Genomic DNA, 1153433 nt, shown 5'->3' with positions numbered 1-1153433 from the left:
CTCCCCTCATTTGCCAGACTGATGATATACTTACAACCGTAGATCAGCTGAGGGTCTTTGGTATCGAGTCTCGCCCAATCGCCAGCCTCCCTATGGGACATTCTGCAGGGACCAGACAGGAATTTTCTCCAAGGGGGCTTCTGTTGACCTCTCTCTGTTCACACATGTGATACCGCTCTCCACATGTCACCTCATAGTCTTCGGGCCATGGCAGGGAATCCTCAACAACCCGACTGCCCTAGCCAACGATCCTCTGCTACCATCTGATAAGATGGGCTGGGAAACCCCAATATTACGCAGCAGATGAAGAGCCAGAAAAAACCCAGACTAAATAACGGAATTAGAGAAAGTGAAAGTCAAAACCCAGCTTTGTTAACACTCAAAAATAAGCGAGAACAGCATATAGCAAACGGGTTGAAACTCTCAATCAGGTCATCAAAAACAACAGGTTTTAAGGTGGACTTTCATCATACCTGATGTCATACTGTATAATGTACTGAAACCCATGAGGCGAGGGGTTTGGTTAGTAGGGATATCTATATACATATTCTATAGGGGTTATATTTCTGATTGGTTAATACTTACCTACTGGCTCCTCCTGAGACCACCTCTAAATTAACAATATTACAAATAGATCATTTCTATAGTAAATCATTGGTTGGCTTAATACATACTGGGTGGCCTAGCAGCAGGAATTTCCGTTGGTTGGCACTCTACTGACCAACCTTGAGAAAATGACAGGTTGTCAATACATGAGCTAGGCAGCAGTAGGGGGAGACAATTCCACCTGCTGTCTTCTTTCAATTAAAGTAACTTCCATCCCTCATCTCCAAGCCATGATCCAGTGTAATCATCTTTGTAGTTGGCCTTGTATTGCATTTCATGTATGGGAATATGCGTAAGGAGTGGCAGGTGTGCTATCTGAATGTGTTGCTAATGAATAGACAGTGTTCTCCAATTATGTGTGATGTGATCGCATTTGGGATTATTCTACCCTGCATTTATACATATTTTAGCTAATATTAGTGAAAATGTTATGGTTCGTCTCACAATTGGGAACGCTCTTGACTTATTGATTGTGGGATCATCTTAGAACTGTTGTTCGCTCGCACCTGGCTCACAATGGTTGGCTGTTCTGTTGTGGGTTTTATTTAAACAGGGAGTATTCTTCTAAAGTCTTGGGAATCACTATCTTGTGCCTTTTCTGTGGCACTCAGATCCTCCATAATTTCTTAGTAATCCTGGCTTAAGCTACGAGCTGCAGTCTGAGCACTGCAAGGATCTACATTTTTTATTTTTTTATTTGATACAGATTCAATTTTGGAAAAGAATGCTGCCCATTACTGCCGTGTTTCTATGTTAGTAAGCTACACACATGTGTTGTTTGTTTTACATTTGGCATATATATTGCTTGTGTTACTATTCTTCATGTTTTTATGGTTGCAGTTTTTGACCTAATGCGCTTTCATCATGTTAAATGCATATGTGTATCGTGTCTAGTGGACACATGTGTGTTGTTTCACTGTGAGTTTGTTTATTTTTGCCATCTTTAGCTTAGATCGTGTTCATATCTTGTTGTTCCTGCCTGGTATTTGGGTGGTACAGTTGCTTTAGTGAGCAGTGCTTCTCACCTCTGTGGTATTGGGCCAGGAGAGAGGCAGAACCTAGGGATAGCATATTCATCTGTCTCTCAACATCTTGACCAATGTCACAGATACATTAAGAAAGAGGGGATGCCTACTTACATGTCCATAGATGGTGAAGGAGTAATGGCTTTCTTAGAAGGGATCTTGACTATGTGTGTGGGCATGTTCTAAGGGCCGAGACAGTACATGTGTTGTTCAATGATGTGTTAGTCCTAAGTTTGCTGGGCAGTTTGTTAAGAGATTGATTCAATCAACAATACAGATGGGGGCCTGCGTCCTAATGGGTTGATTCAAAGCTATATAAGGGACAAGATGTTTTTAGAGTTCTTTGAATGAAGATTGAATGTTACACTGCAAATGGTAAGAATATTGCTAAATCAATAAAATATTTGATATTACAGCAAGCTGCCCATTTTCAGGAGGGTTGAACATCCTTTGGAGTTCGTTATTTACTGAAGGGAGTGTATTTTACTCCAGGTAACAGCTGGGATATTGTTGTCTGAATATTAAATGTTGTGTGGTAGATATTATTAGAATGATGGTAGAGCTCATTTACTGGACAAATTCCCACCAAATCATAAGCAGTAAAATCTGTATCACGTTATGTATAGCTTGTTTCTTACTTGGTTAAAATCAACCAGTTGTTTTGGCACAACTCTCCAATGGATGCATGTTTTCTCTATGGGGCATAGGCTAAAAATAGGCTTTTTTGGTTTCCTTTGTAACTTTTGAACCTCATATATCATTTAAAGAAATCCTGAGGTGACTTTTGACCTCAAATGGATAGACTATAAACATTTGAATTTATAGTTAAACATAAATGTAAGATGAAATTAAAATAACATAAAATAAATACTACATTTGAACCAACATAGCTGAAATCTTAACGTACCTTCTTTTTGTGATTGCTGTTCCCGAATGGGTGCAAGTTAGAAGCCTGAGCGAAGCCCCATCAAGGGGTATTGCAATTAGTATCCAGGCACATTGAACCAAGATACTAATATATATTTTTTCTTCAAGTTGAGAAATGGCGGGTTTGCCATTTCTCAAATTAAAAAACACTGCGATCCAAGATGGCCACCATGGAAGAGGGCAAAGGGAACTACATGTAGACACTTCTAGCTTTCCATGGTAGTCATCCCTGTTACAGGGATGCACCGGGAATACTCATGTTCCTGGCATCTGCGAGGGACAAGGGAGTGCCAGGTAAGTGGGGTAGGGGTGAAGGGGGCTTGGATATGTGGGAAAAGGGGTTGGAGGGTATAGGGAATGATACACTTGGAGCATAGAGCACACTTACCTGAGCCCGGCAGGGAAGATGGTGGTGTCCATGCTTCTGAGGAGGTTCAGAGCAGGGGCTTTACTGTGTGATAAAGCTCCCATTTTGAGCCTCCCCACTGTCTCAGTGGCTGCCACCCCCCCGACTGTAGGCAGGGTACTAATATATGTTTTGTGATATAATAATTTCTGTTCTTGATTTGTGTGAAGATTGCGATTGAGTATGTGTAAGAATTAATATATTAAGGGGCTTTAACCAAGATGTGACTGCAGATGTGTGTTTTGAGGTAATGTAACATGAGTTATGTTTTTTACATGTTGTTAATGTGTACCTTTGACATGCAATGCATGTTTGGCATGTTGAGTGTTTTAAAGCTGTGCAATGATATTTAAAACCTTGTTTCAGTTTTTTTTATCTTGTCCAAGATAGTAAGTGGCTTCATGTAAATCACATAGTACATCATTTTGTATTGGCCAATGCAAGATACTCGAAGTATACCATGCAACTCACTATATCAGTGTGTAAAAAGTGTTATTATTTGACTTGATATCATTTTCTTCAGTGGTCAGTCTTGTTTTTCATTACAGTGACTATGATTAAATGAGTATTACATATTATTTAATGTTTTTTGTTGAGAGGCTGCATGTATAGTACTGTATTTGTATTTTGTAGTAACTACATGAGTATGAAAGTGCACAAGTAACTACACCCTAATTTCCCTAATTAGTATGCATGTGTTTTACTTGCATTACATTGAATTAAAACAAATGTTGATACATCCAAATTGCACTGCCAAATGTATGGGTTGTACTATTCAGTGATTATGCTACACTCTAATAGTTTTATGATTGTGGTTGCATTTGATGTTATGTTCTCTCTTTACAATTTTAGTAACTGAAAAACATTGAATGCTACAATGTAATTGTGCTAATTATCATGCACAAGCTTTACTAAGATGTCTTTATATTATGGTAAGCAGCACAGAGTATCCTTTACACTGAATACATGATGAGCTGTGCCTTGCAGGTAATGGAATAATATAGGGTGCTGCAAATTTGTAATTATAAAAATTGTTAAACACAACATTTACTGAGATTTCATTCATTATCAGAGATTGAGAAAGTGTAGAGTAACGCGATGAATTCAACTCAGTAGCTCTAACTTTCCAGGAAGGATGATATGTGTCCAAGGATGGCAAGGGTTTTACAGGAATTAGTTGATTAAGCTCAACTTTTCTCTGTTGGCGACGAATGAATCAGGACTAAGTCATCTCTTACTGGAATGACAATTATGCTTTTTTGTAGCACTTTATCACTTCCCGCGCTTACTACTGGAGTAAGCATGTCTTTTTCAGAAAGTGTCAGATCTTTGGTATCGCCATGTGTATCGAGTTGAAATGTTGCAGAGAGAGAAACCTTTGTTTTATCGGTGATGACTGGACGTGTGCAACCTTGTGGATGTACAGTTATATCTGCATCAGCAGCAGTGTTCACATTTGCATTGTTTAAGGCTATTTTGTTTGATTCCACCGAATAAAATAAACATATAACGGCAGACGCCACACATGCCTTGTTCAAAACTGTAGGCGCTGAACTTTTCAATGTACAAGTAGATTGTTTCTCCTTAATAGATGTACGTTTTAGATGTACAAGTTTCAGCGTTTCTAATGTAGATGACATATTCGTCTTTAACGTGTAGGGATTATATCTACAGGCTTTCCACATACAAACAATATTATGAGCTAGTGTTGGCTAAAATGTCTAGGCAACAGGCAATGGAGCTGTATACAAAGATTATTATGAACAAGCAACAAGTTCAAGACAAACAGTGTTTATAAAACAATTATTTTTAGAATAATGACAATAAATAGTATGTTGTGCTCTTCACCCTCCACAGCCCTAAACTAAACAGCCACAAACAGCCCTTTTCACAACAGGGCTTTCCGCAATAGCGCTCGCACAATGGCGCGTACACGCTTGTTGGAATGGGATTGTGGGATTAGTGGGAGGAGTTTGCAGCACTTAGACAAAATTTTATGCAAAAGCACCTAAAAAGCAAAAAACAGCAAAAAACAAAGTGCCATTACTTTCTTGCCAAATGTCTGCCAAAGTCCAAGTAGTTTTCCAAGGAAAAGTGCATACCATTTATGTCCAAATTAGAGTTTTTTCAACGGCAACAGCCTCAAACAACCCTTTTCACACCAGGACTTTCCACAATAGCGCGCGCGCAATGGCGCGTACACGCTTGTTGAAATGGGTTTGTGGGATTGATGGGGGGGTTTGCAGCACTTAGACAAAATTCAATGCAAGAGCACCATTGACATCCAAATGAGAGTTTTTTCAACGGGAACATCTGGGAACAGCCACAAACAGCCATTTTTCACACCATGGCTTTCCACAATAACCCTGTGAAGAAAACTGTTTCTTCTAAACCATTTCTCCAAATGCTTAACAAAGCTCATTGGGCTTGTTGTATTTGATTCCATTCAACATCTTCATGAAAATGAAGTAGTTGAATGGCATATTCCTCATTTAAAATTCCATTGTTATTAAAGTAATTTTTCTGAAACTGAACATCTCTTGCATTAGATGTATCTGCACCTAAGAAACGTTTTTCTTATTGATATTTAGGTTTACAGTCTGAACTGTTTTCCTTTATCTATGCTAAGGCTTTGTAGATGTTCTTCAAATCCCCAACTTGAATTTAACATCACCCCCAACCTGCATGAATTACACTGGCTCCCCGTTGGGGAACCACCACTAGTATGCTAAACCAGCTACCAGCCAAACCAAAAAATGTGAACTCACATGGTTAACTTGTAGAGGAGCAGGTGGAGGCCTCTTTTCTAGTCCCTGCTCTTTCACCACCATCCTATTTGAGTAGCAAACAAAGGGCTACCATTGGGGATTCATGCACAAGTTTATGCGCCACATCCATACTGCGTTGATTGTGTGAAAGACGATATGCGCTGAAACAGCCATTCAGAAGATATCCTCATTTTGAGATGTTCTGAGACTCATGGATGACCGTTAGAACAAAAGTCTGACAATAGGAATATGATGTCATAAAGAAGATATATAAGCCTAAATCAAAACAATTTGACAATACTTAAGACTAACAAAGTAACAGAAGCATAAACAGAAACATGCACAAAAAGATGAAGTTATCAAGAAAATAAGAAGATGAAGTAAAATGCTGACCAATAACTGCAAATATGCTGTAACACAAGGTAGAAGAAGCATATAGAAGATTGTTAAAAAGGGGTATATATATATATAATGTTTAGGACAGCCATTGGAGGAAAACGGACAATGACTCATGTTGAAGAATAAACCCAGCTACCTAAAAAACAAGCATAGGATCATAAATGGAATAATTGATGAAAAAGTTGTTTTCATGAGCAGAATAAGGGAGAATGTTGGCCTGAAGTCAAGGAGGCTATTTCGAGAGATGGGCGCAATGCACAGAGAGGGGTGAATGAACAGACCACGTGCATGAGACATATTTCTGCTAAGTTTAGGAGGTCAAGGATATTTGCTGATGGCAAGTATTGAGCAACAACAATGGCAACAGCCTACGTGAGGTAGAGTGAGCAAGTCGCTGAAGGCCAGAGAGATTGATGACACCCTGGTTAATTAAATCAAATAGCAGAATTTGAGAGGCAGAAATTAATAAAATGATGGTCGGCTGACATGTTATGAAGAACTCAAAACAACGGCTATTCTTTACAGATTCGAGTTCAGATAGTGGTGTGCTCACAATCCCTTGAATATCTAAGAACAGTGAGCAAACTACAAGGTCAACTACAAGCGATAGACCTTGGCTAAGGATCAGGCCGATGACATATGATGGACTTATTGGGAAAACAAAGAACAAGTTGATGCAGCTTAAACACCTAGGTTTCACTTTGTTTGTGTGCAACGTCCAATGTTCTATACAGTTGCCAACCAATCAAAAGACCTGCTATGCACTTTTATATACTATGTTGAAGTTATTAGCCTGCTGTCATATTCTCTGCTATAATCAGTATGAGACATGCATAGAAGTAGCTAAGGGTGTGTCCTACAGACAAGGGGCAGCTAATGATATGTTAACACTTATATCAGTATATATTTTTCCCTAATTGAATCTCTCCTGGCGTTCGGTTTTTGTGAAATGTCACGAAGAATGATGTCACGAGTGACGTACATAAAAGTATATAGACCCTGTGCAAGCAATCTTTAGTGTGAATATCGAGCATCTACTTTGATAGTTGTATTTCTCACTGCTTTCTTTCATTGATATTAAAGCAGTGTTTTACCATCTTCCGTTGTTCTTGTCAATTATTTAGTCTGTGATCATTATTGGTAATCCCATCTAGCACAAAGAAGACACTTCAAGGTGCTAGAGCACAAACTCAATACAATAAGACCATCTCCAAACTGGAAACTACACTGGCACATAAGAAGAAAACTAGGAAACATTCCTTCTCATGCTATGCTCTGGTCCTTTGGAAGTCCATCCCGATGGCAGTCCAGACTGATCTAAGTCTTCATCAGTTTAGGAAACAATTGAAGACCCGGCTCTTCTAACAATACCTTGGTGTAATCTAGACTCTGGCTATCTTGTGTACACTCCATCCATATATTGAACAGTGACAAGTATTACTGATGTTTTCTTGATGACTTGCTGAACTCTCAATATCAATGTTTTATTCTATGACCACTAACATACTCTGTTGCACCTGAGGTTTGTTCATTAATGATATTATGATTAATAATAGCAATAATAATAATAATAATAATAATAATAATAATAATAATAATAATAATAATAATAATAATAATAATAAAAAAAGAACTAACAGAGTATTTGCATGTGCATATATTACTTCTAATGCTTCCATATATTCACTTAGATTTAGCAGCAGATATACTACCTTTACTTTGAGAGGTTTTTCAAGCTCATTGTCTACACTTATTCCAGACTTATTTTGAAACCATGTTGTTTGGATTGGACACCATTTGTGTATGATTATCCTTCCTACAAGTTTAAATGTTAAAGTTCTTTTGGAATTGGATGTGGTTTCATATTATTTACTATGCATCTAGTTGGTAATTTCTTGTCATTCAATGTGTTAATATAGTGCAAACACACTTTTACATCATCATTACTTGGTATGAATTATTCAAGAAAGAAATACATATGTCGTTTTTTATCAATATTAATACATGCTACTTTGTTTCTTTTTTTTATAGAAAAACCCTTGTACAACACTCACATATACATGTTGAATATTTTTGTGTATTTTGGGGTTAACATATATAACACCATGACCATATACATACCAGTATAACTGGGCTGATGGTTTCCATTATCATGATCCTAAGTTCTATAATGTTTCAAAGTGTTCCATGTGGAGGTCATTTTGTAGATATTCCAATGCCTAAACATTTTGTTACCAACATAACGTTTCCAAACCAGGTCCTGTATAACTGTGTTATGAATAGACAACCTCCAAATATGAAGACAAATACGAGTACATTGTCTTTCAGAGAAGAACAAGAAATGCAGTGCTTCCCAAGTTTATAAAGTGATCCATATTCTAAAGTAGGTTTATTTTCACTTGCAGTCACATATTTGATGTTTCTTCTGTAACATGATATGTCTGTATACACGCCATTTTCTAATGGTTTTGTACACACCTGTGTGTCTTAAGAACTTCTTTTATGGTCACTGCTTGGTTTAGGAGGCATAGCAATAGCTCATGGATTGTTTCATTGACAGTTTCAAAGGCATTCAATTTATTAGTGAAAGCTCAAGAAATTACATGTTTTACTTTGAATGCTTCTTCTCTAAAGTGTTGCTCTATGGAAGGTTTATCATCAATTTGCCTCGCATACTGGATTAAAAAATTAGGGCCTGATTCACAGAACATTTTTTTTAATGTTTCATTCCATTGTAAAATGCTCTGTAAATCAGGCCATACATCTTCAATCTTTTTTCCCTTGATTCAAATGATTATTCCCATTGTGCTCAAATTTAATAACAAGAACCGTGTGCGCAGATGATTTTTTTTTAAAAGTAAAACTTTTTGAACTATTTCCGGGATCTATTTATTCTTAACATGTTATGTGTTTACTGCCACAGGTAGTATAGCTCAGTGGCAACACGCTCATCTTGTAAGCAAGACAACGCACCGCAACATAGGTCTGAATCCTGGGTCGGCACTTAGAAACCTCTTCGGTATTAAACGTGTTATAAAAAAAAATATTATAATTACATGTATACAGTAATTTGTCCAAATACTGAATATTTAACTTTTCATCAAATGCCATTTAAATGCACTGCTTCATATATTTTTCACTTTTTTTGTAGGAAAGAAAATGACTTGTCACTCTTCCTTGCTACTTGCTTTTTCCTATTTTTTGTAATATATGCCTAAATCTTTGTAATGATTTTAGAATGTACATTGCCATTGTACATCAACACTATGGATGTTTCCATAATCTTCCCTTGTTTACTTTTCCAATTATTATGATGTTCTCAAAGCAAATGTACAATATTGTCTTAATCTAATTTTTGTTATTTTTTCATGACTCTTTGTGTAGTCACATTAATATGCCACCATGTTGAAAATGTGTGGATTCAAAATGAAAATAAAATAAATATATTTTATTGGTTTGAAGAGGTTCATTTATTTATAAACACACAAGAACAACATTGGGAGAGAAAACATCATTGTCCTCACTGAGGCTATTTTGATTGGTTTCTCACTAAATAATGGTTATTCAACTATACACCAGAATAGACCTTCTTAGTTAGGCCTACCCCACACATGTCCACTCTAGCTCTATAGTCTGGGTCATTGGAGCTGGGCTTAAGTTGCCACCCAGTGTTTTTCGTCTTGTGGATACCTATACAAGAATAAAAAGGATTAGGCTTTTTTTTCTACCATAGCAGCTTTTAGAATTATTAGTATTTGATTTCTATGACTCCCCACCATAGCTGCACCACAACTGGGGCTCCCCTACCATTTTTTAGCACTCTAGCTCTATAGTCTGGGTCATTGGAGCATTGCTCTACTGCACATGGATTGTTTATGTAATACAGCTGATATATTAAATATATTGTTCTGCAATTATCATTCTAATATTCCAACATCGAAGTATGTGTATGTGTTATATTAGTTAAATTAGGGTCATGATTGATCTTGTTTAAGGATTATGGCACTAAACCCTAAGTGTTTCGATAATTTAAGTTGCCACCCAGAGTGTTCTGCGCTTCTCCAAATTAAACAGCTCTTAATTGTGTTAATGATAATAATGATTATGATGTGTTATTTATATAGCACTATGGCTTTTGTTTTATACTGTTCCATTTAACAGTAGCACAATGCCGACAAGTGTTTCGATCATTGGTTGTTCTCAAGGCTTCATAAATGCGCTGTACCATCAAAGAAAAAAAAGTCATAATTTTTGATCCAATGATGTTACACAAATCATCCACAAATTATAAGAACAAAAGCAAATTGTTTTTTGCACATAATTAATAGCAATCAGTTAATCATGAGGTATTCCATGAGGTAATCCACACACCAGATAGGCAGAGTCCAAATAATGTGGTTGTCCCCAATATTTGTATTAAACACAATTATGTCAATTTCAAATAAGGTAATGGAAATTAAATATATTGTAGAAGAGAAAAGATAGGGAGAGAAAGAGAAAATTACGAAACATCAGTATTCCACGGCATATTAGCAATATCATTATCTATATATAATATCACTCCATATCCCATCACCAATGTCTCTGGCAATAAATACAATAATCTATTTCTAAAAGAAAGAACAGAGCTGTGCAAATGTACCACCATGTGGAATAGAAATGTGTGTGTTGAGTGTCACGAATTGTAACCATACATTAGAATAATATAAACTTCCCATTAGGTGGTGTATGGCGTAAACATGTCATCTATATAGCACACCATCAGGCCGATTCATGGAATAATTAGCGCGGCGCAAGTGGGCAAATACGTGCGATTCGCAGTGGAATAGCGAAAATCGCAGTGCAAGTGCGAAAATCGCACGAAAAGCAGCGCACATCGATTCATGGAAAGCCGTGCGCGAGAAAACCAGCGGATGTGCGATAAAAAAGTGCGTGGCGCACGTTGGCGCACAGGCCATCTAACTGCGTGCGCCTGGTCACAGCGAAAATCGCACAGGCCACAGCGAAAATCGCACATAGCGCGGCGCACGCAACAAAAGTAGGCGGAACACGGGCGTAACACTCGGAATGGGGAACAACTTGCCAAAACGTGGGCGTCACGGGGGAAGTACAGGGCACAAGTGCGCGGAACGCCCACACGCTCGCCTACAAAACGTATTCATGGAATAGAATAGGGCAAAAAAGCGCACGCTCAAACCAGCGCACAGGCACAAACAGGACCGCCACAAGAAAGCAGGCAGTAGCGTCTCTGAGGCTGTAAGAAATGTGCGCCAAAAGGTGCGTCAACAAATAGCACCTATATACTGCCATGATGAATGTCCTATACTGTGGCCTTCCAGGACAAATGACGTGCAAAGGGGTACCCACAAACACAGACACCCGCTGACAAAAAATACGTGTGCGTGTATACCGGAGTGCGCGGGAAGTCTCACACGCGATTTGGCCGGGTACATGGATTTCAGTGGTGCGCGAGAAGTTCCACACGCGATTTGCCCGTGTACGTGGATTTCAGGTGTGCGCGGGAAGTTCCACACGTGATTTCAGCAGGGTATGTGTATTTCATGGGTGCGCGGGAAGTTCCACATGCGATTTCATCAGGGTACGTGTATTTCAGGGGTGCGCGGGAAGTTCCACACGCGATTGGCCCAGTGCGAGCAGGGTATGTGTATTTCAGGGGTGCGCGGGAAGTTCCACACGCGATTGGCCCCGTGCAAGCAGGGTACGTGTATTTCAGGGGTGCGCGGGAAGTTCCACACGCGATTTCAGCAGGGTATGTGTATTTCAGGGGTGCGCGGGAAGTTCCACACGCGATTTCATCAGGGTACGTGTATTTCAGGGGTGCGTGGGAAGTTCCACACGCGATTTCAGCAGGGTATGTGTATTTCAGGGGTGCGCGGGAAGTTCCACACGCGATTTCATCAGGGTACGTGTATTTCAGGGGTGCGCGGGAAGTTCCACACGCGATTGGCCCAGTGCGAGCAGGGTACGTGTATTTCAGGGGTGCGCGGGAATTTCCACACGCGATTTCAGCAGGGTATGTGTATTTCAGGGGTGCGCGGGAAGTTCCACACGCAATTTCATCAGGGTATGTGCATTTCAGGGGTGCGCGGGAAGTTCCACACGCGATTGGCCCAGTGTGAGCAGGGTACGTGTATTTCAGGGGTGCGCGGGAAGTTCCACAAGCGATTTCAGCAGGGTATGTGTATTTCAGGGGTTCTGGGGAGTACCACACGTGAATTGGCCGTGTGGGTCCTCCCAGGTGTACGCTCCACAACCTCCACGGCCCCTGCAGGCAGCCCACACCACGGGGGACTACCCTGCACCCCTGCTCATGTCCCGCAGGCAGCCCATCCACCATGGGCATGCCCCCCAGCCAACCCACATGTCACCTTGCACTACTGATCAACAATGCATGTCTCCCACCACCCCCACCCCCCACCCCCCAGGGGCACCCACCAGCAGGCCCCCACTCATGTCTCCCACCACCCCCACCCCCCTGCCACCATGGGCAGCCACCACCAGGCCCCCACTCATGTCTCCCACCCCCCCACCCCCCAGCCACCAGGGGCACCCTCCACCAGGCCCCCACTCATGTCTACCACCACCCCCACCCCCCAGCAGTGCAGGGGCAGCCTCCACCAGGCCCCCACTCATGTCTCCCACCACCCCTACCCCCCAGCAGTGCAGGGGCAGCCTCCACCAGGCCCCCACTCATGTCTACCACCACCCCCACCCCCCAGCAGTGCAGGGGCACCCTCCACCAGGCCCCCACTCTTGTCTCCCACCACCCCCACCCCCCAGCAGTGCAGGGGCAGCCTTCACCAGGCCCCCACTCATGTCTCCCACCACCCTCACTCCCCTGCCACCATGGGCCGCCTCCACCAGGCCCCCACCCATGTCTCCTACCACCCCCACCCCCCAGCAGTGCAGGGGCACCCTCTACCAGGCCCCCAGTCATGTCTCCCACCACCCCCACCCCCCTGCCACCATGGGCAGCCCCCACCAGGCCCCCACTCATGTCTCCCACCACCCCCACCCCCCAGCCACCAGGGGCACCCTCCACCAGGCCCCCATCCATGTCTCCCACCACCCCCACCCCCCAGCAGTGCAGGGGCAGCCTCCACCAGGCCCCCACTCATGTCTCCCACCACCCCCACCCCCCTGCCACCATGGGCAGCCTCCACCAGGCCCCCACTCATGTCTCCCACCACCCCCACCCCCCTGCCACCATGGGCAGCCCCCACCAGGCCCCCACTCATGTCTCCCACCACCCCCACCCCCCAGCAGTGCAGGGGCAGCCTCCACCAGGCCCCCACTCATGTCTCCCACCACCCCCACCCCCCTGCCACCATGGGCAGCCCCCACCAGGCCCCCACTCATGTCCCCCACCACCCCCACCCCCCAGCCACCAGGGGCACCCTCCACCAGGCCCCCACTCATGTCTCCCACCACCCCCACCCCCCAGCCACCAGGGGCACCCTCCACCAGGCCCCCACTCATGTCTCCCACCACCCCCACCCCCCAGCAGTGCAGGGGCAGCCTCCACCAGGCCCCCACCCATGTCTCCCACCACCCCCACCCCCCAGCCACCAGGGGCACCCTCCACCAGGCCCCCACTCATGTCTCCCACCACCCCCACCCCCCAGCAGTGCAGGGGCAGCCTCCACCAGGCCCCCACCCATGTCTCCCACCACCCCCACCCCCCAGCCACCAGGGGAACCCTCCACCAGGCCCCCACTCATGTCTCCCACCACCCCCACCCCCCTGCCACCATGGGCAGCACCCACCAGGCCCCCACTCATGTCTCCCACCACCCCCACCCCCCAGCAGTGCAGGGGCAGCCTTCACCAGGCCCCCACTCATGTCTCCCACCACCCCCACTCCCCTGCCACCATGGGCAGCCTCCACCAGGCCCCGACCCATGTCTCCCACCACCCCCACCCCCCAGCAGTGCAGGGGCACCCTCCACCAGGCCCCCACTCATGTCTCCCACCACCCCCACCCCCCTGCCACCATGGGCAGCCCCCACCAGGCCCCCACTCATGTCTCCCACCACCCCCACCCCCCAGCCACCAGGGGCACCCTCCACCAGGCCCCCATCCATGTCTCCCACCACCCCCACCCCCCTGCCACCATGGGCAGCCCCCACCAGGCCCCCACTCATGTCTCCCACCACCCCCACCCCCCAGCAGTGCAGGGGCAGCCTCCACCAGGCCCCCACTCATGTCTCCCACCACCCCCACCCCCCTGCCACCATGGGCAGCCCCCACCAGGCCCCCACTCATGTCCCCCACCACCCCCACCCCCCAGCCACCAGGGGCACCCTCCACCAGGCCCCCACTCATGTCTCCCACCACCCCCACCCCCCAGCCACCAGGGGCACCCTCCACCAGGCCCCCACTCATGTCTCCCACCACCCCCACCCCCCAGCAGTGCAGGGGCAGCCTCCACCAGGCCCCCACCCATGTCTCCCACCACCCCCACCCCCCAGCCACCAGGGGCACCCTCCACCAGGCCCCCACTCATGTCTCCCACCACCCCCACCCCCTGCCACCATGGGCAGCCCCCACAGGCCCCCACTCATGTCTCCCACCACCCCCACCCCCCAGCAGTGCAGGGGCACCCTCCACCAGGCCCCCACTCATGTCTACCACCACCCCCACCCCCCTGCCACCATGGGCAGCCCCCACCAGGCCCCCACTCATGTCTCCCACCCCCCCACCCCCCAGCCACCAGGGGCACCCTCCACCAGGCCCCCACTCATGTCTCCCACCACCCCCACCCCCCTGCAGTGCAGGGGCAGCCTCCACCAGGCCCCCACCCATGTCTCCCACCACCCCCATCCCCCAGCAGTGCAGGGGCACCCTCCACCAGGCCCCCACTCATGTCTCCCACCACCCCCACCCCCCAGCCACCAGGGGCACCCTCCACCAGGCCCCCACTCATGTCCCCCTGCACCCCCACCCCCCAGCATCCAGGGGCACCCTCCACCAGGCCCCCACCCATGTCTCCCACCACCCCCACCCCCCAGCAACCAGGGGCACCCTCCACCAGGCCCCCACTCATGTCCCCCTGCACCCCCACCCCCCAGCATCCAGGGGCAGCCTCCACCAGGCCCCCACTCATGTCTACCACCACCCCCACCCCCCTGCCACCATGGGCAGCCCCCACCAGGCCCCCACTCATGTCTCCCACCACCCCCACCCCCCAGCAGTGCAGGGGCACCCTCCACCAGGCCCCCACTCATGTCTACCACCACCCCCACCCCCCTGCCACCATGGGCAGCCCCCACCAGGCCCCCACTCATGTCTCCCACCCCCCCAACCCCCCAGCCACCAGGGGCAGCCTCCACCAGGCCCCCCCTCATGTCTCGCACCACCCCCACCCCCCAGCAGTGCAGGGGCAGCCTCCACCAGGCCCCCACTCATGTCCCCCACCACCCCCACCCCCCAGCAGTGCAGGGGCAGCCTCCACCAGGCCCCCACTCATGTCTACCACCACCCCCAGCAGTGCAGGGGCAGCCTCCACCAGGCCCCCACTCATGTCTCCAACCACGCCCACCCCCCTGCAGTGCAGGGGCAGCCTCCACCAGGCCCCCACTCATGTCTACCACCACCCCCACCCCCCAGCAGTGCAGGGGCACCCTCCACCAGGCCCCCACTCATGTCTCCCACCATCCCCACCCCCCAGCAGTGCAGGGGCAGCCTCCACCAGGCCCCCACTCATGTCTCCCACCACCCCCACCCCCCTGCCACCATGGGCAGCCTCCACCAGGCCCCCACCCATGTCTCCCACCACCCCCACCCCCCAGCAGTGCAGGGGCACCCTCCACCAGGCCCCCACTCATGTCTCCCACCACCCCCACCCCCCTGCCACCATGGGCAGCACCCACCAGGCCCCCACTCATGTCTCCCACCCCCCCCACCCCCCAGCAGTGCAGGGGCAGCCTCCACCAGGCCCCCACTCATGTCCCCCTGCGCCCCCACCCCCCAGCATCCAGGGGCACCCTCCACCAGGCCCCCACTCATGTCTCCCACCACCCCCACCCCCCAGCCACCAGGGGCACCCTCCACCAGGCCCCCACTCATGTCCCCCTGCACCCCCACCCCTCAGCATCCAGGGGCACCCTCCACCAGGCCCCCACTCATGTCCCCCTGCACCCCCACCCCCCAGCAGTGCAGGGGCAGCCTCCACCAGGCCCCCACTCATGTCTCCCACCACCCCACCCCCCAGCAGTGCAGGGCAGCCTCCACCAGGCCCCCACTCATGTCTCCCACCACCCCCTCCCCCCAGCCACCAGGGGCACCCTCCACCAGGCCCCCACTCATGTCCCCCTGCACCCCCACCCCCCAGCATCCAGGGGCAGCCTCAACCAGGCCCCCACTCATGTCTCCCACCACCCCCACCCCCAGCCACCAGGGGCACCCTCCACCAGGCCTCCACTCATGTCCCCCTGCACCCCCACCCCCCAGCATCCAGGGGCACCCTCCACCAGGCCCCCACTCATGTCTACCACCATCCCCACCCCCCAGCAGTGCAGGTGCAGACTCCACCAGGCCCCCACTCATGTCTCCCACCACCGCCACCCCCCTGCCACCATGGGCAGCCTCCACCAGGCCCCCACCCATGTCTCCCACCGCCCCCACACCCCAGCAGTGCAGGGGCACCCTCCACCAGGCCCCCAATCATGTCTCCCACCACCCCCACCCCTCAGCAGTGCAGGGGCACCCTCCACCAGGCCCCCACTCATGTCTCCCACCACCCCCACCCCCCAGCAGTGCAGGGGCACCCTCCACCAGGCACCCACTCATGTCTCCCACCACCCCCACCCCCCAGCAGTGCAGGGGCACCCTCCACCAGGCCCCCACTCATGTCTCCCACCAACCCCACCCCCCTGCCACCATGGGCAGCCTCCACCAGGCCCCCACCCATGTCTCCCAACACCCCCACCCCCCAGCAGTGCAGGGGCACCCTCCACGAGGCCCCACTCATGTCTCCCACCACCCCCACCCCCCAGCAGTGCAGGGGCAGCCTCCACCAGGCCCCCACTCATGTCTACCACCACCCCCACCCCCCAGCAGTGCAGGGGCACCCTCCACCAGGCCCCACTCATGTCTCCCACCACCCCCACCCCCCAGCAGTGCAGGGGCAGCCTCCACCAGGCCCCCACTCATGTCTACCACCACCCCCAGCAGTGCAGGGGCAGCCTCCACCAGGCCCCCACTCATGTCTCCCACCACGCCCACCCCCCTGCAGTGCAGGGGCAGCCTCCACCAGGCCCCCACTCATGTCTACCACCACCCCCACCCCCCAGCAGTGCAGGGGCACCCTCCACCAGGCCCCCACTCATGTCTCCCACCATCCCCAACCCCCAGCAGTTCAGGGGCAGCCTCCACCAGGCCCCCACTCATGTCTCCCACCACCCCCACCCCCCTGCCACCATGGGCAGCCTCCACCAGGCCCCCACCCATGTCTCCCACCACCCCCACCCCCCAGCAGTGCAGGGGCACCCTCCACCAGGCCCCCACTCATGTCTCCCACCACCCCCACCCCCCTGCCACCATGGGCAGCACCCACCAGGCCCCCACTCATGTCTCCCACCACCCCCACCCCCCAGCAGTGCAGGGGCAGCCTCCACCAGGCCCCTACTCATGTCCCCCTGCGCCCCCACCCCCCAGCATCCAGGGGCACCCTCCACCAGGCCCCCACTCATGTCTCCCACCACCCCCACCCCCCAGCCACCAGGGGCACCCTCCACCAGGCCCCCACTCATGTCCCCCTGCACCCCCACCCCTCAGCATCCAGGGGCACCCTCCACCAGGCCCCCACTCATGTCCCCCTGCACCCCCACCCCCCAGCAGTGCAGGGGCAGCCTCCACCAGGCCCCCACTCATGTCTCCCACCACCCCACCCCCCAGCAGTGCAGGGGCACCCTCCACCAGGCCCCCACCCATGTCTCCCACCACCCCCACCCCCCAGCAGTGCAGGGGCACCCTCCACCAGGCCCCCACTCATGTCTCCCACCACCCCCACCCCCCAGCCACCATGGGCAGCACCCACCAGGCCCCCACTCATGTCTCCCACCACCCCCACCCCCCAGCAGTGCAGGGGCAGCCTCCACCAGGCCCCCACTCATGTCCCCCTGCGCCCCCACCCCCCAGCATCCAGGGGCACCCTCCACCAGGCCCCCACTCATGTCTCCCACCACCCCCAGCCACCAGGGGCACCCTCCACCAGTCCCCCACTCATGTCCCCCTGCACCCCCACCCCTCAGCATCCAGGGGCACCCTCCACCAGGCCCCCACTCATGTCCCCCTGCACCCCCACCCCCCAGCAGTGCAGGGGCAGCCTCCACCAGGCCCCCACTCATGTCTCCCACCACCCCACCCCCCAGCAGTGCAGGGCAGCCTCCACCAGGCCCCCACTCATGTCTCCCACCACCCCCACCCCCCAGCCACCAGGGGCACCCTCCACCAGGCCCCCACTCATGTCCCCCTGCACCCCCACCCCCCAGCATCCAGGGGCAGCCTCAACCAGGCCCCCACCCATGTCTCCCACCACCCCCACCCCCCAGCAGTGCAGGGGCACCCTCCACCAGGCCCCCACTCATGTCTCCCACCACCCCCACCCCCAGCCACCAGGGGCACCCTCCACCAGGCCCCCACTCATGTCCCCCTGCACCCCCACCCCCCAGCATCCAGGGGCACCCTCCACCAGGCCCCCACTCATGTCTACCACCATCCCCACCCCCCAGCAGTGCAGGTGCAGACTCCACCAGGCCCCCACTCATGTCTCCCACCACCCCCACGCCCCTGCCACCATGGGCAGCCTCCACCAGGCCCCCACCCATGTCTCCCACCACCCCCACCCCCCAGCAGTGCAGGGGCACCCTCCACCAGGCCCCCAATCATGTCTCCCACCACCCCCACCCCTCAGCAGTGCAGGGGCACCCTCCACCAGGCCCCCACTCATGTCTCCCACCACCCCCACCCCCCAGCAGTGCAGGGGCACCCTCCACCAGGCCCCCACTCATGTCTCCCACCACCCCCACACCCCAGCAGTGCAGGGGCACCCTCCACCAGGCCCCCACTCATGTCTCCCACCAACCCCACCCCCCTGCCACCATGGGCAGCCTCCACCAGGCCCCCACCCATGTCTCCCACCACCCCCACCCCCCAGCAGTGCAGGGGCACCCTCCACCAGGCCCCACTCATGTCTCCCACCACCCCCACCCCCCAGCAGTGCAGGGGCAGCCTCCACCAGGCCCCCACTCATGTCTACCACCACCCCCACCCCCCAGCAGTGCAGGGGCACCCTCCACCAGTCCCAAACTCATGTCTCCCACCACCCCCACCCCCCAGCAGTGCAGGGGCAGCCTCCACCAGGCCCCCACTCATGTCTACCACCACCCCCAGCAGTGCAGGGGCAGCCTCCACCAGGCCCCCACTCATGTCTCCCACCACACCCACCCCCCTGCAGTGCAGGGGCAGCCTCCACCAGGCCCCCACTCATGTCTACCACCACCCCCACCCCCCAGCAGTGCAGGGGCACCCTCCACCAGGCCCCCACTCATGTCTCCCACCATCCCCAACCCCCAGCAGTGCAGGGGCAGCCTCCACCAGGCCCCCACTCATGTCTCCCACCACCCCCACCCCCCTGCCACCATGGGCAGCCTCCACCAGGCCCCCACCCATGTCTCCCACCACCCCCACCCCCCAGCAGTGCAGGGGCACCCTCCACCAGGCCCCCACTCATGTCTCCCACCACCCCCACCCCCCTGCCACCATGGGCAGCACCCACCAGGCCCCCACTCATGTCTCCCACCACCCCCACCCCCCAGCAGTGCAGGGGCAGCCTCCACCAGGCCCCCACTCATGTCCCCCTGCGCCCCCACCCCCCAGCATCCAGGGGCACCCTCCACCAGGCCCCCACTCATGTCTCCCACCACCCCCAGCCACCAGGGGCACCCTCCACCAGGCCCCCACTCATGTCCCCCTGCACCCCCACCCCTCAGCATCCAGGGGCACCCTCCACCAGGCCCCCACTCATGTCCCCCTGCACCCCCACCCCCCAGCAGTGCAGGGGCAGCCTCCACCAGGCCCCCACTCATGTCCCCCACCACCCCACCCCCCAGCAGTGCAGGGCAGCCTCCACCAGGCCCCCACTCATGTCTCCCACCACCCCCACCCCCCAGCCACCAGGGGCACCCTCCACCAGGCCCCCACTCATGTCCCCCTGCACCCCCACCCCCCAGCATCCAGGGGCAGCCTCAACCAGGCCCCCACCCATGTCTCCCACCACCCCCACCCCCCAGCAGTGCAGGGGCACCCTCCACCAGGCCCCCACTCATGTCTCCCACCACCCCCACCCCCAGCCACCAGGGGCACCCTCCACCAGGCCCCCACTCATGTCCCCCTGCACCCCCACCCCCCAGCATCCAGGGGCACCCTCCACCAGGCCCCCACTCATGTCTACCACCATCCCCACCCCCCAGCAGTGCAGGTGCAGACTCCACCAGGCCCCCACTCATGTCTCCCACCACCCCCACCCCCCTGCCACCATGGGCAGCCTCCACCAGGCCCCCACCCATGTCTCCCACCACCCCCACCCCCCAGCAGTGCAGGGGCACCCTCCACCAGGCCCCCAATCATGTCTCCCACCACCCCCACCCCTCAGCAGTGCAGGGGCACCCTCCACCAGGCCCCCACTCATGTCTCCCACCACCCCCACGCCCCAGCAGTGCAGGGGCACCCTCCACCAGGCCCCCACTCATGTCTCCCACCACCCCCACACCCCAGCAGTTCAGGGGCACCCTCCACCAGGCCCCCACTCATGTCTCCCACCAACCCCACCCCCCTGCCACCATGGGCAGCCTCCACCAGGCCCCCACCCATGTCTCCCACCACCCCCACCCCCCAGCAGTGCAGGGGCACCCTCCACCAGGCCCCACTCATGTCTCCCACCACCCCCACCCCCCAGCAGTGCAGGGGCAGCCTCCACCAGGCCCCCACTCATGTCTACCACCACCCCCACCCCCCAGCAGTGCAGGGGCACCCTCCACCAGGCCCCCACTCATGTCTCCCACCACCCCCACCCCCCTGCCACCATGGGCAGCCTCCACCAGGCCCCCAACCATGTCTCCCACCACCCCCACCCCCCAGCAGTGCAGGGGCACCCTCCACCAGGCCCCCACTCATGTCTCCCACCACCCCCACCCCCCAGCAGTGCAGGGGCAGCCTCCACCAGGCCCCCACTCATGTCTCCCACCACCCCCACCCCCCAGCAGTGCAGGGGCACCCTCCACCAGGCCCCCACTCATGTCTCCCACCACCCCCACCCCCCTGCCACCATGGGCAGCCTCCACCAGGCCCCCACCATGTCTCCCACCACCCCACCCCCCAGCAGTGCAGGGGCACCCTCCACCAGGCCCCCACTCATGTCTCCCACCACCCCCACCCCCCAGCAGTGCAGGGGCAGCCTCCACCAGGCCCCCACTCATGTCTACCACCACCCCCACCCCCCAGCAGTGCAGGGGCACCCTCCACCAGGCCCCCACTCATGTCTCCCACCACCCCCACCCCCCTGCCACCATGGGCAGCCTCCACCAGGCCCCCACCCATGTCTCCCACCACCCCCACCCCCCAGCAGTGCAGGGGCACCCTCCACCAGGCCCCCACTCATGTCCCCCACCACCCCACCCCCCAGCAGTGCAGGGCAGCCTCCACCAGGCCCCCACTCATGTCTCCCACCACCCCCACCCCCCAGCCACCAGGGGCACCCTCCACCAGGCCCCCACTCATGTCCCCCTGCACCCCCACCCCCCAGCATCCAGGGGCAGCCTCAACCAGGCCCCCACCCATGTCTCCCACCACCCCCACCCCCCAGCAGTGCAGGGGCACCCTCCACCAGGCCCCCACTCATGTCTCCCACCACCCCCACCCCCAGCCACCAGGGGCACCCTCCACCAGGCCCCCACTCATGTCCCCCTGCACCCCCACCCCCCAGCATCCAGGGGCACCCTCCACCAGGCCCCCACTCATGTCTACCACCATCCCCACCCCCCAGCAGTGCAGGTGCAGACTCCACCAGGCCCCCACTCATGTCTCCCACCACCCCCACCCCCCTGCCACCATGGGCAGCCTCCACCAGGCCCCCACCCATGTCTCCCACCACCCCCACCCCCCAGCAGTGCAGGGGCACCCTCCACCAGGCCCCCAATCATGTCTCCCACCACCCCCACCCCTCAGCAGTGCAGGGGCACCCTCCACCAGGCCCCCACTCATGTCTCCCACCACCCCCATGCCCCAGCAGTGCAGGGGCACCCTCCACCAGGCCCCCACTCATGTCTCCCACCACCCCCACACCCCAGCAGTTCAGGGGCACCCTCCACCAGGCCCCCACTCATGTCTCCCACCAACCCCACCCCCCTGCCACCATGGGCAGCCTCCACCAGGCCCCCACCCATGTCTCCCACCACCCCCACCCCCCAGCAGTGCAGGGGCACCCTCCACCAGGCCCCACTCATGTCTCCCACCACCCCCACCCCCCAGCAGTGCAGGGGCAGCCTCCACCAGGCCCCCACTCATGTCTACCACCACCCCCACCCCCCAGCAGTGCAGGGGCACCCTCCACCAGGCCCCCACTCATGTCTCCCACCACCCCCACCCCCCTGCCACCATGGGCAGCCTCCACCAGGCCCCCAACCATGTCTCCCACCACCCCCACCCCCCAGCAGTGCAGGGGCACCCTCCACCAGGCCCCCACTCATGTCTCCCACCACCCCCACCCCCCAGCAGTGCAGGGGCAGCCTCCACCAGGCCCCCACTCATGTCTCCCACCACCCCCACCCCCCAGCAGTGCAGGGGCACCCTCCACCAGGCCCCCACTCATGTCTCCCACCACCCCCACCCCCCTGCCACCATGGGCAGCCTCCACCAGGCCCCCACCATGTCTCCCACCACCCCACCCCCCAGCAGTGCAGGGGCACCCTCCACCAGGCCCCCACTCATGTCTCCCACCACCCCCACCCCCCAGCAGTGCAGGGGCAGCCTCCACCAGGCCCCCACTCATGTCTACCACCACCCCCACCCCCCAGCAGTGCAGGGGCACCCTCCACCAGGCCCCCACTCATGTCTCCCACCACCCCCACCCCCCTGCCACCATGGGCAGCCTCCACCAGGCCCCCACCCATGTCTCCCACCACCCCCACCCCCCAGCAGTGCAGGGGCACCCTCCACCAGGCCCCCACTCATGTCTCCCACCACCCCCACCCCACAGCAGTGCAGGGGCAGCCTCCACCAGGCCCCCACCCATGTCTCCCACCACCCCCACCCCCCAGCAGTGCAGGGGCACCCTCCACCAGGCCCCCAATCATGTCTCCCACCACCCCCACCCCTCAGCAGTGCAGGGGCACCCTCCACCAGGCCCCCACTCATGTCTCCCACCACCCCCACCCCCCAGCAGTGCAGGGGCACCCTCCACCAGGCCCCCACTCATGTCTCCCACCACCCCCACACCCCAGCAGTGCAGGGGCACCCTCCACCAGGCCCCCACTCATGTCTCCCACCAACCCCACCCCCCTGCCACCATGGGCAGCCTCCACCAGGCCCCCACCCATGTCTCCCACCACCCCCACCCCCCAGCAGTGCAGGGGCACCCTCCACCAGGCCCCACTCATGTCTCCCACCACCCCCACCCCCCAGCAGTGCAGGGGCAGCCTCCACCAGGCCCCCACTCATGTCTACCACCACCCCCACCCCCCAGCAGTGCAGGGGCACCCTCCACCAGTCCCAAACTCATGTCTCCCACCACCCCCACCCCCCAGCAGTGCAGGGGCAGCCTCCACCAGGCCCCCACTCATGTCTACCACCACCCCCAGCAGTGCAGGGGCAGCCTCCACCAGGCCCCCACTCATGTCTCCCACCACACCCACCCCCCTGCAGTGCAGGGGCAGCCTCCACCAGGCCCCCACTCATGTCTACCACCACCCCCACCCCCCAGCAGTGCAGGGGCACCCTCCACCAGGCCCCCACTCATGTCTCCCACCATCCCCAACCCCCAGCAGTGCAGGGGCAGCCTCCACCAGGCCCCCACTCATGTCTCCCACCACCCCCACCCCCCTGCCACCATGGGCAGCCTCCACCAGGCCCCCACCCATGTCTCCCACCACCCCCACCCCCCAGCAGTGCAGGGGCACCCTCCACCAGGCCCCCACTCATGTCTCCCACCACCCCCACCCCCCTGCCACCATGGGCAGCACCCACCAGGCCCCCACTCATGTCTCCCACCACCCCCACCCCCCAGCAGTGCAGGGGCAGCCTCCACCAGGCCCCCACTCATGTCCCCCTGCGCCCCCACCCCCCAGCATCCAGGGGCACCCTCCACCAGGCCCCCACTCATGTCTCCCACCACCCCCAGCCACCAGGGGCACCCTCCACCAGGCCCCCACTCATGTCCCCCTGCACCCCCACCCCTCAGCATCCAGGGGCACCCTCCACCAGGCCCCCACTCATGTCCCCCTGCACCCCCACCCCCCAGCAGTGCAGGGGCAGCCTCCACCAGGCCCCCACTCATGTCCCCCACCACCCCACCCCCCAGCAGTGCAGGGCAGCCTCCACCAGGCCCCCACTCATGTCTCCCACCACCCCCACCCCCCAGCCACCAGGGGCACCCTCCACCAGGCCCCCACTCATGTCCCCCTGCACCCCCACCCCCCAGCATCCAGGGGCAGCCTCAACCAGGCCCCCACCCATGTCTCCCACCACCCCCACCCCCCAGCAGTGCAGGGGCACCCTCCACCAGGCCCCCACTCATGTCTCCCACCACCCCCACCCCCAGCCACCAGGGGCACCCTCCACCAGGCCCCCACTCATGTCCCCCTGCACCCCCACCCCCCAGCATCCAGGGGCACCCTCCACCAGGCCCCCACTCATGTCTACCACCATCCCCACCCCCCAGCAGTGCAGGTGCAGACTCCACCAGGCCCCCACTCATGTCTCCCACCACCCCCACCCCCCTGCCACCATGGGCAGCCTCCACCAGGCCCCCACCCATGTCTCCCACCACCCCCACCCCCCAGCAGTGCAGGGGCACCCTCCACCAGGCCCCCAATCATGTCTCCCACCACCCCCACCCCTCAGCAGTGCAGGGGCACCCTCCACCAGGCCCCCACTCATGTCTCCCACCACCCCCACGCCCCAGCAGTGCAGGGGCACCCTCCACCAGGCCCCCACTCATGTCTCCCACCACCCCCACACCCCAGCAGTTCAGGGGCACCCTCCACCAGGCCCCCACTCATGTCTCCCACCAACCCCACCCCCCTGCCACCATGGGCAGCCTCCACCAGGCCCCCACCCATGTCTCCCACCACCCCCACCCCCCAGCAGTGCAGGGGCACCCTCCACCAGGCCCCACTCATGTCTCCCACCACCCCCACCCCCCAGCAGTGCAGGGGCAGCCTCCACCAGGCCCCCACTCATGTCTACCACCACCCCCACCCCCCAGCAGTGCAGGGGCACCCTCCACCAGGCCCCCACTCATGTCTCCCACCACCCCCACCCCCCTGCCACCATGGGCAGCCTCCACCAGGCCCCCAACCATGTCTCCCACCACCCCCACCCCCCAGCAGTGCAGGGGCACCCTCCACCAGGCCCCCACTCATGTCTCCCACCACCCCCACCCCCCAGCAGTGCAGGGGCAGCCTCCACCAGGCCCCCACTCATGTCTCCCACCACCCCCACCCCCCAGCAGTGCAGGGGCACCCTCCACCAGGCCCCCACTCATGTCTCCCACCACCCCCACCCCCTTGCCACCATGGGCAGCCTCCACCAGGCCCCCACCATGTCTCCCACCACCCCACCCCCCAGCAGTGCAGGGGCACCCTCCACCAGGCCCCCACTCATGTCTCCCACCACCCCCACCCCCCAGCAGTGCAGGGGCAGCCTCCACCAGGCCCCCACTCATGTCTACCACCACCCCCACCCCCCAGCAGTGCAGGGGCACCCTCCACCAGGCCCCCACTCATGTCTCCCACCACCCCCACCCCCCTGCCACCATGGGCAGCCTCCACCAGGCCCCCACCCATGTCTCCCACCACCCCCACCCCCCAGCAGTGCAGGGGCACCCTCCACCAGGCCCCCACTCATGTCTCCCACCACCCCCACCCCACAGCAGTGCAGGGGCAGCCTCCACCAGGCCCCCACTCATGTCTACCACCACCCCCACCCCCCAGCAGTGCAGGGGCACCCTCCACCAGGCCCCCACTCATGTCTCCCACCACCCCCACCCCCCAGCAGTGCAGGGGCAGCCTCCACCAGGCCCCCACTCATGTCTCCCACCACCCCAACCCCCCTGCCACCATGGGCAGCCTCCACCAGGCCCCCACCCATGTCTCCCACCAGCCCCACCCCCCAGCAGTGCAGGGGCACCCTCCACCAGGCACCCACTCATGTCTCCCACCACCCCCACCCCCCAGCAGTGCAGGGGCAGCCTCCACCAGGCCCCCACTCATGTCTACCACCACCCCCACCCCCCAGCAGTGCAGGGGCACCCTCCACCAGGCCCCCACTCATGTCTTCCACCACCCCCACCCCCCTGCCACCATGGGCAGCCTCCACCAGCAGGCCCCCACCCATGTCTCCCACCACCCCCACCCCCCAGCAGTGCAGGGGCACCCTCCACCAGGCCCCCACTCATGTCTCCCACCACCCCCACCCACCAGCAGTGCAGGGGCAGCCTCCACCAGGCCCCCACTCATGTCTACCACCACCCTCACCCCCCAGCAGTGCAGGGGCACCCTCCACCAGGCCCAAACTCATGTCTCCCACCACCCCCACCCCCCAGCAGTGCAGGGGCAGCCTCCACCAGGCCCCCACTCATGTCTCCCACCACCCCCACCCCCCTGCCACCATGGGCAGCCTCCACCAGGCCCCCACCCATGTCTCCCACCACCCCCACCCCCCAGCAGTGCAGGGGCACCCTCCACCAGGCCCCCACTCATGTCTCCCACCACCCCCACCCCCCAGCAGTGCAGGGGCACCCTCCACCAGGCCCCCACTCATGTCTCCCACCACCCCCACCCCCCAGCAGTGCAGGGGCAGCCTCCACCAGGCCCCCACTCATGTCTCCCACCACCCCCACCCCCCTGCCACCATGGGCAGCCTCCACCAGGCCCCCACCCATGTCTCCCACCACCCCCACCCCCCAGCAGTGCAGGGGCACCCTCCACCAGGCCCCCACTCATGTCTACCACCACCCCCACCCCCCTGCCACCATGGGCAGCCTCCACCAGGCCCCCACTCATGTCTCCCACCACCCCCACCCCACAGCAGTGCAGGGGCACCCTCCACCAGGCCCCCACTCATGTCCCCCTGCACCCCCACTCCCCAGCATCCAGGGGCACCCTCCACCAGGCCCCCACCCATGTCTCTCACCACCCCCGCCCCCCAGCCACCAGGGGCACCCTCCACCAGGTCCTCACAATCCCCAATCATGTGCGTAATGGTCAGCCTCCACAGCCAAAAAGCCCTACCAAGTAACCCATTCACCCACATGGAAATGGAAATTCCATGTTACACCCCCAATGTTCATGAAGCTAATGAACCCATGTCCGTCACACACAATGGTTGCAATTGAATGGGAAAACACCCAACATGACATGCATGAAACCAATGAGATGATACCACACAGTGAAGTATGAAAACAAAATTGTATTGAAAAAAAGAAGAATGCTAAAGAAAGGAAACAAACTACAATGGGAATGAGAAAAAATAAGCTGCATGTCCGTATTAAAAAAAAACACTGCAAATCAGAATCCAAAAAAATGTCATCCAAAGTCAAATGTAAAAAAATCTTTATGCAATAAAGAACTATGTTAAAAACTACCAAGGGTCCATGAGCCCAACTGAACAAAGGAAACCTACTAAAAAACCTAACAAAAAATCAACTATATACAAAAAGTGGAGCAGTGTCCGTCGACTCCAAATCATAATAAGAAACAAAGGAAACCTAAAACTAAATAACTATATACAAAGGCGGCGGGCAAGTCCAGCGGCTCACTCCGTGGTGTCCCGGGCCAGGGCATCATCGAACTCCTGTTCGATGTCCCGGAGGCGGTCCAGTTCCATGGCCCCGAAGGTCCGCAGGGACGACGCCGTGTCCTCCTCCAACCCCCTGCGGATTGCCTCGAGGCACTCGGCCCGCCTCAGGGCCCTCCGCATGGAGTTCTCCGCCCTGACCATTGTGAGCCGCGCCTCTTCCGCCCGCCGCCGCTCCGCACCTATGGCGTGGCCCAACCGCTGCCACACGGAAGACACTCTCTGTCCTGGGTTCCCCTGCCCTCCGGCTGATGCCTGCCCCTCCGATGTGGAAAGCCCAGAGCCTTCATGTCTCCCACCATGTTGCTGCTGCTGCTCTGCCTCTGTCCGTGCACTGCCTCCTGCTGCCTGCACATCCTCCGCCGGCTGGGGTGCAGTTGTTGATGTGGCCACCCCTGCTGGACCTCCGACTCCCGACTGTGGCAGGGATGCCTCCTCCACCAGCCTGGCCGCACCGTCAGAGGCAGCTCCACAGGGCACCCAGGTGACTGATGGGTGGGAAGATGGCACAGAGGACGACTGGCGCGTAGGGGGTCCAGTTGAGGAGGGGGTCGGAGCAAGCCCCATCAGACGGAGGAATCCGGCCTGGGTGACCTGTCCCAGCAGGCTGACGTGGTCAACGAGCCATTCGAGATGACGTGCAGTCTCTCCATGAAAAGACTGCAGGTCACCTCGCATGGCCCGTTGACGCAACGCCACACCAGCCAGGACAGGCTCAACCCGGACCTGGATGGCCACGTCCGCAGGCAGAGGAAGGCCAGTTGACGTCAGCTCATCCCCTGCCTGAAAACGGGTCTGGACGTAGGCATCCCTGCTGGTGCAAGATGATGCAGGGACAGGATCGGGGACAGGATTGCACACAGGCACCTCCGCGGCGGCCTGTGCTGCCTCCTGTCCCTGGTCCTGCACTGCACCACTAGCACCAGTGGGATCCCCACCTCCAGACCCCGTCTCTGGTGCTTGCACGGCCTCCTCCTCCACCAAACCCCCCACCAACCTGGATGACTCCGTGCCATCTTCCCCTGTTGGGCCCTGTGGGGTCCCAGCTGCCCCTTCTGCTGCCAAGGAGTCCAACTGCAACCTCCGCCTCTTGGACCTCCCCCCGGCAGCTGCAGCCTGGGATGCGGCACCGGACTCCTCACTCCCCGACGAGATGACAACACGGGAGGGGAGCCGGGCCTTGCGTCTCCGGCTGGCGGTCGGATCCCCGCCGCTGTGCTCCACAGCACCTTCTCCGCCCTCTTCATCAGTTGACGCTGCAGACAGGGAGAAACAAAACACAGGCATCAGGGCACTGTACAATGGACACATACACACATGACAGTTGCACATGAGTGGCATTGGCAAACCTCAGACATGTCATCACAATCCCCAAAACACATGTCATTGCAACTCGCACACATGAGCCATACCACAGCCATATCGCAACTGCCAGCACCATCCATACACATACAACAGCATCAGCAGCCAAAGGGGAGCCAGACATCACATGCAACACAGGAAGTGCACCACACATGTACACACACCACCACACTTGCATGCATGTGTACACCTCTGCCAAGTGTCGCACTGTTCAGACGGGCATCCATGTCACATCTGCCAATCAGGCTTCCACATACCGCTGTCACGTGCATCCATGTTGCATCACTGTTGCACCCTTGTCAAATACACACACATGCACATGTACACAGTGCTCATACATGCAGCCGAAAACAACATACATGCGTGACATCACGGACATGTCTACTTACATACACATTCATCCAAACATGTGTGCACGCATAACTGCATTTGCCATGCAAGCCTACACACACAAGCACCATCCATGTCTCACACATTACAGCCCTCGCATGTGTCAGCCCCACGGCCCTGTACACCCCCACCCATACTCGACCCCATACAAACAGATGTGCAACCTGCACAATACCGAATAATCACCACACGCACTGCTCACAATCAGGATGCATGTACACTCACCGCTCGACTCCAGACGGGTCTGCTTCTCTAGGACCTGGACGTGGAGCACTGGGGATATGCGTTCCAGGACCCCCATCTGTTCTTCCGACAAGTGACCTCGGCGGCCCTTGGCATCCGCTGCCTTCAAGAGGCGCCGGGCCTTGTTCAGGGTCCTGGACCTGTAGTCCTCCCAGCGCTTCCTGACATGTTGTAAGTCCCGGACTGCCACCCCCTCCGCATTGATGGCAGTCACGATGTCAGTCCAGATCCGAGTCCGTCCTTCCTTGTCGGCGCGGGAACTTCCGAAGAGGGCATCATACTGCCCCAGGACTTGCTCCACCAGGACACCAACTTCGGTGGCACTGAAGCTGGTGCCCCTCTGCCTCTCTGGCCGGGGGTTGCCAGTGGTCACAGATGATGTTTGCCCCGACATGACAACCCCAGAGGCAGGAGTGGGTGGGCAACTGGGTCCTGGGGCTGGGCTTTGGAGCGATGGAATTCCAGTCGGTAGTCTTCGGTTCCAGCAGGGGTGGTCACAGCAACAGCACCCCTGGCTGATGTGCAGGCAGCAAATGGCAGTGCACGTGGGCAGCAGGCAGTCAGGCAGCAGCAGATGGCAGGTGGGAGCATGCTCGGGGCTCTGTGGGGCAGTAGTTCGGCCTTCTGGGCAGGAGCGTGGTCTTCCGTGTGCTTACGCGTGGCCAGCTTGGTACTGAGTGAATTGGCACGTGAAAATCCTGCACGTCAGCGTGAAAATCGAGGAAAGGCCCTTAGCGCGTAAGCGCGTCAGCACGCATACGCGATTCTATTGGACCAAAGGCCCTCAGCGCGTAAACGCGTCAGCACGCATACGCGATTCTATTGGACCAAAGGCCCTCAGCGCGTAAACGCGTCAGCACGCATACGCGATTCTATTGGACCAAAGGCCCTCAGCGCGTAAACGCGTCTGTGACGTGACCCGCACGGGTGTTTCCCACACAGCACGTGATGACAGAGCACACGTGGAAAGACTGCACGTCAGAGTGTCATCGCGTGTAATTGGACAGCACGTCAGAGTCTCATCGCGTGTAATTGGACAAAAGTGCGCGTACACGCGATTGGCCTATGTACGTGTATATCAGGGGTGCGCGGACACTTACACATGCAAGTACGTCAGCGCACCTGTATCCCGGGGTGTGCGGGAATTTCCACACGCTATTGGACTGGGTACTGGATTTCATGGGTGCGCGGGTCACACGCTCGCCTACAACACGCGCAACGCATTAATTTGCGTGCTAACAAAATAACAAGCTCAGACCCAGGATGAACATACCGTTCCTATCAGCAGTGGGCGTGGCCTACCAAAGGAGGAGGAGGAGGATAGTCAGGGCCAGAATATTCACACCCAGAACCAGCCTTTTCGGGATGCCTGATGACCAGGTGCATGGGAGGTACAGGTTTCCACCACACATTATACTGGACCTGGTGAGTGAGTGGGAGGATGACCTCACATCACCCACCCTGTGCTCCCAAGCACTCAGCCCCCTGGAGAAGGTCCTCAATGTACTGCACTTCTTAGCCACTGGATCATTTCAGCGGACAAGTGCCATTGTGGGTGGTGTATCACAGGCCACCCAGTCACGCGGCCTACACCAGGTCTTGAACATCATCACTGCATGCCCATCAGTCCGCAGGCACATATACCTGCCCAGAACACCTGCAGAAAGGCATGCTGCCGCCCTGGATTTTTACACTGTGGCACGATTCCCCAAAGTGCTAGGTGCCATCGACTGCACCCATGTGGCTCTACGTCCCCCCAGGGCATCTGAGCACATCTATAGGAACCGCAAGCACTGGCATTCCATCAACGTGCAGGTAGTATGTAATGCCAAGGGAATCATCACCTCAGTATATGCCAACTATCCCGGGTCAACCCACGACAGCTTCATTTACCGAATGTCCACCCTAAGCCGGGACCTAGAAGCTGGGCGGCATGGCGATACATGGCTGCTTGGTGAGTATGAATGCCACTGCACATGCATGCATGTCAGATACTGAGCAAGGTCACAACCCCACCAATGATACCAATCACCACCTCCACAGGGGACAGTGCCTACCCTCTCAGCCCCCACATGATGACGCCAATTCGGAACCCCACCACGCCACCCCAGGTAAGATATAACACAGCCCACATTACAACCCGGGGCATAGTGGAGCGCACATTCGGAGTGCTAAAGTCACGCTTTCGCTCCCTTGACCGTTCTGGCGGGCAGCTGTTGTACGCTCCCCCAGTAGTGTGCAGGATCATAGTGGCAGCATGTGTCCTGCACAACGTTGCAACACGCCGGGGCCTGGCCGTGGACATGGTGGTGGCCCCACATCCCCAACCACATGCACAGCCGCTGCGCATGGGAGGGGAAAGGGCACAGGGGGAGGCAGCCCGTACACAGCTAGTGGCTAATTACTTCACATAGAAATCACACCCCTGTGGAGTGCACACTGCCCTGGCACATTCCATCTGACAATCAATGATGACTCAACCTGACACTGATCCTGAATGTCTGGAGAATGAACCGTGAAAACCATATCAGCCTGAGATTGTTCACCTGGAAGTGTCACAATTTATTTATTTATTTATTTATTTATTTATTCGCATTTGTTTAGCGCACATGCAGCCCAGAGGCATTGTGGCGCTTGTTACAGATATGATTTGTTGTACATACATTGAAGTCATTTATTAGTTGCATGAGAAGATTGCAGCTATGAGAAATGGCTAGTTGTGCATACATTGAAATCATTACTTAGTTGCAGGAAAGCGAGAAATAGCTACAGGGAGGAAGAGGGAGAGGAGATCAAAGAGGAGAGCGTGGCGAACTAGAAGAGGAATTAGTTAAACAAGATAGTTTTCAGCTCTTTTCGGAAGGCAATGAGAGAAGTTTCTGCTCTGAGTGTGCTAGGTAGTGCGTTCCATAGCTTAGGGGCAATGTAGGGGAAGCTTATTCCTCCTGCTCTAGCTCGTTTGATGCGTGGGACCCTGAGCTGGTTGGAGTGGCATTGCCTAGTTGGTCTGGAGGAGCGAGATCTGACTAGGGTGTCAGACAGGTAGGAGGGTGCGGTCAGGTTGATACACTTGTGTGCAGTGGTGAGTATTTTGAAAGTGATGCGATCTTTGACAGGTAGCCAGTGTGCTGCCTTTCTGGCTTGTGCAATGTGGTTCCTTTTTGGTATATTGAGAGCTGCTCTTAGAGCATTATTTTGTGTTGTTTGGAGTTTAATGAGATTGGAATTGGAGGTGCCAGCTAGTAACGCATTACAGTAATCTAGTTTAGCTCCAATGGTGGCTCTGGCGATAGAGAGGCAATTGTCTTTGGTTAGGAAAGGTTTAATGGCATTGATGAGCTTAGTGCTCAGAGCGGAGGCAGAGACAATGGAGTTGACTTGTTTGTCCATGGAGAGTGTAGCGTCAATGTGTACTCCTAGTGTTTTTACAGAGGGTAGAACTGGGATGATGCAATTGTCTATGGAGAAGTTGGTGTATAGTGGGTCTAGGTTAGTGAGTGAGGATTTTTGACCAAGGATGAGAATTTCGGTCTTGTCTCCGTTAAGACATAGGCCGTTTGTGGCCATCCAAGCTTGGATGGTGGCGTAAATGTTCTGGAGGGTGGCTGTGTCCTGATGGTAGAGTCCTGTGAGTGGGAGGAGTACTTGGGTATCGTCGGCGTAATTGGTGTATGTGATCCCCAGGGCATCCAGTTTGTCAAAGAGGGGTTTGGTGAACAGGTTATATAGGGTAGGCGCCGTGCATGAGCCCTGCGGGACTCCGTTTTGATGGTAGTAGGATATGCATTAGCTATATTGGAGAAAACTTTCATTACTCTTCCTTCGAGGAAGGAGGTGATCCAGTTGGTAGCTTGTATGGAGAAATGTGCGGCCTGAATGAGATGGTTCGTGAGGATGGCATGATCAACTAGGTCAAATGCCGCTGAGAGGTCTAAGAGGAGCAGAAGGGCCAATTTCCCATTGTCTAGTGTAAGGGTAATTTGGTTCTTCAGATCTAGTAGGGCGGTTTCAGTGCCATGGCCTTTGCGAAATCCAGACTGCCTTTTACCTAGGACAGAGTTGTTTTCCAGGTAAGTCTGTATCTGCATGTGAGCCGCTTTATCTAAGATTTTCAGAAGAAATGGGACCGTTGTGATGGGTCGGTAGTTGTTGGGTTGGGCAGGGTCCAGGGTTGGTTTCTTTAAGAGCGGACGCACCCAGGCCTCTTTAAGGCTATGAGGGACTATGCCCGTCTTGAATGAGGCGTTGATGAATGCTGTGATGATCGGTGTGAGGGGTGCTGCGCATTCTTTAATGATGTTAGGGTGGCATATATCGCCTTTGCATTGAGATGGTTTAATCTGTTTAAGGATTAGGAGAACATCTGCTTCGCTGATAGGCGAGAAATTGAATTTTGTAGGCGTGCTGGTCGTTAGTGGGATTGGCGACAGGGGTCTGTTGGGGGTGCAAAGCCTTGAAATGTTCTGCTATTTTATTTTGAAGAAGGTCTATTTTATTTAACATCGCTGTTTGGATGCTATTGCACCAGGCTTCATCCTTAACAGTCTCATCTGTGCAGATTGGGGGGATAGTGAGCTCTTTAAAGATGGTGAAAAGTTCTTTTGAGTGGGAGTTGGCTTCCAGAATACGTTTATTGTATGTTTCAGACTTAGCCTGAAATATAGCACATTTGTACTTTTTAGTAATATGCAGAAAGTCTTTTTTGGTGGCGTCACAGGGATTGGCCTGCCATGTTTTGAGGGCTTGGCGCTTGCACTGGCGTATGTTTAATAGGTCCTCTGTGTACCATGAGTTGGAATGAAATGATTTTTTTTCCTTTTTGCTTTCAAGAGGAGCTGCGGTGTTGATGGCATGAGACAATGTGTGCATCCCTACCCACACAGACACCACCAATGCAGTTTTGTGAAGTAACACATTCAAGCAGCTAAAATGAATACCCACTTGCAAAATGCAACAAGAGGACAGTGCCATGTCAGCCAACCCATCCCCAGCACCGCCACACGACACACCGTGCCATGTCATGCTATTTGCAGGTAAACAAAGTAATCCCCACAACATGACACTAGTGTCACAATGTAGAGTGTCCCTAATTGAAACTTGCAACACCTGAAATGCTCACAGTAATGCAGGACCAACAACAAACTTGAGCAGGTACTACCATTAACATGACATCACAAATGTTATATATTAGTAGTCTCACCACCTGGAAATGCCTGCACTCCCACCACTACCAACTGTGCAGTGTTGGCGCCATGTAGAGTTGTAGGTGCACTGCTGCCAACATGGACCCCATCTCCAGACTAGAGGGCCTTGTGTAGACATGAGGAAGGGACCTGCAAATTGGGAGGTAGACACAGATGATGAGTTACACATCAATGCAACATGCAGTGTACAACACAACAGCAATATGCACTAGGAATGTATACACAGTATTGACTAGACTACCCACACATGTAGTGGGAGTCCAATGTCACCATGTACGTCAATGTCACTTGGGCACACCCTTTGCAAGCCCATGGAAACGGGAAGCAGGAGGGGTGTGTGTGACTCAAACCCAAGCATCTGAACCAAATACATGACAAGCCTGCATGTGCCCAGCCACAATGCTGCGTATGCCCACAGGAACCACGGAAGCCAACAAATTGTCCCAAAAAAATTGGGAAAAAATATTTAGGAATTAAAAATAAAAATAAAAATAAAAATAAAATTAAAAAATTAAAAAAAAAATAAAAATCAAAAATAAAAATCAAAAATAAAAATCAAAATCAAAAATGGCCATTGATGGGCCCGGGGGGGTTTGGGAGGCCACCCAGGAGGTCCGAGGACAGGGTGCACACCAGAACCCACCTATGTGGGTCCTGGGAAAAAAAACACCTCCATGGGCTCATGGCCCACACGGCTACCCTATTGTGGGAGTATCACTGCTGTCACTATTATCACCCTGTGCAGCTGCATCCGGAGGTGGTTGCACTATGGGAGGCAGCCCACGCAAGGCCCTAGTCTGCTCCTCCATGGCTGCAAGCATGCGGGTGTGGTAGGTCTGGTTCTGGAGGATGAGTGTGCGGAGGTCCCCATGCAACAACTCACGGGATGGCCCGGACCTCCGCCCTCGTTGCCTGAATCTCAGCTGAGAGCGTACAGGTGAGACGCTCCAGCTGCTGTTCTGTCCTTTGGTGTGTTGAAGCCTCAAGCTCAACAAGAGTCGTCCTGAGGTGAAGGAGCTCCTGCCTCAGGGCTTCCCTGTGGGCCTGGGACTCAATGGAGATGGCCTCCTGCAGAGTCGCCAGTGCCGCCCGCCTGTCCCTGTTGGACCCCAACATGTCCTCCCTGTGTGACTGGCAGATGGAGTCGGTTGCCTGCTCTAGTCGCTCCATCAGCCTTTCAGGGGGGACAATGGAAGTGGCCACCCTATCCATGGCCTGAGCCATCATCTCGGATGATGCTGCCTGTTGTGTTGCCATACCGTAAATGGATTGCTCCCATGCGGTATTGCCAGGTGGCGAACGGCCACCACGTCGGCGGGCACCATACCTGTCTGGGGCAAGGCGAACTGCGCCTTGCTGTGCCGGCACTGCCTGAGGCTGCAGGACTGCATTCCCCCTCTGATCTGCTGGCCCAGGAACAGGATCAGATGTCGCGGAGTGTGACCCTGCATCCGTAACCACCAAAGGCGTAGCTGCCAACACTGACATCCCCATTGAGGGTTCTGACCCTGGTGCAGGTGGGTGGGACAGAACAGAATCCCTCCCTGGAACACTCACCTGCGACGGCACGTAGGTCTCATCCGAATCAACACCTGAGTACAGCTCGGGGGAGGTGCAGCCAGAGACACCCCTTGAGAGCACGACCTGCAGCACTTGTGGGTTCTCACCCACCACCACACCACGTCCCTCACTGGTGGTTGGTCGGCCCTCGGACCCCTCCTGGGTCTGCACCATCTCCACAACACTAGCAGTATCAGGTGCGTCTTCCCCTGCAAAGACATAAAAACAAAGAAATGGAAACAGGCATTAGCACCATGGCACACAATGAGGGCTGAGAAGCAAGAGAACCAGTACTTGATTGACACATGTCCCACATGACTAAAACCCTCCCATGCATGCACCCTCACTGCATATGAAGGGCAGGCAAATGGCACGCACTGATGACACCAAGATGGAAGATGAACACATTTTCTGCATGCTGCCTGGCAGTGGCATCACACATTGGCCTGTGATTGCCAGGTGAAACACACATGCCATCACACAGATGGCATGTACCATTGCTATTGAGTGAAGATGGAGAGGAGGGCAGCACCTTTTCATTCAGTCCAGTTCCCGCATGTAATAGCTTTTCTAATTCTAACAGGTCAGATATTTTCACCTGGAGCTGCCAGTCTGAAATGGTCCAATTGCACAGGGACATGTGTGAACAAATGATATCCAGGTAACAAAGTCACTCCACTTTACCATAGCCATGTCAGACATGTGACTAGTGGACTGCGACATGCCTAGTAAAGGTGGTGGAATGCAAACAATCTGACTGAATGAACAGTGAAAAATAAGCAACAATGTTGTGGCAAGGTGACACTTCAAGGGCAACTGGCGTGCAGTTGGGCTAGATGTCTACTGTTGGCAGAAGGGATACTGCTATGGCCAAATGCAGCTGCGCAGGATTTATTGCATGAAGCACATGGCTGACCCATACGACTCAGGCGCACACACTCTCACCTGGCACACAAACAGAAGCCCTCACACACACACCATGCACATAGATGACACACACATGCATGTGCACTCACCGGACAATGCCTCGTAATCAGCCAGATCTCCCACGCCTTGGATCTGTTCCTCCGTGACGTAGGTCCCAGCGACTGACTCATGTGGAGTGAGTTCCATGTCTACTACTGGAGACCCACCTCCAGTCACAAGAGTTGCGGCATGACTTGAGGCCAGCTTACTCTTTGCCCTGCGCTTTAGGTCATTCCAGAGCTTATAGCAATCATTGGCTGTGCGCCTCACGATTCCAAGGGCACTTACGATGTCCGCAACGGTCTGCCAGTGTGCCTGGCGTTGTGCAGGTGTGGTCTTGGATCCTGCAGCAATGACCATCTCGTTGTCATGTGCGGACACATACTCGACAAGTGCATTCAGTTCGTCATCCGTGAAGCTGGGCTTCCTGGACGGGCCGGACTGTGTAGCCGTGTCTGGGGCATCAGCCTGTGCCGGACGAGCACTCTTCCTCTTCCGCTTGGAAGGTGGTGGTGATCCTGAGTGTCCTGCGCCGCTCTGGACACTAGGGGCAGGAGCCCTGGTGGACTCTGTATGAGGAGTGTGGGATTGCACACTAAGCATGGGAGTTGGTGCAGGCATTGGCTCTAGTGTGATGGTGTCAGGGGGAATGTCAGCAGCATGGACTAGGACCGACACTGTCCTGGCTGGGTGTGTGAGGGCTGGGGTGGATGGAGCCACAGCTGCCCCTGCAGCCTCTCCGCCCTGCCTACTTGGTGGAGCAGATGACCTTGCTGCCCCAGATGCACGTGGCATGGTGACATCAACGTGCACCAGCACACGTGTCATAGGCCTGCTGACCTGGAAGTCAGCCATGGAGTCAGCCAGGTCTGGTGCCACAATGGGCTGGTCCAACAAGGGCTGAGCATGGATGGTGTCAGCCACATTAGCCTCAACGGGAGGGGGGGGATTATGGGTGCCCTTGACTGGTCCTCCACACATGGGGGGACAGGCTCACCCTGCAAGTAACGACCACGTCCCCTACCGGATCCACCACGGCCACCACTTGTGGCTCTTCCACCTTTGCCACCCTTACGGAATCCTCGCCTCCCAGCCATGGCACTGATGTAGATGTGCGTATGGGAGTGGCTGTAAACTATTGTCCTGGGCAATTGGGGGTCAAAGGGGTTGGGTACCAGATGGTAATTGTACCCTAGTGCTCTTGCAAGGCTGATTGTAACCCCTGGGGAAAGATGACGGGTCACGCTACGCACAGGAGCCCCAAAAAAGGGAGATGACGTGCACGCAACCCCTCCTAGACCACGTGTGCAGAAAGAAAAACCTGCACTACGCTGTGGCACCCAGTAACACAAGAATGAACGTATGCGTGTCACACGCAGCCTAGAATGACCTCTGAAGGGGTAGGCTACACACAGGGCAAGCACAGATGTTAGATACGTGCGTGACTCACCATCTGCCAGGTAAAAGAGCGTGAAAAAGGAGCGCGTTTGGTTGGCAACACCCCCGCCAAAAGAAGATTTGTACGCTGTCTGAGGAGACAGGACAACAGTAGAAGGGAACACTGTTTGAGGGAACAGGCCCAGGTAAACCAGTAAAAGAGAAAAAAGAGAAAAAGCTGTCAGAGGTAACAGGGAATAAGAACTTGAAACGCCGTGAAGTAAATCGCGTGTGAAACGACAAGAAGTACAGAATTCACCCACTCGCTCCCCACGAAAAGCACGTACAAGGAAATGGTGTTCTACACGTAGATTTTATACAGGCCCACACGTCCAGCATCACTTACGCGGCGTGTACGCGCTAGGGCCATTTCCACCAATTACACGCTTTGTCACTTCTGCGTGTAGGGCCATTTCCACCAATTACACACTTTGTCACTTCTGCGTGTAGGGCCATTTCCACCAATCACACGCGATGAGACTCTGACGTGCTGTCCAATTACACGCGATGACACTCTGACGTGCAGTCTTTCCACGTGTGCTCTGTCATCACGTGCTGTGTGGGAAACACCCGTGCGGGTCACGTCACAGACGCGTTTACGCGCTGAGGGCCTTTGGTCCAATAGAATCGCGTATGCGTGCTGACGCGCTTACGCGCTAAGGGCCTTTCCTCGATTTTCACGCTGACGTGCAGGATTTTCACGTGCCAATTCACTCCGTACCAAGCTGGCCACGCGTAAGCACACGGATGACCACGCTCCTGCCCAGAAGGCCGAACTACTGCCCCCCAGAGCCCCGAGCACGCTCCGACCTGCCATCTGCTGCTGCCTGACTGCCTGCTGCCCACGTGCACTGCCATTTGCTGCCTGCACATCAGCCAGGGGTGCTGTTGCTGTGACCACCCCTGCTGGAACCGAAGACTCCCGACTGGAATTACATCGCTCCACAGCCCAGCCCCAGGACCCAGTTGCCCACCCACTCCTGCCTCTGGGGTTGTCATGTCGGGGCAAAAACCATCTGTGACCACTGGCAACCCCCGGCCAGAGAGGCAGGGGGGCACCAGCTTCAGTGCCACCGAAGTTGGTGTCCTGGTGGAGCAAGTCCTGGGGCAGTATGATGCCCTCTTCGGAAGTTCCCGCGCCGACAAGGAAGGACCGACTCAGATCTGGAATGACATCGTGACTGCCATCAACGCGGAGGGGGTGGCAGTCCGGGACATACAACATGTCAGGAAGCGCTGGGAGGACTACAGGTCCAGGACCCTGAACAAGGCCCGCGCCTCTTGAAGGCAGCGGATGCCAAGGGGCGCCGGGGCCACTTGTCGGAAGAACAGATGGGGGTCCTGGAACGCATATCCCCAGCGCTCCACGTCCAGGTCCTAGAGAAGCAGACCCGTCTGGAGTCGAGCGGTGAGTGTACATGCATCCTGATTGTGAGCAGTGCGTGTGGTGATTATTCGGTATTGTGCAGGTTGCACATCTGTTTGTATGGGGTCGAGTATGGGTGGGGGTGTACAGGGCCGTGTGGGCTGACACATGCAAGGGCTGTAATGTGTGAGACATGGATGGTGCTTGTGTGTGTAGGCTTGCATGGCAAATGCAGTTGTGCGTGCACACATGTTTGGATGAATGTGTATGTAAGTAGACATGTCCGTGATGTCACGCATGTATGTTGTTTTCGGCTGCATGTATGAGCACTGTGTACATGTGCATGTGTGTGTAATTGACAAGGGTGCAACAGTGATGCAACATGGATGCATGTGACAGCGGTATGTGGAAGCCTGATTGGCAGATGTGACATGGATGCCCGTCTGAACAGTGCGACACTTGGCAGAGGTGTACACATGCATGCAAGTGTGGTGGTGTGTGTACATGTGTGGTGCACTTCCTGTGTTGCATGTGATGTCTGGCTCCCCTTTGGCTGCTGATGCTGTTGTATGTGTATGGATGGTGCTGGCAGTTGCGATATGGCTGTGGTATGGCTCATGTGTGCGAGTTGCAATGACATGTGTGTTGGGGATTGTGATGACATGTCTGAGGTTTGCCAATGCCAATCATGTGCAACTGTCATGTGTGTATGTGTCCATTGTACAGTGCCCTGATGCCTGTGTTTTGTTTCTCCCTGTCTGCAGCATCAACTGATGAAGAGGGCGGAGAAGGTGCTGTGGAGCACAGCGGCGGGGATCCGACCGCCAGCCGGAGATGCAAGGCCCGGCTCCCCTCCCGTGTTGTCATCTCGTCGGGGAGTGAGGAGTCCGGTGCCGTGTCCCAGGCCGCAGCTGCCGGGGGGAGGTCCAAGAGGCGGAGGTTGCAGTTGGACTCCTTGGCAGCAGAAGGGGCAGCTGGGACCCCACAGGGCCCAACAGGGGAAGATGGCACGGAGTCATCCAGGTTGGTGGGGGGTTTGGTGGAGGAGGAGGCCGTGCAAGCACCAGAGACGGGGTCTGGAGGTGGGGATCCCACTGGTGCTAGTGGTGCAGTGCAGGACCAGGGACAGGAGGCAGCACAGGCCGCCACGGAGGTGCCTGTGTGCAATCCTGTCCCCGATCCTGTCCCTGCATCATCTTGCACCAGCAGGGATGCCTACGTCCAGACCCGTTTTCAGGCAGGGGATGAGCTGACGTCAACTGGCCTTCCTCTGCCTGCGGACGTGGCCATCCAGGTCCGGGTTGAGCCTGTCCTGGCTGGTGTGGCGTTGCGTCAACGGGCCATGCGAGGTGACCTGCAGTCTTTTCATGGAGAGACTGCACGTCATCTCGAATGGCTCGTTGACCACGTCAGCCTGCTGGGACAGGTCACCCAGGCCGGATTCCTCCGTCTGATGGGGCTTGCTCCGACCCCCTCCTCAACTGGACCCCCTACGCGCCAGTCGTCCTCTGTGCAATCTTCCCACCCATCAGTCACCTGGGTGCCCTGTGGAGCTGCCTCTGACGGTGCGGCCAGGCTGGTGGAGGAGGCATCCCTGCCACAGTCGGGAGTCGGAGGTCCAGCAGGGGTGGCCACATCAACAACTGCACCCCAGCCGGCGGAGGATGTGCAGGCAGCAGGAGGCAGTGCACGGGCAGAGGCAGAGCAGCAGCAGCAACATGGTGGGAGACATGAAGGCTCGGGGCTTTCCACATCGGAGGGGCAGGCATCGGCCGGAGGGCAGGGGGACCCAGGACAGAGAGTGTCTTCCGTGTGGCAGCGGTTGGGCCATGCCATAGGTGCGGAGCGGCGGCGGGCGGAAGAGGCGCGGCTCACAATGGTCAGGGCAGAGAACTCCATGCGGAGGGCCCTGAGGCGGGCCGAGTGCCTCGAGGCAATCCGCAGGGGGTTGGAGGAGGACACGGCGTCGTCCCTGCGGACCCTCGGGGCCATGGAACTGGACCGCCTCCGGGACATCGAACAGGAGTTCGATGATGCCCTGGCCCGGGACACCACGGAGTGAGCCGCTGGACTTGCCCGCCGCCTTTGTATATAGTTCTTTAGTTTTAGGTTTCCTTTGTTTCTTATTATGATTTGGAGTCGACAGACACTGCTCCACTTTTTGTATATAGTTGATTTTTTGTTAGGTTTTTTAGTAGGTTTCCTTTGTTCAGTTGGGCTCATGGACCCTTGGTAGTTTTTAACATAGTTCTTTATTGCATAGAGATTTTTTTACATTTGACTTTGGACGACATTTTTTTGGATTCTGATTTGCAGTGTTTTTTTTTAATACGGACATGCAGCTTATTTTTTCTCATTCCCATTGTAGTTTGTTTCCTTTCTTTAGCATTCTTTATTTTTTTCAATACAATTTTGTTTCCATACTTCACTGTGTGGTATCATCTCATTGGTTTCATGCATGTCATGTTGGGTGTTTTCCCATTCAATTGCAACCATTGTGTGTGACGGACATGGGTTCATTAGCTTCATGAACATTGGGGGTGTAACATGTAATTTCCATTTCCATGTGGGTGAATGGGTTACTTGGTAGGGCTTTTTGGCTGTGGAGGCTGACCATTACGCACATGATTGGGGATTGTGAGGACCTGGTGGAGGGTGCCCCTGGATGCTGGGGGGTGGGGGTGCAGGGGGACATGAGTGGGGGCCTGGTGGAGGGTGCCCCTGGTGGCTGGGGGGTGGGGGTGGTGGGAGACATGAGTGGGGGCCTGGTGGAGGCTGCCCCTGCACTGCTGGGGGGTGGGGGTGGTGGGAGACATGAGTGGGGGCCTGGTGGAGGCTGCCCCTGCACTGCTGGGGGGTGGGGGTGGTGGGAGACATGGGTGGGGGCCTGCTGGCAGGTGCCCCACGGTGCAGGGGAGTGGGGGTGGTGGGAAACATGAGTTGGACATGAGTGGCGGCCTGCTGGCAGGTGCCCCACAGTGCTGGGGGGTGGGGGTGGTGGGAGACATGCATTGTTGATCAGTAGTGCAAGGTGACATGTGGGTTGGCTGGGGGGCATGCCCATGGTGGATGGGCTGCCTGCGGGACATGAGCAGGGGTGCAGGGTAGTCCCCCGTGGTGTGGGCTGCCTGCAGGGGCCGTGGAGGTTGTGGAGCGTACACCTGGGAGGACCCACACGGCCAATTCACGTGTAGTACTCCCCAGAACCCCTGAAATACACATTCCCTGCTGAAATCGCGTGTGCAACTTCCCGCGCACCCCTGAAATACACGTACCCTGCTCGCACTGGGACAATCGCGTGTGGAACTTCCCGCGCACCCCTGAAATACACGTACCCTGCTCGCACTGGGACAATCGCGTGTGGAACTTCCCGTGCACCCCTGAAATACACGTACCCTGATGGAATCGCGTGTGGAACTTCCCGCGCACCCCTGAAATACACGTACCCTGCTCGCACTGGGACAATCGCGTGTGGAACTTCCTGCGCACCCCTGAAATACACGTACCCTGATGGAATCGCGTGTGGAACTTCCCGCGCATCCATGGAATACACGTACCCTGCTCGCACTGGCCCATTCGCGTGTGGAACTTCCCGCGCACCCCTGAAATGCACGTACCCTGCTGAAATCGCGTGTGGAACTTCACGCGCACCCCTGAAATACACGTACCCTGCTGAAATCACGTGTGGAACTTCCCGCGCACCCCTGAAATACACGTACCCTGCTGAAATCGCGTGTGGAACTTCCCGCGCACCCCTGAAATACACGTACCCTGCTTGCACGGGGCCAGTCGCGTGTGGAACTTCCCGCGCACCCCTGCAATACACGTTCCCCGCTTGGCGTTTGCTGTTTGCCAGCCCGGTGAACTGGTCCAGGGTTAGCGCAGCCCTTTGCGATGATTTAGCGATTTTGATGGCTTTTCCTTGCGCGAGGGCGTTCTTGGGGGCGTTACTGGCGCTGTTGCAGGGTCGCTGCGATTCTCTGCGCCACGGCTGGTTTGGAAGCCTAAAATCCATGAATACGCTGTGCGCGGAAATCGGTTTTAGCGCACGTGCCTGGCGCAGTCTATCGCACGCGGACACTCTGCGCCAGCCGCTTGCGACACTGTTCTGCGAAATTCTATGAATTACCCTGCATGTCTCTTCATCAAAACATAGCCTTGTATTGTTATAATGTGTTACTCTAATAAACTATGTGTAAATAAGTATTAATTTACAGTGTGCAATTATAAAAACCAACTGGTATGCAACAGCTCAATAATGCCCCGAATTATCTTGGGTTAATTCTTACCCCTTAGATTTGGGCTTCTTCCATGTTTTCCCCATACAATTATTTGTAGAAATATGAATTTGTCTGCTGCTGCATGTCATCTGCAACAGACATTGGCATAAGTAACATACTTTTAACTGAGCTCCTGTGTCTAGCTAATCCATTTGGGCTAATATATATTATCTGCTACTTTCTCATTAATATGCGGCTCAATCCACTCATCCCGACGTCCTGCTAGGGATGTCCTGTAAAGATTCACCCCGATTTGGCATGCGGCATGTTATTAGTGGGCGGGTAGAATAAAGGTATGTTATGTTAAGTTATGTTATGTTACTTTGCATTTATATAGCACCTTAAGTACCATTGGTATGATCTCAAGGTGCTGGTAGGTTGAACAACCTCGGGAACCGTAGTTCAAGTCTGTAGAGAGAGAGAGAGAGCAATAAGATGCATGTGTACACCGGCTATGTGTGCAGCAGGTGTGATAGCTGCTTCTTATCAGTAGGTGTGGTGGTTGGGAGATCAGGGGTATGTGTTCATTCTGGTTGGGTGATACCAGACTGATTCTGGCTGTGTTAGGCCTGAGGAGAATGCCTAGGCTGGAGGGTGTGCAGCCAGTTGTGTTTAGTTAGGATGATGGATAGTATGCGGCAGGTGTTGGTATGAGAACGGCTATACCGAATGTGTCATAGTATCGCTGTGTTCTAGTTGAGTGGTGGTGTATAGAGGAGATTAAGCGTGGTGATGAAATATGGTGGTTTTCAGAAGGTGTTTGAGATCGAGCGCTTTCATGCTCATGCATTCCATGCACTCCAACCATTCCGTGTACTCTAACCGTTCGATGCTCATCAGCTGGTCGATGCACTTTACCAGTTCGATGCACTTCAACCGTCCAATGCACTTCAAACGGTCCATGCACTACAGCCGTTCCATGCACTCCAGCCGTTCCACGTGCTCCAACCGTTCCACACGCTCCAACCGTTCCACGTGCTCCAACCGTTCCACGTGCTCCAGCCGTTCCATGTGCTCCAGCCATTACTTGCACTCTAATTGTTATATACAGTCCAGCTGTTCCGTGCATACCGACTGTTCCATGCACACCAGCCGTTCCTTGCACATCAGCTATTCCAAGCACGAAAACCATTCCAAGCACGACAACTGTTCCAAGCACAACAACTATTCCAAGCACAAAAACCGTTCTATGCACTCTAACTGTTCCATGAACGCCAGACATTCCTGCACAATGTCCATGCCATTCCCTCTATTTTTTCCATGCATTCAATTTGTCGCATGTACTCACTCAGTTCCATGCATTCCGTCTGTTCAATCATTTCCATGCATTCCTTCTGATCCATGCACTTCATCTGATTCATGCATTCCATCCGTTCCACCTACTTCATCCGTTCTGCCCACTTCTTCCGCTCCACATATTTCGTCCACTACGCATACTCCACCCGCTCCACACTCTTCATCCACTCTACACTCTTCATCCGATCCACACTCTTCATCTGCTCCACACTCTTCATCCGCTCCACACTCTTCATCTGCTTCGCTCTCTTCATCCGCTCCGCACTCTTCATCCGCTCCGCACTCTCCATCCGCTCCACACTCTCCATCCGCTCCACACTCTCCATCCGCTCTGCACTCTTCATCCGCTCCTCATTCTTCATCCGCTCCACATTCTTCATCCGCTCCACACTCTTCATCCACTCCACACTCTTCATCCGCTCCACAATCTTTATCCGCTCCACACTCTTCATCCACTCCACACTCTTCATCCGCTCCACACTCTTCATCCGCACCACACTCCTTATCTGTTCCACCTACTTCACCTGTTCCATCCACTTCTTTTCCGTTCTACCCACGTCATCCGTTCTACCCGCATGATCCGTCGCACGCACTCCAACCGTCCCTTGCACTCCATCTGTCCCATGCACTCCATCCGTCTCATGCACTCAATCCGTCCCATGCACTCAATCCGTCCCATGCACTCTATCTGTCCCATTCAATCCATGCACTCTGTCATTCCATGCCATCTATCCGTTTCATGCACTCTGTCTATTCCTTGCACACCATCTGTATCATGTACTCATCCTTTCGATCCTCTCGTCCACTTTATTCCTCTCGTCGACTTTGTTCCTTTCTTCCATTTCACTGATTTCATCCATTTCCTTAATTTCATTCACTTCACTGCATTCATTCGGTTTATTCCTTTCATCCACTTGACTAATTTCATCCAGTTCACTAGTTCTATTCAGTTTATCCGTTTTAAATTACATTGGTGGTTATTAGTTTTCGATTTCTCGCTCGGATCATGTTGCTGGATTGTTATTTATGATAAAGCAGTTTGGGCTAAGGTCATTGCTGTTATCCAGTTTGAGTTAAGAGTCGATTTTAGTGGAAGAGCCATGTTTTTAGTAGTTTGCGGAAAGACATGAGGTCCTCGGTGAGTCGGATGTGGGGTGGAAGTGCATTCCACAGAGTGGGGGCAAGGGCTGAGAAGGATGATCCACCTAATCTGACTGAGTTGGTTTTTGGTATAACTAGGAGGCTGGCGGAACTTCATCTTAGAGTCTGTGGAGGATGGTAGGGTTTTAGTTTGTCTTGAAGATATTGAGGTCCTGTTTTATGCATTGCTCGGTGAGAGATGCATAAGGTTTTGAAGGTCACCCTTTGGGCAACCGGAAGCCAGTGCAGAGTTTTGAGGGCTGGGTAAATGTGATCTCTTGGGCCAAGTGCTAGTAGCAGTTTGACTGCGGCATTTTGTGTTCTTTGTAGTTTAGTGAGTTGGTACGCATGGACTCTGAGGTAGAGGGGCTTAACATAGTCCAGTCTTGACATAACAATTGATTGGACCACGGAGAGTATATTGGGAAAGTAGAGGTATGGAAAAATGTGCCTAAGAGTTTTAAGGTGGTAGTGGCAGGACTTGGAGACATTGTTGACTTGGAGCGAGAGGGTTAGGTCTGAGTCTAGGGTGCATCCAAGGTTTTTTACTGAATTTGAGGGTGTCGGGGACTTGCCCATGGCAGATGGCCAGGGTAACGGGTGCGGAAGAAGTTTGGTGTTGCCACATACCATGATTTCGGTTTTGGAGGGGTTTAGCGAGAGGTGGTTTTTGTGGTCATCCAGTGATCTATGTCGAGGAGGCAGGAAGCAAGGTCAGGTTGGCAGTTCGGGTTTGAATTCAGGAGTTTTAGGATTAGTTGTGTGTCATCGGCATATTATAGCACAGGATATTATGTGAACAGATTAGCCGTGGGAGGGTGGACAAATAGAGGTTAAACAGGAGGGTTGATAGGCATGCTCCTTGTGGAACCCCAGTGTTGACTGGTCGGGCGTGGGAAGCATAGGTGGAGAGTAGGGTTATTTAGTTCCTATTGTCGAGGAAGGATGCTATCCATTTCAGAGCGTTTCCATGGATTCCCAGGAAGTAGAGGCAGTCAAGGGGGATTGAGTGGTTGATTGTATCGAAGGTGGAGGATAGGTCAAGAAGGATTAGTGTGGTGCATCCCGCAGAATCAGCAGTGTTTTTAAGGTCATCCCAGATTGAGGTTAGTGTGGTTTCGGTTCTGTGTCGGGCTCTGAAACCTGATTGAGCGGGGTCTAGGAGATTGTTGGCTTTGATAAAGGCATTTAGTTGGCAGTAGGCGGTTCAGTCAATGAGTTTGGCGAGGAACCTGGTGTTTGAGATGGGGCGGTAGTTTTTGGCCTTGAGAGGGTCGAGGGAAGTTTTTTTTAGAAGAGGCTTGACATGAGCATTTTTGAACGCGTGGGGAAAAATTCCCGAGGAGAGGGACTTGTTATAATGGTTCTTGTGTGTTCTCCTGTTCAGGTAGATGCAAACATTTCTTTGAGGGTTGTGGCTGGGCAGGGGTCGAGCGGGGAGCCGGATGGTTTGCGGGCAGAGAGAAGTTTAAGAAATTGGTCGGTTGATATTGGAATGAATGAGTCGAAAGTCGGTTAGGTAGCGGTCGCAGGTGGTGGGATGGCAGGTAGGGCGGGGGATTGCATGGTGGGTGCAAGAGAGCCAGTTTGTTGGTTAGAGAGTTTGTTCTTTTGAGAGCTGTGGTGTAAAAGTGTAGAGAGAGTGAGTCGCACAGTAATTGTGAGAGGGCAGGGAGGGTGTTGGTACATGATGGTTTGGTGAATTCAGCGATGATTTGTGAAGTTCTTTGCTGGGGTTTTTTCAGTTTAGGATTCGGGAATTGTAGAGGCGATGGTGCCGGGCCATGGAGGATCTGTTCAGGGTTGTTTTGTCTTTCCACCATTTGCGTTCTACAGATTTATATAGCTGTTTAGTGATTTTCAGTTCTGGTGTGAACCATCTAGGAAAAAGGCCATGGCGAGCTGATAGTTTGCAAGAGGGGGTGAGCGGGATTAGTGAGGTGTTGAGCCATGAGTCAAAGGCGTCGGAGGTTAGGGGTTCGTTAGGTAGGCGGGTAGGGGAAGGAGACTGAAGGAGTGCATCGGCTAGGTCTGGAAGGATTTTTAGTTTATTCCAGAATTTGCATAGATTCAGAGTTTCTGGTTTGGGTAATGGGAGCGGGTTGGGTGAGCGGATGGTAAAAGAGACAATGAAGTGATCGGATCAGATGATAGGGGTGGGGGGATTAGATGTATCAGGTTGTGGGAGCTGAAGATGGCATCAAGTGAGTGTCTTTTATAGTGAGTCGCCCCGTTTATGTGGGTATGGAGGTTAATCACATCTAGGCTGTGAATCAGAGAGTGGGTAATAGGGTTGGTGGGACCAGATGATAGGGGTGGGAGGATTAGATGTATCAGGTTGTGGGAGCTGAAGATGGCATCAAGTGAGTGTCCTTTATAGTGAGTCGCCCCGTTTATGTGGGTATGGAGGTTAATCGCATCTACGCTGTGAATCAGAGAGTGGGTCATAGGGTTGGTGGGGATTTCAAGCCATATGTTAATGTCTCCTAGACGGGTGAGGGTGGGATGATTTAGTTGTAGGGTGGCAATACAGTCGAAGAGGTTGTTTGAGAATTGTCTATCGTAGCCAGGGGGTCTGTAGATGATTAGGAAGCTGTGGGAGAACAAAGGGGGGAGGGATAGTTTTATGAGGAGTGATTCGCAGGAAGGAATGGATGGCCAGTTGCCGATGATTGAGGCGTGGAAGTGGGACTTGAAGGCGATTGCTATTCCTCCTCCTCTAGAGGGACGGTTCAGTGGGATGAGGGAGTAGTCTGGGGGATGGTTTCATTGGCGATAGGGGCGTAGTCGTCATAGAACCAGGTTTCCATGATAAAGACCAGGTCTAGTTTGTCAGAGGTTAGGGGGTCAAAGATGCTGTGTCTGTTCTTTGCTATTTATCGGGCATTAAAGAGGATGCAGTTTACTTTGGTAATGGAAGATGGTGAGGGAGTTGCAGAGGTGAGGGGTGGCTGGGGATAGGTTTGAAAGTGGGGGACGAGATGGGGGTGGTTGGTGGTTGATCGGTAGAGTAGGCGGGCAGTTGAGTTGGTGGGCTTGGTCGGGTGTGACGGGTTGATTGGATTTGGGTCGGAGGATTTGAAAGTAGGGTGTGGGGGATTAGGAGATTCAGTTTAGGTCAGTGAGAATTTGAGGGAGAGAGGTTTCAGGTAGGGTGAGGCAGGGGGGGAGGGTGGTGATGATCGAGATTGAAGGATGACAGGGTGGCTCGAGACAGGAGTGTTGATGAGTACTGAGTGATTGAGGGAGACCAGGTACGTTTCCTCTTTAGAGAGGGTAGGGGGGTTAGAGGGGGAAAAGGATGCAGCTACTATTCTTGCCAGGGCAAGGTGTGCAATTTTTAGGGAGGGGAATGTGTGGGGTCAGAAGGGGATGGTGGAGGGAGTTGATGAGGGAAGTGGGGGGTGCATGGTAGCGGGGCTGGGTGTGCTTTGGAGGAGAGGCCGGCTGCTAGTCGGGGGATCGGGTATAATGATAGTAGGTGGGTGTGTTGAGGGGATGGGAGGAGCAGTGATCTTGGGATGGTTGGTTCACCATCATGCCCTTCTGGCTTGGTGTTTGGATAGGGGATGGGTGGGGGATGTGCGGGTGGGATGGGAGGTAGGGCAGGCGGGAAGGGAGGTGGGCGCGGAGGGGTCATTTTCAGCGGACCTTGGTGGGTTGGTGGACTCATGGTTTGGATTAGTTTGAGCAGTGTTATAGTTGGCGTTGGATGATTTTGTTCACACCTTCCCACTTCAACTATATCACTGATTGTTAATTGTACACACTCTCTAAGGTTAACTGTACTACGGCTGTACCACAGCATTTGTTTACACTTTCTTAGTTCAGCTATACCATCTGGTGAGAGTCTTCACAGTGTCTAAGTTCAACTAAACCTTCGGTCTGATTATTCACAGTTTCTAAGTTTAACAAACCACAGGGTGATATTATTCATATATCCTGAGTGCAACTATACCACAGATTGATAATTATTCACACTTTCATAGTTGGAAAATTCAACTATACCATAGGGTGCAATTATTCATAGTTTCTAGATTCAGGTATACCTAAGGGTGGGATTAATTCACTTGTTTTAAAATTCAGCTCTACCCAAGGGTCTGATTAATCATAGTTTCTAAATTAAACTATACCATCGGGTGATTTATTCACACTTTTTAAGTTCAACTATACAAGTTTCTATACTCAGCTATAGCGCAGGGTGGGGTTCTTCACAGTTTCTAAGTTCAACTATCTCACAGGAATATATTATCCACGGTTTTTAAGTACAACTATACCAGCGATTGAGATTATTCACCATGTTTTTGTTCATGGTACCACAGGGAGAGGTTATTCACAGTTTCTAAGTTCAACTATATCACAGTTTCTATTTGGACTTTCAGAATGCAACTAGGTCGCGGGTATGCTAGAAGGCCGACTTTCAAATGGCACTAAACCACGGGTAAGCTATTAGGCAGACTTTCTAAATGCAACTGACCCACAGATATGCTATCAGGTGGACTTTCTAAATGCAGCAACACCACAGAATATGTTATTAGGCAGACTTTCTAAATGCAATTGTATTACAGATATGCAATTGGGAGGACTTTCTAATGCAATTATACCATATATATGATATTAGGAGGACTTTCTAAATGCAATTATACCACATATATGCTATTATGAGGACTTTCTAAATGCAATTCTACCACACATATGCTATTAGGAGGACTTTCTAATGCAATGATACCGCTGATATGCGATTAGGAGGACTTTCTAATGCAATTATACTGCAGATATGCTATTAGGCGGACTTCCAAGATACAACTACACCACAGATATGCTGTTAGGCAGACTTTCACAATGCAATATTCCACCGATATGCTAGTAGCAGGACTTTCTAAGAGCAACTACACCACAGATATGCTATTGGGAGGACTTTCTAAATGCAACTAGACCGCAGATATGCTATTAGGCAGATTTTCTAGATGTAATTATACAACCAATATGCTATTGGGAAGACTCTCTAAGTGCAATTATACCACAGATATGCTATTAGGAGGACTTTCTAAATGCAATTATACCACAGATATGCTATTAAGAGGACTTTCTAAATGCAATTATTCCACTGATATGCTATTAGGAGGACTTTCTAAATGCAATTATACCACAGATATGCTATTAGCAGGACTTTCTAAATGCAACTATACCACAGATATGCTATTAGTAGGACTTTCTAAATGCAACTATACCACAGATATGCTATTAGGAGGACTTTCCAAATGCAATTATACCATAGATATGACAATAGGAGCACTTTCTAAATGTAGTTATACCACATAATGAAGAGTTTGCAGCAGTTTAGCTTCGAGGGTTGAGTGGTTTTATTGAAAATATGGTGAAAATGTAACAAAGGATAGTTCCAAAAGTTTAATTCCCCATGAAGCTCATAGCATGCAGTTATTTCATAGCTTACATTGAAAATGTAATAGGGTAAGTAATTCTGTTTTGATAAATACACAATCTAGTCCCTATTGTCTGTAATGAATGTTTAGCATGTTACATGCCCCTTCTGTTATCTTTATTACACTATTTAATTTGAGAGTCTACACGGTTCTTATACCGTAATCAGACTAAGGTGGATTACCTCATGATTAGCTGATTGATATTAATTATATGCAAACATATATTCGCTTTTGTTTTTATAATGTTTGTGATGATTTGTGTAATATCAATGGATCAAAAATGATGAAAAAAATGTTATTTGTTGGACATGTGTCGTCATAGTGCTATTATTAAATGTAACAGTGTAACACACTATGAGAGCTGTTCAAATGAATTATTCATTTGAACTTTAATTTTGGGAGAAGCGCAGAACACTCTGTGTGGCAACTTAATGAATTTTCACTATGACTTTAGGGGAGAGGGGCGGAATCCCTGTTATCCACAGACTGCAACTATCCTAGTTCTATATAGTTATATAAATATATGTGTATACGTATTACACGGCCTGCGGTAGTGGCCCTACAGTTATGGTTACGTTTCTCAACCCATTAGAAGAGCACTTTTTTGGTTGGCTTATTACTTCTCCCCCTCAAAACGAATCCACACGACACTTTGCAAACAAAGTATATGGTCCCGTCAGATTGATTCTGCAAAGTTTGGTGAGGTTTCTTGCAGGGGGTGCAAAGTTATATGGGGGGGTCCCAAAATGTGTTGTTTTCCTCCTAGACGAAATGGAAAAAATTTTTTGCTCATGTCTACAGGCCAAACTGGTGTACAGACTTTCTCCAAATTTGAGGCAGGAGCGCGGATTTGTCCCAAAAGTGTGCTTCTGTAGATTTGGTGTAAATCCGTCTATTTCTATTTTTTAAAATTACCAAAAAGTGGGGCAAAACAAATTAGTGATTTTTGGGTCTGGACTGCGGACTCACTTCCATGTTCGGTCTGCAGATGGGCATCTGAATGGCTTATAGGGAGATGCGAGGTCCGTGGACATCAGACATGCTCACTGCTTGGTTGGTGAAGAGCGTGAGGTACGTCAGACTTTTGGGAAACACCCGACATGTTGGATCCACAGACAGTCGCAGCTGACCGCGGTCAGCACGGTGGGGAAAACATATGGAAAACATATTTTGGGTTATTCGTTGGTGGTGAAAGTCGGGATGGGAAGGGTGCAGGAGTGGAAAAAAATGATATGGGGCTGTTGCAGATGCTGCCGGGCCTGCAATCAATATCAGTATTTGCAGACATAATTTCGATTGCAGAGCATGGGGGTGAGTTTTATTGGTTGACCTTGTCTGATACTTTCTTGTTATAGTTATGTGTTGTGGTCAGTGGCCAGATTCCGGGGGGCATTGCCGGAGGTCTTTCTCCCAGAATATGTGCAGTGGGTGAAATAACCACAGTAGTAATATGTGTATTGTAATTATAGGCAACATATAAGAGTATGGCCAGAATAACCTACGTAGGAATATGTGTACTGTAATTGTACATAATGTAATGGGAGTACAAAGTGTTTGTAATATGGAGCAATTATGTAATTGAATTGTACATGGTACTTTGATTAAAAAAAGTACAATTGGTTAAGCATGATAGTTTAAAAGCTGCACTGCTATACAGTCTTTAATATCCGTTTTATTTTTAGACCATCACAAAACAGTACATTTTAAGTACTATGTTTGCCACAACATTAGTTTATGACACATCGCTGTTGTTTTTACTTTAAATAATCATTGGATCGCTGTGAAAAAAATGTGTACTGGATCAAAAAAAAAAAAACGATTACAGTTACGTGAGTGTAAGGGTGATAAAGGTTGTTTGCTTGAAGTATTGTGTAATGGAGGGAATGCATGAAATAGTTAGATACCTGTTGTCGTACTGAAACTACATTAGAGGTTAGAAGGTGTTTTGTTAAATAGCAATTTAGATAGCGCATTTGAAGTGCTTTGCAATGAAGGTTGTTTTTGAAGTAGTTAGATACCCATTGGGGTATTCTAAAAAGATTGAGTATTAAAAGTGTTATTTTAGAATCATGGATGTAGTTAGATACCTGCTGGCGTATTCTAACTGTTAATTGTGCTATAGTTTAGTGACTACATTTTAGATGAAGGAATATTAAGCATGTATTTTATACATTTGCTTGTAACATATGTTTTGGAGTAACAGAGGTATTGTTACATTAAAACCAACAACTTTATTTTACATATGCAGTGTAGTGCCCTGAAGTAGTTGTGTCACCAGCATGATATATTATACCTATTGTTTTGAAGGTTTTCTTTCCAAGAAATACTTGGCGTGTGTGAAACCTGTAAGCTTACAGTTATTTTTGGTACCATCTGCATTGTACCATAGAAGCATTAGTACGGCATATTGGCTGTGTGAGTTTATTTGTATGGTGGAACGTTTGTCTGAATTGCAAACAGGGCATAATATGCCATGATTTGCATTCTGAGGAAGCTGGTGAAATGGAGTGGATTAAAAATTTAGTATGGATACATATAGACATCATTCATTAGGAATGTAGTCTTGAGAAACATGGTTGTGTAGAGTGCATGTATGTTTCCACTTGTATGAAATCTGTAAGATTTCATTTATTAGGATGTTTTTGGCTTCCAGTACTTGTAGTAAGTACGTTAGAAATTCTTGTGGATCTTCTTGTGTGTTTATGGTAAACTATACCATTACTGCACATTATTCCGATTCTTGCCTTATATCTGAGACACTGTAAGTGTTGTTAGGATAATTTGTGGCGCTTCAGTGAAGGACCAGCATTTTCAAACACAACCAATCCGAGCCATTTAAGTAAATATTCTAACAATTGGTGGCAATTGAAAGGGAAGATTCATTGTCGCATTAGCATAACAACTCACTCCAGTTGTGTTTGTGAATTTATATGGACAAGAGAGTTCTGTTTGTGGATTGCTAGATGGGCCGGAACATCTTTGTGGTGAAGAGGCATTTGTGTCTTTATTTTCGGATGGTTGTGACCCTGACTTTGCACTAGATAGTTTTGTGGTAGGATTGTTTGATGCAGGAGTTGGTTGTTGTTTGTTTAGTGGTATTGTTCGGAAATCTGCTATAGCTTATGTTTCTATTATTTGTCTTTGAAAAGGTTTCTTTTTTTGTGGTACAGGGTACATATTTAAATGGGGGTGTTTAGGGCCTGTAGCCTGTTGTATTCCAGGATGCAAGGAATGTCAGCATCGACTTTTTTTGCATCAAAGTTAACTTGGAATAGACCATTGAGTGTACGTAACTCATACATTCGTTAAAGACTGTGCTGCCAACGTCAATCAATGCTTGATCTAGGGTTAGACCTTGTGATTTGTGAATAATGATGGCATATGCATATAACAGAGAAAATTGCTCTCTGCGTACGTACATGTCTTTGAAAATAAGGAAATGTCCTATTGTTCAGCCAATTTGTTTAACCTCTATAAGTGGATATGACTTGTCATGCGGATATGTTTGGAAAGCAGCAACTGTACCAATTGCTCCATTGACAAATCCTTGCTCTACGGTAAGGTTATGTTTTAGAATTACTTTGCAGTTTAGACACACAGTTAATATGTTCCCAATCCGGCTGTGTTGTATGTACATTTTTCTATGCTATTTAGCCGTGCTGGTGCTTGTTAACACATGGGACGTTTCATGCTGTGCACTTCCAATTTGTCTGTGAGGCTGATATGTAGTATAGGTTGTATTTCTTTTTTCAACAATGTTTCGTTGAATTGACTACAGCTTGCAAGTGTTGGCATTAAGGATATACATTTTAGATTTTGCTGTGTTAATTGTTGCATGACACAAGGTGCAGATGTGTTTCGCCCATACAGCTGATGGATTAGTCTACTATTTAAAATGGATTTTGCATCTTTAGTAAGCAGCCCAGTTCTAATGCTTTTTAAAATGTTAGCATATGTGAGGTCTAATGAAGGCACATATTTTGAGTCAGTTCTTTGTAGTGAAAGTGTTTCCAGCAATTCAAATTTCCTATTCTGCTGAGTTACTGTGACATTCTTTGTGTCCTAATGTTTTGAAAATAGGTTTCCCTTTCACTGCTGTCAACTGTAGAAGGCCTCCAAAACATATGTTTTCCTCCAAACAGTTCCTCATAGTTTGTCTTTAGGACCTCTTGCATTCTGAGTTGAATTAAAGCCAACATGAGGTTGCACACCATGCTTACTTTATCTATCAAGAGAACTTTTATTTGTTTTAGAATTCTGCATACCTATGTAGCAGCTTCTGCTGACAATTTGTGGTATTCTAATTTGTTTAGGTGTTCTATGTGGAGGGGTAGTAGCCGGTGTAAAGTGGCACCACCTATGCTGTAAGAAGCTAAACCATTAGGAGCTATTACTAGAACCAAAAGGTTGTAGTTTGTTAAGTTTTGTAGAAATGTGCTGATTATTTTAATTAGGAATGTTTTGCCAGAACCAGCTTCACCACTTACATACAGGAGCAGAGGTTTTAGGTTTTTTGAGCTACAGGTTTTACTTTCATGTTTAAAACCATGTTCAATTTCTTGAGTGACTTCCATATAAATGGTGAGTTGTTTAGCTGAGATTGTAGAACTGACAAGTTTTCCTTAGATTGTTATATTGATACATGGTATTTTCTACTTTGCCAATGCTATTTCTACTTCATTTAGAATTAGTGGTTCTCCAAGTGGGCCTTGGCTTCCTGTAAGGGAAGATTTACTGCCCTCAGGAGTGTCTTTGTGTAGTTGAGCTTCAATTTCTTCCTCTTGTTGGTGTTCCTTGGTGTTCCTTGTCTAACATGTCTTTGTATTTGTATTGTTTGGCATTGTCATTTCTTATAGTGCTTTCATTTGCATTTGCATTATATGCAGCTTTAAATGAGGTATTGTCATATAATAATGTATTATCTTTTCTCCAGGGTTTAAAACATTGGAATAGGGCCATGCATTACCAATAGCTTTGGTGAGACAAGGTGTGCCATATCTTGCAACTGCAGTGGACTTGTCTGCAATGTATTGTATGTCTATGTTTGCATTCCACAAGAGGGCAATGATTCCATTGTCATCATTGATGTGCTTAGAGGCTTCCAATGTTTTAAGTATGTTTAGGGGATTTGCTTTTTACGCTTTGTCTAACAGAAGACATTACGCTATTTACTTGTCCTTTTTTGCACCCTGGTCTATGGAAGCCAAATCAACATTTGGTATAGTATTTCCCTATGTGGGCAGTATTTGCCACATTTATGTTTTTGGAAGTGTACCACTTGTATAAGTAGGTCACTTTGTGTGATTTCTGAAGGGATGTCACAGGTAATGTATTTTTCAATACATTGTAAAACAGTGGTGTCAGAATCATGGCCAAATTCTGGATCATCTTTTATCCACAAAAGCATGTGGATGTGTGGTGCTCCTCTATATCGATATTCGTTTCTCCAAAAGAATTGTTGCACTTCTCTGAGCGTAGGGGTAATTTTATTGCAGATAAAATTCAGCATGACCATGAAGCAATGGTGAAAGTACCTTCACACATTTACATGGTCAAGAGTAAAGAGTTCTCCCAGTCTTTTTATGTCTATTCCATCTTTATTTTGGTTTTCAGTACATAAGAAGTCATGCAAGTCATCCCATGGGTACTTTGCACAACTTAAAGTAACAAACCATGTGGGTGGGCTTAGGTTCCTTAGCATACAACGTTCATCAGCGTGACATCAGAAGCAGTATTCTTTTGTACCACGCATGTTTGCCAAGAGATTTGTGATACTTGACTGCAAAACCTCATCTTTGTATTTTATTTTTTGAAGTAGTTGGGTAGAGAATATGTTCAAAAGTATAGAGCCTGATTTTAGTGTGTATCCAACTGTATAACATAGAGTTGCTAGTTCACTTTCAAAGAGGAGGTGGAAAATGTATTCTATTCAACATTTGCCTGACTCTGGGGTCTTCAGAATAGGTTTGTAAAGAACGATATTCTAATGCACTAATTTGTGTGGACCTTTCATCATAGTGTCCTCCTTTTCCTGTATGAAAGAGTAGAGGAAACACATGTGCTTCTATACTTTTTTCCCATATGCTCAGTGGGGATCCTTTGGCTGGATGCATTTCATATGTTTCTAATGCATCATCAATTATGTCTTTGGAGTGCAGTGGGTGAATGGTGTACTGGTCTAAAATTTTGGCTGCTATAACAATATCTACACACCTAAATTGGCCACTTTCTGGTGACTCTTGAATAACGTGGGTAGTTTCTCTATAGTTGTCCTCTATGTTTATATCTTTGTAGGACTCATTGTTTTCTTTTAGATATTGTAGGGCTTATCTAATGTTGTTTACGTTTACTAGTTCTTGCCACATTTTTTCATCTTCTGTTGGCACACCATTAACTAGTACAACTAAAGATCGATATATTGGCCGTTGTATTCCTAGAGTTTGAACATTCTCTTTTAGACCCAATGGTAAACATACTACTTTGCCACAGATGCCCTTTAGTCCGATGGAGGTAATTTGGCTCGTTTTTGGTTGAAGGCGTATTATAGCTTGACATGGGTGCACTGTTTGTATTGTAATGCTCTCAAACAAGTTAAGATGTTGGTGAGCTTTTGGAAGTGTGAATATTTCTAAGTTATTAGTAATAGCAAGTGATGGCATTTGTGTATTGTCAAGCTCTGTGTTGAAGTTTGTGAACACTGTTTAGGGGTCAGTTATTTTGTATTTAGCTTATGCTGTGAGATATACAGCTAATTGGAACCATTGGGATTCTTCATTGCCTTCTATTTTGTAGGCTAGATCTACTATTTGTGCCCTCTTTTTATAAAAAAGTTATGCAGCAACAGACACATATTTGGTATGGTATTTCAGCAGATGTGTTTTGAAACTTAGCTATTTCTTTTTTGTATGTCTTTATTAGGAGGTTGGTATGTATTAGGTGTTCAGGACTGTTTTTGAAAAGTGCAGATTTATTTTAAGTCACCTTCCGTTCCAAAGTATTTATGTTGGATGTTATTTGTCTGTTCCATGTAGGAGAATGTTATTTAAATTTTCCAATTGTAGAGCAGGACTTTTTGCATAGTATAGTCGATACACAAGATTTTGTATAGTAGAATGGTGTGTCGCTACCATTTTGATGTGGTGGAAAGTGTTTTTGCAAGCAGTTCCTTTAATGCAGGCTAATTAATGTGCTTGCAGACCAGTGTGGCTGCACAGTGGACAGGAGTCTATGGTTTGAAAAGTTTTCATTTTATTTTTGTCTTTTAGTTTCACATACTGATTAAGGAATTGTCATTAAGATTTAAAGGATTGTTGCCGTACATTACAGTTTGTTTAGTGAAAGGAGCATTTGGTTCAAAGTTTGTTGGGGATTTTTTGTCTATAAGGGTTTCTTTTACCATAATGGTTTGATCCACCATTGCATACCCTCAACCACTATTGTAAATGGCAATTGTTCATAGCAATGGCTCCTAATTCATATTTGTGAATATTAAAAATTATTTTGTACAACACATGGTAAGGTTTGAACATTGCCAATAGAAATTGAGGAATCTTGTTACACACCCTCACAAGAATCACACACCCCTTTAACTCCATTGGCACCCCACCTCCTCTTTCCTCCTTCTCCTCCGTCACATCTAAAGAAGTTACCAGAGTAGAAGGTCTCTTTAAAACAGGTTTCCCCATGCCCAACCAGGACCATCAAGGATAAAATTGGCTCTCTTGCCCCTGGCCTGCTTGCATTTCTGGACTCCAACTCTTCACCTGACATAACCCTTCTAGATCTCTCCTCTACCTTTGACACAGTAAAACATCTCATAATCATACAATGGTTTCATGATACCTTGGAACAGGCACTGGACTGGCTGACATCCTTCCTTACTGACCACTCTTCCCAAGTCATCCTGGACAACTTCTCATGTCCTACTTCCTTCTCCACCTGCGGTGTCTATCCTCTCAACTTTGCTCTTTAACATCTACCTTGCAGTGCTTGCATGCCTCATCTCCTCCTTCTCCTCCAACTTCTAGTGTTACGCAGATGACACATAGATCTTTTTCAACCTTCCTGCAGACCATATTGCACCCTCCATTATCCCTGACTGCCTATCTGCCATTCAGTCCTGGTACACCTCCAAATATCTCTGTCTCAATGCCTGTAAAATTGAAATCATTCCTATTGTCAGTCTAGGAAAAATGGACACCTCTCACGATGGACGGCAAATGCATTTTGGTGGCTGAAGGCCAACCGTCTCATGTACGAAACGATAGAAATACAGGATTACGAGTTTGACCAATGAACGGCCATTTTGATGTAACAAGGATCGCCATTTTGTTTTCTAATGATTGCTCATTGCTTTCTGTTCAAATTGCTTCGCAGTACATTTCTGCTTACACTGCTCGACTGTTAACATTGTTGTCTGAACGTGAAAGGACAAGGCCGGAAAGCTGAGAGGCTAATAAGAGTTCGTTGAAACACAACGTAGGCAGCTCCAGTGAGGAATGCCTGGCTCCCTCCCGAATGTAGCCTTGAAGCAGAGCCGCAGGGCATTTAATCATTTCACAGCTGCCAGCCAGTCTTGTTATATGGTAGAATATGTTAGACTAAAGCAGCTAAAGGCTCAAATTAAGCTCTTCTTACGGCACCCCTTTTCCGAGCCCTGTAGAGCGTGTCGAATAGCACCTCATAGATAGCAAGGTCTGGAATGTGACTCTTCCCACGTATGTAGCTCGCTTACAAGAACAGAAACACTGTGTTCTGTTCAACAAAGAAAAGATGTCTCTGCACTTGCAAGGTTGCATATTGTTACTAGAATAGATATTTGAAGGTGTCATAATCGTCTGAAGTGTCCATCATCAAACCGAGTTCAAAGAAACCCAATAAAGGGTTAAACATGTCACAGCTGATTGTATGATATGTATTTTGTATATATGTAACTGATGTACGTAATTCACTCTCTTGCGTCCCTCGAGGTCTAGAGATACATGTTGCGGGGCGTGAGACAGAGTTGGCCAACTGTGACTATTTACTTTGCAATAAACCCTAGCTTTGGGAATACAACCTCGTGTCTGGTGTATCTATCGTGTGTGGTGACTTGCCTTGTTTCCATAACGCGAGGGACCCCTAGGGGCCACTTTCAAGATGGCGCCCGAATAGGGACCCTCCCCCACTTGTTTCATCGTGTACGTTGTAATTGAGTAAAGGGGGAGAACGACGAGGACGGGACGATCGAGCCGGGATCAAGAGGTGTTCGGGGCGCCCTGTAGAAGTGATGAGAGATTCCTTTGCAGATCTGCACACATCTGATCCCTGATTGACGTATCTGGCTAGAGAACATGGTGGCGAGGGTCCCGAAATGAGGCAGAAGCCAAGAAACGCAGACACAACGTCATTGGTTGTGTCAGTATACAGACGAATTGTGTCCTGGAGGACAAATTGATTTATCAGGTGAGTCATACCCCGATTCAAAATAATCCTGATATTGTTTGAGAGTTGACTTTGCAAAATCAAACGCCCTAGGTAAGGTTGATTAACCAGGGGGAAGGTTGAAACATGCCTGGGGTATTGTCCACCCTAGCAGGGTTTTTCAGCTGCGGTAGACAATCTTTGGAAAGTGGCCAAATTGCACCACCTGGGGGAACGCCGGCGTATGAAATGTATGTGAAGTATGGTGTGGGAGCGATAATATTCTGTGAGACTTGGCATAGGCAAACCAGAAAGCAACAAGACCATCAGTGGTCGATAAATGGTAGTTTTGAGATAGCGAGAATAGATAATTTGGAAAGGGTGTTGATAAGAAAAAAGCGCGTCCCGCAGCATTTGATATCGTTAAGGACTGGAGAAGGGAAACAATGCTCCGATTTGGAAGTAGATCGAAGCATGCGGGCAGGCATGAATCGAAAGGTGAAGTAGCGGAAGAAAAGGAGGAGGAGGAGTGGACAGAGAGTCTAAGGAGGTCAGGTAGACGTGACCAGTTGAATATAGAAAAAATATACCCACAACGAGATTTGAACATAGCAGATGAAGTGATGGAAAACATATTGATCCATACAAAACAAGGCCCAAGATCACAAGCGAGGCCAAACACGTCCGTAACTATTGCTCAAGCCCCTCCCGTAGCTCAAACTCTCCCTCCCGTAGCTCAAGCCCTCCCACAGCCACAGACCGCACACGTAACACTGCATATTAGCCAACCAGGCCCACAGCAGACACTCCCCGTTCCTATTGTCCCATCCGCACCTCCCACCTTAGATACAGACTCGGTACCGTCCATCCCTCCAGGGGTTGAAGTTGAAACCACGGGGGCAAGAGGCGGGACTGAACAAAGCGGATGCACGAGGGTAACTCGCAGTGCGATCAGCAAAGAAAGGAAGGTGGAATTGCAGCAACAGGCAGAAATGTATATAGACGGGAATGATGGGACGGCATCATTGGCTTCGATGTATAACTTCCGAAGAAGCAACGAAAGACAGGTAGTGTTGGAATGCATGGGTGAATATTTGGTGGAGAGATGGAAACAGTTAATTGGGAAATTACCACCCCAGTGATTGTTAGACTTGAATGCATTAGCACGCTGTAGACAAAGAGATGAAGAAGTGAGGGAACATGTGTATGGACTTTTTGAACTTAAAAATGAATTGGATAATGATTATGCTGAAATGTTTACTGCACCTGGGTACAGGGGTAAGGATATCAGGAGAGATAGGAAGGAAGTGCTAGGGCCACACAATGGACGGCAACAGTTACCATCGCCGGGGCGAAAGGCGATGGTGGACAAATTATTGTTATTAAAACAGGTGGGGGAAGACTTGAAAGAATGCATACTGAAAACAAGGGTGTTACTGCAGCAAGTAGCAGGACATAATAGAGGAAGATGGAACGCACAAGGGAGGAGTAATTTGAATATGCATGGGGGGCCATGGGGACCAAATCAGTGTGCATACTGTAAGGAGGAAGGACACTGGCGAGCGCAATGTCCACATTTACAGAATAGAAATTGACCTGATCAGAGAAGACAGCACAGAAAGCACCAAGGAGCGAATGGACCAAATAGTAATAGTATGCAGCAGCAGCACAATAATGAAGGTAATCAAAACCAAGCCCAAAACCAAAGTGCTCCTAACCAGAGTCAGGGTCAGCAAAACCAACAGTATGGGAATCAGAGTGGGGGAAATAGAGGAAAGAATGGGAACATTTTCAATACGCAGCCAAATACGTATTACAGTAATAGTAGTGACTACACATCGGATGATGTGTTATTTCCCCAATTGGACAGCCCAGGGCGAAGGTCGGAACCAGTGTCTATTCCCCGTGAATCAGAGAGGACCCTACGTAGAAATGGGAGTCGGGAATAAGGAGCACCGCTTCCTTGTAGATACAGGAGCGCAGAAGTGCTCAACAGACCATCACTTGGTTCCGGATATACCACTGTCAGGGCAAAATAATGTTTCCGTAGGGTTCGCAGGTACACTAGTCATAAACCCAGTGTGCCAATCAGTCCCAGTTACTATAGGACCATTCACTGAACATTGTCCCTTTCTCCTAACAGAACATTGCGGGGAGAACTTGTTGGGATTGAACTTGTTGAAAAAGCTAGGTGCGATTATACATTGTACATCAGACGGGGTGTTTCTGACGATTTGGCCACAAGATGCCCCTGTGTCAGAATTCATGTCTGAAACCTTGCCAGGAGAGTTAAGAAAAGTGCCAACCTGTATATGGCCGATGCATGACAACGATGTAGGATGCTTGAAGATAGAGCTAGTGAGGATCATTTTGAAAGAAGGAGTTACACTGCCAAGAATTCCCCAGTATAGAATTTCGGCAAACAGAGAGAAAGGATTGAAAAGTATTGTTTCAGATTTGGTGAAATTAGGGGTAATTGAAGAAATTACAGGCAGTACATGTAACAGCCCGATTCTTCCAGTGTTTAAGAAAGGAGGCAATGAAGTACCATATCGTTTCATAATTGATTTGCGCGCGCTAAACAAAGTAGTAGATCCACAATTTCCATTGGTCCCAGACGTCACTACAATATTGACAATGATACCTGCTCAGCAGAATACTTTAGTGTAATTGATCTAAAAAACGCTTTCTTTAGCATTCCGGTGGACAAGGACAGTAGATATTTGTTCTCGTTCACATTAGGGGGATGATCATTTACATTCACCCGCATTCCACAAGGATATACGGAAAGTCCGAGTATTTACAGTAGAGCGTTAAAAGAGCAGCTAGGCATGCTAGAATTACCAGTGGGGTGTGTACTAATGCAATACATAGATGATCTGTTGATCGCTGCTGATACAGAAGAGATTTGTAAAAAGAGCACCATATTACTACTGTCACACCTAGCGGCACATGGCCATAAAGCTAGTTTGAAGAAGTTTCAATATAATCGAAAAGGAGGTAGCTTATTTGGGCTACCTACTTTCGAAAGAAGGGAGAAGGCTAACGCCAGAACGCGTAGAAAGTATTTCTTGTATGCCTATTCCAAAGACACAGAAAGGAGTCAGAGCCGTAATAGACATAACTTCTTATTGCCGGCAGTGGATCGGTAATTTTGCGTTAATTGTGAAGCCAATGGTGCTATTAACTAAGAAGGATGCGGTAATGCCTTTGCAGTGGAATGAAGAATGTCAGAGAGCGTTTAATGAATTGAAAACTGCATTATGTTCTGCTCCAGTTCTGGGCACGCCGAATTATGAAAACGTTTTTAGATTATTTATATGCGAGAATGAAGGATGTGCATTAGCTGTTTTGACACAGGAACAAGGTGGAAGAAATAGGCCGTGCGGCTATTTTTCTTCTGCGCTGGACCCTGTAGCGTGCTCACTACCACGATGTTTGCGATCTGTCGCGGTGGCTGCTGCGTCGGTGAAACAAACGAAAGGGATGGTATTGGGGCATACTTTAATTCTGATGGTGCCACATGCCATAGATGTCCTATTAAATAGGACACAGACGCAACACCTCATCTCTGCTAGACTGACAAGATATGAAATTATCTTATTCGTGACCCATATCCAAATTATGAGGTGTAGCGCTTTGAATCCTGCAGAATTAATGCCACTGCCCATAAAAGAAATTGGTGACACCAAATCACCACCCCATGATTGCTTAATGGTCACTGAGGAAGAAACGAAGGGGAGAGTTAATTTAAGTGACATCCCACAAAAGGAGCCAGATGGAGAGTTATTTTGTGACATCTCTTATTTTAAACTACCTGATGGCACGTCAACTGCCGCTTACTCTATCACTACCCTAGAGAGCGTTGTAGATGGCAAAAGAATTCCTTATAACTCGGCACAAGCCGCAGAAAAAATAACATTGACCAGAGCCTGTGAGATTTCTGAAAATTTGAACGTGAATAGCTATACTGATAGTCAGTATGCTTTTGGGGTGGTTCATATCTTTTGTCGACACTGGGCTGAAAGGGGTTTCTTGACATCGCATGGGGCCAGAATTCAACATGGCCCTTTGATTGTACGATTGTTGTCTGCACTCACGTTTCCAAAGCGCCTAGCAATAGTGAAATGCGAGGCACATAAAAGATAACATGCAAAGTGGGAGAGGGAAACTCATTTGCAGACAGAATTGCGAAACAAACTGCCTCTGATTTGAATAATAAAATGATGACAGTCCAGACTGAGGAAGTACCCTGTATGATAGAAGATGGAATTGCCACTGTCAAAGAGATGCAGGCCGAAGCCACTGCCGATGAGATACAAGGGTGGGCAGAGGGCTCTGCTGAGTTAGATTTAGAGGGTTGTTGGGTGGACAAGGGAACTAAAAACTAGATGTTGCCAAATTCTTATTAAACTGCAATGGTCACGATGGCTCACAGCCCTACCCAAATCTGTGCAAAAAAAATAATAATACAGCACCTATCTACGGTATGGCAGAATGTAAACATAAAGGAGAATGCAGAGAGGTTGGCGCAGAACTGCATTACATGTTTACAACACAATGTAGGAAAGTAAACAGTGACTCCAATAGGCATTTTTGGCCCACCCTCTATGCCTTTTGAGGTAATCCATTTTGATTTCATAGAGATGGAGAGGTGTCAAAACTTGAAATATGTCTTAGTGGTGATCTGTGCATTCAGCAAGTGGGTGGAGGCATATCCCTTAAAAGACTGCAGAGCAATGAGTACGGCAAAAGTAATGCTTAAAGAATACTTTTCCGGTTTTGGCTTGCCCCGTGTCATATGGTCAGATAACGGTCCACATTTTGTGGGCGCAGGGGTATTAAAGATATGTGCAGGTCTTTAGATTGATAAGAGATTTCATAGTTCGAGGCATCCGAGTTCGGCCGGTCTTGTTGAGAGGCACAACGGAATCCTCAAGTCAAAAATTAGCAAGATATGTGCAGGGAGCAAGTTGTGTTGGGTGGATGCATTACCGATAGCGCTATTGTGCATGCGTACATAAGTACAGGCTAGAACTGGGCTCTCCCCATATGAGATTGTGATGGGGAGGCCAGCGAATGTTTGGTGCGCACCTCAGTCAAAGCGACTGAGTGAAGTGGAACATCCTGTACTTAGCACTTATTGTGGCCTTTTAATGCAGAAATTGCGTTTGATTCATCAGCAGGTGCAGGAGGCTCTACCCGTAAAATATACTGGTCCGGGGCACGCGCTGGAGCCAGGAGACTGGGTGCTGCTTAAGAGCTTTGAGAGAAAATAGTCGTTAGCACCCAGGTGGCGCGGCCCCTATCAAGTGCTTCTGGCAACGCAGACGGCAATACGGGTGGCTGGGAGGATGTCGTGGATCCATGCCACCCATGCCAAAAAGATCCCATCTTCACTGAAAGACTTGCCCAATCCGGACGACCGGAAAGAGACAGCGGTCCCAGAAACAAAAGAAACTGCTGCCAGTCCACCGCTGCTAAATCTGTCCGAGCAGGAAGTGAAACTCGAAACTAAGCCTGAAAAGATTACCAAAAAGGGGGAAGGGCAAAGAGTGCCCCAACGTTGCCCAGCAGAACCTACATCACTGTTGGCCGACACAAAATCTGCATTGCAAATAACGACTGATACTAAACGTGTACCCCTTTGGCGCCCACCAGCACTTGCCATTGCGCCAGAGCCAAAGACCGAATCCGTATCACTGTCGGGGTGCACACCAGCATCTGCCATTGCGCAGCAGGCTGACTCTGAGCCTGGATCTGGAAGTGCACCGGCACTGTTCATGGATCACACAATACCAGGAGTGAGGCGATATGATTTGTGGCCTCGAAAGACAGAGTGATCCACAGTTCTTTGGTGTTTATGCTAACCTCTGGTTCTGCTCATGGACGGAGAAGGAACTAGAGGTGTAGAAGAGAGAAGCGTGAGAATTGTGCAAGTCGGATAATTCAAGACTCCCGGCTCCTCGGTGCGATCATAAAAAGTACATGTGTCCTGAACCAGAGCGGACAAGCTGGCGCACATGGTACAAAGGCAATAGAGAACTGTTCAGAAGTCCTCTGAGCAGTATGAGAGAGGATAAGTGATCTTGCCTAGAACGAATAAGCAAACCAGGCTGCAAAGGGCTGGCTGACTAAACTGTTGACAATTCCTTTGAACTTATTGACATCCGGACAAGTGCGACAAAGAGAAATATCCACGACGAACTTTGTCAGGAAGAAGAAGGACGGTGAGAAAAATGTCGGGACTGGTTTCAGCCTCCTCCTGCACCACTGCTGAGAATGAGTTAGTTATAAAGACTGTAAACTTAGGGAAAACGCATGGTAAAAAAAATTGTATGCTGGCTTTGACAATAATCATGTGTTTCATGAGTGTGGTAGCACCAATAACGACAGCCTTTGTGTTATGGTATGTGGAGTCTATACACCCATTGGGAATGTTTTTACCAATAGTTAATATATCCACTACTGAAAGCCCGGTTCAGGTGACTACTTATACCTTGTCCCCAATGGAAGAGAGACACAGAGAAGGGTATGGGAATAATACGCTATTACTCATCATGAACATGACGCATGCAATTCTAAAGAAAAATAATTGTTGGGTATGCGCCCATTTACCGCAGCATGCGGGGAAAGGAATAGGCTGGTATGTACAACCATTAACATTAAGTTCTGCATGCATCGCATCTTTGAGTGCAATGTTTTATGGGAAGTGGAATAAGAGTAGTACGGGTCAATTAGATAGAACAAACATGAATGAGTTTGAGGAAATAATTATGAGGCCTGTGGGTTGTTCCATATTCCATGAAGCACAAGTGATGATCCCAGAACCTACGCCAAAAAGTACGCGAAAAATAACACGACAAAATAGACAAGATAGATTGTCCCCACCAGTTAAAACATCTGTGATGACGTTTCGTGTAAGAATAGACGAGAACAAAGATGCAATTCCCCCTTCTTACACGGTGAATTACAACCCGAGAACTGTCCCCTTTTGTCTAAAAAAGAAAGGCTCCTATTCAGTAGGAACGTTTACTGGATGCATGAATACAGCGGTACTAAAATGGGAAATAGAACCAGTATATGTGGGATATCCAGTCTATTTTATATGTAGAGAGAAATCATATCCTTGGTTGCCCAGAAACTGGGGAGGTACATGTTACCTAGGTCTACTGTTCCCGGGAGTGTTCCTCTTAGAAACAGCAGACATGGCCAGGCTATCCAGATATAGAACCCAAAGGAGTAGTGAAGGTGTTTTGATAGCGAAGGACGTAGCAAAATCATTTATTCCATTCTTGTCCCAGCTAGTGAACTCCTATAACATAAGGCAGCTGTCCAGAATACTAAAAGATACCATAAACGCACCGACAGATATACTATTTAACATGACATTGGAAGAAAAAGGAATTAGGTTAATGACGCTGCAAAATAGAATGGCTCTCGATGTAATCCTAGTTGATCGTGGGGGAATTTGCAAGATTGTGGGATCAGTGTGCTGCGTATTCGTAGATGACTACTCCCCTACGATTTTTGAAGCTATAAAGAAAATGCATGTCCTAAGCTCCGAACTCCCTACTGAAGAAGGGGCTTGGGAATAGAGTCCTGGTTTTGGGGAATACTGCGTTCTTGGGGATGGAAGTTGATTGCGATATTAGTAGTAGTGTTTGGAATATTCATAACATGCTGTTGTCGCATAGACTACCTACCGATAGTTTGCACTGAGATAACTGAGGGATGTACGAAGGGATGTATGCAAATGATAACAAAAAGAAAACAAACTTATGACCGGGATGGCAGAGACACAAATGAAATGAAAACAGTGAAAAAATTAATGGCTATAGATATTAATGACGATGATGATGCTTATAATAGCATGCAAAATTCAGACTTAAGTACTTCAGACTTATTAGGCCTGATTCATGGAAGTGTTTTATAATGGCACAATCCCATAGGAAAATGTTCCATGAATCACGCCCATTGTCATCAGAGGAGGATACCAGGAATGAATGAGACGTTTGGCATACGGCCAAAAGGAGGGTCTGTCGGTCTAGGAAAAATGGACACCTCTCACGATGGACGGCAAACACATTTTGGTGGCCGAAGGCCAACCGTCTCATGTACGAAACGATAGAAATACAGGTTTCCGAGTTTGACCAATGAACGCCCATTTTGATGTAACAAGGATCGACATTTTGTTTTCTAACGATTGCTCATTGCTTTCTGTTCAAATTGCTTCGCAGCACATTTCTGCTTACACTGCTCGACTGTTAACATTGTTGTCTGAACGTGAAAGGACAAGGCCGCAAGGCTGCAAGGCTAATAAGAGTTCGTTGAAACACAACGTAGGCAGCTCCGGAGAGGAATACCTGGCTCCCTCCCGAATGTAGCCTTGAAGCAGAGCCACAGGGCATTTAATCATTTCACAGCTGCCAGCCAGTCTCGTTATATGGTAGAATATGTTAGAATAAAGCAGCTAAAGGCTTGAATTATGCTCTTCTTACGGCCCCCTTTTTCCGAGCCCTGTAGAGCGTGTCGGCTCCCAGGACACGAATAGCACCTCATAGATAGCAAGGTCTGGAATGTGACTCTTCCCCCGTATGTAGCTCGCTTACAAGAACAGAAGCACTGTGTTCTGTTCAACAAAGAAAAGATGTCTCTGCACTTGCAAGGTTGCATATTTTTACTAGAATAGATATTTGAAGGTGCCATATTTGTCGGAAGTGTCCATCATCAAACCGAGTTCAAAGAAATCCAATAAAGGGGGGTGTTAAACATGTCATATCTGATTGTATGATATGCATTTTGTATATATGTAACTGATGTACGTAATTCACTCTCTTGCGTCCCTCGAGGTCTAGAGATACACGTCGCGGGGCGTGAGACCGAGTTGGCCAACTGTGACTATTTGCTTTGCAATAAACCCTAACTTTGGGAATACAACCTCGTGTCTGGCGTATCTATTGTGTGTGGTGACTTGCCTTGTTTCCATAATGCGAGGGACCCCTAGGGGCCCCTTTCACTATCAGGACCCCTGCTCCCTCCTTCTTCCCTTCACTCTGGCCTTCCTCCTTGGGCTCTCCCTCAGCTCCTTCTTCTGAAGCCAAAAACCTTGGCGTCATCTTTGACTCCTTTCTCTCCTTCCTCCCTCACACTAAGGCCATTGCCAAGAAGTCCAACTTTCAGCTCTTCCTTCTCAAAGGAATTCTCTCTTTTCTCACTTTCCCCCAGAGGATCAATGTTATCTGAGCCCTGGTTCTCTTTAGGCTTGACTAGTGCAATAGACTCTTCCTGAATCTATCTTCTTCACTTTGTGACACCTCCAGCTAATCCAGAATAGGGCTGCAAGATGTATCCTTGGCCTTAAACCAGTAACTGCATATCTACTGCCCTAAAAGGTCTTCACTGGCTCCCGGTTGCTGCACGGATTAAAATCAAATCTCTCTGCATCATCCACAAGACTTTCTGGGCACAGGGATCAAAGTATCTTCCAATGTATCTTACTAAATACTCTGCCTCTAGACCACGATGTTCCTCTGGCACCAACTTGAAAAGATTCTCAACACTGAATATGTTTTCCAAGGATTTAATGCAGATCATGCAAAATGCCCACTGGCTTACAAACAACAATCTTGGTAAACTGACTTTTACCTTACATCTTTTTTCTAGCCTTCCGTGTTCCATGTTGCACACTCCACGCTCACATCAGCATGGAACATAAGACATGAAACACAAAATGCTAGACAACTCTTTGTGTGTAAAGTGTTTTGCTAAATAGAGGGTAGGTGATTGTTCGTTTTCCTCAGCTGGCTCCCTCCTACGGAACATCCTCCCCCTCCCTCTGCACCCTGAGTAGGACTTTCTTAAATTCCTGGAGCTCCTTAAAACTTTCTTCTTTAACTCCTAACTCCCTTCCACTCTCCTCTGCTAATCCCACAGTTGCTGTGATTGGTGTCCAGGGCCTTTATGCATCCTCAAGGCCTCTGACCTCCCACACCCAATCGGCCCAGCTCCTGTCGACCCTCAGCACTTGCCTTGGCACACCATCCACCGCAGGGGCTAGCACTTACACCTAGCACTCAAGAATCATAGCCCTTCATCTCTGGATCACCCATAAGCTCGGACCCCTCTGCCCTCTTCCTTGCTGCCCGTTCTGAATACTCACAGGGCATTATAGGTTTGTCCTTTTTCCTTTTTCCTTCCACTGCTCTTAAATATTGGGCCTCATTACGAGTCTGGCAGTAACCGAGGCGGTAAAACCACCTGGTTACCGCCGGACTCGTATTACGATTCCGCCTCCATGATTCCCGGAATTACCGGGGCATTACAACCCTGGTGTCCCGGGAATTCCAGAGGCGGAATGGTGTAAATCCCCATTCCCATTGAGTCCTATGGGACTCAATGGGAATGGTGATCATGGAAACACCGACACCATCTCGTGATGGTGCCAGTGTTTCCTCGTCCGCCCGCAGGCGGTTGGTGGTAAACACAGCAGGTCAGACCTGGCGGGAATGCCACCTCCCACCTGCAGGACTCGGGATCGGGCGGTCTGGAATTAACAGTGGTGGCGGGTTTACCGCCACTGTTATTTCCGGCCCGCCGACATATAATGAGGCCCATTGTGTTTTGTAATGTGTTTCACTCCCTTTGTCCCTGCTTTCGCCCTGTGGGTGCTGTGAAACAGTATTTTACTTGCTGTATAAGCACCTAACAAGCTAACAATAAATAAAATAAAATAAAAAAATGTAATTAAAAGAGTGCTTGTTGAAATCTATATTAAAATGGACCAATTCCCCTACAAAATAGTTATAAATGAAAATACATGTAAAAGAAACTTTACCAATCCTGTCTGAATCTATATGGGAAAAATTTGAATCAGAATTTTGGAAAAGAGTCCTTAGACTTCCACATTGCACACCAGTAGCGCTTATTCGTAGTGAACTGGGGCTGATTTCCTTGTATGCCCGTTACTTATGGCAAATAATAATAAAATAACTTGCTATTGGGCTTTTTGGCACGATATCTGTTGCAATCCAATGACAAGTTTGCTAAAAAGTGGTGTCAAGAAGCTGTCAATGCTATTTCTTATGCTGATGTTACAATTGAAGTCCTGTTACAAAATCCTACCCGAGTAAAGACAAAACTATTTCAGTGGGATTGGTCGAGAAATCGATCAACTTGTCTTCGGTACCAGGGCTTTGATAGTGACTCCTTTATGCATAAAAAATACAGTTTCCCAGAACCTTATGTGATTAAATCACCCTCTATGCAGCATATATCTGACTCAATGAGGTTAAGATTAAATCTATGGCCTACCCAGGAAGTGAGAGTAAAACGCAAAATGATTTCATCGGAAGAAAAATTCTGTCGCTTATGTAATAATGGTAAAGATGTGGTAACCCTATGACATATATTAGATGACTGTAATGCTGTTTGTAAGGAAAGATTCCTATATTTAAAACCACCACTAAAAGAACATAGTGATGTAAATGCAGAAACCTTGTGGCTAATGATCATGTCTGGCCTATCTTTACCCTTGAGAATCGGTACTATCCGTTTTCTGAAAAGTATTACTCTGTTAAATACCCAATCGGAATGAACTGTAATAATCTACCTTGACGTACAAACATTTTAAATTGCTTTCCTTTTTTTAGAATTATTGTTGGTGAAAGAAAAAATATTTTATTCTGTCTAGATTGAAATTAATGTATTTAATTGTGCGTTTTTCTTTTACTCTGTAACTAAGCCTTGAAATGTTTTTCCTTTTAAAGTATAGAAATTGTATAAAAAAATGTAAAGTTGACTTGTTTCAACTAAAACAATAAAAACATACATGTAAAAGATGATTTACATTGACATTGCAGTAAATTAAGTAAATGCATCATTGTCATTTTTAACTAAAGAGTTTTCTGAACATGTGGACAATCTTGATTTCTATTTCTATTATTTTTGGTTGTGTTAGGAAATTGTTTATTTTCCATCCAATTATTTCCTACTTTCTAGAGTAGTCTCTGCACAAATTGTACAAATGTTATTTTACAAAAACACGTGAATAAATAATTAATTTCAAAACAATCATTTTATAAACTCCTATCAGCATATTTTGCATTTCAACCTCAGGATGTGTTAAATGTAGATCATTTCTTATACTGGACACACATGGGCACACATGCAATGCTTTTATAGACTTCATTATTCAAATTCCAAAAATAATAATTATATTTACATTGGACTGATCTATGCACGTACAGTTTTGTCAAATTCAAAGAAGTATGCACAGATTCCACAATTGTACAATTACTACACAAAAAGAGGCAAGCATAATGGCATTACTAATGGTGGAACATAGAAATTAAATGTGTAGGAATTCGGAAGATCAATTCATGTCAGTTGGCTGCTCTCTAAAACAATGAACGTGTGGTTTTCAAGTTTGTTATCTCTGGAGTGTCCTGATTTTCTATGGACGTAAACTGTTCTAGAGCATGAGGAAACCAAACATAAAAGTATTTTTCCATATCCAATTACTTATGATCATCTTTCAGTGTCATCTTAACTCTGCACTTGATTGTAGTACACTTAGAAACTTGTTTCCCTACACATAAGAACACAATTATTTGTTTAAATCTCTTTGAAAGTGGCCTTCATGTTAAGAGATTATTGAAAATGCATACTTTTTCACTTGTTGCTGTCAACTTTGGTTATGAGTATGTTACTTTTATAGATACATTATTTGGTGTTATGCCAATCATTAGCTTCTATTAATTTGTGTAGACCAAATGTCGTAGTGGGGTTTTGTGCATGTAAGAGCATGTTGCAGGATTGAAGTTCAGTGCTCATCATCTGAGGCACAAATATAAATTGAATATTCAATTAACATTATGACAACATTTTTAAGAGCATACAATGTGGACTAATACATATTGTAAGCATTGTAAAAAGGTGTTCTTACCATCCGATATATGTTCATGCTTTTGTATACTTAATATGTTCTATCATTTTAAATGTGTGTTGCTCTTATTACACATAGGGTCTCATTACGACTTTGGCGGTAGCCATTCCGCTATTGGCAGCATGGCTGCTGCCGAAATCGGGTCCGGGTTCCCAGAATGGGGAATTACCTGGCCATTCCGAGTTTGGAGGGCCCGATAATTCCTCCCTCCAGGAAGCCCGCCGCAGACCTTCCCCATTCCCATCTGAGGCCCCATAGAGCTCAATGGGAATGGGAGAGGGTGCAAACAACGGGCCGATTATGAGCGGCCCGTTGTTTGCTCCCTTTCCCCTCATGGGACCCGGTAAGCACACCTGGTTTGACCAGGCGTTACTTACCGGGTCCCGCAGGGGGAGCTTGTAATGAGGCGGAACAGGTTTAATGGGTCCGCCTCCTTTAGCGGAGCCCGTTAACCCGTTCCGCCTCACTCATAATGAGGCCTATAGACTTACTTTCTTTAAATAATACAGTCAAGCAAGTTAGTTAATTGTAAAGGGCAACACCTTTTAAAAAGACACCCGGTATTGAGATGATTGTTTAACTTTTCTTTACCAATGCATGCTGGTGGTCAACATTTACAACATTACATTTACCACAATTATTGGTATGTTTATCATGCTTTGATTTTTGTGGTAGTACACTTGAATACTATTTCTCTCAGGAAATATGTTGATAACTGTGTGGGAAGAAACAGCACTGAATTTGATTTGTAGACTTCTTTCTGTGAAATCTGACAAGTGGTAATTATTGAGAATGTGAAAATGCAATCTATTCCTGGAACTTATTCCTGGCATTCTATCAAAAAATTGGTTTCACGAGAGTAGACATAAAATGTGGAATAATTTCATAGTTATTCTTGTACAATGCCATTTAACAACAATGGCTCAGAATATTTGCCAGATTTGCACAAATAGGCATGGCAATAGTTTAACGTATTGGAACCCTTTTGGCATATTGTTAAGTTGACCCGACATGTAAATGGTATCTTGTTTCCTTTATTTGCTAATAATTATACATGATTTCATTTTGTTTTCATAGGTAATAAGACCAATATATTTCTAGAACATAAGATTGACATATCCGAGCAAATGATTATAAAGCTCATTCAATTTCAACCATGTGACTTATCTTTTCAACTCCAACTTCCTCAAATGGATGGCAGAGCAATTCACCATGCTTCATAATTTTGAACAAAATGTATATGCCTGTGCTTGTATTGGAGAATGCCATATTTTTGTCAGGTTTTCTGTTACAAAAAATGCATATCAAAGTACATTGGTAAGTGCCATCAGAGTGAATTGGCATGGATTAGCTGGAATCAGACTGTTTTCTAGGAGTGCCAGCAACCGATCACTCGTTGTGACTCATACTATAATATTGCAATTTGGCATGTTTTACTGATATTTTCTACAATACGTCCATGAAGAACGTGTTCCCCTTGGAGAATAACTTATTTTGAAAGAATGATTTCTCTTAAAAATAATGACACTGGCAATTTGTCAAACATTTTATAATGAATTACTCTGTGGAGTTTGGCAAACAAAGTTGAAAGTTGACTTCCTCAAGGTTGCCCTTTCTTCTCACGCAGTCTATTTCTAAATGTGTTTCTGCTACAACTTAAAATATAGACTTGTGAAAGTGTGTCCTTCCTCTGTGTAAAGTAGACTTTGTTTTGAAATGGATAACTTTACAAAAATCGTTTACAGAAAAAAGAAATTACTAACACATTGAATACCATAAATGATGATGCTATAGTTGGTTTTAGAAATGTACACACGAACATGAAGAATACAGCAACAATGTATACAATGTTACGTTATTTATTTGTCAAATTTTACCATATACATAATAAATGCACATGTCTAGGTAAACAAAATAAGGTATGCCTTATAGTGCCAGAATGATGTAAATGTGCATGGTACAATGGAAGCAAGAAGCATAGTCAACCATTTAAATGTACACTCAGCTGATGACCCTCTCCAATAGACATTTCAATCAAATTAATCCTCTGCGACTTCACTCATCTACGTCACCCATTCCCTTAACACTGGCCATCCATTTTTCAGCCAACTTTACACTGTGGATCACCCCTCCCTCCTTCAGACTTGTTGCCTCTTTGGCTTTCAGGATACTATTCTTGACTGGGTGTCATCCTATCTATCTAACCACTTCATCTCCATCTCATGGGACTCCACAACACCCTTTCCCATGAGTGCCCATCATGGATGAGTCATAGGCTCAGTTCTCTTCACTCCATGTAACTCCTCCAGGGGAAATCTAATTTCCTCCTTTGACTCTAAGTATTAGCCCTCTGCTTATGATGCACATATATTCTTCTGCTTCACCTCTGCAGTCTTTGAACACATAACCAACTTCCTAACTACCATTGGTCACTTGATAACTCTACACTGCCTCATTCTAAACACTTGAAAGATAGAAGTAATCTCTTTCTTCCCCTCCAACGCCAACCCCAGTCTCCTCTCTCGCATATCTCTCCTGCTGACATCCTTAATAGGCGTGGACAAAAATCCCTCTGGTGAGACGGTATTAGAGAAATTTGCTAGAATAACCTTGTTCTTGGCAGGGTTTTCTTTTCAGCAGAAATGTAGTTTTTCAGTGAAATGTAGCTTTTGTGTGGCATGAAACACACAAAAAAAGATATTTCTTTGAAAAATGAAATTTAAAGGGGAGAAACATTCCTTTCCCGCCCAAAATGCAATTTTTTGTAAATCAAAATTTTGCAAAATCCTACATTTCGGGTGGGAAACAGCCCCACATTTTAAATTCTGCTCTAAGGATGAAATTGGCAGATTGGGGGAAACCTGCCAATTATCCCACAGAATTGGCAATTTTAGCTCACTCCTAACACTTACCACCCCCATCCTTGGCCCATATGTTTTGGGTTCTCATTGCCAGCAACCTGAAATACTACCAGTTCACCGTGGCCATTGCAGCCACACCCAGACTCAGCCTGCTAAACATTAGAAATATCTGGTCATACCTCAAATACCACTCAATTAGAACACACATCTGTTCTCTTGAGCTCGGCAAATTGGACTACTGTACAAGCCTACGTCTCAGTCTACCTTTCTCCTCTTTTGCTCCATTAGCCTGTATATTACTGCAGGCGAGCACACGTTGATTCCCAAATGCAGAGTTCCTACTGCATTACTCTCCTGCCCTAAAAGGCTCATGCAAGCCCATTGCCACCATTAAGGTACACGAGGTACCTAATAACTCAAAGATGGCCGCCCGCCCGATGTTTGCTGCCCCCTCGGCCGAATCCAGCTTCCAGTAGCCATCCGATTGGCTTACTGGCCTATCTTCATCCCCATTGGCTGCCGGCAGGCGAAGCCGGCCCACTCCATCCAAGGCACACGAAGGCAAGGCTGCTGCCTGTTTCGAGCCTGTTTCCTGCCGTTCCTGCTTCTGCCAGTCCCCCTGAACCTCACAGGAGAGCACCAGCTTGGAGGACTCGCTGCCCCAGGTCCACTAACCATCGCCTTTGAGCCCCTTAGGTCAACGGGTAAGCCCACCAGCAGCATATCACGCTGGCCAACTCCCCCCCATGCGCATAACCCTACCACCTGGCTGTTGCCCTACACTCCTACATCCAAGAACAGCACGTGACAATTGTGTTAATAACTTGTTCTACTCACTCACGGCTACGCACCTCTCCATAGCCATACTGTGATTCAATGCAGCTACAATGCCTGCACCGCGATATGCTACCTGAATGCCCCTTATTGTGCTTAAACACTGCATTTTGCCCCTTTTTTGTGATATTGAATCTAGGTAAAGTGCTTCTGCTATTTGTTGCCTAAACACTGCATTTTTGCCCTTTCTTATGATATTGAATCTAGGCAGGTTGACACTGCTATTTGTTGCCTAAACACTGCATTTTGCCCTTTCCTGTGATATTGAATCTAGGCAGGCTGACACTGCTATTTGTTACCTAAACACTGCATTTTTGCCCTTTTTTGTGATACTGAATCTAGGCAGGCTGACACTGCTATTTGTTGCCTAAACACTGCATTTTTGCCCTTTCTTGTGATATTGAATCTAGGCAGGCTGACACTGCTACTTGTTGCCTAAAGACTGCATTTTGCCCTTTTTTGTGATATTGAATCTAGGCAGGTTGACACTGCTATTTGTTACCTAAACACTGCATTTTGCCCTTTTTTGTGATATTGAATCTTGGTAGATTGCTACTGCTATTTGTTACCTAAATTCTGCATTTTTCCCCTTTTTTGTGATATTGAATCTAGGCAGGTTGACACTGCTATTTGTTGCCAAACACTGCATTTTGCCCTTTCCTGTGATATTGAATCTAGGCAGGCTGACACTGCTATTTGTTGCCTAAACACTGCATTTTGCCCTTTTTTGTGATACTGAATCTAGGCAGGCTTTTTTGTGATATTGAATCTAGGCAGGTTGACACTGCTATTTGTTGCCAAACACTGCATTTTGCCCTTTCCTGTGATATTGAATCTAGGCAGGCTGACACTGCTATTTGTTGCCTAAACACTGCATTTTGCCCTTTTTTGTGATACTGAATCTAGGCAGGCTGACACTGCTATTTGTTGCCTAAACACTGCATTTTGCCCTTTTTTGTGATACTGAATCTAGGCAGGCTGACACTGCTATTTGTTGCCTAAACACTGCATTTTGCCCTTTTTTGTGATATTGAATCTAGGCAGGCTGACACTGCTATTTTGCTATGTGCTCTCTTCCCGTCTTCACCTGCTTAATTAGCACGCTACTCACATTTACAATCTCACCACACCCTTCGACCTTAAAGCACCCCCACCACGACCAAATCAGCCCGCACCATCGATTACACCCATCGGACCCCCTGCCCAAGCCTTCACACACCCCAACTAACACAACACTAATGATACCTAACCTCAACCTCAGATTAGACAGACTCCGAGCCCGCACCATCCCTATCCACCACTATGCCACACCTACACACATACCACTTAGAAACAGCAGACTCAGCTCATGCACCCATAAAGTGCACACACTCCACATCCATGATAACTCATCCATATGCCACAAATTTAAACACACACTCACCACACCGAGCAGTAACCCCTACTCGCAATATACCACTGTACCTAAAGCAGACACCCACACCATACCTTCAAAAATCTCTTACCCTTGCCCAACGCCTTACAAATGCGCCTTAATTAACGTACGATCACTCAATGCCCACGCATTAGAAGTAAATGACCTAATAACTACCCAAAACCTAGACTTACTCGCTATCACAGAGACATGGCTTAACGAAGCCTCAGGCCCAGCCATTTCACTAGCCCTACCACAAGGGTATGCCATCCTTAGACAAGACAGGATAGCCAGAACAGGAGGGGGGGTAGCCATTATTCACAAAGAAACCCTCTCCATCAGAGCCATACCCCACCAAGAGGAAGATAATATAGACATCCTATCAGTCAAACTAGCACTCTCTCCAAACAGCACAATAAATATTCACACCATATACCGTCCACCCGGCCCAACCGCTAATTTCATAGGTCAAGTCAACCACCTCCTAAGAAACAACTTTAAAAAATCCACTAAATCACTACTCATAGGTGACCTTAACTTAGGATTCAACGACTCCAAGGACAAAACTGCTATCTCTCTAGCCAAGGACCTCCAAGACCTAGGCTTCACTCAAAAGAGCACCTCACCTACTCATATTAAAGGACGCATCCTAGATTGGATCGTAGACCACAACTGTAACACAGCCATCACCTCCAATACTAGCCTCCCATGGACAGACCACAACCTTCTCCTATTTGACATCCCTATCTTAATAAGCACTAAAGTGCTTACCAAAGCGCCGGCGACCGCAGCGAGAAGCGCTAAAAAACTCACTGCAGACAATATCAGTGCACTCCTCAATCTACCCTGCCTAGCGCCCCCATTCTCCGATGACCCCAACATCCTCGCAGAAATATTCAAAGACACCATCACAATGGCTGTCAACACTGCTGCCCCACTAGAAATCAAAAAAGAAAAAAAATCCTTCCATTCCAATTCCTGGTTCACTCAGGAACTCCAGACCATGCGCAAAGACAAACGTCTAGCCCTAAAAAATTGGCAGCTTAACCCATGCGATACCACTAAAGCTAACTTCAAATCCATAGCAAAAAAATACAAAGACGCAATCTTCCGTGCTAAATCAGAAACTTACAACAACCGCATCTCCAATGCCAACTCCCACTCCAAAGAACTTTTCAATATATTCAAAGAGCTAACCGTACCACCTACATGCCCTGATGAGATCGTCAAAGACGAGGCATGGTGTACAGGCATCCAATCAGCCATGCTTACAAAAATAAACCTCCTCCAAAACAAAATATCCCACCACTTCAAAACCTTACCCAAACAAAGTGAACATGCACAGACAAAACCTCATGTAACAGTAAGAAACGTGCCAAATTTGCATTTACCGAAATTTCAGAAACCGAGGTCACTGACATTCTCAGACACATCAAACCATCACAATGTAAGGGTGATGTATGCCCCCCAAAAATCATCAAAGATTGCGCAGAACCTCTCGCCCCCCTTATCACAGCCTTCATCAATGCATCTTTCAAAACGGGCATAGTCCCAGACAGCCTTAAGGAGGCCTGGGTCCGCCCTCTCTTAAAAAAACCGACCCTAGACCCTGCCAACCCTAACAACTACCGACCCATAACCACAGTCCCCTTCCTCTTGAAACTACTTGACAAGGCCGCACACAAACAGATTCAACTATACCTCGAACTGAACTCAATCCTGGGTAAAAGGCAATCCGGATTCCGCAAGGGACACGGTACTGAAACTGCCCTTCTAGATTTAAAAAATGAAATCACCCACATCCTAGACAAAGGCAAGCCCGCCCTCCTCCTCCTCCTTGACCTTTCAGCGGCGTTCGATCTGGTAGACCACACTACGCTTACCAGCCACCTGACACACGCAGCACACTTCTCAAAGGACGCAGCATCCTGGGTAACATCATTCTTAGAGGGAAGAGCGATGAAAGTGTTCTCCAACATAGCACATGCTGCACCCTCCATCATCCAATGTGGGGTACCACAAGGTTCCTGCACTGCCCCCACGCTCTATAACCTCTTTACCAAACCGTTATTTGATAAACTAGACGCGCTAGGGATCACGTACACAAACTACGCCGACGACACGCAGGTTCTCCTCCCCCTGACAGGGAACTATCACCTAGACGCCTCTACACTACAGCAAATCTACTCTACCATACAAGCATGGATGGCCACTAACGGCCTCTGCTTGAATGGGGACAAGACCGAAATCCTCATTCTAGGACAGAAATCCACCCTCTCCAACCTCAACCCACTGTACATCAATTTCAACATAGACAATTGTACTATCCCTGTCCTATCCTCAGTCAAAACACTGGGGGTTCACATAGACGCAACACTATCCATGGACAAACAAGTCAGCGCCATAGTCTCGGCCTCAGCACTTACTACGAAACTCATTAACGCAATAAAACCATTCCTAACTAAGGATAGCTGCCTCTCCATCGCCCGAGCAACTATAGGAGCTAAGCTAGACTATTGTAACGCTCTCCTAGCCGGAACCTCGCAAAAAAACTTATCTAGGCTCCAAACTACTCAAAACAACGCTCTCAGAGCAGCCCTCAGCATACCAAAAAGTGAACACATCACACAAGCCAGAATAGCAGCTCATTGGCTCCCAGTCAAAGACCGCATCTCCTTCAAAATTCTCACAACCACCCACAAATGTATCAACCTCACAGCTCCCTCTTACTTATCTGACACGATAGGTAGATATCAATCCACAAGACCTAGAAGAGCACAATACACGAACGAACTTGCAATACCTCGCATCAACAGAACAAAAGCAGGAGGTATAGGCTTCCCCTTCCTCGCACCCAAACTCTGGAATTCCCTTCCTACTGACCTTAGAGCTGACACATCTCTTTTCTCATTCCGAAAAAAGCTCAAAACTGCCCTGTTCAACTGAACCCGTTTTCATGTACTCCTGCTGCACTTGCATATCTGTAAAAAAGTATATCTACATGAACTGAATGTAACTAAGTAAGCAACACTGTAACTAGCGCCACGATGCCTACGGTCTGATGTGCGCTCAACAAATGTGAATAAATAAATAAATAAATAATTCAGAAAAGTTCTCAACAAGAGACATATGATACAGTGCCTCCCAGTCGCCATCACTGGAAGGACACATGTAGTCCAGAGCCACAGAAGCAATGCATTTTAGGTATATTGATTAGCTTAAATACAAGCTTTTTGCTCAAAAAAACTGTTGTTGTCCTATACTGCCGTGTTATATTATACATACATCACATTATCAAAACAACAAGTTTGTGTTACTGTCCATTGTAGTATGGAATATTTATTTGAGGGCACATTTTTTTAAAGTGTTTAAAATATGTGTTGCTTTTTTGTTTATTAAAGGTTTTAAACTGTGCATCATGCACCTGTGTTTTACAGGTATTTGATATATAAGTTGAAAATGGACCGTGTGAGAGTCATGGATCCACTCACTATATCTTGGAAAGACGGTTTGTTGGAATGTAATGCTGGTACCATATGAATGTTATTTGTTATGTGCTGAGAAATGGTTGTTGCCATGTTAGCATAGATTATCGGTACGGCGTTCATTCATCACCCGTTTCTTTTTTTTCTGCCGATTCCTTGCCGCAAAAACTCATAGGAAAAAATATGGACGGTGGATAAAGTGATATAAAGGATGGGGGTCTGTGGGATAGGTTGTAAATAGCTGGGAAGGTGCAGCTTGGGGGGTAACCCAAACCCAAAAAAGAAAATAAATGTGTTTTTGCGGCAAAAAATCTGCACCAAGAAACTCTGCGAAAATAATACAGGCGATGCAATGACATAGAACCAGATAATCTGCATTTGTACATTGTGAGGACTTGCCAGATTCCCCACATATTGTGATGCTCCATGTTGGTGCAGAAGATGTCCAATGCATGAACTGTGGACAATTATTGCAAATAATGCATTGAGATTTTATCTAGTTTGTGCAGAGCAACTCGCATGGCCATATTATACTTTCGACGATTGGTGTGCAAATAATGTGGTAAAACACCAACATCTATATCATGCAGACAGATATGTATTGTACTCATATTGATTGACACATAGCTGGACACAACAACTTTCATACAAATGATGTCTCATATTTTCAAGAATTGATATTATATGATAGTTTATTTATATAGCACCTATACACAATGGGCCTCATTACGACCTCGGCGGTAGCAATGCCGCTATTGGTGGCATGGCTGCTGCCAAAATCGCCTCCGGGTCCGGGTTCCCAGAATGAGGAATTACCGGGCCATTCCGAGTTTGGAGGGCCCGGTAATTCCTCCCTCCAAGGACCCGGACACGGACCTTCCCCATTCCCATTTCAGCCCCCATAGGGCTCAATGGGAATTGGAGAGGGAGCAAACAACGGGCCGATTACGAGTTGGCCCGTTGTTTGCTCCCTCTTCCCCTCGAGGGACCCGGTAAGCATGCCTGGTTTTACGGTTTTACTAGGCGTGCTTACCGTGTCCCGCGAGGGGACCTCGTAATATGGCGGAACGGGTTTAACGGGTCCGCATCCTTTTGCGGCACCCGTTAACCCGTTCCGCCAGGGTCGTAATGAGGCCCAATGTGTTTCAAAGCGCTTCAAGGCAAGGGAGGGAGCAAGGGAAAATACAATGACATTCCTACAGGCCATGAGCAGTAAGGATGTGAAATTGACTATTGTACATGGCCTGACGACATTTCAGATAGTGCTGGAGGTGGGGAGGAGGAATAAAACAAGTCTGGGGAGGGGGAGGAGACAGATGAGGTTGCTATCACACTAGGTCTGGGGACAATTCTGATAGAGTAAGGGCATAGAAGAAAGTAAGGGGAGGAGGGGAGGAGATAGGAAAAGGGATAAAGGGAGAGCAGGAGAGAACAGAGAGTAAGCAGTCAAAAAGAGCAGAGAAGCAAGAGAGGAGAGTGAAAACAATTGCAGAGGTCAGTAGTAACACCTTCAGCCTCATTAAAACCCTGGCAGCTGCGGTATGAATGGTGCTGGTAAGGAACCAGCACCGTTCATACCGGGCCGGGTTTGCTCGCGGGTGGCAGTATGCACATCTGGTCTGTCATTAACAGCATCCTCCCCAATCCAATTGAGCCCTATGGGGGCTCAAAGGGAATGGGGACGTACCGGGTCCGGGCACCGAAAACGGGAATTACTGGGCCCGCAAAAGTCGGAATGGCCTGGTAATTCCTTTTTTTTTGGGACGCAGACCCGGACACGAGTTTGTAGGTAGCCATGCGGGTAATGATGGCATGGCTACCTCCAAACTGGTAATGAGGCCCATAATGTTGCAAGCCAGTATATAAGATGAAGATTCAAACTGCATGATTCAGGGTCACCATGAGTACAAGATGCAAAGGAAGTCCAGCATGAGAGTTGAGAAAGAGTGACGCGCCGTGAATCATGAAGTCCATAAAGGTCAAACCCAGCATTGGCCAAAAGACGGGGAAATGCTGTCACATGCTGGAGAAGTATGTTTATTTATTATTTTGTCTATATTATCTGCATTGCACAATTCTTGAATGCAGCAAAGAATCAATTGTGCAAGTGTACAGGATCCTCTGTCTCATAGTTTCTCATAGCTTTGTCACTATTTATATTAAAATGCGCAATGTGTTTTCCTCACAAATTATGTACTTGTGTGATAACAACCTTTAATTTATGCAAACCTGTGAATCATTGCAAGGTGAATTTCAGCCGATTGCCCACAAGCAATATTTGGCATATTGATGTATCACAATTTTGGTTCACATTAATTTTGAACATTTGCTTTCTAGCCATTTAAAGGAGGTTTACTGCTGTAGGAAATTCATTGCCATGCATGTTTGTTTTCGGCTGATTAAAAAGATGTATGTCTTTTCATAGTTATGTACTTTCATCGTATATATAGGGTTGTAAGATTGTTTGCCATTTGATTTGTGGACATATACAGAGGCAGAGGCGTTGCTGGGGGGGGGGCTTAGCGGGCTATAGCGCCGGGTCTTTTGGTTGTAGCCCCGGATAGAATCTCAGGGTCTACAACCAAAAGGCTAGCTAGCCCCAAGTCCCGACAATCCCGACATTAGTGTAGCCCCAGATCTTTTCCAGACCTAGAAACACCTCTGTACAGATGGCTGAAGCACATGTTCATATGTCCATTTTGTTGATACAAACATTTGTATGTGTAAGTGAGAGTCCAACATAATGGGCCTCATTACGAGTTTGGCGGCAGCCACGGAGCTATTAGCTCCATGGCTGCCGCCAAACCGGGCTCCTTTACCGGGTTCCCTGAAAGGTGAATTACCAGGCCATTCCGAGTTCGGAGTGCCCGGTAATTCCTCCCTCAGGGAAACCGGGTCCGGACCTTCCCCATTCTCATTTGAGCCCCCATAAGGCTCAATGGGAATGGGAGAGGGAGCTAACAACGGGCCTATTACGACCGGGCCGTTGTTAGCTCCGTGGTCCCCTCTCGGACCCAGTAATGACGCCTGGTTTTGCCAGGCGTCCTTACTGTGTCCCGCGAGGGGACCTCGTAATCGTGCGGAATGGTGTTAACGGGTCCACATCCATTAGCGGAACCCGTTAACCCATTCCGCACGGGTCGTAATGAGGCCCAATGTGTTTCTTCAAGACTCTTGAAACCCATGTATTGATGATTTTAATTGGATTCCTCTTTCTGTACATGTTTTCAACGAGGTGATTGGAAACAACACATTTCCACTGAGTGGCATGGTATTGTTTCATCATACATATTTTCAGCATGTTTTATTGGAATGCATATGAATTTGGATGTGTAATTCGTAAATGGACATTAATCTGACCCCACCCTCAGATATCCAGACCCAGTATAACCTCTACGTATAGTGCAACAATAGAGTAAATATTGCACAATGCCTTCCTTGTCTTTTTCTAATAAAGTTTATTCACTACATATGATTATACAAAATTCATATCATCCGTATTATCAATAACCAAAATCACATACATATCACAAACAAGTAAAAGCATGTTTTCATTGCTCTCATAAATCCCTACACACAACAGACCAAACTGATACTAATGTCGTCTTGTAATGTGGATATGATATGATATGATATGGCATTTGTAACGCGCCTATACACAAGCTTTTCAAGTGTTTCAAGGCGCGACGAGGCAGGGAGGGGGAAAAGGGGGAAGACAGACAACGATCCTACTAGGCCAGGTGTCATTCAGATCGCGCAAGTGCAGGGGAAGGGGGAAGGGACAAAGCGCAAGGGGAGGGGAAGGGGCAAGTGCAGTACAAGGTAAGTAAATGAATAGGGCCAGCTGGTGGCAAGGTAAGTGCAGACAAGTGCTGGGAACGGGGGCTGTAGGGATACAGAGACAGTCCCGCAGAGCAGGGGTTGCCAGCGAGGCAGTGCAAGTGCAGAGTGGCTGGGCCCAGGACCGAGGTCGGCGAGAGTGGCCCAGTTGCAGATTTGGTGCAGATTCAGCGAAGAATTAGCAGGGGAGAGGGAGAGAGAAAGCAGAAGCAAAGAGGAAGGTTTTGAGGTGCTTCTGGAACCGTAGATGGTTCTCCTCAAGTTTCAGGGAGGCAGGAAGGCTGTTCCAGAGGGAGGCCCCTGCCGCGGAGAGAGATCTACCCCCAGCTCGTTGCTTCGAGAAGCGGCTGACCCAGAGGGAGTTGGAGACGGATGAGCGAAGGGCTCGGGAAGGAAGATATTTAGGAAGAGAGAGTTGAAGGTATTTAGGCCCCAGGCCCCAGAAGGCCTTGTGGACAATGCAGAGGGTTTTGAACTTTATCCTCGCAGCCACTGGGAGCCAGTGTAGAGACTTCAGTCCTGGAGAGATACGGTCCCTGGGCTTAAGGCCAAGGACAAGTGTCGCAGTTCTGTTCTGGATGAGTTGCAGAGGGCGGAGAGTGGAGGCAGTCAGATTAAGATAGAGGCTGTTACAGTAGTCCAGCTTTGAGAGAACCAGGGCTCGTGAGACAGTGAGCTTCTGGGGGAAGGAGAGGAAGGGAAGAATACCTCTGAGGAGGTGCAGCTGGTAGTGTGACTTCTTAGAGACGTCAGATATATGAGGAGAGAAGGAGAGTGTGGAGTCGAAGATAACCCTGAGGTTTTTTGCCGTGCAGGTAGGTGCAGGAAGAGGGCCAAGAGAGGCCGGCCAGAGAGCTGCAGGGAAGGAGGGAGTGGGTGTGCCGATGAGTAGAATCTCAGTCTTACTGGCATTAAGGCAGAGGTCATTGGCGGCACACCATTCCTGGATAGCTGACAGACAGTCAGAGATGAGGGAAGGAGAGGAGGAGGCCGAGGGTAGCCTGAAAATGAGCTGGGTATCGTCCGCATAGCACTGAAAGTTGGGGCAGAGAGCGGCGATGCGGTGGGCAAGGAGTGCCAGGTACTGGTTGAACAGCCAGGGGGAGAGATTTGATCCCTGGGGGACACCACAGGTGGAGAAAAAGATGTCAGAGAGGAAGGACCCCAGTTGGACCTGGGAGGGTCGATTGGAGAGGAAAGAGGTCAGCCACGCCAGAGCCTGACCAGTGATACCCAGGTTATCACAGAGATGGTTGAGCAGGATGGCATGGTTGACAGTGTCAAAGGCAGAAGAGAGATCAAGCAGAATGAGAACACACGGAGTGTTAGAGTCAAGGTTCAAGAGTAGGTCCTCACGGATGTTCAGGTTAGCAATTTCCGTGCTTCTGGCAGCTCTGAAGCCAGATTGATGGTCATGAAGACTGCCAACAGATTCAGCATGGAGGTTAAGCTGGGAGATGGCCAGTTTCTCCAGGAGCTTGCCCAGGAAGGGAGTGATGGAGATTGGGCGATAGTTAGCCGGGCAGGAGGGGTCAGAAGAGGGTTTCTTAAGAAGAGGGTGCACAAGGGAGTGCTTAAGGGGGGATGGGAAGACTCCAGAGGCGAAGGAGTGGTTGCAAAAGTCAGCCAGGGCAGGAGCCAGGGCGTCGATGTGGTCCTTGATAGTTTTGGAGGAACAGGGGTGAACCTGTTTGGATGAGACTTTCATAGAATGGACTTGTCTGGAAACCTCATCAGCAGAGAAAAGGGGAAAGGCAGAGAAGGAGGGAGGAGGGGTGGCTGTAGAAGGGCCAGAGGAAGAGCCAGGAAGAGAGGGAGGGAGGTGATAGGAGGAGAGTGAGGACAGGATGTCCTGAGTTTTAGAGATGAAGTGAGAGGCAAGTGCAGTGCAGAGGGCCTGGGAGGGGACATGAGAGGTAGAGACTGCAGCAGGGTTGGCAAGCTCCTTGCAGATTTTAAAGAGTTCGGCCGAGTTGTTAGATGCCGCAGAGATGCGGGCTTGGATAAGGGCTCTCTTCTTGGAGAGAACAGAGAGACGGTATTGCCTTTGGAGCAGGCGGCAGGCCAGTTTGTCAGAGGATGAATATGAAGCACGCCATTTCCTCTCTGCCACCCTGCACTTGCGTTTAAGGGTAACGAGCTCCGAGTCATACCAGGAGTTACATTTGGCTTTAGGCTTCAGGCGGATTCTCATGACAGGGGCAAGGATATCAAGAGTATCAGATATATCAGAGTGGAGCATGGAGAGGGCAGTGGCAGGGTGGGAGTCAGCAGAATGGGGAGGGGGGGGGTGCAAAGGTGGCAGCGAAAGCCTCAACTGACACGCGCTTCATGGGTCGAATGACCGAGAAGGTGGGTGGCAGTGGTGAGGGTGGCTTTGTCAGTGGGGTAGGGAGGGTGATGTGGGAGGATAGGAGAAAGTGATCACTCCAGGAGAGAGGAGTGGAGAGAGGGACGGAGAGGGGAATGTCAGAAGAGATCAGAGCATCAAGAGTGTGCCCTGCAGAATGAGTAGGCCCAGACGGGAGAATAGAGAGTGAGAGAGAGTCGCAGAGGTCACAAAAGAGTCCCGTGAGGGGACAGGAGACATCCAAGTGGATGTTGAAGTCACCAAGAAAGAGGAGTTGAGTGGTTGAGGACAGGAGTGAGGAGGAGAGGTCAGCCCACTCGGAGAGGAAGGAGGAGATTTGACCAGGTGGCCGATAGATAGTAGCCACGGTAAGGGAATGGCTAGGAGAGAGAGAGAGACGGCAGACAAGGCATTCAAAAGAGGAGTATGACTGCGTAGGAGTGACAGTGGCAGGAATCCACTCAGGGAAGATAAGGGCTACACCCCCCCCTGCACGGTTGGGCCTGGGCACGGAGAGGATCTTGTAGCCGTCAGGTAGGAGTGTGTCATAGCTGGTGACAGAGCTGGCCGTGAACCATGTCTCAGTGAGACCGAGGACGTCAAGGTCCAGTTCCTCAAGAAGGTGACAGATATCAGAAGAATGCTTGATTGCAGAGCGAGAGTTAAGAGTGGCAATGTGGAGAAGGTTGCCATCCTTGAAGGACTTCCGGGGAGGGGTACAGATCAGAGGTACGCCCTGTGGAGGTGTAGAAGAAGGAGCAAGAGAGGGGGCAGGGAGGGAGGTTAGAGGCAAGGTAGCCGAGGACAGAGGAGGGGGGACAGCAGGAGAGGAAAGGAAGTTAATGAGGCATGGGAAGCGTCTGTCAAAGAGGTGAAGGTTGGCCTGAGGGCCTTGGACCAAGACGGTCCCGTTAGCGTAGACATTAATGATGGCCTTAGAGGAGTGGAAGGAGGCCAAGAGGACATCCCAACGGGTGCCACCATTAATGGGAGAAGAGGAGAAAGGAGAGAGCACAGAGACCATATGAAGGGTCCATAGGTCAGGCGAAGGCACGAAAAAGAGGATGTCAGTGAGAGTTTCCTTGGAGCAGGCACTAGTGTAGGTGTCAGCGATAGGGAGACCTGGGTTGGAGACCAGGATGTCCTTTTTAAACTTTTTCCTACCAGATTTAGTGAGGAGAGCAGGGTAGTCAATAGAGAAGCAGTTAGAGAAGATAGGCGAGATAGAGAGCACCATGGAGTAGGAGGGAGTGGGGGGGAGGACAGACGAAACGAGAGCGCACAGGCAGTGAGAGAGCGGCCAGCCTTAGTTTACCACATTACAGAACAGTGCACCACCAGTGCATGAGTGCGTATTAGGTACAGAGGCCACCTAAGTTTGAGAATCCTGCGGGGGGAGAAAAACCCTGATTACCACAATTCAGAACAGTGAGAGCGTATTAGGTACAGAGGCCACCTAAGTTTGAGAATCCTGCGGGGGGAGAAAAACCCTGATTACCACAATTCAGAACAGTGAGAGCGTATTAGGTACAGAGGCCACCTAAGTTTGAGAATTCTGCGGGGGGAGAAAAACCCTGATTACCACAATTCAGAACAGTGAGAGCGTATTAGGTACAGAGGCCACCTAAGTTTGAGAATCCTGCGGGGTGAGAAAAAACTCTGATTACCACAACTGTGGGACATAGTGAGGAGAAGACACCATGCGAAGAAGTGACCAGGAATAGATGGGGTGGGCCGGGAGAGGTGGAAAAAGAAGTGCAGGCGCAAGGCGTCCCCTGCGGACACCTGCAGACACACACAGGGAGCCGCAACCGTAGGAGCCGCCCTTTGCCTAAGGGGCCCTTAGCCGAGGGGGCTGCCGGGCAGGGGGCTGCCCAGGAAGGGTTGGATATAGGCAGAGTGAGGAGGGTAGGGCGGGGGTGGGCAGGCAGGGAGGCGGGAAGGGAGAGGAGGACCAGGAAGTGGGAGGGGGGAAGCAGCACAACAACGCGCTCAGAGCGCGAGGCAAAAATAATGTTACAAAATGTAGCACAAACTCACAGAGGCCCGCAGGGCCAGGCAGGGCTTCCCTAAGCCTGCAGATCCCTCAGGCTACCGGCGACTGCTCTCCCACGCTCCGCAGAACAAAGAAGCGAGCGGGGGGAGCAGCCGCCGAGTAGGCCAAGAGGGAGGCAGCCAGGCAGCCAATCAGAGGGGGGGGTGGGCGGGCAGGGAGGCGGGAAGGGAGAGGAGGACCAGGAAGTGGGAGGGGGGAAGCAGCACAACAAAGCGCTCAGAGCGCGAGGCAGAAATAATGTTACAAAATGTAGCACAAACTCACGGAGGCCCGCAGGGCCAGGCAGGGCTTGCCTAAGCCTGCAGATCCCTCAGGCTACCAGCGACTGCTCGCCCACGCTCCGCAGAACAGTGTGCTTCATATGCAAAAATATACTTTATTAAAATGTTTTTGTTTGGGTATACGCAGGCAACAACTATTTTTGCAACTAGTTGAAGTTGATGTTACAGCATTCTCCCAAATCTAGATAGCATTGTTTGTTCTTTGACAGTGATTGTTCATAGTATTACCCAATGGCTACAAAAGAGTAAACATATTAGCCGCTTTTCTATTTTAGCACAGGATGTTTCTTCTAACGTTGCATCGACACTGGGTGTTTTGGCCCTTATGGTAGTGATTCTCACATCCAGGCGATAATCTCATTAGGTGTTCTAGTCGGCCTCTATCAGGATGGACAATGACTTGACTGTGAACCTTAGTCGATTGCCTTACCCTTTTTGTATGATCTGGCGGTTGCTCAGATACTGGGGAAATAATTTCTTAAGATGGATACAAATTCCATGCGACCACAGGAGTATCTGAAAACTATCTTGTTCAACTAATTCCTCTTCTAGTTCGCCACGCTCTCCTCTTTGATCTCCTCTCCCTCTTCCTCCCTGTAGCTATTTCTCGCTTTCCTGCAACTAAGTAATGATTTCAATGTATGCACAACTAGCCATTTCTCATAGCTGCAATCTTCTCATGCAACTAATAAATGACTTCAATGTATGTACAACAAATCATATCTGTAACAAGCGCCACGATGCCTCTGGGCTGCATGTGCGCTAAACAAATGCGAATAAATAAAATAAATAAAATTCCTAGAATCGTGTCTTCTTTTATAGGTGTATTTTTAGATGCAGTTGTCAAAAATACAGATGCCTTTCGGTTTTTATGAAGTTCACAATTGTTTGGCTGGTGATTTTTTCAAAACATTTGCACCGAAATCTAGCTGGTAAACTGCATAGTGGAAGAATACATGGGAGCAATCAAAGCAGATATTTTTGAGCAAATGTGTTCTGAAAATGAATGTTCTCTATGGAGTGCCCCTTTTTTAGTAAATGGAAAAATGCATGTTTTTCAAGTTATCATATTTATTGAAGTCATGCATCAATTGACACAAAATATGGTATGCTTGTTCGTATTGGCCACCACCAGTTGCTTGCTGAATTTGATTAAACTAATTAATGGGGTTGTAGGTTCAGATGAACTCTATGATCCATTGAGCCTCATTACAATTGTGCCGGTCCGGAATAAATGGTGCTGGTAAGTTTACCAGCAGCATTGTTTATGGACAGGCATAGTACGGGTTTGCCTGCCAGAGCCACTGTGCCTAACAGGGCATACCCTGCTGGACACAGCGGTCATGGTAAGCAAGCTGTAACGGATGCACCGGCACCGTTATTAATGGTGCCGGTGGTTCTGTGTTCCCCATTCCCATTGAGTCATTTGGCACTCAATGGGAATGGGGAATTACAATTTACTGGTGCCTGACTTTCCAGAACGCTGGGGTTGTATTTATTTATTTATTTATCTATTTGCATATTTATTTATTTATTTATTTATTTATTTATTTAAATGTTAATAGCGTGCAAACTGTCCTTGGGCATCGAGGCGCTGTTACATGTGATGAGCTTAGTGACATGAGGCATCTGCAATGCCTTTGTAATCAAAGTTGATTAAATACATACTTGATATATTACAGGCAGGTTATACTGATAGCTTTGTATACAGGTAGCACATGGTGATGTTAAGTTGAAGAGTAGAGTCTTGAAAGCTCTGCGGAAGGCTATGTGTGAGTTTTCAGCTCTTGGGGATGGTGGACGGGCATTCTATTGTAAGGCTGCAAAGGAAGGGAATGCTTGCTCCTCCTACTCTAACTCGCTTGATTTTGTAAACTGTGAGCATGTTAGAGTAAGGAGTTCTGGGTGGTCTTGTGGATGCAGATATGTGTATTCTTTGGGAAAGGTAGGGGGGCAGTTTGGTTGACACATTTGTGGGTTACAGCGAGGGTTTTAAATAGGATGCACTCTAGGTGCCAGTGCTCCGGTTTCCTGGCGGCAGTAATATGTTCCCTTTCCGGGATGACTATAGCTGCATGGAGAGCACTGTTTTGGATAATCTGCAGCTTCTCCAGGTTTTTTTACTGATGTTCCCAGAAAAAGGCCATTGCAGTAGTTGAGTCTTGACCATGTTTTAGCCCTGCCAATAGTAAGTCAATTGTCCTTTGATAGGAATGGTGTAGCTGCCTTTAAATGTTTAGCATGGTATGCCATGGCAGAGGCAATGGCATTGACTTGCCTGGTCATGGAGAGGTTTGTGTATACTCTGAGAGTTTTCACTGATTCAAAGACTGAGATGTAGATGTTGTCAATAGTGAACCTGCTGAATTGTGTGTTGAGTTTCTTTAGGGTTTCAGTGGACCCGATCAGGAGAAGCTCAGTATTGTCACTGTTGAGAGATAGTCCATTCACGGCCATCCAGGCTTGTATGGTAGTGTATATGGCGTTGAGGGCTCTGGAGTCAGATTCATAGTCACCTGTTAGTGGAAGGAGGACTTGAGTATCGTCCGCGTAGTTGGTGTAGGAGATACCAAATGAATCCAGGATGTGAAAGAGGGGTCTAGTATAAATATTGTAGAGGGTGGGCGAGATGCAGGACCCTTGTGGCACTCCGCTTACAATGATGGTAGGTGAGGCAGAAGCTAGGTCGGAGAAGACTTGCATGATCCAACCTTGCAAGGAGGATGTGAACCAGGCGGTGGCATTGGGTGAGAAGTTGGCTGTCGAAGTCAGATGGTGGCAGAGGACATTGTGGTCGACAAGATCCAATGCCGCAGAACGGTCTAGGAGTAGGAGTAGTTCAAGTTTACCTGCATCCTGCATCTCTCGAGTCATCCATTTGATTTTTCAGATCAAGTAAGGCTGTTTCAGTACCGTGCCCCAGTGTAACGCTCACCTGATTCCCGTAGAGGCGCCGGTCTTGACTGGGCGTATACCGTATCTTCAAAGGTGATGTGTAACACACGGCTGGCTCTTTGGGCTGGACCTCTGTGCACTGTATGTCTGACTCGAAGGGTAAGATGTCTGCAGATAGAAAATATGGGATTAATGAACTGGGTTATTGAATGTCTCTCTCTTCTTCCCTTTCTCTTCTCCTGTAGAACCCCGAAGGTTAACGCTCTCACCTTAGGTAAGTGAACGCCATGCTCTCCATCTGCCTCGGGGCAGGGTGCTGTAACCAGTTTCTTCACTGGATAAGGGGAGCAGGCCTCTTGACTTCAGAGGACTGCTGTCCGTCGTTTACTGCACGAACGGTAAGTTTCGAGTAATTCTAATGTCTTTAAAGTCTTTAGTAATGATGTCTCTTGTTTTGCAGGGTTCCGGCGATGGTAGATGACGGGCTGAAGTGAGTTGAAGATGGAGCCCGTGTGATGAATAGAAGCGCCTGGAAGCACGTAAGTAAGCGCTTGTTGCCTGCTTCACGATGCGCTCTAACTGTCTTTTTATTTTGCAGGTATAAGTTCGGAGCGGCTGCAGGGTGCCGGAATACCCACTGGGTTAGATGTGGAAAGGAGTAATGGCACGTGAGTATTAAAGTTCCCCAATGTCTTTAAACGCACCTTGTTTTGTCTTTCAGATGCGGGATGCAGCGCCGAAGGCCTCCGGAGCGTGCAAAGAGTTGGTAAGCTTTTGTCTTTCAGATGCCGGAATGCAGTGTGAAGACCTCCGGAGCGCACGAAGAGTAGGTAAGCCTTTGTCCTTCAGATGTCGGAATGCAGTGCGAGGCGTTGGTGACAGCCGATGGACCAGGTAAGTGAAGAGCTGTCACTGAAGACCGTAATGCTAACCTGTTCTTTCTTGTCTTTTTAGGTGTTGCTGAAGACTGGATTCAGGATGGTAAGCCTTTTTCCTTAGGCCCAGGATCAGATGCAGAAGACACGATGAGCGTTCTGCTGCAGAGGATGCAGAATAACGCAAAGCAAGATTCATCCATCAGGTGTGGTTTAAATAGCCTCCTGTAGTGCTTAGGTGTCTCCTTCCACAGCCACGCCTAGGTAAGAAAAGAGTTCCTGCTTTCCAGAAGAGTTCCAGTGTTCTGAACCTAGGGAGTGGCTCCTGCCCCACCCAACAGGAAAAGTAGTTCCAAACAGAAGAGGATCAGAGGCTCAACTGGCAGGCAAGTAAGCAGCATGGTCTGCTGCAGATAAGTCCACCCAAGCATTATGAGCCCGGCGCTTCCAGCGCTGGGACTGGGCATATTTATGAGCCTGGTGCCACTGGCGCCAGGACTGGGTCCAAAAGGTCCCAATTGGGACTGGTTGGCACTCGGAACCTGGGTTATGGATCTGCTTCCAAGGGAGTTGGGAAAATTCTGACCTTTTGGAAGCAGAGATCATGACAGTACCCCCCCTCAAGGCCCCTCCCAAACCGGGCTTCTCCGGGGGTTTTGGCTTGTCAGGAAATGTTCTGTGAAATCTTTTGATTAGGCGAGGAGCGTGGACATATTCAGCAGGTTCCCAGGATCGCTCTTGGGGGCCGTAGCCTTTCCAGTCAATTAGGTAAAATAGTTTAGATTTGGAGATCTTGGAGTCCAGAATGCTTTTGACTTCAAACTCGAGTTCTCCATCAACTAGGATAGGTTTTGGAGATTTAGTTAGTCGGGTTTGAGGTTGCACGGGTTTTAATAGAGAGACGTGGAAGACCGGATGTATCTTCATGTGCGGGGGCAAGTCCAACTTGACCGCTACTGGGTTTACTATGGTAGTGATGGAATAGGGACCAAGGTATCTTGGGTTGAATGTGCGTGGCCCTTTTAGAGTTAGATATTTGGTGGATAACCAGACTTGATCCCCTACTTGATATTGAGGGGCTTCCTTCCGATGTTGATCTGCTCCTTTCTTGTATTGTTCTTTAGCCCTTTGAAGGTGAGAAACAGCTTCCTTAAAGGCTTGGGTGATTGTAGAATGCAGGTAGTCTACTGCTGGTGTTTCAAGATCTTGGAGGGGATCCAACTCCGAGGTTCGAGGGTGACTGCCGTACAAAAGAAAAAATGGGGTTTTCCCAGTTCCCGAATGGACAGAGTTATTGTAGGCATATTCGGCTATCCAAAGGATGTCTTTCCAAGTTTTTTCAGTTTGTTGCAGCATGCAGCGTAAATACTGTTCCAGAGTTTGATTGGTCCTCTCGGTTTGTCCGTCGGTCTGAGGGTGGTGACTGGTCGATAGTCTCACATCAATTTGAGCCGACCGACAGCAACTTCGCCAAAAATGAGAAATAAATTGACTACCTCGATCCGAAATTAGAACCGAAGGAAAACCGTGCAGTCGGACGATGTTTTCGAGAAATTCTCGGGGCAGAGTTGCTGCTGTTGGCAAGCCTTTGAGCGGAATGAAATGCGCCATCTTGGAGAATAAGTCCACAATTACTAGAATCATATTGTATCCGGAGCATGGAGGTAGATCGGTGATAAAGTCCATAGAAAGCGTATGCCAAGGGCGAGGTGGGGTGTCAATAGGGCGTAAGAGGCCTGCTGGTCTTTCCTTTTGACTCTTGTTTTGGGCGCATACTCCACAGGACATTATAAAGTCTCTGATATCTTTTTTCCAAGACGGCCACCAGAAGTAGCGCTTGATCTTTTCTGAGGTCTTGGCTTTACCGGGATGTCCTTCCATTAAAGAATCGTGATAGCAAGAGATTACTTTTTTCTGTAAATCTGTGCTGGATAGGTATAATCGTTCTTGGAAATACAATAAGTTGTCCTTTACTGCAAAGTCCTTTCCCTGCAGATGCCAATTCTGTATGTCTGCTGGAGTTACAAGTTGCCTGGCTTTATCCTTAACTTCCTCTATGGATTGTGTGGCGATTACACCCAGAATTCTTTGTTCGGGAATGATTGGTACAGGTTTAGGGTTGATCAAGTGTTCTTCCACTCCCATCCGAGAAAGGGCATCAGCTTTACCGTTTTTTGTACCAGGTCGATAGGTAATTATGAAGTCAAACTCGGCAAAGAATAATGCCCAACGGAGTTGTCTAGAGGATTGGGCTTTTGCGGTTTTCAAATATTGCAGGTTTCGGTGATCCGTAATCACAGTAACGGTGTGTCGGGCCCCCAGCAGATAATGCCGCCAAGCCTTAAAGGCAGACTTGATAGCCAGAAGTTCCTTGTCAGTAATCGTGTAATTGATTTCAGGAGGCGAGAATTTGCGGGACCAAAATGCCACGGGATGCAACTGATTGGTTACCGGGTCCTTTTGTGATAGAACTGCCCCCATGGCAAGGCTTGAAGCATCAGTTTCCACGATGTAGGGGAGTTCGGGGCGAGGGTGTTTTAAGATTGGTGCAGAGATAAATTTATTCTTCAAATCCTGGAAAGCTTGTTCCGCCTCGGTAGACCATTCAAAATGTTTGTTTTTCTTTAACAAGGCAGTGATGGGCTGGACTATTCGGGAGAATTCGGGGATAAACCTGCGGTAAAAGTAAGCGAAGCCTAACATGCTTTGCACACCTTTTACGGAGGATGGTGATGGCCATTTGAGAACTGCATCGACCTTCTTTGAATCCATACGCACTCCGCCAGGTGATAATATGAATCCCAAGAATTCAACTTCAGTCACGTTGAAAACACATTTTTCCAACTTAGCGAAAAGTTTGTGTTGACGCAATCTTTCGAGGACCATTTTCACGTGTTTCCGATGTTCAGATTCCGATGAAGAATAAACGAGGATGTCGTCAATGTAAACAACAACACACACATCTATGAGCTCTCTGAGGACATCGTTCATAAAATATTGAAAGGCGGCCGGGGCATTGCAAAGTCCGAAGGGCATGACCTGATATTCAAATAACCCATACTTGGTGTGGAAGGCCGTCTTCCATTCATCGCCCTCTTTTACTCGTACCAAGTGGTAAGCTCCTCTAAGATCCAGCTTTGTATATATGCATGCTTTTCTGACTTGGTCCAGGAGTTCAGTGATCAAAGGTAATGGATATCTATTCTTAACGGTGATCTGGTTCAGGGAGCGATAATCTATACAAGTTCTAAGGTCTCCTTCCTTTTTTGGAACGAAGAACAAAGCTGAAGAAGCAGGGGACTTGGAAGGACGAATAAACCCATTTGCCAGGTATTGATCCAGGTATTGTCGAAGGTGAAGGTTCTCAGGCTCGGTGAGGGCATAAATTCTACTACAAGGAGGAGTAGATCCAGGTATCAGGTCTATCTGGCAGTCATAAGACCTATGAGGAGGTAGAGAGTTAGCCTGATCCTTCCGGAAAACATCTTGGTATTCTAGGTATTCGGGAGGTAACTGGGGAGTCTCTGAAGAAATTGCTGCCAGTGCAACACCAGGTGGAGGGTGACAAGTAGAGACACATTCTGGAAACTGGACCGTTCTTGCTCGCCAATCGATCAGAGGATTGTGTTTCTCTAACCAAGGTATTCCTAGAATAATCTGAAACTGAGGGGCCTTGATCACATCGAACACGATCTTCTCATAGTGTCCATCTTGACTTACTAGCGTCACTTCTTGAGTGGTATGCGTTACTGGCCCGGAGGCTATCTCCGTACCATCCACCGTAGTAATGACGTCCTTTACAGCCTTGGGACAAAGAGTTAGATTCATCCTCAAAACCATTTCATGATCCACATAATTGCCGATGGCACCGCTGTCGACGTAAGCTTCAATTGCATGTAATCGATCCGGATTATCAGGGCTAATGAGGACCATAGGTATCACGAAATGCGAGGTCACGGAACTGGTTTTCACGCTCGGCAAGAGGACCTCTATTCTTGTCGGGCGAGGTCGTTTCCCTGCTCAGAGTTTGTAACTTTGGTAACTGCAGCTCCTACTGCCTTAGTTCCCCAAGTAACTGGGCTAGTTGGTCGGTATCCGAGGTTTCCATAGCGCCTGGACGGGAGTTTTGTGGTAGGCTTTGCGTTCTGTAACGCTCACCTGATTCCCGTAGAGGCGCCGGTCTTGACTGGGCGTATACCGTATCTTCAAAGGTGATGTGTAACACACGGCTGGCTCTTTGGGCTGGACCTCTGTGCACTGTATGTCTGACTCGAAGGGTAAGATGTCTGCAGATAGAAAATATGGGATTAATGAACTGGGTTATTGAATGTCTCTCTCTTCTTCCCTTTCTCTTCTCCTGTAGAACCCCAAAGGTTAACGCTCTCACCTTAGGTAAGTGAACGCCGTGCTCTCCATCTGCCTCGGGGCAGGGTGCTGTAACCAGTTTCTTCACTGGATAAGGGGAGCAGGCCTCTTGACTTCAGAGGACTGCTGTCCGTCGTTTACTGCACGAACGGTAAGTTTCGAGTAATTCTAATGTCTTTAAAGTCTTTAGTAATGATGTCTCTTGTTTTGCAGGGTTCCGGCGATGGTAGATGACGGGCTGAAGTGAGTTGAAGATGGAGCCCGTGTGATGAATAGAAGCGCCTGGAAGCACGTAAGTGAGCGCTTGTTGCCTGCTTCACGATGCGCTCTAACTGTCTTTTTATTTTGCAGGTATAAGTTCGGAGCGGCTGCAGGGTGCCGGAATACCCACTGGGTTAGATGTGGAAAGGAGTAATGGCACGTGAGTATTAAAGTTCCCCAATGTCTTTAAACGCACCTTGTTTTGTCTTTCAGATGCGGGATGCAGCGCCGAAGGCCTCCGGAGCGTGCGAAGAGTTGGTAAGCTTTTGTCTTTCAGATGCTGGAATGCAGTGTGAAGACCTCCGGAGCGCACGAAGAGTAGGTAAGCCTTTGTCCTTCAGATGTCGGAATGCAGCGCGAGGCGTTGGTGACAGCCGATGGACCAGGTAAGTGAAGAGCTGTCACTGAAGACCGTAATGCTAACCTGTTCTTTCTTGTCTTTATAGGTGTTGCTGAAGACTGGATTCAGGATGGTAAGCCTTTTTCCTTAGGCCCAGGATCAGATGCAGAAGACACGATGAGCGTTCTGCTGCAGAGGATGCAGAATAACGCAAAGCAAGATTCATCCATCGGGTGTGGTTTAAATAGCCTCCTGTAGTGCTTAGGTGTCTCCTTCCACAGCCACGCCTAGGTAAGAAAAGAGTTCCTGCTTTCCAGAAGAGTTCCAGTGTTCTGAACCTAGGGAGTGGCTCCTGCCCCACCCAACAGGAAAAGTAGTTCCAAACAGAAGAGGATCAGAGGCTCAACTGGCAGGCAAGTAAGCAGCATGGTCTGCTGCAGGTAAGTCCACCCAAGCATTATGAGCCCGGCGCTTCCAGCGCTGGGACTGGGCATATTTATGAGCCTGGTGCCACTGGCGCCAGGACTGGGTCCAAAAGGTCCCAATTGGGACTGGTTGGCACTCGGAACCTGGGTTATGGATCTGCTTCCAAGGGAGTTGGGAAAACCCTGACCTTTTGGAAGCAGAGATCATGACACCCAGGTGGAACCCCAATTGATGCAGCCCGAGGAGTTTTTTCTTCTCAATAAATTGTTGCACTTGTACATAGGCTGCTTTGTCTAGTATTTTCAGCAGGAATGAGACACTAGTTATTGACCTGTAGTTAGGTGACATGGGGTCCAAGGTGGTTTTTTTTAAGAGAGAGCGGACCCAATCTTCTCTGAGGCCGGAGTATACCTGTCCGGTGGAGAAGGATGCATTAACGAAGGCTGTCATAAAGGTGGTGACCGTGCTGGCACAGTTCTCAATAATGGCTGTAGAGCAGATGTCCCCTTTGCAGTTGGAGGATTTGATGGATTTCATGATATTAATGATAACCTGCTCCTGGATTTCGTTGAAGGAGAACGTGGTGGTTGGTCCTTTGGTTTGTGGCGGATTAGAGAGTGGTGAGTGGGTCAGAGTTTGCTGGGTCATTTTCATTTTAGTTTGGAGGGTGTCCAATTTGTTGAGCAATACTGCATGGATCCCATCACACCAGTCTTATCTTTGGTGATATTCTGAGGGGGTGGTAGAAGTCTCTAAGTCCCGGAAAACGGAGAAGATCTCTTTAGGCTCGGATGATGGCTTTTTTGTATTCTTTAGAGCGGTTTTGGAATTCTAGCTTGGCCGAGTCCGAGTGATTTGCTTGCCCGAGGGATAGGGCAGCATGTTTTTTGGAGCGGAGTTCTAGGAGGTCTGTGGTGAACCAGGCATTGGCATGACTGGTGGGTTCGGCTTTCCCTAATGTGAGAGGGGCAATAGTGTCTACTGCTAGTTTGATAGCAGTGTTGTAGGATTGTTTGAGAACCTCTGGATCGTTGGAGAAGGTGGGCCTGAAGGCGGACACTAGTAGGTGGGGTAGTATCCTTCAGCAGTGAGCTGGCAAGAGCTTCTGGAGATTGCTGGTGGAAGTGATGGCGTAGGATGGTGTGTATTCTTTAAAGTAGGGATGTCAAATTGGATGATGTGGTGGTCAGACCAGGGGGTCGGTGAGTTTCCAGTAATAGCGAGTGGGCAGTTGTGCTAGGCTACCCAATCCAAGGTACGACTTTGAGTGTGAGTAGGGTCAGTGATGGTGTTACTGATCCCTATTCTCTCAAGTGCACTGTTTAGTGACTTAGCTGTGGGATCTTTAAGGCCAAGGTTGAGAACTCCTAGGAGGATGCTTTGGCTGATTTTTTCAGGTTGTCTGATAGCAGGTGGGTAAGGGCTGTCTGGAAGTCACGCAGGTGGCCTGGGGGATGGTAGATGAGGTGCAGGGCAATGGTACAGTTGTGGGAGAGGTTAAGTTTGATAAGAATGTAGTCACTGTTGTGCTCCATGGTTTTGTCAGTCTTCCGAATGGGTAGGGTGACCTTTGCTACATATGTGTGTGATCCCCTTGTGTTACTGACAAGGCTGTTGCTGGTAAATCTTACAAGTCCAGCGCAACCCGCCGGTAGCACTGGGAGGGTTACCACGGGACTTGTAATGAGGCCCATTGACTTTTACAAAATGATGTGTGTAATAACGTTTCTCCCGTTTGTTGCATCAGCATGACACATTTCAATCCATTTGTTCTGCTCAGGGCAAACAGAGTGTACATTTTTGATGCAAATCCGCTTAATGGTAACAATGAATTAAGCATAAATATGTTTTATTGTTTTTTCTACTTTGTGCACATATTGAATGCATGCATGGCAGCATAGAATTTATTTTAGTTGCATTTTGGGAGTGCCAGAATATGCATGAGTAATGCCTCTTTTTAGTTCAGTGAAAATCTGTTGTTTTATTGATTAATTACGGGTAGGTCAGCATGCCCCCATAAACAAAGAAAATGTGTTATTTCTCCCATGGTGCATTGCGGCAGGTGAGGTAAACTAGACTGGCAATGTTTTGTTTTCTGATTGCATTCTGTAAATGTCGATCATTCTGGTGCTATTCCCAGGGATTATCGAGCACAGAAAACAAAACGTGTATTAATATCCATTATAAACCATATCAAAAGAAGCCTTTTAAATTAAAGGTGTTCATTTTAAAGAAGGCGTCATTTCTCTGTATTTGCGAGTATGTCAGATGAGAAGATGTACAATTTGAACCTGAGTGTGTTTTGGGCATAGAAAACACCACGGACATGAGATAAGAGGAAGTGAGATGAGGATGATATTGGAAGGGGTGTTGTTTCTAAATTAAGAAGTGGAAGTGTTTTTCTTGGGAACGTTTGTGTGCCTCTTTCAAAAATATCCAAAATTTGGAGTGACCACGCCGTATGCGATGCACCCCTGGGAGATTTGGGCACCGCACCCTGGCCGGCAAGCAGTGCGGGGGTAGAGCGCCTCCCTAATCTATCTATAGTGGTGCTGGCGAAGGTTCATTAACAGTTGGCGGTTAGCGCTGTTCCATGCAGTGTTGCCAACTTAGCGACTTTGTCGCTATATTTAGCGACAAAGTGCAGGTCCCTAGCGACTTTCTCCTTAGAAAGCGACTAGCGACTAATCTAGCTACTTTCTCCCGAGTCCGATTGGTTTGAAGACGTACACTTTTTTCTATTGGTTTGGAGACTTGCACGTTTCCAAACCAATAGAAAAGGGTGTACGTCTCCAAAACAATAGGAGTTCCTCCAATCAATGCACCCGTCCTTGTAGCCAGGCTCCAGCACAACAAGTCACGTCATGTCACTGATGCCCCCGCCCGGCCGCGAGAGGCACGAGAATGCTGCGAGATTATGCTAATTAGGCAGTGATGTCATTTAGCTACTTTTAGCTACTTTTAGGACAGCCTCTAGCTACTTTCTGGACTGAGGAGTTGGCAACACTGGTTCCATGTTGTTTGGAACTTCGCCGGCCCTGCTGCTCTGGCAGCGTGTGGTGGCTTTGGTTGCACACTGGAGTGTTTTCGGTGGGGCTAGGGCAGGGAATATGGAATGGGTCGTAGTGGTCAGTGGAGGTGTCCCAGTTTCAGAGCTGGTTTTAACAAATAAAAAATTAGGCGGTTGGGGGGTGGTGGTAGACGTGGGGAGGAGGATCGGGTTACCCTGCACGGAGATGGCAGCCCCGCCTCATGGGTGTAATGACTTTGCTGTCTCCGTGCAGGGCAGGTCAGGGGCGATGACACACATTTATGACCTCCCATGGTCAGCGGGGCTGGTTTACCGGCGAAAAGTGGGTTTGATGCGATTAGGTAAATAAATGGCTCCTCGCATGGGGAAATGTGAGCAATGCTAGTTCTTCTCTCCCGTGAGGGAGACTCTGACCCCCCTCACAGAACCGGCATCAGCCAGAAACAGGAGTGTGGATTACCTACGAACGTGCAACCGAGTTTAGGGCCAAGGCAGCCACAGGCGCGCGTTTACACATAAATCCTGCACTCTAGGTAGATGGAACTATATTTCATGGAAAGGCCTCCTTGAGGGGCAAGTATATACATCCTAACGCTTGATCCCATCAGCATTGCTCTCCCTGAGGGTTTTGTGTTGTGTGCTGAAGGCTGCATTAGCCATCGTTAAAGCTTGAACTGAGAGGTTGCTTGTTATCAGGGACACTGATTATGTTGGTGCTGGACCCCCAGGCACTTCCCGGGAAAAGGAATCTCCATTGCTGTGAGAACAGAATGACCTTTGGATTGAAGTTCAATATAAGTTGTTCATATGAAAAGGCCCAGAAATGGCAAGAGGTTCTAACTTTTGGGGGAGGGGCTGTGGAGGGCATCTAACTTCTTTGCATACTCTAATGAGACTGTTCTAGTGCAGCTTCAAGGTTATAAGCAGTGAACTCTCTCCTTTGCATCTGAAACCATACATTTAAGAACTGCTGAGGTCTCCTATCCCCCCTACCCTTCTAAACACTCCCATGATATGTAAGTACAAAACCCAATCCCGATTTCAGTTGCCTAAAAATGTATGCATAAGAAAGTAGGTGCTAACAAGGAAACATTTTGCTTTTGGGGATTGAGGCCTTTAAAAAAAGTGCATTTACGTGAGGTTTGGCTAGTTTAGTCACATGTGACAGGTATTTGTTTTCACCACGGTTGGTCCATTATGGGACTGGGAAACCCACCCCTACCCCACCTCTGGCTTTTGGACAGGCAGGGGCACGATGGGTGCTAGGGTTCCATGGGGCATATGAGGGGGGTCAGCCAGTGGGGTTAGGGGGTTTAGCGGAGCTAGATTAAGCACATTTAATCTAGTGGCCTTGATCTAGGGAGGAGAGTAGGTATTGGGAGTGGGTAATGGGGCAGCTAGTGGGACAGGCCAGAGTGGGTCCCACCCGAGAAGGACAACAGGATTCATACAGTACCCCGGCAGTTTTGTCAGAGGGCTCAGTATGGCCCCAGGTTTTCCAGTAAGGGCAAGGGGAGTTGGCATGACATATTAGAAAAATGACTTCGTTTTGTCTCAACACAGTTTGTGACATCTTACCGAACTGAAGTATGATATAGAACTATTAGACTTAGAGCCTTTTTAAAAGATGTAACATGAATATGGAGGTGGCATTCACAAAATGTAGACCCAAATATACTTTCACTCCCAATGACTTGGAAGTTCCCCCAGAAGTGATTACCTTCAAACAAATGGTAGCCAAAGATCTTAAGAAGGTATATCAGGAGAGGGACCATCGCAAACGTTATAGAAATATGACACTAATGGAAAACCAGGCCTTAAAGCAGTTGACAGCAAATGGAAATCTTATTATCAAACCCACCAACGAGGGTATGCCTTACCAAAGATCCATAAATCTGCCAGGGACCAACCAGGCAGACCCATTGTGGCATTAGGTGGGTCAATATTGGAACCTATGGCCCAATATATTGACTGCTTTTTTAAAATGTTTGTTTGGTCAACTAAATTGTATATCAATGATACCACACTTTGTAGCCAGTGCAAAGTCACGGGGAACAATTATGTAGGTTCTACCCGACAATTCAGAGAGGCACGGAGGTTGGGTTCAAGGTGGAAGTGGAGCACATTGGAGGAAATTCACGAGCAGGGACACTGGTTGCGGCGACTATGTGTGGTTAAAGAGGTAAGTCTGCAGTGTCTAAATGTCAAGTGACGTTGAGTCCCCACATTATCGGGCCACCAAAAGTAACACCTGGAATGAATGTGATATGTACTTTCGCTTTCTTACCGCACGTCTAGACGGATTTGGTTTGAACTGCTTCAATTTATAAGTTGTCCATTTGGGCTGTGAAGGTAAGGATATTTGTTGAGAATGCCACTTCCAGCACAGGGAGTGGAACACAGGGTTGTGGGTGCAAGATGAGGTGACACATAACACCCACTCCAGGGGAGGGGCTAACAGCATGTGGCTCATATAGGGAGCATTGATCTCACTTAGGAGAAGTGCACTGACAGAGTGGTGGTAGCACAGATCATGGACCCCCTCATGGACTGTGTCCTGAGCATGAGCACATGGTGAATCTGATAAGAAAGTATGAACACTTGTTTTTGGGATAGGTCACGACCTAATGGGCTGTCCGTACGTATTTTTCATTCCAGTATTGCAAATTAATTTCTACTGGGTGGTGACCATATTTCAAGAGTCTTAAGAATATGTGTCTTCTACCGCATGGAAAGGTGACGTGCCCTGAGGTAGGCTGGGTTGTGACAAAGGAAAAATGACCCTCAGAGTCAAACTATAGTTGGAAATTGAGTTATGTATTACAAATGTTCAATTTATGTAAATAATTTGTGTATTCTTTGGGCCTCATTACGACGTTGGCGGTAGCCGTGCCAGTAATTAACGGCATGGCTGCCGCTTGAGTCTTTTTTTTACCGGAACCCGGCAATGGGGATGTACCGGGGCATTCCAGACCCGGCGGACCCGGTGCATTCCCATTGCCGGGTGCCAGTAATAATTGCTCCCTATTCCCATTTGAGCCCGTTAGGGCTCAATGGGAATGGGGAGGTCGGATGCACCGGCACCATTAGTGGTGGCACTTCATCTGACAGGCTCTGCTCACGGGTACCGGACCTGCAAACTTGTAATGAGGCCAATTGCTTTTGTTTTGCTATGAGAACTGCCTAGCTGTGACATTGTTAACTGCACATAAGAGAGACTAGCGGCACACTAACTTGGATTTATTGGTGCCAGATGATAATTAGTTGTATCACCCTTGTTGTATATATGTTTTATGATTGTGTGATTTTACAAGGTTTTTACAAGGTTTTAGACCTGTATGTGTATAAGAAGACAATGGGCCTCATTACGTCTGTGGCGGTAAGGCAGCAATGGCGCCGTTGTTACCATGCCGCCACATTACTAGTTCTGCTCGCGGGTGACACTCTGCATGCCTGGTCAGACCAGACGTGCAGAGCGGCACCCACGAGCAGTACAGGATGGTAGCAACTGTACCGTTATGAATGGTACTGCTGCTACCATCCTACCCATTTCCATTGACCCCTATGAGGGCTCAAATGGGAAATGGGGACGTACCGGCTCTGGGTCCCGCGCAAGGGGAATTACCGGGCCTGCAAAGGTCGGAATGGCCTGGTTATTCCCCTTTCACGGGACCCGGTGCTGGACCCGAGTTTGGGAGTAGCCATGCCCTTGTTAAGGGCATGGCTACCTCCAACCTGGTAATGAGGCCCAATGGATTGTGTGTTTAAATTGGCATGTTGGCTGGCTGACAGTTAAGAGGGGCAAAAAGAGGACAACAACAAAGTTTATATTATTGGGAACCTGGGTTTGCGAGGGTTGCAAAGAAGGTCATTTAACTGGGTAATGATTACTAGGGTGAAGGGAAGGTGAATCGGAGTGGGAGAGTATTGTAGAGGAGTACCAAATGGAGGGGATAGTAGAGAGAATGGAAGAGGTGGGCAGAAGAACACTCAGTGTTGCCATGAGAGTAGGAGAGGGGACGGTATAAAGGGGGCTAGGTTGTGAATAGGAGTTTCTGTATGGAGGGAGAATTGGGATAAATAGGTGAGAAAAAAAAAAGCAAAGGAGTAAAAGGGTTGTCCAACAGGGTGACGTGTAGAAGAGTATATGCTAGCAAGTAGCAAAGAGGTCATAATGCAAGGAAATGTTGGAAAGGGTGTGAAGGTGACACCCAGGAAGGGGAAGGTAAGTTGAGGAATAGGTGAAGATTGGGAGAGGAAGTGGGATGCGCAAACAGGGGCGTGGGACGCAAAGGGCACGGAAGGGCAGCTATGGAGGGATAAGGGGCAGGTTTGGGCCAGCGTGGCTGCATAGCAAGGAGTTAACTGGGAGTGCGAAGGGAAGTGCATGGACAGAGAGCAGGGGACGGCCCCTGGTGCACTGGTGATGGGGGGTGTGGGGGTGTTGCCCTATTGCGGTCCTGCACATCAGGTCACAGGGACAGGGACAGAATTAGGTAAGGGGGCACTGCAGTGACATTTGTCTTTGACGCAGGTACTGGTGGAGTTGTACATTTCTTGACACTGTAAGGAAGGTGCTGGCTTCAATCATATAACAAAAAAAAAGAAAAAAGAGGGAAAGAAAAGGAAAGGGTTTAAGGATTATAAGTGAGGGAAGTGAGGTTGGGTTTGGAGGGGCTATTGAAGAGGGTGTGTGCCCTGGTGTAGAGGCGGAAACAGAGCACCATCCTGAGGTATGAGGGATGCACTGGTACTACGTGAAGTAACAGGGTATGCAGATTGAACTGAATGGACAGAGGAAGCGCAGACAGCCCCTGGTGCAGTGGGAGAACAGTGATCATCGGGAGCATTGGCTGGTGGCGCATTTGCAGAGGAGGAGGGATGCAGAGGTGCAGTGTGCAAACAGAATTAAACTGTATTGACAGAGGGCAAAGGTATGATCCTTGGTGCAGTGTCAGTGGCAACAGGCTGGTGGGCACACGGTGCATTGCCAAAGGAGGATGGAGGTGGAGTTACTGTTTGAGGAGTGGAGCGGGAATTAAACTGCATGGATGGAGGATGCAGGCATGGACCCTTGTGCAGTGGGGGGAACAATATCGAGGGGTGTGTGGCAAAGAGTGAGTGAGCAATTGGTATTGATGGGTTGTTGGACGTAGAACAGGGGATTACCCATGCAATAGTACATTGGGGGTAGATGGCCCTGAGAATCTGTTGAATGTGCGAACCCCAAATAAATGCAGCTGGAAAAGTAGGGAATATAAGCATTTATAGTGCATCGGCAAGGCATATGAGTTGGAATCAGTTATGGTTGAAGTGATGAATTGGCAAAGTACAGAGGATGGTCACAGCAACATTTTGTGGATAATTGGGTGGGGCGGAGAGCATACTGTCGGTAGGGTAGCCCTGGGGGTGATGTCTTTATTAATGCTTGTTACCTTGTTAGCACATTCCGTTGCATCACTAATTCTCTAGGAGTGTAAATAAGTTTCGGGAACATCGAGGGATACTCGGGTTAGGGAAAGGGTGGCATGCTTAGGTGGTAAGAAGGCCCACGGTGCTAGCAAGAGGGCACAATTGGGCCTTTTTTCCTGTTACGGCTCAGAGGAAGTATTTATACAGGGGGCTCAAGTGGGCTATATGGGTTGAAAGGAGATGTGGAGGATGGGAAAAGGGGGGATTAGCAGGAAAGGGCTGTGATGTGGGTAGAAGTGGGGTGAATGAGGTTTAGGGGTGCAGGGTCTAGGTGGGGTTGTGCATCACAGTGGGTGTTGGTTGAGGTTTACGGTTGTTTAGTTGTGGGGATGTTTGGGATGGGGAAGTCATGCTTAGCAAAAAATAAATAAATATATACATACATAAATAATAAAAAGGGGGATAGGAAGGGGTAGTGTTGTGCCCAGTTATGAAGAGACACAATGGGTAACACGTAACAACTAGGTGCTGGTTTATCATGTCAGGGGTGGGAGAAAGTGACTTCAGTGAAATGTGTGGGGTGGGGTTTATGGGAGCATGAGCGGCACTGGGAAACTGGGACCATTTTGTGGGGTTACATTATTAGTGGGTGGGGATTGCCATGAGGGGATTTTAAGTACTGGGAAGCAATGGGGGCAAGAGGGATTGAGAATGGCAGAAGCAGTAGGTGGGGCGGGTACATTTGTGTGTGGTTCTTAATTTGTCTTTTCCTTCACAGATGCGGAAGAGGGAGGTGTCCTGGAGGAGAGAATAAGAGGTTGCTTGATGGAAGGTGTCTATTAATGTGGGGGTATTCATGTTTTAGTATACAGTAGGAGCAGATTGGGTACGGTATGTTTTCTTAGGTGAATTTTGTTTGCGGGGACGGAAGGGAATGGTTATTTTGATTGCGTATATAGGTAGGGTGTCCATGGCGGGCGGAGGTCAGTGGTCTGTTAAGAAGGTAAAAAGGGGTTTGTGATGGTAAAGTGGGGGGCTTCAAGGGTGAGTTGGGTAGGGACACTATCATTGGGTAGAAAGAAGGGACATAAGAATGGTTATATTGGTACTGAAGGAGATTTGAAGAGATGGGTTAAAGGTCACGGATGGAGGGGAATCTGTTGGGGAATGTCGAGTGAAAGAACATTTATTCAGTTTGGGTATTTATCAGGAAATTATATATATATATATATATATATATATATATATATATATATGTATATAATGAAAAAGGTACATGGGTGCTGGCAGGGAGCAATGGGTTAAAATTGATTGCATCAGGGAGGGGAGGAGCATGGTGGCAGTTCACTAGCAAAATGGGGGAGGGGAGGGGAGCAGGGCATGTCTTGGGTGTCAGATTCTTGGGGTAGTGTATTAAAAGAACGTGTTAGTGAATAATTAAACAAATTAGTAAATAGTAAGATGATACAGGAGGGTGGAGCAGAAAAAAACAACTCTGGGAGGGTTTTTCTGAATGTGCCAGGGACATGCTCAGTTAATTGATGGTTGGTTGAAGTTGAAGGATTATAATCACGGTAAGGAGAGTGGTTTGTACCTTTGAACTGACAGGCTGTTCCGGGGTAGCAAGAGAAGATGAGAGTTTGGGAAGAAAGACCGGTAGTGGCTCGGGGAGATGACACAGATATAGCTTGGAAAGATGTTGGGGAGCTGAAGGGGTACAGAATAGTTGAAGGGAGGAAATGGTGGTGCGGAAGTGGGTTTACCAACAAATTTTACATTTTGTTTAGTCTGTAAGGCCAAAAGGCCAGGGTGGTGTAGTTTGTAAGCGGTGGCCTTTCATTTTAAAGCAACCTTTTCCACTAATGTTGAGTCTGGGTATTTTGTACAGATTAGCCCAAAGGGTGCCACGGGGAGCATGCGGTATGCATTGCTTCCTAGGGAGATCTGGGCGCTGCACCCCAGCCAGCAAGGCACGCGGGCGTAGGGTGCCTCCCTAATATATTTATAGAGGTGCCAACGAAGGTACAGGAACAGTTGGCGGTTAACTCTGTTCCATGTTGCCCACCCACCCACACCGGTAACTTTGGTTTTAAAGTAGTTTTCCTCTCAGGTGGTGTGCTGGGCAGGGGAGGGGATTGATAGGGAGTGACAGTGGTTTTTTGTGAAAGGACAGGGTGGCAAGAAGTAGGGAAGTTTTGTACGGTTGTGTTTCTTTGTTGCTGATGTGGCAGGTCAGCCTGGCTTTCATAGGAGAGGAGAGTGGTGGTGAGTTGTGTGTTTGAGGATATTGGGGAGAGTGGAGCTATTGGAGCGTTAGCCGAGGACACGGTTGGTTAACTGAGCGTTGTTTGAAGCCAAAGTAGTATTATTGCAGTAAAGAGGGTGGTTAGTACTGTTTGGATGGACAGGCTAGCTCGGGGTTACAAGACAGGGGAAGAGGTAGGGAAGAAAGACGGGCAGTGGCTTGGGGAGAGGACACAGATAAAGTTTGGAAAGATGTTGGGGAGTTGAAGGGGACAGAATATTTGATGGGATGGAATGTGGAGGCATAAGTAGGTTTGCCTGCATGTTTAATGTTTTATTTAGTCTGTAAGGTCGAGGGTCCAGGTTAGCGTAGTTTGTAAGCAGTGGCCTGTCACATTAAAGCAACCAGGGTATTTTATGCAGTTTTAGCCCAAGGCATACAAACAGGACCAGAAAGAAACATGCCTTGTTTCTAGGTGGCCTAAAAGAAAATTATTATGGGAATGAACACAGTATTTACGACTATCTCTCACAGGAAGATATTCAATTTTGAAGTGAAGTTTGGGGATATGGAAAGACAAGAGAACATAATTATAATTGGTATTTTATAACACACTTAATGGGGACCACTTTCGAAGCGGGAACCTGGGATTCCAACCTGTGTTGCTATGCGTTTTCCTGTTTCCAAGACAAATGCCTTGCCCTGTGAGCTATCCTACTGGCATATCGTTATTATCTAACATGAGTTCAATAACAATGGTAAGGCAAGATCTGTTGTTGCTAAGTGAACTCCAAGTGTTTTTGTGTGTGTGTGGATTTTCACCCTATTATTGTGAATGCCTCTTGCAAGAAGATGTATAATATAAAACAGTTGAAATTAAATTTGAGCCGAGCATGGGAAGGAGTTACAAGAGGCCCATTAGAGGAGGTCTGTTGCTACAAGGTAGCCTACCATTGATTTCTTATTGTGGAATGTCTTCCTGTATTCATGAGTACATCTGACAAGAAGGTGTAACATTTGAACATGTTTCATGAGCTCTAAAAATAAAAAATATACTAGGGATCAATAGAAGGAAATTAATTAGATAAGGACGATAAATGGAGGTCTGTTATTTCAAGGTAATATTATAGCGTTTTCTTTTGTGTGGAATGTCTACCTATATTTGTGAGTAGCACTAAGAAGTTATACATTTTTAGCATGTGGAGTCAGGTTTGGGCATGCCATGGAAAACAGCAGGGACCACGAGAAGGAATGAACGTCATGGTTGTCTAAAAGTGTTTATTGTGTATGAATTTCTCCCTGCATTTGTGCGTACATATCGCTGACAGTGTATTAAAACATTAACTGCAGGAATACGTTTTGGGAACAGGAACACCAGCAGCAAACTAAGGACGCGTGAGGAGGATTATAAGCAGAGGTGTCTTGTTTCAAGGTGGCATATGCCTTTTTTCCATTAGTCCAAGTGAGAAGTGTTTCCTATAACGTTGCTGCCAAAGTACAAAAGGTTTTCGCTGTTAGACCAGAATCCTGAGATATATCACAGGTGTACAAGTAAACACATGCAGTTTTTACCATCGGCACTATTGCCAACAGTGCCAGGCCTGCAAGAAGGTGTTCATGACCTGGATCCAGTGAGCAGTTATATGTTTGTCGTGACAATCATTGACAAGGGGCTGCAAATATTTTCACAGGCATTAACGAAATGTTTATTGCATGCCACATTTCATAAAAGAGGTGAGCACTCATTTTTAATCACAGTACCATTCATCATTTTGGAACAGGTCAACATGACAAATTCCCAACGAAACAATGTATAAATGATGCCCGGTCAACCGTAAATGCCATTAATTGGCAGCTTTGAGTCTATAAAGCGCCCTCATTGAAGTGCACACCAGGAAAGATCAGTATAGATCACAACTGCAGGATAACTAAAGAACATACACATTTTCAACTCTACATTTACCTAACATGCCATATATGTGACTCTTGAGACTAATGAAACTACACTGACTTAGTAAACAAATCTTTAGTAAATCATCATTAAAAAAACAATAAGCGTTTCTGAATCTTGTTTAGGAAATGTATTGGCAGTTTATACATGGACACTCTTTATTTGCATCGTGCTTAGAACAGAATAAAGAATATTGGAATACATCAGGATGTTTTGTTAGCAAACCAAGTGCTCTATTTCACTGCTCACTATGATGACCTCGGTTCAAATCTCTGTTTCATCACTGTTTAAAGAGGGACGAACAAACTAGCATTAAAAAAAAAAAAAAAAAAAAAAAACAATCTGAATACCACAAAAACCCAGAGGACAGCGTCTGCTCTCTGGGGTGAAAAAGCAAATGCCGGCCACTCGCATGTTCCCGTGACTTGAGCCCCTGGGCCACACTCTGCACTCGAGCAAGCCAGTCTTAAACACATGCAGCAGACAAACATTACACTCATGCGAAAACAAGCACACACACACACTTAACTATTAACTTACCTTGTTGATGTCTGCAGGGCTCAAGTCCACACGCTGCTGCTTCCTGGTCTCACTCCGGTCTGGGAGGTAAGCGTGTGCTTCTGGGACTGCAGACAGGCATGTGGGTGGGCACTGGGTTACAGGAATTCATCTGAAAATACTCTAAGACATGCACATGCGTGCCTTTTCTTTCTTTCTTTCTTTCTTTCTTTCTTTCTTTCTTTCTTGTAGCGCAGAGCTTGCTTTTTGTCTTTTTTCTTTTACTTTAGAGGGCTGTTATGTGTCACCCTTCCTGGGAGCATGCTAGCTCCCATTACTTGTGTAAAGGTCACAGAACTGACTACGGTGTGGTTATTTGGAGCACCATGCTGGTGGGGCCCTGCACGTGGACGGTGGCCCTGCTGGGCAACATTGTCCCACCTGATTGTCTCTGCCGTGTGACCACAGCGATTGGTGCAATACGGCCTGGGTGCCCCAGAGCCGGGGCTACCATTGGCTGGGTGCCTCCAGTATATATCCTCCGCTCTGGTGATCTGGAGCACACAGGATGAGTCCTGCTGTATCCCAGCTGCATGGACGCAGCTCCAAGGTCTATGTCGGGTGATCCCGACATCAGGTGAGGCCCGCTCCGGTGAACTGGCCGTGGGCCACAACAATGGCGACGAGGGCTGGTCAAGGCCCCCGCATGTTGGAGTGTGTGGGCTGCTAGTAGCCCGTATGTTTTATTTCGGATGGATGTGAGGTGGCAGAGGCTGCAAAAGAAGGGTGAAGAGGTGGCATCGGCCATTTTGCGAGTGGCTCAGGGCCCCGTGATTTGTGTTGGCAAGGGCCGTCTGGTGCCCGCGATATGGAACGCTGTGTCGGCCGCTGGTGTGGTGGGTGGCCCAGAGCCCCATGTTGTTTGCACGGGCCGCCTGGTGCCTGCGTGGAGGAGGTGGTGTAGGCCTCGTTTGAGGAGGATTTGGCGGAGGCGGTGCAAAGAACAGCAGCAGAGACGGCCTTGGACGCGATGTAAAGAGGTGGGGACGCACTGCCCGGTGTTCCCCGAACAAGCGGCAGTCATCGCCGTGCAGATGGAGGGCTGCCTGCAATTACGCTGCCCCGGCCGCAGCCTTAATTGAAGAGGGTGCTTGTGCAGCCAGGGTCGGTGTGTGCCTGCACCCCACTGTGTACACAGCAAAAGGAAGTGATGCGGCCACAGCCACGAGTGAAAGGCACACCTCCTGCCTGGTGAGGTATTGGTCCGAAGGGTGGTCGTATCCCTCAGACAAAGAGCCCGGGCCCTGTGGGCGGTGAGGTGAAACTCTGGGATCGGAGCGGTAAAAAAAATTATATATATATTGAAGAAAGGAGAATGGCCAAGCCTGAAGGAGGTTGGCATGGCCTAGCAACACTGGGCCTGCAGCGGTGAACCAATTTGAAAAAAAAGACAATTGGTTTGGTGAGGGTCTGCATGCCTCATCCAGTCTGCATCCTGTATCCTAGGATGGACACGGCAGGCTGACCATTTTATGGCAGAAGGTGGGCATGGCCTATGAACACCGTGCCACAACGGTGAATGAAAAAACACTCCATCCTGGAGTGGGTCAGCATCCCTCATAGGGCCAGCAGGATCATTAGTGCTGCAGCGCTAACAGCCCCAGCCCATAGTTTCACCTGGGGGGGGCTCTTTGGCCCTGAGGGCCCTTATCTGGGGGTACAAGAAGAAGCATGGGCCCGCACCAGTGATCCAGAAGCTGGCCACGACAAGGGCTCGGACAGCCATGGACACATGGATTGGGAGGCAACCGCACTGCGTAAACTGTGGTGAACCCCACTACCCAAGTGGTCCTTTCTTTTCCCTTTTTGTTCCTGCAACCAAAGACACATGTACAGACACGTGTTGGTTAACTATCAACTACCTTTTAGTATACCTCCTCTCTGCGCTCGACGTCACTTCTCTCTACTCCCGTCGTCCATCCTTTCATATTCATATTTTCATTGAGGACGATGTGCTAACCCTTAAGGGATGCTACATGATCCCCCTCAATGAAACATTTACTCGTCCATCTTTTCAATCCACTCAGTCAGTCTCTTAACAGATCTTTGAGGCAGTGTCTTTTCTGGCACGTCTTGACTATCTGACTCCTCCTCTTGGTTTCTGATTTCCTCATCATGCGACTCTTCTTCATCTCCTGTGTATCTGGATTCCTTTGGCTAATCCATGTGCTGTCTTACTGCTTCTGCTGTTTCTGCCCGTCTTTGCATTGTTCATCTGAAAAACAAGCTGTTTCTTGTGATGATTTTGTCGGCATGTTCTGCTGTGAGCATCAACACTTTTATCTCCACCAGTGTCAGTGGTTTTGGGTCAAAAGTGGATGTGCCTTTGTGCATGGCTGATTGGTGTATCAGTACCCTGTCACCTACTTGACTGTTTGATGGGTGCGCCTGCGACGGCTGTCTGCATATGCCTTCATTTATTATTTTGCTTAAGCATCACTTGTTCTTGTATTTTGTTCTGTATTTCTCTCTCTCCTTTTCCGCAAATCTTACCGGAGTCTTGTGCGTACTTGTCAGGCAAGCATTAGTTCCACAGGCATTTGTCCGTTGTGCTATGAGGTGTGTTTCTATAGTCTCATAGAAACTGCCATATTGCCCGTCCAAGGGATGTCTGTGTGATATTTGAGATTTGTACCGCCCTCTTGAGATTGAACATGAAATTCTCAACAGCCCCATTAGCTTGAGACTGTAGCAGTGTTGTCCTTCTGTGATGGAAACCCATGTAGTTGGTGAACTACTTGAAATAATTTCCCATGAGGGGGCATGCATCATTGAAATTGCTAATCTTTGGTATGCCATAGGTGTAAAAGATTGCCTCCATTGATGGTATAACGGCTGATACTGCTGTTTATTGTAGGGTACATATCTCAGGGAGGCCTGCTTGTAATGGTCTGAAAAATTCAAAAGCTAATTCTTCCTAGACATTATCCGTCAGTGGAAATACTATGTGGGGAAAATGAGCAGAAGAGCTAAAGAAAGGTGGACAGAACACAAGTCTCAGATCAGAACTAAAAATCTCAAATCACCAGTATTCCGACATTTTAGAGATAATAAACACAACATCTCACAGATGCGATTTGCGATACTAGAAGTAGTGCACCCACTCCCAAGGGAAGGTGATTTACCCAAAATCCTATCCCAAAAAGAGCTCTATTGGATACATAAGTTAGATGCCATGTCTCCCCTGGGCCTGAATGAAGATTTCTACCTAGGGCCCTTCATCTGAAGTTGAAATTTCTCTTTGTCTCTACTCCTCTCTCTCTTTCGAACTTGTGATTTGAAACATGTCTTTAAACACTATATTGTGAACCTAAATAGGGCAGGTGAATAACTAGAGTCTGCACCCTAACAATAGTAATGTTGTACCACAATAATCAGATTGAGAACCTGACTAGGGCAGCAACATGCAGCTTTATAACTAAAGGGTATTCTAAATTGGTTGTGTTATTCGAATATACATTGCAGACTTAATGTATCCATACAATCGAAATTGGACACTCTTGTTAGTCTACACGGCACCAGAGAGTCCTTCTTACAATACCTCCTCTGTACTAATCCAACTTGTAAATGGGGTCCTCTTTGGTAGCAGAGATCTCTTCCCTAAGTTCAACATACCCTTGTTAACCGGGCCTTGAGACGGTGTGTATGGCATTATTAGCCACACAAAGTAAATCGAGTCACACTGAGAATTTTACTCAGTCCTTTAGAGTCCTTTGTAGAATATCTCTTTTTGCACAGTACACACTTTAAACTGAGTTCTTTCTGTAATCTCACATGACTAAATTAAAGCTACCCGTTAGAAATCGGGCCTTGAGACTGGGTGTATGCCACATTAGTCTCTCATCTGTAACATGGATTCTCTGATTTTTTTCTTTTTTGCTAGTTTGATAGCTCCACTCTAACAACCTGGTCCACCAGTCTGTACTTGATGTTTATCAAATATTGAGTAGACTGGTGTTCCGGATATGACAATGGGCCTCATTCCGAGTATGGCGGTAAGGTATAGCGGCCACCGGTAACGAGACCGGTGGCGGTAAACCCTTACCGCCATACTCCGAGTTCCCTCTGCGCCCTCGCCCTTAACGCCTGCTTTGAGCAGGTGTTAAAGTCGAGGGCGCAAAGGGGCCTCCAAGCCAATAACGGTGACCGTAATGAACGGTCACCGTTATTTGCATCTTCCCCATTCCCATTGAGCCCTATGGGGGCTCATTCGGGAATGGGGAAGAGCCTTGGTGAATGGGGAATTACTGCCCCGCCAACCTTGGAATGGGGCGGTGATTCCGCCATCCACCAAGGCGCTGCCGGTCCGGGTACGGCGTCAACCAAGGCGTTAATAGTGCCATTGGTTAGCGCCGTACTCGGAATGAGGCCCAATATCTTATAAGTACTGATGTGATCATTCGATAGACCACCTAGGCACCTATGCACATCATTTGGTGCACTTATATACTGAGGAGATGCCATCGCGCTTTCTGTAAATACATTACCCCCTCTGATCTCACACACCGGGGCCGACATAGGGCTCTGTTATGCAGGACGCTCTGTTTACATGTGACGTCACCTGCGCGCTAGTGTGATGACGTCACTATGTAAACCGAATCGGCCGGTGCCTTCCAAATTGACAACAAGCTAATGGGCTTCATGTATTACTGATACCAACTGGGTAGGACCACCCCCAGATAGACTATTCCTTGACATGGACGTGCAACACTTTGCTCACAGTCAAATAACTTGATTATGACGCCGTTCGTGCATGCGCGCGATGATGTCATGCAGCCATCCCGTCATAAAAACGAAGCCGTTTCCCAGGGTGGAGCAGGAGGAACCATTTCCTTCCAGACTCCACACTGAGGCAACTTCTTATCTAGGTAAGTGCAAGAATTGAACTAGCCTTAAAACCTACCCACTACCCTGCTCAATGCATTTCCATGGAGAAACTCACCTAACTGGGTTCTCCTTTTTTTCTCATTATTTCGTATAAATCGGGCTTCTACAAATCTACCTTAACACTGGGATCCCTCCAAATATGGTGGAGAAGAAACCCAATAATCCCCACTAAATCGCTGCCAAGTAGCTGTTATTTCAGACTTCAGCATTCTAGACACATGTAAGACACATGTAAGTGGTTGTTATAACTAATTAGTCTTTTGTGTAATATGACTTACCTTAATCTACTCCTAGGAACTCGTGTAGTAAATTACTGCATCTTCCTCTTTTTTACAGATTTTGACCAGGGTTCCCCCCTGTCTTCTCACTGACTCCTATGAGCTTAGTTTGGAGAGTCCTGCGCCCTCTACAGACACCCTCCCACCCATTTTTTATGGAAAAACAAGACCACAAGGTTAGTCAGTATTTCTTCACCCCTCCCCTAAATTTGCTCTCTATGATCACTCGTTACGATGTATTTACAGCTTAAACCTTTTTGTGGAACTGTCAAAAGAGCATTTTACTCAGTAGACCTATAGTAAATGAACATGAATCTGAGACCTATGGAGATTCTGAACTTCTCTTTATATGTTTTTCTCTGACATGGATAACTGTGCAAATTAGTAAAAATTGTGTTATTCTATCAATTGCCAAGATGTCTCAATTAAAGTTAAGCAATTAACAAAGTATTGGATAGATATGTTGTCCAACACATTGATCTTAAAAGTATTGTACATATATTTTCTAGAACCTCGATCTGCCCCTGATGAAGAGTGCTGTTTTCACTTGAAACGCGTTGGGCCTTCCACAACTTCTACACGATGAATAAATTGAAGATTGGTTCTTGTGACCGCATCTGATTGAAAGTTTATTTGTTCAAATGATTTCTTGTCCCAAATTTAGTTAACCAGAAACCTTCTTTGGGTTTCCTTTAAATACAAGACATACTGTTTTAATTATTTATGAATTACTGATCTTCTTTATCCAGATACTAGAAAGTGTACAGGGGGCGTGAGTTCCCTAATAGGGAACTTAGTTGTTTCATTATCCGTCAGTGGTGCCACGCAGAGCGGCTCTGGGCATGTTAGGGGTTGCATGCTCAGACAGATGCACGTCTTCAGAACTTTTTCTGACATCTGATTGAGTTTTGGGAACCAGACCTTTTATCTTAGGAGGTGCTTTGTTTATACAATTCCTGGGTGCCCTTCACGAGTCAGGTATATAATGCTGTAGGATGAACAGTATCACAATTCTATTTCCTTTCAATGTCACCTGGCAGCATAAAACAGAACACTTATCTTTTATGCTTTTGAGGGTCTGTATCGTGTGATGGTCCATTGTGCATGTCTTCCATTTTCCAACTTGAGGTTGGAGACAATTATGCTAAGGGTGGGATCGGAAGCCATGTGCAGTGATAGCTCTTCTACGGATAAACTACTGGTGCATGCATAATACACCACATAGTTAATGCATTGGTCTGCTATGTTGGTAGATGATGTGTGTGACAGTAAAGGATATTCTGGCAGTTTCATGTCTTTGCATGGCTTGTTTATGATGTTAAATTTATAATTGTGTAAACACAGGCCCTAGTGTGTGATGTGGGTTGGCATCTGTGCTGATAGTTTGCCACAAATGGTTACCAAATCTTGGAGGTCTGTGATGATGGTAAATGGCTTCCTGAACACAAATAAATTGAAATGTTCACACACCCACACGACTGCCTGGTTTTTCTTGTTGGCTTGCGAGTAGACTTGTTCCATGTCGTTAAGTTTGCTGCCAGCATATGATATAATCCGTTGCTTGGCAGTATCATCTTTCCAGTGCTGTGTTAGCAAACCCCCCAGGTCTAATTTTCTGGTGTCCACCGTGACCGTAGTGTGTACATTTCAGTCGAAAAACAACATGCAGATGGCAGAGGCTATATCACGCCTGTTGAATGCTGTTGACATTCAGGTACCAGATGAAATTGTGTGCCCTCTTGGTGAGTTCCCATAGGGGGCACTGATGGAGGTGAACTTTTGTAGATATCATGTGTAATAGCTGGCATGACCCAGAAAATAACTCATCTGGGCCACATTGTTAGTGATGAACAAAGCCTTATTCTTATCCTGGTCCGGCTCGATACCCCACACGGAGAATATTTGGCCAAAGAATTTCAAAGTGGACTTGTTGAAAGTGCACTTGTCTCAGTTTAGGGTAGGTTGGCTTTCTCTAAAGCCTTGCGCACTTGGAATAGCATGGCATCGTGCATTTCATGAGATGTACCAAATCATAAAGGTATCATCACTGTAATTCAGGCAATTTGGAATATGATAGATGACTTTCCTGATTTCCTCCTGGAATATCTCTGCCGCTGATGATATGCCAAAGTTGAGATGATTTTAGCAGAGGAGGCTGAGTTGTGTTGTAAATGTGATAATGTAGTTAGAGTCTTCAGTGATTTCGAGGTGGTGGTACCCTTTGTTCAAGACCAGTTTTCGAAAAGATCTTGGCGCCATGTAAGAGATGTAGAATGTCTGTGATATGAGGAGAATGAGGGTGTTCTCTCGATATTGCTTTGCTTGGCACACTCATTTCAACGCAGAGACTGATTTGTTGTTCATCTCCCTTCTTTGGTACTGGAACAACAGGTGACACCCAGGGACTGGGACCGATAATGTGACTGGCTTGATAATGTCTGCTTTAATCAGGGATTGGTGTTCCTTATCAATATGGCTCTGAATGTTAAACAGAATTCACCTGTAATGTTGTGCCATTGGTATAATTGAGGGGTCTATGTGGAGTTTGATTTGACATCCCTTTAATTTACTGATGCAGAAGGGGAATGTGGTTTCCATCTTTTGAGCCATTGTTATGTATTGGTCGGCCATTAGTTGGCACACTATGTGGCTGAGGCCCATCTGAATGGCTGATTTAAAGCTTAAGATGCATCTAAAAGCTACTTCTGCTTGTATGAGATGAATTAGTGAGTGTTCCGATTTGTTTATTTAATTGCACTTTACAGTGAACATACTTTGCTTTTCAGAGGGAGTTTTACCCCATGTGCATGAATGTCAACTTGCACTTTCTTCAATTTGGAGGCATTACATAAGGTTCATAATTCTGTCTCGGACATCAGGTTGACTGTTGTGTCAGAGTCAATGAGGAAGTCATGTATATGCTTTTTTTTCGTAAATGATGGATTAGACTTCTGCTCCTTTTATGTTTGGCTGGCAACTCTGACATCTTAGTTCAAGTTTCCCTGAATTTGCGGGCTGACTGGTGTCTGTCTGATGCCCTTCTGCTTTTGTTACAGGATTTAGGGATGGGATGTGGATGTGTCTTGCCCATATGGGCCCTGTGTCAACGTGAACTCGTTGACGATTTCCATCCCCATGTGTCTTTCCCCTTCCTTTTGCAATGCTGGGCAGTCATCTACCAGATGGTTAATGGTTTCTTTGACAACATGTTTTTGCAAAATCTACAGCTGTGGCTGCTTGTGCCCAACCCCCACTTATCCCAGTAAAATAGCTCAGTGGGTTGAGCGCTTGCTTTTGTGATCTGAGCGTGACCTGCAGGTCGCAGGTTCAAATCCCGGCAAGGCCAATTCAGCCTTTCATCCTGCTGAGGTCGATAAATGAGTACCTATTTTGGTTAGGTGATATTGTATGTAAATATGTGCTCTGTAAAGCGCTTTGGATTAAGGCGCTATATAAATAACACATCATTATCATTACTCGTACTTTCCAGAGTAGGGATTTGGTGAAGCCTAAATCTTAGGTAGATTATCCTACGTTTAGGACAAGGAAATGCATGAACATAATTGGGGAGCTCCTCTCTTTTAGTGAGGAATTTACTGTATTCAGCATGTGAGCTATATGTCTTCACCTGATCAGAGGAGATCACCCAGTCCGATTTTTGTAATGTATTCTTAGCAGTGGCCAAGTTATAGGAAAGCTCTCTTTTGATGGCTCTATCAAGGTAAGGATTTCACTCATTAGTTCCTTGAATTTTGCGATGGTGGCCCCAGATTCTCTAGTTTGCTCCACCCCCCAACTCTGGTAGAAAGACAAAGCAGGTGGATTTAATAGTTTGAGTATTCCACCATGTTCCTCCATTTAGCTCTTGTACTCAGTGAAATCAACCCAAACTCTTGCCTTATCACTGTATTCACGATAGAGCCCCAATGTTTTCTCTATGAGTGTTCCCTAGATGGAATTAAGGAAATACCCCAACTCAAAAAGGCAGAGATCTAAATCAGAAAGTAAAGTGGCCTACACACTAGAAAGACAGTATTGCATTAGAGGGTTAAGCGAGAAGTGGCATAATTGTGAGTATACCCTTTTCCTTTTTGCTAACAGGTCTGGGCACTTCCCCCTGATCAAGGGTTTCCAGCTCTCCTTGGAATGGGGGTTGGTAACTTGGTAACTAAGGTACTTAATATATTCTACCCTTTCGAGAAGGTTGCCTCAACCATCCACATCATGGTTTTAGGGCGTCTCTTGTTAGAGAAAAGGATAACCTTCGACTTCTGGCCATATTCAAAGAACAGAGACAGTTTCCTCTGGAGCCCCATCAGTGTCAGGTCAAACAGGATCACATCATATGCAAATAAAATGCAGTTTATTGGCACTGAGCCTAACTTGGCAGTATTGGTAGTAACCCTGTCCAAGGCACAATATAGGTAAGCAAGGGTGTCAAGTGACTTCAAGTCAGCAATCCCACTAAGTCAGTGCCTTATCTGGGACGCCCAAGGGAAGCCCTTATTTATATATTTTTATGACAAGTTATACTCTGGATGATAAACCCTTATATAACGCCCCTCTCTTTGAATCCCCCTGACCTCACTGAGCCAAGAAGTAGGTTTGTTTTGCAATTTAAAATATTTATTGAATAATTAAACAATATATATATATATAACACTTTTATAATAAATTAATATTTAATATCACACTTATGAGTATAATGTCGATCAACAATGGATAATGTTATACTAGCACACTTATTTTATTACTTAGGAGTTGGTAAGGAAAGAACAAGGTAGCTGAGAATACTTTTATGATTTCAAGGAATGCAGTGATGGAAAAATGCAGCACAGGAATAAACTGATATGGGTTCAACAAGAGCTAATATGTTCACTTTTCCCCTTGTGGCAATTCACACCCCCCCTTTTGCAATATAAAAAGATGGAAAGGAGAGCACACAGTTTTCAGGATTACAATCAAAGGCAATTCAGTTCCCGTTCCCCCCAGCAAGCTAAGAGAAACAGGGATGATTTTAAACACAGGCAAAAGTACTTTAAATGTGGTATGCAAAGAAGGGAAAAATATGCTAAAAATTATTTTTAATTCCCTATAGGAGATTCAGGGTAGATGATAGATATTTAAGATTAGTTCAAGTCACACTGACAATGCTCAATGAGGGATTAGCAGGTTCAAAACGAATTTCAGCAAAGGAAAGCAAGAAGCTGCTATTTTGACAAGTGAAGAAATTTGAGCCAAATCGCAAATCGCAGCACTTTTTCCGAGTGCGTCGGCCGCTTCTAGCACAAACGGTTCAAGAGATACGGACGATTTCATGAATGTAGTTTTCAGAAATTAAATAATGATTCAAAATGGCAAATGACACTTTTACAGGTTTAAAATCAGAGAAGGGACACACGATTCTATGATGCAGTTTTGGACAGGTTAAAATGGTTTGAATCAGATTATTTTAGACTAAGAGATTGGTTTTGCACAGTTCTAGCTGAGTACTCACACTATAAATTTGACCTAGGCCATCAAGGTCTGATCAGGTTTGGACTGGACTCCTGGCGGGTGGTTCTGAAGTCACAGCTATCTGGGGCTCTGCTGGTCTGGATCTCTGGTTCTGCTCACAGCGATCTGGTCTGGCCTCTCTGGATACAGCACTGATTTCTGGGTCTGCTACCGGTTCTGGCAAAGGTTCTTGGCAAAGAATCCAACAGTTCGCCCGGCTGTAGAATAGTTTGGTTGGATTGCTGGATTCTGAAGGCCTGCTGAGAAGAGTTCTCAGCTTGTGGGTTAGGCCTTTGCTTTAAGTTCTGCAGTTAAGTTCTGGATCTCTGGATGTAAAGTCTGGAATCTGGATGTGAAGTCGTCTGTCAAAATGCTGCGCAAGAAAGTGGAAAGATGAATGTCTCGCCTGTCCAAGCAGTCTCTTTTTATGTGTTTTGAAAGTAGGTGTGTGCGTGGGCATAACTAAGCCTGCCCCTCACAACTTATCATTGGCCAAGCTCTCCTCTCTCCCTTGATTGGGGAAGGAAATGGAGTGTCATCGTGATGAGGTAGTTAAGGGTCAGAGGATTCACCCCTGGTCAATTTGCACACATATCTATTCTTGATCCAAATACATATTTATCTACGTACAATTTTTCTAATATTATATGTCCAGTTAACATATTTTCTGTAGCACCAAACCATCCGATCCCTGTCTTTGTAAGATGTCGTGTCCACTTATGACAGAATTCTGCCCTTTTCATCAAGAACACAACCTCTAAACTTTTCCAGAATTTACACAAACATGCACAAGGAATATGGGTATCAGATGATAAGGTGTCAGATTTTTAACATACATACATTTGGAGTAACAACCTATTTTCCGCTACTATCCCCAAGAAAATACCACAGAGTCCTAATACCTCTTAAAATGTGCACAGAAAAATCACAAGAATAATGATATTAATTATATAATTTTGACAAGTCCGTACTATGAATTATCCATCTTTTTAAAATTATGCTCTGGCCCAGAGGGGTGTGGTTTCCCAAAGCACATGGTGGAATTTTTGGTTTGTCCACTTCCTCCAACTCAAGTTGCTCACACAGGCACTGCCCCACCCCGTTTCTCTCAAGAGGAAGCCATTTACGACCCCCTCTAATTTAACATTTGCCTGAGCCAAGGAAGGCTCATTGTTCTGTTTCCCCCCAGTCCTAGGTGCTCCTCCCCTGATTCAATCAGGGAGGTGTCATCTCCTTTTGGTGGGGACAGCTGTCAGGGATGGCACTCTATTAAGAGTAGCACAAGACACCCAGAAAGGGTTTGGGTGGTTGTGCCAAAATAAAGTGGACAGATAAGTACACACACAGCAGAGAGGAAAGAGAACAAAGAGTAGGCCAGAGTAGCAAGGGAAAAAGGTACAGAATGAATTCCCTCTTGGGGTGTATGCAGATCTAGGAAAAGAGTATTCCACGAACCTTAGGAAATACTCTAGCCTTCTACACAGTTTGCTATAACAGAGGCCCACGCTGTTTGCTCATGGCTTGGAACAGCAGCTATGGGTGTCTGTAATGTAGAAACGAAACAAGGGAAGGGGCAGAGGTTGACTGATGGGAACCAACAGACAAGCTCTGTACAAAAGGGTCTACAAACAGTACAAGAGAAGATACTACAGACAAATCCAGGAAAGGAGGTGATAGCAAACTAGCAGAAGGAAATGAAGGGAAAGTCGTGTAACAGGACAGGATAGCAGAGGACAGTAAGGAACAAGGTTGAGAGCTCAGAGGAGCAGGAAAGCAATGAGCAAGCCCACAGGAGCAGGGCTGTAAGTTAGAGAGCCCAGATGAAAAGGGCTTAGGGCAGCAGAGTAAAGCAGGCTGCACGGTAAGGAACCCAGAAGGGCCGGGCGGCAAGGAGTGGGCCCTGAGGGGCAAGGCCGCTGACCGTAGAAGGTAGCAGAGGACTGTAGCGGGCTGCTAGGCCGAGAACCCAGCGGAAAAAGATAGATAGTAGGCAGCGGAGCGTGATAAGCTGCAAAGTAGGAAGGCCAGAGGACAAAGGCCGTAGGCGACCGGAGTGAGGTAGGCTGCAGAGCAGGGAGCCCAAAGGACAAAGGCTGAAGGCCGCCGGAGTGAGGCAGGTTGCAGAGCAGGGAGCCCAGAGGACAAGGGCTGAAGGCAGCCGGAGTGAGGCAGACTGCAGAGCAGGGAGCCCAGAGGACAAGGGCTGAGGCTGGAAAGCAGCAGAGCGTGATCAGCTGAAATGTAGAGAGCCCGCAGGGCAAGGGCGGAGGCTGGAAGGCAGCAGAGCGTGATCGGCTGCAATGTGGAGAGCCCGGCAGGGCAAGGGCGGAAGCTGGAAGGCAGCAGAGCGTGAACAGCTGCAATGTGGAGAGCCCAAAGGAGCAGGGCTGTGAGGCAGGGAGCCCGGAAGGCAATGGCAGGAGGCAGCGAAGTGTAACAGGCTGCAAGGCAGGAAGCCCAGAGGAGCTGGACTGAGGTAGGGAGCCCAGAAGGCTAGGGCTGTAGGCAGCAGGGTGTAGCCAGCTGCAAGGCAGGATCCAAGCAGGAGAGATGGTAAACAGCATACAGAGATCCGTAGAAAGACGCGAAAGGTGGAGGAAGGACTCTCAGATGCAAGAGGCTGAGCCACTGCAGGCAGCAGCTTTTGTACTGCCTAGCCCAGCACAGAGGCAGGCTAATTGGTTGCACCTGGCAAAGCACACCTGCAGGCAATCGGCCACCTCCCTTTCTGTTCCTGGGCTGGTGGAAGCAGGGCAAGTCCCTAGGGCTTCTGGGGGGTGTAGTTCCTTTGATAACCAATAGGAACAGCCAGGAATCGATGCTTGTAGCCAGGTGCATTGTGGTATACGTAGTTTGTTGGAAAAAATAATAAAGCACCAAAGTCTCGCAAATGGGAAATAAAGTTCCCAAAGTAAATATAGATGGATCCAAGAGTCTGTTGTAAATAAATGATAAACAAATAGTCCATATTGAGCGTAAATGGATGCGCCCGTGGCGCAGGCGTGACAACAGCAGAATGCAGCCAGGCCTGAGAAGAGTGGCTGGGCAAGTTTTCACTCCTGTAGGGGGTAGTTTCCAGGCAGAATTCAATCTCTTCAAGCCAGGCTTCAGCCAAATGTCACTTTTGTTCCCAGTTTTTCTTCATTCAAATCAAACTTACAATTTTTACACATGCAGCTAGAACGCTGATTCTAAGTTCAAAACTATGACCTTTAAACAGTTTCAACCTATGTGACACTCAAAAGTAGGTCACTCATTTATTTTAAACATTTCGATTTTAGTGGTTTTAAGTCCAATTTCACTTCAGCTGCTGACATCCACAGCTCAGCAATTTTTGTTATAAACATTGTTTTGGGCTCTTCATCTTTCCAGATTTTGTATGCACACAATCTCACTGAACACCAGCAGACATTTGGCAGAATGTAGTCTACATTCTGCCAAATGTCTGCTGGTGTTCAGTGAGATTTTTGAATATCTTGCAATGTTTAAAATAGGCATTTTTAGCTTGCATTTCAGAGAAACAAGGGTGATTTCAGAGCGCTTTTTGAGCTAACACGCACTGCTGTTTTTAATTTGGCACCACGTTTCACTCATGCCACTTCTGGCCCACCACGCTCGCACTGGTGGGTGGCAGATTAGGCGACTATTTTGGTGTGCGCAAAAACTGCACGGTTTTCCTGGATTCTGGCGCAGTGTGGGCTTTGTCGGCCATCTTGGATATTCTGAGCCCACAGCCCCAAATGTTGCAGCATAATAACTCGAACGTGGGTCAAAACCCCTAACAAGGCCCCCCGCCCAACTGCGCTTTGATTTCGAGTCGAGGGGGAGCCGGTGCAAAGGATGTTTTGATCCACGCGCTGGAATGTCCGCATCATCTTCTTCCGATTCCACAGATGACAAAGTTCAGCATCTTTTCCTCCATCAGGGTTGATCGATCGGTTCTCCTCGCCGGTTCTGATGAGATTATTGGGCGGTACCCCGGGCCCCTCGGATCTTTGCTCTCGGGCCTCAGGTCATCTTCCGTGGTCAGTCTCCATGGTTTCATCTCTCCTAGGATGACAAAGCAAAGCGGCAATACCTATTCGTAGACATTTCTCCCCCACTGTTGATATAGTGGGGCGGCATATACGTTTTATAAATCAAAAGACATGAACATATACATTTTTTTTTAAATCAGGAGACAAGAACATATACATTTTTTAATCAGGAGACAATTTGCATTCAAGAATCATAGAATTTTATAGGCTATATGTGGAATATTTTAGGGTTGGAACTGAATTACTCTGGAGCGGCCCCCTCTGGTATTGCAGAGGACTCCTCCAGTCGCTGCAGAGTGTGCCTGGGATGGCAACACTTTAACTGATTTATATGGACCCACTTGTCTTCCCCTTCTGCCAAACTACCTTTGGGGATGCGGATCTTGTAGGCAACTGGGGAGATCTTGTCTATAATTTCAAACGGTCCCTTCCATGTAGGCAAAAAATTTCGCTGTTTGGCCTGGTTTCTTTGGAAATTGTATAGATAGACCCGGTCTCCCACATTATATACTTTCCTGGAAGTTTTCAATTCGTAATGGGTCTTCATGCTATCAGCTGATCTTTCTAGATTCCGCTGAGCATAGGCAAAAGCATGTTGAAGGTGTTTCCTTAAATTCTCCACATACTCATGAGTTGTGGAGGCATTTATCAATGTCTGCTTTTGGGTCCTGTAGAGCAAATTCTGGGGAAGCACCATCTTGCGTCCAGTCATCAGCTCAAACGGTGACATTTTAGTTGCAGATGAAGGGGTAGATCTGATGGCCATTAGGACCAGAGGTAATAGGATATCCCAACTTGGCCCAGAATCTGCCACAAACTTTTTTAAGATGCTCACAATGGTTCTGTTGTATCTCTCCACTGCACCAGAAGAGGCTGGCCGATAAGCAATATGTAGTTTCCTTTTAACCCCCAGTATCTCCCACATCTTAGTCATTACTTCGCTGGTGAAGTGGCTGTCTCTGTCTGACTCAATCCTTTGGGGTAGACCAAAACGCAAAAAGATGTGGTTGATCATCAGGGCAGCTGCTGTTTCTGCCTTGCAGTTTGGAGCTGGGAGACATTCCATCCATTTGGTAAAAAAGCATGTCACAGTCAATATGTACTTATTCCCCCTCGCGGAGCGAATCACGGGCCTATGAAGTCGATTTGTAAATCTGACCATGGCAGTGTCATCCCCCTCTTTTGGAGAGGCGCACAGTGTGTGAGGGCTGTTGGCTGAAATTGTGCACACACAAGACACCCCTTCAAGTATTGGTCAAGGTCCTGCCCCATGTGTGGCCAGTATGCAACCTCTCTTAAGAATTCAAGTGTTGAATGAAACCCCCTATGACCAGTGGTGGCCGCATCATGGGCGTGACTTAACATCAGGCTTCGGAATGAGGTAGGAACCACCCACTGATTATGGCTCGCTTGGGATTTCCTTACCAACAAGCCGTCTTGGATTCGAAACATCTTTGGACATTTCGTCAACACTCTAAGGTCCTCTTTCCTAATGTAGTCGGTATCCGTCAGGGGAAAGTTTTCAGGGTCCTCAATGTGTTGGTAAAACTTATCAATTATTGGATCCCCCTTCTGAGCCGTAATCAAATCTGAATCTGGGGTCTCCCTACTCCACTGTGCAGTTGAAAGATCATTGTGAGCATTTGTCTGGGACCTAGTGATAGCAGTGACCTGCATTTCCCCCAACAGGGACTCAACCTCTATTGAATCCCCTTGGATGGCCCCGGTTTTGGCCAGCTGATCAGCTAAGTCATTTCCAGTTTTGTCTGGTCCCTCTACTTTGGAATGACCCTTGATCTTCTTCCAGTAGATGGTCATCCCATTCAAGGTGACCAGATCATCAATGTTTTGGATTAACTTCCCATGTTTCAAAGGTTTGTTATTAGCACATAGCATGCTTCTGGTTTTCCAATTAACCAGGTGCTCCACGAACCCGTTCCGTACATAATCTGAATCTGTGATTATGACCAGTTTGTGGAGTTGATGTTGGACAGCAGTGAGGATGGCTTGATATACAGCCATCAATTCTGCCACCTGACTACTTCGGGAACAATTTTGTACCCAGCGGAGGGTTCTGGGGACTCCTTCCCCCATGCATTCCCTACGCCGGCTACCAGTTCTTTTTCCCCATTGTTATCAACATGGTAAGAGCATCCATCCACATAGACAGTGGGACTTCCCTCACACTTGTCCTCTTCAAAGACTTTGTGTGGGGAATTAAGGTATGCCTCCATGTTGTCCTTGATTTTTAGACTTTCGTCCTCGAGACAGTTTTGTCTGGCACAATCATGCAAGTCAGCCAGAACTTGCGCAAGGGGACTCTTCTTGTTTTGGCCATATCTGACCTCCACAGGAAAGCCTTGCATTGACAGAATCCAGGAAGTAATTCGGGAATTACTCACATTTGTGGCCAGGATTCTGTCACTTTGGAGATATTGCAGAGGCTGCTGTGTAGTCTCCACTATGATGTGTTCCCCCTGGATGAACGGGCGGTAATTCTTCAATGCCCACACCGTTGCCATGAGTGCCTTCTCACAATCGTTGAATTTTTCCTCCACAGAGGATAAAGTCTTGCTTGCATAGGAGATTACTTTATTGACCTTGTCATGCTTTTGGTATAATACTTCCTTCAAGCACGTATTAGAGAACCATGTCTCCAGGAAAAACTCCTTGTTTCTGACAGGATAAGCTAGGCAGGGCGCTTGTGAGAGGCTTCTTTTGAGTTGTCTTACTGACTCGGATTGTTCTGGACCCCATTCCCACTTGACTCCGCCTTCAAAAGTTGAATCAGGGGTCTAGTGATCTCTGCATAGCCCTCAATGAACTTTCTGCTGTAATTAGTCAGTCCAAGGAGGCTCCTTAGTTCCCGCAGAGTTGTGGGATCCTTCAATTTTTGGAGGGCTTACACTTTTTTTTCCTGGGGACAGATACCCTGAGGAGTAATCTCATGCCCCAAGAAATTAACATGGGTTCTGCACCACTGTGCTTTCTGAAAGGAAAGTTTTGCTCCGGCGGCCCTCAACTGGGTCAGAACATAACGGATCTCCGCTATGTGTTCTTCCACAGATGAACTTTTGATGAGGACATCAGCTACATAAAAAAGGTTACCCCTCACACCCAGGTCGGGCATGGCCTTATGTAGGAAAATATTGAACTCATTGCCGGAGTTGAGGTATCCGAAGGGAGTCCAGGTCCATGTGTACTGCTGGCCCCCAAAGTTAAAAGTCAGTTTGTATTGGTCCTCCCTCCATTGGTCAGGTCTATTGCAGTGAATACCTGTGACCCCTGAATCTGGGCCAGCCCTTGGTCAATGTAGGGCAGAGGCTATCGTCAAGTATGGACCCGTTTGTTGAGCTCCCTAAGGTTGGCGCAGAATCTCCACTGGCCATATGGCTTCAATATTCCCAGCACCGTATTATTGAAGGTGCTGTGGACTGGACAGATTTTTTCCCCGGGACTCAAGGTTCTTAATTATTTCAGTAATGGACTCCATTGATGCGAGAGGCAAGCGATATTGCTTCACAAACACTGGAGTCATGCCAGGGTCCGTGGGAATTGTTGTTGTGTGGATGTCGGTGCGACCACAGTCATATGAGTCTACCACAAAGAGATCTTGGAAATCCAAGAAAACTTGTTTGATCTTTTGCTTCTGTTCCAGAGTCACGCAGGCATCAGCTAGGTTGACTCTCTCTTCCACCATCTGCCTGAAGCCTGGAAAGACTTCTGGTTTTGCTATCTCAGCGGCCTCCTCCAGCTGGGTGGAGAAGTCCCTGGTCAGAGTGCTGATTTGGACTGGAGGCTTCAGGTGGGAAAGGCAGCCCTCATGGACCTGGAAAATCACCTCATCCCTCCTGAAGTCCCAAGTCACATCTTCCTTACCATAAGGGCAGGAAGTGTACACCAGTAAGTTCCCCCCATGCCAGGGGAAAGATCCTGTCTGGTGTTGTATTGTCATCACTGTCACTGTCAAAACAGTCCTTGGGGATTGGTCCTAACACTTAATTTCCTAATTCAATGGAGAAATGTCGGTCATCAACCGCCATTCCAATAAGGGTTCCTGCGGCTAGAGTACTACTCTTTAAATCGCTGTTATCCACCTCTATTGGAATGGTGTCATGTTCTATGTTGACTAATCGTGTTGGGTTTACCCCTAACCCTTGCTGTTGGAGAAAAGCATTTAGATGAATATAAGCATCAGGGTTTTTCAATTTTTGTCCTCTTTTAACTTTCACTTCCAGGGAGAATTGTCGGGTCCTTTCTGGGATGGTGACTTCCTCTTTAACCTGAATTTCAACTGCATAAGGTAGCAATTGAGCTGACCTAAATGCTTTTTCTGGATCATCAAAGCCCATGGGATTATCCGATAATCGGGACCAAGCTTTGAAGTTTATTAGGTGCAAACTAATGGCAAAGTGATTGAGAATGTCACTGCCTAAGTAAAAGGCGGTAGTTATGTCTCGCACGACCCAACAATTATGGACTATGCTCTTGTTGCCAATGGAGATTTTGAGCATACACCTGCTTGGCAGGAGATGTTTGGAATTAGGTGCTTCTAAGTCCATTTCCCATTTGTCTATCAGTTTGAATGCGGGAATGGCTGGATCTTTTGGGAGTTGGCGGAACATGGCTTTGCTGATGAAGCTCTTACCATTGTTCACACAATGAACAGAGTCCTTCCCATCATTTAACTGAACAGGGATGAACAACTGCTCTCCAATTTGCTGAATATCAGCCAGGCTCTGAGCTGATTTCACATCTTTCTGGACTATCGGAGTGGGAATGTCTGATTGTGGATTAGTAAAGAATTTCAGAGTGTTTCCTTCCAGTGTGGAATACCACCTTAAACTGGAAGGAAGGTTGATTTTCAGAAATAGAGATGACCCCCATCACCAGTCTGTTTTCCTACTGCTATTACTGTCACATCTGGAATTTGGTTATTCTGGAAGTGAAATTCTACTTGGTCAGATTTTGTTCAACCATGTGGCACGTGCCGTTTAAACTAACATGGTTAACACTCTGCTTTAATATTATTGGTCGGCTAGTCTGGGTCCAGAGGACCTTGTTTACGCAATCTATTAGGGGTGACAACATTCTCAGGAGGTCATTCCCTAGTAAACAAGGGGTGCCCTCTGGAGTCACTACTATGACCGGGTGTTTTGCCTTGTGTCGCCCAATTTTGATGTCCAAATCTGCAGTCCCCTCGACGGGAATTTCCTTCCCATCAAAGTTCTGGAGTTGTCCAGGAAGAGAGGTGAGAGGAATACAGTAATTCTCCCCCCTTCCTGCATTTAGTTCATCAAAGGCCCTTTTGGACAGAAGAGTAGTTTGGGATCCAGTGTCCACCAGTGCCAAAATTGTACCCTGCCCCTGTACTTGTACCGGGTCATAGTATCTTCCCTCTTTCTCCTCAATGGGGCACAGATAATGCACATTTTTGGACAACTGGTGGGATAATTTTGTGGTTTTGATCATTGGGAGAGAAGAGATTTGGGCAGAATTCTGTGGAGAGTCGTGGGAATCTGCAAGAAAAAGTTGGCAACTTGAAAGAGGATATTCGAGTTCCCCTGGTTCTGGTCCTGGGCTGCCCCCCACTTTTTGGAGGCAGTCACCAGGATGGTTTTGAACCAGGGGTTTTCGGTATTGTTGGTTCTGGGATAGAATGATGAGCGGCGACAGCTCAATCCCCACATCTACCCAGTCTATTGATGCGGTTTTGGGTTCGCCTGGTTCTGGGCCGCCCCCCCCCTTTTTGGAGGCAGTCACCAGGATGGGTTTGAACCAGGGGTTTTCGGGCTTGTTGGTTCTGGGATAGAATGATTGGCGGCGACAGCTCAATCCCCACATCTACCCAGTCTGGGTTGGAATCCCTTGGGACCCATTTTTCCTTGGGAGGAGTTCCCCCATCTCTGAAGGAGAAGATCCTTTTCCCAGGATCCTCTGAGGATCCCTCTCACTCAAATTGGAAGACATGTACCTCCTCCACAAAATGGGTCTGTTTGGGTCCTTTGTTTCTCCTACCTCCTCTCTGCTCCTTGGGTGGCAGACTTCTAGGGGTAGGAGATTTTGTTTCCGGTTCCTGGGTTTCCAGGGGCTGTTTACAAGTGGGGAAGGAAGCTTCCTCCAAGGCTTTACACCCCCCTTCCACTTGTGCCTCCTCCCTGGGAACCGGTGGGTTATCAGGTTGCTGCCCCCGTCATTGTTCTGGAGCACCAGGCTCAGAGTTTGGGGCATTCTGCGGTGGCATGCTCATCTGAAGGTTCTGTTGAGCCCTCAGTATGTGACCCAGATCCCGTGCTATATTTTGGACCAGGCGCTCAAGTTGGGAAACCCGCTCAGGCTGATACAGGGTTCTCTTTTCTCCCCTGGGCTGATCCCGGGAAGGGTAGCTATCCCTTCTCTGGTAGTACCCTGGGTTGGGTAGATTTGTGTACCCCTTCACCCTTGGCCTCCCCTCTCCCAGATTCGGTTGTCTGGGCTCAGGGAATTGGGGAAAGAAGGATGGATGATTTTGGGGCTGGAAGTTGGGTGGATACCTGGGGAACAAGTTCTGCCCAGGATTTGGTGAATTTCTGCCCTCCTGGGGGAAGTGCGGAGGGAAGTTCCCTGGGTTGGGTGCTTGGTTGGACCCCCCCCCTTGGGCCGGAGGAGTCCACATATAACCCAGGATTGGACTGTTTCCATTATAGCGTGGACTTACATAGTCAGGGGAGCGTGGGACCCCATTTGTGGGACTACCTCCTTGACTCCCTGTCTGTGACTGGCCCGAGGGCCTTCTGGGCTTAGAATTATTCAGTGTAGGCAGGTTTTTAGGCCCCCCATCTCCAAATCTAAAACTGGGGCAACCTTTACCTCTGCCACCTTGGCAGCAGCAGGGGTGCGGTTGGTTTTGGGGTTTTTGGGGGGATTCTTATTTTCCACTGGTTTCTGCACCTCATAGATGCGGGTGGCTTGCTCGGGTGGCTTGCTCAATGACCCAGTCTAAAGATCTTTTCTCGTGAAAGTCTCTCACGAGCTTGGTCATTATGTATTTGGGTAAGGCATGGAAAAACGTATTAACAAATTCTTTACTGTCCGTTCGTACCCTTTTTGTAGTCTGCGCAAAAGCACGCTTTAACTCCTGCACAAATTCGTGTGGAGCCTGATCCTCCCCACATTGCAAATTGTAGGCTGCCTTGCGAGCCTCTTGGGGATTTCTGTGAACAGAAAAATGTTTCAAGATGGCCGCCCTGTAGGTGGACCATCTTGAATGATTTTGGTCCTCCAGCCCTGCGAAGAAACTGAAGTATTCTGGGGAGAATGTCCATTTTACATACTGAATGCAGCTACTGCTGTCTTTCAAATGGAAAGTCTCCATCATTTGCTCATAAAGCTCCAAGTGTTCCCAAACAGAATACTTGGCGTTCTTGTGATAAGGGGTGATGACACTCCTTATTGCCTTGATCTGCTTTAAGGGGTCCTTAAGCAAGGCCCTTTTTGTGTTATTGGCCTTTTTGGTTCGGGTAACCCCGGTCCACTCATCCTCTGAATCAGAGGCGCTGCTCCCAGAGGTGCCCGTCTGATCTTCCAGGTTTTCCCAGATTCTGCGAGCCTTGGAATGGCTGGCAGAATGTGGGAACCTAGCCTCCTGTGTCCTGGGCTGCTCAGAGGAGTCTTCAGATCCCTCCTTACTGCCAGGATTTGATGGCTACCCCCCCCACTGACCTAACTGGGCAGAGGTTTTCAGGATGCCCTTAGTGGGCCTACTCTCCTGGGGTTCCCCACTAAATTGCACTGTGCTTAGGTGCCCATACCCGGAGGCCCGCCCATCCATTCCTGGGAGGTACTGGCCTATGAACCCCATACTTTTGGCTGGATAGTAATCTGCCCTCCCTGTGGCCCTGTGCTCATGTGCGCCAGGGGACATGGGGGTGGCAGAGTCCAAGGACTGAGAGAGATGAAGGCCTCTGGTACTAGGGCTCCTGAGGTTATGCTCAGGTGTTTCCCTTTCCCAGCGAACTTCATCTCTGTCAGCCCCTGCTCCCTGTTGCAATGCAAGAGCCTGCGCTTTCAGTTCCTCAGTTAAGGCCTTACTAGACTCTATCAGTCTCTCCTGCATGGCTACCTGTTGCTGGAGGCTATCATTGTGCTGACAGAGAGCCTCATTTTCTCTCTGCACCTCCTGATTGGTCCTGGAATACTGGGCCAGTGTTTGTTGCAGGAGGGTTACCTCCTGAGTCCCATCCCTACTGGCCTGTTCCTTTCTTGCCAGAGCATCTTGCACCCTCCTGGTGTGCTTTAACAAGTTATGATGCTCTTTTTGGAGGTCACCCAGTCCCTGGAGGGCCAAGTGATTTTCTTCAATTTTTTCTTTTAATTGGCAGACTTCCTGGCCTAAGGTGTCCCTTTCCTGACTAAGAGCCTGCATCTGTGCTGCCAGGTCGTCCCTCTGCCTTTGAAAGGCACCAGCTTTCTGGCATTGTTGATCAGACTCTGCCTGGGTATCCAGGTCTTTCAAAATCAATGTATTGCTTTCCTCTTTCTCTCTGTCTAGTCGGATTTGCAGGATGGCTACCTGCTCTGTGCATGCCCTGTTAAAGTCTAGTTGTTGCTCCAGCTTTTTCTGGCTCTGCAGTAGGGAGTCCAAACCTTCTTGGTACTCCTTCTGCAATGCCAGAAATCTGGTATCCTGGTCAGCCTTTTCCTGTTGCAGGATATCTACATCCTCCTTTATTTTAATAATATACTGCCTACTATCATTTTCTGACTCCTGGCTCCTCTGCAGCCTCTGCTCAGAAGAGACCAGGTCAGATTGGGCCTTCTCTAATGCCATCAGTTGCCTATTTGCCAGATCTTGGCCTTCAGCACATTTGTCCTGTATGGCTCCCATACATAAATATAAATATGCTGCTACCCTGGCAATCTTGTTGTGCTCATCCTTGGCCTTAGGGGTCATATATAGTTCACTCAGGGCCACATGTAAGGGACCCTGATCTCTCCTTATATCTGACCCTGTTTCAGTGATCTGGGATGCGATTGCCTGCAACCAGACCACCTGGTCATGATGAGCCCACTCACCTCTCACAAATAGCTTATGTAAGAGGTGTTTTCTGGCTATTTTGATATCTGCCAAGGTTGACATTCGGGAATTTGATTTCCTTCCTAACTTACAGAAGATTGTATTTTATTTTAGAGCGTTCCTTTGAGGGGTGTTTTTACAGTGTAACACTGCGTGGTGATCCAACAGAACTTATATATCCTGTCAGTTAGCACACTGTATTAATCTGCACAAGTGATAGTTCTACTACAGAATCCCCGGCTCGAGCCCCCAATTTGTCAAGTGACTTCAAGTCAGCAGTCCCACTAAGTCAGTGCCTCGTCTGGGACGCCCAAGGGATGTCCTTATTTATATATTTTTATGACAAGTTATACTCTGGATGATAAACCCTTATATAACACCCCTCTGACCTCACTGAGCCAAGAAGTAGGTTTGTTTTGCAATTTAAAAGATTTATTGAATAATTAAACAATATATATATCACACTTTTATAATAAGTGAATATTTGATATCACACTTATGAGTATAATGTCGAACAACAATGGATAATGTTATACTAGCACACTTATTTTATTACTTAGGAGTTGGTATGGAAAGAACAAGGTAGCTGAGAATACTTTTATGATTTCAAGGAATGCAGTGATGGAAAAATGCAGCACAGGAATAAACTAATATGGGTTCAACAAGAGCTAATATGTTCACTTTTCCCCTTGTGGCAATTCACCCCCCCCTTTTGCAATATAAAAAGATGGAAAGAAGAGCACACAGTTTTCAGGATTACAATCAAAGGCAATTCAGTTCCCGTTCCCCCCAGCAAGCTTAGAGAAACAGGGATGATTTTAAACACAGGCAAAAGTACTTTAAATGTGTTATGCAAAGAAGAGAAAAATATGCTAAAAATGATTTTTAATTCCCTATAGGAGATTCAGGGTAGATGATAGATATTTAAGATTAGTTCAAGTCACACTGGCAATGCTCAATGAGAGATTAGCAGGTTGAAAACGAATTTCAGCAAAGGAAAGCAAGAAGCTGCTATTTTGACAAGTGAAGAAATTTGAGCCAAATCGCAAATCGCGGCACTTTTTCCGAGTGCGTTGGCCGCTTCTAGCACAATGTAGTTTTTCAGAAATGAAATAATGATTCAAAATGGCAAATGACACTTTTACAGGTTTAAAATCAGAGAAGGGACACACGATTCTATGATGCAGTTTTGGACAGGTTAAAATGGTTTGAATCAGATTATTTTAGACTAAGAGATTGGTTTTGCACAGTTCTAGCTGAGTACTCATACTATAAATTTGAAATAGGCCGTCACGGTCTGATCAGGTTTGGACTGGGCTCCTGGCGGGTGGTTCTGAAGTCACAGCTATCTGGGTCAGCTCTGCTCTGCTGGTCTGGTCTGGATCTCTGGTTCTGCTCACAGCGATCTGGTCTGGTCTCTCTGGATACAGCACTGCTTTCTGGGTCTGCTACCGGTTCTGGCAAAAGTTCTTGGCAAAGAATCCAACAGCTCGCCCGAATCTCTCTTTAATGTTCAATTTTTGGGGGTATAATAGTAATCGTGTAGGGGAGCGGTCTGGAATGGGCCAGGATCCCGTCATTACTAGTGCTCTATTAAAGAGCTGTTAAATGGGCTAAGAGCATAATTGTAACTTCTTCCAGTTCTTTGATTTCCCATTTCACTGGTAAAGCCCATCTATCCAGCAGTTCGAAGGGACCAAGCTTTCATTCCTTCCATGTCATTACATAACTTTTCAAATGACAGGTCCAGCATGGACTCCTAATTTTTCACTTGAGAGTGCTGAGGTTGGCTGTGAGTTCTGATCCGGTTTCCACAGTTCGGTGAAAGTAGTCCAGATTGGACAGCACTGTGCTCCATGCTTACTCTCGGCATATTCCCTTCTTGTGTGCTGTTAGGTGTCACAAACATTAGATGGCTTACTGTGGATAATGGTACCTTGTCCAGGCACATCACAGTTTTGATGTTGTTTGAAGCCCCCATGCCAGTCCATCCCGTTGGTGACCCATAAATCTCCCCACTAGGGGCAATTTCCTCTATATTATAGTCAAAAAGCAAGCTCAGCGTGGCTCTTTCTCCACCCGAAGCTTCCCCAGCTGCCACGCTCTCTTTGTGTATTATCACAATAATCTCCCTATTTTCCAGGGGTGTCATGGGTACCAGATTAAGTAGACTTTAATAATTCACCTCAGGAGCCACATTGGTTGCCAAATTTGTTTCTTCAGTTAGTTGTGGCAAGCTTAGGATGGTACTGGTGTTTGAGTGAGGACTCTGTGTATCGCATAACCATTCCAGCTCTTGATGATCTTGCAGGGCAATGCATCCTTTTGCTGTAATTTGCAGCTTCCCATTTTGCGGTTTCGACATTTTACCCAATGCAGCTGTAATTCCTCTAGAACAGACAAGTATGTTCCTTATGTACTGTGCTCTATAGAAGGTCTGTAGAAGGTTGATGGCAGACTAAGGCTTCAAAGGGCATATTTACACAACAGGCACCCTGTTTGTAAGCCTCAAACCACACCATAAGCACGCTTCTATAAGTCATAGGTGCTCCTAGAGAAACATTTGGTTGTCAGACTATGCGGGCTCTGAACGTGCGCTGCAGCAAAAACATGCACAATGCGCACAACTCCCCGTCCACTTAAGGCCAAGATCCAAGTCCGAACACAGGCTGTTCGCCCAAAAGTTCCACCTCCGTTGCAGCATAAGGGGTGGTCTGTATAGTAGAGATTTATTGGCACAGTCTCCCTGCCAGATGCAAAGCCAAGAATGTATGTTTTAAACGTTATACGTTAAATGTTCTGTTATACTTACTGCTCGTTAATGTAGCGTGGCAGCCCACCTCAGTCTCAGTTTCTCCCACCTGCAGCTCACACTTTCCTTGCCAGAAAGGCTGATATAGCTCTCGCTTGCTGTGTGCTTGTGCGGCTTCGGGCTAGCAGACTGCCAGATTGCTTCCACTCGATTTCTCCACTCATTTGCTCTGCGTCTCGCTCTGTGAGAGCACAAGTGTTTTTAAACACTGCAGCTCCTTCTCCAACAACAATCAGCCACTGAGGAAAGACTGTCATACTGCTTCCACTCGATTTCTCCACTCCTTTGCTCCGCGATCGCACAACTGTTTTTAAACACTGCAGCACCTCCTCCAACAACCAGCAGCCACTGTGGAAAGACTGCCAGACTGCGTCCACTCGATTTCTCCACTCCTTTGCTCATCCTCATAATTTGAATAAAGATGAAAATCGCAGTCCTCTAACCTTATGCATAATTGTGTCACACAGTTAGCCATCATCTCACCTTGTGACTGCATGGTGATGTGGAACCTGTGGCTTTTGCAATCCACATTTTTCCGAAGTGCAAAATGTTCATGTAGGTGCAGTTTTAACTATGGCTATGTGGTAATATATTGTATATATGATATTTCTTACCTCTGAGCCGTCTATCCTCTTGGGGGGCTAGCACATACTGTTATATTTCAAAAGCACACATCCATCTGGCCCATTGGGGCCCTAGGTTTGTGGTGTCTGTCACATCAAATTGGAGTGGAGCCTGTATTCGAAAAGCATCCTGTCATGGGGCTGTGGCAGGCTACATGTGTAAGATTCTCCGCTTGTCACGTTGTGGTGTATCAGCGTAGTACGGGCAGTTTTTTGGTTTTAGCACAGCGGGAGGTGGGCTATCCGGCTCACGCTGCAGGTGGAAAACCCTGGCGTTTGTACCAATGAACAGGTACTCAGACCACCTGGCCAGTTTTGTGTCTTCTTTTGTTTCCGCAACAACGGACACGTGTTGTGAATAATGAACCCATAAAATGCCAATCTCTGTGGAATGATAAATAAGCATTTCCATCCGTATTTGTGGGACGGACATGCTAGTGTGACAGCTGTGGTTTAAAGCGCAGCTGTACACCACAAAAACAAATAATGACTGGGTCAGAAATGACCCTGCCATGATTTGTGCATCACCCTGCACCTCTTTCAAAAGGGGCATGGGATGACAATCCAAGTGTGAATGGCCACAAATGGCATAACCCTTAATGGGGATAAAACTGAAATCCTCATTCTTGGTCAAAACTCCACTCTAGCCAAACTGGGTCCGACCTATCAAAACTTCTGCATTGACAACTGTGTCATCCCAGTCCTGTCCTCTGTTAAAATGCTTGGAGTTCACATTGATGCTACTCTATCTATGGATAAACAAGTTAGCGCCATTGTTTCGGCCTCCGCTCTGACTACTAAATGTATCAATGCGATAAAGCCATTTCTAACAAAAGACAACTGCCTCTCCATTGCCAGAGCCAATATAGGATCCAAATTGGACTACTGCAATTCCCTCTTAGCTGGTACTTCAAGAAAAACCCTAGCCAGACTCCAAACCACCCAAAACAATTCTCTCAGAGCAGCACTCAGTATTCCTAGAAGAGAACACATCTCTCAAGTAAGAAAAACTACACTGGCTACCAGTAAAAGACCAAATCACATTCAAGATTCTCTCAACCACACACAAATGCATCAACTTTACCGCACCGTCTTACCTACCCGACACTCTAGCCAGAACTATCTACAAGGCCTACCAGACTAGGGTACACCAACCAACTTACAGTGCAGCGAATCACTAGGACCAAGGCAGGAGGAATAGGATTCCCTTATCTTGCCCCTAAACTATGGAACACGCTCCCCACAGCCATCAGAGCTGAAACCTCTCTCCAGGCCTTCCTCAAAAACCTAAAAACTGCCCTCTTCAATTAGCTGCTAGCTCGTTGTCTGTAGATCTTATGCAGCTATGCTGTAACAAGCACCACTATGCCACCTCGGTTTTTATGTTGTACGTGCCTGTAACTAAGCTATGAACATCTACTGTAACCAGTGGCACAATGCCTACGGGCTGCTGTGCGCTTAACAAATGTGAATAAATAAATAAATAAACAACTGTCATTTGAAGGCATTCAGTTCATGAATCCAGGATGTGCTTTTAAATTCCCTAAAATACCCCTTTATTTGTGAAAATGTGCAAAGGGTGAAAAGGGCATTTGAATGAGCGCATCTACAATGTTCTCATGTAGATACCATTTGTGAATTGATCTGATACTTGTTTGGGCACTTGTGCAACAACATTTGAGAATCTGGCCCTAAGTGTTTGAGCCTTGGCCCTGCAATATGTGTGTGGGTGTTTGAGCTTGTTTAACAAACATGGATGTTATTTTGAATCAAGTAGAAAAATAGGGCACCTGGCGGCGTCCTGATTTACCCAGGTGGGTGCATGTATAATTACGAAAAAAAATATCCGGATGAAAGATCCTACAAGCGATAGTGTGGTTCTGTATATGTATATTTATTTCAAGATGACACAGAACATTATTGGTGATTTGACAATTACTTTACAGTACTTTCGATAAACACGAAAGTTTGAAAAACAAACGGACAAGAGTGATTGTAAATGGTGGTAACACAGGTAAATGTCGACCTCAGAGGTATTGAGGTCAAAACTCCACATGGAGGCACATTCGCAAGGCAGATGAGGTAGGAAGGACCTACTATTAAGGGAAGGTGGGCCTGAGACTGAAAAATGGTCCCAGGCGTAGTTCACACAAGGTGTACACAACAGTTTTTACAAAACATACACGAGAGGGCGATGGTACAGTTGTGTCACGGGGATCGACACAGGTGTGTTTCGGCTAAAATAGGGCTTGATTTAAGCCTGTCTATGTGCTGGCCTTCGCCAGGAGGGACACCAATTGCGGTGTTGCCCGTAGAATCGGCTGCTGCAATAGCAGTGGGATGCTGTGGACAATCCTTAAGGAGTTACTGGATTGCTAGTGCGAAAATGCACTTAAGAGTGGGCCGAAGTTTCCTGAAGGCCGACGTCTCTCAGGGTCCCACAAACTGTTGCAACCACTGTGAGCTGAGGACCCCGCGAGCACAGAAGCACCGGACGCACTGCGATATGGGACCCACCCTGGCCTTTTCCAGTTTGCGGGACCCTGAGAGACGTCGGCCTTCAGGAATCTTCGGCCCACTGAAAGTTGGAGCAGAAAGCAGCAATGAGGTGGGAGAGAAGTGCCAGGTATTGGTTGAACAAACGGGGAGAGAGGTAATATCCCTGGGGAACACCACAAGTAGAGAGTGAGATAGAGGAAAGGAAGGACCCAAGTTGGTCCTGTGAGAGTCAGTCAGAGAGGAAAGATATCAGCTGAGCCAGGGCCTGATTCGTGATAACAAGGTTATCACGGAGACAGTTGGACACAATGACGTGGTTGACTGTGTCAAAGGCAGAAGAGAGATCGAGTAAGAGAGATCGAGTCAGACGAGGACAGAGGAGAGATGAGAACAAGGGGTTTGCCAGTTGATGAGGGTCTGAACAAAACAAAACAACACAATGAACACAAATTAACATTTCCCTAAAGATGCAAGTACGCTAAGTTAAAGAGTATGCAAATTGACATCATTAGGCATCACTGAAGGAAACGGTGGAGTCAGGAATGATAAATGGGTATAGGGCAGATGGAGTTTCTTGTGTTTGCAATGGGTAGCGAGAAAGAACAAAAATGAAAGAAGGCAGGAGGGTCACTGGAGAGAGGTACCAGGGGGGAGGAAAGGGAGCCAGATGGTGAATAAACAGAGATACAGTCAGACAGGTTATGAGGAGCAAGACCAATGACAGATTTGTAGACTGAGAGAAGGAACCAGAAGAGGGAATAGTTTTGCTTGGAAAACAAAGAAGCATGGATTTGCTAAGGAGAAATGTGGAGATATGGCTAGGTTTTAGAGCGTGCAGGTAGCAAAGTTGGGGATTGTGTCTAGGGGAGGAATGAGTAGATGGCTGAAGTAAAAGTGTTATAGGGGAAATATATTTGAATGTCATCAGCAAATAGGTGATAGTTAAATTCAGAGGACAATATTAGTTTTCCTAGTGCAGAGGTGTAGGTGGTGAAGAGCAGAGATTGAAGGGCTGATAATTGGAGGATGGCAACAGGGGGAGAGGTTGAGACAGAGGTTTGCCTGATCCCGGAGATTTTAAACAAGCTAAGTCCCAAATAGGACATGAAATTAGATTTGAGAAACCTAATGATCTGGAGTGTGATGATTAGATAGGAGTGGTCGACATTTTTTAAAGTGGCAGAGACATCCAATAGGATGAGTATAGAAGTGGGTGAGGAGCATCAGAGTGGAGTGTCATTTGTAGACATTCATGACTGAAGGCTCAGTGGAGTGTTTAGTAGGTAAACCAGATGTAAGTGGCTCTCCAAGCCATTATGCTCAATGGACATAGCTATTAAGTTGAAGCCACCCACACAAGGACCAATAAATAATGGAGAAGGGTGATAGTTTTCCGAGATGTTTTTGGTCTGCAGAGTGTTTCTTCAAAAGGGGTAGCACTGTGGCAGATTTGAAGGAAACAAGGAAGGGATTAGTGGAACGAGTTGGTCGAATTAATTTGATTTAGTATATGAATATGGCTCTCAAGACCTCAAAGTTTTCTGAACACACTAGACATCAGTTGTGCAGGGAACTAGTAACAGAGAAAGAGTAGTTACAGAAGGAAAGAAGAGAAATTAAAAAGAGCCAAGAAACAACAATGCCTTCAGTTTTTGTCAAAAAGTAAAGAAGGTTTTGGATCAAACATATCTCTGTTGGAAGAGAACTGCACACATTTCCTGTTTGGAAATATCAAAGAGAGAAGATAAAGAACTGAAGTACATAAGGACATGTGATTGAGAACAATTCTTTGACATTTTGAGGAGTATATGGTTCAATTAGAGGGAAGGATTGGTGCTAATTCAGTAGGAGAAGTAAGGGAGAAGTAGTCAAGGGAAGATGGATTAGGGGGAAGGATGGTGACCAGACAGAGGGTGGGGAAGGGATATAATTGAGGACTATGAGAATGACACACATTTTAGGGATTTTAGAGGAAAGGTAGTGAGTTAAGTCATTAGCAGAAAGGGAGGAGTCAATGGATATGAGCTTGAGAGGTGTGATCACATTTTGTAGTGCAGATGAAAGTTTGGGGACATGTTGTTTGTGCAGTACAAAGGTGTGGTGGAATCCAATGCAGAGGTGACAACAGCAAAGGAATTTCTGAAGGTTAGGAATGGGGTGGGGATCTGGGATTTGCACCAGCATTGTAGGTCATGACTCATGTTTGTTTTTATGGTCTGGACTCAGAGATTATTTTGGGCAGAGGAGACAGACAGGAAGGTGTGAATGTGGATCTAGGATAGTGCTGGTCAAATGGAATTATACGTGCATTTCAAAAATCAGAAGCAGAAGAAAGCATGGTCAATGGAAGTACATGTATAGGGGAGAGAAGGAGAGACGTCCTCTGAACATCGAAGTAAGGAGCAAAAGTATCTTGCTTGAATATTGTCTTGGTTATAGAAGAGAGAGGAGGAATAGATGGTGGAAGGATTGAAAAGCTGAAGTGAACAAAGGAGTGATCAGAGGGAAAGGGGTGAATGGAGTGGTCATTGGAGGAGAGTGAAGTAGAGAGAAAGGCAAGATCACCAGGGTTGTGAGTAGGCTGGTAATGGAGGGAATAGATGGAGTGATCAGATAGAGGGAGATATGTTTAAGCAGGGGGGCAGTGTAGTGCTTGAGAGGTTAACGTCCACCAGGATGACTATTGGGATGCTAGCAGGAAATTAATCAAGGAGAAGATTCATATAATTGAAGAAGGAGTTAGGAGGACCATGGGTTCAATAGAGAACCATAACAGTGAGAATAGCAGGGGGAGAAGTTGAATAGTGTAATGTTAAAAAGAGGAAGAGCAGATGCCAGAGGGGGCATGGCACTGGTAAGCACCATATTAATATGGAGTCCAACACCACCACCCTTCCCAACAGGTCAGGACAAGTCTGATAAGAAAGTAGTGTCAGTGTGGAGAGCCTCTAGTGAAGATGAGTCATGAGGGACGATCCACATGTCTGTGATAGCAAAAAGTGAAATTTTAGAGTGATGAGAGTTTAAGTGGTCATTAATGAAGAGGAACTTCTTGCAGGAGCATTGTGCATTCCAGAGGCCAAGTGAAAGAATTATAGGATGTGGGGGGGGTGTTGTGAGGAAGGCAAGGGGGATAGATGAGGTTGGATATTGTGGGGGAAAAAGGGCCACCTTATTTGAGGGGTTCAGATGTATGGCGTAAGGATGTAGCTGGAGAGGCCAGAGAGTAATGCAGGAGGTAAACTGAGTTGAGGCTGAAGGATATGACAGAAGGGGCAGAGAATAGTGAGTAGAAGGAGGAATGGAGCAAAGTTAAGGCGCATAATGAAGGGTAGAAGAAATTGCCAACTGAAGACCATGAAGAAAGAGTGCAGCTCAAGAGAGGGTAGGTGGACGACTGGAAAGGGAAGAGGGGAATGGTTGACTAAGAAGAAGCAGGTGCAAGTTCTGAGTTGGGCTAGAATAGGGTCGTGAGTAGCCAAAAGACTGTTAAATTGCCCAAAACAGGAATGTGTCTTCATCCTGTAAGGTAAAAGAAGCTCTGCAGCGAATGGATAGACAACGGTTTGAACGAGACCTACGCTTAGAAGCAGGCTTCACGTTAAGGGTGAGCTCTGCAAAGTCCTGGCTTGAGCCTGGTTTATGGCCCTAGGCCCTTTGTAGCTCTAACAGGCCCAAATAGGGAGTTGCTCTTTGCTGCTTTTCACTCTTTGCTACAGAAACCCAGGCTGGATGTGCATGGGAAACTGAACAAGTGTGGACGTATGTCAAATGATCATTTGGGAACCACTCAATGGTATACAGATACGTTCCAGACTTTCTGACATGGTCCTGGGTGTTGTAGGGCCATTGAGTTTGATTTTGCAGGCAGAACTCTCAAATTGTGCACAGGTTCCTCTAGCAAAGTGGGATGTGGCCAAGAACGAAAATAAAATAAGCAACATAGAAGTGAACCTCCAGACAGCCTCATGACCCTCTGAGGCCAATCACAATGCTCCAGATATCTTTCAGGCTTGCTGGCAGGGCCAAGGTTGTTGTAGCACAGAGAGCTTTGTTTTGAAGGTGGGATCCAAAGATGGAGCACAGGGCCACCTGGCAAAGCAGAATGCAGGAGGTGAAGTGTGGCAGTCTCCATAATGTGTCTGGGGCAGACACATGACAAGAAAGTGCCAAGAGGGTTGATTGTGGTAATGTTGTGGTAATGTGTTACTGGAGTTGGCTTGTGACAACGCATTCCATGATTTTTGCAAGGCCTGGCAAAACTGTGATGACAAATCACAAAATAGAGAATAGTATTATTTGCCAGGTAACATACAAATATGGAAATTTAGGATAAAGAATATCACCAGGAAGACTTGAAGGCAGCAGATAGCACAAATAATCACTTGTGAAGGGGGTCAGAATCTCTGCATGGTTACTGGAATGCTCCTGGTGCTCCTGCTGCTCCAGCTGTTCAGAGCGATGTTGAACTTGCTATGGGAGAATTGGAAAATGCCATGAAAGAATCAGCTAGCAAAAGATTGAGATAGCAATTTAGCAAGATTAATGTACAATGCTGGTAAAAAAAGCAGATGACAATATATCCTAAAGTAAACAATACAAAATAAACTCTATCATGCATGGTTTCCTGCATGAAAAGAGAACCTGCACCTTAAAAGGATATTTTCCTTTAGTTTTGCATATCCTGAGAACTTTCATCCATCAAATACTAGCTGCAGTGTTTTTTTGATTGTGATGTGACTACCCTCATTGGATTGGCAGCACGTTGAGTAGGTATCAAACTAGGAGATGCAGGTAACTTTTGTGAAGACCTTATTGTCAGTAAAAGCATGTGGGCAACAGGTCCACAAGAACAGTTGCCATCCACCACCAACTACTTAAAATGTCCCAATTCCAGTTCTGGAACCCCTAACGTTTCAGGAGTTAGCACTCCTGGCATTCGACCTCAGTCACTCATTATGCGCCAATTGTGCTATGTTAAGGCAAAGTCACCTCACGACAGTGTTTAACAGAGATGGTGAATCTCTGCACTACTTGTTGATGGGACCAGTTGAGCATGACAATATGTTTCGATTCTGGTAAATTCTTTAGCAGAGCAGCACAAGAGTTTGGCCAACGACTTTGGACAATTTGGATGAACCAGCATGGTTTTGAAAGTCATGCTAACTTTTCTTTATTTGAGAATGCACGTGATGCTAAAGACTGTTTATGAGGAAACCATACCCTCGTTTCAGTGATTTCATGCAGTTAACTGCAGTGAAAGGACCACTAGTGCAGCTAGTTGTTCCCTTTGTAGCAAAGATGCTCCGACCTCTTGTGGTAGTATTGGAAATATGACTGGATGAGTTATTTCCAGTAGCACAAAACTACTTGTCAACACAATGCTGCTTTCAGATCCTGGTAAATAACAATGCTGAAAAGTGTTTGAAACTGAGCCATGGAGGATGGTGTAAAATACCCCACAGAGTGGACTTATTTTCAACATATGCCAAGAAAGATTTACTGGTCCAAAGGTTATGGTTGTTGTAGAGAAGTGAAACTGACAGGAGACTTGTTTTAAAGCGTTAATTGCATGAAGGGGATCACACACTTCAGCAATGATGGGCTATTGGGTCACCCCCATGCAATCACCTTTATGGCTTGAATACACAGCCCCTTTTGTAAGAAAATATAAATGCCATCAACGAATGGCAGACAGGGTTGATAAGGGACTCCTTTGGAATCTGTCTGCTTTAAGGATATGCCAAAAAGAGTTAAAGTCCATGGTAATGTATTTCTTTTATGCCTTCATGAAAAGCTCATGCATGCATACATGCATGCTCCTTTTGAAGGTGCAGGAGCGATGCACGGCAGAAATATAAGATCCATTTTGCGCATCCAAAATGCCCTGAATTATAAATGTAAGCAGCAGGTGGCAAAAGCCTCCATTGTAAGCCTTACCTTGGCACCCTGAGGCTTAGTAAATGACCCGATAAGCATAGTCGGCTCATCCATAATTGAAGATGGGGCGCCGACCCACACCCATTGTGGAGAAGTGAAAGCCAATGAATGGCATCAACCACTGTGAGCTGTGGACCCACAATACAACGAAGGCTGGTAAAGTGTACTCATCTTTACATGTTGGTTACAGAATTGAAGAAAAAAAATGAATTAACTGTTTCAAGAGAGATTCTCACTTGTGCTGATTTTATACTGTGATGTCTTGTTAAGAGAGCACTTATATTTAGGCTTCTACTGAAAATCTACATATAAGAATCTGAAAGTTTGCAAATACATCATCTGCTTTACCACAGACCTATACTTATTGTTACCATATACTACTTTATAATTGTGTTAACATTTCTTGAAATCAAATTCAAAATGTGTCTATCAATGTAACTAAGCAATTATGGGCAATGCTGCATGGGCATCCCACAAGCGAGGCAGGGTAACTGCTGTTACCATCGGCAGCTGGGAGAGGGGCAGCCCCAACCCCCCGCACCTGCTCCTCTCCTCTCCCCCCAGCTACGGAGACACACAGTCTCAGCAGCACAAAAGCCACGGAAGGGTAAGGTGCGAACAGTCATCACACCCTTCCTCCAAACAGCAAGGTGCTAAAGCGCCACAAGGAAACAACCATCAGGCAGGGTCCAGGTTCAAAGATCTGCCCCCACCAGGGGGTCAGACAGTCGGCAATCCGGCCGGGGGCTGTGACAACAGCGGCCCCCACCACATACACAACAAAGACCCAGGGCCTCCCTGGGTCCTATAAATGAGAGCAGCATGCTCAGAGTAAACGCAATCTGTTTGTGGACCCTGAACGGGGACAGGAGGTTCACTGTTTACTCAGTGTCTTCCAAATCTTCTTGCTTCTTTACCACAGAACCCACCCACCCTACAGACGGGCCTGGACAGAGAACAAATAGTCCTGCTCCATACGTACAAATCGGGTACACACGCGATATTTGATACGTACTGCCCCGTTTTTCGTCTATACGGATCCCAACAACACCGCATTTTGCCTTTGTACTGATGGCAACAGCATCACTATGGATTAAAGTCACTATAAGCCATTGATCGACACCCTTTGCTTCAAAAAGGAAACAAAGTCACTAATAACTCTTGGACCTTGTAACACTCCATCAAATATCGTGAAAATGGAGCTCTACTTGAAGAAATACATCTTTTGATACTCTCAGCCCAGTATGAAGATTTCGATGCTGGGGTTACTAACACCGCCTAACACCGCCTTAACGTGTCCTGACGAAAGTCTTATATGGTCTCACTTCCATCCCACGACGACAGCCACTCACAAAAGACTGGTTTTGACCTATAAGGCTGGAAACAGAGCTAACCTGTCACTGTACCATTAGTGGTCGTTCAAAAATGTTTTCATGAGTCATTGTTTGTGTTGAAAAGTCACTTACACAACTACTAACATCACCTATATTCATAAAAGAAAATAGGCCTGATACATGATTGGATGAAATGAAGTGGTCCCACATGACTACCTCTATTATCTAACCGTTTCTGTTAAACAGGATTGTGATTTTGGTCATCTTTGGTGTTTTTTTAATAATTGAACTAATTATGTTCAATCTTTTTATGTAATCAAATAAAATCATGTTTTTTGAGTAAAATACTAGCTTTTGTACAGATTGATTCTATAATAAGATTATGTTTCTCCTGCATGTTCCTCATCTTTATCTAGACCTTGCGCCCGAGATTGTGACAACAACAGGTAGCTTGTTTCTGGGAAAACCCCTTTTTCGTCTCAAAATGACAGGTGACAGCTTTGCAGCTGCAGAATTGACAAATGACAGTGGTGCAGCTTTACAAATGACAAGTCACAGTTAGGAGGCAGTTCTACTTAGGTTAAATAGATTGAATTATATTACTTTAAACTAAGATATTTGGTTTTTGCCCCGTCCTAGCTGTACTCACAATATATTTGGAAGGACTGGGTCTCGTCACGGATCTGATCAATCAGGCTAGCGGTACTTCACAGCAATCTGGTCTCTGGGTCTGCGGTTCTGCACGGTCTGGTCTGGTCTGGTCTGGCACTGGTCTGGTCTGTCCGGATACAGTGGTCTCTGCACAGCTCCTGGATCTCTGCACTGGTCCTGGCAAAAGTTCTTGGCAAGGGATTCAAGCAGCTCACCCGGCTGTGAGTAGCTTGCAGTGATTTGAGGCCTGCTGCAGAGAACTCAGCTTGTGGTTTTAGGCCTCTGATTTAGGTTCTAAAGTATAAGTTCTAGGTTCTGGAGTATGTAGCTGGAGTCAGTCTGGAACTGGTATCTTCTGGATGTTGTGTGGTCCGGCAAAACGCTCCACAGCAACTGGATTTGAATGTCTCTACCTGTCCCAGCAGACTCTTTTTATGTGTTTTGAAAATGGGTGTGTGCCTGGGCCTAGCTAAGCCTGCCCCTCTCTACTTGTCATTGGCCCAATTCTCCGCTCTCCCATGATTGGGGGAAGGAAATGTGAGTCAGAGTGATGCTGTAGGTTTTATGGGTCAGAGGATCCTCCCCTGGTCAGTTTCCACACAAATCTATATTTGACCCAAACACATATTGCACAGATAACGCAGTTGTTTAAAATTACATGCACCCATCACATATCACATGAGGTATACTCTGTTCAAACTCTGCTGTTCCTGGGGGCTTGCATTCAGAAATGGCAACATTTTGCGCTTTTTAACTGGTTTTGCAATATTGGTTTTTCATTAAAATGTATACAAATGTACACCCTCCTACTACACATATCTCAGTAACTTTCCAGGTCGCTAGCTTAAACACAGGGTCTACAATATCAATAAATAGTGGGGTTTTGCCCCAGAACATCACACAAATTGGAGTTTGGGCTTGAATTGTAGGCAAAGTTTCCATTTTAAGGTTCCCCACATTTCACATTTCTGTCATCCGGTTACCAAGAGTTATCAGTGTTTCTGTAAAATATAGATTTTGCTTTCAATTCAGTTCTCAGAATGTTGGAGTCCGCCTCCAAGACTTGGGTGGGTCAGAGATCACATGTGTCTCCTGGCCGGCAGGTCTTTGTTGACAGGAAACAGTCAAAATCAACATATTCTATTCAAGTGCAAGAGCCTATTGTGAGGTCTCCAGGAGGCTGCCAGCCAGTCTTCCTTCTATCAATCAAGAGGTCATGTGAGATTCTAACTCCTGGTGTGAATCTCTGGAGGTGAGAGGTTTCCCAGCCTTTTGGCCTGTTAATCAAATTAGATTGTCTCTGGGAACAGCAAGTGGTTAAGTTTTTAATTAAATGCAGTCTTTTGATGTCTCAGTTGTCACAGAAGGCGGATTGGCTTCTGAAGTAGCAGTTCTCCTGTCAGAGTTTAGACCGCTAACGCCGCCTTGAGGTATTTATCGGTACCGCATCCATTTTTTGGATCAGTCTTGAATGAATGCATTCCAAACAAGAGATTTTACATGGAAGTATATTATCCAGGTTCAGCACATGGCACTGGTGTGGTTCTGCAGTAAAATAACGTTGTGCCCATTGAAGAAATGAATTCCCAATAGTTGTGGGTTGCTTTTGGCAATCAGCATTGCCCCTTTTGCAATGGTTTCAGGCTACTGTGTGTAGCCCAATGGTGGTTTTAGGCAGTGCCCTTCTGTGCCCATAACATCGGCAAAAATGGGTGGCAAGTTAGGCAACCATTTTGGTGTGCGCACAAACTGCGTGGTTCTCCTGGATTCTGGCGCACATGGGGCTTTTTGGCCATCTTGGATTTTCTAATCCCACAGCACCAAATGTTGCAGCATGATAGCTCAAACGTGGGTCAGGACACCCAACAAAATATTTCAGCATCTTTTTGAAAGTTGTTAGAAAAACAGCCACATTGACATTTAGCAGCAACAAGATAATACATTCAGTATGCACGGTGCACCTCATCAGTTCCTTCCTCAACAAGCCTATCATCAGAGATAGTGTGTTTTGCAAAAGTGTTTTCATTTGCATTACATTTGTAATTTGAAACAGCCAAGCCATGGTTGAATTGCAATAGCATTTAATACCTGATATAGTGCTAAATGCACAGTAAGCAGGGTTGTGCATTCCATGGGCCCATTTATCTGCAAGTAACCACTTCCAAGGATGTATCTGTCCCATTGCTGTTTCAGACAGAGGCGCAGTTTGCCTGTTGCTCTAGCAGAAAGGTCTTGCAGGCCAAAGCAAATGACCTACTGGGTGGCATATTGCTCATGCAGCCTCCGGTACTCTGCAACAGATGCAACGCCATCGTTGACATTTGGCTCCAGTAATGCAATTAAATATAACACTGACAAACTTCAGACATGGAAAATTACACATGCACCATGCCATCTTTAGAGATTGCGTAACCTACATAAACAGTGCCACATCAAATCTGAAGCTGGAGATGTGCGTGATCTGATTATAGAGGCAGACTGTGCTCTTTTGACAAACATATCCTTAAAAGTTTGGAAGCATCCAGATGTTCTTTTTACAAGGCGAGGGTCACTATTGTGGTCAAACTTAATGAGAACAAACTCAAAGGAAGCAGTCTGGGAGTAATTCACAAAAGCAACCACTGTTCCCACAATACCATCTACAAGTCTAATCTCTATGTTGAAGTTGTGCTCAGCATACATCAACAATTGACACATTGGCCCTTATTCACCGAGCATTGTCCAATGGGGTTTTGCCATTATAAAACGCTTCTGTGAATTCGGCCCCAAGTCTCATACTGACTGGCTCTGCTGTTCAAGAAATTGTCTTGTCTTATCAATCAAGCACACATTTCTCTTTCTATTCAATAATTCGAAATTCAATTCTAAAAATATTACTTGGCTATCCAAAATATCAACACACTTCAGATCAATGATCTTTTCATTTAAGGAGTCATCATCTTAGAATGGAATTTTGCGGATTGTGCAACAATAGTCATCAAGCAAACCTGCAGATGGTCGCTGTTTCTTTCTTTTTTTTTGCATGGATGCTTCAATAGGACAGCACCCATAATGTTCTCACTGGTCTGCAAACATGTACACATGTACCCCAGTTTCAGTATCACTGTATCTCTCTTGTTGTAGTTAATTAATTATTTTTTTTGAATTTCTGTAAGCAACCTGTAAAGACAAAGGGCCTCATCCTGAGTCGGACAGTATTCCAGCACCAATTGTGCCGGCATATTGCCCAACTCTATTAGCATTGCAACAGCTCGGATCCCGAGTTGTAGTGAGGAAGTAAATCCCCATTCTCATTGGATCCAATGGGGGTTTCTTGGCGCCACGTTACAAGTGGCAAAAATTGGCAGAACGGGGAGATTTTTACCTACAGCAAAAAGGTGGAGGTAAAACTCCCACTATCTGTCCAACTCGATATAGGGCGTAGGGGTAAATGAGGTGGGAATAGCGTTGCCAATGCATTTTACTGCTTCGCCTACTCACGATGATGCCCAAAGACACTTTACCAGGCTTTTCTGTATGTGGCATGCTGATAATGTAACTGTTCCTGTTACTAGTACTATTAGTCTACTGTATGCACAGAGTGTGGACCCTCCTTCAATAAAACAAGCTGTGGTATTGCCCCTTTTAAAAATAATCCTCCATAGACTGATACATTATTAAAAAGATAGCCATATTGCTGGATTGTCCTTCAAGACTAAATTGCTGTAAACATCCACGCGTTTGGCCAATTTGCAATCTGATTTTTTACCATGAAATTGTACAGAATCATCCTGAAAGAAATAATATAGATTGGGTGTTCAATACATTTTCAACAAATTCTACTTTCAACGATTTTTTAAGCACATTTTTTTAACACTTTAGGTGGTCTGCATTCCTCATTGGCCAAACTCACTTACAGCTAATGAGAATGAGAAGCTCATTAGTATGCCAATCGACTATGCTTTTCATGAAAACTCAAAAACACAAATGGATATTCGTTTTAATGGCAAATTGCCTAAATACATAATACAGTACATATTATAATCAGTTTATATGTTTTCATTTTTTTTAACTAGACTTTAGAACATTACACATATGATCATAATTCCAACATAAATCACATTTATAAACAAAATAGTTTGATCACTTGAACTTAAATTATGCACAAAAGTTATTTTCACAGGACCAATTCAAATATATGACATATCTTCAGTCCTAATCATGCCCAACGTGTTTCGATCAGAAATCCTTCAGGGAACACAAACTTTTTTCCTGTTACTTTCAGTGTTCATAAAGGATCAATAACCATCTAATTTGCACTCAATGTGCAGATGTTCTTGTTAAATAAAGGGAATGTCACAATATAGTTTACCCAAGGAAAGAATGAATGTCACTAGCACATTCAAGTGCATGCTCCACACTCACTCTGATCCATGGCTTTTTTGTGAACATGTGTGTTACTAAATCCCTAGTGCAGGCAGACGTTGGTGGAATATTCTGTTAGCGAACAACCTCACCAGTGTAGTATTTCATTTACAAGCTCTACTGAAAACAGTAAAACACCTCATCTGAGAAGGCCAGAGTTTTATCAAAGTTTTGAACGGCATTTTAAAGTCTCTTAGGATGCATACAAAGCTTTACTCAGGGGGCACATTTGTGTATGCACAGCCGATTCTTCGCAAGAAGAAAAAGTCACACATTCGGGGTTGGACTATAAAGTCAAAGAGTTCCAGGAAATGTATGCAGTATATGGGAATAACAAAACACTAGGAAACCTCAAATCTGCCAAATTTCAACCTGGACATTGTGTGAACAGAATCCATCTTATTCACAAACCTCAAAATATTACCAAATATACATTTGGGAACATTCAGTGTGTTAAGCAACTGGCCACCTATCATACAGTATGTCAAGTCAAATACAGAGTTGCAAGCATTATTGATAGCTGCCGTTCTTCATGAACCTAAGACTGACATCATGTGTAAGCCTCTTCTTATTTTTCCAGATCTATACCCCGCCTAGGGCTCCATAAATAAAGAGGCTACATTTATTGAGCGGCATAGGGGTTTTGGATGAGAATCATACCCTCATCCTCCTCCTGGCTAACAAATGGACAGAAGACAATATTGCTTTGCAGAATTCACACTGCCATATCCGGCATAAAAACTGAATCTTCCATAGGTTGCAGATTAGGAGATATGATAGATATCATTCATAGTAACATATTTAAAAAAATCCCTAAACGTTTTACAAATCACTGCTTTTTTAAGTTGAGACATTTATACAAAATAAAAACAATCAAAAAATCACGTTCCATTGGAATGGAAAGAGCAGGAAATTGCAAGGCTGAATTCCTTCGTATTGGAGTAGAAGTGGGCTTGCAGGTGGGAAAAAGTGGCATAGCACAAGGGGTGTGTGTGTGGGTGTGTGAGGGTGTGTGTGTGTGTATGCATCCCACTACTGTCAAAGCCGTGTCTGCAGGCCAGGGCTGAAATTCATTTTCTATATCCCCACACTGGAGTTTCAGGGGGATTATGGTCAGGAATGGGGTGTACTGGCATTGAGGTTTACGGTCTGGTCACACAAATGCTGAAATGTTGGGGCGTGCTGGTAAAGTATTTATATGCACCAGACATTGAGCATATTTGAGCAAATAGTTGCATTAGCCACTACCATAGGCATCTCCTTATCCCAAAAGTGTCTAAAGATGCCATAAGGGTATGTGTTAACATCTCATGATATGTATACATTATCGTTTGCCATGATCCATATGCTTCATCAGCTTTAAGTCTAGTTGTCTGCGTCCAGATTTATTAGGCTGTAAAATAAGAGAAATAGGAGCATATCCAATGAACCTTTTGTTTATGTTTCTGAATACACGATTACAGCATGCGTCACGATGGATGAGCTTCAAATATATCCTTGTGGACAGAAGTTTTCCATCATGTTGCAAAATTACCAACTAGTCTTGTCATTTCTTCGGTGATCACAAAATCATAAGCATTTATTGTTTGTGATCAATTATTAATTCCATATTAAGTAGCTGTCTTCTCTGAATTCGAATTTCCTAGACCTTTCATTTGTAAAAATGAAGCTTTTTAACTGTTCAACATTAACATGCAATGCATTTCCCTGCTGCTCCACTCCATGAATACCCAGTTTTTGCTGCATTGCTTAGAAGTAAGTAATGAATATGTTTTGTTATCCAGCACTTTTTGTATCCAAAAATCAGACTTAATCAATTCCTGACATGGCAAATAACAACAACATTCTGGATGGTAAAATGCATCATCTGCTTGGCATTGGGTTCTTTTGTGTTTACATATTTTATTAAATACAGTAAATATATAAGGTTCATATACCAATTCAAACAGAAAATGGAATGATACTAGTGTCACAATTGGCTATAGTAGTAAAAGTTCATGAATACTCATCTAAGCAATAGTGGAACCTTACATAATGTATATATAATGTTCTATTTTAATGCCTAAAATGCAGTTTCTAATAAGCTAATAATTATATAACTTCTTTGTAAAATGCATATATGGACATACAATACTCACAAGACTAACATGAACATAGGGAGGGGCAGGGAGGGATCATTGTATATAGAAGTAGGAGCTAATAACAGTTAATAGTATTCTCTAATCTCGACTAGGTATTCCATCATTCAAATATTCTAGGAAAAATTGCCATTTTAATAGATAATTATGTGTCAAGAGTGGGGATTGCATTACATTTTCCATCCTATGAAGATTGCACACTGAATTCCACCACACATTAAAGTGTACACCTTTAAGATTCTTCCAATTCGAAGTAATTGTTTGAACAGCTAAGGTGATAAATAAGTCAATCAGATAACCTTTATGTTTAACAATTGCAGTTTGAATCATTTCACTTCCTTGACATATAACATCAAACTAGATAGTCAGCTGTATCTGGAATATACTTCTAAGAATGTCCCCAGTCCTTTCCCAATACATTTTTACATACAGACATTCAAAAATCATATACTTGAAGGATCCTTGAGAATTTAGACAACTCCAACAATTGTCATTTTTTGAGATATTACACTTTTAAAGAGCTTGAGTGGGGCTATGAAAGCCCTATGGTGGAATAAATACAGTGTTTGCAACAGGCTAGCTGAGACGATTACTTTAGAAATCCTGATCCATGAACATGGCCATCTAAATTGTGTGATGTTGAGGGAACAGTCTTGATTACATGCTTCTTGACATATACGCAGAGTTTCATCTGTTGATGTAGATGAGCATACTTTATAAAACATGGACACTGTAACAGGAGGATTTGATAAATGGAGTTTTCTTTGAGCACTAAAGCTATAAGGATTGGGAACTAACAATTCATAATTTTCCATAATAGCATTTTTTAAACTAACATATTTCTGGAGAAAAAACCTTGGGACTTGAAATGTAGTTGTACATTCATCAAAAGTTAATTGGTTACCTTGAATAAACAGCTGTTCTATATATTGGATTCCAAGAGAAAGCCATGTTCTCCAACAGATAGCTCTCCTATTCATTTGTATTAAGGGTTCTTCCAAAAATACTTAATAGATGTATTAACACTTATGCTAGCAAAGCTTATATTCTTATAATTGATATATAGGCAGTCAGGGAGCGCATGAGGGGAAACCATCGCTCTCTCTATGAGTAGCCAATTTGGCATATCCTTATTGTCAGGGAAAAATCATAAATGTGTTTGTCTTAGAACAAAGGCAGCATGATATTTTTTATGATCTGGAAAGCCCACTCCGCCCTCAGATCTGGGTTTTTTATTTTTGCACAATGAGATCCTTCTCTTCTTTTCCCCCTGTAGAAAATAAATTGAGAATACAGGAGTCTAAAGAATTGAAAAAAAGATGTAGGGAACGGACTAGGAAGCATATACAACAAATACAATATAATAGGTGAAATCATCATTTAGGGAGCCTCCAATTTCCCCCACCAGGAAAAATAGAGAGGTGACCAAGTATTTGTTAGTTCCTTTACTCTGGTGGTGATGTTAGCTGTGTTCTGGTGAACAATATGCTTAATTGATGGTGAGATTTGGATGCCTAGATACTTAATACTTATTGGGCACCATTTCATTCCCAGGCTAGAACAGTGATGGTTTGTGCAGTGTATATCAAGTGGTAACCCTTCAGACTTGTCTACGTTAAGTTTGTACCCTGATGCAAGGGAGAATTGTCTAATGATAAGGTTCAGATGCGGTAGACATAACGTTGATACATTTAATAAAAGTAGTACATCATCTGCATATGCAACCGTTTTGATATCAATATCTGTATACTGAATACCTATTAAGTTATCTTCTTGTCTAATGTCTTCTAAAAAAGGTTCTAATACCAAAATAAACAGAAGAGTGGAACAAGGACAGCCCTGATGAATACCTCTATGAAGGGGGAATAATGGAGACATCCGATTATTTATCAAAATTGATGTTGTAGGCTTGGAATATAATACTTTAACCATTGATATGAACAAATCAGGGATTACATGCCAGGCCAGAGTGTCAAACATAATTCTCCATTCAACCCCATCAAAGGCCTTTTCACCATCTAATGCTGTTGCCACATAGGGGTTAGGGGAATTTTGAATATTAATAATGTCTGTGAATACTCTAATATTAGCTGAGGACATTCTCCCTTTGACATACCCTACCTGCTCATTTTTAATTAGATTTGGAAGAAGGGAAATTAGTCTATTGGCTAAATTGTTGGCAAATATCTTACAATCAGTAATAATTAAGGATGTGGGTCTACAATTTTGGGCTAATTCAGGATCTTTATTGGGTTTCGGAAATATTAAAAGTATTGCTTCAGAAAAGGAGCCAGTGGCTTTTTTTTTTACTATCGATGAAGGATGTATATAGTTCATTAAGCTTGGGGACTAACATTTCTTTAAAATGGGCAAAATAATCAATATAGAAACCATCAGGATCTGCGGCTCTGCCTTTTTTGAGATTTTTAATAGCTTTGTAGATTTCACTCGTAGACAGGGGATTAGAATTAGCATATGTATTGCGATGTATATGTTTGAGAAAGTCTGATGCATGAGTGCTATTAGGTACAATTTCAGATGTATATCATTTTTGATAAAATTTGGAGAATACTTGTAGAATGGCCTTGTCAGTAAGGACTCTATTACCATTGTGCTCTTTTATGATGGCAATCCTTGCCTTATCTTTTTTAAATTTGAGGTATGAAACCAATGCCATGCCAGATTTACTGGAGAACTGATACATATTGGATTTCTATTTTAAGAGATTAGAACACACATATTCTGTAGTTAAATTATTATATTGTATTCTGAGTTTAATTATTTTTTGATGTAAGGGCTGAAGTTAACTTGAAGAATTTTTGCCGCCAATTCCAGCTTTAAACACCTCTCCAGAGCGAATCCTATGTGCTTTACTTTCAGGTTACAGATTCTAGGGTCTGCACTTGGAGTGCCTATATTGTGGCTGAAACAATATGTGAGTCAAAGTGAAAAAGAAGTTGGTACTCCTAGTGCGATCCTTAAAGAAAATATATTAGTCAAAGTTGTAAATATTTCAATTTATTCCATGTATTAGTTCCTTACATAAATCATCAATGTATTCCATGTATTGGTTCCATACATTGATCATCCTTCTGATTCTGGTTAGTTTTCCATTCCATGTATTAGTTTCATACATAGATGATCCTTCTAACATTTTAGTTAATCTCCTATTGATCTCCCAACACGTGTTTCCCCATAGCTTTAGCCATGGTTCTTCAGGAGAGATGTCTAAATAGACAACAAAGAAAGATTACAATATTTTTTCATACAAGAAGATATTCTCTATTTTTTAATAGCAGTTGCCTTATACTGCAACAACTCACCCTTATCAATATTTTCTTCCCTCCACAATTTAGTTTAGATTCCTTGGTTGTCCTTCATTGTTTTACAGAAAAGTTCAGATTATCAATAAAAAATCTAAAAAAATGAGTGCACAGTGTTTTTTTGTATGTTTAGTTTTTGGTTCCAGTTATTTTCTATTGAATAGCTACAGATAACTTCATTTCCATGCGAGTATAATATACACAGAGCTTTTTTATCATCTAATTATTTTTCTAAAACTCTATTTTGCTGGGCTTCATAGCATTTTAGTGCTTTATACTATATATGACAATTGTTTAAAAAAAAAGATACAACTTGTCAAGTTTAACAAAGTCTATGATGTGATATCCATTAGTGTTTACCAATAATTGAAGCATCTACAATCAAAGTTTTACCTTTTGGTTTCAGTTGGTGCAGATACATCAACAAGGTATGATTGCCTTGTTCTCTCCACGATGCTAGATGGATCGAGCACTGTCTGATCTTTCCATTTATGCGCCGTTCTGTGTCGCGCGTAATGACGTCATCACATTAACGTGCCGTGATGATGTCATACGCGTAAGGACGCGCAGCTGCCATTTCTTAATGTGATTTGGTTCGTTCAACACACTACGTATATATTATTACTTTGTTCTTGCAATAAAGCGACCAATTCTTATATAATCGTTAAATTATATCTTTTTGCAACTAATATGATACACATGTCTGTATATTGATTGGCTTCATAAAACTATGTCTATCGGCACCAATTAGTGCGTCCCCATGAAAGACCCTAGTAGCTACAATCTTGTCTATTGGGTAGTCATGGCTATCTTTAGTAAATATTACACCTGTTTTTAGAATTCTCATTATTTTTAAAATAAATCATTATGATATTTTGAAATTGGATGAACAAAAATACAAGAAAGTTCAAATATCGACAATTTTGCTCATAATAAATTCTGGATGAGATGCAAAACCACTGAATAAGAAGACAATTTCTTTGGCCCTCATTACGACCCTGGCGGAAAGGGGTTTACGCCGGCGTAAACCATGGCGTACCTTTCCGCCCGACTACGAGTTCCCGTAGCGCCATGGTGATTTTTACGCCTGCTTTTTGCAGGCGGAAAAATCCATGGCGCTACGGGACTTGTCGTTAATTACGCCACCGTAATTTACGGTGGCGTAATTAACGCCTTCCCCACTCCCATTATACCCTATGGGGCAAAAATGGGAATGGGGAAGGGTAAATGGGGATTGGGGACTTACCGCCCCGCCAACCTCGGAATGGGGCGGTAAGTCCGCCAACCCCCATGGCGGAGTTGGCAGCTTTGCGCCATGGACCATGGTGCAAATTGCACCATGGTTCTCCGCCAGGGTCGTAATGAGGCCCTTTGTAATTGTCAAGCCTATAAGTGACGGCTATTACATATCAATAATGTATATAGAAAAGAGCAAGTGGAAAGTATGAAAAAAGGATTTAAATAAAGAATAGAAAAAGATTTTTTGAAACAAAGGAGCTATTTAGTATAATCCAAAATAAGATTTTCTACTTGATAGAATTCTTGGTGTGTTCATGCAGGTTAATGTTTTTAGAGCCAATATGCCATCTCTGGTTCCGTGTTGAGTCCAGTATGGCATGTGTCCATAAGGCAAATCCATTTTGATTCCATTCTCCGTAATACAAATTCTCTATCTCCTCCTCTTTCTGGTTGATCTATTTTTTCAATTCCAAAGAATCTGATGTCCTTCGCGTCTTATTGGCTGTGTTCTTTGGTAAAATGAGTAGCCATTGGATACCTGGTATCCCCATGTTTGATTGCTCTGAAGTGTTCCAATATACGTGTCTTGAGTTCCCTTATAGTGCTACCTATGTATTTCTTTTCACAGATACATTGTATTGCATAAATTACATATTTACTTCTGCAATTAATGAATTGTTTTATGTCATGCATTTTCCCATTAGGTAGCTTAAATTCTTTGGTACCATTAATCATTTGAGGGCAGATGGTGCACTTGCTGCATTTGTATGATCCCGTTGGTGCCGGCACTTTCAAATAGCCACTTAGATTATTTTTCACTGGATTCCTTAAGTGACCTGGGCTTAGTTTTTTGTTTAGAGTTGGCACCTTTCTATAAACCATTGTGGGTTTTTCTTCAATGAAGGTTTTTAGTGTGTCATCTATTTGTAAAATATTCCAATGTTTGTTAAGTATTTTCTTCACACTGGTAATTTCACTGCTATATGTTGTAATAAAATTCATTTTAGTTTCTTTCTTTCCAGTTTTTTGTTTTTCCGTTAGGAGGCTGGTTCTTGATACTTTTTTGGCTTTCTTTATTGCATAGTTTAAAGAATCTTCATTGTATCCTCTTTGTAGGAAGTTTTCTTTTAACTCAGTTAGGTGTATTTGGTACTTTGTGTCCAGACTACAGTTTTGTTTGACTCTGAGTATTTCTCCATATGGTATGTTCTTTATAGTGTGTTTTGCATGGTTTCTCTGTGCATGCAGCTTATTGTTGACAGCTGTTGATTTGATGTATAGATCCGTTAATATCTTTTCCCCATCTGTGTATAGTAATAGATCTAAACATTTTATTTCTTTGGTACTGATTTTTTCTGTAAATTTGATGTTGTACTTGTTATCGTTAAGGTATGACATGTAGTTGTTAAGACTCAATTTATTCCCATTCCATATTACAAGTACATCATTGATGTAGCGGCCCCAATATACAATTTTTTTTCACTAAATGCTTGGTGCTGCCAGGCGTGATTCAGTTCGAAATGACCCATGAATAAGTTTGCGTATAAGGGGCGAATTTAGCACCCAGGGCCGTCCCCTGTTCTTGTCTGTAGATGGTTTCGTTGAACACAAAGATTATTTGATAGAACAAAATTTAACATCTCTAAGATCATATTATTTTGATTAAGGAATGAAATAGATCGTATTTTCAGAAAATATTCTGTTGTTTCCAGTGCCTTGGTATGTTGGATGCTGGTGTACAATGACACCACATCAAGAGTTACAAATAAGTATTCCGTCTACCAAGGGATACATTCCATTTGCTGTATCACATGTTTTGTGTCGTGTAGGTATGAGGCTAGTCCTGTTGTTAAAGGCTGTAAATGTAAATCTATGTATTGAGAAATTCTTTCTATTAAAGAACCTATCCCATTTATGATAAGTCTGCATGGCAGAAAAGTCTTGTACTTTTTGTGTATTTTTGGAAGAAAATAGATGATGGGCATGACTGGTTTGTCAATGTCCAAGTAGTTTGTTTCTTCTTCTGATAGTAAACCTATTTCTTCCCAATGTTTCACCATCTGGTGCCATTCTGCTTGCAAGGTTTTAATTGGGTTGTTTTGCAGTACTGAGTAGCATTTGGTGTTTTTCAGTTGTTGCGTGCCTTCAGCGATGTAGTCTGATTTTTGCATAAGGACAATGTTCCCACCTTTGTCTGCTGATTTTACAACAATATCCTAATTTTTGGCTAGTACATCAATTGCTTTCATTTCTGCCTTTGTCAAATTATATTTGATATTTGTTTTTTTGTTGTTTAGATAGTTTATCCTCAGATCTGTGCTTACCGCTTCATGAAAAAGATCTATAGCATTGTTTTCCATTAGAGTTGGTGTGAATTTCGATTTCGGTTTCAAATATGTTTCTTCTGTCTGAAAAGATGTATGTTTTGTCCTGCCATGAAGTTGTCCATCGAATACTCTTCCTCTGTTAAATTCATGATGTTTACTGATCCTTCCACTAGTTCCACAGTTAGGGGTGAAATGTCTTTGATGTTACGTTCTTTTGGTTTCATTGGGGTTTCTGCAAAGCATTTTTTAAGTTTCAATTTTTGACAGAATTTAAAGAGATCTACTTATGTTTGAAAGTAGTCTGCTCTGTTGGAGGGACTGAAATTTAGTCCTCTATTCAATGCTGTAGTGAGTGTTTGATCTACATCATGTTTCGATAGGTTCAGGACCAGATTTACTGATTCCCTCTGTTTTCCCTGGTCTTTGATCTCGTTTGCATTCCTCTTTGTCCTGTACCTATGTTTGTTTGATCCTCCTCTATTCCCCCTCTTGGTTTTGTGGAACTGGATCCAATATTTCCGCCGGTGTTCGGTTCTGAAATTGTTCTTGGGAACATTGTTTGTTGAGTATATGACCAGTTTATTGATTTGTATCGTCGGAATTCTTCTAAAAAAGGAAGGTCTGTAGACGTACTTGGTTTTGAACTGCTATCATTTTCTGATTCACTATTGGTTTCAGTATCTGACGATTGTGTGGTAGTGTCCGCATTTGTTGTTGCACTTGCTTTAGATTTACATCTTTGGTTACACTTAGTATCATATTTCCTCTGATAGGTATACATTCTTCCAATTTTATAGTCTATGTCATCCCTTATGAAGGTTTTCTGTTTCTTGTTTTTAATTTCTTCTGTGTACTTATTAAGGTAATCATCTAAGATATGGTAATTTTTAAATGTTAGGTCTGTTAGGTTTAATTTTGCAATTGTTTCTTTGAGTTCATTAATTTCTTTCATTGTTTTTCCATGAACTTGTGCTGATTGATTTATGATCCGGATCATCATTTCTTTGGAGGTCTGTGTTAGTAAAGCCTCCCAGTCTTGTAGTGCTTCTGTGTCCTCTTCATCGAATGATGGGAATATGCATATTCTTAATCCACGGGGTATCCTCCCCACCTCCATGTACATCTTCAATGTTTTTATCTCCCACCATTTAGACAGTTCTTTCTTGGAAGCTGCTTCCAATTTTTCAAAAAGATTCCTTAATGAGGTTGATGTTTGAGATGATGATGCTTCCCCTACTGTTTGTCTGTGTCTTAAAAAAAGCTCTTCCGCTTCTGCTTCCCTTTTATCAAAAATGTCCATCATTTCTAGTTTAGGCACTGGTTCTGCTCGAATGGAAGCCTCTAATTATTAACTTGAAGAATTTTTTAGCCTATTCCAGCTTTAAACACCTCTCCAGAGCGAATCCTATGTGCTTTACTTTCAGGTTACAAATTCCATGGTCTGCACTTGGAGTGCCTATATTGTGGCTGAAACAATAACTGAAAAAGAAGTTGGTACTCCTGGTCCGATCCTTAAAGAAAATATAATAGTCAAAGTTGTAAATATTTCAATTTATTCCATGTGTTAGTTCAATACATAAATCATCAATTTATTCCATGTATTGGTTCCATACATTGATCATCCTTCTGATTCTGGTTAGTTTTCCATTCCATGTATTAGTTTCATACATAGATGATCCTTCTAACATTTTAGTTAATCTCCTATTGATCTCCCAACACGTGTTTCCCCATAGCTTTAGCCATGGTTCTTCAGGAGAGATGTCTAAATAGACAACAAAGAAAGATTATAATATTTTTTCATACAAGAAGATATTCTCTATTTTTTAATAGCAGTTGCCTTATACTGCAATACCACACATTTCATATCCATATGGAAGAGGACAACTCACCCTTATCAATATTTTCTTCCCTCCACAATTTAGTTTAGATTCCTTGGTTGTCCTTCATTGTTTTACAGAAAATTTCAGATTATCAATCAAAGATCTGAAAAAATGAGTGCACAGTGTTTTTTTAGTATGTTTAGTTTTTGGTTCCAGTTATTTTCTATTGAATAGCTAGAGATAACTTCATTTCCATGCGAGTATAATATACACAGAGCTTTTTATCATCTAATTATTTTTCTAAAACTCTATTTTGCTGGGCGTCATAGCATTTTAGTGCTTTATACTATATATGACAATTGTTTAAAAAAAGATACAACTTGTCAAGTTTAACAAAGTCTAGGATGTGATATCCATTAGTGTTTACCAATAATTGAAGCATCAACAATCAAAGTTTTACCTTTTGGTTTCAGTTGGTGCAGATCCATCAACAAGGTATGATTGCCTTGTTTGCTCCACGATGCTAGATGGATCGAGCACTGTCTGATCTTTCCATTTATGCGCCCTTCTGCATTGCGCGTAATGACATCATCACGTTAACATGCCGTGATGACGTCATACGCGTAAGGACACGCAGCGGCCATTTTTTAATGTGATTTGGTTCGTTCAACACATTACGTATATATTATTACTTTGTTTTTGCAATAAAGCGACCAATTCTTATACAATCGTTGAATTATAATTTTTTGCAACTAATATGATACATGTCATTTTCAGTCTTCTCAGGAAGACCAACAATACGTTTGTTGTTCCTCCTAATCCTTTTTTCTAAGTGTTCTGTCTGCTTTTGCAGAGATATGACTGCATTTTCCAAAGACTGCACCCTTGCTGTAACATCTTCAGCATCACTGACCCTTCTTTCCACTTCATTAATTATGGATTCAAATGTGGACCATTTGTCATCAAGCATTTGTAATTTAGCAGTAGTGGCTTCCATAAAGGGTTTGAGGGATTTTATTTACATTAGGAATTCTTGCATAACTGGATTCTGCATATCTTCTTTAGGCCTGGGAGAGTCACTTTTCCTTCTTTTGGGGTTTTATTGATAGGTGTTGATACCATTTCTTTGAATTGCCCCTTCTTTGATGCATACTGAGACAGAAGCTGTATCACTGAATAGAAGCTATGCCTTGTTTCAGTTAGTCCTTCCACTAGCAGAGCTGAGAGCTCAATGCTGTATTTTATTACCAATGTGTAGCGCACCTCAGTATTGATCTTATAAGGCAAAATGATCCAATGTCAGAGGTCACAAGAAAGGGTCCTGAATCTTTCCCATCTAAAACAGCTATAGCCTGCATTCACATTCCAGGGGTCAACAGCGCTGGATAAACCATTGCATCTTGCAGAATTATTATGGCAAGCAGAGTATGTCCTATAATATAAGCATTTCTGATGTTGTGAGTCATGTATCATGTCCTCATTTTACCTTGGGAGTCTCTCATGCCTATACAATTATCAATTATGCCACGTTTCAAATTAGAGTATCCATGTATTTCAGTATTCATAGGAGACCGACAGCCCATATACAGGGTAAATTACATGGAGAATGTCATTAATATGGATAACAGCAGTGTGTTAGAGAAAAGAAGAATCTCCCTTTACCAATTCCAGTGTTAGATAATCAGTCACAATTACAATAAAGTGTGTTAATGTCACATGGGGCTGCTCAACGTATGACAGAAAAGAAGTTAGCTTTCCAGCCTGAATTACTTTGCGTGTGATATTCCTACTTTGTTGTGAAGGAAACATGTTCCCCTATACTAGCAGAGTATCCTCGCCGTGTCCGCCGAACAGCTGACTGGGCGTGACGGCCTCCTCCCCTATGCAAGTCTGCTGATGCGAAGGCTGCGCCTCTGGAACTGCACAGCAGTTCCAATCTCCACAGTGAACACGGAAATACACTCCTTCGGCTTCCTGAACACCACCATCCATGTAAGAATAGAGTTAGTAAGCTGTTTCCATATAATTACAGTCTTACTACTGCAACGGAACAGTAAATATTGAAGCCATGATGGGAGCTTGAAATCAGGCTGCCATCCGTTACGGCGCCTAGCCACGGCCCTGCCATTTGATTCTTGAATTAACATCATCTTTGATATGGCAGTCATGTTATTGAGTTTTGATACACTATTGTAATCATTGTGGCTACTCCACCAGCTAAAATACACTTCCCTTACTAGGCAGTTGATTAGTGACATTTAAGAACCTTGCTTAACAATGGCAAACAGAAGATACATGCTCCCGTACAATACATGTTGTGACTTTGATTTAGGCAAGTGCCTTTATAAAGTTTATACCATTCCGGGTGATTGATTGATTGACTGTAAATGGAGGCGTCCAAGATGGTTTGCTGATCAGACTTTCAGCGCTGCTTCCTGCCTCTGCACCTGTGATCCCACAACGTTTGTAATCCTGTACCATTCGCTTCTCAAGGGTGACAAGAAACAAAGATTTTACTCTACTAAAGTTGGCATAATGTGCAATGTTAACAATATAATCATGACTTAAATGTGTAAGAACCAACATACATACATAAACAATAAAGAGCCCCTGAGAGGAATTGCCATCTGACAAGGGTGTAGAAGCCCTGGCTTTTTGATGTTTTGAATGAATGAGGGGTTAATTCATCTCTGAAAGGGCAATCCGCTGATCAAATTCCCCGTGCATAAGCTCAATGCTAAAATCATAGTGCACCCTTGTACACTGCTGCATCAGTATCCTGATCTGCAGCACCTGCTCTATCTGTGGCACAGAGCAGATTCAGAGGACAAAAGAGCCCATTTGATGGCTGCATTGACAGAAAAGCCTCTGAAGCACAGGAGCTGCATTTCAGACATGCACCCTCGTACCAAATCTCATCATTATAAATCCATTAACCGGGGTGTCAGCATACTCTCTAAAAATAAGTCACACCTGATTTAGGGTATGATGGATGGTATTCTCATAATTAGTATATAGTCTGCATATAAAGCGAGATGATCTTCTTGCTGATTGGCTATTTTCCGAGCCTTACTGCATGGTAAGGCTAGCCATGCAACTACGTACACCTTGCGCCGGTGCCACTTATTACTAACCTCGCAATCCGACACTGCCATTTTCTGCGTTCAACCCACGCATCACTCTGTTTCCTTCATAGACTGGCAGCCTGTCTGTTTTATTCCAAAAGAATTTCCACCAAAACATAAAAGAAAAATGTTTACATCCATGGCATTGACAAATCTGACTTCCTCTGTGCCTGCATGGCATCCTAGTTGTTTCTTATGCATTGCTATGAAACAGCAGAGTTCAAAATGGATTGCTGCTGTTCCACTAACACGTACTGCAACTGCTGTCGTAATATACGGATGGCGGAGCAAAAAGAAAAAAAACATGGCTATTCTGGGCTCCCAACCTCGAAATACTAATGGCAATAAGCCCCTCGCTGGCGGGCCATTACCGCATATGGTAATGGCCCCGGGTAACTATGGCTCCGGGGGCATTACCATATGTGGTGATGGTCCACCATCAAGGGCCTTATTGTCTAATTATTACAGTCACAGCAGTTTATATCACACATGTGCCAACCCTTTGAATCTAGCACAGCTGTGAACATGCTGTGTATTCTCCTCTGACAGGGCTTTCACTACACTGGCAACAGGAGAGTAGCCCTGAGGAGAATGTCTCCTTGATTCAATCGTGAGGGCTGGTAACCTCTCCCAATTGAATCTCTCCTTGATTCCATTGTGAGGGCTGGTAACCCCTCCACAGAGAGATAGCCACTCCTCAGGAAGCCAGCCTGTGATCAGGGATCTAAGGGGTATGTTCATTCGCACAGGAGTAGTCTCACAACAGAGTGCTGCATAACCAAAGACATTTGATTCTGATGAGAAGTGAAGGGCGGGATAGTGTTGGAAGAGGGACTTCTTAGCAACTTGAAGAAGGTTACACCATCTTGTTTCTCTTTATCTCTACTTACAGCCCCTTCCACGTCCTGTAGCACAAAACATTTCAGTGTGATGTAAGAAGGGAAAGTCCACTGATTCCAGGAGTAGGGATTTGACACCTAAAGCTGGGTAGCTTTAGTTCAATCCTCTGGCCTTTTACCTTTAAAAGAAGGGGTCTTCCACCACTTCTTACACTCTGGAACTAATACCTAAGATGGATTCATTGAATGTCTTTTGAGAGAGTTGCACTTTCCAAAGCCCACAGCCACTGCGCTGAAGAAGTAGCCATCCAAGGCAGAGGAGAGATCTTCCCCCAAACCACTCCCAGGGTATATTGGTTGTGTCTCTTGATGTGGACCAGGACCTGCCACTCTGCACCAGGACCTCCCAAGGCTGGGAGTATAAAACCCTGAAAGGACACATCTTGTCTTTTAGCCCCTAAAGTGGGTCTCACAGCAACAGGCGGACCAAATCAGATAAGGCTCACCAGTCTACCATCTCAAAATCATGTAATCTGACATTGAGCTGTGTTTGAGGGATTCTGCTGGTCCCGCTTTTTGGCACTGCTCTGATCCTTCAAACTACAATGCATGCATCTCAAGCCAACTTGACGCTGCAGCTTCATTGTGTCCTTTCTGAGCAAGGGACCTGCTAGTCTCCAATAATCGACTGGAACAACAGGAGAGTCACTTGCTGACATGAAGCAGGGTTTATGCCATGACTCGACCCAACTAACCCTTGAACTGCTGCCTCGTCAAACCAAACACCAGAGCAGCAGGATCACCATTGCAAACCATTGCCACCCTCTGACTTGAACCGCTGGAGCATCACTCATCGACACTTCCTCACAGTTACAACCTGACTCGACCTGGCCTGACCTTGATGAGATCCTGCTGAGTGCCCGATCTGCTTAGTTGAATGCCGCCTTTGAAAAACACAGAGCTATGACATTTCAACCTGCTTGATGCCCACTTGCCACTTCGGCACACATGATTCAATGTACTATATCTTAGCTCAATAAACTCGCATCACTGCTTGGACACTGTTGAGCCGGCAAAATCCTGAAATGAGGTACTATCAAGATATGACGGCCCCTTGTTCCATTCTGGGACCTAGACTCTGGTTAGGTCACTTTTACTCCTTTTTTATGCAAATAAATATCTGTTTTGTGGTTTATAATTTGCCTATCTTCTCCTATCCCTTCCCTCTCTCTCTCCACCCCCCTCTCCTACTTTTTTCTGTGCACTTACTCTACCAGAATTGTCCCTGGACCTAGTATGGTAGTAACAACTGTTTTCCACCCCTTACTTGTTATCCCTCTGCCCCCTCCAGCACTATCTGAAATGTCATCAGACCTAGTACGATAGTCGCTTGTTTTGTTCCTCTCCCTCCTCTCTCCTCCCCTCTCCTTCACCTTGTGTAATTCTCCGGCTCTACCAGAAATGTCATCAGGCCTAGTACTGTAGTCGCCTGTTTTGTTGCTATATAAATAAACTATCATATCACATCATTATATTCATGTTCAGAAAGCTACACTTTTCAATCTGTTGGATTTTTGCTGTTCTTTCCACAGCAGTGGGTTTTGTACAGTGTGTCCTATAGCATTTTCTTGCAGAAGGTGTGTCTGATTAAAGTATGTATTTTTAAAGAAACTTGATTGAACATTATTTTTATTTTCAACTGTGTTAGTGTGTTGTTGGGTTCACTGTTGAATCACAATCCCACCCCTCTTAAGAGCAGAGCCTTTCCTTGGCCCACCTTACAACAAAAAAGGCAACACTGGTATGTCTCTTCTGTTCTAATTGAGTTGGCTCATGGTTTGTAGAATGGTGAGGACTGAGTGGGTATATTATCCTCTATTCACCTTTGTACTCCTGCAGGCCAGAAGTCAATGGGCCTCATTCCAAGTTGGGTGCAAAGGGATTAACGGCACCGGTAAGGACACTGGTGCCGGTAAACCCTTTGCGCCCTTTTCCGAGGTCCCTTAGCGGGTCCCTCCTTTAATGCCTGGTCTGACCAGGCATTGTGGACGGGACCCGTTAAGGGACTTCGGAGCTAATAACGGTACCGCAAATTGCGGTACCGTTCTTAGCTACTTCCCCATTCCCAATTAGCCCTATGCAGGCTGAAATGGGAATGGGGAATGTTTTTTTCAATGGGGACTTACCAGTCCCTCCAAGGTTGGAATGGACCAGTAAGTCCCCATTGAACCAACCCGGAGGCGGTACCGGTATAGGAGGCAGCCATGGAGCTAATTGCTCCATGGCTACCACCATACTCGGAATGAGGTCCAATATGTCAAACTGTTGTCAGTGGTTGGGATTTGAGACAGACTGTGCTTACAGCTCAGCCAGCCAAAAGAAAATTGTGCAGTTACAGTTAGTTTTAACTGCCAAGGTATTTTTACAAACGTGGAACTTGACATAAGCATCATGCATATCTTGAAAGCATGTCTCATATGTGAACTCCGTCAAGGGAGGGGACTCCCCCATGACAGTATGATTCAGAAAGACAAAGGGCCTCATTACGAGGCCGGCGGTAAGGGGTTAACGGCACCGGTAAGAATGCCGGTGCCGTTAACCCCCTACCTCCGCATTCCGAGGTCCCTTAGCGGGTCCCACTAAGGCCAGTTGGTTTTACCAGCCGCCCTTAACAGGAGCCGCTAAGGGACCAGGGAGCTAATATCCGGCCCGCTATTTGTGGGCCCATTATGAGCTCCTTACCCATTCCCATTGAGCCCTATGGGGCTCGAATGGGAATGGGGAATGGTTTTCAGAATGGGGACTTACTGGGTCCTCCAAGGTTGGAATGACCCAGTAAATTCCCAATCTGACTACCCAGACCCAGACTCCAGTTAAGATTGTCCATGATATTGACTATTTTTATTTTTTTTATTGTGATCTTTAGTTTGTACAAACTTTTATCACAAAATCTCCATGTGATCACGTCCATCAATAACGAAAAGGGTTTCCTATATTGACAATGAAGAGAGCAAGTGGGTGACAAATAGTATTCAGCAGATGTTTCACATGTTCAAGGGGGCACCAGAAAGGAGGAATTCTCTGAGATATTGTCCTTGGGGGTTATTGAGCTATCTTAGAGCCCCTGGGCTAGCCCAGTGGGACTGTCCCTAAAATGTCCAGTAGTGGGAAAACAAACGTCTACTTTTCTGTGAACTAATGGGGGCACAACTCTGTCACCAAGACAGATGAACACCCCATCCCTAGCATAGACAAACTGCAGATTAGATGCTGCCAAGTTAAGGAGTACCTTTGACCTAATGGCAGGGTACTGGCAGGTTGGTCTGACTGATCAAGTAAGAGAGAGGTCAGCATTCCCCACTCCAGAACAGTACTACAAGTTCAGGGTCATGCCTTTTGGATTACAGAATGCCCCTGCCATCTTTCAGAGGATGGTAAACCAGGGATATCAGGGCTGTAGGTCTTCAGCATCACCTATCTAGATGGCATTGCAGTATTAAGCCAAACCTGAAAAGACCACCTATCCCATCTGAAACATGTGCTGCAGGCAATGCGGAAGGCAGTGGAGGATTGGGACATCCCTACAACCCAGCCTCCAGTGAAAGCCTGGGCATGAACCCCTGTACCAAAACGCATAGTTATGAATCTATTATCCTGGTGTCAGAATAATCTCTAAAATTAAGCCATGCCTTAGTTAGGGTATGGTCAATGGAATTCCCATAATTATTACCACAGTTTTATATCACACACGTGTGAGCCTTGTGAACCTACCTAAACTCTAAAGGGGTTATCTGTATTATACCCAGACAGGGTTGTCACTAGACTGGTATCAAGACTGCATCCCTGGGGTGTACCTCTCTTTTATTCCATTGTGAAGGCTGGTAATCCTTCCAGAGAGAGCCAGCCACCCCACAGGAAGGCCACTTAGGAACAGGGATTAAAGGAAGACACCCATTACAAAGGAGAAGTCTCACAGCAGAGTGCTGACAACGACTTTTGATTGTATTGTGAAGGGAGGGGGCAGGATTAGTATGTATTGTGAAGGGAGGGGGCAGGATTAGTGTAGAAAGTGGGAGTTCTTGACAACTGAAGAAAGGTTCCTCCTTCTTTATTCTCTCTACTTTTATATCTCCTTCCTTTTCCCTGTCCTTCTTGTAAAACAAAGCATTTTGGGTGTGCTGTCAGAAGGCAACATCCACTGCATTCAGGAGCAGAAATTGCACACATGAAGCAGGCTATCTTTAGTTCAATCAGCTATTTGACTTTCAAAAGAAGGGGCCTCCTAGCACTTCATTAATTCACTTTGGAACAAACACTTGAGCAAAATGCACTGTACCTATTTAAGGAGAGTTGCCCTTTCCAAAGCCATCAACCAATGAGATAAAGAAGGAGCCTCCCTAACCAATACCAAGGCACATTGGGTGTGACTCTTGCTGTGATCCGGAACCTGCCACTCTACATCACATTCTCCCAAGGCTTGCAAGAGCAGACCCTGAAAGGACCCCTGAAGTGGGTCTTGCAGCCACTGGAGGACCAAATCAGCTAAGGCTCCCTATTCTGCCACCTAAAAAAATGATTGAACTGACTTTGAGCCGCTTTCGAGGATGAGGGATCCTGATGGTGCTCCTTTTTGGCACTCCAGTGAACCTTCAAACTACAGGGGGCCTGCATCTCAAGCCAATGTGTCCTTGCTGAAACAGTCACTTACTAGGATCTAATCAATAACAACACTGTGACCAGACTCAAACTACTGGACAGTCAACTGCAAACTTGAAGCAGGGGTGTCAAGCCATGACTTGACCCAAATCGCCCACAAACTGCTGCTTTGTTAAACCACACAGCAGACCAACAGGATCACCACTTCGAACCCTCAAACTCAGCTGACTCGACCCACTTGAGCGTCACTCATCGACCCTTCCCCAGCGGTTACAACCCAGTTCGACCTCCAACAGATGCCGGTTAGCATCCCAATGAGCTTGAAAAAAGCTGATTTCGAACAGCACATAGCTAATCATTCAAACTTGCTTGAAACCTATCGCTTGGGCACACATGGTCCAATGTACCCAAAATACGTTAAATTCACTTGCATCATTGCTCAAAGCCCAGTTTGACATCGTCAACCCACTAAAAGACCCGATATACTGTACTATCAACCATTACCATCTCCTCTTGGTCCATTTTGGCCCCTAAAGACTGGCTGTCACTTGTGCACCTTTTTCGTCAAACAACACATCCTTTTTGTGGTTTATAATTTGCCTATCACCCCTGTATTAATGCTCACAGTGCTACGTTCTTCCACTGTGTGCATCTTCACTGTTTTATACATGGGGGGTGGGGGGCATTGTACAATGTGTTCTATTAAGTTTTCTTGCAGACAGTGTATCTGATTAAAATGTACCTTATTATAGTTGATAGGACATTCCATTTATTTTGGATTGCGCTGCTGTGGTGTTTTGGTCACGACTGGATCACATTGACACCCTTCTTAAGAGCATATCCTTTCCTTGGGCCTCGTTACCACAAAAGGCGAAGGAGGTATATCTCTTGACTGTGATTGTTTTTCTTTGATGCTTGTAGAAGTGTGAGAGCTGAAAGGGCATTTTAGTCTCTACTCGTCCTTGTACTGCAGCAGGGCAGAGGTCAATTTGTCACATACCCCACATGTAGGCAGGAAAACATTCTAAGAATATCAATGTCTATCTAAATCAGCTAGCCCTCGAAGGCCCAAGGTCTGTCTAGAGCTGCATTATTTGACGGACAACCAGTTAAGTGGAAACAATTATTTCTGGTCAAGATATATGACCCTTTTGTGCTTCAGCTGTCGACGCGACACACCGAGCGTCTCTAATTAATCAGATTCCCGCATCTCGCTCCAGACGGAAATCTCGAAAGCATACACGGTGTGTCTTTCAGGATTAAATATGACCTTTCAGCGTGTGATTAATAATAATTTCTAGATGTGTAAACATACACAACAACAATTACTGTTCGTGACTAATGAAATACCTTAAGCCCTGGTCATGCAAGACATGATTATGCATCATAAATTTGGAATCAAGAAACTTCTGCTGAAATGAGCAAATAAATTAAGTGCAAACGCATGAACTAAAAGAAAGCAGGGATTTGTAGGTAATTTGTGTATTTCAATTCACTGCACTAGTTTCATATTCAGATCATATATTGATAACTGTGCACCAACCAAAGCCCCACTTTGTATGACTTGGTATTTTCGGTACGAATGTTATGCGTTTTTAAACTAGATGAAGAGCCTGATTTAAAAACGCGTTATTGAATGGGAAATCCCCAATGGAAAACGCTTTGTAAATCAGGCCATGCGTATTTCCGTAGACGATGTTTTTTATTTGTCACATATTAATTGTTTATTTGTGGATACTCCCGTGTATTTGTCGTTACAACTAAATGTTGTTTAGGTATTGTTGGAAAGTGATTAAAAAAACACTAGCAAAATATTCTTACTTAGAATATTCCCTCGCAAGCATTACAGTAAAATGGATAAAGTCCAGTAAAGGTGATCAGATCAAATGTCACTTTCTTCGCTCACAATTGCGTTTACAGTTCTTGCAACTTTCCTGTTAAAGGCTGAATATATAGGACGCCAATGCAGTTCTGCTCAAATATCTTCCTGATAAGCAAGTATGTGGCTTATTACATCCCAGTACTCACAACATTGTTACAACATTCAAAGTGAGCTCCCGAACAGTCTGTCAGGCAGTTTCACTCTGTTGATGATACCAACTGCACACCCATCACACCAGATATCGTAGCCAATCAGTGCTTAATTTGTGTCAGTGTTCGCCAGGCCTATGACTTAGATCCGAGCACCGGCACTTATATTTCCGACTCAGCTCAATTACTATTATTATTATTATTATTATTATTATTATTATTATTATTATTATTATTATTATTATTATTATTATGATTATTATGATTATTATTATTTATGTTTTTAGCTTTGAGGTATCCTTAGTAAAGATAAGCAACACCAGCATGAGACATGCTGGCAGGGCTGGGGCATTTATCAATTTTCATTAATAAAAATGAGCCGGAAGGTGACAGTGGAGGACACGTCTGCTGCTGAGGCTGGCCCGCTAATCTGTTCAGCCTAAGTGAAATTGTCACTGCTCTGCTACTGGGATAACTGGCAACACTGCCAATACTGCCGCAGCAGGGTGAGTGCTTGTGTGCTTTGTGTAGGCAGAAGACATGTAGCAATAATATTAGGTGTCGTTGACTAGTACAGCGAGCAAGCAGGCATGCACATGTATGTGCTTGTGTCAGTATGATGCTGGCTTTGCTCAGCCTCTGCAGCCACGGACACTCAGTGCGAAGATGTGGGGACTTGATAAGCTGGGCAATTCCCCTTTTTCGTCTGTTAGGCAGCCAGCAATGGGCGTGCAAATGTGCAGGCGTAGCCAGACCCCCAACTCACTGAGCCCTATACAAACATGGTCTCATGCCTTTGATTTGTGCCGCGCAGCTGCCAGTGCCATTAGAGGGGCAGAGGGTCACCCGGTCCATACAGAACAATAATAGGACAGTTACCCATCAATAGCCCCACCAGAGGGCACGGTCACGGTCAGGGAAATGGCTACTGCAACGGGGGAGTGACTGTGCTGAGTGCAGCCCTATAGAAGAAGAACTTGTTGAGGTGTGTGACAGGCAAGCTGCTGATTTGTTTTGTTTGCATTTACCCATACGTTTATTACAGAAAGGAACCACTTTTGCTTTAATTTCCATGGATAGAGAAGATCCAATCAAGTGCCTTGCCATATATACAATCAGAGGGAATTGATACCAAGAATGGCATGCTTGAAGAAGCAGCTAAAATGTGTATTTTTTTAAGTTACGGCCACTATGTTATACAAATTTGATTGCTATTTGTAAATAACAAATGTGTCTTGGGTAGTGCGCACATCACCTCCATCCAGTGAGCCATTGGGAGTTGCAGCTGCTTCTTAAATATGATTACACGACAGGGAGCAGCTGTTGGCAGGGGCAGCAGTGAGGGGCGAGCTACCCCCCAGCACTTATATATTTACACATTAATTTTGTACCCACTAAAATGCACTAATCGACTTACTTGATTGGTTCACACAGATGGACAAGTGCTCAATGCTGAGGAAACTGTTTTCCTCATCCTCTCCCAGAGCCCATATTTTTATCATATTCTCTAAAACTCACCACCCATTCAGAAGTATGTGCCCATTGCAAAAGGCACTGCTATGGGTGTTGTCTTCAATGCTGTGTTGGCAATGGACCCATTGGTGGACCCATTTGTGGACCCATTGGTGGATCCTTTGGTGAATCCTTTGGTGGGGCTATGGTCAATTTCAGAAAGTCACAGCTATAGCCGTGCTTTCACTTTTTGTTTAACATCAAATGCTAATCACCCTTTGGAAACAAGAAACCAATATGTTTACTCTGAGATCACAATTTGAAGCGTGCACTAAAGTTCTATTCATAATCGATGGAGTGATTTTTTACTAGTATTTCTTTTAAGTTTGAGTAACAAGTATATTCCAATCTACACTTAGATTTTTCTCTTTATTTGAATTACTATGCGTCTGCATTTAAAGCCCCTATGGAGAAACTGTCACAGCCATCAGCAGAACCATTGGTGGCGTGTCGTCCTTTGCCATGGGGCTACTGGATAAAAAACAAGTTGTGGACAACCTGGTACCCTTAGAAGTTAGAATGGCAGACACTAGTGACATCAGAGCTGTCCGTTTAATAGCACATGAACCTTTCTGAGAAGTATTACTGTTAGGCAGAATCACATGCAGTACCCTTTGGGAACACTACATGCAATTAAGACTACATGTGTCAGTATAATTTCACCTTTGGTACAAGCATGTACTACACAGTTATGTGGTAGCAGTGGCTGAGCAGCCAGACCTATCTCAAGAGTTGAGTGAGCAGTAGAACAAGGTACACATGGGGCCAACAAATACAGTGATTCAAACAAACACTTACTGAAGGTTTTTTGGTAAAAGACAGAGCTTTTATTTACACAGTTTGAAAACATTACACTAGCAAAAGCAGCTCAATATCACACACTAGTATACTACAAATACACAACCTATAAGTTACTGAACAAGTTCAGCTCCCCTGAAGTGGGAGCAAAATGGCGCTTCAGATACTTAATAAAGGGGTAAAAAGACAAGGTTATAAGAATAGACAGCTCAAATACTTTCATAGGCAGGGCAAAGAGTTTCAGTAAACTACAACCAGCAATTCAGTTAATAGGCCTGGGCCAAAGTCAATGGTTCAGAGTCTTTGTATAGGATAGCACAGTTCTGGTAGTAAACGGTTAAGTCTTTGCCTCGGGGTTTGGAAGAATTTGGCTAGGCGAAAAGTTTGACAAATGTTTAGGGAAGGACAAGCCTTTGAAGGTGGGAAAGTTCCATGAACTTTCGCAATGGCCGAAAAGATTTCCGGACCGCGTTTGCACAGTACCTTGTAAATGAAGAAGAGTTGGTGCTGAGGCAGCTGTTCCTGGCAGTTCGAGCAGATCTCGCTGTTCCTGAGCTTCAGTCATGGGGACAAGAAGGAGGACATTGGGAGGTTCCTGCACTGCCCAGGGATGAGGCCACAAGCTTAGCAAAACATTGATTTAAGGTGTGAGTGCCTTAAAGTCCACAAACTGGTATCCTTCCCACTGGCTATCTGCTTTTCCACAGCACTCTGTAGAAAGAGGAGGGGACGGTATCCAGGTGGCTTATGAGTTGGTTGTTTCCACCAAACTCAAGGGAAGAAGTCTACCTTGAAGGGCTTCTCTGTCAATGGAGTTTCAGGCAATTCGGACCTGCAGCAGAGCTTCACCGGTCATCCAGGAGTTGCAGCAGTCCTCTTCCTTCAGCTCGTCTTCGATTCTTTCGTTCCAGTGGTCGACTCTCCTTTCCAAGTCCCAGAGACCTGCTTTTAATCAGATTTCCCCCATTCATTCCAGCCTGGCTGTCACTTAAACAGCAGGGAGGCTGTTCTTGCCGGACAGCCAGCCAGCCAATCATGCCAGAGTGCATTCAGGCCTCCTAGGAGACTAAGCACAGGGAGTTTCAGGCACCTCCCTCACATCCTGTCCACCCCAGACACCCGGGCACCAGACGAGGGCTTCAGCACTGAAGCCCGGCAAAGGCCAACAAACAAAGGGACCAAACCTGGTTTGGCGTACAAATAAACACAAGATGGGACCTTTCCTAAAGGAAATGGCAAAAAAGTCGACCAGTGTGATGCTGGAAATGCATCGGATTGACAGGGCTTCCGTTTCCTTGTCCTTTATTGCTTTTTATCGTGTGTTCTGTTGTGTTTTCTGCGCAGGAGTTCATGTGGGACTCCTGGCGGTGCAGCTCTCTCCTTTGGTTTTGGTGAACAGACCCATGGGATACCCTTATGGCACCCATGGGAAGGGGTGCAACCCTGAGCCCCTAGTGTATGTTTTTCCTCACCTGTGTGTAGCCCACAGAGCAGGGTACGGGCTGGTGGCAGCTCTGTGCTGAATTGACTGGTGCCCTGAGCGTCCTCCATTTTGGAATTCCCAGGCCCTGTCATTGGAATCGGTAGATTCCTGATGGAGACAAAATGGCCCCCATGGCCTCTTGCCTTCCATCGCCTGTTAACTTGATCTTCCTGAAGTCCCAGGCAGCCCTGACTCTGTCCCTTCTCCCTGACTGGCTGTTGGGTGGAAGTTCCATATATGGTAGTATGGGGAAGTGCTGACCAGACTGGCTGGAGCCTTCCCAATGACCGTATGTTGTGGGTACGCCTGTGGGTGGGACCTGAGTGAATGGAGTGTGTGACGAATACGCATTCTCTGTTGTGGGTGTCTAGTCTCTAGTGGTTGACACAATGACTAAGACAGCCCTGCCCGAAACTGTTATGAATGCAGTGTGGAGTGTTGAATGGCTTGGTACTTGTACCAATACACATAACTTGTTGTGAGTGTCTGGAGAGAAGTGAATGGCCTGAATGCACTGTGTGCTGATCGGCTGCCTGCCTGCATGAATGCCCTTCGCCGTGATTGGATGCTTGAGTATGACCCAGCGGAATGAATGGGAGATCAACAGTATATCTGGGGACCTCTCACTGCTAGAAATCATGTCCAGAAGCTGAAGTCCACTGCGAAGAGTAACTGGAGTAACTGAAGCTTGACCTTGAAGCCCTGCTGGACGAGAAGAATTGCTGTTGCTCTCTTTCACAATCTGAAAGCTGTTGTGCCTCCAAGGACTGACCCAGAGAGGACCTCTTCCTGAGCTACGAGGGACCATTGTGCACAAGCTGATCTATGCCAAAGCTCTCTGTTAGACAGACCTTCAAAAGGCTCCCGTTGCCTAAGAACTTCATTGATCCAAGGATGTTCTCGTTGCATCGTCTGCATCATCACTGCTGTATCCTGCTGGAGAAGGCCTGACCGTCGCGCCAAGGAGCATCCGCCGGTGGGTTTCCCGCCACCCAAAGACCACTGGGACGCTGACGACTCGGCACCCTTGCTGGGCCACAGTTCTTCAAACTCTTTGAGGTCCAGAACTATTGACATCAAGGTGCCCCGCATGCCTCTTCCTTGCAGGATGTTTACGCTTCCCTGTCAAGGAGTACCGCTAGGAATGTAGCTGCCACTTCACCGTAGTAGCTCAACCTGTTCTCCGTCGGACGTTTGATGACCCGTGACTCCTGCCTTAAAGGGAGGGCACTCAAGAAGGGCCGTTAAATCCACGACAAGGAACGCTAAAATGCCAGGTATTTTGGGGTTGCAGAACTATTGGGAAGTCTTGTGTGAACAACATATGGACTGGGCTTGTATCTTTATTCTACAGGTTGCCCAGGTGGGGGGATCTCCACACAGAGCTGTGTTTAATGGTAGTGACCAGTATTCTGCCAATTGTTCAACCATCTTGCTTTCCTTCCTCTCTCTATTGCTGGCTTCCTCTTTATTGATCTGTGTGACATTTTACCGTATAGTTGATGCACTTTACTGAGATCTAATAATTGTTGTGGTACAGCTTTAGAACTGTATATATTTCCCATTGTTGATTTTACGAGCACACAGTGCATTATCCTGATATTGTATATACCTTTGGATATTAATTATATAAAGACTGTGTTTTAGCTGATACAGTATGCAGACATTCCTTTGTGGGTGCTTGGGGACTACACTACACTTAAGAACCAGCCCGCATCACCTTCCTGAGAAGCTATGCCTTGATTGCTCGACTACGTACCAATAATCGAGAATCTTGGCTGGAGTCCTGTGTGCCTCTCCTCTACCATATAGAGAGTGGAAGTACAGACACCCCCCACCAGCGTCTTTACACTGGTGGCAGCGGTAGGATGCTTATGGTTTTAAGAGTCAGTGTATAACCGTGCCACTTACAAAGGATATCTGCACTTTATTAAATTAAGGTTTAGTTGTGTACAAGATAACTGCATTACAAGCAATGAAATCTATTGCAAATGATAAATTGACTCGGATGAGCTTAGAGGTTCTCCAGAGTGCTTGTGAAGCCAGGGAGTTAGACTTTGTGGATAAGTCTAGGGCTGAGCTGATAGATGCCCTGGTGGACTACCAGACTGATTGTGAAACTCTTGAAGGGGGGGGTGCAACCAATGAGGACTCTACCCCGAGGGTTGTTGCCGAATCTGATTCTGGGAACGCCACCATTCCTGCTGCCTCTGTTCCGAGCCCCAGCAATTCCTTGGAGCTTGAGTTATTAAGGTTGAAATTTGCCTTTGAATCTCGCAAGTTGGAAATAGATGCTGAGTTTAAGAAAGAGGAGTTGGCACAGCAAGTGGAACTCAAGAATAGGGATCTTGAACTCAAAGACAAAGACACTGAATGTCAGCGAATTCAGTTAGAGAAAGCTCGAGTGGAGACTTCAGCTAAACCAGTTGAGTGTGTCAGGTCCCCAGCAACCTAGTTTATGAAAGATTTGGTTGGTGTGTATGCAGAGGGTTCTGATATCCTCCAATGGATTGAAGCGCTTGAAATGGCTTGTGCAATTCATGATGTTGATAAGAGAGATTGGGCTAAGTGTTTGTTAAGCAGAGTGCCTCAAACTGGACATGACTGTATTCTGAAACTGAGTGTGGAAGAAAGGGGTCAGTATGAGTGCATGAAGTCTGCTTTAATTGCCAAGTTTGGCAAGACGCCTACCCAATACCTTAAACGGTTCAGGGATTTTAAGAAATGAGAGAATGTGTCTTGGATTGACTGGGTGAGTGCTGCGCACATGAACATGATAGGGTGGATTGATGGTTACAAAGTGAAAAAGTTTGTTCAATTGTCCCACCTCTTGTTTTTTGAGCATTTTACAGAAGCCTGTTCACCAGACCTGTGTCAGTATGTTGCTGACCAGAACATTTTGTACCCCTTTAAGCTGGCTAGGTTGGCTGACAAGTGGGTCTCCCACCGGGTGTCCCCTAAGGACTCCAGTGGGAAGGACAAGGACAAAGAAAAGGGGGCCTCTCAGAAAGCTGAGGAGTCCCAAAAGCAGTCACAGTCAGGTAAATCAAAACCTTCCTCTCCGAAGACCCACAAACGTAGTGGGGATAAGTCTGTTGTGGGCGGGAGTAAGAGTAGTGGACGCTGCTGCAAAGCAGGGTCCCAGAGGTTCCAGTACTGTACCCCGCACTCCTGGCACTTGTTGGGATTGTGGGGCTCTGGACCACCGAAGGGGTGATCCCAAGTGTAAGGTTAAGGCACTTGGAGTCCAGGCTGTCAGCCTGACCTATCCCTACTCCGTACCTGAGGTGGAGGTCACTGTCCTCCCCTCCTCTACTGGGATCACCTTCGGTGCTCCCATAGAGATTTCCTTAGTGTCCCTTGGGGCCTGGCACCAGTATGCGGAAGTACTGGCGACTATCCCACAGGACACTCGTAGGTTTTTGAGAAGTGTCCTCTTGAATGTTCAGCCTTCTACTGGTTTGAGAGACACTAGGGCAAGCATGACAGTGGTGGACAGCACCCTGCTCAAGCCAGAGGACTATGTAGGTGCTCCTCTGAGAACCACCAGGTTAGCTGGTGGGCCTCCCAAATTATCGCCTGTAGCCTTAGTCAACATTACGATTGGAGACAAGACAGCAAAGCTCCGGTCCTGGTTCAGGACAACGTGCCTGCGAACATTTTGTTGGGAAATTATTTGGTCGAGTTGGGGATGATCACGGATGGTCTACCCATGGCTGCTGTGGCAGTCACCCGATCGCAGGTCACCCAGGGTCTGGCTGCGAGCCCAGTATCCTTGCCAATGGGGAAACCAAAGGCACGAAGAAAACGGAAGAGTAAGAAGGCCACCTATGTGGAGGGAGCCCCTGCTCTTCCGGCTGTTCCGACAGCACCCATTGGGATCCATGCTCCGGACGGGCTGGGTCCGGTGTTGAATTCTTTCTCAACTCCTGTGGGAGAAGAGCCAGAAGACTTTCCTGTAGGAGAGGCTCTCAACCCGGAGTATCATCCCGACCTTCAATGCTTGTTGGCTGAAGGTGGACCCTCCCGGGCAGACTTCTCTAAGGGACACAGAGAGTGCCACTCTCTCGAGGGTCTGAGGAAACAGGCCCTGTCCCAGGCACAAGGAGAAGTGCCTAGGACATTCCATATTTATTGGGAGAGTGAGCTCCTTGTTAGTGAGCCCACTAAGCCTGAACCTGGTGCCCTCAAGAGGTTGGTGGTACCCCAGGTCTACAGGCCCTTCCTGCTGCAGTTGGCTCATGAGGTGCCCTTGGCTGGTCATCTTGGTACCAAGAAGACTAAGCAGAGGCTCTCTGCCCAATTCTACTGGCCCCGGATGTGAGTAGAAGTGGAATCCCACTGCAGGACCTGCCCAACTTGTCAGTTGTCTGGCAAGACTGGAAGCAGTGTCATTGCCCCACTGCAACCATTGCCAGTGGTTGGAACACCATTTGAGAGGGTGGGCATCGACATTGTCGGTCCCCTTGACCCTTCCACGTCAGGTGGACATCGGTTCATCCTGGTCTTGGTCGATCATGCCACCAGGTACCCTGAGGCTATACCCTTTTGGACTATTACTCCCAAAGTGGTTGTCAGGGCTCTCCTGGGCATGTTCACCCATGTTGGATTCCATAAGGAGGTTGTTTCTGAAAGAGGATCCAACTTCATGTCTAGTTACATGAAAACCATATGGAAAGAGTGTGGGGTAACCTATAAGTTCTCCACCTCTTACCATCCCCAGACCAATGGTCTGGTTGAGAGATTTAATGAAACTCTCAAGGGCATGCTAGGCACTTTGGAAGAGCCCCTAAGGATGAAATGGGATCTCCTCCTGCCATGCCTGATGTTTGCTTACAGAGAGGTACCTCAAGAGGGTGTTGGTTTCAGCCCCTTTGAGTTACTCTTTGAACATCCTGTGAGGGGGCCCCTTGCCTTAATCAGAGATGGTTTGGAGGCCACCCCTCCAGGTCCCGCCCTGCAAGTAGGGGACTATGTGTTAGGCCTCAGACAAAGGATGACACAGATGATGGGTCAGGCAACAGCAAATCTCAAGGCCAGCCAGGAATTGAACAAGTACTGGCATGACCTTAAAGCATCGCAAGTGGATTGGACTCCGGGACAGGAGGTCCTCGTGATGGAGCTAACCAAGTCACGAGCTTTGGCAGATAAATGGACTGGACCCTTCAGGATAATCTCCAAGGTGGGCAAAGTCAATTATCTGGTTGACATGGGAGCCTCTGGGGTAGCCCCTCAGGTATTCCATGTTAACAGGCTCAAGCCTTTTCACAGGTGTGCAGAAGTCTCATGTCTCTTGCTAGCTTGGGAGCAAGAAGAGGATGAGAGTGAGCCCCTTCCTGATTTGCTGCATAGCAACCCACAGGATGGCTCAGTGGGGGAGTACATCTCTCTCCAGATCTGACGACAGAGCATCAGAGGGCCTGCAGGGTTTTGCTCCAGCAGTATGCCTCTCTGCTTTCCCTGACTCCAGGCCTTACACCGTGGTGTAGGCACGAAATTGACACTGGTGACAGTGTGCCTGTCAAAAGCAGGTGCTACCGTATGTCAGATACAGTTAAGAACTACATCCAGGCTGAGGTCGCCAAGATGCTGGATCTGGGTGTTATTGAACCCTCAACCAGTCCCTGGTCCAGTCCAGTGGTCCTTGTCCCCAAGGCAAGTTCCCAGGCAGGTACCAAGGATTGGAGGTTCTGTGTGGACTTCTGAGGAGTCAATGCCGTCACCAAAACTGACGCGCACCCATTGCCCCGGGCTGATGAGCTCGTGGACACCATAAGTGCTGCCAAATTTGTGAGCATCTTTGACCTTACCTCAGGCTATTGGCAAATAGCTCTGACGGACCATGCCAAGGAAAAGACGGCATTCTCAACACCAGAAGGACTCTACCAGTTTAGGGTCATGCCTTTTGGGTTGAAGAATGCCACCTGCCACTTTCCAGAGATTGGTCAACCATGCGCTCAGTGGGCTGGAAGCCTTTTGTGTGGCTTACTTAGACAACATTGCCGTCTACAGTTCCACCTTTGAAGAGCATTTGACACATCTGTATAAAGTGTTGCAGGCCTTGAAAAGGGTTCACCTCACTATCAATGCCACCAAGTGCCAGATAGCTCAAGGGAAAGTCACATATCTTGGTCATGAGGTAGAAGGGGGTCAAATCCAACCTCTCCCCAGTAAAGTACAGGATGTACATGGACGACCCGTGACTCCTGCCTTGAAGGGAGGGCACTCAAGAAGGGCTGTTGATTCTCCGACGAAGATTACTACAACGCCAGGTACTTTGGAGTTGCAGAACTATTGGGAAGTCTTGTGTGAACAATATATGAACTGGGGTTGTATCTTTATTCTACTGGTTGCCCAGGTGGGGGATCGCCACACAGAGCTGTGTTTAACGGTAGTGACTAGTATTATGCCAATTGTTCAACCATCTTGCTTTCCTTCCTCTCTCTACTGCTGGTTTCCTCTTTATTGATCTGTGTGACATTTTACTGTATAGTTGATGCACTTTAATGAGATCTAATAATCGTTGTGGTACCACTTTAGAACTGTATATATTTACCATTGTTGATTTTCCGAGCACACAGTGCATTATCGTGAAATTGTATATACCTTTGGATATTAATTATATAAAGAATGTGTTTTAACCGATACAGTGTGCGGACATTCCTTTGTGGGTGCTTGGGGACTACACTGTAGTTAAGAACCAGCCCGCATCACCTTCCTGAGAAGCTAGGCCTTAATTGCTCGACCACGTACCAATAATAGAGAATCTTGGCTGGGGTCCTCTGTGCCTTTCCTCTGCCATATAGAGAGCGGAAGTACAGACACCCCCCCTGGCGTCTTTACAACCAGAGTCTGTTTTTACAGATAGGTCTTGGGCGCCATATTGAAAAACATGGCAATTTTTAGCTACCGTTGTTTGCAGTCGGGAAAAATCATTGTGGTTTGATCTAAACCACTGCCACCAGCCATTTAAAGTAGGAAAGTGTAACATTTGACTGTTACATGAGTGTTTTGACTCAGGGGTCGCTAGGCAACCCCTCCAGCACTCTATAGGAAGATAGTGTGTGCTGGGTCTGTACATTTAAAGAGATTAGTAAAGTCAATTTAACTTTACATGCTCTGAGAGACAGTAGTCAGTCCCAGAGAAGGTATTTTTAAACTTGGGAAGTCTGAAAGACATCCCTGTGCCACTGCACTGAAGATGCTGTGTGACACACAGAAAAAGATGATGTCTATGGAATTGTTTTAAAACCTCATAACCAAATAACACAAAAGTAAAAGCACTTGTGTGAGAAATCTCCCTAACAGTTACACTGTGGCCCTGGTCTCTAGCCTTTACAGTATACCACGAAAGGGCCTATTTGGGTTATATGTTCCTCTCTAATACCCACTGAGCAATGCAATAAAATAGAAGAGAGAGGAGACCCACTTAATGTATATTCTGCAAGGCCTAGTACAAATGTCCCTGCAGACACAGGCAAGGCTGAAGCTGGGAGAACTGCTGAGAATGGTCCTGCCGGGTGTGTACCGCTCAAAGAGTCCAGGAGCGTTGAACTCACAAAAAACACTGTTTTGAGCAAGCACAACTACGGGCTCACACAGGGTGCTTTCTCCTGGTGATCACTCTAATCGGGCCAACTATGCCACTATATCACGTGCAGGCTGAAGTTCAGACACTGCGCTGATCGTGCCAAGTGTAGCACGAAGCTTGTGCTGTGTCCTTACATGGCAGAAGAACTATGGGGGGATAACCAAAAAGGACACCTTGTCCTGATTAAGGTGGTATACAATTTAAGAATTCCACTGAAACTGGAAGACATAAAAAACAGAATGTATTTAAGTTCTGTACACCCAGAGTAAATGAATTAGCGAAATCCTTAGGGAGTATGTGAAGACTACTCCTTGTTGCCATGTCTTGTTCTTTCATATTTAAGGAGTGGGTCAAAGTGTTAAATAGTTTTTTTTTCACTCACTTCCTTTCCTGTTAACACATGTTGTACTTTTTGGTTAAGCAGCTTTAGTCACCAATTTTAGTACAATTCACATTTCTTCATGTTTTGAACCATATACTAATATTGGATGTAATTAGATTAGAACAGGAAAAGATCAACTCTGCATAGGGTAATACATAATATATATATACTCATGTATATCTCCTTTCTTTGATACGTTTTAGCCATTACACACACTTTAGGATGAGCTGCATGAAGAAACACTTCTTATTGCACTTTGATGCCAAGTGCTGTGCTCCTGAATTTTGTTTGGCTATCAAAGCACGGGAACAAGGGGTGAAGTCCATGCAGTGAAATAACGTTCGCTGCACATGTCAAATAAAGTCATTAGAACAGACTCAGGCCCTGGACAATGAGCAAAGCTAGTTCACTTGCAAATAATAGGGAATACCAAGTTAATGTTCATTTCGCCTATGCACCATATTTTTTGATATGCTAATGTGTTGTACATTTAGAAATCTGCCACTTGTGCATGTGTTGCGGTATGCATCATTTTATTCAGAACAACTGTTTAAGCATCATAGAGACGAGTGGAATGTGTGTTAGTGTGATTTTAGCCTTGTAGACTTTATTTGTGTGCAGTTTACAGTCAAAATTAGATGCATTTTGATTATAAAGGTTGCACTAATGTATGTGTATGCAGCACACTTGCACTTCTGGCATGTGTGCAGAAATGTATTTCGCTTTTTCTAAGGATTTCCTTGTGTTTTCTGTTCTGGCGTTATCGCTGGCTGTTAGCAATGCACGACTTGTTTTATACTGGTGACGCTGTTAGGCAATTCTTCTTCGTTTTGTTTTTAGCACTGGTAATTGGTTAACAGTTTTGCTGTGACGTGGCGAAATATTTGTAACATATTTTCAAGGGAACCTCAGATGCAGTAGTGGGATAGAGAGGTGGGCTGTCTCAAGCAGACACCCTAGGTTTTGTAGACACTGCAGGCACTTGAATGGTACCAGTACTTTTGCCACATGGGGTAATCAGGAAGAGTAGATGGAATACAGAGGGCCTCATTACACAGATGGCGGTAAGGATTTACCGGTACCGGTAAAATACCGGTACCGGTAAATCCTTACCGCCTTACTACGAGGTCCCTTTGCGGGTTGGGGGATTTAACGCCTGCTTTTTGCAGGCGTTAAAAACCAACCCGCAAAGGGACCCAGGGAGCTAATTACGGTACCGTAATTTGCGGTACCGTAATTAGCGCCTTCCCCATTCTCATTGAGCCCTATGGGGCAAAAATGGGAATGGGGAAGGGCAATGGTGGAAGGGGGAATTACCGCCCCGCCAACCTTGGAATGGGGCGGTAATTCCCCTTTCCGCCAAGGCGGTGCCGGTATTTTACCGGCATGAACCATGGCGCTAATAGCGCCATGGTTCTCCGCCATCCGTGTAATGAGGCCCAGAGAGTCTTTACAGGGTCGCAGGTAACTTTTTGGAATGTCTAAGGCTCATATTCTATAGTTGCACAGATTAGATTGTTAGACAAATCTAATGATTTCAGACACTAAGGGCCTGATTCAGAGACGCGTTTTATAATGGCGCAATCCCATAGGAAAATGTTCTGTGAATCAGGTGGCGTAACACAGCATTTGTGGCTACCCTGCAGGCCAGGTGTAGGAAGTCAAACCAAGATCCCAAAAATGCATTGGCTGCACGACACTCTGGGCCGACCTGGACCACCACACGTGTGCAATGTCCATGATAATCATGCCGCTGCAGGAGCACGCAAGCACAGTTTACAAATGATGTTTTGTAATGAAAGCTTACATCTTTCACCTTGTGTTGAAACAATGGAATGGTTCCTGGCCCCTGGCACCCAAATGTACCAGCCACCATTGTCAGCTGATTCATTTTTTTGATTAGAGGGAGTACATTGTTGCGACAAGTATGCAAGAGCGACCGAGCCCAGGGAGTTAGCCCAAACCAAAGTGGTTCTCTCCCTGAGAAAATATTTTGAATAAAGGTTTCAAATGGTGAATTGTACAGCACATTCTGTGAACAATTGGGTATAAACCAAACCGATTGCAGTCGGTTTTGTAGTGTCATTCATGAAACAATCCAAATAGATGCAAGTCATCAACAGTGCACAGGGGAATTTCTCAACGCATTTTCGTGAATTCCTCCACAATATATGCCAGTGTAAAAAACATGTTCACGCTGGTTGTGCCCATCCGTTTCCATGCTGGCTCTACCAACATATGCCAGAGTAACCATATAAGAACATACTCATGTTTGATGTGCACAGAATGCCAGTAATGATAGTTTTGTTTAGTTTAATATTTATAACGCGTCAGAGGCCCGTTGGGAAAAAGACATACTTATAAAACAAGACAACCATAAACTTCATAAACAAGTGGAGCAAGACAGATACGGTCCAACTACCTATGGATGGGGTTGGGTCATGCTACCATTTTCAAGATGGCCAAAAAGCTAGAATTCAAGTAAAGGAGAAAGTCAATGTCTTTTTGAAAATTAGCAAAGAGCATGTTTCTCTAAGATTAGATGGAAGTCTGTTACAGAGACAAGGTGCTATGGAATCAAATGCTAACTTCCCGGCTCTATCAAGTCTAACACGTGGTTTAACCAAAAGGTTACAGTTGTTGGATCTCAATACACGAGGACTGGGTTTAAAGGCTAGTCTGTTGAAAGTAAGCAGAAGCATTACTGTACAAACATTTATGGGTGACTAAATGGACAGCAATACACTCCCTTACAGGATGTGAATGAAGTGCAGAACAGGCCTTACTCACATGGTCCCTGTTCTTAAGATGGTTAACGATCTGCACTGCGCTAGTTTGCAATGTTTGCTATTTCATCATGTTACCCAGAGATGAGCCAATTAAGAGGCTGCTGAAATAGTCTATTTTAGACTCGATGATGGCACATGCTGATGGATCCAATTCCCTTTGGATAAGAAGGGGCGATTGTGACAGAGAAGCTTCAAATAGTAAGAAGTTGTTGAGACAATATAACTAGTTTGTGTTTTCATATACAATGGGCATTGAAATAGACCCCCCAAGGTCTTAACTTTGGCTGCCACTGACATAATGCACCCAGCAATTGTGAACTCCTTATATTCAGGCAAAAGCGTATTTAACCTGTGCTGTGTACCAACAATCAGAGGTTCGGTTTTAGAATTGCTGAGGGTCAAGTAATTACATGCCATCCAATTCTGAATAGTATTATACAATTTATTGATGTAAACAGCATCCTGCATATTGACCTCAGATAATTGAAGTGGTACCTGAGCATCATCTGCATAATTGGAAGACACCTAAATCATCAAAAATTTAAAATAAGGGCTTGGTAAATATGTTATAAAACATAGGAGATAAGCCAGATTGTTGGGGGACTCCACAACCAAGTGTAACTGGGGCAGCGTCTGCTGAGTCACTAAAGACTCTGGGGATAATTCATAGAATTCAGCGCACAAGTGGCGCACGCGGCTGGCACACAGTGTGCGCGTGCGAATCCCTGCGCCAGCCGCGTGCGCTAAAATCCATTTCCGCGCACAGCGTATTCATGGATTCCAGCCACCAAAACCAGCCGTGGCGCACAGTGGCGCAGCGACCATGCAGCCGCGCCAGTTACGCCCCCAAGAACGCCTCTCGCGCATGGAAAAGCCATCAATATACCCAATCCAGAGCAAAGGGCTGCGCTAACCCTGTACCAGCACGGCAAGCGGGCTACGTGTATCACTGGGGTGCGCGGGAAGTACCTCACGCGATTGGCCCCGTGCGAGCAGGGTACGCGTATTTCAGGGGTGCGCGGGAAGTTCCACGCGCGATTTCCGCAGGGTACGCGTATCTCAGGGGTGCATGGGAAGTGCCACACGCGATTTCAGCAGGGTACGTGTATTTCGGGGTGCGGGGCAAGTTTCACATGCGATTTCAGCAGGGTACGTGTATTTCAGGGGTGCGCAGGAAATTCCACACGCGATTGGGCCCGTGCGAGAACGGTACGCGCATCTCAGGGGTGCGCGGGATGTGCCACATGCGATTGCAGCAGGGTACGTGTATTTCAGGGGTGCGCGGGAATTTCCACACGCGATTTCATCATGGTACGTGTATTTTGGGGTGCGGGGGAAGTTTCACACGCGATTAGCCTGGGTACGTGTGTTCCGGGGTGCCGGGAACCTTCACACGCGATTGGTGGAAATCCACGTGTGTTCTGTCATCACGTGCAATGAGGGAAACACCCGCGCGTGTCACGTCACAGACGCGCTCACGCGCTAAGGGCCAATGGTCCAATGAAATCGCATATGCGTGCTGCCGTGCATACGCGCTAAGGGCCTTTCCTCGAATTACACGCTGACGTGCAGATTTTTCATGTGCAAAATCACTCCGTATCAAGCTGGCCCACGTAAGCACATGGAAGACCACGCTCCTGCCCAGAAGGCCGAACTAATGCCCCCCAGATCCCCGAGCACGCTCCCACCTGCCATCTGCTGCTGCCTGACTGCCTGATGCCCACGTGCCCTGCCATTTGCTGCCTGCACATCAGCCAGGGGTGCTGTTGCTGTGACCACCCCTGCTGGAACCGAAGACTCCCGACTGGGATTCCATCGCTCCACAGCCCAGCCCCAGGACCCAGTTGCTCACCCACTCCTGCCTCTGGGGTTGTCATGTCGGGGCAAACACCATCTGAGACCACTGACAACCCCCGGCCAGAGAGGCAGAGGGGCACCAGCTTCAGTGCCACCGAAGTTGGTGTCCTGGTGGAGCAAGTCCTGGGGCAGTATGATGCCCTCTTCGGAAGTTCCCGCGCCGACAAGGAAGGACGGACTCGGATCTGGACTGACATCGTGACTGCCATCAACGCGGAGGGGGTGGCAGTCCGCGACTTACAACATGTCAAGAAGTGCTGGGAGGACTTCAGGTCCACGACCCTGAACAAGGCCCGGCGCCTCTTGAAGGCAGCGGATGCCAAGGGGCGCCGGGGCCACTTGTCGGAAGAACAGATGAGGGTCCTGGAACGAATATCCCCAGCGCTCCACGTCCAGGTCCTTGAGAGGCAGACCCATCTGGAGTTGAGCGGTAAGTGTACATGCATCCTGATTGTGAGCAGTGCGTGTGGTGATTTTTCAGTAGTGTGCAGGTTGCACATCTGTTTGTATGGGGTCGAGTATGGGTGGGGTGTACAGGGCCGTGGGGCTAACACATGCGAGGGCTTGAATGTGTAAGACATGGATGGTGCTTGTGTGTGTAGGCTTGCATGCCAAATGCAGTTGTGTGGGCACACATGTTTGGATGAATGTGTATGTAAGTAGGCATGTCCGTGATGTCACGCATGTATGTTGTTTTCGGCTGCTTGTATCAGCACTGTGTACATGTGCATGTGTGTGTATTTGACAAGGGTGCAACAGTGATGCAACATGGATGCATGTGACAGCGGTATGTGGAAGCCTGATTGGCAGATGTGACATGGATGCCCATCTGAACACTGCGACAATTGGCAGAGGTGTACACATGCATGCAAGTGTGGTGGTGTGTGTACATGTGTGGTGCACTTCCTGTGTTGCATGTGATGTCTGGCTCACCTTTGGCTGCTCATGCTGTTGTGTGTGTATGGATGGTGCTGGCAGTTGCGATATGGCTGTGGTATGGCTCATGTGTGCGAGTTGAAATGACATGTGTGTTGGGGATTGTGATGACATGTCTGAGTTTTGCCAATGCCACTCATGTACAACTGTCATGTGTGTATGTGTCCATTGTACAGTGCCCTGATACCTGTGTTTTGTTTCTCCCTGTCTGCAGCGTCAACTGATGAAGAGGGCGGAGAAGGTGCTTTGGAGCACAGCGGCGGGGATCCCACCCCCAGCCGGAGACGCAAGGCCCGGCTCCCCTCCCATGTTGTCATCTCGTCGGGGAGTGAGGAGTCCGGTGCCGCGTCCCAGGCCGCAGCTTCCGGGGGGAGGTCCAAGAGGCGGAGGTTGGAGTTGGACTCCTCGGCAGCAGAAGGGGCAGCTGGGACCCCACAGGGCCCAACAGGAGAAGATGGCACGGAGTCATCTAGGTTGGTGGGGGGTTTGGTGGAGGAGGAGGCCGTGCAAGCACCAGAGACGGGTCTGGAGGTGGGGATCCAACTGGTGCTAGTGGTGCAGTGCAGGACCAGGGACGGGAGGCAGCACAGGCCGCCGCGGAGGTGCCTGTGTGCAATCCTGTCCCTGATCCTGTCCCTGCATCATCTTGCACCAGCAGGGATGCCTACATCCAGACCCGTTTTCAGGCAGGGGATGAGCTCACGTCAACTGGCCTTCCTCTGCCTGCGGATGTGGCTATCCGGGTCCGGGTTGAGCCTGTCCTGACTGGTGTGGCGTTGCATCAATGGGCCATGCGAGGTGACCTGCAGTCTTTTCATGAGGAGACTGCACGTCATCTCGAATGGCTCGTTGACCACGTCAGCCTGCTGGGACAGGTCACCCAGGCCGGATTCCTCCGTATGATGGGGCTTGCTACGACCCCCTCCTCAACTGGACCCCCTACGCGCCAGTAGTCCTCAGTGCCATCTTCCCACCCATCAGTCACCTGGGTGCCCTGTGGAGCTGCCTCTGACGGTGCGGCCAGACTGGTGGAGGAGGCATCCCTGCCACAGTCGGGAGTCGGACGTCCAGCAGGGGTGGCCACATAAACGACTGCACCCCAGCCGGCGGAGGATGTGCAGGCAGCAGGAGTCAGTGCACGGGCAGAGGCACAGCAGCAGCAGCAACCTGGTGGGAGCCATGAAGGCTCGGGGCCTTCAACATCGGAGGGGCAGGCATCGGCCGGAGGGCAGGAGGACCCAGGACAGAGAGTGTCTTCCGTGTGGCAGCGGTTGGGCCACGCCATAGATGCGGAGCGGCAGCGGGCGGAAGAGGCACGGCTCACAATGGTCAGGGCGGAGAACTCCATGCGGAGGACCCTGAGGCGGGCCGAGTGCCTCGAGGCAATCCGCAGGGGTTTGGAGGTGGACACATCGACGGCCCTGCGGACCCTCGGGGCCATGGAGGAGGACCGCCTCTGGGACATTGAGCAGGAGTTCGATGATGCCCTGGCCCGGGACATCCGCAAGTGAGCCGTGAAACTAGCCCGCTGCCCTTGTACATAGTTATGTAGGTAGTGTTAGGTTTCATTTTTGTTTTGATTTTATTTGGACCTTTCGGACATTGGCCACATTTTTGTATATAGTTTATTTTATTAGTTAGTGTAGTTAGATAGGTTTCCTTTGTTTTGTTGGGATAATGGACCCTGGCTTGTTCCCATGTACATAGTTCACTGTTGGATTGTATTTTTTTTCACATTTTAACCATGGAGCAATGGCTTTCTTTTTTATTTCCCATTGTATTTTGTTTTGTGGACAGTGACTTTAGACACCATTACTTTGGAATTTTATTTTTGGTTTTGCTTTTTTTCACGGACATGCTTCTTTTGATTTCTGTACATTCACATTTCTGTTTCTTTATTTTTGATTATATTCATGTTTCCTTTAATACATATTTTTTTTGGTGGACTTCAATGTGTGGTATCTCATTGGTTTCATGCATTTCATGATATGGGTTTTGAGATTCACTGACACCCATTGGGTGTATGTGAGGGAAATGTGTTTGTTTGGGAACTTGCAATTGGTGTTCTGTGATGTAATTGCAAATTATGAGTGGGTGGATGCAATACTCGGGTGGGTGTTTTGCATTTGGAGGCTGACCATAGGGACCAGGGATCTAGATTGTGATGACATGCTGGCTGGGGAACATGAGTTGGACATGGGTGTGGGCCTGCTGGCAGGTGCCCCACAGTGCTGGGGGGTGGGGGTGGTGGGAGACATGAATTGGACATGGGTGGGGGCCTGCTGGCAGATGCCCCACAGTGCTGGGGGGTGGGGGTGGGGGTGGTGGGGAACATGAGTTGGACATGGGTGTGGGCCTGCTGGCAGGTGCCCCACAGTGCTGGGGGGTGGGGGTGGTGGGGAACATGAGTTGGACATGGGTGTGGGCCTGCTGGCAGGTGCCCCACAGTACTGGGGGGGTGGGGGTGGTGGGAGACATGGGTGGGGGCCTGGTGGAGGCTGCCCCTGCACTGCTGGGGGTGGTGGGAGACATGGGTGGGGGCCTGGTGGAGGGTGCCCCTGCACTGCTGGGGGGTGGGGGTGGTGGGAGACATGGGTGGGGGCCTGGTGGAGGGTGCCCCTGCACTGCTGGGGGTGGGGGTGGTGGGAGACATGGGTGGGGGCCTGGTGGAGGGTGCCCCTGCACTGCTGGGGGTGTGGGGGTGGTGGGAGACATGGGTGGGGGCCTGGTGGAGGCTGCCCCTAGTGGCTGGGGGGTGGGGGTTGTGGGAGACATGGGTGGGGGCCTGGTGGAGGGTGCCCCTGCACTGCTGGGGGGTGGGGTGGTGGGAGACATGGGATGGTGCCCCTGCACTGCTGGGGGGTGGGGGTGGTGGGAGACATGGGTGGGGGCCTGGTGGAGGGTGCCCCTGCACTGCTGGGGGGTGGGGGTGGTGGGAGACATGGGTGGGGGCCTGGTGGAGGGTGCCCCTGCACTGCTGGAGTGGTGGGGGTGGTGGGGAACATGAGTTGGACATAGGTGGGGACCTGCTGGCAGGTGCACCACAGTGCTGGGGGTGGGGGTGGTGGGAGACATGGGTGGGGGCCTGGTGGAGGGTGCCCCTGCACTGCTGGGGGGTGGGGTGGTGGGAGACATGGGAGGGGGCCTGGTGGAGGGTGCCCCTGCACTGTTGGGGGGTGGGGGTGGTGGGAGACATGGGTGGGGGCCTGGTGGAGGGTGCCCCTGCACTGCTGGGGGTGGTGGGAGACATGGGTGGGGGCCTGGTGGGTGGTGCCCCTGGTGGCTGGGGGTGCAGGGGGACATGCGTTGGTGGGCAGTAGTGCAAGTTGACATGTGGGTTGGCTGGGGGGCATGGCCATGGCGGATGGGGTGCCTGCAGGACATGTGCAGGGTAGGCCCCTGTGCTGTGAGCCACCTGCAGGGGCCGTGGAGGGTGTAGAGGGAACACCTGGGAGGACCCACACGTGCAATTCACGTGTGGTGCTCCCCGCGCACCACTGTAATACACGTACCCTGATGAGATTGCTTGTGGAACTTCCCGCGCACCCCTGTAATACACATACTGTGATGGAATTGTGTGTGGAACTTCCCGCACACCCCTGGAATACACGTACCCTGCTGATGTTGCGTGTGATACTTCCCCGTACCCCGAAATACACGTACCCTGATGAGATCGCGTGTGTAACTTCCCGCGCATCCCCGAAATACACGTACCCCGCACAATCGCGTGTGTAACTTCCCGCGCACCCCAGAAATACACGTACCCCGTTCAATCGCGTGTGTAACTTCCCGCGCACCCCCGAAATACACGTACCCCGCTCAATCGCGTGTGTAACTTGCGGCGCACCCCCGAAATACACGTACCCCGCTCAATCGCGTGTGTAACTTCCCGCGCACCCCTGAAATACACGTACCCCGCTCAATCGCGTGTGTAACTTTCCGCGTGCCCCCGAAATACACGTACCCCGCTCAATCGCGTGTGTAACTTCCCGCGCGCCCCCGAAATACACGTACCCCGCTCAATCGCGTGTGTAACTTCCCGCACACCCCCGATGTACACGTACCCGCTCAATCGCGTGTGTAACCTCCCGCGCATCCCCGTAATACACGTACCCCGCTCGATCGCGTGTGTTACTTCCCATGCACCCCCGCAATACACGTGCCCCGCTCGCACAGGCCCAATTGCTGTATGTTGCCACTTTTGTGATGCGCTGGGACTCTACCGCCTGCCTTCGTGTGGCGGACGTGTTTCAGCTTGTGCGTGTCTTTGGCTGTGCGTGGCTTTGCCCTATTCGATTCCATGAATACGTGTGGTTCGAGTGCGTGTGGGCGTTCCATCTGCTTCCCTGCAGTACATCCCCAGTTACGCCCTTATTTTCGCGCGTTGTTCCCCATTCCGCGCGTTACGCCCCGTGTCCTGCCCACTTTCTGGTGTATGCGCCGAGGTTGTGCGCTTTCACTGTGCGCGTTGCGCACGCCTTTCGGGATGTTGCAGTGACTTGTGCGCCATGCACGGGTTTGGCGCACATCCCGAGGTAAACACGCGCAGGGACTTCCATGAATCGCACGCTTTTGGGCTTGCGCCTGCTTGCGCCTGCTTGCACAATGATTTTCGGCGCACGTTTGTTCCATGAATCGGCCCCTCTAGCGGAGAGCTAAGATAAGATAAGAAAGGAAGAATCCATCTAACCGCATCAAATGAAAGGTTAGCTGTAGAACATAATCGATCTGCAAATCTTTAGTTGACCAGATCAAAAGCAGCTAAGAGATCAAGGAGCATACGCAATGCTATTCCCCCATTATCCATAGCCTGCAACAAACCGGATTTAAGATCCCACAGGGCAGTCTCTGTACAGTGTTCCACTCTTAATCCCGACTGATTATGACCAAACAGATGATGCATTTCTAGTAGGGCTTTAGCCTCAAATAAGCAGTCCTATCAATTAATTTTAATAAAAAAATTGAATGCTCATTATGGCCGATAGTTAGTAGCCACCCTGGAATCAAGAGATGTTTTCTTCAACAGTGGGTTGATCCAAGTCTGTTTAATTGATGATGGAATTGTAACAGGCGCAAGGGAAGCATTTATAACCTCAGTTATGGGACCGACCAGGACAATGGCAAATTCCATAACAATTACTGCGGGGCAGGGTTCCTCTTTACATTCTGCAGGTCTGAGAGACCTAATAATGGCTGTGATATCTTGTTCCAAGACCACTTTAAATTCAAATTTTGGAAAGCCTGGTAAAAGGGGATCTCTAAATCCGGATGGCGTATGAGTAGGTCTGAATTTCTGGGGATGTTGCATGCTGTAAAATATGAATGTTACTCATGAGTTCCTCCTGTATTGATGTACACCATGTTTTATCTTTCAAAATGGTGTTGTACGACTTCATATCTGGAGACTCCAATTCCCTATGGGTTTAACAAATCTTTTTGAGTCAGAACCTGAAGAGGCAATACAAGATTTATAGTGATCCTTTTTTGTTTTTTTTTATGAGAGAACTCTTGTATTGTTTAGAGATAAACATATAACTTTCCTTATAAACATCGCATAGTGTTCTAAACAAACTTTGAGGAAGCTTATTTTTGACAGCTTGCAATTTAAATAGCTCTGGCATGAACCCATTGTGTTTGTTAGCCCTAATACAGGTCCTATTATCTGTAAGTGGAGCCATGCAGTCAATTGTAATCAATAAAGTTTGATGATAGTGTTCGGCAATGTCTTGTACCAACATGAAAGTAGCAAGCAAAACAAAAGTGGAGCTCAGCAAAGGAGATAGTGTGGTTTTAGAGGCTTATGAATATTGTGTATAGAAGACACTATAAGAAAACATTTCTAAGCTGGCTCTCCCAGTTTATCCCAGTATCCCTAAGTAAGAACATACTCCTGCCACAATAAGAAAACATGCCCAACTAATGTATAGCAGTCTATACATGTAAGAACACGTATCATGCTTGCTTGTTCCTAGATGAGAAATAGTTAGGACGACTGCAACTAATGACAGTCTAGCCATGTAATTACACTTTTCATGCTTGCTTTATCCAACAAGACAAGACAAATATGCCATGCCAGAGTAAGCCATGGCAAGATTGGCTGCACCAAATGCTGGTCTATCCACATAGTAGTGCTTATCCTGCTTACTTGCTTTACCATATATGCTTGGTACAAATGTCAAGCCATAGTAGGAAATGGTTAGCGTAGCTGAACCAAAATGTCAGTCTATCTTGGGTGCATTAATGGCCCTAAACAGACATCTCTTTTATTTGAAAAACCCCATTGAAACTCTGCATCAAAAAACGGCTGTGCTTTGCTTTCCCTGTCACATGCGGGGCAAGCAGTTGAACCTTACAATCCAAACACGGCCTCGCATTGCTTTTGTTTCACCTGAATGACATGAAGTCATGCATTGCATCAAAAACCGCCTAATTGTATTGTTCATTCACATGAGTGGCAAACAGTTCAACCTTGCAATCCAAAACGGCCCTGCATTGCTTTTGTTTAACTTGAATGACAGGAAGTCCTGCATTGCATCAACAACAGCTTTATTGTACTTTTCATTAACATGAGGAGCAGGAATTGCAATCCTACAACCAGACACATATTTTGCTTTCCATTTCACTTGAACATCTGCCCTTTAAACATTGCAAAAGAAAAATGTCTTTTTTTTCTTTTATTCAGAGCCAAATCAAAGAATGCCGTGGAAGGAGGCCTACCTCTCATTCTCAACGGACCGACAGAAAATGCCAACTCACTCTAAAAGGACAAATTAAAGAATAACCTGGCATGCAAGATAGGAGTTCAAACAGCAGACGCAGAAACGGCTTGCACATGTGTAAAACAATTAAGCAATGGCTTTAAAAAGCCACTGTGAAAGGATAGCTTTGCTGCCAGAGAAATGTCAATGAAAAATGCTACGGCGAGGGGATTGGCTAAACCATGTACATTATGTTCCCAACCACAAGACTTCAAATACCTTGTAGAGGCTCACAATACCAGAAAAAAAAAAGTTTTTGGGCTCAGACAGGAAACCTCCTAAGTGAAAGCCCCGCTCTCCACTGAAAGTAGCACCTACTAGTGAATCAGCCTGCAATGACATGTGATGTACTGAGGGTGTTTTCATTCCCTGCTCTGCCAGACTTGAAGGCAGGGGCTCAGGGACTTCAAGGAAAGCAAGTGTGTCAAAAAACTTGACTGAGAGGTGTGAGTTCCTCCTGCACCCACTACCATGGACAAACTGACAACTTTGGAAGGGGGTAATAAACATCTCTGTTTTACGGCTGTGGGGGATAAAGCACTCGTCTGGCAGAGGGGGACAGATCTTCCAAATTGAAATTAAAGGAATTAGTCAGTTTTAAGGCATTTTTGTAAAAATTAGAATTAAAAATAATTTCCTTTTATGTTAAGTTTTAATGTAATTTCCTGGTGTTTTTAAGAACTATAGTGCATTTTCCTATGACTTTGGGGACTGAAATGGCCAGATAAGGCTAGTTTCTCAGAAGATGTGACAAGTATAAGATTTGATCGAAAGAGGGAAGGTGAAATTAGCAATATGCTTGTTCATTTGCAAAATCATATCTGTTATAAATTTAATGAAAATGACAAAAATTTGCCAAAGGGCCATGCTACCTATACAGAGTTGGCGATCCATTTACTTAATTCCCTATGACCCCCTCAAACCGTATATCTAATGCATATGTCAGGGGCTAGTAGACATATGAAGTTGTGAGACATAGCTGGGTTTTTGTCAAAAAGTGGCCAAGAGAACAAAGAAGGGTAATAAAATGCAAATAGACAGATGGCGCTCTCTTACCATGGACCAATCAGGCCACGGGGTGGAGAGAGGAATGGTAAACTGTTGTATCCAAGGGGTGAGGGTAATTAAAGAGTACTCCCCTTAGATTGTTAAGTGAGTGATGTCATTTGGGCTATAAGGGCACTGTACTAGGTCAGGACACACAAATATCCAGGGAGACAGGAGAAGGAGGACAGAGAGGACACAGCTGAACCATACCAAGGAGAGTGCAGTGACCAGACCCATTGCCTAGATGTCCGGAATCCCAAACTAAGGAGAGTGCAGTGATCAGACCCATTGTCTAGCTGTCCAGAGGGTCCTTGAGTTCCAGCTGACTTTCCAGAATCCCAAACCAAGGCTTACTTTGTAATTAGCAAATAATTGAAGCCCTAAATTGCATAAGCCCTTCCTTTTGCATCATTGCACCCTTTGAAAACCCAGTGAAAGCTCATTGAAAACCCCAATTGAAAACCCTATTGACAACCTCACATTGCTAGTGCAATTCAGTCACCTTCCCATAGAAGAATCTGTGTTTAGCCTGTGTATGTTAACATATTCCCTTAGGTAAATCTTTCAGTGTCTGTGTAAATCCTTAGCATATTCTTAAGTAAATCAATTATTTTCCCATTGAAATTCATGGTACAAGTTGGATACAATTCTAAATGAACCCCCTTGTCCCTAGTGTCTTTCTTTAATAATTATAGTCATTAAAGTATAGCCTCAAAATAATTCATCTCCTTGCAACTGAAAACCGAATTTGCCTGTGTATTGTGTGCCTTTACCCCATGAATTCTTAGTTGCATCTGTCCTATTAAAACCCCAAACCATAGACCCATTGAGAGCAATACCTTTTGCCTGCAAGTCTATCTATCATGTGTCTCTGTCCATGGCAATGAAAACCGATTTGCCTATTCTGAACTACACCCCTTCCCTGAGCTGCCTTTCATTGTAAGTCAAGTGTAAAACAAATTTCCATTTGTTGTTTGTATTTTTACTTTTGCATTTGTTTACTCCCCAAAACCGATTTTCCTGGTGTGCTGATTAGTAGTCCCTAAGCTTCCCTATCTCCTCAAGTGTAGCAACACAAATTCCCTTTTATTCTGTCCCATAGCAGTTGTGAGGAGCCGTGTGAGAAATAATCAAAATCTGATTTTGCTGTTTTGCTCCAAAAACAGGTTTTTACTTTCTTAGCAGGCCTCCCATCCTGGTATTATGGGATTTACCCAAAATCCGATTTTCTCTCTCTATCACTACTCCTTGCCACTGCCTCCCATTCAAAGGAATCAAGTTAGCTAATGTTTGAGGGTGAGTGTTCGAGGGGAGTGCTAAACCATTGGGGTTATCACTTTCTAAAAGTTGATTTTTTTTCTGTGTTGCCGTTAAAGATTGTGAGAATTGTAACAGTATATATTCACTGAATTGTTTTGTAGAGATTAGTGCAATTGTGTACCACAACAGTAGTGGCTGTAAAATTGTTTGTTTTTCCTTTTCCATGAAATAATTCATTAATAAATATCTTATTTATACACAAAGGCCTGATTACTGTTTGATTGTGACACAGGGTGTTTGTGGAGGTTGGGTGCAAGACGGGTTGGAGGCCTACTCAAATAAAATAACCTGTGGTTTATTAAAAATAAAAGGTGCTTTATTGTACACCACATTCATTGTCGGGGAAGGAGTCCCTGCCTGGAGTGTGCCGTGTAATAAAACCATGCAATCTACATAATAGCACTTATCCACTTGCTTTATCATAGATGCCCATAAAAAAAAAAAATCATACCTTAGTAAGCAATAGCTAGCCTGGTTGCAGCAAAATGCCAGTCTAGCCACTGTAATGGTTCAGGAGTAAGAGGCGGACACAGAAGCATACTTTGATTGCTGTAAACCTTTATTCAAGAAAAATGGGTTGGAGAAAAAAAAAAAAAAAACCTTTCCTTATAGTTATGAGTGGTTTCCCCGCTTTTGAAGCGTACATGTTGTTTTGGCTGCATCCTTGCAACTGCACTTTGCAAGTTCAACTTAAAGTACCAAAATGGTACAGAAAGGAAGCAAATAACCAATGATCCACAAGGATATGAAAGGGGATCCCTTCCCCTAGAATTCCACAGTTCCTTTTTAACACACGGTCTCAAGTTAGCAACAGGTCTTCACTTCCTACTTTTGATTTCCCAATGTTTCCACAAAATAAAGAAATATATGTTCCTCTTTTTCGCAATGCTTGCAGAGTGAAGATATAGCTTCTGCTCTCTTGAAAACCACAAGTTTTAATGCATCCGTTTATATGGCTCACAACACCAAGAGGTTGCTCCTTCTATCTCAATGAACAGGACTTTGTCTTTCTTGTTTGCAGACTGCACAGGGTCAAGAGATTGCTTCCCCTCTCTTGTCGGAAGGATTCAAACATGTACAGTTTTATTGTCTTTCAAAACAGTCTACTGGGTGTACTCTCCAGCTCGGTTTTATCTAAGCATATCAGCTCACAAGTCTCTAAAACAACACACCAGGCATACTCTCCTGACAGGTTTTATTCAAACATCTTAGTTCATCATTCTCAAAACAATGTACCTGGTATACTCTCCTGTCAAGTATTACTCAAGTTTATTTGTATTATATTTTACAGCCTTATATTCTGTTCACATGACTGGTGTACTTTCTTGCAAGCGCTTCTCATATGTGCATGTTTGTAAATTAGGGTACGAGTCCGACACCCGCTTTCAATGTGCCTGGTACACTCTCCTGTCAGGACCTTGCAAAACTACATTGAGTTTTCCCTTCTACCAATATTGGGTTCTTGCTCCTTTCCTGTAGGCTCTTATCAAAGCTTGTTCTTTTCACTGCTTCCCCTGCTCCGGATTTCCTGGTGTTCCCAATGTCTTGCTTGCGTTACAAATTTGCATGCTTAAATGTTCAAGATGACTTTTTCATGTTCTCTGAATGGAGCCCTCTGGTCTCAATCACTTTGTGGTTCACACAGCGAAGCACCCCTGTGGCCCACATTGCTAGCCTGGGCGGGCTCACCAGTCATTTCTAGCTGATACGGTGTACTCCGCAGGTGGCGTTTGCTGAAGCAGTCTTCCTTCTCTTCACACTGTACCGTCTTCTCACCACTCTGCCATTCATGTCAGTGCTTCCACTGCTCTATGTATTGCGACAGCGGTCTTGCCGGTCTCGAGTTCTCCTACCAATGTCTTCCCGACCGTTCTTCTGCTCTGCTGTATGACACGACCTGACTGCTTTCTGAACTGCATCATGAATGAAGATTCTTCATCTTTCAGGTGTTCTCTATCTTTACCGCATCACACGCTTCTTCTTGTTGTTAATCTTCATTGCTCTTGTACTCTTCCTTGTCCCAATGGATTCATGGAAATGAAGATGTATTTGCCCATGGCTTTCAATATCTTCTACTGCACTGTATGGCATACAGGTTTGAGATGCACATAGAGCATTATTATTATCAGTCCTTTCAAGGGGTAGGGGTTTATTATGTGTTTTCCATGCTAAACCGCCCCCACTCTCCCGAGGTTGGTCTCCTATCCTGTGGTTCTCTCACAGATAGCCACCGCCAGGGCTGAAGTCAGGTAGCTTCTGCCCTTCCCAGGCCAGATAGGGGAAGATTTCCCTGGGGAGTCAGTGACGACTTCGTCAGATTTGTTTACCCACTTAATAACGGTCCAATGTTCCCTGGGCCCCTCAGCACGATTTACGCAGACATAATCCCATGCATGCCCATTCACCCACCAGTAAATCACCCATTCACCTTCTCTCGCATTAACTCAATTGTTCTACAACTTATAAATAAACATATCAATCTGTGTGAATGTTAAAAAGTACCCATTGTACCTTTAAGCTTGTCATTCAGGTACTTGTTTTGTCTGTCTCTTTCCATTGTTCATGATGTTCCAATCACATGTTGTAAAAGGATGCTGTATTACTATACATCTCATCAGCCACTTTCCTTATTTTGTAACTTCCTCGGAAATTTTCTTTTCTGTGCTGAGGGTCAAATACACGTTTTAAAGTTCCAATCTGGTGGCTTGATATGTATAATACATACGACCCATCTATCAGGGGAAAATGGGCACTTAATAGTCTGCACCATGACATTATATGCACTGGAAAACCCAATTTCCAAATGCACCACAGACTGTTATCATGTGTTTAAAAATGGGCATTCATATAAAACTGTCTCGGGAAGCCCAAACCCTGCGTGTCTGGTCTGGGAAGCAAATCGCTAGATGCAGGGAGTGCACTTCAAGTTGCATGGGGAGCATTGCAAACATGCTGCATCTTTGTTCCAATGACTTACTGTGTTCTGACTGAATTTGACTAATGAAACTATTACACTATTATCACACATATTATCTCAGTGCAATTGCTAAGACATCAGGATGTGAGGGAAGTGAGGAGGACGATGGGAGGAGGAATTGGGGGGTAGGTTAAGGAAGTCAGCAACGCTGAAGGTGGTGGTGCAAAATGCAGTGCTACATGCGTGGACTTAAATACTGTAGCTCACACCACAGCCTCCCACAGCCGCTGTGACCAACACCAGAGTCAATTTAGCAAGAACCAGAGCCACTGCACCAATTTTCTACCTCCTCCACTTAAGCCTTTGCCACCTCATCTACTACTATTGCTTTATTGACAAGGACACCAGGAGTGGTAGCAGTGTGTTCCCTCTACCTGCTGTCACTAACAGCAACATGCGCATACATCTGTCAGGCAACATGCTTTAAACAAGGGAAGCACAGTCCCATTGGGACAGAAATATCACCAGCAGCCTAGGGGAGTAGGCGGGTTGCCACTCCATCAAGGGCCACTGAGATACTTGATGGCAGAGACATTGAGGATGTTCCAAGCCCTCGGGTATGTGTGTATAGGGCAGGATAAAGGCAGCTCTCTGAACAATGAGTTATATGCTGTGGCAACTGCTGAAGCGTATTGTTCTATAATACATAGCAGCCAGCAATATCCATATACAATCCTACAAATAATGTTGTTATTATGGGATAGCTGTGAAATCACAACTGATCTCTAATAAGAAAACGGCATCACAGCTGCTCCCTAATCAGTTATTACTCATCAGTTGCAGTTGTGATGTCACAAAGCCTGCCTGCTGCCTGAGCAAGCAAAGGTCAGAATTCCAGCTGTCACTACAGCAGTTAATTAAGGCCCTTACAGGCCTTTTAAATTCCTTGCAAAGAATTGCCAAGGAACTGTTTATGGTGGAAAGTTTAATGAGCTGGATGTTATGACTTAAAGTACAAAATTAAAACGTTTTTTCAATGCATGTTGTTAAAATGTTTAAACTATTGTTCTGCAATACATTCAAATCTGCCTATTGACTTTTAAAAATCCAAACAGATTCTTTACTGATTATATGAATCAGAAAATTGAAGAGCTCTTACATTAGATTAAGCAAAAGTCCAGGTATTAAAGGGGATGACATTGTGTGGTCATGTATTATATTTAATACAATACCCTCTTTTGTACGTAAAAAAAGAATACTGAAAGTCACCTTGGAATTCTGTGACCTTATAAAGGAACTCTGCCTTCGGTCTCATTCCTCTATTTGGACGCTTAAATCATCAGTGGCTTGCAATATCCTCATAACCTACGCTAGGGGGTTCTTTATCTCATATATAATATATAATAGCATGTGCCAGGTGCTGAAGGAATACCCAATTTAAAGAATTTGACATGCATCAATTCCATCCTCTGACTTAGATAAGGATTATGGCAAGGTTACTGCTTTCATCCAGAATGTGAGCCTCAAATCATGTGCATAGTTAATAATTGACTGGATGCATCAAGTATGGGAGACAGCCCCTGGGAGGTTGAACCTGGTATGTGGACATGTAAGGCTCTATAGGAATAATTCTCATACTCGATTGCCTTGAATAGACCTCAGCACAGATGATTCCGTGATAAGTCAGGAATTCCAGCCCTTCTTCCACATCCAAGCATCATCTGCAGTGTGGTAAACTGTGTGGTGAGCTATGTGGTGAGCTGTGTTGGGCAGTCACATTTTGAGGTGATAAGCTAGGGCATTAGATCCATGAAACAGAGCTACAACAAATGAGACTTGCACATGGGGTGGTGGGTTGGGGTTTGTTTAGAGTGGAGATAGGACAGATGAGGATCTATGATATTTATTGCGTGGTATGAGAGGTGGGCATCAATGATGTTTTTAAGGTTGTGTTCCATCAGGGAATGGGATGTATTAGTTAGAGTGTGTTGGGTTAGGATTGGAGTGTGAGAAAAGGGATGTTCATTTCCTTCCTATTTACATTCACATGAATTGATTTTTGCTCACTGTACTTTTCACAAAGGAGGAATATCCATTTTCATATCAGTCTCTGTGCCGCCCAGAAGGACAGTCCAGCACCGAAATGCCAGGCAGACCTTCTTTGAAGAAGAGTACCAACAGCAACCAGAGACACGTGTTTCAGCCTTGTTGGGCCTCATCAGTTAGGTGGAGCTGTGCCTCTCTGAGTACAGTGAGCAAGGAGTCCACATCTGGGTTCCCCCAGTAACTTACAGTGAGCAACCCCAAGTTCCTTGCAAAAAAACAAAAAAGGTAGCAGTCACCCCTCTCTAGAAAGAATGTGGCATGATAACCTGTTCTGTGTTTTTTCTTCCCAATTGAAGAGTCCGCAGCCATCGATTTTTGCTCATTGTACTTTTCACAAAGGAGGACAATCCATTTGCATATCACTCTTTGTCCCACACACAAGGATAATCCAGCATCGAAATGCCAGGCAAAACTCCTTTGAACAAGAGTACCAAGCAGCATCCCCAGACAAGTGTTTCAGCCTTGTTGGGCTTCATCAGTGAGGTTGAGCTGTGCCTCTCTGAGCACAGTGTGCCATGGGTCCACATCTGGGTTCCACCAAGTAATTTACGGTAACCAACCCCAAGTTTCTTGCAAAAAGACTAAAAAGGTAGCAGTCGCCCTCCTCTAGAAAGAACATGGCATGACAACCTATTCTATGTTTTTTTCCCACTTTGGGAGTCCACAGCCATCACTTTTTACTTACTGAACTTTACACATAGAAGTAATAGCCATGTGCATATCAGTCTTTGTCCCGCCCACAAGGGCAGTTCAGCACCGAAATGCCAGGCAAGCCTCCTGTGAGTGAGAGCACCAACAGCAACTCCAGACATGTGGTTCAGCATTGTTGGGCATCATCAGTGAAGTGGAGCTGTGCTCTTCTGAGCACAGTGAACAAGGGGTGCAAGTCTGGGTTCCTCCTGGCAACTTAGGGTGACCAACCCCAAGTGCCTTGCAAAAATACAAAAAAGTAGCAGGCGCCCATCTCAAGAAAGAACATGGCATGATAACCTGTTCTCTTGTTTTTTCCCATTTTGAGAGACCACAGCCATCACTTTATTTTCACTGTCCTTTTCACAAAGGAGGAATATTAATTTGCATATCATGCTTTGTCCCGCTCACAAGGGCAGTCCACCACTGAAATGCCACGCAAACCTCCTTTGAATAAGAATACCAATTGCAATCCCAGATATGTGTTTCAGCCTTGTTGGGCCTCATCAGTGAGGTTGAGCTTTGCCTCTCTGAGCAAAGTGAGCAAGGGGTCCACTTCTGGTTCCCTCCAGGTAACTCTGAGCACAGTGAGCATGCCGTCCATGTCTGGTTTCCCCAAAGTAACTTAGGGTGACCAACCCCAAGTTCCTTGCAAAAATACAAAAAAGGTAGCAGGCGTCCCTCTCAAGTAAGAACATGGCATGATAACCTGTTCCGTGTTTTTTTTTCTCTCAATTTGAGAGTCCACAGCCATCACTTTTTGCTCACTTTACATTTTACAAAGGAGGAACATCCATTTGCATATCAGTCTTTGTTCTGCCGACAAGGGCAACTCAGCACCAATATGCCAGTCAAACCTCCTTTGAACGAGAGTTCCAACAGCGACCCCAGACATATGTTTCAGCCTTGTTGAGCCTCATCAGTGAGTTGGAGCTTTGCCTCTCTGAGCACAATGAGAAACGGGTCCTCCTCTGGGTTCCCCTAGGTAACTGAGTGTGACCAACCCCAAGTTCCTTGCAACAATACAAAAAAGGTAGCAAGCACCCTCTCTAGAGAGAATATGGCATGATAACCTGTTCTGTGGTATTTTCCCACTTTGAGAGTCCACAGCCATCGCTTTTTGCTCACTGTACTTTTCACAAAGGAGGTATATCCATTTGCTTATCAGTCTTAGTCCTGCACACAAGAGCAGTCCAGCAACACAATGCCAGGCAAAGCTCCTTTGAACAGGTGTACTAACAGCAACCCCAGACTCGTCTTTCTGCCTTGTTGGGCCTCTTCAGTCAGGTGGAGCTGTGCCTCTCTGAGAACAGTGAGCAAGGGGTACACGTCTGGGTTCCCCCAGGTAACTTGGGGTGACCAACCCCAAGTTCATTGCAAAAATACAAAAAAAGTAGCAGGAGCCTCTCTCTAGAAAGAACATGGCATGATAACCTGTTCTGTGGTTTTTCACCACTTTGAGAGTCCACAGTCATCTCTTTTTGCTCACTGTACTTTTCACAAAGGGGGAATATCCATTTGCATATCAGTCTTTGTTCTGCCCACAAGGGCAGTCCAGTACCTAATTTCCAGGCAAACCTCCTTTGAAAAGAGTACCAACAGCAACCCTGACATGTGTTTCAGCCTTGATGGGCCTCATCATTGAGGTGGAGCTGTGCCTCTCTGAGCATAGTGAGCAAGGGGTCCATGTCTGGGTTCCCCCAGGTGACCTAGGGTGACCAACCCCAAGTTCCTTGCAACAATACAAAAAAGGTAGCAGGCACCCCTCTCTAGAAAGAACATGGCTTCATAACATGTTATGTTGTATTTTCCCATTTTGAAATTCTGTAGCCATCATTTTTGTTCACTGTACTTTTCACTAAGGAGAAATAACCATTTGTATAGAAGTCTTTGTCCCGCCCACAAGTGCAGTTTAGCAACGAAATGCCAGGCAAGCCTCCTTTGTGCAAGAGCACCATAGGCACCCCAGACACATGTTTCTGCCTTGTTGGGCCTCATCAGTGAGGTGGAGCTGTGGCTCTCAGAGGACAGTGAGCAAGGGGTCCACATCTGGGTTCCCCCATGTAACTTAAGGTGACCAACCCCAAGTGCCTTGCAAAAATACAAAAAAGGTTGCAGGCAGCCCTCTCTAGAAAGAACATGGTGTGATAACCTGTTCTGTTGTATTTTCCTACTTTGAGAGCCTGCAGCCTTCGCTTTTGCTCACTGTACTTTTCACAAAGGAGGAATAACAATTTGCATATCAGTCTTTGTTCACCCACAAGGGCAGTCCAGCACCATAATGCCAGGCAAACCTCTTTTGAACAAGAGTAACAACAGCAATCACAGACATGTGTTTCAGCCCTTTTGGGCCTCATCAGTAACATGGAGCTGTGCCTCTCGGAGCACAGTGAGAAAGGGGACCACGTATGGGTTCCCCCAGATAGACATGTCCTAATTGAGTTGGTCGATACCTACAACCAGTTCCTACTGCGGTCGATCTACACTGTTGGTCCCATGGAGAAACTCAAAGATAAACCCTTGGCTCACCTTAACGCATGGTTCACATCTGCCCTCAAATGACTACTTGGCCACAGAAATCACCTGGAGATATGACACAATAGCTGCTAACAAAGTACGATTCACTACATCAGCAAAAGTCTACACACTAGCAAAACTTGAAGCCAAAAGTGCCACGTACTATGCCAGAATTAACAAAGCCAATTCATCCACCCAAGAAAATGTTACCATATTACGCAAACTTCAATCCCCAGTCCCCATGCCTGATAATGTCCTGAAAGACAACACCTTCTGTTTAAACAATGTGACCACACCAGATGCCCTCGCACTACGCTCCCAACACATCACACACAGTTTCAATTTCAAACCAGTTTCAGTACCCAAAGTAATACAAATTATCAAAGACCTTAAACTTTCAATATTTCAAAGAGACATCTGCCCTGCCTCTGTTATCAAAGACTGTGTGGAAGCTCTAGCAGCTTTACATTCTTCACTCATCAATTCCTATTTTGCTACTAACTCTGTGCCAGCTAATTTAAAAGATACTTGGCTTCTACCCTTACTAAAAAAATGACACTAGACCCTAACACTCCCACTAAATACTATCCCATCACAACAATCCCCTTCCTCCTCAAAATCTTGGACAGAGCCGCGAATCTTCAGATACAGGCACACCTGGAATCTTACAATCGCCTAGGACTGCGACAATCTGGGTTCCGACCTTGCCACGGCACTGAATCAGCACTACTGGATCTAAAGAATCAAATGGATGAATCCAAGGATGCTGGCAAGATTGCTCTCTTTCTGTTGCTAGACCTCTCAGCTGCCTTAGATTTGGTAGATCACCAATCCTTTGAGAACACCTTTCCTCAGCAGCCCACTTTGCGTCTGAGGCAACCATCTGGATCTCAATGACCAATGGAACCATGAGAATATTTTCCTCATCAGCCTCTGCTCCTCCAGCACCTGTCACTTGTGGTGTCCCTCAGGGCTCTTTTTTCTCACCTACACTTTATAATGTTTTCGCAAAACCACTCTATGACCTTCTTGACATAAAGGGTATCTCCTACACAAACTATGTGGACAATACTCAGATCCTCTCACCTATCAAAAGAGTCACAGGAGACTACGAGAAGGACACCAAAACCTTAGGTGCGATCTACCTCACTATCCAGGAGGGAAAGGCGCAATACTCTCTGTGCCTCAATGATGACAAGACCGAGTTGCTGCTGGTTGAGTGACAAGCTCACCTAAATAAACTTCATGCAAACTACAAATTCTTCCTTATCAACGGCAATCCCATCCCAGTCTCACAGGAAGTCAAAACCCTCAGCATCTACTTGGATTCCAATCTGACTTTAACTAAGCAAGTTAATGAAATAGCCTCTTCAGTCGTCTACACAGCTAAGCTAATTAACGCCCGCAGGCCATTCCTCTCATCTGACAGTTGCATTACCATTTCTAGAGCACTTATAGGGTCCAGACTTGATTATTCTAACTCCTTATTCGCTGGCACTAGTATGCGTAACATCAAAAAGCTGCAAATTATACAAAACAATGCATTGACAGAAGCACTGAACATCCCAAAAAAGGACCACATCTCCACAGCCAGAAGAAATGCTCTCTGGCTGCCTATCTGCAAGCGTATACATTTCAAAACCTTAACTATCACCCATAAATGTATCTCTAAAACTGCCCCAAAATACTTGTCACAAAGGTTCAACAAAGACCACACCACCAGACCTACCCACTCGACCGACATGCACCGCCTTACCACAGCGGCATATAAACTTCACAGATCAGGAGTTCTCAGCTTCCCGGTTATAGAAGCAAAGAACTGGAACACACTCACCTACCTTAAGATCAGAGCACAAGCACTTGAAAGCTCGACGCTTCTCACAAGATCAAGAAATCAGAGATGGCCGTTATTCCAGCTTGCTAGACACATATTCTCAATAAAGCTTTCCCATAATGCGTTAAGTTTGCAAGTACTGACCTGCCTTCTATGTAACGCTTCGCCATATCGCGCTTTATAAATGCCAAATAAATAAATAAATAAACCTGCCGTGGTTCGTTGAGCGGAGCTATTGGTAACATGGGGCATTGTCTGTGCTGCATGCTGATGCCAGACCAATACCTAAGGGGACTCTGTACTGCCACAGTATCAAGGTGTTTAAAATCAGTGCATGTTTGCATACATTCTTGTATGATTATGCATGGCTGTGTGAGTGTTCATTTCAATGATGGAGCATTCATGAGGGAGTAGATGTGCATACAAGTATATCTGTATGTATATTTATTTTTGACAGAGTTTGAATGAGAGCACATTAGTGAGTGTTTCAGTGGACCCTGTCAGGAGGGGATGGGGAATGGGGACCCCTCCGCATCTGGGGTAAGTTGCCTGTCCCTGAAATACCTGAATGTGCCTTGAATGATAACATTGGTACCACTGTCTCTCACACACTACCTTACAAGTCCAATTCTGACCTATACTCCGTCCAATTTGTTGCTGGACCTCAGGTACCAGAATGCAATGTGGTATTGAAAACATAAAAAAAAGAGTTAAATAGAGTGACTGTTAATGCCAAAACCCCTGTGGCTCCCTTGAATATCAGCATTCAGGATTTAGGAACTGGATACCAATTGCTGTGACAAAAACAGAAGAGCAAAAACCAAACATACAGAGCTGAAATGGCCACAAAAAGAGGGGGTGGGGCTAAAACGGGTTTATGACATATTATTCTGTTTTGGCTCACCCAAGGGGAGAAGTGCAGGATTACATTGGCCATTAAAGTCAGAGGAGTCACATAACCAATAGAATGGGGGCAGAATAAAGGAAGTGGAATCTATGGTATAACAAACTCACAGAGACAAAGAAGAGTAAAGTGTATTTGGATGAGGTCAGGTGGTATGGAGGCAGACCGAGAGACCATGAGGAGGATAGAATGCAGAGGGGAGTGATGTTAAAGTATTCAGTGTGATAGAGGGTGCTACCAGATTGTAAGAGAGAAGCTGTGGCTGTGAGAGTGTTTAATTGCTTGGGGAGAATGTGTGTGGGACAGGGGTCACTCGTTTATAATGGCTAATAGAATGACAACCCGCCACTTAATAAGGACGAACCAAGACAGACCAGTGAAACGACTGAATGCACCCCAAGCTGCTGCAAGTACCTGAGCGAGTGCTGCTGGTTGGCTTTCATTGAACTGGCAAAGTGAAGCCTGATAGCACTACAGTGCGCATGTCCTATGAGATTTGCAAGGTAGAGGGTGTTTTCTTCCCTAGCTTTCAATGGCCCATTGGGATTACCGGCTGCAGCACTGTAGGGTTGAATGAACAAGCAGGTTTTATTTTGCCTCCTTGCACATCCAGGGTCCAAGGGTGGCATAAGAGAGGCACTTCGCTCCAGCATGCATGTACAGGAAGGTTTGTATTTGCATTTGTATTTTTGAATTTCTAACACACACAGAACGGACCCAACTGTATAATGGCACTGATGACAAAACATGATTCAAATAGAACATAGCTAGGCCCAGCTATTGGACAACCACAAACCTAGAAGAACCCTATTTAAATAAACATGTGTTTAATGCTCTATGAAATTGGTAGAGTGAGTTAAGGGTCCTCAATTCAAGTGGTAGAGAATGCCACAACTTTGGACCAGAAATAGAGAATCTTCTGTCCCCCTGAGACTTGAACGCTGAGGGAGGGATAGAGAGAGAGAAGGTGGTGATCATTAGAGTGCAGCAGTCTTGCAAACTGGTATGGGTAGATCAGGTCCCTGAAATATTGAGGGGCAATACCGTTGACGCATTTAAAGATAAGGCAGGCTGCCTTGAATCTAATGCGATCCTCTATCCGCAACCAGTGTAGGTCTTGCCGAAATGAAGACAAGTGAGAAGTTCTGCTCAGCTTAAAGATCATCCTGATTGCTGCATTTTGTGTTTTTTTGAGTCTGTGGATCTGTTTAGATGGGATTCCCAGAAAATCGCTGTTAAAGTAGTCCAAATGGGCACTGGTCATTGCCCCAACCACAGACGCATGATCTTCCTTGGGAATGTAAGGGAGTGCCTGGCATAGAAGTCTTAACACAAAGTGCACCGCCTGGACCTTTGCCCCCACCTGTCCTTTACTGCCAAGATCATCTTGCCACACATAGCCCAAGTTCTTTACCTTGGATACAAAGTTTAAACTCTTACCCAAAAGAGTTGGGATGGGCAGTGTCTTATCTACAGTCAGTAGATGTCTAGGTCCGAACAAAATAAGTTTGGTCTTTGCTGCATTAAGTTCTAATTGGTTTTTGGACCTCCAGTCACTTATTTCATCCAGGAAGTGCCCCAATCTACTAAATGTTTCCTCAGAATTGACAACCCTATGGAAGATCTGGGTATTGTCTGCATTAAAATGAAAATTGTACCCATGGCGTCTTAAGATCTCCAGAAGAGGACAAATGTACAGATTGAACAAATGTGTTGAAAGGGATGATCCCTGCGGGCCTCCACAATTCAACCTGATCACATCTGAAATAAATTCACATAGTCTCACCTGTTGTAGTCGGTTAGTTAAAAATGACCTAAACCAGTCTATTGCACGATTAGCGAGTTTTCCTACTTCTTGCAGCCACTCGAGGAGGCTACGATGATTCACTGTATCAAAGGCTGCGGACAAGTCCAACATCACCAGTAAGGAAAGTTCACCCTGGTCTGAAACCTGATTGAAATGTATCCAGTAGCAATTTGTGTTCTACACATTTCTGAAGTTGGCTTGTGATCACCTTCTTAAGAATGTTAGCTGGCCAAGGTAGCCCTGCAATGGGACGATAGTGCTGGAGAAGCTCTGAATCCAACATAGACTTTTTGAATAGCAGAGTAACTATAGAATGCTTTAAGCTGTTGGGTACAATTCCTTGTGTCAATGATTTGTTCACAAATTTGGTCATAAAAGGAGTCAGGTCCTGAGCAAAGCGCTTTGCAGCTTATGCAGGAAGTGGGGACAAGGAATAAATAGTGGGCTTGATAGTAATCAATAGTTGGTGTGTATCTTCTTCTCCTACAGGATGAAAATTCAAAGTTGCGACCATCTGACTATGTGAATCCTTCAAGATGGCCACAGATTGAGTATCAGATGATGAAGGTGGCCTTGGCGTAGTAACCTGAACAATGTCAGCCTTGATACGTTCAATCTTTTAATAAAAATTAATTAAAAAGGCTGATGCTGTGCCTGGATCTCGAGATGCTGGACATTCAGGTTAAGGCACAGGGATCACGGGGGGGGGGAGTGGTGGAGGAGGCAGAGGAGGAGGAGGCAGATTGTCCCTGCAATCATCCTGGTACCTCACTGACACCCAGTTGGTCAACCTGTACTATCTGAACAGGGAGACCATCACTGACCTCATAGCCACCATCCATGAAGACATTTGAAGCAGGATAATCATCCACACAGCTGTGCCCCCACTGGTGCAGTTCAGTGGCGTAACACAAAATGTGGGGGCCCCCCTGCGAGCCATGCTGAGGGGGCCCCCCATCTCGTCAACAAATCACGGTCATGCCACACTCTGGGCCGGCTGAGATTATCACGTTTGCACAATACGCATGAATGTGCTGCTGAAGGGTATGCCGCACACTGTACTAGGAGAAAGATATAAATATGTGTTTTAAAGCAATATAGAGCACACTTTCTGAGAATAATTGGCCAAAAAGCCAGAGTGTTTGCAATTGTTTTGTAGGGTAACACCAATCCAATATATGCAAGTCACCAACGGTGCACAGGAACATTAATGCTTTGCTATTAAAAATGCCATGCCACATTGAAAACATTTCCCACTGGCTGCACAATGTAGACCAGTGTAGACGCGTTATGAAATTACAGTAAAGCATGCCAGGCCACATTTATACAGACCTAGACTGGATGGAAAAAAATGCCAGTCGAAGCAATAACAATCATCAAGAAGAGAGCACACATTGAAGCCCGGGTCTCTGCTGCCTCGAACAACACGGCCAAACTCTTTGATATGATATGATATGATATGATATGGTATTTGTAACGCGCCTATACACAGGTGTTTCAAGGCGCGACGAGGCAGGGAGGGGAGGGACAAGGGGACACAGACAACGATCCTACTAGGCCAGGTGTCATTCAGATCGCGCAAGTGCAGGGGTGGGGGAGGGGGAAAAGTGCAAGGGGAAGGGGAGGGGGGGAAGTGCAGTACAAGGTAAGTGGCGTAAAGTAATAAATAAATAAATAGGGCCAGCTGGTGGCAAGTGCGAGGTAAGTGCAGAGCAAGTGCTGGGGAAGGGGGGGGCTGTAGGGATACAGAGACAGTCCCGCAGTGCAAAGGGGTTCCAGGGCATCAGTGCAAGTGGAGAGTGGCTGGGCCCAGGACCGAGGCCGTTTAGAGTGGTCCAGTTGCAGGATCAGTGCAGTTTCAGTGAACAATTAATTAGCTGTTCAGCAGGGGAGAGGGAGAGAGAAAGCAGAAGCAAAGAGGAAGGTTTTGAGGTGATTCCGGAACCGGAGATGGGTCTCCTCAAGTTTCAGGGAGGCAGGAAGGCTTTAAAATCTTCATGGAACTGGTCAATCCTGTTGCGGTCTCCACCTCTCTGGTTCCCTCCCAGGCCCTCTGTATGGCTCTGGCCTCTCACTTCTCAGCTAAAACTCAGGACATCCTGTCCACTATCTCCTCTTCCTCTCCCTCTTCCTTTCTCGGCCCCCCATCTCCACATCTCCTCCTCCTTTCTCCTCTTTCTCTCTGATAACACCTGACAAGGTTTCTAGACAAGTCCGATCCATGAAAGTGTCGTCCAAACAGGTGCTCCCCTGCTCCTCCAGAACCATCAAGGGCCATATTGACACCCGCGCTGCACCTTGGCCAATTTCTGTAATCAATCTTTCACCACTGAAACGTTCCGCTCTCCCCTTAAGCACTCCCTTGTGCACCCACTCCTCAAGAAGCAGTCTGCTGATCCTACCTGTCCGGCAAACTATCGCCCAATCTCCATCACACCTTTCCTGGGAAAACTCTTGGAAAAAAGCTGGGTATCTCCCAGCTTACTCCCAGCTTACTCTCCACGTTGAATCTGTTGGTTGTCTCCATGACCATAGGTCTAGCACCAGAGCTGCCAGTGGCACGGAAACATCTCTCCTGAATACCTGTGATGATCTGCTCTCTACCCTTGATTCCAGCATTCCCAATCCTCCGTGATCTTTCCTCGACTTTCAACACAGTCAACCACGCCATCCTGATCAATCGACTACGTGAGAACCTGGGCATCACGTATCAGGGTCTGGAGTTGCTGACCTCCTTCCTCTTGGACTGCCCCTCCCAGGTCCAACTTGGTCCGTTTTTTTTCCATCACCTCTCTCTCTCCTCCTGTGGCATTCCCCAGGGCTCTAGCCTCTCACCCTGGTTTTTCAACCTCTAGTTGGCACCTTTGGCCCACCTGATCTCTACCTTCTCCTCTAACTTTCAGTGTTATGCGAATGGCACTCAGCTTTCCTTCAGGCTCCTCTCATCTCTTGCTCATTCGTGACTGTCTATCCGTGATTCAGGATTGTTGGACATTAGTGCCATTAAGATGGAGATCCTTCTCATTGGGACCCCTGCCCCTGCTTTCCCTCTCTCACTCTGGCCACCCACCTTGGGCCCTCTTCCTTCGCCTTCCTGCGAGGCAAAAAACCTTTTGTGTCATCTTCGACTCTACTCTCTCTTTCTCTCCTCGCATCTCAGGCGTCACCAAGAGGTCCCACTACCTACCAGCTGCTCCTCCTCAAAGGGACTCTTCCCTTTCTCACTTCCCGCAGAAGCTCACTGTCTCCAGAGCCATGTTTCTCACTAGGCTGGACTACTGCAACAGCCTCTTTCTCAAGCTGCCTTCCTCTACTCTCCACCCTCCACCCTCCACCCTCCACCCTCCACCCTCTGAAACTTATCCAGAACAGGACAGCGAGACTTGTCCTTTGCCACAAGCCCAGGGATCATATCTCTACAGCCCTGAAATCACTCCACTGGCTCTCGGTGGTTGCAAGAATAAAGTTCAAGGCCCTTTGCATTGTCCACAAGGCTTTCTGGGGTCGGGCCCACACTACAACCAATGCTCTCTTCCAAAATACATTGTTTCTCTAGCCCTTCCACCGGCTACCTCCAACTCTCTAAGGGCTAGATGCTTCTTCAGGCAGAGGGTGGGGGTGGTAGATCTCTCTCCTCTGCAGATGCCTCCCTCTGGAATGGCCTCCCTGCCCCTCTCAAACTTTAACGGACCACCTGATGTCCGGAAGCAGCTCAAAACGTTCCTCTTCTCTGCTTTTGTTCTCTCCCTCCCCTGCTGACCTACCTGACCTACCTGTCTGATGTACCGACTGTTTGCTTGGCTACCCTCAGAGTCTCACTGAGTCCAGGCTCTTTCTTGATCAGTCACCCTTGCACTGCCGATGGCCTACCATGCACTTAGGAACTGTAACTGTAACCCTACAGTCCCTTGTTCTTCTTGCACTACCCAGAGCTGCACTGTCCTGGCTGCACTTACTCATAGTATTACAGCCCTGTTTTCCCCGCCCTTCTTCCTTGCACTCCCCCTCCCTTTCCCCTTGCATTTCTCATTCTCGCACTTGCACGATTTGAATGACACAAGGCCTAGTAAGATCATTTGTCTTGTCACAACCTCTATCTTCACTCCATTGCTTGTCACGCCAAGAATCATTTGTGTACAGGCGCGTTATAATAGACTTCTATCATATCATTTTATCACAGATGCTCAAAAAAATATACAATGCTGCAGTAAGAAATGGCTAGACTGGCAGCACACAAATGGCAATCTAGCTAGGTAATTACACTTAGCAGGACTGCTTTATCAGAAATGCACAGTTAAAAAAAGTCATACCAAATTGAGGAATAACTAGACTGGCTGCACCAAAAGGCCCCTCTAGCCACTAATACCACATATCATGCCTGCTTAGCCTGGACATGGACAACCATTATGATTTATCGCACAATCCCACCTCCCACACATTCCCTCTCCCTCCCATGCCCTACCTCAACTTCCAAAATCAGCTCCTTGGCCCAGAATGACCTTAACGTCCCTCCTCCTTGTCCTAGAGCTTATGTTTGAGGCTCCTGGCCTCATAAGTAAGTACTGGGATGAGAAAGAGTGGGATTAGGAGTAAAGAAGATACAGGTAGCTAAGTCAGGCATTACCTCATGTACCTCTACCTCATCCCAGTGCTTGTGTATGAGGCAAGTACTGCCTCATACACAATTACAGGGACAAGGAAGAATAGGGCTAGGAGTAATGACGATTACCAATAAGTAATTAAGGCATTGAACACAAGTAGGGTCTTAACAATATTCAGTTGACTGGGCTGCAGCACTCGCCCCCAGTAATTTTGGGCTATGTTGACTCAACCTGGCTGACCTTCAGAGCAGTTGCCGGACAGAACAGGACCCCAATGTTAAAGGGCACCTGGGTTAACAAGGGCCAAGCAGTTACTAACGTAAAGCATTTCACTGTTAGTACCTGCATTCAAATGCCAAATCTTTTAGGCAATTGAAATTGTGATGTGTGTTTAGCACTTTCATGGCAAGGAAGTGATTGGAAGTGTAGAAAGGGAACAGGAGACCGTTCATTCTCACAACAGTTCATAAGTGGGTGCTTTCACACTTAAAGGAGAGAGTTAAATGCTTGTAACATTGAAGCTGCACTAAAATAGTCTCATTAAAATGCGTGAAGAAGTTAGATGCACCCACACAAAAAAGTTTGCCTCCCCCACCACCCGTGAAGTTAGCGCCTCCCCCAACATTTGAAGCATCAGCTCCCTGAAATGTAGGTTTTGTTGCGCCCCTGAGCCCCTGAGCACAAGCACAAACACCATACACCATATACACGCATGCACACCAGCCATCCTTACATTTAAGTGTGGATTCTTTCACCATGCAGGCACACCCAGGCAGCCCCCCATACATTTAAGTGTGCACACTTTCACCGTACGCACACCGAGTCACCCATACATTTGTGGACACCCTTTCACCATACACTCACAGACACACGTCATGGGGTTGAGGGGAGCCCTATTACTTCAAAAAGAAATTGGGCCTCAGTATAAGTTTGCCGGTCCGGTAACAATGGTACCGGTAAGCTTGCCGGTACTGTTGCTACCAGACCGGCAAACTATGAGTTCTGCTCGAGGGTGCCTTTCCGCCCGCCAGGTCGGATGTGGCGGGCGTACCGGCACCCGTGAGCAGAGCATGTCGGGTGCACAGGCACCATTATGAATGGTACCGGTGCATCCGATCTCCTCATTCCCATTGAACCCTATGGGGATCAAATGGGAATGGGGAGCATTTGTTTCCGCTGCCCGCAAATGGGCAATTACCAGGTCCGGCGGGACCGTAATGACCCGGTAATTGCCCATTCGCGGATGCTGGAAAAAAATGCAAGTTTGGCGGCAGCCTGGCGGTTTGACCGGCAAGGCTACAGCCAAACTTGTAATGATGCTGATTGTTTCTTTTTGAAGTCACTCTGACTTCATAAAGACATTATTTCTGTTACAGAAATAATTTCTTTATGAAGGCAAAGTGATTTAAAAAAGAAATGTAAAAAAAAAAGATTTTGAAAAAAATATGTTTTTTTCATTTTTTTTCAAGTGGGGCCCTCTCCCAGGACATGTGATAGCGGGGCCCCCCGCAGTGCAGGGGCTGCGGGGGCCCTTGTTATGCCAGTGGTGCAGTTTGACAGGACAGGCACATTCATGACAGAATGGTGGCTGTGCCATTCCGTGCACTCCTTGCCCATGTGCTGGATGCCCTCCTGTGGCATATCAACAACCACATTTCCTTACCACCACCGGACACAGCTCAATCACATGAAGGCAAGGTTTTATGCCAACGTCCATCTGCCAAACGTCATTGCAGTCATTGACTGCAACCAGGTGGCATTGGGTGCACCCCATCCCCATGAGGCCATATACAGAAACAGGAAGCACTACCACTCCATGAGCATGCAGATGACCTGCAACCCTGACCTCATCCTAACCCACTGCAGTGCCCACTACCCTGGTTCCACCCATGGACTCCATGATCCTATGCAACAACACCCTGCCAGGATACATGGAGAGGCACAGAGTACAATGGACATGGATATTGGGTGAGTACAATTTCTGCCACATATGCACAGTGAAGCATCTGACCAAAATGGGGGGTGGCGTTGTTAACAGTGACACAAAGCATGGCATGACAAGTGAAGGCACTCGCAACACCCATCTTGCACCAGGACCCATGACAGGGGATAGCCAAGGGAGCAAGCACATGTTGAACACACCTTGACACATATGCACAGGTACACATACTGCCACAATTTCAACGACATACATGACCACATGTACCACAATGCATCTGTAATGAGGCACAGCAAACAACCCCAATACAGCACCCAAAAGCAGCAGAGCCAGTGCCACAGCCATGTGCCCAGGTACATCCATTTTGGAATGTCGACTCACTGCCCCTAGTAGAATAGGGTAGGACACCAGCCTACCCAGCATGTCCCATGCATGAGAGCAGCACACAGCCACAAGAAAGCCACCAGGGACACACCACTGAACAACATCTACAGCAACACAGGGTGTATGTGCATTCACAAAGGGTGCACATTCGTCAAAAATACACATTGCATGGGTGGCATGAACACATGCATGCACATGATGACCATTGCCGACACTCTGTGACATCACCCCCAACCATGACACAGTGAACAATGTATGTGCAACCCCCCATGCAGGTGACTCTGGATCTCCACAGTTGGAGTGGCTGATGACCCCTGTGCGGGACCCATGTACACCACAAGAGACGGTTTAAAACCTTGCCCACAGTCAGACACAAGTCTGCATTGAGTGCACCTTTGGATTCCTGAAGGCACGATTCCAGTTCCTAGATCGTACTGGCGGAGCCCTGAAGTACACCCTGGACAAGGTTGGAAAAATTGTGCTGTTGTGTGCAATGCACCATAATCTTTACCTAAGGAGGAATGTGTCACTACCCCCAGACGCGGACATGCCACACCCTGAGGAAAAAGAAGATGGCCTGCCTGAAGCAGGACCCATACAAGCCAATCCAAGGGATGAATTGAGAAAAGGGAGATAGGCCTGGGTGGCAGCAATCATCAATTCTTTCTAGACCAATCCCCCACCCCAGTCTACTACCAGAACTGTGAATAAACTGCACATGAACACAATCACAAATTTCCACACATTTTTGTTCTTCCTCTAAATTGTGTGTATCATTTTGCTTGAATTACACTCTTCCCCCACCAGAAATGAATGCTCCAGCACACTATCCCCCCATGCCCACCACCAACATCCCAGCACACTATTCTCCCTACCCCTGCCCAACACCCCTGCACACTGTCCCTTTCCCCCACCCACCAGTGTGTGCATAGCAAGTCCAATCAGGGCAACAGGAGACATGCTATTCACAATGACCTTGCCCTTGGTGCTCTGGCGCAAATCCTCTGTTGGCATGGTTGACGTTAATGGTATTGATGCTGTCCCCTGCACCTGGTGCAGATGGAGGGCATTGCTCTCCGGATTTGTTCTGCAAGGGCTGAGATGCCCTCAAAAAACTCACGCACCCTTTGTCTAAACCCAGTGAGTGAAGCGGTGCATGCTGTGACAACTCTCCATGTCCGGGCATTCTTGCACGACATCCTTCTTGTGGCCCCATGAATGGAAGGCTGCATGTGTTCACTGTGTGGATTGGCAATGACCTCAATCTGCCTCTACCTTGTTTCCATATCAGTGAGTCACCACATGAACATGTCAAAATTGAATGTAGGCTGTGATAGAGAAGGGATGCAGTGCCTGGATGGGCTGCCATCAGGAGAGGCAAAGGAGGGGGTGTGTATGCGCTGGCGGTGTGGTGAGCTCTGTGGGCTCTGGCTGCGCTCTCTCACATGGGCTGGGCACATGGGTGTGGTGGATGATTGAGGAAACAGACTGGGGGGGGCTTGGGGCAGTGCTGCATGGTCGCTATCACTGCTGCTGCTCTCCCCTTGTACCTCTAGAGAAATGGTTTGCAGCGGTGGATCTTTATACAGATGGCGAGTGGGCACTGCTAATATTAGGTATGATGTTTGTACTTCAAGTTATAGTATTGTTTTTGCTGATGTGCGTGGGTGCAGCCCACTGTCAAGTGCCACTGTGCTGGGCACTATATGTTACTGCAGAAGGAAGAGACAGGGTTTGTTAGCGGAGTGAGGCAGCAGAGTGTAGCTGCAAACATTGGCAGACTGTTTGTTGGGCCTGAGTCTTTCCACTGGCTCTATTGTGGAAGGTGGACCCTGTTACCTGAGCTGTTTGCCACTACCTTAAAACTCCATTCTGGCCGCAGAGCGGGCCGAAGAGTGAGGCAGCAGAGTGAAGCTGCAAACACTGTTTGTTGGACCTGAGACTTTCCACTGGCTCTATTATAGAAGGTGGAGCCTGTTAGCTGAGCTGTTTGCCAATACCTTTAAAAATCCATTCTGGCCATGGAGAGGGCCGCAGAGTGAGGCAGCAGAGTGTAGCTGCAAACACTGTTTGTTGGACCTGAGTCTTTCCACTGGCTCTGTTGTGGAAGGTGGAGCCTGTTACCTGAGCTGTTTGCCACTACCTTCAAAACTCCATTGTGGCCACGCAGCGGGCCGTGGAGTGAGGGAGCAGAGTGTAGCTGCAGACAATGGCAGACCGTTTGTTGGACCTGAGTCTTTCCACTGGCTCTATTGTGGAAGGTGGAGCCTGTTACCTGAGCTGTTTGTCACTACCTTTAAAACTCCATTCGGGACGCGGAGTGAGGCAGCAGAGTGTAGCTGCAGACATTGGCAGACTGTTTGTTGTACCTGAGTCTTTCCACTGGCTCTATTGTGGAAGGTGGAGCCTGTTACCTGAGCTGTTTGCCACTACCTTTAAAACTCCATTCTGGCCACAGAGCGGGCAGCGGATTGAGGCAGCAGAGTGTAGCTGCAGACATTGGCAGACTGTGGTGGCTGGGGGGTTTATAAAGAGATACAGGCTTATTATATTCTTTGACTGTAATCCTGCGTGGTCTATCTGCAGCATTGCAACTTCCATGGCCGGATTAGTACTTGCTCTGAACATTCCATCTAATAAGGAGTGCCCCCCTCATGGACTACAGAGATAATCATTTTGGGGTGCCCGATCCGGGTTTTCGCTATTTCTGCCTGATTGTATGACTTCCCGGCATCTGGGTGCCTATAGGGTTCAGTCATCCTAAATCATGCCCCTTTCTATTTATTTATTCATTCCTCCTACCTGTTATGATTCCTCCTCAGAAATTTGCCGTGAATCGTTCCACGCTACGGTGGCGGCATCTCGAGTAAGAACCAACACTGCGATACGGCGGTCTAGTGCTGGTTCGCTAGGAAAATTGCTTGACTCTGCGGTGCTGATTGGGAGGGGACTGCGGGTAGCCTTACCTTTGACCCTCCCAACGTGCCTTGATTTGGTAGTGGTTCTTCGGGAAGCCCTTTCCGGATTAAGGAGAACAGCCAAGGGCCCTTTTTGGGGGGTGGGGCTTTCGTGTTTTTGCTTCCCCGAGTTTCGGGCGGGCTCCACCTTTTTTCCCAATATTCCCTTTTGAATCCTGTGGATAAGGATGAAGCCTCTCCTGTTCTGTTTAAGGACAGGCTAAAGGGAATTGAAAGGGGATAGAGAAAGAACACGTGAGAGTTTCTTTCCCTCTTCTAAGGGTCGGAATGAAGACCTACAATTTGAGAAGTGGTCAGTGAGCTGGGACATTTGCATACCTGAAGTGGAGGAATCTGGCAACAATCGTCCTATTACATCAAAAATCAACAGGTCAATTTTCAAATCACCACCGCGGGGGGTGAGGGGGTACATGGTGCCTTTTTTTGGAAAACAAATTATTTTTCTGGTTGATGGCCAAATAGCCTCAGGCTCAGGCCTCCCGCACGTCTTCAAATAGTGACTGTATATCAATGGCACATTCTACTAAAAATACAATCTTGAACTATTTTCCTCAGGATCTTGGACAGATAAAGATCCCGAGGGTAGAAATCAATGGTAAAGAGAATTTGGTGCCTGCTAAATCGCAATCATGCCCAATGACTGGGGAGGAGGGGAGAATTGATCTTCCGGAATAAGATCTGATACATATGGATTTTCTTCCAAACTTGGACTCATCTTTTGAGCTGAATGCTATCTTTGCTCTTGTGGAGGTATCAAGAGTTGCCAGAGTTTATCAGGAAAGAAGAGCGGACAAAGAACTGTCTCCCTTAGAAGCAGAAAAGAGGGGTATTCCTCCCCAGGAAGAATATCTGAATTCCCAGTCCATGGCAGCTGTCAGCTTTGTTCTAGGCTCACTTATAAAGGTTTGCGAAGATACAAAGAATGAAGTACAAATAAATACTGGTCACCTGTTGGAAATGACAAAAGACAAGGAAACATATGACTCTTCTGTGGTGGCCTTAAAATCGGCCATAAATGACCTCACTAAAGAAATGCGGCAAGCGTTTAGTCAACAAGCCATCCCACAATCACAGAGATCAGATCAGATATGTTCCAAATGTGAGGAGATGAGAAATGACACGGTCAAGCTCCATCAATATTGGCTGGAGGGTGAATTCCCCAAAGACAGTAGCTATAAATGTGGAAATTGTCTTCATCAAAAGATGAGACCTCAGGAGATAGATGATACTCCACTTTCTACAATTACATCTTCTACTACACATCATTACATCTACTATGTAGGAATTAAGTAGTAGATGTAATTGTAACGCTCACCTGATTCCCGTAGAGGCGCCGGTCTTGACTGGGCGTATACCGTATCTTCAAAGGTGATGTGTAACACATGGCTGGCTCTTTGGGCTGGACCTCTGTGCACTGTATGTCTGACTCGAAGGGTAAGATGTCTGCAGATAGAAAATATGGGATTAATGAACTGGGTTATTGAATGTCTCTCTCTTCTTCCCTTTCTCTTCTCCTGTAGAACCCCAAAGGTTAACGCTCTCACCTTAGGTAAGTGAACGCCGTGCTCTCCATCTGCCTCGGGGCAGGGTGCTGTAACCAGTTTCTTCACTGGATAAGGGGAGCAGGCCTCTTGACTTCAGAGGACTGCTGTCCGTCGTTTACTGCACGAACGGTAAGTTTCGAGTAATTCTAATGTTTTTAAAAGTCTTTAGTAATGATGTCTCTTGTTTTGCAGGGTTCCGGCGATGGCGGATGTCAGGCTGAAGTGAGTTGAAGATGGAGCCCGTGTGATGAATAGAAGCGCCTGGAAGCACGTAAGTAAGTGCTTGTTGCCTGCTTCACGATGCGCTCTAACTGTCTTTTTATTTTGCAGGTACAAGTTCGGAGCGGCTGCAGGGTGCCGGAATACCCACTGGGTTAGATGTGGAAAGGAGTAATGGCACGTGAGTATTAAAGTTCCCCAATGTCTTTAAACGCACCTTGTTTTGTCTTTCAGATGCGGGATGCAGCGCCGAAGGCCTCCGGAGCGTGCGAAGAGTTGGTAAGCTTTTGTCTTTCAGATGCCGGAATGCAGTGTGAAGACCTCCGGAGCGCACGAAGAGTAGGTAAGCCTTTGTCTTTCAGAATGCAGCGCGAGGCGTTGGTGACAGCCGATGGCCCAGGTAAGTGATGCTAACCTGTTCTTTCTTGTCTTTATAGGTGTTGCTGAAGACTGGATTCAGGATGGTAAGCCTTTTTCCTTAGGCCCAGGATCAGATGCAGAAGACACGATGACCGTTCTGCTGCAGAGGATGCAGAATAACGCAAAGCAAGATTCATCCATCGGGTGTGGTTTAAATAGCCTCCTGTAGTGCTTAGTTGTCTCCTTCCACAGCTACGCCTAGGTAAGAAAAGAGTTCCTGCTTTCCAGAAGAGTTCCAGTGTTCTGAACCTAGGGAGTGGCTCCTGCCCCACCCAACAGGAAAAGTAGTTCCAAACAGAAGAGGATCAGAGGCTCAACTGGCAGGCAAGTAAGCAGCATGGTCTGCTGCAGGTAAGTCCACCCAAGCATTATGAGCCCGGCGCTTCCAGCGCTGGGACTGGGCATATTTATGAGCCTGGTGCCACTGGCGCCAGGACTGGGTCCAAAAGGTCCCAATTGGGACTGGTTGGCACTCGGAACCTGGGTTATGGATCTGCTTCTAAGGGAGTTGGGAAAACCCTGACCTTTTGGAAGCAGAGATCATGACAGTAATGATGTGTAGTAGAAGATGTAATTGTAGAAAGTATATTTGTAGAAAGTAATTTGTTTGCTTGGCACAAATGGTCGAGATAGAAGAGGATTTAGGCCACAAGCACAGCAGGCGGACAGTGAAAAAGACTCTACTGGAAATATAGCAATTTCTCTGTTAGGCAAAAATCAAAAAAGAAAAACTACAAAATCTAATGGAAAAATGAAAAAGAAGCGGAAAAGACAATTGCAAGGCATTGCTATATCTATAGATTCACAAGAGTCTTTAGGTGATTCAGAAATTGAGGTTCACTTACCCAAAAAGACTACGCGATTTTTACGGAATCTGAAAATAAAACAAGCGAGCTTGGCAGAGAAGGCGGAGGAAAAGAAAAGTAAACGGGTTGGGGTGGATGAAGAAACTGTAAAGGAAGTTGCTGATTCCGTGGCATCGGAAATATTGGGCCAAAAAAATGAAGCAAGAATGTTAACAGTGGAGATTCAGACCGATCCCATTAAACCTCCACTAAAGATCACTCCAATCTTTTTGCTAAAACTAAAACCATCCCTAAGAATTGCACCAATATTCTTGAAGAGAAAGGAGGTGGGTAACATACTAGTGTCAGCGGCAGAATTGGGAGGGCATAGGGATTTGTGCAACCAAAATGAGATACTCTGGCAAGATCTAAAAGATAAAGTGAAACAGACAATGTTTCTCAAACCCTCAAAAGAGAAGTCCACTGGTCCGTCTTTTGGAACGAATAACAAAAGACAACCGGAAAAATACAGAAGAGGATATCACCCTTTGGAGGCGTGAAAGTGTAACCATAAGGAGAACCAAATGAAAAATTTGGGCAATGGGTTAGTTCTCTATCTGTCCCGACTGCCGTCAACGCAAAAAGGAAAAGACCAGCTGAATCGGGCTGCCATTTTGGCGGAAACAAGGAAAATGTCCAGTCTGAAATTCTTTACGTCAGAAGATATTGAGGTTGTTGGGTTCCCGTGTTTTCCCACTATGAACATTGCCAGACTGACTCTTACATCTAAGCTTGGGTGGTCATCTATCTTGTGGGCGCGTGCTGACTGGTCTCATAGGGGTCTAAGTGTGTCAGAAACCCAGCCTAAAGACTCCTTTGGAAATACTTTGGCTAACTCTAATTTACCTCATAGCAGGTTTGAAGAGAGGCAACTGAAGGAATCCAAACCGCCAGTATCAGCACTGGCTATGGTCCTGGAGATTGTTTCTCAAATTCTACTCAAACTGGGGCTTGCTGACCAGCATCTCTAATCAGATTGAGGGTTAGAGCCCTATCCTGGAACTCAAGGGGCTCTAATTCACTTTTAAATGATGATACAAAGCACTATATCTTTCATTCTCACGGCTTGATCTTTAATCAAGAAACATGACTCTCCAAGTCTTTTGATATAGATGGCTTTTCCTCCTACCACCAATTGTCAATGAAGGGGGTGGTGGGACCCCCGATGGCCCGTTTAGCCATTTTCTGTAGAAATAAGATCTTTGGGAGCTCATATGTCCTTGTTAACGAATCTTCAGGGATTATTATCGTGAGAGCGGTATTGAAGGATATAAAAGGGGACAGGAGTTGGCTACTGGTAAATTTGTATTGGAAGCCTGCCCGGTTCCCAATTATACCATTTGTACATAAATTGTGGGACTGTATGACCATACTTACTATGCAATATCCAACTGATGACATACTAAAGATGGAAGATTTTAATTCGTATTGTCTGATGGATAACATGTCTGCTTTGGGTCAAAGAAAGCAAAGCAGATTGGATCGGAGAGTCTGGGCTGAATTTATGAAGGAGTGGGAATGGCTGGCCTTTATTGGTAATTTTTAAACGGATATGGGAGTTGCCCCGACATGGAGAAGGGGTTCGTCCCATTCAATCATTGACTATATCTTTGCCTTTCAGGGCTTGTTTGATGCATGTAGTCACTTTAAGACCGGGGAGGAAAGGATGAGTGATCATGCTATGCTGATTGCCACCTTCTGTATCCCCCTGAACCAAAAGGTGGCATATATGAAACAGACAATTTCATCCAACGTTGCGGGTAATAGGTTGATCAAGTTAAAAAGGGGGGGTCAGAACCTGATTGACAGGTTGGAGATAATGATCTCGGATTGTAATGATCAGGGAGCTTTTGCTCCACTTTGAACCAAATAATTTTGTAAAATTCCTATGGAATTTGGCCCCTTCCCAAGCAGGTTCTGTAAAAAAGAACTTGTGTCATGTCCATTGTTTTGATAGGGGTGTCCAAGAAAAGGAAAGAGAAAGGAGAAGGGAGCTCTATCTTCTAAAAGTAGCCAATAAGGCGAAGGCTCAAAACTCTTTAGAGGTTAGACAAATAAATAATACATTTGGAAACTGGATGAGATCGCATCGCTCAATAAGATTACAGAGGGACGGAGAGATTATGTTGAAAACCGTCTGTCTCCAAAACTCCCGTAATTTCTGGTCATTAATCAATAAAAGAAATGTTCAAGGTCAGGAAACTATTATCCAGGAGCACTTCTAGGTGGAGCACTTTACTAAGATCTATGGCTCACAGGAGTGCAACATGATGATTAACATACCTCTGGGGAATTGGACTCTGTTTTATTCTGTGGAAGAGATTAGATTGATAATAACCAAATCATCTGTATCACGTGTCGCAGGGCTGAACTGACTCTCCAATGCAATTCTGAAATCTAACCCAGATCTTTGGTCAAGGGTTTTAAAGGCATTATTTGACAACATCATTGCAACATCTACCATTCCTAATTCTTGGAGAAGTGCTATTATAATACCAATTTTCAAGCATGGTGATCGCCTAGTGGCAGCTAATTATCATCCGATATCCCTTCTGGATGCAGACAGTGAAATATGTGCAGGCCTTGTCCTTAGAGATATTGAAGAGTGGGCAACGGCGAATACAATAATTTCTAAATTCCAGATTAGATTGCGCAAAGGTCTCTCCACTACACTCAATAATCTCATTCTTACCTGTCTAAACTCTAGTACAGTTAAGGGGGGAGACCACTGTTTGGGGCATGGGTGGATCTATCCCAGGCCTTTGACACCGTGAATAGGGAGCACCTTTGGTGGAAACTGAACAGTTGGGGTATTCCTGAACCCTTTCTGGCTATCCTCATTGAATTACGTCATATTTCTACTTTAAGAGGTAAATTATCGACTGCGGGAGACTTATCGCAGATGATCCAAATCCAGAGAGAGGTTCGACAGGGTTGCCTGGCTTCCCCCTTCTTATTTAATCTTTATCTGTCAGACATATTAGACTGCTTCCTGACCATTCAGCTGGCTAGTCCCAAAATTGGAGAGATTAGACTGCCATTCTTAAACTATGCAGACAGTATTATAGTCCTGGATTACATGCAAATTGTTCTACAAAGGCTAATGACGGCACTGGGAGATTATGCGTCAGTTAATGATTTGAAAATAAACCCAGATATTCGAGAGTGATGATCTTTACACACCCATTGACGAAAACAAAGCCATTCTCTTGGAGAATTGATGGCTGTGTTGTCCCGTTGGTGGGGAACTTATCTATCTTGGCTAGAAGATCACTCACTGTCCAACTAAATCGGACCTGAATGGTGCCTTAGAATTGGAAGCAGCAAGGTTGGGTTCCCATAGGGTTAAGATCCATCTAAAATATTGTAAATTCACACTTAACTTCCTTGATAAAGTACCATGTGAGGAAGAGTTTACCAACCTTGCTGTTTGGATTGGAGTGCAATATTCAAGGGTTTGAAATAAACTGGGAACGTATTGAGGCAAGGATATGGAAAAAGAGTTCTTAATCTTCCAAATTCTTTCCCCATGGCCTTTATTCGTTACGAGTTGGTTCTTCTTTACCTCTTACTAGCGATGGAAGTGAGATGGGTCTCATTGTTTAGATTGATTATTGACCCTCAACATGACACCCTCTATGAGGATGTTCGCTGGCAAATGATAAAGGGGGACAAAATCTTTTTGGAAACGCTTAAATCTAAATGTTTCAATATTCTAGCCTCAGCAGACTCGGATGTTGATTCTATGAGCAGCAACCCCTTAAAATCCAAGGAGTTTTGTTAGAAGGCACAGTCCAGGCAGATACATGTAGCTTCTTTATAAGTTTACTTCAGCTTCTTAAGTTACAGTTACATGAGACTGAAACATCAGGTACAGGACAATAGATCACCAGCACCCATCACCCAGGGAGGGAGGGATCAACTGATCCTGTTACAGAACACTCACACAGCATTCTCACACTCATTCATCAACATTCCACTTGACACTGGCATGACATCACTAAGCACATGACCAGCTTCAGCAGACATAGACAAGCACATCATAACACATCTCCCTCCTTACCAGAACACCTACACAAACAACAAGCATATTACATACAGGCAAGTCACACCACCATCCACCATACAAAATTCACAAGATACTCTTACAGCTATGCGATTCCAAACTTCTCCTACAAATCCAGGTCACCCTCAATAATAACAGCAAATCACCTTCTGTCTGTCCCTGCCACGAACAGACTCTAGACTCACACTCTAGACACATACCAGCCCACACACAAGGCAAATACTACCCTACAAACCAAACCATGACTAAAATAACATATATCCTTCCGCTCTCCCCCGCCACAGGCGAGCCTCCAGGCTGCCACCCTGAAGCACGGCTTGCCATCCTGACGCAATACTAGTCATCCAGAATGACAACAGAATCACCATACCTGTTAAGAGACCCCATAAACCATTAAAATCACTGCTACCAGATATTGCCATCTCTGCCTGCATCACAAACATACAAAAGATACATAAATGGACCATGCCAACAGAGCCCACGCAACCACACCAAGATATACAGATCCTGCAAACACCTTGAAGATGCTGGCCATCCATCTCCAAGACCACCAACAAAACATGGGGTTGACCTGACTACTTATCTCAATGGCAGCACTAACAAGTCCCATGAACAAATCCTGACCAGATAACAATAGCCAAGATTAATATATACCACATAAAGATAAATAAATCAACATGCGACTCTTCATCTTGAACAGCATCTTTAACTTTAACATAGTATTAACTAGAGGGCGTCCCCTACCAGCAACACACTTCATCTAACTTAACCAGCTGTCCCTAACAATAAGAGTCGGCTTATCCAAACAGTGCACTAGTGCTATATCCAAAAGTCACCAGACTCACCAGACCTACAACTCCCATTCTCCTTAGTGAACTTCTCACTTACCACTCACCAAAATTCCTGACAGGGCGCTACCCCCAGGATTTACCTCACTCGACACAATAACCAAAAGAGAAGCTAACTCACAACAGTTAACTTATATCAAGGCGCTACCTCAATATACAAAACACATGTTAACTAAAGCAGAGTGCTACTACCCTAAGCTTAGTGGTGCATACCACACCAAACCAAAACACTGCTTTCTGAGACGCTACCTACCTCCCAGCACGTATTAACCAATGCGGAGGCGCGACCTCCCTAGCCTTAGTGGTGCATACCACACCTTACAACAACACTACTATCAGAGGCGCTACCTCCCTAACCTTAGTGGTGCATATCACACCTTACCAAAACACTGCTATCGGAAACGGTACATTTCAGCACCCATTCTCTCAAACGGAGGCACTACCTCCCTAACCTTAGTGGTGCACAAAGCCTACTAAAACACACTAACGTAAGTTGTTCTCAACTTCACACTAAACCGGTGTACCTGCTCCCTTCACAGGCACACACCTAACTTAACATGGAATGGCTTACACACCTGACGGCATAACACTTTAATGTGTCTCTCACACCGGTCACATTGGGCCTTGCATTCATTCCCATACTTCTTAAACTCTATGGATAATACATGAGGCATTTCTTCAGCTTTTAGAGTTTGAAACTATAGCATCATCTCCAGCACAGTCCATTGGCCTGTCCGTGGCCTATTTGCACTCAAAATGCCTAAAAGTCCATGTTGTTCTATAATAACAACCTAAATCCTACAAATCCTCAAACGGTTAATGTAGCTTATTCATATCCCATAACCAAACCAATCTCACGTAATGAAGATAATAAATTCCTAAAAGTCCATGAAGTCATTCCTAACACCTATAAATCCTCAAAAAGGTTAATCTAGCTCACTCACACAAATGAGCACCTCATACGTACCCATGCCAAACCATTTCACGCACTTATTTGACACCCACAGCATTAACCATATTATTATCCTATTCAATGTAGTGTGATTACCAAGAATTCCTCACAAGGGTTAATGTTATTTTCGAATGTAACATCATACTTTAAAACGTTTGCAGCTAAAACATATCCACATCCTGTCACACCAGTAAAAATTAAAGTATTGTTCTCTGAAACATCATCACAACATTTTACTCTAAAAATGCTTTTAGAATTAGAAAGGATACGGACAGATGAGTGTTCCTTCCGTGACGCATACAACAAAATTAGTTCAAGATATTACCATGTCACGGGATAATAGCCTCTCATCTGTGAAGGTTCCACTACTCTTTCATGCCGCTCACACCTACACACCTCTTGCCTTTCCTTATGAAGGCTTTTCTCCTTAATCACTGGCTGCTTCTGTGCGCCTCATTAACGGAGGCAGAGCGGCTTCACAATCCAACGACCGGGTCTCATGATATCGCTTCCAGACCCCGTCACGTGACATCACCACGTTACGTCCTGAAAGAGATGCCCTTTACTTGAACACCGCAAATGTTCACTCCACATAAACTCTGTGTTTAACGATGCAGTTGCCCTTTCGCTTCTGGAACAACCAATGTAAAATTCCATCGCTTGAGTCACCATCCAGGAACACTAATGGTACAGCGTTCCATTCCTTCGCCGACTCCCTCAGCACCCGAACTGACGTCATCAGTGTCAACATGCAGCGATGGGCAGAGGAAATCCAGAGCTGGCTGAGGGGCCAACGGTCAGTTCACTGACCCTTCCACCAAACGCTCCTGGGCTGCTCATTTCACTCTCTCGCACTAATGCCATGAACACTCCCTGGTTGCATATTCAATCTAGTCCTTTTTCATTGTACTTGGAAAGGACTAGATGTGCCTTATAGCCCCAGACACAGCACTCCCTTAGAAAACGGGCTGCTGGTCCTGCTGGCCCATCAAAATAAGTTCAGGAGGACTTTCCTTACATGGATCACTTCCACTTCTTATGCCCCAAGATCCAGCAGTCCAGGGGCACCCTTCTCACATGGATCCTTTCCACCGCTTATGTCCCAAGATCCAGCACTCCCAAGGCTATGGGCTGCTAATCCAGTTCTGCTATGGTCCCCTTACTCCCTCTCCTCCCTTGTCCGCCCTGGGTGATGGGTTTTCTTACTTGGGGGCGGTGATGTCCATCTCCTTACATATTCCTGATGATTCCTGCACCCCCGCAGCAGTTCTCTTCAGTCACCTTCCTTCCCTGCTTCAGTTGCACGCGTGGGTTCTTATCCCATCCTCGTCGCCAATGTTAGAAGGCACAGTCCAGGCAGATACATGTAGCTTCTTTATAAGTTTAATTCAGCTTCTTAAGTTACAGTTACATGAGACTGAGACATCAGGTACCAGGACAATAGATCACCGGCACCCATCACCCAGGGAGGGAGGGACCAACTGATCCTGTTACAGAACACACACAGCATTCTCACACTCATACATTAACATTCCACTTGACACTGGCATGACATCACTAAGCACATGACCAGCTTCAGCAGACATAGACAAGCACATCATAACAAGAATTAAGAGAATAAGGAGTAGTACTATTAGACTAGGACTGTTGATAGGGTACGATTAGCTAAATTATCTACAAACTTCTCTCTCTACGTTAAACCTAGAGCTGTCCTTCCAACTAATTTACAAAATTTCCCGGACCCTAAGGTTAGGATGAATTTTCTTTGATTCAAACTAAACATTTTACCAACCTTGGAAATCCCACATATTCGTGATAAATTTGCTTTTCCTTCTGACATATGCCAAGAGTGTGATGGGAATATCAAACAGACTATGAAACATTGTGTGTTATCCTGTTCTGGTATGAGGGAATTAATTCAGGGAAGATTGTAGAGGTTTTTTGACAGGGAGAAATGGGCAGACCTTGATGATCTTTGTTAGAGAATTATTTCTGGTGATAAAGTCTTTCTGTCAATGGAAGTAGTTAAACTACTTAACGATCTAAAACTGTTTGATCATGTCATTATCTAACTTTGTGAAGTGAGACAATGTTGAGGTGAATTTATCCATTGGAAAGTTGCCTTCTCCCTGGTTTTCTCATTGATTGTTGTGTATTTTATGAGATAGGTTTATTTAATTAATATTTTCTGTTTATATCTTTTGTTTTTCCTTTTTCCTTTTCATCTTGTGGTTAAAATATGGAAATGATATATTTTATGCTGATATGTTCTTTTATTTTCTTTATACGCTGTGTAAAAAGTCGAAATTTGTTTTGGCTAATATGCACAATTAAAAAAAATTAAGCCGTCAGTCTGGGCTGCACACCCTGATACCCACAAATGGGTTTGGTTTTGTTTTTTTCAAGACAATTTGTGATGTATTCTATACTCAAAATACTTCAAGTTAGATAAAATGTGATCAGTCAATAATGTATAAGTAAAAAAATGTAATAAGGTGAACCAATCAATGGTACTAATATAATAGCAAATCTGAGATTAGGCCTATGCATTTCAGGCCTTTGGTCCTTCGTCAGGGACTGTACACTTGCATGTTACAAAAAAAACCTTGTGTTGTGCAGGTAGAGAGAAACATCTTGTCAATATTAGTCATAGCATTACATCATGCCATCACCACGTAGAACGATACATGGTTGTCGTTCACAATTACATATTTATGATTGGGCGCCCACCGAACACAAGACACATCAGAACACATACATGAAAAAAGATAGCAAAAAGCATAATCAGCATTGCTATCCATCAGTATGTTTGTTAGCATTGTGTGTGTAGAACCAAGATAATGTGAAGCACAAGTAGCAATGCGGCTTACCCATCGTGTCTGTTAACATCATTATTACGATTGTTATATGGTTAAATCATATTAAAAAAAAACAAGTTGTTAAGCGCATGCGTCTCCCAGCACCTGTATCTCTTACTTATGCTTAAGTGCATGTCGGCGCTAAAACCCGGTCACCTGTGCCCAAACGTCTGTTAATAAAAAGAATACAAATATGTTTGCGGTAAAAGGCGTGATGGTGGTCACCCCAGTGTGTTATTAAAGAGTATCACCATTCACTTATACTTCTCGTGTAAGCACCTCCTAATATACCCGGTAGGTGTTCCCAGGTGTGGAGGAAAACGAACCTGTGCTTGCACATTAAGAATTATTTGATGGCTGAAAGAGATTATGTCAAGTGGCTGCAAATGAGTCTGCCATCTCAGTACTGGGGGGAAGAAATCCTGGTGACCTTGTGTGACAAAACCACATGTGCCATTGCTTGTGTTGCTTGTCCGATTGTGGGGAAATGCATCACAAAGCAGTTATGAGGCAATGCCAGGCAGAACATTGCCTGGCAAGCTGTTATATCTCATCCTCCAGTGTGGTTATGATGGATACTTCTGATTGCGAGCAGGGAGCCCTCTTACTTCAGCATTTTAAGGAGACTAGTTGCTTTTGTGTCACATCCACTAGGGGGGCAGAATTAAGATACTCAGTGATTGAGAAGGAAGCATGAAGTAGTGTGTGGGTGTTCATGAAGTTCTGTATGTTCCTTTATTTATAATCAGGCTAATTTTCTGGATATCTGCAGTAAAAGGACTGGATGGCTACCCCAGGAGAATAGCCATGTATGCAACCCACCTCCAGGGTTTGGATTTTGAAGTACAAGGTGTAGACAGCAAAGATAACAACCTAGCTGATGCATTGTCCCATAGATATGTTGTCAATATTGAGACCAAACGCATGGAGAGTACTGTGAAGGAGGATGAGGTATTTGCCATACAAGGTGCCATAGTGAGTGAGCGTTAGTGGAGAGAGGTACATGAGGTGTATCCAGTGCTCAATGAAGTTCTATTGAAGTTCTAATGCAGGTTTGCTCTGGAAGGATTGCCAAGACATGGAGGAAAGAATTGAAGTAGTTCTGGAGATTAACTGGTTTTAATGAATTCCTAGGTAAAGGGGACAGCATTTGTGCCACCCCAGGGATCAAATGCAGAATTCTGGAATGCTGCCCCGAATGCCACCTTGGCATGAATAACAGCAAGGAGAGTTTAAGAGGTAAATACTGGTGTGCTAAATTGGGCGAAGGTGATTATGGAAATGGAAATGGTGAAAGGCTGACAACAGTAACAGTAGAATGACAAGATGTTGGTGGTTCACACTCAAACTTTGAAGCCATTAGAGCTGTCAAAAATGCAGTGGGACTACATTGCCATGAGACACGTGGGCCTTTGGATGAAGCCGGGTAAGCGAAAATGTGTACTTGTGCTCATGGATCTGCATGCTGGTGAAAGTGGTGCTAGAATCAGACACTGGGACTATCTTAGAGTATCTAGATGAACCTTCTCAGGGAAAAAAAAAAACCTGGATATTGGGGTGCAGTTGAACTCCTATAAATAAGTTGCATATCTATCTCAGTCACATTGGTGTTCAACACAGTGGAACATTATTATAGCTGCCTGAGACCAGTGAGGCAGTGGGTCACTCTTATGGAAGCAGTAAGGGCTGCCATGAATAATTATTGACAGGAAGGGTTTGGTAGAAGTTCAGCTGCTTACATAATCACAATCCATTCCACCAAAGCACTGCCTTTTGATGTGCTAAGGAAAACACACCCCAACATCTTAGCTTGTCCCATCTACTTAGGTGGTTGAAAGTATATTAATCACAATGAGAGCGAGTTGCGGGGACAGATAAAGGGGAAGGCAGAATAGATGAAAGAAAGATTTGATTCCTTAAATTGAAGTAGGCAGATTGATGTAAGACTCGTTGATGTTGCCAAATTGAGGAAACCAGGTTTTGTCAGACAATTGTGGCAATAAGCAGTGGTCGAAGTGGGCGGGGGGCGTTTGGGAGCTCCTCTAGTAAAACAAGTTGTACTGTTCCTATACTTTTAATTTTAAACAGAAACCATTCCGAAATGATTTCGTTTTTAAATAAAAGTGTAGGAAGAAGTTGAAATGTGCACGTCAGTGCAATGCACTGAACATTAACTTAAACAGCAGGTGTGTTTGTTTGGGGGTTTGGAGTGCGTGTGGGGGTGGGCATGACATTGGAGTTTGTGGGCAGCCGGGGCAGGCCAGCAGGGAGCATAGTTCCACTACTTATTTTTGTACACTTAGACCACTGTCAATAAGGAAAATTAGCACCCTGGCCTCTGCTCCTATGGACACGTGCACGAGGCCACTGGAACACCTGCATGTTCTCAGGGATAGGCCAACCTCTGTGCCCCAAAAATATAGGTGGGAGCAGCCTACCTGAGAGGAGTTCAGTGGCAAATTCCACACACGGAGGTCTTCCTGCAACCTGCAACTACAAGGCCACCTGCTAGGAGGAGGAACTGCCACCCACAGGACGCAGAGTACATCAGGCATAGGGGAGGGGCTTCCATATCCGCTATGCCATCAGATATGGAGGAGCGGCTGTGTAGAAGACCCATGCTCTCCAATCCTGGGTGCGAACATGCTCTGCAAGCCTGGGAGAAAAGGCTGCAAATGTAACATTCACAGTTACTGCCTCTGGGATATGTCTCAGCCGATTTAAAGCAGCTTCGGCTGAACCGGAATTATGATACCTTGTTTACCTCCTGAGATTGCCTAAGTCACCATGGGTACTCTGGGTAGATTTGGAAGCAACTTTGGCAGTGTGGGGGTGGGGGGAGAGGAGAGCAGTCGGTGATAGTTGTGGGTAATTAGAAACCTCTTGATCGTATTAGTGGCTCACACCTCACCGATGATGCTAATATAAGGGAGTGGTTGATGGGAGGGTGAACTTACTTTAGTCTACTATGCCAGTATGAATTCAAACCAACTAGAGGTGTGAGTGGTTACTGTGGACATGAGCAGTGGTGCTCTCTTGACTGCACCTTTGCCTCCTATGGTCATTTCCTGGTGGCTCTTTAAAGGATTGTGATCTTCTCTAAGGAGGGAACACACTTAAGGCCTCTTTGTTCAAACACAGTTGGTACTAATTAAAAATGCAGAATTTAGAACCAACCACCAATTTCTTGCCCACTCCTGGTGATCCCCCATCCCATGGGAGGAGATGGAAGTTGAAGTTCTATTTTATGGCATTGGGTGCTGATCATGCACCTGATGATATATAATGGTTGTGTTGAGCTATCCCTTGGTAGTGCGCCGAGAAATAATGGAATGGCAAGTAGTGATGATTAATACATTTCTTTTATTTTTGTGATGTTAGAGCCTTTGTGGATGACACGTGTTTCGGCAGAGCTGCCTTTTTCGAATCCAGGCTTATTAAATGAAAAGAAAAATGAAAAGAAAATGCCATAAGGGAATTTGAAAACACACTAAAAAGAAAAAATATATACATTTGTACGTATAGTCATCTGGCTGAAATATACTACATTCAGAAATATCTAAATTGCAATAGTGTAAAACATTGCTGAATTTGTTGAAGAGACCCACTGACTTTACAGGAGTATAATCACCTATTGCATCATTTGTGAAACGAATAAAAGAAGAAATTAACAGAAGGAAAATAAGGGTAAGCGATGAGTCTTATGGTACATTATGCGAAAAGTTCAAAGCAAAAAGGGAGTTTAAGATCAGATAGTGCCCGAAGGGGACATAGGTCTACCTCTAAATGTGAGAGGAGTGAACAGGTTGGGAGAGAGTAGATATACATGCACATGGCAGCTATTTAGTGACAGTGCAGGCGCTTTTTCTTACCTATATAGATAGCTCATAGGTCACTGCATAATGCATAAGGGTGCTGAAGTTCACAGGGATGAATCCCTCCTGAGTATAAAACATATAAACAAGTTGTTGGAAATGGATTCCAGGGATGTAGTGGCAACTTATTTGAACAAGTGTTTAGGTTTAGGTAGAAAAAAAAAAAAAAAAAAAAACCCACGTAGTGCGCAGGCACGCAATATGTAAGAGTAAAACTGGGTCAGTCATATGTTATGTTTCAACAATATAAATAATAGCTAACTGATGGTTCATAAAAGCAACCCGTGGTGACATAAATTATAACGGATTGAAAATGCTGGCCAGACCCCATGATTTATTCATTAATAGTTAGGAAATACTGGCTGGTTGGCTGGAAAGTATTAAAGTTTCACTTTTAAACGTGAAAATGTAAAAAACGAAAATACATAATTCTGGAACACGTGCGTTTTGGTAAGGCGCACGTGTGAGGTTTAAGGAAAGCATCAAGTCTCAGAGGAAGCCCCCGTGCTTGCCCGCACAGAAGAAAGGGTCCTACCTGGTACAAAGAAGTCCTCCGTATGTACGAGTGTCCTGTGTTTACCGCATTGGGTGTAATGAATAAAGGCAGAAAAGTCCTATGTCTGTTACTATTACTGGCAGACATAATTTGGGAATGGGAAGCGTACTTGGGCTGCGCATAGTGGTTTATGTCCCATTTTGTGATGGGGTTGCCGCATTTTGAACTTAGAAACATATACTTAAGGTATGGGATTAAGCACAAATGTAGTCCTATAGGTGCCTGTATTGATGTTGGAGAAATACATACAGAACACGAATTTGGTGCAAGTACAATATATTGGATGTAGCATGATGAGATGAATTTGTGGCTGATCAAAACGAAAATGGGGTATTATGGGAAAAGTAGTGTGCAACTGTTGGTTGTGTTTCCCGCATGAGAAAAGGGGGATTATGGGAGATGTAGTCAGACTTTAATTTAACGGGGCGCGTAGGTACCGCAGCAGGTGTCATCACAAACAGTCCCTCACTAAGAATGCAATACATGTATCTGATGAGCACACATTTTCAACTTTAATGTGATGTTTAATAACAGACACTGTTTCCAACATTGAGAATTTAGATGAAGAATGTTCCCTTTTGGAAGGAACTGCTGAAGGAGTGGATGGAGCATGGGATGACAGCAAAGGTCTATGTGCCAAGGCAGTGTGCAAACTTGAAGCTCACTTTCCTTTGACAAGCAGATAAATGTTGTTCTAAAGATATACACATTTTTGCAAGGCCCAAATGAGTCTGTAGATGTGTTTGTGGAAGATTTGCAGGGGATGTTTGTCATGTAGGAATTTACTGGATGAGGAAGATTACCACAATATTTGTAAACTCATGATGCATACCCCAAGTTATATAATACAAGAACAATTGTAGCAATCCAAATATTCATCCCTCAAAGAAGCATTGACCATTGCTAGGAATGTAGTTAACATCGACATGGTTTTGACAAGTACATTCTAACCAAGGGAGAAGGAAACTGTGTATGTGTTGGTGCATGATCTGACTGAGATATATTCTGATCATGAGCATTGGTGAAAAATGTTCCTGAAAGGAGAGAATCAGAACTCTAAAAGCACTGAGGTAGCTCTGCCAGTGAATAGATGTGGTGGTGTGTGATTCTGATGTTTTATTTGAAGGCCATTTAGCCATTGCTAAAGAAAGTTTTGCTTTGAGATTACAGTCTTGGCACTGCAACAAGAAGTGATACTTTCCAAGAATGTGTAGACTATCGGGTCCATGGGGGTGCGTAGGCAAGGAGGAGACTAGGGTGGGTTTTGTAAGCAAGTGGTCTATGTCAGGTGTGTGGATGATCAGGATAACAGCAGGTGTGAGACAAACGTGTCTGAAATTCTGGTGCTGGAAAAACCTATACAGATGCTGTCAGACAAAGTGTCCATTCATACATTACTCCCTGAAGTGGCACATCAGCAGATACAGTCTTGTTCAACACATCCATTACATGCCACTGACCTAAGAGACAGAGACTATGCAGTGGGGCTATAGACATGCTGAGGATACAATTGCTCAGCAAAAAAAACAGCCCATGGGCTTGGTTTATCTGGTGAGGGTAGGTGTTTTTTTTATTGGGATGCCACTACCAGGGCAGGCCACAAATTGACCTTCATCAGGACAAGAATGTACAAATCCACGCTGTGGGTAGGGACCTGAGAAAAGACTTTTTTCAAATATATTTTCCCATGGCATTTTCTACACATGTTAACAGTTTGCTGCTTTTTCATACAATTAATTGAAAGACACTCTCAGACCATTGGTGCACAAAGTTAGGCCCCTACCCTTAGGTGTTCAAAATAAACTGTGTGCAGAACTGAATTCCTTGTCAAAGAAAAGTAACATTGAGCCCATTGAGAGCAGTTGGTGATTGTCCCCAATTGTGGTGACTCAGTGACCAGAGGGCCACATATGTTTATGTGTTGGTTTCATGATCTAAACAAGTAAATATGCATGGATCGGTATCCCCTTCAAAGATTGATGAGCTATTAACAACCGTGGGTAAAGCTGAGTGGTTACCACACTTGATCTTTCCTCCAAATATCACCAAACCCATCTGCATCCTGAATTACAAAAGCTCACTTGCTTTATTACCCCGGTAAGGGTGTATCAATACACATGCCATCTGCATCAGCCTAATTCCAGCCGGCGATGGGGGATCTGTTTAAGGCAGTGGATAGTGTGCAGTGTTTACAGGAGGTTTTGATTTTTGCAGTGCCAGGGGAAGAGGACAATGCTTTATTTCGAATTCTTTCTCCTGGGCTGTGAACAATTCTTCATCCCAACCTCTTTTTTATGGTGTTGCTCAAGACTCAGTACTTGGTCCTTCACTGTTTTCTCTCTACAGTTTCCTCTCCCTACCCTTAACGTTTCCTTAAATGTGTCCTTAAATGTTTCGTACCATTTCTATTTTAATGACACTCATATTTATCTTTCCTTCTCCTCCTTTACTGATTATCTTCACTCTACTGTCTCAAATTGCCTTTTAGACATCCAAAAGGGGATGCCTTTTCACTCAATGTGTAAACCCCCAAAAGACTGAGATTCAATTCGCCCCTAGGGCAGAGCACCCAGTCAATCAGGTGGCTGGACATGCAAGCAAGAACTGCAAGTGTACCACCCTTGTTTCCAGCTACCCTAGACCTGCATGCTGACATTTTCTTTGGGACCCACGGCCCTTCCTTCAGCTCCCTGCCCCATCCTGCCCCTCACCCTGACCCCATGTCATCACCCAACATCCCCCCACCTTCCCCCACCCTGGGTATCTGCTAGGGCTCCCGACACTGCTGCTTCCTTCTGTCAGGCAGCAATCATACAAATAGAAAATGGAATTAGTTATGGTGGCAGCCATCTTATTTTTTGTTATTTTCATGGGAGGTCAGGCTCACGCAATACGCAAAGGCCCTCATTACGGCCCTGGCATTAAGGGATTACCGGTACCGGTAAGGGTACTGGTACCGGTAATCCCTTAACGCCTGATTACGATGTCCCTTTGCGGGTCCCGTCCTTAACGGCTGGTCTGTACCAGCCGTTAAGGTAGGGACCCGCAAAGGGACCTTGAAGGTGATTATGGTACTGCATTTACCGCCTTCCCCATTCCCATTGAGCCCTATGGGGCAAAAAAGGGAATGGGGAAGGGCCAATGGTAAATGGGGAATTACCACCCCGCCAACCTTGGAATGGGGCTGTAATTCCCCATTTCACCATGGCGGATCCGGTAAATTACCTAATAGCGCCATTAGTTAACGCCAGGGTTGTAATGAGGGCCATAGTGTCCATCTCCCATGAAAACCAAAATAAGTAAGAAGTATTTGCATGCTTGACAAACCCCCAGGGTGAAAATAGTGATCACCCCCTTGTTGCGTGGATGGATGCTAATTTATGGGAGACAAGGTCCTTTGAGACCCCCTCCCCTCCATTCTAACCCCACGTGTGGATTATGATGTGTCCACCAGCCACCCATGCGCCTGTGGCCAGGGATGTGGGATGGCTGCGGGACAACCCATATGCATGCACACAGTGACCAAAAAGCTGATCCCAGACTCCATTCTGTGCTACAACCAGGCTCCATTTTGTACATGGTACCACAGGCCTCATAGACAACAGGTGCCTGCATAGCTGCAGCTCTCCCCTCGAGAATCATGCACAGCAAGCCTGTCATCTCCCTCACCCTCCTCCCCTCTGCATCCCTGCAGAAGGCCTGTTCCCACAGGAGACTAGGCGCGAACAAGCTACATGACAAACACTGTATCTTTCACCTTCCACAGTCCATCACTGACCTGTGAATGACCGGGTAAAGGCTTGGGTTTAAAGAAAACAATTAATCTCCACAAACATGCCCCATCCCCTTGCAGATCCCACATTTATGAAATACACTGTGGATAACCCCCCAACCTTGTTCTCCTTTTGAAGTAACAGATATAGATTTTACGCCTGTGTGCCACCCTGGTTCACCCATACTGCTAACCCCTCTTTGAAGGTTATAAATCCTCTCATGTAAATGTGTATTAAAGTGCTAAATCCAGAAAACGAAACAAGAAGATCCTCACCTACGCTCAATGCACAGTTATTGGTCATATACCAAGCCCCTTACCGTTGAATGAATCTTGTCTTTTTTTGCATGATATGTTGATTTATTTGTTTGATGTAATACAAGGCACACACACCAAATGTTCACTGGCTTTTCAAATATGCGTGTGTTCACACAAATGATCAACTTGCATAATGGTCCAAGTGTATACATGTAAAACGGTAAAGTTACAAGACTGTTGTTGAAGAATTTACTTTGTAACATGGTACTCATGATAAACGTAAACGTGTAACCTATATAATGTTCAGAAGCTCGCATATTGTTCGATGTACCTGTAACTACACTGGCTTAATCCTACCCCGCATTCTAAATGATGTGTATGTACCCTGTAAAGTAGAAGAGCTAGAAGCAACAGAGCCCTCTCTCAATTCTCCTGTAGCGCCACACACGCAGCCCCCACCTTCCTCCCGCCTCAGGTCGGGCTGACAACTAAAGGCCCTTATTTCATTCACCATGTGATGCTGCATTTGTAACTTCTCACCCCTCCTCTAAGTCTGCACCAGGCATCCACCCTCCCCTAAGTCCCTAGACCCATAATAATACCATAAAACTTGCTTCACATCCCGACACCTTGGTTAAAAGAAATATAGGCAACAAGCCTCTCATCCCACTGCCTTTTTGATGTACCAGCTATGTGCCCTCTGACCAGATAGTACCCAAGCTCACCCCAACCCCGACTGGCCATGGTGGTAGTATATTTACTCTTGCACTAACGTGCTATAATGATGTCCCCCACTAGATCTAACAAAGCAGAATGATAGAGGCATCCCTGACATGTGCCCTCTGATAGGGTACCTGAACATATGAAGCAGCCCCTTTTTGTATAATGTTTTTATTATGATGAGATAAGAGCACCCAGAGTTATGTGCTATTTCTCTTGTGATGTTAGATTAACAACTTGTAGGATTTACAGGGCATATGGAGGTTGTTTGAAGAAATGCCTACAATCAAAAGAAAGGAGCAGATAAAGGAACAGGTTCCATCTGGTAATAGAGAATAGCGGGAAGGAAGGGGAAGAGAAGGAGGGTCAAAAAGAGGTTGCACAATTGTATCCACTCCTGCCAAAACTAGTACCAGCTGAAAGGTACAGTGACCCAGTATATGTGTCAACACCCACGCCCCCAACCAAACTTACACCCACAGCACCTCCCCCATACGAGTGCCCGAGATCGAGTGGACAGGTGAGTACCCCGGCAATAGATATTGAGAAATTCACACAAGACTTAGACTCAAGGTTAACAATGGCCCGGAGTGAATTATCCCGACTGAGAGATATATGCGAGCAAGGAGGATCAAGCACCCCCAGAGTAGAACAGACACAAATGTCCCAGGCACTTGACAGGTTAACGGAAGAAGGATGGAAGAAGGGGGAGATACTGTTCCAGATAAATGACACACCTTCAAGAATAATTGAGGTAGGTCAGGAAGTAAACAAAGGGGAAGCGGAAGGAGAGGGCATGACATCACATAGAGAGGAAGAATTATGGTCTGACATAGAATAGCAAGAACACGAGGAGAGGGGACTTGGAATCGCAGCAGGTGGGACAACAGTGGGGATAGGACAGACACCATTGGGAAGGGCAATGGGAGAAGAGTGGAATGGGAGATTAAGGAGCATAATGGGGCAAATGGCAATATTGGATAAAAAAGTAACAAAGGTATGTTCAGGGAAAACAACAAAGTTACAATTGTCACTGATACACGGGAGGGGGACCTAATTACATCCCCTGTGCCCAAATGGACAAGGCAAATGTCCTGAAACTATTGCCCCCATATTCAGGAGGGGCACGTAAATGGATATATGCATTTGAGAAAAATACTGCGGGGGTTCTCCTGGCAATAGGTGACGTCAAAGGTTTACTGGTGTCCGCAGTGGGCGATCAAGCAGACAGGGTTTGGGCAAAAGCAGGTGTCCCCGGAATAACATTAGATTGTGACCGCCATGATCGGGCATCCTTCAACATGGTAAGAGCAAGAATATGGGACGCATTAAGAGAGACGTTTCCCGATACACCAGATTTGCATTCTGTAATGCAATGCACAATGGGTGAGGAGGAAGATGCAATGGCCTTCATTTTCCGGATGCAGGAGATGTGGAGAGCGGAGACAGGCACGGAGTGGGACCAATCCACCTCCCTATTTTATTTCATAATAAAACGAGGCCTTCCCAAAGACGTTCAGAAGGTGCTTGATAAAATAGCTGGGATAGAAGCCAAAGGATGGTCAGAAATACAGAGCATAATAGTACATCATTGCAAATGAATCAAAGAAAAAGTAAGAGAGATAGTGCAGAAGAGACTGGCGGACGAGGGTAAATTAATTCAGAGACGAAACTACTGAAGGTCACAGCGGCAGTAGCCGCCCTCCCCACAGATAGAGAATGAGAGGAGGAGGATGGGTCACTAGCAATACAAGCAAGGATGGCAGCAAACTGGGCAGGGAATGGACAAGGACAGTGGAATGGTGAAGAGCAATACGGAGGGCCACAATGGCAGGCAAAGAGCACCTGCGGAGGAAGAGGTGGGTACAAAGGATTTAGAGTAGGTGGATATGGATACGGAGGGTATGTGGGACGGGGACCTAGAGTGGGACCCAGGATTTGCTGGAACTGTGTGAGGTGGGGACATTTTTCGAGGGAGTGTCGCAGCCGACCAATGAACAATTATCAAAATGAACAGCAGTATGGTCACCCCCATCCAGGAAGCCCACAATGGGAGAAGGGAATAGCAACAGGATCAGAGGTACACAGATGATCGACAAGCACCCCCACAGAATGTACAACACCCACAGTCACGAGAACACATGGCCCCTGTCCGAGGTAATTCCTTCGCCACAACGGCAAATGGTGCCCCAACACCCTTTGGAGAAGTGGCGGTAGTGGCAGGAAATGTTTTTGATAACGACGGAAACACAAGATATTCAGCATAGGACAGCCCACATAGAGCACTTGCTTGTCCCGTACTCGCAAGGACCCTCAATGCAGCAGATGAACCACTGGTGGGAGCAGAGATAGGAAACAAAAAGTTCATTTTCATGGTAGATTCAGGAGCAGAAAAATCCTGTCTACGAGAAGGCAGGTTTCCGCTATCTAATCTCAAACTTGAGATGCAAGGATTCTTTGGGTTCTTTGGGGCGGTGGTCGAGGTTCCATATACAGAAGAATTAGAGGTAACAGTGGGAGGCAAAACAGTGAGAGCACCTCTATTTTATTATGAAGATTCGCCAATATATTTGCGGGGAGGGACCTCCTTAGTAAACTCAGTATGACAATTTCTTTCACAGAAAGGGGGATAGTATGTTCTACCTCTGGGATTTGCCCAATGCGGGCCATGCTAATAATACACACACGAGCCATGGCACCAGAAGTGCGTGGGATACCGGTTGACCCAGACATGCTCGTTCAAGGGCTAAAGACACTAGCACGGGCAGTACCTGAACTAAAACGCCAAGAATGGAGAGTGCCAACAGAATTTGTGTTTTGCCCTGTGGCACGAGATAATGCCAGGGACAGTTATGTCCCTGGACTTGTACGGAGTGCAAGTGTGCGCACAAAGAATAGCAGTAATTGGACTAGACATACATGGATGTGAATGGCGAACAGTGTTGTGCATCAATGCCAACACGCCCCTGAGAGATTTATCTGATGAGGAACTGTTCACTGACTCAGACAGTGATGGAGAAATAGTAATGGAGATAGCCATTCCCTGTGACATAATGATTCAGACAAGAAAAGTGCCCATAAAACCGATGGCAGTGGTGGGCGCACCACCTACATTTTTCAATGATGACATGCAACTTGTGCTAAAGGAAATGTGGACTACAGGACCACATGACGTAGGACTGTTGCGTGAAGTAACCCCAGTGAAAATAAAACTCAAACCAGGGGCATTGCTGCCCCGGTAAAACAATACCCCCTATCACCAGAAGCAGAAGAAGGGATAAAATAAACATTATCTGCTTTATTACAACAAGGGATTATAGTACCCTCAAATTCACCCTGAAACACATGTATTTACCCTATCAAAAAAGCAAAGGGAAGGGCCTACGCCCACTAAATGACATCATACAGAAGGAATTTCCACATGTCCCAAATCCAGCATATATTCTGTGGTATACCAAAAGATGCTTCCTGTTTTACAGTGGTGGACCTGAAGAATGCATTTTTCTCAGTGCCACTGGAACCCGAATCACAATATTTGACAGCATTTACCCTAGGGGGAAAAAGATATGAACATTACAGGTTACCCCAGGGGTACTCCGAGAGCCCTGGCATATTCAATAGAATTATATATGAAGATCTTGGAAACATAGCCACAAAGAGCACAATCATTCAGTACGTGGATGATCTTTTGATATGTGGGAATAATGAGGATGAATTCAGGCAAGATTCTGTGACATTATTAACACCCTTGGCACACAAAGGATACAAAGTAGACAAGGACAAACTCCAGTATTGTCTAGCAGAAGTGTTGTATTTGGGTCCGCTAATATCTAAGGATGGCAAAAGAATAATCCCCGACAGGGTAGCTGCAGTGTGAGCGATGAATGAACCTAAAACAGTAAAGGACATGCAGAAGTTTCTCGGCATGTGTATTTAATGCCGCGCTGGATCTCAGAATACGCAGGGTACACAAAACCGCTCTTACAGGGCCTGAAAGAAGCAGAGAGAGAGAGAGAGAGAGAGTGTAGCAATACAATGGACAACAGAAATACACACTGCCTTCAGTACACTGAAAGAACTGATATCAACAGAACCCGTACTAGCAAACCCAGATTATGGGGTTGCTGGTGGTACTCTCGTTCAGGTTGGAATTGCCATGGCATTTCGGTGCTGGACTGCCCCTGGGCGGGACAAAGACTGATATGCAAATGGATATTTCCCATCTGTGAAAGGCACAGTAAGAAAAAGCAGTGGCTGTGAACTCTCAAGTGGTTAATAACCACTGAACAGGTTATCAAGCCTTGTTCTATCGAGAGAGGGGCGCCCGCTACCTTTGAAAACCAAATTACAAGGAACCTGGGATTGGTAACCCTAGGTCTCCTGCGGGCAACCAGACGTGGTCTCCCTCTCACTGTGCTTAGAGAGGCATCAGCTTCACCTCACTGATGATCCCCAACAAGGGTGAAACACGTGTATGGGGTTGCTGGTGGTACTCTCGTTCAGGTTGGAATTGCCATTGCATTTCGGTGCTGGACTGCCACTGGGCGGGACAAAGACTGATGTGCAAATGGATATTTCCCATCTGTGAAAGGCACAGTGAGAAAAAGCAGTGGCTGCAAACTCTCAAGTGGTTAATAACCACTGAACAGGTTATCAAGCCTTGTTCTATCGAGAGTGGGGCGCCCGCTACCTTTGCAAACCAAATTTCAAGGAACCTGGGATTGGTAACCCTAGGTCTCCTGGGGGCAACCAGACGTGGTCTCCCTCTCACTGTGCTTAGAGAGACATCAGCTTCACCTCACTGATGATCCCCAACAAGGGTGAAACACGTGTATGGGGTTGCTGGTGGTACTCTCGTTCAGGTTGGAATTGCCATTGCATTTCGGTGCTGGACTGCCCCTGGGTGGGACAAAGACTGATATGCAAATGGGTATTTCCCATCTTTGAAAGGCATAGTGAGAAAAAGCAGTGGCAGCAAACTCTCAAGTGGTTAATAACCACTGAACAGGTTATCAAGCCTTGTTCTATCGAGAGAGGGGCGCCCGCTACCTTTGCAAACCAAATTTCAAGGAACCTGGGATTGGTAACCCTAGGTCTCCTGGGGGCAACCAGACGTGGTCTCCCTCTCACTGTGCTTAGAGAGGCATCAGCTTCACTTCACTGATGATCCCCAACAAGGGTGAAACACGTGTATGTGGTTGCTGGTGGTACTCTCGTTCAGGTTGGAATTGCCATTGCATTTCGGTGCTGGACTGCCCCTGGGCGGGACAAAGACTGATATGCAAATGGATATTTCCCATCTGTGAAAGGCACAGTGAGAAAAAGCAGTGGCTGCGAACTCTCAAGTGGTTAATAACCACTGAACAGGTTATCAAGCCTTGTTCTATTGAGAGAGGGGTGCCCGCTACCTTTGCAAACCAAATTTCAAGGAACCTGGGATTGGTAACCCTAGGTCTCCTGGGGGCAACCAGACGTGGTCTCCGTCTCACTGTGCTTAGAGAGGCATCAGCTTTACCTCACTGATGATCCCCAACAAGGGTGAAACACGTGTGTGGGGTTGCTGGTGGTACTCTCGTTCAGGTTGGAATTGCCATTGCATTTCGGTGCTGGGCTGCCCCTGGGCGGGACAAAGACTGATATGCAAATGGATAATTCCCATCTGTGAAAGGCACAGTGAGAAAAAGCAGTGGCTGCGAACTCTCAAGTGGTTAATAACCACTGAACAGGTTATCAAGCCTTGTTCTATCGAGAGAGGGGCGCCCGCTACCTTTGCAAACCAAATTTCAAGGAACCTGGGATTGGTAACCCTAGGTCTCCTGGGGGCAACCAGACATGGTCTCCCTCTCACTGTGCTTAGAGAGGCATCAGCTTCACCTCACTGATGATCCCCAACAAGGGTGAAACACGTTTATGGGGTTGCTGGTGGTACTCTCGTTCAGGTTGGAATTGCCATTGCATTTCAGTGCTGGACTGCCCCTGGGCGGGACAAAGACTGATATGCAAATGGATATTTCCCATCTGTGAAAGGCACAGTGAGAAAAAGCAGTGGCTGCGAACTCTCAAGTGGTTAATAACCACTGAACAGGTTATCAAGCCTTGTTCTATCGAGAGAGGGGCGCCCGCTACCTTTGCAAACCAAATTTCAAGGAACCTGGGATTGGTAACCCTAGGTCTCCTGGGGGCAACCAGACGTGGTCTCCGTCTCACTGTGCTTAGAGAGGCATCAGCTTTACCTCACTGATGATCCCCAACAAGGGTGAAACACGTGTATGGGGTTGCTGGTGGTACTCTCGTTCAGGTTGGAATTGCCATTGCATTTCGGTGCTGGGCTGCCCCTGGGCGGGACAAAGACTGATATGCAAATGGATAATTCCCATCTGTGAAAGGCACAGTGAGAAAAAGCAGTGGCTGCGAACTCTCAAGTGGTTAATAACCACTGAACAGGTTATCAAGCCTTGTTCTATCGAGAGAGGGGCGCCCGCTACCTTTGCAAACCAAATTTCAAGGAACCTGGGATTGGTAACCCTAGGTCTCCTGGGGGCAACCAGACATGGTCTCCCTCTCACTGTGCTTAGAGAGGCATCAGCTTCACCTCACTGATGATCCCCAACAAGGGTGAAACACGTTTATGGGGTTGCTGGTGGTACTCTCGTTCAGGTTGGAATTGCCATTGCATTTCAGTGCTGGACTGCCCCTGGGCGGGACAAAGACTGATATGCAAATGGATATTTCCCATCTGTGAAAGGCACAGTGAGAAAAAGCAGTGGCTGCGAACTCTCAAGTGGTTAATAACCACTGAAAAGGTTATCAAGCCTTGTTCTATCGAGAGAGGGGCGCCCGCTACCTTTGCAAACCAAACCCAGATTATAAGCACAAATGTTATCTATTTTCGCACTGTGATGGGACACTAATGACAGCAGTATTGACACAAAAAACATTGTTGGGCCACAAGCCTCTGGCATAATACAGTGGTACACTAGACGCAGTGATGCAAGGACAAGCTCTTGCAGCCTTGGTGTTCGCCATTGAGAAGAGTGCAACAATCGTCAAATGATGCTCCGTGACATTGTATGTGGAGCATTCACTTTTTGCCATATTAGAAAGGTCGAAGAGCAGACTGACTACACAGAGAGCCACAGCATATGAGATCATACTCTCAAGCGCAAATATATACATAGTGAGATGTAAAACAGTAAACCCAGCCATTTTCCTCACAGAAGCTTGCATGGTGGAAGACATGCAAACACACAATTGTGCCACATACAGAGGAGAAGATGATGGTACACCGACAGCCAGGGAGGATGCACTGACTGAAGGGGAAGTGTACTTCATAGATGGGTCAGCTTCAATTAATGGTGAAACAGGAGAAAAACATGTGGGGATAACTGTGGTACACCTAGAAGAAGGTGAGTATTAAAAAGGCTGCCCACCCGTTTCTCAGCACAGGCAGCAGAATTGGTAGCACTAATTGAAGCATTACACACGGCAAAGGGATGTGCAGTAACAATATACACTGACTCAGCATACATGACCACAACAGTGCATGGGTGATTGGCATGCTGGTGAAGGAGGGGATTTTAAAGAGCAGATGGATCCCCAGTGCAGCATGCCAAATTGTTAATGTATTTTATTTAAGCACTAAAGGAACCAACGGTTGTGGCATTTGTGAAATGCCAGGCCCATACAAACAATAATGACTTCATCTCCTTAGGGAACGCAGCAGCAGATGCTGCTGCAAAATAAGCATCATATCTCGTGAAAGAAGCTGCTGGTTAGTCCAACTTACAAAAACATGTAGAAGAAGAGCAGAGGGAGGGATACAACTCCATGCCGATCTCACAAATATTGGAGTTGCAACAAGAAGCGCCAGCCGAGGAAAAGGAGGTGTGGGAAAAAAGAGGGTGTAGCCAGTCATCGACAGATCTTCTCTGGTGACAAAACAACACGGGTAAAGTAGTAATGCCTCAAAAATTACTAGAAATAGCTTTCCAACAACTGCATTTCCCAGCTCACAATGCAAAGCAACATATAGCAGCAGAAATTGAGGAAGATTGGTTCATTCCAGGATTACAAGAAAAAATATCAAAGCTAGCAATGAAATTTACAACATGCCAAATATATAACTCAGGGATGACACTGAGAATGTTATGAGGAACATTACCCAAGCCAATAGGATCATTTACAGAACTACACATAGATTATGCCGATATGGGCGAAAGATGCAATGGGTCCTAAAACATGAAAGTGGTAGTTTGTCCTTTTTCAAGGTGGGTGGAGGCAGGCCCTTGTGCCCACACAGATGCCAAGTGCGCAGCAACATTTTTGGTGCGGGAATTGTTTCCCCGCTGGGGAATATGCAACGTTGTACGCTTGGACAACAGGACACACTTCGTTAATGATCTATTCAAATAAGTGACAGCAATGTTAGGAATAACACACAAATTGTGCACGATTTATCACCCGTAATCAAATGGTGTTGCTGAGAAGATAAATGGACTCCTGAAAAGCAGACTCTCAAAACTATGCTACACAATGAAAAAAAATGGGTATATTGTTTACCCCTAGCCTTATTTGAGTTGAGAAATCAGCTCAGTAAGGACCACCATTTGTCCTCCCACGAGATAGTGACAGGAAGACGCATGGCCACAGCACACTCCCCACTGCAAAGGAAGTCAGATGCACACAGGAGTGCAACAATACTAGGGGAAGAATTTCATGAGTATTTGACAAAGGGCCTCATTAGGACCCTGGCGGAGAGGGTGTTACGCCAGCGCAGTGCATGGCGTACCTCTCCGCCATACTACGAGTTCCCGTAGCGCCATGGCGGCCTTTTCCGGCTGGTTTTACCAGGCGGAGAAAACCATGGCGCTACGGGACCTCGTTGTTAATTACGCCACCGTATTTTACGGTGGCGTAATTAACTCCTTCCCCACTCCCATTATACCCTATGGGGCAAAAATGGGAATGGGGAAGGGTAAAATGGGGAATGGGGATTCACCGCTCCGCCAAGGTCGGAATGGGGCGGTGAATCCGCCAACCCCCATGGCGCTATCGGCGGCTTTCCGCCATGCTTCGCGGTGCATTTAGCACCGCGAAGTACGCCTGGGTCCTAATGAGGCCCAAAACCTACAAAAGCAGCGCATATGATCGCAAAACAGCTTGCATCACCATTCACACATGAAGCAGCAAATGACACCGTAACACAAGCTACTGACAGCACTACAGGTCAGCTTGAGCCAGGGGAGATGGTGTATGTGAGGAGTTTCATACTACAGTGGAATACTCCAAGATTTCATGGCCCATATGAAGTGGTGTATTGTACACCAACCGCTGTAAAGGTAAGGGGCGGAGGTACTGGATACATTTGTCCGACTTGCGAAAAGCTTATGACAGTGTCACACCAGAAGTGGAAACAGGCAGGACAGAAGAAGTGACACAGACTTAAGAAAGAAATCCAAGAAAAGAAATGCATGATGCAATGTAAAAGAGAAAATAATAATGCAAATGACGACAGTAAAGAAATTGAAATGGAAAAAAGGTTGATAGACAATATCACATTCTTTCCCTCTCTCTGTCTCTCTCTGTCTCTCTCTCTCTCTCTCTCTGTATTTCTAATGAGACGAAAGGTAGAATTAATGAAGAGAAATGAGACAGATATTGTTTATGAAAAATGTTTTAAGAATATATATATATGTGAATGCTTAATACGCTTTATGTATCATTATGCAGGAACAACCATGGCAACGGAGGGGGGCCACCAAAGTCAACAATATTAGAGTAGATAGTAATGGAAATGTACATTTTAACCTTAGAAAATATAGTTATGAATGTGGTTTGTTTGTGTGTACAGTAATATTCTTTTCAATGTTGTTTGGATTGGTGGTGTATTGGACAGTTTCATTTATATCAATAGGTATAAATGAGGGGGGAAACAAAACAAACATGGTATAGAAGGGGACCCATTTGATCTGGGACTGGGTGAAACTGATCTGGGAACACAGGAGGAAAAGGAATGATATACATCATGCAAATAGTACAGCCGGCACTAGTATAACAGTGCTCTCCACTCCCCCATGTAATCACTCTGAGTTCAATATACTTGCAATGAATGACCCAGACCTCTCTGAACTTCCCTGGTTAAATGATGTTCCTGACGCAACAGTATCACTTGAACCTGACACAGCAGAGTATGACACAACTGAGCCATACAAGATGCCCAAACGCATAGTGAATGATGATGAAACAACTGCCGAAAGATTTATGGCACTATATGATGAGTGGCAAAAGGGGGGGCAGGCAGGGAACCCTTATTGCAGCAAGCTGAAAAGAAAACTGGGGGGCACATGGGAGAAAATAAGAGATGGAAAAGGGGGGCGGGATGGAGAAACTATGATGAATACCACGGGTTGGTATTAGATACAATAGAGGACCCACAACACCCGCACCAATCCAATAAACGGTACGCAGACATGAGTAACACTGCAAAACAAACAGCAAACAAGAGCTGTTATGTGTGCTCTCTGATACCCCATGCCTCTGGTACTCCAAAAGTACTGTTACCACAAGAGTCATCTATTGCAGATGCACAGTGTCTCCTTCATCTTGCACTATGCAGATTTAAAAACACTTTTCAAGCACAAACCGTCTCTTTTGAAATACTGCAAAACAAAAAGACTTGTTCTTCGAAACCCAAAGGAGTGATATGTCTGAAAGAACCCTTTTTAGTGATAAAAGGAAAATTATATGTGGACAATAAATGACAAAACAAACAGATAAGATGCAGAGCAGAGGCACTACGAGGGCTGGTGGAAGAGAAGTTACAATGGATCCAATGAACATGCGCCCCAATATGGAATAAACAGATCTCAAAACTAACGTGGGTAACGGCTCTTGAAAAACCATTCAAGCTGCAGAAAGAGATAAATTATTAACTTTGTTTTCTTGGAGAGGGAAAAGTAAACATGGGCACAAACAAGAACTGTAACAAAACACTCATCACAGACATGAAAAAAGGAACTGCCGTCTTAATGGACACATGCTGGGTTTGCAGAAAACAGGTGTACCTGCACCTTCCACAGTCATGGAGGGGCATGTGCTCCCTGGCAATGCTGCATTCCGCTCTGATGGTGATACTCAAAAGCCATATCCAACAACTGTCACCCGCCAACAATCGACAACCTGTGCAGCCAACAAAAGAAGCTCCCATGTGTGCCATATCCGAAGAAAGCATGCGAAAACACAGTCTCACGAAAAAAGAGATCCTCAAACTACATCTCCAAGGCATCGTCCAAACTCTTGGCTCAGATTTCAGATCGATTTTGGCTGTTTAATTCCACTGAGACATTTTTTGCGTCCCTCAATCCCAGCATCCAAGTGTGGGCCAATGCAACATGGCCCCAAATCACACGCTGGGAGCTGATCCAATTGGTAAACGACACAGAAGAAGGATTTAACGTAATCAAGGTGGAGCTAAGGGCCCTGCGGTTGATGACAATGCAGAACAGGTATGTCCGAGACCTGATGACAGCCATGGATGGAGGTGTTTGCCAAAAAATCAAGTGCGCATGTTGCACTTTCGAACCCTCTGCAGACGCGGACAATGGAACTTTGTCCCATTTAATAGCATCCGTGCATAACCTTGGTGAGCGGATGAAAGAGGAAGGAGGGGTACAGCCAAGCACCGGGTTCCACCACATGTTTTCATGGGTACCGTCATGGCTGGGAATGACCATCAAGCTGCTGACACCTGCCATTGTTTTTCTTCTTTTAATTTTTTGTGTGTGCCAATTAGGACTTTGGTGTTGCACAAACGCAGTACCTAACAGTGCAATGGTGATGGTGACAATGGGCAACACAAAAGTAGTGGTGCAGATGAGACAAGAGGCACAAGTACAAACAGGGGATGACTCAGGACCAAAATATAGAATAACAGCCATATATGATGATACATTGTAGACAGGCTATATCACACCACAATAAAGGAGCCCCATGAGCTAACATGGTATGACGAGGTATGGGTGGACTTGGAGGGAGATGGGGGATGTATCTATATGACTTTTACACCAGATGAGTATGCCAGGGCAGGGGAGAAATTCAGAACAGTGTGGAGGGCATGGATGCCCCAGAAAGGAACACCCGCATGGGACGAGGCAGTGGCTGAGTAAGAGGAGCGTAAAAGGCTGGGTGAGTTGCAGTATTCATAACTTAAGTAACGAAAGGGGAGAATGTATGGGAGGCAAGGTCCATTGAGACCCCCTCCCCTCCATTCTAACCCCACGTGCAGATTATGATTTGTCCACCAGCCACCCATGCGCCTATGGCCAGAGATGCGGGATGGCTGCGGGACGACCCATATGCATGCACACAGTGACCAAAAAGCTGATCCCAGACTCCATTGTGTGCTACAACCAGGCTCCATTTTGTACATGGTACCACAGACCTCTTAGACAATGGGTGCCTGCAGAGCTGTAACTCTCCCCTCGAGAATCATGCACAGCGAGCCTGTCATCTCCCTCACCCTCCTCCCCTCTGCGTCCCTGCAGAAGGCCTGTTCCCACGGGAGACTAGGTGTGAACTAGCTACATGACAAACACTGTATCTTTCACCTTCCGCAGTCCATCACTGACCTGTGAATGACCGGGTAAAGGCCTGGGTTTAAAGAAAACAATTCATCGCCACAAACATGCCCCGTCCCCTTGCAGACCCCACATTTATGTCATACACTGTGGATAACCCCCAAACTTCTTCTCCTTTTGAAGTAACAGATATAGATTTTACGCCTGTTTGCCACCCTGGTTCACCCATACTGCTAACCCCTCTGTGAAGGTTATAAATCCTCTCATGTAAATGTGTATTAAAGGGCTAAATCCAGAAAACAAAACAAGAAGATCCTCACCTATGCTCAATGCACTTGAAGTTATTGGTCATATTTCCAAGCCCCATACCATTGAACAAATCTTGTCTTTTTTTGCATGATATGTTGATTTACTCGTTTGATGTAATACAAGACACACACCCCAAATGTTCACTGGCTTTTCAGATACACATGTGTTCACAAAAATGATCAACTTGCATACTGGTCCAAGTGTATATAATGTAAGACGGTAAAGTTACAAGACTGTTGTTGATAGAATTTACTTTGTAACATGGTACTCATGATAAACGTAAACGTGTAACCTATATAATGTTCATAAGTTCGCATATTGTTTGATGTACCTGTAACTACACTGGCTTAATCCTACCCCGTATTCTAAATGATGTGTATGTACCCTGTAAAGTAGATGAGCTAGAAGCAACAGAGCCCTCTCTCCATTTTCCTGCAGGCCACGCACGCAGCCCCCACCTTCCTCCCGCCTCAGGTCGGGCTGACAACGGAAGGCCCTTATTTCATTGACCATGTGATGCTGTAATTGTAAACTCTCCCCCCTCCACTAAGCCTGCACCAGGCATCTGCCCTCCTCTAAGCCCCTAGAACCACAATAACACCATAAAACTTGTTTCACATCCCAAGACCTTGCTTAAAAGAAATATAGCCAACAAGCCTCTCATCCCACTGCCTTTTTGATGTAACAGCTATGTGCCCTGTGACCAGATAGTACCCAAGCTCACTCCAACCCTGACTGATCATGGTGTCAGTATATTTACTCTTGTACTAACATACTATAAAGATGTCCCCCACTAGATCTAACAAAGCATAATGATAGAGGCATCCCTGACATGTGCCCCTGATAGGGTACCTGAACCTATGAAGCAGCCCCTTTTTTGTATAATGTTTTTATGATGATGAGATAAGAGCAGCCAGAGTTATGTGCTATTTTGCTTGTGATGTTAGATTAACAACTTGTAGGATTTACAGGGCATTATGAATTATAATGGACACTGAATGAGTATGTGTGGCCACAAGGGCAAATGTCAGTGCAGCCAAGATATATGAATTCAAACATCTCCTCATCCGACACTGCACCCCAATGAGCCCAGCTGACCTCCAAACATCGCCGTGACACCGCGTGGAGACTCACCAAACCTGGAGCTTCAACCATATGGATTATATACTGCTTTTCCCCTTCTGCCCAATCTCATCGATTCATGTAATCTCTACCTCCCATGTCATAGGTGATGTGGTTTTGTAACAAAATGTGGATGTTTTCTGATGTTTGGCAGAGCGCTCTCAGAGTTTGCAGAGTTCTCTGCTTGCCCGATTTTGGTTTTTGGATTAACTTACTTTTTACCTTCACCCGCACTTGGTCTTGGTCTCATTCCCTCCTGGGGTGTGTCCATTATTGACTCTCATTGGGGAGTGTTTTCTTGCATTTTTGGCGACTCTCACTTTCACTACTTTATTTTCGACTCTTCCCCACCTGCCCTTTTCCCCGTCCTCACTTCCCTTCTCCTCCTCAGCTTTGATTCATCACTTTCTTATTCCTTTCATTCCTCAGCTTCTGCTTTCACTTGTCATTTATTTCTCACAGAGCCAATCCATATCTTTTATTCCAAGCCACCAAACTCCTCATTATTTCTCCCATTTCCCCTTACATTGATTACTGTTTTGCTCAACTCCCTGGCCTTCCTGTCTCTGATCTTACCCCTCTTCACTCCATGTATAACTCTGCTGTTCATCTTTTCTTTCTCCCCACCTGGCTCTTCTATCACTTCTTCTTTTCTATCAATCGCCTTTCGTTTCTTGTATTCTTTTGCATTTTCTCTGTATCATATACAAATGCATCCATGTCTCTTTCGAACCTCTTTCCTTGCCTCTGCGTTCACAATCTCAATTTCTTCATACAGTTCCTAAACCCGTGTGCTGCCTCTAGCTTTCGCTTTTGTCTCTACGTGGACCCAAGCATTAAACACGGGAGCTCTCTTACTCTCTCTATTTAATCATCACCTTCTCTTCATCTATTTCACACTCAGCTTAAAACTCACCTACTCTCTACTATGCCTGGTCAATGATATCTCAAAGTAATGTTTTCTTACACATTTAATATTGTGCGTAACTGTGTACCCTTAATTCATCATTATTGCAAAAGTGCTAAATAAATCCAATGGAATGCAAATACAAAATAAGGTTCTACAGATACTGAAGGGAGTAGGTCTGACAGTTAAAATAAAGATATGCCTTGCCTCCTTCCTTTTTATGTTGACAGACGTGTGGTTTGTTTTTGGGACGGCTTCTTTAGAACAATGGGTTGATTACATTTTATGGTGGTTTCAGAATCCCACTTCGAATTTCTGGGCGAGTGTGGAAGCTCTCTGAGGAAAATCATCAACGGTTAACACCATTGTGACTCTACTTGCAACTTACATTTTGTCTCATCACATATTTTCGAAGTGGTATTTAGTTTTTTTTAATCAAAAATATGAACACACTCAGTTACACCCACTAAATGTAATCTCCAACCTCCAAACACATTTTTGATTCACAAAAAGTATTGTGTCTCCTGTGTCACAAAACATTTGCAAACTCAGTTACAGACAATGACTATGCTTAACCTATCAGCAAATAATTCTGAAACATTTATTTTCTTTAGACCTAATGGTTTGTCTTGTCATAAATCTTCAGAATTAGGGCCAGATTCATAGAATAAAATAGCACTGAAAAACAGGCGCTTGCATGCAAAACATGCGCAAGCGCCCGTTTGTTGATTCATGGAACACATATCGCGTGGCTTACAGGAGACTTGCACTCAATTTGCGTGGATCCAACACGTCACACCACAAACGCCTTGCACGAGACGCCCAGCGAAGGCACATACCGTCTAGCACACTCACCTAAAAAAGGGGCGGAACACGTGGAATGGGGAACAACAAGCGTAAATGTGGGTGTTACATGGGAAGTGCCACAGTAAAATACTTGCAACGCCCACACATGCGCTAACATCACACATTCATGGAATTGAACAGGGGTCTCTTGCGTGCGGTAAAAGACGTGCTAATCCGGAAACAGGTCCGCCAAGCGAAAGCAGACGTGTCACAGCGCACTAAAAACAATGCTTAAAAAGGGCGTGCAAAAAACAACAAGCTGAACAGCTACAATGAATGTCCCATTTTTCACAGCAGTATTTGTGGGACACCGCAGGAGCAGGATAGTCAGGGCATGCATTTGTTTACCCAGGACCAGCCTTTTTGGGATGCCTGTTGACCAGGTCTATGGCAGGTATAGGTTTCCAAGTCATATCATATTAGACCAGGTCACGGAGTGGGAAGATTACCTCACATCACCCACCCTCTGCTCCCAAGCACTGAGCCCCTTGGAAAAGGTGCTCAATGTACTGCTTTCTTTGGCCTCCGGGTCATTTCAGCGGACAACTGCCATTGTCAGGGGCATTTCACAGGCCACGCAGTCACGCTGCCTACACCAGGTGTTGGCAATCATGACTTCACGCCCCTCAGTCCGCAGGCACATATACATGCCCAGAACACCCACAGAAAGGCAGGCCGTGGTCCAGAACTTTTACGGGGTGGCGCACTTCCCTAAAGTGCTTGGTGCCATTGATTGCACCCATGTGGTCCTACGTCCACAGAGCACATCTATCGCAATTGCAAGCACTGGCATTCCATCAACGTGCAGGTTGTATGTGATGCAAGGGAATCATCACCTCTGTATATGCCAAAGATCTGGGGTCCACCCATGATAGTTTCATATTCAGAATGTCATCCCTACAGCAGGCCATGGAAGCTGGGAGGCATGGCAGCAAATGGCTCATTGGTGAGTACAAATGGCCCTGCAAATGCATGCATGTCTCACACAGACAAAACCACACCACTGACAACCCATCTCACCTCTACAGGGGACAGTTCCTTCCCTCTGAGCACCTACATGATGATACCAATACAGAACCCCACTACACCACCCCAGGTAAGATACAACGCAGCCCATATTGCAACTAGGGTCATAGTGGAGCGCACATTCGGAGTGCTAAAGTCACGCATCCGCTCCCTTGACCACTCTGGTGGTGAGCTACTATGTGCACCACCAGTAGTGTGCAGGATCATTGTGGCAGCATGTGTCCTGTACAAGGTTGCAGCACGGCGTGGCATACCAGCAGACATGTCGTTCCCCCACATCCCTAACTAGATGCATGGCGGCTGCACATGGGAAGGGAAAGGGCACGTGGCGAGGCTGCCCGTACACAGCTTGTGACACAATGATTCACCTACAATCCAACCCCTGTGGAGTGCACACAGCCCTGGCACATTCCAGGTGACAATCATTGATGACAAAGGGACATCCTGAGAATGTGTCCTCGGAAGTGCTACATTATGTGCATCCCTTAGTACTGAAATTATCTCAATCTGGTGTGCACAAAAGGAACACATGGAAGATGGAGTAGGCCACAAACACCATGACAAAGTACACATCTAAATGCAGGTATGTCGCCTAAACCCTCCCACACTTCATGTCACCTGCAGACACAACATGCCATGACATGCAATGTCCAAACAGAGAAATCAATGGCCAACACATAACACTATTGTCACAAAGCATGCAACGATCAAACTAAAAAGTACAGAAAAAACTCATTCATCAATATAATCATGAACATCAATTGGCCAGTACAACAAACCAGAAACACAGGACACAAGAGTTAATCTGTCTGACCGTGACCATACACAAATGCACATGTGCCACAATGTGTTGCGACTTGCACATGCCACCCTTCTAAATTGCACCCTTCTATATTCGTGTGGCACTGCTATCCAAAGGGGGCCAGGGAAGTGCATACAGCATGAAGGCTAACAACAATGGAGACAGTCAAGGCAATACATGAAGATGGAACATGAACAAATGATGCATCTCAATGTACAAACATAAAATGATGCCAACCATGCACTGGATAAACAATCATGAATCCCACTAGGGGTGTATACACAGGTGGGTCTTGAGACTGCCCACAGATAGAATGGAAGCCCAATTCTGCAGTGTAAGTTACTTTCACACGCTGCACTCCTAGCAAGCCCATGGAAAGGAGAAACAGGAGTGGCATATGTGTCTAGACCCAAGGCACAAACACCAACACGAGACAAGCCTCTATGGGACCAGCTGGAACCTACAGTGGATGCCCTCGGCTGCCACACAAAGCAACACACTGTCACATAAATGCACAATAGACAAAAAACAAATAAAATGTTTGTTTAAAAAAAAATCAAAAATACCCAGAGGGGACCGGGGGGGGCAACCAGGAGGGAGCAGATGCAGGGTGCACATCAACACCCACATGTGTGGATGTTCAAAAAGAACCCTCCATGGGTTAATGGGCCGCACGGCTTTGATGGAGTGGGAGACCTGTCGCTGCATCACCTCAGAGTATGCACGCAGTTCCTCTGTGATGGTACGAGTCATCATTTGCATCTGCTGTTCAGATCGTCTACTGCTGAATGCCTTGAGTGCAGTCAGTGTAACCCTGAGGGACCTATACTCTGTGTTAGGGAGAATTCTCAAGAATGTGCTAATTTCCCTTACCTTTTGAGACCCCCAGCAGCTTTGCTGGCTTTCTAGGATTTTAATTTTTACCTGGAAAGAGTGTGAGCCTTTTTTTCCTACTCTTTCATGTATTTTGATGGGTGTTTTACTTTTGTGTTCTTTGGTTATGAGTTTTAAAACAACTCCATAGGCATCATCTTTTTCTGTGTGTCACACAGCACCTTCAGTGCAGTGGCACAAGGGTGTCTTTCAGACTCCCCAAGGTTTAAATACGTTCTCTGGGACTGACTACTGTCTCCCAGAGCATGTAAAATTAAATTTACTTTACTAGTCTTTTTAAATTTACAGACCAAGAACACACTATCTTCCTATAGAGTGCTGGAGGGGTTGCCTAGCTTCCCCTGAGTCTAAACACTCATGTAACAGTCAAATGTTACCCTTTTCTATTTGAAATGGATGGTGGCAGTAGTTTTAGACAAACTACCAGGATTTTTCCCGAGCACAAACACCTGTAGCTAAAAATCGGGTCAGCCATGGTTTGCAATATGGCACCCAAGACCTATCTGTAAAAACATACTCCGGTCGACATTATTTGCCGTTTCTTTTAGAAAAGGTCCTTCTTGTGGTCAACTCTAAGTGCCAAACCAGGTTTGGTCCCTTTGTTTGTTGGCCTTTGGTGGGCTTCAGTGCTGAAGCCCTCCTCTCTGGCACCTGAGTGTCTGGGGTGGACAGGATGTGAGGGAGGTGCCCGAAACTCCCTGTGCTTAGTCTGATAGGAGACCCAAATGCACTCTGGCATGATTGGCTGGCTCGCTGTCCAGCAAGGACAGCCACCCTGCTGTGTGTGTGACAGCAGGTTGTAATGAATTGGAGAAAACTGTTTAAAAACAGGTCTTTGGGGCTTGGAAAGCAGAGTCAACCACTTGAACAAAAGAACCGAAGACAAGCTGAAGGAAGTCGACTGCTGCAACTCCTGGTCCACCAGTGAAGCCCTGCTGCATGTCCTAATTGCCTGAAACTCCATCGACAGAGAAGCCCTTCAAGGTTAACTTCTTCCCTTGAATTTGATGGGAACAACCAACTCGTAGGCCGCCTGGACACCGTCCTCATACTTGTCAAATTTTCTTCAGAGTGCTGTTGAAAACCGGTAGCCAGTGGGAAGGATACCAGTTTGTGGTCTTTAAGGCACTCACACCTTAAACCAATGTTTTGCCAAGCTTGTGGCCTCTTCCATGGGCAGTGCAGGAACCTCCCGATGTCCTCCTTCTTGTCCCCACGACTGAAGCTCAGGAACAGCGAGATCTGCGGTAACTGCCAGGAACAACTGCTCTTGCTCATTGAAAGGGTACTGTGCAAGTGGGGTACAGAACTGTTTGGCCGCTGTGAAAGTTTGTGAAACTTTCCCGACTTTGAAGGCTTGTCCTTCCCTAAACCAACATCTAAATTTTCGTCTGACCAAATCCTTCCAAAAACCGTGGCAAAGACTTAACTGTTTACTACCAGAACTGTGTTATCCTATGCAAGACTCCGAACCATTGACTTTGGCCCAGGCCTATTGAATTGAATTGCTGGTTGTAGTGAACTGAAACTATTTGCCCAACGAAAGTATTTGCGCTTTTGATTCTAATAACCTTGTCGTTTTACCCTTTTTAAAGTAACTGAAGTACCATATTACTCCTGCTTCAGGGGAGCTGAACCTGTTCAGAAACTGATTGGCAGTATATTAGATTGTGATATTGAGCTGCTCTTGTTAGTGGAATGTTTTCCAAATGACTGTGTAATAAATGTATATTCTTTTACCAAGAAACCTTGAGTAAGTGTTTGTTTGAATCACTGTGATTGCTAGTCCTTTGTGTAACCTCTTGTACTGCTCACTTTACTCTTGAGATAAGTCTGGCTGCTCAGCCGCTGCTACTCAATTACTGTGTAGTACAGGCTTGTACCAAAGGTGAAATTGTACTGACACTTGCAGTCGTAATTGTGAGTAGTGTTCCCAAAGGGTACTGCATGTGATTCTGCCTAACACTCTCACCTCAGGGCTTCCCTGTTGGCCCGACCCTCTGTAGCCAAGGATGCACGCAGAGCCCTCAGTTCTGCCCGCCGGCTCTTGTTGCTGGCCACCATGTTCAGCCTGTGTGAGCGGCATGTGGACCCAATGCCTGCTGCTGGTGCTCCACCTGTCTTGCTGGGGCTATCATGGAATTGGCCACCTTATCCATACCCTGAGCCAACATCTCATGTGAAACAGCCTGATGTTGTGCAACAGCATACATGGACTGCTCCCCCACAGTATTGCCAGCTAACACACGGCCACCACAATTGCGGACCCCATGCCTGCCTAGGCCAACGGTACCTGGCCCTTAATTTAATGACACCATCTGTGGCTGCAGGACTGCATCCCTCCCTTGATCTACTGCCCCAGGACCAGAAGTCAACACTGTGGAGCGTGAACCTGCAACCGTAACAACCACAGACGGACGTCCCGACACTGACTGGTCTTCCCCCCTCCAGACATTTGGGATGCACAGCACCCACAGCTGATGCACTCACCTGCAACACTACAGAGGTATGCATATCTGATTCACCACCAGAGCCTAAGTCTTCCTCGGAGGTGGACTCAGACTGAGTCTGGCCTGTACCACCAGTGGAACTTCATGGGCTACCACTCAAGTCCTCCACTGGTGGTTGGCCGTGGCTCACTATCCTGTTCCTCCTCCTCCTCTGTATCCAGTGCCTCATCACCTGCACATGGACAGAAAAATAAATCAAGAGCCATGTAAATATCATAGACCACACACATAGGTATCACAATGTCATCATGTAACACATCAACCTGCCATGTCACAAACTCCCGCACCTAGGCAGTGTCAATGCAAGTGAAGGGTAGCATGAAAGCAGCCATGGACCTATGTGGAAGGGCTAAATACATCCTGTAGTGCATGGTGCATAGCACCTGCTACACACATGAGCACCTGACTGGCATAGTTCATCCACCAACATCACAGATGCAATAACACATATGCCACGTACCATAGCCATGACTGATCTGTAATACTGCATGAGATCGGACTTGCTGACTACTGTCCCAGAGCCATGTACAATGGAAGTGACATAACTTGACATGTAAATCACAAACTCAGTACACACAGGTGTCACACGGTGCAACGATGCAAGGGTGGTGGAATAGAGTGAAGCCAGACACACCCATCCCATGAGGTCAGCTCACATTGACATCACGCGAGTGAATAGGCATGGTGAAGGTGAGACATGGGGTTGGAAGTGGGAGTGAGCAGTGCAGTGCATTGGAATGGCATACCAATTAAATATAACTACATTATCATCAATGAAAATGCAGTGGGCTGGTGGAAGTGTACCGACATCAGCTGTCAATATCTGCTAGACGGTTGTAGGGATACAGTAAACAACCACCGAGTGTGGAGTATGGCAGGGAGGCAGTGCATGGGTACACCTAGTGGCTCAGAGGCCCGTGTCAGAGATCATAGTGTGGGCAGGTGACTAGTGCATTCTCTTGGTCATTTATTTATTTATTTATTTTATATATTTGTTACACACCCAGTCCCTCGGGTGTCACGGCGTGGTTATAAGACAGCTTAGAAATTAGTAAAATTCAAAACATTACATTACATGAAATAAATTACAGAGTATTCACAATTACAGAGTATTCCCAGCAATATACAATGGACTAAATATTCACAACCGTATACGATGTACGGGGTCCTATCTTTGGGTGCTAATATTGGTTAAATAACCATGTTTTTAACTGTTTCTTGAAGACCGTGAATGAGGGTGCTTTTTTGATGTTAATGGGTAGGGAGTTCCAGTGTTTGGGGGCTAAAGTGGTGAAGCTGCTGCCCCCTGCTCTAGTGTTTTTGAATCGGGGGTGTCCAGGAGGAATTTGTCATTGGATCTAAGTAATCTAATGTCGGTTTTGGGATGCAGAGTATTATTGAGGTAGATAGGTCCTTTTTTGGTGAGGCATTTGTGGGTGATGCATAGTGTTTTAAAGATAATTCAGGCTTTGATAGGGAGCCAGTGGGCATCTTTCCTGGTCTTGGATATATGGTCTGATTTTTTTAAGCCTAGGGCTGCCCTCAGGACTTTATTTTGCAAAAGTTGCATTTTGGCTAGGTTGGTGTTGGAGGTACCCAGTAGTAGTACATTACAGTAGTCCAATTTCGATAGGACCAGAGCTCTGGCTAGGGTGAGGCAATTTGCTGGGGTCAGAAATTGTCGGCTGAGCGCAATTAATTTGGAGGTGTAGGCCGTTGAGGATGAAAGTACATTGATCTGTTTAGTCATAGTCAGGCTAGCATTGATGTACACGCCCAGTGTTTTTACTTGCTTCGATACTGGGATATTGGTACCGTCAATATTAATGGTTGAATATTCTGGCTGAAGGGTTGCTATTTTGGCTGGAGATCCTACGATGAGGATTTCTGTCTTCTCATCGTTAAGACATAGACTGTTTAATGCCATCCAATTTTGTATGATGACGTAGATTTTATTGATGGTTAATGTATCCTGGTCATAGTTGCCTGTAAGAGGTATGAGGATCTGGGTGTCATCTGCAAAATTTGTGAATATGACACCCATATTGTCAAGTGCTGAGAACAGGAGCTTGGTATATGCGTTGTACAGCGTGGGAGAAAGGCAGGAGCCTTGAGGTACTCCTATGGGGACTGGGATGGGGTTGGCTGCTTCTTTGCCTATGGACACTCTGGAGGTGCGGTCGGTTAAGAAGGATTTCACCCAGGCAGTGGCTGCCCTGGAGAAATTGAACTCCCGGGCAAGTGAGTTGCAGAGTTTGTCATGGTCCACCAGGTCGAACGCGGCTGAAAGGTCCAACAGCGGGAGAATGCAGAGTTTCCCTGAATCTCTGATGGCATCCATCTGGATTTTGAGGTCCAAGAGAGCTGTTTCAGTGCTGTGGTTGGGCCTGAATCCTGATTGTCTGGTACCGAGGAGCTGGTTAGATTCTAAGTGGGTTTGAATTTGGTTGTAGGCTAGTTTATCGATGATTTTGAGTAAAAATGGGACAGTGGTTATGGGGCGATAATTAATTGGAATGGTGGGGTCTAGATTTGTTTTTTTAGAAGCGGGGTAACCCAGGCTTCTTTAATGCAGGTCGGGACTGTGTTGGAGTTGAAAGAGGCATTGACAAATTTAGTGATGAGGGGGGTCAGGGTGGGTGCACAGGCTTTGACTAGTTTGGCTGGGACAGTGTCTCCTTTGCAGTTGGATGCTTTTAGTTTGGAGATAGTGTCCAATACGAGATCGTGGGTGACTGGTGTGAACTGAAAGGGGGGTTTGGAGTTGTCATCGGATGGGGTACACGGAGTAGGGGTGGGGGAATTCTTGGTTGCTAGGAGTAGTTTTTTGGAGTTGATTTTATTTTGCAACATGGTAATTTTGGAGGCAAGAGCATCTTGTATGGTGGTACACCATTCTTTGCTTGTGTTAGTGGGTGTGTCGGTCGGAAGTGGATTTTCAAGTTCTCTGAGGATAGAGAAGAGCTCTTTGGAGTCTGATGCTGCATTGCTAATGCGAACATTGTAAGCGTTAGCTTTATGGGTGATGATAGCTGATTTATAGAGGGTGTTGGCGTCTTTGAATGCTTTGGCTGAGTCCGGGGAAGGATGTTTGTTATGGGCATGCTCAAGGGAGCGTTTTTTCCTTCTAAGGGTCATTAGTTCCGCGTTGAACCAGAAGTTGGATTTTTTATTGATGCGTTTTAGTTTGGATGTGATCGGAGCTATGGTGTCAATCGCTGTGGAGAGGCATTTGTGGTAGTACTCAGCGATAGTGGTTGGGTCATTGCTGTGGGTTGAGTGGGTATCTAGCAATTTGTTCAGGGTGGGGTCGAGGTTTTCAGCTGTGAGCTTTTTAGAGTTTCTACTTTCGATGGTATCCATGATTATATTCTTGGGTATGCAAGAGTCGTCACTTGTGATAGTGAATTCTATGCAGTGGTGGTCTGTCCAGCTGAGTGGGGTAATCGGGCCTACAGTGATGTTGGTGTTGAGGGTGAGGATCCAATCAAGGGTTCTGCCCTTGGTATGGGTGGGGACATTGACGTGTTGGCAGAAATTCATGTCATTTAGTGCCAGGAGAAGGGCGGTTGCTTTGGTATCTTGGTCATACAGGACTCCAGCAGGGGAGAGGAGGTAGAGAAAGCAGAACATATGAGGAGTGATCATAAGAGCCCCCAGAACCAGTGAAGGTTCTCTTCCAGTACTATTGAGGCAGGGAGGCTGTAGCAGAGGGAGGCCCCAGCCGAAGATAGACATTAACCACCAACTAATTGCTCTGATAAGTAACTGACCCTGAGGGAGTAGGAAAGGGATAATCAAATACCATGAGAAGGAAGCAAATTGGGAAGATGGAGTTGAAGGAACTGTGGCCCCAGGACCCATTAGGCCCTGTGGACAATGCAGAGCGATCGAAAATTAACAGTCGTAGCCACTGGGAGCCACTGCCATCATCACAGTCCTAGGGAGACACAATACCTGGCACCAAGACAAAAGGACACACCCCACTGTCCAGGTCAGGATGAGTTGCAGAGGGAAGAGAGTAGAGGCACAGAAATCTGGTTATAGGCCGTTGCAGTACCCCACCATAACTATGACCAGTCCTCTGGAGACACTGATCTACTGGGGCAATGAGAGGAAAGGAGGAATCCCCCTGAGGAGATGCAGCTGGCAGGGTAACCGCTCAGAGATGTCACAGACGTGCGGAGAGAAGGCCATTGTGGAGTGCAAGATTGTCACAGGTTGGAGCAGGAAGAGGCCCAAGAGAGCCTGGAAAGAGTGACATGGAAGGAGTGAGCAGGTGTGGTGATAGGGTTTGTCATGGTGTGCAGTGCATTGTGCGTATGCAGTCTGCAGGTCAATAAGCACGTGTCAGTCCACCATGACATGGTTCACCCATTGCAGTCATGCAAATGCAGCCAGAACTGCCAGACAACCAACACACTTCATACAAGCAACATACACATGACCTGGACATGCACGCATGACTATTTACCAGACATGCCCTCATAAATTGGTAGGTCTTCCACGCCTTGGATCTGCTCCACATCAATCATAGCACCTATGATCTCCTCCTGTGGAGTGAGTTCTTCATTCTCTCGTGGTGACCCACCTCCAGTCACCAGAGGCGTAGTTGGCACCCATATTACCTTTGGCTCAGCGCCGGAGGTCATACCAATGCTTCATTGTGTCAGTAGCTGAGCACATCTCATGACCCAATGGGTTAATAAGGTCAGCGACACACTACCAGTGGGCCATATGCTGGGCAGACGTATGTGTGCTCCCTGCCTGCACAAGCATGTCGTGTTGGTGTACCTGCACATAGTCCATGAGGACCTGGAACTCCTCATCAATAAAGCTCCTCTTCCTCGATGTGCAGGTCTCCTGTGCCGTGCCTTGGGACTGAGCCGGTTTGCCTACTGCACGCTTTGCCTTCTTATGAGGCTGTGCAGACCCCGAGTGGCTGGGTACACTTGGGTGAGTAGGGGCTGGAGCACTGTTGGCATGGGCTGTGGCATCACACACTGATGGCTTGACTGCAGGTGCCCTTGCAGGTGGCTGTACCTGGGTGCCATGATGCTTCACAGCATTTCCCTTCAACTTCGATGCACGGATAGCATCTGCCCCTGCGTCTCCATGGACCAGGGCGGGGAGCACCTCAGGCATGGATGGGAGCCCCAGAGGCTGGGTGATGGTTGCTACAGCTGCCCCTGCATCTAGCTGACCCTGGCGGGTGCGTACAGCAGGTGACACTGTTGCACCTGGACCCTGAGTGCCAGTGCCATGATGCTGCACAGCATGTCCCTTCCCCTTCAATGCACGGATAGCATTGCCTTTGTGTCTCTGTGGGCTGGGCCGGGGAGCACCACAGGCATGGCTGGGTGACCCGGAGGCTGGGTGGTGGTTGCTACAGCTGCCCCTGCAGCTACCTGACCCTGGCAGGTGCATACAGCAGGTGACACTGCTGCATCTGGACCCTGGGTGCCGGCGCCATGACGCTGCACAGCATGTCCCTTCCCCTTCGATGCACGGATAGCATCTGCCCCTGTGTCTCCTTGGACCGTGGCGGGGAGCACCACAGGCCTGGCTGGGTGACCCGGAGGCTGGGTGCTGGTTGCTATAGCTGCCCCTGCAGCTTCCTGACCCTGTTGGGTGGGGGTCATGGCTCTCCTTGCATGGGGCCGGACACCTCTGCCACCACGCACACCTCTGCCACCTCGGGCGCCTCTGCTACCTCGCACACCTCTGCCACCTGGGCACCCCCTCCACCTTGCACACCTCCACCACCTCAGGCAACTCTGCCACCCCAACAACCTTTGCTTCCCTTCCCACTAGTTGCCCTCCCAGTCATGGAACAGATGGATTGGTGCAATGTTCGGTGCAGCTATCGATTGTCCTGGGCAATTTGAGTGAGGGGCAGTGTACGTGATGTCAAACATACCAGTGTGCCCCAGCAAGGCTCAATGTAACCCCTGCGGAAACATAAAAAGGGATGTGTAACGCACAGGCACCCCAAATATGAAAAAAATGTGTACGCAACCCCTCAGCAGCCCACGTGCAAAGAAAAAACCTAACGCAGCAACACAAAAAATACAGATGCAAAGGACACATAAGCTACAGTGATGTTAAATGAGGTGTTCTGCGACACACAAGGGCACCCACAGATTGCAAAATGCGTACCAACTCACCTTCAGCCTCAAAAGTACACGGGCATGTGCACTGAGGCAATCCCCCACCAAAAGAAGAGACTTGCATGCAATGTTGAGATCATGTGGAAACAAAGTGCATACATCTGTCCACTATAACTCAGCAAGCGTGTGATGCCCTCCTACGCACTACCTTATACAGATCCTGAACGCCATGCCCAACGTTCAGCGCATGTCACGTAAGTTACGTGCTTAGGGCCTTTCCTCTGATTCAACACTAACAAGCTGGTTCCACATGTGCGGATTCACTCTTTTTCCAGCTGGCCACGCGAGTAACACCGAAAACCCACACTACTGCCTACCAACCAATTTACCTGCCTCCAAATGCCCCAACCTGCCTCCTAGAAGCCATCTGCTGTCTGCCCACTCTGTGTGCCTGCTGTCCATGTGCCCTGCAATTTGGTGCCTTCTGTACAGCCATTGCCAGTGCTCCTGTCACTGTGACACATCTGCTGATCCCGAACACTCCCGACGACATGACATACCACTGCTCCACAGCCCAGGCCCAGGACCCCCTTGCCCAAGCACTCCTGCCTGTGAGGCAGAGGGCTGTCAGCTTCTCAACCAGGGAAGTTGACTTCCTGGTGGAGCAAGTCCTGAGGCATTATGATGCCCTCTTCCACTGGCCATCGCAAGTCGGCAAGGAAGGACGTAGGAGGATCTGGGCGGACATCATGGGTGCCATCAATGCCGAGGGGGTGGCACACCGCGACTACACACATGTCCACAAGCACTGGGTGGACTTCAAGGCCTGGACCCACAACAAGGCCAGCCACTTCCTCCAGGCTGGTGAGGATCAAGTGAGGCGCCGGTTGACCAACAACAACTATCAGGTCCTGGAGAGGTTCTATCCAGCACTGTAAACCCAGGTCCAGGATTTGGAGCTCCGTCTGGAGTCGACTGGTAAGTGTCCATGTGTTCTTGTACACCATGGTCCATGTGCATGTTGATGTGTGGTTGGAGTGTGCACCTTGGCCTCATGTCTGGCATGCCTCTTGTACAGATGTCTGTGTATATGTCCAAGACAGTGCTGCACGTGAGTCCGTTCAAACATGTGTGACAGCTATTGTGTTTGGGTTGCAATGCGTGATGCGCGCAAGCATGTAGCGACATGCACATGTTTGCATGCATGTGTCTGTACTGGGGCATGTGAGTGGTGTTACACATGTGTGCTTTCATCAACATTACTGGCATGCATGGTGTACATGTGCATGTGTCATTGAAGTGAGTGTGTGACTGGCCAACACTCATGGATGTATGACACATGGGCATTTGAATGTGATTGACACATGCTGCCAAATTGGTCTCATGTGCACTCTGATGTGAAAGCTGCATTGGCTGTTGCATGACTATCAGGTGATTTGTGTGAATGAGATGTGTAAACCCCATGATGCATGTGAGGTGGGTACAACATTTTGAAGTGCTCATAGTGCCTTGTACATGGATGTGAATGTCTGTTGTTCATGGTATACATGATTGTGCATGTGTGTGAATGCCACTTCCCGGTGTGTAGTGGACGGTGATGATGGTTGTGACCTTTGACAGTGCCGCTGATGTACATTTGCATTGTGCCAAACACACACATGTTCAGTCTCCTGATGTTTGTGTTCTCTGTTTTCACATCCACAGTGACGATTGGAGAAGAGGGCGGAGAAGGTGCTGTGGAGCAAGGCAGCAGGGATGCCTCCACCAGGCACAGACACAAGGCCCAGTCATCCTCCCAGCTACTGTCATCTTCTGGGAGCAAGGAGGCTGGTGCCATGTCAGAGTCATCGGTCGCAGCTGCTAAGGGTAGGTCCAAGAGGGCAAAGGTGGTGGAGGGCTCTTCAGCAGTGAGAGGGACAGCAGAGCCCAGACAGGGGTAAAACACTGCAGTAGACGGTAGGGAGGCATCCAGGTTGTCGGGGGATGTGGAGGAGGAGAAGGCCACATCAGCCCAGTCCATGGGGCCCAGCGGGGATGATGACGTTGATTTGACTGCTGCAGTCCAGACTCAGGGGCCGGAGGCAGCGCAGGTCGCAGTGGAGGTGCCTGTGCTAATTCCTTCCCCTGGGACTGTGACTGTATCTGTATGCACCTGCGGGCATGCCTCAGGCCTGACCCATCTGCAGGTGGCAGATGTATCCACGCAAACAGATACACCAATTCCTGCGGAAGAAGCCATACGGGACCAGGTGGAACCGTTGCTAGCCGGTATCACGAGTCATACAGGCAACATCCGTGTTGAGGTGCAGGCTTCCAATCAGGGGCTTGCACGTCATCACGATGAGGTTTGTCATCTCTTGAACTGGCTAGCGCAGTTCATGGTCTTGCAATGGGTCCGTGGGCTGGCCACTTATGTGACCCCCTCCTTGTCTTCCTCCTCTGTGCGCCAGTTGTCCTCCCTGCCATCTTCCGGCCCAGATACCACCAGGGCTCCCTGTGTATCTGTCCCAACCCCGGCAGCCAGTCTGGTGGAGATCACATCCCTGCCAGAGTCAGGAGTCGAGGTGAAATCAGCAGATGTTGTCACCACAGCAACAGGAGCTATTGCAATGGAGGAAGAGCAGGCACCAAGGAGAAGGGCACGTGCACGACAGCCCCGGGGGTTCTCATCATCCCGGAGGCTGTCCTTGATGTGCAGGCACCAGGCATATTGGCAGCAGCAGGCTCAGAGAAGGAAGCAACAGGACTCGGGGCTTTCAACAGCAGAGGAGCAGGTACCGGCCATCAGGGAGGAGGCAAACGTGGACCTCACAACAAGGATGTCTTCCGTGTTGGAGCATTTGAGCCAGCAGATTGGGGCAGAGCTGCAGCGGGCACAGGAGGCACGACTCGCCATGGCCACGGCAGAGAATTCACTGTGTCAGGCAGAGAGGCGGGCAGAGGTCCTCGAGGTGATTTGCAGGGAGTTTGAGAGGAGCATGGCGGAGTCCCTGCAATCCCTCAATGGGGCAGCAGAGGCCCGCCTAGTGGAAGTGGACGCAGTGTTCGATGATGCCCTGGCGAAGACTGAGAGGGAGCATGGTGAGGAGGAGGACTAGCACGCTGCCATTGTATATAGTTCTTTAGGTGTAGGTTTCATTTACTTTTTACTTTTTTTTGGAGTTCCTGGACTTTGCTCCAAATTTTGTACATCGTTCTTTTTTAATGGTATTTTTTAGGATTTTAAGACATGTTTTGGGACAATGGACCATGGTTCTTTGTAGATAGTTGTATTTTTCCGGAATCAATTTTAGTTCACCATGGAGGAATGGTTTTCTTTTGATTTGTGTTTTTATTTGGACTTAAATTGATGGACATGGAACACATGTTTAAGTTTTTCATTTTTAACAACCAATTTATTTCCATTTTCACGTTCTTTTGTTTTTTAAATTTAATTCATGCTGATTTTATATGTTGTTTTTAAGGAGTATGATTTTAATACTGATTTTTTAATATATTTTTACCTGTTGAAAAGTGGCGTCTGGTCTCGATGGTTTAGCACAAATTTCACTCTTCCTTGACTCAGTTCTGTGTCCCTGCTGTTGACCAATGCTGTTCATGTGTGTGCACACATGCATGCATGTGTGATTTTAGGATTCTGATGCCATGGGGCATGTACTGGGGAGCATGACCAATGGATGGGTGTTGAGGTGCACTGGGAGTGTACAGTGTGTGGTGGCATTTGATTTCACATGTGCTGCTTTAATGGATATTGGTCCAAAGTGTTGTGGGGTTGGTGTGTCTCATGAGATGGGACCTGCCTGCAGTTTGCCGTCACTGGTGGGGTGGGGGGTGTGCCATGAGACGGGACCTGCCTGCAGGTTGCCGTCACAGGTGTTGTGGGGGGAACATGAGGCGGGGCCTGCCTGCAGGTTGCCATCACAGGTGTTGGTGGGGGGACATGAGGCGAGGCCTGCCTGCAAGTTGCTGTAACACGTGTTGGTGGAGGGACATGAGGCAGGGCCTGCCTGCAGGTTGCCATCACAAGTGTTGGTTGGGTGCCATGTGATGTGGGCGGCCTGCGGGGGTGGTCACGGGTGATGGGGGGCACCATGTGGTGTGGGTTGCCTGCGGGGGTGGTCACGGGTGATGGGGGGAGCCATGTGGTGTGGGCTGCCTGTGGGGGTCGTCACGTGTGATGGGGGGTGCCATGTGGTGGGCTGCCTGTGGGGGTGGTCACGGGTGATGGGGTCCCATGTGGTGTGGGCTTCCTGCGGGGGTGGTCACAGTGATGGGAGCGTCCCATGTGGTGCGGGCTGCCTGCGGGGGTGGTCACGGGGGATGGTGGGGGTCCCATGTGGTGTGGGCTGCCTGTGGGGGTGGTCATGGGTAATGGGGCATGCCATGTGGTGTGGGCTGCCTGCGGGGGTAGTCATGGGTGATGGGGGTGCCATGCGGTGTGGGCTGCCTGAAGGGGTTGTCATGGGTGATGGGTGGCCCATGTGGTGTGGGCTGCCTGTGGGGGTGGTCATGGGTGATGGGGTGTCATGTGGTGTGGGCTGCCTGCAGGGGTGGTAACAGGTGTTGGTAGGGGGACATGAGGTGGGGCCTGCCTGCAGGTTGCTGTCACAGGTGTTGGTGGGGGGAATTGAGGCGAGGCCTGCCTGCAAGTTGCTGTCTCAGGTGTTGGTGGGGGGACATGAGGTGGGGCCTGCCTGCAGGTAGCCATCACAGGTGTTGGTGGGGGAAATGAGGTGGGCCTGCTTGCAGGTTGCCGTCACAGGTGTTGGTGGGGGGACATGAGGTGGGGCCTGCCTGCAGGTTGCTGTCACAGGTGTTGATGGGGGGACATGAGGCGGGCCTGCCGGCAGGTTGCCGTGACAGGTGTTGGTGGGGTGCCATGTGGTGTGGGCTGCCTGCGGGGATGGTCATGGGTTCTGGGGGGAGCCATGTGGTGTGGGCTGCCTGCGGGGGTGCTCACGAGTGATGGGGTTTTCATGTGGTGTGGGCTGCCTGCATGGCTGGTCATGGGTAATGGGGGTTCCCATGTGGTGTGGGCTGCCTTTGGGGGTGATCACAGGTGATGGGGGTCCTATGTGGTGTGGGCTGCCTGCAGGGGTGGTCATGGGTGATGGGGGGTCCCATGTGATGTGGGCTGCCTGTGGGGGTGGTCATGGGTTATGGGGGTGCCATGTGGTGTGGGCGGCCTGCGCGGGTGGTCACGGGGGTGGTCAGGGGTGATGAGGGTTCCCATGTGGTCTGGGCTGCCTGTGGGGGTAGGCACGGGGGGTGGTCCCATGTGGTCTGGACTGCCTGTGGGTGTGGTCATGGGTGAATGGGGGTACCATGTGGTGTGGGCTGCCTGTGGGGGTGGTCACAGGTGATGGTGGGGTGCCATGTGGTGTGGGCTGCCTGCAGGAGTGGTCATGGGTGATGGGGTGGTCCCATGTGGTGTGGGCTTCCTGCGGGGGTGGTCACAGGTGATGGGGTACCTGGTATAGTTATTGGCTGTGATTTCCCTTAATAGGTCCTGTCCATAACACCTGGTCAGACCAGGCGTTAAGGAAGGGAACCGCTAAGGAAACTCATAGTAGGCCGCAAAGGGATTACCGGCACCAGTGTCCTTACCGGTGCCGGTAATCCCTTTGCGCCCAACTCGGAATGAGGCCCTATGATTTTTCTTTGCAACTCAAATTTTGTCACATCATATTACGATGTACACTAAGTTACAGCCACATAATGTAGTCTCCTAAGTGTCTCCAAGCTATTCCAGGATCTTTGTCTACTTTCTAGCCACACACAAACAAAACACTTATGCTTATGGCATGCAAGGCATCACTGGGAATCTCACCACTACTAGCAAAAACAATGTCCTCTTCTATGCCAATGTGTCATCGTTCACTCTACTAAATACTTTTTAAAATGTCTCTATATTGTCCAACAGAGTTTTATTTTCATTTTCTGACTCTCTCTCAACTACAGCCTGTTTTATTATTCTAACTCTGCCTCAACTAAGTCCAAATTAAATGTTCTATCTCTACATCAGCATCTCTAGCATCCTCCTTCTATTGCCTACATGACTGTTTATTAATTTGAACTGTACAAGTCCTAGCTATAATATGTTAGAACACACTTGCATGAGATTTCAGTAAATGTGGACTTATTTAAATCCCCCAGCACTTGAATATTTGGAATTATCCTGAATACGTTTAACAAGATTTACCCACTGCCACAATTTATCACTGAATTACACTACCAATGTGTGAAATAGAAAAGACACATGGCCCGGCCATACAAAGCTGAGCTGTAGACAGAAAAATAACTGTGAGTGAGAAAACTGGCTGAAAGATAGAGTACAAAATAAGAACACAATAAGCATATATCTGATTAAAATTGTGAGTGTACCATAAAGAATACCGGCTAAAAGAAAAAGTACAAAATAAGAACACATTAAGCATATATCTGATTAAAATTGTGAGTGTACCATAATTCATCATACTGCTTGTTCTCAAAGACTGCACATAACTCCTCTTCAGTATTTGTGGTTGTTTTTAGCAGGCATAACTGTTGATAGTTTGGAGGGAAAAGATTAAAGTCATTTGAGTAATTGAATCAAGAATTTCAGATTTTTTAGAAGTAATGAGGAAATAATTTGTATTCGAGGTAACGAGAAGGTCAAAAACAAAGACATTGGACCTCATTCTAGGAAAACCGGTCTGGCAAAAAAGTGCCAGTATTTGTGATTACTGGCACTTTACCAGACCGGCAGACCAAGCGTTTCCCGGTTGGGCACCTGGATGACTTCCAGCTAAGCTGGAGGTAAGCCAGGTGCCCTACCAGCATAAAAAGCCCTCATCAGCCGCACTGGCATTGCCAGTGCCGGTAATGATGATAAATCCCTTCATGGAGTCAGATGGGATTCACATAAGTCCTATGAGACTTCCTCGCAATGCCGCCAGACCGAGTGCCAGAAACAGTATCTACTTTTGCCGGCAAAGTTAGAATGAGGCCGAAATTGTACTAATTTTCAAATGGGCCTGAGTGCAAGGAAGAGTCATCAGATGAATGTTCCTCCAAATAAATGTATTTGTTGCATGATGTCACAAAAAACTATCATGGCTCATGCATAGTACCTTCCCATAATACACATAACTCATTCTCTATTACTCACAGAAATACATTCATGATTGTATGTAATGTAGAACCCACAGATCCCTCTTTAAATCCGCTCTAGTTCATCTCATGCCTAATATTCTGTTTAGACGGCCCAGGAAAGTCCCACATTACCCAGAGGACTTGGAGTCAATCCAAACCGGACTCTAAGACGAAGTAGACAAAGTGCAAGGCAAAATCGAGCTTTATTATGATCCAAATAAAGCAGGGTCAGCATACAAGCATTAGAATATTGCCACACTCAGAAAATCCATTAAAAACAATGATTTAATTAGTCCAACTTTGTCATAAATGACATCATCACATGTTATCAGTTTACAAAGACCTATGAGGAATTGGGGCTTGGTTAGTAGTGCTGGCTACATATACACTCTATAGGGGAAAACATCTAATTGGGTTATAACTGTTTGATGGCTCCTCCTGAGAACACCCTTATATTGATACAGGATAAACAATGTCATTTCTAAGACAAGGGGTTGGTTTGCACATAACTTGATGAGTGTTTTGATAGGTTGGCTCCTTGCTAATCAACCTTGGGCAAGACAATGTGTAGGGCGGAAGAGGCCCATGAAATGTTCATTGTTCATTAAGAAAGTTACCATCCCTCATTTCTAGTCTGTGAGACCAGGACATCTCTTTGTATTTTACCTTGTGTGGTGCCTTGTGTCTGTCTGTACGTTTAGGGGGAATCACAGGTGTCCTATCTGTGTTTATTTCTGATGAATAAGCAGTGATGTTCAATTAGGGAATTATCTCCTATGTATTTGCATATTTGCATATGTATTTGCATTTCAGCTACTACGAATGCATGTGCTGTGTTTTCTGTTGACACCAGGGAGTTATAGTTCCTGTAGTCTTTTGGCTTGCTCTCTTACTGCACCTGCCCTACAAAGGCTGGTTGTGCTCTTATAACTTTTAATTAATCTGGGAGCATCCAGCCGACATCCTGGGAATTACTATCTTGTGTCTATCTTCTGCTTTGACCATCCCTTATTTTCTTTTAACCTTGTTGCCAACTCATGTCTGAGCTCTGGACAAACATATATTTGTGTGTATTCAGCGTTTTTAGTTCTATCAAAGTCTTGAGGATTTTCCCTCAATTAAAAGCATGCTGTGGCTTTCATTTTAAAGAAGATGGCTGAGCAATTACACTCTTGTTACTATGTTAGTGAGCTATATTCGTGCACTATTTATGTTGCCTTCACCTTATGTTAGTATTCTTCAAATCTTGTGGATGCTTTAATATTCTACATGTATAAATGCATACTTTACAGAGTGTATATATTATTCATGTTGAGTGCATGTTGTCTAATGCATGCACATGTTACTGTTCCAACAGTAGTTTGACTGATTTTGCCTTATTCAGCCTAAATTGTTTCTATGCCCTGCTGTACCTGACTTAGATGGTGGAATAGTTGCCTCAGTGAGTAATGGTTCACAACTGTGCAGTATTGGGCGGGGGAGGGGCATAAGCTACAAATTACCTATTCATCAGCCTTTGAACATTCCCTCTCTGGTCGAGTCCTCAACCACAGTCTTCCTTCTGCTCTCCTATGAATAGGGCTCCTTGGGTATCCATATATTTGTTAACCCCTTCAAGCTACCTCCATGCCTTACATCTGGACCCCAGGTCATATAGCAACATTCCCCATGGGAATCACAATATACCCACTGCACGGTGTAATTATGAGGGTCCTGAGGATATTTATATGTTGACCCTGGAGGAGAAATAATGTTCTCCATTGTTTTGGTACAGGAGAAGTCATCTGTTTGTGTGGACACAGGTACGTGAGTAGACACATGTTTTTTAAAATGTTCATTCCTACTGCTTTTGTGGCCATCTTTTTGCATTGGTTCATTGCTATTCTTAGAATGCAGAAAGATCATAATAGTACCAACATGACATCTAGTATTTTTAATGCATTGGCCAACCAGGTGGGTACAGGTACCAGTCATCATCCACACTGTCTTCCACCTCCTCCACCATTTCTGTGTGGATTTATGTTAAGGTGGCTCTTTCCTCTGTGAGATTCCCATTTTCCTCATTGTGGGTGGGTGGGTATGTGCAGCAAGTAGGCCCAATTTGTGTGCATACGCCCCCTCCATGGCCATTATCAGATCAAGAACATACCGGTCTTATTGCACTCAGCTCTTCGCTTTGTTGCATTAAAGACTTTTATAGTGATATTTATGGTCTGCAACACCTCCCACCAGGTTATTTGCAACCATGTGGCATACATATTGGCCTGGAGCCCGGGAGCAAAGAAAGATGTAAAGAACATTTCTGTTCTACTGAACAATTTCAGTCCATCTGGTATGTTGCCATATGTGTTTTGCTATCTTTCCCAAGTTATAATTACCCCTTCCTGCATGCTTAAGCATAAGGGAACTCTTGTTTGTTATATGTGTGCTCATCTTGGTGAAATAACCAATCCACACCTCACTCTGGGGTACAACTAAAGCTGGTGTACCTATTATCACCACAGAGCACACGCCTCCCCTATTTGGGGTAAATTGTATATAGGCCTTGGAACCACAAGGCCAACAGAGGTCGATTAATACAGCTTTGCCTATTTTCATACCAAGCACATCAAAAATGTGTCTGCCCCGTTTATTCTCCCCTATTGTTATTGTGCTCACATTTCTGAAGCACAAAGTGGCACGGGTATTATAGGCAGGGGTTCTGATTCATCCTTTACCCATATGAGAAATTTGAAATATTCAGTCCATTCTTCGAGGTATATATCATTGGTATTCTGTACAACCTATACGGGAATTGACAGGAGTGCGTGTGCTTTACAATCAATGATCATTTCGACTCAGCCTTCTGAGGTGAATATGTCTCTGTTTATTAGTAACTGGGGTCTCTCAGAGCACCCAGGCATTTCTGTGGCTACTAATATCCTAGATGCACTCATGGTGTAGGGTATAGGGGAACATACATAACAACTTTCATCAGACATCTCTCTCCCTACTTTGCTCATGTGTTGGTACAACAGATTGTTGGCTACATGGGCAGAATCATCAATATACATGTTCAGGTGCCTTGAATCATCTAGTACACTTCTTTTCAGTCTTTTATTAATTTGTGTGCTGATTACAGGGAATTGTTCTGGTGCCAGTTAATGTGTCAGTGTAACAGTAGTTCTGCTCTTGTTTAGTGGCCTAACTACATTATAAATTACCAGTTCTCCTAAGGCCATAAAACATATAATTAAGGCTGCAAAATGTAAAATAAAGTTTTGCTATGAGCATTATGGCTAACGTGTCTACCTTTTGCAAATAACTAAAGGCATTATTCCTGTTAAGTGCTAAAAGTATGTATCTCATATTATTGAACAATCCCATTTTTTCCATCAGGAGAGAGTCATCTTTGGTTTCTTTAAATAACACGTATTCACAGGGAAAAAAAACATGTTAGAATAGAAAGGACATTTCTTTCTAAAACAATGTACATTTTTCAATTAAATTACAACACTGTGAGAAAAATTACTAAAAAAGGACAGGTTTTCATGAAGAATGATGAAACTGCAATACAGATGCCGATTCAGCACTAGACAGATTGGCACACCTACCCATTTCAGGAATATGGGGTATTGGCTGGCACCCCCACCAAGGGGTGGAGCAAGTGGTCGCCGGCAGCTGTAGCCAGCCCCAGGGACACAGCATGGATGTGGAAATGCAGGGACACTTTGTATATAGCATAATACGGACACAAGGGAACCTGCTGTATAAATGCAAGGGAGGCGAAAACACATGTAAGCACACTCAAAGGGGGCACCGCAGGTGGACATCACACAGTAGGCCAGCTTTAGAACACATAGGGCCTCATTACGACCCTGGCGGAAATCGTGGCGCCAAATGCACCATGGAGCACGGCGGAAAGCTGCCGATAGCGCCATGGGGGTTGGCGGATTTACCGCCCCATTCCGACCTTGGCGGGGCGGTAAATCCCCATTCCCCATTTTACCCTTCCCCATTCCCATTTTTGCCCCATAGGGTATAATGGGAGTGGGGAAGGCGTTAATTACGCCACCGTAAAATACGGTGGCGTAATTAACAACAAGGTCCCGTAGCGCCATGGATTTCTCCGCCCGGAAAAACCAGGCGGAAAACGCTCCATGGCGCTACGGGAACTCGTAGTGGGGCGGACGGGTCCGCCGCGAATACCGCTGGCGTAAACCCACTCCGCCAGGGTCGTAATGAGGCCCATAGACTGTAGAGGGGAAGCTGAATTCAGGCTGCTCGTTTCCAGCAGACTGCAGTAGCTGGGAACAGCACCAAGTGATACAATGAAGGTCGGCAAGCCAGTCCCACAGTTACATGTGGCAGCTGGGGATATCGACCAAATCCAGGGAGGTTTTCAAATCGCCATTAGGCCGGCAGGTATGGGAACAAGGATGTGGAATTGAGAGGTGCTCCAAGAAGAGGCAATCACACTGTAATTTTTGGTGTCCCTGGAAAGTAACAAGCTCACAGAATGTCCACAATAGTGTTTGCAAAGGTTATCATCAGGAAAGTGCCATGTGAATGTCTCCCTTCCCACTAGCTCAGGATGTCGTGTGTTTCTTCCTTCCTGATGCTGGCCAATGGCAAACGAATAAAGATCCTGAGGTCAGCACAATTATGTTATTACTAATTGAAAACGTTTTTTGGGGTGGCACAGGAAGTGATGGGGTGCCACAATGTGAGGGGATGAGCCAGGAGAGGGCAGGTCTGTTTTGTTCCAATTGTGTCCAACTTACATATGTTTAGCTATAGGGACATGACATATTCTAACCAGTCAGCTTCATGAGAACAGAGAAGACATGAAGTTTGAAATACAACTGTTTCTAACTGTACACACATTGTATTAGTGGTATAAAAGTACTGTCCACCATGAGCAGCTTGTCAGCTCTCATCAACCAGTTCTGTTCCACTGTGCTGTTAGATTTGTGCTTGTCCAGCTGTAATAAACAGTGTTACTTCTTGCCTGGTATACGCTCCTTCTTGTACAACTACTGGTAACCTACTGATTGTGAGCTCTATAGGACCCGTAATACAAAACCAAGAAGAAGAGTATAGCTATGGGGGACATGTCTGCTTCTTCTTTTACTTTGAATGGGTCACACTTTATTTTTAGAGAAGTGTCCTTAAGGGAGGTTGGGCCAATAGTTCTTGTGGGTAAAAATACTTGATGCAGTTTGTATTATTCTTGCTGCTGATTGGCAATTGTCATCAATCTTGTTTGTGGTCTGTACACCTCTTCTTCACATATAGGCTCAGTAATTTCAGACAGGGGGTTCTCTCCTCTGTAGGGTTTGATGTCGCAGAGGTGGAGCCAGGAAAACCTTCCTTCAACCTTCACCGCAAATAGTGGATACAATAAAAATGGTTGTAACAAAATATCAGTGTTCACTGGTTCTTTATCTTCATCCATGCTTTTTTAGTCCTCCTGCCATTTGCACATGTTGAGACATACATTTGAGAGATTACCTTGTAGCTGTCAAATAATCATACATATCGTTCCCTAAAACAATTGCAGCATTCTCTGTGTCAGTATGAGCCAGAGTGGGAGGAACTATGGGCATATGCATTTCGCATTCCGGACCAGCTCATGTGGAGTCAAGTGATGGCCAGAGCCTGGCTGATTATATAAGGCAAATAGGGCTAAAGGCAGAAAATGTAATCACACTTTTTTAAAAGTCTCTTTTAGCTTGTCAATTCTTCGTTGCTATTGAGACGTTCACAAACACAGTTGGCTTGTGGGTGGTAAGCCAATGAGAATGTATGCTTTATATTCAAATGGATAGTGATCTGTTCGAACACCTAATTTACAAAGTATGGTCTGTTGTCAGAAGGTAGCACATCGCACATTCCCCACCTTGGAAATACCTCACGTAGGAGGAACTTTTCTGCACAGAGGTTATTGGATGTGTGCATGGCCCGGCTTCAATCCATTGGGAAACGGGAAATATGACCACTAGAATATACCTGTAGCTGTTATAAATTTGGAGCATAACAACATAGTCGATATGCAAATGCTGAAATGGCCCAGTAAAACAGAGTATTGCTCCACTCACTGTTCACAGAGTATGACCTGCTGTGAATTTCTCACATATTAAACAATTGATAACAAAGTTAACATACTCTGCCAAACTAGGGACAAACAAGTCCTCCAAAATCAGTTCTGCAAAACACTCTCTCATGGTTTGGACTGGGTAGTGCAAGTGCTCTTACTCTACTGTAAGCAGTCCTAGGTGCATCACAGGTTTCCCGGTGCTATCATGCCACCACATTACATCTGTGGTGGACAATGAACACCCCCTTCTCTTCCATAGCTCCAGCTCTTCTTGTCGGGCCAGTTATTCCATAATTTGGCTATGGATAATGTATTAAAGCCTTCCTTCATCACCATGCTGTGTGCACATATATAATTGTTTGGTGAAGTTGCAATGTCACATTGTTAGGTTTGCTGACTCCTCAATTGCAGAGGATGCTGCAGAAAAAGCTTGCTCACATGGGTAATGGCCTCTCATTGCTGGATCTAATGTCCCACTGTAAAATGCTAATTGTTTGTGTCCCATGGTATTTTTCTCTGCATGGACCGCCGTCATCACTATTCCATTTGAATGGGAAAATAGAAATAATTCTTCATGTAAACAGGGATCCCTAATACCCCCTCATACTGGAGCTGTGCTAATTGCTAACTTCAGCTCATCAAAGGCATCTATAATTTCACAAGACATCAATAATTTCACCTGTCCAGGCCATATCATTGTTGTCTTTGCGTGCTTCCTCAAGTCTTTTTAAGAGCAGCCTGACATATGAGCTGTAATCAAAGAACAATGCCCTACAATAATTGCAAAGGCCTAGAAATTGATGTAACTCCTTCACTGCCTTTGGCCTGCATGTCTTCATTATGGCTTTTGCTCTCTTAGGTGTCAACTACCTTCGATATCAGCTGACCTATGTATGGGACCTCTTCTTGGTAATATTGCCTTTTCTCCGTGTCTACTTTGTACCTCTTCTCTGTCAATACTGTCATTAGTGTCACTGAGTATCTCCTGCACTCTTCCTCCATGGTGCTACACACAAATAAATCATACACCCATTGGAAGACTGCACTGTGAAGCTGTGCATTCCCTAAATCCATCTGCAACACTCAGCTGAAGACCAAGGGTGATTCAGAGTACCCGTGAGGTAAACAAGTATGTTTCAACATAATTCCGAGGTAAGTGAACAAGGTCAAATACTGTGACTCTTCATGCAAGGGGATTGAAAATAAAGCATTCTTTAATCAATCACATTAAAATATTTAACTTTGGGTGGGATGTTACACCATATTGTGGCTGGATTTTGCACTAATGTCTATTCTGCCTCAACAATATTGTTCAGCAGAAATACATCCTGAAGAAATCTCCACAGCACCCTGTTGCCTTTTTTATCGGATACACAGCCATGTTACATGTGGATTCTTAAGGCACACATATCTCTTGTTGCATTAAGGCAGCAATGGTTTCATAGATACCCGTGTCAGCCTCCCTGGAAATGGGATACTGTCTTAGTTGTGGTAAACAACCCCCCTTCTTTAGTTACATTTTTACAGCCCCTACTCCTTTTACTAGGCCGACGTCATATGAACTGCTGCTCCACAGTGTGTTTGGTAGGTGTGCCAAATCCTCTTGGAGAAAGGATGGTACTTTCCTCACCAATGACAATCTCTGGGGTATTTTCCTGATCTCAAGTTGTAGCTCAAGTTGTAGATGATATGTAAGATTGATGTGAAACATCACGTTGTCATCAGAATCCTCATCTGTAAATAATTTTACATCTGTCAAGTCAGTTAGTCTTTGTGCTTCATCAAGTGCTATTACTGTGTGGCAATTTACACCCTCATCGGCCACTCGATGTAAACATACCATAAAGAGATGGGTAAATATCTGCACACAGGCATCAAAGGAATTCATTGCTAATCTAGATGACATTTTGCGATATGCCCACAAGTAAGTAGAGTCATCAGATCAGTACTCTATATTGCTCTGCAGGGATATTAATTTCATTATGTGAGAATGGGGAGGCCTGTTGGAACAATTACCCCAATTAAGACATACTAACAATCCCATTCATCAAACACACCTTTCCTGCAATGTATGCAAACAATCAACATATTCTGCATCACTTCTCTACATACCACTTATTATCATGGTTCCCTGATGAAACTCACCTAAAGCACAAGAAACAAAAAACACAGTTATCCAATAACAAACTGATAAATACTTTGTGTGCTCATAATTGAGCTGAATGCCACTGTAGAAAACATTTCATACATTATATTAGGCAAATGAATGGAATATCATTGAGACAATTAGAGACTAGTGGGTCAACACACAGCAGACTAATATAGTGCCATGGAAATATCCTCAGAAATGGTAATATAAGCTCAATAAGCCTGCATTAGTGTTTAAGGATTGTTACAGTTAGATGCACAGATAAATTAGTAACTGGAACAATAGTCTAACATGACTGTTTACATGCTACAAATAGTTGCAATAGAAAGATTTTGGAGGAATAACATTCCATTTTAACAACAACATTAATTGGTTTGCTGCGGAATGAATGGAGAAAAACACATTCTCCATTGATCAAAGAGGTGTGTGGAAACCCAGATGTTAATCAGGGATGGCCATCTTTAATAGCAAAAACATTGTGGTGCTCAGAATTAAATCCTTTTGAAAGAACTCTTTGGACAATGTGGAATCAACAGCAAAGGAGAATAATAATGGAATTTCTGGAATTGTGAGCTTATAGATGGACGATCATCAAGATGTACATCAGTGGCAAAATATTAGAACATGATTGGTGAAGAATTACATTCAACAGCAATTCTCTGACTACTTAATTGCAGGCTTCTACCATGATGCTTCATAGTGGGTAAAATCAGCAACCCCTAAACAAGGCGGTCCCTTTCCATGTATGATGCAACATTGATGTGCTCAACTTAAACTTTGTGAGAAGAATCAGGTCCCAAATTGGCCTCATCTTGAGTTTTCCATCACCTGTCAGAGTGGATTCCCATCATGAAGACTTTGCAAAATTTGGAAAGAAAGAGGCAGGGAAACTCATGTGAGAGCAATAAAAGCAAAAGTTGTGTTCCTTCATAAAAGAATGATCTGAACAGTGAATATTGTGTGAATTGGAAAATGAATACTGGACAATGTATACTGACTTAATTTTTAAATCAGTGCTTCTTAACAATAGAGGTCCCATCTTCTGTTTTTCTATGCAAGCGGTTTGTCACTAAGTGTGCCATAGGAGGATAGTGCTTCTCAAATGTTTACTCAGTCTTTGTCATCAATCCTCTCGCAGCACCCACAGCTGAAGTCCCCAGGAGGAGCTGGGGTGGCTGATCTTGCTTGCGTAGTGGGCCTGCTGGTGGCCTCTTTGACAATGCCCCATGTAATCAGCTAGATAATGGGTCTAGGTGAACCTGAGGGCCTGGTAATACTGACCATTCCATGATGCAGATTCAGGAAATTGTATAGAGATCCCACATAGTCTCTCCTTCAGTGGTCGTAGTGTATGAAAAGATGTAGTGGAACTATGTTCCCTGCTGGCCTGCCCCCGCTACCCACAAACCCCATCAACACACCCCCTCCCGTGCACAATACAAACCCCCAAACAAATGCACCTTCTGTTTAAGGGAACATTCAGCGTAATGCACTAAAGTCCACATTTGAACTTCTTCTTATACTTTTATTTGAAAACAAAACCATTCTGGAATGGTTTCTTTTTAAAATAAAGTATAGCAAACATATAACTTAATTAAAAATGTAGAGGAGCACCGATCCTAACCGTTCTTGCCCACTTTGACCACTTCTCTCCTCCTTCCCAAGTCGAAGGCTCAATAACAGACGTGCTTGAGAGTCACAAACGGATATGGGGTCAGTGAAGAGAAGTATTTGTGTGTTAGATAGGGCCATCATTAAACTGACTAATCCCAATGACAGAATCACCTTTTAAGCTTTAAGCCCACTAAGCCATCCACCTTGAGATAAACAGGGTTGGATAGAAGGAAATATACAAGACAAACATGGGACTAAACAACAGCTCATGCAGAACATCTGAGTGGCAGGTGGGGGTAGCATACGGTAGGAAACCCCAAAACCTTCGGAGGCAGTGACATTCAGAGCACCAATCCTTGGTCCCAGGGCCTTTAGTGATACTGATATTGCCTTATTGAAATGGCCAGAACCAAACAGATAACATTCCAAGGAGGCAAATTAGGAAAAGAGAGAGAGAGAGAAGCAAAAGGGAAAGGTTTGAGAAGCAGTAGGATCAGAAGAAGGAGAAATACAGTTACACCAAGAGGAGTTTGTAGATAAAGAGTAGAAAGAAGGAGAAGAATAGAAGAGCACTGTAATGTTTGGAGTAGGGGATGCTAAGAAGGAGTCAGGAAGAAAGAGTCAGGAAAACAATAGTTATGAGAAGTAGAGAGTATAAGGAGAGTGAGGCAACACCAATGGCTAAATGAGTTAGACCATACAATTAGAAACATTGCCCAGATACTCCAAAGGACCAGATCCTAAACTTTGTCCTAAGCCAGAGTCAACTTGAAGTAGATGAGGCAAGTATACATGGGACAATATCATTGTGATGAACTGAAACCCTGGAGGTTTGGTGCCCATAGATGGCTCCTATGATACCACATCCCCCTTAGCCTGACACTCTAACCTGGGAAGCGGTCAAAGAAAAGCATGCCATGCATCATATGCAAGCAGAGGAATCCGAAGGCTGTGCACTTGCATGAGTGTGCAGAGTGCATGTAAAAAAATAACATGTGACTGTTAGCAATGATGTGAGCAAATATCCAGGATGATACAATGCTGCATGTGGGTATCATTTAGATTAGTTTACATTAATGAAGAATACCATCTTTTGTACTTCTTAAATATCCTTTCTCGTTTTTATTTAAGTACATTCCTGTTATATTCCAGTTTCCTCCCATTAGTTCCTGATAGTCTTCTTCCAACCCCTCTGGTTTATGATAATACAAAAGGCAAACAAACACCCTCACTTCTCAAGCCTTGTGTTAATCCTTGCCACCCTGTGAGAAATATGATGAATGTGATCATAGGAGCCTGATCCAAGTGTCCCACCAAGACCAGCACATCCATATTGAAGTTAGCCCCTTTGTCAATAAAAGCCAAACTCCCTAACAGGGCTATTTCTGAGGCATGTGCAGTGCTCCTAACTTAGTTATCCTCCCCAAATGTAGCCTACTATTTCAATTTCATCTTTAAATTCTGGTTCCTTATGGAACATATGGAAGGATTGCCACAAGAGCAATGAGTAATCATGATAAAGATGAAGGGTGGGGAGGGTAATAGTATACCAAGACTAGAGGGTCATGGTGATGGTATTACTTATTAATAACAGGTACAGCCTCTTCCAATTCCATACCATGGGTTCCATTGCCTAATTTATTTGATAACTGCCCATTGAACCTGATGTTATGAAAGTAACCACTTTTTTAGTATCCAAAAGGGATCAAGAACAGCTTAGGTCAGCTCATCGTCATGGGGCTAGACAACTACAAACAAATGTCACAAATATATAGAGAGATCACTCTTTTTGGCTGCCTCACCACAGTGTAAGCCTTTCTTACTTGAAACCTGTGCCCAGGTCCTAACAATGAAAGGGTGGCAGACAGACAAGCACTGATGTTGTGCAAAGGCAATGGCATTTGTGCGTAGCTCAGAACAATGTCAAGGCTAATGGGACTCCTAGGGACCATCTTGAAAGTACTAGAAGCCATCTTTTTGTTCCCTCAACATTCCAGAAGAACAATGCCAAAGTGGATGGCCCTGCTAGTTATCAGCTGCTAGTACACTCATCTATCCAGAAGAAAGTGTTGGAGATGGCACAGTTCTACCATTCCCACAATGAATCTCAGTTGTCAAAAACCCAATAGTGTGTGTTATCACTTCTCTACTGGCTGCAAGTCAATATGCAACATTATTGTGTCCCAAATTTCAAAAACAGATGTTCTTCAAATACCACTGTGTCTGCTTTCCATCACTGAAGTTACCTTTTCTGCATCAGGAAATCAATACAATTAGGCATCATAGATTATATAAACCATTATCCAAACTTTTTTACCCAATGAGCTAAAGCCACACCTTATACGCCACATACTCACATTCATCTGGTGTGATTTTCCAAGGTGCCTCATGTCAAAGTTCACAGAAGGAAATACATTACTCCTACATATACAAACTGTACACAACTCAATCAAAGACATTCAACTGATGGCTTGGTGGAGAAATGTAGTCAAACACAGAAATGAGTTAGGCATGCTGAAGGAAGGCTGGGAAGAGCAGAATAACCACGAGGCGATCATAGCCCAATGTCTACAATCAACTAAAGAAGATATGACCATCATCTGAATCTAGTAAGCCATGTAAGCACAGCAGCATTGAATGTAATCGTTGCCGTAGAAGTTTGTGGAGACCACAACTACCTCATCCATTAACCATTTTGCAGAGGACGGGTCAGCTATTACAGGAATGTCAAACTCAATTCTTTGAGAACAGCAAACAAGTCTATTTTTCAGGATATCCATCATTAACATGAATGGGGTGCATTTGCATATAATCATTCTAAATGCATGCATATGTCATGAATATTAATGAGAATTATCCTGAAAACCTGACATGTTCTTGCCCTTAAGGCGGGAGTTTGAGACCCCTTAGATATACCATATAAACTATATAATGCCATGGAAGGAAGGTACAAAACTGTCCTTCTTTGTTGCTAAAGTAAGACATGAGGTGCAATCCCTGCAAGCCAACCACATGCAAGCTTTAACCCCCACATATTGGCCTTTCTGAAAAAAATAGATCTATAGACATTGTTTAAGTAATTCTCCTTATGCCCATTTATTTAATCCCGGGTGAGTACAGATGTTCTTCTATCATATTAATAGCAGAGACACACCACCAGATAATCAAGGAAGACATCCACAAGATTATGCATCTTCAGATCATAGAGAGGTCCTACAGGTAATTCTTCTCAAGGTGAAGCCATACACGATGTGTAGATTTTGTATAGACATGTGGAAGGTTAATGATCTTCATCAATGCCCCAGGTGGATGAGCTGATGCATAAATGTAGACAGTCCACTTTTATCTCGACACTGAATCTTGCAGAAGGCTGGTGGCAGGTCCCCCATTCCCTTGAGAACAAAGAAAAACCTACACGTTCAACAGGCTTCATAAAGCTCCAGCCAAGTTTCAGTGACTTCTGGATTCCTTCCTCCACTCGTTTCAATCCTTCTAAGGAGCACACATCAACTAAATCATCATATGCTGTACCTCCTGATAGAAACACATACAGCACCTTTATTTTGTGGCCCCGGCCACTCTAACTGATAATCGTGCCAAATGCCATTTGGCCCAATCAATTGTAAAACAACTAGAATTCTGTGGAGCTAATGGATTAATTCAGCTCAGACTGAAAATAGTGAAGTTTAGAAGGTTCCTTTGCCATCCACAAAGAAGGAATTGAGAGCTTTCCTGGGAGTGTAGGTTGCTAGCATCAATTTGTAACTAACATTTCAACAATGTATCATTGATAAAGATACAGAAATTCATCATAACCAGATTCAGTGTAAACTAATTTCCATAAACGTCTTTCAACAGCTGTAAGATGCCAAAGGCCACCCAACAATTCTTATGTTGCCCAAATTCACAATTATCCTATGGGGGATGCTTCTGAAGTGGAGATGGTGCAGTTCTATTCTAAGAACATCTGGATATGAAAACCCCATCTGTAATAGCCCAAACCTATTCTATAAGAAACCAAACTTTAGCTATTCTCTTGCATAAATAGCCATTCGGAGGGTTATGCACTCAAGCAGATATTACTGAAAAGGGCAGCAATACAGACTGGCCATGTCCATGTCACCCGCTGGCATGAAACAAGGGCACACATTCTATGGTTATGAGGTAGTTTATGGGTTTACAAACCTATGATTTCTTGGTGGAAAACAGGCAGGAAAATCTATAGTCAAATGTGGGCATTTTAAGAAACACATGAAGCACTGCAAGGATAACAACCTTCTTCACGAAAATCATTCCAGCTTCTGTTCAAACATAAGCACCAAAACAATTATTTTCATGCATGCTAAAGATGATCCTCAATTTCTTGGAGATGAATATTCCATTAGTATTGATACTGTTAGGCATCTAAGCAGCATACAACATTGGTTAACATTTGCAGCTCACACATGGATTCCATAAGACAAAGGGGCTGGATGGTGTCACTCTTAGATGCATTTCCAATTGGTGGCATCCCTTCCCATATCAGCTAGCTGTTGATCGGAGATCCCCAGGGCCCCATCATATTACCCTGGCTCTCCAATTCCTATGTTACCCTTTTGGCAGAGCTTATTGATTCTTTCAATCTGATTTCCCAAATGTGAGCAAATGACTCGCAGATCCTTTCACAAAACCTACGCCAAGGAAGTTGTGAACAAGCTCATCACCATGTTCCCATAAAAGTTGCATTTTTAGACGATTGAAAATAACCTCTGTCATGTTGTGACTTTTGGGCTAAGCTCCCTCCTGCATGATTATGTGGGAATGCCCACATTTAGTGCAATGGAGGTCAGGTGGGCAACACGTGTGCATATTTCTCTTTTCAAATAAATATCAATTATTAGTATTGTTCCAATGGGTATTTGTTTTTCAATGGAGCTTAGTGGGTCAAAAAAAGATCCAATGACATCCGGACCTTAACAACTATAGTGGTATGAAAAACGGGGTGGAGACCACCCTATAGCACCCAGTGCTCACTGCTCGCCTCCTGCCTGGAGGCTAAATTTGGTACTTGAAGCTATATTCAATTGTTAGTTGAGTTAGATAATTCTTGAACTTCAGCATAATCATTAAACTTGATTCTTTTAGAAAAAAGGGATTTCAGCCACTTCCTTTCTCAAAGTTTTTACTCGGGTACTTGTGTTGGAATCACACAATACATTAGGCGTTTTCCCAATTTGTCTAACAAAAATCACAGCTCTTGCCAATGCATATCGGTGACTAGCACTATCTTCAGGGCTAAATTGCAACATAAATTTCATCACGTAACACATGTGTATGAATTATGGATCATAAATGTTAAATGTACATACCATCAAGGAGATTGGTTTCATCACATAAAAGAAATACAAAAGAGAAAAAGTGCAATGTGAACGTTAGTGTCATTCTACGTGCAGACGTCGTTACCATATCTTTAATACACGTGTGAATTCACCCAAGTGTGAATTCCATTATCTTAGCTGCCTCGTAAATGTGTAAAGGCCTCATAATAGTTGATACATCAATGCAGTGTCTCTGTTAAGAGAGGGAGAAAGACTATGAGCTCTCTAGCTTATTCAGTGACCTTAATTGTTTGCGTGGAATGCCGTGACTCGGCAGAACCTCTTACCTTGACTCTGCCCACGAGTGAAGTGCTCGTAGAACGGGCTGCAGCTGCTCGTGCCCTTGCGTGGCCTAGTAACAACGTAACCAGGGAGCTGACGGCACCGCCCGTCTTCTGGGATAGGACAGGACAGGTGTGCCTCCCGTCCCACCTTCTCGTGTGAGCGTGGGGGCGGGACTATCTCTTTGTTAACCCTTCATGACACCGTCACATGAGGCAATTAGTCTACGTTCTATTTGTGCTTCCTAAATGTCAGAGTTTTTTATAGAAAAGATGTGCATCTCCACCGTGCTCGCACCCGCCCACATTCAAAAAAGCCATGATCGCCGGCGTTCGATCGTGTGCGGAGAGCAGAGGAGCTGCAAACTGACACATATCCCAGCGTCTATCACTGTGTATCACTCTGGTCCTATTCTCATATTGTATGAATGGTTATCGTGATGTTTCCTAGATTGCTTCAAGGCAAATTTCTTTTTCAATCAACGCGTCAGTACTTTTAACAATCTTAAGCAATAAATATCTCAATCCAAGGTGGATCTGTTAGTATTTATACACTTCTCCTTCAACCGCTGTATCTAACACACATCATGCCCACAGGGCAATTACATCCTATTGAAAACGAAAAACTATAAGAGGGGAAAAGACAATTTGCATGTAATCTAAAACAAACAGGTTATTCCACATTCTGTGTATACATTTCTTTAAAGAAAGCAAGCAAAGTTAATCTCTTCATTGAGTCCTTTCGGTGTGAGCGTTCCCAGGTGGTCTATCCAAAACTATTCTCTTTGATCCAGTCTTTGTTGCAAATTCATATGAGGTTCTTCTTTCTGGACCACCTCTAAAATTTGAAACCTAATCTGGGATAAATTATGTTTTTTGTGATCCCAGTGTCGTGCCACCGCTGAAGTTTTATTGTGTGTACGGATACACGAGCAATGTTCGTTCCATCTTGTCTTGGCTGCTCTTGTTGACTGCCCAACATAGTATAACCCACACAGGCATTTAATTGAGTACATTTTATTGACAGAATTGCATGTTCCAAAATGTTTCAATTTGATCTTTTCTCCAGTGTGTGGATGGTTTACTGTATTGCCTTTCAATATGTATCCACAATTAGAACAACTCAGGCATGGATAAGTTCCGGTTTAGGTTGTTCCCTCTTTTTTCTTCTTCAAGCTTCTTGTTCTCACCAGCTTGTCCTTCAAATTCTGACTCCTTTTGTATGCAAATGCTGGCAATTCTTTGAATAAAGGCTCCACTCTTTCATCTAGAGATAGTATGTTCCAGTCTTTTTGATGATATTCTTGATCCGTTTGCTCTGTTCAGAGTACTTAGATACAAATAATATTGAGGGTGCTTCGTCGTGTTTCAATTTAGTAATTCTTCTCTGCTTTTGTCTTTAAGCCTTTCTTCTGCTTCCTCAATTTCTGATCTATCGTATCCTCGTGTCAAAAATGTACATCCCATCATGTTGATTGCTTCTTCATAGTCCTCTGGATCACTTACTATCCTTTTAACTCTCAACATCTGACTGTAGGGTAAATTCTTAATCAAACTTGGCTGGTGGAAACTCAATTTGTGTAGAATGTTATTCCTATCTGTCGGTTTCTGATATGTGTTAGTTCTGTAACCCGTCTGTTCCTTGGTCACTTTGACATCCAGGAAGTGTATTGTTTCCATTGAGCTTTCAGATGTTAACTGGATCCGTTTGTCTATATTGTTAAGATACTCCAAAAATCTTTTCAATTCTTCCTCTGTATCGTGCCATATCCCAAAAATGTCGTCTATGTATCTGACCCATAAACCGATCTTGATTCTCCATCTCTCATTTTCTAGTACATTATCTACCTCGAATTTGTGCATAAAAGCGTTGGCATACGACAGTGCCATTGTGGCACCCATGGAGGTTCCAGCGGTTTGTAGAAAGAACATTCCTTTATATTGGAAATATGAATTTTCACTAATGAACTCCAACAAGGCCATGCCAAATTCTTTCTGAGCTGGGATGTTCCCTTCTTGTAACAGTAGCCATTCCACAGCAACTCTTCCTTGGTCATGTGGAATCGAGGTGTACAGACTTTTCACATCTATTGTGAATAGTATACCTGTTTCTGTATGGGTTGCTTCTTTAAGATATTTCAAGAAATGTGTTGTGTCTTTGACATAAGTACTAGTTTTTTGTATCAGTGGTTGTAGGAAGTAGTCAATGTACACTCCTAAGGATTGTAGAATACTGTTGGTGCCTGCCAAGATGGGTCTGCCAGGCGGGTTAACCAAACTTTTGTGCACTTTGGGTAATGTGTAGAAATGTGGTATCTTCGGGTAATTGTTCGTCAAAAACCTTTTTGTAGGATGGTTAATCCAGCTTAATTTTTCTGCTTTGGTAAGTAATTCTTTTTCAAGGCCCACATTTAGGCCTGAACTACAGGGAAGTGATGTGGGGCTGGGGACAGGGCAGGACAAAGAAAGGGGAACAGGTAGTTACTGTTGCAACATTGTGGAATAAAGATCTGTTGATTCCACTGGCTGCTGTGCGTCCTCCTCAGTCATTTACTTCAGGCCTCCCTGCTCAGGCGGCCCCCAGAGCACCTGAGGCCTAATCGTACAACCTCTGTCCAAACCCAGAGAGAACAAAAATCATCTGATTTGGGATCCATTATTGTATCCATGTTTCCTTACCTCTAAATGGCCAAAAACCAGGGGAACAGCACCACTTAAAAGCAACTACCTGGGATTCCTATTTCATAACACCCTGTCATAGATCTCATATATAAACCAAACCCCAAAAATTGCAGCTTCACGTGATCAAAAAATGAAGTCTTTGTTTTTGTATTTATTTATTTTTGTATTTATTTGAAGAACAGGGATGTCAATTTCGATCAAAAATGACTTGCAATTTTTGTACTATAGGGTGGGGGAGTTTGGCTTTGGCTTTTGTACAATAGGACAAACACGAGAACAGGTGGTGTGTTTGTTTATGATGGTGTTAAAAAGTGGGACATACACCAGGGACAAAAAAAAAAAAAAAAAAAAAACAGAAACAATATATATGAACAAGCAGGTGACTTACAAAGGTAATTCTAGCCTAAGAGGACCAGTGCTTCAAATTAAAGAGGAGTACTATTTAATTATACAAAATTGCATTACGTATACAAAATTACATCATTCGAAATGCCCCCAAAAAATGTAACTCTCCTGAAGTCACTTTCGTTAACAAAAAAATGTTGCCCTCTCATTGCACCCAGATACTTACTGCACTGTTGTACAAGTATCATTTCTCAATCCTGTTTCCCCGACCCTGTACCCTTACCGTACTTCGAAGCAGTTGTACTGCAATTTGGATCATTATAAACCCTACAAAAAAATGGGAAGGTGCTTTAAAACTAAGCAAATGTGGTTTGCATTAAATAAATAAATACAGCATTTGTTCGACATTGTTGGTGTGTCTTCTGCAGACCCACGTATTGCATTTTAAAATAAAATTGCGACGTATATTCATTTCTTGTTACGCCACGTGTACCCTCACATACAGATCTCAGATGAGCAACCATTTCAATCATGCTCTCGGTTTATTATTTTGTATGCGTGCAAAAAAGGCTAGGCTGGAGCACATTATTTTGCATTATTTTCTGAAAAAAGAGCCATTCGTTTCTTTGAATGCCGAGGCGTTTCATTTCTTGCCCCGGTAATTCTCTCTCTTACTACTCATTCACTCTAAAGCCTGTGTCTTCCAAGAAAGAGAGGCTGACAGGGAAGGTCATTGGGACCAATTGTATGTCCCAGCATACAAATTTTCCTTTTAGCCGCCTGCTCCACAAACAGTGACCGTGCCCTATTATTGATAAATCCTTGAACAGGCTCCAATGTATCTTCATCTCTGAAAACAACTGCCTTGAGGGTGGCCACGGAGAAAATAGGCAGTCTGGACACTGAAGTCTTCTATAAATTGGCAATGGCGTCAAGATTAAAAGATAATAACACTTCTATTAGAATGCCTCGGCCACGCTGTATTGATCTCATCAGGGAGGCCACGGCGGGTCTAATATGAATGGCGCAGTTTTAGAATTAATCACAGAGGGGTTTTATTACGGTTCACAGGTTTTCACATTCAAATTGCATTGTTTGCAATATTTATGGACAAGATTGGTTGCCATTATTAAATGCAAGTGTTGCACATGGTGTTTGGCCTGCTGTGTTAAAACACAAAGTCATTCTTCAAAAGTAAGCCCTTTCGAAACTATGCACACACAAAAAAAAAGCAATTACGTTTTGATTTACATGTTAATTTCTCCTTACGCACAAGGTCTAGTTAAATCTTTCTTCAGGATTAAGCAGCAAAGAGAAATGAGCTACACTGTTAAACTATAAAACATTTTGTTCGTTTATGAATACATTATTTTTTCTTAGTGTCTCACTCACTTAACGCCCCTCCTTGCCTCTCAGAAAAGATCACCCGCAACCCATCATCTAGACCAATCAGATCTCATCTCGCCAACCAGATCCAGGTCCCACTCTTCAAAAGGGTAAATGCTGGTGGCTCCAGCTTCCTACACCTAGCCCTCAAGAACTGGAATGCCCTCCCTGCGGCACTCAGAAATTAATATCATACAATGTTTTCTGCAAACTGCTAAAAACCAACCTGTTCAACTAACCCTCCCCCAATATGCATTCATAGATGTTGTCACTGCCACAAGAAACTGTACTTCCTGACAAATAACATGCACATCTTCCTTCTCTGTATATAATGTACTCTATGCCTTTTTTGTACTGCTCCTTGACTCACGCATGTATGTAATAAACAAAACCTTCTGTCACAATGCCACGATGCCTCAGGGTCGCTGTGCGTTATACAAATAAATAAATAAATAAATAAATAAATAAAAAATGCCATGTCAGACATATACATCATATAAACGTTGTTCGAAAGTAAGGACAGTGAATGTGCCTGATGGATAAGACATGGTGGCCAGGTAAAAAGCTAGAGAACCCAACTCTGTTAGGACCGAGTCATCAAGGACAACGCACTTTGCGATTCTGCTTGGTGGATGTGATTCCCGCAGTAGGAATACCTATATAGCCGGACAGGCATCCAGGCAGGTGTAGGTTTAAACTGATTGAATGCTGCCAGCTTGTAGGGTCAACCATGTTTCAAGCCAATTTCAAGCTTTGTTAACTTTCAAAGATCCCACACCTGGTGGCATACGTAGGAGGAAGCACCCAAGATTCCCAGCCTCTAAGAAAGGGAGCAAGCAGGGTGACATGCCTTTGGGCTGGTTGCACAACTTGTCTTTATATCAATGCAAATGTAAAATTGTTCCATATGAAAAAACAGACTGAAAAATGGAGAAGGAGGAATGAAAAAAGGAGAAGAAAAAATACAAGTGGGTGTGGAAGCCGACAGTATTTAATTTCTGCATGAGCTATGGATGCATATGAGCCATGGACAGAGAACAGTCGGGCTATGATACATGTTGATGCAGGACCCGCTGTCGTAATTATGGAGATGACATGGGCTGGCAAGTACTTGAGAGCCCATGAGGCTGCAAAATTGTTATGTCAGGCCCTGTCAGGGCACAGGTAAGCCTAGTTCTTGGCTGAGTGTCACCATTGAACGTGGGCCATGAAACCTGAGAAACGGAATGAGAGTCACATGGACACTAGAGGCATTTTGAGGTGTTGGGGTGAACGTCATGGATCCCAGACGTCAAAAGTCCATGCCATGGGCAGATTGCCCTGTCATTTCCATGATATTCATTCACCGACAGATAACATGAAGAACAGAAACACACATGCATTGTAGGTGTAGATGTGCCAAAAGACAACAGACACAATGAACCAACAAATATGCGTCTAGAGTCAATTACGCATAACACATAGAGATAGGTGCAATTAAGTAGGCCCAAGAGGCAAAAATCATGATAGGAGCTAGAGTGAACACAAGATAAGGCAAGCAGAAATAGGGGCTCATTCTAAGTATGTTGGTCCGGAAACAATAGTGCCATTAAGCTTGCCGGCACTGTTGTTTAAGGACCGGAATACTACGAGTCTGCCTGCCGGTCTTGCTGTGCCCGACAAGGCAGACCCTGCCGGCAACAGCGGCCACAGTAGGCAGACTGTCACAGAGGCACCGGCACCATTAATAACGGTGCCAGTGCTTCCGTGGTCCCCATTCCCAAGCGAATGGGGAGGTACAATTTACTGGTGCCTGACTTTCCGTAATAACCCAGTGTTTCCAGCAAGTCCGGCACCAGTAAATATGTACGGGTCCGGCAGCAACCTGCCGGTAGTACCTGCACGGTTATGGCCAGATTCGTATTGAGCCCGATAGATTCAGGCGATGAGCATGACACATCAGTAGTAGGGAAACTTCTCTGTGTTACATGAGAGGGATAGCAGTCTGCAAAACGGATATACACAGAAAGTTGCATCCATAGGTAGGGTAAGACATGAAAGTAATGGCGACGGCAGAATAACATAGGGACAGAAGTTAGCCCTAAGTAAACACATACACACACGTCAGAACAAATTAGAAGAACTGAGCAACGCACTAGGTACTTAGGAGTGTGGGGTAGCTACACTAAGTAAAAAAGAATATCACACACGATACATATGTATACCTATATGTCCACACATTGATGCTTAACAGGTCCCTAATATTTAATAGGTCTCAAGACTAAAGGCATGCACAGACCATTTGAATGGCAGGCCTCAGAGCATTAGAAATAGTCTCACACAGCAAAAGGCAGTCAGTTCAAGACATTGCAAAGGAATGCATTGGCAAGGTCAGCAGCCTTGAGCACGGTGTCAAGTTGCAGAGCGATTGGTTAGAAGTATGAAGTGAAGCCCTTTCCCAGACAAAGTACAAAGACTCATCACCATATCGGATGTTGCTAAAGGAAGCAGGGTCTGTGAGGAGAAGGGGTAGAATATCGCATAGGGAATAGCTGGGAAGGAGAAAGCTCAATCCGGTCCCACACATCCAGCAAGTAAAACATATTACTAACAAAAGTTCTGCCCATTTTCTCAAAGCAAATACAAGGTAATAATCCTGATGAGAACAAGACTGCGTGTAGAGATGTGCACAGGACAAAGTCATTTAGACAGAAGGGCCACCTCACTGGTCGAAAGGAGAATATCCACTCAAGACTGGGGACACATACCATAGGATGCGAGTTTCCAGCCCAGGTAGAACTCAATATACAAAGGTCTTAGCTAAACACCAAGGATGCAATAAAGGCTGTGCATCGAGTAGAAAATATTAACAAAGTACAAGACTGCTTTTCAAGACACCACATCACATGTTCATATAGAAGTAAAACACACATGAATACACAAGGGGCCTCACGGTTGATAAGTAACCTGTACTAGAACCCTAACTTTATCGCACAACGACTGTATAGGTATGTATGACTAGTGGTATTTTAAACATGTCATCTGGCACAACTTTAATTGCCCTCCATCCATATTATCTATCCCTCCTGTGGTGTCTTATCTCTTGGTATCGGTGTTGTGTGAGTAGACAGATAGAGGCATGTCCTAAGTACATGAAAGGCAACAAAACAAAAGAAAAAATACTTATGCAACACTATGCGCTGTGCCCTATGGTGATGGAGATCATACAGGAAACCGAATCATTTGAATGTCCCTGTTTTTTACCTCAATTACAGTAGAAATTCAAACTAAAAACAAGCCTCAAAGAATGAAAGAGCTGTGTGCAGAGTTTATGTATGCACAAGTGTTCATATATAGCACAGGGGGATCACTTGGTTAGTGGGAGACCCCATGAACAAACAAATGGCCAACTGGTTTCAGTGGTATATGCAGGTACAGCCACTTTCTTCAGGAGCACACCTATTGAGGTCAGGCACTGAACAATGAAAAAGGAAGGTCCTGAGTTACATGTTTCCAATCAGAAGTTGCAATAATATGTTGCTGGGTGAAGCAGCACAAAGTGGAAGCCAACAATTAATTCCCATGAGAATAGGTTGTGAGCAATACAATTGTTGCCACACTGTTAACACCTCACAATTTCATTGGTCAACAGTGATCGAAGTGGCCCACCCCAGGATGGCCACAGGAGCTCCACCAATTAAACACCAAGGATCTGCCTGCCTATTTGTACACTGCTGTATGCACATAAACCTTATATCTTCACTGTGATGCCTCGTACCCTATTAGATTGTTTGGTGATGAGCTGAGGTGTTCTACAATTGGCACCATCTAGACTCAATTTCACCATACATAGCTGAGATGGTAACAGAAGCTTCCCCTCAAATGCTGTGTGCACACACAGGGTAGGTAAAAGGGCTAATTGAAGCCTGTTAAGGGCTTTCAAAGGGGAACTGCCCATGAAGTTTGGTGTTTTCTTCCTAGGCTTTTCAAATGCTTACCTAATTGAAGTTGAGGCAGTATTAGTTAATGCATGAAAGTTAAATACTGCTAAAATGGGAACGTTAATCAAGGATCTGGGTATAGTAAATGAGAAAGGTTATTAATAACTCAATGGTAGAAATCACAATATGCATTGTATAAAATGCAAAAGGGTAGGGAAAAAGAAAGATGTGTACTTCTACCCTAGACATTGGGGCAAACAAGCAGAGGGCGAGAGTGGGTAATGTAGTCTGTCTTATGATGACAGACTAGAACATAAACTACTGAATGTGAGAATAGGTTCTAGCAAATAGTACAATGATTTCTAGGTGTAGAATATATTGATTGTTCTATTTATTGAAGAGTTTTTGGATAAATATGTGTGATCTAATTCTCCCACCACAAACAATCCTACCCGATGATTAGGGACACAAAATGGGCTGTTTCTTATCTATGCATCATGCTTTATTTAAAATAATGAATCAAGGAAATATATGTATATATATATATATATATATATATGTATTCAATAAAAAAATCTTTGTTAAAGGGACGTTATGGTTAAGTTGCACTAATAAAAAATGAAATTCAGTAAAAAAACGCTGTTAAAAGGATGTTATGGTTACAAGTAAAATCGAAAAATCCCTGAAATTCGCCAGGTAAAGTAAGCTAAGCAACCATAACTCGCGCCACCACGGAGCAATGCTAAGACTAACACCCAGGACATCAAAGATGACATCACAAATGTCATTGATGACATTAGAAGTCCGTATTGTTCGCAAGCGGATTGAAACTGTTCTCAGAACAAACGCCTGTTCGTAACTGTTCATTTCGCTTGTGTCGCACTTTTAATTAGTTTCAGGACCCGAGCAGTGTCTGTAGAACACCAACGTGCATGCGCAAATAGTTCCCGTGCCTTTGGTGTCCTGCGGACACCGGTTCCCTTTGCAGACATTTCCACGAAGATATCTCGTGATCGCGCCCACGTTGAGCGTGTGTTCTGACTGCGGACACTGTTCGTGTCCCTGAACAATTTAAAAATACCTTTTCAGGCAATCCACAATATTTTTCAATAATAAATCACCATATCACAAGTCCCAGACAGTAATCCTGACTTTCTACATACTTTTTGGGACTTTTTGAACCTTTTTTTGGTATTCGATTTGTCCATGGACAGCGCGGGTGTCCGCGAACCATGCACAAGCAACCCTATAAAAGGCCACACCCCAGAGCTCATCCTCAGTGTGTTTCTGGCTATCTTACAGAACACAGTGCCTTTTTGCTGCCAATTTTCTAGATTTATTTCTGAAACCTGATGGCATCCATGGCTGCACTACTGCCACCTGGTGCTACATCTGCCTCAGCACCACCCCCACCCCCTCCACCACCACCACCTCCCCAAGGGCCTGAAGAGGGGAACAGGAGTAAGGATGCAGAGGAGGATGAAGAGGATGACGAGAATGAGGTAGTGGAAGTCCCTACTACCAGCACTCGCCGTGAGTCTTGGGTGTGGCGGTTATTTACCATTCATGGTAACGGACCCAAGGCGTGTGCGAAACAAGTCACCTGCAAAGAGTGCAATATGGTGCTCAGTCGCGGGAGGCCTGGTTCGTACAGCTTTGGTACGACTACTATGAAGCGACACCTAAGGTCGTTCCACACTGGGGCCATTCGCAAGGTTCTACCTTGGAAGAGCGTAGTAGGTTGACTTCCTCTACTACATCCTCCATTTCCGATCCTGTCACCACAAGGATCACTCCTGTGGGACAGCGTATTCCTCCAGCTGCCTCACAGGCCATTCACAATGCTGATGACCCTTACCTTTCGAGGGTCAAGTTGTGTGTATATACTGTGATACAGTACTCTGCAGGGGGGAGAGACTTTGAAGTGCTTTTAAAACTCTGGTCTCAGAGCACAAGAAGATCTGCTCACTACGTAAGTAAGACCCACCCTACATCTTCCTCTCTCCACTCGCCCTTTCTTATCCCCGTGGTTGGTGTCCCCCCTTACCCTCCTTTTCCCTCCTCTCCTAGTGTGTCGTGTGTAAAAAACCAAAAGAAATATAAAAAAACAAAAATGAAAAAAAAGGCTCTTTTCAGAGCCGCCTTTCATAGATTAAAAATAGAAGTGGAAAATAAATAGAGCAGGGCCTTGTGTATTTTTTAGAAGTCCATGGACAGTCTGCGAACATCTAAAATTTTTGGCTGCTGCCCTATCATAACCATTGCAGTTTTGTCTGGGAGGAAGTGGTGGCACTGAAAAGAGCCTTTTGGTGGTGTTTGTTTGTGTTTGAAAAACTTGAAATGGTCAACACCTACTACAAAATGGATGCTGTAATTCCAAAAAAGGTTGCAAAGCATTTTGTACATTTCTCAGAAAAATCTGATTGCCAGCATAAGTAAGATGGACTCCATCTCTGCGAAAAATGTATGTACTACGAAACATAATATTTTCATTGTGAAAAGAGGACATGCCAACATCTCGTAGAAAGGCACAAACAGTCTTATTGACATTGCGCCTTGCTTTCTCCATTTGTGGACCAAATGAAGACGAACGCAGCCACATTTGTCCCTGCGCAATTCGAGAAAAAATTACTTGAGAATTTGGAAACATGTCCATGACCTTCCCAAGTCCTTCTTTCATTGCAAATTGCAAAGAAATTCCAGACACATGTCCTAAACTGTTCCCTCCACAATGAATTACATTTATGTCTGGATGATGCTCTGTCTCCAAAGTAGCACAGAGAGGTAGCACGTCCAACCACTTCATTCCACGTACTCCATGCCAGTGCACTTCCACATGTGGGAATCCAAGATCTACAGCTACTCCACAGCTTTCTGCATGCACCTTCAACCAGTGTATCTACGTGTCTCCCAAAATCCAAACAATTAGTTTTCTGAAACACACAGCCATAGCTATCTGTTCTTCTCTCTGGAAAAAGAGTATGAGACAAACTCTCTCCTGGCACAACGCACCCACTAAACTTTACCGACCAATCCATTGCTCTGCTCATTCTCATTTGCATGCCTCCCCACCCCAAAATCCCTGGATGTAACACGCAATGTCCGCAGGCTACCGCCATGTCCGCCGACATATAGTAACATGGACAGTCCTTCTACCATTTCCATTTCACTTTCTGTGCCATTCCCTCATTGGATATAGCTAAGCAGTCACACGACCATCCACCAATCACATCCAAGTCCTCTACATCTAACTGCATCATCATAGATCAGCACTTCAAATGGACTGTTAATCACTCTGAGTACAAGTGTCATATCATTGGAAAGCACCTTCTACAAGAAATACTGTACAAGTCTCCAAGATTTCTACTTGCAGCTGCATGCATATCCATATGCATGAACACAAACTACAGGTATGCATAATTTCTGTATAGTACATGTACAATTCTTATACATTCATATAAACAGATTAACTGACTTTTAGCTTGTATAACCTATAGAATGAACTTACTGTCATATTTCCCATCTGCTATAATCAACTGTCACTTCCAAACCTATCTGCTATTTAATTTCTTTTTACACACACATTTGCAAAGCATGTTGAACTAACATATTTAAAGTAAAATATAAAAAGTGCACATAGTCAAACAAAATTGCATGCACACACTATGTTCAAATATCAAACAACAATACTTGTACAAAAACATAAAAATCAATGTCTAAATTAACATCAGTGCTATATACAGACAAAATTACTAATTTGTTTCTTTTCCAATTACAGTGAAGACTACTCTCCTGAAAAGCAGCAGCAGAATTTGAAGTACAAACAACAACTAAGAAGAAACCTGCTCATTCCACAAAAAAAGTAAGATAATACCACCATAATATTTGTACTATTACTCAAACACACTGTAGGGTTAATTCATGCTATTTCTGTGCCTAAAAACAGAGATTGAGCACCATTCTGTCCACAAATCCCCATTTGTTAAACAGAGATTTACAGGCAGAATGGCGCACAAATTCCCATTTTTTCGGCACACAAATGACACAACTCAGGCCCTAGAATTTTGATATTATAGAACAAACAACTGTTTTAATTGTATACCATTAGATTTACTATTTGTGCTTCTCCTCACCACTAGCTTACTTTCTACTGCCATCTGAACCGCAGTTTAGTAGCACATAAATTCAAGAATACCCATCCCAACTAGTTGTAGTTGCCCAATGCACAATCACACACCATCACATACATCTTTATCATCATACTCAGACACTCATACACACAGCACACATACATTGCAGAACACCCAAACCCATACCTTCTTCATTTTTTTCAACAGACCCTAAAGAATGCATACCAAAATTCAAGTGCATAGAAAGCAATGCAGTAGTAGAGCAAATGAAATTAGAAGTGTCCAAAATAAGCATCCATCTCTAGCAGAATTTGTAAAAAAAAAGTTCAAACAAAACAGCTAATATAGTCATTTAGCGTAACAAAACAAGCTTCAAGTACAGAAACTTTGCCTCTTCTATCAAAATGTAAAACGAAACAGAAAACAATTAACAAGAATTCAGCTACCACTACTGATAAAACTGCTCCTATAAATCTTGATATAGTGCCAAGAAAGCATTCCAAAAAAAATATTTTAGCAAAAATGTTCCGCCACAGAGTCCTTCAAAATCTTATAAAAACAGGAGAGAAATCATGCACAACCCTTAAAACCTACCGTAGGAAATCAATCTTAGAAGCCTTGATAGACAGTGCAATCCTTCTCAAAAGAAAGTTATTTATTTTTGTGTTAAACAAAATGAACCCACTAACAAAATTAATGACTAAATTACAAAAAAGACTTCTCAATAAACAAAATGTCAACAGAAATAACTTATTAAATATCTGTGGAGGTGAGTGGAGTCACACTACAAGCACAGAACCATATTTTAATGAAGAAGCATACAAACAAAAGCAAACAAATACAATTGCCATACATAGCAGTGGACGAGGTTATGAAAAAGTTAATAATACCATAATGGAACAAGAAATACTGCTTACAAAAATATCCCCAGAAAACTTAGAATTACCTCTCCATTCAACTGAATCATAATATCTAGTATACAAATGGCCATGCACGTCAATGTGTAACATTCCCAAAAAATCTTTCAAGTCTTTACGCCAATTCCTCAATAAGTATGTGAAAGGCAAAGACAAAATCAAAATCAAACTACTGCAAAACATGGATACCTGTCCAGTGCGCAAGTACACAGGACTACAAGGACATTCATTGGCCTGCATTTCAGGACCTACTTGCAAAACCACCTTCCATCATATCAAAATGATATCAACACATCATTCAACTATAAGAAATCTAGTTTATAAAATGTACTATACTAAAAGTCCTGCTTTAGCACTAGCCCATTTAAATAACATTCTTCTACATGGTACAGCAAAAGACCTACTTGAAGAAATCGACTATATCCAGAAAAAATATTTTGGAAGTGAAAGCCACTTAAAGAATGAAATAGCTTTAAAACAAATTAGCAACAGTTCTATGCATGGCAACCTTCTACTACACACATACAATAAAGAAATACTGAAATTTAAAAGTACATTTGCTGAAGTACCAAACCATGTGTGGGTATGTTGCCACAGAACTTTTTATAAAAGTAACACAAAAACTGTAGACCTAGCATACAAAATAGAAGACAATGAAGATTCTAAATGGTTTGAATTAGCTATCTACCTTATAGCAGAAAACAAATATGAAATAACTGACCCCTTTATACTTTGCAATTACTGCACTACAAAACTTGACAACAACCAAACTCCTTCATGTGCTATCACAAATAATTTGGAATTACTTCCACTACCAAAACCCCTACAACAACTCAATGTATATGAGAGCATCATAATTCAAATGGTGCACACCTTTCAAGCAATAATACACCTTCAACCAAAAACAGCAAAATTACCTCGCTCTGAATTGGTGAAAGGCATTTGTGGAAAAGTAGTGTGTTTACCATTAGATCTAAAACAAAATGTGCACACTCTGGCAGTGCAATATCCAATGGAGCAATCTTTAATTATCTTAGTAAATGGTGTACCTACAAAAGACAAAAAATTTGCCAACAACTGGTAGATTTACATAAAGTTAGACAAGCCTTGCAATATCTAAAAGACAATAATGAATACTACAAAGAAATTAATATTAAAGAAAACTTGAAGGAAACCACTGAAATAATTCAAGAGTCACCAGAAGCTGGTCAATTTGAGCTTCTAGATCCTGCTACAGTATCCAATACTTTAGACCATTATACAATTCATCCATTGCACTCTAATGACACCGTAGAAAATGCACTAGAAACGTACCAAATGTGACAAACAAAAGGATCACCAATCAGCATATGGGAAAAAAGTATAGAAGTACATGCTTTTCCTCTACACTTTCCTACTGGCAAAGGAGGAAGGTACAATGATAGACCTATTCAAATAACAGCATTAATACCGCTCATTACAAATGTATTCTGAAGATCCCAGATTTAGACAAAATGTGGAATACATATTCCACCTACTCTTTGAAAGTGAACTAGCAACTCTATGTTACGGAGTTGCACACACATTTAAATCAGGAACCCACTTTCAAAATATGTCAGCTACACAATGATCAGAAAAAGTACAACAAAAAGATCAGGTTTTACAATCAAGTATTACAAATCTATTAGCAAACATGCCTGGTACTAAAGAGTACTTGTTCCGACGTCATGGAGATGTACGTTGTATGATAAGAAACCTTGGCCCACCCACTTGGTTTGTTACATTAAGTTGTGCAGAATATGCATGGGAATAGTTACATGCTTTCCTACACTTATCAAACAAAAACAAAACAAACATAGATATACTAACACCTGGAGACCTTTGTTCTCTAAATCATGTTAATGTTTCAAGATATTTTCACCATCGCTTCATTGCTATGCTAAACTTTATTTGTAATAAAACTGTTCCTCCCCTCGGAGAAGTGCAACACTTCTTTTGGAGAAAAGAATACCAAACCAGAGGAGCACCACATATCCACATGCCTTTATGGATTAAAGATGCTCTTAAATTTGGTCAAGACAATGATGCCACTGTGTTACAGTTTATAGAAAAATATGTCACTTGTGAAATTCCATCAGAAGCAACAAATAGTGTCATGCACAAATATTACAATTTCGAAGACACAAATGTGGCAAATATTGTCGTCGCAAATACAAAAACAAAGGAAAATACTACACCAAATTCCGCTTTGGTTTCCCTAGACCAGTTACAAAAACAGGTCAAGTAAACAACTTCATGTCTTCAGTTAGACATAGTGTTAAAGGTAAATCACCTAAAAATGCATATTACATAAAAAGAACAGAAGAAGAAAAATATATCAATGATTACAATGCAATCATTGCCCACTTATGGAATGCAAACATAGATGTGCAGTACATTGCAGACAATTCCACTGCAGTTGCACGATATACAGCATACTTAACCAAAGCAGAAAAAACAGAGCTCTAAGACGTCTGGAATGACCTGTCATCAGACAAAACAATGTCTCAGAAATTATACAGCTTGCGCATACAAATGCTCTCCCATTGAGAATGTGGCTCCTATGAAGCAGTAGATCATTTAACCGCTACTGCTTTGTATGGAAAATCTGAAAATATAGTATGGCTAAGTCTTGGTCCTGCTAAATCTAGAAAAAGAGTTCTGAAATAATACGACAATATAGAAACAATAGCCAAACATGATCCCAACAGCTGGACACATACTACCCAAACAGAAGTACCACTTTGGAAACCATGTGTCTATACCACATAGCCCAAAACTTCACATACAAAAATAATATAACACCCGATGAAAAAAAGGTAGCTACAGGGTGTCAAATTGTGAAGGAAGCTTAGTAAAACTCTGCAAACCAAATTTAATTAATCATATCAAATTGTCATTAAAGACTCCTCAATATAAAGAACTATATTACATGTACCTGCTACAACTCTTTAAACCATTGAGAAAAGAAGAAGAAATACTAGATAACTATGACTCCTATGAAGACACTTTCAAAGCAAATGAAAGCACTATCACCAATGTAAACTTTACACACTACAAAACAATGTTGCACAATGAACAGCAACACGAAGAAGAACTCCAGGCCCAACTAAATAAGGACACTCCTGACAGTAGTCAACCTTTTGTAACAGGAAGCCAAGAACCACTGAGACAGCCACTAATAACAAATGAGGCAGAATTAGCTATGAAAGAAGTAGAAAACACCATGGCCCTCATTACAACACCGGCGCTAAACCATGGTGCTATTAGTACCATGGTTGCTGCCGGTATTGTAACGAGTCCGCCATGGTGAAATGGGGAAGTACCACCCCATTCCAAGGTTGGCGGGGTGGTACTTCCCCATTTCACCATGGCCCTTCCCTATTCCCATTTTTGCCCCATAGAGCATAATGGGAATGGGGAAAGGTTGCGGTACCGTAATTATCGCCAGGGTCCCTTTGCGGGTCCATGCAATAACGGCTGGTTCCAGCCGCCGTTATGGGAATTGGGCACTAAGGGATTACCGGTACCGGTACCCTCACCGGTAGAGGTAATCCCTTAGCGCCAGGGTCGTAATGACCCCCCATGTGTCAGTATGAAGATAAAGAAGACTTAACCATACTACAATCAAAACTAAACAATGAGCAACTTAGCATGTTTCAAGAAGTAACAAAAGAAATTGCACATGGTGTACAACATGAAAACAAAGAATGCACCTGCCAAAATTACAAACCTATACTACTGTACGTCAGTGGTGAAGCTGGTTCTGGCAAAACATTCTTAATCAAAATCATCAGCAAATTCCTTCAACAATTGACAAACAATAAACTGTCAGCTGTTGTCACTGCCCTCACAGGTTTAGCTGTCTACAACATAGGCGGTGTCACTTTACACCAATTACTACTCCTGCCAGTAGAACACCAAAACAAATTAGACTATTACAAACTTTCTACAGAAGCTGCAATGGAACTACACAGAGTATTAACACAAATGAAAATGCTACTAATAGATGAATTAAGCATGGTCTCCAACCAAATGTTGGCTTTGATTCAACTCAGATTACATGAAGTACTCAAAACAAACTACGAAGAGCTCTTTGGAGGAAAACACATTATTGTTTTAGGAGATCTTCTTCAATTGACACCAGTGAAAGGTGAGCCTATGTTTAAAACTTTAGGACACAATCTCTGCCGTAAAACTGTTGGCAGCATAGGAAATGTCAACCTTTGACAACATTTCCAATACAGAGAATTAACAGAAAACATGTGGCAATCTGCAGATCTCACTTATGCCAACATCTTAAAATGTATTAGAGTTGGTAAACTATCTCAAGAAGCACAAGCAATATTGAAAAGCAGGCACATTCATGCACTTTATGGGGATAATGCATGTGCTACGGATGTTATGGGACAATTATCCCACAAAAATGGCAATTGTATGGCCTTAATGCCAACTCTTGCAAGCTGTTTCAAATTCAATGAAACAATGTTAAAAAAAGAAATGCAACCAATAATTGAAATTAGCGCCACAGACAAACTAGACATACATGGTATGACACTACCCATGTGTGAACAAGCCACAACAAGACTAAATAGTTTAGAAATTCAATCTCCAACACAGCTGGATTGGAAAAAATATTAAAATTATCCTTAAATTGCAGAGCAATGCTTAAACGTAACCTTGACGTGGATCAAGGACTAGTTAATGGAGCACTGGGTACAGTTGTTGGCTTTCAAACATACCCACGTGACAACAACATTCAGTTTGTCGATATTCTCTTTGACAAACTTTCAGAAGTGAAAAGGATAGGATGCGCAACAGCTCGATTAATTCTCTTCAAAGACATGTATGTACGCAGTCACCATTCATAAATCACAAGGTCTTACCGTAGACAAAGCATTGATAGACATTGGTAACACAGTCTTTAAAGAAGGCATGAGCTACGTAGCACTGTCACGCTTACGCTCAATTGATGGTCTATTTCTAATCAACTTTGATGCAAGTAAAGTAAACGCTGATATTCCTTGTATTTTAGAATACAATAGATTTTGTTCACTATACACCTCGCATCTAAAAACATATCCGTTCCACAAAAAGTAAAATGTTATAAAATAAAACTAAATCAAACAGAAATGCACCAGGTTGTCATTGAAAATCATCTAAAGAGAGTAAAAAAATAAACTAACACTTCTTCAAGTACCACAAACAAAAAAAAAACTATTTAGGAAAGTAAACCAGGTACTTCTTCAAAACAGGAAGACAAACTAAAAAAAAAGAACTCAAATACAGAACTACCTGGGGTCCATTTCAACTTTCAAATGTAATTGGTGTAAGTTGATATGCAAATGTAGCAATAAATCTTCTATTTCAATTACCACCAATTGTTGACAACATTTACTTACACAGTACAGACCAATTGTGTTTGCAAACGTTAGTACTTCATAGAAACGCAACAAACAATCCTGACAACATGTATAGTGTTTATGGAATAAAACAACAATTGGACTACTGTGCTGGAATGGTGAAATTAACTATGAACTCACAGGAAGATCCACAAGAATGTCTAATGTACTTACTACAAGTACTGGAAAACAAAAACATACCTATAAATGAAATCTTCCAGATTTCATACATTTGGAAACATACATGCACTCTCTGCAACAATGTGACAAAAGAACAAATCCCCAATGAGTGCTTTGTGTATCTATCAATACCCAATTGTGAATCCGTTCCATTTCAGCAACTTGTACAAAAAGCAAACCATGGTAGATTATGTACTACCTGCAATTCGGATAATCGCTCCACCTAACTAATACAAACACATAGTAAATACGTAATACTAATGCTTCTACGTTACAATGCAGATGGTACCAAAAACAACTGCAAGCTTTCTGGATTCACACATGGTCAAGTATCACTTGGTAAGACAACCTTCACAACAATAGGTATAATCTACCACACAGGAGCCACAACCAATGCAGGTCACTATACTGCATATATAAAAAAGAAAAATGTGGATGGTTCGAATGTAATGATAGTACTATTACTCTAAAGCAGAGATTACCAGCAAATCTTACAAACGCTTATTTAATCTTCTTAAAACCAACATTTATTAACTAAACTGTACTTAAACATTAACAAAACTTCTATTAAAAAACTATAAACTGTTAGAATATGCCAATAACTATCTAACTGCCCCAAGATTCTACAACAACTAAACAGATAAATGAATACCACTAAATTATATAAAAAAATAAACAGTTAGAATACGCCAACTTGTATCTAACAACCCCAAGATTTTCAATAACCAAACAGATAAATCAATACCACTACATTATAAAAAAAAACTGCCCCAAGATTTTACAATATCCAAACAGATAAATCAATACCACTTCATTATAACAGAAAATAGACAGTTACAATATGTCAACAGATATCTAACTGCTCCAAAAATCTGCAACAAGACAACATATAGAACTTTAGCCAGAAACAACAAGTGAACACTGAAAACAAATAGACTGTAGCATAACAAAAAAAAACATGTTTTAATCCAACAAGGATTTTCTTTCTCCCACAGACCCAATGATTTTAGCAACAAACACAGAAACTGAGCAAATTGCACAGTACACTGGTTTGTAATCTACTAAATATGAGGGTAAAAAAAAATGTTGGTTATTCAATGTTATAAGTCGTTACAAACTACCAATACTAACATGATCTTTTCTTTTATCACAGAAATTAACAAGGAATCCAGTTACTAAACCAAACAGTAAGTATATTATAATAAGTATAACCATTGCAGCAAATCACACCCATAGATTTGGTCTTGACCATGGACCCAAGACTCTAGGCCCTGGCCACAACCACCGCAGCACACCACACCCATAATAGCTTATAACTTTGGTGCTTATACATTTGGTCTTATCCATGCACCCAAGACTGGATAAGCCACTATGGGTGTGATATGCTGCGGTGTTTTTGGCCAGGGCATAGAGTCTTGGGTGCATGGCCATACGGCAATGCTCCCAAGACTCTATGCCCTGGCCACAACCACCACAGCATATCACACCCATAGAGTCAAACATTTTAACTATGCCATAAGGGCACTTTTAATGTCCGCGAGCATGACGAGTGTTCTTAGAACAGTTTCAACTTGCCCACGAACACTACGGACAGGTATGGTGTCCTCAGGACACCCCCCTTTCGTTTACTTACGAACAATTCAGAACACCACAAGTGTTCTTAGAACAGTTTCAACTTGCCTGCGAACTGTACGGACAGGCATAGCGTCCTCAGGACACACCTATTTTGTTTATTTATGAACATTCCAGGACACTTGATGTGTTCTCAGAACAGTTGCAGCTTGCCTACAAACAGTACGGACAGGTATAGCATCCTCAGAACACCCCCATTTTGTTTATTTACAAACATCCCAGGACATTGTCTGTATTCTTAGAACAGTTTCAACTTGCCTGCGAACAATACGGACAGTCATAGCATCCTCAGGACACACCCATTTTGTTTATTTACAAACATTTCAGGACACCGCGTGTGTTCTTAGGACAGTTTCAGCTTGCTTGCAAACAATTCGGACAGGTCTAGCGTCCTCAGAACACCCCCATTTTGTTTATTTACAAACATACCAGGACACTTGATGTGTTCTTAGAACAGTTTCAACTTGCCTACGAACAGTGTGGACAGGTATAGCATACTCAGGACACCCCCATTTTGTTTATTTACGAACATCCCAGGACACATGTTCTTAGAACAATTTCAACTTGCCTACGAACAATACGGACAGCATCCTCAGCACACACCCATTTCATTTATTTACGAACATTTCAGGACACCGCGTTTGTTCTTAGGACAGTTTCAGCTTGCTTGCAAACAATTCGGACAGTTCTAGCGTCCTCAGAACACGCCCATTTTGTTTATTTACAAACATCTCAGGACACTTGGTGTGTTCTTAGAACAGTTTCAACTTGCCTACGAACCATACGGACAGGCTTAGTGTCCTCAGGACACCCCATTTCCTTTATTTACGAACATTTCCGGACACCCGTATTGTCCACGGTCAGAACAAACACAACAGGGGTGCCTGCCACCTAAGAAAATACAACATTTAACCCATCTCTTACTCCCCACACTCCCCAAACAGTCTTACACACCAAAACACTTTACTAAATATTATTTTTCCACCAAGTTTCACCACACTGTCCGCGGACGTCCGCGAATACATGATGGTGGGTGTTTCCAAAAATCTGACACATTTCACGCTCTTCACCGCCCAATAAACGAACCCGTTGCATGTCCGCGGACATGACGCAAGCCAATCAGGACACTGTCCGTGGACCGAACATAGATATCACAAATTTGTGACCTACTTTTTGGTCATTTTTAAAAAAAACTACTGGACGGATTTTCACCAAATTTGCAAAAGCATGCTTTCGGGACCGAGCCGGTGCTCCTGGTCCAAATTTGGTGAAAATCCGTCCAGTGGTTTGGGCTGTAGGTGTGAGCCAAGATTTTTCCCCATTTAGTCTATGGGAAAAAAAGAAGTTTTGGGACCCCCCCTATAACTTTGCCCCCCCTGGACCAAACCTCACCAAACTCTGCAAAAAAAATCAGAGCGACCCATATACTTCTTTTGCAAAGTTTGGTGAGGATTCGTCCAGGGAGAGCGAAGTTATGAGGCACCCAAAAAGGGCTCTTCCTATGGAAACAGCAACATAACCATAACTACACAGCCACTACAGTGGCTGAGTAATATATATATATATATAGAATGTCTGGGGGTTTCGATTTTACTTGTAACCATAACGCCCCACGCCCCTTTAACAAAGTTTTTTCTCTGACATATATATATATATATATATATATATATATATATATATATATATATATATATATATATATATATATATATATATATATATCAGAGAAAAAACTTTGTTAAAGGGGCGTTATGGTTACAAGTAAAATCGAAACCCCCAGACATTCTTCAGCTATGGCAACCTAAGCAACCATAAGTTTGCACCACCACGGTGCACTGCTATATTAACACTCATGACATCAATGATGACATCACACATGGGATCATTGATTACATCACTGATGACATAACATATCCAGGCTGGTTGTTTTTGTTCAGTGACAGCGATAATATACACATTTTAAAGGTGCTGTTTATCTAGATCTTAACCTTGTCATATGTTGTTAAGGTACCTCCATTAGGATTTGACCTCAGCTTATAGTGCACATTCATGGGACAATAAGCAGGCCTTGAACACACAATGTATGTGTATAAATGATGATAAACTCTAATATTAATGTCATTTTCTGCTGTTGGTATTTCTTTCCTCCTTACTGGAGTTTCCCTATGTGTGCCTCAGATGTCTGTGCAGTGAGGCTCTTCATATGTATTGTTTGTACTAACATATTCATGCAGTAAATATTGTATTGTTAGCTGATAATTCCAAGTTTATAACATTAGTTGATATTATGAAAGGCCTGTATTTATTATTTTTCTGGCCAGTATTAACAGATCAAAAATACTGTACTTCTATGGTGCATGGTGAAACCAATCCCTATGTGTATGTATTATTCTGTTAAAGTATTAATGCTGTTTTGTTGTTTAAATGTGTAATTTTTTTAAAACGCCGGCTCTTCACCGCCATATAAATCTGTCTGGATAGCTTGACTGCTTCAGGCATCTACATTGGCAGCTGTGCGCAGACATGTGTATGCTGCTTGTTCTGACAGCGTGTTGCCTGGTTAATATTTTTTCTGTGAATATGCTGTTAAATTGCTGCATTGTGCGAGTCTGTGTATGTGTGTCCTTGTGAGCACGATCATCCATGCAGGGGCAGAGAGACAAAGCACTTGCATTTTCTTTTCAGAGCTGGACACTCCGATTAAACTATCATTCCCAGGCTCCTTTGAGCTGTATTTGGGGATGTGTCAGCAGCTTCAGAGCCATTGTTTCTCAGCCAAGCCAGTCTTCACCAGTCATCAACATATTCAGCATTTTCGGGGTCCTTCCTATTTGTGTTCAGGTAATCCACTGTGTAATTGTCATACCCTCCAGAGCTTAACCACTTTGGTTCAATATGGGGGTTCAGCCCGGTCAATCATTATTGCTGGCATCTCAACGAGCAAATCGCCTTGCTCTTATCAACCATCTTAAACACAATGCTATGAGTGACTTTTCTTTGCCAACCGGAAAGCTCTGACAACCAAATACAAACACCTGATTATCCACACCACATTAGAACTCTGGCTCTCCGAAAGATGAAGATAAAGTATCACTTACTGCTGCTGTATCAATCTCATCCCCACAGTTTAAGGCCAGTGCGAACTTAAGTGTGCTGCCCATTTTGGACAGAATCTTTCAGCCTACTATCACAAAAACGGGACTGGTCTCCGGTCAATCAATCTCCCCCCTTTCTCAAAAAGAAACACTTTTGTTCCCAATCTTAGATATCGCTACTTCCCTCTCACTCAGACAAAGCTGTAGCAGAAAAAAGACTACCATCAAACAATGAAAGGAAGACCTTACAAATAGCCCTTCTCATTACAAGATTGCTGAACAATCATGACCAAGACATCCATGACCTAGTTGTTGACAACAACTTGGACATCCTGTGTCTTAACCAGACCTGGATTTCTGATACTAGTGGGCCTACGATTGACCTAATAGTTCCCCCAGGCTTTTTGATTTTCTGCAATAATTGAACCCAGGATCAGGGAGGTGAGCAATCATTGATAAGGCTGACTTGGGTCTCTTTTCCTCCTCAAGTTTCTGTCAAGGATGTGAAATCATGCATGTGAAAATGGACCCCTGGCCCTCCAAAACCATCAAGTACAATATTGACACTCTAGCTTCAGCCTTGGCCGACCTCTGCAACCTCTCTTTCGCCACTGGAGTTTTCCCCTCTCCTCTCAAGCACTCTCTTGTGCACCCTCTGCTAAAAAAATCCTCCGCCAACAATTCCATTCCGTCAAACTATCACCTGATCACCATCACCACTTTCCTGGGAAAACTCCTGGAGAAGCTGGCTATCACTCAACGTACCCTCCATACTGAATCTGTTGGTTGTCTAAACGACAATCAATCTGGCTTTAGAGTATCCGGAGGCACAGAAACTGCTCTTCTGAACACCCATGAAGACTTGCTCTCAATCTTGAATCCAACTCTCCCTCTGTCCTCATTCTTCTCGACCTCTCTTCTGCTTTCGATACGGTAAACCACAAAATCCTGATCACCCATCTCCATGATACCCTGGGCATCACAGATAAGACCCTTGCATGGCTCGCCTCCTTTCTCTCTGACCGGCCATCTCCGGTGGAACTCAGGCCCTTTCTCTCCTCTACCACTCTCTCTACTTGTGGTGTTCTCCAGGCATCTAACCTTTCCCCATGGTTCTTCAATATCTGAATGGCTCCCTTGGCCCACAGGATCTCTACCTTTTCCTCTAACTTTCAGTGTTATGCGGATGACACACAGCCCTCTTTCAGGTGACCCTTGGCCTCCTCCTCCTCCTCGCTCATTCCTGACTGTATATCCGTAATTCAGGCATGGTCTGCTGCTAACGATCTATGCTTGAATGCCAGTAAGACAGAGTTCTTCCTCATTGGGACACCTGCTACCACTATCTCACTTTCTCATTGGCCCTGCACCCTCACCTACTAATGAGGCAAAGAATCTTAGGGTCATCGTTGAGTCCACTCTCTCCTTCTCTTCTCACATCTCAGACATCGCCAACATGTCCAACTACCAACTGCACCTCCTCAGAGGTATTCTACCATTCCTCACCTTCCCCCAGAGGCTCATCACCTCGGGAGCCCTGGTTCTCTATAAGCTGGACTATTGCAACAGCCTCTTTCTCAATCTTCCTACTTCTACTCTCTGTCCTCTACAACTCATCCAGAACACAACCACGCAACTTATCCTTGGCCTCAAGCCCTGGGACCACATCTCTCCAGTGCTGAAATCCCTCCACTGGCTTCCTGTGGCTGCAAGGATCAAGTTAAAGACCCTCTGCATAATCCACAAGGCTTTCTGGGGCCGGGGCCCTCACTATCTACAAAGCTCTCTTCCTAAATACTTTCATCCTAGAGTCCTCTGCTTGTCCTCCTCCAACTCTAAGCGGGTGAGCCGCTTCCACAAACAGAGATTGCAGGAGCTTCCCTCTGGAACAGCCTCCCTGCCTCTCTGTGTCTTGAGATGGAGCACCTTAACATCCGGAAACTCCTCAAGACTTTCCTTTTCTCATCCTCCTTCTATCTCCTTCTCCCCTGCTAACCTCCTTTCCTTTCTCTAAATCCTCCCTCTCCTCCCTAACTCTGTTCAGTTTTTGCTGACTGGTTGCCTGGTTCACCTTCAGAGCCTACAGGTCCCAGGCTAGTAGGACCAGTTAGTATGTCTGTCCTGTCCTCCCAACCCCCACCTTTTTCCATCCCTCCTCCTGAGCTTGGTCTCAACTGTACCACTTCATGCACTTGCACTAGAAGAAATGTTGTTATTCCTAGTATGCTAGTTTTCTGTTTAGATCATTCAGAATCTTCAAGGCCTAAGAATGATGACTGTATTCCCTTGTTACCTTCCCACCATGAAGTGCTTTAAAGCACTTCACCTGGGTATAAACGATATATAAAAAAAACAATAAATGAAATAAATAAGGGATAACGCAGGGCACCAGAAAAGGTTTACTCCCAGACATTAAAAAGACAAACTCAATGGTGAAAACATCAAACTGACCAAAACAGAACCACCTGGAAAGAGGTGGAATAAACCTACAAACAAGAAATAGTCAATGCTAAAAAGAATATCTTCAAAACCCTGATTAGCCAGTCCACAAACAATACTGGAAAAGTGTTTGAAATCCAAAGATTTTTAGAAAAACCTAAATCTCTTCATACCACCTTTCTGTCCACCACACAAGACTGTATAACAGTTGAGACTGTTTTTGTTCCCAAAATCAACAAATCAAGAGACACAATTAAAAACCCCACTCTCCCTAAAAATAAGTCTAATGACTTACTGACTTCATGCCTACCCACCCGACTTTGTCATTCTCCCCAATTTCCTTAAGGGACATGCTGAATATGCTATCCTCCATGCGACCAACTTCGTGTTCCGCAAACTTCGTCCCGCCAAAAATAATCTTTGATTTTAAGGAACTACTTGCATCTTTTTTGACTAGGTTTGTGAATGTCTCTTTCAGAGATGGTCACATTCCAGACACCATCAAGAGAGTCACAGTTACTCCACTCCTCAAGAAGACCAACCTTAATCCCAAAGACCCAAGAAATGTAAGACCAATCACAAATTGTCACTTTTTGCTCAAGATACTTGATACCTGTGCCACATCCCAATTCCAAGCATGTGTGGACGTAATGGCACTCGCCATAACAAACAATTAGGTTTTCGGCCCTCACATAGCACTGAGAAAACACTTGTGGTTCTCCAGTCCCATATGCTTAAAATCTTGGCTGAGGGCAAAACAGGGATTCTGATGCTGCTCGATCTGTCAGCAGCTTTTGACCTGGTGGACAATGACCACCTCTTATATACTTGGCCATCTGAGACATTGTTCTAAAGAGGCCATCAGTTGGTTCCACACTTTCCTGTCAGATCGAGAGGCCAGAATCCAGTGGGGTTTGGCCTCCTCCCCAACTGCCCAACTGCCCAACTGCTTCTATCCTGTGTGAAGTCCCACAGTGAGCGTGTTTGTCACCTGTCCTGTTTAATCTGTACATAGCTCCCGGAGACATTGGACATCTATTTTTTTTAACTATGCAGACGATACTCAGTTATTGCTGTAAGTTAGTTTAGACTGCTGCCTCGATTCTGCTGCCCTAGATCATGTCTTCGATCAAATTTAAATATGGATGACAAAAAAAGTGGCTATGCCTGAACAGCAGAAAAACTGAGCGTATTGCCCTCGGATCCAGGCATGCCCTGGCTAACTTAAGTAAAGACTACAAGAGCTTCCAAATTGGGAGTAGCATTATTGCTGTTTAAAGCAAAGTGAAAACGTTGGGTATTCAGCTGGAGGCCTCACTGAACGCTAATGCCCATGTCAATCAGGTGAGTCACAGTTGTAACTTTCACCTTTGCCTGCTCAAGAATATCTGCCCCTGCATTACAGAAAAGAGCTGCACACTCATTGCCCCGGGTCCATCTTGTCAAGGCTTGACTACTGCAACTCATTACAGATTGGAGCCTCACAATACAATCTGAAAAAATGTCAAACCCTCCAGAATGACGCGATGTGTAGCCAAACATTTTATACATTCTCACATTATTAGCATAGACAGAAACTGTAGCAATTGTTAAGACATTTTACAAAGCTGATTGGTGGGACTACATCAGTCCCCTGTAGCTACAGATATGTTACTTATTCATGATTGGAGCAGCCATCCTGACCCTCTTTGCCATTGGAGCGAGCCTAATCCACCTGACCATCCCATGTGACATCACAAACTTTCCCACCCCACCCTAGAAATGACGCTTATTAGCAATACGTAATTGTGCAGACCGATGTAACTTTATTATCCTGCCAGCGGTCAGTTCTCATGAAACACAGAGGACAACTTGAGCTTGGTAAAGGAGAGGCATTCACACAGCATTTAATCAATGAGGAGCCTTGCGCACATCAGCGAGGACACAAAACACTGTTGCATCCTAGGCACACACCAAAACTCTCCTACTGACTGTTCCCCTCCTGGCTCACCCCCTTGCCCCACAATCCTCTTCCCAGACCTGTCTGCCAAGGGGCAATTTGAACCTGCTGGTCCCACCGTGATTTTTCTCTATTTGTCTGCATGTATTTGTTGAATTCTTGTATTTCACAGCGAGCAGCCAGGAGCCTGGCTCGCTGAACTTGAAGGTTTCTGGTAGTCCCTTTCCCATTAACTACTGTCTCCTTGGAACGGCCAGCTTTCAACATTTCTCCAGCACATTGCTGTAGCTGAACGCACAAGAAATTCACGCCTGCCCAAGACAACGGCCACTATGTCCTTGAGGAGACAGATGGTTTACTTACCTGTGGTCTATCTCCAAAGTGGTTGTGCAGTAGTACAGACTGTACTTTACTACCCCTTCTGCCACTTACCCCTGCCCCTGGATTCTATTCCCCCAGGTGCCCCTTCATCCCTCAGGTCCCTCTAAGAATCCCTAACCCCACTCTTCCCGCAGACTTCTCTAAGGCACCTGCACACACGGCGCATAGGTTACACAGTGCACCTGTCAATGATGTCCCTGCCCTCAGGAGTGCCCCTCCACATCCCCATCAGTCATGCAGCTGGCAAACACCCCCCCCCCAATGAACACTGCTAAATCTACACCTTTACTGCACTCAAAAGGCTTCACTGCAACACGTCTACCTACCTGTGCTGTGAAGCATGCTCAGTGAAATGTGGAGAAGTGTATACAACTTCAATAAAAATTCCTCCCTGTGTAGATTTTTTTTTTTCATGAATCATAAAAGCACTAAATAAACTGCTTTCCCAATGTAACAAAATTACACAGCAACTATCCTACTGTTTAATACTGCCTGTTTACACTGTTGTGCAAATCATTCAGTCTACGGGGAAATGCACGAACAGCAAAGACAGACGCCTTCAAGTTCAGCGTAAGTAAACGTTTCATATGGATAGATTAAATCAAACATGGTTGCATGTATAATGCAAGAAAAAGAAGCTAACATAACATGAACAAGGTCATTTCCTCAGTTCAGACATTATCAATTTAACTGGCTGCAGGATTCGTCCTGTTCTATGCAATAGTAGTGAGTATACAAATGACAATGGGGACTCACCTGTCCTTGAGCCAGACACATCTGCGTTCAAACTCGATGTTTTTATTTTAAAATACACTGTGGTTGCTTCGGGCACACATAGCAGGCACACTTGCAGTTCGTGTTTTATAGAAGGCATATGGAAATACTTGTATTTCATGATTGTGTAGAGGAAAGTGAAAGCAGTGACTGGACTCCATCTTCGGGCATTTCCGGAGACTTGGCAGGCTGTCTGATGTCCAAGGGACATTGTAGCAAGTACCTAGTATAGATCAAAACACTCGTTCTAATCTTGGACACGTGACACTTCTAACCCTGCTAACGCAACGCCATTTCACTTGGTATGCCATTGGCCTGTTTAAAACTATCCTGGGTAGGAATACGACGGCCATCCTCCCCCAAACACCCCGTTGTTTACACTCCCTTAGAATCAACAGATCTTACCAGTGAAAATCCGATCTTCAGCTGTCTACCCCATGTGTATCTGGTGCACAGCACGAGGCTCCACTCTCTGCGTGTTTGTCTGTCCTTACTTGAGGAATGTTGCTACGCATATACATTTAGGACTCCCCTGCTCATTAACTGATTAATTTATTTAACTTTTTATAACGCGCCGCTTGCAATTAGGCCTCAGGGCGCACAGAGATCGAAGACAAGATAGACAACAAAGAAGCAGCTGGGGCTATCAGAGGTGGAAAGGAAACTGGGTGAAGGAGTGTTTGACTTGGTTTGACGTTGAAGAAGTGGGACTTGGTCAACTTCTTACCTTTTTTGAGGGAGTTTGTCAGTCTCAGGTCCAGCAGGAGCTAATTCCAGGTTGAGGCGGCTTGATTGTTTGTTTGTTTTTATTATTTGTAACGCGCACCAGACCCAAGGGTATCAGGGCACAGAAAAGCAGTAGGAAGATTCTCAGCTTGGTTACAGTGCGGCACACAAAATATACAAAAAGGGCGGTCGTCACAGTGCTGGACACAAAATATACAAAAAGGGCGGTCATCAGGAGAGATATGCAAAATAGCTAGAGACAGGATATTATATACATTTAGAGACACATTTTATACTACATTATAGGAACAAGACAATATATACAAGCGAAGGTCAGTCAGTGTACAGTAGACTGGTGAAGATGGTCGTCGGTAGGATCATTAAGGGTTTAGTGGTCGTTTTCTTTAAACTATTTAATGATATCCAGTCTGAAGTGTTGGTAAGATTGGTCTGCTCTTAGGGCGGGGGATAGGGAGTTCCACAGCTGGGATGCTTTAACTGGGAAGCTACACCATCCTGATTTTCCTCGTTTATATCTGGGTATGGATAAGAGATTTGTGTTGGCTAGTCTTGTGGGACGATTGGAGGATTGTCTTGTTGAGGCATTGATGTGTGAGTGAGGGTGATTTGAGGAGGATTTTGTTGTTGGTTGTGAGCCAGTTATTCATTCTCCTTGTCTCTGATACATGGTATTTATTTACAATACCCAATGCCGGTCTAAGGGCGTTGTTTTGTAGGATCTGGATTGTATTGATGATATGTTTGTTGGCCCCCAGGTAAAGGGCATTGCAGTAGTCCAGTTTTGAAAGGGTCAGGGCTCTGGCTAGCGTGATACAACTGAGTGTAGAGAGGAAAGGCTTAGCTGCTCTAATAAGGTTACATGTGTAGGCCGTAGCAGAGGCCATGGAGTTGACCTGTTTAGTAAGGGAGAGGGTGGCATCAAGGTAGAAGCCAAGTGCTTTAATTTCTTTGGCAGCTTTGATTATGTTGCCATCAATGTCAAAGCTAGAGTATTTGTGGCCAAGTTTACTGATATTAGAGGAGGTGCCCAGGATGATGAGTTCCATTTTGTCATCATTCAGGCATAGACCGTGGGTGGCCATCCATGCCTGGATGATGAGGTACACTCTATTGACCAAGACCAAATCCTTGTTATAATCTCCCTTCAGCGGTAGGAGGATCTGGGTATCATCTGCATAGTTAGTGTAGGTGATACCAAGACCATCAAGATCATCAAAAAAGAGCTTGGTGAATATGTTGTACATGGTTGGCGACACACAAGAACCCTGGGGCACTCCGCAGGTGATGGGGATGGGGTTGGCGAATGCTTTGGGTGAGAAGACCCGCATGGTCCTGTCTTTCAGGAAGGATTGTATCCATCTGATGGCATCTTGAGAGAAATGCGCAGCCATGTCCAGGTGGTTGCAGAGGACGTTGTGGTCAACCAAGTTGAATGTAGCTGATAGATCAAGCAGGAGTAGAAGTGCAGACTTGCTGTTTTCCCTAAGAGCATCAATATGTGCCTTACGATCTACCAGTGCTGTTTCAGTTCCATGTTGGGGCCTGAAACCTGACTGGCGGACTCCAAGGAGATGATTTTGTTCAAGGTATTTTTGAATTTGAAGGTATGCTACCCTATCTAAGATTTTGAGCAGAAAGGGGACTGTGATAATGGGTCTATGGTTAGTAGGTATGTAGTGGTCAAGGTATTGTTTTTTAAGTAGAGGCAACACCCATGATTGCTTGAGGTTGTTAGGGATAGTGCCAGAGGAGAATGATGCTTTGATGAGCTTCGAGATGAATGGTGATAGGTCTCTGGCTGCATCATTAATGATTTGGGCTGGGCAAGGGTCTCCCTGACAATTAGACGGCTTGAGTGCGAGGATCATTTTCTCAACCTCTAGAGTGGAGGTTTTGGTGAAGTTGAAACGATGAGTCGGTTTCTGTGTGGGTGTGGGTTTGCTAACTTGTTGGGCTGGGTTCAGGAAGCAGTCTTTTTATTTTGCAATTTTGTCCTGTAGGGTTGTTATGTTATTGCACAGTGCTTTTTGAATACTGGTACACCAGTTTTTATCTTTCAAGCAAGTGTCTAGTTCGGGTATGGGTGATTCAAGTTCTTTGAGCATTATGAATAATTCTTTTATGCTTGAATTGGCTTGCAAGATTCTTTTGTCATAGGTGTCATGTTTGGATCTAAGAATTTCCTTCTTGTAGAGGGAGGATATGTTGGAGAGATTGGTCATGTTGTCATATGTTGGTAGTTGTCTCCAGTTAGCTTCACTTATTCTTTTTGTTTTTCTAGCCCAAGTGATTTAAGGTGTGGGGAGAACCAGTTGCTTAAATGCTTTTTAGGTTTGCTCTTTCTAATTTTTTGAGGGGCAATGATATCCAGCGCTTTGATCATTATTTTGTTATTTTCCTCGACTAAGATGGAAGGGTCGGTGGAGTCTGGAAGTGAATTGAGAATAGGTAGTATTAACAGTGTTAGTTTCTCAGCTGTGATTGATTTTTTTTTTATTCCCAGTAGGTATGGAGGGGGCCACTGGGGAGTTGTTGGGAGATAGGGTTATGGCTTCTTACGGGAAAGTTATAAGATGGTGGTCGGTCCAAGATTTGGGGTGGGTGGATGTGATGGTGGCTGTACAATTGTGGTCAGCCACACAATCAAGGGTTCTGCTTTTATTGTCGGTGGGATCAGTTACTTTTTGACTGAAGCCCAATTCAGTGAGGGAGTTAGCGATGAGATCTGCCTGCTGGTCTTTGAGGGTCGTTAATCCTAGGTTAAGGTTGCCTAGTAGAAGGACTTGTAATGAGTTCTTTAAGTTGTCTGAGAGGATGCTGGTTAGGTCCTCTTCAAACAAGCCGATTGGGCCATGGGGTCTGTAAAGTAAGTGAATGGTAAGGGTTTTTGACCTGGCAATAGGGAGCTTGGCGGTCAAGGATTTGCATGATTTGACATCATAAGGAGGTGCTAGTCTCATGTCAAGGTTAGTTTTAGCTATGATGGCTAATCCTCTGCCTCTGGACATCATTCTGTCAGCTCTAAGTATTGTATAGTCCTCTGGGACTGCAAGCATAATGGCTGGGCCGGTAGCCAAGCGAAGCCAGGATTCGGTAATGGCTAAGAAGTCATATTTATTAGATTGTATAAGATCAGCTATCTTCGTGGTGTGTGCCACTAAGGAGCAGGCATTTATTAATGCCCCCTTGAGATGTGGAGCCGTCTTACCTTTTGGTGGTAGTGGTGGGATCTGAGTGATAGATTTACTTTCGAGGAGCGCATTTAATGGTGTGTTTAGTCGGCCGTTGAATGATGGGTGGGGGTATTGGTTATGGATTTGCTGGGGGATCAAATAATTTAGGTAGTCTGAATTGGAATCTTTGATTTCTATATGTGGTGCTACATGGGTTGTCCGATTTGAGGGTGTGTGGGAGATGAGTGTTAGGTGTGTGTATCCTTACGGGATTTGGGTTGTTATGTGGCATCGATGGGTCCTTTGTAGATGTTGGAAATTGCTCTGACATGTCTGAGCAGGGTGTGGATGAGAAGTGTGTGTGAGTCGTAGAGGTCATAGCAATGACGTTGAAGATGGTCCTTAGTAGGACTGTGTACATACCTGTGACATGCATGATGAGGTAGTAGCGTCTAGGATACTGCCTGTGGGTGGGGGAGCATGGGTGGGTGATGTGTGATAGTTCCCTGACCTAGTGTGCAAGATGGCAGAATAAGAGAGGTTCTAAATGTTAAGGGTGAAGGCACAGTTACAGCAGTGTAGCCTAAGTCTGAGTCCTACTACTGATAGATAGAAGTTGTTTGGCAGACTAGGCATATGTCAAAATACATTTGTAGAATAGGCTAGTTCAGTGTTGCAGAATAGGCTGGTTCAGCTAATAGGGCATCTGGCACAATACATTACTGCAGAGGCTAGTACAAATTGTAAGGCATGGGTCACAATACAATTACAGGGTAAGCCTGTTCAGCTAATACCATGTGGCACAGTACAATACAGAGTAGGCTAGATCAAGTACTGGGGTTGCTAGGGCTTGGACTACACCTTTAAAGGGATACATGCATGTGACAAGTTTTGGCTCAGTGGGCAAATGGGTGTGACACAGCATACTGAGGCAAGTAATGCAGTTAGGATCAGATGGCAATCAAATGTGGTGCAGTGTGCTGAGACACAATCAGTGCAAACGACAAGGGTTTGTAATCCAGGAGAGCTGAAGTGCAGGTGCAAAAACGGGCACAGGCAGTTGATATTGACAAGGGTGGAGGGTTTGTGCAGGGCACAGATCAAGTATAGGGGGTGAAATGCGATCTGTACTGAAGGGCGGGTAGATTCAGATGAGACAGATCCGTGACCATGGACCAACGTCTGGGGCCAAGGGAGGCTATGTGAAATAGAGTCGAATATGAAAGGGTGTGCTTGTTCCTGTGGAGAAGCGTTCAGCGTACCTGAAGCAGTCTGGTTGAGGTCGTAGATGCAGAGTAGGTAACGTGGGCTGGGCACAAACCTGCACGGACAGGCACAGACAGGCCTTGTGTGCCTTATGAGGTGCTTTGGGGAGGAGCCGGCTTGCGCGCTTCCAGTGCCGCGGGCCTGCAAATGTAGAAGGGCTTGCAAGCAGGTTGTTTATCAACCTATAAACAAAAACAGTTGGCGACCATTTTTGGAGATTCCCTCATGGATAATGGCAGCGAATACACGGATCATCTGTTGTGTAGGCAGTTAGGCCCTGCGAGAGGGGTGATGTTACGCTCACCTGATATCCATGGGGATGCCACTCAGCCTGGCTGGAATATTATCATTCTCAAAACCTCTCCCTTGATAGTGTGTTCGACATGGATAGCTCCTGTAATACAGGAGAACTGGATATAAGGCTTAAATGTCTCTCTTGGATTGATTCCCACCTCCCTCCGTCTCGAATTCCTCCCTTAATTCTAGTCTCTCTACTCACCTTAATATTAGGTGTGGTGTGCTCTCGGTCCTGCATCTCTGTGCAGGGGCGCGTTCGAGGTGTGGGTGCTCGGCGACCTCTTTGCTTCACTGGTGTACCAGTGTACCTACTGGGTATACATTCAGTACTGCTGAGAGTCATCCTCCACCTTATCCACGCACCTAGTCACCTCAGCCCCCCCTGCCTAACGAGCATGGTCACCACCTCACCATTCACCATGTCCCTCTCTACACCATGCAACCTCTCTGCTAGAAATTACAAACTGCGTGCCAGACTCCCCAAAATATATGAGCCCAGAGCTAGGGATACTACCCATACTAAATCAGCTAATTGGCCCCAGCCCCATATCGTGGCTACCCCTTCCAACAACCGCACAGACCTACCTAAGCATGCCAAACCAATACTACGACTAAACACAAGACTCGATCATCAACCTTTACACCTACTGTTAGTAAACCAGCCATCACACCCATAAGAGGTGCTTTAATCAATGTGAGATCTGTAGTAGCCCACGCGACAGACATAGCAGACCTCATCCTTATGGAAGTACTAGACTTCTTAGCCATCTCTGAGACCTTGCTTCATACAGCAGCTGGCCCAGCCCCTGCGCTAGCCATCCCTGAGAATGTCTCCATCCTCCGAGCAGACAGAACAGATTCCAGAGGTGGTGGCCTTGCCATAATCACCAAAACCCACCTCAACCTTAAACCTGACACCACTGATCACTACTCATCATGTGAATTTCTCACAGCCAAACTCCCCACCTCTAACTCCCAAATCATCACCATCCACCTACTTTACAGATCCCTGGGGCCCCTAGGCTCCTTCGAAGAAGACCTTAACTCCATCCTCTCTAACAACCTAAAAAATAGCTCCCAATGCCTTCTCCTAGGAGACTTTAACCTTGTCTACAATGACCCTAAAGACACCCAAGCGTCCGCCATTAATAACTCACTGTCAGAACTAGGCTTCACCCAAAGAGTGTCTACCCCCACTCACAACAAAGGGAGAACCCTTGACTGGATAGCAGATCACAACTGCGTGATTTCCATCACTGCCATCACCCCGCAACCTTGGTCAGACCACCACCTCCTCTACTTCACACTAGTAGCGTCCAACCCAACCGCTAATAACCCCCTAGCCACAGCCATCCCGACTAGAAGCAAGAAAAACATAACTGTGGAAAAACTCATCCCCCTCATTCTATCTACACTGAACCAACTCCCAGCCAACTCCAACCCCCACCATCTTGTTGAAAGCTACAACAATAGCATGCGCCTAGCCCTAGATTCCATCACACCACTAAAGCTGAGAAAACCCAAGCCGATAAAACATTTGAATACCTGGTTCACGGCCCACCTAAAAGCCCTTAGATTAGAGAAACGCAAAAAGGAACACATTTGGAGGAAAGCTCACACAGAGAGCAACAAGCTGATACTCAACAAAATAGTTTCTACTTACAAAAAAGAAATCTTCTGCGCCAAACAAGAATCTTACAACCTGAGAATACTCAATGCCAAAACCAGCACTAAAGAATTGTTTACCATATTAAAAGAGCTAGAGACACCCATCCCGGCCCCAGGCACCTGTAAGAAAGACAAACAATGATGCACCAGCATCCAAAATGCCCTAGCCAATAAAGTTGCAAGCCTCCAAAACTAAATTAACAACAAGAAAGAGACTTTATCCAACTCCAAACCTAACACCACCACCCCATGCACCGGCCTTCAACACCCTCCCCCCAACCTCCTCACTCGCTTCAGCTTCTCCAAAGTTTCCACAATAGAAGTGGAAAAAATCATACTCAGCCTCAAACCATCTAACTGCCAAGGCGACCCCATGCCCACCTCAAATCATCAAAGACGCAGCCAGAGACCTATCCCCATTCATTACCAAACTCATCAACGCCTCCTTCTCTTCAGGTACTATCCCCAACAACCTCAAAGAATCCTGGGTCCTCCCCCTACTAAAAAAACCCTCACTCGACTCAGCCGCACCCACCAACTACAGACCCATCACCACCGTCCCCTTCCTGCTAAAAAATCCTCGACAAGACAGCCTATCTACAAATTCAAAAATTTCTTGAACAAAACCACCTCCTAGGAGTCCGGCAATCAGGATTTAGACCCCAACATGGCACAGAAACTGCACTCATCGACCTCAAGGCCCAAATCGACACTCTGAGATATAATGGGAATACTGCCATATTGCTCCTCCTAGATCTCTTGACAGCTTTTGATCTTGTTGATCATAAAATCCTATGTAGCCACTTAGACTCGCCCGCCCACTTTTCCCACAAAGCTATGGGCTGGATCAAATCATTCCTGAGCAATAGATTCATGCGCGTCTTTTCCACCTCGGCCTCCGCTGACCCCATCCCCATCACATGTGGGGTCCCTCAGGGGTCATGTGTCTCCCCCACACTGTACAACATGTTCACTAAGCCCCAGTTTGATGATCTCGACGGTCTGGGTATCACCTACACTTACTATGCTGATGATACCCAGATCCTCATCCCGCTGACGAGAGATTACAACACGGATTTGGCCTTGGTGAACAAGGTGTACCTCATCATCCAGGCATGGATGGCCTCCCATAGTCTATGCCTGAATGATGACAAGACCGAACTCATCATCTTGGGATCAGCCACAAACTTAAACAAACTGGACTCCAGCTTCACCATAGACGGCAACTCTATAAAGGTAGCCAAGGAAGTGAAAACCCTTGGCATCTACCTCGATGCAACCCTCTCCTTCCATAAACAGTTCAGCTCCTTGGCATCCACCACAGCCTACACATGCAAGCTTATACGCTCGACCAAACCCTTCCTCTCCACCCAAAGCTGCATTACCCTAGCCAGAGCCCTCATACTATCAAAACTGGATTATTGTAACTCCCTCTATCTAGGTGCTAACAAACAGGTTACCAACAAAATCCAGATCCTACAGAACAATGCTCTCAGAGCAGCGCTTAGCTTCCCTAAGAGAGAACACATCTCGAATATTAGAAGAACTCACAACTGGCTCACCACATTTGACAGAATCCTGCTTAAGGTAGCCTTCCTCACTCATAAATGCCTTAACAATGCAGCTCCCTGTTATTTAGCCGACAAAATAACTAGATAAACGCCCAACAGACACACCAGAAATAGCAATGCTAACCTACTCGCTGTTCCCAGATTCAAGCGAACGAAAATGGGCGGCAATAGCTTCCAGGTGAAAGCAGCCCAACACTGGAACACACTACCATCCTCTGTTAGAGCACCGCAAACCTACCACCAATTTAGGTGTAACAACATCCAGTGGCTAAAGAACAAAGACCAATAACCGACACCTCTGTAACTACTGCAAATTTTCTTTTTTCAACCTATACTCTATCGTAATTGTACTCCACTGTCCCTGTGTAACTGCATTTCCTCACTGCGTCCATGCATAATGTAAATAATAATGTAATGCAATGTAATGTAAATAATGTAGTAATGTAATGTAATGTAAATAATGCACAGCAATGTAACTAAGCTGAGAATATACTTGTAATGCTTGCGCCCTCATACCTTCTGATCCGGTGTGCCATATAAATAAAAAAACAAACAAACAAACAAACATTTCACCGTGTTCGGGTCCAGGCCTGCTGTGACTCTGATTTGCTTGATGAGGTAGGTACTACTATTTTACAGTCTTTTGTCTTCCCCTTACCCTCTTTTGCCATTTTTCTGTTATTAATGTCTCTAGTTTCTTTCCCTCAGATGAGTTGGAGAGTTTTGGCGTTGCTGTTCTGTATAGGATGAGAATCCCAGCAAGGTAAGTGAATCCGCGGTGTGCAGCGCTTTCTTGTCTTTTCCTTTTCTAAGATGTGCCTGCGCCACTTCCTTTACAGGTCGTTGTGATGTTCCGGGCCGCTGTGATCTTCCCAGATTAAGGAGAGACTGCACCTGGTAAGTGGTTTTTGGTGTCCTTGCGTGGCCGTGAGCGAGCGCTCACTAATAATGTCTCTCTTTGTCTTTTTCAGGTTGCTGCAGCATTCTGAAGATGGATGTGGCGTCGTGATGAAGAATCCCTGGATCGTGTGTATTCAGGTGAGCAGCTGGTGGTTGTTTGAAGATGGAAGATTCAAGACCAAAGCCAGGCTGCTACTTACAGGTGAGCGCTGAATAATGGTGTTCTTCTTCCAGATACAGGATTCAGCATGTGGCAGGATGCAAGAAACACTGGAGATCAGAACTGGACAAGGTGAGTGTTATGCTGCTAACTGCAGAATAATGCGAAGCATGTGCTGATGTTTGGGTGTGGCTTATATAGCCCAGGTAAAGTAGTTCCAAGTAAAGTAGTCCCAGGTCCGGCCACACCCGAAACACTAGACCGCATAGCTCAGTTCTTTGGAACTGAGCTATGTGAGTGCCTCCATGTGCCTCCATGTTAACTGAAGTCGCAATCCAAATGTTGTCCTTCACATAACAGTATTAGCCTGGCACCAAAGGCGCTAGGACTGGCTCCAAGAGAATCCCTGATGGTGTTTTGTGGCCCTTGAGGCCACAATGGAAGCCTTTAACCTGGCCCCAGCCAAAAGGCTGGTTTGACCATGATGACCAGGGACATGAATCATTACAGGTGGTGGGGTTTCACGGGCCATTGGACACAGAAGGGCGAGGTAGGGACACACACTGCATGAGGTGGTCAGGTAGGCTTACCCTTGTCACTGCCTCAGCGTCGAGGTGGAGATCCTTAGTAGGGGTCGGGGATGGGCTCCTGCCCATCCAAGGTGGAGATAGGAATGCACAGGCACAGACAGGCGTCATGTGCCTTATGAGGTGCCTTGGGGTGGAGCCGGTTTGCCCCTTCCGGTGTCGCGGGCCTGCAAATGTAGAAGGGGCTCGCCAATAGGGTGCAAGCAGGTTGCTCAGCAACCTATAAACAAAAACAGTCAGCGGCCATTTTCAGAGATTCCCTCGTGGATAATGGCAGTGAATACACAGATCATCTGTTGTCTAGGCAGTCAGCCCTGCAAGAGGGGTGATGGGGTTTCACAGGCCAAAGGACACAGCAGGGCGAGGTAGGGACACACACTGCTTGAGGTGGTTGAGTAAGCTTACCTTTGTCACAGCGTCAGCGTCGAGGTGGAGATCCTTAGCAGGGGTCGTGGATGGGCTCCTGCACATCCAAGGTGAAGATAGGAATTCACAGGCACAGACAGGCATTATGAGGTGCCTTGGATGTCAAAAATACTTCCACCAAATCTGGTGAGCTTGATCCTGGGTTGCATGAGTTTGTGCAGGTCATGGGACTATAAGTTCCATCTCGGCTGGATGGCTGTGAGTCGATCTGAAAGGTATTGAGGCACCTCATTGTTCCGACACTTTCAGGTAAGGGAGAGGAATTTGTGTAATTGAAGTATCTTGATGCTAGCTTTGGATGTGCATAGCGACAGATTGTAACAGTAGTTCAGGTGTGACTTCACCAGGGCAGTAGCAAGTAGGGATCTATTGCTGCGGGAGAGGTATGCTCAAATATAGTTTAAGAGTTTGGGAATGTAACCAGAGGAAGTCTGCATATGAGTGACCTGTGGCTTCCTGGTGAGCACATCATCCAGAATAACTCCTAGTTTCTTTACACTCCTAGCTACTGTGATAATCAGTGCCAAGTTTGTTGAGTCTTTGTCCTAGGGCAAGGATAAGCAACTCAGTTGTATCAGTGTTCAAATCAAGGGAATTGGTTGCCATACATTCCTGGAAAGACTCATAGATTGAGTTGATAGCAAGAGCGTCCTGAGTGTAGCAGTCTGACAGTTCAAGGATGACCTGCGTTTCATCAGCATGGTTGGTATACTGAACACCCAAGTAAATCAGAAGAGTGAGAAGGGGCATGACATAGATATTAAATAATGTGGGGAAGATACATGACCAAGGGGGGAACCCACAGATGATGGCTGTCATTAAATAAATGTCACCATCTATTGCCACACTAGCATTCCTGGGACCTAAGAAGGACAATATCAGGAGTGTGGTCATGCTAGAACAATGCACCTGGTCCTCTAACCTAGCCACCAATAATGAGCGGTTGAACAGGTCAAGGCCGCAGAGAGGTCCAATAACATGGGAAGGGCTGGCTGACCTTTATAAGTCATGCTGGCAAAGGTGGATTTTAGATCCAGCATGGCGGTCTCCTTGCCATGCCTGGCTCTAAAGCCCGGTTGCCATGGACTGAGGATGTTGTTACTTTCAATGAACTCTTGAAGCTGGACATAAGTGTTAAGATGGATTTCTGGACTCTGTCCTGGAAGGGCAGAGGTTCAGAAGGCCAGCCTAGTTTCTTGGAACAGGGTAACCTCTGGACAAGCAAGACCAATCAAGGTGGCGATCGCGGCGGTCAAGACTAGGTCTCAAGAGGGGTGAGGGTGACTGAAAGCCCGCAATGAGCACACAAAGCAAGGACGCTTACAAATTACTCTAAGCAGGTGTTATATTAAAAATACAGACACATTTATTGCAAGGACTTTGTAATATTGACCATAGCATGGAATCACGATAAAACTCAAGTAAACCAACACATCACCATCAAATACAATATATATACAATTACCGAAGGGTCTAAAGAGTTCAAAGCACAAAATATGCAGACCACCTAGATGGGGAGGAAAACAGGCAGTGCAAGTAATCGTTAGACCCAGTTCGCCTTCAGAGGCCACCTAACTAGAAGGAAGTCCGAGCCCTACGAAGAGTGGAGCCTTGTGCTCAAAAGTACCTGCACACGCTGGTGCAGATGGGCCAAGGGGAGTCTCTTCAAGGAAGTCAGGCAGTTCAGAGTGGTGAACAAAGGAGGGCGAACAGATCTCCGCTACTCAAGCGCGGCCTCCACTTGTGGGCAGAAGCAGAGCGCGAGTGCGAAAAAGGTGTGCTGTTTAACACAGAGAGGAAAAGCTATGGGCTACTGCAGGAGGGCGACCAGTTCCTAGCGTTGCTACTCACTGGTCCCCGATGCAGGCAGACCCAGGCTTCTCCACGTCAGTTTCAGTGCTGGCAGGTTCAGATACGAGCAGGGGACATCTCGGCGTTGTGTAGATTCCGCGGCAGCAGAAGTTCGAGTTGAGGATGTCCCAAACGCAGTGAACCCGCACAGATTGTTACCACAGCAGGGCAACGAAGCGGCTGTCTGTATTTCAGCCCAATGTACACTTCTCACATCACACCTGGGAATGCCAAGTGTACAAATCGTGTGAGAGTGTCAAGGACTCGGAATACAGCAGCAACCTGACGGTGGTTACAGAGCAAGACTCCTGGGTAAGCTGGTCAGTCCACTCGATGGCCCAGAGATGCTTCCGAAGGCTTATGTTCAGGAGATGATGAAGATGCTGAGAATAGTTGTTTCCACTATTCCAAAGGGTGGAAGTACCAGTAGAGGCCTTCTCGTTCGATCAGAGGCAGAATGGTTTCACAGGGCGAAAGCAGTGCAGAGGAGCAGTCCTTCAGCGTGTCACCAGTGATTCCTCGGTTCAGCCTCTTAGTTGCAGGATACTTGGCTCCTGTATCCGTCGTTCGTGAGAACTAAGGAGATCGACATGGTAGTGGTGTTTCCAGCCTCCTCATATCCAGAGTTCCCTTTGCGCCAAAACGGAGAGGACCCAATGGGAGATCTGCTCACAAAACACTCACACCATATGTGGACCTATCACGGACCACGGTGATCCCAGGCATTCAAGACACACTAGACTCTCTGGCACCCAGTATGTGTATTGGGACCAGACATCCCAGCCCACATCCTGGAGGCGCACACAAAGCATGCAGAAGCCCACGAAAGCATCTGGGTTTCGCGTGAAAGTACATGCCCAAATAAGGATGGCCCCTGGTCGGCTCGACCTGGGGAAGGTGAAGGGCCAAGACAGTCAACGGTCAGGACAAACAACCTTGTGGCATGGCCATTTTGGAAGCCAGGCCACCAATTTTGGCCAAACGCGAGAAGCGCGGTTAACAGGGCAAAAAGGAGTTCAAAAACACTAAGAAACGATCGCTGCCACCAGCCCCGTCCGTGACATACTTGCTCAGTTCGTTATAAATCCATCGAAAGTTTCTAGGGCCTGTAGAATGACTAGGGACCCAAGAGCGTGGTAATGTAAGTTACGGTGCACTCTTGTGTCATGTTGCGCGAAAGCTGCAACATGCGAAAAGAACTACGGAAAACAATGTTTCCCAGTACTGACTGTCTTAAGGGTGTGTCAGTTTCCCTGTAAGAATGGAGTGAAAGCCCAGAGGAGTGCGGCGGAAGGCTGCGCTTCTCTGGCAAAGTCTAGATCAGGGTGAAAACAATAGCAAAAAGTTTAGGGGTTGCCACATGGAAGGAACATTACCTACAATTAAGCCATCTTTCCTAACACTCGCCCCTCCCAGACTATGGACAGGGGGAACTAATCCACCCCTGGATGAGTCTCTTGTTCAGGTCGGTTAAACATTCTGGACAACCCATCAGCATTGCTATGTTGGACACCTGGCCTATGCTCAATAGTGAAGTCAAAGCCTTGTAGACTTATGGACCACCTAAGCAACTTTGGATTCTCTGCCTTCATGTTCATCAGCAACTTTAAGTGCTGATGGTCAGTTTGCACAGTGAAGTGGGTCCCATAGAGGTAGGGCCTCAGCTTCCCTAGGGCCCACACAACAGAGAAACATTATTTCTCCACTGTGGACCATCTGAGCTCTCTGTCTTTAAACTTGCGACTAATGAAACCAATAGGGTGTTCCTTACCCTTCTCATCTACTTGCGATAGTACAGCTCCTATCCCAGTGTCAGAAGCGTCTGTCTGCACAATAAAAGGTCTTTGATAATCAGGGGCCCTGAGGACAGGGCCTGACACAAGGAGTCTTTTAAGCCGTTGAAGGCCTTCTCACACTCGTCGGTCCAAGTTACCTTCTTGGGTTTCTTCAGAGTGGTGAGGGCAGTCAGAGGGGCAGCTATGGAGCCATAGTCTGCCATGAAGTTGCGGAAATACCCTGTGAGTCCTAAGAAGGCTCTCACTTGGGTCTGTGTAGTGGGGGTAGGCCAGTCTTGTACTACTTGTACTTTACTGGGAAGAGGCTGTATCCTCCGTCCACCTACTTCATGTCCAAGGTAAACCAATGAGCCTTGTCCAATCTGGCATTTACTAGCCTTTATGGTCAAGTGTGCTTTCTGAAGAGCCTGTAGCACAATCCCGAGGTGTTTCACATGGTCTTCCCAGGTGGTGCTGAAAACTGCTATATCATCCAGATATGCAAGACAGAATTCATCAAACCCATTCAACACATGATTCACAAGCCTCTGGAAAGTGGCAGGTGCATTCTTCAACCCAAACGGCATTACCCTGAATTGGTTAAGACCGTCTCGAGTGGAAAACGCTGTCTTCTCCTTGGCATGTTCTGCTAAGGCTATTTGCCAATAGCCTGCAGTGAGGTCCAACGTGCTGAGGTACTTGGAGGCACCCAAGGTATCCACCAGCTCATCTGTTCGAGGCAAGGGGTGTGCATCTGTCTTGGTAACAGCATTCAGAGCCCTGTAATCCACGCAGAACCTCAATTCAGAAGTGCCTGCTTTTGGAACCAAAACCACAAGGCTAGACCAAGGAATACTAAAGGGTTCAATCACCCCAAGATCTAACATTTTCTTGACCTCTGTCTTAATGTAAGACCGTACTTTGTCTGACATCCTGTATCCTCTTCTTTTGGTAGGAACGCTGTCTCCTGTGTCTATGTTATGTTTGCACCAAGGTGTAAAACCAGAGGACTGCGAAAACAGGGGGGAAAATTGCCTAAGCAAACTTTTCACCTCAGCCTGCTGATCAGAACTCAGGTGAGGGGCCACTCGGACACCCTCAAAGGAGCTATCTGAAGGACCGCTTTGGAACAGGTCAGGGAGAGGTTCAGACACCTCTTCCTCAACATCTGAAGCCAGTAGCAGTGCTGCGATTTCGATTCTTGGGACAAAAGCCTTCAGCCTATTTACGTGGAACACTTTCGGAGCCTGTCCAGGCCTTCCAAGGTCCACTCAATAGTTAACTTCACCCAGGGGCTCCACCACTGTGTAAGGGCCTGACCATTTGTCCTGTAAAGCTCTAGGCCTTATGGGATTCATGATCAGGACTTGCTGACCAGGTGTAAAGTTGATCTGGTCGTACCAATTTTCACCAGCGCATGTCCTGCCTTCAACTTGTCACTAGCCAGACCCATCAGAAGTACCATCCGTTTTCTGAGCCCTAACACATAGTCGACTACGTTGGTAGTGATAGGGGGAGTGGGCATCTCCCATCCCTCCTTGACTATGGCTAAGGGTCCCTGCACAGGGTGACCAAACAGAAGTTCGAAGGGGCTGAAGCCAACACCCTCCTGTGGTACCTCTCGGTAGGCAAACAGTAAGCATGGTAAAAGAAGATCCAATTTTCTTCTCTGGGGTTCTTCCAGAGCCCCAATCATGCTCTTTAACGTTCTGTTGAAACGTTCCACCAGACCATTGGTCTGGGGGTGGTATGCAGAAGAGAACTTGTAGGTGACCCCACATTCTTTCCACACAGCCTGCATATACTTTGACATAAAGTTGCTGCCTCTGTCAGACACAACTTCTTTAGGGAAGCCAACCCTAGTAAAGATGCCAAGTAACGCTTTTGCAACTGACTTGGCAATTACAGTTTTTAATGGGATGACCTCAGGATACCTGGTAGCATGGTCGACCAGCACCAGGATAAACCTATTGCCTGAGGATGTTTGCGGGTCGAGGGGACCAACGATGTCGATCCATACCCTTTCGAATGGTATTCTCACAACTGAGAGTGGTACCAATGGAGCTTGGATTGTTGAGCCACTCTTACCAGATAACTGGCAGGAGGCACAACTCCTACAGTGAGTTTCTACTTGCACCCCCATCTTGGGCCAGTAGAAGTACATGGATAACCTTTGCTTGGTTCTCTTAATACCAAGATGACCAGCAAGGGGCACATCATGCGCCAGCTGCAGGAGGAAGGGTCTTACAGCAAGGGGAACCACCAACCTCCCATGGTCTCCTTCGGTAGACTCTGTGGGCTCACTGTACAGGAGTCCACCTTCCCAATAAATCCAATGCTTCCCAGGAGGTTCACCCTCAAGCTGGGAGCATGCGTGTCTCCTTGGGCCTTTCAGAGATGGGCACTCACGTTGGCCTCTACTGAATTCTTCCCTGTCAGGACCACCTTCTACTAACAAGTCTTTTAGTTCAGGATGGTCATTGGGGTCAAATACTTCAGGTATTGCCACCTCCTCGTCAGGTCCGGGCGATTGACCAACTTCCTCCACCGCAGTGGTAGGTGAGTTTGGGGAAATACTTTCTTTCCCTCGTTTTGGTTTCTTTACTCCTTTAGCCTTGGGTTTCCCCTTTGGCTGGGGCAGCGCATCGGTCTTGGCCAATGCTGCCCGTGTTTGAGACCGTGTGCAGGGTCTGTCAGCAGTGTCTCCTACGAGCCCTAAAGCTCTGAGATTGTTGCCCAACAAGACCTTTCCTGGGACGTTTCTCTGAATGCTCACTGGAATCCTGACTGCTGTACCATTTAAAGTAAGATTTACAGGTATTACTGGAAACATGCGAGGTGGGCCGTCAGCCAACTTAGTGGGCATCAGAGTAGCTCTGGCAACTTCCTCTGAGTCTACAAAGGTAGAATCCATGACAGTTCGACTGCACCCACTATCCCTAAGAGCTGGAGTATCTACTCCATTGATCAGCACACTGTCTTTAAAGTAGTGCTTGGTATTATTTGGAATCCTAGCATAAGCCTCTGCGACTTTAGGCTCCCAGGAACCCAGGGAAACTAAAACTACCTCAGCTTCTATCCCAATGGGGAAGGAGTTCGAGGAGAAGGATGCTCCTGTAATCTCTTCTTTCTCGTAGGAGGAGAAGGCCAGATTAGCGGAGTGGATCCCCAAAGGTTTCACCTTACACCGGGGATCCTCCTTCACATGGTCAGTTGCTCCACGAGCAAAACAAGATCCATTGGGTCTGTTTACATAGGAAGGCTTATTATAACCAGAGTTCTGTTTTGGAGGCTGACCTCCACTACCCTCTGAGTTCTCTTGAGTCTTACCCTTATTTTTCTTTTTCTGGCCCTTTTGAGAAGAAGATTCATCAGATTCCCCACCCTCCTTATCTTTGGACTTTTTCCCTTCCTCCTGCTTACCAGGATGAGTTTTGTCCTTATGGGACACTCGATGTGACACCCATTAATCTGCTGCAATGCCAAGTTTCTTTGAATCTATCTCCTTAGAATCTGCCAAATGCTGTTTAAGCTCCAGGGAAGAAGATGCAAAAATATGTTCCAGCATGACAAGACTTATCATGCCTTCAAAGGTAGAAACCTTATAACCTGCGACCCAGCCAGTCAAGTTTTTTAAGGATTCGGTTACATAAGATACCCAAGTACCACATTCTTTTTTCTTATACTCTCGGAATCGTTTTAAATATTGGGCAGGAGTCTTTCCAAACTTTAAAATGAGAGTTTGCTTCAACATTGCAAAATCCGCTCGCTCCGCCTTCGACATTTCCATAATGGCACTACAGCCAGAATGGGGCAGTCTGCTAAGTGACAATGCTGATAACAATGTTATCAGCATTGTCAACTTGTTGAACTTCACATGCATACTCAAACGTATTCAGCCAGTCCATAATGTCATTCTTTTCCTCATACACACTGAGCAGATCTTTTGGAAACCGTGGATGAGAGGAGGCCCCAGACCCATGTCCAGGACCCTTGGATCCATTTGCAACCTGAAGCTTGGCCAGTTCCGACTGGTGATCCCTGTCTTTCTGTTTTTCTGCCTGTTCGATTTTTAGCTTGGCCATACTGAAATCAAGCTCCTTCTGCCTAAACAGCAGCTCTTGCTTCTTGAATTCAAGCAAGGCCTCCACATCGACACTGGCAGAGGAAACATTAGACATCTCATCCTCCCTGTCCTCATGGTCGCGGTGGACCAGTGCAGCAGCAGAACCGTCAGTTACCAGTGAGAGCAGCCCCACCTCCTTCTGCACTGTCCTCGGAAGCTATAGCATCAAGCTGAGCTTCTTGCCACGCCACGATTCTTTGGATCATATCCAAATTGGTGCCTTGAGAGGAGACACCTCTCTCCGCACACATCTTTTTCAATGTTCCGGATTTAGAAGCATTTAAAGTTACCAAGGTATTTGTTTCCATACTGTTAGATAGGACTATGGTTTTTTAAAAGTTATACTACGACAATTCACTACGTGTCCTGGTAGGAATAACTTGAAATGCCTTTGCTCATGCGCAACACTGGATACCTTCAGTCGTATCCCACCGCTGTACACCAATTTGTTAAAATGGATTTCTGAACTCTGTCCTGGAGGAGCAGAGGTTCAGAAGGCCAGCCTAGTTTCTTGGAACAGGGTAACCTCTGGACAAGCCAGACCAATCAAGGTAGCGATCACGGCGGTCAAGACCAGGGGCCTCATTACACGGTAGGCGGTGGACCAAGGTGCGAGTAGCACCTTGGTCCATGCCGGTAAATTACCGGCACCGCCTTGGCGGAAAGGGGAATTACCGCCATACTCCAAGGTTGGTGGGGCGGTAATTCCCCCTTCCACCATTGCCCTTCCCCATTCCCATTTTTGCCCCATAGGGCATAATGGGAATGGGGAAGGTGCTAATTACAGTACCGCAAGTTTGCGGTGTCGTAATTAGCACCAAGGTCCCTTTGCGAGTTGGGTTTTAACGCCTGCAAAAAGCAGGCGTTAAATTCCCCAACCCGCAAAGGGACCTCGTAGTACGGCGGTAAGGGTTAACGGTCACCGTTACCATTAACGGTGACCGTTAACCCTTACTGCCGTCCGTGTAATGAGGCCCTAGGTCTCAAGAGGGGTGAGGGTGACTGAAAGCCCACAATGAGCACACAAAGCAAGGACGCTTAGAAATTACTCCAAGCAGGTGTTATATTAAAAATATAGACACATTTATTACAAGGCCTTTGTAATGTTGACCATAGCAAAGAATCACGATAAAACTCAAGTAAACCAACACATCACCATCAAATACAATATATATACAATTACCGACGGGTCTAAAGAGTTCGAAGCACGAAATATGCAGACCACCTAGATGGGGAGGAAAACAGGCAGTGCAAGTAATCGTTAGACCCAGTTTGCCTTCAGAGGCCACCTAAGTAGAAGGAAGTCCGAGCCCTACGAAGAGTGTAGCCTTGTGCTCAAAAGTACCTGCACACGCTGGTGCCGATGGGCCAAGGGGAGTCTCTTCAAGGAAGTCAGGCAGTTCAGAGTGGTGAACAAAGGAGGGCGAACAGATCTCTGCTACTCAAGCGCGGCCTCCACTTGCGGGCAGAAGCAGAGCGCAAGTGCAAAAAAGGTGTGCTGTTTAACACAGCGAGGAAAAGCTACGGGCTACTGCAGGAGGGTGACCAGTTCCTAGCATTGCCCCTCACCGGTCCCCGATGCAGGCAGACCCAGGCTTCTCCGCGTTAGTTTCAGTGCTGGCAGGTTCAGATACGAGCAGGGGACGTCTCGGCGTCGTGTAGATTGTGTGGCAGAAGAAGTTAGAGTTGAGGATGTCCCAAACGCAGTGAACCCGCACAGATTGTTACCACAGCAGGGCAACGAAGCGGCTGTGTGTATTTCAGCCCAATGTACACTTCTCACTTCACACCTGGGAATGTCAAGTGTACGAATCGTGTGAGAGTGTCAAGGATTCGGAATACAGCAGCAACCTGACGGCGGTTACAGAGCAAGACTCCTGGGTAAGCTGGTCAGTCCACTGGATGGCCCAGAGACGCTTCCGAAGGCTTACGTGCAGGATATGATGAAGATGCCGAGAATAGTTGTTCCCACTATTCCAAAGGGTCGAAGTACCAGTACAGGCCTTCTCGTTCGATCAGAGGCAGAATGGTTTTACAGGGCGACAGCAGTGTAGAGGAGCAGTGGTCACCAGCGATTCCTCGGTTCAGCCTCTTAGTTGCAGGATACTTGGCTCAACATGGTAGTGGTGTTTCCAACCTCCTCTTATCCAGAGTTCCCTTCGCGCCAAAACAGAGAACACCCAATGGGAGATCTGCTCACAAAACACTCAGACCATACGTGGACCTATCACGGACCACGGTGGTCCCAGGCATTCAAGACACACTATACTCTCTGGCACCCAGGATGTGTATTGGGACGAGACATCACAGCCCACATCCTGGAGGCGCACACAAGGCATGCAGAAGCCCGCGAAAGCATCTGTGTTTTGCGGGAAAGTACATGCCCAATATGGATGGTCCCGGGTCGGCTCGACCTGGGGAAGGTGAAGGGCCAAGACGGTCAACAGACAGGACAAAGAACCTCGTGGCATGGCCATTTTGGAAGCCAGACCACCCATTTTAGCCAAACTCGAGAAGCGTGGTTAACAGGGCAAAAGGGTGTTCAAAAACACTAAGAAACGATCGCTGCCACCAGTCCCGTCCGTGACATACTTGCTCATCGAGAGTTTCTAGGGCCTGTAGAATGACTAGAGACCCAAGAGCGTGGTAATGTAAATTACGGTGCACTCTTGTGTCATGTTGCGCGAAAGCTGCAACATGCGAAAAGAACTACGGAAAACAATGTTTCCCGGTACTGACTGTCTTAAGGGCATGTCAGTTTCCCTGTAAGAATGGACGGGAAAGCCCAGAGGAGTGCGGCGGAAGGCTGCGCTTCTCTGGCAAAGTCTAGATCAGGGTGAAAACAACAGCAACAATTTAGGGGTTGCCACATGGAAGGAAAATTACCTACAATTAAGACTTATTTCCTAACAATAAGCAACATGGTCCATAATCTTCAGCAAAAAGAAGATGTTGGATATTGGACGGTAGTGTTTGGCCATGTTGGGATAAAAGATGTTTTCCTTCAATAATGGAGTGATCCACACTTCCTTAAGTAGACAGGGCACATTACCTTCCATTAAGGAAAGGTCAATGAGTTTGGTAACCGAGTCTGAGGGGCGGGGGTGTGGTTGAATTAGATTTAGCAAGGCAGGCAATTAGCTGGAGAAGATTGAGCGCAATAAAAAAAGCACACAAAGTCAAATCTAGGTGTGCCCATGAAGTAAAGGCAATGTTAAAGTTTCAAAGCACGTATACAATGCAACTACAATGCAGTCCTTATTGCGTGGAATAAATGTATGCCACAAAAAGCAATATGCAATTTCAACGTTCATACTCAAGAGTGTTCATACACACTGAGGCTTCCTGGACTACTCACATGCATACATACTGGTGTGCCGATCAGATTGAAGGTGACGACAAAGAGCAATGGAGGAGCCACCCCGATAACCCGGGCAGGGTCCTCCTCCTCCCTCCCCCCTGGGTAAGGGGGAGGGTTGGTACAAAGCACACCAAAGCGTGAGGAAAGCCCACGAAGGGCAACAAAGAAAAGGGGCGGGACAAGCCCCATATAAGCTGGCGGGTGTCCTGCTGCAGGAGCATCCAGCACCAAGCAGAGGACACCCACCACACCATCTAAGGACAAGATTTTTGTTTGTGCTTGTTCGTGTTGCTGGTTCGTGATGCAGTTCGTGTTTCCGTTCCAGGAGAAGAAGGCTTCCAGTTCAGGCATGACGAGTTCCAGCGAATGCAGGATTCCGTACAACAACAAGGCGGCGTTGGGTAAGGAACAGGGTAATTGTAGAAAGGTGAACAGGGCTCTGCTCGGGTCACACTCGGCGACAAAGGCGTGCACCGGGAGCGAGGTAGGGGCATATAATGCTATTAAGCTATTTCTGTGAGATGGGTGGCGTTGAGCAAAACATGCTTAAATAGGGTTAGTGCATTTTCGGTAGCACACAAGGTCGCTAAGGGCCTCGTGGCGCAATGATAGTGCGTCTGACTCCTGATCAGAAAGTTGCCTGTACACATCACGTTGGGGTCATATTTGTTTTTCCCACTCTGAAATATAAGATTGGTCTCCAGTATCTCATTATTTCAATCTGACTGCATCATTGCGCTCTGGGCCTAGTTGTTCTGGCGTTTCGTATGTGAGATTTGCAGCAAGGAAGTAACATATTGACAGACACCCATAAAGGACATGGTCAACGTTTAAAGCAGGCCAACCTCTTTGTTTCAGGGTTAGAGAGTGTGTCTTTGTGTGATGGTGAGGCGGATGCAGGTTTTATTTGGATACCCCATTTCATTCGCCCTCGGGAGGGGGAATTAGCGCGTTAGTCACGTTAAGGTAAAACCAAGCACATATTTTAATGATCGTGGCGGTTTAAGGGTTTGTGAGTGCGGAGGCCAGTGGGTAAGAGATGGCTGTGAGGCATGTCATTAGATAAAATAGGGGATTTATGATGGGGTACTGCCGAAAAGGAATTGATATGTAGCAAATATTGATTGTTCCCCTTCAGATGCTTCTTGTTTGGTAGTTCTGGTGGCTGTTTCTGTCACCTGTGTTGTGAACATCATTACGGAATGTCTGTTAATGACTCCAATGAAGCATTCCCACTAAATCAATGCCTGGTCTGGGATTGCTCAAGGGAAGCCCTTATTTATATATTTTTTTGACAAGTTATAATCTGGATAATGAACCCTTGTATAACGCCCCTCTCTTAAAATCCCCCTGACCGCACTGAGGCAAGAAGTAGGTTTGTTTTGAAAATTGAAAAGGTTTATTTGAAAAATTAAACAATAGATATACATCACACTTTATAATAAATTAATATTTTATATAACACTTATGAGTATAATGCCGATCAACAATGGATAATGTTATACGAGCACACTTATTTTATTACTTAGGAGTTGGTACGGAAAGAACAAGGTAGCTGAGAATACATTTATGATTTCAATGAATGCAGTGATGGAAAAGAATGCAGCACAGGAATAAACTGATATGGGTTCAACAAAAGCTAATATGTTCACTTTTCCCCTTGTGGCAATTCACTCCCCCCCTTTATGGAATATAAGGAGATGGAAGTAAAGCACACAGTTCTCAGGAATACAATCAAATGTAGTACAGTTCCCCCCTAGCAAGCTTAGATCACTGGGATGATTTTAAAACACAGGTAAAATACTTTAAATGTGGTTTGCAAATAAGGGAAAAAATATGCTAAAAATGATTTTAATTCCCTATAAGAGATTCAGGGTAGGTGATAGCTACTTTAAATTAGTTCAGGATCACTTAAGCAATGCTCTATGAATGATTGTCAGGTTGCAAACGAATTTCAGCAAAGGAAAGCAAGAAGCTGCTATTTTGACAAGTGAAGAAATTTGAGCCAAATCGCAAATCGCGGCACTTATTCCGAGTGCGTCGAGCGTGATTACGGAAAAAGTATAATGAATAGAAAGTCGGTTCTGGGTTTGTTGGAAAGCCTAGAATCTTAGCTTTAAAACTCGCTCCTAGCACAAACGGTTCAAGAGCTACGGACGATTTTGAGAAGGTAGTTTTTCAGAAATGAAATAATGATTCAAAATGGCAAATTACACTTTTACAGGTTTAAAATCAGAGAAGGGACACATGATTCCGATGATGCAGTTCTGGACAGGTTCAAATGTTTTGAATCAGATTATTTTAAGCTAAGAGATGGGTTCTGCACAGTTCTAGCTGGGTACTCACACTATGAATTTGAAATAGGCCGTCAGGGTCTGGTCAGGTTGGGACTGGACTCCAGGCGGTTGGTTCTGAAGTCACAGCTATCTGGGTCAGCTCTGCTCTGCTGGTCTGGTCTGGATCTCTGGTTCTGGTCTCTCTGGTTCTAATCTGGACTGTGGTTCTGCTGTCGGCACTTCTTTCTGGGTCTGCTACCGGTTCTGGCAAAAGTTCTTGGCAAAGAATTCAACAGCTCGCCCGGCTGTAGAATAGTTTGGTTGGATTGCTGGATTCTGAAGGTCTGCTGAAGAAGGATTTAGCTGGTGGTCCAGGCCTCTCTGCTTTAAGTTCTGGAGTGAATTTCTCCGTCAGAGTGCTGTGCAGGAATTCAGTTGAAGGTTGGAAAATGACTGTCCCTGTCTGGCTTCCAGTGGCTCTTTTTATGTCTTTTGAAAATGGGTGTGGATGCTAACTTTCTTTGCCCAACTCACTCACGATTTGATAGGTCAAGGATTTCTCTTTCACCTAATTTGAGAAGGGAGCAGTGAGTCATCATTGTCATCTTTATGGCATACAGATAGAACACTCCCCTTTGCTTTTACCTTAGAAAATCATTTTCATAACTAAACACATTTCCCAGATACACAAGTGGTTGACATTACATATACATATCATATATCACATAAGGTAGTTTCTGTTCCAACTCTGATGTTTCTAAGAGCTTGGATTAAGAAATGACAACATTTTGCGCTTTTTGGTTGGCTTACCAATATTGGATGTTTACCAAAAATGGCACAAATGTGCGCAAGGAGTATAAGCATGAAATGATAAAGTGTCCGATTTTTCACATATAGACGTTTGGAGTAATACCACATTTTCTGCTACTATCCCCAAGAACATACCTCAGAGTCCTAATACCTCTTTAAATGTGCACAGAAAGATCACAAGAATAATGATGTTAATTATATATTTTTGACAAGTCCGTACTAGGAATTATCCATCTTTTTTAAAAATTATGCTCTGGCCCAGAGGGGTATGGTTTCCCAAAGCACATGGTGGAATTTCGGGTTTGTCCACTTCCTCAAACTCAAGGTGCTCACAGATGCACTGCCCCTCCCCGTTTCTCTCAAAAGGAAGCCATTTACGACCCCCCCTAATTTAACATTTGCCTGAGCCAAGGAAGCCTCGTTGTTCAGTTTCCTGCAGTCCCCACTGCTCCTTCTCAATCCAATCAGAGAGGTGTCATCTCCCTTTGGTGAGGGCAGGAGAATGCAGGCCAGGCCTGGGAAGAGTGGCTGAGCAAGTTTCAACTCCTGTCGGGGGTAGTTGCCAGGCAGAATTCAATCTCTTTAAGCCAGGCTTCAGCTAAATGTCACTTTTGTCCCCAGTTTTTCTTCATCCAAATCAAACTTACAATTTTTACACATGCAGCTAGAACGCTGATTCTAAGTTCAAAACTATGACATTTAACAGTTGCAAACTATGTGACACTCAACAGTAGGTCACTCATGTATTTTAAACATTTAGATTTTAGTGTCTTTCAGTCCAATTTCACTTCAGCTGCTGACATCCACGGCTCAGCCAGTTTCATTATGAACATTATTTTGGGCTCTTTCTCGTTCCAGATTTTGTATGCACACAAGAACACATTCTGCCAAATGTCTACTGGTGTTCAGTGAGATTTTTGAATATCTTGCAATGTTTAAAATAGGCATTTTTAGCTTGCATTTCAGAGAAACAAAGGTGATTTCAAAGCGCTTTTTGAGCCAACCGGCACTGCTGTTTTTCCATTTTCATACATTTCACCCATGGCACTCCTGGCTCATCACACTCGCACTGGTGGGTGGTAGGTCAGGCGACCATTTTGGTGTGCGCAAAAACTGTGCAGTTTTCCTGGATTCTGGCGCAATGTGGGCTTTTCGGCCATCTTGGATTTTCTGAGCCGACAGCCCCAAATGTTGCAGTTTAATAGTCCAAACGTGGGTCAGGACACCCAACAAGCCCCCCCGCCTGACTGTGCTTTCATTTCGAGTCGAGGGGGAGTCGGGTGTAAAGGATGTTTTGATCCACGCGCTGGTATGTCCGCATCATCTTCTTCCAAATCCGTAGATGGCACAGTTCGGCATCTTTTCCTCCATCCAGTTGGATCGATCGGTTCTCCTCGCAGGTCCTGATGGGAATATTGCGCGGTACCCCAGGCCCCTCGGATCTTTGCCCCCGGTCCCCGGGTCGTTCTACTTGGCCAGTCTCCATGGTTTCATCTCTGCTAGGATGATAAAGCAAAAGCGGCAATACTTATTCGTAGACATTTCTCCCCCACTATTGATATAGTGGGGTGGCATATACATTTTATAAATCAATAAGCATTTACATTCTTATTTTAAAAACAAGATATAATCAGGAGACATTTTCCTTCAAGAATCATAATATTTTAGAGACCATATGTGGGATATTTTATGGTTGGAACTGAATTACTCTGGAGCGGCCCCCTCTGGGATTGCAGAGGACTCCTCCAGTTGCTGCAGAGTGTGCCTGTGATGGCAACACTTTAGCTGATTGATGTGGACCCACTTTTCTTCCCCCTCTGCCAAACTGCCTTTGGGGAGGCGGATCTTGTATGCAATTTGGGAGATCTTGTCTATAATTTCAAAGGGTCCCTTCCATGTAGGCAAAAAATTTCGCTGTTTGGCCTGGTTCCTTTGGAAATTGTATAGATAGACCCGGTCCCCCACCTTATATTCCTTCCTGGTGGTTTTCAAATCATAGTGAGTGTTCATGCTATCAGCTGATCTTTCTAGATTCCGCTGAGCATAGGCAAAAGCATGATGGAGGTGTTTCCTCAAATTCTCCACTTACTCATGAGTTGTGGAGGCATTGATCAACGTCTGCTCTTTGGTCCTGTATAGCAAATGCCGGGGAAGCACCATCTTGCGTCCAGTCATCAACTCAAATGGTTACATTTTGGTTGCAGATGAAGGGGTAGATCTGATGGCCATTAGGAGCAGAGGTAATCGGATATCCCAACTTGGCCTAGAATCTGCCACAAACTTTTTTAAAATGCTCACAATAGTTTGGTTATAGCGTTCTACTGCCCCAGAAGAAGCTGGTCGGTAAGCAATGTGTAGCTTCTTTTTGAACCCCAGTATCTCCCACATCTTAGTCATTACTTTGCTGGTAAAATGGCTACCTCTGTCTGACTCAATCCTTTGAGGTGGACCAAAATGGGAAAAGATGTGGTTAATCATCAGGGCAGCTGCTGTTTCTGCCTTGCAGTTTGGGGTCGGGAGACATTCCACCCACTTGGTAAACATGCATGTGACCGTCAACATGTACTTGTTTCCCTTAGACGAGCGAATCACAGGGCCTACGAAGTAGATTTGCAAATCTGACCATGGCAGTGTCATCCCCCTTTTTTGGAGAGGCGCACAGTGTGTGAGGGATGATGGCTGAAATTGTGCACACAGCAGACACCCTTTCAAGTATTGGTCGATGGTCCAGCCCCATGTGTGGCCAGAAAGTAACCTCTCTTAAGATCTCAAGTGTTGTATGAAACCCCCTATGACCGGCGCTGGCTGCATCATGGGCGTGACTTAACATCAGGCTTCGGAATGAGGTAGGGACCACCCACTGATCATGGCCAGTTTGGGATCTCCTTACCAACAACCCGTCTTGGATTCGGAACATTTTTGGACATTTCATCAACACTCTAAGGTCCTCCTTCCCAATGTAATCGGTATCCATCAGGGGAAAGTTCTCAGGGTCCTCAATATGTTGGTAAAACTTACCAATTATTGGATCCCCCTTCTGATCCGTAATTAAATCAGCATCAGGGGTCTCCTTACTCCATTGTGCAGTTGAAAGATCGTTGTGAGCATTTGTCTGGGACCTAGTGATAGCAGTGACCTGGATTTACCCCAACAGGGACTCTATTTCTATTAGATCCCCCTGGATGGACCCGGTTTTGGTCAGCTAATCAGCCAGTTTTGTCTGGTCCCTCTACTTTGGAATGACCCTTGATCTTTTTCCAGTAGATGGTCATCCCATTCGATGTGACTAGATCATCAATATTTTGGATTAACTTCCCATGTTTCAGAGGTTTGTTATTAGCACATAACATGCCTTTGGTTTTCCAATTAACCAGGTGCTCCACGAACCCGTTCCATACATAATCTGAATCTGTGATTATGACCAGTTCGTGGAGTTGATGTTGGACAGCAGTGAGGATGGCTTGATACACAGCCATCAATTCTGCCACCTGACTACTTCGGGGACCAATTTTGTACCCAGCGGAGGGTTCTGGGGACTCCTTCACCCATGCATTCCCTACGCCCGCCACCAGTTCTTTTTCCCTGTTGTTGTCAACATGGTAAGAGCATCCATCCACATAGACAGTGGGCATTCCCTCACACTTGTCCTCTTCAAAGACTTTGTGTGGGGAATTAAGGTATGCCTCCATGTTGTCCTTGATTTTTAGACTTTCGTCCTCGAGACAGTTTTCTCTGGCACAATCATGCAAGTCAGCCAGACCTTGTACGAGGGGACTGTTCTTGTTTTGGCCATATCTGACCTCCACAGGAAAGCCTTGCATTGACAGAATCCAGGAAGTAATTCAGGAATTACTCACATTTCCGGCCCGGATTCTGTCACTTTGGAGGTATTGCAGAGGCTGGTGTGGAGTCTCCACTATGATGTGTTCCCCCTGGATGAACGGGCGGTAATTCTTCAATGCCCACACCGTTGCCAGGAGTGCCTTTTCACAATCGTTGAATTTTTCCTCCACAGAGGATAAAGTTTTGCTCGCATAGGAGATTACTTTATTGACCTTGTCATGCTTTTGGTATAATACTGCCGTCAAGCACATATTAGAGAACTCTGTCTCCAGGAAGAACTCCTTGTTTCTGACAGGGTAAGCTAGGCAAGGCGCTTGTGAGAGGCTTCTTTTGAGTTGTCTTACTGCCTCGGATTATTCTGGACCCCATTCCCACTTTACCCCCCCCTTCAAGAGATGAATCAGGGGTCTGGTGATCTCTGCGTAGCCCTCAATGAACTCTCTGCTGTAATTAGTCAGTCCAAGGAGGCTCCTTAGTTCCCGCAGAGTTGTGGGATCTTTCAGTTTCTGAAGTGCTTCCACTTTCTTTTTTCTGGGGACAGAGACCCTGAGGAGTAATCTCATGCCCCAAGAAATTAACACGGGTCCTACACCACTGTGCTCTCTGAACAGAAAGTTTTGCTCCGGCAGCCCTCAACTGTGTCAGAACATAACGGATCTCCGCTATGTGTTCTTCCACAGATGAACTTTTGATGAGGACATCATCTACATAAGCCAGGTTACCCCTTGCACCCAGGTCGGGCATGGCCTTATGTAGGAAAATGTTGAACTCATTGCCGGAGTTGAGGTATCCGAAGGGAGTCCGGGTCCATGTGTACTGCTGGCCCCCAAAGGTAAAAGCCAGTTTGTATTGGTCCTCCCTACTGACAGGCACGGTCCAGTATCCATTGGTCAGGTCTATTGCAGTGAATACCTGTGACCCCTGAATCTGGGCCAGCCCTCGGTCAATGTAGGGCAGAGGCCATCGGGAAGTATGGACCCATTTGTTGAGCTCCCTAAAGTCGGCACAGAGTCTCCACTGGCTGTTTGGCTTCAATATTCCCAGCACCGGATTATTGAAGGTGCTGTGTACTGGACGGATTATTCCCCGGGACTCAAGGTTCTTAATTATTTCAGTAAGGGACTCCATTGATGCGAGACGCAAGCGATATTGCTTCACAAACACTGGAGTCATGCCAAAGTCTGTGGGAATTGTTGTTGTGTGGATGTCGGTGCGACCACAGTCATATGAGTCTACCGCAAAGGGATCTTGGAAATCCAAGAAAACTTGTTTCAACTTTTGCTTCTGTTCCAGAGTCACGCAGGCATCAGCTAGGTTGACTCTCTCTTCCACCATCTGCCTGAAGCCTGGAAAGACTTCTGGTTTTGCTATCTCAGCGGCCTCCGACAGCTGGGTGGAGAAGTCCCTGGTCAGAGTGCTGATTTGGACTGGAGGCTTCAGGTGGGAAAGGCAGCCCTCATGGACCTGGAAAATCACCTCATCCCTTCTGAAGTCACAAGTCACATCTTCCTTGCCATAAGGGCAGGAAGTGTACACCAGGAAGTTCCCCCCATGCCGAGTAAAGATCCTGTCTGGTGTTGTATTGTCATCACTGTCACTGTCAAAACAGTCCTTGGGGATTGGTCCTAACAGTTCATTTCCTAAATCAATGGAGAAATGTCGGTCATCAAACGCCATTCCAATAATGGTGCCTGCGGCTAGAGTAATACTCTTTAAGTGCCTGTTATCCACCTCTATCGGAATGGTGTCATGTTCTATGTTGACTAATGGTGTTGGGTTTACCCCCAACCCTTGCTGTTGGAGAGAAGCATTTAGATGAATATAAACATCAGGGTTTTTCAATTTTTGTCCTCTTTTAACTTTCACTTGCAGGGAGAATTGTCCGGTCCTTTCTGGGATGGTGACTTCCTCTTTAACCTGAATTTCAACTGCATAAGGTAGCAATTGAGCTGAACTAAATGCTTTTTCTGGATCATCAAAGCCCATGGGATTATCCGCTAATCGGGACCAAGCTTTGAAGTTTATTAGGTCCAAACTAATGGCAAAGCGATTGAGAATGTCACTGCCTAAGTAAAAGGCGGCAGTGACGTCTCGCATGACCCAACAATTATGGACTATGCTCTTGTTGCCAATGGAGATTTTGATCATACACCTGCTTGGCAGGAGATGTTTCGAATTGGGTGTTTCCAGATCCATTTCCCATTTGTCTTTCAGTTTGAATGTGGGAATGGCTGGATCTTTTGGGAGTTGGCGGAACATGGCTTCGCTGATGAAGCTCTTACAGTTGTTCACACACACTCGGGCGAGAACAGAGTCCTTCCCATCATTTAACTGAACAGGGATGAACAACTGCTCTCCAATTTGCTCAATATCACCCAGGATCTGAGCTGATTTCACATCTTTCTGAACTATCGGAGTGGGAATGTCTGGTTGTGGATTAGTAAAGAATTTCAGAGTATTTCCTTCCAGTGTGGAACACCACCTTAAACTGGAAGGAAGGTTGATTTTCAGAAATAGAGAGGACCCCCCATCACCAGTCTGTTGTCCGACTGCTATTACTGTCACGTCTGGAATTTGGTTGTTCTGGAAGTGAAATTCTACTTGGTCAGATTTTTGTTCAACCATGTGGCAGGTGCCGTTTAAACTAACATGGATGACACTCTGTTTTAATTTTATCGGTCGGCTAGTCTGGGTCCAGAGGACCTTTTTTACGTAATCTATTAGGGGTGATAACCTTCTCAGGAGGTCATTCCCTGGTAAACAAGGGGTGCCCTCTGGAGTCACTACTATGACCGGGTGTTTTACCTTGTGTCGCCCAATTTTGATGTCCAAATCTACAGTCCCCTCGACGGGAATTTCCTTCCCATCAAAGTTCTGCAGTTGACCAGGAAGAGAGGTGAGAGGAGAATATGCTTTTCCCAGGATCCTCTGAGGATCCCTCTCCCTCAAATTGGAAGACCTGTACCTCCTCCACAAAATGGGTCTGTTTGGGTACTTTGTTTCTCCTACCTCCTCTCTGCTCCTTGGGCGGCAGACTTCCAGGGGTAGGAGATTTTGTTCCCGGTTCCTGGGTTTCCAGGGGCTGTATACAAGTGGGGAAGGAAGCTTCCTCCAAGGCTTTACACCCCTCTTCCCCTTGTGCCTCCTCCCTGTGAACCGGTGGGTTATCGGGGTGCTGCCCCAGTCATTGTTCTGGAGCACCAAGCCCAGAGTTTGGGGCATTCTGCAGTGACATGCTGATCTGAGGGTTCTGTTGAGCCCTCAGTATGTGGCCCAGAACCGGTGCCATATTTTGGACCTGGCGCTCAAGTTGGGAAACCCGCTCAGGATGATACGGGGTTCTGTTTTCTCCCCTGGGCTGATCCCGGGAAGGGTAGCTATCCCTTCTCTGGTAGTGCCCCGGGTTGGGAAGATTTGGGTACCCCTCCACCCTTGGCCTCCCCTCTCCCGGATTCGGTTGTCTGGGCTCAGGGAATTGGGGAAAGAAGAATGGATGATTTTGGGGCTGGAAGTTGGGTGGATACCTGGGGAACAAGTTCTGCCCAGGATTTGGTGAATTTCTGCCCCCTTGTGGGAAGTTAGGAGGGAAGTTCCCTGGGTCAGGTGCTTGGCTGGATCCCCCCCCTTGGGCTGGAGGAGTCACACATAACCCATGATTGGTCTGTTTCCCTTGTAGCAGGGACTTACATAGTCAGGGGAGTGAGGGTCCCCATTTGTGGGATTACCTCCTTGACTCCCTGTCTGTGACTGGCCCAAGGGCCTTCTGGGCTGTGAATTGTTCGGTGCAGGCAGGTTTTTAGGCCCCCCCATCTCCAAATCTAAAACGGGGGCAACCTTTACCTCTGCCACCTTGGCAGCAGCAGGGACGCTGTTGGTTTTGGGGTTTTTGGGCTGATTCTTATTTTCCACCGGTTTCTGCACCTCATAGATGCGGGTGGCTTGCTCAATGACCCAGTCTAAAGATCTTTTCTCGTGAAAATCTCTCACGAGCTGGGTCATTATGTATTTGGGGAGAGCATGGAAAAACGTATTAACAAATTCTTTACTGTCCGTGCGCACCCTTTTGGTATTCTGCGCAAAAGCACGCTTTAACTCCTGCACAAATTCTTGTGGGGCCTGATCCTCCCCACATTGCAAATTGTAGGCTGCCTTGCGAGCCTCTTGAGGATTTCTATGAACAGAAAAATGTTTCAAGATGGCCGCCCTATAGGTGGACCATCTTGAATGATTTTGGTCCTCCAGCCCCGTAAAGAAACTGGAGTATTCTGGGGAGAATGTCCATTTGACGTACTGGATGCAGCTACTGCTGTCCTTCAAATGGAAAGTCTCCATCATTTGCTCATAAAGCTCAAAGTGTTCCCAAACAGAATACTTGCCGTTCTTGTGATAAGGGGTGATGACACTCCTTATTGCCTTGATCTGCTTTAAGGGGTCCTTAAGGAAGGCCCTTTTTGCCTTATTGGCCTTTTTGGTTTGGCTAACCATGGTCCATTCATCCTCTGACTCAGAAGCACTGCTCCCAGAGGTGCCCGTCTGATCTTCCAGGTTTTCCCGGATTCTGCGAGCCTGGGAATGGCTGGCAGAATGTGGGGACCTGGTCTCCTGTGTCCTGTGACGCTCATAGGATTCTTCAGATCCCTCCTTGCTGCCAGGATTTGATGGGTACCCCCCCCCCCACTGACCTAACTGGGCAGAGGTTTTTAGGATGCCCTTAGTGGGTCTACTTTCCTGGGGTTAGCCACCAAATTGCACTGTGCTTGGGTGCACATACCCGGATGCCTGCCCATCCATTCCTGGGAGGTACTGGCCTATGAACCCCATACTTTTGGCTGGATAGTAATCTGCCCTCCCTGTGGCCCTGTGCTCATGTGCTCCAGGGGACATGGGGGTGGCAGAATCCAAGGGCTGGGAGAGATGAAGGCCTCTGGTACTAGGGCTCCTGAGGTTATGCTCAGGTGTTTCCCTTTCCCAGTGAACTTCATCTCTGTCAGACCCTGCTCCCTGTTGCAATGCAAGAGCCTGCTCTTTCAGTTCCTCCGTTAAGGCCTTAATAGACTCTATCAGTCTCTCCTGCATGGCTACCTGTTGCTGGAGCCTATCATTGTGCTGACAGATAGCCTCATTTTCTCTCTGCGCTTCCTGGTTGGTCCTGGAATACTGGGCCAGTCTTTTCTGCAGGGTGGTTACCTCCTGGGCACCGTCCCTACTGGCCTGCTCCTTTCTTGTCAGAGCATCTTCCACCCTCCTGGTGTGCTCTAACAAGTTCTGATGCTCTTTTTGGAGGTCGCCCAGTCCCTGGAGGGCCAAGTGATTTTCTTGAATTTTTCTTTTTAAGTGGCAGACTTCCTGGCCTAAGGTATCCCTTTCCTGAGTAAGAGCCTGCATCTGTGCCGCCAGGTCGTCCCTCTGCCGTTGAAGGGCACCAGCTTTCTGGCGCTCTTCATCAAACTCTGCCTGGGTATCCAGGTCTTTCAAAATCAATGTATTGCTTTCCTCTTTCTCTCTGTCTAGTTGGATTTGCAGGGTGGCTACCTGCTCTGTGCATGCCCTGTTGAAATTGATCTGTTGCTCCAGCTTTTTCTGGCACTGCAGTAAGGAGTCCAAACTTTCTTGGTGCTCCTACTGCAAGGCCAGAATTCTGGTATCCTGGTCAGCCTTTTCCTGTTGCAGGATATCCATATCCTCCCTTATTTTAATGATATACTGTCTACTCTCATTTTCGGACTCCTGGCTTCTGTGCAGCCTCTGCTCAGAAGAGTCCAGATCAGATTGGGCCTTCTGTAATGCCAGCAGTTGCCTACTCGCCAGATCTTGGCCTTAGGCACAATTGTTCTGCATGGCTCCCATATATCCCATATATAGATATAAATATGCCGCTACCCTGGCAATCTTGTTGTGCTCATCCTTGGCCTTAGGGGCCATATATAGTTCACTCAGGGCCACATGTAAGGGACCCTGATCTCTCCATATATCTGACCCTGTTTCAGTGATTCGGTGTGTGATTGCCTGCAACCAGACCGCCTGGTCCTGATGAGCCCACTCACCTCTCACAAATAGCTTATGTAAGAGGTGTTCTCTGGCTATTTTGATATCTACCAAGATCGTCATTCTGGAACTTGATTTCCTTCCTGACTTACAGAAGTTTGTATTTTATTTTGCAAAACAGACCGTTTCCTTAGAGCGTTCCTTTGAGGGGTGTTTTTACAGTGTAACACGGCGTGGTGATCCAACAGAATTTATATATCCTGTCAGTTAGCACACTGTATTAATCTGCACAAGTGATAGATCTAATCCAGAATCCCCGGCTACGAGCCCCCACTCTGTTAATGACTCCAATCAAGCATTCCCACTAAGTCAATGCCTGGTCTGGGATTGCTCAAGGGAAGTCCTTATTTATATATTTTTATGACAAGTTATAATCTGGATGATGAACCCCTGTATAACGCCCCTCTCTTAGAATCCCCCTGACCCCACTGAGCCAATAAGTAGATTTGTTTTGCAAATTAAAAAGGTTTATTTGAAAAATTAAACAATAGATATATATCACACTTTATAATAAATTAATATTTAATATCACACTTATGAGTATAATGTCGATCAACAATGGATAATGTTATACGAGCACACTTATTTTATTACTTAGGAGTTGGTACGGAAAGAACAAGGTAGCTGAGAATACTTTCATGATTTCAATGAATGCCGTGATGGAAAAGAATGCAGCACAGGAATAAACTGATTTGGGTTCAACAAAAGCTAATATGTTCACTTTTCCCCTTGTGGCAATTCACTCCCCCCCTTTATGCAATATAAGGAGATGGAAGTGAAGCACACAGTTCTCAGGAATACAATCAAATGTAGTTCAGTTCCCCCCTCGCAAGCTTAGATCACAGGGATGACTTTAGAACACAGGCAAAATACTTTAAATGTGGTTTGCAAAGAAGGGAAAAATATGCTAAAAATTATTTTAATTCCCTATAAGAGATTCAGGGTGGGTGATAGCTACTTTAAATTAGCTCAGGATCACTTTAGCAATACTCTATGAATGATTGTCAGGTTGCAACCAAATTTCAGCAAAGTAAAGCAAGAAGCTGCTATTTTGACAAGTGAAGAAATTTGAGCCAAATCGCAAATCGCGGCACTTTTTCCGAGTACGTCGAGCGCGATTACGGAAAAAGTATAATGAATACAAATTCGTTCCTGGGTTCGTTGGAAAGCCTAGAATCATAGCTTTAAAATGAAAGTTAAAACTTGCTCCTAGCAGAAACGGTTCGAGAGATACGGATGATTTCGTGAAGGTAGTTTTTCAGAAATTAAATAATGATTCAAAATGGCAAATGACACTTTTACAGGTTTAAAATCGGAGAAGGGACATACGATTCCGATGATGCAGTTCTGGACAGGTTCAAATGTTTTGAATTAAATTATTTTAATATAAGAGATGCGTTCTGCACAGTTCTAGCTGGGTACTCACACTATGAATTTGAAATAGGCCATCAGGGTCTGATCAGGTTGGGACTGGACTCCAGGCAGTTGGTTCTGAAGTCACAGCTATCTGGGTCAGCTCTGCTCTGCTGGTCTGGATCTCTGGTCCTGGTCTCTCTGGTTCTGATCTGGTCTGTGGTTCTGCTGTCGGCACTTCTTTCTGGGTCTGCTACCGGTTCTGGCAAAAGTTCTTGGCAAAGAATTCAACAGCTGCCCGGCTGTAGAATAGTTTGGTTGGATTGCTGGATTCTGAAGGCCTGCTGAAAAGGATTTAGCTGGTGGTCCAGGCCTCTCTGCTTTAAGTTCTGGAGTGAAGTTCTCCATCAGAGTGCTGCGCAGGAATTCAGTTGAAGGTTGGAAAATGACTGTCCCTGTCTGGCTTCCAGTGGCTCTTTTTATGTTTTTTCAAAATGGGTGTGGATGCTAACTTTCTTTGCCCAACCCACTCACGATTTAATAGGTCAAGGATTTCTCTTTGACCTGATTTGAGAGGGAAGCAGTGAGTCATTAGTGTCATCTTTATGGCATACAGAAAGAACACTCCCCGTTGCTTTTACCTTAGAAAATCATTTTCATAACTAAACACATTTCCCAGATACACAAGTGGTTGACATTACATATACACATCATATATCACATAAGGTCGTTTCTGTTCCAACTCTGAGGTTTCTAAGAGCTTGGATTAAGAAATGACAACATTTTGCGCTTTTTGGTTGGTTTACCAATATTGGATGTTTACCAAAAATGGCACAAATGTGCGCAAGGAGTATAAGCATCAAATGATAAAGTGTCAGATTTTTCACATACAGACGTTTGGAGTAATACCACATTTTCTGCTACTATCCCCAAGAACATACCACAGAATCCTAATACCTCTTAAAATGTGCACAGAAAAATCACAAGAATAATGATGTTAATTATATAATTTTGACAAGTCCGTACTATGAATTATCCATCTTTTTTTATAATTATGCTCTGGCCCAGAGAGGTGTGGTTTCCCAAAGCACATGGTGGAATTTCTGGTTTGTCCACTTCCTCCAACTCAAGTTACTCACAGAGGCACTGCCCCTCCCCGTTTCTCTCAAGAGGAAGCCATTTACGACCCCGCCTAATTTAACATTTTCCTGAGCCAAGGAAGGCTCGTTGTTAAGTTTCCTGCAGTCCCCAGCTGCTCCTCCCCTAATCCAATCAGAGAGGTGTCACCTCCCTTTGGTGAGGGCAGGAGAATGCAGGCCAGGCCTGGGAAGATTGGCTGAGCAAGTTTCAACTCCTGTCGGGGGTAGTTTCCAGGTAGAATTCAATCTCTTTAAGCGAGGCTTCAGCTAAATGTCACTTTTGTTCCCAGTTTTTCTTCATCCAAATCAAACTTACAATTTTTACACATGCAGCTAGAACTCTGATTCTAAGTTCAAAACTATGACATTTAACAGTTGCAAACTATGTGACACTCACAGTAGGTCACTCATTTATTTTAAACATTTAGATTTTAGTGTCTTTCAGTCCAATTTCACTTCATCTGCTGACATCCACGGCTCAGCCAGTTTCATTATGAACATTATTTTGGGCTCTTTCTCTTTCCCGATTTTGTATGCACACAAGAATACATTCTGCCAAATGTCTGCTGGTGTTCAGTGATATTTTTGAGTATCTTGCAATGTTTAAAATAGGCTTTTTGAGCTTGCATTTCAGAGAAACAAAACCGGCACTGCTGTTTTTCCTTTTTCACACATTTCACCAATGACACTCCTGGCCCATCACGCTTGAACTGGTGGGTGGTAAGTCAGGGGACCATTTTGGTGTGCGCAAAAACTGCGTGGTTTTCCTGGATTCTGGCGCAATGTGGGCTTTTCGGCCATCTTGGATTTTCTGAGCCCACAGCCCCAAATGTTGCAGCTTAATAGTCCAAACGTGGGTCAGGGCACCCAACATGTCTAGCACTAGCACTCTGAATGTGAATATTCAGACAGCGTTAATAAAACTGTAAGGCACATGCAGGCTTAGTACGCCTCAGACACTTTGTGGTCATTGATATTGTGTGCTCTTTGTGCATCTCCTGGTACTACAGCTTTCATGGTTGTCAATGGAATGGCCCTCACAGGTCAGGTATATGGATGGTGCATGATGTGCCGCCATCAGCAGCCCTTAAGGTTTCTGTCATGAAGCAAAGGGATTATGCATCTTCTCATTTGACCAGAGTGGTCCTATTTGGGCTGTTGAGATGTCAGACTCATGGTGAGACTTTATGCATTTGCTGACAGTCGGGTGAAGTACTATAGAGTGTCCTCTGGGCAATAGAAGTGCCATGTCACAGACTGATGAGTCATCTGTGCATTTAAGTGACATGGAATATGTTGTTTGGAACCCTCAGTTTGAAGCCGTTGCCTTCCATCTTACTGTCCTTCACATTTTGCCAATGGTGTGGTGCAACGATCCTACACTGTCTGACTTCTTGGAAGCATGTTGACTCCGATTACAATGCACTTTGTTACAAGTCTATTGAAGCGGCTACCGAGATATCAATGTTACCTGTGATGTTCTTGTGGTGTTGTGAAGCTTGCATCCCCATCAATTATTTCTCAGGAAATCTGGGAAGCAGGTACTGCTCTCTGGGTGTGAGGATCTCCAATTCTTAATCTGGGGGGACTCCTTGCACTTCAATTGCAAGGTTCCTGGTGTGTCTGGACCTCAGACAAACCATCTCATTGTTCCATTTCGGTTGAGTTCTTTAACTGCCTGGCGCACAATGCCCAAATGTGTATCTCATCAGTGACCGTCTCCCAGAGCCTTTTGGCTGATGGTGGTACATTGCCTGGCAAGTTACTGAGTTCTGCATTGTGTCACAGGTAAAAGTGCACACGTGCCTGATCGCTGTGTCTATGAAGTTGTGTTTCCTGCATGTGGGCTTTTGAGTAGCCTCTCCACTAGCCATCAAGAAATCTGTGAGATGTCATGTACTATGTGTTCTGTCTTTCAGCAGAGTTTGTGGGAGAGCACTATTTAAGATTGTTAGAGATTATGACCACTCATGATTTGCAGTTTTTGCAAGGAGGTTTCTCCTTTGTCGTAAGTTAAATGATAGTGTAAGCATGATAAGAGTGATGTTTCAGTGCATCATGTGTTGTGTTATTGTCTTGGATGTGGGATATATGTGAAAGATATCGGCTTAAAATGCTGTGTTGTGGTGGATTATGATTATTGCGTCATTTGGGTGTGATGTTTTTTTCTGAGTCGATGAGCACAGTAAGGCGACACGGGTCTGGCTGTTGGAATGGTGGTGCTAAGGCATAGGTGTATTTTCTTATTGAATTTGCTGCGAATTGTACAAGATTGTGTTTAAGTTGCTACTTGTTTAAGTACTTGCCGAAGTGAATGCCATCGTTTGTTAAAACGATAAATGTGCAACTTGCTGAGTTTGTTGGCATAGTTAGTGAATCAGGGCCAAAGGACTTACATCACAGTCCTTGAAATGGTGTATTTATACTGCTTTGCCATTTGTGACTGGCAATTTTCCTGGTGTAATGGAGCACAGTACTCGGCCCTGCTTAGTGATGTTACCTGTGCATCCATTGTCTGTAATGGCTATGCAATGATTGTATGGGCATAACAACGGCTTATTGTTGTGCATACATTCTCCTTGGTGGAAGGCAGAAGTTCCCCACCCGAAGTACCGCACAATCTATAGTTTCCTCAGATAGAACGACGTTCAATGTGCATGGCTTTGTATCAAATTATTTCAAAATCTGTGCATTAAAATGCATTTTTGTTAAAAAAAAACAAAAAAAAACGTGTTCGCATGTTCTCGAGAGGAATATGTACTTGCCTAATGCACTTTAGTTAGGCTACTCCACCTTTTTGAAAGATTGCCAAATGCCACTGCACTGCTTTTAATCCAAGATCTTGCAAAAACATACACACACAACAAACTCACATTGTCAATATCCAAAATAACTTCAAACAAATACATATTAAAGTACAGGCCGAGGGACTTTGATGTTGCAGGATTTACAGAGATTATAGGCTCACAATTTTAATTTTAATCATAATTGGATTTGTTCTTGAATGTATACTTTTGGAAAAGGTTTTTGCAAACTGTGCACTGCTGTAAGTTTGAACATTAGTGATCACAAATACTGCAGTTTTCTGCTTTTTATCTTGGTAATTCTCTTTTAACGTTGTTTCTCCCATCTTTGCCCTCCTTCGACTTTATGCCTGAACCAACCTCTTTTGTTCATTATGTATTCAGCAGTAGTATATGGTGCAAACCTAAACCAGAAGGGCAAATGAGTGACTAAATACACAACAAAAATAAACAATAAAACAAAAAAGACATCCAAAAATATTACACATCGCATTTTAAGCCAACGACCATATGGCCCTTATTCACAGAGTGTTTGCCAATTGGATTTTGTCATTATAAAAAAAGCTTCTTTGAATTAGGCCCTATGTGTCATAAATATATCAAAATAGGATAAATACACAGAACATGTAAAAGCAGCACAACAGTGTCAGTTTGCCCCTACAGAAGAGAGCCCTTTTTCAATTCCTTCTTAAAAACTAAAAGCCTGTTTTCATGTCTTCTCCTTCTTTGCTCTAGGGATTTCCAACCTCATTAGACCAGTGCTGAGTGTTGTCTGTGATCAACCAGAGATATGTAGGCTGTTTGCCAAATGCCCAGTTTTGCCTAACTTCAAACCTTTGTAAATAATGCACACCACTTTAAAAGAGATGCACATTTCAATTGTAAGCCAATGCAGTTTAACTAGACATGGGTAAATATTATCAGACGTCTTCTTCTTCCCCATAATAATTTTGCTGCTGCATTGATTACCATTTTAAGAGCGGCAAGCACAGTTTTTGAAACACCCATTAACAATGCATTGCCATCATCAATATGTGCTAAACAGCATTGCCTGTACAACAGACTGCACTTTGTCTGTTGGAATAACATGTTCTCTTTTCTTTAACAGGTTAAGCTGATAATAGGCTGTATCTACCGTTTCCTCCACTTAATCCGGAGTCCAACAGAAAACCTACAGATTTTGCAATTGATGCCATTTTTGGATCAAGTGAGCTTAAGGATAAACCATCTTCTGTAGCTTCTCTTAAAGACTCCATGTGGAGAGCAGAACAAAGTCTTCTGATGATTTAATATTAGCAAGATCAAGTCCATCTGGCCCTTGAAGCAGTCCCCCAGGCGGTGGATGTCTGCTATAGATGACACCTTTAGACACAGCTGTTTCATCTGCATATTGGTGGATTGAGATCCCAACTGCACCAGAAGCAGCTCTAGCTACACATTGGGGGAAAGTATAAATACTCATGACACCCACAAGATGCAGAGAGGAGCCTAGATCTTAAAAGCTCTACCGGAATGGATTGACTACCGAGACATATTTAAACCATTCAAGACCCTTAACACCAATCCCCATGCATTGTACCCAGGCATTTAAAAGAACCCTTGGCACATCGCAGTACATCCAACTCTCTTCCCAAACAACTTCCTTCTGGAGCCCTTCGTTCAGCCACCTCTAACTCTCTGAGGGTCAGACACTTCTCCAGGCAGAGAGTGGTGGGGTAGATATTTCTCCTCTGCAGGTGCCTCCCTATGCAATGGCCTCCCTGCCCCTCTAAAACCTGAGCCGGACAACCAAGAGATCCAGAAGCAGCTCAAGACCTTAATTTTGCCTCTGCTTTCTCTCACTCTCTCTCCCCAGCTGAGCTGCCTGTCTGCTGCGCTGACTGGTGGACTGGCTACCCTCAGAGCCTCACCGGGTACCAGGCTCCTCCACAACCAGTCACCCCTGCACTGCCTCCGGGCCCACCGCACACTCAGGGACTATAACTGGAACCATACAGTCCCCTGTCTCCTTGCTTTTACCCAGAGCCACGCTGCCCTAGCTGCGCTTACACATAACATTCTGCCACGTTTGCCCTTCCCCTTTCCTTGGCCATGGCACTTCCCCCTTCTCCCTCGCCCCTGCACTTTGCGTTTTGCACTTTCACGATCAGAATGACACAAGGCCTGGTAAGATTGTTGTTTTTGTCCTCCCCCTGTGCCCCCTCATTTGTCTTGTCACGCCTATAAACACTTGTGTACGGGTGCGTAATAAATGACTTATCATATCGTATATCATATCAAACCCTGCTGAGAATTCAAGCATCACAGATAGGCGGGATGAAAAACCATCCAGTATCTCCAAAGCATCATGCACCACCTTGAGGGGGGCATTTTGATACAGTGCCAAAGTCGGATGCCTGACTGATAAGGTTCGAAGATATCAGCTTGATCTAAACGCTGCTGTGATGTTCATTATTTATCCACCGCCTCCTCATCAACTAGTTCTTCGAACAATCCACCCAACCCCACTTACCTCCTGCAGCCAGATGACAGAACTTTGCATCGGCGCAAGTGCAATTTCACATGGTATTAGCTGTATGGCAAAGTTTGCCCAAGTTTAAAAAACATATGCTTTCAATGCATTTTTGCACCAGCCCAAAGTTTGTCATAGTGCTAATTCCAATCGTTATTAGGACTGTAGCAAACTTTGCTCTGGTACAGAAATTACTTCTGTCCTAGTGCTAATACCGTGCAAAACCCACAATATATATATATATATATATATATATATATATATATTTTTTTTTTTAAATTTAAATCGCAGTGACATTTTGCAGTAATCACTTTGAAGTAAAATCTTCAAAGTGACTTCCATTGGGGAAATGGCATGGAACCATGCTTTCACACACTGTAGATTTTTAGTAAGTCTTCCCAACTGTTCATAAACTGCCTGGAGCCCCACTCACTATTCTGCTTATCTAGTATTCTTCATTCACAGACTCCCAAGTGCATCACCCACGGTCCCTTCCACCTCTCAGTCATTATTGATAAGCCTATTGAGAATTCCGGGTTGCAAACTCATTTGTGCTAAGTTTAAATGGTAAACTCTGCCCCTCTGCACTGTAACATTGTATAAATGCCCCTCTAACTATCACTAGACATTTCCTCTGATTGTACTCATTCTGTCTATAATTACCACAGATAGATGGATTAAAATCATGGGAGATTCAACCTTGGATTCAATGACCTCAATGATACAAAAGTAACCAGTTTGTGGCCAGTTCTAGATTGCCTTGACCTTGTCCAAATAGACATGGGTGTTACACACAAAAGGGTCATTCGCTGGATTAGCTACTTGTAAGAAGTTCGTAAACAGCCCTTTTGACCCACCCTCCACTTTGCTGAACAGATCATTATCTAATCTGCTTTAATTTAGCTCTTGACAAGTCACCACTATGGCAGGCCATACAGGAAATAGTTTTCCTGAATCCCAGGCTTTTAACTAAACTACAGACAATCTAGCTACCACCCTGCAAAATTGCAATGATGTAATTGATCCTGACCAGCCACTAGGTCAACTAGTGAACAACTACCTTGCAGTTATCAACACCATGATAAATACGACAGCATCACTATTAAAGAAAACAATTAGAATTATTGATAAGAATACAAAATAGTGTGATACACACCTTAAATACATCAAACCAACTATCAGAATTCTAGAGAGGGCCTGGAGAAAGAGCCCCACGTCACCTAATACATGTCTCTGAAAATAAAACGTGAGGAATGCAAAAAGAAAAACGATTATTGAGGCCAAACGAACATTTTATGGAGACCAACAAAACTGTGCTGCTAATGCATGTAAGAAATTATTCACAAAATTAAAGCAGTTTGCAATCCCACGGCTTGCGCACAAGTGACAACGGCCACCATTCCAACGCTATAGCCAAGAAACTCAGCATAAAAGTGCAGACAGTGGTTCTATCCCTATTTTCAATTTTAAAACTGTTACACTCGAAAAAGTGTCAGTGGTCATCACTTCCATGAACCTGACGACCTGTCTATGTGAAAAAACACAAAATGGAGATGCACTGCAGGTAAATCAATTATAGATACATGTTACATCAATTAGATACATTCATAGGTGATCAAGCTTAGAACCATAGCTAAAGGATCTGAACAACATTTGAATATGAGCCCACTAAAACGTAATGAGAAACTCTATCAAAGGGTGAACAACCCAGTCCAATGCATCAAACAATCTTGTTATGTTAGGAAAACTTGTAAAGTGCACAGTCACTCGAAGGTATCATGGCACTGAAAAGACCACTCTCTTTTTCCAGCTACTTCAAGGTGGTGGTCCTTTCAGGTAGGCAATGTCATATGACTCTGGCACTTATCCTGTGAACTCACCACTTTGTAAGTGTTACTGCAGCAGCGAATATGTATTTTTTTCAATCTATCGCTCCATTAGGTTCTTTTTTCAAATAAATCGTTGTAGGCCAGTTTGTTTATCATTTACACTTTAAGATGGCAGTTCTTTATTCCTAAATTCAACATGTGATGTTTCAGGGCAGGTGACATTATTGGTCACATGATTGATTTAGCCTCTTTTACAATCGAGATTGGGGCACAAAGCAGGTTCTTGCTTTTCTGCTCCATTGTTCACAGTGCACTTCTTGGGAAGTTTGAGATGTATGTATTATGGTACGTTACTGTCGCCGTTTTTAGATGTTGGTCTTGGGCTGATCCATTGTTTTGTTGTATTGTAGGTAGTTGAGCATGTACACTGGTTCTTTTTGAGCAAGAGGAGTATTTCACCATGTCTGCTTCCTTTGTTATCCTGTTTGCAGAGAGAAAAAACACTTTCACAGGGAAGTACAAAGACATGCTCCGAACGGGAACTAGATTTCCCACAAACGCTGCTGTTGCATATCGGGAAACGTAAGGCGCCTCAGCACCAGCTTTACTGCAACTAGCCGGTCTTCACCAGATATAAAATCACTTTCTCCTGGGAAATCCTTCAGATATCTCTACTAGTGTTGAACTGAAAGCTTTGCCTGCCAGTCTGCCTTTTGCTTTATGCAGTACGTTCAGGTAGTGTTTGTAAATTGTGGATCTATTGCCTTTCAACTTCTGACATCTGTGTGTTTATTCACTTGCTCTTGGCATTACATCCGCCGTGATTGCTTCCTTTGTCATCCTGTTGGCAGTGAGAAAAACCTCTCACAGGAGCGTTACAGAGCCACGCTCCAAGCGGGAACTACATTTCCCACAAACCCTACTTTCACATATTAGGAAACATCAGGCACTTCAGCGCTGGAGCTTCTGCGACTAGCCGGTCTTCGCAGGTTTCAAATCACTTTCTCTTGAGAATTCCTTCAGGTATCTCTACTATTGTTGAACTGAAAGCTTTGTCTGCTATTCTGCCTTTTCTTTATGCAGTGTGTTTAGGTAATGTTTGTAAATTGTGGTTCTATTGCCTGTCAACTTCTAACATCTATGTGTTTATTCACCTGCTCTAGGCATTCCATTCACCATGTTTGCTTCCGTTGTCATCCTGTTTGCAGAGACAAAAAGCACTCTCACAGGTAAGTACCCAAGCCACGCTCCAATGGGAACTAGATTTCCCGCAAAACCTGCTGTAACATAGCAGGAAATGTCAGGCGCTTGAGCCCCATCACTTCTGGGACTAGCTGGTATTGGCCAGTCATCGACGTTCCTCGATTTCGCGGCGGGACATTATCTTTGCCACTACAGGTCTGCTGATACATTCCATATACCGCTCATCTATCAGAGCAATAGTATCTAGCGCATATAAACTCTAGTGCTATAGGTTAACCAGTAGGACAATGTTTAACCATGGCTGTACTCATAGCGAATCGTATCACTACCATGAACAGGAAGAAACTCATGACATTTGACACCCTGGAAATGACCTTAGCCGACCGCCCGGCACTTCACAGGGAGACCAATACCCTGGCTCAAACACCCTCCAACCTCTCAATCCCTCCATTAGAGTGGCTGCTAGAGAACACACTTACCCCCACCATTAGAGTGGCTGCTAACGAACACACTTACTCTCTAGCAATCAGCGACCGCCCACTTTCCCCACTTGATAATGTCCCATTATTACGGTCTGCTCTTATAAAAAACAAGCATGTAGATCCTCTCCCGTTTCTCCAACAAACCTTCTAACATTGAGGAAGCTACTACATCAGTCCTCAAACATCAAGATAATACTAACAAGGGAAACCCATTGTCCAACAACATGTCTGGAGCTACGTTAAGATGAGTGCTCCTCAATACCAGATCACTAAATAATCACACCTGTAATATTCACAGTCTCACAATTGACAGAGACCTGAGCATCCTGTGTCTCACTGAAAACAGGATCCGGGACACTAGTGGGCCAGCCATTAACTTAGCCATCCCTACTGGCTACTCTATCTTCTGCAAAAATAGGGAAGTAAGAACGGTGGGGGCAGTAATTGCCAAAACCAACCAGGGCATATTTACCTCTCCCGTCACCTGTCAAGGCTGCGACATTCTACTTGCCAAAATGACTCCTAATCCCAACAGCTGCTTGAACTTGGTCCTTATATATAGGCTACCAACTACAAAGCCCAATTTTACACAGAGGAGATTCACATTCTGAACTCCTTGGATGGCCCCAACTGCGCTGTGCTATTTCTTGCCGATCTAAACCATTGGAAGGGCCCCAACCGCGCTATGCTATTTCTTGGCGATCTAAACCTTTGGAAGGGTGACCCGCAAGAACGCTATTGTCCTGGAGAAAGCTCTGAATAATGTCAGCTTCCAAGTCAAGAATGATGAACCTATCACAGACAAGAATCATATCTTGGACTGGATGACCACCACAAATCTCTCAGGCAAAATTCATAAAACAGAGTTGTGGATTTGGTCTGACCATTACACCATCGATCTTCACATCAGTCTTCTGAAAGGGTATACTAACAACGAAATCCTGTTAAGCTAGTTACTACACATTAGTACAAAAAGGTAGATCCCAAGGATCTTTCCTCCTGCCTCTCACTCATTATGGATCAAATATCGGAATTGGATTCTACTGAACACCTAGTCCACCTATATGGAATAAATATCACTTCACTGCTGGATGTATCCACCCACTTAAATCTAGATAGGTCAGAGATAACGCTGGCCATCAAAAATGGTTCAGTCCTGACCTAGATATCCTAAAAAGTGAACAACTGAACATGTAATTCATCTGACTAAAACACCAAACTAAAGAGAACAAAGAGGCATGGAAAAAAGTAGACTCCATCTATAAAAGTAAAAGCATAGACATTAAGAAGAATTTCTTTAATCACAAACTAAAACAAGTTGACAATAGCTCATAAAATATTCAACATACTCAAACAACTTGAGAAACCTAGAGACCTACACAACTCTTTCCTTCCTGCCATCCAAGATACTTTAGCTGTACATGCTGCCTTTAAGACAAAAATACTCAATGCTAGGGAGAAAATTAAAGAAAAGGGACCATCGAGGCTAGACACAAATAAGATTTCTATGCCAATAGATCACCAATACTCCAATCAACCTTGCTTCTCCTTTTCCGCTGTAACCACAACTGATTTGAAAAAAATGTTAACAACCATGAGACCCACCACATGTTCAGAAATCCTACTCCCTCCAAAATAATTTTAGACCACAAGAAGCTTTTTGTTCCATTCCTCTAGGTTCATGAATGCCTCTTTTGTAGACAGCACCGTGACTAAATCTAGCAGAACTGTCTCAGTCACACCACTTCTGAAAAAAACCTAATCTCAACCTTAAGGACCCAAATAATCTCAGACCAACAACTAACTGTAATTTTCTTATTAAAATATTGGATAAAGCGGCATATGTGCAATTTCGATCCTTTGTAGATCCAACAACATTCTATATGATAGGCAGTCAGGTTTGCGACCTAACTATAGCACCAAGATGGCCCTGGTTAACCTCCAGTCACACATGTTCAAAATCACAGACAAAGTGAAATCTGGGCTCCTGATCCTATTGGATTTGTCGCAGCCTTCGACATCGTGGATCATGGCTATCTCCAACAAGCCCTCTTCCAGCTTGGTCATTGTTCTGCAGAAGCTGACGACTGGTTCCTCTCCTTTTTGTCAGGACAGGAGTCTAGAATTCAATGGGGTCAAGTACGCTCACCCACAGCTTCCATCTGGTGTGGTGTCCTACAGGGGGACAGTTTAAAACCTATACTGTTCAATCTCTATATCAGGCCACTCTGTTCTCTCCTAGAAAATCTGTGATTGTGTTTCACTAACTATGCTTACGATACGCAGTTGGTCATAGAAGCCACTGGGGACCACCCTCTTGACTCTGCTAGCCTATCTAACATATACCAACACATTGAAGCCTGGATGCCATCCAACTTGCTCTGTCCTAACAACAATAAGACAGAGATTCTCATTTTCAGGTCAGAAACCACCAAAGCCAAAATAAGATCCAAACATGCAAGTTTTCAAATAGGAGTTAACACAGTCAAAGTACAAAATAAAGTCAAAAACCTGGGAGTTACGCTAGAGGACTCCTTGAATGCAAACACCCATGTTAATCAATTGGAAAACAACTGTAATTACCCCTGCTGTCTCCTGAAAAATGTCAGCCCCTACATCACCAAAGATAATAGGGCACTATTGCCTGTGCTACCATTGTATCTAGACTGGACTATACCAACTCCTACTAGTTGGGGCCTCGACCTCCAACATGAGAAAATGCTAAGTACTACAGAACAATGCTGTACCCATTGTTAATAAACTAACCAGACAGGAACATGTCTCAACCCATAGACAACACCTACATTGGCTACCCACACAGGAACATATTGACGGTAAAGTGATTACCCTGGTCCACAAATGTGTGAATGTGGCCACCCCAGAGTATCTGAAATCACTATTCCCACAAAACCGGCCCTCGAGAAGGTTACATTTCTCAAAAAAGGACCTGATTACATGCCAAAAATTCAAGTGCACACATGGCCTAGGAAGGTCTTTCCCAGTCAAAGCGACAAACCTTTGGAACTCAGTCCCCACCACTGTGTTAGGGGAAACGGAACTTCTGGAAATCCTTAAAAACCCTGCTATTCAAATAAGTCTGCCCGTTCATCTGCAATTCGCTCCCTCTTTGTCTCGTCTCCTTGTTGTCTTAGTCTCATTGTGTTAACGTGCTCCTTCGCGCCCTGATGCATGCAGGCTTTCGGTGTGCTATATAAATAAATAAATACAATATGTTGTTGAACATAAGTCATAAGGTATGGCTTTATATTGTAGTTTTCTTTTGATTGGATTGATTTGGTTAGACACATTTTGCAATGTGGCATGTATCTTTTATGTTTTCAGACTGGTGATTATTTTCTGAAAGGTGTATCATTCTATTTTGGTGTACTCAGGTCAGTGTATATACATATAGCTATTCAAAGATATTGATGTCATTAGAATCGGTTTTAATTAGGAATATTATTTACAGCTCTACAAAAGGTTCCAATACCTCTGAAAAAGGATGTTCGCAATCTGAAACACATTCGGCCTGACCAAAATATCTGATAATATTAGGAACACTTATTTTCAAACAACCCATTTGCAAATTTGTATACATTGTGAAATTCCTATACATGGTGATTGAAACAAAGTTCATTGCATAAACCTCATTGTAAGAGCATTTCCAATGTTCTCATTCTAACGTTATCAAGATTTGTATAAGATAGTTTTGATTGTTTATTAAATTCACCCTTTGAAATTGTGCTTTTGGGTTTCTCACTAAGTTTTAGTGGGCTCATCTTCACCTGTCCATGTGATGTATGCCTCCCTAACATTCTTACATTGTGAAATCCTCCTGTCACACCATTTATCACACATTTGATTAACACATCCCCAAAGAATTAAAACATATATGGATAACTCTAGTTAATCTAGATAAAACCAACTTCAAATTCTTACCAGTGGTGGAAAACCTATGTTTCTAATTAGATCAACAACCCTCCATGGTTTGCCCTCTGAACAAATTAGTTAGCATGACTAACTATTACCTTATCTTTTAAGGCAGATCAGATAATACATATCAGAACATCTTGCAGCCAGTATTGCTTGTGTTGTCTTAAACTGTCACCTGGACTATGACAGTTCTTTAGTACTCATCACTCCAAAATATGTTTAAAACAAAATATATATTATCCAAAATAATGCTGCTCATGCTGAAGTCGGCCTCCCACCCAATATGCACATCTCAACTATTACCAAAAAGCTCCACTGGCTGACTGCCACAGCTAAGATTTGGTTAAACTCTTTAATCCCAGTTTGAAGCCTTTGTGAACATTGTCTCAAGATACCCCTCCAGTACATTTCAATGTCTCTGTCCCTCACACAACTTAGGTTCATCTAATGCATTCCTTCTGGACAAACAGTGCTTCAGGCGGTCGAGAGTCATGGGAAGATCACTTCACGTCTTCGCAGTTAAGTTATGGAACATCTTGCCTCCTGAATTGTGGAGCACTAGTAAACTCTTGACTTACAGAAAGAAACTGAAACCCTTCCTTGCTCTACATAAATATGCATAGTCATTACTGCAGCCCAATGTGTGGACTGCCAGTTTCATGAATGCCATTAACTATCTTACTAAAAACCCATCTACTGTTCTGCCCCTCTTTGCTTTTATTTAGAAACACCTAAATGATTCCATTCACTGACTCTTTAATGGTCTGCCAGTTCTACTGTCTACCTTAAAACAGCATTAAACATCTCCATGGAACCACACCTACATTCTTTACAACCTTCCTTTACCACCTTCCACTCACCCTGATTAACAGGCCCACCATGTTTGCAACTCTATACAACCATGCAGGCTTGTTAAACCATATGTGACAAAAAAAAGAACTGCGAGAACCTGGTCAGAGCTAGCATAATGCCCTATATTGACTATTGCAATGCCTTGCTTGGGCGAATCAGCAAAAACTCCATGCAGAGACTTCAAGTCCTTCAAAATGATGTGGTTTGCATTATTAAAGGTGTCTCCAAAAAGAAGCACAAAACCTTGGCTAGCAGGGAACTGCACTGAGTCCCGTTGCCTCCAGGATTACGTTCAAAATTCTGACCCTGATGCATAAAGGCCTCTTTGGACAAGCACTGAGTTATTTGAAAGAATGTCACCCCCTACAGACGCAGGGTAGGTCAACTATATCTAACAACACTAATTGCCTTGTTTGCACAAGGATTCAGAGAAGTCGTGGCACAGGCTGCTCCTTTCCAGTCATAGCTACTCTGGCTTGGAACCATCTCCCAATCGAGATGTGGACAGATGACAGCCCTCTAATATTCCAAAAAAGGCTTAAGACCCTTTTATTTAAATAGAAAATCCAAACTTGCTCCTGCATAATGATGACCTCCTGCACAGAACCTCCACCTTTCCAGCCCACTGGGCACTGCTTTTTTGTTTGTGTTGCTGTTTTTTCTTCAGTGTTATGTGTGTGCCCTGATGCCTGCAGGATGCGGTGCATATAAGCAAAATAACATACGTAACATGACATGTACAAAAGGGCTGCTTATGTTAAATTGTAATCATAGAATACCTCCTTATTATGAATATTGGCATAAGCCCATTCGCGTTGCACAGAAAACCGCGTCTGTAATGTTCCACTTTTGGGTTAACTTCGCTGCCATTTTAGGAATCGTCCGCCATTTTCGTTTCAACTCTTGTTCCTTGTTCTAAAATGGTGGACTATGTTTTCAACTTGCAGTCGAGGCGAACGACCCTCGAGTTTTTAAAAAATGTTTAGGCTGACCGAGAGCAGACTATTTGATGAAAGCAAAGAAACCTAGTGCTTCATATGAACTGCCATTCAAGTGTTGTCTGCGCTCACAAGCCTCATCCTCGTATAAACAAAGAGACAATGGAAAGTAAACTCTGGTCGTGTGTTCTGGCTGAACTGCATTGTAGCGATTCATGGAATAAGGCTTACCGTGGAACAAAGAACCAATAGCATCATTGTGATTTCATGGACATTGAAACTTGTTTAATCCTTTGCATAATATTGTAACATCTGTCATCTGAACTAGGCACGAACTCTAGCAAGCAAATTATTAGCTTGGAGAGAGGCTGGACAATATTGCAAAAATTGTATAAATATGTCTGTGTTTTAAATGTCCAGCTCTCTCACTCCTCACTGTGTCTGCTGGTACACACTGTGAATTGTAGGGAGTCATATAGTTATCTGTTTTTCTTTGTAACTGTAAAGTAACTTGTATCTTTTCATCCCGTGACTGGGGTATTTCATTTGTGGGAGTTAGCCTCGATATTACTTTGGTATTTCAGATGGTGCCTGAATAGGGACCCTCAAGATTGATGCCACCTCGTTGAAGAGAAGACGCGGCTACTGGACCGGGATCGGAAAGTGAGAAAAAAGGGGGCCCCTTTGTATGAGATGTGACACCTCGACAGTACTGCACAATCCGATCCCTGAACGGTAAGCACACGGTTAGAGAGTGCATCTTGACGAGGATCCTCATATGAAGGCGGGCTGTTTTGCTGAAATCGCGCACCAGAAGGGTCGTCCTTTGTAATCCGATCGAACCTCCTCTGTCCTTTGTAATCAGGTGCGTTGTGCCCCGATTCCTAAGTATCCTGATATTTTGTTGCAGTTTTGTTCTCATGAGTACAAACGACGCCAGGTAACACCAGTGATCTCATATGCCTGGGAAATTGTCTGCCTGTTTCAGGGGTTTATTCCGCAGAGACAGACAATCTTTGGAATTTGGCCAGTCGGCACCACAGGAGGGGTCGCCGGCATGTACTATGTACTGTAAGTAAGGCATATGTAGTATAGTATTCAATGATATTTGGCACAGACAAAGTAGACATGCTTCCGAATTTCAGTGGCCAGTTCATGGTAGTTTTGAGATTGCCTGTATAGAGTATTTAGAGTCTATATTGTTAAAGAAAAAGACTAGGCCTGCAGCATTTGATGCAATTCAGAATTGGAAAAAAGAAGCTATGCAGCAACTTAAGAGTAAAGAGAAGCATGCACATCGTCAAATGTCTAATTCGGAAAAGGAATTATTGTATGATCAACAGAAACAGTCAGAGTCTGTTAGAAACATGGATAGGGCTTTCCAACTTGGTGTACAGAATATATATCCGTCTAAAGATTTTTATGCCTCAGAGAAATTAATTGATAAACTTTTAAATGAACGTAGGACTGGTGCCACTGCCCCACCTCCTTATGTACCTCTTCCTGCTGTTTTACCTCTTCCCGTGGTTGCACCTCCTCCTGTAGCTGTTCCTGTTCTTCCCGTTGTTCCTCCGCTGCCAGCTGTTGCTCCTCTTCCTATTGTTGCTCCCCCTTCTGCATCTCCACCTTTACCAACTATTACTGTTCCTGTGATTCCGACTTTGTTGTCAGCGGTAGTGTCTCCACTATCTGTTGTACAAGATGTGTCTACTCTCTCTCTCCCAAGCGGTTCTGCTCTGCTTGTAACAAATGAAGGGGCAAGTGTTGAATCAAAGATAGTGACTCGTAGTACAGTTTCTAAAGATAAGAAGACAGGATTGTACGCATGGGCTAAGAAATGTATAGAGAAAGGTAAAAAATCTGCTGTCTTAGCTACACTTCTTGATCTAGAAAGTATTCTGGAACAGAATGTTTTGATTGAGGGGATGGGAATACACTTGACCGTAATGTGGAATGATTTGACGGTCATGGATGTCCCACAAGGGTTAAGGGATTTAAATGTCTTAGCTTATTCAAGGGATACTGTGGAGAAGGTAAATGAGCATGTCGAGAGGGTTTTTGAGTTCAGAGGGAGTTAGATCAGTTGCAGAACGATGAAATAGATGGTGATAGATTGGACACTCTGTATTTGCAGAAACGTTTTTTTCCTTCTTGTACATCAATGAGCGAAGAGAAGCAAATTTGCACAAGGGATGCGCTTAGACGGATTTCGGATGTATCGATATCTCCCATAGAAGTATATGATACGTTTAGTCAGTATACTCCAGAAATGCAAAAGAAAGTGTTACAGGTAATGATAGAGTACCTGCAGGATGAGTATATGAAGAGAAAGATTTGTTGTCCCGCAGATTTGATGATTATTTATAAGAGAACTTTTGCGCCTGATACTGCTTTGACTACCTTGTCGCTCGATTTAGATCTGTTGCTTAACAAACGTTCGGAGTTGCCTACTTCTCAAATGCCAATGTGAGAGGTTCCTCTGACATTTGTTCCTAAAGTTGAAATTCCAGCTGATGCCGGAGCAGGCACACCAGCTACTACTATTGAAGCTCACTATGTTTCAATATTTGTTCATGTTCCGTTCTCTAGACAGGAAGTGAACACTATAAGACAATCGATTCCAGACATTAGGAAAAATCCAACAGGGTTTTATAAAGAAAGAGAATCTGTCAGTTTTCACCCTGGGTGATATAGACTTGTTGTTCCCTGTGATCCTACCTGCTGATCTATGGAAACAGATTAGAACTGTAGATGATAAGGCAGGACTGGGTGACACGTGGGTTAACTTGATGCGGTTAGACAGAGAAAGGAAAGCTGGTGAGAGACCACCAGAGGTGATACTGACATTGCCAGACAGAATAGTAACACAATGAAAGACTCTGGTTCCCAAGAGAATAATAGTTTGGGACAAACTCACTTTGTGTACCCAAGGGAAATATGAAGGTACTACCACATTTTTTAATCAATTTGAACAAGTATTTTCAGATTTTAGTGGTCAAGATGTAAGCACCGAGTCAGGGAAAAGGTTGTTTGTGGATAAATGTGTGCGTGGATTGTTGCCTGGTACCCAATCACAAATCATGACTTCGAAAGTGCTTGGCTAGCTAAATCACAGTCCGAAGTATGCATTTGGCTCATTATTACGAAAATAGAGTCAATAATGAAAAAGAGAGGGTTGAAAAGAAAAAGGGAGACCTGAAAACTAAAGTATTGCTGCAACAGATAGTTAAAGGAACCAGAGGTGGGAGTACACAGTTAAGAGGCCAGTTTGTTCCACAAAGTAATTCACAGTTGGGTCCTGTACACATGAACCAATGTGCTTATTGTAGAGAAGCAGGACATTGGCGAGCACAATGCCGATCCTTCAGCAGAGAACGAATAACACATATGGTGTCATGGGTAGATGATCCAGAGGCCGCCCAGGGGATGGGGGGTCCTGGTAGAAGCCAGTTTGCTCAGAATGCGCAGTCACTCTCGCAGGATAATCAGCAACCTAGCATAGATGGTAGAAATATTTTTGATAATCCTTCAACTGCCTATCTTTCTGAGGATCTTGTATTTGATGATATATTGTTCCGTTAGGACAGCCTGAAGCAGAGTCTGGAACCGGTGCCTATTCCGGTTCATCGGAACGGGCCCTACGTTGAGATGAAAGTGGGGAATAGGAAGCATCTATTTTTGATAGATATAGGAGCACAGAAGTGTTCCATTGATCATTCACGGGTTCCATATATTCCACTGTCAGGGCAGATTAACATTTCTGTAGGGTTTTCTGGCACGCCAGTGGTTAGTCCGGTTTCTCAGCCGGTACCGATTTCATTGGGGCCGTTCATGGATCACTGTCCATTTCTTCTAATGACGAATTGTGATGAGAATGTATTGGGGTTGAATCTGTTGAAGGAATTAAATGCAGTAATTCATTGTTCTTCGGATGGAGTACGTTTGATGATTTCACCCCAGCAATCTTCTGCCTCACATTTTTTGACTAGACCATTACCGTCTGAATTTAGTAAAGTTCTGGCATTTGTTCTTTACAAATTGAACCTGTTAAAGTTGTTTTGAAGCCAGGAGCTAAGTTGCCACGTATTCCACAATATAAGATTTCAGTTGATGGTGAGCAAGCTTTGAAAGGCATAGTTTCTGATTTTGTTCATCGTGGAGTGATTGAGGAAATTGCAGGATGTTTGTGCAATAGTCCGATTTTACTGGTGTACAAGAAAGGGGATAATGCGATTAATTTCCATTTTATTATTGATTTGTGTGCTATCAATAAGATTGTTGCTCCACAATTTCCAATTGTGCCTGATATGACCACAATATTAATGATGATTCCAGCTTCTGCTACTCATTTCAGTGTGGTGGATCTTAAGAATGCCTTCTTTAGTGTTCCAGTACACGTTGATAGTAGACATCTGTTCGCGTTCACCCTAGGGGGACGCTCGTTTACATTTACTCGTGTGCCACAAGGGCACACGGAGAGTCCAAGCATTTACAGTAGAGCTCTGAAGGAGCAGCTCGATACACTTGAGTTGCCTCCTACTTGTACATTGTTGCAGTACATTGCCGAACTTCTTTTAGCTGCAGACTCAGAAGTTGCTTGCAAGGAGGGTACCGTGTTGCTGCTTATTCATTTAGCAGAGCATGGGCATAAGGCTTGATTGAAAAAGTTTCAATATTGTCAACAGGAGGTCTATCTCCTGTCAATGGAGGAAAGAAGACTGATACCTGAACGGATAAAAAGCATCTCTAGAATGTCTGTCCCAAATACACAGAAAGAGGTCAGAGCTTGATAGGAATGGCTTCTTACTGTACACAGTGCATCCCAAATTTCTCACTAGTGATAAAACCAATGTTGGCATTGACAAAGAAGGGCAATTCTTTGCCATTACTCTGTAACTTGGAACACTAGAAAGCTTTTGATCTGCTGAAGGCTGCACTGTGTTCAGCACCAGTTTTGGGCAAACCGAATTATGACAAGGCCTTTGAGTTGTATGTGCATGAATCTGATGGATGTGCTTTGGCTGTGTTAACGCAGGAACATGGGGGGAAGAATAGACTGTTTGGTTATTTTTCCTCCACACTTGATCCTGTTGCATGCGCTTTGCGAGATGTTTCAGAGCTGTCACTGCTGCTGCGTCCGTAAAACAAAGTGAGGGTATGGTTTTAGGTCACTCTTTAACCGTGATGGTACCCCACTCCGTAGACGTTCTATTGAACAGAACGCAAACGCAACACCTTACCTCTGCACGATTAACAAGATAAAAACTGATTCTATTTCCACCGCATATCCAAATTAAGAGGTGTTGCATATTAAATCCGGCTGAACTATTGCCTCTTCTGCAAGACATTGCTTGCAGTGACAACATGTCACATGACTGCCTCTATACCACAGAGCAAGACACCAAAGGCAGAATTGATTTAAATGACACACATTTGAAATATCCACAAGGGGAGCTGTTTTGCGATGGCTCCTGCTTCAAATTCCCGGATGGTACATCCACTGCTGCTTATGCCATCACTACATTAAGCCCGATTGTGGAAACCAAGAGAATTTCGCATAACTCCACGCAGGCCGCAGAGATTATCGCATTGACTCGAGCTGGTGAACTTTCCGAAGGGCTTAGAGTAAATATATTTACAGACAGCCAGTATGCCTTTGGAGTGGTTCACAACTTCAGTAGACTATGGGCAGAAAGAGGTTTCTTGACCTTACAAGGAACTAAAATCCAACATGGTACCTTGATAGTTCAGCTACTCTTAGCACTTGCGCTTCCTACTCAACTAGCAATCATGAAGTGCGCCACACACCGGAAAATAACAGATGATGTAGGGAGAGGAAACACTTTTGCTAACAGGACAGCCAAACAGACTGCCATTGATTTGTATTCAGAAATGTATGTAGCAAAATAAGCTATGGGTACCTGTATAATAGTTGAAGGAATTGATTCCATAAAAAAATATTCAAGCTGATGCTACTCCAGAGGAACTTAAGCAATGGGCTGAGGGTCTAGCCAGTTTAGATGATAAAGGTTGTTGGATAGACAATGTAAAGAAAAGATGGATGCTACCCGATGCTTATGTCACTGCTATGGTTACGATAGCTCATGGTCCCACTCACATATGTGCTAGAAAAATTTGTAAATTGCTAGAACCTGTTTGGGTAAATGTATATATCTCTAAAACTGCTGAGCATTTGGTCCAAAACTGTATGGTATGCTTGCAGCATAATGTGGGGAAGGGTACATCAACCCCAAGGGGTAGTTTTGGTCTCTCCTCTGTGCCCTTCAAAGTTATACATTTCGACTTCATCGACGAAATAGAGTGCTGCCAAAACTACAAGTATGTTCTGGTAGTCATTTGTGGCTTTAGCAAGTGGGTTGAAGCCTACCCTGTGAAAGATGCCACAGCAATGACAACGGCGAAAACCATGCTTAAGGAATATTTTCCTAGGTTTGGTCTGCCGAGGGTCATCTGGTCGGACAATGGTCCAAATTTTATTGCTGCTGTTACCCTGCAAGTATGCACAGGATTACAGATCGATAAATGGCTCCATTCAGCCAGACATGCTCAGAGTGCCGGACTTGTAGAACGCCATAATGGTATCCTAAAGAACAAACTAGCTAAAGTTTGTGCTAGCAGTAATTTGAAATGGCCAGATGCCTTATCAGTAGTATTATTGTCCATGAGGATGACCCCACAAACAAGAACTGGACTCTCCCCCTATGAGATCGTAATGGGGAAACCAGCAAATATTTGGAATCTGCCCAAGCCCAAAAGACTGAAAGACGTGGAACATTTACTCCTTTCTGAATACTGTGACCAGTTAACTCAAAACTTGTATTTGATTTATCAACAGCTGTCAGAAGCCCTCCCAGTATGAGGGGCCAGGTCATCGACTTCGACCTGGGTGCTCGTAAAAGTATTTGAAAGAGCATCCTGTCTCACACCACGTTGGGAAGGACCGTTTCAAGTTCTGTTGGCCACACAGACCGCTGTACGATTAGCAGGCAAGAGAATTTTGATCCACGTGACACACGCAGGGCCATCTTCAGCACTTTTGGGGCCCTGGGCACGGACATCTTTGGGGCCCCCCTCCACCAAACCAAACAAATTAAGGGATCAAGAATAATGTTCACACCTCCCACCCCCAACCATTGTGCTCACAACCTATAGCTTGATATGCTGTCTCACAGCATAATAAGCACGTTTACTCACTTTAAGTCCCCTTACCTTCTTCATTCTTGCTCTAATCAGAATGATAAACAAGTAACATTTGAAGACCAACATTAGCAGTCTACAAATAGGTTACTGCTCTAGTAATAATTGTTATCAATAATATCCAGGAAGGTGGGCAGCCTGTAGTATTAATGCAGGACCATATGTAAAAGGTTCATGTCACCCATAATAGACAGAGAACTCACATTAGCTGCCTCACAGAATGCAGAAGTGCTCATGCATGAACAGAGGAGACCAATTGGAAGAAAGGAGAACGCTACACATACCGTAGCATGGATAGTGGATGCAGATTAGAAGCTACCAGAAAGGTGTCTTTATCCAGACAGATTGAGATTAGAAGTGGGATATGGTTTTCAAATAGTGTTGCCATTAGATATCAAAGGAACAAATGCCTGTGATGTGCGATATAAATATGCTCACTCTTAAAGTGGAAGCAACTCTATAGCCAGTGAAACCATGAATAAGTCTTTTATGAAGATCATACCATGAGAAGGACATCACTCTGTATGGCTGACAATTTTGAAAGGTTTAGGGACTGGCAATATAAGATTAAATGAGATGCCCAGGATCACACATTGGTTAAGGTCTGACAGGGTGAATCTGGGATGTGTGCCAACCATGCAACTTCTGCATTCAAACACTTTCTTTTCCAGTTCTTACCATTAACTAAAACAATCTCATTTTATAAAAACGGACTTGTAATGTACACAAATCACATTACCAAACATGACAATTTTTAACAAAATATTATAGAAGGGTTCCATGCAAAATGGGAATGGTTCTAGCTTCATTCTCTCCATCATCAAGGGAAGTATATAAGTACCAGCATACCAATCGATGTGATTTAACAAATGCAATCTGGGTTTGTCATTTCTATTTTAAAGCTTTACAACTTCCAAAACAATGGCTTGTGACATTTTAATTCATAAACGTGCATAAAAACTTTGAGGTTTACCAAAAAGTCAACCGTTTTTTGTGTCAAACAAGCAGACTTTGAAATATGCTTGCCTAAGGTCTGCAACATCTGGTCTGCTCTCTTCTGTCTATCACCCCTTCCACACAAATGGTCTACATAAGAAGAAAGATCAAGTAATGGGCTACACAATGCCAGTAGCATGCAAGAAGGCAAACCTCACAGAAGACAGCAAAGTAATGTAAGATATATTAGATGATTTGACCAGGATCACTGTATCGTCTGCTGGCAAAGCCAGGATACAAGCCTGAACGCTTTTGTTCCATAGTCTTGAATTTGGATACTTATTCACCTCTTGGACTAACAGTTTATGCCATCGTTGGAGGCGATTGTCTAGGTTTTACAACACCTCATCTGAACAAACCAATTTCTAGACCTTCACCATACGGAGGACATGTTAGTTTTTATAGCATTCCCTATCTACTACAGGTACATTGCTGATACCAGCAGATGTTGTTCTGCAAAACCAAGTACATATGCAGGCAGTTTTTTCAATTTAACATTTCATTAAAGTGATCATGAACAAAAACACACACACATTTGCATCGCATTATAAAGCAAGACATAGGAAAAACTCAGCCAGCCTTGCTGGAATATGATATTCTAATTTTGCATATGAACACATATCTCTGCAATGGGTGCTTCACACACTGAGATAACTTCTGAACCATTGTCACACTCAATTTATCAATATGCATTTCACTGTTACCTATTGCACATGATCAACATAATTCCCACAGGAAGGAAAGAATGCTACAGAGTTGTGCCATAAGGAACACACAAACTATGTATACCACAGTGAACACAGAAAGCAATACATGATGAATTGATCAAGGCAGAATGTACTTGTCAAAACAGAAAGGAAGTGGGTTTAAGGACTCAGCAGCACCCCATAAAATATCCTGATGCGTGCTATTTAAGACTGGTTAACAATGTAATCTTACTTCTTCAGATCAGGCAGCTTTTTTGGGGGCCCCTCCAATGTGGGGGCCCTGGGCAAGTGCCCCTTTTGCCCTCCAATAAAGAAGTCTCTGGACACACGTCAAGAAGATACCTTTTCCTCTGCCACTCGATGAAGGAAAAGAAAAGGAGACTGTTTGTTCTGTTCCACAAGACAAGTCTGTTTTGAACGACACCAAGGGCGTCTCAGAGATTCTTCCTGAGCCCGTTGTGCCTGGGGAGACTGTTGCATTGCCTTTTAATTTTTCTTTGGATCTTTCTGCACCCTTGAGCAATCTTGCTTCTGTTTCGCCACCTCCATCAGAAAGCAACGACACTCTGTTCGCAGATCACACCGTACCTGGAGTCCTGAGGTACGATCTGTGTCGACGGCACTAGACTTAAAGCACAGCACGGCTGTGCCCACAAGAAAAAAAACGTTGAGCTAGTCCCTTGCCTTTCTCTCACTGAAACGGAAATAAGTGGCAGGGACAGGCAACGTTACCTCCAAGCAAGATAAGCCACGTGGTCAGGAGATCACCAACAGACAAACTAAAAGAGCCTGATGGAAAGACTTTCTAAACGGACTTCGAGGAACAATGCGCTTCTCTAACTCTACTCGTATGGAGGGTGCTATCGGTCATGTGGCTAACAAAGACTTTGAACGACAAAAATCATGGTCCTTGGGGACTCACTGTTTTCTTATAGCAATGTTAACCGGTCTAACAGTTGTATTTGCGTTCGGGTTTTGGTATATTGAAGGGGTGCGTCCACTTGAGACTTTGTTACCTACCGAAAGTGTTCCCACTATGTCTTCACCTTTCATGCATCTGCAGACTCTACCTCCTAGGGATTCCAACACAGACAGAGTTACCACAATAACACTCTTCTATTAATCATGAATGCGACCCATGTGATTTTAAATAGAACAAATTGCTGGATATGTTCCCATTTGCCACAGCATGGGGAAAAAGGGTTGGGCTGGTATATCATCCTCTTCCTTTGACTACTGCATGCTACGCCTCACTAAGGGCACTATTCTTTGGTCATTCGAATGACAGTATTTCTGGAAACTTTGATGGGACTAATCTAAATGAATTTGAGAGATGAGTCCTGACACTTTTGGGATGTACCCTTCTTGCGAATAGGAGCAAACTCAATGATGCTTCTATTAGGCCTTCCGATAGACTTTCTAGACCTTTCCAATCGCTAATTTCTTTCAAGATGGCTCCTGTAGGCAATGGGATGCCTTGACTCCTTCCTACACTATCAATCATAGCCCCAGCTCTGTTTCTTTCTGCATACAAAGGGATGGTTCTCAGACAATGCATACTTTCGAGGGTTGTACCAACATTGTGAATCTAACTGGTGAGGACAGACTTTTGTATGTAGGTGATCCCGTTTATTTTGTCTGTGGCAATGAAGCTTATCCTTGGCTACCTAGAGATTTGCAGGGTACTTGTTATTTGGGTATCTTGCTACCAGGGGTATATGTAGCTAGATCTTCTGAGGTCTCTAGAGCTCGTCCAAGGTGGGACGAGAATGGTGATACTCCTTCACAGGTTATGGGTGATGTAACAAAATCCTTTGTGCCATTTTGGGGACAGATAATGAACTCTGCGGATATTAGGAGACTAGCAAGAGTATTGGAGAGGACCTTCAACAGAACCAGCGATATACTATACAATATGATGCTGGAACAAAAAGCAACTAGATTAGTGGCTCTACAGAACAGGATGGTATTAGATGTCATCCTGGCTGAGCATGGTGGAGTATGTAAATTGGTGGGATCTGCTTTTTTAAAAAATATATTTTATTAGTTTTATTACAAACAATAACAAAGAGAAAAAACAGGCATCAATGGTGATGGTTGAGCATATCAGAAAAAATAAATCCCTAACTCTCCCCCACCCCTCCCTCCCTTCCCGCTCCAAGACCACGGTAAGTTCTAAGTTCGTCATGAGTCCATGCTCGGGCCTGGGTCGCCTTCCCCAGCTATATCACTCTCCTTTGATTCTGGGTATAGCAAGGGTACTGTTAAGGCCACCCAGCGGTGTAGCTCTTCGCTGGAGTCAAGTCTCTGCACTTGGATCGCAGTCTCCCATGCCGCAGTTTCCACTGCGATCCACTTTGTAAGGTCCCCCCACCATAGGGGCATAGGCGGGCCTTTGGGGCTCTTCCACCCCATGGCTATACGCCTCTTGGCAGTTATGTAAATAAGGTCTCTCAGCCTGTTGAGGGGTTTGTTCTCCCTGCTGCGCCCATACCTGCCCAGGATGCATGCCGAGGGTTCGTCCACTTTGATGTCAATGTCTGCAACAGCCACTCTATCCCTCACTTGAGTCCAGAATTCTCTAATCACTGGGCATCCCCAGAACATATGGGTCATGCCAACCTTGGGCTTGCTGCATTTTGGGCATGATTGGGTGGTCGCCCCGGTAAATCTGGATATGGCTTCCGGGGTGAGATACGCTCTGTTCGTGACGTACAGTTGAATGAGCTGTAAGCGGGCGTTTCGGGAGACTTTTTTATAGTAGTGGGTTATATCACCCCAGGCTTTGTCTTCGAAAACCAAGTTCATTTTGGTTTCCCATTTGTCCCGGCATTTGAGGTCTTCTTTGGTGGAGCCCCATAGTAGGGCCTCATAAATATGTGAGGTTTCGTGACCCCCTCGGCGGCATTAAGTATCGTTTCAATACATTCGTTTTCATCATTCAGGTCGCCAGCGACAGGCCACCTGGTAGTCAGGGCCTGTATGACCGCTCTGTGCAGTAGGATTTGCCCGGCCGAGAGGCCAGTGGCGTCGCAAAGGTCTGGGAAGGCTAAAACCGTCTGCTCCTGGATCAGGTCCCCAAGTGTGGCCACCCCGAGGGGCTCCCATTGTGTACAGGTCTCAAGTTGCCCCCAGGAATGGTTGGACATGAGTGCTGCAATGGGGATCTGTGGGGAGTACGGGTCTTCAGACCCGACCAGTTTGCAGGCCCTTTTCCAGAGTCGGAGTCCCAGCTTGACGAGGTAAGGGCAGTGTTCGAGGGCACTCCTCTTGGTCCACAGCAGATCCCTGAGTAATAGCTGGGGGAGGGCCGGTTGGAGGAGGCGGGTGTCTGTTGTGCTCTCGTCGGCCATCCACCGCACAATGTGTCTCAGCTGGCTGGCTAGGAAATAGAGTTCAAAATTGGGGATCTTCAGCCCACCCCTCTCGTATGGTCTCTGGAGGGTCTCCAATTTATTTATTACATTTATTTATTACATTTATATAGCGCGCAGACAGCCCGGGGGCATTGTGGCACTGTTACTTGTAAGGAAAACTTAGTTACAAAGGGTAAAGGTTGTGCCTTGGGTTAACAGTGAGGCAGTGACCTGTGATCAGATATAGGTGGTGTCATACCACGTAATGCATTAAACATGAACATTCATGAAGGCTAGGCATATGTTTGTTAGGTGAACAATGCCACCCTATGCCTGTCTCCCTGCCAAAGGAGGCCCCAACAGAGCTTGTTGAGGTCTTTAAAGAACGCTGGGGGGATGTAGAAGGGAATGTTAGTGAAGTAGTGCAATAGGCGGGGCAGGGTGACCATCTTAAGGAGGCCCGCCCTCCCGGCCACCGAGAGAGGGAACCGCCCCCAAAATTCCATGGACTTCAAGAGAGAGTCTTTGGCCTTTACGGTGTTAAGTATATGTTCTGTGCCGGGGGTTCGATGTATGGTTATCCCCAAATATTTAAACGATGTCGCCTGCCATTCGAGATCTAGGGGAGGGAGGGACCCATAATAATCACTGTGTAGTGCGGCTAGGGGGTAGAGGCAAGATTTATTTTTGTTAATCTGGATCCCGGTATGCTTATGAAAGCTGTCCAGGGTTTCGAGAATGTAGGGTAGGAGGTGTTCGGGGTCCTGCAAATATAAGAGGGTGTCATCCGTGTACATAGAGACGAGATGAGTTGTCCCATCTATAGTGATGCCCCCATCTCCATATTCCTGTATCAGGTAGGCTGCTACAGGCTCAGCGGCAATGATGTACAGCATGGGGGATATGGGCAGCCCTGGCGATTGGTGGGATCTGCTTGTTGTGTTTTCATATCTGACTCCTCCCCTACCATATTCAAGGCGATACAAAATCTGCACATCCTAAGTACGGAAGTGCATGCTCCCGAGGGAAATTGGGATCTTAGTGCTTGGTTCTGGGACTTTCTACGTTCATGGGGATGGAAGCTCTTTTCAGTCTTAGTGATAATCCTTGGTGTTCTGTTGTTCTGTTGTTGCATACAATGTCTTCCTGCCATTTGTTCGATGTTACAGGGATGTTATGCGCCAACTGTGGGTAAACTAGGACCATAAATATATGCACCTGAGAAAATGACTAATGTTTTTGTAATGAAGGATTTCACTATCAAGGATCTAATTGCGATTGCTATTTCTGAAGAATGTGATTCAGGATAAACAGACATTGAGACATGGGGGTTTGAGTAAAGTGAATGTTTGAGTAATGCTCTTGGCTTAGGCCAAAAGGAGGGTTTGTTAAACCGTAATCATAGAATACCTCCTTATTATGAATATTGGCCTTAGCCCATTTGTGTTGCACAGAAAACCGCGTCTGTAATGTTCCGATTTTGGTTTAACTTCACTGCCATTTTAGGATGTGTCCTCCATTTTGATTTAATCTCTTGTTCCATGTTCTAAAATGGTGGACCGTGTTATCAACTTGCAGTCGAGCTGAACGACCTTTGAGTTTTTCGTTAATGTTTAGGCTGACCGAGAGCAGACTGTTTGATGAAAGCAAATAAACCTTGTGCTTCATATGAACTGCCATTCAAGTGTTGTCTGCGCTCACAAGCCTCATCCTCGTATAAACAAAGAGACAATGGAAAGTAAACTCTGGTCGTATGTTCTGGCTGAACTGCATTTTAGTGATTCATGGAATAAGGCTTACCGTGGAACAAAGAACCAATAGCATCATTGTGATTTCATGGACATGTCAACTTGTTTAATCCTTTGCATAATATTGTAACATCTGGCATGTTAACTAGGCACAAACTCTAGCCAGCAAATTATTAGCTTGGAGAGAGCCTGGACAATATTGCAAAAACAGTATAAATATGTCTGTGTTTTAGATGTCCAGCTCTCTCACTCCTCACTGTGTCTGCTGGTACACACTGTGAGGTGTTGGGAGCCAGATAGCTATCTGTTTTTCTTTGATAACTGTACAGTAATAAAAGATACTTGTATCTTTTCTTCCCGTGATTGGCGTATTTCATTTGTGGTACTAAACCTCGATATTTATTTGGTCTTTCACTTACAGTCCCACTGTTTATCAGACCCTTGCCAGCAATGCCAACCTCAAAGCCACCACTCAATCTCCTGACCCCTATTCATGCGTTGCTAATGACTATTACTACAGATCTAAATATACTTCAGCCTCCGTAACCAGATTTATCATAGTGTCACCCCCAGCCCTCAACCCAATTCTCGGCTCCCCTCTCTGTTGTTCGATCCACAGTAATGACAGTTCCAATTCACAGAGCTGTAGTTAAAAAAAAAAATATATATATATATATATATATATCTAAATAGCTTCAAATATAAAATAGGAGCAAACAGTACTCAATATAAATTGCTTCAAAATGAGTCTTGTAAGCAAAACAAACAGATTCAAGGCTTTATGGTCTGGCAGCTCCCAGTGGACTTTTGTTTGGCTGAAATATAGCATTGCCTCATCACAGACTGTAACATCTTGCTGGAGTGCCTTTGTGAGCCTTGTGAAGTTCTGCTTGTGCTGCAGGCAGCAGTAGCCTTGACCAGAATCATTAAAACATGACCCACGCTGTAATCCTGTCCACCTTCTCTGCATACAGTACATCGCCAGAATCTGTACCTTTGGTTAGTTCAATTATGGCTGTGAATATGCATTTGTAATACTTGCTTATACTCGGTGCTGGACATTGGGGGAAATTACTCTGGGATTCCTCATGGGTGCTAGGGGGTGGGTAGGGGTGGAGCTGGTTCCATAGAAAGGGGATGGAATCATGGCAGTCACGTTTAAAAAACACAGATAAAATAATGTAACGCTGCAGTGTTAAAACGTGCAGAGATACCTCTACAAACCTGCAGGGCAATATATGCCGTGATAGTACCATTTTGAGAAAAGACAGTATTGAAGTAGCTTTGATTTTCTCATCCTGAATGGGAGCCTGAAATCAGCATCATGCAAAGTAATTTCAGACTAAAAGACTAATACGGGTTTACAGTTACTATCAAGACTAAAAAAACACAGTGAAAGAAAAGGCATTGTAATCACCCGAATGTTTACATGTTTCACATAGCATGCAGCCTGAAGCCCTATCCCTTTCTAGCCACTGCCCAGTCCCTCCACTTAATGGGCAATACGCACCCACTGGATGCTGCCTCTGAAGCCATCTCAGGTTTATGGCACTTTAATGCAAAGACAAGACATACCATAGCTCTTTTGCGCTCATAGGTTTGCCTTTGAGCAATGTGGACAGTGGATGACTCTGGGTGCAGTGTGTGCTGGCTCAGTCACGGCCTTCCATTTCCAGGGATTCGGCATCGGGAGGGAGACGTGTTTTCTGGGGCCCAATTCCAGCACTGCTTATTGGCCACTTTATAGATCATGAACCAAGCGCCAAAAAGCTTTCCCACATTTGGGTAAATATTCAGAGGGGGAATTCAACATGTTTTCTCGCAAAAAATATGCACACCAACCGTAACCGCAGGTGCACCAATTAGATGGGAAAATCTCAATTACCGAGTCCTTGCACACTTATAATTATACTTGTATCAAAAAAAAAAAAAGAAAGAAGCCGGGATCGTGATTTGAACCTTGTGCGCTGCAAACGCATTGCCCCTGAACTATCCCCACTGCTAAGTAGACGGGATATGTTTCACACCGTTGCTATTGCCTAAAACAACATCTGGGTGTCTTCTGGGTGTGTATATTTTGTATGGCGCAATACATTCATGGAATAAAGCAATGAAAACTTACCCCTTGAATAGGAATAAATGGTCTATGAAAAATGCGCATGCTTCCCAGAGGAGCCTCTGTTTGTGCTGAACGTGTATTGTGTCTCTGTCAAGAGTATACAGCATGACTGTTTTGTGCATCCCAAAAAATAATATGTTTTGCGTCAACGGGAAACATTTATTAGCCCATCACCAAGCAGAACATTGCACAATGTTCTTATGGCAAATATATATATATATATTTTTAATAACTCAATCAAAGAGGCAGCATGATATAATCAATAACTTCTTTACAGAACAAAACGAAATTGTTGTCATAGAAACTATAGTAGTTCAGGGTCAGTGATCGATAGCCTTCATTAAGAGATAGGTGTGAAACATGTCATATAATCAGAAACACGGTGGCCTATTTCATATTGTAAAATTTGCTGTCTATAGGGAATCATCAGCGGTTGGGTGGAGCGGTAAAAATGCGGCAGAGCATTACCACCGCTTTACCGATCTGCCCAATCCCGAGCTTGCGTGGAAAGTTGGAGATTTATCACCAGCTTTTAGCTGGAGATAAAGCTTACCACTTTCCGCCCATTTGAGGCTTAATTACTGCTACGCAATTTGCACCATGGTAATAGTGGCCCTTATTCTCCATGTGGACCCAATGGGAATGGGGACTTACCGACAACCTTGCAACTCAGGATCTGGCGCTAATAGGGGCAGACCGAGTTGACGTAATGAAATATGCATTGGGTGGTATCCCAGCACATTTACCACCGGGATAGTGCCCAACTTCTGATGACTCCCTATATCTTAAACATGTTTGGGATTAGAAGAATCCCGAAACATTGAAATATAAAAACTTCAGTACTGATAGAAATAACTATGATTTCTAGTTCCTGAATCAATTCAGTCTCAGTAGCTGACTGAAAACAGCTGTAATTTCAAGCCCTGTCATGTCATGTTACATTATGCTATGTTATGGCATGTTAGGTTATGTTGTGTTATGTTATGGTAAAATGTAAGTCCTTGTAGAGCATGGCAGTCTTGTTTTCCAGTAGGTGTAAAGGGGCTTTGAGGGGTTGCAAGTCTTTCGGCAGCAATGAGTCATTCAGTAGCGCCATTTCTCCAGCAGCCGGATAAACTGTAAACTGTTTGGAAAGGATCTGCAATAAATAGTGACCCTGAACAAACTCTCCTGCAACACACTCTCAAATCACCAACATATTGGGTGACTTGTGGAGGACAGACCTCAGGCAAACGTCTGGAAAGGTTTATCTGAAATGTGTTCCCATGTTTTAAGAGAGGGGACATCTGGCAGGAGTTCACGATCAGTTTGAGGCTGCTTTCAGAGAGGAAGGAGGTGATTGCTGCAGGCAGGCTTCTGATATTGAGGCAATGTATGTGATACTTAGGATAGCTCTAGGAAGAAGGGTAGAGATAGACAATGCACGATTGGTACCAAGTTAGAGAGTGAGCTTTAGGGTGGCCTTTGCAGCACTGTGTTACACTTACTGAATTAGATTGGACCAACCACATGCCATGAGATGAGACATTTTTTGTCCTGGTCCAAAACCATCATTGCTTATTGCCCCCTATACAGACCCATGGACCCAGCTCCAAAATGGCTTCCCACGCATTGGTAAATGTTTAGAGGTGGAGTTCAACGGTCATGTTGTTTTCGTGGCATTATAGATATGTGAAAAATATGCACACTGACCATAAGAGCAGTTGCACCAATTAGATAGGAGAATCGCAATTACCAAGTACTTGAACACTTGTTGGTGCTATGGATAAGGAATATGTTTTACACCGTAGGCATGTCTTTCTTATGTATGCATTAAAACAACTTCTGTCTGCCTTCTGGCAGTGTACAATTTGTATGGTGGAAGAGATTCAGGAATAAAGAAATGCAAAGTTACCCCTTGAGTAGCAGTATGTGCATGTTTCCCAGAGAAGCCTCTCTTTGTGCTGAAGGTGTATTTTGTCTCTGTCAAGAGTATACTGCATGATCGTGTTTGATATTTTATGCATTCCAAAAATAATATGTTTTGCTTCAAAGGACAACATTTATTAGCCCATCACCAAGCAGAACATTGCACAATGTTCTTATGGTAAATATAGTTTTTAATAACGCAATCAAAGAGGCAACATGATATAATCAATAACTTCTTTACAGAACAAATCTAAATTGTTGTCATAGAAACTATAGTAGTTCAGGGTCAGTGATCAATAGCCTCCATTACGAGAGATGTCAGAAACATGGACATATCAAAAAAGGTGGCCTATTTCATTTTGTCACATTTTTCGCTCACATCTTGAAAATGTTTTGGATTACAAAAGGTCTCAAAACTATTAAATAAAAGCCTTTAATATTGATAAAATAACCATGGGTTCTAGTTCCTGCACCAATTCAGTCTCCGTAGCTGGCTAAAACAGAGGTTATTTCGAGCCATGTCATGTTATGTTAGGTTATGTTAAGTTCTGTTGTGTCATGTTATAATGTAGGTCCTTGTAGAGAATGGCAATCTTGTTTGCCACTAGGTCTAAAGGTGCTTTGAGGGCTTGCAAGTCTTTCAGGCAGCGTTGAGTCATTCAGAAGCGCCATTTCTCCAGCAGCCGGATAAACTCTAAACTGTTTGGAAATGATCTACAGTAAACAGTGACCCTGAACAAACTCTCTTGCAACACACTCTCAAATCACCAACATGTTGGTTGACTTGTGGAGGACAAACCTCAGGCAAATGTGTGGAAATGTTTATCTGAAGTTCGTCCACATGGTCTAAAATAGGGGGCACGTGGCAGCAGCTCACAATCAGTTTCAGGCAGCATTCACAGGGGAAGGATGTGGCTGCTGCAGGCAGGCTTCCGATACTGAGGTAAGTTATGGGATAATTAGGAAAGCTCTAGGAAGAAAGGTAGAGAAAGACAATGCACAATTGGTACCCAGTTAGAGAGTGAGATTTAGGGTTGGTTTTGTTTATGCAGTGCTGTGTAACACTTACTGAATTAGAGTGGACGTAGCACATGTCATCAGATGACACATGAGAGCAGGGTTGGGAGGAGCCAGGTATCCCTTAATGATGCTTGTGGGAGGGTCCCTCCCACTTGACATTGCTGGAGGGGGGAAGCAGGGATACATATAGGTGGTATGTATAGGTGGGTGACACAATGTTGGACACCATTGAAACAACATATCACCCTGTACCTAGGTGAGGCAGAGGCATGGAGAGACGTGCTGCTTTAGCAGTTTTTATTCCAGCAGCAGCATTTGATGTGGGCACTCGGAAGGTTGTAATTGTATGTATTTATTTATGTTTTGTTCACTTATTAGGCGCTTATACAGGAAGCACATACTGTTTCCAAGCACCGACAGGGCAACAGAGAGGGGACAGGGGATGATAGAAAATGTAAATTAAATAAACCAAAAGAAGATAAGTGGGGAGGGGAAGACAAACCTACTATGCCTTGTGAGTGTTCATAACATGCAAGTGCAGAGGGGACAGGGGTATACAATAGGTGCTGTAGTGCTCATGATGAGCAGAAGGTGAAGTGCTATGCAGAAAAGGTAAGTCTAACCTCCAAGGGGAGGGTGAGCCAAAACAAGTGCAGAGGATGGACAACAGCTGAGATGATAAAAAGTGGGAGGTGAGGGACCCGAGAATGCATTAGGGCCAGGCACTTCATTTAAGCTACTGTGCGATTGGCAGGGGAGAGAGGGAGTGAAGCAAGACGTGAAGAGGAAGGACTTGAGTCTTTTCCGAAACTTGAGAAGGTCCTGCTCAAGACGAAGAGGGAGGGGAGGCTATTCCGAAGAAGGAAGCCTGCATAGGAAAGCAATTGACCACCTGCTCTAAGTTTAGCAAACCACTTCACACACAAAGAGTTGGTGCCAGAGGAATTCAGGTGTCTAGAGGGGTAGTATTTGGGCAGAAAGGGTTGCAGATTGAGTGGTCCCAGCATCAGACAGACTTGTGGATGATGCAGAGATATTTGAATTTAATCAGCGCTGCAATCAGGATCCAGAGGTGACTTTTTAGGGAGGGAGAGATGTTGTCCCTGGGCTTGAGGCCAAGGATAAGTCTCGCTGTTCTATTCTGGATTAGCTGGAGGGGTCGCAGAGTGGACAAAGGTAGAATAAGGAGGAGGCGGTTCCAATAGTCAAGCCTAGAGAGAACCAGAGCCCGGGTAACATTGAGTCTCTGGAGAAGGTGAGGAAAGGTAGAATTCCTTTGAGAAGGTAGAGCTGAAAGTGGGACTTCCTAACAATGTCCTGAGTATGAGGGAGGAAGGAGAGAGAGAGAAGTTGAAGATGACTCAAAGATTCCTGGCTTGCGAGGAGGGAGCAGGGAGAGGACCCATGGAGGAAGGCCAGAAGGAAGGGAAGAAGTAGGGTGCTTGGGTCCCAATAGGGAGTATATCAGTTTTCCTGGCATTGAGGCAGAGATCGTTAGAAGCACACCAGGCCTGGATGGCAGAGAGGCAGTTAGGGATGAAGGAGGGTGCAAGGGCATCTGTAGGAAGTTTGAAGACGAGTTGTGTGTTGTCAGCATAGCACTGAAGGTTAGGGGAGAAGGAGGGAATGAGGTGTGCAAGCAGAGTAAAGTGCTAAAGAGCCAAGGTGAAAGAATGGAGCCCTGCGGGACGCCACAGGTAGAGGAAGAAGTAGGGGAGGGGAATGAGCCCAGTATGACTTTGAAAGAGCAACGGTTAGGAAGGAGGTAATTGCACATGGTCAAATTAAGGTATGATTCAAACCTCAATCAGCATTCTCATTACAAGTCACTCAGGGTACATGCACCCATACAAGACAATGCACAAGTATTGGACCATAGCAATGAACATCCACTAAGACCGGCAATGGACGTTGTACATTCTGTTCCTTCCTGCATCTCAGGGGCAGAATTAGGAGGTATGCATATCTTATTTAATAAAGGTCATAGATAAATAAGAACTAGAGTACTTAAAAAGTGGACTGAGAAAATCACAGGTCTCTATGCCACCCCGATTCACTTCTTCAGAAAGTAATGATGATGAGATGGATGATAATCTGCATAAAAGTTATGCTCTGGGTCCAGATGGAAACAAGTGTTGCTGCTGAGTAGCAGTGATACTGAGCTGGATATGGAGAATGACACCATCACAGATACTGAGACTTTTGCATCAATAAATGCCCCTCCCTAACTGTGTAAGACTCTTTGAGAAATAAAACTCTGTTTGCAGATCAGAAAGCACATCACATAATTATGTGGCATCCATAACTCCACCAGTACCATCATGACCATATGAACCCAGCCTGTTTGCTGTCAGCTCACTAATAAAGTCATAAGTGCATCAGTATTTCACAGAAAATAAACAGCACCGAATTTGGCCACATGCTCACTCTGTTATAAAGTGGTGTACAAGGAAAGACAGGGACTTACCTGGGTACCACATGTATGAGGTCCCTGGAACTATTCACATACATGGGAAGATATCAAAAGATCTGAGGTGCATCTCTCCTCTGCCATTAGACCAGTAGCATACATGCACCAGTCTGCAGAAATGCCTCTGAATATTCTTCAGTTCAGATCGTTATCTGTATTCAGAAAATATTCATATACATCAAAGTGTATACAACATAAAAAATAGATAAATATATATGTATATATAAATAAATAAAATATCAAGTATACATTTAGATAGTAGAAAAATCATAAACTATTTGATTTAAGATAACTGACTGTGCAATTTAAGGGCACATGTCCCACTCCACACACCCTCAATAAAGGGAGGGGAGATGTAGCCTCTGACTACATGTACACCTGGTATACACTCCTCCACTATTTGCAGATGTAGTTCAGCACCATGGTCCCTAGGGTGCAGACCCCATTGCTGCTTGCCTTGCGCCCACACTAGACCTACTCTCCAGAGCCCTCCAATGTGCAAAATACATCATGCCCCTCTCCTCTGAAGGTCTCTCCTGGTGGCAATGCAAAATTGTCCCTCACCCAGCACTTTGCGGGATATGATGGGGATTGTGATCGCCACGCCCAGGGGCTACCCCTGACTTTCCCCTTTTCCATGGGAGGAAGTGGCTCATCGTCTGCCACTTTTTCATGTACCTGCCCCTCTTTGTCACTCCCAGGAAGGTCCATCTTCTAATGCACCACCTATGCACGTTGGATCTCCATATGATCTTCAACCTGAAGGTCCTCTTCCTCTGCAGCAGCACCCTCTCCTTGAGGGGTGGAGACAACATCCTCCTCTATGCCCCTCACCCAGTCATTTCCTAAACCAAACACCTCCTCCAGGCTGATTTAAGAGGCCACTGACTACTCCAACTTTGGGGACATGCATACTAGATCATCTAAAGCCTCTGTGGCGGAATCCACATGTGGCCCTCCAACTTAGTTTGTGGTTGTCTCTGAAGGGACATCATCTGATGTCTCGTCCACCAATCCCACTCTTGAGGACTTCCCCAGTGATTCAACCTCCGCCAGTACCAAACACACTAAACAACAGGATTCTAAACGAGCACCCAACACCAAAAACATGCGACTTCAAAATACTCACCACACTCTCCAAGTCCATCAAACACTCTCCAAGTGTGATTCGTCCTTGTGTACAAATGACCAGGAAGTGTGCTGGGCCTCGTATAGAGGGATTCAAATCCTTTAGGAGATGTGTGGCCTCTGATAAGCAGCACAAACTCAAGAAAACTCCATGAATTAAGAGAGAGGGTCCTGATTGGATAGACAAAGCAGATAAATAAACGTGCTATTCGCCATGAGAACTGCCACTCCAGATTTTACAATGAATCACTGTGTGAGAGAGGGAAACCTGCCACGAGTGCTTAGGGAATGTATCAGCACCCAAAAACCCACCTTTTTATCTAAAAGATGTGTTTGATACTGTGGGTCTGTTTTTCAGGTGGTTGTCCAATCCTAGTAATCAGGAAGCTTTTACAAACAGTAAGAGCCAGAAAAGAAAAAAAAGTGTGTCCACCACAGGGAGCTTTGTGTCCTTAACATGCATAGCAACAACATATAGGTAAAATAAAATATGCGTTATTTCAAATGGTGTTGATTGAAATGAGGCAGACTAATATATCACTAATATGCCTGTTTTCTTCAGTGCTGGGTAAACAGGAGCAACACCATTATGTGTCCATGTTGTGCCTGATCAGTAATGTCATTGGCATATGCACAGACACAGGTGCATTGCATTGATATGGGAAGTATTGTTGGTAGCACCAACATGAAATTGGTTCAACAACGTGCGATGATAGAGTGATTGAAGTGTGTATTCAAGGATAGTCCAAATACTTTAGGTCATTTTTATGAAAGCTACACCAAACTCAAGAGGTGCTGTACACACGTGATGAGCATAAACACATATTGGTGCCACTTCACAAAGAGGATATGATATGATAAGGCATTTATAACACACCTATACCCAAGTGTTTCAAAGCGAATGGGGCAAGGGAGGGGAACAGAGGGAAGACAGAGACAACGATCCTACTAGGCCAGGTGAGATTGAGATTGCGCAAGTGCAGGGGGGAGGGGAAGGGGAAACGGGTGGGGGGAAAGGGGAAGGAGACAGGGCAGTACATAGAATAACAGTAAAATAAATAAAGACAATAAAAAAAATGTGTGGCCAGCTGGTGGCAAGTGCAGGGTAAGGGCAGACATCAGGTGTTGTCAAGTGCTAGTAGGGTCTGTAGGGATACAGAATCAGTCCCCAAGTGCGTGGGTTGCCATGGGGGCAGTGCAGGTGTGCAACTGGCTGGGATGGGACCTGGGCCCGAGATCAGAGGGTAGCCAGGTAACCAGTGCAGATTCAGATTCAGCCAGGAGATCAGCAAGGGAGAGGGGGAGAGAAAACAGAAGCGAAGAGGAAGTCCTTGAGGTGCTTCCAGAACCGGAGAGGGTTCTCCTCAAGTTTCAGAGAGGCAAGGAGGCCATTCCAGAGGGAGGCCCCAGCAGAAGAAAGAGATCTACCACCAAGAGAGAGTTGAAGGTATTGAGGTTCCGGGCCCCAGGCCCCAGAAGGCCTTGTGGACAATGCAGAGGGTTTTGATCTTAATCCTCGCCGCCACTGGGAGCCAGCGCAGAGATTTCAGTCCTGGAGAGATACAATCCCTGGGCTGAGTTACTCTGTCTTACCCTTAAGCTAGACCAGGAGAATACAATGCTACATGTGAATTAGTCAGAATAGGTCTAGTTTAAATTCTAGTCATGCATAGTAATTTCCTTTGTGAGTAGCATAGCCCTCTCGAGGTGTAAATCGAGGGTTGGTCAGAGCCACTCTGTTTTTCACTTCACTGTGAGATGGTCCCATTATATTTAATCTAAACAGTATAGATCTTTACAAGAATAAAATGCTTCTGTCCTCAAAGAATAGTACTTAAAAATAGTGGACATGATTGTCTGCTTATTCATATAAAAAAAATAACCACTGGCAAAGTCAACAGTTGTGGCTTTTTATGTAGGCATGGGATAGCATTTTCCTGGCACTGCCATTATCGTACTACCTGGACATAAGATGACAACAGCTGGAAAAATGTGTGATCACCCGAGCATATGCTAGCAGTGCCAGACAAATACCTATCTAAAACCTATACTGAAGTCAAGACTGTTGGCTTTTTCAGTGCTTGTTTATAAAAGGACTTCAGTGAAAGAACAGATGTAAATTAAATATTCGAAAGCACACTTGGTTAAGACCTTGATATTACACCAGTAGCTCATTTATTCTTGTAGGTAAACCATTAACCTGCAAGATACGTCTTGGAAGTAACACCGTCAGCCTAATCTTTTAAGATATTGCCTGATAGAGCTAGCTTAAAGATGTCACAGAAGGATGTATTTTGGGCTGGGAGGGGCAGGTAGTGGTAGGGATTTAGCTTTGTCCTGGGCAGTGAAATGCTGAGTAGGCCCTCAAGCTGTGTGCCCCTCCTCACATGTCATGTCCCTCCTAGCTTAACGTCAATACCACAGTCTTGGCACTTAGGTAGCACTTATGTAGGTGCATATGGGAAATGCTTGATGAAAAACAGGGCATTGGAAAAACATGGTATTCAGGGCATTCCACCCAGGTTCCCAGGATTAACAGAGAGGTGTACCCATGCAACCCAGGCGGTAAGTTACCGCCTGGGCCGTGACTTTACCACCATGGCGTAAACTACGTTTACGCCATGGTGGTAGGCGGACTTACCGCCCCATTCCAACCTTGGCGGGGCGGTGAATCCCCATTTTCCCATTTTCCCTTCCCCATTCCCATTTTGCCCCATAGGGCAAAATGGGAGTGGGGAAGGCGTTAATTACGCCACCGTAAATTACGGTGGCGTAATTAACTCCATGGTCCCTTAGCGCCACACCTGCTAAAAGCAGGTGTTAAGTCCGCCATGGCGCTAAGGGACCTCGTACTCAGGCGGTAAGGGTCGGCGCTGTTTACGCCGCCGTAAAACCCTTACCGCCTGAGTCGTAATGAGGCCCAATGTCACGTAGGAATGATTATGCTCTAGTGATTCTGTCCAAGACGTAATTTTAATGATGAGAAGTTTACTAATACCAAATATTGTCTACGTGCTAAATACAGTTAGGTTATGTGCCTAGCTGGCCAGATGAGTCCTTGCTCTCTAGCCAGGAGAGAATGGATTTTGCAAACAGGCAGGAAGAAGAAGGACCAGTGACTCAGGTCTGTAATGAACCGTTTTGAAAGTGAAGGACATGATAGAGCATGGTTTAATTATTGTGCTGAATACACTAAGTAAGCATTTCATTTATGCTACTTGAAGCTCAGACCTTCATAAAAAAAAAAAAAAAAAATCCAAAATACATAACCCAACCCAGCATCAAATTGTAAAACCCAAATAATACTCATGAAATCCACAAAATACAGTAAAGCATGTTGCTTTGAAGTTTCTAACATGCAGCAGCCTTGGTTCCAAGGTGTGTGAACAAACATTGGTGTGCCAAAAACAACTGTGAAATACCTCACTAAACCGTTCCCTTTTGTCGAGCTCACCAGAAGCCTAAAGTTGAACCCCCAAAACCTTTTGGTCAGTGACAGTTCACATACATACATTTTGGTGGTAGAACTGTTAACACCCAATGCTCCTTCATATGGAACCTCCCCCTATTAATCTACACTATGAGCTGACTGGGTGACGTTCTGCAAGGCACTAATGACCCACCAGTTCATTTCAAGTTTGGCTCATGATTTCATAGACTTCCTTGCAGACCCACAAAATAACACCTACGCTATAAAGCAATCTTTGGATGGTTTTTCAAAATTCCAGGCATAGCAGACAGAGTTTTTGTAGTTTGATGAAAGTTGTTTCTAACCTTGTAATGGCAGACTCTAGAGATAAGTTTCCCATCTTTGTGCCACACTGCTGCCTCTTCTGAAATGTATGCAGGACAAACAGCAAGAGACCTTCTAGGTTCAGAAACGTCTTGGATTCTTCCAGCCATTTGTATTTGTATTTGTTTTATTTGTATTGCGCACCTGACCCGAGGGCACCTGAGAGCATTTCTGGTCACCTCAAAGGGTAAGAGGAAAGAGCATTGTATCCTGTGATCATTGGAGATTTCTGGAATATGTACATTCCTGCAGCACTTCACCTTCAGAGCGATCGTGGGCAGATTTCTCATGTTGTGATTCTGTGGGTTGTCCTCGAATTTACATTACTTTTAAGTGCTGTAAGACTTGTCACATTTATTGACAACGTTTAGTTGCAGTTTCCCATCTCATGGGCATACTGGAATGTAAGCTTGCAATCAGTCTCCAATCACGAAATGCATTATTTAAAGCATTTGACTTGTAGAATTGTAAAAGGATTGATATTTTATAAATATGTGCCACTTCAAATGTCTTTAATAACGTTGGAGAAAAAGCTAAACATGCTTCTAATCTCTGAATATTACACATATCATTCCACCACTCCTTCATATTAATACTCTGAAGGTTTTTCCAGTTTGCCATATTAGTTTCAATATCGATCAAGATAGAAAGTTCAAAAATAGCAAAAGACAAAAAAACATTCATCTCATTGAAGGAGAGACTTCCCAACAAAATAATACAGACCTTTCATGGCACATTAACCTTAAATATGCAATGAAGCAACCCTCCAAACCTGTGTCCAAAACGTAATTACATAAATGAAGTGAACAAACACATATATAAATGTTCCTACATCAGTATGGCACAACCAGCATGTATTGGCTTTCAAAATATTGGCATTAAACATTTTCAAACAGTAATAAAGGCTCTACGGGTAAAGACAAATAATGTGAGTGTTGTATTCGCTGATAATGAAATGGTTTTAAACTTTTCCCCAAATAGAGGACAAATCATGTTCAGCAAAAACCCTATCACAGTCTTTCTCCCATTGCACTTCAGAAGAACGCTTTTTGTTAGTAATCAGTGTAAAAGCATTTGAAGCTTTATGAGGGAGAATTTAATTCATACATCATAATCTGGTAGGATCGGGGTAGAGATTATTTTCAGTGAAGGAGGACACACTGTCAAAGAATACATCACATATATTTTATATTGCTTAAATAAAGTACTGGGGGGTGAAAACTTACTTTCAAATTCTTCAAGGCCATATTACCTGTACCAGAGAAAAACTGTGAGATAAATGTTATTTTTTAGCAAGCCAAGGGGCCTCATTACGAACTCGGCGGTAACCATGCCGCTATTGGCGGCATGGCTGCCGCCGAAATCGCGTCCGGGTCCTCAGAATGAGGAATTACCGGGCCATTCTGAGTTCGGAAGGCCGGGTAATTCCTCCCTCCAAGGACCCGGAACCGGTCCTTCCCCATTCCCATTTCAGCCCCCGTAGGGCTGAATGGGAATGGGAGAGTGAGCAAACAACGGGCCATTACGAGTTGGCCCGTTGTTTGCTCCCTCTTCCCCTCGTGGGACCCGGTAAGCACGCCTGGTTTGACCAGGCGTTGCTTCCTGGGTCCCGCGAGGGGACCTCGTAATGAGGCGGTACGGGGTAAACGGCGCCGGCACCTTTTACGGCACCGTTTACCCCGTACCGTCAGGGTCGTAATGAGGCCCAAGGCCTCCACAGCACCACCTTCTGATTAACTTTGATATTCTTACTGCACCAAATGTTGAGATTATATGACCTCTTAGTACAGCTTTAAATGTATCCCAATTACTGACCATGGATTTATGATTATATTTGTTACTCTCAAGAGACTAGTGGTGAAAAGAGAGCCTATATTGTTTAAACCTATTGAAAGTGAGAGGCCCCCAAAAATACAGTTAATTCACTCAATAGAGTCAATCAAGACACATCCCCAGAGGGAATGCGACCAAGACCAAGTGCTGGGAATAAGAAAAGGCTTTATCTAAAATAGGGCAAACAGAATCTACTCTGCTCACTCCGAGAGCGCTCTGCAGAAAACATGTTACAAATTACTTTTATACAGCTTTATCGTCATCAAACAGTGGGAAGGCCGATGGGGCACATGAACAGTTGGGATTGGTCACTAGGGGTGAACACCTATAGGTGCCACAGGGTCGAAGGGTTGTGGTTGGCTCGGGAGCACGTGGCGTGGCGATGATGCTTCTTGGGTTAATCGGTCAGCTGGGCTCATCAAATCGGTATGTGGGATCGGCAACTGTAGTGTTGTTTCTTTATTAAATAACCATTTGACATGTGCCCTTGTGGCCACACATTCCCACTCATTCACTACCATAATCTGCTTGTCCAGCAAGCTCAAAGACCTGTAAGCTTAGACACTTACTAGGAACGTTTTTCGAGTACAAGTTAATTTATCTTTGGGCATAGGACAAAATACAACTATTACATGCAACGCTTGATCTATTGGTAGGCAGGCTTAACCATGTGTTGATACAATGCAAAATGTATTAGCTAAAGAGCTGAGACCTTTGATGTCACTGCGGGGTCTGCAATGTCCATTTGATAAACAACAAAGAGGGCTCTAAATCTAAGGCTGGAATTACACATTACAGAATAGGTCACAAAAGGCAGATACCATCATGGACATAAGTCGCATTGTGGGGGGTTAGTGGCCGGTTGCCTAAACCATCATTAAATCTCTGCTAATCTCCTTTGACACTATGAAGGGTGGAGGGGAATCGAAACACCTTTGTGGTGTATGTCTGCATTGCACAAAGAGACAGTGCCTTCAGGAACAGGTTTTACATAAGGCTTTTTACATGTGGCCTACTACATTACATTCTGGTTACATTTGTTTAAAGTATGCTATATTTTCTATTTAGCAAAATATTCTCATCGTTACATGACACATTATGAAAAAATAGGCGCATGCTGAGGTTATTGTCCATAATATGTTAAACAGTTCATGGTTCAAGTTCTGCGCATGCAGCCTTAACACATATTGTTGTAGTACGAACATTCTGGTCAGAGTGATTGGTTTCTGTATTAATTTTACGCAATATCATTCATGTGTTTACATTTAAACTAAAAAATAACGAAACTCCATTAAAGACAAGCACCAAGTGGATGTGTTGAACCTTACTATTTATTTCATAGTGTGATGCCCTATTGGATGACACATGTTCCGGCCTTTCTCAAATCTGGGCATAATTGTTAATTTGTAATCTTAACACATTGGGCCTCATTACACGGTAGGCGGTGAGCCATGGCGCTATTAGCGCCATGGCTCATGCCGGTAAAATACCGGCACCGCCTTGGCGGAAAGGGGATTTACCGCCCCATTCCAAGGTTGGAGGGGCGGTAAATCCCCTTTCCGCCATTGCCCTTCCCCATTCCCATTTCTGCCCCATAGGGCTCTATGGAAATGGGGAAGGCGCTAATTACGGCACCGCAATTTTGCGGTGCCGTAATTAGCTCCGAGGTCCCTTAGCGGGTTGGATTTTAACGCCTGCAAGAAGCAGGCGTTAAATCCTCCAACCCGCAAAGGGACCTCGTAGTACGGCGGTAAGGGTTAACGGTCACCGTTGCCATTAACGGTGACCGTTAACCCTTACCGCCGTCCGTGTAATGAGGCCCATTGTCTTCATACATGTTTGTCATCAAATTAAACATATTTGTACAACCCAATTTCATTCAATGATAATTGCATTGTCATACACGTTTATCAAAACCAGCAATAAAATTACAGTCAATTTCATGGAGACAAGGGGTAAGGGAGGGTTCATAGAAGACAAGAAAAAAACAACAATTAAAGGACAAAAAATATACAATATTGCGTGAAAATAATAATAAACATCAGCGACATGGACAAACAGAAAGAGAAATAATATAGAGTATTGTCAGTATTTGTTTGGTCATATTAAGTTGAATTCAATAATAGATTCACAGTGTTGTTTGTCTAAAGCTCAAAGATGATTGCATATATCTTCTGTCTGTATTCCTAGTCAAGGTCAATCTCAGGTCTCAATGGTACTCTGGGGCAATTTCTTTCCCGTTTAAGACATAAAGTATTTACAATTTTTTAAGTCCATCTGCTTTATTTGTAGGGTTTAACCAGTCAGGACAACATTTTGAATATTTGCATGCAGCTACAGTTTGCTACTAAATATATGCTAAATAATGTTAATGGAATAGGCAAATGCTTACCATTTGTCCTTAATAGTTCCAGTTCAGTTCAGTATATTCATGGGTTTAATCTCTGTAATTAATTATCGTCCATAAGAGAATCATGTCCTCACACAGATGTATGTGTCTAATATATAGAAAGTTGAATGACACATTTGTTTATCAGACTGCGTTAAGTGCCATTTGGTATGCAGAGTGTCTGGCTTTGCTGTTTCTGACTATTTTATGGTTTCATTCAGACATTAATAGGAGAAATACCTAAAAAAAAGTGTTCTGAAAATTGTGAGTGGATTTTGAAGACAACTACAAATCATTTAAATCTGGAAGTCAACCTTCCAACAAGTTCCGAATTTGGAGGACAAGGCTTGTTTGCAATGTTTTGTGGCATTGTACGTGTCCTGGGAACAAAATTAGGATCCATTCCATGAGTATGCATGGCCAACACAGTCAATGTCAGATCTTTCACAATATCAGGAATCAATGTCCTTGTATATTGGCTTGGCCATCCATTGTTTGCCTCGTTCTGTAAAGGCCATGAGGTAACAAAGCATCCCGAATGTTCCCACAGTTTTCGCTTGTTCGCTCCTGACGTATCCATTGTACGCAGGTACAGATACTCTTGTTCTGGCCTCCACATCGTCAATGCCAAAATGCAACCTTTTGGGCCTGTACTTTAGGCACATATTATGGAACACCTCCAAATCTCTGGTATGACATAATTCTGTGAATACCTTCAGGTCTCTTGAACTCGTTTTATTATACACCATATTCTCAAGTGCTCTGTGTGGAGGGGGACATGGCACCAGCCACATTTTCTTGCATTCCTGCTCTTTCGATAAAGGTCCATGGGCACATTTGTGGAAATCTTGGTTTTCTGTCCGTTAGTGTATGTTGGAACAATGGTGCATCAACAAACTCCATTTTTCAAGTAGAATTTCTAAACATCCATCACAAGTTTTGGAGCTCCAATAAAGATGGTTGCTGATAGCCTGACACCACTTTAAAATATTTTCAGAACACTTTTTTTTTACCAGCAGCTGTAATTATTTTATTTTTTGATTTGGCAACGTAACACACATCAAATTGATGCCGAATGTGTGGAAACTGCTATAGCATGGCCCTGGCTAATGAAATATGCCTGTCCGTGGCTATCCAGTCTATTTGCATTCCCCTGGATTCCAGATGTTCGAAGGATTTCATGAAACCATGTTTCTCCTTTGCCACAGACGATGTACATTCAGACACCTACACGATCACAAAACTCACACACAATTTGTTTACTATCCATGTCTTTAAAGTGCTATGTGAAGTAATTAGCAGAAAATTCTGGACTGTCACACTGTCCGTTGCCAGCTAGCCTGAAACGTTTGCCAGAGAATGTACTTCCCATTGACCTCTATTCCACTTTCCAGGCATGACTAATAGCAGTGAATAAGAATTCCCTTCGATATGTGTAGTACTGGGTTTTAGCAAGGAACTCAAGACCCATAAATTGAATGAAGCTGGAAATATTACCGAAATTCGATCTGCTGAAGAGTAAAGCTGCTGAACAAAGTAGATTATCAGCAGGCACTTAGCCGAGCATTGGTTGAGAAGACCATGAAAATATATTATGGAGGTGGACACAGCTGGCCTGGATTTTCAGGTTGGTGCAGTGTAATGCACAAGACACATTCACCAATGGCTCACCGCATATGTTGCCTCTTAATGTATGATCACATTTCAGCATTTGTACTATCGCTAGCATGCAGCTGTCAAATACAATGTGTTTTGTGACTCGACAGTGGTGGACAATTCCCACAAACTAGACAAACTGAAGTTGAGACATTGAGCAAATTCATCACCCAATTGCGTTGAAAATTCAGCTATTGTTAGTTCAGGGTGTGATGTTTCTGCATGAATTGGAGAAACAAGTAACATTGAATGTTTGTTGGGTGGAACATTTTTAGAAGGTGTAGATTGTGTTAAAGGGTCTGCGAGCAATTGCAATGGATCTTCATTGTCTTCAGTTTCATCAGGTCAAGTTTGCACAAAGTAGCAATGGTCCATGGTAACTTTGTACAGTTCGCAGGTGAGATTCCATTCATTTTCCGGCCACTGGACATATGCATCACGAGTCTGAATATTGACTGGACCATGCTGTGCCTCAAATAGTAGTTGCTCCATTCTGAAATCTGTTTGGCAAGTGACATCTTTGGTTTTAGTTGTTGTCTGCGTCTTTATACTCTTCTTCCTTCTGGGCTTCTAACAGATTTATAGAAAACATACTCAGTGTATAGCACACATACAGAAGATACGGTTTTCCAATTAAAACATAATATGACCAAAACATCAGCTTAAAAACTTCTCCAAAACAAACTGGCTCGTTCTATACCCATGTTTTCTTAATTTGGTTAGAAACTGTGGCCTTCTCTTTGCCGACCGCATCATCAAGCTGAAAAAAACTGCATTTTTATATGGTTTAAATCAAGCAAATTTAATTTCCAAGCAAACAAACATATGTACATATCTACAAACAGAACTAACTTGACAGACTTGAAAACATTACAACATTAAATGTCTTGGGACTTGGAGGGCCCAACACCCTCCCCAAGACAATCAGAGGACTCAGTCAACAGCAAGTACAAACTGGGGTTTATTGCAAATAAAATCCACAAGGATCAATACAAGAACACTGGCAGATTCTGGTACAGTTCGATGCTCCACTGCGCTCATGCAGGTTTTTATATGACTCTGGCATCATCACTTGGGCCCTTTTCCAAAAAACCTATCAGATCGAGGGATTGGGTATTGAGAGCACTATAACCTATACAGTCACATATAGGTGTTATTCTACTGGTCCTCACATGTAAGGTGGCTTGCCTGTCCCATCGTAGAGAAACTATCTATTACATTGTTGCAGAGTAGTGGGCTTACCATTGGTTCTTGCACCTTGCCATCCACCCCTGGGATTCTAAATTGTGATTGGTTAAAGGTGATGTCCCCAGGCCTGGTACTCACTCGAGTTCTCAGCTCGCTGTGCACCTCTTCTAGGGGATCTGAATGATTATGTGTCTGTATTGCAACTTCTGTGTACCATCTTTGCCGATGAGCATATGTTCCATACGTTTGCAACACTTGTTGCTGTCTGCATATGTCTTGCTGGGATCATCAGCTCCCTTTTCTCACTGTGGATCACTTTCCATTGTCTCATCTGGCCACATCACATGTTTAGAGACCACAAAATTGAGCTCTGCAGCTCCCATTTATGTGGATTTATTCTTCTTCTCTGCAGCTGCTCCCTTTGACGTCTGGGGATTGGAACGTGTCTTCATATCTCTGACCTTGGCTGTGGGCCTGTCTCAACCATCTTGCTCTCTGTGCAGTCTGAGTCAGCTCGGCTCGTCTCATGTTCAGCGGCTTGAGACCTACTATAATTTTCCGAAACCTTATAATGTGGTTTCTATATTGTCGATGTTATGCTATATTCCCTATGGGTTAACTGTTAGTGGTTTGATCAAGTTCCATATACTCCTGTATGTCCACACGACTATTTGCTTTAAGCATCAGCAAGCTTGCTCAGGATCTCTTGTGCCTTGCGGTTTTGCGGTACTTCATTTGCCTAGTGTAAACATTATAAAAGCAATGACAATATATATATGTATCTGTCCTCTAGCTATAGAACTGTACTCCCATGTTCTTCATGTATCTGAGTGTGTGTTTGTGTAATGCAGCGCAGACTGCACATGTGCTTCATGTCTAACGCTGCTATGTCGTGATGTCACTAATGATGTCGGCTTCATGGCTTCTTGGTGCTTAGTGGAGACTGTCCATATAGGTGTTTTCTGTCTACGATCACAGGCTCTTCTCCTACACATGGAAAGACCTGCATCATATTTGGTCTGTATGGCTGGATGAGAGGATATCTTTCAGTGTACTTGTCAATTATTGGAGCACTTGGGATTTGTCTGAAATAAAATGGGTAGCTGTGAGCATTTCTGACCTTTCGTCTTGTCAAGAAATTGGGAGGGCGTGGGGTGGTATCGGGACCCTTGGCACTCCTTTTCAACATGGAGTCAGTTTTCAGTGCCCCAAATCATGGGGTGTGGGGTGTCTCGGAGAGGTGATTGGATCCTTCACAGGTCCCTGGGGCATCACTAGGGCTATTGATCCCCTGTTATAGATATAACTGAGCCCCACTGACTCACTGTCACCTTTGGTGAATTGCATTGTAACTTTATCTATGTTATCAGCCATTAGGGATCTCACCTCAGAGGATGTGGCAATGGTTGAGGATGGTATCCTGGTGGAGGGCATTGTAAACATTCATGCTGTGAACAATTCCTCTCCCGGGTCCATCAACCATACTAAGGGTTCAAAAGGGATCAGGGTTGATCCCTTAAATAATGCATGTCGAAATGTTGAAATATTATATCACGCCGGTGTGGTGAATTATTCCTATTCATTATGTTCACAGCAGACAAAGAAAAGGAAGGCAACCAAGGGCAAGAAGACAAACAATCAGCCAGCCCTGACACAGAGGTCTACCAATATTTCTAAAATACATGTCAACCAGTTGTCAACAATTGACACCATTATTGGTTTAAATGTGCAAACGGGTGACTCCTTGGGTAATGGGAGTGCAACTTCTGTGATACCCAATATTCAGGAAGGTGGGTCATCTAAGCAAAAAAGAAGGGGAAATAAGAGGAAGGAAGATTGACTTCCCAAACAAGGGGATCACGTTTGCAACCCAGTGGTTAAGTGCAGAGAGATGGGTACTGATCCAATCATTATTGACTCTGATGAGGGGAATTCTTTGCCTCAGATCAATGAAATTTTGCTGAAGGATAAATCTTCTCCTCTCCTTCAGATGGAAATTGAGATCTTGGTGAGAGGTCAACAATCTAAACTTACCTCATATTGGGTTCCTTTTATCAACTAATTATAAATCTAGTGTTCCCACTTTGAGTGCACAGTCCAATGGGCATCCTGCTTCGGTGGGACAGCCCATTAACTTGGCTTATGGAGATTCATTGATGATTCCATCAAGCAGGATGCTGGTGGCTATGATTTCTGAATCTTCTTTGGGCAATCCACCCTCCACTAATAATTTGCCTGAAGCCAGTCCATTGATATCTTCCACATAAAAGAATCTTATTGATCCTGCCAGGTGACTGAGTACGGCACCTACCTCTATTGCTATCTCCTGTACAAAAAGATTGGGTTGGGAGGTGAATAAATATGCCTGAATAGGTCAAAGGTATTGGAGATATTTTATTTAATCCGCACCTTAAAATCCCTACATTTGGGGGATATTTAATTTATTTCTTTTTCATTGCACAGCAACAACCATATTGTGTCATACTTCTACTTGGATATGGCAGTAAAGTTTGTCTGGGGACAGAGAGAGATACTTCAATATTTGGGATATGGTTTGTTTCGCCTTGAGTCTGGTGACATTGCTCAATTGTTTTTGGCTCCACCCATTATTGCACCCATACTACCAGTGAATGTGGATGGGGCTAGTACACAGGTTTTGGCTTACATACAGCCTGAACTAACCATCTTGTCTAAAATTAGCTCCTCTGTAAATAGTTTGGCATATTGGAATGTATGTGGCTGGAGAAATTCTTTACATGTATGGCACGGTGTATTGGATTTACTCTATTATAATATGTACTTTATTCACAAAACTATGCTGGTGGGAAAGGTAACACTGGAAGGGTACAATACCTTATCTGTTACTGCTACATTGGGGGTAAAGGGCAGACCTATTGGAGGCATGGCCATAGCGATTGAAAACAGGTTCAATATTATATCTAAGCAGTGGTATGCTGCCGAGGATATTTTGGCGGTGCAGGTGATACTCCTCGATACACATACTGAGGTCCTCTTGGTAAATGTGTATTGGAACCCTTCTAAGTTTTCTATTGAGGGGTTTCATTTACGTTTTGTCTGATCTGTTTGATTATTGGGTGATAGAGAGTCATCAGCATGCTCTGATCATCGGGGGAGAATTAATGCTAATCTCATGACCCTGTATCAGCGCCGTTCATGGTTGCGCTGTCAGGGTGTGTGCCGTGTATCCTACCTGCAGCGATACCCTCCCAAGATGGTCACCTGTTCTACCACTCCTTAAGGACATTGCCTGCACCATTCAATGTCAATACCTCACCCTGGATGATTTCGAGTGCGGCATATCAGCAGTGTAAACCTACTGCACTATGCGTCGCTACTCCTGTATCTGACGCTCCAGAGTTTCTGTCTAGGTATCGTCTTGTTTTCCTATTACCCTTTCTTATTTCCTTGTTCCATGCTAACTGAGACTTATCACACACCTTTCACATGCTTCCCCATCTTCAGGGTTTCAACCTTACCCTTCGGAATAGATCCAATATCACGCTATTGGAAGACTGCCTTTTCAAAGCTTTACTCTTCCAAGTCTTTGCAGAAGTCTCATTTACACCTATGGAACTATAAGCGTCCTCCGCGCAAGCCTTCCAAGCTCCTCCTGGCACTTAGATCCCTGCTTACTGTTTCCTCTATTTCGGCCTCTGCCTTCCTCACGTGTGAGCGCTTGCAAGACTGCTTTCCTTTGGCTCAGAGAATTCAGAGATAACTCACAATGTGGAAGCAGTAAACAAACTCTAACACAGGTTAAGATAGACTTTCTCCCATACAATCTATCATTCTTCCTCCTTCCCTACATTAACCACCTCTGTCTCTGCCTTATAGCTCTTCAGACACTGCCTGGCAGGATGCCCTTTCTGTTGCACACCCTTGCTATATTATCCAGCTGAAGAAGCAAAGGAGACCCGGACAACATTCAACTTACCCGAAGAGCCGCAACACACAACACTCTCAATTCCTGACATCAGTGTTTTAAGCCCCCGGGGGTTTCCCTGGGTCCTCAGCTCCCTTCAGATCCAGGAACTCAGTCTGAGAGACTCTGAGTTTCCAGGGAGGATTTCTCATACACAGCTGCTTCATTTGTCTAGGTTAGTGGCATGTTCCATATTTCAGTGTAATTTCAGAGCAAGGTTTAACCTTTACGACAGATAGTGACCCCCAAGAAACTGGCAACATGGATCAAATGCAGCAGCTAAGGCAGGCCATGCAATCACTTACCCATGAGGTGCAAAATTTAAAACAAGAGAACACATACCTCAGACAAGGGGTAGCCTGGCTCACTGTCGGACCAGAACTCCCTCCTACCTCCTCACTAGGAGGAAAATTCAATGGAAATCCTCAAAAATTGAAAGAGTTCCTAGACAGTTGCACTATTCATTTTACATTTAAGGCCACCTATTTCCCTACAGATCGGAATAAAGTAGGTTTTTTCTAATTTCCCATCTTCCAGGAGCAGCACTTGCCTGGGATACTACCTTAGTAACCTCAAAAAAAACCTACACAACGCATACCCAGTCTTTGTGAACAGTTTAAAGAACAAGTTCAGCTGTCAAGAAATCTCTTTGTACTCTCAAGAGAAGCTCTTTAACTTTCATCAAGGATGACAGAACGTGTTAGACTACATAACCGGGTTTAAACCATTGTCAGCAGAGACCGCCTGGCCGACGATGCCTTATTAACTCTATTCAGACGTGGTCTTCTAGAAGATCTAAAAGGTGAAATATCCTGAGTACCGCGGCCAGCCAATTTGGCGGATATGATCACCTTTGCTATGCAAATAGATTATCGACTTCAAGAGCGAAAGCATGAGAGAAGAAGGGGGAGACCCTCCAGACCTCGATTAGAAGCTCTACCAACATCAACATTTCCTCTACCCACAGAAGAACCAATACAACTGGGCACTACGAGAGGACCTCTGCCACCCGAAGAAAGAGACCATTGATGATCCAATGGATCCAATGGATTATGCATGTACTGTGGATGTTTGGAACACTTAGCCTGTGACTGTCCAGTGGCACCACCTCATAGGTATGAATCTAGGAAATCTGGAAACTCTTGAACCCGGTCATAAAGGGAACTGTGACTAGGGTGCAACTACTGGGTTCCCTGACTCATAAACTGCTCTCTCAGAATATGCAGACCGTTGAAATCCCTATGGTGGTGATTCTTCTGCAGCTATAATTTGAAGACAAGGTTATTCAAAATGTTAAGGGTCTGGTCGACTGTGGTGCAGCTGGCAATTTTGAAGATGATCACTGGGCTAACGAGAAAGGCCTTGGTCAGATTTCCAAACCAGTATCCATCCCAGTACAGGAAGTGGATGGTAGCCCTTTGGTGTCCGGACCTATCAAGGAACAGACTCATGTATTATCTTGCAAGATTTCATCACACATGGAACAGATCAGCTTTGATATAAAAAGGGCAGCCCATTTTCCTATAATATTGGGGTTTCCTTGGCTCCGATTACATAATCCATACGTGAACTGGACAGCAGGCACTATTTTCCGAGGTTCTGAATACGGTGTCACCCATTGTTTAACCTAAGGGTTCATTGGTATCCGTACCATTCCGTCCTGGCCACATGAAAATTCTTCCACGATTCTCAGCTAGTTGTGGGGACTCCCTTCTTGTTATGCCAAGTTCACAAAGGTCTTTTCTTCTCCCCAAATTGCATCACTACCTCCTCATCGGCGGGATGACTTTCACATTGACTTGGTTCCAGACCAACCTTGTCCTTTTGGGCGCATGTACATGCTATCACAAAAGGAGAAACAGATTCTAAAAGAATATCTTTAGACTAATCTTCAAAACAGACTGATAGCAGAATCAATGGCGCATCATTATTTTTCATACCTAAGAAAAACACTGAATAACTCCGACCATGTCGGGATTATAAAGGACTTAACAAAATAACAGTGCCTGATCGCTACCCTATGCCCCTTATCCCAGACATATTGGAGGCAGCAAACGGAGCCACTATATTGATGGGGAGAAGTTGGACACCCACCCGGGCTTCTGGGGGTCCAAGCTGTGGGAGACCCCAACACCTCCCATTTCGCCCAAAGAAATGCAGCAGAGTCCCAAGCAGGCAGCAACATGTTCCAAACTGCGTTTATTTCTGGGCAGCAAAAAAACACACACAGAGCTTTGTGCACAGCGATAATCCAGGCACCGTCTCCCCCGGGGCTGGCTTGCAAGCCAGCTTTGTAACACACTGCAGGCTGACCTCACAGAATTGGACCAGCTCCCAGAAACCTATCTCATCCTGCTATTGGCTGCTAAGTGATAGGTTACCTATGTAGCCCTTATAGGAAGCCTGATAATTGGACATTAGGACTTTTGCATCAGTGGGTTGGTTTAGCTGTGCCACCCCATTACCTAATTCTAAAATTGTTGCAGTATCAATCTGTTCCTATCAGTTTTAGCTGAAACAGGCTTTTCGCCCCTGGGCCCTCAGCGTTCATTGGCCAGAGCTGAGCATTCTTGTTACAATTATGTTTCAAAGGATGTGTGGGTCTTCTTTTGTTCCCAGGGGAAAACACTGGGCTCTGGTTGTTCTGCCGTGGATAACTCATATTTGTGAAGAATTAAACATGTTTGTCTGCCAGGTGCCAGGGTTCACTGTCGTTCAAAGAAAGTAATCTTATCTTACTGTGCGACCTTGGCTGCTCCTGGGTTTGCGAGGAGCATTGCTGAAGTCAGCACAAATCCCCAATGCGGCTGCTGTTCAGTGAGACGAATGCACTTGGCTGTGATTTTCCTGAAACAATTAGATCAGGTTAGTTCATATAGGCGTCTGCAAGCCTTTAAACTGGGATCCATGTGTGTTGTAGATTCTGGTATTGCTGCATTGGCTAATGTAGCATGGAAGTTGCAATGTTGGTGATGTGGGTGTCTTTCAGCATATTTGTCACCCATGGGTGCGATGGGGCCTGGTTCAAATGATAAGTGCGCTCCTTATTCTTCCTGCTGTCCTGTCTGTCGATGTGCCTGGGGTGAGGGGGAGGAGTTTGATCTCAATTTTCCCTCTTCAATATATAACAATGTTCAATATCTTGATTAGGGTTGCAGAAGGTGACAAATGGAACACAGCATTCCAAACTTCATTCGGACATTAGGAGTATCATGTAATGCCCTTTGGCCTCTCCAACGGACCAGCAATATTCCAATGGTTCATGGACCATTTATTCGCAGATGTGCTATTACATTTCGTAATTATTTACTTGGACAATATTATGGTGTTCTCTCCCACAGAAAAGGAACACATCAAACATGAACAGTTGGTCCTATGATGACTACAAATCAAACACCTATGCTGCAAGATGGTGAAGTTTGAGTTTCAGAGATCCCAAGTGTCTTATCTAGGATATATTCTATCGGCTCAAGGTATTTTCATGGATCCTTCCAAAGTCACGGCGGTACTTGACTGGCCACCTCCCAGCTCAGTCAAAGAAATACAACTTTTTGTGTGATTCACCAACTTTTATAGAAAGTTTATCCCAGATGTTTCTGAAATCATTTTGCCTCTTACAAGGCTGTTAAAGAAAGATGTCCCATTTCAGTGGGATTCCCGAATTCAGTCCTCTTTTGAGCATCTCAAACAAGCCTTCTCGATGGAACCAATACTTATCACACCTGATCTGAATAAGAACCTCATCCTAGAAACAGATGCCTCTCATCATGCCATTGGAGCTGTCCAGTTACAAGAGAATACCATTGGAGTGGAATCACCGGTAGCCTATCTATCTAAGACTTTAAACCCATCAGAACTGAACTATTCGGTTCTAGAAAAAGAACTACTGGCCATAAAAAAGGTCTTCGAAGAATGGAGACATCTATTTCTAGGTTCTAAATACCCCATTGAGTTTCAAACAGACCACCATAACATGAAGGTATTGCATTATGCTCAAACCACCAACAGCAGACAGGCCAGGTGGGCGCATTCTTTCTCACCTTACAACATCCTGTTTACTTTTCTACTGGGTAATCAAAACCTAACAGCCAACGCTTTGTCTCAGAAAGATCACCATACGATCAAGTTCCAATCCTAGAAGATCTTCCCTAAAGCCATGTTTGTTCATGCCGTAACAGAGTTTCTTCAATCAGTTAGACAGAAAACCCTTGCACATTTGACCGACAGTCAAACTATTGCAAGGCAACATAACTTAACCACAAAGAGAGGATATTACTTTCATGGTCGCCTATTGCTGATTCCTATCCCTACACTTCAAGTTGAAATCATGCAGATGTGTCATGACTCCCTAGCTCTTGTGAGGTGACACTTTTGGTAGCCTAATATGATCACTGATGTACGAGATTACGTCTCAACCTGCTCCATTTGCCTTCAGACCAAGACTTCCTGCCATCACTCATCCGCTCTCTGATCCCGCATGCCCATTCCTGACAAACCTTGGCAGATCGCATCTACTGATTTTATTGTAGACCTCCCTGCTTCAGAACAACATACCACTATCATGGTCGTCATTGACTACTTCACTAAACTGGCACACTTTGTTGCTTTACCGAAGGTTCCTACAGCTGCACATATGGCTAGGATCTTTATCAATACAATTTCGACTAGACATGGGTTACCTGGCATCATTGTCTACGATCGTTGCCATCAATTCATTTCCCAGTAATGGCATAAGGTCTTTTCCCTCCTCAACATCCGTTGTGCCCTTAGTTCGGGTTTTCACCCGCAGACTAATGGTCAAACTGAGCATCTGAGTCAGAGGGCCTCATTACACGGATGGCGGAGGACCATGGCGCTATTAGCGCCATGGTTCATGCCGGTAAAATCCCGCCACCGCCTTTGCGGAAAGGGGAATTACCGCCCCATTCCAAGGTTTGCGGGGCGGTAATTCCCCCTTCCACCATTGCCCTTCCCCATTCCCATTTTTGCCCCATAGGGCATAATGGGAATGGGGAAGGCGCTAATTACGGTACCGCAAATTGCGGTACCGTAATTAGCTCCCTGGGTCCCTTTGCGGGTTGGTTTTTAACGCCTGCAAAAAGCAGCCGTTAAATTCCCCAATCCGCAAAGGGACCTCATAGTAAGGCGGTAAGGATTTACCGGTACCGGTAAAATACCGGTACCAGTAAACCCTTACCGCCTACCGTTTAATGAGGCCCAGAGTCTTGAAGGCTACCTATGTTGCTTCATCTTTGCAGCTCAAGACAACTGGGTCAGCCTCTTTCCATCAGCAGAATTCACTTACAATAACTCTCCTCATACTACTCTGAAATCAAGCCCTTTTTTCTGCACATATGGTTTTCATCCTGGCTGCTTCTCTTCTACGACCCCTACCTCTTCCCACATGCCTGTTGTGGATGCTCTTATCATGGACATTCAACAATGTCTCTGGTCGGCTCAAATGGCCCTTCAGGAGTCTCAGGGCTGTATCAAGCAGTTTGGTGACCGGAATAGGATGCCTGCCCCGGTGTACTCTGTTGGTGATACCGTATGGTTGGCTTCCCATTTCTTGTCCCGTCACATGGTTCCGTCTATGTTGTCACCTGGCTATTTTGGCCCGTTCTGTGTTCTACAATTTGTTGGTCCTGTGGCTGTGTGCCTCCAGCTTCCCCATTCATGGTCTCGTATCCATCCTGTTTTTCATTTGTCTCAAGTCATACCTGCTACTTCGGAATGCTTTTTGCGTGGAACCTTTTCTCATCCTCCTCCGTTATACAGCGTTACTGGGCCGGAGTTCGAGGTATCTGGCATCTGCCACTCATGTTATTTCTGGGGTCATCTTCAATACCTGGTGGACTGGAAGGGGTATTGTCCAGCGGACCACTCTTGGGAACCTGTGGTAGGGGTTCATGCACCCTGTTTGGTCCGCCGATTCCATCAGCTTTATCCGGGCAAACCCGGGGGTGACTCTCTGAGAGGGGGGCATACTGTCATGACCCCGTATCAGCGCTGGTCATGGTTGCGCCATCGTGGTATGCGCCGTGTATCCTACCTGCAGGGATACCCTCCCAAGATGGCCGCCCATTCTATCTACTCCTTCAGGACATTGCCTCACCCCGGCTGATTTAGAATGCGGCATATCAGCAGTGTAAGCCTGCTGCTCTACGCATTGCTACTCCTGTACCTGAAACTCTGGAGTTTGTGTCTAGGTATCATCTTCTTTTCCTCTTACCCTTTCCTATTCCATTGTTCCATGCTAACTGAGACTTATCACACACTTTTCACATGCTTCACCGTGTTCAGGGTTTAAACCTTTCTCTTCGGAATGGATCCGATATCACACTGTTGGAAGACTGCCTTTTCATAGCTTTGTGCTTCCAAGTCTTTGTAATCTTTCTTGGTATCTTAAATGTTTTCCATGCCAGAGGGCTCATACGGCATATTGGAGTTTCAACCTACGGAACGTTAAGCGTCCTCCTTGCAAGCCTTCCAAGCTCCTCCCAGCACCTAGATCCATGCTTACTGTTTCCTTTATTTCAGCCTCTGCCTTCCTCATGTGTGAGCACTCGCAAGACCGCTTTCCTTCGGCTCTGAGAATTCATAGCTAACCCACACTGTGGAAACAGTACACAAAACCTAAAACAGGTTAGGATTGACTTTCTCCCATAAAATCTATCATTCTTCCTCCTTCTGTTAACCACCTCTGTCTCTGCCTTATAATTCTTCAGACACCACCAGCCTGGATGACCTTTCCATGGGACACCCTTGCTATACTATCCAGCTGAAGAAGCATAGGAGACCCGGACAACATTTAACTTACCTGAAGAGCTGCAACACACACCGCTCTCAATTCCTGACATCAGGGTTTTATGCCCCAGTGGGTTTCCATAGGTTCTTAGCTCCCTTCAGATCCTGCCACTCAGGCTGAGAGACTCTGAGTTCCCGGGGGGATTTCTCATAGACAACTGCTTCATTTGACCCAGTTAGTGGCATGTTCCATATGTCAGTGTAATTTCAGAGCAAGGTTTAACCGTTATGATATCTAATTCTGCTGATGTTCATGATTATAATTCACTCTCTTGCTCTCCCCTTTCTTCTTTTAGAAATCTGATGAGGAGGATGGTCTGGGACGCTTTCTTGGCCATCGATTCGCACTTGGCACATGGGCGACCTGTATTCATGGATAGATAACCTTTTTTTCCACTTTTACTAAACCCACATTTAGATAGATGGGTTTCCATGATCCCGGTGCCAGTGATCATTTCATAATACATTTTAAGTTTAAATTATTTGTCCAAACCCACAATGTGTGACCCATACTGGTTCTGGGGTAATCGATAGTCATGTTCTAACTTGTCGTTGTGACACTAAGTTGTATGTCAAACTTACAAGGCATTTATTCCAGGAAGATGGGCTTTCAAAGGTGAAAGATTCATTGTTGGGTAAGAGTACCTCCTGACTAGTTCATACTAGTTATACACCTTTGGACACATGTATTATTGAGTGTATTCAAAAGATCTGTTTTGATTCTGAATCTTGCACCAAACAAATGTATCTTAACTATTTTAATTTTAAAATGAAAAAAAAACAAGCCCCTCAAACATTGTGCCATTAGGTTCCTGAAAAAAGGGAGCTAAATATTGACGAGTTTCTTAACCTCAAAAAGCGGGAATGTTAGAATCCCGCGCTGAGAGACCACCAAGCTATACTGAGGACTCTTTTAAATGCTAATTCAAGAGACACTTTCGTCTCTTATTAATAAGAAGTCTGAGGCAGGGGCTTGTAATTTGGGGAATGTTATCCCAGAAGATACTTGGGTGTCCTTAAAGCCTTATTCTAAGAAATGTAACATCTTGGTGGATTCTTACCACTTTCCAAACTGGTTAGATAATTCGGCCACAAATGATTTGTGTTCTTGAGAAGTGGAGGATATAATTTGGGCCATTAACAAACTTAAACCATCTGATGTGCTTCCACCTTTATTCTTAAAAAAGGATCCTAAGGCTCATTTTTTCAAACCCCATTTTCCATTTTGATGCAATATATGCATCTCATATAGTTCCTGCTTCCTGGGCTGAGTCTACAATTTTCCAAATTTTAAAAAGGGTGATCCTAGTTATCCTGGGAATAATAGGCCCATTGCCCTGATCGACTTGTCCAGTAAGGTGTTTTCAATCTTGTTAGTACGAGACCTGGACACCTTCAAGAGTAAAAATGATTTTCTGTCTTGTTTTCAGGCTGTATTTCGGGTGAATTATGAGGTTATACTGTTAAAATTGGGCCATTTGAAACTTCACTGGCTGGCCTTCGTGGACAATATCATTATTATTGATAAGACACCATAGGGACTTCAATTGAAATTGAATATCGTTCACCAATATACCCTAATAAATAATCTTTTGACAAATTAATCAAAATCTAAGGTGGTGGTTTTCTCTTCCAAAAGGAAGCATAAAACTATGTGGTGGACCTTGGGGACTGAAATGGTTGAGCAGATGGCTTCACTCCTTTATTTGGGCTATAATTTTACAAGTTTTTCATCCATTAAGGAGTGGAGTACCATGCTGAAAAACAAAATGGTGTTCTTACAGTCCCACTTGAAGAGGATCTTTATGAAACTATGCTGCTTTTCATGTCTCCCAGAAATAAAAATACTAGTTGGGAAAGATGGAGCCAGAAATACTGTATGGGTTTGATACAGTATCTGTGACTCTCGGCCCATGCCTGGATTCCATGCAGGGCATGCTTTGGAAAAATGTGTGATTTCAAGTTCTATCCCCAATGCAATTATTCATCACAAGTTGAACTTGATCTCATTGAAACAGCTGACAATCTTCCAGAAGTTGTTGGCTCCTCCACACAATTCCTTATTTGCAGATTTTCCTCAGATCCTGGTAAAATATTCTTTTAAATGCGTTACTTCAATCAGGGGTTCGATGGGTAATCTGTGAGGCAGAATTGGGTCATCGGAGTTGAAATTGTTGTGTAAACCTGAAGCAATAAAATCTAAATTGTTCATGTATGACCGGAGATTGACCTTGGAATCGTTGGGTTCTCATTCGTTCAATCATGAGTATGCAATGTTCCCTCGAGGGTTTGGTAATCTTTCTTGGTATCTTAAATGTTTTCCATTTACGGCATATTGGAGTTTCAAGTTAAATCAAATGAAGTCTAAAGAACGGTTAAACACTGGGAATGTTCTTCTCCTGTAGATGATCAGTCCATGGCCTGTCGCTGTGGTAATTCTGACAATACTATGGAAATGTTAAAACATTGGATAATGGACTGCCATTCATTATCTGCGATTAGATGGACCTCATTTGCTAAAGAAGGGGAGGGTTTTTGCACAAGCAATTCAAAAGAGATCTTGTGGTCGAGACATATGTGGGGGGGAAATGTGTCTGTCGTTGTGAAGGACCGGAGGGGGATCTGTACTTCCGCTCTCTATTTGGTAGAGGAGAGGCACAGAGGACCCCTGCCACGATTCTCAATAAGGTAGCAATGGACAAACAATCAAGGCTGAGCTTCTCAGGAGGTGATGCGGGCTGGTTCTTAAGTGCAGTGTAGTCCCCAAGCACCCACCAAGGAATGTCCGCACACTGTATTAGTTAAAACACAGTCTTTATATAATTTATATTCAAGGTTATGTACAATATCACGATAACTCACTTTGTACTCGGTTATCTATAATGGCAAATATACAATTCTAAGTGGTACCACAATTACTATTAGATCTCTTTAAAGTGCATCAACTGTACGTTTAAATGGCACACAAATCAGTTCGTAAAGGAAACCAATAATAGAGGTAAGAGGAAAGTGGTTGGTTAGAACAATTGGCAGAATACTGGCCCTGATACCTAGACACAGTTCTGTGTGGAGATCCCCCCACCTGGGCAAGCTGTAGAATAAAGATATATCACAAGCCCAGTCCATATATTGTTCACACGAGACTATCCAATAGTTCTGCAATCCCAAAGTACCTGGCATTGTAGCGTTCCTCGTCGGGGAATCAATGGCCCTTCTTGATTGCCCTCCCTTTAAGGCAGGAGTCACTGGTCGTCGAACGTCCGACGGAGAACAGGGTGAATTACGGCGGTGAAGTGGCAGCTACATTCTTACCATTGCTTGTTGACAAGGGTCCGTAAACATCCTGCACGGAGGAGGCGTGCAGGGCACTTCAATGTCGATAGTTCTGGACTGCAAAGAGTTTGAAGAACTGTGGCCCAGCAAGGGCGTCGAGTCATTGGCGTCTCTTTGGTCTTTGGGTGGCGGGAAACCCACCAGTGGATACTCCTCGGCGTGTCAACGGTCGGGCCTTCTACAGCGGGATAAAGCGGCGGCAATGCAGACGAGAGCGTCCTTGGATGTGAAAGTTCTTAGGCAAATTGGAGAACGGCGGCTCCGGTCGGCGACCGCGGTCATCGACAGTGACGGACAACAGTCCGGCCACTTATCCTTGGGATTTCGTGGCAGTCCCCTTCTCGAGTCGGCAGCCTGTCGTAGGTCTATCTACCAGGGAGCTTTGGCAAAGTTCAGCTGGTGCACGATGGTCCCTCGTAGCAAGGGAAGAGGGCGCCTTACCAGGTCCTCTCTGGGTCAGTCCTTGGAGACACAGCAGCTTTCAGATTGATGAAGGAGAGCAACAGCAATTCTTCTCCTCCAGCAGGGCTTCAAAGTCAAGCTTCAGATTCACTCTAGTTACTCTTCAGCTTCTGAACACGAATTCTAGCAGTGAGAGGCCCCCATATATACTAGTGGGTCTCCCATTCATTCTGCTCGGTCACACTCAGGCAACCAATTGGTTAGAAGGGCATTCATGCAGGCAGGCAGCCAATCAGGTGCATAGTGCATTCAGGCCATTCACTTCTCTCCAGACACTCACAACAAGTTATGTGTATTGGGACATGTACCCAGCCATTCAACACTCCACACTGTATTCATACAATGTCAGGCAGGGTTGTCTCAGTCATTGTGTCAAACACCATATACTAGACATCCGCAACATAGAATGCGTATTCGTCACACACTCCATTCACACAGGTCCCACCCACAGGTATACCCACAACATAGAGTCGTTGGGAAGGCTCCAGCCAGTCTGGTCGGCACTTCTTCCACACTACCATATATGGAACTTCCACCCAACAGCCAATCAGGGGGAAGGGACAGAGACAGGGCTTCCCGGACTTCAGGAAGCTCAAGGTAACCGGCGATGGAGGGCAAGAGGCCACGGGGGCCATCTGGTCCCCATCAGCAATCTACCGATTCCAATGACAGGGCCTGGGCATCCCAAAATGGAGGACGCTCAGGGCACCAGTCATTTCAGCACATAGCTGCCACCAGCTTGTACCCTGCTCTGTGGGCCACACACAGGTGCCCAAAAACATACCCTAGGGACACAGGATTGTACCCCCATCCATGGGTGCCATAAGGGTATTCCATGAGTCTGTTCACCAAAACCACAAGAGAGAGCTGCACCACCAGGAGTCCCACATGAACTCCTGCATGGAAAACATGACAGAACACACGATAAAAGGCAGTAAAGGACAAGGATACGGAGGCCCTGTCCCTCCGATGCATTTCCAGCATCAGAGTCGTCCTTGCACTTGTGTTTTTTTGTATTTGTTTGATTGTATTTGAATTGTATGAAATTGTTATACGAGATGTATGAATTTTAAAATGAATTTATTTTTGATGAATGTGATTTTCTTTTCTGTTGAATGTTGTGTAAGGTTTCCCTGATTGGTTGGTGGATTGCTCCCGTTTGTTGGCACAGCCTCTAATAAGAGATAATTGAAGTTATATTTGAATGGAAAAATACTAAATACAAAAGGAATACTTTCTTTCAAATCTTGATGGAGTAAATATTGGCTCTACAGTCCTTTGGTGTCTAGTGGGCTTGGTCTACCAGAGGAACAGAAAATCTTGTTTTTAAATTGTAGAGATGGGCCCTACTTGCTGTACGAGTATGGAGTAATCAAAGTACACAGTAAAACACAGCTTTATTCAAGACACAGAATAACGTCAGGGATAGCTTGCAAGTGCACTCGACATTGTAATGAGTGTGAGCAGATTTTATACCAAAAACACGTAAGCAATGATGTCATTATATGATATCAGTTACAAAACGTGTTGATGGATATGATTGGTTAATATCTTAACATATATATGTATTAAATATTAAATAGGTGTTAATTTCCTCATTGGTTTATACCTATCTGATGGCCCCTCCTAGTCCCAGCCCATTACAGATACTACATGTATTGAATCATTAGAATCACTGTTGATTCCTTGGGTCTGTTTGATATAGGCAGTGTGTTGAGAGGGATTTCTATTGGTTAGCTATTTAGTCAGCAACCTTTGGCACTTTGATGAGACGTCAAGATATGAGAGAAACATAGGTTAGGGGGAGAGAGAAGTCCACTGTCTGCACTAATTCCAATTAAAAGTACTCCTTATCATTCCCAGGCCACGTGACCTATCTGTTATTTTGTTTTCGGCCTTGTGTATCATCTTGTGTCTTTGGGCCTCATTACGACCCTGGCGGTAAGGGGTTTACGCCAGCGTTAGCTGCGCCGACCCCTTACCGCCAATTACGAGGTCCCTTAGCGCCATGGAGCTTTTAACACCCGCTTTTAGCGGGTGTTAAAATCCATGGCGCTAAGGGACCATGGAGTTAATTACGCCACCGTAATTTACGGTGGCGTAATTAACGTCTTCCCCACTCCCATTATGCCCTATGGGGCAAAAATGGGAATGGGGAAGGGTAAATGGGGATTGGGGACTTACCGCCCCGCCAACCTCGGAATGGGGCAGTAAGTCCGCCAACCACCATGGCGTAAACGTAGTTTACGCCATGGTGGTAAAGTCACGGCCCAGGCGGTAACTTACCGCCTGGGTCGTAATGAGGCCCTTTGTGTGTGATAGGGAGTTCAGCAGGTGCCTTGTCTGTTCTTGGCTCATAATGAATAGCTCATGTTTTTTCATGTCTTGATCATGTGTTAGCGGATTGTGATGGAGAATGAAGGCCTTCCTATTTACTGAGTTTTTACATAATTCTAACATGCATGTTGTACTCGTCCTGACCACTTCAGACACCATTCATCTATCCGCAATGGAGTCTTTTGGCATACTAATTTCATGCACCTAGGCATCGATGGCTGGTTGTATTATTTATAAATCTTAGTTATCTTGTGAGTCAACTTCTTCTCGATCCAGGAACTATTTTCTCGTCCCTGCATTCTGCACATCCACTACTCCCTTCTGAGCATATGACCTTGGCGCTTGCTACGAACTGCTGTCTGGCAGCTTCAAAGCTTCTAAAATAAATGTGTTTTTTATGAATTTGGCATCTTTGTCTGTGGCCTTGCTAATTCCTAGGCCTGCTGCAGCCTCTGTGCTGGCTGTACTTCTGTACCATGTTGGTGACCTATATTTGTGTCTGTTCATGTTACACTCACCTTGTGCATCTGCCAAACATAGGTTTCCCTGCCTGTTTATGCTACATCTACCATGCCTAGAACTCCATCTGCCCAATCAGTGTAGTGAGTCCCTGTCTTGGTATCATTAAATCCTCCTCCCTTCTATCTTATATACAGTACACTACTTGTGCTTTGTACCATCTAACTTTAATACCTACGATTAGTACCCGGCGAGGGCGCAATCAGAATGAGAGAGTCATTCTGATTGGCCCTCGCTGAGGCATTTCCCGGCTGGGAATCCCTCAGCTGGTATTCCACAGCCACTGTTCCCGGTGGGGGATGTGGCAGCCCTCAGTCAATGAGGAGGCTCGAAGCCGGGCCATCCCCTCTCCGAGTCTCCACGGCTGAGAAGCTTCCTTCGCTCCCCGCCAGGGACTCAGGTACGTTTTTTTTGTTTTTGTTCTCTCCCTCCCTCCCCCACCCACCACTTACCTTTAGCCCACTTTGGCCCCGGCGGGGGACGATGGAAGCCTCCAGCCATGTGAAGACTCAGAGTGGGGCCATCCCCGCTCCGAGTCTCCACATGGCTGGAGGCTGCCATGGTTTGCCGCCAGGGAACCAGGTACTTTATTTTATTTATTTTGTTATTTTCTTCCCTCCCCACTTACCTTCAGCCTGCTTTGTCCCAGTGGAGGACGATGGAAGCCTCCAGCTGTGTGGAGTCTCAGAGCGGGGCCATCCCCGCTCCGAGCCTCCACACGGCTGAAGGCTTCCATCGTCCCCCGATGGTGACCCAGGTACGTGTCTTTTCTTTTTATCTTTTCCCTTCCCTCCCCTCCACTCCCAACCCCACCGCACTTACCTTCTTGTCTTTTTTTTCTGGAGTGGACGCACTGGGAACAGAAGTGTTCCCAGTGCGTTCACTCCAGATGGCCGCCATGGAAAGGGAAAACAGACTCCATTTTCCATTTTCCGGCGGCCATTTTCTTGGTCGGTTTTTTTTGGGGACAAAAAAAATGCTTTTAGTGCCCCGGTCACGCAGATCTTGCGGGCCGGGTTACCAATAGCAATATGACCTTCGCTCGGGCCTATAACTATGGGCCCCGGGGCATTACCTGAGTCGGTATTATTGCTTAAATGTCACACAACCTAACTAATTCTTTATTGTAGAGGTGTATACATGATTGTTTAAAATATTGTTTCTTAGAACCTGCTTTAGTTTGTTTTGTCTCACACCCCTAGACTCATGGGGCAAGTCTGCCTCAGCTGTTATCATTTCTCACCAGTATGGTAAATGTTAGAGGTAGGAGCAGTAATTGGTACTTGCATATTTGTCTGACTAGGCGCAATAGGTGATAGCAGCATATTCATCTGCCTCATTACAAAATGTAGAAATGCTAAAGATGAACACCAAGCCTGGTTTGATGATTTCTACTTAAAGTTTCAGCTGCAAATCATATCAAAAGTACAACTATAAGACTCTATTATTTAATTTTGAACATCTATGTATCCACATGTCTAATAACAGTTTGCAATTTACTGTTCTGTGACAGGCTGTAATTATAACGCTGTAAGCAACACACTTAACTTAATTGGCAGCATCTGGAGAACAAAGTATAAATAATTCTTTTCAATCTCTATGCATATATTTATTTGGATTCAAACCTTAAAATGTAGATATTATCAATTCAGTTGTTACCATTAGATCAATGAAAAAGAGCCACGTTTGCCCAAGGTACATATCACTCTCAATTGGCGACCAGCCAAATGGATATTATCAATAAAAAGAACAAACGAAGAGGGTTTATGAATATAGTCTCACACGTTCATAACAAGTTGTTCAAGTTAAGGAGCAATTGGTTGGCTTAGGTCACATAATTATCTGTGCACTGATCTGAATCACATCCAGGACTCCTGGCAGCTTGCTTCAGCTACAATAAGGGACTACATTCAATGTATTTAATTTCTCACAGGGTTAGCACTTCTCAAGAAAAATCTGAATGCATAGACAGCACTTATATTGGGGAATCACAGTATGTGGCACAAAATGGACACAATTATATACATTCCATAGAATATCTGATAATCTGCAGACCGTCTTGCAGTTTGAAAAATCAGGCCACCACTTTTTATTCTAAGAGGCGTGTTTTTAGGAGCCCATTTGCCTGATTTAAAACAAAAACCTAAGTTCTAGCTAAGTAGTTAGTGCGAGCAAGAACATTGGCTGAAACAAATGTACTGCGCTGAGAGCTGATTCATGGAGTCAAAGGTGGCCCAGAAACTTGTACTGCAAAGAAAAAAGTGTAGCGCCTGGCACACCCGCAACATGCCCCCATGGCTAACAGAACATAGCACAGTCAAACAACCTTTGCACTGGAACAATGGAGAAAAAAATGTATCAAGGATTACTTACCAGCAATCACCATTACTTCCACTCCTCTCCTGCAACACAAACGTCTGCACCCCAGTACCCCCTCTAATATGCGCCCCAATCCCCTACATTAAGTCCATCCTTGTTGCAGTACCCCCACTAATCTGCACCCCAACCCCTACATTAAGGCAGCACCCACATGTCGGTCTGTCCTCCTCCCAGTACCCACACTAATCTGCTCACCAACCCTCTACACTAAGGCAGCACCCAAAGGTCCCTGCTTGTCCCAGTACTCCCACTATTCTGCACCCCAATTTAACAAGGGATGCCTCAGCATCTCAAATTCACTGTTCTTCAAGGACTGATAACCAGTGTGGCTGCTTCAGCATTTGACACCAGGCCAGACAACCTTTCTTGGTCTGCCTTCAAACTTCAGCTTATTTATTTGCTGCGGCACATTCACAACTGTTAATCCTTCTTTCTCCATAGGTTTAAGATTACTAAAATTGTGATTTTGAATATCCAGATTCTATATATATTGGTGCCACCGCCTACAGTCTACTTACTGCGTATAGCCAGCTTCATGGTTACTTAGTCTGCTTGCGTTTCTGCATCTATACAGTTATAAAATGGCTTGCATTTTCTGCAGTGCTTCTTCAGATGTGCAATCTTCATTCCATATATGAAAGTCTTCTCAATTCTTTACTTTGTCATCAGATTCTATACCGATCATTCATTCTCTTCTTCAACCTCTAGACAAATCTACATCCAACCACGAGAACTGGTTTTGGCAGAGGAGGATAATTTTGAGAAATGGCCCCCTGACAGATAGTATGTGTGCCGGGCAGCAGATTGAGGCAAAAGTATGGGCAGCCTGCCAAAGTTGCCAATGGTAAATAAATTGTAACAAGGGGTAGATTCCCTGTTATCTGCCACAAAACACAATTAGAACCACAGTTAAAGTGAATTTTAATTGAACAGTCTTGAACAGCCACAGTAGAGGATCAAGCAACAATGTTCTCGCTCCCAACACAAACAAATGTTATGATGATATACCATGTATGCCCCTCATTCAGTGGCCTGGCAGAACCCAATGTTGATACGGATAATAAATGCACTAAATTGCCAGGACCACACACCCATACACACGAGTCAGTCTTAGCTGCTGAGTGCAATCATCATACACAATTGAACAACCCATAGAGCAGCATGCATGTGTGTACCTCACATGCCCTCAACATCTCAATCTGGTAAGTTTTCATGTAGAGGCCTTGCTGTCAGCATCTCACAGTGCATGTACATGTGTATACTTTGTCACCAAAATCTGACTGAGCTCATTCCTACAACTGTTCACTTCACACATGTGTTCCAATGCGTCGGCATGATTTTGAATGCCAGTTAAGGATTGTGCAACACACATCCCGTGTGAAGCACTAACTTGCGCAAGTCAATCATACCCATGAAGGACATACGGCATCTGTGAACACGTTCACCCTCTGAGTACTCACGGGCAGTTTGTATACACACTTGCATGTCAAGGAACTGGGCATGGACAACTGGCTTGATCCTCTCCAGGATCCAGAGGTGAAGGGGTGACACCCGATGGCGACCAGCATGGAGGCACCTTCCTCAAGTTCCACCTTAATCTTTGCATGGCTCTGAATCCTAAGGTCATACCAGCGCTTATTTGCATCGTTCACCGTAAAGGCTGCCACCCCCTCCACATCGATAGCAGCCGTGATGTCCACCCATATCTTTTGATGGCCACATGTTACAAGCTGCTTCTCTGGATCGAAGAGGGCCTCATAATTAGACAGGACCTACTCACCCAGGATGCCAACTTCGGTAGGTGATTACTTGACAGCCATCATCCTTGCCTTGTGGGTGCTGGTCAATGTTGCAGACATGATGCAGCTGAGGGAGGTGAAGTGAAGCTGGGCACTGACTATGCATACTGTGGAACAGTCGTGGTGGTATAGAGATGTGGAAGTCCTAATATGGCAGATGAGGTGGTCACAGAGCCTGACAGGAGAGCCACAGGAGAACAAGCACCAGACTCTCCAAGGCAGTACTAGTGGTGAGCAGCCAGTGACACACTCCTGGACAACAGGCAATGTTGAGGTTTGGAGGCAAAAAATGGCTGGAGGAAGCACAATACGGCACAAGGCAGGTGGAACAGCAAGGCACAGGTGTCTAAACTTCATGCACGAGGCAGCAGTGACTAAATCAGAGGAAGGGCCCTATGCGCATAACAACCACACTGCATGTGGCATGCATGCCCACATAAATTCATAAATAATGTGTACATATGCACCTCCAACCTGCATGTACCTTCGCTGACATGCGTGGAGGTAGCGATATTTAGGGGGTACCAAGCAGATTTAGAGGCAGCGATATTATGGGGTGGAGTGTGGATTTCCTACTGTGAGTGAAATCTAATTTAGGGAATACACACTGATTAGGAGGCAGCAAGATTTGCGTATACCTTGCTGTTAACACGGCTTTCACCATGAGTGAGGGGGCTCTGCGGAAAATACAAGGATAGGGACAAGGGAAGAAGAAGGTTCAACCTGAAACATGTGTTGGTGAGCCTACAGGTGCCCCAGTACCACCACAGCTCACTAGGGGTAAGAGTGCCCAGCCTGCAGAGCAGGCACAGCTACCATACAACAAAGAGGCACAGGTGATATAGTATTTTAGTTATAGCGCACCCATACACAAGTCTTTCAGGGCACAACGAGGCAAGGGAGGGGAACAAGGGAGGACAAGACAACAATCTTACTAGGCTCAGTGACATTGAGATTGTGCAAGTGCAGAGGTGAGGGAAGGGGGAAAGTGCAAGGGGCCAGGAGGAGTGGAAAGTGCTGAACACGGGATCACACAACAACAGGTAGTGTGGCCAACGGGAGGAAAGCACAACAGTTAAGCGCAGACAACGGGTGTTAATAAGTGCAGATAAGGGGACTGTAGCATTGCAGATACAGACCCAACTGGAAGTGTTGCCAGGAGACAGTGCAGGTATGCAGCTGGGTGGGCAGGGACCTGGGCCCGAATTCAGAGGATAGCCAAGTGCCCAGTTCAGTAACAGACAGAGATCAGCAGGGGAGAGTAAGAGACGAGGCAGATGCAAAGAGGAAGGTTTGAGGTGCTTCCGGAACCGAAGATGGTTTTCCTCAAGTTTCAGAGAGGCAGGGAGGCGGTTCCAGAGGGAGGCCCCAGCTGAAGAAAGAGATCTGCCACCAACTTGTTGCTTGGAGAAGTGATTGAACCTGAGGGAGTTGGAGGTGGAGGAGCGAAGGGCTTGAGTAGGAAGGTATTTCTGAAGGGAGAGTTGAAGGTATTGCGTACCCAGGCCCCAGAAGGCCCTGTGGACAATGCAGATGGTCTTGAACTTAATCCTTGTAGCCACTAGAAGCCAATGAAGATATTTCAGGGCTGGAAGGATACCATCCCTGGGCTTGAAGCCAAGGACAAGGCTTGCAGTCCTGTTCTGGATGAGTTGCAGTGGGCAGAGAGTAGAAGCAGGAAAATTTAGAAAAGGGCTGTTGCAGTAGTCCAGCCTAGAGAGAACCAGAGCTCTAGAGACAGTGAGCTTCCAGGGGAAGGTGAAGAGAGGAAGAATACCTCTGAGGAGATTCAGTTGGTAGTTTGACTTCTAAGAAATGTCAGGAGAACTGGAAAGTGTTGAGTTGAAGATGACCCTGAGGTTCTTAGCCTCACAGGTGGGAGCAGGAAGAGGGCCAAGGGAAGCCGGCCAGAGAGTGACAGGAAAGGAAGTTGCAGGTGTGCCGATGAGGAGGATCTCTATCTTACTGGCACTAAGGCAGAGGTCGTTGGTGGCACATCACTCCTGGATTGCAGGCAAACAGTCGGAGATGAGAGAGGGAGAAGAGGTGGCAGGGGGGAGCCTGAAAAAGAGCTGACTGTCATCCGCATTGCACTGAAATTTGGAACAGAGAGCTGTAATGTGGTGGGCGAGAGGTGCCAGGCATTGGTCGAAAAGCCAGGGAGAGAGATAAGACCCCTGGGGAACACCACAGGTAGAGAGTGAGATAGAGGAAAGGAAGGACCCAAGTTGGGCCTGATAGGGTAGTTTGGAGAGGAAAGAGGTGAAGGAGAAGGGGCAACCAAGGAAGAGGCATATTCAGTGGTCATGCAAGTGCACACTGGTCACATCCATCTTTCACTCTCCTCACACATGGTCAAGATGCATGTAATCATGGGTAATCATGAATATGGCCTTGGCCAATCTGGCGAGGGACCGATGGGGATTTTTGCAATACAGTTTGTGGAATGCATGTTATGTCTGCATGAGGAAATGTGATACTTTCACGTGTTGCAAGTATGCATAGATTATGGGGTTGAGGGGCTCAGAAATGTATCACGAAACTAATCCATCTACTGTTTGACCTTCCACTCGCATACATGAATGTGTTTATGTATGGTTGCATAATCCTCCTATTCATGTCTTGATGCAGGACCTAATGTGCATTACCATGATTGCACAGAGAATTGTATGTTAGACACCTATTCCTTCCACATTTCTGAATGTCCAGTTTCAAACTATGATCTACATGTGGCTGTCCCTATTGTGTCGGTTTTCACATATGCATGTTCAGCTGGGTAGGTCGGCCTCTGATTATTGTTGTCTGACTTTGTGCAGGTGAGGTGGCAGCGTATGAGGAGGAGGAGGCAGATGATTCACAACCATCCACCAGTGCAGCCGGGGTGCTGTGCCTAGTGAGCATCCCCTTGTGTTGCAGGCCATCAACAGCAGGTCTGCTGACTCGTCATCTGATGAAGCTGATGAATATGATGTGCAGGACATACTGAGGGACATGGTGGAGTCCGAATAGTCTGGATGCTATGGATGCTATAGAGCTCTTTGAACAGCCAGGTGACTCAAACTGCTCATGCAACTGGGTACATTTTTGAGCTGGGGGACTGGACATGCTGCCATACTCAGTGAATTCAACTGGTTAGTGGAAGATCCAGATGACAAGTATGCATGTTGATGATGTGTGAAGTGAGGTGCGGGTGTGGGATGCCTAAAGGTTTTTTGCATGTGTCATGTGTAATATTTCTGATAGCCCATTGATGTGATCATGAAACGTTGATGGTGAGGGGTGTGTAACCTTACATGTATTGTTTTTGTTTGTGTATTCTGTGAGTGGCTTTTGGATTTGGAGGGCATCTTCATGATTGGACAAGGGACATACTGAGGGTATCAGAGACATGCATGTGTAGGAGGTGGGCAGGCAGCTGTTGATTATCCCCATTGCAGGATCATGTAGATGGCAGTGTTTGAGTGGAGGTGAGCAAGACCAGCAGCAATGGTGCAGAGGGACCTATCATGAAGATGTCAGTAAGGTGAGCTATTTTTGTTGCACTTGGTGCATGTGACTCAGGGGCATACTGTAAGAGGATTCAATTCAACACTACAGCTAAGTCAACGCCTAGTCTATAATACTGAATGAAAACCCTTATTGATATATCTTTATGTTCAGTTCATGCGTTCTGGATGACTACCCCTATATAACACCCCTCTCTTGGAATCCCCCTGACCCCACTGAGCCAAGAAGTAGTTCTGTTTTGCAAATTAAAAGGTTTATTTGATAATTTAAACAATATATATTATATCACGCTTTATAATAAATTAATAATTGAATATCACACTTAATCTGATATGATAAAGATTAACAACGGAGAATCTGGCACTAACACGCTTCTCTATAATCAATAAGGAGTTGACATGAAATGGATAAGGTAGCACAGTGGTAAATAGGTACAGAAGTATAATGTGGTAGAGAATGCTTTATAGGGTTCAAGGAAATGCAAGGTTGAATGAATGAAATGCAGTATAGAAAATACTCAATATTATTTCAACAAAACAATGTAATCACTTTTCTCTGGCAATCCCCTCCCCCCCTTGATACAATGCAAGGAAATGGAAGGAAGCACACAGTTCTCAGAAATGCAATCAACTGTAATTCAGTTCACCCCAGCAAGCTTAGACTACAGAAGTTTGAAAACACAGGCAAAATGCTTTGATATGTGCTGGCAATTCAGTGAAAAGTATGCTAAAATGCTTTTGATTCCCTCTAGAGGTTCAGGGTGAGTGGTATCTAGTTAATATTAGCTCAGGCTCACTCTTGCAATGATTCAGGAATGATTAGCAGGTTAAACGAATTTCTGGCAAATGGAAGGCAAGCAGCAGCTGATTTTTACACGTGAAGAAATTTGCAAATCGCGGTAAAATTCGCGGATGCGTGTTCCGCGATTGCGGTAAAACTATAGGGGGTAGGAATGCCACGGATCTGGTCAGGTTTTAGACTCGCCTCTGGTCTCTGCACTTCACAGTGATCTGGGTCAGCTCTCTCTGGTTCTCTGGTCTGGGTCTCTAGTTCTGGATAGATTGAAGTCTCTAGTTTGGCTCTCTGGAGGTTTGATGGAGGTAAAGTATGGATTTTTCCGGCAGAGCTTCCAGCGGCAGATGGATTTGAAAGTCTCTACCTAAGTTTCAGTGGTCCATTTATATGTTCTGCAAGTGGGTGTGTGTGTTGGTCATAACTAAACTTGCCCCTCTCCCTTGTCATTGGTCAAATTTCCATTCCTCACTTGATTGGGGAAGGAACTGTGAGTCAGAGTGATGTCATTTTATGGCTTGCAGATAGGACACTCCCCTGTCAGATTGCACATATTCTATATTTGATAACAAAAGACATATTTCACAGTTACACAGTTGCTTGAAATTACATATACATGGTGTGGCTGAATTTAGCCATGTCTCTGTCCAAATCTGCTGTTTCTAAGAGCTTGCATTCAGAAATGGCACATAATTGACTTTTTAACTGATTTTTCAATTTCTGACATTGACCCAACTTTACATACATGTGCGCAGGGAGTATGGACATTAACTGATGAAGTTTCATATTTTTAACATGCATACATTTAGAGTAATATCCACTTTTCCGCTAACACCCCCCTGAACATACCACCGGTTCTAAAAACCTCTTAAACTGTGGGCAGAAAAATCACAAGAATTATGGTATCATTTATAACATTTTCACATGTCCGCACCATGAGTTATTCATCTTTTTCTAAACAATATTCTGGCTACAAAGGGGTGTGGTTTCCCAGGTCACATGGTGGAAATACTGGTTTATCCAGTTCTGCCAAGCCAGCTTGCTCTCACAGGCAGTGCCCCTCCCAGCTTCTGCCAAGAGGAAGCTACATTTTACGACCGCTGTAATAAAACCTTTGCCTGAGTCAAGACAGGCTTTGTTCAGAGCTCCTGTAGAGCACAGGTAATTCATTTATCAGATAGATGGCATATCCTTAGTGTGGCCAGCAAAAGGCAGATGGGCCTGGAAACACAGTTGTGACTCAAGTTTCACTCCTGATGGGGGTAGCTGTCAAGCAAAATCAAGTTCCTTAAGCCAGACTTTCAGCTAACTGTTATGTTTTTTGTTGCTTTTTAAATTAACTTGCAATTTTACACATGCAGCTAGAATGCTGATTCTAAGTGCAAAACTATGACATTTCAACAGTTACAAAGGCATGTGACACCAAACATAGTTCACTCATTTAATCTAAACATTTTCGATTTTAGTGTCTTTAAATCCAGTGCAACTTAAACTGCTGACTCCATAGCAGTTTTGTTATAAGCATTGTTTTGGGCTCTTCATTTCCCAGATTTTGTAAGCACACAAAACTTCATTCTGCCAAATGTCTGCTGGTGTTCAGTGAATATTTTGCACATGTTGCAATGTTTGAAAATAGGCATTTTGAGCCTGCCTTCAGAGAAACACAGGGTGGTTTTAAAACGCCGGCTTTTGGATAGTGGTGAGTACTGGTACTGCACCCATTTTTGGGATTTAAGAAATGAATTCCCCACAATTCTAGGTTGCATTTGGCAATCAGCATTGCCATTCCCAATGGTTTCAGACTACTGTGCGGGTAGTCCAATGGTGGTTTTAGGCGCTTTGAAGCTAACCGGCGCTACTGTTTGTCCTTTGGCAACCCATTTCCCTCATGGCAACCCGGCCTTTCATTCTCGCACTGGTGGGTGGCAAGTGAGGCAACCATTTTGGTGTGCGCACAAACTGCGCAGCTTTCCTGGATTTCGGCGCACATGTGGGTTTTCCGCCATCTTGAACTTTCTAAGCCCACAGCACCAAATGTTGTGGCATGATAGCTTAAACGTGGGTCAGGACACCCAACAATACATGGTATGGGGACATTTTGCCAGGGGCTTTGCAAGTTTTTGTATTTTGAGCCTCTGAAATGGACACTTTAATTTCCACGTGAAATGACTGTGGTTGTGGTTTGTGCACTTCATCTGATGGATGGCAATGGGGTTGTATTGTACATTCATGTCATAAGGCCACACACTGTTTGCCATTTCAAGATACGCATACTCGGGGTGTTGTTATAGGTAAGTTGGATTGGCCCAATTGAATCATTGAAGGCCATCCGGGGTGCTGCTTTACTGTGTGTGCTCCACAGTTGTTGCAATTAATGTGAAGTGGGATTGCACTAATTGGTTATATGTGTCCAGTTCTTGCGCCCTTTGCCTTGCTAAGGGAATGTGTGGTGCGTGTGGATATGGGGGGAGACTCTCCTTCAGTGCTGCTGCTATGCCAGGAAGTGTGGAAATATTATGCCGGACACAACATGCCACAATGCTTTTTGCATAGAACAGAGGATGCATATTGCAATATGTCTCCTGAGTGGTCATCGTAGCGGAAGCGTGACTCCAGCACTCCAAATGTGTGCTCCACTATGCCTCTAGTGGCTATTTGTTTTGCGTTGTAGCACACCTCAGGTGGGGTGGCTGGATTCTGAATGAGTTTCAACAGGAATGGTGACAGTGGGTAGTGTGAGAAATCAGAAGGTGTCTCACCCACTAGCCCCCACAGATCTCTCTCTCTCATGTGGCCAGGACACGGCCATCGCCATTGTATCCAGGTCCTGGGGGTGTACCAGTGTGGGAGGATCACCTGGGTGAGGGGTCCTCGGGACACCGAATAGTGAGACGCGGTATCCCATTCTTCCCTGTAACATCTTTACCCCATCCTCCCCGATGGGATTTTTAGAATCTCAACCCGTCCACCCCCTTTCCTGCTTGAACACTTTTACATAGACAGTCCACTCTGGGAGAAAACAGACTCACACCCGAGCCATGTACCTGACATGTCCCAATACTATGGTCAGGTGAGATCAGTCAATTATCGACTATCACTCACACCTGACTTTCATTACACTTCCCAAATGGATAAAAAGCGGAGAATGAGTGCACACTCTGAGCAAGGCAAAACACTCAAAGGTGAAGCAGTTTAGGGTTGGCAGCTGAACAAGGCGAGACAGATGGCCTGGCACGAGAGGTTCATGAGAGGGGCAAAACCCTTGACCTTATTGGCAGGAAGCCGTTACTTACAGGAAACCTTCAAGGCAGAAAAAAGTATGACCACAAAACCAGGCTGAAGAATCCTGCATTGTGTATTGGAGATACTGAGGCTCCTCCCACGTAACTGGCCAAGGAGAGGAGGAGCAGCAGACGCTGTGGTATTGTCCTTGGCTCCAAGAACAAAGAAGCGACAGAGATCAACACAGCCAGTGAGTTGGGGAGACCAATGCCAGACAGGTCTGTGTTGAAGTCAAGGTTGCATGTGGCAACATTGTAAAAGAGTACAATTAAAAAAAAGTAGCAGGCGCCCCTCTCTTGAAAGAACATGAAATAACACGGCATGATAACCTGTTCAGTGGTTATTAACCACTTTGAGAGTTTGCAGCCATCTGTTTTTTGCTCACTGTACCTTTCACAGATGAGAACAAGAATCCCAACAGCAACCTCATACACGTGTTTTAGCCTTGTTGGGCCTCATCAGTGAGGTGAAGCTGTGCCTCTCTGAGCACAGTGAGCAGGGAGTCCACGTCTGGTTGCCCCCAGGTAATATAGGGTGACCAACCCCAAGTTCCTTCCAAAAATACAAAAAAGGTAGTAGGCGCCCCTCTCTCGAAAGAACACGGCATGATAACCTGTTCAGTGATTATTAATCACTTTGAGAGTTTGCAGCCATGTGCTTTTTGCTCACTGTACCATTCACAGATGGGAAATATCCATTTGCATATCAGTCTTTGTCCCTCCCACATGGGCAGTCCAGCACCGAAATGCTATGGCAATTCTCTTCTGAATAAGAGTACCAACAGCAACCCCATACAGGTGTTTCAGCCTTGTTGGGCCTCATCAGTGAGGTGAAGCTGTGCCTCTCTGAGCACAGTGAGGAGGGAGCCAACGACTGGGTGTCCCCAGGTAACTTAGGGTGACCAAAAGAGCACTGGAACGAACAATATTAAATGTGTGTTATGAAAGATGCGATTGAATTTAAATTGCTAGTGAATATTTGAACATTAAAAGGAAAGATATAATACCATTGACAGGGTGGTCCGCACTGGTAATGTGCTCAGTAAAAGGTCTCTGTATGGTATCCTGACAAAAGGAACAAAAGTAGAAGATGAATGTGAATTGACAATTGTGTGAAGTGAATCGAAATGGTCCTGCGACGGTTTAAGCAAAGCCCACTTCACATTCGAATGTCATTGTTTCTGCTATCAAAAGGGGATCTGAGCCTGGACGTGGGGGATCCATGGTACGAGCCTGAACGAGGGAGACCAAATTGTGAACATTGTACAAAAAGGGGTCTGAGACTGGCGGAGGGGGACTCGTGGTCTGAGCCCAAAGGAGAGAGACCAGTCTTGAACTTGTGAAAGTAAAAAACCCTGACAAAGAAAAGGAACTTTTGTGTTTTGTTTGTTACATCAGGCCCTCTGCAATAAGAGACTGTAATTTCGAGAGAGACTTTGGCAGAAGGCCATGATACCTATGTGCTGTACGGTTACCTCGTGGCCAAGAAGCCACAGTGTGTGCAAAGCCTGCACATGCTGCCTTGCCCATGCAGAAAACATAGGGAAGGGAGGGAAGCTAACTGCTCAAGTATCCTGACATATCATTTCTTGAACACTTCTTTTTTGCATACATTGTTATCCCACACCATTTTGTATTTAGAAGTAAGGATTAGAAATAGGTTTATTAGCATAGGCCAATTTATTTTGACAGACTCCACTAGGACTGTGTTATTATTATTTGATGGCCGTAGCTTGCTCCCACTTTTAGATTTATGGTTAGACGGGTGTTCTATCAACCCATTGAAGTTCAATAAACACCCTTGAACTGTGATCTCATGTGTCTGTCTTCACTGTTTGATACCATGACTTCCTTACAGTAGGCACTGTCCTGTGCACTGGTTATTCATTGGAAGTATTGTCATTGCTTGTGTTCCTGTGTCTTATGTGACTGCTTGTGTATGCATGATAATTGATACTCTCCCAAAAGTAGACTTTTCTAAGGGTTCCCAATGCAAAGGCCTGCTACATGGGGGTGTGAGAAATTTGTGACAAAAAAGTTCCATGATAAAATTCAAGGAAAAAGCCAACACACTGCAAAGGTAAAAACCCTGTAATGTTTTCAATATCAATAGCTAATCTCATGAAATACAATTAGTCAAGTTTCGTACACAAAAAAAGACACACTAAATTGAATAGTACATGGATATTCATCTGTGTATGTTGACTAAATATTAGAGTAAATAACAGTCACATTAATAATTAAATACACCAATTCATTCATGCTGTTCCAATATCAGGATGAAATATTCATACAAAGATCAAAAGGAATTCGCCAAAAGTTCTGATTTAAGTAAAGAAATGAATTTTGTAAATATGCATAAAGTTCATGCAAAATAGGCACTACAGTACAAATGGCAATTTAGTTGCTTGTAGTTCTGTAGTGGATGAGTTGTCCTATTTGTGCACAGGTAAGATTATCATAAGTGTAAGGTTCAACTCAAGATGACAAACAGGTATCAAACTATGACTATAAGGTAATTGAAACAGTAGGTCAGAAGGATACCAACCTGGCAGTGTTCATTGTAAAGTGACACCACTGTGGGTGTTTGTCTGCATTCATCATAATGGAGTTTACCTGTGAGGAATTTGACCATCTGCATTGTGGGTGTGCGCTTGCTTGGGCTTGTTGAAATTTGTAATTAAATGTTATGATGGTGGACCAACCTAAGGAACATTTTTGGGACTAAACCACACATGTTCCTATGGTCACACCACGACAAATGCATAGGCACGGTGTACTCTTGGGTGATACAGCCTACAGTCACAGTCTACCCTGTCATGTATAGTTGCAGCCAGGAGTTCCCTATGTCATCTCCAGGATGGGTGTGCACAAGCTCCTCCCTGTCAAGGCCAGCCTGATTAACTAGTAAAGGTTCCCTGGATCCAGCCCAGCTCTTTTGTTGGGCCCTGCAGCTGATGGCAGCGATTAACATACTAATAGAGGGCACTTCAAACTGGCCCACACAGGGCCTGCTGCAGAGGTTAACAAAGGAGACAGGGCATCCAACAACCTTTCATATGTAACTGTGTCAACCTGAAGCCAGCTCCCGCCCTCTGTATCAATGACAGTGAACTATCATGTCTGGGACTGCTGTTTACAGTAAGCCACCCTGCTAAGGGCACCCCGTTCATAATGTACAAGAATGTGTTTTGCAGGAGCCAGAGAGTCTGGTCTTGCCACAGCTTCAAGGGAGATATGCTGCTTTAACAGGGCCCACTTAGAGAGGACCATTAACCAGAGAGACTCTTTGATCAGTAACAGGAAGATGGGTGGGGCGTAGTATCACAAGGGAGTGTGGACAGAGATCTTTCTGCTGAGAGAAGGTTTCTGGCATTTTAGTTCTGGGGCACACCTTGTTGCTATTTTGACCCCCCTTCTACTGTTGCAAAGCACTGTGGTTATGACCTCTCAAATACAGAAGATTCTGTGTAAGGACTCCAAGATTGTTTCATTGAGGTAGGCTTAGCCCACGCCAAACACTGTGGCCCACTTGGCTTTAAAAGAGGGCTGGAGCCCCACTTTAGGAAGATCATCTGAAGGTTTCAACAGAAGGAGAAAGAAGAAATCAACCTTGGACCGTAACTGAAGGTACAGTCTGCCTTACAACTTCCGCCAATGAAGGAAAGACATGTTATCGAAAGAGGGAAGCAAGATCCCTCCCCTAAAAATCTCTCATGGAACAGAGATAGATACAGAACCTAGAGGACCATCCAGCTGTTCTAGAACCGTTACCCAGACAGCACACAGCATGCTCTGCTAGGCTTTGCATCTAACCTCCTGGATAGGAAGTACAAGAGGTTCTCTCAACCTACAACCAAGGACAGGACAGCTGTAGGCCAAAGAAGCCCACAGATTGAAGGCCTCAACACCCTCGGGCCTGGACTGCTTCCAAAGGGGTTGCTGGAGAGCAGGCATGGCTGGTAGCCCCTGTGCAGTTCCACGGACTGCTGAGTCACCTACTGCTGTGGGAGAGGGGTCAGTAACCCCTGTTGACCCTACTTTGGTAGCAGGGGACTCAGTGACTTCAGAGTTGCCTGTTGCAGCACAGGAACCTGAGGTGGAGGACCAGGTTAGTTCAGATGTGAAGGGCCTGACCATGCTGGATGAGTTTGCATCAGCTGGGGCCCAGATCAGACTGACTTTTTCAAAGCCCAGAAAGAGGGCCCCCTCTGAAGGGCCTTGTCACGCTCACCTGACTCCCACGGAGGCGCTGGCCTGGTTCGCGCTGCTGTGACCTCTTCTAAGGTGATGCGCAGGGTTCGGAAGACGGACTAGACCGGGGCCCCCAAAACTGGCTTGTCTGGCTCGCAGAAGTATCCTTCTGTAGGCGAAAATAGGGGATTAACTGTCTGCGGGGTAATGCAATCGGCCTCCCACTTTCCCCTCTGACCCTCCTTGAAACCCTTCTGTGATTTCTCGTAGCGTCTCACCTTAGGGTCTGGAAGGACGAGCTCTCCATCCTGCTTCTGATGCAGGGGCGCGTTGGTATCCAGTTACTTCACTGGATTTTCGGATTGGTGAGAACCAAACTTGCTTGACTTCCAAGTAAGTTTTTTGATAAGAAGTTCCCCTTGTGTCCATGCATTAATGTACTAATGCTAGTGTCTTTTTCCCCATAGGGGCCGGGGTACAGAATGCCGGGGAACAGGCACCGACCCGAGATGAGAGGTGAAATCCTTGTAGAAATCAGGTAAGTCTTTAATGAGCGTTTTTTGGTAATGTCTTTTCATTCGCTCATTAACGCTGATGTCTTTTTTTCCCCTTAGGGGCCGGGGTCCGGAAATGCCAGGATGCGGCGCGGACCCGAAATGAAGAGGGAATGAATCAACAGGTATGTCTTAACATGGAGATTTAGCTTTCCTTATTCCCTTCTCTCTCTCACCTTTTGTTCTGGTGTTTTTCTCCCTAGGCGCTGGGGCGTGACTGCGAATCCGGATGATCACTGCTGAACATGGAGGCGCCCTGTAAAGGTGAGTGGAATGCGGCACTGCAGCGATCAACGCGATGAGCTTTTAAATTAAAGTCTTCCTTTTCAGGATTGTCGGCGAGATGTCTCCGGGATGCGGATTTAGCAGATAAGGACTTTTCCTTCTTCTGTTCTCTTCTTCTCTTCCTTTGCATGTGATCCAGGATGCTGGCAGGCGTGGCAGAAGTCAGGATACAGGAGCAGACACGGTGAGCGTCCAGCTGCTAGATGCAGAACAACGCGAAGCACGTGTGGCTGTTTGGGTGGGGTTTAAATAGCGTTGGAAGAAGTTCCAGGTATGTATCCTTCCTCCAATCAGGTATGTATCCTTCCCCGACCACGCCCGGATGGTAATTTAGTCCCACAGGTAAAGTAGTTCCTTTCAGGCCTCAAAGAGGCCGGGATCCTGCAGCATGGTCTGCATCAGGTAAGTGCACTCAAGCATTCCCATAATGAGCCTGGCGCCTATGGCGCCAGGACTGATGTCTTTTATGAGCCTGGCGCCATAGGCGCCAGGACACTGTCCAAAGGGCCCCTATATGGGGTTGCTGGGTCCTTCCTTGGGGACTGGATGTCCGCTTTCGGGGACGCCGGGCTTGAACCGGCTCCCCGGGAGCAGGCATCATGACAGCACTCCCCCCCAAGACCCCTCCCAAGGTTGTTCCCTCCGGGGGTTTTGGTTTGTCTGGGAAGAGTCGGTGTAATTTCCTGACCAATCGAGGTGCATGCACATGGTCGCTGGGTTCCCACGACCTCTCCTGAGGTCCATACCCCTTCCAATCAATTAGGTAGAACAGTTTTGACCTAAACATTTTTGAGTCTAAAATGTTCTTCACTTCGAATTCGGGCTCCCCATCTATTAGAATAGGTTCTGGAGGTTTGAGTAGTCGGGTTCCGGGTACCACTGGTTTCAGAAGTGACACATGAAAAACAGGGTGGATTCGCATACTAGCTGGTAAATCAAGTTTAAAAGCCACTGGGTTAATTATTGCCGTAATAGAATAAGGTTCCAGATATTTTGGATTAAAAGTTTGAGGCCCTTTGAGTGGTAAATGTCTGGTAGCTAACCACACTTGATCCCCAATCTGATACGGAGGTGCTTCACTCCGATGTAGATAAGAATTCTCCTTGTATTTTCTCTTGGCTTGTTGTAAATGCTTAGTTGCCTCTTTGAAGGCTTGGGTAATTGTAGAATGCAGATGTTCTACTGCAGGCATTCCGAGGTTCTGAGGTGAGTCAAGGTTTGAGGTTCGAGGGTGATGCCCAAACAAAGTATAAAAAGGACTGTGGCCAGTTCCAGAGTGTACCGAATTATTATATGCGTATTCGGCTATCCAAAGAATGTCTTTCCAGTTGCTTTCAGATTGCTGTAACATACACCGTAAGTACTGTTCAAGGGTCTGATTTGTCCTCTCGGTCTGACCATCGGTCTGAGGGTGGTGACTGGTCGATAATCTTACGTCGATCTGCGCCATTTGACAACATTTGCGCCAGAAGTGGGAAATGAATTGGCTTCCCGGGTCAGAGATTAGTATAGATGGGAATCCATGTAGCCGAACAATATTTTCGAGGAATTCTTTGGCTAGGACAGAAGCTGAAGGTAAACCTTTCAAAGGAATAAAGTGGGCCATTTTGGAAAACAAATCCACAATTACCAGAATAGTATTGTACCCCGAACAAGGAGGCAGGACCGTAATAAATCCATTGATAGGGTGTGTCAGGGTGCTGGTGGTATGTCTAGAGGTTGAAGGAGACCGGCTGGTCTTTTCTTTTGACTTTTATTTTGGGCGCAAACACCACAGGACATCACAAAAGATGTAACATCTTTTCGCCAAGAGGGCCACCAAAATTGTCGTTTCACCTTTTCCTCTGTCTTGGCAATACCGGAGTGTCCCTCTATTAATGTATCATGATAACAGGAAATAACTAGTTCGTGTAATTCCTTATGTGGCAGGAATAAGCGTCCTTGGAAATAAGGTAAACCATTATCTATGGTAAAGTCTGATCCCTTTTGTATCCATTCCTGTAAGGTTGTAGGGTCCGGGAGTTGTTTCACTCTGGCTTGAATGTCTTCAAGCGTCTGTAACGAAGTCATGCCTAGAATCCTCTGTTCGGGAATTATTGGTACTGGTTCTGAGTTTGTATCAGATTCTCCCATTCCAATTCGGGATACGGCGTCTGCTTTGCCATTCTTGCAGCCAGGTCGATAGGTAATCACGAAATCAAATTCAGCGAAAAACAAAGCCCATCGGAGCTGCCGTGATGACTGAGCCTTGGCGGTTTTCAAATACTGTAAATTTCGGTGATCAGTGATCACTGTGATGGTATCTCGAGCGCCAAGCAGATAATGCCGCCAGGCTTTAAAAGCGGACTTAATGGCTAAGAGTTCTTTGTCCGTGATTGCATAATTAACCTCGGGTGCCAAGAATTTTCTGGACCAAAATGCTACGGGATGCAGTTGGTTGGTTTCGGGATCTCTTTGGGACAGGACAGCTCCCATGGCTAGGCTGGATGCGTCAGTCTCGACGACATAAGGGAGATCTGGACGCGGGTGTTTCAATATAGGTGCAGAGGTAAACTTAGCTTTTAAATCCTGAAAGGCCTGCTCGGCTTCTTCAGACCATTCAAAATGTTTATTTTTCCTCAAGAGTGCAGTAATGGGTTGTACCACACGTGAAAATTCCGGGATAAACCTGCGATAGAAATTGGCAAAGCCGAGCATGCTTTGAACCCCTTTTACAGAGCTAGGTGATGGCCATTTGAGGATGGCATCCACTTTTCTTGAGTCCATTCGGACTCCTTTGGGTGTCAGGATGAAACCTAGAAACTCGACTTCTGTGGTATGGAAAACACATTTCTCCAATTTAGCAAATAGTTTGTGTTGGCGCAGTTTTTCAAGTACTGCCCTGACGTGTTTTCTGTGATCAGATTCCGAAGAGGAGTACACCAGAATGTCATCGATATATACGACAACACAAACATCGATGAGTTCCCGAAGGACATCATTCATGAAGTATTGGGAGGCAGCCGGCACGTTACACAATCCGAAAGGCATCACCTGGTACTCGAATAATCCGTATTTAGTACGGAAGGCAGTTTTCCATTTGTCGCCTTCTTTAACTCGTACCAGATGATAAGCCCCCCGGAGATCTAACTTGGTGTATATGCAAACGTCCTTCACCTGGTCAAGGAGTTCAGGGATCAGAGGCAGAGGATAACGGTTTTTAACCGTTATCTGGTCCAATGCGCGGTAATCGATACAAGTTCTAAGGTTGCCTTCTTTTTTGGGCACGAAGAACAAAGCCGAGGATGCCGGGGACTTTGACGGGCGAATAAAACCATTAGCTAGGTATTGATCCAAATATTGTCTCAAATGCAGATTCTCAGGTTCGGTAAGGGCATAAATCCTGCTACAAGGGGGTTGTGCACTGGGCACCAGATCGATTTGGCAATCGTATGATCTGTGAGGAGGTAACGTGTTGGCCTGTTCCTTTTGGAAGACGTCCTGAAAGTCTTGGTATTCCGGAGGTAGTTGCATGGAGGCAGAGGTTACAGATGCTAGATTAATCTTCAGGTTTTCTGGGTAGCAGGTTTGTGTACAATCCGGGAAGGTTATTCTCTTAGCTCGCCAATCAATTCGAGGATTATGTGTCTCTAACCAAGGGATTCCAAGAATAACCTGAAACTGTGGAGCCTTGATTACATCAAACACAACACCCTCCCGATGGCCGTCGGGACCAATAAGAGTCACCTCAGTAGTGGAATGTGTTACCGGTCCAGAGGCAATTTCAGTTCCATCGACTGTGGTGATGACATCTTTGCTGGTTTTAGGACGGGGAGGGAGGTTAATCCTAGAGACCAATTCACGATCCACATAGTTTCCAATAGCCCCACTATCGATGTATGCCTTTATTGCATGCAACCGCTTAGGCTGTTCTGGATCTACGAGAACCATTGGCACAATGAAATGCGAGGTCTGAGAGTTAGTTTTCAAGCTCGGCAAGCGGACCCCTACATTTGTCGGGCGGAGTCGTTTCCCGAAACAGAGTCTTCATGGTTTTTATCAGCGGCTCCTACTGCCTTTTGGGGCGGTTTTGCCGGGCAATCTCATAGAAAGTGTCCAGAATTCCCACAATAAAGACATAATTTTAACTGCCGCCTCCTTTCACGTTCCTTTTGAGTTAAGGGTCCTTTAACCCCTCCAATTTGCACAGGCTCAGAGACATCAACTCCCTTGGGATTAGTATGGGTCTTGACCAACACCCGGGTCTCAAACCTGGACCGATCTGCTTTTCTGTTTTGAAGTCTGTGATCCAATTGGACCACTAAGTCTATATACTCTGTGCATTCTTGGGGCGGATTTACAACTTGGGCCAAGACATCTTTAAGTTCTCTGCGAAGGCCTCGATAAAACAACGTGACTCTTTTATCCTCTGGCCATCCCGTTTCCACAATTAGTCTATTAAAGGTTGCAATATAGGATAGGATGTCCTGATTGCCCTGTCGCAGGGATAGAAGTTCGTCATCCAGAGCCTGCCCCTGAGTGTGTCGAGCAAATAACCTTTCCGTGCTTGCTTGAAACCTTTGAAAATCACAGAGAATCGGGTCATCTTGAGTAACCAGTGGAACTGACCAATCGGCAGCGCAGCCGCTGAGATATGACAATACAAAGGCTACCTTGGTCTGATCATTAGGGAAGGCCCCAGGTCTGCATAGGAAGTGCAAATGACACTGATTCATGAATACGGCAAATCGTTTGGGGTCCCCAGCAAAGCATTCGGGTGGGGCCAGTGGCATGTTTCCAGGTAGATTAATCTGCACAGGGTTACTGGAAACCACAGGAGCGGGGTTCCCTCCGGAACCGGGTAGAGGAGTTTGCCCAGCTTGACCTTGCGAAAGCTGTCTGACCAGGTCATCAGTTCTTTCCTTTGATATTATTAATTCCCTCCTGAGGGCATTAGTCTCTTGACGAGCGGCATATACTTCGGCCCGTAATTCCCCCAGTAATTGGGCCAACTGATCAGTCTCAGAACTTTCCATAGCGCCTGGGTGGGAATTTGTAGGAAGGCTTCGCGTTCTGTTACGCTCACCTGACTCCCACAGAGGCGCTGGCCTGGTTTGCGCTGCTGTGACCTCTTCTAAGGTGATACGCAGGGTTCGGAAGACGGACTGGACCGGGCCCCCAAATCTGGCTTGTCTGGCTCGCAGAAGTATCCTTCTGTAGGCGAAAATAGGGGATTAACTGTCTGCGGGGTAATGCAATTGGCCTCCCACTTTCCCCTCTCACCCTCCTTGAAACCCTTCTGTGATTTCTCGTAGCGTCTCACCTTAGGGTCTGGAAGGACGAGCTCTCCATCCTGCTTCTGATGCAGGGGCGCGTTGGTATCCAGTTACTTCACTGGATTTTCGGATTGGTGAGAACCAAACTTGTTTGGCTTCCAAGTAAGTTTTTTGATAAGAGGTTCCCCTTGTGTCCATGCATTAATGTACTAATGCTAGTGTCTTTTTCCCCATAGTGGCCGGGGTACGGAATGCCGGGGAACAGGCACCGACCCGAGATGAGAGGTGAAATCCTTCTAGAAATCAGGTAAGTCTTTAATGAGCGTTTTTTGGTAATGTCTTTTCATTCGCTCATTAACGCTGATGTCTCTTTTTCCCCTTAAGGGCCGGGGTCCGGAAATGCCAGGATGCGGCGCGGACCCGAAATGAAGAGGGAATGAATCAACAGGTAAGTCTTAACATGGAGATTTAGCTTTCCTTATTCCCTTCTATCTCTCACCTTTTGTTCTGGTGTTTTTCTCCCTAGGCGCTGGGGCGTGACTGCGAATCCGGGTGATCGCTGCTGAACATGGAGGCGCCCTGTAAAGCTGAGTGGAATGCGGCGCTGCAGCCATCGACGCGATGAGCTTTTAAATTAAAGTCTTCCTTTTCAGGATTGTCGGCGAGATGTCTCCGGGATGCGGATTTAGCAGGTAAGGACTTTTCCTTCTTCTGTTCTCTTCTTCTCTTCCTTTGCAGGTGATCCAGGATGCTGGCAGGCGTGGTAGAAGTCAGGATGCAGGAGCAGACACGGTGAGCGTCCAGCTGCTAGATGTAGAACAACGCGAAACACGTGTGGCTGTTCGGGTGGGGTTTAAATAGCGTTGGAAGAAGTTCCAGGTATGTATCCTTCCTCCAATCAGGTATGTATCCTTCCCCAACCACGCCCGGATGGTAAATTAGTCCCACAGGTAAAGTAGTTCCTTTCAGGCCTCAAGGAGGCCGGGATCCTGCAGCATGGTATGCATCAGGTAAGTGCACCCAAGCATTCCCATAATGAGCCTGGCGCCTATGGCGCCAGGACTGATGTCTTTTATGAGCCTGGCGCCATAGGCGCCAGGACACTGTCCAAAGGGCCCCTATATGGGGTTGCTGGGTCCTTCCTTGGGGACTGGATGTCCGCTTTCGGGGACGCCGAGCTTGAACCGGCTCCCCGGGAGCGGGCATCATGACAGGCCTGCAGAAGCAGTCAGAGTAGCAGGATAAGGGTGAGACCCTTGGACTGTTCAAAGTGTACCAGGAGGAATGGCTTCTGTACAGTGAGCCAAAAGACTCTGAGGGTGAGGGAACCAAAAGGTTGGTGATTTTCCCAATGCCACAGAAAGTTCCTTTTGGATGTGGCTCACCTGATTCCTTTAGTGGGTCACTTTGGAGTGACTAAGACATCAGACCAGTTGTATGTGCACTTTTACTGGCCACAGTTTGGCATAAACGTTAAGGAATATGGCTGGTTCTGCCTGACTTGACAAGCTTTTGGAGAGTCAGGCGATGTCACAAAGGCCCCTTAATTGCACTACCCATGGTTGGGTGGTCTTTTGAGAAAATAGACATGGACATAGTGGGTCCTTGGGATCCCCAAACCGGCTTGTGCAACAGACACATCTTGGTGGTGGTGGACCGCCCGAATAGGAACCCTGAGGCTGTCCCTTTGAAGAGCATCAAATCCCCTGTAGGTGTGAAAGCTCTGATTGGGATATTCTCTGTGTTGGTTTCCCCAAGGAATTTGTTTCTGACAGGGGCAAACTTCATATCAGTGTATATATGAAGGCTATGTGGGAAGAGTATGGAGTCACCTAGCGTTCTCTACATCCTTCTATCCAAAAACAAACATACTTGTTGATTGGTTCAACAAAAACCTGAAAGGCATGATAGGTGGCTTGGAAGAGCACCTTAGGAGACAATAGGAAATTCTACTTCCATGCCTTCTTTTCACCTACTGGAGGTGCCACAGAATAGAGTAAGGTTTAGCTCCATTGAGCTTCAGTTTGGACACCCTGTATGAGGCCCCCTGAGTCTAGTGAGAGAGGGATGGGAGGGCAACCTCTCATCTCATACATGGGATGTGGTGGACTATGATGACAAAGTACATGGAACAGTCGACCAAGAATCTAAAGGCCAGTCAGGAGCTGATGAAGCACTGGCACGACCAGAAGGCCAGAGTGACAGTTTATTCTCCAGGCCAATGGGTGTGAATTATGGAACCTGTCAAACCCTGTGTCTTCAGGACAAGTGGACTGGGCCTTACTGTGTGCTGGAAAAAGTCAGTGAGGTAAATTATCTCATTGATGTGAACGGCCTAAATAGAGGTGCTGGATTTTTCATGTCAACCGGCTAAACCCCAAATATAGCCGGGATGACATGCTCATGGTGTTAGTGACAGATGGAGAAACTAAGGAGGAGACCGATCCCCTCCCTGACGTCACAGACCTCCTGCACACTGAAGCCACAGATGGGTCAGTTGAAGGTGTGAACCTTGCAAAATACCTGTCAGAAAAGCAACTGACAGACAGTCACCATTTACTGGGACAGTTTGCTGGTCTGTTTTCCCTGACTCCAGGTCACGCGGATTGGTGCACCCATGAGTGCAGGATTCAACGGATGTCCGATAAAGGCGGGAACACCATCAAGAAAGAAGTTTCCAACAAGTTTTCCCTAGGAGAGATAGAGCCATTCCACAACCCCTGAGCTAGCCCAGTGGTACTGGCCCCTAAAACGACCAGTGGTGGGAATGTAAAGAGGGGGGCAATTCTGACCCTCATGCCACGCACACAACTCTCACCATAAAGGAAGAGAAACAATAGATGTGCCACACTTTTAGGCCCATCACCACAATCATCTATGTATCGCAGTTGTGAGAAGGGTTATTCGCTCAGACAGGCATTTAGCTCATACCTAATTGATGACTTGGATGATATGGCAATGACATTGATCGAGCAAGTTGACTAACTGCAAAAGCAGACATTAATTATGTCATAATGGACATCACTACATAGTTGCATTATACATGAAGTACATATTCATATACTCATGAATTTACACAAATATGCACTAGTTTATTGCATACAGGCACAAAGCACATGCTTATGACCCATGTAGGTAGAGGACGGACACACATACATATCTCTTTATATTCATAGCATTCACCAAATCAGAAACCGCAAGATGCAAAGTATTCATATATTTAGCTTCCACAAGTTTGACTGCTACTAACATTAAGAAGCCCACAGGAATGATATAGAAGCTATAAGTCTCTGAAATGGATGGCAAAGGAGAGACAGGCTTTGAGTACATGGAAAAGCTGACATGATAGCTGCAGCCAGAGGCGAGCAGAAATGACACACTCAGCCAAGGACAATGTACCACCTGCAGGAAGTCAGGCTAAAATCCTCATAATTACAAGCAGCACCACTTACTTCTTTGGTATCCATGCACGTGACCAAGTTGAACAGGACAATGTCCATTCACGCAAGGTAGATGAAGAGGGCTGTTCCCATCAAACCCGAAGGGAAAAAAGCTACAAGTGCTGCCCACAAGCTGCTACCTGAATGCACTCTCCCAGGCTTGGTTGATAAGAGAAGACAACTTTAGGGAACATTTTGCAACTCCATGTTCATTTCCATTGTCTTCAAAAGGTACACTCAGTCTGGTAACTGCCCTGGGTCCCAGGGATGGGAGAACACATTCTGACCAATCCAGATTCACCTTTCACGTGGGGATATAATGTGTTGCAAGGGCCAATGGTCTCTCTGCGACCCTGCAACATTTGAGCATCTTAGATTGATACTAGTAGAGGTAGTCCTAGAAGGAGCCACTAAATATGCCTGTCCAATAGTAGAACTAACACATAAAGTTCCCATATGTATCCTACACAAACTGACCAATGTAAATGTGTGATAGGTTTCTGGGATGGAATCTGGATGTGTGACGTCACATCAGGATAAAACAGGGTGACACATGCTTAGAAGACGAGAGCTCCAGAGGGTGCTTGTTTTTCTGGTGTGATCCCTGTCATTTTGTTTCTTAAATAAGACAGTAACTTTGCCTCATGGCTGAGTCCTCTGTTCTTGTGACAGGAGTATTTGATGGTTCCAAGTGTTGCTCAACCACACATGGGAGGATCACTTATTCCACCAGAAAATATTTCTTCAGGTGCTGCAAGAACCAGGTCTGACTATCAGGGACATGAAATGCCAGATAGAGCAGGGCACAATGACTTACCTAGGCCACATGGTTGGTGGAGGTAAGAAACTACCTCTGGAAGCTCAAGTACTGGCTGTGAAGGACTGGGACATCCCCATTACACAGACACGTGTGAGAGCATTCCTAGGTCTCACAGGTACTACCGGTCGTTTATCAAGAGGTATGGGACACTTGCTATGCTCCTGAATGACGCAACTTCCAGGAAAATAACTTAGAAGGTGACTTGGACCCCTGCCTGTCAAACTTCCATTCAGGATGTGAAGGATGGACTGTGCAGGGTACCAGTTCTGAAAGTGCCTATCGTCAGGAGATCAATATCCAGACAGACACCTGTGATTTGGGATTGGACCAGTGTTAGTGCAGCAAACTCTCAAGGCGTAGAACAACCTGTCGCCTACATTATCTGGTGATTGACACAAAGGGAAAGCAACTCGGCCATTGTTGAAACAGATTCTTCTGTGATCATGCGGGCAGTGAAGAAGCTGAAGCCCCACATCTTTGGGTCACACTTCACTTTCCGAACAGATCATCGGCTCTTAGGTGGTTAATGGCCATGCAAGGGTAGAACCCTATGCTTGTGGGTTGGGCCATATCCCTGCAGAGATTAGACATGAACATCCAGCACAAGCCAAGCTCCCAGCATGGAAAAGCAGATGGCCTCAGCTGGTACGTTTGCCTAGATGATGAACTAGACACTCAGTAGGGCGGTGGTTCACATGTAGAGGCTGGCGGGGGGGCATGTGCAGAATTCGACCATCCACATGGTGGTCATGAGCTCGCCTGGGATTTTTGACATTTTTTTAAAAATGGATTCATGGTGGACCAACCTTAGCAAAATGTGTGTGGCTAATTCACATACATTTCCCTATGCTCACACTGCGAAAAACGCACAGATAGGTGTACACCAGGTGGAGACAGCCTACAGGCACAGTCTTCTCTGTCAAATTAACTGGAATGTGACAACCAGAAGTGCAATATGTCATCTCCAGGAAGGGGGGGATCCAGCTTCCCCCTGCCATGGCCAGCTTGATTAACTAGCAAAGGAACCATTGATCTGCACTGCTCTTTTGTTGGGCCTTGCAGCTGGTTGCAGAGATTAACATACTGTGAGAGGTTACTTCATAGAGGACTACACAGTGCCTGGCTACAGAGGTTAGCAAAGAAGACAGGAAACCCAACAATCTATATGTAACTGTTTCAACCTAAAGCCATCACTTGCCCTCAGTTTTTAATGACAGTAATCCGTCATGTCTGGGACTGCTGTTTACAGTAAGCCACCCTGCTTGGAGGCCCCATTAATTAGGTACAAGAATGTGGTTTGCAGGAGCCAGAGAGTCTGGTCTCTGTGAAGCTTCAAGGGAGGCTTGCCACTTTAACACTGCCACATAGAGAGGATCATTAACCAGAGAGACTCTTTGATCAATGAAAGCCAGGAAAATGGGTGGACTTAGTATCACGAGGAGTGTGGACGGAGATCTTTCTACTGAGAGAAGGTTTCCGTCATTTTAGTTCTGAGGCACACCTTGTTCCTGTTTTCACCCCTTACCTTTCCTGTTGGGAAGGACACTGGTTTTGACCTTACACATACAGGAAATTGCTGGTAGGGACACAAGGATTTTTTCATTAAGGTAGGCGTTTCCTAAACCAATCACTGTGGCCCATCGGCTTTAAAAGATGGCTGGAGCCCCTCTAAAGGGCAGATTATCTGAAGGCTTCACCAGAAGCAGAAAGAAGAACTCAACCTTGGACCCTGGCTGAAGGTACAGTCTGCCTTACATCTTCCACCAGTGAAGGAAGGCCAGGATATCCAAAGAGGGTTGCAAGATCTCTCCCCTAATCATCTACCAGGGAGAAGAGAGAGATTGTTAACCCAGAGGACCCTCCAGCCACTGAAGAACCAGTACTCAGACATTACAAAGTGTGCCCTGCTAGTCTCTGTAGGAAGCTTCCTAGATAGGAAGTGCCAGAAGGTCTCTGAACCTACAACCAAGGCAGGTGCCTGCAACACACTCCACAGCTATGGGCCATCTGCCTTAAATGAAGTCACACGCCAATTGAAGATGCTGGGAGAAGTGCCTCGATGTGTATCTCCTGACATCCGCCTTAAAGGACATTTTGGAGCCGGTTGAGTTCCCTCGAGCTAAACCAAAGGCAACGCTGACCGTAATCAAGCTACCGTTGATTAAAGTCAAGTCAACCAAGATATCTCGGCCAATTCTTCAGAACTGCCGATCAGCACTGAGACAACGATTCATGACTGCGAGCTGCCATGTAGTACAGCATTCAGACATTCATCCTGCTTTGCTCGCCGGACCATCTTGTCGCCTGATATCTGCGTCAGACTCCTGTCTCAAACTCTGTCACAGAAGCCTGCTAAACGCCCTGAAGCCAACCTGACCCTATAGAGCAGTCACAACACCTACAGCAGAAGGTACATTGTGGTTCTTTCCCCCTGGTCCTCCCCCAGATGACCCCTAGAGACATATTAAGACCCATTGCTTCAGCATGGCGATATATCCTGCATATTGTGAATTGTGACACACAATATATTTTAATGTGTTGAATGCCTTTTGTCAGTGAATGTTAGATATATATTATTCTGCATGTCTGTGTGTATGTGTGTGTTTTGGGTGCTGCAGATTACAGGATGTGTTGTGCAATACATCACTACATGTCTTATGTCCTTCTGACCTTGCTGTTTATGCTTTCCATGTTTGGCGTGTTGCTTGAATCAGTTTTGCTTATGGTGGGTAGTATGAACTTAATTGCTTTTGTCTCTCCGACATTACTTGTGTTCATTCATCTGACCTGTCTGCACACACCTTCCCTGTTGAGTCTGCTGCTGCAGCTGTTTGTGTGTGTTACACCATGTACACTTCATTGTGTTTGCCTCTTTGCATCTACAGCCCAGCCACGAAAATATCAATAATGATTTGGTTTTACAAAGTGCATATGTCGAGTTTGCCTGATGAGATTTTAAAAAATCGAAGTGAATCATTCTGAAGTATTCTATGCTAAATATTGTATTTTGCAACCACTTAGGACATTCTAATTGAAAAAAGCATGCTTTTCAGCAATAATGTAGGCATGTAAATGTTTATGAGCAATCACCAAATTTACCAGGCCAAATTTGGACAAATTCATGAACATTAACAAAATGACAGAAGAAAACATATTTGTATTTTCTTATGCAAAGATTGATCTAAGTATAAATGAAATGATATTTATTTTTATTTATATCTTTATATTATATATTTATAAGGTTGAATAGTAGATAATATGTGTATCCCCCAACTCCCAACAGCTACAACCAGGATTGATTGCTGATGACATTGCATTGGTTCCAATTGCCTTACTCCCCTCTGATTCAGCAAACCAAGCCCAGCTATTACTCTAAATTTGTCCTCATCGTGTGGTGACAAACTTATCAGTAGTTGCCAATGTGTGAAGGAATTGATTGCCCTGGCCTAGAAAATCAGCTGATACTTCATCTGAGGCTACAGTATATATGTGGTGCTGCACCAGTCAGAGGAGACCTAAAAGGTGCCACACAACAACTTAACCATAACTGCCACTGCTGTAATTCTTATATGCTCTTGTTGCACATTGAACAATGAAATGCTATCACTGATTAATGAACTCAGAACAGACAAGCAATATGTGGGGCATTATTTGCTCTCATAAAGTGGAGCCTGCTTCCCGATGTTTGTTCTGCACTCAGAGTGCCACTGCCTCTGGTGAAAATGCTACACCTGAAGCTGTCCAACATGATACGGTCCCTTGATCTGTATGGGGAGACCAGTCTATCATGGCTGGTGAGGGATGTGCTCCCAGCCTTGTTTGAGAATCCAATCATTACTTTAGTTAAATATATCATTATTTCCGCTCAGCATAATTTCTCGACCTACATTTCAAGGTTAACACTTTTCAGCCACATGTACTGGTGAGAACTTATAGAACCCAACTACAGAAGATACAGTACTGATGTGCAAAGATACTGAATCTGCATTTTGAAAAGATTGTGCAAAGAACAGTGTCAGGAAAAAATAGAGCAACCTCTGTGACCAGCACACAAGTCAAGACCATTGTCTGCTTCATCATCAGAAAGTGCCTTCCTAGTGTTTCATACATCACCTGAAGCATCTTCTGTGAACATAGATGATAGGCTTGCGAGCATGTGTGACTCACTCCTCACTTTGCCAGTAATTCTCACGGTGGATGGGTCTTCAAGAACATATGGCTGTCCCTCAACAGCTGAAATGGTGGATGGCTATCTACTTGATGGCTCTCAAATGGGTAGGACTGATGATTCAGTACACTGCAGGTTTAGTAATCGGTCCAACGTGCCAGTAGCACTTGTCAGAGTAGAGATCAAATACCTAAAATCCCCCTGCCAGTGGACAGTCTGAGGTTATCTTCCATGCTGCTACGGCTATTTTATCTGTCCATTGGACATGTCTTTCAGTGCTTCGTGTTCAGCCATACACATTAGGTGAGCTGAACAAGTCTTACTATCTACATTGCATATGACTAAGAAAGGTGTCCGCTCATTTGGTCGAAAAAAAAAGATCGAATGACAATTTGGTCGAAACCAAATGGTCGAAAAAAATGGTCGCCATTTTTTTTTATTTATTTATATATTTTTTTTCGTTTTGTTTGGTTAAAAAAAAATAATATGTAAAAAGTGGAGTTGGGGGGGAACCCCCCAAAAAAAAAAAATGTAAAAAAAATTAAATAAATTCGACCATTTGGATTTCGATCATTTGGTCTCGACCAAATGACTGGTAACCCTAAGAAAGGACATTCAGCCATAGCTAGCTCACAACACCAGCTGTGATTATAAAGACCTGTCCACCTTATCACATTCACAAAAAAGTAAAGCAGAGTTTTTTAGTGGTGCCTGAGTTTGCAAAACAGATGGCTTTAATGACTGACCACTGGTGACTGCAATATTATGAGAGGCCATTAGCATGTGTACTGCTAGTGTACTGTTCTTGTGTTTGCTTATGCTATTTTCACAACACAATAATACACAGAGTGCCAGCTTCCAGCAGTGCAGATATCACCATGTCAACATCGTTATCTTGTGTAGCGTCCTGCTATGCAAGAGCTGCAACCATAAGAATGTGTCAGGTTCTCCATTCTGCATGGGAGCCACATACGTCAACATATTTATGGGGGGTTCCCTCCTACACAGTAGCTCGAGCAACATATATTAATATAGATCTCTGTGCTACTCAATTGGTGCAACCTCAACTATTTCCTGTGGTTTCCTGGGTGTCCTACACATGCAATTGCAAATGTTTCTCTGGGTCTTCCTAGAACAGAAAACATGAGAATATTTCGGATGGTCACCCTGCTACTCAATAGCTGCAACAGGACATATGTCTCACTTTTTCCCTGTAGCTGCAAATGCAATTGTTTCCCTGGGTCATCCTACCACATAAACCAGCTGCTTCCTCCCCCTTTTCTTAATTTTCGGAGGGATGCTACCTTGATGGGCATGCAGATGAGCCTACAAAGCACCTTGGACAACACCCTTCTACAGCTCCTCTCAATACCCACCACAATGCATTCAATGTGTATCTTCTTAATGGAATAGAAGAACATGCTGGTTGCTTCTGTATGGAAGCACAGTAACCCTTTCATCCACAGAAGGGTGGAGAGATAACACATGGCTAATAGCTGTAGCTAGTGCTGCTGGGTCCACTGGATGTGGTTCCATCTGCTTCTAACAGCAGCATGCTTACAATCAAAACAATAAAATATTTTCCCAGATGGTCTGGCGGATCATTCCTCCTGGACACTGGGTGATGGGACGATGCAGTGAGGAGCAGTGGATTCCACATAGGTCTTAGAGATCACTTCATGCCACCAAAATATGTGGTTATGCATTGCATAAGTATATTGCATTGCAACTGACCTATGCAAAATACAGCCCTGCCACAGACTCTTGCATCAGAGCTTTAATAAAAATATGTATTCTCTTCAGGTGAGGGAACTACTTCCACACACATGACAAGTGCATTGTAGACTTAGATGGCACAGTTCCCTGACCGTTAACCCATGCTGTGACCAATTTAAGCCCTCAAGAGGAAGTATGCCAACAGGATCCGCATGGATAGCCTCACTGTTGCAAAGATACTTCAACAGACTTTAGGTAGGTTACTGGTAAATTAACTGATTCTGTTAAACGTATTAAGTCCATAGATTACAAGAGAGGAATCCACTGGCAACTACCACCCAGGCAACATGTCTCCAACTGCCTCAGCTGGAAGAACAGTTACATAACATTATCTCACTCATACTTAAAAAAATAATTAATCTTTTATTGTGCACTTTTTAATACTGAAGAACAGTCTCTAAGTGTGGGACAGGGATTCAAACCTGTGTTGCTCTGTGTTGTCTTGCTTCCAAGACAAACGTCTTGCTGCAGTGCTATCCTCCAGGCCTCATACTTACACAGTCTCATATTTCAGCACTCTCTCTGACCTCATTCATAAAAGACTAGCATGCATGCGCCATCCATCCCTGCACACAGCAAAGCACTTCACAACACACCTCCCTTGCTTACCGAAAACACACAGACACAAACATCACACACACATCCAACTCCAAGCCTCACATTGACAGTGCCGTGAAACCTGGTAATGAGAGTAGAGCCACACCAACCCCACTGTAGCAACCAAGAACAAGTGTAAGCCATATGCGCTTAACCATGTACACCACCCAAACAACTACACACTCCTCCCACGTTACACACCAAGTGAAAACTGAACACCCTACATACGCATACCCAGTCATCAATCCCACATTTAAAGAACAGCTATGCTCTTTAACCATTTGCTATGCCCATGATGTCTCCAGACCTACCTCCACGTGGAGTCTCAATGCACTTACTCCAAGAGCACAATGGAATACACATTCTGCCTCCTGCCCCACCTCCACGTGTATTCACACTTATTTGAGCCACCTCTATGTATAGTGACAACACATAACACAATTGGCAGTCTACTAATACCGGACCCACTTTCATGTGTAGGCACAACTCCAAACTTACTCCAAGAACAGTACAGTTCGATAACACTTGGCAAACACAATGCCTCAAATCCATACTTACGGTACCACACAGTAATTTAATAACACTGTGCACTCTACTGCATATATCCGGTACCCCATGGTAAAATAATATGTTTTAGGTATCCATCCAAACATTCGGTACCACACAGGTACTAATTAAATGCATTTGCAATCTGTCCACTCGGTGGCACAACACCAACACAATCCAGAATTTGGGGCACACGTTTTCGTGCCTCCAAATACATCATACATTCAACTATATCCATCCATACATTATTCCTGGATTGGCACGGCAACATTACACAATTTCCAACCTCACTATCTCGCCCCTAAAACATGTGTTAATAATATTTGAACCATGTTATTTGTAAATGTCCATCTTGCTGATCGGCACACTACTATTTCATCCAAACCTGCAATCCCTCTAAAAGTCCATTGCTGCACTAGAGCCCGTTGCAGATCTAAACCGGCAACTCCTCTGAAGGATAGCACCTTACAAAAACATACTATAGCAGTCCATAAATCATATTCCAAACTGTCCATGCACACACTTCATCGATCCCGAATACACACATCCATACACAGATCTAAAACTAGCATGGACACATTATCTACTCCTGGCATGCTGTTCAAACCTCTTCGTGCAAATTGTATGAACAGTATCAACCTTAAGTCCCATCACCCAACCTTGCATCACACAATGATGTCCTACAAATCCATGTTGCTTAAACATGTATATAAATATAAGCATTGGTTCAATGTTTCTGAATACCATTAGGTTTTCACACTGTGGAGTCCTTCCACCCTGCAAATCACGTGACCCAAACGTATTCTCCATGTCATCAGCTTTGACATATTCTAAGTACTCAACGCTGCTAGCAATAATCATTAAAGGAAAAAAAAAAATGGAAAGCACTTCATGGATTTTCGGTCACCTTTGCTTTCATAGACATAGACCTCCAGAATTCATATGTCCATGCCATGTCTGGCAAGGCACGTCTCCCGTCAACTGTTGCCATGATCAGGATCCATCAGCCCAACGATACTATGGCAGCATCTGCACAGGTACTCTGCGGCTCCTTCCAATGTTGCATGTGGGATCATGCTATGTCCTCCACGCCATCTAACCTCCTCTCCACCCAGTATTCTTCTGTTAAAGTAATAAAGGCGCACCACAAGGTGCCTTGGTCTAATCTGCTGGAGTCATCTCTTCCCTGACGTCACCATTCTTGCTACGCTCGCCTTCCATGCAGTTCACCAGCCTCTCCTCTCCTTGTATGCAGCGCCCCTGCTTCCCTCTGGTGACTGCTCCATCGCAGCCCATCCACCAGGAGCTGCCTGGGGACCTCACCACAGGCAGGCAGTATTTAATTAGTATAGTGCACATTCCACTTCTTCACCTTCTACAGCATCTACAGATGTACTTGTATGCGTGTTAACTCTGATCCACCTACTTCCATTACACTGCATTCCTGTGCGCTATACTGTTGGCACTGCCAGTTGCAGTGGCAGCACTATTGTTGGCCTTCAGAGACAGCTTTGAACCACTAACCCATCTGACACAGTATCTTGCTCTGTACATGCTGCCCTGGGTCCTTGTCCACCAGACCCTTTCAGTTGGGGCCACGGTTGGTGCCAGACATCCACGTCCACCACGCCTCTCGCCCTGGGTGATGGGGCATGACATGGGGGGCAATGGGTCCTCACTGGCTGCACCCCTCACAGCAGCTTACTTATATCTTCATTACAGCTCATGTGGATCCATCACGACGGCAATCACAAAAAACAGCTTGTCGACAGTTGTGTAAAGATACTTCAAGACACTTCAGATAGGTTAGTGGTAAATTCCTTTATTCTGTTACACTTAGTTAATCCATATATTACAAGGGATTACCACACTAGCTCCCACCAACCAGGATGCATGTCTCCAACTGCCTCAGGTGGAACAGCAATCACATACAAGCCTCTCACTCGTACATAAGCAGTCTCACATTCCAGCACTCTCTCTGAGCTCATGCATTCCAGACTTGCATTCATACAGCCAGGAAAGCACTTCACAGCACTCACCACCTCTTCTGGCTGAATAGCATCCTCCTCTTTCCCATCTATCATCTGCCCCATATCCAAATCATCATCATCCTATTTATGTCCTACACATGGCTCTGTGTGCTCCATCACATGCTGCCCTTGTACTACTGCTATTTTCCCACTTCTTATTTCCCATCCCATACTTCCACTCCTCCTCCTGCCAGATATCTAATTCATTGTATGTTTCCCCCTCACATGAATATATCCCTGTTTATTCCCCCTCATGCTGCACATTTATCTCTGCTTCATGGTTTTCAATCTCCCGTGCCTCCATCTCTGTCTCCTCGAGTTCCACCGGACATCACTTAACTGTGTGCCACACAAGTACCTGAGATGCCCAGGGATGGCTACTCCTCCTCTACTGTTGTATTCATTGCAGATGATGAAACCTTCATCATATGAGGCTGTGCAATTGCAAGGCTACAGAGAGTGCTATCACAAAGGTTCATGGTGGTCCATTGTGCCAGCAACACTATTGAACATTGATTAGATCCAAATTGCAAACGTGGTATTTCCACAAACATTGCTCCATGAGAGGAGGATGTCCTGGACTACTACCCTGAAAGCCAACAATGGGAAGTCACTGCATGTTCTCATTGCCTGTCTGCTGCCTTACAGATGCATGTGGAAGACTAGGATGCTGTGCCTAATGTGAAAATACATTCTAACATTCTGCAACAATGACAGTGACATTGTAGAGCAATGGCAGAGTGTGTTTAGAGTGTCCATGAGAAGGAAGGGGAAAGAAACGTCAATGTGTGACAGTGTGGGCCGAGTGTAGACAATACACCGTACACCGCCCTAGTGCCAGCAGTTACAGGATTGCCATCAGCATGGAAGACTGTGAGGAACACGGTGTTGGTGTGAATTAATACATTGTGATGGGTAACTCAATGACGTCTCCAACTGAACATTGACAGTCCTTTGGTAAGAGTGACATGAAGGTCAAGCAGGCTGTGTCTGTAGTTGTAAGTGGGAAGTTGTCCAACACTACCAACACTACCAGAAACATACCAGTGTTGTAGAAGTACATTTGGGTGCATGTGCAAGAACCATAGTGAATGAGGACAATGCGTGTCACCATCTTCAAAGGACGGATTGAACATGGTAAGTAGTAGCTAATTTGAATGAAGACATCTGTGGGTGTGTGTGGGTAACATACAGGTATCAATCATGAAGGAGTATAAGTCGTATTGGAATCAGCTTGCAAACATATGATGCATATGATGCATATCATGTAGTAGCATGCATGTAGGTGAATATCACCTGTTATGTAGTTGGGGCAGGTATAATGCAAATGTGCCCTATGAGGATATGTGTGAGGTAGATGCAATTTCGTAGCCTGGATGGTATCTGGGAGAAGCACAGGCAACAATGTATGCTGACGGTGTGTCCAGCCTGTAAGGAGAGGGAGTGGGTCATAAATCATTACAGGGATTACACCTGATATGTGATGGGCAGGCCACCTGGATATGCTACCTCATAGTTGCTACTTAAGTTGCACACACACAAACTGTATACGAGTATGACACCACTACCCTTAGGATGGCTGCCAGATGGATGGTCAAGGACCCAACAGTGAAGAAATGGAGAGCAAGGGCATGCCAATAGAGGTGGATTTGGCACAGTTCACATCACCCTACAACCATGTTCACTGACTCTTCTCCTGTGCAATGGAACTCCCCTCCCACAGCAACAGACATCTCTCCTTCAAGGTGCACATATCAATGAACCAGGAGAAACATCAGTGGCAATATGCAGCCTTTATAAAACACAATTCCATCATGCCAGCAAACGAAAACAAAACTGCCATCCAAACATTGGTCCCCTCCCACATATGCGCCCAATGTTGCCCTCTCAAAGGACTCATGGACATCACTGGTACACACCAGAAAGAAGTACAGCATGTTTGACCTTCATCCATGATAGGACTGCAAAGTCAAACACAACTAAGCAACCCGCGTGAAACAGCATTGCCTCATACCTCAAACACAGGCCAGCTTCAAAATATCATGCACCATTTACAAGCCTGTCTCCCTGCAGTCCCGAAGCCACCTTTATGATAACATATGCATGACATCATCCCTAAACTCCAGCAGAAGCAAGGACATGTGCACACTTGCATCAGACTGGAGTAGGAAGGAAAACAAAGAAAAAAAAATGCAGGCCTTCTTAGTGACCACAAACCTTGCAACTCTCTTGTCATCAACATCTGAATCAACACCATATTTGTATCTCTCAGGAATGAGCCCAAAACTACAATTCCCAAGAAATGTCTCATCCATAACACCTACCTCCAGGCACCCTCCACTCCCCACCACACCTAGCATTGGAGTTTGTCAGCCCACTGCTACATCTCCTGTTTATATGCACACTCCTTGCTGCAAACATTAGTTTTACTCATGACTTCCCTGCACCACTACAATGACCTCTTGCCAACTGCTGCATCCATGTGAAAATGCCCACATGGCAAAATAGGTTCAACCTACTAACTTGATACAAACACAACCATAAATAATCATACTCATGAAATCAATAAGAGGAAATGTGCCAGATTTATCAAAGCCAACATAACTTCCTCACCCACTCATCCATCCAAACAACGCTTACAGTTTGTAAATCCCTGCACGTGTACCACACTATAGAAACTGCAAAGCAAGACGTGTGTTAGCCAGAGACTCAACAAGTGTGAACAGTTCACCTGCCAACACTACTCAGTGACCATCTATGTGCAGTGTCCATGATACACTGATACACTGATACATACCAAGATACATCCATGAAGCATGGACGCATGTCTCACAAGAACGTGTTGATTACCAGTATGACCCACAGAGTATTGCATCTAACCTCGAGACACGCAAATCATGCACCCTGGAACATAGAAATGATATGCAAAACAGATAGTGACATGCACATGCATACACTAAACACACCTACAACGCCAAGGAAAGACATACACCACATGCTAAAATAAAAATGCAACAGCTGGGATTGAAATATAAAACTGAAGATTGTATTAAAAATACAATATAAGAAAAGGATGCACATGTGTACAAAAATAAACTGAATAATTTAAAACCTAGGCCTACACACAGACACATAATAATACAACCCACAGAGTAACAGGTCCCTGTCGCCATCTATTGGGGCCAATTCCTGGGCCAGGTGCCAACTATCCCTCCTTCTGGAGTCAGGCTTCCTTATCGGGTCTGCAGGGCCTGCCTCATCCTTGTCTCAATCTCCTTGAAAGCTCTGCGAGACTCCTCCACCATGGAAGCCTGAGCAGGGACTTGCTACCCTCCACCTCAATATATTCACTGGCAATAGCTGCTTCCTGTGCAGCCTGGGCTTGCAACCTCTCCAACTCATACTGCCTCGTTAGCTCCAACTGGGATGCCAGTGCGGCTCACACCCTCAGCCTTGCCTTCTGCCTTGCATTCCTGATGTTCCAGATGTGTGGCCCCCTCCCATTTGCCTGCATGGAAAATGTCTTCTCTTGTTCAACAACACCTGCTGCATGGCAATCCGTCGTTCATGCTGGTTCTCCATCCACAAAGAGGACAGGATGCACAGAGCATAACCCATTGTTGCTCTCTCTTGGAATTAGTCATTGTCCACATCAGCTTGTTCTCCACTGAGCACCATGCATGCCAAGAGAACACCTCACCGGCCTCTGTATGGACCTCCACCAGGAACAAAGGCACATCAAAACGGTCTGATGGTATGGCAGATACAGAGCAGTTTGAGCTGGTGTCATTAATTGAGGCCAACATGGTATCGTCCAGAGGACAGATGTAAAGATGGTGGAGAGGGTGGCTCCTCTGTAAGCAGGGAATCCGTTCTCTGTACCTCTGCTGATGATGTCTCCACCACAATAACCTCGCCTGGCTCCTCTTCCTCAGCAGCAGTGCACAGGGTTCTCCATTTAGCAATATGATGTGCAGTGTGTCTGGGGTGTATGGTGTAATCCGGGGGCCTAGCCTCTGGCATGCATTCCCTTGGGTGCAGGGCTCCCTTCCACTACTTGGGTCACTGGAAAAAATATGTAGACATGCCCAGGTCTACATATATCAGGTTTCAAGCTACTAGCCAGCCATAATAAGTCACTAGCCACCTCTACTCCACAAAGAAACACACACAGCACACCATTGACAACTTGGCTGGAGTCAATTATCACAAGGCAATACGTAGTGACAATCACAAGCCCTATATCTGTATATAGAAAACTTAATATGCTACCATTACACCAACTTACTGACATTCTCTCGTCATAGATGCATTTCTCTAAAGTTTGTATACTGACAGCGTAAACGAAATGGCCCTTGGCTACGTGAGCCCATAACCCCATGATCGCAGCGTGATTCTGTCCATCTTGCAATGTGCATCACAGACTGTCCTGGACAATTATATGCAATAGATGTGTTATTGGCAAGAGTCTGCCTCGGATATCCACTTGTGGTCCTTCCAAGACCCAAGCACCAAAGCTCACCTTGTGCCATGATACCCTGAGAAACATCCTTGTTATTTCTGGATTGCCACACCTATGGCGAATGTAATGTGTACAGGACATGGGATTGTAAAATACTTTATGTCTATGCATACAACACACTTCTGGCCCAATATACACTGCTGTCACATTCACCTCCCATAGCACCCCATGGCCACCATACCCTCACATGCATGCAACATGCTGCACCCCGTGGGTATACTGTGAAAAGAGGACAACATGACATGTCCTTCAATACTATTGTTGAGTGAGCATCACATCATATAATGTGTATACACCAGAAGAAAAACACATGCAGACAGTTTTCCTTGCAATTACATGGATGCAGGCCTTGGACAGCAGACAACATTTGCTTCCACTACTTGATGTATTATAAGGGACCTATTGATGTGTGTTTACTAGGACCAGCTCAGAGTGAGCACACTTATGCAGGTTTGGATTTTCTTAAAACAATGAACTCACTCAGAAGAAAGGAAATGTTTTATTTATGTTTTTATTGTATTCATTAATGTGTTACAGTTTATATATAAACTTTTCACATGATTATATAAAATGAGAACAGAAATAAAATATATATATGCTTTATAACTCACATCTATTTTGCAATAAGTAGATATAATGGCAAGTAATCACTACGAACTGCACAGAGATGTATGCTTACAACTAGATAAAATATATATGCTTTATAACTCACATCTATTTTGCAATAAGTAGATATAATGGCAGGTAATCACTACGAACTGCACAGAGATGTATGCTTACAACTAGATAAAAGTTACATAAACACAGTCTAACGTTCCTTTGTTATTTTGGCTGAGCTAGGGTCCCTCAATGGACACCAAACTGGATAACTCTTCCCCCAGAGGCCATCGCCCAATGCAGCGCAGCAGCCAGGAACAGTCTCTTAGAGGCCTTCGGTTCCATGACACCCTGTATGCACAGCTAGCTCACTGGTGAATTCCCCCATCTCCTGTCTGCCCTTTGCATGTTTCAATTGTGCCTGTCCATCAAATGTGGTGTAATCTCTTCTAGAAGCTTCCGCTTAACCTGTTTGCAATGTGAAATTACTTGTCTGCACCTGGCTTTAACTCACTCCTTCCCTCTCTGTGCCCGCGGCTGGGCAGCGCTTAATAATTCAGGCAGGCATCAGGATTATGAGCTGTTATGTTATTATACAATATTTGACTTGGCCACTAGGCCTATATTTCCCTTACCATTGTTGCAGTGTGCCAATGAGCGACAACACAAGCAACATATTTGACAACACCCATTCCTTCATGACATCAATCCAAGTAATTGTAACAATGCAGGAGCCCATTCTCTGTGTGTACCATCCTGCAGCTTGGATCTGGGCCTGCAGCTCAAGTACCTGGGAATGAAGCACTGGCTTCACCTTTTCTAGGATCTTAAGCTATAGCAGTGTGACACCATCTGGCCACTAGTATGCATCTGCCCGGTGTCTCCAGCCACAATGGAGCCCCTCACTGTCTTCCGGCCCCTGGATCCTTCATGTCATCCCAGCACTGGATACATTTTTGACTGTGCGCTCTTTGCATTGATGGCAGCCATGATGTTGTCCCATATCCATCGAGAGGTAGAGGCCCCATGTTGCCTGTTAGCACTGAAGAGGGCCTCTCAATTCCTCAGGACCTGGTCACACAGGATGCCAACTTTAGTGGCCAAGAAGTGGACAGCTCTCAGCCGCATCTTCAGCCTCACCACATTGATAGTGCAAGATGATGCTGCTGCATCATGGAATGTCTGTCATTTCACCCTGCCCAGATTGTCAATGGGAAGAATGAACTGGGTATCAATGTCCATTGTGCCATGCTCACCTTTGAGTCATGCCACACATGGTGCAGAGGAGCAGAGGCAAGGACACCATTGTACTTATGTAATGTATGAAGAAGAGGTGCTGATAAGGAGGACAGTGTCACATGTTCTATCATGCATGGGGTGGTAGAAAGCAATGACAGCTGAGCCTCAGGGGTAGTAAGAAAGTAGGAGCATTGTGCACATATGGCACAACATTGAAGTGTGAAAGTGCCAGAGCCTATTGTTGCAGCCTGCATGCCCATGTATGTATGTATGCTATGGCACATGAGGATGTTGAGTGTACGGTTCAATGTGCAGGTGTTTAGCACATGCCTTCCATTTATTAGGGAGTGTATCACATGTTGGCCAGTACATGCACATGCATCCCCAATAACATACATGCCACCGCAGATGTCCAGCTATTGACATTGTGTAAAGGTTAATGAGTCGTTGCTGTTCACCCATCCATAGTCTGAAATGTGTTGTACATGCTGTTGGCACACACATTGGAAAGGGGTCAGGGTAGCAACAGTCCAGCATGGCTACTGAATACTCCGTCAAGGAGGAATATGGATAGTCTTGCAGAAATTGACCTTACCGAGCATTGATCATAGAGTGCTACTCCTGGTACTATGTTACAACAAGCCAATCATGGGGTGTCCGGTAAAAGGCAGCAAATTATGGTCAGTGCCTCTTTCAATCTGTGCTTGTGCTTGCTAGGCATTTTTGGGGATATAACAAGTAACTAAAGTGTGCCGGACATTGACAGTGAGGGAACATTGCATGTAACATGTTTGTTTATGCAGCATATGCTGTTCTCTGTTAGTAGATCATATGGGACACAATGGGCCATTGTGGGAGTTTTGAGGTGTTTTATAGTTCTCCAATATTTTGCAGGTGAGGGCTCACTAGAGGAGGAAGAGCCTCAACCATCCACCAGCACAAGGAAGCCAGCTATGTCTGTGGGAAGTTGACTTTGCTTACATGACTTTGTGAGGAGGCGTGAGGACTGTTCCTTTTCAGATGATATGTGTAAAGATGTGGAAGAATTACTCTCAAATCATGGGCCTGAGCTTACAAGCTGGGATGAGATGGAGGTTCTCCACTTTATGTTAGAGTCTGAGTCCGGGGAGGAGAGCCAGGACACCTTGGCATTGTCTGGTTTGAGCATGCCAAAACAACTTACATCTGGTAGTGGAACCAGGAAGTGTACAGTACAAGGGAGTGAGGATTCACTTCTTCCTTGCTCAGGTGTGAATCCAGGTGCATTGCTTGCATCTGTGTCTACAACACTAACATCTATTTCTGTGGACTCTGCAGTGCTGGGCAGGACTGTACCTCTGGCACAGGATGTCAGGCACTGACCGTTGGCTCACTGAGACAGGACAGGCAGTTATCTGCATGTCTGGCTAGGCTATGCATACTTGGGAGCCACTTGTCTGGCAGCCTTTTCTGAGTGGGAGGAGGAGTTGCTGCATGAATTCAGAAGATAGGGAGAAGACATGTGGGAGTAATCAACATGTATTCTCCTGATGGTTAATACTGTAGTTGCAGACATAAGTGATCCTAGGCAGTATGTGCATCAATGAGACAGGAATTACACCAGAACATGTTGCCATTGAGGCAAACCATTCACCAGGATATGTTGGCATCAAGGATACATATTCTCTGGAGATGTTGGCATTGAGGCAAACCATTCATGAGGAGATGTTGGCAACACGCAAAAACATTCACCAACCAATGCCAGCATTGAACGGAAACAGATAACCAGCAGATGATGGCTTCAAGAGAAACCATGAGCACAGTGGAATCAAAGGAAAGCATGCACCAGGACATGGTTGCCCTTGGGAGCTTCATGAATACCTCCCTTTTTCGAAGTATTAGTGAGCACAAATAATAAGAGATTGACCATGCAGGGATTTAGTGGTCCCCCAGTGGAAAGTCCACCACTGTGCACATCTTGCCTCACTGTCATTGCCCCGTGCCCGGGTCCCCACACACACGTTTTTGGGTCCACCCTCGATTCCAACATCACCTCAAATTTGCCATTTGGGGATCAGACTGCGTTCTTAGGCCAAAACCACAACACCCCGAATCATGCATGTTCTACCGATTATTCCATGATCCTGGAGGCTATTTTGGCAGTGTTCCTATTTAAGGCATGCCCAGGGCCCACACCCCTAGCTTAGCATTTGGGTCACTTGAATGCACTTACCTGTTTCGGCAGGTGATTAAACCTGACCGTGTCCAAAGCATGCATGTCCAATGCCCGTTTGAAACTTTGCTTCCGTATGTGCTTGCAAGAAGAAGTGGAAAACCATTAATAACAGTATGCAGCGACCTAGGGGGTTCTGAGGAGGTATTTCAGTACTCACCGGTTCCATTCAGAAGAAAGACTCTGTCTCATAGATCACTCCTGTCAGTTGTCTGTCCCTGCAAAAGATGGACACATGGTTAGCAAATTCAGTATACTGTTCTATAACATGTCGAGGAGAAATTTGTGATTGCCTAAACCAGTGGAGCAACTAGAAAATCTGAGCCACTGTTAGGTACTTATCCAAAGACAATTGGTATGCATAAACTGGTGGAGCAGCTGGAAAATAGGAGACACTGTTAGACTCTTATCCAAAGGCATTTGTTGTGCATAAACCAATTGAACAACTGGATTTGGCTTGTGGGAAAATACATGCCAGGACATTTATATGAATGCAAGTATGAGGATTTCTGACTCAGCTAGCTGATCTTTTTCAGCCAAGAGCAGTGGCCACAACTGCCTTGGGACGTTTGTCAGAAATGACCTACCGCCTCCAGTTAATTGGGTCAAAACGGATAAGGGATAGTAACAGTGTGAATAAGAAGCCAATATGATATAGCAGTGAGTCTAAAAAACTCTGCATTCTCATTTCAGAGCTCATTTAATAGAAGCATCATGATTGAACACCAACACCCCATTCCCTCTATTGAACATCAACCCTCCTATTATTAGTGAGAAGGGGTAGAGTTTAGTGCAGGTGGTGTGGGATTCAATATGCCCCTGTTGAAGCTCATGTTTTGGTGTCACACTCTCCTGCATAGGCAGAGTTGGTGACTTCAAGCTACAAGAGAGGACAGAGCTAGCCCTCATACACAGGTGTGGTGTAGGCCATATGCAGCATCTTGTTAGGTCATGGCCACTCACATTGAAACATTTAGACTACTCACAGAGTGAAGTATGAGTATGTGCAGTACTCTTTTCGTGTTCATGGGCTGTGTGTCCTTGTGTTTTGTTGGGTGGATCCTCAACAAATTGATCGCAGTGTGTCTTCTTCTGATATTTGTGTGCTTCTGGGGTTGCTGCATGGTGGTGTTAAATAGTAGGTGATTTAGAGCCTTCTATGCTATGTTCACTTCTGTGATGTTATAATTGTTTAGCGCCTCTTGTCATATTTATTGGCATATATGTTCTGCAGGATGCATGGACCATCAGCAGACCATAGTCTGAGAAGTCATGAGAGAGGAGCATCTCAATGCATCCAGCCAAATATGTAGTTTGGGCACACTCAGGAATTCTGAGAAGTATAGTGTAATGATGTTTGAAACCCAAGTGAGGATGGAGAAGAGGAAAGCAGTATATTAAAGAAGATAGAAACTATGTGACAACTGTATTATTTTTTAGTGGAATTTAGATGTATGCTATAGGTCAGAGGCCTACATTCTGCATACATGCACAGTTGAAGATATGCCCTCACATGCAATTGGAATTGTGCTGATCTTTTTCCTTGAGTAAGTAGTGTGCTTGCTGCACACTATTATAGTGTATACGCAACACTGCACTCATGGAATGGCACATGATCATGTGTTGCGAGCGTTGTGAGTGGTCTTCTATTACACCATTCTGTCAATATTGGTAGCCTCCCTGCATTTGTCTCTTTGAGAAAAATTGGGCTACCGGCTTAGTAGGACAATGCCAGAGGCAGTTGCAATACCTGTGATATTGATGTGTGCCAGTCAGTCGTACCCGATTCCTGTGTGCAAATGTGCTTTCAGTGTTTTTTGCTGAGATATTTAGGGAAGGGGCCAATCTTTTATTGAGTGCAGCAGTGTGGGTCTAGTTAGCTGCTTATATGGGAGAGAGTGACAGGGTTAAAGAGGAGAGCTTTGTCATGGTTCAGTAAAGGTTAATGTGTTAATGGGTCAACCTGTGGTGGTAATCTTTGGGGTGCATGTGTGTGTAGCGTAAGGAGATAGGATATTGTTGGGGGGAAATTCTGCCGGGGTCGGCCGGACCATCCGCAGACCTCCGGGCAGGGAGGCCCCAACTCCTCCCGTATATCCCAAAAGAGATAGAGTATGAGACACACGCAAGAAGCAAGGTGACTCTGCTGCTTATTAGACAAAACGGCAGGGATGGGTCAAGGAGCGTACGCGTCCGTGCTGACACACACACAATCGTGGGGCTCGCAGGCCCTTTTTACCTTAGTATGACGCGCTACTTGCGTCACTTGGAAAGTTTAGCAAAAAACCTATCTCCACTCTGGATTGGTTACTCGAGTGGTAGGGTTAGTATAGCGCACATATAGAGAACGGTGTTAGTGGCTGAGGGTTAGTCAGGTGGTATACCTGGGCTGTCCCTTCAATTTGATACATGAAAATTGTTACATGAAGACCTCTGAGGATTGGTCAATGTGAATGGCGTCAGTGATAAGAACCCCATGTTCTAATTGGTCCGCTCGCGAGCCTCCCAGTCTGGGACTATCGCTGTTCCCAGCTCGCGGTGCACCTGTCATTTGCAACAATGTTTTAATATGGGTAGGTGTAAACAATATGAGGATTTATTCATATGTTGGGAGGTCGAATACTCCCACTGCTGCAGATGTCCAATGAGTCTTTTAATTGTATCTGCCTGTGTCTTGAAACGTGGGATTCAGGCGTCTCCTTCCTCCTGGGCTTGGCATCTTGTCAGGTTTGACTTTGTCACGTGAGGTGGGACCGTGTTTGAGGCAAAATTCAACACAATTAATATTGTTTTTCCTACTGTGTGCCTGGTTTATCTTGCAGGTGCGACCTTGGCGTTGGCTTGCAGCGTGCGAGATTGCAACATCGTGCCCTTGGCGGTGTGCTTTCGCCGGGCTCATTTTGCAGGGTCAGCAACCCAGTTCTTGCTCATTCAATGTTCATGGAAGCTTTTGCCTGCGGCCTACTTGGGCCTGGTGCATAGGTGGAACCGTTTGATGCAGGGCGCTTTAGGTTACGGTATCATATTGCTTTATCCTCAGTATCGTGTCCCCAATATATTCTTCATTATGGTACATGGCTCTTAGAAGAAGCGTGAGCAAGCCTTTTTATATAAGTTCATGATGCGTCTTGCGTTTCTGCATTTTGAGAGCCTATGTGGAAAATAATAAAGATGTACGTCCGTGAGTATGTCTGTCGCCTACGTCATAGCACTGAGTATATTCTTCGTGTAGATTGGTGCGGGAGTGTCCGGTGTGTATATTTGCACAGGTGTGCTGACCGTTGGCTAGGTCGTCATGGCATCTCTAACGACGTGTAGGTTTAGTCGAGTTGGTCCGTGCCGCAGGTGTCGGCATGGACAGGGCGGGCTGCTGGGCAGGTAGATGGGCACATCCGTATGTTCCTGTACCAGGGTATTTGGTCGTCCGGTAGATAGGCAAACTCCTCTCGTGGCGGGTGTCTGGGCCGTGATCCTCTAGGCCACGCGCGAGAGGGGAAGGGCGGGAGCCTGTTCTTCCATTCTCCCACTTCAGTCCCCCCTCTGGTCGACTTGTCGACCACAAACATATCCTTTTCTTTATCTCCTCTTACTCTCCATATTTTAGTTATTCCTCCCAAATGTCCATAGTGGTTAACATGGTCTTCAAATGACCAATACATATATTCACATGTTCCTCCAGGAGTGCAGTATACCCATTTCCCTATGTAGCTCCTTGGGTTTCTTGGGTTTTCGAGCTTCACAGATGGTGGGTCCAGGTGGTTGGTGATGATATGGTTGCGCAACTTCTCTCTCTCCTTTATGATTGTGCCTGTGTGTTGGCCGTCATCTGTTGGCATCAAGAGGTGTATACCAACCATTTCGATCATCTCGTCTGTGGTGCGTGCCTTCCGGGCCTTCCAAAATCTTATTATGATCAGTGCAGCTCCAGCCAAAATAGTGCATCCAACTATAATCTTCAGTCCATCTGACAGCCAAGATGGCATCCATGACCATAATATTGAAAACCAGCTCTCATCCTTTTTCACACCTTTACTTTCATCCATCATTTTTGAGTGCATCTGGGCCAATTGTGACACAGCTTCTGTGAGGGTACCATTGTCAGCATCGTTAGCAGGAATGAATGTGCAGCATGATTGTCCTATCTTTGCGCAAACTCCTCCTTCCATTGCTGTGAGGAGGTCCAGTACATATCTGTTCTGTAGTGCAACCATTCTTACTGCTCGCAATTCCTCTTTTATTGCGTTGAATCCATTTACTGTAGAGTTAATTGTCATCATTAGTTCCCACCTAGTTATCTGGAGCCATTTCGCGTTTGCGTAGGCCTGCAGTCCAGGATGTATTATTGAGGAGAAGAACATGGCTGCTCTGCTGAATAGTCTGTGTTCCGGCGGAATTGAGGTGAGTGCTGTTTCCGACCTTCCCCACAGGTAATTTCCTGTCAGAGGTTCTCCTTGTCTTTTCCTTCTGTTGAGGACAGTGTTGTTGCCGTTGCGTCTGTTCTCTGGCCCTTTCCAAGGCTGTGCAGATCTCTTCTTCCTTTTGTTTCCTTCATCCATCATGGGGAAATTCGCCATATTCACATGCTTCTGGGGTACCACTAATGATGGTACATTAACGTGTACTATAGTGCATACACCATTCCACAAAGGGGGCAGTGTGTGATACGCCTTGTCTCCACAGGCCCAGTAATGGTCCATTACTACTGCTGTTCCTGCTCCCCCCTCAGGTAACTCCATCACGCTTTCACAGTTGGTGTTGTATCCTACATCCACCTCTCTTTTATGTTGGTAGCATACCTTAGGCGCAGTTAGCGGCAGTATTGTTATTGGGTCTTCATCCTTCTCCATCCACGTAAGCATGGGTACGTACTTGATCCAAGTCATCCAACATCTATGGTTATGTCCATCAATAGTTGAAATATTTTCTCTTGTTACCATGTTGCTGCCAACCACTCCTATGTCCCATTTGTTGTCCATGTACACCTTCCCTGTTATTATCATCAGTGGTCTTTCCCAACATCCGTTTTTACCAGGGACTTCAGCGGCGTACCAATCACATGGCAGGTACTGCAGTGTTACTTTCTTTGTTTCTCCTTTTTCAGGACCACTTGTTATGTATCTGAATCCTTCAGCATGTAAACTGCTCTTGTGGTAACTCAAATAAGTCTTAAGGAAGTTGTTTTCATATGGATATCTATCTCGTGTTTTCCACACCAGATGCACCACTGTCCCTTGAAATCTTCCTTTCGTCTGGAACAGTGCCAGGTATATTATACATCGTGCTATTTTTCCATCTATCTCCGTAGCAACAAATGTACGAGAAGCGCTCATGGCGTATGGGATCAATGAGCAAACGTAGCAGCTGTCTTCTGTTGTCTGCTTACCTATATGGGTCATATGTTGATACCATATGTTGTTTGAGATGTGCGCTGAATCTTGTACGTAGTTGTCAATGCCTTTATTATCTGAGTATGTGCTGCGTTTAACTCTATTTTCCTTGTGTGGGATTTTACTAGTACCACCTGACATAACACCTGTTGCAGCTGGGGGTGGGGGTGTATTAGGTTTGGGTACAGCAATAATATTGATAGCATAGCTGTACTGCCATACAGAGGCAGCCAAGAACCCGGTGATCATTAAAATCCCTATCAATTTTATTACAAATACTAATTTCACCGGCATTTTGCTCTTACCTTGCTGCAGTCCGGCAGCTTATTCTTGCGATGTTACAGTTGCCCGCCTGAAAATTCTTAATATGCTCGTTATTAAGGTTAGTTATTGTTATTAAGCTCTCCCTATCAAGTAGTCATTCAGTGCCCAGGCGAAGAGCTGTTCCCACGCCAATCTAAGCGATCTATCTCTTAGGGCAGGCAAGTATGGTTGGAGGTGGGGCATTGAATGTTCTATGGCCAAGAGGAATGCTGTGTAGTAGACACGTACCCTCCTTCCTTTCAGGTACGTTGGCCGTTTTATTTCATATACAAATTGGTGTGACAATTCTTCCAGGTAATTATCGTCTGAGGGTACCATCTACTCCTGGGCAGTGAATTAGTTAGTTATCTACTTTCTTAACAGTACAATAATACGCTTTACCTGCATGTGCGAGAGAAAAGAAAGAGAACATTCAGGTGTTTACATGTGTATATGTGCAAAACAATGTCCTTCAGTTCAGTTATTACTACAGTGGGTAGGGGGTCAATGGGCAGAGGGTTTGGGGCTTAGCTGGCGGGAGTCTCTTTACCCTTTGATCGTGTAACCATGGGGTGGGCGGTATGGGGATCACCCCTTTCTTTTCTAATAGTTGTCTCTGGGGAATCTGGGGGGTGGCAGGGTATGGGGACACTTAGGCCGTTAGTTGCAGTAGAAGTCTCTTCCTCCGTTGGTGACGCTGCTGTTGTTCTTTCAGTGGCCCTGTCGGTGGCGCTGGGGCGGGTCTGGAGTTTGTAGATCTTTACGTCGTGTAGGTGGTTCCAGGCACGTTTGTCCTGTAGCTTTACTGCTCTCGTTGATACCTCCTCTACCAGATGGGGGCCAGTGAATCGTGGACTGTTCCACTTTTTGTTGAAATTGCGAAGTAGTACGTGGTCACCTTTAGCAACTTTGCACAGTCTTTCCTTTTCTAATTCTTTATCCACGTCTTCTTGTTGATCGCTGTTAGACCCGCCCCGCGTGCGCTCGAGCTGTTGAGACAAAAATGTGTCTTTATGGATCATAATACAAACACCACTGCCTTTTCTGTATTTTTGTTAGTTAGGTGAGTGCGAGAAGGTATCGAAGTCGCCATGGAGGGCAGCCCGTGGGGTGGTGTCAAGAAAGGGAACATATGTTTCAGTGACAGCCATCACAGAGATTATACAGTGATGGGAGTTACAGTGATTGGTGATGAAATAAGTGTGTATACTGCATGATTGGGAATTGCATAGGCCTCGAGTGAGTTCAGTCAGATGCAAGACAAATGCTGTGGTCACTGGTCATGGCCTGCCTTCATGTCCTGTGGTTACTTAGATAGAGAATGTGTGCAAGTCATGCCTCAGGAGATCTTAACTTGGTGTGTAGTCCCAATGTGGATATTTTCACATTTGCTACATCATGTTTCCCAAGGGGTATACCTAAGGTCCTGTGGGGATATTCTTTTAAGGTGGACATTGTAGTCACTTGTATACACCTTGTTCCTAATGACAGAAATTATAATTATTTGTCACATGTCCACATGGCCCATTTGAGGATAGATACAATGGTGATTCTAGTGATTATTGTTTTATCCCTTGGATTTAAATGTGGAGATCATTGGAATGTCTGCTCATACGCCAATGTTAACAGAGTTGAATCTGCAGTGGACAGATGATAGACCTATGCACTAGAATTTGGAATATACATTCATGAAGGATCTGGTTCAAAGGAACCCTGTCAATGAAGTGAGTGTTACAACCACAATAGGGCATTCCCTAAGACATAGCATAGGATGCTATAAAGGCAATAAGGGACATCTCATTTTTTCAAAAGAGGTTGTATGAGACCAGTCTTGAGGTTGTCCAGGAATGACCCTTCTGTGAGGGAGGCATTGATGATGCTGAGGAGTGCATTGAGTTCCGTGCCCGGCATTATCTTAATTATGGAGGCCCACATTATATCGTCAGAGAAAGAAGTAGGTTTGAGGGAGGCAATCAATTTTAGGAGACCTGGTTAAAAGAGATGAGAGCATTTGTCCAGAGTGGAAGTGTGTTTGCCAGGGTATAGGGGATGCAAATGCTGTGAGAAGTTAATACATTGGTCTCTCTGATTTTTTTTTCAACTAAAAATGTGTTCATTCCAACACATTTTTCCCGAGTTGCTGCTACCTTAGGGTTGGGTGAGGCTTATTTACAATGCTTTACTACTTCAAAGAGGGTTTTGCGCCTGTTAGAGACTGCTGCAATGGCGGTGGAGTAGTAAGCAGATTTGGTCTCCGTAATCAGATTCTTATGGTTTGACAAGAGAGATTTAAGCTCTCCTGTGTTATGGTTTTTGTGCCACTGATTCTCTGCGGTTTTGATTGAGCGTTTGTTGGAGGCTAGCTCGACGGTGCACCGTGGGGTGGATGGTTGGTCTTGGTCCGGCTGGATTTTAGGAGTTCATGTGTGTCCACCAGTTTCATAGCAGAGTTGCTGAATTATTGCAGGAGGCCTGAGGCATTCCCTGCGTTGGGTAAGTCTGCAAATGTTCATTCTAGCTGATTGACTGGGAAGGTTTTGAATGAGCTTTGTTGAGTGAGAGGACTTTTAGCCAAATTTCTGTGGGCTGTAGTTGAGTAACTGGTAATGGGACGGCGTTGTGGTCAGACCAGTTTAGTGGGATAGAGTCTGCACAGGTGATGCAGGGGGATGATATAAAGACCAGCTCTACAGTGTTGCCTTTGCTTTGCCTTGGGGAGAGCACAATTTGCTTAAAGTCCATGGAAGCGGTCAGTGTGAACAGCACGCTTCGAATGTGGTTGGGTTGTTAGCCTTTGACTCCAGGACATTAAAATCACTGAGAAAGACATTATTAGTACACGCTAATTTGGCAGAGGAGAGTAAGTTGGAGATATCTGCAATGAAAGAGTCACTCCTGAGAGGGGGTGTGCAGATGAGGTGGGAGGTGATGGATTGCTTGTGCGATAGAGGGAAGCGATAGGCGAGTGATTCAAACGACATGTGGTTTATGTGAACATTCCCTCAAGTTGTGTTTAAACATAATTATGTGCCTCAAGTATCTGTTCCTTCTCTGTGGCAGTGTCTACGTTTACACTCTCTTTGCATGCAATTGTGGGAGCTGTTGAGTAGCTGAGAATGTTTCAACTGCCCCACTGTCTGGCTTCACTTGGGAGGTATATATATCTTTGTAAATTCCTGAGAATATTTCCCCAATGTTATTATCCTGTTTGGGGGAACTCTTTGGTCAGCCCTTAAAACTGTTGGAATAACTTTATCTTGTCTTGCTTTTAGATAGCAGGTGAGGAACTCACCACTTTGTTTGCTAATAAAATGATGCTTTGCATTACGATTCAAAATGGCTGCCCTCGACTGAGCAGTTTATAATGTACTTAGGTGGAATGTATGTGATGTGTGATTCGTTATTTATAACATGCTTAATACCCAGAGGTTTCTAAGCGAACTTGTGTTGCTCCATGTCGTCTTGCTTCCATGCTGTATGCTGCTAAAAGCTGCTTCCATTTTATCCCACTCTTTCACCTACCTTTTTAGTTTGCAGTTCTAGTAGTATTGGCCCTTTATGTGCATTGCCTTTTGGTCTGACTTCCACCAACACTTTAGAGCGACAGAAGGCCACAAATAAACAGGTCCCCTGTGCAGAACTAACTAGAGAAAATTGCAATTTTTATAAATCATTGAAATCTGATTCCACTAGATTTGACCGAGAACTATACATTTGCGTCTGCCTTTCTACTGACAATTCAAACGTTCCTCTTAGATTGCTTTGAGCAGCAATGTGTATGAAGTGAATTTAATTACATCTGCTAAAATGGTGGCATCACTGAACAAATCTTTCTTTTTATGCTCATATCTTACAATTAACTAAATGGTGCAGTTTGGAGCCTCAACACAGCCCATTTACTCCAAATCTGCTTGCCTCCCCTTCAGTACAAAGAACATTTGGAAATTGTATCTTTCATTGACCAGATTATCATTAATCTTTTTTCTCTTTCCTTGAAAAGCTACTGCCATTGTAATGGAAGTCTTACACCACCCATGGCATATGCATATCACTGCCCGGTCTTTATGTTCCTATAGCGCTTTGTATTCAATCTGCCTCGCAAATATGTCCGGGAAGCCTAGACTTGCTAAGGCCAGGCGGGTGACTCGCCTCTGTCCTTTGATCTCCACTCTGAAGTTGAAGTGTGAGTAGTACAGGTGTTCTTTGCACATTCTCATTGCAGCTATCAGCAAAGCCGAGTTCAAGAGAACTTGGCAGAGAAATCGAAAACACAGACCATTCCTGTTTTTCTGTACTGAATAGCGTGTTTCGATTAATCTTGCAGTTTGACAATATATACATACGACACACATATTATCGAGTTCAGACGTTTCAAATTGAAGTTTAGAACTCCACAGTAGACAACTTCGATATAGTTAAGAGTGCGTGTTTGCTACCATGAACCACTTAGGTTCGTAGATGCTACGATAACAATTCTTCTTAAAAAAAATAATTGCTTTAATAAATGCATTCAGCTTGGCCATTGTAGTATTGTTTGTGCAGTATCACACAAGCCTAATGGGTACGTGCGTCGAGAAATATTTAAATGGCCAAATTATAACAAGCACATTAAGGGGACATGTTAAAGTCAAATGAGACCAGCAGAGAAACATCCAGTAGGTCTGGCTTTAAAATGTTGAACATAAAATAATTGTTTAGAAAGTTCCTAGAAAACAAACAAATCATACTCCTGTATTAACAAAGTCATACCTACTGGCGTTTCCAATGGTTGTTTTACAAGAAATTAAGTATTCTTTGCAAGATCACATATAACCAATATGGCCAAGGTGCTTGAAACCGGCCCAGACTGAAACTGGGTGAAAATGAGTCATTTATTTAGGGATGTTGCACAAGTGGGCAAATTAAATGCAAAGAAAATAGGCAAATGCCAATCTTCTATCTCTGAGTCTCACTTGCCCATACGGCTACATGGAAATCAGAGTGGGTGATGGATGGCGTCTTCGTTCCTCAGGCTTCTTATGCTAGGACCTCAACCCTCTATTGCCAGTCTCGGATTTCAGTATTTCCCAAAATCTTCTATTATTTAAATTGTTCCATAAAAGTATTTTACTCTGACCTGCACAGGTCTGTGCCTCCTTTTTCGTATTCCTTGTGTTTCATTGGTCTCAATCTTGAGTTTGAGTGGTTCTAGCACCCTGCTTCTCCCTTTACTTTCAGCCTCAGAGTTAAGGTATTCCATCATACTGACCTTCTCTCCTTGGACCAAACCTACTCCTACTCACTAAGTAGTGATCAGGTTAGTTTTCAATGCCATCTCAGCTGCCAGGCTTGGAGTTATGGTGTCTCTCCTCAATGTCACCTCACTACACTTTGACTTCTCCTCCTCCTCCTCCTCCTCAGTGCCCTCCATGTGCTTCTTCCTCCTCTCAACAACACTCTAAATCTTAGGTACAGTGTCTTGCTCCTTCCCCCTGCCTTGGGACAAACATACCCTATCAAACCCTCTTGTTCTGACTGATGACTCATGCCGATCCCCTCCCTGTTGGACACCTCATACCTAATTCTAATACTCTTCAACCACCTTCCACTGTTTGTCTACCACTTTCTCCATGTTCTCTCAACCACCTACCCCTAAATCTCACCATCCAGCACCTACTGATCTTCATATGCCACTTGCTTCTTATACTCTCCAAACACCTCTTGACGTTTGAATACCGCCTGTGCCTGACATTCTGTAACCACTTTATGGTGTTCCTTTACCACCTCAATCGTATAATCCTTGGACCCCTCAGAATGGCCACATACATATCCATATAATAATCACCAACCACCCTCTACTGTCAATAACCTACCACCTTCTCCTGATTATTTCTCTTCACCTCCCCTTTATATTCTTCTAGAACCTGCTCCTGATACTCTCCAAAAATCAGCTGCTGCTATAATTCTATCAAGTTCTCCTGATGTTCTGCCATCTCTTTTAATTGATACGTTCACCAACACCTGCTGCCACATCTGCTCCAAATGCCCACCCACTTCTGATCTTGCTCATGACCTTTATGCTATACCCTGGCCTATCGCTGAGCCAGTTTAAGTGTAAAGGCCTGCTGGTGTGTGTAGTAATCATACATGGACTTGGATTAGTTGTTGATAATGTGGGGAACAACCTCAGCTGTGTTTAACTGATTTGGTTAGAGCTGCATGCAAATGCAGACTGTGGCATCAAAATCTGGCTCGGCCATATTGGGATCACAGCACACTTCCCTTCATTACTAGGGCCAAATATATTCCTTCTTACAAAGTACTGATCATGTAGGTCCAGAAGGCCATATCAGCTGCCAGGTTTGGAGTCCTCGTCCCCTTCCCCACTTTAACCTCACTACGCATTGTCTTCTCCTAATCCCCTCCGTGCCCTGCCACAGGCTTGTTCCTCCTCTGAACATACACTCTTACTCTTTGGTACAGCTTCATGGTCCTTTGCCCTGACTTGGGCCAATTATGTGCTCTCAGACCCCCTTATTCTGACTGACAAACATCCTTGAACCCCTCCCTGTTGGTGTCCTCCTACCGAATCCTGATACCCTTCAACCACCTCCTCCTGATTCTCTCTACCAACTCCCTTTAAAGCTTTCTGACCACCACTTAGTGTTTTACATGTACCACCATCTTCTTATCCTCTCCAACCACCTCTTGATGTTTCTATACCACCTTCTCCTGACATTCTCTAACCACTTCTTTTTATTCCTATACCACCTTCACTGTATGATCTTTGGACCCCTCTGGATGACCATATACATCTCCACTTAATAATCTCCAACCACCTCCTGCCTTCTTTTCCCGATGTTCCCTCTCCACCTCCCCCTTATATTCTTCTAACACCTGCTCATGATACTGTCCAATAACCACCTGCTGATATACGTTTACCACCTTCTTCTGATGTTCTCCCACTTCCCCCCCTGATGTTTTCACCAAGACCTGATGCCACACTCTGCACCAAATGTCCACCCAATTCTGATCTTGCTCAGTGCCTTTACACAATACTCTGACCAGCCCCTGATCCAGTTTACACATATACGCCTGCTGCTGTGTATGATAATTACTTATGGGCTTGGATTAGGGGTTGTTAATGTGGGGGTCAACCTCAGCTGTGTTTACTTAATTTGGTAATTGCTGCAAGCGATGGCAGACTGCTGCTTAAAAATCTGTGTCTGTCATATTGCTTTTCACAGATCCAGAATGGAAGTGCCTAGCTTCCAAAGCTGAGTTGTATCTGTCTTCAGGTGCGTGGGGAGAATCTTCTGCAAGCCTGCAGCCCCTTGGTCAATGATTGCCTGATATGCGTTGGTGAGTTGTTGTTTCATCTGTTCTCTTCTGACTGGATACATTCTGGATCTGTCTTTTCCCTCCAACTTTACCTGTAAAAGTTGAGGGTCACTACCGGCCTACGGTAATCTTCAAGTTACAGTACCAATGCTGAAAAACCTATCCACTTGAACAAAACTATTATTTAGGTCTGATGAGTCCTTTCCTTCGAAGACTGGGTATATGGCATAAAGGATTTCTGCATCTGACTGCAATCTGCCCAGTGATGGGTGCTAAATGAGGATGACCAGTGGATCTCCCACTTCCTCCCCACATCCATCATCCACAGCTTAGAGAGCCTCCCACCCCCTTTGTCACAACCACTGGATGTCCCAGGGTATCATATTTAACCCATTTATATATTGGGGATAATTTGGTAAGAAATCACAAGAACTCACTTTGAGTTACTGCTACAGTGAGAATGTTTTGTTTGTTTATTTATAGAGTGCCAGAAAACCCTTGGGTAGCTGGGCGCGCAGCATAACAAGAATACTTAGAACTTGGTTACAGGTTACAGATTACAGTGTTATCACATGTTGGTATTATATGTTATATACAGTAATTACATTATATACATTATTTACTTTACATATAGGTGCATATTACAAACAGTAGATGTATTATGTATTTTACATGATAGAGTGGATAGGTGCATATGGTATCAGCACACAATGCACAAGCTCTCAGATTTCAAAGGTCATTACGACAGAGCCAGGTGCGGTTATGGTGCCTGAAGCTGTTATAGGACTAATCCTGTCTTAGTTCAACTGGTAGGGAATTCCAATACTGACCTGCTTGCACAGGGAAGCTATTGCCTCCTTTTTTTTTTTGTCGGAATCTTGGGGTTTGGAGGCAGAAAGAGTTGGCTGTTCTGGTTGGTCGTGAAGAGGTTTTTCTTATTATTCTGTCCCTGAGGTATGGGGGGGGCAGCATTGTTCAGGCATTTATAGTGTGACAATTTTGAAGGTGATCCTATCGCTGATTTTTAGCCAGTTGTAGTTTCTATGCGCGTTTGAAATGTGCTCTCAGACTGGGAGGTTCAAGGCCGTTCTGAGCGTGTTGTTTTGCAGGGTTTGGAGTTTATTGATGATGTATTTGTTAGCGCCTGCATAAAGTGCGTTGCAGTAATCCAGTTTTGAGAGGATCAGTGCATTGGCTAGGATAATGCAGCTAGCTGGTGAGAGAAAGGGTCTGCATGCTTTAATGAGTTTGCCGGTGTAGGCAGTGGATGAGGCCAGGGAGTTCACTTGTTTCTTTAAGGAGAAGGTGGAGTCCAAGTAGAAACCAAGGGTCTTCACCTCTTTGGCGACGGGGATTATATTGCCATCAATATTGAAGGAGCTGTAGTTGGAGATGAGTTTTTTTAAGTTGTTAGGTGAGCTTAGAATGAGGATCTCTGTGTTTTTTTGTCATTCAGACAGAGGCCATGGGTTGCCATCCATGCCTGAATGAGGGTGTAAATTGTATTTACTAAAGCTGTATCCGTAGCAAAATTGCCCGAAAGGGGGATGAGGATCTGGGTGTCGTCTGCATAATTTGTGTAGGTGACACCCAGTCTGTCCAATTTGTCGAATAGAGGTTTAGTAAAGATATTGTACATCGTTGGCGAGACACAGGAACCCTGTGGGACTCCACATGTTGTCTGGAAAGGGTCTGCAGAGTCTAAGGTGGAGAAGACTTGCATACTTCTATTGTCAAAAAAGGATTGAACCCAGGCTATAGCTTCACTTGAGAAGTGGGCGGCTGACACTAGGTGTTTGCAAAGTACTGCGTGGTCCACTAGGACAAAGGCCGCCGACAGATCAAGGAGGAGTAGCATAGCTGTGTTTCCTTTGTCGTTGAGTTCGTCAATTTGGGCTTTGAGATCTATAAGTGCGGTCTCCGTGCCATGCTCAGGTCTGAAGCCAGATTGACGAGTGCCAAGGAGTTGGTGAGTCTCCAGGTATTTTTGAATTTGGAGATAGGCCACTCTGTCGATTATCTTCAGGAGGAAGGGGACCGTGGTGATGAGCCTATAGTTGGTGGGGATGGAGGGGTCCAGGTTTTTTTTTTTTTTTAGCAGGGGGAGAACCCAGGACTCTTTTAAACTGCGTGGGACTGTGCTAGATGAGAAGGAGGCATTGATAAGTTTGGTGACGAATGGGGCTAGGTCTCTGGCGGCATTCTTAATTATCTGGGCCGGGCAGTAATCACCTTTGCAGTTTCAGGGTTTTAGTGAGGCAATGATTTTTTCAGTTTCATGAGTAGAAACTTTAGTAAATTGAAAGGTCTTAAGCTAGGATTGGGAGTAGTCGTAGGTGTGGGCATACTGGGAGTTTCACTGATAGGGAGCAAGGCTTTTTTTAGGGTAATTTTCGATTGTAATGTTTTCACTTTATTTGCTAGGGCGTTTTGGAAATTGGTGCACCATTGCTTGTCTTTGGGTACATTATCGGGTACTGTTGGATAAGTAAATAATTTACAGTTAGTAATTCTGTCCTTGGAGTTAATTCACAAATAGGTTACCAGTACTAACTTACTTCTGGAAAGAGAAGAGGGTTTCAGATTTAAGTCTTAAGTACTACCAGCAACTTCTTTGAATAGCAAACAATCACTCAAATAGAGTAATGCAGCGTTGCTCCCAGTAACTTCTTTATGAATCAGACCAATACATTTGTACTTTTATAATGTATATTGTATTATTTACTTTAAAAAAAAATAATATATATATATATATATATATATATGTATATATATATATATATATATATATATTCATTGATTCCCTTTTTAACGGGAATATTGTATTAATCGTGTCTGAGTTATGTTGAAAGATTTGCTTTGAATGCAAGGTGTTTATCAGGTCATTATTTCCTTCCTCAAATTTATGCATATTATTTTGTTGCTGTGTAAATTCTAGTCTACATATTAATCTACACATTATTTCAGTTCGTATCGTTTAATGAGTTTGAAACATGGGTGATGTATTCATATAGCATTTGTAGAATGTATGAATGTGGGGGTATTTGTGCAGTGCTATCAACCTTAACCAGGTACCTAATCGCTAAATCATAATATGCTCCTTTGATGCACATGTACAAACAGGGGACAAACGAGATTGGGGAAAGGAGCCCAAGGGGGTAGGGAAGTGAGATGAAAAACTGCCAGCAAATAAAGACGTGATTTGAATAAAAAAAATAAATGTACTCTGCTTCTGTGGGTTATCAGGGAATTTGTCAACCAGAAAGATTGTCTGAGTGTTATCTTCCTCTTGTACAAAGAGACCTTAGCCAGCATGTGGTATTATCATCTCAACAAGCGTGATAGTGAATACCATAATATTATGGTGATGCCATTGCATTCATACTTTTGAACACCAATTTTAGTTTCTTTGATCTTTAACCTTGGCCATCAGCAGCAATCAATCGGGCTTTCTGAGGACTGGAGTTATGTGAGTTCTTTTGAATGCAGTAATTACAATTCATGCTGTGGGGTTGAGAATGGCCTGCAGTCTAAATACATTATTTCGACATAGACCCAAGTATAACACATTATAGATGTCCTGCCTGGTTCCTCTAACTGGGGGGACTAAAGCTGCACACTTCGGGGGGACTAAAGCTGCACACTTCTGTTTTGATGGCAAAAGTTGTTTCTGCTTAGATAGTGTCAAATTACTTGATGAAGATTTACCAATGAACTTACTTGCAAAGAAATGGACAGGTAAGTGTCAAATAATATTCAGAGAGATTCTACCTTGTCTGAGGTTTTGCTAAACACAGCTATGGCCACTATGACATTGGGTTATGTTCAGCTATTGGGTGAATATGCTATGGGTCACTAAAGCATGGCTGCTCGTGTGTTGTTAGGCCTTCATGAGGGGATCTCTTTTGGCTGTACATGGCTGCTGGCCTACATGCTGGATGCTCATGTTATGAGGACTTTCGCAGCTTGTTTTTTTCGTCCGTGTTTAGGGCTCTTTTAATCACCCATATTTGCGTACTCCCCAACATGGGTGAGAATAGAAGATGCCCTTAGTTAGTATTTATGGGGATTACTTTTTGTAAATAGGTGAGACATATGGAGCAAATGTCTGCTGAGGTGATGTTTGTTTTTTGGTAGCATGTAACGTCAACGTATTCCATTAACAAGAGCACATATTCCCTATAGGTGCCAAACCGGTGATACTTGTAGACATGTGTAGTGTGATGATGATTGATATATCAGCTGTATGAGTATATTTTGTGGGAATTGAGTTATTTTGTGGGTTGATATAGAAATATAGTTGGCACATCATTTTAATGTATGTTTGTATATGTAATAGTGGGTGGTATGTTGATAATCATTGTGGTGATTATTGTTTGTAGGATGTTTTATTAGTGAGTTGTCTGGTGCATGAAGTCTGTGTTTGTCATGGATGTGGGTTTGCTGGGGTTGTTTTGGTGAGGATTTGCTCTGCCACCTTCTTTAGTGGGTAAATGTTCATGTGAATAGCACAAGGTGTAATGACATCTTGCATTTTCTGTTTGTGGTTTTCATATATGTTTGCATGGGCCTTCTAATTATTTGGATTTTCTAGATTCTCAATGCACCAAGGATAAAACCCGCTGCATGCATGAATGCCATAGCAGCTGCAATGGTTTGGGGTTTCATTGTGCCACAAACACTTTGAGCTGCACATACGTGTGGATCAGGAATTAGACATGTTCATGTTGTTATCAATATAATTCATGTTTTACACATTTTGTTTTGTATCTTATATGGATGCTATCAGTTTGTTCACTTTCAACTAACTATAGACTACTAGCATAGTTTTTTTTTTTTTTACTAACACAGTTAAGGTTCCCTACAAATGCTGTAACACTGCATGTTTCATATTTTGAGCACTTTTGTCTTTTTTCTGGCTTTTTTTTATGCCATTTCTATAACGAATGTAAAAATAGTTAACCATGTTTGGGTGTTGTATTTTTTTGGATTCTGAATTTGTTCAGACATTTTTTATTGTGTTTTGGCATATTCCCCATTTTCTCAATTTGTTGACACATTTTTAATGACCACAAATTGCATCATACATCATGCATCATGCATCATGACCACAAATTGCAATTGCTCTGAGCTGGGGGGGAAATCCATGCAAATTTGCCGATTTTCGGCGCAATTACTGCCAGCGGGAAATCCGCCGGCGGTAATAGCGCAAATTTTCTCCATTGGGTCCAATGGGGAATGAGGAATTCCCGAATGGGCCCAATGGGGAATGGGCACTAACAGTTCCACCAAACCCGTGATCCGGCGCTAATAGCGCCGGGGCTTTGGCAGTAGGGCTAATAGCGTCTGTGCTAATAGCGCAGGCATTACCGCCCAACTGTGATGAGGCCCATGATGTTCTGGCATTGTCACATATGTCCAGTTAATTTTCCTATGCCGTTTTGAGTGTCTAATCCCTAGTGTTCTGTATTATTTCTACTATCATGTGTTTGTCTTGGGTGTATGCATGCATGTCTTTTATTTTTGTTCAGCATGGCGATATATCCTGCATATTGTGAATTGTGACACAAAATATATTTTAATGTGTTGAATGCCTTTTGTCAGTGAATGTTAGATATATATTATTCTGCATGTCTGTGTGTATGTGTGTGTTTTGGGTGCTGCAGATTACAGGATGTGTTGTGCAATACATCACTACATGTCTTATGTCCTTCTGACCTTGCTGTTTATGCTTTCCATGTTTGGCGTGTTGCTTGAATCAGTTTTGCTTATGGTGGGTAGTATGAACTTAATTGCTTTTGTCTCTCCGACATTACTTGTGTTAATTCATCTGACCTGTCTGCACACACCTTCCCTGTTGAGTCTGCTGCTGCAGCTGTTTGTGGTTTGTGTGTGTTACACCATGTACACTTCATTGTGTTTGCCTCTTTGCATCTACAGCCCAGCCACGAAAATATCAATAATGATTTGGTTTTACGAAGTGCATATGTCGAGTTTGCCTGATAAGATTTTCAAAAATCGAAGTGAAGAATTCTGAAGTATTCTAGGCTAAATATTGTATTTTGCAACCACTTAGGACATTCTAATTGAAAAAAACATGCTTTTCAGCAATAATGTAGGCATGTAAATGTTTATGAGCAATCACCAAATTTACCAGGCCAAATTTGGACAAATTCATGAACATTAACAAAATGACAGAAGAAAACATATTTGTATTTTCTTATGCAAAGATTGATCTAAGTATAAATGAAATGATATTTATTTTTATTTATATCTTTATATTATATATTTATAAGGTTGAATAGTATATAATATGTGTATCCCCCAACTCGCAACAGCTACAACCAGGATTGATTGCTGATGACATTGCATTGGTTCCAATTGCCTTACTCCCCTCTGATTCAGCAAACCATGCCCAGCTATTACTCTAAATTTGTCCTCATCGTGTGGTGTCAAACATATCAGTAGTTGCCAATGTGTGAAGGAATTGATTGCCCTGGCCTAGAAAATCAGCTGATACTTCATCTGAGGCTACAGTATATATGTGGTGCTGCGCCAGTCAGAGGAGACCTAAAAGGTGCCACACAACAACTTAACCATAACTGCCACTGCTGTAATTCTTATATGCACTTGTTGCACATTGAACAATGAAATGCTATCACTGATTAATGAACTCAGAACAGACAAGCAATATGTGGGGCATTATTTGCTCTTATAAAGTGGAGCCTGCTTCCCGATGTTTGTTCTGCACTCAGAGTGCCACTGCCTCTGGTGAAAATGCTACACCTGAAGCTGTCCAACATGATACGGTCCCTTGATCTGTATGGGGAGACCAATCTATCATGGCTGGTGAGGGATGTGCTCCCAGCCTTGTTTGGGAATCCAATCATTACTTTAGTTAAATATATCATTATTTCCGCTCAGCATAAATTCTCGACCTACATTTCAAGGTTAACACTTTTCAGCCACATGTACTGGTGAGAACTTAGAGAACCCAACTACAGAAGATACAGTACTGATGTGCAAAGATACTGAATCTGCATTTTGAAAAGATTGTGCAAAGAACAGTGTCAGGAAAAAATAGAGCAACCTATGTGACCAGCACACAAGTCAAGACCATTGTCTGCTTCATCATCAGAAAGTGCCTTCCTAGTGTTTCATACATCACCTGAACATCTGTGAACATAGATGATAGGCTTGCGAGCATGTGTGACTCACTCCTCACTTTGCCAGTAATTCTCACGGTGGATGGGTCTTCAAGAACATATGGCTGTCCCTCAACAGCTGAAATGGTGGATGGCTATCTACTTGATGGCTCTCAAATGGGTAGGACTGATGATTCAGTACACTGCAGGTTTAGTAATCGGTCCAACGTGCCAGTAGCACTTGTCAGAGTAGAGATCAAATACCTAAAATCCCCCTGCCAGTGGACAGTCTGAGGTTATCTTCCATGCTGCTACGGCTATTTTATCTGTCCATTGGACATGTCTTTCAGTGCTTCATGTTCAGCCATACACATTAGGTGAGCTGAACAAGTGTTACTATCTACATTGCATATGACTAAGAAAGGTGTCCGCTCATTTGGTCGAAAAAAAAAGATCGAATGACAATTTGGTCGAAACCAAATGGTCGAAAAAAAAATGGTCGCCATTTTTTTTTATTTATTTATATTTTTTTTTCGTTTTGTTTGGTTAAAAAAAAATAATATGTAAAAAGTGGGGTTGGGGGGAACCCTCCCAAAAAAAAAAATGTAAAAAAAATAAAATAAATTCGACCATTTGGATTTCGATCATTTGGTCTCGACCAAATGACTGGTAACCCTAAGAAAGGACATTCAGCCATAGCTAGCTCACAACACCAGCTGTGATTATAAAGATCTGTCCACCTTATCACATTCACAAAAAAGTAAAGCAGAGTTTTTTAGTGGTGCCTGAGTTTGCAAAACAGATGGCTTTAATGACTGACCACTGGTGACTGCAATATTATGAGAGGCCATTAGCATGTGTACTGCTAGTGTACTGTTCTTGTGTTTGCTTATGCTATTTTCACAACACAATAATACACAGAGTGCCAGCTTCCAGCAGGGCAGATATCACCATGTCAACATCGTTATCTTGTGTAGCGTCCTGCTATGCAAGAGCTGCAACCATAAGAATGTGTCAGGTTCTCCATTCTGCATGGGAGCCACATACGTCAACATATTTATGGGGGGTTCCCTCCTACACAGTAGCTGCAGGAACATATATTAATATAGATCTCTGTGCTACTCAATTGGTGCAACCTCAACTATTTCCTGTGGTTTCCTGGGTGTCCTACACATGCAATTGCAAATGTTTCTCTGGGTCTTCCTAGAACAGAAAACATGAGAATATTTCGGATGGTCACCCTGCTACTCAATAGCTGCAACAGGACATATGTCTCACTTTTTCCCCGTAGCTGCAAATGCAATTGTTTCCCTGGGTCATCCTACCACATAAACCAGCTGCTTCCTCCCCCTTTTCTTAATTTTCGGAGGGATGCTACCTTGATGGGCATGCAGATGAGCCTACAAAGCACCTTGGCCAACACCCTTCTACAGCTCCTCTCAATACCCACCACAATGCATTCAATGTGTATCTTCTTAATGGAATAGAAGAACATGCTGGTTGCTGCTGTATGGAAGCACAGTAACCCTTTCATCCACAGAAGGGTGGAGAGATAACACATGGCTAATAGCTGTAGCTAGTGCTGCTGGGTCCACTGGATGTGGTTCCATCTGCTTCTAACAGCAGCATGCTTACAATCAAAACAATAAAATATTTTCCCAGATGGTCTGGCAGATCATTCCTCCTGGACACTGGGTGATGGGACGATGCAGTGAGGTCACTTCATGCCACCAAAATATGTGGTTATGCATTGCATAAGTATATTGCATTGCAACTGACCAATGCAAAATACAGCCCTGCCACAGGCTCTTGCATCAGCGCTTTAATAAAAATATGTATTCCCTTCAGGTGAGGGAACTACTTCCACACACATGACAAGTGCAGTGTAGACTTAGATGGCACAGTTCCCTGACCGTTAACCCATGCTGTGACCAACTTAAGCCCTCAAGAGGAAGTATGCCAACAGGATCCGCATGGATAGCCTCACTGTTGCAAAGATACTTCAACAGACTTTAGGTAGGTTACTGGTAAATTAACTTATTCTGTTAAACGTATTAAGTACATAGATTACAAGAGAGGAATCCACTGGCAACTACCACCCAGGCAACATGTCTCCAACTGCCTCAGCTGGAAGAACAGTTACATAACATTATCTCACTCATACTTAAAAAAATAATTAATCTTTTATTGTGCACTTTTTAATACTGAAGAACAGTCTCTAAGTGTGGGACAGGGATTCAAACCTGTGTTGCTCTGTGTTGTCTTGCTTCCAAGACAAACGTCTTGCTGCAGTGCTATCCTCCAGGCCTCATACTTACACAGTCTCATATTTCACCACTCTCTCTGACCTCATTCATAAAAGACTAGCATGCATGCGCCATCCATCCCTGCACACAGCAAAGCACTTCACAACACACCTCCCTTGCTTACCGAAAACACACAGACACAAACATCACACACACATCCAACTCCAAGCCTCACATTGACAGTGCTGTGAAACCTGGTAATGAGAGTAGAGCCACACCAACCCCACTGTAGCAACCAGGAACAAGTGTAAGCCATATGCGCTTAACCATGTACACCACCCAAACAACTACACACTCCTCCCACGTTACACACCAAGTGAAAACTGAACACCCTACATACGCATACCCAGTCATCAATCCCACATTTAAAGAACAGCTATGCTCTGTAAGCATTTGCCATGCCCATGATGTCTCCAGACCTACCTCCACGTGGAGTCTCAATGCACTTACTCCAAGAGCACAATGGCTCTCTAGCAACTGGAATACACATTCTGCCTCCTGGCCCACCTCCACGTGTATTCACACTTATGTGAGCCACCTCTATGTATAGTGACAAAACGTAACACAATTGGCAGTCTACTAATACCGGACCCACTTTCTTGTGTAGGCACAACTCCAAACTTACTCCAAGAACAGTACAGTTCGATAACACTTGGGAAACACAATGCCTCAAATCCATACTTACGGTACCACACAGTAATTTAATAACACTGTGCACTCTACTGCATATATCCGGTACCCCATGGTAAAATAATATGTTTTAGGTATCCATCCAAACATTCGGTACCACACAGGTACTAATTAAATGCATTTGCTATCTGTCCACTCGGTGGCACAACACCAACATAATCCTGATTTTGGGGCACACATTTTCGTGCCTCCAAATACATCATACATTCAACTTTATCCATCCATACATTATTCCTGGATTTGCACGGCAACATTACACAATTTCCAACCTCACTAGCTCGCCCCTAAATCATGTGTTAATAATATTTGAACCATTTTAGTTGTAAATGTCCATCTTGCTGATCGGCACACTACTATTTCATCCAAACCTGCAATCCCTCTAAAAGTCCATTGCTGCACTAGAGCCCGTTGCAGATCTAAACCGGCAACTCCTCTGAAGTATAGCACCTTACAAAAACATACTATAGCAGTCCATAAATCATATTCCAAACTGCCCATGCACACACTTCATCGATCCCGAATACACACATCCATACACAGATCTAAAACTAGCATGGACACATTATCTACTCCTGGCATGCTGTTCAAACCTCTTCGTGCAAATTGTATGAACAGTATCAACCTTAAGTCCCATCACCCAACCTTGCATCACACAATGATGTCCTACAAATCCATGTTGCTTAAACATGTATATAAATATAAGCATTGGTTCAATATTTCCGAATACCATTACGTTTTCACACTGTGGAGTCCTTCCACCCTGCAAATCACGTGACCCAAACGTATTCTCCATGTCATCAGCTTTGACATATTCTAAGTACTCAACGCTGCTAGCATTAATCATTAAAGGAAAAAAAAAATGGAAAGCACTTCATGGATTTTCGGTCACCTTTGCTTTCATAGACATAGACCTCCAGAATTCATATGTCCATGCCATGTCTGGCAAGGCACGTCTCCCGTCAACTGTTGCCATGATCAGGATCCATCGCCCCAACAATACTATTGCAGCATCTGCACAGGTACTCTGCGGCTCCTTCCAATGTTGCATGTGGGATCATGCTATGTCCTCCACGCCATCTAACCTCCTCTCCACCCAGTATTCTTCTGTTAAAGTAATAAAGGCGCACCACAAGGTGCCTTGGTCTAATCTGCTGGAGTCATCTCGTTCCTGACGTCACCATTCTTGCTACGCTCGCCTTCCATGCAGTTCACCAGCCTCTCCTCTCCTTGGATGCAGCGCCCCTGCTTCCCTCTGGTGACGCTCCATTGCAGCCCATCCACCAGGAGCTGCCTGGGGACCTCACCACAGGCAGGCAGTATTTAATTAGTATAGTGCACATTCCACTTCTTCACCTTCTACAGCATCTACAGATGTACGTGTATGCGTGTTAACTCTGATCCACCTACTTCCATTACACTGCATTCCTGTGCGCTATACTGTTGGCACTGCCAGTTGCAGTGGCAGCACTATTGTTGGCCTTCAGAGACAGCTTTGAACCACTAACCCATCTGGCACAGTATCTTGCTCTGTACATGCTGCCCTGGGTCCTTGTCCACCAGACCCTTTCAGTTGGGGCCACGGTTGGTGCCAGACATCCACGTCCACCACGCCTCTCGCCCTGGGTGATGGGCCATGACATGGGGGGCAATGGGTCCTCACTGGCTGCACCCCTCACAGCAGCTTACTTATATCTTCATTACAGCTCATGTGGATCCATCACGACGGCAATCACAAAAAACAGCTTGTCGACAGTTGTGTAAAGATACTTCAAGACACTTCAGATAGGTTAGTGGTAAATTCCTTTATTCTGTTACAGATAGTTAATCCATATATTACAAGGGATTACCACACTAGCTCCCACCAACCAGGATGCATGTCTCCAACTGCCTCAGGTGGAACAGCAATCACATACAAGCCTCTCACTCGTACATAAGCAGTCTCACATTCCAAAACTCTCTCTGAGCTCATGCATTCCAGACATGCATTCATACAGCCAGGAAAGCACTTCACAGCACTCACCACCTCTTCTGGCTGAATAGCATCCTCCTCTTTCCCATCTATCATCTGCCCCATATCCAAATCATCATCATCATCCTATTTATGTCCTACACATGGCTCTGTGTGCTCCATCACATGCTGCCCTTGTACTACTGCTATTTTCCCACTTCTTATTTCCCATCCCATACTTCCACTCCTCCTCCTGCCAGATATCTAATTCATTGTATGTTTCCCCCTCACATGAATATATCCCTGTTTATTCCCCCTCATGCTGCACATTTATCTCTGCTTCATGGTTTTCAATCTCCCGTGCCTCCATCTCTGTCTCCTCGAGTTCCACCGGACATCACTTAACTGTGTGCCACACAAGTACCTGAGGTGCCCAGGGATGGCTACTCCTCCTCTACTGTTGTATTCATTGCAGATGATGAAACCTTCATCATATGAGGCTGTGCAATTGCAAGGCTACAGAGAGTGCTATCACAAAGGTTCATGGTGGTCCATTGTGCGGGCAACACTATTGAACATTGATTAGATCCAAATTGCAAACGTGGTATTTCCACAAACATTTCTCCATGAGAGGAGGATGTCCTGGACTACTACCCTGAAAGCCAACAATGGGAAGTCACTGCATTTTCTCATTGCCTGTCTGCTGCCTTACAGATGCATGTGGAAGACTAGGATGCTGTGCCTAATGTGAAAATACATTCTAACATTCTGCAACAATGACAGTGTCATTGTAGAGCAATGGCAGAGTGTGTTTAGAGTGTCCATGAGAAGGAAGGGGAAAGAAACGTCAATGTGTGACAGTGTGGGCCGAGTGTAGACAATACACTGTACACCGCCCTAGTGCCAGCAGTTACAGGATTGCCATCAGCATGGAAGACTGTGAGGAACACGGTGTTGGTGTGAATTAATACATTGTGATGGGTAACTCAATGACGTCTCCAACTGAACATTGAAAGTCCTTTGGTAAGAGTGACATGAAGGTCAAGCAGGCTGTGTCTGTAGTTGTAAGTGGGAAGTTGTCCAACACTACCAACACTACCAGAAACATACCAGTGTTGTAGAAGTACATTTGGGTGCATGTGCAAGAACCATAGTGAATGAGGACAATGCGTGTCACCATCTTCAAAGGACGGATTGAACATGCTAAGTAGTAGCTAATTTGAATGAAGACATCTGTGGGTGTGTGTGGGTAACATACAGGTATCAATCATGAAGGAGTATAAGTCGTATTGGAATCAGCTTGCAAACATATGATGCATATGATGCATATCATGTAGTAGCATGCATGTAGGTGAATATCACCTGTTATGTAGTTGGGGCAGGTATAATGCAAATGTGCCCTATGAGGATATGTGTGAGGTAGATGCAATTTCGTAGCCTGGATGGTATCTGGGAGAAGCACAGGCAACAATGTATGCTGACGGTGTGTCCAGCCTGTAAGGAGAGGGAGTGGGTTATAAATCATTACAGGGATTACACCTGATATGTGATGGGCAGGCCACCTGGATATGCTACCTCATAGTTGCTACTTAAGTTGCACACACACAAACTGTATACGAGTATGACACCACTACCCTTAGGATGGCTGCCAGATGGATGGTCAAGGACCCAACAGTGAAGAAATGGAGAGCAAGGGCATGCCAATAGAGGTGGATTTGGCACAGTTCACATCATCCTACAACCATGTTCACTGACTCTTCTCCTGTGCAATGGAACTCGCCTCCCACAGCAACAGACATCTCTCCTTCAAGGTGCACATATCAATGAACCAGGAGAAACATCAGTGGCAATATGCAGCCTTTATAAAACACAATTCCATCATGCCAGCAAACGAAAACAAAACTGCCATCCAAACATTGGTCCCCCCCACATATGCGCCCAATGTTGCCCTCTCAAAGGACTTATGGACATCACCGGTACACACCAGAAAGAAGTACAGCATGTTTGACCTTCATCCATGATAGGACTGCAAAGTCAAACACAACTAAGCAACCCGCGTGAAACAGCATTGCCTCATACCTCAAACACAGGCCAGCTTCAAAATATCATGCACCATTTACAAGCCTGTCTCCCTGCAGTCCCGAAGCCACCTTTATGATAACATATGCATGACATCATCCCTAAACTCCAGCAGAAGCAAGGACATGTGCACACTTGCATCAGACTGGAGTAGGAAGGAAAACAAAGAAAAAAAAATGCAGGCCTTCTTAGTGAAAGACCACAAACCTTGCAAATCTCTTGTCATCAACATCTGAATCAACACCATATTTGTATCTCTCAGGAATGAGCCCAAAACTACAATTCCCAAGAAATGTCTCATCCATAACACCTACCTCCAGGCACCCTCCACTCCCCACCACACCTAGCATTGGAGTTTGTCAGCCCACTGCTACATCTCCTGTTTATATGCACACTCCTTGCTGCAAACATTAGTTTTAATCATGACTTCCCTGCACCACTACAATGACCTCTTGCCAACTGCTGCATCCATGTGAAGATGCCCACATGGCAAAATAGGTTCAACCTACTAACTTGATACAAGCACAACCATAAATAATCATACTCATGAAATCAATAAGAGGAAATGTGCCAGATTTATCAAAGCCAACATAACTTCCTCACCCACTCATCCATCCGAACAACGCTTACAGTTTGTAAATCCCTGCACGTGTACCACACTATAGAAACTGCAAAGCAAGACGTGTGTTAGCCAGAGACTCAACAAGTGTGAACAGTTCACCTGCCAACACTACTCAGTGACCATCTATGTGCAGTGTCCATGATACACTGATACACTGATACATACCAAGATACATCCATGAAGCATGGACGCATGTCTCACAAGAACGTGTTGATTACCAGTATGACCCACAGTATTGCATCTAACCTCGAGACACACAAATCATGCCCCCTGGAACATAGAAATTATATACAAAACAGATAGTGACATGCACATGCATACACTAAACACACCTACAACGCCAAGGAAACACATACACCACATGCTAAAATAAAAATGCAACAGCTGGGATTGAAATATAAAACTGAAGATTGTATTAAAAATACTATATAAGAAAAGGATGCACATGTGTACAAAAATAAACTGAATAATTTAAAACCTAGGCCTACACACAGACACATAATAATACAACCCACAGAGTAACAGGTCCCTGTCGCCATCTATTGGGGCCAATTCCTGGGCCAGGTGCCAACTATCCCTCCTTCTGGAGTCAGGCTTCCTTATCGGGTCTGCAGGGCCTGCCTCATCCTTGTCTCAATCTCCTTGAAAGCTCTGCGAGACTCCTCCACCAGGGAAGCCTGAGCAGGGACTTGCTACCCTCCACCTCAATATTTTCACTGGCAATAGCTGCTTCCTGTGCAGCCTGGGCTTGCAACCTCTCCAACTCATACTGCCTCGTTAGCTCCAACTGGGATGCCAATGCGGCTCACACCCTCAGCCTTGCCTTCTGCCTTGCATTCCTGATGTTCCAGATGTGTGCCCCCCTCCCATTTGCCTGCATGGAAAATTCCTTCTCTTGTTCAACAACACCTGCTGCATGGCAATCCGTCGTTCATGCTGGTTCTCCATCCACAAAGAGGACAGGATGCACAGAGCATAACCCATTGTTGCTCTCTCTTGGAATTAGTCATTGTCCACATCAGCTTGTTCTCCACTGAGCACCATGCATGCCAAGAGAACACATCACAGGCCTCTGTATCGACCTCCACCAGGAACAAAGGCACATCCAAACGGTCTGATGGTATGGCAGATACAGAGCAGTCTGAGCTGGTGTCATTAATTCAGGCCAACATGGTATCGTCCAGAGGACAGATGTAAAGATGGTGGAGAGGGTGGCTCCTCTGTAAGCAGGGAATCCGTTCTCTGTACCTCTGCTGATGATGTCTCCACCACAATAACCTCGCCTGGCTCCTCTTCCTCACCAGAAGTGCACAGGGTTCTCCATTTAGCAATATGATGTGCAGTGTGTCTGGGGTGTATGGTGTAATCCGGGGGCCTAGCCTCTGGCATGCATTCCCTTGGGTGCAGGGCTCCCTTCCACTACTTGGGTCACTGGCAAAAATATGTAGACATGCCCAGGTCTACATATATCAAGTTTCAAGCTACTAGCCATCCATAATAAGTCACTAGCCACCTCTACTCCACAAAGAAACACACACAGCACACCATTGACAACTTGGCTGGAGTCAATTATCACAAGGCAATACGTAGTGACAATCACAAGCCCTATATCTGTATATAGAAAACTTAATATGCTACCATTACACCAACTTACTGACATTCTCTCGCCATAGATGCATTTCTCTAAAGTTTGTATACTGACAGCGTAAACGAAATGGCCCTTGGCTATGTGAGCCCATAACCCCATGATCGCAGCGTGATTCTGTCCATCTTGCAATGTGCATCACAGACTGTTCTGGACAATTATATGCAATAGATGTGTTATTGGCAAGAGTCTTCCTCGGATATCCACTTGTGGTCCTTCCAAGACCCAAGCACCAAAGCTCACCTTGTGCCAGGATACCCTGAGAAACATCCTTGTTATTTCTGGATTGCCACACCTATGGCGAATGTAATGTGTACAGGACATGGGATTGTAAAATACTTTATGTCTATGCATACAACACACTTCTGGCCCAATATACACTGCTGTCACATTCACCTCTCATAGCACCCCATGGCCACCATACCCTCACATGCATGCAACATGCTGCACCCCGTGGGTATACTGTGAGAAGAGGACAACATGACATGTCCTTCAATACTATTGTTGAGTGAGCATCACATCATATAATGTGTATACACCAGAAGAAAAACACATGCAGACAGTTTTCCTTGCAATTACATGGATGCATGCCTTGGACAGCAGACAACATTTGCTTCCACTACTTGATGTATTATAAGGGACCTATTGATATGTGTTTACTAGGACCAGCCCAGAGTGAGCACACTTATGCAGGTTTGGATTTTCTTAAAACAATGAACTCACTCAGAAGAAAGGAAATGTTTTATTTATGTTTTTATTGTATTCATTAATGTGTTACAGTTTATATATAAACTTTTCACATGATTATATGAAATGAGAACAGAAATAAAATATATATATGCTGTATAACTCACATCTATTTTGCAATAAGTAGATATAATGGCAGGTAATCATTACGAACTGCACAGAGATGTATGCTTACAACTAGATAAAATATATATGCTGTATAACTCACATCTATTTTGCAATAAGTAGATATAATGGCAGGTAATCACTACGAACTGCACAGAGATGTATGCTTACAACTAGATAAAATATATATGCTGTATAACTCACATCTATTTTGCAATAAGAAGATATAATGGCAAGTTATCACTACGAACTGCACAGAGATGTATGCTTACAACTAGATAAAAGTTACATAAACACAGTCTAACGTTCCCTTGTTATTTTGGCTGAGCTAGGGTCCCTCAATGGACACCAAACTGGATAACCCTTCCCCCAGAGGCCATCGCTCAATGCAACGCAGCAGCCAGGAACAGTCTCTTAGAGGCCTTCGGTTCCATGACACCCTGTATGCACAGATAGCTCACTGGTGAATTCCCCCATCTCCTGTCTGCCCTTTGCATGTTTCAATTGTGCCTGTCCATCAAATGTGGTGTAATCTCTTCTAGAAGCTTCTGCTTAACCTGTTTGCAATGTGAAATTACTTGTCTGCACCTGGCTTTAACTCACTCCTTCCCTCTCTGTGCCCGCGGCTGGGCAGCCCTTAATAATTCAGGCAGGCATCAGGATTATGAGCTGTTATGTTATTATACAATATTTGACTTGGCCACTAGGCCTATATTTCCCTTACCATTGTTGCAGTGTGCCAATGAGCGACAACACAAGCAACATATTTGACAACGCCCATTCCTTCATGACATCAATCCAAGTAATTGTAACAATGCAGGAGCCCATTCTCTGTGTGTACCATCCTGCAGGTCAAGTACCTGGGAATGAAGCACTGGCTTCACCTTTTCTGGGATCTTAAGCTATAGCAGTGTGACACCATCTGGCCACTAGTATGCATCTGCCCGGTGTCTCCAGCCACAATGGAGCCCCTCACTGTCTTCCGGCCCCTGGATCCTTCATGTCATCCCAGCACTGGATACATTTTTGACTGTGCGCTCTTTGCATTGATGGCAGCCATGATGTTGTCCCATATCCATCGAGAGGTAGAGGCCCCATGTTGCCTGTTAGCACTGAAGAGGGCCTCTCAATTCCTCAGGACCAGGTCACACAGGATGCCAACTTTAGTGGCCAAGAAGTGGACAGCTCTCAGCCGCATCTTCAGCCTCACCACATTGATAGTGCAAGATGATGCTGCTGCATCATGGAATGTCTGTCATTTCACCCTGCCCAGATTGTCAATGGGAAGAATGAACTGGGTATCAATGTCCATTGTGCCATTCTCACCTTTGAGTCATGCCACACATGGTGCAGAGGAGCAGAGGCAAGGACACCACTGTACTTATGTAATGTATGAAGAAGAGGTGCTGATAAGGAGGACAGTGTCACATGTTCTATCATGCATGGGGTGGTAGAAAGCAATGACAGCTGAGCCTCAGGGGTAGTAAGAAAGTAGGAGCATTGTGCACATATGGCACAACATTGAAGTGTGAAAGTGCCAGAGCCGATTGTTGCAGCCTGCATGCCCATGTATGTATGTATGCTATGGCACATGAGGATGTTGAGTGTACGGTTCAATGTGCAGGTGTTTAGCACATGCCTTCCATTTATTAGGGAGTGTATCACATGTTGGCCAGTACATGAACATGCATCCCCAATAATATACATGCCACCGCAGATGTCCAGCTATTGACATTGTGTAAAGGTTAATGAGTCGTTGCTGTTCACCCATCCATAGTCTGAAATGTGTTGTACATGATGTTGGCACACACATTGGAGAGGGGTCAGGGTAGCAACAGTCCAGCATGGCTACTGAATACTCCGTCAAGGAGGAAATATGGATAGTCTTGCAGAAATTGACCTTACCGAGCATTGATCATAGAGTGCTACTCCTGGTACTATGTTACAACAAGCCAATCATGGGGTGTCCGGTAAAAGGCAGCAAATTATGGTCAGTGCCTCTTTCAATCTGTGCTTGTGCTTGCTAGGCATTTTTGGGGATATAACAAGTAACTAAAGTGTGCCGGACATTGACAGTGAGGGAACATTGCATGTAACATGTTTGTTTATGCAGCATATGCTGTTCTCTGTTAGTAGATCATATGGGACACAATGGGCCATTGTGGGAGTTTTGAGGTGTTTTATAGTTCTCCAATATTTTGCAGGTGAGGGCTCACTAGAGGAGGAAGAGCCTCGACCATCCACCAGCACAAGGAAGCCAGCTATGTCTGTGGGAAGTTGACTTTGCTTACATGCCTTTGTGAGGAGGCGTGAGGACTGTTCCTTTTCAGATGACATGTGTAAAGATGTGGAAGAATTACTCTCAAATCATGGGCCTGAGCTTACAAGCTGGGATGAGATGGAGGCTCTCCACGTTATGTTAGAGGCTGAGTCCGGGGAGGAGAGCCAGGACACCTTGGCATTGTCTGGTGTGAGCATGCCAAAACAACTTACATCTGGTAGTGGAACCAGGAAGTGTACAGTACAAGGGAGCGAGGACTCACTTCTGCCTTGCTCAGGTGTGAATCCAGGTGCATTGTTTGCATCTGTGTCTACAACATTAACATCTATTTCTGTGGACTCTGCAGTGCTGGGCAGGACTGTACCTCTGGCACAGGATGTCAGGCACTGACCGTTGGCTCACTGAGACAGGACAGGCAGTTATCTGCATGTCTGGCTAGGCTATGCATACTTGGGAGCCACTTGTCTGGCAGCCTTTTCTGAGTGGGAGGAGGAGTTGCTGCATGAATTCAGAAGATAGGGAGAAGACATGTGGGAGTAATCAACATGTATTCTCCTGATGGTTAATACTGTAGTTGCAGACATAAGTGATCTTAGGCAGTATGTGCATCAATGAGACAGGAATTACACCAGAACATGTTGCCATTGAGGCAAACCATTCACCAGGACATGTTGGCATCAAGGATACATATTCTCTGGAGATGTTGGCATTGAGACAAACCATTCATGAGGAGATGTTGGCAACAAGCAAAAACATTCACCAACCAATGCCAGCATTGAACGGAAACAGATAACCAGCAGATGATGGCTTCAAGAGAAACCATGAGCACAGTGGAGTCAAAGGAAAGCATGCACCAGGACATGGTTGCCCTTGGGAGCTTTATGAATACCTTCTTTTTTCGAAGTATTAGTGAGTACAAATAATAAGAGATTGACCATGCAGGGATTTAGTGGTCCCCCAGTGGAAAGTCCACCACTGTGCACATCTTGCCTCGCTGTCATTGCCCCGTGCCCAGGTCCCCACACACACGTTTTTGGGTCCACCCTCGATTCCAACATCACCTCAAATTTGCCATTTGGGAATCAGACTGCGTTCTTAGGCCAAAACCACAACACCCCGAATCATGCAGGTTCTACCGATTATTCCATGATCATGGAGGCTATTTTGGCAGTGTTCCTATTTAAGGCATGCCCAGGGCCCACACCCCTAGCTTAGCATTTGGGTCACTTGAATGCACTTACCTGTTTCGGCAGGTGATTAAACCTGACCGCGTCCAAAGCATGCATTTCCAATGCCCGTTTGAAACTTTGCTTCCGTATGTGCTTGCAAGAAGAAGTGGAAAACCATTAATAACAGTAAGCAGCGACCAAGGGGGTTCTGAGGAGGTATTTCAGTTCTCACCTGTTCCATTCAGAACAAAGACTCTGCCTCATAGATCACTCCTGTCAGTTGTCTGTCCCTGCAAAAGATGAACACATGGTTAGCAAATTCAGTATACTGTTCTATAACATGTCGAGGAGAAATTTGTGATTGCCTAAACCAGTGGATCAACTGGAAAATCTGAGCCACTGTTAGGTACTTATCCAAAGACAATTGGTATGCATAAACTGGTGGAGCAGCTGGAAAATAGGAGACACTGTTAGACTCTTATCCAAAGGCATTTGTTGTGCATAAACCAATTGAACAACTGGATTTGGCTTGTGGGAAAATACATGCCAGGACATTTATATGAATGCAAGTATGAGGATTTCTGACTCAGCTAGCTGATCTTGTTCAGCCAAGAGCAGTGGCCACAACTGCCTTGGGACGTTTGTCAGAAACGACCTACCGCCTCCAGTTAATTGGGTCAAAACGGATAAGGGATAGTAACAGTGAGAATAAGAAGCCAATATGATATAGCAGTGAGTCTAAAAAACTCTGCATTCTCATTTCAGAGCTCATTTAATAGAAGCATCATGATTGAACACCAACACCCCATTCCCTCTATTGAACATCAACCCTCTTATTATTAGTGAGAAGGGGTAGAGTTTAGTGCAGGTGGCGTGGGATTCAATATGCCCCTGTTGAAGCTCATGTTTTGGTGTCACACTCTCCTGCATAGGCAGAGTTGGTGACCTCAAGCTACAAGAGAGGACAGAGCTAGCCCTCATACACAGGTGTGGTGTAGGCCATATGCAGCATCTTGTTAGGTCATGGCCACTCACATTGAAACATTTAGACTACTCACAGAGTGAAGTATGAGTATGTGTAGTACTCTTTTCGTGTTCATGGGCTGTGTGTCCTTGTGTTTTGTTGGGTGGATCCTCAACAAATTGATCGCAGTGTGTCTTCTTCTGATATTTGTGTGCTTCTGGGGGTGCTGCATGGTGGTGTTAAATAGTAGGTGATTTGGAGCCTTCTATGCTATGTTCACTTCTGTGATGTTATAATTGTTTAGCGCCTCTTGTCATATTTATTGGCATATATGTTCTGCAGGATGCATGGACCATCAGCAGACCATAGTCTGAGAAGTCATGAGAGAGGAGCATCTCAATGCATCCAGCCAAATATGTAGTTTGGGCACACTCCGGAATTCTGAGAAGTATAGTGTAATGATGTTTGAAACCAAAGTGAGGATGGAGAAGAGGAAAGCAGTATATTAAAGAAGATAGAAACTATGTGACAACTGTATTATTTTTGAGTGGAATTTAGATGTATGCTATAGGTCAGAGGCCTACATTCTGCATACATGCACAGTTGAAGATATGCCCTCACATGCAATTGGAATTGTGCTGATCTTTTTCCTTGAGTAAGTAGTGTGCTTGCTGCACACCATTATAGTGTATACGCAACACTGCACTCATGGAATGGCACATGATCATGTGTTGCGAGCGTTGTGAGTGGTCTTCTATTACACCATTCTGTCAATATTGGTAGCCTCCCTGCATTTGTCTCTTTGAGAAAAATTGGGCTACCGGCTTAGTAGGACAATGCCAGAGGCAGTTGCAATACCTGTGATATTGATGTGTGCCAGTCAGTCGTACCTGATTCCTGTGTGCAAATGTGCTTTCAGTGTTTTCTGCTGAGATATTTAGGGAAGGGGCCAATCTTTTATTGAGTGCAGCAGTGTGGGTCTAGTTAGCTGCTTATATGGGAGAGAGTGACAGGGTTAAAGAGGAGAGCTTTGTCATGGTTCAGTAAAGGTTAATGTGTCAATGGGTCAACCTGTGGTGGTAATCTTTGGGGTGCATGTGTGTGTAGCGTAAGGAGATAGGATATCTTAAAGCAGAGTTGGTTAGTCAGAGGAAAGAGGGAGTAGATCTTACAAAGCAAAAAAAAAGAAGGAAGAAAAAACCTGCAGACATGCACTCCCACCACTGGCCTATTAAATAGGGGGTTGATTGTTTATGTAGCTCACATTACTAATGTCTGTACATCTCTCAATGTTTCTCTCTGCAATTCATTATTTATATCCAGGGTTCAGCTATACTGACATATGCACATTGGCAGATGACAGGAGTGAGTAATCTGGAAACTCCACTCAAATAGCATTGGCTCCATGCTGAGGGTTATGGGAGGCAGGTTTCTTTAATTCACAGAAAGTGCTACTCAGACCGTGATCCCTCAGGCACACATTTTGCTGTTCTTAATAAGCTGGTTGGCAGGCTGAGGGACACCTTAAACTGACTCTGGTATGCTCACATGCTGTGTTCATTGGCAAGCTAGGAATGCCTGGACAGGGCTGGAAGGTTTTTGTCAGCCTGTCATGAGGCAGATGGAGCAGGACCCAGAAATGCTACCTATTCCTCCTAGAGGTCTACCATGCTGTCTCACAGAAGCTCGAGGAGTTTGGAGACCCTGGCATTCCCTCTGCACCCAACAGCCTGTACTCAGCAGGTTTGGAGAATTATCCAGGGCTTCAGTATCAGGGTGATACTGCCAGGCTGCAGGGTGGGGGGGGTTCATAATGAAAGGAGGAGCAGTGGATATAGTATGTGGAGTATGGAGTCTTGAATAGTGCTGCACCATGCCCTAAGGAGTGTGCTGCAGCCGCCAGAAGAGACGCATGATTGCATTAACAGTAAGTGGGTTTTGTTAGGGGCGGTTGGACAGTGTGGACAGTCCAAAGACATTGAAATTTTGAATTTGTCTTTCTTAGGTTCCTTGCTAGGTAAGAGTATCTGGACAAGTTGCCTACAAGGCTTTGTGTCACAACTAAAGGATGAAGCCAGGGCACAAACATCCATGCATTATTTACCCAGATTTTAAGGGCTGTACTTCCTTGAAGAGGGAATTGCTGTGAGGGATTGACATATTTACAAGGTGTGAGGTCCTCCATACAGGGGTTCTCCTGCAGCAAGAAGGATGTGCCTCAGCCATTAACTGCTAGCTGCTAAACAGAATAGAGGAAGGAGCAGAAAGGCAAGCTTTACACGTGTTGGTATGATGAAAGTGTTTGTGTAAGACTGGCAAAGCAGTCCTTATAATGAACCACATGTGAGAGTACAAATGACATTGCAACTAGTCCATATTTTGATTCTTGGTAGTGATGTTGTCAGGCATGTGTCATGGTTTTCATTTTTGTGTTGGTGTATGTCTTCAGCACATGATTCGAGATGTACTTACAGTGTGCCTTTCCTTTTATAGTGCAGTGCACACATTTGTTGCCACTCAGAGGCAGACATTCTCCGGGTGTTATGTCTGGACAGACAGGACTTGCCTTCTTTCATCATTTAATCCCATTAGGGATGTGGGTTTTAATGTGTTGACACTGCAGGATGTGGTTGATGAAAAACGTTTGTACACCACATGGTTGATGGTCTTCTGATCACGCACCCTTTGGCCCGCTAGGGGTAATAGTGGGGAATGTGGATTGGGTCACACTACTAATATGTGTTCCACTAGGCCACTAGTGGCAATGCACACTGCATTGTAGCTGGCCTCACTTGGCTTTGCAAGATTCCTGAAAGGTATCAAGAGGAATGTTGGTAGTAATGTGGTAGGTGTATGTTTTGTATGTAGCTGTGTGTGCAGTTGGATGTGCATTATGGGTGATCCTCATCTACGAGCCACATGGTGCCAAAAGTTCCAGATGCTAGAGGCTGAGGCATTCAGGAATGGCGTAGGATGTAGCTGTCATGCCACCAATGTCACCAATGGCATCAATGGCATCACAGATGACCTGCACATTGATGGAATGCCAAATGTTTCTATTATGGTATATGTGCTTTCTCTCTCTGGGGGTGGAATGGGGTTTGCAGCACAGCATGCATTAAGTCAATGGCTCCAAGGACCCACGGGAAACTGTGCAACAGCATAAAACTCATGGCCTACTCTTTACCTTGCCTGAAGAGTGCAGGGCATGCCGATGTGGCTATTCAGGTTCGAAATGATGCAGCACAAAACCTGGTTGAGGCACCGGGATTGCTTGGACTGCGATATGCCCCCTACATTGGCAGTGGTATGATGGAATGACCCAGTGGCCAGGAAGTAAATGGCAGATAAGGCTTCCACATGTGGAGGTAATGCATGTGAGCATGTGGTGTGTGATGCCAGATCATCCTCCCACTCCCTGAACATGTCCAGGATTACATGTAGGGAGGAATCAGTATGTGCCATAAACCTCCTCATGCAGGATCCCACAAATGGTGATGCTGATGAGGAATATCATGGGCAGCCTCCTCCTCGTCTTCATCATTGATTGTGCAAGCACAAGTGTGAGAAATGCATGCATAGCCATTACTGCAGCTTTGAATTATGATTTCCGGCCACTTAAATGGTTTTTGCCTGCTGAGGTTCATGGTACATTGCTGTCCCTTTGCTGTTAGCATACCTGTGCTGTCTTTTCCTTGAATTTGGTTAGGTTTGCACTTTGATAAGAGTGTTTGGGAGTTTGCCCAGTGTCTCTCTCCCATTGCCCATAATATTCCCTATTTTCTACAAATAAGGAGGTTTCTTTCATATATTCTGCTCATTTTCCCACTTTGTGCTTGCCCTTCTTTTGTGCTAATGAGTCACTACTATCAGTGATAAGTGAAATGTTTTCTGGCAGGGCCCAAAGTGCGAAGGGTCAGCACAAAGTGTTATCTGTGATTTGCTTTTGGGATTTTTGCGCCAAGCAAAGTGCACTTTTTCTGTGCAAAGCGACTTTGCATGGCGCAAAATGTTTTGTAAATTATGCTCATATTCACTAGGTGTTATGTCCATATTAGTGCTAAGATTTTTTTTTTCTCCTTGTAAGCCTCACTGTTGAGCATTACATTATCCAAGAAGTCTTATAGGCATAAGAGAATTGTTCTGTGTAAAGAGGTAGGCAAACCAAAACCTGAACGGTAAAACTAATCTAAAAGGCCAAATAATCAATGAACCTTTTTGCAAGGGAAAACAAGGTTTATTACATGCAAAAAAGAGCTGCAGTTCCACAACAGGACCTGTGTTCTATCCTGTTCATTGTGTACTAGGCCTCAACATCCATTATCGTGAGACTTCTACCGTTTTAACACGCTGACCTCGCTTCAACCACAGTCATTTTCTGACTCCATCTTCCACCTGTTTCAGCTCTTTACGCACACCTCACACAACTACATACGTTTGAGTACAACATCTAAACACTGGGCCTATAATACTGCCCTATCTATAACCTCTGCAAACACAACATTTATACGTGTGTTGCCCCTTTAGTGTTGTTATATGTGGTTATCTAATATGTGTCAAAACTAACTAGAAATTATACATGTTACTTCTGCCGCGCCAACCTCGCCCTGCTCACATGATGATACGTGCTAATAGGTTTTTCTCAGCCTGAACCTTTGTGCCTGTCTGGAAAGTTGTATGCACAGCCCAACATCAGTTCCATGCACGAGATGAAATCTGCTTTTCATGGTATGTGTTTGACTGTAAAATGGGCAGTAACACCAGTCTGGAACCGTTGCCTGCAATGCTTCAAACCTCCTTGTTATATGAAGTGTGCTTCCTATCACAGCCTTTTCTAGCACTGCAGGTCCTGCTAGTGTAACATGCTAGCAGGTTACATGTCTTGTCGTTTGTTTTGTATAAGAATTATGCTGTTTATTTAGGGTCGAATTAAAACAAGGTACAACTACATCCAAATAATATTTGCAAATCCTTCCATAAAATGTCCCTGCTCATCCAGATCGTATTCTAGTCTGTATTAATGGTCTTTTTCTTTTTTTTTCTCACTGTCAGTATAATCTGATTAAATCACATGCATTTGTCATAATACACTTAATACACTTAATTTCATTCACAAACCAAGCTTTCACTTCAGGGCTGCACATTGTGCTATGTACTGGAATTATTGGGTTCAATGGAAGCGTTGACATCTACCATTCTGTTGTAAGTATTCCCTTTCGCTAATGTCAACAATAAAATACACAAAATATGAAATAAAAAATAAGTGGTTGAAAAGCCATACCCCACTATTCAAGAAGCCTTTTCCAAAGCATTTGCCTTGTAATAGTCTATTGAAGAATCTTCCTCGTTCAATCTGGGGATTTACAAACATGACCCTTCTTCCCGCTCTGGGTTTGTGGAGACTTTAAATCTAAACCTCATGAAAAAGTTCAAGAAGCATAGAGCTGTATGTTGCTTCGGGGAAAGTGGCATGTTTAAGCCACCCATCACGCCATTGCACAGGATCCAGGTTACTTTTCCCATGTCCAATACTGTCCCCACTGTTATTCACCCTTTAGAAGTGTTCTATCGGTCACAAATAATTGCCTCATTGTGAAACCGGCCGTGATCAGGCACCCACATGACTTGAGTTGGTTATTATCCTTTGCATGAAGAGCCTGGACCAGCAGATCTGTCTGGGGATCACTATTCGGGGCAGGTTTCTGCGCCTGATGTGTCTCCTTCTTCAATGGCATAAATGTGCTAAACATGACAGACTGCTGCTCTGAGTCACGGAAGTAGCAGCTCTTGAACTTAGTAATCGTTTCCTCAAGCATGTCCATCACATTACACGAAGGCACATTATTGGGCTACATTCTTAGTCGAAAAGGGCCATATAAACTAAATTAATATTGATATAGCTAGCTATCAATCCTGTTAATGTCACCGCTAACATCTTAGATATGAGTCACACACATATAGCCGCCTTTTGCAAATGTATGCATCATAAAACAACTCGAAATGCTTCCGCAGGGTCACCTACAAAACATGCTTACACACCAGTTAAAGAGGACACGTGGGTTTTGGCGTTTGGTAAAGTGTATCTGAAATGAATACAGTTTTTAAAAGACACTTATTTTGTCTGCATCACTGCATGTCTCGCTTTGGATCTCCTATTGTTCTGCCATACATCTGATTCAGCCCACATCATCTTTAATTGAAAGCAAAGAGGTGGTAAAAGCAAAGAAGGTGGTAAAAGTGTATTTGAAGCAAATTGAAAAATCCACTTGAAAACATGAATGAAAATAATGGAATCCAGTTAAAACAAAGAGAGCCATGTAGGTGTTACAGTAAAAGCAAATTATTACAGGTGTATACACTTGTACGTTCACATATATTAATAACATTATAAAAAACCTGTTTGTAATTGTCAATGTACAAAATTTCATATTAATGAGATGAGAAGTGAAATGGTTTCATCTAATTGGAAACCCATATCACACTACCTTGTAAAAGGAAGCCATGACATGAGCCTCTGAGACACGTGTGACTTCCTATGGGCTTCAGGGTATCACATCTTCAATGTATCTACTTACTGAACATCAGATTCTAGTGGAAATTAACCTTGCAGGGTCAAACTGAAATCTTGCAACTGTTGGACAATTGCTCGAACCACATACCACCCATTTGGGAAGGGATAGCATATTTGCTAATTCCCTGTAAACCTCGGTGTCGGGGAACCTCATTGGTGCTAGTCCTCTATTTTTTAAGCATCCTCCAAGAAAAATAAGGGGACCTATTAGCTCATCTTTATGGGGAGTCCTCAGTGCTCAGTAGGTCCTCCTGAGGCGGTAAAGGTTACCCGGTGCATAAAACCTCTTTAACAGGGCCTATGGCAGGCAGAAACCTGCTTCTGGACGCCTCTTAATTTTGGAGCACCAAGGCAATATTGTTTCCATGGAGAGACAAAGGAAAGGAACCTGAGGGACACCAACCCCTGGGTTGTTCCATTCACATTTCCCTGTTCCTTGTTTGTATTGCCCTTTGCAGCAAAAGAATCTGCCTTTACAGTCCAGCCCCATGATGAGTCAGAGGCCAAAAGCCAGATGGGTATCGGGGAGGTGGAGGCAGGGGGGGGGGGGTGCGGTGGACTTGTATGACTATCTGAAAGAGATGTATTGTTTTTCATTCTTCAAAATAGGATTCAAGCCAAAGTCATGCACTTTTAGCTGCTACCCTCTGAGAAGGAATGCTGCACCCCATCTGTTGGAGACACAAGACGATCAGGTCACCATTTGTTTTATATAGGAGAAGAAACTGGCATAGTAAATTCAAGCAACTACCCTACAGAAGAAAGTAATGACTCTAGGGACCAAGAGAAGCACCCCGCTAAGTGTGGTGGTACATGGGGATGCCCCAGAGTACACCACTCTACCCATCCTGGTGTGCCACCTGGATACAACCCAGTAGACGCAAGAAAGGGCAGAGACTGAATGCTGTATATACAAACAACCTGGAATCTAGGGCTAGAGATCAACCAGAGGATGGTAGTACACAGAGACCCTGATCCACGAATCTGTGACTCCTGAGCTGGTGAAGTCTGGACAAGGTAAAAGAAGGCACTCTCAATATACTAGCCCTGACTCACATATAAGAACAACCTGAAATCACTCAGGGTAAATGATCAGATGTACTGGGACCGTTGTCCTGCATAGAAACGGAGACCCCTGAAGGTGGTAGCCAATGATCACCCAGAGCCCTCCCAGTCTCCTTATAAGGCCCTTCAACAAGTCCTCTAAGTACATCATAAGGTAGATAGATCAGTTGTGACCCATGGCAAGATGTGTTATTTAATGTAGTCTTTAGGGTGAAAGCCTCTCCTGAGGAGAAGATATTACAGGGAATACAGGCATATAGCATAGAAGGATAATAGGAATGATATGGGAATTGAAAAACATAAGGCACGCATGTCACTTTCCATGGGCATGCTTGAAAACCTGCCCAAAGGTCAGGCAAACCACATGCAACACAAGTCTACAGAGAGTTTGGAGTGGAGCGTGGATGGGAGCCCAGGTTAGAGCTAGCACTCATGGGCACAGAGAGACAAAGAGCTGAACAAGAGGAAGCAGCTGCATGTGGCTCAGGGAGGGAGAACACGGGTCTGCCAATCTACTGTAATGGGTATGGATGGCAGAATTATGGCAGCAATCTTTTTCAGTGCTCGATATTCATGGACATGTTTACCCAAATCTTTAGAGAAAGTGCATCAAAAGATAACATACAACACATGTTATTGGTGTGAAAAGAAAATGAACAACATAAAAGAAGTGGGTCCGGGGAATGCCCACCAATACAATGACAGGGTGGTGGTGATAGGCAACCAATGCTATGATTTCGAAGTTGGTGAGTAGTGTGGGAGTTAAGACATCATTGCACAGACTCAGTGTGTTACCACAGTGAGAAATAATAGTTGAGAACCAAAAGTGGTTATGCGGATAGACCAGACCCAGAGAGAATTTAGAGTCTAATGAGAGACATACAGAGATTATTCAGTTCAGTTCTCGATGCTTTATTCGACAGATGTGTCCTTATCATGCACACAAACATGTATATATACACAATTCATTACACATTTTGTGCAGGAAAAATATTAAAGAAATATAAACATCAAATCTCATTAAAAATTAATTCATCGTGTACTAACGTGATTTGCCATTAAGCATTCCAATAAACTTAGTTCAATATACATTAAAAGAACACGTAATAAAAAAAGATACACATTCTAATAATAGATCAATCTTTGATGAATTACCCAATCAGATAGTTCCTACGAGACCATGCTAGGTAAATTAAGCTTGGCACTAAACATACATTGGGCCTCATTACGTCTATGGTGGTAGCCATGCCGGTAATTACCAGCATGGCTGCCCCCGGAGTCGTTTTTTTTCTGGCATCTGGCAATGGGCAATTACTGGGGCATACCGGCCCCGCCGGACCCGGTAATTGGCCATTTCCGTGTGCCGGTATTAACCACTCCCCATTCCCATTGAGATCAATGGAGCTCAATGGGAATGGGGAAGCCGGTAGCCCCGGTACTGTCAATAATGGTGCCGGCGCTATCGGGTAGTTCGGCTTGCGAGTGCCGTTCTGCACGACAGGTAGGACCTGCCGGGCTGACAGCCACCCACGGGCAGACCTCATAGATTGCCGTTCCGGTAACTACAGTACCGGCATGCTTTGGCATCCCCCTACTGGCCACCCCCACCCCAGAAGGTCATCCCACTTTTTTTCTTAGAATTAGCTCTACATGAACGTAGCTCATATTGTTTCACCTTTCCTTCTATGGCCAAACATTGCATTAGGTCTCTTTTTGCCAAACTGCATCCACCATCGAACCAATTGGCCTTTCCTTACATTCTTTTATTTTTTATTTTCATGGGCCCGTTGTGTGAGCAGAGGAAAAAAGCCGGCAATCAAAAGATCAAATTCTGCAAGCACGTACGTCCCAGTCGCTAAGGTCATTACTGTAGATAGTGTCAATATTTACTAGGGCTGCTTGATACATATTTTGTTTGGACCCAGCCAACACTATTTTGCCCCATTTGATGGTAAGACGGGTATTTCACATTATAATAATTGGTACAGTAGGCATTGGGGTTTTGTACGTTTCATTTTTATTGTAAGCAAAAGGGGATTGTGGTGGCTCGCCAGCACAACAATATAGTGAATCCGTGAGGAGCATTCAAGCCCCCAAAAAGTACTCCCTGCAGGGCAATCGCTACTACATCGTCCATTGTAGGTGTTTAAGTTGAGCCCTTGTAATATCCGGGCAGAGTCGCATATTTATGATCTGCTTCTAAGGTTGGAATCCCGCACACCAAATCTTGGTCGTCACATAATCATTATAATTCTCTAAGAGGCTCAGATGAGGTCACCTCCAATCAAGATGTGAAGCTTCTCAGACACCCTCAAAGTCCAGAAACCACCCACCAATCCCCCTCACCTCTGACACTACTCCAGGAAGCCCCCATAGGTTCAGACACCACCCACCAGCACCCCTAACGTCTGCCATGCCCCCAGGCAGCCTCCACCAGTCCAGACACCACTTACCAGTCCCCCTCACCTCTGACACTACCCCAGGCAGCCTCCTCAGGTCCACACACCACCAACCAGCACCCCTCACATTCGCCACCCCCCTTTGCAGCCTCCTCAAGTCCAACCACCACCCACCAACCCCCTCACCTCTGGCATCCCCCTAGGAAGCCCCTTCATGTCTGACACCACCCCAGGCCCTCCTCACCACCATCACCCGCCCAGGCTGCTCATGACAGAAAACCCTCCTCCCCTCAACCCATGAGATCTGCCAGTTCCCCAGGCTCACCTTGCAGATCAACCCACCTACCAGTCCAATGTTGATGACAACTCAACTGAACGACACCGGCCAATAGCAAATGTGAAGCACACTGTCCATATATCCCTCTCCAGCCTGAACAATTGGGATCATTGCTGCAGAATCCATGCCCGAGCTCATCACAGGACTCCCTGGTCCATCACACTCAGGAACACTGTGACCACACCATATACATGTGACATACCAATGAAATGGAATGCAATTAACGTATCATACTGCCCACATGCCATAGCAATGGACTGAAAGTACTGTAGGTGAATGCTCGTTGAGGCCCCAAGATTGACACAGAACAGATTGTACTGAGTCAGATGTAATGTGTGTCTTTATAGTTGCACGTTCAAAGGCATCAAGTGAGGAAGTGAGGTATGCAGTCATGCGTCCTGCAAGTGACACAAGCCCAACTGGCATGTGTCTGGGTGATGCAAATTCTGTCTGAAAGGGTGTGAGTCAAGGAGATGGACAATATGCACATGTATACTCAATGACAAAGAAACAGAGAATCCTGCATGTAAGTACCTGATGCGCAGCATGAAGTGAGGGCATGTTGTGTATGATAGCAGATGTGGTTGGGTGCGGGTCCATGCCTTAGGAGGATACAGCTACTGAATTTGAGTGCAGAAGTGATGAGTGCAGACCACACATACACAGTGACTCCCGAACCCACGTGACAATTATTGTTGAAATGCATAAAAACATAGCAAAAGCGAATCTGCACATAGCGAAAAAGAGAGTGCAACAAATGTATGATCATGAAACTGAAACTGCATTCTGATATGTACACAACAAAATCAAAATGTGGGGAAGGGTGAAATGTCTTGGGCGGAAAGATAAACAAAATCCAAAATTAAACGTAACCCTAACAACTAGGTACACAGGCAACTGCCCTACATGTCCTTCAGGGTGTCCTTCAGGGAAGAGTCATATTCCTCATCCTTCTCCTGTAGGCGGGCCTCCATTTTCTCCTGGAAATCTTGCAGGCCCTTCATCATCCTCCTCTGCTCCACCTCCGCATGCCCGAAAGCTTCCTCCAGGACGGCAGCCCGTCCCAATGCTGGCCTCACTGACACCTCTGCCCTGGCCCTTGCAATTGTTGCATCACTAGCCCGCTGACTCTCTGCAATCATCTGCTGATGGTATGTTGAACACACACACACACCAGATGACAGAGTCGCATTCTGTCCTCCTGCCATATTGCAACCATGTCCTGCCTCATTTGCCTCCTTGGTCTTGAGTGGCCCTGCATGGATTGCCTCTGTACACTCCTCATCTGCTGCTGCCTGGCTGAGTACAAGATCTGCAGGTACCCCCACCCTCTGGATGTCATACATCGGGGCGGGCTCAGTGCCAGCACTGTCCTGAAGTGCCAGCTGTCTGACTGCTGCCTTGGAAGGCACAGTGGCCACCTCATTTGTTGCACACTGGACCTTCTCCAGACCTGGCGGTGTGGGTGGGAATGGTGTACAGGGGGCTGTGATGGTATCTGGCAAGGAAGGCTCACCGGAGGATGACTGGGGCACAAAGGAGCGAGTGGAGGAGGGGGAAAGTGAATGTGCCTGTGCAGAGAGACCACCCAAGATCAGTGATCATGCCAGCTGGCAAAGGTAAAGGCACATTGACTGGTGATGCTGAGCCAGCGCCTCACGAGTAGCTGATACAACATCACATATAGTGCCTGTCCACCTCCCCAGACCAGCCAGCAGGGACCACACCAGTTCTGGGGTGGTCTCCTCAGCCAGAACGGGGGGGGGGGCTTTTTCTCAGCAGAGGCATCCACAAAGGTGGTCAATGTTATAGCAGATCGACCAGGGACAAGAGGTTATGCAGCTTCTTCCATGGTGCACTGCACATCCTCGTGTTCCTGGCCCAGGGGTGTACCCTGAAGACCCTCCTGTATGCCCCCACCAGACTCTGAGTGTTGGCCTTCACTTGCCGCTTCCTCCACCATCACCTACATCACATTGAATGACTCCTGATTGTCCTCCTGCCTCAATGGTGCCTCTGTCCCCACGCCCTGTCCCACAGCCGCTGAGAAGTTCCACACCACAACCACCTCCCGTGACCTACCCCCAGCAGCTCCGCCTGATGGAATATGTGCTCCCTCAGAAAACTCTCCATCATTGTGGTGGCCCAGTCCCTCCCCTTCTGCTCCATAGCAAGGCCTTGTCCCTTTTCATGAACTGTAGCAACTGTGGAAAATTGGACATTGACATCAGTTATCAATGTCAATGCATGTGTGGCATTCATGACATCAACATCACCAATCATGTCCCACACACACACACACACACACAGGCACGCCCATGCAATCTGCAGAACAATTGTCACATGAGTGTAGTGTCAACATAAATTACAGTCATGACACACTCACATGTGAACACTGCACATTTTCGAGTGGCCACAAACACTTTACCACAAACATGCAATGCCATCATACCAATGCAAAACTGACACCAATTTGACATGCAGCCAGGGACAGATTACAATCAGCAAAATGCAGCTGTCACAGCTTGACCTGCAAGCAACCAGCATGCACAAGCACACATATCTGGGGATCAATTACTCATGTTGTGTGGCCCAGCACATACATATTGCATGTACACAGGCACAGTTATGTTTCAAATTCAGTGGGATGACAAGTCACATCCTTCTCCCTGAGACGGCAATGCACCAACTTGAAATTTACAGACATCCATGTACGTGTCACTCTCAGCAGATGTGTGTACATGGACTCACTTGCAGGAGTGCCACAGATGTAGATCTCCATCATGCACCTCCCACACATGGCTGTAACATAAAATGTCCTGATCTGTACTGTCCCTGCACTTGGTCCATGATCTCACACAGCATGTGCCCGAGTTCAACATGTCACCAAGGACAACATCTGCAAATATCCATGCATCTGCCAGAGCACAATACCTGCCACCACATACACCTAGAATTGGCATGAAGCAGCATGCTGCTGGGTCCTACACGTCCACACATGCTGTATACAGAAAGTGGCACCTGCAATCATGCATGCCACCCATAGACAGTATAGAAGTGCTCCACATAGCTACTCACCGGCAGCATCCAGATGACTTCTCTATGCACAGATCTTGGTGTGGGGCCTGGGTAAAACATCTTGAGTACCCTCAGCTGGTTGCTGGACAACAGGGGGCAGCCCACATGGTACACCTCCATGGTGGGCTCCGTGATGAGGGCTGCCTCTGCCTTAGTATATCTATAGGCCTTGAGGTCATATCATCTCTTCCGTAAAGTCTTCATTGGATGGTCTTCCACCCCTTCTGCGTTAATGGCAGCCGTGATGTTCTCCAAGATCTGTTGATGTGCGTCATGACAGAGCTGTGTTGCTGGGTTGAAGAGGGCATCAGAGGTGCCCTGGACCCGATCCACCAGGATGCCAACTTCAGTGGTGGTGAAGTTGGAAGCCTTCTGCCTTACTGACATGGAGGTGCCTCTCTATCTGGAAGGGGTGGATGGTACTGACATGCCCCCGCCCCCAAGGCTGGTATGGCTTTGCTGGGTCCAGGATAGGTGCTGTGGAGCTGTGGTGGTGTTGGCAGAGAGAGATGAAAGTTCCAGTTCACAGATGAGGTGGTCACAGGCCCAACACAAGAGTATAGAGAGAAATTGCTGGACAGCTTGCACTTCAAGATAGTGCTGGACACAAGAAGGCACTCACACTCAAGCGGGCAGCAGCATATGCTGGACAGCTTGCACTTCAAGATAGTGCTGGACACAAGAAGGCACTCACACTCAAGCGGGCAGCAGCATATACAGAGTGTTTGAGGCAATGCAGGGCTGGAGGAAGCAAAAGCAAAGGCTAGCGGGCAGGAGGAACTCAGGTGCGTGTCTCTCATCCATGGCAGCCGAAAATAGAGTAAAGAACCTTACTGCATAAGTTTTCCATTTTGATGCCTACAGAGTGTCACAAATGCATTATATTCCATTCAGGGTGCCTCTGCGTATCGCATACAGCTTTTTTCAGAATCGTCCCAGGTATTGCGTATGCAATTTTTGGTTTTTGGGTTGCTTCTGCGTATTCTGTATGCATATTTCTGCTTTCGGTGTACATTTGAGCCTTGCTAGACCATGTATCTATGTCAGACATCACATAGACTGTTCCCTTCCTCATATTTCCCAGAACAATATATTGGTGTGCATTCCATTCATCCATTACATCTACAACATGAGTGGAAAGGCCCCAAAAGGGAAAGGGAGTAGACTGGGAAGTGATGAGGAAACATCTGCCCAGCCCCGGAGGACGTGGTGTGCATCCGCCCACAGGTGACCCAGCACCTGGACGTAGTCAGAATCAGAGAGGTGAAGCAGCACCATCAAGGGCCACTAAGGAACAGGCTCCACCCCAAGACATGTCAGAGGAGACAAGTCCACAGTGGAAGAAGCACTTCACTGATGAGAAGCCCCAGATCCTGGTTGACTATGTTAGCATTCACCATAAGGATAAGTACCAGCATGCGTGGAGCATCCATACACCCACTCAATGAATGGTGCATTGGCAGCATGTCCCAGGACTTATCAATGCCTTAGGTTATGAGAATCACACTGCTGAACAGATCCAGAAGCGGATGAATGATCTCAGGTGAAGGAACAAGCATAAACTCAGTGCTAACCTGACCTCTGCACTCGCCACTGGAGGCGGGTCACCAGAGGAGGAGCAGCTTACTACATTTGAAGAGGCCACAATTCAATTTATCACCATTGAGCAGGTACAAGGCATTGGAGGTGTGGAGACCTATGAGGACACATCTGGTGAGTGACATTTGTGTGAATTGTATATGCAGACAATCATGGTTGATCTACCAAAATATGTGTTGCAGTACAGCTAGCTGCAGTTGGCACCTATCCTTGGGCAATGCATGTTTGCTACCGAGTAGCCATCACTTTTCCTGTGTTCTTGGTGGTTGCACTGTGGTTCACAAGTGTGGCACATGTCAGCATGACAGTACACAGCACTGTCTGCTGGTCTTCACAACTGTGCCAGTACTTGCATGCAGGGGTTCAATGTCCAAATTATGCAAGAATTGCAAGACCCCATGAAGTGTACCCCTGACATGCACACATCACCCACAGGGTAAACCTCTGTGTCTCGCCCAAAAATTTAAAAGCCACATGTATCGATCTTGGCAACATTCTTGTGGCCTGTCTCTTTGCATTGTACTTCAAGTACATGTGATTTATGTTGAACACACACGTCATTGCTGCACCCTTTTCACATAATGTATTGTACATGGACTACATTCTGCACAATAATGTAATGGGCCGTGCTGTCCTGATCTGGATGCACAGTCACATTTTGGCAAAATGTGACAGCGGTTGGCATGTTGGGTTGATGGTGCGTATGCAATGGTGAGAGAATGCATGCAGGCTGTGTCCCAATGCATCTATGGAAGCACTTTGGCAGCATATGTAGCAATGGAGAGTTATGGTTGAGCAGTCTGCATGTGTGATTTGCCATAACATGGTTATGAAGTACACATTTTTGATCATTTTTGTCCATCACATTCCAATGTTGGTAGCATCTGTGGATTTTTCCAGCTAACTGAGGACATTTGCTGGCCTTCAGCATCACAATTCAACATGTGCAGTAATTGTCCCTGGGTCGTGCATTGACATGCTTGTTGGCTGGCCCATCAATCATTGTGTATGCCACTGTTGTACGTCTATGTGTCCACTAATGGCATGGACAGGACTGGGGTTGGGGGTGCCACATGTCAGCAAATGGCACACTTGCATGGCTTGCAACTCACAGTGTGCAAGGTCATGATGTCAGATGTGCAGGTGACCAGCCATTTTGTGTCTGTCTGCACTTTAATGTGCATGTGCGTGTTTGTCATGAAATACATGACTGAAACTGTTCTCTGTCCATATGCAGGAGATGAGGCAGTGGGCACAGAGGAGGAAGAGGAAGAAGAGCAACTGGTATGTTAGTCCACCAATGGAGGCCATGGTGTACTTTGCCGGTAAAATCCACAAGTGTTACAGGCGATTGATGATCAGTGCTACTGCCTCATCGGACTCTTCCAACTACGCGGATTTGAGTGCAGAACGAGAAGTGGATGACTCACAGAGAGAGTAGCTGAGTGCCCCAAGGGCCAGATCAAGTGAGGACATTGAGTCTGTGGCAACGCAGCAGGCTTCACATGGCCAGTCAGTGGTGATCCCCAAGTCTGCAGTGGTTACAGATGCAAGACCTCCCTCTCATGAGTTGGTGTCAGGTTCTGGGGCTGATATCCAATGGATGGTTGCAAACCTCCAGCAACTGACAGTGACACAGCAACAACGGGCCTGGTCCCTTGCATCACACCTCCATGGGCCCCGCACTTGTGGTGGACATTTGCATGCTGGAGAGACAGTGTTGGAGCAGCAAATGTTGCGTGTTGCCATTCGGCATGACAATATGTTGAGTTGTGTTGCAAAGGGCATGGGTTGCCTGTCCCAGAACATGCCCACTCCGGCGCCCTGGGGGATGCGTAATGGCTGCTAGACATGCGGTCCTCAAGCCGCTCTCACAGACTGTGCATGGAGGCCAACATCAAGGGCTGACAGGCTGATCTACAGTGTCTGCAGGAGTCCCTGCATGCAGATGCCAGGGCACATAGAGTGGCCAAGGGGCGGGAGATGTTGGCATGTCATAGATCCAATCAATGTGAGATGAAGAGCTTGAGGCCTTTACTGCATGATGAACTCTCAGCCACAAGGACACAGCTCCATGAGGAGATGAATGCCTTGAGGCAGACAATGTACCAGCAACTTGAGGCATGATGAGTGACTGCACATAGAGATTCTGTGGCCATTCGGGATGAAGTGCATCATGCCAACTCCACAACCACCTGCAGATCCACCAGAGGATGGAGGTCCCATCACACCCACGCCTCCTCAACCACCTCTGCCATGATGTCCATGAGCCCATGGAGGGATTTTTTATTGTATTGTTTTGGTTGACTCATTATGGATTTGGACACGTGCCCTTCCCCTGCCTCCTCCAGGGTGGACATTTTATTTTACTCACAGTCCAGCATGGACATTTCTCTCTTTTTTTTTTTTAACCTTACCGGTGTGATTTTTCTTTTTTTCGCCACCTTGATTATATGGATACATTCTTCTTATTTGTTCATTCCCCTATGCAGGATGGAGACATGTATTCTTTTTTGATTGTTTTTTTCCCCAATCTATACAGATGTGATTTTGACCTTTCAAGGCAATAAAGAGTGCAGTACTGGAGATACAGCCATGCACAGTGGTGTTGACTGCAATGGTTGCCTTCGAAACAACAGCATGACATGGCCAGGTAACAAGAGGTTGACATATGTGCAGTATGTATGATGTGCTACTATGGCAAGTTACATGTAATGTCCCATGTTGTTGCAGTGATCCTGATTCATCCAGTGACTGCACTCCATGGGAGGTCCACCCAGAACCCCTTTCACCTCCATATTCCCCATGACCTCTGCCAGGCACTGACCCTCCATTCACAAATGTCGAGGTGCAATTTCCAGTGGAGGTGATAAGAGAATCACATTAGGGCAGCTCTGCCAGCAGGTAAGGATGAGCACTGCCTGTTGTGAAATATCTATATCGGTGGTCACCAGGGTCTTTGCATGCATTCCAACATATTTACTTTCTGTGGCTGTAATCATTTAGTCACAGTGAATGCCATTGCAGATATGTCTTTGTCCACATGCATGCGTGTGTATGAACTCTTCCACATCAATGTGTGTGCAAGGTTTTTGATGTTGCACTTCCACAATTGACAGCCAAATAATGGGAATGTGCAGTATTTATCACAATGGAGACATTAGCAGTATTTGCAACATTCTAGATCTACATCCTCATTCACGTCCTGCATTCCCTGTGCATCTGCACTCCGTGATTTTGGTTGTTCACCACTTGCCTCACTGACCATTATGATGTTATTACTGACACCATTCTCCTTCCCACACCCCATGTGTCCTAAATGGCTCTGCAGGTGTATCCCCTGTCTGCACTGCTCCGTGACCTATGCCAGAGCCCACTCTACACCCGTTTCCGCTCACATGACCAGCCCTGCTACAATTCCACATCTTACACTCACATACATTGTCAGGTCTACACGCTCACAACTGCTCCCCTTCATGTCATTGCCTCTGGTAACACAGATCTGGCTATGTGTCTCCATTGACTCCACAGGACAGGTTTGGCACACTTGATGCATCTGGGGTTGTACTGGTTTACCCATGTGTACCCCTGAGGGAATTTACACATGTTCCCCAATCAAATCACTTGTTGTTTGTTGTTGTTTTTGGTATGTTCTATCCACCTGGATGTATTGCATGACTCTGTGAACCATGTGTTGTTCAAATTCAGCACTGCAAGTGACTACACAATGTGTGTGTACATTGTGGGCATATGCATGTGGTAAATTGACCACTCCCCCAAGTTTGTGTTCATCTGTTTTCCCTGTAGGTGTTGAAAGTGCACCCTATGATCCTTGCATAATTACTCAGATTGTCTCATCCAGGATGCATGGCCTGTTGGGGGTGAGGCAACGGCTGGGTATAGTTGCCATGCCCATTTACTGTGGTGTCTTACTGGGGGGTTTGGTGGTTGGTGCAAGTCTGGAAATGTGGTTGGATTAACTTTTTTGCATGGGTGGTGCGGCATGGGTGTCTTTCTGGTTTACATTCATGGGGGTTGCACATGTTGTTTTTGTGATGATGAGCTGATGATTTCTCTTTCAGAGGTGGGATTTGTTTCCCAGTCTACCCTTCAACGTCACTCACTATTGTCCTTCCTTGCACCCAACATGTGCTACTTTTCCAACTCTGTGCCTTCCAGGCTCTCAGACACCATCACATTTTCCCAGTCTGTCTGCCCCTGTCTTCCTCTCTTCACCACTGTCTCTCTGCTCCCGCCGACTGTGACGGTCAGCGTCTCTCTACTCATCTCACCACCAGCCAGTCTCCTCCTTGCCCCATGATTACCCTATCCCTCTATCTCTCTCTCTCTTTCTCCTCTCCACAGCTACACATTCAACACTCTGTATCCTATATCCTTTCTCGCTCTTACCCTCTGTCATCCTTCACATCGGCTCCCACACTTGTACTTCCAATCCCCAGACCTATGCCTCATCACTTGGTGTCCTTTCCCTCTCCTGCACCCAACAGTGACCCAAAGGCACATGTGGCACCTGACAGTGGGTGTGTAGAAGTTGTATGCCTGCAATCAATGGCCCCACTTGTGGTCACATCCTGGGGCTGACTGACACCTATTTCCTGGGTGCATGTAATGCTGTGCTTGAGATCTGTTTACTTCACTGTCAGTGATGTATCTGTTGGTGAGATTTACTGTCATCAGTTTGATAGTTGCTCACGCTCCATTATGTGTACTTCTGGATGTTGACACTGGGAGGTCCCGGGCAGTTGCCTTGTCCCACACAGGAGTTGTCAAGGTTGTCCAGTTTCTTTACTTCAATGCAATGCATGTCTTTGCTAGCATAGAATATTGTTTCATGGATGAGGCTGTGAATGAGACAGGTAAGTACCTAGTGCAGGTATGTTGAAGGCACAAAGGGGGGCACAGGTTGTGGTGGTGTTGGTGCAGGGAGTTTGGCACTGTGTGGGGTGTTTACTTTGCGTTGGACCGATATGATCAGGTCTGGCATTCTGGGTGCGGGTACACATGGTGATAGTAGGCTGGTAAGTATATGATTGCTGTTTTTGCATGGAAATCAGAAGAGCTCTGGTTGTGGGGAGGTTACTGTGAGGGAGGCTGTCACTGTGAGGTGTTAATTGTTGAGTTATCCAGAGGTGAGCAGGTCCGGCTGCATGGTTGCAGGGACACGTGAAGGGAGTCTGGTGAGTGATTACTTGCAGGATTTGCATGTGTCTTGCCTGCCGCGCAGCATCCCATTCACTCAACTTTTCATGGCATGCCTAGCTATGCTGGGAGTCCACTCATGGGACTTCTGCCCCTTCAAGGGGTGCTGTCCAGAAACAAATCCACAAACAGCACAGCATTGCATCCCCTTTGGGGGATGTCGGGTTCACCTCAGACACCACTCACACACCATTGGCCTGGTGTTGTTGTTTACCCTGGGGACATGTACCATGCACAGTACGCTAGCAGATATTGTGCTGCTTGTTCAGAGCTTCTTGGTGCATCTCAATGCTCCATTCAATTGCCAGCAAATTGCTCCATGTTTAGTCAAGTCCCTATGAACTCAGCTTTACCTTTCTCTTGCATGTTGCCTACTCCCTTTCATGTGTCAATCTCCTTGACCTCCATTTCTCCTTTCTTTCTCTTGTAGGCGTGTCTCTTGTGTACCAGTTGCCTTTGTGCCATGCCTTCCTGTATTAGTGCTGCTTCTTTGATCAGCTGCCTTCTGCCAGATCCTGTCTTCTCTGCAATTGGTGAGATGTTTGCATTCCATTGTCTTGCAGTTTCCATTATCGCCTCCCTGCCAGTGTTTACTGCACTGTCCTGATATCACGTTAATCAGTTCATGCTGCTGTTTTAATTTTACTTGAGCTCTCCTCTGCATTTGATACGTTCAACCACTCCATCCTCATAAAATAGATCCATGACACCCTAGGTATCTCGGAGCGGGCAATGGACTGGCTGACCTCCTTCCTCAATGACCTTCAGTCCCAGGTTATTCTGGGCTCTTTCTCCTCCCACTTCTCTATGTCCACCTGTGGCATCCCCCAGGGCTCCAACCTATCATGCCCCGCTTGCACACTTCATCTGTACCTTCTCCCCTAACTTCCAGTGTTACACAGATGACACACAACTCTATAGCAAACTTCCCTCTAACCCTCTCTTCACTTCCTCCATCATTCCTGATGGCCTACCTGCCTTCCAGTCCTGGTGCCCTTCCAAAGATCTCTGCCTCAATGCCAGCCAGACTGATATACTTCCTATTGGAACGCAAGTTCTCTCTTTCTTCCCCTCAATTTGGCCATCTTCTATGGGCTCTCCTCCTCCTCCTTCATCTGACCCCAGAAACCTGGGAGTCATCTTCATCTCCTCTCTATCCTTCCTCCCTCACATTCTGGAACTTTCCAAGAAGGCCCACTTTCAATTCTAGCTCCTCAAAGGAATTCTTCCATTCCTCACTTTTCCCCCAGAAGCTCAATGTCTCTAGAGCTCTGGTTCTCTCTAGGCTAGTAGACTAATGCAACAGCCTTTTCTCTTAATCTACCCACTTTGTCTCTACAACCCCTTCAGCTAATCCAGAATAGGGCTGCAAGATTTATCCTTCACCTCAAGCCCAGGGACTGCATTGCTCCAGCCCTAAACACTCTCTACTGGCTCCCGGTAGCTGCAAGGATAAAATTAAAATCCTCTAGCATCATCCATAAGGCTGTCTGGTGCTTGGGACCATGTTATCTATAACTTGCTCTCACTAAATACTCTCCCTCCAGATTTTTATGTTCCTCCTGCACCAACTCTCTGTGTGTCAAGTGCTTGGCTAAACAGTGAGCTGGTTGCTGATTTCTTTCCTCAGCAGGCTCCCTCTTATGCAGCAGACTCCCGCTACCTCTTTGTCTTGAGTCGGATCTCCTCAAATTCCAGAAGCTCCTCAAGACTTTTCTTTTCACCTCGTCCCTCCCTTAATCCCTTCTCTGCTAAACCCCACAGCTGTTGAGATTGGTGACCAGGGCCCTTATGTGTCTACTTGGGCCCTGGCCTCCCAAACCCAATCGTCTTCATCCTCCAGCCGCTGCCAGCACTTGCCTTGGTACCCACGGACCTATGTCACCATGGGCTTGCACTTATTTGTTTATAGGCAGATGACCACTCACCTAGGCACTTGCAGTGGCTTACTCCCTAGCACTTCCCTTGTGATACAACTTGCACTTATCCCTCAACTCCTCTTCTCTTCTCTTCTCTTCTCTTCTCTTCTCTTCTCTTCTCTTCTCTTCTCTTCTCTTCTCTTCTCTTCTCTTCTCTTCTCTCTCTCCCTCTCTCTCTCTCTCTCTCTCTCTCTCTGCACTTGCACTTTCTGAATGCTCACAAGGCCTAGTAGGTCCTCCTCTATCTTTCATTGTTATATTTGTTTTTTTCATTCCCATGTTACCTCCCTGTTTCCCTGTAGGTTCTTTGAAACTCAATGTACATGTTGTATAAGCTCCTTACAAATGCACAATAAATAAATAAACTAAAGATGCCATACTGTGGCATTGGGAGTGCTCCCAAGAGGGTACGGGGGTTTCAAACCTCTCATTGATCTCTATTTGGGAGTCCTCTCACTGTCATTCTAACTGCAGCCAGATCAACATGTTCACAATATCCCCTGACAGGGAAGAGATGTAATCAGTACCTGATCATTCACTGTACAGCACTCAGGGGGTCAGGCAGTGTAAGTGTTTGGGGTGGAGGAGGTGTCACTGTGTGTGTTTTTTTATTTGCATTGGTCTGGGTTGGGCAGATCTGGCAGCATGAGTGCAGAGACACATAGTAATGGGTGGCTGGTGATTCCTTGCTTGCATTTTTTGCATGGCACTCAGCGGGGCACATGTTGCTGTGTAATTGGGTGCATAGATATGTTACCTGCTCTGACCTTTTGTAGTTTTTTGTGTACTGAGGCATTCTGTGTGGGAATATGTTTTCTGGTATTGTGTAGGAAAGTGCTGCTGGATGCCTGCACGCAACACATCGGCAGAGTAGGCTGGTTTGTGAGACTACCAAGGGGAGGTGGAATTATTTCCAGGCTGAAGCTGCAGCAGGCTCACAAGGGGAAATGTGTGGCATGAGATGTGTGCCTTTCTTGTAGTTGACCTGTCATTTTTTAATTCTTTGTTAATATTTTGATGTGGATGGGAATTGTGGCCATTACTGTCATGGGGGAAGGTGATGGCCACGCAAGCTGTATATTTTTTGGAGACACAAATAGGGTGGTCAGGGCAGGCCACTGTAGGGTATTTTGTATAGATTTGGGGGCTAGCGGTATTTTCTTACCGCCAAAATGAAAATAATTCAGTACTAATCACTCTTTGTATTCAGATTAGATTTGGTATATAGTACTACAGTATACATAAATTATTTCAGCACACAGATAGATTTAGTGGTATACATTATGTTGGTATGCGTTATTGGTGGTATTTCTGGTGAGCATAATTCCTTTGTTTTATATGTGGCCCCAATATCCAGAACCCCTTATTTTTGCTTAGTTTGTTCGTGTGATCACTAGAGAGGCCTCAGGCTTACATTTCAGGAACACCACATTTTCAATTGGAGTGCCACCATGGGCTGTCCTCACTGGCTTATCTACGCAGCGAGCTAACATGTGGTATTCATCACCAACTTATCTACATCGGTGAACTATGTCCAGGCCTCTCTTTCTGCTGACTCATGTACCTCCAGCAGCAGTCTATTTCATTATGTTATTATTATGTTCCGTTCAGAAAACATACACTTATATACTGAATGGAAACATGCACACAGCTACCGCTGAGTCTTATTTTCAGCTAGCTTAAAGATGACAATTGCACTGTCTAAACCTCTCCCCATATTATCAGTACTGTAATGGTAGATGCACAAATAAAAGAGAAAAATAAAACACACTATCTGTCTGCTTTCACATATTTTTTGTGTATTATAAAAAATTGCATTTCAACACGATCTTAATCTTTTTACAGAAATAAATGGAAATTGCACAGTAACAACCTTATCTTTAACAAAATGAGAAGAGAGCGGCGAGAACATATTCAATTTGCAACATTAAACATGTTGATAAAACACTGGAGTTCCCTCTTCCACGCTGACTGAATAGTTTTGCACACATACACACTGCCCCCACACTCTATAATATAATTACCAGGCCTGTTCAGTATGTGAAATTCGTCGGCTGGTCGCCTTCTGGAAGTGGTTCAATGAATTCTTCTTAAATCACCCCAGCAAGGACGCGCATCTGCAGTCACTCAAACCAGGGCTTATTGACTGGAATTCCAGGTCTCTGCAGCAGTGCACTGGGATCTGCTTTTTCAATCAGGAAAATCCACAGCCACCAACCAGGTCTTTCTCCCAGCTGTGTGAAATGTCCTCCCCTCTCTTCTTCCCCGAGATTCATTAGCAAAGCTCTGTCACAGCCTGCCAAACGAGTTCAACCAATGAAATTCTATCATGTCCTACCCTCCTTTTCTTTAACAATGGCTTGGCTTATACAGTTGCAACTGTAACCAAACTGATTTCCTGCTTATTCGAGTCTTGGCTTCCTGCAAATACTGTGGACAGAGCGCAGATAGAAGCAAAGAAAAAAAATATCTGGATGCACGTTTAAAATGACTGTCATTTTCCATCTCATTTTACACTGGAGAACACATCATATTATTAATGAGTTAGAATCGTTAGTATTGTTAATGAGGTTAGTTCATTAATCCTCAAATGTGTCTCCTGCAACAGAGGAATTTCAGGTGAGAAAAAAATATATGCTTTTAACTGTGAAAAAAAATATTTGATGTAGAAATCGTTTTTGACTGAATAGCCTGTTTTCATTTACATGTCCATGTCACACTGGCAACACATGCCTTGCTGTACCACATTATAGCAATGCACCAAACCCATGCAGTGGTGCTGCATGAAAAAAAATGCTAAATACTCTTACACCACACAAGTGTTAGTTGGGGATTTTATTTGTTATGCTGTCCCTTCCCACTTATTCTCCTGTGTGTTATTGTGGGTCTGCATGCACTATTGTTGGTGTTGTCCATGTGACTGTGATTGTGATTTCGTAGCCTGTGTTGTGTGCTTTGGCGTGTGCAACATGGTCACTTTTGATTACAGTTGCAATGACTGTCAGTGTTGGATGCAGTTGATTGTATGGCTATGGCTACGCATAGTTTGCCTCTCCCAGACAGGGTTTTATTATGGGTGCGTAGGATTGGCCCCAAGTCATTATTGAATGGCACCAATGATTTGGATTCACTGTGTGTGCTCCACAGGGACTGATTTTCATGAGAAGTATGTTTGCACAAGCTGATTACATGCAGCCTCTCCCTGTGCCCTTTGGTGAACAATGGCAAGGGTAGTGTCTGTGGCTGAGGCAGATTACCCTGATGTAAATTGACTGGTATGCCATGCCGTGTGGCAACATTGTGTAGGACACATGCTGCCAGGATGATTTTGCATACTACTGGTGGGACATATAGCAATACCCTGTCAAAGTGGTGAAGGGAGCGGTATTGTGACTTAAGTACCCCAAATGTGTACTCCACTATGGCCCTAGTGGTTACATGTGCTGCATTGTATCTTTCCGCAGCTGGTGTTGCCAGATTCCTGTATGGCGTGAGCAGGAATCTTGATAGCGGGTAGGCACCATCCCATGCATACATGTTGATGGTTGTTATTGGCATTTATTGTCCTGGTTAGTTGTTCACTGTGTCACATGAGTGACAGTTCATACTCACCTGCACCATAGGCAATGAAGCTGCACCTCATTGAGGAGGCCCAACAAACCCAAAACATGTCTGGAGTTGCTTGTGTTTCCATGCAGAGGTGATCTGGCCTAGCAGTTAGGGCAGGGCTGCTCCCATTGGTTGCAGTACCTGACTGATTTGCATATGGGTGGACCCATTTAGCAATGGCACAGACGACTAATAAACGGTTGTGTGGAAGGTTGCCCATAGTAGTTCCAGTGGTTCAGATTCATTCAAAACCCACCTCTCATCACTTTTTAAGTTTTAGATACTCACCTAGGAGCCAGCTGTTGCCAAACTTGAGTGGTGACTAGAGGTAGATGTAACTGTCATCTGTGCTTCTGGGAACATTGGCGTTGACTTGCATGATGACTCCTTTTGCATAACAGATGAGCGGCACATTGATGGAATACCAATGCTTTCTGTTCTGGTAAATGTGCTCTGTCAATCAGGGTGGGCATAGCACAACATGTGTAGAATTAAAGGCTCCAAGTACACGTGGGTAGTCTGCTACTGCATAGAAGTCCGGGCACACTCTCTGCCTTTCCTGCACCATGTGTGGCATGTATATGTTCCCACGCACACTCATACGTGATGTTATGCAGGCCAAAACCTGACGGAGACAATGGGAGTGTGTGGCTTGAGATATGCCACCCACAATAGATGTTGTATGCTACAAAGGAGTGCTGTCAGCACCTTTTCCAGGTGGGTGAGGGCATGGTAACAGATGGTGGAGGATGCAAGGTCTTCTTACACTCCCTGACCCGTTCTAGTATGACATGGGCTGAGAACCGGTATCTTGCATGCACCTGGTCATCTGGATTCCCAAACAGCATGCTCTTTGTTGTAAAAATCCTGGGTGTCAGCATCCTCCTCCTCCTTCTGTACCTAACTATGATGGCTCTCACCTTTCCTGCATACATTGTGGCTGACCAACATTGGAATGGTGTGCATTACGTGCTTTATATGCGTTGATTCCTTTGCACATTGTACATGCATTGTACTTTGTGTGTAATATCATATGCAGGTGATATCAGGACGGCTGTGCTTGATTTTTACCAACATGATATTATGTAGTGAAATCCATAAATAAGGTTGTGCTTGAATGGGCATGGGGTTTCTCTGTGTGGCTCGCCCCTCAACAAGCCCAAGTTATGATATGATATGGCATTTATAACGTGCCTATGCACAAGTGTTTCAAGGTGCGATGAAACAAGGGGGAAAACAGAGGGAAGACAAAGACAACACACTTACTAGGTCTAGTGGCATTGAGATCATGAAAGTTCAGTAGAGAGGGAAGGGGAAAGTGCCAGGGGGAGGGAAGGAAGGGCAAGTGCCAGACATGGGATCAAAACAACAAATAGTGTGGCCAACAGGTGGCAACTGCGAGCGGAAGTCCACATGCTTTATGTTGAAGAGGTAGTTCTCTTTGTTTTTGCAGTTGGTTATGCATTTGCCTGTTCAGTACATCCTTCTGTGGTTGTGGTAATCGATGAAGTACCAGCTGCTTTCAATTTGTTTGGTGGTACTGTTGGGAGATCACATATAAGTTGTGTTTGCACTAGTTTCCTTTTACAAAGTTTGCCTTTTTGAGGAACAGGGTACATTTTGAGATGGGCTGTGTAGAGTGGACATAGTCTGATGTACTCTATGATATCATTAAAAACTGTGCTGCCAAAGTCTATCAATGCTTTATCTAGGGTTAGACCATGCAATTTATGAATAGTGTCTGCGTATGCTATAGACAGAGAAAACTGTTCTCTGCATACATGCATGTCTTTGAAAAGAAGGAATTGGGCTGTTGAGCATCCTATCCTTACTGTTGTCAAATGTGTTTGTCTGGATGCCAACACTGCATGAAAATGATAGTTTACAAATGTTCTCAGATTGGTAAACCATTGCATAACCTCATCTTTACAACAGTTTACATAGCTATTGTAAATCGTTTGCAAACATACAGGCCGATTCATGGAATTAATGTGCGCCGAAAAAACGGCGCACGCGTGCGAAAACGTGCGATTCGCAGAGAAATAGCAAAAATCGCAGTGCAAGTGCGATTATCGCACAGAAAACATCGCGCATCAATTCATGGAAGTCCGTGCCCGCGCGAAATGTGGGATGTGCGCTGAAAAAGTGCGCGGCGCACGCTGGCGCACGCTGGCGCACAGGTCATCGAACGCCGTGCGATAAGGCCACAGCGAATTCGCACATAACGCGGCGCACATAACAAAAGTAGGCGTAACACGGGGCGTCACACGCAGAATGGGGAACAACTCGTGAAAATGTGGGCGTCACGTGGGAAGTACAGGAGGCAAGTGCGCAGAACGCCCACACACTCGCCTACAACACGTATTCATGGAATCGAATAGGGAAAAACAGCGCACGGCCAAAGACGCGCACAGGCCCATACATGTCCGCCACACGAAAGCAGGCAGTAGCGTCCCTGCGCAGGAAAAAAATGTGCGCCAAAGTCCTACACGCGCGAGAAGGCCCACACGCGATTGGGCCTGGGGGAGCGTGTGTGTGTATTTCAGGGGTGCGCGAGAAGTTCCACACGCGATCGGGCCTGGGGGAGCGTGTGCATGTATTTCAGGGGTGCACGTGAAGTTCCACACGCGATTGGCCTGGGCGCATGTAATTCAGGGGTGCGAGAGAAGTCAGAAGGCTTCTTGTTTGGACTGTTAGGAACTGTGGATCATACAAGGCATGTGGGATTTCAGTGCTGGTAGGTTGGGGGCTTGTAGGATGAATTTGGCAACAGAGGGGAATGTGGGGTGCAAATGTTTGGGAAATGAGTAGAACATTTAAGGAACAGGAGTTAAAAAAGGTAGTCATGTATACCCTGGTTGGGAGTTCTATGTGAATTTGGCTTAAAGAAGAGCATGTTGGCCAAGGTCAAATGAATCACTGTATACTGCAAGGACATGCATAGGGTGGCTAGGTGTAAGGAAGGTCTGGAAAAAAGTGAGGCAACAGAGTAAAAGTGTTAGACAGGATTTCAGTGTAATTTCATGTTTGTGTTCTATGTATTTACCCTACTCTCCCCCTGCCTATCCATTTACCGCTCCTAACACTCTTTCTGGTTACACTAACTTCTCCATACATATCCACAACCTCAACCTAACCCTCTTCCCCCAATTGGTTGCATGGAGGTGGCCAGTATATTCAAAATAGACATCTCTTGTCAACCAAGGTGGGAGGGTTGTGTGCATGCAGCTTTTGTAGTTGGGTTGAGAGTGCTGATACGCAGGTCTGACACAACCATTCTGACCTCCAAGCCAAACTGTCTCTCCTTGGTATAAAAGATAAATCCCTTGATTGGATATCTTCCTACCTGGCCCATAGGCATTTTCACGTGTCCTGGAATAACCTTTCCTCCACACCCACCACTTTCACTGTTGAGATTACCCAAGGGTCACTCCTAGGTCCTATTCTCTTCACTCTCTAAACCTCTGTTCTTTGTGCTCTCAACTCCTTCTATGGCTTCAAATATCAGCTTTTCGCTGATGACACCCAGCTATTCTTAGCTTTTCACTCCCAATCTGTACCAATTGCTCCATTAACGAAATCTTGCTCTACATCAAGGTTAAGCATTAGCATTACTCTACAGTTTAAACACAATTTCAACATTTTCTCCAAACCTGCTGCTTAAGAGAAAGAGATTTCTAAGCTATTTAGTCGTGCTGTGGCTTGTTGACACATAGGTACTGTTACCGTGCATGTCCAGTTTGTCTGTGGAGTAAATTTGCACTATTGGTTGCATTTCTTTTTTTAACATTGTATCACTGAATTGTGTGCAGCATTAAGGACATACATTTACATTTTTGTGTGCTAATTGTTCCATGACATCAGTAGCAGATGTGTTATGTCCATATAGCTCATGGATGTGTCCGCTATTTAAGATAGACTGTGCTTCCTTAGAAAGCACACCAATCTGAATGCTTTCCAAAATTTTAGCATAGGTGAGGTCTGCATACTGATGCATGATTTCAGTTAGTATTCTATATTGGAAATGTTGCCAGAGATTTACATTTCCTATGCTGCCAAGAGTCTTATGGCACAATTGGTGTCCTATGGTTTTAAAAATAGGTTCACCTTCCACTGGTGTTAATTGAAGAAGATCTCTGAAAACAATAATGTGTTTTCCTCCAAAGCGTACTTTGTAGTCCGTTTTACGGACCTCTTGCAATCTGAGGTGAATCAAATGCAACATTAGGTTGGAGACCATGCTCACCTCATCTATTAGGAGCATTTTCATTTGTTTCAAAACACTGCATATCTCCATAGCAGCTTCTGCTGAAAGTTTGTAATAGTCTAATTTATTTTGGTGTTCTACTGGAAGGAGTAGTAATCTGTGTAAAGTAACGCCACCTATGTAGTAGGCAGCTAAACCGTGCGGGGCAGTTACAACAGCTGAACGCTTGTTGTTTGTCAATTGTTGGAGGAACTTGTTGATGATTTTTATTAATAATGTTTTGCCTTAACCAGCTTCACCACTTACATACAGGAGTACAGGTTTATAGTTTTGACAGGTACAAGTTTTAGTTTTCCTGCTCCATACCATGTTCAATTTATTTAGTTATTTCGATGAAAATACTGCACTGCTCATTATTTGGTTGTGATTTCAGCAGGGCAAAGTGTTCTTCAGATTGCTTATACTGGCACATGGTGTTTTCTACTTCAGGCATGTCTAATTCTGCCTCATTTACTATGAGTGGCTTTCCAAGTGGTTCTTGTCTTACTGTAATAGAAGGTTGACTGCTCTCATGATTGTTTACATTTAGTTGTGTTTGAAGTTCTTCTTCTTGTTGGCGTTCATTTTCCAACATGTTGTTGTACTGTTCAAAGTTTATATATGTTATAGTGCTTTCACTTGCATTGAAAGCATCTTCATAGGAGGCATGGGTGTTGAATAAAGTGTCTTTTTTGCTACATGGTTTAAAGAGTTGCAGTAGGGACATGTAGTAAAGTTGTTTATCTTGAGAAGTTTTTAATGATAGCTTCATATGATGAATCAAGCTGCGTTTGGTAAGTTTAACCAGGCTGCCCTCACAACTCTTCGCTATATCTTTTCCTTTATTCCAAGCTGGTTTAATTTGTATGAGAAGTTTTGGGCTATGTGGTATAGATAATATGTCATCACAGAGGGCTTTCAGCTCTGTTTTCACAGCTTTGGTTAAGTAGGCAGTGACATGTTATGCAACTGCAGTGGAATTGTTTGCAATGTACTACATATCTATGTTTGCATTCCATAGGAGGGCAACAATTTCATTGTAATTGATATTGAAATTGATATTGATATTTTATTTCAATCGCGCTCGTACAAAAGTGTTTCAGAGCGCGGCAAGCCAAGGGAGGGGAACAGAGGAGAACAAAACATCGATCCTACTAGTTCCAGTGACATTGAGAACATGCAAGTGCATGTGAGAGGGGGAGGGAAAAGTGCATGGAAGGGGGGAGAAGTTGAAAGTGTGAATCAGAGGAGAAACAGATAAATAACAATAAATAAATAATAAAAACAACAAACAGTGGTAGTGGAGCCAGCAATTGGCGAGTGCTAGGTTTAAGGCAGCAGACAGGGTAGGTCTGATAAGTGCAGGAAGGAAAGGGGGGGGGCTGTATGGGTACAGATACAGACCCCAGTGCAAGGGGTGGCCCAGAGGCAGTGTGGGAGGATGGCGGGGTGAGCAGGTACCTGGGCATGGAGGACAGAGGGTAGCCAGGTGCACAGTGATAAGAGAGAACAAATAAGCAGGAGAGAGGGGGAGTGAAGGCAGAAGAAAAGAGGAAGGTCTTGAGGTGCTTCCGTAACCAGAGACAGAGAGCTACCCCCAGCTTGTTTCTTTGAAAAACGACTGACCCTGAGGGAGTTGGAGGTAAAGGAGCAAAGAGCTCGAGAGGGTAGGTATTTGCGGAGGGATAGCTGAAGGTATTTTGGACCTAGGCCCCAGAAAGCCTTGTGGACAATGTAGAAGGTTTTGAATTTAATGCTTGCATCCACTGGGATTCAATGGAGAGATTTCAGAGCTGGAGAAATACAATCCCACGGCTTGAGGCCAAGGACAAGTCTCACAGTCCTGTTCTGGATGAGTTGCAGAGGGCGGAGAATAGAGGCAGGTAGATTTAAAAAGAGGCTGTTACAATAGTCCAACCTAGAGAGAACCAGAGCTTGGGATACCATCAGCTTCTGGGGGAAGGAGAGGAAAGGCAGAGTGCCTCTGAGGGGTGCAGTCGGAAATTTGACTTTTTAGAGACCTCAGAGATGTGGGCGGAAAAGGAAAGGGTGTAGTCAAAGATGACCCAAGGTTCTTAGCCTCACAGGTGGAGGTTCGGAGGAGGGCCAAGGGAGGCCGGCCAGAGAGTGAGGGGAAAGGAAGGTGAATGTGTGCTGATGAGGATGATCTCTGTCTTGCTGGCATTCAGACAAAGATCATTGGCGGCACACCAATCTTGAATGGCAGTAAGCAATCAGAGATGAGAGAGGGAGAGGAGGTGGCAGAGGGCAGCCTGAAAATGAGTTGAGTGTCGTCTTCGTAGCACTGGAAATTTGAGTAGAAAGTGGCAATCATTGATGTACTTTGATCCTTCCGTTCATTTTATGCAGTATGTGTTCTTAGGCGATTTGCCTTTCACACTGTGTCCAACAGAAGACATGAAGATGTTTACTTGTCCTTTTGCTGAAACTGGTCTAGGGAAACCAAAGCAGCATTTGGTGTAGTATTTGCCTTTGTTTTTATATTTGCGCTGACAATACTTGCCACACTTGTGTCTTTGAAATCGCAAAATGTGTGCATGTAGGTCACTATGTGCACTTTCTGAAGGGATTTTGTCATTGACATATTTGTGAATGAACTGCAAAACAGTGGCATCACTGTCCTGACCAATTGTAGGAGCATCTTTAATCCACAAAAGCATGTGGATGTGTTGTGCTCCTCTGGAGTGATAGGGCTTCATTACGACCCTGGCGGAACAGGTTAACGGGTGCAGCAAAAGGATGTGGACCCGTTAAACCCATTCCACCACATTACGAGGTCCCCTCGCGGGACACGGTGAGCATTCCAGGTGTGCTTACCGGGTCCCGCGAGGGGAAGAGGGAGCAAACAACGGGCCACTCGTAATCGGCCCATTGTTTGCTCCCTCTCCCATTCCCATTGAGCCCTATGGGGGCTGAAATGGGAATGGGGAAGGTCTAAGTGCTTGGAGGGAGGAATTACCGGGCCCTCCGAGCTCAGAATGGCCCGGTAATTCCTCATTCTGGGAACCCGGACCCCAGCGCGATTTCACCAGCAGCCATGCCACCAATAGAGGCATGGCTACCGCCGAGGTCGTAATGAGGCCCATAGCCTTTTCTCCAAAACAAGTGTTCCACTTCTCCGAGGGGAGGAATTGTTTTATTACTTATGAAGTGCAACAAGGCAACAAAGCAATGATGGAAGTACCTTAACACATTTACAGGGTCAAGAGAGGAGAGTTCTCCTGGTGTTTTAATGTCTATCCCTACTTTGTTTTCGTTTGCTATGCGTAGGAAATTGTGCACGTCTTCCCATGCATACTCTGCACAACTTAAAGTGACAAACCATGTGGGTGTGCCAAGGTTGCATAGCATACACTGTACATCTGTGTAATGTCAGAACCAGTATTCTTTTATACCACATATGTTTGCCATGAGATTTGTCATACTTGACTATAAAAATGTATCTTTCTCTTGCACCTTTTGAAGTAGCTGCATAGCAGACATGTTTAGAAAATTGGACCCTGTTTTCAATGTGTGTGCAACTCCATAACATGATATGATATGGCATTTGTAACGAGCCTATTCACAAGTGCTTAAAGGCGCGATGAGGCAGGGTGGGGGGAACAAGGGGAAGACAGACAACGATCCTACTAGGCCAGGTGTCATTCAGATCGAAAGTTAGAGTTGCTAGTTCACTTTCAAAGAGGACTTGGAATATGTATTCAATGTTTTGTCTGAATCGCGGGTCTTCTGAATAAAATTCGTAAAGAGCAGTATTCTGTTGTTGTTATTTGAGTGCATCTTTCATCGTACCTCCCACTTTTTCCAGTAGGAAAGAGTAGAGGAAATGCTTGTGCTTCTATGCTTTTTTTCCCCATATGCTGATTGGAGATCCTTTGGCTTGCCACATTTGATGTTTCTAGTGCGTCGTCTATGGTGTCTTTGGACTGTTTTGGGTGAATTGTATATACTGGTCTAAAATATTGGAGGCTGTGGTAGGCTCTAGAAGTTCAATTGGCCAGTTGATGAGGACTCCTGAATTATTTTGGTAGTTTCTCTCAGGTTTTCTTCAGTGTTTATTTATTTGCAGTATTCGTTGTTCTCTTTAAGATATTGCAGGGCTTCTATAACTTTGTTTAAGTCTACTAGTTGCTGCCAATTTCTTTTGTCTTTTTTGGTACACCATTCACTAGGATAATCAAAGATTGATCGATTGGCTGTTGCACCCCCAGAATGTCTATATTTTCCTTAAGATCTAATGGCAAACTACTCTGCTACAAATGCCTTTCAGTAATTCGGAGGGAGGCAACTTGGCTGTTTTCGGTTGAAGGCGTATTATCACTTAATCGTGGTGCACTGTTTGGATTACATTCTTCTCATACAAATTAAGCTCTTAGAGTGGTTTTGGCAGTGGGCACATTTCCAAGTAATAAGTGATACCATCTGAAGGCATTTGGTTATTGTCAAGTTTTCCAGTGCAGTATGTGCAAAGTATTGAGGGGTTAGTAATTTCGTATTTGTTTTCTGCTATAAGATAGAGAGCTATGTGAAACCATTGGGATTCCTCATTGTCTTCTATTTTGTACGTTATATCTACACTTTTGGTGCTTTTTGTATACACAGTTCTGTGACAACACACACATACTTGGTTTGGTACTTCAGAAGATGCACTTTTAAACTTTGCTTGTTCTATTTTGTACATGTGTAAAAGAAGGTTGGCATCTGCAAGGTTGTTGTTACTCTTTTCATATAGTAGAATGGTGTGTTGCTAACATTTTGATGTGGTGGAAGGTGCTTTTGCAAGTAGGCCCTGAAATGAAGTGAATGTCCTCGTAGTCCTCTGTATCTGCGCACTCGACAGGAGTCCATGGTTTGTAATATTTTAATTTTTAAGTTGTCTTTGGCTTTCACATACTGAATGAGGAACTGCCGCAAAGATTTGAAGGATAGTTGTCGTATGTTACACATTGAGGTGCACGGCCATTTGTAGATGGGACGGATTGGTTTGGTGGAATGGAGAGTTGATTGTAAGTTTGTTGGGGATATTCTTGCAATCAGCGCTTCTTCTCCCATAATGATATTGTCTACCTTGTCATACCATTTCCCACTGCTATGTATGGCAATTGAGTCTGTTTGCTCTTGTTTTTATGCCTCTTCATTGAAAAATGCCTCTATGCTGGTGGTGTGAATCGACTCACCTGCACAGACATTTGTTGATATTGCGTATGTTGCAAAGTACTTTTTGTAGTTTACTAATTAATTTTGTTAGTGGTTTCATTCTGTTTAAAATTAACATAAATAATTTCCTTTTGAGAGCTTCCAGGATCAGTGTTCTGTGGTAAGTTTTAAGTGTTGTACGTGATTTCTCCCCTGTTTTTATAAGGTTCTGAAGGATTTTATGGTGGGCATTCTTTGGAAAATTAATTTTTTGTCTATGTTAACGTCGGTAGATGTAGTGTTAGCACTACTGGTGGTTGCATTCTTCTTAATACATTTAGTTTTAGTTTTAAATTTTGGAAGAGAAGTCACACTTTTTTCCTGCTACCTGGTTCCGTTTTGCTCAGTGACTGTATTAGCTGTTTTGTTTGAACTTTTTGTACAAAGTATGCTAGAGGTGGATGGCCATTTTGCATGGTTTGAGTTTTAGCTGCTATATTTCTGCGTGGTTTTCTACAGAGTTGCCTTTTGGTAGGCATTGTCTTGTGTCTGTTGGAGAAAAAATGAAAGTGTGGGTTTGGAAGTTGTGAATGTGTTTGTGTGTACTGTGCATGAGTGTCCGAATATGAGGGTAGGTATACATAGAGGAGTGTAATTGTGCAAAGAGATGTTACTTTTGGTTGGGAAGTTTGTAATGGTGTGTGTGTGGGTTCCTGGGGAAAGGTTTGCTTCAGTGTGTATGACAGTGTAATGTGCTTGAAGAAGTAAGGAAATTACAATGTTTTTATAAAACTAGTAGATATTAACTGTGTTCTGATGACTATAGAAACAGTGAACCTGGAAAGGTGCAATGATTTGCTGTGGGGTTGGATAACATTGTCTAGGCTACAATACAACAATACTGCAATGTCTGAGTAACAGGAAGAACACTACAACAGTACTGCACTTACTTTGTAGGATGTGAGGAGTAGGTTTCTTCTGGGTTTTATCTTCCAGCAGAGACATCACTGGCTTTTAGCAGGAGGTTCTTCACTGCAATTGCAAAAGAAGGAAGTTAGTGGGTATGTGTGTTAATGGTACAGTAATAGCAGTAGGAGAACACATTGTATTAGATTGTCATAGGATTTGTTGGCAGGAAGAGTTAGTGTGCGTGTGCAATTGTACAGCACTGCATATGAGTGGGCACTTTGGAGTATTAGCATTGTTGGTATGGGGGCCAGTGCTGCAGTGATAACTGTGCCATATGGGGCTGCTGTTTTGAAGTGTGTGAGATATTTATGCACTATTTGTTTTGGAAATGGATTAGTGGAAGTTATGGAAAATGAGAAAAAGGGCAGCACGATGTAGAGATTGGAAAGGAGAGCATTGCTGTGTGTGGAATTTTGTTAAGTTCCTCACACATAGATGCTCACTACATGAGTGCAGAAATTCTCTTCTGTGTTTCATGTATTTATCCAAATTTACAGATGGCACTGTTTGCAATGTACACATGAATTTATTTGCTTTCCTCCCATTAGTGCATTTTGTCAATTGTGCAATGCATGTACCTGCCATGCTTTCTTATCATAAATGCAGTTTCCCTTTTTTTGTGAATTCTGGGCGTTTCACATAGGATCCGGCACTTGCATGTGTTGTGCAAATGTTCCCAATGCAGTTTTAAGGCAGTGTTGCTGAAATTGAAATATGTGGTTTGCAGCTGTTATGGTAGTGGGCAGTACAAGAAAACTGTGAAAGCAAACAGCATTGTAAGCAACTGTCAGTTGATCTGAGGAGATGTTACAAATTATAGTGTGATTATTGAGTAGGTTATGCAGGGCAAGTGGCAGGCACCCTGTTCCTATCCAAGCAATCTATGTACTTGCTATGCTTTGGTAACATGCATGCAGTTTTCATTTTCTGTGTGCATTACAAAATATATGCATACCTGTAGTTTGTGTTGATGGATGTAGATGTGGATGAATCTGAAAGTTGAAACCTTGGAGAGTTTTACTGTACTTTTGGATGCAGGTGCTTGGGAATCATAGGAGACCTGTGCTCTGAGTGTTGAACAGTACATCTACAGTGGTGTACTAAGTTGGTAGCATTAGATGTAGAGTTCGTGGATATGATGGGTGATCGCTGTGGGACTACTTACCAGTAGCCAATGACAAAGTGCTGCAAAGTGTGAAGTAGAAAAGGACGAAAGGTTGCCCCTGTGTTCCGGGATCCGCTGATACCGCAGTAGTCCCAAGATCACACATACTACATCTGGGGATTCTGAGCATGCCTGGCATGGAAATGGGAGTGTACTGTGGGGATTAGCCAATCCGGTTTTAAGGGTGTGCTTTACAGGAAGTGAGGGTAATACATTCTTTCATTGCTGTGTTGGTTGTGATATGAAGATGGCTGGAGTTATTGTATGGATAGTGGGAGATTCCTTTGTTTGTGATTTGGAGATGTATGCAAAGGCAAGAGGTGTTTCTGCAGATCTTAGTTTTCCAGGCCTGGAGGCTTTATGGTGCAATGTGCCTGGCAGCAATTTGCAGGCACTGTTTGCTCTTTGTAGAAACATGGCTACTTTTGGTAGTCCTGTTGTTTTGGTGGTGCATTGTGGAAGAGAGCATTTCGGTTACATCAGTGCCCCAAATTTGATGATTGTGGAAGAACTAATGCTGCTTTTCCCTAGATCAAATTCGTTTTTTCTTAAATACTACCAAGAGCACAATGGAACAACCCCAATGTCTTCAGTCCCCGGCAAAATGTTGAAAGGTGCATTGTTAATAGAGGCATGGGTATAGTTGTGTGGTGTACTGAAATGTTTGTTTTCTCCACTGACAACATTGACTCCCTTAGTGTGCACTATATTACTGCAGATCGTGTTTTGTTGTCCATTCTTGGAAATGCTTGTTTCTTTTGGAATCTAGGGGATGCTTTGCAGAGGTTGATGTAAGGCACTAAGGAGGAAGAGAAAAGAAAAAAAAGGTGTTAGTTTACAAGTACCTTTAAAAAGAAGGCTCCTTTCAGAGCATCCACTAAAAGGCAAACCTCCTACCCTGGTTAAAATGTCTTTTCCCACCCCTGTGAATTGCACGATATGTCTGCAGATACCGTGGCAGTTCACGGATTGCACGTGCCACATCCGGGGCTTTTGAGGATGGCAGGCATGGAAATGGACTGTAGAGGCCAGGCGCATTGCCAAAAAGGTTTTCTGGGTGTGGTGTGCAAGGAGACACTGTGGCAGAAGGCCTGTTTGCTGAGAGGAGTGCAGATGGCTATGGCTATGGCTGTGTCTTTCTGGAGGCAGATTGTGTGGTTTATTTAAGACTTTGTGGATATGTTGGTTGCAGGTGTATGCAGAGCACTGTGGAGTGGCTGTACATCTTGGATTCCTTTATGTGAATATACACAGGTTTGGAGTGTGTGGCATGAATTGGCTGGATTTGCTTTCCCTTTGTGCCACTTTGGTGATGCAGCATCATCCAGACATTAATATTGTTCATTGTGGAGGGAACAGTTTAGGCCATGTTACTGGATTCTCTCTGCAGTTTGCGATGAAGGAGGCACTTGGGAAACACATGGACATGTTTCCAAACTCTCGAGTAATTTTTTCACGCATTGTCCAGAGACAGATGTCTCTTTTCAGAGCCACCATTTTCTCCTAGAAACGAATGCAATGGTTTACATGATGCCACACCCTGCATGCTTTGGAAGTCTGTCGACTACTGCACTGTCCATGGATTTTGCAGACTGCGCAGGGGACTGCGCCATTTCATTGATACTTCTATTGTTAAACTATGAAAGGTGCCTCTGAAAAAGAGCCTTTTCATTTTTATTTTTCAGTTTTAGTGATTTTTTGGGGATTTCTTAAACACGACACACATAAGGAAGGGTAGGGATGGTAGGGAAGGAGCACCAACCACAGGGATCAGAAAGGGCAGATGGAAAGAGGAAGATGTTGGGTGCACCTCATCGATGTAGGAGGGCATTTTCTTTCGTGGTCCTGGACTCCAGCCACAAAACCACTCCGGAACTGCTCACCCATGCAGAGTGCTGCATTGCAGTACACACACAAAACAGTGGCCTTTGAAAGCTCTGCTCCTACTGTAGCGTGTACCTGCTCCTCCACATTCCCCCTCTGGTTGAGTCCTTGACCACATTCTCTTCTTCAATTGCCTTCATCTACTCTTCATACTGTCAATTCTTTTTGATCCATATCTTTGTCACCCCCCTCAGGTGATCTGCATTCTTTATCTGTTCACCCACACTCCAGGTCATGTGGCATTAATCTCCTGATTAATTCTAGCTTCCTACATATTGTGTATGATCCTTAGGGTAAAAGAACTTCATTCTTGGAGGCGAGTACTCTCTTTCTTTTGCATCTGCTCCCCAGTTCCAGCACCTACGTCAATGATCTTCATCCAAACAGCTTTCATGGCTGTCTTCTTACATTGTCCCAAGATGATACTTATAAGAAAAAATGTGATGGACTCTGCCAGCCAAGTTGGAATCCATGAAAACAGGGACGAAAGCCAACCATCCTCCTCAGGCTCATCAATTTCATCCTTCATCTTCGTGTGCAGAGTTGACAACACCGTTATTGCTTCTGTCAGAGTCCCATTATCTTCATCATGGGCAGGCATAAAAATGTGCAGCAAGAAGGCCTGATCTTCCATTTCTGTGATAAAGTCCAGGACAAACTTATTCTGGAGGGACATGAGCTTGATTGCCCTCAATTCTTCTCTGATCGCATTAAATCCTTTTTTTTTTAATCATCTTAATCTTTTGCAGCAGCTCCCATCTGGTTATCTGTATCCATTTAGTATTTGCTGCAGTCTGAATTCCTGGCAGGAATATTGAGGGGAGTAAGCACTGTTCCTTTAACTTGTAGTTGACCTCTTTCCAAGCATTCTTGTATTTCCTTCCCATTCGTATCTTTACATTGCAACATCTTGTTTTCTTCAATCTTGATGCCTGCTCCATTTATTCCAGGCTGTTCACGTTGTATTACTTGATGCTTTGTTTCTGGCTCCTTTTGTGTCTTTAAATATTGTACGTAATTGCTTTGCTTTGAGATGGAGCTTTATTCATCCACACTATGGCTATAGTTCTACGTTGAAACTGTCCCCTTGTCAGGCAAAGAGCAAGGTGTATCAGGCAATGTGCGTTCTTCACATAACAATGTGAAACATGTTTTTCTTCTTTCCATTCTGATAGTTCAATGTAATGTTCCTTGGGCCTATCCAAAAAGAAAGTTCCAGGATAACTGCAAGTCTTTTTACTTCTTATCAAATGCTGAAAGATATTGGGGGTCATTACGAGTTTGGAGGCAGGCATGCGCTATTAGCGGCATGCCTGCCTCGAACTCGTGTTCAGGTCAGAGTTCTCTGAATGAGGACTTACCGGGTCATTCCAACCTTGGAGGACATGGTAAATCCCCATTCAAAAAACCCTACCCCATTCCGATTTAAACCCCCATTGGGAATGGGGAGGGAGCAAATAACGGGCCTGCAAATTTCAGGCCCGTATTAGCTCCCTGGTCCCTTTGCGGCTCCAGCTAAGGGACCTCTGAATGTGGCGGTAAGGGGCTAACGGCACCGGCATCGATACTGGTGCCGTTCACCCCTTACTGCCAGAGTCGTAATGACCCCCATTGCCCCTTTTTTCAAAATACTGTCATGCTCTTTATTTTCCTTTTCTTTACTCCTAGATATTGATTGAGTCTGAATGCGTGGAACTTCTTCTTTTGCTACATCTTCTGTATCTTCAGGAGGGGTCCGGGTTTCTCCTTTATATGATTAGATGTTGTGCAGATGAAGTCAAGCTCACATTCCTTATAATTTTGCAGTTGTTGGAGTAACTTCATCCTCCTCATACAGACCTTTACAGTGGGGTGTGCTCCATGTGCATACACATTTCTCGCACCACCACCTGATCCCCTGGGTAGATGCTGGCTTGTTTCAACAAATCTTCTACTTCAATGGATTGATTGTCTTTGGTTTTTGACCTGTTGAGACATGAAGGAAACACTTGCAGTCATTGTTGTCAGTCATTGTTTTTAGATTACCATGTATCTCATCTCCTGATACCCTTACTAAACTGTGAGCATCCATGTTTACCTAGTTAGAGGAGCAAGGGGAGCTCTCATACAACATCCATTCACCAACTCATGAGGATTTAGATGGTGAACTGAGACAGGCTGGTTTCTTAGGGCGAATAGGGCAATGGGTAGGCAGTGCAGCCACCCCGTCTTCAAAGTCATTATGACATTAACTATCTTCTGCTTCAACAGTATGTTTAATCATTCACAAATGACATTCACCGGTGGGTAGTACATGGAGTAAAATGTATACTTAATGCCTAATAGGAGATCAATTTGCTAAAAAAAACTCATTTACAAAGCATGCATCTCTAACCTTTTGCATGTCTGCAGCTCACCTACATAATCTATATGTAGGTGCTGGAATGGGCCATTGGGTCTGTGAATTGCTCCTCTCACTGGTGGCAAATTGTGCTGATCAGTACATTTCTGGCACATGATGCCATTTACAACAAAACATGCCACATGTTTAACAGATTTAGTGAGAACCACACTTCGGCAATTGTTGCAGCTAGACTTTCTCGAGCCATATGTGCGGGATGGTGGAGTGGCTCCAATGCTATCCGCAATAATGATACAGGCATAACTGGCTTTCCCGTGCTATCCTGTCTCCAAATTGCCTCAGTGGGGGATAAAGAACACCCCGTTTCTTCCATAACTCCATTTCTTCTTGTGGTGCTCATCCATGTATCTCAATTAGCTGGAGAATACATAGCATGTCAAATCCCTCCTTTTCCAACATTTATCATTCTGTAATCTGTTTAATCCCTTGAATTAGGGATCTATGAACAATAGTCAGCTTTTTTGGCTTTTAAATCCGCGGCTTCGTTTCCGCGGGAAATTACGTCTTCTCTTTTAGTATGGACTGTGCATTTTATGACTGCTAGCGTCAATGGGAGTGCTAATAATTCAATACATGTATCCAATAGGGCCACATGTTGCACTGGAGTGCCATCTGTGTGGAGAAAGCCCCTCCTTTTCCAGCGTGACAAACCTGTGTGTACAGTTGACGTCACATCGGCAGAGTACACCATCACTTCCATATCTTCAAATCTATGAAGCACAGCAATAAGCGACACTAATTCTGCAGCCTGTGCAGAGAAATATGAAAGCAATCTCGCACTTGTCAATACTTCAAATTCACCCCTTGGTTCAGCTTTACTACCGCTGATCCATTATGCCTTTCTCCCGGCGTTTGGTCAATATTTGAAGAACCATCAATAGAGACAACTTTCCCTCTCCTAATATCATTTTCTCTAACTTGGGGAATTTCATTGTATTTTTTAATCATGTACATAATCATCCTCCCCGTATCCTGATGTGATTTGTGTAGTCAATGTACTTTTGGGCTTCTCTAAAATTGCAAAAAATGCATGCTGTACAAATGCTCTACTGAACACTGCATTATTATACTTGATGCTTTTTTGATTATGAATGCAACAGCAGCTAAAGACTGCTCAAAGAGATAATGTCCTTCCATAACTGGATCTGAAATCACACTATAATAGGTCAAAAGTTTATACCTGTGTCCTAAAGTAATTTTCTGTGCAAGGACTGTTGTAATGACTTCTCTATTTCAATGAGAAAATACATAAAACTCCTCATGATAATCTGGAATTCTTAACACAGGGACTGTACTGATTGCCTTGTCAATTCTTCACATCCTTCATTCATCTCATCTGTCCACATTATTTTACATTTGCCCACCTGGGCTTCTTTAAGTCCGTTTAAAATGGGTTGAATATAAGTACTGTGATAAAAAAAAAACAGGCCCTATAATAATTACATAGACCTAGAAACTGTTGCATTTCCCTCACTGTTTTAGGTTCCACAGTCTTCATTATTGCTTCTGCTCTCTCAGGTATCATTTTCCTCCCTTCATGAGAGATCAATTATGCTATGTACAAGACCTCTTTCTGGCAATATTGTATCTTCTCTTTGTCCATTTCATATCCTTTGTTTGAGAGTATAGTTATGAGCTTTACTGAATCTTGTTTGCCTCTTTCTTCTGTCTCACTGCACACCAACATGTCATCAACATATTGAACTATTGTGCTTTTGAGATGGACATTGCCCAGGTCCATCTGAAGAACTCTGTTAAATATCGAAGGGGGCACACAGAACCCCTGGGCTATCGAGTATGTTTCAGGCATATGTTTCTATACAAAAAGGAAGGCAAATCTTGTTAGTCTTTGTGAAAGTTTATTGAAAATAACACATTTTTTAAATCTATAACTGTGAACAATGTGCCTTAGATGAGATGTTGCACAATATTGTTGCAGGATTTGCAACTAAAGGAAACTCAGCTTCAACTTTAGAGGTCAAAAGTCCTGTATACATCTCTGCAACCCCCTTGTCAATTTTCTCACTGGCTACAGCACCAATATGCCTTGCTTCATCAAAGCGGAAATGGGCTCAAATGTACCTTGATCTGCTTCTCTAGACATACGGTATTGCTTTGCTCGTGGCAAAAGAGCTCATGGTTTGAGCTTGATTGTGACTGCTCCTACTCTTTTAATAGACCCACATCATATGGAATTGTGGTCCATAAAGTATTTGGTACTTTCTCTAAATCTTCTTGGAGAAACATTGTCAATTTTTTTACCATCACCATTCTCTGCAGTATTTCTCTATTTTCTACTTTAATTCAATAAGTGACATTTATGGAAAATACTAACTCACCATCTGAATATTCATTCTTAAACAGCTCTTCATCTGTCAAATCTGACAACCTGTATCCTTCACTGAGATATCACTGGTCTCCATCCTCTTCCCTCATCATCTGTCCTATGAAGAACCACTCTTTCCTCTCTGATCACTGTTGCTTCTAATTATAAGGGAATAATCTGCCTTTCTTCTTCATTCAAAGGGATTTCTGGTCTGAGCAAAAAATTTGTCAGGTATTCTTAATAGCTTGTCTATCAGTGTGGGCAACCATGATAATACAACAGTTACTCCATACAAAAATATTTCCAGATCTAAGGGAACTCCTCATAATGCCTTCTGGCCTGTAAAGGCTAATATACATTCTTTCATAGTCAGATAATGTATCCCTGGGGTGGAACACAGTATACATTCACCAGTAAAAGATATTGGGGGTCATTACAAGTTTGGAGGCAGCCATGGTGCCATTAGCACCATTGCTGCCTCCAAACCCGTGTCCGGGTCCGGTGTCTCTGTATGGGGATTTACCGGGTAATTCCAACCTTGGAGGACCCGGTAGTCCCCATTCAGAAAACCATTCACCATTCCCATTTGAGCCTCAATAGGGCTCAATTGGAATGGGGAACAAGCTACTAACGGGCCCGCAAATTGTGGACCCGTTATTAGCTCCATGGTCCCTTAACGGGTCCCGCAGAGAACGGCTGGTCAGACCAGCCGTTCCTGGTGGGTCCTGCTAAGGGACCTCAAAATATGGTGGTAGGGGGTTAACAGCACCGGCATCCTTACCGGTGCCGTTAACCCCCTACCGCCATACTCGGAATGAGGCCCATTGTCATGTTGAATTTGATCATCAAGTCACACCCTAATATGTTAACTGGAGTCTGCCTAGAATACAAAAATGGCATCGGCACGTAAAGTTCTCTCAAAGAGATTGGCATTTTGTTTGTAAAATGAACTACATTTGTTGCCCCAGAAAATCCCTGTGCATTCATGGCAATATCTGACATTGGAGATTCCCCTCACGGACACAGGAATGAGTTGCTCCATTGTCTACAAGAAATGTAATTTGTGTGCCTCCTATCGTTACCTTGACCTATGGTTCCTCTTGTGGGTCTGGTGTCACAGATAGTACTGAACACAGCATGTCGCTCTGTGGGCTGTCCTATTGTGGGTCTACTTTCATCCATGTACCTGTGAAAGGATCTCCTCTTTTAACAGTCACATTCCCCAATTAGGGTGTGGGTCCTTGCTGAACTTCTGTGTTCATATTCCATTATGGTTAACCAAATACTTGTCTGGCTATAGCTGGAAGGACCTGTGTGGATGTCCACTTCAAATAAATTATTTTTGTTTCAGTTAGTGGTATTCTCTTCTTGAATGTTGAAAAATAAGATTGCAATTCAAAGTTGTTCAAATGTTTGTGAAGTATTTTATTCCAAAAAAGGTTAAAGAAAAGGCCTGTTAAATTTTACATCCAGTGCATTTCAGTCATTATGAGAGTCTTCTAAACAGAAGAAAACATATACAAAAAAACACATTTAATATAAACATATTTCTAAACTAATATTATTCTAATACATTTCAAAACATATGGTAAATTCATGGTTGCACTCTCACATTTACCAGACTTCTGTTTCTTAGCTTGGCATTGACCAGAAATATTGATTTCTCTGATCTGGAGCCCTGGGATATATCTCTAATACATTTGTATTTGACTGGAATTGTAACCTCCTAAAATGTCTTAATTATCTCAATACAAATATTATACATTATGAAGAGTTGGGTTTATATCATTCCTTAGAAGTTTGCTCTCTTTATTATCCAAGAGTTCTTGTTCAGGTACCCTGTATATTGAAATATTACTAATTAGGATAATCCCTCCAAAGCACACAATTTCTACCAGGAGTGTTCAATTTTAGAAAAGAGTGTCAGTTTACCTTGTTTTTCTTAGAATATTCCGGAGGGACACCAAGTTCGCAAGGATGTGACTGCCTGTGTTCCCTGCTCCTATTTATTTGACAAAAATGGCCCTGGCATGAGCAACATGCTGAAGTTACCAGCGTGATATGTCATCGGGTTCCGGCAGCCAATTTGGATTGCTTGCAATTTACAATGATCCTGTGAAACAAAGAGAAAACTTTGTATGAACACAGTCTTATTATGGATAGACAGCAAACTACTAAGGTATAACATACATCCAACTCTTCATAATGAGGTCTTATACCCCAAAATGCATTATTTATGATGTCATCCTAGGTGGCAAACTGTAAAACGTACTGGTGCAAAGGGTTGGTTAGGGGAACATGTCTACTTATCGAAAATATATGGGTTGGTACTTCATTGGCGGTCTCTTATCTGTAAAACACACATTAAACTACCTCTAAATATGTATAATACTGATTATAGTGGACAGAATGGCAGTGAATTAGTCTATACACCATTGGATAACAGGTTGCCCCAGAGACCCACTGATTGTTTGGCATCCCTCTGAACATTTGACTCGCTAGCAGCACGTAAGGAAATTGAGGTGCTTGAGTCACATCAGATTACTTCCCATTTTCCCAATTAGACCAGCATCTCTCATCAGTATGACCATAAGGCAAAGCTTCCTGTGTGTAGTTGACCTCCCCGTGGCTCTCTGTTCTAGGACATTCGAGGGAGTATGAGCACATCATTTATCTTCAACTGCAGCTTAATGAATAGCCTTGTTTTCGACTTCTGCATCATGTGTGAGAAGACTGCAAATGTGTCTGTTTCGACCTCCTATTTACTGCTATTTGATTTAATTTAGCTGGAAGTTATTGCTCCTTTGACCTCTAGATACTTGCGCACTCCATCTTGTATAAGCCTTATTCACTGTTAATTGTCCAGTACTTGGCTCTTGCACATGTTTTCATCTTCATTAATCTAAGAGAAATGTGTGTCACGCTCATGGCTTTATCCGTCTGCCTTCCTTTGTGCTTTGCAGTTATTTCTTAAAATAGCATCCTTGATCCCAGGCCAACATAGACTACACTTTGTTTGCACACAAAGCTGTTTTCCAGCATCTGCTGAATCTTTAGGCTTGATCTGTTTCTGAGGTAGTTAGAATGAATCTTTGCATGAGCCAGCGTCCATTTTCCAATCATGGCCCTCCTATCCACGGTTTATATTCCTCTATAGCAAGCTTCTATACCTCTCAATCGACCTTGCATTGCTGCATATTTACACTTATTGATCCACAAGCTAATTCATCTTCTTTTAGCATACATGATTACTTTATCATTTTGTACATGTTTCTCTTATAGCTTCAGTTACATCGTCATTCTTAAGTATTTTCACATTGATTCAGAATGTCCTCGTATATCTTCTACATGACATCACTGTGCCTCCGTCAGATGTCACTCAGCATTCCATGATGTCTAATTGTGTGTGCAGACATCCATCCACTCTCTCAAAATGAGGGTACATTTGGTACGCTTTCCTGAGTGCATTGTGTCTCTCAAGCACTCAATGCAGTATAGGGACAACACAGGGGGGTCTCACACGCTGCTCTTCTCCTGCTATCCCAGTATGACAGAGTGAAGGGGCAGGAGTTAGGGAATATGCATCTACCTGCTCTTCCACAGTTCTATACCTTAAATGTTGTCCAATGCAGATGTCGCTCAGACAACACCAATGATCAAAACTAAAATATAATAAGACAACAAACTTTCTTTGCAACTTGACAGAAAACCTGCAGCTCCTCTAAAAGGACTACACAGACATAAACAACAAACATCAGCCACAAGTGTTTTAGCCAAGCTGCAACACTTTACCTTCAAATTATATAAATAGTATGGCACATCCCTCTACTGTCTCGCCCATCTTCTCTACCTGACCCAACCATTGCCTGCAGTGATGCTTAATAATTTTGTATATTTAATTAGTATTCCTCTTTAGTTTGAAGCACTTGTCCCCTAGGTGAATGTAACTTTTTTAGTCCCCTGTTTTCTTACATACACGTATCAGTTTGTTTATGTTTTGTCCCTGGCATATGCCCTAATCTTTGACACCATTATGAACTGACTCACTATGTGTTCTCATATTTATGCTACTTTAAGACGAAGTAGCACTCTATGGATGGATGAGGATGCAGATCCTTCTCTCGCACCAATAATAAGACCGACTCAGGAAGTTGGTCAATACTGTAGCTATTTTATTAACAATTATTTAAAACAGGGAGTACAACAGGCATCAACGGACACCACACAGCATTATCTCTCGAAACATTTCATAAAAAACAGTTCTTATATTGCACAAATTCATCATCACTGATGTCATACTATGTGGCAAAGGTAAGAAAACCTACAGGCTTAAGAGGACTATCTAAGTATACTTTCTATGTGGTAATAGATCATGATTGGTCTCTACATTCAAGTGGACATCTATGCCCACCCCTAGTGCAAGTCATCTTCCGTTTCATGAAAATACACAACGTTTCATTGGCTTTCAAACTATAGGGCTCTTTGCTACGTGGCCCTCTACAGTTGGTTGACATGCTTGTACCCTTCTGGAATATTCCACTCACTAGCAACACACAAGCTGGTACCCCAGGTGCTGGAGTGTTGGACTTGACCATGCCTCCCCACCCAGTTGGCCCAACAACCATCATCACACCTGCTGTCTGCCATTCAATTAGTCCTTTGAACTCGGCCTTGCAAAGGATCACTCTGTATGAGAATAAAAGGGAGTCTGAGCATGGCCTTATCTTCTGGTCTTGGTGTATCTTGCCCAAAGTCTATTTTCATCTGACCATGTGACAGGAAACCACGTTTTGAGCACTTTCTTCGCATTTAAAACTATTAAATGAATAAAACATTGTGCTTCTATTGTTTTTTCATTACTCCTTAACAGGAGCCCGTCTTGCTTCTCATGTTCATTGTATCGCCTCAAATAGATAACCAGTTTCTTGCCACTCCCAACTCTTGATACTGGGCCTTCAAGTCTTCTTAAATGTTCCTTCACCGTCAGCTGTTTTCTTCAACTTTTTTAGCCCTTCTATTCGCGGGGTCCAAGTTTGCTAAAATGCATCGTGGAACATCCAGATTCTATACACATGCCGGAAACGGGAAATGTGCTGGCGGCCATCTTTAAAAACACAATCCATTGCAATCCTCCTAACACAGCACTGGTACAGAGTGGAGAGCAGGCACAATCAAGCTATCATGTCCAAGGCTACTCAGACGTCCACCCTCCGCTAGCGCAAGAAGCGCTTCTTGACGAGGAGCTGAATATGTTAGCAGACACGCTGGTAGCCCATGCCGATGAGGTCTTTGCCAATGACCTAAAGCGCCAGCCCAAATGCGCAAAAAAGAAATATGGGAGGAGGTGGCACGGAAGATGATCGCGGTTGGCACCACCACCCGCAACGTGACGTATTGCAAAAAAAGTTGGGACGATCTACGTCTCCGGGTGCGCAACATACTTTCAGCCAGCTGCAGGGACGCCATGGCTACAGGTGGCAGGGTTCACTCACCCACCAAATTGTCGATATGGGAGGAGACATGTAGCATCACGATCAATATGGAATCGATCGAGGGCTTTGGAGACATGTAGACGGGTGTGCCGTCATCGGCAGATGGAGGTGAGTGTCCCCACAAACCCCAGAAAACCAAAGCATGACGTAGCACAACAGATGTGAAAGTGAGCCAAGGCAATGCCTGGCCCGTCATACACACATATACATATTCACATCCAGATGGTGGCCCAAACCTTAGCACAATTATATGCATGCTGCGTGCCAATCCCATTACCAACAGACACCCAACAAAGAGGGAGAAATCACATGTCACACATCACGCAAACTGCAATACAAAGGAATGCCACCTAGTACACATCAGTCCAGAAAGGAGAGTCCACGATGTATGCCAATATGCCCCCCCATTGCAAGTACCCTGTGCGTCACACCTACAAGAATGCAATGCATGAAACGTGAACTACTGAACAGCACCAAATCATGCATCTTGCACGTACCACCATCACTGATGCCCTGCATCTCTTGTTCCCCCACAGGCACAGATGCAGAAAGTGAAGGCCAGGAGCCTGCCCCAAAGGCCAGCACATCCTCCAAGGGATCCAGGGGAAGTCAAGTAGGCACAGGACCTTCAACCTCCAGGGCGACACCCACACCCAGACTGCAACACAGACCAACACCAGCAGTAGAGGGCAACCCAGCTCAAATGTAAACAACATGTGAGACACCATTCGACGCCACTGCCACAAAGGAGTCATCAACTGTTGCAGAGGCAGAGGGTGATGGCACGCAGTCTGCTGCCACCAGTTCGATTGGGGAGGTAGCTGCTTCAGCCCCCCTCAGTGATGTGGAGGGCAACACCGAGGAATTTTTAGACATGGACAACAACCTCCATGTGGTACGTCCTCATACCCTGAGCCCCCAGCCCACCCCCCTGCACTCCACACAGGGCACACCAGTCAGCCCAATGCAAGTTCATGCCGTAGTACTGGGGAGTCCCCATCTGTCGTCCCCATCAGAGGGCAGTCCAGATTTGGCCCGCCCTGCCACTGCACCGTCCACCTCCATAGACACCACCAACATGGAGGCCCGCTTGACGAGGGTTGAGGCCCGCCAGGATAGCATGATCGAGCTGGTCCGGCAGTATGTGGCGGAGGGGGAAATGACCCACCGTGAGATACGTGAAGCTAATGCGGCTAACATCATAGCCATGAACACCAACACCATGGTCATCCGAGACAGTTTAGCTGCTGTAACCCGGGTCCTTGGCAGGATTGTTGAACATTTGCAGCAGCAACAACCAGCACCAACTGTCCCACAGGCATCCACCTCTACCCCATCCACAACACCTGCCAGCTCGACTCCCGCAAGCCCTGTGCGCATGAACTGGTTCAGTGCATGCCACATGGACATGCTGCCCCTAGAACCAAAGGGAGGCCGTAACTAGCAGGTCCACCCTGCATGTGCTAAATGCCACCCAGGGAAAACCATGATTGGCACATCATGTGTGGGATGACAATAGGTGAGGGGGGAGGTGGTGTTTGGGGTGTTGGGGGAGGGGGGATGTGGTTTTGGGGGCAGGGGGTAGGTGGTGTTGGTGGTGTTGTGGAGGGGAGGTGGTGTTGGGAGTGTTGGGGGAGGGGTAGAGTGTGTGGGAGGTGGAGGGTTCAAGCACAATAATGTTAAGTATCCAATACACCCGTTGGGTTCAAAATCATGACTGGACATTGTTCATTTCGTGTGTGTTTATTCAATTCATGACAGTGCACAATGCCAAATCCCCACTTACCCTGTGTCCACATGCACACAATCCCAGTGCCCACTGCAGTACTAACACAGAACCATCAGCATCCCTGTGGTTCAGAAGAAATCGTCAATCAGTGATTGGCGCACAGCACGGCCATCTTGTGCATCACAAACTGGCAGGGGTGCTGCATCTCTTCCATCATCATCATAATCCTCATCCGGTGCATGCAGGTCAATGTCAGGTGGCAGTGGTATGTTTCACCGGATACACATGTTGTGCAGTGGAACCGTGACTTCAGCAGGCCAAAGGTCTGCTCAATCAATACCACGGGTACGAGTATGAACCCGATTGTACTCCTCTTTGTGTCTGTTTTGCAGGTTCCTTAAAGGGGTAAGTAGCCATGACTTCAAGGGATAGCCACCATCACCTGCATGGGAGCACATTGAAGTATGTGTGATTCAATATCTGACCTGACACCTTTAGGAATCACTGCCATGGCTGCAGCTATTTGGTGTTGACATACACATGTCCCTGGATGTATGTACACAGGTTCATTTGAAGCTATGTGTGCTGTACTATGATCTGCTGGTGTGGATTGCGTTGTCCAGATGATGCAGGGTGTTCACTTGCATGCCGATGCACATGTACTGTGGATGCGGAACAATGTTTTTCCACCCATATTGGTGATGTATGTTACTCTGTATGTATTGCCACTAGCGGCATTGCCACAGGTGTAATCATGTTTTGTCATCCATCGCTTGACATTCCCATGGTGGCCTGCTTGTACGTCTGGCATATTGTCATTGCAGTGCAGCGATGATCTTATGTGTGGCATTGATGTGTCATGTTGAGGCTGGGATTTTCAGGGCAACAGTGTTTAGCTGTATATGCATTGTCCATTCACCACCCAATCTCACCCAGGTGGAGTATGCATCCCTGCCATTCTCACCCAGGTGGAGTATGCATCCCCCCATCTCACCCAGGTGGAGTATGCATCCCCCCAATCTAACCCCCCCTGCACTGCCATGGGCCTTTCAGGCAACTTACCGAGCAGCCAGGCACGTCGTCCAGGAAGTGCTCCATGTAGTGGAGTAGCGAGGAGTTTTGCAGCACCATGGCATCATGTGTGGATCCGGAATATCGGGCACAACAATGTGTGATGATCTTGCTGGAGTCACATACCATCTACACATTGATGGAGTGGTATTGCTTATGATTGCGGTACACCACATCTGTGGCATGAGGGACCACCAATTCTACATGGCTGCAGTCGAGGGCACCAACGCAATTGGGCATGCCTGCCAGTGCGTGGAATCCAATTTTAGTGTCAGCGAGCTCCTGGCCAGTCCGTGGTAGGGATATGTGAATGCTTGCATGCTTCAGGAGGGCATCCAGCACTTGGGTCCGCATGCGTGAAAAGAGAGGTTGTGATATGCCATGCAGCTGGCCCACTGTGTGCTGGTAGGTGTCTGTGGCCAGGAAGTGGACCACAGACAGTACCTTCAGTGTAGGGGGGATGGCAATGCGGATTTCTATCAGGCTGATGATGTCATTGTGTATCATGTCCACTATGGTGGTGATGGTGTCCCGGTCCAACAGGTACAGGGTGTAGATCTACATAGGTGTTAGGTTGAATGGATTGGCTCTGATGTGAGGGATTGGTGGCTGCCTACGTGATACCACTGGCTGCACTGGTGGGACTTGCTGGGCCTGCCACACCCTCCTTTTCCTCCTGATTCTCCTCTGTGCTGCCTGTTGTTGTTGTTGTAGTTGTAGTTGTTGTTGCTGGTGTAGCAGTACAGGCATGTCCTCCAGCCCCAGGATTGCAACAGCAAGTGGGATCATTCTGGTGTAGGAAGGGGTGTGGTGTGTGGGTGTGCTCCTTTTGTGTTGGGACAGGCTCCATTGCCTCCACCTGTGGAGATTGTGTGCATCTTTGGCAGTTGGGTACACATCAACTATTTACGGGTGATCCGCGATGCCTGTAGTAGCGCCATCGTCCAAACCCTATTTACCGCCTTCGGGATGCCGGTAAGTGCATGCCCGTCTTACTTGTGATGTCCTCCTGTTAGTGGCATCCCGGTATTGCCGCTGCCAAGGGCCCTTGGATGCCTGCATGCCGGTAAGAAGGGGCACGGTACAGGCGGTGGCGGTAATTCCGGGTTTTAAGGCTCGTAATGGCCCGGACCAGTACTCGATGCCGGTATTACAATTCCCCCTTCTTTTTTTCATTACCTCTATGCTCGTAATGAGGCCCTTAGTGTTCTTGCATTTATGCATCTGTACAATATAAAACAGCTTTGCATTTTTCTTCAGTTCTCTCCACACATGCAATCTTCATTTTACTCATGAAATGTTACTCAATTCTTCACTTTGCCATCCGATTCTAGAAGTCTATATACTCTTTTCTTTGGCATCTCTTCTAGGGGCATCATTTCTGCTTCATGTGACGCCACCATTCTCCTCTTCACATTTCTTTTGGAATTTCCTTCAGAAGACTGTAATTTCTCTGCGGTTACATCATGTAGGGTTTTCTCAATGGATGCCTTCTTTGATTGTTTGCGGTATAGGTACCATTATTAGCCTTGCGCATGTCTCAATTTCCAGTTGCCAACATATAGGCAACATGGGTACAGGACATCCAGTAGAGGCACTTGGCTCGTCCTCTACGCTCCCCCCTCTGGTTGATTCATTGACCACTCTCCCATCAGTCTTCACATCTAGGCATCCTCATCTGAAAAAGTGCTTTTTTGTAGTACATATTTTCATTACTCCTTTCAGAAATCCTGCTGATCTTACATGATCATCAACACTCCAGGTTATGAGACTACAAAGTCCATTCGGGCTGCAGTAGATCCATGTTGCCACATAATTCTTGTGGTTCCTTGGATACAGGAACTTTGTTCTCTCAAGTGCTAGAATACTGGCTTCTATATACTTTTTGATTTCTTCATCTGTCAACTCTTTGGGTCCAAACCCTGAGTCGACATTGATCATGATCTTCATCCCTGTTGCTTTCTTTGCTGTCTTCTTGCACTGTGTGATTATTATTCTGAGCATACTGAACCCGAGCATGATCATCACCAACAAGGCCCCAAGGAACTTGAAGATATTCTCCATCCATTGTGGAACCCACAAAAAGATTGATACAAACCAGCTGTCATCTGCAACGTCTTCCACTCCATCTTCAATCTTGATTTGCAAGTTTGTCAACATTGTTATGGCCTCTGTCAAGGTCCCATTCTCTTCATCGTGAGAAGGTATGAATGTGCAATATAATTCTCTGATTTTGGCACAAACACCTCCATCCTTGGCTGTAATCATGTATAGAAAATATCTATTATGAAGAGTCATCAGTCTTATGCCTCTCAATTGTTCCTTGATAGTCTTGACTCCCTTTATGGTAGTGTTTGTCATCTGCAGGAGCTCCCATAGAGTGATTTGCAACCATTTCACATTCACCATTATCTGGATCCCTGGCATGAAGATTGTTGTGAATACTGATGAAGTCTGACTGAATGACCTGTTTTCATACGGAATAGAGTTAAAGGCTTCTATTGAATTAGCTGAAACCTAGTTCTCCCTCTTTGTTCGATTGAGGAATCCAACTGATCTCCCCTTTCTCAGATGAGCATCTGCTTTTGGAAACTCTTGAATGTTCAGGTCTATCTTCGGAATTCACCAATGCTGGAACATGGACAAGTACTATGGAACACAGCCCTCCCCAGTCCTTGGGCAGCTTCATGTATGCTCTGGATCCTGTAATGGTTCATTATCACTGCCGTTCCATCTTTCATTCCTGTTAGGTCGAACATTCTATTGCACTGCTGATTCTCTCCAACCTTTCTCGTGCCATTATTTCTGAAGCATAGCTCTGCACTAGCCAGAGACACTGGCCCTCATTACGACCCAGGCGTTGGACCATGGTGCTAATAGCACCATGGTCCATGCCGGTAACTTACCGACTCCGCCATGGCGGAATGGGGAATTACCGTCCCATTCCGAGGTTGGCGGGGCGGTAATTCCCCATGCTGCCATGGCCCTTCCCCATTCCCATTTTTGCCCCATAGGGCTCAATGGGAATGGGGAAGGCGCTAAGTACGGTGCCGCAAATTGCGGCACCGTACTTAGCACCAAGGTCCCTTTGCAGGTTGGTTTTTTAACGCCTGCTAAAAGCAGGTGTTAAAGTGCCACCCGCAAAGGGACCTCGTAATCAGGCATTAAGGGTTTTACCCGCGCCGCCACCTTTTACGGCGCTGTTAACCCCTTAAAGCCTGGGTTTTAATGAGGGCCACTATCTGCAACGGGCCTCCTTTGTCAACAACCCATGTCAGCAGCTTTGCAAGCTTCACCAGAGAGGTTTGCATCTTTTTTCCACACAATCTATAACTGGTTTGTGATGTTCTGTTACTGCCACCACTCTGCATACAACTATGTCTTCTTCTCATCCATCTGGAGAAAGTACTGTTCCCCAGATTTGCATCTGGCCTCTCTCCTTGCACCTTTTTATTTCTTCATCATTCTTTCCTTGACAATTAAGCTTTTTAATTTAATTCCCATCTTATTCCTGCTCCCTTCACACCAGGCTGTTTGTATCTTATCACATTATGTCTGGTGTGTGCTCTCGCTCTTGTCTTCAAATCCTGCACATAATCATCTTCTTCTGGAGCTGTCCATTCAATCAACCATACCAAGGATGCTGTTTGACTCTGGAACTGACATCTTGTATTGCAAAGTGCAATTTGAGTCAGGCAATGAACTGTCTGGACTTCTATTTCTATACCTATGTATATCTTGGACTTCACCATAGCATAAGCTAGGAGAGCACAAACATAGCAACTCTCCTCTGAGGTTCTTTTGTCCATCTCTTTCATGTGCTGATACCACATTATTCCCCAAATGTGCTGTACTGTCTAGATAATTATTTAAGTCATAATCAACTTATCTTGTGCTTCTCTTGGGTCTCTTTCTTGCAAGGAGGGTACGTGCGTAATGCTCATGGAGTATATCAGTAAGGGTCTTTCCTACAGGGGGAATCATAGGAACACTTCTCAGAGAAATTAGTGACTTTACATGGGTTACTGGTGTAGGGATAATCACATATGGCCTTGGTCTCTTTGCAACAGAATATTCTGCATAAGTCACTAGAGTAGGACGAATCAGGGGACCTTCTGGGACCAATGAAGTAGACAGTATGGATCAGCAAAATCAGAAAAAAACAATAATAAATGATGAGCACGCATATATTATGCACCATTACATGAGTCCCCACCACTTTCAATTCTCCACACATCGCTAAGGTTGCTAATTTCCGAAACTGCATTATTCACAACAGTCCACATTGTGTGTGCCTGTGCACTACTTTTAAGGAAGGAACATTTTTTTTTTAATCATGCAACCTCGCTCTTTCATGGGCTGATACCACGTTATTCCCCAAATGTGCTGTACTGTCTAGATAATTATTTAAGTCATAATCAACTTATCTTGTGCTTCTCTTGGGTCTCTTTCTTGCAAGGAGGGTACGTGCGTAATGCTCATGGAGTATATCAGTAAGGGTCTTTCCTACAGGGGGAATCATAGGAACACTTCTCAGAGAAATTAGTGACTTTACATGGGTTACTGGTGTAGGGATAATCAAATATGGCCTTGGTCTCTTTGCAACAGAATATTCTGCATAAGTCACTAGAGTAGGACGAATCAGGGGACCTTCTGGGACCAATGAAGTAGACAGTATGGATCAGCAAAATCAGAAAAAAACAATAATAAAAGATGAGCACGCATATATTATGCACCATTACATGAGTCCCCACCACTTTCAATTCTCCACACATCGCTAAGGTTGCTAATTTCCGAAACTGCATTATTCACAACAGTCCACATTGTGTGTGCCTGTGCACTACTTTTAAGGAAGGAATTTTTTTTTTTTAATCATGCAACCTCGCTAAATGCTCAGGAAGCTGCAGGATCTATTGAATTATCGCTGCTAGTAACCCTCTAATCGAAGGGCCATTTTTAGGATGTTGTAGGAACACACAAATATTAGTACTACACCAAACAAGAGCAGGATTGGCTTGGAGTATGTATATACAGACAGCGAGAAGTAGTCTATGGGCATCAACATCTGATAGAACCATGAGGCTTAACCAAAGAGAAACTCAGTGAGGAATGAATCAGGGAACTGCTCCCTTTTCCAATCATCAAACTCAAAGTCCAGATCTGGCATATTTAGCACATTAACATTTTCTAAAGTCCAATACAAGGATTCCTGCGGCTCAAGAACATTTGCTTTTGCACTCCTGCTAAAATATTTATAAAGAGTGTCCAAGGTAAGCCACAGTCCAAATGCACACTTGCATGTATTTAATCAGCAATTTCAGCATCATTCTTCCTCATCATTGATTGAGTCTGCACGTGCTGAACTACTTCTTCTTGTCTTGCTTCCGAATCAATGGTTGGGGGTGCATCCGTCTCACCAGCATACGGTTTCACATTTCCCAAGTGAATCCAGGCACGCCTTTCTTTGACTTTTACTGCAAATGGAGTGACATTTTTGACTATAAAAAGTCCACTAAAACGGGGCTTGTGCCACCTCCTTGTGAAGTTGTGTACTAGGATTGGGTCTCCAATAAATATCTTAGTTAATAATTGAAAGTCAGGTTGCTAAATGGTTTTCATCACCACTTGTGCTTGAATTGATCTGAAATGGTAGAGATACTAGTGGTAATACATGTAAAATACTGTATTGCAAAAAAACTAATTTCCTACCAATTCTGCAGTCGTATGGGCATCACTTCTGCTCCTCTTTGGAGGAGACAAGGGCGTTCTCATTCACCTCCCTGTCAGTAGCTTGTGGGGTGTGAATTTTAACTTGGCAATTCTATCTTTGAGAAGATCGTTGAGTCTCTCACATATTACGTTTGCTTGTGGGTGATAAGCAGAAGAAAACTTGTATTTTATGCTAAACAATAGGCTAATCTGTTCAAATACTTCATGAACAAAATGGGGCCCATTGTTGGATCTCAGCACCTCACATACTCCACATCTGGGAAATACTTCCTGGACTAAAAACTTCACTGAGCAAGTGGCATCACGGTGTGTACATGGACCTGCTTCAATCCATCTCATAAAGGGGCACACCACCACTATAATATACCTATATCCACTACATTCTTGCAGCATATACAGATAGTCAATATGTAAATGCTGAAAAGGACCATTTGGTCGAGGAATCACTACTCTGATTTCTCGCAATGTGTGCCCAGCAGAAAACTTTTGACATACAATGCAATTTACTACATAAAAGGCAACGTGTTCAAACATGTTCTGTACAAACCAGTGCTCTGCAATAGCTGCTGTGAGGCTTTTCCTAGTTATATGTGCAGGTTAGTGCAGCTGTTCAATTGCTACCCTTAATAAGGCTACGTGCATCACTGGCTTTCCAGTGCTGTCCTGTTGCCACAATACTTCAGAGGAGCATAAAGAACCCCTCCTCCATGTCCACAATTCTTGCTCTTCCTGTGGAGCACTGCCTTGAACCTCCAACAACTGTGTTCTTGACAAATGATTAAACCCCTAATTTACAATGATAACTGTGACTATTTTCTCTTTTACATTTGAGGAATCAAAACTTGAAATATCTGGTGAATATGCAACCCTTTGGCCTCTTCATCTGCGGCTTTGTTCCAGCGAGAGATAAAATCAGTTTGCTTAGTATGTGCTGCTCACTTAATTACTGCAATGGCTACTGGGAGTTGCAGTGGCTTGATAAGCCTGTCCAATAATGCTGCATGTTGCACTGGAGTGCTGTCTGCTCGGAGGTAGCCCCTCCTTCTCCAACATGCTAGCCCTCCGTCCATGGTTGATGTCACATAGGCGGAGTCACTGTAAACCATCACTTCCTGCTGTGCATGTTTCTCAAGCGCATCAATAAGCACCACCAATTCTGCTGCTTGTGCCAAAAAATGAGAAGATATTCTTGCACTTACTACATCTCCAAATTCCCCATTAGCTCTGTGCCTTACCATAGCTGTACCTGAATGCCTTTCCCCATCAGTTTGATCAATATTTGAAAACCCAGCAATAATGAGAACCTCCCCTCCTCCTAGCACATTCTCCTTTACCCTTGTGATATCAACGTAGAACTCCTCATAATTAGAGCAATCATGTACCTGCTCACCCTGTTCCACAGCTCGGCTATAAACATGGCAGGGTTCACTATTTCACACCTGACTATTTTTATTGCTGGTTTTGATATAACTACCTCATATGCAGAAGCCCTCTGAGATGTTAATGTACCCTTAGGTTTCTTCAAAACGGCAAACAATGCATGCTCAACAAACAAAGTCACAGAACACCCGATCACAATGCTTGTAGAATTCTCAATCGCTGCCAGCGATTGTTCGCAAGGAAATTGCCGTCCCATGACCGGATCTAAAATCCTACTATAAGATGCCAGAGGTTTGGACCCTAGTGTAGACCTCTGTGTAAGCAAAGCTATCATAACTGTCCCATGTGTGTGCAAAAATAAAAAGAACTCCCTCAGAATAGTTGGGAATTCCTAAAACTGGAGCTCTACAAATTGCTTTCTTTCATTTTTCAAACCCTCCGTCCATTTCCTCAGTCCATTCTATCTTTTCCTTATCCACTTGTGCTTTCTTCACAGCCTGCAAAAGGTGTCTTGCATACAGACTATAATCAAATACCCATGGTCCAACATAGTTGCACAAGCCCAAAAACGTGCTGCATGTGTTTTATCGTGTTAAGTTTTGCTCTTTTCATAATCATGTGAGATTAATTGACCAATACACAACACTTCTTCTTGACAATGTTGCAAATTCTCCTTGTCTACTTTATATCCCTTGTCTGCTAGAATAATCACGCACTGAATCGAATCTTGCCAGCACGTATCTTCTGTTGTGCTACAAACTAAAATGTCATCTACGTACTGCAACACCACACATCGTAAATCAATATTGTGCAGGTCCATCTGCAGTACCCTATTAAAGATTGATGGAGACTCACAGTACTTCTGGGTCAAACAAGTGCTCTCCAGCTTAGTCTGATGAAATGTAAATGATGTAAGGTCTTGATAGTCCTTATGCAAAGGGATTGTGAAAAGCACATTTTTCAAGTCAATCACAGTGAAATATTGTGCCTCTGTTGGGATATTACATAGTATCGTCACTGGATTTGGAACTAAAGGAAACTCTGCCTCTACAATCTGGTTAATTGGCCTTGTGTCCTGGATTAGTCTTCATGACCCCCCTTTTGATTTCTTCACAGGGCACACAACGGTAATGCACAATGACTCTGCCGTCATTAAGATACCCTGTTCCATTAGTGCTGATATTGGCCCTCATTACGAGGTTGGTGGTAGTCATGGCGCTATTTGCGCCATGACTACCACCAGTAAAGGTACCGTGTCCGGATTGGTGAAATGGGGACTTACCGGTCCAGTCCGACCTTGGCGGGACCGGAAAGTCCCCATTCATCAAACCATTCCCCATTCCCATTTGAGCCCCCATAGGGCTCAATGGGAATGGGGCGGGCACAAATAACGGGCCGGCGTATGCCAAGCCCTTTATTTGCGCCCAGGTCCCTTAACGGATCCCGTCCTTAACACCTCATCAGACCAGGCATTAAGGAAGGGACCCGCTAAGGGACCGCTAAGGGACCTCGTAGTAGGGCAGTAAGGGATTACCAGCACCGGTCTCCTTATCGGTGACCGGTATCCCTTACAGCCCTACTCGGAATGAGGCCCATAGTCTTGAAAATACCCTCATCTGCCTCTCGAGACATTAGGTACTGCCTTGCTCTAAGTAAAATTGCCCCTGGCTTAAGATTAATCTTAACCTCCCCTACCCTCTGCAATAGGCCTACGTCATAGGGGCCATCATTCACTGTGGGATTTCCCTTTTCTCTACTCAGATCCAATATGTAATACTCTTCTCGAATGTTACTTCGTCACCGGAGGGAACATCTCTGAACATATCGTTGTTGGTGATGTCAGTCAATCTATACCCTTCCCCAATGGCAATCACTGTTCGTCATGGCCTGACCTCGTCATCAGTTCCTTCAAGCATGGCCAATACCCCTCGCACTATGACTGCAGTTAACACTAGGGGAATAGTTTGTTCCCCCTCTTTGTCCGTAGGTATCTGTTGCCTGAAGAAAAACTCATCTGTTATTCTCATAATCTTTCCCACTAAGCCAAGTAGCCATGTCAACAAAATGCATACCCCATGAAGAAAAACCTCTGGCTCTAATTACATTCCTCGCAGAGCCATTTGCCCTGTAAACACCAATATAAATTTGCCCACGTTCAGATAATGGGCCTCATTACGACCCAGGCGGACTTCGCGGTGCTAAATGCACCGCGAAGCATGGCGGAAAGCCGCCGATAGCGCCATGGGGGTTGGCGGATTTACCGCCCCATTCCGACCTCGGCGGAGCGGTAAATCCCCAATCCCCATTCTGCCCTTCCCCATTCCCATTTTCGCCCCATAGGGTATAATGGGAGTGGGGAAGGAGTTAATTACGCCACCGTAAAATACGGTGGCGTAATTAACAACGAGGTCCCGTAGCGCCATGGTTTTCTCCGGCTGGTAAAACCAGGCGGAGAAGACCTCCATGGCGCTACGGGAACTCGTAGTATGGCGGAGAGGTACGCCATGCACTACGCTGGCGTAACACCCTCTCCGCCAGGGTCCTAATGAGGCCCAATGTATCCTGGAGTGGAGCATACTATTCCATCATCAGTGAAAGAAATTGTCATATTTAACTTTGTAATTAAATCTCAGCCCAAAATATCAACCAGTGTCTGCTGTGAATACAATAAGGGAACAGACATATCACACTCTGCTATGGATACTGATAATTCATTAGTAAAAGGAACTCTTCTTGTAGCTCTAGAGAAACCTTGCGCATTCATGGCATTTCCTGATAATGGATGTTTTCCCCCTTGTATATGCGTGAGTTGCACCCGTGTCTACTAAAAAAGAAAAAGTTTTGACTCCTATGGTAACATCAACCCTTGGTTCCTCTTGGGGGTCTGGTGTCATCGATAGTACTGAACACATCTAGTCACTGCGTGAGCTGTCCTATTGTGGGTACATACTTATCCCCATACCTGTAAAAGGACTTCCTCCCACCATAGTGACACCCCTTACTCTTGGTGTCAACTGTCCCGTGTTTGCATTCTGCTGTATCTGCATGGGTGTGTTCTGTGACTGCCATTGCAGTGGATTCAATGGTGCTTGCTGTGGTTGCAATGCCTGTTGCATTTACTTGATACACTGTCTGATCTTGGGCAAACCCATCCCTATTTTGTGAGCTATATGCTGAAGGATATGCTGTCCCTCCTCTCGAGAATTGCCCATTCTGTACATTCCCTTGGCTTTCACATGTTTGTATGATGTGCCCTGTCATTCTACATGTCCAACATATAGGAGGGGCTTTTCTAACTATCCCTCCTTGGTTGAATCCACCTTGCACATTCTGATTATCATTCTGCATGTTCTGAAATCTGCCTTGGTTATTTTGAAATCCACCCTGATTATTCTGAATACCCCCCCTTCCTCTGTACCCTATTCCTCTGCCCCGCAGCATAAACCCATTCCCTCCTTGGTCCATCTGGTGTTGATTATTCGTCTGCAATGCACCCACTGCTTGCTGCATTCCCAATCTCTCTCTGCGTGTCAGTTCCGGCCCTACCTATGGCGTACTTTGACAATTTCTTCTGAACTAACTTGGCTCCTCAAGTTTTCTAGCATCTTCCTTCTTATTAATTTCCTCATGCAACAGCCAGCAGTGATGTGCTAAAATCAACTGAATCTCAGCCCATGGCTTTGCTTCCATTCCCACTTCCATTACCACTTTGTACCTGTTCTGGTAATCCCTGATATAAAATGTGATAAAATACTGGCACTGATTTCCCCCATGCCATCCTCATTTTCAAAGGCCAGCGCTCCTGAATACTTTGAGTGTAAGGAAGCAGATCTTTGTCAACTTTCATTTTACATGTCATAATTGCACCCATATCTGACCAATCAGGATACTGTAACCTGAGTGCTCTCCGGACACCTGCTCTACAATTATTGAATGGCGCTCCATCATGAGAAATGTTCTTTGCCACTTGAGTAACTTGCTCATGTCGAAATATCATCAGCCCTTTCCCCAAGAATGGCTGCTAGGAGAACCTTAATGTCTCCTATTGCCAGAGTATTTCCAACTTTCATATTTAATTGCTGATAAATCAATTTCCTCACCCCAGCTGTTAAACTGAGGAGTTTGCACCTTAAATTATCCTTATCCATTTGGGGACAGGGGATATAGTGTGGTCTGGCCCCTCCTTTCTCCACTAAAGGGAACTGCGAACACAAATCCGCAATCGGCTCCCATCGTCTGCCTATCCATAATGGGGTACATTGTTCTTGATTTCCTTCTATTTTGTTGCAGCAACATCTGAGGTAGGGCAGGAGCCCTCCTCCGCCTGCCTCAGTCGGCTCCAGGAGGAGCGTGACACTAGCCATTGACAACCTGCACACCATATCACCCACTGCATTTAGTGGCCAGGGTAAGACCCGTGCGACATGAATTATCACGTGGGTAATCCTTTCTATGTGCTTTTTTTGTGATTTACGCACATCTACTGCTGCCGTGCCTTGCAATCCCCTCGATGTTCCGTTGCCTGCAAAATGGTGGCCCAAAAGCTTATTGTTGATGTTTGTTGCTAAGCAACACCTCCTCACACGATTGGCTGACGTAGAGCATTTCCCTGCAGCCCGAAAACCGGAAGGCGTGAGGCGGCCTCGGTTTCGAAGGACTGGGGTCGAAGGCTCAGTGCCTGTCCTTGCCTCTCCAGGCATATCCAGCCGTCAGCCAGGAACCCTGCCCATCTGATGTGGGACATCCCTCGCCCTACCAAGAGGCATACAATAGGTACTTTAACACACTGTCAGTCATGTGCTCTCTTGACCATAGCGCCTAAGCAGCATACGCCAACCCTAAATGTACTCTGCCTTTTGTCAGTGGCCGCTGCTGTGTACAACTAGCTGCATGTCTCTGACTGCTGTCTGTCCATTACTAATTTGCATGTTAAATTGTCATGGTGCACACTACGTGTGTTACGCTTCCCAATGGCCAGTGACCGCCTCTGAGACCCGTTGTTAACAGTACTTTCTATCCATGCTCCCTTGTCAATCTAAATTATGTATCACTGACGCCACTGTTTGGACCACTGTTATATCTAGTTAACCTTTGGTGCTGTATCTTCCTTTTGTCTCATACTTGAGCCCCCTTCACATTGTCTACATGATTGATGCCACTTGCTGCCTGTACATGTTTCTTGCAATGCCAGCTAGCTTTGTATGCATTTGGATCTATTGATCTGGTCACTACTTGCTCTCAGGGTTCAATTATTGCCACTGTGTGCTCAATCTATTATGCTTACCCAGCTATGAATTGATTACATGGTGTCCAACACCCTACTCTGCTCAACGTGGTACCTTGCATGTTGTCTCGGGAGGATAGCTCAGTAGGCAACGTGCTCGCCTGGGAAGCTAGACGATACGGAGCACCACAGGTTCGATCCCTGGGTCCGCGCTTAGAAACCTCTGGGTATTCATAATAAATAACCTATCATATCATATCATGTTAACTCTACCAATCCTATGCAGGGCTGGTTGCACTCTGACTGTCTATTGACCTAATTAGCACTTGAGTATGTTGTTAAAATGCACTGTACCCCTGATATCCACCCTCACCTGATCCCCATCATTGTCAGATCATTACCGAATCCCACACACCTACCCACACTACATCTCACAACATACTTCCTGCTCACCCTATGGGTCCTGATCTGATCACCTCACGTCACCTACACATCCACCAACACTACCTTTCAGTATCAACACTCACTCCCACCTACTACCTGTTTAACATTCCTGCACGACTTAATGCCTCCCGCCCCTATGTCAATCTCCAATCCCTACCTAAATGCACTGGTCTTTACAACACTTTGCAACCAAACCCACCCCCAATCAACCCTGCTCTACCCACAGTAGAACCTTTAGGCTAGGCTCTCGCCTCTGCCATGTATCCCTCAACCAGACTCCGATGTACAACAGGATAGTTCCTATATCCAGACACCACGCAGTGTCAGACACGAGCAATGTGAGTTTAAACATGAGACCCTGCCTTACCCTCTCTCAGGCACGCACCGTAGCTAACAGTCCCCTACCGCCTTACCCCGCTTCTCCACCAATTGCCGCCAAACAGACTACACTGACCTACACCAGCCAACCATGTGACACCCAAGCCAGAAACCAGAGATTAGCATCTAGATGTCACCATTTGTCCTATCGTCAGAACCACACCTCCAATAACAAAGCACCAGTGCCTAACAACAACAAAGTCACTGACTTAACTCCTAACAAAATTGCAGCAGCCCCTCTGGCTCCCAGCATTGCCAAAGACTTGAAAATCCAAGGTGCGCTCATCAATGCTCGCTCCATCCCCGCTCATGACCTAGATATTGCTGACTTCATCATAACTGAAAACTTAGACTTCCTAGCCATCACAGAAACCTGGCTGCATGCGGCATCATGCCCTGCCTTGTCCTTGGCTATCCCAGACAACTACTCCATTATCAGGTGTGACAGGGATAACAATCAAACCAAGGGAGGAGTTTTAGCCTTCATCTTCAACAGTTAATTTGAGTTCAGAACTGTCCCCAGCCCTCGGATCCCGTCCGCTGAACTGCTCTCTGTTAAATTACCCATCTCACCTATTCATACTGCCACAGTGCATCTCATCTATAGGCCCCCAGGTCCCATATCCTCATTCGCTGAGGACATCTCATCCATCTTAGCCACCAGCTCTAAGCCCAACTCACAAATCCTATTATTTGGCGACTTCAAACTAGGATACCAGGATGTGAACGATACCAAAGCCCTTGATGTAGCAAGCACACTAACCAACTTCGGCCTTACCCAACACATCAGAGAGCCTGCCCACATTAAGGGTCACACTCTCGACTGGGTCTCTGACCTAAACTGCTCGCTTAACATGATCTCTGTGACCCCCTGCTCCTGGTCTGATCATCATAAAATAACTTTCTCTATTAATTCCAACCCACTTACAGCCAAACCGAACCTCGCCCCACCTATCCACACTCGTAATAAGAGGGATATCACAGCAGAGAAACTTCTCCCATTGCTTAACACTGCTTCAACTACCTGTTCTGACCCCACAGTCCTTGTAGATACCTATAATCTTGTCATGTTAAAAGCCCTTAATACCATTGTGCCACTTAAGCTGCGCAAACAAAAACCTCGCCTCCGCCTCAATATCTGGTTCACCCCACACCTACGTGACCTGCGTAAAGAAAAAAGGAAAGCTGAGGCACATTGGAAAAGCTTACCATCTCATGTTAATAAAAACAACCTAACCATTGCCTCCTCTACCTACAAAGAAGCCATACTAGCCACAAAAAATAGATGTACAACAAACGGATATTACAAGCTCAATCAAACACAAAGGAACTCTTTAAGATCCTCAAGGATTTAGAGTCTCCAGTAGAGCCTACTGATACGTGCACCCGTGACACTGCCTGGTGTACCAACATCCAAAAGGCACTTTTAGACAAAATTGTCACGCTTCAAGCCAAAATCAACGCCAAAAGAAGCTACCTCTCAGCAGGCAACCCCCTGTCGTACAACATCCACACGCCTAAACCATTTAGATGTGCACCTCTCTCTATTGAGGAAGTTGAAATTATTATTAAGAAGCTCAAGCCATTTAATTGCCAAGGGGATTCCTGCCCCACCCCTGTCATAAATGAGGCAGCGCATGATCTCGCGCCCTTCATCACCACCTTCATAAATGCTTCATTCAAATCAGGTATTGTACCAGATAACCTCAAGGATGCGTGGGTCATCCCATTAATCAAAAAACCTACGTTCGACCATAGTAACCCATCCAAATACAGGCCCATCACCACACCACTTACCTACTTAAAATCCTGGACCGGGCAGCTTATCTTCAAATCCAGGAATAACTTGAAACAAATAATCTATTAGGTCTCAGACAATCAGGCTTGCGACCCAGACATGGGATGGAGAGAGCCTTAATTGACTTAAAAACACAAATTGAGGTTCTGAAAGACAAGGGCAAACAGGCACTCCTGCTTCTTCTTGATCTTTCAGCAGCTTTTGATTTGGTTGATCATCAAATCCTATGCCAACACCTTAAAATAGCGGCCCACTTCTCAGATGCAGCCACATCTTGGATTAGCTCCTTCCTGGCTAATAGAACCATGAGGGTCTTTTTCACCTTCTACCACAGCTGAACCAGCACACGTCCCGTGTGGAGTCCCACAAGGATCCTGAGTATCTCCCACACTGTACAATGTGTTTACTAAACCGCTCTTTGATATACTTGACTATCTGGGGGTCTCTTACACCAACTATGCGGACGACACCCAGATACTCATCCCTATCACAGGCGACTATGTAACCGAACCTAAAGCTATCAATGCACTCTACACAGTCATCCAGGCCTGGATGGCACATCATGGGTTTTGCCTTAATGATGAAAAAACAGAGTTACTCATTCTAGGCTCCCTTACCAAACTTACCAGACTTGACCTAGAATACAAATCCTTTACTATTGATGGGAACATTATCAAAGTGTCACAAAAACACTTGGCATATACTTAGACTTTACACTGTCCCTCAACAGACAAACCAATGCTGTTGTTTCAGCTTCGTCCTACACCTGCAAACTCATCACTGCATGCAGACCCTTCCTGACAACTGACAATTGTATTATCCTCCCCAGAACTCTCATAATGTCTAAAATTGAATACTAGTGTAAACAGAAAATAGATAGCTCCTTTCAACAGTTATCAACATTAAACAATTAACTGTTCGTTATCATTCAATTAAGATTTTTTTGGGATATAAAACAAATCATTTTATCAACATTACTTTTAAAACACTGTATAAAAAATATTTAACTTGAACTGTAACATACTTCAACTATTGGACTAGGCTCCGATCTACACAAGATCGGTATTTAGTAGGGTTTGAAAACGTCAAATTTGACAACAAACAAACAAAATTGTCAGAAACTTGACAGTCTCAACAGTTATATCATAAACCATTGTCTAATACTCTACATGTTTCAGTTCACTTCGATAGTTAACGGAACTTTCATCAGGAGAAATGTCACTTATTAATCTTAAAAACCGTAATCACAAAATATACTCTGATTGTATAATGCTGAAGCAATCCTCCAGCTTATTACAAACAGTGTGCTCTTTATTATCTTCTTAGTTTAAAACCGTTGTAACTGTTGAAAGAGACAACAAACAGAGATAGTAAGCTATAAATGCTAGATTATATCACAAAAATTATTTAATAATCCGAAATAGACCTAAAGGTAACTATACCTGGTCTAATCTGTGGAGTTCGAGAGAGGTAGACTTGCATAAAGCGCTAGATGTCTTCTCTTCGGTCTGTTTCCCTCCAAAATGTAGGAATACTCGACCTGCAAAAAATAATTTGCTTTTAGTTTAAATATATCCTGAGAGCGGCCGGGACTTCTCTGTAGAGGGTAGGTCTCTATATGCAATTTTAAAAAAACCTTGAGGGCTAAGATCCTTCTAATGTTTCCCCTTATCGCCAGTGGATCAATCTATGTTGTGAACTTGCTAGAATGTTAATGTACAAGGTCAATAAAGATGTCCTCGGGGTAGAAATGTCCCCATGGCGTATGTGTTTATTTTTAGACTGACTTAGGATAGTAGCGCATCTCTTTTTAATAATACCTGCCCATTGCAGGTTGCCTAGTCTTTTCCTTTACAGGTCGCCTGGGAGCGGAAGGGATATAGTGCTTCCCTCCATGCCCTGGGAGCAAGCACCAGCTGCCAGGACAGTGCGAACATAACTTAGGCTACAGTTAACACAGACACAGAGTAAAGAAACAACATGTGATAAAAAAAAAACGGAAAATAAATTGGTAAAACAAAGACAAACAAGTACTAAATATATTCTGACAAAACAAAATGAAAAACACAATTAAATCCAAACTCAAAATATATGACATATTTACTGTCTCACAAATGTAGTACAGATTTAATAAAAAGTATAACTATTATAAAAACAACACCACTCCCCGGTTGCCTCAATGAAATTATTTGAAATACCTATACCAGAAGAACATGGCCACTTCATAGAGGAATACTAGCAGAATCACACAATCAGTAAAAATAATACTTACACCATAATCCTTCCATACACATTCATGACAGGAAAAAAATAAAAAGCCACATATATATACATATAATATCAGCCTGTATACTCGTAATTGTCAAATGTGAAGATTGTGAGCACCATACGCTACACTAAATGGAATATACCATAGACCAGCACTACGTTCAGATGATAAATTATGAAAGCAGCAAACACCTTCCCCTTACAGAAGAAATAATGATCAGCAAAACTAATATTTCTCAGAAGACACGGTAATTGTAAACAAGACAATAACAGAGAATTGTTGACAGATTATGACACCGAGCACCTATACGCCACATACACACCCTAACCATTAGCATGCCAAACAGAGTTTATTGGAGCACATTAGTACATTTATCCCTGAGCATGCGACCTTCTTTGGTGAGCTAAAATATTTCTAAAATAGAACATACCAAATTAAATCAATAGTTGGGCAGTAAATATCACACATAGAATAATACATACAGTATTGTCTGTTCACTGTATGCATACCAGTTTACCAGGATGAGAATGGTAAAACATGGCCGCATGTGCTCTCTACGATGCTCACATTCAAAGGAACTTTGTGAATAGGACACATCGTGTGGTGCAGGTGATGAGATGAACTAGGTGGTTTCTACTTCTCAAATGCACACATCCTGCCACAATTAAGCAGCCCACCAAAGAAGAAGACCTCTATTGGAATGAGTCAATTATGGGAAATGGGAGAATGTCTTTGTGGGCATGGAGACTATGCATACCCTTGTGCTGTTTCTCTACTGTATTTGTGTATAGATGTTATGTGGATGCTCACTCAAGCACGTGTGACCCTCACTCTTGAAACCTGCACCAAGTGGCATATTTATGACGTCATGCCAATATGGGATCCGATAACACCGCTGCGGCCCATTTATTGGTAATGCAAGTATCTCTGAATCAAAGCTCAGCCTCGGCCTAGGAGTAACCCAGCCCTCCAGGCCACTTTAGTCGCGCCCATAAGGTTGTAAGCAGGCCTCAAAAACATCAAAAGGACCCAGTCCAAGGCTTTCCATTCAGAGAGGCTATAGATCAAATCATATCCTCATTGGAGAGTGCCTCATTTCCACTTAGATTAATATCCTCTTGAATGTGCACATGTGTGACAAATCAGTCTGTAGAGTGAGTTGGGATGTATTTACTCTACTCTCACCTCCTAGGCATCACCAAAGTCCAGAACAGCCTCATTTCTTCATATTGAACTGGCATGAGTCTCGTGGCAATGACTGTTTCTGCTTGGACCGTCTGCTTTCCTATATCTGAGCACCTCTAACGTTTGCAACCTAAGTAAGGCCCATTAACGCAGAAATGCTGAGCAGGAAGAAACACAGGGTGGACCGACATGTACCCAGCAGCCTCGTTCTCCTTTTGTATTCACAAAAATAAAAAAAGTTGAAAGAGCATACCTTGTGCTTGAATGAAGCATGATGTGAATGGTGTGCATGATATTAAGCAGAAAGTAGCTGAATAAGTGTGATTGAGGTGAGATAATAAAATATATAAAGAGGCAGAGAGATAGGAGGAGCTACAAAAAAACACACAATTCAGTGAAAAGTGGCAAAAGGGCAGAACGAGTTATTATTCAAGGACAAAGTGACAAGGATGTGCTAAACGGAAGAGCACAAACGAAAGTGTAAAAATGGAGACTGATAGAAGGGCGGACCAAGGGAGATACAGATTCTTGAACACAGGCAAGAGAGATAATTACTTTTCTATAATGTGAAAACATAAGAGATGCAGGTACAGAAAAGGAAAACAGTTCAAGAGAGAAGGGGAAAGAACACAAGCAAAATCAAGGGAAGGGAAAACCGAAAGACATTGAAAATTGAGACAAGGAAGTGGCAAAAAGAGATCACAATATTGAAAAAGACACAGAGAATGGGAGCAAAGAGAAATGGGAGAGCAATAGAGAAAGGGTGAAGGGAAAAGGAAGAAGAGAGACGGACACGAGGACCCATTAATAGAAGGTAGCTATAGAGAGACCAAGAACGAGAGAGGAGACCATGAAAGGGCTCTAGCAAACTCATTAAAACAATGAAAATGCTGCCGGAGTGGAAAACACTTTAAGCATTTTGCGACATAAAACCAAGGAGGAAAAAGATTTTGAGATAATTATGGTGCACCTAATATTCTCATAGCACACACACATTTATACACATACAACACCCAGTTACCCTGTGGCCCTTCCATAACACACCTTTCCCTGAGACTTTAAACTGTTGTAACACATGAACTAATGCTGTGAAAGTCAAGTAACACCCAGACCCCTTGTATTGGTATACCTCTAAATCATAATCAATGTGGCATTTTGGAATGTGTGGACAGTTGTTACCTGAAGTGGCCTGTTCTACTCTTCAACAAGCATCACTACAACACTATTGAGTTCTACTCCTATCACAGAAGTCTAGATCTCCTCTCATGATCCTGCTGCGCTAGTGGCTCTGCAAACGAACTCTGATACCTACTCCCATTTTACCTGAACAGTTCAGAAAGGCGGTGAAATGGGGTTCCTTAAGGCCATCACAGGGACATCTTCCCCCTTCAGACAACACCTCCTTCTGTTTCGAATATGGGTCGGTTTAACGACTTCCATCGTCTCCTCTCACAGCTCTGACTTTCTTTTAACTCCATGGATCTCTTCTTTGACCCAAAAATTCTCCTTGCATCACTTCTCAACAACATCCCCATTATCAAGATGGGTGACATTATCCTTTCCAACCCCTCCACAGCTATCCACCAACAATGTAATTCCCACCTCTCTGGCAATTTCTTCGACTAACCAGCCTACCCACTCTAGTGGGGAATCTCTTTACCTGTCTCAATGCAATCTGACACTGGATGGCTTGCTCCTGCCTTGCGTTGAACTTTAAGAAAACTAAAGTCATTGTTCTTCTTCCTTCCATTCCTCCCGTATCCTCTCCAATGTCCTTCTCATCTAAGCTTTTTGTTCCCTTGCCCAGGGATCGCAACCTTGGGGTCCACTTTACCAGTGACCTCTCACAGCATCAACTAATCACCACTTTTGGGACAAACCCCCACGTAGGTTTGAGGTCTACTAGGAGTTTGCAGACTCACGAATCATGGAAGGCCCAACACCTTCCCCCAAACGGAACGCAGGCTCAGCCAGACAGCAAGTTCAACTGCAGTTTATTACGTCCAAAACCAACAGGAATCAGTAAAAGAACAGAATAAATCCATGGACATCTCAATGTTGCCTGGTTCGCAGGCCAGTTTTGTCTTTCGATTTTGTCATGGTGATCTCACAACCTGGGCCTCTCTCCAGCAAACCTAACGCACCACTGGACTGGGTACGGAGTAATAGTCCACCTATAGTGGACCCTATGCATGTTAGTTTATTGACTCTTCCCATATCAGCTGTCAGGCCTGGCCCATCCCAATATTGGTTTATGAAGGATTATTTGCATTTACTGCAGCTGGTGTTACTGCGGTTCTAGGAATGGAATGTCATTTGTATCTGGTGACTTTGGCAGCAGCCCTGTCTCACACATGTGCCCTTCTGGTCAGCCTGAATTCAGCTCAGCTCAGCTCCTGCCGAGGGTCTGTTGCCAGCTGTAATTTTCCTAAACCATAATATGGCTTCTACATGTTTATACTTATTCTATACCCTCCATATGGTAGTTGTACATGGCTCTGTCAGGTCCCATAGGTGCTCATGCACCTCCATAGGTTTAATTGCATATAAACATCTGCAAGCTTGTTCAGTATCCCTTGCTTCTCGCGGTTTCTGTGTTGCTGCGATAGCTAGTGACAAAATAATAAAGCAAAGGCACTATGTGTATTTGTCTGTCCTCTAATTTATAGAACTGTTACGCATGTGTTCTTTGTGTATTCGGGTGTGTGTTTGTATCCCAATGTATGGATGGTATGTGTGCTTCCTGTCTAATACTGCTATGTCGCGCTGTCTCTAACGATGTCAGTAACGTGGATTCTTGGCGCTTTAGTCGATACTGTCAATTGAAGTCTCCTTAGTTGCATACTGAGGCTCCTCTTCCACTCTGGGTAACGTTTGCACTGCTCCTGGGCTGTAGGGTTAGCTGAGTGGGTACCTCTCGTCATACTTGTCTATCATAGGAGTAATACAAATCGGTCCGAAACAGTAGAGACGTTCACAGTATCTCCTATTCTTCTTCCAGGCCATGTATCTTATGCGTGGAGGAGCAGGGGGTGGATTCGTCAATCCTTCTTCACCACCAATGCTATGCAGCTGAGATTATCCTTTTCAGCATTTAGAAAAATGCATCCATTTCTTACTCACCATTCTATGACCGCTCTAAACGCAACCCTTGTGCTCAGAATATGCGACAATTTTTGTTGTCTATTCCATGGAATAGACATGAACTCCTCTCTATTTCTTCCTACCTCTAGAGACAAAGTCCTCAACTTCACTACCCACACGCTCTACAATCGACATTGATTCTCCATCACCTCTACCCCTGACACCATGCTGGTTGGCCTTCCATACACAACCACTCACTTTTCAACTTTCTTCAGTCGCCACACTATAGTTAAGTTGAGATACATATTAGACCAGAAAAATGAATGACAAATAACTTTTGACTCATATGACAGATGCGGCTGATAGTTTGCAAAAAGAAATGTGTTCATGCCCCTGTTCCATTCCCCCTTTCCCTTCTTCCCCACGCCCCAGACTGGAAATTATGCACAGCAAAGATATGATATGATATGATGTGGCATTTATAACACGCCTATACACAAGTGTTTTTAAGGTGCAATCTGGACAGAATTGGACCAGGTATGAAACAAATTGGGAACTTGAGCACAAAGCGTTGACTCAATTTCCTGGGTGGTTCTGGGGTTATTGCGCCCAGTCGTTTTGTGACGGAGAAGGGGGTGGCACCAAAGGTCATGCTCACTGGCCAGGGCCAAAGGCTCTGGCTAGTGGGCCCAGAGGACACAGCAATGGTCACCTAGTGGGTCCAAAAGAATCATAGTAGGGGAACATGTACACTGGACAGGGCTAGTTTCCTGCAAAAAAATCTATGGCATAACAAAACCCTTGAAATTCACTGAAAAGACCTTAGTTAAGGTGTAGTTACATTGAGAAGATTTGCTACAACTAAACCCTTGAAATTCAGCTGATGTGGGAAGTCATGACTAGCTTAAGTCGCAGCGTTCCCATTGTAAAGCCCATCAGCACATACCTATTAAACACCAACAAACCACATGGCAACAATGTGCGCTATAAGAACATTTAACATAACATAACAATATAAGACAAAGCAGAACAATTATTTATGGAAGGTTTTGAATAAACTCATAACCGCTCGCACTGCCTCGCGAATCCCTCAAAGCCATTGTTTTTCAGCCTAATCTCCCGTTGTTCCACAGATGGACAAAATCATATGAAAATCATCAGGCGTTCCCTTACACCAAACGAGACAGTACACCTGTCCATCTTGTGTTGGGATTCTCCCGAGCTACTCTGCATGCCCCCCTGTCTGCATGCGCTCTTTTTTTTAGAGACATTTTACCTTTGAAATGCTGAAAGTCGGTGCTACATTATAATTTGACTGCTATAACATGCTATTCTCTGCTTTTGCCAATTGGTTGCAGAATGCGTCTGATGCTATGTACTATATGCAATCCCTTCTTTTGAAATGCTATTCTTTCTTAGGTTTGTTATGCTAAGCTATGCTAGGTTGTGCCACACCAGGTCATGTAAAATTGCTCAGACATGTAATGCGATGTTCTTCGGTTTTGATCGCTGTGTTGTGTTCTCAAGTACATTTTTGTCGACAAATGATGACATGGACTGGCCCTTTTTTAATTGACTTTTTTTTGCATATATGGGGGTCTCACTGCTGGACTTCCACATGTCCCCCTCACACCAGCTTTACAATCGCTCTTCCAGCTTTGAGGTTTAATTTTTTAAATGTTCCAATCCCAATTTTAGTTTTGAAACCGAAATCAATTTTTCCGCTTCAAGGAGGTTGTGCTTCTTTTATTTTTAGCCATTTTTTTTTTATTTTATAATGCTGGATTGGTATGTTAGCTTAATTTTTCCAAGCTCTCCAAGTTCTCTCCGTTTTTTGGCATGCAAGGAAAGCAAGACAGGGACCACCCCCTCAAAACATGTGCCGAAGGTATGGGCCCTGTCACTCCATTGTTCACTCTTCCTCTAGCGCATCTGAAAATAAATAAACATCAGCTGATATGAAAATCATAAGTCAATATTAGGCCCAACATTCTTCCTTGCAACATCCACAAGGCCAACAAGCTCTTGGAAGCAGTCAGAAGGTGACATTTTGCACTCCAACAAGCATGCAAATACATTAATAATGCATATAACACACATTGCATCTAAAGGACCAACATAGACCTACAAATGTAAGCTGGTAAACAGACTGAGGGCCCTTTTTGACCTAAGATCACTCTGCTGTCTTCTTTAACAATACAAGGGAATTGCAGTCCAATGCAAGAAGGGCAGAAAAGATGGATTATGTACCTTATCTCCAGAATAAACACCCTTAAGTGTGTTTCATTCTCCTACCATTGCACCTATCTGCAAATAAGGTCCTGACAGGCCTGAAAAATGTACAGCCAGGTTGAGAGCGTTGCTCCCATAGGTATGTTGGTTGAGTATAAGACCTAGAGTCACATGTAAACACTCAAAGAAATTAACCAAAATATATGACAAATGAGCTGAGACCCAACCTTAAACACCCCCCCTTCACCACATCCCTGCCTTTGCTTAATCCACTGTTACTTTATACATACTGCTCCTGCTTTATCAACTGTCACTCAACCCACTCCTTCTCCTGCCCACTACAGTGCAAAGTCAGGAAACCCATATGTGGGAACAATATGTAATATCCAGGTTCTCCAGGAGGCCACTAAGGGAGGCCACTAAGGTGATAATGGGCACATTATAAATGCCTACCACATTACATTACTTTAAATTACTGTTAAAATGGATTTCTTAACTCTGACCTAGTGAGCAGAGGATTAGGAGGCCACCCTCGGTTTAGTGAAACGGGGAACCTTCTGGACAAGCCAGACCAATCTAGGGAGCTTGGCAGGTGCTCAAGACTAAGTATCAGGAGGGGTGAGAGTGATGAGAAGCCCACAATGAGCACACACAACAACGAACCATATCTATACATTTATTGTCGGCAGGACCAATTAGACACAAGTCATTTTAGCAATGAGAAAAACTAGTGTGGCTTAGTTATACGCTACAGCCACAACCTGCAAAGAAAGGGTTACGTTTAGTACACAAATGGCAATAGTAATTCCTTCAGTGTTTGTTCCATAACTTTCAAGTCCAACCCTAAGAAGAGGGAAGTCATGTGTTCACCAGTACAGTTGTGCATAAACATACACAATCGCGCAGATGAACAAAAAGTGGGTTTTCCTTGTAGGGCTGTAGCAAGTCAGGAAGGGGCTTGAGGCAGCAATGAAGAATAAGTTCCCACTATTCGAGTAGGCCCTACCCTTGGCGGCAAAGCAGTATTCAAGTGGTGAGAATAGCTAGGGAGCACAGGCTCGTTCGAATACCTTTAAGGGTTACTTGGGCGTAAAAACACTCGGCTGTGCCAGGGGGCCACCATTAAGTTATGCAAGTATTCACCGACCCTCGGCACAGTCCGGACCAAACTTGACCAGTTTAGTCGAGGTCGCAGGTAGGTAGGTTTGAGTCCTGCAGTTTCGCATTGCTCTGCCTCTCAGCAGCTGCGATGGAGAATGATCGTTCATGACGGGACAGTTGCCTTTTCTCAGCTTCCAAAGGAGGTATGAAGAAAATTCTGGTGCAGCTGGTTTCAGGACACAGGAGAGCAGAAAACCAGGGTAACTATAGGAACCATCACCACCAGGTAGTGATGCAGGAATCGAGGATGTGGGCAACATTACACACTCTCCTAATTCAGGACCCAGAAAGGCTAGGCCTGCAAAATCTGGCAGGGGAATGCACGGGACGACATGCAAGTCGTGTCCCAAGTCTCGGGTCTGCACTCGGGATGGCGACGGTGCTGCGGGTTATCCTGAGGTAGAGCTGGACAGTTTGCTGGATAGCCCAGGAACACTTCTGAAGGGGCTCGTTTGGTGGGTAAGCAGAGGACGCAGAGAGTAGTTGTTCCCACTACTGCAAAGGGGCAAAGCACCTTGACAGGCCTTCCTGATCAAAGAAGAAAGCAGTGATCTGATGGGACAGCAGAGGGTGAAGGGTGCCAAAACCTTCCAAAGCATCTCCGGTGGTTTCACAAGTCTGTTTCTTCATGTAGGAGACTTTCCTCCTTCTGTAGTTTGGTGAGAATACAGGTGATTGACCTGGTATGGCTGCAGAGCCCTTTCTCTTACCAAAGATCATCTTTGCACCAAAATCGAGGACTTCCAATAGAAGATTTGATGTCTTGCAGGTATCCCAGACATGAACTAATCATGGCCCACGGTGGTCTCAGTCATTCATGCTCTTCATACATCCTGGTACCAGAAGTGTGGGTTGGATCCAGACAGTTCAAGCCCTCTTCCTGTGCACACGTACGTGACAGGCAGAAGCCCACGAAAGAGATCAGTTTGCGCGGGAGGCTGCATGCCCAAATAAAGAAAACCCAGGTTACTCGACCTGGGTGAAGGCAAGGGACAAAATGGCCATGGGACAGAAAAAAGGACTATGTGGCTCAGCCATTTTCAGACCTGGCCACAGTCTACAGCCAAACACGCTAAACACGGTTTAACTCAGTAAAAAGAAGTAAAACATTATTAAAACTAACCCTCTGCCACCAGTTCGTCCCAGGCACACTCGGAGAATCACCCAAAAATACTTCAAGGGTATCTAGGGCCATAGAATAAAAAGGGACCCCAGCACACGGTTCTAGAAAGTACATTGTGCACTGTTAAAATGTTACCAAGAAATGGCAACATAGTCAAAGACTAAGGGAAACAATGTTTCCCAGCACTGACAGTCTGAAGTGTTTGTCAGTTTCCCCATAACAAGTGAGCAAAAGCCCAGGGGATTTCAGCTGAAGGCTGGGCTCCACTGGAAAAAGTCAGGTTAGGATAGCCAGAACAAAAGCAAAATGTTTGGGGGGTCCATCAATGGAGAGGAAGGAAATTGAACATAAATAAATAATTAAACGTGAATATGTTTGTTAAAATGGAAACCAAAACAAAAGTAGGTTTTATACTTTGGGATCTGCAAAAAGGCACTGTTTACCACATATAATTCATATAATACATCAAAAATGAGATCTTAGCATGCAAGTGCTTGCAAATCCACAAGATTTATGGTAAATATCACATAATATGCGACTCTGCATACACAGAACTTGTTAATAGGTCCTGAGCATCAAGAGGAAGTAAGCAGACAATGTTGGCACTGTGCTCCAAAAGCATGGACCATGTGCTTAAAACAAACAATCTGCACCATTCTCCTTTTAAAGGGGTGGTCAATCGATCAAAATGGTCTTTTTAAAACAAAATTAAAATCAAGGTCATTGTGGGAAAACCATTAGGGAGAGGAAATAAGAGAGAGAAGAGGTAGCCAACCTGTCACTCTACAGATATGTTGGCCTACAACTACCATGATCCCTTTCACAGGCTATGCTCATTGATGGTGGCAGGTTGGCTACCCCAATGATAGAGGGTCAGGACCTGATTAATGGAAAAGTGTGCATAGATGCTGAAAAGCCTGCGCATTGAGAACGAATATGCGCGAGCCTGTGGTAATACGTTTTTCAGAGTGCTCAGCGTATTAGATGAATTGTTTCCACAAAGTAAGCCTATACAAAAGTTGTGGCTGGAATGTGCCCGACAAGCCCCCACGCAAAGCAAAAATAGCCAGAAACAGCTACTTTTGCATGCTCCTTGGGTGTAACAATCTGTGGGGTCCCCCGCAACCAGGTCTGCACCTCGGGGACACTGCGCAGGGTCCCCTGTAACTGTTACCAGCACCCTGACAACATGCGCACAAATTTCCGTAACTAAGGTAAAACTCTGAAAAATGCATACAAACCTCCATAAACCATTTCTGCAGCCTGTTACACTGTGCACACTCACCCCTAAGTTAGATCGGAACCCTAGCTGTGCTCACGCACCCCTAAATCCCTAAATCCAACATGTGATCTGACATCTGTGGGAAGAATTCTATGCGCAAGTGTCTTTATGCCTGTCTTCGGGTGGTGGATAGAATGAAGGCTTTGCATGGCCATTTTCCAAAAGAGAAGTTGCGCGGTCGGATCCATGCATGTGTCTCATTCCGTGTATTTTTGGCCATGCCTGGAATGCCTGAGGCCTGTCCCTCATAACACCCACATGTTCCCATTTTCTTTCCCATTTTCCATGTTCCGCCCCCTAAACTGTCCTCTGCGCAAAGTCCCTGCAATGTACGAAAAAGTATTTCGCACGAATTAGGGCCTTAGTTCTCTGTGTTGACATATGGGTTTCTCCCTATGTCTTCAAATTCCAATGATTCAATAAATGGGCAGCTAGAAATGCTTTTGGGGACCACCAGTGGGGGCTGTTGCAAGGAGATTAGTACACTTCATCTCCCACCAAATGACAGATGTACCAGTTTGGGTGCCACTTGTTTTGTCCATCAAACCCCCTCAACATCCTTGCCTTTGAGCCCTAGGGTTCCATTCAGATCAATGCTCTCAGAAGAAAAAAGTGTATTCATTACAGACAGAAAATTGGAGCCAATGTTTGTTCTCGACTTTGCACAGATTGTTTTATGGTGATTCAGGCTGAAACTCTCGTATGTCAACAGTTGGAACATGATTACACCTTAGAGCTGGTATAACATGTTTTTTTTTAGAAATGGGTTGTTGTCAACACTAGAGACAACGTCCAGACGGAAACATTAGTAGTTCTAGACAGCTGAGCTAAATTACGGGATCAAGGCACAGGCGGTTGCATGAAAAAGGTCTTCCTATAAGAACAAGATTAAAGAGTCTATGAATATGTACTTTAATGGACTAATTAAACACTGAGATATACATCATATCTGGCACTGCCTGCAGTCTCTGATGAAATTCGATGATTGTCGTGTTAGAATGAAACATGTCAGTCTTGGTCAACATTGACACACTGCACCAGAAATGTATTATAGTCATTATTTACTGTCACATGTGTACACAGGGAACTAATGTTTAACGCATCAAAAACGTGTCTACAATCTCTATAGTGTTAGAAAAATCTGGCATATTTCTAAGAATGGAACTAGGCAGAGGCTATTACGCATTGAGTGTCTGATACATTTTTTAAATGTTATACTGTGTGGATCGGAAAATGTTTTAAAAAAATGTATTATGGATTTTGAACTGTAAATAAAATGATTTTTCAACAGCTGATTTGAATCCATAGCAGTATCTAGGATAGGCTCAATTTGTTTTGTTGCAGAATTTAGGGATATTGTTGTTTAAGAAGTATGCCTGGTGGTACTCTTAGATTTCTTAATTGCATAGGGAGACCAGGACTTTCCCTTTTGTGTAGCAGTTGCAATCCCATCCAGCATTTAATGCACACCTTCCGTCTTCTTTCCATTGTTTGAAGAACATCACCCTGTCTTCTTTTTTTTAAATTACTTACATAGTGCTACAAACCCTGAGGCATCTGACTGCTGCTTATTATTACCCACAGTGTGTGTTTCTCATGTATTGACCTCGGAAGGATGAAAGGCTGAGTTTGACCCAGACGGGATTCGAACCTGCGTCAGCAGGCTTTGCACAGATGTCAAAGCGAGCGCTCTACTTTACTTTTCTTCATCCATCCACATCCACATCCACTTAGGATTTATGGCAAACATTAGGTCAGCAATTCTCTTGTATCCATGGAAAACACCCACTCTGCACATTCAATCGTTTTTTGGGGATTTTAGGTTTGCTAGGAACTGCAGGAAGGATATTTAGAGTGGGCCTCATTCCGAGTTGGGCGCAAACGGATTACCGGAACTGGTAAGTACACCGGTGCCGGTAAACCTTTTGCGCCCTATTCCGAGGTCCCTTAGCGGGTCCCTCCTTTAACGCCTGGTCTGACCAGGCGTTATGGACGGGACCCATTAAGGGACTTCAGAGCTAATAACGGTACCGCAAATTGCGGTACCGTTATTAGCTACTTCCCCATTCCCATTGAGCACTATAGGGGCTCAATGGGAATGGGGAATGTTTTTTTAATGGGAATTTACCGGTCCTGCAAAGGTCGGACTACACCGGTAAGTCCCCATTGAACCAAGTCGGAGTCGGTACCGGTATGGGAGGTAGTCATGGCGCAAATAGCGCCATGACTACCTGCATACTCGGAATGAGGCCCAGTGACTCCAAACAGAAAGATTAAAACCACTATCACCTTTTACTTACTCCCTGCCAGACATTACTTTATCCCCTCAGCCATAATGGATGGTCTACAATGAGGAGGCAGGTGGAACAAGATCTTTTTTAACAGAGACCCAGTGTATGTGTGATTGACACTTGCAAGGCAGTAATATGGGAGGTCTGTATGCCTTTCAGCAATGGTGGACTGGAAAACAAAAGAGGCCCTGGAAATATTTTCAGAGTGGCCCCATATCACACATGTTGAGCAAACCCAGCCCTTTTCCTATTAGAAACTGTGGCAAGTAAATAAGTAACCACACAAAAGAGGCCCTGGGAGGAGATGCCCGGGAAATCTCCAGAGTTCCAGGTAGGCCAGTCCACCCCTGCCTTTCAGACATTACCATTTGCAGGTCAACAATTCCTTCTGGCAGGTTTATGTTAGAATTTCTTTCCTCTGTTAAAATGTGAATTTTCATGTTTCTTTCCAGTGAAATATGAATGCAATTCACAATTGTTTATGTCCGATTCCTCAACCATTGTGTCCACAGATTCAGCAAGCCATCAGCACTTGTACCTTTGTTGTGGATCGAAATCCAGGCTGGGAGGAGACAGGGGGATGTGGAACCAGTGTCTAGATTATTTGACAGTAGCCTTCATTAGCCTTCATTAGCCCCCTTCCTATGCTACCTGGTGTTACATCCACCAAACTCCTCCTTTTAAATACATTGCAACAACCTTTGAGGCGTGGATATCTATGATATCTAGTGGTATTTGTAAAGTACACTGACTCCAGAAGTGGACTACAGGGCACTAAAGCTGGCTGATTGCAATTGTGGAACTAGCTTACGTATTGATTCTTTTTAATAAGAACTAAAGTGACCGATAAAAAGAAAGTTTTGAGCTTCTTTTTTTTAGTGAGTGTTTCCCTTAATGTCAATAGCATGGAGTTTGTGTCTTTTTGGTTTGGAAATCTGGGGCCCTGAAGCAGACATTAGCATCCTAATTGGAATGTATCAAAGAGGGTTGTCACACATTAAACAGGGTTCTGACCCAAATAGGTCAGATGTGCTACAAAATCTTCAATGGCATATGGAATGAGACCGGATACCTGGGCAAGACTTTAAGAAAAAGAGTACAGGATTCCCAGCATCTGGTTTCTATAATGGCATGGGCACAGCCTTATGAAGTCACTGTAGTCATTGCAGAAAAAAAGCCGGTAGACACAGGTAAAGAGCATTGGCATAGTCATTTCTTGGCAGCACTATTGGTAGTATGGCAGGTATATTTTGCACCAGTTCTAATATTTGTAAAATTGTCTATAGAATTCTAAGGTATTTGTATTTGTAGAACACGGATGTCAATCTTGATTAGAAATGACTTGCAGAAATTAATTTACAGATGGCAGCGGCATTCCCCAGATGTGTGCCTGTATGATAGCATGAGGATGAGAACAAGTGGTGAGCCAGTTTATGAAGGTGCAAATTAAGTGGGACATAGCGGGAAAAACAAAACAACAAAATAACTTTTTGGCAAAGAAAGCGACAGCAGCACTTATCCAACACCGACATTGCGAGCCATTGGAGGGCTCTTGCCGGGAGTTACACGCTTCCTGGAGGAGGCGGAGCTGGGCTGGTCACGTGACCCTCCACATGACTTCCTTGGGTGAACAAAACACTGAGGCCACCAGCAGAGCGGCACATAACTTTTTGGCAAAGAAAGCGACAGCAGCACTTATCCAACGCCGACATTGCGAGACATTGGAGGGCTCTTGTCGGGAGTTACACGCTTCCGGGAGGAGGCGGAGCTGGTCTGGTCACGTGACCCTGCACGTGACTTCCTTGAGTGAACAAAACGCCGAGGCCACTACCCTTGCGGCGCTAAGCCTGACAGGTGCAAAGGGCGCCGACTGTTTTGCGGCTGTTTGGCGCTGGTGGTGCTACACTCAGTCGGGAGACTGTGGAGGTTTACCCTCTGTGATCCCCTACAAAAATATACCCACCACTTGTGCCTTGATGTAAAGGAGAACTCCTGTTAGATCACACAAGGAGCTGGAGTAACAACAGTCCACAGAGTGGACGACAAGTTGCAGTCCTGCAGTCATGACTGTCAGAGCTGCAAGAGCAAACAGAAAAATTGAGCTAAATGAATCCCCCCTAGAAGAAGACGAAGGTCGGTGTTTAAGAAGTATGAAAATGACACAAAAACAACAGGGAATTACCCTTAAGAGTCAGGAAGGAATACTGACATGTAGTCCCAAGATAAACGAAAATGGCAGACTCAGTGAACGGGGTCTGCCAGAGAAGGGAGGCCAACAGACTTTACACCAGACTTTGGCCACGCAGTCAGAACAAATTGTACAAACAGAACAAACAGAACCCACAAAATCGTCAATGACTTCATCAGGGGCGCGCACACTAAACGAAATGAAAAAACCACAACCGCAGTCATCGCAACCATTGCAATTAGTACCTGAGCCTGATCCTGATCCTGTCTTGGAGCCGGTCCCGGTCCTGGTTGACCTGGTTGACCTGCGCGGGGATCCCTCGGTTTGGACGCCGGGGGCTCATGGAGTCGGTCCCCCGTACATGAGTGGGGAGGGGAGTGGCCAGGGAGGCGGGGAAGGTGGGGAGGCTGTGGAGTCCTTGCGAAGGGCACCACCCGGCGAGCCGAGCCGAATCCCTCCCTGCGCGGCCCAACAGGGTGAGCCGCGTCGCATGGTGGAGTCTCTCGGAGGGGGGCCTCCATCCGTGTCGGGAGCTGGGGGGGAGGGCAGGAGTTGCTCGAGGGGTGAGATGGCATCTGCGGAGGACGTGGAAAAGCGTGCCCCAGGGGATGAGATTCGGACGGCGGGAGCCGTGTGGGAGCGGGTCACGCCCCGGTCGCCGCCTCCGGAGTTGACGCCGGCCCGGATCCAAGTGGAGGCGGTGATCCACGTGGAGGCGGAGGGCAGCATAGACGACAAGGACGATCAAACAGACACGGAAGTAGTTCTTGTGCCCAGTAAAGTCAGTAAAACGCCCAATTATAAAAAAAGGCAAAGACAAATGGTTAAAATTACCACTAAAAGAAAAAATGGTGGTAAATACTTCAACAAAAATAGGCCAATAACAAATGAAAAAAATTCAGTGACAAATTACTTTACGTCTCGAGTAAATACAAAAGCGGTTAACAGACATCACATGGAGCTATGGGATATGGAGATTCTCGATGCTTTAAATGAATGCTTACCCCCTTCTAAATTACGAAGACTAGATTGTAAAAATAGTGAAAAGCAAAGTGCCAGGAACGTTTCTACACTGGAGGAGAAAGATGGGTCATTGAACCAGCTAGAAAAAGGAGTAAGGGAAGAGTCGGAGACATCCAAGTCACCACTTCTCCTAACGACTTTACAAGAAACGGAGACGCCTAATGGCGATTTGCATCCACAAGCTGACATAGAAAAGAGAGAAGAGGGGGAGAAACTGAATAATTCGATTGCCAGGGAACAGGAGAAATCAATAAACCAACTGGAAATAGAAATCCCATTTGAAAAATCAGACACCGGGGATGAAGAAGAAGTCTCTGGTGGCATACCAACAGGGACGGACAAGTCAAATAAAATATCGCGGGAAGTAGATACCACATTATCTTCACAGCTTGATAAAGGAGGTACGTTTGAACCAGATTACGTAACATCTACTAAACCATTTCAGGAGCACGATCTGAAATTAATCGATGGGACTAGACGGGAACGACATCTGAGCAAGATGGAGAAAAATATATGTTCAGTAGACCTACCAACCCCGTCTAATTTGATAATACCAGTTCAGGCTCAAACGAAGAAACATTTGCAGAACCACCATCAAAACATGTGGGGCCACGAACCACTTAGCCCCCGACCGGATATGACGGAGAATCGAAGATGCTCACTGGGTATTGCTGGACTGTTAAAAAATCAGGGGGGAAACACGGCAACAATTATAACTGACGCCCCAACAAGGAGATCCTCAATGCAACAACACTCATCGAGTCCAGCGGAATATTTAAACAAAAAGACTGACCTACTCTCTATTATGTCATCGGTAAACATAGCACTCTCTCCATTTATGAAGCTCTATGAAGCCATCGCTGAATCATTGAAGGACCACACTAGTATTCAAGCAATGATGTATAGCAAAGTCATCTTTTTAGAAGCCTACATCATGGCCCTAGAAGCAAGAAAAACAAACAATCGAGAAGCGAACCAAGATTTATCAGTCACACCTAAACAAGCATGCCGGAAAGGTGAGGCTCAGACAGTGGCGAGAAAAACTATAGAGACTCAAACAATTACCATGATAGATTTAACAGCAAGCAAATCATCAGTAGAAGAAGCCACTAAAGTAGCAGAGACGAACACCCGACCAGGCCAACCAGATATTACACTGAACTCAAATAAACCAGAAATTACAATTGAAGTACCAGGAGAAAAATCTCAAGGGCGAAAAACCGTCCAAAAAAAAGGGGAACAAAGATACTGTCACCTAGGCTGGCCAAGCCTGGTACTCAATCAGTAGAAGCAATTTTTCAAGTTTTCAAGCGGCCAGTAAACCACAAAGACAAAGTATGCCTTGGGGAGAGTTCGGACACAAATACAGAACCGATGAAAAGACAGGAAAGCTCGGAAACGAACAAGATACCATCACTGACGACGACTAACGATTTTCTGGCAAATGAGGAACTGATGAACCTGAGTCAATATGTGTCGGACGACTCTACTTCAGGCATGAGCCCAAAGAAAACTTCTAATATTTCGCATCCACAATCTGCCAGTAAAACAAATAAAGCAGATAATAACATACAGGTAAATTCACAATGGAATGAACAACGTCAAAAACAAAAAATGGTAAAGACCAGCAGTCAAAACAAAAAAGAAACCCAGGTAACTGAAACTTCGAGACAAAAGATTCTAAAACAAATGATGGAAACAAAAAAGGAGAGAGAAAGGGCTAGATCAAGAACACCGGAATATCGGAGTAGCAGAATCTTAGAGAAGATAGATCATCATTCCCGTGCAAGACCAGAGGCCCGTGAGGGTGAACGTTCCAACCGGACACAACATGATGACTTTCAGTATCGCAAAGATGAGCAAAAGAGTAAAAGTAAAAGCTCAAGAGGGCATACGCCAATGCGCGTTGATACGAAACCCAAACATGGCAAACGTGGAGAAAACGAAAAGACCTCCGCAAATTCATCAAGGGGCTCAGGGGAAATGAGCTTGCAGTATAGACCTAGGACCAAATGGTCTAATCAAAAACCAAGGAAATGGGACCAAGTGAAATGGCAGATTAAATTAACTCAAGTGGAAGAAAATGAGGACATGGTAACACTGAACAGAAATTCAGTGTTAAAACTGTTCAAACACATCCGAAACTTAAAATATATCAAATCAGAAGAGTTACTTGTGGTAGAACCAAGCCATAGAAACACCAAGGCCAGAACTTACTTGCATATAGCGTCAATGAGGCTAAAAAACACCTTCCTTGAAAATAAAAGAGAATTAGAAAATATGGGATACGACTTAAGAGTGTACCCGGTGACGCAGAAAGGGCAGAAACACGAAAGCAAAGAAAGGAAGAGGAAAGAATCCCTGGACATAAACTTGAATAAACAGCGGAATTTCAATGTTCAAACAAAGAAAAGTTATACAAGTCCCAGAGTTAAGGAAAAGACACGAGTAATGCAAAAGCGAGAAGGGCAAAAGCCATTGAACCCGAAGGAAACCATCCACCATGGAAGAAGTGAGAGAGAAGACAAGAGACAAACCTATAGTGTCAGGGAAACATCCTCTCAAAAGGATCAAAATCAGGAACAAAAACAAGAAGACACAAGAAAGATCCATAGAGTTAGGAAAACAACAGCCCAAAAGGAACAGAATCAGGAACAAAAACAAAACAAAATCGAGAGCGAACTCCCACTAAAATGTGTCCCAATGAAAGGAATATGGTCTTGGTTGCCAAAAGCGTTAACAGAAAAGAAGCAAAAATAGCAGTTTATTGGAGACGAGCACATTCAACGAGGAAAATGTAAGTCAGGACAACAGAAGCAGTCAATAAAAATGTGCTCGTGGAACACGAGAGGACATCTTCATCTCCTATCCGCAAGTGACATGATTTTGGGAGCATATGATCTAATATGCCTTCAGGAGACCTGGTTGTGTGAACCACCCTCTATGAGGGGATTTGATTTAATCCTGGCACCCGCTAAGCAGGGCCGTTTGGGAAGACCATCTTCAGGGCTTCTGATCGCCTGTAAAAATGGATGCGGGATCAGACTAGAAAAGACATTGATCAGTAACCTTGATATATTGATGGTGAAAGCCTCATGGACCCGCAAGACAAATAAAAAGGAGGGTTACGGAAAAACACCATTAATAATAGCAAACGTCTATTGGAATCCAGCGGCCATAGAAACAACTACCTTCCTGGAAAAAGTTGAAGAAGCAATGGATGAAGCCTTGGCAGGTCACTTAGTAAAACACTTTCTGATCTGTGGGGACTTAAATGCAATTTGCTCTGCATTCCCAGAGAATGGAAATAGACAAGTAAACAGACCACCGGGAGAACAGCGTGGAGAACTATGGACCCGTCTGATGGAATCGAGAAATCTACACAATTTACATGAAGCCTTCCCAGACCCAAAGCGTCTGCCATCATGGGAAAGAAACAATTCAAAGGCAACAATAGACCACATGTTTGTTACAGAACCGATTTTGGCCATAACGAAAGATTTTGGAATAATTAGAACAAGGTCTAGTGACCATAATCTGCTCTCAACTTCTTGGGAGGCATCAAGCCCCCCGAATGACTATATGGAAGCCAATATTGTAATCAATGGACAAGGAAATCATCTAAAATTATCAAAGGAGCACATCGTGGAAATAGAGAACAGATTTCATTCCATGACGGAGATAGCGGATGCGAATAAAACTAACTATATTCCGCTTCTAACGAAGTACAAAAAAACTGCATTTGTAAAAAAGTTTGGCGGAAATCCACCAAAACATGTGTTCGATAAATCTCTGGTGGAGAAACGTTGTATCCTTCGCAAAATCCAATGTAGAGCAAAAACTAAAGATACACCGGCGGCATACGAAGAAGCAGTGGCTGCAGCAAAAGACTACAAATCCTGGGTAAGAGGACATAGGTTAAAACTCTATGAACAAGACTCGGAAAACATCTTAAAAATTATAGGTGGGAGAAACACAAGGGAATTCTGGAGCACTTTGAGAGCCACGATGGATGTACAAGAAAAATCCTTAAAAAGTGAGGTGGGTGAAGCAACATGGGTAAAACACTTCGAAACAATGTATTTGGCTCCAACGAAACCCACTACCAAACATTTTGGATGTGAGCCTGGCCCATGGCTAAAAGTGGACGATCCTGAGGAGATCCGACTAAAGAACTCAAGAGCCCCAGGGCCCGATGGGGTCACTAACGTGGATTTAAAAACAAACCCTGAAGAGTGGGCAAGTTTACTGAGCAAAATCTTCAGAAAATGTTCGGATTTGAGAACTATACCGCCGTCCTGGAAATCAGCAACAGTGGTACCAATTTTCAAAAAAGGTGATAAAAAGGACCCAGCGAATTATAGACCAATCGCGTTGCTTGATGTCATAGGGAAAGTGTTTGGATCAATGTTGTTAGATCACTTTAAGCTATGGGCAGCAAATGCGCCATGTGAAGACCCGTTTCAAACGGGATTTAAGAAAAATATGGGTACGACAGCCAATATTCTACTCCTTTCCGTGCTGAAAAACAAAGTCCTGGAAGGTGGTCCAAACATTTTTGTGGCATTCATCGACCTGACCCAGGCCTTTGACCGCATAGACAGGTCCAGGCTCTGGTCTAAACTGGAGGCGTGGGATTGTCCAGCTACCCTGCTAAATCCAATTAAGGCACTGTATACAGACACCAACATGCGGATCAGTTTGGACCAAAACGGATTACTATCAAACCCGATATCAACAGCTAGAGGTATGAAACAGGGGTGCCCATTGGCCCTGGCCTTGTTCTTGGCATTCATTGGCGACATAAATGGCTCAGACACAACAACACGATCTTTCCCACCAAAACTTTGCAAAACGCCTATAACGAGGCTCCTATATGCGGACGATCTAGTCCTTCTGGACTATACTCCCGTGGGATTACAGAGACAAATTGCAAGTTTGCAGAGTTATATGCAAGAAAATAGGCTGGAAATTAACGTCAAAAAAACAAAACTGCTGAGATTCGAGACGTCGACCAGAAAAAGAAAAGGACCTTGCTTAAATCTTGACGGCAAGCCGATTGAAACAGTCTTGACTTCAATTATCTAGGAGTCAAATTAGACAGCACAAAACAAGATAAAGCTATGCAAATATCGTTAACAGCAAAAGTAAATAAAATGCCAGCCCAAGCCAGGGCCATAGATAGAAAGTTTGGCAGATACTCGCTGATACCAGTGCGAGAATTTTACAAGAAAAAGGTGATGCCAACACTATCATATGGAGGTGACGCCATGATAAACTTGCCATTGGATATCTGGACCAAAATGGAGGCAAGGTTTTGGAGGAAAGTCCTCATGTTGCCTAACTCAACATCTGGTGCTTCAATTTGTAAAGAGCTTAGTTTGCCGTCCCTTAAAAGCTCCGTAGAACAGGCGAAATTGATGCTTTACAGGAAATGCCAGATGGCGGAGCCTCCATCAATCTATAATTTGATAAATCAGGAAATTGAACGAGCCACTATCAGAAGCCTAATGAAATGGAAAAAAGATAACATCCGAGTGTTGAAACAAATACAGGAGAACGAAGATACACTAATTACCAATCCGAAAAAAGTCCTAAAAAAATTACGAGAATATGATTGGATATTAACTTTGGAAATCGCAGGAAAAAATAAATTAACTGCACACCAGCCGCCAAATGTTAAAAGATTAAACGAATTACAAGAATATATCAAAAAAATTCCTTGCAGGAAGGGGAGAGACATGCTGTTACGTGCTCGCCTCAATCTTCTGCCTACAAACGAGATCTTGGCAATAAGAGGCAAAGCCGCATCTAACTTTTGTCGTTTTTGCAATGCACAAGAAATAGAATCGATACGACATTTACTTCTAAAATGTGCCGCAAACCAACAAGTAAGAAGTCGTTACTTAAGACATATTTTTTCAGACTTTATTATAGCTGATGAAGATACTTGTTGGGCTCGCTTAATGGGAGGAGATAAGACAAAATGGCAGATAGCTACGTACAAAATATTGGAATCAGTAAATCTGCCACGGACATAGCCCGCGACAAGGGCACATTTTAGTGAGACCCTCCGTTTTATGTGAATTTTATGACAAAACGTAATTTTGTAAAAATCTTTTTGATTAAATACAAATAAAAAAAATAAAAACAAAATGGGAACCAGTTAACTTTAAAAAATAACATTATCCTTGGGGGAGGGGAATTAGTGTTTCAAATTAAAAAGAAGTCGTTTTCAAAATATACACAATTACATTGTTCAATTGGTTATATGGGACTGGAGGGGGTAATGGGTTCATGAAGGGTTGATGGTGAGTGTGAATGAGCATCTACCGTTTGACAACTAGATGAAGTGTAGCCTAAGATGGGAAGAGATCCACAATAGGACTGCATTTCAAACGATGAGCAGTGGGTTCCAGAAGTGAGAGGAGGCATAGGGAGCATATGCCAGTCAATTCAGAATTTAGTATAGGTGCATAGGGAATTAAATGAGTAGACCGATATACATTCAGAAAGGTTCTGAAGAGAAATACAATTGATATCTTTGTAGACTATTCGAAGGCACATGAAAAGGGAGCGGTTGAGCATGCAGAGACAACCAGCATGGTGCCAGTCTTTAGAGGTGGGGGAGGAACTTGGTAGTTTATAGGGAGTGTGAAAACCAAAGTTAAGAACTAGCTACAAGGGGGAAATAGAACAGAGGAAGGCAACAGAATATGAAAGAGAAGTAGTTGAGTTTGAGCATTAGGGTGGGGATTTGTGTTTTTGTAGGAGGGGAGTGAGAAATGACATGTTATAAATGTTGAGAAGGTTAATATGAGCAGGAGATGCAGTTGTAGTGATTAATCATTGCAGTAGGAGGTTGCTATCACACAGGATGAACATGGGAGCCTCGAGCATGGGAGGAATATGGACAGGTAGGTAGGGTAGTGATGGCTTTGGATGCTGGGTGAAAGATGACATCTGAATTTGAGATTTCACCTTAATGCAATGATGAATTGCAGTGGGAGAGTTGATAATCTATTCTCAGATTGCTGAGGAGGTAATGGAGAAGAAAAGAGGTCAGTGTCATCAGCGAAGAGGTGATAGTGAAAGACAAAGGGTGAGATAAGTGTTTTCTGGGTAGATAAATAGAGGGTGGAGAGCAAAGGCTGGGGTGCCAAAAACCCATGAGCACACAGCAGTAGCCTGTGGTGTCATGAACAGTTTTCAGTTCTAAGGTTTCAGACCTGAAAAGCTGTTTGCGGGCAGCTACCAAGTTCTGCGGGACAACGTGATTGCTGCCAAACATTGGGAAGAGTGTCAGCAATTACAATAACCGATTTTGCAGGGATATATGGCAGTAGGAATGTATTCACCTGGATAAATTCTTGCAATGGCATCAGGCACAAAAACAGAGGAGTTCCTGTCTGGAAGATGGAACCTTTCACAAGTGAGTACTGAGGTGGAGAATATCAGGAGTAGGAGCGATGGAGATTACTACTAAATATGCTAGGCATTACACGGTCAAGCACAGAGTCCTTTTTCACAGAAATGACTACTGTTGCTGGATGGTCCAATACCCTTTTCATTCTTATCCATCTACCTGGGTTGCTGGAGATGCCATTAGAGGGAATCCGTGATGCCTTGAGTAAATACAGACATTTGTGTATGCAGGATGCTCAGAGTGTGTTATGCATCTAGTGATGGGGAGAAGGGACTGTTCTACTGACAAAAGAGGACAAGAACAGACCACAATGCGGGACTAGAGGGCATCAGCAAATTCCACTGTTTGTCAAACTGGGTTGTTATATCAGGAAGTGGCCAAAGACAAAGAAAGGAAGGTCATTGCTTGCATAGCTCGCGCTGAATAAGTCTTGAGAATTCTTTTTTTTTTTTTTTTAGTTTTTCTTTAATTCAAAATTATGAAGTCGTAGCCTTTACGGATGACACGTGTTTCGGCAAGTTTACATTGCCTTTTTCAAATCCAGGCTAAATAGGCATGAGAAATAAAAAGGAAAAAACAAACATGTGAAAAAAGACCACTACTGGGTCAACCGATCAGTAGAACAAGGATTAAATTTGGATAATGAGATGGCACATTTCCTTTAATGTAAACTGTTGTCTTTGCCATGAAACGTTTGTTTGTTCTTATAATGTGGAATCACTATTGTACACTATAGCTTGCACTCCCATTTTTTGTCTCTCTTACATTGCCAATATACATGCAAATATATCTCTCTACATGGGGCACTGTTAATTCATGTTCTTTTCTCGCAAACATGTCTGATGAGTTTAAGTTTTTCAATTTCTATGTACATCATTGTACCGGGCTTACTCTCTCTCTTCGTTCCCTGCTCTTAGGTTCAACTCACACTACATTAACCACAATGCACTTAATGTGGTAATACTACTCTCTATTTATTATTTTTTAGAGAGTGGTAACTTTTTCTACTTGGACCCCATGGTGCTTCACCATTTATGCCAAACTGCTAGTATATTATCACATAATCATAATATATTTTTGAAATTATATTCAAGTTCACTTGGCAAGGAGTATTTTTTCACTATCATTCTTAGATTGGGCAATTCCCATCTAAAGCATTGGACACACGTCCTCAATTTCCCAAAATATGGCCGCCATCCACAAAACAAACAAAGGACTTCATAATGATTTACACGGGCCACCACACTGTACGCGAACCGCCCAGCGTACGGCGGACAGATTACTATGAGGTGAGACCTCACTTGTAGCCCACCCATAACAGGAGGGTCCGTTTTTTCCTGCATCGTGCCATCTATTGCCACACGTGCCAGCCTAATATGCGCACGTGCTTTTCTAGTGTTGTAATATTTTTATTTTGAATCCCCCACGGTCTGACCAATGATGGTCTCAGTGCTCTATTCATGTACCTAACTGCAATGGTAATGACTCACAGAACTTTTTTAACTCTACTTTAGAGAATCCTTTTCCTAAATACCTCGTGGCTTTTTGCCTAAAATTTGTTTTACGTTAACATTTAATAAATTCACCCACTAAGCGTCATAAGCATCGGATGTTTTCAGATGCCATGTATTTCACTAGTTTAAATGTAGATTTGTTATACCCTTGCTCCTGTGAAATACTTAAGCAATTAAAAAGGGAATTTTCGATATTTTCCAATACAGGTGAGATTGAACCCATGACACACTATTATTTTCTTCTGTATTGTGCTGCTATTGAACAAAATGATTAAGGGTAAGATCATGTCCTATGTTCCGAATCTCATACCAATGTATTACGTCTTTGGTTTTCGTTCGTATCCACTCACAACTTTCGAATTTCTTAATTTGCACCTTGTACATATCATTTGCCTGCTTTTCCCCCTCAAGCCTTTCCGCATCTCCTTTTTACCACATTTTTATGTGTCTAATTTCACAGTATGGACCAAATTAAGCACTGGACGTTAGCACAATTTACACTTATTATTTTTAGGCACATAGCACCTCATTTATTTTCGGTGGTGTTTTACTAATTGACTATTCTGAATGTTTCTGTTGACCCAGTAGTGATCTTTTTTCACCTATTTGTTTTTCCTTTTTGTTTCTCATGCCTATTTAGCCTGGATTTGAAAAGGCAATGTAAACTTGCCGAAACACGTGTTATCCGTGAAGGCTACGACTATATAATTTTGAATTAAACAAAAACTAAAAAACAAAACTAAAAAAATCTCAAGACTTATTCATCTCTTTATTAAACGGCGCATTGAAAGTGGTAAGCTCACCCAACCAATACCAGTTTTGTTCAAACGGAGTGGAGGGTCTCGATGTCTCCATTGTAGCTTACTCTGATGTGACGTCTTGATCCAAATACCCAATAATCATAATCATAAATACGTTAGATACTTCTAAAAAACTCACAAACCCAACTTGCATCAGGTCGCATGGTACTATTTCTCAGGGTGTCAACCAAAAAGGCCCTCCTCGAATTCTTATTATTTGAACGCACCTGTGAATATACTGTAGGTGTGTATGCCATATGATGTTATTACATGCGAAAGATAATTTTATGATGCAAGGTTTGGAATTGGACTTGACAGAGACATTTCTTTGTTTTTATCACAATAAATGATGCTTGCATTTTGGGCCATTTGATGAAATGTGTTTGCAAAAGTCAGTGATTTTGTCTTTTCTCATATGAACGTGGGAGGAATACATTTACTGTTCACCGCCTCGTTTGGAATTTATTTTTAGTGGAGTTACACATCTTTGCCTTCAGCATGCCTACAAAAAGAGCTGAGCAAGTATTAATGAAAATGTTTAAACAAGCTAAGCATTTGCTTCGAAAAAAAAATATGCAACGCTTCTGATCCTTGGCGTGGGAAGTGTTACATTTCGAGTAATGCTCAGCACTGTCCTCTCCCATTCCCTTGTGGGTGAAAGTCAGCCCAGAAAATTGTACTACAAGAAATTCTAGCCATGACAGTCCCGCGGCTCAGTTTGCAAAGGAAGTGGTCTGTGGGTTGCACGTGCATCTCTTCACCCCAGCCGAACGGAATGCATCTCTCTGGAGAGAGGGAGATGCTGCCAGGAATGGTCATGTCCGAGAAAGAGCAGCGCTTCCATGCTTTGGATTTTGAATGACCATTAACGTTTAACAACACTTTCATATATTTTGAAAAGAGATCTTTGAAATGTACTCGATAACAGAATGTGAGGCACTCAACGGTTCACCACCAGAACTCCTGTCAGCATGTTTTGTTACATGACACGATTTATGAGAAAGTAAGTTAGGTCTGCATTTCCAGTGTTGGCCGCTGACAACTGCGTGCGACATGCAGGGACACACTCCGATCCATGCAGTGCTTTCTCAGCATACAAACTACTGATTGAAAACACACTGAGTACCATTCAATGAGGCTATAGTATAGCTTTCAAGAACCTGCCAGTCTGAGATTTGGTAGGGCCGAGCAAAGCGAGGGCCTCAGTTCGGGCTGTGGGGCATTAAACCCTATGCACCGCTCAACCCTCAGTCAGGGCTCGAAAGCTAGTCGCACCTGGGAATTTACCACGGTGCGGATAGTTTTCTTTGTTTCTCTTCCGACGGGTGATAAGCTCAGTGCAACCTAGTCCCTTTTCTATTTTAATGGCGGTGGCCGTAAGGGAGGAGTATCGGGGACCGGAATGCAAAGCTTTGGTCCGCAAGTAAGTTGTGGGGGGAGGGCAATTGGGTTTTCCTAATGTCGGGAAGTAACAGGGAGGGCCTCCCTGTTGCCTACCCACGTTAGAAAAAAAAGAAAAAAAGGACAAAAAAGTACCATCGGGCGAAGGGCCTTGTGTGACTGGAACAGTGGGTGGTGGATTGTGAATTTTTACCCGCTGTTCCAGCCACCTGATAGACTGAGCGCCCTTCACAGGGTGCAAATAACACTTATTATCACCACATTTAGAAGTCAGTGGATTTCCACCAAAAGCACTACAAAACCAAGCTTTGTCAAACTACCAGGTTTGGTGTTTGCTGTTGCTTATTATATTTTACATTTACATGCAAGAATGCAATAAATAATTGGGTTCCAGAAATTCTAGACATGTCCTCAAGTTCGTTTTTTACAAGCACATAACAATTGGCAAAGACAATACAAATCGTATACTTTACTTCAATTTTCAGGATTCATTTTTTTCTATAACTATTGCTATTATGCACAGTCATATTTGGAACTTTTATGATAAGCACGGTGATTTCAGCGATGACTGAGGATGGTGGGTGCAGGAATAATCTAATGTGGGATGGAGCAGGAATGAGTGGGTTGGGGCGAAACAGGTTGGGTGGGTTGCAGAGTTTGGGAAGGGGTAAGCTAGGGTGGGCGCAGATAGGCATGGTAGGGGTGGAGTGTGGTTAAGAGCAATGGGTGGGCTGCAGTCATTTTAGGGTGAGTACAAGTGTGTTATGTAAGGAGGCTGGGGTTGGGGCTAAAGAGGGTTGAGGTACGGAAGGTGGGTGGTCGAGAGAAGGGTGAGGTAGGGTAGGTGAGAGACTACACAGTGTGGTGTGTGGGTGGGATTATAGTGGGTAGACGATGAGTGGGATGGGTTGAGGTGGGGATAGTCAGAAAGTAGAGCAGTAGAGAGGGGCTGTTGGGTGGGTTAATTGAGAGATGTTTGCTGTGCGGGTTACATAGCTGTGAGGTAGCGTGGATGAGGTTTATGAAAAGTTGGAGGGGGATTATATATAGATGAAGTAGAGTGGGTCAGTAAGGGCTATAAAAGGGTAAAGTCGATAGTGCTAGCTGGGGTGCATATAAGGTGAGGTAGGGTGGAAGGGGATACATTGGATGGGTAGGGTGGTTAGGGGTAAAGAGGTGTGTAGTAGGCTGGATGGTAATAGGATTGTGTAGAGAGGGCTGGGTGAGGTTAAGCGGAGTGAGGAAGAGTCAGTGTGAGTGGAAAGCTGTGGGGGACAGAGAAGGAGTTGGCAGAGAAGGAGGTGGTGAGCAGGTGCAGGTGGATCTAGGTCACCTGGCTTAAGCCCCACCCACCTGTCAACCACTTTAAACTGTTTGTGTCTTTCTGGTTTGCTGCTCTTTTTCCCTACTTAACCTCCACCCTCGTTTCTTTTGCAGTTGGTGAGCAGGTGCATGTAGATCGAGGTCCCTTTGCCTGAGCCCCACACACCCTCTTAGCCCTGCCGCTTCCTTTCTGCTCTTAACTCTTAGTTCAAGGGCATCGCTTGCCCGGGCGTCCAAAGTGAAGGGCAGAAAAATAAAAGGGCAATTCCTTTTCAGACCAGGAGGACCCAGGGCACAAACACCTACTCAGAAAGCAGGAAAGTATGCCCCGACATGTGTTTTTTTTCCCTCTGTCCCCAATGGCCATCCGCACCATGATCAGGTAATGCCAATGTCAGCAACATTGCCCCTCCTCTAAGTCATGGACTATGCAATGCAGAAACCTCACCCCCATCACCCAAGCCCATCAGCACCCCCTCTCCACCCACAACATGAAATGGAAGTTGATGCTCACCAACATCCGCTCAACTATCACCCATGCAACAGACATCGCTGACCTCATCACCATAAATTACCTTGATGCCATCTTAATCACTGAGACCTGGCCAATGCCCACCTCCACCCACATCTTAGACGTCCATGTCCTCAATGGCTACAGTATCCAACACAGAGACTGACCAAACAAGACAAGAGGAGTCCTCACAGTCGTCCACAAGACCTTGTGGCCCTGCCCCAGACTTAACATCGACAACATTGCTCCTTTGAAGTCCTCTCCTGCCACTTCCCACTCTCCCCGTTGGACACAGTCACCTTTCATCTCATCTACAGACCACCCAAACCCAACAATGCCTTCATTAGAGATGTCACCGACCTGGTCACCACCATGTCCATCAGGCAGACAATAACATCTTGCTAGGTGACTACAACCTCCCAAGCAACAAAGCGACCAAACCGATAAAGAAAGCTCTCCTCAGCCTTCTCGACACCCTCAGCCTCACATAGCACACAAAGAACCAACAGGGGAGAAAGGTAACGTCCTAGAGCTAATCATCACCACACTTTCTTCCCTCCAATACAGCTCTCCCGCTTCCCAAGTGCAATCCAATACACTTGGCAACAATGTAAATAGTTCCAGGATGGGACCTTATAGAGAAAAGTTACAGAACTGGGGCTTTACATCACTTCAAAAAGAAGTTCAAAAGTGTATCCTCCTTCTATTGATTGTCCAAAGAGAAATCAAATAATGTCCCTCCCCATATAAAAGCAGAATGCTACATGGGATTGTTTCATAGCAAGCCTACTGTATAGGGTCTGATGTGGCAGGATTGCTATGCTATGCTATGATGTCCAGGATTACTATGCTAGGCTATTGCATGCAGGATTGCTATGCTATGATGTGCAGGATTGTTGTGCTATGTTATGCAATGCTATTAGGCTTTCCCATACAGTTAAGCCTCAGAGCCTCCATGCCACCTCCCTCAGCGACCCTGTGCCTGCTCTACACGACACCCCGGACAGGCCAGACGACACGTCAGAACTTCCCTTCCGCTAATTCTCTACAAGTTTAGCATTAGCCCCATATATGGGAGATACGGCTTCGGCGAATGCCGCTTATTCATAATACAACACAATGTCCCCACAGAGCTGAGTCACAAGATCATAAGGAAGATGTCGACAGTTCTTGCCAACTGTCTGTAATGTCGTGCCAAGTAACACCCCCATTGTGATAGTACAGAAACATAATAGTGTTTGCCTATGATATGCTATATAAACGTGGAGTAGGGTGGGCAGGCTGTAGAGAGCTCCTTGTACCAGCTGCCCGAACACGTGCATGTTGTTTTTCCCTGCTGATAACTCTGTATGCTATGTATTTGCAATATAAATACATGGAGCTTAATCTACCACCCGGCTTTCTGATCTCCTTATTTGCTGCAAACTGAGGCTGGCCGAGTGGGCCTTATCTTGGCCACCACAGAAATGGTGCTGTGATCTCTGGTCAGGACTGTGCAGGAGTTTTTCTGGGGGCTGCCATCGACCATCACCGCCGGCCGACTACATTAGGTCCTCATCATATTGAGGGTGCTGTTAAGAAGCATTGGCACACCTGTTTTCTACAAAGATGCCAAAATCAGTTGTGTGATTGGGAAGTGGCCTCCGGAACATTTCTGTCACAGAGCACAACTGTGAACGCAGTGATAAATATCAACATTCTGCTTATGGCGCTGTGTTTTCTTGGCACTGCATTTTATTGTGACTAAAGTTGTTGTGCAATGTCTTATTTTATTTTTCTCTTGCTCCTTTTCACACCCTGATGTTTTGTGTTGATTAATTTTATGTGATAGCAGCACTGCAGAGAGTTTCAGCTCTGTCGAGCACATTCATTGTGTTTGTCTGTCTGTGGCCTGTCTGTCTGTCGTGGGCTTCTAGGTGCAAGATGGTGGCTTCGGTGTTGAGATAAAATTGAATAACTAAGATTAAGTTATTGGCAGCAAGTCCCCATGTCTGCTGGCCTCAGAGGAACTCCAGTAACTAGCACCCTAGTGTGAGGCTGTCTTTGTTATGTCAGTGCTGCCTCTGCAGCAATGTTTTAAGGAGACCTTCTGGGGGAAGTTTCAATGTCACATGGGGAAGGATTTACTCTTCTTTCTGTGAGAATCAATGGGACATCATCTTTGCTATTATTCCACATGGCAGCTGTGGAGAAAGCCTTGATGCCAATATCCACCAGAACAGTCATATATGGGCCCGGCCCACAGAGCTGACACTAGTTTGATAACATATTGCTGAGACTGTATAATTGTGTGATTTTAGGAGTCACCATCCCAAACAATGCATGGCTCATGTTTACAGATTTACTTTAAACTAGACTGCCTAGATTACATAACAATATGAAATTAGTTTAGAGGTGTGGACAGTTGATATGCCTGTAGGGACATTGTATCACAGTAGCTGTCAGAGATGCACATATGACCTTTGAAACAGCTCTGTGTCACTCTGGAGCTGGCACTGTAGATGTTGGTAAACTGTTTACAGCAGGAAACATGTGTGCACTATAAAGTTTGCATGGAACAATTTGAAAGTGAAGTCTGTTTAATAGGCTACCCTTCGAGTAATGGAATTATCTGCATCATGTTATGTCAATATGAATCAAAACAGCTCTGGATATGCGGCCCTTGTAGATGCCAACCAGTCACAGAATGGCCTGTAAACTTAATGCCTTACCTTACCAATTTTGAATCCCATTTATTACATGCACTAATGCTGTTATGGGATATAGGACGGATTTCAGGCTTCTGGATATTGAAGGAAGCACTTGACACGTCACTAAATTCTTAAGTAACACCAAGTAAATACCATAGCGTGATGTCTGGACTAGCCAGTGTATGCATCAATTAATCTATGCAGTAATGCATACACTGTCTCTCCAAGCTCTTCATTATTCTGTCAATTCTATTAACAGATTGATAAGAGTTATGGAGATAGACAATCCTTCACGGTACCTCGCTGCTGTGTGCAGCAGTTGGATTTACAAACTTTGCAACAATCCAAAGGAGTCAATATACTTCCGACAAGATCTGCCCATTCATTATTTTGAGCACTATGCACAATTTAGGCTCCCAACATTGGCGTCTTTCTAGCCTTCTGTTCTAGCCTTTCGTATGTTAGTATTCTCACATTTGAATGCCCTTATGTCCACTTAACTATATTGATCTGTTAGTGGCAAATGAACTTGCGTAACAAACCCCTAAACAATCAGCTAGGGCACATGAGGGAACAATACCAGTTTTGGAATACATAGGAGAATAACCCCACAACACAGCTGCTCAGCCCTTTTATCATTTGTGAACCTGCAGGTTGTTCCTACACAATTATGTTGACAGACACTTGTTACCGACTGAAACCACATCTTTGTTCAGTTAAGTCCTAGTCAACACAGTAATATTGCCAACATGATTATGCTTTTATCTTTGTCTCACATCACAGTCATTGGGATCCACGAAATAGTACAAAATGGACCCAAATTTCTATGAGTGGGAAAGTCCACTTGAAGTACAAAGAACACTAAGGTGGTATCCTTTTAGTATGAGTAGCACTCAAGAGGGAGAAAAATACAACACATTCCTTTATATCATCTGTCGTAACACAAATGTCACAAAAGGTCAAAAAGTAATTGTGAGATACAACAATATCCGAACTGCTAGGTCACATCTATTCTGCATGAGGCAGAAACATGTCTGGGGATACTTTTGGTCTTATGCATAAGGGATGTGACCTAGCAGTTCATTGGACAGCCCCTTTTGGTGTGGGACCAACACAGATTTGTATAAGATCTTTCTCCTTCTGTAATGTCTTGACAGGCTGAGCAATGATGGTCTGGCGATTTTCCTAGAGCTGTCATAGTGGTTATAATTGATTCAAAACCTTCCAACCATCACCTTTTGGTTTTGCTTTAGTCACGCTGCGTGGGACGGGTATGCCCGGACAAGCCTGCTTGGCCTTTAGACCCAAGCTACTCTTATCTGATGATGCCAAATGAGGCCGAAACATATCTAGGAATGGTTCTGGTATTGTGCAAAAGGGATGTGACTTAATAGTCCATGCTGGACTGCTCCTTTTGTGGTGGGACAAAGCCATATTTGCATTTGTCCTTTCCCCTTCTGTAATGGCTTGGTAGGCTGAAAAGCAATGGTCTGGAGAGTTGCCTAGAGCAATACCAGTGGTTATGATTGATTCAAACCTTCCGCCCATCACCTTTTGGTTTTGGCCAATTTTGCTCTTTTAGAGCTCACTCACATCTCCAAGGAGGCTTCCTATCACTGATAACACATAGGGCCTCATTACGAGTAGTGCGGAATGGGTTTAACGGCACTGGTAATGGTGCCTGCGCCGTTAAACCCACTCTGCACTATAACAAGGGCCCCTCGCGGGACCCGCTCTGGACGTCTGTTTTTTCCAGACATCCATAGCGGGTTCCTCGAGGGAACCAGGGAGCTAAAAACGGGCCTATGGGGGCTAGAATGGGAATGGGGAAGGACTGGGTCCGGGTTCCCTGAAGGAGGAATTACCGGGCCCTCCGAACTCAGAATGGCCCAGTAATTCCCCATTCAGGGAACCTGGACACGATTTTGGAGGCAGCCATGGCGCTAATAGGGCCATGGCTACCTCCAAAGTCGTAATGAGGCCCATAGGCTGATGGATACAGATTATTGTCTAACTTACAAGGCCTATCTAAAACGAAAGTTCTTTTACTTTTTGCTAAGTGTATGACCCTTAGTTCACATAACGGTCCTTAGTTCCACCTACATATATGTTCTAGGTCTGAGCAGAATGCAAAACCTCTTCCGACTTGTCTTATTAAAAGTAATAATGGTGTTCTCAGTTGATTTTGGGTCACTGATTTTAGTATCGGGCTGATATTATACAACTGGGAACATTTCATCACAAACACCGACCCACCAAACATACATGGCTTTAGGTGCCATGCATAAAGACGTACATTTTATGGTGGTCTCTTTTGGAAGCCACTATAGGGAAATCAGTGCTGGAATAACATGCTCAAATTTCCTGAGTCAGGTGAGCAAATGAACACCCATGCACTGTGTTCTTTGAAGTCTTTGTAATAGGGTTTTAGCAAACCCAGCCTAATTACTATTAACAAAACAAGACGATTCTACAGATATACGTGTCTGTACTCTAACAGCATGGTTAAGTAAGGGAAAATAAGCCTCACTGAGCACATTATACACACATATTTTACCATTGTGACAATGGTGTCCATTGTACATTCCTTGACAATGAAGACCCGTGTGTGTTTTACTTTTAAAGATGGTGATCCCACCATTAAAATGTCAATTTTTGATGAGTTGAATTCAAATTTTTTTTTTGCATCCAGCCATAAATTATTCATTTGTTTTATTTTATAGTTTATAGCATGAACCTAGCTCAAGAGTAACAGAGCGCTTTAACATGCCTGGTGCCGGCATTGGCCATGGTACCTGTGGACAGTAACATTGTACTTTTGGCGAAAGGGCAGAAAAACATTGATTAGTCGAGTGAGAGGTATTGATGGAAGAGACACTTTTTTATCTTTATGGAACTAGCAGATGGTGGGGTCTTTCTGTGCTTGTGTCAGGATAGAGTTCCAGAGGTAGGGTGTGGCAGGAGAAGGACTGTTTTTGGGTCTTCTATTTGTGGGCTAGCTTTGACTAAACTTGCAATGAATTGTCAACAGGAGGTACACAGTTGTAGAGTTTAGCCAGCAGGAATGTTCATGTGCCATTCAAGACTAATTTTGTAGATGATGCAAACAGTTTTGAATATGATCCTGGAGGAGAGGGGAAGCCAGTGAAGCTGGCTGAGGGAAGGAAAGATGTGGTTGAATTTGCTTGCACTTGAGGTGGAGTTGGCTGCATATTGTTGGGCATCCGTGAGGGGGCTGCTGTGGGCCTGAGAGCACAGCTAAAAGAACATTCCACCCATCAATGTGGGAGTTTACAAGATCCTGATTGACTGTTCATGCAGGGGGTGAAGGGCTTGACTGTCATGATTTCTGCTTCTAAAAGGTCAGGGTTTTCCCAACTCCCTTGGAAGCAGATTCATAATCCAGGTTCCGAGTGCCAACCAGTCCCAATTGGGACCTTTTGGACCCAGTCCTGGCGCCAGTGGCACCAGGCTCATAAATATGCCCAGTCCCAGCGCTGGAAGCGCCGGGCTCATAATGCTTGGGTGGACTTACCTGCAGCAGACCATGCTGCTTACTTGCCTGCCAGTTGAGCCTCTGATCCTCTTCTGTTTGGAACTACTTTTCCTGTTGGGTGGGGCAGGAGCCACTCCCTAGGTTCAGAACACTGGAACTCTTCTGGAAAGCAGGAACTCTTTTCTTACCTAGGCGTGGCTGTGGAAGGAGACACCTAAGCACTACAGGAGGCTATTTAAACCACACCCGATGGATGAATCTTGCTTTGCGTTATTCTGCATCCTCTGCAGCAGAACGCTCATCGTGTCTTCTGCATCTGATTCTGGGCCTAAGGAAAAAGGCTTACCATCCTGAATCCAGTCTTCAGCAACACCTATAAAGACAAGAAAGAACAGGTTAGCATTACGGTCTTCAGTGACAGCTCTTCACTTACCTGGGCCATCGGCTGTCACCAACGCCTCACGCTGCATTCTGAAAGACAAAGGCTTACCTACTCTTCGTGCGCTCCGGAGGTCTTCACACTGCATTCCGGCATCTGAAAGACAAAAGCTTACCAACTCTTCGCACGCTCCGGAGGCCTTCGGCGCTGCATCCCGCATCTGAAAGACAAAACAAGGTGCGTTTAAAGAAATTGGGGAACTTTAATACTCACGTGCCATTACTCCTTTCCACATCTAACCCAGTGGGTATTCCGGCACCCTGCAGCCGCTCCGAACTTGTACCTGCAAAATAAAAAGACAGTTAGAGCGCATCGTGAAGCAGGCAACAAGCGCTTACCTACGTGCTTCCAGGCGCTTCTATTCATCACACGGGCTCCATCTTCAACTCACTTCAGCCCGTCATCCACCATCGCCGGAACCCTGCAAAACAAGAGACATCATTACTAAAGACTTTAAAGACATTAGAATTACTCGAAACTTACCGTTCGTGCAGTAAACGACCGACAGCAGTCCTCTGAAGTCAAGAGGCCTGCTCCCCTTATCCAGTGAAGAAACTGGTTACAGCACCCTGCCCCGAGGCAGATGGAGAGCACGGCGTTCACTTACCTAAGTTGAGAGCGTTAACCTTCGGGGTTCTACGGGAGAAGAGAAAGGGAAGAAGAGAGAGACATTCAATAACCCAGTTCATTAATCCCATATTTTCTATCTGCAGACATCTTACCCTTCGAGTCAAACATACAGTGCACAGAGGTCCAGCCCAAAGAGCCAGCCGTGTGTTACACATCACCTTTGAAGATACGGTATACGCCCAGTCAAGACCGGCGCCTCTACGGGAATCAGGTGAGCGTTACATTGACTTTGCACAGTATGCATATCTGTAGCCAGGAGAGGCTGCTATTTACACAGAAGCCTAGGGACTTGGCTGACTGACAGATGTGGGGTGAATCCTTCCAGTTACATATCATCAAGCAACTTTTGGACATGCTGTTGTTTGACGGGGGACATATTAGGATGCTTTGTCTTTGAAATATAGCTGTGTGTCGTATTGATCAATGGTTATTTTGGGGTGTTTTAGGAAAATTCCTACATGTTCTGTATATAGGTAAAAGATGATGGGGGAGGATGGAACATTTGGGGACTTCACATCTGATTGGGAGTCATTTGGATCTGAACAGATCCATCTATGCAGCTTGGTGTCTGCTGGATAGGTAGGAAGTTAACCATTTTAGGATAGTACTTCATGCAATTAGTTAAAATTTAAAGAAACCAGGCTGACATTGCCCTAATTAATTTATACAGAAATCCAGCTGCAATTTCTGATAATATCTTTTACAAAGACCTGTCTGGCCTCATGGAGAGGATACGTAAAACACCAAACATAAGTACCACGATAATCGCAGGTGACTTCAATTTGCACAACATGACAGCAAACATGAAGAATAATTTTCAAGAAACCATCAGGGGTCAAAATTTCATGAAAGATTGGAATCTACAAATCGCAAACTGCTCTCTTCCAAAAGATATACCATCCCAACCAAAGTGGCAGAGAGGCGTGTCTGAAAGTACTATCGACTATTTATTTCTGTCTGAAGACCTACTCATGAAAGCATCCAAATTTGAAATCCTGAAACAATCGTCGAGCAATCACAATATCTTACTCCTAACTTGGCCTTGGACAGATACTCCATCTCAACATCGACATTGGATGACTCCAAACTTCATAATTAACAATACCAGGATACGTTTTAGATGGAATCAAGATAAACTAAAGTTGTTAGACGGGGCTTTACAAACACAAAAATCACTTCCTGGATTCAAATCATATTTAGAAACTCTGCATATGTTCAAAGAAATACATCACATACATGCTAGTCAGCCAAAAAAACTCAAGCATGTATATGACAGTAAGCTGCACCAAGTGAAGACCAAACACAGAAAAGCTCTAAGATCGACTCAAACATTGCCCCCGGACGAAAAACAACGAGCCATAAGGAACATCAAATGTAAATATAAAAACTGGATACGTGCGTACAAAAGTTCCATGTTCCAAGGTGACAGTGAAAACTTCATGTCATTAATTCATACAAAAAATACAATGCAAATATGGTCATTACTTAATGATACAGTAGGCCATAGACAAGTGGACACACAATTAAATGGTGTCTCAGAAATAGAATGGATAAATCATTTTACAAAATTATTCCAAGATGTAAAATTTGACCAATATCAATATTCGATACAAACCAAGGCATCATGGATCCTTGAATGCTCCATTGACATCATTGAAGAACTAATAAGCAAATCATCATCATCATGAGCTGCAGGTCCAGATGGACTAACAAACTACATTATGAAAGAACATCTAAGATCTTGGGCTACAATTCTAAACAATATATGTCATCAAATCCTACGCACAAATCCTTACCTGCCTTGTGGTGTACATCGCTCGTAGTCCACATCTTCAAAAAAGGTGATCGAGGAGCTCCAGCTAACTATCGTCCAATCGCGCTCCTGGACACACGAGGCAAAATATTCTGCTGACTAGTGATGAGGGACTTTAATATTGGACTCTTGAAACACAACAGTGAGACCCAAATCAGACGGATTTGTGCCTGGTATGGGGACAGCCATAAATTTGATTACTTTGAATGCCTTAAAAAAACAAGCGCATTATACTAAAACATCCATGTATTTTGCGTTCATCGACCTCCAAGCCGCATTCGACTCTGTCTCTAGAGTCAAACTAATTAATAAGCTTATTGAAGCCAAATGTCCCTCTAGTCTAACTGATATCATTTATCTTTTACATTCTGATACATCTGTACGAATCAGACTCTCAATAATGGGTCTATTGTCCGCCTCCACTACAACTGCCCGAGGGCTAAAGCAAGGCTGTATACTTGCATCAGCCCTATTCAATTTTTTCATTCAAAACATCAAAAAGATCTTCAAAGAGGTAGAACCGACTACCCAAAATTGAATAATGTGGCTATACAAGCCCTTTGGTACGCCGATGACCTCGTACTCATATAAAAAAATCCAAGTGGGCTGCAAAAGCTCCTGACAGCCCTAACAGAATATTTTGATCATAACAAACTTACAATACATTTGAACAAATCTCAAGTTGTTCAGTATGTTCCTAAAATCTACCTGCAAAATAGAATGGTCTGGAAAATTAAAGATGTCAGTTTCAAAATTGTTCACAATTATACATATTTAGGTCTGGTTATGATGATATTCCAACTGCCCATACGCAGAATATCATCGTTGTAAGTAAGGTGACCCCAGCCGTATCACAAACCAGGCTAATTTTGTACAAATTTGGCAAGTTTTCCATCTTTCCTGCCATCCAATATTGGTGACAAAAAATCACGCCTACACTCTTGTATGGCCTTGAAACGGATGGCCTTGAAACGGGAACTTTCCTCGAAAACCCCTTCTTTGAAAAACTAGAAGCTAAGTTCTGGCAACAAATACTAAGAGTCCCTTTATGTACCCCAGACCCCTGGTTAAGATATAAGCTGGGTCTCACATCCTTACTTGCTAGATATCATTGGCAATTACGTGCTCTGTTCCGAAAAATGTTTAACGTACGACAAGAATAACACTCTGCAGACAATAGTGGCAAACTACATGTTCCATCCTAACCATCGTTTCATACAAGAATGGATAAATAATGTTATAGTAATTTTGGCCACAGCAGAGGTTTCATTAGAAACTTTGATCAACCATCCTGATCTTGCCAAAAAAATAATCTTTATGCAAGATTGGATAGCCACGCACACAACCTGTCTTACCTACAAACATTTCAACTCACAAGCTTATCAGGATAAAAAAATTGGAGCAACAGAGACATATCTGTGTAAAGCACAGAACCCAAAAATATGCACAGCAATTCTACATCTGCGCCTGAACCTTTGGCCGATGAGGGACATACTAGCACAGCACAAGCAACTTTGTCAAGAGGATAATTATTGCTGATTTTGTAATAACCTATGTGCCAAAGAAACTCTCAAACATCTTGTAATGAAATGTAGTCCATTGTGTAAACTGAGAGAAGTGTACTTTGCAAAACACATGATTGATATGACGTATGTACTACCGGAACATAGATGGTCAAAGATACTAACCACACAAAATATGAGTTTATATATAGCCACTACTAGTTTTCTCAATGCTTTAGAACTAGAAGTGCCGATTAGCATATTAACCTCATAGGATGCAATATCAATAAGTGCTAAGTATGCTCTATGTAACTCGTAATAACAAACTCTGCTATGCCCAATTGAGAAGCGAAACCTATGGCCAAAGTCATAACTTTGAAATAAGCAATGCAATGTTGAAACTATGCCATGTATAAGGTTGAAAAATGTGAACAAACGATCAGTTGATTTTATTGTAATCTTTTCCTTTATTACAGTTTACAATTTCTAATTTTACTTTTTCTTATTTTCCTTCTCTTTTTCTATTTTGTTATATGCCTTCTTATGCGTTGCTTATGTATCTATGTATGTATTCTCTTAAAAGTTTTTATGTTCTTTTGGCTATTATATGCACTTTTAAACACATTTTGTATAAATTGAAAAGTTGAGCAATCAGCTAAAACAAAAAAAAAACAAGAAAAAAAAGGATAGTACTTAAAAAGCTAATCCTGTCAGTGAAGAGAACTAGGCATGTCTAATGTGGTGTTGATGGCAGCCAATATATATAATAAGACTAGGAGGTAAATATGCTTCTGTACTTGATTCTGTTTTGCTGGCCATCTGTAGGGATATTATTCTGACCATCGCTCTGTTGCTGGCTCAAGCAATTAATCACTCTTGTCAATCAGGGTGCCTCTCGTCAGATCAGAAATGTGCACTGGTGATCCCCCTGTTGTAGAAGCCCTCACTTTATCATTTGTCTCGTGCTAATTTTCATCCCATGACTTTGCTGCCTTTCCCTATGAAGGTAATGGAATTGCTAATCTCTCCTCTCCTCAATTAATTTCCTAAATCTACTAATTTCTTTGACCCATTTCTATCTGGCTTCCACCTGGGCCGAGGTACCAAGAGTGTCCTGGTCTCTGCTGTGGATTACCCAGCTCGGCTCTCTGATCAAAGTGGAGTGAGGGCACTGATATTATAAAATCTGTCAGCTGCTTTTGATACCGACTGCCTCTCGATCCTACTCATTCTCCTGGCCAGGGCAGGGGTATCCAGCCAGGTGATATCTTGGTTTAAAGCTTTTTCGGTTGATAGTGCACAGTGTCTTTCTCTTCATACTTTCCGCTCTCTACGGGTACCTCTTTCCTACAGGGTACCACAGAAATCTGCCTTTTACCCAACCTTATTCAATATGTATATTCAATATGTGCATCCAGCCATTGTTAGAGGTCGCCGACTCACGGTCGCTGGTGCTATTCCCATGCTGATGATACCCAGATCGTCCTGCGGCTTGATCTCTCTCAGCCCAATCCAGCGTCTCAGCTGTGGGGTTGTCTGGAGGCCCTGGGTTGTTGGATGAGTGACAGTTGGCTGAAATTGAATGGGGACAAAACTGAGGTCCTGGTGGTGGCCCCCCCTTTCTGCTCTATCTCTGTGGACCTCCTTGTGCTGGCTCTCTTCTCTTGGTTATTTTCCCTCACTGCTGTCCATGGTGAAGGGTTTAGGAGTCAAACTGTTATCTTCCTTGTCACATAAGGCAAAGATAGCATCTGTTTGCCAATCTGGGCATTACAAACTCAGGGTTCTGCGCAAGGTATTGGCATTTATACCTTAGCAAGTTTGATGCCCCAGTGGTTGCAGTATGGTAGATTACTGCAATTCTCTTTACCTCACCGGGCTGTTGTATTTGCTGCACCACCTGCTGTTTTTTTATGAAATCCAGCGGCTAGACTGGTGATTGTCACAATATATGATACGGAACAAGCAAGTCAGGGATCTTCTTCCCCTGCAGGGAACGTGGCGCACAATGTAATGCTTTTTTATTATTACAACCACATTCTTTTTTTAAGGAGGCCTTCAACCCGTCTCACACCCAACCTCCGCCAGCACCCCTCGTCACAATAGACCAGGAACCAGGCCGGTGTGTTGTCAATGAATACTTTATTAAATATTATTTTAAAATCAAATCAGAACAAATAGATGACAACAGCCTCTAATGATGTAGCAACACAAATGCACAGACTTCTAGAAAGTAACCAGGTTAAGAAAAACTGTGATGCCACTCCTATTTTGTTTTATGGAGAGCAAGACAAAACAATTCAACTCCCATGATTGCAGGAAGGTTAAGCATCACTGCCCTCTGAGACAGTCCACCCCTCAAAACAACAATTGAATGGAAGGCAGTGACAGGGGTAAGAAAACAATTAACAAATCGGTTTTGGGTTGGTCCCCGCAGACACAAGATGGGGAACCAGTAACGAGGGGGGAAATTTCGTTTTGAAGTACAATTTTTTTTTTTTTATATGTTTTTATTATTACCCTTTTCTTTTTTAATTAACAAAGACAAGACAGTATCAATACATGTTTCCTTCACAGTAATCTTCTACAGTCTTCACAAGAAACATACATGTAATAAAAGGAAGAAGAATAACTGAGCATTGTTTAACTAGAGTCTTGCATACCGACTCTCCGTTCCTCCCTCCCAACCTCCCCCCCAGCTCCCCTTACCACTCTAAACAGTATATTAAGCTGAAATAACTGGATTAATGCTTAAACCAACGATCAACTTTCACACATTGACCTTGCATCATGCATCATTGACACTTTCCCTCTTTCCACACCACAAGTTACAATACCAAAATGCAATTCCAAGCTTGGGGTAGACGATTGATCGGCATTGTGGGGCATCACCCCTGGCTCTATTTGTTGGCTGCTATAATGATTAATACCAATTAGTCCGTGGACTCCCAATATTCGGTGTAGAGTTCTAGAAAGGGCAACCATATCTCGTCAACATTTCTGCGCAATTCGTTGACGGCAGCCGTGAGGCTTTCCATTTCATATATGGTTTGTGCCTTCAGTAACCATTCCCTTTTCAAGGGGAGAACTGCTGATTTCCATTTAATGGTGAGGCACACTCTCGCTGCTAGTAAAAGATTGCGTGGCAAATACATCAAAGATTCGTAGGTTTCCTCATCTTCTGACTCCACTCCAAACAACACTAGAATGGGCGTTATGTTCCTGTGAATCCCATCTATTGCCCGGATCCACCCCAGCACCTCCCTCCAATACACCTGGACCTTGTCACATTTCCACCACTGGTTCCAGTAATCACAACGTTCTTGGCATCCCCTCCAGCAGTAGGGAGATGTGCCGGGGAACATTTTAGATAATCTAAGGGGTGTGTAGTGCTACCTCATCAGTAGTCGAACATTGTGCATCTTGTATTGCATGGCCACTGACGATGACCACACCGCTCTGTATATACTGTTCCACAACTCTGGTTGAGTTTCTATGGCTAAGTCAGCCTCCCACTTTACCTCTGACTGTGGGCGCTGACTAAGATCTCTTGTGATGAGCGATTTAGACATTTTTGATACGAGGCCTCTTGATACCTGGTGAGGACTTAAAATATGTTCAAACGGTGTTAGGGAGCTCTTTAGGGAGTCGCCCCACCTAGCGTCGTGTAGGGCGCTTCTTAACTGGAGAAACAGCATAGGAGGGACGTCTACGCCCTGCAGGTCTGTTTGCAATTCCTCCCTGGTGGTAAACACTCCATCTTTCCATAACTGTCCCACCCGGCTAAGACCTACATCATACCATGTCTGAAATCGCTGGACAGAACACAACAAGTTTTTCATTGGTGGAGCCCAAATACAACTCAGGGGGGAGGGCCAAGTGGTTACTCCTTGCATAGCCCGAGATGGGCGCCACAGAGACCACAGCACCTTAAGTATGGGGTGTTCCTTGATCCTCCGTGTCATAGCTGACATTGGAACCCATAACCATTCCCCCAGTGTGACTGGTGCGAAAATGTCATTTTCTATTGCCACCCACTGTTTTTCGGCATTTTCCCACAGGTGATCCGGGAGTACCCGAAGTTGTGTAGCCCTGTAATATTCCCCTAGGTCTGGGAAACTCATACCCCCCTCTTCCTTGGGTAGGATTAATGTCGAGTACTGGATCCTTGCTTTCTTATCGGCCCATAAGAATCTTAATAGTATGCGCTTCACCTCTGCCAAAAAGGATTCTGGGAGCAGAACAGGGAGGGACTGGAACAAGAATAAGAAACGTGGGAGAATATTCATTTTGATGGCTGTAAAGCGCGCTGCCCAAGACATGGGGAGTTTACGCCACCTAGAGATATCATTTTGCGTGGCGATCCTTAGTGGGGTGTAGTTATCTTCAAAAAGGTCGGGTAGGGACACCCTTATATTCACTCGCAAATATCTAACAGGGTCAGTGTGAACCTGGAAGTTCCAGTTAGCATGCAAACGTTGCGCCAGATCGGTGTTATTTCTTAAGGGGACAGCTACGGTTTTTTGTAAGTTGATTCGAAACCCCGATAGGGCACCGTATCTTGACAACTCTTGCAAGAGAGCAGGGATAGAAGTAGATGGTTCAGTAAGGTATAAGAGAATGTCTAGTTTGTATTCTTTATCTCCCCTTGGGATTCCTCTAATCATGGGGTTGGACCGAATTACCTGAGCAAAAGGCTCCATCACAAAGGCGAAAATGAGAGGGGAAAGTGGGCAGCCCTGCCTTGTACCCCTGGTAAGAGAGAATGGGGGCCATGAAACTCCATTGATAGAAACCCTGGCTCGGGCAAACCGGTATAAAGCTTCTGCTCCCTGTATCCAGGCAGTTCCCAACCCAACCCAGTTCAAAACGGCCCTTAAAAACGGCCACTCCACCCGGTCAAAAGCCTTTTCGACATCAACCAACAATAAAAAGGGGTCTTCACCGGCTTCACGAAGCGTTGCCATTAGGTCGAGGGTTTTTCTGATGTTGTCCGCCCCTTGCCGGCCTCTCACATACCCTACTTGGTCGGAATGGACTTGCTGAGGGAGGACCTGAGCAAGGCGGGAAGCTAATATGCTGGAGTAAATTTTAGCGTCTACATTTATTAGGGATTTTGGCCAAAATGAAGCACAATCTGCAGAATCCTTCCCTTCTTTGGGAATTACAATGATGATGGATTCAGTGAAGGATTCAGGGGCATGTCCGGTTTCTAGAATAGAGGTGAATAATTTGGCAAGAAATGGGGCAAGTGTGCTGGAGTTTCTTTTATAAAAGGCTGGTGTATATCCATCCTGTCCCGGAGCTGAGCCTGCTTTGAGTGCTGAGATTGCACCCTGCACTTCTATTGCTGTAATGGGAGCGTATAGCATTTCTAGGTGTTCCACGGTTATGGGAGGGCGCTGCAGGGTAGCTAGGTATTTCTCTGTGTCGGAACGGGTGCCATTGTTCTCAATAGGGCATAGCCCCGAGTAGAATTCCGAGAAGCGGTTTACTATGTCTTGGGGATTCGTAAGTGGGACACCCAATGAGTCCGTAATTTCTGCCCTGTCCGCTCTCTGCTTGCGAAGTCTATTCACCAGCATTGTGTGAGCCTTGTCACCCTTTTCAAAGAACCTCTGCTTAAGATATTTAAGCTGAGTAAGGGCCCTACCATTCCATATATCTTTAAGTTCTTCTCTCATTTTTCTAAGTTTCAGTGTGGTGTCCTTGTCGCTTACGGGTTGCCCCCTAAGAGTACGTTCTAGTTGTGTGATGTCCCTTTTTAATTCTCCCTCTCTGAGTGCCCGAAGCCTCTTCTTGGCCGCTCCCTCTGATATCAGAATTCCCCTTATAGTAGCCTTTCCCCTTCCCAGACTGTGTTCAACGGCATACCCTCTGTATCGTTAATTTCAAAATACTCTGTGATGGCCTCAGAAAGGGATTCTCTAAAAATGGGGTCCCTACATAACAAGTCATTACACCGCCACCGGCGGTCCGGGGTAGGGAGTGGACCCAAGTCTAGTTCTAAGGTGCATAGATCATGATCTGACCAGGCTACTATCTGGATGGAGGTTACCTGGATGTCACTCTCATTTTCAGCCCCTAACAGAAGGTAATCAATTCTGGAAAAAGTGTGATGTGGGGGGAAAAGAAGGTAAAAGATTTTTCTTTTGGGTGGGTCACACGCCAGGTGTCTATCAAGTGGTGTTCTCTTGACTTGAGAACCTGTCGCCCTGAAGGCTGCTTGGAGGTAGGGAATTTTGTCGTGCGGTGTGCCAATCGCATTCGCGATCAATAACTACATTGAAATCACCCCCACATATCAATGTACCCTCCCTCCATGTTTCAATAAAGTCAAGCAGGGGCTCAATAAAATTTGATTGCCCTTGGTTTGGAGCATAGGTGGCACACAGTGTAACAGTATGCGTTCTCAATCTACCTTTGAGTGCCACATATCTCCCAAGCGTGTCCGTGTGTATGCGGTTCACCTGCAGTCCCAGAGACTTACGTAACAGAATGCCCACGCCACCCTTCTGTTGTGGACCAGATACCCAGATTGCGTCCCCTATGTCTTTACCAAAAAATCTTCTCTCTTTACCGCTAATATACTTTGATTCCTGAATAAAGAGGACGTCTAGTTTAGACTGAGTGAACTGCCTCGCTAACATGGGCCTCTTCTGCAGGGAGTTCAGACCCTTGACGTTAAGGGAGCCAAAGACTATGCCATTTGCGCTAGCCATACTTTGAAGTGAGGGTAATAGGCACTGCATCTTCACTCGCCTGACTCCTTTGCCCTGTGGTGAGGCTAAAAATCAAGTACCATACTGCGTGGTGGATGTGTAAAATCCGTATATACCGAAAGCATGATGTCCTGAGTGGAAAAAAGAACCCCCCCCTCCTTCTACCCCTCCCCCCGTGTGAGCTGCTGCTGAGCGGATTCTCACTATACAAAAGAAAGAGAAGAGCAAAAAGAATAGTCAACGAAAAAAGGAAAACAGAAAAACAACAATGGAAATGAGACGCCCTCAATGAAGAAGGGCCACTACGGGTGGACCCCTCTCCGGGTCGAGACCTGCAGTGCTACTTCTGTGCCCGTAAAGGTAGAGCAAGAAACTATTTTTAACTGGTAGGAGAAACCTTGCTTTGTCAGATATACATAACTGTCAACAACATTTACAACAATTTGGTGAGCATTTTGACCAGAATATCAATGTCCCCTACGATTTTAACCAACAAAGATCTTGGCTATGAGTATAATGGAAGAATCGAAAATCCAGACCCTCAGGGGGTATTTAGGCATTTATATTTCCACTTCTGCTGCGATTTCCCACGTCTCGATGGTGTTTGCTTTATGTCTTTTCGAGGGCCCGACGGCTCCCTGCGAACCTCCACATTCGAACCACCTGCCGACTTTTGAAGATAGTGACGGGCCCGTTCGGCTTCCTCGATGGAGGTGATCCTGAACTCCTCCTCATTATACGTGAACGTGAGGGAGAAGGGGTGACCCCATCGATAGCGCGTCACCTTCTCCTGTAACCAACCTGTGAGAGGGCGACAACCCCTCCTTTTTGCCAATGTCATTGCTGATAGGTCCTGGCAAAGTCGGACCCGTGAGCCCTGGAACTCTATAATGTCTTTGACTCTGGCCTTCTGCAGAATGTCTTGTTTTTGGACGTAATAGTGGCACTTGGCTAGCACCGAGTGGGGTCCTTGCGACGGGCCTCCCACCCTATGCACCCTGTCAAATTTGAGAGCCGGGGGCGATGCGTCGTCGTAGAGGGACAGAATAAGACCCTTTACCTTACTTTCCAAACTGGCGGGAGTTTCCCCTTTTTCCTCCTCCAGCCCCAGTATGCGGATGTTCGATCGCCATTCCCGATTCTCCAAATCATCGAGCTTGGACTCTACATCTCGCTCCTTCTGCTCTAAGTCTATGAGTCTGGCTTCATATTGCATAGTGGAGACGTCCACCAATTGCTGATTGTTTTCAACCGCCTCTAGGTGATCCTCAACCTTTGCCATCTTTGCCTGCAGATCGGAGACCGTTTCAGTAAGGCTGTTTTTCATCGACCGGATTTCTCCCAGAAGGAGGCGGATATCCGATTTAGTCACACTGTCGCCATCATTGCCCGGGATGTCCGAAAAACTCTGCACTTCTTCCATCTCCATGGATGTATTAGAGCGACTAAACTTTCGCAGCACAGCTAGGGGGCGTGGGTCCAGTTTCGGGTTGAGTGGGGAGTCCAAGCTTGCTCTCCTGATGCGTGGGTCGGTGGGCAGTGGGCTAGGGCCACCTGCATTCAGTGTCGTTGGGCACAATATGTCTCGTGAGGGGGGTAGATCACCTCCTGCTATGCGTGTTCCCTCCAATGTCGCACCTGCCCTAGGAGTTGGTATTGTCCACCAGACCACTTCACCACGCTGTAATGACACTGCTGCTGACCAATGGCCCAAAGGGTGGGGATATCCTGCTAGGCAGTGGATCCTAGATGCATGTTTAGTGGTTCACCTGCGCAGGAGGGCAGAAGGCTCAGGGTGCGAACCCCGTTGCATTGGGGGCTTGTAGTCCGTGGTGTGTGGAGAGCATCAGATCATGTGCCCCATCGGGTGGCGAGAATAGGAAGCCAGGAGGAAGGACAAGAGCCTGATTATCGCAGCACAACTTCATGTTGGTGGAGGGTAGCACGCCTGACATGCGGCGAGGAAGGCCAGTGAATGGTGTCGCACAGATTAGTCTGATATGGTTGGAACAAAGTTCAGGGGGCACTAACAATGCCGGCTTAAGTAGAACGTGTGTCCAGAATGGTGCTCGTAGGACTGCATGCCCCTGGGCTTTGAGGTTGCTTAGGGTGCACCCCCCACTAATGATAGAGTGTGTGTCCCGTGGAATTGACTCGTGGGGGGGGGGCATCGCAGGCGCTCGACGCTAAGCGGAGTGCCCGCACTCCAATTTACTTGGGGTACCGGGTCCTGGCCGCTCCGCCTCCCTAGAAGCTCTGCACTGTCTCTGCAATGTCTCGGTGGTCGTGGAGCGGCCGCCTCCATGTTCTACGGCAGCGGGGTCTCTTCAGGGTAGCTCCGATGAGGACACACCACGCGAGGCTCCCAGGAGAGCAGCGACAACTCTCTGGCATGTGATGCCCCCGACAGCGCACTACCTCCTCTCACCGCGGCCGCCGGCTCCACAACCGCCACAGTACAGAGGACGCGGACGCCATTTTTCAGCGTCGTACTTTCAGTTGGGTGCATGGGGCTGTCGGGCAGAGACAGATTCAGGCGTGTATCCTGCACCGATTCCAAAATAAATTAACTCAAAGTTGCCAGGGCGGTTTCTCCTTCAATCAAGTACTTTTTTATGCTGGTTGCTCATGCTTCACGGGCATTTATCGTGCAGTCTTTCCGATCCGGAGAGGGAGACGACGGATCAGGCGTCCATCACGTCTGCGCCCCCTGGTGGTCTCCGAAAAATGAGATTTTAATCATTTAATACTACTGCTATGGGACAGCACACAGGGGTACTTTGCACTGCTTACAACAGAAGACAAATAGGGGTTCAAAACAGACTAGATAGCTCACATAGGAAATTCAATTTTAATACAGGCAACACATGAAAAAAAAATAAAAAAAATAAAAGGGAATGCAATTCAAGATCCGTGATAGGGGTACATTAGGGGAATAGATATACACTAGGAAAAACAGGTTTAAACTGGTTAAGTGAAATTCAAACGAAAATGGAAATCACACTAGTTTTTGCTCGGGCTGGGAATGACAGGCTAGCTCTAAGCAATGAAAAATTAAGGAAGTTCAATTCAAAATCCATGCACAAAATATGATAGGGGAAGGGGAATACTCTGGGAAAAACGATTTTTCAATGCTTAAGCCACATTTTTTGAAAAACGAAAATGTAAATCACACTAATTTAGCTGGGGCTGAAAATGACGGGCACACTTTCAACAACAAGGAAGGCACATAGGAACCACAGTCTTCAGTGAAAATAACAGGGACAACTAACAGCTAGGCTTTGGGCAAAAAGATTACTCACAATGGGAACAACGATTTGGGTTTAATATGACAGATGCAAATGGTAATTATTTTTTAAACACACAATTTAACATGGAATAATTGGTTTTATAGCTCTGAATGAAATGGCTTTTTAGGGTACAATTTATACTTATAATGACTTGCAAGACACAGGGAAGAGAGAGAGTTAGTTTGAATGCTAACTTTTTCAGTGCAGTGAAATAACGTGAACATTAATTGATTTACTGAACAAAATATACTAGGGATACTAGGGATTTCAAATGATGGAAGGGTCTTCAAAGGGAAATGACCTAATTGCAGGGGAAAACAAAGGATTTCAATGGGAACAACTACTAGAATACACAGACAAATAAAATATTTTTCAATGGGAAAAGGACTGAATTACACACACAAATGAAGGATTTTCAATGGGAACTATTACTACAATGCACAAATAAATGAAATAGTTCAATGGGAAAAGTGGCTTAATTACACAAACAAAAATGATAGGGGGTTTATCATGTGGTAATCTCTCTGGCAATGCTGCAATATACATGGTTTATTGAATCTATTGCTGGGGAGTTCTATACTTACAGGAAACAGGCTTGGTGGACTTCAAGGGTCGCTAGGGCTTCACTGCAGGGACCATCAAGGGGGCAGTCAAGGACTCTCTCTGTCCTCCAAAAAGGTCCTACTCCATATCCTGGCTTTTACTCCAGGATTAGGCACAATTCTGCAAAGATGGTTCCAAATTTTGGCAGCTGCACAGCTCAAGATTTTTAGGGAGAGTCTCTCATTTGAGGTGGAGTGACCAATTTATAAGCCAAATGACATCACAGATGAGTCATCATTTGCGCAGAATTGATTGGGCAATGGTCAAGGGTCCCCTCCCATCAGCCGGTCCAGAGAATGGTGGAGTTATTTGAGAAGCCAGGAGGGGAAACCCTCATCCATCATATGACTGGGACAGGGGGGTGGATCTGCATTTTGCACATGCAAATCTCACATTATGACAACTGCCCTTTCTAATCATATTATGGCACATATGACAGCATTTTCAGACACTATATTTTTTTGAAAATCAAATGGTCCTACCTAGAAGTTTGTAGGTTATTCTATGGGAGAGATGTTCTTTCCTGATTTACTCCCCAACTATATTCATGAAAAATCTGGCACTCGATGGGTGGGATTTTATCGCCAGTTGCACCTTTTCTCAAATGTTTATGATGGTCACATTTATTTTATGCAGGGGTCACAATCAATTTTTTTGGTATAACTTTTGGTATGTTGGTGTCAACAAAATTGTTTTTGGCCCACCAGATGTGGCTTGCGGACAGCTTTTCAGAAATCCGCACATGAATAGTTTGGGATGGATATTATGGATATTACAGGATAAAAAGCATTTTTCCCAATTTTACACAAAGGGACATCAACTCCCTTCATAAACCTGCTTTGTTGGCCAACTGCGAGGCAATGCGGACGTGAAGCTGCACTGCTCCATGAGCCACCGAATAATCCTTCAACATCCTGCCTGATTCCGACATGGCAGCCATAAAATAAGCAATTGTGCAGAGTGTTGATAGCCCGGTGCACAACTCTGTGAATTTGCAAAGCGAAACGTGACTGAGAAGAGCAGTTACACCGGCCGATGTCCGGGGCTGCGGTCTGGGAAGGCCCACTGGTGCCAAAATGGCCGCCGTTTGTTCCTTGAGCCTGAAGCGGGTTGTGCTGTGACTAATAGGCTGGCTCTACGAGGTGAGACGAGACGGAGTAACGCCCCGAGATCTGCGACCATTCATGTCCTGCCCTCCCTCCCCTTGAATGTATTGAAGAGAAGTGAAGCAGCGCGCACCACCATCTGGTGGCCGACCCTGGAAGCCGCGCTCCGGCGGACTCCACTGTGAGGGCAGAGGGGACTGGTGGGAGCGCGCTGCCTGCAGCACAACTGACAGAGCGAGGGGAGGTAAAAGAGGGACAGCGGAGGCAGCTCTGCGTGGACTGGGCAGTATCGCCGACCCTGCATGTGAGGAAGTGGCGCCGGTGAATGTGGCGGACCGGGGGAGGTACCAGATCCAAGGCCCCCAGTGCCCAGGTGTTGTCTGTGCGGTCCCGACTCGGGGCTAAATCCCTCAGAGCATGAACGGAGGCACAATCGATGACCGGCCGAGCCCGACACGGGAGGCCACCTCCTGATCCGCGACATCACAGACGGCAAGAATGGACAATATGGAGCTGAACAAATACCTGGGCCTACGCCGATGCGGCTACTAATACAGCCGGCAGATTCAGAACCTGTGCAGGAGGAAGCGCAAACAAACGAACCTGAGGCCGCCTCACTCAGCCAACAAGGTAACCTTTAACTACCCCGTAACACACACCGTTATATGCAACCAAACAACCAATACACGTATTAAGCACAAGAGGGAAACAGCGGCTTTGGAATATGTGCAGTGCAGGGGTGATTGCTGCAGCCCATGCTGTGTCCTATACGGTACGTCAAAGTCGCACATCGCAAAATGGAGGTGTTAAGTGGGGAACTATAAGCACACCAGTGGAAGTGGTGGTGCCTCTGAGGCCGTTACTGGACACGTGTGCAACCTCGCAAAGAAACCCCCACCCTCTCCCTGCCAACACATCAGCAGTGATCGCTGTAGACCGCAGCCCAGCACCTGGCAGGATCAGCAGCCACAGTCATACAAATCACAGTGCAGGGGCAAAATTGTTAAAACGCAGGAGAAGACCCGGCTCACATACAGGTCCTAGCCCTACTCCTATAGTGCCCCCTATAAGTGAATTATACCTCACCACGGCAGTGTACCAACCAAACTCAATACAGGGGTAGACATAACCTGAGGAACAAAGTCTGACACTCAGACACAGTGATCTGCAATACTGTCAACAGCACGCCAACTTCCAGAACACCTCACTCCAAGCCAGTCCCACCGGCAATTACCTCGCGCAACTCAAGCGGAGGACAGGTAACATAGACATATAGAAGGCCATCACGGACTAACCTCCCCGGATCACCTCGGATCTGCTGACATTGCGTAAGGGAAAGCACCAAAGACACAGAAACACCCACCGAGAGACGACTAACCACACTCGGGCAGCCTTCAGCACATACATATCATGGGCAAGGACAAGGCGAGGAAGCACTCTATACAGCCAAAAATGGATCAATACACCACAATGATCACGCAAACCCAGGAAGGGCCGAGCTCTATTGACACTGCACCAAACCCAGAAACACACCCTCCCTGAGAGACATCATGGGTGCCATAGCAGACTCCTGTACCTTCATGGAGCAAAAAATGGATGGCATAAGCATGGATGTGTCACTCTTACACCTTGATTTACAAAAACTAACGTCCTGAACCGGAGAAGCAGAACAGTGCATTTCGGAAGCAGAAGACAGGATAAGGGGGCTACAACAACAACTGAACAATGTCTAGGCCAACCTAAAAGCCATGACAGAACGAGTGGATGAAAGTGAAGGCCGATCAAGACGCAATAACATTAGAATTCTTGGCTTACCCGAAAATGTTGAAGGCCCGAGCATGGAGATCTTCCTGAAACAATAGCTCACAGACATGTTCGAACCAAACTCCTTCTCGAAATTCTTTTCAATCAAAAGGGCCCACCGCATCCCTTCTGGAAAACCAGTCCCGGGAGCACCGCCCTGAACAGTAATCGCAAAACTCCTCAATTACAGAGATCGGGACGCACTACTCCAGAGAGCAAGAGCCAAGGGCAAACTGACTTATAATGGTGCAAAAATTGCTTTCTTCCCCGACTACACAAGGAAAGTGCAAAAATCGAGACAATCATTCGATCAGCTAAAGAAACAACTGCAAGCTCTCAACGTGACATATGGCATTTTGTTCCCAGCTCAGCTCAAAATATACCACCAGGGAACAACGATACACTTTACTGACCCAAAGGAAGCCTGAAGATGGGTCGAGCAACATGTAGAAGGGGATTGGCGAACAATGAGGAACAACAGTCAAAGAAACCCACGAGAACGGCAGGAGAGGCAACCACCTCCACCTCTGTGACCAATGGAACACCAGCAGAACGTGGAGAATGAATGACAGCGAACGACAGCCACTGAACAAGTACCGCACCAATGCCAGAACATGCTGAGGACACAGGGAACCAACATATATTTTGACACTCCGAATATGGTCGGAAGAAGGAACAACAATTAGCGGCACCCACGAAGTAGGGAAGTTTCCCCCCGCTCCCCTCATGGTTTGTACTTGGTGCTAGGGACCACCTAGTGGATTGTTTACGCGACTGTCCGCCATTTGGCAGATACCAGCAGTTGTTAGGGTTCGGGTGATAGATGCTTCGGAAAGGGCGAAGTATAGGGAGGGGGGGTTGGAAAGTTAATAGTCAAAGTTTTTGACAAAGTTCTAATGTTTAGAGTATCACTGGGTCCAAGACAACTGAGGTATCCTGGTATGATTGTAGCTAGACTGGGAACCAGGGCAGTGGCTTATTACTTACTCTCCTACCTTTCATTGACTATGCTATGTAACCAAGAAGAATAAAGCCTGTTTCCTTTTACACTTACCTGAGTCAGCCTGGTTCCTGCTCCATGTCATTCCTGACTCAGATACATCAGCAACTTACGTACCTTACAACATGCCAACAGGACACACAAAAACCAGCAGAAATTCATGGCTCCCACACAGGCCCGCCCAACTTCAAACTTGATATGCCCACTAGTATCGCGCCAATCAGAAATAAGGTACCTTGTGTGCCACCGACACGAGATGCACCCTGCCCCTGTTCTGATCCATAATGGCCGCCAATAGAAATGACACTAGAACCATTAGACTTATGACCTGGAATGTAAATGGGCTCAGAAGCAGTATCAAGAGATGCCTAGTATTGCAATTGCTAAACCGACACTCCCCAGGTATTGTATTCTTAACCAAAACTCACCTGGTGGGTTCGAACTGTCCCTTATTTAAGCGCACTAACTACCGAATTGCATTACAGGCCGGATTTACTATGGGATCCTGTGAGGTACTAATCCGAATACATAAAAGGCTTCCCTTTATCCTCTCGACAGTCACCCAGGATACGGGAGGTAGATTTGTGTATACAACAGGGACGCTCTGGGAACATACAATAGCACTGCTAGCGATTTATGCACCTCCAAATCTACTGACTCCACTAACAAACAACATTGTATCTATAATTACTGGAGACTCATCAGACCTTCTAATCGTAGGGGGAGACTTCAATGAAGTCATGCACACAGAGCTTAACCGCACACACATTTGAAGCAGAAACCCCACCACACGCACCAAACTCGACATACTCATGGATGCCATGGGCCTCCGAGATTTATGGAGGAGTGTACAGCCAAACGCAAGGGAATATTCATACCATTCCGGAGCACATGCCTCGCTCTCTAGGCTGGACTACTTCTTTCTCCCTGCGGTAGACCTTCATTAGGTAAAGGAAGCGCAGTTGCTACCCAGGGGTATATTAGACCACTCCCCCTTGACAATAGGGATTAAAACCGATAGACCAAAATCCGCACCGCAATGGCGACTGAATAGCTACTACTTAGGCAACCCAGATCTAGAGGAACAAATCCAAGCCATCACGAAATCATACTTCGAATTAAACACAGGTACAGTGGAGTGCTTAGAGGTAAAATGATATCCTGCTCCGCAGCTCACAGAAAGGAACACCTGAAGGCACGACACGAAGCAGAAGCACGAGTAGATCGTGCAGAAGCGACGCACTTAGCCCTTGACCAACCAGAAACGCACTGTGCACTCCATTTAGCACAGAAATAACTACAAAATATAGCACTAGACAATGCGAGGCAGGCCCACAAAGTGATGCAAGGCAGAGTATATGAAACGGGAGACAAAGCGGGGAAAATGCTGGCATGGCTGGAACACAGGGATGAGTGCCTTAGACAAGTGAGAAGAATCATAACTCAGGATTTGAGGACACTAAACTCGGATCGAGACATAGCAGAAGGTTTTGCAGCATACTATGCTGAGCTCTACAGAGCGACCGCTGCACCCATTGACGTCTCGATCTTAGACAACATCACACTCCCAACCCTCAAACCGAGTCAAATAGAGCTGTTAGAGAAGGATATCATGGAAGATGAACTAATCACAGCCATGTCAGAATTACAATCCGGCAAAACTCTGGGACCAAACGGCTTCCTGATCGAAGTATGGAAAAGGATAGGTGCGAATGAGACCATCCCACACCTGCTGAGGTTGTAGGAGAACGCATGAGAGCGAGGCTGCTTTCCCCCGGACCTTAGGAAAGCTACCATAATAGTGATCCCAAAATCAGATAAGACCAATGTAGTTCATATAGACCCATTTCCCTCATTAACAGCGAAGCTAAACTGCTTGCAAAAGTGCTAAGCAATCGATTACAACAATCCATCTCTACATTTATTCCTCCAGATCAATGTGGATTCATGCCGCAGAGATCCACCCGAATGAATATACACAGGCTACTTGCAGCGCTGGAGAAGGTGCCTGCTCTTCGGGGACCCCTAGCCCTGCTTGCAGTGGACTTCGAAAAGGCCTTTGATTTGATTTACTGGGAGGCAATTTGGGAAATAATGAGACGCATGAATTTTGGCCCGCAGTACATGAGCTGGGTCAAGCTCCTATACAAAGCATCAAAGGCAGAGACAAGAGTAAACGGATGGGTATCAGCCCCCTTTGAGCTAGGGAAGGGGACAAGACAGGGCTGCCCTCTATCAGCCATGGTGTTTGCCCTAGCGATCCAACCCTTAGAAATACTACTGAGATCCACTGAGACATGGGAAGGTTTCCGATGGGTGGATGGCTGTGAGGACAAAGTGTCCCTGTATGTGGACGATCTACTGATATATCTGAAGGATCCGAATAAATCATGCAGTGTAGTGACACATCTACTAGCGAAATATGGAGCCTTCAGTGGTCTGAGAGTTAACCGGTCCAAATCCATACTGTTCCCAGTTGGAACCGATGCTTGTAGTGCCAGCTAACTGCCCTTATAGAGTAGAGAGGGAGCAAATGAAGTGCTTGGGCATTCAAATCACGAATAACCTCAATGACTATATAGCTAAAAACGTATATCCTGTGACAAGAAGATTTGAGGAAGATGTCCGACATTGGGCATCCTTGCCACTAACATTACTAGGGAGAGCATCCCTCTTTAAGATGATATCACTGCCCTATCTCTTATACATATTACAAAATGCTCCCCTGTATATCCCACAGAGGGAGTTTCAGAAAATTGACCAAACTCTTAGGAAACTGTTATGGGAGGGGGTCACCCATGCCTGGCAATTGCGACTCTCCAAAGATCCATATGGGAAGGAGGGATTGGGTTGCCCCGTTTACAGACATTCTACATACCAGCCAAATAGTAGTTATAAATGATAAACTGCATGGGGATGAGTCACTCCCACAGAATAGGATACTTGAGACTGATACAATGAAAAGACCCATCATGAAATACCTCTACCACAAAAAAGTTAGAATGTCCACCCCAACTATGATGTCACACATCACGCAAATATGGGAAGATACACACAAATATGTCAAATGGGAAAACTGACTCCAATGCAGCCACTGTGGGATAACAGAAACCTCCTGGAAGTGAACAAACTCCCCAGATGGCCCGTATGGTCAAGCCAAGGGATGCTCAAAATTGCTAACATTGTGAAAGAAGGCAGATTAATTCCGGTTGAGGATCTCACTTCCGATTTCAATCTCCCCCATATGAGCAATACCACTATACACACATGAAACACACACTGACACTTCACCTCCCTGACCTATCTGACATGCCAGACTACACACCAATATAACGGAACTTGTTGCCAGAGCAAATCAAACACAAAGTAATATTAGTGTTATATAATGCCATAACCTCTTTTTCCACGAACAAACTATCAAGTCTGAAAGCGAAATGGGGAAGGGACGTGGGCAACATACTTCCAGAAGAGTGGGTCAACGCACTAATGTTCCCTCCGGAAATTGCCATATCATCTAGACTCCAACTAATTCAACTAAAAATATTACACAGGATAAACTACCCTAGAGTAGCGCTATACAAAAGTACCGACCCGAAATGTCTGCGATGCAAAACAGAAGAGGGATCCTTCTTTCATATCCTATGGGAATGTACCCACATCCAACAGTACTGGCAAACATGCTGCAACGAATTGTCAAAATTCATGAACAGAACAATCCCTAGAGACGCGAAACTACTATGTTTGGGGATAGAGGAGGAAGGTGAACTTTTGCGATATGAGTGACTGTTTCTATCCACCACTGTTGCACTGATCAAAAGAAACATAGCACAACTATGGGGCTCCCCCGCAACACCAGAATACGAACAATGGGCTACTGACTTGGATATATGCGTTACGATGGAGCACAGGGTACATAAAGCAAGGGGATGCCCTGAGAAGGCGAGTAAGATCTGGCAGAAATGGGAAGATACCCATTGATGCATACCAGTGGCGCGGGCGCAGATCTGACGGGCAATTGACATCTGATGTGTGTATGAACCAATTGGAAATACTGTAGTAAAGGTAGCTAAGTAATACACAGGCCCAGTCAATTTTATTTTCGATTTTACTTTTATTTTATTTTAAATGTCTTGTTTGGTTATTTGTTTTGTTTTGACAAAATCAATAAAATGTTTTATCAAAAAAGAGTAGCCACTAGCCTCAAAGGCAAAATGACTATGATTATGACGGCCTAAGTGTTTTTGGTGATAAAACTTGGGGATCCAGAGAATTCCTCAATCCATCTCTGTGGCAACAGGCTTTGAAAAACTGGTTTCACTTGTGGGGGAAATTGAAACTTAAGACGTGCCATTTCTCCCCATTGCTGAACAATATTTCACATGTAATCCAACCTTAGCAAATGCACACGTTTGTATGTAAAACCCATGCACAGTAATTCCCTACAAACAGTGATCACAGAAAGGTAACATTACGTACATATTTACAGACTATAACTGTACATGTGAATACTTAAAGTGTTAATGTTAAAAACACCATTGCAATGTTACTGACGAAGGTTCCAGCTGTAAACCTTTCATTCTGTTGCATTTCAAAATCTTCATATAGATTCTGTGAATTATTATGTCTTTTCATGATGGGCTCATGATGAACAACTCATAGTTCCTTTCTGGCATACCTGCGCACACTTTGGAGATCATGTCATTAATACAAAGGGAGGGAAAAACAGATTTTGAAGGCAACCATTTCAGTCAAAGTGAAAGCTCCATTTTGCTGTGCAAGCTTGCACACAATTTTTATTTGCACGGTGGATGCCACCATTTCGGCCAATATGGTCTCAGCTTCTCCAGACCTTTTGCAAAATATTCCTGAGGTCTTTCCCTCATGTGTGGCAAGGACACTTTCAGGCATCGCCAGGCTTTGATGCCTAAATTCGCTCTGTTTTGTGTTGGCATTGCAGGGCCTTATTTCCATGTGGATTCATAGTGGGCATTTCATTATGGGGAGTCCTCATACTTACTCCGGCCTTTATTTATGGGGTTCAGGGATATTTCACCTCAAATGGCCTAGACCCATTTTCATATGCACCTCTCTCCCACTCTATGACAGTTGCACTGGTTTCCTGTTGTGCAAAGGATCCAGTTCAAGTCCATGTGCATAATGAGCTGTGCTTTTTTATGGCCTGGGGAACAGGTCCTCCAGAGTAAGCTCTGTTCATATGTTTCTATTCCCCCCCTCCGCTCACAGGAGTTGTGCACCATCCAAGTTCGATGGGTGAGGCTTGCCCAAGTGGGTGGGTGTGCTTTTTCTGTTGCCCCTTCTATGTTTTCAAATTCACTCTTTCTTAGGGCAACTGCTGACCACCCGTCTTTTCATTGCTTTTCACTGATCTTTGAAAATCTTTCTATTTGTATGCTCCCCTTAGGTTAGGTACTGCTTGGATGACCATTTGCTGAAGAAGCTCCAAGATACATTCAGGCATACGTTGTGCTATATGTTGTGCTCTATTATCTCTATTATTACTTTTAAGAGAAGACAAGTAGAACCAGCAAGAGAGTGATTCAAAAGAGCTGGTTGTGGATGTTGGAATGACTTACAGGGACAGTGCATTTTATGGATGAAAACCAACCCACCTCCAGATTTCCCCCTGCAGTTAGCATGTTGGATACAATAACACTGAGGTTGGTGGAAATTGAAGATGTAACAGGAGGTCAGTTTGAACCTGATTTCGGTGAAAAAGGGGCATTGAGATCATTGCAGGATCTTAGGTTGACAGTGCTGGTGGTATGAAGAAATGCAGAGCTGGTGTAACTCAGTGGGCAAGGGCAGGTAGTTGGGGAATGTTGGAGAGGTGCCTGGGGGTGTTGACGAGGTTCATCAAGGTAGCTGTCTAAGGCTGTTAGGTTGTGTGAACCCTGGAGAGGATGGAGATCGACTGTGATGTCAGGTGACACATGCTAATGTCTATGTGGTGTATAAGGGGCAAAATAACTTTCCCTTGACAGGATCCGTCCCAAGCAGGCACAAAAAGGAGGGGTCCTTGTCTTGAGCCATACTTTGCTGCAGGAACCAGCAAGTAAGATTCATAAAAAGAACTCATGAAATATGTGGTGGACAGGGCAACAGAGAGGCAAGGCTATTTGCCTGGAACTGGGCTAGAGTCCTAATGTAGGCACCGGAAAAGTGGGAAGCTGATCATGAACATTTCAGTGGAGTGGAAGGTCCTGGTCACGTGGACTAGCAGCTACCTTGATGCTGTCGACTTGGAGCTGCTTTGGATTCCTAATGAATCTGCAGGGAACGTGGAAAAGTGGTGGCGGGTGGGGCAGCCGAGTGGCAGTGCCTTGTCACATTACCAGAAGTCTCCTCAATGCAATCTCTCTGGTGAGGGGATGGAGTCCTAATGTAGCCACTGGAAGGTTTGAAAACTGGCAGTAGGCTGGGCAGGGGAGTAGCAGGGCCTTGTCACATGACCAACAGCATTCTCAATTCTGTCTACCTGGATCTGTGTTGGAGTCCTAATGTGGCCGCCGGGAAGGCAGGGAACAAGTGCTGGTTGGGGCAGCCATGTGGCAGGAATTGATTACACTGCCAACAGGCTCCTCAATGCTCTCTACCTGGCAATGGGTTGGTGTCCAAATGTAGCAGGAGAGTGCATGGGCAGGTTATTTTACCAGCAGCATACTCAACAGAGTCTGCCTGTAGCTGTGCTGGAGTCATAATGTAGTCCCTTGGTCAGATGGCCAGTAGCCTCATCAGGGATTAGTGCCAAACAATCATAAAACGTTTCCACTAGGTTAGAGGGTTTCCATTATTGGTATTATTCTCTGAGTTGCACATTTACACTTTCATTGATTGTTTAAGGTAAGATCAAAGGGGTCCAACAGAGAGGAGATAAGGTGCACATCTGTGCACAAGACATTCCGTGTTAGTGCATGGGGAGAAGGAAGCTATTACGACTTTCTGTTGTCTGTATAGGTTTGAATCCATGTCATTACTGTCCCTCCTATCCCTAGAATTTGAATTCACGAAATTAATCTTTTTCGGAATAGGGAGGGATCGTTATCCAGGGGCCAGCAGGCTAGTTTAGGGGCAACATGCAGAGCATCACCACACTTAGAGGCTGGTCTCCGGATTGAAGAGCGATACAAAAACACAATTATATCGTTTTTGTTTAATTATCTTGGGATAATGACCTGGCCCTATTTGTTGTAAAAAATTAAAGCTGATGGCTTTATGTTAGGGAAGGTTTATAAAGCTATGAGAAGTGAACTAAAATGAACGTTTGTTTTATTGAGGTGAAAAAAATACACACAGGAAACTTGGAATGTTTTTGAAATTAGCATGGAACAAGTATTAACACCTTTTACACCCGCATTGCTCTTTGTTGGTTTGGTTAATTGAATTGTGCATGTACGTCTGTGACTTTACACAGCTGAAGACAATAGTGTTTCTGCTGTTGTTAAGCTGTTGATCAAATCACGATACTTGAAATGAGGTCTATACCAGATATTATAGACTGCGGTCCACGATTGGCTGAGAGGTTGTATGTAATGGAATCCATCTGCTGATACGAGGTTGGTTAATGACAGTGTCTACCACTGTTGATACGTCTAATAATGTCAGAGCACCGACGTTTTCTATGTCTACAGTTCATCCGAGTCATCTAGGAATATCTTTACCAGCATTGCAGTACTATGCAAAGGAAGGAACTCGGCTTACAATAAAATAACTACATCACACCCTCTAATACAATATAAAACAGTTCTTCACTGGATTATCATCACCATAAAAGCATGCACTCTACATTAATGTAAAGCACATATTAATTAACAATTCATGTCTAGTAGGTCAGCTTCCAGACCCAACGTGAATACTTGAATACTTAAATACCCTGCATGACAAAGCAGTGAAGGTGATTTACAAGCTGCTAGGACGATGGCACATTTCCCAGAATCAGTTTCACCCAGTGTTACCTTGCCCTTATATGCAATGGACAAACACAGAAAATTAATGTATCCTCCATTCTGCCAGGCAGTGTGGGAAAATACAGCCAGTTGATTTAGGTCCACCAAGAAGCAAATGCTACTAACTGTAACATCCGCAAGCAAACATTGAATGAACAATATTCTTGCATGGCCATTCTCAGTATAATAGACATATCTTCCGTTCCCGCTCTTTAAACACCAGGTAGTGAGGTAGAAGGCCAACAAACCTCCCTTTAGTATACATTTCCCCCGTTAGGTGCTGTGCTGGAAGGCCATCTGTGAGAGCTGCTATGCTGAACTTCTTTGTTTTCTAATATAACGTGATGCTGGTACTTCTCTCTCTGAAAGTGAGATCTGTTGATTAGACCTCACTTTAATAATGCTCCATCCTGACACGTTTTTGAGAAAACATGTCCCGCTGCTGAGGCCAGTTAATGACATCCACAGGAGCTGCTTTGCACTTTGGCAACATGGCAGTTAGAGAGAATCATGTGCATTCCTTCAAACCCGCTCGTTGAACTAAGTCAACCCTATTCAAGCCATGTTGAGCTGCCACAGGACCCCTGATGGAGCTTCAGTCAATCCATGCACTTTGATGCAATGTAAACAACTCTTCGACCGGCTCGACCCACTGTAAGCAATCGCGTCGACCTGTCTCATTGCCAACTCAGCGTATTGGAAAACCTGACTCAAACCATCCCAACAATGTCTCGAACTTCGCAAAACACCTTGAAGCCCTCTCATTGCTATCAATAATTAAGGACAAGCTTAAATGCTATTTATAGTGGTTCTCTCCCCTGGACAGCCATAAAGGGCCACTGTGACGCCCCCCTACTTATCTTTTTTAAAGACATCTTCATTAAACTTGAACATTTCTGCTGAACATATTGCCTGTCTCCCACTGTTTTCAGAACTAGGGTTCTGCTTGTGTCTTCTCTTAGAGTACAGAGATCTATTAGTTCTGTTTATTTTTAGTGAAATTAAAGTGTAAAAGTTCCTTAAAGCCTTTGATGGACTTGGTTTTATGTTGGTATCCCAGTACTAGTGTTGTTTGGATGCTTCTTTGGTAGCTCACACAACCGTCCTGAAGATTATAGTCTGCCCTGGGCCCATTTTACCACATGTGGCAAAGGAGGTATACCTGTGGGGCTGTGCCAGTTTCACCTTTATGATCGAGGTCAGGGCTAGTTCGGTAGTTGGAGTTCCATTCACTACCAATCCTTGCACCTCTACAGAGCAGAACTCATGAGTTTTAGGTCTGGGTGGACAAGCTTTGTGGTCATTCTTTGAATGTGTATAGACGCAGAGAAAATACAAAAATGCATAATTTGCACTGAATATTGGAACATATACGTGTGCAATGTTTTTATTGGTGAACTTCTGTGTTGCAGGGCTGCCCTTTACTGCCTCGCTGCGGGTGCTGATGCACCTTTTAACTGCTCCCTCGTCATATGAATGTTGCAATTCCAGCTGCCTATATAACACACAACATGCTGTTAATGTTTAGCCCCGCCCCCAATCTCTCAAACTGGAAACCATGCAGTTGTAAGTCGTTTTATTAGGCGTTGCCCATTAACAAATCTAAAGCAAGAAAACAGACTTGCGTAACAGAGTCCCTGCAGACCCCGACGTGCGGGGGCACATCAAGAAAACCACACTGTCTTAAAAGAAATTAGAAAGGCTTTTCATTTTATTTTTCATTCGTGGATCTCGCACCTATTCACTTACCAGTATCGGCAGGCATGTTCTTTTTGTTGTGAGGCAACCTTGAGCCCGCCCATGCGCTGGTCGACTGGAGCAGAGCATGCCCGATGTTGACAGCGTTATTTCATGCCCTGGACCCAGATCGGAGACTGGACGCAACGTTTCTGCAGTTAAAGGGTTAAGGACTGGTACGTTTAAAAACATGTTTGCAGTGCTCGAAGTGGGCGGTTGTAGTTGGGAACAGTGCTCCTTTACTTTTTTAAATTACGTTTTACTGCTCTTACATACTTTTATTTTAAAAAGAAACCATTCCGTAATGGTTTAGTTTTAAAATAAAAGCATAGGAAGAAGTTGAACGTTCCCTTAAACGGTGCATGTGTTTGGGGGTTTGTATTGTACGTGGGAGGTGGCGTGCCAATGGGGTTTGTGGGGAGCAGGTGCAGGGCATTAGGGAACATAATTCCACTACTTTGTGTTGTACACTTCGACCACTGCATGCTTGTATTGTGTCTGTGTTTGAATGTCATGTGTTTCAGGTAGTGTGTGTCTGTGTGTGCGCATGTACGTTTTGGAATGTGTGGTGACAAGGTCACACCACCATTGGGTTTTAGCCCCCCCCCCTGCATCCCTCCAGACATTCTGGGACATTCTTCAAGGGCCTCTGACCCGCACAGCTGTCGTGAGTAGGACACAATGTAGACTATGAACATCATTCTGGTGTGCATTTCAACACCACAGTGCAGTCAGCATTTATGATCGGTTTTGTGTTAATTCGGAACATTGTACAGAGGGGACTGCTTACATGTAAGTGGCCCTCTCTATGAAATTTCAGGGCACAATCAAAATGTGCCCTTGTGAGATTTTGGCCCCTTGGCGTAGCTGGTATTTTAAACAAAGTTTTTGGTGAGGCATGAGGCTTTTTCCACCTCCCAGTGCACCCAACCATTGCCCACCTGGCTCTGCCTGTTTCAACTGCCTGGACACACTGCGCAGACTTGGATTTAAGTAAGTTTGCAAATACAGTGGGGCCTAGACCTCAGGAAAGGAGGTCTAAGTGCCACGCAGCTTTCAAAAACATGTTTGTATTGCATTCAGTGTACAGTTGATACCATTGCCATGCTATGCCTGCAATCCGGGACCAGCACTGTTTAGCAGATCAGAATGTGAGACTTCCCACTGCGCCTGGGCTCTGTTTCCATATTTTGTTAACACCCCACCTTCCAGACTTTGTGCCTGTGCCGGGGCAAGCTAATTGAGAGGGACATTGGCATAAGCAAGGTGAGTAGGAATCCAGGAACACAATGTTTGTAGCGTAGGTGCAGCCTGATGAGATGAGAATTTGGAAGCATCCTTAACATGTTTTAAGCCTCCTTCAATCCCCCATGGGGGTTGCACACCTGACATATAGCCCCAACTTGCTGGTAGCAGGTGTACTTACAGGGGCGATCATGGAGAGGAGTCTGGAACAGGGGGGGAAGAGGAAGTGCATGTGTGGGAATGTGTGTGTGTTTGGCAGCAGCAGGGTGATGCACTGACAACATGAACATGCTTAACAGTGGCATGTCGCCATATTTTGTGAACACCACCATGAAAGAGTTTTTCACTGGCAATACATGCATATCTTTTAAAGCAGGCCGAATGGAAAAGTGTTATTCAAGGTAATTCTAGATTATCAGAAATGCCTGTCTTAGCTGTGACTTTTAAGGCAATTGGCATGTCGTTAGGTCACTTACAACCTAAATACCTTCCTACTGCTCTACTTTGCTAGCAAACCGTGTCTGCTTCCAAGACTATGTAAGTGAGCAAAACAGCAAAGCCACCTTTTAAAGATTATCTTATCCCATGATGTCCACTACCCTGACATGCAAAAATTGGGTTTGCTTTTATTTGGATATCAAATGTTCCTAACATCGTGAATTACATTGCAGCTAGATAGGCATCATGAACTGGCAACTGACAAACGCAACCATCCACATCTTAATCATGGCAGTACCATGCTGGCAGCTACCATCAAAATATGCTTTTCATCTTTAAAACCCGTAATGATTTTGGCCAATGCTTCTTTCCCAATGTGCATTACATTGTGCAATTGGTTGCTAATTTGACACGCATTTCCCAAAATATATGCGACAACGGAAATGGAGTACCATACAAGTAAATTTGCCCTGCCCTCGCAGTCTTCTACCATTTGATTTGTTAGTCCCGCGCCCTGGTATGTGTGTTTGTGTGCAAGCGTGCAGTGGGCCAGCTGAAGATGTGTCATGGATCATTGGGGCCAGTGCTTTTAGTGGGATATGAAATCGAGCAGGGCTCTGGAAAGGGGGTGTGACAAAATGGTGCTTAGCGTGGTAAATGAGGGGAGAGAGAACTTCGGCATGGCCACAACGAGTTCACATGCATCTTCAACTGGCTATTGAATCATAAATGGGTGTTGCACAAAATCAAAAGGGATTTTGGGAACACAAGAATAAGCACAGCACTTTAAATATCACATATACATGACATTTATTCAAACCTGCAACCCTCTTCTGAGCTTATAACACACACTGGCCTGTCTGCTTATTTTGTCTTTAACAACATCTCTAATAGTAAAATGACTGCAAATCTGGAATAATATATAACTATTTGGACACACAAACCTTCGGAGTCAAGTGTTGGCTTCTAAGCAAGGATTTCTGTCACAACCTGTTTGTCAGCTCGTAACTCAAATCACCTGTGCCCATGCACAGGTGCTCGGTGCTTTTTCACAGGAGAGCTAGGGGCTGGGGGAGCCCCAGCTAATGGGTTGCTTTTGGAGAGTGCCAGGCTGTGTCCCACCTAGGCCCGGCCCAATTTAAGCCCTTGTGTGGGCCCCATTTCAACATGATATTTCGGGGTACATGAGCATTTTCCTAGAGTGGGAAAAGCAGTCAAAGGCACCAGTGGCATGCATGCATTGTAATAGATAAAGCCATGGGCCAGTGGTTGATAGCCACAGATTATCACAGCATGGTCAGCCATCGGAGAGCTGAAACACCAAATGTCCATTCAAAGCTGTTAACCAGTCTTTGTCATCTGTAAGTGATTTCAATTCAGCACTTCACCTAAGTCAACGCCTAGCGTGGAATACACAAGTGAAATCCTTATTTGTTTGTGTCTAAAAGTTCTTTTATTCTGATCGATGTACCACTCAAATCACGCCCCTCTCTTGGAACCCCTCCCTGCCCCCCGGTCACACCGAACCAGGAATCAGGGTGGTTTGCAAAGTTAAAATATTTATTTATGTATTTACAAATTAATCACACTATGTTTAATGGGTACACAATAATCACCAATGGGGTGATTTAACACTAAATAATCTCTTTAATGCACAAGGAGCAATAGTGAGGAACACAATTCAGCACAGAAATAATAAGTTTGGGTGTGTGTTCAGAACAGATAGCAGTGTGGTTACTATTTCCCCCAGCACACCCCTCAACCCCCAACAGGCAATGTAAAGAGATGAGAAGAGAGCAGATATTCAGGAATGGCAGAATTCAAACAAAATATCAATCCCAATTTCCCCCCAGCAACACAAGAGAAAAACAGACTCGATTGGCAAGCGGTCAGAATGGTTTTAAAGTTATCTTGAGAATGGATCGGGTGAAAACACTAAACATGGTTTAAATTGCTCAAATTGTTTAAATACTTATGGGACAGGTGTTGGATAGTTACAGACAAACACTGGCAATTATTTAATACTAAGAAGCAATGTGAAATCTTAAATCTGAGGTCGGGAGCAATCAAAAGCTGTTTTACACGTGTCAGAAATTCCCTAAACGAAATTTGCTCAAACGTTTCAATGCGCCGTAATCGCGATTACGGGAGAACTACATGGATTTGATGCGAATTAAAGCTGTGGATGTTACCTACAAGCAGAAGTTGAAATTTTGTTTCTAGCACAAAAACTGAGGAAGTTATGGACATTTTAGTGGAGGTTGTTTTTCCGAGATAGATGCAAGAATGGGAAAATGGGAATGCGCTTTTAAAATGACAAAAAGGATTTCTTACACTATAGGATGACTATGAATAAACAAATACCAGACAGCAACACAGCCACTGGATCAGGGCGACTGCCTGCAGTGGAGCTCGCCTACTTCAGATGAAAAATATCAGCGCAAAGATAGTTTTAACAATACTAGCACAGGAGGAAAATAGGAGGGATAGGATAGAGAATTCAGGCAATTCAAGAGTACTCCTAACAATGCAAGTTCTGAAAACAAGATAGGATGGATTTAAGATAGGGATTGGCTATGGACAGTACATATGCTAGTCACACAGTTCTATCTATAGATACTCACTAGATATGTTTTTACACAGAACCATCAGGATTCTGGTCAGGGATTCTGGTCAGGACAGACTGCTGGGCACACCGGACTGGACTGGGTCTGCAATCAGCAAGGCACTCTGGTCACTGCACGGCAGGATGGACTGGATCTGTCCCTTTTGATTCTAATGATAATGGTTTCAGCAGGCAAGCAGTACAGCACAGCCCGGTTGTATATATTTTGAAGCTTCCCCTTAGGTTGTGGGATTGTGGGTCTGGAATGTAAGGCCTAGCTGAGAATGGTTCAGCTATAAAAATGGGCCTTTCTGCTTTTCCAAGTTTCTGGAGTCTGGAGCAAGTAAGATGGATAATTCTGCAACAGGGTGCTCCACCAGCATCAGGATAGTGGGTGAATCTGTGTCTTTTGAGTTCAGAGCTGTCTCTATTTATGCTTATGATAAAGGGGTGTGTTTGATGGTTTATCCTAAGCGCGCCCCTTTGCCAGGGATTGGTCAGAGTCTCCTCTCTTCCTTGATAGGAGAAAAACAGGGTGTCATCTTTATGATGTGGGTTTACGAGGCCTAGAGTCCACCACTAGCCTCATGAACACAAAATCTACTTTTGGTACAATACATATTTCCATGTCTGCATCCTCTATAACAATCATATATGCAGATTACATATTTTGTGTAACAGATACTCCTCCAAACCCTGTCACTGTAAGATCTTGTGCCGGCTTTTTACAGAATTTTGCCCTTTTCATCCGGAACACAATGTCCAATTTAGGAGCAAATGCCGACAAATGTGCACATTGAACATGGGCATACATGTATGAAGTTTCAGGCTTCCATCAAAAATACATTTTGTGTAATATCACATTTTCCGCCGTTTCTTCCTAGAACATGTCATAGAGAGAGTTCCGGCACCTTTTAAAATGTGCAGCTAATAATTACATTAACAATGCTGTTATTTTTGTGTTTTTGACAATTTTACACAGTAAGTTATCAGTCTTTTTAAAATGTGTCTTTGGTCCTTGTTAAGCAACACAGGGTTGTTTGTCTCCTCCTCCTTCTATCTCCCTGCAGTTCAGAAGCAGTCTCCTCCCAGTTCCTCCTGGGCCCAGGCCATTTTATGACCCTTCACACTTGGCAGCTCCTGCAGCTGGAGGATGTCCATTGTCTCCTTCCTCCTGCAGACCAAATTCTCCACCTACCCTATAATCATCACTTAGGTATGATTTCCTGGTGGAGGGAAGCAGAAGGGAGAGGCCCTGCTTGTGTGGGGGAAGCTGTTATACTGGTTTGGTTGCTTTTAGTCAGGCTTAAACTCAAATGTTAATTCTGCTGCATTTTTTTATTTGCTTAAAACAAACTTGTAATTTCAAACGAGCAGCTAGGATACTTATTCCAGATTCTAAACCATGGGACTAAACAGTTACAAAATAGGTTACTCTCAGTAACGGGCCACTTAGTTTTCAACCATTTTATTTCAGCTTGTACAAGTTTAAGGTGTATCATGCAGGCTTCTGACAGCTTTCATTCAGGCGGTTGTGGGTACTGCACCCAGATTTTGACAGATTCCAAAGGCAGGCAACTATTGCTGTGGATGTTTTTATGACAAATTCAGCTTTTCAGGACATTTTATGTTCATAATGATTTCTTGAACTAAGTGAATTGTAGCACCCAGCAAGAATTCTGGATGTTTGATGGTGTTTTGTACCGACATTCTGCCGTTTCAGCAACCAAGAAAAAGGGATTTAAAAGCAAGCTTTTGGATTTCTTTCAGCAAAGTACCGCTTTTCTCTCTGTGCTCCATTTTCACTTGTTGTGAGGCCCAGTGACATGTTTCAGGAGTGAGATATCCGTTCCACCACTGACAACATGCATGGCAGATTGGGCAGCCATCTTTTTGTGATGCAAAGCGCGATTTTCAGAGGTTTTGGCGCGCACAAGTGTTTTGCGGCCATTTTGATATTTCTGGCACCCTCAGAACACTGGGATGTCGCATGGCAGAGCAAAAGTGGGTCAAGACATCCCACACATCAAGGGGCTAATGTAGAAGAAACCAAAGTAAAAAGGTACCAATGTGATAAGAGTGTTGCTGGATACCACAGAGGTCAGTGGGGGTGTCGTCCCTGAAGGGCTACAGCAAATGCAGCATGCAACATGTACACTCAAGGTGCACATTTAATGTGCTCAATGAAAGAAATGTGTTGTAGTTTTATAGGACTATCGTCTGCCAACATAGAGGCAGCTGCTTGGCACCTATTTCAACTGGAAGGGTTGATGGCCTCTAACTGCGTACGTGTGTGCAGGCAGGGCCAGCAGCTGATGCGTGCTATAAATAATAACACAAAAGGACATTGAATCTGTAATACTGGTGCCACGCTTTTATTTACTCAGTTTGTCTGTGTAGCATTTTAATTTGTCTAATACATATAGGGAACAGGTTTAGCATTTTCTAATGTTATCCCAAAGCACCAATGTTAAAATTGCAAGGCTTTTTACCCCATTGTTCTAAAATTTTGCTGGAAAATTGTCCATTTAAAAACATTATTTTGAACCTTTTCTCAGGAGAGAGCTGCACCCGTACCTCCTACATTCCTAGTGCTCCCTCACTACGCTCAGTCTCTCACACTAATTCATGGGAGGTGGTAATGCTCCTCTGCTTAAAATTATTCAGCTGCTACCTCTGACCTAAAATTGTTTACAAAGCCAGTTAGCACTCCAGATTCACCCACCCTCTTGGCACCAAAAATCTGCCTCTATCATTAGCATGTGCATAATAATATTACTGGTTTGCACACGGTGCAGATTGGTACCTTTGGGCACCAGGGGACACACACTGCCACCTACTTGTTGTTACACTAGGTGAAAGATGTAATATAGAAAACTGACATCTTTCATCTTGTGCACTGCTCAGCTCTTCCAGTTGGTAGCATGGTCATCTGTGCTCTGCCCATGCTATGTGGCCCAGGTCTTCCTGAGGAGTCTGTGGCACAGCCTGTGCTTCCTTTAGAGGTTTGCTGGGGGGTGCCCCCCAACCCTGACAGGGTGTTCCCCACTTTTTTTGTTACACCACTGAATGCAAACAGACATAATCTTTGGGTTTTTGATTTTGAAATGTAGGTAGGTCTGGTGCCATGTCTGAAGGAGATGTCTTAGACAGCTTATTTCTTAATGTCCTGCCACAGATACGCAGACTGATCAGTCCTAGATTAGACACATTACAGCACAACGAGAAGTGGCAGTTGCACTCTGCTCTGCCTTTGAACAGTGGTTTCACTGAATGATGCTGTATTCCCCAGATTTGATGTGGTCTCAAATGGAAAGGCCAGCCCCTGTGAAAAACATGCAACACAAGACTGATGCTGGGCAGAAAGTCCTGCTTTTAATCAGTGGTAGAAGTGTACTGAACAAAGTACTGCAACTGTGACCTTAGAGGAGGACGGGGTAGAAAGGATCATAGTGCAACATGTGACAAGGTATTGCGATCAGGTGGGTTGATGGCCAAGTGTGTGGAACAGGCAAAAGAAGGTGGTGCCCCGGTATTATATTGTTTTTCTTTTTCTTTGCTTCATCGGTCATATTCAGTGTAATCATTTATATATTGCCTAAACTCGCTAAAATTATCTCCATGACAACCTTTACCTAACATCTATCTGAACAGATGCCACTTCAACAGGGTCATATAAATAGAAATAGCTTGCGTTGTCATTAACAGAATTATGGTAATTTATTCCGAACCCTCTTTCCCAAGAATGAAAGTCTTATCACCTCTGGTATGACAGAGCTTTTGGGATGAATAGTCTGTGATCCTCCATAGAGCAAAGTTTCCACAGGAGAGGAGAATGAACCCCTACCACAACCAGTGATTTAGATGAGCATGGCAAGCAGAACGGGTGAACCTACGCCCTCTCCCCCATGTACTCAGTACTTATGGGTGGGGCATATGGTGGTAGGTGTGGTATAATTTGGTGGGCAGGGTATACCGATGTTGGGGTGGAGCTTAGGGGCCCCCATTGGGAAGTCTCTCAGGGGGGGGCCACATTTTTTGTTACGCCACTGAGAAAATATACAATATAACCATGAGCACCTGACATAACGTGCTGCCTCTAACCTTTCTCTGAACCACCTCCCCCCTCCCTACTAAAACACCACGTGGAATGTCAAACAAGCTTCTCAGTGTATGCACAGGAACAAGGGACATACGCCCCTCATCTGTGTAGTGGGCTCTGGGATAGAGCAATAGGGCTGGATTATATGTGTTACCCCTTTTGCTCTAGCCCAGAGCCCACTTCGCAGACACAGGAAGTATTTCAAAATAATGAAGTCCCTCATGCTGGAATCCAGTGATAACCCATAAACGAAGGCCAGGGAGCTGTTGGAACATCTTGGATTACACATGCCTTTGCATTGAGGTTGCAGAACAGATACTACTCTTGCCCTGTATGTGAGAATGTAGACTCTGCCAACTTTAACATTGTATTTTGTGTCTTCGTTGCACATAGCGTGCATGGCCCAGTCTAGCAGCTTGTTCCCTTTGACGCCAGGATGTGGGACTTTGACCTGCGCTAAAACTACTACCTCCATAAATACTAGCAACCATCTTCCATCTGCAAACGGGAGCTCCCCTGAATCATACTCAGCAAACAATCAACCCCTTTAAAGGAAACTCTTCTTTTCACACTAGTAATAAGACATGTAGTGCAGTGCACCGAACCATTTCCCACGCAGGTGAGGGCGAGCCCCGGTAAATCAGCCTGAAGGGTGTTTGTGCAGAAACGACAGCGACATGTGCCTACATGTTTTGAGATTGCAGCTCTGATGCTGCGCCTATACCATTATTAATGCAGCAATGCTGTCTCCGGTACTGCTTCCTCATTCGCCCCTCCACCTTCATGCGATTGATTTGGTGTAAGGCCATCCAAGATAACGACCCTCCGAAATGTTAGTTTTTATAATACATTTAAAATAACGTTTACTTTATTAGATTTCTCCAATGAGCTGAAATGACCATACATCATGCAGCAATAGTATTGATTATGAACATGTTTCAAATGAACATTTTACCCTTAAGCATTGATTTCAAGTTAAAGAACAGTAGAAATGAAATCACTACAAACACGTTTCTGCAAATAACGACTTTCTTTATTTCCGCAGCTACACCCCTATTCAGGCTCTGGTAGCACTTGTCTGCCTACATGGGTGTCTGTTTTCTTTGTTCTTTTCTGTCACTAAACATATATGGGATTGAAGCTGAAGAATCGGTGGATCTGCAGACACTGTGGAAAAGTTAATTGGTTTGCAGGTGTCCTTCTCAAGCCCTGGTTACACTACTTTCTGGTAATAAGGAATCTGCCTCGCTCTCCAACCTAAATGATACAACGAGGCCCCCCTAGACTTTCCTGAACAGACAAAAACGTGACCAGGCAGAATGTATTAGTATATTTGAACCTTCTCTGATAAGAATAAAGAAATGACGAAACTTAGGAGAGTGAGGACACTCTTGCACTGTGTGTCTCTTGGAGCAGATCAGTCTGAGCAGCACTCATGTCCCTCTCATATTGTTAAATATTCCTGGCATTGTAGATAACACCAACATATTAAATTAATGGGCCCAACACTTTGGACCTGACCGTTCCAATGTTAATCAATATGACTGTGCACTATTCATCCTGTTGTAAACAAGTGACAGAGTACTGCAAGATGGCTTTTCAGTGTAAAAGGCCATAAATACGCTGAAGTGAGATGAGAACAATGCCTGTAAGACTCATCTATGGACTTTCCAGGGTCAGGACTTGCGTCCAAAATAGCAATCCACTTTGAACTATTAGATTCCTGGTAGAAGCAGCAGAGGAAACCACTCCACCCTGCTACCATACTGACTCCTCAGAAGTGGTGTGACAAAATAACTTCTGCCCCACAAGAATGCAAGGATGGGTAGTGGCTAAACCAAGCCTCAAAACAAGAGCAATCCCACTCATGAAGATGAAACAGAGCAGGCACAGTTAGGAGATCAAACTACATTGCCTTCTTGTGGTACTGTGGGGCAAGGACAGACTATGCTTATCTTTGATATATCCTTTTGTTTCAGGCTCAGAATGCTACAATGCAACATCTTGTTACTTTCCCTTATACAGTATTCTGAACATTGGACATGTTCTCACTTTTTCTGCTACTAAAATTCTACTCCAGTCTATGCTGCTATCTCACCTACACTATCATTGCTCTCCTTATACAGGGCTTCGAAAATATGTACTTCTCCCTTTAATATCTATTCTACATCTACTTCCATTAGAATTCTTGTTCATCTTCCCACTTCTGGTGCTATCACTCCTTAACATTCTTGTTTACGTTGGCTTCCTATCCAGCATTGTTTTGAATATAAATGTCTTTGTCTTGTTTTTAAAAATATCTATGCTTTGGCTCCTCCATACCTTGCTTCACTTATTTCTTTATATCATTCCTCTCGCGATCATCTTTCTGCTGCACTCTTCTTGTTGAATGTTCCTCACGCACTAGCTCCTGCATCACATTCTTGTTCTTTTAGACTCCTTGCACCCAAGCGTTGGAACTCAATACCATTAGAGAAATGCTCTCGCTCTATTCAAAAAGCTCCTTAAATCTCATCTACTGTCATGTAAATTAGATCTTTTCTAGCTGTGGTGTTTTATCATTAACTAGTGTTTTTGTACCATGTATTTGCACGATTGTGAAGCACTTTGGATAAAAGCACTATATAAGTATTAAATAAAAATAAGCAAATACTTAAGAGGGGTGTGCATATGAAACAGTAGCACCCTAAAAAGCAAAGCAAAACAGTCTAAAACAATGCAATGTCCAATCGATATTCTATAAAATATATATTCTTTCATTAAACACACCATATGTGATAATAACTAAATAGAAACATTCTTCAAAAAGCCAACCCTTTGGAAAGAACACAGAATATTCACAGATAGAAAGGTACAACACTATGGGCAATGAACCAGGGGTAAAAGGCAATCAAAAACGACTATATTGATAAAAAAGATATGTCTTTTGCAAGCAAAAGGGATCAAAGTGACTAGTGGACAAGTCTGCCGAACTGCCAAGAAAAATGAGAAGGTATTATTGACTTATTGCTATACATCAATAATACCTTCATGTTAGTTTGGCAGCAGAGGCCCAAGCTTTTTGGTGCTGTGGTGCTGCAGTTCAAAGATCAGGAAAGTGCCAAACGCAGTACTGAAGGGTCCTGGTGGTTCATATGTGTCTAACAGTGCTTGAAACCAGACTCAAAACTGCACAATGCCGAAAATAGAGGAGTCCTGGATAATCTGTCTCTCATGTTACTGTGAGTCAATGTCCATGAACTCAGGGACAAGATATGGCCTTGTTCTCATTCCCCAAAACATGGGGGAGCAGGCAGGTGGCTGCAAGAGTCGTTCACCACCAGTGAGGTCCTTTGTACCGAGGTTGCTTCCATAGAGGGTAATCTTACTCCAACAGCAAATCATCGCCATTGTGCCCTAGGAACATTTAGGGAGCAGAAATATCCTCTGCGGTGAAATACCTGTCTTCAGCTCACAACTGGAGGACTTTGGAAAGGACCACTCTCCCAACGGGGTCCAAACTAAATCTTATTGATGTGTTGAAGGCCAGAGATGAATTAGAGATTGGTCTAATCCCTGCTCTTGTAAAGAGTGGTAGGGATGGAATTACTATACACCATGCCCAAAGAACAGGCATGCTTTATTTTTAAAGAATAAACTGCCACCAGAATAGTAAAACCTCCTAACTGTGTGTTTTTGGAGTAGAGGTAAATACCTGTAATGCAGCCTCTGTGCTGGAGTGATTGGCTCTCACATCTGCTGTCAAAAAGACACTAGAGAGCCTTCTGGAGACTGATGCAGGCATACTGACTAATGTGTCATTTTGGCTTTGGCATGAAGCTTATGAAAGGGTGAACTGGTTAGGAGATCATCCTTTCTAAAATGGAATTACCCTGTCCCCCCTGATCTTCCACATATAGCAACCCCCTTTGGCGTGGACCCAAAATCTCATGCACACCAACCATTTGGATCTATTTACATTGCTCCCCCAACCAACCCTGCTTGGCCTGTCCCAGCCACCCAAACTGACTCTACGCTGTGTAATATTCCCAGCCACCCTACCATTTGTGGCATGTCCAATCCTAGATTAGCCTGATATCAATGTCATTTGCAGCACAATACTCCCGCCCATCCACTCCATACATTCACAAAATGACAAGCCAACATTCTTCTAAATAGTCAGGCTCACCAACCCATCCATCCTCCATCCGCTATGTCAATCTCATCCATTCAGCCTTATATCCACCCATAAACAAATAGTAACACATACATTTCATTGATTCATTTTTCAAAATACAGTTTTCCTATACATAGGTCATGTACACATTTAAGCAATATTACCCAAGCTCGGGGAGGGGCATTACCGGGCCAGGTGATGCCCCCTGGGGAGGGTAATATTACTATTAGTATCTGGCACAATTTACCAGAGACACATTTTCTTTTTAAGTCAAGAAACTTTAAAAAGAATGGCCACTATAGATCCAGAGATGGGATTCTTTCCATGGTAACCATTCACAAGTGGAAAAAAAAGAAATATACAAGATGAACACCATGGAATGGGGAGAATGGACTATATGTAGTACATGTAGTCTCTTCTCCCTTTCCTTGGCGGCCACTCAAAAGTGAAGAAAAAAAAAGAAGATGGCCACCGTGGAACGGGGAGAAGGGACAACACGTAGCCAGTGCAGGGTCAGTGATGCACTGGGAACACTAGCCTTCCCAGCGCAGGAGAAGGACAGAGAAGCTCAGGTAAGTGGGGTGGGGTGAGGGGATGTGGAAAAGGGGGTGGGTTTAGGGGGAAGGGGATGCAGTGGTAGCGTGCACTTCCCGGTGGTCTGATGGGGGAAGATGGCGGCCTCCAGCTCTGACGAGGCTCGGAGCAGGGGCTATACCATGTAGTAAAGCCCCTCTTCTGAGTCTCCTCATTGGCTGGGAGGCCTAAGCCACACCCCGCCAGGTACTAATCATACGTAAGTCACTTAACAATGTAAACCATGGAAGTTGGTAATCCCCTGCTGTCCACCTAGACGAGCTAGCAGCCTTCTAAATTGGCAGAGAGGAGAAAGAGTTCCAGAATTTGACCCAGTACATGAGAATTTAAAACCGGATGTGGTTTCACTGAGAGTGATCATTTTGGACTGCTGCACAGTTCTCTGGAGCAGTAACTGGGTTTCTGTCTTTAATGGAGCACATCTTAATGCAATTGATGTCTTCAATAGTTGTTTGAAGTGGTGACTTAAAGGAAACCTGACTAGAGAGTCTTGAATCAATCATTAATTACTTCATGTATGCATGTATGTATTTATTTAGTTAGTTATTTACAAGGAATTTTATGAAATAGTACATGCATAAAGTGGGGCTTCAGAGTGCCTGCCAATTCTGGAGTCAAACATTGTTGAAGCAGAACCCACCAAGAACGGATTACTTCTTCTGCATCTCCCCTTCAGGTCATTATTGTCTTGTATACCTCTCCTAAATATGCCTCCTAAATATGTTTTACTGCTAAATGAATAGACATTATATTTGATGAAAACTTATTTATGCTACAAGAACATCCAGAGCTCTCTAAAAGTCAAATATGATTTGATATAAGTCATATATAACGTGTCTGTAAACAAGCGTTTCTATGCCTGACAAGACAAGGAAGGGAAGACAAAGGGGGACAAACCAACGATCATACTAGGTTGTGGTTCATTCAGATTGCGCAAGTGTGGGGGGAGTGATGGGGAGAAGTTACAGGGGGCATGGGGGAGTGCAAATAAATCTTAATTGCTGCCAGGGAGGTGGCTCATAAATGCAGGGAGTCAGGGTACTGTAGGGTTGCAGATACAGTCCCTAAGTGGCTTTGGGCCTTGAGGCAGTGCAAGAACAACTGGTCGTATAGGAGGCTGGTACCGTAAGTTCAGTGGTTGGCCAGGTTAACAGTATGCGTAGCAGACAGGGACATCAACAAGGGAGAGGAAGAGAGAAAGCGGAAGCAAAAAAGAAGGTCTTGAGTTGCTTCCGGAACCTTAGATGGTCCTGCTCAAGTTTGAGAGAGGCAGGAAGGCTGTTTCGGAGGGAGGCCCCAGCCAAGGGCAGAAATCTACCACACACTCTTTGCCTGGAGAAGCATCTGACCCTTCAAGAGTTGGAGGAGGATGAGCAGATGGCTCGATAAGGAAGATCCTTAGGAAGAGAAACTTGGATGTAGTGTGGTGCCCAGCCCCATAAAGCAGTATGGGTAATGCAGAATGTCTGGAACTTGATCCTTGCAGCCATGGGGAGCCAGTGGAGAGATGTCAGGGCTGGAGAGATACAATCCCTGGGCTTGAGGCGGAGGACAAGTCTTGCAGTCCTGTTCTAGATTAGTTGTGAAGGGCAAAGTGTAGAGGCAGGCAGATTCAGAAAGAGGCTGTTGCAGTGGTCGAGCCTAGAGATGAGCAGTGCTTTGGAGACAGGGAGCTTCTGGGGGAAAGTGAGAAAAGTAAGAATACTTCTGACGAGGTGCAGCTGATAGTGTGACTTCTTAGATATGCCAGAGATGTGAGGAGTGAAGGAGAAGGTGGAGTCGAAGATGACACCAAGGTTCCTAGTCTCACAGGAAGGAGCAGGTTGAAGGCCCAGGGTGGGTGGTGAGAGTGAGATAGGGAAGGCGGGAGAAGGTGTCTCAATGAGGAGGATATCAGTTTTACTGTCATTAAGGCAGAGATCGTTGGAGGCGCACCATTCCAGAATTGCGGACAGACAGTCAGGTATGAGAGAAGGAGTAGAAGAGGCTGAGGGGAGCCTGAAGGAGTGCTGGGTGTCATCTGTATAACACTGAAAGTTACAACAGAAGGTAATGATACAGTGGGCCATAGGTGCCAGTAAGTGGTTAAAGAGCCAGGGAGAGAGGTTAGACCCTTGGGGGACACCACATGTAGAGAGAGAGGGATAGAAGAGAGGAAAGACCCAAGTTGGACCTGGGAGGGTCGATCCGAGAGAAAGGAGGTCAACCAGGCTGCGGCCTGACCAGAGATACCCAGGTTGTCACAGAGACGATTGAGCAAAATGCAGTGGTTGACCGTGACGAAAGCAGAGGATAGATCAAGGAGAATGAGGACCGAAGGAAGGTTAGAGTAAAGATTAGAGAGCAGGTCTTCACAGGTGTTTAGGAGAGCAGTTTCCATGCTTCTGGCTGCTCTGAAGCCATACTTGTGGTCATGGATGCAACCAACAGATTCAGTATGTAGATTAAGCTAGGAGATGGCCAACATTTCCAAGAGTTTGCCCAGGAAAGCAGTGATGGATCGGCACAGGGCTTCTTAAGAGGGGGTGCACAAGGTAGTGCTTAAGAGGGGAGGGGAAGGATAAAGTGGCAAAAGAGTGAATGCAGAAATTGGCCAAGGCTGGAGCAATTATGTCGATGTGGTCCTTAAAGGTTCTGGAGGAGCAGGAGAGCACCTGCTTTGACGAGACTTTCAGGGATCAGACTTGTCTAGAAAAATTGTTGGGAGTGAACAGAGAGGAGGTGCAGAAAGGAAGAGGAGGTAGAGGAAGAGGGGCATGGAATGTTAGAGGGAGAGGAAGAGGAGGTAGAGGAAGAGGAGCAAGTGGACCAGATGTCCTGAGTTTTAGTGGTGAAATGAGATATCAGAGCCATGCAAAGGGCTTGGGAAGGAACATGAGAGGTGGATACTGCATCAGGATTGGCCAGATAATTGCAGATTTTGAAATGTTTGGCTGAGTTATTAGAGGCCGCCGAGATGCAAGCTTAGATGTAGGCTTTCTTCTTAGAAAGGACAGAGAGTCTATATTGCCTTTGAAGCAGGTCGGTAGGCCAGTTTGTCAGAGGATGAGCCTGATACTCTCAACTTCCTCTCAGCCACCATACACTTGTGCTTAAGGGTGGCATGGTTGTAATCATACCCAGAGTTGCACTTGGCTGCAGGTTTCAAACAAATCCTCATGACAGGGGCAAGGACATCCAGAGTGTTAGAGATTGAGAGATGAAGTTTGGAAAGGGCTGTATCAGAGTGGGAGTCAGCCAAAGGTGTAGGAGGACAGAAAGTAACATGAAAGCCTCAACTGACACACACTTCATGGGCCGGATGACCAAGAAGGTGGGTGGCAGCGTTGGGGTGGGCATAACCTGAGGGGCAGAGAGTGATAGGTGTGAAGAGAGAAGAAAGTGGCCAGTGCAAGACAGACATGTGGTGAGAGTATAGGAGGGGGGGGTCTGACGAGATCAGAACATACAGAGTGTGCTCTGCAGAGGGAGTTGGGCCAAGGGAAGAATAGAGAGAGAGAGAGAGTCGTAAAGGTTTCAAAAGAGCCCCAAGGAGGGGATAAAAGCATCGAGGTGGCTGTTGAGGTCTCCAAGGAAGAGAGTTTGAGAGGTCGAGGCAAGGAGGGAGCAGGAGGGGTCAGCCCATGCGGAGAGAAACAGGGTGACCTGGCCAGGGTCCTGTAGATGATGGCCACAGTGAGAGGGAGGTCAGGAGAAGTAGAGAGCTTGAAGACCAGGTGTTCAAAGGAGGAGGAGGCCTGCATAGGAATGACAGAAGTGGGGTTCGTCTCTGGGAAGATCAGGGCTACACCCCACTCAGGATGGTTGGTTCTGGGTTTGGAGATGATCTTGTAGCCAGCAGGGAGGACAGTGTCAAAACCTGTGACAGAGCTGGCCGTGAACCAAGTCTTGGTGAGACCAAGTATATCCAAATCATGCTCTTTGAGGAGAAGGCAGATGTCCGAGGAGTGTTTGACAGCAGAGCAAGAGTTAAGAGTAGCAACGTGGGGCACATCTCCAGCTTTTCAAGTCTTACTTGGAGGGGTACAGGCATGAGATATGCCTTGCGGAAGTGTTAGATGTGCCCGCGAATGGGCAGAGGAGGAAGGAGGAGATGGCAGGGTAGTCAGAGAAGAAGAGGGTGCCAGAGAGATGGCCCTCATTTGTGAGGGAATTCATGTGGCTAGAAGAATGGGGGAGCTGGGCCTAAGTAGCAAGGGAACGCACATGGTACACAAGACAGGAGGAGCGGGGCATAAGTTGCAAATGAACGCAAGTGAGGAAAAGGGAGAGAGGACGGGTGCACAGACAGGGGCAGCGGGCCTACGTTGTGAAGGGAGCGAACGTGGGGAAGGGAGAAGGGTGGATGCACAGGAGGGGGAAGCAAGGAACAGTTGCAAGGGGGATTCATGTGTCGCAAGACAGAGAATGAGATAGACACATAAGGTCAGGGAGTTGTGTGGAATGCAGCAATGCTACCATTCCCTCCCCATACCTTCTTACCTTGTGGATGCAGATGATGGGTGAAATCGTCCACGCTCAAAATCTACACCGCTACCCCCTTGATGTCTAATACCTACGTCGCACAACACTGAGGCCTTGCCCTGCAAGGGTGTGAAGAGAAGACCGGTGGGGGGTGTCTGTACTTCTGCTCTCTATATGGTAGAAGAGAGGCACAGAAGACCCCAGCCAAGATTCTCTATTACGGTAGCAATGGACGAGCAATCAAGGCCTAGCTTCCCAGGAGGTGATGCAGGCTGGTTCTTAAGTACAGTGTAGTCCCCAAGCCCCCACAAAGGAATGTCCACACACTGTATTGGTTAGAACACAGTCTTTATATAATCAATATTCAAGGTTATGTACACTTATCATAATAACTTACTTTGTACTTAGGAAAATCAACAATGGCAAATATATACAATTCTAAAGTGGTACCACCGTTGGTATTAGATCTCATTAAAGTGCATCAACAATACTGTAACAATGTCACACAGACCAATAGAGTGAAACCAGCAATAGAGAGAGGAGAGAAAATAAGATGGTTGAGCAATAGGCAGAATACTGGCCCCTACCACTAGACACAGTTCTGTGTGGAGATCCCCCCACCTGGGCAACCTGTAAAATAAAGATATAGCACAAGCCCAGTCCATATATTGTTCTGCAAGTCTTATTCCCTCCTATAATGTTTTTACCCCCCCAATGTACCTGGTGGAGTCGAGTTCTTCGAAGGGGCGTCGACAGATCCTTCTTGAGCGACCCCCTTTCAAGCGGGAGTCTCGGATCGTCGAGAGGCGTCGAGAAGCGTCGAGGAACTCGGTGTTCGGCGATGGGGAATCGACGGCCCTTCTTGAATGCCTTCCCTTTCAAGCGGGAGACACGGGGCGTCGAACGTCCGTCGACAAACAGGGTAGAACGGCGTCGATGAGGCGGCAGCTTCGTCCGAGCGGTGCTCGTCGGCGTCGGAGCGTCGGCGTCCTGCAAGGCAGAGGCGTGCGGGGCACCTCGGTGACAATAGTTCTGGACCGCAAAGATTGTGGAGACGGAGGCCCAGCAAGGGCGTCGAGTAGTTCGAGTCTTTGTGGTCTTCGGGTGGCGGGAAACCCACCGGCAGGTTTCTCCTCGGCGCGTTGGTCGTCCTCGACTTTCTCCGGCAGGATAAAGCGGTCGACGGTGCGGACGAGGGAGTCCTTCGATTCGAATGTTCTTAGGCAAAGGAGCGGACGGCTCCGGTCGTCAGCGGCACGGCGTCAAGTGGTTCCCGCGGCTGGGCAACACAACTTCGACGGGCCTCCAGCGGTTACACAAACCTGCGAACCCTGGTCGACGGCAATGGACTTCGACGGCGGCGATGTCCGGGTGCTTCACTTCGATCTCCTCGGCGGTCCCGTCTCGGGTCGGCAGCCTTTCGAGGGTCTGTCTTCCAGGGCGCTTCGGCGAAGATGGAGCGGTGCTCGATGGTCCCTCGGAGCACGGGAAGAGGGCGCCTTACCAGGTCCTCTCTCGGGTCAGTCTTTGACGATTATGGCAGCCTTCGGATCGGTCAAAGCAAATGCAACAGCAAGTCTTCTTCTTCCAGCTGGACATCGAGGATCAGCAGTTCCAGTTACTCTTAGAGTGGAGACTCAGCTTCTGAACGCTTCTGAACAATTACCAGTGGAGAGAGGTCCCCAGATATACTATTCTGTCTCTCATCCACACTGCTGGCGCACACCCAGCAGCCAATCATACAGAAGGGCATTCATGCAGTCAGTCAGCCAATCAGGCACACAGTGCATTCAGGCCACACTCCTCCCTTTCAGACACTCACAACAAGGAATGTGGATTGGGACAAGTACCCAGCCATTCAACACTACACACTGCATTCAGGCCAGTTTCGGGCAGGGCTGTCTCAGTCTTTGTCTCTCATGCCAGAAACCAGACAACCACAACAAGGAGTGTATATTGGTCACACACTCCATTCACCCAGGTCCCACCCACAGGAGGTACCCACAACATACAGTCACTGGGAAGGCTCCAGTCAGTCTAGCTGGGCCTTCACAACAACACCATATATGGAACTTCCACCCAACAGCCAGTCAGGGGGAAGGGACAGAGTCAGGGCTTCCCAGGACTTTGGGAAAACAAGGTAACAGGCAATAGAAAGCAAGAGGCCACAGGGGCCATCTTGTTTCCTATCAGGAATCAACTGATCCCCATGGCAGGGCCTGGGTATCCCAAAATGGAGGACACCCAGAGCACCTGTCAAATTCAGCATGGAGCTGCCACCAGCCCATACCCTGCTCTGTGGGCCACCCACAGGTGCCCAAAAACATACACTAGGGGCACAGGGTTGTACCCCTACCCATGGGTGCCATAAGGGTATCCCATGGGTCTGTTCACCAAACCAAAAGAGAGAGCTGCACTGCCAGGAGTCCCACATGGACTCCTGGGCAGAAAACATGACAGAACACACGATAAAAAGCAGTAAAGGACAAGGATTCAGAGGCCCTGTCCCTCTGACGCATTTCCAGCATCACAGAGGGCTATGCCGCAGAGGGTTTGATCCTCATTTCTAAAGGCACAATAAAAGCATTACCTCCTTTGAAAATCCAGAACACTCACTCTATCATAAGATTCCATAAGCGTAGACCAAGGTTTTTTCTTTCTCACATTGGTGGCAGTACTATGACCTCACCAGACATCTAAAGCCAGCAAACCCCACCACCCCCCATGTGAACCTGTTCTTTCGCTAGGATGCACAACTGGTGTGTAAGGCCCTCTTTCCATTTCTTTGCTTGATCCCACCTGTCTTCCCCTACTCTTTGCTCATTACCCATTATCAATATTATTCTGTTGATATCTGTAAAATGCCCTGTTGCTAGATAGCTAGGACTGTGCAACATAAATATTCCTAACAAAATGTATGATGAAGGTGCTGTCAAAAGCCAAAGAGTTACATTATCTCATCTGAATGGATCAGCAGTCCTCTCTGTTTGGTTTTCTGGACACATATTATTTGAATGAAAGTTATTTATAAGTGTTGGTTGTGGCAAATTCTTCAGAAACATGCTTCATGCGTTTTAAAATCAATTTGATCTAAAACATCTGAATAAAAATGTACCGATCAAAGAATTTTGATTAACAACCTTGGGTCAAGATAAAGTTAAGTTCCGAATGAAGACTGCAAACAGGATTGATGGATCTTAATTCATTCTTGGACATTAGCCCTATGTTGGCTTGGTGGAAACTTCAAAAGTTCGTGTGCTATGTGCTTAGGGCTTATAACCTGTCATCTGCTTTAAAATATATCTGTCTTAAATGAGCATGTGGAGTTTTTGTTTCCTCTTGAACAGAGGGAATAGGGCAACATGTATGTTCAAATAGTGTTAGTGTCCTATGTGCTTGTCCTGCTGGCTATGTAGACTGAAGGAAGAATGTTGATGAATGCTGCTCAGGGAATGTTGGCAGGTTGCCTAAATATAGCAATCACCCTGTCCATGTTGGGCATACACGAATGGCAACAACGGGCCACAAGGGCTATGGGATGATAACGGCCATGAATGACCTTGACGAGGGGGTGATAGCTAGTTGTTGATTTGTTATGGGAGATGGTATCTGTGTGTGTTCCGTGAGCCCAAACACCCATAAAAACATAAGATGGTCACTGTCACAGGAAAAGGGATTTTGTCTATTTCTATGGGGACCACGGACGGGAGCAGCACTGTCCCAGAGCACAAATCTCTGGTCCCGCAGGTACGTGGCGAGGTAGTGAGGGGCTGGGAAAATGTGCCTGATGTCTTTGGGGTGGTGACATGGGGAGGCAACAGGGAGAGACTTCTGCCCCCCACAATCAAGGTTCACCACCCAGGGAAGGACCCCAGGTGGTTGGAAAAAGCGTGCAGTACACAATGTATTCTCACCAGCTTTCCCAGCCACTTAATTGGCTGAGACGCCCATCCTCGGGTGGGAATGAATGTCCTGTATGAGAATCAATTAGGGCTGAGATGTGAATGAATAAGGTGGCTGGTGGATGTCTCCTGTATTAAGAGTTACTTAAAGCCTTAATGATGAACTAAGTGAACTTAAAGTAATAAGAGACTTCTGGTCAACTGCATCGCTGGCCTTATGAGTCATACTTGAAGCCCGTGCAACATAAGACGACAGACTGATCCTCAAACCTTCAATCAATTTACAGTCCAAAAGGCAAGGCCCTCATTACAAGTGTGCCAGTATCCCACCGGTAATTCCAGCAGGATACTGGCAAACTGACCTACCCTTTCTGCCACCTGATATCCTAGGATTATCGGGATATCACAGGTGGGGAAAAGGGTGGTATTTCCCCATTCCATGGAGTCCCATAGAACTCCATGGAGGACAATGCCTGTAGAATACCAGCAGTATTATTCCGATGGGGGCCTGATTTACCTCCAGCTCTTGGCTGGAGCTAAATCAGGCAACCCCCACCGGCAAACCTGTAGTTTGGCAGTGTGGTAAAAGTGTCGGTACCGGATTTACCTGTGATTTTACCAAAACATTTACTGCACTGCCAAAGTTGTGGTGATCCCCATAGACTTAGTCTTAAAGTGTATTTTACCTTTGCTGTCAAGGAGGTAGGTACCAGGTCGAGTGTGCTACTTGTGGTAAGAGTTTACAGCAAGGCTATGTTAGCCAAAACACATTCAACATACATGGTGGAAGGTTAATCCTTTAAGAAGAAACTTCTTTTATTTGATGATTTCTTTTGTTCTTACATGCCCAGGTATTTGTGTCTTCAGATTGCCTAATAATCTGACTCCAATGCCTTTGAACGAAAATGCTGCCCTTGACCTTTCCAGTGTTTATAGCGAGGGTTGCCGACAAATGAGATCCCCTGACATTAAGACTTTCCTGTCAGGATTAATTTGATGCTTTATTCCAAAGTCGTGATTTCCATGGTACTACGGATAGATTGAGAACATGCAGTCTGATTGCCAACCCATCTACCTGATGGCCAGGGCAGGTAGACCCCCAAACCTTTGTATGCAGGACGTAGGAAAACGTTCGACTTTAAATACTTGATTGCATTGCTCACTGTGTTGTGTTTGTTCTTGCACCTAGTTTTATACTGCAGCCGTGCTGATCCTAGACATTTTGCTGGACTTGTGGAAGATTTTAGGGGAAATTAAGGGTAATTTTTTCCTCCAAAGCAGTGTGCACGTCAGTCGGGATAGGCTAGCCCTTGAGATGGGTCTGTTCATTAATTTCTGGACATTCCCCTTTGAGAGTTTATACATGTTACACTAAACCTATAACGAGGATCTACAAAACAGACACTTTGACTTGCTGTAGTAGAGATCAGTCTACAGTCCCTCTCCCACTACCTCAGCTCACCGATGTCCAAAGGAAGTTTGTTCATTTATTTGAAGTGGCAGGAAGGTGACAATCCTGAAAGGCTTGTTGGATAATTCTGAGACACCCTTTTAAACATACAGTTCTATATTAGTGCTACTTGCGAAACCCCCTTCATCTATCACATTTTGTTGTGAACGTTCTGGTTAGCTGTAAAGCAGTTCAGTGACGCTTTCAGGGCCATTTTAAGCATTATTGGGGCCCTGGGCATGGACATCTTTGGGGCGCCCTCCACCAAACCAAAGGGATTAAGTGATCAAGAATATCTGGTGGTATCCCCCCTCTCTCTCCGCCACCGTGAGCATAACCCATAGGTAGATATGCCACCTTGCAGCATTAGAAATAAGCATGTTTACTCCATTTAAGTCCCCTTATCCTCTTCAGTCTGGCTCTAATCAGAATGATAAACAAGTAGGATTTGAAGGCCAACATTAGCAATCTACGAAGAGGTTACCTCTCTTCTAGTATAGAAACAGGATACTTTTTATCAATATCATCCGGGAAGGTATGCAGCCTGTAGTATTAATGCAAGACTGTATGTAAAAGGGACATGTAACTCAGAATAGGCAGAGAACTCACATTAGCTGCCTCAGAGAATGCAAAAGTGCCCAAGCATGGATAGAGGAGACCAATTGTAAGGAAAAGAAAGCTACACATACCATAGCATGGATAGTGAATACAGATTAAAAGCGACCAGGAAGGTGTCTATCCAGACAGACTGAGATAAGAAGTGGGACATGGTTTTCAAATAGTGTTGTCATTAGAGATCAAGGGAACAAGTGTATGTGGTGTACAGTATATCAATGCTCACTATCATAGTGGAAGCAACCCTCTAGCCAGTGAAACCATGAGCGAGGCTTTTAGGAAGATCATACCCTGAGAAGGAAATCACTCTGAAGGGCTGACAATTTTTAAAGGTTTAGGGACTGGCAATTCTGAAACGTTAGGCAATGCAAGATTAAATGAGATGCCCAGGATCACACATTGCTTAAGGGGTGAAGCTGGGATTTGTGCCAACTCTGCAATTTCTGCATTTGAACACTTTGTTTTCCAGCTCTTACCACTGACTTGTAAAGTACACAAATCACATTTCCAGACCTGAAAATTTTTAAAACTAAGATATTACAGAAGGGTGTTACGCAAAATGGGAATTATTTACCAATCAATGTGATTTAACAGATTGAATCTAGGTATGTCTTTTGTACTTTTAAGCTTGACATACTTCCAAAACAATGGCTTGTGAATTTGTCATTCATAAACCTGCAAAAAAACCTTTCACTTTTATACAAAAAGCAAAATGTTTTTTGTGTCAAACGAGCAGAAATTAAAAAATGCTTGCCCAAGGCCTACAGCATCTGGTCTGCTGTCTCCTGTCTACTACCCCTTCCACTCAAATGACCTACAGAAGAAGAAAGATCAAGTAATGAGCTAAACGATGCCACCAGCATGCAAGAAGGAAAACCTCACAGAAGACAGCACAGTAATGCAAGAGATATATGATTTGACCAGGATCACTGTATCCTCTGCTGGCAAAGCCAGGATATAAGCATGAACACTTTGGTTCCACAGTCTTTTATTCACCTCTTGGATTAATAGTTTATGCTCATCTTTGGAGGGGATTGCCTAGCTTTTGGAACGCCCCATCTGAACAAACTGATTTCTAGACCTTCACCATATGAATGGCATGTTAGTTATAGCAACCCCTATCTGGTGCAGGAACATTGCTGATAATAGCACCTCTTATGCTGCAAAACCAAGTACATATGCAGGTAGGTTTATAAACTTCAGACATCGGAAAGCTTCAGCCAGCCTTGCTGGAGTGCTGTTCTACTCTTTTATATGAACACATATCTCTGGAATGAGTGCTTAACACACTGTGCTAACTTCTGAACCATTGTGGTACTCAATGTATCAATATGGATTTCAACTTTGGCTATTGCACGTGCTCAACATATTTCCAACAAGAATGAATGCATGCCACAGAAGCTGTGCCATATGGAACACACACACTATGTATTCCACAGTGAACAAAGAAAGCATTACATGATTAATTGATCAAGGCAGAATGTACTTGTCAAAACAGACAGGCAATAGGTTTAGCACTTCAGCAGCATGCCATAAAATCTCCTGGCGTGTGCTATTTAAGTCTGGTAAACAATGGAATCTTACTTTAGATCAGGCAGCCTTGTGGGTGCCCCCTGCAAAGTGGGGGCTCTGGGCAAGTGCCCCTTTTGCCCTCCCATAAAGACGTTGCTGGACGCTTTACTTTTTTTACTTAAATTGAAAAAAAAACATTTTTCCAGATTATTAATGATGTGCCCAACGATAAATTGGACAGGACACAAAAGGATTACCTGTTGATCCACTATTTCGGCATTGTCTACAGAATTATAGAACTTCCAGAGTTCATTTGCTGATGCGGGTGTAAGGAAGGTGAATGTCTCACCAATTGCATTTTATGGTTTGAAGCTGGGTGTGCCGACCAATAGAATGAGGACCGAGAGAATACGCAAGTGTGGGATGAAGTCACTGATTGAACAATAATATAAAGAGCATCCTGGTGGCAGGGACGTCAATTCACCAGAATGCCAGGACCAGCGGACGTGACATCATATGTCCCTTGACCTCAGATGACATCACAGGAAGCGACCCAACCCGAAGTGACATCACAGGGAGCGATGGAACACGACCTTTCACCCCTTGACAAAACAAGAAGGGGCATCGCATAGCATTGTTCCTAAGTACAGAACGAACAATACGGTTACGATTTGCTATAATATGATATACATTTCATATAAGAATGTATCACAATATGTATTGTTAATATCAGTGTGAATAGGCCCATATTACCAAATTACTGTGAATTCAAGCAGACGTCCAAGGCCAAATGATAATGATGTGTTATTATGAAGCACTTATGCTTAGGCATTTTATATAGAACAAATATACATACAATGACACCCAACCTGTGTTGGTACTCATTTATCGACCTCAGAAGGATGAAAGGCTCAGTTGAGGTGTTTAAGAACAGACTAAATCAGTGGATCCCCCCTGAAGTGTGCCTGAAATAAACCTTTGAGTCTAGCAATTATTGTATGGATTTCCAGAAAGACAAATTATTTGTTATTCCTATTCTTTCTTATTTAGGGTCACTGCGCAAAGTGTTACACTTGTGCCACCCCCGTTTGTTTGTTTATTTATTTATTTATTTATTTATTTATTTATTTATTTGAGAGGCCTGGACAAGAAAGCCAGCCACTCCAGAAACAAAGAGCCAGGAGCTTACATTTAAAAGGAAAAAAAAAAAACGTTTTTTAAAATTTGTTTAGGGGTTGCAAGGAAGACCACAGGGGTCGGCGACCGCCAGTGACGTCCCTGCCTGGTGCACTGCTCTAACAGTGTGTGTACCAAACAAACTGCATGGTTTAGGCTTTCTACTTGGCTCTGACCAAGTGCAAGCAAACAATTACCAGTCATATTTTAACAGGGGGCCAGGTCCTCCCTTGAGGAGTGAAATATCTACAAATACTCTTTGAGGAATGCATTTGTTTATAGGTTTCATCTATTCCACTCGAAAATATCCCAGCCAATCTGTGGAGCTTTCAGTAACATACAATGAAGACCACCTTTTTAGTGTTCCACATCTACTGCCTCTGCTGAATTGTTAACCCTCTACCGCCTCATTACAAGGTCCCCTCACGGGACCCGCTCTGGACGTCTGGTCAGACCAGACGTACTTTGCGGGTCCCGCAAAGGGACCAGCATGCTAACAACGGGCTCGTCATTAATGGTCTGGGTCTGGGTTCCATGAATGGGGAAATACGGGGCCCTCCAAAGTCAGAATGGCCCGGTATTTCCCCATTCAGGGACCACGGACCCGGACCCGAGTTAGGAGGCAGAGGGCATGGCTACCTCCAAACTCGTAATGAGGCCCTGTGTGTTGCATCGGGCATATCCTAATGCAAAGTAAGCATTTCCCACTTTTGAATGTCTGATTACTGAGGAGTGATATGTTTTGTTTGTTTAAAGTAGTGGGCCATCTGCCCTCTTCTGTCATGTGCTGCACCTGATCTACTATGTGTATTGACTGGCCTGGAAACAGAGTCCGGGAGATAATTACATTCCTGAGTACAAGGCACAGCCAGGATTGGGGAATTTATACAGCGATTTTCCAGACAAAAAGAAAACTATGTCAGTGTTTTGGGGAGATGGAATATTTTTTCGCAATGTAGTAACCTCTTTTGAATTTGGACGTCGTATATGTTGTCCTTCTTAGGTGTTATCATTTGTAAGGGTCATTTTGATTTGCTACTCTTGTACATATTGGTCTGATTTTCATCATAGGACAAACTGGTTTCTGAATCATTGGTGTAGTGTAATCGTGGCTGGGACTTACAGAAGCAAGAAGAGTGTTATGCGTGCCCTTTTCCGTTTAATTCTGTCACAAAGTAAAATCATTATTATCATGACATAAACCTTTGTTGCCAGTCTCAGTAGAGAGGCCAATCAAAGGTTGCATCGAGATCCTTTCCAATCCAGTACCCACATGCTACCAACGCCACCTAGCGTCAATAGACGATTTATATCCCAGTGCCTAATTTACAAGTACACTCATTCAGTCCCCTCTGAGCTAAATGCACAAACCTATGTGTGTTTATGTACAGTAGTTGCACTAGTCAGTGGGCTAACATCACTTATAACATGCATCCTACTGACTCTAAACATGATGAGTCCCAGGGTCAGGACTTTATTTCTGTGAATGTACAACATCATATAACATACAACATGCATGTTGTAAGGGGGTGGTGGGTATGCTGGGTAAATGTCCTTATGTAGGCTGCAGACTCCAGAATATGCTGGTCAATATGTGCATATGCAACGACTAAGGACTGAACTGCAGCCTAAGTTACACTTCAATCAAATGTAAGGTCACATGTTGTTCTCCATATAGGATCCATGCATATGTCCGAGATTATGGTGTTTGGCAACTTCCTTGCACATTGCCTGATGCGCAGCAGCATCAATCGCTATCTTTAAAGAAAAGCACATGATGTTCCACTTGTGTGTTACCTCACATGAAACACAAGCTATTTTTGGTGCAATCATTCAAATGGATGGGCACATGGTCCTCTTGATAAATTACTTCTAAGTCTATATGCTTACTTGTAGTCTTAACTTCATCTTTGTTATGGCCCTATGGGTAATTTTCTGGGTTATGGGCTAGTACTCCTGGTTCTAGCTTCATTTCAAAATGGTTCGGTATTGGAGGTGGTGACTCTCGCCTAGGCAAAGGCCGAACCATGGAAGAAATAAAAATTTGCCACTACCTGGATGAGGGTAGCAACAACTATTATTAAAAACATATATTAAGTTCCTATATCGTACTTCATGCCAGAGTCCAGCCTCTCGGTGCAGGACTGGCTTTTGAACCTGTGCTGCTCAGTGCTGTCTTTATTACAAAACAACAGTGTTGCCCCTGAACTATCCTCCCGGCCTCCATTTCAAATGTAAAAAAAATATCCATGAGCAGCTGGTAGCTGAAACCGCGGGGAGGGGTTTGAGTCTAAAGGTATATCGACACAAATCTTGGACCTGGAAATTGTTTGGTTTTTAAGTCATGTCAAAAGCTACCCCAGCTACCCCAGCAAAGAGAGTTGAAACCTGACCCATGGCCAAAGGGGATTATCCATCAGTGTGAGGGCCATGGAAGAACCTGTTGTGAAATCTGATGAAGCTACTAGCCTAGGAGGGAACTGTTGTGACAGTTGAAAGAGACAATAGTCCACAAGAGAGTGTTGCAATCCCTAGCTAACATGAAGAACAAGGGGGGCCTGCTGTAAATTCTGCCAAGGACCTTTTGAGAATCCTGACAGGCCAAGGACAAGTAGAGACGGTTGTAAATCAAGCCAAAAGCAAAAGCCTAGGACGGACTTCTTGAGTATCCTAACAAGCCAAGGTTCAAGAGATACCTATTGTAATAAAGACAAAGCCAATTGCCTTAAGGAACTTTCCAGGAAACAAGAGCATTATGATACCAACACTGAAACCCTCAGAACAGCACAAGCAACTAGGGAATACTGCCCTATCGATGCTGAGTAAATATACAGACTTCACATTGGCAGATGTCTATGTGCAAGGGCAGATCAGACAGAACACATGTTGTTAGTCGCAAAACCCAACCACCCATAGATGCCACGTTCATTAGAAAATCTACTCTGAGAGGAAATCTCTGCAGTGATATGTAGTCCATCACGAAAACTCTCCTATTCATGTGATCATCTTGATTGGTTGAAGGGGGCCTGTTTCATCTGCCAGACCAGGATAACATTGGTGAAGAAGAATCAAACCTGAAAAAGAGCCAATGTCACGGGGGAGAAATACACTGAGGAAAAGAAGATCTTCATTTTGCTTTGCACCTTTTATTGAAAATTCATGCTTCCATGAAGCATACTATTAAGACTGCCATTGCTTAGTCCTAAAAGTAAAGACCATGCCATTCAGTAAGTGCTCCTACCTCCTGGCATTCATATGGAGCTACATGAGGCCTACAGGTGGACCATACCCAGTGCATCCATGGAGCCGGTCTCCCAGCAGGGTTCCAGTTCAGGTCAAACCTTGGAATGTTGCTGTCACCATTTCTCCTGTACAGATATTTGTGTCTGTGTTTTACATTTAAATTATAAGCTTTCATTAGGAGACTTGAACAAACTCATGTCCCCTGCATACAGTACCATCCCACAATTCTGGGATATGAACAGGCCAGTTTTTAAGCAAAGCTTGAATTCTGGTGCTCATCAACATTACATCAAGGGAAGCACAATTTTAAAGGGAAAAAACAATTGGTCAGAAAAAGAAAATCTCCCCAGCCTACATGAAACTCTCTATTTAACAATAATTAATCTCCATAATCAATTATTTCTCTATATATATATTATGCTACACAATACTAAGCATTCTAAATACACTTCTATTTCTTGTCAATAAATGATTCTCACAACTCATAATCTCACCAAAACATTTTTGCATGAAGCAAAACATTGCTTCTGAAATACATCAAAATACAATCTTAATTTCCCAATTACACCCACCCTCTATATAATGGAAATAATTGTTCTGCATTAAAGGTGATGCAGGGGAGTTTTACATACGTGTGCAATCTTCTCTGAACATGCCTTTTCAATCCTGTGTGTACAACCTCCAATCTGTGTATGAGTTATGAGTACATTTTCAATTAAGACATGTGTGCAAAGCTTTCCATGTATTTTTGTGTGTGCAGTTTTCAATCTATTTTTATCCATTAACCTCCAGATCTTCAGATTTTGAGTTGGAGATGTAATATTCTCCAGCAAAAGGTACAATATTAAGGCACTCTTGCCCTTTCATATTACATTAGGGTTCTATGGGTGCATTTCAAGATAAGTGATATCAGGGGTTTTACACTTTGCATGATTGTCTGTTGATAGAATGAATTCTCTAATCTACATCTCACTCACAGCACTACATCTCCCACAGGCAATGAATGATACTCGTCAAACTAAAGTGTTTCATGACAACTCTATGGTTCGCTGGATCCTATGTAGGCAGGATCTATGGATTCTGTTTTAAATTGTGGTTTATTTTACAAAAACAATCTACTTTTAATTTGAGCAAAATGCTGTCTGATTTAAACTGTTACTCTAAACACAAACATGCATTGGGCTATAAGGAAATTACAGCTCACTTGCATTAAATGTCAACTAGAGAACACAGTGCCATTCTATTTAACACTGAACGTGTTCCCCTGCAAGACTCTGAATCCTCTTAAGAGGCTTTTCTTTTATAACCTCAGAAGTAAATGTGTGAGTTTTAATAGAGTGACAGTCATTATAATATATATGTTGGATCGAACAATTCAAAATACTGTCCCTGTGTGATGTATATCCAATATGGGGTGTATCACATCATTTTTAAGTATGAATTTAAATTGGTTCCACGTTTTTATGACTTACTTTCTAAATGTACAATGTTTTACTTTATCATATTGTTTGGGTTAAAATAACTTTCTATTCAGTTTAATGTGATTTTGGCCTGCAGGTGTCATTGGCAAAGCTTCATATTCTCTTTCATGACAATAATGTCGATTTCTATGAGGTGCCTGAAATTGATGAATGCAGAAATCTCGATTTGTTCTTCTGCATTAGTTAGCATCTGGCAAAGTTTATGAGGAAAACCAAGTTCGAACACAATGAATCAGGACATTTTTACAATAGCCTCTTTCTGTCTTCTGATGGTTATTCCTGAGCTTGGGGTTAGTTGCTCCAATCAGATTCTAGGGTCTTGCACAGACATGTCTTATTTCAAGTTAAGTAGAAATGCAGTAGTATTTCAAGTTAAGTAATAAGAATGGCACAATGCAATGGAACTTTGAATAATGCTTCCTTTCTTCATTAAACTTCACATTATCTTAATCAAATTAAATATATTACAAGATACAGATATTGAAACCAAATGAAAGGTTATTATAATACATTAGTACATTTTCTTCACTGTGCTTCAGACCAGGATCACAACACTGTGATGAAATCTCGGAATTCTTCATTTCTGTCATAAAGCTCCAATACATGTTCTGTATGCATGCTGAAATCTTTTGGATGTGCTAGTATCTGGAATTATACTTACATGTCCTACAAAGGATATGTTGGGTATTTTGTGGATATTTGTGGCTTTGCAGTATTTTCTTACCGCCAAAATACCTTTAGCAATAATCACTCTCTGTATTCATATTGGGTCACACATGACAATAATACATTGCATTATTTCAGAATTCAGACCTATTTAGATGATATGCGCGGTAGTTTGTGTGGTTGGTTGGTATAGTGGTTGGTTTATTTGTGGCCCCAATATCCAACATCCCTTGTTTTTATCTAGATTGTTCTTGATCACTTGAGAGACCTCAGGCCTACATTTTAGGGATACCACATTTTCAGTGTTAGTGTTGTGTGCCACCATGGGCTATTGTAGTATTTTTGTGGTAATTTCCACTACCTTATATACGGTAGGGAACTATGTCCAGAGAGCCTCTCTTCCGTTGACTCATGTACCTCCAACAGGCTATGCTACAAACAGTCACTCACAACTGTCCATACTGAATAGAATCATGCACACATCTGTTTTAAAATGACAATTGCACTGTTTAACAATCTACCCACGTTTAAACCTTTCCCCATGCAAAATGAAAGAGAGAAATAATACACACTAGCTATCTGTTTTCAAATATTTTTGTATTATAGAAATTCCTTTTAAACACAGTTTACCTTTTTTTACAGAAATAAATGAAATGGTAGAACATTATTTGTGATAAAATGAACAGAGAGCTGCGAGAATATATTCAATTGGTAACATTAAATATGCTGATAAGAGACTGAGACTCCCTTTAATACACTGACTGAACAGTTTAAACACTTTCGCACAGCTCCCACTCGCTTCTATAATTACCTTATCTGTTCAGCATGAGTTTTCTCCGGCTATTCTCTTTCAGAATTTGGCTCCCTTGAAAATCAACCCCAGTGAGAACAAGCGTCTGCCGTTCTCAAACCGGGGTTATTGCCTGGAACTCTCAGCTTTTGCAGCAGGAATGCCCCAGCCAGGAAACAGATCCTTCTCCCAGCTCTGCAAGATATCGATTCCTCTCCCCCACCCCTCAGGCTTCTGCAGCAAAGTTCTAATCACAGCCTCTAGCATGATACTTGCTATGACGCTGCTCCAATCAGAATCAATCATGTCATCTCCTCCCTCACTACACAATGGCTCACTTCTACAGTGGCAATTGTAACAAACTGATTTCCTGTTCCTTTGAGCTCTTTGCTTCCTGTAGTTATGTGGACAGAGCAGCAGAGAAAAAAATGAATGTGCGTTTAAAAGTTCACTTTCAGAGTAGGCCTAATTCTGCAGTGGAGACACATTTTTATTAGTGGGTTATGTTAAATGAAGTTTTATTAGTCAGGTTAGTTATTTATTTTCAAATGTGTCTCTTGCAACATAGGCATTTCAGGTGAAAAATAGTGTGCATTTTGAATGTGCACATGTGTGCTTTTAACTGTAAAAATAGATTTGCATCTTATATGTAAAAATCGTTTTTGACTGAATAGCCTGTCTTTACTTCTATGTCCATGTTACTCTGGCAAGACATGTAGCAATGCATCACACCCATGTAGTGGTGCTGCATATAAATGCTATCTGTGCAGTAGTGCTGTACTCTGTGCTGTAACACGCCAAATATCCTTACATACCCTCCTTTTGTTTTTAGAACTTGGCTACGATCCAAGCCAATTCCTAAAAACAACTTGTTCTTTTTCTTCTTTTCACAATGTAGCAATCCAACAAATTGAATATTCATGTGCATCAATGAAAAAGTTGCAATCAACACAGTATTCATCTGAGTTCATTAGTTTACAAAATGTTCTACATTTGCCTTCCCAATGGAAGTGGTCTAAAGTTTCGATTTTACAAGTCAATTAAAAACAATAAAATAAAACAACTAACTAAAACAAATAATTAACATAACAGATTAAAATAAATAATTAAAATAATAAATACGGGGAACTCCATATGTCAGGACTCTTGTCTGCCTCTGATATGTCCCGACCAGTGAGGTCACATCATTTGGTTCATTCGAGTACTCTTTCATCTTGGCAATCTTGGATCCATAGGAGTCATCTTTTTTGGCATTCTGGTTATCTTGTTTTCACCTCCACAGGAAGCAGGCATCTTTTGGTCTTCATCCAGGGGACTCCAGGACTCCATTGTCTCCCGTGACCTCCGGTATAAATAGTTAATGTTCTAAATCAAATAGAAAAGAAACAAATTAAGTACATAGCACAATACTAACTTCACCCTTTTGCCAAAAATAAAACATGCTTGGTAAAACATTTAGTTTAATTTTTTCTTTCTTCTGAAATTAAACACAAGTTAAAAATAAAACAAGCATATATAAAACAGCATTCAATATTTAATACATTTTCTCTCTGCACACCAACCATGAGCTTCCATTATATATATTTTTATTTATTTATTTATTTATTTACTTATTTTATATTATATATATATATATATATATTTAATAATATATGTAATATATGTTAATATATACGTAAATATATTTACATATATTACAGTGTTTATGTGCCATTATAACAATCAACTTTTTAACTTCTAATAACATTTACATATATTACAGTGTTTATGTGCCATTATAACAATCAACTTTTTAACTTCTCTGTCACTGCCTCCTGATTGTATCCATTTATTTTCTCTTTTTGTGTTCAAGGGACTTTATGTTGTATTGTGTGCATCAGTGGGTAGTAGCCCCAGGGCTTTCTGTTTCTACATGCTCAAGCCGCCTGATCTCGTGTCTGGGATGGCATGGTTTGATCTGGTTTAAATGGACCAACTGCTCTATCGCCGTTTCACCTTCATTTTTCAAAACTTTATAAACCACAGGAGAGACCTTATCTATAATTCGAAATGGCCCCTGCCAGGCTGCTAGAAAATTAGAATTTTTCTGTTTACTTTTTCCAAAATGAAACATGTACACCCGATCCCCTACACTGTATTCCTTTACTGATGTCTTTTTTATCATAATAAGACTTTGCACTGTCAGCAGCTCTTTCCAGATTTCTCTGCACAAAAGCAAATGCATGTTGCAAATGCCTCCTCAGTTCATCAATATATTCATGAACTGTGGATGCACTCACAAGTGTTTGCTCATGTGTTCTGTATAGTAGGTGTTGTAACACCATTTTCCTACCCGTCAAGACCTCATGGGGGCTAACACCTGTTGCTTTGGCAGGAGTTGATCTGATTGCCATCAAAACCAACGGTAAACGTAAATCCCAGCTGGAACCTGCTTCTGCCACGAATTTCTTTAAAATATCCACAACAGACCTATTGCTTCGTTCAACTCCACCTGAAGAGGCCGCCCGATATGCAATATGTAGTTTTCTTTTCACACCCAGTATTTGCCATACCTTACTCATTAAAGTACTTGTGAAATGACTTCCTCTGTCTGACTCAATTCTTTGTGGCAACCCAAACCTTGAGAACACATGGTTCACCAGCAATGTGGCTGCTGTTTGCGCACTACAATCTGGTGCAGGAATGCATTCAATCTACTTTGACATCAAACATACCACACTTAAAATATAACAGTTTCCTCTGCTCAACCTTTTTAAAGGCCCTACATAGTCTATTTGCAAATCTGACCATGGAAGAGTTAGGCCTCTTTTCATTAATGGGGCTCTATGCATTGGTGAAGCAGGTTTAAATTGGGCGCATACTAGACATCCTCTAGTATATAATTCCACATCTTGGGACATATGTGGCCAGTAAGCATAATCTTTTAGTATTTCTAATGTTTTTTGTGAACCTCTATGGCCTGCAGTTATGGCATCATGTGCATGGTGTAGCATTAGCCCTCTGAATGAAAGGGGTGCCACCCACTGTATTTGTCCTGTTATGGACTCTCTAATCATGAGTCCATCCTGTAATCTAATTCGTGTTTTGTTTTTTAATAGCACCCTCAACTCTTCTTTTCCCATATAATCATTTTGTTCAGATTTAACTAATAATGTGAAGTTGGGTAACTAATGTTGCATTACAAATTGGTTACATTTGCTCTAATGAACACACATTTCTAATCCTAATAATCTGTGCTTACCAGCATTTTATAGTTTACTATACGTGCATAACCACAAAAGAAGCTGATGGGTAGACCAATGTTATCGGCTTGCGGCTCTCTTTTGGAACCTATTGCAAATTATGTAGATGTTTTTTTAAACCTTTTCTATCTAAAACTCGTTTGCATTCATTGAATTCAAGAGATGTCATTACACTTTTAAATGGGTTTAAGGTGACATTTCAAGTAATATTTTAATCACATTGCACATTGAATAGTTAAATATGAACATCCTTCCTTGAAAGGTCTTACATGTGTTAAAGGAGTGCCTTCAAAAAACAGCAGTACTGCACAACATCATTCCTACTGTAACCAAAAACCCTTTGAAGAATGAATTCAACCAATCCCTGAGTCACCCAAATGTTCACTGTATTCGCATAATTCAGGTTCAGTTGAACTTTGAAAGCTTTCTGGTGATGGATTCAGGTTAAGCTTTTGACAATTCCTGCTGATGAAGTGATGCGGTAAACATTGGGTTGTAGAGACCATCTCTTTTCCCGCCTGCACATGTTCAACGAAAGTACAAAGTTATTGTAATAGGTCAGAAGTTCAGAACCATTCCTGCCAGGAATTCTCACAGAAAATAGTGTTTTAATGAGAATGGCTCGCACCTGTTGTTTTCTATTAGTAGTCAACATTAACTCTTTGTTTGCACACAAAACAAAAAGCAGTGCAAAATCTACAAGTAATGCAAAAAAGAAATGTGCAAAGGGTACATTTTGTTATTTGCATTGCTTTGAGAATGCGTAGGTTGCTTTATTCATCAAGGTGGCCTGCATATTTCCAGGGGGCTCTGTTGAAGCACAAATGGTGTGCTTGCCAGCCCCCTTGCATACATTACTGCCAGGACGATGTATGGTGCTCCCGGCAAACATAGACCTGCTTAGGTTGATACATATTAGTGTTCCTGCCGGGTACTAAGCTCATAACATTGCATTCCTACGTGACTAAATGGCATTCCTTTAAGGAGCATCAGAGTCTACATCATGAAAGATTGACATGTGACTGACTCTGCATCAGCCCTACTGGCTTTTCTGAGGTCATTCACCTGCACCCACGGGCTCTCCCTATTATTAAATAAATAAGTGAAGTAGTCTCATGGAAGCAAACTAAGCCAGCTGAAACTTAATGAACCCCTAATGCACGACTGATGCTTCCCCAGCCCTATCAGCATTTCAACGGTCCCTGTCTGTTATGGCTTCCCGATATTACAATATTATACATCCCAATAATAGACAATGGGCCTCATCACGAGTTGGGCGGTAGCCCCAGCGCTATTAGAGCCGGGGCTATTAGTTCTACCGCCAAACCCTCAGGCGCTATTAGCTCCGGATCACGGGTTTGGCGGAACGGTTGGTTCCCATTCCCCATTGGGCCCATTCGGGAATTCCTCATTCCCCATTGGGCCCAATGGGGAATTTTCGCGCTATTACCGCTGCCGGATTTCCCGCCGGCAGCAATAGCGGTGAAAATCACCAAATTTGCAGTGGATTTGCCCCCAGCTCAGAGCTGGGGGAAATCCGGCAAGGCCATGATATGGCGGACCCTTAAATGCGGCAGTAATAATGCTACCCCGCATTTAAGGGTTACTGCCAGACTGGTGATGAGGCCCAATGTGTTGACCTCTGAATGATGAAAAGCAGACCCAGCACAGTGTATACAGCCAGAATATCAAAAAAAGCACATTGGATTGCTGTGAATTGTAATGCAGGAGGGCAGACAATATAGACTATTAATTAGGAAACCGGCAAAATAGTTTTTAGAATGCTTTCTTTGGTTATTCGCAAGGCACCTAACCAACCACTACGGCCCAAGGCGAGAACTGGAAGTCGGAATGCTTAGCATGCTAGGCACTGGCACTTAGTCCACTAGTTTGTAAACCTCAGCATGTGTTGGTCTTTGCGGTGCTTTACTCGGATTCAAGATGTTGTTCGCTATCTTAGAGTTGGCTCAGCTGCACGTTAATCAGCGTGTTTAAGGAGATGGAGCCCCGAAGCTGCAGTTCCTTTCCTTTGGAATAACACAAATGCCAGCTGAATACACTGTGCTTTGTTCTGGTAAACACATGGCTGTGTGCAAGAAGCAATAAGCTCATTTGTTCATTATTCGTGTTTGAAGCCAGGAAACCACAGCTAGTGACAAGCGATGAACGCTGCCATTCAGGGATGGAATAAAGTAATGTTTTGCAAATTGGTTGTTTATGTTGACATTAATCCTTGCATTGAAGGTTAAGAGCGGCTAGGCAGAGCCACACAAAGCTCCCTGATGATATACTTCCTGTATTACAATTAAGGGAAGGATGTAGATTCACAATAAAACAATAAAAAAAATAATCAAAGTGGCGACTCCGCCTTGTTGAGGTTAAAGACATGCAGATATAAAAAACGTATGCGGACGTGAATAACGTTTCTTTAATGAGCATAAGAACTTGGCCAAAAAAGGGCATGATGCGTGATATCGTAAACTGAATTTGCCCCTGAACAGGGAGCCTTGAAAGCATGCAATTGCAGGTGAAATATGTTTAGTTCGTCCCACACCTGTAAGGAGCTGGGTGACAGCATTTTCTATGATCTGAAGTCTCATGTTTCCAACGACACCACTGTGTCCACATCCAAATGTAGCAGGGTTTGGTTGCTGTTAATATGAGAAGAGAATGCAAGTACATCATTATTTATAACATTGGTAAAAGGCTGAATATACATGTTAAAATCAAAAAGGTGATAAGAAAAATCCCTGGGCACACTCCAGGGTCCATCAAATGAGTTAACACTATAGGCTTTGCTCATTATAGCCTATTTATGATCATCTAAAAGGAAAGAAAATACTCATGACAAGGTGGGTCGATCCATTCCTGCTGCTAAAGGTGGACAGAGACGGGTGAGCTGGTCCACGGTATCAAATGCTGCCAAGAGATTGAGCAGCAGCCCTGACAGACCTCCCCCATCGGCCATCCTCCACAAGTCATTATAGACAGCAAGAAGTACTGGGCCAATGTCCATGTAGGGTTGGACGCCTACCTGTTAGCCATCCAACGCCCCTGAGGATTCATGAAAATGCTGCCGCTAGGCTATAGCTGCTTTTTCCAATAGTCACATCTCCAAACAAAGCAATGGGATGGATCACAAATTGACAGGATTGGACGATCTAATGTAGGATTTTCAGTAGAAGCTTCATTCTGGACTATTTGACTGATAGGGAGACAACCCCTGTAGAGTGGGAGGAATTGATCATCTGAATCAACCCAGATGCAATTAGAGTAAACATTTTCTGGACTGCCTTAGGAGGGCAAAGTTCTGGAGGAGATGCCAATGAACATTTACAGATCTAGGGTAAGATATCAGAGGAAGGTACTTGGAAAAATGTGCTACAAATAGAGGAAGCAGTCACAGTAAGGATTGCTGGCTCAGAAATGGCAGGAGACAGTCTAGGTTTATTTTTAATATCAGCTCGAATCATGCAAATTGTGTTAATGGAATAGGTGGCTATCCAGCTCGAAAGAGGTAGGGATCACATGGGAGAGTAAAGTAGGCGAGGACACATCTCCCACTATGCTAAACAATTCTTTCTGAAGATTATGGAAGTGGGCAAGGTGTGTGTGGCATTGCAAAAAATGTTGCCTAAAAGACGAGTTTTGTATAGACTTCAGTTTGTATTCTATAGACATTTTTCGTACTCATAGGTCTTCTTTCATATTCTCCCCAAGGTCATGATCCCTTTCTGTACAGCTCTGAATTTCGGGGAGAACCTTTTGGAGGATTTTACTACATTGTAATCCCTGTTGTCACAAAGACGAAATGCAACCTCAAAAGCATCTGAGGTCCAGGAATTCTACAATACAGAGGCTAAAGAAGGGCTGTGATCCAAGTATACAGACTGTGTGTTGATCGGCCTGATGGCTAACAATTCTGGACTATAACACCTCCAGTGTGAGAATCTATGAGATCTGCCTGATGAACTGACTATTAAGGGATAAACTAGAAGACAATGGGCCTCATCATAAGTATGCCGGTCCAGTAACAACAGTGCAGATAAGCTACCAGCACCGTTGTTACCGGACCGGCATTCTCCGAGTTCTGTGAGCGGGTGTCTTTCCTCCTGCCAGGTCTGACCTGGCGGGCAGAACGACACCCGCTCACAGACCTTGACAGACGCACTGGAACTGTTGCACACAGTGCCGACCTCCCCATTCCCGCTGAGTCCAATGGGACTCCAATGGGAATGGAGAGTCATTTTTTCCAGTGCATGGCAAAGGAGAATTACCTGGACCACCGGGGAAATAATACCCTGGTAAGTCCCCATTGCTGGGCGCCGGGGTCATAATGAGGCCCAATATGTGAGGGACCAGGAACTTGGGAGTAGTGGGGATGTAAACATTATCCCACCAAAGATTAAGCTCACCAAGTATTGGACAGGGACCTGAATGTGCCATGTACTGTGCATCGAAATCCATAGACATATGTGCAAAGTGGGGTTCACTTTTTAGTGTTCTGTATATAAGCAAAAAAGTGATAGAATATTTAGACATAAGAGTAAGACGGGCCAGAGTCCATTCAGCTCATAATGCACAAAGCAGAGTTTTTGACATGGCAGATTATCTAATCAGATAAATAATCGCACCACTGATCCTAGTGGAGCCAGATGATTAGTACAAAGTATTTTGGATCACTTCCCGCCCAACTTGTAATGAGGTCCATGTTATCTAATTGTGGACCCAATGCGTTGTTTTCCATCTCTGATCTGTGTCTCTATTCCAAATTTCACTCACTTATTTAATCCATATAATGTTTTCAAAAGTTAGTACAATAGTAGTATCCCATATTGTTTTTTTGTCTTGCTCTTAGTAATTCATTGTTGAAATATTGCTTAAGTTAGCTCATTTCCCAAAAGATATGTTTGGAGCTTTACCCACACATGAACTGATTTATGGATCAGGATATAGAACTGTCCAATATTTCTCAACAATTTTCCATATTGTTATGATTCATCATTCAATAGCAATCGTTATTGTCATCAACAATCACTGATATTTCTTTCAAAAGATCTTGTGGGGGAGAAAGGATAGCTCAGGGGTAACACATTTGTCTTGCAAGCAAGACAATGTGGCGCAAAACGGGTTTGAATCCCAATCCCATGCTTAGAAACCACTGGCTGTTATTAAGTGTGTTATAAATGAACAATAAAATAAAAATAAATACCTTAATAGTGACTTTTTGAACTGTCTATTCCGGTTGTATACAAATTCAAAATCTGGCACACATTTTCTTTGACTAACTTTCAAAATCTGAATCAAGAATATAGTAGTGACTAGCCCTTAAGTGCTTCTGATAGGGGATATTCCATGTCTGATACAGATGATGTGCACTCAGGACTTAAAAGTAAGGCATTGATTGTGTAGGATTCCTTTAAAATTCATGCCTTTCATTGATTATACTAAACCTTGATGGCAAAGTTAATGTGTGGGATGTTCTCGTTTGACCATTCACATGTAAAATATAAATGAGTTTAATTATGTTTAGTGGTAACACAGATTCCTATGGAGTAGACAGTCAACAATCCTTCATATAACAAGGCCCTAACTGTATTTTATCACTTCAATGATTCTTTCCATCTGTATATGTCCTTATATTCTCCCAAAAGCAAAATTATACGTTGGAATATGATGGTACAAGAAATGGCGATATGCCAGTAATTTGTCTATGTGTGTAATAGTCTACAACATAGATACATATAAATATGACATCATGGATATCATCAATTAAAACATGTTTGGCAGTAACAGAAGTGCAGGCTGTTGGCAAAGTTATTGTTTCTTTTGTAACCATAACTGACCAGTCTTTTGGGTTTTGCTCTTATGTGCAGCAAAAATATATGATATGATTGGTTATTTATAACATGCTTAATACCCAGATATTTCTCAGCATGGACCCAGGGATCGAGCTTGTGTTGCTCTGTGTCGTCTTGCTTGCAAGGCGAGCACGTTGCTGCTGAGCTATCCTCCCAATACATAACGAAACATAATGTTCCTTTAACATAGTGTTTCACGAAATTTGTGTAGGTCTTTATTAGGACAACTTAACGATAATGTCCATTTAATATATATTTGTCATTGAATTTCAGTTTTCTGCCAAACTGTCATGTTAACAGTTTTAACCAATCACCCAATCAATAGTTTGCTTTACTTGGTATAAAACCATAAAAACTAAGATTACAATACAAAAATTACATAACACAATAAAACACCTGAAAATGCAATCTTAAATTCATCTAGCAGGTAGTACACCATTACAAATTAAAACTTTGCAATGCAACCTGCAGTAAAAAAAAGAAGTTGATACAGCCAGAAAGTGTGTTGATGATATCGTAAAGGGAGGTATCAGCAATTAACTAGAATCCCTAGTTGGCATTCTCCACATGCAACATTATCAAATCATCTAAGTCAGCTCGGCTATGCTTGGTACAGTATTTATGCTACAAAATGGACAACATTTAAATCACTAGCATTATAGCAATAACTCAAAACCTCACCCGTGTGTCAGATATTTGCAGCCATAAAGGAGAGAAATAAATGCCAGTTTCTCAAATCTCAATATACATCACAAAATAGCATGAAGTGCATTACTGTCTATTCGTGGAACTCACACACCGGAAAAGTTGCAGCCAAACCTTCTCGAGTTTTTGGTATGGCAGGCTATCCTCAGGCTATTTGCCCTGCATTCAATATAAAGTGCTTGTACGTGGGGGGTCTGGTAATGTCTAGATATTTCTCAAACCCAAACTCCTGCATGACTCTCAGGTATATCAGTACTCTACGTAGTTTATAGCAGGCATCCACCATACCTTTCCTAGCAACTTCAGTACCTGCTCTTTTGATTATCACTTTGTTCTCATTGGTCATTTGGTGTGGGTTAACCGAAACTTTGCCACGCTCCAAGTCATTTAGTGTGTCCCTCATGTGCAAGAGCCAAGATGTGCCTTAGTGCAACTCTGAACATAGTCCAGTCCAGGGTTGTCCAAATCCTCACCCAAATGACTATGGACAACCAATGACAGTGCCTGATGCATGTCTGTGTCTCAATAAAGTCATGAGAGAGCAGGGGCTAGAATGTGAATATACACAATTAGCAGAAATTGGGGCCCCATTTGAATACTGGTGATTAATAAGGTGTGCAAAGACATTCATTTGGAAGAAGGAACAGCATCAGGGATGGCAGTGCAGGAATTTCACTAGATGGCTGATCTAAATATCCCAGTTATCGGAAACTTCCCTGAAAGCTATGTCACTTTACAAGATGAATTGCCTGAGTCCTTAGATTATAGACCAAATAGGATTTTTAGGATTCAGTCTGTGTACCCTTATGAATCAAAGTATGTGATTACTTGTCAGAATGATTTCATCCTAGTTAAGGTGGGTGCATATGAAAAAGAAAAACAGCAAATGTAAATGCAGCACATTTAAATGGAAGCTGATGTGCCAAGATGCTTGAGGGTGGCGTCTATCTAAAGTGATACTGCCACACAACTAAAGGAAAGCTCCTTTAGAGGATTTCTCAGAATTATCTAAAATGGTAGAAGAACAAATTCAATCTGCACACGTTTGTACAAATAAAGGAGAAAGAGATTAGTTGACGAAAATATTCATGGAATTCAAAGAGGTATTTACCAAAGACGCCCATGATTGTGGGCTTACTAATTTACATGTTGCGGCACTGTCAGAGGGAAATGGTAGGGAGCCTGTATTTGTGAAACGTATAGGTTAACCTTGGCCTGTTTGGTGTCCCTAGCAGAAATAATTAAAAACCTAGAATCCAGAGGACTCATTAGAGCTACCCACAGTACTTCAAATACACGCATGATAAGTATGCTAACGACCAATGGTCAATGGCGCTTGTGTGCAGACTTGAGAGAGTTAAACAAGAGTGTACCTATGTCAATGTGGCCACTTCCATTTATTGCTCAAGGCCTTGCACAAATTCAAGGGTCAAAGGTATTTACCACATTGGATCTTACAGCAGGTTATTGGTGTGTGCCACTAGCTGAAGATATTCAATCTCTATTTGCCTTTTCGTTTAACCATATTGTAAGCGATATTCAATCAACACTACAGCTAAGTCAATGCCTAGTCTGGGATGCTGAGGAAAACCCTTATTGATGTATTTTTATATCCAGTTCAGTACTCTGGATGACAACCCTTGTATAACACCCCCCTCTTAGAATCCCCCTGACCCCACTGAGCCAAGAAGTAGGTTTGTTTTGCAAATTAAAAGGTTTATTTGAAAATGTAAACAATATATATATATATATCGCACTTCTATAAATAAATTGATAATGGATATTACACTTTTGAATATGAGCAGTAGTCAGCAAGAGGTAACTGATGAATAGGAACAGAAGAATAAGGTGGGAAAGAATGCTTCATATGGTTCAAGGAAACGCAAGGTGGAATAAAATGCAGTACAGAAATAACTTGTTATGATTTTAGCAAAAGGTAATATGATCACTTTTTCTTTTGACAAATCAACCCCCACCCTTATGCAATACAAGAAATGGAAGGAGAGCACACAGTCTTCAAGAATCCCAACAAATCACACTTTATAATGCAATACACAGTTCCAGTTCTCCCAGCAAGCTTAGGGAAAACAGGGATGAGTTTTAAACACAGGCGAATTACTGTGAAAAGGTGCTAAAATTGCTTTTAATTTCCTCTAGAGGTTCAGGGTAGGTGACGGCTACTTTATATTAGTTCAGGCTCACTTTAACAATACTCTATGAATGATTAGCAGATTGAGAGAAGCAAAAAGCTGCTGATTTCTACAGATGAAGAAATCGGGCCGAATTGCAAATCTCAAATCCCGGTACATTTTGCATTGGAAAGCCTACATCCTAAGCTTTCAGATGAAAGTTAAATCTCGTTCCTAGCACAAACGGTTCCGGAGATACGGATGATTTAATAAAGGTAGATTTTTGGATTTAAAGTAAAACTCAAAATGACAGGAGACAGCTTGCAGCTGCAGAATGGACAGGTGATAGTTGTGCAGCTTTAAAAATGACAGATGACACGATTTCTAGGAGGCTGTTCTAATTAGGTTAAAATAGCTTGGATTAGATTATTTTAACTAAGAGATTGGGTTCTGCACAGTTCTGGCGGATACTCACTCCTAATTTTGAAATGAATGAGCCTCGTCACGGATCTGGTCAACTGGACTGGACTTCGGTTCTCTCTGCTCAGCGGGTCAATCAGGCACCGGTTCTGCTCACAGCGGTCTGGATATCTGGTCTGCTTCCGGTCCAGATCAAGTGGGTTCTGGATGTAACACTGCTTTCTGGGTAATGGCAAAAGTTCTTGGCACAGAATTCAGACAGCTCGCCCGGCTGTGGAATAGTTTGCAGATGATTTTAAGGATGCTGAGGCCTGCTGAGAAGAGTTCTCAGTTTGTGGGTTTAGGCCCTTGCTTTAAGTTCTGAAGTAAAGTTCTGGTCTTTGGAGATTGATGGATGTGAAGTCTGGAGTCTCCCGGCAGAGCGTCCCGCAGAAAATGGAATTGAATGTCTACCTGTCCCAGCAGTCTCTTTTTATGTGTTTTAAAAAGTAGGTGGAGAGGCTAGCATCCCTAAGCCTGCCCCTCTCTTGATTTGATAGGTCAATAGATTCTTTGGTCCCTGATTTGGGAAGGGATAGTGTGTCAGAGTGATGTCATTTTTATGACCTGCAGAAATGACACTCCCCTGGTCAATGTGCACACAAATCTATTCCTGATCCAAATACATATTTCCCAGGTACACAGTTGTTTGACATCACATACACACATCATATATTACTAAAGATAGTCCCTGTCCCGACTCTGGCGTTTCTAGGAGCTTGCATTAAAAAATGGTAACTTATTTTTGATTTTAGTGGGTTTTGCAACATTGGTTTTTAATCAAAAATTATACAAAGGTACATTTCCCTTCCACATATATCCCAGTAACTTTCCATGTTTCTAGCTTAAACACATTGTCTACAATAATCATAATTAGCAGGGTTTTGCCCCAGAACATGGTACAAATTGGAGTTTGGACTCAAATCGTGAGGGCATTTTTCAAACTAAGACTCTCAAAGTTGTACATTCCTGTCATTTGGTTACAATAAATTATCACTGTTTCTATAAAATATATATATTTGTTGCAATTCAACCCCCCAAGTGTTTGGGTCCGCCTCCAGATGTCTGGGTGGGTCAGTGATCACATGTCTCTCCTTGCTGGCAGAGGGCTGTTAACAGGAAACACTCAAAATTAACATACCCCATTCAACAGAAAGAGCCTTTTGTGTGGGCTCCAGCAGGCTGCCTGGAAGTCTCTCCTCAATCAATCAACAGGGTCATGTGATATCCTGCCTCCTAGTGTGGGAATCTCTGAGGTGTTAAGGTTTCCCAGCCTCTTGGCCTCTGGGAACAGCAGGTGGCTACATTGTCAATTAACCAACAAGCTTTGAAGTCCCTGCCCCTCTTGCAACTCCTAAATAGAGTTTCCCTGTCAGAGTTTAGACCGCTTGCGCCACCTTGGGGAATTTGTCGGTACTGCATCCATTTTTGAGTTGTCTTGAATTACTGCATTTCAATAGAGTGGTCTTTTGCTTGATAGTATAGGAGCCTTACTTAACATTGTTTTGATGGCATCCTTACAGTAGAGTGGTGATGTGGAACCCCCCACAAGAAGGTATCTTTGGAGTGGTCTTGTGCCAACTGCGCAGTTCTCCTATTCTGGCGTGAATGTGGGCGGCGATAGCTCATTCCCACATCCACCCAGTCTATTGATTTAGTTTGTTCTGGGATAGAATAATGGGCGGCGACAGCTCATCCCCACATCTACCCAGTCTATTGATTCAACATGGGTCAAAACCCTTGACAGTATACAGTTTGCATGGAATCCTACTCTGTTCAGATATATCAATAGTGGGATTGAGTTTGGGCTATTACTGAGCAAAGCACTCCCAGATACAGCTGAGAGTGGAACTGTGATCTATGTGAATGGTGTCCTGATAAAAAGTCACTTCAATGAAATTAGACATGTGCTCAGACAGTTGCAAAAGGCTGGGGGCAAAGGTGTCATTACAGAAAGTGCAGTGGTGTAGAAAAAGGGTAAACTTCCTGGGACATGAAGTAAACAGAGCAAGGGCTAAACCCACAAGAGAAAAAGGTTGAAGCTATTTAGAAATTAAAAGCTCCCACCAATCTGAAGGGCCTGAAGAGTGTGTTAGGAATAACAAGCTAAAACAGGAAATGTATTGAAGATTATGCAGAAATTACACAGCCATTGATTAAATTACTGAATCAGGGTGTACCCTGGAATGGGAAAAGGAACAATGTGAAGCACTATCCAAGTTGAAAAACTGTGTGATAAAAGAGAGATTGGGTACACAGATCTGAGTAAGTCAGCAGCCTGATATCAAAAACATGATTCAAGTACCAACACCATTGTATAGGCCAGGAAAGCATTGTATCAAGTAGAAGTACAATTTAGCAAATGTGAAAAGGCACTTTCGAGCACGGTATGGCCATTGCAACATTTCCACCCCATTATTCAAGGGGAGCGAGTTATTGTTGAAACAAATCATCAGCCTCTGCAATTTGTGCAGAGTAAATGAATCAGATCAGTTAATTTAGCTTTGTCACATCATGAACATTGACATTGCAGGAATTCTCAGTGGAAGTGAGATATGGACAAAACAAAAAGAGTCCAGTTGTTAAAGGGCTGGCAGACTTAGATGATTGTGCATCTTTCTGTGCCACTGATGACACAGAGTTAGAAACGAGTCTGGCTGAATTTGAATAATCCCGACACAAGCCATTAAATGAAGAGAAATGTAGGGATCTCCCAAATGTGTAAGTACATGTATGTGCATACCACATTGGGGGTGATTGTGAAAAGGGTTTGGTGGCAGGAATAGGGAATGTGTTGTCAAATATAATGGTATCCCAGGAGCAAGCATGCGGTTAGGTTCTAAAAGCAGTCAAATTGCAGAGTTATAGTTAACTGCCATCTATATTGCAATATCCACAGCAGTCATATATGTCAATATATGTCTGCAGTAAGTGGGAAGGGGGTCCACATGTCCACAAATTATAAATTGGCTGCACTATGCTTGATTAGCTATGATACCAATGTGAGGTGCTTGACTCCCCCTTTGGGATGAAGGAAGTGAAAGGGGTTATTAAGCACCTTGCTAGGTGTAAGACTCTTGATGAGTCCCGGGAGGATAGCTCAGCGGCAGCGTGCGCGTCTTGGAAGCAAGACGACACGAAGCAGCAACAGGTTCGATCCCCGGGTCCGCGCTTAGAAACCTCCGGGTGTTTAAGCGCGTTATAAATACGTAACTAAGACAAAAAAAAAAAAACACAATTACGCAACTAAGAAAAACAAACAATTCCTGTAACAGCGCCTCGATGCCTGCGGGCTGTGTGAGCGCTTTATAAATGTAAATAAATAAATAATGAGGTGGTCTACAAGGTTCGGTGTATGCAGAATTTGTAGACATGTGGACTCTTTTCCCATTTACTGCAGACATACAATGATGCACTAGAGGCACAGTCTTTGCTCCAATGAGGAAGACATTTCTCAACCTACGTCTGGGAAGTCAATGGACCATGCTACCCATTAACACTCATACATTTCATGTTAACGTTGTAAGCAAAATAATGACATAGATCACCAGGTGTGATTTTAGGGTTGATCCACAATGGCCAACTGGGGCAAAATACAAAACTAAATCTGCAAAGATGGTTTCTAACATATGATCTTGAAAAAAAGGACCCTAGAGTGTTAAATCAGGGCTTGAATTAAGTTAATTAGCAAACCATGAATAAGGACAGGGAGTACTATTTATGTTGTTTTCCCTATAATGTGTGGTACTGGACAAGGCTGACCTTTGTCACCTCTGCCTGCGGAACATTTGACCTACACACTCATGTTGTTGCATGGGGCCAGAGGCATAAAGGGGGGCTGCTAGGACACTAGTTGTGGTTTCAAAGGCTAACAATATCGTTTTATGCGAGGGAGTCAGGGCATACTTTTAAATATATGCTAACTTTCATAGATTAGTTTGGATTCGTGTAACGGTTGTGGAATAATGCTAGGAAATAAGTGGCCTTCACATTGTGAAATGTGCATTTGGATACTTGGCCACTTTGCCTATCCTTTTATCGACTGAACATTTGAAATAATTGGGAATAATTTGGGTTGACACCAATTGTGGCAGAGTGCACTAGGGTGACATGTTTACACTAGTTGATATGTGACTTTGTCGATAGAGGAATGGTTTCAGTTTCCCCTGTTATGAGGCATGTTGCAATAGCAGAGTTATGCTACCTACCTTGAAATACATATGTGAAGCAATGAGTATGTTTTAGAAGATATTTAAGAAAAATGACTATTTGCTTTCCAGAGTAATTTGTTACAACTAGGTTGCCAATGTGGTATTAGAGAGATATAAATTGAGTTATAAGGCTGGGGCTTATGGGACACCAGATTTCTGGTCGTTATATGGCCTCTCAGCTCAAATAATCTGTGGACCTGGTTAGTGCAGAAAGGATTGATAGACCTACTAGAATGAAATAAAACCTAATCACAACTGATTTGTTGAAACCTCTCTTAGGCCTTGCACACAAGTATGTCAAGCAGCTACTAATTCAGGTCAACACAACATCTGAAATCTAGTCTATACTAAACAGCAAGGCTATGGGGGATAAACGGTTCAACTGTATTATGATGGCATATCCTTGTGGGGGATGAAAGTTCCCAGGGTGATTCGATGGTCCTAGTGTAGGACAGGGTGGTGAGATAATGGATGCACAACAATACGGAACCTTTATCTGCTCACATTTTAGGACTTTGTTTTTACTTGAAGATTGGGGAATAGGTAGTTTTAGCTTCCGCAGATGTGACTACAATGATAATATGGTCTAGTTTCCTATCAAAGACAGTTGAGCCCAAAACTGCTACATTTGTGAGGGATCTGGTTGGATGTATTAGCAAGTTCACCCTATTATATGAGATGGTGTTGGCATGTGACCTCTAAGTGCACTCATGGAGTAATGGAAAGTGTAAGAATGCCATTAGTTTGCCCATAGAGGATAAGACCTGGGTTATGATATGTGAGCAAGCGTTCACCATCCTTTTGCCAAAAGGAATTCTTTCAAACTATTTTACTGTGTAAGAATGCCACCGAAAAATAATAGAAGAATGTGGGATAAAGGGATAAAAGGAGAGGGCAGGAGCTTGGGGAACTTTGTTTAATGTAGGGAAATGCGGGTTGGGGAGGGACACCCCAAATAAAAAAGAAAAGAAAATCAATGAATTTTTTCAACAGAATTCCTGAGAAGTAAATTACTTTGAGTGAATTCCGGTATGCTAAATGACCTAGAACCGTGAACAAGCCATAGCGATATTCAGGAATGCTTATTTTAAGTGTATCCATTTAAAATGTCTTCTTTCACTTTACATAACTCCTACCCTTAGAGGTACATTAAGTGCAGATCGTGGGCCGAGTGTCCCATATGCCAGGCGTCACCTGCTGTATTTTATTTATTTATTTAGTTTTTTAAAGGTTTTTTTGTACAGTTTACCAGAAACCCTTACACTTAAGTAAATTAGAAGAAATAAATACAAATGAAATAATACAACCAAATATACACCGATTCATCGACTTGATTAAAATTTGCAATTCAGTTTTACCAAGTGTGTTTGATATGGATTTAGTCATTAGGAATACAATGAATCCATATTTCACTCCAAGCTGCTTCCCCCTCAGCCATTATGCTTTTCAAACCCAAGAGAATTGTTTCTATGAGTGTTATCAAAGATATTATTAATGCTTGATTAGAGGTAAGAAGCATTAGCCTTACCCATAGGTTTTTGGCCTTTGAATGTAAGAAATCCCCCAAATGACTAATTCTGTACCCTTAGGGGTACATTTAGTTCAGATGGTGGGCCGAGTGTCCCAGATGCTAGGCGTTATCTGCTGTATTTTATTTTTCTTACATGGGAATGTGCAGCCCTATGGGTGAACGTTAAAAGGTAAATGACAGGTAAATGACAGGTATTACTGAGTGTTTGCTGGATCCTTCTCCTGATCTATATCTTTTGGGGAAGGTCCTCTGAAAAATGAATATTGCTTAAATTAACCTTCTTTTGGTTGAGAGACGTATTGCTTATTGTAAGACATTGGAAGGCAAGTGTAGCACCAACAACGTAAAAGTGGAAGGGGATATGATAAAATGGGTCACTGCATAAATGAATTCAGGAGGGTGGTTGTGAATCTGTTGACGTCATGCGATTTTGTTATAGGTGAGACTCTTTCTTAGACACCCCCTCAGATTTGAGGGCCCCATGAAAGGTTTCATTGCTTCATTATATTGCTGCACCTGTGTTAGTATATAATACCAATGCGGTATAATAGCAGGAATGAACTGAGTTAGTAACCTTTGTACCCGCATAGAACTCTTGATATGTTATGGCACAGCAGTGTTGTTAGTAGTTCTATCTTTTTGAAATAAAATATAGTTTAAAAAATGAACCACACAAATACACAAAGTTTTTGCAGAGGCACACAGCATGCATAATACGCATAAACGTACAAGGAACCAGAATGCTCATAACACCAGAATATAATCGGAAGGTATTAACTGAGAACAGAAAAATATCGCAATAATTTCATCCAACTCAAATCAATAAGTACCTTTATCTAGAGAACTCCAAAAAATAAAGTTCACATCTGCCAAATCTTTTCGAATTGCAGTTCGAAATCATACACGATGCAGAAGTGCAACTTCGAAAAAATTAGTACAATGAAGACAGACACTTAAGTATACAGAAAGCGTGCTTTCATACAGCATACGTGACACATCCACATACTGTGAATGCCAGGGTAGAGCACAAAAAACGTTTTGACAACGTGTTTGATTATTGACAAAAGTGTGCATCTCTTTGGAGCTGCAAGCACTGACAACCATCCATAGATGTTAGAAAGGAAGAAGGACCAAAGCTCTCTAGCCTTTGGTGTGGGCTGCAGACCCTAATATCCACTAATTGCTGATGCATCTGATTTAATACTCAATCAATACATTCGAAAGCCAGCTGTTGGCAAGCACAAGTATAAAGGAGTCTTCTTTATATTGAATAAGATGTGTGACGAATAATATGACTATCAGTACAATCGATATCTAAATCACAGAGTGGACATTAGGGGGTGCTGTCCACACCGAAGGCGAGAGAGCCTTGGTCTTTCTTCCTTTCTAACAAATTGTGTGCCCGACACGGAGGTAACATACATTGGGTTTGCACCCCAACCTTATGCTTAAGTTATGACTACTCACAATAATCCAACGATCTAAGCGAGCATTACCTGTGCCCCCACTATATTCAACCATCCATACATGTATCATTACATCACAGTTTTCAATAACTTGGTGCAGTGCTCGTTTAGACGCATCAGATTTAATAGTTTGGTTATTGTTGATCCTGCGTTGTGATCGCTCTGATGTTGGCATTTTAATACAGACAGATGTTGTGCCTCTTAGTAATGTTGAAAAGAAAGGAAATAAGCTGTCACGAGGAACATGAGATAACAGCATGCATAATTGATTAATAAAATGCAAATGCATTTAAAACTTAGCGTTGGAAGACCTATTTCTGCATTATAAAATTACACATTATTGTTGGCAAAGGTAATACCAGAGATTCGCAGTCACCAGACCATGAGTGAAAGAACTGCAGCCATATTTGATATATAGATGCGGATCCTTACTAGTATCATCATGGCTTAGAGACCCAGAAGGAGTGTGTAACTCTGCAGTGGAATGGAATCTTAGTATGTGAAGAGGAAGTAGACACGCATTTCCTGTTTACACATTCCTTGTTTGTCAAACATCAGGTCATCTCCAGTGCGTCCAGCTTACATTTATGTTACCGACCAAAGAAGCGGAGAATGGCATTCCTGGTATGTTTAGCACATTTTAGAGTGGATTTTTTCAGCTTAGCAGGCTACTTGGGAAGACATGTAAAGTGCACATACACGTTTTACACACACGTATATTTTGCTGAGGATTGATGTGCTGTTGAAAGCCAAAATGTTATATCCCACTGTGTTCTAAAACTCTGCATTTGCTCATTGTGTCTCGACAAATATGCTGCATTTCCATATTCCCTCATCCTATCGCTCTCTCTCTCTCTCTCTTAAACATATGCACTTAGTTACAAATCTCCCTTCATATACATTCAACATTTCAGTCGCCCACCATTTGCTTTCTCTTTACATGTGTCCCTCTACAAACATATATAAGAACCCCCCTAAGTCCCACACAATGAATAATGTGGCACGATGCCTTGAAACACAGAGGGCCAAAATCAGTCACAAAAGAAATGTTGGTGGGAGGACATCCATGGTGTAGGATGAACGTTGAAGGCAGCACTCTGCAGACATGCCACGTTTGCAGAACTACAACGTGTCCTTAATGTAGCACATCTCTTTGAGCAGGAAACATCGACATCTATTATTGTATTAGTTCTAGAGCTTGCTCGTTGTCACCTCCACACGTGTCCTCGACTGAATCTTTTACTCTCTGTCCCTCAACTATCTCTTTATACTGTAGCTTGCCACTTATTACCTTGACGGCTATACATCTAATTAGCTCACCTACATGCGCTGTCACTATCGGAGCTGGCCACTGGCTTGAGGGTGCTAAAGTCTCACCCAGTTGTGGTAGTTTCAGACAGTAAGCAGCACTGTACACAGGGAACCGACAGGAAAGGGGGCGCTAGAGCAAGAACCTGTCATATCGCTAACCTCTGAGAGCAAAGAGTCTGTAAACAATCAGTAACAGGCAGAAACAACAAAGGTACAGTGGGAAAGGGTGCATGCGCCCCCTGCCCATACCAAAATATCCCCCATGATGAAACTAAAGGAATTTCTCTGCTCAGCGTTCAGATGCTTACACAAAGCCCAATGGTAAGAATCTCTTTGTGAAGCAAAATATTCTCAACATGTGAGGCAAAATATTGATGTAATGGGCCAAGGTAAGAAAATAATATTCAGCATCCCGGTCTCATGGGAGGGGCCTGATATGACTTTGGATGTGCATGTTTTTATGTATATGTGTGTGTGTGTGTGGTGAGTGGGTGTTGGGGGGGGGGGGGTTACTTATAATGCGCCCTTTACAAATGTCATCCAGCTTCCCCAAAATGTATTTTGAGGCTAGCGCCACTCCTGCCATCATCATTGCATGTGCCACCATCCCCTTACGTACATAGAAAACATATCCATATCAATTAGAAATGGCTTTTGATGTAATTATGAAACTGCATAACAAGTGCTGTAAATGCAACATGGCATTGTTTCAGTAAAACTTCAATAAAACTGTCTCGATTTGAAAAAGTATATATATAAGCAAGTAATGTTAATAATACTTGTTGAGTTAGCCATTAGAAAAGTACTCTCATATGGGGCCCAAGATGGGCACGTATTTATATCTGATTCACGACAATATGTTCAAGTATCCATAATATACCATACTTCTTAGAGAAAGGAAGATGAGTCTTTCTGATTCATATCAAAAATGATGTATCCATAGTAGTTCAAACAAAAAGCTATCACTAATAATCCTTAGTGAGGAAGCAGTTGCCACAATCCACATGTATTAGACTAAAAAAGCCAATGCATTTCGGAAATTATTTCCTTCATAAGGGCGAGTCTAATTATATAAGTCCAGCAAGCAAGTATATAACATAACAAATGCAAGTATGTGACATAAATTCATATAATGGTGACAATTCAAACGAAACATACATTGAAAAAAATGAATGAAAGGAAACATACCAATCAGTAGATGTTACATCATGGGTAAATATCAATAGCAAAAAAGAAAAAAGAAAAAAGAAAAAGAAAAATGCCGTAAGTGGTTTATAAGGTAAATAAATGAAACCAAAGAATATTAGGTGTGGATTTACCTCATTGGTGTGGTCAGTGGTGAAAAACAGAACGTCCTGCGTTCATGCCCACTCAGCAGTGGGTTGTAAATGACATTATGCACAAAGGCATGGAGAAAATCCACTCGTGCTTACAAGGAAACCAATCTGTGGATCATAAAAGATCCAATTAGATACTGGCCTTCATTACGACCCTGGCGGAAAGGGGTTTACGCCAACGTAATGCATGGCGTACCTTTCCGCCTTACTACGAGTTCCCGTAGCGCCATGGTGCTTTTTTCGCCTGGTTTTTCCGGGCGGAAAAATCCATGGCGCTACGGGACCTGTTGTTAATTACGCCACCGTAATTTACGGTGGCGTAATTAACGCCTTCCCCACTCCCATTATACCCTATGGGGCAAAAATGGGAATGGGGAAGGGTAAATGGGGATTGGGGATTTACCGCCCCGCCAAGGTCGGAATGGGGCGGTAAGTCCGCCAACCCCCATGGCGGAGTTGGCAGCTTTGCGCCATGGACCATGGTGCAAATTGCACCATGGTCCTCCGCCAGGGTCGTAATGAGGGCCACTGTGTTTTACACTCATACATGGTCAAAGAGAAGGATTGTAATAAGATTCTTACCTTGTAATACACAGAGAGAAACGATCCTCCACTGTGCAGCTGCAGGGCAGTGACACAGACTGCAGTGTGAAGCCATTGTCTAGGCAACGGTTCTTTTGTTTAGCATGTGACCACCTCGTTTCTGTGAGATGCAGGTGGTCACAATTAATGATGTAAAATCGGCCAGGGCCCACAAAAATGACAAACCAAATATTTATGGGGCATCATCAATAGGTGCCCATAATTGTAATGATAAAATCCGAAAAAAATTAAACATTAGAATAATGAAGATAGAAAAAATACTGTCACAGGTCCTGTGGCTGTCTGGTCACAAATACTGCTGTAAATTCGACCAGGGCCCCCAAAAAATAAAAAATGAGGTATTTATAGGGCATCACAAATGGGTGCACATAATTGTAATAACAAATTCCCAAATTAAAAAAAATATGAAAAAACAAAGTAGTAGTGATGGATTTATGCTCACCTACATGCGCATTAAACGTCCTTGCGGAAATATATGGCATTAAATGTCCTTGCGGAAAATACTATGTCGGCCAGTCAACTAGAGCAGCCAAAATCAGATGGAACGAACACCGGTCATGTATCCGTAATTCCAACCCTAATTCGGCTGTAGCTCGCCACTGGGCCTTGAACAATCACAATCTTTCACAGATTAAGTTTCTGATTCTGGAGGTACTCATAAGAAATAATCCTCATGAAGATTTAGGTCTGCGCCTCAATCGCAGAGAGACATTTTGGATTGATAAACTCTGTAGTCTGGTCCCGAGCGGTCTGAATGAGGAGATCAATTACCACTGTTATATTTGATTGTGATACTACTGTTTTGCCTGTGTTAAAGGTGTATGCTTTGCCATGTTTTCTCACATATGGGTCTCTACTGTTCCTCTTGTGACTTTACTGTTTCTACTGTTCTTTCTGTGCTTGAGTTGTATACTTTAACATGTTTTCATACATAGGGGTCCCTTTGCCCTGTGCTCTAATTATTACTTTTTGATTGCATTGGCTACTCTATATGATGCTCAGAGTAATTTGTGAAAGATGTTCTGAACATTTGGATACTGTTTTTTTACATTTCCACATGTTGACAGCCATTGAGCTTAACTTGTTCGAATCACTCTACCTCATGTAGCCTTTTTTGCTTTATTTTCTTAATTATTGTCTGGCATATGTTGCCTTTTGTCTAATCATGTTTGGAGCATTCTAGTAACAGCCCTAGTGCATGTCCCGGACGTATGTCTGGGACCCAAGGTGCCGCCCCTGGGCGACACCTTACGCACTGTGACTGTACTTCAACTGCCCATCTACGTTTGAATAGTCTTACTATTACCTTAGCTTAATTTTGTTATGTCTTGCTGTCCAGACAGCTTAAAGACCTGTGACAGTATTTTTTCTATCTTTACTACTTTGTTACTTCATATATTTATTTGGAATTTTGTCATTACAATTATGGGCACCCATTGGTGATGCCCCATAAATACTTCATTTTTAATTTTTGTGGGCCCTGGCCGACTTTACAACAGTATTCGTGACCAGATAGCCATAGGACCTGTGACAGTATTTTTTCTATTTTCATTATTCTAATGTTTAATTTTTTTCGGATTTTATCATCACAGTTATGGGCACCTATTTATGTTGCCCCATAAATACTTGGTTTGTCATTTTTGTGGGCCCTGGCCGATTTTACATCATTAATTGTGACCACCTGCATCTCACAGAAACGAGGTGGTCACATGCTAAACAAAAGAACCGTTGCCTAGACAACGGCTTCACACTGCAGTCTGTGTCACTGCCCTGCAGCTGCACAGTGGAGGATCGTTTCTCTCTGTGTATTACAAGGTAAGAATCTGATTACAATCCTTCTCTTTGACCAAGTATGAGTGTAAAACACAGTATCTAATTGGATCTTTTATGATCCACAGATTGGTTTTCTTGTAAGCACGAGTGGATTTTCTCCATGCCTTTGGGCATAATGTCATTTACAACCCACTGCTGAGTGGGCATGAACGCAGGACGTTCTGTTTTTCACCACTGACCACACCAATGAGGTAAATCCACACCTAATATTCTTTGGTTTCATTTATTTACCTTATAAACCACTTACGGCATTTTTCTTTTTTCTTTTTTTCTTTTTTGCTATTGATATTTTCCCATGATGTAACATCTACTGATTGGTATGTTTCATTTCATTCATTTTTTTCAATGTATGTTTCGTTTGAATTGTCACCATTATATGAATTTATGTCACATACTTGCATTTGTGATGTTATATACTTGCTTGCTGGACTTATATAATTAGACTCGCCCTGATGAAGGAAATCATTTCCGAAATGCATTGGCTTTTTTAGTCTAATACATGTGGATTGTGGCAACTGCTTCCTCACTAAGGATTATTAGTGATAGCTTTTTGTTTGAACTACTATGGATAAATCATTTTTGATATGAATCAGAAAGACTCATCTTCCTTTCTCTAAGAAGTATGGTATATTATGGATACTTGAACATATTGTCGTGAATCAGATATAACTACGTGCCCATCTTGGGCCCCATATGAGAGCGGTTGTGTGACCCAGTATTATTACTTGGTCTCCAGCGTGTGTTGCAATTATAAGTCCGGGTGTCTCCAGACTTGTCACAGCCAGCTCCTTTTCAATTTGATGTATGTTCTTTTTTGAAATATTTGATTTTTACTTGAATATTCTAAACATTTTTGAATACATGGTGGTGCCCACTCTCTTCTCTGTTTATTAGAAAAGTACTCCTCAGATTTCTCAACTGATTTTTACAATCAAATGTGCTCTTTTTTACTGTCATATCATACGATCATAGTTTGAGCAGTGTCACAATAAGAATGTCAAATCTCAGGCTTCCTTCAAAGACAAATTCACCATCTATGTTCCCACCAGACAATGACAATATTTTTCCAGAATTTGGCATGTTTTCCCCAGGTTCAGAGCGTCAGATCTGTTTCAGAACCAGCTGCACTACTCTCAAACTCTATTCCACTAGCAAATCAACTTGTTAAATGATCATTTTAGTTGTGGCACAAACTGGCAACACAGCATTTCCCCTACTGAACTATCATCTACCCTTTATTTTCTCCTTACCTGCCTTTCCCCTTCTGCTTCCTGTTCACACATGAAATGTGTTGCTTCTTCCAGTGCCAAAATGCCACTATATGGTTTATTGGTGCCTAATAAAATGCAATATAATAACCTCCACAAGGAAAGAAATCTGCACTTGGAGATTGGGTTTGCTTACAATGTAGCCTTATGATTTTGGGCAAGAAATATACACAATTACATTTTGAACCCAAAAATAAGAAAATAATGACTGACGATTAGTGCAACTTATCACAGGTTATCCTTATGATCTTAGTTTTAAAAAAGGATATTGAATGCTCTTGTGTTCTATTAGAAAGAAACAAAAGCACCCAGCACTACTTGAAGGAAGTATTCATTGCAGGCTGTGGTCAGAGCAGATTAAGATGAAGTGATTCAATGCAGAACATTCATGTTACCTTTGGCAAGCATATCCGGAACTCATGGGTTTTGCAGTCGTTGGACAGAAAGCAATCAGCACGGTACCCCATGCCAGCCCAAAAAACTCAAAAAATCAACGATGCTGAAAGTAACGAGTTTTAAAAGTCGAAGGGGTAAGGGTATAAATTAAGGTAAAGGGGCGTAGTGGAGGGACTGTGGGGGGACACCACCCCATAATAAAAAAAAAATTACTGTTTATGGAGATTGACTGGCCCTACGAAAAACTAAAACATTTACCATTTATTCACCAGAAAAGAGCATTCCAAGATAAGCTGAATAAGTGGGATTGGTGTTTGAATGTGGAGCATTTAGCTACCCTAAAAGGGTATGAGGCAGTACTTCATGTCACCCATAGATATCTTAGACCTCAGGTGTATCTCTTGCTCACCCCGGCACCTGACGTTAGACGCTTTTTGCTACAATTAAGAACAAACCAGCTCCCCGTGCTTAAAATAATTGGACCAAGGCTAAAAATCCCTCGTGAATCTAGAACATGTAGAATATGTAAGAAAATAGGAGCACTGGAATCTGCACGGCACGTACTAACACTTTGCCCAAAATTGGGACCGGTATACATGAACTCATATGAAAAATGGGTCCACAACCTTGAGGCAATAAAAGATGAGTTCTTTTGGTATGGATGTTTAAATCCAGCCACTTTAGGCCTTCAGTTAGCTCTCTTTAGGGTATGGAACCACGTGAAGCCTTTACTTCAGTGAAAACCTTATCACTTTAGTAATAAAGTGATACTTAATGGTCTCTTCTTTTCATTGCCGTATTGGGTTGGGGAATTCCCAATAACTATAGGTGCTCACCTGGTAGAGTAACTCACCTACCTTAATTTATCAAATTCCTCCACTTGGCTGCTATGTGATGTATTTGTTTCTCATATTCTATTCTATATCCTATATTTCATATGATTGAGTTGATCTGCCTTGTTTATGCTCTGTTTATGTTCTGCTTGTATTTTGAGATGTATATATATGTGTTTTTTTTTTTTTTTTTTGGGATGCACATACTTATGAGTTGTGTAAAATCCAATTTTTGGATTGTATCACAATAAAGTATAATAATAATAATAATAATAAAAAAAAATGATAATCATTTTCAGAATTCGACTAAAGAACATGGTATTTTCTGCCTCATTATTTTCATTTCGCTATTTTAACGTAAATATATTAGCACAGAGCAAAGTAATGTGGAGAGCACAGTAATGTGGTTGGAAGCTTTCAGTACAGTGCACACTTGTGATCATAAGTTAAGAGTACACCCAGAGTGGTTGTTTTGCAACTAAGGGGAGACATTGAAGCAATATGCAGTGAAAAGTAAATCTATTTTTGGCGAGGAAACGTGTCTCTGGACAAATAGTACATTCTTAGAACAGAATCCTTATAATTCAACATTCTTTCTCAACTTCATCCACCTTTGCACTAGATTGCTGTCACTTAATCTGTCCTTGCTGTTTTCTCTGTCTGCTAATAAAGATGTTCCACTGTGCCACCTCTTGCAACCTTTCTACTTTCTGGAAACGGACACATTTGATGTCTAACTTGCAAATAACTACTTGGCAGTAGTACATTATAGGTTCGGGGCTCACTAAAGGCCCCATGATTTCTCTTTTTAACTGACATTGGGTAATTTGTTCATTATGTTTTTCTGAACCATTACACGTTTTTCGGAGAATAGTTTGCAATTCTCATAAGATGCAACACATTTTAAAGTTAAAACTAAAACAATAGATCATAGAAGTATATCTTAACATTCTTAGTTTTACTATTTTAAACAAAACAGGTGTTGAAGGCAAAAAGCCTGCTGGCATGTTCCCAATGCTCTGTAAAAGACCCTCCAGAAGAAAAAGAAATATTTCACTTGTGCTCTCACGTTGTAAATGAATCTATGGTGTTGCAAAACTATTGTAGGAGCACAGCAGTATGGAAAGATATGAAGAGGAAGAATTCTCCAAAAGGTGAAATATATAACATAAACCATAATCAAATAACACAATCTGTCTGTCTTTACGGTTCTTTGGTGATGTTACATTACAGTCGTACCCCTTCTTTTATAACGCTGGACCTGTTTGCTTTGCAAATGTATGTTTTAACTTGTTGTCACTTCTAACCCCTTTGACGGCTCTCTACAAACTCTTGCCGTCTCATTCTTTTTTCTGTTCACCTCTCAGTTTGTATCTTTACAATCTGCATTTCACCTCCTCCATTGCTTTCATTTAGTCTCTTTTGCTCCTAAGTCCCCCAAAGTACCTTCACCTCTGTCATCATCTCCTTTCATCTCCCCTAGTTTACCTATCAACACTTTTCTATTCTGTATCTTCTATAGCATTCCCTCTCACATACACCTACACCTTACAGCATTTCATGCATATCTTTCCCATTTAGCATCTCATCATGCCTGCTACTCCTTCCATTGTGTGCCTCTTTTCTTCTAAAGATCATCTCTTTGTATATGCAATAGTGGTGTATTTGTCTAATAATAAAAGGCATATAATTACTAATCGAAATGAGGTACAAAGTATGGATTACATATGGCAAAGGCTCTCCTTTGGCGGGGTGCATTTACGGATTACAATTGTCGTTTAAATAAACGTGGATCAGATCGTGGAGGGCTTATATAAAGCAACATAGTCACATGACAAATACTAAAAGTAACAACATAAATAAGATTGCCATAATAGCACCTACATGCAGTATGATTGTAGAGTGACTGGAAGAGGCTGTATTGGTGGACCATTGATAAGGATTGGTCAGAGAGTTTGAGACTCTCCTTCACTGGATAGCAATTGAAGCTCAGGCCTGCTATTGAGCACTTCCACTGAAATAATGATTTTGGCTTGGAGGGGGTATTCCAGCGGAATGGAGCACATGGCAAGAAGGTGTTGAAGATGGAGGAATCTGGGGTGCTAGATAGGCACTGAGCGATGATGATCGGAGACACCAAGAGTGAATGTAGTTAATGAGGTAAAGACCAATGATAGATTAAAGACAAGGAGAAGAAACTTAACGAGACAAAGATTTCGCATAGTGACCCATCTAGCATGGTGTTAGTTTTGTTGAGGTGGGAGAGATTATGGGAGGTTGTGTGTAGCAAAGTGTATAACTTTGTAAAGAGGAGAAAAGTATTTAATGGTTGACCAATGAGTAGGCTCCATAATAAACCAGGTCTGCTGAGACTGTGGGAAATGATCAGAATGTTTTGCAAGTGGTTTATGAGATGCATGTGTATCACACACATGTTGAGTAGGTTGATCCTGGCTGTGTAGCAGTGACCGTGTTGAACTGTGAGCTATTGAAGTCACTATCAAAGAGGACCACAAGGTTGCAAGGCATGGGTAATGATTTGAGGGACGGAGTTAGGAGATGGGAGAGTGGTGTTGGCATTGCAGGTTGGGGGAAAGATGAACCCTGCATTGGAGGAGTTCAGCATTATGTGTATGGCCATTCAGTGCTGGATAGCAGGGATAAAATAGGGGAAGAGAGAAAAAGTATGGGTATTATCAACAAAGCGGTGGAAGTGAATGCCAAATGATGTTGAAATTAGATCCCACAGGGAGAAGATATTACAGGGGAAAGAGAAGTGGGTCCAAGACTGATCCTTGTAGGAAATTCAGAGAGAGGAGTTTTTGGAAGGATGTATTAGAATTACTTGAGTTGGATATGTGCCTATAGACTCAAGCTAAGTACCACTAACAATTTATTTGTGCTTGAGATATGTCTAGGATTGCTTTTGGTCTCATACAGAAGGGGTGTGGCTTAGCATTTACTGCAGGACTGCCCAATTTGGGTAGGGAAAAATCTGCTTTGAATGTAACCTTTCAACTTCTGTAATGACATGGCTGGCAGAAAGCTGATGATCTAGATGGTTTGTCAGAGCAATGCTGGTGGTTTTGTCTAATTCCAACTCAACCACCAAATTTCAATTTTGCTACTGAGATATGTTATGATTCCAATTACGTCATCACTCCTTTCGGAGTGGTCACCTCTCCCCATTTGGATAGGGGAGAGCAGCCGCTACCCGATCCTTACCCTGGGAGCAACTATATGCGGCAGAATCACATGGGGTGAGACAGCCAAGTGGAGAATATCATGGCATCATCGGACGAGATATGGTATCCCCTTTTTCTTTTGAGGATACGACATCCATGCCCAATGCCTTATGGCATATTGTTGCACTTCCTCTCATCCATTTAACACAGACAAGTTTTTCCATAAAACCCATATGGAAGTCTCATAAACATATGTTTCCAAACCCTACCTGCTAGTCACACCGAGCTGACATGCCCTTACAGAACACTTACCCAGATTTAGTATATAAAATATCAAGAATGGACTATCATTCCCATAAATACAAGGATACTGGGAAGAGGAAGAGGAGCCAAGTAATACAGAGCGAAAAGGACCAAAAGTACAAGCTGCACTCTAGTTCTTCGACATGCATACCTGTACCTAGGAAATTTAAACAGGGCCAACAGGTGACTGTTGCACGCTGCTGGGAGGAAAAGACTGCTTCTCTCGTTTCGACCAGTAGACCATGAGGCTGCAGGAACTGCTGTGGAGCCATCCAGCTCAAGGAGGCCTTAAAAGAAGGTTGCTGGTGGCGAAGAAATACATGCTGCTGGAATGCCCGCATATATAAACAGAGAATATCTTGCTACCACTATTTCAGAAAATTAAGTCCAATGGCCCATTTGTTGTCGATGATGTCTCCCCTTCTTCAGTTAAGGTATCAGGAAGACGAGTTTGGCTGCATCTAAGTGATATGAAATTTTATAAAGGCGAGATCCTTCCACCAGTGGTTGCTTACCGAGAAGCAAGACAAGAAGAAGAAATTCTGCTTGTGTAGACTTGATCGATGACCAAGAAGAAGGATGATAAAGCAGCAAGTGATTAGTACATATTTCTTTTGGACTGGAATTCAATGGACATTCCTTACATATTTAAGCAGGAAGTGCAAAGACTTGCTGAGAAATTCCAGAGGCTGAAATTAACTTTTAGACATTATTTGACAAAAAAAATAGTGCATCAGCATTGTGCCTAAATGCCATTTCCTGATTAGAAATTGGAAGAGAGATCAATATACAGAATCATTTTGTGGAGAACAACTGTTTTAATTGATAAAATAAATGGTACCTGATGACACTAACACAAACAGTCTTGTGGTTGCTATTTTTGTGTTGATACTCCAATCCTACCCTGCCCTTGTTAGGAGAGATGTTAACATTTACACCTTTTTCCATGATCCCAAGACTGGTCTATTTATAAGGAGACTCTTAGCAGTACTCATTGAGCAGTTTGTTCAATTAGAGATGCAAAATTGAATGCTTGAAGTAAAAATGATCCGAGAAGAGGATGATGTGATCATAGATAGACCACTATCTCAGCAAGCTTTGGGATGGCACAACAAATGGTTCTCCAGACTTGTATGAGTAATATACATATGCATGTGTATTCTCTTTCTTTCTGTATCTTACATTTCTGAAAATCTATTTTCCTACTGACCAAATTGACAAAAAATTGTCAATGATTTTTCCAAGTGCGGGTACAAATGATGATCATTTTGTTAATCTCTATGAGCATGTTAAGCGACATAAGAGAAGTGTAGAAAAAGGTAATCAGGGGATAACTACATACCTTGATAATGCAGCTCACCTGGGGAATAGCATGTGGTACCAATGCATGAAAAAAGTGGAGTAGAAACATCTGATCAGAATTGCTATGTCTGCTCTCTCATCCCCTATGCCATGAATACTGTCAAAAACTTAATTGCAAAAGAGATGCCAGCGCAAGATGCAAAGTGCCTCAGTCCTCTAGCAGCATGTACTACAAGAGGACAGTTCCAAGGGAGCTGGGCAGCGATGGAGATCAAGACAGTCGTTTCCATACCAGGATGATTATATCAAAACAACACAAATGGAGAAGGTACCTGGATGGACAGACATGATGTTTGTGCATCCTGCTGCAGGCCAGGATGAGGTGATAAGTGAGGAAATTAAGAGAATAAACTGTTCTGACATGACTGAGAAGACTGGAATGCCTGGATGCTGGGGATGGTCACAGCTGCTGAGCTTGTTATGTGCAGCTCATCTACAAGGAAAGGAAGCAGTACAAGCAGTATAGAAGGTGCACAATGAGTGCTTGAATTCATGGACCCTCATTCCGAGTAGGGCGGTAAGGGGTACCAGGCACTGGTAAGGAGACCGGTGCCGGTAATCCCTTACCACCCTACTACGAGGTCCCTTAGCGGGTCCCTTCCTTAACGCCTGGTCTGACCAGGTGCTAAGGACGGGACCCATTAAGGGACCTGGGTGCAAATAACGGGCTTGGCATATGCCGGCCTGTTATTTGCGCCCTCCCCATTCCCATTGAGCCCTATGGGGGCTCAAGTGGGAATGGGGAATAGTCTGGTAAAGGGGGATTTACTGGTCCCTCCAAGGTCAGAATGGACCGGTAAGTCCCCATTGAACCAAACCGGAGTTGGTACCGGTATGGGAGGCAGTCCACCATACTCGGAATGAGGGCCATGGTCTAAGTTCTCTAAATTGCTGACATGGGTGAAGGCTGAAGCTGAGTCAGTATCCATAGTCCTGTTAATTAATGTGTTCACGTGTTTCCAAAGCACAGGAAAAAATGATGTAGAGCACAATAAGGGGTGTAAAAATATCATGGATGTTCCAGTAATGAGGAGACGGACGGTTGTCCTAATGGATCAGTATTGGGCCTGCAGGTCTAGAGCATACATGTAATTACCAGGAATTGGGGTGGAGTCTGCTCTATAGTAAACATCCATGTTCCAGCATTGGTGATCCCACAAAGTGACCTAAAGATTGAAGAATTTCCAGTAGATGATCACATGAGAAGAAGAAGGTCAATTGAACTCAGATGAAAGAGGAGATCAAATTATTTCTCAGAAAAATCAAAAGCAGCTTTTGATGATTTTTCTGATCAGCACAAATTGTTCAGTAAAACTGCTGTGTTGTTCAAATCTATGTTCAGGCCTGGGATCCAGACTGCTGTAAATGCCAGATGGTTACAAATGACCAGATGGGAGTTGTTGCAAACAATCAATGCCACTATAAAGGGATTTAACACATTAAAAGAAGAGTTGAGAGTCATAAGGTTGATGACCCTCCAGAACAAATACGTTCTTGACATGATCACTGCAATGAAAGGAGGTGCACAGATCGGGCAATCATGCTGCACATTCACACCATCCCATGACAGAGAGAACGGGACGTTGACAGAGGCCATATCGATGTTGACAGATTTACACATGAAAATGGTGGACAAGACTTCAGCCATTGAAGATGACAGTTGGTTTGCCTTACTGATCTCATGGATTCCTTACTGGATGGCAGTTCTTTGGAGCAATATTGGTGATAACCATATGTGGATTCTGTTTGATAAGGATAATAATTGCACAATGTAAGAAAACTGCCAAGAAAACCATAGGAATGAAGATCATGATTGATGCCAAGGATGAACCAGAAGCCAAGGAGCTGACTGATGATGCCATCAGAGATTACATAAAGGCCAACATTGTAACACCTGAGGGAATGAAGTTCTGGATCCAAAGGATCATAATAAATACGTGGGACAATGGGTCTACTGTACCACAAATGGGCAATGTAATTATATGACCTGGAATGTGGATGAACACATCAAAACAGCGGGCACCATTTGGGGGGTGACGAAGATATGGATGCCCAAGAGACATTTCTTCAAGAGAAAATACAAAGCAGCAGACAAGCTTGCGCAGGTGGTCGAGGACTCAACCAGAAGGGGGAATGTAGAGGAGCAGCTGTGTACATCTGCAGGGGATACTGCTCCCCTATTTCCCCTGTGTGGGAGACATGAGATCATGCCATGCCTGACACCAGCCATAATACCAATATGGAAGCAAGTGTTTGAAAGAAGATACCCATTGAGACAGACCTAATGAATGTATCCCCAGCGTAACGATAACATGCAGGAGGAACTCCCTAAAGCAATATGAAAAGTAACAAAGAAGAAGAGATAATGACATCATAAAAAAGTGTCCACGATGTCTCCAGACGCTGGCTGAAGATGATGTTTGGATCCTAGAGGGCTAATGGTGCAGTAAGAATAAAGTATGAAAGAAGAAGATTACACATGCATGAAGTGCTGCAGAGAACAACCGTTCAATAAATGCACAGACACTGAAACGCAAGGTAGATTAGTCCTCATAGAAGCCAGCTATGAGTAGTGAATAGAATGCAGGCGAAGCCACCATTGTAAAGAAAATGAACACTGGTATCATGAATTAAGTAAGTCAGAACCCATGAAGCGGGAATGGAAAACTGTGTCACAGCAAGAATAATAGGGTCATGGTTGCATGGTGAGGCTGCCTGGCCTGGAGTCAAGATTCAAGAAGCAAGGTCAGCAATCTATTTGAAAGAAGAACAAGCATGCAGAGGGTGAATCTTCTCATGTTAAGGTGCAAGAAAGAACACAAAGGATGGCAAGCTTTAATTTGTTTAGAGCATTTAAAAAGCTGCTAAATGGACCAAATCGTGTTATCATGTCATGTGAGCCAGGGATGGAAATAGAGCTACTATAGAAATGTATACTTTGATGTCTTCCTTAAACAATCCTGACCCTTGATAGGGTGTTTACTATTGTCACGTAGTTTGACGCCACTCTGACACATTATTTAGTATAAGGATCAGATTTTGTATGGAGATCATTGAGAGACTGAGCGTTAGTCTGGTGATGTTCATCGTAACCTCCCTGTTTTAGATAATTGTTAATAAAACATTACTTTGCCATCTTCCAGAGTTGGTTTCATTATTTGGACTCAGAATTACTCTGGTGCAATCCCATCAATTCCATATGCACGTTCCTAAGATCACATATGGACCAGAATACACATAAAACCAAAATTAAATCAGAAAATATTAACTAAGAACAGAACAAAATGGCAATGGTTTCATCAAAGTCAAATCAATAAGTACCTTTATGTTGAGAACTCATTCGCGATGCAGAAGTGAAAGTTCAAAAAATGTCATACAATGAAGACACACACTTAAGTATACAGAAAGCGTGCTTTCGTACAGTATATGTAACACATCCACGTACTGTGAATGTCAGGATAGAGCACAAAACACGTTTTGACAACGTGTTTGATAATTGACAAAAGTGTGCATCTCTTTGGAACTGCAAGCACTGACAACCATCCATACATGTTAGAAAGGAAGAAGGACCAAAGCTCTCTAGCCTTTGGTGTGGGCTGCACACCCTAAAATCCACCAATTGCTGATGCATCTGCATTTAATACTCAATCAATAGATTCGAAAGCCAGCTGTTGGCAAGCACAAGTATAAAGGAGTCTTCCTTATATTGAATAAGATATGTAACGAATAATATGACTATCAGTACAATCGATATCTAAATCACAGAGTGGACATTAGGGGGTGCTGTCCACACCGAAGGCGAGCGAGCCTTGCTCGTTCTTCCTTTCTTACAAATTGTGTGCCTGACACGGAGGTAACATACATTGGGTTTGCACCCCAAACTTGTGCTTAAGTTATGACTACTCACAATAATCCAACGATCTAAGCGAGCATTACCTGTGCCCCCACTATATTCAACCATCCATACATGTATCATTACATCACAGTTTTCAATAACTTGGTGCAGTGCTCGCTTACACGCATCGGATTTAATAGTTTGCTTATTCTTGATCCTGCCTTGTGATCGCTCTGATGTTGGCATTTTAATACAGACAGATGTTGTGCCTCTAAGTAATGTTAAAAAGAAAGGAAATAAGCTGTCACGAGGAACATGAGATAACAGCATGAATAATTGATAAATAAAATGAAAATCCATTTAAAACTCAGCGTAGGAAGACCTATTTCTGCATTATAAAATTACACATTGTTGTTGGCAAAGTAATACCAGACATTCGCAGTCACCAGACCATGAGTGAAAGAACTGCAGCCATATTTGATATATAGATGCGGATCCTTACTAGTATCATCATGGCTTAGAGACCCAGAAGGAGTGTGTAACTCTGCAGTGGAATGGAATCTTAGTATGTGAAGAGGAAGCAGACACGCATTTCCTGTTTACACATTCCTTGTATGTCATACATCAGGCCACCTCCAGTGCGTCCAGCTTACATTTATGTTACCGACCAAAGAAACAGAGAATGGCATTCCTGGTATGTTTAGCACATTTTAGAGTGGATTTTTTTCAGATTAGCAGGCTACTTGGGAAGACATGTAAAGTGCACATACACGTTTTACACACACGTATATTTTGCTGAGGACTGAAGTGCTGTTGACAGCCAAAATGTTATATCCCAATATGTTAAACAAATCAGCATTTGCTCATTGTGGCTCGACAAATACGCTGCATTTTTATATTCCCGCATTCCTATCGCTCTCTCTCTCTTAAACATATGCACTTAGTTACAAATCTCCCTTCATGTACATTCAACATTTCTGTCGCCCACCATTTGATTTCTCTTTACGTGTGTCCCCCTACATACCAAATATAAGAACCCCCTAAATTCCACACAATCAATAGTGTGCCACGATGCCTTGAAACACATAGGGCCAAAATCAGTCGCAAAAGAAATGTTGGTGGGAGGACATCCATGGTGTAGGATGAACGTTGAAGGCAGCACTCTGCAGACATGCCACCTTTGCAGAACTACAACGTGTCCTTAAAGTAGCACATCTCTTTGAGCAGGAAACGTAGACATCTATTATTGTATTAGTTCTAGAGCTTGCTCGTTGTCACCTCCACACGTGTCCTCGACTGAATCTTTTACTCTCTGTCCCTCAACTATCTCTTTATACTGTAGCTTGCCACTTATTACCTTGACGGCTATATATCTAATTAGCTCACCTACATGCGCTGTCACTATCGGAGCTGGCCACTGGCTTGAGTGTGCTAAAGTCTCACCCAGTTGTGGTAGTTTCAGGCAGTAAGCAGCACTGTACACAAGGAACCGACAGGAAAGGGGGCGCTAGTGCAAGAGCCTGTCAAATCTCTAACCTCTGAGAGCAAAGAGTCTGTAAACAATCACTAACAGGCAGAAACAACAAAGGTACAGCGGGAAAGGGTGCACGCGCCCCCTGCCCATACCAAAATATCCCCCATGATCAAACCAAACACTTAATTGGAATTTCTCTGCTCAGCTTTTAGATGGTTGACACCACCCTATGGTAAGAATCTCCTTGTGAAGCAAATATCCTTAACATGTGGGGCAACATATTGATGTAATGGGCCAAGGTAATTTGAGGCTAGCTCCACTCCTGCCATCATCATTACATGTGCCATCCTCTCTCATTTAGCCCTGCCAGTCTCTTCAGCTGTATTTCACACTCTCTAATCTTCATCAGTATATGTGTCCCCCTTATACCTGCATCACTAATATGCTCATACTGACTGAGCCACCATCAATTGCTATCTCAGTGTTTGTTCCCTCACTACCATCTCTAGCTTTCCTACTCTTTTATCTCAATCTCTACCTATGTTGCCTACATATCTGAAAGTCACCTTACTAACCCTACTCTGCCACTTTCCCTCTCATTGTTGATTCTATAAACTGTATCTCTACCTGTCAAATCACCTCAACTCCTTTTAGGGTCTGGCTAGAAAGCGAATTGCTCTTGGCCAGCACTCTTGAAGATTCTTGTTAGAGGAGCCTTGGTTTCTTTTAGCTGCTCTCTTGTGCATAACAAGTACATCAAGCTGAAAGATTGGTTATAGTGGCGGCCATATTGCAGAAGTGTGACAATGTGTTCAAATTGGAGAGAGAGTTTTCAAATATTGGATTTAAGAGCTTCTAGTGTTTCAATGCTGTATGTCACAGATTGGGTCACACGTTTGTGCTTTTGTGCTGCAGTATATTTATGTTTTGCCATTTGTGTTGTTGCATAGGCTGTTTGGTAAGGTTTTTGTTTTCTCATTACTAATGTGCTTTAAGAACATAATAATTAGGCTTGCAGTCCTCGCAAATCATCTAATCTCTGAGGCACAGTGCCTTTCATTGGGCGTTTGCATCCTAACCAAAGCAGAAGTCTTTCAGATGCCATCTTGCAATGGTATGGTAGCACACCCATGTCAATAACGTTGTTACCTGTGTGTGTCAGCTGTGGGATAATGTGTTTATTCAGTGTGTATTTTGCTCATTTGTGAGCATGTTCAGTTGCAGCATCTAATGATACATTATATTGAATGAATTATGACATCCTCTTGTAGGAATACAGAATGCATGCATATTAACTTTGAGCTGTGACATGTAATGACACATTATAGAGAACTAATCTGCATTGTATTATGGGGAACACGTGTTTATGGATTGATTTAGGTTATTCACCACATATAGAGACAGAAGTGATGCATGATTTACTGACCTCCAAGTGACATGAGTTTTGCAATATTTGATCTCTAATCTTTACATTGCAAAGAAAGCAATGCAAGAATTAGAAAATCTCAATATATGTTCTTTTCTTGCGTGTTTATGTTTATAGGGTGTCTTGGAGAAAATTCACTAAACAAGATACAAACATGTCCTTCAAAATAAGCAATATTCTCAGTGCAATAAAAAAATAACAGTCTATGAATGTGGCATTAATGTATTTATTGTGGCATTAAGACCCACCATGCTCCTATGTACATAGAAAACACATCCATATCAATTAGAAATGGGTTTTGATGTAATTATGAAACTGCATAACAAGTGCTTTATATGCAACATGGTATTGCTTGAGTAAAACTTCAATATAACAATATAGCAGTCTTGATCTGAAAAAGTATATATATATATATATATATATATATATATATATATATATATATATATATATATATATGCACTTTAAAATCCCTACCCAGCACGATAAACAGACGTACTGGGTAAGGGTAGAAAAGCAACTAGATCGAATGGGTTTAAATGAATTTTGTTTCAGCAAATTTTCACCCGTACTAGTTGGAAAATTGCATGAGCATGTTGGCAAACAAAAAATGTAAATCTAGAGGGTATGAGCACTGAGCCAATAGAAATAATAGACAAAGTTTTACCCAATGAGAAAACTATATATCTAGAAATGTCCTTTAAAGAATGCATTACCGAAGGGAAACCACACTAGGCAAAGATGTCTGACATGGAATTGACTTGAAATGCTGATCTAAAATGTGGTCCTTTGTTGGTTTTCACTGTTGCTACTCCCCCTCCCCCTTTCTCCCTCCCTACCCACTTGCCTAATGCTTTAAATCAGTACACGGTGAAGAGGGCTAACTGTTGTGAGCAAGCGACGAGTCAGTCGTGAAACGCGTTAACACCTCGAAATAGGAGGAGTGTTGCACTTGGGAGGACCCATACTGGGGTCATTTTTCTATTTTATGAAACGAATTTCCATTGTTTTTTCCCTGTGTTAATAAATAAAGGCAGATAACAAGAAAACGAGAAAGCGTTGGTGTGGATTTTAAATTCCCCCCCCTTTTCTTTGTGGATACTGGGCGAACATGGCATTGTGGAGAGTGCAGCTCGATTTTGCTACATGAAGGTAGAATTTGCTAATATATTTTAAGACTGGGAACGTGTCAGCGTGGAGCGCAGTACCAGTGTTGAGCTTGGAGGAAGAGCGCACAGTGAATACGAAGAAGCTGACTGTATGTCCTGTAGCTGCTCGGGTTACCGCAACAGAACTGAAGCACGTTTACATGACGGCGGCAGCTGGAAAGCCCATCAGCAACGCGGAACCGCAGGTTGGAGGACAGGTGGCAAAGCAGAGCGGGGTGAGTACAGCGGTTGCACGTTGTAGCGTGCGAGTGAAAATATACGGCAATTCTAATCATATTTCTTCTCGCAAAAACAACACGACTTGAGAAGTCGATTCAGACTTTACTTTGAAGTTCCACAATTAAGAAGCCCTAATTTTGTGAATCCCAGATTATAGGTGGGTTAACTACACATTCCCACACAGGCATAGCAGTTGGAGAGCATTTAACTTGTGACTTCCTTCAAAGGGATACTCGAAAACATGGCAAACTCCCAAGTGCACAAAGAAGCAACACGGCGGGCACAAGCCCTCACAATTTTTAATGAAACATTGCAAATGACAACAAAAAAAGACACACCCACAGAAGCAATACCTAAAAATGATAGCGAGATAGGCCTGCTAAAAGAACTTGAAAAATTACAACGCAAGGAGGTAAACAAATGGTGGGAGGAGCACTCATTAAAAAACTATGTAGAAGTTGGGAGAATACCAAGAGGACTGAGTATTTTAACAATTCCATCCTTTGAAGAACAGGACCCACTGATGTTAGAAGAGTGGAGTGAAGCCACCAACCAGTGCTCCAAAACATTCCTACTATTGCTCAAAAAATATGCAGGCAGTGATCGCGTGGGTTTGCTAGATAAAATAACAAAGGTGGAAGAGAAATTAAAATTAATAACAGAAACTGGAGATGGGAAAAAACTAAAAGCTACAATGGGAAAAAAAACCTGCTTGAATATGAGGAAGAAATTAAACAAAGAAAACAAAGAAAGTTCCTAAGGGACAAGGAAGATTATGAAACAGGCAGAGTGTATACCTTTGCAAGAAGGTTTGATCAGCTGAGACAAACATCTCCCAAAACAGCACCGAGGATCACCGAAGCAACACCTACAAGTGCAAGCAAATTTTCTTCAATGGCAGAGTCAGATTTAACGGGGAGTGATACAGAAGAACCATAAGTGCGTCGAAATATTTTAGAAGAAATGCGCTTGCTATGCCAAAATGGCATAAAAAACAAACAAGAAAGAGGTGGAAGTGCAAATCGAGGCAGAGGGAGAGGCGCCAGAAACAAACGAGGAGGGGACAAAGGAGCAGGAGGTTCCCAGAACAATACCTCGGGCAGATCGCTGCGCTCTGGCAATTGAGCGAGGCTGACACACAGGGCGATGGAAGTTTCAAAATTATAAATCTGTCTGACCACATTCTAACAATGACTCAACAAAAAGTTCTTGGCTTAGGACTAAACTATTGTCCAAATGCCAACAATGACTATGTGGACACTAGGATAGACCTGGACCATTTTATAAGAAAGATCCGCCTTAGAAAATTCTTTGCCAATAACACCTGGCAACAAAGAAAAAGGGAAGCACAGACAGGAAAAACAGAGATCACGATTAGGGAAGTCGATATACTTACTGATCTTATGGAACTGGAGAAGGGAACTGACATGGGAGAAGTAATTCCATCAACCGATCTTGAAGAAGCAGGAATAAGAACAGATTGGATGGCGAAAAGCAATTTGAAGTCGAAATCCAAATTCAATCCAAATACAAATGTGGCCAGTAACATTGGAATGTTTCAAAGCCTCGTCATAGAAGATTTAAAAAGCTTACGTCGAAAAACAAAAAACTCAACATTGAAAGATAACTTGACAAAAAATGAGAGAAGGGCATTAAAAGATCTGCAGGAATTGAAGAACTGCATTATAAAACCTTCAGATAAGGGACGTAACATTGTTCTACAGAACAAAACTGAATATATTAAGGAGGCTTATAAACAGCTCAATGACATCAAGTGCTACATGAGATTGAAAGACAACCCCATGCCGAAATTAGAACTAACAGTGAAATCCTTTCTAAAGAAATACGAAGAAATGGGTATTATATCGGAAGAAACATACACATTTTTATGGATCAGCAATGCCATAACCCCGACAATATACTTTTTACCCAAAGTTCATAAGAATCTGAAACAACCACCTGGGAGACCAATTGTGTGCCTAATAGGCTCAGCATTGGAAAACATATCGAAATATATTGACGAGGTACTGTTCCCGTTTGTGTATACACTTCCCTCATATGTAAAAGATACCACTGATTTCCTATGTAAAATAGAAAACATTCCCTGGGAAAAAGAATACCTGATGGCTACTATGGATGTTGTCTCCCTCTACACGTCGATCGGACATGAGGACGGAAAAACAGCATGTCTACACTATTTGAATACTAAATCTTTGAACTTTTTGAAACATAATGAGATGGTGATGCAAATGATCAACTTATGCCTTACGAACAATGTCTTCCTATTCAATGATGAATATTTCAAGCAGATGCAAGGGACAGCAATGGGAACAAACTTTGCGCCTCCTTATGCAAACCTGATGATGGGGGCATGGGAAGAACTTGAGGCATGGTCAGAGGGAAATCAGATTTATACGCAAAATGTGGTTCTATGGTTAAGATACATCGATGACCTGTTTGTCATCTGGAGAGGGACTGCAAAGGGCTGGTTGGAGTATGTTAAGGTACTGAATCAAAACAATAAGAACTTAAAATTCACAGAGACCCACAGCCGGATATTGACTACCTTTTTGGATGTGAACATCAGAATTGTGAATGATAAAATAACCTGCGAGCTGCACAGGAAAAAGATTGGCTCAAATACTCCTCTACATGCACACAGAGGACATCCCAAACATGTGATCTGGAGTGTCCCCTATGGGGAATTCGTAAGACTCAGAAGAAATAACACTACCTTGGAGTATTACGACAGAGAGAGCAAATTGACAGCAGCAGGTTTCAAACGGCAGATGTACCCGAAGAAAGTCATCGAGAGAGCCTTCCTGAAAGATAGAGCAATTGAGAGACATACTCTATTGGCTAGCAATAAGAACGAAGAAAAAGCAGAAGGGGGAATGAGCACTCGATGTATACTAACGTTTGATAATCAGTCAAAAAGCATCAAACACATTTTGCAGAAACACTGGAGCATTTTGCTAGCTGACCCGGATTTAGCCAAAAGCCTTAAACCCCATCCCGAGGTGACTTTTAGAAGGAATAGATCCTTCAAAGATATGTTGGTACAAAGCGTCATGACCAAGGAAGAAGAGAAGATTTCAGGAAACTGGTTAACAGCAAAAAGGAAAGGTTTTCATAAATGCACACGCTGCAATATATGCAAATATGCAATTGATGGGGACACTTTTATACACCCAGTGACAGGGCACAAAACAGAGATCAAACAACGGATTACCTGTGAAACTGACTATGTAGTTTATGCCCTCACCTGTGCCTGCCATAAATACTACATTGGCAGCACGAAATGCAAGTTAAAGATCCGCATAAAACAGCATGTGCGAGCCATCACACACAATGACGTGAACTATCCAATGGCCAAACATTTTTATGAATGCCAAAATAAGGAAATAGACAGTTTCAGATTCTTTGGTGTATGTAAAATAGAATTGGGCCCTCGTGGAGGTGACAAGGAGAAACAGCTAAGACAAAAAGAAACGAGGTGTATACTAGACTTTGAAAGCATACAGCCCAATGGGCACAACATCGATGAGGAGTTATACACCTTTCTGGGCTGCTAAAAGATTTTTTAAGTTCTCATACCCATATGTCATTGGAAGAACGTTAACTTGCTGTTTACCTTGTTGTACTTTGGCTTTCAAATACTCATTTTAAACATTGGCATCTTGGTGTTAGAAGAGTGAAGAGATTAGTTGTAACAAGGGACTAACAAGAAATGCCTGATTGTAGATTTGGGTGCATATGTTACACAGCAGTCGTTTTTAATGCTTTTTTAACAATTTTAATGGTGTAGGTAGTTTTGTGTTTGTTTCTGACCACATTTGTTGCAAATGAATTTTAATTCTGCACAAATTTTTCTTTTAAGGAGGCTGGGAGAATAGAGAAGGGGACAAAGAGAGACATTGTAATACTGGTGGGAAGAAGGTTAAGCTGGATCAATACAGCTCAATGACCACTCAGCAACACACAAATTTGAGGTGTGCTTTTTGGGATAAAAGGTCTGGTCTACGGTTGCATAATGACCACTATATCATCTCCAATTCAGCCACTATGGACAAAACAGAGAATTTCTGTGGATTAAGCACCACTTAAAGCAAGTAAACGCATAGGGGCCGGAGTTTGAGATTTAACATAGTTAATCATTAGATTATGGACACCACTATGCCATTTCCATAAGATCTAGTAGATATCAGATTATGCATAGAATAGGTATAAATAAGCACGGACAACTGATACATTGGTAATGTTGCCAGCCCTTGCGTAGACCCTAGCCCCATGAAGTAAATCGTGGATGGGATATCAGTACAATATGATCACGCATTGGGGGTGAGTCATGGAGACCTAGAAGTTGTAGTTTTTTAACACACCTTTATATTTTAATAAGGTGGGAGAAGATGTTCTAAGCATGCACTTGTGACTTTAAAATTACATAACAACCGAAGCTGCTAAATGCACTATGCACTTTAAAATCCCTACCCAGCACAATAAACAGACGTACTGGGTAAGGGTAGAAAAGCAACTAGATCGAATGGGTTTTAATGAATTTTGTTTCAGCAAATTTTCACCCGTACTAGTTGGAAAATTGCATGAACATGTTGGCAAACAAAAAATGTAAATCCAGAGGGTATGAGCACTGAGCCAATAGAAATAATAGACACACGTTTTACCCAATGAGAAAACTATATATCTAGAAATGTCCTTTAAAGAATGCATTACCGAAGGGAAACCACACTAGGCAAAGATGTCTGACATGGAATTGACTTGAAATGCTGATCTAAAATGTGGTCCTTTGTTGGTTTTCACTTTTGCTGCTCCCCCTCCCCCTTTCTCCCTCCCTACCCACTTGCCTAATGCTTTAAATCAGTACACGGTGAAGAGGGCTAACTGTTGTGAGCAAGCGACAAGTCAGTCGCGAAACGCGTTAACGCCTCGAAATAGGAGGAGTGTTGCACTTGGGAGGACCCATACTGGGGTCATTTTTCTATTTTATGGAAACGAATTTCCATTGTTTTTTCCCTGTGTTAATAAATAAAGGAAGATAACAAGAAAACGAGAAAGCGTTGGTGTGGATTTTAAATTCCCCCTCCCTTTTTTTTGTGGCTACTGGGCGAACATGGCATTGTGGAGAGTGCAGCTCGATTTTGCTACCTGAAGGTAGAATTTGCTAATATATATATATATATATATATATATATATATATATATATATATATATATATATATATATATATATATATATATATATATATATTCAGTAAAAAAAAACCTTGTTAAAGGGACGTTATGGTTAAGTTGCGCTACTAAAAACCTATGAAATTCACACAAAAAACGTTAACAGGACGTTATGGTTCGAAGCAAAACCGAAAAACCCTTGAAATTCGGCAGTTGTGGTAAGCTAAAAAACCATAACTCGCACCACCACTGTGCACTGCTAAGACTAACACCCAGGACATCAAAGATGACATCACAAATGTCATTGATGACATCACATGTTTGGCTCCCCCTTTTTCCCTTTACTGACATATCTAGGCCACATGGTTTTCTTCAGTAACAGTCAGGAATTAAAAATTACAGTAATTCCCTTAGGATCCAGTCAAATCATGTGATACAAGTAAGGGTAAGTAGCACCTTTGAAACAGAGCAATAATTTCTCTGCATAAAGGTAATCAGTTAGGTTATGAACACTTTGTGCTACTACTGCTGCTTTTCTCCTTACTTCAATTTCCTTGTATATACTCATATTTGTATGTGTTGTTGTCTCTTTCTGGGTAATTCATAGAATTTCGCAGAAAAGTGTCGCAAGCGGCTGGCGCAGAGTGTCCGCGTGCGATTGACTGCGCCAGGCACGTGCGCTAAAACCGATTTCCGCGCACAGCGTATTCATGGATTTTAGGCTCCCAAACCAGCCGTGGTGCAGAGAATCGCAGCGACCCTGCAGCAGCGCCAGTTACGCCCCCAAGAACACCCTCGCGCAAGGAAAAGCCATCAAAATCGCTAAATCATTGCAAAGGGCTGCGCTAACCCTGGACCAGTTCACCGGGCTGGCAAACAGCAAACGCCAAGCGGGGAACGTGTATTTCAGGGGTGCGTGGGAAGTTCCACACGCGATTGGCCCAGTGCGAGCAAGATATGTGTATTTCAGGGGTGCGCGGGAAGTTCCACACGCGATCGGGCCTGGGGGAGCGGGCTACGTGTATTTCAGGGGTTCGCGTGAAGTTTCTCACGCGATCGGGCCTGGGGGAGCGGGCTACGTGTATTACAGGGGTTCGCGTGAAGTTTCTCACGCGATCGGGCCTGGGGGAGCGGGCTACGTGTATTACAGGGGTTCGCGTGAAGTTTCTCACGCGATCGGGCCTGGGGGAGCGGGCTACGTGTATTACAGGGGTTCACGTGAAGTTTCTCACGCGATCGGGCCTGGGGGAGCGGGCTACGTGTATTTCAGGGGTTCGCGTGAAGTTTCTCACGCGATCGGGCCTGGGGGAGCGGGCTACGTGTATTACAGGGGTTCGCGTGAAGTTTCTCACGCGATCGGGCCTGGGGGAGCGGGCTACGTGTATTACAGGGGTTCGCGTGAAGTTTCTCACGCGATCTGGCCTTGGGGAGCGGGCTACGTGTATTACAGGGGTTCGCGTGAAGTTTCTCACGCGATCGGGCCGGGGGAGCGGGCTACGTGTATTACAGGGGTTCACGTGAAGTTTCTCACGCGATCGGGCCTGGGGGAGCGGGCTACGTGTATTTCAGGGGTTCGCGTGAAGTTTCTCACGCGATCGGGCCTGGGGGAGCGGGCTACGTGTATTTCAGGGGTTCGCGTGAAGTTTCTCACGCGATCGGGCCTGGGGGAGCGGGCTACGTGTATTTCAGGGGTTCGCGTGAAGTTTCTCACGCGATCGGGCCTGGGGGAGCGGGCTACGTGTATTTCAGGGGTTCGCGTGAAGTTTCTCACGCGATCGGGCCTGGGGGAGCGGGCTACGTGTATTACAGGGGTTCGCGTGAAGTTTCTCACGCGATCGGGCCTGGGGGAGCGGGCTACGTGTATTTCAGGGGTTCGCGTGAAGTCTCTCACATGATTGTCCCCGTGCAAGCAGGGTACGTGTATTCCAGGGGTGCGCGGGAAGTTCCACACGCGATTTCAGCAGGGTATGTGTATTCCAGGGGTGCGCGGGAAGTTCCACACGCGATTTCTGCAGGGTATGTGTTTTTCAGGGGTTCTGGGGAGTACTACACGTGAATTGGCCGTGTGGGTCCTCCCAGGTGTATGCTCCACAACCTCCACGGCCCCTGCAGGCAGCCCACACCACGGGGGACTACCCTGCACCCCTGCTCATGTCCCGCAGGCAGCCCATCCACCATGGGCATGCCCCCCAGCCAACCCACATGTCACCTTGCACTACTGATCAACAATGCATGTCTCCCACCACCCCCACCCCCCAGCAGTGCAGGGGCAGCCTCCACCAGGCCCCCACTCATGTCTACCACCACCCCCACCCCCCAGCCACCAGGGGCACCCTTCACCAGGCCCCCACTCATGTCTCCCACCACCCCCACCCCCCAGCAGTGCAGGGGCACCCTCCACCAGGCCCCCACTCATGTCTCCCACCACCCCCACCCCCCAGCATCCAGGGTCACCCTCCACCAGGCCCCCACTCATGTCCCCCTGCACCCCCACCCCCCAGCAGTGCAGGGGCACCCTCCACCAGGCCCCCACTCATGTCTCCCACCACCCCCACCCCCCATCCACCAGGGGCACCCTCCACGAGGCCCCCACCCATGTCCCCCTGCACCCCCACCCCCCAGCAGTGCAGGGGCACCCTCCACCAGGCCCCCACTCATGTCTCCCACCACCCCCACCCCCCAGCCACCAGGGGCATCCTCCACCAGGCCCCCAATCATGTCTCCCACCACCCCCCACCGCCCTGCCACCATGGGCAGCCCCCACCAGGTCCTCACAATCCCCAATCATGTGCGTAATGGTCAGCCTCCACAGCCAAAAAGCCCTACCAAGTAACCCATTCACCCACATGGAAATGGAAATCACATGTTACACCCCCAATGTTCATGAAGCTAATGAAGCCATGTCCGTCACACACAATGGTTGCAATTGAATGGGAAAACACACAACATGACATGCATGAAACCAATGAGATGATACCACACAGTGAAGTATGCAAACAAAATTGTATTGAAAAAAAATAAGAATGCTAAAGAAAGAAAACTAACTACAATGTGAATGAGAAAAAAGTAAGCTGCATGTCCGTATGAAAAAATGAAACTTGAAATCCAAATAGAAAAACATTTTGTCCAAAGTCAAATGTAAAAAAATCTCCATGCAATAAAGAACTATGTACAAAAATAACAAGGGTCCATGAGCCCAACTGAACAAAGGAAACCTACTAAAAAATCTACCTAAAAATCAACTATATACAAAAAGTGGAGCAGTGTCCGTCGACTCCAAATCATAATACGAAAGAAAGGAAACCTAAAACTAAAGAACTATATACAAAGGCGGCGGGCAAGTCCAGCGGCTCACTCTGTGGTGTCCCGGGCCAGGGCATCATCGAACTCCTGTTCGATGTCCCGGATGCGGTCCAGTTCCATGGCCCCGAGGGTCCGCAGGGACGACGCTGTGTCCTCCTCCAACCCCCTGCGGATTGCCTCGAGGCACTCGGCCCGCCTCAGGGCCCTCCGCATGGAGTTCTCCGCCCTGACCATTGTGAGCCGCGCCTCTTCCGCCCGCCGCCGCTCCGCACCTATGGCGTGGCCCAACCGCTGCCACACAGAAGACACTCTCTGTCCTGGGTCCCCCTGCCCTCCGGCCGATGCCTGCCCCTCCGATGTCGAAAGCCCCGAGCCTTCATGGCTCCCACCATGTTGCTGCTGCTGCTGCTCTGCCTCTGCCCGTGCACTGCCTCCTGCTGCCTGCACATCCTCCGCCGGCTGGGGTGCACTTGTTGATGTGGCCACCCCTGCTGGACCACCGACTCCCGACTGTGGCAGGGATGCCTCCTCCACCAGCCTGGCCGCACCGTCAGAGGCAGCTCCACAGGGCACCCAGGTGACTGATGGGTGGGAAGATGGCACAGAGGACGACTGGCGCGTAGGGGGTCCAGTTGAGGAGGGGGTCGGAGCAAGCCCCATCAGACGGAGGAATCCGGCCTGGGTGACCTGTCCCAGCAGGCTGACGTGGTCAACGAGCCATTCGAGATGACGTGCAGTCTCTCCATGAAAAGACTGCAGGTCACCTCGCATGGCCCGTTGACGCAACGCCACACCAGCCAGGACAGGCTCAACCCGGACCTGGATAGCCACGTCCGCAGGCAGAGGAAGGCCAGTTGACGTCAGCTCATCCCCTGCCTGGAAACGGGTCTGGACGTAGGCATCCCTGCTGGTGCAAGATGATGCAGGGACAGGATCAGGGACAGGATTGCACACAGGCACCTCCGCGGCGGCCTGTGCTGCCTCCTGTCCCTGGTCCTGGACTGCACCACTAGCACCAGTGGGATCCCCACCTCCAGACCCCGTCTCTGGTGCTTGCACTGCCTCCTCCTCCACCAGACCCCCCACCAACCTGGATGACTCCGTGCCATCTTCCCCTGTTGGGCCCTGTGGGGTCCCAGCTGCCCCTTCTGCTGCCGAGGAGTCCAACTCCAACCTCCGCCTCTTGGACCTCCCCCCGGCAGCTGCGGCCTGGGACACGGCACCGGACTCCTCACTCCCCGACGAGATGACAACACGGGAGGGGAGCCGGGCCTTGCGTCTCCGGCTGGCGGTCGGATCCCCGCCGCTGTGCTCCACAGCACCTTCTCCGCCCTCTTCATCAGTTAACGCTGCACACAGGGAGAAACAAAACACAGGCATCAGGGCACTGTACAATGGAAACATACACACATGACAGTTGCACATGAGTGGCATTGGCAAACCTCAGACATGTCATCACAATCCCCAACACACATGTCATTGCAACTCGCACACATGAGCCATACCACAGGCATATCGCAACTGCCACCACCATCCATACACATACAACAGCATGAGCAGCCAAAGGTGACCCAGACATCACATGCAACACAGGAAGTGCACCACACATGTACACACACCACCACACTTGCATGCATGTGTACACCTCGGCCAAGTGTCGCACTGTTCAGACGGGCATCCATGTCACATCTGCCAATCAGGCTTACACATACCGCAGTCACATGCATCCATGTTGCATCACTGTTGCACCCTTGTCAAATACACACACATGCACATGTACACAGTGCTCATACATGCAGCCCAATACAACATACATGCGTGACATCACGGACATGTCTACTTACATACACATACATACAAACATGTGTGCACGCACAACTGCATTTGCCATGCAAGCCTACACACACAAGCAACATCCATGTCTCATACATTACAGCCCTCGCATGTGTCAGCCCCACGGCCATGTACACCCCCACCCATACTCGACCCCATACAAACAGATGTGCAACCTGCACAATACCGAATAATCACCACACGCACTGCTCACAATCAGGATGCATGTACACTCACCGCTCGACTCCAGACGGGTCTGCTTCTCCAGGACCTGGACGTGGAGCGCTGGGGATATGCGTTCCAGGACCCCCATCTGTTCTTCCGACAAGTGGCCCCGGCGCCCCTTGGCATCCGCTGCCTTCAAGAGGCGCCGGGCCTTGTTCAGGGTCCTGGACCTGAAGTCCTCCCAGCGCTTCCTGACATGTTGTAAGTCCCGGACTGCCACCCCCTCCGCGTTGATAGCAGTCACGGTGTCAGTCCAGATCCGAGTCCGTCCTTCCTTGTCGGCGCGGGAACTTCCGAAGAGGGCATCATACTGCCCCAGGACTTGCTCCACCAGGACACCAACTTCGGTGGCACTGAAGCTGGTGCCCCTCTGCATCTCTGGCCGGGGGTTGACAGTGGTCACAGATGGTGTTTGCCCCGACATGACAACCCCAGAGGCAGGAGTGGGTGGGCAACTGGGTCCTGGGGCTGGGCTGTGGAGCGATGGAATTCCAGTCGGGAGTCTTCGGTACCAGCAGGGGTGGTCACAACAACAGCACCCCTGGCTGATGTGCAGGCAGCAAATGGCAGTGCACGTGGGCAGCAGGCAGTCAGGCAGCAGCAGATGGTAGGTGGGAGCGTGCTCGGGGCTCTGGGGGGCAGTAGTTTGGCTTTCTGGGCAGGAGCGTGGTCTTCCGTGTGCTTACGCGTGGCCAGCTTGGTACGGAGTGATTTGGCACGTGAAAATCCTGCACGTCAGCGTGAAAATCGAGGAAAGGCCCTTAGCGCGTAAGCGCATCAGCACGCATAGGCGATTCTATTGGACCAAAGGCCCTCAGCGCGTAAGCGCGTCTGTGACGTGACCCGCACCGGTGTTTCCCACACAGCACGTGATGACAGAGCACACGTGGAAAGACTGCACGTCAGAGTCTCATCGCGTGTGATTGGTGGAAATGGCCCTACACGCAGAAGTGACAAAGCGTGTAATAGGAGGAAATGTCCCTACACGCAGAAGTGACAAAGGGTGTAATTGGAGAAAATGGATCTACACGCAGAAGTGACAAAGCGTGTGATTGGTGAAAATGGATCTACACGCAGGAGTGACAAAGCGTGTGATTGGTGAACGTACACACCGCGTAAGTGACGCTGTACGTGTGGGCCTGTATATAAGGTACGTGTAGAACACCATTTCCTTGTACGTGCTTTTCGTGGAGAGCGAGTGGGTGAATTCTGTACTTCTTGTCGTTTCACACGCGATTTACTTCACAGCGTTTCCAGTTCGTACTCCCTGTTACCTCAGACAGCTTTTTCTCTTTTTTCTCTTGTACTGGTTTACCTGGGCCTGTTCCCTCAAACAGTGTCCCCTTCTACTGTTGTCCTGTCTTCTCAGACAGCGTACACATCTTCTTTTGGCGGGGGTATTGCCAACCAAACGCGCTCATTTTTCACGCTTTTTTACCTGGCAGACGGTGAGTCACGCACGTATCTAACTTCTGTGCTTGCCCCGTGTGTAGCCTACCCCTTCAGAGGTCATTCTAGGCTGCGTGTGACACGCATACGTTCATTCTTGTGTTACTGGGTGCCACAGCGTAGTGCAGGTTTTTATTTCTGCACACGTGGTCTAGGAGGGGTTGCGTGCACGTCATCTCCCTTTTTTGGGCCTCCTGTGCGTTGCGTGACCCGTCATCTTTCCCCAGGGGTTACAATCAGCCGTGCTAGAGCACTAGGGTACAATTACCATCTGGTACCCAACCCCTTTGACCCCCAATTGCCCAGGACAATTGTCTACAGCCACTCCCATACGCACATTAATATCAGTGCCATGGCTGGGAGGCGAGGATTCCGTAAGGGTGGCAAAGGTGGAAGAGCCACAAGTGGTGGCCATGGTGGATCCGGTAGGGGACGTGGTCGTAACTTGCAGGGTGAGCCTGTCCCCCCATGTGTGGAGGACCAGTCAAGGGCACCCATCATCCCCCCCCCTCCCGTTGAGGCTGAAGTGGCTGACACCATCCATGCTCAGCCCTTGTTGGACCAGCCCATTGTGGCACCAGACCTGGCTGACTCCATGGCTGACTTCCAGGTCAGCAGGGCTACGACACGTGCGCTGGTGCACGTTGATGCTATCATGCCACGTGGATCTGGGGCAGCAAGGTCATCTGCTGCCCCAAGTTGGCAGGGCCGAGAGGCTTTAGGGGCAGCTGCGGCTCCATCCACCCCAGCTCTCACACACCCAGCCAGGACAGTGTCCGTCCTAGTCCATTCTGCTGACATTCCCCATGACACCATTACACTTGAGCCAATGCCTGCACCAACTCCCATGCTGAGTGTGCAATCCCACACACCTGATACAGAGCCCACCAGGGCTCCTGCCCCTAGTGTCCAGAGCGGCGCAGGACACTCAGGATCACCACCACCTTCCAAGCGGAAGAGGAAGAGTGCTCGTCCGGCACAGGCTGATGCCCCAGACACGGCTACACAGTCCGGTCCGTCGAGGAAGCCCAGCTTCACGGATGACGAACTGAATGCACTTGTCGAGTATGTGTCCGGACATGATAACGAGATGGTCATTGTTGCAGGATCCAAGACCACACCTGCACAACGCCAGGCACACTGGCAGACCGTTGCGGACATCGTAAGTGCCCTTGGAATCATGAGGCGCACAGCCAATGATTGCTACAAGCGCTGGAATGACCTAAAGCGCAGGGCAAAGAAGAAGCTGGCCTCAAGTCATGCCGCAACTCTAGTGACTGGAGGTGGGTCTCCAGTAGAAGACATGGAACTCACTCCACATGAGTCAGTCGCTGGGACCTACGTCACGGAGGAACAGATCCAAGGCGTGGGAGATCTGCCTGATTACGAGGCATTGTCCGGTGAGTGCACATGCATGTGTGTGTCATCCATGTGCATGGTGTGTGTGTGAGGGCATCTGTTTGTGTGCCAGGTGAGAGTGTGTGCGCCTGAGTCAAATGGGTCAGCCATGTGCTTCATGCAATACATCCTGCACAGCTGCATTTTGCCATTGCAGTATCCCTTCTGCCAACAGTAGACATCTAGGCCAACAGCACCCAAGTTGGCCTTGAAGTGTCACCTTGCCACAACATTGTTGCTTATTTTCCTATGTTCAATCAGACAGATTGTATGCATTCCACCACTTATACTAGGCATTCCTCAGTCCTCTAGTCACATGTATGGCATGGCCATGGTAAAGTGGAGTTACTTTGTTACCTGGATATCATATGTTCACACATGTCCCTGTGCAATTGGACCATATTGGACTGCCAGCTCCAGGTGATAAAGCAGACCTGTTTGAATTAGAAAAGCTATTGCATGTGGGAACTGGACAGAATGAATAAGTGCTGCCCTCCTCTCCATCTACACTCAATAGCAATGGCACATGCCATCTGTGTGATGGCATGTGTGTGTCACCTGGCAATCACAGGGCAATGTGTGATGCCACTGCCAGGCAGCATGCATGAAATGTGTTCAACTTCCATCTTTGTGTAATGAGTGTGTGCCATTTGCCTGCCCTTCATACGCAGTGAGGGTGCATGCATGGGAGGGTCTTAGTCATGTGGGACATGTGTCAATCAAGTACTGGTTCTCTTGCTTCTCAGCCCTCATTGTGTGCCATGGTGCTAATGCGGGTTTCCATTTCTTTGTCATTATGTCATTGCAGGGGAAGACGCACCTGATACTGCTGGGGTTGTGGAGATGGTGCAGAGCCAGGAGGGTTCCGAGGGCCGACCAACCACCAGTGAGGGACGTGGTGTGCTGGTGGGTGAAAACCCACAAGTGCTGCAGGTCGTGCTCTCAAGGGGTGTCTCTGGCTGCACCTCCCCCGAGCTGTACTCAGCTGTTGACTCGGATGATGAGACCTACGTGCCGTCGCAGGTGAGTGTTCCAGGGAGGGAATCTGTTCTGTCCCACCCACCTGCACCAGGGTCAGAACCCTCAATGGGGATGTCAGTGTTGGCAGCTAGGCCTTTGGTGGTTACGGATGCAGGGTCACACTCCGCGACATCTGATCCTGTTCCTGGGCCAGCAGATCAGAGGGGGAATGCAGTCCTGCAGCTTCAGGCAGTGCCGGCACAGCAAGGCGCAGTCCGCCTTGCCCCAGACAGGTGTGGTGCCCGCCGACGTGGTGGGCGTACGCCACCTGGCAATACCGCATGGGAGCAATCCATTTACGGTATGGCTACCCAACAGGCAGCATCATCCGAGATGATGGCTCAGGCCATGGATAGGGTGGCCACTTCCATTGTCCCCCCTGAAAGGCTGATGGAGCGACTAGAGCAGGCAACCGACTCCATCTGCCAGTCACACAGGGAGGACATGTTGGCGTCCAACAGGGACAGGCGGGCGGCACTGGTGACTCTGCAGGAGGCCATCTCCATAGAGTCCCAGGGCCACAGGGAAGCCCTGAGGCAGGAGCTACATCAACTCAGGACGACTCTTGTTGAGCTAGAGGCTTCAACACACCAAAGGACAGAACAGCAGCTGGAGCGTCTCACCCGTACGCTCTCAGCTGAGATGCAAGCAACGAGGGCGGAGGTCCGGGCATCCCGTGAGTTGTTGCATGGGGACCTCCGCACACTCATCCTCCAGAACGAGACCTACCACACCCGCATGCTTGCAGCCATGGAGGAACAGAGTAGGGCCTTGCGTGGGCTGCCTCCCATAGTGCAACCACCTCCGGATGCAGCTGCACAGGGTGATAATAGCGACAGCAGTGATACTCCCACAATAGGGTAGCCGTGTGGGCCATGAGCCCATGGAGGTGTTTTTTTTCCCCAGGATCCACACAGGTGGTTTCTGGTGTGCACCCTGACCTCGGACCTCCTGGGTGGCCTCCCCAACCCCCCCCGGGCGCTTTAATGGCCATTTTTGATTTTTTTTTATTATTTTCTTTTATTTTTATTTTTATATTTTTCCCAAATTTTTTTGGGACAATTTGTTAGCTTCCGTGGTTCCTGTGGGCATACGCTGCATTGTGGCTGGGCACATGCAGGCTTGTCATGTATTAGGTTCAGATGCCTGGGTTTGAGTCACACACACCCCTCCTGCTTCCCGTTTCCATGGGCTTGCAAAGGGTGTGCCCAAGTGACATTGAAGTACATGGTGACATTGGACTCCCACTACATGTGTGGGTAGTCTAGTCAATACTGTGTATACATTCCTAGTGCATATTGCTGTTGTGTTGTACACTGCATGTTGCATTGATGTGTAACTCATCATCTGTGTCTGCCTCCCAATTTGCAGGTCCCTTCCTCATGTCTACACAAGGCCCTCTAGTCTGGAGATGGGGTCCTTGTTGGCAGCAGTGCACCTACAACTCTACATGGCACCAACACTGTTCAGTTGGAAGTGGTGGGAGTGCAGGCATATCCAGGCGGTGAGACAACTGATCTATTACATTACTGAAGTCATGTTAATGGTAGTACGTGCTCAAGTTTGTTGTTTGTCCTGCATTACAGTGAGCATTTCAGGTGTAGGAAGTTTCAATTGGGGACACTGTACATCGCAACACTTGTCATGTTGTGGGGATTACTTTGTTTACCTGCACATAGCATGACATGGCACGGTGTGTTGTGTGGCGGTGCTGGGGATGGGTTGGGTGACATGGCACTGTCCTCTTGTTGCATTTAGCCAGTGGGTATTCATTTTGGCTGCTTGAATGTGTTTCTTCACAAAACTGCATTGGTGTTGTGTGTGGGTAGGGATGCACACATTGTAACACTTCCTGGTGAACAATCTCAGGCTGATATGCTTTTCACGGTTGAATCTCCAGACATCCAGGATCAGTGTCAGGTTGAGTCATCATTGATTGTCAGATGGAATGTGCCAGGCCAGTGTGCACTCCACAGGGGAGTGTATACTATGTGAAGTAATTAGCCACTAGCTGTGTACGGGTTGCCTCCCCTCGTGCCCTTTCCCCTCCCATGCGCAGCGGCTGTGCATGTGGTTGGGGATGTGGGGCCACCACCATGTCCACGGCCAGGCCCCGGCGTGTTGCAGCGTTGTGCAGGACACATGCTGCCACTATGATCCTGCACACTACTGGGGGAGCGTATAACAGCTGCCCGCCAGAACGGTCAAGGGAGCGAAAGCGTGACTTTAGCACTCCGAATGTGCGCTCCACTACGCCCCGGGTTGTAATGTGGGCTGTGTTATATCTTACCTCGGGTGGCGTGGTGGGGTTCCGAATTGGCGTCATCATGTGGGGGCTGAGAGGGTAGGCACTGTCCCCTGTGGAGGTGGTGATTGGTATCATTGGTGGGGTTGTGACCTTGCTCAGTATCCAACATGCATGCATGTGCAGTGGCATACATACTCACCAAGAAGCCATGTATCGCCATGCCGCCCAGCATCTATGTCCCGGCATAGGGTGGACATTCAGTAAATGAAGCTGTCGTGGGTGGACCCGGGATAGTTGGCATATACTGAGGTGATGATTCCCTTGGCATTACATACTACCTGCACGTTGATGGAATGCCAGTGCTTGCGGTTCCTATAGATGTGCTCAGATGCCCTGGGGGGACGTAGAGCCACATGGGTGCAGTCGATGGCACCTAGCACTTTGGGGAATCGTGCCACACCGTAAAAATCCAGGGCGGCAGCATGCCTTTCAGCAGGTGTTCTGGACAGGTATATGTGCCTGCGGACTGATGGGCGTGCAGTGATGATGTCCAAGACCTGGTGTAGGCAGCGTGACTGGGTGGCCTGTGACATCCCACCCACTATGGCACTTGTCCGCTGAAATGATCCAGTGGCTAAGAAGTGCAGTACATTGAGGACCTTCTCCAGGGGGCTGAGTGCTTGGGAGCACAGGGTGGGTGATGTGAGGTCATCCTCCCACTCACTCACCAGGTCCAGTATTATGTGTGGTGGAAACCTGTACCTTCCATACACCTGGTCATCAGGCATCCCGAAAAGGCTGGTTCTGGGTGTGAATATTCTGGCCCTGACTCTCCTCCTCCTCCTCCTTTGGTAGCCCACTGCCACTGCTGCTAGGAACGGTATGTTCATCCTGGCATCTGGCTTGTTGTTTGAAAAGTGCGCAAATTAATGCTTTGCGCGTGTTCTAGGCGAGCGTGTGACCCGCGCACCCCTGGAATCTAGTTCCCAGTCCAATAGCGTGTGGAAATTCCCACGCAGCACGGGATCAAGTGCGCTGACGTACTTGCGTGTGTAAGTGCCCGCGCACCCCTGAAATACACGTACATAGGCCAATCGCGTGTACGCGCACTTTTGTCCAATTACACGCGATGACGCACCCCTGGAATACACGTGCATAGGCCAATCGCGTGTACGCGCACTTTTGTCCAATTACACGCGATGACGCACCCCTGAAATACACGTACATAGGCCAATCGCGTGTACGCGCACTTTTGTCCAATTACACGCGATGACACTCTGACGTGCAGTATTTCCACGTGTGCTCCGTCATCACGTGCTGAGTGGGGAACACCCGTGCGGGTCACGTCAGACGCGCTTACGCGCTGAGGGACTCTGGTCCAATAGAATCGCGTATGCGTGCTGACGCGCTTACGCGCTAAGGGCCTTTCCTCGGATTTCACGCTGACGTGCAGGAATTTCACGTGCCAAATCACTCCGTATCAAGCTGGCCACCCGAAAACACACGGAAGACCACGCTCCTGCCCAGAAGTCCGAGTTACCGCCCCCCAGTGCCCCGAGCAGCCTCCCACGTGCCATCTGCTGCTGCCTGCCTGCCTGCCTGCCTGCTGCCACCGTGCCCTGCCATTTGGTGCCTGCACATCAGCCATCTGCAGGGGTCCAGTTGCTGTGTCCACCCCTGCTGGAACTGAAGACTCCCGACTGGGATTACATCGCTCCACAGCCCAGCCCCAGGACCCAGTTGCCCACCCACACCTGCCTCTGGGGTTGCCATGTCGGGCACTTCCACATCTGGCACCAGTGGCAACCCCAGGCCAGAGGGGCAGAGGGGCACCAGCTTCACTGCCACCGAAGTTGGTGTCCTGGTGGAGCATGTCCTGGGGCAGTATGATGCCTTCTTTGGATCGTCCCACGCCAGCAAGTAAGGACGGGAGAGGATCTGGGCCGACTGTGTGGTTGCCATCAACACGGAGGGGGTGGCAACCCGCAACGTCCAGAAGATCAAGAAGCGCTGGGAGGACTTGAGGTCCAGGACCCTTGTGAAGGCCCGGCGCCTCGTGGAGGGGGGCCGGGGCCGCATGAGTTCCATCCAGAAGAGGGTCCTGGAACGCGTACGCCCAGCGCTCCACGCCCAGGTCCTTGAGAGGGAGGCCCGTCTGGAGTTGTGCGGTAAGTGTCCAAGCATTACTGTGTGAGACAGGGCATGTTGCGGTGTGCTGGTTCTATGATACTTGCCTGTATGTGTGCCATGGGCCATGTATGCATGTATGTGTGCAGGGACATCATGGTTATGCATGTGCGACCAGTGATGTGTGACCCACATGGTTGTTGCATGTGTTGAAATGCGGCATGGGGAGCCCTATGCAGATTTTGGACATGAGAGCATGCCAGTCTCTGTACCTGGACATGGATGGGGGTGAAGGATGGGTGCTGATGCCAGGTACATATATGGTAGCCATGTCTGTGTGCTTGACCTGTGTGTCTGTGACTTGTGCATGCCATGGATGCATGACACATGTGTGTGACAATGCACAGATTCAGTGACGCACCCAATTTACCCTTGTTTCCCCTGTGTTTGGTGTGTTTGGGGCCAGATGGATGTGACTGAGGTGAAGTGTGTGCATGTGATATGCATGAGCCATGATGCATGTGAGTTACATATCATTGAATGTTTCAATAGTCCATTGGACATGCATGGAAATGTCCATGGCATGCACCATGCCTGTTACTGTGTGTGTTTTGCCTGGACTGACCCATGTGTTGTGGAGGGACATGATGGAAGTGTACTTTGACAGTGGTGCTCATCTGCTATTGCTTCCTGTCTAGGGGACCATTGTACAGTAGCCTGATGCTTGTGTCCTTTGTCTCCCTCTACGCAGCGGCTAGTGAAGAAGAGGGCGGAGACGGCGCTGTGGAGCAAGGCGGTGGGGATGCCCCCACGGCTGCAGCGGAAGGGGTGGGTGAGCCCCCACAGGGGCCTGCTATGGCGGGAGACGGTGAGGAGCCATCCAGGTTGGTGGTTTGCACAGAGGAGGAGGAGGCCGACACTGGTGCACACATGGGGCCTGGTGGGAGCATCCCTGCTGGTGCAAGTGTTGCAGTCCAGGGCCAGGGCCAGGAGGCAGCACAGGTCACCGTGGAGGGGCCTGTGCATGTCGCTGTCCCTGACCCTGTGAGTGCACCACCATGCACCAGCAGGGATGCCCCGTCCCAGGCCCGTCCGCAGGTAGAGGGGATGTCCATGTCACCTGACTCCCCTCCACCTGCGGATGTGGGAACCCCTGGCCGCGTGGAGAAGGTCCTGATTGGGGTCGCGATGCGCACGGCTGTGATTCGTGATGACGTGCATGCTTCCCGGGAGGAGAAGCGCACCGTGCCGACGTGGCCCAATTGGGATCGGCCATGTTCGGGGGTTTCCTGCATGTGTTGGCCAATCTGACGGCCCTCTCCTCCTCTGTGCAGGCTATCCACCGGTCTTTCTCCTTGCCGTCTTCCGTCCCAGATGCCACCAGGGCCCCCTGTGGACCTGCCCCGACCAATGCAGCCAGCTCGGTGGGGATCCCATCCCTGCCACAGTTGGGAGTCAGAGGTCCAGCAGGGGTGGACAACACAGCAAGTGGACCCCAGCAGATGGAAGATGTGACAGCATCATCGGGCAGGGCACGTGCACAACGGCGTCGGTGGTTTCCATCAGCCTGGATGCCGTCGTGCTGGCAGAGGCAGTGGCGTCGGAGGCAGCAGCGGGCTCGACGTGGGAGGCATCATGGCTCGGGGCCATCAAGAGCAGAGGGGCAGGCATCGGCCGGAGGAACGATGGAACTTCCCGCGCACCCCTGATATCCACGTACCCGGCCATATCGCGTGTGGAACTTCCCGCGCACCCCTGAAATCCACGTACCCGGCCATATCGCGTGTGGAACTTCCCGCGCACCCCTGCAATCCACGTACCCTGCCTAATCGCGTGTGGAACTTCCCGCGCACCCCTGAAATCCACGTACCCTGCCTAATCGCGTGTGGAACTTCCCGCGCACCCCTGAAATCCACGTACCCTGCCTAATCGCGTGTGGTACTTCCCGCGCATCCCTGAAATCCACGTACCCTGCCTAATCGCGTGTGGAACTTCCCGCGCACCCCTGAAATCCACGTACCCTGCCTAATCGCGTGTGGAACTTCCCGCGCACCCCTGAAATCCACGTACACTGCCTAATCGCGTGTGGAACTTCCCGCGCACCCCTGAAATCCACGTACACGGCCATGTCGCGTGTGGAACTTCCCGCGCACCCCAGAAATCCACGTACACGGCCATATCGCGTGTGGAACTTCCCGCGCAACCCTGCAATCCACGTACCCTGCCTAATCGCGTGTGGGACTTCCCGCGCACCCCTGAGATCCACGTACCCTGACTAATCGCGTGTGGTACTTCCCGCGCACCCCTGCAATCCACGTAACCGGCCATATCGCGTGTGGAACTTCCCGCGCACCCCTGAAATCCACGTACCCTGACTAATCGCGTGTGGTACTTCCCGCGCACCCCTGAAATCCACGTACCCGGCCATATCGCGTGTGGAACTTCCCGCGCACCCCTTAAATCCACGTACCCGGCCATATCGCGTGTGCAACTTCCCGCGCACCCCGGTATACACGCACACGTTTATTTTTTCTCTCAGCGCGTGTCTGTGTTTGTGGGTACCCCTTTGTACGTCATTTATACTGGAGGGCCACAGTATTGGACATTCATCATGGCTGTATATAGGTGCTATTTGTTGGCGCACCTTTTAGCGCACATTTCTTCCAGGCGCAGAGACGCTACCGCCTGCTTTCTTGTGGCGGTCGTGTTTGTGCCTGTGCGCTGGTTTGAGCGTGCGCTTTTTTGCCCTATTCTATTCCATGAATACGTGTTGTAGGCGAGCGTGTGGGCGTTCCGCGCACTTTTACCCTGTGCTTCCCCCGTGACGCCCACATTTTGGCAAGTTGTTCCCCATTCCGAGTGTTACGCCCCGTGTTCCGCCTACTTTTGTTGCGTGCGCCGCGCTATGTGCGATTTTCGCTGTGGACTGTGCGATTTTCGCTGTGGCCTGGCGCACGCCGTTAGATGGCCTGTGCGCCAACGTGCGCCGCGCACTTTCTTATCGCACGTCCGATGGTTTTCTCGCGCACGGCCTTCCATGAATCGATGTGCGCTGCTTTTCGTGCGATTTTCGCTATTCCACTGCGATTTTCGCTATTCCACTGCGATTCGCACGTTTTTGGCCACTTGCGCCGCGCTAATTATTCCATGAATCGGCTTGTTTGTGTTTTGTCTATAATAATGCAATTATGTAGTAAGTGGGTTTTATTAGCTGCTTATCACATGTTTCACAGTACGCAAGAAAACAGTTATCATTTCACTATTCAACATGGCAAGCTTATGAATATTGTACCTCCATCGTGTATGCTGCACACAATGCCTATGTTTCTACATGAGTACCTTAGTATACTGCATAGAACTTCATAATAGAATGCTATTTATATCAACACATTGCTTAATGCACTAATTAGCACTTCATGTTTATTCCAATGATCCTTGACACTTTTTGGTCAACATTATAATAAGAATACATTCTACAGAGTTTTCATGAAAAGTAAATGTACATGTGATGTCATCAGCGATGTCACCCATGACATTTGATGTCCTGGGTGTTAGTCTTAGCAGTGCACACTGGTGGCACGAGTTATGGTTGCTTAACTTCTCATAACTGGCGAATTTCATGGGTTTTTTAGTTTTGCTTCGAACCATAACGTCCGGTTAACAAAGTTGTTTTTTAGTGAATTTCATAGGTTTTTAGTAGCGCAACTTAACCATAACGTCCCTTTAACAAAGTTTTTTTTTACTGAAGTTCATAGGTTTCTAGTAGTGGCACGTAACCATAATGTAAACTAACATCTGACTTCATTGCAAACCTTCCAGAGAATGCCACATGACCATATGCTGGCGCACAACACGGTGACGTGTCCGAGAATCTGTACACTTAAGAATAAGATCTATGCCTTGTGGACAGTGTGGAAGTGCATTTTTTACTGATGTAGCAACTTGCAATTTCAACATTTCCCTTGCACAGCTCCAACACCTATTCATACTCAGCCATCAACAATGTAGTACACAGTACATACTTTTAGCAAAAGTACTATTTATCTAAAAACATGAGCTAAGGCCATCCCTCCTCCCCAAGAAACAGCACCACTGCTGTAATGAAGGAGCATGAGAAACACTGTCCCTACCTTGCAAACAACACACACACAACATTTTCCCCCGTCCACCTAGCCTTCCATATTACTGTTTGGTGCCTCTTTGCTCATTTCCGTCCGCAACTTTCCTTCTTAGCTGTCCTTCCAAAAAAAAGGCATCCGTAAACAAATTAAATGTTCCTTTCAGAACCACCTTTCACAGTTTAAAAATATAAATTAAAAAAAATCGCATAGAGTCTATCTACTTTATATTTCTCAGTAAAGTACATAGACGCAATAAGATTTTCCAACATTTCCATTTGCAGTTTATGTTATGCTAATGGGAAGATTGTAGCGTTCGTCCTCCATTTCAGGGACTGGAACAGTGAATAAAGGGCCAGCAGGCCAAGTTATCAGCCCAATTGAAGCAAGAGTACATAACGCAATATCTGGATCATTACCCCCCCTTCCGCCCCTAAAATGGGGGATGAATGCCATTAACAATCTAGATTTCCAAAGCAGTAACCCGTGCTACTAAAATAGATGATTTTTCATCCTAATCCAGGATGCCTGTGGCGTCCTGGATTAGAAAACAAAATCCTTTCCCAATATGGCCACCATAGAAAGGGAAGGTGGTTGTTCCATACAGGGCCCCTCTTCGCTTCTTTCCATGGCAGCCTGCAAAAAGCAAAAAGGAAACCCTGTTAACATATTACCACAAGCACTTTCTTCCCTTTCAAATGTATCCTAATGTCGAACAACTTTACCACAAAACCAGTCCCAGATGGACATGGCCACTGTAATCCTATCTTTTCTCCCTTCTGGTCATGGCCAGTAGCCACATTGTGCGGATCATGACCTTATACCATGACCCCGACATTCTGCCCACTCCCCATGGCTACAGCCTACCCCTCAGTCAGTAAACGTATACCGCAATGTTTTTTAACTACATTACGACACTTGTCTAATATGAAAACACTCCCACATCTTGTCACATAACCAACCCTAATGATATTCTACACCTTTTTTGGATGACGTTCCTCTCCAGCGTAGCCAAATGCGCCCATAAGCACCTACGTGCCGTGACGCAGAACCTGAAGATGAACACTCAGCGACGTGCAATGTGGCACGTCACATTTTGAAATAATAAACTGGTTTCTAAAAGAAAACATTAACATTTTAGAATTTGTAAAGTACTCTTATTTCACAATAAACTGTCCAAGACCATCGGACTATTCCCATTTTCAAGCAAATAGTAACTTTGTTTCTTCGGTCGTCATCGAAAATGTTAATTGTGAGGCACACGTTGTTCTTTTCCCATACACAAAGTATTCGTTTTCGATAAAGCAACCGCTTCGGTCGCACAGTGATTTCCAAGACCTCGGCATGAACTTCGGCCTACACCACCATAAAAGATGTTATGTTACTCCTAATGGCCACTGCAGCGTACGGACTAATGGGTCCTGCGCGATCGTCCCACAAAACAGTGACGGTTAGGCAGCCGGTCACGAGTACGTGCATCTGGCATGCAAAAAATCCATCACTTGTCATCTGGAATCCATGGCAATCACAATAAGGCAGGATGTAGCTGTTCAGAAAACATAACAGAAAATACGTATCAATACCCAAACTTTAGGAAGCAATTTCAAAAAAGACATAAAGAACGTGGAAACTGATACACAAATCGATGTCGTCATACATGACATTTTAAAGAAATATTAGCGTTGAACATGGGAGAATCTAGTGATAGCCTACAAACGCCGAGAATCTACACTCTCCATAACTAAAAAAAAAATGACAACTACACAGAAAGATAGTACTTCAGTTACATTAACAAAATTAATGTTCAGGTAATAAAAAATGAAATCTCGTGATTTCAAAAAAGACAAAAAGAACGTGGAAACTGATACACAAATTGTTGTGGTCATACATGACATTTTAAAGAAATATTAGCGTTGAACATGGGTGACTATAGTGATAGCCTACAAACGCCGAGAATCGGCATTCTCCATAAGTAAAAAAAATATGACAACTCTACAGAAAGATAGTACTTCAGTTACATTGCCAAAATTAATGTTCTGGTAAGAAAAAAATTAAATGTTGTTCCGGTGTAGAGTCGTCAAAAGTAAACTTACACGATATTTACCGTCTCCATTGTCTTCCTGAAACATAGACAGCAATGTACTTGCACCAAAGAATCTTCTTGAACTGATATTACATGTGCCTTACAAACGGTTTGAATACATAACCTTACCAAATGGTATTTTTTGCAAACTTTCACTCGCTGCATTCTTACTGAATTTTCCCTTTCGCTCAAGGTAAAAAAACAATTGACCCTTATGGGTTCAGTCGGATGCGTGGGCCTTCTGAGCTTGCAAACAAAAAAGCAAAGCGAGTGACCTTCACTCAGAATGCAAATACATTCTGACTTTGCAACAACATGTCTCAATGCATTCATGAGAACTGGTACTCCCATACACTTGCAGACCCGCTGTTTCCATCAAACAGTGCAGGTGGCTGCCTCAGATTTCAAACTCTAAGCCGCCAGTCTGACTGCAATATTATTTTAAATACATTGTTACACAGACACAGTAATTCTTAGCCTATACTTAACGGACACAACTTCCAATTTGCCGTATGTCTTTGGTGACAAGAAAACACCACTTTGTGATTTCCTGCTGCCACATTCCATCCCAGCCTCATTAACCCTCACCTTCCGAGACAATATTTCATAAGTTTAAAAAGTGCAATGTTGTGTTGTTTTATATGTGTTAGCGGCGATGTCCGCGTACACCAAAACAAGAATGAAAAATGGCAGGTGCAGCGAAACAATCTGACGCACTTCACGCTGTTCAACATCCAATCAGTGAACGCGTCACATGTCCGCGGACATGACGCTACGGATTAGCCAATCAGTATCTTGTCCCCGGAGCGAACAGGGAAGAGTGAACATGGAGCGGACATAGATATCACTAATTTCTTTAGACATACTTTTTGGTCGTTTTAAAGTAAACTACTGGACGGATTGGCACCAAATTTACAAAAGCAGGCTTTCAGAACCAAGCTCCTGCTGCAAATTTGGTGAAAATCCTTCCAGCGGTTTGGGCTGTAGAAGTACGCAAAGTTTTTCCCCCATTCAGACTAAGGGACGTTTTGGGACCCCCTATAACTTTCCCTACCCCTGGACCAAACCTCATCAAACTTTGCAAAATAATTCAGAGTGGGCCATATACTTTCTTTCCGACGTTTGGTAAGGATTCGTACAGGGGGAGCGAAGTTATAAGCCACCCAAAAAGTGCTCTTCCTATGGAAACAGCAACTTAATCATAACTACACGGCCACTACAGTGGCCATGTAATATGCAATAAATGTTAATAATACTTGTTGAGTTAGCCATTAGAAAAGTACTCCTCAGATTTCTCAACAGATTTTTACAATCAAATGTGCTCTTTTTTACTATCATATCATACAATCATAGTTTGAGCAGTGTCACAATAAGAATGTCAAATCTCAGGCTTCCTTCAAAGACAAATTCACCATCTATGTTCCAACAAGACAATGACAATCTTTTTCCAAGATTTGGCATGTTGTTCCAGGTTCAGAGCATCATATCTGTTTCAGAACCAGCTGCACTACTCTCAAACTCCATTCCACTAGCAAATCAACTTGTTAAATGATCATTTTAGTTGTGGCACAAACTGGCAACACAGCATTTCCCCTACTGAACTATCATCTACCCTTTATTTTCTCCTTACCTGCCTATCCTCTTCTGCTTCCTGTTCACACATGAAATGTGCTGCTTCGTCCAGTGCCAAAATGCCACTATATGGTTTATTAGTGCCTAATAAAATGCAATATAATAACCTCCACAAGGAAAGAAATCAGCACTTGGAGATTGGGTTTCCTTACAATGTAGCCTTATTATTTTGGGCACAAAATATACACGATGACATTTTGAACCCCATGTCGAAGAAAATTAGAAAATAATGACTGAAAAGTAGTGCCACTTATCAAAGGTTATCCTCATGATCTTAGTTTTAAAAAAGGATATTGAATGAGCTTGTGTTCTATTAGAAAGAAACAAAAGCACCCAGCACTACTTGAAGGAATTATTAATTGCAGGCTGTGGTCAGAGCAGATTAAGATGAAGTGATTCAATGCAGAACATTCATGTTACCTTTGGCAAGCATATCCAGAACTCATGTCGAAGGGGTTAGGGTATATATTAAGGTAGGGAGATGTGGTGGAGGGGTTGAGGGGGGACACCACCCCATAATAAAAAAAGAAAATAATAATCATTTTCAGACTTCGAGTAAAGAAAGTGGTATTTTCGGCCTCATTATTTTCATTTCGCTATTTTAACGTAAATCTATTAGCACAGAGCACAGTAATGTGGATAGCACAGTAATGCGGTTGGAAGCTTTCAATACAGTGCACACTTGTGATCTTAAGTGAAGGGTACACCCAGAGTGGTTGTTTTGCAACTAAGGGGAGACATTGAAGCAATATGCAGTGAAAAGCACATTTATTTTTGGCAAGGAAACGCGTTTCTGGACAAATAGTACATTCTTAGAACATAATCCTTATAATTAAACATTTCTTCTTAACTTCATCCACCGTTGCACAAAAATAGATTGCCATCACTTAATCTGCCCTTGCTGTCTACTAATTAAAATGTTCCACTGTGCCACCTCTTGCAACCTTTCTACTTTCTGGAAACTGACAAATTTGATTTCGAACTTGCAAATAACTACTTGGCAGTGGTAAATTATAAGTTTGGGGGTCATGCAAATAACATTTTATTTTCATTTCACTAAAGGCCCCATGATTTCTCTTTTTAAATGGCATTGGGTAATTTGTTCATTATGTTTTTCTGAACCATTACAGGTTTTTCTGAGAATAGTTTGCATTTCTAATAAGATGCAACACATTTTAAAGTTAAAACTAGAACAATAGATCATTGAAGTATATCTTAGCATTCTTAGTTTTACTATTTTAAACAATAACAGGTTTTGAGGGCAAACTTTTATGTTGGTTTGGAACCTTTTGTACGCTCACAGTTCTGTTGTACAGAAAAATCACTGATAGATTTGGTTGTTAAGATCAAAACAAATTTAATCCAGTTGATTATTTGTTTTACTCTTCATACACACATTTTAATTGCAAAAGAAAGCGGGATTGTGTGACCCGTGTTGATTTATAAACATGTAGCAATTTCATTCCTTGAAAATAAACATGTTATAATTTCATCCCTCTACACGTGTTTCCACATAGGTCAAACAATGGTTCATCAGGAGAGATAACTGAAAATAAAAAAAGGTAATCGTATAAACGTTTAGATTTTTTTGGGGGGGGAAGCATAGTTTAAAAGGTGGAAGAGGACAAAAACCTTCTAGGTGTTAAAGAGTGGAGTGGAATGATGTAGGGCAAACGGCCTGCTAGCATGCTCCCTGGATAAACCAATGCTCTGTAAAACGCCCTCCAGAAGAAAAAAAGTATTTCACTTGTCCTCTCACATGATAAATGATTCCATGATGTTGCAAAACTATTGTAGCAGCACAGCAGTATGGAATAATATGAAGAGGAAGAAATCTCCGAAAGGTGAAATATATAGTATAAACCATAATTTGAAAAAAACAAAATCAATCTGTCTTTAGGGTTCTTTGGGGATGTTACATTACAGTCTTACCCCATCTTTTATAGTGCCAGACCTGTTGGCTTTGTAAATGCTTGTTTTAACTTGTTGTCACTTATAACCCTTTTGACAGCTCTCCACAATCTCTTGCAGTCTCAATTTTCTGTTCACATCTAGCTGTATTCACCCCTCACTTTGTGTCTTTCCAATCTGCATTTCACCTCCTCCACTGCTTTCATTTTGTCTCGTTTGCTCCTAAGTCCCCCAAAATAACTTTGCCTCTGTCCTCATATCCCTTCATCTCCCCTAGTTCACCTATGAACACTTTCTGTTCTGTATCTTCTATAGCATTCCCTCTCACATACACCTACACCTTCCAGCATTTCATGCATAACTTTCCCATTTAGCATCTCATCATGTCTGCTACTCCTTCCATTGTGTGCCTCTTTTCTTCTAAACATTATCTCTTTGTATATGCAATAGTGGTGTATTTGTATAATAATAAAAGGCATATAATTACTAATGGAAATAAGGTACAAAGTGTGGACTACATGTGGCAAAGGCTGTCCCTTGGTGGGGTGCATTTACGGGTGTATGGGGGGAAAGGTCTTTAGGGCCCCCCTCCCCTCCATTTCTCACCAACATGCAGTCTATGACTCGCCTGGCAGCCATCTATGCACCTGGGCCAGGGATGCAGGATGGCTGCGGGTCGACACATGGGACTGCACGGCTCATCCTGTAGTATGATACAGACTCCATTTTGTGACACACATAGACTCCATTTTGAAAATAACAGACTTAGGCCTCACTGGCACAAGCAGTCTGCAGGGCTGCAGCTCTTCCCTCCTGACCGCGTACAGTGAGCCCAGCACTTCCCTCACCCTCCTCCCCTTGGCGGCTCTGCTGCAGGCCTGTTCTCACGGGAGACTAGGCACAAACAAGCTACATTACAAACACTGGATCTTTCACCTTCCGCAGTCCATCATTGACCTGCAGATGACCGGGATGAAGCTGGGGTCTGACAGAAACAAGCTGCTTCCATAAAACTTGTCCTGTCCTCTCGCAGACCCCACATTTATGACATATGCTGTAGATGACCCCCAACCCTGTTCCCCGTTTGAAGTGCCAAACATGTATGCTAACCCTGTGTGCCACTTTGTTTCATCCATGCAGCTAAGCCATCTGAAGGGACGATACATTTGCTTTGAGTCCATGAGATTGATTGTACATATTGAAATAAGATGGCCCTCACCCATCCCAGATCACACAGGAAGTTATGAAATGTATGTTCAAGCCGTTCATTACTAATCAAGGATTAATGTTGCTGCGCAATACACAAATCAATGTATGATTTCCATATATACTCTATAATTTCCTAAAAATGTACAAGTTTATAAATAGACAATTACGTGTTGCAATATGTATGGACTGTATATTAGAGTGTCTTTTGTGGCATTTGTTTGCCCTCTGAGCATTGAGTTGGGCAAGTCATGTTATAGGCAGAACGTTGCAGACTTTTCCCTGAACCAATGCACACACTAACCTGTTTCTAACTCATCTTGAATGCAAGCTTTTTGTGTGTCCCTCACAACATAAAGAATATACGGCCCAACATGTTACATGGCTGTTTCTCCTCTCACCCAACTCCGGTACCACCGCGCACACAGTAGCCCAGACCTATCTTCCCCCTCTAGCTGGGCCCGGCTGAGAAACTCTAGCCCTATGAATGATGTGATGCTAACAAAACTGTTGTTATGTCATTGATAGAAGTTATCTTGTAACATGATACTCATGGTAAACGTAAACATGTAACATATACAATGTTCATAAGCTCGCATAATGTTTGATGTATGTGCAGCTACACTGGTTTGATCCTACCTCGCATATTAAACAATGTGCATGCAACCTTATAACATGGACGAGATGGAAGCAACAGGTCTCTCTCTCTCCCTCTCCTACAGCGCCGCACGCTCAGCCCCCATCACCAATCCCACCTCAGGTCGGACTGACAACTGAAGGCCCTTTTTTCGTTGATAATGTGATGGTGTAACTTTAACCTCTCACCCCTTCGCTAAGCCTGCACTCACTGCACTCACTCCAACCACGACTGACCACGGTGGCAGTATATCTACTCTTGTACTAACATACTATAAATATGCCACCCTTAGATCTAAAAAAGCAGAATGATGGCGGTATCCCAGACATGTGCCCCCTGATAGAGTACATGAACTCCTGAAGCAGCCCATTTATTGTATATTGCTTTTATGATGATGAAATACAAGCACCCAGAGTTATGTGCTATTTCTCTTGTGATGTTACATTAACATCTTTTTAGGATGTACAGGGCATCAACAATTATAATGACTGTTGAATGAGTATGTGTGGCCAGAGGGCAAATGTTAGCATAATCCAAGATGTATCAATCAACTCTCTTCAGACGTGAGCTAAACCCCTGCAAGCCTCACAATGACACCTCAAGAAGCCTCACCAATCCCAGAGCTTCACCCCTATGAATGTATATGCGCCCCAACACCACTGCCCAATCTCATCAATTCATGTATCCCTTAGCTCCTATATCATAGGTGACGTGGTTTTGTAACAAAATGTGAATGTTTGGTGATGTTTGGCAAAGTGCTCTCTGAGTTTGCAGAGTTCTCTGCTTGTCCTATATTGGTTGGATACACTTTTACCTTTCAACTTCCCCCGCACTTGGTCTTGGTCTCATTCCCATCTGGGGTGTGTCCATTATTGACTCTCATTGTGGAGTTTTAAATGACTTTTTTGGGGGACGCTCACTTTCAAGTGGTGACCCCTTAGACGTGATTTGTCCTTTCATTCCTTTTGGCACGAGATGTCCCCGGCCTCATCATAGTACACCATTGCTTAAGGATCAAAGAAAGGGAGCAGGAGATAGCACAGAGAAGACTGGTAGATGAGGCAAAATTAATCCATATGAAACTAGTGAAGGTCACAGCAGCACAGCAGCTGTAGCCGCGCTCCCCACAGACAGAGACAGAGAGGAGGAGGAAGGGTCAACAGCAATACAAGCTAGAATGACAGCTAATTGGGCAGGAAACGGACAGGAGCAGTGGAACGGTGAGGAACAATACGGAGGGCCACAGTGGCAAGCGTGGAGCGCCCATGGAGGAAGAAGTGGGTGCAAAGGGCAAAGAGGGGGTGGTCAAGGGTACGGAGGTCCAGCTCCAAGGGGAGGAGAAGGGAATTGTTGGCATTGCGGAAGGTGGGGACATTTTTCAAAAGAGTGTAGAAGCAGACCCATGAATACTTATCAAAATGGACAGCAGTATGGCCACCCCCAGCCAGGAAGCCGATATGGGCTGCCAATGGGAGGTGGAGAGAGAGAAGAACAACAAGATCATAGATACACAGATGAACGCAGAACACGGCCACGTAATGTTCAGCAACACCAACAATACTGCGAACACATGGCACATGTACAAGGCAACCCTTTTGTCACAACGGCAAATGGTGCACCTGCACCCTTTGGTGGAGTGGCTGTAGTAGCGGGAAATGTTTTTGACAATGGTGGAACAACAAGGCATCCAGCATAGGACAGCCCACAGAGAGCACTTGTGTGTCCAGTACTATCAACGACCCTCGCTTCAGCAGAGGAACCGTTGGTGGGGGCGGAGATAGGGAATAAACAATTTATTTTTATGGTAGATTCAGGAGCTGAAAAATCATGCCTACGAGAAGGCAGGTTTCTGCTATCTAATTGTAAATTGGAAATGCATGGGTTCTCTGGAGCAGTGATCAAAGTTCCTTACACAGAAGATTTGGATGTAACAGTAGGGGGAAGACAGTACGAGCACCTTTACTGTACTATGAAGATTCCCCGATTAACTTTCCGGGGAGGGACCTCCTCAGCACGCCCAATATGACTATATTGTTCACTGAAAGGGGGATAGTGTGCTCGACCGCAGGGATATGCCCATTGCGAGTGATGTTGGTAGTACACACACGAGCCACAGCACCGTAGGTACGCGCCATACCAGTTGACCCAGACATGTTGATACAGGGGCTAAAAATACTAGCACGAGTGGTCCCTGATTTGAAGCGTTAAGAGTGGAGAGTACCAGCAGAATTTGTTTTCCACCTTGTAGCACGCCCAGAAATAATGCCAGGAACAGTGATGTCCTTAGACTTGCATGAGATACAGGTGTCAGCGCAACAAATAGCAGATATAGGAATGGATATACATGGATGTCAGTGGCGAACAGTGTTGTGCATTTATGCTAACATCGCACTGCAAGACTTGTCTGATGAGGACCTTTTAACAGATCCAGACAGCGACGTGGAAATAATAATGGAGATAGTGATCCCCTGTGATATCATGATACAAACAAGGCAGGTGCCAGTACAGCTACTGGCATTGGTATGTTTGTCTGTTTGTTTTATTATTTATAATGCGCAAGCGTACCCGGGGGTATCAGGGCGCAGCCTTTGCAAGAATTTTCGAAGCTTGGCTACAGTACACAAAGAATAAACATAATACAAAAATAAAGTACACCAATGTTATATACAGCAGTAAAGCCGCAGGCCGTTATATACAAGTAAGCAAGAGGGCACACATGGTTACAATGTGTGCAGATAGCGCTGGGCACTTCATTGTCTTAGTGAGTCTCCAGTTTCAGCCAGGAGACTACCTTGGAGTTGAAGTTCTGATAGGGCAGGTCTACTCTAAGGTTTGGAGGCAGGGAATTCCAAAGCTTGGCAGCTTTTACCGGGAAACTGTTGCCCCCTATAGTGGTCCGTTTGTAGTGGGGAACAGATAAACAGTCTTTGTATGCAGTTCTGATGGGTCTTAAGGAGGACTGTCTGTGGAATCTGTTGATCAGGTAGGTTGGGGCAGCATTGTTAAGAGACTTGTGGGTGAGTGATGCCGTTTTTAAGAGAATTTTATCTCTGGTGGAGATCCAGTTGTTCTGTTGGCTGAGTCCTGTAATGTGTTCTCTTCTGGATATGCCCAGAGCTGCTCTGAGAGCGTTGTTCTGAAGGGTTTGCAGTTTACTGGTGGTGGCCTTGGTGGATCCCAGGAAAAGGGCATTGCAGTAGTCGAGGTGAGACAATATGAGGGCTCTGGCGAGTGTCGGGCAGCTAGTGTCCGACATGAAAGGTTTGGCTGCGCGGATTAATTTGCACGTATAAGCCGTGGAGGATGCAAGGGAGCTCACTTGTCTTTTGAGGGAAAAATTGGAGTCTAGATAGAATCCCAATGTTTTGACCTCCTGTCCAACTTTGATGTTGTTCCCGTCAATCATGAAGGAATTATAGGCCAGGCCAAGTTTCTTTATACTGAATTTATCATCATTCAGGCATAGTCCATGAGCGGCCATCCATGCCTGGATGATGATGTACACCCTATTTAGCAAGGCCAAATCCTTTCCATAATCTCCAGAAAGCGGAAGGAGGATCTGAGTGTCATCTGCATAGTTAGTGTGACACACGTAGACTCCATTTTGAAAATAACAGATTTAGGCCTCACTGGCACAGGCAGTCTGCAGGGCTGCAGCTCTCCCTTCCTGACCGTGCACAGCAAGCCCAAACCTTCCCTCACTCTCCTCCACTTGGCGGCTCTGCTGCAGGCCTATTCTCACAGGAGACTAGGCACAAACAAGCTACATTACAAACACTGCATCTTACACCTTCCGCAGTCCACCATTGACCTGCAGATGATCAGGCTGAAGCTGGGGTCTGAGAGAAACAAGCTGCTTCCATAAAACTTGTCCTGTCCTTTCGCAGAGCCCACATTTAGGACATATGCTGTAGATGACCCCAACCCTGTTCCCCGTTTGAAGTGCCAGACATGTATGCTAAGCCCGTGTGCCACCCTGTTTCACCCATGCAGCTAAGCCATCTGAAGGAAGGATAAATTTGCTTTGAGTCCATGAGATTGATTGCACATATTGAAATAAGATGGCCCTCACCCATCCCAGATCACACACGAAGTTATGAAATGTATGTTCGAGCCGTTCATTACTAATCAAGGATTATTGCTGCTGCGCAATACACAAAGCAATGTATGATATCCATATATACTCTATGATTTCCTAAAAATGTACAAGTTTACAAAGAGACAATTGACAGGGTAATTCATATATTTCAGCGCAGAGGCAGCACACGCGAGCAGCGCAGAGAGGTAACGTGCACCAGCGTGCGCCAGCCGTGTGCGTCAAACAGCATTCTGGCGCACCGCGTATTCATGGAATATCAAAGTCATTTTGAGCACTGGATAAGGCATTGAAATCCCCAATGCAGCGCAAAGGGTTGCGCTAACTCTGCACCAGTTCACAGGGACGGTACAGTGCATTTGGGGGGTGCGCAGGAAGTTTCACATGCGCTAGGCCTTGGACGAGCAGGGTATGTGTATTCTGAGGAGTGCGCGGGGAGTATCACACGCGATAGACCTTGTGCGAGCGGGGTATGTGTATTCTGAAGGGTGCGCAGTGAGTATCACACGCGATAGGTCTTGTGCGAGAGGGGTACGTGTATTTTGTGGGTGTGCGGGGAGTATTACACGCGATTCCACTGGGCGAGCTGGGTATGTTTATTCTGAGGGATGCGGGGGGAGTATCACACGTGATAGGCCTTGTGCGAGCGGGGTATGTGTATTTTGGGGGTGTGCGGGGAGTATTACACGCAATTTCGCTGGGCTAGCGGGGTACGTGTATTCTGAGGGGTGCGCGTGCAGTTTCACATGCGATTTCGCTGGGCGAGTGGGGTACGTGTATTAGAGGGGTGCGTGGGGAGAATCACATGTGATAGGCTTTGGCCGAGTGGCGTACGTGTATCTTGGGGGTGCGCGGGGAGAATCACACATGATAGGCCTTGGGCGAGTGGGGTACATATATTCTGAGAGGTGCGCGGGATGTTTTACACGCGATAGGCCGTGTGCGAGTGGGGTACATGTATTCAGAGGGGTGCATGGGGAGTTTTACATGCGTTTTCGCTGCTGCGGGAGGGGTACGTGTATTCGTGGGGTGCCCAACGCGAATTCGCAGTCTGTGTTCTCCCATGTGTGCCCTCTCCCCCCTCCCCAGGCCCTGCAGGCAGCCCACAACACAGGGGACTACCCTGCACCCCTGGCCATGCCCCGCAGGCAGCCCATCCACCCTGACCATGCCCCCCAGCCAGCCCACATGTCACCATGCACAGGGAGCACCGATACATGTCCCCCTGCACCCCCACCCACCCAGCACTGACATGCACCTGCCAGCAGGCCCCGACTCATGTCCCTGCACAGCCACCCACCCAGCAGTGACAGGCACCTGCCAGCAGGCCCTGACTCATGTCCCCCCTCCCACTCACCCACACACCCATCAGTGACAGGCACCTGCCAGCAGGCCCCGACTCATGTCCCTGCACCCCCACCCACCCACCCAGCAGTGACAGGCACCTGCCAGCAGGCCCTGACTCAAGTCCCTGCACCCCCACCCACCCACCCAGCAGTGACAGGCACCTGCCAGTAGAACCCGAATCATGTCCCCCCACCCACTCACCCACCCACCCAACAGTGACAGGCACCTGCCAGCAGGCCCTGACTCATGTCGCCCCACCCACTCACCCACCCACCCAGCAGTGACAGGCACCTGCCAGCAGGCCCTGACTCATGTCCCCCAACACGTCATGACAATCCACAATCATGGGCCTTATGGCCACCCAAATCACACCCCACGCCACACCAGTCCAAACACACAACCAGTTATTACATCCACCCCACAATGAAATCCCCATCACATGATACATCCCAAATGGCAAGTATGCACATCAACACATTTCTGTTACACCAACACAATGGGTGCATGTGATTGAGAAAACATACATTGTGACATGCATGAAACCAAAGAGAGCATACCACACATTGAAGTAGGAAATAAAAATGTATTAAACACAAAAGCAAGGGAATGAAATGAAACACACAAGAATGGAAATAATGAATAAAAAGCTGCATGTCCAAAATATAAAATAAAAATGTGTGAAAGCAGAATCCAAATCAATCCAAAAGCACATGGGCTCAAAGTATCTGTCTGGCAAAACAAATCCAAAGTGAAAAAACAAGACAAAACCATTGATCCATGGAAAAATAAAAAAATAAGAAGGGAAATCCAGTGTTGAACTATTTACAAAGTACAAATCCAGGGTCCATGAGTCCAACCATTGAAAGGAAACATACTAAAAACCCTACCTAATGAACAACTACATACAAAAAGGTGGGGCATTGTCCAAGTGCCCCAAAATAAATAAAAACAGAAAGGAAACCTAACACTAACTAACTATATACAATGGCGGCGCAAGTCCTACGGCTCACTCTGTGATGTCCCGGGCCAGGGCATCATCGAACTCCATGTCGATGTCCCGCAGGCGGGCCTCTGCCCTGGCCCGAGGTCTTGCAGGGATGCAGTCATGGCTGTTCCAACTCCCTGCGAGTTGCCTCGAGGCACTCAGCCCGCCTCAACGCCCTGCGCATGGATAACTCTGACCTGTTCATGGTGAGCTGTACCTCTTCTGCCCGCCGCAGCTCCGCATCTATCCACTGGCCCAACCGCTGCCACACAGAAGACACTCCCATTCCAGAGTCCTCCTGCCCTCCGGCGGATGCCTGCCCCTCTGGTGTTGATGGCCCCAAGCCATCATTGCTCCTACCTTGAGCCTGCTGTTGCTGTCCATCTGCCCTGCCCGATGATGCAGGCACATCCTCCATCTGCTGGTCTCCAGTTGGTGGGGTGTCCACCCTTGTTGGACCTCCGACTCCCGACTGTGGCAGGGATGTGAGCTCCACCAAGTTGGCTTCGTTGGTCAGGCCAGGTCCACAGGGGGCCCGGGTGGAATCTGGGCCGGAAGACGGCAGGGAGAACGACTGGCGCATAGTCTCCACAGAGGAGGAGAGGGGAGCCAGAGTGCTCGACGCATGTAGGAACCCTCCGACCACGGCCCCTCCCAACTGTGCCACGTTGCCACGCAGCTCTTGTTGAAGGTTGCATGGTCCCCACAGGAAGCATGCACGTCATCACGAATGACACGCGTGCGCACCGCGACACCAATCAGGACGGACCCCATACGGTCATGGGTCTCCTCGTCCGCAGGTAGTGGAGTGCCATATGACATGGGCCTGCCCCCTACCTGCGGACGGGACTGGGACGGGGCATCCCTGCTGGTACATGGTAGTGCAGTCACAGGGTCAGGGACAGTGACATGCACAGGCCCCTCTGCGGCGATCTGTGCTGCTCTCCTGCCCATGGCCCTTGACTGCACCACTTGCACCAGTGGTACCACCCCCACCAGGCCCCATGTGCGGCTCAGTAGCGGCCTCCTCCTCCTCTGTGTAGTCCACCAACCTGGATGGCTCTGCACCCTCTTCCACCATCGCAAGCCCCTGTGGGGGCTCACCCGGACCTTCCGCTGCAGCCGTTGTGGCAGACGCGGCACCAGTCCCCTCGTTCCCGGATGATGGCAATTCCTGGGAAGGTGGCTGGGCATTGCGTCGGTGCCCAGTGGAGGCATCCCCTCTGCTTTGCTCCACAGCGCTGTCTCCGCCCTCTCCTTCACTCAACGCTGTGTAGAGGGAGACATAGAACACAAGCATCAGGCTACTGTACAATAGTCCCCTAGACAGGAAGCAATAGCACATGAGTGGCACTGTCAAAGTTACTTCCATCCTGTCCCTCCACAACACATGGGTCAATGCAGGCAATACACATGCAGAAACAGGCACGGCGCATGCAATCAACATTAGCATCCATGTACAAGGGCCTCTATTGATATAAATGTTGTCTTCAAACTCACATGCATCATGGCTCATACTGATCCCATGCACACACATCACCAGAGTTTCATGCATCAGGCCTCATACACCACAGACACAGTGGATACAAGGATGACTAGACTGCATCAGTGAATCAACACACCGTCATGGACATGTGTCATGCATCCATGGCGTTTCAAAGTCACACACGCTACTCACACACACAGACATGTACTCCATACATGTCCATGACATCAGCACCCCTCTCTCACACCCCATCCATGTCCAAGAACAGAGACAGGCATGCATTCATGTGTGCATTCCACATGCTGCTCCCCATGTTGCATTGGAACACATGCACCATCCATGTGGTTCACGCATAACTGGACTCACATGCAGCACCATGATGTCCCAGCAAACACACATCCATACATGGCCTATGTCACACATACAGGCAAGTAGCTGACTACCAGCACACTGCAACATGCCCTGTTTCACAGAGCAATGCATGGCCACTTACCGCTCAACTCCAGACGGGTCTGCCTCTGAAGGATCTGGGCGTGGAGCGCCGGGTTTATGCATTCCGGGACCCTCATCTGGATGGATGTTGTTCAGGCTGACCCGGCACCCCTCTACATCCTTTGCCTTCAAGAGGCGCCGGGCCTTGCTGAGGGTCCTGGACCTGAAGTCCTCCCAGCGCTTCCGGACGTGTTTGATGTCTTGGGTTGCCACCCCCTCCGTGTTGATGGCAACCACTACGTCCTCCCAGATCCTGTCCCGTACTTCCTTGTTGGCGCGCAATGGTGTAAAGAGGGCAACATAATGCGCCAGAACTTGCTCCACCAGGATACCAACTTCCTTATCGCTGAAGCTGGTAGCCCTCTGCCTCTCTGGCTGGGGGTTGCCAGTGGTCTTGGATGGTGTTTGCCCCGACATGGCGACCCGCGAGGCAGGTGTGGGTGGGCAACTGGGTCCTGGGGCTGGGCTGTGGAAAGATGGTATACCAGTCGGGAGTCTTCTGTTCCAGCAGGGATGGACACAGCAACTGGACCCCCGCATATGGCTGACGTGCAGGCACCAAATAGCAGGGCACGTGGGCAGCAGGCAGGCAGGCAGCAGCAGAGGGCAGGTGGGAGCATGCTCGGGGCTCTAGGGGGCAGGAAAATGGCCTTCTGGGCAGGAGCGTGATCTTCCGTGTGTTGTTGCGTGACCAGCTTGATACAGAGTGATTTGGCACGTGAAAAAACAGCACGTCTGTGTGTAATTCGAGGAAAAGCCCTTAGCGCATAAGCACGTCTGTGACGTGACGTGCAAGGGTGTTTCCCTCAACACGGGTGCATGTTGATTATACACGTGCAAAAACTGCACATCCAGGTGTCACTGTGTGCAATTGGAGGAAAGGGCCTTAGCGCGTATGTGTGTAAGTGACGTTGCACGTGTGGGCTGGTTTAAAAGGTACGCGTAGGACGCCATTTTCTTGTACGTGCTTTTTGTGGAGAGTGAGTGGGTGATTCTTGTACTTCTTGTCAGTTCACACGCAATAACTTCACAACGGTTCAAGTTCGTACTCCCTGTTTACTCAGACAGCGTTCAATTCTTCTTTTGACAGGGGTGTTGCCAACGCGAACACGCGCTTCTTTTTCACGTTCTTTTTACAGGCAGACAGTGAGTCGCGCACATATTTTCCAACTGTGGTTGCCCCTGTGTGTCGCGTACCCCTTCAGAGGTCATTGTAGGCTGCATGTATCACGCGTACGCTTTTTTTTGTGTTTCTGGGTGCCACATCGTAGTGCGGGTTAATTTTTCCACACATGTGGTCTACCAGGGGTTGCAAGCACATTAAATATTGTTTTTGAGGTGCCTACGCATTGCGTGACCCGTCATCTTCCCCCAGGGGTCACAGACAGCCTTGCTAGAGCACTAGGGTACGAATTCCATCTAGTACCCTACAGATTTCACCCCAATTGCCCAGGACAATTGTTTACTGAAACTCCCATATGCACAACAACATCAGTGCCATGGTTGGGAGGCGACCAAGCAGTAAGGGAGGCAAAGGTGGCTGAGCTCAATGAGGAGGGCGCGGTAGGGCATGTGGCCAGGATGTGCAGTGTGGCCCAAGAGGCCAGTGTGTGGAGGATCAATCAGGGACACCTATGCCTCCCTCAAGGGTTCGGGGAGATGTAGCTGACACCATCCCAGCTCAGTCCTTGTTAAACTGGCCCATATTGTCAACAGAACCGGCACAGGATGACTCCCAGGCTGACTTCCGTTTCACCAAGTCTAACCCCCGTGTGGCAGCGAAAGTTGCTGTCACCAGCCCACGTGGATCTGGGGCAGCAATGTCATATGCTGCCCCAAGTAGCCAGGGTGAGGAGGCTGCAGGGGCAGCTGCAGCTCAATCCACCCCAGCTCCGAGTCTCCCAGCTGGGACAGTGTCGGTCCAAGTCCATCACACCGGGTTTGGTCCTGCCAACATCACCCATCAGCCAATGCCTACGGTGAGACCTTTGGTCATCGTGCCTTTGGCAACTTCCAGTGCCCAGTCTACCTGCGCTTCTGCCCCTACCAACCAGAGCGGTGTCAGCCACTCAGGGTCCACACCACCTTCCAGAGGAAGAAGGGTACTCTTGTAGTACAGTCTGGGACCCCAGACACGGCTACCCACTCAAGCACGTTAAGCAAGCCTAGTTTCAATGAAGCAGAACTAGATGCACTTGTGGGGTATGTGTCGGCCCATGGCCGCAAAATGGTTGTGACTGCAGGGTGCAAGACTACGACTGCTCAACGTAGGGCCCACTGGCAGACCATCGCGGACCACATTAGTTCCCTTGGATTTGTGAAGCGCACAGCTGATGATTGCTCTAAGCGCTGGAATGACCTGAAAAGAAGAGCAAAGAACAAGCTAGCTTCAAATCATGCCTCTACTCTGGTGACTGGCGGTGGGTCTCCACCAGAGGAGGAACAATTCACTGAACATGAGTCTGTCGCTGGAGCATTCATCACAGATGATCAGATCCAAGGCGTGGGAGACCTACCAGATCTTGAAGCAATGTCTGGTGAGTGACCATGCATGTGTGTGCAATCCATGTGTGTGTTGCTTGGGTGATGTGTTCTGATTGAGTGCCAGGTGAGGCTGTCTAGTCATGACTGCTATGGGTCACCCATGTGGTCCCTCAAAACCATTCCCCGGCCTTGTGTTTCCCTTTCACAGTATCCCTTCTGACCACAGTTCACTTTTTGCACATGATTAATCCAATTGGCCTTCAGCTGTCCTCTTGCCACAACAGTGTTCATACTCTTTTCCTCTTCATTCAGCCTGATTGATGAAATGATTTGCATATTTACCAGTCATTTTTGTGGCCTACTGTCCCAAATGTGACATACTTCTGTCATAGATTACACAACGCAATGTCCCACATTTCTTGACTTATTAGGGGAAAGATTTCTACAATCAGGCTGATTGAGTAATATGCACCTACACATGGCCTGCACACTATCATTTTGGGGCCCTGTTTGAATGTTGAACATGACAATTGTATCCTCTCATGTCGAAGTGACCAACCATTGATGTGCCCATGTGCCTGCCATCACTGCATCAGTGAACACTGGCTTTGTTGCAGTGTGTGGCACATGCATGTTTTCTCACTCTTTTTTACATGTTTTATTTCATGATGTCCAACTCACATGGATGGGTGACAGTACTGATTTCCTACCATCTGGGTGTCCTTGTCAAATCTGCCATGGCTATGGTACATGCCGTCTGTGTGCTGGCATGTGTCATGTATGTGGATTGTCCATGCCACTCACAGGCTAATTTTTGATGCCAGTGCTATCCAGCATGCAGCACATGTGTTGGCTTTCCATCTTGCAGTCATCAGTGTGTGCTTTTTGCCTCCCCTTCCAACTCTTTGACAGTGCATGCATGCCAGAGTTATTGTCATGTGGGACATGTGTCATTTATATACTGGATCTCCGCCTCGCCATGCCTATGTGTGTGTGCTATGGTGCTCATGCCTGTTTCCATTTGTTATCTTTCATGCACATGATGAGGCACTTGATGCTGTTGAGGAGGAGGAGATGGCCCAGACCCAGGTGGACTCACAGCCACAACCAGGCACCAGTGGAGGACGTGCAGTGGTGGTGGGTGACAACCCATTAGTCCTACAGACCATACTGTCCACGGTTGTCTCTGGGTACACCTCCGGAGACCTCTATGAATCAGGTGCTGAATCGGACATTGAGACATATGTGCCATCGCAGGTGAGTGTGTCTGGCAGGGATGCTGTTCTGTCCAACCAATCTGCACCGGGGGTAGACCCCTCTATGGGGGTTTCAGTGTTGGAAAGTCCGTCTGTGGCGGTTACGGATGTAGGTTCACACTCCACAATATTTGCTCCTGTTGCTGGGCCAGCAGATCAAAGGAGGAATGCAGTCCTGCAGCCTCAGGCAGTGCCAGCACAGCAAGGTGCACATCGCATTGCCCCAAACAGGTGTGGTGCCCGCCAATGCGGTGGCCGTGCACGACCAGGCAATACTGTGTGGGAAAACTCAATGTACAGTATAGCAGCACAACAGGGGGCAATGTGTGAAATGATGGCTCAGGCAATGGATAGGGTGGCCATTTCCATTTTCCCCCGTGAAAGGCAGATGGAGCTCCAGCAGCAGGCAACAGACTCCATTTGCCACTCACACAGGGAGGACATGTTGGCATCCGACAGGGACCGACGGGCTGGACTGGAGACTCTGCGCACAGCCATATCTGTAGAGTCACAGGCTCACAGGGAAGCCCTCAGGTTAGAACACAGGTCCCTCAGAGATACTCTGGGTGAACTTGAGGTGTCCCGGAGTACAAGGGCAGAACATCAGCTGGAGCAGCTGACATATACACTCTCAGCTGAGCTCCAGGCAACCCGTCAGGAGGTCCGGACATCACGCGAGGCCATACAGGCAGAAATGCGTGCTACAATTGAGGTGCTGCATGGGGATCTCCGTACCATCATCCTGCAGAACCAAACCTTTCACACCCGCATGCTTGCTGCCATGGAGGAGCATGCCAGGGCTTTGCATGGGCTGCCTCCCATATCACGGCCACCTTCTGATGTACAACCACAGGGTGATGACAGCAGCGGCAGTTCTCCCACTGTAGCATAGCAGTGCAGGCCATGAGCCCATGGAGGTATTTTTGTTTTTTCTCAACATCCATGCATGTGGGTGTTGGGGTGCACCCTGTACTTCATCCCTCCTGGGTGGCCTACCCCCCCTCCCTCGGCCCACACATGGCCATTTTTTTTTTTTAACAGTGTGGTGCTTTGTGTGGCTCCCGTATGGATCCACTGTATATTCCAGCTGGGCACATGCAGGCTTGTCCTGTCTTTGGGTTAGATGCTTAGGTTCCTGACACACACACCCCTCCTGCTTCCCCTTTCCATGGGCTTGCAAAGGGTGTGACCAAGTGACAGTAATTTACACAGTGACATTGGGCTCCCATAAATTGTGTGGACAGTCTGTAGTCAAAACTGTGTATACATCCTTAGTGGGTATTGTTGTAGAAATCACCACTGCATGGTGGATTTATGTATGGTTCTACATCCCTGACTTTTTACTTATATACATGTACCTTCTTCATGTCTTAACAAGTCAATCTACTTTGCAGATGCAGTTCATGTTGTCTGCAGTTCACTGATACATTTGCCTTCCAGCAACAATTTGCAGTTGGAAGGGGTCAATGTGCTGCCTTAGTCAGGTCATGACACTTGCACTACTTTTATTTTTTATTGTAATATAGTGCCACTGTTTGACCATGTACTGATGTTTTCTCTTGCTGCTAAGTATTTGTTCATGTGTGTTTTTTTTGTATTCGTTATTGAGAGCAAATGTTTGTGGCCTGTTTCCATTTAGGACACTGCACTTTGTGACACTTGTGTCATGTGTTGCGCATTCATTTGGTTGCTTTCACATTGCATGACATGCCATGGTGTGTTGGGGAGATGTTGGGTGACATGCCACTATTCTGATGTGGTATTTTGCAAGGGTGTAGTCCTTCATGCTGCATGATTTTGTTCCTTTTTGTGACACAGCATTGCATGTCTTTGAGTAGCTAGGGATGCACACAATGTAGCACTTCCAGGTGAACAATCTCAGGCTGGTATGGTTGTGACCGTTGACTGTACCTTTTGTCATCATCATTGATTGTGAGCTGGTATGTGCCAGGCCTGTGTGCACTCTGCAGGGGTGGGATTTTAGGTGAAGTAATTTGCCACAAGCTGGGTCCTGGCTGCCTCACCATGTGTCCTTTCACCTGCCATGCGCAGCGGCCGTGCATGTGGTTGGGGATGTGTGGGCACCACCATGTCCACTGGCACGCCCCGCCGGGTTGTAACATTGTGCAGGACATATGCTGCCACTATGATCCTGCATACTACTGGGGGCGCATATAGCAGCTGCCCACCAGAGTGGTCACGGGAGCGAAAGCGTGACTTGAGCACTCCGCATGTGTGCTCCACTATGCCCAGGGTTGCAATATGGGCTGTGTTGTATCTTACCTCGGGTGGTGTGGTGGGGTTCTGAATTGGCATCATCATGTAGGTGCTCAGAGGGTAGGCACTGTCCCCTGTGGAGGTGATAATGGTTGTCATTAGTGGGCTTTTCCCATTTCTCCGTTTGTGACATGCATGCATGTGCAGAGGCATTTATACTCACCAATTAGCCATGTGTTGCCATGCCGGCCAGCTTCCAGGTCCCGATTTAGGGGTGACATTCTGAATATGAAACTATCATGGCTGGACCCTGGATAGTTGGCATGTACTGAGGTGATGATTCCCTTGGCATCACATATAACCTGCACATTGATGGAATGCCAGTGCTTGCGGTTCCGATAGATATGCTCAGTGGCCCTGGGTGGACGTAGAGCCACATGGGTGCAATCAATGGCACCTAGGACTTTGGGGAAGTGTGCCATCCCGTAAAATTTCTGGACAACAGCCTGCCTTCTGCAGGTGTTCTGGGCATGTACATGTGCCTGCGGACTGAGGGGCGTGTAGGCATGATGGCCAACACCTGGTGTAGGAAGCGTGACTGCGTGGCCTGTGACACACCCCCCACTATGGCACTTGTCCGCTGAAATGAACCAGTAGCCAAGAAGTGCAGTACATTGAGCACCTTTTCCTAGGGGCTCAGTGCTTGCGAGGACAGGGTGGGTGATGTGAGGTCATCCTCCCACTCCCTCACCAGTTCTAGGATTAAGTGTGGTGGAAACCTGTACCTCCCACACACCTGGTCATCAGGCATCCCAAAAAGGCTGGTCCTGGGTTAAAAAATGTAGGGCCTGGCTATCCTCCTCCTCCTGTGGTGTCCCATGACCACTGCTGCGAGGAACGGTATATTCATCGTAGCTTCTGAGCTTGTTTGTTTTTTGTGTGCATTTTTATGCTGCGTGGGGCCGCTTACGCCTCCTTCCTGCTGGCGCACGTGTTTCTGGATTAGCACGTCTTTTTTGGCGCACGCCGTTCCCCTGTTCAATTCCATGAATACGTGTTGTTAACGCGCGTGTGGGCGTTGTGAGCATTTACCTCCTGTACTTCCCCGTAACGCCCACATTTTCATGTGTTGTTCCCCATTCCGCGTGTTACGCCCCGTGTTCCACCCACTTTTCTTGTGTGCACTACGCTATGTGCGCTTTCGCTGTACACGTAGCGCACGCCGTTTAGTGACGTGTGCGCCCGCGTGCGCCACCCACGGATTTGGCACACATCCCAGCTTTTACTAGTGCAGCGCATTCCATGAATCGATCAACGGCTGCATGTGCGGCTTTGGCACGAGTGCACTGCGATTTTCACGCTTGCGCAACCCTTTTCGGCACACATTTATTCCATGAATTACACCGTAAGTGTTGCAATATGTATGGTTTTTAATGTAATGAGTGCAGACTGTATATTAGAGTGTCTTTACTGGCATTTGTTTGCCCTCTGAGCATTGAGTTGGGCAAGTCATGTTATAGGCAGAACTTTGTAGACTCTTCCCTGTACCAATGCACACATTAACCTGTTTCTACCTCATCTTGAATGCAAGCTTTTTGTGTGTGTCCCTCACAACATAGAGAATATACAGCCCAACATGTCATGGGGCCGTTTCTCCTCTCACCCATCTATGGTACCACCGTGCACACAGTAACCCCAACCTATCTTCCCCCTCTGACTGGGCCTGGCTGAGAAACCCTAGCCCTATGAATTATTTGATGCTAACAAAACTGTTGTTGTGTCATTGATAGAAGTTATCTTGTAACATGATACTCATAGTAAACGTAAATATGTAACATATACAATGTTCATAAGCTTACATAATGTTTAATGTATGTGCAGCTACACTGGTTTGATCATACCTCGCATATTAAACAATGTGCATGCAACCTTATAACATGGACGAGATGGAAGCAACGGTTCTCTCTCTCTCCCTTCTCGTGCAGCACTGTACGCTCAGCTTTCATCGCCAACCCCACCTCAGGTCGGACTGACAACTAAAGGCCCTTATTTCATTGATAATGTGATGCTGTAACTGTAACCTCTCACCCCTCCGCTAAGCCTGCACTCAGCAACAGACCCCCCTCCCGAAGCTCCCAGACCCACAATAAAACCATAAAACATGTTTCAGACCCCAAGGCCTTGGTTAAAAGAAATATAGGTAACAAGCCTCAAATCCCGCTGCCTTTTTGATATACCAGCTATGTGCCCTCAGACCAGATAGTCTCCAAGCTCACCACAACCCCGACTGACTATGGTGGCAGTATATCTACTCTTGTACTAACATACTATAAATATGCCCCCTTTAGATCTAACAGAGCAGAATGATGGAGGTATCCCAGACATATGTCCCCTGATAGATCACCGAACTCCTGAAGCAGCCCCTTTATTGTATAGTGCTGTTATGATGATGAGATACGAGCACCCAGAGTTATATGCTATTTCTCTTGTGATGTTAGATTAACAACTTTTTAGAATTTACAGGGCATCATGAATTATAATGACTGTTGAATGAATATATGTTGCCATAAGGGCAAATGTTAGCATAGTCCCAGATGTATCAATCAACTCTCTTCAGACAAGAGCTCCACCCCGCTGAGTATAGCTGACCTGCAAGCCTCACAATGACACCTCAAGAAGCCTTGCCAATCCCAGAGCTTCACCCCTATGGATGTATATGCACCCCAACCCCACTGCCCAATCTCATCAATTCATGTATCCCTTAGCTCCTACGTCATAGGTGGCGTGGTTTTGTAACAAAATGTGAATGTTTGCTGATATTTGGCAGAACACTCTCGGAGTTTGCAGAGTTCTCTGCTTGCACTATATTGGTTGCATAACTATTACCTTTTAACTTCACCCGCACTAGTTCTTGGTTTCATTCCCATCTGGGGTGTGTCTATTATTGACTCTCATTGTGGAGTTTTAAATGCCTTTTTTGGGTACGCTCACTTTCATGGGTTAAAATGGTCGTATAAATAAACGTGGATTGGATTGTGGATGGCTGATATAAAGCAACATAGTCAAATGACAAAGACTAAAAGAAACAACATAAATAAGAATGGCATAATAGCAACTACATCCAGTATGATTGTGGAATGACTGGAAGAGGCTGCATTGGTGGACCATTGATAAGGCTTGGCCAGAGAGTTTGAGACTTCCCTTCACTGGATAGCAATTGAAGCTCAGGCCTGGTATTGAGCACTTCAACTGAAATATTGATTTTGGCTTGGAGGGAGCATTTCAGCGGAGGGGAGCACATGTTAAGAAGGCGTTGAAGATGGAGGAATCTGGGGTGCCAGATAGGCAACTGAGCGATGATGATCAGAAACAACAAGAGTGAATGTAGGTAATGAGTTCAGGACCAATGACAGATTAAAGACAAGGAAAAGAAACTTAACCAGAAAGAGATTAAGCACGGTGACCCATCGAGGATGGTTAGTTTTTTTAAGGTGGTAGAGATTATGGGAGACTGTGTGTAGCAAAGTGCAGAACTTTGTAAAGAGGAGAAAAGTATTTGATGGTTGACCAATGAGTAGGCTCCAATATAAACCAGGTTTGCTGACCCTGTGGGAAATTATCAAAATGTTTTGCGAGCGGTTTATGAGATGCATGTGTATTGCACACATTTTGAGTAGGTTGATCCTGACTGTGCAGCAGTGATCACGTTGGACTGTGAGCTATTGAAGTCATTATCAAAGAGGACCACAAGGTTGAAAAGGCATGGGTAATGATGTGACGGATGGAGTTAGGAGATGGGAGAGTGGCGTTGGCATTGGAGGTTGGGGAAAGATGAAACCTGCATTGGAGGAGTTCAGCACTGTGTGTATTGCCATCCAGTGCTGAATAGCAGGGAAAAAAGAGGGGAAGAGGGGAAATGTATGGGTATTATCCCACAGGGAAAAGATATTACGGGAAAAAGAGAAGTTTGTCCAATACTGATCCTTCTAGGATGCTCAAAGAGAGGAGTTTTGGGAAGGATGTGTTAGAAATACTTGAGATGTATGTGTGCCTATAGACTCAAGCTAAGTCTCACTAACAATTTACATTGTGCTTGAGAAATGTCTAGGATTGCTTCTGGTCTCATACAGAAGGGGTTTGGCTTAACATTTATTGAAGGACTGTAAAATTAGGGCAAGAAAAAGTCTGCTTTGAATGTAACCTTTCAGCTTCTGTAATGACATGGCTGGCTGAAAGCTGATGATATAGATGGTTTGTCAGAGCAATACTGGTGGTTATGTCTAATTTCAACTCTTACAGCCACCAACTTTCAATTTTGCTACTGAGATATGTGATGATTCCAATTACGTCATCACTACTTTCCCAGCGATCACCTCTCCCCATTTGGATAGGGGAGAGCAGCTGCTACCTGATCCTTACCCTGCAAGCAACTATATGCGGGAGAATCACATGGGGTGAGACAGCCAAGGGGAGCTCATTATGGCATCATCGGATGAGATATGATATCCCCCATTTTTCTTTAGAGGATACCACATCCATGCTCAATGCCTTAATGGCATATTGTTACAGTTCCCTCATCCATTTAACACAGAAGAGTTTCCCACAAAACCTATATGGAAGTCTCGTGAACTTATGTTTCCAAACCCTACCTGCTAGTCAAACCGAGCTGACTTGCCCTTAAAGAACACTTACCCAGACTTAGTATGTAAAATATGAAGAATGGACTATCATTCCCATAAATACAAGGATACTCAGAAGAGGAAGAGGCGCCGAGTAATACAGAGCGAAAAGGATAAAAAGTACAAGCTGCACTCTAGATCTTCGACATGCCTACCTGTGCCCAGGAAATTTAAACAGGGGCCACAGCTGACTGTTGCGTGCTGTTGGGAGGAAAAGACTGCTTCTCTCGGTTTCAACCAGGAGACCATGAGGCTGCAGGAACTACTGTGGAGCCATGCAGCTCCAGGAGGCCTTAAAAGATGGTCGCTGGTGGCGAACAAAGACATGTTGCAGGAACATCAGAAGCCAGTCCAGGGCTCCCAAGCATTTGCAGCTGTTGGGTGACAACGCTTACCTGATAGAAGCATGACGCGGAACAGAAGAGCACAGGAGAGACCGCAGGAGGCAAAAAAAACAAGAGTGAGGGTGGCAAGATGAGAAGCGATGCCAATCTCTCACCACGTTGCCACAGAAAAATGAAAATGCACCAGGAATAACGAGTGAGTCCCCGAAACGGAAACCTGGACTGGGGGCATATGGGCAGCCACACCACATGCAAATGGACATTGAGAAAGCAAGTGAAGTGTTGAAAAGAGACACAGCCAGTGGGCACTTTGTCGAATGGGAAAACAGAAGAGAAGTAAAAGACTTAGTAGTCTGTGAGTGTATGCAATGCACACTGAAGACAAGTCATGGCAGGATAATGTATCCCGCAGTCCCAGTGTAAGTTTCAGCAAGGACACAAAGTCATCACGTTTTGAAGTGTTTACCAGGCCCACACATTAAAAGCCCTGGCAGGAGGGTTAACCAGACAAAGTAAAGCTGCAAGTGTGTTTATGAGAAAGTCCTGGTAGGAGAGTATACCATTACAATTGTGTTCAAGAAAAACCTTGCAGGAGAGTAAATCAGGCAATTGCAAGTATGCATAAGAAAGCCCTGGTAGGGAAACACACCAGGCAAAGACAAATTGAAGAGTGCATAAGCAATTCATTGCCATAACAAATGGTGCTGGAAAGGATACATGAGGACTAGCCAAAGACTGTAAATCCAAAGACAAAAGGGCAAAAACCTGGCAGGGGAGTACATCAAGTATTCTAACACGATAAAGAAGCAAGTTGTTTTATATATCAGTTGTGTTGTGAAGGAAGAGAAGCTTAATGAACTGATATCTTTTGGATATAAAACTGAATGAAGCTAAATTCTATTCTATTCTGGATTTCTAATGCGCCTACACCTGCAGGCATCAAAGCGCACATAAAGAAATAAGACAACCAAAATAACAAGGCAAAAGAATACCAGGGGAATGAAAGAGACCCTAATTAGCAAAAGCAACATATGAATGTGATCAAATGAACGGAAGAGTCTTCACTTCACTTCAGAGTCTTCAGGAGAGTCTTGGTTATGGAACCGAGGAAGGTTTCTCTCCACACAAACACCAACACAGAGTGAATTCCATGCCACAGAGGCATGCACTGGAAACAAGCAGCCACTGCTTCTTGATCTTTTGGATCTGGGGTGGATCAATCTAAAAGTATTTGTCTCCTGTTGCTGAGTAATACTCAGCTTCAAGTAGGAAGGAGCTGAGCCAAATAAGCATTTATGTGTCTTAAAGTTAAGTTTAAATTGAATTCTGGCCGCTAACCAATGGAGATCTATTTTATGATCCAAAATGTGAGCTCTTTTAGAATTTTTTTTACAATGTGCACTGTGCCATTTAATTAACAGCATTTTTACTGGCCCGCTGAAAAGAGCATTACAAAAATCAAATCTGGGCTTAATAACCGCTCTTACCAGAGCTTTGCAGGTTTTCAGTGAAACATATGGCATCACTCAATCTCAGGTGGAATTGTGATTTTCCTACTACACTATAGACTTCGGCATCTGCTCCTAAACAGGCTTCAAAGAATACACCCAGCGTTTTCACCTTCTCTTGGGCAGCAATGCCATTCCTCTCAATGTTAATGTTAGAAAAACTAGGGTTTCAGCTTTCCTCTAGCATGGGGTGAACCTAATATTAAGACTTCTGTTTTAGAACAGTTCAGGTATAGCCAATTAGCAGACATCCAATGTTTATCAGAGTTACATACATTCTGTACTTTCCTGGAGTCCATTGTATAATCACCCGACAGTTCTATCAAAAGCTGAGTGTCATCAGCATAATTCGCAAACAGTACCCCTCAATCCTCTAAACAATTGCACAAAGGACGTATATAAACATTGAACAGGGCTGGTAACAAGCACGCCGCAGGTGATTGTACACTGTAGTGAAGATGCTTGATGGAAAACAAACCTTGACCTGCAATTGCCAAGAAAGGATCGAAACCACTCAATTGCTTCTCTTGAGCAAACAGTCAACAGATTCGGCAGGACACTAGCATGGTCCACCAAGTCAAATGCTCATGACAAATCCATGATCATTAGAAGCCCAGATTTACCTTTATCTACCATATTTAGCATTTGTATATGAAGGTCAACCAAAGCACTTTCTGAAAACCAGACTGTCTACGATGTAAGAAATTAAAAAAATCCAGGATGTTTTGGAATTGACTAGTGACTACCTTGTGTACGATCTTCAACAGGAATGGAATGTTAGTAATTGTTCATAGATTAATAATATTTGCAGGGTCAAGACCTGGATTCTTTAACAGGAGTGTCACTACCACATTTCTTACTATATCTGGTATTATTTTATAGTTAAAAGAGGCATTTACAAAAAGAGAAAAAAAAATGTGCAAACATTTTAAAATTGTTTAAGACAAACTTAGGGGAGCTAACATCATTTGGGCAAGAAGTGGGGCACATTTTATGTAAAACAACCTCCAATTTGGCAACAGAGAAGGGATTAAGATATATCAACAAGCCAGTATCCAGAGGAGAGGCTACTCGCGTCACAAAGGATGGTGAGTTATCCACAGATATTTTGACTCTAGCCAATTTGGTCTAATCAAGAAACGCCTCCTGGATTTTTGTACAGTCATTATCTGAATGAGGAGGTAGTTCCATTTACAAGTGGGGCGTTTCTAGATATTTAAAGAGAGAAACCAATTCCTAGTACTATTATCAGCTTTCTCAATTTCATTATTGAAAAACATTTTTTGGCTTTGTAGATTTTGAGTCTGTGTAGCTTTTCTGTTTTTTTTTCCAGACCTGCCAATTTGCCTTTTAACCATGCTTGTTCACCACACTGATTCTCTTGCTTCTGTTCAGCTAATGCAGAGGAGTACCACATTCTAAGATTGGAATCTTTATTAGTAAACATGGCTTTCAGGGGCACTGACTTCTCCAGAAAACAACTCAGATGGTTATTATAAAGGGCAGCTAGATGGATAGGGGAATCTGAATCTGATGTATCCATCAATAAACTGCAGAGACAGGTACGAAGTTCATCAAGTTCAATTCTCTTCAGGTTGCGTGTGATGATATGTTTTAGAGACCTTAGAACTAGGGAGATGTTTTCTGGGGCGTTGGACCTTGAAATTAACAAACAAGTCATCTGACCATATGCCTGGAACAACATTCCAAGAGCTGAATTATACATTTCTCAATACCACCCACTCCAAGGTATTGCCCAGAGAAAGATAAGGGGCATTATTATGTATAGTCATGCCACTATTTCGAAGATGTGGTTCTAAAGCTATGGCCTCATGATCGTCAGGATTGCCCCACCATCTATTGAAATCAACCAAGATGAGGGTAGAGCTGTTGAGTTTATTCAATGGTGCCATGCACAATATGGGCAATGGGAGGGGACACTAGGTTGTGAAAAGCTATCGGTAGAGCGTACATTGTCGGTCACAGCTCTGAACCCTCACCAAGGTTAATGCTAGCAGGCCATCATTGGCCATGTACACGCCCCAGATATGGGGTGATTGCTACATTATAATTTCATTTCATCCCTGCATCTCTCTCACGTTCTTTGATTTTATTTTCTTCTACCATTGATTTGCCTTTTTGTTTTTTCAATTTTTTATGTTTTTGTTTTAATTCACTTATAATTTCTTTTCTCTTTATGTATTGATCACTATTGTGTTTCCCTCAACTTCATTAACTCTTTCTCCTTCATTCTACCTCCATTTTTGTTCCTCTCCTGTACTCTATTTCTTGTTCGTTTTAGTAGAATATTTGTATTCATCACAACTTCCAACATTGTAACCATAAGAACCATAGCACAAATTATATAAAACAGGGTTTCATCAATCAACTCCAAGAGGATTGCTTCAGTCATTCCATGATGGTACGGCTACATAAACTTGAACAAGTCTGGATACATCGACTTGGTACCTGTAGTGCTGATCTTAATGATGATATACATTGGGCAACATTGCTCAGTTAGACACAGATTTCCTTGTTTGGGAGGGCAGGTTAGAGTTGCCATCCTTTATTAGCATGTGCGGGACTGTTTTACAACCATTGCAACTTCTTTCTTCTTTTCCTTTAGAAATGTGTACTTTGTGGTTGGTATGGTTAGCACTTTGATGGTAAGAAAAATAAATCTGCAGGGCGGTGCCAGGCAGACATTATGTTATGAGTTACCTATAAATGCATACCTTTAGTTTTACTATCTTTAGAATGCATCACCACCTCAGCGTAATAAGTTACTTTTTCTAATGCTAAATGGATCACTTTAAGCCGTGTAGTATGTCACAGACCCTGGTGCAAGATGGCTGCTGTGTTTCGCCCATTTGTCCAGCCTAGGTCTTTGGTGGGACAGATAATTGGTCCTTTCTTCGATTCTCTTTAATTTTTTGTGTACCGTACACAGTGAGTCAGGATTAGGAAAGACGAGTGAACGTCTTTATCAATGCAAAGAATGAGCTGGCAAAGTAGGTGTAACTAGGCTTTGTGCTCGGCACGAAATACTTTGTTCACCAGCACGGGACAGGAACCACGCTGATGTGCTCATGATTGCCATTGATTCTCATTGGCTAAAAGCATTTTTGCTTTCTTCGTTCTTGTTTAGGAGGTGTTAATGAACTTACAGAAGGACACAATTTCATGTCCAATGGCCTCATTACATTAGTTCAGTGGTAACCCGACGGTGCCACCGGGACATTACAAGTCCTGGTGGATCGGGAAGTCAGGCGCCAGAAAATGTTGTTCCTCATTCCCGTGGAGTCCCATAGGACTCCGTGGGAGTGCAGAGAAGTAAGCACCAGCACCATTGTCAAAGGTATATAATGACTCTACATCCATAGTGACCAGAATGCAGTCCTGAGACAGATCGAGGGTCTGTAGAATCTTAATGGTGTCTGTGGTGTCTTTTAGGTAGGACTTCATTTTTCTGATGAAAGGTTTCATAAAACAATCTATATTTAGTGAAAGGGGCCCAGCAATGAATCGAAGGCTGAGACGATTTGGTCTACCACGGGGTGTGGTGACATGTTTATGGATCTTTGGTAAGATATAAAATGCAGGAATCCTGGGGTGTATTTTGTTCAGGAATCTGCGTTTGTTCTCAGAGACCCAACCCTCATCTTCAGCATGCCTTGTAAGGCTTGTGATCTCTTCTTGCAGTCGTTGTGTGGGATCTGTATTTATTTTTTGTAGGATGTAGACATTCTTTGTTGTAATCCGTGGTGTCCATGAGCACTATCCCGCCTCCTTTGTCAGCCGGTTTGATAGAGATTGAACGGTCGGTATTTAGTGATTTATGGCATTCCTTTCTTCTTGACTTAGATTGTCTTGATAGAAGTTTTTGTGAGATAATCCTTCTGTGACAGTTTTCAGAACTATCTTTTCAAAAGTGTCGAATTCCACCGGGATGGTGTGAGGTGGTGGCATAAAAGTGGACCAGGATTTAAGGCCAGTGATGTTGTCATATTGTTTTTCTTGTCCACGCTCAGCCATGTTGTCCATATCTCGGTTTTAGGTAAGTATACTTCAAAAAAGTATTTCAATCTGAGGTTCCTGAAGAATCTTTTCAATTCTTCTTCTGTCTGGAAGGAGTCGGCATTTGTGGAAGGGATGAAGGAGAGTCATCTCTCTATAAGTGTTTGTTCTGCATTGTTCAGTGTTCTGGAAGATAGATTGAAGATTGGTATCGGTGTCAAGGTTGGTTGGAGTACCATTGTCTGGTGCGCATTGTTTTATCCTGTTTTCCTTGTTAATACCAGATAGACCATCGCTGATATACAGTTTCTTTAATCATCTGCACATAACTGAGAACTGAACACCCCAACATTCCACATTCCTAATCCATGACCTAGTAACATTCCAAGTACCTATAACTATTGACAATGCAACAATCCCCCCTTACCTATCATTTAACTTAACACTAATGTGTAAAATACTCTTAATTTTATCAACTTGACTACGTACATAACATTGTTTACTCCGTACTACAGGTAGTTGACTTGACATTACATCTATATTTGTTCAATAAGTTGGTCTGGTTTATGCACCATTTGATGAGGACGATTTCTCGCCAGTGTGGTTCTGGAATCAGTTACAAATTCTCCACCGCCTCCTAACTCCCCAGGATGTGATACATCAACTACAGAACCCAAACCACCATGACCATGAACCTGATCCCCTTCCCCACGTTCAACCATTTCTTCACTATCAAGAAGATCTCCTGAGTTCACAGAAATATCATCCCATGTTGAACTATCAATCCTTTCACCATCAAAACCATATCCTACTTTACTTCTATTATTACTGATAGGGTCCTCTTGAAACAGCTTCCTAAAGAATGACGCATTCTGTGTAACTTCATGATTGTCCTCATCAACTGCAGTGACCAAAGATCCCTTCACTCTTTTCACTTTCCAAATCACTGGCTTATATGTTATATCTCGGAGGTCAGACTTGATGGTCGTGCAGTTATGAAATACCTCCGTCCCCAAGTACCGCTCGAGCAGGAATAAATAACTGCCCTAGCAATTTTTGAGGCCACAGATGTAGAGTGTCCTCGTCAGCCTGATACCGGGAACGCCGGAAGGACCCCTGAGTGCTGTAAGGCAAATGGTTATGGTCAAGTAAACAACCACAAGAAATTGGCAGAGAAAGCAAAACAAGATATGATGACACCAGCTTACCCAGAGGATGGTAGAACAGGTAGGGAACCTATACCAACATCAGGGGAACCAACAGCAGGCTGAGATGAAGGATCGGCACTCCAGACAACACCTGTAGCAAGAGCGTGATTCGTGGTGATTCTTTGAGCAGTCCAAAGGCCAAACAGGAGGTCGAAAGTTCCAGGGTATCAGAAAGTTCACCAAGTCCAAAAGGTAAATCCAAAGCAGGTCCAAGATAACGTTCCGTGGTCAGGAGGAGGCGACAAGTCCAAAAGGTAAATCCAAAGCAGGTCCAAGATAACGTTCCGTGGTCAAGAGGAGGTAAGTAACAAGAGGTGGTAAGCAAAGCCTAGCAGTTCTCCAATAGAAGCAGCTGTGAAGCGCCGTGTGTACTTTGCCGGCTTCTTTTGAAGTCGCGAGTGGAGTCACGTGACATGTCACGTGACCGCTCGCGCGCGTCACGTGGAGCGTGACGCGGCCAGTGATTGGTGCTTCCTGGTGCGTGGGTGATGACGCTGCCGGCGAGCGGAATCCTGTAACAAGTCACGCGACTGTTCACGCGCATCACGTGGAGCGCGATGCGGCCCGTGACTGGTGCGTGAGTGCTGGTGCTGCCAGGCATGGAGGAGGCACCAGGGTAACCACCACCGCAGAAAGGGGCATCTCATCTGCTGTGTCTCCCCCGTTGAGGTGGGTGGCGGGCATGGTAGCGGGCGGTGTCAGGCAGGTAAGAGGAGTGCAGGGAAGGGTGTCGGAGTGGGGGCATGAGCGGGGACGTGACAGAGCCCCCCCTTAAAGTCCCACGACCGTGTGGGCAGGAGGGATTGTCGCGGTGAAAGCGGGCAACCAAACGGGGAGCATGGACATCCCGGGAAGCAACCCAAGAACGATCTTCAGGGCCGTAACCCAGCCAGTCCACCAGGTACTGCAGAACACCCCTACGAACACGGGAACCCAGAACGGCCCGAACCTCCAAAACGTCAGGAGATGAGACAGAGACAGGGGCAGGAGGGGACACCAACCGGGTAGGGCCAAGACAGGGCTTAATCAGGGAGACGTTGAAGACCGGGTGGATCTGCCAAGAGGAGGGCACAGCCAGGCGCAATGCCACCGGGTTCAGAACCTTGACCACCCTGTAAGGGCCCACAAAACGGGGAAGGAGCTTGCGACAGCCGGGAATGTGTAAATGGTAGGTAGAAACCCAAACCCGATCCCCTACCCTATAAACAGGTGCAACCACCCTCCTTCTGTCAGCAGCCGCCTTCATGGAAGCCTGCGCTTCACGCAGATGGATCAAAGTTTGGGCATGGACCGCCACGAGATCCCGTGCACAGGCCGTGCACAGGCCGAGGCGGTGGGGGTATCAGAAGAGGAGAAGTCCGGAAGGGGGAGGGCACAGGGATGCTGACCGTAGAGGGCAAAGAAAGGTGAGAAACCAGTAGCAGAGTGCAGTGTATTGTTATAGGCGAATTCAGCGAGGTGTAAGAGGTTGAGCCATGTGTCTTGATACTGCAACATCAGACAGCGCAGGTACTGTTCCAACGATTGGTTGACCCTTTCCATCTATCCATCGCTCTCCGGATGATACGAAGAGCAAAAATGTGCGTCGATGCCCAACAGAGCGGTAAGGGCCCGCCAGAATCGGGAGGTGAACTGCTTACCACGATCGGAAACCAACACATGGGGTAAGCCAAAGAGACAGAACACTGACTTGAAGAAGTGCCTGGCCAAGACTGGGGCCGAAGGTATCCCTTTGCATGGTATGAAACGTGCCAGTTTGGTATAAGAGTCAACGATGACCCAAATGGTGTCGGAACCCTGTGTACGTGGTGGATCAGTGATCAGGTCCATGGAGACCGTATGCCAAGGCCGTGGGGGAACAGGGAGAGGAAGAAGAAGACCCAAGGGTCGGCCCCTACGTGACTTGCCCTGGGCACAAATCAAACAGGTATTGACATAGTTTTGCACGTCACGCTTCATAATTGGCCACCAGCACCATCGTTTAAGGAGGTCTAGAGTGCGATGTTGCCCGGGGTGGCCATTGATGGCAGCATCGTGGGACCAGTGTAATGCTTGATTCCTGGTTTCACTCGTGGGTAGGAAGAGCTTCCCATGAACGAAAGGCAGCCCGTCTTGCATAACCGGGTCCCATTCCATTATGGATTGTGGATACTGGGAAACCCATTGTCGAATAGTGGACAGGAGAGAAGGAGATGGTGTACAAACACAGGCGACATGGGTTTTGCCTAACAGGGTGTCAGGGTATGACGGAAGGATCTCACCCCCGGGAGAACGAGATAGGGCATCTGCTTTGCCGTGCCCAACACCAGGCCTGTGTTTGACCACAAAATCAAACGCGGCAAAGAAGAGGTGCCAACGTACCTGCCGACTGTTTGTACATTTTAAGGAGGCAAGGTCCTGGAGATTTTTGTGGTCGGAGAACACCACGGTCTGGTGTTTGGCTCCTAGGAGGTGGTGTCTCCAGACTTGTAGTGCATCTTTAATGGCCAGTAGTTCTTTTTCCGTAACTGTGTAATGCAGTTCTGTTGCCGTGAATTTGCGTGAATGGAATGCTACTGGATGCAAACGATTGGTGGTAGGACAAGGCTGGGACAGTACAGCGCCCACTGCATAAGAAGAGGCGTCTGCTTCAAGGACGAAAGGAAGCTCAGGGTCGGGGTGTTGCAAAACCGGGGCAGTGGTGAACAAGGTTTTCAGGGAGTCAAAAGCGGCTTGTTGTGCAGAGGACCAGACATAGGGGACGAGAGGGCTGGTGAGGGCAGTGAGCGGGGCCACCACAGAGGAAAACCCAGCAATGAACCTCCGGTAAAAGTTCGCAAACCCCAGGAACGATTGCAACTGTTTGAGGTTGATTGGGATCGGCGATTCATTGATCGCCCGAACCTTGGTCTGATTCATGGAAAGACCCCCGGGAGAGGTATGAAACCCCAAAAACTCAACCTGGGTGGTATGGAATAAACATTTCTCGGGTTTGGCGTATAGAGGGTTGTTTTGGAGCCTTGACAGCACTCCTCTGACATGCGAGACGTGTTCATCAAGGGAGGAAGAGAAAACCAGTATGTCATCCAAATACACTACAACGTAGGTGTTCAGAATGTCGCTGAATATGTCGTCCATGAAGTGCTGAAAAGTAGCAGGGGCGTTGCAGAGGCCAAAGGGCATGACGGTGTACTCGAATAGACCTTATTGTGAACAGAAGGCCGTCTTCCACTCGTCACCATCACGCATGCGTATGAGATTGTACACCCCGCGGAGGTCTAGTTTGGTATAGATTGTAGCATGAGCGAGCCTGTCTAACAACGGGGTGATGAGAGGTATGGGGTAGCGGTTTTTTACCGTGACAGCGTTCAAGCGCCTGTAATCGATGCAGGGGCGAAGATCCCCTTCCTTCTTCGGAATGAAGAATATAGGGCTTGCAGCTCGAGAGGTCGATGGGCGTATGTGACCCAAACGTAAGGCCCGCTGGATGTATTCTTGCAGGGCTTGTTCTTCCGTCTGGGTCAGGGAGTAGATCTGGCTCTTTGGGATAGAGGCGTCAGGGACTAGATCGATGGGACAATCGTAGGGTCGGTGCGGAGGTAGACCCTCCGCAGAGCCTTTTTCGAATACTGCATGGAATTCGAGATATTCAGGAGGGATTCTACCCATGACCGCCCCTACCGTGTGTGTGTCCTGGACATCAGATTTGTTGTCTATGGTAAAGGAGGCGACAATACCCAGGATGTCTGCGGGACTGGAAACCTGAGGTGTCGCAAGCAGACAGTAGTACTGACATGTTTCGGATTCGAAGGAGACCTGACCTGTCCCCCAGTTAATCAGGGGATTGTGCCTCCGTTGCCAAGGAATGCCCAGGATCACCCCGAACTGAGGAGTGGCTATGAGATCAAAGGAGTGTGATGCTGGAAATGCATCAGAGGGACAGGGCCTCTGAATCCTTGTCCTTTTCTGCCTTTTATCGTGTGTTCTGTTATGTTTTCTGCCCAGGAGTCCAGTTGGGACTCCTGGCAGTGCAGCTCTCTCTTTTGGTTTGGTGAACAGACCCATGGGATACCCTTATGGCACCCATGGGTAGGGGTACAACCCTGTGCCCCTAGTGTATGTTTTTGGGCACCTGTGGGTGGCCCACAGAGCAGGGTATGGGCTGGTGGCAGCTCCATGCTGAATTAGACAGGTGCTCTGGGCGTCCTCCATTTTGGGATACCCAGGCCCTGCCATTGGGATCAGTTGATTCCTGATAGAAAACAAGATGGCCCCTGTGGCCTCTTGCTTTCTATTGCCTGTTGTCTTGTTTTTCCCAAAGTCCTGGGAAGCCCTGACTCTGTCCCTTCCCCCTGACTGGCTGTTGGGTGGAAGTTCCATATATGGTGTTGTTGTGAAGGCCCAGCTAGACTGACTGGAGCCTTCCCTTTGACTGTATGTTGTGGGTACCTCCTGTGGGTGGGACCTGGGTGAATGGAGTGTGTGACCAATATACACTTCTTGTTGTGGTTGTCTGGTTTCTGGCATGTGAGACAAAGACTGAGACAGCCCTGCCCGAAACTGGCCTGAATGCAGTGTGTAGTGTTGAATGGCTGGGTACTTGTCCCAATCCACATTCCTTGTTGTGAGTGTCTGAAAGGGAGGAGTGTGGCCTGAATGCACTGTGTGCCTGATTGGCTGACTGACTGCATGAATGCCCTTCTGTGTGATTGGCTGCTGTGTGTGTGCCAGCAGTGTGGATGAGAGACAGGATAGTATATCTGGGGACCTCTCACCACTGGAAATTGTTCAGAAGCATTCAGAAGCTGAGTCTCCACTCAAGAGTAACTGGATTTGCTGATCCTCGACGTCCAGCTGGAAGAAGAAGACTTGCTGTGGCATTTGCTTCGACGGAACTGAAGGTTGTCGAAATCGTCGAGGACTGACCCGAGAGAGGACCTGGCTAGGCGCCCTCTTCCCGTGCTCCGAGGGACCATCGAGCACCGCTGAATCTTCGCCGAAGCGCCCTGGAAGTCAGACCCTCGAAAGGCTGCCGACCCGAGACGGGACCGCCGAGGAGATCGAAGTGAAGCACCCGGACATCGACGCTGTCGAAGTCCATTGCCGTCGACCAGGGTTCGCAGGTCTGTGTAACCACTGGAGGCCCGTCGAAGTTGTGTTGCCCCGCCGTGGGAACCACTTGACGCCGTGCCGCCGACGACCGGAGCCGTCCGCTCCTTGCCTAAGAACATTTGCCTTGAAGGACTCCCTCGTCCGCATCGTCGGCCGCTTTGTCCCGCCGGAGAAAGTCAAGGACGACCAACGCGCCGAGGAGAATCCGCCGGTGGGTTTCCCGCCACCTCACGACCCCAAAGACTCGAGCGACTCAACGCCCTTGCTGGGCCACCGTCACCCACAATCTTTGCGGTCCAGAACTAGTGTCGCCGAGGTGCCCCGCACGCCTCTTCCTCGCAGGACGCCGACGTCTCGACGCCGACGAGCACCGCTCGGATCGAAGCCTGCCGCCTCATCGACGCCGTTCTACCTTGTTTGTTGTCGGACGTTCGACGCCCCGTGTCTCCCGCTTGAAAGGGAAGGCATTCAAGAAGGGCCGTCGATTCCCCGACACCGAACACCGAGTTCCTCGACGCTTCTCGACGCCTCTCGACGATCCGTGACTCCTGCTTTAAAGGGGGTCATTCAAGAAGGATCTGTCGACGCCTCTTCGAAGAACTCGACTCCACCAGGTACATTGGGGGGGTAAAAACATTATAGGAGAGAAATAGACTATTGAACAATATATGGACTGGGCTGGTGTTATATCTCTTTATTTTACAGGTTGCCCAGGTGGGGGGATCTCCACACAGAACTGTGTCCAGTGGTAGGGGCCAGTATTCTGCCTATTGTTTCAACCCTCTGTTATCTCTCCTCTCTCTATTGCTGGTTTCCTTCTTATTGATCTGTGTGCCATTTTAACAGTATTGTGAATGCACTTTAATGAGGTCTAATATTAGTGGTACCACTTTAGAATTGTAGATATTTACCATTGCTGATTTTCCTGAGCACAAAGTGCGTTATTGTGATAAGTGTACATAACCCTTGAATATTAATTATATAAAGACTGTGTTTTCAGTAATACAGTGTGTGGACATTCCTTTGTGGGGGCTTGGGGATACACTGTACTTAAGAACCAGCCTGCATCACCTCCTGAGAAGCTAGGCCTTGATTGCTCGTCCATCGTTACCATATTAGAGAATCTTGGCTGGGGTCCTCTGTGCCTCCCCTCTACCATATAGAGAGTGGAAGTACAGACCCCCCTACCAGTCTTTACAGCTGGTGGCAGCGGTGGGATGCTTATGGTTTTAAGACTCAGTGTATAACCGTGCCACTTACAAAATATCCGCACTTTTGTTAGATTAAGGTTCGGGTGTGTTCCAAATAACTGCATTACAAGCAATGGAGTCCATTGCAAATGGTAAATTGACTCGGATGAGCTTAGAGGCTCTCCAGAGTGCTTGTGAAGCCAGGGAGTTAGACTTTGTGGATAAGTCTAGGGCTGAGCTGATAGCTGCCCTGGTGGATTACCAGACTGATGGTGAAACTCTTGAGGAAGGGGGGGATGCAACCAGTGAGGACTCTGCCCCTGGGGTTGTCGCTGAATCTGTTTCTGGGAATGCCACCATTCCTGCTGCCTCTGTTCCAAACCCCAGCAATTCCATGGAACTTGAGTTATTAAGGATGAAGTTAGCCTTTGAATATCGCAAGTTGGAAATAGAAGCTGAGCTTAAGAAAGAGGAGCTGGCACAGCAAGTGGAACTCAAGAATAGGGATCTTGCGCTCAAAGAAAAGGACACTGAATGTCAGAGAATCCAGTTAGAGAAAGCTCGAGTGGAGACTTCAGCTAGACCAATTGAGAGTGGCAGGTCCCCAGCCACCAAGTTTATGAAAGATTTGGTTGGTGTGTTTGTGGAGGGTTCAGATATCCTCCAATGGATTGAAGCGTTTGAAATGGCTTGTGCAATTCATGATGTAGATAAAAGAGATTGGGCTAAGTGTTTTTTAAGCAGAGTGCCTCAATCTGGATATGACTGTATTCTGAAGCTGAGTGTGGAAGAAAGGGGTCAGTATGAGTGTATGAAGTCTGCTTTGATTGCCAAGTTTGGCAAGACACCTGCCCAATACCTTAAAAGGTTCAGGGAATTTAAGAAAAGAGAGAATGTGTCTTGGGTTGACTGGGTGAGTACTGCGCACATGAACATGATGGGGTGGATTGATGGATACAAGGTGAAAACTTTTGTTGAGTTGTCCCACCTCTTGTTTTTTGAGCATTTTTCTGAAGCCTGTTCACCAGAGCTGCGTCAGTATGTGGCTGACCAGAACATTTTGGACCCCTTTAAGCTGGCTAGGTTGGCTGACAAGTGGGTCTCCCATCGGGTGTCCCCTAAGGACCCCAGTGGGAAGGACAAGGACAAAGAAAAGGGGGCCTCTCAGAAAGCTGAGGAGTCCCAAAAGCAGTCACAGTCGGGTAAACCAAAACCTTCCTCTCCTAAGACCCAAAAATCTAGTGGGGATAAGTCCTCTGTGGGTGGGAATAAGAGTAGTGGTCCACCTGCTGCAAAGCAGGTTCCCAGTGGTTCCAGTACCGTACCCCGCACTCCTGGCACTTGTTGGGATTGTGGGGCTCTGGATCACAAAAGGGGTGACCCCAAGTGTAAAGGTAAGGCACTTGGAGTACAGGCTGTCAGCCTGACCTACCCTTACCCCGTGTCTGAGGTGGAGGCCACTGTCCTCCCCTCCTCTACCGGAATCACCTTTGGTGCTCCGGTAGAGATTTCCTTAGTGTCCCTTGGGGCCTGGGACCAGTACGCAGAAGTACTGGCGACTATCCCACAGAACACCCGTAGGTTTTTGAGAAGTGTCCTCTTGAATGGCCAGCCTTCTACTGGTTTGAGAGACACTGGGGCAAGCATGACAGTGGTGGACAGGACCCTGCTCAAGCCAGAGGACTATGAAGGTGCTCCTCTGCAAACCACCAGATTAGCTGGTGGGCCTCCCAAATTATCACCTGTAGCCTTAGTCACACTCATGATTGGAGACAAGACAGCAAAGCTTCCTGTCCTGGTTCAGGACAATGTCCCTGCTAACATTCTGTTAGGTAATGATCTAGTGGAGTTGGGGTTGATCTCGGATGGTCTTCCCCTGACTGCTGCTGCGGTCACTAGGTCACAGGTGACACCGGGTCTGGCTGTGAGTCAGGTACCCGAGCCAAAGGCGAGGCCTAAGGCAAGAAGAAGGAAGACCAAGAAGGCCACCTCTGTGGAGGGAACACCTTCTCTTCCTGCTGTTCCGACAGCACCCATTGGGATCCATACTCCGGACGGGCTGGGTCCAGTGGAAAACCCAAACTCAACTCCTGTGGGAGAAGAGACAGAAGACTCTCCTGTGGGAGAGGTTCTCAACCCAGAGGAGCACCCCGACCTTCAATGCTTGTTAGCTGAAGGGGGACCCTCCCGGGCAGACTTCTGTAAAGGACAGAGAGAGTGCCACTCTCTCGAGGGTCTGAGGAAACAGGCCCTGTCCCAGGCACAAGGTGAAGTGCCTAGGACATTCAAGGTTTATTGGGAGGGTGAGCTCCTTGTTAGTGAGCCCACTAAGCCTGAACCTGGTGCCCGCAAGAGGTTGGTGGTACCCCAGGTTTACAGGCCCTTCCTACTGCAGTTGGCGCATGAGGTGCCCTTGGCTGGTCATCTTGGGACTAAGAAGACTAAGCAGAGGCTCTCTGCCCATTTCTACTGGCCAAGGATGGGGGTAGAAGTGGAGTCCCACTGCAGGACCTGCCCCACTTGTCAGTTGTCTGGCAAGACTGGAGGCAGGATCATTGCCCCACTGCAGCCATTACCAGTGGTTGGCACACCATTTGAGAGGGTGGGCATCGACATCGTCGGTCCCCTTGACCCTCCCACTTCAGGTGGACATCGGTTCATCCTGGTCTTGGTAGATCATGCCACCAGGTACCCTGAGGCAATACCCCTTCGGACTGTTACTGCCAAGGTGGTTGCCAGGGCTCTCCTGGGCATTTTCACCCGTGTTGGATTCCCCAAGGAGGTTGTCTCTGACAGAGGATCCAACTTCATGTCTAGTTACATGAAAACCATGTGGAAAGAGTGCGGGGTAACCTACAAGTTCTCCACCTCTTACCACCCCCAGACCAATGGTCTGGTTGAGAGATTTAACAAAACTCTCAAGGGCATGCTAGGTGCTTTGGAAGAGCCCCTAAGGAGGAAATGGGATCTCCTCCTGCCATGCCTGCTGTTTGCTTACAGGGAGGTACCTCAAGAGGGTGTTGGTTTCAGCCCCTTTGAGTTACTCTTTGGACATCCCGTGAGGGGGCCCCTCGCCTTGATCCGAGAAGGCTTGGAAGCCACCCCTCCAGGTCCCGCCAAGCAAGTGGGGGACTATGTGTTAGGCCTCAGGCGGAGGATGACACAAATGATGGGTCAGGCAACAGCAAATCTCAAGGCCAGCCAGGAATTGAACAAGTACTGGCATGACCTTAAAGCTTCGCAAGTGGATTGGACTCCGGGACAGGAAATCCTTGTGATGGAGCCTACCAAGCCTAGAGCTTTGGCAGACAAGTGGACTGGACCCTTCAGGATCATCTCCAAGATGGGCGAAGTCAATTATCTGGTTGACATGGGAGCCTCTGGGGTAGCCCCCCAGGTATTCCATGTCAACAGGCTCAAGCCTTTCCACAGACGAGCGGAGGTCTCATGTCTCTTGCTAGCTTCAGGGCAAGAAGAGGATGAGAGTGAGCCCCTTCCTGATTTGCTGCATAGCAACCCTCAGGATGGCTCAGTGGAGGGAGTACAACTCTCTCCCGATTTGACAACGGAGCAGCAGAGGGCCTGCAGGGCTTTGCTCCAGCAGTATGCCTCTCTGTTTTCACTGACACCGGGCCTTACACCGTGGTGTAAGCACGAAATTGACACTGGTGACAGCGTGCCTGTCAAGAGCAGGAGCTATCGTATGTCAGATACCGTCAAAAACCACATCCAGGCTGAGGTCGCCAAGATGTTGGATCTGGGTGTTATTGAACCCTCAACCAGTCCCTGCTCCAGTCCAGTGGTCCTTGTCCCCAAGGCAAGTTCCCAGGCGGGTACCAAGGATTGGAGGTTCTGTGTGGACTACCGAGGAGTCAATGCCGTCACCAAAACTGACGCGCACCCATTGCCCAGGGCTGATGAGCTCGTGGACACCATAGGTGCTGCCCAATTTGTGAGCACCTTTGACCTTACCTCAGGCTATTGGCAAATAGCTCTGACGGACCATGCCAAGGAAAAGACGGCCTTCTCAACACCTGAGGGACTCTACCAGTTTAGGGTCATGCCCTTTGGGTTGAAGAATGCCCCTGCCACCTTCCAGAGATTGGTCAACCATGCGCTCAGTGGGCTGGAAGCCTTTTGTGTGGCTTACTTAGACGACATTGCCGTCTACAGTTCCACCTGGGAAGAGCATTTGACACATCTGGATAGGGTGTTGCAGGCCTTGAAAAGGGCTAACCTCACTATCAAGGCCACCAAGTGCCAGATAGCTCAGGGGAAAGTTACCTATCTTGGTCATGAGGTAGGAGGGGGTCAAATCCAACCTCTCTCCAGTAAAGTACAGGACGTACAGAACTGGGAGACTCCCACTACTCAAACTCAGGTGAGAGCCTTTTTGGGCCTCACTGGGTACTATCGCAATTTCATGGCAGACTATGGAACCATAGCTGCACCCCTGACAGCTCTAACTTCGCCCAAACAACCTAGGAAGGTTAATTGGACTGAAGACTGTCAGAGGGCCTTTGATGGCTTGAAAGAAAGTCTGTGTAGGGCACCTGTGTTGTGTGCGCCTGACTACAGCCGACCCTTTATCGTCCAGACGGATGCCTGCGACACCGGAATTGGAGCTGTCTTGTCCCAGTTAGATGACAAAGGGAGAGAACACCCTATCATATTCATCAGTAGACAACTCAAGGGTAGAGAACTTAGGTGGGCTACTGTTGAAAAGGAGTGTTTTAGCATAGTTTGGAGCCTTAGGCGTTTTAGGCCCTACCTTACGGGGTCTACCTTCAAGGTCCAAACAGATCATAAGCCCCTGAAGTGGCTTATGCAGATGAAGGGTGAGAACCCGAAATTGCTCAGGTGGTCCATTAGCCTGCAAGGGCTAGACTTCACCATAGAGCACAGACCAGGGAAGAGTCACGATAATGCGGATGGCCTTTCCAGAAGGTATGTTGACCGTCTGGATGAGGGTGTCTATCCCGTGGGAGATTAGACACCCTCCACCTCAGTCTGGGGGGGGCGACTGTGATGCTGGAAATGCATCAGAGGGACAGGGCCTCTGAATCCTTGTCCTTTTCTGCCTTTTATCGTGTGTTCTGTTATGTTTTCTGCCCAGGAGTCCAGTTGGGACTCCTGGCAGTGCAGCTCTCTCTTTTGGTTTGGTGAACAGACCCATGGGATACCCTTATGGCACCCATGGGTAGGGGTACAACCCTGTGCCCCTAGTGTATGTTTTTGGGCACCTGTGGGTGGCCCACAGAGCAGGGTATGGGCTGGTGGCAGCTCCATGCTGAATTAGACAGGTGCTCTGGGCGTCCTCCATTTTGGGATACCCAGGCCCTGCCATTGGGATCAGTTGATTCCTGATAGAAAACAAGATGGCCCCTGTGGCCTCTTGCTTTCTATTGCCTGTTGTCTTGTTTTTCCCAAAGTCCTGGGAAGCCCTGACTCTGTCCCTTCCCCCTGACTGGCTGTTGGGTGGAAGTTCCATATATGGTGTTGTTGTGAAGGCCCAGCTAGACTGACTGGAGCCTTCCCTTTGACTGTATGTTGTGGGTACCTCCTGTGGGTGGGACCTGGGTGAATGGAGTGTGTGACCAATATACACTTCTTGTTGTGGTTGTCTGGTTTCTGGCATGTGAGACAAAGACTGAGACAGCCCTGCCCGAAACTGGCCTGAATGCAGTGTGTAGTGTTGAATGGCTGGGTACTTGTCCCAATCCACATTCCTTGTTGTGAGTGTCTGAAAGGGAGGAGTGTGGCCTGAATGCACTGTGTGCCTGATTGGCTGACTGACTGCATGAATGCCCTTCTGTGTGATTGGCTGCTGTGTGTGTGCCAGCAGTGTGGATGAGAGACAGGATAGTATATCTGGGGACCTCTCACCACTGGAAATTGTTCAGAAGCATTCAGAAGCTGAGTCTCCACTCAAGAGTAACTGGATTTGCTGATCCTCGACGTCCAGCTGGAAGAAGAAGACTTGCTGTGGCATTTGCTTCGACGGAACTGAAGGTTGTCGAAATCGTCGAGGACTGACCCGAGAGAGGACCTGGCTAGGCGCCCTCTTCCCGTGCTCCGAGGGACCATCGAGCACCGCTGAATCTTCGCCGAAGCGCCCTGGAAGTCAGACCCTCGAAAGGCTGCCGACCCGAGACGGGACCGCCGAGGAGATCGAAGTGAAGCACCCGGACATCGAAGCTGTCGAAGTCCATTGCCGTCGACCAGGGTTCGCAGGTCTGTGTAACCACTGGAGGCCCGTCGAAGTTGTGTTGCCCCGCCGTGGGAACCACTTGACGCCGTGCCGCCGACGACCGGAGCCGTCCGCTCCTTGCCTAAGAACATTTGCCTTGAAGGACTCCCTCGTCCGCATCGTCGGCCGCTTTGTCCCGCCGGAGAAAGTCAAGGACGACCAACGCGCCGAGGAGAATCCGCCGGTGGGTTTCCCGCCACCTCACGACCCCAAAGACTCGAGCGACTCGACGCCCTTGCTGGGCCACCGTCAGCCACAATCTTTGCGGTCCAGAACTAGTGTCGCCGAGGTGCCCCGCACGCCTCTTCCTCGCAGGACGCCGACGTCTCGACGCCGACGAGCACCGCTCGGATCGAAGCCTGCCGCCTCATCGACGCCGTTCTACCTTGTTTGTTGTCGGACGTTCGACGCCCCGTGTCTCCCGCTTGAAAGGGAAGGCATTCAAGAAGGGCCGTCGATTCCCCGACACCGAACACCGAGTTCCTCGACGCTTCTCGACGCCTCTCGACGATCCGTGACTCCTGCTTTAAAGGGGGTCATTCAAGAAGGATCTGTCGACGCCTCTTCGAAGAACTCGACTCCACCAGGTACATTGGGGGGGTAAAAACATTATAGGAGAGAAATAGACTATTGAACAATATATGGACTGGGCTGGTGTTATATCTCTTTATTTTACAGGTTGCCCAGGTGGGGGGATCTCCACACAGAACTGTGTCCAGTGGTAGGGGCCAGTATTCTGCCTATTGTTTCAACCCTCTGTTATCTCTCCTCTCTCTATTGCTGGTTTCCTTCTTATTGATCTGTGTGCCATTTTAACAGTATTGTGAATGCACTTTAATGAGGTCTAATATTAGTGGTACCACTTTAGAATTGTAGATATTTACCATTGCTGATTTTCCTGAGCACAAAGTGCGTTATTGTGATAAGTGTACATAACCCTTGAATATTAATTATATAAAGACTGTGTTTTCAGTAATACAGTGTGTGGACATTCCTTTGTGGGGGCTTGGGGATACACTGTACTTAAGAACCAGCCTGCATCACCTCCTGAGAAGCTAGGCCTTGATTGCTCGTCCATCGTTACCATATTAGAGAATCTTGGCTGGGGTCCTCTGTGCCTCCCCTCTACCATATAGAGAGCGGAAGTACAGACCCCCCTACCAGTCTTTACAAGGAGATCATCAACTTGTGGACTTCCTGTATAACCATTTCCAGTGGGGCTGTCTGTTGCATGATTGGACCAGAAGCAAGAGACGTCCCGTCCACTGCCTGGACTGGTTCAGGGTGTTTCTTCGTGATCAAAGGCAAGTTCAACGAACTGGCTAGGGCTATGTCGATGAAGCAGCCTGTAGTCCGGAGTCGATTACAATTTTCACTGCGTGGGAGCCAGCAACGTGGTTCAGGGATGCCTGTACCACCACAGGTCGAACGGGACCGAATGCAGGATCAGAGGGATTGCGTCCAGGACTCGCCCCTGCCCCTGATCTCAAGGGCGAGTCTTCGGAAAACCCGGGTTTCTGGTTTTTGGGCGGCAGGGACATTCTTTTATGAAATGACCCTTGAGACCACAGTAGAAGCAGGCATTGTCTGTTTTTCTGCGCTCTCGTTCGAGATGACTGATGGGGCTGCGAATCCTGCCGATCTGCATGGGCTCAGGTGTGGTGTCAGCCGTGGATGTAGACGGGAATGGAGACAACCCTGATTCCACCCGCCGTTCCGTTCGTAGAGCATCCACTTGTAACGTTAGGTCAACCAAGTCAGCATAGACTGTGGGAAGCGAAGGCACCACAGATAAAGCGTCTTTCATGACCCCAGACAAGCCCCGATAGTATACCACTGCCTTTTTGTTCTCCGGCCAGGAGGTCTCAGCAGAGAGCTAGTTAAACCTGGTGATGTATTCAATGAGAGTAGAGCGACCCTGAGTGAGGTCCAGGAGTTCCATATCTCTGGATTGTGCTTTGTATCTGGTGTCAAATACCTAGGCCATTTCTTGGGTCAACAGTTCAAAATCGTACAATGCAGGATGGTCGCCTTCCAACAACGGATTAGCCCAGGTGGCGGCCACACCAGATAAATGGGAGAGCAGAAAGGCTGCCTTTGATACTGAATCAGGGAAGGCCTGAGGACGACACAAGAAGTATAGTTTACAGTGATTAATGAAGGTGCAGTATTTCTTTGGGTCGCCTTGGTATCTTTCGGGGGCTGCCAGAGGGAAAGGGTTCTGGATTACCACAGGGGCGGCCGGGAGGGTGGGGGGTACGACAGGAGGCGGGTTTTGAGGGGGAGTGATATCATCGAGTTCGGCATCTACAGGTAAAGTGTGACGTGTGCTTTGTAGGGCCTCGAGGTGGTGGTGCAATGCAGTACTGGCAGTGGCCATGTCAGTGCATAGGGCTGTGGTTGCGGTTGCCATGTCGGCCCTGAGTGCTGTCACTGCCTGCATTAAAGCTGTTACAGGGTCCCCGGTGGAGGCATCCATAGCTGGACGACCATAAGGCTTCACAGTCTGTTATATCTCAGAGGTCAGACTTGATGGTCGTGCAGTTATGAAATACCTCTGTCCCCAAGTACCGCTCAAGCAGGAATAAATAACTGCCCTAGCAATCTTTGAGGCCACAGGTGTAGAGTGTCGTCGTCAGCCTGATACCGGGAACGCCGGAAGGACCCCTGAGTGCTGTAAGGCAAACGGTTATGGTCAAGTAAACAACCACAAGAAATTGGCAGAGAAAGCAAAACAAGATATGATGACACCAGCTTACCCAGAGGATGGTAGAACAGGTAGGGAACCTATACCAAGAGCAGGGGAACCAACAGCAGGCTGAGATGAAGGATCGGCACTCCGGACAACACCTGTAGCAAGAGCGTGATTCGTGGTGATTCTTTCAGCAGTCCAAAGGCCAAACAGGTGGTCGAAAGTTCCAGGGTATCAGAAAGTTCACCAAATCCAAAAGGTAAATCCAAAGCAGGTCCAAGATAACGTTCCGTGGTCAAGAGGAGGCGCCAAGTCCAAAAGGTAAATCCAAAGCAGGTCCAAGATAACGTTCCGTGGTCAAGAGGAGGTAAGTAACAAGAGGTGGTAAGCAAAGCCTAGCAGTTCTCCAATAGAAGCAGCTGTGAAGTGCCGTGCGTACTTTGCCGGCTTCTTTTGAAGTCGCGAGTGGAGTCACGTGAAAAGTCACGTGACCGCTCGCGCGCGTCACGTGGAGCGTGACAAGGCCAGTGATTGGTGCTTCCTGGTGCGTGGGTGATGACGCTGCCGACGAGCGGAATCCTGTGACAAGTCATGCGACTGTTCACGCGTGTCACGTGGAGCGCGATGCGGCCCGTGACTGGTGCGTGAGTGCTGGTGCTGCCGGGCATGGAGGAGGCGCCAGGGTAACCACCACTGCGGAAAGGGGCAGAAAAAGGCAATCCTGCCTCCCGTGGCATCTCGTCTGCTGTGTCTCCCCCACTGAGGTGGGTGGCGGGCATGGCAGGGAAGGGTGTCGGAGTGGGGGCATGAGCGGGGGCGTGACATTATATCTCAAATCCAATTTAGAACGCAATCTTTGCCAAACTAACACATTTTCTCCCACCCCATTGTTATTGTCTTTGGCTCTCCTTTTATGATCAGTTCATTCTTTGACCTTCTTTCTCTTTACGTCATCCCGTTTCCTTATTTCCTCATCTTCTTCCAAAGTATAATCATTTAACTGCGGAATACGAGTTTGAGCCTTATATCGAATGACGACGAATACCCTGTCATTTAATGTAGAGTGTTCCGGTAACTTCTGAGCATTTGTGACACTGCTTGAGTCATTGCCATGTTGTCCACCATAGCTTTCTGCCTCATTCTTTTCAGATTAAGCATGCATTTCTTGACCATGCTATTAGCCTGTGGCCAAAGTGGAAATCGTGAATATTCATCTATTATTACTAATACATATCCCCCTTCTTCCAGAGGCCCATAGAAGTCCATAGACACTCTACTCCTTGCTGCATTTGGTAATGGAACAATTTGAAGCGGACCAGCATTGTTATCAGATGCAGATACTTGAGACGCAAAACACTTTGTCACCGTATCTTCAACCATTGCATCCATCCACGGGAAACATACCTGGTTCCTAAATATTTTCTTTGTATTTGTTATTCCTCTGTGACCTTTGTGTGCTAGTCTTACCAACATTTTCCTTAAGCTTTTAGGCACTACTAGTCTATTCCCCCTCAGGAGCATTCCATCATCTGTTGCTGCCAATTCTCCGCTGATCCTTGCCCGTCTCTGCAACTCTTTCATATCCACCCCTTTCCCAACCTCTTTTTCTTTCAACATCCATTTCTACTGGCCAGCTATGGTTAAACGTATAGCTGCTTGAATTGTCAAATCAGACTTGCTTTTCTCTGCAAACATGTTTCTCGATATAGTTGGTGGTAAAGCATGACAGACAAATATGATATATAATGTTCCGCCTCCATCTGCATTTTATCATCATTTGCTTTCGTCGGACGCCGAAATAAATAATCAGCTGGGTTTGCTTCTTTACCTAGATGTGCACTATTACATAATCATATTCCTGAAGGCGTATTCCCCACCTTTCAATTTGTGCTGGCATTTTCACTCTCGGATTTCCAAATAGCGATATTAGAGCCTGATGATCTGTAACGAGCATGAATGATCTTCCAATTGTGAAATGATGACATTTTTCAAATGCCCACACAGCGGCCAAACTTTCTCTCTCTGCCTGTGAATAAGCTTGTCTTCTGTTCTCCTTTCCCAGCGCAATTTGTGCTAGAATTGCTCCTAGTCCCACAGGACTGGCATCCACAGTGACTTCTGTCTCCCATTCTGGGTTGAAATACTCTAGCTGTCAGCCATTCACAAGTTCTTTTTTTATTTGCTCAAAACTATTTTTGCACTTTTCATCCCATAAGAATGCTGTTTCCTTCTTCAACAATTGTCGTAAAGGGTCCGTCAACATTGCATATCCTGGCACATAACGAGCACAATACTCTGTCATCGCTAAGAATGACCTTAGTTCAACTATATCCTTGGGTGGCTCCAGATGAAGAATGGTGTTCACTTTATTTGAATCTGCTCGTATTCCTTTTTCTGAGAACATATGTCCAAAGAAACACGGACTCTGTTTATTCACTTCACATTTAGATTCATTTAGAGTCAAACCACTATTTTGCAGAGCCGTACATACTTCCTCCAATGCTTCATCGTGTTGTTTTTGGGTGACACCATACACTAGTATGTCGTAACTATAATTGAATGCATGTCTTACAGATGCAATGACTTTCCTGGCTGCTTCTTGGAATATTTCTACTGCCGATGATATTCCAAAACTAAATCTCTTGTATCTAAACAACCCTCATGAGTTGTAAATGTAGTTATATACCTGGACTCAGGGTCGATGTCCAACTGGCGATATCCTTGATTAAAGTCAAACTTTATGAATCTCGTTGCCCGGTTCAGCCTAATGATCATGTCTTCGATGCTAGGTCCAGGGTGTCTTATCCTTTGTATAGCCACGTTGGGAATCCTCATGTCCACGCACAAGCAAATGCGTCCATCAGCTTTTGGAACCACCCCAACGCTGACACCCATGGCGTGGGACCACTTTCCACCTTTCCAATGATATAATTTTCAATTAGTTGTTCAAGTTCTTTGGATACTTTCTCTTAAAGATGGAATCCTATTCTTCTTGGATGTTGGGGAACCGGCTGAACCTGCGGATCAATATGAAGATGTATTGCATCTCCTTTCAATTTTTCTACTCCTTTGAATAGGTTTGGACATTTCTCTTTGAGTCTTTCTATGTTCATTATACCTTCGGTTATGGTTTGTATGTCCTATCTTTGTGACGGCATGCCCTTTATCATCTCTGATTTGTCTACATTTACATTGATGATCTTCAGGCTTGTTGCAGTTTTGCAGCTGATGAGACACCTCCCTTCTACAAGACTGTCTATGACAAACATTTCAACAGGTATGCAAGTATCTTTATGTATTAAATCGCATGTGAATTTTCCTTTTACAACCAATGGTTGTATAGCTCCCCACTGGAATATGTTAGCTCTTGTCACCCTTAGTGGATATGATTGTGCTATTTCCTCAAATATTGTGTTGCTCATTACATTTACTGTGGCACCAGTGTCCACCAAGAATGGTATGTTTCCAAGATTTATGTTCACCTTTATGGATGTATCCCCATCTGTTACATTATATATTAGTCTTACATACTCCTTACTGTACTTGTCATAATCTAAATATTCATTACTTACGTCTACATTCATATTTCTGTCTTCTGTTGGGGGATATTCATACAGATCATGATATCCATCCTTTATACATTCCTGATTGTTACCTGTCTGTGTCGTGAGTGTCTGTTCAGGTCCCGTTTGTCTGGTCTCTCTAATTTCTAGAGCATCCATTGTTCTTAGAAAACCTGGTTGAAAATCCGGTTGACTTGAACCTGGTTTCACCATTCCCCTCAATCTTTCTATACTTGTTCTTGTGTTGAATTGTCTTTGGTTTTCATATCTTCGAGCTGGAATTTATTGTACAGTTGATTTTTGTAAAGCTGTCCATTGTATTTTTTCTCAGCACATATTTTGAAAGTGGTTTTCTTGACCACACCATAGACACATGTGACCCAAAGCTGGGCATTGACCTCTATGTGGAAATTCAAACCCACATCTGCAGCATTGTCTCTCTCCATTAATTTTACAATTATTGTTCCAGTAAGACTCATTCGGGTTTCTTCTTTGTGTTTGTATTTTATTTATTTGTATAGCACTCCAGGCCCGAATGCATCTGGGTGTGTATTTTAGAGCATCAAGGAACAACAAGGTACAGTTAAGGCAATGTTTGTAGTTACAGTTAAGGCAAAGGTTATAGTTACATTGGAATACAAGCAGTATACATGTAGAGAGTGATGCGATAAATTAAGTGCATGGAAATGCAGTAGACCGGTGGTGGTTGTCAAAGAGTAAGAAGAAGAGGGTAGAGTATTGGGGTGAAAGGCGGTTAGTCAAGTGTGGTAGCTATCCAAAGCTTGGCTCTTTGTTTTGCCACTGCGTACCTCATTTTTGATTTATGACGGCAATGGTATTCAATCCTTTGGAATTGTCTATGTTAGCTACTTGTGTTTATACGCTTTGTGGTAGCTCAAGTACTTCTTTCAGAGGGAGAGACTTTTTTAGTGTTTCCTGAAGTGTGATGATAGACAGCCTTCAATGATCCTTAGTCTAATTGCTTCATCATCACTAAAATGTGAAAAATCACAGTACATTGCTTTTCATTGTAGGCGTTGAACAAATTGTGCAATGGTTTCACTTGGATTCTGGGTGCACTGATTAAAGATATAACACTCATAGTCCCGATTTGGTGGCACTATAATTCTTGCATTTATTGCTGTTATCAGGAGTTGGTAAGTCGCTTTTTCTTCTGGAGGTATTGTTTCAATCACACTTTTCATTTCTCTTCCTACTAAACTGGTAAAAATGTCAAATTTATTGACAGCATTTTGATTTCCAACTGCCCTCAGAAATTCTTCGAATTCATCCAGCCACTCCTGCCATCTTTGCCCTTGATCATCCTGAGGCTCTAGATTAAAGGCAGTTGGTTTTCTCAAATAATTAGTTGGGTCTGTTGATATGACCGGTGTTCCTAATGGTATTCGCGAAGAAGCATTCACATCTCCACTGGCATTATCATTATCAAAGGACATCTTTCTGTTTCCCCTAAGAATTCTTAAGTGCTTTGTATTGATATTGTTGTGATTTCCTTATGTGGTATTCTTTCTTTTAGTCCTTGATGCTATCAGCTGTTTGGTTTACTTTGTAATTTTTCTGTATTTTTTTTTTGTCACTTTGAATTACTGCAGGTATAATTGTACATTTCCTTTTATTTATTTATTGGTATAGGCCAATGTGAGTAGTTGTTGTTCTTGCCTTACTTTTATAATTGTTTTCTTTTGCGAGAACTGTGTTATCTTGTAATGCGTTATTGTAAGAGAGCTTCTCTCTTTCTCATTACTTTGACTTTAACATGTCTTTCCTGCAATATGGCTTATTGTCTGCCGCTCGTTATTACATTGCTATGACAATGTTTCACTTATTGATGTGATGCTGCCCAAGATGGCGGCACATTTCAGCATGTTTCTAGGTGCCTTTTTCTAGTATGCGCGTGCATAGCGAGTTCACGTCACTCGATGAGTCTGCAGTGAAGCTTGCGCCTTGCTTCCATGTATGTCCATTTAAATTATTTAAAAGTATGCAGCACTTTCCTTTATTCAGCATGATAATATTATTCAGCGCACACCCTACAGTTCATGTGCGTTCATGCACTCACTACGACACAGGTGCGGTTATGGATCTATGCCTCATCCGCGCTCACTTTGATCAAGCACATCATGATGAGCACACACACCTCCCTTCTCATTGGTCAATGGGCAAGACTCCCACTAGTGCTTTGTGAGTGGTCACAAGGGTTAAACTCAGCACACACTGTTGTTTACGCAGTGCGATCTGGACTCCTGCAATAATAACGCCCATCACATGGGTGCCTCCACGGTTTTACACACCACCTTTTAGCCGTGTATTGTACACCTTAGATCCTTTTCTGCTTCTATGCACATCTATGCACATAGACCACCTTACGTGTCACCCAGTCCACAGCGATGGCTACATGCACATGATAGCACCCTCTGCATGCTACCACTCGGAACCTGCCACTTTAGTGTCACAAGGTGCCCCCTTTTTACCTTTAATTCTTCTGTAGTTTTCATAAACGGATCATACATCATTACCCCGTTATTTTTTCCCAGAGCCATGGGCTTCACCACATCCTGGCTAACTAATTGTGCCCATGACTTCCAGAGTGACAATCACACTCTCGAATCTACTAAGCAGTATATTCATTACACTGTCCCACCAGTCTCCATCATGCAATTCTGTGGGACACCGTGTAGCAGCCATACCGCTGCATTGTTCCTTTGACGGTAAGCCCTACATGAATGCACATTCTAGTGAATTATTGGCACCAATCAGCCACTAACAAGTATTTTAAAGTATAAATAACACGTTACAGAGATCAAACACCATCATAACAGCCTTTGACATTTTTATTATACTCTGACAGATACCACATGGGCAGAATTACCCTTCACTCCCATCCTGGAGAAGGCCACACCAACAACTAGCTCCAATCAAACCGCTACAGTTGGCCGAAACACTACAGTGTCGATCTGTGACATGCCTTGTCCTACCTTTTTGTTTATACATGTTGTTGTGTGTTATGTTTTACGAACCCCATGGACCACTAGTAGTCCTGGGCAGCACTTACTCTTTTTTGTATTGGAATGTCTAATTGTTCGTTTGAGGTTGTGCACTACTGTGAGGACAATAAACTCAATATTGAAGAAGTTGGTACGCAGTAGTACCCCCTGTTGTTAAAGTGAAATACCTGTCCGTTCACTGTTGCTTTGTGAAAAAGTAAAACTTTTTGAGTTTACTACAATTTTGAGATTAAATAAATTAATCCATAATCTTGCTGTTTATCTCCCATCCTGATTTTTCTCTTTATTACTAATTACCCCCCTGGGCATTTCAGGACATTGCCAGGCACCCTTTATTATATATTTGACCTAATTGCGTTACCTACTTATACAATGGTGGTCGAGTTAACCTCTCTTATGGACATGTGTCGTTTCATATTATCTAATTGGTTGGTTGGGCCATTTTTTCAACATTGTCTGTGTTTGCTGCAGCAGGGGGAGTGTAGGGGAGCATGCCTCGCCAGGCACCTGCCAGATGGTTAAAGGGAGATGAACCGGTCAGAACCCTTTAGCCCTTTAATGATTTTTAGCATATAGAGTGATATAATCCTTTGAAATTTCTAAAATATTGTGTATTTGTTTTGTCTTTTTGATGTGTGCAGCTAAACTGTATGCTCATGTGCCATTAGAGTGCCGTCCATCAGTACAACGTGTTTACTTACCCTGTTGGACGAAACTGGAGTTGGCGATTGAATGTGGAACTGCATTCTTTGGAATTGTTAATAATATTGTTTGGGTTGTACTAGGTTTGAATGTAGGTGTCCATTTACTATTGACACCACGTATTACATAGTAGTGGCGCACATTGGATAAAAGTGTGTCGCCAGCCGGAAAATCACCTTTGACATTTTATATGTTTACAAGTTTACAATGCACATACCCTTTATTTGGGAGGATGTTTGTTACGAGATATTGTGTGAATGGTTTGGCAAATTTTGCACATGTTTAAATATATGTTTACACACATGGCTATGTTTTCAATTTGTACCTACCTTGCTCTATGTTGCACACATTTTAAATAAAAACAAAATGATTAATATGAAATAAAAACGATGATATATTGGTTCACGTGAGTGAGCATCACGTTCATTAAACTTATTGGACTATTGGTTGACCATAAAATAACATATGCCATCTCTATTAATTTGGTAATTGCCAACATTGTGACATGAATGTATTGAACTTCTGTATGTGGTAGATTGCTGCATTGTGACAATGAAGCCTCGTTTAACCGTATTTCTCTTAATCACAGATCGCAGAGATGAAGATACATGCCTGGGGTTTCATGTGAGGAAGGGCCAAGTTCATTGTTCATAATTCCCCAAAATGTCAGCCCTTGCAGAAACTGCAACCCCTGCAGGAGCATGGACTTCTCTGAATGTTTCCATCACCTCAATGCCCTTAACAGCACCACTGCACTGAAGCACTCACTGGCATTTACAAAAAAGGCATGTGCCGCTCAGTTTTCATTTTTTCTTTTTTTGATGCTCCTTACTCAATACCTCACTCTGATGCCTCTTGCTCCAGGCATGCTTCAGCATGGTCTCATACAGGCAGAGACATTTGACCTCTGCTCTGCTGTTTTGTTTAATGAATTGATTCTGATCAGATATCCTCCATGCCACACTATCCACACCATCTCACATCTACCCCAATCTAACCATCATTTGGCCACAGTCCAGCGTTACCCCAACCCCACTTTAGTCCCACCCCCACCAACTCTATGCCCTAAAACCACACAAATCTACCCCAACACCACCCCACTTTATCATTACTTCAACTTACTCTACCCATACCCCCACCCAATTCCAGCCACACAACACCCTACCCCAGACCAACTGTACTCACTGTATGACCATACCCCACCCTTGCCACTCTAACCACGTGATTGTTCTACCCCAGCCACTCACCACCCAACTCAAATTGCTCTACCCTAACCAACTCCATCCCGTGCCACACCACCCACGTTAACCACCTGATAAAGCTCTACATCCACTTAAATATTCTACCCAATCTAATACTATAGCTCTCTTCTTGATCCCACCCCACTACCTTCTCTCACAACACCCCTCTATCCCACCACTCAAACCTGTCATACTATACCCACTTTACCCCACCCCACAAATCTACCCCAACAATTCTACCACAAACCTAACCCACTCTCCCCACTATAAAACCTCTCCCGTTTTACCATCATCCACTCCACTCCCACCTCACTCCATGTTATCAGCATTCACTCTACCTCCCCTAAACCACTGTGCCTAAACCCCACTTTACTCTAAACTCTACTCACTCGTTTCCCGCTACTCTACACTTACTCTTAGCTGGATTTCACACAACCCCACTCTTTCCCCTACCCCACCCACTCTAGCCCTACTGACCCTACCTCAACCCCACTGACCCCCACTATCCCACTAATCTACCCCACCCAACCCAGCTAGCCCGACCCCTCTACCCTGACCCCACTCTAACTCTCCACTCTCTACCTCAACACATTACTCTACATCACCCTTACTACTCCAGACCATCTCTCCTATCCCACCTAATCTACCCCACCTACTCTACACCATCTACTCATCCCACTTTATTTTACTCCACCTCCTGTACCGAACCTCTCCACTCTGCCCCACCACCCTTCTCACCCACACCCCATTTCCCCACCCCTCTACCAACCCCACATGTCTATCTCACTTCTGTAGCCAACTTATTTCTCCAGTGTCGCTACCTCACTCCGCTGCTTTACACCACCCCACAACTATGTTAACTCTATCATACCCTACAACTCTATCCCCAAACCACTCAGCCACATCCCACCTCACTATTTACACACCACCTCACTTCACTGAGTCCCACCCACATTAACAGTCCTTTCATAACAAATACCATCTCACACCAGGGTGCTGATCACTAGAGTCCTTTTCAACGAGGCAGAAATGGGAACAGGGAAGAGTTAGAGTAGCCAAGAGGCAATGTTTAGACAAAGATAGGGGCTTGACCACCTTGGATTCTGCTAGGGCTCACTAAGCCTCCTGCCCTCTCCCCTGTCCCTGCAGACAGATCAATCATCTAGGTATGGCTTCAGCAGGTGAGGTAACTTGTTAAAGGTTCCTGGATTAGTGCCCTGATATCAGGCTTTTCATTAACCAATCCAAAGCAGCAGTTTGCCTGTATAAGAGAATGGGCTCTCTGCTTAGTTGGTGCCTCTTTGGATGTTAAGACAAAAAACATTCTGCATAAACTATGTTGGGCATACAATGAATTCCAAATTAATTCACCATAAAGTTGAAGACAGAAACCTCCAAGGAAGAGGACAGCTCTCCACCCTACCCCGTTTATGAGAACATTTGGTTAAAACTGCTATGGACCAAGGTCTCTCTCCTGCCTTTGCATTAGAATCAAGATCCTGCTCACTGGAGGTGAAGGAGCCCAGGTAGGTGCCAGACAATCATCCTCGAGTGGGAGTGAACTCTTCAGAAATCCAGGAGAAGCTCAATTTGAGCCACTGCATGACATTGCTGTTGGCACTCTAAAAACCTCAAACAGCTTACCTGTACTTGAAGCTATCATGCAGTGACTTGACCCATTGTAGCAGATTGCCTAAAATCCACTTAGCAGTGGAATCGACTTCTTGAAAGGAACCGACTGGAACACTCACTTGACATGATGGAAGTCACTCACTCAAAGGCTGACTAGATCCAGTAGAAGGACTGGTTTGCATCTGACTTGTCCCAAGCTGTTAACCAATTTGATGCTGACTTGCTATTGGCAAAGGCACAGCACGAGTCAACTGTTTCGACAATGGCTTCACCACAGTAGAGTGTGTAGAAGCCTGGCTTCATGTTGCCGAGCCCCAAAGTTAAGAAACCAATGTTACATGGAGAGGGCATGTCCCCACATTTAAGCCCCCTTGTTTTGCCTTTTAAAGTTATCCTTGAACATTGACATTGCTGCAAAAATTGCTGCCGAAATCCTTTGATTCAGCACGCCTGCTTATCAACCCAGCTTAACTCGATTCTAAAAGTCTGCTAAAGTTGTGTTTTCCATATAGGGTTGGGTCTTTGGTGTTTTTAATTAGTTGTGAGCAATGTTAATTTGTATTAACTTTTCTATGTCTCTAAATCTTTTGATGGGCATTCCAATATTTCAGTACCACCAAACTATTGTGTGTATCAGCTCACACCCTTCCCGAAGAGTTAAGACCTGCACATTATCACAAAAGCTGAAAGAGGTATACCAGTTGTGCTTTGCTTGTTTCACCTGTATGGTTGTGATCGCTGCTGGTTTAGTAGTAGTGTAGCGATGAGCATGGCCTTTAGCTAATATTGGTCCCAGTTCTACTGCAAAGCAGTACCAAATTCATCATACCGCATCCCACACTAAATTCAACCAACTGTTTTAGCCCATCCCTGCCTACTACTTTACCTCTTCCTCGCCAACTTAACCCTACCCCTATTTAGCTACAATGCAGACCACATTTGCTGAACCCACCCTATTCTACCACACCCACCCTCCCTGACCTCACCATACCAACACTAGCCCTTTCCCTTCTCTACCATTACTCACTCCACCCTCATCACTTTACTCTACACCAATACTCTACCTCACCACATTACTATACCCCACCCCACTGCTCGTCATCATTTGACTACCCCACCCCACTACACCACGCCACTTGTTTTCCACACAACTCTTCTAAAGACAACCATACACCTCCACCACACTACTACTTTATGTATTCTATCCCACCCCAACATGTTTCCCCACTCACTCTAACCCACCTATGGTACCTCAGCTCAGCCAACTCCACCACTACCGAACGATACCCATAGCCCATTCTATGCCACACCCACATTACCACACACCATATTACACACTCTCTAGCCTACACCACTCTACCCCACTTCACTCTACCCAGGCTCACTTCATCCCTTCTCTTCCCAACTGAAATTCTACACCGATTATGATCCCACATTTCCCGTACCACCAACAAATCCTACCTCCACACTACTCAGTTTACCCTCACCCACCCTATTCCAATCCTAACCCACACTTCCTCCACTCCAATCTGCCTTTACATCACTACCATACCCCACACTACTACCAAAACCCACACTACCCACTCTACACCATCCAACAGTCTACTTTTTGTACCCCCACCCACTCTAGCTACATATACTCTGCCTCTATCATACTTTAAACCTTGAATCAAACTTCACCCACTTTATACACCATTCCAAACACACCACTATATATGATAACTTTATTAAGCCCAACCAAATCCTCTTCAACCCTATCCACCAACCAAACCCGAGCCCGTACTCACTCCACCCTCATCACTTTACTCTACACCAATACTCTACCTCACCACATTACTATACCCCACCCCACTGCTCTTCATCATTTGACTACCCCACCCCACTACACCACGCCACTTGTTTTCCACACAACTCTTCTAAAGACAACCATACACCTCCACCACACTACTACTTTATGTATTCTATCCCACCCCAATATGTTTCCCCACTCACTCTAACCCACCTATGGTACCTCAGCTCAGCCAACTCCACCACTACCGAACGATACCCATAGCCCATTCTATGCCACTCCCACATTACCACACACCATATTACACACTCTCTAGCCTACACCACTCTACCCCACTTCACTCTACCTAGGCTCACTTCATCCCTTCTCTTCCCAACTGAAATTCTACACTGATTATGACCCCACATTTCCCCTACCACCAACAAATCCTACCTCCACACTACTCAGACACAAAAGACAAATGGAAGAGTTGAACATTGATTTAAGTGGGGCAAGATGAGAGTTAGGGAGGCCAAATAAGGCAGAGGAGCAATATAAAAGTCAAGAAAACATTAAAGAAGAGATTCACTCATTCACTCTACCGCTCTCCTTATAACCCATCCAATGACCACCCTACCAAATCCATGCTCCCTCACCCTTGCCTGCATACAACCAACCATCCTTGTTCACCCCTGCCTTTCAGCACCAATTCATCCATCTTAGTTCACCCTTGCCTGTCCACACTATACCTAGTTCACCCATGGCTACGATGCCTACCCCTTCCTAGTGCCTTCCACTTTCAGTTGCTTTCTCTCCTTTCCCCTGCAGCTCACCCCTATCCCTTCCAGCCTAGCACACTCCTAAAATCAGCATGCCTACTTTAAAAGGTCCCAGAATGCCTGCAAGTTAGTGTTTTCTGACATGTAACATCAGTAGCACACATAGTAAAAAAGACTTCTGTATGCTGCAGTGAAGAGATGTATATTGCTACTGTTATGTATCTAAACACTTCCTTGTAGACATATTTGGGATTAATGGGCAAATATAACCCAAATATTTGTACCTATTACAACATTCTTGCCTATAAATGTCACATGTAATAAACAATTGCAAATTGCAAAACAATTGGGTTGGGATCTAGGACAAACATACACACCCTTAGTAGGGGTGTACCAAGCAGTAGATTTTACTATTCGGCTGACCGCCGAATAGTTGGGCAGGTATTTGGCCGTAGCCGAATACGTAGCTGATTAGTTGCCTTTTTAATAAATAAAGTTATGTAGACAAGTAACACATTTTGTAAATTAAAAACACACTTTAAAATTTCTTTTGTGTGTTGTCATGAAAGATGTTTGTGTAAACCAAGAAAGAAAGAAATTATCAGAAAATAAAATGTTCAATAACGGCACAGTTTGTATTGTTGTGCATTCATAGGTGTAGCTTGTTGGGAAGGGCCCAAGTAACTAAGGCTAGCTCAAAAGTAAAGTATGCATGTATGCAATCACTGTGAGGAGGAGACTGAGATGTGTCTACTTGTACTTTAAAATATTCATTTTAGGCCTCCCCATCTTTAACCTTCTGGCTCCAGCAAGGCACAGGAACATAAAAAGGAGTGATTACATCAATTAGCACCCTGCTGTCTTGTGAAGTGCTACTGAATGGTTGTAGGTCAAATGGTCGAATCTAAATGGTCGACAGGACAAATGGTCGACACCAAAAGGTGGACAGGTCAATTGATCGATTTTTTTTTTTTCACATTTTTTTTTGGGGGGAGGTCCCCCCCAACCTCCTTTTTTTTTGCTAAAAACCCTTTTTTTCCCTAAACGAAAACCTAAAAAAATATATATAACTAAAAAAAAATGTGATCATTTGTCCTGTCGACCAAATTGTGTCGACCATTTGTCTGTCGACAATTTGACTAGACACCCTACTGAATACAAACCTTAGGGATGCTAAAGCCATGCTTTCTACCTGTGGTTCTGAGTGGGGATGAGAAAAAAATACCTTTTCATGAATAGATAGTATTTTACTTTCTTTTTTGGGTCAAGTATGTGCGTGGTTTTTTGCGGCATGGTAAAAGAAATCGGACAAAAATGTATAGGATATGCTTAATCCTCTAGTTTTCTCGACTGTCCAACTGACATTGCTGATTTTCAGATCTTTAGTTGGCCTCTGCATGTTAATTGTACATATTTGTTTCACTTGTACATCTATGTTGTCCAATGTTTCTAAATTGTAAACTTGTATGTACTTCTCTGTATTACACAAATAACCCTCTTCTTTAACTCTCTAATTTTGGGAAAAGTATTTCTGCTGTCAGAATGGGTTGCTTTGGTTACAACATATATCCACATTCTTAAGTAACAGCTACCACTTTTACTCAATTCAAAGGGACTCATTTAGCAACAAGTAGAAAGTTGGAGGGCAGGAATTGTAACCTCTGTTTCAATATTGTATTTGTATTTAGTGTATATTTTATTTAGTGCCTTAAGCCAAATCGATGTACACATGATACAAACGGTTACAAAATAAATGCATAAATAATAAAATCCAGAAAACAATCACTCAAATGTTTTGAAGTAGATGGGATTTCAGAAACCACGAAACAAAGAATAGGTAAAGATGGAGCCAAGAAAAAGAGAAAACATTTTCCAATGAAGAGGAGCAAGATGCTCAAAGGAACAAAAACAAGACTGAGCACACAGGGACGAGGAGCCAAGAGTAAAACGTGAGAAGAAGAACTAAAAGAGCGTGCAGGGATATAAAAAGATATTAGTGCAGCGAGATAGCTGGGAGCAAGACCATGGAGAGATTTAAATACAAGACAAAGTGTTTTGATAGATGCAGATATAGAATCCTGCAATGAGAGAAGACACAAAAGACAAATGGAAGAGTTGAACATTGATTTAAGTGGGGCAAGATGAGAGTTAGGGAGGCCAAATAGGGCAGAGGAGCAATATAAAAGTCAAGAAAACATTAAAGAAGAGATTAGGAGTTGAGATGCCCAAAATGTCAGAAATGTACGAGCCTTGTGAATATTATAGAGGTGAAAATGACAAGAACGAGCAGTTAATGAGATGTGGTGAGAAAAGGAGAGATTTGTATCAACATAGAGACCAATATTATGAGATGTAAATGAAATTGGAAGCGTAGATGGTGGAAAAGAAATAAAGGAGGGTGTAAGATGAGGAGAACAATTGTTGGCTGGGAAAACTCGTACCTCCGTCTTCACGGCATGAAGGGTGAGATAATGGGAGGACATCCAGGATGTGATTGCGACCAGGCAAGCAGAAAGATAAAGGTGAGTTTCAGGAGGGAAAGAGAGAAGGAAAGAAATGGTTCGGTATCTTCCACATAGAAATGATGGGACAGCCCAAAGGAGGAAATAACAACCACAAGACGAGATGTGTAGAGTGAGAACAGAAAAGGGCCGTGGGAAAGCGAGAATCATTCAGAAGACTTGCCCGCCCAAGGCACCGAAAATGTTCTGTTAGAGAGATAAGAATGAATCCAAGAGGGAACAGGACCTGAGAGGCCAAAACATTAAAGTGAAACTAAGAGTAAAGAGTGATCAATTGTGTCAAAATCTGCCGATAGATCTAAAAGAAGAAAGGATGAGTGTGAAGAATATTGTGCAGAGAGGAGACAATGCAACACCGAAAGCAGTTTCTGTGGCGTGAAAAGGATGGAAACCAGACTGACATTTTGGGAGAACAGAAGAATCATAAACAAAGGTGGAGATCTGAGAATAGACAAGCCTTTCTAAAAGTTTAGAGAGATAAGGCAATAGAGAAATAGGGCAGTAATTTGAAACAAGCAAAGGATCAGCAGTGGGTTTCTTCAACATTGGAATAATAGAAGCTGAGATTCTGTGTCGGAAGCGGCCCCATTGTGCGCACTATTCGTACACTGCGTATTGACGGAGGTGCGGCATGACACGTCAGACATGCTGGAGATGCCCACAGCCTGCAGCTTGCTGCTCACGCCGGACTCGCACACCGCCGCCGCTCACAACTCTTCCCAGGCGCCAGCTCAGGCGCCAGTACCGACAACGGCGTAGCCGGTGGTATGCTGTCCGTAGGAAAGAGCAGGTTTTCTCCTCTTTCTCCACTCCGTCTCCGTCTTTGGAACTAGGATTGGTGGCGGCGGCTGACTGTGAGGAGGGCGGAGAACGGAGAGAGGGGGCGCGGAGAGCGTGACACCCGAAGCCCAGCTTGGAGTGGAGCCGTGAGCAGGAGCTGTCTGGAGCTGCTAGGAGACAGGTGGAGAACGCTACACGGTGAGCCTGAAACTAAGAAGGCTGCTGGTTGTGGCGCCCTGAAGAGGACTTTGGAGAGCTTGACTGCACTATTGTGCAGTCTATTAGGATTAGCTGCAGGTGAACGCTATTTTGAACGGGCACCAGGGCGGCTATTATTAGTTTGGATATTGGCTTGGATTGGGCACCTTACCAAGCATTGCCATAATTATATAACACAAGATGCATAATCAGTATATGGCAATCTACAACTAAACAGAAGGGCTCGACCTGGCTGCTCTGTATGAAGAGCTTTGTAGTGCAGCTCATATATATCAGGGGTAGAGGGAATTTATAGGTGTGTACTGCGGCTAGTTTGTTAGTAAACAACGGGTACCTCCTAACGCAGTTGTATACGCCTCATCTCTGGAAAAGAGCTGAGACACAGCTAGTGGCTGTGGTCAGGAGATTTTGGGGAAACATCCACTTGTGCCCTGAGTACTGGTAAAAGCAGGAGACTGTGGGGATTTATTCCCTTTGAGCCTGAAACTCGAAATAATCAAGCTAGATTGGCCTGAGCTGATTATTAAGATCAAATTGGATGGCAACCTCTAAAAAGACCACTCCGGCTAAGTATAATCTAAGAAGAAAGAAGCAGGAGCAAGCCATGGTGACTAACATAGATGAAAACAAAAGTAAGAAGAATAAACCCAAGAAGGGTATTCTTGCCGATCAAGGAAGGATTACAGGATTCTTTCCTCTGAACCGCCCAGTGGAAATAAATTCTACAGCTTTAGAGGCACTCTCGGAGCAAGCAACAAACGCCTCTAATTTGGGTCATTCGCTGAATTTTGAAGACATTGACAATATCTCTCTATTGGATCTATGTTTGAACATACAGAGAGGCATGACCCCACAGATAGAGGGCCCCATTGGGAGTATGGACCTCTCCAAGATGGAAAGGCAGTCTACGGACCTTGTAGAACTATCTACCCATCTAGGGGATCTGGGGAGATTATCTGCCTCACCCAATCTGGTAATTGACACCATTGAGGCGGAGAGACTTAGTGATAACTATCAAGGTGCCTCCGAAATTGCCGAACTACAAGCATCAGTGGCGTCTCTGCAGTTTGCATTAAAAATGTTACTGCAGATATCTGAGCGCATATTGGCAAACACGGAAGCATTGGTTAAAGACAAGGTTCAAAGACAGAATCTGGCTGAGGAGGTTGGAAGTAACTTATCTGAAGCCATTCTAATGGCGAGGGAGTCACGTGATCACCAAGCACCACACTTAGACACAGTTTTACCAGATCACTCAGATACACCACCTACACGTAAGCAACGTAGGATGGTTAAACAAGCATCTCGGGGGTGAGAGAGAGTAGTCACAGTTCACCCCATCCGGAGACTGGGAAGACCACTCTCCGCTCTAGAAAAGTTAAAAAGAGGAAAGCTTTGGGGGATGGCCGATTGACGAGCTGGTTGATTGTGGAGAATGCTGTTGCCCCTGATGGGACTGGGGAATTAGAGACATCTATGATTGAGACTCTCCCAGAAGAAGTCATTGCACCTGAAAAAACTCCTAAGATTGTGAGTGATCATGGCTGCTCACATAACACTGCAGCTTCTACATTAGACCCCATAAAAGAGGACGATGAAGTATGGGGTAATCGAATTTGCCTTATTAAAAACTTAAATCAAACTGACAAATGCACATGGCTCTCACACTCTGAATTTCTGAAGAGACTGTTCTCAGTACTACAACTAAGAGTATTGCAATCTAATGATTTCCAATACTTGGAGCCCTTGTCTGGATCTAATCCTAAGGTGTCAGCATTGCACTGCACATTTCTATCTACTGCTCAACTTTTAAGGACCTATAAAAAAGAGCTGAGGACAGTGGACATTGAGATAGATGCAGACTTAAAGTATAATGACCTCAGCAGCCAGGAAACGGAAATAGCAATAATTGACTTCATAATCGCCTGCCTCAATACACCTACTGGAAAGAAGGCGGACAGGACAGATGTACTATCTGTATTAAAATGGTTGATGGAGACTTTAACAACAGACACAGCATCTAATTGAACATTATCTCTAGCGTCATGGAATTGCAGGGGCTTTGCTCATCTCCTAAACTCTAAGGGGCCGATCGCCCAATTACCTTAACATAATTTCATCTGTCTACAAGAAACTTTGGCTATGAATCCCTTATTTTTGGATGGGTATAAGGGACATCAGACATTTGCTAAAAGAGGAGAAAGGGGGAGGCCATATGGGAGATTATGGATTGGGGTTTCCAATCTGCTCTGGTCTAGGAGGATTGCCGTGAGCCAAGATGAACAAATAGTTGCTGTTGAAATAGCGCATAAAGGCAAGGAGAACACTGATAAACTATTAATGGTTTGCCTATATAATCCCCCTGGGGCATGGATGAGAGAGTCATTACAGTAAGCCCTACATGAGCTTCTGGCTAAGTGGCTAACAACTCAAGAGAATGCTGATGTATGTGTAGTTGGAGACTTTAATACTCATATGCCCGGGGGGGAATTCAGAACTACAAATCCGAAGTTGTACTCACAATGTGAAATGGTTCATCATAAAGTAGAGGGGGAAGGATTAGGTTTGGTATATTTTTTTCAAAATTGGGAACTTGAGATGTTAAATGGACGAACAGAAAGTGATCATCCGGGCAAACATACGTGGAATAATGGACCATTCGTTAGCACATTGGATTACATTTTTGTTTCATTTTTGTTTATCAATCAATCTCCAAGAAACTAAAGAACAGATATCGGGCTGATATCAAGGCTAAAAGAAGCTCTGATAGAAATAAAACTTGGCAAAGGTTAGTACAGACAATCTGCACAAGGAAAACAAGTCACATATGGGCGCTACTCAATGAAGCCAGGGGCAATAAGATACGGTAGTCAGCTAACCCTATTGCCAGCGCCGAATGGACTAGGTTTCTGGAGAAACGAAATATGGAACTTAAAAGTGAAGAAATAACTGAGATAGGCAAAATACCGTCTGAACCTACTATAGACATCTCTTATGATTCAATTTTGTCTGAAATTAAAACGTTGAAATTCTCCAGGGCTCCTGGACCAAACGGGCTCGCAAATATTGTAATAAAGAGCAATCCCGACATCTGGGCTACTTTGCTGAACATCTTGATTGTGAAGATCTTGAGGCTAGGTAAGATTCTGTGCTCTTGGCAGTCGGCCATACTAACACTGATATTCAATAAGGGCAATCGCCTGGATCCCAACAATTATAGACTACTCTCAATGCTTGACACCACAAGTAAACTATTTGCTTCATTAATATTGAAAAAATTACAACATTGGATGATCAGACCAATATCTTATGTAAGTTTCAAAGCGGCTTTAGGCAAGGCTATTCTACTACCCATAACCTTCTGGTTATGGATTATAAGCGTAGTAGGGCACAACAGAGTGGGCAACCACCTCTGTATGCACTCTACGTAGACTTCAAAGCAGCGTTTGACTCTATCCCTCAAGAGAAGCTTTGGATGAAGCTACAAAAATTAGGCTGCCCAGAAGATCTGTTATATTATCTCAGGTTGTTACACCAGAACACCAAGGTGAAATTAAAATTAGATCAGGAAGGCCATATGTCTGAAGAAGTCGCACAGAACAGGGGGGTTAAACAGGGGTGTGTGACTGCCCCCCTTGTGTATAATCTATATGTGCATGACATCCCCTTCACAATAGCGCAGGCTAACAATTGTCCTCCGAGTATTGGCAAAATTCCTTGCCTGGTCCTTGCATATGCTGACAATTTGGTGGTTTTTGATCATACCAATGGTGGCCTACGTCGTTCAGCTATAGCCCTCTGGGAATACTCTGAAAACAATGGTCTCACTATCAATGCTGAGAAAACACATGTGATAAGATACACAAATAAAAGATCTGCCCGAGTGATGCTCCGCATTGATAGTGTTGAAATTACATATGCCCCAGCATACAGATATCTTGGAATCGAATTTGAACCCAAAGGTGAATATACTATTTGTAAACGTAAATGAATGATAAGAGCAGCACAAATTACTGCTCTCTTTAAAAGCTTTACAATAAAGCAGGGAGGTTACAACCTATGGGGATCTCGCCATCTATATATTCAAGTTCTTTCTCCTATGATGGTGTATGGGCTAGAAGCATTGATGCAAATGGATCTGAACTGGTTGCAAATTATAGAGGGCAAATATTGGATGAAGATGTTCAATGTATTCCAATGGCTCTCCTAAGACTTGAGCTGGGACTTATATCATTAAAAGCTCTGGCATTGAAAAAGAGAGCAGGGCTTTACCTACAAATGATAAATGCAACCGGAAATGCTTTATTGGCGACAATTGCTCTGGAAATTAATAAAGATAGCTCTACTTGCCAACTTAAAAATCAAATGGAATTGTTTTTTAAGGAGATATATGTGTCGCTCCGAGCTGGGCCATACACGGAGTCAATGCAGGCTTTAATGAGTAGAAGGGTAGAGCTATGGGATTGGCTTAAGAATTATGAACATCTTCGCAAGTTAAAAAGGTATAATTTTGTGCAATCCAGGTTATTCTCATTTAAGAAACCACAACGATACTTGTTATTATGCCCGTCCCACAGGCTCTGTAGATTTATACTTCTCTTAAGATTAGAACATCTTCCCATTAAGACAACTACGGGGGTGATAGACAAGATACTCAAAGAACAACGTTATTGTCGACTCTGTAATAAACAGAAATTTCCTGAGACAGCCAAGCATGTCCTCACCGAATGTGAGGACATGGCCGATGTCATAAAGCTGCATTTGGGAAAATATGTACACAACTGGGAGACTATAGGGGAGCTGTCTTTTTGGAACCAATGTGTTAATACCGAAAGCAAGCGTTTGTTAATGGCACTCTATAACATCTGGCAGAAAATGGAAGCCAGATTGGGTATTTCATTATGAGGCATCTTGGATCCATCCTGACCTAGCTATTATAAGGAGAAAGTGATACTATGAGGGAAATCAATGCTGAGATAAAATATATTATGATTAAGAGATTAGGATGATCTGCATGTGGTGTTGAAGTTGATGCTGAGATAAACTAGTTGAATTGTTTTGTATCATATTTTATCTATGTATATATATTGTATCTTTCTTTTATTTTTATTACTTGGATATTATGATGTTGTATATATCTAGAGTTTATTATTTAAACTAAATCACATTAAAGATATTATTATTAAATGATGTGGGAAAAGTAGAGGTAGAGAGACAGATATTGCAAAAGGAGACAAGATAGGGTACAAGAAAAGGGTAGACATTAGGGATTAGCATAGAGAGAATAGGGTCAATAGGGGAGGCAGCAGGATGAGCTTTAGCAAGTAAGAGTAGAACATTAGAATTAGAAACAGGGGTAAAGTGAGTTATGGTGGCTTGAGGAGTAAGAGCAGGAGTAGAGGGGGACCGTTGGGATGGGTTAGATTCTTCAATGTCATGATGAAGAGAAATAACTATTGTGGAAAAAAAGTGAGCAAAGTCAGAAGCCCAGAGAGTAGAACCTGTAGAGTGATCCATAATAGGAGTAGAGAGAAGATGTGCAAGAGTTTGAAAAGATGTCTACGGTGAGTAGACTGAGTTTGTAATAGATCAGAGAAATAAAGATGTTTAGCAGAGGATAGACAAGGAACAATCAGGTGTGGATTTGGTCTTGAGCCAACGCCTTTTAAGACGACAAAGAAAATGATACATAGAGTGCAGGTGGGAAGAAAGCCAGGGTAAGAAGGGTTTATGAGTGGGACAAAAGGGAGACAGAGGGTAGAGTTTATCAAGAGAACTGATGAGGGATGAGGACATGAGACATGCTGCCTCATCTCCATTAAGCTGAAAAGGAAAGAGGAGTAGAAAGTGCTGCAGTACAGGTAGTGTTGAATAGAGAAGAATTAAAGTTGCGTAAATCACGATGGGAGAAAATGGGACCATGAGAGAGAGAAAAGGAATGACCAGAAAATAGTGTAAGTAATGATGTTGAAAGTATATCATGATCAGAAAGATAGATAGGAGGAGCTTGAACAGGAGAGGAAGTAAACTTTGAGATAAAGATGAAATCCAAAGAGGAACCATAGATATGAGATGGGGGAGTGGAAAGGGGTAGGAGGAAATGAGAATCAAGAATAGAGAGAAAAGGAGTGGCAGAGTGCGTAAAAGCCAAATGAAGGTTAAAGTCCCCTTACAGGATAACTGGGGTTAGAGTAGGTAGAATATGAGGCAAGAGATGGTCAATGTCTTCACAAAAGGAACCAATGGGGCCCGGAGGATGTTAAACAACAATAAAAGAAATAGGAAAGGGCTGTGCTGGTACGCCCTCACAACCAGCCAAAGCAGTCTCCTTGTTGTGATTGCAGTCCCTCTCCACTGAGGAGGCTGCAGGCAGCAGGGGCTCAACTTATCCTGACTTTGCCTGGGCTTCACCCAGGCCAAATGTAATATGCTGAGTCACGGGATGAGAATAAGGCTGTGGGCTTGGCCTTGTTTGTTACTGCAGGAGCGGGTGAACACGCGACACAGCAAAGACTGCATACCAAGTGCAGGAACAGATGTAAGGTACTGTGCTGGTACACCCTCACAACCAGCCAAAGCAGTCTCCTTAATGTGATTACAGTCACTCTCCACCGCGCAGGCCGCAGACAGCAGGGCTTGACTTAGCCCAACTTCACCTGGGTTTCGCCCAGGCTGGATGTAATATGCCAGGTCACGGGATGAGAATGAGGCTGGGGGCATGGTCTTGGATGCTGCTGGGCAACGCTGAAGCTCTGAACTGGGCGGGAAGGAAAACATGCAACACAGCCAAGACTGCACACCAAGTGAAGGGAAATATGTAAGGTACTGTGCTGGTACGCCCTCACAACCAGCCAAAGCCTCCATCTCCACCACATCGGCTGCAGACAGCAGGGGCTTGACTTAGCCCGACTTCCAGGTTTCATATTACAAGCACATTGTTGCCACAGGCACACTTCCTACTCAGCCATCATACATGCTTTATAACCTTGGCATGCAGTCTGAATACAGTTTTTTGCTGCAGGCACACCACCCGTGAGCTATTTTATTCAGGGTTTGGAACTTACGGGGATCTCAGCAACAACTATATTAATCTGCTTAATTATTTGCATAGGGAATTGGTGGGTTTGCAACCTGTAACTTTCAGATTTCTCACACAGATCAACAGCAAATCAATAAACTAGTGAAGAAAATATCATTTTCCAATAATGTCTTCATAAACTATTGTTCTAACTTAATGGTTTTCAACTACAAAATACAGTGAAGACCAGAGATACATTCAAAATATTGAAGGTTTTGCTTCAGTTCACCCTTCCCCAGAAAACCACCAGATCAAAGTCTGTCTGTCCAGCACATGAACGGTAGGACTTTGGAGCTCATTACGAGTTTATTTGACCGTCAGCATCACTTGGTCTGGTGATATTACTGCCAGATTACAAGTGGTGGTAGGCAGTGTTAGCCCCTATTTATATGAGTCTGTTGGACTCAATGGGGGATTTCAGTGGAATTACTGCTGTGGTAATTGAGCCGAAATTGGATAGACAGTTGGCAGATGTATCTACAGTTCATAATTGGAGGTGAATCCGCCAACTTTCCGCCAAACTTACAGTTGGGTGGTGCAGTAATGTGGTGGTATACAGTAATACTTCTTCATTTAACCCCCACCACCCAACTCATGAGTCCCTTTGTTTGCAATTTCAAACCTCTGCTCTACATGTGCTCAATCAAAAAAGTGACAGCAGTATTTGTTTTTGATCCTTTGGAAGGATAAACATGACATGCCTGAATGATGCCAGGCACCATGTCAAAAAAGCCTTTGTAATCTGTAGGGAAAACTATTTGGCTTTGAGTTATAATGAATTAAGTATTCGGCGGAAGCGGAATATCTCATTATCAGCTGGAATTCGGCCGAATACTTACTCGAAGCCGAATTTCAGTGCACCCCTAGCCCTTAGCACTTAAGGGGCTTTCATAAAGGTAAATTCTTGAGTGGTATGAATTTTACATTTCTTGCTTATCAAATCCCTTCTTGTACATAAGAAATGCCATTTTCTATTTCAGTAATGTAGGCAATCAACACTGCTGACAAAGGGATGCATTGTCTGGATGCCATGCAATGCTAACACTTGTACAGGCATCATGCATACATTCTGAGTTTACATGTGTATGAATGGTAGAAAACATGTTTCCTCATATTTCTGGAAAATAAATTCCCTGCTAAACCGTTACAAAGGATTTACCATCTTACTGCTGGTATGCAATAACAACAACAGGTGTGATATACAATTGTTATACATATTAAACTCACAATCATTCTGTTATCAACATTGCTGAGTCTTGTAAAACACGTTCTGATGTGCCTTTCTACCCCCACCCCACCCCCTACTATTCCCTTACAATGTTTACGAAGTGGTTAACTGAGGCATGGCGGCTTTCCAAAATCACACACATCATACATACAAAACAGTCACTTAAAAAATGTTCCTAAACAATGCACCTACAAACTTAATGTTGCATCATCAACGGAAATTACAATGGTTGCTTCTTAAACATATGTACAAACCATTTTTTGTAGATACACCAATAATTTCTAAATGTGGATTATTTTGTTTTAATATAATATCAATGCCATCTCATGACCAATTTGGGATGTGGTCATCTCTGGTCTGAATGCACACTACCATATCCAATCTACAAATAGCCATAATGCGTCTTGTCTGCCTACACTCACCCAGCCATCCTATCCCCCCCTGCTGATCCCACCCAAAGCACTTGCTTCTAGCATAAAACCTATTAGCACTCGGCATGGGGCGCCAGTCAATCAGCATCCTGGAACACCGACCGTCAATTTGTGGTTTACTCATGCGTTTCAATACAGTTGAGTACTGCTTCCTCACATTGCATGCACTGGGGTCCTCTGATCACTCTTTGCCAACTTACGTTTGATGGTTGGGCCACCTCTCCCCGCTCCCTTCTGCTTCCTAATACCACATACCTCTATGGCCCCTACTGCATAATTCTGCTGCCTACTCCCTCCTGGTTTTGTGCATGTGACAGCCGTTGGTTGTGAGAAGGGAAGTGCTCCTGAGTCCCTCTGGCGTCGCATATCAATGGCATACACCCTAAAATGGCTTGACCTTTCCTTTGACGGATGGGTGCACCGCAATACATGGCCATTATTTCACCGAAAATACACTTTTAGCACCCAGCTAAAAATGTCTGGTGCTAATAGAATAAACCACTGTGTTCTGGAGCTGGTTTATGTAGAAACATCACTAAGCACTCGGCAAGTCCATTGTAGCTCGTGCCTACCTACCTACGTTTGGGCTAGGAAGCCATTACCACCCTAGTCTGCCACAGAATTCTATCCTTACTGCTAAACTATCTGACTGTTCTCTTGATTTTCAGAGCACTGCAGTCAAGCGGGAATGTCTGAAAGGCATTATCAGTATGTTAGAGGTGCAACAAAAGTAACCTCTTTATCTAGCCATGCAAATGGCGGTGATGTGAGGTAAAAGAAATCCCAGTGACATAACTTAAGCTACCATCTCACGACTGTTTTTAAGGTCTGGCTAAAGCAAGCTGTGATTGCTGGCAGAGCTCATGAGCATACATATTAGACAGTGGCCCTAGTGTCAGTCAGCTGCTCTATAATGCGAAACTAGTACATTTTGTAGAAAGGCCTGTTACATCAAAGGACATTTTTAATTGCCAGTGAAACTGTTTACGTTGGGATGGGAAGAGAATTCCTGAATGTTGTTTAAAATGGTTTGGTTGGTTCCCTGCTGCTTTGTGCAATGATTTGCTTTCTCTTTTCGAGTTGCATTACATTGTGTTTTTTCACCTGTCCCCACCAGCCGGGCGGCCACCCGCATGACTACGAAACCCCAGACTTCCATTAAATCTCCTGATTCTCCCAAATGTGTTTTTTTTTTGTTGTATTTTAGATGCAACCCCTTAAATACATACAGGAAGAGTGAAATGGTAATTGTTGGCTCTGCAAAACATGCAAAGGTGTACACAGAGATTCCTTAAACAAAAGCACAACTACTGCTTTGCCACACCTCCAGATTTCCTTTTACCTAGGTGAGTCCCAATTCCCATCTTGGAATGAAAGACTTTATAAAGTTTTTCATCTACTGTTGTATTAGCAGAGGTCCATGCTAATATTTAGATTGAGAATGCATCTTCATTGTGTGAAAATGTTCAGCCCCTGAAGCGCTATGGGCTGATCCCGACAGATGGGTCCTCGGTTTGCTTTTTTCTCCATCAGTGCCAGCCTTCTAGCCAGCGCTGCAAGGGTACCAGGCGTGGGCAGGTAACCTGTGCTTCATGGCTGGTCGGGGAGAAGGCGGGGGCAGCCCAAGCACAAGAAAACCACACAGGGCTGCTGCCCCTCTACCCAGTCACTCTTTCATGTCCCCCTGGGGACAGCCACAATGACGCCAGGACCAAGCAGGAAGAATGAAGGGCAATGTGGAAACAACACCTGTCCTTCTTCCCAAGGAGGTGCTAAGCACCCAAGACAGGAGAGGCAGGAAATAGGCAGAGACCAACAGAGAAAGCACCTCGGGGTGCGGATGCCGTCAGCACCAGCTGGCCCGGGGGCTGGCAACACAGGCACAACAAAGGCCCAGGGCCAGCCCCGGGGTCCAATATAAAGAGTGGCTTTGACAGCAGAAAAGCTGAAACCAGTTTGGGACTCTCAAGGAGACCCAAGCAAAAGAGTACTTTCCACACTCAGAGTATCTCTCATCTTTTTTGAGCATTGATCTGCTCAGGTTTAAGCTTCTTCTGGTAGCGTGAGTTTTGGCCTTACTCTGCTTCAAGGAAGTATTTTCAGTCGCTCCAGGTTCGGCAATTACAGCTCGTTTCATCTCTGATGGTGCCCCGCTGCGTGCTACAATGAGCACCGTGCTTTTGGCTGCACAAGGACTTCATCTGGGATGGAGCCCCACCACATGCTACAGCGAGCAGCACACTTCTAACTGCATAAATACTTCACTGGTTACGGGCCTCACTGCGTGCGGATGCAAGCACCACACTTTTGGCTGCACCGGGAGGACCCAAGCATTCATGCTCAATTCCTAAAAGGTCGCTCCCTGCAGCATTGGGTCCCATTTTGAAACAAACAGTTGAAGATGGGCCCCACGGCATACAACTCGACGGTTACAGCAGTGCGTCAAACCATTTAAAATCACACTAACCTGAATTAGAGAGGGCGATCGAAGCACCAGGGAGCAGCAAACAGCAAAGCAGACTCCAGTGCAAAGGGAAGTGTCAGTGCGGAACGAAAATAAGCCGGGCTCCAAGAAAGTGAAACGTAGGTTCCAATAAGGCAGAGCTCACAGGTAAAACAACACAAAAAACTCCAGACATTGTTGCAACCAGGGCAAGGAAGCAGACCCCGCCTGGGGTTGCCTGGGCAACTGACAGAAAGGTGAAGAATCGTGCAGGAGTGCTTTCTTGGGAAGCATGGGAGAACAGCCCCATTTGGAAGCAGGACAACACAAAGCAAAGCTAGTTTTCACAATATATAGTACCCTGAACACGGAGCACAACAAAAAATAATAATGCCACCCAAAAGCGCACCACCAAAGAAAAAATCACAGCTAGTGCGGCTGGCAAAGGAGGCAGCATAGCTGTCTGGATGGCCATTGTGCAGGGAGCATCTATATGAAAAAGCAGAGGGCGAAGTAGACAACGACAGCACGGTTGGGGAATAAGATGCACCTCCAGCAGCAAAGAAATCCAAGGGAGATTCAGAGGCAAACAAGCAGACACAAGAAAGGGGCGGCAAGCTTTGCAGCCAAATACTTGAAACACCAAAATGAGAAAAATGAAAAAATAGAGCAAATGATGATGGAAATGAGGGAGAAACAGCGGGCACAAATAGTGGCTGTTGAAAACTGGGTTCCCTTAAAGCCAATAGTGATTTTGGAAAACAGAGTACCCTTAGACCCAGAAGTGATTGTGGAAAGGGAGGGAAGTCAGAAGGGCCTGTTAAAGCATGGACTGCCCCCACTTCTACGCAAGGAAAATCAGAACCAACAGGCCCCGGGCACACCACCACAACAATAGCAAACTCAATACCAGGGGCAACAACTTCAGGCAAAGTAGGGCAGATGGACCCAATTGCAACCAAGCAACAGAGTGAGTAATGATCACTAGTGTGCAGCTAGAGGAAAAGGTAAAAGCCTTAAAAACTCAGATATTAAATAGATATAAAAATTGCTGCCTTGGAACATTGATCAAACAGTAAAGGAAGCAATATGGAAAAAGACTACATAGAAGTATTTTCACTTACTGAAGCGCAGCGAAAAGACATGGACGCTTTCAGAGACCCCCAAAAAATTGAAGAAAAAACGATAGCAAGAAATGCACATGTAGAATGCAATTGGGACAATTGGTTAAAGGGCTACATTATTCTAGCAACCATATTCTTGGGGAAAAAAACAGGGGACGGTTTCAAATGATTAGCATACATAGGCAACATTTGTAAAGTCAGAATTGCCTATGAGGGGGATGCATGGATAGCATATGATGAAAGGTTCAGAAGGAACATGCCAGAAAGACCAACGATTGAATGGGATGAAGTTCAAAACGATTTATCTCTGATGAACGGGAAGCCTCCATCAGAGAGAGAAAAAGAACAAGCCCCTAACAAAACAAATGGTAACAGCCAGGGGGGCAACAGATTGCCAGAGAATGAAAAACACAGGAAGGGGGAACAGCCCTTTCGACAAAGACAGCCATGGGGGGCAAAGTCTAATACCCGCAGCCAGTTTAAAACACGAAACACCAGCAAAACTCCCACCTGCTGGAATTATGGAACAGGCCAATGTGCATGGGCCAAGGAGTACAGGTACAGACACAATTGTTCAAATTGCGGAGGAGACCACCCCAACAGCAATTGCACCCGACTGCCAGCTAAAAATACAAAAAAAGAGGATCAATGATACAAGGCTTAAAATTAGGATGGTGCCAGGTAGGACTCCCATCAACATTAAAGGTTTCAGAGCAGCACTGGCTGCTTATCCGGACAGAAGGATCAGCGAATCAATAGAAAAAGGTTTTAGAGGTTTCCTCATCCCATTTCAGGGAGAGGGATCACCAAAAACCCCCAAAAAACTAGTCTCAGCAAGGGACAACCCAGAAATAATGAGGGCAAAAATTAATAAGGAGCTAGAACTGAGCAGAATAGGGGGAGGCCATAGATTGAATGGCCTTCAAATAATATAGAGCATCCCCTTTAGGAGTTTGTTCCCAAAAAGCAACCTGGTAAAATGAGGATGATACACCATTTATCATACCCAAGGGGTCAGTCACTCAACAACAGAATCCAAGAAACTGAATCATCGGTAACCTACACACATTTCCAAGAAGTCCAGAACTGTGGCAAGGGGGCACTAATGGCACAACTGGACATAGAATCCCCATTTATACTGCTACCCGTCCACCCAACCTCACAACAATGGCTTGGATTCTCTTTTTACAATCAGTTTTATGTGGATAGATGCCTGCCCATGGGTTGTGCAGTATCATGTGTGCTATTTGAACAATTCAGTTCATTTCTTCGGTGGGCCTTGCAAAAACAGGTACCAAGGGCACAGGTAGTGCATTACTTAGATGACATCATGTTGGTAGGACCAGCAGGGTACTGTCAGAGATGATTAAGATGGCAGCACAGTGGGGCATACCCCTGGCAGCTGAAAAGACAACCAAACGAGCAACAAAGCAACAAACATAATTTTCTTAGGGATTGAAATAGATACCGAAGCATGTATTTGCAAGATCCCAAGCACAAAAGTAGGAGAGCTTTTAGACAAAATTAGGAAAATGGGGAAAAGAGAAAAAAGCTCAATCAGGGAGATACAATTGCTGGCTGGAAGTTTGAATTTTGCAGCCAGGGTTATACCACAAGGAAAGGTTCTCGCAAGAAGTTTATAACTAAGGACAAAAGCATGCAGAAAACAACATCTACACATTAGACTAGGGGAAAACATGAAGAAAGTCCTAAAAATATGGGAAGACTTTCTCACATACTTCAACGGGACAGCGCTTTGGTGCACGTAATTGAACTCAGGTGACAGAAGGGTGCTCTTCAGTGATGCAGCAGGGAGCAAAGGTTTTGGGGCCATCCTAGAATCAGACTGGGTTGCCGGAGAATGGCCAGAATCATGGCACCCGGCAGGCTGGACCAAAAACATTATGCTTTTAGAGATTATAGCCATCTGGTTAGCATTACGCATCTGGGGCAGGCGTCTGGCAAACACTGAGCTTACTGCATGGTCTGACAATATGGCAGTGGTGGGAATTATGAACAGAAGATTGACCAAATGCCATCTGGTGCTAAAAGGTCGAAGACCATCACAAAAAACACATTGCAGGAACAGACAATAACATTGCAGATGCTTTATCTCGTTTTCAGTGGACACAGTTTCTCCAAATGGTACCCAATGCTTGGAAAGATATGACAGAGATCCCAAAGGACTGCCGGGAGAATCTAGAAAAGGAACAAAATCAGCATCTACGCCAACGCCGAATGGCCGGGGCCGGGATGCACAACCTGATCCTACAAACACCTCAAACAGGGGTAAATGCAGTACATTTCTGCCCACGAAAAGTACAGACCCTGACACAGGGTTCCTTTTAGAGCTGGCCAAGAGAGCCTTGGAGGACAACACAACATCTCAATATATTAAGTGTCTGCAAACGGTACTAAATGTATCTGGGCTAACCCATGTACAGTTGTTGACAACAAAGGATGTCAATGCATTTTTGAGGTGGGCATTCAGTCATGGATTTAAGAAAGAATGGGCAAAGAGACACCTCACAGCATTATCATATTTTTGAAAGTTGCAGGGAGACTCAGACCCCACACAGAGTTCACTAATTTCATATGCATTAAAAGGCAGGAGAAAAGTAGAAGGGCCACAAATAGACAAAAGACGCCCTCTAGACTTCCAAAAGCTAATTAAAATAACAGGCTTATTAGAGGGTATATGTTCACACCCATACGAACCCTTGCTGTTCAGAACAGCCTTTTTGCTAGCATATTTTGGAGCCTCCAGGGTGAGCAAGCTCATAGCGTCAATCACCAAAGCCAACAATGGGATGATGGACACAAGGGTGGGAGCATACAGCATCATCATTGATGGTCAGCAGTCCAAAACCGGGGCCAAAAGGGTAGTAAATATCCATTGTATTGACAAAGCAAATAACTGCCCAGCATGCATTACTAATCAATACTACTCACAGCGCCCACTAGTAGGGGGGAGATTTTTGATACACAGGGACTCCTCCACCCTAAATCATTATCAGTTCAGGGGTATACTGTTGAAAGCCATCGGCAAAGCAGGATGGGACCCAAAAGAGTTTGGGACCCAATCATTTAGAATTGGTGCTGTGACAACTGCATGACAGGGGGGCCTGGTTTCTGAGCAGGTAAAAAATATAGGAGGGTGGAAATCGGATTGCTTCAAGAAATACATAAAACCAGAACTAATATAAACTTTTTCTCCCCACAAACAGATCAGGAGGCACCCCAAAAATCAGCCTGGATAGTAGGGAACTCTTTCTTTTTCAGAACAGGGTGATGGGCTGAGGAAACAAAAGAAGGGACAACTTTTAAGAACGCCAACACCTCGGGTGAGGTTACAGGGGCCTCTGCTGGCCAGACATTCATGAAAAATTGGCTGATTTGGTGGCTTACAGGGGCCCACCCGAGTTCCTAGTCAAACACCTGGGAGTAAACGATCTAGTATCCATGAGGAAGAGAAAGCCATAAGAACACATATGTGCCTCGCTAGCAGGCATCGCTCACATCTGGAGGGACACAGACATTTTTTATTCATCCATGCTACCCAGGAAAACCTGGCTGGAAGCAAATTCATTCAAATCCGTGGACACTGCTAGGAAGAAAATGAATACAGGGATAGAAAAATTCTGTGCATCCAGGGGACTTGGGTTCATAAGACATAGCGCCATAACCCTGGCCAACCCGGACCTTTTTCACAAGGACGGGACGCATTTATCAGGAGCAGGAATGGAGCATTTTCACAGAGAGATAGTAGACAACCTTGCAAACAGAGACTGTCAGTACCAACTTTTGGGGGAACCTGGATGGCCGGCAACCCGTCCAGGTGTGGCGGCACAGGCCAGCGGGGAGAACCTCAGGACCCGGTGCCCTAAAGTACATCATATTATGTTTACTGTAATTATGATTATGTTTGTTTATGACCATAATTTATGCAATAAAATTCCACTGCCTTTTATTGCCAACACTCACCTAATGTTTTTGTGTACTGCCTGGGGGGCGGAAGATATGTGGTTATACACAGGTTTGTGTTTTTTCTCCTGTCTCCATCTGAGTCCCTGGTCATAGCCAGCGCCGCTAGAGTACCAGGCAGAGGCAGGTAACCTGTGCCCCATGGCTGACAGTTTGGGGAGAGGGCAGGGGAAGCCCGAGCACAAGAACACCGCATAGGGCTGCTCCGTCTCTCCTCAGTCACTCTTTCATGTCCCCCCTGGGGGTAGCAACAACAACGCCAGGACCAAGCAGGAAGAATGAAGGGCAAGGTGGAAACAACACCTTGCCCTTCTTGCCAAGGAGGTGCTAAGCACCCAAGTCAGGAGAGGCAGGAAATAGGCAGAGACCAACAGAGAAAGCACCTCGGGGTGCGGATGCCGTGAGCGCCAGCCGGCCGGGGGCTGGCCACACAGCCCCACACACAGGCACAACAAACACCCAGGGCCAGCCCCTGGGTCCAATATAAGGAGCTGCTTTGGCAGCAGAAAAGAAGAAACCAGTTTGGGACTCTGCACGGAGAACCAAGCGAAAGAGCACTTTGCGCAAGCAGAGTCTCTCTCTTCTTTTTCCCAGAACCCTCCCAACCTAGAAAAAGGGAGGGAAGAAAGAGAAAGAAGACAGGACACCATACGGTGGCCACACTGTCTTGGGACGAGGAAGGCGGCACGGGCAAGAGGGGGCAACCTCAGGACCCAGTGCCCAAATGTACAGCATATTATGGTTACTGTAATTATGATTATGTTTGTTTATGACCATAATTTGTGAAATAAAATTCCAAGGCCTTGTATTGCCAACACTCATCTAATATTTGTGTGTACTACCTGGGGGGGACAGATATGTGGTTATACCCAGGTTTGTGTTTTTTCTCCTGTCTGCATCTGGATCCACAGGTTACTCACCTAGGCAGCAGACCATGCTCCCGGACCTTGTATTAACCTACCATGATACTTCCGACTCATCATCCCGTCCCCATACAAGAATGCAGGAGGAGAGAGCCGAACACAGGGGTGGGCGGCCGAGTGAACACCTCCACTTGGTTTTGTGGGCAGTGTCCATGGATACTGCCCAGGTTGTGAACGTGTTCTCTTATCTTGCTGGGGGCAGGAGTTTACACAGCAGTCAGGGTAAAAGGTTTCAATTGAGGCATCCAAGGTCTCAATCCAGTCAGAGCAGTTTTTCTTCCATTTATTCAAGAGCGGAGCATTACAGTTGGTCAGTCTTATTCTCAAGATGTCAATGGGAGGCACGCTATCATCAACTAGCATTTTAAGGTACAGTTCTAGCGATTTCCATAGAACTTGAGAGTGCATGGATTGTAGAGATGTTTTGTAAGGTATTCTTTGAATTTGAAACGAGGGTGGGAGGCAAGCACTTTCCTCCAAAAGAGTCCTTCCAGCCAGTCCCATATATGGCTTGATACATGTAGGGTGGCTTCCACTCCACAGCATGAGATGGGTACACTTTTCGTCGATAACAAGTTTGAAGTGGTTGTAAGGAGTATTTTCCATATTTGTTTATGGAGAATCAGGCCTTGACATGCTAAGGATTTTGTTTTCGCTCAAAGTACTGTCTCCCATTCCTGTTCACAGATATTCGAATGTAGGCATATTCATAGATATTTGTAGGAATAGACCTCGATAAATTGAATCTATTGCAGGAACAGTGAGAGGGTTTTCCTTGTAGGGCCTTGCATAGATGTAAATAGCATGGCTTGGGACTTGGCTGTGTTTATCGCAAGCTTATTGGTTTCCGCATAGGCTGCTATTCGATCGAGTCTTCTTTGGAGGCCGATCTGGGTTTTGTCCAACAGGACCAGATCGTCCGCATAGATCAACCACAGCACTTCTGTGCCGTTCAATATTGGAGGATGTGCTGAAAGTCCTTCCTGAGATATTGCCATGTCTGATATGTAGAGTTTGAACCGCATTGCCGTGAGGGGACAACCCTGTTTCAAACATCTCCAGGTACCAATTGTCCTCGTTACAGTTCCCCCAGAGGATAATCGCACCTGTATTATGGTATTGATATAGAGAGCTCGTATGGCATCTAACATATCGGTAGGACAGTTCCACAGCTGAGGTTGTTTTCACAGGATGTCTTGATCTACAGAGTCAAATGCCTGCTTCAAGTCTATAAACTCCACATATAGTTTGGCCTTGGTCCTTTTAGCCTCCAACTTTAGTATGTTTAAGTATTAGCAAGTTAACATGCGTGCCAACACCCTTGACGAAACCCGTCTGTTGTGGTTCCCTTCTGTTGGTCATTTTGATCCATCAAGTTAAACATCAGAGCAGAATTGTTGCAAAAAGCTTCCCCTAGGGGTCCAATATTGCTATTGGTCTATAATTCGTGGGCAGCGATTTGACTCCATGTTTGTAAATTGTAATCAATATGACATTCTTCCACGACTCAGGGAGCTGTTTGGATTCCAGAATCACTTTGAAAAGGGACAGACAGAACTCATCCCATGCCTTCGTATTGGCTTTCAAGGTCTGGTTAGATAAGCCATTGGGGCCTGGTGCACGGGAGGTATTTAGTTGTTTAATTTGCATCAGCATCTCAACTTGGTCACACTTAAGGTCCCATACTGAATAGCCCTGGTGATTCTCCAGTTCTGTTTGCTTTTTGTCAGGAGTCTTTGAACTTGCTTCACAGTTGACAGGCTTTGCAAATAGTAATGTAAAATGGGTGATCCAGGTTGCTTCTGATATATCTGGGATTAATAATGCTGCTTAGTTGGTGTCAGCAATGACCACAGAGAACGAGTATTGCGGTTTGTCAAGGCTTGAAGCATACATTCAGCATCACATTGAGCGCGGCAAATTCACGATGGAAGGCATGGTTATAATTTGAGGCAGTTGTTGGAGATCTGCAGGCCATAGACCTCACGGGAGCGAGTAGCCTGTCATAGTCAAGACACTCGAGACTAATTTCAGCACTGTTGAGAAATGTTGTATTAATGGTTGAGACATCCTGTGGGTTGATCTGCAGTCTATTGTTGCCATTGTTCAAAAGTAAGATGATGATAAGGATTTCCATGCCAAAGACAGCATCCTATGGTCACTCTTGGTAGTAGTGGCAATTTGTAGGGAGTCAAGCTCAGAAAACACGGCTGCTGAGATGTAAATGTAGTCAGATATGCTTGTGAATTCCCCTTGTGCCAGGTAGGAACCGGGGGGATGTCACCCTTCAACTGTCGATTAATCAGCAGGATGGATAGTGCCTTCAACTCTTGTGTCCACAATTCAGCCTTCAGAGGTAAGTTTCTCTCCGGAATCAGAACTCCCAGCATATTGAATAGGTGTATGTTCAAATCTACACACAAGATGCAATTAAGAGTGAGATATCGGAGGGGTTAGTCATCAATTGACTGAAGAAGAGTGTCAATGAAGATATTGTCATTCACCCCACAGTGCTCCAATACAAATTGCATATAGCTAAGAGTTTCCACAGTTTCTCATTAGTTGACAGTGCCGTAATAACAGTGATTTGGATGAATGGATTTAGAATTAAATTCTCTTCAAGCTTAAGGTTAGATCCTGACTTAATTGGGATTAGGAGACCGGAGGAGGGCCACCCCATGGTTCTGGCAATTGCAGGGTTCAAAAGCATGAGGTAACCATCACACAGTGGTTGGTGTTGAAGCCAAGTCTCCTCCAGGCAAATGTCATAGCTGCAGAGTTCCAGGTTGTCTATGGCAAAAAGATGGACAAATCCTCTTGTATTCCAGGAGCAGAGTTTCCACGGGGATAGGTCAACACAGTGTGGTTGCTAGTGATTTGAAGGTGCTGGTAAGGGTCAGTGCATGGTGGTAGTTGCCATACTTCGATGTATGAGCCCATCAAACCCTTGTTGATTTGACAGTTTTCTTTGGACATTTCTATCTTGAGGATCAAAGCTGATCTTCATGAACCTGTTGCCAACTGTCTGCACTGGTTCACCATTGAAGTAGGTGTCTGGCCGGTGGTTGATCCAAGCAGTAGGTTCAGAAGGGAATGGCCTCTTTACATTTGGATATTCATTATATTGTGAGTTATTTAAGTTCCTGTTTGTTCTGGAGCTAGTAGTAGCTATATCGAAGCCAAGAGGCAAAAAGGCATCTCTGAGAGAATCTTCTCTGATGTTAGGTGTAGTATGATCCAGTCTGTTCTAGCTTCCTCTATGAATTGGACTATCCTGATGTCCTTTGAGCCGATTGAATGCAGCATAGGAACAGCGTGCAAAAGCTTCAGCACATTCACCCGGTGTAATATCAAACCAACTGCTAATTTCATTAGTCTCTCCATCGTTACTCTGTTATGCAATGCTTCGCGTTTTGGATAGTCGAACTCGGGGACACTAGGATGGGTTTCAGGCTGTAAGGAGTGATGCTGACTAGCTGGCGGCTTAATGCTGTGGCTCTTCAGTAAAAAGGCTTGCTTCTGCACCACCGTCATGAATAGCTCTCTCAATGAAGCCACTAGAATATCGTGAGGTACTGTCTTTGTGTCGGTCCCTGCATTCTCTAGCATAGAGCGCGGAAATTCAGTATCAGAGAGGTCTTCACATGATATGTCACGATTTTGGCTAGCTTCAGCATTCCTTGCTTTTTCATCGTCTGTTATATACATGATCGTTCCGTCAAGATCTCAATATCAGTGCACACCAAATCTGACTGCTCAGCAGTAGTCTCCTCAATTAGATTTCTTAGTACAGGTTTAGGTCCTGTAGCTTGCTCCCTAGAAGTCAGTAGTTTTAGGTTTCTCAAAAATGAGCGAGAATCATTTGTTCTGTATTTTCCAGAGCTTGCAAGATTTTTAATTTCTCATGTTTTACAGCTTTTGGAACTTAACCCAGGATTGTTGATTCTGGAAGATGGCAAAGGAGTCTTTCGCCGGGTTTCCTGCCGGCAGATGGGGAAGAGAGGGGAGAGTGGTAATACACGCCTCTCTATTTTCAACAATCATCAGGATCGGAGCAACATATTTGTCCTGCTGGTCTGAATAAGTACTCACCACCGCAAGGGCCTGGAAATCTCACACTGCGGTAATGGTGGCAATAGGAGGGAAGACGGTATTGACTAAATTATTGTCTGTCACTGGTACATTTGCTGCCACTTTCATATGGCCAGGACAAAGGATCTCTTTGCATGGAATCATCTTAGATTGGCCATTTGTAGGGTCACTTCCAGACATATCAATATAGCTGTTCAAGGTCTCCTTTGTGTCCACATTATTTGTGGACAATACAGGTGTCGGAACTGGATGCCATCACTCTTGTCACAGTTTCCAAAAGGGCCATCATCAGTATTGACCTGTTAGCCTCTTGCCAAATAAAAAAGTCTTGCTTGCCACATAGAGGACTGTTCCTTGTCTGTGTCCATTCTGTTTTGGAGCTTGGTTGCAAAGGCTTCTAAATAGATGTGTTTAGTATGAATCAAAGCTAGGAGGGTAGCTTGGTTTTTCATTACCTCACTATATGATTCATACAATTTTAAGAAAGGCGTAAGGGAAATTGTCATAGTGGCCGTCAAGATATTTTGCACTTCCATCACGTCGTTGGAAGGTGCAAAGGGTTTGAATGTCCAGATGAGCATTCAGAAGTGGTGTTTGGCATAACTACTTTCCTTTTGCTAGCTTGAGTCACGGTCAAAGAATATCTAATTCAATGTTGGTTAAAGTTGGCAATATATCATCAAAGGGGGGATTAGCACCAGTGGGTGTAGAAGTGTGTAGCCCACAAGGGGTGTTACCCCTCTTGGCAAACAGTGTTGTAGTGAATCAGATGTAGCGACTTGGTCGGATCAATAATAGTAGACAGAGGAAAGTAAGTTGGAACCGTGTCAGAGAGGGTCCCTTCTTGAGAGTGCTCATGGAGAATGGCGTCCGAAGCAATGGTAGAAGCCACAATCTTTATGGAGCTGATTGCCGCTGTGATTCCAAAGACGGTCTTTCGTTTTTCAGTACTTTGAATCAGAGATTTTATCTAAAGAATGTCCAGCGACAGTCGTGCTGCACGTTATACTGATGGATTCGAGCTACGTGTAAGGGTCAAAGTTATTGATAGTTTGTCTGCCCGGCATACGGCTGAGGATTGTTGTCAAAAAGGAGGAGCTGTCGGCTACGATGGATGGTGGGTGCCGTTCATAATGCTCCCTGACGAGACATTCTCTACGCCGCTTCTGGGGTACAGCCCCGCCAGTGGAAGTAAGCCTGGGCTTATTAGTGGCAGTTGGGCAATCAAACTCTTCTCCTGCTATTTGTGACTAGATATCAGCCACCCAGCTCCCACAGTATGTTGTAAATCTTGAAAACATTCAGCGCCAGAGGTGTGCGAACAACAAAGGCTGATGGGCAAATCTGGGTCTTGCGCTACGTTCAAATAGAGCCCCAATACAAGTCTTTGGAACCACTAACAAAAGCTCCAAGCTAAGTACGCTGCTCGCAGCAGGTGAGCCACATAGTGATGCTCTCACCTTGGTTAGTGCAGCTGCAAGTCCTTCTATTTTGAAATCATCAGCGTCCTGAGGCATGACTGGGCCTGAAGCTGGATCCATTGTCATTGATTCTGTTGCAGCTCCTGAGGAAAGTTAACGTTTCTGTAGTTGGTTGCGTATCCTGGGGTCAGGAATGGACATGGCCCTCACGCCTCCCTCACACCTCCAAAACAACTCCAAATAACCCCACGCCAACTCTTGTGCATGTGCTCCGTGCCCGGTGCGGAATTAGTAGTATGGGATTTGGGGCCTCCTTAAAGGAATAGTGATAGTGTGCTCCAACAGCAAGCAGGACAGCCTCCAGTAACACTCCAGCAACTCCAAATAACTCCTTGCCAAATCTCGCCTTTGTTATTTTATTTAGCAGCAACCACCACGCCTGGTGTCTGGTGAGCGATAGTTATTGTGTACACAAAGCTCTCCTTTTCTTAATTTAAAGTAAGTTGGTGTAACTTGACACTCCTATTCGTTTATAGAAACTCGCTGTTTCTTGAAAATGTTTGCTCTGTAAAAATTGACATTTTACATGAGAAATCTGTGCTCTCGATTCTTTTGTTTCCATTGACAATCGTCGATGTTTGCCCATAGAAGGCCCACACTGCACCACTCTTCAGTATGTGCAGCACCAATTTGGTCCCCCGTCTGTGTGATTTGTTAACCCTCTTACTTGTTTGCAATATGATTTTAATTTGATATGTTTCTGAATATTCTTTGTATTCTTTGAAAATGGTTAACATTTTGACATTTTGATCTATTGGATCTATTTTGATGTTATTTTTCTGGCCCAGCAGCACTGAAGAAAACATTGGAACGGTTGGTAGACGTATTGGCTGTTGAAAACTAAATACTGGCTATTTACAAAATGTAATAACTTGCATGTGCATAGTTTGAAACATCCTGGGAAGTTTGTGAGTATTAGTGCAAGTGGGCATACTAACAATCAAGTTTACTTTCTTCATGACACTGGGCTTCAGTCATGTTTCAAGCCTGATATTTTGCTAAGCATTCCCTTTAAGGAATGGTGCTTTTGTAAAATTTGGTTCATATAAAGATTTAAGGTAGGATAGCTCTGACCTGGAAGCGGCCATTTCCCCTTTTTTTGCAAGCCTATTCAAGAGTGGCCTTGACCACTCCATTGCCAGTAGGAGTGTGTGTATGCCACACATACGAGTGTGTATTGGCAGGGAAATGGACATGGAACAGTGTAGCCGGAGGAAAACATTGTTGTTGAATAAAACTTTCTGCATTTTAAGGATGCAACAACCCCCTCAAGAGTGATTTCAGAAGAGGAGTCTCCACTACTTTGAATGGATTGGTAATTTCATGTATACAAAAACAAGCATGGTTGGAGTTGGAGTTCGGCGGGCAGGTATTTGTAATGGCAATCGATTTTTCGATGGCCTTTGACACAGTTAACCGGTCATGTCTCTGGTCAAATTTTGAGGGTTGTGGCTTGCTGTATTCAATTTGGCAATACTGGTGCACTTGCACAGTGAGACAATGATCCAGGTGTGGTTAAACAGACAGGGGGCTTTGTCGAAGGGAATTCTTGTCATGCAGGGGACTGAGACGTGGTTGTGTACTGGTTCTGTGCCTGTTCAACCTATACCTGGCAGACCTGGGGGAATGGCTGTGTAAAGACAGTTCCGTTGCTCCTAAATTGTGAGCACTGCAGGGTTTTCATCTAAAGTACACAGATGATGTTAAGTTGTTGCACTCCACACCATTGGGGCTGCAGAGATTGGCTAGGGCAGTGGTACTATATGCTGTGTCAAATGAGCTTCTGCTAAACTTGGCCAAAACAAATATTTTGAGATTCTGCAAAAACACCCCAACAAAATCTTGGGTTTTCGTCAATGTGTGGTGAAATGCTGACGAGTCTTGTTTATCTGTTTTTTTTTAATATAGATTCTGGCCCAAACAAGGGAGTGGTTTTGGGGAGACTTAGAAGTAAAGCAGAACAACTAGCCATTCAAATGAAGAGAATTCGGGCAAAATATTGTAGACTCTCACTAGTGACAGTCTTAACATTTTATACCACAAAGGTCCTCCCAGCTCTTATGGATGGGTCTGAAATAGCACGTTTCTTTTGGGAACTTGACTGGGACTAAATTGAGGACATTGTTTGGAGGAAGGCAATGACATTGCAAAATTGTCTGCCAATCGCTGCACTTCCCCTAGAACTCGGGCTGGATTTGCTGGATTTGCTGGTGTACACGTTTAAGAGGAAATAGCTGACTCAGTACAGGCACATATTAAATCCTCCATTAAATAGCTTGTATAATGATCTGAGTGCTGCTCTTGAAAATTGCAAATGTGCCCCGTACTCTGCTGCTACTGCTCTGCCGTGAATCTCTGCTGCGAATTGAACCACTTGCCAGCCGACACTACAAGTCCCAGAAGGCACTGGCTTGGCTGTATACCTTCTAGTGGGCGGAGCTATTTAAAGGAACTCGCGCGCGCACCGCGCGCGCGCACCGGCGAAGTCCCGGTCTAAGTCCCGCTTTGCCGCTCGAGGATACTGACTCTGCTGCTACTGCTCTGCCGTGAATCTCTGCTGCGAATTGAACCACTTGCCAGCCGACACTACAAGTCCCAGAAGGTGACCCTCATTGAGATCTACTCAACTTGGACACTACTTGGACAACATATAAGTAATCACTTATGATTTTCTTATAGGCACTGGCTTGGCTGTATACCTTCTAGTGGGCGGAGCTATTTAAAGGAACTCGTGCGCGCACCGCGCGCGCGCACCGGCGAAGTCCCGGTCTAAGTCCCGCTTTGCCGCTCGAGGATACTGACTCTGCTGCTACTGCTCTGCCGTGAATCTCTGCTGCGAATTGAACCACTTGCCAGCCGACACTACAAGTCCCAGAAGGTGACCCTCATTGAGATCTACTCAACTTGGACACTACTTGGACAACATATAAGTAATCACTTATGATTTTCTTATAGGCACTGGCTTGGCTGTATACCTTCTAGTGGGCGGAGCTATTTAAAGGAACTCGCGCGCGCACCGCGCGCGCGCACCGGCGAAGTCCCGGTCTAAGTCCCGCTTTGCCGCTTCGCCGCGGTCACCGCGGCAAGCGTCGATAGTATTTAACACCCACAGTGCTAGCAACTTGATTTTGAGACTCTGTTTTGGATATTGACCATAATTTAATTATGAAACGACATATAAACTCACTAAAGTCTGGCATGCCGACAGTTACAGCATCGCACAGATCCAACGGCGCCAGCTACATCGAATCTCCTTCGTTTGCCCATACAAAAAGAACTCGCCTCAGCTCCACTCCACGTGTAAGTAGCAGAGGTATAAGACAAAATGAACTTGGGCCACTCCATAAAACGGACATTCGCCCCTTTTGTAAAGGCGTAAATAATTTTGATCACTCAATACAACAAATTGGGAAGCTAATAGGGCCTCCGTTACAACAGCCAACCAATGAGCCCATAGACATAAAAAGAGCTTCAGATGACCATCTTGTAACCAGCAATTTTGGTGGGAGAAACTCAATTGATAAAGAAAAGCCTGTGACACACATGGATGAAATTCGAAGTGGCGAACCTCGTATTCCAATTACAGTCACCGCTTCAATTGTTAAATTTGCAAAAGAAAATGTATCGCTCACAGATAGTGTCATACTAACAAATGTATTAACTGGTGTTGAGGCCCCACTGTCAAATGTTTGTAATATTTCCGTAATTTCTGTGGGTGATACTTCAACTTCTAAGTCACCTGTGAATTCTGCGCCGCAAGATTTTCCTGTCATTGACCTAGAGAACAGCTCCTTGGCTGTTTCTCCTCACATGGCCTCTGAAAACCTATCTAAATCCCCGACCCTTTTTACAAACCCTAGCCCTGTTGATTCAGTGGCAAATCCTTCCTTTACTGCTCCCACCCCCAGAAAGGTAACCGGGAAAAATGTCTCTGACATGTGTACAAATGACACTCGGTCCGTGGACATAGGTATAGCTTTAACATCGATGAATAATGCTATCTTAGCCTTGGCCAAACTCTTTGAAGTTTTGGTTTTAAAGGCGGAGACTCACTCAAACCAATTTGACCAGATTTTCACAAACCAGTCTATAATTTCTGATAAACTGGAACATTTGAAAAATGTGAAAACAACAACAATTGTCAACCATTCTGTGTCCACACAGACTTCATTACTAATCGATCCAATTGCGCAAAAATACCAACCCTTACCTTTCATATTGGAACCTATAGTGGATTCCATGGAAAAAGAACTTGAACCAAAAACGATCCCCACTTATGCCCTTTTTGAGACTAAAAAGGCAAAGAACATTAGTACAAAAAAATCAACATCACAACCACAGACTAAGAAAACAAAAAATATGAAAATGGGATCTCGTCAACCATCACAAATTAAAGCCTTTCTTAGCAAACTACCTACCTTCACCACTCCTGCTGTAGTGGCTTCAAAAGCCATTACAAAAAAATATGCACTGCAGAAGCAAATCAAAAAAGCTAAAACACATTCAGCCCCTGCTGATCCAGTTTTAGCGTATAGCCCCTTAAATAAATTGGTTACTGTAGCAAACCAACTTTCACAAAATAACTCCATTGAACCAAATGTGAGCTCAGTGACCAATGGTGATCAGGACATCCTCAATATAACAACCGAAATGACTACTATGCCCCCCATGGCTCAGAACCTAGAGCCTCATGAACAGCGTCGTCAAGAAATATACAAGGCAGTTGATGACTATTTAGCTTTAAAAATAGTTCCAAAAAAATCTAACCTTGCTGCCAGAAACTCCTGCTGCACAGACACCTGCATCTGCAGTTGTATCGATCTTAAAAAAATCACCACTACCGGACACGACGGGACCCTGCCCAACCAATTCTTCTCAACCTACATGGAAGTCGCTATCCGCAAAAGAGCTCAGGTCTGAGGAACCCGGAACAAATCTAGCTCACTCTGACAATATAGAATCCCTTGTCCAAGCAACACTAATTAAACTCTTGGGAACCCCTGGCACTCCTCATCCAGGCGCAAGCCTAAATCTAGACAATGGTGCTAGGAAAAAAACGAATGAATTAACATTAGCAAATAAACAAAAACCAATTACCACCCGGTTTAAACGACCAGCGATTCATTGTTTAACTCTCAGTTGTCTGCCCCCACCTGTCAGACAGTACAATTTAAATCGTGCGTCCGTTCTGTCGATATTTCATGAAATCCCGGACCTTGACGATATAGGATCGGTTGACATCGAACTTGTCGAATTTCCGGACGCTTCGAATCAATCCCTAGTAAATTTATGGATAAATTCCAGGGTGGTAGTAAACACTATTTGGGCGGCAAAATCCCAAATTACTGACCTTGGTTTTACATTACTCCCATCCTCAGAGGTACTAGATAAACTTATCACACGTGCTTCGCCTGTCTCGAACCAACAAAAAAATCGATCTCAAGAACGACTTGCACAATCCTGCAGTTGTCAATGCCAATCTAAACAAGGATAGCAAACGTCCCCCACACCATCTAATTTTCATTTCGCTAGTTGGAACTCCAGAGGGAATCGACACTTATTAAATAATTCTCTTCTAAGTGATCTGAACTTCGATGTAATCTTGCTTCAAGAAACCTGGCTAACAAACCCTCCCTCTTGGAATAATTATGATGTTCATCTAGCTCCCGCAGTAAAACATCGAGTGGGTTGTCCAACCTCAGGTTTACTAACCGCAGTCAAACAATCCTCTGGTCTAAAAATATCCCCTTGGTATTGTCCAAATGAGTTCATACAGATGTCTAGACTCAATGGCTCTAACCACACATGTGCTGTCATTAACATCTACTGGAACCATATGAGAATCACTGATGATAGTTTTCTTGAATCTCTAGCGCAGGCTTTTGATTTAATCATGATGGATGGGCATGTTAATCTGATCTACTTAGCAGGCGATCTAAATCTACACTGTCTGGGACCTTTCGCCAAGAACGAACAAAAACGACTTGACATGTGGACCATGTTTATTAGATCACGTAACCTTTACATGTTAAATGGATCCCACTCACATGATATTCCACCAAGACCGACATGGCATCGAGAAAATAGCCTCAGCATCATTGACTTTACTTATGTCAATGCAAAGATGCTGGACATGGTCTTAGACTTTTGCATTATACAATCGCAGGCAAGTGATCATAATATCATGCACACAACCTGTTGCTCCAATAAAATGACCTCCAATTTTAAACCAATTTATCTTAAAGGGACTCATGTGGTAAACCCGGCAAGAAACCGCTTAAAGTGGTCTGAACACTCCCTGAAAGCTTTTAGATCGTGTTACCATGCCCATCTAACAAGCAATCATAGAAACGACACTATGGCTGAAAATGTACACTATGATCTGATGCAGCTCTTTCAACCAAGATCCATCGCTCAAAAGCAAAAACAAATTCCGCATTTGCACATCACCAACCCTGAGGTCAAACTTAAAAAATCTGCAATGCGTGCTGAAAAAAGAAAGGCCAACACACTTCCTCCAGAACCACGTCGGGCTGCTCTATTACAAATCCAAACAAACTATAGAAATTGGGCTAGAAGCATTAAAGCCAAATTGTATCAGGAGGATGGGGAAAACATGCTAGTAGCCCTAGCCTCAAAAAATTTAACCCGTTCATGGCACACTATAAACCAAATAACATCAGGTCTTCAAGTGGCAATCCAAACAAATGATGTCTCGGAGAACACGTGGGTTTGTTATTATTCCAACCAATTCACAAGTGACCAAGCATCCTCATCTGCCTCACTTTTAAAGCACGACACTGCTTTTAATCTATGCTTCACTAAAGAAGACTTAGAGCTCTTAATTAAACAGGCCAGCAATTCCAGGGCCCCTGGCCCGGATGGGTTGTCTAACATGCAGCTGAAACAATTCCCGGAGATTTGGGCCGACATATTATTTCTTATGTTTAAAACAATCATTAAATCTCAAAAAATCCCAATATCTTGGAAACAGTCGATCCTCGTACCTATCTACAAAAAGGGTGATCGTTCTTGTCCTGCAAGTTATAGACCCATTTCACTATTGGATGTAACGGGAAAGATCTTTTGTCGACTCATTTTACGAGAGTTAAATGAGTGGACTAAAGATCATTTCAGACGGGATCCTTTTCAATCTGGTTTTGTCAGTGGCCTGGGAACAATTCCCAACATTATTACCATCAATATGCTGAGAGCACAATACTTAACCAAGAAACAGACTCTATATTTTGCATTTATAGATTTCCGGGCTGCATTTGATTCAATAGATCGAATGCTACTTTTCGACAAACTAAAAAAATTTGGTTGCCCTAGCTCCATCCTGGCATTAATCATCCAATTACATACGGACACTTCTATGCGTGTCCGTCTCACACGGGAAGGCCTACTATCGACACCCTTTCAAACGTCTGTTGGACTTAAGCAGGGATGTATATTAGCATCCATTCTATTTAATCTGTTTATTCTAGACTTAGGCCTATGCTTCCGAGACATTATTAATGATGCCCCAGAATTGGGTGGCCAACGCATTTCGTGGCTACTCTACGCAGATGACTTGGTCTTACTTTCGCAAACACCTAAGGGCTTGCAAAATTTGCTGACCGCCCTTTCACACTATGTAGATTTAAACCATCTGACAGTAAATCTGTCCAAATCTCAAATCATGGTATGCAAGCCTCAGGGTAAACGTAGAACTCATAATGGACCGTGGAATTTGCAGGGCCAAACCATGGAAATTGTCCCGAATTTCAAGTACTTGGGAGTGAACATACAAAATACTAGCACTCAAGTCGCTGATATACACATGCTAAATACAAAATTGCTAACTCTTATATCTCAAGCGAAAATTCTCGTATTTAAGTACGGAAAATTTACATTAAAACACATTTTGATGTTCTACGAACAAAAGGTGACGCCCATTCTACTCTATGGTGTGGAGTCAAAATTATATTCCAATGACAAATCATGGAATAACCTTGAGGCTTCGTTTTGGAAAAAGGTACTGCGACTTCCAAATTGCGTTCCTTTGCCTCTGCTAAGATTTGAATTGGGTTTGAATTCACTACACAGTAGAGTAAAATGGAGAATGTGTGCTTTCTTTCGAAAAAGCTTGCTTGGAATTACTGATGTTAATATCCTGAGCACAGTAGCATGCCAACTATCTAGATCGTCTGCTTCCTTTCCAACGAAATGGCGTAACATGGTAATAGATACATTAGCCGAAGCTAACATCTCTTTACAACTCCTTATAGAAAACCCAAGTGGTGCAAAGAAAAAACTGTTTTGCTGGGATTGGATTGTAAATTACGAGCTATGTGCAAAATATAAAGACTTTGCCCCTAATCTCTTTTGCCCTAAACGTCTAGGACAAACGGCCGGATACTTGTTGAAATGTCCTTCAGCTAACATTCGTAATAAATTCTTAAGAATGAGGCTAAATTTATGGCTAACAAGAGAGATCATGGTTAGGCGTAAAACCATTCATGTGGAACTCAAATATTGCCGTTTTTGCAAAAACCGACATGTGAAAGAAACATTGCCACACCTCATTGTATCGTGCCCACACTTATATGTGATTCGAGAAAAACATTTTAAGAATCTTTTGAATCTGTATATGGAGAAGGATGAAAATGAAATTTGGAGTATTTTATTCAATAGCACCAAATTCTCAACCATGAAAGCTATCGTGCACTTTTTAGAAAATGTTCTACATGATGAGATATTGTCAGACGTATAAAGTATAGTCTCATCTAACACTCAGCTCCGAATTGCGGAAATCACAGATTTCTATAGTGGCAATTGTACTTAATTTTATCATGGCTACTTTAAGCATTTTATCTGTTTGACTTGAAAAATTTTATCACTGGTCCGAACGTTTTAGAAAATGTAATAATCATATGCATTGTTATGTCTTTTCATTATTATGTATCCATGCTGTCACGACAATCACAATTCTAAAAATTTTGAAAAGTTGATGTATTTCAGCTATAACAAAATAAAAAAAAAAAAAAAATGTGCCCCGTTGGAACACTTTGGGGAGGGGCTGAGCTTATCCAAGGAGAATATAATGTTGGTTTCTAACCGTTGTAAGTCCAAAAAGTTGAAGTTGAGAGAGCTTGATTGGTGTATTATGTCAGATGAAGTTGGCAAGTACAAACGATTCAAGACTGTCCTGAATATCCCAAAGCCTATGGGATATGCCCCTGTGGACTGCAGAGATGAATTTCTCAGACTCTGCTTAAATTTGCTATTAACTGTTGAGATTACGAAGGTGAGAAATGTAAGGGAAAGAGAAGTGGTAAAGGTAGTGGGAATCTGTGAATTGTGTTTGTCCACCAATGCTCTGCAGACTAGGGAGCACATCTTGGTCGAATACAAAGCACTCCAAGCGAAGAGACCGGATTTAACAGATAGATGTTTCGGAATGCAGACTGGTGAACAATGCTATGTTATTTTCGAGGTTGATTAGTGGAGAGGAAACACTCCTAACAATAGCATCATCAAAGCTGCTTCTTCTGACAGGCATAGGGAAATAATCCTAATTGCGATCAACTGTTTGCTAATTTGCTCTATGAACTTTGCACTGAAATAAATTGTTATACAACAATGTAACTGTATGGAGGATGAATTGTGACTTCTACATTTTACATAATTTTAGTCATTTATATACTCTATTGTAATTTTACTCTGTATTTTTTACTTTAAGTGAATGTTTGTTTGTAAGGTTGACTAGTTACAACCAATTTCACAATAAATACATAAATAAATAACATCTGCATTTTATCGATTTAACAAGCCCCTCAAGAGTGCAAAGCGCTTTACTTCTACATCCCTGGCGTGATTCCTTTTCTCCTTTGTTTCAATGTTAATATTGTAAATGGATTTCTTTAAACAGTGCACATTATGACAACAAAATAAGGGCAGCCTTAGACACAGCCAAGACCTTTGTTACCAAAAAGGGAATTGTCCAGTCTTCTGCACAGCCCTGTGAAGTTGTAAAATTGCGTGCAGGTGATCCAATAACAATTAACTGCAAACATTGGTGGTTCGCAATTTTCATTTACTAGACAATGACCCATTTGTGTGTCAAACCCACTACGACATGTTCCATTGATCTGAAGTGCACCCGGAGGATTGACAACTGTAGCAGAATGTAACTTCTTGACTTGGCCTAGTAAACACCACACCCACGAGCATCTTGCTCAATTAGCTTATGAAATCCCAAATTCAACAGGCATTGGTGACGCCAAACGTTTTGCCTGTAATATATGGAAAGTGCCACAAGAATGCTGTTGTACCTTGAATGTGCTTTCTCTCCTGATGCCATGTGAGCTTGGAATATTATGAATTCCTGAATACTGAGTGCTGAGAGAATGTCGTATGCAGTGTGTTCCAGGAGTGTGAGTTGAAGTGAGACTGGACTGAGACAGAGGGTGCCAGTGGATGTCTCCTTATGTATGTGTTCTACCTGTATCCCCTATGTACCTGTGCCTAACTACTTGTAACCAGTAACTTAGTAAATAATTACACCACCTACTAGTGTCATCTGGACCAGTGCGTTCCTTCGTAACACATGCCTTAATCTGACGGGCATAGTTTCTATATCGTAAGGTGTAATACCACATTTTAAGCTGCTGACATAATAAGGCATGTGCAGCCTCTAATGTCTTAACATCATGCTTAGTGTTAAATAAACTTCCAATAAGACAAATCAGTACATGAGTAGAAATGCAAGGAATCATTGAACAAGCTGTAAATCACACGAGTTCCGTTTTCTCAAGAAGTCCACTGTTGTATTTTTACCAAAAAATAATATCAGTGCAACCTATGACAACACTCACTTTTTAAATTTACTTTTAAAGGATTTGTATTATTATTATTATTATTATTATTATTATTATTATTATTATTATTATTATTATTATTAATTGTATATAGTTCTATCAAACACTTTACAATGAACACATTCATATTCATGTTTAAATCTCATATTTACAAATTCATATTTATATCATATTTCATTCACAACATATCCCATTTAACCAAAACCAAAAGATTTCACATTTCATCAATCAAACTCATTAAATATAAATATGCATACAAAATAAAGTGCATTTACAAGTAACATAGAATAATTTTTATATTTTAGGACAATATAAAACATTTAAAACATCCCCAATTATTTTTCTTTAACCAGACCTAAGATGAATTTCCTGTGACGGACCCACTAATAGCATCTTTCACTATTTGACAGCCTGGAGGTATTATAAGGACCCAATCTAAAATCGGTCTTCAGGGGCTAGATTTCACCTCCCATCATAGGTTGCACGCACCGACAACTGGTTTGTCCACCCTTAGTCTAAATCTGCGGACAGCTGGTTCAGTGCAGAGTAACAATTACTGTTCAGGCACCAAATATTTATGGGACGCCTGAGCCACCATGGGGTACAGGTTTAACTGTGACATGTGATTGTTGTTATCTAACCAGTCCCAATTTAACACTCTGCACCCCAATGCACCTTTTACAACCTCAGATTTGGAGCATGTTTTAAAGTCAGGATACCAACTTACCAGTGATAACAAGTTATTAACCTGTTCCACAAATGGGTCAGTCCTGAATTTGTTCACAACTTTAGCCTGTTTTTCACCCAATATCGTCAGTAGCGGGCAAGAGGGGGACATTGAAGCCCGGATGAATAATTTGGCTTTGCGTTTGAGCAATAGGGCTCTTACTGATGTCAACTACAGCTCTAGTCAAATATATTCAACTGGGGTGTTCCCGGGTAAACCCAGAAAATAACACCAAAAGGACCCTTCTACTAGATCTAACCATTTTGTATCTTTAAGTGTCAATGCCTCAAGGTTATACAGAATAGATGGACAATACCATTGTCTATAAAGTGTAAAATATGCACCCATCGAAGAGAAATCTGCACGGTAACTTACATGTTTACTAGTCAAGTGGATGATTTGTTTCGCTCTTCTGCGTTTAGACTCAAAGATGGCATTATAGTCACCCTTGCAGGATAACTTCAAGCCTAGATATTTGTATGTGAATGTGTACTCAATAGTCCCCACATTGGTGCTCAATTCGTATCGATTTAGCCTTTTTCTTGACACCAACATTGCTTTTGTTTTACCCAGGTTCACAGATAAATTGTGATCCACAGCGTACCAATCAAGTTCATTAAATACAGTCTGCTTTATACTTAGCAGATGGTCAAATACCACCCAGTTATCCACGTAGAACATTGCATGAACCGAGATGTCACTTCTCTTGGGAGGGCATTTTGCAACTTTAGCCAGGCGGGCCAGCAGTTCTGAGCCAGCATACAACCCTGCTTTACCCCCCTGTTAGTTTGCAGCAGCCTCGACAGATTCCCACCATTGTTAAGACACATCTGCTCTGTAGTGTTATTATGTAAAGTGACCACAATCTCTAACAATTGGTCGAAAGCAGACCTGAAGACCAGAAAGGTTATAAATACGGAAGGGGCATCACCCTTGGTAAACTGCGTGATTATTGTATCAAGTACTCGTAAGTTATGGATGGTACTCGAGCCTGCGAGCCTGCACGCAAACCAGTTTGGAATTGATGCAGGATCTTATTTTCTAGTGAGCCACGTTTGCAGATGTTTTAAAACAAATGTGAAGAAGACTTTTCATGTAATTTACGACAAAGATGGCAATCGACAATTTCCAGGTACCAAACGATCATCTGTCTTAAATACTAGTACCAGAATCAATTGTTTCCAGGATTTTGGGATCATATGGTCTGTACATACACTGTCAAATAAGCGAAACAATACAATTCACCATAAATGGACATCTCCTTTCAGTACAGAAGCAGGCAGCCCATTGGGCCCAGGAGCACTAGAACTCTTCAGGTTTGTTATATGCTGTATGTTTATGAATCAATAATTTACTCTAGTGTGACAGAGAAAAAATATCTCCTTACCTCTCACTAACTCTTCCACTATATTGCATTGTTGTTGTTATTATTATTATTATTATTATTATTATTATTATTATTATTATTATAATCATTCTGAATATCGTTATAATTAGGTTTTTTATTGAGGGCAGGCCTAACTTTGAGAAGCAAGGGAGAGTTTTATAATCATAGGGGAGACAACAGGGTGAGGGGCGGAGAGAAACAAAGGTGTGGGGAGCGAAAAACAGGGGCTGGGGAGGTGGGCAATTTTTCGGCAAGGGATTTTTTGTTTCCTGCAGCCTCGTCTCAAGACCCTCGCCCACCAAGCTTTAGGCGTGTAACACCATCAAAAAGACCCCTTCGTTAACTTCATTTATCTCTACTCCTGCCCTTAATTTTAATTAATTTTCCCTGATCGCGTGCCCTTAATTTTAATTAATGTATCCCAACTTCCTGCATTTAATGTTAATTAATCTAGCATTTCCCCATTTAGAAAGACCCAAAAAGACAAGGAAAAGCCATTTTGCTTCCAGCAGCCTCATCCACCGACCAGTAGCTAGGTCCAGGCCTTTAGGTCTGTACAACTACCAAAAAGCCTCCTTCTGTTAACTTAATTTATCCCAAACCCCACCCCTTAATTCTGATTATTGTATGCCAAACATCTGCCCTTAATGTTAATTAATGTATCCGAACACCGTGTCCATTATTTTAATTAATTTACCCTGCCCCTAACCTTAATTTTCTTAAATCAACTTACCCCAAACTCCTGCCATTAATTTGAATTACTTTACCCCGACCCCCTGTGTGACAAATGGACTTCTACCCTGCAGGAGTGCACAGATGAGTAGAGGATAAAAGTCCCGCTCAGCCCTCACACTTCTACAAACCAAGAGCCCACACAATCATAAAGGTAAAACAGGCAAAATAAAGATATATACCTTCCTAACCCTTTGTATTAAGATGGGCCAAGGAAAGGCTATAATCTTAAGAGGAGTGTACATGTGGTTCTGTAGCAACACAAGCAGCAACCTATTGCAGTCCAAAACAAAACAATGTCCAATTAAGGTTCTATACAAATATATACCATTCAATTAAACACACCACATACAATAAGAACCAGAAAAACACAGCAAAAAGCCCACCCCAATGAAAGAAAACAGATTATGCAAATATAGTAGATGCAGCACTTTGGGTAATGAATTAGGGGTGAAAGGCAAGCAAAAACAACAATGTTCTTGAAAAAGATTATGGCCTAACCAGTTTCTAAGGCACATACATGGACCTAGGTGGCAGTTAGCAGCAATAGTACCTTATTTGCAGTTCTTGGTGGTTCAGCAGAGACAAGCCAGACTTCTTGGCACTGTGCGATGAAGCGGAGAGGAAAAGGCAGCAAAAGAGGGTCCTGTTAGTTCAGGTGTGCTGAACAGTACTTGAAACATGTACCAAGCAGTTCAATGGTGAAACACACTAGGATCCCAGCTCTCTTGACTCTGAGGGTGCTGTGAGCAACAATCCAGGGGCTCAGGGACACAAATTAGTCATTTGTTCATGCACCCACACACGGGGAGGCAGGCACACAATTGCAGAGGTCCTACAACATGGTGATGTCCTGGGTACCACTGTGCTGGCATAGATGCATGTCCTATTCCAGCAGCAGACCATCCAAATGGCCCCTGGGGATGGTTAGAGTACAACCCATGCCTCTGCCTTTGAAAGACCTGCCTTTACCTCAAGACTGGATGCTTTAGAAAGGACTGCTCTCTCAGCCGTGCCTAACAAAATCTCCTCAAGTGATGATCCAAAGATGGTTCAAGATGATTTAAAGAAGTGGTGTGGGGCTTCTTCTTTTAAAGGAGAAAGGCCACGGGTGATTTAACTAAAACAAGCCCACTTTAGGGATCCAATTCCTGCTCTTGAAATCAGTGGTCTTTGCCCTTCTTACATCACACCCAAAGTGATTTGCGCTACAGGAAGTTGAGGGAGCAGGAAAGGGAAAGAGAAGTAGAGAGAAACAAAATGGCAGAATTCTCCCCAAACTGTACAGATCTCTCCCGGGCTACACTCACTCAACCCTCTTTCCTTCTCAATTGAAACACAGGCCTTTCATTATGTTACCCCTTGGTGTGAGGCCTGGCTCTTTGTGAATGGGTGTGCCCTTTGAGTCCTGTTCCCAGGCCAGCATCCTGTGGAGTGACTGTCCTTGGGGAGAGGGTGTTACCTGCCCTCACAAAGGAACAATGAGAAGCACTGCACCAAGGACACAGACCTGCCAGTGGACAGATGTGAGCATTGTCTGGAAGGAATACACATATTCCTTCCATAGCTGAACTGGGTCCACAGGAATGACACGTGCAATATCAGTTTCATGTGGCTGCACCATTCCTAGCCCAGGTAAAGCTTTATTCTTACGGTTTCTTTTTCTTTCACCATCGTGGCTACTTATGGTCAATATAGCTTTTGTACAAAGGTGCATTCCTTAAATATAGCCTCTATGCTACAGAGACTTGGCTGTCAATGCAGCTGTGAAATGGGCAGCTGTGACCTCTGAACCTGCTCTGTGCCAGAGGTAGAGGAACTGCTGAGAACCATCATATTGATGCAACAGGACACAGATAAAACTGTGCTTTTGGTGTGCAGCCTATGAAATAAGAATCTGGACAGCAGATTGCCCTTTCAGAACTGAAAATACCCACATCATTGTATAATTTAGTACACCTAAAGAAGTCAGGGCTTTCATGCCCTTGCCAGATGGAAATTCATCACACTCTGTCCTTCTTTTGTTTAATAAATTGACCCGGATCCCTTTCCGTTAATTTTAATCAATGTATCCCAACTCCCAGTCCTTAATTGTAATTAATCTAACTTGGTATCACTTTATTTAATTTAACTTCATAAAGCAAAAAAAAGACCTAAAACCTGCCACCCCTTCCAAACCCAAGACCCTCCCCAAAACCTCCTTCCCATCCCTTGATTGGTGCTATTGGAGGTCACGTGACTCAGCCAACACTCTCACTGCACCCTCCCTGGACAGCCTTGCCCAGGCAGCTGGCAAAGGCAGTGGATAAGGGCAATTCTCATTGGCCTTTTCGTCTGGTGCCCTGGCCTGCACCCGCCCACCCTATCAAGAGGACTACAAAAGAGAGGGTATGGGACATTGCAATATAATTAGAACAAATTTGGTTCTCATTGACTTAGAATTTAGCCATACTAGAATTGTAATGATTAAGTTGACAGTGATTTTGAATTTAGCCACCCTAGAGCCATACCCTGCTGCTTTTGAATTTAGTGACACTAGAATTGTATTGATTTAGTTAACACTACTTTTGAATTTCGACACACTTGAATTGTACTAACTAGGTTCCCAATGTGTTGAATTTAGCATCAGTAGAATTATTATGATTTAGTTAACACTGCTTTTTAATTCAGCCACACTAGATCTATACTGATTTGGCGTTCAATGCTTTTGAATTTAGCCACACTACAATCTATCTAAATATAAAAAATGCATAGGTATATTTCTGTACTCAGCTAATGCAATTTATCAGTGTTATGTTGTCCTCTGCTGTCCAAATGGCAAAGGGCACCCACTTCAACAACAGCTATCATTTCAACATACGGATTCAATTTATCAGTGTTATGTTGCCCTCTTCTGTCCAAATGACAAAGCGCACCTATTTCAATAACAGCTACCATTTCAACAAACAGAATGAGCATGGTTCTACATGGTCACCTTCACCTTCCACTATCGCAAACATTCAGAAGTTACTTATTTCCACCCCCACTTCTCTTCACACAGGGCACAGTAGTCACAGTGTCAATCACCAGTTCATTACCAGCTCAACGTTTCAATCTCAGATGAGCGAAGTGCTGTAGGACGAATGCATCCTTATGAGATAAAACTGAAAGTAGGTGCTGTAATTATGCTACTGCACAATCCTAAACCATCACAGGGACTGTACAATGGGACAAGGTTGACAATTATGCATCTACAAAGACACATCATAGAGGTCTGTGCCATCAATGGAACTTAGACACTGTTCTTATACAGCACATCACATACCTCTCATTCCATCTGATACATTTAGCCTTTTCAATGGCCATTTAAGGGACCTACGCCACCTTCCCAGAAGTGATTGGTGATAATTCTGATATTTCAGAAGGGAACAGAACTGACCCAATAAATTACCACCCATATTGACCTTGACGATATGCTAGAACGGTGTATGTCACGCTGGGAACAGCTAGTTGCTATGATTTAGTTAGCACTGCTTTTGAATTTAGCCACACTAGAATTGTACTAACTTGGTTCCCGTTGCTTTTGAATTAAGCCACACTAGGATCGTACTGACTTAGTCAATGTTACTTTTGAATTTCAGCCACACAAGAACTGTATAACTTGGCTCCCACTGCTTTTGATTTTAGTCAGATTAGATTTGTATTGGTTTAATTAACATTGCTTTGGAGTTTCAGCCACACTAGAATTGCAGAAACCTGATTTCATGCAGTTTTTGAACTCAGCCACACTAGAATTGTACTGATTTATTTAGCCCTGCTTTTGGATTTATCCACAGTAGTACTGTATGGATTTGGCACCCACTAATTTGAATTGAGACATACTAGAATGGTTTTGATTTGGTGGCTGCTCCTTTTCAATTTAACTACACCAGAATTGTACTGATTTAGCTAGTGCTGCTTTTGAATTGAGCAACTCTAGAAGAATACTGATTTAGCATCTGCTGCCTTTGAATTTAGCTGCACTAGAACTATATTGATTTGGCATCCACTGCTTTTGAAGTTAGCCACACTGGACATATACTGACTTGATTCACGCTGCTTTTGAACTCAGCCACACTTGAATTGCACTGATTTAGTTGACCCTGCTTTTAAATTTAATTTACCCACACTAGACCGGTCCTGATATATTTCCCCTGCTTTGGAATTTAGCCACACCAAAACTGTACTGACTTGGCATCTGCTGCTTTTGAATTTAGCCACACTAGAATTATACTGATCTGGCAACAGCTGCTTTTGAATTTTACCATCCTAGAACTGTACTTTCTTGGTTCCCTCTACTTTTGGATTTAGCCACACTAGAATTGTACTGATTTAGTTAATGATGTATTAAATTTAGCCATGCTAGTATTGTACAAATTTAGTTAACACTGTTTTTTTAATTTACCCACAGTAGAACTGTGCTGATTTGATTCACACTGCTTTGAATTTAGCCACACCAGAATTGTACTGACTTGGCATCTGCTGCTTTTGAATTTAGCTACATTAGACTTATACTGATATAATCAGCACTGCTTTTAAATTGAGCCACACTAGAATTGTACTCATTTATCTAACACCACTTTTGAATTTAGCCACTCTAGAACTGTATTGATTTGGCGTCCGCTGCCTCTGAATTTTAACCACACTAGAACTGCACTGATTTGCTTCCTACTGCTTTTGAATTTAGCCACACTAGAACTGTACTGATTGGTTACCCCTGCTTTAGAATTTAGCCACACCAGAACTGCACCAACTTGGCGTCCACTGGTTTTGAATTTAGCTACACTAGAATTAAACTAATTTAACCAATGCCGCTTTTGAATTTAGCCACACTAGAACTGGACTTATTTGACATGTGCTGCTTTTGAATTTAACAACACTAGAACAGTACTGATCTGCTGTCCACTGCTTTGAAAATAGCCATACTAGAACTGTACTGACAGATTTAATGCTGGTTTTGAACATAGTCACACTAGAACTGTACCGATTTCGTGTATGCTGTCTTTATTCATATTCACATTTATAGCAGCACACAAAACCCTCAGGCATCTAGGTGCTAGTTACAGAAAGTGCAAAGTGACATGGTGCAAGGTGCAGGACCATGCATACAGGTTACAACATGCGGGTGGATCTTGAAGTCATAATCTTATAAGCAAAAGACTAGATAGGGTAGATGCAGCTACTGCCAAAGCCACACCTCATGTTGCAGGGGACTACATCAGGTGTACATGAGTGCAAAAGACATAATAAGGTAGATGCACAGTCTGTCAAAGCCGCACCTCATGTTACAGGGATTAACAGGTATACATGAATGCAAAAGTCAAAATACGGTAGATGGATATTATGGCAAATGACAAAATAAAGGAGACGCACATTCTGGCAAAACTGTGCCTTATGTTACCGGGGGGCTACATCAGGTGTACATAAATGCAAAGACAAAATAAGGTGGATACACATTCTGGTAAAACTGTGCCTCATGTTATGGGGGGCTACATCAGGTGTACATAAATGCAGAAGACAAAATAAGGTGGATGCACATTCTGTCAAAGAAGTGCCTCATGTTACATAGGGTTACATCAGGTGTACATAAATGCAAAGGACAAAATAGGGTATATGCACATTCTGGCAAAGCCGTGCCTCATGTTACAAGGGTTTTGTCAGATATGCATATAGACAGTAGGGTATGATACAGGTAACAATATGTAAATAGCACTAATCTGCAGGAAAAATCATGAATGCTGCAGGCAGGTTCAATTACAAGTATAGCAGAGGGCTGTAGGTCAGGTTAGGTGTGTTGCAGACAGGTTAGAATGAAAAAACAGTGGTAAGGCTACTGGTCAATCAGGTAGGTTAAATTATATAACAAAATAGAGTATGCAACTCTGAACAAAGGGTAATTTCTAGTATGGGCAGGTTCAAGTTCATATACAATAAAAGATTGCAGGTCAAACAGGTATGTTATAGACAGTTAGGATTTGTATAGAATACTCTGCTGCAGGTTCAGCCAGAACAGGTAAAATCAGAGGCATATACAGGGCAAGCTGTGGGTCAAGTCAGATGTTCATTTCGTTCCAATCTGCACTATCCATGACTTTCAAATCTGTGGGGGTACAGTTGTCACACATGTTGGATATTTTTAGGCAGAATGGGAATGCCAATGCCTTGTAGCGGGTTTGACCCGCATATGTTGTTAGGTGGAATACTGTTTGTGCCCTCCCCGACTTTACGTGAAAAGAAATGAATAATACACACTCCCTGGACAGGGAATAAGGCACAAAAGATCAGGCTGCGAGAGTTCAAGGAAAAGTTTATCTAGATTTCTGAGAGCCCTCTGATCACATCAAGGTTACAACACATTTATAAAGTACATTGACATCTTTAACATATGATGCTACGTTGGACCTGGATTGGTCAGTCAGGGTGGTGTCTTAGGTGTGGGCATCATCTCTTCCTCCGGGTTGGTTGCTTGGTTGGCGGGAGGATTGACGTCAGACATCTATGCTCCGGATGGGTGAAGGTCAGGTCACTGTGAAACACGGTGGTTACTATCTAAGCTAAGCTAAGAAAATACATTCTGAGTAATACATGCACTAAATAATAGTTGATCAAAAGACCCTCAGTAGGGTATCATGTCATTGTAAAAATCACTCAAGAGTTTATATCATCTACAACATTTGGGTTATACAGGTCACAGTTTTATGGGCCTTGTCCACTATAATACTGTCATTGAACTATAGGGTTAGTCTCACAAGAATCTCAGGTATGTGGCACTTGTTAGTATTGGGCACGATATACTGCCGCAGGGGTCTAATGTTAGTTGGGGGTCTGTTGGCTGGGCTTCATAGCATGGTTGGCAGTCTGGCACATGAAAGAGATGCCTTGCAAGGACACAGGGTTAGAATGGCAATAAGCTTCAACTGGCGAGGGTAAGAGGTCAAGAACTCTTTTGTGGAGATGGAGGAGCTATATGCTTGGCTCATGTTGGTTCACATGCAGGACAGTGATCTCAGAGGAAAAGGGATGTGTTACATTTATTATTTGTTGCAAGCAGCTCTGGCTTCAGCGTGAGAATGGAGCTGCAGAGTTTTCCAGTTGGAGTGGGGACTAGGGTGGGGGCCGTGTGCTCCGAGCTACTGCGGCGGGCAAAAGGGAGAGATGCATTTTGTACTATCGCAGTGAGGCCTGGTTACCAAGATGGAGTCGAAAGGGGGTACAATAAATGGATGCCCTGTGTCCTGCTTGGTGGTCCCATCTACGCGAATGTAACCCAAAGTTAACATTGCATAAGGGCGAGGGGCATACCCACCACTAGAGGCACTTGGTCTGAGTTTTGTACTGAGAAGTGATGGTAGAGAGGGGCTCATTGGCCCCTCGCTCCCACACAATACTGTTTCTGAAAAATGTTTGTCAGCCCTGCCGCTTAACCATGGGAACACTTTCATCTCATAAGCAGCCAATCCTTCCACTCTGATGCTCTGTCTTCCAACCACAGGCTGAGCCACCTGCTCCCTTCACTGTAGGCTGCTTACTCGAAGCGCGTCGCTGCTAATCCGTCACCTCTGCCTTCCCACTCCACTTTTCAGACAGCTGCTTCATTACTGGTCCCATGCTCACCTTCTATGCTTGTGCCCGGTGGGGGCTTTCTTTTTCTTTTACAGTGTATTGTTCTCATCTACTGCCCGGAACAGCCATCTCCCACTGTCCCTCACTGCTGCAGTTCCCATTATTCTCCAGAGGGAACTCCGTCCACCATTTTACTTCTGCACTTGCTGGTGAATTTCGTTGCTGCCTGATTTGGATCTTCTGAATCATGCTGGGCTGCATCGCCGGTACCATTCTGCTCGCCGGATCCTCCCCAACGCATGGATCTGCTTGGTGGGTGTGGGTCAGGGCTCATGAAAACCATCAATTTGGGATACAGGTTACTGAGGACAGGCTCTGCAGTAAGCAGCAATCTTTCAAACCAGAAACAGATATCTTTGAATTTAGCCACACCAAAAACTGCACCAGTTCAATCTATGCTGTGTTTAAATTTGACCACACCAAAACTATACTGGTATCAACCCTGCCACTTTTGAATTCAGCCCCACTAAAGCTGTGCTGAAGCACCTGTGCTGGTTTTGAATTTTGGCCACATTAATTCTAGGTTGATTTGCTTTCCGCTGCTTTTGAAAATGGCCACTTTAGAGCAGTATTGATTTAGCCCATGCTGCCCTCAGTTTAAGCCACTCTAAAACAACACTAACTAGCTTTCTGCTGCTCTGAACTCAGCCACATTAAAACTGTATTGGTCTAAGCTTAGCTGCTTTTGAACGTGACCATGTATGGGGTTGTGCTGATCTGATTTCTAGTAATTGAATTTAGCCTATTTACGACCGTACAAGCTTAATCTTGGCTGCTTGTGAATTTTGGCCACTTTGCAGCTGCACTGGTTTACCATCCACTGCCTTTGAAGCTCTCCTCACCTCAGAAAACCCCTGAAACCAATAAACAACTGTTTGTTTGTTTGTTTGTTTGTTTGTTTGTTTGTTTGTTTGTTTGTTTGTTTATTTGGTATAGCGCAGAACCAAACCCGAAGGGGTAGCTGGGCGCAGACAATACAAGGATACTTGAGAACTTGGTTACAGGAAAAATACAGTTATACAGTTCACATTAGTAACAAAGGTGCATGTACAAGAAAATGCGAAACTACAGTTCAAGCTAGTTAACCAGAAATCAATTCATCTAGTTACAGTCATCTAGGGTCTCTAGAGCAGGTGGCAATGGGACGGTCGAGCTAAGTGTCATTGGAACGTTTCCAGGTGAGGACTTTCCGCCTGAAGCTAGGGTAAGGTTGGTCCATTCTGAGATCCATAGGGAGTTTGTTCCAAGTTTGCGCAGCTATGACCGGAAAACTGGAGCCGCCAGCTGTACTCTTTTTGTATCTAGGCACTACTAAGGTGTAGGCATTAGTCATTCTAGTGGGACGGTTTGAAGTTCTCTTGTTGACTCTGTTTACCAGGTAAGGGGGAGCTATATAGTTAAGACATTTGGAGGTGAGGGAAAGTGTTTTGAGGGCAATCCTGTCTTTGATTTTTAGCCAGTGGATATTTTTCCTAGAGGTGGAGATATGAGCTCTATTAGGAATATTTAAAGCTACTCTAATAGCGTTATTTTGGAGAGTTTGGAGTTTATCAAGGATATACTTGTTAGATCCTGCATATGGAGCATTACAGTAATCCAACTTGGATATGATGAGTGCATTAGCTAGTGTAATGCAGCTAGTCTCAGTTAGAAATGGTCTACAAGCTCGGATCAATTTGCAAGTATATGCAGTGGAAGATGCTAGTGAGTTAGTTTGTTTCTTGAAAGTGAGCGCTGAGTCGAGATAGACCCCGAGGTTTTTGACTGCAGGCATCACTTTGATGACATTATTGTCGATGTTGAATGAGGCATAGTTTCGGTCAAGTTTTTTGATGGCCAGCTCTGAGCCGAGGATCAGTAACTCAGTCTTGTCGTCATTCAGGCAGTGGCCGTGAGATGCCATCCATGCCTGAATGAGGAGATATATCTTATTTACTAAGGCCTTGTCTTCCAAGAAGTTGCCCGAAAGGGGGATAAGGATCTGAGTGTCATCTGCGTAATTAGTGTAGATGATACCCAGTCTGTCCAACTTGTCAAACAAAGGCTTAGTAAAGATGTTATACATCGTCGGAGATACACATGATCCTTGAGGGACACCGCATGAAACTTGTGTGGGATCAGCGGCTGCTAGGGGGGAGAAGACTCTCATTGTCCGGTTTGCGAGGAAGGATTGTACCCAGGTTATGGCATCACTTGAAAAATGAGCGGCGGAATTGAGGTGATTGCATAAGACTGCGTGATCTACCAAGTCGAAGGCCGCAGATAGGTCAAGGAGGAGTAGCATAGCTGATTTGCCATTGTCCTTCAACTCGTCAATTTGGGTCTTAAGGTCAATTAGGGCTGTTTCAGTACCATGAAGGGGACGGAAGCCAGACTGCCGTGAGCCTAGTAGATTGTTAGTTTCTAAGTAGTCCTGAATTTGCAGGTATGCTACTCTGTCAATAATTTTAAGCAGAAATGGGACGGTGGTGATGGGTCTGTAATTTGTCGGTATTGCGGGGTGAAGTGTTTGTTTTTTTAGCAAAGGAAGCACCCAAGATTTTTTTAGGTTATTGGGCACTAGGTTAGACTTAAAGGATGCATTGATGAGTTTAGAGATGAAGGGGGCTAGGTCTCTAGCTGCATCTTTTATAATTTGGCCAGGGCAATTGTCTCCTTTGCAGTTGGAAGGCTTTAGAGATAGTATGGTTTATAGATATTTGTCTGAAGCTAAATGGGTGAGGGGTGTTAGGCTGGTTTGGAGGGGGCTGTGGCAGAGGTGTAGGCTCCGTTGGCAGGAGCAGGGAAGCTTTTTTATTGGCAATTTTGGTTTGGAGCAAGCTAATTTTACCCGCCAGGGCATTTTGTATATTAGTGCCCCAGAGTTTATTTTTAGGACTGTTATCTGTCGGGGGTATGGGTGATTCCATTTCACGGAGGATGGAGAATAGCTCCTTGGTATCTGATTTGGCCTTAGATATTCTATCATTAAAGGTATTTCTTTTAGTGCTTATGATTTCCTTTTTATACTGTTTGGCGAGAGTGGCTAATTTCATTTTGTTCTCCTCAGTGGGTGAGTGTTGCCAAATTGACTGCAGCTTTCATTTTTGAATTCTGAGGTCTTTCAAGTGTGGTGTGAACCAGTTGTTTAGGTGACAAAGTTGTTTGCTTTTGCGTATTTTGGTAGGGGCAATCAAGTCAAGTGCCTTGATCATCGTGCTGTTATAGGCTTCCACAAGCAAAGTGGGGTCTGTGATGTTATCTAGATTGTTGAGAGTGGGGAGGAGGTGGGGTAAGAGTTGTTCTGCTGTGATGTCTTTTTTGCTTCTGGTGGGGAGTGGCGGGGCCATACGTATAGGTTTGGGTCGGATAAGGTCAAGTGAGGCATTGAATACAATTAAATAATGGTCAGTCCAGGATTGTGGCATTATGTTGGTAATGCTAATGTCGCAATTCCGATCAGCAACCCAGTCTAGGGTCCTACCTTTGGCATGAGTAGGGGAGGAGACTTTTTGTGTTAGGGCATAGTCATTCAGAAGTGAGGCAACAGATAGAGCGTGTTCTTTCATTACAGTCATTAAAGCCCAAGTTGAAGTCTCCCGGTAATAGAATTTGAGCGTGGTCTTTAGTATTATTAGTTAGGATACTAGTTAGGTCGTCTTCAAAGGTTCCTAGTGGTCCAGGTGGTCTGTAGATGACATACATGGTGAGGGTGCGGTTACAAGAAAGGTGGAGTTTAGCAGTAAGGAGTTCACATGATGGAAATAGCAAGGTAGTGGCTAATCTAATAGGTAAGGAAGATTTATGGATGATAGCTAGGCCACCTCCTTTGGTGTTGGGTCTATCGACTCTTAGTAGTTGGTAGCCGTCGGATATTGCTAGCATGATGGCAGGGCCAGCTGCCTCATGGAGCCATGTTTCAGTTATGACTAGTAGGTCTAAATTCTCATTGGTTAAAGTGTCCGAGATCTCTGTAGCTTGGGCTACCATGGATCTAGCAATGATGAGTGACCCAGTTAGTGATAGGGTGCTAATTAGTTTAGTCGAGGGAAGTTGTTTATTTTTAGTAGGGGTGACTCTTTGTGAAGGTGACTGGTTAGTTGTTATGGGGGCAGGGTGGAGAGTGGCAGATTTGAAGTATTGCGAGCGTTTGTTAGCTAGATTGATATAGCCTCCATAGTTGTGGTGGGATGATGGTTCATGGAGATGGGACAATCTTGCCCTCAGTCTCATGTTTCTGTCCTTAGGAGGGTATGCGGCAGCGGATACAAGTGCCATGATGGTGAGGAGGCTCAGTACAAGGTGTAATGTTTGGTCTTCAGTGATTTTCATTATGGTCGTGAGGGGACAGTAATGTGAGGCAGACAACTGTTTCATGATTTATCAAAACATGCCAATTTATTATTGAAAGAAATATAGTCAAGCATGCCTCACTATCCCTACAGTGGAACACACTCTAACACAGGATAACTGGCCATCAATCTCAACAACAAAGGCACAACGGAAATATATGCCACTGCAACATAACATGAACAACATTCACAATTTCTGAATAACCTTCTAAAGTCCTGGGTGATTTCCCTTCCCCAGGCTTCAAAATTAATTCTACCAATGTTCAACCAAAGCAAGACATGTCTCAAATCAGTTCTTTATATTTCAAAGTCAAAGTAAAAGATTGTTAAACAAAGTTCCAGTGATAGCATGTCTCTGCTCCTGGGTCAAATATCCACTTTGCTGCTTCCATCAAATAGCAACATTGCCAGCTCTGATGCTTAGTCACCTCTTCAAGCAGACTGCCCACAGTTCCAATTAAATGCAATATCCACAGCTGTCCGAAATACACATCTCTTGGTTAACAGTTAGTATTCTCTTGGTTACAGTTTAAAAGTTCACAATGGTATATTTGTCAGGATGACTTCTTAGTGCTGTTGCTTCCACTTCAACAACTTCACTTCTACTAGACTCACCATGAGAACAGTCATCTTTGTCTCACAGTACTCCACTGTGTCTAGACTACTACAATGTTGCATCTACTGACAACCGGATATACCACCATAGCTTCAGTATTTTGGACTACTACCACAGCTTCAGTGATTTGTACTTCTAGACAGGCTTCAACAAGATATGCTTTAAAGTACTTCAACACCTTCAAGTAAGCAAGGCACTATTCCTCTGAATTAATCTCTTCAAAAGGGTCAGCATCTGTGCCTCTCCTGTCTGTCTGCCACATTAACAACCTGGGTGTGCCTTTAAGACTCACTTGTCTTTGTCTTCTACAGGCTTTGGCACTACAGGTTGTGTCAACTTCAAAACAGTCTTAACAAGCAGCCAGTTTCCCTTCCCCAACCTCACCTCTACCTCTCTGCCAGTTACCAGCCAAGTAAGTATCCAAAAGTCTTGGTATCACTCTGTTAGCTTTAGGTAGCTTGCACACTTGTATCTCAGGCCAATTGAACAGTCACTATCTTCAGAGTAACAAGTAGATTTATTTTTAACTCTGAGAAAGGCTGGTTTCTCTATTATTAGGGGGAGGCTATTGGCTTTGTTCCCTTCTCCAATATTATTTACATTTCAACGTTTTACATATGAAAGCTATGCCACATTAAAGTAAAGAAGAAGAGTTCAGTCCTTCTTTAGAAATCACAATTAGGCACACACGACCACTCTGATGTAGTTCTTAAAGTTTAAAGATTGGTATTGAATTGTATTCCCGTCTAAAAGTGAAAGATAGATTTTAGTTCTCCTTTGGGAATCACAATTAGGCACACGCGACCATTCCTTGATGTGGTTTTCACAAGGTAAAAGTTTCAACAATGGTGTTTTCAAGGTTAGGTATTTGTTAATGGTTTTTTTGACGTTCCCTCTTAATTAGTGACACTCGACCACTCTTTCAGGTAGTATCAGTCTTGTAACAATTGAACAATGGATTCAAGCAGTGTTTGCTTTCTACACGTGTGAGTGAAAGTACTTTCAGATTACACGTCCATGCTACATTCCCATTGTTCATGTATTTCTGAATCAACTGACAACTTCTACTCGCTTTAGACCATACGTGAGTGAACAAGGACTGGATACTGATGCTAGCAATGCATGTGCAAGGCATTAAAATGCTGTACTGCACTCACTGGCTTGGTTTGCACTGCTTTCCTGAATCCTGCCACAACCTCCACTGCTTCTGGTTTCTTGGGGACCCACACCCTTCCTCTGTGAAGGTGTCTCTGTTCTGTTCACATGTTTCTGGAGCTCCTCTCACTCCCGAGACCCATGGCTTGACAACTGTTCCTCACCTCGGTCTACAGCATGGTGCCAGCACAGCAACCGCACCCACATGGTCGAAAGACAACTCTCCTACACATCTTCCACTGAGCAGCCTGAGTTTGGGGTGAACAGGAACCTCTCAGAACAAGCAGATGAAATATGCTGTGTCCACGTTCCAGAGTCCTTCCCACTTCTACTTGGTTTGCCAGCATTGTGCCTTCTTCCTTCTGCTACTACTGCTACAGCTTGCATTCTAGTCACAGTTCCAGCTCCTCTTTCTCATTCCTATTGCCTATTGCCTGCACCTGATGGATCCTTTTATGCCCCCCAGGGTCTCTCTCAGCTGTGGGCTATTAGACTTACCTGATTGCTGATACCTGATTGCTGCAAATGCATGCCTTTTCAGCCCTCTTCCTCGTCACAGTGCATATGGGATTAGGGAACTAGTTAGCTCTTTTAACGATTGAGTTATTTATAAGAGTAGCTTTACTTCCCTTAAACTCATTAAATGATGGACTGTTTGAATTGGTTGTTACAGAGGAAGATAACAGATTTAAGGCATTTTCTCTAGATCCTCATACATTACACCTTTGGGAGTAAGGAAGGTGTTTATCTTAAGATACCCTGAAAGATCTTTCTGTTAATAAGCTTTGCATTGGTTTAATAGAGTGTGTACCCCGGGGCACAGATCTTATATGTGGGTCATGGGCATTATAATGACAAAATGACATTATCTGTTTTGGTAACTTAAAAAGGTGCTTCCTTTCAGATGACAAATACTGCGTCTCATCACACAGGATCTCCTCACCACACTGGGACCTATCTACTCCCAGGTGATTCTCCTGCAGCACACCACCCCTAAGGTCAGGATCAGGAAGTGTCTGCCTTCCCTGGCCACCTGGGAGGAGACTCTAGGCGGGGATTTAGTGAGGGATCCGTAGGTAGGATTCTTCACACAACTCACCACAGGAGGGTGTTCACTCCTGTAACTAACAACCATGTAACAGCAAGGAATTTGCCACTGTGTTAAGCCAATAAATGCAGTTGACAATGCTGTGTATATGCCCAACAACACAGCACAACCGGAGTAATTAGAACCAACAGGACCTATCAACATCAGCGAACCCCTTCAACTCGGACATCTACCACCAGAACAGCTTACCCCACAACCACACCGTCAATAGACCACTGCGCACAACAATCTCAAAACATCCATAACTACAAAGATGCCCCAATACAAGAAGGACAAACAAACAAGGATGAACAACAAAATAATAATGAGAGCATAAAACATACCCTCACCAAAAAATAAAAAACAACCTACTGGAATTCACAACACCTTGAAATCACCACAAACACCCACTAAACAAACTAAAGATACGGTCTAAGACTAGAACCAATACATCATACATCTTCTGCAAACTCCTCACCTACATGAGAGCCACAATAAAACATTTAACAGCCCAGAACTGAGGGCCCAGTGAATACTAGAGAAAACCCCAGTATACTATCGAACCACAGACCTCAAAACACAGAACACAGCAAAGGAGAAAACAGTACCGGAATAACACCTAGAAGAACACGAGCTAGACTGGAATCCCTCATCACCCACACCCCCTTACATAACAAGAGATTGGATAAAAGACCACCAAGACAAACAAACCTCTAATTACAAGGAATCAGAACAGAGAACCCTATTGAGGAATCTAATGCAACTCCTCAATGAAGGGAAAGATGAGACAACTGCACACCCGACAGTAAGCAGGACAACCCAACAGAGGGACGAAGGACAGCTGAACGCCACTATCACCGAAAAAACAGATGTAACTCCTAACAAAGAACACGCCAAACCATACACACTACACTGTAGCCTTCTCAACATGCAATCTATTGCAAAGCACAAAACAGAAATGTACGGCCTCCTAAGCGAGGAAGATACAGACGCTCTATTCTTCACAGAAAAATGGATCTCAGACAAGTAAATGTCCATGAAGCCATACCCAAATATTTCAAACTATTAAAATCTAAGCGTGAAACTGGAAGAGGAAGGAGAATCACTCAAGCACACACAAATCACATCAGCTCCTCACCACTATGCACAGCAGACCTAGAAGAATAAAATAATGTGTGGTCAACCTCAAGCTCAATGACCTATTCAACTAACTCTTTTTTCTGATCTACAGACCACTACACTATAACCCTAATTTCACCGGAAAACTCACTGGCGCCATAGCTAAGCTTTCTACAAAAAATAGAGAATATGAAACCATAACAAACTGCCTCAGCACCCTACTGGGAACTCTTCATCTGAAACCAATAGTGAACAAACCCACTCGAAGAGCTGGACACACACTAGATACAATTTTCGCAATGGATGGACTTTCGACTGCTGCCCCTCCAGTGCGCATCTTGGTGAGTGTTATGGTTAGTTCTTAACTACTCAGTCATTTTTGTGCTGAGTGGAACTCTGGGTGATGTCATGAGTTGTTACTATGGTACATCGCTATAGAATGTTATTGCTTGAGTTCTTCAGTTGATGGCAAGTTGTGGAGATGTTACGGGTCTCTGCTATCCTGTCTTTTCTTACATGCAATAAACCTTCTTGCATAAGCCTTTCTGCCTGGTTTATTGCCTCCACATTTGGCGACGAGGATGGGATGTCACTGCTGCAGCGGAGCAGTGACTGGAACAAGATTATAAATGAAGGGAAGAGGCCCCCAACTGCCGTGAGGACTCGCTACAGACCCGCCTCCGGCCCCGCTGCTACTGCTCGGACCGAAGGGTGTGCGATCACGCGTACGCTTGCCTACCTGGTGTGGTGCTCAGGCGGGGGGTTGCCCTGCAGATAATCCGGTCCAGAGGTGCACGGTGGGAACCCATCGGGGCATCAGTGCTGATTGGGTGCCTGGGAGGCGGCAGCATCATCGGACCACGTGTGAGGTCGGTGGGTGCCATGTTCACCTGTTCCTCATTTGGGGAAGGAGAAGAGCGCGAGAGGAGCCGCAGGGAAGCGCGAGGGAAGCTCGAGCCGGAGCAGGTTTGAGTAAAGCACCCGGGCCGCAACACGTGACGTGTCAAGTGCATGGAGTCAAATTCATTCACCACGAGGATCTTTGCAACTGCGACGCACACACAGACGTGTTGTACGTTGCATCACGTGTGCGGAAAGAAGCGACGGCAAGGATTGCATCACGGCACAATCGGTTCTGGGTGTAGTTATCCACCTAAGGGCCACTTGTGGTGGGCGGCAACGAAGAGTGGGTCAAGTAACCAGCATTAGCATTGGGGAGCAAGTTGGATTGGCTAAAGGAGTCGTGCCAGAGGTGAGAGTGTCTATATTGGGAGTCTTGTGTGAGGTCTCTGGGTGTGACTGAGGGTGTTGGTTATCTGATCAGCACCGATGGCCTTATCTGGCATTCTGGGTCCGCAAATGTTTCTGACGACTCCTGGCCCTCCAAGAATCAGATGGGGGCCTTGGAAGAGAGGCTTCCTGCATTATGTAAAGGCCACCTGTGGAGTTGGAATGTCAGTGGAAAGGAAGGTCTCCATGCTAATGCATTTCCTTGGATATGAAGGGCAGCGAATTTTTGAGACATTACCTGATTTAAGCGAACTAGATGTGGAGGAGGGTATAAATGATTTTGATGCAGCTTTGGCAAAACTGGACAAACATTTCAAATTAAAGATAAGTACGGTGTTAGAACGTTATCATTTGGGATGAGATCGCAGCATGAGGGGGGAAACTGTAGAAGAATATATTACTGCTCTGAGGCATTTGTCACTAAACTGCAAATTTGGTGAAAAACTGAATGAACACATCAGAGATCAGTTCATGTTGCACTGTTCTAATGACAAGATTAGGGAAGAGGTGTGGCTAAAAGATGACCCGTGCTTAGATGAAGTGGTTGGCATCGCAAAAAGAATTGAGCATACGTTGCAGTGTGTGTCGAAGCTAACCACGAAGGAGTCCAAAGCTGTCCAACAGATGGAAGTTCTAAAAATTGGTGACAAAAAGAGAGATGTAGTCAAAGACCAAAAGAAAAGAAAGAGCAAATCGTCCAAACAGGGCGAGATATATCAAGGGAAGGGCGGTAATAGTATCCAGGCAACAAGTAAATTGGCCCAAAGAGATAATATACAAGGAGGAAAAAAGAGAGAGGAGCGTCTGTGTTTCAGATGTGTGACTGCCCGACATCTTTCAACTTCTCCGATCTGTCCTGGGAGAAGGGCTAACTGTAACATTTGTAAAAGATGGGGGCATTTTGAAAGTTGTTGTGCTAATTACAGTGTCGGTGCTGGGAGGAGCATTATGTTTGTTGAGGAGGCTGATGGTCCATCCTCAGATGAATGTGAGTGTTTAGAAAACAAAATAGTTACAGTAAACATGGTTCAATGTGTGGAAATGGATGAATGCGAACATCCTTCTGCTTGGGTTGAGGTCAATGGTTGCCAAGTTAAGATGTTGGCAGACTCATGTTCTAAAATCACATTGATGTCAAAGGCTGTGTATGAAAATGTGGTTGGTGGAAGGATGGAGGAGTTAAGCCCGTCAGACAAGACACCTGGGGGCTATAATGGAAGTAGGATTGATGTGTTAGGATGCTGTTCAGCAACTTTTAAATTTAAACATAGAGTCACGTATGGTAAATTGTATACCACTAAAAAGGGTGAGACTTTGTTGGGATGGAAAGAGGAAAGAGGTCTATGTATTAAACTAGACCCAAACAGCAAGGAACAAGTATAAAATGTAGGAAAATTATCTGATTATATGTAATCTGTAGTCTGGATGACAGCTCCAAGAATTGGATTATGAAATATCCTGATGTGTTTAACAAAAATGTTGGTTTTCTAAAGGGGATGATTCATAAAATTGTCTTGAAGGAGGGTTGCAATCCTGTGGCAGCAAAACTCAGACCGGTACCAGTGTCGATGCGAAATGCTGTGAGAGTTGAGTTTGAGAAATTGGAGAAAGCGGGTATTATAGAACCGGCCAAGGCTGTTGAATGGATTTCCCCTGTTGTCGTTGTTAGAAAAATCTGGGGGGGAGTTGAGGGTATGTGTGGATTTGAGAGAGTTGAACAGATGTGTGGTAGCCGATCGGCATCCGCTTCCCAACATGGGAGAACCTCTGACGAGAATAGGGAATGCCAAGTACTTTGCCAAATTAGATATGGCCAGTGCATATCATCAGATTAACCTAGATGTGGAGTCGTGAAAATTCACAGCTTTTATTACGTACGAAGGTATCTACCAATTTCGGCGCATGCCATTCGGACTAATATCAGCCTCATCGGTTTTTCAAAAAGTCATGGATAAGTTATTGAAGGGGATTACCAATGTCTGGTGTTTCCAGGATGATGTGTTAATCTGTGGTAGAACTGAAGAAGAGTTAAGAATGAAACTGGATAAGGTTTTGGAGATTTTCAGAACACGTGGCATCACTTTGCGAAGTGATAAATGCGTTTTTTCCACACAGGTGTTAGAGTATTTAGGACATGAAATATCTGAAGAAGGATTAAGGCCTAAGAGGGAGCTAGTGAATGGAATAATGAGGATGCAATCTCCTAAGAGTAAGGCAGAACTACAGTCATTTTTGGGGACTATAGAGTTTTATCACCGTTTCATAGAAAACTATGCTGACAGTGTCACCACATTGAGAGCTTTATTGAGGAAAGGTGTGGAAATTATTTGGGACGGAGAGTGTGAAAAAGAATTTGTTGATATTAAGTCAAAAATTGATATGGCTAAACCACTAGCCATGTATGACACTAGAAAAAAAACAATATTGTCGGTAGATGAGAGCGAAACGGGTATTGGAGTAGTCATGTCTCAGGTGGGAATTGATGGTGCAGAATCAGTAGTGTTGCATGCTTCACGTATGCTGAGAGGTCCAGAACTGAATTATTCAGAAATGGAAAAAGAAGCGCTGGCATGCAATTGGGGAATAGAAAAGCTGAAAAACTTTGTATGGGGTCAGGAATTTGTGCTAAGAACGGATCACAAGCCGTTGAAATCTATATTTGAAAGTAAAGGTTTGGACAAAGTTTCGAGAAGAGTTGCCAGTTGGGTGACGAGATTGCAGTGTCATAAGTTTACTGTTGAGGTGGTGGCCGGTAAAGACAATGTGCAGGCAGATCATGCATCTAGAATAAGAATTGAAGATGAAGATGGGGAGGATGATTCTGCTGAATTTGAGAATATGGTATTTGCCACTGTAGACGGTGTGTTGCACAAAGAAGAATGGATTGAGGCTCTGGCAGCAGATGAAGTGCGGAGGCGCATAACAAACTTTATCAAAGAGGGTTGGCCAGAAAAAAGATTGTTATCTGGTGAAGAAAGAGCTTTGTGGGAGGTGAGATTTGAACTTTCCGTGAAGGATGGGCTAATATATATTTTAGGGACAACCTGGTTGTTCCAGTGAGTTTAAGGAGAAGACTAGTTGCTATAGCGCATCAAGGCCATATTGGTACATTCAAGATGAAGGAAGTGATTAAGGCTGATTATTGGTGGCCAGGATTGGATCGCGAGGTTTAGAGGATAGTGGGAGGATGCGTAGATTGCATAAAGTCAGGGAAGAGCATATCTGCTGTAGTGCAGCCAGTGAAAGAGGTTAAGAGTCTGAAGGGTGTCTGGCAGGATCTCGCCATGGATGTCCTACGGCCAGTGGACATGGGTAGAGGTCGAGGCAGATTTGTGTTGGCGTTAGTGGATATGTTCTCGCACTGGACGGAGTTTAAAATAATGAGAGAGGTCACAGGGCATTCTGTTGTGGCATTCCTAGAAGAGATATTTGAGAGGGAAGGACTTCCCAGGAGTGTGTTGACAGATAATGGCCCACAGTTCACGGGAGGCTTCTTTTAGGAGTACATGTACAAATGTGGCATTAAACATAAAAGAACTGCACTATATTATCCACAGGCAAACGGTATGATCGAGAGGGTCAACCGCTGTATCATGGAGGGTATTAGGTGCGCAAATGTGTGTGGTTTGGATAGGAAGGTTGCGGTGAAGGAGCGTATATACGCTTTGCGGATGGCTCCCAATGATGAGACAGGAGTCAGTCCGTTTGAGTTTATGAGAGGAAGGAGGAGTTGCACGTTGGTGTCCCCGGCTTGGCAGGGTCGGGCGAGAGAAACGGATAAGGTTGTGGAAGAAGTGAAAAGTAGAATGGACGAACGAAAGAGGAAGTTGGCTAAGAAAGTCAATGAGAAGTTTCCAAGGAAAAGAACGGTAGTTGGAGTGGGTGATATGGTGAGAATAAGGAAAGCTGTTGTTGCGAGGAAAGGAGATCCTTTATATTCAGATCCTGTTAAGGTTGTGCAAGTGTTCGATGGTGCGGTGAAATTGGAGAGTGGTCAGGTGTGGAATTTATCGAGAGTGGCGAGGGTGAAAAGATGAGACGTGTATGTACAGGTGAAAGGTATTGGCTTTCGGATACAAAAGAACAAAAGAGGGAATGTATGGATTTCAGGAGTATGTTGGTCTGTATGTTATACAATAATTAATCGCTGTGCAAATAGTTTTTGTTATTTGGATAAGGGAGGGGGGTGTGTTATGGTTAGTTCTTAACTACTCAGTCATTGTTGTGCTGAGTGGAACTCTGGGTGATGTCATGAGTTGTTACTATGGTATATCGCTATAGAATGTTATTGCTTGAGTTCTTCAGTTGATGGCAAGTTGTGGAGATGGTTGGGGGTCTCTGCTATCCTGTCTTATCTTACATGCAATAAACCTTCTTGCATAAGCCTTTCTGCCTGGTTTATTGCCTCCACAGTGAGCAAGCATCGTATGATCTCTTTCACCGCCAAAATTCGAAGCTGCATGATGCCCACAAACCATTGCGTGGAACAAACAAAAGAAACTGTAAAAGAATTGACCTTGAAACATAAATATCAAAAACTACCTAATCAGACACCTCCAACCTAAATGAAAGGACACCAGACACAGTTGAAGAGAACCTACACACCTGGATCACAGATGCATTAGACCAACTAACACACAAACAAATTGCAGCAAGATGTTTCAAAGACAAACTACAGGAACTGAAGAAAAATAAACAGAAACTAGAAAAAGTGATGGATGAAGTACCACAACAAAATAGACAAAACTAACTATCAATGATAAATCCGACTATACAAATCGACAGTTCTGAGAGTCAAGAAAGCATATCATACTGTTAAAATCCACTCAGCAACAAAATGAAATATTCAGAATCTTAAAGGAAATAAAAATTAAAAAAAACATCATGCATCAACAACATCGTACCCTTCCAAACTCTACACAACAGCATCATGACCCACCTAAGAGCAAAAATAGAAGCAATACAACAGGCCATCGACACATTCCACAGGACTACAAACAACACCCTCCCAGAAACCAGCACCCAAACAGCCAACACAACACTCAATCAATTTCAACCAATACATGTAGACAGCTTTTGACAAACATATCAACATAGCCAGATTTCCCACCGATCCATGCCTGCTGGATATCTACAAAAAGCTACTCTCCCACAAAACACCAGCCCTCTACATCCGACTACTAATGGACCTATTGCTAAACACTGGAATAGTACCAAAGCTATTCACATCAGTGTACATCAAACCTCTCCGAAAGGATGAGGCAGGAATAACAGATGACTCTACTAACTACAAGCGCATATCCAACCTACCGTTCCAAGCGGAAATCCTGGAGAACCACGTGTACAAAGAACACCTCAATCATGTAGACGGCAATGGAATATTTTACCATTTCAAGGTTGATTCAGACCCATGAGAGGAACAAAATCAGCACTCATCACCATATGGGACAATCTACAATGTAAGTAGACAACAATCTGCCTTCGTACTACTGGACATGTCAGCTGCCTTTGATGCAATCAGGCACACAAAGAAAGTAAAGAGACTGGAAGAATACGGAATACATAGCTCCGCACTTCAATGGCAGAAATCTTTCCACACCGACTGAACAGAAAGAACCCACATTCCAACATTCACATCAAACACCAAAAATATTACATGTGGTGTACCACAAGGAACAAACCTCTCAGCACCCGTCTTCAACATCTAAATGATGCCTCTAATGAAACTCATTCAAACCCTTGGACTGAAAGCCTACTACTACACACATGACACCCAACCCATCTTCAAATTAACTAACAACATCAAACTGGACAACACCCTCAATAAATGCCTCACTGACATAAACACATGGATGGCACACAACAACCTCAAACTAAACCCAACCAAAACAGAAATATTAATCACCCCACAAGAAAACTGTCCATCACAGATATCCCTCACATGGTCCCCGATCATGGGAACCCAGCCAGAGACATCAACAGTGGTAATAATCTGGGAATCCTAATTTATTTTTTTGTATTTGTATTTGTTTATTATTTGTATTGCGCGCCAAACCCTCAGGTAACTGGACGCTGCAAAACTTGGGAGTTACAGGCATATATAAAAAAGAAATGGTAACAGCAGTTAGGTTGACCCAGGGTTACAGTAGGGTCTAAATGACAACACATTAAAAGTAAGAGCCAAAGAGTTAATAAGAACATAAGTAAACATCACTGAGGTACATGAGAATCTGGACAATAGCATCATTTGAGAGGCTTATCCGTAAGCTGACTTTTTACTCTGGTTTTGAAAGCTAGGAAGAAAGGTTCCAGTCTGGTGGTGAGGGGCAAGGAATTCAACACTTGGTAGATTGAGCAGGGAAGCTGGCTCCTCCCGCCGTTTTTCGGTTGAACCTTGGTACTACGAGGTATTGGGCATGGGCAGATCTGCTGGGTCTAGCTGGTTGGTATTTGCAGAATTTGTCAGATAGGTATTTGGGAGCCACGTTTGCCAGGCATTTATGTGGGATTGCCAGATTGTGAAGGGTTATTCTATCACAAACCGGTATTCAGTTAGATTCCCGTTTGAGATTTGAGATATGGCTGGATCTCCGAATGCTTAGTGCTGCTCTCAGGGAGTCGTTTTTTAGGACCTGTAGCCTATTAAGATTCTGTTTGGTGGATCCTAGGAAGAGTGTGTTGCAGTAATCGATCTTTGACAATGCTAGAGCTCTGGCTAGTGTCATGCAGCTACTAGGGGACAGATAGTATTTACAGCCATAGATCAGCTTGTTTGTGTAGGCTGTAGACGACGCCACAGAGCTGACTTGTTTCTTGAGGGACAAGGTAGAGTCAAGCTAGGCTCCCAAGGTTTTCATTTCCTTTGTGACTGGGATCAAGTTCCCATCGATAATAAAGGTGGTGTACAGCAGATCTGTTGGAGGCAAAACTCGGAGGGGGTGCCCAGACTCGCTGCGGCAGGAGCAGCAAGAACTGAACATTTGGAGATGCACAGCAAGAGGCTGTGACTGAAGAAGCCCCTTGAATAACAGGATCAGTGCGAGAAGTGACACTACACCAACCCGAAGATGCACTGCCGGCGAATTACACAAGGGTGCACATAGCCGCCGGTGCATGTAAAAAATAAATGGAGACTGGACTGGCCCATCTTGGGGTGTAGACTGTTCTGTCGTACTGCACCCACACAACTGAGTGCAGCCGGCGCCCAGCATACGTCTGAGGCTGACTGGACTGTTGTTTGCCCTGGTGCATGAGGGAGCTGCTACAAAGCAGCAGTGTGGAAGGTAATGCCAGAGCTCCCAGATGCACAGACACCCTTGTGCGTGGGGGTGGGAGGCAGCTATTGAGCAAGGCACTCGGTCTGAATAACATACGGGACGGCACAGAGGACCAAGGGACGCGCACCGCGAGCGGAGACTGCCGGAGCAGAATAACCCTTAAGTGCCCAGCTCATCGGGAGGGACGTGCCCCACGAGTCCTGATAGCGAAAGACACGGAGGACTCCACGCGAGGGAGACCCCAACTTAGAGCAGAAAGAGCCCTGGAACGCCAATGGGAAGCGCCGCGCACTTGAGAACAGAAGGCCAACCACTTCCGGGGACCCACGCAAGGCAGTGGAACGGACTCCAGGCAGCCCACAGAAGGTTGGGAGTGGGGGACTGAAGTGACACTGAACGGCGGAGGCCACACAGAGTGTGAAAGCCACACTGCGAGCAGGACGAAACAAAACTCCTGCACCCAGCACCCTCATGACAACCCTGGCTCATGAGCGTGACATGGATTATGAAGACATGGCACAGATGGGCATCAGAGCTGCCCCACAAGCATACTAGAGCACCCGACTAGGCTCAGTTACTAACCTGCAGGGAGCCCTACAAACCCAAGATAGGCTGATCAGGGCACGACCCCCAACACTACGCGCCACCACATCCAGACACCTGGATCCCCCCCAACAGGCGAGGGGCACACACAAACAATGGAGAGCATATGAATAAGTGCACAACGCGGATTCATATGAACTCGGAGCACAGTGCAACACGTGGCAAATGAGGGGTCACCTAAACAAGGCCGTGCTTGAATATTACAGCCTCATTGGAAAGCAGAAAGGGAAGCGAAGGGCACACCCCTGGCAAGTAAAGCAGAGTCAAAAGCCCTGGAACGCCATGCACCCAATCAATGCACTTGCTGCCCAGAGTCTCAGTACAATGCGCCAGATGCAGTGAAGTTGTGGCAAGCTCCAGACGCAGCCCGGGACAACAATAAGAGAGAAGACATTGCTGGCGCACACAGCGGATTGCACAACAGTTAAGGCGCACTCGGTGCCGAAATCGGCAATAGACACGTGGATGAGGTCATAAGGCTGTCAATGTAATGCACTAAAAGACACATCACAGCAAAATAAAAAAAAACAGAAGAGAGGCCCTGACAAGTCAGATGCAAGGCTGACATAGGGCCACGAATGAAGATTGGCAGACAGAGACAATAGTAGTGGCAACAGTGGGAAAATGTGGGCGGGCATAACCCACTCACGAGATAACCCCCAAAAAGCAGATGCAGACCTAAACCCAGGCCACCCCCTCTAACCACAGTTAACTATACAATACTTGAAAAACCAGCACCGCATCCCTGACAATCCTAATGGAGTCACTAGCCAACACTGAGATGGCGAGTAAACAAATGAAGACAAAAGGTAAACAACCTACGCAGGAAGAATATGCAAGAACACTGCAGCTGACTGAAGGGGCAAGGTGCAAGGAGAAAACCCCCCCCACGGACACCACCCCGGTGCGCAAAGATCAGCAGATCCTAGAAGCGATCGCAGACCTGAAACTAATGTGGGAAACTAAATTAGAGTCAGCCATGGTTGAACTTAAGGCAGCACTGGAACTTAGAGTTGGCGCAGTCCAGGAGGAAGTTAATCTACTCAGTCCAGGAGGACGTTAATCTACTCAGACAAGATGTCAGAGCACTAGCAGAATGTACAGGGGAAGTGAAAAAAGAAGTGACTTCAAACACAACGGCATGGGCTTCCCATACATCGGAGATCCACATCCTGAAACAACAGGTGGCCAACCTGGAAAATAGAGCAGAGGAAGCGGAGAAATAACATATGAATTGTGGGATTACCGGAAGGCACAGAGGGATCAAACCCAATGGATTATGTTGAGACTATGCTGCTGCAAGAGATAGGGGGAGGGACGCTCACCCAAGGATTCACAGTGGAAAGGGCGCATAGAGCCTTGACAAGGAGGCCATTGCCAGGAGTCCCCCCAAGACCAATAATCGCCAAAATTCGGAATTATCGGGACAGGAAAAAGATCCTAGAACACTTTAGGAAGGGTGGAACGATACAAAGGGCCTCTACAAACATTACGTCTTATCAGGATTACACACTCTTGGTGCAAAGACGACAAATTAACTATGGGCCTGTGAAGAAAAGACTGCGAGAGGCGGGCTACAAATACATGTTGATGTATCCAGCGAGACTGAAGGTGTATCACAGAAACTGAGCTTTGTTCTTCGACACCCCTTAGGAGGCGATGGAGTGGCTGGATGCCCAAAACTGCCCATCAGAAACAGACAACCGGAAAGAAGATGAATCGGACAAGTAATACAGTGGCGGCAGCAATTGAGGTGATGTAAGACCAGTCATTGGGACTTGAATATAAGCCAGGGTAAGCAAGCAGGGATAGACAACAGGTTGGATAAAGTAAGAGATACGGGCATAGCGGAAAAGTATGCAAATGTATGAAGCTCGATGAACCCGCTATCACACCCCCATAGGTAGTTCAGTTAGGATCGGTGACCTCCTGTTGGGTTCCGCATATTGGTAATACCGAGAAACGACCAAATGCAGGATAGCCTGAGATCCAGGGATGGAGCTGGGCAACAGTTGGGATTGGGTCGGGTGGGGGAGGGGAGGGAGATGGGAAGTGTGCAGTGCAGTTAGTTGGGGAAGTTGGGGGGGTAGTTGGGGTTTAATGTTGGTATTAGACAAGGAACAAGCTCACATCTGTGTCAAGCTATTCTGGGGGAAGGACGAGGAGGGAGGGGTAAGGGTCAGGAAAGAGAGGACAATGGGAGACCTTAGAATAGTAGCCTGGAACATCAGAGGTCTCAACAGCTATCTGAAGAGAAATAAGGTGATGATGTACCTGAGAAGACAAAAAGTAGACATAGCCTTATTGCAGGAAACCCACCTCACTAAATAGAAACTAGAGGTGGTAAAGAAGAAATGGAGGGGTACCACCATGCGATCAATGTATTCGGCATATGCCAGGGGAGTAATCACCTGGGTGGCGCCACATGTGCCCTTCCAGTTGCTACAGGCCACGGAGGAGCCGGACGGGAGGATGGTAGTGATACAAGGGCTGTTAGAAAACAGAGAATTGAGCATCATAAATACTTATGCATCTAACCAAAACACAGTGGCCTATTTCAAAACACTATATAGCAAGATCAGCCCCTACATAGGAGACACGGTCATATGGGAAGGGGACAGGTCAGACACTAAATTAGATAAGCCCACCCCTGCAGAAAAAAAAAACACTACAAGCATTGCTGAGAAACTTCGGGCTGGATATATATGGAGGCAACAACAACCTAATGATAGGCATTACTCACACTACACCACCCCACACAACCTGCACACAAGACTGGACTATATGTTTGCCGCGTTGGAACTAGCTGGGGAAATGACGGGCTCAGAATACAAGGCAAGGATATTATCGGATCACTTCTCTCTGGTCCTGAGGTGGTGACACCAGCCCCTTAGAGTCAGGATCCCAACACGGAGGCTTAGAACCGCGGCACTGAGGGACACTGCATTCCGAGAGGACCTGGGGGAGGAGATAATCTGGTATTTCGAAAATAACACAGGGAGTGTGGAGTCAGAAGGAACCCTGTGGGAGGCCTTCAAGGTGGTGGTGAGGGGGGCGGCCATATCTAAATCTAGAGGGCTCTAAGGGGGTATTGAGCATGAGTTGCATGAGACAGAAAAGAAACTGGAAGTAATCATGAAAAGGGGGGGCACCTCACAGGAAGATGCCGAACAGTTGAGCCAATCGCAGCAGGCCTGTAGTGGGCTCTGGGAGAGGCTATGCAACCTGAACTACACAAAATATATTGAAAGACAACATGCAGGGGGAGATAAACCAGGGAGGCTGCTTGCATGGCTATACAAGAACGAGACCCCTAGACCAGCGATAAGGGAGATAACGGGAGAAGCGGGCCAAGTCTGGAACACCCAAGAGAGTGTGAATGAGGGGTTCGTCAGATAATATAAATGCCTCTATGAAGATGCAGGAGAGAACACAGAGCAGGAGATTCAGGAAATACTAGAGGACATAGGATTACCTAAACTGAATGAGGAAGACAGAGAGAACCTGGACGCCCCAATCACAATAGAAGAATTAGAGACAGTGGTAATGCACCTACCCACTAGCAAAGCCCCTGGGAAAGACAGGCTTCCTAGTGACTTTTACAAAATGTTTAGACTAGAAGTGCTCCCCCCGTTACGAGGCCTTCAAGAAAGGGAGGCTGCCGGAATCTCTGAGGGAAGCAGTAATTATTCCGCTTCTCAAACCTGATAAGCTAAGCACGGAATGTGGGTCATACAGGTCCCTATCCATGCTAAAACAGGATAGTAAAATTCTCACGGCCGTACTGGCAAATAGGCTAAAGAGGGTAATAGATAAACTCATGCACCCTGACCAAACTGGATATGTCCCAGGTAGAAGCATATCTGATAATCATAGGAGGCTCCACCCTATTATAGAACAGGCGAAGAGAGATCCAAGTGAAATATCAGTAGTTTTGCTCGATGCAGTGAAGGCTTTTGACTCTGTAAGGTGGCCTTGGATGATGGCTGCCTTGAAAGAATACGGGATGCGACCAGGGTACCTGTGGTGGGTGAAAATGGTGTATAGCTCCCCAACAGCCAGGGTTAACATGGGAGCGATCATCTCCGACAAATGGCAATTTAGCAGAGGCATGCGGCAATGCTGCTCATGGTCCCCGATGCTGTCCATCCTCACACTTGAACCAGTAGCGATCTGCCTGACACAGCAGTATGGAGAAATAGGGGTCCTAAGGGGGGGCCACATATGATATCATTATATTAGGATGATATGTTGTTATACCTGAGGCACCCAGAAGAGAACCTGCAATACATCCTGGAGGTGATGGAGCACTACGCGATACTGTCAGGCATAGCGGTGAACCCCAAAAGATCTTGCATGTTTCCCCTGGGAAGGTATAGGGGAGTCCCACAGGAGAACTTACTGGTTTTGCAGATAGCCTGGGAGACCAAAACATTCAGGTACCTGGGGATTAATATATATCACACGGTTTAAGACGAGCACAAATACAACACGGAGAGAGCAGTGGAGGGAATCAAAAACAGCATGGGATTCTGGGCAAAGCTCCTCCTGGCCATGGTGGGAAGGGAGACCTTGCTCAAGATGGTGGTCCTATCTAGGCTATTACCTTTCTTCGTCAAAATCCCACACATGTTGCCCAGATGGTTTTTCATTAAACTTGAGAATTTGTGTAGGGGGTTTTTGTGGAACAATTCCAGAAACAGAGTGGCCTTATGGAAACTGCAGAATATGTATGGTAGAGGGTGAATAAACCTGCCGAACTTTGAGATATACCACCTGGCAAGGCAGTTACAATATGTCACCAAGTGGCTGGCTGGGGACGAGACAACAGAATTTAGACTGCTGAAGGATGAATGTGACCCTTATTTCCTCAAAGAAATGATATGGCTGCTCAAATCAGAGCTGCAGGGACGACCGAGATTGCTGGAGTTGGGTTGGAAAATATGGCACAAAGCGTGCCGAGTTATGGGAAAGCCGACCCATGCTCCCCGTAGGTGCCGCTGGCAGCACTATGCAGGGTGGATGAGCAGCTACGGATAGGGATCTGCAAATACTGGGAGCCGGTAGGTCTGGCGACCCTGGGGGACATATGGCACGAACGGAAGGCATTGGACTTCCAAACGATAGTGAACAAGACCGGACTACACACGGGGCAATATATCACATATACCAGAATAATTAAAAAAGTGAAAGAAAAGTGGTCCGAAATAACACTAGCGGACCAACCGGACACCACAATAGAAACGATGTACGACATCTCAGAGGGAGGGCACAAAACATCCCGGATCTATGAACTGGTGATGTCCAGCGTGTGCAAGGAGTTACTTCAACTGAGACGAGACTGGGAGGAGGAAGCGGGTGAACCTATGCAAGATGGGCAGTGGGAAAGGGCCCAGAGATATCACAAAAAGGTGTCTAGGAACGCCAGACTGCAGCAGATACAGTTATACATCACCCACAGGGCAGACATGACCCCCAATAAGATTGCCAGATTTGGAAGTAAAGAAGAACAAAAATGCCCTAAGTGTGAGGAGGTGGAGGCTGGGATGATCCATATGTTTTGGGCATGCCCGGAGGTGGGAAAATTCTGGGAGGAGGTAAGGCTATGACTATCTGAAAATGGAATCAAGTTGGAGGTGGAATCTATATGGGCATGTATGTTGTGGGGATTTACCAGACCACGAAACCTAAAACACGGCTGCAAACTCAAAGACCTGGCCTACATCCTGGCCAAAAGGAGAATAGCCATGAGTTGGAAAGTAGGCCACAGACCCAGACTAGAGGTATGGCGGAGCGATCTTGTAAAATGGGCAGAAGCCGAAACAGTGGTGTGGTGGGAGGCAGCCAGTAGAGGGGAAGATCATGAAGTGCGAGCCCTGATAGCATGGAGACACTGGTAGCCACACTGTCGAGATCCATTAAAGCCAATTCTAGTGGATGTGACACGTCCGAGAGCGATGAAATGGATCTCCCCCAGAAGGTAGACACCCTGACAAATTTAGGTGGGAGCTTGAGTTAAAAGAGGGGAGGGGGGAAGACAGTGTTTAAAAATGCGAAAATGTATACTAAGGAAGCTTGTAACTGAAAATGTCGGCCGTGATGGTAATGTTTTGTTTGATGTAAAAAACAATAAACATTATTTTTTTTAAAAAGGATTCTTGTGTTGTAAGATTCTTTTTTTGTGGATAGGATGGCGGATTTGTAGATAGCCCTGGCTGTAGAGAATGCATTCCTATTGGGGCTGGTAGGTGATTTACGCCATGTGGTTTCTGCCATTGTTTTAGTGTTTCTTAGAATTTTAAGTTCAGGTGTGTACCATTTGTTGAGGTGAGCTGTTGGTTTGGCTTTTTTTTAGCTTAAGCGATGCAATAATGTTTAGGGCTGACTCTAAGGTATCAATATACAGGTCAACTAGTTTGTTCGCTTCTAGATTCTTATAGTTGGAGGCGTCCAGGATGTTGCGGATTAGTGGTCTATGGTTGGGCAGAGTGATATATCGGCGGTTTCTAGAGAGAGTGGGGGGGCATAGATGGGTTCAGGGGTGTTATTCTTTGGATAGAGAAGGATAAGAAGTAATGGTCTGACCAGGCGACAGGTTCATTCTGGTGTATAGTGGTAGACCAGTTGAGGTCAGACACCCAGTCCAAGGTCGACCCTTGAAATGTATGGGTTCTGTGATTTGGTGCTTGTAGCCAAGCTGGGAGATGGACAACAGCATCACCTTGGAACCACCAATCAAGGCAGTAGCTAAACAATGCATCTGCCTCCTCTGAATAATAAGAGGGATCCTCCCTTACCTCAGCTTTGCACACAGAACACTCGTAATCATCTCCTTGGTATTATCAAGGGAAAACTACACAAATAGCCTATATGTGGGAATACCCGAATACCTCACCAAAATTGATAACACATGCAAAGCACTACAGAAAGACTACTCCTGAGGTGAAATAGAAGAGACCACTTCACACCAGTCCTAAAATGTCTATACTGACTACCAGTAAAGAAATGCAGCATCTTTAAAGTCCTCCGAATTGCCCATAAATCATTATATGGACAAGGAGCATTCAAACATAAATCACCTGAGGAGAGACTTAAAATCCAGCACTGACCTCCAAATAGAAACAAGACATTATGAGAAAAGAACATTTGGAGTAACTGCATATCTGATAGCCAACTATGGAACTTGATCGCTAAGAAAATAGGAACGATGAGAGACCACCTCACTTTCCGGAAAAGTCTAAAACCTGGCTTTTCAACTCGCCGAGATAAACACTGATCATCCATGAACGGACCAGGCAACCCACACAATCCCTGCTTCTACAAACCATAAACCGGAAACAAGGAAAACAAGGGATTAATCTAGATTGGTAAAACAATAACAGAACTACAAATAACAAGAGATCACCCAAAACCCATTAACCACTTCTCTCCTAAAGAACCCACTCTCCACAACCACAACACACACCCAGAGGGCTAGTGAATGAATCCACCAAAACAGGCAAATCACACATCTCTCTAACCAAGCTCCAAACCCATCCACCCAACAAACCATTGGCACCGCCCTTCCAGACACAACAAGCACAGTGCCCAAAACAAAGCACATCCAGAAAGCTTGCACGCACAGATGCCAGTTGCTCCTGGTTCTGCACACATCAATAGATGAGCACAACATCTATCCTATCCCTCTCTCCCTCCCTCACTATCCACTTTTCCTTGCAGAGGCATATGAGTGCCTGGAGCCCATGAAAATGGCAGCAGTCTGCAGTATAAATTAACTTAACGTAACATAACATCTACAAGAAAGCAGGGCAGGTAAAGGTGGGGATAATATCACCCAGTCTGAGGTAGGGAGGGGATTGGAGGGGGTTTTGGACCTAGGCAATTCAGAGGAGGCATTTCTTGAAGAGGAGGGCCTTGTGCTCCTTCCTGAACTCTAGAAGCAAGGGGGAAAGTCTGATGTTGATGGCGAGGAGGTTCCAGAGTCTTAGGACATAGACAATGGAGGCCTGTCTTCTGTTCCTTTCCTTCCTACATAGGTCCTTACTTCTGGTGGATCGCATGTGCATGTTTCACTATCTTGGTAATATTGTTTGACATTTCTGTATGATTACAACATAACAGTGCACTTCATAGCAGCCTCAAGGCAGCAACAGGTTGTCGCTATTTACAATAAAAAGCAACAGAAAGAGAGGACAATGAGTAGGGTGGAAAAGAGGGACACAGAGCAGTGGTAGGTTTAAAGAAAGGGGCCTCTTGGGCAAGGCTGAAAGAAGGCCGCAAATAGGTGGGATGTGGATGTGGAGCGTACAATGGAAATAGCTAATGGCTGTTTTTTTTTAATTATTTGTATAGTGCACAACAGTTTGTGGGTTACATAGGTAAGCTACTTTGTTACAGGGTAAAACATAACATGGAAGATGTACACAGTTTATTCATGTTACAGAGAACATAAGTACACATGAATAAGGAAACAACGGGTGTGCGAAGGTTAGTCAAACAGCCAGGTTTTGAGGCCTTTGTGGAATGCATGGTGTGACAGTTCATTTCTGAGGGTGAGTGGCAACAAATTCCATTGCCTGGCAGCAATGAACGAGAAGCTAGCACCGCCTGCTTTGGCGCATTTGACTGTGGGGATAATGAGTAGGTGGGAGTATGGTGTTCTGGTGGGTCTGGATGAGCCCGCTCTGACTACTTTCGAGGATAGGGAGGGGGGCAGTCTGAGTGATGCACTTGTTAGTGATGACAAGGGTTTTGAATAAGACCCGTTCGTTGACAGAGAGCCAGTGAACTTCCCATCTTGCTGCGGAGATGTGTTCGCTTTTTGGAATGTTGAGGGAAGCTTGGAGAGCATTATTTTGGATTATTTGGAGTTTCTTTAGATGTTTGGATGATATGCCAGCAAAAATGATGTTACAGTTGTCCAGTCTTGAGCTTATTGTAGCTCTGGCAATAGAGAGGCAGTTCTCAGTGGATAGGAATGGTTTGGCTGCATTAATCAGCTTGGTGGAATCAGCTGCTGAAGAAGCAATGGCGTTGACTTGACGTGACATAGGGAGGGTGGCATACAGGTAGACTCAAAAGGTCTTGATGAAGGAGGAGACAGGGATCTGTATGTTGTCAATTGTGAAAGTAGTGTAGTAGTGACTATTGAGTTTTTTTTAGGGTTTCCTGAGGTAAGCTTTGGGTACAATAGCTGTGTGCCCTAAACCCCTTATGAATCTATTGCCCTAAACTACGCTGATGCCTCAAATGCGTACTACATTTCCTGCAAGACTTGTGGATCTACTCGACGCGACCCCATCATTGGTTTCCTCATTGTTTTCACTCCTTAAGAGCACTCAACTCCATTAAGAGCCGCAAGGGACTGCCCCTCCGAAAATGGCTGCCACGTTATGCTTCCTCCACCCCATGTAGACATAGGCAGCATTGGGGTCTCAGGAGCGTGCAAATTGGCTACTGTAGTAGTTGATAGCCAATTACAAATGCTAGCAGGTGAGCACCGGCCCTCAAGCGAAGGCACGAGGAAAAAGGCTCCTGTCCAAAGCCATTCTTCACACTGCCCTCTTCCACCTGAGCAGGAGCTCACCTCGCGCCATCCTGGCTGCAAGAGCAGCACCAGGCACCAGAAATTAACATCTGGCTCAATAGGTAAGCTTTGGGTACAATATCTTTGTGCCCTAAAGCCCCTTATGAATCTATTGCCCTAAACTATGCCGATGCCTCAAATGCGTACTACATTTCCTGCAAGACTTGTGGATCTACTCAACACGACCCCATCATTGGTTTCCTCATTATTTTCACCCCTTAAGAGCACTCGACTTCATTAAGAGCCACGATGGACTGGCCCTCCGAAAATGGCCGCCACGTTATGCTTCCTCCACCCCATGTAGACTGTTAGGCAGAATCTTGTGCAGTTCCCTCAAGGACCACTACCCAGGATTAGGACTACAGGTGAGAGCAATAAATCCCCTTTGGTATCAGTCTGTACCACAAAGATTTAGTTGGTAGCTGTAGCTAAGCAGTCAGACTTATCTCAAGAGGGAGATGAGCAGTATTCAGGGTTTACACAATAGGTATTACAATACTATGAAACAAGGAAACACTGACCAAAGCTTTGTAACAAAAAGAGAATATATTTAATTTATACACATCTAGTTCAACACATGAATCACAGTTGATAAAGCAAGTTAGGTTAAGTCAAGGAAAAGTATATACAACTCCCGATTCAATTGTAGACAAGTTTGCGGTACAGTAAAAACTGAGCAAAACGGCACAATGAAAACCAACTACAAATGTCACTCTATCAATTTAACGAAAGGGATGGAAAGCACAAGTTAAACCGAAATATCTTCAGACACCCCCTAGCAACACTTCCCTGAAGTTTTGTGAATAAGTAATGCACAGTAACACTTTATCAGAAAGATAAGTGAATGAAAACTGAGCAAAAAGGCACTCCACAAGTTAAAACAGTAGGAAGGAAGAAAGGTTTAGAAGATTCAGGTGCATCAACACATTTCTCGTTGAAAATCAATCTAGTGGGAGCAGATCTAACAAATCATCCAGAGTCAATAGGCCTGAGCCAGAGTCAGTGGTACAGGACCAAGAGCTTGGAATCAAAAATGTTCTTGTAGCTGCAGTCAAGTCTTTGGTAGACGAATATTGAAAAGGTAGATGCGAGGCGAAAGACAATGTTAAGAGAGAGGACGGCCAACCCAACAAGTAGATAAAGGATTTTAAACACCTTTTGGGTTACCACGGGGAAAGGGAGGCCTGGCAGAACAATGTACCTTAAACGTGAAGAGGTGGCTCCTGCGGTGGCGATTGTTCCTGGTAGTTCCTGCAGGTCAAGGGGTCCAGCAGAGGAAGAGAGGCTCTCATCGTGGAGGAAGGTTCGAGGCACTGCACTACCCAGGGATGAAACCAGCCGCGGTGCTGCCAAACGAAGTTTAAAATGTACGCTTTTAATCGCGGTCCGGGTCGATAGCTGCCTGGCTATCCAGTCTCCAAGTGCTGGGCACTGCCGATTCGACCAAGGCATGTCCGGGGAAGCGATGGGTGAACTGGTTGGTCCCACCAGCTCAAGGGAAGAAGGCTCTTCCGATGAAGATCTCATTTCGTCGTGTGGAAGAAAAGTGGTGAGATGATTCGGCTGGGCTTCACCGGTGGTGTAGATGCTGAAGATGTCTGTGGCTTCTCTCCCCTTTGGTTCCGTAGTTCCAGTGGCAACGTCTTGCTCATCCAGTCCTCAGGACCCTGCTTTTATGCAGAAAGAGACCCATTCATACAGCCTAGCTGTCACTCACACAGTGGAGTGGTCTTCTTGGTGGGAGACCCTCCAGCCTATCAGGTTAGAGTGCGACCTGAGTTGCTGCGGCAACTCTGTCCATGGGTTCTACTCCCCCTCCCAAACAACAGACCCACCCAAGACTCAGAGGCACCGAAAGGAGGGCTTCTTGGCAGAAGCCCGCCAAAAGAGCGAACAAAGGACCCAGGTGCACTGCCATTTCATTGTTGCTTTAAGCACCTAGGTGCAATGCCATTTGATTGTTGCTTTTAGCACCTAGGTGCACTGCCATTTGATTGTTGCTTCTAGCACCCAGGTGCACTGCCATTTGATTGTTGCTTTTAGCACCCAGGTGCACTGCCATTTGATTGTTGCTTTTAGCACCTAGCTGCACTGCCATTTGATTCTTGCTTTTAGCATCCACGCTGCATTTAGTACCTATCGGCCCTGCCATTTTGATTGTTGCATTTAGCATCTAGCTGCCCTGCCATTTGACTGCTAATATACGATATCTACCGGCCCTGCCATTTGACTGTGCATTTAGCATCTATGCTGCATTTAACCTCTACCTGCCTTGCCTTTTAATTGTTGCATTTCACCCACACCCACCAGAATGTACCTACCAGGCATCTTCTCAGCACTGCTGAGAGTTATTCTCCACCTCATCCACTCATCTAGATATCCAAGTTTCGCCTCCAGCTCTGCCCCATCAGGCACCATTCCCCCTACCATCATGTCTTATGACTACCCTCTACCACCTGCACTCACCATCACACCCACTCTGCCCCAACCCTCCACGCCATGTAGTCCATCCACCAGAAATGTCAGATTACGAGCTAGACTCCCCAAACTATATGAGCCTCGTGCCAGGGATTCCACCCAGCCTAAACTGACTAACCGGACCCCACATATGCACATGAGCACTCCCACCAACCGCCCCATTAACAGACAAAAGCATAACCCAACTAATACTAATACCCACACTAAAACTATCTTCCTGCACATCAGAGGCACCTTAATTAATCTGCGATCTGTAATAGCCCATGCCACAGATGAAGCAGACCTCATTCTAGAAGAAAAACTTGACTTTCTAGCTATCACCGAGTCCTGGCTCCATGCAGCCACTGGCCCAGCTCTCTCGCTAGCTATCCTTGATGACTATACTATCCTCTGAGCGGATAGAATAGAATCCAGAGGCGGAGGCCTCGCCATAACTGCCAAAACACACCTCAACATTAGCCTTGACACTACAAACAACCTCACATCTTGCGAATCGCTTAAAGCCAAGCTGCCTACTGCCAACTCCCAAACTATCACCATTAATTTATTCTATAGACCTCCTGGTCCCTTAGGCTCCTTTGAGGAAGACTTCACTAGCATCCTTACCAACAACTTTAAAAATACCTCCCAGAGTCTCATCCTAGGAGATTTTAACCTAGGCCTTAAAGACCCCAAAGACCCCCAGACTACCCTCATTGACAATACCTTGTCAGAATTAGGCTTTACCCATAGAGTGTCCACCCCTACCCACAACAAAGGGAGAACCCTTGACTAGGTAGCAAACTATAACTGTGTGGCCTCCATCATCACCAACTCCCCTCAACCATGGTCCGACCACCACCTCCTTACCTTCGCCCTCGAAGCCTCAAGCCCCATCTCTAATAACCTGCTAGCTAAAGCTATCCCTACGAGAAACAAGAAAAACAACACAGCGGAAAAACTCATCCCCCTCATTCTCCCGACTCTGAACCAACTCTTAGCTACATGCAATTCCCACGACCTCGTAGAGGGTTACAACAAAACCATGCGTGCAGCCTTAGACTCTATTGCATTATTGAGAAAAAGCAAACCGAAAAAACAACTAAACACTTGGTTCTCTACCCACTTAAAAGCTCTCAGATTAGAGAAATGTAAAAAGGAACAAGCTTGGAGACAATCACCCACAGACAACAACAAGCTGATCCTCAATAAAATAGCTTCCACTTACAAAAAATAAATCATAATCGCCAAACAAGAATCTTATAACCAGAGAATATCACAACCCAAATCCAGCACTAAAAATTGTTTACTATCATCAAAGAGCTGGAAACGCCTGTTCCTTTCCTGGACACATGTGTGAAAGATAAACAATGGTGCACAATTATCCAAAATGCCCTCTCCGACAAAGTTGAAGGCCTACAAATCAAAATTTAAAACAAGAAAGAATCCCTAACCAACGTTACTAACCCCACCAACACTCCCCCCGCCCCACACCCCAGAACCATACACCCAACCCACTCTTCCGCTTCAGCTTCTCCAAAGTCTCTACGTTAGAAGTGGAAAGAATTATCCTCGGCCTCAAACCTTCAAATTGCCAGGGCGACCCTTGCCCCTCACAAATCATTAAAGATGTGGCAAGGGACCTCTCACCATTCATTACCAAACTCATTAACGCCTCTTTCTCTTCAGGCATCATCCCCAACAATCTCAAAGAGTCTTGGGTTCTCCCCCTACTCAAAAAACCCTCCCTAGACCCCTCTATAGCCACTAACTACAGACCCATCACCACCGTCCCCTTCCTGCTCAAAGTATTAGACATGACAGCCAATCTACAAATACAACAATACCTTGAACTAAAACATCTACTGGGAATCCGGCAATCGGGCTTTAGACCCCAACACGGGACAGAGACTGCTCTCATCGATCTCAAGGCTCAAAATGACACCCTAAGAGATAATGGGAAAACTGCTCTACTACTTCTTCTAGACCTCTCTGCAGCATTTGATTTTGTAGATCACAAAATTCTCGGTAACCACCTGGACTCGGCAACCCATTTCTCTCAAGAAGCCATCGGTTGGATTGAGTCCTTCCTGAACAGCAGATCCATGTGTGTCTTCTCCACTTCAGCATCCGCTGACCCTATCCCCATCAATTGCGGGGTCCCTCAGGGGTCATGCATCTCCCCCACATTGTACAACGTGCTCACGAAGCCCGTGCTTGATGATCTTGATGGTCTGGGTATCACCTACACTAATTACGGCGATGATACCCAGATCCTCATCCCATTGACGGGAGATTACAACAAGGATTTGGCCTTGATGAACGTACCTCATCATCCAGGCATGGATGGTCTCCCATAGTCTATGCCTGAATGATGACAAGACTGAACTCATTATCCTCGGCTCCACCCCAAACCTAAACAAACTGGATCACAACTACACCAGCTTCATCATAGATGGCAACTCTATCAAGGTAGCCAAGGAAGTGAAAACTCTAGGAATCTGTCTAGACTCTTCTCTCTCCTTCCACAAGCAGGTTAGTTCTATGGATCTCCTCCACAGCCTATACATGTAAACTAATAAGAGCAGCCAAACCTTTCCTATCCACCCAGAGCTGCACCACCTTAGCCAGAGCCCTCATACTATCAAAACTGGACTACTGCAAACAACCTTTACGTAGGAGCCAACAAATATGTTACAAATAAAATCCAGAGTCTGCAAAACAATGCTCTCAGAGCAGCGCTTAGCATCCCCAAGTGAGAACACATTTCCAACATCAGGAGAGCCCATAATTGGCTCATCCCCACCGACAAACTCCTGCTCAAAGTAGCCTCCTTAACCCATAAATGCCTCAACAATGCAGCCCCCCATTACTTAGCTGACAGAATAAAAAGATACACCCCTAACCGACCCACCAGAACCGCCAATGGCAACTTGCTCTCAGTTCCCAGGTTCAAACGAACCAAAACGGGTGGTAACAGCTTCCAGGTGAAAGCAGCCCAACACTGGAACTCCCTGCCACCTTCCTTAAGGACGCCTCAAACCTACCCCCACTTTAGACGCAACTACATTCAGTGGATAAAGGACAACGACCGATACCTTACCTTGCCTACCCTATGTAAATCATGTAAATATGCATATTTGTAAACTGTTTATCACTGCATCTTTCGCAACTGCTTTAACCTATGTACTCACTGTAATTATTGTACAGCACTGTAACCAAGCTGAGAATAACCTTGCTGTTCGTGCGCCCTTATGCCTTCAGGTCTGGTGCGCAAAATAAATGAATAAACATAAACATAAACAAACAAACCTACTAGTAGGATTTTGGTTTTGTCAACATTCAGGCAGAGCCAATTGGCTGCCATCCAGGCCTGAATGGTAGAATAAACTGTGTTAAGGGCCTTTGCATCTGTTTCATAGTTACCAGAAAGCAGGAGGAGGACTTGGGTATCATCGGCATAGTTGATGTAGGCTATGGCGATGGAGTCCAAGATGTCAAATAGTGGCTTTGTAAACATTTTCCAGAGGGTGGGAGAAATACAGGATCCCGGTGGGACTCCGCAGTGGATGGTGGCAGGGCCTCCACAAGCCTGGTCTGAAAACACTCTCATTGATATTCCTTCCAAGAATTAAATGATCTAAGCTGTAGATTTGGGGGAGAAGTGAGCTGAGGAGGTGAGGTAATGACATAGAATTTTGTGGTCCACTAAGTCAAATGCAGCTGATATGTCTAGAAGGAGGAGTAGTGATGGCTTACATGCATCCTTAATCTAGTCTCATTGATTTTTTAGATCAAGCAGAGCCGATTTGATGCCATGACCAGGGTGAAATCCGGATTGTCATAGAACAAGGTTGCGATTTGTTTCTAGGAAGTGTTGGACCTGTATGTATGCTGCTTTGTCAAGGTTTTTAGAAGGAAGGAGACTGTTGTTATCGGCCTGTAGTTTTTGAGGGAGGCAGGGTCAAGTGAGTTGTTTTTTAGAAGTGGCCATACCCAAGCTTCCTTGAGGCATGGGGCAACCAGTCCTGAGGCAAAGGAGGCCTTTATGAATGCAGTTAGGAACAGAGTCAAGATGACCACACAGTCCTTGATGATGATGGCTGGGTGGTGCGGTGTAGCCATTGTGTTCTGGTTGGTTAGGATTCTGCTATGCAGTAGATCGTATTAAGCATGGCAGTTTGGATGTTTGAGCACCATGATTTGTCTTTGGCGATGAACTGTGTAGTGGGTGCCGGTGTTTCTAATTCCCTAAAAATTGTGAACATTTCCTTAGATCCAGATTTTGCATTGGGAAACCTGGTGTTGGAGGAGGTGGTTTTGGCTAGGATAATAGCCTTTTTGTATTGGGCAGCTATCTTGTAGTATTCTTATTTAGTAGATTCTAGGGGGGTTGGTTTGCTACATGGACAGGGTGGTGCATTTCAATGAATGGAGTTCAAGTCGTTCCAGAGTGAAACAAGAGTTGGCATGTCATACAGTTTTTGCTTTACTTGCTGATAGTGGGGCTATGATATTGATGGCCTTTCTCAGCGTAAAGTTATAGATCTCAGCTGGACTTGTTGGGTCATTGGAAAAGGGAAGTCTGAAGACAAATGTTTCTAGATATTGCAAGAGTTTCTCTTTGGTTAGCATACGTGTGCTCCGAGCTAGAGGGAGTGGTAGGGGATTGGTAAGAGGTTTTTGTTTTGTCGGATTTATGAGTGTGACAATGATGAACTTTAGTGAATAATATTGAATGCTATCAGAGTGGTATATTTAGGGCGTTAGCTAAAAACAGTTTGGTCACCTCACCAGGTTTTGTTTACATATATCCACTCTCCTGTTCCATCCACTCAACCTTTCCAATATCACACACACTTCCGTAGCCCAGCCAAATCTTCTTCTCTTCTCTACCTTTTCCATCTACTCCCTCTTCTCCTTCCACAAGACCCCCACTCCTTTCACCTTACATTCGCTACCCTCATTTTCCATAAAGTCCTTCCACCCTTCCCACCTTCGATAAACGACTCTCTTCACTTTCCTTCCACTCTCACCTTCATTTCATGAAAACTGCTAGAGCTCGAAAAATCAAAACTGCACCCAGCAGCAGAGGTCAAAGTGGGTGGGAGCGGTGGGGAGCAGTGCTCCGATACTTTTCTTTTTTAAGTTTCACTGTTCCTAAACTTTTATTTGAAAAAGAAACCGTTCTGGAATAGTTTAGTTTTAAAATAAAAGTGTAGGAAGAAGTTGAAGCTTGCACTTCAGTGCACTGCATTTAACATTCTCATAAAGAGCAGGTGTGTTTGTTTGGGGGTTTGGATTGTGTGTGGGAGGGTGTGTGGTGATGGGGTTTGCAGAGAGCGGGGTCAAGACAGCAGGGAACATAGTTCCACTACTACTTTTTGTACACTTCGACCACTGCCCAGCAGACCCCTGATGAGGAGCCTCAAAGTTAAATCCCAATTAATTATGTCTTAGAAATAAAAATATATGTATCTTTAACAGACAAAAAACAGCACACACCCAGAGAAAAAGAGAAGTAATCAACGTAGTCTGGAAACATCAATCTACCAATCGTCCGTTGGTATATTATTTCACCTTTCTCTTCCCTTTCGTTCCAATCTGCTCCGCCTCCTCTTTCCCTCCCTGGACACTAACCAACCACTCCCCCTTGCCACCATTCAAGTTTACTGGCACCCAAGCAATACACACCTCCACCATATCTTCTAAGCCTGTCTCTGGGAACCGAGGATGATGTCCCTGCTCCTCTTGAGGGCTGAGTAACAAGGCCTTCAAACCATATTCCATTTTAGCTTTGGCACTCTCCATCAATACCTCCATGATGGATATAGCCACTCCCAGCAGGCCATAGAGAAGATGTTTGGAGTCCTAGTATCTTGTTGGGAAAGACAGAGCTTGCTCCCTCCCCAGAATGCTGCAGTATGGAATAGGACATTATGCGGTTTAAACATTAATATTTTGCAGCACACCTTTTCACAGGATTCTTGCAGCACATTTTAAATTGTGTTAATGGTGCCTGCACGAATGCAGGAGAGTGAGAGCCAGAATGCAACATCAACAGTGATAGGAACTATGATCAAAATGCACAAAGAGGCATGCTCATATGGAAACTACATGTGTGTATGGTGAATATGAATGGCCACTATTATTATATGGAGCAACACTAATCTAGTATCCCATGATTGAGGCTTCTTTTAAATGGCATACACTGCGAACTGAAAAATGTCCAGGGGCTCCTAGTTCTGCCCGATAATGCACACTGAGATTAAATGATCTGCCCAAGATCACACACTTATGTTAAGTGCTAAACCAGATAACATTGGTACAGATATGGTTTTATGTTTGAGCTTGAAGACCTAAAATCATACTTCTTTCTGTACAGATAACTTTTAAATTACAGGTCACACTATAAACCAACATCATAATGTACACATCATTGTAGAAATTAATCACCTTAATCCTACGTCTCTGGAAAAGTGTAATTGCTTCACGCAATGAACACGTGGGGAAGCATCTACAATGGAATAATATACAATCTGGCTACTTTTACCAGGCGTTAAAGTCTTGGCAATTCCATGGGAATCCACTGCTTTCCACCAGCATGCAACTAACTACATGCTGTCGGAAAACAAGGCAGATTTACCAGCTGGACTTGGGAGAGCACTAGGGCGCATTATACTTGATTTACAAAGCATTTGTCATTGGTATTATGCCATTGTAAGGGGGGCAGGGTAAAAAAAGTGGATATAAACCATCTTGGGAATCCAGCAGTCCTTTGGGAGTGGTAACATTGTGAATTCTCATCAACAGCAAACGTACAAAAAAGACTTGAGTAGCTGATGGCAATGTTTCGTCTTGTAGGGGCTTTACCAAAAAAAAAAAAAAAAAAAATCATGAACTCAAATTTACAAAGCAAAGCCTATTAAGTTTTGTCAATGCTTGTTAATGTTGAAGAGCCTGGCTGGTCACCAAAAACAGACGTGTTATCAACGTTGTCCAATTGTTCTCAGTCACTGGAGGCACAAGATGGAAGTCATTACCAATATCAAAGTCACTTCATTTCTCTTATGTCTCAGGGAAATCCGGAACAGATGCCCGTTCAGATCTTTCTCTGAACATCTGTGTGCCAAACGCACGAATACCCAATATTATTATTATCTGAAGTAGACTAGCTCATAATGCAACAGACAACTTCGTGTGACAAGTGTTTGCAATTATGACAATGCATGCGTGGACAGCCAGTCGTGCGGAATTAGTCAATACGTGTTCGTAATACATGTTTAGTCATTTGGTAAGATGCGTTGCCCTACTCTAAAATCTGCATATTGAACAATCTAAGACATTCATTATTGTCAGTCATTATTACTTCCTGTCTGCGCTATCACGCAAAGATACCGGAAGTGCTGGTTTAAGACTGTTGCAATGTTCTGCAGTCCAAGCAGAGGATGTGTGCTGGGATCTGTAGATTGCCAAAATATTTAGGATGCGAAAATAACACATTGCACGTGTGCGCCCCTTAGGTGTGCACATCATGTATTGGGCGTCAGTCCCCAGTGTTGGCGGTCTCCGGATGCCACCGTCCGTGAGCCCCCCACCCCCTGTGACACAGAGACACGGAGACTGCGTTTTTATCAGTGTGGGCTCCCCGGTGAATGTGATGTCACCGGGAACGCCCTGTTTATTTAACAGCGCACGCGACGGAGTGAACGTCACCCCGTCGCGTGCGTACCCTTAAAGGGCCAACGCCACACTCCTCCTTTTCCATAACAACAAATTGGAACCAGGAGGGACTAACTATCACACGTTTATAAATCACACAACTCTGTCAATTCCAAAACCCCCATTTATTCACAGCCACCCTGGATCCCCCGCGGGTACCTGTCACGGCCTGACCATTAGCCCCCGGTCAGCCTCCCAAGCTCAGTCCGTCACATAGTCTGTAAGACGGGCAGGTTTCCCATGCCCTGTTCTCAGGGGGTACCTCCTGCCAACGTCCCTGGCCGGTGTCTCTTGGCCGGGTCTGCCTCGAGCCGGAGAGTCCACGGCGGGGCTGTCACCCCCACCTTCATCCAATGCACCCTCACCCTCTCGGTTGTCCGGGCTGTCCACTCTCTGGTCGCTGATTCGCCTGAAGAATGAAGCATTCCTTGTTACAGACGACGTCCCATCAGAAGCTGTTACCATAGAACCCTTAACCGCCACGACATCTAGAGGCGCGGGTTCATACGTGAGGGACAACTTTCCATGTGGGTGACGATTCCTCACCAACACCTCGTCTCCCAGCGCGATGTGTGGGGGCCTTAGGCCCCTCTGGATGTTTTCCATTTGCGTCCTGACTCGTCTGTCCTCTTCGACCTGTTCATTGTCAATGACGGCAGGGTCCCTGTCCCCCACCTCCGGTATCACGTCTCTCGGACATCTCTGGAATAGAGCCTCCGCCGGGGCCACACCCGTTGATGAGTGAGGTGTGGTCCGATAGCCCCGCAGGAAGACGTACAGGGCCCTCTGCAAACACTCGCCCTTTCCATGGGCGATCCGAAACACTTTGTTGAGGGTGCGCATCATGCGCTCTGCCTCCCCGTTGGCCCGGGGCCAACGGGGAGGCAGTATGGCATTCAACACCGGCGGTGGGGTTACCCGCCGGTGTTGAATGCCATACTCCTTCATGAGCTCGGCAAAACTCTCGCCTTGGAACGGTGCCCCGTTGTCGGAGCATAGCACAGAGGGCAGGCCATGGGTGGCGAAAATCTTCTCCAGCGCCACCACCACGTTCTCAAATGCGACGGACTCTATGAACTCGACCTCCGGGTATCGAGACCACTCGTCCACCACAACCAGGAAGTGAGTGCCTCTCGACGTGGACCCGGAGTCCGCGTGCACCACTTCCCATGGCCGGGTTCCTCTGGGCATCGCTTCAATGGACGGTTCCCGCTGGGCCGGTGCCGCAGCCTGGCACCACACGCACGACGCCACAAATGTTTCCACCTTCCGCTCGAGTTCCGGGAACCACACCTTCTGGCGGAGGCGAGCTTTGGTTTTGGGCGCCCCTTGGTGACCCTGGTGCGCCAACGCGATGACCTGTGCCACTTTGGCCTGGGGCACCACGATCCTCTCACCCCTCAGTAGCAGCCCCGACTCTGAGAATGTCAGTTCTTCTCTCACTCTCCATAACTGCTCAAGGGCCACTCTGGCTTCACATGTCCTGCGTTCCATGGCCTCCAGTACCGTCTTCCAGGTACCCTTCTGCATGGCTTCCCTCAGGATGGCGAAACATTCGTCGCCTTTGGAGGCAACCTCGAGTTCCTCCACCTGCATGGAGTTTGGGGTGGCCGTCTCCACTACCAGACGGACATGTTCATCGGCCTCTTCAGCTGATGCAGACTCCTGCGAGTCCCTTCTTGGGTGACAAGATAGGTAATCTGCCGCGTTGTTAGCCCCTGGACGATATGTTAACGACACTCCATACTCGAGCAGGGCGAGCATCCAGCGCTCTATTCTCACTGGTGGACGAGATGATGAGCCCGCCATGATCGGCAGCAACGGCTTGTGGTCCGTGACCACAGTCACGGGGCGCCCCAGAATGTAGAGGCGAAAATGTCTGCAACCCCACAGCACCGCCAGGGCTTCCCTCTCGATCTGGGAGTACCTTTGCTCTGTGTCGGAGAGCGCCTTACTGGCGTATGCAATGGGTCGGACCTCTCGGTCATTCCCCACTTGTGTAAGCACTGCCCCCAGTCCATATGGGCTGGCGTCCACCACGATCTCTGTCTGCAGGCTCGGATCGAAGAACGCCATGGTGTCGTCCGCAGCCAAGGCGCCTCTGATGTCGTCGAATGCCGCCTGCTCAAGGGGGCCCCAGTGCCAGGTGGTGTCCTTCTTTGTGAGTGATCTCAACGGCTCTGAGCGGGACGCCAGGTTCCTGATGAAACGGCCACAGTAAGTGACCATGCCCAAGAAGCTCCTCACCTCCGCAACATTCTCAGGCGGACGCGCCTCTTTTATGTCCCTCACTTTGCGGGGGTCCGGCGACACCCCATCCGCCTTAAACACAAACCCAAAGAATTCGATCGTTGTTTTCAGAAATTCACACTTGTCCTTGTGCAGGGTGAGTCCCAGCGAACACAGGCGCTCAAAGGTCTTGGTCAGGCGTGCCAGATGCTCCGTCTCAGACCTGGCATACACCAAGATGTCGTCGCTAATATTGAGGACTCCATCCAGGTCCGCTAGTGCCCCTCTTATGATGTTTTGGAAAACCTCCGCCACGGAAGACACCCCAAAACTCAACCTCTTGTATCGGTAAAGACCTCGATGAGTGGTAAAGGTTGTGATGTAGCGGGACTCGGGGTGCAGGACCACCTGATGATAGCCTGCTCTCAGGTCCAGTTTGGAAAAGAACCTCGCCCCTATCAGTTCGGCTATGATGTCGTCGATGGTAGGGGTCAAGTGTCGCTCCCTCTTTATGGCCTTGTTGGGGAGTCGCATGTCCACGCAGATCCTCACCGCGTCCGGCTGTTTCGGCTTGCGCGCAATGACAATGGGAGACACCCACGGGGTGGGGCCCTCAACCTTTTCAATGATGTCCAGCCCCACCAGGTTGTCCAGTTCCCGGGCTACCAGATCCCTGAGATGAAAAGGAACTCGCCGGTGCTTCAGTGCCACTGGTTGGATCGACTCATCGATGTGGAGCCGGACTGACTCACTCGCCAACTGTCCAATTCCTTCAAACAGGGAGCTGTGTTTGGCCAAGAGCACCTGAATGTCGTCTAAGTACACTGAGTATGCGAATGTGACGATGCCCAGCGCCTCAGCCGCAGCACAGCAAAGCAGGGTGTTGTCGCTCACCGGTGTGACATAGCATCTGGCCCGGATGTGTGAGTCACCATATTGGACATCAGCCACGAACACGCCATCCAGAGGAAGGGGCTGATCGCCGCCGAAAGCGAAAATGCGTGCTCTCGGTGTGGTCAGCGTGGGCCGGGCCTGCATAGTATTATAGTGCTGTCTGGCCATCAGATTCACGGATGCACCGGTGTCTACTAGCATCGGTACAGAGTTTCCATTGACAAGCACGTTGCACCTGGGCTGTCTCTTGGAGCGGGATTTCAGCATGCTCACACTGGACACGAAAAAAACGTTTTCCTCATCCTCTTCTTCCTCCTCCCCTTCCTGAGGGGCCCCTTCGTCACCCTGGTCCACCTGAGCAACGTTGGACGCCCTTTGGGGTCGGAAGAAACCGGCTCGGACAGGTCCCCTTGGCACTACCTTGGGAGCTGCAGATCTGCACATCCTGGCGAAGTGGTCGGCGCCTCCGCACCTACCGCACTTAACCCCGGTCGCGGGGCATTCAGCTGGGTGAGGGAGATCGTACCCACACTTTGGGCACGAGGAAGTCGTCCCAGGCGGGCGCGGGCTCTGAATGTTCATGGGGCGCCTCGCTCCACGGCATCTTCCGACCGCGCAGACTTCCTCCACCTTGCCTGGGCGGGCACCAGCTTCCATTCTGGTCGCCCGCAATTCCGACACTTCGTGGCACCTTCCCACTTCGAGGATGCGAGGAAGGGTGATGCCAGGCTCGCGCAATATCTGGCGCCTCAGTTTCCCAGAGACACACCCCTGAATGAGTTGGTTGCGAATCATGACTTCAGGGTCATTCCACGCACATGGCGCTGCCAGTCTCCGCAGCCGCCCATAGAACACGTCCAGAGTCTCGTCATCCTTCTGTCGGGCCGTTCCCATGAGAAAACGTTCATAATCTGCATTGGCCATTGGCAGAAAATGATTATGGAGTGCATCCTTTGCCGCCGCAAACGACCCATCCGCCGGCTGCAGGGACAGAAATATCTCGTGCACTGCCGGGCCAGCAGAGTACAGAAGAGTGGCCAGCTTGCTGTCGTCGCTTGTCTCCATGGTGGCCCTGAAGTACATCTCCAGCCTATCCATCCACATCTTCCACCTCTGTCCCAGGCTTGATGGAGCACCCGAGTTATCAAACTCAGGCATTGGCTGTAGGGACCCAGGTGGTTTCAGCGGGGGAGCAGGCGGAGGCGCAGCAGCAGCAGCAGCTTGACTCATGGTGGATAGCGCACAGGCACCCCAGAAGATATAAGTGATGGGGCCGCAACTCACCACCGGCAGTCAGCCTCTAGAAATGGTTTGACTTCTGCCTCTCACCAGGCGCACTCCTCGCAGATGTATTGCTCCAGCGAGCATGCAGACAATGAGGTGTCCAAAAATTGAGCAGGGGGAAAAGCTCCCTCAGCAGGCTTCCCATAGAGTCTTGCCCATCTACTCGGTGAAAAACAGTGAAAATGTCAATGGATCATTCTGAAATTAACACGTGTTGTCTCCAGCGACTATCCGCCGCTGAAATATCCAAAAATGATGTCCGGATGGCTCACCGACGCTTCGTTATGAAGCCGTGAGTCTCTGAGGCCTATTCATCAAAATGGCCGCCGGCCTCGTGTATCTCTCCCTTCTCCGCGATCAGACTTCGCTGGAGCGCTCACGTCGGATCATCTACGCTCACAGCTAATGTCTCCGCCTGTTCCAGGGAGTGATCCCGGCACTCGTCGCCACTGTTGGCGGTCTCCGGATGCCGCCGTCCGTGAGCCCCCCACCCCCCGTGACCAGAGACACGGAGACAGCGTTGTTATCAGCGTGGGCTCCCCGGTGAATGTGATGTCACCGGGAACGCCCTGTTTATTTAACAGCGCACGCGACGGAGTGAACGTCACCCCGTCGCGTGCGTACCCTTAAAGGGCCAACGCCACACCCAGTATGCAAGTTGTACTCTCGTTTGTGTCTGACCAAATCCGTCCTCTCACATCTAAGTATCCAGGTGTTTTGGTGAATGTACAAGTCCTGAAAATACAATCAGAGGACACAGGGGGCAGATTTTCTAAGTGGTTTCGAGTGGGATTGCACCAGTGTACAAGTCTTTTGTAAATCAGGCCCAGGGACTGCTGCTGGGGGAGACGTGAATAGTGCACGCTGGTAAATTAGAATCCCTCTACTCTGATGGAGGACTCGACGTGTGTAGTCTCTGTAAAGTTTTCATAAAAAAAATATGGTTTTGTTTTGTTCATCTGATTTATACATTAGTATTCATTTTGAAATTGTAACCGTTAGTGCCGTGCACTCCGAGTAATCTCAAGCCCACTGTATGGCAGAATGTCATTTTTACAGATCAAAAGTACACACGTTTAATTCATGTCATCGGCTCATTTATAACAGAGGACTCGCTGCGATAAGGCACTCGAAACAAAGCAGACAGCTTCTAACGCAATGATGGAAACACATCAGACTAATTGTAATACAAATATACAGTGGTTTGGAATTTCACCCAGTGGGAGAAGAAACTTGCAAACTCCTGGATGTAGCAGTAACTTGACACGGCCATGCAGTCGTATCTGAACACAATCTGTCGAGTTCTCACATTCCTAAACCTGGCTGGAGATCAATAAATGTGACAGACGGTCAATGCCAAACAGATGCAGAACAGATGAGGACGCCTATTATTAGGGGATGGTGAGGCCAGCGGAAAGAATACCTGGTCCCACAAAAAAAATCCTGCTCCCCAGGGAAGTGAAAGGTGAGATCAAATATCCAATCACGCACGGGTTCTCATGTAGAAGGAAAAGGGCGTCAGCTGTGAGTTCGGCGCAAGTTACACGTCAATCACTGCACCAATGTCTCAGTGAAATGAATGACATAATGAAACAGAAATTCAGCTTTGAAATAGCCCACGGACGTGCCAATTAATGCACAGCCCTCGGTAAAATGTTGAGCAGCCTCAAGCAGCTGAATCACGAACAAGTACCTCAAGAGAATGTATAACAATTTTTGCAAAACTAACTCTGGGGACGTTTTGCATACCTCCTGATGCAAGTAAGTCGTGGACACATATGACTTAACGTAATAGAAACAAAAAGAAACACATATCTGAAGGGCAGCGATTAAGCGCCAAAGCATGTACAAGACAATTTAAACTGACAGCGGAGAACTTATGCGGGGACCAAATGTAAACCCTCTGGCCCTCATTCCTAGTTGGGCGCAAATGGATATTGGGCACCGTTAAGGACATCGGTGCCGGTAATCCCTTTGCGCCCTATTCCGAGGTCCCTTAGCAAGTCCCTTCCTTAATGCCTGGTTTTACCAGGCGTTATGGACGGGGCCCGTTAAGGGACTTCAGAGCTAATAACGGTACCGTTATTAGCGCCTTCCCCCTTCCCATTGAGCCCCATGGGGGCTGAAATGGGAATGGGGAATGGCTTTTTCAATGGTGACTTACCGGTCCCGCAAAGGTCGGAATAGAACGGTAATTCCCCATTGAACCAGGGCGGACTCGGTACCGGTATTGGAGGAAGTCATGGCGCAAATAGCACCATGATTACCTCCAAACTCGGAATGAGGGCCTCTGCTCCCTGTCTGTCTTTCTCTCTTTCGCCTCTTTCCACCATAGAACAAAACAAACAACGAGTGAACCATCATGAGGTTAACCTTGTCAAGCAGCGGGTTTCGTCGCTGGCCTCCTGCTATTGTGAAGATTAAGGAAACTCAGAGTTTATGAGCTGCCGACTGGTGCCGCACAGCCAGAAGCCAACAGACCATGGCGAATTCGACTGATTATGACTTTTTCAGAACATACATGTTGAACCAACAGTCTCACAAGTCAAATAAATGGTTAAGCCTGTTGCAAAGTGAAGGGTGTCTGTTAATTCTGTTTTTGCTGTACCTACATTTGCGGAGCCTGCAGCACGATCGGTGCTGTGTTGCCCTGTAGCTTTAAGGGCAGTGTTTCGCCGACCAGGAAGCGACTTTAAAAGGACTTCCGTATTGCCCTTGCGGCGTCAAGCCCGTCAGGAAGTGAAGGGCGTCTGTTAATTCTGTTTTTGCTGTACCTACATTTGCGGAGCCCAGAGCCTGCAGCACGATCGGTGCTTTGTTGCCCTGTAGCTTTAAGGGCAGTGTTTCGCCTACCAGGAAGCGACTTTAAAAGGACTTCCGTATCGTCCTGCGGCGTTAAGCCCGTCGCGAAGTGAAGATCGTCTGTTATTTCTGTTTTTGTTGTTTGGGCTGGCGGGCTGGTGCCTGCTGGCCGCGCCTGTGTTTTCTTCTACAGAACCAGCTATATTTACTGTCCGCCACACCACGGTCTTGGTGAACATTTTAAATCGGCGGTCTGCTTACTTGGAATACTGTGATGAATCCATACAGCAAAACTTCCTTGTATATGAGTAGTAAGATGCAGGAGGCGGGTCCACTGACTCGCCAAAAATTACTACTGCAACAACAACAACAACGTGGGCTGGCAAATGTGACGATGAACTTCGATTTTGCCAACGAACCAGCCATGAATATTAAAACAGACAGGCATAAACCAGGTGAGCGCGATGCTGCTTGCATGTCACCAAAACACTCACAGTCTAATGAGCATCCCGCACTACTCTCTTCCCCACCTGTAAGCTGCCCTGTCGGTCCACTTTTGTTTCTTGATGAACCGTGTCCGGTAGTCCCTGACTCCTTACATTTGAATCAAAATGTGTCGGGATCATCTGTTGAAAGCCACAAAGAAAGCGTTACTCCGTTAGATACTGAATCACAGCATCATCCCATATTCATAGCATCGCCTGACCTGTCAAAGCAGATACCTACTTCACATCTAATTACTGATGCAAATACTGTGATTTCTGACCATGAACTGATCGAAGCAAGTGATTTCACTGATGCCATAGTTGTTGGTCTTAATAATCAAACCAAATGTGACATGCATTCATCCATATCTGCGAATGGACAGCGATGTACTATTCAAATAGCCCATTCTGGAAATATTGAGCTGATTAATGCCAATCATAACCAACATATATAGGTTCCTTGCCAGCTTAACTTAGTGAAGGAGCATGACGGTCTGAAGAGTGTGAACTTCCAAAGCGATAATGATCATATGGAGCAACTTTCAGTCCTAACTGTAGGTGGATGTAAATCGACTGTGAATCTTCAAACTGTGGCTACTGACGAGAAGTCTGATGCTGCGAACCTTGATGTGACCAACTTTCAAATAGCAGCCATTAAGACTCTAACTAAGTGCTCTTTCGAAATGCAGCAACTTGAAAGAAGGGCTCCACAGTAGTTTTGATATCCCTGCTGTTAATAATTAAGTCACCGACAAAAAGTTACGCTTTCATTTCGCAGATGCAGCCACGAAGGAGGCGTGCTTTGCTGAACGCTTGAAAGCAGATTTCATGCACAATAGACAATCTATAAAATGTCCTTGTATGTCTACAACAAAGTTTAGAGAACATGAAAGATCACGACTGACCTCCTACAGCCCTCTTCCAAGATGTACTGTTGACGGGAATCACAAGAGTTGTGACTTGCCCGCAAACGAAAGAGACATCTCCCAGGCGACATGACAAGTACTCCAAGAAATGGATCCACTACAAGTCATCAAACAAATGAGGGCAAAAGTTCAAAATATTCTCACATAACGGATAAAATGCCGCTAGCTCAATTTGACATGCAAAGCTCAAATAAAGAGTGTCCAGTTATGTCAATCTTAGGCCTCAAGCCTCCAGATGATACAGTTGCAAAAGAGGCAGAAAAGACTAATCTTCACCTGTCAGTGACAGCTGGACTGCAAATTTACAATAATGTCATGGCAGCAACTTCCACTGCGTTGATACCATTCATGAAGCTGTATGAAACGTTGCATGAAGACCTGACAACCAAAACACTCTTCTAGCAGCAGTGAACGTGAAGATATCAACTCTTGAAGCTTTCGCTGAACAGACATCGCGTAGGTTGGATAACGAACCAGAGAAGTCGACCAAATTGGAAAACCGACTGAGTGACTTGGCCCATAATGAGACTTGCCAAAAAACAGAACTCATTGACGCAGTATTGGATGTGGGCAATGGATACGCCAGCAGACTTCGCAAAATCGTCTATGTAGAGTCTCTAGCAGTAACATCAGTGAATCTACTGCCGACTTATGTTCTACAGTAAAGATCAAGAAATTGCGCTTCTCAAACGGACTCAAGTGCTAATATAATCAGTCCAATTGTACTCTGTGCTGATGTGCAGCCCTCTCGTTTGTCTGCAGGCAATCTTGCAATGCATTTTCCATGTGCATCTGCTCAATTGGATGCTCTTTTATAGTCACCAAAATGCTAAATTCCAATTCAAACTTGCTATCTACTGACGTCATAATTCCTGTACCCCAGGTGGAGTCTCATGTGACAATTGCTGCACCAATTGCAGTGCCTGTGATTGGGGAGATAAGCTTCCAGTTTCGCTTATTCCTCCAGTCATTCAGGATGGGACGAAGGTAGTTTCTTTTGGAACCTTTAATGATGAAAAAAAAAATTGCGGGAAAATCAAGCGCTAACATCGAAAACATCAAAATAACTGTGAAAAAGAAAGATGCTTGAACCAAGAAAGGAGGTGGTCCTACAAAATCAAATTCATCTAAAAAGGTAATTAGAAATTTGACCACCCCTTCGCCAGTACTGATGTTCAAGCTATCAGTGAAAGTGACCTCTACAACTCATAAAGCAGGAAACTCTTTTAAAACCAAAAAGAATGTGACGGCCTCTAAGGCCCCAACAGGCAAGCAACCTCGTCTAGACTCTGAAGATTCAAATGATCCAGAGTCTTTTACTTCTGAAGATCTCGCTAATCTTTCAACCTACTCTGTGGGTGATGAGTTAGCTAGTAACAATACTATTGATTCATCTGAAGATGACCTAGAGATAGAAGACCGCAAGGTAATACTGGCAAAGACAATCCCAGGAGATTTGAAAAAACTAAAAATTACAAAAACATTTGAACATTTGAAGTGACAGAATCTCCTCAACATTCTCGTTCTCAAAGGGACAAGATCGAATAAAAAGTTCAGCAAATCAAAAGAGTCCTCACTTGGCATAAAACTCAATCCCAAATATACCTTGTTGCAAGTGGAAAAATCAAGCAACGGCAGAAGACAGCATGACGTGCGGAAAGAAAATAAATTGGAAGACGGGAGGAAACTGGAACTGGAATACATTCTGAAGGACATCAATTCAGTCAATTTGAACCGATGAAATGTGATGAACTTATTGAATTCTATTCCTGCGTTAAGTCAAATTGACTCTGACGACATTCAGATAGTTGAATATAAATATGAACATCGATTTGATTGGGTGATACTGCATGTTTAATCTAGTCTAGTAGCAAATACCTTGAGAGCCGCAAAAAATGAGATCTTAGCATTTGGTTATGCCCTGAGCAATGCAATATGCAGCAGACTTCAATCAAAAGTCTTCAAACCGTCGAATAGCCTCTCTCAGTCATCTCGGCAAGAAAATAGAAAACAATTATTACAGACCCACTTCAGAGGTAACAAAGCTGAACCTATCCAGAGGAGGGCGAGGAATGATCAACATGTTGGCGATACTTCCACCAACCGCCACTAGCTCTCTGCCCATGCAGGGCCTCATCAGTGCTCATTAATTTCATGGAAACCTCGAGGTTTTTTACATCTGCTGCAAGATAATGAACTAACAAAAGGAAATCACAACTGAACTGTCTACAAGAGACTTGTATGCAGACTAAACCATCGTGTGAAGGATATACCACTATATTAAATCTAGCTTTAAAAAAAAACCCACTGGTCGTCCATTTTGTGGTCTTTTAACCATAGTTAAAAACCATCCTGGTTGGCGAATAAATAGTTTTATGCACCCAAATACATATGTACAAGGAACCATTATGGAAATTGTAGTTCAAGAGGACGTGACACCTGAATTTCTTCTTCTACTAAATGTCTATTGGAATCCCACGAAAATAAGGGTGCACTCATTTATTTCATCAATTACAGAGATAATGGATAAGTTCATGTTGGAGATTACGAACTACTCAATTATTTTATGTGGAGACCTGAATCATTCTTGGATTAATTCCAATGGTAAAGTCATGAAGATACTTGACAGTGCACACACCACGCATAGTGGAATCTGGTGGACACAATTGACAGAAAGGAACTGTGTGATGCTGAATGGTCAAACACGTGGAGATATACCTGCAAAGGCCATGTGGCATAGAAATCAGTCACACAGAAATATTGATTACATTTGGTCCTCTAGGGAGTTCACTGCCAAGATTCAAACATTGAAGGTGATCAAAATGCAAAATTGTGATCACGATGCAGTAAATCTCAAGTGGTTAATAAAAGGAAACATCCTTGGTGTGACATACAAAGCCAACGTCGAGTTAAATCAAGTCCTTAGCCGCTTACGACTTAGACCAACAGAGAATACAAAGTTAACGGAATCCCTGGGTTTAGACATTGCGAAAGACAACTATCAGGTTGTGTACGCCCCTTTATTGACGCAATTTATTGAGACGAAAACAGGCTTTTGACATGTGAATATTGAACACAAATATCCATTCAGTAAAATAACCGCAGAGAAAAAATTACAATTATGAAAAGATCTAAATAAATTGAAAAAGTCGAACTCAAACTTAGACAAATATGAAGCAATAAGACAACAACAACAAAAATATTGCAATTAGGCCCGTACGTTTCAATGGTTCCGAAACCAAGAACAAGCTGAGACAATGCTGAAACTCATTTGTCAAAGGAAGAGCCGTGAAACTTGGGCAATATTTAATGAAGGATCCCGTAATCAGATGGGCAGCCAATTAGTAGGAGTAAGTCACGCTGATTGGTTAAGAAATTTTACAACAGTCTTCACGTTTCCTTATAAACGAACAGTTAAGCAGTGGCTGAATGCTGAAATTAAATGGGAGTTTGAGGTAAGCAAGGATGACATCGAATCTGCAGTTATGAAATTAAAGAACTCTGGAGCAGCAGGCCCAGACGGCTTCTCGAATCTAACCTTGAAATAAAATCCTAAACAATGGACAATCTTTATTGCCATTCTGTTCAAGGCAATAATAAGGTCACAAAACATTCCGTCTTCCTGGCAATCGGTGGTAGTGGTGCCTATTTTTAAAAAAGGTGATCTCTCCAACCCAGCCAACTACCGCCCGATTGCCCTGTTAGATGTTTGCATCTTTTTGCAAAAAAGTTTAGCAAATTGGGCTGCCAAGGTGAACCCTATAGATGAAAGACAGACCGGTTTCACCAAAGGGGTCGGTGTTGAACTGAATCTTGTCACCCTAAATCTCCTGAAATTGGAATCATTGAAAAGTTACAAACCAATCTACTTTTCTTTTGTCAATCTACGGCAAGCCTTCGATAAAGTCGATCGTGATCTTATGTGGGACAAATTGTCAAAAGCTCATTGTCCGCCTGATTTACTACAGATGTTGATCCAACTACACACAAATACTTCAGTTTGTGTTCGGCTAAACACAAATGGGGACCTTTCTGATAACATCAGAACAGAAAGATGAGTCAAACAGGGCTGCGCGTTGGCGGCCCTGATATTTAAATTGTATCTGGCTGACATGCCGGCTGCCCTAAGAACAACCAAATCTTTTCCACCTAGAATAAATGGTCATCCAGTGAGTTGAGCCACTTATACGGACGACATTGTGTTAGTCGACTCCACTCCCATTGGCCTTCAAAGACTGTTAACAAATTTGAACAGCTATCTAACATCAATTGGCATGGAAATAAACTCAGATAAGTTGAAGATCATAGCATTAGGGCCTCAATTTGGCTCTAAGAATAATCATTTTAAGTGGTACATTGATCAGCGTTAAGCTAGCACTGACTGCATCAGGTATCTTGGAATATTGTTTAAAAAATCAATTAGAGTATGGAACTGGATTGAAGATTTGAAAGTAAGGATGAATACCTTTGCTCTCCAAGGTGCAAAATTACATCATGAATTTGGGAAATTTACAATGATGCCAGTAATATTGTTCTATCACCAAAAAGTGATGGCAGCTATCAGTTCTGGCGGGGAGGCAGGTTTCAATATCGAGTCTAAAATTTGGGACAAATTAGAGGCACAATTTTGGCGTAAAATCTTAAGGTTGCCCAAATATGTATCCATAGCAGCTATTCGATTCGAGCTTGGACTACAATCTCTAAGTGCAAAAACATTATGGAAATCTTTTTCCCTCTATAGGAAATTGATACTACCGGGATCCATTGCACTGTATAACATCTTGAAAGAATCCACTTCGAATCCTCAATATGGTCTGCTTCAAATCTGGTCCAAATCTGAGCTTATAAATCTTGATCATGTAGGCGCATCGATAGACCTTCTGTGCCAAAATCCTTGCGCAGTGAAAAAGAAAGTGATCAATTGTGATTGGAGTAAGACCATCGATAAACGCCAGTTGCTGAAATCAAGTCTATTTCAAAAACATAACTTGCGTGGAGCAAACCAAGTTCCAAAATGTCTTCAATTTTTTTCCATCAAGATACCATTGTGATATGTTTCTGCGAATGAGACTCATTGTATTACCAACAAAAGTAATGCTATTCCTCAGACATGACGCCAACACCTCCAATAACATCTGTCGGTTCTGTGAAAAAAGCGTAGAAACACTCCGACATCTAGTCATTGAATTCCCACAATTAAGGAACGAATTAATGCATTTGAGCGGTTCGTTCCATATTATACTGACGTGAAGAATGGTGGAATTCTTTAATTGCTGGCAGAAACTATATTTTGATCTGTGCTACAATTAATTATTTGGATAAATTGATAAGAGTTGAAAATACTAGCTAAGAAATGGAACAGAATGATGATGTCAGGGTTGAGGAGGAAACGTAATGCAACTCGTGGGCTTTGCACTGACATTTTCTTGCTAAACATATGGGCCTTTTTTGGAGAAGTGAGGTGCAATCAAAGGCCCCAAACCAATTGAACTGATGGGCCCACTAAAAAATGACCTACCAGCATGTATAACAAAATCTTCACACTGAAAATGGCCTATTAAGGCAAACTGTACAGTTTCTGCAAGTAATCCAAGGAAGGGCCATGTGAAAAATTCCTACCTGTCATTAACAAAGGATAAGCAGCATTTTTAATTCACAAAGGCAGAAGAAATGCAAAGGTACCTTTCACATGAAAAACAGGATTTTTCAACACTGACACGAAAACTGCTTTGCATGTGTCGTTGCAGTTTAAAGCAAGACAAGAGAAAAATGTTCCCCAGCCATAAAGATGTCAGGGAAAAGACATGGTGCGTGCAAACAAGTTGTAATATATATTATGCCTCACATGCAAAATACCGGTAATAAGGGAAAATAAATCCTTGTTCCATGGGTCACATGAAGAATTTACTTGGGCCAAAGGCAGACCCTTTTGGCTTATTGGTGGGAAAACTTCACAAAGAACTCCTCCACTGAAAGCCTGGCTTTTACATCCCCCCAGCTATTTACAACTTTCAAGTGGGTCCTGCTAAGGCTGTCGAAAAGCAAGTGTCATCCAGACTTGCTGTCTCTGAAAGCCCAGCTCGGGCAGTTTTATGCAGAGCAAATGGCTCCAGCTGGTGCATCCCAGGTATTTATGATCTGAAAACAACCAACATCAAAGAGACTAATAAAACACTGGCTGAGAGAGACAGGAAGCAGAGCTTTTATTTGAATTAACCTAAAAATGTACTACTAATTTAAAAGGACTATTATAACTTCAGCCTTTTACCCAACAACCATAAGTTGTCCTTTCTTGATTAATGTGCACATTTTTAAATACATTCCAAGCAATTTTGGTGATATAAAATTCATCCACCTGCGAATTAGGGATATGTAATGGAAAGCTAAAATGTGTTCCTAGCTGCTTTTACCATATCCCGAATGTGAGAGTTGTCATGCTAGTGGAGGCTAAAATTAAGAATATGGGTAATAAATGACATGTTTCTAAATGCTATGCTTTTTGTAAAAATTGAAGAAAATTGCCTAATGCCCGTGCATCATGGTGCAGGCACAGCCTTTTTATTGTCTGAACAGAAAGATTGCCCAATTAATTTACAGGTTATTAAATAAAATATTTTGTTAAAAAGGCTAAGGATCCATGCCCCTCCCACTAAAAAGGGAAAGGATTTTACGGCCAGACGACCCCCCTCCTTTTTGTTGCAAATGGTTACATTCTACTTACATAATATATATATATAGGCCTAAGGCCTATGTGGCCTTTCTCTCATTCCCCCCCTTTTTTTCATTGGTTTTTTCCTAAGATATATATACAGCTTTTTGTTTTTTTCTGTTCTCATACATGTGTTCCTTGATGTCTGAGCCTGGCACAACATCATATATTTTGTTTACCGCAATACTTGCACTGATGCTATATCTTGCACACTATCGTATATGCTGTCCATCAACTTGCACTATGCACCATATTGCATAGTTTTTAACAATGCTGACTTTGCACTGATGCATTGCTTTGCACATTACCATATATGCTGCTAGTATTTCTACACTATGCACTTTGCGGTCTTGTTATACGAGCCTGTTTTTAATGTTGAGGCTGCTTTGATGACTCATTTTGCACTATGCATTTGGTTGCCTTGCTTTCATGCTCGACTTAATCTTGACTCTGCACTATGCACTTTATTAGCTACAGAGTTTTAAGAATTTTAGGTGTATTGTTGTTAATTTTGCATTATGTTGCTAGTTGTTTTATATGCTGCCAGCAATATGTTGCACTATGCACTTTATTGACTGTTCTATATACATGCAGAGCAATCTGCGCTTGGCTAAGACATTAACTGCCCCAGGCTTTACATTGTGTGAACACATGTCTGTTTTTCAAAAACTGTATTGTGGCATGAACCAACAACATATGCTCCATTGTATCCATATGTGCTGCCATTCTTCATGAGGTGACTAATTCATTTTTCACTTCTTCAATTATTTTATCTTGGAACTAATTCAATGCTGTGGAAATTGTGGACTATTTGTTCTAACACCATACCACTACAGGAGGCTATTGGAGCATAAAACATGTGGGATTTCAGTCGGCAAATGCAGTTTTTATTAGTCAATTGTGCTTTCTTTTGTTTTGTTTTCATTGATTTTTGTGGCATCATTATTTTGTGAATGCCTTTCTGACATTGCTACCTCATTTGAACTGTTACCCCACTGCGGCTATATGTTCTAAGATGTCTGCTGAGCTGCTCACACCTAGTTCCTCATCTAGCTGACAGTAGCAGACACAGCAGTAGGACTCATGTTTGTCCTTTATTACTGCACTCTGCATTGCTGCCTCACGAGTGAACAAGTGCAGAGTGGTGCGCAAAACGTGTCTTTTCTAGCAGGATGGCGTCCTGCCTCTGTTGAACCCTTGTTACTGACCTATGTAGCGGCTTATAACTTCGCTCCCCCTGGACGAATCCTCACCAAATGTTGTAAAAAGAAGTATATGGGTTACTCTAAATTTGTTTGCAAAGTTTGATGAGGTTAGGTCCAGGGGGGGCAAAGTTATAGAGGGTCCCAAAACTTTTGTTTTTCCCATAGACATAATGGGAAAAAACTTTGCTCATGCCTACAGCCCAAACCGCTGGACGGATTTTCACCAAATTTGCCGCAGGAGCAGCGGCTTGGTCCCGAAAGCATGCTTTTGTAAATTTGGTGAAAATCCGTCCAGTACTTTTTTAAAAATTACCAAAACGTAAGGCACAAAAATTAGTGATATCTCTGTCCGCTCCGCAAACACACTTCCCTGTTCGCTCTGCGGACAGGACACGGATTGGCCAAGCCGTTTGCGTGATGTCCGCGGACATGTGACGTGCTCTCCGATTGGCTGGGGTGCAGCGTGAAGTGTGTCAGATTTTTAGAGACGCCGGCCATCTTGTATTCTCGGCAAGTATCTGTGGACATCGCGGCAAACATAACAAAAAACAGAACATTACACTCGGCACACTTATCAAATAATGTTTGGGGAGGTGAGGGGTGATGAGGATGGGATGGAATATGGCTGCCAGAAGCAAAAAAACATGTGACCTAAAAAACATCCGAACACGAAGGAAGCACGTAGCGGTGTACACCACGTTCATGCAGTAAAGCGCACGCACACAACTACTTCACCCACTCTTGACATATACCGCGCCACTCTAAACACACACACACTTTATTTCTCAAACTCGCACGCACACCTCATCCGAACACAGACACGTGCTATACAAAACACGTACGGGCACGTGTTGAAGAAAACACGCATAAATGATGACCGAGCACAGGACTTAAAGGAAAACATGTAGCATGGAAAAGCATGCACACGCGCGGTAGAAAACACATTTCTGCGAAGACGGCACACACACACTGTAGATAACACGTAGCTGCAAAGACCACGCACACATGTTGGAGAAAACACGTATCTGCGAAGACCACGCACGCGTGCTGTACAAAACATGTAGCTGCGAACACCATGCACACGCGCTGTAGATAACACGTAGCTGCAAAGACCACGCACACACGTTTCTGACCTAGTACACACCTCATCTGAACACGCACACGCTGCGAAGACCGTGCTGTAGATAACACGTAGCTGAGAAGACCACGCACACGCATTGAAGAAAAACATGCAGAAATGAGATGAATCCGAGCTCACACGCACTTCATCTGAACATGCACACGCGCTGTAGAAAACACGTAGCTGCGAAGACCGTGCACATGTGTTGTGAAGTGAAGAGGGCCCCTGTATCAATGACATGTGTGATGTCATCTTTGCTATCCTGGGTGTTAGTCTTAGCAGTGCACGGTGGTGGTGCGAGTTATGGTTGCTTAGCTGACCATAACTGGCGAATTTAAGAGGTTTTACTTGGAACCATAACATTCCTTTTTTTTTAGTGAATATATATATATATATATATATATATATATATATATATATATATATATATATATATATATATTTTTTTTTTTTTTTTATTTTTTATGGCAGTTACTAGTAAATAACAAAGTTTTGCCACATAACTAGGTTTTGCCAAAAATTTGACATGAGAACATATGGAAGCCGTCATATGTCTGCTCCAAACTCCAAAGACAATCCTTAGCAAAAACATGGATTTGGGAGGAGAGAGAAAGGTAACGGTTTAATCCTATTTGCATGAACTCTTGCAGGATACTCCCCAAGTTTGTAAACTTGATGGTGTCATCTCTGCTACATAAAGTAGACACACTACGAGAAAGGGACAGGACTGCTGAAACGTACCATCTGACAGCCACAAGGAATCACCAAAGAAGTTAGCAACTGGGTGGAGCTGTCTATTGCTATGGAGGCCTATGAAAGATGGCTGAACTCTATGTTAAAGAGCTGGGGACCATCCTTGAGAGTGGAGTGACCTGACCCCTGCCCTGTCCTTAGAGAGTGTCCTGACAAACAGCTGGCTTTCCTGATCTTTAAACAGAGGTTTTCTATCTAAGTAGAATGTAACCCTTTGCAACCAAAAAGTGGGGGGATCATCTGGCCTTAAATCCTTTCCCTTTTTAGTGGGCGGGGCATAGATCTTTAGCCTTTTTAACACAAAATATTATTTATTCATTCCCCACTTGGATTGAACACCACAGGATGATTTTTGTTAAAATTTTAAATTAACACAGCTCATTCTCAGTGTGCGCTGAAAACTATAGTCTGTAATTTAATTGGGCAATCTTTCTGTTCAGCTTCCCCCATACAGGCCTTTTAGTGGAGTGGGGGTCTAAAAAGCAGAAATTCCCAAATCATCGCAATCTTTCTGTTCAGCTTCCCTCACACAGGCATTTTAGTGGAGGGAGGTCTGAAATCCAAAATTCTCCAATCATCCCAACTTTTGCTATCCAGCTTCCCCAACACAGACCTGTAATTGGAGGGGGCCTGAAATCCAAAATTCTTCAATCATCCCAATTTTTACTGTCCAATTTCTGCAACACAGACCTTTAAGTGAGGGGGGCCTGAAAACAAACCACTAAATCACCTTGTGTTTATTTTAAAGTGAAAGTGTGGGTGAACTAATTTTTGCTAAAGCAAAACGCACACATTTGTCAAACTGAACTGCAAACACTTTAAGCATGCAGGAACATCGAAATTGCACAGCATTGCATATGTAATTGTTTTTTTGTTTATTGATCAGTTTAATTATTTCTTGAAGGAAAATTTTTAGAAAGTAAATAATTGTAATCTATGTTCTTTTCAACTCACTTGTGTGATTTATTTATGGTGAGTGAAGTGTATTGTGTTGTCCCCCGGATAATGTGATGTTTGACATTTTAGTGTGATTTTCTTAACATCTAATTCAAATAAATATAAATATATTTCCTGTACACCGGCCTGGTTCTTGGCTCAGTGGTAGCTCAATCGGAGGCATCCAAGGGGTATTAGATGAACTGGAGATAGGACTGAAGAAAAGAACTGAGATTATCTGTTCATTCTGTGACACTAAGCTTAGGGAGGGAAATAACTCCTTGTGTTGTGGGTAGCCTCTCAATAACCATTACAAATTGGTTGCTCGTGGCTGGGTTTTGGCTGGCTATTTTGGACTAATGACAAGTGCATGGTGACAGACCATTCATTTTGATGTAAGGGAATTAGGTGGAGGGAAACTCATCTTTATTTTGTTAAAGTGCTGAGGCAACTTGAACCCTGAGTTCCAGAGGTCTATAGGTGAAAAATTAAGATTGAGTAAGAATTGAATTTTGATTTGGCATTCTGAGTGGAAATTAAGTGGGAACAAAGTGATTTTACCCCTGCGCAAAGGAAATTCTACAAGTATTGCAAACAGGCCATTTTTAAATCTTAAGCACCATTGGAGTTAGAGATGCCAGGAAGCACCTTCTATCCACATTTTTCCTTTGAGGGGAATGACAGGAGGAAGAAAATGACATTTGGCAACCAAGAATAATGCAAGAATGAGGTTACTACTGTAAGCACTGACAATTGGCAGGATAATGGTCTGTTACATCAAGTTCTAACAGAAATGTACATGACACAAACGCCTCATGATGAGCACATTAAAATGGCTCAGTTCACAATGTATTTGTGCTTTGATTTACAGTTAGTGGAAGAACAACTACGAAAGAGTGAGGCCTGTGTGTGAAATCAGACTGTGGTTTTGAAAGAGACCCAGCAAGATCTTGAATAGTTAGAAGATAAAGCACAACAGAGCCACACCTTAGTATTAAAACAAGAAAGTCTTCTTGAGAAACTAAAGAATGTGTGGAAAATGTAATCACTCTGCAACATAAGGTAAATGATCAGACTATTGAAAATAGATGGCTTTTAGATGACATTATGGCCATCAAACAACAATTCAGGCAATTAGAGAGGGAAATAGTCAGTTTATCATCAAACAGATGGAATGTCAACAGGAGTTTGATGAAATGCATCAGAATGTAAATATTCTGAAGCAACAGAATTTGCAGCTGGTAAAAGACCATGACACAGAAAAGGAATCATCAGACTCTCAGGAGCTGACCAGAATTGGAGAGGAAAACAGGATGCTTCTGGTACGTGTGAAGCAAGTAGAGGCTGACCTGTCACAGGCTGCTAATTGCAGGGGCACGTTGGAGAATGAGATCAGTCTCTTTAAAGACATGAGCCTCGAACATACACAAATCAGACAGGATTCCCTTAAAGAAAATGAAGCATTTCAGGAAGAATTTCAGCAAATGAAAGATCGAGTCATGGCTCAGATCAGGGTGCTTGAGACTATACAGGCCTTGGTCTCAGAGATAAAAAGCCAGCTCTCTGAATACCATCAGGACACCAAGACAGAGAGAAGCAGGTGTGAGAGTTTGAAAAGTGAAATTGAAAAAAAAGAACATGCATTGAGTCACCCTGACCAGTCAGGGTATGTAAAAGCACCCACTAACAAATGGGTGATACCCTCTCTTCCAAGGACCTCATGCCAGTTAGCCACAACTTCATATGTCCCAACGGCAACCTAACTCATAAACACCACTTACCAAGAACAGGGAAACATGAGGCAGCTGGACGCACCCAGGCTTAGTCCAACTGAGCCAGAAGGCCAATACTTATTAGATATTGATGAACATTCATCTTTACAAGCATAAGGGAAGGTGTTTCCTGGGAAAATTAACATCCAAAATACCACTGGAAGTACTTCTGACCATGATGTCTCCTATGATGATAAAATCCAGTAGTTGGACTGGCAGAAAATTAATTTACAGAGAGACCACTTAGTCTGCTTGATAGAAAGAGAAGATTCAAAGCCTTGGCCTAGGAAGAGCATTTTGAAAACTCTGCAGATTCAGGAGGACAGAGACATTTCCCTGGCCTACCTGGAAGGAGGATGAAGCGAATGGGTGCACTCCTGCACAAACAGCGAACATAAAGAGAAATGACCCTGAGAGTTCACGGCACTATAGGAGAGAGGAGTCCAGACACTGCAACTCCAGGAGGCATTCCCAATCTCACCGAGATCAGGAGCGCTTAGAGGACAGGCAATGGACTACAAACAGTAGCAGATCTGAGTCAGAAGGTGAGTGGAGGTGAATAGGAAAAGGAAGACTACCAAACAGAAGAGGGGTTTTGTTAAATACCTGATTCAACCGATATGGGCCAAAACAAGCTTTTTGACTCCCTCCAACAAGAGTGAAAAATATTCGGCATGGGAACACTTACAGCTTTATGAGCAAATGATGCCAATATTTGGAATAAAAAAATGATGTGAATTGTATGAAGTTTATCAAGTGGACATTCTCCTCCGAATACTCCAGCTTCTTTGCAGGGCTGGAGAATCAGGATCACTAAAAATGGTCCACGTATAAAGCGCCCATAGAGAAACATTTTTCCACCCACCGGAACCCACAAGAGGCCTGTAAAGCAGCATATAACTTGCAATGTAGGGAGGACCAGGCACCTAGGGAGTTTGTGCATGATTTAAAACAAGTATTTATGTGCACTTCCTGATGTGTGAACACCAATAGTAGGGAGTTTGTGACCACCAACTTCCATGCATTCCCCAAATATATCATGACTCCGCTGGTACAGGATTTTCAAGAGCACAGACCGGTGGATTGGCCCAGAAGCCCACTGAGAGTAAAAACAACCCTAAACACCTAACCCCTCTACTACACCTGCCGCTGTGAAGGTGGCAGAGGTGATTACTACCCCTCCATTGGATCTGGAGATGGGGGCCTAAGAATACTCCTTTTGCCAATAAGTAGAATGGAAGGCAGAGGAGACCCTCAGACCCAGCCAATTGAATGGTAGTCAGGCGGTGTACCAAACAAATTACCCATCTGAGCCTGCCACCTTTGTAAGCCTGAGATACAAGGCCAATCCTCGGGTGTGTATACACTCCCTCGGCACAGGGTGAGGGGGCCCAACCATGTAAGTACTGTCCCAGGAAAGATCCCTCCAAACTTCCCTCAGGAAAGAAGTATTACTCCACCTCACAACCTGAACTTTTTCCCTATGTACCCAGGTACCCCCTGAACCAGAAATTCCAGATTAATACTCCTCTCTCCCCCCACTTCCAGGACAATATATCTCTAAACACATGAGAAGGGAAACCCAGGAACATCATGGGCAAAACTTCTAATACCCAAGCTGCTCCGGGAGAAGGGACAGTTAGGGCGTCATTGCATGGTAGGCAGTAAGGGTTTACCGGTACCGGTATTTTACCGGTACCGGTAAATCCTTACTGCCTTACTACGAGGTCCCTTTGCGGGTTGGGGAATTTAATGCCTGCTTTTTGCAGGCGTTAAAAACCAACCCGCAAAGGGACCCAGGGAGCTAATTATGATACCGCAATTTGCTCCAACTCCAAAATTATTACAGGAATGATATTTCCAGCAAAGGGACTGGGGATCTGGAAATAAAAATTGGGAGACATCACCTAAAACATCAAGTGATAGTCGTGATTCTATTGGGTACACCTTGTTTTCTGGGGAATTATCTCCTGGGCAGGTTATCACGTCTGATAAACTGTGTAAACAAGGTCCTCTGGATCCAGACTAATGGACCTATTCAATTATTAAAAATGAGTATCAATTATATAAGCATGAATGGTACCGGTCATTTAATAGATCAAAGTTCTGAGGATGGTGAATTCCATATCAAGAATAAGCACGTCCCAGACATCACTGTCATCACTGTAGGTGAAAAACTGGTGATGGGAACGCTTCTCCATTCTTGAAAATCAACCTTCCTCTCAGTTTTTTTTAAGTGGCAATCCACACTGAAAGAGAGCACCCTAAAATGATTCCATTGATTCCTGTGAACCCAGCTGAGAAAGAACCAGTTGAAAGTCTGATGGACATTCGGAAAAAGAGCAAACAGTTGTTTTTCACCATTTAATTTAAATGTGGGGGAGGAGCCAGTGCTCACCAGAGTATGCCTGAATAATGGAAGGAGCTTCATCAACAAATAATTATTCAGGAAACTTCCAAAAGAAGACCATTCCCACATTTAAATTGACACATGGGAAGTAGGTCTGGAAACCCCAAATTCCAAACATCTCCTCGCTAGCATGTGCATGCTAAAAATATCCATTGGAAAAAAAAGCATAGAGCATAATTGTTGGGTTCTGAGAGAAGTCCCTTCCAACTTTTATTTTGGGCAGAGACATTCTCAATGGATTTGCAAGCAATTTGTATCTAAGTAATGATAAAGCCTGGTCACGACTGAGGGGTAAACCCATGGGATTTGGCAACACTAAAAAAGCATTTTGGTCAGCTCAATTGCTGCCTTTCATTGAAATTCAAATGCAAGAAGAGGTTACTATCACAGGACAGGTGTATCAATTCACTGTCCCCTCAGAATTAGGCGAGGGCAGAACCTCAAACATCAGGATGCCTATATATATATTTTTTTTAAAAAAAATATTTTTTTATTTAACGTGCACTAGCCAAAACCAATTTTGACTTTTTACACAAAAATCATCAAGAAAACAGTTAAAAAATTAAATCAAAACATATTTAACATAACATTACCAACGTAACATTCAGATAAAAACCTACTACACAGAAACTTTACACATTTTTTTGCACCTCTCACAATAATTATCCAGCTTTTAATCATTTACTTTGCTTCCTGTCTTGTCAGTGAGTTTTAGGACCCTCAGAATATTCACCACCTCTGTAGTGAGAAACACTTCATTGACTGACACTAGTCTTTCCCAGAACATGGGGGATTCCAAAGTATTAGTATTATGGACAAATCATCTCAGTTTAAGGGCCCTAAGAGCCCAAGTTCCTGGACAGCCGATCAAGACATGTTGAGTCGTGTGCTTGGATCACAACTCACACTCCTGGCAGATATTTGTGGGGCAAGCTTCCCTGTCTCTCACATGCTGGATGTCTAATGTTGGCTAAATGTTTAACCAATGTCTGAGGAAGCCAACTCTCACACTAGGATCTGGGGACCTCCCCAGATAGGTTGCCAAAAATGATCTTGGTTTATCACACATTGAAAAGGAAGAAGAAAGCTTTAATAATCTCATTTGCAACATCGTTCTAATCCAGTCACCATTTTTGATACTCTCTTTAGATTTTTGTAGATTATGCACCAGAGTATCTACATCAGTATCCATTTTGGAGAGAATCTCCATGGATCTCTCCCTTAAGAAACCATTGTCTGCTTTCAGGAGCCGAGCTGCCATATCATCATAGAGGGATAGGGATGGGGGGAAAAGAATCAATCTATACGCAGAAGTCCACCTACATTCCATCTATGCCTGAAGGGATTTCAGACCCAGTTCATAACGTATGGAGACCATAGGGACTGAGTTTGGAAGATTAAGTGTTCTCTTCCACAATTTAGACTCCAAATTAGGCCAATCAATACCAAAACTCTGGATACTATATTCTGTACCAAATATTAAGGACAGAACTACTTTTCCTATGTATTATTGTATAAGAGGAAGGATGGAGAACCTACAGAATTTCTTATAGATTTTAACCCTTTAAGTGCCATGGGTTTTCCCCACCAGTGCCAAGGCCTTTTTTGGTGATTTCGGTATGTCGCTATTCAAGGCCTTGTAACTTTTTTGTTACATGAGATATCTCAGCCAAATTTGGCCCCTTTTTTTCCCCACATGTAGGTGTTCGTAATGCCACCGAGAATTCCTAGGCTGCTGTAGGGGGGTGAGAGAAAATAACCAAAAAGTGCAAAAAATTGGGGGGTTTTCAAAAAATGGCAATAAAATGAACAACAAAGAAGCCTGTGATTTTTTCCTTGTAAGAGCTAGGAACAAATGGTTTGCTGTGCTGTGTTTGCTGTGCTGAATTCTCCAATGGTCTGGCTTTCAGGAATAGGTTCAGTGGTAATGAAAAATAAAAATATTTTGATGTGGTTATCAACCATTTTGTGAGAGGTAGGCGATTTTGGTCATTTTTGGCAATGTGACATGCAAAGCCGAATTGGAGTACCGAAAGGCATACATTTCTGAAAAGTAGACAAAAGTCCAAGTTTAGGAAGGGGTGATTTGCGCAGGTCAGGCAACAACTAGGTAGGGGAAAATTCCATAGTTTGGGAAAAAAGCAGGAACATGAATGAAAAAATAGGTATGCGGTGGTCCTGGTTGGCTTGTCAAGGCAAAGGCTTCTATGAATTTTGAGAAAAACAATGCTCCACTTCATTGCCACCACTCTTGCAGTTAGGAAATCACACTTTGTAGTATTTCACAAAACAAGCAATACCACAAGCCAAAAACTGAGCCATGGTACACAGGAGTTTTATGCTTACGGCCTGATCAGACGTACTTGGCATGTGTAAATCAGGAAAACCAATGAGGTGACGAATGGCAAGAATACATTTTTTGAAAGAGCACAGGCAGACCTTTTCAAGGGTACGTGACTAGCGCAGGTTACAAATGTGTATGGTGCATAAAGCAGCGACTAAATGTAGGGCACGTTTGGGAAATGAAAGGGTTGTGTGACAAAGGGCACCAGCAAATGGGTAGAAACGTTATGAAAACCATGTAAAAACAACAAATGTCATACCTTCCACCATTCCCACAGGTGTCCCGACGAAAACGGTACCTCACATATGTGTGTGCACCTACCTGGGGCCAGCGGGAAAGCCTAAAATGTGGCTAACCCCAAGTCTTTTCCGACAGCTGTATTTCAGGACCCTATGCATTTCCGAAATGAGAACACTAGTGGGAATCCGCAGAGGTCTAACTTGCGCAAATTGGGCCATAATTTATTAACCGTGGCACAGTTCGAAATGTGGCAAAAAACCCCAATTTCCACACATTTCACTCGGCTCACCCACCAAAACACGCCGCCAAAAACACATGCCCTACCTTTCCGCTTTCCCACAGGTGCCCTGACGAAAACGGTACCTCAAATGTGTGGGTGTACCTACCTGGGCGCCAAGGGGAAAGCCGAAAATGCGGCTAACCCAAAGCCTTTTCCGACAGCTGAATTTCAGGATTTTTTCAGAAGTGCACACCATACAGATATGGGCCTAGGGTGTCCAAGCCACCAAGGAAAACAGGGAACCCCATGCATTTCCGAAACGATGACACCCGTGAGACTCTGCAGAGGCCTGACTTGCGCAAATTGGACTAGTGTTTATTACCCAGAAATCCTGGCAAAGTCTGAAATTTAGCAAAATAAACCCAATTTCCACACATTTCACTCGGCTCACCCATTGAAACACGCTGCCAACAACACATGGCCTACCTTCCTGCGTTCCAACAGGTGTCGTGAAGAAAACGGTAACTCACATGTGTGGGTGCACCTACCTGGGCACCAAGGGGAAAGACGAAAACGTGGCTAACCCCAAGTCTTTTCCGACAGCTGAATTTCAGGATTTTTGTCAGAAGCGCACACCATACAGATATGGGCCTAGAGTGTACAACCCACCAAGGAAAACAGGGAACCCCATGCATTTCCAAAAAAGAGGACACCCGTGGGAATCCGCAGAGGTCTGACTTGCGCAAATTGGCCCAGAATGTATTATCCAGAAACCCCTGTATAAAGACTGGTAGGGGGTGTCTGTACTTCCGCTCTCTATATGGTAGATGAGAGGCACAGAGCACCCCAGCCAAGATTCTCTATTATTGGTACGTGGTCGAGCAATCAAGGCCTAGCTTTTCAGGAGGTGATGCAGGCTGGTTCTTAAGTACAGTGTAGTCCCCGAACCCCCACAAAGGAATGTGCACACACTGTATTACTGAAAACACAGTCTTTATATAATTAATATTCAAAGGTATGTACAGGATCACAATAACGCACTCTGTACTCGGAAGTCAATAATGATAAATATATACAATTCTAAAGTGGTACCACTAATGTTATCAAGTCTCATTAAAGTGCATCAACTTTACGGTTAAAATGTCAAACAGATTAATAATGAGGAAACCAGCAATAGAGATAGGCAGGTACGTAAGATGGTTGAAACAATAGGCAGAATGCTGACCCCTACCGCTAGGCACAGTTCTGTGTGGAGATCTCCCCACCTGGGCAACCTATAAATAAAGATATATAGCACAAGCCCAGTCCATATATTGTCCGATAGTCTAACTTCCTCCTATTAAGGTTTCACCCCCCCAATGTACCTGGTGGAGTAGAGTTCTCCGATGATGCATCGACCGATCCTTCTTGTGTGACTCCCTTTAAGGCAGGAGCCACGGATCGTCAAGAGGTGTCGAGGAACTCGGCGTTCGGTGTCGGGTAATGGACGTCCCTTCTTGAGTGCCCTCCCTTTAAGGCAGGAGTCAGGGGTCGTCGAACGTCCGACGGTGAACAGGGTGAACTACGGCAGGGAAGTGGCAGATTCCTTCCTAGCGGTGCTCATCGATGACAGAGCCTTGGCGTCCAGCAAGGAAGAGGCGTGCTGGGCACCTCGGTGACGATAGTTCTGGACCGCAAAGAGATGATGAAGAACTGTGGCCCAGTAAGGGCGTCAAGTCGTCGGCGTCTCTGTGGTCTTTAGGTGGCGGGAAACCCACCGGCGGATGCTCCTCGGCGCGTCGACGGTTGGGCCTTCTCCAGCGGGAGACAAGCGGGTGACGATGCAGACGAGAACGTCCGATGATCAATTGAAGTTCTTAGGCAAACGGGAGCACGGCGGCTCCGGTCGGTGACAGCAGTCGTCGACAGTGGCGGACAACAGTCCGGACGCTTCTCCTTGGAGTTCCGCAGCAGTCCCCATATCGGGTCGGCAGCCTGTCGAAGGTCTGTCTACCAGGGAGCGTTGGCAAAGATCAGCTGTGCACAATGGTCCCTCATAGCTCGGGAAGAGGGCACCTTACCAGGTCCTCTCTGGGTCAGTCCTTGGAAACACAGCAGCTTTCAGATTGTGAAGGAGAGCAACAGCACTCCTTCTTGTCCAGCGGGGTTTCAAGGTAACTCGTCGTAGTGGACTTCAGCTTCTGACTTGGGGTTAGCTGTGTTTTAGGCTTTCCCCTTGGCGCCCAGGTAGGTGCACCCACACATGTGAGGTACTGTTTTTGTCCGGACACCTGTGGCAACGTGGGAAGGTAGGCCATCTGTTGTTGGCGGCATGTTTCGGTTGGTGAGCCAGAGTGAAACGTCTGAAAATTGTGTTTATTTCCAGCCAATTTCAGAGACATTTCCCTCTGTCCACTCACCGAAACACGCCGCCAACAACAGATGTCATACCTTCCCGCGTTCCGACAGGTGTCGTGACAAAAATGGTACCTCACATGTGTGGGTGTACCTACATGGACTCAAAAGGAAAAGGATAACCCACTGGTAACCCCAAGACTTTCAGCACAGCACATTTTGTTCATGTGGACAACCTACGGATTTGGGCCTACGGTGTCGAAGCCACCAAGAAAAACTGAGAATACCATGCATTTCTGAAATGAGGACACCCGTGGGAATGCACAGAGGTCTGACTTGCGTGACGCAGCCCAGAATGTATTACCCACAATCCCCGACAAAGTGTGAAATTTGGTGGGGAAAAAAACACAATGTTAACTTTGTCCGTGGTTCTGGGTAATAATTTCTGGGCCGCTTCGCGCAAGTCAGACCTCTGTGCATTCCCACGTGTGTCCTCTTTTCAAAAATGCATGGGGTTCCCAGTTTTTCTTGGTGTCTTGGGCACCCTAGGCCCAAATCTGTATGGTGTGCACATGAGTCAAAATCCTGCAATCCTGCTGTGCGAAAAGAGTTGGGGTTACCTGTAATTTCAGCTTCACCCTTTTGCGCTCCGGTAGGTGCACCCACACATGTGAGGTATCTTTTTCATTGGGGCACCTGTGGGAATGAGGGAAGGTAGGCCATGTAGCGTTGGTGGCCTGTTTCAGTGGGTGAGCAGAGGGAAATGTCCGAAAAGTGTTTTTTTTCAACGAAGTTTGGGATTGTGTGTAATACATTCTGGTGCGATGTGCACAAGGTGTCCTCTTTTGGGAACTGCATGGGGTTCCCTGTTTTCCTTGCTGGTTTCGACATCCTAGGCCAAAATCTGAAGGTTGCCACATGAACAAAATGTGCTGTGCCTACCTGCGCCCAGGTAGATACATCCACACATGTGAGGTACTGTTTTCATCCGGACACCTCTGGGAACTCGGGAAGGTATGACATCTGTTGTTGGTGATGTGTTTCGGTGAGTGGACAGAGGGAAATTTCTCTGAAATTGGCTGGAAATAAACACAATTCTCAAACATTTCGCTCTGGCCACCTACCAAAACACGCCACCAAGAATACATGGCCTACCTTCCTGCATCCCCACATGTGTCCCGATGAAAATGATACCTCACATGTATGGGTGCACCTACCTGGACGCTAAGGGGAAAGCCTAAAACACGGCTGGCCCCAAGTCTTTTCCGACAGCTAAATTTCAGGATTTCTTCTGAAGCGCACACCATACAGATATGGGCCTGGGGTGTCCAAGCCACCAAGGAAAACTGAGCACCCCATGCATTTCTGAAAAGAGGACACACGTGGGAATTCACAGAGGTCTGACTTGCACGAAGCGGCCCCAAATTTATTACCCAGAACCCCTGACAAAGTGAACATTGTGTTTTTTCCCCACCAAATATCACACTTTATTCCACCACCCTTTCCCATTACAAAATTCTGCAGCGCTTTGGGTTGCCCCACAGCTATCCATACAATGCTGATTACCATTTTCGCTTTTTTTGCTTTGTTTACCCAACTCTCCTTGGTGCAGATGGGGACAATATTGTGCCATTCTGTCTGACATTTTGTGGTGGCCCTCTCCCCCCTCACCTCAAATGGGTGGGGGGGCACCTCATGCAGGTCTCCCTGGGCCTCCTACGAACGGCTGCGTGAGGTACACCCCCCTTCCATTTGGGGTGGGGGGAGGGCCACCAAAAAATGTGGGACAGGCCCCTAGTGTGTGGGAGAATAAGGTTTGGGCACCCTTGGGACAGATTGGCACACCAATGTGCCCATCTGTGCCAAGGCAAGTTTGGTAAACAAAGAAAAACATTGAATATGGCAGACTGCAGTTTAGGGGGTGCTGAGGGGTACCCTAAACCACTCGGGGAATGTGAAGGGGGTGCACCTCTCTACCCACCAAATGGAGGGGCAGGGCATCTCATGTAGCCCTCCGTGGGGGCAGATAATGGGGGTGCTTGTCATGCACTCCTCCATGGGGTCAGGTGTCCCTTCCTAGGAGCAGATATCTGCCCCCAGCGAGGGCTGCATGACATGGCACCCACTCCATTGTGGGTGGAGGTTGAGCGGGCCAACCCCTTCCCATTAGAACATTTGCCTGTAGTTTGGGGTGTCCCACAGCCCCCCTTAAAATACTGTCTATCATTTTCACTTTTTTCATTTGTTTACCCAACTCCCCTTGGTGCAGATGGGCACAATAGTGTGCCATTCTGCCCCCAGGGTGCCCAAAACCTACTGCCCCACCCATTGGGGGGCCTGTCTGATATTTTGTGGTGTCCGTCTCCTCCTCACCCCAATTGGGTGGGGTGGCACCTCATGCAGGCCTCCTTGGGCCTCCTACGAACAACTGTGTGAGGTACACCCCCCTCCATTTGAGATGGGGGAGAGGGCAACCATAAAATGTGGGACAGGCCCCCCAATGGGTGGAGCAGTAAGTATTGGGCACCTCAGTGGCAGATTGGCACACCAATGTGCCCATCTGTGCCCAGGGAAGTTTGGTAAACAAGGAAACTCATTGAAAATGGCAGCATGCACTTTAGGGCGGCTGAGGGGCACCCTAAACTACCAGGGAATGTTGTAATGTGAATGGGGGTGTACCTCTCCACCGCCCAAATGGAGAGGCGGGGCATCCCATGTAGCCCTTCTTGGGGGCAGATAAGGGGGGGCTGTCATGCACTCCTCCCTGGGGTCAGGTGTCCCTTCCTAGGAGCAGATATCTGCCCCCAGGGAGGGCTGCATCACATGGCCCCCACTCCATTTTGGGTGGGGGGGCAGAGGGCCACCACCCATTCCCATTAAAAAATTCCCCGGCACTTTGGGGTGCCCCACAGCACCCCCAAATTGCTGTCTACCATTTTCACCTTTTTCCTTTGTTTAACCAACACCCCTTGGAGCAGATGGGCACAATAGTGTGTCATTCTGCCCCCAGGGTGCCCAAACCCTACTGCCCCACCCATTGGGGGGCCTGTCTGACATTTTGTGGTGGCCCTCTCCCCTCACCTCAAATGGGCGGGAGGGCACCTCATGCAGGCCTCCATGGGCCTCCTACAAACGGCTGCGTGAGGTACACCCCCCTCCATTTGGGGTGTGGAGAGAGGGCCACCAGAAACTGTGGCACAGGCCCCCCAGTGGGTGGGGCAGTATGGTTTGGGCACCCTGTGGGCAGAATGGCACATTAATGTGGCCATCTGCACCATGGGAAGTTTGGTAAACAAAGAAAAACATTGAAAATGTTACACTACACTTTAGGGGGGACTGAGGGGCACCCTAAACCTCCAGGGAATTTTCCAATGTAAAGGGGGGAGGCCCTCTCCCTCCCACACCAAATGAAAGGGGGCCATCTCAATCAGCCATCCCTGGGGGCGGATAAGAGGGGAGCATCTCATGCAGCCCTTCCTGGGGTCAGATGTCCCTCCCTAGGATCAGATAACTGCCCCCAGAGGGGGGTGCATACCATGGCCCCCAGTCCTTTTTGGGTGGGGGGAAGGGACACCCACTTTCCATAAAATCAATTCCCTGGTGGTATAGTGGGGGTGACTCAGCCCAACATCATCCATTGTTTTCCTTTATTTTTTTCCCTAAGGCCCATTCCCTAGGGGCAGATGGGGACCCATCTGCTCCCATGGGGGCCCTAACCTTTAGGCCCCATCCTTTGGGGGGCCTGCACACGTATTCCTGGTTCCCCCCCTCCAATTGGATGGGGTCCACCTCATGTACTCCTGCCTGGGAGGGTGCCCCCCCTTTCCACTTGGTGTGGGAGGGGGAGGGCCACCTCCCTTGTGTGTCCAAAAAATATCCCTGGTGCCTAGTGGCCCCCCAACTCCACCTCCCATCCCCATTGCACTTTCTATTTATTTTGCATTTCTTTTCAATTTGCCCCCTTCCATGGGGGCAGATGATCAGCCATCTCCCCTCAGAGTTATCCATATGTGCACCCATGCTTTGGGGGTGAGGGGGGAGAGGGCTGCCTATTGTAAGCAGCACCCATCTCCCCAAGCTTCTAAAACAGATCGCTCATGGTCTAGTGGGCATTGCTGGGTGCGGAGCGAGCGCTCTGCACACAATCCGTGCCCAGCAATGCTTTCGCAAAAGGTGATGTTGGAAAAGGGGAGAATCCCCCCTTTCCAATGAAACTTCCCTTGATCTCCTGCTTGAAATACAGCCAGTGATCGAGGCAAAGGTAGAAGTGCACGCCAACGTGAAACTGAAGGTAATCCAGCCTGCGGGCAGTGAGGAGGGACCGCCCCCTTACATAGCCCAGGAGTTGGATTACTGTTTTGAGCAATCCTTGATCAGGGATCACCCAAAACAAAGTGCCAAAAAGGACAGGCTATCTCGTCCTTGGCAACCTGCAGGTAATGTCAAGGACAAGATACCTCGTCCTTGGCACTTAAGGGGTTAATCATCTGGGACCCCAAATTCAGAATCTTAGTATCTATACCATGAAGGCAAGACCTTTTATTTGGAAACACACTTATCCTAGAACCCAAATACATAGTCTCATTTGATATCATTACAACTTCATTGTCCAGCTGTCAAATAAAAGGCTTTATCCTTTTCTGAGGTCTTTTGAAAATTACAATATTGGAATCCCGGGGATTTATCATTAGTTGGTTTACTTTAACATAATCTGCAAGGGCATTTAAGAGGATGCTGGAGGTATATTTGTATATAGTTAAAGATGGCAGTATCATCTGCACAGGCTAGCCATGATATCATTGTCTCACCTAATTTAGGGCTAGCCAAGAGCAAGCTTTGAAGCCAGTCGAAAACGTCTGCCAAGAACAAATTAAAAAGAAAGGGGATGACTAGGCAACCCTGGGGAACACCTCTATTTACCTTGATATTTTTAGATATGTTTCCAGATGTAGACAATCTAACATGAAGTGTAGAATTGTGGAGGAGTTCAATCAGGATTGCCAACAAATTTTCCGGCAAGCCCCAACTTTTCAACTTCCCCCAAAGCGAATCTCTATTGATTGTATCAAATGCCTGGGTTAAATCAACCCAGGCACCAAACAGAGGTTTTCCATCCTTCACAAAACATCCTGTACTGACACAGCTCAAGTTTAAGCTATTTAAAGAGGTGGAGAGACCCTTCCTGAATCCTGTTTGGAATTTTGAAATAATCTTATTTTCTTTCGCTCAGGCTTCCAAAACTGTTAAGACACGACCAGCAAATATTTTATCATCCACGTTAAATAATGAAATTGGACGGTTGTTAGATGCTGCTAGACGATTACCACGCTTGTAAATGGATACCATGATCACACTTTTCCAAGACTCTGGAATTGTTCTGGTCTCCACTATTTGGTCAAAAAGGCTCTTCAGCAGTCTCGACCATACTAAAGGATTCGACTCTAGTATAGCATTGGTAAGAGCATCAGGTTCTGCTGCTCGCGACGTAGAGGATTTCATGATTAAATTCACAATATCCTCAGTACAACAGCTTAAGGCTCATTGTACTACAGACAGACATCTTGGTTCTGTGCATTCAGAACTGACATACACTTTATCCAAATGATCAACCCAGTCCTGTTCTTGAATTATCCCATCCTGTGGTTGATTAACTGTTGGGTTTAATAAAGCCCAACAGTTTCGGGAATTCTTAAAACAGACTGCCTTCAACATTTCCTCCCCATCTTTCAGTAATCTCAAGGACCTATGATATCTCCGCCAATTCCTATATGAGTTGATAATCATTCTGACCTGATCATTTTGTTGAGATTCATTGCATTCACTGTTTCTTTTTGTTAGTCTGAGCAATTTTCTCCTCTTTCTCTTCTTCCCCAGGATTTGTAAATCTAGATAATGATTATCGGACGCCCTGACATTCTGAGACCCAGTATTCCGGGGATTAAGAGACAAGAGCAATTCCGCAAAGGTTTCAGGAGCACACTGCAAGGACAACTCCTGATCAGAGAGTTTTTTAACAAAGTTCTCCAAGTTATCGTTCAGGCTTTGTCCCCCTTTACTGAATATTATAAGTCTGTTTCCCGCTGAGTAAAGAACCAATTTCTGAGACAGAGAGCGGGTCCCCGACTTCGTTGCCACCCCAAAAGATGCCTCCAGAATATTGTGCTCACTTAGACCCACCTCTGTAACATTAAAATTAGTAAAACTCTCAAACAACCCCCTGGAAACAAAAACATAGTCAATTTTTGAGTGCAGAGATCCCCTCCTCCAGGTTGGAGCCACTAGGATGTCACCACTCACATTTCCATTGAGTACGCTAGTGTCCCAATCCTCCATAATCTGACACCAAACATTACCATCCCGTATATTTTTCGAATATCCCTTCCTACCAGCGTGGGGAACGCTCCAAGACAGTGAGAGTTACATCACCCATGATGATAATATTGTCCATTGGGTATTGAGCAGTTTCCAGAATAAGCATATCCCCTAAATTCTGAACAAACGTCATCAATGCCAAAGGGCAGGGTTCCAGTAAATATTTACCTGCAACCATCCCTGTGTGCCAGATTTATTCTTCAGTCTAGCTTTCGCTACCAAAATGCATGGAAACTCTTTCAAATACAGTTCTGAATCAACAAAAATCGAATTTCTAAAAAGAACACAAAGGCCCTCCATGGGACGCCCTGCTCCTACACAGGTGGCTAATTCATGATAAGAGAAAAACCCACCAATATCAAAGGCCAATCTCACCCAAGCTTCTTGCAAAAAGATTAACTGAAAAGATCAGAAAACATGACATTTCATAGGTTAATTGCAGAAAGAGTTAAAGCCACTCGAGTTCCAGGACAAAGTTCGAACAGACACATTGGTTAGAGGTTCTTCTCAGCAAGCCCAAGCTTAAGAAAGATACAGTACTGTTGGAGATTCTGACAGACCCTTAACTTTCGCCTGAGGCAAGCCAAGAGAAGAAACAGTAGGCAGAAGAACAGGTATTAGATCTTTAGATCCCAAAGATCTTCTGTTGACAACAGACCCCTCTGAACCCATTCGGACTGAGCCCCTAGAAGGGACTGGAAGCCCAATCTGGATCCCAGTGTCGCTTCTGCAATGTCAGTATTCGGTAGGTGCAGGAAACTAACCGGCTCAAAGCCTGCCATTGAGATATATTTTAAGCTGGGAATTGCTTTCATCTAAGCAAGAATTACAGAATGGTTCATAGGAGGTTTAGTTCCATCATTTGAAATAGCACGTGTCAAGTAAAGAGTTAAGTCTTGCGGTGGCACGTTCAATTTATCCAAAGACAAAGACTGTTTTTGGCTCTTAACAAGGGTTTTGTTAGAAGAAACATCACTTCTTGCAATATAGTTGCAATAGTGCAATATTTTGATTGTTCCCATAAATCATAGCCCGTTCACTGCTCAAGAAATTAGAAATCCCGAAGGCTAATGTGACAGCACAAAAACTTGGTTGTTGATCAGAGCCCGTTCCACAGATTTTTGGACCCTCTGTCCGACTTAAAACATTTGTGTTAGTCCAAGCCTCATTGCTTTCAGATTTCAAGACGATCGGAGCAATCTTTATAGGGAGTTTGTTTACCACTGCTTTTGACCCTTTTAAAGAGATGGGGAATTCTTTAAAGCTGGTTTAATTGGCTCTGTTTGGCTCCCCACAGTAATTTTCACAATATGCGGCTCTAGGGTGTTATTGGCGCAGGAACTAGAGGTAGAGCCAGATTTTTTGCCCTTCATCCATTTGCCCTTTCCTCCTGCTTTTTTGCTTCTGGAGGCCTCGTAGATTGTGAACAGAGTGGTTAGTACTACCTGGAGGGTTAGACTTCTTTGCCCTGTGACCAGCGTTAACAGTTTCTTTGGGGGACTCTACATGATCAGAATAATTTTTAGATAGCAGGAGTTGCCCGTTTTTTTTTTCTTTTTGATTTCCCATTCAACTTCTTCCTAGAATTTCGTTTATGCTGATCCTTCAAGGTATTCGGGTCTTGATTGAAGTTCACTTTGGACTTCTCTAGCGTCCCAAGAACGGTGCCTTCTAACTCTGCCAGTTGGGCTAACCTTATGAATACTTCCAATGTGGATGCGGAAAACGGAGTATCTTCCATTCCCATACTCCCTGGCATATCCCTGGGAACCTGTGCATGTGAATATGATTTGCGCTTAGTGTAGCAATTTCTGTTTTTGCTCCCTCCCACTGTGCAGTCACTAGGTCCATTTTTAAGCCCTGTTGTTTAGACAACAAACGAAATTCTGCAGAAATTTCTTTTGTAAAGTCATTTACTGAAAATTTCATAGCCACCATCGAGATTCAATTCAGTTCTAAATCTTTAGAAATCTCCAACAGGGAGCCCGAATGAAAAAGGACTTCAGTATTTAGCCCTTCAAAGACCTTAACCAGCAAGTTCAGCACAAAGTTTAGGGCAACAATTGACGCAGAGCTTAACACCTGGTCCTTCGACTCGACCCCCCTAATCTCATCCACTATAGCTTCTGGCTGAGATTATGTTGTACTTTGCCTGGAAATCTCGATTTCTCTTGACACATCCAATAAGGTGGAAATTGCATTCAGTTCAAAGGGGGCATCAAGTTGGCAAGATGTTGATATAATCACTGGCCTCCTCCATCAGATCAATATTTGATTCTCCATGGGCGGTCTTTTGTCCTATGTTCAGAGATAAGACACTTTTTGATAACACCATTCCGGGACTACAACCCTTGACCTTAGGGAAGTTTATATTTAACCTCTCTTCCACAGGGAAGTAGTTTAAGGTTGTATTTTTTAACGATGTTGCTGTCATGGTGTAGTCCTGGTTAGCTGACAAGCAGTCTTTTAATTGACAAGCAATGGGCATAGATACGCCAGAGACTATACTGTTCACATGTGGCAGAAAAATCAAACCAGAACCTGAGGCCTGCTGGCCAGCTTCAGGAAAAATACTTTCTTTGCCCTGAAAGCGGTCCTTTTGGATCGGGAGGGAACTAAAAATAGATCTATTCACTCGCAAGGGGGACGGATGCTGCTCGCGATGTTCCTCCCATTCAGGGGCATGATGTTTGACAGGAGCTGAAGCTCTGCAAAGACTGTACGTTTTTAATTTACTCATGTCAGTATCAATGAGTGAGGGTTTTTATGTGATTGTCACTGGGTTTACCAGGTACCTGCACCCTTTGGAGCGAGCCCCTGCAGTGCACACGTATTTGGGACAAAAGTAAAGTACTGCAGTCCCCAAAAATGGCACACCAGCTCGCTGTGGACGATGTACCAATGAGGCACAAAGAAAACATTTATGAAATTGCTTCTTTTCACCTTCTTCCACCAGATGAGGGTGCTCAGACGTGCATTTGTTTATAAACAAGTCATAGGAAGGAAGAGCCCGGATACAGAAGTTCCAAATACAAGACTAGAATGTTGGGATTGGCGATACCCCAATAACACAGTAGCTCATCTCCCAAGGGGTGGGCCGGAGCACGTGAGATCCGCGATGGTCTGCGACAGACTGCAGCTGCACTCTGCTGCCTTTACTCTGCAGCCTGCTACGTGGTCGTGGGGATTTTAAGTAGAAAGCTCCTCCTCTCCTAGAACAGCAGGCAGTGAGGAAAGACTTAGATTCCAGGCTCCAGACACCATACAGACTGCAGCTAAACTCTGCTGGCTTCACTCTGCCTATATACATTTAAATTCCCATCTTCAACAAGGTTTGTATTTAAATCTGACACCTGTAGTAGACCTAGAACATGACATCAATCGAATATTGGTGGATAACAGTTACCCTCGAAGTATCACTTTGGGCTTAGACACCTTTATTGGAAAGGAGGTTGATGCCCAACATTATTCTATTCATTTAGGTAATGAAATCATGGGACCATTCCCAAACAACTGTTTCAACATCATCAACAGTATTCCTCCAGAAATGATTTTTACTAGGCAAGTGGGCAATTTCATGGTATACTCTTCTGCCCCTACAGTGTGGAAGAGGTGGTTGTTCACATTAGCAGGGAGGAGGTAGTGTTCAGAGGCAAGAACCATTACCTAAAATCCCTGGAAACTACTGTCCAGGTCAACCACATCAAAAGAGATCTCTCCACCCAAATGGAGGATAGTGCTAAAATTGACAAGCCAAGGTCTTTTCAGGTTTCAAGCAGATGTTCGAGGAAAGGATCAATCTTGCTCATGCCTGTGAGAACGTGGAGCAAAGCAAAGCTGAAACAGGTCTTCCTGCAATTGCAAGATATCTTGTCAGTGAACTCATACGACTGTGGACGCACATACAGTCACTCAACCACCATTCCCACGGACCCCGTGATTGCCTCCAGTATTTATGAAACAATAATAGTTACCTCTCACATCCATGGAATCAGTCAGAGATTATTAAGAACTTAAAATCATGTTGGATAATTTGGTCCTATCCACAGTATCTTCAACAACCCAGTCCTGGGGATACTCTAACCAAACGGCCAATGGAGACTATGGGCCTCATTACGACACTGGCATTAAGGGTTTAACGGCGCCGTAAAAGGTGTCGGCGCCGTTAAACCCTTAACGCCTGATTACGAAGTCCCTTTGTGGGTCCCGACCTTAACGGCTGGTTTTTCCAGCCGTTAAAGTAGGGACCCGCAAAGTGACTTTGGCGCTAATAACGGTACCGAATTTGCGGTACCGTTATTAGAGCTTTCCCCATTCCCATTGATCCCTATGGGGCAAAAATGGGAATGGGGAAGGGCCATGGTGGCATGGGGAATTACCGCCCCACCAACCTCGGAATGGGGTGGTAATTCCCCATTCCGCCCTGGCGGACACCGGCATGGACCATGGTGCTAATGGCACCATGGTCCTCTGCCTGGGCCGTAATGAGGCCCATAGCAGACCTGAAGGAGTTGAACAAATGGGTTCACATGTCACGATGGCGTGGGGTCCAGAACATGCTCAGGCAGTTAAACAACTGAAAAGAAGGCTTTCCCTGGCTCCTTGTTTGGCTTACCCCATAAAGAACAAGAAGTTCTTCTTGGAGACAGGGTTCTCAGATACTTGCCTAGCAGCGGTGTTGTATCAAAAGCACGACATGGTCAACAAAGTCATCTCATACACAAGCAAGACTTTGTCCTCTGTAGAGGACACATTCAATGACTGTGAGAAGGCACTCCTGGCAGCAGTGTCTGCATTGAAAAAAGACTGCCCCTGCATCCATGGGGAACACATCATTGTGGAGACTCGTCACCTTGCAATATCTCCAAAGTGACAGAATCTGGATGGGAAGCGTTAGTAATTCCAGAATTACTCCCTGGATTCTGTTCATGCAAGGCTTTCCTGTGGAGGTCAGATATGGCCAAAACAAGAAGAGGCCCCTAGCGCAAGGGTTGTCGGACTTGAATGATTGAGTTCAAGAAAACTGTCTCGAGGATGAAAATCTAATGACCAAGAACAACATGGAGCCATACTTAATTTCTCCACACAGGTTTTCTGAAGAATACACATGTCAGGGGATAACCACAGTTTATGTGGATGGATATTCCTACTATGTTGACAACAATGGGTAAAAAGAACGACTGGCTGGCATTGGGAATGCCCGGGTGAATGATACCTGGTACATGGACCATAACAATCATAGATGTTGGGTTACTTCTTGGATTATACGTTCAGGATTGTATTCCTGGTCACAGCACACCGTAGAATGGTCGATGGAATAAGTAGGATTTTACCTACCAAGACCTGGCACGGGCAGACGGATGGCCTCTTGCCACTACACAAGTGAGACTAATTGCTCCCTAAAATTATTTTTGTTTGATTCGTAAACTACCCTACTTCCTCCTTGAAATCACAGGAGGTTTGCAATAAGACTGCACTTGCTAGCAACACTTTTTCGCCAATAGCTTTAGATCAGGACTCCTTTTCTCTGTACTGCAGCAAAACACAGCTTCAATACAAGGCACAAGACAGCATGGTGTTTGTTTGTGAGCAGAAACAACTAAATCCACAGTGAATGCAGACCAGTCGGCCTTGCTGTCCTAGAGCACAGAGGTCCGCAAGACACTGTAACTTGCTAGCCCATGCTGTTGTCTAAAAGCAGTTCAGTGCCCCGTCTGCCCACGCCCCTCACCTCGGGCCCAGCTGTTGTCTTAAAGCAGTTCAGTGCCCTGTCTGCCCACGCCCCTCACCTCGGGCCCCAGAAGGCCATAGAGGGTGCAGTACAGGATAGAACACACGTTGCATGTCATAATAACACCACAGCAGCACCAGCCACCAGCCCTGAGTTCAGGCTAAAGGAAAAAACGCTGCACTTGCGGCAAGCCACACCAGAGCAAATAGCAGCACTGTCTTTTTTTGACAAACTCACTTTAGTTGGCTTTCAACAATACTCTGTATTATTAAGAGGACTTAAAAAGTACACACACCATAATAAAGTAGTGAACAAATATATAAATCCTTATAGAAATGTGTTAAGCAAAAAGAGTTTGATTGTAGCATTATTTCCTACCCTTCGAAAATGAAGACTACAAATACCAGAATGCAGTTCATTGAAAGGTTAAACATATGACATATGTGCTTTGTAAATGTACTTTCAAGACTTAAAGAGTGAAAACAAAATAAAATGTTTGAAAAAGTATCTCAGTTGTTAGTTATTTGTTTGTCAAAGTCATTTGTAAGATATGATGCAAGGAAAATGTAACTTTCCACACACCTTTGAACTGGGGGAGTCGCCCCAGCCCTTTAAGACAAGGGAGCAGTACTATGAGATGAATGGGGATGCAGAAGTTACTCAAATATCAATAATCGAAATGACTCAGCTAGTTGGCAAAAGGGTTGACTGTTTTAATAACAATTATCTAAAACAGGGAGTACAACAGACATCTATGGAGATTTCACACAATGGTCTCAATGATTTTCATAAAAAACATTATACTTATAGTAAAAACTCATTGATGACGTTTCACCTACGTATTTATTAACGTCATCCATTGTGGAAAACTACAAAAACCTAGTGAAGAAAGTGATTGGTTCTAAGGAACATCTAAGTATGCGTTCCATACTAGTCTAAGAAAATGATAGGGTCCTTAACATCAGGTGGGGTAACTAACCCCTCCCCTCAAATAGGTCACTATGAACGTCACTAAATACACAACGTCCCATTGGCTACACAAACTATAGGGCCCTTAATTACGCAGCCCACTACAATTGGTTGGCACTCTTACATCTGTCAGTACTTTTCCACCTACATTAGCGGCATGCAGGTTGGACTTCCAGGTGCTGGTGAGCTGGTCATAGCCATAGTTCCCACCAATTAGCATATCATCTATCATCACCGCAGTGGTCTGCTGCCAATTAAGGCTTTGAACTTATCCTTAGAAATGTTCTTTGCTCTGGAGAATTCAAGGGAGTGAAGGCGCGCTCTGCCTTCATGCGTAGGTGTGGTTTGTCATGTTTGTCCAACGTCATCCTTCCACTTGACTGAAGATCACAAATTTGAGCTCTGGTGCATTTAAAATACAATTTTTTAATAGACCTCTGATGTCTTCCTTGCTTTTGTCCAGGTCTTCTGAATAGGAGTTTGGTTCCTTCATACAATTTGTAACTACTTTCTGCTCATCCCCATCTGATAAGACCTGGGCTTCTTGGGGCTGATCCAGCATCGCCTTTGTGAGATATGCTTCTGTAATTCAATTGTTTTTTCAACTGGGACACACTGGAAAAGAGGCCTTCCTTCTCTGGTCCAGCTCTGCTATGACACATGGTGGAATCATCCATTCATTTACTTACTCCTATATATGTATATATTGGTGCGTGCCACAATCTATTCACTACTTATCTAGCCTCAAGAATACTTTGTCTGCTTGCATTTATTTGCATATGTACACATGTAAAATAACTTGATATCTTTGTTTCTGTAGCATACGCTTCTTCATCTTGAGCCCAAGATGTCACTTATCTTTGAAAATTTCTTGATGCCTTATGGAATATCTTCACTTCGTTTGTCCCTGCATCTCTTCCATTGTACATCAGGCTTTCTTCATGAGACTTCACCATTCCTCTCTTTCATTCATTAGTCCTGTTTCCTCCGGGATTTCATTCAAATAGCCATTATTCTGTCATGTATGCAGGTATGGCTTTTTCAATGGGAACTTTACTTCCAGAAGTCTCCTCTGTATCAGTATTTTCAATGGTACTCCACGTGTCTCACTCTCTGGTTCCCAACATATAGGCAATATATTTGTTTTCTTTTTTTTTATTGTTTATGGTTTAAAATGCACCTTTATAAAATGTACATATATTTACATAAATATTCAACAAATATGAATTCATTCATGATCAGATAAAATAAAAAAAAAATACATTTCGACCTAAAAGATAATCAATACATAAAAATCATTTCTTATAATTCCTAAAATAACAAAAGACCCTGTCAACACTAAATATAATTTAAACATCTCAACTTCATTAACAAAGCCTTTTGAAGGGTGTTATTTTAGAATTGTTCACAACATTCCTTAAAACCTTAAACAAATGATTACCAAATGGAAAGCTATTTTACATTGAAGCAGTACATAGTGTAAACATGTCATCTGCATTATTGTATACACTTATGAACACCTTGTAATTATTTTAAGCATCTGCTTCAGAGCTAGTTACACGGTTGTTGCTAAATTGTCTTCAATAATCCTTAATAAGCGTACCAAAGCAAAAATTAGTGGGTTGTGATTTCCTGTCATCAAGTTAGGATTAAGACATTTTTATCAAGAGATTAGTTTGAGCTAATCTAAACTGTGGACATTTAAGTACCAGGTGCTTAAGTGTTTCCAAGGGCTCAAAACAGATGGAGAATCTGCAGTTCACCTGCTGTGAGCATATTGGGGAGCTTTCCAATACATAGAGCATTCCCTTGTTCGAAATTGATTGAATTTAAAGTGTATAAAATACATATGTGTGTACATGCAAGGGAAAATGCTTATGTATGGACAACAGGGCGATATTTTTTGCGTGAATTTTGCATATTCCGTGAACATACTATAGTTCTTAAACTGATCAAATGTAGAAGACCAATCCATTTTACAAATGCTGGTCTAGAGCAAAGGTCATCATTAGTTACACAGAGATCCACTATCACCCTCTGCATACATTTTTGGTTAAGAGATTCAACACTTTTAGACTCAATTATCTCCTGCAGATCTTTATATAGAGAGTTGTTTGGTGGATTCAAGATGTTTGGATAATTCGTCAGAGATCGCCACAATGCCCTGCATGAGAGTGAGATTAGGCTGGGTCATAGCAGATTATGCAATTTGGAATGGAGAGAGCCAAGTGCAAAGCACCTTTTATTAAGCGCCCCTGTAAAGAGTCTAATAGTTGACTTAGGTTGAACAAACACATATCTTCTAGAGTGTAAATTATCACAGCCTGAACTTTCATTAATAAAAAATAATGTAGCAGAGTTAGAGAAAATCAACAATATTTGGCAAAAATCTACTTTAATTGATTTGCCAGAGGGCGCACCTTCTGATTAAGCCTATCTTTCCACAATTTAACAGAAGAATAATTGCTCAAGTAATAATCTAAATAGTTTATTTCTGGCATTTGGTGGATTAACTCTCCCCCAACCTTCCATTGGTATACCTTCAGCTTCCTTCCTGGATTAAATACAATCGTGCTGGTTTTTGTTGTGTTGAGTGTTAAGTTCCAGGCATGGGCATATATCTCAAATAGAGCTTAGCTTGGAGCCCTGCTGGGGTGGAATCAATTGAAATAAAATTGTCAAGGAAAGCTAACCATTGCATTTGCAACGCTCCCATTCTCACAGAATGAATATCCCAGAGTTTGGCATTGTTTCTCCAGGTCGGACAAGTATAGATTAAAGAGTGTTGCCGCTAGGTTGCAGCCTTGTTTCAGGCCCATGTATGTTCTTATAGACTCAGTTGTCGCACCCTCCCTGTTGATCCTAACTTTGTATGCTGTGTAGTTATGGAGCATAGCGATCCAGAAGATCAAGACCACCGGAATACCCACTTCTGTCATTTTGATCCATAATAGATCTCTCACTACAGTGCCAAAGGCTGAGGACATATCTATGTTAGCCACATAGACTGGGTATGCTCCCTTCTTTTTTGTTCCTGCAAGTATTTGGGCCAACACAATCGCGTTCAGTGCTGTACCCATATCCCTCCTGAATCCTATTTGGAATTTGGACAGGATGTTGTGCTGTCCTATTAATTTGTCGAAGTCGTAGGGAACTAAAATCGCAAATATTTTTGCAACAGTGTCTATTAGAGAAATAGGACGGTAGTTATTAGGATCTTAATGGTCAACTTTTTTATAAACAGGTACAATTATAGATATGTGAAACGGAGTGTAGGTGGGCTCTATGGAATGTGTACAGTAGAAAAGTTCAATTTATGTAAATATGAATCTTAAAATGACTTTATCCTGGAGCTACCAGTTTAGAAAAGGTCCATTGGCATATAGACCTCACAATATCGAAACAAAGAGAAAACAGGTAATCATACCTTATCTAAAACTGGTGCTCACAGTTGACCCTTGACAGGGTTGCACAAATAGTTCAATTTGCTGATCAGTTATTTATCTATTCACCAAACAGATAGTCAAAAACAGGTCATTCAAAGTTTCTCAAGAGAAATGTTTAATTCACATTTCAATTCTCTTATCTTGATTTCACTCTTTTTAAGTGAGGCATCCCATGAATACGTGGGACTATTAGTGAGTTAGTACATATGCCTATGCATTTCGGTCTATGACCATCTTCAGGGCTGTACCAATATGTAATCTCAGAACTCTGTATAATTCAAGTAGAATAACACACCACATTTAAATTGAAAATGTATAGATGTAAATATGAAACACATACCCCAAGTAGATCCGGAATTTTTGATAATAGAAAGAAAAGAAAGACAGGAGCGAGAATTATAATAATGCCATTCAAAATAGACAACCCATAATACTATGACATTCACATTCACCTCTTGTACCTTATGTGCTGTTAAAATTCTCCAGGAAAGTGTATATATTCCTCATATCGTCCAGTGCCGCTGTTAAATGCGAAAGAGAATGACTGTCAATGTGCTGTGGAGTACACGGGAGGTGTTATCTCTGTGTTGTGTCTAGAATGCTTACCTGTGAGTCTAGTGGCAGCAGTCTGGACCCGGGCGCATTCGTGTGAGAAAGCGAAATGCACGCGGGCTCCGACGCTTGACTGAAAAGTCCATGGCAACGGGGGCGTGGCAACGGGGAGCCGCGCGAACGGGGCCACACGTACGCCTCTGGTCCCACCTCTACGCGTGGGTACACATAGAGGCGGGGCTGTCACCATGGAAACATTTACTACTCAAGGTATCGAGTGTGTGCATTTAAGTAAAATGCCTACTCAAACCACACGTACACAATCGTGTTTTTTCCATAATATTCACACAATAAGTATATTTCGATACTCCTGTTTATATATGTTAGAATGCTATCCCGTTGTGTGCGTCGAGATGCACACAAAATTGTGTGGATCAGAAGGGAAAAAAAATAAGCGTAAAAAGGGGGGGTCCCAGTGTTTACCACATACTATATTGTGTCGGATCTAGACTTGCAGCAGTGTTATTGGAGACAAAGCTTGGTTCTTACTTCTACACCCGATCGGAAATGACTGGGGTTCTCTCCAAAAATATCCTACGAGTGACAGTGGAGATTAGGCATTATGCAAATATCTATTAGTGGAAGGAGACATGTTAAAATAAAAAAAACGGAATATCCATACAACAATCCAAAGATAATTGATAAACTAGAACCATATTATCGTAAACATTACATCCAAATTATTAGAAAATACAAGAATTCCAACAAAGTTCCCAATGTTCTGGTTGAAAATAACCCATTTGTGTCTTCCCTTTTCAGAGGAAGCACATATAATTGCACGTATGCAATTGAAAGCCCAACTCCAACAGATTAGTACAATAACCCCAAATGAATTTCAATAAATTAGCAGTAACAAATCATCCTATGATTGTTCTCACGAGCTAGGGAGATTCTCTTAAAGTACCTACTGATTAGTATTCAAAGGGAAGTGATAGGGAAAATCAGGTCCAGTAAATAACCGCAATTAATTCTCGCTCTGCACAAAATATCCAGATTGTCCTCCAAACCAATAATATTATAATCACTATATCCTTCTTCAGCCATTTTAGTTGTGCCAGTTTCATTCACCAAAATGTTATGATTGGCCTCCTTGGGTATCAGTTCTTGAGAAGGAAGATGTTCGTACAAAACATTTGTACCCTCACAATCCCGCTGAGCCATACCACCCCAGACCAAGTGATCATTTTTTTTAGGTTCTTGCAGAACAACCACATTCTCAGGTTCAGGTACAGACACTTTTGCCCCATTTAAATGTTGTTCCTTCCTTCAAATTTCTGCCTTAAACACACCACACTCCAAAGGTGCTTTCCATGAACTCATTATTGCTACATGAGGATCTGAGTTGTTCGTAGGTAAGATAAATTATTAGTTGAGGTTGAGACCATATCCACTATCTGAGTACTACTATCTTGTTGGAGCTGGATGGGCAGACAATCACTCAAATTCCCTGAGAGTACAGTTGATTTAGATCTAGTGGACTTTCCCAACATCCAAACCTTTTGCTCTAAAACACTGATTTGCCCAACCTTTCCCAAAGCAATAGAGGAAGACATGTTTTGCATAGGTAGAGATCTTGACTTCCCTGGCCCACTAACTATCACATAGTCTTTTTGTGGGAGCAAGTTTTTATAATTTGTCTGCATGCAAGATCTCCTACATGCTTCCGCATATGTAGCAAATTCAATGGCTTCAATATTATCCACATTCAATTTAGGCTCTTGACAACTCATCGCCAAGTCAACCATGATGCTGATCGATATTACTGACACATGTCACTATTGACCTCTTCCTTCAGTCTGCTGGAAAGTGATTTCTCAAATTCTTTTTTTTTTTAAGAATATCAATAGTGGTTGGAGGATTAGGATCTTTGCTTACCACATTCCGCCTTTCCTTTGCCTCCATTCTGCATCGCTATATTTAATAGAACATTTTGCTTAATAGCTTTCCCATAGTTTTTTGTAACATTGACAGACTGATCAGGGATGTCTGAGCACACAATAACTTTAGGCGGCAACAAGAGCTCCTGGCATTTCTCAGTGAGTTGATCAACGTCGATTATATCATCCTCAACAGTGAGAACATCTGGTTTATTATCAACGGTTTCCAAGGTTTGATTCACTAGCCAATCTGCTTCTTATTCCTTTTTATTGTTTTTTTTTTATTGTTATTCTTATTAGGATCGATACTGTCCTTCCTACGTTTTTCTGCTGTTTTCACTGCTCTGCCTGAGAGAAAACCTGTCTTTTCTTTTAATGGTTCACCCGACACCTCATCATTTTCCATCTGCTCTATTATTTTTGCAAGGGCAGAGGGACTGTCAGGTGTTGTTTCCTCTTGCTGAGGTGGAGGGGTCACCCTATACATTTTAAGGTCTTTGATGTTCATCTTAATATCATTGATGTTGTTTTTGACGGAAATAATGTCACAAAACAAGCCTTCAAAATTAAGACCCAATGAGGATGAGAGAGGGGCAGCCAGCATTTTGTGTATGTCCACTTCCCCCTCCAAATCCACCTTGGGATCAGGTGTTTCACAATACTGAGAACACTTTTCATGAAAAGTTTTTTTTAGTTTCATACATCGGGCATGTCTGGTTGTTTCCTAGAAGCTGGGAACGATTGGGATAACCACTGCAGTCTTTTGCCATAATATAACCTTCCAATTGATTTAATTTCATTAAAACATCATTGGATGCTGTTTCTAACTCACGGATTTCAAGGTGACTGAAATTGTGGCCCTTATCCAATATGTCAAGAATTCTTATAATGACAGGGAAGGAATAAGGGCTAGCAGTGTTAGATGCAGACGATATGTTTGCATTCCTTTCTTCTCCGTGCGGATCCAGGTCTATACTGTTGTTTTGGGTGAGGGTCAAGTTAGTATCAGAGTCAGATACTGTGAGTTTCAACATTGGTCTACTTGCCTTAGCCTCATTACCTTTTACAGCATTATTTTTCAACCTGGGGCTGGAGTATTGCAGAATTTGTGCAGTATTTCCTGGGGGTAGCCTAGTAGTTTGTTGCATATGACCATTAATACCCCAAGACCGTTGTACCAAGGGGTTCAACATGCCAATGGAATGGCTGATATGTTTGTTCAGTTCCTCCATTGTCGTGGGCCCAATCCCTGATACCTCGATATCAGCTCCACTGCATATTATTAAAGAGTTCAGTGAGCTAGTATCAGGCAATATGCTACCCTCCAAATCCAATAACTCACCACACGTGTTTATTTATTTTACCAAACTCACATTATGCCCTTCAACGTTGTAATCACTTGCATGCACCTGAACACTGTGAGGAACTTGGTTATTCGTCTGAGTATCAGCTGCAATCTCCCCATTCACCACAGTGGCTAGGTTTGAAGCAGCAAGTACATAGTCGGACTGCACAGCTCCTTTGTTGACATAGGGAGCACCATTTGACAATGCGTTATTATTAACAGAATACATTAGCTTCCTGGATATACGAGTGTATCAATTTTAAAAGTGCAGTCAGTGGCACCTCTTTGAGTTGTCCGCTACGCAGACCAGAAGCCATATTCTCAGTATTCCACTCTGCCGATTACTTTCGTATTATAGAACAAAATCTCATCTGATATGTTTGGTGCGGAGCTAAGACTATGAGCCGGATTTTGTTATGGGCAGCTAACAAGAACTTCCTGCCAGCACCGCCACCCTCCACCCTAACAGCCCAACAGCCAACACATCCCAGCACTTTGGATGCGCGTGCACCGGTGCTTTGTAGTGACTGGCTGGAGGAAGTGAGCAGGTTTAAGCTCAAGGGAGGAGCTGCAGGGAATAAAGAGCAGTGAGTTAGAAATAAAGCGTATAACTAGCGTTCGGACAGAAGACCTGCGGCAAAACCCGCGGTCAAAACAGACTTGAAATAGCAGAATCAAGAAACATAAGTCCAATTACTTGAAAGTCAATATTTTCACAATCCTGTAGATCGTTACAGCACGCTGAAAACATCTAAAAGACGGCAGCAACACTCCACCGTGAAAGCAGGGACCAACAGAGTGGACAGCCGAACAGCCAACACTTCCCAGCACTTTGGATGAGCGCGCAGGATGCACGTGCACCGGTGCTTTGTAGTGACTGGCTGGAGGAAGTGGGCGGGTTCAACATATAGGCAATATGGGCGAACTGATTGAGGTGGGAGTACTTAGCTCCTTCTCTACACTTTATTGTGTCAATAAAAAATATGTGAACATAATGGAAATAGTTTAAAACGTCTTTTGAGTAACATTTTAATAAAGAAGACATCATGTGGGCAGCAAGTTGTTGCTTTGTAAGTGTTTTCAGAATAAAATTGCTCCTTTTGTAGTCTATCGCGGAAGTATTAAGAGCGACTTGTCCAATGCAATGGGTGCTTACATGAACCATCACATCTAAATGGCCTCCACTTTAAATGCTCCTCCAAAACAAAAAGCGTGTTTTAAGTATTTATGACACTTTAGCGGGACCTGTTGTTCAAAGGCTCCTGAACCAGTGAGGGGTATTTGTCTTGATCCTTACAGGGTGTTTGAAGGTAAAAGTGCAGCCTCTTTAGGACAGAAAGAAAGCCTCATCTGAAAGTAGCACAGATCCTCTAGAATTCAACCATGTTATTCCGTCAACACGTAGCAGCTGGCGAATGCTGGCCCCAGCGGGCGCGGAGCCCGGGGTGACAGCATTGGCATCCCATGCCCTGCAGACAGGGGTGTTACTAGGTCTGGAAAAGATCCGAGGGTACACTAATGTTGGGACTGTCTGGACTCAGGGCTAGCTAGTCTTTTGGTTGTACCCCCTGAGATTCTATCTGCGGCTACAAACAAAAGACATGGGGCTATAGCCGCCTACGCACCCCTTAGCAATGCCTCTGCAGACATGATGTGAATATGAAATCTTACAAGCAGAACAAGATAGCGCAGTGGCTAGTAATCACTCCTTTTTTCTAGCACTCACTCTGTTCGAGCACACGCATAAACATAGCTTTATCGTTTTAGTTATTTATTTAAATTAATATACATATAGCTGTTAAGCCTTGTGTATAGAATATTGAACATCATAAAATACATAATCGTTTTACCGTTTTGGGTAGTAAATCATCATTTAATAATTGAATAACTGGGGTAGTTTGTTTTTGCATATGAGTTAACATCCTTTAGAATTTCGGAAATACTTTTGAGGTACTGCTCAGAGCTTGTCAAGAGCACAATAGTCATTATAGTGGAATGATTCCGCATGCAGTTGAACTCTAACATCTCCAGCTATCACAATATAATGGCGATTTTAAAAGTGTTAAAAATATCTTTCAATTCTTCCTGAAGAATTGATTGCGTTTTGTGCTTTAATACTTGAGTATTCAAATTAGTAGAGGAAAGAGCTATTGATGTGACACACAATTATTTACTCTTGTCATTAACCTTCCTTTTGGGCCACTTACACCATGCATTGAAGGACCTTCAATACTAAAAGATTTTATACACAAAATCTGAAATAATCCAAGTGCCTTCCTGTTCAGTTAAATCTGCCATCACAAAAGGAGACAAAATATCCGTTTTAGAGTATATTTAGGAACCAGAGGATATTGAATGCTGAGATTTGAGGATCTCTACTGTCATTAGTAATCATGGATATTTAATTTGTTATTTTCCTTCTCCATTTCAATCTGCTGTACCAGCCATTGCTATGATGTTCCTTGCATCCAAATGTGTAATGACCATCAGTTAAGTGGCCTTTACAATTAATCAGTGCATTTATTGCGCTTATATGCTGATGGCCTATTAAGAGTTTGTAGGTAAATCCACTGGAATTGAAGCTCATGGACTTGTCAGAGTCTCGTCTCTGCCTTGATTTGTTTATTATTTTATTGTTTGCTCACTTTAATTTTCCTGATTTGTGTGTGTTATTTTAGCTAAAATCGTTCTAGTGCTATTGCTCATTTAAAAAAAAAAAAACATCAGCTTAGTTTTTAAGTATTACACTTTTACTCTCTTGAATTGCTTTCTCTTGCGAATTATTTTATTTTCTGTAACTGGCCACGCTCTGTACAGTTAGGAGGGTGTTTTGCACCAAAGAAAGTGACTTGCGGGTATGGCATAACCTGTTTGGGGAATTTTGATCTCCATTCAAACTTTCAAACTGCAGCAGACTGCTAAGAACGTGAGTCTATCTTTTATCTTTATCCATCGCCAACCCGGGATTGGACTAGCATGATAAACAATGCCATATGATGTGTATATCTTGCGGTATGCACAGTGGAGACGTGCAGCAGCCGTGCACCGAAGTTGTGCCTAAGTTAACCCCGTGTTTGTGCCCGGACGGGACCCTCTTCAGGCTTTGGGCTTTGGATGCATGCGGCCAGTCCAATGGTATATCTTAACACATTGGTAAGCCTAATAATGGCTCTTGTACACTAGCCGCACTTTCTACATTAGCACCCTGCGAAATCACTTGGCCCAAATATTGGATCCTTGAGCAGTCTGTTTACACTCACGCTCCCCCTTCTCCAGCTTTGTTTGGGTTCCTGATTAATGCTTGTTCTCTAATTTATCATCGCCTTGATGCGTTTGACTTACTCTCTACACATGGACCAGATATTGCTTGTATTACGGAAATGTGGATTTCTGCTGCATCGGCACCTGATCTCATTGAAGCTTTGCCACCTGACTATGCGATTATTCAAACAGACTGAGTGGCAACTCACCCAGATGGAGCAGTAGCTTTCTTACGTAAATGGCACCTTCAGTGAACCAATATTTTCACTTCACCGAACATTAAGATAGAACACTTAGTAGTCTGGATTTCTTTTTCACAGATGCAGACATTGGGCCTCATTACGAGTTTGCAGGTAGCCATGGTGCTATTAGCGCCATGGCTGCCTCCAAAATCGTGTCCGGGTCTGGGTTCCCTGAATGGGGACTTAACGGGTCATTCCAACCTTGAAGGACCTGGTAAGTCCCCATTCAAAAAACCATTCCCCATTCCCATTCGAGCCCCCATAGGGCTCAATGGGAATGGGGATGGAGCTAATAACGGGCTGGTTAATAACAGGCCCGTTATTAGCTCCTTGGTCCCCTTGCGGGTCCCGCAAAGGACGTCTGGTCTGACCAGACATTCTGTGTTGGTCTCGCAAGGGAACCTTGTAATAGGGTGGAATGGGTTTACCGGCACCAGCACCATTACCGGTGCCGTTAAACCCATTTCGCCAACCTCGTAATGAGGCCCATTGTTTGCTTTAATTGTGTACCGCCCACCATGGCATGACTCCTTGTTTGTGGATGCTCTCACCTACTGGGTCACAGACCTACAACTGAAATATATTCTCTTTATATAATGGGTGATTTGACCTTGTGGTGCTGATAAGCCCTCCGATCGCCATGGCTCTAGGCTGGTTAACTCACTGGCAGATGTATAGCTGCAACAATTAGTGAGGGGCTCTACTCAAATCAAGGCCCACATGCTAAACGTGGTATTTTCTGTTGAAAAGACAGCAATAATTAATTTGTGTCTGTTCGTTTCATGGTCTGATCACTTTTCAATACCTTTTGAAGTAATCCTGCCTTCATCTCCCTCTGTGGTTATACCACCAGATACACTGCATCGCACTTGGAGGAAAGTAGATCTTACATCTTTATCATCACAAATCTGGTCACACTTCAAACAGTCCTCCCTAACTTTAGACTCTGACAATCTAGCCATTTTACAGGAAGCTTTTTCCCTTGCAGCTGACAACCTTGTTTTTCTTAAAATAGGAAACATGACACAGAAAAAATTCACCCAATCCATCCATTCCGTAAAACATTTATACAGACACGCAGAAAGAGTCTGGCGTGCTGAATATTGAACAGAGGACCGAATTTTATTGAAGGCCTGCCATTTAAAGTACTACAAAGATATCAAAGTGGCTAAAACCGAATACTATACTGCCAGGATCTCACAAGATTTGAATCAATCTGAAATAACTGTTTTCAGTAGTTAGGGTACTCTCCACCCTCTAGCTCAGTCTCTTCCAGAGTGCTCCCTTCTCAAACTCTCTGTGACTTCCTTTCATACTTTTTTATTAAGAAGGTAGAGGATATTAGGATGAACATATCAATCTATGCTGAGACCATGACATTGCCACCCCCTTCTATGTCGCATTCCAGTTCTCAGCCCAGCCAAGCAACCTTCGTGACTTCTGCTCCCACTTCTGAGGATCAGATTTGTAAAATCATTCTTTCTTCAGTTGAAATCCTGTTCCCCATTGTACCCCATTTCGATTGAAATTCTGAAGAATATTATCTCAGAGATTTTCCCTTTGGTGACCCTTGCTGTAAATGATTTACTATCACAAGGCAGAATTTCATCTCATTTTAATTGGTGACCCCTTTGTTAAAGAAATCTATCCTAGGTCCTCAGCTAACTTGCAGCCCTTTTCACTCCTCAAATATCTTATGAAAGTTCTGGAGTCTTCAGTTACATCTCACAGGAGAACTTATTTAGAGGACGCTTTCATTTGAAATCCTTTTCAATTGGGCTTACACCCATCTATGGGCAAGGAAGCTGTGCTGGTATTCGTTATTGATGATTTAGCCAGAATACCAGATCAAGATGGGGTGGGTTTCCTGATTGTTTAGTGTTTTATTGTTTTACACAATTGACCATACTGTCTTGTGTCACTGCCTCAAGGTTGGAGTTACTGGCACAGTTCTTGAGTTTTACGATCGCAATCAAACGCTATCACTCCCTCCGTTTAGATCAGCTCCCTCTGTCTGATCTTGTGGCATTCATCAAGGGTCTGCTATCTAGCCCTTGCTCTTTAACATTTACATGTGCCCCAGGCAAACCTGATACAGGTTCATGGGTGCCAGTGTTATGCCTATGCGAATGATACTCAGCTTATTCTCAGAGTTGACCATAATCTTAAGGAAGCTTCATTGCATCTGCAGGGTTATCTAGCAGATATTGGTGATTGGATGAATGAAAACTGGTTACAACTTAATGGAGATAAAACTGAGATTCTTGTGGTTGGTCCCCCTACTGATCGTTCCCTGTGGATCGCAGACTTCTGGCCTCCATCTCTAGGTGCACCCACTACTCCGGTCGATTCAGTTAAGAATCTGGGGATTCAAATATCGACCACACTCTGCCCAGACCTACAAATCAGTGCCAGATGTAGTTCTGGCTTCTTTAAGCTGAGAACTTTAAACAATGTGATGCATTTTCTACTTCCTTACGTGAAAGACCCTGTGGTGACATCTGCTGTTATGAGTATTCCGGACTATTGTAATGCCAGGTTACTGGCCCAGTCCAAATGTCATATTAAAAGGCTGCAGCAAAGTTTGTGGCTGGACTTCCTAAATTTGATCATGCCTCCCCGATTTTGAATAAACTTCACTGGCACCCAGTTGAGGGCAGGGTGACATTTAAGTTCCTCTGCATGATCTGTTGGCGCTACATTACCAAGGGGCACTTTATCTTTGGTGAGAAGATTGGTCTGTATGTGCCAAATAGAGCCCTCCACTCAGCTGGCCAATGCCTTCTCCATGTACCACGGACTAACAAATCTACAGTTGGGGGGGCTGTAATTTTCTGTTGCTGGCACTTTACTGTGGAACTCCCTTCCCGTGGCCTATAGGCTTACAGAATCTTACTTTACATTTTGTTAGGCTCTAACGACTTTTCTTTACCCATATTAGTAATTTGACCTTTGTTTTTTTTTTCTGGTCATTCTCCCTTTTACTCGCTCTGACTCATAGGGTTCCTTCCATTCACAGAACCAAGATACCTCTTGGTGATCGCTGTGCTATACTAAGTGCCTTTAACATAATATAACCTAACATAAGCTCATTTACAATGACTGCCATTTGGACCTGTGGATTTAGAGTGGGATTACAAATGAGGAAATGGCAGTATTAGTCCCCATTTTTGAAGTCCATAGCTACCTATCGGGAATGTGATGGATTTATCGCATGTGGTCATTTTGATACAGAATATTTGGTGATATTTGGAGGTGAAGGGGTGGATTTAATAACAGAAATATGTTGTGGTTAAATCCTCAACTTAAATCTGGTGGTACTTTCAAAAACTGACATTGAAGTAGTGGTAGCAGAATTACAGCAAAACATTTACTTTTACATTGCAAAACTCGTAATGAGGTCAAATTATCCTGAAGTGCCCCACAATACGTATCAGTTAACTGGACACATTCTCCTTTTGGTTTAAAAAAATCAATGTGTTCCATTATCAAGCTTGGGATTAGTTTAGCTCTTCAGAAATCCATACTGCACTGCAAGTCTTCCTCAATAGGAGAATCGGATACATCCTTACTCCAAATAACTCTTAATAAGGGAATTAATTGCAATATGTCCAATATCTGAGACCTGTTTTTTAGGTAAGTTTCTAACATGGAGCTAAAGATATTCAGTGGCAGTAGCAGGTATGCTTGGGCTACTGCACATTGGCTGAATAACTCAGGAGAAAGTATACGCTTGGAGTTTCTTTGATTGTTTCCATTATATTTGTATATCTTGGTATGATCATCTCTTGACCGACTCTGTCCACATCTTATTACCATTCTCTATCTTGCAATCCTTGGTGGGGATGGCCTGATCCTCCAGATGAGCAGTGGGGAGTTGTGCCATTGCTAATGGAGAGTTTACCCCATCTCTCAAAGAGGAACGTGTAATTTCTGATGGATTTGGATTTAATGTCCGCTCACCGGAACCCCTTTCTTTTGTGATTCTCAGTAATGAATGTCCCTTATTAATTTGTCTACAGTTGGGTAGATCTTCTGAAAGACGATTTTCTTTCCTTTATTTTTGTATAATTTATTAAGTTCTCTAGTTCGGTTTCTTCCCTCTCATTGAAAGTTTGGCACTGTCCTTACAGAGTGTGGTTTCTATAACCATATTGGACCTTTTATTTTTGCTGTGTTTTAACGTGTAGCAATTCTTCAAGGTGGGGATGCTCTGGTACCAGTACAAGTTGCTTGTTTGCAGCAAAATGTAATCATGGAACTGCACTGAGGATTTCAGTTTCTGCAACAAACCACAGACCTAATATTGGTAGATTGTAAATTTTGATAAGCTTTTGACATTTCTTTCCCTTGACCTTTGTTCGAATATTGAGGAGCTTTATATGTAAGTACTGATAACATTAAGGTTTGTTTCACACAGTTTGAAACTTTAGTATTAGACCTTTCTTTCTTATGAGCTGTTTCAAAGATACATATCATTACGTCATTTCCTTTTAGAACAAATTCAGTTTAAAACCAGCAATACAAATGACAGGACAAGCAATCTAGATAATTTCATCATTGCGGATAATGATAATAATGAACTATTGTGTGACAATAAACAGGTTTACTTGAATGTCATATTTTAGCTTCTAGTTCTTACAACCAGGTGTCAGAGAAGGAGAGATCCTTCTGTTAAGACTTTCACTACATGGTACCTGGCATAGAGATGTCTCAATCCAGCCCCCTGGTGTTTTGAGCATGTCAACAAGTTTATAGGTTTTTACATGAGAAAGGTGATATCCTATGGGAGAGGTAAGGTATCCTCTTGCCACCATTTCCCAGCTTACATTAGTGCAATATGTCTCCAAGTGATATGTCTCCAAGTGTATTATTTTCCAGCATATGCTATTTTTCCAGGGTACATGACATCTCTCTATATCGTTCTTGAACATGTTCTCAGTCTATTGAAGCATAGCTGTTTTTGATGGAATATGTATGGGCATCAGAAAGCTATTTGGGAAACTGTACACACTATTAAAACATATGTTTACAACAAATGGTTAGAGTGTGAATAATAGATGAAATTGTATAACTGGTGTTCTTCGGCTCTTCAATGGCAACATATATGCAGTACTCTTCTGGTAATGGATATCCTGTATGACTGAGGAGACAATTTGGTAATATATCCACTTGTGTTATCAAGTTTTAGATATTTGAGTTTTTGCAGCTTTAATTCAATGGCATGCTATGGAGCCTTTCTACTATGAACTTGTCTTTTCATTTTTATATAGCTGTAAAAGAAAAATGTGCAAACATTGTTACAAAACAGTTCCCATAATAACACATCTGTGTCTGTTGCTCAGAGCCCAAACACCCTCCATACAGTGTTTTATCGGACCCTATTAATCCATCCAAATCCTCCTTATATTTTGCTCCCAAGTTAAGTTTGTAGTTTATTTTCTGTCCTAAAAATGACATGATTGAATGGGGATTTGCAGTACAATAATTTACAGATGTTTAATTCAATAGTAATAACCATAATATCCTATTATCTCTGAAACATTCATTAATGTGTGTGGCTTACTGGAAATACTGCATTATTCTAATCAGCATCATGCTGAAGCGAAGGAGCCTCTCTTACAAATTGTACTGTGTAGTCGCTACTTCTTTCCATCTTTGAATCTGCATCCATAGGAATGTTGGGCCCTATGTCAATTCATCTTTTCACCTCGAGACTGAATGCTGAGCTACCAAGGTCCTTCACCTGTAGGCCATACCCAGATGTTGTGGTAATTGATGCATTATTTCGTCACAGGGACAGAGGATGACATTACTCTTCCGCCCATTATCCTCCTCCCATATATTATCCTAGAATTCTGCAAAAAAGAAGCCATCAATGGTCCTGGTGACTCCACTTTGGCAAGTACATGCGTGGTATGACCTCACTCTAGAAATGTCTCCAGGGATCATGGGATATCCAGCAGGTTTTCTTAAACCAGTGAATGTTCAGGAGAGTTTGCAACAAATGTCTTCCTACATATGTCCTGCATCCAGGACAGCATACATTTCCACCAGCAATGCTTGGGTAGTCAGGTGTATATGAAAGCACTGTGATCCCATATCAGCACCTGTAACTCAAGTGTTTGAAATTTTGGCTATTTGGCATTGCTGCATTCTTACAGCTCACTTAATTTATTTTGCTAATCTATTTCAGCTCATCACGCAAATATTCTTGAGTGAAAATCAGCATGTGAACACCGTTGGATTAAAAAGATATTGCATGCCAGCCATTAGAGTAAACACTCTCAAACATCAACGTACTTAATATAGTGGCACGTTTACCTGGTTAAGTTGGCAAAATAAGGGACACCTCTCATTACAGGCACTTCCCACTAAACTGGTCACCCTGATGGGCAATATTGCATCCAGGAGAATCCTGGATTTATAGGGCAGAGCATTCACCCTTGACAGCATGTGTTTTATTATTTCGCAAAGGACCATGTTCCTTGATCAAATATCTGCTTTTCCTGAGAATTAATAATGATGCGTTGTGTGTTGCCTTAAGAACTAGGATTATTACACTAAGAATCTAAAGGGATCTCCTAAAAGCTTGTTTATTTCTGTCAATGACCTCATAGGCTAGATCCCTTTCCCACATTGGCTAGATGAGATTGGTGGATTGTGCCACAGATGTATGTTACAGTATTTAGGGCACATTTTCCCCTGGTTGCTATGGCCTCCACGGCATGGGCATAGGACATGGGGGGAATGAGGGGACATACCCCCACACAATTTCAGGTGGGGGGATATAATGCTATTTATCCCCCCACAATCATAAGCAAGGCAAGGAGCACAGGTTTAATTTGAGCAAGGCTGCCTGAGTTAACTCAAAATCAGGGCTGGAGCTGGACACTGAGAGCAGATGTTCGCTTGGCTCTGCTCATACAGTGTCTCTTGCTCAGAGACAGTCACACTCGCTGGCTGTTTGTGGCTGACTGCCTGGTGCACCGGTACGGACTGCAAACATAATTGTTTTCTATCTGCTCATGCTCCTGGAGTTTTTCTGCGTGTGAGCTTAACTGCTCCCACCTCTTTGATTGGATGAATTTCCAGGCATTTTGCTTAATAGGCAGGCTGGAGGTGGCACCTATACCTAAAGCAGTCTGGCACTGATGGAGAAATAAATGTTTTTTTATGGCATGCAGACAACTGAGCTCGCAGTTTTGAAAGTATGAACCATTACTGTTGAAATTACATGTAAACAACTTCATCCAGCTTCAGTCTACCTCTAGATTGACAATGGCCCTCATTTCAAGTTGGGCGGTAAGGGATACCGGGCACTGGTAAGGAGACCGATGCCGGTAATCCCTTACCACCCTACTACAAGGTTCCTTAGTGGCTCCCTACTTTAACGCCTGGTCTGACCTGGCGTTATGGACGGGACCCATTAAGGGACCAGGGCGCAAAAAACGGGCTTGAAATATGCGAGCCCGTTATTTGCGCTATGCCCTATGTGGGCTCAAATGGGAATGGGGAATGGCATTTGCAAATGGGGACTTACCAGTCCCGCAAAGGTCGGACTACACCGGTAAGTCCCCATTGAACTAGACCAGTGTTGGACCCGTTATTGGTGGCAGTCATGGCGCATATAGCGCCATGACTACCACCAATCTCGGAATGAGGCTCAATGTGTGAAATCCCTAACTCTTATATAATGTTGATGCTGCATGCTTTAAGAGAGACTTTATACAGACTAATCATAATAATAATTCACATTTATATAGCGCTACTAACCCTAAGGCTTCTGAGAGCTGCTTATTATTAGCCACAGTGTGTGGTGCTCATGTATCGACCTCGGAAAGATGAAAGGCTGAGTTTGGCCCTGTCGGGATTTGAACTTTCATCGGCAGGCTCTGCATGGATGTCAACGGGAGCGCTCTACTCACTGAGCTATCTAACCAGTATTTTGCTTAATGGGCAGGCTGGAGGTGATACCTATACCTAAAACAGGCCAAGCCTTGATGGGAAAATAAATTATTTTATGGAGCGCAGACAACTGAGCTCGTAGTTTTGAAAGAATGAACCATTATAGGTGAAATTGCATTTGAACAACTTTATCATAGTACCTGATTGTTGTGAGGCAAGCTAAGCAACATTATTAACAATTAGTTGTGGGCTCGTATTTGATTTCAGTGTACACTCACTGCGTTTTGTTAAGTTTTAGCCTGAAGATGCCTTTGCTGGTGAGCGGCCGTCCATTATCATCACAATGCTTTGCAGCAGTGGCCAGAAGTGATGGGCTTGCAATTACAGGTGCATATTTCACACTAGTCATTAAAGCTGCATTGCCTGGTTAAAATCTTTATCTGCTCTTGGAGGGCCCACATGGGCTGAATCGTGCGGCACCCGCACCCGGCTGTCGCCGCACACACAAAAAGTGCTGCTCCTTCGCTGCGCCAATGTTAGGGAGAATTCTCAGAAATGTGTTACTTCCCTTCTAACTTAAAGACCCCCTGCTCTTCTGCTGGAATTTGGGACTTTTTAATTTTAACCTTGGAGTGAGTGAGCTCTTTTTCTCACTCACCCATGCGTCGTTATTTGATTTGGGTTCTGTATTCTCTTTGTTTTCGAAGTCTGACAGACTCCATAGGTATCACTTTTTGTATTGTGACACACAGCTCTTTCAGTGCAGTGTCACAGAGAAGTCCTTTGGATTTCTCTAAAGGTTTAAATACCTTCTCTTGGATAAACTACTATTTCCAAGAGCAGTAAAGTGAAATTGACTTTACTTACCTTTTGTTATTTTGTAGACCCAGCACACACCATCTTATGTGGAGTGCTGGAGGGGTTACTTAGTATCCTGTTTGTCTACTTTCTCATGTAACATTTTTATGTTACCTTTTTTACAATTAATGGATAGTGGCAGTGGTTTATTTTTCCTACCATTGTGCATTTATTGCACCCATGGGTTCCCATTTTGTCAAAATGGCCCCGGTATTCTTTTTTCACCATTTCTTGTTGGAAAGTTCCTTCTTGAGATGTACTCTGCACGCCAAACCAGGTTTGGTCCCTTTGTTCATTTTGTCTTTGGCAGGATTCACTGGTGAAGCCCGCCTCTGGCTCCAGCGTGTCTGGCGGGGCAGGAAGCAAGGGAGGTTCCCGAAACTCCCTGTTTTTAGTTTCCTTTATTATTAATAATAATAATAATAATAATAATTTTGCATTTATATAGCATTACAAACCCTCAGGTATCCGAGCGCTGCTTATTATTACCCACGGTATGTGGTACTCATTTATCAACCTCAGAAGGATGAAAGGCTGAGTTTGGCCCTGCCGGGATTCAAACCTGCATCAGCAGGATCTGCACAGATGTCAAAATGAGCGCTCTACTCGCTGTGCTATCATACAGGCTTTGTTACAAGAATCGGACAGGCTTTGTTACTAGAATGCACCCAAAGGTGATTGGCTGGCTGGCTGGCTGACCTTGAAGGACAGCCACCCTGCTGTGTGAGTGACAGGTAGGCTGTGAATGAATGAGAGAAACCTGCATAAAAGGTGAGGTCTTTCGCAAGGAAGGCAGAGTCAACCACTGGATGAATCAATCGAAGAAGAATTGGAAGAGAAGCAGGTTGTAACCTCCTGGACCATTGGTTTGCCCGGTGAAGCCCTGCTGCATTGCTGATGCTCTGAATTCTGATCGACTAGAGAAGCCCTACATGGGATGACTTCTCTCCTTGGGTTGGTGACCCAAGACGATCTTGCCTAGAAACCCTCACCCTGCTGACTGTACTTCTTCGCGGATGCTGGAACCGAGTGCCAGGGGACAGAACCTCCAGAAACAAGTTTATAATTTTTAAGTTGAACCCGAGCTCCAGGATGATCGTCTGGTCTCCCTCGAAGCAGGACTTCCCAAGCCTGAGCCACCCAGAGTGCTGGACCCCAGAAACGAAAGAAGCCCACAAGGTGTCCATGAACCGCGGTGGTGCTATTTGTGAGCAGCTGAAACCGCAAAGTTCTGCTGATCTGAATTGCTCCCATTGCTGGTGCCAACCTTCAAACTGTAGTGCAGGAGCCCCCAGACGTCCTCTCTTTTGTCCCCATGAGAGGGACCAGGAACAACAGGATCTGCAGGAACTAAAACAGGAACAGAAGTAAGCTGGAACCTTTTCTTCAGACTCAAGGTACTTTTAACTAGGGGCACTTACCTCTTGTTGTGTGTAGCTTGCTAGTTTTCAGTTGAGACTTGCATTTGCTGCCTTTTGCAGAGTTGCTTGCAGCTTTGGCCTGCACAAGCCTCCCAGCTTGTGGCCCACCAGTGATATCTTTTGCATTAAAATCTCTTTAACATTGTTCAAGACTTGTATGCCAATCTTCAAGAAGTGCCTCAGCTCTCCTAGACTTTGTTCAATTGACATTGGCTGTCCTGGCTCCCTGAAGACTCGTCTTACCCTCTGACTTTGTGTTTAACTGTCCCTCCAAAAAGTCATACATTCTTTACTTGTATAGCTGGGAAAGGGTTAACCTACATTGCATTGGGGGATTGAAAGGTGCTTACCTGTGTGAGAAACTTGTTAACCATTGCTTCCCTCCCTAAACCTTTCCTTTTGCCACAAATCTCAGTATCACTTTAAATGTACACATGATGTATCAATGTCCACAGTGTCCTAAACAATCAAAGTCACCTCAGGGTGTACAAAGTGTCTGTGTACCATCCCAAAAGGGTATGCACTTATTTATTAAAACTGAGAGTCTGCAGTTTTAAAGTATATTTAAGTGTTGCATATTTGCTCCCTTATAAAGAAGGCTTATTTTAAAACTGACTGTTAAATTAATAAATAATTATTTTATCAAGAAACCTTGAGTATAAGTGTTATTTGAATACATGTCACTGCAAATCTCTATGTTACAAACTTACAGCTCATTTGACCCCTCTTGATATAAGCTTGGCTTCTCAATCACACTACCAACTTGTGTAGTACAGGTCTATCCCAAAGGTTGGGTTACCTATTGTCAAGGGGACAACGCTGGTGTAGTCTCCCACAGGGTTACTACATGCCATCTTGGCTAAAAGGCGACTGATTTCCTGACGCGGGCATAATGCATATTATTTGCAGCAATTTGGCTTTCAGTGCTACGATAAAAATTAAACCATCGGCATCATCCATGCAGATTGTGTTTAATGTTCAGTCCTGATTATGAGCTATAAAAATTGTAAAGGCAATGTAGGTGCAGTAATGTATAGTAGCACATTTGGTTCTGTGGCTGCTGTCTGGTGGAGCTTTTTGATATATATGCTCTCATCTCACATTACAAAGTGTCATGATGATGCACTCGTAGCAACTACTAGCAAGTGCTCTCTCTCCCTGGCTGTTCAACCAATAGCTGACACTCCTTGCCCACCGCATTGCCACTCTCTGCCCCAACTTTCAGTGCTATGCGGATGACACTCAACTCATTTTCAGGCTACGTTTGGCCACCTCTTCTCCGTCCCTCATCTCTGACTGTCTATCTGCTATCCAGGAGTGGTGTGCCGCCAATTACCTCTGCCTTAATGCCATTAAGACTGGAATTCTCCTCATCGGCTCACCCACTCCCTCCTTTCCTGTAGCTCTCTGGCCAGCCTCTCTTGGCCCAGTTGTATACGAATTGTTCGAACTACAATTGTTCGAATCACAATTGACCTTTGCACAATTGACCGAATTGTGAAGGTCAATTGTTACATACATGCGGGGGGGAGACCCCCCGCAACCCCCATTATATATATAAATATATGTATGTATATATATTACACAGCCACAGTGGTGGCTGTGTAGTTATGGTTAAGTTGCTAATCCCATAGAAAGAGCACTTTTTGGGTGGCTTATAACTTCGCTCTCCCTGGATGAATCATCACCAAACTTTGCAAAAAATGTTTATGCGTCACTCTGAATTTTTTTGCAAAGTTTGTTGAGGTTTGGTCCGGGGGGGCAAAGTTATAGGGGGGTCCCAAAATTTATTTTTTTCCCACAGACTAAATGGGGAAAAAACTTTGCTCACCTCTGCAGCCCAAACCGCTGGACGGATTTTCACCAAATTTAGAACAGGAGCAGCGGCTTGATCCCGAGTGTGCTTTTGCAAATTTGGTGAAAATCCGTCCAGAAGTTTTTTTTTTAAATGACCAAAAAGTAGGTCACAAACAATTAGTGATATCTATGTTCGGTCCGAGGACACACTTCCCTGTTCGCTCCGAGGACAGGGTCCTGATTGGCTGGGCGATGCGCATCATGTCCGCGGACATTGGACGTGCTTGCTGATTGGGTGGTCGAGAGCGTGTGGTGCGTCAGATTTTCTGGACACGCCCGCCATCTTGTATTAGCGGACATCCGCGGACAGCGCGGTGAAACTTGGTGGAAAAAATACTATTTAGTCAAGTGTGTTGGCGTGTAAGACTGTTTGGGGATGTTGGGGGAGTAAGAGATGGGTTAAATGTTGTATTTATTTAGGTGGCAGGCACCCCTGTTGTGTTTGTTCTGACCGCGGACAAGACAGGTGTCCTGAAATGTTCGTAAATAAACGAAATGGGGGTGTCCTGAGGACACTGCGCCTGTCCGTATGGTTCGTAGGCAAGTTGAAACTGTTCTAAGAACACATCAAGTGTCCTGGGATGTTCGTAAATGAACAAAATGGGGGTGTCCTGAGGACGCTATGCCTGTCCGTATTGTCCATAGGCAAGTTGAAATTGTTCTAAGAACAAATCAAGTGTCCTGGGATCTTCGTAAATAAACAAAATGGGGGTGTTCTGAGGACGCTATGCCTGTCCGTATTGTTCGCAAGCAAGTTGAAACTGTCCTAAGAACACACGAAGTGTCCTGAAATGTTCGTAAATAACCGAAATGGGTGTGTCCTGAGGATGCTATGCCTTTCCGTATTGTTCGCAGGCAAGTTGAAACTGTGCTAAGAACACAGGTGGTGTCCTGAAATGTTCGTAAATAAACGAAATGGGGGTGTCCTGAGGATGCTGTCCGTATTGTTTGTGGGCAAGTTGAAATTGTTCTAAGAACTCATCAAGTGTCCTGGGATGTTCATAAATAAACAAAATGGGGGTGTCCTGAGGACCCTATAGCTGTCCGTACTGTTCATAGGCAAGTTTAAACTGTTCTAAGAACACATCAAGTGTCCTGGGATGTTCGTAAATAAACAAAATGGGGGTGTCCTGAGGACGCTATACCTGTCCGTATTGTCCGTAGGTAAGTTGAAACTGTTCTTAGAACATACGCGGTGTCCTGAAATGTTCGTAAATAAACAAAATGGGTGTGTCCTGAGGACGCTATGCCTGTCCGTATTGTTCGCAGGCAAGTTGAAACTGTTCTAAGAACACAGGTGGTGTCCTGAAATGTTTGTAAATAAACAAAATGGGGGTGTCTGAGGACGCTGTCCGTATTGTTCCTGGGCAAGTTGAAATTGTTCTAAGAAAACATCAAGTGTCCTGGAATGTTTGTGAATAAACAAAATGAGGGTGTCCTGAGGACGCTATACCTGTCCCTACTCTTCGTAGGCAAGTTGAAACTGTTCTAAGAACACATCAAGTGTCCTGGAATGTTCATAAATAAACAAAATGGGGGTGTCCTGAGGACACTGTACCTGTCCGTATTGTCCGTAGGCAAGTTGAAACTGTTCTTAGAACACACGCGGTGTCCTGAAATGTTCGTAAATAAACAAAATGGGGGTGTCCTGAGGACACTATACCTGTCCGTACTGTTCGTAGGCAAGTTGAAATCGTTCTAAGAACACTCATATTGTTCGCAGACATTAAGGGGCCGATTCATGGAACAAACGTGCGCCGAAAATCTACGCGCAAGTAGGCGCAAGCAGGCGCAAGCAGGCGCAAGCGGAAAAAAACAGGCGCACGCGCACGCGCGCGATTCATGGAAGTCCCTGCGCGTGTTCACCGCGCGATGTGCGCCAAACCCGTGCATGGCGCACAAGTCACTGCAACATCGCGAAAGGCGTGCGCGACGGTGCGCGACGCGCACAGTGAAAGCGCACAACCTCAGCGCACACAGCAGAAAGTGGGCGGGACATGGGGCGTAACGCGCGGAATGGGGAACAACACGCGAAAATAAGGGCGTAACTGGGGATGCACTGCACGGAAGCAGAGGTAACGCCCACACGCACACGAACCACACGTATTCATGGAATGGAATAGGGCAAACCCACGCACAGCCAAAGCCGCGCACAAGCTGAAACACGTCCGCCACACGAAGGCAGGCGGTAGAGTCCCAGCGCATCAAAAAAGTGGCGCCGCGGGAAGTAAAATACGCGATTGAGCGGGGTACGTGTATTCCGGGGGTGCGCGGGAAGTTACACACGCGAATGAGCGGGCTACGTGTATTCCGGGGGTGCGCGGGAAGTGACACACGCGATTGAGCGGGGTACGTGTATTTCGGGGTTGTGCGGGAAGTTCCACACGCGATTTGGCCGGGTACGTGGATATCAGGGGTGCGCGGGAAGTTCCACACGCGATTTGGCCGGGTACGTGGATTTCGGGGGTGCGCGGGAAGTTCCACACGCGATTTGGCCGGGTACGTGTATTTCGGGGGTGCGCGGGAAGTTCCACACGCGATTTGGCCGGGTACGTGGATATCAGGGGTGCGCGGGAAGTTCCACACGCGATTTGGCCGGGTACGTGGATTTCATGGGTGCGCAGGAAGTTCCACACGCGATTGAGCGGGGTACGTGTATTTCGGGGGTGCGCGGGAAGTTCCACACGCGATTTGGCCGGGTACGTGGATTTCAGGGGTGCGCAGGAAGTTCCACACGCGATTGAGCGGGGTACGTGTATTTCGGGGGTGCGCGGGAAGTTCCACACGCGATTTGGCCGGGTACGTGGATTTCAGGGGTGCGCGGGAAGTTCCACACGCGATTTGGCCGGGTACCTGGATATCAGGGGTGCGCGGGAAGTTCCACACGCGATTTGGCCGGGTACGTGGATTTCAGGGGTGCGCGGGAAGTTCCACACGCGATTGAGCGGGGTACGTGTATTTCGGGGGTGCGCGGGAAGTTCCACACGCGATTTGGCCGGGTACGTGGATATCAGGGGTGCGCGGGAAGTTCCACACGCGATTGAGCGGGGTACGTGTATTTCGGGGGTGCGCGGGAAGTTCCACACGCGATTTGGCCGGGTACGTGGATATCAGGGTGCGCGGGAAGTTCCACACGCGATTTGGCCGGGTACGTGGATTTCAGGGGTGCGCGGGAAGTTCCACACGCGATTGAGCGGGGTACGTGTATTTCGGGGGTGCGCGGGAAGTTCCACACGCGATTTGGCCGGGTACGTGGATTTCAGGGGTGCGCGGGAAGTTCCACACGCGATTGAGCGTGGTACGTGTATTTCGGGGGTGCGCGGGAAGTGACACACGCGATTTGGCCGGGTACGTGGATTTCAGGGGTGCGCGGGAAGTTCCACACGCGATTGAGCGGGGTACGTGTATTTCGGGGGTGCGCGGGAAGTTCCACACGCGATTTGGCCGGGTACGTGGATATCAGGGTGCGCGGGAAGTTCCACACGCGATTTGGCCGGGTACGTGGATTTCAGGGGTGCGCGGGAAGTTCCACACGCGATTGAGCGGGGTACGTGTATTTCGGGGGTGCGCGGGAAGTTCCACACGCGATTTGGCCGGGTACGTGGATTTCAGGGGTGCGCGGGAAGTTCCACACGCGATTGAGCGTGGTACGTGTATTTCGGGGGTGCGCGGGAAGTGACACACGCGATTTGGCCGGGTACGTGGATTTCAGGGGTGCGCGGGAAGTTCCACACGCGATTGAGCGGGGTACGTGTATTTCGGGGGTGCGCGGGAAGTTCCACACGCGATTCGGCCTGGTACGTGGATATCAGGGGTGCGCGGGAAGTTCCACACGCGATTTGGCCGGGTACGTGGATTTCGGGGGTGCGCGGGGAGCAGCACACCCTCTACAGTGTACCCTCTACACCCTCCACGGCCCCTGCAGGTGGCTCACACCACAGGGGCCTACCCAGCACATGTCCTGCAGGCACCCCATCCACCATGGCCATGCCCACCAGCCAACCCACATATCAACTAGCACTACTGCCCACCAACGCATGTCCCCCTGCACCCCCAGCCACCAGGGGCAGCCTCCAGCAGGCCCCCACCCATGTCCCCCTGCACCCCCACCCCCTAGCATCCAAGGGCACCCTCCACCAAGCCCCCACTCATGTCTCCCCCCACCCCCCACCCCCCAGCAGTGCAGGGGCAGCCTCAAACAGGCCCCCACTCATGTCCCCCTGCACCCCCACCCCCTAGCATCCAGGGGCACCCTCCACCAGGCCCCCACTCATGTCTCCCACCCCCCAGCACTGTGGGGCACCTGCCAGCAGGCCCCCACCCATGTCTCCCACCACCCCCACCCCCCAGCATCCAGGGGCACCCTCCACCAGGCCCCCACTCATGTCTCCCCCCACCCCCACCCCCCAGCAGTGCAGGGGCACCCTCCACCAGGCCCCCACTCATGTCTCCCACCACCCCCACCCCCCAGCCACCAGGGGCACCCTCCACCAGGCCCCCACTCATGTCTCCCCCCACCCCCACCCCCCAGCAGTGCAGGGGCAGCCTCAAACAGGCCCCCACTCATGTCCCCCTGCACCCCCACCCCCTAGCATCCAGGGGCACCCTCCACCAGGCCCCCACTCATGTCTCCCACCCCCCAGCACTGTGGGGCACCTGCCAGCAGGCCCCCACCCATGTCTCCCACCACCCCCACCCCCCCAGCATCCAGGGGCACCCTCCACCTGGCACCCACTCATGTCTCCCATCACCCCCACTCCCCAGCAGTGCAGGGGCACCCTCCACCAGGCCCCCACTCATGTCTCCCACCACCCCCACCCCCCCAGCATCCAGGGGCACCCTCCACCAGGCCCCCACTCATGTCTCCCCCCACCCCCACCCCCCAGCAGTGCAGGGGCAGCCTCAAACAGGCCCCCACTCATGTCCCCCTGCACCCCCACCCCCTAGCATCCAGGGGCACCCTCCACCAGGCCCCCACTCATGTCTCCCACCCCCCAGCACTGTGGGGCACCTGCCAGCAGGCCCCCACCCATGTCTCCCACCACCCCCACCCCCCCAGCATCCAGGGGCACCCTCCACCTGGCACCCACTCATGTCTCCCATCACCCCCACTCCCCAGCAGTGCAGGGGCACCCTCCACCAGGCCCCCACTCATGTCTCCCACCACCCCCACCCCCCAGCCACCAGGGGCACCCTCCACCAGGCCCCCACTCATGTCTCCCCCCACCCCCACCCCCCAGCAGTGCAGGGGCAGCCTCAAACAGGCCCCCACTCATGTCCCCCTGCACCCCCACCCCCTAGCATCCAGGGGCACCCTCCACCAGGCCCCCACTCATGTCTCCCACCCCCCAGCACTGTGGGGCACCTGCCAGCAGGCCCCCACCCATGTCTCCCACCACCCCCACCCCCCCAGCATCCAGGGGCACCCTCCACCTGGCACCCACTCATGTCTCCCATCACCCCCACTCCCCAGCAGTGCAGGGCACCCTCCACCAGGCCCCCACTCATGTCTCCCACCACCCCCACCCCCCCAGCATCCAGGGGCACCCTCCACCAGGCCCCCACACATGTCTCCCAGCACACCCACCCCCCCAGCATCCAGGGGCACCCTCCACCAGGCCCCCACACATGTCTCCCAGCACACCCACCCCCCAGCATCCAGGGGCACCCTCCACCAGGCCCCCACTCATGTCTCCCACCACCCCCACCCCCCCAGCATCCAGGGGCACCCTCCACCAGGCCCCCACTCATGTCTCCCACCACCCCCACCCCCCCCAGCATCCAGGGGCACCCTCCACCAGGCCCCCACACATGTCTCCCAGCACCCCCACCCCCTAGCATCCAGGGGCACCCTCCACCAGGCCCCCACTCATGTCTCCCACCACCCCCACCCCCCCAGCCACCAGGGACACCCTCCACCAGGCCCCCACTCATGTCTCCCCCCACCCCCACCCCCCAGCAGTGCAGGGGCAGCCTCAAACAGGCCCCCACTCATGTCCCCCTGCACCCCCACCCCCTAGCATCCAGGGGCACCCTCCACCAGGCCCCCACTCATGTCTCCCACCCCCCAGCACTGTGGGGCACCTGCCAGCAGGCCCCCACCCATGTCTCCCACCACCCCCACCCCCCCAGCATCCAGGGGCACCCTCCACCTGGCACCCACACATGTCTCCCAGCACCCCCACCCCCTAGCATCCAGGGGCACCCTCCACCAGGCCCCCACTCATGTCTCCCACCCCCCAGCACTGTGGGGCACCTGCCAGCAGGCCCCCACCCATGTCCAACTCATGTTCCCCACCCAACATGTCATCACAGTCCAGATCCCTGGTCTCTATGGTCAGCCCCCAAATGCAAAACACCCACCCGAGTATTGCATCCACCCACTCATATTCTGCAATCACATCACAGAACACCAATTGCAAGTTCCAAAACAAACACATGTCCCTCACATACACCCAATGGGTGTCAGTGAATCTCAAAACACATAACATGAAATGCATGAAAACAATGAGACACCACACATTGAAGTGCAACAAATAAATAATGTATTAAAGGAAAGATGAATAGAAACAAAAATGAAGAAACTGAAATGTGAATGGAAAAAAATGAAAAGAAGCATGTCCGTCCAAAAAAAAGAAAAAATCAAAGAATATAGAAATCCAAAGTAATGTACTACAAAGTCAATGTCCACCAAACAAAATCCAATGTGAAAAAAAAACATAAGCCATTGATCCATGGATAATTAAAAAAAAAAAATATGTCCAAGTCCACAACTATGTACAAAGCAAGAAGCCAGGGTCCATCATCCCAACAAAATAAAGGAAACCTAACTAACTACACTAACTAATAAAAAAAACGATATACAAAAATGTGGCCAATGTCCAAAAGGTCCAAATGAAATAAAAACAAAAATGAAACTTAACACTACCTACATAACTATGTACAAGGGCAGCGGGCTAGTTCCACGGCTCACTTCTGGATGTGCCGGGCCAGGGCATCATCGAACTCCTCCTCTATGTCCCGGAGGCGGTCCACCTCCATGGCCCCGAGGGTCCGCAGGGCCGTCGACGTGTCCACCTCCAAAGCCCTGCGGATTGCCTCGAGGCACTCGACCCGCCTCAGGGCCCTCTGCATGGAGTTCTCCGCCCTGACCATTGAGAGCCGTGCCTCTTCCGCCCGCTGCCGCTCCGCATCTATGGCGTGGCCCAACCGCTGCCACACGGAAGACACTTTTTGTCCTGGGTCCTCCTGCCCTCCGGCCGATGCCTGCCCCTCCGATGTCGAAGGCCCCGAGCCTTCATGGCTCCCACCATGGAGCTGCTGCTGCTGTGCCTCTGCCCCTGCACTGCCTCCTGCTGCCTGCACATCCTCCGCCGGCTGGGGTGCAGTCGTTGACGTGGCCACCCCTGCTGGACGTCCGACTCCCGACTGTGGCAGGGATGCCTCCTCCACCAGCCTGGCCGCACCGTCAGAGGCAGCTCCACAGGGCACCCAGGTGACTGATGGGTGGGAAGATGGCACAGAGGACGACTGGCGCGTAGGGGGTCCAGCTGAGGAGGGGGTCGTGGCAAGCCCCATCAGACGGAGGAATCCGGCCTGGGTGACCTGTCCCAGCAGGCTGACGTGGTCAACGAGCCATTCGAGATGACCTGCAGTCTCTTCATGAAAAGACTGCAGGTCGCCTCGCATGGCCCGTTGACGCAACGCCACTCCAGCCAGGACAGGCTCAACCCGGGCCTGGATAGCCACGTCCGCAGGCAGGGGAAGGCCAGTTGACGTCAGCTCATCCCCTGCCTGAAAACTGGTCTGGACATGGGCATCCCTGCTGGTGCAAGATGATGCAGGGACAGGATCAGAGACAGGATTGCACACAGGCACCTCCGCGGCGGCCTGTGCTGCCTCCTGTCCCTGGTCCTGCACTGCACCACTAGCACCAGTGGGATCCCCACCCCCAGACCCCGTCTCCGGTGCTTGCACGGCCTCCTCCTCCACCAAACCCCCCACCAACCTGGATGACTCTGTGCCATCTTCCCCCGTTGGGCCCTGTGGGGTCCCAGCTGCCCCTTCTGCTGCCGAGGAGTCCAACTGCAACCTCCGCCTCTTGGACCTCCCCCCGGCAGCTGCGGCCTGGGACGCGGCACCGGACTCCTCACTCCCCGACGAGATGACAACCTGGGAGGGGAGCCGGGCCTTGCGTCTCCGGCTGGCGGTCGGATCCCCGCCGCTGTGCTCCACAGCACCTTCTCCGCCCTCTTCATCAGTTGACGCTGCAGACAGGGAGAAACAAAACACAGGCATCAGGGCACTGTACAATGTACACATACACACATGACAGTTGTACATGAGTGGCATTGGCAAACCTCTGACATGTCATCACAATCCCCAACACACATGTCATTACAACTTGCACACACGAGCCATACCACAGCCATGTTGCAACTGCCAACACCATCCATACACATACAACAGCATCAGCAGGCAAAGGTGAGCCAGACATCACATGCAACACAGGAAGTGCACCACACATGTACACACACCACCACACTTGCATGCATGTGTACACCTCTGCTAAGTGTCGCAGTGTTCAGACGGGCATCCATGTCACATCTGCCAATCAGGCTTCCACATACCGCTGTCACATGCATCCATGTTGCATCACTGTTGCACCCTTGTCAAATACACACACATGCACATGTACACAGCGCTGATACAATCAGCTGAAAACAACATACATGCGTGACATCACGGACATGTCTACTCACATACACATTCATACAGACTTGTGTGCCCACACAACTGCATTTGGCATGCAAGCCCACACACACAGGCACCATCCATGTCTCACACATTACAGCCCTCGCATGTGTCAGCCCCACGGCCCTGTACACCCGCACCCACACACCCGCACCCATATTCGACCCCATACAAACAGATGTGCAACCTGCACACTACTGAACAATCACCACACGCACTGCTCACAATCAGGATGCATGTACACTCACCGCTCGACTCCAGACGGGTCTGCCTCTCAAGGACCTGGACGTGGAGCGCTGGGGATATGTGTTCCAGGACCCTCATCTGTTCTTCCGACAAGTGGCCCCGGCGCCCCTTGGCATCCGCTGCCTTCAAGAGGCGCCGGGCCTTGGTCAGGGTCCTGGACCTGAAGTCCTCCCAGCGCTTCTTGACATGTTGGAAGTCGCGGACTGCCACCCCCTCCGCGTTGATGGCAGTCACGATGTCAGTCCAGATCCGAGTCCGTCCTTCCTTGTCGGCGCAGCAACTTCCGAAGAGGGCATCATACTGCCCCAGGACTTGCTCCACCAGGACACCAACTTCGGTGGCACTGAAGCTGGTGCCCCTCTGCCTCTCTGGCCGGGGGTTGTCAGTGGTCACAGATGGAGTTGGCCCCGACATGACAACCCCAGAGGCAGGAGTGGGTGGGCAACTGGGTCCTGGGGCTGGGCTGTGGAGCGATGGAATCCCAGTCGGGAGTCTTTGGTTCCAGCAGGGGTGGTCACACCAACAGCACCCCTGGCTGATGTGCAGGCAGCAAATGGCAGGGCACGTGGGCAGCAGGCAGTCAGGCAGCAGCAGATGGCAGGTGGGAGCGTGCTCGGGGCTCTGGGGGGCAGTAGTTCGGCCTTCTGGGCAGGAGCGTGGTCTTCCGTGTGCTTACGCGTGGCCAGCTTGATACGGAGTGATTAGGCACGTGAAAATTCTGCACGTCAGCGTGTAATTCGAGGAAAGGCCCTTAGCGCGTAAGCGCGTCTGCACGCATACGCATTTTCATTGGACCAAAGGCCCTCAGCGCGTGAGCGCGTCTGTGACGTGACGTGCGAGGGAGTATCCCTCATTGCACGTGATGACAGTACACACGTGGATCCCAACCAATCGCGTGTGAAAGTTCACGGGACCCCGAAACACACGTACCCCGGCCAATCGCGTGTGGAACTTCCCGCGCACCCCGAAACACGTACCCCGGCCAATCGCGTGTGGAACTTCCCGCGCACCCCGAAACACGTACCCAGGCCAATCGCGTGTGGAAATACCCGCGCACCCCGAAACACACGTACCCAGGCCAATCGCGTGTGGAACTTCCCGCGCACCCCGAAACACGTACCCAGGCCAATCGCGTGTGGAAATACCCGCGCACCCCGAAACACACGTACCCAGGCCAATCGCGTGTGGAACTTCCCGCGCACCCCGAAACACACGTACCTAGGCCAATCGCGTGTGGAACTTCCCGCGCACCCCGAAACACGTACCCAGGCCAATCGCGTGTACGCCCGCTCCCCTCCGATCACACGCGATGACACCAGAATACGGGAAACCAACGATTCCGCCCACACGGAGGCGTCCCGCGCACAGCATAAAAGTGCGCGCAAACAACAAACGCGTAAATACAGCGACGATGAATGCCCCATTTGTTGCTGCAGTGATTGTGGGACACCGCAGGAGGAGGAGAATAGCCAGGCCACGCATTTTTGCACCACGGACAGGCCTTTTTGGGATGCCTGACGACCAGGTCTACGGCAGGTATAGGTTTCCACCCCATATCATCCTAGACCTGGTCAGGGAGTGGGAAGATGACCTCACATCCCCCACCCTTTGCTCCCAAGCATTGAGCCCCTTGGAGAAGCTGCTCAATGTCTTGCATTTCTTGGCCACTGGGTCGTTTCAGTGGACCACTGCCATAGTGGGGGGGGTCTCACAGGCCACGCAGTCACGCTGCCTACACCAGGTACTGGCAATCATGACAGCGCGCCCCTCAGTCCGCAGGCACATATACATGCCCAGAACACCCGCAGAAAGGCAGGCCGTTGTCCTGGATTTTTTCAGGGTGGCACACTTCCCCAAAGTGCTCGGTGCCATAGATTGCACCCATGTGGCCCTACGTCCACCTAGGGCCACTGAGCACATATACCGAAACCGCAAGCACTGGCATTCCATCAATGTACAGGTGGTATGCGATGCAAAGGGAATCATCACCTCTGTCTATGCAAACTACCCTGGCTCCACCCATGACAGTTTCATATACAGAATGTCCGCCCTGAGCCGGGCCCTGGAAGCTGGGCAGCATGGCGACACATGGCTCCTAGGTGAGTACAAATGCCCTTGCACATGCATGCAAGTCACACACAGACAAATATACCAACCCCAATAATCTGAACAATTATCACCTCCCCAGGGGACAGTGCCTACCCTCTGAGCAACCACATGATGACGCCAATCCGGAACCCCACCACACCACCCCAGGTAAGATACAACGCTGCCCATATTGCAACCAGGGGCATAGTGGAGCGCACATTCGGAGTGCTCAAGTCACGTTTCCGCTCCCTTGACCGCTCTGGTGGGCAACTACTCTATGCACCAGCAGTTGTGTGCAGGATCATTGTGGCAGCATGTGTCCTGCACAATGTTGCAACACGGCAGGGCGTCCCGGTGGACATGGTGGTGCCCCCACATCCCCAACCACAGGCACAGGCGCTGGCCATGGGAGGGGACAGGGCACGTGGCGAGGTAGCCCGGACCCAGCTTGTGGCCACATTTTTCACCTAAACTCCCACCCCTGCGGAGTGCACACAGGCCTGGCACATACCAGGTGACAATCGATGATGACAAAGTGACAGTCAACTGTCACAACCCTACCACCCTGAGATAGTTGCCATGGAAGTGCCACATCGTCTGCATCCCTAGCTACTTAAACACAAGCGATCCTGTGCAACCAAAATGCACACATATGACATGTGACATGACATGAGCCATACACAAGTATTACAAGGCACAATGAGGCAGGGGGGGGGGGGAACAAGGGAACACAGAGAATGGTACTACTAGGCCAGGTGTCATTGTGATTGTGCAAGTGCAGGGGTAGGGGGAAGGGAAAAGTGCAAGGGTGGGGGGGAGTCCAGTACAGGGGAAGTAGGCCAAACAATTATACATAGGTCGCCTGGTGGCAACTGCAAAGGTAAGTGCAGACGAGTGCTGGGAAGGGAGGGCTGTAGGGATAGAGAGACAGTACTGCAGTGCAGGGGTTGCCAGGGTGGCAGTGCAAGTGGACAGTGGCTGGCCCAGGGACCGAGGTTGGTGAGAGTGGCCCAGTTGCAGCTCCTGTGCAGTTCCAGTGAATAATTCTGCAAGGGAGAGGCAGAGAGTAAGCAGAAGCAAAGAGGAAGGTCTTGAGGTGCTTCCTGAACTGGAGATGGTTCCCCTCAAGTTCAAGTCAGGAAGTCTGTTTGAGGGGGAGGGCCCTGCTGCGGAGAGAAACCTACCCCCAGCTAGTTGCTCTGAGAAGCGGATGACCTGGACATGCAAGGTGTGCATCACACACACCTGCAAAACAGGCCATGGCCATCACTGTCATGACAGTCAAACCCTCCCAAACATCAACATGACATGGCAAGCAATACCCATACACCCACCCAGTAACGATAAGGTACACATTTCCATGTCCTAAATGTACAGTGGCATCGGACAATGATGCCTGACCCGGAATCCGATGAAATGACAGACCAACAAAATGTCCCACCAAAAATTAGTCGATTCCAAATGCATTACAACAGTCGTAGACGTAACATCACAATGAATGCCTGGCTATATGCACATGATGCATTGCAAAATGAACACCGCAGCTCATGTGTGCAATGTCCTACTCCTGCATCACACTGCTCAGCGCACAGCACAGTGAACAGCCATTGTGTGTGATGCACACCCTGAGCATCACATCTAAGTGACAGACTAGATCAAACATCAAATTAGGCATGTACTCGAACCATAATCGGTCACAGAACATGTGCTGGCGGGACACAGTGGCCACCAGAAGGCAAACAGTGTACACGTGGATATGCAAGGGTGGGAGTACATGGAGTGCATCCGAGTGCAAGTGTGTGGTTCTGCAAGGACATGCACTCCACATATGCATGTGCACTCAAGTGACCATCAGTGTTCCCTACACATCACATGTGAACATCCACCATGTGTACACCCCAGCATGTCAAACCACTACTATCCCCTCGCACCTGAAAGGAAAACACAACACATGAACAGGCATTGATCAGCAGAACACAACATGTACATAGGACAACAACATTACAATGTCAGAGTTCCCATCACACTGCAGGGCAACGCAACTATCAACAACAACCCCCCCCCCTCGCAAATGACCATGACCCACTGAACAACTGCACCTGGGTCATGGAGCCTCCAACCCTCATTCCCACCTGGCCACAGGATCACCTTTACCCTTCGTGTCCATCTCCCACCTTGTGTGTAAAGAGATGCCTGAACCCTCAGAATCCACACTCATTTCCAAATTCACATAATCCAAGGCATGAAAAGGAACCCAAACACCCTCCAGTAGATGACTTGACATAGCAGTACGTCTCAAAGGCCAAGTACTACCACAATGATGCAACAACCAAGGTAGCACAGCAAAACAATGTCACGACTGGATGTGAGACATGTGTGGTACATGACATAGGATGATGCACCATGAATGGATGTGTACTGTCACAGATCCCCTGTACAGGCGCTGGAGTCTCATGAAACAACCACCCACACCATGTCCCGGGTGCCTGCAAGGTCAAACTCACACAGGCCCCTGAGATCCTGGTGGGGAAAGAGGTTCAGGGATATGCAGTCTGGACAGGTGTAGACACACTGGATGACTGGAATGCGTGGCAGGTGAGGGGAGCAGGAATGACACATGAAACCAGGGAATGCACGAAAATGTACAACCTGCATGAACACATGCACAATACAAACAAACTTGGACATCATTGTCATGGCCTTCTGTAGTCCAGGCTCAGGAGTGGTACGAACCAACCACCCCCTCTAGGGTTTTGGCGCCTGCAAGTTCGGGGCTTACACAGGCATCCGCAACCCCAGTGGGGAAAGAGGGTCAGGGAACATTGCTTGGATAGGCATGGGAAGCAGGAACACCGGGTAGAGGGTACAGGTTTCGAAATTGCATAGGATCAAGGGTGATTAGGGTAAAAAACATACCAAATAGGACCACACATACATCCATGCATCAGTACACTCCCCAGCAAGCCTATGCAGGGCAGTTTGTAAGAAAATACAACAAGACACTTAGCTCTGGTTTTGAGTGCTGGCCTCCTGCCTGCGCACTCTCAGGTCCAGTTACAGGAGCACTGCAATGCTGCAAAGAGAGACACAGTCAGCAACCAGTACATGCCAATTGCACAAAAACACAACACAAAACATGCCCCATAACAACATACACCTCTACAAACAGAAAATCTGTGCTCCATGCTTCGTACCCATATATAATATCAACCCTGTGACGGGTCATTCACAGTCAATGCAGTAAGTCAGCCGCTGGTGGGTGCGTGGCAAATGGAACACCAATGTGTCACAATGCACACAACATGCAATGTTCCCTGGGTAAGCAGACAGACCCATATGGCAAGCCATGACTACAGATCAAGTTGCGTACCACCATGACCAAAAGAAAGTTGCCAGTGCATTTATCATGAAGTACGTGGAATAGACATGCACTGCACCCGAGTATGTCCCTTGCTGTATGTCCCTGTGAGCTGCCCCTTTCCATGTCTTGGAAGGCTACATGGTTGATACAAGTGCCTCAATGAACCCTGGTGTACCGCAGGGTATGTGCCACTGCCCCCGCATGTGTCCCAGACAACCCTACTATCAACAGCCATCAGTCCACAAACACATCTGAGCTGCATTCTGTGCTTCAACACCAATATTTGTCTAAGCTCACCCTCAGTGCTGTGACTAAGCCTGCACGTGCAACTCGCCTGGTGCAAGCTTTGCTGTCTCGTGGCCCCCCTGTGATGCTCACCTTGCCTGGAGTTGCTTGCAACATGTCAGCAGTTCTAGGATGTGGGTCTGCAATCACTGTGGCTCTGCTTGTGCACACATGTGCATGTGGGCACCAACAAACGGGTCAGGAATTAGGTCGTCCAATGGGCCATGTCTGCTGGCAAAGGTGCTCTGATGCCTCATCCCCCTGCAGAAAGTGCATGAAACACATGATTAATGCATCAAAGTGATCTGTGTGTGTCTCATCAGGCATCTCATTACTTGACCATGTCAGAGAGTCACATCACAAATCACACCATCAGTCCGTCTTTCACCTCCAAAGTGTGGAACACTAACTACAGCATGATTTGCAACAAGCACGTGTACAGGAAAGATATGAAACATACTACACAATGCATAGCAATCAATGTCCACATTAATCATGACACGCCCCATCTAGCAAAAGCTGAACAGTGGACAATTACACCTAAATCATCCCCACTAGGGGTGTCAACACAAGTCAAAAAGCACCAGACATGCCACAGATATGACAGTCCAAAGCCCTTGTGTAAAATTCTGTTACACCGAACCATCCTTGCGAGCCCATGGATAAGGGAGGCAGGAGTGGCATATGTGAGTCAAGGAACCCAAGCAGCAAACACATACACAAGACAACCATGAAGGGCCCAGCTGGAACAGACAGTGGATGCCTTCAAAAACCACAAGGCACCGCACTGTCACATGTAAGCACAATAGACTACAAATTTTAAACTAACTCAACTATTAACTAATTACACTAACTAAGGAAAACCTACATTACCTATTTAAACTAACTATCAAACAGAAACTTAACTAACTAAACTAAATGAAAAATCAAAAATGGCCACATACGACCCGGGGGGGAGGGGAGGCACCCAGGAGGGGGGAGGTACAGGGTGCTGCTCAACATCCACATGCGATGATGCTGAGCCAAAAAAAAATACCTCCATGGGCTCAACGCCTTCACAGCACGACCTATGTGGGAGATAGATGGTCGTCCGAGTCTGGCTCATCCTGGAAAGGAGGACATGGCACAGTAGCCTGGCCACGCCTAGCCGCAGCTTGCCCCTCGTCGGCAGCAAGTCTGCCGGACAGGTGAGCCTGGTTCTGTGTGGCGATGTTACATAGGTCTGCATGCAGGACCTCACGTGATACACGTGCTTCCTCTTGCAAGGTAGCACGTGTAACACGGAGTTCCTCCTGCAAGGCCTGGCTGGACAACCGCTGCACCTCCCGGCAAGCCTGTAGCTCAGCCGAGATGGTGCGCTCAAGCTGTGCAAACCTCTCCTCTGCCCGCTGCCTCTGGGACATCATAAGGACACCCAGAGTGGATCTGAGGGAGGCATACTCCTCCCTCAGGGCATCCATGTGCGCCTCTGCGTGAGCAGCAATTGCTTGACGCAGAGACGACATTTCAGCCTGGCGTGCCCTGTCTGAGGCCGCCATGCCCAGCCTGAGTGAGCGGGCCGTGGACCGTGCCGCCTGCTGCTGGAGTAGCACCTGCCGAGCAGGGGGGAGCACAGATCGGGCCACACGCTCCATGCTGTCAGCGATGTTCTCCATTGCTGCCCCCTGACGTTCTGAATTGGCAGTCATGTCTTGCTCCCACTCAGTATACAGCGGTTGCGCGCGGCGACCGCGTTGCCGGGCTTGACCCCTGCGGGACCCAAGGACCGGGGGTCCTCGCTGTGTTGGCACCGCCTGCGGCTGCACGACTACATGCCCCCGTCGACGTGATGTCCCAGGCACATCAGTGACTGGTGTGGAGGGTGACCCTGCGTCCCGATCCACCACGGGCGGAGGAACCAAGACTGTCTGATCCCTCAGTGCAGGGGTCGCAGACAGAGGAGTGTCCACATCAGAATCACTCACCCCTGACACATGGACTTGATGGTCATCCAACTCAACATGGACGTCAGAGTCGTCATCAAGGCTGGACTCATAGACAGCCAGAGACAGGATGGACTGCAGCACTTGGGGGTTTTCGTGGCCTACCACACCACGACCCCCACTAGTGCCGGGTTGATGTGGTCTTACCAACCCTGTGTCTGGCATGACAACACCATCCTCTGCATCCATTGCGTCATCACCTGAAAAATAGAGAGGAAAGGGTCAGTACACATGTCAGAAGCACACAACACACACACACACACCGACAGCAAAGGCATCTGGCAGACATGTGACACACAACATATGACCATGCATGCATGCTGGGTCTACTTAGAATAGCTTCTGTGATCAGACCTGTTGAAAGGTGGCAGTTTGCATGGAAGTGGGTCTATGCAGTGCAGAAAATGTGTACGCCACTCACTACCTACATGTACAAGCACTCCATGGTGTGTGCCAGGAAATGTGAAGGCAGTGCAATGTCAAAATCAGACATCACGTGCATTGTGTATTCAATGTGTACCATGTCTAGAAGGCAAGCACCCCTCCACCCCAGTACCAAAGCAGGGATGCCTAGCATGGTATCAAAAGGCTGAGCATACACCTGTGTATTGACAAGCAGTGTTGACTGGCATCAACAGCTTAATGTGATTTCAATTACAACACTGCAAATGATGCTGGGACAGTGGGCAGGACACATGATGGAAGATCCGGAGGCCGGCCACGTGTGTAGAAGACACGACAGGAGTTGGACAGAGTCATTGGCCATTGAACAGGCTGAGGCCTGTGAGCCACACAGATTGTCAGAGCCTAAACATGTGTGCAACGCAGGACTGAGCCACAGTTGACATGGGGAGGCCGATAATAGGGCAGGCAATGTATGTAACCAAGGACTCATATTACAGTGATCATCCAGTCAAGGACACATAGGGGCATGTGTGCAATGCACATGGAGCATTAATGGGCACTCATGTCCCTGCGGGACATCTGAGCCATGCACAGTACAAGTGGGATGCCCTGCATCGAGTACTAAGGCTGTACCACACGGCATATGTCTGGCAGTTTCTAAGCTGGAAGTTAGCATCTACACAGGACACATGAACATGAAACTACACATTGGCAAGAGTGTAGCAGACCAGTGCAAAGGTGGAACTGGGGTGCAGAGTGGCGGTGGAGGGGCAAGGGGGCATGGCCACATGGAGTCCCGCATGCAGGCAGAGGAGACATGCATGACGGTGGCATTGCATTACTTACACATCAGAACCATGTACAGGTCACATGTAGCAGCAATCATGCACAACACATCCCACATGTGAAACACACACGTCCTCAACAACTACGCATCAACACTCACTGGACTGGGCATCAAAGTCCAGCATCTCTCCCACACCTTCGACCAATTCTGGTGGTATGAACTCCGCAACGAGAGCCTCATGCGGAGTGAGTTCTTCCTCCTCTGGTGCAGGCCCACCGCCAGTCACCAGAGTCAAGTTGTAATTTGAGGCACGCTTGGCCTTAGTGCTGCGCTTGATGTCATTCCAGCGCTTTTTGCACTCCTGCGCCGTGCGCACCTCATGGCCGAATGAACTGACATGTTCCGCCACATGCTTCCAGTGGGTGTCACGTTGGGCAGCCGTAGTCTGACTATTGGCACCCACTAGCATGTCACGGCTGTGTCCCCGCACGTAGTCCACGAGGAAGTCCAGTTCCTGCTTACAGAAAGGCTTCTTCCTCGACGTGCAGGAGGTCGTGGCTGTGTGTGGGGTCCCAGCCTGTGCTGCAGATGCAACCTTCCTCCTCTTGGACTGTGGCGCAGACCCTGGCTGGCTAATGCCGCCCTGACCAGTATGGCCAGTGGGTTGGGTGGATTGAGCCGAGGGAGTGGCAGGTGGAGGGATGACCAAAGGCCTGACTTGTGTCAGTGGCAGCTGGGTGCCCACTAATGGACCCTGCGCAGCAACATCAGCTGTGGCAGGGTCATTGACCGCAACGGTCCTGGTTGGCAGACTCACAACCGGGGTGCTGTTGGGTGCATCTGCCCCTGCACTTGCCAACACCCGGCTGTTCGGGGCAGCAGATGACATGACTGCCCCAGGGACACGTGTCTTGGTCTGAGCAGCCCGGCCTGCCCCAATGGTTTCCCCCCTGGCCTGTTGGAGATCTACCAAGGGCTCTTCAAGTGCCAACGCAGCCTGCGCTGGCAGACCCTGAGCCTGGGTGGCGGTGTCCACAACTGCACCTGCAGCTACCGCTACCCTTGGGCCCGTGGCAGTCGATGTAACGGACTGCCGGGTCATACGGGTGCCAGTGCCAGATGCAGGAGCTGCATCCCCCTGAACCACAGGGGGTGGTGGCATGGCTGCACCGACACATGGCACAACATTGTGCTCAAGTGGCGCACCCCTGCCTCTTCCCCCTCTGTGGCTGCCCTGGACACCCTGGAGTCCCCCTACTCCCTGGTCACCACGGCCACGTCCCCGACCACGCCCGCCACGAGGAGGACGCCCAGCTGAGGCGCCCCTCACCTTTGGTAGCCTCCCTACCATGGCACAGATGTTATAGTGCTGGCACAGATGGAGTGGTGCCAATGGGAGGTGTACAGCACAATTGACCTGGGCAATTGGGGTGAAGGGGGTGGGAAGCAAGATGTTAACAGCCCCCCTGCACCTGCAAGGCTGTATGTGACCCCGGTGATGTGTTGACGGGTCACGCAACGCTCAGGCACCCCAAAACTGCAGTAAAACCGTGCACGCAACCCTGCAGCCTACGTGCGTGGATTAAACCTCCCGCAGTACGCGGTGGCACCCAGTAACACGTATAACGCGTACGCGTGGGACACGCAGGCTACGATGACATCGAAAATGGGTGCGATACACAGGGGCACCCGCAGTGGGAAAAGGAGCGTTTGCGACTCACCGTCTGACTAGCGCGATGCAGAAAAACACGCGTAGCCAATACCCCCGCCAAAAGAAGAGATACGTCCTTGAGAGCTGTGAAGTAGATGGCGCGCGAAACAACTGGAAGCAGCAACACACGTCGGTCTCCACGATAGGCACGTACAGCGAACTGCTGGGCCCGCTCACCTTTAACCCGTGCTGAGGGAAAACGCACGCGCGCGTCAAGTCACATGCGGACGTGCACTTTTTCACGTTTGATTACGCGCATTACACGCGGACGTGCAGTTTTTCACGCGCGCACGCTTATGCATGGGCCCTTTCCTCCTATTACACGCGGACGTGCAGTTTTTCACGCGCGCTTACGCGCATTACACGCTGCGTGCAGATTTTTCACGTGCCTACTCACTCCGTATGAAGCTGGCCACGCGAAAACGCACGGAAGACCACGCTCCTGCCCAGAAGGACACTTCACTGGCCCCCAGTGCCCCAAGCAGCCTCCCACATGCCATCTGCTGCTGCCTGCCTGCCTGCCTGCTGCCACCGTGCCCTGCCATTTGGTGCCTGCACATCAGCCATCTGCAGGGGTCCAGTTGCTGTGTCCACCCCTGCTGGTACAGAAGAGTCCCGACTCAAATGACATCGCTCCACAGCCCAGCCCCAGGACCCAGTTGGTCACCCACTCCTGCCCCTGGGGTTGCCATGTGGAGCACAACCACATCTGACACCAGTTGCAACCCCCGGCCAGAGGGGCAGAGGGGCAGAGGGGCACCAGCTTCACTGCCACCGAAGTTGGTGTCCTGGTGGAGCAAGTCCTGGGGCAGTATGATGCCCTCTTCGGATCGTCCCGCGCCAAGAGGGAAGGACGGGAGAGGACGCGGAGGGGGTGGCAACCCGCACCATCCAGAAGGTCAAGAAGCGCTGGGAGGACTTGAGGTCAAGGACCCTCATGAAGGCCCGGCGCCTTGTGGAGGGGGGCCGGGGCCGCATGAGTTCCATCCAGTTGAGGGTCCTGGAACGCATACACCCAGCGCTCCACGCCCAGGTCCTTGAGAGGGAGACCCGTCTGGAGTTGAGCGGTAAGTGGCCAAGCATTGCTGTGTGAGACAGGGCATGTTGCAGTGTGCTGGTTGTCTGATACCTGCCTGTATGTGTGACATAGGCCATGTACGCATGTATGTGTGCAGGGACATCATGGTAATGCATGTGCGACCTGTAATGTGTGAACCGCATGGTTGTTGCATGTGTTTGAATGTGACATGGGGAGCCCTGTGCAGATTGCACACATGACAGCATGGAAGTCTCTGTTCCTGGACATGGGTGGGGGCCTGGTGGAGGCTGCCCCTGGTGGCTGGGGGGTGGTGGTGCTGGGAGACATGGGTGGGGGCCTGGTGGAGGCTGCCCCTGGTGGCTGGGGGGTGGGGGTGCTGGGAGACATGAGTCAGACATGGGTGGGGGCCTGGTGGAGGCTGCCCCTGGTGGCTGGGGGGTGGTGGTGCTGTGAGATGTGTGGGGGCCTGGTGGAGGCTGCCCCTGGTGGCTGGTGACTGGGGGTGGTGGGAGACATGGGTGGGGGCCTGGTGGGGGCTGCCCCTGCACTGCTGGGGGGTGGGGGTGCTGGGAGACATGGGTGGGGGCCTGGTGGAGGCTGCCCCTGGTGGCTGGGGGGGTGGGGGTGCTGGGAGACATGAGTCGGACATGGGTGGGGGCCTGGTGGAGGCTGCCCCTGGTGGCTGGGGGGTGGGTGTGCTGGGAGACATGGGTGGGGGCCTGGTGGAGGCTGCCCCTGGTGGCTGGGGGGTGGGTGTGCTGGGAGACATGGGTGGGTGCCAGGTGGAGGGTGCCCCTGGATGCTAGGGGGTGGGGGTGCAGGGGGACATATGTGTGGGGGCCTGGTGGAGGCTGCCCCTGGTGGCTGGGGGGTGGGGGTGGTGGGAGACATGTGTGGGGGCCTGGTGGAGGCTGCCCCTGGTGGCTGGGGGGGTGGGGGTGCTGGGAGACATGAGTCGGACATGGGTGGGGGCCTGGTGGAGGCTGCCCCTGGTGGCTGGGGGGTGGGTGTGCTGGGAGACATGGGTGGGGGCCTGGTGGAGGCTGCCCCTGGTGGCTGGGGGGTGGGTGTGCTGGGAGACATGGGTGGGTGCCAGGTGGAGGGTGCCCCTGGATGCTAGGGGGTGGGGGTGCAGGGGGACATATGTGTGGGGGCCTGGTGGAGGCTGCCCCTGGTGGCTGGGGGGTGGGGGTGGTGGGAGACATGTGTGGGGGCCTGGTGGAGGCTGCCCCTGGTGGCTGGGGGGTGGTGGTGCTGGGAGACATGGGTGGGGGCCTGGTGGAGGATGCCCCTGGTGGCTGGGGGGTGGTGGTGCTGGGAGACATGGGTGGGGGCCTGGTGGAGGCTGCCCCTGGTGGCTGGGGGGTGGGGGTGCTGGGAGACATGGGTGGGGGCCTGGTGGAGGCTGCCCCTGGTGGCTGGGGGGGTGGGGGTGCTGGGAGACATGAGTCGGACATGGGTGGGGGCCTGGTGGAGGCTGCCCCTGGTGGCTGGGGGGTGGGTGTGCTGGGAGACATGGGTGGGGGCCTGGTGGAGGCTGCCCCTGGTGGCTGGGGGGTGGGGGTGCTGGGAGACATGAGTCGGACATGGGTGGGGGCCTGGTGGAGGCTGCCCCTGGTGGCTGGGGGGTGGGTGTGCTGGGAGACATGGGTGGGGGCCTGGTGGAGGCTGCCCCTGGTGGCTGGGGGGTGGGTGTGCTGGGAGACATGGGTGGGTGCCAGGTGGAGGGTGCCCCTGGATGCTAGGGGGTGGGGGTGCAGGGGGACATATGTGTGGGGGCCTGGTGGAGGCTGCCCCTGGTGGCTGGGGGGTGGGGGTGGTGGGAGACATGTGTGGGGGCCTGGTGGAGGCTGCCCCTGGTGGCTGGGGGGTGGTGGTGCTGGGAGACATGGGTGGGGGCCTGGTGGAGGATGCCCCTGGTGGCTGGGGGGGGGTGGTGCTGGGAGACATGGGTGGGGGCCTGGTGGAGGCTGCCCCTGGTGGCTGGGGGGTGGGGGTGCTGGGAGACATGGGTGGGGGCCTGGTGGAGGATGCCCCTGGTGGCTGGGGGGTGGTGGTGCTGGGAGACATGGGTGGGGGCCTGGTGGAGGCTGCCCCTGGTGGCTGGGGGGTGGGGGTGCTGGGAGACATGGGTGGGGGCCTGGTGGAGGCTGCCCCTGGTGGCTGGGGGGTGGGGGTGCTGGGAGACATGGGTGGGTGCCAGGTGGAGGGTGCCCCTGGTGGCTGGGGGGGTGGGGGTGCTGGGAGACATGAGTCGGACATGGGTGGGGGCCTGGTGGAGGCTGCCCCTGGTGGCTGGGGGGTGGGTGTGCTGGGAGACATGGGTGGGGGCCTGGTGGAGGGTGCCCCTGGTGGCTGGGGGGGTGGGGGTGGTGGGAGACATGAGTCAGACATGGGTGGGGGCCTGGTGGAGGCTGCCCCTGGTGGCTGGGGGGTGGTGGTGCTGTGAGATGTGTGGGGGCCTGGTGGAGGCTGCCCCTGGTGGCTGGGGGGTGGGGGTGCTGGGAGACATGGGTGGGGGCCTGGTGGAGGCTGCCCCTGGTGGCTGGGGGGTGGGGGTGCTGGGAGACATGGGTGGGTGCCAGGTGGAGGGTGCCCCTGGTGGCTGGGGGGGTGGGGGTGCTGGGAGACATGAGTCGGACATGGGTGGGGGCCTGGTGGAGGCTGCCCCTGGTGGCTGGGGGGTGGGGGTGCTGGGAGACATGAGTCGGACATGGGTGGGGGCCTGGTGGAGGCTGCCCCTGGTGGCTGGGGGGTGGTGGTGCTGGGAGACATGGGTGGGGGCCTGGTGGAGGCTGCCCCTGGTGGCTGGGGGGTGGGTGTGCTGGGAGACATGGGTGGGGGCCTGGTGGAGGGTGCCCCTGGTGGCTGGGGGGGTGGGGGTGGTGGGAGACATGAGTCAGACATGGGTGGGGGCCTGGTGGAGGCTGCCCCTGGTGGCTGGGGGGTGGTGGTGCTGTGAGATGTGTGGGGGCCTGGTGGAGGCTGGCCCTGGTGGCTGGGGGGTGGGGGTGCTGGGAGACATGAGTCGGACATGGGTGGGGGCCTGGTGGAGGCTGCCCCTGGTGGCTGGGGGGTGGGGGTGCTGGGAGACATGAGTCGGACATGGGTGGGGGCCTGGTGGAGGCTGCCCCTGGTGGCTGGTGACTGGGGGTGGTGGGAGACATGGGTGGGGGCCTGGTGGGGGCTGCCCCTGCACTGCTGGGGGGTGGGGGTGCAGGGGGACATGAGTGGGGGCCTGCTGGGGGGTGGGGGTGCAAGGGGACATGTGGCTTGGCTGGGGGGCATGCCCATGGTGGATGGGCTGCCTGCGGGACATGACCAGGGGTGCAGGGTAGTCCCCTGTGGTGTGGGCTGCCTGCAGAGGTCGTGGAGGGGGTAGAGGGGAGACCTGGGCGGACCCACACTGGCAATTCACCTCTTCAACTTCCCGCACACCTACGTAATACACTGCCCCACTCGCACAGGCCCAATCGCGTGTAGAATTTCTCGCGCACCCCTGAAATCCACGTACCCAGGCCAATCGCGTGTAGATTTTCTCGCGCACCCCTGTAATACACGTACCCAGGCTAATCGCGTGTAGAATTTCTCGCGCACCCCTGAAATCCACGTACCCAGGCCAATCGCGTGTAGATTTTCTCGCGCACCCCTGAAATCCACGTACCCAGGCCAATCGCGTGTAGAATTTCTCGCGCACCCCTGAAATCCACGTACCCAGGCCAATCGCGTGTAGAATTTCTCGCGCACCCCTGAAATCCACGTACCCAGGCCAATCGCGTGTAGATTTTCTCGCGCACCCCTGAAATCCACGTACCCAGGCCAATCGCGTGTAGAATTTCTCGCGCACCCCTGTAATACACGTACCCAGGCCAATCGCGTGTAGAATTTCTCGCGCACCCCTGAAATCCACGTACCCAGGCCAATCGCGTGTAGATTTTCTCGCGCACCCCTGTAATACACGTACCCAGGCTAATCGCGTGTAGAATTTCTCGCGCACCCCTGAAATCCACGTACCCAGGCCAATCGCGTGTAGATTTTCTCGCGCACCCCTGTAATACACGTACCCAGGCTAATCGCGTGTAGAATTTCTCGCGCACCCCTGAAATCCACGTACCCAGGCCAATCGCGTGTAGAATTTCTCGCGCACCCCTGAAATCCACGTACCCAGGCCAATCGCGTGTAGATTTTCTCGCGCACCCCTGAAATCCACGTACCCAGGCCAATCGCGTGTAGATTTTCTCGCGCACCCCTGTAATACACGTACCCAGGCTAATCGCGTGTAGAATTTCTCGCGCACCCCTGTAATCCACGTACCCAGGCCAATCGCGTGTAGATTTTCTCGCGCACCCCTGTAATACACGTACCCAGGCCTATCGCGTGTGGGGACTCCCGCACACCCCTGAAATACACGCTCCCCGCACTGCGTTTGCTGCTGCCCTTTGCGCTGGATTGGGGATTTTGATGGCTTTTTCCTGCGCAAGGGGCGTTCTTGGGGGCGTAACTGACGCTGCTGCAGGGTCGCTGCGCCACTCTGCGCCACGGCTGGTTGTGGATGTTGGAATCCATGAATACGCTGTGCGCCTGAATGTGTTTCGGCGCACGCGGCTGGCGCAGCCTACCGCACGCGCACACTGTGCGCCAGCCGCGTGCGCCACTTGTGCGCCGAATTCTATGAATTGGCCCCTAAAAGTGCCCATATGGCATAGTTAAAATTGTTTGATTCTATGGGTGTGGTCTATGGGTGTGATATGCTGCGGTGGTTGTGGCCAGGGCCTAGAGTCTTGGGTGAATGGCCGTATGCACCCAAGAACAAATTTATAAGCAATGAAGTTATAAGCTAGTATGGGTATGATATGCTGTGGTGGTTGTGGGCAGGGCTTAGAGTCTTGGGTGCATGGCCAAGACCAAATTTATAAGCACCAAAGTTATAAGCTACTATGGGAGTGATATGCTGTAGTGGTTGTGGCCAGGGCCTAGAGTCTTGGGTGCATGGACAAGACCAAATTTATAAGCACTGAAGTTATAAGCTACAATGGGTGTGATAGGGTGCGGTGGTTGTGGCCAGGGCCTAGAGTCTTGGGTGCATGGCCAAGACCAAATTTATAAGCACCAAAGTTATAAGCCACTATGGGTGTGATTTGCTGCGATGGTTGTACATATCATAATATACTTACTGTTTGGTTTAGTAACTGGAGTACATATATTCCTTGTTAATTTGTGTGATAAAAGAAAAGATCATGATAGTATTGGTAGTTTGTAATGACTTATAACATTGAATAATCAACATTTTTTTATTTCTTTGACCCTCATATTTAGTAGATTACTAACCAGTGTACTGTGCAATTTGCTCGGTTTCTGTGTTTGTTGCTAAAATCATTGGGTCTGTGGGAAAAAAAATCCATGTTGGATTAAAACATTTTTTTTGTTTGTTATGCTACAGTCTATTTGTTTGTTTGTTTTCAGTGTTCACTTGTTGTTTCTGGCTAATGTTCTATATGTTGGCTTGTTGAAGATTTTTGGAGCAGTTAGATACCTGTTGGCATATTCTAACTGTGTATTATTTGTTAAAATGAAGTGGTATTGATTTATCTGTTTGGATATTTTAAAATCTTGGAGCAGTCAGATACCAGTTGGCGTATTCTAACTGTCTATTTTTTGTTATAATGTAGTGGTATTGATTTATCTGTTTGGTTTTATTGAAAATCTTGGGGCAGTTAGATACCAGTTGGCGTATTCTGTTTATTTTTTTATATAATTTAGTTGTATTAATTTATCTGTTTAGTTGTTGTAGAATTTTGAGCCATTTAGATACCAGTTGGCAGATTCTAATTGTCTATTTTTTGTTATAATAAAGTGGTATTCATTTATCTGTTTGGTTATTGCAAAATCGTGGGGCAGTTAGATACCAGTTGGCGTATTCTAACTGTTTATTTTTTTATATAATTTAGTGGTATTAATTTATCTGTTTAGTTGTTGTAGAATCTTGGGCAGTTAGATACTTGTTGGCATATTCTAACAGTTTATAGTTTTTTAATTGAAGTTTTGTTAATGTTTAAGTAAAGATTAGTGATTAAATTTTGGTTTTAAGAAGATTAAATAAGCGTTTGAAAGTTTTGCTGGTAATCTCTGCTTTAGAGTAATGGTACTATCATTACATTCGAACCATCCACATTTTTTTTTATATATGCAGTATAGTGACCTGCATTGGTTGTGGCTCCTGTCTGGTAGGTTATACCTATTGTTGTGAAGGTTTTCTTACCAAGTTATACTTGACCATGTGTGAATCCAGTCAGCTTGCAGTTGTTTTTGGTACCATCTGCATTGTAGCATAGAAGCATTAGTATTACGTATATACTATGTGTTTGTATTAGTAAGGTGGAACGATTATCCGAATTGCAGGTAGTACATAATCTACCATGGTTTGCATTTTGTACAAATTGCTGAAATGGAACGGATTCACAATTGGGTATGGATACATACACAAAGCGCTCATTGGGGATTTGTTCCTGTGTCACATTGTTGCAGAGAGTGCATGTATGTTTCCACATGTACGAAATCTGGAAGATTTTATTTATAGGTATGTTTTTGTTTTACAGTACTTGTAGTAGGTACATTAGAAATTCTTGTGGAGTTTATAGTGAATTTCACCATTCCAGCACACTAGTCCAATTGTTGTCTTATTCCATGAACACTATACGTGTTGTCAGGATTGTTTGTTGCGTTTCTATGAAGGACTAACATTTGCAAACACAATTGGTCTGTACTGTGTAAGTAAATGTTGTCAACAATTGGTGGTAATTGAAATAGAATATTCATTGCTACATTTGTGTAGCTACTTACACCAGTTATATTTGAAAATTTAAATGGACCAGATAAGTCTGTGTACAAGTCATTTTTTCGGAATGTGTGTTGTTTCTTTGAAGAAGTACTTGAGTTACTTTGAGTAATAGGTTCTTCTTTGGTTGTGGTAATTGATGAAGTATTAGTTTCTTTTTCTCTCTTTGGAGGATTTGCAGTGACATCCTGTTGCATTTCTGTTTGATTTAGTTTTCTTTGACAGCGTTTTACTTTTTGTGGAACAGGATATGTTTTTAGATGGGGGGTGTATAGTGAACGAAGTATATTGTATTCTAAAATGCAAGGAATATCAGCGTTTACTTGCATCAAAGTTGATTAGAAATAGACTGTCAGGTGTACGTAAGCGTGATAGTGATACATAGCTCATTCCTTCTTTAAAGACTGTGTTACCAATATCTATCAATTCTTTGTCTAGGGTAAGACCTTGTGATTTATGAATGGTGACTGCGTATGCAAGAGTTAGAGAAAATTGTTCTCTGCGTACATACATGTCTTTGAAGAGAAGGAATCAAGCTGTTGAGCATCCTATCCTTTTCACTTCTGAACGTTTGTCAAAGAGAATATTGACAAACTGAATGTTGTTGTCACGTGGGTACGTTTGAAAGCCAACAACTATACCCAGTGCTCCATTAACTAGTCCTTGATCCACGTCAAGGTTACGTTTAAGCATTACTCTACAGTTTAAGGATAATTTTAATATTTTTTCAAAACAAATTGTGTTGGAGATTGAATTTGCTAAACTATTTAGTCTTGTTGTGGCTTGCTCACACATGTGTAGTGTCATAACTTGTACTCCTAGTTTGTCTGTGGCGCTAATTTCAATTATTGGTTGCATTTCTTTTTTCAACATTGTTTCATTGAATTTGGAACAGCTTGCAAGAGTTTGCATTAAGGCCATACAGTTGATATTTTTGTGTGCTAATTGTTCCATAACATCCATAGCACATGCATTATCGCCATAAAGTGCATGAATGTGCCGTGTTTTCAATATTGTTTGTGCTTCTTGAGATAGTATACCAACTCTAATACTTTTTAAGATGTTGGCATAAGTGAGATCTGCAGATTGCCACATGGTTTCTGTTAATTCTCTGTATTGGAAATGTTGCCAAAGGTTGACATTTCCTATGCTGCCAACAGTTTTACGGCAGAGTTTGTGTCCTAAGGTTTTAAAAATAGGCTCATCTTTCACTGGTGTCAATTGAAGAAGATCTCCGAAAACAATAATGTGTTTTCCTCCAAAGAGCTCTTCGTAGTTTGTTTTGAGTACTTCTTGTAATCTGAGGTGAATCAAAGCCAACATTAGGTTGGAGACCATGCTCACTTCATCTATTAGTAGTATTTTCATTTGTTTTAATACTCTGTGTAGTTCCATTGCAGCTACTGTAGTAAGTTTGTAATAGTCTAATTTGTTTGGTGTTCTACTGGCAGGAGTATTAATTGGTGTAAAGTGACTCCGCCTATGTGGTAGGCAGCTAAACCTGTGGGGGCAGTGACAACAACTGACAGTTTGTTGTTTGTCAATTGTTGAAGGAATTTGCTGATGATTTTGATTAAGAATGTTTTGCCAGAACCAGCTTCACCACTGATGTACAGTAGTATAGGTTTGTAATTTTGGCAGGTGCATTCTTTATTTTCATGTTGTACACCATTTGCAATTTCTTTTGTTACTTCTTGAAAAATGCTACGCTGCTCATTGTTTAGTTTTGATTGTAGTATAGTTAAGTTTTCTTTATCTTCATACTGACACATGGTGTTTTCGACTTCTGTCATAGCTAATTCTGCCTCATTTCCTATTAGTGGCTGTCCCAGTGGTTATTGGCTTCCTGTTACAGAAGGTTGACTACTGTCAGGAGTGTCCTTATCTAGTTGGGCCTGGAGTTCTTCTTCGTGTTGCTGTTCATTGTGCAACATTGTTTTGTAGTGTGTAAAGTTTACATCGGTTATAGTGCTTTCATTTGCTTTGAAAGCATCTTCGTATGAGTCATAGTTATATAGTATTTCTTCTTCTTTTCTCCATGGTTTAAAGAGTTGTAGCAGGGACATGTATTATAGTTCTTTATGTTGAGGAGTCTTTAATGACAATTTAATATAATTCATTAAACTTGGTTTGGTGAGTTTCACTAAGCTGCCTTCACAATTTGTCACTCTGTATCTACCTTTTTTTCATTGGGTTTTATATTATTTTTGTATGTGAAGTTTTGGGCTATGTGGTATAGACACATGGTTTCCAAAGTGGTTCTTCTGTTTGGGTTTTATGTGTCCAGCAAATTGTTTTTCAAAATGTCTTGGCTGTTGGGATAATTTTTGGCTATTGTTTCTATGTCATCGTATGATTTGAGAACTCTTTTTCTAGATTTAGCAGGACCAAGACTTAGCCATACTATATTTTCAAACTTTCTATACAAAGCAGTACCTGTTAAACGATTTGCTGCTTCATAGGAGCCACATTCTCTATGGGAGAGCATTTTTATGCCCAAGCAGTACAATTTCTGAGACATTGTTTTGTCTGATCACAGGTCATTCCAGAGGTCTTGAAGCTCTGTTTTTTCTGCTTTGGCTAAGTATGCTGTAACATATCGTGCAACTGCAGTGGAATTGTCTGCAATGTACTGCACATCTATATTTGTATTCCATAAGAGGGCAATGATTGCATTGTAATCATTGATACATTTTTCTTCTTCTGTTCTTTTTATGTAATATGTATTTTTCGGTGATTTACCTTTAAAACTATGCCTAACTGAAGACATGAAGTTGTTTACTTGACCTGTTTTTGTGACTGGTCTAGGGAAACCAAAGCTGCATTTGGTGTAGTATTTCCCTTTGTTTTTGTATTTGCGACAACAATATTTGCCACATTTGTGTCTTTGAAATTGTAAACTTTGTGCATGAAGATCACTATTTGTTGCTTCCGATGGAATTTCACAAGTGACATATTTTTCGATAAACTGTAACACAGTGGCATCATTGTCTTGACCAAATTTGAGAGCATCTTTAATCCATAAAAGCATGTGGATATGTGGTGCTCCTCTGGCTTGGTATTCTTTTCTCCAAAAGAAGTATTGCTCTTCTCCGAGGGCAGGAACAGTTTTATTACAAATAAAGTGTAGCATAGCAATGAAGCGATGATGAAAATATCTTGAAACATTAACAGGATCTAGAGAACAAAGTTCTCCAGGTGTTAGTATATCTATGTTTGTTTTGTTTTTGTTTGATATGGGTAGGAAATCATGTAAATCTTCCCATGCATATTCTGCACAAATTAATGTAACAAACCAAGTGGGTGGGCCACGGTTTCTTCTCATACAACGTACATCTCCATGATGTCGGAACCAGTACTCTTTAGTACTTCGCATGTTTGCTAATAGATGTGTAATACTTGATTGTAAAACCTCATCATTTTCTTGCGCTTTTTGTAATAATTGTGTAGCTGACATATTTTGAAAGTGGGTTCCTGATTTTAATGTGTGTGCAACTTCATAACATAGAGTTGCTAGTTCACTTTTAAAGAGTAGGTGGAATATGTATTCAACATTTTTTCTAAATCTGGGATCTTCAGAATACATCGTTAACGAGCGGTATTCTGATGCTGTTATTTGAATAGGTCTATCATCGTACCTTCCTCCTTTGCCAGTAGGAAAGAGTAGAGGAAAAGCACGTGCTTCTATACTTTTTTCCCATATGCTGATTGGTGATCCTTTTGTTTGTTGTATTTGGTACGTTTCTAGTGCATCTTCTACGGTGTCATTAGAGTGCAATGGATGAATTGTATAATGGTCTAAAGTATTGGATATTGTAGCAGGATCTAGAATCTCAAATTGACCAGTTTCTGGTGACTCTTGAATTATTTCAGTGGTTTCCTTCAAGTTTTCTTCAATATTCATTCCTTTGTAGTATTCATTATTGTTTTTTAGATATTGCAAGGCTTGTCTAACTTTATGCAAGTTTACCAGTTGTTGCCAAATTTTTTTGTCTTTTGTAGATACACCAATTTCTAAGATAATTAAAGATTGCTCCATTGGACGTTGCACTCCCAGAGTGTGAACATTTTGTTTTAGATCTAATGGTAAATACACTACTTTGCCATGAATGCCCTTCACCAATTCAGAGGGAGGTAATTTTGCTGTTTTTGGTTGAAGGTGTATTATTGCTTGAAAGGGCTGCACTGTTTGAATTATGATGCTCTCATATAAATTGAGTTGTTTAGGGGTTTTGGTAGTGGGAATAATTCCAAATTATTTGTGATAGCACGTGAAGGAGTTTGGTTGTTGTCAAGTTTTATAGTGCAGTGACTGCAAAGTATTAAGGGGTCAGTTATTTCATATTTTTTTCTGCTATAAGGTAGAGAGCTCATTCAAACCATTTAGAATCTTCATTGTCTTCTATTTTGTATGTTAGGTCTACAGTTTTTGTGTTACTTTTATAAAAAGTTCTACGGCAACATACACACACATGGTTTGGAACTTCAGCAGACGTACTTTTCAATTTCAGTATTTCTTTTTTGTATGTGTGTAGTAGAAGGTTGCCATGCGTAGAATTGTTGCTAGTCTGTTGTAAAGCTATTGCATTTTGTAAGTGGCTTTCACTTTCAAAATATTTTTTCTGGATATAGTCGATTTCTTCAAGTAGGTCTTTGGCTGTACCATGTAGAAGAATGTTATTTAAATTGGCTAGTGCTAAAGCAGGACTTTTAGCATAGTACAGTTTATAGACTAGATTTCTTATAGTTGAATGATGTGTTCATATCATTTTGATATGATTGAAGGTGGTTTTGCAAATAGGTCCTGAAATGCAGGCTAATGAATGTCCTTGTAGTCCTGTGTACTTTTGCACTGGACAGGTATCCATATTTTGCAGTAGTTTCAGTTTGATTTTGTCTTACCTTTCACATACTAATTGAGGATTTGGTGTAAAGACTTGAAAGATTTTTTGGGAATGTTACACATTGACGTGCATGGCCATTTGTATACTAGATATTCTGGTTCAGTTGAATGGAGAGGTCATTCTAAATCTTGTGGGGATATTTCTGTAAGCAGTATTTCTTGTTCCATTATGGTATTATTAACTTTTTCATAACCTCGTCCACTCTTATGTATGGCAATTGTATTTGTTTGCTTTTGTTTGTATGCTTCTCCATTAAAATATGGTTCTGTGCTTGTGGTGTGACTCCACTAACCTCTACAGATATTTAAGAAGTTATTTTTATTGACATTTTGTTTATTGAGAAGTCTTTTTTGTAATTTAGTCATTAGTTTTGTTAGTGGTTTCATTTTGTTTAACACTAAAATAAATAACTTTCTTTTGAGAAGGATTGCACTGTCTATCAAAGCTTCTAAAATAATTATTTTTTAAAGATTTTGAAGGACTCGATGGCGGAACATTTTTGCTAAAATACTTTTTTTGGTATGCTTACTTGGCACTATATCAAGATTTATAGGAACAGTTTTAGCAGTATTGGTAGCTGAATTCTTGTTAATCGTTTTCTGTTTCGTTTTACATTTTGATAGAGGAGGCAAAGTTTCTGTACTTGAAGCTTCTTTTGTTTCGCTAATTGCCTGTATTAGCTGTTTTGTTTGAACTTCTTGCACAAATTTTGCTAGAAATGGATGCTTATTTTGGACACTTCTATTTTCATTTGCTCTACTTCTGCATTGCTTTCTATGGACTTGATTTTTGGTAGGCATTCTTTAGGATCTGTTGAAAAAAATAAACAAGGTATGGGTTGGGGTGTTCTGCAATGTATGTGTGCTGTGTGCATGAGTGTTTGAGTGTGATGATAAAGATGTATGTGATGGTGTGTGATTGTGCATTGGGCAACTACAACTAGTTGGGATGGGTATTCTTGAATTTATGTGCTACTAAACTGGGGTTCAGATGACCGTAGAAAGTAAGCTAGTGGTGAGGAGAAGCACAAATAGTAAATCTAACGGTATAGAATTAAAACAGTTCTTTGTTCTATAATATTAAAATTCTAGGGGCTGAGTTATGTCATTTGTGCACCGAAAAATGGGGATTTTGGCACCATTCTGCCTTCAAATCCCTGTTTAACAAATGGGAATTTGTGGACAGAATGATGCTCAATCTCTGTTTTTAGGTGCAGAAATACTATGAATGAACCCCACAGTGTGTTTGAGTAATAGTAAAAATATTATGGTGGTATTTAACTTACTTTTGTTTGTGGAATGAGCAGGTTTCATCTGAGTTTTTTTTTTGTCTTTCAGATTCTGCTGCTGCTTTTCAGGAGAGTGGTCTTCACTGCAATTGTAAAGGAAAGAAATTAGTAAGTTTGTGTGTTTATAGCACTGCTGTTAATTTAGACATTGATTTTTATGTTTTTGTACAAGTATTCTTGTTTGATATCTGAGCATAGTGTGTGCATGCAATTTCATTTGACTATGTGCAGTCTTTATATTTTTACTTTAAATATGTTAGTTCAACATGCTTTGCAAATGTGTGTGTAAAAATAAATTAAATAGCAGATAGGTTTGGAAGTGACAGTTGATTATAGCAGATGGGAAAAATGACAGTAAGTTCATTTCATAGGTTATACAGGTTAATTGACAGTTACAGGCCGATTCATGGAATTAATGTGCGCTGAAAATTTCGGCGCAAGCGTGCGAAAACGTGCGATTCGCAGTGAAAGAGCGAAAAACGCAGTGCAAGTGCGAATATCGCAGGGAAACCAGTGCACATCTATTCATGGAAGTCCGTGCGCGAGTAAAATCAGGGATGTGCGCTAAGGCCACAGCGAAAGCGCACATAGCACGGCGCACATAACAAAAGTAGGCGGAACACGGGGCGTAACACTCGGAATGGGGAACAACTCGTTAAAATGTGGGCGTCACGGGGGAAGTACAGGAGGCAAGTGCGCGGAACGCCCCCACGCTCGCTTACAACACGTATTCATGGAATCAAATAGGGCAAACCAGTGCACGGGCAAAGACCCACACCCGTCCGCCACACGAAGGCAGGCGGTAGCGTCCCTGCGCTGGAAAAAAATATGCGCCAAAATGTGCGCTAACAAAAAGCACCAATATACAGCTCTGATGAATGTCCCATACTGTGGCCCCCTAGGACAAATGACGTGCAAAGGGGTACGCGACAAACAGCGACACCGGATGTGTGAAAAATATCGTGTGCGTGTATTCCGGGTGTGTGTGGGAAGTTTTACACGTGATCGGGCCTGGGGGAGCGGGGTACGTGTATTTCAGGGGTGTGTGTGAAGTTCTACATGCGATCGGGCCTGGGTGAGCGGGGTACGTGTATTCCAGGGGTGCGCGGGAAGTTTCACATGCGATCGGGCCTGGGTGAGCAGGGTACGTGTATTACTGGGGTGCGCGGGAAGTGTCACACGCGATTGGCCTGGGTACATGTATTTCAGGGGTTCGTGTGAAGTTTCACACGTGATCGGGCCTGGGTGAGCGGGGTACCTGTATTCCAGGGGTGCGCCGGAAGTTTCACACGTGACCGGGCCTGGGTGAGTGGGGTACGTGTATTACTGGGGTGCGCAGGAAGTGTCACACGCTATTGGCCTGGGTACGTGTATTTCAGGGGTTCGCGTGAAGTTTCACATGCGATCGGACCTGGGTGAGCGGGGTACGTGTATTCCAGGGGTGCGCGGGAAGTTTCACATGCGATCGGGCCTGGGTGAGCAGGGTACGTGTATTACTGGGGTGCTCGGGAAGTGTCACACGCGATTGGCCTGGGTATGTGTATTTCTGTGGTTCGTGTGAAGTTCCACACACGATTGGGCCTGGCCGAGTGGGGCACGTGTATTACTGGGGTGCGTGGGAAGTGTCACACGCGGTTGGCCTGGGTACGTGTTTTTCAGGGGTTCGCGTGAAGTTTCACACGCGATCGGGCCTGGGTGCGCGGGGTACATGTATTACTGGGGTGCGCGGGAAGTTTCACACGCTCGTCTACAAAACGTATTCATGGAATCGAACGTGGCTAAGGCATGCGCCCAAAAAGACGGGCCAATCCGGAAACACGTACGCCAGCAGGAAGCAGGCGTACATCGACCCGCGCATCATAAAAGTGCATGCAAACAACAAACAAGCTCAGACGCCAGGATGAATATAACGTTCCTAGCAGCAGTGGCCGTGGGATACCACAGAAGGAGGAGGAGGATAGTCAGGGCCAGAATTTTTACACCCAGAACCAGCCTTTTTGGGATGCCTGATGACCACGTGTATGGGAGGTACAGGTTTCCACCTCACATAATACTCGACCTGGTCAGTGAGTGGGAGGATGACCTCACATCACCCACCCTGTGCTCCCAAGCACTCAGCCCCCTGGAGAAGGTCCTTAATGTACTGCACTTCTTGGCCACTGGATAATTTCAGCGGACAAGTGCCATAGTGGGGGGGTGTCAGAGACCACGCAGTCACGCTGCCTACACCAGGTCTTGGCCATCATCACTACACGCCCTTCAGTCCGCAGGCACATATAACTGCCCAGAACACCTGCAGAAAGGCAGGCTGCCACCCAGGATTTCTACGGGGTGGCACAATTCCCCAAAGTACTAGGTGCCATTGATGGCACCCATGCGGCTCTAGGTCCCCCCAGGGCATCTGAGCACACCCATAGAAACCGCAAGCACTGGCATTCCATCAACGTCCAGGTAGAATGTGATGCCAAGGGAATCATCACCTCAGTATATGCCAACTATCCAGGGTCCACCCACGACAGTTTCATTTACAGAATGTCAACCATAAACCGAGACCTAGAAGCTGGGTGGCATGGCGATACATGCTGCTTGGTGAGTATAAATGCCACTGCACATGCATGCATGTCAGATACTGAGTAATGTCACAACCCCACTAATTAAACCCATCACCACCTCCCCAGGGGACAGTGCCTACCCTCTGAGCACCCACATGATGACGCCAATTCGGAACCCCACCACGCCACCCCAGGTAAGATACAACACAGCCCACACTGCAACCCGGGGCATAGTGGAGCGCACATTCGGAGTGCTCAAGTCACGCTTTCGCTCCCTTGAACGTTCTGGCGGGCAGCTGTTATATGCTCCCCCAGTAGTGTGCAGGATCATAGTGGCAGCATGTATCCTGCATAACGTTGCAGCACGCCAGGGCCTGGCCGTGGAAAATGGTGGTGCCCCCACATTCCCAACCACATGCACGACCGCTGCGCATGGGAGGGGAAAGGGCACGGGGTGAGGCAGCCCGTACGCAGCTGGTGGATAATTACTTCACCTAAAATCACACCCCTGTGAAGTGCACACATCCCTGGCACATACCAGCTGACTATCAATGATGATGAGTCAAGTGACAGTCAACTGTCACAACCATACCAGCCTGAGATTGTTCACCTGGAAGTGTTCCATTGTGTGCATCCCTACCTACACAAACACCACCAATGCTGTGTCATCAAAATACACACTTCTATGCTTCTAAAATCATTACCCCCTTGCAAGATACAATATGACAACAGTGCCATGTCACCCAACCCCTCCCCAGCACCACCACCCAACACACCAGGGCATGTCATGCTATGTGAGAGCAAACAAAGGAATCCCCAAAACATGACACAAGTGTCACAAAGTACAGTGTCCCAAATGGAAACTGGCCACACACAATATGCTCCCATTAATGTAGAACTGACAACACACATGACCAAATACTCACCACACTACAATGCAGCTACCCAACCACAAACATAGCATTCACATGACAGTACTAAGTTAAAGGATACGTAGTCTTACAACCTGGAGACGCTAGCACATCGACCACTTCCAACTGTACAGTGTTGGTGCTACGCAAATCTGGAAGTGCACTGCTTACAACATGAACTCCATCTCCAAAGTAGACGGCCTTGTGAAGACATGAGGATTGAACCTGCAAATTAGGAGGGAGACATGGATGCACAAGCACACATCAATACACCATGCAGTGTACAATACAACAACAATATGCACTAGGAATGTATACACAGTATTGACTACAGACTGCCCACACATGTCATGGGAGTCCAACGTCACTGTGTAAGTCACTGTCACTTGGGCACACCCTTTGCAAGCCCATGGAAACAGGAAGCAGGAGGGGTGTGTGTCTCATGAACCCAAGCATCTAACCCAAACTCAGGACAAGCCTGCATGTGCCCAGCCGGAATACAGTACCCACAGGAGCCACACAAGGCAACACACTGTAACAAAAAATCAAAAACCAAAAATCAAAAATGGCCATGTGGGGGCCACGGGGTTGGGGGAGGCCACCCAGGAGGTCCGAGGACAGGGTGCACACCAACAACCACCTGTGTGGATGTTGCGAAAAAAAAACACCTCCATGCGCTCATGGCCTGCACGGCTATGCTATCATGAGAGATTCTGAATCGCTGTGGTCGCTCTCATCACTCTGTGCTGCTGCTGCCACAGGAGGTGGTGGTGCTATGGGAGGCAACCCATGCAAAGCCCTAGTCTGGTCCTCCATGGCAGCAAGCATGCGGGTGTGGAAGGTCTTGTTCTGGAGGAATATGGTGCGGAGATCCCCATGCACCACCTGACGTGATGCCCGGACCTCCTCCCGAGTTGCCTGCATCTCTGCTGAGAGCGTACGTGTGACCCGCTCCAGCAGCTGTTCTGTCCTCGTGACAGTGGAAGCCTCAAGGTCCACAAGAGTCTGCCTGAGGTGATGGACTTCTAACCTCAGGGCTTCCCTCTGGCCCTGGGACTCTAAAGAAATGGCTTGCCGCAGAGTGTCCAGGGCCGCCCGTCTGTCCCTATTGGACACCAACATGTCCTCCCTAAGTGATTGGCAAATGGAGTCTGTTGCCTACTGTAGTTGCTCCATCTGCCTTTCTGGGGGGACAATGGAAGTGGCCACCCTCTCCATTGCTTCAGCCATCATCTCAGATGATGCTGCCTGTTGGTTTGCCATACCGTATATGGATTGCTCCCATGAGGTACTGCCTGGTGGCATACGGCCACCGCATCGGCGGGCATCACACCTGTCTAGGGCAAGGCGAACTGTGCCTTGCTGTGTCGTCACTGCCTGAGGCTGCAGGACTGCATTCCCCCTCTGATCTGCTGGCCCAGGAACAGGATCAGATGTTGCGGAGTGTGGCCCTGCATCCGTAACCACCAAAGGCGGACCTACCAACACTGACATCCCCATAGTGGGCTGTACCCCTGGTGCAGGTGAGTCGTACAGAACAGAATCCCTTCCAGAAACACCTACCTGCGAAGCCACATAGGTCTCATCATCCAAATCAATACCTGAATAGAGGTCTGGGGAGGTGCACCCAGAGACACCCCTGGAGAGAACGGTCTGCAGCAAGAGTGGGTTCTCACCCACCACCACACCCCATCCCCCACTGGTACCCGGTCGTGCCTGAGATCCCTCCTGGGTCTGCACCATCTCCTCACCCTCAACAGCATCAAGTGCGTTATCCCCTGCAAAAACATGAAAGACAAAAAATGGAAACAGGCATTAGCACCATGGCACACAATTAGGCCCGACAAGCTACAGAACCAGTACTTGATTGACACATGTCCCACATGACTATAACCCTCCCATGCATGCACTGTCACTGAGTTTGAAGGGGAGGAAAATGTCAGACACTGATGACACCAAGATGGAAGAGCAACACATTAGCTGCATGCTGGCTATCAGTGCCATCACACATTGGCCTGTGAGTGGCATGTCCAATCCACATACATGACACATGCCATCACACAGATGGCATGTACAATAGGCATATCACATATTGTTTAACAACATGGCTGATAAATGCATAGTGAAAGTGTGGGAATTGAAACAATCAGCCTGAATGAACACTGAAAAATACGGAACAATGTTGTTGCAAGATGCCACTTCGAGGGCAACTGGCTTGATGTTGCACAAAATGTCTACTGTGGGCAGAAGGGATACTGTAATACCCAAATACAGGGGCGCAGAATGTTTTGGATGAAGCACATGGGTGACCCAAACCACTCAGGCACACACATCCTCACCTGGCACTCAATCAGAACCCCTCACACACACAACATACACATGTATCACACACACATGCATGTGCACTCACCGGACAATGCCTCGTAATCTGGCAGTTCTCCCACACCTTGGATCTGTTCCTCTGTGACGTAGGTCCCAGCAACAGACTCATGTACAGTGAGTTCAATGTCCTCTTGTGGAGACCCACCTCCAGTCACCAGAGTAGCGGCAAGACTTGAGGCCAGCTTTTTCTTTGCCCTGCGCTTAAGGTCATTCCAGCGCTTGTAGCACTCACCAGCTGTGTGCCTCACAAATCCAAGGGAACTTATGATGTCTGCGGCGGTCTGCCAGTGTGCCTGACGTCGAGCAGGTGTGGTCTTGCACCCTGAAGTGATCAACATTTCGCTGTCATGTGCGGACACATACTGCACAAGTGCATCACGTTCGGCATCATTGAAGCTAGGCTTTCTTGGCGTGCCGTACTGCGTAGCCGTGTCTGGGGTATCAGCCTGTACTGGACAAGCACTCTTCCTCTTTCTTTTGGAAGGTGGTGGGGATCCTGAGTGGCCTAGGCCACTCGGGCCACTAGGGGCAGGAGCACCGGTGGACTGGGTAGATGGAGTGTGGGAATGCACACTGAGCATGGGACTTGGTGCAGGCATTGGCTGAAGTGTGACGTAGTCAGGGGGAACGTTAGCAAGATGCACTGGGACCAACACTGCCCTGGCTGGGAGAGTCAGAGCTGGGGTGGATGGAGCTGCAGCTGCCCCTGCAGCCTCCCCACCCTGCCTACTCGGGATAGCAGATGACATAGCTGCCCCTGATCCACGTGGCCTGGTGACACCAACTTGCACCGCCACACGTGGCCTAGACTTGGCGACCTGGAAGTCAGCCTGGGAGTCACCCTGTGCCAGGTCAGGTGCCACAATGGGATGGTCCAACAAGGGCTGAGCAGAAATGGTGTCAGCCACGTTTCCCTCAACCATGGGGGGGGGTCATGGGTGTCCCTGACTGGTCCTCCACACATGGGGGGCTAGGGGTACCCTGCAAATCCCAGCCACATCCCCTACCGCGCCCACCACGCCCACCTCTTCAGGCTCGGCCACCTTTGCCACCCTTACCGCTTGGTCGCCTCCCAACCATGGCACTGATGTTGTTGTTCGTATGGGAGTTGCAGTTAACTATTGTCCTGGGTAATTGGGGGTCAAAGGGGTAGGGTACTAGATGGAATTCGTACCCTAGTGCTCTAGCAAGGCTGTATGTGATCCCTGGGGAAAGATGACGGGTCAGGCACGCACAGGCAACCAGAAAACAGAAAATAATGTGCATGCAACCCCTCGTAGACCACGTGCGTGGAAAAATGAACCCGCACTACGCTGTGGCACCCAGAAGCACAAAAATGAACGTACGCGTATTACACGCAGCCTACAATGACCTCTGAAGGGGTACGTGACACACGGGGCAAGCACAGTTGGTAAATACGTGCGCGACTCATCGTCTGCCTGTAAAAAGAGCATGAAAAATACGCGTGTGTGCGCGTTGGCAACACCCCCGCCAAAAGAAGAATTGTACGCTTTCTGAGGAGATAGGACAAAAGAAAAAGTGAACGCTGTTTAAGGAAACAGGCCCAACAGAAAATCAGAAAAAAGCTGTCAGAGTTAACAGGGAGTACGAACTAGAAACGCTGTGAAGTAAATCGAAAAGAGAAACCTTTCAGAAACTGAAAATGTACTCCTTCTGAAGTACAGAATTTACCCACTCGCTCTCCACGAAAGGCACGTACAAGGAAATGACGTCCTACACGTACCTTTTGAACCAGCCCACACGTCCAACGTCACTTCGCGTATACGCGCTAAGGCCCTATCCTCCAATTACATGAGCTGACACTCGGACGTGCAGTTCTTGGATGTGTAACATGCACTCGGGTTCAGGGAAACGCCTGCGCGCACACGTCACAGACGCGCTTACGCGCTAAGGGCCTTTGGTCCAATGAAATTGCGTACGCGTGCTGATGTGCTTACGCGCTAAGGGCCTTTCCTCGAATTACACGCTGATGTGCAAGATTTTCACGTGCCAAATCACTCTGTATCAAGCAGGCCGTACGTTCGCACATGGAAGACCATGCTCCTGCCCAGAAGGCCGAATTACTGCCCCCCAGAGCCCCAAGTATGCTCCCACCTGCCATCTGCTGCTGCCTGATTGCCTGCTGCCCACGTGCCCTGCCATTTGCTGCCTGCATGTCAGCCCGGGGTGCTGTTGCTGTGACCACCCCTGCTGGAACCGAAGACTCCCGAATGCTATTCCATCGCTACACAGCCCAGCCCCAGGACCCAGTTGCCCACCAACACCTGCCTCTGTCGGACACTACACCATCTGGCACCACTGGCAATCCCCAGCCAGAGAGGCAGAGAGCCACCAGCTTCACTGCCACCGAAGTTGGTGTCCTGGTGGAGCAAGTCCTGGGGCAGTAAGGAAGGACGGACTCAGATCTGGACGGGCATCTTGACTGCCATCAACGCGGAGGGGGTGGAAGTCTGCAACTTCCAACATGTCAAGAAGCGGTGGGAGGACTTCAGGTCCAGGACCCTCAACAAGGCCCGGCGCCTCTTGAAGGCAGTGGATGCTAAGTGGCACCGGGACCACCTGTCGGAACATCAGATGAGGGTCCTGGAAGGCATATGCCCAGTGCTCCACGTCCAGGTCCTTGAGAGGCAGACCCGTCTGGAGTCGAGCGGTAAGTGTACATGCATACTGATTGGAAACTGTGCGTGTGGTGGTGTGCCAGTAGTGTGCCGGTTGTACATGTGGTTTTGTAGGGCCATGTATGGATGTTTATATACAGGGCTGTGAGGCTGACACATGCAAGTCCTTTCATGTGTGAGACACATGGATGGTGTAAATGTGGGTAAGCATGCAGGCCAAATGCAGATGTGTGAGCACACATGTTTGGATTACTGTGTATGTAAGTTGGCATGGTTGTGGTGTCACAAATGGATGTTGGTTCCAGCTGCATGTATCTGCACCATGTACATGTGCATGTGTGTGTATTTGACATGGGTGCAACAGTGATGCAACATGGATGCATGTGAGACTGATATGTAGAAGACTGCCAGATGTGACATGGATGCCAATCTCATCACTGCGACAGTTGGCGGAGGTGTACACATGCATGTAATTGTGGTGGCGTGTGTTCATGTCTAGTGCACTCCCTGTGTTTCATGTGATGTCTGGCTCACCTTTGGCTGCTCATGCTGTTGTATGTGTATGGATGGTGCTGGCTGTTGCAATATGGCTGTGGAATAGCTCATGCGTGTGGGTTGCAATGACATGTGTGTTGGGGATTGTGATGCCATGTCTGAAGTTTGACAATGCCACTCATGTACAACTGTCATGTGTGTATGAGTCCATTGTACAGTGCCCTGATGCCTGTCTCCTATCTCTCCCTGTCTGCAGCGTCAACTGATGAAGAGGGCGGAGAAGGTGCTGTGGAGCACAGCGGCAGGGATCGCACCGCCAGCCGGAGACGCAAGGCCCGGCTCCCCTCCCAGGTTGTCATCTCATTGGGGAGTGAGGAGTCCGGTGCCACGTCCCAGGTCACAGCTACCGAGGGGAGGTCCAAGAGGTGGAGGTTGGAGTTGGACTCCTCGGCAGTTGAAGGGGCAGCTGAGACCCCACAGGGCCCGATGGAGGAAGATGGCACGGAGTCATCCAGGTTGGTGGGGGGTTTGGTGGAGGAGGAGGCCGTGCAAGGGACAGAGACGGGGTCTGGAGGTGGGGATTCCACTGGTGCTAGTGGTGCAGTGCAGGGGCAGGGACAGGAGGCAGGACAGGCCGCCGCGGAGGTGCCTTGGTGTAATCTTGTCCCCGATCCTGTGACTGCATCATCTTGCACCAGCAAGGATACCTACGTCCAGACCCGTTCTCAGGGAGGGGATTGGCTTACACCAACTGGCCTTCCTCTCCCTGTGGATGTGGCTATCCGGCACCGGGTTGAGCCTGTCCTGGGTGGGGTGGCGTTGCGTCAACGTGCCATGCGAGCTGACCTGCAGTCTTTTCATGAGGAGAGTGCATGTCTTCTCGCATGGCTCGTTGACCGCGTTGACCCACTGGGACAGCTCGCCAGGGCCGGATTCCTCTGTTTTCTGGACCTTGTTCCGACCCCCTCCTCAACTGAACCCCCTATGTGCCAGTCGTCCTCCATGCCATCTTCCCACCCATGTGTCACCTGGGTGCCCTGTGGAGCTGCCTCTGACCCTGCGGCCAGGCTGGTGGAGGACACATCCCTGCCACAGTCGGGAGTGGGACGTCCAGCAGGGGTGGCTACCTCAACAACTGCACCCCAGCTGGAAGAGGACGTGCAGGCAGCAGGAGCCAGGGCACAGGCAGCAGCACAGCAGCAGCAGCAACAAGGTGGGAGCCATGATGGCTTGGGGCCTTCATCATCGGAGGGGCAGGCATCGGCCGGAGGGCAGGAGGACCCTGGACGGGAAGTGTCTTCCATGTGGCAGCGATTGGGCCATACAATAGATGCGGAGCGAGCACGGCTCACGATGGTCAGGGCGGAGAACTCCATGCGTAGGGCCATGAGGCGGGCCGAGTGCCTCGAGGCCATTCGCAGGGACCTGGAGTTCCAGATGTCATCGTCCCTGCGCACCCTCGGGGCTATGGAAGAGGACCGCCTCCGGGACATCGAGCAGGAGTTCGATGATGCCCTGGCCCGGAACGTCAACATGTGAGCCGTTGGACTTGCCCGCTGCCCTTGTAAATAGTTAGTTAGTTAGTTTTAGGTTTCCTTTGGTTTTTTCTTTATTTTGGACCGCTTGGACAATGGACCACATTTTGTATATAGTTTTTTTATTAGGTAGTAGTTTTTGGTAGGTTTCATTTCTTAAGTTGGGCTCATGGACCCTGGATTCTTCAATTGTACATAGTTTTACATTGGATTCATCTTTTTTGATTTTTTTTTTGTGTTCACCATGGAGCAATGGTTTTTATTTTCCCTTGGATTTGATTTTTTGAACTGTGACTTGGGACGACATTTATTTTTGGATTTCTTTTGCTTATGTTTTCCTGATTTTCATTATTTATCGGACATGGACCGTTTCTTTTGTTATTGCCATTGTTGTGTGTTTAATTTGATTTACGTTCATGTTGTCTTTAACATATATTTTTTTATACTTCCATTTGTGGTATCATCTCATTGGTTTCATGTATGTCATGATATGGGTTTTGACATTCACTTGCACCCATTGTGTGTGTGTGACGGACTTGTGTTAATTTACATACTTGCCATTGGGGTTGTATCATGTAATTTGCATTTCTATGTGGGTGGATGCAATACTTGGGTGGGTCTTTGGCATGTGGAGGCTGGCCATAAGGGCCAGGGATCTAGATTGTGATGACGTGTTGACTGGGGGACATGTGTTGGGGCCTGCTGGCAGGTGCACCGCACTGCTGGGGGGTGGGGGTGCAAGGGGGTAATGCGTTGTTGATCACTAGTGCAAGGTGACATGTGGCTTGGCTGGGGCGGCATGCCCATGGTGGATGGGCTGCCTGCGGGACATGACCAGGGGTGCAGGGTAGTACCCTGTTGTGTGGTCTGCCTGCAGGGGCCATGGAGGGTGTAGAGGGAACACCTGGGAGGACCCACACTGCCAATTCACGTGTAGGACTCCCCTGCACCCCCGAAATACACGTACCCCACTCGCACAGGGCCTATCGCGTGTGAAACTTGCCCGCACCCCAGTAATACACGTATCCTGCTGGAATGGCATGTGGAACTTCCCGCGCACCCCAGTAATACACAAACCCTGCTGAAATTGCTTGTGGAATTACCCGCGCACCCCTGTAATACACGTACCCTGCTGAAATTGCATGTAAAACTTCCCCACACCCCAGAAATACACATACCCTGCTGGAATCACGTGTGGAACTTCCCGCTCACCCCTGTAATACACGTACCCTGCTGAAATCGCTTGTTAGACTACCCCGCACCCCCAAAATACACGTACCCTGCTGAAATCGCATGTGGAACTTCCCGCGCACCCCTGTAATACACGTACCCTGCTGAAATTGCTTGTTAAACTTCCCCACACCCCAGAAATACACGTACCCTGCTGAAATCACGTGTAGAACTTCCCTGCACCCCCGAAATACACGTGCCCTGCTGAAATCACGTGTGGAACTTCCCACGCACCCCTGTAATACACGTACCCTGCTGAAATCGCTTGTTAGACTTCCCCGCACCCCCGAAATACACATACCCTGCTGAAATCGCGTGTGGAACTTCACGCGCACCCCTGTAATACACGTACCCTGCTGAAATCGCGTGTAGAACTTCCCTGCACCCCCGAAATACACGTGCCCGGCTGAAATCACGTGTGGAACTTCCCGCGCACCCCTGTAATACACGTACCCTGCTGAAACCGCATGTTAAACTTCCCCGCACCCCAGAAATACCCGTACCCTGCTGAAATCGCGTGTAGAACTTTCACGCACCCCCGAAATACACGTGCCCTGCTGAAATCGCATGTGGAACTTCCCGCGCACCCCTGTAATACACGTACCTTGCTGAAATCGTGTGTTAAACTTCCCCCCACCCCAGAAATACACGTACCCTGCTGAAATAGCATGTGGAACTTCACGCACACCCCTGTAATACAAGTACCCTGCTGGAATCGCATGTTAAACTTCCCTGCACCCCCGAAATACACGTACCCTGCTGAAATCGTGTGTAAAACTTCCCCGCACCCCAGAAATACACGTACCCTCTTAAAATCACGTGTGGAACTTCCCGCGCACCCCAGTAATACAAGTACCCTGCTGAAATCGCTTGTGGAACTTTCCGCGCACCCCTGTAATACACGTACCCTGCTGAAATCGCGTGTAAAACTTCCCCGCACCCCAGAAATACACATACCCTGCTGAAATCGCGTGTTAGACTTCCCCGCATCCCTGAAATACACGTACCCTGCTGAAATCGTGTGTGGAATTTCCCGTGCACCCCTGTAATACACGTACCCTGCTGAAATCGCGTGTTAAACTTTCCCGCACCCCAGAAATACACATACCCTGCTGAAATCGCGTGTTAGACTTCCCCGCATCCCTGAAATACACGTACCCTGCTGAAATCGCTTGTTAGACTTCCCCGCACCCCCGAAATACACATACCCTGCTGAAACCGCGTGTTAAACTTCCCCGAACCCCAGAAATACCCGTACCCTGCTGAAATCGCGTGTAGAACTTTCCCGCACCCCCGAAATACACGAGCCTTGCTGAAATCGCATGTGGAACTTCCCGCGCACCCCTGTAATACATGTACCTTGCTGAAATTGTGTGTTAAACTTCCCCGCACCCCAGAAATACACGTACCCTGCTGAAATTGCGTGTGGAACTTCACGCGCACCCCTGTAATACATGTACCCTGCTGGAATCGCGTGTTAAACTTCCCCGCACCCCAGAAATACACGTACCCTGCTGAAATAGCATGTGGAACTTCACGCGCACCCCTGTAATACACGTACCCTGCTGGAATCGTGTGTTAAACTTCCCTGCACCCCTGAAATACACGTACCCTGCTGAAATCGCGTGTAAAACTTCCCCGCACCCCAGAAATACACGTACCCTCTTGAAATCATGTGTGGAACTTCCCGCGCACCCCAGTAATACAAGTACGGTGCTGAAATCGCTTGTGGAACTTTCCGCGCACCCCTGTAATACACGTACCCTGCTGAAATCGCGTGTAAAACTTCCCCGCACCCCAGAAATACACATACCCTGCTGAAATCGCGTGTGGAACTTCCCGCGCACCCCTGTAATACACGTACCCTGCTGAAATCGCGTGTTAGACTTCCCCGCACCCCTGAAATACACGTACCCTGCTGAAATCGCGTGTGTAATTTCCCGTGCACCCCTATAATACACGTACCCTGCTGAAATTGCGTGTTAAACTTCCCCGCACCCCAGAAATACACATACCCTGCTGAAATTGCGTGTAGAACTTCCCCGCACCTCCGAAATACACGTGCCCTGCTGAAATCGCGTGTGGAACTTCCCGTGCACCCCTGTAATACACGTACCCTGCTGGAATCGCGTGTTAAACTTCCCGCACCGCCGAAATACATGTACCCTGCTGAAATTGCGTGTAAAACTTCCCCGCACTTCATAAATACACGTACCCTGTTGAAATCGCATGTGGAACATCCTGCGTACCCCAGTAATCACGTACCCTGCTGAAATCGCTTGTGGAACTTCCCGCGCACCCGTGTAATACACGTACGCTGCTGAAATTGCGTGTAAAACTTCCCCGCACCCCAGAAATACACATACCATGCTGAAATCACTTGTGGAACTTCCTGCCACCCCTGTAATACACATACCCTGCTGAATTCACGTGTTAGACTTCCCCACACCCCCGAAATACACGTACCCTGCTGATATCGCATGTGTAACTTCCCGCGCACCCCTGTAATACACGTTCCCCGCTCGGCATTTGCTGTTTGCCAGCCCTGTATACTGGTCCAGGGTTAGCGCAGCCCTTTGCGCTGAATTGGGAATTTTGTTGGCTTTTTCTTGCGCGAGGGCGTTCTTTGGGGCGTAACTGGCGCTGCTGCAGGGTTGCTGCACCACTCTGCGCCACGGCTGGTTTTGGAGGGTAAAATCCATGAATACGCTGTACGTGGATATCGATTTTAGCGCACGCGGCTGGCGCAGACATTCGCACGCGCACACTGTGCGCCAGCCGCGTGCGCCACTTTTGTGTGAAATTCTATGAATTACCCTGTTAATCTGTTTATATGCATTTATAAGAATTGTACATGTACTATACAGAAAATATTCATACCTGTAGTTTGTGTTCATGCATATCGATATGCATGCAGCTGCAAGTAGAAATCTTGGAGACTTGTACAGTAGTTCTTGTAGTAGGTGCTTTCCAATGATATGACACTTGTACTCAGAGTGATTAACAGTACATTTGAAGTGCTTATCTATGATGATGGAGTTAGATGTAGAGGTCTTGGATGTGATTGGTGGATGGTTGTGTGACTGCTTAGTTGTATCCAATGAGGGAATGGCACAGAGAGTGAAGTGGAAATGGTAGAAGGGCTGTCCATGTTACGATATGTCCTCGGACATGGCGGTAGTCCTCGGACATCGTGTGTTACATACGGGCGGTTTGGGGTGGGGAGGCATGCAAATGAGAATGAGCAGAGCAAGGGATTGGTCAGTAAAGTTTAGTGGGTGTGTTGTGTCAGGAGAAAGTTTGTCAGATAGTCTTTTTGCTGAGACAACAACAGATAGCTATGGCTGTCTGTTTCAGAAAACAGATTGTCTGGATTTTCGGAGACTCGTGGATACATTGGTTGAAGGTGCATGCATAAAGCTGTGGAGTAGCTGAAGATCTTGGATTCCCACATGTGGACGTGCACTAGCATGGAGTGCGTGGGATGAAGTGGCTGGACTGCTACCTCTCTGTGCTACTTTGGAGACAGAGCATCATCGAGACATAATGATAATTCATTGTGGATGGAATAGTTTAGGAGATGTGTCTGGAATTTCTTTGCAATTTGCAATGAAAGAAGGACTTGGGAAGGTCATGGACATGTTTCCAAATTCTCAAGTATTTTTTTCTCGGATTGCGCAGAGACAAATGTGGCTGCGTTCTTCTTCATTTGGTCCACAAATGGAGAAAGCGAGGCGCAATGTCAATAAGGCTGTTTGTGCCTTTCTAAGAGATTTTGGCATGTCCTCTTTTCACAATGAAAATATTATGTTTCGTAGCACATACATTTTTCGCAGAGATGGAGTCCATCTTACTTATGTTGGCAATCAGATTTTTCTGAGAAATGTACAAAATGCATTGCAACCTTTTTTGGAATTTCAGCCATCCATTTTGCAGTAGGTGTTGACCATTTCAAGTTTTTCAAACACAAACAAACACCACCAAGAGGCTCTTTTCAGAGCCACCACTTCCTCCCAGAGAAAAGTGCAATGGTTATGATAGGGCAGCACCCCAAAATTGTAGATGTCTGTGAACTGTCCGCGGACTTCTAAAAAAATACACAGGGCCCTGCTCCATTTTTTTCCACTTCTATTTTTAAACTGTAAAATGCGGCTCTGAAAAGAGCCTTTTTAAAAAAAATGTTTTGTTGTTTTATTTTTTGTTTTTTTTTTTACACACGACACACTAGGAGAGGAGGGGAAAGGAGTGTAAGGGGGGGCACCAACCACGGGGATAAGAAAAGGCAGGTGGAGAGAGGAAGATGTAGGGTGGGCCTTACTTAGGTAGGTAGCAGGTCTTCTCGTGATCCTTGACCTCAGTCTTGAAAGCATTACAAAGTCTCTCCCCGCTGCAGAGTACTGCGTCGCAGTACAAACACAAAACTGTGACCCTCGAAAGGTAAGGGCATCAGCATTATGAATGGCCTGTGAGGCAGCTGGGGGGATGCGCTCTCCCACAGGAGTGTCCCTTGTGGTGAGAGGAGCGGAAACGGAGGATGTAGTAGAGGAAGTCAAACTCCTACGCACCTTGCAAGGTAGAACCTTGCGAATGGCCCCACCGTGGAACGACTTTAGGTGTCGCTTCATAGTTGTCATACCAAAGCTGTACGAACCAGGTCTCCTGCGACTGAGCACCATTTAGCACTCGTTGCAGGTGACTTTGTTCGCACATGCCTTGGGTACATTACCATGAATGGTAAATGACCGCCACACCCAAGAGTCACGGCGAGTGCTGGTAGTAAGGACTTCCACTACCTCATCCTCTTCATCCTCTTCATACTCCTCTACATCCTCACTTATGTTCCCCTCTTCAGGTCCTTGGGGAGGTGGTGGTGGTGGAGCGGGTGGGAGTGGTGCTGAAGCAGATGTAGCACCAGGTGGCAGCGGAGGAGCCATGGATGCCATCAGGTTTCATATGAAAATCTGGAAAGTTGGCAGCAAAATTCACTGTGTTTTGTAAGGTAGCCAGAAACACAATGAGGAGGAGTTCTGGGGTGTGGCCCTTTATAGGGGTGCTGGTGCCCGGTCTGCGGACAGATTGAACACTAAAATAAATCTCACAAAGTCCCAAAAAGTATGTAGAAAGTCAGGATTATTTTCTGGGACTTGTGCTATGGTGATTTATTATTATAAAATATTTTGGATTGCCTGAAAAAGTAGTTTTAAATTGTTCGCGGACACAAACAGTGTCCGCAGTCAGAACACATGCTCAGCGTGGGCGCGGTTACATGATGGCATCGGGAACATGTCCGCGAATAGAATGGTTGTCCGCAGGACACCAAATGCACTGAAACTGTTTTGCCCATGCACGTTGGTGTTCAACGAACAGTGTTCGGGTCCTGAAACTAATTAAAAGTGTGACACAAGTGAAACGAACAGTTACGGACAGGCGTTTGTTCTTAGAGCAGTTTCAAACTGCCTACGAACAGTACAGACAAGTATAGTGTCCTCAGGACACCCATATTTTGTTTATTTACAAACATTTCAGGACACCGCCTGTGTTCTTAGAACAGTTTCAACTTGCCTGCGATCAATACAGACAGGCAAAGCGTCCTCAGGACACCCCCATTTTGTTTATTTACAAACATCCCGGGACACTTGATGTGTTCTTAGAACAGTTTCAACTTGCCTACGAACCATACGGACAGGCGTAGTGTCCTCAGGACACCCCCATTTTGTTTATTTACGAACATTTCAGGACACCCGTGTGTTCTTAGAACAGTTTCAACTCGCCTGTGAACAATACGGACAGGCATAGCGTCCTGAGCACACCCCCATTTTGTTTATTTACGGACATCCCGGGACACTTGATGTGTTCTTAGAACAGTTTCAACCTGCCTACAAACAGTACGGACATGTATAGTGTCCTCAGGACACCCCAATTTCATTCATTTATGAACATTTCAGGACACCCGTGTTGTCCGCGGACACCAAAACTGGATTTTAAAAAAAATAAATCACAAAGGAATAAATTAACACACACACATAACATTTATTTTTCCATTCTATTATATATATGTACAATTTATGATAGAGAAGGGGTAGCAGAAACTGACACAAACACAGGGGTATTGGGGTTTTCAAGAGGATGGATAGGAGTAGATGAAGGGATGGAAATTTCATCAAAACGTTTTTCTATGTGGGGAGGGTTTGGGGATAATTGACTGGGATATGGAGAGGGGTGACAGGTACATGTTGCACAATGGTATCTGATTTTTTCTTTTATATGGTCCTCCACAAAATCTTTCAAAAGGTGGAAATTTGTCATGAGCTTGTTCATTTTTTCTTCCATGCGCTGGAGAGTTTGTTCTAAAGTATCCTGTTGTGTATTGTTTTCATTGTTTGTATGGTCTGTTAAACAAAAAAACATATATATATATATATATATATATATATATATATATATATATATATATATATATATATATATATATATATATGTATAAATATTCAGTGAAAAAACTTTGTTAAAGGGACGTTATGGTAAAGTTGCGCTACTAAAAACCTATGAAGTTCAGTGAAAAAACTTTGTCAAGGAACGTTATGGTTCCAAGTAAAATTGAAAAACCCTTGAAATTCGCCAGTTATGGTAAGCTAAGCAACCATAACTCGCGCCACCACCGTGCACTGCTAAGACTAACACCCAGGACATCAAAGATGACATCACAAATGTCATTAATGACATCACTGATGACATCACATGTGTATGTACTTTTCATGAAGTATGTGTACAAGGGATTCTTATTATAATGTTGCGAAACAAGTGTCAAGGATCATTGCAATAAATATCATACCCTAATTAGTGCATTGAACGATGCATTGATATAAATAGCATTCTATTATGGGGTTCTATCTAGTATACTAAGCTACTGATACAGAAACATAACATGGTGTGCAGTGTACAAGATGAAGGTATAATATTCGTAATGTTAATATGTTGAATAATGAAATGATAATTGTTTTCTTAATAGATTTTTGTGTACTGTGAAATATGTAATACGTAGCTAATAAACCATTACAATAGACAAAACACAAAGACACACGAACACATACCAATATGGGTATATACAGGGAAAGTGAAGTTAGCAAAAAAGCACAAGTAGTAGCAGAAACAATTCATAACTTAACTGATTATTTTCATGCAAATAAATGATTGCTCTGTTTCAAAGCTGCTATTCACCCTATGTATATGTATCACTTGATGTGATTGGACCCACAGGGAAAGTACAGCCATAAAAAAAAAACAACAGAACTATCAGAAAGTGCTCATAAGTCTATTGATTATCTTTATGCACAAAAAGGATTGCTGTCTTTCAAGCTTGTGTTTTCCCATATGTATATGTTTCATATGATGTGACTGTACTCTAAGGGAATTACTGTAAGAACCTACTAGAAGGATACGTCTACAAATAAAATAAAATTCTTAGTTTCTGACTGTTACTGAAGAAAACCATGTGGCCTAGATATGTCAGCAAAAGAAAAAAGAGTGAGCCAGACATGTGATGTCATCAGTGATGTCATCAATGACATTTGTGATGTCATCTTTGATGTCCTGGGTGTTAGTCTTAGCAGTGCACGGTGGTGGCGCGAGTTATGGTTGCTTAGCTTACCATAACTGGCGAATTTCAAGGGTTTTTCGGTTTTACTTGGAACCATAACGTTCCTTTGACAAAGTTTTTTCACTGAATTTCATAGGTTTTTAGTAGCGCAACTTTACCTTAACGTCCCTTTTACAAAGTTTTTTCACTGAATTTCATAGGTTTTTAGTCGCGCAACTTAACCATAACGTCCCTTTAACAAAGTTTTTTCATTGAATTTCATAGGTTTTTATTAGTGCAACTTAACCATAACGTCCCTGTAACATTTTTTTTTACTAAATTTTAAAGGTTTTTATTAGTACAATGTGACCATAACATCCTTTTCAATAGATGAAGACCACTAACATCTTATGTCCTCAAAGTGGGAATGCCGGGTGGTAAAAAAAACAAAAAGATTTTCCTTCCTACGCCGGGACGCCTGCGGCGTCTCGGTGTAGGAAGGAAAATCTTTTACCAAGATGGCCACCATGGAAAGGGAAGGCAGGGTGTATAAAAAACACAACGGCGCATGAGCGGGGTTGGGGGGGCACAGGGGAGACACATGGGCATGAGCGGGGGGTGAGAGGGATCAGGGTACAAACTGGGCATGAGCAGGAAGGAAAGGAAGGAAACACAGGGCATGAGCGGTGTTGGGGGAACACGAGAGAGACACGGGGCATGAGCAGCGGGTGGGGAGGAACATGAGGGAGACACGGGGTAATGGCAGGGGGTGGGGAGGAACACGAGGAAGACACAGGGCATGAGCGGGGGGGTACAGGGCACATACGGGACATGAGAGGGGATGGGGAGGAAAGGAGAGAGACAAGGGGCATGAGCAGGGGGTGGGGGGAACACGAGGGAGACACAGAGCATGAGCGGGGGGCGGGGGGTAACACGAGGGAAACACGGGGCATGAGCGGGGGGTGGGGGGAACACGAGGGAGACACGGGGCATGAGCGGGGGGTGGGGGGCAACAGGAGACAGACACGGGGCATGAGCAGGGGGTGGGGTCAACAGGAGCGAGACACGGGGCATGAGCGGGGGGTGGGGAGAACAGGAGACAGACACGGGGCATGAGCGGGTGGGTGGGGAGAACAGGAGACAGACACGGGGCATGAGCGGGGGATGGGGGGAACAGGAGACAGATACAGGGCATGAGCGGGGGTGGGGAGAAGAGGAGACAGACACGGGGAATGAGCGGGGGCTGGGGGGCAACAGGAGACAGACACGGGGCATGAGCGGGGGGCGTGGGGGGCAACAGGAGAGAGACAAGGGGCATGAGCGTGGAGTGGGGGAATGCAGGAGACAGACACGGGGCATGGGTGGGGGCAACAGGAGACAGACACGGGGCATGAGCGGGGGGTGGGGGAACAGGAGACAGACACGGGGCATGAGCGGGGGGTGGGGGGAACAGAAGACAGACACGGGGCATGAGCGGGGGAGTCGGGGGCAACAGGAAAGAGACACGGGGCATGAGCGTGGGGTGGGGGGTACAGGAGACAGACACGGGGCATGAGCGGGGAGTGGGGGGCAACAGGAGAGAGACACGGGACATGAGTGGGTGGGGGGAACAGGAGACAGACACGGGGGATGAGTGGGGGGCAACAGGAGACAGACACGGGGCATGAGCGGGGGGTGGGGGGTACAGGAGACAGACACGGGGCATGAGCAGGGGTGGAGGGGTACAGGAGACAGACACAGGGCATGAGCGGGGGGTGGGGGGAACAGGAGACAGACACGGGGCATGAGGGGGGGTGGGGGAACAACAGAGACAGACACGGGGCATGAGCAGGGGGTGGGGGGCAAGAGGAGACAGACACAGGGCATGAGCGGCGGGTGGGGGGCAACAGGAGACAGACACGGGGCATGAGCGGGGGGTGGGGGGCAACAGGAGACAGACACGGGGCATGAGCGGGGGGTGGGGGCAACAGGAGACAGACACGGGGCATGAGCGGGGTGTGGGGGGGAACAGGAGACAGACACGGAGCATGAGCGGGGAGTGGGGAGAACAGGAGACAGACACAGGGCATGAGTGGGGGGCAACAGGAGACAGACACTGGGCATGAGCGGGGGTGGGAGGAACGGGAGACAGACACGGGGCATGAGCGGGGGGTGGGGAGAACAGGAGACAGACACAGGGCATGAGCGAGGGGGTGAGGGGCAACAGGAGACAGACACGGGGCATGAGCGGGGGGTGGGGGGTACAGAAGACAGACACGGGGCATGAGCGGGGTAGTGGGGGGAAACAGGAGAGAGACATGGGGCATGAGCGGGGGGTGGGGGGGTACAGGAGACAAACACGGGGCATGAGCAGGGGGTAGGGGCAACAGACGAGAGACACAGAGCATGACCGGAGGGGGGGTTGTACAGGAGACAGACACGGGGCATGAGTGGGGGGTGGGGGGAACAGGAGACAGACACGGGGCATGAGCAGGGGGGGCAACAGGAGACAGACACGGGGCATGAGCGGGGGGTGGGGGCAACAGGAGACAGACACGGGGCATGAGCGGGGTGTGGGGGGGAACAGGAGACAGACACGGAGCATGAGCGGGGAGTGGGGAGAACAGGAGACAGACACAGGGCATGAGTGGGGGGCAACAGGAGACAGACACTGGGCATGAGCGGGGGTGGGAGGAACGGGAGACAGACACGGGGCATGAGCGGGGGGTGGGGAGAACAGGAGACAGACACAGGGCATGAGCGAGGGGGTGAGGGGCAACAGGAGACAGACACGGGGCATGAGCGGGGGGTGGGGGGTACAGAAGACAGACACGGGGCATGAGCGGGGTAGTGGGGGGAAACAGGAGAGAGACATGGGGCATGAGCGGGGGGTGGGGGGGTACAGGAGACAAACACGGGGCATGAGCAGGGGGTAGGGGCAACAGACGAGAGACACAGAGCATGACCGGAGGGGGGGTTGTACAGGAGACAGACACGGGGCATGAGTGGGGGGTGGGGGGAACAGGAGACAGACACGGGGCATGAGCAGGGGGGGCAACAGGAGACAGACACGGGGCATGAGCGGGGGGTGGGGGCAACAGGAGACAGACACGGGGCATGAGCGGGGTGTGGGGGGGAACAGGAGACAGACACGGAGCATGAGCGGGGGGTGGGGAGAACAGGAGACAGACACAGGGCATGAGTGGGGGGCAAAAGGAGACAGACACTGGGCATGAGCGGGGGTGGGAGGAACGGGAGACAGACACGGGGCATGAGCGGGGGGTGGGGAGAACAGGAGACAGACACGGGGCATGAGCGAGGGGGTGGGGGCAACAGGAGACAGACACGGGGCATGAGCGGGGGGTGGGGGGTACAGAAGACAGACACGGGGCATGAGCGGGGTAGTGGGGGGAAACAGGAGAGAGACATGGGGCATGAGCGGGGGGTGGGGGGGTACAGGAGACAAACACGGGGCATGAGCAGGGGGGGAAACAGGAGACAGACATGGGGCATGAGCGAGGGGTGGGGGGGTACAGGAGACAGACACGGGGCATGAGCAGGGGGGCAACAGGAGACAGACATGGGGCATGAGCGGGGGGTGGGGGGTACAGGAGACAGACACGAGCATGAGCGGGGGGTGGGGGGGTACAGGAGACAGACACGGGGCATGAGCAGGGGTTGGGGGGGTACAGGAGACAGACACGAGCATGAGCGGGGGGTGGGGGGGTACAGGAGACAGACACGGGGCATGAGCAGGGGGTAGGGGCAACAGACGAGAGACACAGAGCATGACCGGAGGGGGGGTTGTACAGGAGACAGACACGGGGCATGAGCGGGGGGTGGGGGGAACAGGAGACAGACACGGGGCATGAGCAGGGGGGGCAACAGGAGACAGACATGGGGCATGAGCGGGGGGTGGGGGGGTACAGGAGACAGACACGAGCATGAGCGGGGGGTGGGGGGGTACAGGAGACAGACACGGGGCATGAGCAGGGGTTGGGGGGGTACAGGAGACAGACACGAGCATGAGCGGGGGGTGGGGGGGTACAGGAGACAGACACGGGGCATGAGCAGGGGGTGGGGCAACAGGAGAGAGACACGGGGCATGAGCGGGGGTGGGGGGAACAGGAGACAGACACAGGGCATGAGTGGGGGGTGGGGGGAACAAAAGAGACAGACACGGGGCATGAGCGGGGGGTGGGGGGCAACAGGAGAGAGACACAGGGCAGGAGCGGGGGGTGGGGGCAACAGGAGACAGACACGGAGCATGAGCGGGGGGTGGGGAGAACAGGAGACAGACACGGGGCATGAGAGGGGGTGGGGGGCAACAGGAGACAGACACGGGGCATGAGCAGGGGGTGGGGGGCAACAGGAGAGAGACACGGGGCATGAGCGGGTGGGGGGAACCGGAGACAGACATGGGGCCATGAGCGGGGGGCAACAGGAGACAGACACGGGGCATGAGCGGGCGGTGGGGGGTACAGGAGACAGATACGGGGCATGAGTGGAGGGTGGGGGGCAACAGGAGAGAGACACGGGGCATGAGCGGGGGGTGGGGGGAACAGGAGACAGACACGGGGCATGAGCGGGGGGTGGGGGGAACAACAGAGACAAACACAGGGCATGAGCGGGGGGGTGGGGTGCAACAAGAGAGAGACACGGGGCATGAGCGTGTGGGGGGAACAGGAGACAGACACGGGACATGAGCGGGGGGTTGGCGGGAGTGAGAGAGACACACGGGGCATGAGCGGGGGGTGGGCAGGAGAGAGAGAGACACACGGGGCATGAGCGGGGGGGGCGTGAGGGTGAGAGACACACGGGGCATGAGCGGGGGGTGGGCGGGAGTGAGAGAGACACACGGGGCATGAGCGGGGGTTAGGCGGGAGGGAGAGAGACACACGGGGAATGAGCGGGGGGTGGGCGGGAGCGAGAGAGACACACGGGGCATGAGCGGGGGGTGGGCGGGAGGGAGAGAGACACACGGGGCATGAGCGGGGGTGGGCGGGAGGGAGAGAGACACGGGGCAAGAGCGGGGGTGTGCGGGAGGGAGAGAGACACACGGGGCATGAGCGGGGGGTGGGCGGGAGGGGGAAAGGCACACGGGGCATGAGCGGGGGTGGGCGGGAGGGAGAGAGACACACGGGGCATGAGCGGGGGTGGGCGGGAGGTCGAAAGACACACGGGGCATGAGCAGGGGTGGGCGGGAGGGAGAGAGACACACGGCGCATGAGCGGGGGTGGGCAGAAGGGGGAGAGACACAAGGGGCAAGAGCGGGGGTGGGCGGGAGGCTGAGAGACACAAGGGGCAAGAGCGGGGGTGGGCGGGAGGGTGAAAGACACAAGGGGCAAGAGCGGGGGCGGGAGGGTGAAAGACCAAGGGGCAAGAGCAGGGGAGGGTGAAAGACACGGGGCAAGAGCGGGGGAGGGTGAAAGACACGGGGCAAGAGCGGAGGTGGGCGGGAGGGTGAAAGACACAAGGGGCAAGAGCGAGGGAGGGTGAAAGACACGGGGCAAGAGCGGGGGAGGGTGAAAGACACAGGGCAAGAGCGGGGGTGGGCGGGAGGGTGAAAGACACAGGGCAAGAGCGGGGGTGGGCGGGAGGGTGAAAGACACGGGGCAAGAGCGGGGGTGGGCGGGAGGGTGAAAGACACGGGGCAAGAGCGGGGGTGGGCGGGAAGGGGAAGACACCTGGCAAGAGCGGGGGTGGGCGGGAGGGGGAAGACACGGGGCAAGAGCGGGGGTGGGCAGGAGGGGGAAAGAGACACGGGGCAAGAGCGGGGGTGGGCGGGAGGGAGAAAGAGACACGGGGCAAGAGCGGGGGCGGGATGGGAAAGAGACTCGGGGCAAGAGCGGGGGTGGGCAGGAGGGGGAAAGAGACACGGGGCAAGAGCGGGGGTGGGCGGGAGGGGGAAAGAGACACGGGGCAAGAGCGGGGGTGGGCGGGAGGGGGAAGAGACACGGGGCAAGAGCGGGGGTGGGCAGGAGGGGGAAAGAGACACGGGCCAAGATTTGGGGTGGGCGGGATGGGGAAAGAGACACGGGCCAAGATCGGGGGTGGGTGGGGGGGAAAGAGACAATGGGGCAAGAGCGGGGGTGGGTGGGAGGGGGAAAGAGACACGGGGCAAGAGCGGGGGTGGGCAGGAGGGGGAAAGAGACACGGGGAAAGAGCGTGGTGGGCGGGAGGGGGAAAGAGACACGGGGCAAGAGCGGGGGTGGGCGGGAGGGGGAAAGAGACACGTGGCAAGAGCGGGGGTGGGCGGGAGGGGGAAAGAGACACATGGCAAGAGCAGGGGTGGGCAGGAGGGGGCAAGAGTGGGGGTGGGCGGGAGGGGGAAAGAGACACGGGGCAAGAGCTCGGGTGGGCGGGAGGGGGAAAGAGACACGGGGCAAGAGCGGGGGTGGGCAGGAGGGGGAAAGAGACACGGGGCAAGAGCGGGTGTGGGGGGGAGGGAGACAGACACATGGGGCAAGAGCGGGGGGGTGGGCGGGAGGGGGAGAGACACACGGGGCATGAGCGGGGGGTGGGCGGGAGGGGGATAGACACACGGGGCATGGGTGGGCGGGAGGGGGAGACACACACAGGGCATGAGCGGGGGTGGGCGGGAGGGGAAGACACACACGGGGCATGAACAGGGGTTGGTGGGAGGGGGAGACACACACGGGGCATGAGCGGGGGGTGGGCGGCGGGTGGGGAGAGACACACGGACATGAGCGGGGGGTGGGTGGCGGGTGGGGAGAGACACACGGACATGAGTGGGGGTGGGGGGAGACACACGGACATGGGCGGGGGGTGGGCGGTGGGTGGGGAGAGACACACGGACATGAGCGGGGGGTGGGTGCCGGGTGGGGAGAGACACACGGACATGAGCGGGGGGTGGGCGGCGGGTGGGGAGAGACACACGGACATGAGCGGGGGTTGGTGGGAGGGAGAAATGCACACGGACATGAGCGAGGGGTGGGAGGAACAGGAGACAGACACACGGACATGAGCGGGGGGTGGGAGGAACAGGAGACAGACACGGGCATGAGCGGGGGTGGGGGACTTACTGTGCAGGCGGGATACAAAGCCTCTCATGCGAGGAACAAAGATGACGGGCGTCTCTGAAGCCAGACGCACTGCACGCTTTCACGCATCCAATGAGAGAGCACGTCAGATGTCCGCGGACATCACGCAAGCTGTTTGCCCAATCACCGTCCTGTCCGCGGAGCGAACAGGGAAGTGTGTCCGCGAAGCGAACACAGATATCACTAATTTTTTTCACTTACATTTTTGTCATTTTTTAAAAAACTACTGGACGGATTTACACCAAATAAAGCAAAGCACGCTTTCGGGACCAAGCCACCGCTCCTGCCGCTAATTTGGTTTAAATCCGTCCAGCGGTTTCAGCTGTAGGCGTGAGCAAAGTTTTTTCCCATTATGTCTATGGGAAAAAAAAAAGTTTTGGGACCCCCGCTATAACTTTGCCCCCCCTGGACGAATCCTCACCAAACTTTGCAAAAAAAATCAGAGTGACCCAACTACTTTCGTCCAGGGGGGGGCAAAGTTATAGGGGGGTCCCAAAACTTTTTTTTTCCCATAGACTGAATGAGAAAAAACTTTGCGCACGGCTACAGCCCGAACCGCTGGACGGATTTACACCAAATTTGCGGCAGGAGCGGCGGCCTGGTCCCAAAAGCGTGCTTTTGTAAATTTGGTGTAAATCCGTCCAGTAGTTTTTTTAAAAATGACTAAAATGTAAGGCAAAATAATTAGTGATATCTGCGTTCGCTTCGCGGACGGACTTCCCTGTTCGCTCCGCGGACAGCACCCCGATTGGCCCGTGGGCTTGCGCCATGTCCACGGACATGCGACGTGTTCGCTGATTGGACGGCGAGGGGCGTGGAGAGCGTCAGATTTTCTGTGGCGCCCGCCATCTTGTATTCGCAGTCGACCGCGTACAGCGCAGTGAAACGTGGATAAAAAATTGTATTTAGTGGCGTGTGTTGGTGTGTAAGAGTGTTTGGGGAGGGTGGGGGAGTATGAGATAGGTTCAATGCTTTGTTTTTTTATGTGCTAGACGTTTTTGTTGCGTTCGATTTGTCCGCGGAGAACACGGCTGTTCTGACATTTTGTAAATAAACTAAATGGTGGGGTGTTTAGAGGACGGAGTATGTGTCATTTTTGTTCGCAAGGAAGGTAAAAATGAGCTATGAACACTCGCGGTGTACTTAATTGTTCGTAAATACACAAACTGGGGGTGTCCTTAGGACGCTGTCCGTATTGTAATTTGTCTAGTTGAATGTGTTCTAAGAACACTCGCAGTGTCCCGAAATGGTTGCAATTACACAAAATGGGGGTGTTCTGAGAACGTTGTTTGTATTGTTCGTTGTGAGGGTGAAAGTGTTTTAAGAGCACTCCTTTTGTCCGCTAATAGTACAATTTCCTAGGGGTGTCAACCGACTTTTTGTCCACTAAAGAAACAATAAATCCGGCTGGTGTGCGTCGACATTATGTGATAATCCTATGACTGGCGCTATTGACCTGGCTGACTTGCTTTTGCGACACTAAATCATATCTCCCGCCACTAAGCCTGATATTATCAAAGCATTCATATTCCCCGCCTCTCTCCGTGACGTTACAGGGTGCGTAATGAAACGCGCCCAGTCGTCTCCAGTACTACGCGACTTTACACAGAACCCGGAAGACAACACACATTATGTCACAACACAGCGCGCCACAATTCAGAATATGAAACTGTGATTTAAAAGCAAAGAGCAAGATTGTAAATGTTGTAAAGTATATTTATTTGACATCAAATGATTAGAGAATATTCAGCAATTTGCATTTGTCTTTGTTGTCGATCCGCAAAAGTTCATGTTGAGACACGCGATGTTCCTTTGCGGTACAGAGAGTGCTAGATCAGGTTACAACTCAGTGCGTCACAATTCGGAATATGAAACTGTGGTTTAAAAGTAAACAGCAGGATTGTACACTTGGTAAAGTATATTTATTTCACATGAAATGTTTAGTGAATATTCAGCGATTTGCTATTGTTTTTTCTGTCAATCAGCAAAAGTTTATTTGGAGCCGCGCGTTGTTCCTTTGCGGTAGATAGGCTGTTGGTTTATGATAAAAGCAGTAAATGGTCTCTCTGATAATCGGAAGGTTGCTCCAACAACGAGCCATTAGACCACCCTATTGGTTGGTATGTTGTTTGTAGCCGCTAGTACTGCGTAAGGGCATATTGGTCCTTGGCGATTGTCCCATAAAATGGCGAGGGTCATGAAGTTGCATATTTGGACCTGCACCTGGCAGTTGAAGACCCCATCCGCTGGAGTCTGTAAATTGTGACATAGACAAAACGGGGCCACGTACCTGTTTTAAAAAACATAAATTAGTCTCACCAGCCTATCTTCATTAAAAATCATCATTTTATTTATTAGGGCGTGAAACTATTTGCTATCGAAGATAGTGCAACAGAGTATGTTAATAATAAAAAAATAATATTTTCCCATTCATATAGCGCTAAGAAATGTGAGGTATCTAAGCGGTGCTTATTATTAACCACGGTGTGTGGTGCTCATTTATCGACCATGGAAGGATGAAAGGCTGAGTTTGGGTTTGCCTGGATTCGAACTTGCGTTAGCAAGCTGTGCACGGATGTCAAAGCGAGCGCTGTACTCGCAGTGCCACTTGACAGGCTACAGTAAAGTGGCACAGCGATTAGAGCGTTTGACCGCCTATAGACCGGTTAAATTATTTCTATTAATCCACTCTGTGTCGTCTGCCTTTTTCCCAGCCCTCTAAATGACAGGGGATCAATTCGGCGGTGATAGTACGCAGTAGAAAACATTATGCCACTTTCAACGAACAAGTTCAACTTCAGTGGTCTTTAATGCTACGCTATTGTAATTATATTTGGTATAAAGTAATGTAAAGGGTTACTTACAGTACAATTGCAATTTCCATTGTCTACGAGTGGTGCAGTCCGAAAATACGACTCCGCGTGTGCCAACGATCTTTCGCATAGTGATATAATATGTAAAAGTGGTTTCGTTTCAGAAATTTCATCTTTATCTTCTCTTACGTTTTAGCAACACTCCTTCAAGAGAAGTCTTTCATCACAATCTCTGTCTGTCAAGGTCAAAACACAATACAACCTTATAGTCTGCTTTGTGAGCCTCTCCGGGGCCCGAGAAAAAAATGAAGCAGCTGACCTTCACTGTGAACGAGCATAAATTCTTACTTTGCAACATTCTGTGTAAAGCCATCTGTAGAAGTTGGTTTTTGCACGCCATGTTTGTATATTGTTTGCGTGATATTAAAAAAAGTTTGTTTAAAGGACGTTATGGTCCTAAGTACAGCCGAGAGACCCGTGAAAATAGCAAGTTATGGTAAGCTATGAAAAATAACTCGCGCCAACACCATGCACTGCTAAGACTAACACCCAGGACATCAAAGATGACATCGCAAATGTCATTGATGAAATCACTGATGACATCACATGTGTATGTACTTTTTATGGAATTTGTGTACTAGGGATTTTCATTATAATGTTCCGAAAAAAGTGTCAAGGATATTGCAATAAATATCATACCGTTATTAGTGCTTTGCACGATGCATTTATAATAATAAATAGCATTGTATTATGGGATTCTATGTAGTATACTGAGCTGCTAATGGAGAAAGATAGCATTGTGTGCAGAGTACAAGATAAAAGTATAATATTTGTAATGTTAATATGTAGAATAATGAAATGATAATTGTCCTGAAATGTTGGAAAATTCACAAAATGGGGGTGTTCTGAGGACGTTATTCGTATTGTGTGATTGCTTAGCTGTATGCAATGAGGGAATGGTACAGAGAGTAAAGTGGACGCCGTCCGCGGACACCTCGGCTGTTCGTGGACAGGGCGTGGTAAATCCGGGTTTTTCCAGGAAATCCAACATGGAAAGAAGACTGTACGGATCAGCCAATCAGATGTCGAGGTTGTGGATTTGTGTTGAAAGAGACTGTGTGTGGTGAAGATGGCAGAAGTGGAGAAAGTCAGGGTGTTGGTGATATGTTTGTGTATGGTTTACAGCATTACGCTGAATGCAGGCATGTTGCAAAGAACTTTGATGTCAAAGGAGTGTCGAAGGAGTGGAGGTGGTGTGGAGCACTGTGCCTGATTGCAATGTACAGGGAATTGTACAAGTTTGTGCGGATATGGCCACGATGAACAGTCTGCATGTGGTAGTTTTGCACTATGGTGCTTTCCATTTGGGCAACGTCAGTTCCCCTACTTTGTTGGCTGATTTGGAATGCTTGGTTCAAGCCGTAGTGAAGATCCTTCCAAATGCGAAAGTAATTTTTTCTGGATTACTACCTAGGGCAATATGGGACAATAGTTCAGTTTTTTGTCCTCAGCAAAACATTGCTAGGTGTGTCATCAACCGAGGCATGTGTGCCTACATGCTTAGAGCTGGTAGGTTCTTCTGTAACAATGAGAATATTGATGCCAGTAATGCTGTTAATTTTAAAGAAGATGGCATTTCTTTATCTTTTACCGGAAATGCCTTTTTATTTTGGAATGTAAGGGTTGCTTTGGAGAAGGTTATGTGAAGATTTTAGGAGTAAAGTAAGAAAAAAAAACAAGAAAAAAAATATAAAATTACAGGTGTCTGTCAAGCATCTGTAAAAAAAATAAAAAAACGGCTCTTTTCAGAGCCAACTTCAAAGGGGAAATGGGGCACACTATTTAAATTTACATTCACCACGCTCAGATTTTCGATGTGTCCGCGGACATGGCGGTAGTCTGCTGACATGAAAATCACTACGAGGGGGTTAGTATGTTCTATGTTACATGTCAGGGATATTATGGTTAAGTTGTGTTACTGAAAACCTATGAAATTCAGTGAAAAAACTTTGTTAAAGGGACGTTATGGTTCCAAGTAAAACTGAAAAACCCTTGAAATCGCCAGTTATGGTAACATAAGCAACCATAACTCGCGCCACCGTGCACTGCTAACACTAACACCCAGGACATCGAAGATGACATCACAAATGTCATTGATGACATAACTGATGACATCACATGGCTGGCTTTCCCTTTTTATCCTTTACTGACATATCGAAGCCACATAGTTTTCTGCAGTAACAGTCAGGAAGTAAAAGTTGAAAAGGTACTATATTTGTAGACTTGGGTTCCTGTCACATCATATATGAAATATGTACATAGCGGAAGATACAGGCTTGAAAGAGAGGAATCCTTTCTGTGCATGAAGATAATCATTATGGTATCAGCACTTTGTCATAGTTTTAGTTTTTATTACTCTCCCTTCCCTCTATATGCTCATATTTGTATACATTATAGTCACTCTCCATAGAGTGAATGGGAAAAAATGTTGCTCGCGTCTACAGCCCAAACCGCTGGACGGATTTCCACCAAATTTGGACCAGGATCAGCGGCTTGGTCCCGAAAGCGTGCTTTTGCAAATTTGGTGAAAATTCGTCCAGTAGTTTTTTTTTTAAAATGAGTAAAAAGTAGGTTAAAAAAAATTAGTGATATCTGTGTTCGGTTTGCGGATACACTTCCCTGTTCGCTCCGCGGAAAGTGTCCTGATTGGCCAATCGTCTTGCGTGATGTTCGCGGACATGCAAAGTGTTCGCTGATTGGACGGCGTGGAGCGTGAAGCGCGTCAGATTTTTCGGTAGCGCCCGCCATATTGGATTCGCGGACGTCCCGGACAGCGCGGTGAAACTTTGTTCAAAATGTGTATTTTGTAGAGTGTGTTGGTGTGTAGGAGTGTTTGGGGAGGGTGGGAGTGTGTGAGATAGGATGAAAGTTGTGTTTTTTATGTGTTAGACTTTCTTTTTGTGTTCGATTTGTTTGCGGACATCACGGGTGTTCTGAAATTTTCTAAATAAACTGACTAGGGGGTGTTCTAAGGAGTCAAAATGTGTCCGTTTTGTTCGCAAGCAAAGTGAAACTGTTCTAAGAACACTCGCGGTGTCCGGGGAGTGTTCGTAGGTGGTGTACTGAGGACGCTGTCCGTATTGTTCTCTGTCAAGTTGAATGTGTTCTAAGAACACGCGCGGTGTCCTGAAATGTTTGCAAATAAACAAAATGAGGGTGTTATGAAGACGCTTCTAAGAACACTCGCGGTGTCCGGGGAGTGTTCATAGGGGGTGTCCTGAGGAGGCTATCCATATTGTTCTCTGTCAAGTTGAGTCTGTCCTAAGAACACTCGCGGTGTCCTGAAATGTTCGCAAATAAACAAAATGGGGGTGTTCTGAAGACGCTTCTAAGAGCACTTGCGGTGTCCGGGGAGTGTTCGTAGGGGGTGTCCTGAGGACGCTGTTCGTATTGTTCTCTGTCAAGTTGAATGTGTCCTGAGAACACTCGCGGTGTCCTGAAATGTTCGCAAATAAACAAGATGGTGGTGTTCTGAAGACGCTTCTAAGAACACTCCCGGTGTCCGGGGAGTGTTCGTAGGGGGTGTCCTGAGGACGCTGTCCGTATTGTTCTTTGTCAAGTTGAATGTGTCCTAAGAACACTCGCGGTGTCCTGAAATGTTCGCAAATAAACAAGATGGGGGTGTTCTAAAGACGTTTTTGAGAACACTCCCGGTGTCCTGGAATGTTCATAGGGGGTGTCCTGAGGACGCTGTCCGTATTGTTCTCTGTCAAGTTGAATGTGTCCTAAGAACACTCGCGGTGTCCTGAATTGTTCGCAAATAAACAAGATGGGGGTGTTCTGAAGACGTTTTTGAGAACACTCCCGGTGTCCTGGAATGTTCGTAGGGGGTGTCCTTAGGACGGTGTCCGTATTGTTCGTTGTTAAGTTGAAAGTGTTATAAGAACTATTGCATTGTTCTGAAATGTTCATAGGGGGTGTCCTGAAAGCGGTGTCCGTATTGTTCGCTGGCAAGCTCAAAGTGTTCTAAGAACACTCACATTGTTCGCCGACATTAAAAGTTTCCCATAGATCATAGTTGAAATGTTTCACTCTATGGATGTGATATGCTGCGGTGGTTGTTGCCAGGGCATAGAGTCTTGGGTGCATGGCCATTTGGCCATGCACCCAAGACTCTATGCCCTGGCAACAACCACCGCAGCATATCACATTCATATTTGTTTATAAGTTTGGGTGAAAAACAAATGTATAAGGAACAAAGGTATTAGATACTATGGATGTGATGTGCTGCTATGGTTGTCCTTATTATTGTATACTTACTGTTTGGTCTAGTAATGGGAGTCCATGTTTTTTTTCTTCATTTCTGTGATAAAAGAAAATAGCATGTTAGTATCAGTATTTTGTAATGACTTATTACATTGTTTAAGCAATATACTTTTATTTTTTTTTTACCCTCATATTTAGTAGAGTACAAATCAGAGTACTGTGCAATTTGCTCAGTTTCTGTATTTGTTGCTAAAATCATTGGGTCTGTGGGAGAAAAAGAAATCCATGTTGGATTTAAAAAAAACCCTTTTTCTGTTATGCTACAGTTTATTTGTTTGTTTGTTTTCAGTGTTCACTTGTTGTTTCTGGCTAATGCTTTATACTTTGCTTTGTTGTATTTTTTTTGGAGCAGTAACAGATTCTTCATTTGTTTTGATATTATAAAATTTTGGAGCAGTTAGATACCAATTGGCATATTCTAACTGTCTATTTTTTTAATATATTTTAGTGGTTTTGATTTACCTATTTGGATATTGTTAAATTTTGGGACAGTTAGATACCAATTGGCGTATTCTAACTGTGTATTTTTTGGCCTAATTTAGTGGTATTCATTTATCTGATTAGTTGTTGTAGAATCTTTGAGCTGTTAGATAGCTTTTGGAGTATTGTAACAGTTTATATTATTTTAACACAAATTTATAATTTTGGGACAGTTAGATACCAATTGGCGTATTCTAACTGTGTATTTTTTGGTCTAATTTAGTGGTATTCATTTATCTGATTAGTTGTTGTAGAATCTTTGAGCAGTTAGATAGGTTTTGGAGTATTCTAACAGTTTATATTTTTGTAACACAAATATACTGAAAGGTTTAAATACAGTTTATTTATCAAATTTTGGTTTTAAGAACATCAAATAAGCATTTGTAAGATTTGCTGGTAATCTCTGCTTTAGAGTAATGGTACTATCATTACATTCAAACCATCCACATTTCTTTTTTATGTATGCAGTGTAGTGCCCTGAATTGGTTGTGGCTCCTGCGTGGTAGATTATACCTATTGTTATGAAGGTTTTCTTACCAAGTGATATTTGACCATGTGTGAATCCAGTCAGCTTGCAGTTGTTTTTGGTACCATCTGCATTGTAACGTAGAAGCATTAGTATTACGTATGTACTATGTGTTTGTATTACTAACGTGGAGCGATTATCTGAATTGCAGGTAGAGCATAATCTACCATGGTTTGCATTTTGTACAAGTTGCTGAAATTGAATGGATTCACAATTTGGTATTGATATATATATGAAGCGTTCATTGGGGATTTCTTCTTGTGTCGCATTGTGGCAGAGAGTGCATGTATGTTTCCACATGTATGAAATCTGAAAGATTTCATTTATAGGTATGTTTTTGTTTTCCAGTACTTGTACTAAGTACATTAGAAATTCTTGTGGATCTTCCTGTGAGTTTATAGTGAATTTCACCATTCCAGCACAGTAGTCCAATTGTCGTCTTATTCCAAAAACACTATATGTGTTGTCAGGATTGTTTGCTGCATTTCTGTGAAGTACTAACATTTGCAAACACAATGGGTTTGTACTGTGTGAGTAAATGTTGTCAACAATTGGTGGTAATTGAAATAGAATATTCATTGCTACATTTGCATAGCAACTTACACCAACTATATTTGAGAATTTAAATGGTCCAGGTAGTTCTGTATCTAACTGCTTTTTTTGCAGTTTGTCTTCCTTCTTTAAAGAAGTACCTGGTTTACTTTCTCTAATTGATTCTTTTTTGATTGTGGTACTTGATGGAGTATTAGTTTCTTTTACTCTCTTTGGAGGATGTCCAGTGACGTCCTGTTGCATTTCAGTTTGATTTAGTTTTCTTTTACAACGTTTTAGGTTTTGTGGAACAGAATATGTGTTTAGATGGGGAGTGTATAGTGAGCGAAGTCTATTATATTCTAAAATGCAAGGAATATCAGCATTTACTTTACTTGCATCAAAGTTGATTAGAAATAGACCGTCAAGTGTACGTAAGCGTGATAGTGCTACGTAGCTCATGCCTTCTTTAAAGACTGTGTTACCAATATCTATCATTGCTTTGTCTAGGGTAAGACCTTGTGATTTATGAATCGTGACTGCGTATGCAAGAGTTAGAGAAAATTGTTCTCTGCGTACATACATATCTTTGAAGAGAAGGAATCTCGCTGTTGAGCGTCCTATCCGTTTTACTTCTGAAAGTTTGTCAAAGAGTATATTGACAAACTGAATTTTGTTGTCACGTGGGTATGTTTGAAAGCCAACAACTGTACCCAGTGCTCCATTAACTAGTCCTCGGTCCACGTCAAGGTTACGTTTAAGCATTACTCTGCAATTTAAGGATAATTTTAACATCTTTTCTAAGCCTGCTGTGTTTGAGATTGATTTTTCTAAATTATTTAGTCTTGTTGTGGCTTGGTCACACATGGGTAGTGTCATACCATGTACATCTAGTTTGTCTGTGGCGCTAATTTCCATTATTGGTTGCATTTCTTTACTTAGCATGATTTCATTGAATTTGAAACAGCTTGCAAGAGTTGGCATTAAGGCCATACAATTGACATTTTTGTGGGCTAATTGTTCCATAACATCTGTAGCACATGCATTATCGCCATAAAGTGCATTAATGTGCCGGGTTTTCAATGTTGCTTCTGCTTCTTTAGAAAGTATACCAACTCTCAAACTTTTTAAAATGTTGGCATAAGTGAGATCTGCATATTGGCGCATGTTTTCTGTTAATTCTCTGTATTGGAAATGTTGCCAAAGGTTGACATTTCCAATGCTGCCAACAGTTTTACGGCAGAGTTTGTGCCCTAATTTTTTAAAAATAGGTTCACCTTTTACTGGTGTTAATTCAAGCAGATCTCCAAAAACAATAATGTGTTTTCCTGTAAAGAGCTCTTCATAGTCTGTTTTGAGTACTTCTTGTAATCTGAGGTGAATCAAAGCTAACATCAGGTTGGAGACCATGCTCACTTCATCTATTAGTAGCATTTTCATTTGTTTCAATACTCTTCGTAATTCCATTGCAGCTTCTGCAGAAAGTTTGTAATAGTCTAATTTGTTCTGGTGTTCTACTGGTAATAGTAGTAATCGGTGTAATGTAACACCACCTATGTTGTAGGCAGCTAAACCTGTGGGGGCAGTGACAACAGCTGACAGTTTGTTGTTTGTCAATTGTTGAAGGAACTTACTAATGATTTTGATTAGGAATGTTTTGCCAGAACCAGCTTCACCACTGACGTACAGTAGTATAGGTTTATAATTATGGCAGGAACATTCTTTATTTTCAAGTTTTACACCATGTGCAATTTGTTTTGTTACATCTTGAAAAATGCTACTTTGCTCATTGTTTAGTTTTGATTGTAGTATAGTTAAGTCTTCCTTATCTTCATACTGACACATGGTGTTTTCTACTTCTATCATAGCTAATTCTGCCTCATTTGTTATTAGTGGTTCTCCCAGTGGTTCTTGGCTTCCTGTTACAGAAGGTTGACTACTGTCAGGAGTATCCTTATCTAGTTGGGCTTGGAGTTCTTCTTCGTGTTGCTGTTCATTGTGCAACATTGTTTTGTACTGTGTAAAGTTTACATCAGTTATAGTGCTTTCATTTGCTTTGAAAGCATCCTCATATGAGTCATAGTTATCTAGTAATTGTTCTTCTTTTCTCCATGGTTTAAAGAGTTGTAGCAGGGACATGTAATATACTTCTTTATGTTGAGGAGTCTTCAATGACAATTTGATATGATTAATTAAATTTGGTTTAGTGAGTTTAACTAAGCTGCCTTCACAGTTTGTCACTCTATATTTACCTTTTTTTTCATCGGGTTTCATATTATTTTTGTATGTGTAGTTTTGGGCTATTTGGTATAGACACATGTTTTCCAAAGTATTACTTCTGTTTGGGTAGTATGTGTCCAATAAATTGTTTTTTAAAATGTCTTGGCTGTTGGGATCATGTTTGGCTATTGTTTCTATATCTTCATATGATTTTAGAACTCTTTTTCTAGATTTAGCTGGACCAAGACTTAGCCATACTATATTTTCAGATTTACCATACAATGAAGTACCAGTTAAACGATCAGCTGCTTCATAAGATCCACATTCTCTATGGGTGAGCATTTTTATGCCCAAGCTGTATAATTTCTGAGATACTGTTTTATCTGATGACAGGTCATTCCACAGGTCTTGGAGCTCTGTTTTTTCTGCTTTAGTTAAGTATGCTGTGACATATCGTGCAACTGCAGTAGAATTGTCTGCAATGTACTGCACATCTATGTTTGCATTCCATAAGTGGGCAATGATTGCATTATAATCATTGATATATTTTTCTTCTTATTTTCTTTTTATGTAATATGTATTTTTAGGTGACTTTCCTTTAACAGTATGTCAAACTGAAGACATGAGGTTGTTTACTTGACCTGTATTTGTAACTGGTCTAGGGAAACCAAATCGGCATTTGGTGTAGTATTTGCCTTTGTTTTTGTATTTGCGACAACAATATTTTCCACATTTGTGTCTTTGAAATTGTAAAGTTTGTGCACAAAGATCACTATTTGTGGCTTCTGATGGAATTTCACAAGTGACATATTTTTCAATAAACTGTAAAACAGTGGCATCACTGTCTTGACCAAATTTAGGAGCATCTTTAATCCATAAAAGCATGTGGATATGTGGTGCTCCTCTGGCTTGGTATTCTTTTCTCCAAAAGAAGTGTTGCACTTCTCCAAGGGGAGGAACAGTTTTATTACAAATAAAATGTAGCATAGCAATGAAGCGATGCTAAAAATATCTTGAAACATTAACAGGATCCAAAGAACAAAGTTCTCCAGGTGTTAGAATATCTATGTTTGTTTTGTTTTTATTTGATATGCGTAGGAAATCATGTAAATCTTCCCACGCATATTCTGCACAACTTAATGTAACAAACCAAGTGGGTGGGCCAAGGTTTCTGATCATACAACGTACATCTCCATGACGTCGAAACCAGTACTCTTTAGTACCACGCATATTTGCTAATAGATTAGTAATATTTGATTGTAAAACCTCATCCTTTTGTTGCATTTTCTCTAATAATTGTGTAGCTGTCATATTTTGAAAGTGTGATCCTGATTTTAATATGTGTGCAATTCCGTAACATAAAGTTGCTTGTTCACTTTCAAAGAGTAGGTGGAATATGTATTCCACATTTTGTCTAAATCTGGGATCTTCAGAGCGGTATTCTGAAGCTGATATTTGAATAGGTCTATCATCATACCTTCCTCCTTTGCCAGTAGGAAAGAGTAGAGGAAAAGCACGTGCTTCTATACTTTTTTCCCATATACTGATTGGCGATCCTTTTGTTTGACGCATTAGGTAAGTTTCCAGTACATCTTGTACGGTGTCATTACAGTGCAAAGGATGAATTGTATACTGGTCTAAAGTATTTGATATTGTAGTAGGATCTAGTAGCTCAAATTGACCAGCTTCTTGTGTTTCTTGAATTATTTCAGTTGTATCTTTCAAGTTTTCTTCAATATTAATTTCTTTGTAATATTCATTATTCTCTTTGAGATATTGGAAGGCTTGTCTAACTTTATATAAATCTACCAGCTGTTGCCATATTTTTTTGTCTTTTGTAGGTACTCCATTTACTAATATAATTAAAGATTGGTGCATTGTACGTTGCACTCCTAGAGTATGCACATTTTCTTTTAGATTTAATGGTAAATAAACTACTTTTCCACAAATGCCTTTTACCAATTCAGAGGGAGGTCATTTTGCTGTTTTTGGTTGAAGGCGTATTATTGCTTGAAATGGGTGTACTGTTTGAATTATGATGCTCTCATATAATTTAAGTTTTTGTAGAGGTTTTGGTACTGGGTATAATTCCAAATTATTTGTGATAGAACGTGAAGGAGTTTGGTTGTTGTCAAGTTTTGTGGTGCAATAACTGCAAAGTATTAAGGGCTCAGTTATTTCATATTTGTTTTCTGCTAGAAGGTAGAGAGCTAATTCAAACCATTTAGAATCTTCATTGTCTTCTATTTTGTATGATAGGTCCACAGTTTTTGTGTTACTTTTATAAAAAATTCTACGGCAACATACACATACATGGTTTGGTACTCCAGCTGATGTACTTTTAAATTTTAGTATTTCTTTTCTTTTTTGTATGTGTTTAGCAAAAGGTTGCCATGTGTAGAATTGTTGCTTAATTGGTTTAAAGCTATTTCATTCTGTAAATGGCTTTCACTTCCAAAATATTTTTTCTGGATATAGTGATTTTCTTCAAGTAGGTCTTTTGCTGTACCATGTAGAAGGATGTTATTTAACTTTGCAAGTGCTAAAGCAGGACTTTTAGCATAGTACAGTTTATAGACTAGATTTCTTATAGTTGAATGATGTGTTGATATCCTTTTGATATCATGGAAAGTGGTTTTACAAGTAGGTCCTATAATGCCGGCCAATGAATGTCCTTGTAGTCCTGTGTACTTGCGGACTGGACTGGTATCTATATTTTGCAGTAATTTAATTTTGATTTTGTCTTTGCTTTTTACATATTTATTGAGGAATTGGTGTAAAGATTTCAAACATTGTTTGGGAATGTTACACATTGACGTGCATGGCCATTTGTACACTAGCCATTCTGATTCAGTTGAATGGAGGGGTAATTCTAAGTTTTCAGGGCATATTTTTGCAAGGAGTACTTCTTGTTCCATTATGGTATTATTCACTTTTTCATAACCTCAAGAAGTTCTTTCTGTTGACATTTCGCTTATTGAGAAGTCTTTTTTGTAATTTAGTTATTAGTTTTGTTAGTGGTTTCATTTTGTTTAACAGTAAAATAAATAAATTTCTTTTGAGAAGAATTGCACTGTCCATCAATGCTTCTAAGATTAATTTCCTACGATATGTTTTAAGCTTTGAACCTGATTTCTCTCCTGTTTTTATAAGATTTTGAAGGACTTTGTGACGGTATATTTTGGCTAAAATACTTTTCTTGGTATGCTTACTTTGCACTATATTAAAATTTGAAGAAGTAGTTTTATCTGTACTGATAGCTGATTTTCTGTTAATTGTTTTTTGGTTTGTTTTACATTTTGATAGAGGAAGCAAAGTTGTTGTACTTGAAACTTCTTGTGTTTCACTAAATGATTGTATTAGCTGTTTTGTTTCAACTTTTTTTACAAATTCTGCTAGAGATGGATGCTTATGTTGGACACCTTTATTTTCATTTGCTCTACGGATTTGTCTTTTGGTAGGCATTCTTTAGGGTCTGTTGAAAAAAATAAAGAAGATATGGGTTGGGGTGTTCTGGAATGTATGTGTGCTGTGTGCATGAGTGTTTGAGTAAGATGATAAAGATGTATGTAATGGTGTGTGATTGTGCATTGGGAACTAAAACTAGTAGGGATAGGTATTCTTGAATTTATGTGTCACTAAACTGGGTTTCAGATGACAAAAAAAAAGTAAGCTAGTGGTGTGGAAAAGTACAAATAGTAAATCTAATGTATACAATTAAAACAGTTGTTTGTTCTATAATATGAAAATTGTAGTGGTTTAGTTGGCTAATTTGTGTGTCCAAAAATAGAAATTTGTGGGCCATTCTGGTTGTTAATCGCTGTTTATGACATGGAAATTTTTGGACAAAATGGTACAAAATCTCTATTTTAAGAAACCAAAATAGCTGGTATTAATGATATAGTATATTTGATTAATAATATAAATATTATGTTGATATTTTACTTACTTTTTTTTTTTTAAATTAACAGGTAACTTCTTAGTTTTTCTTTCTTCTTCGAATTTGGCTGCTTCTTTTCAGGAAACTGGTCTTCACTGCAACTGTAAAAGCTTCAAATTAGTAACTTTGTTTATATATAGCACTGTTTTTAATTTAGATATTGATTTTTTTAATTGAAATCCTCAGTGCGTTCTGTAAAACCATTAAACTAATTTATTTACATAAGATACATTGCATCAGTTCAGTTCATATGATATGTTCTTAATGAACAAATTGTATTGAATGACTAACTGTAGCAAAAATAAAATATCTTTACTATATCTTGTGAAATGTATAATATATTAGTGAATGCCACTATTTCTGTAAGTAAACTGTTCTAGGTAATAGCGCCTCAATGTCATGTCTAATTTAAAGTAATTAAGTAAATAAATAAATAAAAACAAAAAATATGAAATTTTATAAGTATTTTTATAAAGGTTTAAACATAGATTGTGTTTGCATGCAATTTTGTTTGAATATATGTAGTCTATATATTTCACTTAAAAAATCTTAGTTTAACATGATTTGAGTGTGTGTGTATAAAGAAAGTAAAAAGTATAAAGGTGTATAAGTGATAGTTGATTTTAGGAAATTGAAAAAAGTACAGTAAATTCATTTTACAGATTTTACAAGGTAAAAGTCTGTTTGAAAATGTGTTCATCTACCATAGCTCTCAACTCACACGCTTTTGGCGGGTGTCACACGTCTTGTAAAGGGCAGACTCACCCGCCAAGCCTCCTGCACGCCCATTCATTCCAATGGGCATCTCACCCGCCAAAAACAAAATCAGGTGATTTCACCCGCCTGTAAAACAAAAATGGTTGAGAGCTATTCATCTACTATACAGAAAATATGCATACCTGAAGTTTGTGTTCATGCATATGGATATGCATGGAGCTGCAAGTAGAAATCTTGAAGACTTGTACAGTATTTGTGGTAGATGCTGCTTGCCAATGATATGACACTTGTACTCAGAGAGATTCAGAGTACATTTGCAGTGCTGATCTATGATGATGCAGTTAGATGTAGAGGTCTTGAATGTGATTGGTGCATGGTCATGTGATTTTTGATGTACATCCAATGAGGGAATGGCAGAGAGAGTGTAGTGGAAATGGTAGAAGGGCTGTTCATGTTACGATATGTCCGCGGACATGGCGGTAGTTCCCGGACATCGGGAGTTACATCCGGGGACTTTTGGGTTCAGAAGTCATGCAAATGAGAATAAGCACTGAAAGGGATTGGTCAGGAAAGTTTGGTAGGTGTGTTGTGCCAGGAGAGATTTTCTGAGATACTCTTTTTGCTGAGAGAACAAAAGATAGCTATGGCTGTGTGTTTCAGAAAACAGATTGTTTGGATTTTAGGAGATTCGTGGATACATTGGTTGAAGGTGCATGCAGAAAGCTGTGGAGTAGCTGTAGATCTTGGATTCCCACATGTGGAAGTACACTGACATGGAGTACGTGGAATGAAGTGGTTGGATTTACTACCTCTTGTGCTACTTTGGAGACAGAGCAACATCCAGACATAATTGTAATTCATTGTGGAGGGAACAGTTTAGGGCATGTGACTGGATTTTTTTTGCAATTTGCTATGAAAGAAGGACTGAGGAAGGTTATGGACATGTTTCCTAATTCTCAAGTGATATTTTCACGGATTGCGCAGAGATAAATGTGGCTTTTTTCTTCTTCATTTGGTCCACAAATGGAAAAAGCAAGGCGCAATGTTAATAAGGCTGTTTGTGGCTTTCTAAGAGATTTTGGCATGTCTTCTTTTCACAATGAAAATATTATGTTTTGTAGTACATACATTTTTCGCAGAGATGGAGTCCATCTTACTTATGCTGGCAATCAGATTTTTCTGAGAAATGTACAAAATGCATTGCGACCTTTTTTGGAATTACAACAACGATTTTGAAGTAGATGTTAAGCATTTACAATTTTTGACTTACAAACACCACCCAAAGGCTCTTTTCAGAGCCACCACTTCTTTCCAGAGAAAATTACAATGTTTGTGATGGAGTAGTAACCCAATTTTTTTAATGTTCGCGAACTGTCCGCGGACTTCTAAAAAATACAAAGAGCCCTGCTTCATTTATTTTCACTTCTATTTTTCAACTGGGAAAGGCGGCTCTGCAAAGAGCCTGATTTTTTTTTGATTTTTGTAATTTTGTATTTTTTTTGGTTTTTCAGACACGACACACTAGGAGAGGAGGGTAAAGGAGGGTAAAGGGGGGGGACACCAACCACAGGGATAAGAAAGGGCGAGCTGAGAGAGGAAGATGTAGAGTGGGTTTTATTTGGGTAGTGAGCAGGTCTTCTCGTGCTCTGAGACAATAGTCTCAAAAGCACTCCGAAGTCGCTCCCCCCTGCAGAGTACTGTGTCACAGTACATACATACAACTGTGACCCTCGAAAGGTAAGGGTCATCAGCATTCTGTATGGCCTGTGAGGCAGCTTGAGAAAGACGCTGTCCCACAGAGGTGGTCCTTGTGGTGACAGGATCAGAAACAGAGGATGAAGTAGAGGAAATCAACCTGCTACGTTCTTCGCAAGGTACAACCCTGCGAATAGCCCCAGAGTGAAATGACCTCAGGTGTCGCTTCATAGTAGTGGTCCCAAAGCTGTAGTTACCGTGCTTCCCACGACTGAGTATCATTTTGCACTCATTGCAGGTGACATGGTTCGCACGAGCCTTAGGACCATTCCCGTGAATGGTAAATAACCGCCACACCCAAGACTCACGCCTAGTGCGGGTAGTAGGGATTTCCTCTACCTCATTCTCATCATCCTCTTCTTCCTCGTCCGCATCCTCACTTCTGTTCCCCTCTTCAGGCCCTTGGGGAGGTGGTGGTGGTGGAGGGGGTGGTGGTGGTGCTGAAGCAGGTGCAGCACCAAGTGGCAGTTCAGCAGCCAAGGATGCCATGTCGATGATGGTGTAGTCTGCAGGTGGCAGCAAAAATCACTGTGTTCTGAAGAATAGCCAGAAACACAATGGGAATAAGCTCTTCATGAGAAGTACATACACATGTGATGTCATCAGTGATGTCATCAATGCCATTTGTGATGTCATCTTTGATGTGCTGGATGTTAGTCTTAGCAGTGCACGGTGGTGGCGCGAGTTATGGTTGCTTAGCTTACCATAACTGGCGAATTTCAAGGGTTTTTCGGTTTTACTTGGAACCATAACGTCCCTTTAACAAAGTTTTTTCACTGAATTTCATAGGTTTTTAGTAGCGCAACTTAACCATAACGTCCCTTTAACAAAGTTTTTTTCACTGAATATATATATACACATATATATATGTATATATGCATATATGCGGTCAATTGTGCAAAGGTCAATTTGGACCCTTGACTTTCGGTCAATTAGGCCATTCGAACAATTGTGTTCGAACAATTTGGGTAATACCCTTGGCCCTCTTCCTGCTCCCACCTGCAAGGCTAAAAACCTTCGGTCATCTTCGACTCCACACTCTCTTTCTCTCCTCACATTTCTTATGTCTCTAAGAAGTCACACTAGCAGCTGCACCTCCTCAGAGGTATGCTTCCTTTCCTCTCCTTCCACCAGATGCTCACTGTCTCTAGAGCTCTGGTTCTCTCTAGGTTGGACTATTGCAACAGCCTCTTACTAAATCTGTCTTCTTCTACTCTCCGCCCTCTGCAACTCATCCAAAACAGGACTGCAAGATTTGTCCTTGGCCTTAAGCCCAGGGATCGTATCTCTCCAGGACGGAAATCCCTGTGCTGGCTCCCAGTGGCTACGAGGATTAAGTTCAAAACCCTCTGCATCGTCCGCAAGGCCTTCTGGGGCCTGGACCTCAATAGCTTCAACTCTTTCTTCCTAAATATCTTTCTTCTTGTGCTGTTTTCTCATCAGCCTCAAACTCCCTCAGGGTCAGTCGCTTCTCCAAGCAACGAGTTGGTGAGAGATCTCTCTCCTCGGCTGGGGCCTCCCTCTGGAACAGCCTCCCTGCTTCCCTGAAACTTGAGGAGAATCATCTTCGGTTCCGGAAGCACCTAAAAACCTTCCTCTTTGCTTTCGCTTTCTCTCCCCCTCTCCCCTGCTGAATTCCTGGCTGATACTGAGACTGCACTGGTTACCTGGCCACCCTTCTTTTCTCGGGCCCAGCCCTGCCTGTTGCACGCATGCACTGCCTCCCTGCAACCCCTGCACCTGGGGTCTGTTTTGTGTATCCCTACAGCCCCCCCACCAGCACTTATGTCTTCACTCACCCTGCACTTGCCACCAGATGGCTGTTTTTATTTATCTTATTTTATTACCTCATGTACTGCACCTTCCCCTACATCTACCCACCCCCCTGCACTTTTTCCCTTTCCCCCATCCCTTGCACTTGCACGATCTGAATGACACCTGGCCTAGTAAGATCATTGTCTGTCTTCCCTCTGTTCCCACTCCCTGCCTTGTCGCTCCTTGAAACACTTGTGTATAGGCGTGTTTTGAATGCCATATCACATCATATCATATCAATGTTGGTAAAAAGACTTTATCCTTTGGCCAATTAACAACCAACCAATACAAGACCAATTTATTTACCCAGGATTAGCTTAGTGGGACTCGGGGCGGGTACACAGTCCACAAGTCCACAAAGTGTCCCCTGCCCCCCCCAGATTTTATGTGTCTCCTACGCCACTGCTCCATGGCATTTTGGTCAGAAGCACATCTGGAGAATAACCTCAGGTCTCAGGATTGGTCAATAGAGACTATTTGTAGTAAGCTTTATTGAAAACCAATAAATTATTTTTTAGCTGTGGTTCTGTCCAAGCTTCAAACTGACATAATATGAAGTCACTGTGTATGCTATCAAAAAGTGATTTTGCAAGATATACAACATAAAGTCAGGATTTGATAAATGCACAGATGTAATGATAATGATACAGTCCATGGTCATTTAATGAAATAATAGCCCTACACTTTCCTCCACATTGTGATTTCAGCTTTGGACGGTGGTGTTCCTGTATATTGATTTGTGCTAGAATGGATGGAAAAATGGTTGAGTCATTTCGTTTGGGTCTGATTCTGAGCCTCTGCTAGGCAAGAAAAGAGGATGCGTCAGTAGCATGATGAGCAGTAAATGGTGAAGGGGTGGAGTGTGTCTCAAACACTGGACCGTGATCTGAAGATTGTGGGACATGTAGTCTATTAAAGAATGTTGTGTGCTACACATTCAGTTGTACATGCTGCTGTACAAATAAAATACAAAGAGACAGCTGAACCATTGCCTCTGAGCCTTAATAAAATACTAATTTTACAGTATAATAATCATACTTATTAGAAATATTGCAATTGAAGCGTGGCACGGAATAGCGGGCTGAATTGGAGCTCCTGCTTCGTTACTTTAATTTAATATATTGAGGGACATTAAAATCTTACAACTGCCTCCCTTTTGGGCTCGTTTGACCTTCCCGTGCTCTAGGAAGTGGAAAGACGTTTTACAGATGCCATTTGCTATCTCTCACTGGTGATAAAAAGAGGCATTGAAGCAGCAGTGTCTAGCAGAAGTTGATGCCGCATTTCCTGTTAGCACTGTCGTATCGCGCTAGTGACACACAGTGCCATTCCTTCTGTGGAAGCTGAATGGTCCACAACACTGTCAGTAATATTATACGCAACCCTTTTTCTCATCGGTTCTCAATGTCTAAGGTACTTTAAACTTTCTAACAAAGCTGTTCTCTGCTAACTTTTAAAAGACTTTTAAGTTATCCTCTCTGCCTCTCTGATATTAAGAACACATAATATAATACTTCCTCAGAGCTGCCTAGTGAAATATTATTATTTATATAACTCTGCCCTCTGGTCCCCATGGACGGAGCTGCTTGTTTTGCTTTTAGGGAGAAAATTCCACTGTGTGCCTATCTGTGTCATTGGAGTTTTCTTATACATTATTTTGCTTGTATAACTGTCTATGGTGAATTCTACAGCAATTTATTCTGAAATGCAGACACATTATTAACACCGGTTGGCTGTCATGTCCCTCCTTTCATTGTGGCATTGCAAAAAAAAAAAAAAGGTTCCACCAACAAGGATGTAGCAATAGCCACATTAAAAAGACCAAAAAGTGACTCCACCCTGCCTACTCAAACAACGTTGGAAACCAACATGGAGACCATACTGATGGAAATTAGGGCTTTCAACCCCTTTATGGAAATTACAAATGCCAAACTTCAACAAATCGACGAAAGATGGGGGAATCTTGAGAATTGGGTCAAAGAAGTGGAAAAACGAAACAGTGTGGCTGAAGACGTTGCTACTAAAGTAACCCATATGGAAATGTCCATTCTCACCCTCCAAAAACAAAATGAAGATTTAGAAACCAGGAATCGCAGAAACAATCTTCGTGTGTTTGGATCTCCCAAAGGATTGGAAGGGAATGATTTTGCCCTCTCTCTCAAAAGAATCCTTCCTGGCATTCTGAAAATACAACCATCTACTGCTCTTAACATTCAAAGAGCACATCAAATTGGACCTAAAAGGGCAGAGTTATACAAGAACAATGCACCAAGAACAATAATCTTCCTGCTTCTGGAGTACATCCAGCTTCAACTAATCCAACAGTAAGCCAATGGACTGGAGCATTGTATCTGGAATGGGCAAAGGATATTTATTTCACAGGATTTATCTGAAACTACTGCACAATGGAGAAGAGACTTTCTTTCATACCGTCCTGCGCTCAAACAACTAAATGCCAGATATGACCTGATTTACCCATGCACTTTCAAGGTCACAATTAACGGCAAGACTTCTTCCTTTGAAGAACCAGCGGATCTAAAGAATTACATCAGACTACAAAAGATGGAGCAATGGACACAGGCTCTACTAGCAACACATGATATACCCTCTTCCCTTAACGGTTATGTCTCATAATTCCACTCAAATGGAAGTCTCCCGATAATAATCATCTCTCTGGAATTATCAACTTTTGAAATTTTTCAAGGCAGATTGTTTCTCTAGTTTTTCTCTTCCATTTGTCCCGTATGGAATATGCCTATACCACCTTAAAGCACTAGACATTGCAACGCTGATTTCCAAGCTTTTTATTTTTGCTCAACTTCATTACTATATTATGGATGGGTGGGAAAGTTTGAACAACCAGCAAGTTGTGTATACTTGTCCCTTCACACCCTACTATCAGATGTTGCAATGTTTGTTTTCTTTTTTCTTCCTTTTACATTTTTTTACACTTATTTGTATCTTTTTTGTGACAATCTTTGGCACTTTTTTCCTTCTCTGGAATATGCTAGCTTCTGGATAAGTGAATTGTACTTAAAGTGTAGACAGGTTTTACGTACTGACTCTGTGTTTCTATTGTTATCATTGAGCTGTTTTACAATATGGCATTAAAGTTTTTGATGTGGAATGTTAAAGGGCTTAGTACCCCATTAAGATACAGAAAGTCCTACCTCACATTAAAAGATGCAAGCCGACTGCGGCTTACTTGCAGGAAACCCACCTATCCTTACAAGAGTCTATGAAATTGAAAATGTTTTGGGTGGGAGAGGTATTTTAGGGTAAAGCTGATGGTAAGCATTACAGAGTGTTAATTCTAATGAGAACGAGGTACTAAGTATCAAATCCTACACAAGGACTCAGACTCCAAGGGCAGGTGGGTTTTGGCCAAACTATCAATACATTCTCAAATTATCTCAATCCTTAATATTTATGCACCCACGTACCCCGAACCTAAATTCTGGACATAGTTGAAACAAATGATTCTGCAATCAGATCTTCCCAATTTGGTATTATGAGGAGATTTCAACAATATAATCAATCCTTTATTAAATAGAAGTTCCCCCTGTCAATTGAAACATAATAAATCACATACTGAATTTGCTAAATGTGTCATGGAAATTGGAGCTGTTAACTCCTGGAGGCTCTCACATCCTACATATCTAGATTTCACCTTCCACTCCTCCCCACATGACCCGTTATCACGTATAGATTACATATGTGTTGCTAAACCCTAGTAGGTGCTATTTTTGACTCCACTATTAAATGTTCACTAATATCAGACTATGCTCCTGTAATCACTGGTTTAGACCTGGGATGTGTTAGAAAGGGTATAAATAGATTGATATTTAATAACTCACTTCTTCAGGATACCAATTTTCAAAAATCTCTTCTTGATTTCCATCACTTTTTTCCCACATTAATAAAGATGAGGACACCTCTCGGGTCAATAGCTGGGATGCGTATAAAGCAGCCCTACAGGGCAGATAATTTCATTTGTAGTGAAAAAGAAGAGAGAAGCCAAGAAAGATCTAGTTGCCCTATATGATGAATCAAGAGCTTTAGAGAAACAAATGCAATACTATAGCAAACAGTGGGGGTCATTCCGAGTCCGGCGTTAAGGGAAAAACGAGGCCGGTAAAGGAATAACGACTTCCTTTACCGGTACGGTCCATTCTGACCTGCCACACAGTTATTTACGCCACCGTAAACTACGATTGCGTAAATAGCGGACCAGTGTCGCGCGCCCGACACACCATCGCGAAAATAACGGGAAGGCGTAAACCATCTCCGATTCCAATCATCGCGAACACGGAAATAACGACCTCCACAAGGGCGCAAAGTACCTTACCGCCATGGCGTTAATACCGGCATCGCGGGGAAGGTGTTAACAACCCTGATCAGTGCTTGGAAGAGGAACAGGTGCACCCAATCAGCACAGGTGGAGGCAATAGAGTCTGGCACAGCACAAAAGGAGCACACCCACACACCACACCCCCACCCACACCAAGATGATACCAATTGTAGCAGCATTCCTGGAGCTGGAGGCCCTGCTTGCAAGGCAGCAACTACGACAACAGCAACAACAGCAACCACAGCAACCACCACAGAGGATACACAGGAGGAGAAGGAGGGTGAGACAGGGCCAGCATGCCCTACCGGTGCAGCCACCATTACCACGCCGGCAGCCCCCAATTCCCCGCATCAGAGCCACCCCCTTCAACCTCACACCAGAGCAGATCCACACCCTGTACCGGCTTGACTGGGACACCATAACCACCATAGTGGCCCTGATACATATCGACATAGTGAGCCTCATAGAAATCAGCACTGCCATCCCCCCTCTACTAAAGGTAGTGTCCCTGCTCCACTTCCTTGCCACAGGCACCTACCAGCATACAGTGGGGCACATGCATGGCATTTCACAGCCAATATTTTCCCGGATACTCAACCAAGTGCTGGATGCCCTCCTCAAGCACAGAAGGGACTACATATGCCTCCCCCGGACTCCACAGGAGATATATGATACCAAAGCTGCCTTACATGCACTTGCAGGCATGCCAAATTGCATAGGTGCCCTCGACTGCACCCACGTAGAATTGGTGGTTCCCCATGCCATGGAGGTGCCGTATCGCAACCGCAAGCAATACCACTCCATCAACGTCCAGATGGTGTGCAATGCCAGTAAGGCCATCACACAATGCAATGCTCGGTACCCCGGATCAACTCATGACTCCTTGGTCCTGCGGAACTCAACACTACCACGCTACATGGGCCGACATGCCGGACAACGTACCTGGCTGCTTGGTGAGTAACCATGATGGGCCATGGCAGTGCATTGGGTCTCTGAGTGGGTTGTCAGCATACCCCATTGCGAAAGGGGGTGGGGGAGATGCATACCCCACCCGGGAGGGAAAGGGGGGGGATGCATACACCACCCGGGAGGGAAAGGGGGGGGGATGCATACACCACCCGGGAGGGAAAGGGGGGGGGATGCATACACCACCCGGGAGGGAAAGGGGGGCAGATGCATACACCACCCGGGAGGGAAAGGGGGGGATGCATACTCCACCCGGGAGGGAAAGGGGGGGGTGCATACACCACCCGGGAGGGAAAGGGGGGGATGCATACACCACCCGGGAGGGAAAGGGGGGGTGCATACTCCACCCGGGAGGGACAGGGGGGGATGCATACTCCACCCGGGAGGGAATGACAACGCTATTGTAAGTTGTGCACCACACAGAACACTGTGCCCCATGACAAGTGGCACGCCACATTACCACCTAATCACACAGTAGTGAATACGAGCCAACACATAATGGTACCTGACAAACAGTTACCCTGGCCTAAGACCACGACACATGCACCACACATCGGTGGACCTAACACACCGTAAGGCCATCGTGCACCATGCAGTGCAATAGCACCATGTCGCAGACTCCTGCATCTCAACACAAAGGACAGTCATCCATGGGAGTGCATAGAGGTTAGTCTGACAGGGATCCTACTGCGTGTGACTGGTTCGGCACCTCCATAGGATAGCTGCCAATCACCATGATAGGGATCAGTGCTGAATGAAGGCTATGCTACCAACTACTACCAACACACCCTTACAGCAGGTCTCATGCAAGTCATCAATCAATGCAGTCCAACACTGCTGCATGCATAAACGATGCACATGCAACAAGACATGAGTGTGCACCATGACCCATCAGGGAGAAGCTACCCCCTCCATCATTCCATTGGCCAGCACACATGGCCGGACCAGTAATGGGTTGATTGTATCCAGGGACATGTGTGCATGGCCAGTCATCACCCGCTGCAATGTAAGACTGGCACAGTTCTCCACCATGAATGTATCAACACTTACCTTCATTCCACTCTCATGCAGGTGATGCTGGCTACCCTTTGAAACCGTGGCTCATGACCCCGGTCCGCAACCCCCAAAACAAGCACGAGGAGGACTATAATAGTTCTCATACCCGTACAGGGGTGGTCATAGAGCAGGCCTTCGGCCTTCTGAAGGCACGATTCTGTTGCCTCAGCCGGTCAGGTGGGGCCCTCATCTACAGCCACGAGAAGGTGTCCAAGATCACCATGGCATGTGTAATGCTGCACAACATGTGCATCCGTCGGAACGTGCCACTGCCCCCTGACGTGGGACTGCTACCACCAGATGAGGAGGAGGAGGAGGAGGTGGAGGAAGGAATGGCAGAACAGCAACATGGTGCCGATGCACGGGAGGGACGTACCGTGCGACAAGCATTGATCAAGCAATATTTCTGAATCACAAGTCAGCTAAGGGGGTGAGGATGACAGGGCATTGGGCACTGGGTGTCGGGATACATGTACTACATGCACTGTGAGACATTAAAAGACACATGCACAATAATGAATGTCCACTCTGTATTGTAGGATAGACCAAACTGTGTATTGTATCATGATGTCCAAACGTGTACAACAGATCCTTCACCCTCACCCCCCTCCCCCCCAACTCCCACACACACCCTCAACCCCCTCCCCCTCCCCCCCAACTCCCACACACACCCTCAACCCCCTCCCCCTCCCCCCCAACTCCCACACACACCCTCAACCCCCTCCCCCTCCCACCCAACTCCCACACACACCCTAAACCCCCCCCCCCAACAACCCCACAATGTTCCCATCAGTGCAGCATTGTCCACATGTGTGTGGCTGCACGGTCAATGGGCACTGCCAGAGCCTGGGCCATCCCTTCCATTCCGGCGCATCGTGCGCAGTGACCTACGGACCGGGCTGGTCTGCGTGGAGGAGCTCTGGGAGGGTGACTCCTCCTGCTGGGGCTGTGGTCTGGGGGGTGCTGCCTCCAGGGCATCAGCAATCCTGCCAAGCATCTCACAGATGCGGTTTGTGCTGCTACTGATGACCTCGCCCAGGGCCTGAAGGTCATTATCTAGCACCGACCCTGATTCCTGGTTGTCCCGGAGGAACTCCTCTATCATGCCCGTGAGGTGCTGGCAGCGCACTGTTTCTGCAGCCGATGTGGGCGATGTGGTTGGCAGGCTCCGTGTTGTCGTGCCTGCAGGACTTACAGGACTTCCTGCAGGGGAAGTGGGCACATGACAGACAGGTGTATCCGCTTCGCCTGTGAGCCCTGGGCCGTCACTCGACCCACGGTCGCTATGGGCAACCTGGCTGTACGAGGGAGTGTCTGGGCTCTGTACATAGCCATTGGGCTCCTCCATGATGTTGATGGTGTTTGGTGATGTGCTGCCTGGCACATCGAGGACGCACATGGCAGCATTCTCCCCTGACGCACTTGATTCCTCATGGTGCAACGTGGGGCATGTGTCCCGCAGAACTGCAGGCATGTCCAGGGCCGCGGATGTGGGTTGTGTACCCTCCATGGGGGTTGCTGGGGCAGGCGGTGTGGCATGTGCCTTCTTCCTTGCTGCAGGTGTGTGCTGTCCCCTGCCTGTGGCCCGGGAGGTACTTGCCTGGGGGCCTTCCTGTTCCTCACTTTCATGACCGGTGCCTGTGGGGGGCAAGAGAGAGACAGCATGAGCAATGATCTGGGTGTCAGAATTACTTCCAGACAATGGTATTACGATGGGATAGCAGCGTTTTGGTGACATTTGGGTGCTGAGTGGGACTGTGAGGTTTGCTTGGATGGTAAAAGCATACTGTCGGCAGGGTCACTCATGTTGGCGGTGTACTGTGGTGACTGACATTGACCGGCTTTTTGTGTGGCATGCCCAATATGGGTGTCAGCCTTGCACCTGACATCATCCTGGGTCCCAGTTGTTATGGCTTCATTGGCGGCGGGGGCGGGGTATGCCCAAACATGATGTGACTGCTTGACCTGCCCTTGGCGATGACTTGCATTAGGGATGCATGTACTGTTTACACTCATGGCACTCACCTGCGTCAGCTGATGAAGGATCACCGCAATCCATATCGCCAACGCCTTCGATGGCTTCTGTGCCCATCATCTCTGCACATGTTTCCTCCCAGGGCATAATTTTTATGGGTGAGCCTGGGCCTCCTCCTGTCTCTAGGGCCAGATTGCGGTTTGCTGAGATGATGGCCCGCACCCTCAGACGGAGGTCATCCCAGCGTGTGCGGCAATGCGTCGTGCTGCGGGGAGTGTTACCGACAGCGCTCACCCTCTGCGAGACCAGCTCCCATATCTCCTTCTTCCTGAGGATGGTGGGCCTGCGCATGTCGCTGCTGAAAACAGTCTCTGCATGTTCATGCAGAGTATCAACAAGTACCTGGAGTTCATCCTGGGAGAATTTCTCCTTCCTGATGCGCGCAGCACCCTTTTTTAAGGCTTTTGGCATGATGCTTGTCTCAGGAGTCTAATTTGCCTAGCAGGATATGCCCACAAGTCCTGTATGGGGAGGATTGCAATGGATTGTGATTTTAAAGATGGCCGCCATGATGCTTCCCGTTCCTGTTCGATGACGTAATTTACGGTCATCGTTAATTACGGGCACCGCTATTTACGCACTAGTTGGAGGGCGATGGTGTTAGTTACGTCTCGGTTGTTGTCGGTAAGGGGTTTGACGCGCCCTTTACCGGTATGGCGCTAGGGGGTTTACCGGCATGGCGGAAAGCTTGTGCCCGCAAGGTCGGAATATGGTGCTATTTACGCCCTGCTACCAACGCGGATACGGTATTTCCGCCATGCCGGTAAAGTCAGTGATTTACCGCGAACCTCGGAATGAGGCCCAATGACTTATTTAAGCAAATCCTGACCCTACATTTTTCTATCAACAAACAATTCATGGAACAAGCCTGTGGTGTAGTATTGAAATTCAAATAACAAATATATCAATCATCCAATAGCCCGTTAAAGCTTTAGCCTTGCATCTTAAAATCAAAAAGGAAAAATCTAAAATTATTGTGGTTAAAAATGATTCTGGCAACTTATTATCTTCTGATGCTGAGCTCCTGGAAGTTTTTACTAAATATTATGAAAATCTACATTCTTCAGATCACACTCATTCTAATCTCAACTTCAATGAATTTTTCTATCACCTGAAATGTACTCACCCTACTAACATTGTTCGCAGTAATTTAAGATGGGCCTATTCATATAAAAGAAATCATTAAGGCCATAAACGATCTTGAGAAAGGCAAAGCTACTGGGCCAGATGGATTCTGTATGGATTTCTTTGTACACTTTTTATCTGCTCTCTCTTCTAAGCTTGAATCTCTATACAATCTTTTCTCAAAAATTGATAAATCTTTGGGATCCTTTACAGAAGCCCTTTTAATACCCTTTCCAAAACATGATAAAGATAGTGAACTACCTAAAACCTTTAGGCCAATTTCTTTAATTCATTCTGATTGCAAGATTTTCGATAAAATATTAGCCAATAGAATTTAACCCTTTTTTATAAGCTAATAAAGTCCAATGAGATGGGATTTGTGAAAGGTCGAAATGTATCAGCAAACTCTAGGCTGTTTATGAACCTCTTTCATTGTATTAACAATCCAAACAAATCCTACATTGCAATCACATTGAATGCAGAGAAAGCCTCTGACTGTGTCTAAGGAGAGTTTTTATTGGAGGCTTTGAATTGGCATATATTTGGTGATGGTTATATTAAACTAGTTAAACTTTTTATTTGCATCCAAAAACCTCAAATGTTATCAACAATAAATGTTCACATAAGTTTTCCCTTCATAGAGGTACGAGACAAGGCGTGTCCCTTCTCTCCTATTCTTTTTATGTTGACCCTCAAAACCTATTGGAATTGATACAAACTAATTGAGACAACAAAGGTATTACTTGTGGCGGATATGAGTTTACACTTACTGCCTATGCAGATGACATTTTAATCTACCTTTACAACCTGAACATAACACTTACCCATTTAGTAGACACAACTGACCTATTCTCTCATTTGTCAGGATATACATTGAATAGAGATACATCAGAAATGCTTCCTCTAAATGTCCATTATGTTAAAGAAGATGTTATTTCCTATAACACAATAGACTGTTTAGCTGTAACCCTATTTCTATTAAATACCTTGGTATCTCTATTGCCTTCTCTCTCTCTCAAATAATCAAGATCAACTTCCAAAACCTGCAAACAAAATTAAATAACTATGTAGCTACACGGTCTCCTGTGTATCTGTCATGGTGGGTACATTTTCGTAAATTACATCTGTATTGTCACCATTCCATTACCACAATGGTCTCCTATCTAGCTATTATAGACTATGGGCCTCATTCCGAGTCTGGCGGAAAGAATCTGTCATTAGCATGATGGCGGTGGCCCCAGTTCAGCCACTGCGGGGTGCTGGAGACAAGGTAGAATTCCGCCTTGTCAGTCGTGCATTTCCCCAATCTGTGGAATCGGTGCCACCACCATCATGGTAACACTGGTGGAGATGGATGTATCACCACCAATTTTGGCAGTGCATCTGCTTCCGCCGCATTCATGCTGGAAGTAGCGGCACTGTGGACTCAGAGCCGAAAACACTGGAAATAACATGATCACCGGAGCCTGGCAGCCATTATAAAAATCACAATCCATTGCAATCTCCCTGTGCCTGAAGCCATCCAGCCCTTCTGAGTGCCTGAACATATCTAGGGACATGTCATCAGGGATTCCCCAAACCCGCCAGTGAAAGCCACGCTTCGGAGAGTCTGAGTTGAACATGCTGGGGAGCTATTCTCAGCGGATCAGTGACGCAGCAGGCAGTCCCGGTGTCAGCCCCCCAACTGCCTCTGTGACACAGACAGCCCCTGTGCTTGCCCTCACAGCTGCGACAGACCATCTGGTAGTATCTGCAGTGCCACAGGTGCACACAAGTGGAATGCCATGGGGACATGCACCACCCCCACCCCAGCAGCCCGACTCATATGCCACAGACAGTAGTGATAGGGATGCGGCGGTAGGGGCTGGCCTTAACACCTGCAACAAAACTAATCACACCCTGGATATGTTAGGAACATTCAGCCCCATGAGCCTGACAAGCCCACAGCGCTCGCCCTACCCCTCTGTACGTGAAATTAATGCATGTCTCAGACGCATGGAGGATCATCAGGATAACCTCACTGCCCTGGTGCAGCAGAACTTGGAAGAGTACCTTCTCATGAGGGAAAGTAACAGGCGATAGGATGGTGGGTTGACCATGCTATTGGGACGTCAGCTTGTTCCATTGTACTTTTTGCTAGGAGGGTCTGTGAAGGCAATAGCATACAGTCCACTATTGCCAGGACAATGGCCCTGGCCCTCCAGACATGCATGTCCCGAATCTTTAGCAAAAACATGCTGTTGCCCTCAACCAGCTCCATGTCTCCATGCTCCCAGTCAGCCATCCCCAGTAGGAGATCCATGCGCCTGTCTGGCTCCTTTCACAAGCACACACATGCCACCAATCATGGCCATAAGTAGGCCGGAACCATGAACACTTGCTCCTCGTGTGACTAGTTTGGGAGTGGGAGTGGGGGGGGGTAAGTTGGGGAGCGGGCTTCATAGTTGGGAGAGATAGTCGGAGAGTGGGATGGTAATTTGGGCAAGGGGAGAGGGGTTCATAGTTGGGAGAGATAGTTAATGTTAATGTTAATGTTAAAGGATATTTGTACCGCGCAATATCACCACCAGAGTGGTCCTCTGGCGCTCTGGCGGCTCTGCAAAGGAAAGGGGGTGGAGTTGAGTTAGTGGGAACGAGTGGGATAAGGGCAAAAGAGCAGTGATGTGCAGTTGGCAGCTTCTGTTTTGTTAACACTGTTCGCTGAGCTTGGGGGTGTTTTCTGGTTGGTAGCCATCATGTGCTGTTGTGCAAAGCTATGTGTGGTTTGTTTTGTTGTTGCGGTGCAGTGCAGTTTGTGCAGTTGGTTGTGCTTTAGAATTGTGGTTGTGTTTGGTTAGAGTTTGAGAGGTGTATGCAGAGGGGTGCAATTGTTAGTGGGTTGCTTATTGGCCTTGCTATATAGAAGTGATTTGTGTTAAATTTCCACGTTCTTTCTAGATGTGGCGTGTGAATATCTTTGCATTTCTCGATCCTGCACTGGCTAATATTCACGATCCTGTCTATATATGATGCACACCAATATTCACAATTATGTGCAAATGTGGCACTGGTCCACCTTCGAAATCCTGTATAGATGTGAAGCACCCTAGCATTCACAATTCTATCTAAATGTGGCATTGCTAATATTCCCAATGCAGTCTAGATGTGGCAATAGCTAATATGTGCTATTCTATCTAGAAGTGGCACTTGCTAACACTCACCATCCAATAGAGATGTGACACAGGCTAATGTTCACAATTCTATCTAAATGTGGTACTTGCTAACATTCACAATTCTATGTAAGTGTGGCACTTGATCACATTCATAATGCTATCTAGATGTGATGCAGGCTAATGTTCACAATTCTATCTAAATGTGGTGCTTGCTAACATTCATAATGCTTTCTAGATGCGATGCAGGCTAATGTTATGTCATGGCATTTACATAGCACTCTATATATCATTGGTATGACCTCAAAGTGCTGGTAGGTTGAATGCCCTCGGGGAACACAGTCCAAGTGTCATGATGCCCGCTCCCGGGGAGCCGGTTCAAGCCCTGCGTCCCCAAAAGCGGACATCCAGTCCCCAAGGAAGGACCCAGCAACCCCATATAGGGGCCCTTTGGACAGTTTCCTGGCGCCTATGGCGCCAGGCTCATAAAAGACATCAGTCCTGGCGCCATAGGCGCCAGGCTCATTATGGATGTGCTTGGGTGCACTTACCTGATGCAGACCATGCTGCAGGATCCCGGCCTCCTTGAGGCCTGAAAGGAACTACTTTACCTGTGGGACTAATTTACCATCCGGGCGTGGTCGGGGAAGGATACATACCTGATTGGAGGAAGGATACATACCTGGAACTTCTTCCAAGGCTATTTAAACCCCATCCAAACAGCCACACGTGCTTCGCGTTGTTCTGCATCTAGCAGCTGGACGCTCACCGTGTCTGCTCCTGCATCCTGACTTCTGCCACGCCTGCCAGCATCCTGGATCACCTGCAAAGGAAGAGAAGAAGATAACAGAAGAAGGAAAAGTCCTTACCTGCTAAATCCGCATCCCGGAGACATCTCGCCGACAATCCTGAAAAGGAAGACTTTTATTTAAAAAGCTCATTGCGTCGATCGCTGCAGCGCCACATTCCACTCACCTTTACTGGGCGCCTCCATGTTCAGCAGCGATCATCCGGATTCGCAGTCACACCCCAGCGCCTAGGGAGAAAAAGACCAGAACAAAAGGTGAGAGAGAGAAGGGAATAAGGAAAGCTAAATCTCCATGTTAAGACTTACCTGTTAATTCATTCCCTCTTCATTTTGGGTCCGCGCAGCATCCTGGCATTTCCGGACCCCGGCCCCTAAAGGGAAAAAGAGACATCAGCGTTAATGAGCGAATGAAAAGACATTACCAAAAAACGCTCATTAAAGACTTACCTGATTTCTACAAGGATTTCACCTCTCATCTCAGGTCGGTGCCTGTTCCCCGGCATTCCGTACCCCGGCCCCTATGGGGAAAAAGACACTAGCATTAGTACATTAATGCATGGACACAAGGGAAACCTCTTATCAAAAAACTTACCTGGAAGCCAAGCAAGTTTGGTTCTCACCAATCCGAAAATCCAGTGAAGTAACTGGATATCAACGCGCCCCTGCATCAGAAGCAGGATGGAGAGCTCGTCCTTCCAGACCCTAAGGTGAGACGCTACGAGGAATCACAGAAGGGTTTCGAGGAGGGTGAGAGGGGAAAGTGGGAGGCTGATTGCATTACCCCGCAGAGAGTTAATCCCCTATTTTCGCCTACAGAAGGATACTTCTGCGAGCCAGACAAGCCAGATTTGGGGGCCCGGTCCAGTCCGTCTTCCGAACCCTGCGCATCACCTTAGAAGAGGTCACAGCAGCGCGAACCAGGCCAGCGCCTCCGTGGGAGTCAGGTGAGCGTTACAGAACGTGAAGCCTTCCTACAAATTCCCACCCAGGCGCTATGGAAATTTCTGAGACTGATCAGTTGGCCCAATTACTGGGGGAATTACGGGCCGAAGTACATGCCGCTCGTCAAGAGAGTAATGCCCTCAGGAGGGAATTAATAATATCGAAGGAAAGAACTGATGACCTGGCCAGACAGCTTTTGCAAGGTCAAGCTGGGCAAACTCTTCTACCCGGTTCCGGAGGGAACCCCGCTCCTGTGGTTTCCAGTAACCCTGTTCAGATTAATCTACCTGGAAACATGCCGCTGGCCCCACCCAAACGTTTTGCTGGGGACCCCAAACGAATCGCCGTATTCATAAATCAGTGTCGTTTGCACTTCCTATGCAGACCTGGGGCCTTCCCTAATGATCAGACGAAGGTAGCCTTTGTATTGTCATATCTCAGCGGCTGCGCTGCCGATTGGTCAGTTCCACTGGTTACTCAAGATGACCCGATTCTCTGTGATTTTCAAAGGTTTCAAGCAAGCATGGAAAGGTTATTTGCTCGACGCTCTCAGGGGCAGGCTCTGGATGACGAACTTCTATCCCTGCGACAGGGCAATCAGGACCTCCTATCCTATATTGCAACCTTTAATAGACTAATTGTGGAAACGGGATGGCCAGAGGATAAAAGAGTCACGTTGTTTTATCGAGGCCTACGCGGAGAACTTAAAGATGTCTTGGCCCAAGTTGTAAATCCGCCCCAAGAATGCACAGAGTATATAGACTTAGTGGTCCAATTGTATCACAGACTTCAAAACAGAAAAGCAGATCGGTCCAGGTTTGAGACCCGGGTGTTGGTCAAGACCCATGCTAATCCCAAGGGAGTTGATATCTCTGAGCCTATGCAAATTGGAGGGGTTAAAGGACCCTTAACTCAAAAGGAACGTGAAAGGAGGCGGCAGTTAAAATTATGTCTTTATTGTGGGAATTCTGGACACTTTCTACGAGATTGCCCGGCAAAACCGCCCCGAAAGGCGGTAGGAGCCGCTGATAAAAACCATGAAGACTCTGTTTCGGGAAACGACTCCGCCCGACAAGTGTAGGGGTCCACTTGCCGAGCTTGAAAACTAACTCTCAGACCTCGCATTTCATTGTGCCAATGGTTCTCGTAGATCCAGAACAGCCTAAACGGTTGCATGCAATAAAGGCATACATCGATAGTGGGGCTATTGGAAACTATGTGGATCGTGAATTGGTCTCTAGGATTAACCTCCCTCTCCGTCCTAAAACCAGCAAAGATGTCATCACCACAGTCGATGGAACTGAAATTGCCTCTGGACCGGTAACACATTCCACTACTGAGGTGACTCTTATTGGTCCCGACGGCCATCGGGAGGGTGTTGTGTTTGATGTAATCAAGGCTCCACAGTTTCAGGTTATTCTTGGAATCCCTTGGTTAGAGACACATAATCCTCAAATTGATTGGCGAGCTAAGAGAATAACCTTCCTGGATTGTACACAAACCTGCTACCCAGAAAACCTGAAGATTAATCTAGCATCTGTAACATCTGCCTCCATGCAACTACCTCCGGAATACCAAGACTTTCAGGACGTCTTCCAAAAGGAACAGGCCAACACGTTACCTCCTCACAGGTCGTACGATTGCCAAATCGATCTGGTGCCCGGTGCACAACCCCCTTGTAGCAGGATTTATGCCCTTACCGAACCTGAGAATCTGCATTTGAGACAATATTTGGATCAATACCTAGCTAATGGTTTTATTCGCCCGTCAAAGTCCCCGGCATCCTCGGCTTTGTTCTTCGTGCCCAAAAAAGAAGGCGACCTTAGAACTTGTATCGATTACCGCGCATTGAACCAGATAACGGTTAAAAACTGTTATCCTCTGCCTCTGATCCCTGAACTCCTTGACCAGGTGAAGGACGCTTGCATATACACCAAGTTAGATCTCCGGTTGGCTTATCATCTGGTACAAGTTAAAGAAGGTGACGAATGGAAAACTGCCTTCCGTACTAAATACGGATTATTCGAGTACCAGGTGATGCCTTCGGATTGTGTAACGCGCCGGCTGCCTTCCAATACTTCATGAATGATGTCCTTCGGGAACTCATTGATGTTTGTGTTGTCGTATATATCGATGATATTCTGGTGTACTCCTCTTCGGAATCTGATCACAGAAAACACGTCAGGGCAGTACTTGAAAAACTGCGCCAACACAAACTATTTGCTAAATTGGAGAAATGTGTTTTCCATACCACAGAAGTCGAGTTTCTAGGTTTCATCCTGACACCCAAAGGAGTCCGAATGGACTCAAGAAAAGTGGATGCCATCCTCAAATGGCCATCACCTAGCTCTGTAAAAGGGGTTCAAAGCATGCTCGGCTTTGCCAATTTCTATCGCAGGTTTATCCCAGAATTTTCACGCGTGGTACAACCCATTACTGCACTCTTGAGGAAAAATAAACGTTTTGAATGGTCTGAAGAAGCCGAGCAGGCCTTTCAGGATTTAAAAGCTAAGTTTACCTCCGCACCTATATTGAAACACCCGCGTCCAGGTCTCCCTTATGTCGTCGAGACTGAAGCATCCAGCCTAGCCATGGGAGCTGTCCTGTCCCAAAGAGATCCCGAAACCAACCAACTGCATCCCGTAGCATTTTGGTCCAGAAAATTCTCGGCACCCGAGGTTAATTATGCAATCACGGACAAAGAACTGTTAGCCATTAAGTCCGCTTTTAAAGCCTGGCGGCATTATCTGCTTGGCGCTCGACATACCATCACAGTGATCACTGATCACCGGAATGTACAGTATTTGAAAACCGCCAAGGCTCAGTCATCACGGCAGCTCCGATGGGCTTTGTTTTTCGCTGAATTTGATTTCGTGATTACCTATCGACCTGGCTGCAAGAATGGCAAAGCAGACGCCTTATCCCGAATTGGAATGGGAGAATCTGATACAAACTCAGAACCAGTACCAATAATTCCCGAACAGAGGATTCTAGGCATGACTTCGTTACAGACGCTTGAAGACATTCAAGCCAGAGTGAAACAACTCCTGGACCCTACAACCTCACAGGATTGGATACAAAAGGGATCAGACTTTACCATAGATAATGGCTTACCTTATTTTCAAGGACGCTTATTCCTGCCACATAAGGAATTACACGAACTAGTTATTTCCGGTTATCATGATGCATTAATAGAGGGACACCCTGGTATTGCCAAGACAGAGGAAAAGGTGAAACGACAATTTTGGTGGCCCTCTTGGCGAAAAGATGTTAAATCTTTTGTGATGTCCTGTGGTGTTTGCGCCCAAAATAAAAGTCAAAAGAAAAGACCAGCCGGTCTCCTTCAACCTCTAGACATACCGCCAGCACCCTGGCACACCCTATCAATGGATTTTATTACGGACCTGCCTCCTTGTTCAGGGTACAATATTATTCTGGTAATTGTGGATTTGTTTTCCAAAATGGCCCACTTTATTCCTTTGAAAGGTTTACCTTCAGCTTCTGTCCTAGCCAAAGAATTCCTCGAAAATATTGTTCGGCTACATGGATTCTCATCGTACTAATCTCTGACCGGGGAAGCCAATTAATTTCCCACTTCTGGCGCAAATGTTTTCAAATGGCGCAGATCGACGTAAGATTATCGACCAGTCACCACCCTCAGACCGATGGTCAGACCGAGAGGACAAATCAGACCCTTGAGCAATATTTACCGTGTATGTTACAGCAATCTGAAAGCAACTGGAAAGACATTCTTTGGATAGCCGAATACGCATATAATAATTCGGTACACTCTGGAACTGGCCACAGTCCTTTTTATACTTTGTTTGGGCATCACCCTCGAACCTCAAACCTTGACTCACCTCAGAACCTCGGAATGCCTGCAGTAGAACATCTGCATTCTACAATTACCCAAGCCTTCAAAGAGGCAACTACGCATTTACAACAAGGAGAATGCTGATCTACATCGGAGTGAAGCACCTCCGTATCAGATTGGGGATCAAGTGTGGTTAGCTACCAGACATTTACCACTCAAAGGGCCTCGAACTTTTAACCCAAAATATCTGGGACCTTATTCTATTACGGCAATAATTAACCCAGTGGCTGTTAAACTTGATTTACCAGCTAGTATGCGAATTCACCCTGTTTTTCATGTGTCACTTCTGAAACCAGTGGTACCCGGAACCTGACTACTCAAACCTCCAGAACCTATTCTAATAGATGGGGAGCCCGAATTCGAAGTGAAGAACATTTTAGACTCAAAAATGTTTAGGTCAAAACTGTTCTACCTAATTGATTGGAAGGGGTACGGACCTCAGGAGAGGTCGTGGGAACCCAGCGACCATGTGCATGCACCTCGATTAGTCAGGAAATTCCACCGACTCTTCCCAGACAAACCAAAACCCCCGGAGGAAACAACCTTGGGAGGGGCCTTGGGGGGGAGTGCTGTCATGATGCCCGCTCCCGGGGAGCCGGTTCAAGCCCTGCATCCCCAAAAGCGGACATCAAGTCCCCAAGGAAGGACCCAGCAACCCCATATAGGGGCCCTTTGGACAGTGTCCTGGCGCCTATGGCGCCAGGCTCATAAAAGACATCAGTCCTGGCGCCATAGGCGCCAGGCTCATTATGGATGTGCTTGGGTGCACTTACCTGATGCAGACCATGCTGCAGGATCCCGGCCTCCTTGAGGCCTGAAAGGAACTACTTTACCTGTGGGACTAATTTACCATCCGGGCGTGGTCGGGGAAGGATACATACCTGATTGGAGGAAGGATACATACCTGGAACTTCTTCCAAGGCTATTTAAACCCCACCCGAACAGCCACACGTGCTTCGCGTTGTTCTGCATCTAGCAGCTGGACGCTCACCGTGTCTGCTCCTGCATCCTGACTTCTGCCACGCCTGCCAGCATCCTGGATCACCTGCAAAGGAAGAGAAGGAGATAACAGAAGAAGGAAAAGTCCTTACCTGCTAAATCCGCATCCCGGAGACATCTCGCCGACAATCCTGAAAAGGAAGACTTTTATTTAAAAAGCTCATCACGTCGATCGCTGCAGCGCCGTATTCCTCTCACTTTTACTGGGCGCCTCCATGTTCAGCAGCGATCATCCGGATTCACAGTCACGCCCCAGCGCCTAGGGAGAAAAAGACCAGAACAAAAGGTGAGAGAGAGAAGGGAATAAGGAAAGCTAAATCTCCATGTTAAGACTTACCTGTTGATTCATTCTCTCTTCATTTCGGGTCCGCGCCGCATCCTGGCATTTCCGGACCCCGGCCCCTAAGGGGAAAAAGAGACATCAGCGTTAATGAGCGAATGAAAAGACATTACCAAAAAACGCTCATTAAAGACTTACCTGATTTCTACAAGGATTTCACCTCTCATCTCGGGTCGGTGCCTGTTCCCCGGCATTCCGTACCCCGGCCCCTATGGGGAAAAAGACACTAGCATTAGTACATTAATGCATGGACACAAGGGAAACCTCTTATCAAAAAACTTACCTGGAAGCCAAGCAAGTTTGGTTCTCACCAATCCGAAAATCCAGTGAAGTAACTGGATATCGACGTGCCCCTGCATCAGAAGCAGGATGGAGAGCTCGTCCTTCCAGACCCTAAGGTGAGACGCTACGAGATATCACAGAAGGGTTTCGAGGAGGGTAAGAGGGGAAAGTGGGAGGCTGATTGCATTACCCCGCAGACAGTTAATCCCCTATTTTTGCCTACGGAAGGATACTTCTGCGAGCCAGACAAGCCAGATTTGGGGGCCCGGTCCAGTCCGTCTTCCGAACCCTGCGCATCACCTTAGAAGAGGTCACAGCAGCGCGAACCAGGCCAGCGCCTCCGTGGGAGTCAGGTGAGCGTTACACCAAGTCAGTTGAGAGAGTAGGGGGTCGAAGGGTGCTTGGGAGCACCAGTTAAGTGTGCAGCTGATGTAATTGGTAGCTGCATTTTAGCATTAGGTGTGGTGGTATTGATATTAGTTCAATGGTTTCAGTCTGGCGGGTGTACACCAAGACTGGGTTATGGCTGTGTTAGACCTATGGGACGCTTATGAGTGCAGCTAGGGCGGTTTCTCATGGGATATAGCTGCAGTTAGGGGGTGGGGGGTAATTTGTGTAGGGGGTGGGGGATTCATAGTTGGGAGAGAAAGTTGGGGAGTAGGAGGGGGATTGTTTTCGGGGAAGGGGGTTCATAGTTAAGAAAGATAGTTGGGGAGTGGGAGGGAGGAGGGTAAGTTGGGGAGGGAGGGTAAATTGGGGCAGGTATTGATGTTGTACCTGTTTTTCAAATGTCTTGTTAACAATAAACTGGGTTATGCATATCAATCATGACTGGACATTCTGTTTTTGTGTGAGTATTAAACTTTAATAGTAGTGCTGTAAAATACCTGCCACCAGTTGTGCACTATGTACTTGTGAGTAGTGTTCAAAGAAGTTGTGTATCAGTGCACCCTGTGCATGTTGCCCAGTCATGTCCTCCTGCTGGGATCGCACTGACATCCCATCATCGTCGTCATCCCCATCCTCTTCCTCAGCAGGGTCCATGTCCGGCAGCAGTACAATGTTGCCTCAAACACACATATTGTCCAACATTGCACATGCCAGAGCAACCTTACCAATCTTGATGGGGCTATACATAAGTGCACCACCGGATTTGCTGAGGCAGCAGAACCTTGCCATGAGTAGTCCAAATGTCTGTTCTATAGTACCCCGTGTACGTATGTGTGCACGGTTTAAGCCTCTTCATGCATGTTCCATGGCCATCTAACGGGTGTTATCAGCCATGGTGTGAGGGTGTGTCCAGCATCACCTGCATGGCAGTGACAGAATGGGTATTGAATTATCGTGGTGTCAATCACATGTTAGTGATGTGTGCATGTACACATTTCCCACATTTAATTACCACAAGACATAGCACATGCCACAGATGATGCTGGTGAATTTTGCAATGTCACATGCAATTCCATGACCATATTCAAATGTTTGGTCACTTATTCGATTGAGACTGTTTTGCATGCTCATTGTCTGAAGGCATACTATGATATGGCCTTCAATGCTTCTCCATGTTTATTTGCTTGTATGGAAACAAGGGTGCATGTCTGACTACTAGGAGCCTGCTATCTTGTACGGTGCTAACAATCTGCCTACCACACCAGCAGCACCCAAGAGCACAGACACTGCTGTTGCGCAGCTGGCCCGGTAGGCAGCATGCTCAGGGGAGCACCAGCTACTTTCTCAATGGTGACAATCCTCCCATGTACATATCCCCATTGCGTACTGTGGTACTCCATGGTTAGGGGGACTTGCAATTTACAGGGACCTGGCTTCATGTGCCAAAGAAACCTGTAATGGCCATGTGGCACCAGTAAGCCAGGTGCATGTAAGGTGTGTGGTGTCCGGCACAACCCCAGCAGGGGCAAGCTCAAGATTCCTGCAGGACTACGGATGTGGCCCATGTGCCTGTTGCCATTGATGTCTCTCATATTGATGCTTGCTCAATCCCACTGCATTGTAATTTTATGGTGTGTGATTTGCCTGCTTCAACATGCTACTCAACATCTTCTCAGTGCTCATATGTCAATTTAAGGTGGGTGTATGACCTGTAATGAACACTTGGTGCTTGCTGACCAGTTTTGCAGCTGTGTGTACTGGATACCTGCTGTGGGGTTCAATGCTGATGGTGTGTGGGTTTGCATTATTTTGACTTGTCTGTGAAGCAGACGTTGGGGGATGTGCACAGTCTTTTAGCAGGCCCATTTGTAGGTTGTCTGATGCATTCTGGTACATGTAGTAGTTTTGTGTTGCCTCATTTGACTTATGATTGATAGGTATTGGGTGTGATCCATATGCCTGTTTGGTACATGCGTTCCATGCCTTTGGAATAAGGGATGCAATGTATTTGTGTTAGGTTGCTTTTGCCACATGCTCGGCTGACTTTCCTTCTACCCTCCCGCACCCCAGAGGTCATGCATTGGTTATTCTACTCACCCAACAGCCAGGTGCACTCTGGTGAGTGACTATTTACCCCCCCACCTCCTCCCCACACACACCCCAACTACAGCTGTAGCAGTGCATCCAGTACTGGAACAAGACCCTGGAAAAACAGAGTTGTGACAACCCGTGCAGCCTACCCACGGTGTGTTGTTTTGTGCCAATTGAAAGGAAGTGCAGTACTGACACTACCTTCAGTAGGGGGGGGGGGGACTGCAGTCCGTATATTTATCAGGCTACTTATGTCATCATGACTGAGGGTCACTATTGATGTTATGTTTTCCCTGTCAAGCCTGTACACGGTGTGGTTTTGGCTTGGGGTCAGGTTGTGAGGCCCTGATGCAGGGTTTTCATGGCTGCCTGCGGGGTGCTGCCTGTTGGACATTGATGTTAGGCATGGCCAACTGGTTCCTCCTTCACCTCCTGGGCCTAGCGACCTCTTCTGCATCTCAGCTGCTTCATCCTCAATCCCTCCTTGCAGGTTCCCCAGCCCAATTGCTGCTACAGCGACTGCCAGCATGGTTGTGTTGGGAGGTGGGTTGGGTGTGGTGTGGTCCTTTTCTTCATTCCCAGTGGTCAATGGTGTGCAGCTGGGCTAATTATATACACCTGTGGCCTGTTTGCCAGCATGGTTGGGAGGGGTGTTTGGAGTGGATGTGGTTATTTTGTGCATTGACAGTAGTCAATGGTGTGCAGCTGTTCTGATTTTCGGACACCTGGGGCCTGTTGCTGCTAAACTGGCACTGTTTAATGCCTGGTCCACAGAGCTGGTATTTCAGGCAGAGTGGTCACAGTGCCACCAGCATTTTTATGGCAGTGTTTCTGTGTAGGCGGAACTCTGAATGTGCCCGGACTAACGTCCGTTGACTATTTCTGCTGTTTACGGTCCCGGTGCTACCGGGTGCGGAAGCACCGTGGGGGTCACTTTGCGGTGACAGTGTATCTGTACTTGCGACTCTGAATGTACCAGTTGTAACCTTATTAGTGCTTTGACTGTTGATCTGTACTCTGATATTAAATCAAATAAAACCTTTAAACTAAAAATGAAAAAAAAATATATTGCAATTATAATAATCTCCTTTGGTTTGGGGAAATCGCTCCTGAGAATTTCATCTACTAAGCAATCAGCAAAAGTAGTTGATGCTGAATTTATGAAAATGCCGATGTCATTCCTACGCAAATGCAAAACTGCTGTCTTTGCCAATGCTTGTATTTGTGAAATAAGGTTTTACAGCAGTTAGTCGCCCGTTAGCCATCAATTGAATGTGGGTGATGCTTCCATTATATGAACATTTCGAATTGGATCCAAACTTGAACTTGTGTTTCTGTCAGAGTGAAGCTTGATATCAGTCATGTCACTGGCCCTTCCATTTGGAGGATGTTCTATAAGCCCCAGTTGGCATCACACTGAATCATCTCAGGAAAACAGCTAGCCTAATAGCTCACACAGGGGGACCACAGCTTTCTGGAGTCCTCTTCATTAACCTTCGTATTGTTTTGCCCTAAATTGGTTCAAAAAAACCTATGGTTTGATAGCACGGTATATCTTTCACTTACTAACACAAACCTCACAGAATACATTCGATGTGGTCCTTACCTTAGTGTATGCTGTTTAATAAACTGTACAACGTACTGTATACGTAATTGAATACTCTTTTTACTTGCAGCGCTTGCACATGGATGTGCTTACTTTTTACCCTTACACTTGGAATAGTATTACAGGGTTGAGTGTTACCCATCCCTGTAATCTGCAGCAGCAAGTACCCAAATATTATTAGTTTACAAGCAAATACCCTTGATAGGATCAGCATGGCTCTAAGGTCTGTCAAACAATCTCACGTGCTCACACAAACACTTCACCAACCATTTTGTTAGATGACTTAACAACAGCCATCACTTTAAATGTGATGGCCAGTGAGAAACAAAGAAAAACAAACGATAGAAATAAAAAAGGAATGGTTCTCAATGATTCAAAAATGTATTTGTACAAGAGTACCAACAGCAACCCCAGACACGTGTTTCAGTCTGGTTGGACCTCATCAGTAGGGTGGAGCTGTGCCTCTCTAAGAATAGTGAACAAGGGGCCCACGTCTGGTTTCCCCTAGTAACTTAGGATGAGACCCACATTTACTTAAAGTATGCAAAAAACAAGGGGGATTCTGGCGGTCCCTCTGACGGACATTAGTCCCTGTTACGCGAGCCTTACCTAGATTCTTTAGCTCACCATCTTTCACAGAGGAGAAATATCCAAAACATATCAGTCTAATGTCCAGCAAAGAGACTCCAAGCACCTTTCCCCCTAGTTTTTTGCTCTATAACATAAACAGAAATTAGCTTACTTCACTTATTTTCGTGGTAACCAGCAAAATGAAATCTGTTTCATTGTTGCATTAGTGAACACGTTTTAAAATAGTACAGATTATGTTGCTCAATTTTTTGCATAACGTAACATTTTGGATATTCCGGCCCCTGGTGATTGCTCAAAATTGTTTTCCATTTTCTTCACCAGCATTCCACCCAGAGCAGAGCTACCATCCAGCTAAAGAAATTGGAACTGCGGTCACAAGCGCATTTATATTTTGTAGGAGGGTTCTTTACAATAGTTTGCATGTTGTCCTTCACAACCTTTTGAGATACCCCAAACATGCACACCTTCTTCCATCTCAGATATAAATCCAGGTGATCACATAACTGCCCAGTAGCATTCAGATCGCTGTGAAACTGCAATGTTTGCACTTTGCGACAGAGGAAATAAAGTTTTGCATCTCTCTGATCCTTCTGCACCGGTTCACCAATTCTGTCTGTAGTGAGCTCACCCTCCCAGTGAAGTCTGGAAACATTCGTACATGCTTTGAGCTAGTGCTACCTCCGACCACAAGAGGTCCCAGAGGACCCACGTGTTGCCACAACATTGGTGAAATTGCACACACTACCCTTTCCTTTTATCCCGCACCCCATTGTAGCAGGCAACAGACAGTGACATAGTAAGTGAACCATTGCAAAGTATGCCAAGGGCGGGAGAAGCGTTTATTAAGCAAGCATGTTTTTTCTTAGTGGTGGAATCTGTTGTGTCATTGTGATGTATGTATAGGGAGCATGAGAAACAGAACAGGATTCCATTCCGATACCAAAGAGGCCTAGTGGGAGCAGGAACAGGTCAGCTGCTGGCTTACCATAAGTCTCCAGCTTCCGGTAATGGCTACCCTCTCAAGGCCCCGCCCTCAAAAGCAGCCACAACACAGTCCTGAAGATGTCAAGCAGAAAACAGCCAGGTCTAAATCCTGGCAAATCCGGCAAGCCAGAAATGGAGCTGGCATAACCTGGTGTGCTCCATATGTTCCAGGCCAGAGAACATATGGAGCACACCAGGTGCTCACCCATGGAAACAAAGCCCCTTCCTCTCATCAGTTCCTGCTGACAAAGATGCAGACCCATCCAAAAGCAGTGCAGTAAACTATTGCCATAACATAAACCTCTAGTCTCACTGCAAACAAAATAAAAAAAAATATGTCATATCAGGTGACGTTAGGTGGATTCCTAAAAGTGGGCTTTCAATACTGATGCTGAGGCCTTCCTGTAACCATTTTGAAACATTTGTTTATGAACATTATGAGAATGGAATATTAAATAAGTGTTTTTCCAGAAATGAAAAAATAAACCTTATTTATAAATCATAAATAAGACATCAACTAGCAGTTACACAATGAATTCCTCCTAAGGGACACGACTTCCCATTTTATGTTCCGGAAAGGTCAAACAGGATCTGATTGAAACATCAATTAATACATACGCCTCTTGGTCAATTGCTGGAGACTTTTTGTCCTCATTTATAGTACAGTTTGTAACGTGTTTGCTTTCCCATCTGAATAGTTAATTGATACATTAGAAGTATCTATGTTTTAATAACAGTAATGTAATGATAAGTGTAATGATAAGTGACCGTACTGGAAATTGTAATGATGATTAAAATGGGCACATGTTTCAAACATCTTCATTTCTTTGCATGACTAAGTGATCTTTCCATGCTATTGTCATAACGATAAATTACATTTAATTCATATTACCACTCCTTCCGTGCAACTGTCCACTAGGGATGGTAAGGAACCCAACCACTGACCTATCAGAACAGAGTGACCCTGATAGTTGTATGAGCAGTAAAAGCACAAGCAGTGAAAACACTAAATAACACACGCATCCGACGCATGTACACAACCTCACATGGAGAACCCTGCAGTGTTTTGAACTGCATTAGGTCAAGTAAGAACGTGTTGAACAGCACGGAACAGAGCACTGCCGTGCCAGCCTCGCTTGGCACGTGCTTCAAGTGATATTTCAAAATGGTGCTAGCCCTAAATGAAGGCCTATACCATGTCTTGGAGCAGTTGGTGGCAGAGCAGCAGCTATTACATTTAAAAAAAAAAAAAACTCCCACCCAGCTGCATTTGCGCATGCACATGTATGGACGAATATGATTAAGCACGGGAGGACCCAAGGGGATGTGGCTAGTACTGTATAGAACAGGCAACATTTAGAGAGCGTGGGGTGCTTGGGGTCAGTGAAGGAGCCGTGTGCGTGTTGCTGGTAAGAGCAGTAGAAGAGCTTATTAGATGAAGGAGTCTGGAGAGAAGAGCCCATAAGTCAAATGAATAATTGAGGTGTTGAAGGGTTAAGTTTGGAACGAGGTGGTGAAGACCAAAAGAGGCGAGCTAGTTGGTGAAAAAACGGAAGTGGTGAAACATAAGGAGGTGAAAAGAAAAGTGAAGCAGGTAGTGGAAAGTAAGTAGTAGGTAAGGAGTGTGAGGAGAAGAAGATTAACACCAAGGGGAGTACTGTGGATGGAAGGACAGTAACAGGATGAGAGGAAGATGGAAGACATAGGGAGCAGTTTCGAGGTAACAGCGGCACATGTGAAAAAGGGGGCATTTTCGATGAGGTGGAGAGAAACCTCAAGGGAGAAGAGGTAGAAAACCAAATGGAGGAGCTTAGAGACAGAGAGAAGGAGGTGGATGGAAAACCCAGTGAGGATGATCAATCACATTGCACATCTGAGAGGAGAGAACTGTGTAGGGTTGGAGGTATGGGCATATTTCAGAGCATCACGGAGGTGTAGGAGGTGCATAAGGTAATGTTATAGTCGAAGACAAAGGAGAGAAGGAGTATGAGACGTCCACTTGGGAATGAGTCAATTGTTACTTGTTGTGCAAGCAGTGTGCAATGAAGTTTTGGGATTGGAATCAGTCCCCCTAATCCAGGAAGGAGAAGAATGCAACCATGATCAGCCTTTAGACCAATATAGGTGGACAACCACCTGCTCAGAGCTCTGTGGCTCAGCTTGGCACAACCCAGCCCTACCTTTGAAAGTTGACTGGGCTAGTGTTCAAGTACATGAGGGCTCAAGTCTCAGACAAACTAGAGATTGAAGAGGAGCAGACAACCTGAAGCAGAGGAACCAGCAGCAAAGACACATGAAGTGCAGGGTGCTCAAACCACTCGACTGTGAGTGGCTGAGATTTGACAATGAATCCTGGGAAGGGACCCAGGGTTTAGGGCAACAGAGCAGAGATACCTTCTGATGCATGAATGGATGTTTGGATGCACCCAGAGACATTTTGTTAAACCCAACAACTCTGCTGTAGGGACCCTAAGGATAAGCAATCGTGTTTGGATGCTCCTAAACCAAATCTCTGTCACCAAGATCAACAGTTTCGAGTTAAGGAGAGGACCACCTCATCCTGGGATGCAATACACATTTGAATGTCAATAATCATGATTAATATTGTGAACTGTTTAATCATAATTTCTATATGTTGTTGGAGCTTGTATTGTAGGAACTGTGGATCTCTGTGCTAGATATCAATTCTGTGTTGGTACATGTTACTTGTTGTGCTTGTTGTTTCCTGCTGCCTGTATGTGGGTTTCCAAAAGGACTGAGGTCCTGAAGTCCTAGTTCTGGGTACAGGTTGATTGCTGTGATTGGAACCCCTTTGTATGTTGCCACTGGATTGGGTAACTACTGTTGTCAAATGACAGTAAATGCTTCAATAATGTTGGACACTTTGTATGCTTTGTGCAGTTGTTGATTTGTATTGTGTCAGTTGTTCACACTTGTACATTCAGTTGGCATTGAGTGTCACTGGTCTGACCACCTGTTTAGTCATAAGCCTCAGATTTTCAGATGCAGACTTCTTTCATACACACTCCAAATCCCAGCTAGAAATCGAGATTGGCTTACATGTTTAGGTCTGTATCACAAAAGCTTGTCTTTCAATTGATATGCTAATTTACACGTTTTTGCAAAGTTAAACCTAATGCGTGTTTCATAGACTTCCCATGACTATCACCTCTAGCAGTGGCAGTCACAGCAATCACCACAACATTTTTGTGTGGATTGTGCACGTATAATTGGTTCATTATTCTTTGCATTACTTCACATCAAGTTGTTTTTCTATTTTTTTTTTTATCAAGAGAACCTACTCCAATTCTTCACAAGACTTGACATGTCTGTAGAAGAAGGTCTGAGATAGCTTTTTCCGCCATGAGCCTCAGCCCTTGATTATCAGGGGTTGCAGGTTCTAGCAGTTCTTGGGTCGGACAATAATGTTGGTGCAAGGTCTTTCAGTTGATGAATGAAGCAAAACTCGATGCTGGGCCCCTCTCAGGACAGAACTGGGCACAGGTAAGCAGTTTCCGACGATGGTCACCGATGCACGGCGATCCAAAGAGATTCACTTAAAGCGATCAGACTTTCCCTCCTATCTGGGTTCCCCTTGATGCTAGGACCAGAGAATTACGCAGAGGTAAGTCTTGTTGCACAAGCTGAAGATTCCCCAAGTTCCAGGCTTCAACACAGAATGGCGACGTCTGTTGCATGGCAGCCGAAACTCAAAGCTGGTCAGCCACTGGGCAGTCCAGGGGCACTTCCAAAAATTCTTCTTGGTAGGACTGCAAGCTGACATCGAGAATGGATGGTCCTCCACTGTAAGGGTCACAGCTCCTTTGCAGGACTGCTGAAGATCACTTCCTAGAGAGGGCTATCCCAGGACAGCAGCAGAAGTTGGTCAGAAGGCCTTCTTCAAATGGGTCTCCAGTCTCCTGGTAAATCGTGCAGCTGGACAGGAGTCTTGGTTCCTTCAATTTATTCCACTATCTCTCTAGAGTAGGAGCAGAGATCCTCTCCTTATCGTAAAAGCCAGGTAAGAGCTGAGACTCCCACTAGCCAATACCAGATATGGCCCACACACACACCAGCAATGGTCCAATCAGGACCACTGGTGGCAAAACTCATGCATACCACTAAGACACACTAGCACCAGTTTGTGGCTTGGGACTATCCAGTCCCCATCCACATCCTGGGAGCAAACACACATAGCCCTCCTGCAGCCCGCCAAAAGCTTCTGCTTTCCTGGGCACTGGTAGTCCACATAAGGATTTTTCTTTCCTCACAGGCCTGGAAGAAGACTAAAAGACAAGATGGCCAAAGCACAAGCGAAAAACATTCTGGCATGGCCATTCTTGACCGCCAGCCACAGTTAATAGACAAACATGGCATACGCAGTAAGGCTAAAACGAAATGTACTAAAAAATAGTAAAAGGTAACTGCCACCAGCTTGTCCATTAACCACACCTAGAGTAACCAAAAATCCTCTGAGTGTTAGTCTAGGGCAAAACAAAAGGTGTACTCCATTGTACTGCATTTGAAGATGCATTCTACAATGATACCAAGTTATAAAAGTGATACAAAGTTTCCAAAAGTAGTAGCAAAGTAACAAGGGAAACAATGTTTCACAGTACTGACAGACTGAAGAACATGTCAGTTTCTCCATAACAGATTAACAAAAACCAGTTCAGTGAAGGCTAAGGCTTGAAAGCACGGTATAAAGAGCAGGTCAGAAACAGACATAAAAGCAAAAGGTTTGGGGTCCATAGAAATGGACGGAAAGGTGTATTAAAGAAGAATCTTTCCTAACACTTGCCCCCCCCCAGGCTAGGAACAGGGGGAATTAATCCACCCCTAGATGGGTACTCTGTTCCAGTCGGTTATCCAAATTGGACAGCCCATGACATTGCTTAATCTGGGATCTGGCCTAAGCCCAATAGTAAAGTTCAAGGCCTGTAGACTCATGAACAACCTGAGCATCTTTGGATTGTTTCCCTTAATATTCACCAAGCACTTCAATGGCTTAGGGTGAGCATACACAGTGAAGTGAGTCCCATAGTGGTAGGACCTCATTATGGAAAAGCATCTCTTTTTCACCTGGGGCCACCTGAGTTCTACACTCCAAAACTGGTAGCTGATGTGATATATGGGTTGTTCGTCACCTGTGTCATCAAGCTGTGAAGATTTTCCAACAATCGCAGTGTCATAGACATCTTCCTGCACTATGAAAGGACTGTTCTAATCAGGGGACCTTAAACCAGGGGCCTGACCTAAGGATTCTTTCAGGCCAGTGAAGCACTTCTCACATTTCAGGGTCCATAAAAAATACTTCAGGTTCCCTTGCCGTAGTGAGGACAGTCAGAGGGACAGCCATATTTCTCTGGCCTGCCACGTTAATCCTGTGTTTCCCTGTGAGGCCCAGAAAAGTCCTCACTTGGGCTTGGGGAGTGGGGTTGCCCAGTTCTCTACAACATATTCTCCACTGACAAGAGGTTGCATCTTGCCTCCACCTACATCAAAGTTATGCTGCAGGAAGGCCAATGACTCTTATTCAGTTTGACACTTGGTTGTCTGCCAGAACAAGCTGGCCTGTTGAAGGTCCTGACACCCAGTCTCTTGAGTTATTCCCAGTTCCTTCCAAGTGCGCATTGAATATGCCATGTCATCCAGACATGTATTGCTGAAATGCTTTGTCCCTTTCAGAACAGGGTCTAATCTCATTTGACAGGTGTCAGTTGCAGCCACCAATCCAGAAGTCAATACATTGAATTAGGGATCTGAAAAGACTGAAACTGCTGTCTCCTCCTTTGCATAGACTGCCATGGATATGTTTGCATACCCTGCAGAGAGATCAAAAAATATACTTTACTTTTCAGTACAGAACTGGCCCACCAAGGTGTCAACACTTGGTGGGGAGTGTGTATCTGTCTTGGGGTGTCCATGCAGAATTCAAAATGGCTGTACCTGTATGTTCCTTCATATCCTCAGACATGGACTTCAGGCAGCAAGAGGGCTCAAGCACCTCTTGTTCCAACACAGGGTTGATTTCACACCAACTGTCAGAACATCTTGCTTGTTGTTCTGAACCACCACAACACCCATACCTGGTAGGTTTGCCAACTCTCATAATGTAGCCTGGTTTACACCAATCCATTACAAGGGGTTTCAGTGCCAACATGGGTGGAGATTGCTTCAGCAAAATCTCCAGCTCAACTTGCTGATGAGGGGTCAGGTGAGGAGACTCTAGGTTGTGCTCACCGAAGCCATTAGAAGGGCTACTCTGGCACAGGACAGGGAGATACTCATATTTCTCTGGCTCCCATTTTGTAGCCATAAGCAGAGTTTCAATTCTATCTCTCAAGTTAAAATTGTTCACACTATTCATAGGAAACTTTATGGTAACCTTTCTAGGCCCATCACTGCCTTCTTATCAGTTTACCTTTCTAAGTTGTGATACTTGCCAAGGCCCAGACCACTCACATGTGTTCAGGGATTTACAAAGTACGTTTGACAGGAGAAGGTCACACCTATTTCTCTGTGGATGACAGATAAGTGACACTTGACAGGTCACTTCACTCACCATCCACTGGGTCTGTCCATTACTGAGTACAGCAGAGGAGCTACTTCTGGGACCGACATTAAGGAAGGTGTCACTAACTGACATTGCAGTAATTCTCTGTTGGCTGCTACAAGCATATATGGGATTGTGATCAGCAATCACCAATTACAACCTATTGCCAGAGGTCTCCAGAGTCAAAGGGCTAACCAAATTAGGCCTTGTCTCTGGTAAAAATGAGTTCACTTCTAAAAGTGAATTCTTTAGTAACTGAATGCCTGCCTCACACCTGTCAACCTAGTGACAGATTATGAGACTTCTACATTGGTTTCCTTCTGGGACCCCCATTATGGGCCAGCAAGAATGTGTGTCAGACCTCTCTGGTGGTATCCTGGCATTAGGATTAACCACAAGGGGAATGTCACACACCAACTGTAGGAGGAAGTGCCTCTCATCTGGAGAAACATCCAACCTCTCAAGGTTTCCTCTGATGGGCTCTGTGGGTATACTTTTCAGTAACCCGCCTTCCTGCTCTATTATTTGCTTGACTGGAGGGGAGTCCTGCCATTGGAAGCATGCCTTTCTCCATGGGCCTATCCAGAATGTTTTTCTTTTCTGTTGGCCCATACTTCTCTCTCTCCTAGTGCTCTACTCTACCAGCATGCTAGGTAGTTCAGGAGTCCCATAGGATCCTCGATTTTCTGGAGGTACTTCTTCCAAGCTTGGAGTAGGGATACTACCAACTGCCTCAACATATGTTGTAGGTACGACATGGGGAATATTCTCCTTCCGTCAGACTCTTTTTCTCACTCCTCTGGCCATGGGTTTGCCCTTAGGCCTAAGCTTTCCCTTAGGCTTGGCTAAAGAAGCCTGATTCTGAGACCAAGTGCTTGGTGGATCTGGTGAGATTCTCTCAGGACCAAAGTCTTGAAGCGTAGGCTGACCCAGAATTCTTCTAGGAACTACTCTCCTAGTATTGACATATGCCCTGACCATTTCACTATTCACAGCTCTAATGACAGGTCCTACTGTAACATCGAGAGAGTGCCCACCAGCCAACTGAGTATCCCCCACAGTATCTCAGCAAGAACCTGTGTGCTTACCATTGTTAGGCAAAATTGTATGCAGTACCCTTTGGGAGACTACACCAACCTTGTCCTCCTGGCAATAGGTAACCCGACTTTTGGTATAAGTCAGTACTACACATGTTGGTAGTCTGGCTGAGCAGCCAGGCTTATCTCAAGAGGGGTCAATGTGAGCAGTAGGGTTTTACACAGAGATTCACAGTGACAAGTATTCAAATAAACTCTTACACTCAAGGTTTCTTTGTTAAACAATTATTAATTAATTTAACTGTCAGTTGAATAAGCCTTCTTCAGAAGGAAGCAAAATATAAGTAACAAAAAATACACTTCAAAATACACACTCTTAGTTTCTCTAAATCAGCAAGTACCCATTTGGGATGGCACACGGATGGTTCCTACACCCTGAGGTGACTTAAATAATTAGGACACTGTGGACAATAATATATCACTGGTACATTTATAGCAATACTGAGTTTGGTGTCAAAGAAAAGGGTTTGGGAATAAAAGCAGCTAAGTATTTTTGAACCCCCAATGCAAAGTAAATTAACCATTTCCTGGTGGAAAGATAAAGCACAAAGTTAGAGGTAAGAATAGTCTTTCAGGGAGCCAGGCCAGCCAAGGTTAATTGAGCAAAAGTCTAGGTGAGCTGAAGCACTTCTTGCAGGTAAATAAAAGTCTTACACAATGTTTTAGAAGTCTTTGTAGAACAATTTGAATCAATGTAGGGCCACAAGCTGGGGGGCGTGTGAGGAGCAAAGCTGCAAGACACTCTGCAAAAGCAACCACGACAAGTCTCAACTGAGAATAAGTAAGGCTACACGACAAGAGGTAAGTCCCCTTAGTTTTACAGTACCTTTGGTTAGAAGAAATGGATTGCAGATGGCTTCTGTTCCTGTGTAGCTCTGCATATCCTGTTGTTCCTGGGCCTCAGTCATGGGGACAAGAGGGAGGACAACTGGGGACTCCGCGCACTACAAATGGAAGGTCAGCGGCAGCAATGAGCAAACTTCAGATCAGCAGCACTTCGCGGTTTCAGATCCTTGCAGCTCTCGCAAATTGCAACACTGCGGTTCTCGTATACCATTATGGACTTTCTTCGTATCTGGGGTCTAGCACTCTGTTGAGGTTGCTCAGGGTTGGTGAGTTCTGCTTCCTGGGAGTCCAAAAGATTTTCCTGGAGTTTGGGTCTGACTTAAAAGTGATGCACGCAATTTGGTGTTCCTCTCCCTGGCACTTCGGTTCCTGCAGCAACAATGGAAGTACACCCAGCTCCGAGAGGATGTCCAGAAAAGTTCACTTTGGGATTGATTGGTGCCACCAAGCCAATAGTCAGGTCGTCTGTTGCCGGGACCTCTCTAATCGAGGCAAATTTGGAGCTTCAGCAATGCAGCAGGTCTTCACCGGGCAAACCAACGGTCCAGGAGTTGCAGCAAGTGTCTCTTGCAAGTTTTTCTTCAGATTCCTTCGTCCAGTGGTCGACTCTGCCTTCCAAGCAAAAAGCTTCACCTTTTATGCAGGTTTCTCCCATTCATTCACAGCCAAGCTGTCAATTATACAGCAGGGGGGCTGTCCTCCAAGCATAGCCCCCCAGCCAATCACCCTTCGGTGCATTCCTGTAACCAAGGAGACTAAGCACAGGGAGTTTCGGGCACTTCCCTCGCTTCCTGCCCTGCTAGACACACTGGAGTCAGAGGCGGGCTTCACTCATGAACACCCGCCAAAGACAAAATGAACAAAGGGACCAAACGTGGTTTGGCGCACAGAGTAAATGCTAAATATTTGACAGAGTGTGGGTGCCCCCTGCTCCAAAGTATATAGCTGTATCTGCCCAGATACATTGAGTATCTAGGGCTCTAGGGTGCTTATGAATGAAACAGTTGGCATCTTCTTTTTTCTCAATGCAAGCGAGAGCTGTGGTTATAACCCAGGTTGCAGTCGAGGGAATCGGAAAAGTAAAACATAGAATAAATTCCATTTGTAGGTCAAAAACATGCAAATGCAATCAGGCTAGAGGTGAAGGGGGCAAGAGGACACCATGCGAAATTTGGGAGTTGAAGGGGCGAGTAATGAAGTTTGCAACACGAGGCTCAAACATTTGTCACATACCCTTGGTTATAACCTGGGGGTATAACTGCGGTTACCCGACATTTCAACTGAAACTGCCTTACAGAAACAACAAGTGTTGTAGGGAAAATGGGAGAGAGCAGTGAAGTCAGGAGGCCATCAGTGGAGTGGGGGGAGCTGGAACACATGTGGGGGCAGTTGGTGAGGGCCTGGGAGGGCAGGTAAGCATTTCTGTCTTTTCGCTATTTTTCCAGATAACTGCTGGTATAAAACACACAATACCCATGGGTATATGTAGTTTGTAATTGCACCTGGGTGTAGACTCATTAATGCACTGTGCCACCTGACTGTCGGATCATGTACACACGGCTACGGGTCATGTGTTGCCGCGTAAGTGCAGCATGCGATCTGATTGGTCAATAGGGTATGCATGAATATCCTTCATTGCACCTGGGAGTAGCTGCGTTAGAACACTGCAACACCTGTTTGGCTGACCCTGCACACGCAGCTATGGGTCATGTGGTGCCGCTCAATACGTGTGCTGATTGGTCAATAGGGTATGCAGGAATATCATCATTGCGCCCAGGTATAGCCGCTTTAATGCACCGCACCACCTGATTTAACGATCCTGCACACGCGGCAACATGTCATGGGTTGCTACGTAACTGCAGAGTGCAATCTGATTGGTCGATATGGTACACACAAATATCCGCCATTGCGCCTTGGTGAAGCCACATTAACAAACTGCGCCACCTGATTGGCTAATCCTGTACCTGCAGATACAGGTCATGTGTAGCTCAGTGACCACAGATTGGTTCTCCCTCGATGATGCTGCTATTCTTTATCAACGTATGAACAGCAGCTCCTGATTGGCCTCTGGGTATAGCCACAGCTATTGACCACAACCAAAGGCACTTATTTTAATTTTCCTCAATCATTTTTGTCTCTTGGTAGGTGAACCTCTTTATGAGCATCCAGGAATTTTCAAATAGCACAATCCCTATTTTTCAATCCATTTTTACATTCCCTTTTCACTACACCTCTGTCCGTTGTCCTGTCATTTGTAGTTTGTGTGTGTATTGTGTATTTTAGCTTGGTATTTTCTTTTTTTTTTAAAACTTGTTTCCTTTTAATTGGCAGTGTCCTTTTTGTATTGTCTTTTCTTTTTTTTGGCATTCTTGACTTTTCCTCCCTGTCCAACATTTAGTATGTCTGGGACCAGCAGCAGCAATGAAGAATTTGCTACTGCCTCACCTCCTAGGAACAAGCAGTGTGCTATGTATACTGTCACCGACAGCTGGCAGTATTTCTGTGTGAAGGAGCACTGCAGTAAGAAGGTGGTTGAGGATGTGCAATGTATTTTCTGTGGGAAGGTACTGCAGAGAGGGCATTCTAACAAACATTCACAGAGCTTGGTCACCTCCCCTTTGATAAAGTATCTGATTTGAGTACACTGGGACGAAGTGGAAGAACTATTTAGAAATTCACACTTCCATTGTAAGGTGAAGGTGCATGGTCCACAGTCAGCCACCGGGTATCTCCAGGCTGCGCCCCATCAACCTCTTCTGCCACTGTTACACTGCCATCCACCTCTGCTGCCCCCGACCCTGTTCCTTCCACAAGCACCCAACCTCAACCACTGCTGCCAACACCCAAACTAAATCCATGCAAAGTTATGTGCCGAGTTATGTGCCGCAAACAATAAAATTGGATCGTGCTGGGAGATGCCGCCCTAGATGGCTGGGCATGGGCCATTTCTGAACACCAGGCCAACTACCGCCACTACAAACTTTGGTTGCAAGGACAAGGACGTTAAGGTGAGAAATCATCTATGACATACACAAAAGTCAATGGGCCTCATCACAAGTTGGGCAGTATCCTCACCAGTATTACCGCCCGGGCTATTAGCGTTACCGCCAAACCCCCGCGCTATTAGTGCCGGATCACCGGTTTGGTGGAACAGTGAGTCCCCATTTCCCATTGAACCCATTTGGGAATTCCCCATTGGGCCCAATGGGGAATTTTTGGAGCTGCTAACGCCAGCGGTATTTGTGCACGTTAATAGCGCCGATACTTAGCAAAATCACAGGAGATTTGCCCCCAGCACAGAGCTGGGGGTAAATCCTTTCAAACCTGTGATTTGGCAGACCCTTAAATGAGGCAGTAATAGCATTACCACCACATTTAAGGGTTACCGCCAAACTCGTGATGACCCCGAATGGATACTATTTAAAGATTACTTTTACTTTGTACAGTATGTATTTTATATGAATTTTAACATGCTAATCACAAAAGACACACAAAAAGAAACAAACATCTACATACATGTTTTCAAGCAAATGCAGAATTTTTAAAACTTCCTTTCTTTTCTATACACATATACCTTTATAGTAATAATAACAGTTTATTCAAAACCCATGTAGGGGCATCTTACAATATATACTAATTCATAGTTGTTCTAAAGCACTTCTTATGTCATTTAGAAAATGAAACTTGTACAAATTTATTTTACAATAAAAGAATTGAGTATTTAGATATGTTTACTTTAAAATGTTGTATATTGTTAGGGTTCAATATGTGTCTCTTTCTACTTATTTATACTAATTTGTTTTGTAACTGTATATACATATGAACATGTCTTAGATATATTTGCACAAACAGGAACATTCTAAGCAGTATACTTTTAAAAAAAAATCTTTATTGCCATTAAAAGAAAGTAATCATATTTGTAAAATACTACATATTTATAATTCAGATATCATCTTTTACCAACATACTACAAAGGAAATATTCACAAGTATTTATATAATGCATGTGTAGCTGTTTTCTGTTCTAAACAATGTAATAATTGTTATGCACTATTCTAAAATGCAAATATCACATATTTAGAAAGCAACAGATGTCTAAATATGTGCAAATAGCTAGAGTGATCTTATGTCTGATGCCATTACTTAAATAATCATTGATGTCATCCACAATGTTATTAGTGTTGTCACTAGTGATACCATCAGTGATGTCATAGATATTTGCATTAGTGATGTCATCAGTGATGTCATATGTGATGTCATCATTGTGGTCATAGTCTGTGCAACAGGGGACACGCAGTTAAGGTGACTTTGCTGATTTTCAGGGGTTTTGTTGCATTAAGTTCTCACCTTAACATCCCTGCAACTAAAGCTTTTTCCCGGAATTACATGGCCTGTGGTAGCGGCCATGTAGTTATGGTTAAATTGCTAAGTCCATAGGAAGAGCACTTTTTGGGTGGCTTATAACTTTGCCCCCCCTGGACGAATCCTCACCAAACTTTGCATACAAAGTATATGGCCCACTCTGACGTCTTTTGCAAATGTCGGTGAGGTTTGGTCAAGTGGGGGCAAAGTTATAGAGGGGTCCCAAATTTTTTTTTCCCATAGACTGAACAGAGAAAAAACTTTGCTCATGGCTACAGCCCAAACCGCTGGATGGATTTTCACCAAATCTGCGGCAGGAGTGGCGGCTTGGTCCTGAAAGCGTGCTTTTGTACATTTGGTAGAAATCCATCCAGTAGTTATTTTTTTAAAACAACCAAAAAGAAGGTCCCAAAAAATGTGTGCAGATATCTATGTCTGCTCCGCGGACACTCTTCCCTGTTTGCTCAGCGGACAGGACTCCGATTGGTTTAGAAGGCAACGTTGTGTCCGCGGACATCAGATGTGCCCACTGATTGAATGGTGAAAATCGTGAAGTGCGTCCGATTTTTGGAAATGCCCGTCATCTTGGATTCGCAGGCAGCGACCAGTGTTCGCGGACATCGCAGTAAAACATACTAAAAAACACAACATTGCACTTGTTGAACATATCAAATAATCTCTGGGGAGGTGAGGGGTGATGAGGATGGGATGGGATATGGCTGCAAGAAGCAAAAAAAACAGGTGTTTTTCACCGCGAATGTCCGCAAACAGCTGCCCTGTAAAACATTATATCAAACACATTCCATTTCCAAATGATTCCGCAGGGGGGGTGCACGGGTTCTGCTCTTAAAAGACCTTATGAGTGGAAGCAAAACTAATACACTATTTGAATTATAACACTTTGCGGTGGACCAGCCATGATAAATAGGCTAGACTGACACAGGCGCTGGAGGAAAAAGGTGGGAGGCAATCATTGTTCGCTGTGTGCAGCCTTTGCAAAGGTGGGGCTGTTGGTGCTCCCTGTGCGCAGATTTCACTAGCAGAAAACTATAGACGTACTCAGCTGACAGGTGCATTATGAATTCCGAGTGTTTTCATAAAATGAGTAAATCTCTGGAAATAGTGCGTGCCATTGGTGTATGCAAGCAAACAATTTGTTTGTTTTTCATACATATTCCTAATGCTACAGTGGTGCACGTGGGAATCTATGTTGTGGGCCTCAGGGTCAATGCCTTGAACTTTCTACTCCCTCATGTCCTGCCGAGTTAATTTGTCGCTTCCATTTACCAAAAGCAAGCTAGGCATAAGCCCGTATTGTTTTTGGTCCTTGGAAATAAAGGGAGGATTTATAAGGAAAGGAAAGGAATGGAATAAGGTATGTAAAAACGTCAAACATGATAAGGGTCAGCATTCCAAAACTGGACAAAGTAACATTTCATTTGATGAAAAATCATTGATCTGAACAGATATTACGTGTCACGCCAAGAGAATGGAAATGCTGATTATTATGTATGTTTTACTGTAGACAAATTTGTGGAAAAAGGAGTCAAGTTTCATTTTTTATTTATTTATTTGTACACTTTACACATAAACAATATGCAGTTCATAAAAACAAATGAACAAATAACTAAAACCATTCAACAACATGCAGAATACAATATACATATTTACAGATAAGATAAAGAGATAAATAACTAGTACACATTCAGAAAGTCTTCCCAAATCTTTCCATGTAATGATATTTTGCCTTGCCTCTTGTAAATCAACCTTTTCCATGTTTGCAAGACCGGTCATCCCCTCAACTCAATCCGCATCTTTATTTGTCTTGAGCGTTCCTCCAAATTTATTGAACAAAGCTTAACATTAGCACACATCTCCGACCACATCTCAGGCGTAATCTCACACCCCAATCTCCTGCCCCAATCAGCTCTTAATTCAGAATTCTCTTTATATGCAGACACAATTTGATTGTATATCCTGCTAGCAATTGAACCACAACTTTCATTTTATGACCAGTATGGATGGCTGGCTAACATTGTAAAGACTTGTTTTTGGCAATTGGTGAGGAAACTCATAAACAACCGGTGTGTACTTGAATTTTTCCCATGTTACGTGGACAGTACAGCCCCGAAAAGCATGGAGTCCACATCTGTGTTCGCACAGGTTCCACCAATGCCCAATTCTAGGCTAATGTTACGATAAATGCTGTCTATGTGTTATTCAAATTCTTCAGTCAACTTCCGCATCGGCCTCCCATTGCGAGCTAAACACACTGCATAGCACTAACCTCTCAATCACACTGTTGATTCCAACATTGCATGTTGTTTTCTCTGTGTTTTCATTGTTTCTTGTTTGTGTTCATCCTTAGTTTTCACACAGTTCATAAGTAATGGATCAATCAGAATAGAATTAACAATGGCTATTGAGACACATTTCTGTTATGTTTTCTACACAGCCACATCCTGCCCTACTGCAAATGTCATAATTTTCAGATACCAATTGATGCCTTCTTCAGCTGTCAGTTGATGATACACCTCAATGGTTGGATGAGCATAACACTGTTTTGGGATGATGGCCCCAGGTCCATATGCCATTTCGCGGTACTGGCAATAAGGAGTACCTTGACATTGTTTATGGTGGTGTAGCAACAAGCTGATGCCAAAGCCTTGTGAATCAGAGTGCCTCTATACAATTAGCTTATACCCAAAGGAACACTGTTTGACTCACAATAAACATTTATGTATCGAGAACAAAGAAAGAAACAAAAAATGTGGTTGAATATGGAAATCGGAAGATGTTCTCGGAGCGTTTGTTGTGAAATAAATGCACATTCTAAATTGCAGAGTATTGCAGTTTCCTTTAATGATAGTGTTTTGTATTCAGAATTGGGACACGCTTTGCTGTGAAAGGGTGTGTGTTGATATTCCGGGTTTCGAGTCAACTGACGTCTGGACGTAGGTGATGATTGGCTGTGTTTGGCTACTCTGCACAGTAGCGTCATGGATATATGTGGAGAATATCGCTAGGAATGGTGATGTCAGCTTCATGGGTGGGGACTATGATTTAGTGCCAAAAGGGCGCTTGAGCTTAGGGAGATGCAGCAACAGATAAGATAGCACAAAATGGCTGCGCCTTGCTGCCTGATTTTGCATATGTAAAAGTGAGGAAAACCATGGTAAGGTGCATAGGAAAAGTTTTTACGATCGATCAACATATGCTTAAATACACACGCCCAAACGCTTGGCACAATTATATGTTTGAGTACACTACTCCTTTAATGAAACTGCATATTTTGCAATTTTATTCCCAACCTAATTCGGAATGAGTTTGCAAAATTTGGTGGGATTCTGTCAAGAGTGGTAACATTAGAAGGGGGGTTCCAAAATAATGTAAAGGCTTATAAATTATGTGCCATTTGATGAATCTACACTTAATTTAGTAAACTGATAACAGATCTATCTATAAATGATTTTGTGAAGTTTGGTGGGATTTTGTCAAGAGGGGGCAAAATTAGAGAGGGTCCCAAAATAATGTGAAGGCTTATGAATGAGGTGCCATTTGACAAATCTACACAAGGTTTTGTAAAAAGATTAAAGATCTAGATATAAATGTTTTTATAAAGTCAGAATGGATTTTGTCAAGTGGGGCCTAGGTTATATGACTATTGTATGTGCATACATTTGACACTTTTGAAAAAAATTAACGTGGGTGGATTTCCAGAAAACTTGTGTAAGGAACATTGTCAAGGACCTGAAAGCATGATTTTCCAAATGTGCCCTTGTTTTATTTTTTTACAAGTGTCATAATGTAGGTACAAAAAATAGTGATATACCTTTGGTGACTTAGATGTAGCCTATGGCCATGGGCAGTGGCCAGATTGTCCAGGTCATGGAATAAGGTCATGTCCCGGACAATCTAGCTACTGGCCATGACCACGAGGGACAACACATGGGGTTAAAGTGGCCATGTCCACCTGGGACTGGCTTTGTGGTAATGTTATTCGAAATTGCAATAGGTTTTAAAGGGAAGGAAAATGTGGTAATATGGTCATAGGGTTCTCTTTTCACCTTCTGCAGGCTGCCATGGAAAGTAAAGAGAGGCCCTGTACGGAACCCCACCTTTCCTTTCCATGGTGGCCATCTTGGAAAAGGATTTTCCTTCCTACGCGTCCCGGTGTAGGAAGACAAATCTTTTTTTAGCACCCCGGGTTCCCGCTTTGGGAACCTAGGGTGCTAATGGCCTTCATCCCCCATTGCAGCAGCTGGAATGGGGGGATAATGGCCCAGAGACCTCCTTATCCACCCCCTGTTTACTTGGGCTGATACCTTGGGCTGCCAGGCCGGTATCCACCGTTCCAGTCACTGGAATGGGGGACAAACGCCACAATAGTTCCATTAGCATAACACAAAATGCAAATGGAAATGTTGTTGGAAAATCTTATTGAGTCTATGTACTTTACTGAGAAATATAAAGTAGATGGAGTCTATATGTTTTTTCTTTTAGCTCTATTTTTTAACTGTGAAAGGTGGTTCCTAACGGAACATCTCTTTTAATGTTTTTGGAGGTATTTGTTTTTTTTTTTGGCAGGTGAGCTTAGAACGAAAGGTGGGGAGGGAAATGAGGGAAGAGGTACCAAACACTAATATGGAGGTGCAGGTGGACATGGGAAAATGTTGCGCGTGGGTAATTTCTAAGCATGTTTCTCATGCTCCTTGATTACACCAGTGGTGGTGGCTCTTGGGTAGGAGGGATGGCATTAGCTGATGCCATTTTAAGATAAATAGCAGTTTTGCTAAAAGTATGTACTGTGTACTAGATTTTTTATGAATAATGAGTAGGAATAGGTGTTAGAGCTGTGCAAGGGAAAATTTGAAGTTGAAAGTTCCTATATCAGTAGAAAATGCAGTTCTGAACTGTCCATGAAGCACAGATCTTATCGTGAAGTGTGGACGGGTTCTCAGACTCGTCATCATGCCACGCGCCAGCGTATGGTCATGTGGCACTGTCTGGAAGGCCGCAATGAAGTCAGATGTTCGTAGATGTCTACGGATGCAAAACTAGTTAAAATAGTTGCAAAAAGTGTATAGAAGTGTTAAAAATGATTTTAGAAGGTGGGAAATGATGGGGTTTTAAGGTGACACTTAGTAAATTGGACACAAAAATTGCAATATTGGGTAAATTTGATATTACTAAATTGTAGGAAAATAGCATGCACTGGTAAAAACCCATGAAATTCACTGAACAAAATGTTGTTAAAGGGATGTTATGGTTAAGTTGGACTAATAAAAACCTATGAAATTCAATGAAAACACTTTGTTAAAGGGACGTTATGGTTAAGTTGCATTAATAAAAACCTATGAAATTCAATGAAAAAACGTTGTTAAAGGGACGTTATGGTTAAGTTGCACTAATTACCTATGAAATTCAATGTAAAAGCTTTGTTAAGGGGACATTATGGTTACATTGCACTAATAAAAACCTATGAAATTTAATGAAAAAACGTTGTTAAAATTACGTTATGGTTACACGTAAAACTGAAAACCCCCAGAAATTCACATTTGTGATGTCATCTTTGATGTCCTGGGTGTTAGTCGTAGCAGTGCGCGGTGGTGGCACGAGTAAAGGTTGCTTAGCTTACCATAACTGGCGAATTTCTGGTGTTTTTCAGTTTTACTTGTAACCCTAACGTCCTTTTAAAGTCCCAACAAAAAATAAAAAATAAACCCACTCGAATCTAAATGAAGAAAACGAGTTTAATGATGACACGTTTTGCGCTTCCCTGTGCGCTTGGTCACTTTAGGGGACCGGAAAAACAATCACCATACATATTACAGTGTAGTCCTTCTCCCATTTTGCCTATCTCCATAGGTCAGCAGTTACGCCGCGAAACCAGGGCGGCCATATTGGACTAGAGTGAAGTCCCACATATACCCATAGAGAAGTAAATAGGTTATAACAATATAATACATTGCACATTGAAATAATTCAGGAAGCATGTTTAAAATGTCACACACATGAGAGGTAAGCATAATTGAGATTAGATGAATGGCACACTGTCAAAGGAAATTGGCAGTATATAGCTGCAACATAAAGTGCAAGTGCATTTCTATGTAAACATATCAACATGGCAGCATAAAGATGCAGCCCAAAGCTATAGCATAAAATGCAAGTGCATTTCTGTGTAAACATATCGGCATAGCAGCAATATACAATGAAAGTCCAGGAATAAACTGCCGGTATCACTAAATAACATCTAATGACAGTTAAAAATAAATGCAACCAGTCAATAAATGCAACCCTCAAATTAAAACATGTTTCACGCAAAAATCAAAAAGTGCAAATGCAGTAATAAAATATCTCATAAGGAAAGCAACACATGGTTGCAGCGTAAAGGACAAATGTATCTCAATGTGGACATATCTGCATAACAGCTATAGGTAATCAGAAGGGATCGGTAAGCATGAAGTGCCAGTGCATAAATTATGATATCTTCCTATCATAAAATGACATATTCCAATACAGATGGCTGCAAATTGAAGTACAGATAAAAGCATTATACATCCTAAGATCTAGCAAAACGATATAATTTGTTTGTTCGAGTGCCCACACGTTAGGGAGCAAGTGTACAGGAACAAAATCAACTAGACAGTACTGCGCCTGGTAGAATAACAAATGTGGAGAAAGGACACAAATGGGATGAAGAAGGCAATATCTGTGACAAAAAACAAAATAGTGAATTTAAGATAAACATATCATGTTGTAAGCATAAAATCACGTTCCCCTAATAGATCAGGATGGCAAAACAGCCATAAAGCCAAAAAGAAAATATATCCAATTGAATAACAAAGATAATAGAATTAAAATATATGAGGCATTTCCAGGCCAGGGCAATGCATCTTATTGATAACTGAGAGAAGCAAAGTTGGATAATCGGGAATTAAAGTCAAATGAACAGAAAAAAGAAGAAAAGATGAGGCAAAAGGAACAAGATTATCAAATTCCCATAAAGGTATGCAGCTCCTCATCAACATTGTGACCATTGGGGTATTTAGTGTCAAAGTCTAAAATGAATCTGGTTTCCAATGGTCTCAGTCTCAGGGTTCGGTCACCTCCTCTCGGGTGGGTCAGAACATGGGCCACAGTGAAAAACGTAAGAAGTTGAACATCACTGTCATGTTCCTTCCTGAAATGTTTAGCCATCGGGTATGTAGGGTCAAAGTTCTTAATAGCTCTAAGGTGCTGTAAGATTCTGAGCTTCAATATACATGTGGTAGACCCTACGTACCATTTCCAGCAGGGACAGGCAAGGACGTACACTACAAAGGGGGTGTCACAGTTGATTAAATGTTTTGTCCTAAATTCAATGCCAGTAATAGGATGTGTAAATGATTTACAGGTAGTAGCATGAGGGCAAGCCTTGCATTTTATATATATTGTGTAATGCATTTGAACCAAGTCGCACATGCCACAAAGCCACCCAATAGCCGTTGTTGGAAGTTCACATCCTGTTCAGAGCCTCATCAGCAAGGCTTTGTGGGAATACACATAAGATCAAATGCAAGCCTTTAGCTCCAGGCAGAACAATGTCTTTGTATTACATGGTAGTGCTACTTCAAATATAGCTTTATCAGCTCAAGGCAGAGAATTGTCAAGGCTGCCAGACAACTACATACCTAGTTTCACCCTTATTATGGATCATCACTGCTTTGATTTTTTTTATTTTGATTTTGCGGGATTTATATTGCGCTCATAATGGATCAAACCGTGTACTGGCGCAGCTGACATAAAAAAATAACCAAGGGAAATTGCATGAATAAATAACAAACATCGTTGAATTTATACAATAATTCAGAACAGACAGTGTAGTAGAAGTTTTATCTGAACAGAAAGGTTTTTAAGGCATTGTGAAGTTGGTAGAGGGAGTCAAGAGTTCTAATCTCTCTGGGAATGCTGTTCCAAAGCCTTGAGCCGAAAATAGCAAATCTTCTGTCCCCCCTTGATACAAACATAAATGACTGAATATTGTGTTGACAGTCTTGGGGTTGGGACATTTGGGCTTGTTTACAAAGCAAAAATAAGGTAATGGTGGGTTTAAAAAGGCTTGAAAAAACAAAATCTCTCAACTGAAATATGAAAGTTTGATAATCCATTTGAGCCAAGTCACACATTCCACAATGCCACCTAGTAGCCATCACTGGGATTTCGCCTACAGTTTGGAGCCACATCAGCAAGGGATTGTGGTATGCAGATTAGACCATGTACAAGCCTTTAGCTCCAGGCAGGAAATCTGTGTGGTTTTACAGGGCCGTGCAACTTTATGAATGGCTTTAACAGCCCAAGACAGACATTTTTCAAACCCTAGTTGAAGTGATGTTACAGTGTTGATTTAATGCAGCAAAGCCCCTGAAATTAAGCAGGTGTTGGAAAACTATGACACCTTAACTATGAGACCTCACTTACAGTGATCATAAGCCTACTGATGATATCACTGTTACAAACATCACATATGCCATCACTTATGGCATCATTAGGGACATCACATGTACAGCAGAACATGAGTGCAAGTAAGAGAGATGCAACATTTGAAAAGTGTCTTTCTGCATACAAGTGTGGATTCAAGTGCCGGATTGGAGTTTGTTTTCAAATGTATTGTTGATTTACAACCATGGTATTCTTGCATATCAGAGTTGTTCTGTATTGAATGAGCATTTACCATAATGAGATACTCTGGTACCTTTATCACTCTGTTGTTCTAAAACAGTTCCCTATGCAAAGTAAACATTTGGGTTATACAGTTATGACATTGCACCATACCATCAAAGAATACAACATACATGAGAATAAACAATCGCCAAAATCATGCCTATAACAAACAACTTACTACCAGTATAACACATCAAAGTGTAGGCCTTTTCCATGTCAAATTGTAAAGATGTCAAAAACATTTTAATGTTGCAAGGACACAGGGTTATTAAAAGTACAGTAATGAATCAATTGACCTGACGAAAGTTGTAATTGTTTTAGTGCTGGGGTTTGAAGCCTGCATTTTGCTACATGTTTTGGAATTTGACCCTCATGATCACTCAGCATTGCCTATGTGGGATAGGGCTAGTGGAAGTTGTAATGTAAGACCTCTGTAGATATAAAGGTTGTAGACTCACACTGTATTGAATATGACATTGTAGATTCCTATGTGCAAGGACAACTTTCTGTAGTTATCCTACCATTATTTACAAGGCTTGACACATGCTTTTGGACCTTCAAAAAAGACAGGGTATATTGTATCTATACGAGAATTAATCTACATCTTCAAATGCATTCACAAATGTTTCTCCATGTTTTGTAATTATCATAAATTTAACGGAGGAGATCATAGGTGGTTCCTAACTGATTTCTTGTGATGTCATTATTGATGGCTTTCTGACATTTCAAGGGATGTATTGTGTCATGTCATCAGTGATATAATTTGGGATGTCATCAGTGTACTTAGGGGCAGCACAATGTGGGCCTCCTAGTTAAGGTTGCATAGGTTCGAACAGCTGACACATTTCATGGGGGTTGTTGCATTCCATCAGCATCTTATAGTCAATTCTCCAATTGATGTCAAGGGTTTTGGTGCATTGATCTTATTCCCCTTAAATGTCCTTTAACTAAAACTTTTTTCACCGAATTACAAGGTTTTTTCTTTTAATGCTATATCTCCCACCAACTGTAATCCTGCCTCTTTTTTCTTCTTAGAAAATAACTGGTGTTATATCCTTTGTCATCAATATGTGTCATTCAGCTACGCAACATGGGGTTTAACAATTGTGTCATCTTTTTATTGTCCACGGGGATGGGGAGGAAGGGTAATGCAATGGATTACTAATGGGTTTCAGGGGAGAGGAAATGGGAGGCAGATTTAATACAATGGGTAACTATGGGTGTACTGGGATGAGGAACAGAGAGGTGAGATAATGCAATGGATTATTATTTGAGTATTGGGATTAGCAAAAGTAAAGTGGGAGCGGTATTTATTTATTTATTTATTTATTACATTTGTGACACACCCAGACCCTGAGGTATCACGGCGAGGTTACAGACAGCTTTAGTGAAAAAAATACATACACATAATACAGGAATATACACAGTTCTGGTGATAAGTGTCCGAGTGTTGTAGAGAAGTGGTATGAGGAACAGAGATTTGGGGTATTGCAATGAATTTCTATTGATTTACTGAGATGATGAAAAGGAAGGTGATGGTGATATAATGGATTACTAATCGGGCACTGGGCTGAGGAAGAGCAAGGAGGCATAAGAGAGTACTGGGTTGAGGAGGAGGCAAGCAGGAGTAATGGAGTACTGGTACAAGGAGGAGAGAGGTGGTGATATTTACTAATGGTATACTGGTATGTGGAAGAGGGAAGTGGTGGTAATGCAATGCATTACTATTGTGGTAATGGGATAACAGAGAGGTAGGCGGGGTAATACAATAGAATTCAAATGTTGTACTGGGATGTAGAGTATGGAAGTGGGGGCAATGCACTGGATTATGAATGGGGCACTTGGATGAGGAAACGGGAAGTGGGGGTAATGAAATACTAGGACAATGAAGAGAGAGGTAGGGATAATGGAGTACCGGGACGAGGAAGAGGGAAGTGGGGGTAATGTGATGAATTACTGAGAGGGTAGTATCAGCAGGAAGAGGCAGGTGGTGAAAAAGGTAGGATTACTAATGGGGTACTGGGACAAAGAAGAGGGAGATGGGGTAATGACATAGAATACTAGTGGGGTACTGAGATGAGGAAAAGGGATGGATGGTTAATGACATGGATTACTGTTGTGGTACTGAGACGAGGAACAGTGATGTCGGGATAATTAATTGGATTACTGGTGGGTACTGGGGTAAGAAAGAAGAGTGATGGGGCAATGACATGAATTACTATTGGCATACTGGGATGATGCCTAGGGATTTTTGTAGGTCTACTTTTAATCAGAATCTAATGCAGGCAGCAGTGATCCCATGACACAGCCAGACAACTGATACACAGCAATCCCTAGATATAGGAAGTTACAATAATCTAATCTAGAAATTGTAAATAAGTGATCCAATGACAGTTTGGGAGTGCTCAGCATTCAAGCATGGGACAATACATTTAATATGTTGAAGTTTATAGAGAGAGCTTTTTGTAACCTCTGCAGTCTGGGAGTTTATGTCAAGATTATATTGCAAATGAACTCCAAGATTGTTTCATCTTATTACATACAGATTTTGGAGAGTCAAGTAGGGCAGGGGCCAACAGGAAATGCTTCACTTTCTGTAGGTTCTGTTTGGGACCAAAATGAATAAATTACTTCTGTTTCCCTGGGTTGGACTGGAGTCTATTTTCTAATATCAATCTCTCAACTTCTTCCATAGAGGTGATGATAGCAATGAGATCCACATCCTGGTCCACAACCTGGTTCTGGACTCTGAAGTAGGCCTGGAAGTCATCGGTATAGGATTAAACAACAAACTATACCTCCTAAAAATCAAGAGCAATGGTCGCATTTACAACATTTAAATGTCAGATTTCCACCAAAAAAACAAAGCATTTCCTCTTGGATTACTATTGGGGTACTGCGACAAGGCAGAAATACATGCGGGTATTCAGATGGAGTACAGGGGCAAGGAAGAAGGATTTGGGGATAACGACATGTATTACTATTGGGGTACTAAAACAAGAGAGAGGGTAGTAGGGATAAGTAATAGATTACTATTGGGGTACTAGGACAAACAACTTGACAGATTTTCACCAGGCCAACAAAGGGTTTCTTTTGAGCGCTTTGTGGCCAACTTGTATCTTATTTGACAAAAAATTGTTCTAGCAGTTTGGGCTGTGCATGTGAGCAAAGATTTCACATATTCTCTAAAGGAAAACCAATGCAAAAAGTGAATAACAGATCTTTTTGTTTGACCCTGTGTAACATTTGGACCGTAAAACAGATGTGCACAAAATGTACCGGTTTTTGGGGGCCCGTGGGCAGATATCCTGTTGAGGAATGTTAGTACTGAGACATCCTATTGCCCAATAGATATTAAACATTGAAGTTTTGCATTTCCAATCTATGATATGGTTCACCTTGTATTAGGGGTGACGACTAACACCCTATAATATACAGTGAGAGATTGAGAGACAAAGAGAGAGATAGGGACAGAGAGAGGGAGAGAGAGAGAGAGAGAGAGAGAGATAGGGACAGAGAGAGAGAGAGAGAGAGAGAGAGAGAGAGAGAGAGAGAGAGAGAGAGAGAGAGAGAGAATGTGTAATGGTCCGAATCGTTTCACTCCTTTTTGATTAGTGAAACGGAACTGCCCCCTTGGGCGATGGTTTGACATGTTTAGAATCATAGGGTTTATTTAAAGTGAGCTTGTGAGAGTCATTGTTTGGGCATGTCTTTTGAGTCTTAGACTTTATGGGGAAGGCTTTATAGGGGATTAGGAGCAGCGGCAGCGGGACATGACCTGCCCCAGGCCTCATCAGAAGGTTACCAGATGTGGGCTTTCTTTCAAATAGCCTCTCATACACACACTCGGCATCAACTGTAGGGCTCTCGTTTCCTTCATGTGCAGCTTTTTCAGTGAATTAAAGCAGTGGATTAAGTTCGTTGCACTATTTCCCTGGGGCCTTTGTAGATGGAATTTAGATAGTCTAGTCTATTTTAGGACGCATAACTTCACTCTGTGAGACCAGTTAAGCTGCCAGTAGATTTCTGCCACTCATCGATGTACTCAATGCTCTTCAGACTACCAAATATTGCCCAATGTATTCGTCACAGTGAAATGTATTTCTGTTTTCTTTTTAAACACGTTTCCGATTGATTCATTGGTTAATTCGAATGTACATATCAAAACAAGGTCCCAGTGACAGACAGTTTTACCTGCATTTCAGTTCCCATGAGTTAGACGTTACATTTATTGCACTGCCCCACCCTGGCTAGTAACATACATATTTCAGGTGCCATGAACATTTAAATAGATGATCGAGCTCGGGTCAGGGGGGAGGGTGCCCCAAACCGTGTTTGAAACAAGAGACAATACAATATCAAGAACCCAGCAACAGCTGCTTTGGTGGGCAGGATATTGGGATTGTTTTACAGAGCGTTTTCAATGGGATGTTCCCATTGAAAAAACTATTTATTTTTAATCAGGCCCATTGTCATTTTTTTCATTAGAAGTGCAGAAGCAATGAAAGTATCAGGGACTTATGGTTGACAGAGTGGGAAGTAATGGGTTATGTCAGAGCTACCATTTTGAAACTGTGAAACCGCATAAACTGAGTGTTTAAAATTGACGCCTTACTGCCAATGCTTGCATCAGTCATTGAGAATTGGAAATTATTTGCAGTATGTTAGCTCTTAATAAAGACAATGGGCCTCATTACGAGCATGGAGGTAATGAAAAAAGGAAGGCAGAATGGTATTACTGGCATCGTTAACCGGTCCGGGCCATTACGAGCCGACAATCTGGGAATACCGCCACTGCCTGTACCGTGCCCCTTCTTACCGGCATGAGCGCGTATATGCATCCCTTAGCGGCGGAAATGCCGGGATGCCGCTAACAGGAGGACATCACAAGTTATGTGGGCATGCACTTACCGGCATCCCAAAGGCGGTAAATAGGGCCTGCACAATGGCGGCCATACAGGCATCACGGACCTCCCATAAATAGCAACCTGCAGTGTAGGCAACTGCCACAGGTGCACACAATCACCAGAGGTGGAGTCAATGGAACCTGTCCCAGTACAAAAGGAGCACATACCACACCCCTTCCTACACCACAATGATCCCACTAGCTGTTGCAATCCTGGGGCTGGAGGACATGCCTTTACTGCTACATCAGCAACAACAACTACAACTACAACAACAGACAGAACAGAGGAGGCGCAGGAGGAGAAGGAGGGTGAGACAGGCCAAGCAAGTCCCACCAGTGCAGCCAGTGGTACCACGTAGGCAGCCACTAATCCCTCGCATCAGACCCAGTCCATTCAATCTAACCCCTGAGCAGATCCACACCCTGTACCGGTTGGACCGCGACACCATCACCAGCATAGTGGACACGATACACAGTGACATCGTCAGCCTGATAGAAATCCACACTGCCATCCCCCCTCTACCGAAGGTGGTGTCTGTGCTCCACTTCCTGGCCACAGGCACCTACCAGCGCACAGTGGGCCAGCTGCATGGCATATCACAACCACTCTATTCTCGCATGCTGACCCAAGTGTTTGATGCCCTCCTGAAGCATGCAAGCATCCACATATCCCTACCACGGACTGGCCAGGAACTCGCTGACACTAAAGTAGGCTTCCATGCACTGGCAGGCATGCCCAATTGCATTGGTGCCCTCGACTGCACCCATGAAGAATTGTTGGTTTCTCATGCCAGTGAGGCGGTGTACCACAATCACAAGCAATTCCACTCCATCAATGTGCAGATGTATGAGACTCCAGCAAGATCATCACACATTGTTGCGCCCGATATCCCAGATCTGCACATGATGCCATGGTGCTGTGTAACTCCACGCTACCCCGCTACATGGAGCGACATGCTGGACGAGGTGCCTGGCATGGCAGCGCAGTGGGGTTGTGAGATGGGGGGATGCATACTCCACCTGGGTCAGAATGGGGGGGTGCATACTCCACCTGGGTGAGATTGGGGGGATGCATACTCCACCTGGGTGAGATTGGGGGGGTGCACACTCCATGTGGGTGAGATTGGGCGGTGAGTGGACAATGTACTTAGAGCTAAACACGGTTGGCCTGAACATCCCAACCTGAACATGACACATCAATGGCATACATAAGACCAATGCTGCACATCAATGACAACATGCCAGACACATAAGCAGGCCACCATGGGTATGTCAAGCGATGGATGAGTAAACATGATTACACCGTTGGCAATGTCGCTAGTGGGAATAGATACAGAGTACCATACACCGCAAATATGGGTGGCAAGACATTATTACGCATCCACAGTACATCCGCATCAGCATGCAAGTGAACACCCTGCATGATCTGTACAACGCAATCCACTCCAGCAGACCACAGAACAGTACACAATGCATCGAATTAACCTGCATGCATACATCCAGGGACATGTGCATGTCAACATCAAATAGCTGCTGCCATGGGAGTGATTCCTAAAGGTGTCATGTTAGATATTGACTCACATATACCTCTTCGTACTCCCATGCAGGTGATGGTGGCTATCCCCTGAAGCCGTGGCTACTGACCCCTCTACAGAACCCGCAGAACAGGCACAAAGAGGAGTATAATCGGGTTCATACCCGTAACTGTGTTGTGATTGAGCAGACCTTTGGCCTGTTGAAGGCACGGTTCTGCTGCCTAAGCAGGTAGGTGGAGCACTCCTTTATGGGCCTGAGAAGGTGGCAAAGATCGCCATGGTCTGTGTCATGCTGCACAACATGTGCATCCGGAGAAATGAACACCTCATCCGCATGGGCTACCAGCGTACTGTCACCTGACATTGACATGCATGCACCGGGTGAGGATGATGAGGATGATGATGGAGGAGAAGCAGCACCCCTGGCAGTTCGTGATGCACAAGATGGCCTTGCTGTGCGCCAATCACTGATTGACGATTACTTCTGAACCACAGGGACGTTGATGGTTATGTGTTAGTAGCACTGGGATCATGTGGACATGGACACAGAGTGTGTGGGGAGTTGGGCAATGTACGCTGTCATGAAACACACATGAAATTAACAATGTCCAGTCATGAGATGAATTTGAACAGAACGGGTGTATTAGGTAAAATAACAATATAGTGCTTCCTCCCTCCACCACTCACCCCCCTCCCCCAAAACACACAAACGCCACATAACTCCCTAAACACCCCATAACCCCCAACACCCCATACCCCCAAACACCCCATAACCCCCAAATACCACATACCCCCAATAAACACCCCCAACAGCTCCCAAACACCACCAACACCACCTCCCCCTCACCCATTGTCATCTCACACACAATGTGGTAAGACCGGCTATTTCCGGCCTCTTTTTGAGTCTCGGGGCAGCATTTCCGTGTGCCTTGTGCTGCGCCTCATCATCCGCACAGGGCTTGAGGGAGTCGAGCTTGCAGGTGTCGTCAATGGGCTGGAGGTGGATGGATTTGGCACCGCCGGTGCAGGTTGTTTCTGATGCATATGTTCCAGCATCCTGCTAAGGACCTGTGTCAACGCCCCTAAACTGTCACAAATGACTATGGCGCTTGAGTTGATGGCCGTTATGGTTGCAGCATTTGTCTCCCGTATTTCACGGTGTGTCTGTTCCCCCTCAGCCACATACTGGCCGACCAGTTCTATCATTGAGTCCTGGCGTGCCTCTACCCTCGACAGGCGTGCCTCCGTGTACGTTGGGGCTGTGGAGGTTGACGGTGCTGTGGCTGGGTGGACCATTGCAGGACTGCCCTCTGACGTGGCGCTCAGATGCGGGCTTCCCAGTAGAACCACATGTACCTGCATGTGGCATGCTGGTGTGCCCTGTGTGGAGTGCTGGGGGTGGACTAGGGGCTTGGAGTATGGGCACATTCTACAAGGATGTTGTCCATGTCCTGGTGTGCCTTGGCCTGGACATCGACGTCGCTGAGGGGCGCTGTGGCTGCTTCCTCACCTACAGAACTTGTGGCAGCGGATTGCGTCCCATCAGCCTCTGGCTCTGCTATTGCTGCCGACTGTGTATTGGCAGTCTTGTCGGCTGCTGTATTGTCCTCCTCAGCTGCCCTGAGCTGTACTGGTGCCCTAGGTTGCACTCTGTGTTTTGGTGCAGCCCTGGAGGCGGATGGGCCAGTGCCTTCTGTTGTGGCCCTGGATGCCTTGGAGTGTGTCCTGCCCTTCACATTCTGCATCAGTGCCTGTGGGGGAACAAGAGATGCATAATTGATGGTGTTACATGCAAGATGCATGATTTGGTGCTGCACACTATTTTATTTTTCATGCATTGCATTCAGGTAGGTGTGACACACAGGGTACTTTCAGGTGGGGGCATATTGGCATACGCGATGGCATCTCCATTCTGTACTGATGTGTACCAGGTGGCATACAGTTGTATTGCGGTTTGCGTGATGTGTCACATGTGAATGATCCATGTGTGTTGGGTGTCTGTTGGTAATGGGATTGGCACGCAGCATGCGTTTAATTGTGCCAGGGTTTGGGCCACCATAGGGACATGGATCTGTATATGTGCGTATGATGGGCCATGCATGGGCCTAGTTCATTTTCACATCTGTTGTACTACGTCATGCTTTGGTTTACTGGGGTTGCAGGGTCACTGACCTCCATCTCCCGATGTCGCCGCACCCGTCTCCATTTCACTGAAGCGCTCAAACGACTCCATATTTATAGTGGTGCTGCAGGTCTCCTCCCATCGCATCAGTTTGATGGGTGAGTGGGGCTCCCCACCTGTAGCCATGGCCTTCCTGCGATTTGATGATAGGATGTTTCGCACCCGGAGATGTAGGTCATCCCATCTCTTCTTACAGTCTTTCACCGTGCGGGAAGTGGTGCCTACCGCTGTCATCTTCCGCGCCACCTCCTCCCATATTTGTTTTTTTCAGAGTTGCACTTCCCTTTTCAGGTTGTTGGCGAACACCTCATCCGCATGGGCTACCAGCGTATAGGCAAGCATGTTGAGCTCCTCGTCGGAGAAGCACTTCTTGCGCAAGCGGGGGGTGGTCTTGCGGGTTGCCTTAGACATGGTGGATGGTATGGCCCTGCTCTCCACTCTGTAGCACTGCTGTGATGAGTGGATTTCAATGGATTGTGTTTTTAAAGATGGCCGCCACCGCATTTCCCGTTCCGGCGTGTTGACGTTACTTCCGGGTCTGGTATTACGGACCCGGTATTTGCATGATGGTATTGCCGGGTCTGTCAATGAGGGGTTGCTCCTAGGCGGAGGCGGTATCGGCGGGTCCCGTGATGGCGCTATCGGAGGGTTGGGGGGCCTTTAGCAGCATCGCGGTGCAGCCATTACCAGCATGGGGGTTTGCGCGTTCTCACGCTCTCATAATCACCCGCTATTAGCGGGGTCGAGGGTGCACAGACGTGCTAATTCCGCCATGCTGGTAATGAATGCATTTTTACATCCATGCTCGTAATGAGGCCCAATATGTATTAATGTTGCTTACTTTGAATTGCTGTAGCTATTTTTTTGGCACAGACCAAATTTCCTTTTCAATAAGTGTATCACATATCCCTCTACAAGATCTTCACTCTCACAGACTTCATCAGGAAGAATTAATATATATATATATATATATATATATATATGTTGCCCCTATTTTAAAGCTCTGTTTGGACACGTTAATAATGGAAAGCAGCCTCTGCCCTCTTTCCGTTCCCTTATATCAGGGAGGGCATATTTGTAGCTCAGTCATTGGGCCTCATTACGACCCATGCGTTAACCATGGCGCTGTTAGCGCCATGGTTGATGCCGGTACCTTACCGATTCCGCCATGGTGAATGGCGGAATTACCACCCCATTCCAGGGTTGGCGGGGCGGTAATTCCCCATTCACCATTGGCCCTTCCCCATTCCCATTTTTGCCCTCATAGGGTTCAATGGTAATGGGGAAGGCGGTATTTACGGTACCGCAATTACCTCCAATGTCCCTTTGCGGGTCCTATCCTTAACGGCTGGTAAAATCAGCCGTTAAGGGAGGACCCGCAAAGGACCTCGGAATTGGGCGGTAAGGGATTACCTTACCGGTACCGGTAATCCCTTACCGCCTGGGTCGTAATGAGGCCCATTGTAACTTCTATGCTGCATTCCTAGTTCATGCACTAAGCATGCCCTGTTAACAATGGGCATTTGGGCCGCTTACCACAGTTCACTTGTGCTAAGGATGTCGCCCAGCGAAATGCTTGCTATCAGATAAATGCCAGTCATTTGGAAGCCTCAATTGTAAGGTAGCCGCTAATCTAATTGGGCATTCTATAATTTCCAAAAATCCTTGCAGTGACTACTCAATTGTTACAAAGCCCTGAGAAAGTGCAGATCATGCAAAACACGTGTCGACTAATGTAAAACTTGAACTAAGTAAAACATATAAAACTTAATGTTTATGTAATCCTTGCATTGTATTTTCTTGGAAATCAAAGCTCTAGCCAAAGGCAAATTAAGACATGCCAACTAATGGTTGCAACCTTCACGCAGTGAAAAAGAATGGAGAACCGTTGGCATATTGTTCCTTTGCTTATTCGCTGGGAAGTGTGGGAAGGTGCTTTGTTAAGGCCAGCTGGCATCCACGTGTGTCTCTATCCAACTAACATACTACAAAGCTTCCCTAAACGGCACTGTATTGCTATTCTCCCTCAGTGGGATTTATGCAAAAGTATTCATTGGGGAGCTGTGATACGTTGGTTGCTCCTTTATATCAACCAACAGGATGTGTTAAAATAAAATCGCTTGCATGCTAGGGTTGAGTGAATTAGATCGTGTTGTTCGCTTGACATTTTCAGAATATACTTCTCTCGACCCTATTGGTCATTATCATGTCGCCATAACTTCTCCAGGCCATTATGGGAGCATGGCAAGGCCCTGCCTGCTATGCATTCTCTATTGGCCTATGACACATTAGTATGCATTCTGATATAGCGTCCACACGCGCAAACTTGGTTTTGACATAGCAACGTCCATTTCTGACAACAGGATACTCGTGTGTGGGAAAGACTGCGCCATTCAACACCAAACCCTGACTAACAGGAATACCTTCTCCAGGGGACACTTGGGGGCCGGTTTTGGGTCAGCCCCTGGATGGTTCAGCATAAAGATGAAGTAGGCTATTGTCAATACTTTTAGCACATTCCTTCTCAAACTTTAATGTAAAGAGCGAGATTAACGAATAACACGCCCGCGTAGACCTCCAGTTCCCCAGATTCAAATCCTGTTACCCTGTGCGGTTTTCCGAACGCTCCGGTGTGTGGTTCCGTTGTTCGCGGACATCTGCCGCTTTTCAAACGGCTTTTACGACGTGTTGAAAGAAGTGCCCCTGTGCCCTCGCGCTCTCTAACAATAACATGAACCAGATGGGTTGAGTTCAGGAAGGAAATATGAAGTGCTCTGTTCCAAGGGATATTTTATAATGCATTACAAATGAAATGAATGCATGCACGGGGCAATGGGAACGACTTCTCGAAGTGTTTTGAAACAAGAGGTAGCTGACAAGGGGTGCATTTTGGGAAGTTGAATTTCACAGCCAAGCTACCAAAAAATAGAGTAGATTAAGGTAGTCACTCTTCATTTTGCGTCTGCTATGTCACATGATTACGCGCGCAACCTTTCCAGGCGGAATTTTTATTCCCCAGTTTTCTGAATGCCCTTGGGCAGGATTTTCTGAGAATGAATCACTGCACTTTGATTAAGCGAGGAACGGCGACACAGAAATAAAGAAAACATTCCAGTATTTGCCCTACGTTTTATCCCACAACACAGCACGCAAATACATCACTGTCAATTTACCGCTAACGACCTTCGAATCAAAGCAATCGTTATGTGCATTTTTTTAAACGCCAGCATTGGAAGGAAAAGCGGCAGTTTGACGACATGTAGGCTAAGAAGCAATCACATACATTCTCCGTGTGTAGTGTGGGGCATGCATCCTACTGTTAAACAGCCCAGGCGGACAGACAACAAAGCACTCACTAGTCTGCACCTCACCGCTCGGCAGCTTTCTAAAGTCCGTTCATTGAATCCCCACCCTCGGGACAATGCTCACGTCGCAACTATCTGGAAGATGACTCCAACTTATAAGTGGGATGGGGGACATGTGAGCGTTTAGGGCAGTTTTGAGGGATGGTGGAATGGGAGAAAAAACTGCAACTTTCCTTCTGCCCTCCTCCATACAGTATTCGGCACAGGGCAAAATGTGCATCAGACATGTGATCTATTCAGCCAATTAAGAGGTCTGAAATGCATGTGTGCTCTGATTGGCTGAAACAGCATTTATCGTACAAATCAGATAGATCAGCAACACGTTGCAGCTATTTTGGCGCCAATTCATCTCAGGTACATTACAGACACGTGCATCCAAGGCATTGTTCCTCATTTTACGACTAGATGGACGATGTTAATCAGCAGGTGTGAAAGCATTCAGGCCTGCGTGCATTGGCCTTGTCTACAAATGTTTTGCGCCGCTAGTGGGAGGAGAGTGTGGTCTAAGCAACCTGTTAAAGCATAGAGGCATTCGGGCAACTGTTTACCGTTAACACACTCTGGTGAACACAGAGTTGAGTGCCTGCCGCGTAGACCCTTAGGGATGGGGGGACAGGGTAAAGCTTGCAAAAAACCTTATCAACTAGGACAAATGTGTCATAAACTGGTGGACACATCCGTAAACGGCACCATATTTGGAGTACTACACCCCTCTTAGTTTGAATGCATTTAGTAAACAGTATCTCGAGAGGATAGCTCAGGGGTAACGTGCTCGCCTTGGAAGCAAGACGACATGGAGCAACACAGGTTTGGTCCCCGGGTCTGCGCTTAGAAACCTCTGGGTATTAAGTGTGTTATAAATAACCTATTTTATGAAGTTTGCCCAAGTTTCTTATGTATTCACTGTTTTAATACGTGCCCTGCTTTTATTTTAGATGCAGGAAATAAACACAGGATGTTGATGAATGTGTTCAGTAATTACTGTTACTCATGTGTTATTCATTATGTGTATGTATTCACTGATTTTTTTTTCTCCAGTATATTGTTATTAATGCATTCTTTCTTCTTGTTATGTGATCCAGTTTAGCTTAAAGCTATAACTCTACTGTTGATTGGACAAAAAAACAAAAAGACAGTAAGTACCCCAAAATTGTTTGCTGAGACAGTGGGTTGTGTATTGTGGCAAAGGGTGTATTGTATAAGTCGGACGGTTATAGCTTCTGTTTCTGTACAGCGAATTAAACAAACAAACGGAGGGAGACACAGTCAAGCTGCCAGTGGGGGATAAGACAGCCAGGTGGCAAAGGAGTTCTGGATCATGTTTTCAGGGCTGTGCTGCATTAGAGATCACAGCTGCATTTCCTGTTCCCATTGGAGATTAGGATTGCATGTCCCAGAATGCATTAGCCATAATGGCATGTGCTAAAGAAAGCAAACACATCAAGTGATTGCAAGGCAGTTTGAGAAACATTACACACTGCAAAAATAGAATCTCTGCACTTTATGGTGAACCCCTCTCTCCATCCCTCAGAAACCCAGCAGCCCCAGTCCCCTCATAATTGCTTCTAAGTGCAGTATACCATGCCTTCACCACCGTAGCCTCCCCCACCTTTGCATTCCTGGCGTAGGACCGATGGGTGTGATAGTCCAAATCATTTGGTGAGGACCCACAGAGATTATCAGAATTTCTTAGTTGCATGCATAGAGCTATGGGGCAGGTGGGTAAAGAAAAATGGGCACACCGATGGGTATTATTAACTGTTCTTAACATATTACACTACTATTGTATGATGGGCTACTGTAGACATTCCAAAGAAGGGAAAACAGGATCAGAACAGGCACCTCAGTTGGTCACAAGATGTTTTAAGCTTACACCTCCTATCCAGTGGTGCAGCCAGGTTTTGGTGCCGGGGGGCGAAGTGCCGCTTGGGGTGGGGGGTGCAGCGGCATCGCTGCTCGCGGTTCAGGTCTGACATGGGCCGGGGGGTCAGTATCACTACCACTTACTTAATTTTGCTGGTGTAATATTAACTAGGAACTGCTGACACTTAATATTCAAGGAAAAAATTGGCAAGGTTTCTTACCCTATATATATTTCATTTATTAAACCTCAGATTACAAGCAACACCTTTTATAAGTTACACACCAGACATTTGTTATGGAGGGAACATCCAATTAAAATTTAATTTCAACGTGACAATGACATCTAGAGATCTGAATCAGATCTATCCATCAGCAAGCCAGAAACATTAACATGAACCAATACCCATGACACACAAGTTCATCAGTGACAGTGAAGGGAAGGTTTGACAAAATACTTAGCACACTCAGTGGAGAAATGGTGATATGACACAATGTCTCACAACGAGTACATCTAAACCCAACAAGGCGTCCTATCTACTAGTTGCCCTGAACTTATTTTGACATCCATCTTCTAAAAGTAAGTTACCTACATTTTTCACTGCCTGCACAGGGTAACTGGTAAGTGCAGCGGGCAGTGCAGCAGCACACACTATCAATCAGTACCCACAGTGGCGGCTGGTGAGTTTGAAACCTGGGGGGGCGTACATTTCCCCGGGGCAATATGTGAGCTCGCGCGCGCAGCGCGCGAGCCCACCACACCTAGAAGGAGTGCAGGGGGGTTTGTCCCCCCGCAAAATTTTTTGAAAAATGCCAATTTACTGTCCAAAAAACCCACCGAAATATGACAAAAAGCATTAGGTTTTCCATACTGATGGTGGTACATTACTGGTACGTGTGCAAGTGTGACGGTGTATTTTACAGCAGCTTGTATTGAGAATAGCTGGTACTATGGTGTATGCATAACGAAATTCATTATATAGCCAGTAATGATGGAAACATATATGTTTGTCATGATGTGCCTTATGTGGCAATAAGGAAAGTTTCAAGAAGCTCTCCCAGCCGAGCCGAGCCAGGAAGGCCTCCGGTGGAGGAGGGAAGGTGTCAAAGCAATCCCGATGGTGTAAATTGCCTTGTGGTAATGGGGGCTGCTGGTGGGTAACACTAGGTGCACAGTGCCTGCTCGTAATGCAGTGCAGTGAAAAGAAGTGCAATATTATTCAGCAGCTAAAAAGAGCACAGCACTAAAACTGAAAACAGCGTCTAGCACTACCATCAAATGGCAGCAGCAAATAGCACTACCAGCAACCCCTAGAAGTGCACACTACTGCAACCAAGCACCAACCAGCATCCAGAACTGCCATCAGCCCCATGAAATACACTGCACAGCAATCTAGCAGCATCAAACATCACTATCCTCAAGCCAAGTGACCAGCATTGCCATTGTGCTCCAGCAGCACCACAGAGCCCACTGCCATAGTTCATAATTAAGCACACCCGTGGGGCACCGCCGGGGGCCCAGCATAAGCAAAATGCATACAATGGTCCCTGAGCAATAAAATGACCAGCCACAAGTCGGTGCCACTGCCACCCCTGCACAGGCGCACACAAGTACCCAAGGAGACTGAAGCTCAGTCCAGCATAAGCAAAATGCATACCTGAGTAGCCACGGGTGCAGTGCCACCCCAGAAAAGGAGTCCATTAATGTATTAATAATACATTTGCCAGCCCAGCTGGCTCACTGGCGGAGATGCTGCATTTTATGTTTAGGCGCTAACAGTACATTGCGCAGCACTGCAGTCCAAGGCACAACGAGAATTAATCGGCCATGCAAGAAAGTTTTTAAAAAATCATATTATGTAGCAGAATTTTCGGCCATAAACCCTCAAAATCAATGATACATGACAGGACCAGCCAATAGTATGTGGCGCATTCACAGGTAGAAATATTTCATACATTTGATCCAATTGAATTGATTGCAGTTCTGTGCTCGGGTCGTTCATGCACTTGGCACTATTTGCAAAGTGATGCATTTGATATTTTGAGGTTCTGCTTCCTGGTGGAATCGGCGCTATTCGAGCACTCACCAAGCCAGTTCCAGGTGCCACGACTCGGGAGAGGACTGCGGGCCAGGGAGTCAGTCGTCGTTGTCGACTATGCAGATTTTGGGAGTAACGGCCTGGAACTGGCTCGGTGAGCACTCGTTTACTTTGTTACGGTAACGCAGTTAACAAGCACTCAAGCCAGTTCCAGGCACCACGAGGAGAGGACTGCGGGCCAGGGGCCACCGGACCGGTGCAGAGTAGTGGGGGCAGCGGGGCTGGCAGCGAGGCTTATCTGCTGCGAGGTGGGAGGGCTAGTAGAGACTAGGGGCTAAGTGGCTCAATCAAGCAAAGCGGTGGGCGAGATAATACACCACCACCGGACCCCCATTGCAGACTTGCAGTGTATGCTTCTCCCTTGTGTAAGCTTGTAGGCCTGAACCTACAAGCTTACAAGCTTAAGCATACACTGCAAGTTGCAACTCTGCGGCCCACACAAGTACACGACCAGCATTGTGCGGGCCGCAGCGCATATTCAGGCAGGCAGAATTCTCGCAGTTACTATTAAATTAACTTACCTTTGCGAATCAATCTGGACTGGACTCCGTCAGGAGGAGGGCAGGCAGCAGGCGAGCAGAGACAGCACGTCCGGTGACCAGTCTCGTCTGTGGATGGGCCTGGTCCCTGGCTGGAAGAAGTCCACATCGACCAGCAACAGGGCTCGGAGAGAAACAACTAGAACGGAAGGCGAGGCACCGTGTGCCCATGACCCGACTCCACCCACCACACACCAAACGGATTGTCATTGGCTGGCAAACAGCCAATGAGAATCTATCCATAATCTGTTGTTGCTATGCGTGCTCCATAGCCCACAAGGAGGAGAGGACACTCTACGCTGTTTGCGTAGAATGCCAAGAGTGCAGGGCCACCCCTCCAGCGCCCCGCCAGCTTCTTGAATGGGCGAATGGTTACGTAGAGTGCGTGGAGCTACAAGCTCCACGCACTCTACATTGCCGAAAAGCTACTAAATCGGGACGCGCCCCGCCGCAGTAGCAGGCCTGGTGGGCCCGTCCAGCAGCCCAGGCTGCAAGGCTGCAGAGCGGCAGATTAATAAATACATAATTAATCTGCCACTTTGCACAGGTTTTAAATGTGTAAGTTAACTTTAAGAAGAGAAAGAGAGACTCTCTTCTCTTCTTCTTCTCTCTGTGGTGGGGGGGCGGCGCCCCCCCCGCCCAATGTAAGCAGCCGCCACTGAGTACCCAGTACTCACATTCAGATCTTCTCACAGTCCTGACCGACTCGATTCCGAATTGTTGAGATCCTGGCTGCGGGCAGCTCGTTGTCCTTCCTAGTCAGTTACTTCAGTCACGGTTACTCTCACAGTCACTGATTGTGTGTGTCAAATGGCAGGTAGGCTGCTGGCTGGTAGTGGGCCTGGGCAGCAGGCTGCCTGGCACACTGCAGGCTCTGCTGCAGGGCCGGCACCGGCATGTGGACTGGACGGGATCGCAAAGGGCAAAGACACGCACTTCAGCATTGTTGTGGTACTTGTTTCTGGGTCCGTTCATGGCACATTCATAGCAAATCAGCATGGTTCACAGTTGCAAGGCAGGCCTGGGTTGGCTGGCCTTGCCCTGGACCTGCCGGGGAAAAGGGGAAATTGGAAAATGGAAATAACAACTCAAAATGCTCAGTGGCAGGGTGTTGTCATATTGCACCATATGGCGTTTTGCATTCATTACGCAACGTATGGTGCAATACGACAACACACTGCCACTGAGCAGTTCTGCAGCAGCCTCAATGCATGAGCACCTCCACCTAAACTAGCAGTGCAGCCTCTCCCACCACAGCTCCACCTCCCAGGCTGGCACTGCCTGGCCCGGTCCACATGCACCTAGATCTAACAGTTCTCTATCTGCAGTCTGTCTGCCCTGTGCATGATATGAAACCACGTTCGTCGTCCATTTTGCAAAGGGATCATCAGCCAGCTGGGCACCGTCTGGCATGTGGCTGCAGAGATCAGAGCAGCAGAAGGAAAGGAACACAGGAAGGGGCTGGGGACGAGAGGTGAAGGTCGGTCAGGTGATGATCCGGAGGACTCATTGCTTTAATTAAGTGTGGTGGGCCTGGCCCGGGGAAAGCGAGGAGTGTTGTTGTTACTTTTATTGGTAATTTTATTGGACTCAGTCTCTCAAGCTGAAGTCTGGTGCCCTGGCTCTCCCTGCCCAGTGTCCACACCACACCACCACCCCTGGGAACCCCTTTAGATAAAGTGCTGTGCATCTTCTCCAGTCCGAGGGTGCCCGAGGCCTGAGTCAGTGATCCTGATGAGGAACTTGTCACGATGCCTGCCCCCGGAAAGCCAGACCAGGCCCAGCAACCCCGGAAGCAGGCATCATGCCACTTGAAGCATGCCCAAAAACCCCAGTTAGGGGCTCTTTGGCTACAGTCCTGGCTCCTATGGCGCCAGGCTCATAAGAATAAAGTCAGTCCTGGCGCCATGGGCGCCAGGCTCATTACAGAAATCGTACCTGTTGCAGACCATGCTGCATACCTACCTGATGCAGACCATGCTGCACGAAGCCACAAGCCAAATGAGGCTTAAAGGGACTACTTTACCTCAGGGACTCCTTTCCTCTCGGGTGGGGCTGTGGAAGAATACTTACCTGGGACTTCTTCCAAGGCTATTTAAGCCACACCCGGACAGCCACACGTGCTTCGCGTTATTCTGCTTGCTGCAGCGTAACGCTCACCGTGTCTTCAGCAGCTCCAGTCTTCAGCCACGCCCGCTTCAGCCCTGGAACACCTGGAACAAGAAAAGGAGAAGGAGAAGAGGTCAGAACAAAACCCTTACCTGAATCCTTGATCCAGCACATTGTCGATCTGGAAGAGAGAAGCCTTCTCAGGTGTATTGCCACGCACCCCCCAGAGCCGCGCTGAAATCACCAACCGGGGCTGCATTCCTTTACTCCATCGTGAATCCAGCATCTCCAGGCCATTCTTCAACACCTGGGGGAGACAAGAACAGATAGGTGAGCAAGGGCTATACAAACCACCCCCAAAGACCTACCTGATTTACCACAGGGGGGTACTCACCTCATTTCGGGTCGGCGCAGTTAATTCTGCATCATCGCTGTACCCCGGCCCCAAAGGGGAGAACCACAATAGACTTACCAGGATTTTACCAATTGCCACTTGGAACTCTTCTGGTGGTTTAAATCCGCAACCTGCAAGGAATCTGGCAGAGTGAAGATCAGACTTTTGAACTCTTACGAACAATTGGACTTAGAGTCAATACTGTAACTCCCCAATTCCTCCACACCAAAGTAACTGGTCGTCTACGCGCCCCTGCGCTCGACGCAGGATGGAGAGCTCATCTTTCCAAATCTTCAGGTGAGATTTAGAGGGAACTTCAGGAGTGTTCTGTGGGCAGACAAGGGGAGTGGGAAGGAGGGTTAACACTCAGATTACGGGAGGTTAATTCCCTTTCTCCATTGCAGAAAGATATTTGTACGAATCCAACAAACAAAGCTAAGTGGGTCTGTCCAGTCTGTCATCTCGGCTCTACGTGTTACTCCGGTGGAAGCAACAGCGGGCCAGTCCAGATCGACGCCCCCGTGGGAATCAGGGGAGTGTAACAGAACGCAAAGCCTACCCACAAATACCCACCTGGGCGTCATGGAGACCTCGGAAACCGATCAGTTGGCCCTATTATTAGGGGAACTAAGGGCCAAAGTGCATTCCGCCCGCCAGGAAACCAATGCCCTCAGGAGGGAATTGATAGTGTCAAAAGAACGAACAGATGATTTGGCCAGACAGCTATTACAAAGCCAGGCTGGACAAACACCTCTACCTGACTCGGGGCCAGATAAACGTTCCTGGAGCCGTTCCCTTGGCTCCGCCTGAACGCTTTGCCGGAGACCCTAAAAGGTTTGCTATATTCATGAATCAATGTCGCTTACACTTTTTATGTAGACCTGGAGCTTTCCCAAACAATCAAGCTAAGGTAGCTTTTGTACTGTCATATCTCAGCGGCAGTGCAGCGGACTGGTCCATTCCGCTAGTAAATCAGGATGACCCGATTCTTCGAGATTTCCAAGGTTTTCGAACTAGCATGGAAAGACTGTTCGACCGACATTCCCAAGGACAGGCTTTGGATAACGAACTTTTATCCTTACGGCAAGGTAATCAGGATCTTTTATCTTACATTGCAACTTTCAATAGATTAGTTGTGGAAACCGAATGGCCTGAAGCCAAGCGAATTACATTATTCCATCGAGGGCTTCGGGGAGAACTCAAGGATGTTTTAGCCCAAGTCGTGAACCCGTCTTTAGACTGTGCTGAATACATAGATTTTGTGGTCCAGTTAGATCACAGACTTCAAACCAGAAAGGCTGATCGAACCAAGTTTGAAAACAAGGTCTTGGTTAAAACCTACATACCCTCGAAGGGGGTAGAGGCCTCAGAACCCATGCAAATCGGGGGGGTTAGAGGACCCTTAACCCAGAAGGAAAGGGAAAGAAGACGGCAACAGCAATTATGTTTATATTGCGGAGCTACTGGTCATTTCCTTCGGAACTGCCCTGTAAAACCACCCAAGAAAACTATAGGAGCAGCAGACGAAAACCACTTGAAACCTGACTTGGGAAACGATCACGCCCGGCAAGCGTAGAGGTCAGCTTGCCGAGCTTAAAGAAGGACACTCTGACCTCGCATTTCACCATACCCATGGTCCTTATAGATCCAGAGCAGCCATCACGCATGAATGCGGTAAAGGCGTACTTAGATAGTGGAGCCATAGGAAACTATTTGTACTACGGATTGGCTTCCAGGATGAATCTCCCTCTCACCCGAAAGACCACTACTGATGTCGTCACCACTGTTGATGGAACTGAAATTGCCTCTGGGCCCGTAACTCATTCCACTGCAGAGATGACTTTGCTGGGTCAGGATGGACACCGAGAGGTTATGGTGTTTGATTTAATCAAGGCTCCACAGTTTCAACTGATACTGGGAATCCCTTGGTTGGAAAAACACAATCCCTGTATTGATTGGCGAGAGAAGAGACTAACCTTCCCAGAATGTGCTAACACCTGTTACCCAAAAAGAACTCTAAATTCAGTACTGGCCCGAATAATCTCAGCTGCCATACAATTACCTGCTGAATACCAAGACTTTCAGGATGTCTTTCAAAAGGAGCAGGCAAACACCTTACCACCGCACAGATCGTATGATTGTCAAATACATCTCATACCAGGAGCACAACCACCTTGCAGCAGAATCTATGCCCTCACGGAACATGAAAATCTCCACTTGCGCCAGTACCTAGACCAGTATCTCGCTAATGGCTTCATCCGCCCGTCCAAGTCCCCTGCATCTTCCGCTTTGTTCTTCGTGCCAAAAAAGGAAGGCGACCTTAGAACATGCATTGACTACCGCGCGCTGAATCAGATAACTATCAAGAATCAATACCCATTGCCTTTGATCCCTGAACTACTAGACCAGGTAAAGCACGCTTGTATATACACAAAACTAGACCTTCGGGGGGCATATCATCTGGTACGCGTCAAAGAGGGTGACGAATGGAAGACTGCTTTTCGCATCAAGTACGGATTATTTGAGTACCAGGTGATGCCTTTCGGACTGTGTAACGCACCAGCAGCCTTCCAGTTCTTCATGAACGATGTCTTCCGAGAGCTCATCGATGTTTGTGTAGTCGTTTACATCGACGATATCTTAGTATACTCCCTATCAGAATCCGATCATGTAAAGCACGTCCGAGCAGTCCTAGAAAAGTTACGCCAGTATAAGTTATACGCTAAACTGGAAAAGTGCATCTTTCACACTACGGAAGTAGAGTTTCTTGGATTTATTCTGACCCCGAAAGGAATCCGGATGGATACACGGAAGGTGGACGCAATTCTTAATTGGCCTTCGCCAAGCTCAGTCAAAGGAGTTCAAAGCATGCTCGGCTTTGCCAATTTCTACCGCAGGTTTATCCCGGACTTCTCACACATTGTACATCCCATTACAACACTATCGCGAAAGAATAAACGCTTTACATGGACAGAAGAAGCCGAGAACGCCTTCCAAGAGTAAAAAAAGAAATTCACATCCGCTCCTGTATTACGACACCCGCGCCCAGAGCTTCCCTTCATAGTGGAAACAGATGCATCCAGTTCAGCTATGGGAGCAGTGCTCTCCCAAAAGGATCCCGAAACTAACCAGCTGCACCCAGTGGCGTTTTGGTCAAGAAAGTTTTCGGCTCCCGAATTAAATTATGCTATAACCGACAAGGAACTGTTGGCCATCAAGTCCGCCTTCAAGGCTTGGCGGCACTATCTGCTGGGCGTCAGGCATACCATTACGGTCATCACTGATCACCGCAACTTACAATACCTAAAGGTAGCCAAGGCCCAATCTTCACGCCAACTCCGTTGGGCATTGTTCTTCGCCGAGTTTGATTTTGTAATAACCTATCGACCAGGTTGTAAAAATGGAAAAGCTGACGCCCTGTCCCGAATAAGAATGGGAGAAACAGAAAGAGCTTTAGAACCTGTACCCATAATTCCTGAACAGAGGATCCTTGGTCTGACATCCATACACTCTCTGGAGGACATTCAAGAAAAGGTCCATCAACTCTTTGATTCCGATGCCTTACAGGGCTGGGCAAGGAAAGGCCCAGAGTATTCTGTCACCAACAATCTACCTTATTACCAAGGCCGGCTATTTTTGCCACTAGAGGAACTACAGAAACTTGTAATTTCTCATTACCACAACACCTTGATGGAAGGACATCCTGGCATTGCTAAAACTGAAGCCAAAATCAAGAAACAGTTTTGGTGGCCCACCTGGCAAAAAGATGTCAAGATGTTTGTCATGTCTTGTGGCATTTGCGCTCAAAATAAAGGGGAAAAGAAAAAACCCGCTGGATTATTACAACCGTTAGACATACCACCTACTCCTTGGCATACCTTGTCATTAGACCTTATCACGGATTTACCCCCGTGCAAAGGTTATAACACCATTCTAGTTATTGTAGATCTTTTTTCTAAAATGGCCCATTTCATTCCTTTAAAAGGAATACCTTCAGCTTCAATCCAGGCCAAGGAGTTCCTTGAAAATGTTGTCCGTCTACATGGCTTTCCTTCCGTGTTAATTTCAGACCGGGGAAGCCAATTTATTTCACATTTTTGGAGGAAGTGCTGCCAGCTGGCACAAATTGATGTTAGAGTTTCAACCAGCCACCATCCCCAGACCGACGGTCAAACTGAGAGAACCAACCAGACTCTTGAGCAATACTTACGTTGTATGCTACATCAATCTGAGGAGGATTGGAAAGACATTCTTTGGATCGCCGAGTATGCATACAATAATTATGTATACTCAGGAACTAAACAAAGCCCTTTTTTTACCATATATGGTCACCATCCTCGAACCTCAGACTTAGATTCTCCCCAGCATTTAGAGATGCCTGCGGTGGACCATCTCCGCGCTGTTATCACACAAGCCTTTAAAGAGGCGACTGCACATTTACAAAAGGCTAAGGATAAATACAAGAAGGATGCTGATCAACACAGGAGTGAAGCACCGCAATACCAAGTAGGGGACCAAGTATGGTTAGCCACCAAGTACTTACCACTCAAGGGAACACATACTTTTAACCCCAGGTACTTCAGACCTTATTCTATTAAGGCTATTATTAACCCAGTGGCCGTCAAGTTGGACCTACCTGGTCATATGCGTGTTCATCCTGTTTTTCACGTGTCTCTTTTGAATCCTGTGCAACCAGGAACTAGACTAACCACCCCACCTGAACCTATCCTCATAGATGGGGAACCCGAATTCAAAGTCAAGAATATTTTGGACTCTAAAAGGGTGAGATCAAAACTCTTCTATCTCATTGATTGGAAAGGTTATGGTCCACAAGAAAGATCTTGTGAGCCTAGTGACCATGTGCATGCACCTCAATTAGTGAAAAGGTTCCACCAAGAATTTCCAGACAAACCAAGGCCGAGAGGGAGAACAGCTTTAGGAGGGGCCTTGAGGGGGAGTGCTGTCACGATGCCTGCCCCCGGAAAGCCAGACCAGGCCCAGCAACCCCGGAAGCAGGCATCATGCCACTTGAAGCATGCCCAAAAACCCCAGTTAGGGGCTCTTTGGCTACATTCCTGGCGCCTATGGCCATAAGAATAAAGTCAGTCCTGGCGCCATGGGTGCCAGGCTCATTACAGAAATCTTACGTCTTGCAGACCATGCTGCATACCTACCTGATGCAGACCATGCTGCACGAAGCCACAAGCCAAATGAGGCTTAAAGGGACTACTTTACCTCAGGGACTCCTTTCCTCTCGGGTGGGGCTGTGGAAGAATACTTACCTGGGACTTCTTCCAAGGCTATTTAAGCCACACCCGGACAGCCACACGTGCTTCGCGTTATTCTGCTTGCTGCAGCGTAACGCTCACCGTGTCTTCAGCAGCTCCAGTCTTCAGCCACGCCCGCTTCAGCCCTGGAACACCTGGAACAAGAAAAGGAGAAGGAGAAGAGGTCAGAACAAAACCCTTACCTGAATCCTTGATCCAGCACATCGTCGATCTGGAAGAGAGAAGCCTTCTCAGGTGTATTGCCACGCACCTCGCAGAGCCGCGCTGAACTCACCAACCGGGGCTGCATTCCTTTACTCCATTGCGAATCCAGCATCTCCAGGCCATTATTCAACACCTGGGGGAGACAAGAACAGATAGGTGAGCAAGGGCAATACAAACCACCCCCAAAGACTTACCTGATTTACCACAGGGGGGTACTCACCTCATTTCGGGTCGGCGCAGTTAATTCTGCATCATCGCTGTACCCCGGCCCCAAAGGGGAGAACCACAATAGACTTACTAGGATCTTACCAATTGCCACTTGGAACTCTTCTGGTGGTTTAAATCTGCAACCTGCAAGGAATCTGGCAGAGTGAAGATCAGACTTTTGAACTCTTACGAACAATTGGACTTAGAGTCAATACTGGAACTCACCAATTCCTCCACACCAGTGAAGTAACTGGTCGTCTACGCGCCCCTGCGCTCGACGCAGGATGGAGAGCTCATCTTTCCAAATCTTCAGGTGAGATTTAGAGGGAACTTCAGGAGTGTTCTGTGGGCAGACAAGGGGAGTGGGAAGGTGGGTTAACGCTCAGATTACGGGAGGTTAATTCCCTTTCTCCATTGCAGAAAGATATTTGTACGAATCCAACAAACGAAGCTAAGTGGGTCTGTCCAGTCTGTCATCTCGGCTCTACGTGTTACTCTGGTGGAAGCAACATCGGGCCAGTCCAGATCGACGCCCCCGTGGGAATCAGGTGAGCGTAACAGAACTTGAAACAGGCGCAGTCTGGGCGGCCAGAAAATGGATGGATGTATAGAGAGTAATACATGTATTTACTGTCAACTCAACTACTCAAGTTAATACTCTCTGCATGGTTTGCCATGGGTGGCACTTGGCATGCATGCATTTGCAAGATGCGAGCAGCGAAACAGTGTGCAAGACACGAGAGACGAGTGTGTGTGTGTGTGTGTGTGGGCTGGAGGCTTCATCACTGTCTGACGGTACTACAGTGAGTGTGCTCTGTCATGCTCAGAGAGCAGCACCCAGCAAGAGCACCTCGGCCATGACCAGCAGCAGCTACACTAGAGTTAGTAGAGTAGTAGACAATATTAAGTCAGTGAATCAAATTAGCCTTGGCCGGGCCGTCACAGAGAGTCACACAGCCGCTGGCTGGCGTTATGAGTTAGGACAAATCTCAGACTCAGTCTGGCTGGAGTGCGCGCGCATGCGCGCGCGCACACACACACACTCTCTCTCTCTCTCTCTCTCTCTCTCGGGACATGGTTGGCAGTGTGCCAGTGTGCCACAGATGAGATGATACACTGTGTCTGTTTGTGTGCTTGATGAATTAATGGCACGCGGGCTGACAAACAGCAAGGCTCAGTGGGAGCACCAAGGGGGCACACCAGGCTCCAGGGTGAAGCCAGGGGGGCAAGCAACCCCCCTAACCCGCTGGCTCTGCCACTGCTCCCATCATTTCTCCAGATCAAGTTTTCATGTCTATGTTGTATATGAGTGTGTAGGTGATCTAGTCCAAAACATTTGTGAAGCGGTTGCTGTGAATAAGGCCTTATCTCGTGGTGCAGGGCTCGATTTCTGGAAAGTCATGTGCATGAACAATATTAAACAATACTTTATACAAACACATGACATTACTACTGTATGCTACCATTTGCACTCTGAAGCCTGCAATGTGTGTTCGTGGTTCAAGTGCACCATGACACCCCCTCCCAGAACTGCTACAGAGTGAATAGTAAGGCAGCACAGCTACAGTACGATTTTGAGTACTGTAAATACTGTCTTGTTAGAAGTACTGAACAATTGAATTGACTTGGTTTCCAGCTTGCAGGCAAATGGAGGTGTATGCCTCTAAGGAGAACTGGACTGCCTCCTCCCATTGGTGGTTGCACTAACAAGTGTTCCATGCACATCATTTGTATTGCACTTAACAAGCAAGCTGGGACAGCAAGTTGGATGTGAGTGATAATGTATTAGGGAGCACTGAAAAAGTATTTGCTAGTATCTGACATGTAATTTGTGCACCTACACTTTCACAGTGCATAATTACAATGCTCTAAAATAGTCTTAAGCTGTCCTATGGACATAGTTCTCAAGTCAGCTGTGGGAGCTACCCCACCAAATGAATGTGTTTCCAAACAAACTGATACTCAGCTACTCACTGCAATGCACTGTGACAATCTGGCTCAAAATCATCATGCACACCATAGACAGACATTGCCCACTGAAAAGGTGTAAGTCCACACCATTGTACGAGACAAAAGTCACAAGGGTATCAGAAATCCAGTAACATGTCCTATGCAGTAGATTGACAGATGAATCTATAGATTATCAGCAAAGCACCCATAGTCTGTATTACTAAACAATACCCAATGTCCAATCACACATGGCATAGTGCCTGTGGAGAGAGTTAAGAACAGACAAGATGTTTATTATTGGTGTTATATACTAATCTTGGCGGTCCTGGGATTGTCCTGGAATCTGTGTTTAACTTAAGTTAAATATTATTATTTGTTACACAAATTATGTATCAATGACTTGTGCCTTATTCTGGGGGCACATGTGGTGACTCAGGGGGCTGTGTACCTCCCCAAGCCAGCAGGTGATGGGGCCTGAGGTGGTATAGTGTGGATCCCTTGGTCACCTCCCTGTGTTTCCTATTATTAGACAGAGGACAGTTATATATGCACAACTTCTATGGAACCCCTCCCGGAGCAGAGAAAGTTGCATGCTCCTCTGAGAAATCACATGGCCCAAGATAGAAAGCACATGAGTCCCTCCATTAAAAAGCACTCTGAAACACACACATGTATAAAGTTATGCTGGCTCTAATTTCAGGCACCTTACAGTAGAAAATCAATTGGTTTTAAAGGTCAAGGGAAAGTTTTACAATGGACTTGTGTATAACACATCATAGCTCAATGTCAGTGTCAGTGCTCAAGGGTCACTTGTATATAACACATCAAGCTCATCCAGAAGCTCAATGTCTATCAAGCCCTGGTATACTCTGTGCATGACTATTGCAACAGCATTTTCCGCAATCCGCCTTCTACCACTCTACGACCCCTTCAGCTAATCCAAATTAGGGTGTGAGACTTATCCTTCACCTCAAGTACAGGGACCACATCTCTCCTGCCATAAGAAGTCTCTACTGGCTCCCAGTTGCTGCACGGATCAAATGCAAATTCTCTGCATCATCCACATGGCTGTCTGGGGCCGGGGTGCTTTCAATCTGCAATGCTCTCTTACAAAATACTCTCCTTCTAGGCCTCTTTGTTCCTCTGGCACCAACTCTCTGTGTGTAAAGCGTTTTGCTAAACAGAAAGCAGAAGGTTGTTCGCTCTCCTCAGCTGGATCCCTCCTATACAACAGCCTCCCACTCCCGGTGCATCTTGAGCAGTACCTTCTTAAGTTCCCGGAAGCTCCTGAAGAATGTCCTCTTTTCGTCCTCATTGCCTTCTTCCCCCCTCTGCTAGCCTCTCATTTGCTGTGATTGGTGTTTTGGACCCTTATGCATCCTCAGGGCCACTGACTTCTCACAACCAATCTCCCCAGCTTCTGGGCCAAGCCAAACACGAGGCAAGTGCAGGAAGTAGGAAGGGAGTCGTTGATGAGTGGAACACAGATACCATATAACAGTTCCCATGACAAGGCAAGGTAGACTCCCCAGTTAATGACTGTCTCAGAAAGCACAAATAACCTCTGAATTCCAGGTGCATGAGATAAGCAAGCCAAAAGCCTTAAAAGTAAATAACCGATCCGTGCCATGAGTGGCCACAAAGAACACAACATTCACATTAGAATTAGCTAAAACCTTAATAAATAGAAGGAAATTCACTCTCAAACACAGTATCCCAACACGTGAGCCAGATATGAAAAACCCTGCCTATTCATTTTGTCCCAAACATAGATTGAACACAGGCAGAACCAACTCAATATGTACACAGACACCAGACAGCACACAAGGCCAAGTTCAAGGAATTCAGGAGACCTCATCACCTTGGGATGATTAGGGGTATTCTTTAATTGGAAATATTGCAGACCATATAGCAGACCATGGAAGTATCTTCCCCACTTGTGTCTCACTCATATTTTGACAACCTGTTAAAATGTCCAAGGTAGGTAAGCTAGATGTGAACCAATAAAAGGTTCCCTTACTACACCACCCATGATGTATGGCGCCAATCAATCAATAAGCCCTATAGTGATGTATCAGAAACAGTATCTGCAGGTAGGATTGGCCCATGTGGAGCCATCAGATAGGTGTCCACCTATTAAGTGAGTAACCTTGACATGTTCTATGTTTAGCGCAACTTACTAACCAACTCCAATCCCCTGTAGGTTTTATAAATTGATAATTTAATGTGATGTCATTTCTGCTGTAATTGTGTATACAAACAGCTTGTAAAAGTGCTGCATCATTGAGTGTTTTTCCTGACTGACAGTTTGATCCTCAGTACCTCAATAACAATTTATCAAGCTTGAAAAGTGAATATTAATGTTACAGTTTTCACAAAAGCTCATCACCAAAATATTAAAATCTGTGCCCCGTGTTGCATATTTCAGGAACAATGTGCAGCATAGGGCACAGATAACTTACATATTAATAAATACCTTACATTTGTGTACAATGTTGATTGCCTACTAAATATCTCTCCAACTCCATTGTATATGTGTCTGCTCTCTGGGTGCCCCTTCCTTTACCTGTCTTATGCTTTCTCTGCCCCACTTTCCCCTTGACACTTTGTTTTCTCTTTGTAGGTTTATGTAAAGATTATCTCCAAGTATTATTGTCAGATCAGCTCATGTCTCCACACTTTTTCTAACTCCTCCAACTTCCAAGCCATCCAGTTAATATATCACTTCAATATTTTTCACATAAATAATTTGGGGCATAGCAGACACTAATTTTCTGGGGGTGATACAATGAAGGCTGATGATGTTTTTCAAGTGGAGGAACATAAATCATGTCCTGGAATTTATAAGAGTGTTGTAGCAAGCTAAGCATGCATTCCCAAACCAGTTAGACAGATTAGGAGGGTGGGGGTGAGAGGGGTTGGCAGAGGGGATTCCCAGGGAATACTTTTTAAGTGATGTGTTGGAATGATGCGTTAACGGCACATATTTCAAAAAAACATTGGGTAAAGAAAGCCATATAATTTGCAAATAAACTCAAGTAGACCCAAAACACCACACCAACAGTACAAAGAGACATTTTCTAACACTGTTCATAAAAGAAAGTCTACAATATGCCAGCATTCCCTGTAAAACACGTTTACCCTGTCAGTCCCCAACATGGCATCCCAATATTGCTAATGTAAGAAATCATTTTGAGGTTGTGGGTGACCAATCTACACCATAAAGTCACTGCAATTTCCCAGCATGCTACTGTAAGAATACGATAATGCTGGCTGAGTCTAATATATGCTAGTTTGTCAATATAATTAAATGGCATGCTAGTTGTGCCCCATGTATTTCAGAACACCTCTGTAAGAACACATTAATGCTGGATGTGCCCAAAATATGCCAGCATTCGCCTACAAGTACACCTAGCTAAGCTGACTGTGCCCAATATATGTCAGCATGCCACTTTAAGAACATATTTCCATTTTGGATGTGGCCACAATATATGTCATTATCATGCTGCCTCACTCACCTGCCAGCATTGCCTTGTAATCATGATGCATGCCCCCTCCACTCAAAAACTCGAACACAAATACTTGTATTCAAACCTGCACATGAGCACACACACACAACACACACAGACACACACACATGCACATCCATGCACTCACATACACATGCACACCCACTCTCATACATGCACATGTTCTGATGCACTTTGGATGCTTCACCTTCTAACCAGTTACTCAATAATTGAATCATTCCCACTTATTGCACTTTTCTCTCTCTCATCCATCGCCAAATAGAAATGCATGCCCAACTTCATGGCCCTCTACCCTTTCTACTCCACCACCACACTCTCCATCTGTGGCGTCCCCCAGGGCTCTATCATATTGTCATTGGCTATTCAACATATATCTCGCCCCTTTGGCTCACCTGATCTCCTCATTTCCAGTGTTATGCTGATGACAAACAGCTTTCCTTCGAACGTTCTTCTACTACCTCCTCCGCCTTGCTCTTCCCTGATTGCCTATCTGCCATTCAGCCATGGTGCACAGCTAATGAACTTTGTCTTGATGCCAGTCTGACTGATATCCTTCTCTTTGAGACCCCTGCACCGTCATTTCCTCCTACCCTGTGGCCACCCTCTCTGGGCCCTCTACTCCCACCAACCAGTGATGCCAAAAACCTTGGGGTCATCTTCGACTCCGCTCTCTCCTTTACCTCTCACATCATGGACCTCACCAAGAAGACTCACTTCCAGCTCTACCTCCTCAGAGGCATTCTCCCTTTCCTAACCTTCCCACAGAAGCTCAATGTCTCCAGAGCTCTGGTCCTCTTGAATCTGGAATACTGCAATAGACTCTTTCTCAAGTTCCCTCTTTTCTCCCTATGCCCCCTCCAGATAATCCAGAAGAGGGCTGCAAGGCTTCTCCTTGGTCACAAACCCTGGGACTGTATCTCTTCATCCCTAAATTCTCTCCACTGGCTCTGGGTGAGTGCAAGGGTCAAATTCATGCCCTTCTGCAGCATCCACAAGGCTTTCTGGGGCTCAGAACCACACTATCTCCAACTTTGCCTCCCTAAGTACTTCCTTGCTAGAGCCCTCTGCTTCTCTAACTCCAACTCTTTGACTGTCAAACGTTTCTCTAAACAGAGAGTTGGGGTCAAGTCTGTTTGCTTGGCTGGTGCCTCTCTTTGGAATTCCTCCCTGCCCTTCTCAGTCTTGAGCCAGACCTTCTTAAGTTCCAGAAACTACTAAAACTCTGCTTTTCATCACCCCTTTCCTTTCCCTGCTAATCACCCCACTGCTGCTGAGACCGGTGGCCTGTCCCTCATTAATCTCTCAGGATACCAGGCCTCTTTGCAGTCGATACCAGCACCTCCCGCCCATTGCACTGCCCCTGTGGGCCCCTGCTTGGCAGATCTATTTCCCACCCTTGGGAGTCGCCTGCCCCAGCACTTAGTTCTTAGTCCGAGGCATCTTCCTTGGCTCCCTTGGCACTTCCTTCCTGGGTCCCCTACCAGCACTTACACATTCTGTGCCGCCTCCATCCCTATCCCCTGCACTTCTTCACTGCACTTGCATGTCTGAATACCGCAAGGCCTAGTAGGACCACAATTGTATATCTATTGTTTTTGAAAATGTTTTTATCCTCTGCTCCATTCCCAGTGGTGCTTCGAAACACAATTCTGTTGTATAAGCGCCTAGCAAATGCTCAATAAAATACCAAACTGTCTACTACTCTATCTGCCTTTGTCAAATCAAACACTTTAGTTAGTCACTTTGATATTTACTATCCAGCCTGCTCTTTCATTCACTATCCACCCCCACCCATAAAGGTGGACCTTTCCAATGTGACGCCCATGTCGTCCTGATACCTTAATAAACACATGACAAATTCCTTACAACACATGTTAAGGGTACAATGTGCTAGATCAGTGCATACATGGTGATATGGGCTATGGGGAGAGAAAAACAGTAAAAGAGCCTAGTGGGTGAATGTGCAACTAAAGCACTCTACTAATGTTCTGATCAACAGCTCCTAATGTGTATACGTGACACTTACTCGACAGGTAGGCTTGAGTTACAGCTCTATTCTTTACCTGGGGCACAAGCTATGGCTGTAGCAATACCACTTAAAAAAAAAAAAAATTAGACTGGCTCAAGTACTATACAAGCAACCAACACACCATAACAAGATATACATTGTCCAGCAAGGCTTCCGCCGCAGGACATCTGTGAGAGGATTTGTTCCTTATTGGAACAGATAGCAAATGGCAAGTCTGCATGGGGCTAGCTGTCCACTAGAGAATACAGGCCACCATAGTCTGTACTATGCACGATCATTTTACACTACAGTGCATAGTCCATTTTCATATTGAACCCACAGAAAAATTTATAGTTTCTTGGTACTTGGTGTAGAGGTGCAACTAATACCTAACTGGTGCTCATTGTATCGGCCCCATAAGGAAGAAACCCGAAAAAAAAATATCTGCTGGGATTTGAACATACGAACAGACTTACACTCCGTGAGGCATATTACCGCACACACCAAAAATGTGCCTGTGTGCTACAAGTTGATCTCTGCCCCAGTTGTTCAAACCACTGAGCCATTTTATTTTATTGTTAAAACAATGCATAGATTATCAAACATGGTTTAAATACAGGGAGACTTCTCTTTGCTGGCTCCAGCGCTGTGTGTAGTTTTCACTCTACTGGTTCAGTTTTTTATGTTTTTGATAGGTTTGGGTGCTCCTAGCTTCATTATAAAATAGATAAGTGGGTTTTGTGTCAGCAAAAAAAAAGATTCATGCTGTACAATCAAGGTTGTTGTATGGACGTTTGTTTTTCTCAACAGTTTATATTTTGTATTTTTTTATTTTATTGGAATTTATAAAACGCTGGACGGCAAAGCGCTGTAAAAAGTTAGGTAAAACTGTCCCATGAAATGAAAAATGTTGAGTCAAAAATGTATAACAATACAGAATTAGAAAGTAAGGTGAGTGAGGGCAGGAGATGTGTTTTTGACCTTGTACAGAAGATGTGCAAAGAGGGAGAGGATCGAATGGCAGGGGCGCGGGAGTTCCAAAATTTGGGTGCATGGAGACAAAAAGACCAGAAACGGGAAGGTGCCTAAGGAGGTGTTGGAATGAGAAAGAATGCAAGTTTTGAGACTGTAGAGCATGTGAAGCGGAACAAGGTGATATAAGAGAGCGCAGATATGGAGGAGCGTGGCTATAGTAGCACTTAACGCCAAAAAAGTGAGAAATGAAAGAGGTGACGAGAATCAAAAGAACCATAAGCGATGGAGTGACGTGATGAAGAGAGAGGCTCAGGGAATTGAGAGAAGAGAACTGGATAGAAGAATTAAAGACTGAATGAAGTGGAGTAAGATGTGAAGAGGACGACCCACTAAAAGGGTGGAACAGTAATCGAGTCAGGAGAAAATACTATAGAGGTAGTGATAAGGAGTTTGGCAGAGTGATAGGAGAGGTACGGACATATAGGCAACAGGTTGCCAAGATGAGAGTTACAGATGCAAGCAGTAGTGAAAACATGTTGTGAGAAAGATAGAGAGAGATCAAAAGTATTCCCTAGGTTTTGGGCATGAGGAGAAACGGAAGAAAGGTAGGAGGAAATAGTAGACGAGAAAGAACATGGCATGGGGATAGGGAAGATGTCAGAAATAAGAGAATGTCAGTCTTGGATGAGTTAAGATGAAGAAAATAGGAGGACTTACAAGACTGCACAGTAGAGAGACAGGTTGAAACAGTTGAATGAAGACAGTTATAAAGGGAAGTAAAGGAAAAGAAAATGTGAGAGTCCTCTGCATAGAAGTGGTATGAATGATTGAAGGACTGGATAAGAGTTGTAAGGCGAGTAGTGTATTTTGAGAAAATAATAATAATAATAATAATAATAATAATAATAACAAAACAAAAAAAATATCTAGTTTTATACAGTACTACAAACCCACAGGTATCTAAGCACTGAAATAACAAATGCCTAAAATGCAGTGACCAAGAACATAGCCCTGAAGGACTCATACAAGAGAAGACGGGTGTGGAGGTATGTCCAGCGCAAGATAGCGAGTGAGTGTACAAGGAAAGATGAGACTGGAACCTTTGAAGTGCGCTGCCACAGAAACCAAGGGAGGTGAGAGAGAAAAGTAGTGTAGGGTGATCCACAGTATGGAAGGTAGCTGAGACTTTAAGGAGGATAAGGGTAGATGGGACATTATTGTTACAAGCAAAGAGTTATATACGTGTAATAAAGCAGTTTCAGTAAAGTATGCCGTAAGAAAACCTGATTGAACCAGGGGTAACAAAGAGTGAGAGTTAAGATAAGATGAAAATGCTCCTTTAAATAGTTTAGAGCGAAAGGGGAGAACTGATATAGGGCAGAAGTTTGATTGGAGGAAGGAGTCGAGAGAATGTTTCTTGATAATTGGAATGATAGTGGCATGTTCAAAGCCAGTGGGAAAGGAGGAAGAAGAGGGCAAGAGATTAAGAAGATAGCTAAGATAAGGAATACTGCAAATGTATATAGAAAGGATACGAGATGCAGGAATAGGATCAGATGGGGATGCCACAGGATGGGCACGGGCAAGCAAGCACCTTCCCTCCCTCTCACCCTCTGGCTGCCCCCTCTGGGCCCTCTTCCTGCTCCTACCTGTGAGGCTAAGAACCTCAAGGTCATCTTTGACTCACACTCTCCTTCTACCCTCACATCTCTGATGTCTCTAAGAAGTCAAACTACCAGCTTCACCTCCTCAGAGGTATTCATCCTTTCCTCACTTTCCCTCTGAACCTCACTGTCTCAAGAGCTCCGGTTCTTTCTAGGCTGGACTACTGCAAGAGCCTCTTTCTAAACCTACCTGCCTCTACTCTCTCTCCTCTACAAATCATCCAGAACAGGACTGCGAGACTTGCCCTTGGCCTGAAGCTCAGGGATTGTATCTCTCCAGCACTGAACTCTCTTCATTGGCTCCCAGTGACAGCAAGGATCAAGTTCAAGACCCTCTGCATCATCAACAATGCTTTCTGTAGCCTGGGACCACAATACCCCCGACTCTCTCTAACGAAAATATCTTCCTACTCAAGCTCTTCGCTCCTCCATCTCCGACTCCTTGAGGGTCAGTCACTTTTCAAAACAATGAGTTGGGGGCAGATATCATTCTTCGGCTGGTGCCTCCCTCTGGAACAGCCTCCCTGCCTCTCTGAAACTTGAGCAGAACCGTCTCCGGTTCCAGAAGCACCTCAAGACCTTCCTCTTTGCTTCTGCCTTCTCTCATCCTCTCCCCTGCTGATATCCTGCCTGTTACATGCACTGGTCACCTGGCAGCCCTCGGATCTCGGGCCCAAGTCCCTGCCTGTCCAGCTGAAAACCTGCACTGCCTCTTTGCACCCCCTGCATGTGTGGACTGTATCTGTAACCCTACAGTCCCCTCTCCTGCACTTATTAGACACTTGTTGTCTGCACTTCTAACACTTGCACTTGCCACCCGTTGGCCGAACTACTTGTTGTTTCCTGTTTCCTTGTGCTGCACTTGTCCATCCTCCCACCCCTTCCCCTGGCACTTCTCCGCTCCCCTGCACTTGCGCGATCTCTATGTCACTAGGCCTAGTAAGATCGTAGTTTTTTGTCCTCCCTCTGTTTTCCCTCCCTTGCCTTGTCGTGCCTTGAAACACTATCATATCAAAGGAAGCAGTATCAGAACTAGAGGATGAGATGGGAGATAATGCAGTAGAAGTAGAAATGGGCTGAGATGAGGTGGAAGTGGAAGAAGATAAAAAAAAGGTTGAAGAGTAGAGACTTTAAAAGTGAAGTAGTCAGAAAAGTCAGTGAAAGAACATTTGGAAGAAGTTGAGAGATCAGGAAGAGAGGGGAACACATTTTGTCAAACACCTGAAACTTAACACAGGGATAACGGGATACATATGAAGTAAGATGAGAGGAAGGATTTTTTAGCACAGTGGAGAAGAGAACCATATCAAGAATGTAAAGAGGAAAGAGTAGTGAAGTCAGAAAGAGAGTGAGTGTTCTACGAACGTCATTTTGATTTAAAAAGAGACGAGTAAGGGTATTGTTAGGTAGGGCATAGCGGCTGTTGCAGGGGTTTAAGAGAGGGATTAAAATGCAGGGGAAGGTAATAGGTATCAATGGTAGAGTGAAGTGTGTTATGTGAAGTGGAGCCTGCTTCGTCAGAGGAAAGAGAAGGGAACTGTTGAATGGAGATTAAGGCAGAGGAAAGACATGAAAGATAGGCAGAGGGAGAAAAGGAGCGGAGGTCGCTGAGGTAGAACAAAAAAGGCATGGGGAGGGACAGGCATGAGGGGGAGCATAGAGCAGAATGAGGGGAGGAAGTGATCAGAACCATTAGTTGGGTAGGGATGTACAGAGACATCAAGTGGAAAGGCCATTTTCATACTAGCCAGCCCCTTATTTGCTGAACCGATAAAGGGAGCACAAGGGGCAAGATGCAAAGCACACATACAAAAAAGGAGTCCCTTCAGGCTGAAGTTTCAGGGAATCCTGCCCACCCTCCCCCCCTTAATATGCATGATATATTCCAGTAGTGTGTAGGCATCTGACAGGTGTACACTGTGTTTGGTGCTCAGGAGTGGCTCAAATTATTTACTTTATTTACTGACACGGTCAAGGTCACGGTCATGGGATGGTGAAGTCTTGGACCTGTAGAGAAAAGGCAGGATATAGTAGGGTTTCAAGTAGAGCAATACTTCAGGGGGCGGGGGCTAACTTCATATGTCGGGAGAGGAACTACCTTCGGAGACCATTCTCCACCAAGGCATGTTTGTAAACTGGTGTCAAGTTAGAAGCAATTGTGCAATTCAGTGCACTCAGGCCACTGACACTTCCTCTTGTGAAGGACGTGCCAGATTGCTAATGCTGTGACTGGGATTGACCAACATATTTGCCCAGGATCACACGCTTTAGTTAAGCAGGGCAGCCACGATTTGAACCCAGTAATTCAGACAACTTACCCGATACCTTCCAAACTATATTTAGTACATACAAAACAAAGGGTGTCTGGGAATCTCTCTACCAGCATGAACACAGCCCAATTACCTGTTCTTGGGTGAATAACCCCTGGGAGAGACTCTACCAAGTCTTTAGCTCACTGTCCCTTTCACAGAGAAGAAATTTCCCTGCATATCAGTCTTTGTCCTGCCCAGGGGCAGTCCAGCGCCGAAAAACTAGGCACATCTCCTCTGAACAAGAATACCAACCGCAACCCCAGACACGTGTTTCAGCCTTGTTGGGCATCATCAGTGAGGTGAAGCTGTGCCTCTCTACAAACAGTGAGCTGTGCCTCTCTAAGAACAGTGAGCAAGGGGTCCACGTCTGGATCGCCTTGGTAATTTAGGGTGAGACCCAAAGTTAATCTATGTAAAACAAAGGGCGGTCTGGGAATCTCTCTACCAGCATAAACACAACCTGTTCTTGGATGAATAACCCCTGGGAGAGGGAGAGACTCTACCAAGTCTTTAGCTCACTGTCCCTTTCACAGAGAAGATATTTTCCTGTATATCAGTCTTTGTCCTGCCATAGTTAGTACATATATTTGGACTTTCAAGAACCACTACAATACCATATAATAGAGTTTACTTACAAATAAAACAAATCGACCAAAGCACCCTTTCCATATGTAAACCCTACTATTAAACCGAAAGATTATCTTTGCAGCTGTATTTGCTGCACCTCGAAAGGCGGACTACAAGTCTAATGTACTTTTCATCTTAAACTACCAGACCTTATGACGCATCTTTAAAAAGTAGCTTTCTTGTGTTAGTTACTTTCTTTCTGTGGGCATTCTTGACCAAACGTAGTGCTTGGAGCATTTAACATCTTTGTACATTCTAGTGAGACTCCTGCTCAAGCTTCAATGTTAAAAGCAGCCATACATCTCCCCTTCGCACCCTGAAACCAGGTGAAACCAGATGCAAGTGCTAACCTCCCGTCACAAACCCCCGGTTGCCAATGGACATTGCGCGTCTGGTCTATAGTGTGCCATGAAGAACGTTGGGACTGTTGGCTAATAAATATTAGCGTGAATTCGAGTGTGTTGCTTTGATGTCACGTGCACGAACATCAATGCGCAATGACACAGACAGAGCCATCCATCATGCACGAGTTCGCGATCTGAATATTTATAATCTGTGAATTCTGGGCACTGCTGCAAACCATGATGTTAACGCATTTATTGACAGTGTGCTGGATTGTTACTGGCAGTGCCCGTTCGTTCTTTGATTTGCGAAGTCTAGCCTGGGGAATGCAGAGGCTAACATTCTGACTTTCAAAAGTCTGATTCGTTTATTTCAGCTGGCATTGCTCGCGATACACATATTAAACTGGGCCCGACGTTAAGTAAGGCAGCTTGGTTAAACGCATTTAAGTGTGTGCCGCCGAACCTCTAATGTATAATGTAATTCTTGATGCAATGCAGGACGTCACGCGCCTAACTCACTGTGATATGCACTCATGTCAACGTAATCATGCAGACCTCTTATAAAACAGTTTTGTCAGTGTTGTTTCATTTACTGGAAATTTAAAAAAAAAAATGGATGTATTGGATTGTATGCATGCAATCGCAAAACGACATTCAGTGTTGAATCTAAACATGTTAACACATGTCAGACAAGGTGAATCTCCAAGTTAGCAGTCAATGGTATCCCGTTCCTGGCAATCTCCTATATGGTTTTGTAATAATTGTTATGAAAAATGAAGATTAGTTGTCTTGCAAAAGTTGTTTACCCTTTTTTGTGGCTGCTACACAACAATAGATATGTGTAAATACAGAGTTGGGATAAATTGTATTTGCGCCAACTTAGATTATTTTGGACTCCCTTGTTTGTACAATGCCAGTTTTGGAAAGAAATGAAATTCGCACTGCTGAAAAGTGACTTTTTTTGTAATTGTAATTGGTTATTTATAACGCACTTAATACCTAGAGGTTTCTGAGCGTGGACCTGGCGATGGAACCTGTGTTGCTCCGCGCTGCATTGGTTCCAAGGTGAGCACGTTGCATTTTGCACTACCAACACAGAGCCTGATTCATGGAACTGTGCAAAGTGTATTTTTGCAGTGCAAAGTCCGAGCAAAGTCAGCGCAATGACTTTGCCTGGACTTTCCACGGCAAAAATTACACTTTGCACCGGACTTTGCACTGCAAAGGTACACTTTGCACAGTTCCATGAATCAGGGTTTGTTGTGGCAGTGCATAGTCACTTTTCAGCAGTGCAAAGTCACTTCGAACCGGACAAATATTCCATGAATTGGGCCCTTAGTGTGTATCGAACGACCTTAAATGGTTCATCCTTAGAATGTATCGAAATGTGTCGAATCACAAAGAGTGAATATTCTTTCAGAACATTAATGACTGTCAATGTGAAAGGCGCCACCTGGGTTCGAACAGAGGTTGCAAGACATATCTGACCCCCTTAACACCTACCCAAGTGTAATAAGAATGATTTGTTCCTTTGACTTAAATATGGGGAAATGTGCCCTTATTGCACCACGCAGTCACCCCCCTTAATAAATCATTGTATGTTCTTCCGAATGGAAGTCCAAACATATTATCCAACTCTTCCTTCATCAGCCAGTTGTTAGCTAAAGTTAAAAAATAACACTTGTATGGCTGTATTTTGCAGTCGCTTGAGTATTGCTCTGCAAGGTGATTCAACAGCTCTAGTGCCACCTCCAAATCCATGTTGCCATTTATGGTGCAAATAAACTGGCTTATGTTATGTTATCTTTTTATGATGTACTCTGCGCACTGCTACTATTCTATTGTCCCCAGGAACTATGGGTGTACATGTATAGGCTGGTAGTTTAGGGGAGGTCCTGCTGATTGACTTGGAACTGGCATCCAGATTGGCCATGACAAGGTCTTGGTGGTGACACCCTTTGGATTAGTTGCTTGTGAGGATATATCTTGAGACACCGCAGGGTGGACTGTTATCTCTGTCAGTGGACAGTGTGCAGTGACTCTTCCATTGTGAAAGTGGGGGTACACTGGGAGGAGTTGAAGACATAGGGAGCTTGGAGCAGTGGGTAATAAGTAGACAGTGGTTGAGAATAGTCCCTGACAGAAGTTCAGAGAAGAGATTCCAGAGAAGCAGACTCCTTGTGATGTCTATAGAAACAACTCAGCATCCTACAAGGTCATGGACAATATTTAGGAGACAGTAACTTCAATTATATTAGGTATAAAACAGCAAAACACAGTAGGACTATACCTATCCTACCATGCATTGGACACTATGTGGGTAAAATCACAGTGGGACACCTATGAGCAAAATACCAGAGGGATGCTGTTAAATAGGGAAGCATTAGAGCACAATTACAGAGGAACACATGGGAGCAAATCCCAGTGGACAGAATCACAGTGGGTCACGTGTGAGAAGTTTAGTGTAAGGTTGAAAGGTAGAATGGTGAGAGCTTAACTTGGAGTGCAAACTATCAAGCCCTCAGCAGCAAGGCAGGGCATATCCTGGCAAGGTATGATGAAAAAAACACAAAAATACATAAGCGTTGTAGAAAAGCATAAAAAGGCCTAACAGTGGACAACAGCCTGGTCTCATCCCCAGCTGCCATTTTCCTTTCTCACCTTGCAACGGTCAATCTCTTTCCCACTCATTCCCTCTCTGTCTCTTTGCCTATCTCTCTGCCACTCTCTCTCTCTCCTTCTCTCTTTCGCTCCCTCTTTCTATCTCTAACTAGGGATTGGCAGATGAGGGGATGTCAGAGTCTGGAGACTCCACTCATTATCATAAGAATTGTGTTTAGTTTTACAAGAGGCATTAAGTTTCGGCTGGCTCTCACTTCCCCTTCCTTAATATGGTGGGTTGCTGGCTAATTGCCCTCTCAAACTTTGATCAAACTTGCTCAGATGCTGCACTCAGTGGGACATACTGGGGCCATTTGTCCATCAGGGAGTGAATGGTGGTTGCGAAATGACTGTACTTAAATTCTCATTGCGGAAAGCAAGTGGGAAGGAAAGTGGTCTCTCATGTTTTCGCTGGAGTATCTTTTCCATTGCTACTATGAAGGAGGAGATTATACCTGACTGACTCTGCTTTGCCTACTTATTCTCCATTCTAGCGTGGTGTGCTGCATGGGAAGCAAATGGTAAGACATGTGGTGTCTCGTGGATTCGCTGGAGTATCTTTTCCATTGCTACTGTGAAGGAGGAGCTTGCTACCTGCCTGACTCTGCTTTACCTCCATATTTTCCCTTCTAGCACGAAGCGCTGCGCGGGAAGAACATGGGAAGGAAAGTGGTCTCTCGTGGTCTGTCCGAGGTGGGAGAGACAGAGCGGGAAAACTGTGTTTAGACTCTTGGTTGAGACTCTTGGTAAACAATACTAAGCTAAATATTCTACCAATCATCCTATTTGGGGCTGAAACTTGGCTTTTTGCTAAATCATTAGAACTGTCTAGACTGGATAGAACTATACTTAAGAGATTGCTGAGACTCCCATCTTGCACCACTATGGAAATGGTCTATTTCTAATTAGATGTGGTCCCTATTCACATAAAGGCTCACCTTTGTTATCATTTCACTTATTGGAATTTGATACATGCTCCAATAAATACCCTGAGGGAGGTGATGCGGGAAGTGCTCGCTAGGTGAGCAAGTTTGATGTCCTCTAGTTATCTTGTGAGACTCAGTATCATTGCATTAGAGCCTGAGCCTGTCATAGAAGCATCTCTCAATGTCTTCGAAAAACCATAGAAACTATCCTGAGTAGCACTAGCAGAGAGTAGTTAATTGTAGACTTAGCCACAAAAAATAAGGCTACTGCTTCCTTGTAATATGCGCAGAAATGGCTAGTAAAGCCAGCCTACATATCTCACTTTGTGGGTGATAATCTGGTATGGGATTATTTTAATATACAATTTAACACTGAGACGACATAGTGGGTGCTTGGCTTGAGATACCGAGAGAAAATAGGCTTTGTCGGATGCGTGGGGAACGCAAATTGGAGACTGTTAATCATCTTCTGTTCTCATGTGTCTCTGCTAGAAACCTTTGGGGGAACGCATTGTTTGCTGCTGGCCTCACAGGACCCTACTCTAACGTTGAACTGTGGCCTATTTTTATGAGTGGAAATCATGAGGCTCCTATTATTTATTTCACCATTTTGTGGAGGAAAATAGTGGCCTTACTAGAATTACTGTTTTGAGCTAATAACGTTTTGGCACTTTTTAGTTATGGGCACTAGTTTGGTGATTGTAATGCTCTACAAACTTTCTGCTGATTTTTATATTACATGCGTGTTTCTGAGACTTTCAGCTTAATAATAAGTTTGCCGGTCCGGGAACTACGGTACCGGTAAGCATGCCGGTACCGTAGTTCCTGGACTGGCAAACTACGAGTTGTGCTCATGGGTGCCTTTCTGACCGCCAGGTCGGATTTGGCGGGCAAAAAGGCACCCGCAAGCACAGCATGTTGGATGCACCGGCACTGTTATAAACAGTGCCGGTGCGTCCGACTTCCCATTCCCATTCAGGCCTATGGGGCCGAATGGGAATGGGGAGCATCTTTTTTCCAGCGCCCGCAAATAGGCAATTACCAGGTCCAGCAGGGCCGTAATGACCCAATAATTGCCCATTCGCTGGAACGGGAAAAAAATTGATACTGGCGGCATGTAATAATGAGGCCCTTTGTTTTCTTTTATTGGATTTTCGGAATTTTTATTGTGTTTAGTATTAAAAGTTGGTATTTGCCACTATTTGGTACTATACATAAATAAATAAATATAAAATAAAAAATACTCATTATAAGAGACTGGCTGATATTTAGACCAAACAAGGGCTCGAAACCGCATGCAAATGTTCACTCAAGAAACGTCTGCGTGCAGCTGTGATGTAATTAATATCTGACTACTTGCATTAAGTTTGATTGCATGAAGCACTAAGGGGTTCTGAACAAGTGGTTTTGCCAAGCCTCCTTTCTAAGTTGGCTAGTAATTGATGTGGCCTGTTGCATGAGGCTCCATGTTGAACTCTGCAGGCACTAACATCCACAGATCATTATCACCTACTTGACAAGGACCGTAAGCATTTCCTAAAATGATGTGAAGGTATGAGAATCACACTATGCTGCTTATGCTGTAGGCAGCAAAAGATCTTTAGGCACAATATGAACTCAAGAGATGGAAATCGCATACATTTGGTGAGGTAAAACAAACTTTTGTTCCGTTCAACTCTTGCAGAGAAGCAAATAGAATTGTTTAGAGACTACGTGCATGATATACGGTATTTCTCTAGGCTTTCATTTTGGCACCGTATTCTAAGGGGTCAACCTACTTCGCTATTAATTAGGGATGTATCCTTTTTTAAAGAATTTAAAAATGATCAATGATTTTTAAAGAATCGTAGGAAATGGATTTATTTTTATGTGTGTTTGATGTGTTTTTAAGTAAAAGTTGCATTCTTCCCTTTTTTTTCCTCTTCCTTTTTCCCAACTCTCCTTTGTCTGTTTAGTTTGAATGTAATTGGATTATTTTACATAATCCGGATGATTAAGTACTTTTATGTATAAGGTTTGTAATAAACGTATTCAATAAACAAACAAAAAAAAAACATACATTTGTGAGGGCACTATTCTTCTTCCACCATGAACTGAACCATGGTGAGCATGAATGCTATGCTAGAGTTTGCTGCATTTGCAGCTAGGTTCCTGCTGTGTGTTCCACATGCCCTTGGCCTCTCCCCACTATCTGACTTGTCAGACTGATCTGTTTGCATGAGAGCTGAACCCTGGTCGTATGGGAGATGGGTCTCTGGCCCCCACACTGAAACTACAGTGGTGAGGAGGGGTTGGCACCTAGGGTGTTGTCCATTGTGGGTTGAGGGCTAAGATCCTGGTTAGGGACAAGTTACTACGATCGTGGGCACTTTGAGGACTGGAGTGCCTTCAAAGTCTCTGAGTTGAAGCTTTTTCCCCCATAATTAGGGAAGGCATCATTCAGTTCTGTAGCAAAGCACAATGGTTCTGGGGTTATATGGGCTACAAGAGGTACTGGTCTGTCACTCTGCTGGGTGTCTCTGTGGTCTGTGGGCCTGCTCACCCAGCTTTTGGGTGCTTGGGATTCTTCCTTGGAGCTTCCTGATTTGTTGACCGATGGGGTTGCTGGCTCAGATGGATGTATTGCTCTATGCATTTGCAAATTATTTTACCTCGTGCAGCACAAGCATGGGTTCTGAGTGGGCTGGGGTGGAGCTGTCAGTGGCTTTGCAGTCTGGTGAAACCTGGATGTTTTGTCTACCCTCTGGCTCCCCCTGCTTTCTTTTCTTTAATCACCATATCAGGCATTCCACCAAGCAGACCTCAAACCGCTCACCGAACCACTAACACAATGCCAGTTCCCATACTATCAGCCTTTCTTAGGTTTTATATGCAGGAGACAGACCATGCACTCAGCTCCTCCCTCCCACCCCAGCCTGCAGTATCTTTCAGGTAATATTCACACCTACCTCCCACTTTTCATCTCTCGCCCATCATTAAACTGGCAAGACTGTTGCCCCACCCCTTCTCTCACAACTTAGATCTGTATCTTGGACTCCTCATCCTCCTCTTCTTTTCAAAACCAAGGTCATTTTGACATCAGGCCCTAAGTGTTTTGCATCCTCACACAGCAACTCATGCTCACTAACCTCTACACTGCCTTTGCTCTTCATTCACTTTCACATTGTACCACAGATGACATACATTTACAAACTATACTTTCAACATTCTCAGAAAACCAAACTTCAAATTTTTAAATAGATAGATTTCAACTCTCTCAGAAATGTCAAGAATTCCCATGTCAATCGCGTTTCATGCCCAGAAATCATTATTTCCCAAAAAACTGATGACCACAGCCACCTCTCATTGACCGTAAATCTTAGAAATGTCTTTACCCTCAGATCCCAGGTTTCCTGGCAGTCCATCATAATGTGTCTTAGGGTCTGAGTGCCTGATTTCTCACAAAATGTACATAAATTGTCAACATACTGTTCCTTATATCTAACATGTAAAATCTCTCATGTTGAGAGTAGATTAAGGCAGAACCTGAGGAAATCTGTTCACCACCTACAGTTAGGAAAACACCTTAAATAACCCAATACAAAACCTTTCAGTTTATCATAGGGTGAAAATGACTGAAATAATGTAGAGCTGGGAATTTCAGCTATTGTGTGTATCCAATTCGATCTTTTCAAGGCTTTTTTTTAACATACATGGGATTACATACCAGGTCATTTCCATACATTCAGAGTCCTGCAAAATTTCAAGGGCATATGTTCTTAATCCACACAAAAAACTATTTGAATTATCTACTAGCATATCTCTCAGATCTTCATATAATGAGTTCTGCTGGGGGTCTATAATCAGCCTATACAATGATATTACCTTAAACTCTATATGGGAATGCAATAATTGAAGGCCCATTTTGTATCTTATGGAGGCTGTTGGAAAACTCTGTGGGAGGTTAAGGACCTGTTTCCAAAAATGTCCTTCCATCCTTCACCCAATCCAGCGTTTTTATTGTTGGATTTGTATCCAAACCATAGATGAGAGAAGCGATTACCTTGCCGATGTAGAATTTGATAAAGGATGCCAATGAGAATTTACAGTAAACATGATTGAATTTTTTCATTTGGCATTCCAATTGTGTACGTTTACTTTCCATATTCAATTTTAAACCCCAAATACAAAACTTTGTTGGCCACCTGTATCACCTGGTCAGATAATTGCCAAGTAAAAGGAGGCTCTTTCTTCAGGGGTCTTTTAAATACGAACATGTTCGATTTAGAGCTGTTTATCATAAAATCATTTGTCCTTGCATAGATCCCCAAGGCATACAACAAACGCTGGAGTCCTATGGGGCTGTAGTCAAGCAACACAATATCCTCAGCATAGGCTACCCAGTTTAACCTCTCATGCCCTTTCCTTGGACCTGCCTAACCAAACTCTTCCAGGGACTCTGCCAGGTCCGTACGGTAGAGGTTGAAAAGGCAGGTAGCAATTTTGCACCCCTGCCTCAGGCACCTCCCAGTGAAAATAGGGTTAGTCAGACTACCCTGAAAGTCTAACCTTACTTGTAATTGGGAACGTTCATGGAGCTCTACTATGATTGCTAAGTGTGTTACAGGCAATCCCCACTATCTCAACTTGGGCCACAAATGAGCTCTGTCTACCGTGTCAGAAGCCTGTGAAAGGTCACTCCAAGCCCCAAACAAAGAAGGTGCATCCTTCAGAAACAATGTACTCGAAACTATACTCATAACTAGACCATTTAATGATGTAGACATGAAAAACTATTTGATGTTTAGACAGGATTCCCTTTTTCACTACCCAATGCTCCAGTTCTCTTAAAACTATCCCCAAAAAAATGTAGCTTTCAATGTCCAGAAGGGAGTCGGGTGATAGTTTACTGGATCAGCCCGGTCTCCCTTCATATAAACTGAGATAATAATGGACCTTCGCCACAAATCAGGTATATTTGTAGTATTACTAATCCATCTCAAGACTACAGGGCTCGTGGCGAAGCAAGCACGAGAAGTCATCCTCTGAAGCACGTCATAATGTACATGACGTACGAGTGCTGAGAGTGAGTGGACGTTCAAATGCCAACAGTAATGCTCGTCAGCCGGTGGAGCCTGATAGTACTTATCTCCCGATATATATATATATATATAATAAATACATATACTTATCTTACCCCTTGCTTCACGTGTCATATACTTCAATATTCATGGAACTCACTACCTCATTGAATAGGAGTAGCAATATTCTCGACCATGATATTGTCTGATTTTAATATCTGATTAGTGAGACGTTAGGCCCTGCAGCAAAAGAAGAGGAGGATTCTTTTTTTTTATCAGATCTTCTATGATGTCCCATGTTATATTTAACTCCCATATCCCCTTTAACTTCCATATGCCCTTACCACACACCTAAGAACAACAGAGTCCCACCAAGCATTCCGCAAAGCAATCAAAACCAAGCTTTTAATTTAAATTGTATGAGTCCGCTATCTGTGTTGTAATAAGTAATGCAATGCATAATACAAAACAAAGTCTGCTATGTAAACTCTAATGATGTATGTTACTCGTGTAACTGCATACAATGTCGCCCACTATCAATGTATCTGCACCTAAGAGACCACCTTGGTCACATGTCACAACTAATTCAAAATTCTTACACATCTCTTGTAACAGCGCCTCGATTCCTCTGGGCTGCAAGTGCGCAATACAAATGGAAATAAGTAAATAAATCAATAAATATCACTCTGTTCGAGGCTACTCCAATAAGGGTTGGCAATGGCCTATACAAAGATGACTGATGTTCCTGCCAGACTGCCTCCTGGATTACATTACTCCATAGACTACATTGACTAGCCCCCTCAGAGTTAATAAGTGACCAGAAATGCCTGGAATTAGCTTGACCCAATACCCACACCATCTGCTCTCCATCTTTTTGGAGTCGGAGGTGCTTCTGAGACTTTGACCAGTTCTTATACTTTGGTCGTAATTTTCTCAATTCTGTCATGTATTCTTTTCTATGCAAAGACCTGTGTTTTAACATCTGAATATCTCTCCTCAACTTTGTTTTCCTGTACCACAGATCTTCATTGAATGTATGGCTATGCTTCAATTTTACTTGGTCACCCATCATTTTTGGCATATTAACAGTCCACAAAAATTCTACAAAATTGATGGGATTTCAGATAGATCTAAAATCTGATTCCACAAAGGTAGCAATAATTCTTGACAAACTATTATTCAATTTAAAACCACCTCCACCAAATTTTACCACTCTACACCTGCTATTGTTCACATTTAGGTCTATTATCTGACTCCCTTCTCGATTTTGCATTACATTAGAAAAAGCCCCAAAAAGCATGCTATGACCACTACTCCCCTTCACTTTAACATAGAAATAGGTGCATTTTTCAAAGATATCTTTTGAGAGAAATAGATAATGAATTGTTGAACCTGACACTCCTCTGGTCCAAGTCAAGGCTGGAGGGACATCCCCCACAATGATATGCAGATTCCACTGAGTGAAGAAAGGAGTTCCATTGTTTACCTTTGACAGAAGGTTCTTTCAGCCTATCCCCATTCACTCGTGTTCGAATACACTGAGAGTTCAGATCACCTATGAGGATTACGCTCACCGAGCCATAAACCACCTCAATTCGCAATAACAAATCTGCCAACACTCTAAGAAATCTGATAAAACAGAGCTTTAGGGGTTTCACTATATATTAATCACAACCAGAGCAACTCTAGTGTTTCTAGACCTTAAATCTGCCTTTAATGCCAGAATACCCAGAGTTTTGTTACATACCAATTCAAATGTGAATAGGAAAGAGTTTTGAAAAGTGATCAAGAGACCTTCTACAGGCCCTTTACCAAGACCCTCTGCCAGTTGCTCCATGGTTTTAAACCCATCCACATTAAAACCAGAGTCCATCCATGTGTCCTGTAGGGCTATTATATCATAATAACTGGAGATTTCCTCTCTGGTTGATTTATTTTTAAACAAACTGGAACCCCTCGTATTTCATCCAATCAATTTAAATTCTTGATTAACTTAAGCGGTTCCTCAGAGAAGCCCAGTTTATGAAAGATCGGAGAGATTATTTCAGGTATCAATGACCAAACATTTTCTTTCTTATTGAGTTGCTAATTCAAATGCACATTAGCCCTTTCTTCGGACTCTCGCTTACCAATACTGGTAATACTTGGTGACCCCCTTGACATATTCATTCCTGGATGGACTTCCTCTTTCTCACTCGTCATCTTACAGTTATCATTTAATGGTTCTGCTGATATCTCCAAGCCTTGCTTGAGTAGCGCTGAACTAGCTGCTAGGACCACATTAGTCCCCAACCTAGTCTTTAGACCAATTTGCACAAAACATGTACATTTAACATTAAGGAAGTACACATACTCTATTTCATGTGAGGAGAAGAGGAACATGTCGTCCACCTCACGAATGTTGGCTAAGATTGCACTTCTTTTGAATGGTTTTGATGTTTTGCTCCCATTCAAACTTTTCATCCACAACCTTTGAGATTGCAAATGGTCGAGTAATTGGGACTCACACTGCAAGTAACTGATCATCCCTGTTTTCAGCCATGTGATGAAGCCCATCTTGGATCTCGCTTTGTCAGTAGTCTCTACAGGCTGGGCTGAGCCACTTGCCTATTCCCACCACCTTGTCAAACATGTGTACACCTCTCTCTATTTCACAGGCACAACCTATCCACATTTCACAATGTGGCCCAATCGTTTGTCTAATTCTTTATAAAACATTACATTTTGGTGTAGACTTCTAAATTGCCTCTTGGGTCCTGATGTCGCTAGCCCAGATTCATAGTTTAAAAAATATTAAAACTCTACAGAAACCACTTCTATAGCGATAATTGAACTATTAGGTAGAACTGTGTACACGTGGGAAAGATAACTCAGTGGGTGGAGTGCCTCTTGTCCAGAACTGCAAATTGCAGTACCAAATACACGCCTCAATCATTCACCCTTCTAAGGGAAATACATATACAGTGGTGAGCTGGGTCCTGCTAACATGTGTTCACATCTTTTTGCATATGGGCCTCTTCTTTCTGTTTTCCCTCACCTGCCTTTCACAATAATTGACTTCCAAGTCTAGATATGGAACCTCAAACTCAGATAAATGGGGCCTCTTTGGTTACAGTGCGTGCTTATACCCTCCCGCTATGGTTTCTCGGGTGGTGACAGTGGGTCTGGCCTCTTAGTTCACCTCTGAATTTCACTGCTGACCCATTTTCCGCCATGTCTTTCTTCCCATCTACTCCTTCCATTGCCTCCTCTTACTGTGGCCGTCTGGCACTAAAACTACTAAGGTATGACAGCTTAATTTCAGCTTGGCGCATGCAGGAGGCTGGCCTGAACTTCACACCTCTGTGCCTTGCACTCCTCTTATAGGCGCCAGAGGGACCTCTTCACCCATGCTCCACTTGGTGGGGGGCTCTGTGAACCACATTGTACGGTTGGAGTCGATTGCATTTGTTTTTAGGACAACCTCACACATCAGCAACAATGGTAAATGTTGGTCAATGTAGCAGGGTCATCGGGGTCGCACCAAGAACTCTGTTAGACAAACCCCCTAACTGCCAGGCTATTATGCAAGTCTATGCAAAAAGGACGAGCATACTCATCCTTGGCACTTTTTGCTTGGGCTGCTGCAGTGATCTGTCTGCTGGCTACAGGTGCGAGGTCCAAGCTCATTGGTTCCTCTTCCACAGAAAAACTGTAAAGCGCACTGGCACAACACACTATCATTTGGTGAGACAAGATTTGTTGTTCTTATGAGTTAGTTTGTATTCAATGTGGCCTTTGGCCTCATTCTTTTGGGCATTGTTAGCGATAAAATTCGCTGATAATTCGCCAGACCAACTTAGATGTTAATGGATATTATAGGATTTTGTTGCTTGACTTTGGTGCATTTCTAGACACTTACGGCATATATAGTACACAGGAAACAAAGGGACAGCACTTATTCTATCTATACCTCCAATATCAAAGATTCACCATAATTAATATGTTCCTGAACTGTTTTATAACACACTGATAATACTAAGATGTATGTTAAAATATCACCGTAGCATTAGGCCCTTAATTCCATACCGTCTATGTTTCCAAAATCATTCCACTTTACTTGGCTACTCTCAGTTCAGTCTCGGATATTGACAGAGAAATAATGATATCTCATTCACAAAGAAGTAAGCCTCCATTTTTTCCGGGACTGCACAAGCACACTCTCGACTCCCGAATGCAGCCAATGTGACGTCATCTACTGCCGTGAATACTAGCCATTATTGCCATTGATAAATAACAAACCCTTTACTAAGATCACACGCTCCAGCTCATGGCTCAATTAACCTAATATTACTAAATGCAAGTCCATCATCCCCTCCCCTACCACATACCCCATGTGCGCCCAATGCATTCTTCTATACATGTCCAACTCCTGGTGCCAACATTTCTGTGAGCTGGCTGGCTTGGCAAACCCAGTGCTCTCGCTTCCTACAGAGGTTGGTTCTTACAAACGAACCTGGTGAAAGCCTCCACACCACTCGTGCCAGCTTGAGCACCACTCAAGTCCATCATTTAACAACTACATGTAGTACCATGCGCTGTTGGACCTAGATATTGCCATCACAGCCAAACTCTAAACTTACAAATGGCTTTTTCACAATCTAACAAACATACACCTCTCCTAACACTACCAGGCCGTTCCCGTAATCCCAACTGAATTTGTTCCATTTTCTAAATCTCACGTACCTTACTCTGCCCTTTACCCATACACATGTCTGGCAATAGCTCGGTGGGGCCACACAGTCCCACCACCTTTCAAGCAAAAGTCCTGGTGTCCTAAAACCACTATAGTGGTCATGAGCACAGTCAACACTTCAGATAACAAAACTCAATATAACCCAACTAGTTAGCTTTTATGAACAGTAAGCAGTAATTCTTCACCATTCTCAGGGTCTATGAACTATGTGCCTTGCTCCACTGGCGTACCCATTCACTGTAAGGATTGCAAGGTTATATTCGGAAAGCATATGAGTGGAATACCTATGCAACCCAAGCATATGAGTGGAATACCTATGCCAACCCATGCTCAGACACCCACCACTGACAAGTGTAGAGGCAAGCACTATCTTCATTTAATCATTTATGAAGGCCTGCATTCCACCTATTTGTAACTTTCATGAAGGGTTGCTGTGTGGCCGAATTCTTATGAAATGACCATGTGTATGCAAGGTATGTGAGACACCTCATGCATATCAGCATATCACCTGAGCAATTGCCGTCATGCTGTGGAACACCTTAATTCCACACCGGCAGTATGTTCACTATCAGATGTAAGACATGCTCCACCTCGGGGCAGGGTCACTGCAGAATGTATCATAGCTCATCTCATACTTTAATGTCACATACTAGGAAAATATTATGGAATGGCAGATTGTTAGATGTGCCAGAGTAAGCAATTATTTCCATCAGTGGTTTTCTCATTGATTCTTCCTAAATCTATGGTCTACAATAATATTCGGAGATCAGGCTTGCTTTTCCCCACAACGAAACAAATGTGTATTTTTGTTAATGGTCTGGATTACTCTCCTTGTTGCTGGTCCAAATACTTATTTGCACATGCTTGAACTCTTTCAGTGATGACACAAACATGCTTAAACATCCTGTAATAGGACTGTTGACCCTGAAAAGCAAGGTCCTCGGATGTAGTTGTTGGTGCTTGTTCAAATATGGTGTTTCTCAATGATAAGCACAGCTGTTTGACTACTTCTTCGTTTCTGGCTAAAGTTACAAGTGACTTTTTTGTTCACTGTTTTCTCTTATACTGTACTACGTCATGAAACTATATGTAAAGAGCTAATCAACAGTAACAGTAAGAAAGCATGGTGCAATGTGTGTTACATCTTGTACCATAAATTACACCAACATTATGAAGAGACACATCTGGATATTCCCATGACCATGTTTTATGCCATTGCATACATCCCGACTAAACACTCGTGATTGATTTAAGATTCATTTGTTGGAATATAACATCTTGAATCCTTCCTGTTACATATATCATGTTTTTACTTTATCAAACGTCAACGAAACAAATAGTCCACTACTGGAAACAAAAAGAAAAAAACCTTCTGAGAGGCAGGGTGGGAATATTTTATTTATTTATTTATTTATTTATTTATTTATTTATTTATTTATTTATTTATTTGTGTATTCATTGATATCACACCAACCAAGCCCCTGGGCATCCGGGTGCTCACAAAAAACAAACGGGCATACAAACAAGTTATAAAACATAAAAAATCCATCAAGAAAGAGGATGATTAGGAACTGAGTTAAACGCGTACTTTTAAAAGCCTGTTTAAATGAAGTCAATGTGGTGATATACTTTGCCAACACTGATGGTTTGCCGCAAGGATAGCTGCCCACACTTATGGCTTGACACACTGACGGCTTCACGCTATGATATGTTACTACCACAAATCTCAGCCTCTCTGAGATTCTGCCATTACGATGCCATTACGATACATCAACACAAAGGCTTCTTTAAGTACCAGATCTACACTCGGACCCATCACTCCCTGCATGCTTTTTGTAACAAGGGATTAGGAAATATGACACTCAAACAACACAACCCAAGATGACAATCAAACAAGACAGATCCTGCATGCAATCTACTTGAATTTCTCAACCAAGCACCAAGGAAACCTCTGCAAATATGAAAGCACCAAGTCACACCCAACCAGTCGACCAACAATCCATTCAACTCCCACTGACTGCATCACCGGGTGAAGCACCCAACAATACCTCATCCAAATTGAACAGAATTCACCACAGGCTGTTTAACGTTAGCACAATGGCAATGCACAGAACTGAAATATCTGACCTCATAAGTGAAGATGGCACTGACATTCTTCCTCACAGAAAAAAATGTAGTCACTCCTGAATCCCTGCCGAGCAATTACAAGATACTACAAACTACCAAAGAAGGCTGGAGAGTAGGCATCATTATAGCTCACCAAAACCACATCACCTCAAATGTGATTGATTGATTCATTGTTTATTTGTATCACGCCTATACACAACGTGTTTCAAAGTGCTTCAAGGAGGAAGGGAGCTTGGGAAAACACAGTTACATTCTTACAGGTCCTCGAAACAAATCAGAATGTGAGAAAAGGCGCTATCAGATCATAACAGATAGTACAAGTACAAGTGCATGGAACATTAAGGGAGAGGTGAGGAAGGAAAAAAAGGCGAACAATACTAGCAGTAAAATTACTATGCCTGACGGCAATACTTGCAGTGCAACAATGATGAGAGGAGGGGGAGGAAGGGAAGTGTAGGGGAGCGGAGAGAAGGGAAGAGGAGAGGAACAAAACAAGTGACTATCTTAAAGGGTCAGTGACTGAATCAAGGTAGTGCTAGGGAGGGAGAGGGAGGAGAGGACAAGAAGTAAGGGGGGACAGACAAGCTATTATCAGGGTCAAGGGACAGTGATAAGAGTGTTTTGGTAATAGAAAAGTGAAAGGGGGAAAGGGAGGGGAGATGGCTGTAGAAGGCAACTACAATTACTATGCCTGACAGCAATTGAGGTAATGCTGAACTTAAACAGGACAAGGGGTGAGAGGAGGAGGGGGGGCTGCTGCAAAAGACAGGTGGCTACAATTACTATGCCTGGCGGCGGCAATTGGTATCGTGCCAGAGTTTGACAGAAGGAGGGGAAGGATGGGAAGGCGGGGTGAGGGAGGGGTGGACAAAATGGAGGGAGGGGCTCAGGATGGAAAGCAAGCAGGGGGAAGAGAAGGGGCAAGAGACTCATAAGGAAGGCAAGGGGTAAGAGGGAGGGGGACAAAGAGACAAATCAGTGGGGCAGGGGGAGAAGCAGGGAGAGAGAAAGGTGAAGGGGGGTGCAAAGGGAAAGGCTCGGGAGCCAGAAGGTGCACACAGGTGGACGCAGGGGCAGGCAGGCACACAGGTGGACACAGGGGCAGGGGGTACACACAGGTGGACACAGGGGCAGGGGGGAACACAGGTGGACACAGGAGCAGGGGGGTACACACATGTGGACACAGCGGTAGGAGGGCACACATATTCACGAGGGGCATCCATGTAGCGTACCAAGGTGGACAGGGGTCGACAGGGTCCAGAAGTGGGCCTTCAATGGTGTGGCCGGCTCCTGCCTCCCGGTTGCAGCCATTGGCTATTAGGGGTCAAGGCAACCAATGGGCGGGGAGGCAGGGACTGGCCCACACCAAGAAACAACAGTATGTCAATAACAACAAGGACACGGCCATCTTCAAATGGCCTAACAGGCACAGCACAATTTCAACATTAAGTTCATTAAGTCCAAGTGCAAAATGTTATTAACGCACCATGCTGGTCACACCAGCCCAGAAAAGCGCAGCACGATTTAAAGGTGCACATTCCAAAAGAAAACAAGGTCGCTAGCCAAAGTGGAATTTTATCACCAAATTGTTCCGTTCCTTACCCCCAGCAAATGCGCATGATGATGATGGTCCAGACACGATGGGGGGCAGAGGGAAGAAGGCTTGGTCCGGGTGGAGAGGCTCCTCCTTATCAACAGTGGTGTCACAGGAAAAAACCTTACTGAATCAAAAATATTCTATGAAACAGTGGTTTTGTATGCTACACTGTTAACTATATGATAGCTCACATTTGGACTGCTCCTCTTTTTCCTCCATGCAGCTGCACTCCTCCTTCTGTCCTGTCCCCCAGCTGGCACCGCACGGCCTGATAATGCTTATTCCTAAATCGATCAGGCTGAGGTATTCACTTGAAACTGAGGCAAATTCATCAACAGTGTGTGCTGTTATTATTCAACACTTTATTGTTCTTTTAGAAGTTACTTTCTTCTGCATTATAAGTTATAAGTTCTGCATGGTAACTCTAACTCGCTTAGGTAAGGGAACCATCTTGGTGGTAGATGTTTGGCAGTGGAATCGTCTTGGAATGTCCTTTGGACTCACCAGCAAACACAATAGTGCCAAAACTAACACTTTGGTTCGGGTGGGTTGCTTTCTGTGTGTTCAAAATGATATAACCCAAATCGCCCGGTAAGATTTGGTGGTCTCTTCAAGGTTTGCCACACTATAAAAGTAACGCTCACTTTCACTTTGTGGGTCATGATAGACTGTAACTTTCTCTAAAGTGTTCTTGTGGTCTTTGCATGAGTTTGGTGGCATTTGTTTTTGCAAGTTTTTTTTTTTTGTAGTGCTTTGTAAAGCCTGTTTATTCTCCTTTTGTCTTGGTGTTTTTTCAGCCTGCTTTGTGGTCTTTCCTATTTTACCCTTACTTTCACCCAATAAAAAAGTTAAGAAAATACAAAAGAATTTCCCTGACAATTGACCTTTTTCGCTTTTCCATTTCTGTTAACAAATGAAGTTTGAAAAAAAAACAAAAATCACTGTGCATTTTTAATCCTGTTTTTTGTATGGGTTTGTCCAACAATACATTCTGCAACTGTTATAATGTATTTCCCTTACCTTGCCTTTTCAATACAAAATATAAAGATTTGTATTGTGTACTCTCCCTTGTTTGTGAAACCTAACAAACCATCCAATTTGTGTGTGAACCAGAGAAGTCTTCTTGTGTTTTAGTCACTTTCTTTTACCTTCTTTCATGTGTCAGAAATCCCCTTCCAATAGTCTTTGTGAATCTGATGTGAACCCATCTGTATTCCCTGGTCAGTCACTTGTTGTTGTTGTTTTTGTCCAGATTTAGTCCTTTCTTAAAAAGGAATTGAAATCATGAAGCAGGGCAGGGCTTTGCATTTAGAGGCAGTATGGACATGTTCATTGATTGGTCATGGAGGAGGAGGAGGAGAGTATGCCTGTTTTCCTTTCGGAGGCTGGCCAGAGCAGATGTTTCTTGATGTAGGAGATTCACTGGGGGACAGCTCAGGAAGCGAAGAGGAGGCTGGGCAAACAATACATGGTTTGCTACTGATACACAGTGAAAAGGTAGAGAATGAGATTTGCTGACAATGGAGGGTTTGGCATTGCCACATGTGGAGTAGGCAGAGAAAGAACAGGAAACAGGGATGACAGTGGAGGGTTTCAAAGTGCCCCAGAGGTAGGAGGAGGATGGGGCAGGGCTGCCAATGTAGTGCTCAACACATCTAGGATTAGGATGGGGAAGTCAGATGTTCCACAGGGCATGAGACATCCTCCTAACCCAAGACATTGGCAACCCTGACATGAGGCAGTGACTGAGTAATATTGTTGGAGGGAAAGACGGTGAACGGTGAGGAGGATATTTTGATATGCAACATCGCAAGCCACCAGCCAAGTGAGGTATTCTAAGGAATGGCAGCTCGTTCAGAACTACAGCAATGCACAAGCGCATGAAATGGAGATGTGATCTGAATAGTTGTAGAGCACACATTTTGCCTTCTAGTGACCGCTCGCTCACAGCATCCTCTTGAGGTGAGGGTCGTAAGGCAGGACTGTCTGCCGATTCTTCAACAGAAGTCACACCATTCATGGCCAGGCGCATTGGCACAATTAGCCCTCAATCCCTTTACCATCTGGGCCTGCACAAGCACCTCTTTCCTCATTGTGCATAGGACCAGTGGCACTACCCACCAGCAAATCCTTGTTCGCACCCCACCACCACACCTCAGCTTAATATTGGTGTGTGTAGCTTAGTGGGTTTGCCACCATTTGGCCAGGCACAGATGGACAGGCTGATGTATCATTTTGGCACATAAAATCTGTGTTGCCAGGTGACCATCTGTCTTTGGAAAATGAACCCCCTGGAAATATTGAATGCCATGGAGAGGCTCATGATCTGGAAGCATCATACCATCTTGCAGATGACTGATCGTTTTTTGGAGAACAGGGTAGGGAAAGGGCATGGCGTGACTGCCCTCAGCTCAGTCAGTCACAGTAGTGTCTCTGTGGTTGTTTGAGAGGGGCACAATGGGTTTCAGAAATATCTTGCACAGACTATAATTGTTTGGAATACAATGCAGCCTTACTCATCACTGGAAGTTTAAGAATTGAAAAAGGAGCTCAGGAGTTAATTTAAGTTGAATGCGCTAATCCAGAACCAATTTAGTGAACTAAATATTGGAAGCAATAATGCCCAAAGGCATATACCACCTCTTTTCATATAATTGCAGCTTTCATCCATCTTATGCTAGCTAGAAATCACAATTTGTATTTGAAATGGTGAATGTGTATGGAAAATGCATCAATCAACTTCTTTTGTATTCATGTAATTTATTATTGTTTTATTTTGTACATCACTAGTAACAACATGCAAAACTTAATTAATTTATCATTCAGTGTGTTTATGTAATGCACTGTTGCCACGGGGATGTACTAGCCAGTAGTCACGTGAAGAAGCCCTTTCCCATTTCAGATTTCTTCATCGCTCTCTATTGAATGAATTTCCTTTTTTTCATGCTGTCATCTAATTCGTAATTTCATTTTCTTCATTTACCTCATTGAAACCCAATTTGAATGTTCTACCCCTACTTCAATGAAATCCAATAAATTTTCTTCCTCTCCTTCAACTAAAGCCTTTTTTCCTAAACTGCTCCAGCAACCTCCTATCAATGTATCTGACCAACAAGACTGCTACTGAACTAAAACCATGTATTCTCTGTTTATACTATTGTAGCCCGAAGCACTCGAAACATTTAGCCAACACCACTGATAATGTTTGCAGAATTCCTAATTTGAAAAAAATATGTTATTCGTTTAAAAAAAAAAACGTGTATCGAAGACAGCAAGAAAAGAGAATGAGCTATCCATTTGAGAGATATGGTCAACTACAAGCAATGAGCATCTAAGTGCATCCAGACAGCTGATTCAATCTTATAGTCAATATCAGAGAGCTAATCCATGTCTATACACCCTGTTTCTTCCAGATGTGCATGCTATACCACATCTTACCATACTTAGCATCCACCCACAGGGCCAAGGCCATAACTTCTCTAATACTATCAAAACTAGACTATGCAAATAGCCTCTATCTCTGGCTTCCGGATTACCTAATTAGGACACTTCAAAGAGTTCAAAATGCAGTGGCAAGACTACTTCTCGGAATTACGTGATTTCAACATATCATGCCAGAAATAGGTAGTGTCCACTGGCTTCCCTTAAAGAATAGGGATCATTCCAAAACCTTGGTCATCACCTATTGTTGATAGTATGGAGAGGGGGCTTATTCCTTCAGAAGTAAGTTTCAACACTACACTCCTTTAAGAATACGTAGGTCCAGCAATGCTGCACTAGTACCAGTCTCCAACCTCATCAAGAAACAGCAATGGGGAGTCTCTTTTTCAGTTCTTGCCACAGAACTGCAGAATTCCTTACCCAAACCTTTATGCATGGACATGAACCACCTCACTTTCAGGAAACAGCTCAAGACTTAGCTTTTCAACCAACCACTGTTACTGAAAGTAATAATAAATAATAGCTACCAAATAAAAGGTGTGCACTAGGAACTTGGAATAATTTATGACAAGCAATGTTTTAAGCTCTTGGCACTACCATCTGTGGGAAACCAAATTGATTCATGGATACACTGCTGCATGAGACTTGTCCACACCTCAATCACAGGGACATCTACCACCAAGTGTCAGGAAGCAACACCACCCTCACCTCCCCCTCTCTCCACCCTTCTCATCCCTCAACTAACTACTCACTACCAAACTCTTGCATCCCTACATATCTCATACTCCTTCAGACGACATCCATGTTTAGTGTAAATAACAGATTCCGCCTCCATCCATCTTCTATCAATAACAATGCTGTCAATTTTTCCACTTCACAAACTAGGGGAATCCTGTATGGCTAACCCGCACAGTTGGTACCAACCAAAAACAACATAAAGATTTTAATATCAGCACACAGGTAATTGGAACTTCTGACCTGCATCTGTCAACACCAAAGGTTTCTGCATCTTCTTTCCCGCTATCCAAATAACACACCCTCCTCTTCTTTCATACACAGTCATGTGTAGCAAGACCAACATTATTGACAGAAGACTGCTATATAAGACCACTCTACATATGTAGTTATACTGAACATTATCGCATAGGTCAATCAATACATGTTGCTGAGCTGAAAACAACTTTAGGGATCACTGTTAACTAGGTCCACTTATCTCTATGGGGTTGGGTAGAGACAAATGATGCTGCAAAACATCCCAAAACCAACAGGGTAGAAGGAGCATGGATGGAGAATGGATGGAGGACATGAATAAAGTAACAAAGTTTCCTACCTGAGACATGGAATGTTTATTCAAGAAGCATACATTTTCACATCCTTGCAAACTGGCCAACCATATAGCATACAGTGTAGGACATGTTACAAGTCATCTATGGTAAAACATATTGGGCCTCATTATGAGGTATGAGGTAGAGGTATAATGGGGACTGTAGAGATCCCGGCCCTGTTATCCCTCTACTGTCCCATTACAAGGTCTCCTCGCGGGTCCCGCAAGCAGACGAGGATGCAAACAACGGGCCCGTCGTTAACGGGCCCGTTGTTTGCATCCTCCCCATTCCCATGGGGATGTACCGGGTCTGGGTTCCCGGGAAGGGGAATTACCGGGCCCTCCAAGGTCGGAATGGCCCGGTACTTCCCTATTCCAGGAACCCAGACCTGGTACCCGGTATGGGGGTAGCCAAGCTGCTAATAGCAGTGTGGCTACCTCCATACTTGTAATGAGGCCCATAGTGTCCATGGGCCATGGCATAAACAATTCAACTTTACATTCTGAAACACTTAAGGCTTAGGTTAGTACGGAGTGTTAGCATCAATCCTATGAACATTTAGACTATCAAAACGGCTCTACCTTGATTGGTTAATAGAGCCTATTTGATGTATCAGTATTTGTCGTGGTGTTTTATATGTCTGGGGTTTTTGCTGGCTGTCATACATTCAAGTCCTTAGATATAGCATGCCAAGTTCCACCATGTCAAATAAGTGATTCTTTGAAAATGTTTCCACTTAGAGGTGATTATCTCAACAGCAGGCTATGAGAGTTCATATAAACCTCTGGCTGCCCTTGCTTCCAAATTGTATAAAGCTGAAGGGCCAGCAATGATGATAAACCATGAAATTGGGGTGGTAAATTCTTATATAAAGCAAATTGTCTTCCATAGAGTAGTCTTGGAGCTCCTACAGCATGGGCAGTCAAAAATCCTTTGATGAGGTTTATGTTTCCCAGCAGCCAAGTTCTTTGAACAAAAAAATAACTCTGTCATGGAAACTATTCCTTCTTCCACTTACCTCAGACTTCAATGCGAAATAATAGCATAGCATGTGCGTGATTGATACCAATGGGATGATTTAAGGAGGGTAGGCACATTTAGCCACAAGGGAAATTACTAACACATATATCCTTTACTTTAGCCCCACTTCCATGGCTTTACGAAGCTCCCAATGATTAAGAAACATGCCATTCGCCAGCCCTTTATTCCCTAGTAGGTATTGGGACATATACAAAATTCTTCTCTTGAGCTGTACATGTCAGGAGTTTGAATGAGAACCAAGACTATTGGGGCAAACACACAAAATTAAACTTAATTGTTTTGTCATGGTTGACACTAGTAAAACAAAGTCCACAGTTGGGACACAATACACAATGGACCAGGTCACAACATTTAAAACCAACAAGGGGAGTTAAATTCAATAGCACTAAGACTAGATCGCAAATAGTTGCAATAAAACTCAATTAACATTTACAAAGAAAAAGGAAGAACCCAAATTTGTTTCTGTGGGTTTCTTAGATAGTCGACCTGTTTCGGCCTATTTTAATATATTAGACACTATCCCTAGTGTAATTTATCTTAACAGTTTTTGGCCATCTTCAGGAAAATGATTTCTTCAATATCAAGCAATGATTCTTTTTTACCGCTGATGAGTGTTCATGAGTAATTGATCTACAAAACATATGAGGACATTTGTTTCTTGGATAGTAAGGAGATGCGAGGATAGGTTGAGGATCGGGATCACCAAGTTGGCAGGGGTCCCTGACAATTGTGGGTTTGCATTCTCGGTGGTCACTGCTGCCAATTGCGTGACAGTCTCCCCCTCCCACGGAAAAAACTGTGTTGGGCCATTGGTGTTGGTGTTTGTGGCTGAGTTCCCACTGTCTGAGTCAATACTAGTACTGGAGTTTGAGGTGTTTCATAAACTCACACATTTTTTTTTTGTTGTCCTGTATAATTGCCTCTATTCTGAACCATTTTGTTTATATCATTATAGTATGCTTCAACAAGGTATAGATAAGTGGTGGTTTCCTTATAGCTGGCTGCATCTTTTTTGTATTTCCAGACTTTTTTTATCCAGCGTCAATTTTTTTAATATTTGTATTTCCTATTCTATTTTTTTCAAGTGTATCCTTTATGCTTTGTATAAGGTTATCTCCTTTGATTTTAAATCTTCCAAAATGGGACTCTTCTTGAGTAACTCATCATTTTGCTAAATGTAAGTTCGAGTTCTTCTACACTCATTTGTAGGCCCAGAAGTATTAGAAGCAAGAGCAGCTTTAATAATATTAAAAACGGAACCTTTTGAGTCTCTGTCAGTAACACTGATTATGTTATTTGATTTTCATAATTGTGGAAGCGCTATGATTGGCCCCTGGGAGCCTCTCCCTTTCACTCTGAGAAACAATAGGCCAATGTATATGCACAGAAAATTTGTTAGAAACTGCAGTCAAACAGTTTGTCTTATGCTAATCAAGAAAGAATATGCCTGTTCCTTATTTAGTGTATGATTTGTTTGACGTACATAAACATGTACTAACTTGAAAGAGAATGGATATATGTACATGTCAGAGATGTTTAGTAAGCAATAGCAATAGAATGTATTATGTGTAACTTCTTATGTGTTTTTGTTATGTCCTTATATGTTTTGTAGATCAATTACTCATGAACACTCATCAGGGGTAAAAAAGAATCATTGTTTGATATTGAAGAAATCACTGTCCTGAAGATGGCCAAAAACAGTTGAGTTAAATGACACTAGGGATAGTGTCTAATATATTAAAATAGGCCAAAACATGTTGACTATCAAAGAAACCCACAGAAACACATTTGATTTCTTCCTTTTTCTTTGTAAATGTGAATTGAGTTTTTTTGCCTTGCAACTATTTGTGATGTAGTCTTAGTGCTGTTGAATTTAACTCCCCTTGTTGGTTTTAAATGTTGTGACCTGGTCCATTGTGTATTGTGTCCCAACTGTGGACTTTGTTTTACTAGTGTCAACCTTGACAAAACAATGAAGTTTAATTTTGTGTTTTTGATGTGCCTTTAAGAAGTCTTTATATGTAATAAGATGAGAATTTAATGAACCATGTTTTTTATGTGTACTCTACCACATCTCTTGTGCGGAATACGGGCAACCTTATCCACATCTGTTTTATGTGCAAGCAACTTTCTAGTGGCAAGGTAGCGTAAAGAGGGGTAATCAGTCTCACTTTTGTCTTTATCCCTGTTGATTCCAGTTGCCTCTGAGCACCTGATCCCCCATTAACACAAAGGTGGGAACTTACCTGATTTAGGTAAAACTAACCTGCCTGGGGCAGATTAGCACTCATCTTCCCAGAGTGGGTCCCTGCTACTATCATACCCACTCAGACATACTCCTCTTTAAAATGCCTTGTCTGCAGGACCATAGCTTCTCTCTAATTCTGGCCACCATCTACAGGCTCCCAGGACAGGTCTCCCACTTCTTCTCTGAATGGGCTGACCTCACCTCTTCCCTCCTGACCTCCTCCTCCAAGCATCTCATCTTCGGAGACTTCAATATGCACCTCTACTCCCTGATGCGGCCACTGAGATTTTCCACAGCCTCTGTGACTCTCTCTCCCTCTCCATTATTCCCTCTGGTCTGACACACTCTGCTGGACACACCTTGAATGCTCTCATCTCCTCAGACTTCCCCATTTTCAACCTTCTCATTACTCCTCTCTCCTGGTGTCATGATGCCTACCCCCAGGGACCCAGACCAAGTCCAGAAACCCGGGAAGCAGGCATCAAGTTATCCCAAGCAAGCCCAACAACCCCTGCTAGGTCCTATTTGGGTGCAGTCCTGGCGTCTATGGCGCCAGGCTCATATGGAGAGTCAGTCCTGGCGCCATAGGCGCAAGGCTCATAGATTAAAACTTACCTGATGCAGAGCATGCTGCAAACGTACCTGATGCAGACCATGCTGCAAGAGCTCCAAGCCAAAAGAGGCTTGGAAGTGACTACTTTACTTAGGGACTATTTTTTACTCGGGTGGGGCTGGTGAGGAATACTTACCTGGGACTACTTTGGAGGCTATTTAAACCACGCCCGAAGAGCAGCACACGCTTTGCGTTATTCTGCATCCAGCAGCGTAACGCTCATCGTGCCTGCAAGTCTGCATCCAGTCTTCTGCCACGCCCGCCTCGATTTTTGAACTCCTAGAAGAAGGGAGAAAGAAGGAGAAAAGGTTAGAACAAGAGCAATACCTTTGATCGTTATCTGAATTCTCGATCCATTGCGCCTTCGAGCTGGAAGAAAGAAGTTATTTTATGCGCGTCGCCTCGCCTGCTGCAGCGCCGCGCTGAACTCACCGGCCTTCGCAGCATCTTCACATTCCACCGCATCCTCCTGCATGTTCCCGCCGCACTCCAGCACCTAAGGAGAAGGCAAGAACAGCAAGGTGAGCCAAGGGAATACACAGAGGAATATTAGTTACCCCCCATAGACTTACCTGATTTTACTACCGGGGGTACTATTCCTCTTCACGGGTCGGCGCAGCTTCGACTGTATCTTCGCCGAACCCCGGCCCCTAATGGGAAACAAAAGGACAGCAAGAGGAAACAAAGGGACTAACAAGGGGAACCCTCCTCACCAGAATAGACTTACCTGATTTTACCGCCGGAGGTATTATTCCCCGAGACTTCATACTTTCTCTCAGCGTCTGAATAAGGGAGAAAGCAACAGGTTACATGTTGACATTATTTTATCGAACTGTGTTGGAAAATACAAATCCTTATCAGAATACTACCGGTTGCCACAAGGAACTCTTCACTAGGGTCAAGCTGCAACCTGCAAGGAATGGGACAAGAGTGAAAGTCAGGCATTTGAACTCTTATGAACTTCATACTCACGGCGTCTTGCTGGGAATCTCGGAGTCAATATTGTTCTGGAACTCACCAATTCCTTCTAGCCAGTGAAGCAACTGGTTATCAACGCGCCCCTGCGCTCAATGCAGGATGGAGAGCTCATCTTTTCAAACCATCAGGTGAGACTATAAGAGGGGACATCAAAGGTGATCTGTGGGGAGAACAGCGGGGGTGGGGGGATTCACGCTCAACTCCACGGGTGGTTAATTCCCTTTCTCCATTTGCAGAAGAATATTCCTACGGGCCAAGCAAACGATGCTAGGTGGGCCAGTCCAGTCTGTCATCTCGGCCCTACGCGTCACATTGGTGGAGACTGCAGCTGTCCAGTTCAGATCAACGCCTCTGTGGGAGCCAGGTGAGCATAACACCTGGTCTGATCATGCTCTTCTGTCCTCTCACCTGGGGCTCTGTGGTCCCCTGGCTAAACCTCCACCTTCACTGCCAACCTTCTTCTCCTTGATTCAACCAATGAAGTGAGTGTCAGCTGCCACTTTTGCCACCATGTTCACTCCCCCTCCTCCTCCTGCCACTGACTCTCACTCTGACACAGCCCTTACTAACCTTCAGGACAACCTTGCCCCATGTCATGAGAATCCGCATGAAACCTGCCTCCAAGTGAAACTCTGGGAATGGAAATGCAGAGTGGCTAACCAGAAGTGTCAGGCTTTGAGCAAATTCTCTGACAAACAGGCCTGCCTGCCGACTGCCTGCAGACCGCTCCAAAGGCAGTACATCTCCGTGCCACTAACAACACAGCAGAACTTTTCAAAATCTGCAAGGACCTTGCCAACCCTACTGTAGTCTCCACTTCTCCCCTGCCTTCCCTTGTCCTCTTCACTCGTCTGGCATCTCACTTTACTTCCAAAACCCAGGACATCTTCTCTTCACTCTTCTCTACCCCACACCCTTCTTCCTCACCTTCTCTCAGGCCTCCCTCTGCTCCCCTATTCCCTGATTCCTACTCCCCTCTTTTTTCTCCCACAACACCTGATGAGGTTTCTAGACAAGCCCGCTCTATGAAAGACAGGTGCTCTCTTGCTCCTCCAGAACTATCAAGGCCAATTTTGTCTCCCTTGCTCCAGCCTTGGCCAATTTCTGCAATCACTCCTTTGCCACTGGATATGTCCCCTCATTCCTCAAGCACTACTACTCCCTTGTATACGCTCTCCTCTAAAAACCTTCTGCCGACCCATGCCCTATCTCCATTACCCTCTTCCTGGGCAAACTCTTGGAGAAGCTAGCCATCAATAGCTTATCCACCACACTGAATGTGTTGGATGCCTTCACAACCAACAGTCTGGCTTCAGATCTGCCAGAGGCACAGAAACTGCTCTACTGAACACCTGTGGTTACTTGCCCACTAATCTCGACTCAAGCTATCCTTCCATTCTTATCCTTCTGTACTTCTCCTCTGCTTTTGTTATGCTCAATCAAGCCACTCTGATAAAACGGCTCTGTGACACCCTTGACATCACAGACCTGACTCTGGTCTGGTTGACCTCCTTCCTCTCGGACCGACCTTCCCAGGTTCAACTTGGCCCTTTTCTCTCCATCATCTTACTCTCCACCTGTGGTGTCATTCAGGGCTCTATCCTCTCACCCTGGCTTTTCAATATCTACCCGACCCCCTAGCCTATTTGATCTCCACCTTCTCTCCTAACTTCCAGTATTATGCAGATGACACACACCTCTCTTTCAAGTTATCCTCTGCTGCCTCCTTCATTTCCTCTCTTATTCCTGACTGGCTATCTAATATTCAGGCATGGTGCACTACTAATGATCTCTGCCTTAATGACAAGACAGAGATATTTATCATTGGGGCAGCTGTTCCCTCTTGCCCTCCATCACTCTGGCCTCCCTCCCTGGGCCCCCTTCCCTCACCCTCCTGTAAAGCAAAAAACCTTGACATCAACTTCGACTCCTCTCTCTCCTTCTCTCCTCACATCACAGACCTAGCCAAGAAGGCACACTTTCAGCTGCACCTCCTCAGTGGCATTCTCCCTATCCTCACCTTCCCCTAGAAAGTCAATCGGCCTCATTATGACCCTGCCAGTCCGGAAACAACGGTGGTGGTAAATGTGCCGCCACCACTGTTTCCAGAACGCTGATTCCGAGTTCTGCAGGCGGGAGGTGTCATAGACGGAACAAGTGCTTCCATTGTACCCATTCCCATGGAGTTCTATGGGACTCCATGGGAATGGGGATTTACGGAATTCCGCCTCCGGAATTACCGGGTCACCGGGGTTGTAATGCCCCGGTGATTCCGGCAATCACAAAGGCAGAATGGTATTTCTGGTCTGGTTGCTGCCTGCTGGTTTTTCCGGCACAACTACCACCAGACTCGTAATGAGGCCCAATATCTCCAGAGCTCTGGTTCTTTCCAGGTTGGACTACTTCAACAGCCTCTTCCTCAATCTGCCTAACTCCTCCCTTCGCCCCCTTCAACTGTCCAGAATGTGACTGCAAACATATCCTTGGCCTCAAGCTCAGGAACTGCATCTCTCCAGCCTAAAATCACTCCACTGGATCCCTCTCCAGCGCACAATCTCTTCACTGGCTCCTGTTTCCTGAAAGGATTAAGTTCATGACCCTCTGCATCATCCACAACGCTTTACATGTCCTGGGACCCTGCTACATCCAACTCTCTCTCCATAGCTAACTCCCTGCTAGAGCCCTTCTCTCGCCTAACTCTAACTATCTTCAGATCAGACACTTTTCCAAGCAGAGAGAGGGGGGTAGATCTCTTTCCTCCGCAGGTGCCTCACTCTGGACTGGCCTCCCTGCCCCGCTCAGACATTGTTCTGGAATCTCCTCAAGACCTACCTTTTCTCTTCTTCCTCACCCCTCCCGAGCTAATGTCCCTGAATGCCCAATCAACCCCTGCACTTGGTCTCCCCTGCCCCCCTCCGATCATCCTGCACTTGCCCTCATGGGCCCCCAGCCTGCGCTTGTCTGGCTGGCCTGCACCCTTGAGCCATTCCAGCCCCATACCTTGCACATAGCTTGTGGACCCCCCTTCCCCTAACTCTCTGCTTTCCCTTGGTCCTGCCCACCTGGCCTCCCCTGATAACCTCCACTCATGGGCCCATTCCCCTGATCCTGTACTCCACCCTTTGCCACCCCCTGCACATCTCATTACTGCACTTGCATGATTTGAATGTCACAAAGCCTGTTAGGATCGCTACTTTTTGTACTCCCTGCCCCCCCTTGCGTTGCTGCGCCTTGAAACACTTGTGTATAGGCACATTACATATGACCAATAAAATAAAATAAACCACATGTATCCATTATGGTGCAGCACAGTGATCACATACATCACTGTGCACCGCATCCCCCTACCCACCACTCCCCTGCACACTTACCCTTTTGTTGACACACACAGAAATGTGCCGCCATCTCAACTGTATCCCTGCAGCGTCAGCTCTGTTCCGCTAACTTGGGTCTGAACTGGAGCTCCAGGGTCCTATTTTTCTTTCTTTTTTTAAACTTTTGTCTTTATTGTCTTTTGGCTTTATTGTCCCCCACATGTATTGGAAGCAGGGAACATACCGCAACCCTCAACCCCCATTACTCTGACTAATGGGTTGGGGGTTGCCTGGGGTGTTTTCCAGAAGCCTGTATAGTTGGGATTATTGTTGGGATAGTTGTTGTCCGTCTGTATGCTCAGCCATCAATCGTTTTATCCCCTCTGCCTCTCTAGCCCCTGCCTCATTGATCAGTCTCTGTGTTATTCAATGACGCAGTTGGATGTAGCAATATCTTCCCATATACTATCAGGTCAGGTCATTCTATTGTTTGAACGTCATGGGTACTCCTCCTTGGAACATGTGGTGCTGTTGTACAGTCCCTTGCGCCTCCCAGGCGCCTCCCAGGCGCCTCCCAGGCGCCTCCCAGGCGCCTCCCAGGCCTTCAATCCCTTAATCCCTTACTCCCCACTCCTAGGTGAAATTCGTGGTTATGAAGAAAAGGCGTCATTTGTCGGTGTCCCCTTATTCCTTAGTCCCTTGTTCCAACAGTTTCCCCTCTCTCTGCCTAGATACCCTCATGGGGAATGGTAGTACATTCTTAATAGTTTGGATGTGGATGTTTGTGATACACCAATTAGAGAAATGAGAAGTGTTAGACAGTAAAAAAAAGTGCAAAGGTACAGGAAAAGAAAAGAAAAAAAATAGAGTTCAATGCATACAATTCTTGAAACATGTAATGAGGGCTACACACCAGGATCAGTTGTCTAGATGATAAAAAATAAAGAAATTAGACAAAGCGATGCAGATCTTGTGATAAAGGTCCACAATTCCTAGAATTTTAGCCTCTGACAATATGTGGAACAAAGTAAATTGGGTATAATGAAAGTCAGAAAGGTGTGCGGGAGAATGTGTAAATAAATAAATAATTCCCACCATGGTACACACCCAGGTGATTAGTGAATTAGTCATTGCTAATAGTATGCAGAAAATGAAAGTGGGATTATTTAAATTTAAGAAGGTGAAACTAAATTACAAAATCAAATTGTGGAAGAAAGAAAATTGTACATATCTTCAACCTTGAAGGTTAAACACCCATTAATCATGAGGAAAATATATATCTGCTGAATGTTGTTCATCATTTGAGAATTTTAAACTCCATGGATGTCAATGTGGATACTTTTTTATTTTAACTTCGGGTTGCCTGTAGGGGTGTACCGATATTCGGCTTCGAGTAAGAATTTGGCAAAGTTCCGGCTGAAAAATATTTATTCAGCTCCAGATGAATAATTTCTTGCTATTCGGCTGCAGCTGAACACTTTGTCTTCCCATTTCAATACTCTGTAACAAATCAGAGAGACAAATACGGAGTGCAAATTGCAAAGTGGAGTGAAATTAAACATTGTGTGAAAGTATTCCTGAGTAAATATAAGATTAAGGTGCAAAGGTTTGTGCATGGTAGAGGAGTGGTGAGTATGAGTGAGGTGAGCATGATTTGTTGAGAAATGCTGATGAAGAAACATGAATTCTCAATCAGTAATGAAGACCAGTATGACTAAGTTAATCAGTTACATGTAATGTAATGCAATTTGTTCTTTGTATAGGGCCTTTCCCATTATTTATTCATGTATTTATTTTATTTAGTTTGACACTTATAGAGCACACCTAACCCGAAGGCAACCGGGTGCTAGGTTGCATATAGGTGGTGGTTACAGTAGTTACATGTTGCAGCAGGTTACAGGTTATGGTTGCAATTAAAGTATGTTGTATGCATGACATAATAGTTACAGTTGGTAACAGTACAGGTACATTGCAGGTATAGAGTTAAGATAATGGGCCTCATTGTGCGGTAAAAAACAGCATTTACCAGCATGGCGCTATTACCGTGTCCGCCCTCGCAAGAGGCCGCTAATTGCGTCCCTTTACGAGTACGCGGACACGAGCATAGCGCCATGCCGGTAATGACTATACCACCATGCCGCAAAAGTCCCCAAAAAGTCCCTTACCGGCTTCGACTAAAGTGCTGATAGCACCTCCGCCCTCACGCTACATGCAAATAGCGGTCACCGCTATTAGCGGTCACCGTTAAATTGCGGAACCGGAAATAGCGTCATCGCACAGGAACGGGATAGAGCACGGCGGCCATCTTTAAAAACACAATCCATTGCCATCCTCTGCATCCAGGACCTGTTTCGAGAGAACTCGAACAAAAATTCATCCCGGATAGCCCGAAAATGCCCAAGGCCATCAAAAAAGCTGCTGATCGCAAGCGGAAAGAAAAATTCAGCAATGAGGAGCTGATAATGCTAACTGAGACACTTGCGGCAATTGCCGATGTAGTCTTCAGCAATGACATGCGGCTGGAGCCCCTCCTTAAGAAAATGGCCATCTGGGCCGAGGTTGCCCTCAAAGTCAGTGTGGTGGGCACCACCACCCGCACTGGAAAGGACTGTCGTAAGAGGTGGGACGATCTCCAGGTTCGTGTCAGAAACATACTGTCAGTCAATCGCAAGCTGGCAATGGGCACAGGAGGTGGTGCTGATTCCCCTTTGAAGCTCCGGGAGTGGGAGGAGACCTGTGCCTCCACAATTGGAGTTGAATCCATAGAGGGTGTTGGAGATATGGAGCATGGTGTGGCCATTTCATCCGATGGAGGTGAGTGTATGCATCAAACAATGCACAGTGAAGGGTGAGGGGCTCTCCAAATATGTGTCCATAACCAGGCCATTGATCCAGCCACACACATACATGCATGCATCACCACATACACGTGCAACACAGACCCATTCATGCATGACCCACCCAACATCCCCATTACCGGAATCAAAAATAAAGAGGCCCCAATGCATAGAGCGGCATGACGTTAACATTCTGCATAAGGCACGTAGAACCATAAACATTGATATTCCCTATTTTTGTCCCCTACAGGATCACAGACACTGAAGACCCATGCACTGCGACACCTGCTCTCCCAGCAGCGAAAAAGCCCAGGAGACATGAGACAAGGGACACCACCACCACCTCAAGGGGAACCGGGAGGAGAGTCCAGCAGCAGAAGGCCAAAGGCAGCAAGGGCACCAGTTCCACGCAGCCTGAGGCCACGGCTGCTGCTATTGTTGCACCCACGGCAGTGTGCCCCATTACCTGTGAAATCAGCATGGAGGGCATGCACTCTGCTGCCACCAGTTCAACTAGTGAGGCAGCAGCCACTGCACTGCTTTCTGACGAGGAGGACGCAATTGACGTTCTGGCTCAAAGCCATACCCCCAGCCCAACACGGTCCATTGAGGCAAGCCCAAGGCCATCATCAGGATCAGGAAGCCATGGAGGATCTGCCACCCACACCCTTGAAGGGGCATGGAGCCCTCAGGTGTCCTCACCTGATGCCAGAGGCATGGACCAGGGCGCAGCAGCCACCCCAACAGGTCGTAGCACGCAACATGACCTTGCTACCATCAGCCAGAGGCAGGTGGAAATCACTGCGCTGGTTGGCCAGCATGTGGTCGAGGCAGCCCATCTGAGGGGTGACCTCAGCATATATGCAAGCCAGACAAGGGAGGGCATGGAGGCCTGCAAAAACAGGATTTGCCAGGAAATGGCCCTACTCCGCCAGGCCATGACACGTTTTGCGGACGCCATGGAGCGGCAATACCCACCTCCCAACACAGGATGAACCGGGCACCTACTCCTCTGGGAGTTCCCGGCAAACAAGCCCCCTGCGCCGCTCTCAGCGCAACCTGAGGCGCACCACATCCCAACCACCCAATGGTGGCGGAGGCCCTGAGGCTTAGGGCCAGCAAGGACTAGGTGGCACATGTGGAGCAGGACACGTAGACACTATAAGGCTCACATGGGGATGTTGTGGGGGGAGCGGGGAAAGGGTGTTTTCCGGAGTGTTGTGGGGGAAGGGGGGAAAGGGCGTTTGCACAGTTGGGGCCATGCACTTTTTGTTCACATTCTGACCACAATACACTGTTGAAATGTTGAAACACAGGCTTGGTCTTCATCATTGTGTATGTGTACTTTATTGGGGAGAGGGTCCTTTGTGGGCCTCACCACATGCATCAGGGCAACAATACCCATCTGCATCCATAATAGTTCTCCTTTGTATCTCATAAAACTTGATACATCAGATGCTGAGGCACATCGTGTCCCTCCTGCACATCGCCTCTTGCATGTGCTGGCGGAGCATTTCACCCATCCTCATCCCCATCAAAATCATCCTCATCTGGTGGTTGCTTGTCAATGTTAGGTGGCATAGGCACACTCCGTCAAATGCACATTTTGTGCATCATTACACATGCCATGGTTATCTTCTCCACTTTGTCATGGCCGTACAGGAGAGCCTCACCCAGCCCGCTTAGGCACCAGAGCTCTGTCTTCGGAAGGCCAAATGCCAGCTCTATCACGACGCGGGTACGGGTATGTGCAATATTGTAGTCCTCTTCCTGCTGGTTCTGTGGGTTCCATACAGGAGTTAGGAGCCACCTCTTCAGGGGATAGCTGGCATCGGCTGTATGGGGTGAAGAATGGGTACCTGTTACCGGTCACCTCTGGTGCGGCCTGTGCCTGTCACACAATTCGTCTTTGCATTGTGATGGCAAATCATCACTACCAGCATGCATGCAGACGATCTGCGTGACAGCAATGTGCAAAGCTGAGCTCGACCATGCAAGTGGACATGCCCGAATCATGCCTCCGACAGTAATAGAAATGTCCTGGGTGAGCCCAGGTCTCAGGTGTCCCTGGGCCCAGGCCAATATAGTACCACACTGCTAGTGTACTGCCATTCCGACATCGATGTTGCCATGCTGTGAAGCATCACTTCAGTGGTGCTATAGGTGTGTGGTTCGATGCTATGGCTAAGGGTGCTCTCTTATCATGCATTCAAGGGCACATTGCTGTATTGATGTTGTGCTGCCCTAATTCTGTATGAGTGTCTTGACGGCATGTTGCTGATTTGTGTATTATTTGGTGTGGCATGATGTGCAATGTGGGTGTGGATGGATTTTTGATATTTTGAAACATGGATTGTTTTCAATGTTGTGCAGCTTCAATTTGCATGTGGGGTCTTCTCAAGTACATTGTGGCCTTGCCTGATGGACATTGGCGTACATCTGTATGTCCATTTGTCCTACGCACGACAGTCAACACCCTGTTGGAATATGTATCCCCCCCCCATTCACACCACAATGTGCATGCCCTGCTACTCACCAAGTTGCCACGATTGTTGTCCGGCTTGTCACTCCATGTTGCCTGGTATGGTTGAGTTCTGCAGGACCATAGAATCATGTGTTGATCCCGGATATCTGGCACAACTATGTGTGATTATCTTGTTTGTGTCACATGCCATTTTGACATTGATGGAGTGGAATTGTTTTCTGTTTCGGTAAACTACTTCATTGTGATGTGGGACCACCAATTCCACTTGGGTACAGTCCATGGCCCCGATGGTACTTGGGATGCCTGCCAGTGAATAGAAGGCAACTTTGGTGTTTGTGATCTCCTGGCCAGTCCGTGGCAGGAATATGTGTTCATGTGCATGCTTCAGGAGGGCATTGTGTACCTGGTTCAGCCTGCGTGAGAATACTGGTTGTGAGATGCCATGCATCTGCCCCACAGTTTGCTGCCAGGAGCCTGTGGCCAGGAAGTGGAGCACAGTCACCACCTTCTGTAGAGGGGGGATTGCAGTTCTGATGTCTATGTGGCTCACAATGTCGTCATGTATCTTATCCACGATGCTGGTGATGGTATCCAGACAGTACAGAGTAGGTATCTGCTCAGGTGTTAGGTAAAATGGACTGGCTTGGATACTGTGGATTGTTGGCTGCCTCTGTGGTATTTCTGGGTACCCTGGTGGTGCTTGCTGCCCCAGTCTTGCCCTCCTCCTCCTCCTCCTTCTCCTCTTCCTGCATCTCCTCTGTGCTGCCTGTTGTTGTTGGTGCTGCACTGCAATCATGTCCTCCAGCCCATGTAATGCTGCTAGTATTGGAACCATTTTGGTGTGGGAAGGGGTGTGATGTGCTCTTTTGTGCTGCCAGTCTCCAATGCCTCCACCTGTGCTGATTGTGTCCACCTGTGGCAGGTGGGAACACTGCTCAGGTCTCTTAACGGGTGGTTTGCGATGCCGGTATTAGCGCCATGCCGCTAAGGGTTTTTGGGTCTTTATAATGCGCTATTTCCATGTCCGTATGGCTTGTAATGGCGTGCTATTAGCGCCATGCCGCTATTTCCGACCTGGTGGGCGCGCCCACGGACTTGCCGCTATTAGTGGCACCGTACTTGCCGGGACTGCTAATAGCGGCAAGTCCGGGTCGTAATTGGCTAGGGAATTTAGCGGTACCGGTAATCCCTTACTGGTACCGTTATTCCCTTAACGCACAACGTATAATGAGGCCCAATAGCTGTATGATTGCAGTTCCTCTAAATATCTTAGAAAAAGAGCCAGTTTTTGAGGCCTTTGCGGAAGTACCATAGGGCAGGATCTGACCTGAGCCCTGAGGGCAGGGAATTCCATTGTTTGGCCACAATCACAGGTAAGCTGCTAGCTCTAGCTTTGAGGCGCCAGGATCTAGGGATGGCTAGAAGGCACGTGTATGCAGATCAGGTGGGTCGATTGGATTGAGCCTTGGAGATTGATGTGCATTTGTGTGTCAGAGATAAAGTTTTGAATGTAATGTATTCCCGGACCTGGAGCCAGTGTATATTTTGTCTAGCTGATGAGATGTGATTGTTTTTAGGGATGTTGAATGCATCTCTTACAGCATTGTTCTGGACGATTTGTAATTTGCTAACATTGTGCGAATTGGATCCTGCAAAGAGGGAGTTACAATAGTCAATCCTAGACAGTATAAGGGCTCTGGCGAGGGTGGTACATTGCTAGATGAGAAGGAGTTGTTAATCAGGGCCATGTTGAAGGGGGCAAGCTCTTCAGCAAAGTCTTTCATGAGAGAGGCTGGGCAAATGTCTCCTTGACATCTGGAGGATTTCACGCCTTTGTTGATTTTGGTAGTTTCAATGGTAGTTACAGGGGTGAATTCGAACCTGGGCATGGGGCTATAAGGTGTGGGTCTCTGGTCGGGGGTCTTGTCAGCTGGGGCAAGTTTGGTTTTCTTAGCAGTGATTTTGTTTTGGAGTAGGGAGATTTTGCCGAAGATGGCATTGTGGATGTTTTTACAGCAGGGTAGATATTTATTACAGTAGTCTGGTTTAGGGGCTGGTGTTTTGAGTTTGCGTAATATAGCAAAGACCTCTCTTGTGCTTGAGTTTGGTTTTCAATTCTCCCGATGTAAGAGTTGCCTTTGTATTGAAGAATGGCTTGTTTGTACTCTTTGGCAAGGGCATTGGGGTGCAGCTTGATCTCATGAGAGGGTGCTCTTTTTCCACACACTCTCAGTGACTCTTTTTGAGGAGCATAAGGCTTTGAGACTGGGGGTGTACCAGGAGTTTACGTGGGCTATTGGCTTGGATTCACGGTTATCCAGAGGTGCTACTTTGTTAATGGCTTGTAGGTGATCTTGCGTGAGTTTCTTGAGTTTCTTCAGAGCGTGAATTTCTTGAGACGGCGGGCGAGGATGGTTGAGATGGGATATCCAGTTGTGCTATATTTTTAATGGAGATTAAGATGTAATTGTGGTCTTTACATGGGCACGGATTGTTAGCTAGCATATTTGTGTAGCAATTGTGGACTGCTAGCCAGTCTAGTAGGCGGCCTTTATCATGAGTGGGGTTGGATATTCGGTGGGAAAAGCCTTGAGCTTCAACAGTGTTTGTGAGGGCGAGTGCTTGGGAATCTGAAGGGTCATTGAGACCTAGGTTAAAATCTCCCAGATTGATAATTTTGGAAGAGGGCTTGGTGTTGGTTAAGAGGAGTTGTGCCATATCTTCCTTGAAGGAGAGCAGGCAGCCTAGAGGTCTGTAGATTAGGTGGATCATGAGAGTGGTTATAGCTGATAAGGAGATTTTGAATGAAATCAGTGTTCCCGATGTAATAGTTTGGTTAGGGATTTTTCTGATTGGTAGGTCATTTTTGGCAATAATGGCTACCTCCTTTAGACATCAATCTATCTTTCCTGAGGATGGTATATCCACCTTTGATAGACACGGAGAGGACTGGGCCTGCGTCTGGGTGCTGCCATGTTTCCGAGATTGCTAGGAAATCTAGGTTATTGGAAGTGATGAGGTCGGAAATTTCGAGGGCATGGGCCAGGAGGGATATGGCATTAATAAGGGCTCCATTAAGATGTGCCATTGTATCTAATTTTGGGTCATCAGGGGAGGTGACCTTTTTTGTTGTAAGTTCCAGAGGTGTATCCTTTTTTGTTATAAGTTCTACAGCGGTGAGAGGATTGCGCCTTATTGCCACAAAAGGGTTTGCATGAGAGTCTGTAGCCCCAAAGTAACTTGTGTAAGAGTCTAGGCTAGAGGGTGAGCCAGTTCCGTTCAAGGTGTATTGAGTTGTAATAGCAGAAGGGACATTGGTTCTAGATTTGAGACGGTCGTTTCTCTGAGAGATGGGTGGGGTAGTTGTTTGAGGGTGCTTCTGGCCAATGACTAGACAAGATGCTAGCTGCTTGTTCCTATTAATGAGAGAACATGTTTCTTAGAGTTTAAGCCAATCTTGTGTGCAATTGTCTGCCATTTTGCAATGGTGTGGATTTGCCATGCCATTGGTGAGAGGGGTGATAGGCGGGATGCTAGTTGCTTGGTATTATTCTCAAGCGAACATGGTTTCTTAGAGCTTAAAGTTGTCTTGTGTGCAGTAGTCTGTGGTTTGTGGTGGTGCAGACTGGCCATGTCTTAGGAGGGAAGGGTGATGGTGGGATGTCGTATGAGTTGGCAGCACAGATGACATTCTCAGAGAGAGTGGGAGTTTGTATTTGGTGTTGCGGTGTGACAAGTAGTTGATAGGGCGGTTTGTTAGCTCATGGGCATCAGTGGCTTGGTACGGCCAGTGCGGGAATGGGGCTAGCCATTATGAGTTGTCCTTGCATCTGTGTTAACTATTAGGTGCAGGGTGGGTCTGGGCTAGAGAGGCTTGACAGAGGTTGGCTTACGTGATGATGGCATAGTATGCTATTTGACAGGAGGTAAGGTAAGGGTAGTGCTTATAGGGTATTATTTTGGGAATGGAATCTGGGTTTGGATTGAATTGAGAAATCAAGGCCAGTTTGGTGGTGTCTAAGTTTAATTGAGTTTGTAAGTGTTGGACTAGTGGTGTGATAGTGGTGACAGCATCTTGCAGCAAGCCTAGTGGAGAAGATGTTTGCGTACATGTGAAGGCACCTCAAATAGCTATAAATCATACGGCGTGGTACACTACAAGGTACACTACATGGCATAAATTAGTTTTCAAGAACTGATTAGCAGAGTTTGCTAAGGAATTTTTTTTTTGATTAGCAAACAGATCTATTTGATTAGCAATGTTGTACTAATATTGTTAATGTCAACAGACGTTATTTGTACCCAGGACATGGAATGAGCAACAATACAGCAGTAATGCGCATTGCTGAAATAAAACATTAGTGAGAGGAGTTAGGCCTTGATAATTCTTTAAATTGCAGCTAGACGTTTGTACCCAGGACATGAAATGAGCAACAATACAGCAGTTATGCGTACTGCTGAAATAAGACATTAGTGAGAAGAGTTAGGCCTTGCCAATTCTTTAAACTGCAGCTAGACCTGCAGGTCAGGTAACTTAGTATACCTATTCAACCTAACAGAAACGGAGAAGAACACATTTAAAATGTGATTTCTGTAAAATGGTGCATGTTACTACAAATGCACTTTATGTTTGGCACGCTGCCGCATCCCCAGAGGCCAGCCATGCACAGTGAAAATGTATTTGATATTTACTGCAAACAAAGTAAATGTCAAATAAAAGTTTCAAACATCTCTTCTAAATGCTACTCGCCCTTCATAAAATCTACTCGACTATGCAAGTGGGCGAAAAGACTTTGAGAGCCATAGATGAGAATCTGTAAAATGCAGAATGTTAGCTGCATGAATGGACACAAATAAATAGATATGATAAAAAAGGATCTGAAAACAGTTTTGCCAGTTGTCTCCCACAGGTTGTAATATATAATACTATCATAAGCATAAAGCAGAGCGAGCTCTGGAGGCTAAATTCAGTGATTGGTATTGCAGTAGATCTGTAGATGTACAGATTGGATGGAACTACTGATCACTGTATAAGCATCTAGTTCGCTTTGTATATTCATTATATAAGAGGCAAGAAAGACACTAAGCTGAGTGGATTGGGTAGCAGGCAGAGAACTGGGCAAACAAGGTAGAATATTGTAGTTTGTGGTCATCTCACTTTCAGGGTACCTGGCATAAAGCAAAAAAGTGACAATGTAGAATGTCAAGGAGTATGTGTTTGCTCATGGGTTGAGCACCAGTTACAAGATGTATGCAACCTGCAGGTTACAGAACAAGGGTTGTCATCAAAAGCATTTTATCATGTGATCATGTACATTTTCCAAAGTGTTACTCTTCAATATGATGCATCTTCCCCAAAAAAAATGAAATATAGTTGACACTATGACATTTAGAAACACTAACCTAAACATTATTGTACAGCATGGAGATAATGACGTGTTTTACAGTATTAATACTGTAATTATGCATTATGCAACAACTTACA

This window comes from Ambystoma mexicanum, chromosome 1p (assembly GCF_040938575.1).
Source record: "Ambystoma mexicanum isolate Mex_15411 chromosome 1p, UKY_AmexF1_1, whole genome shotgun sequence".
In the NCBI taxonomy this organism is placed as follows: Eukaryota; Metazoa; Chordata; class Amphibia; order Caudata; family Ambystomatidae; genus Ambystoma; species Ambystoma mexicanum.
The sequence above is the reverse complement of the archived record's forward strand: the minus strand, read 5'-3'. Positions refer to the sequence as shown.